At 45.7% G+C, this 1,153,433-nt stretch overlaps 1 protein-coding gene and 1 pseudogene across 5 annotated transcripts; both read left to right on the plus strand.

The window, feature by feature from the left end:
* Positions 1-195,085: 195,085 nt before the first annotated feature.
* Positions 195,086-195,204, plus strand: LOC147728757 (5S ribosomal RNA; annotated as a pseudogene).
* A 275,371-nt stretch (positions 195,205-470,575) lies between these two features.
* On the plus strand, positions 470,576-959,807 carry TLR3 (toll like receptor 3). Of its 5 annotated transcripts, XM_086962547.1 has the most exons (6): positions 573,704-573,760; positions 607,960-608,022; positions 671,885-672,337; positions 760,851-761,042; positions 895,983-897,823; positions 958,678-959,807. In XM_086962547.1, the coding sequence occupies exons 3-6, from the start codon at positions 671,894-671,896 to the stop codon at positions 958,904-958,906; spliced, it is 2,706 nt and encodes a 901-aa protein (XP_086818673.1). In that variant the 5' UTR covers positions 573,704-573,760; positions 607,960-608,022; positions 671,885-671,893; the 3' UTR covers positions 958,907-959,807. The 5 variants fall into 5 exon arrangements, with proteins under 5 accessions (XP_086818669.1, XP_086818670.1, XP_086818668.1 ...); XM_086962543.1 differs by lacking the exons at positions 573,704-573,760; positions 607,960-608,022 and adding an exon at positions 470,576-471,053; XM_086962544.1 differs by lacking the exons at positions 573,704-573,760; positions 607,960-608,022 and adding an exon at positions 539,921-540,116.
* The last annotated feature ends 193,626 nt before the right edge of the window (positions 959,808-1,153,433 follow it).

Consider the following 1,153,433-nt stretch of genomic DNA (forward strand, 5'->3'; position numbering starts at 1 on the left):
ATCAATGCCCAACAAAAACAATTGACGCATCACTGCTGCCTGTCCCGAGGCGTGGTTCCCATTTGATGCATCAACCACAGCTTTCACCACAGGCCCCAGGCCATAGCTTGCTGTCGCAGCGCATCAGAAGAATCGCCACACCGTGAGTTTCCAGCACTGTGTCATTGACGTCCGTGATGCCTACTCTGACTGACGCACAGCCTGCTTCTCGGCTGTGGCATCGACGCAGCGCCGGCTTCGCCACTGTTGAATCAGTGTAGCACATCTGGATTTTCAAAACATAGTGCCTGGGTGCCAATTCTTTATCAACACCTCGCTGCAGTAAGTAACCGAGGCAGCATTTCCGGAAACCGATGAATCACCCCCACTGCCAGTAAGGAACCGATGCATTACCTCCCCCGCCAATAAGAAACCGTAGCATCACCTCCCCTGCCTACCTATAAGGAACCAACACATCACCTCCCATGCCAGTTAGGAACCGACGCATACCCTCCCCTGGGAAGTAACGAGCCAACGCATTGCTTTGCTTTTCTGGTGCTGTTCTGACCGGGTTTTTGGCTCTACTTCAGAGTGATGGTGACTTTAAGCTTGCTACCATCCTGAATCTCTATTCTTGCCTTGTGCTGGTCCTTTTAAGGCCTTTTTCCAGACCTAGAAGCATAAACTAGAGGATAGCTGCTTTATATGATGATAGATCCCTTATTCTTGACTCTAATCCATCTATTGCCTATTGGCTTTGACATAATTATGTGTCCTTTCATCATCCTACCTATAGTAGAGGGTGGATCCTGTAGTCCTGACTTTATATTACATATTGGTATGGTTTGTGTAGGTACTCTGACAGAGCTAAGTGTTATTTCATCCTTCTCAGGCCTACAAGGCCCAGAACTAGAGAGACTCCATTTTGCTTTTTGTCCCTGCAGAACTGAGATGCTTGCAGGGTAAAGGTGATGTTTTAGTTATGAGCTGTTGTTCACTTGGAGAGAACCGGTCTGGGCCAGCCCTTATCGGTAGGCTGTATTATTCTTTGTGTCGAAGACACCACAAAAGGCCGGCCGGCTGGGTGTGTGTCCTTGACGCGGAGTGGTGCAGAGATCTGATGGGCGGCAGGCTGATGGCTGGAACTTTCCATGAAGGATAGAGCATTCCATATTAGTGAAGTGCAGAGGCGGAGTCAGTTAGAATCAGAAGGAGCAGAGAAGAAGAAGCAGTCGATGATTGGAACAGAAAGAGTTGAGTTCAGAAGGAGTGGAGAAGGAGAGGAGTTGGAACAGAGGAGAAGAGACAGTGGATGCTTGGAACAGAGAGAAGTCAGTTAGTCAGTTTGTCAGTGAGACAGTTGGAACCAGAGAAAGAAGAAGATGCTTGGAACAGAGAGAAGACAGACAGACAGTCAGTGAGCTGGAACCAGAGAGAGAAGTCAGAAGCAGTTGTGAGCAGATGGTGTTTTGAACAGAGATAAGTGAGATGATGTTTGGAACTGAAGGAAGCAGTCAGAAGCAGTTACTTATCAGGAGGAGTTGTGATCAGCTGGAGTCTGAAGTGATGCCTTTTGGAAGAGACTGAAGTTATATCGTGGATTAATCTGTGGGAGAAGCTGGAGTGAATTGGACATTAGAACTGAGATAATCAGACAGAGTGAAGAAGCTAGTGAAGCGAACGGTTATCAGAGCGGCAGAAACTATTAGGCTGAAGTTGGAAGGTTGAGAGAGTTTGTGGGGGAGAGGAATCCAGTGCAGAGTGATCAGCGCAGATGCGTGTCCAAGAGTGCAGGGGAGGATCTAAGACGAGCTAAGGCACAGACGAGAGAGGAGCCCAGATGACAGCTAGAGCAAGACTTCATACTCATTAGGTGATATCCTTCTTATTAATCAGTTTGCTTTATATTTAAACATTAACCTTGTCCCTATTGTGTTGCTAATCCTTTTCCTTTCAGCGGTGTACAGTATAATCCATTCCCTCTTTAGCTATTTACAGTCCCTGTTAGTTACATGTGGATGGGGTATAGTAATAAAGCTTTACAGAGACCCCGCAGATCTGTGTATGTGTCTATTCCCATTTTACTTTTCAGGCTATGTGTTATAGTGCAGTATGTTATTGTTATTGTAATAAAGATACCCCAGTTCTTAGTGAACCAGTGTATGCCTTATTCTTATACAGTGAAGGTAACCTTTTCTTCTAGTCAGGTGTCAGTGCACGAACGGAAGCGACCCCCGATCAGGTAAGTGACCTCTGAATAATTAGGGAGAGAGGAGCCCTTGAGCTAAGAGAATAAGTTATCACTAAGTAATTCAGCCTTTATTCATAATATTGTAGTAGTGATCCCCTAGTGAATAGTGAGAGAAACTTCCCAACATAGAGAGAGAGAGCTGAAGGTATTCATAGGAAAGTGATCGTCGTTGGGATGCGGCGTTATACCCACAGGATTGTGGCTTGTTAGATAAAAGAGAGTACCAGGGAGGATACTGGTATGTAAACCCACCGGATTGTGGCTTGAGAGAGCACTGGTTGTGGCCAGTGTGTAATGGTATATAATCAGAACTGCCCCAGGGTAGAATGGTCTGGGCCCATGTGGTCGCGAGACTATGAGGTATGAGTGTGGTGTAGGGCATGGACGTCCTTAGTAATCAGTGAGTATTCCTAGTAATCCCTATAGATTTAGTGGTGTTTCTGATAATATGAGCTTGTATATTGCTAATTCCCCATCCTCAGGTAGGTACCCAGGTGCCTGGATAGATGGGTCCTGAGGAGGGAGGTGGTTACGTTTTGGCCGGGTTGACGGTGCTCTGGTGAGCTGATCCTATCTGGTCTGAGAATCCGGTCATAACAGGTGCCTCACCTTGCCTTGTCTTTGATTGTTGCGTTAAAGAAAAGCATCCATTGATTTCTATGGACGAAACTTGCTTAATATTTTTTAAAGCGATATCTTGTCTTGTGTATGGTGGATTTTTGTCATTTTGGACTTGTTGTTTTCAGATAAATATTGGCTATTTTTTCTAAAATGGTTGGGACTCCTTTTGTAGTGTTTTCACTGTGTTACTGTGTGTGTTTGTGTGTGTGTGTGTGTGTGGGTGTGTGTGTGTGTGAGTGTGTATACAAATACTTTACACATTGCCTCTGGGATAAGCCTGACTGCTCTGTCAAAGCTATCAAGGGGTTGAGCAGGGGATATCTTTGATGTGTAACTACTTCACCCTGGCTAGAGTGAAGGTCCCTACTTGGACAAGGTGCAAACCACTGCCAACTAGAGACCCTATTTCTATAAAGGACCTTGGCAGAAACAGGATTCACTGTCTGTTTTTTAGCAATGCCTACAACTTGAGAGGGGTAGGATTGGAACTTTCACTGTCCTAACAGTAGAGCGGGTAGCATCAGGGATGATTAAAAATGACACAGGGTGGGCATTCATCTCTCCTTCTACTTAGAGACAATTCTGGTGTACCTTCAAGCACTCCACCATTGTGATTGATCAGACTCTGGACCTCCAAATATGTCAAAGACTGGGAACTGTTGGAAAGTTTCCGAACTCGGGAATGGCTACTTGGATTCACATTAAACCTTGGAGTGTCCAGATTAGGCTGCATCAATGGGGGCTTGGGATATGAGGTTTAGGAGGTTTTTGCATTTGTAAATTTTGATCTGGCATAGCATGCATATTAGGCCCTTGGAAATCAACCTGTACTCAATTTGGATTTAAAAAGTACTCATGCTGTCAATGGGCGAACTTATTACAATAATGACACAGAGTGATTTTCTATAACATAGCTATATCCATTCCAGACTTTGAAAAATCAGGTACTGCTTGTCCTCTACTGAGTCGGACACCATTTCCACTTAGCATCATCTGACCATCACCTTGATATCAAACTCTCTGCATTCCATTACTACTGCTAGAACCATAGGCAGAACTTGCCAGGCGCGGACCACTCTTAAATACCTTGTGGGCAAGCTTTGGCTGAGATAGCCTTTCATTCTCTTTTGTCTGGCTTCCAAATCATCACTGGAATACTTTGTATATTGCAGCATTTCATTTACAAACTCGGGCTGCCAACAACACATGTTCTATTGGATGTGTGAACTAATTTCCCAACAATGAAATATCCTTGCTTGGGGTTCCCAACGCCACTATGCTGACAAAAGACCTGCATTCATCTTTCATAATGCGCATACACTAACTCTTTGGGCTCTTGTGTAGTCCTCAAGAACTTCAACCAATCAATTTCTTTCAGGAGAACCTTAGTTTTCAAAAAGTTAACCACCTGATGATACTTTTACATAACAACAGCAGATGGAGCGTGGTTCTGAAATTGGCCACTGACAAGTTACTTTACACTCAGCTCACAAATCATTATAAACAACAATATCAAAGAAAGTATTCAGATCTTCCCAAAACCCTCTGAAATGTTCACAAATCTGTTAACCTGGGTGTCCAGAGATCAGGAATCTCTCTCAACTTTGGAAGTTGTTTTTTAAGTGTGAAAAGTTCACCTCAACTCCAAGGCACATGCACTTATACTCCTCAAAGCACCTCTCTCAGTGGCTAAGCATTTACCTCTACATTTGTATGTGTTGCTCCTCAATTTAATGTTACTGATTGGTTCACTTAGCTTCAGTTTTAACCCAGGGGTTTGCATGCTCTTAAGTGCATCTTCAATCATATAACTCCTAAAATGTTTCCTTGGAGTTGCACTTTTGGAAAGGTCAATCCTAAACTCTGTGGCTATCCCTTTGAGAGCCTTGTGTGTTATGCAAGCACACCTAACATGTTATTCACATTGAAACAAGAGTTCTTCTTCATTGTACCCACCTACAAACTCTAACTGGAGAGTTCCTCTACTTTTACCCTTACCACATCTAGTGTACTTACAGGATTGTCAGCCTCTGATGACCTTGACTCAGGGCTATCAATCTCTATAGTTGGCACACTCAACACAAAAGTTGCTCCTGTTTAGGGTCTTTTCCCATAGATGGCTGATTTTCTCCAGCTTCTTGAACTTCATTGTATAGAGGAGGTTGAGAAGACAATAAAACATCCAAAAGCCATCACTGAAGTCTCTATCACTTCCTTCATCATTCTTTACTTCGGCCTCACCCCTCTCTCATGCTTTCTTTCTACCTGTTCTGCTACTTATTAAGACAGGATACTTCCTAACTCCCTCAATTATATCTTTCCTCCATGCTTGCTATTCTGAATCCCACTTCACTTCCATCAAACTCCTAACTGCCTTTTTGGCCTGATTCTGAAACGTTTCCTTCTGTTTTACATGTAATGCACGATCCCATACATTCAAGACTTCATATTGGGCTGGTCTAGGTGGGGGCTTCATTTCATATAGCACCTGCTCAAATTCTCAATTCTTCTCAGGTTGAAAGTACCATGAGGAGGAAACTGCAAGGACCCTTCCTTACCAGTGATCTCATTCCATATTTTAAGCCAAATACACTTATGCAACCCAACATTGGTTGTCATGTAATGAGCAGGTGTACCCTTCGGAGGGGCTTCCATGACTTCACGAACGTGTATTTTCACATCATCACTAAATAGAAGCCTTAATTTCTCAAAATGTTCAGCTTTACTCAGTAAGTAACACAGTACAAGCTTAATGAACGTGAATTAAAATAACCGTCAGTTCTCTACAAATCACAAAGCAAAATGCAACACTAACTCCCAATCTCAGTGCAACAACATGAAACAGTCCACTCTAAGCATTCTATGAAGTAACTGCCAGTCCCAGCATGGCACATAGACCAACCCAAAAAAAATAAACCAGCTTGGCACCCTGTGACGCAACTCACAGTGCCTCACAACAGCTCTTACTCAACAGCGATCAGCTTCAGAATAGAAAATTTTTGAAAACCAAAATCAAAACAAAACTCTGGTTTGTTCCACTAAAAGAAAGTTAAACGTGCACAACCACTCTAGGGGAATCAAGAAATTACACCCGCATGGTGCTATCACAAGCACAAAGTGAAATCTTAAGCAGCAGGAAATTCCCCTGCCTAGCGTGGCCTATTCCTCTGCGCCAAAGGACTAACCAGACACCCATCTCAAACAATACAACGCACCATAGATGTTAAAGGTCCCTATCCCATTGTGCTGCTGATAGCACTTCAAGGTTCGACACTACAAACCTCCACAGACAAGTTACAACATAATATACTCAATGTTTATTGCAGGATCTTAGACTTCGACAATTCCAATTACCAATCTTCGACTCTTGCTACAAGTGTGTTTCTCTTCATAAGCGCCAGCGATTTACATATGACAGTGTCAGTGGCGGTGCGTCCATTAAGGGCGTTGGGGCGTTGCCCCGCCCACCAGCCGTCCGTGCCGGCAGCTCCCTCGGCTTTTGTGAACTTAAGTAAACTGAACTCTCAGTCTCAGTCAGTTTACTTAAGTTTAGTCTGAGATGCCTATGGAGAAGAACTGAACTGACATGCCTGTCAGTTAGCATGACGTCGGGCCGCCCACCCCCTTCAGAGTCTGAAGGGAGTGGGCGGCCCGACGTCATGCTAACTGACAGGCATTCACATTGGCAGACCAGGGGCAGCAGCACAAGTACGCATGGGTGGCGAAGGAGGCCGAATTTTCCTCCGTGCCCACTCATGCGCACTAGTGCCTACAGTGGCTAGCGCATGCCCATTAGAAGAGCGAGGGTTGAGCAAAGGCTCAAGCCTCCATCTTCTAATGGGCTGGGCGGGCAGAGAGTAACTGTGCCCTAAGGAGCCTGGATTGGCTGAGAGGGATCGGTGGCGACGGCGGATGTTCCTGTAGTAGGCGCCAACAGGAATGGGACCTGGACTCCGGAGCGCGGGCGGACCTGGTAAGTTTTTTTTTTTAAAAACGTGTGCCGCTGGTTGCCCTGTTTAAAATCCGAATCCATCATGCAGGAATCCCGCTGCCTTTCTCCCCGCAGCACAGAGGGTTTTCTTCTTTCATCTCTGTGTGACGGCTTATGCATTTTTATTAGTAGATCAATGCACACAACTCACCTGGCTGGCTTGCCAAGCAGGGATTATCGAGCCGAGGCCAACTGGTGCCTCAGAGTTCAAGCACCGCCGGGAAGCTTCTCTGGCAGAGGAGCAGCCTGTTTATTTACATTTAATTTGCCTTTTGGATTAACTGAACAAAACAGCCTGAGTCAGTTAAAAGAAAGAGAGATGTGTTTGGGTCGCACCAGTGGGGAAGGAATCGGGTGCCTCATAATTCTCTGCACACCCCCAACTAAAGTGTAAATTGTATGGTACAGGTGTCAGCTTCTCCCACATAAAATACTTGTTTTTTTCTTTTTAAGCCTTTTGTATGCTGTTTGTGCAACAATCTATCGGTCTTTGCAACTCGTGGTAGGATTACTAAAAGTCGCAGAGTTTACAGGGTGTCCCGGTGGGTTCATCAGCTGTGACGTCAATGACTCTGCTTTGTTTAAACACTGTAAATATCTGTGCTAAATTGTCATGTTTTAAAATAACTAGCAACAATAAAAATGTATTTACTAATTTGAAGGTCTGCTACCCGTAGCTTGCACGGCTGGGGGGTGGTGTTGGGGGAGGTTGTGTGTGTGTGTGCTAATGCATGTGTGTTGTGTGTGTGGTCAGTTGTCTACAGTGATTTTAGCGGTCGGTTCTCCGTCCTCCCAAACACTAACAAAGCCCACAGGACGCATCACACAGTTTCTAAAGTGCACTTACTCAATTTCTGCCGAAACTTCTCAGATCGTAAAATATTCGAATTTTCACAAGTTTGTCTGTAGAACCCCTTGTAAAAACCGAGGATTTTTAGCAAGAGCTATTCAAAACAAGCACTGGCAAATCGAATCTGCCGTGTCTTTGGGAACTATTGACTTTGCCAATTGTTTTTAGCGATGCAGTGCTGCAAGACTAAAGAGAAAACAAAACAAAAAAAAGTTGCATTAGAGGTGCAGTGGGTGTTATTTTGTAGGCGTGTGCACCGCGTATACATGCGTTCAAAAATTTGCAGTTTTTTCCTATTTATTTACTGATTTAAGTTGGGTTGATAAATAAAAAAAATGTTAGCGCCAAAGCATAAAAAACAATACGTATGGCATGTAAGCAACAAAGAGAGCGGGGGTGGAAACAACACAGAGGACACAGGTGGGCGGATGGATCACAGAAGACGGGGTCAAAAGCACTTGGGTGAGAGAAAGCGCACTGTGGAACAGGGAGCAGCTCATGGGGCAAAAAGCAATGTGGGGAGAAGCACAAAAGGGCAAGGACAACACGGAGCGGCCGTTTTCTGCAGCCTCGGCGTTCCAGGTTATGAATATGTATCGTTGTCTTGAAGCTGCTTTGAATGGGGCTGGGATTTAATTAGTAAACTGTCTGTAATTACCAGATTACAACGGGATTTGACTAGGAATTGCACTAAAGTAGGGCAGCATAATAAACTGGTTTAAAATGAATGATTCCCAGGGCAAAAGGGAGGCGGTAATCATTGGAAAAAGAACGTAGTACTTTTATGGGCTCCCCTTGCACAGGTTCCTGCTTGACCCAGCGAGTCTGCCCAATTTCGCAAGTTCCCACTCAAAAATGCAAAGCCCATTTGGGTCCACGTCTTGCACCTAGTTTGCCATTTAATTTCCTCTGTGGTGTTTACGAAATCTGAATAACAACTTTACCTCCTTTATCTCCAACTCTCTTCCCATTTAATTACTTATGCCTCTGCTCTCCAGTTTTTATAATGGGCACGCCTTTCTTGTGCTGTTGACAGTCTGTTGTTGTCATTTATTCCTTTCCAATATTTCAGGCGTATTCAGTCATTCCGAGCGTTTCATCATAGCATGTAGCTGTTCCATCTCAGTGCTCTCTCTAGATCTAGAAACTTGAACAGCCTCTAGTGCCACAGATGTACAGATGATAGTATTTAGTCTCTGCTGGACACGCTCGTTTTTCATGTGCTATATTCAGCATACTTGGTGAAATTTTGGCTGGGTAAGAGGGCCTAGCTGGTAGTGGATGGAGTCTTAATATTTTGATCTGTTAGAGCAGATTTTTAGTTTTTGATTTTGAGATTGAGTTATGACATTGTTTGGCAAAATATTATCTGAGCCACAAATCAGATTCGGTACATTTATTTGACACTGACACGCTGTAATACCTGTACCATGCCAGTGTGTTTCAGTCCGAAAATTGTTTTACGCCACACCACTTCCAAATGTCACCAGCCGCCACTGGACAGTGTCACAAGCAGCACGACAACCCAGAGCCTACCTGGATTCAAAATGGACCCCCCCCCAGCACAGTAACTCATCAAAATCCAGAAATACCTCAGTGCTCAACAACACATTTAAAGATGCATAGCCATGCTATATTCACACTTCTAGGACACTACAACCTCTCAGGAATGCTGGAACACTGCCAATTTGCCAAACTGAACCTTTGGAACATAGGGGGCACGGATGGATCTAGGGGAGATTCTAAAAGATATTGGGGCAAACCCTAACTAACTGCACTTGAGTGAGAACCATCCTCTAGTACCATCTGATAGTGTAAGAAATAAGGATGGTGTTAGCACAGCGCAAACTCAAATCTATGCTATATCAACTGGGATGGACCTTTATCCCAAACTGAGGCTAAAATCATAAATTCAGCAATATATCAATGACAGTGGCGGATAATTTGCCCCACAGAGATGTGTAAAATTGCAAACCATGAAGGTTTATTAACAAATTGTTAAAGTTACAATATCAAGTTGAATCCATTACGCATTAATAATTAGCCACCTGAATACAGCATTTATGAATGTAATCCAGGCAATTCAATTTGGCGAAAGCAAGTACACATTATTAAACACGGCATATGGAAAATGACATCAAATTATGTTCTGATAAAGGGAAACTCCCTAATGCTAAGCTAAAATTGTGGCTTCATTGGAAAATGTATAGCAGCTGGTGTCAGAGAATATTGCATGAAAACTAAATGAAGGTTCCATTCAAGAAAAGGAGAATCATGCTGGCTCTAGAAAGTAAGTCTCTGACCAGAAATATAAGGAGCATTGGGTCTCAAAAGAGAGAGAAGTGACATCTGCCTGTAACAGTGGACAGAGCAAATCTCCTGACTGATACATCTACACACAGTTAAAACATGAAATTCCATCCAAATGATACATTGCACAGGTTACCACTGAGTCCGAAGCAATACAAAATCAGTGATCATGCTGTATTTGGTGTGGGCCTCCTTTTCTTAAATAATTGAATGCCAGATTATTCCATCATCATCACAGCCTTTATGATATCTCACAAAGGAGTATTCACCTCATCTGCCTCCCTTCCCCCACAGGTGCTGAGAATCGTCGTCAAACCAATTGTTTGCAACTACATGACCTACACACCTTAAGCTAACAGAAAATAATTTCTAATGAGGACACTGTGACTATGGTGCCTGAAACAGAAAGAGAGCTATGCACAACAAGCAGAAATGCAATATTTACTTTAAAATGGAGTCATGTGCCTAAGGCCTAAATCAACTCATGTCAATTTTAAGATCCACATATTCTAACTATAGATAATAGAAAACATACAAGCCACTTGTTTCACTAAATCTAAGTGTCAAAAATAACATGTGCACACATATCAACGATGGTAAAGTGGGTTACATGTTAACATTTAATTAAGCATGTTGGTGACATTGTGTCAGCACTGCCCACTTGTGTAGAACAGTAAGGCATACTGTGCACATCTCCAGGTTGGTGTGCAAAGATGTTGCCAGAACTTGTAAGTTTTCAGTTGCAAACCCAAGTTATAGTCACCACTGCAGGTCAGAACAGCGCTCTCCCTAGGTGCCAAGCACAAGCCACAAGGTACTGATTGTAAGCCTTCAAGGCGGACCTGCAACTTGTTGAAGTCTCTGGTGTATCACTGTTGCTATCTTTTCCTCCTACTACAACAGCAGTTGGTCAGTAATCCTATATAGGGCTGAGCTCTTTTTGGACAAAATATGAAGCTGTCCAAGGTGGCTCCCAAAATCTTGAGTCTTATGTGAATATGCTGCCAAACTATGGAGGACAGTTGAATCACAGGTCTTGTGAACAAGCTTGTCTTGCAAAAGCTAATAATTATAAGTCTACTTCAAGGGCATGTCCGAACAGAATAGTGGGACCAATGGAATAGCCGACATCGTTTGCTGGGACAGCATTGTCCAGAGCTTCAATAGATGGGCATCATAAGGGCCAATACACCCTGAGGTGAACAAGTGCTGGAGCTAGGGTGGGTCCTGAAATATGTTTACTCCTCTGTCTGTACCTCTAGGTCTGGGCCAGCCCTCCACCAACTCATCTCTTCCCAGCTGTCTCCATCTCACTACTCCCGCTAACCCCAACACCCTTTCACATATTCAGATCTAGGAATATTGTGAACAGAGAGGAACACTGCATAGTAAAATCATTTTTCGCCTGAAAAAGGTGTCTGATAGCAGCTCAAATCCTTAGGGTTGAGCTGCACTGGAAGCTTTTTTGCGATACATGGTTTGATTCAACAAGGCACATCTCTTGCCAACCACTGGTACCATGGACTGTAACACAGTCTTCCTTTCAGCACTAACTGCACTGTGTCACACTCCTGGCTCTGGCAGACTTTACCAACATGTACAATAATTCATTGAAAGAGGCTTGCTGCACCCTGCTATCGTTGCCACCAGCACAGTATTTTACTAACACAGCTGGCAGTTTTATGTAAATGCTTGTGAAATCATTGGGTAAATCAGGAAGGGCCAGCATTTTCCCCTTTGACAAATATACTTACCAAATACAGATCGAAATCACTTCAAAATTAGCTTAGAGTTGTTCAAACTATTCAAAATTAGCTCAGAGCTGTTCAAACTATTCAAAAAAGATTATTAAAGCAAAGAGGTAGAACTGCCTTGTTAAAAAGACCACACATGAGACACACAACGTTTTCTCAAGAACCAGTTCCCAGCCCTTATAGCAACTCAACAACATGACCAAACAGCCAGTAATTTTTGGGGGAGAAAAGTAACACTATCACTGCCTTTGGGTCTCGCTTGGCTGGACTGTTGAAGTGTAGAAGCTCACCTCCTTCCCTGAGAGTACGAATCGAGTTCAGTCCTTTTGCTTTTTGACAATTGTTTTGAAAACCATGAGAATAGTTCAATTTGTTTTTTAATACACGATTCTGTCTCACTCCCGCCATTTCTACGCTTTATTTTAGTTCCTGTTATGGTATGAAAACTAGAATTTAAAAATCTATATTATATTTAACAATGTTATCGGCAGGTTCTTGGCAAACATATTAAAACATCACCTACTCTAATTGTGTAATAGGCGGCACATTGTCGACATGACAAAACATGTACCCTAGTGTCTCAGATATAAAAGAGTACATGTTTTGCACCACAGTGACTTAGAACATCTGAAGGCTTTATCAGTACTTTTCAAAGATTTCCCAGCACTTAGTTTATCTTTAACCTTCAAACAATGCGGGGCTTTTATACCCCATTCCTTTCACAAAGCATGAATAGGACAGACAGAACCCAGGGTTCAGACCAGTTCCCACCATTTTAGATGTTAGTTCAAGGCTGGTGTGCTGGACCATTTAGTGGCTTCCCTGCAAGCATCGGATTTCCCTGCGACAGAGCACCCTCTGTCCAGAGCTTGTGTACCGCCATTTTGCAGTTTGTGTTTGCAATGCATTACACATTTAGCTTGGCTGAAACTGGAGTACGCAGGCTCCACAATGGCGCTGAAAGAAATAAACCATTAGCAGCCACTGAGCTTTGTAAGGGATCCTGGCTGATGGATTGGCAGGAGCTATTGAATCACACAGTACCTTGGCGCAGCTTTCCTACAGCTAATGAAAGCAACAGTAAACCTGAGCCGCAGCAGAATATGTGTGACTATCAGAGCGCTGGAACTAGTTGGTGGAGTTTAATGATGTTGTAAGCTGAATCTAATCAACAGTTTTAAATATTGCCTCTTGTTTGATTTAGGATTTTAAAACAGTGAATATGAAAATACCATTATTCACTTGTATTCAGAATACAAATTGCAGTCTTTTACAGATTAAAAATAATATTCAGCTACTATATCCACGTGCAATCCATTCGCCAAACCCATTCCTCCTTCCACACATACACCCATAATTTTCTGCCTGTGGATCACTCTGTGGTTCCTCAGTAGCCCTTATTCCACTGTCTGTCTGTTTATCAACTTACTAATGTATTTTGTTGTCTTGCAGGAGAAATACATTTACTTACACACCTATTAAATGCGAGGCTGTTCTCTTCCATTCCAGCCCAGGAAAACTTTTACTCCTGCCTCTGTCAGAGGAACATTCGTGTGTATCCTACTCTGTGAAACCACATGCAAAGGATATGAAAATACCCAAAAACTTACTTCGGAAACAGATTCAGAAAAAAACTTTCTTTGAATATTAATTATCATACAAGTACATTGAAGAACAGTAAAAACCATACAACATAAAAAACTTCTCAATATTAATGTTACCATATATAAAACGAATATGATACTTATTAAAATTGATGGTATTCTCCATACGTTAGAGCAGAGGTCTTCAAACTTTTTGATGCCGAGACCCCTTGTAAAACCTTTTTAGGGGTAAGAACCCCCTTCCGACAAAAGTTTCTAGAAACTGGTACTCCTCATCATCATCTTTTGACAACCATAAATGCGCCTGTTAGACCTCATCACATCTATTCATCATTCATCCACCCACACTTTCACACATCCATCCTTTCATCCTTCCATCCATCCATCCATCCTTCATCCATCCACCCTTTCATCTTTCCATCCATACATCCATCCTTTACCCATCCACCCTTCCATCATCCACCCATAATTCATCCACCCACCTTTTCACACATCCATCCATCATTCATCCATGCAACCTTTTATCCATCCATACATCCATCCACCGTTTCATCCTCCCATCCATACATCCATCCTTCATTCATCCACCCTTTCATCCATACATCAATCCACCCACCCTTTCATACATCCATCCACCCATCATTCATCCCCCCACCTTTTCACACATCCACCATTCATACATGCAACCTTTTATCTATCCATCCAACCATCATCCGACCACCTTTTCATCCTTCCACCCTTTCATCCATCCATCCATCCATCCTTCATCCGTCCACCCTTTCATCCTTACATCCATACATCTATCCTTCATCCATCTATCCTTCACCCATTCACCCTTCACCCATCCACCCTTTCATCTTTGGATCCATATATCCATCCTTCATCCATCCACCCTTTCATCCTTCCATCCATACATCCATCCTTTACCCATCCACCCTTCCCTCCATCTACCCATCATTCATCCACCCACCTTTTCACACATCCATCCATCATTCATCCATGCAACCTTTTATCCATCCATACATCCATCCACCCTTTCATCCTCCCATCCATACATCTATCCATCACCCATCCACCCTTTCATCCATCCACCCACCCACCCTTTCATCAATCCACCCATCATTCATCCCCCCACCTTTTCACACATCCATCCAGGAATCATTCATCTATGCAACCTTTTATCCATCCATCCATCCATCCATCCATCCTTCATCCATCCACCCTTTCATCCATCCATCCACCCATCATTCATCCTCCCACCTTTTCACACTTCCATCCATGCAACATTTTATCCATCCATACATCCACCCTTCATTCCATCCACCCTTTCATTCTTCCTTCCTTTATCCGTCCACCCTTTCATCCATCCATCCATCATTCCCCCACCTTTTCACACATCCATCATTCATCCATGCAACCTTTTATCCATCCATACATCCATTCACCCTTTCATCCATCCATCCATCCATTCATCCTTCATCCGTCCACCCTTTCATCCTTATATCCATACATCTATCCTTCATCCATCTATCCTTCACCCATCCACCCTTTCATCCTTCCATCCTTCATCCATCCACCCTTTCATCCATCCATCCACCCATCATTCATCCTCCCACCTTTTCACACTTCCATCCATGCAACATTTTATCCATCCATACATCCATCCTTCATTCCATCCACCCTTTCATTCTTCCATCCATCCTTTATCCGTCCACCCTTTCATCCATCCATCCATCATTCCCCCACCTTTTCACACATCCATCATTCATCCATGCAACCTTTTATCCATCCATACATCCATTCACCCTTTCATCCTTCCATCCATCCATCCATTCATCCTTCATCCGTCCACCCTTTCATCCTTATATCCATACATCTATCCTTCATCCATCTATCCTTCACCCATCCACCTTTTCATCCTTCCATCCTTCATCCATTCACCCTTTCATCCATCCATTCACCCATCATTCATTCACCCATCATTCATCCACCCATCTTTTCACACATGAATCCATCCTTCATCCATGCAACCTTTTATCCATCCATACATCCTTCATCCATCTACCCTTTCATCCTTCCATTGAACTTGACTCTATGACCACACAGAACCATGCAAGGTCGAATTTTCCAGGCATGGATCGTACACCAATTTTGGCCCTGACCCCCGGATGTCCCATTAAAATTGAGTTTTAACATACCAGGGAGTTAGTTTTAACTTCACATCCACCATCCCTCACATCCACCATCCTTCACATACTCCCTCATCTGAAGGTTTTAGCATACCGCTAGTCACCTACCACTTAAAGCATCCCTGAGCTCCTCCCTCCCAGTGAGGGGTTTTAGCCCACACTTCGACCAGTCTCGCAGTCTCAGGAGTGCCAGGAGGTTCCCAATGATGAAGCATGCCACCTAAGGGTGGGCGAGGGAATTTGTCCTATTAAAGGGAATCCCCCACACTTCTCTCCCTTTTGTTTTTTTGACCCAGGGTGGTCTGTTTTTGTGTTGTTAGATTATAGTGTAGGGGAGTTGCCCCTGCTGGTCGGTAAATCTCCTCAGGCCTTCTGTGTGTATACATAGATAATTAATGTCAAATATTATTTAAGTGGAGTATTGTTAAAAACATATCAGTTTTGATTAAGAGCATACTTGTGTGAAATGTTAAAGACACGGTATGGGCTCTAACACTTCCCAGGTGTATGCAAGAGACTGCTTTTACTGTGTTCATTTGATGCCACCCCTTCAGGCGTCCTCGATGCTAGACCCAGCACTGCTTCGAAAGTGCACGCGCTGCAGGACCACCCAATGGAGGCATTCCTACTGCAGAGTATATAAGTATCATAAACAACAGTCATCCCTCGGGTGCTGTAGCACGCAGCAAACGTTTTAATACTATTTCATTTCCACATAATATACCGGCTATTGATTTACACAACATAATAGCTTGTGAGCACAGAGCAGGCAGTAACTCAAAGGGAAAGCTTGCCCGACACATTTATGAGCAGCCGCGATGCACAGAGAATCAAAAGGCATCCATGTATTTACTGGAGTGACGTTATTTTGATTATGGTGTATGCTGTTTTCTTTTTATATTGTTTCCTCACTGCAGCTAGATGGATGGGCCTTTGTCATGTAAGCGGAAGGTAAACACAAGAGGGAGCACCCATCTTAGCCTTACTTTCTGGTATATCTTAATCAACACGAAAACTCACTTATCTGTGCACCTGTTTCTGAAGTCAGTGGGACCATAAACGCACCACAGTGTAGCTAGTGTAGTGGTTACAATACTGTAATGTTGATGACTATGTTCATTGCGCGCTGACTGTGTCATTCACGCGGTTAGCGCGCGATGCTTATTTTATGATGTTGTGTTATTGTGTTCTTTGAATATGGGGGCATATTATCAAGGGGGTTTATCTCCAAGAAAGCGGAGATAAAATGATCTCCCTATTACCTAGCTGTCGCTAACACCAGTTAGCGACAGCTAGTAGGAGATAGCCAGTGCCTGTTCTCTGTGCCCAATAGAATGCTGGAGTCATTATGTGCCTCGGAATGTTGGGACACAGAGAGGTGAAGTGACAGTTGGACATGGGTTGAGCAGCAGACAGGCTGCTCCTGGTGGGGCTCTCCTTCAGAACATAACTACCTGTTATATTACTTGTTACCTGATTGAATAAAGCCTCCTTAATTACAACCTTCCTGCATGGACCTCCTCACTACATTTATTTGGCGTCATGCTGGCAAAGAACCTTCGTGTTACAAGCGGATCTCAGGAACCTGGCGAAAAAGAGAGGACTTGGAGATGGCACAACCTACAGAAACTACAGTGGTAACAACCACAAATTTCAGAAGAGGAACTATCCACAAAAAGGTAATACTGCGAACAAGAAACATGCGATTTCTACACAGTACAACAAAGGTATCACTGACAGAATTTCGACCTCATAAATATCGACCTACAAGAATATCGAGTCAACAATATCGAGGGCAAAAATATCGACATCATGGTACAACATGGTAAGTACAAAAATATCGAAAAAATAATATAGATGTAAAAAATATCGATGTTAAAAATATCGATTTTTTTTCTTTTAATATATAAATGTAAAATTAAGTATATAACACTAATAAATAAAATTTACATATTTAAAAGTATCTAATAATGTTTAAAATTCATAAATAATACATATATATTAATAAAACATTAATTAAATATATACAGTAAATATATAATATATATGTAATGAACAATAAGTATTAATAATTATTTTACTAATTTATAAATTAATGAAATATATTCTAATTTACTAATACATTTACAAACATAAAACAATAACATAAATAAAATGTAAGTAATATAAAAAAATAAAATAAACATTTGATATTTTAACAATTAATTATATAAAACGTTGTGTAAAAATTACTATTCCTACTCCAGAGAGTGCAACAGTAGGGAAAGCGTTTGATAGCGTAGGGATAAAATTACTATTCCCACTCCAGAGAGTGCAACAGTAGGGAAAACTGACCCTGAACCCAAAAAACACCCCTTTACCCAAGAACTGAAAACTGACCCTGAACCCTAAAAATACCCCTTTACCCAAAAACTGAAAACTGACCCTGAACCCTAAAAATACCCCTTTACCCAAAAACTGAAAACTGACCCTGAACCCTAAAAATACCCCTTTACCCAAAAACTTAAAACTGACCCTGAACCCAAAAAATACCCCTTTACCCAAGAACTGAAAACTGACCCTGGACCCTAAAAATACCCCTTTACCCAAAAGCTGAAAACTGACCCTGAACCCTAAAAATACCCCTTTACCCAAAAACTGAAAACTGACCCTAAACCCTAAAAATACCCCTTTACCCAAAAACTGAAAACTGACCCTGAACCCTAAAAATACCCCTTTACCCAAGAACTGAAAACTGACCCTGAACCCTAAAAATACCCCTTTACCCAAAAACTGAAAACTGACCCTGAACCCTAAAAATACCCCTTTACCCAAGAACTGAAAACTGACCCTGAACCCTAAAAAAAACCCTTTACCCAAAAACCCAAAACTGACCCTGAACACTAAAAATACCCCTTTACCCAAAAACCCAAAACTGACCCTGAACCCTAAAAATACTCCTTTACCCAAACTTAATTAATATTATTTAATTAGCAATTAATTATTAATTAACAATAACAATAAAGTAAATATATTAGCACATTAGCTGTAATTAATTTAATTTAATAATTAATATCATGTTTCCCCAATTAATTAATTAACAGTAACTAAAAATTATATATATAAATAAATTACTCTAATTAATGTAATTAACTAATTAATATTATTTAATTACCAATTAATTACTAATTTTAAATATGTACAAAATTATATTAATTAATTAACTAATTAATATTAATTATTTGCCAATTAATTAATTATAAATATTTAAAAACATATATTAATTAATTAATTATTATTGAATTACTCCCCACCCTATTCCCCTATAAACCCACATCCCGCTACAGAAAATATATATCAATTAATCAATTAATTATTTTTTTCCAATTAATCAATATTAATTAGCAATTAATTATAATTAATTAATTAATCCTACTAATTATTAATCAACTTACCATAATTAAATTACTTCCCACCCTATTCCCCTATAAACCCACAACCCGCTACAGAACATATATATCAATTAATAAATTAATAAAAATTATTTTCCTATTATTTTCAAATAATTACCAATTAATTATAATTTATTAATAAATCCTACTAATTAATAATCAATTTACCATAATTAAATTCCTTCCCACCCTATTCCTCTATGAACCCACAACCCGCTCCGGTACTAAAACATAAAATTTACTTATAAATTTATTTATAATTATATAAAATTTATACACATATAATAGTAATTATTTTAAATACCTAAATTAAACATATAACACATACATAATAAAAAACTATAAAATAATACAAATATCGATATTAGTGTCATCGAAATTAGTAACATCGAAATATATGCTATCGATATTACTAACTTCGATATTACTTACATCGATATTAAGTATTTCGATATTACTTACCTTGGGTCGATATTCTGTCCTACGATATTCTTGCCTTCGATATTATGCTCCTTCGATATTTCAGACTCGATATTATGGTAGGTCGATATTTCCTACTCGATATTTTGACTGTGTACCACAACAAAGATGACTTCAAGGAAGAAACAAGTTCTACACTGAAAAGAAATGAAGTCAACAGGATTCAAGAAAAACTTTGCCTCCCTGCCCCACCAGTGCCACCACCATCTGACAGCCCTCCGGAGGATGCTGTTTTCTTCTGGTTTACTTTCTTGAGACATTAAACTTAAAAAAAGGGACTTATTCTGTAATCAAGCCCACTGACATTATGCTTCTCAATATTATGGAAAGTGTAGCCTCTTTCCTCAATCATCAACAGTGGGAGACGCAGCGCAAAATATTCTTTCTACAATTCAGTCTTTCTATCTGGCTACAAACTGTCACCTAGGTCTTCGGTGTGTGGGAGTCTTGATGCTCCTTAGTGCCTAAAGGTGTTGTTGGAGGTTTGTAAAACTTGAATGCTGCGTCAACATATGCTGTTTTAACATTTTACAACACACTTAGCTTTTGTTTCATTTCTAGTTTGTCAACCGGCGAAATTCTGCAGTATTTAATCCTTTATGTGCTTCTGTTTTTGAACCAAGAGAGATCTGTAACTGCTCTGGAATTTTGAGCCACGCAGTGCCACTTAGCAGCTGACACTCTTGAAGGTCGCGCTCCATGAAGTAAAGATGGCAGTGCTCGACCAGTGAATCTGACCAGCTGAGGAGCACTCGTGACACTTGTGCTTGGCGAATGGTTTGAAAACAATAGCTGCGCGCTATGTGTAGCTGAATTATAGATGCCACCTGACTGATGTCGCATGTTTAAAATGTAACGCTGTGATAAGGTCTTTTGGTTTACTTTTCAGTCACCAACTACAGTTAGGACATTTCAGTTGTTTAAATTTTACATGTAGCGCTGTAGTCTGCCCTACACAGGAATGGAAATGGGTTTAGCCCCATTTCCACACACAAATTTGCCTACATGGTTACTTACGGTTTTCACCCTTACACAGGGCACCGTTGCATGAGTCACAGTCCCATTTACATTTACACAAGTACCCTTATACAGGGCACCGTCTCGTGGGTCCCAGTCCCATTCACATTTACACAGTCACCCTCACATAGGGCGTCTTTTGGGTCATAGACCCATCTCTACTTGGCACTTCTGTTTTCCTCTGCTTGGGGGTTAACTGTACACTGCCTTCTTTGGCATGTGCCTCTGTCCCATTCACAGTGCCCCTCACCCTCCTGTCTAGAAGTAGAGGACGGCCATGGGTTTTAGTCCCATTGGCTGCTATTTCCTTTGTATTTTCTACTTATGTTACATTGCTGCTTTAATTAATGTAATGTTACACTCAATCATTATATTGTATTATCCATTGGGAAAAGGGGAGGAGTTTAGTGATACTGTCTGTTTCTCTTCACTTCCTCTCTGTTTTGTTCGGTTCAGCTTTTCTATTGATGTTTTATTCCTTTTCATCTTTGGAATCTGGACCTTACGCATTCTTTGTTGTTGTTCCTGTGTCTTCTGCCTTTCTTTGTCTGTTCACTTCTTCTCGTTCTCCATTGTTCTGGTGGAGTTCTTACCTTTTATTCTCCTTCTGCTTGGTTTCTTCTCTGTTCTGTTCACGTCATGCCTTGTCCTTCTTTCCTTTACTGCCTGGCCAGTGGGTATGCTTAGGGGTTGCTGTTGGTGCGTCCATGTCTCTCTCTTCTTCTGGTTTCTTCTTCTGTGTTTCACTGCATCCGTCTTTCTATTTCATTGTTGTAGAGGATGGTTTTTTCTATTTCTTCACTTATACTTTGCCTCCTCCTTGTCTTCTCCCACCTATCTCTTTGCTCTGCTATGCTAGCTCTTCTCTTTAGCGTCTATGTTGTCACACCGTTGATCTTCCTATTCATGCTGTTCTTGGTTTACTCTCGTTACATTTTTTTCATTTATTGCATTTGTGTCGATGTTTGAAGAAAAGGGGATATGTAGTATCCTGCATTTGTAATGTAATGTATGTTACAGCTCCTGCTCAGCCAGTGCCTGTGCTCTGTGCCCAATAGAATGTTGGAGTCATGATGTGCCTCGGAATGTTGGGACACAGAGAGGTGAAGTGACAGTTGGGCATGGGCTGAGCAGCAGACAGGCTGCTCCTGGTGGGGTTCACCTTCAGAAGATAAGTACCTGTTACACTACTTGTTACCTAATTGAATAACGCTTCCTTAATTACAACCTTCCTGCGTGGACCCCCTCACTACACAGTGCTAGCCTACTGTAGATGAAGTAAGAATTATCATACTTGGCTAGAGCCCCATAATGTGCTGGTCGAACCATGTGGCTGATCACCAATATAGTTTGTAGTATTTAATTTTGATGTGATGTTAAATTAATTTAATTGTTACTGAGACCAGCACTGGGCTAGACAGTATCTTATAGTGTTTGGTGTTTAACTGTTTGAGTTCTGCGTCTGACCTCTCTGAGAAGTCTCAGAGTGCTCATCCTTGCTAAACTGAGAGTCAAGTGGGCTAGAGTTAAGTGAGCTAGTGGGTCAGAGCTATAGTACAATGGACACCCGAGGCAAACGAGCTGAACCAAAATAGTTGTCGCCTTGTACCTCTTACCTACCTTATACCGCCCAAATGGGGTCTGAAAAATGGTGGCAAGCAGTGTAAGATGTGTAGATTCCAGTTCCAACTATCTTGAACAGAACAATAGATTCCACTTTCACACAGCATATACTAGCACACTAAAATGGTGATACAAGGGTGTTGGGATTAGACCATGACACCTTATCCTTAGATCACTTAAAGTATATGTGCTTGTAGAGAGACTAGAGGGCTCCCAAAAGCAAGGATAGGAAGCTCCTTGGGGGGTTTGTTAAGGACCAGTTACAAAAATTGGACAGTAAGGAAAAGACTGTGATGGACTCTGGGGGAAGGTACAGGCATCGGAATCTTGGGAGGGAGTTGTGTGGCGTAAAGCACTCTTAGACCCTTAGGACAGGTTTTCCCAGAAGCACCCCGTTTGGTCTCTGAATTTGCTTTCTTGTATTTTCCCAAGCCATTCCTGTACCACTCTAGAGTGAGACTGAACATAATATGGAACTCACTGTGTACCATAGAAATGACACCAGCAAAGTGGATTTGATTGGGTGCTAATATTGGTAACATATTATGGCACTAAACCTGGAGTGCAACCCCTCGTGCATTTTCAGATAACATCGCACAGCTTTTTATAACTCACAATGTAGACCTTATTCTGGAACTTATGCACCTGTAATTGCACAATGTCACAAGAGTTCAGCTGAGGATGATGATACCACTTCAATTAAAGTTGTTGCTACTATTGAGGCAGTTAAGCTGGGGCCCATGATGCTGTAAAGACGCTAATGCTATAAGGAACACAAACAGGAATGCAAATGGAGATCACAAATTCATGCTTTGCATTACAGAGCTCCATGCTTATGATAATATAGAGAACATCAAAGTGATATCCCTTGCCCGCACTATACGGCATTGACTTTGGCAGCTGGGGTGGGACTTCATCCTCCCGCATGCCGAGTGCACAGGAGGGGCCAGACACACTACAGAATTTTTGGCAGCTTCCCGCATCATGGTACGTGTCCGGGCATGGGCCACCCCTCTTGGCCCCAAAATAAATCTACCCAGGACCCCCTGGCATTCTGTTTTGAAGCGACTGAGGGTTGTCAGTTATTTTAATACCCTACCTATCTTCATTTTTGCAGGAGTGGGGATATGACCTGCCTATTCCAAGAATGGTTAAGAGGAAATTGGCTGAGGGGGGCCCCGTTTCAACCTCTCCCACAAAGTATACATCAATTGATTGAATGCTGGAAAGGGAGATAGAGTTGTTAGCACTGAAATGGAACTCTCTGAGCGGAGATTGTCATTGAATCATGGATCCGCCCTAGTAGATATGCCTCTGACTTTGAAGGATTCTATGACTTCTACAGCTGTCCACCACCTGAGCTGGATCCAATCGTTAACACAATCTTAATACCTCCCCAGAGGTCTTTATCAGCTTATCCACTGCAGTGCAGTAGATGTTATATAACCCGTGACCTAGCCCGTGCCTTCAAAAAGCAAAGAGGCCACCCAAAGCAAATTAACTGGTAACGTACAGAGAGCACCCAAACATTGCAGAAATAACTTCGGCAACAAAGCAGAGGTTGCATACAGATATCTTCACTTCTGCCACAACCCCCTTTCAGAGTATGGAGCCTTTATTTCTTGACCAGCGAACCCTGGATTTCATTTTTTGTAAATAGTTTCAAACAATGCAACATTTAAATAAAGCAGGAACTCTCTCTTCTGCTCGTTCGCCTTGAATCTCAACTTGTGGTCATAAAAACCTTGCTGTCACCCACTTTAGGAGAATGCATCCCACCTGTCAGACAGTACCCTCGGGTTACTCTGGAACAAGCACAGCAGGTGCAGCAGCCTCAAGTAATGAAGGTGCCAATCAATCCATCAGATGGTATGTTATTGTAATATAATTGGTAATACGCACAAATTACCCCAGGCGGGGTATCTCGGAGCAGCACAGCTCATAAACCTGTAGGCAAACTGAATTAATCTAGAAAAAGTGACGTTTTGAGAAGTTTTCAAAATTTACAATGTTCCACGCCATGATGTATATGGAATGGGAGTTTATTGCAAAGCTGAGGGGCAAGATAGGAGAAAGATCTACCTCCTGAACGAGACATACTGATATTTGGTACTGCGAGCAAGGCTTTGTCACGGGATCTTAAGGATCTGCTAGGAAAATTGTGCACAAGCTTGATGGACAGATGACTGTGACCTATGAGTTAGGCAACATACATTGAAAATGATTATTTTATGCAGTGTCGGCTGGCAGGGGATATGGGTGGTGGGATAGGGGGGGGTGGGATAGGGGGAGCAGAGAGACAAACAAAATCCTCTTACCTTTTGCTGCCGGCCGGCATTCCAACTCTCTCCTTCGGGCCCCTCGCGGCCTTCTCCTCTGCTTCCGTAGCAGAAGAAAGTAGGAAGCACACATGCTCCCTCCCCTAAGCCAATCACAATGCTGTATTGTAGAGTTGTGATTGGTCCGAGCACTGTGGTTTGACGCTCGGACGGGGATTGTGAGGCTTTGCATGTTGCTCATCAGGCTGTGTAAAGCAAGCCTGGTGGGGAAGATCAACTTGGAGTGGGAAACCACTCCACCCCGTAACCTCAGCCCCGCCCTACTCTAACCCAGCCAATAGTGAAAAATACAATGAGAATAACCAAGTTACTATCATTTTATTTTTCCTCTGCACTGCTCTTAAAGCAGTGGAGCGACACTCCGCTGCCTCAGCGGAGGAACCCACACTGCATTTATGAATCGACAGCCAGTGAAGTGCATTCAGAGGAGGGGCGGATGCCGTCCTGGTTGGAGAATTGTTAATGAGGCGGGCTGCCATATTTTGAACGACTTACAGTTTGTTCAAAACAGTCTCATTTATTGAAGCCAATAAAGCATTACAGTAGCCCAAGTGACTGATGACCAGAGCGTGGACTAATCTTTTCCTCACTGCAAGCGGCAGGATGGGAAAAACTCTTCATAGTAGACACAATCTATGAAAGCAGGAGCTGATAGTGTCAGCAACCTGTTCTTTCAGAGTGAGCACTTGGTCAAGACGACCTTCCAAGTTTTTTATGAGCAATTTCTTAGTAGGAGCTTGGCACAGTTCAAAAGGCCACCAATCAGGTGACCAGAACCACTGCGACTTGCAGCATAGTTTCAGTTTTGTTGGCATTTAACTGATGACAATTTCCTGTCATCCTATATGCAATGGCAGTCATACCTGCTGAGAAAAGCACCTTAGCGTTAATCATGTCCTGGTCAAGAGAAAAGATTAGCTGTGTGTCATCTGCATAAGAGTGTGATTGGAAGCCTAACGTTTTAACAATGTTGGCAAGGGGGGACCACATAGATATTAAAATGTGTAGGGCCCAAACAAGAGCCTTGAAGCACCCCATTACCAAGTTTCAGGGTGCATGATTTTTAAGGGCCCAGATAGATGGTCTGGGTTTGATTGGTTAAGAAGTACTTGAACCAAGATTCAACTGTACTGGGAATTCCTAACCCCCGAAGACTTTGCAGCAATCTGAAATGAGACACAGTATCGAATGCTGCGGAGAGGTCCAGCAGCACAAGCAATGATGGAATGTTCTTGATAAAGGAACACCTGATTAGGTCAGTCACCACAACCAATGTGGCCTCAGTGCTGTACATGGGTCTAAAGCCCGATTACGAAGGGTCCAACAACTTGTTAGATTCAAGATGTTCCATGAGTTGGGTGTTAATTTGACCTAATAGAGAGAGAAAAGAAACAGGATGATAATTGGTAAGGTCCATGGTTGATAAATTAGTCTTTTTAAATGGGAGTAACCAGCGCTGCATTCCAGGCAGAAGGAAACTTCTCAGTGGAGATGGAAAATGTAAATAATGAGCAAACAGCTGGTACAATCTGAAGACCTAAAGATGCAGCAATCAGGGTGGGCAAATATCTGACGGGGACCCTGACTACACAATTGCCAGTAAAATATTAACAGTGTGCAACATAGTAGGATTACATTTGCTTAAGATGGGACCAATATGGGTGGACCAGGTGCAAAATGAACTTGATCACTGTCTTGCTCAGTTATTTTTGAGAAGCTCTTGTATATTTTGTTTAGAGAGCATGAGAAAATACCGTGTTCTGAGAACAGGCTCGCTGTTTTAGGAAGGTGTTCAGAACTTTAAAAAGCGCCTTTGAATAGTTGCCCGCCTGATTGATCTGAAGAGAAATGTGAGCTTTATGTGATTTTATATTGTGGTGACAATTCATCAAGGCTAGTCTATAAGCCTCTTCATCACCTAAATTATGGGAGAGCCACTATAGTCTCACAAGCTTTTATGCACAGGGCTTTTTCAGTGTGCAGCACCTGTGTATACCAAGGTGCATGTGTGCCGCAGTTGGAGTTAGAACAAGATTTTGTAGGGGCAATCTTGTCAAAAGCCGACATAGCAGCCAAATAGTGGTCTGTCAGAGCTTTATTTACATTAGAATCTGCTAAAATTGGCGAGAGTTTGAATTCACTAGAAAAAGCAACCGGAGAAATTTTGTGAAAATGTCTTGACCTATACTGCAAGGTTTTCTATTTTTGTTCTGGCACCTTGGAACTAGTAATCTGAAAAAATAAGGAAGTGTCTGTCCAGAGAAGGGGCTAGAAGAATTACAGGACAGAGCTGCAGAGTTTGTAAAAATTAGATCTAAAGAATGGCCAGCCAGATGAGTAGGATCTACACCTTTCTGTTGTAGACCTAACAAGGTTAGATCAGAAGTTAATTGAACTACTTCAGGATTTGTGGAATCCTCACCATGAAAATTGTAGCCGCCCGATAAAAAAAAAAATTGACGATATGAAGGCAATGTATTCCATAAGAAGCTGACTAAAATCTTTTTTGGGACCCGGTGGGCGATATACACAGATCTCTGCCCAGTCTTCCTGTAAAGTATCAAGGAGTGAGACTTTGATGGTATCTTTACAAATAATGGCAATTCCACCACCTGCCCTGCCTTCTTTGTCTCATTGCAATATTCTGTTGTTGTCTGGGAGTGCTGACATTATGGCTGATGAGGTAGAGGATTCCAGCCATTTTTCGGTGAGGAAATCAATATCAGGTGAAAGAGGAGAATGCAGGTCCCAGAGTTCTACCGTATGTTTAGGAAGAGACTTGATGTTACAGAGGAAGCCTGTAATGTGAGAAAGAGTAGACAGAGGTAGTGGTTCAAGAAAAGAACAACCAGAGTTTGTAAAGGGTATAGTATTCGGGGGAGTGTTGAGTTGCTGGCAGCGGCCACAAAAGTAACTTGCACAGCCTTTGAACCCTCGTAAGGACATTGAAATATGCATTTGATACAGGTAAAGGGCCCTTCATCAGCAAGGAGTACTAGTAAGTAGTAACTAACTAAAAACAGGTTTTATGGGGAAAAGGGAGACTGATAGAGAATTGCGAGAAAGAGGGAGGCCGACTATAGAAAGAAACTGCCTAGGACTCTTGCAACAGGAAATACAATGGAATATGATTAATGTAACAAATGCTCAGGACAGATTTTATTTTACCAGATTACGTTTAGGGACACTTCATTTCGTGGAAATTTGAGAATCTATTTACAGCACTCCTAAGAGTTTACAATTCTAATAGTCCGGGCAAAAAATTGTTGAAGGCCCTAAAAATAACACACTCTACTTGTCATAGAGGATACCAGAGGAACAGGTAGCAAGGTTGGGTTCAATGGGGATTTCCAAGGAAAATTCAAAGTACAGTCCAATTAGTTTGTATTCTTCAGTCTTTTCTTTATTTTCAGTTTCGTAAAACAGATACTCCCGGCACAAAGATCACCAACACGTGTTTCGTCCTACACAAGGACTTTTTCAAGGCTGGAAAAGTTAAATAATATACAATGTGATCACGAGTTTAAATATATACATTAATACATATTTATAAATTATCATTCTCCATAACCTGTGTAGCATAACGCTACACGTGATATTATATTTACATTTCGTGTGATAAAATTACCCACATTGTAATGCACGATACAATATACAATATTTACAACATAGAACAAAAATATCCCTAATTCCAAAGGGATATGTTTATAGTTAAAACATGTCCAAAATAAGTACAAATATATAAACATTAGTTTTAACATAAGGTGTCCCTATATACAATTAAAATATACACCCACCATGAACAAGGTGGAGTGAAGCATATGTTCATCATCAAAATGAGAGAAGCAGACTGTGGTTAGAATGAAGCAGAATACCTGAGGAGATAGAACATAATGATCCGAGATTGAGTATTGACAACTGTTGCACGTATCTAAGTTAGCTGACTATATTCAAATGAGATATCATATCATAAAGATATATTCAACAAAATGCTCAGGACAGATTTTATTTTACCAGATTACGTTTAGGGGCACTGCATTTCGTAGTCGCATTCCCAAAATCAGAGGTATAGTTGGAAAAGTTACCTAAGTGTCCATGTGACTGGAAAGCCAATCAATTCACCATACATTTCATGTTATTTTGCTAATTTTACAAAGACATTAGATCATGTGTAGTGCATCCATTATTCTTATCGAACAGACTCATTCATTAATAAAAGGCTTTAACATTTTTATGTAATTCGAATGATACTTATACTTGCTGTGCAATCTTGATATACATTAAGTCAACAATCAGGAGGCGAAAGTCAATCACTCATTTAGAAATACTACTCCACGAGGAAGACTAACATAAGATTTAGATTACTACCCTTTGCGTCTGATTGCACATAAGACACCTCTGCAGAATTGTTTTTACTTTATTTTTAAATCTGTGTCTCTTTTTGATTTTAGCTTTCACGACCACTTGCACATTACCCTTTGATCCCAAGTTTTAGAAATCATGCTTCTGACATAATTTCTGATGCAATTTACTGAGTGTTTTGATCTAATTATTTATTTATGAGGATGATCCTGTTTGACAGCTGCTATTAATGTATTTTTCATGTTTATGTTGTATTGCTTTTACTCTTTTATAGATTCTTTGTATAATTCAAATAAAGATTGATTTGATTTGATAATACTGCCCTGTGCTGGAGGCTTCTATACCCCGAAGCAAGTGTATAGAAATCTATGGTGCAGACGGTGCTGTAATACCAGGGCCTAAAGTTGGGAGGAAGGGACCATACTGGCTGCAGTTTGATTACAGGTCACCTGCTCTGGACACTTAAACACAGTGTCTGCCTGGGGCATCATACTGTATTTACTCTTGAGAGAAGTGGAGGGATTATAGAGGTCAGAATAGAGGATAAGGGAGAAAGTAGAATGAAGAATCCAGAAGAAAACAGGCAGGACGACCTCCTTAGTATAACGAAAGGAGGCATTTTTCTTCAGAACAAACCCTTGACCATGGCGCAAGACCAAGAGATTTAGGGAAACCCAGAGAGAAGGAGTGCAGGACACCAGGTGGTATGGTACCAGATAATTGGGGACTAAATATTATTCGACAAAAAAATATTGTGTCTTAAATATTATTCATGAAAATGTCATCCCTTACAGTTCATTATAGAAAGTCTACAACCATGGGGAAGATATTTAGGACACAATATTTATTTCATTTGATATTTTGTCAAGGGTATTCCTTTATACAGCTCACAGGAGACCACAAGAGACCAGACAGCCCTGAAATGGGAAGCTGGCATCATCAAGAAAAGGGCCTTAAAAGACAGAGGTTGTGGCAAAATAGGTTCCAGGGCAAAATAAAGATATCCAAAAGGGCTGACAGCAGCAGAGGCAAGTCTTATATCAAAATAAAATGACTCAACCTTTCACATTATGCTTCAGGGCGCCCGTTGTACCGAAAGCGTCCAGAACCAACTCAAAATCGAATCAGAACTGCAGAGCTCCTTCTGAACACCCCAATAAACGAACAAAGCCCTGTAATGATAATAAGCCTTAAGAATGGCAGGATGGCTGGAAGCCTGAATCTCCAGAGCTAAACTCCTAGACAAGTCCTGCCACTGCAACCTCAGTTTCTAACTTCAAGAACATTGAGGCCAAAAACTGAAATCCTTAGAAGACAACCTGGAGAAGAACTTGAATAGGTACAAGGAAGTAAGAGGAGAAAACACTGCCTGGCATTTTTAGAGCATTTGCAGAAGTGGAAACTATAACATCTTCTTTTTGAATATGAGACCACCAGGGCAACTTACACCACCTGCTGGCAGATGTGAGTTTTGTAACAGGGAATCCGGGCACAGACCTAAAGGAGATCTGTTCAGGGGAAGAATACATCTTCCACCATCCAAAAAGAACAGAGGCACCAAGGCTTTGGGCATTAAAGCACACATGCTTAGGGTAAGAACACTGATGCAACTGTATAAAGCTGTAAATGTCTCCCATGAGAGATTCCTATAAACTCCATAGAAATAGGGAAGCATCAACCATTGCCCACAACACAGATCTGAAGAGCTTTCAAGAACAAGAGAAGGATCTCTGCCTAAGAGCACATCTGGATGACCATCATTGCAGAGGACCAGGACTTGGCCCGCACCATCAAATCACGTACGTTTACAGGCATCATTGTCAGTAAGGCTTACCACCAACTAGCCAAGAATGGTAATGGTCTGGACAGCCAGGAGAATAGTAGTCAATTCTTTCTAAATCAAGGTGTTGGACATGCCCTCCACTGAACACTGACAACTGGTCCTGGGTTAAAAGGCATCTAGGGAGCCAATTTCCTCCAACTCCTTCCCTTGCAGCACAGACTTGAAGCCACCGTGATGAGAAAGGCACAAATTGGCTGTGCCAACAGGGAACCCCTGGATAAGTTCCCTGCATTTAGTCATGGTTACAACTTCCTGCAGATAACAGTTGAAAGTGGAATTAGGGCATCAACAGGGAGACTTGCCAGATCCCAGTGATGAAGAATATGTTGAGACCATTCTCAGAATCAACCTTTTCCAGGAAGTCACGAAGCTCGTGGCACTAATAAGAAAAGATACAGGGCACTTTGTGAGTCTACAGTAAACAGCCAAACAATCTGGTTAGACCACACTTAGCATTTTGCCCTGTAGTAGCAGCCGTACAGGAGTAAAAGATACCCTTTGATGATGAAGGGTCCAGAGGTTAGACTCTGGATCTGCAGCCTGGAAAATAGGTGCAGACATTGCCTGGACTGTTCGGATGCCCAGTTAAGTGTAGACAAAGATCCTGTCATCATGAATTACTGTCACTAAGGGACCGGCCTGAACACGCATAGTGTGAACTTAGGTCTGAAAAGCAAGAACTGTCCTGATAATAAAGATCCCTGACTACAAACCAGAGGAAGTGACTGGAAACCCACATGCAGGAAGGCATCTAACAGAATCAGCAAGGTTACTGCATTTCCTAGCAAGAGTAGCAGAATAATATGCTTGAAGTGAATCACAATTGCATACAAATTTACAGTCTAAAAGTTGATAAACATGTTGAAGCTTCTTGTGGACGTTTCTGGAAGAAACACATGAAAACACACACAGAGACTGCACTCAGGGCAGGCATGGGAAGGATGGCTTTCTATCCCAGCAGACTGTTCTGGAGTAAAGGGGCATATTTATCAATCTTGCATGCAGCACAATACATCAACCCACCTTTATACATTTAACTGTAACATCACACACCACATTCCTGTCCTTTCCTAGCGGAAGCACACTTTTGGCTGCCTAGCGCCAACGCAGGTACCCTTGCGTCATGTCCCAAGGGTGCATGTGTTGTAGGAAGGATGTTTTGTGCAAGAAGAGACACCTTTCTGCACAAAAACAACCCTGAGAGGCATTTTCCTCTTTGTATATGTGCTGAGAACGCAGCACACACAGAAAGAGGACAAAACTGAAGAAATAAAGATATTTCTGTTTCTTACACCTCACTTGGGGAGGAGATGCATTTTGATGCATTTCCAGGTCTACAACCAATGGTAAATTTGGGAGTGCACCAAAATCCATGGCTGGATGGATGGGAACACCCACCACCACACATTGAAAGCCCCCCAGGGCAGAGTAACACAAGGCAGCGATTTGCGCTCCCTTGCATTGTTCAAGATTTATCAAACCATGCAGGGCCATGCAAAGTGGTCTTGCGTGGCTTGATAAATCTCACTTAGGTTTTGCTTCACCCTTGGAACCCCCTGCATGGCGTAAGAGCGACACAAAACCTTGAGAAATATGGGCCAAAGTTACTCATTTCACCACATGATATTATTGGTTAATATAAGCATTTACAGTAAAATTCCAGTCCAGTCATTACTCCGTTTAGTATTTTTACAATTTTTACTGCAGTTGTATGTGATGTTGAATATTTTCGGTCAGTCCTCTTTTTGGGTGTTTTCCATTTTTTCCAAACCTACATCTGCTTCTGTTATTCACAAAGATGATTATGAATGTCTTTTTTTCTATATCCATAATTATACTGAAAATCTAAGGGGGATATTTACAAAATAAATTTGAAGTGCTGCGCTCTGACATTATTTAAACACAGGGATGCATCGTATTTACAAAAATTCGATGAACCCCTGCGTTTCCTCTAGCACTGGCTCTAAAAAAGCTGCCTAGCGCCAGCACAGGCACCCTTATGCTATGTTGCAAGGGTTCCTGCTGCTGTAGGGGTGATTGTTTACATGTAGGAAGGGATACCTTCCTCCACATAAACAATCTTTACAGGTGATTTGCTGTTTCTATGTGTGCTGTAGAATCCAGCACGCATGGAAGCAGCAAAATATGAGGAGAAATTAAAAAAACTCCTTGTACCATCTTTTTAAGACCAGGTATTTCTTCTTATTATTTTTGGCCTTGCCCCATACCTTGTAAATATGGGGCAGCATCAAAAAGCAATGGGTGTTGTGGTGGAACGCCCACAGCAACACCCCGTGCTCACCCGCTTTGCCACAGCAGACTGCTGCAGTAAGGGGCATATTCACAAGGGGGCTTTTTCTTTCATGCCATGGGCATAAAATGACTGGAATAGTTATGTCCACCACAACCCTCCTCGCAAGATTATTATCCTCTTTTTGGTGGTGTAACCACTTCACAAGTTTGGTATGTGATTGGTGTTTTAAGACGCATACTTTCATGAAAATGTGTCTCCATTCTAGAAGTCATATTTTTTGTTCTTAAATCAGTATTGTGTTCTCACAGTCTTAGTTTCATTGTGCATGTCTGGCTAGTATGGACTAAGCCAAAAGGGCATTTCAATGAATATTTCACATTTCTCATTTGGCATGTGGCAAATAGCTTCAGATACATGTTTTACAGGCTTCAGATGTAAATTAAAGTCACCTTTAATCACATTATGTCACTAAGAACAGTTTAGGCATGAAATGGTACCTTTCTTCTTCTAGCAAAAAATGGATCTGCTTTGATTGCATCTGTTGTGGGCTTTTCTTAAGGCTAAAAACCACTGTTGGTTGTGATTGTATTGTTCAAAAAGACTTTCTTCCAATTCTAACATTTTCCAGTGTTTTCAAATAATTTTGATACTGCTTTTGCTTTGCCTTGAGTTTGGTATAACAACAGTATCTATTCAGTCCGTCTTGTCTTTATTTTTGCTCCGTGGTGCATTACTTCATTGAATTACATGTATTTCAGTTTTTGCATGAGCTCTTTTGGGTAGTCTCTTTTCTGACACTTCTCACACATCTCTTGTTCTAGTTTCTCGTGCATCTTTCCACCTGCAACAATTCTTTTAAATCTTAATAACTGGATATTTTACCACTTTTTCAGTTTCAATTTTGTGCATGAAAATGTTTGCATAAGTAAACGCTAAATTGGATCCTATGGAAACAGTTCTTAGGTAAAACTTGTCATTGAACTTGAAATAGCAATGATACAATATTATGTATCTACAAACATTAGACATTCTGCCAAGAGAGTTTGTTGCAGTCTGTCTGTCGGCCCCAAAAGAGGTAGTTGGTTAGGCAGTCTATAGACATTAAGAGTACCTGCAATGGAGGTGGAACCCTACAAAAGTGAAGACCATGATATTATGGCCCTAATTACGGTGTGGGGCGGACAACTTTATCAGTCTGGAACTGCCCAAACATAGGTCGGTGGTCCTAACATTCCAATTTGGATGTGACCGCCCATAGAACAGTAGGAAAAATCCATTTCATTATGGCAGCTTGTGCGGCGGGCGGAAAAGGCCTGAAACAAAAGCTGCCATAGTGAAATAGGTGTTTTGAAACATCCCTGCACCCATAGGTGCTCCCCAGTCCTCAGAATGAGGGACAGGAGTGAAGGGGCCCGCACCCCAATGTCACTTTCTAACAGTCTTTCCATGTCAGAAAGGCTGACATTGAATGGCTGCCGGAAACCGACATCATTATCCCAATGGCGGAGCCGCCATCATTAAGGGATTTTGAAGTGTTTCCGTCGCACCAACTGTCCCTCTGTCTGCTGCCTCCGACTGCATGCATTGTAATGCATCGTTTGGATCGCAGCAGCAGATGGTGGTCGGGACCTCAACTGACGAGCCATCGGTTGCGGTCAGACCGCCATTGTAATCGGCCCCTTTGTCTTTAAGGTTTCCAGCAGCATGCCTACTGGGAGGTGCATGCACCTCATGTTAGTAAGGGGTGGGCAGGAAGTGGAGGAGAAGATTATCAACCGCCAACTTCTGCGTACCTAGATTCAAACCGGCTAGAATGGGTGGCAGATCCTTTGCCCATCTAGGACCATCCCTCTGGAACGCACTCCCTCTCTTTATTCGAGAGGAGGAAAACCATGCTAGGTTCAGAAAGCACGTCAAGACCTTGTTATTCGAATAATATCCTGATTAACCAGTAATCCCCTGCCATCTTTATGCTTTGTCTCGGCGCGGGGAAACCCTTCTTGGATAGCTGTCGCGCCTTATAAGTTTAAAAAATAAATAAATGTTATATGTTAGTTTTTAAATAGTGAATATTGACCAATTACCTTTTCTTTTACTGCCTCTTGTTCAGAACATGGGTCTACAGTTGTGAGTTTATCCATGGAGAGTCTTCTTTAGTAGACACTGGTGCCCTGACCCCAGTGTGTGAGTGATCTGGAGGTGAGGGTATACCCCCACATTACTGCTCAGTATTGGGGTGCATCCAGCAATCTGCAGTGCAGTTCAGGTTGCAGGTGTCGTGGACTAGCGATCCTCCACCTAGCTTGCGTCTGCTGTAATCGTTTTATCATTTGTGGGGTCTTGGCAAACCTTCAACAAATGGCATGACTTTTACTCTTTCTTACGTTCCTATTGATTGTTAGAGTAGTCTGGAGGGCAGATAATCCACAAGTGTAGGAGTAGTGAAAATGTGCATTCTTTCATCAAACCTTTTTTCTTTTTTATCCCCAATAATAAAATTAACTTCACCCCTTCACCTACACCACCATGATATATGGGGTATCTTGATGTTTTTCACACCAATGTGCACATTTATAGCAGCAATTCGGGCACTAGGAACCTCATTACTAGATCCCCGAACTTTGATTAGGGGACCAAAATATTGATTCTGAACAGTACCTCCCCTAATATCTAGATATCAATAATTGTAGGTCCCAGAATGGGAAATAACATAACATTCTGGTGGCATCATGTCTTCTTCCATGTGTAGATTCCATTTTGGGTGCTTTTCCACTGCTATATACCATGTGCTGTGAGCAGGTGGTAATTGGGAGCAGGTGTGTAATGGATGTCAAGCTCCTGCAATGCTTTGATATAGGTGCATGCTCCTGTTGTGGTGGGTCGGTGGGGGTTGTTCCTCCGTGAGCTGCTTTTGTCCTGTGCTGCCTTCATTTTTACCAGGTGCGGATCCATACTCAGTATGACTGGGCCCAATATTCAGGAAAATCGAGCTACTCGATTGTACTGTTGCGTATCAACACCAATAATATTGTGGTATACTTATATCAAGGGCAGAATCTCAAGGGACAAAATATAAAAATGTAGGTGCACATAGGGAAAGTTAAATTACTATTCCTAACGTCACATCTACGTACCTTGAAGATATATGTACTGCATAGGTCCAAATATGTGGAGTTAGGTATAGAACATTTAGGCTTACTTACCTGTCAATATTTTTTTTTCGATATTCTTTCCCATTGAAAATGTTGATTCAATATTCAAGGCCTACAAAGCAACTCGCAGTCTTGCCAAGCAGTGAAGCTTAGGATATAGCTCTCCCAAGCTAATAAGGAGTGTAGGCATGCAAAGGGGTCGAATAAACCATTTGAAAAGTTTGTGGATACCCAAAAAGTCACTTCCTCCCCAATAGCCGACGTGTTGCATGTCTCATAACTGAGAACACAGATGTTCCCACTACAAAAATGCATTATCATGACTGATTTCCCCCATTATCAAATTGTCACAGACCCTTCTATAAGTAAGTGGCAATTGTGGCCACGTGTGTTTTAGTGCGAGAGTGCAGGACTGCTGAGCATGCGCTGTGTGTGTGCTGTGTCAACCTGCAGGAGTAACACAGAGGGCACCCTCCCCAGGGCATGGAATGGGATACATTCCTTCCTCAGCCGGGATGGGTGAGTAAAGGGGTGCTGAAAATGGAGAGGCTTTTTCCTCTTACACAATACCCAGGCTGTGACCTGCCGTTCTTCAACTATAGCCATTGTGGGTTTCCTCCTGAAGGCGCTACAGGGTGGTCTCCTGAAGCAGAAAACACTCAAAGCAGAGCAGTCTTCATTGTAAAAGCCGGTAATGAATGCTTGACCCCCAAACCGGGTGCGTTGCAGTTTCTCGGTTTACCCTGTGGAATCAATTACTTAAAAGTGCACTTGTAGTTTAGAATGTCTTTGTTTAAAAGGGACCTAAAGGTTCAATGTTCCTGGTTCCTAATCTCCCGTACTCAGGTTTGCAGAGAGTGAATGAAAAGTCCCTGTGCGCTCCAGTGCTCTCCAGACTCTGGGAGAGACCGCAGCCTTCATCCACTGCATCCATTTCGCTGCACTAGGTGAACCGGGCTAATTTTGGATTTGATTCAAACCTTTCCTGCCTGCAAGGTCCAGTTCCGGTGGGATTTGTTTTACATGAGTCCACCGTGTTCGGGAAGTTCTATTTTTGGCAAAGATAAAACTTTTGGGAGTTTGGGAATTTCAAAAAAGGCTAGACGATTACAGCGAAGCTCAGTTTGATGAAAAGCTCCATGACTGCTTCAGATTTCCGCCTGCTGTTCTCGCCTTAGGCATCTCTTGACTGCTTCTAGTTGTTCATTCGCATCCATGAATCTATAATAAAGTGCCTTAGGTGCACACACAATTCCCTTTTAGGTCGAATCATGCTAGACAGCACAGCTGTCTGTTTTTTTGTTAACCAACATTTTAAGGATATTCGAAAGGTCCCCTTTGGAATGCATTCCGCCCATTGATTACAATTGGCTTTGTGGTTTGCTACTCACATTTGTTTGCTGTCTGTTTGCTGGCTTTATTTGTCTTAGGCTGTTCAGCTCGAGTTTGTCCCTTTTCTTGCTTGTACCCTATCTACTGTATTCGTCCACTAGTGCTCAGTTTCTGTAAACAGGCCTTAACATCTTGCTAGTATATTGTCACATTTACTGTGCATTCAAAGTCAGAGGTCAACTGCCACGCTCTGGCTTCCGAGGCAGCTTGGTGTTTACTTTTCTTTCTTTGACTTCAAAGTGAGAGGATTTAAGTGACAATCGAGCTGCCCCGGGGAGTGCTTGAGGAAAGCTGTATGATGTTGCTTTAGTACACAGCAACATTTAAATGTCTATAAATGAACTGGGCAAATGTTTAAGAATTAGAAAAGTGCAAATTAAGTACATTTTTGGTAATTCTGAATTGTGGTGATAACAAATATTTTAAAACTATCAAAACCAATCAATACACTAGGTGATGACATTTCCACACATTATCGTTTGTGCGCTGTACACTTTGAGCATTGAAACTGTATATCTATGCAAATGTAATGCTGATTTCGATCAAAGATGTGTTGCCTGTAATAAAAGTTAGCTCCCACACCATGCATACTCCACTCTTTGATATTACCATTTACTCTGCTCTTCTTCATGCACTGCACTCTACTCTGCACTACTCCACTTTACACCATTCCACTGCACTCTGTGCCATTGCACTCTACTCCACTCTGTACTACTCCATTCTACGCCACTACCCTCTATGCCACTTCACTATACGCCTCTCTACTCTACACCACTGCACTTTTTGCCACTGCACTTTACACCACTCGAGCCTAGGCACCTCCACTCTACTCTGCTCAACTCCATTCTACATCACTCCACTCTAAGCTGTTCTGTAACACTTCACTCTACGCCACTGGACTGTATGCTAATATACTCTACGCCAGTGGACTGCACTTCGTACCACTCCACTGCATTCTATCCTGCACCACTTCACTCTATGCCATGCATTCTACCTTGCACCACTGCACTCTACGTAACTACACTCTACTCTGAAACACCCTACTCTAAGCCACTGCATTCAATGCCACTTTTCACCACTACACTTAACACCAGTCTACTCTACACCACAGGACTCTTTGTCACTGAACTCTACGTCACTGCACTCTATATCATTGCACTCTACTCTGCACCTCTGTAGTCTACGCCACTGCCCTCTACGCCATTCTACTCTATGCCACTGCACACTACGACACTCTACTCTGCAACACCACATTCTCTGCCACAGAAATGTATGCCACTCTGCTCTGCACTACTGCACTCTATAAAACTCTACTCTGCACCACTGCACTCTACTCTGCACCACTATAATCTTCAACACTGAATTGTACATCACTGAATTATATGCCGCTGCACTCTGCATCACTATACTCTGCAACAATCTAGGCCAATGCACTCTACCCCAGTCCACTCTACGCCACACCACTGGTAATCCACTCTATTCCGTTCCACTCTACTCTTCTCTGCACTACTCTACACCACTCTACCCTATGCCACTCTACTCTATGCCACTGCACTCTGTACCACTGCACTCTAATCTGCATCATTCAACTCTATGCCAATTTACTCTATGCCACTCTACTCTGCAACACTCCACTCTATGCCATTGAACTCCGTGCCACTCTACTCTGCACTACTGCATTCTTTGCCAATGCACATGTCATGGACCTCCCTGAAACACTGAACTTGGAAGGGGAAATCCAATGAAAGCGAGTAGGGCACAGAGTAGAGACAGGTGGAGTCTTAGATTGCAGAGGCCCCTAGAGAAGTGGTTCCCAAACTCTTTAGACCCATGAGCCACTATTTAGAATTAGAAACATGTGTGACCCACCTACCTTTATTGAACATGAGGAGGGTGAATTGTTTAACATAACTAAAGCTTTGTGTGGTAGTGCATCGTTATTCACAGGCAGCACATTTTCCATTAAAACGGCCACTAAGTTTCAACATACATGCAGTTCTACTGACAGAGATATATAGCACACAAATGATAATGTGTAGAGATTTCTGTTACTATTTATCATTTGTACATCACCAAATAAAGTGCTTTAATTTATTTGTGATCACATTCAAATCTCTGTTTCCTACACACTTCAGAATTACAAAACAATTGTGGTTAATTTTTGCTTTCCTAATTGCTGAATGAATGCAATTAGGTTACAGGTATTTACATTTTGTTGTGAGTTGCAAAACACAGCCTTTCTGTTCAGCAAGATTCAATCAAGACATTTATAGAGTGCACTACTCACCCGCGAGGGTCTCAAGGCGCTGGGAGGGGGGTCCGATACTGCTCGAAAAGCCAGGTCTTGAGGTGCTTCCTGAAGAAGAGATGGTCCTGGGTCAGTCATAGGTGGGTGGGGAGGGTGTTCCATGTCTTAGCCGCCAGGTAGGTGAAGGATCTTCCTCCGGTGGTGGTTCTGCGGATTCGTGGAACGGTGGCGGGGGCGAGGCTGGCGGAGCGGAGCTGGCAGGTAGGTGTGTAGAACGTGAGGCAGTTGTTCAGGTATTCGGGACCCAGGTTGTGCAGAGCCTTGTGTGCTTGGTTGAGGAACCTGAACGTGATCATCTTGCTGACGGGGAGCCAGTGCAGGTCTCTCAGGTGGACAGAGATGTGGCTGTGTCAGGGGATGTCCAGGACGAGTCGTTCTGGATGCGTTGAAGTCGTTTCTGTAGTTTGGCAGTGGTCCCAGCGTACAGAGCGTTCCCGTAGTCCAGTCGGCTGGTGACGAGGGCCTGGGTGACCGTTTTTCTGGTTCCAGTGGGGATCCAACAGAAGATCTTTCGGAGCATGCGGAGGGTGTTGAAGCAGGAAGAAGTAACGGCGTTGACTTGCCTGGTCATCGTGAGGGAGGAGTCGAGGATGAATCCCAGGTTGCGTGCGTGGTCTGTGGGCTTGGGGGGTTGCCCAGAGCCGGGGGCCACCAGGAGTCGTCCCAGGTGGAGATGGATGGGCCGAAGATGAGGACTTCCGTCTTGTCAGAGTTCAGTTTCAGACAGCTGAGCTTCATCCATTCTGAGACGTCTTTCATGCCTTCGTGGAAGCTTGCTTTGGCGGTGGCGGGGTCGTTGGTGAGGGAGAGGATCAGTTGGGTGTCATCGGCGTAGGAGATGATGTTGAGGTTGTGCTTGCGTGCGATGGCTGCGAGGGGGCTCATGTAGACATTGAAGAGCGTGGGGCTGAGCGAGGAGCCTTGGGGTACGCCGCAGATGATCTTGGTGGCCGCTGTGCGGAAGAACGGGAGACAGACTCTTTGGGTTCTCTCTGAGAGGAGGGAGGTGATCAATTCCAGGGCTTTACCTTGGACTCCAGCGTGGTGGAGGCGGGTTGTCAGGGTGCGGTGGCAGACCGCGTCGAAAGCAGCCGATAGGTCGAGGAGGATGAGGGCGCCAGTTTCCCCGTTGTCCAGCATGGTCCTGATGTCATTGGTGGCTGCGATGAGGGCGGTCTCGGTGCTGTGGTTCGCTCGGAATCCGGACTGCGATGGGTCGAGGGAGCCGTTAGACTCGAGGAAAGCAGTCAGCTGCTTGTTGATGGTTTTCCTGATGACTTTTGCGGGGAAGGGGAGGAGCGAGATGGGGCGGAAGTTCTTGAGGTCTTTGGGGTCTGCGGTGGGTTCCTTCAGGAGGGCGCTGATCTCCGCGTGCTTCCAGCTCTCCGGGAAGGTGGCAGATGTGAAGGAGTTGTTGATGATGTCCCGGAGTTGAGGTGCAATGATGGAGTCCGCTTTGTCGAAGATGTGGTGTGGGCAGGGGTTGGCTGGGGAGCCTGAGTGGATGGTGTTCATCGTGTGGGTGGTATCGTCCGTGCTGACGGGGGTCCAGGTGCAGAGGGTGGTGGTGGGGGGTGCTGGTTCTGTGGTAGGGTCTGTGGTCTGATCGCCGAAGCTGTCGTGTATATCGGCGATCTTGCGGTGGAAGAACGTGGCGAGGGAGTTGCAGAGGTCTTGTGATGGCGTGATGGCGTTGTTGTTGGCGTTGGGGTTGGAGAGCTCTTTCACGATGCTGAAGAGTTCCTTGCTGTTGTGGGCATTGTTGCCCAGCCATTCTCTGAACGATGATCTTTTGGTGGTGTGGATCAGCTGGTGGTGTTTGCGGATGGCGTTCTTGAGGGATATCATGTTTTTTGCTGATTGGTCATGGCGCCAGGCTTTCTCGAGGGCACAGCAATATTTCTTGGAGTCTTTGAGATCGTTGGTGTACCATGAGGCTTTCTTGCTGTCAGGGTTACTAGGGGGTTCTTCAGTGGTGCCAGGGCATCGGCGCAGTCAGTGATCCACTGTGTGAGGTTGCGGGCTGCTTAGTTGGGGTCCGTAGTGATGGTGGGTGGGTTTTGGCTCAGGGAGGTGGTAGGCTGGTCGGTGGTGATCTTGTTCCAGCATCTTCGGGGGCTTGTTGCGGGCGGTAGTGGGTCGTTGATTTCCTGAAGTTAAAGTGGACGCAGCTGTGATCGGTCCAGTGAAGTCCGGTGGCGTGGTTGAAGGAGATGTGGTTGCTGGAGGAGAATACGGGGTCGAGCGTGTGGCCGGCGCGGTGAGACGGGGTGTTGACCAGTTGCTTGAGTCAGAGGTTGGCGAGGTTGTCTAGCAGGGAGGTGGTGTTGTTGTCCTTGTTGTTCTCCAGGTGGAAGTTGAGGTCCCCTAGGAGGATGTAGTCGAAGGAGGCGAGAGCGAGCGGGCTGATGAAGTCTGCGATCGTTTCGCTGAAATGTGTGCGTGGTCCGGGGGGTTTGTGTATGAGGGTGCCTCTGAGGGTGGTCTTGGGGTCAATGTGTATCTGGAAGTGAAGGTGTTCGGCGGCGGTGAGGGAGTCTTCGGTGTTGGTCGTGATGCGGACGGTGTTTCTGTGGACAATGGCGACGCCACCTCCAGCTTGGTTGACGCGGTCCCTCCGGATAATCTTGTAGCCGTCCGGGATGGCAATGGCGATGTCGTTGGCTGAGGAGGCGTTCATCCAGGTTTTCGTGAGGAAGGCAACGTCCGGCGCTGTGGTGTCAAGGAGGTCCCAGAGTTCGACGACGTGTTTGTGGGCGGAGCGGGTGTTGAGCAGGATGCACTGGAGGTGGTTTTTGTTGGCGCCGGTTCTGGCGGGCACGGTGCAGGACCGAGGGCAGGTGAACTTGCAGGCCCGGCAGGTGAATGCTCCGTGGGTGTGTTTCGGGGTGGCTTGGTAACAGGCTGGCTGTCGGGCGGTGTTGAGTGCATGGAGGGTGGTTGTGTTGTATCTCCGTCGGCTGAGCTGGCTCCGGCAAGGTCCAGGGGTTCTGGCGCTGGGCACAGTCCAGGCGTGGACGGGCGCACACAGGCTTGCCTTTGGCGTGCCTTCAGCGCGCAATCAGTGCGCCCGCTGCGCGGACGCGCGGTCCTTGCCATATATGGTGAAGTGGGAGGGCGGACCAGCTGGGAGGCGGGAGCAGGGCGGCGAATGGGGAGCGGGCTCAGGTGCAGCAAGAAAAGGGGGGCAGGGCCGCAGGGGAGCAACGGCGGGGAGCGGGGGGGGGACAGAGATCGGGAAAACGAAACACGGGGAGAGTGGCGCGGGGGCAAGGCTCGAGGAGAAAAAACAGTGGCACAGACGCAAATGCAGTATCACAGACCCCAGTACAGACACAAAAACAGTGGCACAAATACAGACACAAAAAGCGGTGGAACAGACACAAATGCAGCAATGGAAGCAGAACTGAGGAACACGCAGAAGAGGGCACAGAGCAAGGAGAAGCACAGGGTGCTTAGAGCAGCAGGAGCAGCGGCGGGATTCACGGCAGCAGCAGTTGGACCAGGACACACGGGGGCCGTGCAGTGAGTGGAGCGACCGGCCCTTGGAATAGGGTCAAGGGTCACAGCTCACCACCGCGCGGTCCCCGCCATATATGGCCTAGTGGGAGGGCGGAGCAGCTGGGAGGCGGGAGTGGGCGGCGAATGGGGAGCGGGCACAGGTGCAGCAAGGAAAGGGGGCGGGCCGCAGGGGAGCAGCAGCGGGGAGCGGGGGGGGACAGAGAGCGGGAAAATGAAACACAGGGAGAGCGGCGAGGGGGCAAGGCTCGAGGAGAAAGAACAGTGGCACAGACCCAAATGCAGTGTCACAGACCCCAGTACATACACAAAAACAGTGGCACAAATACAGACACAAAAGCGGTGGGACAGACACAAATGCGGCAACGGAAGCAGAACTGAGGAACAGGTAGAAGAGGGCACAGAGCAAGGAGAAGCACAGGGTGCTTAGAGCAGCAGGAGCAGCGGCGGGATTCGTGGCAGCAGCGGTTGGACCAGGACACACAGGGGCCGTGCGGTGAGTGGAGCGCCCGGCCCTGCAAACAGAGTCAAGGGTTACCTAAGAATGTCACATAATTCACTTTAAATACTCCTCTCACTTTGCAGTCAGAGAAAGAAAAGAAAACACCAATCCTGCATCAATTTATCATAATACATAGCCTAACATTTGACCTCTGTCTTTGAAACACCCAGCAAATGGGACAAGTTCAACACAGAATTTAAAGCCATCTTCATTTATTGCTCCCACTCAACCGGCTCACCAAAAATCAGTGAGCCGTGATCCACAGTTTGGAAAACCCAGAGCTAGAGCACACAGACTTACATCCATAAACCCAGGATTCATGACTTATTCAGTATGCAATGGAATTCTATGTTTCTAGTAATAATGTACTTGGCAAATATAAAAACAGCAGCACTGGGCTAGATCTTGATCCTATTGCACTGCAGGGGGGTTGTTGATTTGTTAAACTGAGTAACTCCCACACTAACCTCCTTGAGAAGGCTGTGACTGCTTGCCTTGCTACCTCTGAGTCGAGTGCTGAAAGGGTTGTACTTGGCCCAGTTTGCAGAGCCACTGTAGGGCACGCCTTAGGACAGTATTTGACAAAGGCCTCAACCTCCACGGTTGTGGCCCCATAACCCCTGTTTACCCTGTGGCCTTCTCAACAGGGTCAGGATGAACTCAAGCACACGGAAGTACATAATAATAAATAAGAATAATTAAACACAATTCCACATTGTTTGGGCAGTTAACTATGGTTAACGTCCTCTCTAGAGGGTGTTATGAACTTAATGTTCTACCTTGCGAATATAGAAACTGCCCAAAGGGAAGGGCGCATTATGAGGTGATCGGCAATTAAAGACATTGATGCCTGATAGCATTTGGACAATACGGCTAAGAGCACCCACACCTCTAATCTCACCTAACACAGGCAGACAGCCCAACTGTCTGTCTTCTTCCTGCCCCTATGTCACACTCTCACTGAATTGGGAAAGAAGGTAAGCAACAGTTTTTAGTACCAGTATTTTAACCATTGTGGTCTTCTGGGGATGTTTCAGTAAGGCTTCTATTTATTATTGTAATTGTTTGTTATTGTCAACTCAAATAGCCTGTGTTATTTAATCTAATTATAAGGGTTAGGAGCAACTGTATAAAAACATTCATAACATTATAACTAATAAAGATTATTTGTATCATAATTGTTGGTAGGAAGTCACCAAGGCCTAATTGCTGGCCCCTAATATTTGCTCTGATCTGCAAATAAAATTAAGGGAAGACCAACTCAGTCTTCCATTGTTCCAGGGTTAGTAAATTGAGTTCCATGAAGCTGGGTAATAATGATGCTTCTTCTTTTGGTGGGAACAAGCATATTTGGTATGAAGCGCTATGTAAATGACAAGTTAATATTCTCTCTATAAGGTCTTGGAGTCTTTCCTTATGTAATAGTCTAGTTGTCACATCTTTAAACATTTTCTGAAAGGAACTACTTAAAATATATTAGATAATTCATATGAGATGGGCATTCTGAGGTTCATAGACCACTCCAAACGAAATGACCCAGATGCATTAACTCTCAGGAAGATACATTTTCGAGAACAAAAGACAGCATTTCTAATCACTTTCTGACCACTAATACATTTACTGAAGATTTCAAATCCAGAATACATATGTGAAAATGTGGGAGTTTATAAATTAACGTACCTCTTCAAATACATTTTTGAGGTGTTATAAGCCACTAATGAATTAGTGTCTATTTGTAAGACAGGGCCATGTTATACAAAGACATTCAGAGAGTTATAATGTACAGATGGAGAGGACATTATTCTACTTGCAAAATATACGAAGGCAATGAAATTCACTGTGATGGGTGTTTTTTTGTGTGTTCTCCATATTTTATTATTTTATTAGAAACAGTATGAAACAGAAAGCATGTAATACAGACATACACGAAGCCTAGTAAACATGCTAACGGTAGTAAAGAGATACATTGCTTCCATCCACAACCTTGTGCAAAGGGGAAAATAGATAAACAGTCTGTTTTAAACTTGTCGGCGGCAAGGCAATGGGCTACAGCGGCAAGGGCAACATTGAGTTTGCTAAATAGAGCATATAAAAACAGTAATGCATAGCCCCCACATACTGGTGTTGCAGAGGATTATAGTAGGCATACCCAATATACATTATGAATATGAAGAGGGGGACAGATAGAAAGAGTAGGGGGAGGGGAACGAAATATGAGAGAGGGACAGTAAGAAAAGGTTAGGAATGACAGCTGATGTTTGAGGGCGGTACAGAGACCAATAGGGCCAAATGGATTGAGCCACAACCGGGTTCCCCATAGAGGCGGATAAACTCTTATGTGAGCTTCTAAGATACGTGATCCATGCCCACCATATGTGATATGATGCATTATATAATGTTTTCCAGTCCAAGAGAATGACTTAAATGGTCACTCATAGTAAAAGATCTAAAAAAGAGCTAAGTGTTTCTCAGGTAAGTCTAAGGGAAGAGTGGAAGCATGTGGTCCTAACAGTATAAGGGGTAGGGATAGCGAAAAGTCCGCACTGAAGATAGCCTCATGTTGTTTATCGATATCAGCCCAGTATCGGAAAGCCATTTGCACAAGTCCACAGGAGCTTTATCACAGGACAAAGCAAGAGTTAGAGTCAATCAATTTCAGTTCGAACAATCTGGAAGGGGTCCAATATAAGAAGTGTGTTGCAAAAAACCTTGTCTAGGACAATAACAGGATCAATTTATACTCAAGAAGATTGGTTGAAACCTTGGGTCAAGCAGAATTCGGTAAGGGGGTGGGTTCGAATTTTGAAAGTGTTTGGACCAAAATTTCTGAATGGGTGGAATTGGGGCAGACTGTGAGTTGTGTATGATTTTGACATTTTTAGACGCCAAGTGACCACCTTTACTGGCTTGTTGGATAAACTGGAACAGAGTTGCGGGTTGGAGATGGCCCAATTTGGAGAGTTTAGATTTGATTTTCAGAAAATCAAAGAAATCCATGTTGGTAAGGCAGCCTTTCTCCTGTATTGAAGCAAAAGTAAGGGGTTACCGTTAGCAAATAGATCGGACAGCAGGTAGGTGCTTTGTGCTGCCCATATAGGACCTATCGTAGCCACGTTTACCAAAGCTGTTTTTGTATTATTCATAGATTTGGTAAGATTAGAGGCTAGGTGCCTATCTAGCAGTTGCAGAGCGCAGATCAAGCCAAAGAAAATTCAACTAGAGTGGGGCAAAGATATTTTAGTTATAGTGAGTGTTGCAGATAATGAGTTGGGTGAATTGAGATGCAGTTCAAGCATTTGCCATGGAACTACTGCAGAGGGTTTAGTGTCTTGCCAACGGGTGCCATGTGCAGCAAGACATGCAATCTGATAATTATACCAGTTAGGAGGGCCACAGCCCCCTTTTACATATGGTAGCCTAAGTTTTTTATGGCCTAATCTGGGTTTCTTTTTCGAACATAGTCATTTTATCAACTGTGGTAATAAATGTATCATCTGTGGTAATGAAGGAAGAGAGAGACTTACTGGGAGCATATTAGATAGAAAGTTCACTGTGTGTGATGGGTCTTTTGTTCTTTCTGCATTGTTTGGTTACTTTGTTGATACTGCTGCAGCTGATAAAAGCCTTTACAGCAGTCTGGGATAGACACAATAATGAGGGAAACCTGACACAATTGTTTTCCAAACACTGTAGACCGAACTAAAGCAGAGGAGGCTAATTTCGTGCAAATATGGGAATGCAATAGCAAATCACTGCAAAAGTTCACTCTGTTCCTATCTATATTATTAACACTCTCTTATGTTTCTCTATCCCTTGTTCCTTCTCTCTCACGTTCTCTCTATCTGAAATATTCTGATTTATAGCAAGTCCCCTCCTCTAAATAGATCTATTTCTTCCTCTATCTCCTCCTCCTCTTTCTATATTTTGGTTTCCCTTTCAAACTATCTTTCCCAAGATTTTTAGTTTTTTGTTCTTTATTTCTTTTCTCTCTTTATTCATTTCTCTTCCTTTCTCAATCTCTTTTCAGCGTTAACTCTTCAATCTCCTCTTTTACTTGTTCTCTTTCTCTTTATCCATGTCCAGCCTCACTTACACTCTCTGTCTCGACTATATATCTCCCTCTACCTTTCCCTCTTTCTGTTTCCTTCTCATTTACTCTTTCTTCATGCAGTTTCCTCCTCTCACTCTTTCTATCTTCCTCTATCCCTCTCCAGCTTCCATCTCTCTTTCTCGCTCTCGCCTCAGTGTTGTTTCACAACAGTATTCTCTTTCTTTCTCCATCTTATCCTCTTTCTTTCTCTTTTTCTCCTTCTTTTTCGCACCAGCTCCTCTACTCTTTCTCTCCCTGGTCTCCTGTACTCTCTTGCTGTCTTTCTCCTCCTCTCTATCCCTCTTCAGCCTCCATCCTCTCTGACCTCTTCCTCCCCAGTAATACCTTTCACTTTTATGTTTTATTTATGTCTAGATTTTCCAGGTTTCACCTCAGTGCTGTTCAATGGGGAGGAAATTCCTTTTGATCATCACTACTTGTTTACAGCCTCGTGTGCATTTTTTCTTTGGATCCAGTGACCTATTTATTGAATTCTTGACAGTAAACTGGCACACACACACATTTCGGTACATTTGGGTATAGTTGAACAGCTTTGACAAATAGTTCCTATACCAATTAACATCTCACGCTAACCAGTGTTTGCTCAAATTTTGCACTGTTTAATCAACGCATGAAGTATGGTAAACTGATAAAAGCAATAGGGGGATAACCTCTTGTTGGCATAAGAGAGTTGTGAACGGGGTGTGGCTAGTGGTCCATGACTCTCCCGAGATGGTGGTTGTAACGGCGGACCTGGTGCAACACCTACCACCTGTAAAGGTCTCAGAATGACTGTCTAACTGCCATTACCGGAGCAGCACTAGACGAGATTACCTTTGCACTCCACAGCATCCCGTAAGAAGTGCTTTTTCATTACTGCACAACGGAGTGGCTCCGTTAGTTGAACAGCCGCCATTTTGAATCACGCTCGGAAGGGAAATCATGCGCATTGCCCTCAGGAAGTGCTTCTATGCCGGAAATCGAAGAAACCTTGGTTTTCTCCTTATGAGTTGGTGTACTTGTGCTATAATATAGCCTTACTTCTTTTTTTCGTCAATAACACCATGGTTGTTGCCTTTATCTACTAATCGTCCACCAATACTTTGATTCTTAATAGGAAAGTGTCACTTTGCAAAATCTATTGTTTCAATGTTATGGCATGCCTAACATAACTTGCACCAGCTTCTCTCCTGTATTTGACTAAGGACTAAAATCCTTTACTCTACTATATGTATATTTTTTTATGATGTTATACAAAAAATACAAGCAGTAACGTTTACAAGAGGCTATTTGGCATTACATGGAAATTGTTTTCCCATGCTACATTAGTAAGGGTATGTTAATACACGCCCTTATTCCATAGACATACTAATTTTCAAAATTTTGAGGTGTCATTCCAGCATAAGTGAAGATTACGCCAAGGACAGAACTTTCTCTTTACTGGAGTCGCTATACCTACTCTCTCCCTTCTCAGGTGCATGGGCAAACTAATTAAAGTTTTCTCCCAATCAATCCCCTTGGCACGCAAACTCTCAACTCGCTCAAAGTCCCACTCTTATTGTTTCCCAATGGAGGACTCAACAAACGCATTGCCTAAAGGCACCCCGTCATCTGCCATTACTATATCCTCTGGTACTAATAAAGCGTCAAGCAAACGTCTGAAGAAAGACCCTCCCTCTCCTCCCAAACAACCCTCTTCAGTCTCGTTAGACCGATAATTAGAAGAAATCAGAGCTCTATGCCCATTTGTCAAAGAAACTAACTCTAAATTGCACGTTCTAACTGACAAATGGTCATGTCTGGAAGACAGATTTACCACAATGGAACAAAATATTGAATCTCTAAGTTCATCTAACATTAAAGTAGAAACTCTTCATTCTCAAGTGTTGACGCTCCAAAAACAGGTCAAAAATCTTGAAAACAGTAATAGACAAAACAATCTTCGTATATTTGGGTTAATGGAAGGCTTGGAGGGCTCAAACCCTATCACTTTCTTCAATTTTTTTCCTCCAAACGTCCTTAATTTACCAGAGGATACCCTCCTCAACATCCAACGGGCGCACCAACTGGGCCCTATGTCAGCAATAACTTAATTTGCCATGAGGAAACTGAGAGGGACAATCTTGTATTTTTTGTAATATACTGACTTGATCAAGATTCTGTCAGAGCAATCAATCATATTATCTGGTCAGGTAACCCTCTGTTTTTCTCTCAGGATTATTCAAAGCCCACCGCGGATGGAAGCAAACAGTTCTTGGCAATGAGGCCACACTTTCGTTCTATTGGTGCGCGCTAAGGCCTCTTTCACCCATGCCTGTTCAAGGTGATCATCAACAACAATAATAATCTTATGGACACATCCTCATCGCATAATAAGAGGATGTCTCTGTTTTTATCATGCCTTAGTATTTGACACTTGTTCTAAAATGTTGACAACTTTCTCCATATAAAAATAGTAGATGGCACTGTTTTTTTCAATCTCTTTGAATGTTTATTAACCTCCAGATCATGTCTCCTTGTTGTAATTCCCTTGTGTTACACTGCTCGACAGTTCTGCTTTCCTTCCCTCCTACCCGCATGGAGTCTGGATTAGTCATTGTTCCATGTGACCTCATCTCCCCCCCACCTTTCATATGTCTTTAATTATTTGTAAGTATGTTACTTGTGTTTTCTTTATTTCTTCTCACACTAATCATCTCTCTTTCTATACTTGCATGACTCTCCTTCTCTTCCCTCTCTTCTTTGCTATTATCCACAATGTATTTTTCCTCCCTTCCTTCTTTTCCTAATTTTTTGTGTTATACCATCACTGCACATGTATTTGTACAACATATCTCTTTTAAAATAACTTCTATTAAGGCTGGTATTGTTTATCATATATTCTGCTATTTCTCTTGCTTTCTATGGCTTTACAAATTGTAACCTGGAATGTTAAAGGGTTGAATTCCCCCATCAAGAGGCAAATAGTTGTATCCTACTTATCTAAACTAGTTGCTGGTATTGTTTGTTACAAGAAACCCATCTTACAAAAGCTGAATCCTTGAAACTTAGGAAATGTTGGGTGGGTGAAGTATTTTGTTCACCGGGGATGGTAAAAGAAATGGCGTTATAACCTTATGTCTTAAAGCACTACATGCTAAGATTATTTCACAGAATGCGGATGATGATGGCAAATGGTTGTTCACTAGCGTAATGATTTTCTCAATGTGTACGCTCCTACCAATGGCGATGTTTGCTTCTGGTTCCAAATTTCTAATCTGATTGCACAGAATCCTGCAAAAAATGTAATTCTTGCTGGTGACTGCAACAAAATAGTCGATCCTTTCCTTGATCGAACATCTAAAGTCTCCTTAATACCAATGAAGCACATAAAGCTTCTATACAATCCATTAAGCAACAAAATCTAATAGACGCGTGGAGACTTTGTAACCTGGATTTACAGGAATACTCATTCTACTCTTCACCACATCAAACACGGTCAAGAATTGATTACTTTTTTATTTCACATAATGTGTCCCAATCTTTGCTTTGTGCAGGCATAGATCCTATGCTTATTTCAAACCATGGCCCTGTTTCCAGTCAATTAGATTTTCTCTCCCACTCAGATTTATCCCAAAAGATGAGTATTTAAAAACTCATTACTTTTAGATCCAAATTGTAATACTTCTTTAATGCCATTTTGTAATGAATATTTTCAATTTAATAACATAGACAGTATTCCGTTTAATACAATTTGGGATGCTTTCAAAGCATCTGCCAAGGATTTTATCATCAGATACCTATCTAATAAGAGGAAGGCAGCCCAACTATTGAATGCATAAACCCTCTCGAAGATAAAGGAATTCGAGCATTTATTTTACACTTCTAAATCAAAAGATTACCTTGCAGACTTACTTAAAGCAGAGATTAAATACAACAAAGATACTACTGAAAAGGCCTCTTTATATTTACTGAAGATTTCTGCGAAATTCTGTGGAGGACAAAAGAAGTCAGGCAAATTATTAGTCTATTATCTTAAGACTAAACAGCATAAACTACATATAGATTCTATAATTGATTATAACAACACACCAAAACACAAATATGCTGATATCCTACATGAACTTGTTAACTTCTATGAAAAACTATGCAAACCAGAAAATGCGCCCACAGATACAGAAGTTTCTCTCGATCTTTCCTCTATTTTAAAACATACAAATCCCCTTATAAATTTGGATCCCCTGGAATTTGATATCACACAGACAGAATTGCTTACTGCACTAAAAAACCCAATGAAAGATAAGGCCCCAGGTCCAGATGACTTCAGCGAATAATTCTACTTGCATTTTTACTTACATTTTGCCAATATACTCCTTCCAAAACTACATAACCTCATTTCTTCTTTCACTGATTCTGGCAACTTCTAAGGACCCTTCTAGAAGCCCTGATATGTCTCATCCCGAAAGATGGTAAGGACTTACGTTATTGTAAACATTACAGGCTGATCTCACTAGTTAATATAGATTACAAAAATATTTTCTAAAACTTTGGCCCTCCAAATTGAATCACACCTCCCACATTTATTAGACAAGGAGCAAACTGGCTTTTTTAAGGGACGTTCTATTACTGACAGCACACTTTTCAATTTAAGATATTATTTCCAAATCATCAAAACACATAGAGCCTCTTGCCGCTATTGCTCTAGACCATGGGTACTCACAAACTTTCTCTCGGGCCGAGTTTACAGTATGGTTTGGGCTGAGGGCCGCACTGGTGGAGGCGGGGTCAGTGGGGGAGGGGGTAGGGGCTAGAGGAAAAAAAACTGTGACCATGAGGTTGAACACAGGCCCCTGCAGTGGACGCCTTCATCCAAGGAGACAACAGACCCGGCATACACACATATCTCTCTCTCTCTCTCCCTCTCCCTCTCTCTCTCTCCCTCTATCTCCCTCTCTCTATCTCCCTCCCTCTATCTCCCCCCTCCCTCCCTCTGTCTCCCTCCCTCTGTCTGTCTCACTCCCTCTGTCAGTCTCCCTCCCTCTTTCTCACTCTCTCTGTTTGTCTCCCTCTGTCTGTCTACCTCTGTCTGTATCATTTTGGCTCCGTCTCTCTGTCTCCCTCTCATTCGGTCTCCCTCCCTCTATCTTCCTCCCTCCCTCTATCTCCCGCCCTCCCTCTATCTCCCTCCCTCTATCTTCCTCCCTCCCTCTATCTCCCGCCCTCCCTCTATCTCCCTCCCTCTGTCTCTCACCCCCTCCCTCTGTCACCCTCTGTCTCCCTCTCTCTGTCTACCTCTGTTTTCGTCCCTCTCTCTGCCTCCCTCTCTCTGTCTCCCTCCCTCTAGCTCCCTCCCTCCCTCTACCTCCCTCCCTCCCTCTATCTCCCTCCCTTCCTCTATCTCCCTCCCTCCGTCCCCCTCCCTCTGTCTCCCTCTCCCTCTGTCTCCCTTCCTCCAACTCCCGCTCTCTCCTTCTGTTTCCCTCCCTCTGTCTCCCTCCCTCTGTCTCCCTCCCTCTGTCTCCCTCTCTCTGTCTCCTCCCTCTATCTCGTTCCCTCCCTCTACCTCCCTCCCACTGTCTCCCTCCCTCTACCTCTCTCTCTCCCTCTATCTGTCTCCCTCCCTCTGTCTGTCTCATTCTTCTTTCTATCTCCCTCTCTCTGTCTCCTCTCCCTCACTCTGTCTCCCCCTGACTCCATCCTCCCCCTCTCTCTGTCTGCCTCTCTCTCTCCCTCCCCCTCCCTCCCCCTGTCACCCTCTGTCTCTCTTTCCAACTGAGAGAGCGCAATTTGAATGAAATATATGAATGCGCCATATTCACAAGGCGGTTGCGTAAAGTTAACTAAAAGTAACTAGGGAGATGAGAAAATGTATCCGTATTTACTCACGAATGTTTTATTAGAGATAGAGAGCACCTATAGAGTGTGGGCTAATATAGAAATGTGTGGAAATGCTTAAGGATGTTAAACGTGTTAATCAGGTTCCATGTTATGTAGCTGCTAAATGAAGAAGGATGTAAAATACAAAGTGAAGAAATGCGCAGACCACATGGCACTGTATAAGAACGAAATGTACCATTACATCTTTCACGTAGCATGGACTCAATATTATTCAATGATTTCGCTTATATGTTAAAGGCTGTATTTTATTGAAGTGTTTAGTATAACTTGAGTGTGGTGGGTTAACATATTATTTTAAAGCTTAGAAATGATGGTTCACGAGGTGCAGGCTACTGCAAGTAATTTAGTAGGCCCGGAGAGATAAAGGGTTCTTTTGATCTGCACGTGTTGGTTAAAAGTCAAGCCTCGTTAAAATAAATTGCCAATGCTGGTCGAAGTTTTATGGTCTAGTCTGATAAGGGGAGCCTGGAATTTGGGGCCCTGCTTCGAAGTGTCTGTTTGCAGGTGCGAGGGGGGTACCAATCAAAAGCTTGATGAATAGAGCTCTGTTCGAGAAGATAGGCCCGGGTCCGGAGGAGTCTACTGGAATGTCATGGGGGTACCGGCACGCTGGAGACGGAGCCTGGGAAGCAAGGTCAACTTAACAGACGGTCCAAAGAAACGAAACTATGGAAAAAAAACAGAAACGAGACCACGTGAATTGTGTACGTGGTGGGCGTCTCAGAGGGGCGTTCCACCCATACTGTGATTCTGTATTAGGGACAGCACCCTGGGGAGGAGGTAGAGCAGATGGCCTGAGGACCCTTAGAGAGCGGATGGGTAGGCAGAAAGGGTACTGCTACACTGCATAGGTTTTCCATCTGAGACTAAGAGAGAGATTGAACTTCTTTGGAAGTACAAAGGCTGACACCTTTTTAGGTAAAGAACTTGCTAAGTAGGGATGTCATCCAGTCTAGTATAGGGTCAGTTTAACCTGATTTGTTTCCTTTCTGTAAATGACGCTTAAGATTCATCTTGTGTCAATGATATTCAACTTACTGATTTTTGAATTAGTTTTGGTAGTTTTCTTCTGTCGATTAAGATCACTCAGAGAATTCATGTTCATCCTATTACCTGTGTATCTTTTGAACCTTATATTGAGATGTTTGTACTTGCAACTAATTATGGCTTTGTAATAAATCTTTAAAACTTTCCCGTAGCAAGTGGTTCTTTAGAGTTGCGTCAGTTTTGGGCTGATTTGACCTATGTAGGGTTTGCCTTTTACTCAATGACAGTCAATAATCGATCCAAAGGGACTCAAGTGAGATAAGAGTTAGGGTGATCAGATAATCGATCAAAAATCTCACGTCCGCAGTTGGTAGCAGAGAAAGATGGTTGGCTTCTTGAGGAAGGCGACCTAGATTAGGTTAAGATTACCCCAAGGCCCCTAGTGATCGATGACCAGAAGAAGAGCTACCTGCCGAAGAAGGTGCTGACGGTGCGAGAGAGAAAAGCAGCAGAGTCGGTCGAGAGTGAGTATAAGGGTCATGCATTGTCAGATTGCGGTGTTTTGTGTTGTACCTGTGTTGTAATGTCAAGCGGAGTTGAATGCCTGTAGTGTGATTGTGAGACGGTTGTGAGCGCGCGCAACCGGTGAAAATCTTAAGTTCAGGGAAGAGCTTAAGTGGTTCGGGTGTATCGGACATCCAGAGTAATTGTCTACCATTGTGAAGGGGGTCATGAGGTACCATTGATCGCCCGTAGGACCGTGATAGGGGGAACGTAAGAGTGAGTGTATGAGTAACGGACGCTGGACGGACGTTTACTGTGTGTAAGTAACCTATCAGTTAAGGCGATCGTGTGAACGTTTACGAAAGACGTTTCGTCAGTTGAGGTGCCAATTACAGTTAGACTGTGGACGTACAGTCAAGAAAAGTGATCGCTTGGTCGGAAGTAGTCATTTTTCGTGTATGAATGGGACGCATGCATGACCGGGAGACGAGCTGAGAAAGGAGGGGAACTGCTGCAAAGGGGACGAGTGACGTCAGAGCGAGCCGCGCTGGGATAGGCTGGTTGGTGTAGAGCCGCGCTGGGATAGGCTGGTCAGCGAGAACCGCGCTGGGATAGGCTGGTCAGCGAGAGCCGCGCAGGGATTGGTGGATCGCCATCGGGAAGTAAACAAGGAAGGGAATTAAGGAAAATCGTAGATTCTTGAAAATGAAGTGTTTTAAATGTCTAAGGGCGATCTTTAAGAGAGACAGAGGGAACTCGTATGAAGGGGAAGAGGCCCCGCCGGAGGGTACACCAGCTCATTATATGGCTGTGAATGTCGGGTTACATACTATACTATGGATCTCTGAGTGGAGCAAGATAACAGAGGGAAATGAGGAACTGACGTTCCCAAGATACGGAACGTTTAGGTTAGAAGCATTGAACCAGCTGAAGGCAGTAATGCTCGCAACGAGACCTCTACCCAGGCCAACACAGTTTGAAGCCCTTAATGCATGGTTCAGGGCGGCGTACGACCGGAGCTTGAACAGGCGCCAAGAAAGAGTGAAACGATCGGTAAGAGCAGTGCAGGATGCCAAATGGGATGAAGAAGCTACAAAAGTGGAGAGTGCAGAGAATTGAAGCAGATAAACTGTACCCAGTGATAGAAGTCACAGGAGAAAAGAAGCCTCCAGTGGAGGATGATGAGAGCGAGACAGACGACAGTCTGATAAATAGGTTATTGTTGGACAGACCACCTCCGTACAATAGAGAGGCCGAACGTCCAGAGCTCCAGAATGGGGACGGGACCGGAAAAGGGGAATATAGACTGCTCCCCATAACAGATTGGGAACCCAACAAAGGCGAGGAAATACCTCAACCTAGTCCAGTACAGAGAGTGGTCGGAAGGTTTGTGGTACAAAAGGTGCCGGAAACAGAGTGTGCAAGGTCGTACCAACTGCCGGACGCACTTCAAGTACCCGTTACCATAGGTCCTGTAGTATCGATTTACGACCCAGAAAGAGCACAAAAGGAGGAACAGGTACGATTGGATAGGGAAAGAGCAGAGATGGAAAGCAGGAACAATACGATTAATTCACAAAGGCAGTTGCTAGGACCAAGGGGTCGGAGTACCCCATTGGATTCAGTAGCAGATCCCTTAATAGAGCAAGGGGGTCAGAGAGGGCTGATGGATTTGAGGGGACCACGACCGAAATCCTTTAAGGAGTTAAGGGAGTACTTGAAAGAATGGGATGCTGCCGTAGAGACTCAGAATAACAGAATAGAAGCGGAAGCTGAATGGAGGGGCCGAGATAATAGAATCCTCTCTCACTGCGGAGCTGGAGAAAGCAGTCCAGAATGGGAAGGGAAGAGTCAGGAAAGCAAAGGAGATACTTGCCATACCACTGGTGGCAATAGACAAAGGCGTGAAGACAGGAGTACAGGATGTGGGGGGGTGCCTCGTACCATTCTCAGTGAGGGAGATCGAAGAACGCAGGAGTACAGGGACAGTTACAGGTGCACTCACCACACACCGGGATAAGATGTACAACATTGGAGCCGCGGAAGTATGGAGAGTCGCGAGGGGTCTCACCATGCATCCAGTGATCACGGGCGGGATCGCGGGAACATGGAGAGCTGTGAGGGACCTTATCATTTACTGAGTGACACCAGACAGCAAGGGAATTGCGAAGGCTTAGAAAATAGTGGGGGATCCTATCGTGTATCTAGAGAGGCAGAACCGAAGAAACAGAACGGGATGGTGGGAAATAGAGCATTGTTCCACCATACACCTAGGGAAGATGGAAGAGCATGGGATTTAGAAAGATGGGAACAAGGGAGGACTCCTCATAGCTCACCTGAGCCTAGGCGTAGGACTCGGAGTTGGGACGGAAGGAATGTAAACGGACCATCTAAGAATGAGGTACTAAGAGCTGAGGTAAAGGCGAAGAGACTCGATGTAACCAGTTTAAAATCGGACTTAGATGAAATAATAGACGGCACATTGCCAATGGAGAGAATCGACCTGTATGAACAAGATGAGATACTGTTTATGGCAAAGGATGTAACTCGGAAGGCGAGGTCAGTACATGAAAGACTATCTGAATTGGCAAACAGATACATGATAGACCTATCAAGGACTAAAGCATTACAGGGTAACCATAGGCTGCATTGCACGGATCAGGATTTAGACGAAAGGAGGACAATTGGGTTGAAAATACACATAAAAGAACTGATCTTCGGTATAAGAACGTGGAGGGATTTGGATAAATGGGAGGAAAGATGGTCCAAGAGAGGAACCGTCAGAAGGAGCGCAATTGGGATGTCCCCAGAGGGAGGGCCACCGAGAATGGAAGCTTACCCTTTGCGAGAAATTGCGAATGGAAGCTATGTGCATGTGCCCTGGAGTAGGGGGGACTTAGCGGCATTTACCAATTCTTTTCCTAAGCTGAGGGAGAACCCCGTGGAGTGGTATAAGCAGGTAGAGAGGTTCGTAAAGATATCCAAAGTACTGTGGGTTGACCTGAACACCCTGTTTGACATTGTAGTACCAGGGGATTTGTGGACAGCATGCAAGGTTAGCGTTGAATGGCCAACATCTGAACCGGATAGGGATGCCCAGACAAACGGGCCATCAGATAAAGTCATGGAAAAATACGAGAGGGTAATGGCATGGTCGAAGGATAAGGTGCCGTTGCAGGACATAGACTGGGTTAAGATAGATCGGACCACCCAAGAACCTAAAGAGACTGTCCATGAGTATTATGAGAGATTGCTGAAAGCGTTCAAACAGTACAGTGGGCTGGATGTAATGGATCCTAGAGACATAGGACAGTTTGTGTCAAAGTTCGTTCTGGGATTGAGACCTGACATTAGTTTGATGATCCAGCAGCACTTAATTTGTTGGCAAAACAAACCATTAGATGAAATTTTGAGATATGCAAGGTACTGCAGTGATGAGATAGACTCCAAAGCTAAGAAACTTAAGGAGAAACTGATGTTGGTACAGATGCAGTCGGCTGGAAAGGGTGGACAGCGGCAACAGGGAACAGGAACACTAGGAAAGAAGCAAAACAATCAGAATAGAGACGATGAGGAAAAACAGAGACCTAGGGTAGATATTGCGACACTGAAAAAGACGACTAGGTGTCACCAATGTAACGAGGTGGGGCATTGGAAACGCGAGTGCCCCTATAATATCGAGACTGGAGAATTAGAGCCAGAGGAGGATGAGGTCCAGAGCAGTCTGGCGAAGGGGACAACGATATACAAGGGAAAGATTATTAAAGGGGGGACCCCGACTCCTCGAGCCCAGTTCCCTCAACTACCCAGAATTGCGACAGGGGGAAAGACCTATAGACAATTGCCGCTATTCGTAGGAGGAGAGGAATGCTATTATGTTGATCCCCTTACGGGACAGCGAGTGAATAGAGAGGAAGATTGTACCCTCGGGGCAGTTTTAGAGGTAGACCAGAGGGGACCATACGTGGAGGCCGAATTAGCAGGGTGTCCTACGACCTTTTTGGTGGACACGGGGGCCACTCGATCCACTCTGAGATCAGCAGTAGTCCCAGGTCTGCCGATGTCAGGAGAAACAATTCAAGTAGTAGGAGTCGCAAATAGGAGAATGACAAATCCTTTGACAGAGCCAGTATCAGTGAAAATAGGGAAATACAGTGATGAACATCAGTTTGTGGTCTGTGACTCCAGTCCTGTGTGTCTGTTGGGAAGGGATTTATTGTGCAAACTGAATTGTACTATATACTGCACCCCCCAGGGAGTGGAAGTACAGACTAACGATGACGATACCGATTTTAAGGTTGCAAACTCACAGGTATGCGTGGAGCTGTATCCTACCTTGACGGTGGAGGAGCTTCCATGGGATTTGAGAGGTGCGGTGTCATCTGAAGTGTGGGATTTCACTGGGGAAGAAATAGGACTGATTAAAGGGGTAGAGCCAGTGAAGATCATGGTAAAACCAAATGCTGAGTATCCAAGAACACCCCAATACAAATTAACTCCGGAGACGATTGCCGGAATAAAGCCCGTGATTGAATCCATGATTAAGCAGGGAATACTGAAGGAAATCGTGGGTAGCCCATGTAACTCCCCGATTATGGGTTTGCAGAAGCCTAGTGGGAAATACAGAATAGTGCAGGACCTTCGAAAGATTAATAACATAGTTGTTTCGTGTTTATCAGTGGTACCGAATCCATCAGTGATACTGTTTCAGATACCATTACAAGCTGAGTGGTTCACAGTGATAGATCTTTGCCAGGCCTTCTTTTCAATCCCCTTAGATGAGGATAGCCAATATCTTTTCGCTTTTAAGCTGGAAAATCGCGTTTTAACGTGGTGTCGTATCCCACAGGGGTATACAGAGAGCCCGTCGATTTTTAACCAGCTGTTGAAGAAAAATCTTGAAAGTCTAGTACTGCCAATGAACTCGGTTCTGGTCCAGTACATAGACGACCTACTTGTTGCGTCAGAAACTGAGGAAGCTTGCAAAATAGACACCATCACCTTGCTGAATCACTTGGCTGAGAACGGACACAAGGTGTCTCCGAGCAAATTACAGTACTGTTAGACAGAAGTACAGTACTTGGGTAACAAAATTGAAAAAGGAAAACGGAAGGTGTCACCAGACAGAATAGAGGCGATCATGAAAATGAATTCTCCCACAACACAAAGAGAAGTCAGGATGTTCCTAGGAATGGTTGGTTATTGCCGGCAGTGGATAGCTAACTTTTCACTGAAGGCAAAACCTTTGCAAAAGCTGACGCACAAGGGGGTGAGTGATCCGGTACCATGGGACAAGGATTGTTTGATGGCGTTCTTGCAGTTGAGGGAGGACTTGTGTCGTGCCCCGGCTCTAGGAATGCCAGACTACGAGAAACCATTCTTACTTTACTGTTGTGAAAGGGAAGGTTGTGCTTTGTCAGTTTTGGCCCAGATACACGGAAATGCCCGTAGACCAGTTGCATACTTCTCGGCTACCTTAGATCCAGTAGCCGCAGCGTTGCCCGGATGTCTCAAATCCGTTGCTGCAACGGGTGTCAGCATTGAGAGGTGTGAAAATATAGTTATGGGACACCAGTTAGTGGTGTATGTACCGCATTCTGTTGAACTGTTGATGACCAGGACCAAGACACAGCATCTGACAAATAGCAGGCTCACGCGCTATGAGCAAGTCATTTTGGCTGCTGAGAACGTGACCCTCAAGAGATGCTCTCTTTTGAATCCTGCCACTTTGATGCCACTTCCAAATGACATTGATGATGATGTATGTACAGATCATGACTGCCTTGATGTGACTGAGCTATGCACCAAGCCAAGACCAGATATCGTAGATGAGCCATTGACTGACCCCGATGAAATATTCTTTGTTGATGGCTCATGCGTAAGAGACGATATTGGTCAGCTGAGAGCAGCCTATGCCGTTTGCACTATTACCGGAGTTGTGGAAGCTGCTTGCCTGGAAGGAGTACACTCCGCTCAGGTGGCTGAAATCATTGCATTGACACGCGCCTGTTTAGCAGGTAACCAAATTCGAGTCACCATTTACACCGATAGCCAGTATGGTTTCGGGGTAGTTCATGACTATGGGCAGTTATGGTCTCAGAGAGGTTACATGACCTCTTCAGGTTCACCTATTCGGAATGGGGAATTTGTCCAACTACTATTGGAAGCACTGCAAGGTCCGGCAGCAATTGCCGTTGTTAAATGTACAGCTCATACAAAGAATACAGATTTGGTGTCACAAGGCAATAGATATGCTGATGAAGTTGCACGTTACTGTGCAGAACAAGGATATTCCTTTACAGAGGTAGAAGTGAGTGGGATTCAGGAAAGGACTGAGTTAACTATGTTGTTGGAAACTGTAGACACTTGGGATGAGTTGAAATGTATACAAGAGAATGCGCCTGACTTCGAGAAAAAAACATGGGAGACAGCAGGTTGCACTAAGAGTGAAATGGACTTTTGGATCTCCGCAGATGGGAGAGCAGTGTTACCAAACGAGCTAGTTAGTCCAATGGCTAGGAGAATACATGGACCAGCACACATAGGTAGAGATGCTATGGTGAGGGTATTCAGACAAACTTGGTACAACCCAAAGTTTAGAGTAGCGGCAGAAGCAGTATGTCAACGTTGTGTGATCTGTCAACAGCTGAATGTAGGAAAGAGAACACCAGTCACGTTAAGCCACATAGGGAGATCTGGGGGGCCATTCAATAGAATGCAACTAGACTTTATTGAAATGCCAAAGTGTAATCGCCTCAGATACGTCCTGGTGATTGTCTGCATTTTTTCCAGATGGGTTGAGGCTTACCCCACACGCAGGTGTGACACACTCACAGTAGCAAAGTTATTGCTTAGAGAACTGATACCGCGCTTCGGGGTGCCGGCCTCTTTGGAATCAGATAGGGGAACACATTTCAACAGCGAAATTGTGAAGATGCTTTGCTCAGCCCTGAGTATAGACCAGAAACTGCACTGTAGTTATCGACCAGAAGCTTCGGGAATTGTGGAACAGATCAACAGCACAATTAAGTCCCGAATTGCCAAAGTTTGTTCATCGACATCCCTGAGCTGGCCTGATGCACTGCCACTGGTCCTTATGAGCATACGTAGCACACCAGACAGAAGGACAGGTCTCTCTCCACATGAGGTGTTAATGGGGAGGGCTATGAGACTGCCATCAGTTCCAACTACAGCATTGTTGAACATCACAGATGATTTGATCCTGGACTATTGTAAGGGACTCTCTGACGCCATTCATTCTGTGTCCCTTCAGGTGCAGGCCGCTGAAGTTCCATCGTGCCACGACCTGTGCCCTGGGGACTGGGTCGTGGTGAAGAAACACGTAAGGAAGAACTACTTAGACGTGCGCTGGCGTGGACCCTACCAGATCATATTGGTAACGAACACTGCAGTAAAGTGTGGAGGCTTGCCCAATTGGATTCACGCCTCACACACCCGAAGAGTTCAAGCACCTCCGGAAGAAACAGCTCCTCCCTCGGATGAAAATCCAGCTGAGAATGAAGAATCCACAGAGAGGACAAGCCAAGCTGTAGAGGTGTCAGAGGAGACTGAGAGTGTGTCTGACCAGGCCGAGGACGGTCAATACACCAGCGAAACAGAGGTCGCTTCAGAGGGAGAAAGTAGCTGGGAGTACGAATCAGACACTGATCAAGCTGCAGGTGGTCAAGAGTCAAGTGCAAGAACAAGGAGCAGGAGGACAAGGAGTGGAGAAGCTAGCTGGCCGGAAAGAAGAAGGCCAAGCCTGAGAGCAAATCCAGAGAGAACACTTGTCCCAATTTCTGAAGACTCAGACCTAGACGAAGGTGCAGCAGACTCAGACTCTGAGGGTCCAAGAAGATCAAGGAGGGTGCGCGTGCCCTGCAGAAGATACGCCACTCCTGAGTGGACCTACTTGGCGGCAGATGTCTTGGGGACAGAGATCCGGGAGGGTGAGGGAAGTGCAGGTGACCAACCTCGATCCAATTGTAACGGTGGAAGTACGGCTGTTGACACCTGGAATCGAGACTGAAGGGTTGCTAACGTTCACTCTCCCCGTCCCTCTGTATTTAAGCAGGATCAAAGACCTGGTGCTGAACAGATTAGAATTTCCAACCTTGGGTCATCCAGTACCAGAGCACGAGGAAACCATTCTTCGTTTAGAATTGTTGGAATATGCCATTAGAGCCGCTGGTACCAGGATCATCGTAGATACCTAAAGACTTTGTAAATAAACCAGAGAGAACGTAGATAACCTAGCGCCTAGTGGAAGAAGAAGAAAATTAGGGACATTTCATTTAGTGGTTGGAGAAGGGCTAGGGTTGTCTGTTGTTGAATTTTGAAGAGACTGATTTGCAAAGAAACTTTGTCATCTTCCAAGTGTGGTTCGCAGACTGAGAAAGCAAAATAAAAGCGGAGTGAAGAAATGAAAAGAGACTTGCCAAAAAGAAACTGCACTGTTTGATAACATGGAGGCCGGTGGTTCGAATCGCAAGGCAAAATGCATAGTAGGCACACTTATAGCAGTAGTGATTTCCCTGATAGTCATAGTGGTTACTGTATCATACATAGTGGGACATGCAAGTGTAACTGAGACCACGGATGTAAAGCCTGTAGCGACATTGAAACCTGCTATTGCTAGTAAAAAGGAGGAGGACAATGTAATTCAGGAGAAAGCGTTACTGGCAGCTGAGGCCCGTAGGTTACATGTAGATGAGTCACAGGGAAATTTCAGGACCAATGCTTATGCCAAACTATTATATGAGTATATTGATGTCATGGAGGCCAAGGATTGCTATGTCTGCATGCAATTGCCGGCTTCTGTAGACGAAGGCATTCGGTATCATCATCTTCCATTGACATATGGGATTACATGTAGTTTATTGCTTAGTATATTTTATGGACGAGATGGGTTTGAGTATTATTTCTCGAATTATGATTCAGTATTACCAGAGGTCCCGAATTATAAACAGATGAACAAGTGGGACTATTACAAGAAGGAAGACAGATTGGCGAAGTTTTTCCTCCCTTGGGATCATCTGGATACTTCATATGCTCGTAGAAATAATCTAACGTGCAAAGTGTCAGAGATTGAGAAGAAGTTTATAGGACAAGTTGATGACCGTTACAGAAGACAAAAGATTCTGAAAATGTCAGGACAGTGGAAAACAGATTGGACTGAGGAGGAGAAGGCCCACAAAAAGAAGGGTAGTAATGGTCCAATAGCTTTAGATCGAACACAAAGAGGGAAGTTATGCCTAACAAGAAGCAAAACTTACTATGAGAGTGTGTTTGTAGGTGAAGTTAGCTGTGAACATGCTTTCCGATTAGAATATTATACAAAGGATTTCTTAAAAGGGATGCAAGTGATTCCTAATGTGTATTTTGTATGTGGAAGAAATGCCTACGTGAAACTGCCTGACAATTGGTACGGTTCATGTTATTTGGCAATTGTCTTCCCCAAAATATATCATGCAAAAGATTTAGAGATCATAGAGGGAAAAGCTTCAGCCAGGGGGAAAAGAGATGTAGGTGATACTGAAGTAGTTGGAGACGTATTTGGCGCTATGTTTCCTCTTTTAGGATTGATACTTAACGATGTCAAGATCAGGAGACTGGCTACAGTTGTAGACAGATTGTCTGCAAGTACTGCAAGATCGCTAATGCTGGTAGAAGGGGAGATGCAATCGATAAGGGCAATGGTCCTTCAGAACCGTCTTGCTTTAGACGTTCTGCTAGCAAAAGAGGGCGGAGTCTGTAAGGCTTTGAAGGTCCAGGAATGCTGCACTTACATTCCAGACAATTCAAAACCTCTTGAGAAGGCTATACAGAATATTACTAAGATACACCAAGAGATTGAAGACCTAACGAGAGTGAATGTCTGGGAAAAAGTAGGTCATGGGATGGGTAAAGTTGGAGGTTGGTTTGCCAATCTCGGAAAGAGTTTTGTATGGTATATTTTGAAGCCTATTATCATAATTGTGATTTGCATAATCATATTGTGGGGTTTAATGAGACTGTACAGATGGTATAGGTCGAACAGGTTGCAAAGGTCTATGAGAGAACATGAGCAGAGGTTAGCTGCTATGCAAGATCATCAGTATAGGAGTCTGAGAGCTCTAGAAACGATAAAAAGAGGGAGCCTTGCAACAACTTCTGTTTGACCCATTCAAATTGATGTACTAGTGATGACCCCTAGAGGTCATCAAAGGGGGGAACTGAGAGAGCGCAATTTGAATGAAATATATGAATGCGCCATGTTCACAAGGCGGTTGCGTAAAGTTAACTAAAAGTAACTAGGGAGATGAGAAAATGTATCCGTATTTACTCACGAATGTTTTATTAGAGATAGAGAGCACCTATAGAGTGTGGGCTAATATAGAAATGTGTGGAAATGCTTAAGGATGTTAAACGTGTTAATCAGGTTCCATGTTATGTAGCTGCTAAATGAAGAAGGATGTAAAATACAAAGTGAAGAAATGCGCAGACCACATGGCACTGTATAAGAACGAAATGTACCATTACATCTTTCACGTAGCATGGACTCAATATTATTCAATGATTTCGCTTATATGTTAAAGGCTGTATTTTATAGAAGTGTTTAGTATAACTTGAGTGTGGTGGGTTAACATATTATTTTAAAGCTTAGAAATGATGGTTCACGAGGTGCAGGCTACTGCAAGTAATTTAGTAGGCCCGGAGAGATAAAGGGTTCTTTTGATCTGCACGTGTTGGTTAAAAGTCAAGCCTCGTTAAAATAAATTGCCAATGCTGGTCGAAGTTATATGGTCTGATAAGGGGAGCCTGGAATTTGGGGCCCTGCTTCGAAGTGTCTGTTTGCAGGTGCGAGGGGGGTACCAATCAAAAGCTTGATGAATAGAGCTCTGTTCGAGAAGATAGGCCCGGGTCCGGAGGAGTCTACTGGAATGTCATGGGGGTACCGGCACGCTGGAGACGGAGCCTGGGAAGCAAGGTCAACTTAACAGACGGTCCAAAGAAATGAAACTATGGAAAAAAAACAGAAACGAGACCACGTGAATTGTGTACGTGGTGGGCGTCTCAGAGGGGAGTTCCACCCATACTGTGATTCTGTATTAGGGACAGCACCCTGGGGGGGAGGTAGAGCAGATGGCCTGAGGACCCTTAGAGAGCGGATGGGTAGGCAGAAAGGGTACTGCTACACTGCATAGGTTTTCCATCTGAGACTAAGAGAGAGATTGAACTTCTTTGGAAGTCCAACGGCTGACACCTTTTTAGGTAAAGAACTTGCTAAGTAGGGATGTCATCCAGTCTAGTATAGGGTCAGTTTAACCTGATTTGTTTCCTTTCTGTAAATGACGCTTAAGATTCATCTTGTGTCAATGATATTCAACTTACTGATTTTTGAATTAGTTTTGGTAGTTTTCTTCTGTCGATTAAGATCACTCAGAGAATTCATGTTCATCCTATTACCTGTGTATCTTTTGAACCTTATATTGATATGTTTGTACTTGCAACTAAATATGGCTTTGTAATAAATCTTTAAAACTTTCCCGTAGCAAGTGGTTCTTTAGAGTTGCGTCAGTTTTGGGCTGATTTGACCTATGTAGGGTTTGCCTTTTACTCAATGACAGTCAATTATCGATCCAAAGGGACTCAAGTGAGATAAGAGTTAGGGTGATCAGATAATCGATCAAAAATCTCACGTCCGCACCTCCCTCTCTTTCCCTCTGTCTCCTTCTGTCTGTCTCCCTCTGTTTGTTTCCCTCTCTCTGTCTCCCTCCCTCTATCTCCTTCACACCATCTCTCTCCCTCCCTCTTTCTCCCTCTTTCTGTCTCCCTATCTGTCTCCCTCTGCCTGTCTCCCTCTGTATGTCTCCCTCCCTCAGTCTGTCTACCTCCCTCTATCTCCCTTCCTCCCTCTATCTCCCTCCTTCTGTCTGTCTCCCTCCCTCTGTCTGTCTCCCTCCCTCTGTCTGTCTGTCTCCCTCTGTGTGTCTGTCTCCCTCTCTCTGTTTCCCTCTCTCTCTCTCTCCCTCTCTGTCTCCCTCTCTGCCTCCCTCTCTCTGCCTCCCCCTCTCTGTCTCCATCTCTCTATCTCCCTCTCTCTATCCCCCTCCCTCCCCCTATCTTTCACCATCTCTCTATCTCCCTCCCTCTATCCCCGCCCTTTCTCTATCTCCCTCCCTTTCTCTATCTCCCTCTCTCTGTCTCCCTCCCTCTGTCTCTGTCTCTCTTTCTCCCTCTCTCTGTCTCCCTCTCTCTGTCTCTCTCTCTCTCTCTCTCTGTCTCCCTCCCTCTATCTCCCTTCTTCCCTCTATCTCCCTTCTTCCCTCTATCTCCCTCTCTCCCTCTATCTCCCCCCCTTTCTCTATCTCCCTCCCTCTGTCTCCCTCTATCTATCTCCCTCCCTCTGTCTGTCTCCCTCCCTCAGTCTATCCCTGACTTGCTTCCTCTTCCTCCCTCCCCCTCCCTCTGTCTCTCCCTGACTCGCTCTCTCTGCCTCCCTCCCTCCAACTCCCCTCTCACCCTCTGTTTCCCTCCCTCTGTCTCCCTCCTTCTGTCTCCCTCTCTCCTTCTCTCTTCCTCTATCTCCTTCCCTTCCTTTATCTCCCTCCCTCTGTCTCCCTCCCTCTATCTCTCTCCCTCCATCTCTTTGTCTCCCTCCCTCTCTGTCTTCCTCCCTTTCTCTATCTCTCTCTATCGCTCCCTCCTTCCCTCTTTCTCTGTCTCCCTCCCCCTGTCTGTCTCACTCCCTCTGTCTGTCTCTCTCCCTCTGTCTGTATACCTGTGTCTGTCTCCCTCTGTCACCCTCTCTCTGTCTCCCTCTCTCTGTCTCCCTCTCTCTCTGTCTCCCTCCCTCTATCTCCCTCCCTCCCCCTATCTCCCTCCCTCTGTCTGTCCCCCCTGTCTGTCTCCCTCCCTCTGTCACCCTCTGTCTCCCTCTGTCTCCGCCCCTCTGTCTCCCTCTCTCTGCCTTCCTCTCTTTTCCTCTCTCTCTCTGTCTCCCTCTCTCTGCCTCCCTCTCTCTGTCTCCCTCCCGCTATCTCCCTCCCTCCCTCCCTCTACCTCCCTCCCTTCCTCTTTCTCCCTCCCTCTGTCTCCCTCCCTCTGTCTCCCTCCCTCTATCTGTCTCCCTCTCCCTCTGTCTCCCTCTCCCTCTGTCTCCCTCCCTCTGCCTCCCTCCCTCCAACTACCTCTCTCTCCTTCTGTTTCCCGCCCTCTTTTTCCCTCCCTCTGTCTCCCTCCCTCTGTCTCCCTCCCTCTGTCTCCCTCCCTCTGTCTCCTCTCTCTGTCTCCCTCCCTCTATCTCATTCCCTCCCTCTATCTTCCTCCCTCTGTCTCCCTCCCTCTATCTCTCTCCCTCCCTCTCTCAGTCTACCTCCCTCTGTTGGCCTCATCCCACTTTCTATCTCCCTCTGTCTCCCTCTCCCTAAGTCTGTCTCCCCCTGACTCCATCCATCTCCCTCTCTCTGTCTGCCTCTCTCTTTCTCCCTCTTTCTCCTTCCCCTCCCTCTGTCACCCTCTGTCTCTCTTGCCCTCCTTCTCCCTCCCTCGCTTTCCCTCTGTCTCCCTCTGCCTGTCTCCCTCTGTCTGTGTTCCTCTGTCTTGCTCCCTCTCTCTGTCTCCCTCTCTCTATCCCCCTCCCTCTATCTCCCTCCCTCTATCTCCCTCCCTCAGTCTCCCTCCCTCTATCTCCCTCCCTCTGTCTGTCTCCCTCCCTCTGTCTGTCTCCCTCCCTCTGTCTGTCTCCTTCCCTCTGTCTGTCTCCCTCTGTCTGTCTCCCTCTATCTGTCTCCCTCTATCTGTCACACTCTCTCTCCCTCCCAATCTCTCCCTCTGTCTGTCTCCCTCTCTGCCTCCCTCTGTCTGTCTACCCCTCTATCTCCCTCCCTCCCTCCATCTCCCTCCCTCTGTCTGTCTCCCTCCCTCTGTCTGTCTACCTCCTTCTGCTTGTCTCCCTCCCTCTGTCTGTCTCCCTCCCTCTGTCTGTCGCCCTCCCTCTGTCTGTCTGCCTCCCTCCCTATGTCTGTCTCCCTCCCTCAGTCTCTCCCTCCCTCTGTCTGTCTCCCTCTGTCTCTACCTGACTTTCTCCCTCTGCCTCCCTCCCTCCAACTCCCTCTCGCTCCCTCTGTTTCCCTCCCTTTGTTTCCCTCCCTTTGTCTCCCTTCCTCTCTCTATCTCTCTCTACCGCTCCATCCTTCCTTCTCTCTCTGTCTCACTCTGTCTCCCTTTCTCTCTCTGTCTCCCTCCCTCTCTTTCCTTCCCTCTCTGACATCCTCTGCCATCTCCCTCTGTCTGTCTCCCTCCCTCTGTCTCCTTCCCTCTGTCTCCTTTTGTCTGACTCCCTCTGTCTGTCTTCCTCCCTCTGTCTGTCTCCCTCTGTCTGTCACCCTCTGTCTCCCCTCTCTCCCTCCCTCTGTTTCCCTCTCTCTCCCCCTTTCTCTCTCTATCTCCCTCTCTGTCTCCCTCTCTGTCTCCCTCTGTCTGTCTCCCTCTGTCTGTCTCCCTCTGTCTCCCTCCCTCCTTCTATCTGCCTCCCTCTGTCTCCCTCCCTCTGTCTCCCGCCCACTGTCTGTCTCCCTCTGTCTGTACCCTCTGTCTACCTCTCTCTGTCTGCCTCTCTCTCTGTCTCCCTCCCTCCCTCTATCTCCCTCCCTCTGTCTCCCTCCCTCTCATTCTCCCTCCCTCTCATTCTCCCTCCCTCTCTCCATCGCTCCCTCCTTCCCTCTCTCTGTCTCACTCTGTCTCCCTCTGTCTCACTCACTCTGTCTCCCTCTCTCTCTGTCTCCCCGTCTCTTTCCTTCCCTCTCTGTCTCCCTCTATCTCCCTCCCTCCTTCTATCTCCCTCCCTCTGTCTCCCTCCCTCTGTCTCCCTCCCTCTGTCTCCCTCCCTCTGTCTGTCTCCCTCTGCCTGTCACCCTCTATCTCCCTCTCTCTGTCTCCCTCTCTCTATCTCCCTCTCTCTCTCTATCTCCCTCCCTTTGTCTTCCTCCCTCTGTCTCTCCCTGACTCGCTAGATCTGCCTCCCTACCTCCGATTCCCTCTCTCTCTGTCTCTCTCGGTCTCCCTCCCTCTCTGTCTCCCTCCCTCTCTGTCTCCCTCTCTCTCTCTGTCTCTCTCTCTCTCCCTCTCTGTCTCCATCCCTCTCTGTCTCCCCCTCTCTCTCTGTCTCTCTCTGTCTCCCTCCCTCTGCCTCCCTCTCCCTCACTCCGTCTCCCCCTGACTAACCCCGTCTCCCTCTCTCTCTGTCTGCCTCTCTCTGTCTCCCTCTGTCTCCCTCTCTCTCACTCCCTCCCTCTGTCTCCCTTTCTCTCCCTCTCGCTCTCTCTCCCTACCTCTGTCTCTCTCCGTCTGTCTCTCTCCCTCTGTCTGTCACGCTCCCTCAGTCTGTCACCCTCCCTCAGTCTGTCACCCTCTATCTCCCTCTCTCTGTCTCCCTCTGTCTCCCGCTCTCTCTCTCCCTCTCTGTCTCCCTCTGTGTCTCCCTCTCTATGCCTCCCTCTATCTGCCTCTCCCTCCCTGTCTCCCTCTCTCTATCTCCCTCTCTCTATCTCCCTCTTTCTCTCTATCTTTCTCCCTCTCTCTACCTCCCTCCCTGTATCTCCCGCCCTCCCTCTATCTCCCTCCCTTCTTCTATCTCCCTCTCTCTGTCTCCCTCCCTCTGTCTCCCTCTCTCTGTCTCCCTCTCTCTGTCTCCCTTTCTCTGTCTCCCTCTCTCTCTGTCTCCCTCCCTCTATCTCCCTTCCTCCCTCTATCTCCCTCCCTCCCTCTTTCTCCCTCCCTTCCTCTAGCTCCCTCCCTCTGTCTCCCTCTATCTGTCTCCCTCCCTCGGTCTCTCTTCCTCTCTCCGTCTGTCACCCTCTGTCTCCCACCCTCTGTCTCTCCCTGACTCGCTCCCTCTGCCTCCCTCCCTCCCTCCCTCCCTCCAACTCCCTCTCTCTCCCTCTGTTTCCCTCTCTTGTTTCCCTCCCTTTATCTTCTTGCCTCCCTTTATCTCCCTCCCGCTGTCTCCCTCCCTCTATCTCTCTCCCTCCCTCTCTCTATCTCCCTCTCTCTCTCTATCTCCCTCCCTTTGTCTCCCTCCCTCTGTCTCTCCCTGACTCGCTAGATCTGCCTCCCTACCTCCGATTCCCTCTCTCTCTGTCTCTCTCGGTCTCCCTCCCTCTCTGTCTCCCTCCCTCTCTGTCTCCCTCTCTCGCTCTGTCTCTCTCTCTCTCCCTCTCTGTCTCCATCCCTCTCTGTCTCCCCCTCTCTCTCTGTCTCCCTCCCTCTGCCTCCCTCTCCCTCACTCCGTCTCCCCCTGACTAACCCCGTCTCCCTCTCTCTCTGTCTGCCTCTCTCTGTCTCCCTCTGTCTCCCTCTCTCTCACTCCCTCCCTCTGTCTCCCTTTCTCTCCCTCTCGCTCTCTCTCCCTACCTCTGTCTCTCTCCGTCTGTCTCTCTCCCTCTGTCTGTCATGCTCCCTCAGTCTGTCACCCTCCCTCAGTCTGTCACCCTCTATCTCCCTCTCTCTGTCTCCCTCTGTCTCTCGCTCTCTCTCTCCCTCTCTGTCTCCCTCTGTGTCTCCCTCTCTGTCTCCCTCTCTATGCCTCCCTCTATCTGCCTCCCCCTCCCTGTCTCCCTCTCTCTATCTTCCTCTCTCTATCTCCCTCTTTCTCTCTATCTTTCTCCCTCTCTCTATCTCCCTCCCTGTATCTCCCGCCCTCCCTCTATCTCCCTCCCTTCTTCTATCTCCCTCTCTCTGTCTCCCTCCCTCTGTCTCCCTCTCTCTGTCCCCCTCTCTCTGTCTCCCTCTCTCTGTCTCCCTCTCTCTGTCTCCCTCTCTCTCTGTCTCCCTCCCTCTATCTCCCTTCCTCCCTCTATCTCCCTCCCTCCCTCTATCTCCCTCCCTTCCTCTAGCTCCCTCCCTGTGTCTCCCTCTATCTGTCTCCCTCCCTCGGTCTCTCTTCCTCTCTCTGTCTGTCACCCTCTATCTCCCTCCCTCTGTCTCTCCCTGACTCGCTCCCTCTGCCTCCCTCCCTCTCTCCCTCCCTCCCTCCAACTCCCTCTCTCTCTCTCTGTTTCCCTCTCTTGTTTCCCTCCCTCTGTTTCCCTCCCTCTATCTTCTTCCCTCCCTTTATCTCCCTCCCGCTGTCTCCCTCCCTCTATCTCTCTCCCTCCCTCTCTCTATCTCTTTCTCTCTCTCTCTATCTCCCTCCCTTTGTCTCCCTCCCTCTGTCTCTCCCTGACTTGCTAGATCTGCCTCCCTACCTTCGATTCCCTCTCTCTTTGTCTCTCTCAGTCTCCCTCCCTCTCTTTCTCCCTCCCTCTCTGTCTCCCTCCCTCTCTGTCTCCCTCTCTCTCTCTGTCTCTCTCTCTCTCCCTCTCTGTCTCCATCCCCCTCTGTCTCCCCCTCTCTCTCTGTCTCTCTCTGTCTCCCTCCCTCTGCCTCCCTCTCCCTCACTCCGTCTCCCCCTGACTAACCCTGTCTCCCTCTCTCTCTGTCTGCCTCTCTCTGTCTCCCTCTGTCTCCCTCTCTCTCACTCCCTCCCTCTGTCTCCCTTTCTCTCCCTCTCGCTCTCTCTCCCTACCTCTGTCTCTCAGCCTCTGTCTGTCACGCTCCCTCAGTCTGTCACCCTCCCTCAGTCTGTCACCCTCTATCTCCCTCTCTCTGTCTCCCTCTGTCTCCCGCTCTCTCTCTCCCTCTCTGTCTCCCTCCGTGTCTCCCTCTCTGTCTCCCTCTCTATGCCTCCCTCTATCTGCCTCCCCCTCCCTGTCTCCCTCTCTCTATCTCCCTCTGTCTATCTCCCTCTTTCTCTCTATCTTTCTCCCTCTCTCTATCTCCCTCCCTGTATCTCCCGCCCTCCCTCTATCTCCCTCCCTTCTTTTATCTCCCTCTCTCTGTCTCCCTCTCTCTGTCTGCCTCTCTCTGTCCCTCTCTCTCTGTCTCCCTCTCTCTGTCTCCCTCTCTCTCTGTCTCCCTCCCTCTATCTCCCTTCCTCCCCCTATCTCCCTCCCTCCCTCTATCTCCCTCCCTTCCTCTAGCTCCCTCCCTCTGTCTCCCTTTATCTGTCTCCCTCCCTCGGTCTCTCTTCCTCTCTCTGTCTGTCACCCTCTGTCTCCCTCCCTCTGTCTCTCCCTGACTCACTCCCTCTGCCTCCCTCCCTCCCTCCAACTCCCTCTCTCTCCCTCTGTTTCCCTCTCTTGTTTCCCTCCCTCTGTTTCCCTCCCTCTATCTTCTTCCCTCCCTTTATCTCCCTCCCGCTGTCTCCCTACCTCTATCTCTCTCCCTCCCTCTCTCTGTCTCCCTCCCTCTCTGTCTCCCTTCCTCTCTCTATCGCTCCATCATTCCCCCTCTCTCTGTCTCACTCTGTCTCCCTCTGTCTAACTCTGTCTCCCTCTCTGTCTCCCTCCCTCTCTTTCCTTCCCTCTCTGTCACCCTCTGTCCGTCTCCGGCTGTCTGTCTTCCTCTGTCTGTCTCCCTCCCTCTGTCTCCTTCACTCTGTCTCCTTTTGTCTGACTCCCTCTGTCTGTCTCCCTCCCTCTGTCTGTCTCCCTCTGTCTGTCACTCTCTGTCTCCCTCTCTCTCCCTCCCTCTGTCTCCCTCTCTCTCTCCCCCTCTCTCTCTCTGTCTCCCTCTGTCTGTCTCCCTCTGTCTGTCTCCCTCTGTCTGTCTCCCTCCCTCTATCTCCCTCCCTCTGTCTCTCACCCTCTGTCTGTCTCCCTCTGTCTGTCACCCTCTGTCTCCCTCTCTCTGTCTCCCTCTCTCTCTGTCTCCCTCTATCTCGTTCCCTCTATCTCCCTCCCTCCCTCCCTCTATCTCCCTCCCTCTGTCTCCCTCCTTCTGTCTCCCTTCCTCCCTCTCTTCGTCTCCCTCCCTCTCTGTCTCCCTCCCTCTCTCTATTGCTCCCTCCTTCCCTCTCTCTCTGTCTCACTCTGTCTCCCTCTGTCTCACTCACTCTGTCTCCCTCTCTCTCTCTGTCTCCCTCCCTCTCCTTCCTTCCCTCTATGTCTCCCTCTGTCTCCCTCCCTCCTTCTATCTCCTTCCCTCTGTCTCCCTCCCTCTGTCTCCCTCCCTCTGTCTGTCTCCTTCTGCCTGTCACCCTCTATCTCCCTCTCTCTGTTTCCCTCTCTCTGTCTCCCTCTGTCTCCCTCTCTCTATCTCCCTCCCTTTGTCTCCTTCTCTCTCTGTCTCCCTCCCTCTCTTTCCTTCCCTCTCTGTCTCCCTCCCTCCTTCTATCTCCCTCCCTCTGTCTCCTTCCCTCTGTCTCCCTCCCTCTGTCTGTCTCCCTCTGCCTGTCACCCTCTATCTCCCTCTCTTTGTCTCCCTCTCTCTGTCTCCCTCTCTCTCTGTCTCCCTCTCTCTATCTCCCTCCCTTTGTCTCCCTCCCTCTGTCTCTCCCTAACTCGCTAGATCTGCCTCCCTACCTCCGATTCCCTCTCTCTATGTCTCTCTCGGTCTCCCTCCCTCTCTGTCTAACTCCCTCTCTGTCTCCCTCCCTCTCTGTCTCTCTCTCTCTCTCTCTCTCTCTCCCTCTCTGTCTCCCTCCCTCTCTGTCTCCCCCTCTCTCTCTGTCTCCCTCCCTCTGCCTCCCTCTCCTTTGTTGTGGAATATGATTGGTTGTAGAATAATTAACCAGTGTTTGGACACGTTTTTGGAGTTTCAACGTGGTGGCATGGCACCTGCAGTATGTTTTGCCTGTACACCTGAACCAGGGGCAATCAGTATTTTGGTCCTAACAACTGATCAAGACAAGAAGATACCAATTTCACAAACAATCAATAACAGCAGATTGAGCTTTTTAGACGAAAGAGAAAACTATGCAATAAAACTCAATAGAAGGAGGAAAAGAAGAAGAACCCATAAGACAGATATTTAGAAGAGAGTACACATTTTATTCAATACAAAAATAAAAACAATTTAAGACAGTACGCTCAGAAATAAACACTGGTACATGTAATATTTGTTGTGTAATACAAAACCAGACAAGTGGCAAACAGTAGGGATTATATAGCAAGGGAGGTTCAGAACAACACTGAAACAAAAACAGGCAAGACGATGCGTCCTTCGATAGTTATGGTCACATATACGTCGATGGTATTTCGACTTTTGTATAATTACATGGTCATCATCAGGACAAGAATTTTTTTAACTGAGCATCCAAGGAGATCTATTTCATGTATATACCGCAACCCCAGATGGTTTCACAAGTTTGAGTGGTGCACAAACAATGTACAAAATGACACAAGCCAGAATTCTAGATGCAAGATGCACAGTTGTGACATGCACAGCATGTGGTGTTAAATTGCACCTCACCAAAAAAAAAGTGGAACTGCATAAATTAATATAGCAGAACTAACCAATGGTTGGGAGAACACATCTCCTATGTGCTTCACTCAAACATAAGGGCAAAACCTCCCTCACATAGCGTTAAAGTCAAGGATTGTCCTTTTAGATATGTATCTAGCAACATCATGTATCACTTTGTTTAGTGGTTTGTTGCTTCCATCGTGTTTTGGGGGTTCTGCTGGTACTATGAGAATTAATTATGTGATTCTACCAAAGCAGTGATATTTTTGATTTTGCAAGTTTGGCACTGTTGCCATTACATCAATCAAGTCCAGGGTCAGAGTTGCCGATGGGCACCTTATAATTCAGGGTGGGGTGGTATATTTGACTTGCTGTGATGTGGTATGGATCACGTAAAACAAGTCCCACCGTGAGAGGGTTCTGCACTCAGACTTGAGAATGGTGCTAATAATAATATGCTCCCTCCATTTAGGCACTTTTGTTACTATTCATTATTGCTGTAGGGATGTTTCCTAGTTTTCACTTTAGGTTCTTTGACTTTGAGTTTCTAACTTTTGGTGGGTTTGAGTATTTTGTTTTGCTATTTACAAAAGTAAAGTTAAAGCTTGATTTTTGTTACCTATAACCCTTCTACTACTTTAGGAATATGAATAAAACATTTCTTGATCTCAACCTCCAGGAAAGCTGACATATGGGACTTGCCATGCAATAGCTTGTAAAGGAGAATAAACTCCTAGATAACAAGTGATTTGAGTTTCAATAGACCTTTGGCCTACCTTTTGTAATCAGAATAGTGATCCTGTCATCCTCATACGAGCTAGACACCCCTTGAGATCTGCAGCAGGAGATGGATACAGAGCATGTTCCCAGCAAAGACAATACACCATACTGTGGTAAAATGGAGTGGGAGGCCTAGAAAGTTTAGTAGAACTGGCTAATCCTCATAAACAGTAGTTGACTTGTTTGACCCTCTGGTGGGGACTTGCTTGGTGCAGTGAATAAGTCCTGTCTGACTCTCTATGCGGAGAGAAACTTTCCTCGTGCTCTATCTTAGTCCTTTGCTTTTGGATTGTATTCTATGCCGGTAGCACCAGCCTCTTGCTGACACACCCACTAAGGAGGTTGAAATCCTAGCAAAAAAGCTTGCGCGGTCCTATGGAATATCCATCTTGTAGCTTTAAGATGCAGACGGAACCGAGTCAGTAGAAGCTACTGCCTGCCTGGAAGAATATCAGTAGAGCAGTTACTACTGTGTAACCTTCCTTCTATGACATTAGGTTGTAGAAGATTCTAAAATAGAGGAAACTGATGCCTGTTAGGAAGAATACCAGTGGGACAGTTATGACTGGATATTTGTCCTCCTTGCTCTCGTGCAACCTCCTTTCTGTGGCTGGATTTTGAAGATGCTCTTACCTCTGTTGGAAAGCACTTGGAAACATATGTTTTTGGACATTTACAGTGAACTTAAAAAATAAAGTCGATGCATTCCTCCTGCAAATGAAAACTGCATACTGGAGTCTTACGATCCAGTCCCAAAAATATGAAAACATGTTGCTAATGTAGCACTGTTACAAGAACGTTTTCAACAAATGTGGCACCTAAAAAATGTTCATCTTTGGTTGACCAGGACAAAGTGACATCCCTACCTGAAAAGACATATCTTCAAAGGTTTCATCTTACTTGAGCTCTGACCTTTTTGTTATGTTGTTGAGGGTACACAAACTTTGAAATCATGAAGCTGGTCCCAGATACAACTTCCAGATTAAGACTTGACTCTATGAAGGTTTTTTTTATTTTTTTTATTTAGAAGATTTTCCAATACAGTACAGTACAGGGGGGCATTATAGCTGGGAGGTTCTTGGCATTTTTATGGTTACATGGTTACATCGAGCATACATAGTATAGGCTGGTTTGGTTGTGGGGTCTGTAAGCCCCCCGGAGGAGGTGAAAGAAAGAGAGAAAGGAAGAGGAGGGGGGGGTGCGTCGATACATTAGTGTCACCCTCTTAGCTCTTTGCTTGGCTGCTTGTAAGTTAAAAGAGAAAAAGAAGGACCAATTACTGTCTTTTAGCCTGTCTAGATCACTAGTGAATCAGCCTCTGTCAGTATGTGGATTAGAGTCAACTGCATGAAAGGCACCGTTTTCACTTTGTTTTGCATTTTCACAAAGGTCAATGCTTAATGCCTTTCCCCAATGGTTTCCTATAGGACACAGTTTCAACATTTTTTACTTTTCATTCCTTTATCAGGTTTTCTTTATTTTAGGCCATTTCTCTTATTAGGTGTTTGCATTTCCAACTAAAATAGTTTGACCCATTTATATTCTTTACTTATTGACTTTATTGGAGTTCTGCTAGCTGTTGCATATATACAATGCACATTTTCTCTGATGAAGGTCTTGCTGCTTGTGTCAAGTTATGAACGGTGAGTCAGCATTTCTCACAGAATCCATTTTACCTTTGAGGTTCAGATTGTGACTCATGGGAGCTGAATCACAGTTCATATCAAGATTGTGGTCTCCTTTCCCTTAGCTTAAAAGTGCAACTCTCAACACATTGTGCTATTTGCTTTGTGTACAACTATTGCTATATTATGCTGTGTTCTGCTTTTCAGGCCTATCTGGGTTGCCATTTTAAAATGTTAATCATTCGGTTGCTATTCCTGTATTTGATCACTAGTAGTCTTTGTTTGGCATTCTTCACAGTGGATGTACATTCTGCTACGGTTCAGTCTCTGTTTAGTACAGTGTAGCACTTAATTGGTTGCTTGTTTGAAATTTCCACTGGCCTTCATATTAAAGAGATCTTATTTTATGACAAGGCTTGCTGGGGATCAGGTCCCAGTTTGTAGAGGTTAGAGGCATAGTACCAGAAGAATTCATTTTCTCTTCTGCTGCAAGGTTTGTGTTGGGCAGCACCTTGATGCATTTGTTGGCACAAGCCCCAGATTTCGCTGTCATCGAAGAGTATTTATATTTCTTTCTTGCTAATTAGTGTTATCCAGTGTTACTAGAGGATTCATAACCAAGAGTTTGGTCTTTATAGCATAAAACATTCACTTTGCATACTCCAGGTGGCATTTCATAGCATGGGTGAAGGTTCCAGGTCTAGTGAAAGTTATTGCCTCATTATGGTATTTAGTTAGGAGATCCTCATTTATCATAAACTGAATTAGGTTATTTTCAGTTAACATGAATCTTAGTCGCTGCTGGCATGTAAAGGCTCTGTTGCAGGGACAGCGAGATAAATTCTGAAGCTCTGGCAGTTTACCATTGATTCGTCTAAAACTAACACTAGGATTGATGATTCTGCTAAGGCAGCCGCTAGCTTGCTGATGTCAATGTGAAATGCAGTTGGACTAAGTCAACTATAACTTGCGCCTCCACCATGCACTGCTTAAAACCTCACATATGACATCACTCATGATATGTTCTATGACATAATTTATGACATCACTCATGACATCATCCAAGCCTCATTTTCCGATATATTGCTGTATAAATTGCTATGGCTGTACACGTAGCACATTAACAATCAACCACAGATATATGGGAAACCTTCTTTGAGTACGGTGTCCAATCATTATGCAACTGTTCAGAGCATGCCAAAATAGTGAATGCCAATTCCAAAACAAATTTCCTACAATGACAGCTTTTATCTGTATCAAAACCCTAACACACACCGAGCATACATTATGAAATGAAGTTGATATCAGGAGAGAACTGAGTATTGTATACAGTGTTTACTCTATGGAGAGAGTTCATTCTATACCACACTGTTTACAAATAGTGAAATGCTCATGAGAAATACACCGCAGGGTATTCAAAATAATCGAGCCACTATTGTAACTGCACTCTTTATACTGTGGTGAAAATGTACAGATAGCCCTTCTTCTAAACCAAAACAAGCATGAATATATAGATTAGTACCTGGTGCACACACTATTCCTTTTTAAGTATAAATGATCATGGTGACATAACTCTCTCTAATAACTCAAGGCTGCCTACAAAAGTTAGTATCTACTACGTAGAATCGTTCTCCTGTTGGAAACTTTTTATGTAGAACCAAAAAGTTGTGTGGAGCATAATGAATACAAGTAAACTGTTGCTTGCACACAGAATTACTCTTAAATGCAACCATTGATATCATGTTGAATACCCCAACACAGCTATGGTGCATTAGGAGCACATGCATTTTGTAAACACTTTCACCCACTAGCTGTACCTGTAGTGCTACATTTATTTATACATAGTAACATTGTGGTGATCTTTGACAATTTGTTTTAAGTTAATCCATTTTGAATGTACTGCATCATTTTTGTGCTCTTTCATGATTTCCTTTTGTGCCTCCTTGCTGCTTCAGAGTGTGATGTTTACTTTCTTCTCAGCATAAAGCAAAACACCTGGGAAAGAACTTGTGAGATGTGCGTTTGAAAGTGAGAGGGAGGAATGTACTTCTCTGTCTTAGAGTCAAAAAACACAAATAGCTTGACAGCTTCCATCTTGACTTTGAAACAGACCAGTACAGTCAGCTTTGGTTTTGCAATAGATAAAGGGATGGGTAATTTCTAGAAATCTCTCTCTGCATTAGTACAAATTATTAAAGACAGAAAGTTTTGGTGCCCATACAGAAGCTCACTCATGAAGTTGGCACACCATCACAAGAACATGCTTGCTGTCCCATTAGGACTTCTGGGTGACAGAAAGGGCTTCCCAGTCAAGCTGACCTGAATGTTGTACTGAATTCAATGGTGTTGTATGAACTATGAGTTTCATTGCTCTGTGATGTTTTCATGTTGTGTGTATTTGAGTCTTTCATTTAATAGTGTTTATTTCTGTCATTTGATAGTGCTTGTTTCTTGCATTGGACTGCCATTAAAATTATTTGTTCATGTTTTGCTTTCTTGCATTTTACTTTTGATTGTTCCATTATTATTATCTGCTTGTATTTTATCTCATGCATTTGATAACTTATGAGTGTTTTATTATTACTTGCTTGTGTACACACATGTGTACATTTGCAATGTGTTTAACCTGTTTCATTTGACATCTGGGAAAGTCTTTCTGTTTGAGAGTGTTGCAATAATAAAACCCCATGCTTTACTTTGAAACTGCCTTTTGATTTGTCTCATTTTATGAATGCTGAACCTCCTTTTCAAGTGCTTTTTCTTGTTTTACCAAATGCCTCTTCTTGGGAGTGCTGAATTTCTTTTATTTTGTAGCATACAGCAGATTGTACCCAAGCGGTCCAAAATTATGTAGAAAAGTAATATGGTAATTACTCACCACTATGTAAATTGTAAAACAAACTTGTACACTCATTGGATAATATCATCAGTGATGTAATCAGTGTTTTCATTAATGATGTTATTTGAAATGTTATCAGTGATGTCATAAATGATGTCATAGAACATGTCATGAGTGATGTCATATGCGAGGTCATGCCGTGTGCATGGTGGGAATGCAAGTGATAGTTAGCAAAGCTAACTATAACAGGTGAATTTCTGTGTTTTTAGTGTAAAACAGTAATGTTGACACTGACAATTTCACCTAACTATAGGGTTACTTTAACCTTTGTTTTTTCAGTGAATTTCTATACTTTTTTTAAAACAAAGACAGATCTTTTAATTGTACCTAACAATAACTTTACTTTAACCTTTGTTTTTTTTGTGAATTTCTGGTGTTTGTTTAAAGTAAATTGTTATTTTATTTAACTGTATGTATGGTAGAATAACTGAATATGTTCTAAGTGCGGACATTATTCTGAAAGGGAATTGCTTTGGCATTGTAACTTAACAGGAAAGGGAGCACACTTTGTAATACAACAATATTATTATTAAGACATTTCCCCAGAATGTTAATTAATGATGTAAAAACATACTTTTCATAATTTTTAAAGAGAGTAATCAGTTTTTTAAATATTGTATATGTGAAGTATCATCATATAAATCATTTTTTTAAGTGTGTGATTACTCACTATATTTCTATATTTTGTTTTAATCAACAGTTAGAGTCCTCGTTCATCTGTTCCGTTATTATTTAATATTAATCTGTAATTAGAGAGTCATTGAAATTTGGTTGTAATATTTATTTTTATCTTTAAAAAGGTGGTGACTTTAGCGAGACACTCTCGGGTATGGAACACACAATCCCTTGTGTGGACTCCTGGGGGGATGTACTTCCTGGTTGGTTCTCACGATCTACCTGTGAGATCGTACATTTGGAGTTAGGTTAATAACAGTTGTTTCTTGTACTCCTGAACAAAGTAAGACATTAGAGATGTTGTTTAGCATTGAAAAATTGATTATGAAATGTTCCATTAAACATAGAAATCAATATTATTTTTGCGATCTTGCTAGATGCTCGCTGTATCCTGCAAAAGCTCCAGCAGAGGAACCACACCCTAAGGAAGGATTGTGATTGGTTCATAGGAATGTTTTTATTTAGAAGAACAAGATTCCACCCTTTTTGCTTTATTTCACTATAGGATTTTGATAGGAGTAGACAAATTTGGCTTGCTCTCCTATCCTGTTTACTTTTGAGTAGAAAGATGACTTAATTTGATTCAAATGAACAGTCAGGTACTTCTGTGTCACCTCAGCCACCCAAGGAATTCTTAATATGGCAATTCTTCAAAATGAGAGTAGGTGGGACGAAGGTATCTCCAAAGTATGTTACCTGTAAACTTTGAAGCAAAGAGTTCAGTCAGGGTGTTAAAACCTAGACTGCAGTGTCAACATTATCGGCGCCATCTTGCCCCCTTTTCGAGCCCTTTCGTGCGCATAAGCGGCAGCCATTTTAAATACCATGGCCTCTCTGCCCATCGCCGACAGCCAGCGCGTCTCTCTCTCTCTCTTGACCTTGCAAGCATCCCCCGCGCGCTGACAGCCCCCGCTCTCACATGCCTTGGGCCATAAACCCCTTTTCAGCACAACTCTGCCTCGGAACCCCATCCTGTTCCCAGCTCAACACCTCCCTCCATTCCTTTCATGATCCCGGGTCCTTTGATAAAAACCCCCTTTTCCTCTCTGCCCGTTTGTCTTACTCGTTCCCAGGCCACCACCTGGCCCTGCGGATACTGTTTGTTGCCCCCCCATACAGTAGGAAGCTTCTCCCATCAAAGGATCCACGAGTTGATCAAAGCCCCCACCCCATGAGATCCGATCAACCTCATACACTCCGTGAATCGGCGGAATGTCCAGCTGCGCGACAATTATCACCTGTTGTAACCGGGGTGAGGACTTCAGCTGTAAATGTGTTTGGGAACAGGCCTGAAGCGGGGATTCCGAGGATGTCCTTCCATACTTCAAAGCATTTGCAAGAATGTGCTACATGCAATAAACTGTGATAGAGAGCATAAACCTGTGTATAAGAGGCTACGCCTCAGAGATGCGGTTAGAGCACCTCGAGAAGATACCCTGTTGTCTGATTTGATGTGTTCTGCTCCGTCGGAATAAAACTTCTGTTTCCTGCCTTCCAGTCTCCAGCGCCTGTCTCTTTGTTTGGTAACTTGATTGGTAATAGAGGCGGTTAACGCCGGGCAACCCTGAAAAAGGTCATCGGCCCTACCTTCTTCCACAATTGGTGTCCCAAACGTGGGGCCCATCAGCGACTCGTGGATCCAGTGGGAGAGGTCCCGACGACAGAGTGAACGACTGCAACGATCGGGAGAGCCCCTGTCCGATAGACCCTCATCTGACAGCCGATCATCCGAACTTCACTGGTTCCGAACAGACCTCTCTCGAGTGATCTACGGTCCTGACTGGGAACCATCAGGAGTGCCGCGAAGATCACGAAGAATAGAGGACGATCGGGCGCTGGATTCGGAAGACAAGAAACTGTCCATGCGGTCCGGGTAAGGTCGTGTAATCTCGACATATTGCGAAATGATTGTTTGATTTGGATAATACTAGTATTACTCTTTTGTTGGTTCGTTTGGAGATTCACTATCTGCAAACAGAGAAACAACAGGCTCTCTCTTTGCAAGCAGTGAAGGATAGGTAACGCAGACTTTTGTCCCAGTTGTAATCCGTCGTGCCTATCTTCCTCCCCCACTGATTGATTGTTTGACCCGAGCATTACTGTTCGCGGATTGTTTTCTGGAGATTCTCTGTCTGCAAACAGGGAAGAACAGGTTCTCTCTTTGTAGGTAGTGAAAGGGTAGGTAACGCAGACTTTTGTCCCCGTTGTAACCCGTCGTGCCTACTTATTCTCCCCATTGATTGTTTGATTGACCGAACATTGACTGTTCGATATTGGTTCTTTTGAGGTATTCACCACCTGCAAACAACGAAGAATAGAAATATTCTGTCTAGTCTTTGCACGCAGTGATAAGATAGGTAGTGCAGACCTTTGTCCCCATTGTAATCCGTCATGCCTATCTTCTCCCCACTGATTGGTAGCCTGTTTAGCCCGGAACGCTTATTAGAGATGAACCATCCGGCTCCACTGGAAGGCACCCCTAATAAGGACATGTTCATGAAGCATGGATTGATCGCTATAGCTTATAGCAAGCTGTGGCATAAATATACGAAGAAGGACCAGAAAAGTCAGTGGCCACTGATAGGATCCTTCGACGAGGATAAAATAAGCGCGTTAGAAACAGCCCTTGGGAAGCACAAGACAACGCCCACTATGCTTGATAGTCTCGGCATGTGGCGCAAAGAAACCGAACAGCGTAAAAAGAGAAATGAAAGTAGGTTGGGAAAAGAGCTGCGAAAAGCAGCCCACCTAGCTGCCAAGAAATTAGAAGAAGAGATTAAGGAAAGAGAAGAAGCCAAACAGAAACTAGAGGTAGAAACATCAAGCCAGTGTCCGGTTAGAACGCCCTCTACGCTCTACCCTGAATTACCCTCAAAACAGCGAGCCAATGATGATCTCTTGTTAGGTCCTCCGATCATCTACATGCCCCCTCCATATGCCCCTTCCCAAACCTTAGCACAGCGCCCGCTATCCCCAAGCGCAGACGAGAGTGGTACCAGAGCTTCGGTCCCTATGGCCTCCGCGCCGGCCGAACCCCTTGTACTAGATGCAGCACAAGCGACAGTGTTAGATGACCCAGAGACCCGAAAAGCTGATTCCGCAAGAACGAACAGATTAAGCAAGGATGAGCGAGCAGGGATTGACAAGATAGTGAGGACACTGGTAGAAAGAAAGGAAAGTGAAGAGCACATCACGGATATGTACAACTCATATGCAGGGAGCCACAGACGACATTTTGCTGTACGACTGTGTTATCATACCCTGAATGCGTATGAGGACCGATATCGAGACAAAGGTCCAGAGAGCCTAACGACTCTGTATAGGAAGGTCGATATCGGGGATGAGGGCAAGCGTGATGTGACGGACCTCCTTACGCTTGAGGTTTTCCGCCACCTCACTGAATAGGATTCGGAAGCTAAACCCACGACACCCGTAGCAACCGAATCACGAACTGAGCGAGCTAGCACCATGATGCCAATAAGAGAGGCTGCCCCCTACTGGGTTCCTCCACGAGGTCTAGGAACACACGATGACGTCAACCACCAAGATGCAAGAGGGAGGGTAGTGTACAACTGGGTCTTCCAGCCATGGGATCGGCAAGATATTCTGACGTTCCGGAAATCTCTGCCTGATTTACGAAAGAACCCCACTGCCTTCTACACTGAACTGGGTACAGCCCTAGGTTCAACGATTATGACCCTGGCTGACATCGACTTGTTTTTCGGGTTATATCTGCCAGCTGATGTGTGGAAGCAAATCCGGAAAGTCGACCACCTTGAGCTGTTCGGACATACCTGGTCACAACTCGATGGCATAGATAGGCAACGAGAACCTGGACAGAAGCCTTTGAAATCCATTTTAGACCTCCCAGACAAGATTGTGCAGAAATTGAAAACCCCGATCCCAGAAAAGAAAGTGGACTGGTCGATAGTAACTGCTTGTCGCCAGAAACCCCAGGAAGATGTATCGGACTACTTCTCCCGGTTTGAAACGGTGTTCTCCGATTACAGCGGCCAGGACATGACCACTGCAACCGGACACCATCTGTTTGTCCAGAATTATGTTAAGGGTTTGTCGCCGGAGGTCTCTCAGAAACTGCAGGCCAGTGAAAGTAGTTAAGCGGCCTCCAAATCTGCGGCTATCCTTCAGATGGCCCAATATTACGAGCACCAGAAAAATGAAAACGATAGAGCATCAGAGAAAAAGAAGAAAGACTTAAAAGAGAGGGTGAGGATTGCGCAGTTGCAAGGGGTGACTATAGGACGAGAACAATACAAAGGAAACTACCAGACAAATGTCCCTAGGAACGCACCTCCTAAAGACCGCACCTCAACACTCCACATTGGACGTACAGACATTAGCGAGGACCAATGTGCCGTCTGCAAAGGATTCGGCCATTGGAAATCCCAGTGCCCAGTTCTGTTAGAGATGAACAGAAATAGGGACCCCAAGGACGTAGCGGGTGGACCGAGAAATAGAGGACAGCAACGGGGGCCCGCAAATGACACGACTAACGATAAATCAAACAGACCAAATACATTTGACCGACCCAGACAGAATCAGTACCAGCAGTCTGACTGCGACGATGCCCACGACTTCGCATAGGACTGCCAAGGGCAAGGGAGGGATCCAGTCGAGCTCTATCTTGACCAGCAAGGCCCTTATGTCACCGCTAAGGTCCTGGGCACAAAGTCTCCATTTCTGGTAGACACTGGCGCGACACGTAGTGCGTTATCTAAACGACTGATTCCAAGGGCACCCTTGTCTGGCTCACTTGTGACATCGATAGGTTTCGATGGAACGCCCTCCACTAACCCTTTGACCACTCCGATCCCCTTTGACTTAGAGAACAATACAACTGATACGACGTTTTTGCTTTCCGCCAATACTCCTGACGCCATTATGGGACTTGACTTACTGAAGCATTTCCGAACGACTATTAGATGTTCCCAAGACGGAGTTCGAGTCTTCCTGTATGACAACCCTATTCTGCTTAGACATTGCCCTTCCCGACGCATGTTTTCTATCACTGACACTGACTCGTCCCTACTTGACACTCTGCCTCCGTATCTGTGGGCCAAGACAGATTCGGACGTAGGACGCATGATGATTGACCCAGTGCACATCACTGTTCGACCGGACGCAATACTCCCAAAACTTCCACAATATCGGATATCGCCCGAGGGCGAGAAGGCATTGGTAAAGATTATTCAGTCACTGATAGACGCAGGAGTGGTAGAGGAAGTGGTTAGCAACGTTTGCAACAGCCCTATCTTGCCCATCATCAAGAAACAAGGAGAGGGAGATGAGAAAGCATACCGCTTCATCATCGACCTCCGAGAGATCAACAAAGTAGTTGTACCCCAGTACCCCGTGGTCTCAGACATCACCACTATCCTGACTTTGATTCCTTCTACTGCCACCACCTTCACTGTCATTGACCTCAAAAACGCATTTTTCTCTATCCCCATCCACCCAGACAGCCGATATCTCTTCGGCTTCACCCTAAAAGCCCGCTCATATAGATTCTGTCGAGCACCCCAAGGCTACACAGAAAGCCCCAGCATCTACAGTCAGGCCCTCAAGAGACAACTAGATGAGGTCCAGTTACCCGATGGGGTGGTATTGATACAATACGTCGATGACATCCTTTTGGCGGCCGACACCACTCCACTAGCAGTCACCGCCACCATTCAACTCCTGCACTTCCTTGCGGAAAATGGCCACAAGGTCTCCAAAAAGAAGTTGCAATTCTGCCAACCCCAGGTCACTTACTTAGGCCACCTTCTGTCCAAAGACGGAAGGAAACTTACCCCCGACCGGATCCAAACCATTCTTGAAACCCCTATCCCTAAGACTCAGAAACAGGTCCGCTCCCTACTAGGCCTCACCTCCTTCTGTCGGCAGTGGTTACCAAACTTCAGCCTCATTGTGAAACCGCTGCATTCTCTGCTGGCTAAGGATGTCCCCTTCCCACTCCCTTGGACCCCTGAATGCCAATCCTCCTTCATAGAGCCCTTTGTTCAGCCCCTGTCCTAGGTACCCCCGATTACACCAAGCCCTTCTCCCTCTACACTCACGAAAGGGAGGGATGTGCTTTATCTGTCTTGACCCAGTCCATTGGCCCAAAGCAACGACCATGCGCTTACTTCTCTGCCACACTTGACCCCGTAGCCAGAGCCTTGCCTGCCTGCCTTCGAGCTGTAGCTGCCGCTGCTATCTCTATCCGACAGAGTGAGGGGATCGTGCTCTCGAATTCCCTCACGGTATTAGTACCCCATGCAGTTGACACCCTCCTAAACCAAACTAAGACACAACACCTGACGAGTGCACGACTGACTGGATACGAACTGACTCTGCTTGCACCCCACATCACCCTGAAAAGATGCACCACGCTGAACCCGGCAACTTTGTTGCCCCTACCAGAAAACGATCCCGATGTGCCCCCTGTACATGACTGTGTGACCCTCACGGACGAACAGACTAGAAGTAGGGTTGACCTCAGAGACACGGCTTTTCCTGACCCTGACGGAGAGCTGTGGGTGGACGGCTCTTGCATCAAACTCCCCGATGGCACCACTTTAGCTGCCTATGCAGTCACCACGGCCCGAACTGTAGTAGAGACAGCCCACATCACACAACGATCTGCACAGGCAGCGGAACTGATTGCCCTGACACGAGCATGCATCCTAGCAGCAGGAACCACAGCGAACATTTACACCGACAGCCAGTATGCCTTTGGGGTGGTTCACCATTTTGGGCTCCTTTGGAAGGAAAGGGGATTCTTGACCTCCCACGGCACCCCCATCTTACATGGAGATCTGGTCTCCGCCCTGATCGAAGCTGTCCTTCTCCCCAAAAGACTTGCGGTCATCAAATGCCAGGCGAACAAGAAAGTGACAGACGTTATTGGACAGGGAAATGCACTAGCTGATATCACTGCTCGAACCACAGCTGAAAATAGGACGACGACACGCATGTACGTAACCAGGTCCCAAGCAGAGAAATGGACCGACGCTAGGGACACTATTAGGGACATTCAAATGGCTAGCACACAACACGAATTGACTGAATGGGCACGGGTGGGACTGAAAGACGATGAAGGCTGCTGGCAGACAAAAGACATGAACAAATGGTTGCTACCTGACTCATACCTGATTCCCATACTGACTATGGCACACTCCCCTGAAAACTACTTCTTGGTATACGCCTGAACTTCAAACGCTCAAATCTGCCTGTAAAAAGCTGGAACGCGAATGGCGCGTTAATTTCTGTCCAAAGATCAAGGAACAATATAAAAAAACTCAAAGGGAGTATTATAAAAAAATTCGTAACTCCAAAGCAGCCCATTACAAAAATCGGATTGATGAAGCAGAGAACTCTTCTAAGGAACTTTTCAAAATCTTTAAGGAGATCTCTGTACTCTCGAATGATAATAGCTCCTCCAGCGACTCAGTGGAAATCTGCAACAAGATTGCGAGATATTTTTCTGGAAAGATCTCGGATATCTATGCGAATTTCTCTGGAAACCTGGCCGTCAACCATGATCTCAGGGCAGACATAGAGGTCAGTCCTACGGAGTCAGGCTTATACTGCTTCATGGTTCCGCCTCCTGAGGTACTGGTAGATGTATGTAAAAGTGTCGAATCAGGCTCTCCCCGAGATCCGGCTCCTCCTAAAGTTCTGAATGCTAGTTTAGAAATATTGGAGCCATATTTTCGACACATTATCCAACTTTCGTTCTCCTCGGCCTCTCTTCCGGGTGACTGGAAGCAGGCGATAGTGCTGCCAATAAAAAAGAAACCCAATGTTAGCCAGGACCTTTTAGAGAACCTAAGGCCGATTTCCCTCCTACCTTTTCTTGCTAAAGTGACCGAAAAAATAGTCAATACTCAGCTTATTGATTACTTAGAAGCTAATAAGGCACTGCATAGCTCCCAATCTGGCTTTCGGAAGCACTATTCTACCGAGACTGCCCTCTTGCGAGCGACCGAAACTTTGCGGATTGGAGCGGATGAAGGTCACACAATGGCTCTCATTATGCTGGACCTCAGCGCTGCGTTCGACACTGTGGCTCATTCCATCTTGCTACAGTGTCTGAGCAGTGCTGGGGTCACCAAGGCGGCATTGGGCTGGCTTAAAGCCTTCCTATCTGAACGCAGCTTTCAGGTGCAGAGAGGCATGTGTCTTTCTGACAGCATAGCCTTAGAACAGGGGGTGCCTCAGGGCTCTGCCCTGAGCCCCACCCTGTTCAACCTGTACATGGCTCCCCTGGCAGACGTGGTTCAATCATACGGCATAGAACTAGTATCCTATGCCGATGATACTCAGCTGCTCATCTCCCTATCACAGACACCCACATTAGCAGCGGCCAATTTTAAAGCATGTATGCAGGAGCTTTCAGGCTGGATGAACCAACACTGCCTAAAGCTCAACGGTTCAAAAACTGAGGTAATAGTGATAGGGGGAAAGGATACCAGTTGGAATCAGGACTGGTGGCCTTCATGCCTTGGCCCTACTCCCATCCCTGGCAAGGAAGCAAAAAATCTGGGGGTTTGGGTGGATCCCAGACTCTCTTTTGAGAACCATGTCAACAAAGTAGCAGGGAAATGCTTTGGGATAATGAAGACCTTAAATCGTACGCTGGACCTTCTGCCCTTGGAGGCCAGGCGTACTATGACCCAAGTGCTAGTCACCTCCCGCATAGATTATGCGAACGTACTGCTACTAGGAACAACTGAGAAAAACTTAAGGCGACTCCAGGTGCTGCAGAACACGGCAGCACGATTAGTTCTCAGACTTCCTAAAAGGACGGCATCTAAACCCACTCTACTGGCCCTTCACTGGCTTCCTATTAGGAAAAGAATCCTATTTAAAGCTCTGCTTATCTGTTATAGGATAATCTCTCAGAAAGCCCCTGACTATCTGAAGGACCTAGCCATCCCTTATATGCCCAATAGAGCACTCCGCTCCTTGGGCGTGGGTCTTTTGAAAGTACCTCGTATAAAGAGGACCAGAATGGGTGGACGCTCCTTCCGAGTGTTAGCAGCCAATCAATGGAATGCCCTTCCCATAGCAATCAGACTGGCCAGGACCGAAACTATCTTCAGGAAGCTGTTAAAAACACATTTGTTCACCCTGTAGATATGTCTCTGCCGCTTTCTGTCTCCATCTCCTCAGCGCGGGGACACGCCGGGACGGCGTCACCAAGCGCTTTATAAGCCCCTTTATTATTATTTCATATAGGATCAGCCCCCATGATTGAACTTGTCTCCAGAGTTTGGCACAACGAGAAAATCAAAGACTCCGCCAAACGTCTGGTCCAACAATGCTTGATATGCTTGCAACATAACCCCGGGAAAGGAACTGTGGTACCCCGGGGAGGGTTTGGGGTTCCCAATCACCCGTCTGAAGTCCTGCAGATGGACAACATCCAACTAGACAGATGCCAAGGCCTGAAATACGTACTTGTTGTGGTGTGCGCATTCAGCAAATGGGTGGAAGCATACCCAACCCGTGATAACACTGCTATGGCCACTGCAAAAGTACTGTTAAAATAATTTTTTCCTCGCTACGGCCTTTGTCGAATTTTATGGAGCGACAATGGCCCCCACTTCATAGCCGAAGTTATCCAGCTCATCTTAAAGGGGCTCGGTCTCAAGCAGAAGTTCCACGCAGTCTTCCACCCCCAGTCTGCTGGACTTGTTGAGCGACACAATGCCACACTAAAACTAAAGCTAGCCAAGATAGTGGCTACCACAGGACTGAAATGGCCAGACGCTCTTCCACTGGCATTGCTATCGATGCGTTCCACCCCCACCAAACACCACTTGACACCTTACGAGGTCGTTTTCGGCCGACCCATGAGCGTCTGGTTTGCACCAAAACCGACTTCCATTCATGACGTCCCGGACATCCTAATGTCTGATTACTTGTATAAATTGACTGAAACTCTGTCTGTCATTCACCAACAGGTGCTGCATGCCATCCCTGACGCTTCCAGGGGTCCCGGACACAACCTGCAACCCGGGGATTACATCCTGATCAAAACTTCCAGCGTGCCAAGAGTCTGGAACCCCGGTGGACGGGCCCCTGGCAAGTCCTACTCACCACCCGAACAGCTCTTCGAGTGGAAGGAAAGCGGACCTGGGTGCATGCGCACCATTGTAAAAGGATTCCCCCGACTCTGATGACAACCGAAGACGTGACCACCCAGGAAGAGCTCCTGAACAAAGACCGACCATCGCTGAATTGCTACCCAGACACAGAGACACTTGAACTTGCAAAGATTCCTGACCCTACCGTGCCATCCAAAGAAGGGTATAACCTGCGATGAAAGGAGAGAGTTTCGGCTAAGCAGACCATTGACTAAGTCATAATTTTCAGATCGGTGGCCTAACACAACAAGGGCTGTCAGGAGAGAAAGCCAGACGAGGTCTTTGGTTCTGCCCGCTACCGAGCTCCCTTGAAGGTGATGGAAGCGCCCGATAAGAAGGTGATGGAACCGCCCGATAAGAAGGTGATGGACGCAACCGGACGTCCGAAAATTCGCTACAGAAACCCAAAGATAGACAGAATCCACAGTTCAAAGACAATTGCACTTTTTATCACAATCCTCTTCTGCCTTCTCTTCATGACCACTCTCTGGATTGTGGAAGAAAATGCACCTGCTCATGAAACATTCCTGACCACTGCACAGCCTACCACCATGAAGGAACATTATTTGATCTCTCTCTCCCCAACTCAGAGAAAGGCGAAAGGAGTTTTGGAACAACTCCTTTGTGCAGCTGATGCACCAGCACAACCTTGCCACCAATGCCACCAACTGCTGGATCTGTGGGTTGCTACCCCACGCCACTGGACATTCGATACCTTACATCCCTTCACACTTCTCAATTCACAGCTCCTGCCTTGCCTGGCTGATCCTCCTGCAAGAGAGCTTTAAGGACAATGCCACCTCCAGCAAAACCATGACGCATTTCTTTCATGAGGTCTGGCGAAACAAAACGAAGACACATTTCTGCCCACAGACCTCCAACGACTCTATCCACATGGACATCCCTGCCAAAGAACGAATTGAAATGCAGGTGTTCAACAATCCGACCAGACCCACCTTCTCCTACCTTCGGAAGCGAACAGCTGCCACCCTGACTGTGGCCCTATCTGTCATCAACGTCACAGGCCTTATGTGCATAGAAGGGCTTGGGACACAGCTGGTGGGCCGCAGTGCCTGCCGCTTCACCAGAACTTTGGACTCTACCGATCCACCTTCCTTTGTATCCTCTCCAAACATGTACTTCGTTTGCGGCACAAAAGCTTACACCTGGCTCCCCAAAGGCTGGGGGGGCACTTGTTTTATCTCCTTCGTCCTTCCTCCGACCTATGTGGCTCCAGCGAATCACCATAGACAAAAACGAGCCAAGGACATTGAACAAGCTGACTCTACAGGAGCACAGTTCCTCGATGCAATGAAGGGACTCGTCCACTCTGGGGCCCGATGGCAAACAGCCGTGCCATCCGACATCTGACTCAGGCAGTCGAGACAACAATGAATATCACAGCTGGTATCCTTGCAAACAACACAGCCGAGCTTCAAGCGGTCCGCCTGGGGGCTCTCCAGAACCGCCTTGGTCTAGATGTGGTTCTAGCGGATCGTGGCGGAGCATGCCGCATTATTGGGTCCAGCTGCTGTACATATATACCGGACAATTCACCCTCAGTGTACAAGGCCATTGAACATCTCCACAGACTCTCCTCAGAAGTTCACCAGGAGCAGGAAGAATGGTCGCTTGGTGGATGGTTCTGGAGTACTGTTAAGAACTGGGGCTGGAGACTGTTTACCATTATCCTGATTCCTGTGGTTGTAATATGTGGGTTCTGTTTAGGAATTCAATGCCTGCCGCCTCTGTGTTCATTATGCGCGAATTGTATCTGCCCTAAGACTGTGGACTTTGGAAAGGAACGCATGGGAGCACTGTATGATGTTGAGGTTGGGAATTTAATGCAGATAGACCTGGAGTAGACAAGCTGGCTAGATATGTTGAAAAGGGAGGACTGTTAAAACCTAGACTGCAGTGTCAACATTATCGGCGCCATCTTGCCCCCTTTTCGAGCCCATTTGTGCGCATAAGCGGCAGCCATTTTAAATACCATGGCCTCTCTGCCCATCGCCGACAGCCAGCGCGTCTCTCTCTCTCTCTTGACCTCGCAAGCATCCCCCACGCGCTGACAGCCCCCGCTCTCACATGCCTTGGGCCATAAACCCCTTTTCAGCACAACTCTGCCTCGGAACCCCATCCTGTTCCCAGGTCAACACCTCCCTCCATTCCTTTCATGATCCCGGGTCCTTTGATAAAAACCCCCTTTTCCTCTGTGCCCGTTTGTCTTACTCGTTCCCAGGCCACCACCTGGCCCTGCGGATACTGTTTGTTGCCCCCCCATACAGTAGGAAGCTTCTCCCATCAAAGGATCCACGAGTTGATCAAAGCCCCCACCCCATGAGATCCGATCAACCTCATACACTCCGTGAATCGGCGGAATGTCCAGCTGCGCAACAATCATCACCTGTTGTTGAGGACTTCAGCTGTAAATTTGTGTGGGAACGGTCCTGAAGCGGGGATTCCGAGGATGTCCTTCCATACTTCAAAGCATTTGCAAGAATGTGCCACATGCAATAAACTGTGATAGAGATCGTAAACGTGTGTATAAGAGGCTATTCCTCAGAGATGCGGTTAGAGCACCTCGAGAAGATACCCTGTTGTCTGATTTGATGTGTTCTGCTCCGTCGGAATAAAACTTCTGTTTCGTCTTTGTTTGGTAACTTGATTGGTAATAGAGGCGGTTAACGCCGGGCAACCCTGAAAAAGGTCATCGGCCCTACCTTCTTCCACAAGGGAGCAGTAATAAACAATATAGAATGAGTCCCAAAGGATGTGGAGACACCTGAGGTCTATGCATCTGAAAGGCTTGCACAGGCAGAGCTGGCTCGTGCTATTGAGCTAGACAACTCTACAGGGGCTTCAACATCTTTTGCACCAGGAGATACTGTGCCTCCACAGTATCTAACTGCACAGACGACCAACAACCCTCCTCTTTAAAATAAAGCACTATTTCGCACAGGATAAGCTTTCCCAACAGCACAAGTGCCCCCTGGGCAGTAGTTTTGTTCCCAATTTTTTTTTTCCTTTTTGATTTTATGGAGATGCTGTTCATGTTCAAAAGCTACATTTTTATGTTTTTTTTCCTGCCCAAAAACGGTCAAAACTGTTGACAAAATAGCTCTTTTTCCTTTTTGTCCCTTCTCCAAAGCTTTTGCAGGACTCTTGCGAGAGCCAAGAAGGCCATTTCACAGTATAACAACAGTGCACAGTAGGGTGTAAGGAGACACTTGTATCTCAATGACAGCTCTCTACAGCCTAACAACTGTGTGTAGTAGACTATGGGGAGAGACTGGTCTCTCCAGTAGACCTCGAATGAAGGTAACCAGTGTGTAGTGTAGGGTGTAAAGAGACACTGCCTCTCCACTCACACCTTTTTCCAGGCTTAGCAGGATGCATAGTAGGGTGGGGAAGTAACACCTTTCACATCTAAAACCTTACTATTCCATAGTAGGTATAAAAAGTAGTGTCCTCTTCTCTGAGACCTTCACAGGAAAATAATCATATATATTAAGGTGTGGAAATGGATTTGACTGTCCAATCACAGCACTCCCTAGAATAACAGATATATACAGTAGTGTGTAGTGAAACATTCTCTTCCCCACCAACACCCATCTCCAAAACAATATGGATGTACAGTACGATGTTGGCAAAGAGTGGCCTCACTGCTGACACCTCGCCCCAGACCAACAGGGATACACAGGGGAGTATGGGAAGGGAGTGACCAGTCTGCTAACACATCTTACCAGGGTGGGAGGTGTCTGTAGTGGGGTTTCTGAAAAATGTATCTCTTTACTATTACCTCTTCCTATTCTGTCAGGTATGCATAGTAGCCTGGAGGGAGGAAGTGCACTGTTGGCTGACACATCTCTCTTGCATGATTTGTCTTCCTAGCAGTAGTGGCCGGTGGTGGGAGTGCTGCGGGCCGTAGGGTGGGGCGTGGTAGGGGGAGGGTGTGGGGGAGGGTGTGGGGTAGTAAACTATGGTATACAGCCCAACGGAGGTAAGTAAACAAATAAATAAATAAAAAGAATGTCGATGCGCGCACTGCATCGCATTTGGCAATGCAGCACACGCAATGAAATTTGTTTTATTTATTTACTTACCTCTGTTCGGCCGTATTCCATAGTTTATTACCCTCCCACCCTGCCCCTCCCCCGCCTCACCCCCGCAGCACTCCCACCACCAGCCGCTACTGCTTCCTAGTATAATGTGGGGAGAGACTGATCCCTCTTGTGCGACCTGTGTCTTCGATGATTGGTGTGCAAATTAGGCTGTAAAAAATGAGCTTACCTCTCTGGTCGTCACAGCTCTCCCCAGGATGGCAGATGTACAAGTAAGATGTAGAAATGAAATTACCTGTATCCTGAGAAGTCTACCTTCCTAAACAACTATAGAGACTATGGTATGGAAACGCACTGCCTTGTAAGCTAAGACACCTTCCCAGAGTAATAAAATGGAGTATACTGTGTCTTGCACAACTGGTGTCCATATTTAATTTTAGGGACATACTCACCTCTCTCTCCGACATCTAATGGTGACAGTCATACCTAATACTGTGTGTCCAGCAGCTGATAGGAGAAAGTATTAGAGTAGGAAGATGCATTGCTCTCTGTGACAATACGTATTTCTTCAATCAGAGATCCCTATACTACAGCGTGGACAAGGACTGATCTCCCTACTGACACCTCATTATTGCATGAATATTCACCATAGCTACATAAAAAATTGATTGGATGCTCAAAATCACATATTTATATCTAGTGCACAAGTAGTTTGCTATTCCTTTCTTGTGAAAAGTACCACACCCTCAATCAGTCTATTTTTATATGTTTGCAATTAAATGATAACACAGCATGAACTCTGCTTCCATAACAGTTTATAAATTAACACATCCATTTTCACACACCTTTGATCACACTCACCACAGTGTTTCACTCTAGAAATAGCAACATCACCACTCAAACGCCTCATAGGTTTAAAGTATATGTACAGTGAGATTTATAAAAACACTAGGCCTTATATTAACACATTCCACAGTCTTTCTTTCATAGTTTGAGAAACACTACGTCCTTTACTTACAAGTACATACAGTTGTAACACTTCATTTTTCAACACAGCACGCAATGCTTGCTGATATCTCGCTACATATTATTTTTTACCTCCTGAAAGCTATATTAAGAGATCTACACCTCCCAAACAGCCTTTTACTCTGTAAACATGGTGTAGAATAAGATTACCAACTAAAGTACACTTACAGACACTTCACAACAAGGTTTATAAACTATATTATTAAATACCTCAACTTGAAGTTCTTTCTTAAATTGATATGAAGACACAAGTCTCTTTGAGTTCCACATATATTCACTTCTGCTGAGCACAACTGAAACAGACTTCCTTCTCCTCCAAAGCACGAAGGACAAACTGAGCTATCTCTGGTTAAGCACCCAATCACATCACAGCAATTCTTCAACCATGTAATAAGAATGGTAACTATTGGTTGAGCCTTGGCCCCTTTCTTTTTATTTTTCCCCATACAATCTCAGGAGACTCTTGTAGGATCTTAAAACACCTCGTGGCAGGCCCAGAAATCTTTCATGTGGGTCTCACGAGTGCCTCATGGGATCGCACAAGCCTCATGCAGCAAGCCTCACAGGCTGAAGCTTTCACTCTACTCTCGCGGGATTGTAACTTATTTGTAGGGAAATAGTAGTATGTTGGGGGGACTAGCCTCTTCACTGAGACCCCTTTCTTGGATAATGGATGTGCAGAGAAGTGTTTGAGAGGTACTGCTCTCTCCTTTCAAACCTCTCTCTCAATTGAAAAGTATGCATAGTATGGTGTGTGGAGGGACTGGCCTCTCCAATGAGACTTCTCTGTCAGATCACAGGCATGCATAGTAGGGTATGTGGTGGGACTGGCCTCTCCAATGAGACTTCGCTGTCAGATCACAGGCATGCATAGTAGGGTGTGTGGTGGGACTGGTCTCTCTGCTGAGACCTCTATCTGTAATAATGGTATTCATAGTTGGGTGTAGGGAGGGACTGGCCTCTTCTTTCAGACCTTTCTCTCTGAGATGATGAGTGTGCATAGTAGAGTGTGGGGAGGGACTGCCCTCTTTTCTTTAGACCTCTCTTTCAGATGATGGGTGTGCATTGTATAGTGTGTGGAGCAACTGGCCTCTCTGCTGAGTCCTCTCTTTGTAATGTTACGTGTGCGTAATAGGGTGTGGGGAGGGACTGCCTTCTCCTTTTAGACCTCTCTCTCAGATGACTCATGTGCATAGTAGGGTGTGTGGAGGGACTGGCCTCTCTTCTGAGACCTCTCTTTGTAATGGTAGGTGTGCGTAATAGTGTGTGGGGAGGGACTGCCTTCTCCTTTTAGACCTCTTTCTCAGATGACAAGTGTGTGTAGTAGGGTGTGTGAAGGGACTGACCTCTCTGCTGAGATCTCTCTCTCAAATGACTAGTGTGCATATTAGAGTGTGGAGAGGGACTGCCCTCTCCTTTCAGACCTCTCTCTCGGATGACTGATGTGCATAGTACGGTGTGGAGAGGGACTGGCCTCTCCTTTCAGACCTCTTTTTCAGATGATGAGTATGTGCAGCAGGGTGTGGGAAGGAACTGCCTTCTCTCTCAGATGATCTGTGTGCATAGTAGGGTGTGTGGAAAGACAAGCCTCACTGCTGAGACCTCCTTCTGTAATGATAGGTGTGCGTAATATGGTTTGGGGGTGAATGGACTCTCCTTACAGAACTGTCTGTGAGATGATGGGTGTGAGCAGTAGGGTATGTGGAGGGACTGGCCTCTCTGGTAAGACCTCTCTTGGTAATGATGGATGTGCATAGTAGACTGTGGGGAAAGACTGGGCTCTCCTTTCAGACCTGTATCTCAGATGATGGGTGTCCATAGCAGGGTGTTTGGATGAACCTTTACCCCTTGCATGCTTATGACGTGCCCAGCTTGTCATGCTGCACAGTGGAGCTGTGCTCATGACCAGCTGGGATCGTCATAAAGGCCTCGGCACTCCCCCGTGCAGCGAATTCCAAGCCTGTCCAGGCGTTCTACGGGAGTGGGTGGAGTCATGACGAGTCCAGCTCGTCATGAGCACAGCTCCACTGTGCCTCATGATGAGCTGGGCTCGTCATGAGCACCGCGGCGCAGCGCGTGGCCCCTCCCCCCGCACCACAGGGATTTACCCCAGTGGCGAAGGGGTTAACTCTACTCACAACTCTTCTCAAATCAATGGGCATAAATAGTCAAATTTGATAAACACCATCTCCAGTAAGACTCCTCCTACAGTAACAAGTATACATAGCAGAGTGTATTCAAACATCACCTTCTCATTCTTACTTTTCATGATCCAGTGAGAGTCTTGCAAGATTGTAACATTAAAAAAAAGATTTAACCTTCTCATTATCTCAGTACTTATCTCTTCAACAATCAAAACCAAGGACCACAATGTTCATTCCTACTAATAGAGTGTATTAAGAACTCATCTACTCCTTTTTACAATTCACGATCCCGCAAGAGTGAAGTGAGATTGTAAAAATTATTATTAAAATATACATTTGTTATCTTCATAGTAGTTAACCCTTAAGGTAACATCATGTCTGGATGCTGTACTGGAGGCTCTGCACATAAAAAGATAGGCCTGTCCTATCTTTTCATGTGTGGAGTCTCTGCAATCTTAAAATTCCCATTAGTAAAATTCAACTCGTAGGGTCCAATTCACAAAGGTAACTTTAGACGTTTGATGTAAACCTAGATCAAACATTTAAGTTTATGACTTTGGGAATTCACAAAGGACATTTACGAGTACTATCTTTATGCCCTTACTCAGGCTGGATCTCCACCCAAGTGCGCCATAAAGATAGCACTCGTAAATGCTCTTTGTAAAGTCACAAAGTCATAAAGTTAGACATTTGGTCTACGTTTAGACCAAACTTCTAGGGTTACCTTTGTGAATCGGGCCTGTATTTTGTGAATACCAAAAAAATAGTAAACTTACACTAATGTGTACGTTTTCTTTTGTGAATGAGGCCCAGAGAGAGGATGTTCAACTTATACCAAATGACTCAAAACATACAGGCACACCTGGACAAGATGGCTGAGTGAGACGTGCTGCTCGAACTCCGTCCCCCTTCAGCAATATCCAGGAATATCCTGCGGTGCCGGCACGGCACCGGCCTCACCCGACACATCGGATAGCCTGGGAGAGTCACCGGGGTTGAGAACTAGGCTCCGGAAAGTAGCTGCATGACGTAAAACAGGCTTGACAGAAGAGTGTCTCCAGACACAGGTCGCCATCGTGGAAGTGGCGGAAGAGCGTGAGACGAGTTGCGGAGGTCCGGAGCGGAAAACAGACTGACGACGTTCAGGTTCTGGGAACGGCGCACCGATTGCAGCAAAAGCGCAGAAGCCTGCTGGGCCGCTGACAGCACCGTGTGAGGCCTTGGGCTCCAAGTGAGGAGCCGTAATACAGACCGGGACATGCCCGGGCAGGTAGGCCCACAGCTCTGGAGGGGTGGGTCTGCAACAAACGGGCATGGGAGTGGAGGCAACGAGGGCCCCAAATGGGACATAGTGACACTCCGGTCCCCAGCTTCGGACTTCAAGACAGACACTGGGCATAGGAAACAGCGGTAGATCCCTTTTCTACAGGGAAGAAACCCACCGGCAATATTCTGGCAGTAACTGCCGATTGTGACGGGGAAGCGTGCCTGCCCTTGTCGGATGAAGAGTAGCTCTGCAGTGTACAGTGGGCTGCATTGTGGTGACTTTGTAGTACATTGGGTGGATTGTCGCTGCCCCTGGGGGCAGTTAGATATCTGGTTCCTGTGAGGCCTGCGGTCGGTGGGGGGTCGGGATATAGGGCCTTGACAAACAAAGGAGCTTGATCTTCCTGATCAGGGTGGGGCAGTATTGAGCCCTGGGAGTGCCTACATTCGAGATCGATGGCTATCCTGCTCACAATGGAGCTGTACCTGTGACTCTCTGGAGTGAGACTGGCTGCACCCCGAGGAGATGACACTAGAGATACTCTGCATTGCTGCCACATTTAATAGTGGGATCCGGGCCTCTGTGGTGGAATGCAGTTCTTTGTGGAGGGACAGTAATCCAGTGAATAGAGCTCGGAGACACCCGAGTCCTGAAATGGGCACTGAAGGAACCACAAGCCACAGAGTGGTTCAGTGACTGCACTGGTCGGCGCTGACACGGCACGCTGCTAATAACCACAGTGGGCAAGGATAAAGGCGCCAGAGCACAATCTAATAAGATATCAAACTACGTGCAGCCCATCCCACAGAGCTGTGTCCTGAGAAGCCCACAAGGAGAAGATGGCGCTGAGGTGGCACACGGAGAAGTACAGGAGGACACCTCGTTGCATGATATCCTGACAGCGGTCCAGAATGTGAGGGATGAATTACTAACCAGGATCAGTGCAGGGGTGATCGATGTCAACTTCCTCCGATCTGACCTGTGCAAGGTCTCAGACAGGGTCACTACGACCAAGCAGAATGTTGATGTACTTCAGTTGTAGATTAAGTTGCTGCGGGAGACAGTCATGGAACTGCAAAGGAAGACCAATAAACTGGATGACCACACAGAAGACCAGGAAGGGCGTTCCTGGAGGAATAACCTGCGGTTCATGGGGTTCCAGGAACAGGTCGAGGGTCTCTCTGCGAAGGTGTTCCTGGAAGACTTGATAATGGAGGTGTTGGTGTCTGGTAAGCCCTCTGAGTTCTTTAACATCGAGAGAGAGCAGAGGGCTTTGGTCCCCTTCCTGGGGGTCCCACCGAGGGCTCTCATTGCCCAATTCTTCAATTATAGGGACCGGGACATGCTCTTGCAATCCACACGAGCCAGAAATAACTTGCAGTATGAGGGTCGCTGCATTGCAATTTTCCCAGACTATACAAGGCAGCTGCAAGATCGGTGACGCACCTTTCTGGCGGTCAAGCAGCATATGAGGGACTCCGGGATGAACTACAGTCTCCTCTATACAGACAAACTCCGAACCGAGCATAAGGGCAGGGCTCTGATCTTTGGTTCCGCCACAGAGGCATCAGACTGGATGGATACTGTGGGAGAATTGGAGACCTCACCGGAAAACGCAGTCTAACTTGGGATCACCTAGGAACTCCATGGACTCGGCAGGGGAGGACATGAGCACTCCGCGAGGACACATCAAATGGACACAGGTGGCACTGGATGACTAGTATGTGAAGATGGTACGCTGCAGGATCACTCAGATAAGTGACTGTAAATTTGATTCCAATTTTCTGTAACCTTTGCCTTCCTTTTTTTTTTTTTTCTCTCCCTCTTTTTCTTTTCCTATATTAGCAATGAGTGAGGAGTATACAATATGCATATGTTGCGGGTGGGATGGGCAGCTCCCCTTGACAGCAGCTGGGTCCTGTTCATGGAGCTGGAGGCTTCGGCCTTGCCCCCCAACGAGTGTCCAGTCACTTGCACAGCACTTATTTCGGAAGCCCTGTTCAACATCTTATTAGGGTATCAACATGCGGTGTACTTCAATTTTGGACTTTGCTTTAGGGCATGAGTCTGTTGGTTAAAAATTCAGAAGAGGGGTGTAGGACGGAGGATGGGGTGGTTCACTCTCCGCAAAGGTGTGAGGGACAGCCCTGTTATACTGCCCAGTGGGTAAGGGGGAGCTGCAGGTGTTCAAACTGCTTTCTATTTTCCTTTTTGTTCCCAAGGGGGTTTACGGTATGCTTGTCTGGGTTGGGATATTTATTTATTTATTTATTTAATTGCTTGTTAAGCGCGGCTGCCACCCAAAGGGTATCCTGGCGCTGAGACTGCGTCTGTCCTGCGGGCATGCTACCAATTACATTGCTCTAGGGAACAAAAAGGTCTTAAGATCCTTTTTAAAAGGGATAAAATCTTGTCTACCCCTCAGTGTCAATGGAAGGGTGTTCCAGAGAGTGGTGGCCGTAAAGCTAAAAGCACACCCACCCATCCTCACTCTGTTGATCCTGGGGACCGTCACCAGAAACGCGGAGGAGGATCTTAGGAGTCTGGCAGCGCGATACCAGGAAAAAAGGTTTTGGAGCGGTATCGGCCCCTGTCCGTGCAAAGCCTTAAAGACGAGACAGAGCGCCTTGAAGGAGATTCTCTCTTGGATGGGTAACCAATGAAGGTCTGCTAATGCGCCAGAGGAAGAGGCAGATCGAGGACGGGATAGGGCCAATTTCGCCGCTATATTTTGGATCCTCTGAAGCTTTAGAATCAAGGTTTTTGGTGCTCCCAGAAGTAGTGCGTTGCAGTAATTTAATCGACTAAGAATAGAACTGCGCACTACCTCTGCCCTTGCCTCCTTGGGGAGAAGCGGTAGGATCTTGCGTAGGGCACGAAGTACGCCCATACAGCCCGCTACGGTTCTGTTCACAGAGGCCTCAAGCTGCAGATTGGATTCAAACAAAACTCCCAAATTGCGGGCCGACTCAGCAGCCTCTACTGTACCTGGAATAGATGTAGGCCAAAAATCGTCCGGAAGCGGACGAGGGGTACGGTCTAAAGAGCAATGGAGAACCTCCGTTTTGGATCCATTAAATTGAAGCGAGTTGGCTCGCAGCCACTCTGCTGTGGCCGCCATGCATCAGTGGAAGGTGTCTCTCGATATTGCCCTGGTACCCTCAAATGAAAAAATCAATTGAGTGTCATCGGCATAATTGATGACAGATATGCCGAATGACTTTATCAGGGCAACCAGAGGTCGCAAGTACAGATTAAACAGGATCGGGCTGATCGCCGACCCCTGGGGGATACCCTGACCCACTTGCTACATGGCAGAGCGAAAAGGTGGTAATGCCACTGCCTGCTGTCTGTCACTGAGATAAGATGTTATCCATCTCAAGGCCAGGCCAGTTACTCCTGTGCTCCGGAGATGGTCCAGTAGTACTGTATGGTCCACCGTGTCGAACGCGGCCGACATGTCAAGCAGCACTAAAAATGCTGACTTGCCCATGTCGACCCGCTCTCGTAGATCGTCCAACACGGTGACCAAAGCAGCCTCCGTGCTGTGAGCTGGCCTAAAGCCGAACTGTGAAGTATCCAGGCAGGAGTTCTTTTCCAGAAAGCTGGTTAGTGTTTTCGTGACCCACTTCTCCACAACCTTTATTATAAAAGGCAGAAGCGAAATAGGCCTGTAATTGGCCGGGCTTGAAGGGTCCATGGAGGCCTTCTTCAGCAATGGAGTAACAATTGCCCTCTTCCAGCTATCTGGAACTACTGCTGTGCTCAGTGACTGGCAGCAAATGGCGTCGAGCGGTGGAAACAGCTCAGTTTGAAATGCCTTCCAGATCTTGTGGGGCATAGGATCAAGTGGTGATCCTGAAGACACACTGTTCGCCAGAAGGCAGAATTCCTCCAGGGAAGGACTAGGGCAACAGGACAGCTGGGTCTCCGCGGGCGGAGGTTCTGCGAGGACGGGCAGAAAAGATGTAGGCTGACCAGAGATCTGAAGTCCACTCAGGATTTTCTTAATCTTCTCCTCAAACGCCGAGGCCACAGCGTCACACAATTTCTGGGAGACGGGGATAGCCGGAGCAGTACAAGATGGATTGGCTAGGTTGTTGACCACTTTAAACAATGCCTGCGATTTGTTAGGGGCCTTGGCCAACGTGTCTGCCAAAAATTGAGCCTTAGCCTTCTTCAGCTGAATCTTATATTCCTGCAAGGTCGCTTTATATGCTACCTTATCTGCCTCCTTATAGTCTCTCCTCCAAAGTCGTTCCGCCTGTTTACAGCGAAGTTTGTGCTGTCCAAGTTCCTCAGTGAACCAGGCATTAGTTCTTCTGGGTCTGTCCCTCACTTTCCTTGAAGGAGCCAATTGGTCCAGCGATGTCATAATCTGCTGGCAAAGGACCTGATAGCTTTCATCCACCCCGTCCTTCACCGTAAATGGGCTGGGCAGCAGGATGGGTCTAGTTGGAAGTTTCAGAAGACGAGACCATTGCCTACTAATCTTAGTGGCACCTGGGTCGCCTATCCTTAGTGAACCAGGCAGAGAGATAGACAGTGGAACTAGTGCATGATCAGTCCAGCATTGCTCCATGACCTCTCCCACTACGACTAGATCTTTGTCGGCAAATACAAGGTCTAGAGTATGCCCTTTAACGTGGGTAGGTGCTGAGACCAACTGTGCAAGTTGTAGGTTGCTACATGCTTGGCAAAGTTCTTTATATGCCAGATCTTGAGGGCCAGAAGGCCAAAGGTTAAAATCACCTAACACTAGTAGTCTAGTATGGGAGTTTGAGAGGTCGTAAATAAGATCAATCAATGGCTGAATGGCCGTGGTGGTTGATACGGGAGGCCTATAGCATAATAGTCCTGATACCAGTGTACCACTCAGGGCCGTGATAGAAAAGCCCATGGTCTCAAATCCCGGTACATCCTTCACCTCCAACTGAGTGAAGGAGATTGAATCTCTAAATATGTAACCTATACCGCCCCCCTGCCAGTTGTTCGAGGGGAGTGTTTTATAAGATAACCCGGAGGGCAGGCCCACCCAAGTTCCACAGCACAGTCAGACTTAGTCCAAGTTTCGGTAACGAAAAGGACATCTAGATGTAAAGAATCTATCAGAAGAGCAATTTCCGCATGGTGTTTTACCAGAGATCGCACATTCAGAAGACCACAAGAAAGGACTAAGGAAGGAGGGAGGATCATAGAACGGTCCTTACCCCCATTGGTGTCCGACTGGTGAGCTAGAGATTCTGCATGAGGGTCCAACGTCCGGTAGGTGGCCAAGGTAAGCGCACCGGGAGCGCCCGGGACGCGAGCGGGCGCGAACGGGCTTACCTCTGGCGCACCTCCGGCACGCACCCGCTGCGCGTCATCGCTGCGCTCCGACCGTCTACCCATAATTTGTAGCCCTACACGTGGGAGGAGTGTGAGGGGAGGAACTAGTCCCCAACAAAGATGGCGCCCGTAAATCGGCTGCCACGAAGCCCTCTCAAAGATGGCGGCCGCAAAAGCCCCCCGGTCTCGGTCCCTAACTGCCCTGATTCCTGCAAGTGCAGGGTGAAGAATCACATTTAATGTGCAGGTAAGATCTCGCTAGCGCTCTAAGCTAAAAGTACAGGGTACACGTCGCAAAAATAAAATGCGGCGCAAATAATATATTTATATAGCAACTAAAGATTTTTAAAATGTAGCATCAGCCAGCGCGCTGCAAACAGCAAGTCTACCTGCGCGCGTTCGTTCTGGCGTTTAAATGCGCTCCTGCGCGCTCTTCCAGACGTGGGAGGAGTGTGAGGGGAGGAACTAGTCCCCAACAAAGATGGCGCCCGTAAATCGGCTGCCACGAAGCCCTCTCAAAGATGGCGGCCGCAAAAGCCCCCCAGTCTCGGTCCCTAGCTGCCCTGATTCCTGCAAGTGCAGGGTGAAGAATCACATTTAATGTGCAGGTAAGATCTCGCTAGCGCTCTAAGCTAAAAGTACAGGGTACACGTCGCAAAAATAAAGTGCGTCGCAAATAATATATTTATATAGCAACTAAAGATTTTTAAAATGTAGCAGCAGCCAGCGCGCTGCAAACAGCAAGTCTACCTGCGCGCGTTCGTTCTGGCGTTTAAATGCGCTCCTGCACGCTCTTCCAGACGTGGGAGGAGTGTGAGGGGAGGAACTAGTCCCCAACAAAGATGGCGCCCGTAAATCGGCTGCCACGAAGCCCTCTCAAAGATGGCGGCCGCAAAAGCCCCCCGGTCTCGGTCCCTAGCTGCCCTGATTCCTGCAAGTGCCGGGTGAAGAATCACATTTAATGCGCAGGTAAGATCTCGCTAGCGCTCTAAGCTAAAAGTACAGGGTACACGTCGCAAAAATAAAGTGCGGCGCAAATAATATATTTATATAGCAACTAAAGATTTTTAAAATGTAGCAGCAGCCAGCGCGCTGCAAACAGCAAGATATCTTCCTCTGCGATCACGCTAACATTGCTATGGCGGGAGGGAAACAAAGAGATTACCTTAATTGAATGATATTATGGCTCTCTGTCTGACAAAAGAACATCTGTGGAATGGCAATGTTGGAAAAACATAGGAGAGCACTCATACCTACGTCGGTATAAAATTGGTATAGGGGGTTACAGGAAACGCATGTCTGGAGTGATGCATTCCCATATATCCATTGCAGATGGAGGGGACAGGTATATACCACCTCCTTCTCGGAATTCGCTTGGGGGTGCCTATTTGGGTAGCCCCGAGGACCCCCTTCCAGCATATGCCCCACATATTGGATCGAGAGGGACGGTTCATGAACCTGCATGGAAGACTTGATGGACATGAGATATGTCTCATAAACATCCCTAACACAGATGCAAGCACCTTTTTTAGTGACGTTTTGACCGCAGCGACCCCCTATGTAGGCGGGGATGTGATCCTCCTCGGGGATGTCAACTGTGTGCTGGATGGGATGATGGATTGGGAACCTCCCCAGGTGGGTACTAAACTGGGTATGACAGGAGCCCTGACGGACATCATGAGAGAACTAGGGTTAATGGATGCATGGCGGGTCCGACACCCAAACACTAGATCATTTCCCTGTTACATCCCTGCAACTAACACCTTCAGTAGGTTGGACCAATTCTTCCTTTCATCGGCCTTGATGCCTACGGTCAAAGAGATAGTCTATCTACCGAGATATATTTCGGATCATTCCCCTATGCTTTTAGTTTATGTACTAATAGACCAAGGGCCTTGGTCCCCACCTGGCGGTAGAGACTGAGGCACTCACTGATCCACTGTATGCAGGAAAGTTGGAGGAAGAGATAGCAACTTATTTTGCAGCAAACTGGGGCTCCGCATCCTCAAGGGGAGTGGGGAGTGGAAGGGGAGGCGATGAAGGTGGTTATCAGAGGTTTCTGTCTCAGCACGACCTAGGGGTTAGACAGCAGCTTGAGTGGGACATTAGGGTTTTAGAAGGGAACTTGGCTGTGGTGGAGGTGACGCTACCCATGAATCAGATGAAATGAGTGGAGGGAGCTACGGGAAGAGCTGCTGGCAGTGCTCTGTCACCTTGAGAAGTTTCATTATGCCACATATCGACAACAACTGCATGTGGAGGCTGACAGGTCCGGGGCCCTGCTTGCTAAACTAATTAGAAATGAGAAGCCAACGTCTCCCGTTGTGCAGATAAGATCCGCTGATGGAAGCTTGGTGTATAGTCAACAGAAGATTTTAGATACACTAACTGATCACCTAGCGAGGATATACGCAGGGCGCCATACGCCTGATGTGGAACACATAGCGGAAGTCCTTAGCACATTGAACCCACCCCATCTGGATAATGAGGTTAGTGAATTATTGGACACGCTGATCTCGAGGGAGGAAATACTGGGAAGTGTAAAGTCCTTGAAATCCGCGAAGAGTCCTCGAAGTGATGTCCTACCAGCTGAGTTCTATAAGAGGTTTGCACCCCTGTTAGTGGATTGCCTGTTGGAGGTATATAATGAGGTGCTACAGAATTGTGAGCGGATAAGGATATTCAACTGCTGGGGTCATACAGACCTATCTCCTTGTTAAATATTGATGTCAAAGTCCTTAGTGGGATCATGGTGGCCTGACTGGAACCACATATGCAATATTTGATCCATTCTGATCAAGCGGGCTTCATCCCCAAACGCAGCACAGCTAACAATTTGCAGCAGCTGGCCCATGTGTGGCATTCCCCTGCTGCGGCAGGAGTGTGCTTCAGCACTGCTAGATGTTGAACAGGCTTTCGACTCAGTTGGGTGTATACATCTTTGGGAGGTCCTGAGTGCGATGGGTGTGGGCCCATCCTTCCTGAACTAGATCCTGCTCTTGTACTCGGAGCCCTGGGCTCAGATCAGGATGGGGAAGCTGGTGTTGGGAGCCTTTAGACTACACCGTGGTACCAGACAGGGGTGCCCATTCTCGCCATTACTTTTTGCCACGTCAATGGAACCCTTAGCCGTGAGCCTACGAGGAGACATGGAGTCCTTTGGGATCCCGCTGGGTGCGACTAAACATGTAGTGTCTTTATTTATTTATTTAAGATGTTTTATATAGCCCTGGCTTCCGTCTTAGGTATCAGAGCGCTTTACATTGGGAAGACGATAGCACATGGGTTACAAAAACAAATGGCAACGAAAAGAAACATAGAGATATGATAGGCTTAAGCAGCAAAGTAAATAACATATCTTGATTATGATACAAAGTGAAAGGATGAAGCTATTTGCTAAGCAACACAGAAATAAAAAATTACAAATTATTAAACAGTAAAAGGAACTAGTCTCGTTATTGTCGATAAAATGTGAAGGGATAGAGCTATTTACTAGACAGTATAGGGATAACATAATTACTAATTATTAAACAGTAAAAAGGGAGTTAGACTCATATTTTGAATGAAACGGAAGATTTAGACGAAAGTGGAGGGAGGGGTGGCTACATTTAAGGAGAGGGGTGAACTGAGGGGGACACAAGAGGTGTGGATGGGTAAGGTGGGGGGCTATTAGGTGTTAGTGGAGTGCAGGAGAGGTGGGAGAAAGGGGGGAGGTTGGGGATTCAAAAAGGAAGAGACTGAACAGCAAGTATGGGCATAAAATGATTATGGACCCCAATATTTATTGAGCAGGTTCAATTTCAGGTCTTGCATGGAGATGTCACCTTGGTGTACCTCCAGAACCCCAGCGAGGTGATACCGGTACTTATGACCGTCCTTGACAAGTTTGGGCAAATATCTTGATTGTGGAAAAATGCAGTGAAGTCGAAATTAATCCCAATTGGGAGGTTCGCCTCCACCCCGGAGGGTGAACTACCTAAGGTGGAGCTCCCATGGGTGATATCCGCCCCTAAATATTTAGGAGTTAGTTTGGCGGAAACTGCCAAACAATTTTTGGTGCTTAATATCGGGAAGGTAATAAGGGACTATGTGGTTCGCTACATTTCTGGCGAGATTTACCTTTATCCCTTATGGGGAGAATAGCCCTGTCTAAAATGATTGTCCTGCTCAGATCCCTTTACACAATGAAACACTCTTTTTTTAAGATCCCCTGACATTATTTTAGCACTTTAGATAGACTTCTGACCGACTTGCTGTCGGTGCCCAAACGTAAGCAGGTAAGTCTGGCTACTCTCCAAAGAACCTTCCAGAAGGGTGGACTAGGGGTTCCATGTCTGGAGTTTTACCTCGCAGCTTGCCAGTTGCAACATGCGGAACATTGGTTGGATGATGAAGGGAACTGGGAGAAGGCCCTACTGGCAGGGACCTACAGAAATAATACACTCCCTGAACTGTTAATGATGGAGACACAGATACCATCAATGAGCCTGTATATCATACGACATGTGACGGAGATCTGTGAGCGAGTCATTCGGAACGCGCTGCAAAAGGCCCCGCATGCCCCGGATATGCCCCTATGGGCTGTTCACCCTTTTTTTTTTTTAAAGATCTCCGCATCTATGTCAGTGCACAGATGGAGGAGGGGGGATTCCTCACCACAGGCGACATATACATTAGTAAGCTCTATATCACACATGAACAGGCGGTTGAGGCCTTTACATTGGGCATAGGACAGTTCTTACAATATGCGAAGATAGCCCAGGTAGCTAGAGAGCTCTGGCCCATGTTCCCCGAAGAGCCCCCCATGTCCAGAGTGTTACAGGCCCTGCTCACGGTGGCTAAAGGACGCAGATTGGTATCATACCTATACCAAGCTATCAGGGATCACAAGACGGTTCAGGCACTGCCAATACAGGACAGATGGGAGACGCTGACAGAAGGAACTGTAAAGGAGTCAGACTGGACTAAAATACATGAGGGGGTTAAGCAAGTATGCTCAAATGCACAGTTCAAACTGATCCAATTTAATTATATTCATCAGACATACCTCACACCTAAGCTGCTACACAGGATTTACTCGGGGCGCTCAGGGCAGTGCCCCAGATGTGGGGAAGCAGAGGCTGTATTCCTTCATATGGTCTGGTCCTGCTTAGAACTCCAACTTTTCTGGGATGGTGTCTTGGGGGCGTTGAGACCTGTAACGGAGTGGGCATTGCCACAGGAGAAAAGGGTGGTTCTGCTGGGTTTACTACCCGGACCCAAAAACAAAAATCTTAGCAGGGAAGTTTGTCCTGTTGAGACTGGTGTTAGCCAAGCATTGGAAAGGTATCTCCTGGCTAAGTTGCAAACCACCTCAAAAAGAGCAATGGGTGCAGGATGTGAGGGAGTGGGTAACAGCCGAGGGGATCCGGATGAAACAGGATAGAAATTATGAAAAGCTGGAAGATGATCTGAGGGCGTGGAGGGAGTTGATAAAAGATCTTAGTGAGGATAGGGGGAGGAGGATCCACAGGAGGGGGCCACTGCAATTGTAGGATCGGGTAGGGAACCGGGAGACCAATGAGAGATAATGGAGGACATACATGTTCAATCTGTTGGATAATGCAGTGAAGTGTACAACGGGCAGACACCAGTGTTATAGAACTGAGAGTATACCAGACAGGGGGGAGAGGAGGGATATAGTTGTGGGTTGGATGGGGGGTTGGGAGTTGTGGTTATTTGTTACAGAAATATTTTTGGCTATAACGTAAAGTTTGATTAGGCACTTCTGTGTTATAGACAAGGGGATTGATGCCGGGTTGTCTATGTTGTTGGGGCTACAGTGTTCGTTATGGAACTGATACAAGGCTGTGAAATGTAATTAATCCAGATATGTTTGAATCTCCTGAATGTACAGCGCCATTTGATGTGTAATCCAGAGAACGTACGAATGTCTTGCCACAAATGTCTTAAAAGTTAATAAAGATGTATATTAAAAAAAACATACAGGAACACATACATATATGTACACACCATGCATATAGAGCACATAGCAGCACATCAATAGATACCCCTGCACAGACAGGCCAAGACACATTCATGCCTTGTTTATTTCATTCACGTCCATGCTCCTTCCCTCCTTCTCTTAGTTCACCTCACTGGCCCATTTCCAATACCAGGAATCCAGGAACCTAGCATGCAGATGCTGATTCACCGATGAAAAGCAAAATGGAAAACGAATCTACCAGAGTAGAATATAAATAGTCGCAACTGCTGTGAATGCCCCTCAATCGCCGTTAAAAAAGCAAACCTGGAAAAAGGCTTGACACTCTGTGAATAAGCGAATTTGGATTCTCTCTCTCTTAAATCAATGAATTTAGTTTATGTCTCCCCACCTCAGAACATCAACAGTTAGATACTAGTTGAGTGTGGGGAGGGAGCCTTAGGAGCAACATTTCACTAATAATGAGACCCCAGTAACATCTTTTATAGGCACAAAGGACCAACCACTCCATATATCTATTCTAATAGTTCTGAACTTGCCACATTTAACGCTGTCTGTACAATACAAGACAATCCAGAAAAACTAATACTGAACTGAAACAGGGACATGTACCCTTGGTTCATAATTGTTACTTAGGGACTGTGTTACAATTGACATCGCTTCTGGAAGTCATTACATCTTTCAATTTAGGCTAAGTTCCCTGAGGATGCTTGAAAGGTCATTACAAGATACTGAAGAAAACATTAGTTAAACCTTTTACGGAAAGTTCACTATTTTAAATTGTGTGGCTCTAACCAATAAGTCAATTAGACAAGTCCCAGGAGTGAACCTGCACAGTATCTGCATCTAAATGTCTTAGAAATAAATGTTTATTAGAGCACACCAGGGGCAAAACGCTCTGCTCTGATTTATCCCCTTAATGTGATTCAAAGGTGTTCTCACACGGAGAAAGTTTGAAAAATAATGGATGCCTAATGATGCAATTATTTAGAAGGTCATAGCGTTTACAGGCAGTTCCAAATACGCACTCATAAAATGTTCCAATACTTTATGGTGTGGCAAAGAGGCTAAAGCGACCCCGGAGAACTTTCTGGTACCCCCAAGAAAACATTGAAATTGAGAACAAACAATGTATTTTTGTATGATTTCCCTCTAAAGTGGCCCATGAATCCTGCGCCTTCTCAGCAGTTAAATGATTAGAGTATACAGTTTGACATGGCCTATCATTTTTTGTCTGGATCAGATTTATTTTTTGTATTTGCATTTATTAATTTGATAGTCAACCAATAGCTATCCAAAATACCTAAAATACATCAAAATGCATTAAAATGGACATCTATATTGCATAATATAATCTAGCAAGCTCATAGAACCCAGTGTCTGTCGCAAAATCAAAACAGCATATTTCTTCTCCACAATTTAAACGTTAGGTCCAAGAAATACATGTTCGGTTTAACATTAAACATTTTGAAAGTGTCCGAAGGAAGTTCACTCCATAATCTTGCATCAACCAGACTAACACGCTTGCCCCCATCACTCTTTAACTGACAACTTTATTTTTAAATCTAGGCATTTTGGAAGTATGCTTGGTGTGTGTATCCTCTGTAATATCTCTGTAATTCTAGCACACATGGAATATAGAACTCAGGGTTAGAATGTATTTCAAACATGACAGGCAGTTGCCTTAGTGACCTTGTTGGAGGAGGTGCTAATACAATAGCTCCTGCATATCTACTACACTTGTACTGTGTGTTACTATACAACATTGAAAAAAGGCAGTTATCCTTTGGACCCTATGACAGTCTCTAGTATATCATTCATCTACAACTCACATTCAGCCGGGTATAAATTTACCCTAAAGAGACATCCACGCTCACGAGAATTATGCCTGATATCTCCCACTGAGAATTATTAGTCGTAATTTTTACAAAAATAAAAATCGATTTATTAATTTAAAAACAGGTAATACAAAACTAATAATTAAAACAAGGGATAAACCCTATATCTAATAGACACAGATGTCATTTTACTAAATCAACAATATTCGCATGGGCTAAAAAAAACCAATCACAAATTAGTTCACAATTCATTTAAAAACACAATAAAATGACAAAAGAGAGTACATAGCACAGACAAACTCAATATGTCCTTTGCTTGTTACACATCTGTATTTGAACAATGGTTTAGGCGTGGATCTTGGTTACTATACAACATTACACTGCCAATGATCATGGGGTTGAAAAGGAGAGAGCACCTCAACTACAAGGCAAAGAAGAGCTGACGTGTGTGGAGCAGTTTATAAAAAAAAATTTTAAAAAGGCGAACACTTAATTCTTTGCAGTCGCCATTGAAAGGAAACTAGGTGGCTTTTAGCAAAGTCAGCGATGCTGGTGAGGTGAGCTTCAGGTTGTTCAAGAGTTGTAGCAGCAACATTGGAGAGCGAGACACAACACATATTGGCAATTATTGAGTTACTGTGGGCGTGTTCCGGTGAGGCCGGGCCCGGAGGAAGCAGGGCGGCCAGAGGTGTAGTCGAATTCTTGTAGAAAGGCACGTGTCATGTTTACATGGGCCATTTTAGAGGATTGGGCTGACTGGTCTCATGTGCTTTAAAAGCCACGTTACCAGGCTTCGCGTGCAGAGTAATTTTGAATAGAGTTATATAGTTCAGTGGCTGTGAGGAGATAGTGCTGGGAGGCATATTAACTACACACACATGTAGATAGGGGCTTTACACTTGAAATTGCTGTAATCTAGGCGTGAGAAAACACACCAAGGTGTTAATACTGCCCTCACACACAGAAATGTGTGTCATACTTCATCATAGGGCTGCTAACACATCTCCACACAGACCAACGCAGGAGGTGGAGCAATAGGGGAGGGGAAGACAATACAACACATTGAGAGAAACAGTTTGGGATCACAAGTGAAAATGGTGCAAATATCACAATTTAAAACTGATCACGGGAATTCCAAATGTAACTGCAGAGTGGAGGGGCTGGAGTTCTGGACTTTTTGGTTCCGTCCAGAGGTGTCAGGGACAACACCCGAAGACCCCGGAGTTCTACCTGTCTCGGTGCACAAATAAACAGAAACACGGGCTTCTCGATGGTGGCGTCAAAGACATAAGGTTTATTACTACAGGGACACAGAAGTCACAGAAACTACACACGGGCAGAATCTAGGAGCCTGTTCGATTTGTACAAAGTGGGTTGCTCCTTAAATACTAAATTTTCAGCTTGGGGCAACATTCTTCACATGCTAGTACATTTCTAAACCTTCATGTCCTAAACAATAAATATTTGGTGTTTCACAAGAATCGTCAACAATATCTGATGTCAAAATATTACGAACGAGGGGTTCCCACTGTTCCATCATAATCTCATGTCAACTTTTCATTCAAGAGCCGGACCGCCTCATCGTAAATTTCGTTACCTCCCCCTAATAAAGGCCCAGAAGGAAAGGACCAGAGCCAGGTGCAGGAGATAGAAAAGCAGGATAAGAGATGTTTGTGGGTCGTAAATGGGCAAGGCTACCAGGTTCGGCCGCCTAATCATGATCAGGCCAACGAACACGAGAACCAGTATAGCAGGACTGGCCTCAGGCTGGGGAGGCAGCTTTTGCCGAGTCATGCGGCCACAGCGTTTCTGTCCTAAGGTGTACGTGTCACTAGCAAGGTGAATCGCCGGCTAAGGCTTACGTGTCCTTAAATGAAATGGATTGATCAGAGGTCATTGTGTGTCCATTGACTATGTGAGGGCAAGAATACAAAATGGCTGCCATACTCTAAGATGGATGCCATGGGTGAATCAGAAATGTGTTTATAACAGGAGTGCTCTTGCTCGTAACATAGCAAAAACACCAGGGTATGCTAAATGGATCATTTGCGGTTCACTGATACCAAAATTATGCGTTTACGACAATGTTGAAAACACGGGTTCAAATCGTCACGGAACCTCAGACCCTCCTTTTGCCCTTACATAGGCAATTACTCAGTCTATGTCAGAGTCTATCTTGATGTTCATTAGGTCAGTGACATGCTGTTGCATCATCATCCTTTCTCGTACCTTGTCTCCAAACACAGGTGGTTTTCTAAAACAGGTTGCAGTACAGACACTACACAAAGCGGGACCACATTGGATAATAAGGCAGCACGAGAACAGGAATACTAAGATAATACCAATGACCATCAGAACCTTCCATCCCCACGCTGATAGTAGAGTCCAAAGCCACTCCATTAAGGACTAATTTCCCTTGTCTACATGAATAGAGTCGGAAATCTTGTGTAGCTTAGAGATCGCTTCGTATACAGTCGGAGCATTATTGGGTATGAAAACACAGCAGCTCGATTGGATCATTCTGCATACCCCACCTCGATCTGCAAGTATTACGTCAAGAACCATACGATTCTGCAACGTCATGAGACGATCCGCCTGGAGCTCAGCTGTTAGGTTACTAAGGGCACCAGCAGTTTCTGTAATAGTAGATTCAACTACCCGTGTTAGCTGATGTAGATTTCTACTATTGGCCATAGGCCCCCAGAACGGAAGGAAACCTTTGAAGAAGTCTCCGGCTTCCTGACCAGCGGTATCTTCTTTGCTGAAAACACCTCTTGCTACTCTGGTCTTGTGATAATCTGGAGAAGCAGTGTACGTTGGAGGCAATAATCGAGCAATATAGCATGAACCTGAAAAGTCAGCAGGCAACCATGTATATGCCCTGTCCTGACAGATGAAGTAGGTACCCCTAGCAGTAAGAAAGGCAGGGGAAGAGTTCGACGGATACACGTAAGTCTCAACGCACTCACTCTTCCCTAGCTGAGCTCTTGGATTTCTCCCATTACCTTGCAGACAGACTTGACCTCGGTGAGGCACGACCCAAACTGGAGTGGAGCTCTTGCGCTTGCTTTCACCCAAACTAATGCGATACTCTGTAGAATTCCAGCTCAGATATACTCGTAATTCCTCCCTAGGATAAGATGGGGTGTTATTGACGTCTTTAATCATGTTAATGATTCCCTTGACTAAAGCTTTATTAGCGGAGTTATATTTAGCGGAACGTGGTGGACGCGGAGGATAGGTCTCAAGGGCATAGACAAATATAGTCTGGAAGGCCTGAAATGATCCATTATAGCTAAAAGGCAAAACCAGAAAGGGAATGCCTTTATCCATAGTGTGTGGTATCAATCCACATACCCAACAGTCTGTCGTGTTAACTACCAGTTGGTGTTGATGCAAGAGTTGTACAAAAGTGTTATTTATGAATTCTGAGCGTCGAGCTTGCTCATGTTCAGGGAACGGATGAAAAGAATGGTAAGAAGCAACAGTAGAAGAAACAAGATCAAGGGGAGGTACGGTACTTGTTATTGGTGCAAAAATTAGATGTACTCCAAAGACGATTCCACCCACCAATGTTATTAAAACAATCAAAAACGTAATTGCACATTGCATCAGAAAACATTTGTTATGAAGAATCTTGTAGAGTCTATTTCTGCGGACAAAAATTACATTCTCTCGGTGCAGCTCAGGAAGCTCCATCTTCTACAACCGCTCGCGACCACTGATGATATGTACGTAGTTGAAAATGCCTCTACCAGCCCTGGGAGTTCCCAGAACTGACAGAAAGACCGACCTTGGGTCTTGCCCCCGCAGATTCAACTAGGCACAAGGCCACGACCCTACGGCTACCCAGACGGCAAGGCAATTAAAACAACAAAATATACATAGAGAAATGCAAAATATTAGCAAACTTCCTGGCTGGAGGCAATGTATCAAATTGAAATATGAAAAATAGGCAGTTTCCTGCTTTATTTGTCCATAAAATGAGAACGGAGGTTATATCTCAGTTTTCCTGGCGTTGTTTGATCTGGAAACAGACTGTTTTCAGCAGGAATTACAATGTTCGAGTCCGCAGATGGCAAGTGTTCGTTTGATGCAGGGGGCAAATGTTCAGAGTTCAGAGGAGCAGTTTCAGAATTGGATTCATGGTTCGGTGGATCAGTAATTAGTTCTGCATCACTGAAAGGAATGTATCTAGGAACTGGTTGGGTTTCAGAGGCACCAATTCCTTTTTTCACCCAGTTATCGTAAGGAAGTGGAAGAGGTACACGCTTAGCGTGCGTCGCATGGATCCAGTTCTTTCTGCCAGCCACACGTATAGCAGTCCTCGTCGCCAACAGGACTTGGAATGGTCCGACGAATTTGGGTTGGAGATTTCTGGTTCGTCCAAAATTCCTGATGACTACTTGATCACCGGGTTTCAGCTGATGACCTGGACTCTCCGGTGGCTTTGGCAAAGCATCGAAAACCTGTTGGTGAATGAGACTCAATTTAGCAGTCAAGTCAAAAAGGTAATCAATTAGCATTGGATATTCCAGCTGCTTAAATTCCTTCGGTCTAGGTACCCCCCAAATATTCGCAGGTCGACCGAATACAATTTCATAAGGGCTAAGCCCTACTCGAGAATGTACAGTCGCTCTTGTGGATAACAGAGCCAAAGGTAGTGCGTCTGGCCAAGACAAGCCCGTGGAGGCCTGTATCTTGGCAAGTTTCAGTTTGAGGGTGCCATTGTAGCCCTCAACTAGACCAGCAGACTGGGGGTGATTCGCACTGTGAAATTTTTGTTTTATCCCTAAGCCTGCACACACACTCTGCATAACTTTCCCTACGAATTCACTTCCATTATCTGACCATACAATCCGTGGCATGCCGTACCTGGGGAAATATTCCTTGAGAAGGATTTTGGCAGTGGACAAAGCAGTATATTCCTTTAGTGGATATGCTTCGATCCACCTTGAGAAAGCACAGACTACCACTAGAACGGACTTGAGGTTGTTGCAACGTTCCATGTGAATAAAGTCTAATTGGATCACTTCGAAGGGGCAGGAAGGAGGAGCGAAGTGACCAGCGGGTGTGGGGATTCCCTTGCCAGGATTATGCATCAGGCATATCATGCAATTTCTCACCACTCTTTCTGCACACTTACTAATTCCATCATTCTTCCAGACTGGAGCCAACATCTTACAAATCCCTTTAGAGCTGATGTGCGCTGCTCCATGCGCCATCGTTACTACCGCAAGCACATACGCATCAGGCAACATCCAACGCTGCTGTTCCGACAAATCAATCCAACACCCATTCGAGTCCAATTTACCCGTATTCTCTTTCCATGCAAGCTTTTCCTCTTCAGTCGCTTCTTCTTGAATTGCTTTCACACTTTCCACTGTATCCTCACACATTCCTGATTCAGTAATCCATCTTGCAGACGTTGCAACATACATTCTACTCATCATATTCCTAGCTGTCTGTTTAGCGGTCTCATCAGCAAAAGCATTTCTACGACCAACATCATCCGTGATTGCTCGATGAGCACTGCATTTCACAATTGCAACTTCAGTCGGCAAGGTTAGAGATTCCAACAAGTCATTGACTAGCTGACCATGTTGGATCTTAGTCCCATGGGACGTAATAAAACCCCTTTCCTTCCACAATCGTCCAAAACTATGGGCAACGCCGAATGCGTACTGACTATCTGTGAACACATTCACTCTCTTTCCCTTAGCTAAAACACACGCTCTTGTCAACGCGATTAATTCTGCAGCTTGGGCAGAATTCTGACTCACTCTTGCAGTCTCCACAATCGTGCTTGAAGTCGTTACTGCGTAGGCAGCTGTCACATCACCATTCTCCAATTTAAAACAAGACCCGTCAACATACAACGTGCCATCTGGATCTGGTAACGGAGTATCCTTAAGATCAATCCGTCCTTTTGTCTCTTCCTCGGTTCTGAAACAACAGTCATGTGGTTCGGAATCACTCGACTCCTGATTAGTCGGCAACAATGTTGCTGGATTCAATACATTGCATCTTTTGATCTGAATATGACTCGCTAACAGTGTCAGCTCATAGCCTGATAATCTAGCACTGGTAAGGTGTTGTGTCTTGGTTCGGTTCATGAGTGTGTCCACAGCATGAGGAACCATGACCACTAGCATGTTGTTCATGACCAAACCAGCAGATTGTCGAATGGACGCTGCAGCTGCTGCTGTAGCTCTCAAACAACTAGGCAACGCTCTGGCTACCGGATCTAATGTTGATGAGAAATACGCACAAGGGCGTTGTTTATCACCAAATCGTTGCGTCAGAACACTCAACGCGCAACCTTCTCTCTCGTGGACATAGAGTGTAAATGGTTTACTGTAATCGGGTGTACCCAATACAGGAGCTGAACACAATGCATTTCGTAATTCAGAAAAACTTTGCTGACATTCGGCAGACCATGGCACTGGACTCGGAACACCTTTCCCAGTCAAGGCCACCAATGGTTTTGCCAAAAGAGAAAAATTTGGGATCCATTGCCTACAGTATGAGGTAATACCTAAAAAGGCACGTACTTCTCTCTGTGTGCTCGGAACATTCATTTGCGTGATTGTTTTTATTCTCTCTGGGGTCAACCTTCTTCCCTCCTTTGACAAGAGATGACCTAGGTAGGTCACTTCTTGGCAGCAGTATTGCATCTTGGAAGGAGATACTTTGTGGTTCAAATCAGACAAATGATGCAATAAGGAAATTGTAGCTGCTTTGCAAGTTTCCTTGTCATCAGCAGCCACTAGAAGATCATCGACATACTGCACTAAAGCAGAACCAGTAGGAAGTATAAAAGAATCTAACTGACTTTTTAATGCCTGACTGTAAATGGATGGGCTCTCACAATAGCCTTGTGGAGCACGTTTAAACCTGAAGCTTCGGCCTCCTAGAGAGAAGCCGAAAATATCTCTGCTTTCCTCGGCTATCGGAATGCTGAAAAAGGCATTCTTCAAGTCGATGACTGAAAACCATGTGGCTGTAGCAGGAATCAACGTTAACAACGCAGTAATGTCTGAAACCACAGGAAACTGTGGAATCACAATTTTGTTAACCTCTCTAAGATCGATTACAAACCTATAGACTGGAGGCTTAGAAGGATCAGTGCGTTTCAGAATCGGCAGTACAGGACTGTTGCAGACATTTCCTCTAGTTTCTTCTACTACGCCTTTCTTGATCAAATCTTGCACGATCAATAAAAGCACTCGTTCACCTTCACTAGATATCTTGTATTGAGGGATTCGTGGAAATTTGACATTTGCTTTCAAAGTGACTACATATGGTGGAATTTCTAAAAGACCAACATCGTTAGGACCTGTCGCCCAAAGAGTATCAGGGAGAGAACGCAGCTCTGGTGGGAGCGCATCCATTGACAAGTACATCGGGGAGATGATTCTCTTACCTAATGTAAGCTGTACTCCTGCCGGAGAACAGTACAGAGTCGCATATAGGCGTTTTAACAAGTCTAAACCAAGCAGATTTTCATTACAACCAGTCGTCAAAATCAGGGGTGCTTTCAATTGACAGGGTCCAACAGAAATAGACAAAGGACCAGATACGGGGTTGTGAACAGGGGCGCCTGAAAAACCTACTGAAACATTTGTTAAGCCAGACAAAGGTGCGCCAGGGAGTTTCGCATGAATGATAGAACTTTTTGCTGCACCAGTATCCAACAGAAACGGTTCGACTACACCTGATAATGCTACTGCGACATAAGGCCCACTCTGATCTACTGGAACTGATACTACTCCCTCTCTTTGTCCATGGCTGTCCTAGTACTCATTTTGCTGAAATTCCTCACTAACTTCACAGTAGTCTTCAACGTGATACTGTTGAGATCTATTTGGTTGTGTAGATTGTCCATTTCGCTGATCAAAATAATTAGAAGGGCGATCATTCGTTTGTGGAGGCATAGCACCTCATCCTCGACCTCTAGAATTTTGCGTAGAACCACCACGACCTCTCTGAGCTGCTGCAGATTTATTTTGTGCTAAAACTGGACACTCATTCTTATAATGACCTTCCTTCTTGCAGTAAGCACACTGATTCCATTGATATTGTGGTCTCTGAGAACCATAATCTGTCCTCTGATATGGTCCTTGCTGTGTGTTAGTCTGATTATTCTGATTCGTGCGAGGCGGATATGCCTGTTGCAAAAGGACTTTAGTTTTTAAATCTTTCGTTTTCTTATCTGACTTTTCTTTTTCTTCCTTATCCCTATTTTCATAGTACTGAGCAGTTGCAAGTATTTGCGCAGTCGTAGAGACAGCCCACGCACTTTCAGAATCTTTTAATTTATTACTTAGCTCTGGTAACAGATTGTGCACAAATTTATCAACGAATAATCTCTGGCCTCCTTCTGTGCTCATATCCTGACCACTGTGATCTACGAAAGTTTCTTCAAACCTTGTGAAAAAATCGGAGACACTTTCGTCCTTTTTCTGTCTGCATGCGGATAACTTGTCCCAGTTAACGCACAATGCTGGCATCAAAGTTTTCATTAATTCGATTATCCTACCAGGTAAATCAGCAATTAGAGGTTCAGGTTTAGAACCACCTATTTGTTGACCATCTGCCGCTATTATAGCTGCCCAATCACCACCTAGGGCAACTGGATGATTTTCTTTACGAATTTTAGCCCAAATTGGTTGCGGTACTACATTGCCAAATAACATGTCAATGTCCGCTAAATTCATTACACAAGCTTCAACTGTTTGCGCTAACTCTTTGTAGTATCCTGCTGGATTTTTACGCGGATCTGGCAAGGCCTGTTTCACTGCTAGCACTTCAGCTCGTTTCCACGGAATGTGTATCCACACTCTCTGGAATTGGGCCGGAGGGGGCTGCAATACCACGGTTCACATCAGCTTGAACGGCTTCGCGCCAAATTGGAGGAACCTCTCTCATAGGATATTGTCGACCTTGTTTCATACTACGTTTCTCTAAGTCTCTTGGTGAACGAAGGGAAGGATCGAATCTAAAATCTAAAATTAATTCCATTGCTTCTTTTATCTCTTGACCAACTATCATACCTGCAGCAAATTTTTGCTGAATTTGGATTAATTCATCCGGTACTTGTTCAGATTCGCTCTCCTCCCATTCTTCACGTAAAAGGGAACACATAACATCAAACACATAGCGCTGTGTCGGTTCCTTCCATTGCATAAATGTATCTAATACATCTCGCACACTATATCTTCCCATCTTCGAAATCCATCTAAGGGCAGTGGAGTCTAATATTCCACGTTCTTCACTACTAGGAAGCTGACTATGTCTCTGAACAGAATCAGAGACAGGACTCCTAATCAAAGTTTTATAAAAGGGAGATATAATATTAGCGACAGAATCAGTGATTCTCCGACGAACAGAAAGTGGAGTCATATAGCTTGCAGAAGTTTGCAGAAGAGTAGTAGTCGGGACAGAAGAAACAGCAACAGTAGGGGTAGCAGGCAAGGTAGCTTGTGAAACAACAGGATTCAGCGGTACAGGTATAGGTAGAGGAGCTGGAGCTGGCAACCCTGGAAGAGGGGGTGCAGGAGGAACATTGATAACCACAGGGACGACAGGAACTTGATTCAGGGGAGCAGGAATACCAGGCTGTCCAGCAACCGGTAATTGAACATTAGGCAAAGGTGGAGCTGTAGCACCTTGTACATATGGTGGGGGTGACCTCAACAAGTAAGACAACAGAGGATCCTTTTCAGGGTCCTCTAATATCTTAGTTGTACTCTATGGCAAGGCAGGATAGCACTTGTCTATCGCTAGATTACGCTCTCTATTGGCCACCTCCATCGCTTTCTCAGATTCATTAAGTTGCAGCTGCTTGGCAGACTGTTCTAAAGTCAACTCTTGTTCTTTCTGTTCTTTCTTCAGCTTTTTAGTTTCTCTCTGTTTGGATTCTTTTCGCCAATAACGGAAAGAATCAAACATTGCCGGCCGGGCTTTCTTCTTAAACAATTTCACTTCTAAATTGTCAAGAATTTCAGGTTCAAAACTACCATGCAGTGGCCAACTAAGGACACCGTCTTTTTCCGTGTAGCGGATCCATACCTTGTTATAAGAGATAGGGCCCACACCGAACTTACAATAAAGATCATAAAGAGGAGTTCCAATCGGAGGAACCAGACATGAGTCCTCCAACCGGGAATCCCTGTTGCAACCAAAACAAGACAACATACAACTTTTCCGACTTACCATTTTATAATCCGGAACACAAACAGACACAAAAAGGTGCGCACTCGAACCAAGAACTTAGGCCTACCAAAGCGAACAAATGTATCGATACCCAAACTAAACCAAATGATTATCGTAACCAGAACAACCAGTGATAATCTTACGAAACCAAACCAAACCAAGAACTAAAAAGGATTATCCAAACCCTTACGAAGTAACCAAACAAACAACTAGCAACCACTTAATACTTAACTGAGGCACTGAAGACGTCACCAAGGAGAAACCCGTCTTGTCTCGCCGTACTAAGGTCTGCACCTCCGGTCCAAGACAGGGCGACAGTCAAGGCAGCGGACCACTGCAGCCGTCCGAACGGGAACCCTCGTGGAAGAGAACGTCGGGCCACTTTTGCGATATGCCGGGATCGATGAAGTGGGGCGCCTCCCTCTGGAATCTTCACACGAAGCTTCTCGAACTCTTCAGGCTTTTGGACCGGTACCGAATGACGTCGCCCCACGAGGGGCGCCAATTGGAGTTCTGGACTTTTTGGTTCCGTCCAGAGGTGTCAGGGACAACACCCGAAGACCCCGGAGTTCTACCTGTCTCGGTGCACAAATAAACAGAAACACGGGCTTCTCGATGGTGGCATCAAAGACCAAAGGTTTATTACTGCAGGGACACAGAAGTCACAGAAACTACACACGGGCAGAATCTAGGAGCCTGTTCGATTTGTACAAAGTGGGTTGCTCCTTAAATACTAAATTTTCAGCTTGGGGCAACATTCTTCACATGCTAGTACATTTCTAAACCTTCATGTCCTAAACAATAAATATTTGGTGTTTCACAAGAATATCTGATGTCAAAACATTACGAACGAGGGGTTCCCACTGTTCCATCATAATCTCATGTCAACTTTTCATTCAAGAGCCGGACCGCCTCATCGTACATTTCGTTACCTCCCCCTAATAAAGGCCCAGAAGGAAAGGAGCAGAGCCAGGTGCAGGAGATAGAAAAGCAGGATAAGAGATGTTTGTGGGTCGTAAATGGGCAAGGCTACCAGCTTCGGCCGCCTAATCATGATCAGGCCAACGAACACGAGAACCAGTATAGCAGGACTGGCCTCAGGCTGGGGAGGCAGCTTTTGCCGAGTCATGCGGCCACAGCGTTTCTGTCCTAAGGTGTACGTGTCACTAGCAAGGTGAATCGCCGGCTAAGGCTTACGTGTCCTTAAATGAAATGGATTGATCAGAGGTCATTGTGTGTCCATTGACTATGTGAGGGCAAGAATACAAAATGGCTGCCATACTCTAAGATGGATGCCATGGGTGAATCAGAAATGTGTTTATAACAGGAGTGCTCTTGCTCGTAACATAGCGAAAACACCAGGGTATGCTAAATGGATCATTTGCGGTTCACTGATACCAAAATTATGCGTTTACGACAATGTTGAAAACACGGGTTCAAATCGTCACGGAACCTCAGGGCAGGGGGTTCATTATAGCCTACCGTACCACCATCCATTGGTCTGTTAATTACCTTTTACTCTGGTCAGGGAATCCAATAGTAAAGTTACATTTGGAATTCCCATAGTCAGTTTTAAATTGTGGTATCTGCACCATTTTCACTCGTGGTTCCAAACTGTTTCTCTCTATGTGTTGTATTGTCTTCCCCTCCCCTATTGCTCCATCTCCAGCATTGGTCTGCGCAGAGGTGTGTTAGCAGCCCTATGATGAAGCATGACACATTTCTGTGTGTGAGAGCAGTTTTAACACCCTGGTGTGTTTTCTCACCACTAGATTACAGCGAGTTCAAGTGTAAAGCCCCCCTTCTTCATGTGTGTGTAAGTTGTTTCAGGAGGTCGAAGTGGGGCGGTATTTCCTCCTACCCCTTAACTTTTTTGTGTGGGTAGGCATATTACCTAGCAAAGACGCACACCAGATTTTGTGTGAAGCAGCAACAGCAGCCATCTTAGTGGTGGTAAAGTAATATGGTGCCAACAGTACAGCATTGTTAAAAGAGAAAGCGTGCCTATGTATATGTGGTGATACATATGTGATAGGTACACCTCGTCATTGTGTGGTGTGTGCAGCATGGTGATAGGCATACCGTAGATAGATACAAAACAGTGGTAGGCACACCATTGTAACATCTCTACATCACAGTGACACGCACACCACTGCATATTTCTACTTATAGTACTTTGGCACACCATTGTAAGGTGTCTACAGCATGGTGACAGGCACACCATTTCATATTTCTTCTTATAGGAAATTGTTTTACTTATCTTCATCTTTGAGCTCACTACTGCTACACGGTGATAGGCACACCATTGTATTTATTGGTGTGTTGATCTTAAGAATTTGTGCATGGTGATTAGCACACTTAGAGAAAAATTGTGCTTGTACCACTGTGATAGGCACATCATTGTATTTTAGTATTATTCAGATGTGTTAATTTAGTGTTTATGTACATTGATAAATTAGAAGACAAAGTTAAGGTACAGTATAGTTTTGAAGTTATTTAAAGAGGGTTCTGACAATGCAAAATGTAACGCCACCACTGTTTTTCTTTAGTAGTCCAAGTGAACCTATCGTAAAGTGGAGTAAGTGGAAGACAATTTTTGGACATTATGAGTGGGTGTGTAGAACAAAATGAAGTGCAGAAATGAGATATGCTTTGCTTATATCCCTTTTAGGAGGGGAGTACCAGGAGGTTCTAGGGAATTTGCCTGAATTGAGTGTGGAGGAACAGAGGGGTTTAAATAAATATGATGTATGTAGTTCAAATCTGGGCCAACATTATTTACCCCGAGTGAGCACAAATATGGAACGTTCATTTCAGGCTTTGAGAAAAAGGTTTTGATGAATTGGTTGAAGAGTACATTAATTGTCTTCACAAGTTAGCCACAATGTGCAAGTTTGGAGGTTCCAGTGAAGGACGAATCAGAGACCAGTTTGAATTAAGATGCAAGGATGATAGAAATTAAGGAGGAACGTTGGCTTAAAGATGAGCCACCTTTGGAAGAGGGGATTCTTGTCACAAAAAGGGTAGAGCACATACTAAAGTGTGTATCAGAGTTGAAAGGTGAGAAGAGTAAGTCTGGTTCTAGCATAGAGAAGAGTGAGGAAACAGTTTGCATGATTAAAAGTAAACAGAAAATGACAAAGGAGATAATGAAAGAAGATGGCAACAGGGATAATGGGGAAAGCCAAATTTTGACGAGTGGAATTTTTGTTGTTGTAGAAGTGGCCACAGAGCAAATGCCAAATCATGCCCTGCATTGTATGTAATTTGCTTTAACTGTGGCAAGAGTGGTCATTTTCAGAACTGTTGTCGAAATAAACATAGAAAAGATCAGGGAATGGAGGTTAAGGAGGTTTCTCAAGAGATTGTCTTTCAAATCAAAGGATCACAACAGAATCATCCGAGTGGTATAGTAAGGATTGAAGGAGTGGATTTGGAGCTGAAGTTTGACTCATGCTCGCACCTAACTATTATATCCAAGGACACCTATAAACGTTGGTTTCAGGTAAAAAAACAAGATACATGTCATGGACATAAAGCCTGGTGGTTATGGTGGGCAACCAATAAGCATGTTGGGATATATAAATGCATGTGTAGAATTGGGAACAAGATATATGGTTGGCAAAGTGTATTCGGCTAAAAAATGGATGATCTGATTGGGTGGCCACATCAAAGGTTACTGGGGGTTAGGTTAAATCCAAATGCTGAAACCAAAGTGCCAGTGCAAAAAATGGAATCCGATGTTTACAATTTTGTATCTGAATTCCCAAGTTTGTTTAGAGAAAAAATGGATTCTTTGACAGGGTATAAGCACTGTATTAAGTTGAAAAATGGGGCAAAAGCATCTATTGCAAAGGTTAGAAGAGTACCTGTGGCATTACAGGGTAAGGTGGAAAAAGAACTTTAAAAATTGCTGCAAAAAATGGATAACACCGGTGAAAGCCACTGATTGGTTGGCACCGATTGTGGTAGCCAAGAAGCCTAACGGGGACTTCAGATTATGTGTGGATCTAAGAGATTTAAATAAGGAAGTAGTCTGGGATAAAATTCCTCTCACCAGTATTGAGATAATGGCCTTATTGGCAGGAACAAAATATTTCATGACATTAGATCTAACACAGGCTTATTAGCAGATACAGTTAGTGCAGAACTCACAAGAACTCACTGTGTTTATAATGGTAATGGGTGGATTAAAGTTCACAAGAATGCCTTTTGAACTTGTTTCAGCATCTTTGGTATTTCAGAGAGTTATGGCCTCAATAATAAAAGGAGTATTGGTTGTTAAATGTTTTCAGGACAATCTTTTGATTCATGGGAGGTCACCTACTGTGCATAATTCGAGTGTTAGAGTTGTTCAGTAGAAACTAATGGATGCAAGTTGGACTCTGAAAAGAGAAACATTTTAATTTGCTGAGCAAGAGGTTGATTTTTTGGGACATTTCATTACAGAATAGGGTGTGACACCTAAACAAGAATTAGTTTACACTATTTTGAAATTGGCAATACCACATACTAAGGAGGAAGTGGTGTCATTCCTGGGCATTGCAGAGTATTGTGGAAAGTTTAATCAGAATATGGCAGACAAGTCAAACAACATAAGCCAGTTAAAAGTGAAGAATAGGGAATTTAACTGGACCTTGGAATTTCATAATGAATTTGAGCATTTAAAAAGAGAGTTTGAAAGGCACCCAATTTGCAGGCTTTCATACCTGGGGAAGAAACTGTGATAGACAAGTTGCATAGGTGTAGAGGTATTACTAAAACAAAAGAGTAATGGTATGGAACAGTTGAGTGCATGGGCTGCTATGAGATCACGAGGAGCAACATTGAATTATTCAGTTGTGCAGACAGAGGCTTTGGCCATTTATTGGGCACCTAATAAGTTTCCGAATTTTATTTGGGGAACTCATTTTAGAGTTGTCACAGACCATTAGCCATTAAAGGAGATTTTTTTTTTAAAAAAAGGTTTCGATTTTATATCTTCAAGGATAAGAAGACGGGCGGTGGCTCTGCAGGATTACAAAATTCTTGTGGAATATGTACCTGGAGTTAGTAAAATACAAAAGGCGGTAGTAATGTCTAACGGATCGCACCTCAGAAAAAGTGTATAATCAGACTGGGTAGTAAAAACAATTGGCCACATGCATCAAGGTATTTAGAAATCGCAAACGGTGCGATTCGGTAAAATCGTCCGTTTGCGATTCCTAAATACCTTTTTAGTATGCATCAATCATTTTTGGAAAAATCGCTATTTTTAGCGATTTCCAAAAATGCGATTGCTTCTAAGGAATCACAAATTTGCGATTCCTTAAAAGCAATGCACAATTGTTTTTTAAATTGCGAATTCGCAATTAGGGAGGGGCAAATTACCACGAGGGTGAACCTCGTGGTAATTTGCGAAAAAAGGTTTAAAATGCTCAAATTAGCATTTTAAACACTGTCATGTTACAGACACACATGTCCTTAGGACATGTGTGTGTGAAACATCCATTTTAAAATACATTTCAGGGGTGCAGGGGGGGTCCTTTGGACCCCCCCTGCACCCATGGAATGCATTAACATTTTGCGAATTCCAATTTGCGAATTCGCTATTCCCATTGATTCCTATGGGCCTTTTCGCCCATAGGAATCAATGGGAATTGCGAAATCGCAAATTGGAATTCGCATAATATTTGCGATTCGGTAAAAATTGCGATTTTTACCGAATCGCAAATTTTATGCACTTTCAATCATGCATCCCGTTTTGCGATTCCTTATTTGCGATTCCGTAAAAATCGCAAATTAGGAATCGCAAAACCGGACTTTGATGCATGTGGCTGTATATCTTTGACTTCCCTGATCACAAAACGCAATAAAAAACAAATGGTTGTGGTGCCACTCGGAGTGACAAATGCACCCTACTATCTTAGGGGCATGAATACACAGATCATGCAAACAGTCACTGTGTGATACGGCATAGCATACAAGTACCCCAGCACTCTAAAGTGATACCCCTTCTCATGTATAACCTTTATAAGTAGACTTCATCCGATTATGTCAATATATCACAGGCATCAAACAGAGATGGATTTATGCAAAAAGGCTTTCCTTTTAATTTAAACAAATATTATAAAAACATCACAATTTTAGTCAAGATCATGAAGACCCCTTTTCCAAAGAACATATAGATGGGGAAACTATTTGTAAAGAATGTTCAAAGTTATACAGTCTTGATCAAGATGCGAGTGAACAACCGACACGTGTTTTGTCACATCCAGTGACTTTCTCAAGGCTTTCTAAGCAAGATGGTTTTATGTGACAAACAACAGATCCTATTTCTTCAAATAGTTAGCCGGACACTACCACGATACGACAATTGTAAGTGTTTTTCTTATTATGAAAGCAACATCAGCTTATATCATAGATTAGAGTTCCGGAGATCAACCTAACAAGTAGTTCCGAAAGCTGGTAGATTTTGAAGTTTCTTGTAGGAACCGCAACCATGTTTGAATTCAGAACGAGCTATAATAGGCCCCACATTTCAAGTGCAACGAACCAGCGGCGTGGGCTTACACATTTGCTTCCTGCTACCTGCACCTCTGATTACCTGATTAAGGAATCACAAGAAATGTATAGGGACAAGCATACTTTGGAACTTGTCCTTTGGGCTTTTAAAGAAACAAAACACTTTAAAAAATATTATAGACGTAGAATCTGACAGACGAATATATTGAGGATCCACGATACAAGCTTTCAGAACTACTTGCTAGGTTGATCTCCGGAACTCTAATCTATGATATAGGTTGATGTAGCTTTCATAATAAGAAAAACACTGCCAATTGTCGTATTGTGGTCTTGTCTGGCTAACTATTTGAAGAAACAGGATCTGTTGTTTGTCACATAAAACAATCTTCCTCAGAAAGCCTTGAGGATGTGACAAAACACGTGTTGGCTGTTCATATGCATCTTGATCAGGACAGTATAACTTCGAACATTCTTTACAAATAGTTTCCCCATCTATATGTTCTTTGGAAAATGGGTCTTCATGGTCTTGACTAAAATTGTGATGTTTTTATAATATTTGTTTAACTTAAAATGAACGTCTTTTTGCATAAATTCATCTCTGTTTGATGCCTGTGATATATTGACACAATCGGATGAAGTATATTTATAAGGGTTATACATGAGAAGGGGTATCACTTTCGAGTGCTGGAGTACTTGTATGTTATATCTGGGGTTAGTATTTGGACAGCAGATTGTTTATCCAGACTGATGAGAGAAGTAGAAGAAACTGAGCTGTTGGAGGATGCTCAAGAAGAAGATACATTTGATGTATGTGAAATCTCAATGGGATGTTTCACTGAAGGGATGTGGAAAGAAGAATTAAGAAAGAATAAGGAGTTAATGGAAATTGTACAGAAACTACAGTTGGGTAAAGGGACTGGAAAAGCTTTGTTAAAAACCTGGGATAATGTGTTTGATGAATTGGCAGTGGATAGTATCATATTACTGAGAGGGATGAAATTGATAACCAAGTTCTTTGAGGGGGGAATTAATTGAGGAAGCACATCAAGGTCACAAGGAAAGATTAAGAGCAAATTTCTGTTGACCAGGAATGGAACTGAATATTGGACGTCTGGTTAGAGAGTTTATACAATGTAGAAATAGTGATAAGGTGTTGTCATCACGTACAATGCCAATGGTATGTCAGAAATTACCAGACTGTCCTTGGCAAGAATTCATAATGTGGGGCCATCCATCAGTGAACAGAATACTTCTTTCCTGATTGTTATGAAGAATTTGAACTCTAGATGAGTAGAAGTTTCTTGCGTAAAGGAAATAACCTCAGAGACTGTGGTTATATTTTTGCAGGGATTGTTTAAAAGAGAAAGTTACCCTAAATCATTGTTATCTAACAATGGGATGCAATTTTGGTCAAACGGGATGGAAAACGTTCTGGAGGTATGTGGTATAGAAAATAAAAGATATGCTGTTTATCATCGGAATCCAAAAGAGAACTTCAAGAGTGAATTCTCTAAGTCGGACGGAGGAGTTACAGAATTGTATTACTGTATACTGCAGGATACCGCACTCTTCTACACAAAGATCTCCATTTGAATTATTCAAAAGGAGATCACCAAATACTTTATTGTGTCCAAGTTGGATTGATTGGGGCAAAAAGATAAAATGTAATGGAATTGGGGTACGGAGAGATCATGTGTGGAAATTGCAAGTAAAGAACAAAAAACTTAATGGTAATGGATGATCCAGACTTTTTTAATCACATATGGTACCTCATCTCCACTTGCGGCCTAGCAGCCGTTATCTGGGGGCGGGGATTTTAACGTTACCCTTTCGGTGGCGCTCGAGCGGTCTGGTCTCCGCTCTTCCCACCCGCGTGCTACTGCAACTCTCAAGTCCATACTTACTGACAACTTGCTCTGTGATGCCTGGCGCCATATGCGGTCTGATGCCCGAGAGGGAACCTGTGTCACCGGAGCCCGGGGCTGCTGGTCGCGCATTGATTTTTGGTTAACCTCCCCAGACGTCCTCCTTTGGCTTAGTGACGTGACTCACATGGCGAGCACTTTTTCAGACCATGCACTCCCTACAGCGAGCATTCACATGACGACTCCCTCCGAACGTGCTCCATGACACTGTCTTCTGTGCAGATATCCAAACTGCCATCACCAATTATTTTGAACTAAATGTGGGATCTATAGACTCTGCTTTCGTACTCTGGGAAGGCTTCAAGACTGTCATACGGGGTGAGTGCCTCTCCAAACATGCCGGCATCCTTCGTTCCATCCTCTCTACTCTTGCAAAGTTGGAGGCTGAAATTAAGGCTCTGGATGCGGCCCAGGCCGCAGGTCCTAGGCCCGAGACCCTCGCGCTTATACTACAGAAACTCAAAGAATTTTCTGAAGAAGCTGACAGAGAGGTTGCCTTTCTAGGCAGAGAGGGTCGGGCCTGCCGCTTCGGTGAGGGGGACCGTCCTGGAAGGACTTTAGCAAACCTCTTACACCCGCCTCGTGCTGCATCATATATTACAGCTCTCAGTGAAGGTGACTTAGCCAGAACCACTTCCCTGGAGGAGATTAATACCCGCTTCATGGATTTTTACTCGCAGCTCTACACTGCTGGTTGTCCCCCTCGCGCGAGACCTTCGAACAATACTTCATGACCATCTCGTTAATCTGGCTACAGGATTATCAACGGAAATTTTTAGATGAGCCATTCACTAGGGAGGAGATACTCGCTGCCATTAGTAGCTTGCCCAGGGACAAGGCCCCTGGCCTGGACGGTCTTCCAGCCTCTTTTTACAAAACCTACGCTTCTCTCTTAGAACCACACTTGGCGGCTATGTACAATAAATCCTTTGATAATGGCCTCTTCCCTCAGCCCCTACGTGAGGCCATGATAACGCTGCTCCTTAAGCCCGATTAGCCAGCCGACCGCCGTGATTCCTATCACCCCCTCTCTCTTATTAACCCTGGAAATAAAATGTTTGCTAAATTAATCTCTTCTCACCTTTTATTACTCATGCACCTCATTGCCCTTCCGGACCAATCTGGCTTCATTCCTGGCAGAGCCACCTCGCACAACCTCTGAACAATCTTTTCAGTTCTACACCAGATTAACCCCAGCCTCCCCGCCATGGCTGCCCTGCTGGACGCTGCAAAGGCGTTCGACATGCTTGAATGGCCATTCTTATTCTTTTTTCTACCCAATACCAAAGATATCCTCCTGGGCGATTTTAACCTGCATTGGAATGACCCTAAGGAATCCTCATGTCAACGCCATCAAAGACCTCCTGTCCGATCGAACCCTGACCCAAGCCTGCTCTCTCCCAACACATTCAAAAGGGGCCACCCTTGACTGGATCATTTCTAAGGAATCCACAGTCAAGCTTATCTCCATAGACCCATGCGACTGGTCTGACCGCCACGCCATCGCATTCCGGTTACAGGGCACCCACAAGATAAGGGCCCCTTAACCAGTGATTCCCAAACGCTGGATTAGAGATATTAGAAACCTAGACCACAATGAACTAGAGGCTCACTGCAAATCTGACCACCCCCCCTCACGTTGCTCAACAGTCAATGACCTCAATAACCACTACTCCGCAACTATCTCGAACATTATGGGTGACCTAGCCCCACTAAAGTTAAAAAGAACGGAAACTAAAGATATGAACCCCTGGTTCACTGGACCACTCAACAATGAGAGGAGAAGCCTCCGGCAATCCGAAATAATCTGGAGACAGGACCCCTCCGCCGCTCATCTAAAACTACTCCGCCAGGCCAGAAATGCCTAAAAAAAGAACATCCTGAAATAAAAGAAAGAATTTTTCAGATCCGAACTTGAGAATGCCAAGAACAGACCTCGTAAGCTCTTTGATCTGGTCGAACATCAACCCAACAAATTGGTCAAAACCTCGAAAGAAGCCGCCAAGGCTTTAATGTCATTTGAGGAAATCTCCTCCTTCTTCGCAGACAAAGTCGCAACCTTAGAAGATTAACTTAGTGCCGCCAAATACTCCCTATCCCTTCCTGGCCTGCCTCCCCCCCTCCTACGATGCCCCCACAATATTTACCTAAAAATCAAGCACTCTGGACTGACTTCAATCTACATGACAAAGACTCCGTTTCTAAAATCTTATCGTCCCTAAACCTGAATAACCATTTCAACTACCCGCTCTCCTCCAACTGCCTAGTGGCTGTCGCCCAATCCATCATCCCTAGCTGGACCGCAATAATTAACGCCTCACTCCAGCAGGGTTCCATTCCTGACTCCCTGAAAGCCGGCCAAGTCCTCCCCCTTTTGAAAAAACCATTGCTTGATCCAGCCATCCCCAAAAACTTCAGACCTATTTCCAACATCCTCCTCCTAGACAAAGTGTTTGAGAAATGTGTATAACACCAGCTAAGTCAGCACAACAACAACTTCCACCTTCTCGATGATTTCTAATCTGGTTTCCGATCTGGGCACAGCACTGAAACGACCATCCTCCACATCGTTGACGATGCTCTCCAAGCCCTGGACCAAGGGGAAACATGCCTGTTAATCCTCCTAGATCTATCCTCGGCCTTCGACACGGTCAACCACGAAAAATAATCGAATGCCTCAAACTGAGGATGGGTTTGGACTGCTCTGTCCTAGAATGATTTAAATCCTTCCTCCAAAACCGATCGCAGCGATTCCTAATTAACGGCAAACTATCTGCTCCCTCGCCGGTCTAGGTCGGAGTCCCTCAAGGATCAACCCTATCCCCTACCCTCTTCAACCTTTATCTTGAACCACTCACCGAAGTTCTACAGACAGCAAATATCTCCTACCATATGTATGCTGATGACACTCAGCTCTAAATCAAAGCCTCCTCTCTTCTCTCCCTGAACGAGGCCCTGAAATCAACCGTCCACTGGCTCACCTACAATCAACTTAAACTTAACGCCAAGAAAACAGAATTCCTCCTAATCTCCCCTCCAAAAACGAATCCCGAGATGCAATTATGGGTCAAGGCTATCACAACCTTAGATTGCCCACCGACCATTGTGACTCAGCTAAATCTTTGGGAATAACTCTGGACTGTAATTTGAACATGCCAGACCTCATCAACTCGATGGCCAAATCAGCTAGATTCCACCTGAGCTACCTCTGGAAACTGAAACCCTTCCTTGGCGCTACCAAGCTAAACAGTGCAGTCCAAGCACTAATAATCTCTAGACTGGAATACGGTTGTTCCACTCTCTCAAGCTTACCCAAGATCTCCCTGGCACCCCTAAAAGCCTGCCTTAATGGTGCCACCAGACTTCTTACAAGCTCAAAAAAATGTTATCATATCTCTCCACACCTGAAAGTTTTGAACTGGCTCCCGCTCGAGGACAGAATCCAACTCAAACTGGCTTGCATCACACACAAAGCTTTATACTCTAACTCCCCTGCCTACCTTCCACATAAACTTGTGGTATCTGGCCAAAGCAGAAACTCCCATTCCCGCAGAGACCTTTTACTCCAATCTGCAAGGTTTAAGAAAAAGAAACGTATAACCGGGCTTTCTATGGATCCGCTCCAGGAATATGGAACTCTCTCTCGCCCACCATAAGAAGAATCCCTTCACTGGCACGCTTCAAAAAGGAGGCCAAAACCTTCCTTATGGGTAAATTCCTCTCCTTAATGCTGCCTCCTGCCAATTCTCAGTCCTTGACCAATACACAGACCTTGACCTAATACAGACTAGCGCCTCCCTTCGGAATACCGTCCTACCTCTTCAAGAAATCGGGGGCCTTATCTGGAGTTAATTATATGTGAACTGTTTTCATACGTGTCAGCTTAACTATTGTGATTCCTTTCTATTGTACACTGCTATGTTTCCCTTGTGAAGCGCTCTGATACCCTAGGGTCAAGATGGTGTTCTATAAAACAATAAAACAAACAAATAATTGTACGTCAGATAATGCTTCTCTACACTAGCCCCTCAGCTTGTTTCTGAATTAATGGACAGATCTCTGACCCCATCAGTATTGAACAAGGCACTCGGCAGGGGTGTCCTCTATCACCCATGCTTTTCGCTATTGCAATTGAGCCCCTTGCAGCCAGACTTCGGCAGCACCACACTCAGAGGGGAATAGGATTTTCAGCCCGATCCCTCCTTGTCTCCATGGTCGGGGATGATATAACCTTGTATGTTCGCCATCCACAAGACAATCTTAGCCCTCTCATCCGGGAAATCATACAATTTGGCGGATTGTCTGGCATACAGGTTAACTGGAGCAAGTGGAGCTACCAGGCCATTTACGCCAGACTTTCCCTTTTTGTAGGCCTCCGGTCCCACCCGCCATCTGGGCATCTGGCTGAGTAGGGATTTGGACGAACTCTGGAGATCCAACTTCGGGCTGGTGGTGGACTGGCTGGAGTCTTAGATTCCAAATTGGAGTCGACTTTAGTTATCTCTTGCCGGCCAGATTGCCATTGCCAAGATGGTGGTTCTGCCGAAATTCCTCTATTTGTTTTTGAACATCCCTATCCTCCTTCCTGCTCATTTCTTTCGCAAACTGCATTCCTTAATCATTTCACTTGTCTGGGCAGGTAAACAACCAGGAGTCTCGAATGATATTCTCACTCTCCCTATGTCGGTCAGTGGTATGGGCGCTCCTGACTTCAAGCTTTACGCCTTGTGCGCTCAGGCCAGCTTTCTGAACTTCTGGATCCATCCATCTCCTTATCAGCCATACGTGGCAGTTGAGACAGATATTGCATCCCCCTGAGCACGGCATTATTTGCTCCGGCGGTGGCCCACGTGCGGAGGTGAACACAGTCGAGACACTGCTCTTGGCCTGGTCTGGCCTGCGCCGGCTCTCCAGTTTCTAGATGGTCTCTGCTAACGCCATGCCGATAGTGCATCACCCTGACTTTCCCCCTCTCCAGACTTCCAGCATGTCCAAACACGCGTCACGCCTGGGCTTGCTGACAGTGGCAGACTTATATCCAGGGAACACGTTTTATTCTCTTCCCGATTCTTTTGGCCCGCTATACACACTTTTGTTTCACCAGTTACGTGCCATCTGCCGGGAGCTGCACTCTACATTCCCCCAGCCTCTGCCCACGATGCTGGCTCTGGATTTTATATACACATCCCCGTCCCCACACAACATAGGCACTAAATTATATGCCATCACGTTGTCGTCCACTTCCATCTCTGCAGATCGGGCACGCGTTGCGTGGGGCGCGGACATTGGCATGGAGATCGCGCAGGCTGACTGGCTCTATTGCTGCAATCAGACGAAAAAACTGTCAGCAAACTACCGGCTTCGTCTGATACATTCTATTTACAAGGCTTTACCGTACTCCTGCACAGCTCCACAAACTCGGACTCATACCCATTGACACTTGCATTTTCTGCACCACCCCGCCGCGGACTTTGCTCATTTAGCATGGTTATGCCCTAAGGTGTCTGAGTTTTGGTAGGCAGTATGCTCCACTATCTCAAAAAGTACCTGCATGGCAGTGTAGCCTGATCCCTCCCTGTGTTACTGAACTTTGTCAAATTCTGTCTAGATGCTTCTACCCGCTTGATTGCGATGCTGCTGGTCCTTTCCATTCAGAAAAGGGGGTGGTGATGGACAGAGTATCTGAATTAAACACAACACTCATACCCAGTCAACAGATCAGGGCTTGATCCATCACCGTTTTTTAGCTCACTGCACCATCACAGCTCAGAACCTGGCTACATGCAAATTAGTCTGTCCCGGGCCCAGTGCATCATGGGAACAGGGCAGACCAAACTACCAAGCCAATTCTTTTACTGGGAAGGAAACAAGCTTCCGGGGACCGGTTTCTGGCATTACAGCCGTCTTCGGCCCGACTTGCTTGAATCCTGATGGTGCAATGAGCAAGGAACTCACATCTGAGTATACCCTTCCACGCTTATGGTGGGCAAACGATTCAGAAAAGGGGGTGGTGATGGACAGAGTATCTGAATTAAACAGAACACTCATACCCAGTCAACAGATCAGGGCTTGATCCATCACCGTTTTTTAGCTCACTGCACCATCCCAGCTCAGAACCTGGCTACATGCAAATTAGTCTGTCCCTGGCCCAGTGCATCATGGGAACAGGGCAGACCAAACTACCAAGCCAGTTCTTTTACTGGGAAGGAAACAAGCTTCCGGGGACCGGTTTCTGGCATTACAGCCGTCTTCGGCCCGGCTTGCTTGAATCCTGATGGTGCAATGAGCAAGGGCTCACATCTGAGTATACCCTTCCACGCTTATGGTGGACAAAACGATTCAGAAAAGGAGGTGGTGATGGACAGAGTATCTGAATTAAACAGAACACTCATGCCAGGCATAGGGTGCTTTCGCAGACCTACACAATGGTTGATCACTGGCTGGAGGATGCCTCTAGGTGTCAGACCTTGCTGTCGGAATTTTGGGATTTACGGCCCGCGAGGTCCCGTCCTACTGACATATGGGGACCCTTAGTGACATACCTCCATTCCCGAGCCCCTCCCAGCGGCACTGCCTCTACCGCGCTCCCTACCGGCACTCCGCCCGCGGCAGCCGCCAGTGCTGGTCAGTAATTGCCTTCCTTTCCTTTTCTGCCCCCCCAGTCCGCAGCACTGTCCACTGGCGCTGTAGCTGCGCTCACAACCTCCTTGGGGGGAGGGACTTAATGGGTAATTTTGTTGTATTTACAGTATCACAACGATTTTGCACCTTGCTGGGAGGAGTGTCTTTACATTCATCACGCTTGACTTGGAACTTATTGTGTACATTGATCTGATCTGTCGCACAATGTAATGTGTTTGTTTTGAATTTCCCTAATAAAGGTTTTGAAAATCAAAAAAAGAAAATTACAAAAAACATTATGATGATAGGAAAAGAGTAAAGCGTAGTGAGATGTGTGTGGGAGACTGGGTGCGTTTCAATGTTGCAGATGGTTACATATCCTGGTCTAAGTATACCTAACTCTTTCAAATAACAACATTTTTCAGGAATGCAGTAAAGGTCAAGGATGGAAGAATATGGAACAAATGTTGGGTGGTGGTATTAAATCTGGTACAGTTGAAAATGAGAATTTGGGATCAGATCTTCAGATTCAAGGGTTTGGAGGAAAGGTGTACAGAGATTAATAAAAAAGCAGCCTGAAGATTATAGAAGAATTACACAAAGTTGTGCAGTTCCGTCATATTTAAAGGACTATGTGAAATAGAATTAAAAGATCAGTTTAGATTATTATTATAAAATATGCTATTGTTTCTGCCCACAATTTTCTAATTTCTGTCTTGTAATTCATTTTCCGTAGTGTTTGTAAGTCATAGCAAATAGTTTATTGAAGAAAGGGGAATTGTGTTATCTCTTTGTTTCTAGCAATATGATGTCACATGGAATATAGAACTTGGGGATCGAATGTATTTCAAACATGGCAGGCAGTTACCTGAGTGACCTTGTTGGAGAAGATGTTAATAAAGTTATACTTGTACTGTGTGTTACTATAGAACATTACACCAACTTTATTATTATATCAAGACATTTTAGAAGTATGCCTGGTCTGTATCCTCTGTAAAAAAGTTTACATTTTCCAACACACATCGGAGTCTGGATAGATCATAAAGGGCAAGGTCCGAGATGAAGCATGGATTCTGCTGAAGGCGAATCCAGATGTGAATGCATATTGATTGGCTGAAAGCAAGCGAAAAACCCTACTACCAGATTGGTGCATCAGGCTGAGTGTCCCTGTGGTCATATATGTGTTTGGATGTGTGATTTGTATTCGCCGGTATGTATATTTTGTGTAGGTGCAAGCATTGGAGCGAGAGACAGAGGGCCCGATTCACAGAACTAACTTAAGACAAAATCCTAAACTTACTACCATTTTGGTTTTCACGGAAGGCACTTGCTAATTTTGGTATTCACAGAAAGCACTTATCATTGATGAGTAACTGCAGGGGCGGCCTTAGGCATGTGCAAGCTGTGCACCTGCACAGGGTCACCAAACCCCAGGGGCCACCACGCCAATATATATCCTTACTATAATAATCTTCTGAGGATGGATACATATTTGCGTGGCGGCCCCTGGCAAGGATTTGGTGGCTTTCGGCTCTGTTCCACTTCCAAACACCCTGACCCCCCTCCTCATTGGCCTCTGCACTCCGCTCCGCCCCACCCGGACCCCCTCTTCCGGGGCCCCCTACCTAAGCTCCCTGCCCAGGGCCACCATGAGCCTAGAGCCGCCCCAGGTAACTGCCTTCTGTGAATACCAAAATGAGTATGTGTACTTACTCATTTTGGTATTCACAAAAAGCACTTACTCATTGATGAATAATTGCCTTCCGTGAATACCAAAATGAGTAAGTGCCTTCTGTGAATACCAAAATGGTAGTAAGTTTAGGATTTTGTCTTGTTAGTTCTGTGAATCGGGTCCTCTGTTAGCCAGAGAGTGTCAGTGTGGAGAATGTTTATATTAGATGCTGTTCGTTGGCAACATGTTCATTAGTTGCTCATCCCTGAAGGAGTTTAGGTGCTGCTATCTCTGTTGTACCTTTTCCTGCAAAGTGTGGTTAGCCCAAGAGATGGACATTTTCTTCTGGTGGGTTGTGCCACCCACAGCACAGGATAAGTCAGCTTCCTACACAGGGAGTTTATGCGTTGGTGAAGTTTATGTAACTAAATATGTACAAGTGCATACGAGAAAAAAGGGTAATTAGTTACCATTCGACCACAAGCACAGCCTCCTCTAGGAGTGAAAAGCTGTAACTACAGCACACCCTACCCAGTTTCAACTCCTGCATGAATGTCCTGTTCTGCTCTATCATTCCATCACATCCCAGTGACAAAACCATCTTTTCTCACTGTATCACAGTCCATCACTTCTGAGGTAGGCCTTGTGCCTTCACTATTCCTAGGATGAGGAATTGAGAAACCTACAGCATGAGTTTATAGCAGAGGATTAGTGTCAGAGTGTTAGGATATACAGAGGGAACTTGTAGAGAGGCTTCGGACTGGTGCCTCTCAGTCTCCACGACCTGCTTGATAGCCAGAGTTGGGAAATTCATACACCAGGTAAAAATGGCACTCGACTCCCAATTAATGGTAGTGTCTGCAAAGTAACTGGAATCCTTCGGCCCCAGTCATTTAACCTGGGCTGGTTTTAAGCTCCACGAGGAATTCATCTATCGTCAACCGCCCTTGGTGCACAAATTGATTCTACCGAACTCTCATGTTCCTCCCCTAATCAGTTGGGAAACATTGGTGCAACCTACATGCTACTCCTTTTAAAAGAACTCTGTTTTGGTCAACTAAACAGTACTAAAATGTTAGTATTTTAACGTAAAGTGATATTTACTTCTATGAGTGGATGGGACACGTGGGGGGGATGGTACGCTCATCAAGTTTTTTTTTATTTCTTTTTACCTTATACTGTAAAGATTTTAAGTAATCATGCAGTTTATTAATAAATTGTCAAAATTATATTTTGTATTTGATCTAGCAACTGGAACACGTATCGTAATTTGAAAAAATAAAGCATTTAACCTATTGTTACTTTAAAAAAAAATATATTATATATATACAGAGGGGTACGAGGCAGGACTGTCTGCTGTCACCCTTGCTGTTCGTCCTGGCAGTGGAGCATCTGCCATATATTTGAGAAGTTGGTTTCAAGATTTTGGTATAGCAATCGGTAATACTAGACATTTTGTTTCAATATATGTCGATGTTGCATATATTAGCAGAGCCCATGGATATCTATGCCAATTATTTAATGGGTACTGGAGTGCTTTGGTGCTGCCTCGGGCCTCTTTATAAACAAAAAAGGTTCTCTTCCCTGTAATTTCTCTAGCAGATCTCCCGGACCTTGGACTGTCCTTAGAGCCAGTGAAGATTTTGGCCTACAGATTACACATCCAACTGAGACACAATAAGCTCACAACATGGGGAGATTGTTACAGGGACTTAAGTCCTCAGTTAAATTCTGGAATAGTTTGCTGGTGTCCGTTATCAGTAGGCTAAAGATCATTAAAATTGTGTTACTCCCTAGATGCCTTTATATTCTACAGGGTAAAAGGAGTGGAGTTAGCCTCAACACACTGATGCTGGACAGGAAAGAGGGCGGGCCATGGGCTCCCAGACCTACAAGTATACTGCATTGCAGGGCTGCTACATTTTGCTGCTTATTGGTACATAGAGGGACGCTCCTGGTAAAAGAGATTGCTGGCTGGTTCAGTGGGGGAGAATCAGCTCCCATTGCTTTTTATGAGTGGTACCCATGTCCATTCGAGGTACGTCAGGGAGCCTCCGCCTGGGCGCTGACAATTATGGGTGTTATTAGGCGGCCACTTTATTTAGTAATATTTGATGGCTGCAGCCATTTCAGCAGATACAAGAGGTCATGTGTGTAAGACGATGTCTATAGGGAGGATGCAGGATGGCAGGGGATCTTCACCTGGGGGATGAATTACTCACATTTGATAATGCACAGCAGTCCTTTCAATTAGAACCGGGGCAATTCCTTCAGTCTGCAAAAAATATCAAGAACAGCACTGAAATTCTGGACTGATTTTCCAAGGGTGCCAGAGACTTCCCAGATGCTGGAGTTATTGTCCGATGTAGGGATTAGTAACGACATGATTTCATGACTCTATGTTGCTGTTAGAAATGGGGCTTCCGGATGGCTAGGATGTGCACCTAAGCCAGGCAGAACCCACCACTCTAGTCAGGGTAAGGGGGTTACACACCAAAGATAACCCCCTTGGTAGCTTGGCAGAGCAGTCAGGCAGCCTATCCTAGAGGCAATGTGTAAAGGGTTTGAGCAACACACACACACACACCAGTGACACACTGGGCAAACTACAAAAAGAGTCTCCACACAAGATTATATGAAAATATCCTTTGTATTATATAAAAACAGATAGACCACACTTACATGAACCAAAAAATCACCTTTATTTTTTTATTTATTTTATTTTGTTTCTTATATAGCGCCGGAATCGACCCCAAGAGGTATCTCCGAGCTTTTAAGATCTTCCAAGATGCCAGATCAAACCATAGTCATAAAAGCCCTAGATCTAACACAGCCGGAAACAGATAAGTTTTCAAGGATTTCTTAAAGGCATGTAGATTAGTAATTTGTCTTAAGGTTAGGGGCAGAGTGTTCCAGAGAGTGGGGCCCTTATAAGGCAATGCACGACCTCCTTGTTTTGCCTTCTTAATCCGAGGAATCTACAGCAATAATAAATTGCTAGATCACAAAGAGCGGGTCGGAATATAAGGCTGAAATAATTCAGCCAGGTATTTAGGGCCAGATCCACAAAGGCATCTGTGAATTACACAACAGACTTTAAACTCAATTCTCTGGCGGATGGGCAGCCAGTGGAGCTTATGCAAAAGAGGGCGGGACGGGGACCTATTAGGAGCGTCAAGGACTAATCTGGCCGCAGTATTCTGGACCACCTGCAAATGGCTCAATTGCTCCTCGTTGGCTGAGAGGAGCAGTCCATTGCAGTAGTCCAATCTACTGATGACCAATGTCTGAACCAGTGTTTTCCTATAGCAATCATCTAGGAATGGGAACACACGCCTCAGGAGCCCAATGGTCCTGAAGCAGGTTCCCGCCACCAGATTCACATGTTCCTTTAGTAGTAATGCTTGGTCATGCCGCACTCACAGATTTTTCACTATCTGCTTAGGGCAAGGAGCAGCTCCTAAATCCGTGGGCCACCACTCAGGCGACCATAGGAGGGGGGCTTCTCCAAAAAGCACGACCTCCGTCTTGCTCACATTACATTGTAAGCAATTGGAGGTCATCCAGTCAGATACTGCTCTCATACCGGTGGCAAATGCATGTTTAATTGCCGGTGTCACTGTATGGAAGGGGAACAGAAGCTGGGTATCGTCAGCATACGATACTGGGGTGAACCCATATTCTCTTACAATATCCGCCAAGGGGGCCACATACACATTGAAAAGTGTGGGGCTTAGGCATGAGCCCTGAGGGACCCCCTTAGTGAGCTCCCTAAAGATCGAATAATGGGAGCCCAACTTGACAGTTTGTGATCATCCCGAGAGAAATCTTTCCAGCCAGGCCAGAGCCGAGCCGCCTATTCCCACCTTCTGCAGACGACCGAGAAGAATATCATGTGAAACCGTATCGAAGGCGGCGATAAATCTAACAGCACCAAGATCATGGAGCCTCCTCTATCCTGTGCCATCCGGATGGTATTGGTCACGGAGAGGAGGGCCGACTCAGTGCCGTGGTTAGGTCTGAACCCAGATTGAGAGTGGTCCAGACCACCCGCTGCCTCGATAAACTTAGATAGATAGGTATTCACATGTTTCTCGGTCATCTTACTGATATGGGAAAGTAGGGAAATAGGACGGATATTGGAAAGGTCCGACCATGGCAAGGCTGCATTCTTTCGAATAGGGTTCACCACTGCTCTCTTCCATTCACCTGGCACATGCCCATCTCTAAGGGAAAGGTTGATCACTGTTTGAATTCCAGGTAGGAGCAGGTTCCCTAATGAGCCCACCACCTTTGCTGGCAAGAGGTCTGAAGGAGACCCTGTTTTAATTAGACCTACCAGAGAAGTGACTTCAGAGAGAGTAATCTCCGGAAATTGGATAAGTGAGATACTGGCGCACACAGGAGACATAGGAGGAATAGGAGGAATAGGTGATGTCAGGGAGGAGCTGATGATATTACTCCCAACAGTCTCTGTCTGCTTGATCTTCTCATATATAAGCTCTATTTTATTCTCGAAGAATAATGATATTTCATCGCACGGGTTTGAGAGAACTCGTCAGGGCTCTCGCAGGCCACAGGTTTTATAAAGGACTGTAGAATATTATAGAGCTCTCTATGAGTATTGCCTGCTTCCTCCAGCTGTGATGCAAGACAGCTCTGTCTGGCCATCTTTATGTTTTTATGATAAGAGGCCAGGGCATCAGTGTACTCTTTCTTATTCGTATCCCTGTGTGATTTCCTCCAAGCTTTTTCGAGCTTTCTGCACTTCTGCTTCTCTCCTCTAAGTTCTTCAGTATACCCTATCTCTTGTTTGGTTACTGAATGCTGTTTACAAAGCTTCAGTGGCGCCAATAGGTCTACCGCTTCTAAAAGAGCTGCATTGTACTTGACTAAGCTGGACTCAACATCATCTATCTCTGTAAGGTTCCTTCCATACCCTCTGAAGTTCGTCCAATGTTACCTTGCGCCAGGATCTTCGCCAAGCAGCAGGAAGAGACTTCAGATGTAGAGGGGCAAAACCACAGAAGAAGAATTCCACAATATAGTGGTCGGTCCAGCACACTTGAGATGTTGACCAATATTTAATTTTCAAGCAGTTAGTAAAAATGAGGTCCAGAATATGTCCACCAATATGTGTGGGATCATTATTTTGGATCTCTAGCCCTAATATTGCAAGATCAGAGAGAAATAATGCAGTATCGGGACGGTTAGGGAGATCCGCATGAATATTAAAATCTCCAAGGAGAATAAAATCTTCTTTGCCTTTTAGGTAAGGAGCCAAAAATTCCACTAAGGAAATAGAAAAACCCGCACTTGACCCTGGGGGGCGGTACACTAGTGCCCCGGTCCAGTGAATTTTGGGAGTAAAAATAATCTTAGAAACCATAGCTTCCATCATAGGACAGCTCCTTTGGTCTAACAGGGAGATCTTCAGGCCCTCCTCTTTATACACAATAGCAATACCTCCCCCAGTTTTGACAGGACAATCGAGTTTAAGTATCTTATATCCCTTAGGAACCCCCAACGTGATGGCAGGAACTGTGTGGGGCTTTAGCCAAGTTTCTGTAAGGAAACAGATATCTGGATTTACCGTATTGACCCACTAGGCAATAGTCATAACATGACATATATCGTAAATCAGTTTGGCACTAGACAAATGCGATATCACATAGCTCATAAATCACTCTGCCCTCAGGCAAGCAATTGTCACAAAGGCATATGTAGTGCAATAAGGTAAATACTCCTGGATTGTACACATTAGGGAAACATGAGGCATAACATAACAGTCAGTGCTAGACAGTAACTACTGGTAGGTTGCACATGTGATAACATCATATATATAACATCTCACACCCTTGTTTTATATTTTATGCAGTTCCTGAACATATAGCCAACATTTATAGGTGGTACAAGCCCTACCACCATACTCAGCACCATCCTGGTGTATCAAGAACTGTCCCTGATACCCTCAGGAGACACAGTGCTTTTATTAGGGGTGGTACAATGGGCCCGATTCACAGAATGAACTTAAGACTCAATCCTAAACTTACTACTGTTTTGGTATTCACAGATTGCACTTACTACTTTTGGTATTCAAAGAATGAACTTACTACATTTGGCATTCACAGAATGCACTTACTACTTTTGGTATTGACAGAATGAACTTACTCATTTCGGTATTCACAGAAGTTAGGACTCCTAACTGTAGGACTCCTAAATGCCTTCTGTGAATACCGAAAGTCTTAAAATTAGGATTTTTCTCAATTTAGTAGTAGTAAAGTTAGGACTCCTAACTTTAGGACTCCTAAATGCCTTCTGTGAATACCGAAAGTCCTAAAATTATGATTTTTCTCAATTTAGTAGTAGCCCACACCTCAGGGGCAGTGCTCCTCACACAGCTCCCAGCCCTCTTTCCAGGCAGGTTATTCTTTGATCTAGCAAGGCTCTTCCCTGAAGTCTTTTATCTTCCTGAGACTTCTAACAGGAGGCAAGCACACACAAGGCCTTTGAGATACTTTACAAGCAGGACAAAAAGAGTTAGTCCTTTTCCTCCACCACCGACACAAGCAGCAACTGCAGGCCAAACCACCCATCACACAATAAAGGCAGCACTCCTCAAACGGGCTTCTATTCTTCTTCTTGGAAGGGTTGTCTTGTTCCTGGAAGTAATCTAAAGTCCTGGGGTTTTATGTTTAATACTTATACCCAATTTAATCATTGTTCTCTTTGCTGTAAGGGTCTCTGAACCCAGTCCATTGTGAAAAATGAGACCCAGCCTATTCAGGTGCAAGCGATACTCCTCCTACTGTTGTAAATAAAACAGTGATAATGTTAAGCATTCGCTGAAGACATGTTATTGTGTCTTCAGTGTAGTTTTCCCGCTCATAATTTAAAGTACGGCAGGACTCCATCTTGTTTTTTTGGCGTCCATCTTTAAAGCTACACTCCGCCGTGTGCTCGCCACGAGGCAAATCCTACCTCGCTGACTGTCACCTCTGAAGTTTGCCCGGCAACAGGCTATAAATAGTTCCAGCTTGTTTAGCGCATGCCCAGTATGTGTAACATCTGTTCTTGTTTAGAGAGGATTGGAATGTGCATTCGAGGGGTCCCATGAATCGTTAACTCCGCCCATGTATCGATCATGTCTTCGAAATATCCATATATGGAAGTAAATCATGCTCTCTGAGTTGTAACCACCCACTTATGAGCCCCTTCTTTGTGTATAAAAGGGGACCGCGTGTCCGAGTTCTATGTGCTACCTTGTACAATACTGTAGAGTGTTGTGTGGGCTGTAGTACCACCTTTAAAGGTTTATTAAACTATGTCTTTGTATTTCCAGTTTCCGTGCCAATTTCTTGTGTAGTCTGAGGACTTTGCGTACAGAAGAGCGAACCCTTTTCGTACTCGCAGGCCTTGCTGAGGCCTGTACTCATCAATTGGCGCCCGTCACGTGGGGCTCATCGGCGACTCGGATGCTCGAAGGACTGGTCGTGACGAAGGATTGGAACCTTGCCGGGGACGTGACCACTGCCAGCGGCGCCTTTTAGTCCTGGCATCCCGAGGTATTCTTCCTTCCCTTCCGATCTGACCATCTGGGTGGCGCCGGTCATCGACTGAGACCTCTTCTGTCGGTTTGCCGCGTAGTGGCCGTTTGGGCGAATTTTGGAACTTGGCAGTTGGAATCTGGATGCTCTTGTTGGTAAGAATCGTTGTACGATGCTTGCTCCGAGCTTTTGATAGTCTTGTTTGGCAAGGCAGTTTTATACGCTTGCCCCGACTCCTTTGATTGATTGTTTGTTAGTGACTAGTCATATTATTGAGTCTGTAGAAGTATATATGAGTTGCAACCCATATAGGCAGGCAATATGGGGATATTTCTCCTGACTTGTGAATTTGAGCGGCGCAACGTTTTAAGTGCCATTTAATTATAATAGTGCACATTTTACATTATTTTTAGACATGCCTGTTTTTAGCGCACTTCGTGAGTGGTGCTGCTGTTTTGGAAATGACCGGTTGGTACTTGAAGAATCACAACCGGCTCCCCCAGAGGGGACGCCGAATAGAGATATGTATGTTAAGTTTGGTCTTTCCCCCATAATGTACAGCACGTTGTGGCGGAAATACACAAAGAAAGACCCTGAGTTGCGATGGCCTATGTATGGATCGTTTGATTTGAGGAAAATTGAGTATGTGGAGCAGTGTATGTGTAAGCGACGAGTGAGGCAAGATATGTTTGAATGTATACGAAGGTGGGTGAAAGAGGTGCGAGAGCGTGAGAAGCGTGAGCAAGCACTGATTGAGAAAGAGCAACGAAAGAGTGAGCGTGAGAAGGGGCATGAGGCAAAAAACGCGAAGCGAAAGCATTAGAAGAGAAGCAGGAGAAAGAACGTCGGTTGCAGATATCTGGCCAGTACCCTGTTCGACAGCCTCTTTTTCCTGTCCTTAATAAATCGGATGATGATTTTTCGTTATTAGATCGCTCACCGCCCCCGTACGTTGGTCCGTCTGCCCCGAGAGGAGGAGATCAGGATTCTAGACCGCCCGGACAGAAGGTGGATACGCGGTCTATGTTATCGACCGACCGCATGACAGAGCTTATTGCACCATCAGGATTCAAGCAAACCGGGCCGAAGACGGCTGTAATGCCAGAAACCGGTCCCCGGGAGCTTGTTTCCTTCCCAGTGTAAGAATTGGCTTTTGTAGTTTGGTTTGCCCTGTTCCCATCATGCACTGGGACAGGAACAGACTAATTTGCATACAGCCAGGTTCTGAAACTGGGATGGTGCAGTGAGCTAAAAAACGGTGTTGGATCTAGCCCTGATCTCTTGACTGGGTGAGAGCTTTCTGCTTAATTCAGAGACTCTGTCCCTCACCACCCCTTGTTGTAAATATTTTTGTCCACCCTAAGCGTGGAAGGGTATTCTCAGATGTGAGACCCTTGCTCATTGCACCATCAGGATTCAAGCAAACCGGGCCGAAGACGGCTGTAATGCCAGAAACCGGTCCCCGGGAGCTTGTTTCCTTCCCAGTGTAAGAATTGGCTTTTGTAGTTTGGTTTGCCCTGTTCCCATCATGCACTGGGACAGGAACAGACTAATTTGCATACAGCCAGGTTCTGAAACTGGGATGGTGCAGTGAGCTAAAAAACGGTGTTGGATCTAGCCCTGATCTCTTGACTGGGTGAGAGCTTTCTGCTTAATTCAGAGACTCTGTCCCTCACCACCCCTTGTTGTAAATATTTTTGTCCACCCTAAGCGTGGAAGGGTATTCTCAGATGTGAGACCCTTGCTCATTGCACCATCAGGATTCAAGCAAACCGGGCCGAAGATGGCTGTAATGCCAGAAACCGGTCCCCGGGAGCTTGTTTCCTTCCCAGTGTAAGAATTGGCTTTTGTAGTTTGGTTTGCCCTGTTCCCATCATGCACTGGGACAGGAACAGACTAATTTGCATACAGCCAGGTTCTGAAACTGGGATGGTGCAGTGAGCTAAAAAACGGTGTTGGATCTAGCCCTGATCTCTTGGCTGGGTGAGAGCTTTCTGCTTAATTCAGAGACTCTGTCCCTCACCACCCCTTGTTGTAAATATTTTTGTCCACCCTAAGCGTGGAAGGGTATTCTCAGATGTGAGACCCTTGCTCATTGCACCATCAGGATTCAAGCAAACCGGGCCGAAGACGGCTGTAATGCCAGAAACCGCTCCCCGGGAGCTTGTTTCCTTCCCAGTGTAAGAATTGGCTTTTGTAGTTTGGTTTGCCCTGTTCCCATCATGCACTGGGACAGGAACAGACTAATTTGCATACAGCCAGGTTCTGAAACTGGGATGGTGCAGTGAGCTAAAAAACGGTGTTGGATCTAGCCCTGATCTCTTGACTGGGTGAGAGCTTTCTGCTTAATTCAGAGACTCTGTCCCTCACCACCCCTTGTTGTAAATATTTTTGTCCACCCTAAGCGTGGAAGGGTATTCTCAGATGTGAGACCCTTGCTCATTGCACCATCAGGATTCAAGCAAACCGGGCCGAAGACGGCTGTAATGCCAGAAACCGGTCCCCGGGAGCTTGTTTCCTTCCCAGTGTAAGAATTGGCTTTTGTAGTTTGGTTTGCCCTGTTCCCATCATGCACTGGGACAGGAACAGACTAATTTGCATACAGCCAGGTTCTGAAACTGGGATGGTGCAGTGAGCTAAAAAACGGTGTTGGATCTAGCCCTGATCTCTTGACTGGGTGAGAGCTTTCTGCTTAATTCAGAGACTCTGTCCCTCACCACCCCTTGTTGTAAATATTTTTGTTCACCCTAAGCGTGGAAGGGTATTCTCAGATGTGAGACCCTTGCTCATTGCACCATCAGGATTCAAGCAAACCGGGCCGAAGACGGCTGTAATGCCAGAAACCGGTCCCCGGGAGCTTGTTTCCTTCCCAGTGTAAGAATTGGCTTTTGTAGTTTGGTTTGCCCTGTTCCCATCATGCACTGGGACAGGAACAGACTAATTTGCATACAGCCAGGTTCTGAAACTGGGATGGTGCAGTGAGCTAAAAAACGGTGTTGGATCTAGCCCTGATCTCTTGACTGGGTGAGAGCTTTCTGCTTAATTCAGAGACTCTGTCCCTCACCACCCCTTGTTGTAAATATTTTGTCCACCCTAAGCGTGGAAGGGTATTCTCAGATGTGAGACCCTTGCTCATTGCACCATCAGGATTCAAGCAAACCGGGCCGAAGACGGCTGTAATGCCAGAAACCGGTCCCCGGGAGCTTGTTTCCTTCCCAGTGTAAGAATTGGCTTTTGTAGTTTGGTTTGCCCTGTTCCCATCATGCACTGGGACAGGAACAGACTAATTTGCATACAGCCAGGTTCTGAAACTGGGATGGTGCAGTGAGCTAAAAAACGGTGTAGGATCTAGCCCTGATCTCTTGACTGGGTGAGAGCTTTCTGCTTAATTCAGAGACTCTGTCCCTCACCACCCCTTGTTGTAAATATCAGTATTACAAGCATCAGGAATTAGAAGCAAAGGGTAGTGAGGACAAGAAATCTAAAGATCTGAAAACGAAGGTCATGTTAGCGCAATTATATGGACCGCCTCGTAGAGGTAATGATCGGGGCGGCAGGACTTTTTCTAACTCTCCTTTGGGTCGTACTGATTTGGCCCGGGATCAATGTGCGTATTGTAGGCAGAGAGGCCATTGGGCAAATGCGTGCAGGAGCGTGGGCAGGGGTCTATGAGGGGTAGAGGAAACTTTTCAGGCCCTAGAAACAACACGAATGACCGAGCTAGATTTGATTCTAATGTTCGATCCCGAGATGGGTCCAATGTTTTCGATCGACGGAATCAGTATCAAATGTCTGATTATGCACCTCCCGAGCAGCACGACTCACAGTATGCATAGGATTGCGTAGGATGGGGTAAGGAACCAGTTGAAGTGCCAGTAGATCAGAGGGGTCCTTATGTTACAGCACATGTTTTGGGCTCTACTGATAGGTTCCTGGTTGACACAGGAGCTACCCGTAGCGTTTGTCCAAAAAATTGGTTCCGAGGGCTCCCCTGTCTGGCTCAACGATTAAGTCAATAGGGTTCGATGGAACGCCTTCTTTTAGCCCACTGTCACAACCTCTTGCACTCTATGTAGATCAGTTTGCTGCACCATGCCCATTCCTACTTTCCCCAAACACTCCTGATAATATTGTTGGCCTGGATATGCTCAAATATTTTCGGGCCACGATACGGTGCTCCCCTGAGGGAGTACGTGTTATTTTAAATAACAATTATCCATCGATGGAGAGGGTATACATGATCACTATAGAGGCTGCACTGGCCTCTTTACCTGACTCTTTGTGGGCCACGTCCGATACCGACGTGGGTCAGATAGTTATCCCTCCGGTGCACATTAGTGTAAAGGAGGGAGCTGTGCTGCCACGCCTGCCTCAGTATCGGATATCACAGGAGGGGGAGGAGGCACTCACACAGATAGTTCAGGATTTGATTAAAGTTGGAGAGGTTGAAGAAGTTCCATATAATGTATGCAACAGTCCTATCCTACCGATTTTGAAGAAAGACACTGACACCAGGATTTATCGATTTATTATCGATTTAAGGGAGGTTAATAAGATAGTGATACCGCAATACCCTGTGGTTTCCGATATTACGACACTCCTTACTTTGGTCCCACCAACTGCAACAACGTTCTCTGTTATAGACTTGAAGAACGCCTTCTTTTCGATCCCTATTCATCCTGATAGCCGATACCTTTTCGGTTTCACGTTGAATAATAGATCGTACAGATTCTGTAGGGTTCCTCAAGGCCATACTGAGAGCCCTAGCATTTACAGTCAGGCATTGAAACGACAATTAGATTCCTTTGTTTTACCCGACGGTGTGGCGCTCATACAATATGTCGATGACATCTTGTTGGCCGCCGACACCCCTGAACAATGTGAACAGTGCACCTTGTCCTTGCTTACCTTTTTGGCATCTCACAACCACAAAGTATCGAAAAAGAAACTGCAATATTGTAGACCAAAGGTAACCTGCTTAGGTCACCTTTTGTCTAAGGAGGGGCGTGCACTCACACCAGATCGTATTCAAGCTATTTTAGACACACCAGTACTATCTACGCAGAAAGAAGTCCCAGCCTTTCAGGGCCTTACATCCTTTTGTAGACAGTGGATATTGGGGTTTTCCTACATAGTTAAACCATTGTTAGGCTTGTTGACAAAGGATACCCCAGTTCCCCTTCCATGGACGGATGAATGTGAGAGTGCTTTTCATCAATTACGTCAGGCTCTTTGTTCAGCACCAGTATTAGGCACCCCTGACTATACAAAGCTCTTCACATTATATGTACATGGGAGAGATGGATGCGCGTTATCAGTGTTAGTGCAGATGCACGCGACAAACAGCGCCCTTGTGCGTACTTTTCAGCAGTACTTGATCCTGTTGCCCGAGCGTTGCCTGGGTGTTTTCGCTCAGTTGCGGCGACAGCTGTGTCAATACGCCAGAGTGAGGAAATAGTCTTATCTCATAAGCTGTTGGTGTTGGTTCCCCATGCTGTTGATGCCCTTTTGAATCAGACAAAGACGCAGCATTTAACTAGTGCTCGTCTGACAGGCTATGAACTGACATTGTTGGCCCCTCACATAACGTTGAAGAGATGTACAACATTGAATCCAGCCACGTGGTTACCCTTCCCAGCGACTCAGCCCGAGGCGCAAGAGACACATGACCTGTGTCTTTGTGACCGAGGAACAGACAAAGGGTCGTATTGATTTACAAGACACGCCCTTTACAGATGTGGATGGAGAGCTGTGGGTGGATGGGTCCTGTTTAAAGTTACCAGATGGAACCACTTCCGCAGCATATGCAATTACCACATTACACACGATAGTGGAGGCAGCACGCATACCACAAAAATCAGCTCAGGCAGCAGAACTGATAGCATTGACACAAGCTTGTGATCTTAGTTCAGGATTATGTGTGAATGTCTACACAGACAGCCGCTATGCTTTCGGAGTAGCGCACGATTTTGGCCTGCTCTGGAAGGAACGGGGCTTTTTGACATCACATGGAACCCAGATAATGTATGGAGAATTAGTACAAAACCTTTTGACTGCACTGACGCTCCCTAAGAAGATAGCTATTGTGAAATGTAGTGCACACAAGAAAGTGACAGACAAAGTGGGACAAGGAAATGCTTTTGTAGACCAAGTGGCACGTGAAACTGCGATGCAGCCTAGCTCTACTTCACTGTATGTCGTGAAGTCACAAGCCGAGCGGTGGCACGATGCTAGGGGAGAAGTACTAGAAATACAATAGACTGCAACTGAGAAAGAACGAGACCAATGGTCCAAAGATGGAGAGTTGGACGATGAGGGCTGTTGGAGGAATAAACAGATGGATAGGTGGAAGTTACCTACAGCCTTCGTACAACCTATGGTTCAGATGGCACATGGGCTAGCACATGTTGGAGCTTCGGCAATTATGAAGTTGCTTACGCAAGTATGGGAGCATCCAGAGATTGCTAGCACAGCTAAGAGAGTGGTGCAGACCTGCATGATTTGCCTTAAATACAATCCGGGAAAAGGGACACGAACTCCAGCAGGAGGATTTGCAACACCCACTGCACCTTTTGAAGTATTGCAAATGGATTATATTCAGCTGGAACGCTGTACTAATCTGAAGTACGTCCTGGTTGTGGTTTGTGCATTCAGTAAATGGACTGAAGCATACCCTACCAAGGACAATACCGCCATGACTACTGCTAAGGTGCTTTTGAAGGAATTTTTCCCTCGTTTTGGTGTTTGTAGATTGCTGTGGAGTGATAACGGGCCCCATTTTGTGGCGGATGTTATTAAGTATGTCCTAAAGGGATTAGGCATTGTGCAGAAGTTCCACGCAGTATTCCACCCTCAATCGGCTGGATTGGTGGAAAAGTACAATGGCACGCTTGAATGAAGGAATGAATGAAATGACATTTGTAACGCGCAACTAAGCCCGTAGGCATCAAGGCGCCTAACCAAAAAAATCAAAAAGGCAAATCCAGAGCTAAGGGTAGGCTTTGGCAAATAGCCACGTCTTAAGAGCCTTTCTAAAGGCTTGCTTTGAGGGAAGGGTTTTAATCTCAGACGGCAGAGAGTTCCACAGCCTTGGAGCCAAAGGTGAAAAGGCTCTGCCACCCCACCTAGCTCTACGGACACGGGGAATTGATAGCAAGAGTTTGTTAGCGGAGCGCAAGGATCTGGAAGGGGTATATAGAGTTAACAGATCCCTCAGGCCTCCAGATTTGTTAGTGGCCAGGGCCCCATAGATCAAACAAAGGGACTTAAAAGAAATCCTGGCCTCGATTGGAAGCCAATGCAATGCTTTCATGGCAGCCGTGGCAGAGGCCCGCCTAGAGAGATCTAGCACAAACTTCGCGGCGGCATTCTGCACCATTTGAAGTCGCATTATCAGACTCTTGTTAATGCCAAGGTATAAGGCATTACAATAATCGAGTCTTGAGCCTATTAATGCTATAACAATTTGCTTCCTGGCTTGAGGGGACAGATAATGTTTTATCTTCCTCAGGATGTTTATTATGCCCCAGCAGGTGGAAATGGTCCTACTTACTTGCTGACCCAACCCCAAAAGAGGGTCAATCATGACTCCTAGGTTCCTGGCCAGGGCGGTGGGTGTTGGGCACACGCCCAAAGATGAAGGCCACCATTCCGCCGACCAGACGTCCTCCTTACCTCCGAACACCAAAATCTCTGTCTTCTCGCCATTGAGCTTCAATGAATTGCAAATCATCCATTGAGCCACTGCCTCCATGCAGTGTCTAAAATTGGAGGCAGCCGAGATGGCAGGTTGGGCGAGAGACATCAATATCTGCGTGTCGTCGGCGTAGGAGACTACCTCCATCCCGTAAGATCTAATGAGCCTGGCAAGTGGGGTCACATAAATGTTAAAAAGGGTCGGACTTAATGCCGACCCCTGAGGGACCCCACACTGCACAGGAAGGAATGGAGATAGGAACTCCCCCAGCTTAACTCTCTGTTCCCTCTGGCCGAGGAACGAGGTCAGCAAACTAAGTGCGGACCCCTCAACCCCTATCTCCCTCAGACGAGATGTTAACACTGAGGGAGACAGGGTATCAAACGTAGCCGTAAGATCTAGCAGGATGAGGAGAGTAGTCTGAAGATACGCTTAAATTGAAGATAGCGAAGATTCAGGCTTCCACTTCTCTGACGTAGCCAGATGCTTTGCCTTTGGCGTTGTTGTCTATCAGATCGGTACCACACTCTCGGACGGGTCAGACGCCCTAGAGATAGTTTTCGGGCACCCCATGAATATATGGGGGGTGCCCAAACCAAATTCAGTGTATGATGAACCTTGTGTTTTAATGAATGACTATTTGGCACAATTAACTGATAGCTTGGTTTCCATTCATCAACAGGTTAGAGAAGCACTCCCTGATCGGTCCACAGGAGAAGGTCACAATCTCCGGCCTGGCAATTTCGTTTTGATAAAATCCTTCGAGAGGTCGAGTAGTCTGGAGCCGAGATGGTGTGGCCCTGAACAAGTCCTCCTAGCCACAAGAACAGCAGTACGAGTAACAAATCGCAGGAACTGGATACATTCTGTTCACTGCCGGAAAGTGTAGCCTGATCTGGTGGAACCTGCTGTGCTGACTGACCATCGAGATATCCTGACTACGGAGAGAGGCCGTGCTGTGGTACCTGATGATTCTGAGGAGTTCTTCCCGGACCAAACAACGCCTGCATCGAGAAGATACAATCTACGACCAAGGAAAGAATCTGCCATTGTATGAGAAGTTGCCAGACCGGTCCCTAGGTTTGTGAAACGGAGAGCCAATGAGGCAAGGGGGGGGGATCAGCCATGCATTAGAGTAGTGACACCCGTCTTGGCCCGATGGTGAAGAACACAACGGCTACCTCAGGGGTAAGAGTTCTGACAACACTTTAGTTTCAGGAAGATACTGTGTACATTTTGCTTGAGATGGATAAGAAGAAGATTCTTGGTTCTGTAGGGTTCATTTTCGTTATAGCAGTCATTGCTACAGTCATGTGGTTTGTTGAGGAGAAAGCTCCTGCCTGTGAACTGTATGTTGTTTCTACTCCAGTCCCTGATGAGCACTTTTTCTATACACTCCCATATCAAGAGTTGAAACATCGACAGTCATATTTGAATAACACCTTCATTCAGATGTTGCATCATACCCACGTTGCTACAAATGCCACAGACTGTTGGATATGTAGGATGATGCCAGCTCATCAAAAGAAAGGGGGAACACCGTTCATACCGCTTCCCTTTTCTCATAATGGCTCTTGGAGAGCGTGTTACACTTTGCTTTTTGCTACAAGGAAACCTACAGTAGGACGACTGATTTTCAAATTGAACAAAGAATGTCATCAAGATAAAGACGGCTATCCACAAGCCAACGGAACCATATGGAGTGGGAAGAATATCGACCGGACAATGAATCGACCCCTTATATCTTCACGAACACTAGAGACACTGTTGGGCAAGAAATGTTTGTGATTTCAGTGGCCCAAGCGCAAGCTGATTTATGTGTACAGAGTGTAGGCCACATTCCTGTAGGTGTTAGCGATTGTATTGTTGTATTGAACATTGATGGCCTGAATAACAGTACTTTCCTTGCTTCACATAACACCTATTTTGTATGTGGGAATAAGGCCTATTATCGATTACCAGCCGGTTGGTCTGGAGTATGTTATGTATCGTTCCTATTGCCGCCTGTATTCCTGGCACCTGCTTCATATCATAAAGACTTGAAATTATTGAATAATGTAACTGTGAACAGATTCAAACGGACTCTGTCTGTAGATGATGTTGATCAGACGGACACTAGTCTGCAACAGTATATAGACTTCATTTTAGGACTGTTTTTTTTTGTGGGACCTGCTCTGAATTGCAGGAAAATACGGCGATTGACGAGAGTAGTGGAAGCTGTTACTAATCAAACTGCTGCAGCTCTTGGGAATCTTACTGAAGAGCTACAAATTACTAGAATTGTTGCGTTGCAGAACCGAATGGTTCTCGACGTTATGTTAGCAGATAGGGGTGGAGCTTGTAGAATTATTGGAAGTAGCTGTTGTGTATTTATTCCAGACCATACTCCTTCTGTGTATAAAGCCATTAACAAATTGCACAAGATTGCAGCTGATATACATCAAGAAAATGGGTCTTGGACTTTCTCTGGGTGGTTCTGGACCTTGATTTCTACATGGGGCTGGAAAGTCCTCACTGGATTATGTATAATTGTTGGCATATTATTCACCTGCTGTGTATGCATTCAATGTAGCCCTATGATATGCTCGTTGTGTGTTTCACTTTGTGTGCCTAATAAACAAGCTGTTGTGAATGCTGCTCATAAGAAAACGATAACTAGAGAGATAGCGGATATGATGAGCATCGATATAAACGCAAGAAAACCGAATGTCTTCAGCAAATGCTGAAAGGGTCGTCTGTTGTAAATAAAACAGCGATAATGTTAAGCATTCGCTGAAGACATGTTATTGTGTCTTCAGTGTAGTTTTCCCGCTCATACTTTAAAGTACGGCCGGACTCCATCTTGTTTTTTTGGCGTCCATCTTTAAAGCTACACTCCGCCATGTGCTCGCCACGAGGCAAGTCCTACCTCGCTGACTGTCACCTCTGAAGTTTGCCCGGCAACAGGCTATAAATAGTTCCAGCTTGTTTGGCGCATGCCCAGTATGTGTAACATCTGTTCTTGTTTAGAGAAGATTGGAATGTGCATTCGAGGGGTCCCATGAATCGTTAACTCCGCCCATGTATCGATCATGTCTTCGAAATATCCATATATGGAAGTAAATCATGCTCTCTGAGTTGTAACCACCCACTTATGAGCCCCTTCTTTGTGTATAAAAGGGGACCGCGTGTCCGAATTCTTTGTGCTACCTTGTACAATACTGTAGAGTGTTGTGTGGGCTGTAGTACCACCTTTAAAGGTTTATTAAACTATGTCTTTGTATTTCCAGTTTCCGTGCCAATTTCTTGTGTAGTCTGAGGACTTTGCGTACAGAAGAGCGAACCCTTTTCGTACTCGCAGGCCTTGCTGAGGCCTGTACTCATCACTACCACTCTAAACAGACTAGGTCTATTCAGCCCGGCTATGAGTCACCCAGGCAAGGTAGGACACACCTCAAACCCCCAGTGACTGTCTAGAGTGAATGCACATCCCAGCTCCTGTCCCTCAAAAGTGGCATTTTCAAACACCAAATTTAAAAACCAACTTCACCAAAAGGTGTGTTAATAAATTCTGAGTTCAGAGAGCCTAAACTAAATTTTTCTATCTTATCCCTATGGAAAGTTACAAATATGTAAAATGTTACAGTGTAGCCCCAATGATAAGCCCATAGGACAGATAGACTTTCAATAGTGAAAAACCAAATACACAATATTTCACACACTCCACTTGTCCTACCTTTCACATACACTGCACCCTGCTCATGGGGGTACCTTGGGCCTATCATAGGGTAGCCTTACATGTAAGGAAATTGAAGGTTTGGGCCTGTCAAGTAAAGAGAAAGTTGTGAGCATATGTTCCTCCTTTCCAAACACATACATGTATCCAATTAGTAGGCTAATTCCTTTTTTGGCTGTAACACAGTACAAGTAGATTGGAGTGAAAGTAGTTCTTTTTATTTGTCACTTGATTGAGTCCATTTCACTCATTGTAGGTTTTTCATAAACAACTTAGTAAGAGAGAGAGAAAGTGGGAGCACTTGCCAGGACAACATGGCAACTCACAACTGCATGCACAGACACTTCAGTGGTAGGTTTGAGTCACATTTACAGGGCTACTCCTGTGGGTGGCACAACCAGTGCTGCAAGTCCACAAGTTTTTTTAGAAAAAATGGGGTTGGGCCCAAAAGCGGCTTTATATACAAACTAGCTCCTGACCAATAACTTTATAAGGCTGTTTATTGATTAAACAGACTCAGACCATTTTCTGATTCAATTGGTCTGAAGTATTTTATTTACTTCTCTTTAAATCTGTTTTTGCATATTCAAACATCATAGAAGCATGTCTTTCTAAAAGACAGACCACCTGAAACATTAAACATATATACAACCTGTATTTAACATTGAATTAGACATACACTATATACAAAGTGCAACATAAATGAGTTTACAATCAAGCTTCAACCAGTCAATATTAAACACAACAGCCATTTAGATGATTATTTATAAGCAATTAGTCGCAAATACTGTAAGGGCAGTTGCCCGCTGGGTACACAGTTTAGAAGTCTGGCAGGGTAAAATTATTTCAAACTGAATGCTCCACACCGACAAGTATTGTTCATTAAGTATGTTTACCCCAGTGGGAGTTAACACCGACACATTTCGAGCCCCTAAACTGTTTTCGGGGTTGTCTTCCGGGCTTTTGACTGGATAAGATCTGTTTTGAAAACTAGCGACACCGGACTCCTTTTTTAATAAGGATTTGGTGTACAATTAGTTTGACTGCAGATTCTGGTTGGTTATTGTTTAACTAGTTCTTTCTGTTTATGTTAATGTGTTAATTAAATCATGGAAAGGCGTGGTAGGCCGTGGCTGTGTGGTATTTCAAGCTGGCTCTTTCATCTCCTTTTTCCACCCAGTGGCATCAAAACATGATTAGTTTATACATTGTCTCGCATTATAGTTTCCGGAACTTCTCTCTGTTTTGGTATGCTCGATCCTTCCACACTGCTGTAAAAAAGGCTCAAGCTGCGACAGGGCAGACAAACAGAGGATGAGTTAGTTGATGTCTTCTATGCGTACCTCAGGATACTGATGAGCACATTCATCAACATTGACCACCCAAGGCGATTATGGCACAGCTGATACAGGACTGCAGGTCGGCAGTCCTTTAATGGCGCATCCTACTCCAGCTGGGAATCACACTGGATGGCATCAAGGTTCTGGCAAGTTCGAATGAGCTGGCCAACAGCTAAAGTTGATGACCTGGAGATGGCTCTGGCAAGGGGGGGTGACCCTGCCTGGCTTGCCTCACACTGTGATGGTGAAGGTGAAAGAAGAGCAGATAAACAAAAGCCAGACACTGCCCACTTATCCAAGCAACTTTAATGCTCTTCAACAACCGCAACAACCGGAGGGCAGATGTGGCAAGTCCGGCCTTGAGCACTGAACGCCAGATATCTGCCCAGCTCGAGAGAGAGTTTGTATCCTAGCTGTGGAGAGTTGAACCACGTTGCCAAAGTGTGCCATAGTGGATGGAGAGGATTGAGAACGGCGAACAAGGGCAAGCTGAGTGCAAGCTTGCAGCAACTATCAATTGATGAGGAGGAGCCTGAAGTCCAGACATCATGGAGCAGTCTGAGAGCCAGTCCTGTGCTCAACAAAGACGCTGACAACAAGGTGTTCACCATCTCCTTTGCAGGTTTAGAAGACAACCAGAAACGACCACCACCCATGTGCACCATGGAGAATGCAGGCATGTTTGTGAGGGCTCTAATTGACACAGGAGCCTCGGTCAACGTCATGAACACCACCCAGTTCAACAGGATAGCCCTATGCCCCAAGCTCACTCCTACCAGAGTGCCAATATACACCTACAGAGGCACAGAGCCACTACTCCTGGTTGGAGTAGGTGAAGTGGTGGTGGTAAGTTATGGGAGATCGACAAGGGCACGTTTCCATGTCACAGAAGGTTACACCCTCCTGGACTGCCACACGGCTGAAGACCTAGGGCTTGTGTGGTTTGCAAGGCAAATCCATGAGGCGCACACCGCCACTACACTCATGCAAAAGTTCCTCCAGCTGTTCAAAGGGCTGGGACGGCTCAAGAACCCCATGGTGCTGCTGCACATTGATGTCACCAAGAGTCCCACAGCGCTAAGATCAAGCGAGAGGCACTGGTGTTCAGGTGGGCATGCCCCAACTTCCATCTGGACTTGTGCGGACAGCAATTCAAACCATCACAGACCACAAGCCACTTGTCCTGCTCTTTGCGGAAAGATCTCTACATGTCTCTCCCTGCATTTAGTGGTGGGCAGTACACCTGCAGCCTACTCCTTTGAAGTAATGGGCCACCCTGGCTGACTACCTTGTGTCATCACTCCCAGGAGCAGCCTGGCACTGACCAGAATGAAGAGGACAAAGGGGTTAAAGGATTTGTACAGATGGTTGTGCATGAGGCATGTCCCTGAGCTCTGTCGGTTGAAAAAGTCGGGGAGGCAACTTTATCGGACACTAGCTTGTCCAAGATGCTTTCTTCCCGAAGCAGTGGCAGAACTTCCTAGACGGTGCTGGGTCACTAACTGCCAATGAACAGATGATAATGGCCCAGCTCTTGGGGCTCAGAGATGAACTGAGCACCATTAGTGAGGGGCTGCTGTTGCAGGCAATGTGCATTGCAATGTCTCAATGCCTGTGTACTAGGGTCATTAATTTGGCTCATCAAGGTCACCAAAGAGTGATGAAGACCAATGTGTGACTGTGAGACAAATCTGGTTCCCAGGAATGGACATCATGGTAGATGAAAAGTTGCGGGGCTGCCACTCCATCAGGATCAACAGTGGAGAACCAAGGCCTGCCTCGGTACTCACTGAGGAACCATGCCTCTGACCCTGGAACCAAATCAGCATGGACTTCGGAAATGTCCCTGATGGGCAGCTTAAGGCAATAATAGTGGACAGTCATACAAAGTATCAGGTGGTAGAGCTGGTGCAGTCCACTGCCTTCTCCAAGGGAATGCCAGTTCTGAAGAAAGATTTCACAATGCTGGTGCTCCCAGATAAGGTAAAGACCAACAATGTGCCCCCATTCCAAGGGCAGGATTTCACACAGTACCTATCATTGTTCAACATCATGTATTGCATACAGACAGAGAACCCATACGAATGGGAAAGTGGAGTACGTTATTCACACGTTGAATCTAGCATTCCGCATAAGATTGTAGCAAGGTGAAGATGTAAAGTGCTACCTCCACCGATTCCTGCGGGAATATCTGCAAACCCTGCATAGCACCATGAGCTGTGCCATCATGAATCTGCTGATAGGAAGACCTACCAAAGACAACATCCCAGCAGGGCCCACCTTGAAACTAGCAACTCTTGATGTGCAAGCATCTCAAGAGAAGTGGAGGTACAACAACAACAACAGTACTAGCCAGACCAGTGGACTGCCGCCCTGGTGCTATCCATAGATGACCAGGTTGTTATGCAGAATCTCCACCCAAGGAGGAGTTCCATATGCCTTTTCAAAGAAAAATCTAGAAGATCGTAGACTTCAAAGGAACTGTGGCTACTGTCCAGTGAGGATGCATCACAGTATCCAGGAATGTGTCCTGGTTCAAGCAGGTGTCACCCGTACTCGAGGAGCAGAGTGAAGATCAGGTGGAGCAGGACGAAATGTTTAAGGAGGTGGTGGCTGCTGGCCTCAGTGATGATGGTGCCAGAGGCCGTCCTTGCAACCAGCAGGACATATCTTTAACTGGCTGACCTGTTCCTACCTGCGATCATCAGCACCCAGGGGCCAACCCTGCGCCACCCACTTTGGTCACCCCACTGACTGGTGTAAGAGATGATGGAGATCAGGCCAGAGGTAAGGGCTTCGCCCTAATCCAGCACTGAGCTAGTGGCTCCGAGACTATGTCTGCATGATGTAAATAAGGTTTAGTTCTCATCTAATAAAGGTTGGAAGGGATGTAGAGTGCCACCGGCCTCTTTAATACATTTGTTGCAGTTATGCCCGTAGGACCAGGTGCAGCCCAACGGTATAAATAAACGCCGGAGCTGCCGCACAAGGCACTCCAGCAACAAGTGTACTAAGAGTCTGTGTCATCAGTTATGAGCAGACCATACCCCTGCAGCCTACCTGCACACCAGAGTCATGGCAGCTCCAAACCAGGAGGCTTTTAGATTTGCAAGCACGCATTTCATTCAGGTAGCAGGCAGGGGCAAAGCTTAGTCAGTGAGATTCAGGGGTGTGAGTCTCAAATTTCCCAACTAAAACAGTTAAGATAACCCAACACAGACATAGCATACCTGACTCTGCCTCCAGACTCAACTACCAAGCCAAGAATTACTTTATTTTTGTGGGTATCAGGCACCCCCCCCATACCTATGCCCCTGGTAGCAGGCACTATGGAGAGAAGGCTAGTGTCTATGTCATCTGTCACTCCCTTCTCTCACAGCAATAGAGTAAATGCTGCTTCTTCCCTTTCTACCCGGTTGTTTTTGTAATAAAAATTGTGGGACTCTTTTGAAATGTCGATCCCCCGTCCCCTGATCACTTCAGTAGCTTGGTTTATACCTTCTTACAGGACAACACTTCAACTCACAACTGCGTGCACAGACACTACAGTGGTAGGTTTGAGTCACATTTACAGGGCTACTCCTGTGGGTGGCACAACCAGTGCTGCAAGCCCACTAGTTTTTTTACCCAGAAGCGGCCAGGAAGGGCCTATACAACTTTTTATACAAACTAGCTCCTGACCATTAACTTTATAAGGCTGTTTATTGATTAAACAGACTCAGACCATTTTCCGATTCAATTGGTCTGAACTTTTTTATTTACTTCTCTTTAAATCTGTTTTTGCATATTCAAACATCATTGAAGCATGTCTTTCTAAAAGACAAACCACCTAAAACATTAAACATATATACAACCTGTATTTAGTGAGAAGTGTGGCTCACTGGTTAGAGCGGCAGACTCTGAAGCAGAGATCAGGCCCAGGATGAGGGTTCAAGTCCCAACGCGGCAGGGTCTTGGGCTCAATGTCCGCAGACTCGATAATTCTCGCCTCGGCGCCTACTCTAATCATGGGTCCCACGCTGCAACTCTGGGCAATAGCTTGCTTAATCTCCACAACGGCCCCTACAACACTGGGATGCCTGGCTTCATCTTGGGGGTGCCCAGGAGGGGCATCTCATAGGGAGAGCCAGGAAGGGTTCCACAGCGTTATACAGCGCCGGGACGCCCCGTTGAGGCAGCTGTGCGCTTTACAAAACACACTACATTTACAGTTGCACCCGCAGCACTTGAAGGGCAATGGATTCAATGTTGGCGTCTTACCTTAGCTGCAATAAAAAAGGTACCCCCATGAATGTGCATATTTGAGGTCTGGGACAAAGGGGAAACAAGGTACAATATTATGATTCAACTGGACCGGTATAATTTCCTAAGGAGCTACAAGTAGCACCTACCGCTGGCACTGTGTATTATACTATTGTGAAAATCCATATAGTCTTTGTGTCAAGCTTATTAGGTCTTGCCTACGCAGTGCTTGCGCTGCATAAAAGAGACCTTTTGGAATCGGCTTTTGCCCTAAAAACGTGCACACGTTGCATTGCTTTCAATGGCAACGCGTGCACGTTTGGCGATTCCCTTGCGGGAGCGTGCTTTGACACCATATGTCTGTAATTAACTTGCAAACATATGGTGACCCTGCTCGCTCCCACAAGGGAAACACAAGGGAAACAGGCGCAGGCCCCCTCCTCTCTACCCTCCCCCTGCTGCCTCTCGTCAAGCACTCTCGTTTTAGCTCACACTTCACCTTTTGCACCGTGTCTTTTCCTTCATCTCGTTTCTCCTACGTTGTTCTTTCCGGCTTTCTTGCTTTATACTAACCCCCTTGCCCCGCCCGCGCCCAGACAACAGAACCCCCTCCTGTGCGCCATCACACAGGAATACGCATTCCATGTCCTGCACCTGCTGCAAAGGGATCTTTGGCACCCAGTAGCCTGCGCACTCCTGTGGGGTGGGTGCATGCTCTGCACTGTGGTCTTTGAAGGGAGCTCAAGCAGTCGCTCCTGTGAAGATCACTGTGCTGCAACATGCGCAGTGTGGGCATGGGGAAAACGATCCTGATGGGGAGACGGAATTTTGCATAGGATGCGATCTGCTCTGCCCCTGTGTCACACAGCGCCACAGGGTGCAGGGGCGCACCTGGGCCGACCTGTTTTTCCTAAGGCTGCCTGTTGTCCCTTTGTCTGGCTCATCTTAACTTCACTGAGACGTGGAGCCGGGAGTCCTGCGGGCTGTGGGCCCCATTGAATGCTGCAGGTTGAGTTCCCTGCGTCGCAGCTACACGTTGCTCTCTGTAATCACTGACGGGTGAAGAGGTTGGTTTTGGTTTTTTGTTTGTTTGCTTTCTTTTTATTATTATTATTATGCACAAGATATAATTTCTCCTTGGCAGGGCAGTGACTCATGTAATGATCTCCAAGACAGTGGTTTGTGTGACTAGGATGTGGAGTGTTATTCTCATCTGGGTTTACCTCTTCCTTGAATGGGCAGGCTGTATAGTAAGTTGTGTGCAGTGTGTAAAGCTGCTGCATTGTATGTTGTTCTGACGCTGCCCACCGCTTGTTTATGCATGGGTGTAAAGAATATGCACACCAGCAATCAGCTAACAATGAGGGGAGCATGGAGAAGACCCCTTCTTTTGCAATTGATGTTGTGCTTCTATAAAACTGACTGCAGCCGTGCAAAATATGTCAATGCGTAAAGAATTCATAGATACGGAGAGGGAAGTGCACATATGTGCACATTCCGCTGTATAAATTGATAATTTGCTGGGAAATTATATTTGGGATAGATGGATGAGCAAGTTATCTAGGTCTATGTGGGTGGGCGGACGGGCGATGGGTGGCGGAACAGATGGATGGATGAATGGGTGGCTTAGTAGCTCACACACTAATATATGTGTTGTCTGGGACAACACAAAAAACTGCAGCTTTGAATTGTTCGTTTTCTTGTGAGCGACGGGGTAAGTGTACAGCACCACGCTACACACACACACACACACACACATAACGCCTTATAGTTGCCTTTACGAGAAACGGAATAGTATGATCGGTTTATTTTTCATAAAGCACAAACTCAAATCAACTTTATTCGATTCAAACAAAGAATCATAAAATCTTACAGTTCAGTACAGGTTTAAAAATGAGAAGAGTTAATAAATTCATAAAAAAACAGGTACAGTAAAAACGCTTGCCAATTTAAAATACAGCAGTTAAAAACTTCCTTTTATTGATAAAAGACCTCAAGAATCTTGCCCCTACCACACATGTAAACAAGACCAGAAGCAATTGTAGGTATAAGTAGGCTGGTCTGCATTGTCTAAAATTTAACGATTTCATTAGAGGCTTTATAAAAATAATCCATATGTCTGTATAAAAATTGCAGGAAAACAGTACATGAATAGTTGATTGTTTAGAGATCTGGTCGCAAGGACAGCATAATAATTGACGAGACCCATTGTTGGTAGTGGGAAAGGTTGTCAAACGATGAAAAATATCTAGCCTAAAACGTGTCAATACAAATCTATGATGATCATTTAAAACACCAATTAAATACAGTTGCATTGTATAACAGGTCAGTACCATTTGGTTATATTGTACGGTGGGCTTCACAAGTTCTGTTGTTATTCTCTTTTCATCTAAGTTGTTCAGGCATATTTTCTTTAAGGATGCTCTTGATAAATGCAACAAAGATTCTGGATTATCGTAATATTCAGAACGACAAATATTGTGCATAAAATTCTTTATGTACTTCAGCCATGGAATTTTCAATGCATGGTCGGCACCACAACAGTCCTGTACGATGGCTCTGTTAAAGCCTGTGTAGTCTGATGTCCAAAGCTTGTGCCATAGGAGCACTAGCTGCACCCTTATTAAATTTTCCAAATAAGTTATGCCCAACTCTGCATGACACACAAAGTTTGAGCAACTGGTTGGGAGCCCCAAAAGATTTTTAAGAAACCTATTTTCTACCAGCTGTAAGGAATTGACATCTACGTGTCCCCACAACTCAGAGCCATACATCGCTACTGATCGGCATTTGGCGTTATAAATGCTCATCATATCCCTGGGAGATTTACGTCCCATTTTCCTAGAAAACGTATTCAGACCCGCAATTGATCTGAGGAGCTGCATTCTTCTCGATTTCACTGTACTTTTCCAGTTACCATTACTATCGAACTGGATTCCCAAATAAGAAAAATTTTGATGTTTGGGGTAAAATCTAATTTCCTATTAAAATCTTGCATCCCTTGGCTAGCTTTCGACCAGCTTTCATAATGTACGTTTTACCTATATTGATTAAAAGACCAAGGTTCTCCATAAAATTTACAAACTTATCTAAAAGAATCTGAAGGGCATTGGGAGTGCGGTCCATAAGTACTGTACCTCGTCATCCGCATACAATAATATTGGTACTGGCCTATTGCCGACTTGGGGCAGATCGATACAGGAGTCCACAAGGGTGCTGCCCAAACCATTGAAATATAAGTTAAATAAGTACTGCACAAGCACACACCCCTGACGGACACCCTTCTTAATGTCAACAGGGCTTGTGCATTCACCATTCATACCATACCAGATCTTGGCAGAGCTCATTAAATACAAATATCTGAGAAAGTTGACGATAGCACGGTCAACCATCCAGGTCATAATAGACCTGAGTTTATCATGGGCGACACAGTCGAATGCGGAGGTCAAATCCACAAATGCCAGGAACATGTTGCCCCCTTTTATTTGTGTGTATTTGCTCACTAGCAAGTTCAAGTTGATGGCCTGCTCTGTGGTCCCAACACCCTGGGGAAAGCCATATTGGAAGTCGGACAGAATATTGTTACAGCCTGCCCACTCCTGCAATCTGTCCAGCACAATACAACCGACCACTTTGACCAGCGAGTCCAGCAAGGAGATGGGTTTAAAGTGTGCGGGACAGTTGCGGTCTCCTTTTTAGGGCTCGCTACGAATGCAGCGGAGCTGCTTCGCTAGCGAAGACTCTATTGCTGTGGCTTTGGTGCTTGAAGGTAGACAATAGGTGGCACGCGCGGACAGAAGAAGTGCACATCTCCTGTCCCCGGAGGCTGCCAGCGCGCGCATCCAGTTTCCCTCCCCCCACTGGGGAGAGCTGTTCGCATTGCATGGGAAGCCCTGTGAAAACACAGACGTGTCTGCTGGCGACAACCAAGAGGCATGTTTATAGGCCTGGTTGGTGTGAGGTGAGGCAGTGTGATGGACGGCACGTGGGGTCTGGAACACCGTGTCAGAGTCGAATCCGCCTGGCACGAAGAGAAGGCTGAAACTGCTAGGGTATTGTTAGACCTGAGCTCGCCATGGCACCAGAGAGCCTCCTTTTCAGAGCGCGGGTGATGTTCTCAGAAAGATAAAAGTCCTGACGAGTAACCCTTTCATCACCGTGCAGCTGCAGTTATGCTTCCACCAATGCTACAAGCATAAAGATCAACCTCAAGAGAAAAGGCCTTCCTGAGGGGAAAGGGCGGCAGATTTATTTATTTATTTTTTAAACAACTGGGTGTCCTAGGCTTCAATGATTTTCCCACCCACAATCTATCCCCTGTTAAGTTGGGATAGGTTTATGGCCAGGAGGAAAGTTGAGAACAAAGTAAAATGGAGCAAGCTTAACCATACCCCGTGTGATCTTCAAACTGGGTCGGTTTTAGCTTTGATGTGGGTAGGGGGCTGGCTGGAGTGTTACCTGACCTGAAGGCAGTCTGGCTCCTTAGCTCTACGAGGAGTTGGTCGCATATGAGTATTTTCTGTACAAATTCATATATTGCACTGAAGGATATGTGTACTATTTACATTTGTGCATAACTGTTTCTAATCCATTTAATTTCTTTAAGTGTTCCGGAGTTGGCAAGCGATTTCATGTTGTGTACAACCTTCATCTGAGATTTTTCAGTGACTGATGACGTGTGTTGCATCACTCAATTTGCTTCCCATACAATGTTAATTTTGTGTCAACTGCAGTGTCTTTACTCACGAATATCTTTAGATTTTAGCATTTAAAATAGAAATAATAAAAAGCTACGGCCTCTTGAAGATCAAAAGTTGCTGTCTTTAATTTCGGTTAGCCCGGTGCAGGAGTGCGCAAGGGTGGCTTCGACTCCTGTTAGCAGTTACGTGCAATTTAATTTCTCCTCTGTTAGATCAGGTACTGCAGAGTTCCCAGGGGGTCGAGTAGCTCATTCAGTTCAGGTTTTTGGTTTCCATTCTGGGCTTATTGCCATATTTATCCCATTATAACATCATGACTACAAATCCCAGAAAACACAACAAAAACCAGCACTGGCAGTGCCAGTAGGTCTCGCCTTCGGGACCTATTGGCTCTGCCAATGCCCCATCGTGTAACACAACCTTAGGTTACCCCACCATACCCCATCTTGCCTTGTCCACCCCACCACTCTCTACTATCACAAGACCTCAAAGAGCTGGGCTATTCCACAAGATACATAGACCCATAGACTCGCAGACTTTGGAGGGAGAGTACTGTACTCCAAGGAAATCAGACATTACAGACTCATTTAGCCTTTGTGACGGTTGCTTATTCATCCTGGACCGCTTTTGTCATCTCTTTTCTAAGATGGTGTGTCTTTCTTCCAGGGCTGTATATACTCCCGCCTTGTTAAAGCATACATTTCTAATGGATACTGCTATCTCAATAGCAACAGCAGAGCGTTAGTGTCATGTCTCTTTTCTGGTCCCCTGATATTTTCTGTCCTACTCCTCCCGACTGTCTGCCTACTAACTCTTGTCATCTTGTGTCTCTTCCTTGTCTATTTCACCTGTCTCATAACCTGTGTCTGTGCTGACTCTCATCTTCCTATATCTTCAACACCTATCTCTCTCTCTCTAAAGTAGGTCTCCCGATTACATCTCTTTATGTGTATCATCTGTCACTCTGTATAGTCCTGTTACACTCCTTCTCAGGTCAACTTCCCGCTCTTGCTTTCCTGTCACTCTTTTGCGCCCGGACAGGCGATGTGCACGCGCATCTCCTGTCCCCCCGCTCCCGGCGTTTGAGCCAAGCGCGCTTTCACTCTCACGGCGGGGGAGGCTCGAGAGAGGAACGAGGAGGCCCGAGAGGGAGGAACGGGAAGTGCTGCGAGAGGAACGTCATTGAAAGGGCTGATCGCAGTGTGTGTTTGTGAGTGTAGATAAGACTCTTTCTGTCATTCCCTGACGGTCCAGGTCCAGGTCCAAGGTGAAATACTTTTTATTTAACTGAACGAAATTACGTCAGGGGTGGGGATGCTTCAAACCCTCTAAGATCTTTTTACATGCATTGTTAACGTGTGTGGCCTCGAAATGCCAATTGCAAGCTATGTACTACAGAAGCATTAACAATTTAAATGACATTTGTACTGGAAAGACATTTGGAGCCTTGACGAGAGGCGGGAAAGCGCCAAAGAAACATCCTCATGTAGCTCGGCTCCTATAGTAAACCATAGCGCTTGCAACAACAAGCATTTGCAATGCAATAGGTCTCACAATTGCAAGACTTTGAGCTACTGGCATTGTAAATCACAAATCTTTATCTATGTGTTGGTTTTGAAAACATAGAAGTAAAAGACATTGTCATTTACAATGCCAATAGCTTACAATTTCATAAATGGGAGACCTATTGCAATGCAAATGCTTGTTAAATATAGGCACGATATGTGATTTTGTCCAGGATGCTGGAAAACCAACTTCCCGAAAAGACTTCAGTACCAGGGTCAAAAGATGCCCGAGAGATCAATGTTGTCTTTAAAAAGGTCAATCGGGATCTCGTTGGCGCCAGGAGCCTTCCCTCCCTTGCTAGCTCCAATTGCCCGGATCACCTCCTCCAATGTGAAGCTAAAATCAAAATACTTCCACACTGGAGTGGGCCCAGGGAAGATATCTCTCATGCCGACCACGGAGTTCTCTTGGTCCTTTTCAGCTGAACCCATATATAATTTCGCAAAATGGGCCACCCATTCTTGTTCTGTAATTGCTGCCTCAACTCTGGGTTTATCATCGTCACAGCAGAAGGGAGAGTTTACAATACGCCAGAATGACTTAGAAGCTTTATTCTGACTTGCTTTCTGCAGACGGTCCCAAGCCTCCTCTTTAAGAATCTTTTTGCGATGTTTTAGTGCTAGGTTATAGACCCGCCTACAGTTTTGTACTTCTGTGTTATTCCTAGGCCTTCCTAGGTATTCCTAGGTATTCCTAGGTATTCCTCCTTCTGGCCTTCTTTAATTTATTGTGTGCAGAAGTGCACGCGGGGTCAAACCATCCTAGCTTTTTCGTTGCCCCTCTAATCTGTTTGGTAATCAACCCACCACTAATCTCCTCACTAATGTGTCCAAAAACCTCCACGACCGTACTAGCATCAGCAGTCTCATCCAAACAGACCTCAAAAGCCCTACTCTATTTTATAATGACATTCTGTAAAAATGGAAATGGGTCAACCATGGACCAACGCAGGATAAAGCTGTTTGAACAGCAGAGTACTATATTATCCGCGGCAAGGGTGGCTTGCCCTTGACCAGGCTTGCTCTGAAGACTAATGTCCAGTTCAAAGCTCTGAGGAAAGTGATTGCTTATTCCGATATAGTGTAATGTAAAGTTAAGAACAAGTGCAGAATAACGTTTGGGAAAAAAAGGAAATCAATAACACTCTTACCCCTGCTGCCATCAAATGTACAGGGTACTGCAACCGGGAATCCTCCAAGTTCGATAGTAAAACCTAAGTCATATTTGAAGAGCAGCTCATTAAGTTTCTCCCTGTACCCTGAATGAAGAAAGTGGGAGACATCATCAGCCAATGGAGAAATCATGCCACAGACTTTATTAGCCAGCAATTGGCAGGGTTGGATATTAAAATCACCTCCCCAAAGCAAGATTTTATCATTTGTACCCTTATCCAAGATAGTTTCCAGTTCCTCATCAAGTTCACACAGAATATCCTTTATGTCCGAATTACAGGATTTGTTATAAAAATTAACTAGGATCAATGAAATAGAGGTCGTAGGATCAACCTGGACAATTTGAAAAAATGGTTTGGATGAATTTACTGTTACACTGTTGCTGGCCAATTTGTTACATACATAAACACAGAGGCCACCCTTTGATCTACCATGACTGGATGGATTAGCTCGGTGATGTAAGGTCTTGAAACCATTAAGATGTATAGGGTCGTTGTCCTAGGTTTCTTGCACAATCATGATCACAAAACCGGTCATAAATTCCAGCCATTCTGGAATACTATTTTACTGCGGAGCCCTGCGACATTCCAGCTTAAAACTGTAAGGTTATTCCCTGATGATTTCATACAGATCTTATTATTATTATCAATATCGTTTCCGAGAAGGTAACAATGAACAGTACAGTTATGAGACATATTCCCAGAGGTATTAGTCTCTAGGCTAGACCCATAAGCATTGTGACAATCACGTTACTGCAAAGTAGATCACAATTGTTACAGGGAGGGATGTCATTAAAGGCAATAGAAGGGAGACTATTCTTTTTTAGAAAGGATGCATGAGGAGTCGTTATATTTAACTGATTTGGGCTCTGCTCATTATTGCACTTAAAGTCCTTCAGCCGCTTCTAGGCGCTCCGAAAGAGGAAAGATCGTACATAGGGAGCTAAAGTGAGGTTCACGGCAGCACTCAAATTGCTCAGAAGGGGACATCAGCACCTGTAGCAGCCCCCCTCCCATCCCCACCCCCGGTTCTATACGAGGCAATTTAGACATGAGTATATTTTTTCCTTCCAGAGTTTTTGTTTTGTGTATTTTTTGTACCAGGTGAAAGTCTCGGGAAAAAGCTTCCCTTGCCAAGCAGGTGACGTTGATTTAGTTGGGAATATATGCACAAAGTCAACGGTTAGGGGAAAAGGAGCACTAATGCTTGTTGGGTGGATTGGTGTCCCTCGAGCACGAGGTGAAGGTCACCCTTGCTCAGGGACTTCCCTATTTAAAGTGCTGGTCCAAGATGCTGCAGGTGTTTGTCGAAGCAGGTTAAAAGCGATGCTGGTGATACATTTTGGACTGTAAGATGATCCTTCCTTAGTACATAAATATTGTAAAGACAGTGGTTCTTAACCTTTTATTTGCTTAACCCCCTCCCTGTATCATTATTGGAATCTGGGAACTCCCCCCACCACCCTCCACTTAGTCTTGAATGCTAGCCGAGGGTTCCAGTCTAAGCATTGTTCGAGGATTTGAACCGCAAATCAATACAACACAAGCATTGGCATAGCCAATAGCTCTCGCTTTTGTGACCTTATAAGTGTTTAGCCATGCAACAGTTGGTGTTGTTGCACTAAGGATATTGTCAGGGCACAAGTCCTAAAAAAAGAAGTGGGTGGACTAACCTAGTTAATCAGTATGCAAGTGGCATCGCAGCACGTGGCTTCGCAGCAAGTGGAATTGCAGCATGTGACATCATGGCATGTGACATCACAGTTTGTGATATCACAGGAACTGGCATCACAAGAAGTGATATCAGATCTTTAAGCCCTCACATATATGTTTAGCAGGTGTTATCCTGAGTACATTTGAGCACATTTCGAGTATACTTGCAAACCCTCCTGATTTAGGCAGAAGATTCACACTTATGTACGTTACACATAAAACAATGTTACCCTTTGTCAGCGATGAGCTTTCTATAGTCATAGTGCTTTAAAAAAAATAATGATATTTAAATTATTACAACGCCTCCTCAAGGGTAATAAGCGCATATAAATGCAATTTATTTTGTGCAAATACTGGGAAAGATCAACACATCTGATGTTCTAACAGTGAATGCAAATCTCCTGAACAAAGTGAAAAGCTGCCTCTCCTAAGTATGTGTGAAGTGCTAACAAAGTGCGAGCCATTGTTTCCCCTCTGCTGCATTTGCATCAGGTGTTAGGCTCCTGACTGCTGCCAGCCAGGAAAATCTAACAAACGGAGGCTTGATGACCCCTGAGACTCGGCCTTTGTTATGGCCGAGTATCCCAGCAGGAGTCAGAAATAAGAGTTTTTATCAATGTGAGGGAAGAGGAATGGCTGTCCTATCTGTTCCCCAGAACTAGGTAGAATTTTATCAAGAGTGGATAGGACACTTGTAACCACTTATACCAAGAGATATATTGAAAAACCCTCATAAACGTTGTGTATTGCGAGAAGCGGTATATCTTATTCTCCGCCCCACACAGACGTTATGGCAACAGTCATTGGGTTTTACAATTAGTATCTTGCCAGCCTCACCCGAGGCAATCTCTGGTTTTATCGTGGCAGTCTCCAGAGAAAGTTTGAGTCACCCCACTGAAAGTGAACAATATGGATAAAATAGTTTCCAGGCGATTAAGTACTATTTATTCGAATCGCTGGACCACTAATTTAAAAATATATAGGTATGCTATGAGGAAAATTAGGAATCCTTAGCATATGTCATTTAGGACAGAAAACGTCAACATGTTTCTGCTCTCTTGGCCCGTGGGTCTAAGAGCATTCGTCAGGACATATAAACATACAAAACACAGTGTAAAACTACTTTCACTATTTGTGACGTAGATGGGTCATTTTAACATAATAGTCTTACCCATTAAGGTTCTTGAGAGTCACCTAAGAGATTTAGAAAGAGAATGGGGTAACTAGTGGCATTTAACAAATTAATGTTAAGTAGTGGTTGATTAAAAAACATTCATTGTGTTTATCAAAGATTAATTTAAACGCTCTATTTATATAACAAAGGACTTGGCTATGTCCCAACTCCTAACCTCGACCTGTTCAGACTAAAATGTGAACTATCGGAATTCTGTCGCTCACTCAAATTGAAAGCACATTTTTCGGAGTCTGCACCATCCACTGATCTTGGAGACACCAATCTCCGTAAGAAGTCGAATTTCACTCCACCAACCAACATGGTACCAGTAGAGATATTAACCTTCGAACAAGTCATCCTCACTGGAATTGATAACATGGCAGACAATGTCAAAAGGCCCTTCCAAAACCTAACCAGATTAGAAAGAATAGCCTTGGAAGAACTTCAGACAAACGAAAACATTATCATCAAACCCGCGGATAAGGGTGGAGGAGTAGTTATCCTGGGAAAAGAAGGTTACAGAACTCAATGTCTTGAACTACTGGCGGATGAAAAATTCTATACCAGAATCACCACGGACCCAACACCAAGATTAAAAACGACTATTGCAATGATGGTCTATGAAGCAGAAACCAATGGATGGGTAAGCAAAAAAGAAGCTGACTTCTTACTGACAGATAACCCAAAGACACCATATTTTTATTCCTTACCCAAAACACACAAAAAAAGAGTCCCCCCACCAGGCCGCCCAATAATTTTGGGTATAGGATCAGTGCTGGAACCCCTCTCCAAATCTGCGGATCAATTTCTTCAACCGCTGGTTAAAAAAACACCAGCCTACCTACAAGATACCAGAGATCTGTTAAATCAACTCAAAGACCAACCTTTTGATCCCACCACAATGCTCCTAGTGGGACTCGACGTAGAATCCCTATACACGAGCTTACCCCAAAAAGAGACGCTAGAAATGTTGGAAGACGTACTCTTTACGGAAAATTGGGATTTTAGAACACCGAGACACTTTGTACTGGAATGTTGCCGGATGGCACTCACCGAAAACTATTTTGAATTTGAAAATCAGTTGTTTTTACAGAGCCATGGCACTTCAATGGGGAGTGCTTTAGCCCCCTCGGTGGCAGGCCTCTACGTGAGTAATTTTGAAACCCAACACGTACTTACAACTGCCAACCCTTACGTTTCCAGTATACTCTACTGGAAACGTTATATTGATGACGTTCCCTTGATCTGGCACAACAATCAAGACCTGAAAACATTTGTGGTATGGCTCAACACACGTGATCCTTGGCTTCATTTTACATACACAGCTGATAAAGAAAGCATTGACTTTTTAGACCTGACTATATATTCAGAGGAAAACAAAATTGAGACCAAAACATTCAGAAAACCCACTGCCAAATACAGCCTATTGTCTTATAAAAGCTATCATCCCCAACCGTTAAGAGACAACCTACCATATAGTCAGTTTTTACGTCTCAAAAGGAATTGCAGTCAAAAAACTGATTACCAGACACAATCGAACGATCTCAGCATCAGACTGCAACAAAGGCATTACAAAACATCAACCATAACGAGATGCCAAAAAAGAGCCATGAACCAACCGAGAGATAATCTCCTTACAATTTTTGTAAAAACAGAAAATGAGGACCTCATGACCTGTGTGACTACGTTTGGCCCTGCATCATACCAAGTGAATACGCTAATCCAGAAGAATTGGCATATTGTGAATACTGGAAAATTTAATTGGCCAAAACCACGCTTTGCCAACAGACGAACAAAAAATTTACGCGACTTGCTAGTCCACACTCGTCCTAGACAAACAATCTTGGAAAACCCAATTAGAAATGTCCACATGGCTCCAGTGACAGGACATTATCCATGTGGCTCTTGCTTGGCCTGTAAATCAACGACCAGCTCAAAAACCTTACAACTATCCCCAACATTCAAATGGACACAGAGACAACACAGTAACTGCAATTCATCTCATGTGATTTACATGGTTACATGTCCATGCGAAAAGAAATACATCGGAATGACCTGCAGAAAGGTGAAATTACGTATAGGGGAACACAAAAGCAATATTCGCCTTCAAAAGAATACAACAAAGCTTTGTTCACATTTCATCGAGCAAAAGCACAGCATTGAAGATCTAAAATGGACTGTTATAGAAAAAATATCAGAAGCGATGCCCAATGTTGAAAAGGTACTATATGAAAAGGAACAACGTTGGGTGGATCGACTTAAAACCAATAAGTACGGTTTGAACGATGAAATCTCATGGCATCACTTTACACGCTGATTCCAACGATCTTTCAGCCAAAATAGCCGAAATAACTTGATTTTTTCTCTGCACCATGAGCTCTTGTTATTTTGGTAAGAGCCTAACACTGTTTCCACCACTCTTATTTTATCGAGCTTCAAAATTTAATTTCACCAGCAGTGTCATGATTAATATATTGAAACATTCTAGACAACACATAATTAAATCTTAGTGCATTCAAATGGTTTTAAACCCGATATTTGTAGTTTAAACTTGTCCCTCGGTCTTCACAAATATAATCCTCTTTCTATTTCCACGGCGAGTATTGTAGAAAACGCCATCGGAAGCGTGCTCTCAGCGTCCAGGAGGCAGAGTCAGCACAAGACGCGGAACACGCTTCCTACGCGGGTGAGTTTCTCCTCACTGCCCGCTACCTACACTACCGACAGACATCGTTTTTACAATTTCCCTTTGATGTCGTTGTAGCCTGGGACTTATGTCCGTACCTCCTGAGGGAACCTTGTTGAAATTACCTTAAGGTAAGACCTCACATGAGGTAACTGGGCACTATATCTTTATAGCCTGTGAGGGTAGTATCATACATTACCTCCGTTTTTCCCTCCAGGTTCATTCCAAGTACACCCAACTTAGAGGTATGTTTTACTACAGTTTGGGTACCAATTACATTTGTATTGCACTGATACGCTAGTCTATCAATATATCGCCACCTTTAACTCGCATTAAATGTCACTATTGTTGTTTGTTTTCCTCACAAATTGCAAACTATGTCTCTAAATAGAGCGTTTAAATTAATCTTTGATAAACACAATGAATGTTTTTTAATCAACCACTACTTAACATTAATTTGTTAAATGCCACTAGTTACCCCATTCTCTTTCTAAATCTCTTAGGTGACTCTCAAGAACCTTAATGGGTAAGACTATTATGTTAAATTGACCCATCTACGTCACAAATAGTGAAAGTAGTTTTACACTGTGTTTTGTGTGTTTATATGTCCTGACGAATGCTCTTAGACCCACGGGCCAAGAGAGCAGAAACATGTTGACGTTTTCTGTCCTAAATGACATATGCTAAGGATTCCTAATTTTCCTCATAGCATACCTATATATTTTTAAATTAGTGGTCCAGCGATTCGAATAAAGAGTACTTAATCGCCTGGAAACTATTTTATCCATATTGTTCACTTTCAGTGGGGTGACTCAAACTTTCTCTGGAGACTGCCACGATAAAACCAGAGATTGCCTCGGGTGAGGCTGGCAAGATACTAATTGTAAAACCCAATGACTGTTGCCATAACGTCTGTGTGGGGCGGAGAATAAGATATACCGCTTCTCGCAATACACAACGTTTATGAGGGTTTTTCAATATATCTCTTGGTATAAGTGGTTCCAAGTGTCCTATCCACTCTTGATAAAATTCTGTCAGAAATAAGAGAGCAAGTCCCAACCTGCACGTTGTTGTGGTCGAAAGCAGACAACAACATGCAGGCGCTGCTGAATGTGTCCCGGTGTTTGGAAATTACACTGGGACGAATTCAGCATCTTTTTTAGTGGGGCCCAACTTCTTGGCAGGGTGGAAGGCATACACCCTGTGAAAGAAGTGGGGGGACGCCGTCCACCCGCTTGGACCCCCGACTCGTGCCCTAAATATTGTGCTGCATACCTAAATACTTATAAGGCCCCAAAAGCGAGAGCTATTGGCTATGACAAAGCTTGTATTTTATTATAGTTCTCTTTTCTTAAATTAGAATGCGAGATTCTAATGCCTATGCTTCCCTTGTGTTGTTAGTAAAAGCCTCAGAGATTACTCCAGGTAAAATGTTCCACATACAGATTGCACAAATCAGCTTCCTTTTGCAGTAGAGCCCATAGACTTGTATCCTATGACGTTCTACAGGGACACTCAAACCTACAGCAAATAATGCTTCTTGTTAAGTGCTGGTCATGCCATTATCTCACTCTATGCGTGTCCTGTTAAAGGAATTTCCTCTGAATTTGCAGCTTTTCCTCTCGACTCTTCAAGTAATTTCTGCTTCTGTCCTCAGTGCAGGGAAGAGTCCTTAACATATTGAAGTGGGGGATTATCTTTCCACTCTCTCTCATCTGTTGAAACTGCTTCCTCTTGTGCTCTCCCTGTAACCTAATTGGATATCATGATTTATCGTCCCTCCTCCCATTTCCGCGGCTGCACACTGCCATCTACCGGTTGTTTCGGGCTCATCGGATAAAATCCAGGGGTAACACAGTAATAGCTGTTATCTTACTAGTGTTGTACTGCGCCTCATACATTGCTTCCTGAAGAAGGACGTGTAAGAATAGCCTCACATTATATATATTCTGCTTGTTGCGTAAGCAGTGACTTCATGTACTTACACACCGCTTAAGTCATAGACTTTCAAACTAGTAAAACTCCCATTATAGTTTGTCATACAGCGTGCTCGTCATTTTGATTTAATAATGAGATAACTGTAGGCCTATAATTTGTAGCTTTGAACCATAATTTTAAAAGTAAATTGCAGACCTGGGCTTCGTCGTCACGAACAATTTTAATCAAATGCTCTTTTTAGGTTGCGTGGTGCCAGTTATCTAATAAGGAGTCACAGAGGACGCGCATTTCTCCTCTCCTCTTAAAATGTTTTCAACTGTGACCCAACATAGCTCTGGCTACAAGGGTTACACTGGCTACATGAAGAGAAAGCTTTGAAAATGGTGACCCGGAGGCGCATCTGAATCATTTGGAGTTAAAGACGGTCATTCCTTTTTGCACATCTAACAAATACAGATAAAAAATGGCAAGCACAACTTTTCTTCTCCTAATTTGTTTTTCATTATATAGTCTTTCCGTCCCCAAAGCACTGTCCTCTTTTAAAATAAAAATGTTGCGCGCTTTTACAATGCACACTATGATAGTGCCACTATCAGCATCAGGCGCGCAACACCCATTGGGCTGGACGGGCTTCAGCCCCACCCCGCCCGCCCCCCTCGTCATCTTCAGCCGAGGCTGCCAAGGTTCAGATGTAAATGTAAATGTATTTGAGCTTATATAGCGCACAGCTACCCGCAGTGGGTGTCCCGGCGCTTGCTTGGGGAACCCGTCCTGGTATTCCCCTGTGAGATAGCCCCGGCAGGGTATCCACAAGGTGAAAGCCAGGCATCCCGCCGCGAGGGGCCGTTGTGGAGATTAAGCAAGCTATTGCCCAGAGTCGCAGAGTGTGCACCCGTGAGTCGAGAAGGCACCAGAGCGAGAATTATCGAGTCCGTGGAATTTTTAGCCCAAGACCCGCCGAGGCAGGGAATTGAACCCTGGTCCAGGGCCGATCTCAGCTTCCAGGTCTGCCGCCTCTAACCCCTGAGCCACACTTCTCCACGGATGACACACCATACTTTCCTGATTTACAATGATGTAAAATAATGAAAATATGAAAACCGTTTTCCCACTTTTATTTGTATTAAGGCTCCACTTTTACTCTCGGATGGTTTAGAATCCGAGATTGTGATTTTAATGACCCCTTCAGAAAGGCCCAGAACCAGCTATCCTCTGACGGTTTCAGCAACCCTCCCTGCCCCCTACCTTTTGTTTTCTTTCAGAGGGGTGCCACCGAGGTGATTTCCTTGCCTGAAGCAGGAATTTCACCTAAGCACGTTTGATGTGCAGTGCAGCATGGAGTGTGAAGATGTGCTCAGCAGGGGGATATGACACCAGCAGGAATTCCTTTACAAAGGAAAAGCGTCACCTGCACTGGCCATCCCTTTACCCCTGCTTTGCACATCTTTGCACTCTCTGCTCCAAGAGTCCTGTTGTGTGAGCTTGAGTTTCATGACTCACCTCTCAAGTGAGGCCCCGCCTGCCCTGGGCATTTTGGACACAGCTTTTCGAGGAACACCTCAACTGATTTCGTTTTTCTCAGGAGCTGTATCCAGCCTGGAGCGTTGCTCAAACCGCAGATCTACATGAGAAGGGGAGACACATTGCAATGGTAAATGTTAGAGGGCTGTGTGAAGAGCACCACACTCGCGTCCTGTGAGTACTATACGGGCATTCTTCATGTGACCCGCCGCTGTGCGCACAGTACATCCCAGGTTTACACGCATTATCAGTTTCCTGACTGAACACAGTGAATAGGGGTGCACGACAGTGCTGCTCATTGCGTCCTTCATTGGTTGGAAGGGATTGTTGGGGTGGAGATAAGCTGTGAATGTGCTTAAACACGGATCTAGCACCTAGTGGGTTTTGGCACTGGTTTCAGTGCTCGTGCTGGCTATGAAAGCAGCACATTGAGGTAGGGAGAATGGAAGCACTTACAGTTGGTGCCTGGGGTGGGGCTGTCCCCAGATGCTTTCAACAGTGGCCCAACTTCTAATAGGAAGGCGCTAGCAGCCGAGGGGAAAGCAACTCTTTAATTTAATGCTTGACTGGTCCGTTTTATGATCAATCCGATTTTATTATTTTTAACAAATCTTGCCACTGAAGGGTGTTACTTGGTTGGAAATAAAATGTTAGGCACTGGTTCCCCACAATGTTTGTGCATCGATGGATGTAGGTGCTTGGATTTGGTTTCTGCCCTCTTGGGTGGGCTGTAGGGTAACATGGTGAAGTGAGAGCAGAGATCCTGCGTTGAGAATGATGGCTGTAAAGTTGTGCAACACCTGGTGTGTCCTCACCTTACACCACAAGTGTGATGGAGGTGGTGGTCAGGGGTGCGTGCTAGGCCTCAGTTCAGCTGTGTGGGCTTGGGGCAGTGATGTCACACATACCTACCCCCGTGTCTGCTGATTGGGCCGGACAGTGGTACTATGGATAGATGTTACTTGCAAGTGATGCTGTTGCGAAGCAGAGGTGCTATGGATGGGTGGTACTTGCAAGTGATGCTGTTGCGAAGCAGAGGTGCTGTGGATGGCTGGTACTTGCAAGTGATGCTGTTGCGAAGCAGAGGTGCTGTGGATGGGTGGTACTTGCAAGTGATGCTGTTGCGAAGCAGAGGTGTTGTGGATGGGTGGCACTTGCAAGTGATGCTGTTGCGAAGCTGAGGTGCTGTGGATGGGTGGTACTTGCAAGTGATGCTGTTGCGAAGCAGAGGTGCTGTGGATGGGTGGTACTTGCAAGTGATGCTGTTGCGAAGCAGAGGTACTGAGGATGGGTGGTACTTGCAAGTGATGCTGTTGCGAAGCAGAGGTACTGTGGATGGGTGGTACTTGCAAGTGATGACGTTGCGAAGCAGAGGTACTGTGGATGGGTGGTACTTGCAATTGATACTGTTGCGAAGCAGAGGTACTATGGATGGGTGGTACTTGCAAGTGATGCCTTTACGAAGCAGAGGTACTATGGATGGGTGGTACTTGCAAGTGATGCCGTTGCGAAGCAGAGGTACTATGGATGGGTGGTACTTGCAAGTGATGCTGTTGCAAAGCAGATCGTAGCCGCATTTTCAGCAAGTGGCCTTGAGGCGGTGGTGCCCCTGGCATGTCCTTGCAAGAGATGTGATGCTGATGTGAAGCAGAACACTCCCCCTTATCTGCAGAGTGGCTCCGGCCAGTGGTGCCACAGGTGAGGTGCCCCTGTCTGGGATGTTGTTTGAAGCATATGGGGCCAACTTCTAATACATCCAGTCAAGGGTTGGGTTGGCCTTTCTAAAGTAGTTTGCAGTACTGTAACAACAGATGATGGCCGAATATGTCTACCATGTCCTAGGTTTGGATTGGGAGTATGTGTATTGTAGACAGGTTTGTAAGTTTATTTGTGGATTTTTAGTTTATTTTAATGTTTTTCTTCGATTCACCCTCTATCTCAATAAAGACCGATAATACCTGCCAATCTTAAATATTCACTGTGCAGTAATTCAATTGTTACATCATTGTAATACACATTTTAAGAACATAAAAATAAATAAAACTAATTTTGTTGCGCGCACTGCATCGCATTTGGCGATGCAGTGCGTGCAACAAAATTTGTTTTATTTATTTTTATGTTTACTTACCTGTATTTGGCAGTATTCCATAGTTTTCTATCCCTCACCCTGCCCCTCCCCACCCCACGTCACCGCCCGGCAGCACTCCCACCACCGACCGCTACTGGTTCTTTGTAAGAATTTCCTCCATCTGAAGCCAGGCCCAATGTGTTAAGCTGATATATAACACCAGGCTTGTTCCCAGGCCATGAGTCTAGACTAGGATAATTACTTTTTCTTAGTTTCATTTCATATTTTGTTTACTACATAAATTGGCTTGTGTGTGGTCTTATTTTGTTATTTTCTTCATTGTTTAGCATTATTTGGCCATTTGTTAAACATGTACGCTAGGAGCCTCTTGGTGCTATAGATATGAAACGGATAACAGATTCAGCTTGGTGGAAGGAACTATAGTGTGAAAATACAGGTTTTTAGCTTTTTCCTTTATTTTAGGCGGGATAGTGGTCTGTAATGGTACAGAATGACCTAACACCTTACACAAACACACAAGTACAACAACATTTCAAAGTCTTAGTTTATTAAATACAACTTTATTCTACATAGATCCCCTTCCTTGTGCATTTAGATACCTTTCATGTACTTAAGTATCTTTATATTTATTACTTTGCACTACCCTAGATCTCACCATATATCTCTTGCAATATATTCCCTACCTCTACCCCGACTCATCTCAAACCTCACTCTACTACTCTCACCAATGCACTGCCCTATACCTCTAACAGTATATTCTCTACCTACACTCTTCCATTCATCCTAAACCCCATACCCTTCTCTCCTCTACCCCTCCTTCCATCATCTCATCCCTCTTTTAGTATTCAGATCGCCCAAACAAGCCTTTCTAAACCCTTCCCTCTGACTCTTCCACCTCCATCCCAAACCCCCTCCTACTGCTGTGACCCCCCCCCCAAAAAACACATTCTAGACCCTTCCTTCTTTCTTCTATCGCTCCACTATTCCTTTTCAATACAAATAACCACTCAGATTAATTTCATATTTCCCTAGATCAGTCCTCACTAATTCTGTTTGGGTTCCAGAGTAGCGTGCTACCCACCAAAAAGAGCTTGAACACCTCATTTGGGGTAGTAAGTGCGAAGAACAGCAAATGTAACATGATATTATCAAAATGTAAATGCTTTATTATTTCTCATGCACCCTCTGAATTCCAGCATGGTTATTATGGGGGTGCTGCTGGCACAGCACCCCACCCGCCTCTACTTACACTGCCTATACATTAAAGCACTATGCTTTAATGTCTGTACTGCCAATAAATTAATGTTTGTTGGTGCTATAGTTTGTAACAACACTGCAAATGGGCACATTGCAAAATCTCAAATTCCTTCTTTGTCTTTGGGGGGTGGACAGAGTCCCCTTTTTGTGTGAATTATATCTGTGAACAGTCTAGGTTTTTCAGAGAGTAGCATGTTGTTCTGGGCTCTTTTGACCCAGTTTCATGGGCATTCCATTAGAAAAAAGGGTGTGATTTTAACCGTCTACTTAATATCGTTGTGAGACAATATAATGTATTTGAGTGACACTTTATTGCAAGATGAACAAATCCCTTGTCTGTTATATAAATGGTTCACATTACCCTCTGTTCTCCAATTTACTTCTCATAAAATTGTTGTCCAGTTTTGAATGCAGAATTTGCCACTTCTTTTTCTTAGCTTGGCCTGAGCATTATCCGATCCTGATTGTCTGCCATTTTATCCCCGCCCCCATTAACATGTTAACCACGCCCCTTTGTATGCCATGTTAGCCCCCCCCCCCCCGAATTCAAGACCTATTTGCGCCCCTGATCAGCATGCAGTAGTGAGTACGGTAACAGTATGTCAAAGGAAGCCCCAAGTGATCATAGGGGAAGGTATTTGCCAAAAGAAAAAAAAGGCGGAATGCCCTTACCGAAGTGCAATATGTTATCTCCCTGCGGAGCACTTGCATTAGTTCGTGCAGGACATGAATAATGACAAACTAAAGAAGATAAAGGAATGCACATTTTGCAATTCTGTGCAGGTGATCAATACTTTCCTCCACCTTCTCCCCCTCCCACACTTCGCTTGGAAGGGCGCGTGCAGGGCACACTACTCCCACTAATTGAAGCTGTGGTATCTGAGCAACAAAAGCGATTGCAAGAAAGATGGAGGCGATTAAAAAGGTGCTCGTGCACGCTGAGCACTACTCATTGAATTATGCATGTGCCCTACTAGTCCGGCGCGTGTCCGTCTGCTGGTGTCATTAGATATTTATACAATTATTGGCACACCCGCCTCCCCCACGGCAACTTATTGAATGCTTTGCCAAATGACTTGGTGAACATCAGAACATTCATTACGCACTTCTTATTGACAGATGGCAGCGCTCAAAAATTCAGCCAGAAATGTATGCATCACAGACAACAGCTCGTGTCCAACCACTGATTTCCTGCCAGACCGCGATGCCAAGAAATGTGTCGGCTAGATGGTCACTGCAGGCACCTGAAAACAACACGACGACAGGAAATAGTCATTCCAGGAAGCCTGAGAGTACAGGCTTCCCATAGGTCGGTCTGTACACACGCATTGTCCTAATTGACGTCAAGTTGCGTAGGCGTTATCACCAGCTGCTTGTTATGTGATGCAGGTCTGCGGGCGGCCTGCAAGGTCTGCAGACCAGGCTTGCACTTGATAACTAAGCCAGTGGTTCTTCACCTTTTGACCTCCGTGGACCCCCACTGAATCATTACTAGAATCCAGATATCCCCACAGAGTCATTACTGGAAGCCAGGGAACCTGACCTGGGCAATTTATGCGATTTGACTTTCTAACCAACACAAATACAGAAACAGGTATACATCAAACAAATACAGAAATGATGAAATACTTTATTTAACTGACAAACATAAAAAAATAAAAAATAAAAATTCGGCCGTTCTAAATTTGTTTTTTAATTCTAAAAGACAAAGCAGTATGCTAGACTTTAGCACATCATATTTACATTTTCTCTCCTAAAGAATGCTCTCTTTTTGTCAGACCTTTTATTCAGGCCACCCATCATTCATACTTCATTCTGTTTGCTGCACTTGCACTGCTACCACAAATCAAGCTAAGGACAACAAGTAATTTTTAACTCTCTAATTATTTTACATTTATAGCACTTTTTAACATTTTCAACTTTACATTTTGTATATTCATTTTTATATACTTTATTAATCTTTATTAACCCCCGTGGGTCGGTGGACCACAGGTAAAGAACATTTCCTTTATTTTGTATATTTTTTTTTACCTCTGTTAAATAGGCAGATTCCATTTTATAGCATGTCTTTCATCTCCGGGTGTATGAACTATTCAAGCCACATCAATACCCACCACACACTGGTTACACCCACTGATGCAAATAACGTTTTATTCATGTAGTTGTACGATATGCGTTTATCTTTCCAAGACAATCAAAGTTCAGATCTGTATCTACATTCCTGCATTCTGTTTCACACGGCCACATAATCCACTTTTGCTGGTGATTTCCTTGTATGGTTACACCATTATAAATGCACTTCAAATACGTGCTTTGCAGAAAAAAAGCTAAATATAACCTCCTTTCTCACCATCTGAATACTCTAGCCTCTAATTCCTGAACATATACCAAATAAGTATCTGCACAGAAAGGTTGCCTGATGCAGTGCACATTAACAGGTCATATGGCACATACATATAGACAGACAGCACTCTGCCTTGCCAGCTGTATAATTTGCATAACAGCCATTTTTTTGCTCTTTACCCAAACAACAGATACATTTTGCATTGAGGCACGAGGAGGTAGTTTCCGAATCTCTTTCTGAGTGGGGAGGCATCACGAATGGAACTCCCTTGAAATCTTGTTGGTTGACATCTGAATTGACTGTACGCCCCGATTTAATCTTCAGCTGTATTCCATATATTTCCCAGGGGATCCTTACAGAATTGCTGGTTAGGGAAATAGCACTGCAGAAGACTCTATATTTAAAGAAACATCTCAGCTTCTTTTCAAATTTACATTTCCAGAAGAAGGAAACCTCCAGTGCATTGTCGAAATGTCTTAATAGCCATCTTCAGGCGAGATGACTCAACCACGCGGATACAAAACTATATGCGAAAAAGGCCGCTTTATTGAGACAGGCGTGAATACAGGGAATATCCCTTGCCACTTGCCGTAGAGACTACGATCAGTGCCTCAGTAATCATTAAGCAATCCTGACCCTATAGCTCCCTCTCCCGTAAAACAAACCCTCAAACATTACCAAGTACCGAGGGCAGACTCTCGCACAAAACTTGCATTCATCAGTGAGTAACACACCAAGGTATACTTAAACTTTTGTATTCTACTCTTAAGTCTCAACTCCCCCCTCTTCCATCCACCCGCACTGATCGCCTCCAGCATCAACATAGCCAACCTTCCTTCAAGGCCTGCGGCACTCTCCAACACCGCTCATCCTAACTCCTCACCTGCTCACCTCAATTGCGGCAACAAACTCAAAATGATTCTATGTACCTGTCTCACTCTAACCACCCCGAAGCACACAGTCAATTGTTCCACACCCCAACCTGAATTTTTAGGTCGAGCCTAGGCAGCGCATGCGCTGCTCTGCGAGGCATGCTGTATTGAGGTAGGGATTTGAAGCTCTGCCCATTTCCTGCCCATCTTTTCAATTGTCTCCTGTTACCGTCCTTGCAAAATGGTTGTTTTTCATTCCTGAATAGGCTTGTTAGTCCCCCCTTGCCACCCCCTTGACTGTATTTGTAACCTCCTATAACGACTGGATCATTTAGTTGCCTTGTTACACGATCTGCTTTATCTTGGCTGTGAGCACTAATATGTTCAATTATTTGCCCCGATTCCACCCAGTATGTTGCAGCATGTTGCCCGCTTTTATTTTAATTATAATTACTAATGGAAGTCCGCTTTAACTATAGTAGCCTTGTTTCTTTCTTTATTTTAGCAGCGCAGTCCGATTTAAGTATAGAGGCCGCGCTTATTTAGTTACATTTTTTGTTTTGTTTTCTAGCGCCCATGTGGCACTTTCATAATAATTGAGGCTGCGCCCCTTCCTTTAGACAAACCGCATCTAAAGAAATGTGCGCGGATGCTATTAAAGTGAAAGCGAGGCATGGGGCGCTTTTACAAAAAAAAGTATTTGTTTGTCAACTTGACACAGATGCTTTTTTTGTCAAATCCCACCTGCCACGGTTTCACTTTAATGTCAGCCAAACCCCTTTCTTTAGATGTGGCTTGTCTAAAGAAACGGGCGCAGCCTCCATTAACATGAAAGCACAGCATGGTGCGCTCTGACACAAAAAATATTTGCAATGCAATAGGTCTAGTATTTGCGAGATTTTGAGCTACAGGCATTGTAAATTTAATTAACAAAGTAGTAGTATCTTATTTGAGGGGAAATCTCCACTCGGAAATGGTGAATAGCAAAAAGTGGAGACTTACACCTTGGTGTAGGTGTAGATCCGTACATGAGAACATGCAAAATTACGATTGTGAACTGGCCCAAAGTTTTTCTTAGGAGACCACAGCCAGCACTGCCAAATGGTAGGGATGCAAAGTACAAAGATTGTATATTCTTGATTCCCATTCATGCCACTTTTTTCCACCCCTCTACACTCCTGTCTTATTATTTCACCCTTGCAGTTTCTTTTTCTTCCCTACTGTGTGCTAGCATTAAGATATATAGTGACTGATTAACAAAGGTAACGTAGACTTTGAATAAGTTTACAACTTTTGACTATTCACAATATCCAAGTGTATGTTTTATTTCAAAAGTGTAATTTACATGTCTCCACCAGATTGAAGGGGATGGAGGCTATACACTCTTGAGTAATGAACACTTCTGAGTAACCCCAGGCGGAGCAGGCGGTGTGCCTCTACGCAGAGTTCCACAGAGTTGGAAAAAAACTCAGTGGAACTCCGCTCTACTCCCTCACCCTCCCAAAGTAATGATAAAAGTACGAAAAAAGGCACTTACCTGTCGTGGCTGCCTCCTCCTCACCATGGCTGCTCCCCTTCCTCGTCCTCGCCATCCATCTTCTCTGATAACTGATACATTGAGTCATATTTCCCAACAGAATGTTGATTATGCAAAACTACGTAAACTCCGCTGGCAGAGCGTAGTTACCCGCCCGGGCTTACTTTGAGTATGTTTGTAACTTTTTTGCTGTTCACAAAATTACACTCTAAGTTAAATGTTTGTAGTAAATTGGGTATTGGGCATTCTTGCCCATATTATTTATATCGGCATGGAAATTCAAGAATAAACTAGAGGCTCAATTTAAAAGAAACACACATTCATATTGATCTGTTGAAACAAATAAGTAGATACGAGGTTTAATAGTGGAAGACAGATGCAAGAGTTTCTTGCACACTACACTGGCCAGAATATTATTACTTGTGAGGTATTAACAATGGAGATGGTTGCACTACTTCTGCAACTAGTTATCCGTTATAGGATCTCAGTAGATTAACAAATACCCTAGTAGGAGAATTCGTTCAGAGAGAAGGTGGAGTGCTGCGAGAGGCTACAATTAGAAGCAGTATGCCAGGAGCTTGGATGGATGCAAAGTTAGGAGGACGTGAGGCAGCTAAGATCCCTCCTAACCATCTAGCTGGTAATGACCCAAAACATTGTTCAAAACAACAAAGTCCCATCTGAAATTTTCTGAGGGGGTACAGGTAAAGATTGATGGCCAGGTGCAGATCATTGTTGAGGGAGGTTCCATGGAATTGTCACATCTTGTGATGTTGGCTCCGATGAAGGAAAAGAAGAAGGAGCGATCAGATGAAGGACCAATGGCCTGCTGCACTTCTGGCAGAAACAGCTGGACATGAACCAAAGTGAGGGAAGTGGAACAAGTCACTCGAACTGGAGTCTTCAACGGGTGGGGGGACACATCTGCAGCAGAGGAGTACTTAGAGCAGACTCACAGAGGAGGACCTTTGAAGGACAGAAGACATATAGAACAGGAAGAAAAAGGGGTTCATTCCATGTCAATGGCTTCCCTCATAAAAATATGGAAGGGGCTTGGACAGAGGATGCTGAGGGACTATTTGTCATAAATGTAATTGGGAAAACAGAAGCAAAAGCTGAAAAGAGCAACACCGTCCCGACTAAACCATCACTGCTTCATAAAATAGAAGATGGTGCTACAATTTGATCTGCCACATACAGAGACATCAGTGTTTAAGACTAAGCGATGGAGACACTTCGAATATATACCCTTCAGTTACCAAACTGGTGTGTCATAAGTGCTGGAGTGGGCGCTGGGACTTGGTGCAGAAGAATGACCTCGGGGTAGGTTATAGTCTACACCATGCTGGGTCTATCATTAGGTAGCTACTGTGGAAGAAATCTGTGCTCATGCATATTAAATCTGAAAATGTTTATTAACAAAAGGAAAATGATTTACCAATCACAGTCTGGCAATAGCGGGGTCCCCATACCACACGTGAGCATTAAGCTAAAGCCTGCATACACAGAAATCAAATGTATATTTTTATACATAGGGCTCCAATGGAGATCATGTGACAAAGCCGCTACAAAAGGGCTATACAGGTGCAGAAACTCACAGAAGACATAACTTTCAAATTGATAAAAACATGTAAACCTTATAAAAAAAGTAAACTTTCCTGAGCTGAGCAAGCTAGTCAAGAATTCTTCTCTACAATGCCAGGCATCACATTGAGGCTTGACACATCACAGACAGACACAGCTTGGTAGCATTGGTTTAGCATTGAGCAAGAATACAACTACCACTACTGCACACTAAGGACACACTTCCAGAACTGAACAATATATTTACTGGTCAATTTGTCCCATTAGCACCAATCTTTAAACATCTGCCAATTCCCGCAAATATCATGGTGAAAGATATACCTACTAATGTAGCTCAGGTCTACAGAATGAATAGGAATGAAAAACCACCCAGAGTGGTCTAGGGACACTGGAATTTGCAGGAATGTGGTCAAGCCTCTGCGCTAGGAAATGCTTGCCACAATAAGCCCATCCATAGTTAATGTGCAACAGATAATTCAGGAAACAAGAGCGTTTCTGGAGAGACAAATCAATTCAATGATAAGTAGCATCAATATGGTATGTGAGGACTTGGCCAGAGTCTTGGACAAGGTAAAAGAACTTAAGGAAATCACTGCAAAGCTGTAGCAGATATGAAAGAAATGGGAAGCAAGATGGCGAGCCAGCAAGGACAAACAAGATTGCTAGTGCAGCCTGCTGAGAAGGCGTAATAGCACTCTTGTCAAAACGACGTATGTTTGGTGGTTACTGCAGAGGGTGCAAATGGATGTATTGTTCAATGGGTCAATTGTTTGTAGAGAATAGGATTGGATTGGAAATGTGCTCTGCCTTAGGTCTGTGCAGTTGAAAGGATACACACTGCCCCTATCCCGCCCAAGAAGACTGGCCCACCCCCAAAGCCAGTCATTTTTGGACTACTCAACTACAGAAATAGAGACACTGTTCTGCAAGCAGTCAGACAAATGCGTCTTATAAAATAATTAAAACTGTTTCCAACATTCATGAAGCATGTGCAGAAATTCATAAGGAGTTTGGATGAGGTAAAATGGAAATGGAGAGTGCTTGAACTGAAATATATCCTAATTTCCCCTGCAAAATCAAAGATAGTTGATGGAAATAATTCTAGATTATGTTTCAGCCCTGAAAGGGCCTGGGAGTGGATGGAGGCTAGAAGCAGTCCTCCATGCCAAGGACTGAGATGTACATAATATTCTGGGCGTTTCCCACCTCAAAACAGAAGCAATGTCTTCTAGTCGCCATTAAGGGATCTAAGAACAGTGGAGTCACAGCAGAAACGCTTCCAGGTGCTAGGAAAGAGGGCACTAACTCAGTGTTCGGGACTGTCAATGTTCAGGGACAACTAGGGTAACACTCTACTGGAAAACCACATGACTGCCCCATGTTGCTGCAGATTCAACTGCCTCTGCTTGCTGCTTGGTTACAGATCAACCTAAAACTTTCACTGTCTTTTGTTATTGATAGCCTATCAACCTTTGCTATAGAATTTACAAGGACTTTTACACGGTTGAGGTGTTCAAACTGCCAGTCGCGGCCTGTGGAGGGAGTTACGGTGGGGCAAACTAATTTCGTAGCGTGCCCTGCATCGCAAAATGCGATGCAGCGCGCCTCGAAATTCGTTTTATTAATTAAATTGTTTACTTACCTCCAATTATCCATATTCGGTTTTTAGCACACCCCACCCTGCCCCTCCCCCGCCCGCCTTTCTGCCCCACCGCAACTCCCTCCACGGGCCGTGGCTGCAAACTGCTATTTGTAAATCATTTGGTGTTCGACTTGTAAAAGTCACTTAACATATTGATATTTCTCTTTGCTCTTATTCCATGTTTGACAGGCTTGTTGTGAACCTCCTCGTCTCTATCGGTGAGGAAGGCCTTTCTGACCGAGGCACAGTTGCACTTCCAGGTTGATGTTGGATTGAAATGAGGACCTAAGGAAATGGATAAAAGATTGGGATTTAAACATGTTGTGCTTTTCCTTACTACTGTTGTTTCAGTGCCTACAATTATTTGTTTGGTATCATTCACTGGAAGGAGTGAGTGATGACTGTAAAGGCCACTGGTGATTACTTCCCGGTCCCTCCAGTTCTCGTCTCATTCCTTACAAAGTGGAGATGTCCATCTCCACGACAGAAATAAGAACAGGAGAATGCTGGGACACCTAACCCCAGCCCCTCCCACTGGGAGTACATAAGCCATACCTATCCAGCATTCCGCCTGTTCTTTTTTTTTTGCCTTCTGACAGAATGGGACGTGGTTGCTGGGTGGATTTACCTGCTGCTGCTGCTTCTTGCGGCAGTCTCTCTGGATCCAGTCGGGCTGCTGGGCTTTTCTCGATGTGCTTCTGCACAGTCTTCTGGCTGCCAGGCTTGCCAGGAGCCTCGTTTGTTAATCGCTGGCCCTTTGTGGCTGGGGCGCTTGTCCTCCCGGTCTGTTCCGGGTCAGGGGTGCATCTTCCTGCGACTAGGCTGACGTGGAGGACGTGCTGCTGCTGTGGGGTAATTCGGGGTGGTCTTGGTGGTGTCCCTGGTGTTCCTGGTCTGTATTACACCTTTCCACCGTGGAGGTCCCTGCTCTAGCCTATTTGATGTTCAACAGGGTCGGGCCTGGTTTGTGCTTGGCTGTGTGATGACAGGGACTACCAGGTACTGCAGGCTTTTTACATTTTCCCAGTGCTGGTCTGCTGAAGGGTACCAGGGCTGGCTGGTGAGGGCAGTTGGTTGGTGATGGTGTCTACCTTCCCCAGGGGTGAGTAACGCAAAACGTTTTTTCTGGCCCTGGTTTTGCCTGCGGCCATCTCACCCTTGTTGCATGTGTTCAGGTCGGCTCTCGAGTTTGGACCTGGTTGTTACCTTCCCTGGGAGGCCACCTGGGAATGCCAGATGATGTTGGCTGCTCTATGGCATGACTGTTGCTTGGTCTGTGTTTTGGGTCTTTGTTGTTCCTCTCTCTTTCAGGGGGTGCTTCTGGATGGCCTTCTGCCCATCGCTGAGATGGTTGTCAGTTCTTGGCCTGGCTGGTGGGGGTAAGCGGTGTGTTGTGGTAAATGCCTGCCCAGGGGTAAGTGCCACATGGCGGGTTTTCTCATGTTCTGGCTCTGTCCTTTGTGGTCTCCAGCCTTCATGCTGCTTATGAGTATATCTTCTGCCTGTTGCACGGTGCTGCGTTGATGGTCTGTGCCTCAGCTGGCTGGTGGGAGTTGGTGGTGTTGTGTGGCTTCTGCCTCCCTGGACGGCTTTTTGTTTGGGTTTTCCTTGCTCCTCATTGGGTCTGTTGCATTTCTTGTGTCCTGTGTCAGGCACTTGAGATTACCGGCCTCCCTACGTCTTGGGTTCCGTTCTCGCCTGGGGGGATGTGCCCTCTCTCTGGCCTGGCATGGCCCTTGGCGTGGGGTTTCACGGGTGCACTGTGCCTCTTCTGCCTCTCGAGGGCCTCCCGTGGCTGTCCATGATTGGCTGTTGGCTTGTGGCTGCGCTGGTAGTGCCTCTGGTATAACTGGTTGCCGGCGTTCATGTTTATCTGATGCCCGGCACAGGGTTGGGAGTTGCGCTTGGCCTGCCTGGTGGGGGTTGGGTGCCATGCTGCGGTTTCCTTCCTCCCTCGTTTGTTCCTTTCTGAGTGCTTTGGCCACTTTTGGGGTCCTCTGTCTCTCTGCTGCTGGATTGTTTACCACCAGTGGGGGTTGGGTGTTGTGGGTCATCCTTCTCTTCTGCCGCTTCTTAGTTTCTCCCCTGTTGCTTTTGTATAGCTGGTGAAGGTTTTGGTGGGGCGGCCAATATGGTCTGGTGTCTGCCTGCCCTGGAGTGTGTGCTGCGCTGCGACTCTTCTACTTTTTGCTCCTGCCTGGTGGCCCCATTGTTCCCCATATACGCACTGTGTCTTTTCTCTGCCCTGGCCTTGTCCTTGGTACTGTGGTGGTGGCATTGCGTGGTTTTGTTCAGGATATCCCTGGTGTGCCTGTTTGCCGTCGGCAAGGTTTGAGGGGTGCCTGCAGTGTTGGCCTTGGTCCTGTCACTTACCCCTTGAAGCTGTCATTCAGGCTTGGTCTTTTTTTTTCCTGCTCTCCTTCTTGCTGTTTTTTTTATCCGGTCATGCACTCTGGCTTGGGGGCTGGATTTCTTTCTGTGATGTTTCAGGTCCCTGTTCTTTCTGGGTCTGTTTGGTAGCTTACCAAGCCTACAGCCTTACTACCCTGAAAGCACCTGATCTTGTCAGATCTCAGAAGTTGAGCAGGGTCGGGCCTGGTTCGTACCAGGATGGAAGACCACCTGGGAATACCAGGTGCAGTGGGCTGTTCATCTAAACCGGTTTCTGCCCTATCCCTTTTCTCCGGGCTCGTCCCTCCTTGGGTTGTGGTGTGGCCTTGAGTCTTTCAGTCTGGTGGTGGGGCCTTGGCTTTGCCTCTGTCTGTCTTGGCCTTGCTGTCTCTTTGTTTGGCCCCTCATTTGCCTCTGCTGGAAGATGGGGGGGAGCCTTTTCTGCATGGTTGTGTCCGGCCATTGGTGCCTTGGTCCATTGGGGGTCGCCTTTAGATGTCTGCATGTGTCCTTGTCTGGTTTCCTGTCTATGGTCATTTTGCACCTTGTTTGGGTGTGAGTCTTTCAGCCCCTTGCTGGTCAGTGGTCCTGTGCCTGGTGGACTAGGCCAGCCTTCTTCCCTTTTTCCACTGGCCTCTCCTCTGCACCTGTCTGGTGCGGGCTGAGCCTTGGCATTGGCGTGCAGGTGTGGGCTGCATGGCCACCTCCCTGTCTTTCTGCCTCTTTGAGTTCCCTGGTTGGCCCGGCTGGTCCTCGTTCCTGTACCTTTCTCTGTACCATGGGTGGTTGGGGGTTTTGGGGTTGTTGCAGTTGGCTTGGGCCGCTCCTTCTGGGCTCGAGGGGTACAGTGTTGTTGGTCTTGTGTCTTGCTGGCGTGTCAGTTATTCTGCTGGCGCCTGGTCGCTCCCCATTGGTTTTCGCCATTTGTTTTGCCCTACATTTGTGCTTGTATTTTTTGTGCCGTGTGATCGTTTCTCTTGCTGTTTTCGCCATTGTTTTGCCCTCCATTTGTGCCTGTATTTTTTGTGCCGTGACATTGTTTTCCTTCCTGTTTTTGCCATTTATTTTGCCCTCCATTTGTGCCTGTTTCATTTAATGTAATCTCTGTACCGTGTTTCAGTTTCCTTCCTGTTTGCCCGCCTACCTCGCCGCCCTCCGCTCTCCCTCCCCGCTTCCCGCCACCGCCATTTGCCCCGCCCCTTTTCTCTTCTGTTCCCTCCCCGCTCCCGCCTCCCAGCTGCTCCGCCCACCCGCGCACTTGGCCTTAAATGGCGACCGTGCGACGCAGGTGAGTGTGACCCACTTGTGGGACACCCCCGCGCCGCACGGCCACCAGCTGCTGCGTGTGCCCCATTGCCTGCCTTACTGCCTCGCCGCCGGCCTCGCTGCCGCCTGGTCGCTCCCCATTGGTTTTCGCCATTTGTTTTGCCCTACATTTGTGCTTGTATTTTTTGTGCCGTGTGATCGTTTCTCTTGCTGTTTTCGCCATTGTTTTGCCCTCCATTTGTGCCTGTATTTTTTGTGCCGTGACATCGTTTTCCTTCCTGTTTTTGCCATTTATTTTGCCCTCCATTTGTGCCTGTTTCATTTAATGTAATCTCTGTACCGTGTTTCAGTTTCCTTCCTGTTTGCCCGCCTACCTCGCCGCCCTCCGCTCTCCCTCCCCGCTTCCCGCTTCCCGCCACCGCCATTTGCCCCGCCCCTTTTCTCTTCTGTTCCCTCCCCGCTCCCGCCTCCCAGCTGCTCTGCCCACCCGCGCACTTCGCCTTAAATGGCGACCGTGCGAACGCGCAGCGGGCGTGCCGATTGTGCGCCGAAGGCGCGCCAAAGGTAAGCCCGTCTGCGCCCGTCCGCGACCGGACCGCGCCCAGCGCCAGGACCCCTGGCCCACGAAGACCCCGACCTACCCGCCTGACGTCCTCTGCCGCCACCCTCATCGCACTCAACCTCGGCCGACTCCCAGAATGCCACCAAGCCACACCACGACGCACCCACGGACCTTTCAGCTGCCACGCCTGCAAATTCACCTGCATCCTGACCTGCCTCGCACCAGCACCCGCCAAGTCAAACACCAGCAGCACCCACCTCAAGTGCATCCTGCTCAACACCCGCTCCGTCCACAGACACGCCATCGAACTCTGGAACCTCCTAGACGCCACAGCCCCTGACGTTGCCTTCCTCACGGAGACCTGGATGAACGCCTCTTCAGCTCCCGACATCGCCATCGCCATCCCAGAGGGCTACAAGATCGTCCGGAGGGACCGCAACGCCAACCAGATGGGAGGAGGCATCGCCATCATCCACAGGAACACCATCCGTCTCACGACCAGCACCGACAACACCCTGACCAGCGCCGAACACCTGCATTTCCAGATCCACACCAACCCGAACACCACCCTCAGAGGCACCCTGATCTACCGACTCCCGGGACCACGCACCCCATTCAGCGAGGACATCGCCGACTTCATCAGCCCGCATGCCCTCCCCTCCGCTGACTACATCCTCCTGGGAGACCTCAACTTCCATCTGGAGAACAACAACGACCGCAACACCAGCACCCTGCTCGACAACCTCGCCAATCTTGGACTCAAGCAGCTGGTGTCCACCCCCACCCACCTCGCCGGACACACACTCGACGCAGTCTTCTCCTCCAGCACAGACATCAACTTCAGCCACGCCACAGAGCTTCAATGGACGGACCACAGCTGCGTCCACTTCACCTTCAAGAGAACGACGACCCACCACCACCAGCAACAGGCCGCCCGCAGAAGCTGGAACAAGATCACAGCAGACCAGCTCGCCACCTCCCTGAGCCAGCACCCTCCTGCCAGCTCAGCGAACCCCAGCCAGGCCGCCGACAACCTCACGAAGTGGATCAGCAACTGCGCGGACGAGCTCGCCCCGCTGAGGACCCCGCCCAGCAGACCCGACAGCAAGAAAGCCCCATGGTTCATCGACGAACTCAAGAGCTCCAAGAAGAACTGCCGAGCCCTCGAGAAAGTCTGGAGAAGGGAACCTACACCGGACAACAGGACCACCCTCAAGCGGGCCACTCGGAAGCACCACCAGCTGATCCGCGCCGCCAAGAAAACTGCATTCAAGGACCGGCTGGACAACAACGCACACAACAGCAAGGAACTCTTCAACATCGTGAAAGAGCTATCCAACCCCAGCGCAGGAAACAACGACATCACCCCATCGCAAGACCTCTGCAACTCCCTCACTTCATACTTCCACAACAAGATCGCGGACATACACAACAGCTTCAACAACCAACCAACGCACACCATGACCGAACAACCACCCCCCACCACCACCCTCCACGCCTGGACCCCGATCAGCACCGAAGACACCATCCGCACGATGAACTCCATCCACTCCGGATCACCAACCGACCCCTGCCCTCACCACGTCTTCAACAAGGCCGACGCTGTCATCGCACCCCACCTGCGAGACATCATCAACACAACCTTCGACACCGCCACCTTCCCTGAGAGCTGGAAGCACGCCGAACTCAGCGCTCTACTCAAAAAACCAACAGCAGACCCCACCGAACTCAAGAACTACCGCCCCATCTCGCTCCTCCCGTTTCCAGCCAAAGTCATCGAGAAGACCGTCAACAAGCAGATGGCCGCCTTCCTCGAGACGAATGGATCTCTCGACCCCTCACAGTCCGGCTTCCGAGCCAATCACAGCACTGAGACCGCCCTCATCGCCGCCACCGATGACATCCGAGCCCTGATGGACAACGGAGAAACAGCGGCCCTCATCCCCCTAGACCTCTCCGCGGCATTCGACACTGTCTGCCACCGCACCCTAGTACAGCGCCTCAGCAACGTCGGAATCCAGGACAAGGCGCTGGAATGGATCATCTCCTTCCTCGACGGAAGAACTCAGAGAGTCCGCCTACCACCATACAAGTCAGAGGCCTCCGAAGTCATCTGCGGCGTCCCTCAAGGATCCTCTCTGAGCCCCACTCTCTTCAACGTCTACATGAGCCCCCTCGCGGCCATCGCACGCCAACACAACCTCAGCATAATATCCTACGCCGACGACACCCAGCTGATCCTCTCCCTGACCAACGACCCCGCCACCGCCAGAGCCAACCTACACGAAGGGATGAAAGAGGTAGCCGAGTGGATGACGACCAGCCGCCTGAAACTGAACTCTGACAAGACGGAGGTCCTCATCCTGGGCTCTTCACCCTTCGCCTGGGACGACTCCTGGTGGCCTCCTGCCCTGGGCACCGCACCCAAACCGACAGACCATGCACGCAACCTGGGCTTCATCCTGGACTCCTCCCTCTCCATGACCAGGCAAGTCAACAACGTCTCCTCAGCGTGCTTCAACATCCTACGCATGCTACGGAAGATCTTCTGGTGGATCCCCACCGAGACCAGGAAGACCGTCACCCAGGCCCTCGTCACCAGCCGACTGGACTACGGCAACGCCCTCTATGCCGGCACCACCGCCAAGCTCCAGAAGAGACTCCAGCGGATCCAGAACGCCTCAGCCAGACTCATCCTCGACATCCCACGAACCAGCCACATCTCCGGACATCTGAGAGACCTTCACTGGCTCCCCGTCAACAAAAGAATCACCTTCCGCCTCCTCACCCACGCACACAAAGCCCTACACGACCAAGGCCCGAGCTACCTCAACAGCCGGATCAACTTCTACGCTCCCAAACGCCACCTCCGATCAGCCAACCACGCCCTCGCCGCCGTCCCCCGCATCCGAAGAGCGACTACAGGAGGAAGGTCCTTCTCCTACCTGGCCGCCAAGACCTGGAACTCCCTCCCGGCCGACCTGCGCCTGACCCAAGACCACCTCTCCTTCAGGAAGAAGCTGAAGACCTGGCTGTTCGAGCAGTAGCGGCATCCCCCTCCCCCAGCGCCTTGAGACCCTACGGGTATGTAGCACGCTCTATAAGTGTCACTGATTGATTGATTGACTGGCTTATTGGGTGTTTGTGGGGGTGTCTGCGGGGTTGGGCTGTGGCCCACCCTGTTTTTAACCCCTGTTTTTACCCTTCTGCATAGGGTCTTGCATGGGGAGGTTCCTTGGTATCGTCCTTTGTGGTCCTGACCAGTATGTCGGCTGTTGGTTCGGTTAGGGGTTTCCCCCTTCACTGTCCTGGGTTATTCTTCAGTACCTGGTGGCTGGGTCTTCCTCCAACCCGTGTTTCTCTCCTGAAGTCACCCCTAGGTTTCTGGTTGGAGGTGTCACCCTTGGTGGGAGTTGTTTGTGGCTTCTTCTTCCCTGTTGGCCCTGTTTTGTCTTTGGGTTCCCCTGGTCTCAGTGGCCATGTTTTTTTTGCCTCTCCCTGCTCTCGGCGTTGTTGCCTGGTCTGGTTCGGGGTATGTTGAGTCCGTTTCTTGCTTTCCTTGGGCGCTGTCGGTTGTTGGCCTCGTTCTGGTGGGGGGATGTGCTTTTGGCCTCTCCCTTGCCTTTGTTGGGCAGGGTGCCGGGTTTGTGTCCTGGTGTTCTCTGCTTTCGGGTTGGTTGCCTCTGTCCTGACCTTTTGACCTGTCCCTGTGCCCCAGGTCCTGCTCTGAGTTTGAGGGTTTTGGGCTGTTGTCCAGTGTCTACGCTGGTGGTTGTTGAAAGACATTCCTGCCCCGTGGCCTGTTCAGCCTCTGGGGGTTTCTGTGGTGGTGTGCTCTGGGCTCTCTGTTGGCCGGTGCTGTATGGTTGGGGAGGCTTGCTCTTGGTCGCTGCTCCCTCTCTTCTTGGTTTGCTCTGTATGGGTCTGCCCTTGGTTGGTCCTCTGGGTCAGTGCCTTGGCTCTTTTGGCAGGTTTCATGCTCTTTTGTCTTGGCTGGTCTGCTGGGGTCTACCCCCAGTGTGTTGGGGTTGGTCGTGTGGTTGGTCATGTCGATCCTTTGTCTACTGCTTTGAGTGGGGTCTGTTGGGTCTCTCCTTGCTTCCCCTTGGCTTTCTGGTGGGGTCGTTGTGGGTTCTTTTCGGCGGTATGAGGCGTTCTTCCCTTGTCTGCGGGAGGGGGGACGCTCTCTGTCGTTTTTGCTGCTGATTCTGGGAACTGTGTGGTGTTCCTGACCATGGCGGCTGTTGGACTTGGCCCTTTTGGCAGGTTTGCCCCTAAACTTTTTGCCTTTTCCAGTGTAAAGTGCATGCGCACTCTGAGTGTGGGTGGTGAGATTGGCCTGCCCTCCCATAGGAATGCATGGGGGATATGTGTGTCCATGGTAATTCCTGGTGGGAGAGGAGTGCAGGGGCGAGCTTTGGTATGTGCGAACTCGGTGTGCACAGATTTATTGTGACTGGTGGTCCCTGTGGGCACTTCCGCTTCTTCTGGGCCCCCTTCTGCTGGTTGTTTTGAGGAGGGTGGCCTGGTTGCTTCGGACCCTCTGGAGTTCCCTTTTTGCTTGTGTCTCTTTGCTTTACTTCCTTTATGGCCTTGACTGGATGTCTTGTGTCCCTGTTGGTGTGGTCCTAGCTTCTTGCAGTGTTGGGTTGCCTTAGGTCTTCTTCAGTGGGTGGCCTCATCGCTGTCCTTCTTGTGGGGCGGTCTCTGGTCGTTTCTGGTTGGGTTCTCCTCCTGTTTAGTTGGTTCGGAGGTGATCCTGGTAGTATGGCCTTTGGGTGGGGGCTCAGTGGGTTAGCTCCTTGTTTTGCTCTTCTTGGTCATCTCCTGATTGTTTTGAGGGATTTGGCCCTGTTGTTTTGTTGGGGGCGTTGCATGTTGTGTGCTCCTGCCGGTGTTTTTTTTTCCTGTGGTGCTCACGTTTCCTTCTTTTGGAATGCTGCTTTCCCGGTTGTTCGTGGGAGTTCAGAAGGCTGAATCTATTGCTTTGGTGTTAGAACCGGCTGTCTCTAGTTGGCAGAGGTATGCACTTCTGACAAATAGGGACACACCTTTTCTAGTCAGGGCAAGGGGATCACCCTTTGATAACCCCTGCTCACCCCCTTGGTAGCTTGGCAGAGCAGAACAGGCTTATCTCAGAGGCTGTGTGTTAAGCATTTATGACCACATACAGTAATAAAGTGAAGGCACTACAAATGGACACGACACAGTAGTATTATAAAAATAAGTATTTTTATATAAGGCTTAGCACAAGACCAAATAACGACAAAAATGTACACAATCTTAATAAATACTCGGGGAAGGGAAAATAATAGTTCAACGGTAGTTTCTTCTTTAGCACAAAGTCTTTCGTATCAAAGCAAATCTTCTTCTTGGCAACACAGTTCTTAGCAACAAGGTAACCTACACGTGGGCTACACGACGTCGAGGCAAAGTTAATCCAAAGGTTCGGCGTCGACCGCGAGGAGCGCTACGTCGAGCCCGGAGTCGCACGGACCCCCAACAACACAGTACCTTAGGAAAAATGAAGCACACGATGATCAGCGGCGTCGAGCAATCCGGCTTCGCGTCTTCGGTGTCGATCAGGCCTCAGCAGGCGTCGTTGTCGATGATGCGGTTGCAAAATGTGAGCAGCGCTCACGGCGTCGAGAGGGCACGAGGGCGATGCGATCAGCAGCGGTGCAGACACGAGGTCCCTTGGAGCTGGAGCCGACCTCACTACTCACTGGCGTTGCTGCTGGCGTCGGTCGGGCCCGGCGGCCGGTCGTCGAGGAAGCGGGACACTGGGGCCGTTCCCACTACGTCGAGCTGGATTCGGCGACGTCGAGATTGCCGGTTCTTTCAGAGGTGCTGGATTCACAGGTTCCAGCAAATAACACTTTAAGCAGATGAAGTCCTTTGGCCCTGTGACTTCAGCAGGAGACTGGCACTCTTCCAGTCCTTGGAGATTTTCTTAGCAAGCGTGAGAGTACACACAAAGTTCCTCTCTCCTGGTTCCTTGGCAAAAATAAAGAAGCACTGCAGGATTCCCCCCAGCAATCAGCACGCTGGCCAAAGGGGTAGGCAAGTCCTCTGATCAGCAGGCCTCTTGCCCTTGGTTACAGGGTTCCTTGTCAGAAGTGATCTAAATTCTTGGTTCAGGGGTCCGTCTCTTATACCCCTTTTTGGCTTTGATCCCTCTGTCCATGCAGGGGAATTTCCCAACATCCTGGGTCTGTTGTGGTGGAGCCAGGCAGAAGCACCTGGCCTATTCATTGCGCAGGGCTGGGTCCTCAGACGCCCAGCAGGAGGTGGAGCCAGCATTGACACTGGCAGGAGCAGAGCTATCGGCCTCCTGGCTGGAGGTGGGGCTAGGATCGGCCATGGCAGGCACAGAGCCATCAGCCGCTTGGCAGGAGGTGGAGCCAGCATTGTATCAGGCCGGGCAGGCTATCAGCAACTACTCTCCCCCTACTCTCAACGCAAATGTCCCACTCATCCCACACTGACTCATCCAGACCTGTGGAGCCACCCAGCCCCTGTCACACACACGCAAGACCAGCAGAAACCAGATATGGTTAGACAAGAAAATAGACACTTTCTTAAAGTGCTATTTTCAAACCCAGAGTCCAAAAACCATCCACACCAACGGATGCGTAATTAAACCCCGAGTTCAGGGATACCAAACTCGACATTGCACCATGCTCCCCGAGCCAGCTAGGATCATAGCATTAATAATCCCGGCGGCCCATTCTAACTAATGGAGAGCAGGCTACCTTGCAATAGTGAAGAACGAAGATGGCTGTACTTCACTATTAGGACATGCCAACTTGGTCAGGCGTGTCCTACCTTAGACTTACAATGCACCCTGCCCGTGGGCCTACCATAGGGGTGACTAACATGAAGTTAAGGGAAGGTTTGAGGGGCTGGCAAGTAGGTATACTTGCGCAGCCTGCGTGGCAGCACTAGGCTGCACGTGGGTCTCGCAATGACCGACCCGTAGACATTCTTTTACGAGGCCGCTCTTGTGGGTGGCACAACATGTACTGCAAGCCCACGAGCGGCATTTGTATTTACAAGCCCCGGCACTCCTGGTGCACTAGACTAGGGACTGACAGTAAACCAAATAGGCCAAACATGGATACAATAGATAGATACATCAAATTAACATAGGGAGCACTTGCGCTGTGGCACTGATCAGCAGCGGCACAGCGCCCAAAGCATATACCAGCAAAACATCGTAAAACAGTGGAGGCAAACAGAAAAAATGGAGGAGAGACTCAAGCCAATGATGTCAGGTCTAACACGTGTCCCCTCCAGCTGAAATGTGGGGAGAACTACCCTTGACCTAGGGAGTCCTCTTCACTAAGGCGGAAAAATCTGGACAGACCATCAGCATTGGCGTGATCTGTACCAGGGCGGTGTTCCACCGTAAAGTCCATCCCCTGTAGGGAAATGGACCACCTCAACAGTTTCGGATTCTCGCCCCTCATCTGCATTAACCATCTGAGGGGCCTGTGGTCTGTCTGAACCCGGAAGTGAGTCCCAAACAGGTAGGGTCTTAGCTTCTTCAGCGCCCAGACCACAGCAGATGCTTCTCTCTCTATCGCACTCCACCTCGTTTCCCTGGGAAGTAACCTCCTACTGATGAAGGCTACAGGCAAGTCTCGGCCCTCTTCATTCACCTGAGCTAGAACAGCTCCCACGCCATGCTCTGAAGCGTCCGTCTGGACAATAAATTCTTTTGAAAAGTCGGGTGCCTGGAGTAGAGGTGCTGTGCACATTGCAGTTTTCAGGGTGTCGAAGGCCGTTTGACAGGCGTCAGTCCAGATCACGTTTCGTGGCTGCTTCCTGGAAGTCAGCGAAGTCAAGGGGTGCACAATGTTACCGTAATCCTTGACAAACCTCCTGTAATAACCTGTGAGTCCTAAGAAGGCTCTCACCTGCGTTTGGGTTTTGGGCGGCACCCAAGCCAGGATGGTATCAATCTTGGGTTGCAGGGGGGCAACCTTGCCGCTCCCTACTTGGTGCCCCAAGTACACCACAGAACCCTGCCCAATCTGGCACTTACTGGCTTTGATTGTGAGGCCTGCTCTGCGCAGGGCCAACAACACTTCCTGGAGGTGGCGCAAGTGTTCCTCCCAGCTGGCGCTGAACACTGCGATGTCGTCCAGGTAGGCGGCACTGAAATCCTCCAGTCCAGCCAAGACCTGGTTGACCAACCTCTGGAAGGTGGCAGGGGCATTCTTCATCCCAAAGGGCATCACCCGGAACTGGTATAGCCAATCTGGTGTGGAGAATGCGGACCTCTCCTTTGCCCCATCAGTCAAGGCGATCTGCCAGTACCCAGACGTTAGATCAAACGTACTAAGGTACCGGGCAGCCCCCAACCGATCGATGAGCTCATCAGCTCTGGGGATGGGGTGCGCGTCAGTCTTCGTGACCGAATTGAGTCCTCGGTAATCCACACAGAACCGGAGTTCCGGTGAAGCACCAGGCGCTGCAGCCTTCGGGACCAAGACCACTGGGCTGGCCCAAGGACTGCTAGAGGACTCAACCACCCCTAACGCAAACATTTTGGAGACCTCCTCCTTAATGTATGGTCGAACCTTGTCAGTCACCCTGTAAGCCTTGTGCTTCACAGGAGGGCTGTCTCCGGTGTCAACGTCATGGACGCACCAATGAGTGACACCCGGAACCAAGGAAACAGATCCGGGAATTGTCCCAACAGGTGACGACAATCCTGTTTCTGCTCAAGGGTCAGTGTGTCAGAGAGGACCACACCATCCACTGACCCGTCTTGCTCTTTAGCACACAGGAGGTCAGGAAGAGGCTCACTCTCCTCCTCCATTCCAGCATATGTAGCTAGGAGCATGCCCACTTCGGACCTTTCTAAGTGGGGCTTCAAACGGTTGAAATGCAGGACCCGCAAGGGGTTCCTGGGAGATTTCAAGTCCACCAAGTAGGTGACATCGCTCTTCTTCTCCACAACCTTAAACGGTCCAGTCCACCTGTCCTTGAGCGCACAAGGTTCCACAGGGGACATGACCCACACTTCCTGACCAGGCTGAAGCTCTACCAGAGTGGCATTCCGGTCGTACCAACGCTTCATCTCCTCCTGGCTGGCCTCCAGATTTGCCTGAGCAAGTTCTCTGAAGCACCGAGTCTGGTTCCGAAAGGCCAGCATGTAGCTGTATACATCCTGGGGAGGTTTCCTGGGAGATTGCTCCCAGCCTTCCTTGACCAGACTCAAAGGCCCTCTTACAGGGTGACCGTATAAGAGCTCAAAGGGGCTGAACCCGGGGGGCGTGGCTAAGATGGCGGCCTGAGAGGACGCGTTTTCGTGGAGCTCCTCGTCCCGATCCCCCCGTTGCATAGCCACGCCGCGGCATCTCGCCCAATCTTGGGGTGCAGGGTGCCCCAACTTGCTGAACCAGACAGGAGGCCATCTGTCCGTTGATTCGGCCCCGGAAGCCCCGGGCGGACCCACCCGCCAAGGTCGTGCGGCGGCCCCGGACCCCTTGGCGCCAGATTGGACGGCGCAGCCGAGTGCGGAGCCGCGGAGCCGGGCCCGCGGGGAGGCGCCTGAGATCGGGGAGGCCGGACCGAAGGAGCGGCGCCAGGAGCAGTGACCCGCTCGTGGAGTCAGCGGTGCAAGCAGCGGCCCCGCCGGCGACCCTGGGAGGACCCCGCGGACGGCCCAGAGGGGGAGCGCGGAGGCGGCGACCAGAGGATCTACGTGAGGCCCCGGCTTGGGCCCTCCCCCCTCTCCCTACAGGGGGGTGAGGTACTACGAGCCCCTGAGACGAGACGACCCCGCGCCCCCACCAGCCGGAGACCAGAGCCAGAGCCCGGGGACGCTAATCACCGGCCGCTGGGCGGCCATTTCCCACGCGGTCTGGGGTACGGCGCGGACCGGGCACCCCCGAGATGTCCAATAACGGCCGCCGGAGGGGCCAAACTATCCCCGACATGCTGGCGAAAGGGGCCTCCAAGGGAGACAAGAGCCCGGACAAGCCGACGACGGCCCCCTCACCCAAAGGCAAAGAGCGCGAGGAGGGCGACACTCCTGCCACCAAGGCCTTCATGGAGGACCTGTTCTCCTCCCTTAAAGCGGACTTTCAGGCCCTCCGGCAAGATATGGCGGGGGAATTCAGGGAACTCCGCCGCGATGTCGACGACATTGGTGAGCGGGTGGCGGCCGTTGAGGCATCCGACCAAACCAGGAGCGCGGAGGTGGAACATTTGCAGCAAGAAATACTCCGGCTCCACGACCAACAGACTCAGCTCCAGGCGCACGCCGAGGACCTGGAAAACCGGTCCAGGCGCAACAATATCCGGGTGAGGAACGTGCCGCTCAAGGCAGAGGGGAGCGATGTTGCCGCCTACCTGCGGGACTTATTCCGGGAGGTCCTGGGAGAGGGAGACGACCTCGACATTCGCATCGACAGGGCCCACCGGGTCGGCGTGGCACGCAAGGCGCCGGCCCCCCCGCCCGACATCCTGGCCTTCCTCCCGGACTACCCCCTCAAGGAGCGCATCCTGAAGGCCGCCCGCCAAAAGCAACCTCTCCACTTCAGGGACCACGCCATCGAGCTTTTCCAAGACCTTTCAGCGATCACTCTCCAAAAGAGGCGAACATTCAAGGTGGCGACTACTTTTCTCCGAGATAAAGGTATCCCGTACTCATGGGGCCATCCCTTTAGATTGATTTTTAAATGGAACGGCACGCTTCACCAGCTTCGGTCCCTACGGGACACTTGTGCAGTGCTGGGCCTCGCAGCAGAGGGGGAGAACCAGGACGACGACGAGGGCCCCGGACCCTCCCAAGCACGATCTTCCCGCTCCCAGGCGGACGGCTGGCAAACAGTGCGGAACCGCCGTTCCCCCAGGAAAGGGTTCAAGCCGGACCCCTCGGAGGTCGAGATGGAACATGCCGCGGCGATTCAGAAAGTCTCCACGGACACTGCGGCTGTGCCTTGAGGAGTAGGAGAAGGTAGACTAATGCATAACACGATGTATGGGGGGCGGGACGGGGGGCTCCAGGTCCGCCGTTGCCACGTCTTCCCATTTTCAGAGACTTCACCAGGGGCCTGGACAATTGCCGCATAGGCTCCGGACAATGTGTTCTTGTTGGGGATTGTTGGGTTGGGTTTTGGGTTTGGGGGGGACATGTTCGGGGTTGGGGGGGGGGTACTCGGTGTGTTCGGGATGTGCTAAGTACTGCAGGATACGGGGTGGGCGGGCGGGGGCTGGCCCCGCGGCACTCCCTTCCCACAATCTCCCATGGCAGTTGAGGGGGTCCGTGTCCTATCTCTCAATGTGAAGGGGCTTAACAACCCGATCAAACGCAGGGCAGTGCTTTCCTTTCTAGAACATTCAGGGGCTGAAATCTGCTTGCTGCAAGAGACGCACCTGCTGGCTAAGGACTGGCACCGCATGAAAGCTAAGGCCTTCCCGCAGCAGTTTTTCTCGGCGACTCCCGAGAAGAAGGCGGGGGTGGCTCTCCTAGTATCTAGGCATTTTAAGGGGCAGGTGGGCGGTAAGGTGGCCGAGATCAAGGGCAGACTCCTTGCTTACTCTATCCACATTGGCACACTCTCTTTCACTCTGGGATCGCTCTACGCGCCTAACGCCCGCCAGGAGGCCTTCCTGCGGGGGGCCCTGTCGGAGGCGCTGTCTGGCGACCTGAGGCATGTCTTGATCGGGGGGGACCTGAACCTGGTCATGGACAATGAGAAAGACAGATCGGGCAAGAGGTTTGGGGACTCAGGGGCACTTTCAGCAGCGGGAAAGCAGTGGCTCACAGATAGGGGGTTGATAGATGCTTGGCGGGAATTTCACCACACTGCCCCAGGGTACACTTTCTACTCCGCGGTCCACCACACCTACGCCAGAATAGACCACTTCCTGTGCTCTGCTGACCTCCTTCCCACGCTTACAGACATTGACACTACCCCAGCAGCACTGTCGGACCATGACGCAGTGGTCATTCAGCTGAGCGTTCCTCACACGCCCCCACACAGGGGACGCTGGAGGCTTCGGGAGAGCCTACTGTCCAGGCAGGGGACGGTCCGGAGGCTTTCACAGACCATCACTGATTATTTGGGGGTTAACGACAATGGGGAGGTAACCCAGGCGACCCTGTGGGGGGCACTCAAAGCGGTAGTCAGGGGAGACATCATAGCGATAGCGGCCGCAGACAACAAAGAGCGCAGGGACCGCCGGAAAGAGCTGGAAGAGCAGGTAACGACACTGGAAAGGGCCCACAGCCGCACGGGAGCCCCCCGCATCTGGCGCCAGCTTAAATCGGCTAGGGCCCAGCTTGCGGGCCTGGACCTCGACAGGGCGGAATATGCAGCGCTTCGCCTCCGCCACACGTACTACGTGGGGGGCGATAAAACAGGTCGCCTCCTGGCCAGCACCCTTAAAGCCAAAACGGTCCGCTCCAGAGTCCCGGTCATTCAGGGGGACGGTGGCGAGGAGTTCCGAGACGATGCTAGCATTGCCGAAGCTTTCCGCGCCTTTTATGCCCAGCTCTACGCCGCGGACCCGGCCATCGCGGGCGAGGCCGGGCGGGCCTATCTCGAGACCGTGGAAGTCACTTCCCTCACTGAGTCTAACACCAGCGCCCTGGATAGCCCAATCCGGCTGGAGGAGGTGGTGTCGGCCATTGCCAGACTTAAGCCCCTGAAGGCTCCAGGCCCAGACGGTTTTTCCGCGGGTTTTTATAAAACTTTTTGCCACCTCCTCGCGCCGGTTCTCACGAAGCTTTTTAATTCCTTCGGGGGGCAGGGGTCGATCCCGGCAGAGATGTTGGAGGCAGACGTCGTGGTCCTGCCAAAGCCGGGGAAGGATCCCAAGAGGTGCGCGGCCTATAGGCCGATATCTCTGCTCAATGTCGACCTGAAACTTTTCACGAGCATCTTGGCTTCACGCCTCGGCCCTTGCCTCCCGGGCATTATTGAGCCCGACCAGGCAGGATTTGTCCCCTCCCGCCAATGCGCAGACAACACCAAACGCATACTGCATGTCATCGACAAAGCCCACTACAACGCCTCGGACGCCGCACTGCTCTCAGTGGACGCCGAGAAAGCGTTCGACAGAGTGGACTGGCGATTTCTCGATCACACTCTGGCAAAATTTGGGGTCGGCCCCCGGTTCCGCTCTTGGATAGGAGGCTGCTATGCGGCGCCCAGAGCGACAATAAAGGTGAACGGGCTCAGCTCAAAACCGTTTGATATCCGACGCGGCACACGACAGGGCTGTCCGCTCTCGCCTCTCTTATTCGCCCTATACGTCGAGCCCTTCGCTCAACGGATCCGGGATAATGGGGCAATCACGGGTGTCCGGTTCGGGGGCACGGAGCAAACGATCAGCCTATACGCAGACGACATATTGGTCGCGGTGGGCAATCCCAAGGTCTCCCTACCCGCCTTCCTGTCTGAAATGGAGGCCTTTGCCGCGGTATCGGGTTTTAAGATGAATGTTCAGAAATCAGTGGTCCTCCCACTAGGGCGCAACACCAAGCCTGCTCACAGTCGCGCGCTTCACATAGGGGGTCTGGAAGTCAGCACCACGGTACCATATCTAGGGATAGATTTGACTCCCGCTACTGCTCAAACGATCGACCTTAACTACACTACACTGCTTTCCCGGGTGCAAGGGGATATCGCTCGCTGGAGGCAAAAACCACTGTCCTGGCTGGGACGCATAGCGGCCATTAAAATGACTCTTCTCCCTAAGATCCTCTACCTCTTCCAGACTCTCCCGGTCACCCCCCCGCTGGGGATGATCAAGAAGCTCCAAGATGCCCTGAACAACTATGTGTGGGCGGGCAAGCGACCCCGACTTCGTCGCGACCTGGCGTTGCGGGTTACAGCCGAGGGGGGCCTGGGCATCCCGGACTTGCGCCGCTATTTCCAGGCTGCGCAACTCCGTTATCTGCTGGAGTGGTCCAGACCCACCTCCGAAAAACACTGGTTATTCCAGGACAGGGCCATGGCGGGCATGCCGCTGTGGAAGGTCCCTTTCCTGGCGCGCCAGGACAGGCCGGCATACATGAGAAAATCCCCTATCATTAGGACCCTACTACAGGTCTGGAACGCCACCGCGGTCCCAAAGGGCCTCACGACTTTTCCGTCACCAATGACACCCCTGTTGGACAACCCAGCCTTCCCCCCGGGGCTCCCGCCGGGCTCGTTTCCCCAGTGGCGAGTGTCGGAATGCCGTTCGGCGGGCCACTTGTTTGACACGGATGGCTTCCTCCCGTGGGACGAAGTGGTGGCGGGCTACGCCCTCGTTAGGCCCCACCGCTACCAGTATTTCCAACTCCGCCACTGGCTGACTCACCCTGAGGTTGCCCCGCTAGTGGGCCGCCCAATGACTCCATACGAGAAATGGCTCGTGACTAAAAAGTCAGACTCTGGGTCCATTACCGAACTTTACCTCTTGCTCTCTCCACCCCCCCCTGAGGAACGCTCTGCAGGCCAGAAACGGTGGGAGCGGGAGTTGGGACGCTCGTTGTCTGATAGGGAATGGCGGGACATATTTCACAGAGCACATCACACTGCGCGAAACACAGCTAGCAGGGAGGCTGCGGTGAAAATTGCAAGCTACTGGCACCTGACCCCCGAACGCCTTCACCAGGGTAACCCAAGCAGGGATCCCACTTGCTGGAGGGGGTGCGGACACACCGGGACCATGCTTCACACACTATGGGACTGCGAGGCTGTTAAGGAGTACTGGGAGGTGGTGCTGAACGACATCAACACTTACTTTGACACTGACATCCCGCGCTTCCCGGCATACACGGTTCTTGGGCTCCCCAATGCACTCATGTTCCCTCTTAAGTCCTTGCGGGGGCGGCAGATGGGGCTGGCCATGGGGGCGGCGACCCACCACATTCTGTCACTATGGGGCACGCAGAGGAAACCCACACACACGGGGTGGCTGCAAAGGCTATGGTATATCCTGGGGATGGAGAGAATCCAGGCCTCGCTCACACAGACCTCAGACGCCTTCCGTGAGACATGGCAACCACTTCTGTCTTTACTGTCTCAAGAATTCACGGAGCTCACATGCCCGAAATACCTGAGAGTCCTGAGACTGGCGGAGGAATTCCGAGGGGAGACGACCAGGGCAGAACACAAGGTCTAACCCAGTCCTCGCTCGATCCCCGTTATGCTTACCAGTAACACACCGAGGGGGTGGGGGGGGGGGGGGGGGCTTCGTTGGGGGGGGAGTTGGCTGGGGGGCAGAGGGGGGGTTCAGTTTTGGGGGGGGGGGTAGAAAAGAGTTCTTGCACTTGGAGATGGGCTTGTTTTTGCCGCATGATTTTAAATGCCTGCTCAGTTTCTCAGCCGGCCGGACTTTAGCGACACTTGCCAACGCCTGCAGCGTTTATTTTCTTGCCTTGCCAATGATGATTGTATTTGTTGTCTTCTCCCGCTGTATTTTGTTGCACTGTGGAACTCAATAAAATATATCTGATCAAAAAAAAAAAGGGGCTGAACCCTAGAGACTTTTGCGGCACCTCACGGTAAGCAAACAACAGGCATGGCAAGAGGACGTCCCATTTCCGCCTCATTGGTTCTTCAAGACCCATGATCATGCCTTTCAGGGTCCGGTTGAATCTCTCAACCAGCCCATTTCCTTGAGGGTGGTAAGGAGTGGTGAACTTGTAGGTTACCCCACACTCCTTCCACAGAGACTTCATATAGTTCGAAATGAAGTTGGTGCCCCGGTCTGACACCACCTCTCTGGGGAACCCCATCCGGGAGAAAACACCCATCAGCGCCCGTCCCACCACGGGGGCCATCACTGTTCGGAGAGGGATGGCTTCCGGGTACCGTGTGGCATGGTCCACCAAGACCAGGATGAACCTGTTGCCCAGGGCTGTCTTGGGGTCCAGGGGCCCAACAATGTCAATACCCACCCGGTCAAAGGGGGTACTGACCACTGGAAAAGGTTGGAGGGGAGCCTTCTGCTTCCTTCCGCTTTTCCCACTTACCTGGCAAGTGTGACAAGTCTTACAATGGATGTCGACATCCCCGCGCATCTGAGGCCAATAAAAATGGGTGACAAGCCTGTCATAGGTCTTGTCCTGCCCCAGATGTCCAGCTAACGTAACGTCATGAGCCAAACCCAGTAGGAAGGCTCTGAAGTGCTGGGGTACCACCAGCACACGGGCTGACCCAGGCTCAGCAGCCTTAGGCTCGCTATACAGGAGGTCGTTCTCCCAGTACACAAAATGTGACCCTGACTGATCACATGAGGATTGGGCTGAGGCCTGCTGCCTCATGCCCACAAGAGAAGGGCACACCTTCTGTTCGGTACAGAATTCCTCCCTGGAGGGACCACCATCCTGCTGCCAATGGGTCAGCTCGGGCAGATCTCCCAGTTCCGCAATTTGTTCCCCTGTGGGCTCCAAGGCATCCCCCTCAGGGTCTACCTCCTCCTGGACCACGGGAACTACGGGGGCCGGTTTCCCGCGCCTCCTGCCTCTTCTCTTCACAGCTGGGTCCTGGGCCGTACTTTCAGGCTCCGGGACCCCAACAACACCCTTACTCGCTGTCATCGATCGAGTGGTTGCACACACCCACTCTGGCACACCCAACATTTTCAAGTGCGCCTCTCTCTCCACCTTAGCCCAAGGGGAGTCTTCTAAATCATTGCCCAGGAGACAACCGACAGGCATGGCGGGCCTCACAGCAACCCGAAGAGTACCTGAAACTCCCCCCCATTCAAAGAAAACCTGAGCTACCTCACACTCTTTCTGGGAGTTGTCGGCAGCTATCACAGGGTAGAATGCGTGGGGAACCACCTGCTCTCTGGACACCAAGTGACACTTGACAGCTGTCACACTCGCTCCGGTGTCTCTGAGAGCTTCCACTCTATGGCCATTAATGGTCCCCCACTGCCTATATTTACTAGTGTTACTAGGCAGAGGGGGTGGAGGGACCATTTGCATGTCTCCTAGCGAGACCAGGGACATCTCTGCGGGACCTCTCCCACCATGGACAACCATCTCCTCCCCTCCCAGGGCTACACTCGCCAACTGACGGGGGGGTGCACTCGGCGGTGCATTCGATTTCTTCATGGGACACTGGGGGTCGTAATACCGGTGTCCCGCCTGCCCACAAGTGTAGCAGGTTAGGGGGCCCCTATGAACAGGTTTACCCGTCGGGCCCCTGGCTTCTTTTCAGGGGGAGGCTGGGAACCTTTCCCTTGGTTCCCTTGGGGATTACTTTGGGGCCCTTTCTGAGACTCCTTCTGTTTACCCTTGTCCCCCCCACTCTTCTGCTGGGGACCCTGCCCACCCTTGGCTGAGTCTCCCACTGGACCCTTGTGGACCCTGGTACTGACCCAGCGGTCCGCCTCCTCAGCAAGTTTTCTAGGGTTAGATATCTTGCTATCAATAAGATGCTGGCGCAGCTCTGGAAAAGCGTTATTAGACAAATGCTCCCAAGCAAACAAATCATAAAGAGCTTCATAACTTTCCACTTTGCTGCCCTTTACCCAACCATCCATGGCTCTGCAAAAATAAGACACATATTCAACCCACGTCGTACCAGGCAACTTCTTACATTCTCTAAAAGCTTGTCTGTACTTCTCGGGGGTTAGGCCATACCGCAACATTAAAGCATCTTTCATATGAGCATACGACATCCTATCCACAACAGGCATGTCTAACAGGGTATCTCTCCCCTCATTCACAAAGCGACCCCACAACCCCGCTCCCCAATTCTTCTCAGGGACCTGGTGGGCCAACAATGCTAACTCATATGCTTTAAACCACTGACCAATATCTTCGTTCCTATGATAATCTTTTATCACATCTTTGGGAAAGTAAAACTTACTTTCTGCAGGCCCAGATGGGATGCTGCCACCAGAGGGATTCAATTCTAACTTCTTAGCTTGGATGTCCAACTCCCTCAACTTGGTATCACGCTCCAAAACTAACTTCTCTCTTTCAAAATCTAACCTTTTGGTCTCCAAATCACCTTCTCTTCTACCTCTTGCATTTTCTAACTCCAACTGCCCATTTATCTTTAGCCTTGCCATTTATATGTTGTATGCACGCTTCTTCGCCCTTTCTTCTCGTTCTTCAGGGGAAAGACCTTTGGAGGAAACACTGCTTCCGGGAGAGGTCTCAGGCCCATTCACTGGCGCCTCGTCATCCCCTTCCCCTGGCGGTATCACCACCGCATCAGAGGGATCTCGGGACTCCAACCAGGCCTCCAAAGCTTTGCGAAAATCCTCTTTCCTTTCGAGGCCTGTGGTAGGAACTTTAAACTGCTCGCAAAAGTGTTGCAGCTGCTTCTTCCTGTATTTCTTCATCGTTTTCCTATCAAACTCCTCCACGACAACAACAACAGGGGTAGTGACTCCGTTGTCACTCATGGTCAAAACTGGCAGTGTTAAAAAAAAAAATCAAGTTTCAGAAAAGCGGAGAACAAAAAATAGGATCCTTCCCAATTAGATTGTGACTGCGCTATGGTCTGCTTTCACTATGTAGCGCACACTAATCACTGCACATGGGTCATAAATGCAAGGTCCAAATCCTCACCGCTGCATCCAATGTTAGAACCGGCTGTCTCTAGTTGGCAGAGGTATGCACTTCTGACAAATAGGGACACACCTTTTCTAGTCAGGGCAAGGGGATCACCCTTTGATAACCCCTGCTCACCCCCTTGGTAGCTTGGCAGAGCAGAACAGGCTTATCTCAGAGGCTGTATGTTAAGCATTTATGACCACATACAGTAATAAAGTGAAGGCACTACAAATGGACACGACACAGTAGTATTATAAAAATAAGTATTTTTATATAAGGCTTAGCACAAGACCAAATAACGACAAAAATGTACACAATCTTAATAAATACTCGGGGAAGGGAAAATAATAGTTCAACGGTAGTTTCTTCTTTAGCACAAACTCTTTCGTATCAAAGCAAATCTTCTTCTTGGCAACACAGTTCTTAGCAACAAGGTAACCCACACGGGGGCTACACGAAGTCGAGGCAAAGTTAATCCAAAGGTTCGGCGTCGACCGCGAGGAGTGCTACGTCGAGCCCGGAGTCACACGGACCCCCAACAACACAGTACCTTAGGAAAAATGAAGCACACGATGATCAGCGGTGTCGAGCAATCCGGCGTCGCGTCTTCGGTGTCGATCAGGCCTCAGCAGGCGTCGTTGTCGATGATGCGGTTGCAAAATGTGAGCAGCGCTCACGGCGTCAAGAGGGCACGAGGGCGATGCGATCAGCAGCGGTGCAGACACGAGGTCCCTTGGAGTTGGAGCCGAACTCACTACTGACTGGCGTTGCTGCTGGCGTCGGTCGGGCCCGGCGGCCGGTCGTCGAGGAAGCGGGACACTGGGGCCGTTCCCACTACGTCGAGCTGGATTCGGCGACGTCCATCGGCGTCGAGATTGCCGGTTCTTTCAGAGGTGCTGGATTCACAGGTTCCAGCAAATAGCACTTTAAGCAGATGAAGTCCTTTGGCCCAGTGACTTCAGCAGGAGACTGGCACTCTTCCAGTCCTTGGAGATTTTCTTAGCAAGCGTGAGAGTACACACAAAGTTCCTCTCTCCTGGTTCCTTGGCAAAAATAAAGAAGCACTGCAGGATTCCCCCCAGCAATCAGCACGCTGGCCAAAGGGGTAGGCAAGTCCTCTGATCAGCAGGCCTCTTGCCCTTGGTTACAGGGTTCCTTGTCAGAAGTGATCTAAATTCTTGGTTCAGGGGTCCGTCTCTTATACCCCTTTTTGGCTTTGATCCCTTTGTCCATGCAGGGGAATTTCCCAACATCCTGGGTCTGTTGTGGGTGGAGCCAGGCAGAAGCACCTGGCCTATTCATTGCGCAGGGCTGGGTCCTCAGACGCCCAGCAGGAGGTGGAGCCAGCATTGACACTGGCAGGAGCAGAGCTATCGGCCTCCTGGCAGGAGGTGGGGCTAGGATCGGCCATGGCAGGCACAGAGCCATCAGCCGCTTGGCAGGAGGTGGAGCCAGCATTGTATCAGGCCGGGCAGGCTATCAGCAACTACTCTCCCCCTACTCTCAACGCAAATGTCCCACTCATCCCACACTGACTCATCCAGACCTGTGGAGCCACCCAGCCACTGTCACACACACGCAAGACCAGCAGAAACCAGATATGGTTAGACAAGAAAATAGACACTTTCTAAAAGTGCTATTTTCAAACCCAGAGTCCAAAAACCATCCACACCAACGGATGCGTAATTAAACCCTGAGTTCAGGGATACCAAACTCGACATTGCACCATGCTCCCCGAGCCAGCTAGGATCATAGCATTAATAATCCCGGCAGCCCATTCTAACTAATGGAGAGCAGGCTACCTTGCAATAGTGAAGAACGAAGATGGCTGTACTTCACTATTAGGACATGCCAACTTGGTCAGGCGTGTCCTACCTTAGACTTACAATGCACCCTGCCCGTGGGCCTACCATAGGGGTGACTAACATGAAGTTAAGGGAAGGTTTGAGGGGCTGGCAAGTAGGTATACTTGCGCAGCCTGCGTGGCAGCACTAGGCTGCACGTGGGTTTCGCAATGACCGACCCGTAGACATTCTTTTACGAGGCCGCTCTTGTGGGTGGCACAACACGTGCTGCAAGCCCACGAGCGGCATTTGTATTTACAAGCCCCGGCACTCCTGGTGCACTAGAATAGGGACTGACAGTAAACCAAATAGGCCAAACATGTATACAATAGATACATCAATTTAACATAGGGAGCACTTGCGCTGTGGCACTGATCAGCAGCGGCACAGCGCCCAAAGCATATACCAGCAAAACATCGTAAAACAGTGGGGGCAAACAGAAAAAATGGAGGAGAGACTCAAGCCAATGATGTCAGGTCTAACATTTGGTATGCTCCACTTTGTAAGGAATAGGATGAGGACTGGCGGGAGATGGGGGTATTGCCCTATTACTTACAAGTAATCTTCCTTACTCCTGGTTCCAGTGTCCTCGTCCCTTTCCTTGCACCCCTCCCTCCCTCTCAGACGGGCGGCCTTCCTGTTCATGGCTTGATAGTGCAGGCGGAATACTCAGTAGGTACGGCTTATGTACTCCCAGTGGGAGGGGGTGGGGTTACGTGTCCCAGCATTCTCCTGTTCTTTTTTTCTGTTGTGGAGATGGTCATCTCCACTTTGTAAGGAATGAGACGAGGACAACGGGACCAGGAGGAATGAAGATTACCAGTTAGTAATAGGACATGTCACTTCACAGACCCCCCAGGATATTGCGGCATAGATTTGCATATTTAGCGGCACAAAAATGGAAATTTAGCGGCACAAAAATGGAAATTTAGCGGCATTATTGCGGCACTTTATTTTACTCGTAAGCATTCCTTTTCAGCCTTAAATCAATGTAAACTGATTTAACTGGGAATTCCACTGTGAAACTGGCATGTTTAAAGTGTCTGTGGTTCTACAGAAGCACAGCTCCAATCTGCACCTCGTGAGAGGGGGCCTATTTCTCCCTGGGGTGTTCTAGCACCCATGTATGCACCCCTGCTGGGGTACTGCTGCCTCCTGGACACGTACATTTTAAAAAACAGTCATTTCTATCACCCTTTTTAACATTGAAAATATATTGATAATACAAATATGACCCATACAGGAAGTCTTGCTTTGCTGCTAGAGCGCTTTACTAGAAAGTAATGCATTGAATTAAGTGGACAATTTAAGTGACACTTTGTGACTGGACAAAAGCAAGGAAATCCATAAAAAAACTATCCTCCTATCTGAAACCCAATGGTCTAAAAGGGCCTTAAAATATCCCCAGCAGTTCTGAAGCGCTGCTGCAGGGTACATAACTGCCAAGGCTTCAGGTTGCTCTGTGTGACATTTTCATATATTAAGTGTAAATATGAGTGACATTCAACGATTATGAGTGACAGTTTCTCCTGAGCGAAATCAAGCAATGAAGTCTAGGGAAAGAAATAAATATCAGAAATATCCCCATTTGAGCAATTAGAAACTCTAAGAATATCTTGAAACTGCTGCAAAGTACCGGAAAAGGAAGGACATTAGCCTAGTGTCTTTGTAACCTGATTGAAAGACCTGTTTGGTACTCGGGTGCGGCTGCATTAGACGTCGCCAGCCCGCCAAACTGTGTCCTCCTGGGCTGACACAAACGACGGGTGGGGGGGCTGAAGCCCGTTGAGCCCAATGGGTGTTGCACGCCTGTCTTAAATCCACCTCCTGCCTGGTACTCCACTGCCAGACACTACCTGCTCTATTATCTCACTCTGGCAGGTCCCTGCTTTCTCCTTTTGTGACGGGGTTGCCATCTTAATTGTCTCTCTTCCCGATCTGTGTGTTTTCCCATTGATTCGGTGTCCCCCCTCACCCCCCCCCCCCCCACCACCCCCCTCTCAAATTAAGCGATGTCCTGCTCTGGGAATGATTGGCTTGCCATCCTAGCATTTTCTCGGTGGGTTGCGTCCTGAGTGAGGAAGAGTGTGGACTGCAACAATCCAACCAGGCCCCACGTCATCCATCTAGTCACAGCCATCTGCAGTGACGAGTCCATTTGAACCTTTTCACCAGTACTTATATTTGGTTTTCGTGTGATTCTTTATTCTTTGATTCTCTGTTCGCAGTCAGCTTTTCCGGTCAAATCTAACATTAGACGTTTTTCTCCTTCTTTGAATGTGGCATCGCTGGGTGTTCTTAAGCTAAATCTTCCCTCACTGTTTCTATCCATATTACTAGCTTTAGGTCAAGAAGCAGAGACGCCCGCTCGCTCACTTGTTGGACTGTGGACTCGAGCAGCAGTAATACGGTAATGTTCCTGCTTTATTTTTGACTGCCCCCGTACTCGAAAGATCACAGATTCAGTTTCTCTGAAGCCTTTCAAGCTGAAATGTAGGACAGGGCAGAGGCCATTGTTTCCACACATCAGAGGTGCAAGAATTGTCCTCGCATCTTTCTTCAGTGTAGCAATTCCTTACTGCGGCAGTGCCTCGGGCCGCTCCACTATTTATTAGTTCTAAATACTCAGTTACACAGGTAAAGTGAGCGGTATTCGAGCACTTGGGGGCAAAGAGTCGCATTCCTTGTGCCCACCCTCCCAGAGCACCGGCCTTGAGCTTTCTAAGGGAAAGGTGAACGCAGCAGGTCACGAGCCTCAAACACAGGGTTTGGTGACGGGGAGATAAACTTTAGCGCTTGGGAAATTATGTAAGCCGTGACCCTTTGCCCTTACAGTACTCGCCTGCCAGAAGGTAGGAAGGGGTGCGACCTCGCCAGCAGGCTCAGAATTTGTTATTGGCCTCAGGTGTCATGATGAGAGAAAGTCCTGTTCCCGGAGCGAGGTGCCAGTAGCTGCATTTACATATCAAAGCCACGCAGGCTAAAGGATTGGATCTTGTCAAGTGGGACACAGCAGGTATTCGGCGGCTGGACGGCGGCAGTAGTGACATATGCGCAAACAGCCTATAAAAGGGTAATGTTTGAATTGGTTACAATTATCGCGGTAATAATTGTAAATATCACGGCCATCGCGCTAATCAGCCGATTTCGCGATTTTTTTGCAAATCGCGAAAGGCTGGAGGGTCTGACTTCACTCCACCATAGTACTGTTTTGAACAAGACCTACTCCTTTGTTCGGAGAGAGGAGGCGGTGTAGAGTTCCACAGGACACCATGGATGTGAAGCTGAAAATGTGAATGGAGCATAATTAGACACAAATATGAATGGATGCTGGCCTAATACTAGGATATAGACAAAGGCTTGAAGATGCTATGATTTGGTCTACATAGACTTATATTCTCATGTGGATGGTTAGGGGCTTAAATGTTAGGAAACAATATGAGAGAGAGGGCTAGAGGCACTCTTGGTCCCCCTGGGTTAAATGTATCAAACAAAAAGAGAGTGTCATGCGCAAAGAGATCTGTGTATGAACACTGAGGCAAAGACTGTAAAGAAAAATCCCTTCAAAGAACACACTGGAAATCTCCTAGGGATTATTTTGAAGCCCTCACTCACCAACCTGGTTGGTGACATGCTTCATCATCGGGCCCACCAGGAGAAGCCGAATGCCTCCCTGGTGTGCTACAACGCCAGATTACTGCGGAGCTGGTTGTTGTGACAGTGTTGTGAAAAAGTGATTTAAAAATGTCTAAACTGTACCAAACAAAACATTTTTATTCATTGGTCAGTTCGACATGGTTAAAAGATATGTGTGGGAGAACTACCATAGATTATGATGGAAGTTTGCACTTTATAGGGGGATCGACATGTTTCTGCCCTTCAAAGTGTATGATTTACTGGGCATTCTTCAGGACCGTGTTGTGTGTACCTCGGCGGTATGGGCGCGCTAAGGCCCACCCTGACCTGAGGACGTGAAAGTTAAAATAGAGATAGTGTTGTAAAAATAAGTGCAAGAAAAACAAACCACAAGTTGTGGGAATTACCTCAGTTACGAGGAACCTGTGTAGTCTGTAAAGGTAAAATGACATACAAACGCGGGCGACGATGGTGGACGCAGCTTGTTAGAGCTCCCACCGGCCCATTCTTTATCCGACATATTATCCTGGCTTCTGGACCTGATTCGTTGCCCACACCAGCGGTGAGCGTAGCGGAGGGCAGGAGGTGTTGTCCGGTGCTCCCGGACCTTTTGCAGTGTCGATAGCGGCAGCGGCAGTCTGCGGCCTTGTCCCCGAGGGAGAGCCGGGACCTAGAGTTTGGCGCCTCCCGGTCGGAAGGGTCTCCGCGCCGGCCGGCTGGGCCTCCACTTCTTCTGGGCCGGCGGGCCCCCCCTTGACGGCGGAACAGAGAGCTGCTTGGCGGACTCACCGGCAGTGGTGGGTGCACTGCCCTGGTGTACGGGGACAGCTGGAGGGCACCGCGGCCTACATCGGGCCGAGAGACCGGGTCCTCGATTTTCGAGGCTCCCAGCCGTAAATACAGAAGCAGTACGGAGGCGGAGGGGCCGGCTGGAGCAGCTGGAGAGACGGTGCCCAGAAGTTTGGTGTGCTCCCTTTGCCTCGATCCTGAGTGGACCCGGTGGTGGCGCCTGGCGGGACGATATTCTGGTTGGTGACTCTGGTTGGCAGGGAGGTGCGCCGGCGGCCGGCCCAGGAGAGACCGGTGAGTGCCCGAGACCTTTGGCCGACAGGGCAGGGGGACTCCCCGGCTTGATACTGGTGGTGACTTGCTGAGTGGACTGGAGTGGCCCCACGAGACACCCCCGCTTGTGGCTGGAGCAAAAGTGGGGTAAAGCAGAGCGGAGCCTAGGTCCGGCTGAAACGCCGCGGTGCACCAATACCTTCGAGACCGCCTCGTGGAGCCCGACGCCCCCGCCCCCCTGCAGCGGACGGCAATTGAGGACTTGTGGGCCCGGAGATCCTCCTGTGGTGTGTTCTTGCCTCCATTCAGGGGTACGGGGTAGGCTCCGAGTCTAGCCACAACTGTTCGGACATTGGTTGGACCCAGGGGTGCTGTGGTCATGACCAGAGGTGGGGGCGGCAGCGGGCCCGCTAAGCAAGGGACCCTGGATAAGTTTACGGGGCCGAGTGGAGCGTCGAGTGCCTCGGGCGGAGGCCACGGGTCGGGCCCTGACAACGCGGCGTTGATGACGGCGATTACCCAGTCCAGGGACATGCTGGACGCCAAGATCGGGGCGGTAGGCGCGGATGTGACCCTCCTGCGTCAGGACCTGCGGAACGCTGTGGTGCGCATTACCGAGGCCGAATCCAGGATATCGGTGGTGGAGGACGACGTTGTGACCCTGAAGCGGAAAATGGCGGCGATGGAAAATGTCCAGAGAGGCCTTGCGCTCCGCGTGGAAGATGCGGAAGGGCGGGCGCGCAGAAACAACCTACGCTTTGTGGGCTTTCCGGAAGGTTGCGAGAAGGGAAACATGGAACTGTTCTTGTCCCAATGGTTGGAGTCCTGGCTTCCCCCGATGTGCTGTCACGATGCTTTGTGATTGAGCGTGCACATAGGGCCCTGAAGCAGAACCCGCCGGCGGGGGAGCGGCCCAGACCGGTGATTGCAAGGATTCTAAACTTCCACGACAGGGACACTATCCTACGGGAGGCAAGGACCAAGGACTCTCTTCTATTTGAAAATCAGAAGATAATGATCTTTCCGGATTACACCAGGATCGTGCAGCAACAACGCCACTCGTTCATCGCAGCCAAGGCAAAACTGCGAGGTCTGAAGATCCAATACTCCCTCCTGTATCCGGCCCGCCTGCGGGTAATATTCCAGTCGCGAACTCACTTCTTTGACACTCCGGAGGACGTCTTTAAATGGACTGATGAGACAGTAAGGGTCCGGCCGCACGCTCAGCCGGGTCTGAACCCAGGCCACTCGAGGGGCCCCTCGCCGGAGCGGGAGGATCCAGCCGCCAAGAGCAGAAGAAATAGAAGGTCAAGGTCGCGAAAACGCTCCCCTTTACGTGGTGGGAAGCGAGATGGCGCGCCCACAGACTCGGACCACTCTGGCAAGGACGGTGGTACCTCAGGGTATTGAAATTGCTCGTGATGATTACAGGCTCCCGCTGGGAGAAGGTTTTCCTAAGTTTGTTTGGACTGCGGCTTACTACTAGACTGTGTGATTGCTGCTTGCTATACTTTGTCAGTTCTGGGACGGTGTGGGGGACGGGGGGGGGGTTCAGATAGCTCTTCTATAAGGGCTTTGCCTCCTACTTAAGTGGGAGATGCTAGGGGGGGAGTCGGTTAGCTAGGCGGGTAGTTGGGACTGTTGGGGGAGAGGTTCTTTGGGATCCATTGGAGTGTGTGGCCGCTGACCTCCCATTGGGGGTTAGGGCGCTCCTGCACCGCGACAGGTACTTCAATGTTGTTGAGGTACAGGGGAGGGGGGGGTCGGTTTTCTGGGAGTTGGGTTGGGGTTGCGTTTGGGGGTTGGGGGAGGGGGGATACACGATGTTTGGGTCCACAGGGGCAACATAATAAAATAAATAAAACAACGTATCAGTGAGCATAGGAGCAATATTAGATGCCGCAAAGTAACCACCAAGCTGAGTGAGCATTTCCTGCAACAGAATCATACACCCAACGACCTCCAATGGACCATCATTGAGCAGATTGACTCAGAGAGAAACATCGCAAGTGTACTGTATGAAAAAGAGCAACGTTGGGTGTACAGACTCGACACACATCTACATGGGCTAAATGACCACATTCCCTGGTCAACCATATTAAAACGCTGATCACTCAGTCTCTCAGATCACTTCAGAAATGTCTGACACATGCTCCCTGGAAATACCATCTTCCCCCTAGTATTGGATCTACAGTCTGAGTTATACACAAACCTAACCAGGCCCCCATTCCTTTTGGGTCGTATTGCCAAGAGACCTACTAATTCTGCATTTGAGTTTTGCACTCTCCAGTGCAAACATGTTTATTTACCCATGCTTTTGGGCCCTAAATGACTCAAGAGTCCCTTTAATCCAAGTCCCCGTTCCGTCCTGATACCTGTTCCTTTTTATTTTATTTTCTGCCATCATTAATATATGATTGATATCCAATAATTATGGTAATTTAAACAAATATACCCTGTGATTTCAATGTAACTTCAAGGCGCGGCAAAATCAAACACTTTTGGATTTGCTTTTACGATTTACTCGTATCCTCGGTGGTCCACCCAGGATTACCGTTATAGCTGCAAGCGGAACTTGAGTCTCAAGCCTCCTTCTGAACCTGCCATAAAGTTTGGCCGGTACACAGGCTTGCTTTCCAAGCCTCATTTCCAATGCAGCCTCCTGATTGGCCGACAAACGATCTTGCCTTTCAAGCCTCACTTCCAATACAGCCCCCGATTGGCTGCTGTGTGCCACGCGTCACCCGGCCCCTACCGGCACTCCTCATTAGCTTTCCCCATGCCCCGGCTCGTATCCACGAGGTCCGGTTGCAGGAGAAGCTAGGTGCCGAGCGGGTGCCAGGCGTTGCGGGCGTAAGATTTCTTCACAACTTTTATGAAGAGCTAAGTAACTAATGCTTTCGCTACCTTCTGGCGTGTCATTTTTACAAGGCTTTACTTTATCTAATGTCCCCCTACAGAGTGTGCCATTGTCGCCTCCACCCCCTCCCGAGACCTATGGGGCGTGGATCTTTTAAAACACAAGTGGGATCATCATGTCTTGTACATATGTTTAGCGTGTGATTTACAGGCTATCACTTTTGGCCGTATATTCATGGCCCATTGATCGCTATTCACGTGTGTTGTATAACTAGCCACTCTGTCATGTGGCCCTATTACCTTTTTCCATAGTGCATGCCCACACGTCTGTAATGCCCCCCTGGGCAACTATACAGCGTTTTCTTGAACTAATTTATAACCTATGGCACCTGGACCACCTCCAGAACAATATACAGCACCATGTTGCAGAGACTGACCTTGCAAGAAACATTCTTATTCTGAAAGCATAATGTATATGTTGTGTCTTACATGTTTGTATGTCTTTTTACCTTTACAGACTACACAGGTTCCTCGTAACTGAGGTAATTCCCACAACTTGTGGTTTGTTTTTCTTGCACTTATTTTTACACCACTATCTCTATTTTAACTTTCACGTCCTCAGGTCAGGGTGGGCCTTAGCGCGCCCATACCGCCGAGGTACACACAACACGGTCCTGAAGAATGCCCAGTAAATCATAAACTTAGAAGGGCAGAAACATGTCGACCCCACTATAAAGTTGAAACTTCCATCATAATCTATGGTAGTTCTCCCACACATATCTTTTAACCATGTCGAACTGACCAGTGAATAAAAATGTTTTGTTTGGTACAGTTTAGACATTTTTAAATCACTTTTTCACATCACTGTCACAACAACCAGCTCCGCAGTAATCTGCCGTTGTAGCACACCAGGGAGGCATTCGGCTTCTCCTGGTGGGCCCGATTATGAAGCATGTCACCAACCAGGTTGGTGAGTGAGGGCTTCAAAATAATCCCTAGGCGATTTCCAGTGTGTTCTTTGAAGGGATTTTTCTTTACAGTCTTTGCCTCGTTGTTCATACACAGATCTCTTTGCGCATGACCCTCTCTTTTTGTTTGATACAAAGGGGCTTAAATGGTCATGAGAAGCAGAAGGAAACTTACTTTGCAGCAGTATGTTAAAACTGCCAGAGGGTGGAGGAAGCAGCTTTTTTAACTCCTCATACTCCTCATACATGGGGTTGGAATATGGATCACACCGGGAATACAGTTTTCAATCTCATTCACTATCCAATGACACTGAAGGTACACAAGATATATATGTTATATTTGGTAGGTAAACTGGATGCTCTAGAAAAGGCCATATTAAATCTGTATACACCACTGAGATCTCCTTTTTTCCCAGACTTTCTTATATAAGCACAAATTATGTTAACACCTTTCTTATATCATCTGTATACTAGAGAATACACTTGATAGATTTTTGCAATATCAGCCCTTTAACCTGCTAAGGCATCTATGCTCCAGCAGGCTATGAATGACCTAAATTCTATTTACCTATGGCAAATAAATGTGTTGTATTTGTAAAGCGCACGGCTGCCCACGCGACGGGGCGTCCCGGCGCTGCACTCATACCGCTGTGGAACCCTTCCTTGCTTTTCCATGAAAAGAAACATATGGTGCAATAAAGTAGACCTTATTGCACCATATGTTTCATTTCAATTCACATATTGCGTTAAACAATGGGTTGCTATGGTTTAACTCCAGTCTGTAAAATGGATTATTAGCACAGACCGCCTTTGTGCGCTTTTACGTAATTGGTTTGTCATATGTCTTGTCTTGTCCTTTGTGGGTCACAGGCTGTGCCCACTTTTGAATAAATGTTATACTGACACAATTAACCTTATATCTGAAAATAAAAAAAACTCTGTCCGGCTGGACAGTAGTCATATATACTATTTAGTATATGTCTATCCTTTAGTTGATTTCTGAATACTAGGGTCCTCTGTTCCGTAAAATATACTACTGCCCAAGGACCCAAGTGGCATTCCTTTTGGGTTTCCCTTGTCTTTTGAAAATATAAAGCTTTAACCATTGAGCCACGCTTCTCCACATACACAATGGGGAGGAATGCAATTTCATTTTTACTCACTGGTAGATGGGATGGATCCTAGATTGAATAGGTTATTAGTCGCAGCTGATTATACTAACAGATATAAAGCTATTGTGTGCCCGGCAGAACCATGACAGATCTCGCCCTAATTATGGCTATGTATATTAAGGAGAGGGGCGAGCTAAGCCACCAATATAGAGAATACTTCAGACTGTGCTAGAAGATCCAGCATTAGCTGCTGTTCAGCTAAAGCCCTGGAGTGGGAGGCAATGAAGGTTGTTGCGTGGGTGTTTGTAATCGGAAAGTTAGTGGCCACTAAAAGGGTCTTGGCAAGATATATTAAAATGAATGAACCGAAAAACAATAACTTAAAGGAAGGCTTGACTAACTCAAAGCTCTAAATAGATTTTAACTCACAAGAAAAAAAGACAATTAGCCAATATATTACACACTTTAGGTGTACTAGGATGTATGTTAGAATGGTGTTTGAAATGCGCAAATTCTCGAACTGCTTCAGACATATTGATAATCGATATGGCGATATCGTTTATATGTAGAAAAAAATCATTTTTATTTTCTGTAACTATTGCAAAGAGTTGTACTCTCAACAACTGTCTCCTCCATTGTCAACGACAGCTGCATGGTTTTAAACATCTAAGCTCCCCCAATTTAACTAGGAACAGAGAGATGATGTGAAGGAAGATATTAACAAAGAGGAAATATGTATGGCCGTTGATAGGTTAAACCAGAGCAAAACCCCGGCTAGAGGTGGTTTAACAGTTAAACTGTTCGAACATGTTGGCGGTCTCTTGGTGGACAAACAACTTGTGGTACTCGATGAGTCCAATGAATCAGACATACGTAATCAATGTGAGAAGCTTTCACAGTGATGATTCCAAAGACTATGTCAGATCTCACAGAATATAAATCATACTCCCCCTTCCATGCTAAATACATATCATTAAATCATTAGGGAGATCTGGTCAGAATTCTCCAACATATGACAAAAACATTGACATTCCCTGATCAAAATGCTTTTATGCCTGGTAAGGGCATTGCACATAATCTTAGAAGACAGCTTCATGCAATGGGTGAAATTCCTGCAGGAGATAGTGACCGCGCAGTGGTATCGTTCAACAGTGAAAACACCTTTGATATGCTTAACCATGGATCCTTGTTTCAAGATTTGAAATCTATGAGGCAGATTTACAAGTCTCTTGCTTCACTTTTATGCCATCGTTGCGTCACTTTTGTGACGCATCGGTGGCGTATAAGTTGTGGCCCATTTACAATGTGACGCATCTAGGGAGATGCGTCACATTGTAAAGCCTTGAATGATATTATACGTGCGTCAGGTATAATGTATGCAGGGTAGGCGATCCCACGCAGTAGAACCTAATAAAAGTGACACCGTAAAATCTACAAGATTTAACTGCGTGACTTTTAAGATGCCACTGCGTCAAAACCTTACCCCTGCTTCAAGCAGGCGTAAGGTGACGAAGTGTATTGGAAAGATGCCACAACAAACACTGCTGAAGTTGCGTCGTGCTTGCGACACAACTCCAGCAATGCGTGACTTTTCCACGAACACATGCGTCAGAATTTCTGATGCATCTGTCAATCTTTGCGCCATAGTGCGCCGTATTGTAAATTCGGTGCATCTATAGTGGCGCAAGTGTTTTTCACTCAGGCGCAGGAAAGGGACGCATCTATACAGATGCGTCATTTTCTTGTAAATCCACCCCTATGTACTTTGAAGCACATTTTGTTAATTGGATAAGCTTTTATATACCAGACTCATGGTAGAGTCAAGACTAGCTCTACATTGTCTGATAGTTTTGAGCTAGAAAGAGTGATAAGACAGGGGTGACAGCAATCGCGCTTCTTTTTGCACCAGCCATAACTTATTAGCATGATTCAGAAAAGGGGGTGGTGATGAACAGAGTGTCTGAATTAAGCAGACCACTCTTACCCAGTCCAAAGATCAGGGCTTGATCCATCACCGTTTTTTAGCTCACTTCACCATCCCAGCTCAGAACTTGGCTATATGCAAATTAGTCTGACCCTGGCCCAGTGCATCATGGGAACAGGGCAGACCAAACTACCAAGCCAATTCTTATACTGGGAAGGAAACAAGCTTCCGGGGACCGGTTTCTGGCATTTCAGCCGTCTTCGGCCCGGCTTGCTTGAATCTTGATGGTGCAATGAGCAAGGGACTCACATCTGAGTATACCCTTCCACGCTTATGGTGGACAAAAATGATTCAGAAAAGGGGGTGGTGATGAACAGAGTGTCTGAATTAAGCAGACCACTCTTACCCAGTCCAAAGATCAGGGCTTGATCCATCACCGTTTTTTAGCTCACTGCACCATCCCAGCTCAGAACTTGGCTATATGCAAATTAGTCTGACCCTGGCCCAGTGCATCATGGGAACAGGGCAGACCAAACTACCAAGCCAATTCTTATACTGGGAAGGAAACAAGCTTCCGGGGACCGGTTTCTGGCATTTCAGCCGTCTTCGGCCCGGCTTGCTTGAATCTTGATGGTGCAATGAGCATGGGACTCACATCTGAGTATACCCTTCCACGCTTATGGTGGACAAAAATGATTCAGAAAAGGGGGTGGTGATGAACAGAGTTTTCTGAGCTGGGATGGTGCAGTGAGCTAAAAAACGGTGATGGATCAAGCCCTGATCTGTTGACCGGGTAGGAGTGTTCTGTTTAATTCAGATACTCTGTCCATCACCACCCCCTTTTCTGAATAACTTATTAGCAAGCATGATGAAGAAAGTCATGATAGGTGGAGGGATTTGACTAGGCAATAGTTAGCATTTTATATACATGATAATGAACTGGAGCAAATTGATTCTTTTCTTACAGTGAAGCTGAAGCAACCAGGTGCCAGAGATTCAATGATACCTTCATGTATGATGTGAGAGGACAAGATCTTAAAATTGGGAAAGCATTACATACTCTAAATGCCTCCTTAGATGTCTGGGTCCGGTTGCCACGCTCTATGATGTGGTGAGTTTTGCTGGCCAAAACAATATTTTTACCCAGATACTGGTATTTATTTCAGGGTTGCATGGATTAATACCCAAAAGCCATATTCAAATAATTGAAAACGCTTTTGTTACAATTATCAGGGGGATCGGAGAGATGCAGAGGAAGCCTCAAAGTATTATAGCTTCATTAGAAATAGGTTGAGCAATAAATGAGGTGTGGGCGAAACTCGTATCGTAGAGTTACAAAAATACTCCACCAGATTCTGCGTAGTACCTCCAAGGGGTGGAAATAGGCATGTTGTGCAGTGATATTTTTAACAGAGTTATATATAGTGCGAACTTAACCCATTATCGGGTATCAAAGCACTTTACATAACACCAGGTGCATTACATGAGGACACATTCATTTTTGATACGCACGGGGAGATTAAGTGATTTGCCCTGAATCACAGGATGTTCAGCGTCATTGCCGAGGGCGATCGCCGTAGCCTTTAGGCCAACTCCTCTCCCAAGCACTAGGAGCACGTTCCTTGTTAAAAAAATCAGCATGGATGGCACCACACCGTACACGTAGAGGGCGCAGCTGCTCAAGTTGAATTTGCTGCTACTTGTGATTTTCTACTAGAGCGACATCCTTCTGAATGGTTGCGACAGCCCACAACTGCCCTCGTTGGAAATATCTTCCTGAATGTCCTCCTAGAGACTGAAATCCACTATAGGAGATGCCAAATCCCACTCACCAACTTCCAGTTTGTCACGCGCGCAAGAAAAACCTCTGTCACATAGTGATTGGCAGCATTGGGCGGTAACTCTGTGTTGCAAGAGTAACACAGGGGCATATTACCAAGCAATAGCGATAATTATCACTATTGCCTGGTTAGAGACAAATAATTACAGCTGAGCTGCGGCGATTTTTATCGCAAATAAACCTTGGTATTACCAAAGTTTATCGCAAATGCGATAAAAATCGGCCGCAATGCATGAATATCGCTGAAAAGTCAGCGATATTCATGCATTACTGAGCTAATGCTCTTAGCCATGTTATCCACCTCCATTGGATAACATGGCTAAGAACTGCTCAGGGCAGGTGTTAGCTTTTGGAGATATTCGCGCTTAGCGCGAATATCTCTAAAAGTTGGTAATAGGAGATAGCGATGTTAGCGACTGTTTCCAGTCGCTAACATCTTGGCACGCCCACTTTGCATTTCATTAGTGATAAATATCACTGACATGCAAAGTGGGGCCCAAGATAGTCGCTATCTCCTACTAGCTGTCGCTAACTGGTGTTAGCGACAGCTAAGTAATAGGGAGATAATTTTATCTCCGCTTTCTTGGCTTTTAAAGCCAAACAAGCGGAGATAAACCCCCTTGATAATATGCCCCACAGTCACCAAAAGTGTGCCAATTCCACCAACGGGACAGAATATTTCACCCACCCAAACTAGAAATGGTGAGCATGGATTATTATTACTTGGCCCGCCAAGAGGAAATATTCAATGTTCTGATCTGGAGAGGACGGTACTCTAAATAGGAAGCTATTAGACGGATTGTTACAGGGAAGAGAACTGGCTCATTCGCCATTCAACCCGTCTAAAGGTTGAGACAACATTCCCTACCTGGTACAGTTAAAGTCCCTGCATTGTCAATTGGTAGCTTTTAAAATTATACAACGTGATAGAAAAAGATAATTAAAATATAATCTTATCAGTGACTCAAAAATGGGAGGATTGTCAGCATTAGGTCTTGGAGAAAGAATGGGCAAGAACCTGTGGAAATATGCGTAAGGTATCTATGAATGCTGGTACTGTATACTCCATTGACTGCACCTAATATCACGTAAGGTTTAAAAGGCTAACACTGTGATTAGAAGGCAAAAAATACATTTTCTAAGCTATTACAGAATGAACATTTATTGTTCTCCTCGTTATGCACCTCCCAACAGCCTGTCAGGTTATTCCACAGCTTTTGATTTGGCCTGCACCTGAAGAAATCACACCTTAACACCGAGGAAATGTTAATTTCCATGCCCACCAGCACTCACTCACCACAATGTAGGAGACAGATACTCCAAGAAAAGTGAGTTTGTGTATGTTCCTAACAGAATGTTGCTACCTTAATAGGAGCGAAAGCACCTTTTGATCAATGCCTACCAGCTCTTGTCTGGGGTTTCTAAAAGTCAGAAAAGTCCAGCATCACTCCATTCGTCCTACTTCTTCTTTCCTACCCTCTCTGTACAAATACCCTCTCACTAGGGTGGGGAGGCATAGCTGGTATTTGTTATTCCTAGAAGATAATCAGCATTCTTCTAAGGTTATTTCTTGTGCTCCTCTACACTCTAACACAGTGGTACACAAACCGACACCGTTCATGAACATTACCATCTGACACCATGCGGGTCGTGTGTCATGGGTCATGTGGTCTCCGCACGGTGGCTGTTTGCTGGATTTTTGTGGCCTGGGCTGGTTGTCTAACCATGACATACCCTAGCGTTGCCACCATACTAGCTCTGGAGCCCTCTGTTTGGTCCTCCCATGCCCACAGACACATATGAGTTGGTAGTGTTATACCACTCAATTAAATTTGCAAGTCACAAATCTCTTCTAGCACATACCTGGATGGTAGTAGACCTGCCCACTTGATAGACCGTAACCAATCGCCATCAGTGGGTCATCATCACATAACGGTGTAAGTCTTATGTGCGTAATCTGACTACATTTGATGTTGGGGGAGCAGTGACAAGTGATGTAGGATGAAAGTCACAATGACTGCTGAATGGGAGTGGAGTGCTGCATTATTTTCATTTTTCCAGCGAAAGCCTTGCAAAATATGATGGGCAACTATTTTGGCTTGTGCACCGCCTTCTCATTTTACCTAAAGATGTTGAATATTAAGGTATGTCTCTTTGATGACACTGTCGCTATTATACACTAGTCCATTAGTCTCTAAAGCGGACTTTGAAAGTCATTGTGGGCTTCTCTGGAACAACATTAACCTACTTACCTTGTAAAGAATTAGAGCTTAACAGGTGTGGTAATAATACAGTCAAGTGATCCTTCCACATGGATGGAATGAGGAACTTATATTGAGGCTTCAGTGCCCAGGAAGAAAGGTAACTGACTCTGGGGCTTTGTTACTGAAAGCGAAGAAGCTGAGGGAGAGAGAATTTGGCGGTAGCTCATCAAGGCTGGACTGGCCGTATATGACTCAGGCAAAACACCTGTTAGGATAAGGGTTAGGGGCTGCTTTTTGGAGTATATGGACATAGTGAAACAGCTTGAAAAACAGGCCTGAGGGAATGCGCACAATTTACTTGAGGATGTGGGCAATTTTCTCTTCCCCACTTAGGTCCTCTTGGAGATGGTCAGCAGACTTCCTCGTTATACTCTGGAGAAGTGGAGTAGTGTGGCTCACTGGTTAGAAGCGGCAGACCCTGAAGCAGAGATCAGGCCCGGGACCAGGGTTCAATTCCCGATGCGACAGGGTCTTGGGCTCAATGTCTGCGGACTCGATAATTCTCACCTCGGCGCCTACTCTAAACATGGGTCCCATGCTGCAACTCTGGGCAATAGCTTGCTTAATCTCCACAACGGCCCCAACAACACTGGGATGCCTGGTTTCACCTTGGGGGTGCCCAGGAGGGGCATCTCACAGGGAGAGCCAGGAAGGGTTCCACAGCGTTATACAGCGCTGGGATGCCCTGTTGCTGGGGCAGCTGTGCGCTTAACAAGTATACTACATCTACTCTGTATAATAGGAGGTTGGGAACATAGGTTCTAGGGCAGCTTGAAATCTAAATCCACCATGTCCACTCATAATAGAGATGTGCTAACCTGAATCTGCTTTCGTCTAAATCAATGTCTCTGTCTGGATAGTATTATTCTTATCCAAGGAAAGCCCATTGAGCATCTGGTTGCGCTCTTGCATTTTACAGAAATTAGAAGCTTGGACTCCCTTAACCCTTTGCAATTGGCAGCAGCCTAAGCATTGTGAAGATTAGTTGGTACATTTGTGCACTGCACATTTACAGCCTCTTTGAGAGTTTGGCTCGTGGTATACTCCATCTCCCATATTACAAGGCCATAGATTGTAATACACTTGTAGTCCAGCAAATGGGACATGCATCACTTTTGTGTATCAGTATCCCTTCCACAAAACTCTAAGTAAGACCCTTTGCTCAACTTGTGCCATCGTTTGAGTTTGGCACTTACTAAGTCTAATTGCATATGTACTTGTATTTCACATGGGGTGGCCAGTGTGTTGAGATTTTTCTAAATGTTGGGTAATACATCAACAACTACCCATGGAGGGACAATTAAATTACTCCATGCAAATGATAATGGGGGAGGAAAAGAAAGAAAATTAATGTGAAGTTATAGAATTAACAATATAACAAAAGGTTGAGACCTATATGAGTATAAAAGGTGGGGGGGTCTTACTGTAGAAGAAGGCATTCTTACTGAATGAAAAACTGGAGCAAGAAATATATACCTGCAGGTAATCCATACTTTAGCTGTTTTCCCTGAACTGGCCTGAAATGTGCGGCTGTTATGTATACCTCTAGGTAGTTTGGGGCTCCTAAACGAGTCCCAAACTTCGTGTGTCCTTCTCTAAACAAGATTTTGCTCCTTTAAATAGCGAAATTTTGAATTTTTGCAAGTTAGCTAAAAAAATGTAAAAAAATAGCGCTGGCTGTGTAAATGTTTAATTTCACCTTCAAGGAACATTCCTTTTCTTTTTTTAGGTCTTGCCTTTGCAACGCGCATGCGTTACAAAGGAAAAAGATCTTTTCCGAACGCGTAGGCTTTTCAGCCAAGCACATGCACGCATTCCATTACCTTCAATGGCAACGTGTGCACGTCAGATATTCACTCACGGGAGCGCGCAGCCCATCTGGTTGCAATTATCGCTCCCGCGAGTGAATCGCTCCCGTCCCCACCGCGCGAGGCATGCATGTTTGTGCTCGTTTTGTCTTTTTCTGCCTCCTATATTTGTGGAAGGTTTTTATTCCCGGAGTTCAAAAACGCAGGATGCACAGAAACATGGCACACACAGTCTGTGTGCATTCGTTCATGCATGTATTTGCGTGCGTTAGCACATTATATTTAAGACCGTTTGCCAATGCTTATGTTAGCCTTTGTGAACTGGGAACAAAGTTGGTGATACAGGTAAAAAAAATTCTAACCCTGTTCTTCCTCGCCTCACGCAGCTGGTTTCGCATCACGCAGTTTGTTCCCCACCAACTTCACTTTTGAACATGAAGATGCAAACTGCTCTGAGATTAGGCTGCGGAGGGAGACAACGAGACAAAGGCGAATCTTCCCCCTTCTTTCTGCACTGTCAGCTGATTCCCGATCTTGTTTTGCCTTTTTGTTTTCTAATGTAATGTTTTGTTCTGAACTCTTGTTTTTTTTAACAACGGCAGGCCCTCATCACAATAGCTTATTAAAATCCTTTGGCGCTGGAAATATTTTGCTTCCCCTTATTTCTTCTTTGTTGTCGATTTGCCACATAGGCGCCGTATCCAACGTCCCCGGGCCAAAAGTCCCTGTGTTATTCTGAATTGTCTTATTAGAGAGAGACTCGACGTTCCTGGGCGCTCCTCGAATCACACGCACATATGCATACACACAAGCGATCAATTATGCATCAAATGACTTTTTGATTCTTTACTTTTTTTGAGAGGCGTTTTCATGCTGTTGCACCTTAAAAGGCCGTGCCTGCAGGCGGAGGATCACTCCGCACCGAATAACCTGCCTTAATTGGCAACTAGAAAACAAGTGCGGCGGCCCCTGTGAACAGCGATAAAAAGCGCGGTGGGATGGGACGGGGCTTAGCACTGCGAGGAGGGTGGGGCGCTACAGAGCGGGCGTACCTGTCAACTGGCCTCATGTCATGAAGTGGACATTCGTCTGGGCACATTTGTCAAGACCATCAGTGCCACAGGAAACTGACTTCGGGGCAATTCATACCTATGTCCAGCGCTCAATTTGTAAAATAATAAGTGCGGGCGCAAAGTTTCCTCAGAAGCGCACAGCCAGCGGTGACGGTGACGAATGTCCAGGCTCAGCTGCCGAATACCAAGGCTGCATAGTAAGGATTTATTTGTAAAAAAAACAAGCATTTGCAATTCAATAGGTCTCGCATTTAAGTGAGTTTGAGCTATTGGCATTGTAAATGACAATGGCTTTTGTTTATGTTTCAAAAACCAAAACATAAATCATGCCAATAGCTCAAACTCGCGTAAATGCAAGACCTATTACATTGTAAATGCTAGTTTACATTTGTAGCAAACTCTTGGAGATGAGTTTAAGAACAGCCATGTCGCACTCACTCCAGGTTAGAAGTGGATGTCAGAAGTAAAAACCATAAGTCAATTGTGATTTTCGATCTTTACCTAACATTGGACAATGAAATAGTTTCAAAACACTGAGGAAACCCTGCAAAAGGGCTGGTTTGGCTTAATGTTGCTCTTAACAATAGGTACGATTGTTAGTGAACTTCTTGTCCTCATGCAGTTCCTGGTAATGCTGCTCACTGCTTCCAGATTCAGGGACATACTGGATGCCACAACCACGTCGTGGTTAACTTACTGTTTGTCGTCATTAATACATTATTCATGTATAGTATGTTTGCTTCAGTTGAATTCATTTAGTAAAAATCTGGTTAAAAAGTAAAAAACAACTTAAAATGCCAAATTTGACATCGTGTGAAACAACTGCAACTAGATCGACCTATCTAGTGTTTACATCTGAAATGTAAGCTGTGCACGCACATTTCAAAAGGTAACATAAACGTAAGTTTCACTGCCATGTTAGCATTGAGAAGATGCAAGCTTTTAAAAGTGCACCGAAGAGACAGAGGGAATTCTAGGCCAGGTTCAGTTCTTCCATTTTGGAAGACTACAGAAAAAAGCATAGTATCATTGCAATAGTTCTTTGGCAGTACATCAACATTGGAAATAGAATCTGGGTAGCAATAGAAAAAAAGAACCATGCACTGGGACTATTGCTGGATTTGTTTAGGGAGTTTATTTAGTCAATCACAGCAGAGGTCATCCTTTAGGAACTGTTATACAGCAATTTCATGGAATAGAACTGATCTAGACTGAGATGTTAAAATGCTTGGAAGAATTACCATTTGCCTGGTGAAGGGTTGAAGAGTGGAGACTCCTGCTTTGCCTTACTTTTTAGGCCCGGAAATGGTTCTTTAAGGGCCAGTTATGCATTTGCTAATCCCAAAGTAGATCAGAGCCCAGGACCTGACTGTGAGAAACTTTCTGTGTGGACCATCTTTCTGTGAGGCTGGGTAAGTGTGGAAGATCCAAACAAACAGCCAGTAGCTACAACTCACTCTCGAAGAAAATCGATGATGGACTTTTGGCTGTAGCTCCGACTGGAAGTGCCCCAAAAATATTTTCCTACATGAACCCATATGTCAGTATCCAAGAAACATTTAATAAAAGTTTGGGTACTTTGAAATACCTGGGTAAAAACTACAAAACTTTTAAGAAAGTTCGGCCGAGAAATTGTAAATGTAAATGTAAATGTATTTGAGCTTATATAGCGCACAGCTACCCACCAAGGGTTTCCCGGCGCTTGCTTAGGGAACCCGTCCTGGTATTCCCCTGTGAGATAACCCCGGCAGGGTATCCACAAGGTGAAAGCCAGGCATCCCGCCGCGAGGGGCCGTTGTGGAGATTAAGCAAGCTATTGCCCAGAGTCGCAGAGTGTGAACCCGTGAGTTGAGAAGGCACCGGAGCGAGAATTATCGAGTCCGTGGAATTTTTGAGCCCAAGACCCGCCGAGGCGGGGAATTGAACCCTGGTCCAGGGCCGATCTCAGCTTCCGGGTCTGCCGCCTCTAACCCCTGAGCCACACTTCTCCACTGGAAGACTGGGACAAGGTGATATGCTTATAACAAAATGATATGACCCTAGTAGTTACATTTTACTGGCTTATCCAACTTAGAGATTTTAACCATGAAGGGCATGGTTACAGTCGGATTGTAAGGAACCTGTATCCAGACATATGGATCCCTGCTCGGCCTGCAGCCTCCAGGATTTCCCTCTGAAGAACTCAAGACTTGCTGAAACTTTCTACTCATAAAAGTAAAACTCTTGATCCGGATGAACTGTGATATCTATCATGCGAATACTAAGAAAGCCATAAACTTGCTGCAGTTTAATCCCATCTATGTTTAGCGAAAATGATGAGCTTTCCTTAGATCCTCAAAGCATTCCAGGCATAGTTGTAAAAATCAACTAGGAGTTCTCAAATGTATAAAGCATTTCCACCTATGGAAATGTAGCATTTCCATATTTCCTCATATTGGCATGTCATGCTAAAGCGCAACTGAACTTATTACATTATTTTTTGTTTCTTCACAGAAAAGCAATTTCCCGTTGAAAATACCCCTTCTTTAAACTCCAGTTTGGCAATGCTCCTCCGTATTCTTCCCTGACAACAAATTTGCAGGTGTCCTTGATATAGGGAGCTAGCCAACCATTTTCAGGAAAGGATCTACCTAAAATTGGTTTGTAAATACACACAAGGAAGCAGAAATTGCTCCCCAGAATAAATTTTACACCTGAGTAAGGTATGGATGTTTGGGTCTGTGTTTCATTGTGAACCAGCAAGCTTGGAGTCTCTTGGATGTTGCATAATTAGGTGGATCATGTGTGGCTGGCCGATATTAATGTTTAAGGTATTTGTAAACGTATTGCTGCGCGAACAAGATCAGCACCACTGATACCAAAGGCCATGATTGATGTCAGTGTAGTTGAGGCGCCTCATGGTAGCTGTCAACCATGGAGCCTGAGATTATGCAGGTTGGGAGATGCACATTGTTGTGATTGCGAAATCCAAAGTTATGGGTGGTGGTTAAGAAGACAATGGTGTCATGGTGGAGGGGTGACGTGAATGGTGAAATCAGTGAAGTAGATGATTTCAGGATACAATTTCCTAGCCAGTGTTGAATATTTGTGAGACAGTTTAGGCCCGATTCACAGAACTAACTTAAGACAAAATCCTAAACTTACTACCATTTTGGTATTCACCGAAGGGACTTACTAATTTTGGTATTCACAGAAGGCATTTACTCATTTTGGTATTCACAGAAGGCACTTACTCATTGATGAGTAAGTGTCTTCTGTGGATACCAGAATGAGTAATTGCACTTACTCATTTTGGTATTCACAGAAGGCACTTACTCATCAATGAGTAAGTGCCTTCTGTGAATACCAAAATGAGTAAGTGCTTTCTGTGAATACCAAAATGAGTAAATGGTAGTAAGTTTAGGATTTTGTCTTAAGTAGCTCTGTGAATCGGGCCCATCGTTCCTTGGTCTTCAAGATTAGAGATGAAGGAAGGAAAGAAGAAAACATTTAGGGGCAGATTTACAAATACTGGTGCATCCCTGCATATCAGCATGGATACGCCAGTAATTGTGCGCCGCAGCTCCGCCACCCTGGATGCGCCGCATTTACAATGATGCGCACCATGGGGCAAAAACGGCACAGATGCGTCTCGCATCTGTGCCGTAAAAGTGGCGCATTTCTGGAGTTGCGTCGCAAGGCTTGGGGGGCTCTATCTCCACAATGCTGCGTCATTCCTTACGCCTGCTTCAAGCAGGCGCAGGGTTTTGACGCAGCATGGGCCCAAAAGTGACTGAGTGAAATCTTATAGATTTCACTCAGCCACTTTTGGGAGGGGTTCCTGCGCCGGAATGCCCCCCCTGCGATGGAACGCCTCATTCTGGTGCAGAGCTTTACAACGTGACGCATCTGGGAGATGCGTCACGTTGTAAATACCCCGCACCATGGCGCATCTTTTGCGCCGCCGCTGCGTCACAAAAGTGATGCAACGGTGGCAAAGAAAAAAGAGGCGCAAGGGGCTTGTAAATCTACCCCTCAGTGTATTCACCGAAGATGTAGCATAAGAAGCTGAATGAGAGATGGTGCTGCTGAGAAAGGTGTTGAGTAGTGACCCCTGGTGGGCAGGTAATAGAGGGGAAAGCATTTACTAAGTCACACTCGAGGTCACTGTCTATGACAAGCTTGCTAGAGAAGGCCAACCTCCACATCTAAAACCTGGAGATCGTACAAGGGCCTTGATGCAGTTTATGACTAATGCAATCCCTGCCACACGTTTCTTATGTATTTGTTTTTGTTAGCCATATAGAGGAAGATAACACTTGTTAACTAGCGCCAAGATGCTCCCTCCGGAGCGAACGCTGCGCTTTATAAATACCCCCACAAATTCCACAAATATTTCCGGGGAAAAATTTGTGAGTAAGGAAGGACTCTAGTAAAAAAAGCCACTAAAAGTAAGGAAGGACTCTATTAAAAGAGCCATTGAAAGTAAGGAAGCACTTCAACTTTTCTGGACAGTTTCAGATCCTACCCCATGGCATCCATCTTGACAGGGTCTGCATCTGGTGCCTTACTACCATATCTTTAGTTTTTGAGTTGTTTTTGTTTTGGCTTTCTGCTACCCAGACTCCCTCAAGGGAAGCATAGATAGAGAGATAGGGCCCAATCTTCTTCACCAATCAGATACAGCTAGTAAGGAATAAATCAATGTAGCATGGAAACTGTGATGGGACTTGATCGCGATTTATGAATCAGGAAAAGTGAGAAAGGATTACTGTCCAGCTATCAGCATTATGAGGTTGTAAAGTGAGACAGGAATCTCTAGACACCTATAACTTTTCAAAATAAATAGTGAGAATAACTGCTAAATGGTAACCTAATAAAACTCCCAAGCTCTGAAATAGAAATAATTTCCGCACCACCACTCAGAGAACCTACCACCCCTCCCCCATCCCCCCCCACCCTCCCAGTAATCTTTAACAACAGGAAGGACCTGAGGACACCAGTAGCTAAACAACATTAAATATCAACATATATATATAGAGCAAAGGACTTACCCAACACATCCCTTCCCTGCAGTGGCTGGACCACAATAGAACTGTCACAATGACATTTCCCTACCTTAAACCCCAGGAAACAGCACTTGATAGATATGCCCCAACTCCTGGAGCATAAAATATCCTAAAAAAACCTCTCGAACAATGCAATAGAAAAGTTCAAACACAACCTTCCCAAATAACTTCCAGAGAAGCTAATAGCTGATACCTACTACAATGCGAGCAACATTAAAAAGAAAACTGACTTCATTCTCTACTTGAAACGCCCTGCAAAATGGAGAAACATCTTCCTTCTCCATCTAAATGTTACAAAAACAACAAAAAGTTAGTACTAACCTTACCACCACCCCCTCCCAAAGCTTTCTACATATCTATCTTCAGAACGGGGAACCTACTAATTCAAGTGACAGACCATCACCTCACCATCTTTGACTTACACTTCTCATCACTTTTCGCCTTATTGTCACAAGATGGTCCTGTTCCCCATGCATGCCCCTTCCTTCTATCCCGGACTGTGAACTTATTACCTATCTGCTCTCTGGACTCCTCTACCACACAATGACCTAGCACTTCCTCCCTCCTAACATATGCCTTAGTAAGAAAAAAGCACCAGTTCAACCACCCTAGTTAACAGACACACTGAAACATACCCCCTTAAAGTGCAAATGGATCACAATAGGCACAGTCCTACCCCAAGTTCATCCACCACTGAGCCCCCCAGAACACATCCATGACTCCCAATGTGGAACACACCCAGCCCAAATGAGCCCTCTCTTCTTATAACCTTAACAACAGTCCTAACCTAAGTTCGTCCACCACTGAGTCCCCCTCAAACCCACCCCAGACTCCCAATGTGGAATAAGTCCAGCCCAAACAAATCCTCTCCACTGCCAACCTCAAGGACACCAGCCTCCACTCTATTGAAGATCACATGCCTTCCGTTGACATGGGACCCACTGCATGTTCACCCACACACATAGCAGGAATCTTCCCTGACATACTTACCCTGTTTCTTAGTCAAATTGAACAAAAACCTGACTCTCTAGCCAAAGACATTTCTCACCTAAAAAAGGGGCATGCCATCTAGGCCACGTTAACTCACAACACCTCTCCCAGAATGGTGAAATGGACTCCCCATGAAGGATCCCCAATCAACCACAGGCACACTAGCCAGATATTCATCCCTATGCGCCTCCTGTCCCACAGACACTACTGAGCACTCAACCCACTATCTACACATGAAGTAGAAGCAATTTATGAATCATACTGCATGAATACTCCTCAAGTGCTCCCCAAGCCTCCATCCAGAATCTCAGTAATCATGGCATAAACAGAATCCCCCAAGCTAATATATCTCTGAGACCTCTGGCGAAATACACCACTATCTAAACACTACACCCTACAACAAATATGCCTAGTACCCTAACTTGCATGCTTCTTAACTGCAGATCAGCAGTTAAATATGCCACAGAAATATGAAGCTAAACTAGCTTGTGGAATCGACATTGCATTCCTTACGGAACCTGGCTTAACGATCACTCAACCCCTATTCTGGACCTGCTCTCACTGCCTGGCTATTCCCTCATTAGACAGGACAGGCTTGGACGAATAGGGGGTGGGTCAGCGATCATAAACAAAAAAGAAGCTCAGCTTTGCATATTAGAGTCCACAAACAACTCAACCTTAGAATACCTCAGAGTTAAACTTGTAACAAAAAGCAACCTTCCTTTTAAATTCCATACCATCCATCACCTACCTAGGGATCGCTTACTCTTCACCAAAGAATTCACCGACCTAATAACATGGTTTTCTCTAACTGACTCTATTTACGTGTTCTTAGGCGACTTCAACCTGTACTGGAATGACACCGAAGACACCTCAGTCCATAACCTCACAAACCTTCTTGAAATAAATGACCTCCAGCAACTAAGTAACGAACAGATCCACAACAAAGGCTCCACTCTTGATGCAATAATTGCTAGAAGCGAACTGGTTTCCTTCTGATCCATCATGCCCCTCGACTGGTCAGACCACTACCTAATTCTGTGCAATCTCTAGGCTTTGCCCAGATCCGACTCAGCCCCAGCCAACAAACTCACACACTGGGCAAGAAACATCAAACAAATTCCACAAACAGAGCTGGAAACCATAATCTGCACCCAACTACATTCCTAACCTATCCCCCACACGGTAGATGACCTTACCACCCACTATAACTCAGTGATGACTGAGGTCTTCGACCAAGTGGCCCAGATCAAACAAAAGGGACCTTAAATAACACGATCTAGATCCTAGGTCAACAAAGTCCTTAACAATGAGAGGAGACAACTAAGACTGACTGAAAGATTATGGAGAACGAAGAATAAAGAAAATTCTTTGTAAATACGTTGTTCACCACACTTGAAATGCCAACTGCCAAGACATGCACAGAACATGTCAACACCGATTTTGCCGCCCTCACATAAAACTTAAAAAAGTGAAATTCCGTCCATCAGGAGGGTACAGTTTGAAAAATCAAAATTCCACATACCTTGAGTTTGGCAATCCTTATAGAACATTTTCAATCATAGTTGTCATTTTTTGGCACACACAGGTTTGCTGTCCATTGGTGCCATAAATTTCACTCACCTTCTTATTAAAAGAATTGAATGGAACTTGGCTCTATCACTGTGCCTTCTGTGCATACCAAATGTCATAGAGTAAGCAATGCTACAAATTAAACCGGATATACTGGGCAGAGATACATTGAACAATTAACTATGATCTGGAAATATAAGACGGTGTCACTGCAAATTTACCCTAAAAAGCCTGTACTTTAAAACAGTGAATAAGAAAGAAAAAAACAAAATCCTGAACGTCATAGAACTAAGGAGATACTATATGTATGCACTGTATGGATATCAGAAATGAATGATACATTGGGCATGACAAATGTGCTTTACTGTACAAGGCCTCCAAAAAATATGAGACAATAACAGCCCCTGATACAATCTATATGAAGAGCAATGGAGTTGGAAATTAGTAAGAAAGTATAATAAAGGAAAAATAGAAGTTTCTTATTTTCTATGTGTAAATGTAATCATTTCCTTTAAAGTAAGCCTGGATGCCCAACTTAAGGGTACATAAACAATTGAAGGCAGCCTTTTATTATTTCCTCTTATGTTTCCATCCCATGATCTCCTTGTGCTGTGTCAATGAATAGGCATTGATATAAAAATATATTTTAATGTATTAGTTATTGCAAAGCATGTCATACTTGTAGTAGGGTTTTAAAATGCACTTTGGGTGGCTGCGGTAGTGACATGAGGGATGCCCCGAATTGCGGAATGGAAACGAACGTGGGTGATAATCGGTACCTCCAGAAGATATGTTGTTTTATCAGGGCACCAGTCGGGAGTACACTTGGGTGGACTGCGTCCACCCTGCCAAGAAGTTGGGCCGCACTGAAAAATATGCTGAATTCATCCAGGTGTAATTTGCACACACTGGGACACATTCAGTAGCGCCTGCACATTGTTATCTGCTTTTGATCCACACACAACATGCAGGCAGGGAAGAGGCTTTCTTAGTTCAGACTCCTGCTGTGCCCATAATAAACAACAAAAATGGGCAGGTAGATAAATTCAGATTGTTGACGCCACACCTAGCCAATAATCCTAAGTGGGTAACATTTTAGTTCTGATAATTTTTACTTATTTACATGTATTTTCAATTTCAAATGTGCGAAAAGAAATACTGTTGTCAAGCACATTAAACACCATCAATACAAACACATATTACAAATACTGAAAAATGAAAAACATTCATATAGACACCATATATACACACAAGGGGGGATGCCTCTAAATATTACATTTTTGGGGCACCAGTCCAAATATCATATATACACACAAACAAGCGTCCATTCAACGTCCATGCCTGTCTACTACACTGGAAACTGTATTGTATCAGGGTCTAATTTGCAGGAAAGGATTATTTAAACTGTATTTCTGCAACACCCATTGTGATTCATATTCCAGCATAGAGTCAACGCATTTCGAACCCTCACAATACTAAGGGGTTCTCCTCAGAACAAGGACTGGAGGTGGCCTGTGTGTCTTTTTCTCTGGGCTGCTGTCTACCCTTCGTGTGATGCGCGTCAGCATCAGAACCTAGGACGAACAAACACGGAAGTTGAAACAATAACTGCAGTACCGAAAACAATTTAAGAAACATGTCTCGCTTATGGAAACCTAAGTAGTCCCGCCGCATCCCGAACTCTGAACTCTCAACTACGTCAAATTCAGAGCGCAGTATAGCGCGACACGCTGAAGAAATAAGGGACCACGCACCAAAAACAAAGGTTCCAAGTTACAGAGATCCTCCGCCCTACCGTGAAGGGTAGACAGCAGCCCAGTAGATGTTTTGCTCCTATGCTGCAAGAAATTTTTTTAATATTCTTTTCATTTTTTTCAAGAATATTTTATAAACATTCACAAAAGGGAAGGGCTCCTTTGGGGACCCCTTCCCTTTTGTAAATGGGTTACCACCACAAGCCACAGCAATTCGGTATTAGGATGAAATGTCGTAAACCCGCCCCTTCCTAATACCGGATCGTAAAACCAATTTGCGTTTCCATAATAGGTTACGGAACTGTAAATAAAGCTTTGTACATTTTGAGTTTGCAAACGGCCCGATTCTGTGAATCGAACCATTTGAGAAGGTAAAAAAGATTTGTACATCTGGCCCATGGATCTTTGTTATATCTACTACATTGGTGATTTTCATAAGTTGTCAGATTTTCTTTGTGTGGGTAGTTTATTACTTACTTGTTCCATTAATACCTCCTTCTCCAGGAAGGAAGGTGGCTTCCTGCCACTACTCAAAGCTTATCCTAAAATGTAGAAATAATTTATGGAATAAAATTTTTCCTGTCACACATGCGGACTGCCCCCTGCTAGTTTTAGTTTCAGCCCGCCCTGTAAGTCCAGGGCGAAAAAATAAAGAAAATCAGGGAAATTCAGTATTTTTCCATTCTAATCTATAGACCTAAAAAAGCTAATGTATAATATTTTTTTATTTTTATTGAGATTGTCAAAATGGCTTCAGAATGGCTGGTATGTTTTTTGCAAGATTGGTGGACAGCCTGTATGCATGGCAATGGGGACCTAGTGTCATGTAGTTCGTATAAATTAATATAGGATCTGCATGTTTAGACAACATAAACTGTGGGATTCCAGACACCCCCACCGGGTATGTTCGCCTGTATAACAACTAGCTAGCAGTGCCACTGTCAACTCCCCTTATCAAGGAGAGAATAGTTCCTGGCCCCTATCGAACATGACAACCCTGACCCCTCAGGGATCATTGAAACAGTACAGTACTTTTCGCTCAGTCACTCGTGCACACTTTTTCTCCGAGAGATACACAGAATAAACGGTGGGGACATTTTCAATAAGCGTCATTCTAGTTTAAAATAGGTGTGCTGAAACAAAAATAAGACAGAAACAGATATTAATGATTTTAAGCACCAATAGAGTAAATGGATGGTAGCCTTCTACCATAGTGCTAAAACAATAAATATATGCAAGCATATAAATACATGACATTAATAATGTGTACTCCTACGATGCAACCCTATCTAGATGTACCTAAGTGCACCTAGCATGTATGTAGGTGTAGAGCCAAGAATCCCCCTAGGATAAAACCAACCCCGTTACCTGGTGTGAGAGAATGAAGGACCCCGTCTTGGTTTTGAGATGGACTCCCCGCGAGGGATGTCACACCACTGTGTACCGGAGTGTCTGCGCGCGGGAACCTCAGTGTGTCAGCATGGAAGTCTTTCTCCTCTGCCTGCGGATTCAAATATATGGTGCTTATATTCCCAAAAGGAACCTTCAGGGGTTCTACCTCGCTGTGTTATGTTGGACGAGGATGACGAAAGGGATGACCCTTATACATAGTTATTGTGCAGAAGATGATAATCCTGCTCTGATGCTGAGATTCCTCATGCATAATTAATGAGGCTAGTTTTCTTGGAAAACCACACAACATTTTATGCAGCACCTAACTAGGTAGAAGGTTAGTACCAAAAACCATTATGTAGTACAATTCCAGGGAAAATGTGGGTGAAAGGTTTGGTGACTACCCAGGCCTATATTTGGGGTACATTACAAAGCATAACACTATAGGACTTGCCTTCTTTGTTGGAATTCGATCTCACCGATGAAGAAAAGAATCTTCATCATGCAGGTGCACACCCACCATTACGTTAGAAGTGAATCTGTATATATCTCATTCAACTTTTGGTGCTCTAAAAGGAATAGTGGCGATCAACAACCGTTAAGAACCAATTATATCTCCATTATTGAAAAGTCCTCTGAACATACAATATTTAATAGTCTGCAAAATCCCTTGAGACCAAATGAAGAGTACGCCCAGCACCAAAGTATATCTCGATTTGGCATCTCAAGAAATAGGCTTCTCACTACAAATATATTTTTGGGGATTATAACCGTGACGTGATTGTTTCAGGATACATGTGGTAAGTTATATGTTGAGCCCTGATGAAGCCAAAGGCCCAATGCCTGTATGACAAAACGTGTTGGCTAGAGGCTTAAAGATTATAATTAAAAAGAAGCAAACTTGGACACATTTTGTTGTAGACTATTAATTATTGTGTGCTCAGTGGTGTTTCATTAATGGTTGGGAACAATTGGCCCAAGAGAGTTGGAACTTTTCTTTGATCTTTTGGGTTTGGAGTGGACTAGGCTGTGAGAAGACTTTGGGATGAGAGGGAGGCTCCAAAGTGCTGTGACCTAAGGGCCTAGCATAAAATAAAGAGCTTACCTTCTACCTCAGTGTGTCTAGACTCTTGTATGAAGACCCTACCCTCTAACTTCAACATAACCCTTTCAGTCTATTTTCTCATTATTTATTAAATATTGGTTTGCTACAAATCAGTAGTTAAGTAAAATGGGTCAAACATCCACAAATAATGTTATCATTAATACGCTCAAGACATTAAACAGTTGGAAAATACAGAAAAATTGTAAATACTTCAAAAAGATCATAGAACTAACTGTGGTTGCAAGTCAAGTTCAGTGTGAAATATCTGTATTATCTCTTTTATTTTACTTTTCCTTCCACAAGAAAAAAGCTGTCATTTGCTGTTCATGCATAATATGTAACTGTCAAGGAAAATACTAATTACAGGAAAGAACTATGAGAGCAGGTATACTAAAGACAGAACATTGGATCTCTGGTAATTGAAAGGAATAACACTCCAGTTGTTTCCTATATTAAGATAGAACTCATCCTTTTTGTGCCGCTGTCTTTTTTTCCATTTCATAAAGCTAAGACTGGGACACTGGCACTGTTGAGAACAAGAATTAATTAATAATAACATTGGAGGAATTGTTTGGTCTCCTTTATTGCTAACCAGTAAACATGAAAATGAGCCACACATTTTTTGTAAGTAATGTCACACATTCTTAGGCTGCTCCTACATGTTAGTATGTTCTTTTCTGCTTTGTAGTCCGTGCACAATACAATATAAAGCTATATTTACTTCGTAATAGCAACTAAGTGGAAAATCAATGTTTAATATATTACTTGTTGTAAGCTGTGTATTGCTTCCCCAAGGCTCCAGTCTTTCCTTTTTATTTCAAAACACTTGCCCTGTAAATGCGATGTTCCATTACAGTGACCGTTTCAGTGAATGCGCCAATAGTGATTATGTTTTCTTCATGTCACTGTTGCAGCATCTAACGTGTGAGGCTCGTTATGAAATTACACTCTGCCTCTCCATTGCCTCTTCTAGCCATCTTGCATAATGTATCTTTGTGCGGCGCGTATAGTTATAGAGGAGTTATTTCTGCCTTAGAGTTGGTGATAACAGGGTAGGTCTTTCCTCCGCACCTGCAAAAAATGGTGGAAGGGTTTTCAGAGCCCCAGGAAACTTCTATATTTCACAGTTTGAATGCTCTTTTTCCCACACTGACAAGGACATTTAATAGATCATTTATTACGATCTCACACTTTCTAGTGATCAATCGAGGTAATGTCATAAAGCAGCCAATGATCATGGCCTTGGTGTATCACAGGCCCTGATGTTTACAGGATCTGGGTGTCCTTGGTCAATAGCAATCAGGATAAAAAAAGCACTGCTTCAAGTTCTTTTAGAGAGTGTCCCAAAGAGCCATTTACCAGGAGTATTCTAATGCAAAATATTAGGTTTTGCTGCTTTAAGAGACTGGCCTGAGAGTCACCACATGCTTAGTGATGTCTGCACGCCAACCTGCAGAAAGGGATTAGTTACTTAACAACCAAAACATTTTTCAGAATCAATAACCCTAGAAGTAGTGTTTTTAAACACTTTTACATGGAAATAACAAAGTATGCTTTTGAACCATATATATATCAATACACATTTCCTTGTAGACAAGCTGAAGGGAAGAAAAACATTGTTCAATGTGTAAAGTAGTAAAAGTCACACATAAAGGTTATTCAAAAAGGTAAACTTACAATTGAGAAATTCTACATGTGTAAGTTTACACACTTTTAAGTCCCTTTACTATTTTTGGCTATTCTTCACTTCACTTCAAGAGGTCTTTATTCGATTTGCATCATAAAAGACAAATACATATTAAAAAGCAGTTCATACTCTAACATATAAGATAATAAATACATACATTTTAAAAACAAGTTAAGAAAAGTATTACATTTTTAGATGATGATGTACAAAAACAAAAAGACCCCTTACTACATAAACAATACTACATTCGAGCTAAAAGATATAAAAACATGTACTGTGGGAACTTCATTTGCCAAGGTTGCGAGAACGAATTGACCATGCCCAGCTCACAAATTTTGCTACACCAATGGCAATAGGGGTTGAAGTATCTGTTTTAAGAATCCTAGTCGCTGCCACTTCAGATCTGGTACCTAGTAGGCGACAGACTGGCAAAACCAAACTTTCCTAGGTAACAAGTACGTAGGGCAGCAAAAAAAAAGATGTTCAATATTTTCTACTGCTGTTACACAGAAGGGACATTTGTCGCTACCACCAGTTGACCAGGAGTACGTAAGCTCCCTCACAGGTAACGAGCCTACTCGTAATTGGTGATACAGTTTGCGATCGTTTGGCTTTGTAATTAAGTCCTAGTAGGTTTCATATTTAGGGACATCCTTTACAACCAAAAATTCGAGTGTCATGGTGGGACCAACAACCATTGCCGATCTCCTCGCAGCGATCCAATGCCAATAAATATCTTTAAGTGCCTTTTTTGATGGAAAGGTCGCGCGTGCAGGATCAACCCACAATGCCTCCAGGCTCAAGTTTTTTAAAAGCATCCTGAGATGCGAGAACCAGGGAACCCGATGGGACCCTTCAAGCCCCCTCACCTCAGTGATAGCCTCAGCAAACAGGGTTAGTTCAGGTGTAGTCCACAGACGACGCCAGAACGCCAATGGTCTATACCTTACTGCGTCCTCAATGGATTTAACACCTAAATCAAGCTGCAAGGGTAAGGAAGGTGTAGATTGTGGGAGACCAATTGCCATTCTGAGGAACCTATTCTGAGCCACCCTCAGAGTGGTTAGATCACTATACCCCCACAGTTCTGCACCATAGATAGTTGCAGGGATTATCTTGGAGCCATATATTTTTACCAACGGTGCCAAGGGTTTAGTGAGAGATTTTGCGAGCTCCTTCAGTAGGGCACCCCCAAGTTGAGCATGTTTCAGAGTCATAAGGTCTAACTGGGGTTTCCAGCTCAAGTTCTCACTTAGTGTAACACCTAGGTATGTAAAAACCTCTGTTTGTTCCAAAATTGCTCCACTCATTGACACCTTGGCCTTCACAGTCTTAGGACCTCGCAGGACCATAAATTTGGTCTTATTGACGTTCACTTCTAACTCATGGTCACTGCAAAAACACTCAAAACGGGCCAGTGTGGACTGAAGACCCTGCCTCGTTTTTGATATAATTAGAGTGTCGTCCGCAAACATAAGAAGGGGAATTTTCCTTCCAGCAAGGGAGGGCGCGTCCGTTGGATAATTAGAAAAATATTTAGTCACCCCATTGATAAACAAAGAAAAAAGGGTGGGGGCCAACACACACCCTTGTCTAACCCCCTTGGCAACTTTAAAACTGCTAGTAACCTCTCCTGGACCGCCCCATCTTACTTTGGCATAAGTATTTAAGTGCAGATTAATCAATAGCGCCACCAGCTCTTTGGGCATGCCCAAATCCAGCAGGACTTCCCAAAGCTTGGTCCTGGGCACTAGGTCAAACGCAGACCTAAGATCCACAAATGCCGCAATCAACAAACCTCCACCAAGATAGACCACTTTCCAATAAAGTAGCATGAATCTAAAAACTTGCTCTAAAGTCCCCATATGTTGCCGAATACCCGCCTGAAGAGGACTTAAAACATCGTGATCAGAGATCCAAGTCTGAATCCTACCCAAAAGAAGGCGAGCCACAATCTTTTGTATAGCATCAATCAGGCTAATAGGACGATAATTAGCCGTTACTGAGCGATCACCCTTCTTGTGGATAGGGAGGATCTCCGCCCCTAGTCATGAATCAGGAACTTTCGCACCCCTTGCCAAAGCATTGGCTAAAAGTACAATGAATGGGACCCAGAGGTCCTGTTCCTGCTTAAACATATCAGCTGGAATGCAGTCAGGTCCTGGTGCTTTACCCCCCGGGATAACCCTTAACACTGCCCTCACTTCTGCTGGTGAAAAAACCAAGGCTTCGTTAAAAGTAATGGGCAGCAAAATTGCTGAGCTAGTGACATTCGCTTTGAATTGGTTCCCGTAGTATTCAACCCATTCCCCTGGCTCAACACAGTTTGAGGGGTATCTATCCTGAGGGCGATTGCCCCATTTAAGCTGCCGCCAGAATTTAATCATGTTATTAGTCTGGCAGGCCAATTTAATCATGTTATTAGTCTGGCAGGCCAATTTAATCATGTTATTAGTCTGGCAGGCTATTCACTACTTAAGGTTACTCCAAAGTGCAGACTTTGGGGTCGATTCCGATCCTGGTAAAAAAATGTCCGTACGATTCGTATCCGGAGCCATCTCCGTACGAATCGTACCCATCCGTCCGAGTCACGTAGTACGATCCGTATTTCGTGAACCCGTCCAAATCATCGGGATCCGTGCGTATTGCAAGGCTGAAACCGTGAACCGTACGACTCATACACATGCCGTATGACGCAACGAGTATGATCCGGAACGGGGTATGAGGATGCCATTCGTACGGCCCACGTCAGGTAAGGGCGATTCGTACTGAAAAGCACACAATCACATACACACCGTACGGTCCATACACCCCATGATCGCAGGGTACGGTGCGTACGCCTGCGATCATGCGGTATACGCATCGTACCCCTGCGATCGCAGGATGTACGCATGGGGTACGGTCCGTACAACCCATGATCGCTGGGTACGGTGCATACACCCCGTGATCGGAGGGGAACCCCTGCGATCATGGGGGGTACGGACCATACCCGGGGTGGGCCGTTCCGTACCTGATTCGAGGCGAACTCTGCTTTTACGGCTGTTTTCAGCTCTCGTAGGAAAAGGGTCATACGGTGCGTACCCGACACGAATCGTACTTGCTGGGTCGTAAAAACCAGCCGCGAACCATATGGATGTCGCATACAGCGGGTTCCGAGGGAGAATCATACGGGGATTTCATTCGTACGGTCTCTGTACGATTCGTACGGAGTCCAGCTCCTGGTACAAATCGTACTTCGTCGTATGTACGGGGGACATTGCAGGGTACGAACCGTACAGGAAAAACGTTCCGCTTTCACTTCCGGATCTCCTTATGAGGTAAAACCGGCGTTTCTTTAACTAACGCTCTGCACTGTTTTTCTTTTACATTTTTATACATCTGCTGGCATTTTTTCTTCACCTAACTTGGATTTATTACTATGCCTATTCTTCAAAATGTACTTTTTGTCAGGAATGGATTCCTTTTTTCTGCTTTTTTTCTGCATGCTGTTTCCTCACATAATCTTTTTCATTGATTTGGCTTTATATACCATATGTTTGTTTACTAATAAGAGGATCGTCTCTTCTTTTTGGTATGCAACACACATATCGATTTGAATTTTTTTCTTCATACCTGCCTTCCTCTTCGCAGTGTGTAAAGTATATGGGCAGGCTGAGATCACCTCTTCTGCTGGTTCATCGTCCTTTTGGACGTGCTATTATGGGTAGTGACATTTCAGCCTCCGTTAGAGCCTCGTCTTCTGGTACAAAACCCGAGAGGGTTAAAAATTAACCCCCTTACGCATTTTGTCATCTCACAATCCTGTCCTTGACACTATCCTTGATGGATGAGGTGAGGAGTCTTAACTCATTTATGTCCTCTACTGTGACGCTTCAACAAATTGAGGACAGATGGGTTGATATGGAAGCGAAGGTGTTTGATATGGAGCAGTGATTTACATCAGGTCATGACTAAAATTCCCATCCCGGAGCAGGAAATTCAACGCCTCAAGATACATACTGAGGACCTTGAAAACCACAATAGGGGTAACAACCTCCGTCTGTATGGCCTTCCAGAGAATTTGGAGGGCCCAGACCTTCTTCTCTAACTAAAGAGGTACCTGCCTGAGCTCCTGGATCTTCCATTAGAGCCTCCACTAAACATCCAGCGTGCACATTGTCTTGGACGCATCCGATCACAGTTCAATAGACCTAGAGGAATTATAATGCTATTTTGAGAATTTACAGCTCTCATACATGTGCTCAAAGCAGCAAAAGTCAAGCGTCGCCTCATATGGTCCAGTCATAAAATTTTCCTCTCTCAAAATCTTTCTAATACTACTAATGCCAGAAGGAAGGAATTTCTGGCTCTGCGTCCACAGATGAGAAAGTTACATATTCACTATGGCATCTTACACCAGCGTTTGTGTAAAATTACTCATTACGGCACTACTCGTTCTTTTGATGATCCTGTGAAATTGAAGTCTTTTCTCCACAGTCTCACACCAAGCTCCATTGATGGTTCTATCCAACGCCTCCAATTTGTTTTCTAAAATATTCCTCATGGCTGTTCATTTTATTATATCTGAGTATTGATTTCTCTGTCGATCCTTTTGTTCTCTGTGCTGTTGCGCCCCTACTCTTAGTCTTAGATCTGGATCTCTTTCCTTGATCTATCCCTTTTTCTTACTATTTCCTTTTCTCCTTATGTTTTTGTTGCTTGTTCTTTTTTTTATCTGTACGATGCATGTGCTTAGCTCTATTGTTTGTTACTGTTTATATTGTCTTCTATATTCATTCAATAAATGGTGTTTCTCTGTTTTCAGCTGTGTTCCTGAAGTGTATCATCTCCATTAGTGTAGTACCTACCCCATCTCCCAATATGTGTAATGTTGTCTCGTGGATCGTTCGTGGTCTTGGACACCCTGCTAAAAGACAAAAGGTACTCTCTCATTTGTTTAGATTGAATTCTCATGTTGCTTTCTTGCAGGAAACTCATTGTAATGATGCTGAATCTCTTAAATGAAAGAGGCTGTGGGTGGGCCAGATTGTTTATTCCCCAGCTTCCAATCGTAAGGGTGGTGTTGCTATTCTTTTTCATAAGTCGTTGCATGTACACATTTTATCTACTCAATGTAATAGTGATGGACGTTTGGTAATGGCTAAGGTTGTCATCCACAATAAAGAATGTGTTCTACTCAACATTTATCACCCTGTTAAGCCAGACCCTGATTTTTGGATTAACATCAAGATTTTACTTTCCTCCATTGATAATCTTTAACATTATTGTTGCTGGTGACTTTAATCAGTGGCTAGACCCATTTTCTGACAGACAGTCTAAATGTAAGTTCAATCCCGATAGATCTCACAAAGCTTTTCAATGTGCCATTGCCTCATGTCCATTATTTGATGTATGGAAAACTTGTAATCCTGATTCTTTTGAATTCAAATTTTTTTATAATGTCCACCATACTCGCTATAGAATTGATTATATTTTGGTTAGTAAACCCTTACTTCCCTCCATCCAATCTTCCGAGATTGGATGTATTTTTATTTGGGATCATACTCCTGTCCTTTCCTCACTTGATCTCTCCCTGAACACTCCAAAATTTGGTCGATGGAAACTTAATAATTTTCTTTTGTCTCTGAAGCCACTACTTTTATCAATACATTTTTTTAATATTATTAACCCGCTGGACACTTCTGTCTCTAATATTTGGGATGCTTTTAAAGCTTCTTTCCATGCCTTTGCATACTCCGCAAGAAAGAAGAAAACCAACCAGGCCACGTATACCACTCTACTACATCAACTTAAAATACTGGAGCATACTTATTTTACATCTAAATCCCCTTTGACACTGCATGAATGAAATAAGGTCCAATCAGCTCTTAACAAACTTGCTACGGTTGATACCTTTAATGTTCTTCTTAAAATTAAATCTAAGTACCATAGAGGACAAATTAAAGCAGCTAAAATGTTGCGCAATATTTTGAAAATCAAATCTGAACGCAAAAATGTTGGTCCTATCCTAAATGAACGTACCAACAAATTGGCGTCCTGTGATGCAGATATTTCTAACAATTTTCAAGATAGTCACTATAATCTGATAACTCAAACCCCTCTCCTCTCAATATGCATTGCTTTTTTGATGATCTCCCTAAACCCCCATCTTTGTCAGATAAATTTGACTCTTTAGAAGCTGAGATAACTCTGCTAGAAATAACGGATGCCATTAGAAATCTAAAAAAATCTAAAGCTCCTGGTCCTGATGGCCTCTCAGCTGAATTATTTTCCACTTTTTCATCTATTTTTGCACCCAGACTCCTTGCTCTTTTTAACTCCTTCCTCCAAGACTCTAACACATCTGGTTCCTTTATGGAAGCCCTGATTGTCCTTATTCCCAAGCCTGATAAAGATCACTCCCTTTGTAAAAACTATCGACCTATCTCATTAATTAATTATGATTGTGAGATATTTGCTAAAGTCCTCGACTCTCATCTTGAGTCTATTGTCCCATTACTGGTTAGGAACGATCAATCTGGTTTTCTTAAGGGCAGATTGGCTGCAAATAATGCACAAATGTTTTCTAATGTCATTACCTTTGAAAGAAAATAACATTCTTCTCTTGCAGTCCTTTCTCTAGATGCAGAGAGGAATTTTGATTGTATTAATTGGACATTTATGCTTACTACTCAGCAGTGGTGTGGTTTTGGGCCAAACTTTATCTCCTATGTTAAATTGTTATACTCTGCCCCACATGCCAGTATTTTTGTTAATAACAAGTTCTTTAAATATTTCCCCTTTATATAGAGGCACCCGTCAAGGTTGCTCTCTCTCACCCTTATTATTTGTTTTATGTTTAGAACTATTACTTGAACGCATTAGTGCTAATTCACTTATCTCTGGGTTTATACACAAGTCTACTGAAATTAAACTATCTGCTTATGCTGATGATATTTTGGTTTATATGTCTAACCCTATTTCTTCCGTACCGCCCTTTTTAGATGAAGTTTAGTTATACTATAGCATATCTGCCTATAAATTGAATTATTTTAAAACAGAGGTATTACCCTTAAATTCTCTATGCTACCAATTTATGTTCACCAATATTAACTTCACTTGGTGCCCACCAAAATAAAATCTTGGTATTTGGTTCTCCTCTACTCTCTCTAACACACTCAGTTATTCGTTTAATGATTTAATTACCACATTACAGAGCTTACTTCTCTCCTAGTCACCTCTCCACTTATCATGGTGGGGTAGACTAGACACTATTAAAATGATGATTGTTCCCCATGTACTTTATACATTATCCATGTTACCTTTTAGGATTCCTGTTTCATATTTCTCCCAAATCAATTCTATTTGTGTCAAATTTTTATGGAATAATAAACACCCCCATATTGCCCTTGTAAAACTTAAACGTCCCAAAAATGAGGGAGGTATTAGTTTTCCTGATTTTAAACTATATAATTCCGCATCTTTAGTTAGGCAATTTTTTGCCTTAATTTATGGATTTAAGGATAACCCCATGCTACGTTGGATTGCATTTGAATGTTCCCTATTGTGGGGTTTCTCCTTTAAAAATATAATATATATGTCTAATTGTACTTTTATTTCAAATAATCCTATATTGAAATACTCATACCAACTATTATATAATGTTTTGTCAGTTGGCCTTGACCCACACCAGTGTTTTCTGTCTTCTACTATTTGGTATAACAAATTTACAAAATTTAGACAGGAATTATTTTACTACAAACACTGGAAGGAAAAGGGAATTATGTTTAGTCATCAGCTTGTCCATCATAACTCTGTTATTCCCTTCCCCCATTTTCATTCACAGTATAACTTACCTAATTAGTTTCTCAATGAGTACCTTTTAATATCTTCTGCTTTACAGTCTTATCTAACAGTAAATAATTTTCCTTCAATCTCTCCCTCCCTTATCCCTACCTCACCTTTATACAACATCTCTCATGACTCTAAACCCAAGGCTGCTTCTATCTATAAGATGTTTTTGTCTCCTGTTATTGAACGGTCTAAAACCTCTAATGAATTACTCTGGGAGGTGGATTTGTCTATATCACTGCCTATTTCTTCTTGGGATACATTTTGAGTTAAGATATTTAAAACTTCTGGAGCAGCCCATATTACTCTATCACTATATTTCATCATAGTAGAGCTCTTATTACTCCAAAATGTATATCTAAGTTTTCCCCTTCCACCTCTCCTTTGTGTTGGACCTGCTCTGCTTTTACTGAAACTTTGATTCAACAATTATATGAATGTTCTAATGTATTGAGGTTTTGTCAATCTATTTGGGCTAAATGCATGGACATATTTCAATGTAATATCACATTATCAATGCAAAATGTTTTTCTTGGTACTGTTTCACCTGCATTTGATCATATATCTCCTAAATCTTTGTTATTTAATCTTTTTATTGCTATTGCATTTAAAGGGATCTTGTCCTGTTGGAAAGGCACCTCTAAATTATCAATGTTAATATGGAGGAATTACATTTGTGATGAACACAGAATTGCTACTGTTTCTTCTCTTTCCCATTCTCAGAAGATTAAATCTGACTTATTGTGGTTACCCTTCACTTCATATATTTCTACATATGCACCAGCATCACAGCTATTATCTTAATCCTTATTTTTCTACATTATATAATCTTTTTATTCTTTATTTCTTTCTTTTCTTTCTTTCGTCTCTGCTTTTTCTTCCTCTCTTTTCTTGTTTTTCCCTTTTCTTTCTTCCTAAATTATTTGCCCATGTTCTATTTCTTTATATTGGTTGTTATATCATATTTGTATTGCGTTCATATGTTTGCTAATGCTTTCTTATTCTAAAACTCAATAAAACATTATTAAACAAAAAACGCATTCATAAAAAGGTTATTAACATATTTTATAACTTACAATATGTTCATTTAATTTAGCATTAGTTCCTAAGGGCTTTTATTTTGAATCTTTGCTGCTGTTATTTTCTGTGGGAGGGTATTGCAGTAACAGTGGTTGGCTATGTGTGGTACTGGACCCTCTTCTCATCTGAGTTGGGGTACATTACAACTATTTTGGGTCCTATTTGTCTGTAGTAACTATAGAAGTGCAGTTTATGAATAGCAAAAGGCTTTCCTTTTTGTGGGTGGATACATGCCCATCCCTAAATGCCTCTCTAACCCTACCTTAGCCCTTCCTTAGTCCTCTCTAAACCCCTGCCTTTTATTCTTTACTATTCCTTAATTTCCAGCCACAACTCCTGCCCCTTGCACATTTACTACTAAAACATATACCAACATCTGCAGAAATCTCCTCATTCAGGACAGAGATCTCCAAACATAAATGATAGGATAGGTGGGGAAGTAGACCTCTTTATATAGGTTACTGAATATCAACTCGTAATTGATTTCCATAATTTGCAATAGTGGAAATGGTGTTTTTTTCTCAGGTTCCTCGCTCACAGACTTGTAGTGTGAACATGGGCAATTTTTTTGGTTGAGCAGGAATTTCTTTAGTGATGGGTGGAGTGAGTGCTTTATATCATCAACAGAAACCATTATGAATTTGTGAGACTGGCAGGGAATTGTTTCGGCGAGAGAAAAGAACTGCCAAGAAAGGCGTAAGTACATTTATACAGACACTCGTGCTAAGAGAATTAGCTATAGTGCTTCGGCTGCAAATGAAGATAAACATTTGAGGGGAATATTCTCAAGGAGTTATCGCCGAGTTATCAGCACTTTATCGCAGCCAAAGTCATAATAAATTTATCGCACCATTCACAGGCTGGTGGTAACATCACATAGCACCAGTTTACCTGCGATAGCATCCGCAAAAAACATAGCAACAGATGACCCCGACAACTACCACTAATGAGATGCAGAGTAGGCGCTCCCATGCCAAAAGCCGCAACATCAACACTCCGCAACATTCTCAACAACCAGCCAGATCGGCGATAGGAACCCAAAACATGCGATAAGCTACATTAGCAGCAGGAAACGAACACCTGTTCTGACCTGGTGTAAAGTTGGATGACAGACTCCACCACACAAGGGAGTCCAGCCCAGAGCCACACCTGAAGGGCAACAGATGCCATGGAGCCAACGAACAGGCAGCTGGGAGCCCCAACAGGGCCACAACACCCACTGCCACCACCCACAGGAGCCCCCCTCCCCGGGCATCCCCCCGGGCAAAGATATGCCACATCAACTACACGAAACACGTACCAAATTATCAGCTGATGTCGCACAATTACATTTGGTGACATGCATGCATGTGTCGTCACAGAAAAGAGCATCACACATTCACCTTCGAATAAACAATCATAATTTTATTAAAATAAACACAGATCAGAAATGAATGCACATGGCGGCTCTCCTCAGGACAATCTGTAGGTCACAGCCTGCAAGACAAAATCCAGATGAGAAGGTGTGACTTTTGCACATTAAAGGACACAGAAAGAGCGAATGAGAGAGAGAGAAACAGAGAGAGAGAAAGAGAGGGATAGAGAGAAAGACAGACAGAGGGGGGAGAGAGAGAAAGGCAGACAGAGGGTGGAGAGAGAGAAAGACGGACAGAGAGGGGGAGAGAGAGAAAGATGGACAGAGGGGGGAGAGAGAGAAAGAGGGACAGAAAGGGAAGCAAGAGAAAGACGGAGAGAGAGGGGGAGAGAGAGAAAGGCAGACAGAGGGGAGAGAGAAAGAAAGACAGATAGAGGGGGCGCGAGACACTGATAACAGAAGAGATGGACAGGGAGGGATAGTGCCCATACTGCACACCCAGGCCTCACTGCTCACCTGCTGACACCGGTGTGTCTCCGACCATGTGCCGCTATATAGTGCAGTTCACCAGGTCCCTCATCTGAAACAGATCCGTCATCTGAAACAGGGTCCAGATACATGATTGACAAAGCACACACAATTGCACACGCCATCATTGCCTGTCCACCCCTGCGCACCCAGGCAGATGCACCCCAGCCCCTCCCACCACCCAGTGGTGGAAGCCCGTCCCTGCGCACCCACGCAGATGCACCCCAGCCCCTCCCGCCACCCAGCGGTGCATGCCCGCCCCTGCGCACCCAAGCAGATGCACCCTAGCCACTCCCACCACCCAGCGGTGCATGCCCGCCCTTACGCACCCAGGCAGATGCACCCCAGCCCCTCCAGCCGCCCAGCGGTGCATGTCCGCCCCTGCACACCCAGGCATCACTGCTCACCTTCCGCCACCGGCGTGTCACAATGAGAACCCACCACGTGCCTGTGGGTATACAGTCAAAATATCGAGTTTTTATTATCGATTTACATTAATATTGAATTAAAAATATAGAATGGACACAATATCGAACGGACAGAATGTAGACTACAAAAATATCAAATAGAATAGCATTAATATCGAATTAAAAATATAGAATGGACAAATTATCGAAAGGACAGAATATAGACTACAAAAATATAGAATTGACAGAATATAGAAAACAAAAATATAGAATGGACAGCATATAGACAACAAAATTATAGAATGGACAGAATATAGACAACAAAAATATAGAATGGACAGAATATAGACAACAAAAATATCGAATTTGAGGTAAGTAAGTTAATATTAATTTTTTAATAATATCAAATTTTTTAAAGTCTTTTTTATGTTAGTATATGTGTGAAAAGTGTATATTTATTTTCTAATTTATTTTAATTAAGTAATTTTATGGTATTTTATTTTTGCATAATATAATTCTGTAGCGGGTTGTGGGTTTATAGGGCAATAGGGTGGGAAGAAATTTAATTATAATTAATTAAATATGTTTATTGGTATTTATTTTGAATTAATTGTTAATTATTAATTGGTAATTAATTAAAATATAATTGGTAATTCATTTTAATTAATTGATTAATTGATAATTATGTTAATTTTATTAATTTATTTTCTGTAGTGGGTTGTGGGTTTATACAGGAATAGCGTGGAAAGTAACTTAATTATAAATCATTTATTTATTTATTTATTTATTGTATTTATTTTTAATTAATTGATATTAAAATATTTAATTGGTAATTAAATTAAATATAATTGGTCATTTATTTTAATTAATTGATTAATTGATAATTATGTTAATTTAATTAATTTAATTTCTGTTGCGGGTTGTGGGTTTGTAGGGGAATAGGGTGGGAAGTAATTTAATTATAATTAATAAAAAAAAAAATTAATTTTTTTGTTCAAATGTTTAATTATTTTTTAATTGTTAATAAATTAATTGTTGGTAAATAATTTATATCAATGGGTAATACTTTTTAAGAATTAACTTTTATTTGTATTTTTAATCGATTCATTATTATTATAGATAACATTGTTATTACTTTTAATTAATTTGTAATTGGTATTAATATTTAATTTATTTTTATTTATATATGAAGTATTTACTTTCCCTACTGTTGCACTCTCTGGAGATGGAATAGTAATTTTTACCCCTACGCTATCCAACGCTTTCCTTACTGTTGCACTCCCTGGAGTAGGAATAGTAATTTTTACACCTACGCTATCCAACGCTTTCCCTACTGTTGCACTCTCTGGAATGAGAATAGTAATTTTTACCCCTACACTAGCCAACGCTTTCCCTACTGTTGCACTCTCTGGAGTAGGATTAGTAATTTTTACCCCTACGCTATCCAACGTTTTCCCTACTGTTGCACTCTCTGTAGTTGGAATAGTAATTTTTACCCCTACGCTATCCAACACTTTCCCTACTGTTGCACTCTCTGGAGTGAGAATAGTAGTTTTTACACCTACGCTATCCAACGCTTTCCCTACTGTTGCACTCTCCGGAGTGAGAATAGTAATTTTTACCCCTACACTATCCAATGCTTTCCCTACTGTTGCACTCTCTGGAGTGGGAATAGTAATTTTTACCCCTACGCTATCCAACGCTTTCCCTACTGTAGCACTCTCTTGAGTTGGAATAGTAATTTTTACCCCTACGCTATCCAATTCTTTCCCTACTGTTGCACTCTCTGGAGTGGGAATAGTAATTTTTACACCTACGCTAACCAACGCTTTCCCTACTGTTTCACTCTCTGGAGTGGGAATAGTAATTTTTACCCCTACACTATCCAACGCTTTCCCTACTGTTGCACTCTCTGGAGTGGGAATAGTAATTTTTACCCCTATGCTATCCAACGCTTTCCCTACTGTAGCACTCTCTTGAGTGGGAATAGTCATTTTTACCTCTATGCTATCCAACGCTTTCCCTACGGTTGCACTCTTTGGAATGGGAATAGTCAATTTTACCCTGCTACTATCCAACGTTTTCTCTACTGTTGGACTCTCTGGAGTTGGAATAGTAATTTTTACCCCTACGCTATGGAACGTTTTTCCTACTGTTGCAATCTGTGGAGTGGAAATAGTAATTTTTACCCCTAAGCTATCCAACGCTTTCCCTACTGGTGCACTCTCGGGAGTTGGAATAGTAATTTTTACACTTCCGCTAGCCAATGCTTTCCCTACTGTTGCACTCTCTAGAGTGGGAATAGTAATTTTTACACCTATGCTATCCAACGCTTTCCCTACTGTTGCACTCTCTGGAGTTGGAATAGTAATTTTTACCCCTACGCTATACAACGCTTTCCCTACTGTTGCACTCTCTGGAGTGGTAATAGTAATTTTTACTCCTACGCTATCCAACGCTTTCTCTACTGTTGCACTCTCTGGAGTGGGAATAGTCATTTTTACCCCTACGCTATCCAACGCTTTCCCTACTGTTGCACTCTCTGGAGTGGGAATAGTAATTTTTACCTGTACGCTATCCAACACTTTCCCTACTGTTGCACTTTCTGGAGTGGGAATAGTAATTTTTACCCCTGCGCTGTCCAACCCTTTTCTACTGTTGCACCACCTGGAGTGGGAATAGTCATTTTTACCCCTACGCTATCCAACGCTTTCCCTACTGTTGCACTCTCTGGAGTGGGACTAGTAAATTTTACCCCTATGCTATCCAATGCTTTCCCTACTGTTGCACTCACCGGAGTGGTAATAGTAAAGGTTACCCTTTCTGCTATCCTACGGTAAAAATATTGTACTTTTTTTATTAACATTACGTTTATATATATATATATATATATATATATATATATATATATATATATATATATATATATATATATATATATATATATATATATATATATATACATATGTATTAACAAATAAATGTGCATGTTTTTTAGCTGTCAATAATATTTATAATTTTTAAGGTTATTTAAGTATTTTAAGTATGTTCAAGTTAATTATATGTATTATTTTATTAATTTTTAATTAATTTAAAGCATTTTAAAAAATTTGATATTATTTAATATTTTTAACATCAATATTTTTTATTCGATATTTTTGTAATTCGATATTGTTGACATCGATATTGTTTCAGTGATTCGTATACCTGTGCAAGCCCCAAGCCCGCGGCCCACGGACATGGCACCCTCCACTTCATGCAGCCCCACTCCACAGGCACCAGGTCTCACATTTGATTCTAGGACTTGAGTTCACCATGACAGAGGACATACCAGTGCACCCGGCATCATCGCAGGCTGCACACCCACTCAGCCCTTGCGGTGCCACCAACTCTGTGAATCAAGAGGCTACGCCACTTGGTAGTAGGCCCGCGCTGCCCTCTGGCTCTGGCCCACACTGCGTTCCAGCAGGGCACAAAAATCCTGAGCAGTCTGGACCACCGGGATGGGGCATCATCGCAGGCTGCACACCCGCTCAGCACTTAAGGTGCCCCTACCTCAGTGCACCGAAAGTCACCTTCCCATGGCTGTGTGCCTGTGCTGGCCACAGTGTATCCAGTGCCACTAAGTCTGTGCCCCGTATGTCATGGACCCTGTACGATTGGGTATTGTGGTGCGGATGCCATCATTTCACCTCTGGGTCGGATGAATGTGATGGCGCAGAGCCCTAGGACCTCAGGCCTACATGAACACCACACAGATACACACCCAGATAGAGAGTGGTAATGGCGTCGAGCACGTGCACCTGGGCCTTTTTAATGGCAGGGTCACATGTCCTGTGACGCGTGTGCTGGATGGGTGTGGTGTGGGTGTATACCAGTAGGGAGGGAGTGGCTGTGGCATGCTGACAACTAGACCTGTGATCAGCAGATCACTACAGTGAAGACCTGGGACATGTAGCGTTGCTGTCCACCCCTGTGGTCGTAAGCGGAGTGGCTGGCCTGGCTTATGTCAGTCCAGCATAATGGTTTGAACAATGACCCCAGGGCTCTGAGTGTAGTTCTATACAGGGCTGGACAAGGAAGTTACTAATGCCTGTGTCCCTGTTGTTGTATTGGCCCCACCCGGACCCCATTCGGCAATGTGTCACCCTGTGACCCAAGTCCAACGACATGAGCCACATGGACATAAGAGAAATTCACAGAGCCCACATTCATCCATGCTTCCACACTTGAAAGACCATATGCATCTGCATGATTATGAATGTTTAATGCACATTCAGTGGAGTGTTGCATCTGGAGCAGTACTGGGCCGTGAAACCCCACATGACGATGGTGGCCCCTGGAGGGCCAGCCAGAGTCCTTCAGGGAATGACAAGTCCAAAGGAAGGGGAATAGTTCAGTTTGCAGTCTGATTGCTGTATCATTGGTAATCAAACAGTATATGGCAGTCCATGTCTAGATCCAAGGAGAGTGTTGCAGAGTGCATCGGGGGACAGTGGAAGGTGATGATTCAGTGGGCAGAACAAGCAGAAACTGGCCATATGGCGGAGATGTATGCTACACTTTTCTTCGTATCAGTAAGGCGGTTTCATCCACATCTTCATCCTCTGCTGTTTCATGTGCCCCACATGTGGGTGGTTGAGTTCTGTCTCCTGCGCTGTGTGGCTGTGAAACCTCAGGGGCCGGAGGTGGAATGTCTCCTGCACTGTGTGGCACTGACACTTCAGGGGGTGTAGATATGGATGTAGTGGTAGGAGCAGCATGCATCAGCGCCAGGTCTTGTGGCAGCAATGCCATGAGGGTGGTTTTGAGGTCATTGAGGAACCCAGCTGCCACTCGCTGGTTTGCAGCCGTGGCAGCCGCTCTTTCCGCATTCGCCTACTCCATGGTCTCCATTAACCTCCACATGTTTCCCAACTCCCATGTGACATCGCTGGAGCCACTCTGACTGGACAGTTGTTCGATTCTCTGAGTCAGGGCTCCAGCGATGTCAGCCATGTTCCGCTGGAGAGCATGGAGCGGACTGTGGGTGTCCGTTAGGGATCGTGAGTGGTCCCTGATGGGACTAAGACACCCACGTATGGCATCTAGTTTGTCTGCCATGCGGTCGAAGCCAACCCACGCCTGTTCTGCCAGCTACTCCTGGCACTCCAACACACAGCATTGGTAGGCCATGTGTTCTTCATGGGGGTCCTGGGAGGCAGCCGGGGTGGTGTGTACTGCCTGCTGTGTGGTCCGTGAGAAAAGTAACAATATCTCAACTGGTATCATTAAAAAGACAGTTAAACATGTATGTTGAAAAACATTACACGAAAGGAAAACGGGAGACTCAGAGTACGTGTTTGAAATGTGTACTTGGCATCATATTATTAAGAACAAAATTGGAAGGTACAATTGTAACAGCACTGTAGGCAAAAGAATTGCAAGAGCAACCCGAATTGGACTTGATGCTAATTAGTGTTCTTGACACATAACTTGGCGATGCAAGGGACAATGTGCAAACAGGGTGGAACGGCGCAAAGTGAAAAGGTGAACAGTTATGTACAGTGAATATTGTGGTTCAAGACAATAATTTACAAGGTTTAGGATGAATAATGAAAGCAATTTCAGTTGAACCACAAAAGGTAATGTGCCATCAGTAGCGCTGAGAAGTCGATGACGTTTCGATCCAGTTACTAAGGATCATCTTCAGGACCGGTTTACAGATTAAGCGGTGCTGCAAAGGGTACACGAGCTGTGTCCAAGGATTGAGGAAATCAAATACTTCAAGGTCAGTGAATGTCTCCTGCGAGAAACGGAGATCCTGTGTATCAAATACATGGCGAGGAAGTGTCGGAGCAGGTTGCCGTGCAAGGAGGATTGCATTGGCGGCTTATAGTAGAATCACATTGGCGGCTTATGGTAGAATCATTCGTGAGGCTCCTCTGTGTACTGCGGAGTCGGTACCGATGGAGGAGGTCTTGGGCAATGGAGTGAATCCAGCGATGGGGGGACGCTATAATCAGTGTACGACCGCCATGTTCGGGGGCTTGCTGTGTGGTCTGTGCAGGGAGTGGGGTCTCCTCGTAGCTGCTGGGCTGTCCAGCTCCTAGCAGTGGGCTATAGGGCTGTCCACAAGCTGTTGAAGGGTATCAGAGTCGAAGCTGTGGTTATCCTCTTCGTCATCAGAGAAGAGAGGGTCGGGCTGTCTGCAAGAAGTGTTGATTCTCCCTCTGCAATGTGAAGGGGAGATGCAGTTGAACAATGTGTCCACATGTATGTTGTTGCATTGTACATGTTTTCATACAGATTGCATGACTGTGTACATTGTGGCAATTTGGAAGGGGCTGCCTATTTGATGGGGGACAGAGGACATTTCGACAACAGACTTGTGTGTGTTTGTACTTGGACATGATCAAGTCACATTTCCCTGCAATGCCAAATTTGCGTTTTGTGCCACATTGTTGTCAGTGTTGATGTGCTCTGCATGTTATGTGAGTGTGCTGCATATTGGGGGAGTCACCCCTTCAGCTCTGATTTTGCTGCCCCTTCTCCCTTTCATGTGGTGTGCCTTTGGCTTCTGTGCTGGAACAGTACTGAGATGTTGCATGCTTGGGTACATTGGTCTCTTGTTGGGAGTTGGGTGTCTGGGGCATGGTTTGTCCGCAGATGTGCTCTACTTAATTGTGCATGTGTGACAGTGTGCCCATCTCTCCCCCGTCCCCCAGTCCCTGGTCGTTACTCACCCTGGTGCTGTTATCTCCTGTCATGTTGAGCAGTGTCCGGTCCCTCGACTCCTGCTACCGTCTCCCCACTGATGACTGTGGACACCATTTCCTCCATCTCGTCCAGCTCCTCCTGTGGCACCAGACTCCCACCTCCAGTCTGCATTTCTCCCTTCCAGTCGTTGGCGAGTTGCAGCTTGGTTTTGCGCTTGACATCATTCCAGCACCTCTTGACCTCTTCCATTGTCCTCTTCAGCACTCCCACTGCTTTCACCTTGTCGACGATGGACTGATGGACTGCCATAGTTCATTTTTGGTTGCCAATGACACAGTGGAGGTGGCGTACAGTTGTTGATGGTGTTCTACCACCTCAGTTATCAGGATACTGTTTTCCTGCGAACTGAAGCGCTTCTTCTCCTTAGCCTTCCCTGACCCCGAGGTCCCAGGCTGGTCCTCCGGAGGGCTTGTGGGGTTCTGGTTCTCCTCCCTACTTGTTCCGGCAACATCCATTGTGCTTCGCTGTTGTTTGGCATTTGTTTGTCTGTTTTTTTTCTACTTTTATGGTGATTTTTCCCACCTGACACATGTGAATTGCAAGCCTGTTGCTGGTTTTCGCAGATTTTTGTATGTTGATTGGCCTCATCGCAGCTTTTTTTGTGTTCGTGTTTCACATTTTTGCGACGTGGCGTTGATTTTACCGTGGCCATTTGATGTGTTATCTGGAGACTATTGCATGGTACCGCAGTGTTGTGAATACTTGGTTAGTGCAGCATAATTTTCCAGTGATAGACTGCGATGTTGAAGGTTGCATTAAGATACTTTTGCAATGGTTATCACACGTAATTGAGAATATGCCCCTGAGAGTGGTAGGAAGGAAAGGTTGTATAGATCAACTGAAGCATCTATTAAATAACTGTTGTTTTGAACCTTTCTTAATGAGAGAAAGGAGATTGGTTCACTGAGCACATTTTAGGGAGAACATCCAGAGAAGTATTCGCCAGGGAATTCAAGCGAAGAGTCTCCAAATCTCAAACAGAGCAGAGACTGGTGATTTTCAAAGATCTTATGCACCATGCATGTCCTTTTACAGATGCAATGGAATCTATTGCGGTCTTGTGACTAAAGGAGAGATGCGATGAAAACCTTCGCTGAATGAGACTCATCATGCTTCGGCATGTGTAGCTGCTTATAGAGGGACAATATGAATGGTGGGTATTCCAGTGATTTGTATAAACCCAAGGGTTAAGTCTCTGCTGTGAGGTATGGCTGCAGGATGTAAGAGCATATCCCTCACTGAAGTCGTAGTCGAAAGCGAGCATTTTTGACTGTGCTGTTTTTCTGAGTAGTATCGAGATTAAGAGTGGCTTCACATAGCACGAGTCCTACCATAAATGTGTTCCCCTATCCCATTTAGAGGTGGAGGAACAACTAATTGGGCACTGGTGGAGCGTTACAACCTTCCTACAGCACTCGAGCACACAGTTATTGGTGGTGGCCCATCTACCGCAGAACACCACCTTTACTGGGACGGAAGGCCCAAAGCAGAGCACCTCTCAAGGCAGTTTGCCCCCGCCTGTGTCCACCATGCGTAGTGGACCTGGGCAGAGAAAATCATTAGTGGCCCCTAAACATTGGGAGAAAACTCCTTGTGCATCAGAGCTATGATGTATTTTTGGTTTGCAAAAATTTCCCAGTCCTCCCCATTTTTGGAGGCTTTATTCTGTAAAACAGAAAAAGATGTTGGTTGACTGCCTAGACATTATTTCTAACTGACAATTCAGTTTTGTCAGAAGTGCTTCACCCCAAGCCTTCGGAACCACTTCCATGAATTGACATTTAAATACTGTGAGCTCTGCTCTGCTGGGAAGGCAGATGTGAGGTCCCCTGCAAACCCAGTGGAGTGCCTGGCCACCACTGTTAAAATAACTCCCTAAGTCGTTTGTCCAAAACTAAGCCTACTGATTTTTTACACGCTGTGATAGCAAGTTGGAGAATATTAGCAGAGTCGAGCCATGATCGAACCAGTATCTGAGAGGGGGTGGGGGAAATGAGCAAACCTCATTTGGCAGACAATTTGATTTGACATGATAGTGATTCATCTAGGCCTGGGAGTTACTAGGGGTCCTTGATAAAAACAGTTTTTTTTTAACATACACATCATGATGCAGTAGCCTAATTATTACATATAGGATCTGGAATAATTACAAATCTGGCAATAGACGGCCTAATCCATCGGCCATCAGTATGCTGGAATCAGCTAGTGAGTACCTCCTTTGATATATGTGTCCAAAGTTGTGAACAAAGTCTTGAATAAGAAGTAACAACGTCCTATGGAGGCTGAGGTGAAGAAGGCATGGCCGCTCTTGGGTGTCTCTGACAAGCAGAATTAAGGTATCAGGAAATGCTGAGTGATTAATGAGCTGTTCATCATAACTGGATTAGCTATATACTAAACTGAATATGAAGGTTTTTGTGGCTCTGCTTGGGTGCAGTAAACTTCCAGTCTGGTGCCCAAGGATGAGCCTTGTGCATGGAGTGATCTAAATGATAGATCTCCTGATGAAGAGCGAATGCACCACTGCTACACCATTTGGAAGAAGGGGCCAGGGGTTTAGAGCAAATTGTGTAATTTTTTGTTACAAGCTGGTGGTTAAGTAGGAACTGAACCCTTTTAGGATAAAACCCTCTATGCCATACGGCCTTTTAGATGTGTAGGATGCGAACAAATCTTGTAATATCAAGAGGCAGGAGTCACTATAGGCAAGAATGTACAGAGCATCAACAACTACACGCATAGCTCTGTCAGTGCTGCTGCCTGAGGTGGATCCTGATTGTTGATCATCATGGAGACTGAATATCCACACAGCTCTGCAGCAGTATTTTAGCTACAAAGGCTGGGTTGAGATCTAAGTTAATGGTTTGAGTCTCAGAGGTCTGCAGATGTTTTGCTGATGTTCGATCAGTGGTTCAGGAAAAAGGAAATGTTGGAAGAGTATGATGAAGATGTGGCTAAAATTACATTTGGAATTCTTCCCAGTGACTTCCGCATGAATTGGTTCTCCAGCGCCAGGGCACATTTTTATAGATAGGATTGCGACCCCACTTCCAGAGTAATGTCTATGCAATATAAGTAAATGATTCCCGGGAGTGAGGATGAAGTGTAAAGCACATCTTAAGTGAGATATGCACGCAGACTCTCGTTCCTTACGTATATTTATTTACAGTAGCTACATAGTTAGTGACTTGACCTTCTGAGAAAAAATTGACATTGAAATTGTAAGCTGCTGGAAATGTGTGGATTGAATTTTAAATGGAACATCATGAAGCTACTTGCACTATATAGGCTCCTGCCAGATTCTCAGTATATTTCTGAAAGAGGTAAGACGAAATAGAATGTGAACTGGCAGCTAACTGTGCCAGGTCCACCACACGACCTCCCACGGTGAACCCACATCACACCACTCATCAGAGAGGTCCATCCAAATACGCTGCCAGTTTAATCTTCTCATACACGCATTCAAGTCTCTACACAACACGGGACCAGCATACCTCAATCACCATCTTCACTTCCCCCAACGCACCAAACAACTTTGCTCAGCATCACTCTCACCCACACACACACCCTGTGTAACGGTCCAGTTTTTGCAGTCTATCCCTGTGATGTGTACAGGTTATGGTCTAAGCTAATCAAGCAATCCTTAGTTGACGGATCAACAAACCTAGCCATGGGAAAAGGGGGTTTCACTTAATGAGTGAAACACATCCCTGTCTTGAGAAAAATAAAATCTTGTCTTGTGTCCCCTCACTCACCAAAGGGTTGCCCCTAGGTGACATGCTTCATCATTGGGGCCATCCCAAACACCTACTGTCTGGGGGGTGCTGCGACTTGCGGATTTACGTAGGAGCACTTTTTTGTTGAAATATGTGTAGTGCAGTGTAGGGGGAATGGGGCAGGTGACGTTAAAAGTTACCAAGCTAGTGAGCTCATACTTTATTCTTGCTCCTAGTTGGTAAGGATTAAAAACGGGGTTAATAATAGGGAAAAAGTAACTGTTATGTGTTTCAGTCCCTAATATCTTGTCGACATGTTTCGAGGTGTCCCCTAAACCTCTTCTTCAGGACCACATGGGAACCAGCCCCATGTGTACCACTCTGTGACAAACCTATAATAAAGAATACTGGAATACAATCAATGCAGATGCACACCTAATATGTGGGCAACAAATAAAATATATGTGGTTTAATTAGACTCCTAGTATCTGTTCAGGGAATAATTCATTTCGTTAAAGTGCACTGTCATCCTTGTGCTGGCCCTATGGCAGCGTATGTCACTGCGATGTTCGTAGATTCTTGTGCTCACTTTCCTGGTAGTCATACCTACATAATGTAGGTTGCAGCAGCATGTAATCAAATACACAACCCCTGAGGTGTTGCAAGCGGTAAATTCCCTTAATTCCCATGATGTTCCTGTATTGAATGATACCTTCTTGGTGGTTGTAGTGAGGTGGCACACACTACAATTACCACACGGGCATAGCACTGTTTTGATGTCCTTCAGGTAGGGGCTTGTGTTCTGTATTATTGGGGGTAAGAATGCATCCTCAAACTTGGAAAGTGGTACCAGGATGGATCCAATTCTGAAAACGATGGGGCGTCCTGGGGAATTCTCTAGTGACTTATGTATTTTTGGGATTTGGTAGAAGTAGGGAACTACCGCATGGGTGTTGATCATAAATTCTCCTTCCTTCTTTGTGTCCCAATCATGAGTTAATGCCTCTTCTACCATGCTGGTGATCCCAATCCTTATCCGTTCAGTGATGTCATCTCTGATGCGTCTGTAGTTTCTTTCGTCCGATAGACGTCTGAGGCATTCCGTACGATATGCCTCTGTACTTTGAAAGACAATGCCGCCACCATGGGCGTCCGCAGGGGAGGGCAAGGGGGGGCACTTGCCCCCCCTTGGAACACCGGACCGTCACTATTGACAGCCCCCACAGTGGTGTTTGTCTGCAGGGCCGTCAATTTTAAAAGCGTGAGAATGCGCTTGCAATGACGGTCCTGCTTGATGAGCAGGAAAACTGCTGCTGAGGGGCAAGAGAGAAGGTCGGGGTCTGGCTGCTCCCACAGCTTGAAGAGAGGCGCACCTAGAGTCAAATTTCGGGGAGGGGGGCACATTTTTCAAGCTAAGGAAGAGTGGAGCTGCAGTCAGGGGCCCTAGGAAGGGGTGAAAACCATCAAAGCCTCATTAATTCCGGCACCGAAATACACAATTCAATTCGCCCAGAGATGCAATGGGTGTGTCTGCCTGTTTTTTGCGAGATCAATTGTAAAGTACTTCTGTGCACTCATGATTTATTCGTACTCAAGCTATATTCCTTTCTTTTGTTGTTGCTACTACATCCTGGTACCTACTCTTTAGGTGCCCTTTCGTATACCATATTGTGTGTGGTGCAGACACTTCTGTTCCGATGGATGTGTGCACTTTTCAGCGAACATTAAAGTTTCATCAATTTCTTTTCCATGGTAATAATCAGTTTGAACTCTTTTTCAGTTGTCAACAAAATATTTTAATTCATATTTTGTTTTCCATTGTTAACTGTTGTTATACGTTTTTTAATATATCCATTATTTTTAAAATAAAATAATGGATATATTAAAAAACAGTTAACAATGGAAACCAAAATATGAATTAAAATATTTGGTTGACAACTGAAAAGGAGTTAAAACTGAACAGAAGTGTCTGCACCACACACGATATGCCTGTTTTTTGCACCATAAGCACTAGTATTACAGAAGGGTCTGCATATGAGATGGATTGTACTCACTGATGCCTGACATGATTCACGAAGGGAAAGCTGTCCCACAGGGACAACTTTTCTTTTCTGAATCATGTACCAACTGCAGCTCAGTGTTGGTATCAGATCAACGGTTTGCGACTGCCATTGCGTTTGAAAACCATTGTTATATGTCATTGTAAATTGCAATTTGAAGATAGCACCCTTTCCACTGCTCCTCCAAATTCCAATATGAAGTAAGATGCAGAACCCCTTTTGTCAATCATGAAGGTTATACACAACTCTAAAAAGGGGTTATGCAGTAGCAACCACTGTGATGCTGCAAATTGTAAGCTTTATGACCATAACATTCTTTTGTATTTGAGGGCCCTAGTTATTTAGATAAAGCAGGATGTGCAGTGAAAGGAATGACGTTACAAATGAGTAGTGCCTGTAATGCCCTGGAAATGCTAGGATCTCCAATCTACCTCTCTACCTCTCTCTCTCTTTACCTTTCTCTCTACCTCTCTCTCTACCTCTCTCTCTCTCTACCTCTCTCACCTCTCTCTCTACGTCTCTCTTTACCTCTACCTCTCTCTCTACACCTCTCTCTACACCTCTCTACCTCTCGCTATCTCTCTCTCTACATCTGTCTCTCTCTTCCTCTCTCTCTCTACCTCTCTCTCTACCTCTCTCTCTACCTCTACCTCTCTATCTCTCTCTCTCTCTCTACCTCCCTCTCTACCTCTCTCTCTAACTCTCTCTCTACCTCTTTCTCTCCACCTCTCTCTCTCTACCTCTCTACCACTACCTCTCTACCTCTACCTCTCTCTCTACCTCTCTCTCTACCTCTCTCTCTCTCTCTTTACCTCTACCTCTACCTACCTCTCTACACCTCTCTACCTCTCGCTATCTCTCTCTCTCTCTACCTCTGTCTCTCTCTACCTCTCTCTCTCTACCTCTCTCTCTACCTCTCACTCTCTACCTCTCTCTCTACCTCTACCTCTCTCTCTACCTCTACCTCTCTATCTCTACCTCTCTCTCTCTCCCTCTACCTCTCTCTCTACCTCTCTCTACCTCTCTACCTCTACCTCTACCTCTCTCCCTACCTTTCGCTCTACCTCTCTCTCTCTACCTCTCTCTCGCTACTTCTCTCTCTCTCCCTACCTCCACCCCTCTCTCCCTACCTCTACCTCTCTCTCTCTACTTCTCTCTACCTATCTCTCTCTACCTCTCTCTCTCTCTACCAGTCTCTCTCTCTCTCTCGACCTCTACCTCCCTACCTCTCTCTCTACCTCTCTCTCTCTCTCTCTACTGCTCTCTCTCTACCTCTACCTCTCTCTCTCTCTACCTCTCTCTCTCTCTCTACCCCTCTCTCTCTCTACCTCTACCTCTCTCTACCTCTCTCTCGCTACCTCTCTCTCTCTACCTCTCTCTCTCTCCCTACCTCTACCTCTACCTCTCTCACTCTACCTCTCTCTCTCTACCTCTCTCTCTACTGCTCTCTCTAACCCTCTCTCTACCTCTCTACCCCTCTCTACTTCTCTCTACCTCTCTCTCTTCTGCTACCTCTTCCTCTCCCTCTCTCTCTCTACCTCTCTCTCTCCCTCTCTACCTCTCCCTCTACCACTCTCTCTCTACCTCTACCTCTACCTCTACCTCTCTCCCTCTCCCCCTCTACCTCTCTCCCTCTCCCCCTCTACCTCTCTCTCTCTCTCCCTACCTCTACCTCTCTCTCTCTACCTCTATCTCTCTACCTCTCTCTCTACCTCTATTACTCTACCTCTATCTCACTACCTCTCTCTCTACCTCTCTCTCTCCCTCTCTACCACTCTCTACCTCTCTCTACCTCTCTCTCTACCTCTCTCTCTACCTCTCTCTACCTCTCTCTTCCTCTCTCTCTCTACCTCTCTCTCTACCTCTCTCTACCTCTTTACCTCTCTCACCCTCTCTACCTCTACCACTCTCTCTCTACCTCTACCTCTCTCTCTCTACCTCTCTCTCTCCCTCTCTCTCTACCTCTCCCTCTATCTCTATACCTCTCTCTCTACCTTTACACCTCTACCTCTCTCTTTACCTCTCTCTCTCTCTCTACCTCTACCTCTACCTCTTTCTACCTCTTTCTACCTCTATACCTATCTTTCTCTACCTCTCTCTCTACCTCTCTCTCTACCTCTCTCTCTACCTCTCTCTCTACCTCTGTCTCTCTACCTCTCTACACCTCTCTCTCTCTACCCCTCTACACCTGTCTACCTCTCAACCAGTTGAGTTCCGGGAAGCCCAAACCATCAGTATTTCAAATCTGCGCATGAAACGTGGGTAGGATGAGCCGTGCAGCTCAGAAAGGGATGATATTTTTACATCATTTGTATTTAATAGAATTGGGAAGCAGGAGAGCAGTCTCACAGTTGAGATAGGGATTAACATACACTGGTGACAGCTTTTGAATTGGCTTTAAAACCATTCATAGATGGCTGCAGCATCTACGTGGGATGTGGTGGACTAAGTGGCAGCCGGAGCCATATAGCACTGCTTGTCATTTAAAAAAAAAACAGCATTGACATAGCCAAGAGGTCTCCCCTTTGGGACCTTATAAGTGTTTAGTTGTCTAGTACAATATCCTTGGTGCAACAACTTCAAGTGTTGCATGGCTAAACACTTATAAGGTCCCAAAGGCGAGACCTATTGGCTATGCCAATGCTTGTTTGTTTTTTCCTCTGTTTCATTGTGGTTGCCAGGTAATCTGCTGTGAAGCCTCACATGATTTTTCTCCCACCCCATGGGTTTCTTTGTTTATTTAAGCTCTTTGTTTTATTAGATTTTTTTATTTGTTTATTTAATACTTGTGCTCAATCATGTCGGAGGATGGTGATGAAGTAAAAATGTTGCCCCCCCCTGGAAAAATTTCTGCGGACGCCCATGGCCGCCACCTTTGGCTGCCGGTTTTATGGTTATATCTGTGTTGTTGGCCAGTCCTTTGATGGCTTCTTGTTCCATTCTGGCGGTATTGTGGAATGTTTTCAGGATTGTTGGATCCATTTCTCCTACTTCTTTTAGAACAGCCTTCTCAAAGGCCAGGAGTTCTACTGTTAAGGTACCTGATGGAGGTGTAAATGATGATTTCAAGTGTAAGCGCGGTGTCACCTCTTTAGTTTTCTATCGTAGTCTTGTTCTCAAAGAACACCTGTAATTTGATTTTCCTTATAAATTCGTTCAGCTCACAGCTGAGTAGGAACTTGTCCAGAGTTGGAGTGGGCACAAAACCCAATCCTTTCTCCAAAACCGCTAGTTGTATTGTGGAGAGTGTAGTTCCTGACAGATTTACAACTAGACTAGGTTGTTGCTGGTTGTTGGCAAGTTCGGTAGGCCCCTGCTCCTCGTATTCATCCATGTTGACTCCAGGGGCTGTGCCCATTGTACCTGGTGTACTCTTTTTGTTTTGCCTCTTTGCATCCCTTTTCCAAATCCTAAAAAAGGAACCGTTGGTCCAGAATAATCCACTTGGGGTCCAGACTCCCAGTAGGGGTATGGTTGTGGTTGGTATTGTGGGGGGCCATAGTAGAATGGTGGGGCTGGGAAAGGTGGTGGTTGGAACGGGAGCCATCCGAAACCTTGACCTCCTCTGTTCCTCATCCTGCCACTGTGGTTCCGGCGGCCTCTTGTATTGTTCCTAGTCCAAAGCTGTTGTCTGAGCAGTCGGAGCGTGTGTCAGATCAGTCCATGTCTGTGTAGTATCCCAGATTCCTCCCAGTCTGGTGGTAGTCGTCCTTGGTGTAAGGGTTTTTTTTCCGGCTTTTTTTTGCACTTGTAGCGCGCAGCAGCAACCCACAAAGGGTTTTCCGGCGCGGGTTATTGGACTTATGTCAGTAGGAAAGGTAACAATAGTGTCTAGATGTTAAACAGCCAAGTTTTTAAAGCTTTACAGTATACCTTCTCATGACTGAAGTACTTTGCATCTTTTTTGAATTTTTGGTATTTGGTTTCTTTGAGTGTTAATTCAAGGTCTGTCATGGTTTTATTTAGTTCTTCCAATCTCTTTTTAAGTTCTTCTGGCATTTAGAAAGTTTTTTATTTGACCTCCAAGGTGTGAATCTCTTCTTTCATTTACTGTGAAAGGCGTGCTTCAGTTTTTATAATGAGCATCAACCAATCTCTTATATAATGCCAAGAGCTTTGCAACCAATCTTCCTTGAAAGCTTTATCTTGCTGAAAGATGAATGGCTCATTGCGCACAATCAAAGCTCTTGGAGCTGCATTGACCCTTAAGTATTCGGTCATCATGACTCCATGAATGAAAGTTTTATTTTGATTTCTTTTTAGCTCTGAGAGTCTGTCCCAACATTGGGCTGCCTCATTACTATCTCTGTTAGGTGTCTCTGTAAGAGGGACCATGGAGGATAGGATTCTCTCCACTTCATCCTCCATGTATGTTAGGCCTGTTATATCTGCCATGGTAGTTGTGGTTTTTTTTGTGGTGTCCAGTAGCACGAGCGTGGAGGGGGAGAAAGGGGAAAACCTCCCACAGCTAGCGCTGCAGAATTTCAAAAAACAAAAATGGGGGAGAAGGAGGTTAAGTGCTAGGTTCACCCTCCTAAGAATATTTGGTGTGAATAACAATCCGTAGTTAATGGATCAACGATCCTAGCCACTGGAAAAGGGAGGTTCACTTGAGTGAAATGAGTGAAACACATCCCTGTCTTGAGAAAACAAAATTCTTTTCTTGAGTCCCCTCACTTACCATAGGGTTGCCCCTAGGTGACATGCTTCATCATTGGGGCCATCCCAAACATCTACTGTTTGGGGCATGCTGCGACTTGCGGATTTACGTAGGAGCACTTTTTTGTTGAAATATGTGTAGTGCAGTTTAGGGGGAGTGGTGCAGGTGATGTTAAAGGTTACCTAGCTAGTCAGCTCATACTTTATTCTTGCTCCTAGTTGGTAAGGATTAAAAAGGGGGTTAATAATCTGGAAAAAGTAACTGTTATGTGTTTCAGTCCCTAATATTTCGTCGACATGTTTTGAGGTGTCCCCTAAACCTCTTCTTCAGGACCACATGGGGACCTGCCTGATGTGTACCACTCCATGACAAACCTATAATAAAGAATACTGTAATACAATCAATACAGATGCACACCTAATATGTGGGCATCAAATAAAATGCATACGGTTTAATTAGACTTGTAGTATCTGCTCAGGGAATCAAGAAAATACAAGTTAGTGTATACTGCCTGCCCACCTCTCACGTGGGCAGATGCTGCCAAATGCGGCATTTCAGATCAATGTACTCCTCTTTATGTTAGTGCAGGTGTCCTTTAAAACTAATAGTAAATTAGTGCTTAAATCCTATGTGATAAAATAAGGCACAAAGGATAACTCTGTTGTGAGAAAGCATGATTAAGTCATATAAAACACACTCGTGAACTGTGGACAACCCAAGACAAACAAAGAACAAATAATGCTTGCCGCTATTAGAACCTACTTATTTATAGGCAATAATAAGCCTCATGGTCAGTCAGGGTGGAGGGGCCTGTAGTAACCCTACAAAGATAGTAAATATATATAGCAAAGTTGTTAGGAGAGGTGGAATAGCAGTAAGGGTCTGTACGTTTAGCATCTGGAAGAACAAAAGATTCTGTCAGACAATAATCCCCACCAACAGAAAACCGTGAAATGGAAAAGGTACATTAATGATGTCCTGACGTGACAACCTAAACCAGGTACAAGCCCGCTGCCAAGGAAGGCAGCAATGGCGACAGGAGGTGGCAGTCCAGCAGCACAGGAGGAGCTGGAGGAAACCCATGCCACCGTCATCAGTGTGGAGACGGTGCAAGGAGTAGGGAGTACGGACACAGCTTGAGAGGACCTGACACAACATCAACAGGGAGTGCAACGAACAGGTACTGGGGGGACAGGGGAGATGGGCACAATGGCATAATTGCACAACGAGGTGTAGCACACAGCACACCCACAATTACTCAGGATCTTGTCCTAGGTCCCCTTGGCACACTACAGCACATACACATAGCACGAACAGCACATCCACATTGACGACAACATGGTACAGGGTGATGGTGATATCCAGGACAGGTGTCGGAGACTTGGATGTGGCTGGCTGTGAGACTCCTCCGACTCTTGTGGGTGTTGGTTGGGGTGTGCCTTAGGCCAACAGGTTCAGCACAGCCAGCAGCTTGGTGTGGGGTGGGATGTTGGTTGTCCGCTGTGCTGGTGCCGTAGGCCTGTTAGACGATGATGGTCAGGATGCGTAGGATGGTTGTCCCTTTCAGCCTGTAGTGGACAGTGACATTGTCAGATTTTGGGTCTGTGAGGCAGGTGCGTTTCCTGGAGGGCTGCTGTTTTTGTCTGCACTGCCTCTGTGGTGGTCGGGGGAGGTGTTTTGGGTGGGGGTTGGGGTCTTGGGGTGGTGGCTGTGGGTGTTGTGGCCCTCTGGGTGTCCGGGCTGCATGATGAGTGGCTCCATGGCATCTGTTGCCCTTTCGATGACTCCCTGGGCTGTGCTCCCTTTTGTGGTGCAAGCTGCCGTCCAACTTTACGCCAGGTTAGAGCAGGTGTTAATTTCCTGCTGCTAACGCTCCTTATCGCATGTTTTGTGTTCTTATCACCAATCTGGCTGGTCGTTGAGAATGTTGAGGTGTCGTGTTGTCGCGGCCTTTTGCATGGGAACGCCTACTCTGCATCTCATTAGTGATCGTTGCAGGGGTCCTCTGTGGCAATGGTTTTTTGCGGCTGCCATCACGGGTAAACTGGTGCTGTGGGCTGTTAACACCAGCTTGTGAATGGGGAGATAAATTTATCATGACTTGGCTGCGATAAAGTGCTGTTAATTCAGCGATAGCTCATTGTGAATATGGCCCTTATTGTGTTGAGCTAAAGACGACAGTGTGGAATCTTTCTGTGCAAGACAATCCAGCACTGTAGTTTTTGCCTTTCACACACAAAACCAGCATCACCAGAGTGACATAAACGATTTGCTGCTTCGATGATTGTGAATTGTTTAAAATTAAATCAATATTACAAGATACTGCAACTTGCATGGTACTGCTGACAATCCTAATTGTTAAATGCATTTGAAGAGTCGAGCAAGTATAGCATAGAAAATAAAAAAGAAGGAAGCATAAGTATTCAGTCGGTCACTGGGGATCCATACAGTCTGCATTGATGTCAAGTGAGAGTTTCATGCTTGGGGTGGGGCAGTGCCAGACCTGTCACTCCTGCTCCTCCATTCCAGAGGCTGGAAGTGGAAAGCTGCCATGCCTGATAACAGAATCAAAACATAAGCCTCAGCGAGATGGAATCTCCACTACATACAGGTGCACTGCTGTATAAAAAGCGGACCAGGGCTCTGAGTAGGCTGGCACATGCTAGGCTACATTAAAATGGTCTTTGTGTCACTGATGGGCGGTTCTTGAAAATGTAGCAAGAATGACGTGATAGAGGAGAGCCCACGAACATGGGCTCCAGTGATGGGTATCCAGGAGTAGCAATAGCTACCCCATGCTATCTCTCTGCTACCCTTCGCACTGCCCTGGCTCCTCCTCGTCTCAGGGGTTACCTAGACAAGGTTTTCCATGTTTCCCTGTCTATGCACATCTGGTATTGCGGCTGAGGTATTTAAAAATGATTGACTCAGTTTGCATTCTGGGGACTGATAGTCTTAGGTTGACATAGAACAGTGGTGATTTCTGCAACAGAAAAGCGAGAGGTCACACTCTCGCCATATTTCTCGTTTGTCTGCTAGACTGTACTAATAACTTACTTCCTAATTGCTGCCGCGCTGGTCAGAAATGGGGGTTCTCCTGTCGGATTCATTTGCCTGCCTAAAGTGAATGGTTGCAGCTGCATTGCAGACATTTCAGATTTCATTGAAGTAGACTATAGCTTGTGCCTGGGAGGAATGCAGTGGGGGCGCTGCCCAGATCCTCTGACATGGACAATAGGCATGTGCACTGGCTACTAAAAGATGGTGTTTCAGGAAGGTCGCAATAACAGCTGTAGAAAATCTCACTGGCGAACACAGTATAGGTGAGTTGGGGACGCCAAAAGTCAAGGGCACTCCAGAAGAGCAGCCTCACAATGGTGGCTACGATCATTAGAGAAACAGTGCTCCGCTCCGATCTAGAATCAGTGGCACGGCTCGGTTTCTTGTCACGAAAAAAGTCAACACTGACATGGAAGTAAGGCTCAGCAGCTTTAACAAAAACTCAGAAACCATCACTTAAGAACAACCCACTCTCTCAGTCAGGGGCGCAACTAGGTCTTAATTTCGGGGGGGGCTAACATGGCAGAGGAAGGGGCGTGGCTAATGTAAATCAATGGGGCGGAGCTAAAATGGCAGATAATCAGGATCGGTTAATGCTCAGGTCAAGCTGAGAAAAAAATGTGGTGAATTCTACATTTGAAACTGGACAACATTTAAAGCACACATTTTTGTTAGTTTGATGCATTGCCCCCCAAAACCCATACTCACCCTGAATCTTAAAATTACCCCTGGCACACCAAAACACATACCCACGCTGAACCCTAAAATTAACCCCTTCACACCCTAAAACCCATACCCGCCCTGAAATCTGTAATTACCCCTGGCACCCCAAAACCCATACCCATCCTATCCCTAAAATTATCCCTCCCCGGCACCCCAAAACCCATACCCACCCCACACCCTAAAATTACCCCCTGGCACCCCAAAACCCAATACCACCCTGAACTCTAAAATCACCCCCCTGGAGCCCCAAAACCCATACCCGCCCTGAACCTTAAATTACCCCTGGCACCCCAGAAACCATACCCATGCTGAACCATAAATTCCCCCTTGCCCCCCAAAATCCAAACCCACCCTGAACCTTAAAATTACCCCAGGCACCCCAAAACCCATACCCATGCTGAACCATAAATTCCCATCTGGCACCCCATAACCCATACCCACCATGAACCCTAAAATAGCCCCCTGACATCCCAAACCCACACCTGCCCTAAACCCTAAAATTACCCCTGGCACTATAAAACACATACCCACGCTGAACCCTAAAATTAATCCCATGGCACCTCAAAACCCACACCCACCCTGAACCTTACAATTACCCCTGGCACCCCAAACCCCATACCCATGAACCCTAAAATTACCCCTGGCACACCAAAACACATACCCACGCTGAACCCTAAAATGTCCCCTGGCACCCCATACCCACCCTGAACCATAAATTCCCCGCTGGCACCCCATAACCTATACCCACCCTGAACCCTAAAATTGCCCCCTGACACCCCAAAACCCACACCTGCCCTGGACTTTAAAATTACCCCTTTCACACCAAAACACATACCCACGCTGAACCCTAAAATGTCCCCTGGCACCCCATACCCACCCTGAACCCTAAAATAGCCCCCTGACATCCCAAAACCCACACCTGCCCTAAACCTTAAAATTACCCCTGGCACCCCAAAACCCATACCCATGCTGAACCATAAATTCCCCCCGGCACCCCATAACCTATACCCACCCTGAACCATAAATTTCCCCCTGACACCCCAAAACCCACACCTGCCCTGAACCCTAAAATTACCCCTGGCACACCAAAACACATACCCACGCTGAACCCTAAAATGTCCCCTGGCACCCCATACCCACCCTAAACCCTAAAATAGCCCCCTGACATCCCAAAACCCACACCTGCCCTGAACCCTAAAATTACCCCTTGCACACCAAAACACATACCCACGCTGAACCCTAAAATGTCCCCTGGCACCCCATACCCACCCTGAACCCTAAAATAGCCCCCTGACATCCCAAAACCCACACCTGCCCTAAACCCTAAAATTACCCCTGGCACCCCAAAACCCATACCCATGCTGAACCATAAATTCCCCCCGGCACCCCATAACCCATACCCACCCTGAACCATAAATTCCCCCCTGGCACCCCATAACCCATACCCACCCTGAACCCTAAAATTGCCCCCTGACACCCCAAAACTCACACCTGCCCTGAACCCTAAAATTACCCCTGGCACACCAAAACACATACCCGCTCAGAACCCTAAAATTACCCCCTGGCACGCCAATCCGTAACCCACCCGTAACCCACCCTGAACCATAAAATTACTCCCTGGCACCCTAAAACCCACACCCACCCTGAACTCTAAAATTACCCACTAGCACCCCAAAAAAAAATTAACACTACAAACTTACACTACATTTGCATATTTGGAGGGGACTGTCCTCTTTGACGTTTCTATGTATGTAAGTCAAGAACAACATTCACAGTAACCAAGGGGCATATGTATGAAAGTTTGGTTTTGCTATTCTCAAATAGCAAATTTTAGAGAATCGCTATTTGAGAATGGCAAAACGAGATGTATGTAGGATTTGCAAAAAAAATTGTGAATCCTACATATTCCATAATTGTGAATCGCAAAGTGCGATTCACAATTACGGAAACCCTCTCCATTCATTCCTATGGGCCTAGAGGCCTATAGGAATGAATGGGAAGACATTCTCAATTTGGGCCATATGTATCATCAAACCAATTTGCATTTCCAAAATAGCGAATTATAAGGAATCGCTATTTTGGAAATGCAAAATGGTATGTATGAACAAAATCGCTTTTATATAGCGATTCCTTACCATTCCTAATTTGCGATTAGCAAATTGCTAATTGCAAATTACCCATTAATTTCTATGGGCCAGGAGGCCCATAGGAATGAAGGGGCAATTTGCGATTAGCAATTAGCTAATCGCAAATTAGGAATTTTTTCAAGGGTGCAGGGGTGTCTCAAGAACACCCTGCTGCACCCCTGAAAAAGACATTTGGGGGCATATGGCGCACATACATGCCCTAAGGGCATGTATGGGCGTCATATGGCACCTTTGGTTTGTTTGAAAAAAGCATTATTAAAAGAATTCGCAACTTACCACCAACTGGAAGTTGGTGGCAATTTGCGATTCCTTAATGGCATTTTTTTCTTTTTTTTTCTCTGATACATTGCATTTAAGGAATCGCAAAATTTGCGATTCCTTAAGTGCAATCGCAAAATAAGGAATAGCAATTTTTGCGATTCCTTATTTTGATGCAAAAATGTTTGATACATACCATTTAGGTATTTAGCATTCGCAAAGGCCGAAATTCGCAGAATTTCGGCCTTTGCGAATGCTAAATGGCTTGATACATATGGCCCCTAGATATGTAGGCAGTATGTAATGCTGTGCTGAAAAATGCATTAAAGTTACTGGAACTTACACAAAAAACTGCTGCCTGACAACAGGGGGAAAGGGATGGCCAGTGCAGGTGAAGCTTTTCCTTTGTAAATTAATTCCTGCTGGCGTCATAGCCCAGGGGTTGCTGTCTGCGCACTTGTATGAAATACACATCTATACAAGTGCACAGACAGCACCCCATGGGCTATGACGCCAGCAGAAATTCCTTTACAAAGGAAAAGCATCACCTTAACTGGCCAGCCCTTTCCCCCTGCTGTGCACTTCACACCCCATGCTCACAAGCGATCAAGTGCTTAAGTGAAATCCCTGCCTTCAGGCAAGGATTTCACCTCGCGGCGCCACCGTAAAGGAAAACAAGAGGTGGGGGCAGGAGGTCACTCACTGAAGCAGAGGCTGGCTGGCTCGGGCTGCTGGGCCTCTCAGAAAGCTTTAAAAAAATCATTCTCCGATCGGATGCTATCTTGCACCATTTCAGTGCGTGTAATCTTAGCCCGGGCAGAGGAGGCGACGGGGGGGGCTGAAGCCCGGTGAGCCCAATGGGTGTTGCGCGCCTGCTCTCAGTGTTCACATAGATAGTACTCAATCTGCTCGCGGAACTCTGCGGAATTTCGCCGAGTTTTTCTCTAACTCCGTGGAATTCTGCAGAGCGAAGCTCCGTGAACTCCGCCTAGGCCTAGTGATAAGTAGGAGTAAAAAAGTCCTTATTGCCCTGTGTCACTGAAGTAAGACCTACAGGCTCGTTCACCTTTTTAGAGTTTTCCTCTCGTGTGTGCTTAACTCACCCTTGGCCTACACTGCAAGAGTGGTGACTGCGGTGGATGCATGTGTGCCTGGGAGGCCTACAATACAGGGATAGATCAGTGATGTTCAGAGCATGTGTGGTGAGTGCATTTACTGGGTACATATATACCCGAGAGGAATACATTACATGAGAGATGTAGTGCTGTGCAGTGCGTGCGCAGTAAAAACATGTGCTCGATGTATGTGTGCTTACGAGGACAATACTTGAAGAGTGAAGTGCTGTGCAGCGCGCGCATGATGAGTGTGTGTGTGTTGGCAGTGTGTGTGTTTGCAAATAGCACACTGTAGCACAATATAGAAAAGATATAGTACTGAGCAGTGTGCACAGAGTGATTGTGTGTACTGGATGTATGTAAGGCTGTGGTGGTACAATACCTGGAGGTGACAGTACTGAACAGTATGTCTGCTGTCTATGTACTCTGAGTACAAATGTGCCTGCAACAGTACATTACATAGAGTATCCTGGGATCCATTTTGGGAAGCCCAGGCCTGCCTGGTGAAGACATGAGGAGTAGAGGACACACTGGAGGAAGAGAGAGGGAGAGTCCCCCTGTACACTTCAAAATGGTGCTCTTTGATTCAGTGATGGGACACAAGGAAAGGGCCTGGACACATCTCATGGAGAAGATGGGACTGATAAGGGGATCATAAAGAGTAGGGATGGGAGCCCAGGATTAGTCTTGTGATGCACATATCACTGTGGCTGACACCCAGTTGTGAACTCTAATCACTCCCATGGCTTGTGTTGTGAAAGTATCAGCTTCAAAATCTATCCAGCTTTGACAGACAGTCTTTCAAAGGGAAGAAGAGACCGAAAAGTGTACATTTCAAAAGAAGCAGAACCTTCACAAAAAACTTCAAAGACCCAGACCCTAAATCACATTTGGTGTCTTGAAATGGACTATCAGAAAGGGAGGGAACTGATGTTTCCAATAACTATACTGCTTAATTTGATTTACTTTTTGGGAGAATGCTGAGGGATGCCACACGTAATTTGAAGACAAATGTTAAAACCTATCAAGTCACCCTTCCTCTGAAGTGTACCTTTTCACAACAGCCACGGTTCATCCTTGTATCTCAGTTGATTTATTTTTTAGGTTTCGCCTGGCGAACAGCTGCGCAGCAGCGTTTCGCGCAGGCGAAAACTTTTGTTTACAAGTATGGGGCTTTGTCCCGCCTCTGTGTTCCATTGGCTAGCCACTGGAACAGAGATGCGTCACTCATTCCCCGAGCAGATTCGTGGGCGTCCGGCAATTTTTACTCATCCCGCCCCTTTTAGAACGTCATGCGGCGGTGGGTGGATGTATGTTTGTTTTTGGGGGGGACGCCATGTTTTGTTCATTTCATAGTGGCTTTTGCAGGAGTGGGCTGCGAGATTTAAGTTGCCAGGATGCGATCAGGTAAGCAGCATTTTGATAAAATTTTCTTTTCACTTTGTACGTCTACCCCGTCTCATGTCATCTCCCTGTTTGTTTTACGTCTTGTGTGCCTGTTCTCGCCCCCTCTCCCGCTGTCCGTGTGCCCGTTCCTGCCCCCCCTCCCGCTGTCCGTGTGCCCGTTCCCGCCGCAGAGCAGACTAGACTGACAAATGTGTGTCGTCTCCCTGTTTGTTTTACGTCTTGTGTGCCCGTTCCCGCCCCCCCTCCCGCTGTCCGTGTGCCCGTTCCCGCCGCAGAGCAGACTAGACTGACCAATGTGGTTGTCTTGTATGAAACTAAAGTCGGGGATGCCTCGGAAGGAAGATCTTGTGTCTCAGCAGCTGGACACCAGTGGATATCGCTTCTGAGTTCATCGACCGAGCCTTAATACCAATGCAGTTGAGACATTTAGCAATGCAAATCCCAGGGCCTCGGTGAGAATGAAGCTGCACCTGGTGTAAGCATAGGACGGTAGCGTGTAGTCAGCACGAGGCCAGAGGTGATTCAGTTCACGAGTTTCTCTATCCAAGTCCCAGCGCCCCCTCAGCCCCCTACACGATTCTACTTGGATCATTTCTACAGCGCTGGCTGATCCGGAGTCAGTCACTCTGTCTCCAGCGCTGCGATCGTTTCCAGTCTCCTCTCTTCCAACTCCCATCTCAGCCCTCCTTACCCCCGCCCCCTTCCACCCTCCTTTTCTCCCATGGAATCTCGAGTCTTCATCTTGGCAGGCTGCCCCACCTTCACCTCTGATTCAAGGCGCTCCTCCCCCTCGTTTGTTTTGTCTGCACTTTCAGCTTTTAAGTGTTGTGTGAGACACGGCTGCTTGCACAGAGCTGGGTGAGGGATGGGCCTACAGCACAGGACGAGGAGCTGTGTATGGAAACGTTGTACTACGGCCTCTTCTACTGCAAGTTCCACAACGTATTCCCCATTTCGGCTGTCTTTGCCAGCATCTATTCCATGACCGCCATAGCCTTGGACAGGGGAGTGAGCAGCTGTTTTTTTGCACTTCACATTGCAGATTGAACTTCAGGTCTTGGTTCTTTCTATTGTGGTCAGATACAGGAATTTTGGTCCTGAGGTATTGCGTGGCTTGCCTCAGATCACACGTTTGGTAAAGCGTGGATGCCGAGATTTTAAGCTCATGTCTACTGGTTCTATAGTCTACACATAAACCCCTATATTTTGAGCAGGACCAATGGAATTGTTTACTGGGGAAAGAACAGTGTGCGGTGGGCTGCCCGAATTAAGTGGCATGAAATGAACAGTATTACTTTGCCATTTTGTCATGTTAGCACTCGTCCATACTGTCTGGACAAAAGTTTTACTTCATTCAGCGACTGAATTGTGAACAGTGCCCGTCCCCCCTCCCGCTGTCCGTGTGCCCGTCCCCCCTCCCACTGTCTGTGAGCCCATACCCCCTCCCAGTGGCCGTGAGCCCGTCCCCCCTCCCGCTGTCCGTGAGCCCGTCCCCCTTCCAGTTTCGAAATATATATGTTTGTGTCTTTCCTCTAACGACATCTCACAACTTCCACCCCATGTGCCAGTGCCCCTTCTTTAAGTTATGGGATGTAAATGGCTCAGATACAGAGGCTGGCCTGGTTCTTGTGATATAAAACCAAATATAAATCAATAAAGAGCCCCTTTGGTCACACCCGTGAGCTGCACTTGCTTTCCTTTGCTGCTCCGAGTGCACTCGGTCGGTCCCTCCACCAGCAGGGAGTGCACTGGAGTCACTGAACGTGCAGCTCTCCCTCGTGTTTGAGGATGCTGAGTCAATGTAAAGTCATCAATTACGTTGCCAGGGAATAAATGCAAGATATTGAAACAACATTAAGCAGCCGGTAGGTGTGAGTCACGAGGCCTCAGTTGGCTGCATAAGTTTTCACCAAAATGTGTCAATGGTCGTCTCATTAGAAGCACTGGCATTAATGTGTCTCTATAACGGCTCCGGGTGCAGGGGGTGCTGTGCCCATGTGTGGGTGAACTGGAAATACAAAGGTAGCATCATGGCATCACGAGTGAAGGTGAAGTACCTGACCTGATAAGTGATGCTCTGTCCTGTGCTGGAGGTCACTCACCTCTAGCACTATACTGTCTGACGTTTACCAGCTGTTGCGATGTGCGTAGGAATCTGTAGCCGCATACTGCAGTCACAAGTCAACGACTCACTATTCCCAGAGTCAAAAGTGCGATTGTATAAAAGGTCCGAACTGGCTCAAGGTGTTACACCACTAGTGAGACCACTTGGTCACTGTTACTTTATCAAGTCAGTTAGGCTAGTGCAGGTTCCTGGGTACCAATGCTCATAGAAGGTATTCTGGGAGTTGTTTTCGTCTGAGTGGCAGGCCGGATACCAATGGTTTGTTCAGAATAGCAAGCACTGGAAACATGGCTGTGCTTGCTTCCCTGCCCCCTGGCTGTGCTTGCTCCCCTGCCCCCTGGCTGTGCTTGCTTCCCTGCCCCCTGGCTGTGCTTGCTTCCCTGCCCCCTGGATGTGCCTGCTTCCCTGCCCCCTGGCTGTTCTTGCTTCCCTGCCCCCTGGCTGTCCTTGCTTCCCTGCCTGTGCTTGCTTCCCTGCCCCCTGGCTGTGCTTGCTCCCCCGCCCCCTGTTTCCCCTTCCCTTGGCGGTGCTTGCTCCCCTGCCACCTGGCTGTGCTTGCTTCCCTGCCCCCTGGCTGTGCTTGCTTCCCTGTCACCTGGCTGTGCTTGCTTCCCTGCCCCCTCACTGTGCTTGCTTCCCTGCCCCCTCGCTGCGCTTGCGTCCCTGCCCCTTGCTGTGCTTGCTTCCCTGCCCCCTGGCTGTGCTTGCTTCCCTGTCACCTGGCTGTGCTTGCTTCACTGCCCCCTCGCTGTGCTTGCGTCCCTGCCCCTTGCTGTGCTTGCTTCCCTGCCCCCTCGCTGTGCTTGCTCTCCTGAGTGTGTGTGTGGCTTTGGGTGGGTGTGTGTGGCTCTGGGTGGGTGTGTGTGGCTCTGGGTGTGTGTGGCTCTGGGTGGGTGGGTGTGGCTCTGGGTGTGTGTGTGTGACTGTGGGTGGGTGTGTGTGACTGTGGGTGGGTGTGTGTGGCTCTGGGTGGGTGTGTGTGGCTCTGGGTGTGTGTGTGTGGCTCTGGGTGGGTGTGTGGCTCTGTGTGCGGCTCTGTGTGTGGCTCTCTGTGTGTGTGGCTCTCTCTGTGTGTGTGGGTCTGTGTGTGTGTGGGTCTGTGTGTGTGTGGGTCTTGTGTGTGTGTGGCTCTGTGTGTGTGTGTGTGGCTCTCTGTGTGTGGGGGGGGCTCTGTGTGTGTGGGTGTGTGTGTGGGGGGGTCTGTGTGTTTTTGTGTGGCATTTGCCAGAGATTAAACTATTGGCATTGTAAATGACAATGCCATTTATTTATCTGTTTTCAAAACCAACACATAAATACAAATTTTGTCATTTACAATGCCAATAGCTCAAACTTTTCAAAAGGCGAAACCATTGCATTGTAAATGCTTGTTTAGCTCTGGTTTGACATCGCAGCTGTCTTTAGACCTATTATTGCCAATCCTTTAATACATATGTGGAGTGAGCTTTGGATCCTTCCAGAGGGGTGTTTCTCTCTCACCCTATGGCAGTGGCTGTGTGGTGTATGATCCTGTCTCCTATGGAGAGATTGCATTGCAATGCATGAGGAACATTTTTTACATCTTAAAAGTACATTACATCATCGCGCATTTTTTACCTATTCTATACAAAAGCAATTGTTTTTTCACTACAGGAGCCCTATTTTTTCAATGATGTATTCAGAACTCAAAATTCAAGTCAGTCTTATTGGCTTTGTCAATGCTCACGTGGGGCCACATCTTGGGGAACCTCAGCATCAGAGAGGACGCTGTTATAATGAGGGGCACAGACAGGCTGGCACTAAGAGAAGGTGCTCGGGCTAGTAATTGAAATACCATGCTGGAAAGCAAAATATGTAGCCGTCTGTGCCAGGACCTGAGCAGAAAGTTCCCAGAGCATCGGGACAATGCGCGGAAAGAAAATATGCAAATCATTCTTAAAGCCCAGATACTGCGGCCCAGTTTACAAATTACAGCCTTTTCTGTGTAAATCGTATTTGAATCGCGTTATTATTCGACTGTCGCCTGACACTCGTGCTACAAAGGGGAGGAATTCGAAGCACGCTGTTGGTGAGCCGCTTACGAGCGCTCCGCAGTGAACCTTCACTCAGTTTGTCTAATGAGAGCACAATATGAACAACCCGCTAAAATATGCACGCTTTGACTCGAATCTGTTGACGTCACGGTCAGACCATTACAAAACCCCAGGGTCCGGTATGCTCCTATCTTCAAAGAACGAAGAATGCAGCTCGTGAACTCTGCTGTTCTGGGAGCTTTCCTGGGATGTATTTATGTTGCTTTCTGTCTCCTGACCTTTTCAGCAAAAATATTTGTTAATGTGGAGCTTGTTGTCTTGAATGAGAAAAGCGAGACTATGGCCAAACTGTGTAATGTGTAACCCCGCATTTCAAACAAACACCCTCATTTAGATTCCCCCGGAATTACTGCCCAAAACTTGTAAAGTGGTAATATTTCTACCGCAATAGGAGAATGCAGGATTTCAGGTTGATATTGGCTGTACTAGAGGTCTGATATTACAAGTGATATTTGTTATATTACCGCACATACTCACACCAACAATGTAGATGTAAGCAGATTCGCATGACATCAACTGCCTACCCTACCCTTTACATCTGAACCCAGGAGTTATGAGGTGCAGAAATCAATTTTGCCCCTCTTTTCCGATTTCCTGGAGTGGAAATAGGATCACTTGAGCTCCAGTGCAGCATGTCGGGCAAACATAAACTCGCTGAGGCATTACAAATAAGTTGACCACTTCCCTCGATGCCATTACCGACACTACTTTCAGTCCCCGGATTTCGTGTGATAACCAATGCATTTTGGGTATTGTAGTCTTGGTTTGTGGTCATTGACCTAATCAGATTAACTATCCTGAAAACAGTTATTTGTAGGTGAAAACCCTAGAACTGGAAACTGTGTTAGTAATTATATAGGGTAAAATGTTCACCCTAAATACAATCCGAACAAAAGCAGGCGCAGATGCTCCCACTTGTGTCCACAATCGTGAGGTATTACTGATTGCAAGTGATGGAAATGAAGTTGTTTGAGCTGTTGAGGACTGAGGACAATGCAGAAGATGGCCCACTCCTAAAGGACAGAGCCATCTTCAGGGGCACGCCAGCCCAGTCTTGCAGACGGGCAGCAGCCAGAATCATTTTGAAACAAGACAATTCTGAGGCAATGAGGGAACAAGATTTCAAACAGCGGGGGAGGAGCTTCGCGTGCAACCAAGATGGTCGCGTGAGCACAGGGCTCCCGAGACCCACTTAACCTCCCGAATATATCCTGTTACTGATCCTGTTCGCTGTTGACGTCTTCATGTGGATGAACCACAGGAGAAGCAAAAACTGAAATTTATTTCCCGATCGGACCACGGGACCGGAGTTGTGGCGCTGGAAAGTTTGCGGCCTTCGCCTCTTGGATCCCCGGCGCCCGAGTTGGCACGGTGCCCAGGGCGCAGTTGAACAACAACGGCCTAAGGCAGCTGAGGCAGTCGGTCTGGTTCCACTTTCACCTTCGTTTTTGTCATCTGGTTGGATCCCAGGCCTTAGGACGCCTCAATCGCTTCGAAAGCTTGTATCCTGAGCGGTACTTGGGCATGCCGAACATTATTTGGAGTTTTGGCCTTGGACTGCACCATAAATCGTCTTTTTGTTCTCTTTTTTGTTCCTTTGCCTGAGGGCCATTTTGGACTTTCGCTTTCTCGACTCCATGCTGCTCTAGCATCTTGGTCGACATCCCTTACAGTTGGGCGCTGTCTACCGCTTTCTGGTTGGCCTGCTTGTGTCCCCCCCCCTGCTCTTGATTTGGATAGTACCTGGGACTATTACGAAATGGCAAATAAATCGGAGGGGGACAAACAGAGGTTGAAAACCGCCAGACGGGGTGGCTATACCCAAACCAACGTGATGGATTGCTACGCTCAGGTTAAGGGGTCGCCCAGCAGACCTGGCCGATCGCTGGAGGAAGCGGGGGGTTCATCGACTCCATCAACGGAACCGACTTTGCAGGATGTGATGGCCGCTATCGATGGTATCAAGTCTTCCCTCGGAAAGCAAATGGAGACCCTTGCCCATAAGTTGGATACAGTAGCGATCGACGTTAATTTGATCCGTACGGACCTTACAAAAACCAACAAAAAGGTCAAATCTTTGGACATAAAAACGTCAAGCTTATGTCGCTGATGTCGTTAACCTGCAGACTGAGGTCGGAAACCTGAAATCCTCCAATGACTTTTCTATCCGTCGTCTAGAGGAATTTGAAGGGAGGGCTCGGCGGAACAATGTCCGCATAATTGGTGTTCCGGAATAGGCGGAGGAACAAGCGGCTGACCTTTTTGTTGAGGACCTTATCACCAAACATCTAGCCCCCAAGGGACTGAGCAAGTTTTTTACTGTGGAACGGGCCCATAGGATCCCGGTTGGCAGACCGAAGGTGGGAGCCCCGCCGAGGCCTATGATAGCACGGATCTTCAATTTTCGTAGTTTAGTTTAGATATGGGGGCGACAGGCACACTGCGAGTTGGGGTGGCTTTTTAGTCGTATGCAGGGATGCAGGGTGGGGGGTGTTGTAATGGGTTGTTTTAGTGGGGGTAGGGGGGTGTTTGTTTTCTGGTTACTGTTTTTGCAAGGCGCTCTATTATTGGACTTTCTTATTGATGTGCTAGACTCTGCTTGGGGCTGGATCCTCTTTCTCTTTCATGATGGGGGGTAGGGGGTTGAAGTTGATGAGTTGGAATGTTAACGGGCTGGGGGATAGGATTAAGCGTGGGGTAGTACTGCAGATCCTGAAACGTCACTCCCCTGATATTGTTCTACTGCCGGAGACCCACTTGGTAGGGAACACATGTCATGCCATGAACAGGAAGGGGTATCGTCTAGTTGCCCATGCCAGGTTCTCCTCTGGATCCAGGGGTGTTGGAATTCTTATTAAAAACGCTTTCCCCCTTGAAATAGACTCCACGGTTCTTGATGATAGGGGACGCTATGCTGCTATTTCGGGACGGTGAGAGGGCCGCACGCTTTCCCTGGTCTCTGTTTATGTCGCTCCTGGCCTACAATCCACTACCTTTGCTGATTTGGGATGGGTTTTGCTCGATCTCCCCAGGGGGGTCTCTGATACTTGGTGGGGATTTTAACGCTATGGTTTCCGGTTTGCTCAATAGACACCCCCCTAGGGATCGACGGGGGGGCGCTTGGATGGCTACCTGACTTCATGGACACTCTGGGCCTGGTGGACTGCTGGATATTGCTTCACTCTGATCAGCGGCAGTATACGTTTCACTCGGGCGCCCATGGTAGCCTCTCTAGGATTGATTATGTGTTGGTGCCGGCTGCACAGGCGTTTTGTACTAAAGAGATCAGGCATATGGCCCGGGGTATATCCGATCACTACCCGCTGTGGCTTCGGTTGGAATTAACATCGGGTGCAGAGGAACGGGTAGCCCCGATTAACCCTTGGTATCTTCGCAATCCCAAGACCCCCAGTGAACTTGTAAAGGCTTTGGATCACTATTTTTGGGAGAATGAAGGTTCGGTTTCTTCCGTGGTCTCCTTATGGGAAGCGTTTAAGGCTGTTATTAGGGGTCAAGCTCTATCATTGATTGCTGGAGTCAAGAAGCAGAAAGAGGAAGAAGTGGTAAAGATAGAGACTGAGATCGCTGACTTGGAGCTAGCACTAGAACGGGAGGTGACCCGTTCTGGATTGCATGTTCTGCAATTGAAGCAGCTGGAATATAAGATGTTGGTGACGGAGGCTGCGAAAGCTCTTAGTCGGGAACAACAAGGGCGTCTTTATGATGTTGGAGACAAGGCAGGCAAGTTGATAGCATGGTTAGATAGAAAGGATAGAGCAAGTTGTGTGGCACCGGAGATTGTGACAGTGAGTGGAGCTATTGTGACAGACCCACAAGAGATAGTGGCGTGTTTTGCGGATCATTTTCATACTGTGTACTCTTCCGTGTCTAATAGGCCGGAGGAGGACTCGTGCTTATTGTTACGAGATATTGCCCTACCGTGTCTCTCTGTGGAAGACAGGGAACTTATGGATAGTACAATTACTGCCGATGAGGTGGCGTTAGCTATGCGTTCCCTATGTTCCGGTAAAGCGATGGGTCCCAATGGTCTGCCGATAGAATTGTACAAGCTCCGGCCTGACAAGATTGCTCCATATTTAAGATACATGTTCCTAGAGTCCCGGGACCGAGGTTTTCTCCCTCGCGACCAGAGGTTAGCGACGATAGTTGTAATACACAAGGAAGGGAAACCGAGGAATAGGTGTGCCTCATACAGACCGATTTCTCTGTTGAACGCCGAGCCTAAAATTCTTGCCAAGCTACTGGCTAATAGATTGATCAAAACCATTAGTGCTCTAATCCATCCGGATCAGTCTGGTTTTATCCCGCATAGAAACACAGCTTTGAACCTTCGGCGTCTGCACGGAGTTCTCGCGAGGGCCGCGACGTTGCGTGAGCCGGCAATTTTGGCATCTTTGGAAGCCACTATGGCGTTCGATACTGTGGAATGGCCGTATTTGTGGGCGGTGCTGGCTAAATTCGGGTTTGGATCGGATTTTATTGGTTGGGTTAGGCTTCTTTATGCGGACCCCTCGGACAGATTGCGGTTAATGGTCGTGTTTCGGCTCCGTTTTGTCTCGGTCGGGGTACCCGTCAGGGTTGCCCACTCACCCCCCTTTTGTTCGCACCGGCTCTGGAGCCCCTCGCTGCCTGTATCCATTGGGAGCCCTCCATGAGGGGTATTTACTGGTCTCCGGAGTACGAAGATGGCATCTCCCTATATGCAGATCACATCCTGCTTTACTTGACTTCCCCTAGGAAGTCTTTGATAGTTTTGTGTGACGTTTTGACTTCCTTCGGTAAAAACTCGGGCCTGATTATCAACTGGGCTAAATCCTATCTGTTGGTCCTCTGTGGTGATACTCCAGTATTGACGCGTAACTGTCCCATTCAGATAGCGCAAGAGGGGTTTAAATATCTTGGTATTAATGTTTCGTTGGACCCCTGGGTTCGATATGAGCAAAACCTTCTCCCTCCCTTGAATCGGTTGAAGCGAGATGTTGCGAGCTGGCAGAAGCATCCGCTTTCCTTGCTTGGGCGAGCGGCCCTTTTTAAGATGATGTCTCTTCCTCATTTTTAGTATGCCCTTCAGAACACGCTTGACATAGTTCCTGCTAGTTACTGTCGGATAGTTGAGGGTTTACAGAGGAAACTGTTGTGGGTTGGCAGGCCCCGTATCGCGATTTCCAAATTGACACTCCCGTGGTACGACGGGGGTATTGCTTTTCCCGACATTAAAAGGTATTATTGGGCATCGCAGTTAGGGGCCATCAACCATGGTATGTATGGCCCGAGTTAAACCCTGGTTTCACCATGGATCGGTGGTTACTTCCCGGGGGCAACTATTACAGGGCGCTATATTCTAAATCGGTGGTAAGGTCTTTGTCGGGTCTGACGAGGGCAGTCGTTCGGGTCTGGCAGGATGCCACTAGTGCGTTAGGCTGGAAAGATCGCTTGACCTTGGCGTCCTCGCTTTTCGGATCTGATAGGTTTGGCAAATTGTGGAACACTAAGGGGTTCGACAAGTGGAATCTTATTGGCATTAACAAGGTGGGAGACCTCTGGGTCAAGGGACAGGTAAAGTCATTTGCGGCTCTGTAGGTTGAGTTTGAATTGGGTGGGTCTGAGTATTTCCGTTATGCTCAGGTTCGTCATGCATTGACTTCGGTCTTCCCGGTTGGGGAGGAGAAACCGGAATCTACCCCACTGGAGGACCGAGTGTTGGATGGTCATATACCGGACAGTACCATCTCCCTGGTATATAAAAAATTGATCAATCACAGGGCAGACCTACTGTTAAAATTACGAGATCAGTGGACCCGTGATGGCCTTGAGCTTGATCATGAGGACTGGCAGTCAGCGATCTCCTCCCCCATGGAGGTCGCGATTCCGGAACGACTCAGATTAGTTCAACTCAAAAGATTACACAGAGTATATGTCACGGGTCCCCGTCTGGTTCGCATGGGCTTTTCTGAAGAGAGTCTGTGCCAACGGGGTTGCGGGCAGCTGGGTACGTTTCTCCACATTATCTGGGAATGCAGGGAAGTTGCTGTTTATTGGAGGAGGGATCACAAGGTTATTCAGGAAGTCACGGGGGTGGCTCTTTTGCCAGAAGCCAGGCGCTGCTTGCTAAATGTCAGGGAGCCCACCGACCATAACGTTGCTCAAACTCAATGGGTGTCTCTAGGGGCTATGATCGCCAAACGTAATAACGCACAGTTATGGGGATCCCAGAGGCCCCCTACCCTCGAGGTGTGGATGGAAAACATGGATTGGTGCATGTTTAGGAAAACAACTGTATACCTGGCTCGGGGTCGACCCGGAAGTGGCATAAAATATGGGGTCCTTGGAACCGATAAAGAGGTGACATATGTGTACCACCAGCGACGCCTGCCCTTGATGTACCGCTTTCCCCCTGACCCCGCATTACTTCTTGATTGCTTTAAGTTTATTGATGCTCCCTCCTCTCCTCCCCCGTCAATGTGTCGATTATTCCATTGTTGATAGAATGATGTACTGCCTTTGCACAGTCTCTGCACTTCATGTAATTTGTTGCTACCTTGCTTGTTTTTTCTAATAAAAAGAAACATAAAAAAAAGATGTCAAACAGCTTTCATGTAGACAACCAACAAGTGCACAGCCACCATTCACCCACAAGTTACTTGGGGACAGATGTATCAAAAGGATTTACCCATTCTGTGTCAATGGGAAAATGTGTTCATACATATGGCCCCTGGACATATCCCATACTAGTAAATGCGACTTGGACAGCATGCCTTCTGGCCAATGCTACTTTGCCTGCATCCCTTCGTCGAGATGCAATCAACTAGCAGGAGTAGAACCAGATGCTACTCAAACACCCAGAGAGCAGGAGAGACCTGGCACAAAGCCCATGACACTTCCATTACTTGTGATGTGGCCTAAATAGTCTGTAGCATCTTCCGTCTGGATATATCTTGTAGGTAATGAATGAGGATAAATTAATTGGGGCAGACAAGTAAAAATAAGCGGAGGCACACAAAGTTCTCCAAGAACCTTCTGAGCAGCATCCTGTACCCACCAGCTCCCACTGTGCCAACATCAATGTCTGTTGACTGCCATATTTGGAATAGTCAGCTGAAATCAGCAGACAATACTGTAAAATTGGTAGGCAGAAACCAGGACTTTAAGATGTGTGGAAATGGTCCTGGAAGCCACAAGTAGCACTCCTGCAACAGGGACTGCTCCACATTGGAAGTCTGTGGACTGGTTGGGTGTAATGTCACATCATGGGCAAAATTACTTTTCTTGCTGCTTTAAACTTCACATTCATTCGCGAAATGAAGCTGAGCAATTTGGCCACCCATGATTCTTGACAATCTCGCAATACTCTCGGAATGGAAGCAATAGAAAACCTTAAGATGGCACTCTATCGACAAAGGGAGAAAGCATCACATCCCTAGGGCAGTTCTTATTATCACCAGTGCTGTGTCACTTCCACATTTATGAAATGGCCCATGGTCTTCTATCATGACCATTGCTTCATCGCAACATCCAGATCAACCCCCTCTGAAAGGAAGAAGAAATAATCCCCATACAGATATATTACCTGTTATTAGCGGCGTCTCCTCCTCTATGGCGGAGGAGCGTCGCCCCACCAGCCAGCAGCCGAAAAATGAAAAAGAAAATGATAATAAACCCTTGCTTATTATTCTTTTATGCCTCTCTTGAAGCCGAGGCTCGGGGGCAAGGACAGGGGGGTGACAGGCTGGAAGGGGGTGTTGGGCACTGCCTTCACTGTGCATGTGGGTTTGGCCGCCCGTCTCATGCCGGCCTAACTCCCATGTGCAGTGAAGCTCTCCAACCCCAGCTGTGTTGCTGAGTTGGAGAGAGTAGGCACAGGCACAAGTTTGTGTGGGAGTGAAAATCGGCGCTCATGATAATCCTGATGCTGCTTTAAGCAGCATGAAAGCGGTGTCAGGATTGGCCGCAGTGCACTCTGGGAGCCTGGGCCTGGAGAAGCAAGGAGCACAATGCAACGAGCAGGTAAGTGTTTTTTAATTTTTTTTTATATGTGTCTCTCCCCTATCCCCAGCTTCTCCCCTTCCCCCACCGCACCACTCTGTCAAAACACTGACCGCTACTGCCTGTGGTCCTTCCAATTAGAGTAAGGAGCAGGTGGAAAGGAGATGGTAACTGTTTATTAGTAGTTTGATGAGGTTAGGGAGACAGATGTGATTTGGATGGCCACTTTCAAATATAAATGTGGGTCTGGTTGTCAGTGGAATTGCGGTGGGGACTAGAGGGTATTGGTTGTCAGTGACATATTGGGGACCTGAGGGCATCCTGGAGCCCAAAGGGTTAGCACCCTGGTTCTGCATTGGCCTCTAGGGATTCTGTTGTCCTGCCTGATCTCTTCTCAGAGACAGGGTTTTTAAACTAGGGCAAAATGGCTGCTGCATTTTATGTTCCTTCCTTTACAATCAGACACTATCATCTCCAAGATGGCACATGTTTTTGGGTTGCTACCAGGGTCAGACTGGAATCTAAAGTCTGCCCTGGTGAAACTGTTCAACCCAGCCTCACACTGTATGAGGCGTTAACTAGATTGAGTATGCAAAAAAGGGGGACCCCCTCTAAAGGAAATGATTTGGGGGCAGGGAGAAGAGGGTAAAACCAAAACACACAATAGAGAGCTCCCTCATGACCTATATTTCTTTCATAAATGTAGAACTAAATTCAGAATGGGCTTAACAACAATATAATGACATCAACAAGACCGATAAGATAAGATTGATTTTGCCATAATTGTTTATTTAACTTCTTTTTTACCATTGAAGATATATGTATCAAAAATGTCAACTTTTTTTCCTTCTTTTTTTATAATGCTCTTTTTATATAGATATAAATGCAAATAAACACAATTCCTGCATACAATTCAAGAGTAAATGCAATACACTGTTTAAACAAATAAACCCTGAGTGGGAAGCCATACAAAAGAAAAATGTTCATACATGCTCAAATAGAACCATCCACACTCATACGGACTCATACAACATTCCCAAACACAAATATCTGGAAAAAAGGGAGACAACAGATTGCAAAATCTCCGCGACCATATGGGATAGATGTGTTCAGCAGGATCTGCACAATATAGGTCGAAGTGCGTTTCGGTGGCATATAAAGGGTAATGCAGCCACCTTCCTCAGGACCTTGCCAGGATACCAAAGGCTCACCATAGCACCCAGGGGAACCTAAAAGGTATAAATAGAATATATTGAGAGCCCATACAAAGGAACATTTGGATCAATTGGACCTTGATGCTAGACACATATATAAAACCACAATAGTAACTATCAAGAAGAGCCAAAGCCTATGAAATTCAAACAACAATGAAATAAATATATATCTCTGTATACTTACTATGGGAGATATCGTGAAACAATAAGAAACACAATACAAGCAAACACAAGAACAAAATAGACAAGTGCACCATTCACCCTATTACATGATATAGAACCAAGAAAAACCACACCCAAGAAGATGTAAGAAAAGGCATGAAAAGAAAAGAAAAAAAGGAATTGCTTTCCAATTACCCTGTAACAATCAATAAATGCCCCTTGTCAATATGTAGTATTTACTAAAGGCTACTTACAAGCTGTATTGATGCAAGTATTAGATCAATAAAGATGGCCACTACACTGCTGTTATGGCATGCATCAGTGCCTTTTAATGCTGATGCATATTCTGTCAAAAGAAGAAACAAAATTATAGAGAATACCGTAAATAGAGAAACCCTGAGTCAGTGACAAAGATAATATCAATGAGGAGAACTAATTATGCCTTACCTAGAACCCTCACATATGGTGTCCGGTAGGCTAAATATCCCGTTTCAGATAGGTCACAACGGTACTCGGTTTTCTAAAACCAAATGAAACTACATTAGTCCCTGGAAAGAGGGGGAATGATGTCATAGCTACATTGATACAAGGACCCAAAGATATACACACCTAATTAATTGGGGCGGGACGCCTATTCAGATATGTTAATTTCACTGAGCTGTGCTGAACCGGACGACTCTTCAAAAGTTGGATAAAAGAGTGTTGCTCCTAAGGGCAAATGTCGGAATGACTCTGATCCAGCGCCCCTATAGAAATTCTGTCTCAAATACACTATTCACTACCTAATACTCACCATACTATAATATCACATAAGGCCCATATGACATATGACATATGACTGAGACAGAATTTGAGCAGCTGAATCATGTGGCCTAATTAATCAAACTAACTAATTTTATATGTACATAATATACAACTGCAGTATAACATTCTAACCATTGGTAAATAATGAAAGCAATTAATTAAGCCACTTTTGGCCAATGAATCAACTGATGGTAACGACTAAATAATCAAGACCAGCTTGACGTTTTAAGTCTTTTATTTTTAAAAGTTAAAGCTTTTTATTTCAAATCTCTTTATTAGCTCTTTTTATTATTTGCAAACATTTTTATTAAATCAATATTTTTTATTCAGCTTAAAGGCACAAAAGTCTGGCATTTCAAAATTGCTCAAAAACATGAATTAAAGCAAACATAAACCTAATTCCGTATATTAAGCTTTCTAACCTGAAAAGGAAAAGACATTTAAATGCATTAAGCAATCTTACGTGTCCCAAGAAATCGGACAGCACTTCGCCCTCAGGAACAGTCAGCCCCGCTCCTCTCAAAGGGCTAAGTCTTTATACCTTTCTAACTCACTAATCTAACTAAAATGTTATTTTTTAATGTCTTTCAGCAACCTGATCGGTTGCTAGCCGTCAGACCATCGTGAGGCCACTTTTTCAAAACACCAAAACGTCATTGCCATTGTCCTTTCACGTGAAGCGACACCAGCTTCCGAGGTTAGTAACATTTTACTGAAAACAGTTCACAGTTTCCTCCATAGCTCGGCCGATCCGCCACTTGTCACTTCCTTAGCCTTGGAAAAATAACTTTTCAGAGCACATCTCGCACAATAGTTCTTTTTTAGACTTCAGTTTATTCAAAGAAATGTCTTTATGGAAATGCTTTCCATCATGGCTGTGCTTGGCTCGTCTCAGTCAGGCTAACCAACATTCTCCATAAATCACAGGCCTCAAGCCTTTCACTCGGGCTAGTATTCAAACAAACACAAAAGAATAATTAATTTCAGGTTATGAAAGGCATTCTGTTACCCACCCACCATTGCTAATGTTAACCCATTAGTATATGTTACCTAGCAAAAGCACAAAGAAAAGCAGCACTTTATAAAAATCTACCATTCTTCATAATGTCCAGCAGGATTCTTCATATATCTGAAAAAGATAAACAGACACAATAAAGACAAAAGCACATATAAAATAAGCACATGCCATTAATTAATCAACTGTATTATAAAACATACTTGCAAATGCAACATAAAGCACATAACGTTAATCCCATGTAATGGTGTACGGAATTTTACTCGAGATTGATTTAGTATTACAAAACATGCAAAAACCCAATAATATATTAAATCAAGTTATGGGAGTCTAACATTACGAGCCAGAATAAAACCATTTCTGAAACTCGCTCCATCAACTCCCTCATCTGGTGATTTCAAAATCCCCAAACAACACCCAAAATTTTGAACATTTTAAACCTAATTTAGAGACGTCACATTTTGACTTTTTTCAGTATTAGTCTCCCTAAACCCCTGTCTCAGCAGTTTGTTCAATACTTTCATATTGAACCCTTCGCATCTCCTCCAATTCAATCTCCTTCTCCTGTTCCTTTCTAAGTTTATAAATCCTCCTCTTTTCCCTCTGGTGCTTCTTCCTCTTGTGGATCATGCAACTAATTTTTAACAGAAGTATCACCATAATGATGACAATTACTGGACAGAGCACTTTGCCAATGCTTGAACTACCAATCTCTTAAAACCAATCTTTAATTGCCTCAATCCTTTTAGCTAATCGTTCAGTGAAATTTTCCTCTTCCAGGGGTTCTATTTCTGCGTGAAATTCAGTGATATTCTTAATAAGTGTCTCAATATTCCGACTCTTGTTAGGAATATATGTACAACAATGCTGGACATGTAAAACCCCACAGACTCCTCCCTCTTTCGCAAGCAGAATGTCTAATGCAAGACGATTCTGCATAACCATGCTTCTAGTAGCAACAAGTTCTGTGTTGACTAATTGAAAACCACTTGCAGTATCTGTTGACAATCTGTCTACAATCGTGGAAACCTTTCTAATTTTAATTGAATTCATGGTTATTCCTACCATGGGAATGATTGCACCAAAAATGTCTCCCATGACTTCTGTAAAACTTTCCCTCTTAAACCTGTTCAGGTGTTCACCAAATTCAAAGGTACCCTTCTCATTTCTGTCAACATGAAAAATCTTTGGAAAAGCTAATCCAAAGTAGAACGTCCCATACTAATGGTCAGGGAGGCTAAAATACGCCTTGTTACCACAGATAAAATAAATTCCAGGAAAAATAGGATCTTTTCCACCTTTAAATCCCCATCCCCCTATGATATGATAAGTATCCTCACATTGACTAGCACCAACGAAAAAGTTATCATAAAGTGTGTTATCTCTTCTAATGCAAAATTTACCACTAACTGGTTCATCAATGTGAATAGCTGCATTTGTATTAACACCATTAAGCTTAGCATCCTCTGTCTGCCAGAATTTTGACTTAGCATGTTTAAGCACCTCATTGCTTTTGTAAATTGCCCTTCTCTCCTCAACCATATTCAGGAAAGTCTTTTCTTCTGCTCTCATTTTGCATGTTAAATTGTTTCTATAAGCATATTCGTAATTAAGCTCATTAGTTACCTAAAAGAATTCCCTCATCTGTTTCGCAGGCTTGACTTTGTTTAAGCTATTTACAACTTTGAGGTTTGCAAAAACCTCATCAAAGTCTGAGTAATAGTACTCCAATCGACCTGTTTGATAAAACAAGCTAGCGATCACACTGCAAGTGATGCCATATGTGAGGGGTAACATGTTATAGGTAACCCCCTCTGAGACAGAAGCAGGAAGCTTCACACAGACATAGCAGTCCTTTACATTCATCACTTTAACATACTCAGATAAAAGCCTAGAAAATGATTTGCTAGAAAAATCTCCAACAGATCTATCTTGATGGATCTCTGGATTATGCTCAATAACTCTGTTAGACTTGCCAGCATGTTTTTCCTGTTTAGTCTCTGCCTTACTTGTCATATTAGCCTTAAATTTCTTTTGATTTGGCTTAATTACTCTTTTTGCTTTACCACTAATTACTTCAATTTTTCAAGCTTTCTCGTTGTTCTTTTCAGAGTCACCTCCCTGACTAGAAATCTCGTTGATTTGTTCTTTTGATTTCTTTACCAATTTGAATTTCAGATTTTCTTTCGGCCAAACATCTCCTTTCCTCAAGATTTTCTTCTTTGGCACAGTTTCATTGCATTCAGCTTTCCAAGTTTTTTTTCTAAATTTTCTTATTTCAGACTCTTCGTCACTCCCGTCTGTATCTGTTTCTGAGACTTCAAATCTGTACCTAGGAACTTCTTTACTCTGCAGCTTCACTCCATTAGGAACATCATCCTTATAGCTGGTACTTGGTAATTCTTCCTCTTCTTCAGGGATCACCTTTAACTTCCCAGTTTGAGAACTCTTGTTCCCGCATTCTTTTTTTTTTTTTTTTTTTGTATGTTCTTATATAGCGCTCGACTACCCGGAGGCATCTCGCCGCTTGCCTTGGGAACCCGTCCTGGCTTTTCCCTGTGAGATAGCCCCTAACGGGCATCCCCAAGGTGAAAGCCAGGCATCCCGCCGCGGGGGCCGTTGTGGAGATTAAGCAAGCTTAATGCCCAGAGTTGCAGAGTGTGAACCCATGATTAGGTCAGGCACCGAAGTGAGAATTATCGAGTCTGTGGACATTTGAGCTCAAGACCCTGCCGCGTCGGGAATTGAACCCTGGTCCCGGGTCTGACCTCTGCTTCAGGGTCTGCCTGCTCTAACCATTGAGCCACACTTCTCCACGATTCAGAGCTACTGTTATGCTTTTCAGTACTCTCCTGGACTTGACTATCGTCTTGCTCAGAATTTTCTGCTTCAGAATCTTCTTTCTCTGCTTGAGATTCTTTTTCTACCAGATTTTTACTATCTTCTTGATCTAGAGTCACAATTTCCAGATCTTTTTCATTCAATGCCTGATTTTCTTGCTGATCATCAGATTCTGGACCTTCAGGATCTCCTTCTGAATCTGAATCAGTTGTTGTATCACTTTCTTCATCAGAATTATCAGGAGGTGGTACACGAATGGTGTGACTTGCATGCACCCACCTTTTCAGACCCCTACACTTTATAGCATTTGTTGTAACAAGAATTACTTGTCTTGCCTTCTGCCATCTAGGTACTAAACAGTTTCTCCTTCGATGCACCTTTGTTCTGACCCAATCTCCAGGTAACAGATCCTGAGCTTGTTCTTTCTCTTTTGTAATCACATCTGTTCCCACCTGGTGAAATACAGAATTAACTACATCAGAGAGATTCTGACAGTACTCAATAATTGCACTATCATTAATACTCAAAAGCTTGCCAAATGGAACAAATGCTTGCCTCATAACTCTACCCAATTAAGATTTCATGGGGACTAAGGGCCTGATGTAGGTGGCAAATACTGGTCAGAAACGGCCGAATTCGGCCGTTTCCGACCGGTATTTGGCATCTTGAGATGTAGGGGGCCAGATTTTACAGATTCTGTATATTTACCGGATCAGTAAATTTACAGAATCTGTAAACTACCGAATCGGTATTTTTACTGATTCGGTAATTCCCAGATGTAGGTGGAACTCTTCTGAATCCCAAAGGCCTTACAAATTCGGTATTTTACCACCCAATGCAATTGGGTGTTAAAATACCGAATTCAGGTGTGCATGCACATGTGTGCATGCACACCTAGCCATGTGACAGACAGACATGCCCTTAGGGCATGTCTGTGTGCCACATGGCGCACATGCCTATTTTTGGGGTGCCAGAGGGTGTCAAAGTGACACCCCCTGCACCCTTGTGAAATTCGGTATTTACCGATTCGGTAAATACTGAATCGGTAATGCCCGTTCATTCCTATGGGCTTCAAAGCCCATAGGAATGAATGGGCATTACCGATTCGGTATTTACCGAATCGGTAAATACCGAATTCCTCCGATTCGGTATTCCAGCACATCTGGAATACCTACATACCCACCCCTTAGATTTACCGATTTTTAATTACCGAATCGGTAAAATTCGGTAATAAAAAATCGGTAAATCTATTCTACCTACATCTAGCCCTAAGGCCTGTCTTTTTCTCTGGAGTGCTTCTCAAAGACATCAAAACAAGTGGCAAAGCGTCTGTCCACTTCACTCCTGTAGCTAAACACATTTTTGAAATTCTGTTTTTGATTGTTCCATTTATCTGCTCTACAACACCCGATGCTTCTGGTCTGTAAGCACAGTGTAGCTTCTGCTCAATGCCTAAAGCTTCACAAATCAATTGTAACAATCTGTTTTCAAAATGCGTTCCACGATCTCTTTCAATAGTTACCGGAAAACCATATCTAGGTATGATCTCCCTCAAGAGTAATTTTGCCACAGTAACTGAGTCATTGTGACGAGTTGGGAAAGCTTCCACCCATCTTGAAAACAGACAAACAAACACAAGCACATATTTGAGCTTATTGTGCTGCGGCATGTCAATGAAATCCATCTGCAACCTGGTAAAAGGACCACCCTCCCGTCCTATGGTTCCCAAACTTACAACAGTTTTCCTGTTTGGATTCATTTGTTGGCAGGTCAAGCATCTTTGGCAAAGTGATTCTGCAATAATTCTGAATTTTAGACTAAACCATGTCTCTCTGAATAATCTGATCATGGAATCTCTTCCTAAATGCCCTGGACCATGGTACATCCGTGCTGTTAGACCTGACATCTTTTGGCGTGATTACCCCTATCTTTTTGCCTCTGCCTCCTGTATTTTTCGATGCTGTGCTGGATTCGTTTTTGCTGGTTTAGATGCTTTGGACACTCTGCCACTGCTGATCAGTGCCAGAGTGTAAGTGCTCCCTATATAAATTGTTATTCTGATTGGATATACATGTTTGGCATATTTGTATCACCATGAAGTCCCTCGTAAAGTGCACTGGGTGTGCCAGGGCCGGTGATGACAAATGCTACTCGTGGGCCTGCAGCACTGATTGTGCCACCCACAGGAGTAGCCCTAAAATGGTGTCTCGGGCCTGCCACTGCAGCGCCTACGGGCAGTTTAGAACTGCCATGTCCTCCTGGTCCGCGTCCCCGCTGACCAGGCCTAACCCTTCCCTTTTCGTGCACATCAGTCACCCCTATGGAAGGCCCAAGGTACCCCCCTGGGCAGGGTGCCATGTATGTGAAAGGTAGAGCATGTACTGGTGCAGGTGACATGCTCTGGTAGTGAATTACAGCCATTTTCGTTTTTCACTATTGTAAGGCTATCTTGCTCCATAGGTTAACATGGGGGAGGCTGGCTACAGTGGTTAACGGCATTTCTTCCCATAGGAACAAGATAGGACATAAGTATCTAGTATCCCTGAACTCAGAATTTAATAACGCATCTTTTAGGAAAGGTGGTTTTTAGATCCTGTGTTTGAGAACATTACTTTTAGAAAGTTGCTGTTCTCTTGTCGGACCCTTCTGTGTGCCTGAGACTGTTTGTGTATTGACTGTCTGGTTTGTGAGTGACAGGGGCTGGGGAATGCCCCAGAGGCTGGATGAGTCAGCACTAGGCTGAGTGGAGCAATTGCTACCTGAGTGGTGGGAGGAGTTAGCACCTGGGCTGAATAGGGCTGTGCCTGCCTGCCACAAGGCTGGCTCCACCTCCTGCTGGGCGGCTGAGGACTCTGCCCCTCACTCTGAAAGGAAAGATGCAGCCAGCACATCAAGGTGCTCAGGATCCACCCAGAACTGGTTCAGACCGGGCTCAGGGCCCACATGCACAGAGAGAACAAAGACTTTAGGGGTATAAGTACAGGACCCCTGACAACAGAAAATTAGATCATCCTGGAAATCAAGAAGGAACCTCTGCCGAGGAGAAAGCTGACGTGGAAGAAGGAAGACTGTCCGGCTGTTGCTCTGCTGGACTGACCTGCTGTTGCTTTGCTGCCAAGGAGAGGGGAAGGACTTTGCTGTGAGCTGTGTCCCCTGTCTTGTAAGGAATCTCCAAGGGCCTGAGAAGAGCTGGCTCCCTGTTTCCGAAGTCCCAGGAACAAAAGGACTTCACCCCCAGTCTCCCTGAACTCTGCTGAGAGAGTTCTGTCCTTCGTAGAGTGCTTGATCCAGTTGTGGGGCCTCTAGAAGTCGAACCTGAGCTGGGAAGCTTGAGACTAAGCTGAGAAACTTGTGAAGCTGAAAAGTGTCGCATCGCTCGCTTGCGGAGCGCAACCCCGACAGTGAGAGAAGTTCCCCGCCGCTACGAAGGTCGAGATCGGCGCAGCACCTGACATCGCTGCCGAGGCCGTCGCACCCTTCGTTTGCGGGACGCACCAGGCCGGTGCAGGGGAATCGAACATCGCTGCGAGTGTCGTCGCAGAGCCTGTCGCCTGGGTGAGATCACCGCACCGCTTGCTTGCGGACCGCATCACGTCGCTGCAAACATCGTCGCAGAAACATCCCATTGAGGAGCTGCGAGAGAGAGGGTCACCGCTGGACTGCGCATCGTCGCCCCGGAGATCGTCGCAGCCCCCACGAGATCGCATCGTGCCTTTGCGAGAACAGACCTCCCACGGAACCTACGCACCGGAATCTACGCAAGCTGCCTTCCTCCCCTTACAGACCGGATTCGTCGCCGCACGCCCGCTGCTGCAGCGGGGCTGTCGCATCACCTCCCCAGGGTCTCAGGAGTAACGCATCGCTTGTTTCCACCGCACCAGCTTCCTGCTTGTGGAACTTTGTTGCATCTAAAAGGTACTGTGAGTCGACGTGACGCAACTGTGAACTTCTCACACATCTGTGGATTATTTGATCGTAACTTAAAGAACTTTGATTACAACCTGAAGAACTCATTTGAAACCATAACCTTGCATTGTGTATGTTGGATTTCTGCCGTTTTGGTCTTGTGTAGTTTAGAATAAATATCTTTATTTTCCTAAACTGTTGTGGAATCAGTTTGTGGTGTTTTCACTGTGTTACTGTGAGTGTTGGTACAAATACTTAACGCATTGCCTCTGGTTAGCCTAGACTGCTCAGGCCAAGCTACCTTGAGGGCGAGCAGGGGTTATCTAAGAGGGTTATCTCCTCGTCCTGACTAGAAGCAAGGGTCCCTATTTGGACATTGGTACCTACCTCTGCCAACTAGAGACCCCCAGTTCTAACACGTGCCATGTCAGCAATCATACAATTTGGCATTACTGGTCTGTCATCTTTGTAAACCCAAACTCCATCTTCCTCTCGCTGTCTGCACTCTGCTTTTAACCATGTGTTTTTCTCTTCCTCATCTGCCTCATCTTGTAATTCTTTTACTCCCTGCCATGTTTCAACTACAGATATTAGCATGAGAGAGTTAAAAATTTGACTTTTGTCTTTTTCCCGATTGATTGAATAATTATTCTTTGCACAGTACCTTGCAATCTCATCTGCATAAGCATTACCTTTTGTAATATCGTCCTCACCCTTTTTATGAGCTGCACATTTCACGACAGCAATTTTTTCTGGTAACTGAATGCCATCGATCAATCTTTTGATCAATTTTGCATTTCTGATTGGCGTTCCGGCAGAAGTCAAATAACCCCTTTGAGACCAGAGCTGACCATAGTCATGAACTACGCCATACCCATATTGACTATCAGTCACTATGGTAACTTTTTTCCCTTCTGCTCTTTCACAAGCTCGAATTAGACCAACCAATTCTGCAATTTGGGCTGAACGAATTCCATCAAGAGGTGAACCCTCTTCAACATCCGAGACTGTACATACTGAGTATGCTGCTCTCAGAATGCCCTCATCTGTTCTTAGACAAGAACCATCAACAAAGTAAACCAAATCAGATTCAGGCAAAGGAACATCTTTTATATCCTGCCGGGGTTTGGTGCAGTAATCTACAACATCCAAGCACTCATGATCAATGTCAATTTCATTATTAACCTCAGCAACAACACCACCCGGCAATAATGTGGAAGGATTTAAATTCACACATCTTGCAATAGAAACATTATCTGATCCCAGAATTGTTTTCTCGTATTTAGTCAGTCTGTTACTAGTTAAATGCTGAGTCTTGCTTCTGGTAAGAAGAATTTCAACCGAATGAGGTACATATACTTTTACAGGAAATCCCATAATGATTCCCTCACTTTGCACAAGGCTTACACTTGTTGCAGCCACTGCTTTTAAGCAACCTGGCAAAGCTTTTGCAACAGGGTCCAAAACAGCTGAGAAATAAGCAATTGGCTTTCTCAGTTTTCCATGTCTCTGGATCAAAACTGACAGTGCACAACCTTCCCTTTCACTGCAGTACAACTCAAATTCTTTTTCATAGTCTGGAATTCCCAAGGCTGGAGCTTCACACAAACTTCTTTTTAACTGTTCAAAAGCCTCTAATTCAGTTTTTGTCAATCTAATCGGATCCTTTATGTCTGCTTTTGTCAGTCTTTGCAGTGGTTTTGCAATCACCGAAAATCCACTGATCCACTGACGACAATAACCAACCATTCCCAGAAACATTCTGACCTGTCTTTGTGTTGTCAGGGGCTCTATTGCTCGAATCATTTTAATTCTTTCTATAGTCACTTGTCTGGCTCCCTTTGCAATTCTGTGACCAAGATATTTTACCTCTTGTTTGCAAAACTGTAATTTTGCAGGTGACACTTTATGTCCTTCATCTGCCAATCGATTTAAAAGGGTAATGGTGTCAGTTACACAATTTTCTCTTGTCTTTGCAGCTACAAGTAAGTCATCAATATACTGGACCAATGTTGAATTTCCAGGCAAAATCAGATCTTCCAGAGATTTCTTTAATAACTGATTAAAGATAGATGGACTCTCAGTATACCCCTGTGGGATACGACACCATGCTAAAATGCGGTTCTGGAACCTAAACGCAAAAATTTGTTGGCTTTCTGGATGCAGTGGAACTGTAAAGAAGGCATTACATAGGTCTATGACTGTATACCATTCTGCATCATGCGGAATCTGATAAAGAATTACCGCAGGGTTTGGAACAATTGGGCAACATGGAACAACAATCTGGTTAATTTTCCTTAAATCCTGAACAATTCTGTAAGTTCCGTTTGGCTTTTTGATACATATAATCGGAGAATTACATGGGCTGCTATCAATCTCTTTTAAAACACCTTGACTTATGAATTTCTCAATCACTGGAATGACTCCTTCAATTGTTTCAGCTTTCTTTTTATACTGAGGAACATTCAGGAAATCTATTCCTTGTTTTACAGTAATTTTTACTGGATCCACATGTTTCATGAGAACCATATCATTTCCAGTTAAGTCCCAAATTTCTGAATTAACTGGCTTTTTAGGCTCTTCAGGCATATTGTTTTTGTCAAAAGCAGGAAATAATTTACTTTCCTCTTCAACCATCAACATTGTCAATTTGTAAAGACCATCTACTTCTGAAGTTTGTAACTCAATACCATCCGGTGAGCAATAAATTCTACAGTTCATTTTGCACAGTATATCACGACCTAATACATTTACAGGACTACTGTCACAAACTAGAAACCTGTGTTTATCTTTGTAATTCCCAATCTCAACTTTTACAGGCTCAGTTAGACTTGTTTTAATCTGCTGATTTGCTACACCTACAACTTGGATGCACTCACCAGAGAGAGGAAGATTTTCAATTTCTGCTGATCTAACAGTAGAACGGGTAGCACCTGTGTCCACAAGAAAAGTGACATCTACATCATTCACTTTACCATTAACAAATAGACCAGCCTGGTCTACCTCAAGAGTGGGTCCAAGCACACACTCTTCCTCCTCTCTCACGCACCGTCATGAGTAATCTTCTGATGAATCACTCACTTCATTCTCTTTCAACCAAAATTGTTGAGAAACATTTGACACATTCGTTTTTGACAAACTGTTTACCTGATTACCCCCACAGAAACCTGTTTCTGGTGTATACCTTTGAGCATTTACACTGTTTGGAAATGGTGCTTGTGGAATCTGGCTCTGCTGATTCGCTACCTGTCACTGTAGCTGTTGCTGCTGATTTATCTCACTCTCCATCTGTGAATTCAATGAGATATTTTTAAAATTTCTGGGCGGATTTTTACACTCGCGCTTCCAGTATCCAATTTCGCCGCAATTAAAACATGGGAGCTTTTGTTTAAGCTCTTCAATATTCACATTAAATTTAGGTTTATTATTAAAATTATTTCTAAATTTGCCTTGATCCTGTTGCACATTTTTGTTTTCAAAGGCCATCTGCTGTTGTTCGGCTACCTTCACTTGTGCCCACATTGCCTTCTCCTTAAGGTTTTTCTGTTTGGCATCTATCTCATCACTGCAATATTTTGCTTTTCTCAGGATATCATCAACGAAAAGTGATTGCCATCCCACAATTCCATGTTTAATCATTTCACTTATTTCAGGTCTCAAACCAAAGACAAATCTGTAAATAAAGTGGCTCATGTCTTTTTCACTTAATTTTTCATAGCCACTGTATTGTTTAAAGACTAACAGTAACCTTTCATGAAATGAATGTACTGATTATTTTGGCTCTTGATTTGTTCTGTCAATTTTAACCCAATCTACTTCTTTCGGGGGAATCTTTTCTTTCAGCCAATAAATTACTTTATTACATGTGTGGTCATACTATTGACCTTGCCAGTGGTTAACAAAGGCCAGTGATGTGAGCCCAAGTTGTGTCAGATGTGCATGGCTATGTGTTGACGTCTTGGTTTTGAGGTCACACGTTTCTATTGGTGCACATCTACACAGTACATCAAGGCTGTGTACCCACATTCTGAAGCTGTTGTGAGTGTGTGGTTTGTGTGTGCAAGTAGCATTGATGGGGGTATACATGCATACTGTGTATGCGTATGTGTGTCGCCTGTTGTATGCCCATGCCTGTCATGTGAGGATGCAGAGCATTGTAGGTGGGGTCATGGATGCATGATGACAAGGACGGTGTGGTCCATGTTCGTGTTGTGTGTTCATGTCCATGTGTGTCTTTGGGGACGCTTGTCCACACTTGGGCACTCAGTCATGTGATGTTGGCTGTTCTTTCAACATGTGTGGATGTAACATTGGACATGTTTGCACACAGGATGTTGTTTGTGGGTGAACATTGTGTGTGTAGTCAGCTGTAGTGCCTTATATTTCGGTCACGTCACACATACAATCAGTGTCTGCAACATGTATTTTTTGTATTGTGTTGGTCGAGATGTGATAGTGTGGCACAGCTGTGCGTTGTTGGTCAATTGACATTGCTCCCATCTACTCCCACACAGGAAGGCTCCAAATGTGCATCAACCATACACTGTACTGGAGGACATGGTTGAAGATGAGGTAATCCGTAAATTCCGGCTTGACAGACGGAGATTGCAGGACCTTGTAGCCCAATTGTCACCTCATTTTCAGCCACGCAGGCCATATCCAGGAGCTATTACACCCACAGCAAAGGTGATGGCGGAAGTTCACTCCTTCGCAACAGGCACGTTCCAGCACACAGTTGGTCATGCCGGGGGGATGTCCCAATCCATGTTCAGCATGGTACTGCGGGATGTGCTGGATGCCATGATGCGTTACAAGGATGATTACATCCATTTTCCACGTCCGGCAGAGCTGGCTGCAGTGAAAGGTGACTTCTATGCCCTGGGCCAGATCCCACACGTAGTGGGTTCCATTGATGGCACACATATTGGGCTGATTCCACCCCAGGCACGTGAACCCGTCTATCGCAATTGGAAGCACTACCATTCTATCAATGTGCAAGTGGTGTGCCTGGCTGACAACATCATCTCCCATGTGTGTGCAAGATTTCCTGGGTCCGCACATGACTCCCACATCCTGCGGAGCAGCATTGTCCCCCAACTGATGGCTAATCTGCATCAAGAACTTGTGTGGCTTGTAGGTGAGTGTGCTGTGATGACTACTGTGTTGTATGTATGCCATGCTGTTCCCACCAATCCTGGTAATGATGTATGTGACTGTCATCCCCCCACCTAGGCGGCTCTGCGTACCCAAACCGACCGTGGCTGCTGAGCCCCCTATGGAATCCTACTACCCCAGGTGAAATGCGCTATAATGAGGCCCATGGGAGGACACGTCGGGTGGTGGAACGTACATTTGGACTGCTGAAGTCTAGGTTTCGCTGCCTAGATAAAACCGGAGGGGCCCTGCCATACTCACCGGGAAAAGTATGCAAAATCGTGATTGCCTGCTGCATGCTGCACAAGCTGACATAACGCAATAATATTGCACTGATCATGGACCCTGCAGACCAACAGGTTGCTCCGCCTCCCATACCACCCATGTCCAGTGATGAGGAGAGTGGGGAGGAAGAAGGTGTGGACCACAGGCGTCAGCTCATTGCTCGCTACTTTTCTTGAATGTGAGTAACTACCTCTTGTGCTGGTGTTCAAAGCGTGATGTATGTTTGCTGGTGATGTGTGGATGTGGTGTGTGAATGCTGCCTGTTCTGGTATGTTCTGTTCACAAATGGTGTGGGAGATAGTGTACAAGCAATGCTCCCTGATGTGTGTCCTGTGATCCGCTTAATTAGTGATGAGTGTGGTTTGTGGGATGTTGCAGTACGGTGTGGTGTGATGGGTGTGATTCAGTTTCCTGACCTGTGCTTGTTGTTCTCTCATTATCCCTAGGTCACTCCCACAGAGGCATGAATCTCAAGAACATTGATCCCTGCACCTGGTAATGACAACTACTAAGACAAACCTGTGTTTAAAACATGGAGGTCACAAAGCATTGAGTGTTTACGTGGTGTTTATTTACAGGGTGTGGATTACTGTTTGTGCATATTTACAAATAGGTGTTGGGGGGGGAAGTGAGAGTTGAAGGTCATGTCAGATGAAAACACTGTGGGGACACCACATTGTGTGATGTACACCTAGTCCAACAGACGTGTGCCAAAGCTTGGCATTGTGGGGCAAGATAGTTCGCAGAGTGAATGCCAGGCTCAAGGAAGGGTGAAGTCAGTGGTGGCCCCTCCTCGTGCGGGTGGATGGTGCATTGCACTGCTCTCAGCTGGATCCAGCCTCGGACAGCCCCTCCATCTTGGAGCCGGAGTGGGACCAGCTGTGGGGGAAGGTTGTTCAGTGACGACATCCCTGTCAATGGCCTCAGGTGATGGTGACGGTGGTGTTGGTGCCCTGTCCCGCTGGCTACTTGGGGGAGGGGGAGGTGGTGTTGGTGCCCTGTTCTGCTGGCCACTTGGGGGAGGGGGAGGCGGTGTGGCGTGTGATAACCACTCCCTCCAAAGAGCTGTTTGCTGCCCCATGAGGTCAACAACTTGTCCCATTCGGGTGTCCATGGACCGCAACAGCTGGCAGGTCTGTAGCGAGTCTTGGTGTGCCCGATCCGCCTGTTCCTGCGACCGCTCATAGGAGGCTTCCACTCTGGCAATGGCATCCAGGGTCTCGGTCCCAGGATGGGCTGGGTGTTGTTCCCGGCCTCGCCTTGCACCTGCACTCCTGTTTGTGACCTGTGGCCTCACCTGTGTCCTCTCCCGTCCACTCTCCCTGCTAGCCTGAGATGTCGATGGCCCATCATCGTATGATGGGTCAGGCAGAAGTGGTGGTGGTGGTGGTAGCTGCACAGCTCACAATGGCAGGTGTTGGTGTTGTGACACTGGCCAAGGTGGTGGAGGTAGGGATGTCCTGGGAGTCTGATGGCCATGGGAGTGTGCTTGGGCCAGCATCGTCCTCTGCACCCGAGGTGTCCATGGAATCTTCACCGGAGAGTCCTGGCTGTGAGGGGGGCGGCTGGTGCTGGCGGTTGCTGGTTTCGCCTGTCAAGTTGCAATCACCTGAGGGACAAGAATTTAACAATCAATGCTGTGGACATGACAGGTTTGTTGTTGTTACATTACAAATTACTATGTAATCAGGACATGGTTGTTGGTGTCATCATGTTGGTTTGGTAGGCAGTACTGGGCATTATGGTGGTGTGGAAGTGGGGAGACAATACTTGGATACGTGTGTTCCAGTCCTGCTATTGGATGGTACCCCTGTGAAGATGGCTACCTACCTGTAGGTTTGAAGGAGGAGATGCACTGGTCAGCAAATGGTGGGCGGACTCCATTTTGCTCTAGGATGGGACATGGGGTCCTGTTGGGAGTTGTAGTGCTGTGCCCCCCCCACCCACCCACATCCTCCCTGTAGACATAGGGAGCTGTTGGGAGTTGTAGTGCTAGTCTCTCACCCACCCACCCACCCCCACCATCCATGTAGACATGGGGGCCTGTTGGGAGCTGTAGTGCTAGACCCAACCCCACCCTCCCTGTAGATATGGGGGCCTGTTGGGAGATGTAGTGCTGGTCTCTCACCCACCCCCCCCACCCACCCACCCCCACCCTCCCTGTAGACATGGGGGCCTGTTGGGTGTTGTATTGCTGGTCTCTCACCTGCCCCCCACCCTCCCTGTAGACATGGGGGCCTGTTGGGAGTTGTAGTGCTGGTCTCTCACCCCACCCACCCACCCCCACCCTCCCTGTAGACATGGGGGCCTGTTGGGAGATGTAGTGCTGGACCCACCTCCCACCCACCCCCACCTCCCTGTAGACATGGGGGCCTGTTGGGAGTTGTAGTGCTGGTCTCTCACCCCGCCCACCCACCCCCACCCTCCCTGTAGACATGGGGGCCTGTTGGGAGTCGTAGTGCTGGACCCACAGCCCCACCCACCCCCACCCTCCCTGTAGACATGGGGGCCTGTTGGGAGTTGTAGTGCTAGACCCACCCACCCCCCCCAACCCCCACCCTCTCTGTAGACATGGGGGCCTGTTGGGAGTTGTAGTGCTGGTCTCTCATCCACCCCCACCCACCCCCACCCTCCCTGTAGACATGGGGGCCTGTTGGGAGTTGTAGTGCTGGACCCACCCGCCCCTCCACCCAACCCCACCCTCCCTGTAGACATGGGGGCCTGTTGGGAGTTGTAGTGCGGGTCTCTCACCCCCCCCCCCACCCACCCCCACCTCCCTGTAGACATGGGGGCCTGTTGGGAGTTGTAGTGCTGGTCTCTCACCCACCCACCCCCACCCTCCCTGTAGATATGGGGGCCTGTTGGGAGTTGTAGTGCTGGACCCGTCCCCCCCACCCTCCCTGTAGACATGGGGGCCTGTTGGGAGTTGGGGTGTTGGCTGCTTTGTCAACATGCACGCCTGGGAACGTTGGAGGGAACATTTGTGGTTGGTCATGGTGGGTGCATTTGAGCCCAGGCCTTCACATTTGGGTGACTGTGTGGTCCACATGCATGAATTGGAGCCTGGGAGATGTGTCTTGGCAGTTGTGCAAGGCAGACCCTGACAGTGTGATAGTGGTCATTGGTTTGTACTTACCAGCCTCAAGTCCCTCTTCTATTACTTCCAGGCTCTTAGGGTGCAGTATGCCCAGCACCTTCTCCTCCCATTCGGCAAATGGTATAGGCTCCGGGCGAGTGCCGCCGCCAGTGTGGTGTGCCCACAGGTGGTTCTTGGCCCTGATGCCTTTCACCCTTGCCTTGAGGTCGTGCCACTGCCTCTGGATCTCGTGTTTGGTGCGTGGCATGGTCCCTGGAGCATTCACTTTGGTCACTACCCAGTCCCACATGTTGGTTTTGGTTGCCAAGGTGGTCTGCTGGACTAGGGTACTGAACAGATGTGGTTCGACACGGATGATTTCATCCACCATGACCTTCAACTCACTCTCTGTGTACTTGGGGTTTTTCTTGGGTTCCATGGTGTGTGATGTGCAAGGTGTTGGTGGGGTGGGATGTGCAGTTGTGTGGTTGTAGGGATGGTGTTGTGGGGGTTTGTGTGGTGGGTGTGTTGGTGTGCAGGATGTATGTGTGTGTGTGTGTGTCTGCTGTTTGTGCTATTCTGCCTCTTTCTTCCAGCTGTGCTGTGATGTGGTAATGGGAGGGATTCATTTTATACTCTGTGTGGTTGTTGTGTCCCAATGGTTGTTGCCAGTCAGGTGTTCTGTGGGTGTGGTGACTTGGGTGCTCTTGTTTGTGCTGAGGGGGTGTCATTGGGGCATGTAGTTGTTCGGGGTGGGTGTTTCAGGTGGGTGTGTGTCCTGTTTTGTGTGTTTTCTATTTACTTCTGTCTGCCATTTTTGAATCGGTTTGACGGCAGGGATGATATTCGTTTGGTCCTTCCGCAGTCATGCTCCGTTTGTTGATGCTTTTTTCCACGGCAGTCGAGGGAGGTGGTGAGTTCCATTGGGATGGCGGGGTTATCCTAATCGTGAGGCCGGACCCTCCGCAGGTCTTGTGGCGTTTGGGCCTGTTTCCGGGTCGGTGTTTAATGTGATCCGTCCGCTGCAGTCGGTGTGTGATGTCAGAAATATCCTAATCGCTACCGCGGATTATCCGCGAAGCGGTCGGGAGTATTTTTGCCGCGACCATGGCGGACGGAACACGTTTCCGTCCGCCATCCTAATAGGCCTCTTAGTTGGTATATAAAACAATTGCTGAATAATTGACAATTTATAATAAGAACACTTTCAAGTTGAGACAATGTGCCATGAATTTAGTTGACAGGTGGTATATATGTTGCAGGTGATAACACTGAGGACATTATCTTACCAGTGGATACTGGTGGTGTTTGTAGCTACTTACCTGTTCAGATGGTTCTGACAGTGGCCCGATTGGCCCCGTCTTGTACATAATCCCCTGTGAATATTGCCTAGTGCCAGTTGGCGCAGTGTAAATGTGTGATTGTTTTTAATGTGTTTATGATAATACAAAGGCTATTTTTCTATAACCTTTGTGGAGTGTCTTTTGTGGTGTGCCTAGTGGGTTGCTGCTGTGTATGTTGCGCAAACACTTTACACATTACCTCTGGGATAAGCCTGACTGCTCATGCCAAGCTACCAAGGGGGTGAGCAGGGGTTATCTTCAGCGTGTAACTCCCTTGCCCTGACTAGAGTGGTGGTTTCTCCCTGGCTTTGGCGCAAGCCTTAGCCAGTTTACAACAAAGGGGGACAGGAGGGGGACAATATTTATAGGGGTCCAGTGTGCATGTACCAATAGCTATGTCCAACACAATTGCACAAAGTTCCCCTGGGGGGTAGTTTAAATCTATTGAGGAGCGGTCTGTATGTTTCTCTCTAAGGGAGGTTGTATGTGGAAATCAGGGAAAAGTATCCCTTCTTGGAATTTAGGGAAACCTCACACAACAGGATGGTTTTACGGCTACTGTCATATCACCAACCGATTGTATCGTGTCATCATCGGCTTCCTGCTCCTGCGTCAAGCCGGCGCTGCAATGCCTGACGGGTAGCACACAGTGCTACACTTTATAGGAGATCTTTTATTCCATTGCCGTTGTTTGCGTGGGTGTGAGGGGCCTAGTGCTAAAGTTGTGAGCGTGAAGTGTGGTGATTTTAAAAAAAGTTAGTGTAGTCTACTCTGGGCAATTTTATTCCTGTAGCTACATACTTTATTAAAACTAAGAGGGGTATGGGGATTCAACCAAACAATGTGTGGGAGGCCCGTTCACCCTCAAAAGTGATCAGGTCGACATGTTTCATGCCATCACGGCAATTCATCAGGACCATAAAGGGGTGCTCATAAACTCAAACGGAGCCCAAATGGGCTTCGAAACAAGGTGAATACAACTTGAGGGGACAGGATCTGGGACAGGAGGAGTTCCTGTGTCATAGTCCGCCCTGTGGGGAGATGAGAGAAAAAAACAGTTGGTGGTGGCTTTTTTGTCAAGAGTTAACAACTAATCCCAAATATATGGGATCACTAGTTATGTTTTCACCTGGATTTGTGAATAACTATAACAGAGGAGAGAGGTGGAGTCTATTTTAAAGACTGTGTTTAAAAGAAGGTCGGGGGTAGCGCACCATGTGGAATTGCCGCCACACCCTATCCCAAACAGTGCTGTTAAAATAATTGAATACAGTAGATAATTATAGGACTTCTGTGCCAATGAAGAGGGATCTCCTGTATACTAATGGGAGATCACGAAGACTAAAAAGGAAAGAAAGTCAAACCCATAGACTTCCCCTCAGTCGCTGTTGAAGGTCCCCACAGTCTGCTTAAGTGGGACCTGCGCTATTGACTGGAGATCTGTAGGGTTGGGGTATAGTAAGAGGATCTTAGGAAGAGTTATGGTCTTAACTCTGGGCGTTTTAGGTTAATTACCGTGATGGAACAATGCGAACGCACAACCAGTCTTGCTGGGACGTTTACAAGTCAGGCGGGGATGTCAGCAGCAGCGCGCCACTCGTGGTGAACTGCAGCCCAGCCGAAAGTGCAGCCGGACCTATTCGGGATATCACGACCCCCACGGTGCCCCCCCGGGTGGCAGTCCGCGGTATCTTTGAAATGACACGCCCAAGCAGACCAACCTACCGCGTCCACAGTAACCCGAGATGGGGTAGACGCGAGTAGGGGGCCGCCAGTCCCTCGCGGCCACCGGGGGTGGCTGCCGTGACGGCCAGACACCCGGGTCCTGTAGCGGCCTCAAGTCTGTGCTAACAGCCCGGTAGAGGGCCACTCCCCCATAACCCCCCGTATGGCAGCATATCCATGGACAGCAGACGTGATCCGCAAGTTCACAACGTCACCACCCAGGAATTAAGGTTACCTCAAGCCCTATCAGCCCCTTACCTCGGTAGCGCTTGGACGTTACCTCTATACCTAGGTCCACTTTGACCGGCGCCGCTCGGTCGTGAAGCAGCTGGTGGTGCTGCCGGATTCTCAACGTCCTTAAATCTCGTGGTTTTTCGATGGGGGCGTGTTGGGTTTATCTGTTGCTAGGCGACCAAGGTGCAGACCTGCGCAGAAGCCCAGTGTATGTAATTGACAATGTTTACCTTTCGGCGTGTCAATATAGGCTCCATCTTGGGATGGGAAGAGGGATGTGTGGTGCTTACTGATATGTGGACTAAGTACGGGCGCCAGGACCAATGTGAGTCTAGTTATTAGAGCGGCCAATCTCCGTTGTGTGGTATCTTTATGCCACCTTCTCAATGTGCCCTTCACAAAAATCAATCTGTGTATTAACATAGAGGCGGCTTGGTGTTCCGGTTGTCGAACCGCCGTTTTAGCAGGAGGTACATCAGCCCGATGTGTGGAGATAACAACATGGTGTTAATCTCCATATCGATACGGGTCTCAACTGGGTGTGAGATAAGGGAGTGTCACATTTGTACATGCGTGTGAGATGCAAAGCGTCTGGTACTGACAATGTGGCCAAATCACTTGATTACCAAAACGGGGGCGTAGGACAACCCACTGTGGACTTATCGGGTTAGTTTGCTCCAGGGGACAGAGTCATTTAAACCCTCTGTGTCTAAGCGCAGGCGGTGAACCCATCTCTGTTCAATTCTGAACAGGGCCTATTGGTTTGATGAGGGATGCCACTCCAATACTACCCACTGCATGTCCTCTGCGGAATGACTCTGCTGGTTGCAATGTTCATACAGACGGGTATGGGTCTTGTGACAGCGGATATTGCTGTTATGTTCCATAATGCGTGTCTTCACTGTGCGTGTCGTCATTCCGATATATTTGAGATCACAGGGGCATGTCAACATGTAAATGCATTTGCTGCTGTTGCAGTTTGTATGTCTGTTAAGGTGCCAATTGAAGGTATCTGAAAGTTGGACAGTTTTGGTTTGGGTAGTTTGAGGGCAAACGACACAATTGCCACAGCGGTAGTGTCCCGTCACAGGAGGCAAATCCCAAAGTGTGTTTTGAGGAAGGGTACTAGTCTTTTTAGGGCGGGTATGGACCAGTTGATCCTTCAGGTTGGACGTCCTTTTAAAAGCGAACCGTGGCCGTGGGATGTCTAGACTGACAGAATTCAATATGGCTGAGATACCCGCCACCCCCTCTCAACACAATCCCCAAGGATGGGAAGACGGAAACGGTTCTGAACTTTTGGAAGGCGGGAGGGAGTTACCCTCCCAGCCGTATTTATTAAAATATGAAACAAAATTAAAACATTAAAATAACAGTTTCATATCATGTACAATTTCATATCCACATTACGATGTTTTGGCTAACCTTAAAACATTTCTAATACAAAGGTTCTCCTAGCCGATACTAACATCCTTACAAATGCATTTCAAATTGAAATTGTACATCCTAACGTTAAGGGCCAACGGCAAGGTCGTAACCGGTGTCAGAGCCCTAAACCAGAACTCCCCCCTCACTTGTGAGGGGCGGCCGCACAGAGGACTGCACCTCATGTGCCATACCAATTTCCCTTGTCTTGACGGGGGCCCCTGTTAACTCGACGCCATCTTCGTGGTCGTCCGAGGACTCGTGTGAGGTGTCTAGAAGGTAGCGTAGACCCCCCTCCCCACCCCACACAACTTACCACATCTGCCGTCGCAGATGTCCTGGCCCCGGGAAATTCCCAGGAGGGGCCCGTAGCCCCTCCTATCCAGGGAGGGGCCTTGACCGCCTTCCCTTTCCTTTAGGCGTCCTGTCCTTTAGAAGGGACCGCCTCCCCGTTGAGGGGCCAATGGCCACCTCCCCCCGGGCGCTCCCATCCGTAATGGGTGACGCCCCCCCCCCTAGGGATCTTCCAATGACTGCTCACCGATCATGACCTTACCGCCCGACCAAACAATAAATACGACAAGATTAATTACTAAAGAGAGAAAAGACATTTATACCTTAAGCAGTTTTAAGTATAAATTCTCTAAAACATTACTGATCACTCTGATGCAAGTATTTAATAAAGCATGCTGCGAAGAATTATCCACTTTATTGCAAACCGAATCACAAACTTTATTCAGAACAACCTGTAAGAAAACAACTACTACGTCGAATGACTTTATTCCAAAACAACTTGCTGTCTTCAGGGGCTGGTGGGTGGGTCAAAATTGGCTCTTCGTTCCGTCTCGAGCTCACGTGCAGCGAGGAGGTGCAGCTTCAGAGCACAGGAACAAGAGGATGCTACCTTGGCTTATCGCTCCTTTTATTCTTCTTTGGCGGGCGTAAACCCGCCTCCTCCCGCCTCCGGGGGGCGTGGCTGACGGCTTCAGTGTCTAGGACAACCCACTCTTGGGCGGGAAAAAGCGCGCCCCGGCTACGCCGCTTTGGGCATACCAGCCGAGACGCGCCTCAGGCCCAAAATGGCTTCCCGGGGGGATCGGGGTACTCCACCATACGTTCGGGGGGACCGAGTGGTCGCCCCTTTCCATATGGCTGAGATACCCGCCACCCCCTCTCAACACAATCCCCAAGGATGGGAAGACGGAAACGGTTCTGAACTTTTGGAAGGCGGGAGGGAGTTACCCTCCCGGCCGTATTTATTAAAATATGAAACAAAATTAAAACATTAAAATAACAGTTTCATATCATGTACAATTTCATATCCACATTACGATGTTTTGGCTAACCTTAACACATTTCTAATACAAAGGTTCTCCTAGCCGATACTAACATCCTTACAAATGCATTTCAAATTGAAATTGTACATCCTAACGTTAAGGGCCAACGGCAAGGTCGTAACCGGTGTCAGATCCCTAAACCAGAACTCCCCCCTCACTTGTGAGGGGCGGCCGCACAGAGGACTGCACCTCATGTGCCATACCAATTTCCCTTGTCTTGACGGGGGCCCCTGTTAACTCGACGCCATCTTCGTGGTCGTCCGAGGACTCGTGTGAGGTGTCTAGAAGGTAGCGTAGACCCCCCTCCCCACCCCACACAACTTACCACATCTGCCGTCGCAGATGTCCTGGCCCCGGGAAATTCCCAGGAGGGGCCCGTAGCCCTTCCTATCCAGGGAGGGGCCTTGACCGCCTTCCCTTTCCTTTAGGCGTCCCGTCCTTTAGAAGGGACCGCCTCCCCGTTGAGGGGCCAATGGCCACCTCCCCCCGGGCGCTCCCATCCGTAATGGGTGACGCCCCCCCCTAGGGATCTTCCAATGACTGCTCACCGATCATGACCTTACCGCCACAGGCCGGATAGTTGACCGGCTATCCGGACCCCCCACAAGAACTCCTACCTAAAGGTCATGCTGTAAACTCCTTAACCAGGCTACGAGGTCTCCTATGAGTAAAGAATTCCCCACCCGGGACAAATGGACCCCATCCTCTAGATACATATTGTGCCCCCTGATACAACCATGAGGAATCGAATGCAATGTACTTGTACGGAACAGTCTACCAAGCTTGTTATTCACCTTTTTCACAGAATGATTTATAGCAGACACTGAATTAGCCCCCCGCCACACTTTTCATGGAATCATATGGGACCATGCAATCGTGCACCCTGGAACCCTTCTCGCCAACCAACTTACTGTGGATAGTATCGCCTCGAGAAGTAGTCGTCTACCAGTGGTCACCAAATCATTGCCCCCAAGATGCACTATGATTATAGATGGCGGTGACCTTGTCCGCCCTAACAAACCCTCAAGAAAAGGTTGAAACTGGTCAATACAGAGCCCGCCCCTTCCGTAGAAGGTCACCCTGTACCGGTATTCCCCAGCCGTGTGAATCATGTCACCTGCCTTGAATACGTCCGCGGCACGCCTCACGTATGAGTGGCCCACGACCCACACCACTCTTTCATCAGCCGGTGATCTCTGACCGCTGGTTCCCAGGTGTCGGGTCGACTGCACAGTCCGCCCCGCCTCGTAGGTTTGCGAAACTGTAACCAAACAAAAACAAGAAGCGTGAGTACATGATATCAGCTTCACAACATGTGCAACCGCACATATCTTTTGTAACAATTCGAGGACCAACGCCCCAACTGTTTCACTTTTTCCACACTCAGACCCCTGGCTGTAGCCTCTGTAGCAGCCCCTATCCGGAAGGAATGGGTCCCGAACTCGCCCGGGTTCAAGCCCGCGGCCGAAATTGCCATTGCAAGCACCCGCTGGAACTGAAACCTCGTCAGTGGGGTGGCATCAGCGTGCCTCAGCAAGGTCCCCCCCCCATGATGCCGCCCTCTGCGCCAAATACTCCTCAACGCATGCAACCGGGCACATGGGAGATCCGGGAATCCGCTGGACTACTACACTGTCCCCGATCGCCCCCTGATTGGTCTTGGACCTGCCAAACGAGACAATCATCGTCTCCCCCTTAACTCGAATGTGCTCTCGGCACAGTCCCCCCCCCCCCGTATCCTGCTTGTTCTTTGCCACCAGTTCGCTTACCCGCATAGACCCATGAAATGCTAATGCAAAAGCGGCCCGGAATAACACTGTTTCCGACTGGGATGAACATGTCGCAGGGAGTACGGACAGTAACAGGGCCAACCTTTCCAGACCTATCGGGTGCCTTTCATCTACTCTGAGTCTGCGACCCTCAAGGCGTTGCCACCCACGCAGCGCTTTCTGCACTACGAAAGACGCTGTAGGGTCCTGGATACCATGAGCCCGCGCCATGAAGGAAATGGCGGCCCGATGCCTCTGGGCCGTGGCCACCGATTTGCCTGCCTTATGTAATGACAGCAAAAACTTTATGACAAATTCTTCCTGGCCCCAAAGCTCCCTCCTAGCAGAACCCAAAAAGGACCAATAGGAACGGAACGCCCCTTCATATGCCTTCCTTGTCCTGGGTGCTAAACTCTCTCCCACGAGGTTTTGTAGTTCGGGGCACCGAGAGACCAGAGAGCTTCGGGAAATGGTGCCGCCACCGGGTCCGCTGTGGGCAGAAAACCCCAGAAGGCCTGCATACGGAAACGAGAAAGCGCATCAGCAGCCTGATTCAGCACCCCTGGCACATGCCTCGCCCTAAAGAGCACGTTCAATTGCATACATAGTAAAACAATTTCTTTTGAGCAATCTCAGAATCCATTTGCATCGTGCTGCCTGACTATTGATACACTCAACCACGGTCATGTTATCAGACCAGAACACCACAGAGTGATCCCGAAACCCCTCAGGCCATGTTTTCAAAGCCACCAGAATAGGGAACAGTTCGAGAAAAGCAATGTTACTTGTAAGCCCACACTCGTGCCACCATGACGGCCACGTTTGAGCCAACCAGTGATTACCAAATATGGCGCCAAAGCCTATACTCCCCGCCGAATCTGTCCACAGCCCCAACTCCTCGGAGGACACCGCGGGCTTGGTCCAGACAACTCGACCATTGAAATCCGCCAGGAATGCCAACCAAATGCGCATGTCCTGGCGAATCTCTGCCGAGAGCCTCGTGCGGTGGTGCCCCTCTTTAAGACCGACCATGGCTTGTGCAATCGAGCGGGCAAATCGGGCAGGCCATTGGCATTATTCTAAGGGCAAAATTCAACTGACCCACAGTCTGCTGTAATTGATGCAAGTTCACCTTAGTCTCCCTAATGCATGCTTCAAGCGAGGCCCTGAATTTCCGCACCTTTTCTTTGGGCAACCGGAAGCAACCTTCTTCGGAATCGAGCTCTATTCCAAGAAACTCGAGCGAAGTTGATGGCCCCACAGTCTTACCTGGCGCCAATGGCACACCAAACTGACTCATCAGACCACAAAATTCTTTTAAAGCCTGTGCACATTCTGGATCCCCGGCTGCCCCCAGGAACAGAAAATCGTCAAGATAATGCATAACATGCTGAAACCCCGTCATTCTTGTGAATGCCCATTGCAGGAAACAACTGAATTTCTCAAAATAAGCACAAGATATGGAACAGCCCATTGGCATACATTTATCCATGTAATAGCGCCCCTGAAACATGAAACCCAGGAGACGCTGATCGTCTGGGTGTACCGGGAGCAACCGGAACGCTGACTCGATGTCTGACTTGGCCATCAGCGCTCCGGGCCCCAGGCGATTCAACATGGCGACGGCATCATCGAAGGATGCGTACTGCACCGAACACACCTCCGGGTCTATCGCATCATTCACCGAAAGACCTCTCGGAGCTGACAAGTTATGTATCAATCTAAACTCACCCGGGTCCTTCTTGGGGACCACTCCCAAGGGCGAACAAACAAAATTAGGAACTGGTGGCATGTCGAATGGTCCGGCAACCCGACCCCGGGTCACCTCTTTCCCAATCTTCGCTTGAACCACCGCCGTATTCTGCAGGACCGACAGTTGGTTCCTACAATGCGCTTTACCCTGAAAATTCCCCACCGGGATGCGGAAACCATACGAAAAACCGTCTCGCAACACCCCAGCGGAGACATGATCCGGGTATTCACTGAGCCAAGGAATCATTGCCATGGTATCAACCGGTGTAGGTAAAGGCGCCCCTCGGACTATGTCAGACCTGTTTGGCGCTTCCCCTACTTCCGTTATCACCCGTTTTGGCTCTGCACATGGTCTCGGGATGCGAGGACTGTCCACACCCCCCACAGTCGTGCCTAAACTTGCATGACCCCTGGGGCCTCGTACACTTTCCCCTGTTAAAATTCCAGCAGACCCCTTTCTTACCTGTATTGCCATTCGACCTCGGGTGATGCTCATTACTTGCCCCCGCCCGAAAGGGCGCCCCAGATGAATGGCGGGAAAACTCGCCCCCGTTCCCCCCCAACAATGGCGCCTTTAACATGCCTGAGTTCTCCATTTTTTGCCAAGAAATGGAGTCGTAACAATCCCACGTCAGACACGTGTCGAACTCCTTGGCCTTGCGAAAAATATTATCATAACAAAACCACTGATTGCCCTCATAAGTCTGAGAAAACTCCATAATACGTGTCTGGTACACGGGTAACTCGGCCAACAGTTCAGGCCTCCGTTCCCCCATAATTGAAGTGAATATGCCGAATGCTCTGCCCCAATTACCTATCGTCTCATCGACTCTAAAAGCGGCCATTTTGGCGCGCCAAACACTCGGGTGCATAAACTCTTTCTGGACTTTCACGTGCTCAATCTCGTAATGATCAGTTAGCAAGGAAAACATGTTTACATATTTCTCAGCCCATATCCGCCCCTTGATTTCCATCGGGATATGCTGAGCCAATTTCTCCCTTCTCGAGGGTACAGACCCCTTCCCCGCAATCGGCAGTAGCTGCTTACCTGAGCTAGAAGCTGTAACCGTAGTTGCTGCCGAACTCGTGCCCGCTGCGGGTTGACCCACTGGAGCCTGCGGGGGAACAAAAGGACAAGGTGGTTTTGCGGCCTCCCGTGACTGCCGCAACTGCCTCATTAATTGCTTGGCCTCCTCGGCCGTGTCCCCTGGAGCCACGGAACCCCCGCTGGTATTACCCAACCATGCCGCCAGCTGGGCGGCCAACTCCGGGGGCATGTCCCCCTCGTTCACCGGGGTAACCACCACAGGGATCCGCTGCCCCTCGACGGGAGTCTCCGCTGGTCTGGGAGGGCTCGCCGGGGGAGCCTCCGGAACCGGGACCTCGTCCTCATTTGCCCCAATCCTGGCCCTCTTCCTTCTCCCGGCCGGGACCTCCACCGGGATGGTTCTTTTTGGCCTTCCCGCACCGTCCCTGGCCGCCATTTTCCTCTTCATCTCCGCCATGTCTTTCACCAACATCCGGAGCATTTGGTCGGTGCTGACCTTCTTTGCGACTCTTTTGCCCGGCATTTTCCTCACGTAGATGGAAGGTCCTGGACTAGACTTGTAGTGCTAGAAGAGAAAAAAGAGAAATTACAAATTTCAAAATTGGCTCTTCGTTCCGTCTCGAGCTCACGTGCAGCGAGGAGGTGCAGCTTCAGAGCACAGGAACAAGAGGATGCTACCTTGGCTTATCGCTCCTTTTATTCTTCTTTGGCGGGCGTAAACCCGCCTCCTCCCTCCTCCGGGGGGCGTGGCTGACGGCTTCAGTGTCTAGGACAACCCACTCTTGGGCGGGAAAAAGCGCGCCCCGGCTATGCCGCTTTGGGCATACCAGCCGAGACGCGCCTCCCGCCCAAAATGGCTTCCCTGGGGGATCGGGGTACTCCACCATACGTTCGGGGGGACCGAGTGGTCGCCCCTTTCCATATGCCCCAATGGGAGTTCACCGTTTTCTTGATGAAAGAAGAGTTCTTCGTGTAGGACGTTACGCAAGTAATAAGATCCTCCTTTTCCTTAGTGTGGGTTTCTAGTAAGGATTCCCTGTTGTTGTTCAGGGCTCTCTTAGCTGAACATTGTAGTAGTCTTGTAGGGTATCCCCTCTCCTGGAGTTTATGTTGAAGGAGGTTAGCTTCCCGTTGGTAGTCGGAAGTTGTCGTACAGTTCCTGCGGAGTCTTAAAAATTGCCCAAAGGGGAGATTATCCCTCAGTGCTCTCGTATGGTGGCTGTCATAGAGCAACAGACTATTTTTGTCAGTCTCCTTTTTGTACAGAGTGGTTGAAATCTCCGAAGGGCCCAGTACGATAGTTAGATCTAGAAAGGGTATGGAGGTCTCAGATATAGTTCCTGTGAACTTCAAATATGGATCTTGCTGATTAATCCACGTGCAAAATGCATCGCAGCTGGTCCGATTGCCTTTCCAAAAAAATAAAATGTCGTATATGTAGCGACGCCATAGGGTGAGGTTTTCCCGGAATGGGTTGTTTTCTGGAGGGTAGATATGGGTTTTCTCGAAGGCAGCCATGTAAATACATGCTACACTCGGCGCGAAAGTAGAACCCATAGAGGTTCCACGAATTTGATGGAACAGTTCTGATTCATATTTGAAGAAGTTTTCTTTGAGGGCTATACTCGCTAGCTCCATAATAAAGGAGACTGGGGTAGGGGATGTCCATTCTTCTAGTCTCAGGGTGGATTCCACTGCCTCCAAAGTTGCTTGCTGGGGAATATTCGTGTAAAGGGATTCCACGTCTAACGTCAGCAGGAGGTCTACGTCTGTTCTTCCGTCCACATCATTTATTAGGCGAAGGACATCTCTGGTATCCTGGAGGTAGGAGGGTATCTTTTTCACTACTGGTTGTAGGAAGACATCGCAGAACTGAGACAGGGGTTCCAGAAGCGATCCAATACCAGAGACTATTGGTCTGCCGGGCACTGGTGTGGTGCCTTTGTGGATCTTCGGTAGGGTGTAGAAGTATGGTGTTATCGGTTCTGGAGTGATGAGGAAATCTGCCTCCTTCTTAGTTATCCACTCGATGGTTTCTGCTTCAATGACCAGACTCATAATGGTGGTGGTCAGGCGCTTACTTGGGTCCACGGGAAGGGGCCTGTAGTGGGCAGTGTTGGAAAGTTGCCGTCTACATTCGCGATCATAGTCACAGCGATCCTGAATGACGGTCGCCCCTCCCTTATCTGCTTGTTTAATCACAATCGTGGCATCATTACCTAATGTGTCCACGGCTTGTCCCTCAGCAGTTGACAAGTTGTTAAACTGTTTGATGTTGGGTTTCTTTTTCAAGCTCGATAGGACAGCTCGCTCGAAAGTAAGTATCTCAGGGGGAACCATGCCATCCGTTGAAGTAAAGGTGGAGGGTTTCTTGAGACCAGTGTCTTGATTAGTAGCTTCAGGTTTGCCCTCAAAGAAGGCTCGTAAGCGTATTTTCCTGAAGAGATTCTTCATCTCAATCATCTCTTGGAAACTGTCAGGGGTGGGAGTGGGGACGAATCCTAGTCCTTTTTCCAGGACATTAGTTTCTACCGAGGTCAAAGTTTTCGAAGAGAGGTTGACAATCAGGCTCTTCTCCCTCTGGTGGTGAAGCTCCGAGTTTCCATCATGGTTGGTGGAGCCGGTTGGTCTGACCATTGCACACCCTTCTGTCCTCCTCTTTTTCGCCCTCTTCCTCTGCCCCAACCTCTGCCTTGAAAAGGTGGCGGATTAAGAGGGTAGAATTGCGGCGGATTTTTGGGGAAAATAGGGATATTGCCATGGGGGTGGCATCTGAGGAGGCCCCTGGAACAATGGACCTTGATGGTATCCTTGTTGCCAGTGGGGACGATATTGCATCCGATTATTCCTGGGAGTTTGTCCTCCACTCGAGTCACTACTTACAGACCCTCATCTGTTGTTGTCATCCGAACTATCGTCCGAGGAGTAGTTGTTCCTTTTGCTCTTGAAGCCATCTTTAAGATAGGGGTAGACCTTCTCTTTCTCGAATTTGGAGATGTCCTTCTGCAATTTGTCTGTTTTCTGCTTCAGTAGGTAATCATGGTGATCAGCCATCTCCTGGTTGATATCAGCCAGTTTCGTAGTGAAAGAGGTCTTATTATTTTTATTGACGGCAGCTTTCATTGTGGCCTCTATACTCGATATTTTCTCTAATAGGGCATCTGCAAGACGTTTCGCTGTTTGGGTGATGAGGAATAGCAAATCTTTGGTGCATTTCCAAGACACTTGGCACCAGTCCGTCTTAAATTGCTTGTCTTCCAAAAAGAGTCTTGGTATGAGGTTAACAATCAGTCCACGTGGGGCTATGTTGTTCCTAAGGTATTCTGTCATCATCAACCCGTGTATGGTAATCCTTATCAGTTCTTTTTTCAATTCTGTAAGGGTTGACCAGTCCTCATTGGGCGTGCCCGAGGTCGAAGTGGTAGGGTTGTTCAATAGTGGAGGAGCTGTTCTTAGGGCTTCAGCAATGGCATCCTCATCAAAGCTTAAGCCTGGCACATCCTCCATGGTGTTCGGAGGGAAGTCGGGAGTATTAGGGAAGGGGGGAGGGCGGAAGTGAACTCGCAGATGGTTATATTAGTCTGTGGTTGTGAAATGGGCCAATACAGTGAACTAGTTTCACTGCTGGTAACCTTGGAAGTCCCGTGGGCATAACCCACGCACATCAGTTTACAACAAAGGGTGACAGGAGGGGGACAATATTTATAGGGGTCCAGTGTGCATGTCCCAATAGCTATGTCCAACACAATTGCACAAAGTTCCCCTGGGGGGTAGTTTAAATCTATTGAGGAACGGTCTGTATGTTTCTCTCTAAGGGAGGTTGTATGTGGAAATCAGGGAAAAGTATCCCTTTTTGGAATTTAGGGAAACCTCACACAACAGGATGGTTTTACGGCTACTGTCATATCACCAACCAATTGTATCGTGTCATCATCGGCTTCCTGCTCCTGCGTCAAGCCGGCGCTGCAATGCCTGACGGGTAGCACACAGTGCTACACTTTATAGGAGATCTTTTATTCCGTTGCCGTTGTTTGCGTGGGTGTGAGGGGCCTAGTGCTAAAGTTGTGAGCGTGAAGTGTGGTGATTTTAACAAAAGTTAGTGTAGTCTACTCTGGGCAATTTTATTCCTGTAGCTACATACTTTATTAAAACTAAGAGGGGTATGGGGATTCAACCAAACAATGTGTGGGAGGCCCGTTCACCCTCAAAGGTGATCAGGTCGACATGTTTCATGCCATCACGGCAATTCATCAGGACCATAAAGGGGTGCTCATAAACTCAAACGGAGCCCAAATGGGCTTCGAAACAAGGTGAATACAACCTGAGGAGACAGGATCTGGGACAGGAGGAGTTCCTGTGTCATAGTCCGCCCTGTGGGGAGATGAGAGAAAAAAACAGTTGGTGGTGGCTTTTTTGTCAAGAGTTAACAACTAATCCCAAATATATGGGATCACTAGTTATGTTTTCACCTGGATTTGTGAATAACAGTAAATAGCACCCCACCTGCGGGACATCATCAACACCTCATTCGACACCGCCACCTTCCCTGAGAGCTGGAAGCACGCCGAACTCAGCGCTCTACTCAAGAAACCAACAGCGGACCCCACCGAACTCAAGAATTACCGCCCCATCTCGCTCCTCCCGTTCCCAGCCAAAGTCATCGAGAAGACCGTCAACAAGCAACTGGCCGCCTTCCTCGAGACGAACGGATCCCTCGACCCCTCACAGTCTGGCTTCCGAGCCAACCACAGCACCGAGACCGCCCTCATCGCTGCCACCGATGACATCCGAACCCTGATGGATAACGGAGAAACAGCGGCCCTCATCCTCCTAGACCTCTCCGCGGCCTTCGACACCGTCTGCCACCGCACCCTAGTGCAGCGCCTCTACAACGTCGGAATCCAGGAGAAGGCACTGGAATGGATCATCTCCTTCCTCGACGGAAGAACCCAGAGAGTCCGACTACCACCGTACAAATCAAAGGCCACCGAAGTCATCTGCGGCGTACCCCAAGGATCCTCGCTGAGCCCTACCCTCTTCAACGTCTACATGAGCCCCCTCGCGGCCATCGCACGCCAACACAACCTGAACATCATCTCCTACGCCGACGATACCCAGCTGATCCTCTCCCTTACCAACGACCCCGCCACCGCCAGAGCCAACCTTCAAGAAGGAATGAAAGAAGTAGCCGAGTGGATGTCGACCAGCCGCCTGAAGCTGAACTCGGACAAGACGGAAGTCCTCATCCTGGGATCCTCGCCCTCCGCCTGGGACGACTCCTGGTGGCCCCCCGCCCTGGGAACTGCACCCAAACCGACAGACCACGCACGCAACCTGGGCTTCATCCTGGACTCCTCCCTCTCCATGACCAAGCAAGTCAACGCAGTCTCCTCGTCGTGCTTCAACATCCTGCGCATGCTACGGAAGATCTTCCGGTGGATCCCCACCGAGACCAGGAAGACTGTCACCCAGGCCCTCGTCACCAGCCGACTGGACTACGGCAACGCCCTCTACGCCGGAACCACCACCAAGCTCCAGAAGAGACTCCAACGGATCCAGAACGCCTCAGCCAGACTCATCCTCGACATCCCACGACACAGCCACATCTCCAGACACCTAAGAGACCTGCACTGGCTCCCGGTCAACAAGAGAATCACCTTCCGTCTCCTCACCCACGCACACAAAGCCCTACACGATCAAGGCCCGAGCTACCTCAACAACCGCATCAACTTCTACGCTCCCAAACGACACCTCCGATCAGCCAGTCACGCCCTCGCCGCCGTCCCCCGCATCCGAAGAACGATAACAGGAGGAAGGTCCTTCTCCTACCTGGCCGCCAAGACCTGGAACTCCCTCCCGACCGACCTGCGCCTGACCCAAGACCACCTCGCCTTCAGGAAGAAGCTCAAGACCTGGCTGTTCGGGCAGTAGCAGCACCCCCCCCCCCCCCAGCGCCTTGAGACCCTCCGGGTAAGTAGAGCGCTCTATAAATGTCTATGATTGATTGATTGATTGAACAGAGGAGAGAGGTGGAGTCTATTTTAAAGACTGTGTTTAAAAGAAGGTCGGGGTAGCGCACCATGTGGAATTGCCGCCACACCCTATCCCAAACAGTGCTGTTAAAATAATTGAATACAGTAGATAATTATAGGACTTCTGTGCCAATGAAGAGGGATCTCCTGTATACTAATGGGAGATCACGAAGACTAAAATGGAAAGAAAGTCAAACCCATAGACTTCCCCTCAGTCGCTGTTGAAGGTCCCCACAGTCTGCTTAAGTGGGACCTGCGCTATCGACTGGAGATTTGTAGGGATGGGGTATAGTAAGAGGATCTTAGGAAGAGTTATGGTCTTAACTCTGGGCGTTTTAGGTTAATTACCGTGATGGAACAATGCGAACGCACAACCAGTCTTGCTGGGACGTTTACGAGTCAGGCGGGGATGTCAGCGGCAGCTCGCCACTCGTGGTGAACTGCAGCCCAGCCGAAAGTGCAGCCGGACCTATTCGGGATATCACGACCCCCACGGTGCCCCCCCGGGTGGCAGTCCGCGGTATCTTTGAAATTACACGCCCAAGCAGACCAACCTACCGTGTCCACAGTAGCCCGAGGTGGGGTAGACGCGAGTAGGGGGCCGCCAGTCCCTCGCGGCCACCGGGGGTGGCTGCAGTGACGGCCAGACACCCGGGTCCTGTAGCGGCCTCAAGTCTGTGCTAACAGCCCGGTAGAGGGCCACTCCCCCATAACCCCCCGTATGGCAGCATATCCATGGACAGCAGACGTGATCCGCAAGTTCACAACGTCACCACCCAGGAATTAAGGTTACCTCAAGCCCTATCAGCCCCTTACCTCGGTAGCGCTTGGACGTTACCTCTATACCTAGGTCCACTTTGACCGGCGCCGCTCGGTCGTGAAGCAGCTGGTGGTGCTGCCGGATTCTCAACGTCCTTAAATCTCGTGGTTTTTCGATGGGGGCGTGTTGGGTTTATCTGTTGCTAGGCGACCAAGGTGCAGACCTGCGCAGAAGCCCAGTGTATGTAATTGACAATGTTTACCTTTCGGCGTGTCAATATAGGCTCCATCTTGGGATGGGAAGAGGGATGTGTGGTGCTTACTGATATGTGGACTAAGTACGGGCGCCGGGACCAATGTGAGTCTAGTTATTAGAGCGCCCAATCTCCGTTGTGTGGTATCTTTATGCCACCTTCTCAATGTGCCCTTCACAAAAATCAATCTGTGTATTAACATAGAGGCGGCTTGGTGTTCCGGTTGTCGGACCGCCGTTTTAGCAGGAGGTACATCAGCCCGATGTGTGGAGATAACAACATGGTGTTAATCTCCATATCGATACGGGTCTCAACTGGGTGTGAGATAAGGGAGTGTCACATTTGTACATGCGTGTGAGATGCAAAGCGTCTGGTACTGATAATGTGGCCAAATCACTTGATTACCAAAACGGGGGCGTAGGACAACCCACTGTGGACTTATCGGGTTAGTGTGCTCCAGGGGACAGAGTCATTTAAACCCTCTGTGTCTAAGCGCAGGCGGTGAACCCATCTCTGTTCAATTCTGAACAGGGCCTGTTGGTTTGATGAGGGATGCCACTCCAATACTACCCACTGCATGTCCTCTGCGGAATGACTCTGCTGGTTGCAATGTTCATACAGACGGGTATGGGTCTTGTGACAGCGGATATTGCTGTTATGTTCCATAATGCGTGTCTTCACTGTGCGTGTCGTCATTCTGATATATTTCAGATCACAGGGGCACGTCAACATGTAAATGCATTTGCTGCTGTTGCAGTTTGTATGTCTGTTAAGGTGCCAATTGAAGGTATCTGAAAGTTGGACAGTTTTGGTTTGGGTAGTTTGAGGGCAAACGACACAATTGCCACAGCAGTAGTGTCCCGTCACAGGAGGCAAATCCCAAAGTGTGTTTTGAGGAAGGGTACTAGTCTTTTTAGGGCGGGTATGGACCAGTTGATCCTTCAGGTTGGACGTCCTTTTAAAAGCGAACCGTGGCCGTGGGATGTCTAGACTGACAGAATTCAATATGCCCCAATGGGAGTTCACCGTTTTCTTGATGAAAGAAGAGTTCTTCGTGTAGGACGTTACGCAAGTAATAAGATCCTCCTTTTCCTTAGTGTGGGTTTCTAGTAAGGATTCCCTGTTGTTGTTCCGGGCTCTCTTAGCTGAACGTTGTAGTAGTCTTGTAGGGTATCCCCTCTCCTGGAGTTTATGTTGAAGGAGGTTAGCTTCCCGTTGGTAGTCGGAAGTTGTCGTGCAGTTCCTGCGGAGTCTTAAAAATTGCCCAAAGGCGATTTCTAACACCACCACATATAGTGACAGTTGTGTCTACCTCGCCTCCTCATATTGTGAAGGTGCGTTTCCCCTCTATGTTATAGTTCATTGTAATAAGTGTGATTACTACATTATTAGGACTATTATTACATTTAATTTTCGTTCATTGCACATTGCTTTAGGTTCTTTCTCATTACTCCTTTGGAACGCTAGTTGATTAGTTCATTTAAGGCGGCACCCGTGTTTTACATCTTTTGCCCTACTTCAGTTTTAGTTACTCTAATGTGACAACCAATTGGCCACGCGCAATTACATGGCGTCTTTCCTTTATAAGCTTTCGGATGGCGTTCTTCACCATCTACCCGGCAGGGCCTACCGATGGTCTAGGTGTAAACCCCACATCAGATTGATTCGGTAAGCGATTTCGCATGCGTGAGCTTGTGCAGGTATAACTATGCACCTCTCTGATATCAGTTGCATTTATCTGTTAGCTTTGGTTGCCTTTTACCCCTCATTCAATATTGGATTGTAGTCGTAGGTATTTTGTGTATAGTACGGTTTTAACTTGGGAGTTGATGGCTGCCATTACTAGTCAGCTAACCAGTATATCTAGTTACCCTTTGCCTCCGGCGTGCGCAGATGTTCGTTTATCGGATACAAATGAAACTCGGTCATGAACAGTCGACCCATTCATTGCAGCATAGTCTGTTTGTGGGTTAAGTTGGTATTGTATTGTAATTGTATTGTATTGTAAGGGACATTTATAAAGCGCGCTGACACCATGGGTTTCCTGGCGCTGGCAGACTGCTGGGGGGGGACTGGGAGGAATTAGCCAGATTGAGGGAAGAGCCAAGTTTTTAGGGATTTACGGAAGAGGGTAAGGGAATTGGAGGTTTTGAGAGAGATGGGGAAAGAATTCCAAAGTTTGGGGGCCAGAAATGCAAATCTCCGGCCTCCAGATCTGCAGAGTTTGACAGGGGGAATGAGTAAGAGGTGCAGATGAGAAGATCTCAGGTTCCGAGAGGGGCTATAAGTCCTGATGAGAGATTTCAAAAAGACAGGACAGGAACCAGATAAGGATTTAAAGGTGAGGCAGCCGATCTTAAAGGCTGCCCTCGAGGTGACGGGGAGCCAATGCAGTTTTTGAAGGAGGGGTTTGGCGGATTGCCATTTCGGACTCCCAAAGGCCAATCTCGCCGCTTGATTCTGAACGAATTGCAGTCTGCAAAGAGATGTTTTGGGCAGACCATGATAGATAGCATTCGAAAAATCTAAGCGGGAGAGGACGAGGGCCATGATTACTTGCAGGAGAGCTTCAGGGGTGAGGAGATAAGCCACCTTCCTGATCCTGCGCAGCTGGAACATGCAGGAGGAGACAACTGTCCCCACCTGAGGCCCGAGGGAGAGACCGGAGTCAATAGTGATCCCAAGGCTTTTTACCGAGGCCACAGGGGTGGGGGGGAGGCCAAGTTCTGCCGGCCAAAAATGCGGACCCCAGTGGGTAGAGCTCTTACCCGGGAGGAGAAGCTCCGTCTTTCCGGGATTCAGCTTAAGCTGATTTTGGCACATCCACGATAGAATGTGGGACATAACTGCCTGAAAGTTGGGAATAGCAGAGGGGGAATCAAGAGGGAAAATGAGTTGCAGGTCGTCCGCGTAATTGAAAACGGTGACGTCCCACTGCCTCAAGGAAAAAAGAAGGGGTCGAAGATAAAGATTGAAAAGAAGGGGGGATAGAGAGGAGCCCTGAGGGACCCCACAGGGCAAGTGCTCCAGAGGAGCTCTGAAAGTGCCCAGGCTGAGGGTCTGAGACCTCCCGGTCAGGAAGGATTTGACCCATGCCAACGCCAGGCCCTGGATGCCAGCTTGCTCGACACGGTGGAGAAGGATGTTGTGGTCCACCGTGTCGAAGGCAGCCGACAGATCTAATAAAACCAGGGCCTGGGGGGTACCCTTGTCGGCACCGTCTCTCAAGGCATCCAGCACAGCCAAGATGACAGTCTCCGTAGAGTGGCCGGGTCTGAAGGGGAAGGATACAATCAGGTAAAGAGTGGCAGATATTTCGTAATATGATGGGGGGACAACAGTCGTCTGGGGATCCAGATTTAACGCGGGTGGCCAGTGTGGCCAAGGCGGCAGGGTCTATGAGCGGCAAGAGAGTAAAAGAAAGAGCATTATGGGGGGGAGAGGCAGAGCCAGCACCAGGGGGGATAGTCGGAATGGTATCCTTGATTGACGCAATTTTTTGAACAAAGAAAGTGCTCAGCGCGTTACATGATTCTTGTGTGGAGGCCTGAGTCGGAAGTGTCCTAGGATCGGAGGTAAATTCATTGAGGATTTTAAAAATCTCCTTGGACTTGCAGGGAGCAGATAAAATTTTGTCTGAGGCATAAGCTTTTTTGGCGGCGGAAATGGCTATTTTGTACTTATTCCGTGCAGCCACATATGCACTTCTGCTAGATAAGCAGTAGTCTCTCCTCCACCTGCGTTCGAGTCGGCGGAGTTCTAACTGCAAAGTCTTAAGGTGAGGGGTAAACCATTTATGGGAATGACAGTGTCGGGATCGGGGAAACTTGGTTAAAGGTGCGAAAGTATCGCTGGCTATAGTGAGCCAATCAGAGACTTGTCCCTGAAGCTCGTCGGTACTTGAGTCTGTGGGAAACAAGGGACGGGTAAGAGAGAGATGAGATAAGAGTTTGGAGGAGTCGGCGGCTCTCCACTTGCGTGCGGTGCCACCCTCCTGCAGTGGGGTCCTGATCTGGCCAACGGCCGAAAAGGTGGTGTCAATTAGGGAATGATCGGACCACACACAAGGTGTTATAAGTGGGTTGGAGGACTTGACCCCGTGAACCCAAATGTGGTCAAGAATATGGCCCCCGCTATGAGTGGCAGACCTGACTAGTTGTGTAAAATCCAAGCTCGAACACGCAGGCTTCTTCTATATCTTACTGTGTAGACCATTCTCCCTAGCAAAGTCACATAGCACTCACTCATGTCATGTAGTCTTTTCGTCAGAGTCATCCTGACATTTGCCCTTAGGAGCAACACTCTTTTATCCAACATTTGAAGAGTTGTCCAGTTCAGCACAACTCCATGAAATTAATATACCTGAGTAGGCGTCCCACCCCAATTAATTAGGTATGTATACCTTTGGGTCCTTGTATCAATGTAGCTACAAGATCATCCCCCCTCTTTCCAGGGACTAAAGTAGTTTCATTTGCTTTTAGAAAACTGAGTACCGTTGTGACCTATCTGAAACGTGATATTTAGCCTACCGGACACCATATGTGAGGGTTCTAGGTATTATCTTTGTCACTGACTCAGGCTTTCTCTATTCATGGTATTCTCAATATTATTTCTCTCTTTTTGACAGAATATGCAACAGCATTAAAAGACACTGCTGCATACCATAACAGCAGTGTAGTGGCCATCTTTATTGATCTAATACTTGCATCAATACAGCTTCTAAGTACCCTTTAGTAAATATTACATATTGACAAGGGGCATTTATTGATTGACATAGGGTAATTGCACAGCGATTCCCTTTTTTCATTTCTTTTCATTCCTTTTCTCACGTCTTCTTGAGTGTGGTTTTTCTTCGTTCAATATCATGTAAAAAGGTGAATGGTGAACTTGCTTTTTTGTTCTTGTCTTTGCTTATATTATGTTTTTTATTGTTTCACGATATCTTCCATAGTAAGAATGGGGAGATATATATTTATTTCATTGTCGGGTAAATTTCACAGGGTTTGGTGACTTTCAGCCCGATTCATGAAGCTAATTTCCGCTCGCAAAGGGCCAGATTCTGAGAATCTGGCCCTTTGCGAGTGCGATTTTTGCATTTGCATCCCAAATGCAAAAATCGCTATTAGCGAAATCGCATATTTGCGAGGAATTGGATTTAAGGAATCTCTATTACAGATTCCTTAAATGCAATTCATTAACCCTTTGGAAATTGCGAATTCGCAATATTTGGTCGCTATTTACCACGAAGTCTGACTTCGTGGTAAATAGCGAAAAAATAGTAAAAAGCACTTTAGTGCATTTTTTACTGTTGCATGTTACACACACACATGTCCTTTGGACATGTGTGTGTGCAACACCTGTTTAAATTTGCATTTCAGGGGTCCTACATGGTGTCCTTTGGACACCCCTGGCACCCTTGAAATCGCTATCTCATTTGCGATTAGCTAATTGCTAATCGCAAATAAGGAATACTCCCCATTCATTCCTATGGGCCTTTAGGCCCATGGGAATGAATGGGGAGTTATTCCTTATTTGCGATTAGCAATTTGCTAATCGCAAATAAGGAATGTGTAGGAATCGCAATTTATTTTGCGATTTCTACATGAATCCCGTTTTGCGAGTCTGTAATAGCGATTCCTTATGAATCGCTATTAAAGACTCGCAAAACGGGTCTTTGATGAATCTACCTGAGGCTCTTCTTGGTAGTCACTATTGTGATTTTATATATGTGTCTAGCATCAAGGTCCAATGGATCCAAATGTTCCTTTGTATGGGCTCTGAATATATTCTATTTATACCTTTTAGGTTGCCCTGGGCGCTATTGTGAGTCTTTGGTATTCTGGCAAGGTCCTGAGTAAGGCGGCTGCATTACCCTTTATATGCCAACGAAACGCGCGTTGACCTATATTGTTCAGATCCTGCTGATCACATCTATCCCATATGGTTGCAGAGATTTTGCAATCTATTGTCTCCCTTTTTGACCAGATATATGTGTTTGTCAATGTTGTATGAGTCCGTATGTGTGTGGGTGGTTCTGTTTGCGCATGTATAAACATTTTACTTTTGTATGGCTTCTCACTCATGAGTTATTTGTTTAAACAGTGTATTGCATTTACTCTTGAATTTTATGCAGTAATTTTGTTTTATTTGTATGTATATTTATATAAATTTATAAAAAAGAAGGAAAAAAGTGAAGACATGTTTAATACATATATCTTCAATGATAAAAAAGAAGTTAAATAAACAATCATCACAAAATCAATGTTATCTTATCAGTCTTGTTGATGTCATTATATTGTTGTTAGCCCATGATGAATTTAGTTCAACATTCATGAAATAAATATAGGTCATGAGGGAGCTCTCTATTGTGTGCTAACTAGAATGAGGCCATGGTGGCAAGAGTGGGTCATAGAAGACAATCCTGCTCTGAAAGCAGCCCTCCTGTAGGCAGCCCACCTGTATATAGCAAAGTGACTGAATGACCACTTCGGCTCTATTCACTACATGGATTTCCAAGGATGTACAACAGGAGGAGAGGCCTCTGGAGGCGGAGCACTTAAACATATCAAAACACAACATAACACATAGAAGAAATATTAGACCGGGAATATAATTCATAAACCTTACTTTATTTAGAAATACATGTCATAAGTACAAATTCATATCAGAATAATGACATAATTTACTACCGTTACCACATTCCAAAGACTCACTGTACAAATATACTTAAATAAGATGTAATCTTTTCAATGTCCTTGAACCCATTCATATATTTCTAATCCAATATCTCTTGTCGGTTGACTTGCCAATGGGACTGAATATTTTATTTATTTTGTATCCATATTTATGTCAACAGTATAGAATAACCTTTAATGTGTCTGCGGAGCTTTTCGTCTACTCAAAGTGATTTAATGTATCCTTCATCACGGTAAGAGATCATTTTCAGAAAACTATAACATCATGAGAGGTATATGTTCAGCGTATAAAATATATCATATTACTCCTCCATATTACATATATACATGTACATCAATATGTTACAAAATTACAATCACCACCTTAATATACTTTCTCCATCCTAATTTTTTTTAATGTAGTTTCTTCACTAATAGCTCATTAATTCATCAATTATTAGGTTTTAAACATATGCCTGCCTAATTCTATGCTCATTGTCTAAATGTTTTACGATTCTGTTCCTTCCAGTTATATGTTAATTAACCATATAGTTCAGACTGAATCAGCCATATGCTATAGCATCTTGTTAACTTTATTTTAGACACTTATCTTCAGGCAAACACCACACATTTTCTGGAGACATTTCAAACATCCCTTCAGAATCACATAAAAGGTAACACCCTTTGTGCTACCTTATTACTCTTTTGGGATCATTTGCATATCCTGTATTTTATCATAAAGCTGATAAAGTGCCAGACTATATTCTTTCAATGCTTGACAGCGATATATATAGTTACTCACATTGACATATTAAAGGGCAGAAAATATGCAACTTCAATCACAGTTTGAAGCCTCACCAAATCACTCCAGTCTTTCTTTTCACAAAGGGAGTATATTTGCCAGATTTGTCTTAAACTACTCAGTACCCATAAGATTATAAATCACTTATATTTAAAGTCTGCACGTTGCGGCTAATATTTGCTCTAGAGATATGGGAGAGTGTGTTCATTATTATCTTGAAATACATGGAACAATACCAGAATCCTAATGGGAACAAATAAAGTATTGTTTTATATTTTGTAATGTCACAAGCTCAACTTGGATTGATTAACTTTTATTTAGTACTTACTTACCTAAAACAGAATATGGACCATGGGTAATTACACTAATATCTTGATCCATTTAAAAAAATCTTTTGTTAGGTACCCATCATGTCCAAGTAAATAAACCCATTTTAACTTTCTATGTCCATGTTCTTTATTACATACCCTTGCTCCTATCCATAGAGAAAAATCTATTGGCCCCAAATTACAGACATACTTATAATGCACTCAACTCTATGATATAGCAAGTAGCATGATGAATATGTAAAGCTCACCTTTGTGTCCATTTGCACATACGTCTCAATGGGCAACCAGTGCTTTCCCAGGAGAAACATCATACCTGAAGACATCATACCTGAAGCCCAACAACTTCTACATCACTCATTTGTTTTTCCTGTTGGTGGCCATGATGGAATGGCTCAGTAAATCAGGATATATAGATTTCATTTGGTAAAGTAATTCAATTTACATTCATATAACCTATTTAGGTTCCATATAGTTCCAATGAATCATTCATTTTATTTACTTGTGTGTAGAAAAGGTTAGAAACAGGTGCATTTTAAACCACATTTTCTTCTCTGCTTTTTCATAGACAAATCCCACAATACCTATGATCTAACCAGGTTATTAATCACCCTTTTCACTCTTTTGTAGCAGTCATAAATGGCTGACTGAAACTGACCTAATTCCATACAGAAGGATCCATAAATGATTTAATCTTTATTCCTTTTTATTAATCTTTATTTCGGCGATTGCCATAAAAGATACACATAAAATTGTTACAAGCAAAGACAAACATCAATATTACATCAAATCGACAAAGCACATAAGTACAGAGAAGGATGCGTCACCTGTTCTATATAACAATCCAACAAGCCACCAATGATTCCCTAAAACAGTCTAAAATGTTATTAATTTTCAGTTAAGAACAATAAATCAGGTAAAACTAGAATCTTACATATGGTGACATAACACAGAATTTTTAAGACAAGATAGCACGATCAGGGGCTCAGGAATGCAGTACCCTTGGAATTAGGAGCAATCTCTTGTGCCATACTGCTTCTAGAAATTTGGCCATTGCAAACACGGTCGCTTTTGATAGGTCAGTTTTAAGAATTCTGAAGGCCTCAGAGCATTTGCGAAACCCGAGATTTTTACATAAGGGAATAACCCAATACCTTCTGGCCGCAGTGTAGGCAGGACAGAAGAAGCCTAGATGTAATTCGTCTTCAAGCCTACCATTGCAACCAGGGCAGTTTTCCAGGGACTGGTGTTTCCATTTACTTGTAAATGCTCTTAGCGGAAGAGTACTATGCCGCCATTGGAGGTATAACTTCCTGGCCAAATTTGGAAAGATATCATCGAACACTGACTCAAAGTTATAAGAATCTTTCACCCGAGATAAATATTAACCAGAGAATCTGGAGGTGTACCCTGTGTGCGAGATGCCAGGTTACATGCATAAAAAGTTGCCACCAGATGTTTACGGGACAGACCCTGGCATGCCACTTCAGGGTCGCTCCATAAGGACGAAAAGCCCAGCCGGGCAAGTTCAGTTTTTATGTATTTGAACCACGGAATATTCTCTGTAGCAGGAGAGCGAGAACTTCCTGTAATTCCTGTCTATAGTTAACTAACTCAGGAGTAGACCATAATCGTCTCCAAAAAGTTAAAGGTTTTACACCCACCACTTCATCCAAAGGCTTCAGATCCATGTCCAGCCTAAGAGGCAGAAGTGGTGTGCTTACCGGCAACTTTAGGAGTTGTCTCAGAAACTTATTTTCTACAGTGACCAAATCTTTTCTACAAGCGTGTTCCCAAAGTTCACTACCATAGAGGATAGCTCCTCTGGCCTGGAGTCTATAAATCTCCAACGGGGGGGCTAGCGGCCTAATGGATGATCTGTTGGAATTTACTGGCCTGATTATTCCCCCTGTTAATTGCGCGAGTCTGAGCTGTGAATTAGCCTGATGATCACCCCATTCCAGTTTATCATTGATGGTCACGCCCAGATATTCGAACGTAAAGACTCTTTCTAGTCTATTCAGGCCTATAGAAGGATTGGGTCGTGTTTTTTGGGGGGGATTAAAGATCATAAACTTAGTTTTCATGGCATTTATTTCGAGACCATGTTCTCGGCAAAAAGCCTTGAACCCCTCCGGAATGCGCTGAATCCCCATGGGGGATTTAGACAGCAGCAGGTTGTCATCCGAAAACATGATTGCCGGCACCCTGTTGCTGCCAAGCCTGGGTGCATCTGTGTTGGTGACATTATTTAAAAAATCGATTACTCCGTTGACAAAGAGGCAGAACAGGGTCGGTGCAAGAACACAGCCCTGCCTTACCCCTCTGCCAACGGGAAATCTTTTGGAAAGGCAGCCCTTCCTCCCGCACCTTACCTGTGCATAATTGTGCGTGTGTAAGCGAATGATGATATCTAGGAGAGCGGGGGGATGCCAAGTTTAGCGAGTACCGGCCAGAGTTTGCTTCACGGGACCAAATCGAATGCCGCACGAAGGTCGACAAAGACGGTATATAGTGTTCCCCCCTCCACCCGCACCGTCTTCCAAAAGAGAAGGGCCAGCCGGAAAAGTTGGTCCGTGGTTGAGACCTTGCTCCTGAATCCCGTCTGGAATGTACTTAAGATTGAGTGATCCGTCATCCATTCCTGGAGGCGGTCAAGAATCAGCCTCGCAAAAAGTTTTTGCGAAACATCAATGAGGCTGATAGGCCTATAGTTGGCTGGGAGCAGAGGAGAGCCCTTCTTAAAGATAGGTACAATGTCTGCTCCCAGCCAATTGCTGGGGACCGCCATTCCCGCAAGGATTGCATTAAACACTAATAGCAAGTAGGGAGCCCAAACCCTAGGTTGATGCTTAAATAGATCAACCGGGATCTTATCTAATCCCGGGGCTTTTCCTGATGGTAATTTAGATATTGCATTGGAAACCTCCTCTAAAGAGAATTGCAAAGACTCAGCGCCCTCGGACGATAAAAATTGCGCGATTGGCCCACCCGGGGAAAAAAGGTGTTCAAACGAAGAACCGGCTCAGGGCTTCAACAGACCCGGGTCGACCTCTTCGTAAAGACAGCGGAAATGATCTTCCCACACCGAAGCCGCTATGTTGGCCTCAACAGCTTGAGTCGGCTCGGCAGATCCTGTTCTCACTATCTGCCAAAATTTACGAGCGTCTCTGACCTGCAATCTTTATTAAAATAGCCTATTCTTGTCTTTTTTAAATTTTTACTGCTAATTTATTTTCCTTTAACTGTTACCAAAAGTTGGAATCTTGACCAAACAAAAATAAGACGTATCCGTCTCTGTTACTTACTTCCATAAACTCCCAATGTCTATACACTAGTTGGATAGTCAATAGTGATCGCACACCACTCCTGTCTTTCATTTATTCCACAATTGGCAGTGTTTAGGGTGTAAATCCAGAATTGATTTCTCCACTGTCTTGTATCATCTGTATCCCCTCTCCTACAATTTATGTGTACATTTTCCTGGACCCACCACTTGAAATCCACTGGGTTATGTTTTTTCTCTGTATAGTGGAGGACCAGAGGGACATTTAACCTTTTATTTTTTAAAGCACAGCAATATTCAATGAAAGGCAGCTCGTTTTCCCTCTAGTTTCTCAAACATACACTTATCCCCAAGGGCATCCTATCACATATATTACATTGAAGATTGTACAACCTGTAAAATTTATTTGCCAATACTTCTTACTGTTTTGGTCGAATACATCTCCCGCAATAAAGGATTCATAAGATTTACGGATTCACAAGATTTGCATGTGCCATATTTATGATGGCCAGAAACGTTGTTATTGTAATTTTTTAATATTCTTATTACAAAAAGTGTTGTTTCAATTTTCTCTCCCCTCATTGAATTTAAAATTTGCTCTCTAGAACTGAGTACATTTTTAACTAGTTAGCCTTAGAATTAAATGTCATTTCACAAACCAGTTTTCATCCCCTTGTCTGGGGACTTTGGTATCAAAAATTGGCTATTATAATATCACATGGTTTCATAACTCTCCTTATCACTTTCCAGGGATGCCCTCTCTCAAGGATCTGTGATCTAAAGATATTGGCATGGAAGAGAAAGTCACTTACATTCGTACAATAATGTTGCAGAATAAAGTATTGACCTACGGTCAAATGGTCCTTCTGTCTCTTTGGATGACTACGTCTACAGTGTAATAAAGTATTTTTAGCAGGTGAACTTTCAGATAGATCTGTAATGAATTTGTCTTTATCTACTGGATGGCCTCCAGGTCAGCACAAGCCCTTGCTTGACCCCCCATCTCATGGCCCTTGACACACCACAGTAGCTCACCTCCATCAGACCCTGGGCTGTAATGAGTTGGCCACTCCTCTGTGTGCATCTACTGGCATTCTGATCACCCTCTCAAGCAATTATGAATTCAACCTTGTGACTCCACAAAATTGGTGGCACCACAAAAGACAAAAAAAGAAAACCTATCGCACATTATCCATGTCTTTCAGATACATGGCTGATCTCTTGAAAAACAACCTCACTATTTTCCCGAGTTCCACGGGGAAGACAGAGAGGCCTTGGTTCCAGCAGAGTCCATGTGGAAGGACTAAATTCTGCTTTTTGTCCCTCGGAGGAGTCAGTGCTTGCAGTTGTTTAGCGGGTGCGCCCAATGACTGCAGCCAAAGCAGGGAGGAGGTCTGCAGGCAGGAGGCTGAAGGGGCTGGGCAGGTGGAGGAGAAGTACCTGGAGACAAAAGCAGGAAGGAGGATGGCAGATCTCTGCAAGTGCTGGGCAGGAGGAGGAGGGAGAAAGAAAATGGTGAAGGTGTAAGAAGGGGCGCAAGTCGTGGGTGGAGAAGCAAACCACAGAAAGTAGAAAAGTGACAGGGAACATCTTCGATGGGAAAATGACAGTTCCAGAATCAAGAAAATAAGGGAAAGGGAGGAAAAGGGGAGCATAAAGCGGTCTCCACATGAAAGGGACATGTCTGAGACACAGCAGATGTCCCTAGTGCAACGCCTTTAATTAAACCCGATTTAGGACACAAATTGTTATGAGAACCTTTATAGGGCGTACAGTAAGTGGGGCCTTAAATGTAAGAGCTTTCAAAGAGCCGGAATCAAAATTAAATGCTCTCTATTAACTTGGGCTGGTAAATAGAGAGTAGATACCCCAGGTATTACATATTAAACACCAACATGTATGTATCTGTAGGTCTGATAGCTCATTGGGCTAATGGATCATTTGCGTTTAATCCCAAGGCCACAGGTTTGAATCGTGGTGGGTACATTCACATTTCCGAGGTAGGTAAAATGAGTTCCAAGGAGTTGAAAAACAATTTACATTTGTTGTTCATGCCAATATACTCACTGTCGAACATGCACTTTTCAAATACACCTTATGTGGAACATATGACTTTTACCCTTTATATGTATCCGTGTTCTATAGATCACTACATAGTCCTTGTTATCTATGATCATTAGAACCAGTTACATTACATAAGGACTTCAGAGTACATGAATTACATTACAGATACAAATAGATAAACTCTAAACCCAAAAAGAATGGTAGTAAGTACATATGTCTACTACAGATACTCATGGTTAGAATTACATATATACAAGTTGCAAATTCCTTCAAGAGTACATATTCAGAAAAGTTGAAGTGATTAGGGTTGGACAAATGTATATTATATATTTACAGAACATGATGTTCTCGCCACTGCTGGCACTGTATTATCTGTGTGAGCATATACAGGGGAGGTTAGATTTACTATTCTAACTGTACATAATTAAACTTGACGATATAGTGCAAGTCGATATTTTGCAGATGATAAATATTCAAGTCCATAAAGAGATTCCAATATTGCGCCCTCACCATAAAACTAGTAATAAGTTATAATGTATACCTCCACTCAAAAAACAAGAGTGACTGAAAAGCTGAAAAGAACCTATGATCCATATACTTACAAACGCTATGGAAGACAAATGCTAACAAGCATACATCTCTTCCTTATCAACAAGTCCTTCTAAGAGGTTTCTTGACACCAATCAAAAAGGAAAACCTGAGGGAGTCTGCGAAATGATGAAGAGCATAGAAATCATAAGCAGGGAAAATATTTACACATGCACATAAAATGTTCAATAGTTTTAGAAGGTAGAAAGGTCTTAACGTTACGCTAAATTTGCTTTTAAACATGGGAATGAAATTATAAGCCAATTAATGTTTTTTCTTATAGCAAAAATATATTTTTACAAAATTGAAACTCAAATCATAATCTGCTAGTTTATACATGATACTAGACACTAAAAATCTGGCAGAGATTAAAAATAGATCAATTCAGAGGTCAACTGGAAAAATATTTTATTTGGGTAGAATTTCTAAATCTACACTATTGCTAAGTTATTTGTGCCAACCGTATTTTAAATGGGCTTTAAATAGGAATTTAGTGAATACCTTAAGAACTTTAATTTGAAAGGCAATGTACCAGCACATCTTCGTACAGGTGCAGTACTTTTGATGGGAGAGTGCTGGCACTTTCTAGTACCAAACAGGTACTCTGGGATATTGAATCCCAGGCACTTCTATGTATACACGTCTAGCACAGTGTTCAATGAAAAACGAAACTTTATAGTCAAATTAATTTTCATGTGCAATATTGTCATTTATTATTCCCAGACAACTTTTAGGTTTATTAGTCTTTCTTTATTCCAACTTTGTTTATGTTATTCTTATATATACTGGTTTAATCTGTGCTCAAAGAGGAATATTCACAGAGGTAAACTTACACTGAAAACATCTACACATATAAGTTTCCTCTTACATTTTTGAGTAGCTTTACTACTTTTGCCTATTCACCATTTTCATGTGCAAAGATACTGTAAGGTGCAGACATACATGCTCCCACCCCCTCAAACAGGGGGTAGAGTCAGTAAAAACTTCAAATACGACTGTGAAGGTATTACTAATAGTGACCTTACAACCATTTTTGATGTTCCACAAACTTGGCACAGATCTCTGCAACAGGGGCGGAGATCTCCATACGGTAAAGTGTAGGGATACGTTTATTAAACTTTAAAAATTAAACATTTTCAAGTTAAAGGTTAATGTTAATGTTATATATTTATTTTAGCCGCTCGTAGGCTTAGACTCTCTCTGGGGAACATCCTTTCTGCCTCCCTTCACGTGCTTTGAGCACCAACGCGCCCCTTGCAAGCTGTCATCTGGTCAACAGGGGTAGAGGCGGGACTGCGAGGACCAGCATTCCTAGCGGCGTGGATCGGCCGCAGCTGGTCCTCTTCCCGCCCCCTCCTCCTCCTCTTTAAAATCTGTGTGGAGTGAGTGAGCCTTGGGACCCTTCCTGCAAAGAAGCGCTGTTCCTGTGTTGTTGCTGTCTGGCCACTTCGCCACGCCTCGCGGCCCCCGCTTCGCGGGAGCCGCTCGTAGGCTTAGACTCTCTCTGGGGAACATCCTTTCTGCCTCCCTTCACGTGCTTTGAGCACCAACGCGCCCCTTGCAAGCTGTCATCTGGTCAACAGGGGTAGAGGCGGGACTGCGAGGACCAGCATTCCTAGCGGCGTGGATCGGCCGCAGCTGGTCCTCTTCCCGCCCCCTCCTCCTCCTCTTTAAAATCTGTGTGGAGTGAGTGAGCCTTGGGACCCTTCCTGCAAAGAAGCGCTGTTCCTGTGTTGTTGCTGTCTGGCCACTTCGCCACGCCTCGCGGCCCCCGCTTCGCGGGAGCCGCTCGTAGGCTTAGACTCTCTCTGGGGAACATCCTTTCTGCCTCCCTTCACGTGCTTTGAGCACCAACGCGCCCCTTGCAAGCTGTCATCTGGTCAACAGGGGTAGAGGCGGGACTGCGAGGACCAGCATTCCTAGCGGCGTGGATCGGCCGCAGCTGGTCCTCTTCCCGCCCCCTCCTCCTCCTCTTTAAAATCTGTGTGGAGTGAGTGAGCCTTGGGACCCTTCCTGCAAAGAAGCGCTGTTCCTGTGTTGTTGCTGTCTGGCCACTTCGCCACGCCTCGCGGCCCCCGCTTCGCGGGAGCCGCTCGTAGGCTTAGACTCTCTCTGGGGAACATCCTTTCTGCCTCCCTTCACGTGCTTTGAGCACCAACGCGCCCCTTGCAAGCTGTCATCTGGTCAACAGGGGTAGAGGCGGGACTGCGAGGACCAGCATTCCTAGCGGCGTGGATCGGCCGCAGCTGGTCCTCTTCCCGCCCCCTCCTCCTCCTCTTTAAAATCTGTGTGGAGTGAGTGAGCCTTGGGACCCTTCCTGCAAAGAAGCGCTGTTCCTGTGTTGTTGCTGTCTGGCCACTTCGCCACGCCTCGCGGCCCCCGCTTCGCGGGAGCCGCTCGTAGGCTTAGACTCTCTCTGGGGAACATCCTTTCTGCCTCCCTTCACGTGCTTTGAGCACCAACGCGCCCCTTGCAAGCTGTCATCTGGTCAACAGGGGTAGAGGCGGGACTGCGAGGACCAGCATTCCTAGCGGCGTGGATCGGCCGCAGCTGGTCCTCTTCCCGCCCCTTCCTCTTGTTTTTCCTTCATAACTTGTGTGGACAACGCGCACGCGGGACGCGCGCGGGGCAACGGCCGGGGCGAAGACCGGGCTAAGAGCGGGCCGTTTGAGGCCGTTCGAGGACGGCAGAGGACGGCCCTGGCCCACCCCCCTTATTGCTCCCAACCTGCTTGTTATTGTATCATCGTGCTGAGACAGGTTAGCTTAAACTGAAGCTCCCTAGTTAGTAAGTCGAGTGACGACCCTGATCTCATCGTAAGCACTATGAGTACTAGGATGACACGTAGCAAAGCCTCCAAAGGTGGTTCACAAATCTGTGGCCCTATGGACGACTTCATCACCCGCACAAATATAGCTATCGATGAAGAAATATCTAAACTTCAAACCCGGGTATCCCTAGAATTGGTAGCTGTACGTAGGCTGTCCGAGGTAATTGCCCTTTCGAAAAAATCATCCCTAGGACATATAGCCTCTGCTGTCACTCCAGCACGCCCTGCCCGCCCAAATAGTATTACCACCCAGGTTGATTTACACCAGCCCCCGATTACTTCCACCCTCACTCCGCCCTTAGAACAATCACGCATTACAGAAGAGCTAAGTTTTGCTGCACCTTCTCACGCCCAGACCCTTACCCTTAATCCCCTTTCCCAAGTATTCCCAACTACTTCCCGTGTTAGTGGTGCACAACCCAAAAGAAAACGCCAATCACGCTCAGCCTATTCTCGTAAAAAGGCAAAGGTGGCAGTCTCCCACCAGCTCACAATGACCAACACTCAGGCATGTAATGCTTTACCTGAGGGTTCCTCGAGCACACAGTCAGTATGCCAAAGTATGGGAGAGGGTCCAGCCAACACCACCCCAGAAGACGAGGGGGCGCAGGTACAAGACCAGGGAAGGAATGATAAGGAATTTATAGATCAAGTCTGGGAAACATTAAAAAAACTTCTCTCACCACTCGACTTAAGATTGTCTAGGATAGAAAACAATCTACTCGAGATGGAGAAGAGCATTATTGCTCTGGCCACTCTTGGCCTGAGAAGTCTCGAAAACCAGGGCGTGTCCTTATCTGACCCACTTTTGCCAGCCCCTGTTTTGCAAGCTGAGCAGCACCCCCCACCAGTACCTGTTGCTGTAAGGCCTGTTCCTAAGCCGAGGACTGTGGCTGTGGATCAAGTTTCCATAACCGCTAAACCTCAGGCTACCAAACCGCAGATTCCCACACGGAACTCTAAGCCTGGAAAAGTAAATCCAAACCTGGTAGCATCCGCCAGACCCCAGCCTGCCGAAACCCAGGGCCCTCGTCCAAAAGAAAATTTTAGAGGAGGCTATATAGACCTTCCACCAGAGGCCAATGACTATGTGGTCGTGTTGACAGGCGTCCCTGTGATCGGCACTGACCAACACGAAAACCACTGGTCATTGAAAAATAAAACTATGCACTGGCTTAACGTCAACAGACCGATTCCCAATGGCAAAAGAAGCCGAGTAATGATGGTCCGTAGAATACCCTGGGTGGGCCCAACCAAGAAATCTAAACAAGGGGACTGTGTAGTTGTAACTTTTGAAGACCCACATACGGCGCACCATATCTGTTCCTGGCCAACTAGTGAAGATTCTTTAGTCATACCAAGGCCGCTGTCCTATTTTTATCCCCCACGCCAAGTGCATACCCAAGCGGATAACTGGTCCTTGGTGCAGCACCACCCATGGAACACCCATCCCATGAGGCAAAAGAATACTCTTTTACACTGGAATGGCCTTTCAACCTACAATAGATTTGGAGGCCTGGAGGAGGTCGATTGACTTTCTATGTTCCCAGCATGCCCACAACTAGAAAAAGCATCGTCTCCACATGTTACAGACATAATTGGAAATCCAACCAACGGCCCTCCAACTAGCCAAGCCGGGCTTCTGACTCTCTTGCCCCGGGCCATGGAACCGATCAAAATGGCCATTTTAGATTGCAAAAGAGTGGAAACGAGGCCAGACAGCCCCTGTCCGATCCCCCCTCCTCCAGTACAATCTAATCCAATGGAGATCGACCTGCCTGATAGAGTTGCCTCCCCAGGCGATTCTTCACTGAGGGTCTTAAGCTGGAATGTGGCTGGCCTTGCACGTAACTTTGATAACCCGGAATGGAACACCTTCCTGGCACCCTATGACATTTGCTTGCTACAGGAAACATGGTGCCAGGAACCTAGACATAGAGTGGGGTTTTCAACCTTCTATGTTCCGGCTGTATGTCACCAAGGTTCTAAAGGACGCCCATCCGGTGGTCTTCTTATCTGGATCAACATAGCACTAGACCTCAGTGTTTCTCAAAGGACCACCGAAACACCTGACCTTCAATGGCTAACAGTGCACTACAAAGGGGGAAGGAAACTAGAACTATTTAATCTCTACTTAAGGGGCAATAGGAACGGAGGATCTCTAAACTCTTTAGGCTTAAGTAACTACCTGTCTGCCTGTGACGCCGACTCTCTCGTCCTGCTGGCAGGCGATTTTAATTGCTGTTTTGAGCCTTTAGCCAAAGAAGATATTCTGGATACCAACGATGAGGATAACAGGAGGGGCATCCCTATTTTGAACCTCGAACCGATCCATAAATGGACACAAAAGGCGATCGATATAAATGCTCTTTGCATGGAGTATAATTTGAGAGCAACGAATGGGCGTTCTAAATCAGATCCCCTGGGTGCCCATACATACAATAGGACGGGCCACTCATCCAGAATTGACTTTGTTATGCTCAACTATAACCTCTGGCCATATCACCAAGACATGGAGGTTATAGAGACCTGTGACAGCGACCACAACCCTCTCGCTTTAACCATTTCTGTCCCCTGGCAAACTGGGTCTCAAGAAACCACTAATCAGTTATGGAAAGCTTCACATGAGATTCTTCCCTCAAACTGTGGCAGACGTCTTAAATGGGCAAGAGTCTCAGCGGATGAGGCTAGGATGTCACAAGCTGAAACCATCTTACTAGAGGCTGAATCTAGGCTTGATAGCACCAATAGCGATAGCAAGATGTTTTTATCGTTATTTACGGAGACTGTAACGGCACTAAGTGGGCTGTTCATCATTCCCAAACCCAGCTCCAGAACTGCTTCAAAGGGGGCCCTGAGAGCAAGTGAAAAGTGGTTCACAGCCAAGTGTCGACTTGCTAAGGGTGATCTTGTTGCTGCAGTAAAAGGAAAAGACCAAGCTACCATCAGGTCTGCAAGGAAACTTTATAGGAAAACTGTGACTGAGGCCAAGCGGGCATATGATTTCAACTTTTGGCGTGACCTAACGGAGGCGAGCACAAGGAAAGATGCTAAGGGGTTCTGGGACTTGCTAAGATCAAGAGACAAGCCCATTGATCAACAACTGACTTGTAATATCCCTGGTGTTGCCTGGTTTGCCCACTTTTCGAAATTGTATTCGGCTCAGACAGGGCCTCCGCAACCAGACCCGCTCCCAAGGCTCAGTTCCACAGATCTCCCACCAAATGAAGTCCTATTTACCACCTTGGAAGTAGAGAAGGCAATCAGGTGTACTGTTTCTAACAAAGCGGCAGGACCTGATGGGATCCCGGGCGACCTGATAAAAAATAATCCCCCATTTTGGAGCAGATTAATTGCTGCTCTTCTTAATGAGGTTATGTTGGGGGGGTCTTTCCCTGACTCTTGGAGGGGCGCTGAAGTAGTCCCCATTTTCAAGAAGGGTAGCAGGGAAGACCCAGCCAATTACCGCCCCATCAGTTTGCTGGATTCGACGCAAAAGGTAGCGGGGAAAGTGGTATTGGGCAGGATTCTGGAGTGGGTGGATGAAAATCAGATATTGTCCGATTTCCAAGCGGGTTTTAGATCAGGGACAGGCACCGTCGAGCAGACATTCCGCCTTTTAATGCTCTATTGGAAGGTAGTGGTGCTAGGAGGGGGCAGCTTATACTTAGTCTTCATAGACTTAAAAACAGCCTTCGACCTGGTTCCAAGAGCATTATTGTGGAAGGTCCTTGACGAGTTAGGTCTACCTCCCTATTTGTTGGCCTTGCTGATAAAATTCCACGAAAACAACTTTGCCCAAATCAGATGGGGTGCCCAGGGAGAAAAAACCCCGTGTATTCCAGTAGACAGGGGCGTCCGCCAGGGGTGTGTGCTTGCCCCCACTCTGTTTTCGCTTTACGTCAATGGAGTGGTGGAGCATCTTCTTCAACATCCTGCAGATGCACCATCCCTGGCTGGAAGGAAAATCCCGACGCTCCTGTTTGCGGACGACACCCTCCTGATTTCGAAATCACCTGCAGGCATACAGTCACTACTTTCCAGCTTCAAGGCCTTCTGTGACACCAAGGGACTGGCCATAAATATTGGCAAGACCAAATTTCTTGTCCTCAACCCCCCTAAGAAATCTGTTAAACCCCCCACTCTAGACTCTGTCACATTAGAACGGGTCAAAGAATTTGACTATCTAGGCATACGTCTTTGTGATAGTATGAGCTGGAAGGCCCATCACCAAAAAGTGTTTCTAACCCATAAGAGGGTTGTTGGTGCTTTACTTAAAGAGCAGCGTGCTTCCTCCATAAAACCTATTGGGGCACTTCTTGATATTTATAGGGGTAGGGTTGTGAGTGCAGCACTGTATGGCGCAGAACTTTGGGGTACCCAGAGAGTGGATACTTTGGCCCACCTAGAAAATAAATTTCACAAAGATCTGATGAGGCTACCCCAGAGTACCCCCACAATCCCCCTCTTGCTGGACGCAGGTACTCGTCCAATCTGCGAGCAAGCTAAATTACGCCCCTTACTACTATGGTCTAGAATTTGGAACGTCCCCGAACTCCACAGCTATGCAGACGCCCTAAAAGATGTACTGTCCTTACCTGGCTGGCATAAGATCGCCTGGCTCAGAGAGGTTAAGAGGGCATTGTACAAGCTCGGTCTAGGAGCTGCGTGGGAAAATAAAACAGCACCTCCTAAACAAGAACTGAAGAAGGCTTACTGGTCTTGGGTGGATAACGAGAGACTTGGTAAATCAAATCACCCAAGATCTGTTGCCAACTTCTTGATGGTTAAAGATATCCCCTCCAGAGAACCATATCTGGACTTGATTCACAGTTCACATGATAGGGCATTATATTTTAAATTCAGGGTTGGGGTCTTACCTTTATGTCAGTTTACCTCTACCTGGAAACCACCACTGCAAACTGTACCCTATTGCCCATTCTGCGAGCTAAAAATTGAATCTGTCGCACACTTTCTATTTGAGTGTCGAGTCTACACGGCCCCTAGACGGAGGTGGTTGAAGCCTCTTTGTAGGAGCCTGGGAACTCGCTCACATCTGGAAGCTATAAGAATACTGCTCTCAGATACAAGACCCTTTTTTGCCATTTGTTTGGCTAAATTCCTAGGCTGGGCTTGGCGCATAAGATCTGCTAAACAACTGACGATACAGTAAAGTGTCCCTTTTTCATTTTTCATAAATTTTAAGATTATCTCGTGTAAATATGAAATGTTTTTAATGGTAATATGAATTGTAAATTGCTTTGTTTCGACCATTGTTTTTATGCTGTCATGTTTTGCTTTTATGATATGTTTCTATATCGAAATAAAGCTTTACTACTACTAATATTTATTTTAAATGTAGAATAATATATTAAAATGTTGCAGCGTTAATAAGTTAATTAATAAAATTAATTATTTTTCAGATATTTTACACGTATCTAAAATTACAAAAAATCATGTATATAATTAACAGTGCATTAATTATTTTAATCAGTATTAATGTTACATAACATGTTAAATTTGAAGGTCAATAAAATATTTTAAATGACATTAATTATAATAATGTATTCTTAGACAATGTTATATTATACCATTAAATATTTAATATACTGTAGGACTTGGACTTTTTGGCTAAGGTTCCCTAAACATTTTGCTTTCCCCCTAGACCGTTTTCCTGACATTGCCAATTTAGATGCTTTAGATGCTTGGAGGGACACTCTCTCGGCCTCTCAGTCCTTCTGAAGACGTGAGCCTTTGCATCGGCTCAGATTGGGGCCCGTACTGACGAAAGGAGTGGCAGTACAGGGACCAGAGTAGTAAGCTGTACATCGTGTGGGGGCAACTGTTATCGAAGAGGCTGATTGTCACAATACAAATTGTCAATATTGCTGCTAATTGTGGAGTGGTGTGGCTCACTGGTTAGAGGCGAAAATTGCAAAAAAAACACAGTTGATGGACAGAATGTAGAACAATGTCATACATTCACCCCAGTACAAGGATCTGGGCCTAAATCCATCGTTTTTTTGCACTCCACACCACTCTGGGTTAGACACTGGCTATATGCAAATCAGCTCTGACCCTGTGCCTCATGGGAACAGTCCAGTCCGAACTACCAAGCCATGTCTTTCCCAGACCGGAATCAAGCATCCAAGGACCGGTTTCTGGCTATCAGCCTTCATCAGCTTGGATAGCTTGACTCCAGTGGTGTGGAGAGCCTGGGACTCACGTCTGAGTATACCCAGCACACTCGGGTGAAAATTGCAAAAAACACAGTTGATGGGCAGAATGTAGAACAATGTCATACATTCACCCCAGTACAAGGATCTGGGCCTAAATCCATTGTTTTTTTGCACTCCACACCACCCTGGGTTAGACACTGGCTATATGCAAATCAGCTCTGACCCTGTGCCTCTTGGGAACAGTCCAATCCGAACTACCAAGCCATGTCTTTTCCAGACTGGAATCAAGCATCCAAGGACCGGTTTCTGGCTATCAGCCTTCATCAGCCTGGATAGCTTGACTCCAGTGGTGTGGAGAGCCTGGGACTCACGTCTGAGTATACCCAGCACACTCGGGGTGAAAGTTGCAAAAAACACAGTTTATGGACAAAATGTAGAACAATGTCATACATTCACCCCAGTACAAGGATCTGGGCCTAAATCCATTGTTTTTTTGCACTCCACACCACCCTGGGTTAGACACTGGCTACATGCAAAAAAAAGATGGATTTAGGCCCAGATCCTTGTACTGGGGTGAATGTAAGACATTGTTCTGCATTCTGTCCATCAACTGTATTTTTTGCAATTTTCACCCCGAGTGGGCTGGGTATGCTCAGACGTGAGTCCCAGGCTCTCCACATCACTGAAGTCAAGCTATCCAGGCTGAAGGAGGCTGATAGCCAGAAACCGGTCCTTGGATGTTTGATTCCGGTCTTGGAAAGACATGGCTTGGTAGTTCGGGCTGGACTGTTCCCATGAGGCACAGGGTCAAGGCTGATTTGCATATGGCCTTGTCTGACCCAGGGTGGTGTGGAGTGCAAAAAAACGATGGATTTAGGCCCAGATCCTTGTACTGGGGTTAATGTAAGACATTGTTCTGCATTCTTTCCATCAACTGTATTTTTTGCAATTTTCACCCCGAGTGTTTTGGGTATGCTCAGACGTGAGTCCCAGGCTCTTCACATCACTGGAGTCAAGCTATCCAGGCTGTAGAAGGCTGATAGCCAGAAACCGGTCCTTGAATGTTTGATTCCGGTCTAGGAAAGACATGGCTTGGTAGTTCGGGCTGGACTGTTCCCATGAGGCACAGGGTCAAGGCTGATTTGCATATAGCCATTGTCTGACCTAGGGTGGTGTGGAGTGCAAAAAAACAATGGATTTAGGCCCAGATCCTTGTACTGGGGTGAATGTAAGACATTGTTCTGCATTCTGTCCATCAACTATTTTTTGCAATTTTCACTGGTTAGAGGCGGCAGACCCAGGAGCAGAGGACGGCCCGGGCCCGGGGTTCAATTCCCGACGCGGCAGGGTCGTGGACCAGGGTCAGCGGACTTGATAATTCTCACCTCGGTGCCTACTCTAACCAGGGATCACACTCGGCAACTCTGGGCATTAGCTTGCCTCATCTCCACAACGGCCCCCCACATATGCCGGGGATGCCTGGTTTCACCTTGGAGATACCCAGTAGGGACCATCTCACAAGGAAAGCCAGGACGGGTTCCCCAGCGGTCTACTGCGCAGAGATACTACTTCGGGAGTCGATTCTAGCGTGTTAGAAACCCACAATTAATTTCAATTAACGAACTGCCGGACTGCCTCATGATGCCTGATATTATTATTGCATAAAAAAATACATGATTGTAGTTGCCTGCATTGCATTATTTCTTTATTGCAAAGTACATAATTGGGATGTGATGCATTGCCTCATTCCTTCATTGCGTAGTACATAAGTGTAGCAGTATGCATTGTATTATTTCTCCCGTTGCAGGTACCGGGGTGTATCGATACACATTGTATTATATCTCCTTTGCCCAGCACATGATTATATTGTTACGCAGTACTATTATTTTTGCCTTGCAACGTGTGGGATTCTAGCATTGCGACCAGCATAGCATTTTAAAAAATTGGTGGTTGGGATTTGAACCTACCAGCCAGCCAAAACGAATATTACCCTCTATTCTATGTTGGCTTATGTATCGTGTGGTCCGATCGTATAACTTTTCGTATAAAGTTTATACTCGTTTCTATCAAACTTGTGCGGAGTCCATTTGTGGTGTCACCAGGGGGTTGCTGTGGGTGTGGTTGCACATACTGAACACTCATACCTTGGAGATAGGCCTGGCTGCTCATGCCAAGCTACTATGGGGGTGAGCAGGGCTATCGCAAACGGTGTCTCTACTTGACCTAACATTGAGGGGGGAGACCGGGGTCTCACACTCTGTGACAGTTGTGCGGGACTCGGACTCCGGCTTCCAACATTTGGCGACAGAGCGGTAGGATATGATCCTAACGTAAGTAAAATGCGTATGTGCAAAACCACTCACAGTAATTGGTGTTCATCATAAATTGATTGCAGATCACAACGCAACAACATATTGTTTTGATTTGGTGGTTCTATTGTTGAGTAACCTTTAAACCACACATCATGTCTCAAGGGGGGAGCCAGTTAGCCGGTGAGGCTGAGGCTGCAGAATTAGAGTTTAACATTAAGGCATTGTTTATCTACAAGGTTGATCAGTTGAGGAAATTCTGCAGAGCTTTGGGATGTCCCATGAAAGGTAGCACCAAGAAGGAAGAGCTGCAAGTTGTCTTGAGGGCCTGGTGGGAAGCCAAAGAGACTCAGGAGACGGGTGATGTTGAGGTGGATGTGGATGACCCAGGGAATGGATTTGGTCCACAGGATTTGCCAGTGAAGGGACCAGCCGCAGGGGCTGGTAGTAGCCATTCAGGGAAGAGTTTTTCACCAGAGGAGTTAGAGCAAAACCAAAGGATCAGACTGCATGAGTTGGAGGTGTTAAAACTTAAAACTCAAGCAGAGAGCAAGAACGCTCTCACGTTGGAAGAGAAACTGATTCTCTTCGCTCATGAGTTAAGCATGAGGGAACTGGACATTAAGGGTAGACAAACAGAGTCCAGTGTTATTGGTGGCAGTGAACAGCCAGTGGCAAGTGTGGATGAGTACGATGGTGCACTGGAAGATTGGGTAGTGGGTAGCATGGTATATGATTATGATTTGGAGGGGTAATCTGATTTGGCCCAAAGTGAGCCTAGGCTCAGAAATTATTTTCCAGGATTGTGCCACCTTGGGTTAAGGTGTGGGCTCCTTGATTCCCGGGAGCCTGCACGAGAACCGGACCCCTGGTCATGGGTCCAGGGGCCTGAAAAGGCCCCAGAGAGGGAAGAAGAGCCAAGTGGTGCAAGGAGATCCCACAGTAGTGAGGAGGGGGTGCTGGCTAGCCCCTTGTCTCAGAGGGGGAGGAAGAGTAAGAAGCACCCCCAGGGAAAAGCAGCACCACCCAGGAAACTGGGGGGAGGGGGCGTAGGAGAGTCCCAGGGTGGAGGCCTTGTGCCTACTTGTCAGAGGTGTGAGGAAGGACTCCTAGTGTCAGGAGGACGTGGGGAGTCTGTAGCCAGAGCTCCTGCTGTCCAGAAGTTTCTGTGTGCCATTCCTAAGTGGCAGGCCCAGAAGACTAAATGGAAAATTAAGAGACGGTTGTGTTCCCCGGTGGGGACATTGTCCAGCCAGTAGGGCTGGGTCATCTAGGAGTGACCAACGTAGACCCACTTCTAACCTAGAGGACAGGATGACTGGAGGTAGTATCCTGATTGATGGGCCTTCCCAGGGTACCACTCCAGGGTGGGGTTGGTGAGAGACCAGCACCCCTGGAGGGGTCCCCCTGGCAGGGAGGGATCCATGGAACAGCATTATTGGCTCAGGGAGTAGTGATCAAGAAGACCCCCTGGGGTCAGGAAGGAGTGGAACAGGAGGGTGTCCCTGTGGTAGAAGGCCTCCGTCCTGGTACTATTGCCCAAAGCAGGGTAGTCCATCAAGTTAATGATTGGTCTACCCTGGCTTTTGGCTTGGATGGGGTTGTGTAGGACTTGGCCTTTTTGGCTAAGGTTCCCTGAACTTTTTGCTTTCCCCCTAGACCGTTTTCCTGACACAGAGTTGCCAATTTAGATGCTTTGAGTACTTTGCCATTGCTGATCAGTGTCAAAGTACAAGTGTTTCCTATGTAAAGTTTAATGGTAATTGGTTAGCCATGATTGGCATGTTTGCCTTACTAGTAAAGTCTCTAGTGATGTGCACTGTGTGTGCCAGGGCTAGTAATGCAAAGGCGCGCAGAGAAGGGAACTCAGGCCTGCAGTGTAGGGCCTGCACGCAGTTTGCTAAGTTAGCATGTTGTCCTGACAAGTGTAACCACTTGTCAGGCCTTACTTTCCCTTTTGCATACACATTGGGCACCCCTGTGGTAGGTCCCGGGTGACCCCAGGGCAGGGTGCAGTATAGGTGAAAGGCAGGACATATACTTAGGCGTGTACTGTGTCCTGACAGTGAAAAACACTCCATTTCATTTTCACCGGTGAAAGGCCATTCTGCCTATAGAACAGAATGAGGGAGACTGGGTAGTGTGTTTTGTTAGCCTAGTTTCCTATAAGGGCACAATGGAAAGGTGAAGTTTAGTATGTATGAACTCACAGTGTCATAACACATCTTTCTGTGAAAGTGGTTTTGTCAGTGTGTGTTCAGAAACCACTCTTTAAGAAAGTGGCTGAGTTTTGTGCTGTAAGCGTTTCTGTGTGTCTCTGTTGAAAGTGGATTGACTGGCTGGATCTGAGAGGTGAGAGGAGCTAGAGGAGGTCTTAAACCAAGGGAGAGGTTGAGATGGCACCAGGCTGACCTGCATCTGGAGAGTGGGCGAGGAGAAGCCCCGGGAGGTGAAGAGGCCTGGGCTGCTGCTATAAAATAATTGTCCCGTCGCCTGCTAAGTGATTAAGGATCCAGACCCCCCCAGTATCGAAGGGAGGGAGACACCCAGAACTGATTTTGGGAGGGGTCAAGGACCCCTGAGCACAACAAACTTCAAAGACATTAAGGGGTATACCTATGAGAGCTGAAACCCCTGAACATTGGCATGAAACAGAAATGGATTGAGACTGAAAAGGCTTGGACCCATTTTGTGGTCAAGAGGAACCTCTGCTAAGGAAGAAGCAACTGAAGAGACTGCTGGGAAAAGACCAATACTTGCTTCGTGATCTGGGGCTGGTCTGCAATGTGCTGTTCTAACCAAGGAAGAGGCTGTTGGGACTGTGCTTGGAGGCGCTGAGTCCCCCTGCTTGACGAAGACTGTGCTTTGTGTTGTGTCTTATTACCCCAAAGGCCCGAGGTGAGCTGGCTACCTGTTTAGAAACACAAGGAAATAAAAGTTTCTGGAGAAGTTTAAAGCAACACGGTGGGCACATATTGTGGCAGCTTGAGATCCTTGGAAGGTGTGCCCTGTGATCTTGGACACACGGAGGAGGAGTGAGCCTCAGACATGCTTGGTGCGTGTCGTTTTGAACCGCAGGCATTAGTGAAGAGCACCTGGTCAGTGTGTGCACCGAAGCTGGAGTGAGACTCGGATGTTTAGGGTGGTGTCGTGGTGCACCACAGGTGCTGGTGAGGAGCGCCTGGTCGGCATGTGCATCGGAGGTGGAGTGAGTTTTGGACACGCAGGTTGCGTGTCATGGTGTACAGGAGGAGTTGGTGAGGAGTGCCTGACCAACGTGTGCATTGGAAGTGGAGTGAGCCTCGGACGTGCAGGGTGCGTGTTGGGGTGCATCAAAGGCGTGGGTGAAGAGTGCCTGGTCATCGAGTGCACTGGAGGAGAAGCGAGGCTCGGACATGTTGAGCGTGTCGAGGTGCCGCCGAAGGCGTTAGTGAAGAGCGCCTGGTCAATGTGTGCACCGAAGCTGAAGTGACTCTCGGACGTGCTTGGTGCGTGTCGTGGTGCACCGCAGGCATTAGTGAAGAGCACCTGGTCAGTGTGTGCACCGAAGCTGGAGTGAGACTTGGATGTTTAGGGTGCGTGTCGTGGTGCACAGCAGGTGCTGGTGAGGAGCGCTTGGTCGGCATGTGCATCGGAGGTGGAGTGAGTTTTGGACATGCAGGGTGCGTGCCGTGGTGCACAGGAGGAGTTGGTGAGGAGTGCCTGACCAACGTGTGCATTGGAAGTGGAGTTAGCCTCGGACGTGCAGGGTGCGTGTTGGGGTGCATCAAAGGCGTGGGTGAAGAGTGCCTGGTCATCGAGTGCACTGGAGAAGAAGTGAGGCTCGGACATGTTGAGCGTGTCGAGGTGCTGCCGAAGGCGTTGGTGAAGAGCGCCTGGATATCGGGGCACCGGAGTTGGAGTAAGCCTCAGTGAAGCAGCGTGCATGCTTTGGTGCAAACTGGGACTGTGGATGTGATTAGCTGATCATCGTGTACACCGGAGGAAAGTGATTCTCTGCAGTGCGGTGTGCGTGTCTTGGTGCCAACTGAGAACGCAAGAACGAGTGCCTGGTGAGCATGCACTCTGAGTCAACGTGAAGTCCCATCAGCGTTGTGTGCCAGAGGAGACCCGAAGGGTGCGGTGGTGACCGTGCACCCGGAGTAAAAGTAATCTGAGGGGTGCTGGATACATGTGCCCTGCGGCTGCCTGAGATCTTCCTAACAGTCACTGCCCGGGTCAGCAGCCCTAGGGGAGCTGAGCTGCCAGACTGAGTCGCTGAGGACTGTTAAGAGAGTTCTGCACTGAAGGCCCAGTTCGAGAAAGGAGGAGAGGCGAGTGGGGTCACGCCCCCAGGTAACGTGGGTTACTATCTGGGCGGGGTGCTGGCTCGAGGGACAGTCTCTCAGCCTCTCAGTCCTTCTAACGAAGTGAGCCTTTGCTTCCGCTCAGAGTGGGGCCCGTACTGACTAAAGGAGTGGCAGTACAGGGGCCAGAGTAATAAGCTGTACTCTGTGTCATCGTTGAACCGTGTGGAATCCATTTGTGGTGTCACCAGGGGGTTGCTGTGGGAGTGGGTGCACATACTGAACACTCGTGCCTTGGAGATATCCTGGCTGCTTGTGGCAAGCTACTAAGGGGGTGAGCAGGGGTATCTCAAATGGTGTCCTTACTTGACCTAACTTTGAGTAGGGAGCCCCTGTTCTCGCACTTGGTGACAGTAGTGCAGGACTGGGACTCCAGCTTCCAACATATACCATTAAATAATATGTACTTCTATTTATAAACAGTTGAAATAATTTTATTTATTTTAAGATTGGTTCTCATGGGGTTTTATCTTAAGTCCCTACCTTCGTTGTTTTGAAAGGCATGGTGTTCCGCTACCTGTGAGTGGCCATATATGGTGATGGACTAACTCCAGCTCTAATCTAGAGTATGTTTACAACTGTTTTGGGACCTCTTTGGATGATGTTAATTATATAAAGGCCATTTGCGAATAGTAACAGGCTTACTCATTTGTGGGTGAGTGCATGTCCCCCTCTAAACCACTCCTAACTCTCCCTTAACCCCTTCTTACTCCATTCTTAACCCCTACCCTTTAGTAATAAGTATTCCCTAATTTTCAGCCATTCTCCTCTGCCCATCCCACATTTACTGATTAAATGGGTACTTACGTGTGCGGAGATCTACGCAGTCATGGGGGAGATCTCCGTATATATCTCTTAGCCTTTAGGAAAGACTTCAAACCGTGGTTTTTTGTACAGTAAATTTGTCAATCTCTCCTGCTCGGCACCGCCTTGGGTTTTTAGCAACAGGACACTCTTCGGAGTAGCTGAGCGCTATACAAAACTTATATTAACATAACATAACATAACTTAACATAACATATAGAAGATAGGTGCAATTATGTTATTATTTTTTTTACTGCTTCATGTTTAAATGTAGTATTTTATCTACTTGTTGAAAATACAATTTTATTTACTTTTAAAAAGTTTGGGAGCGCATCACTCTGTATCTTTGTTTACAGTATTCCTGATATCCGTGTTCTTGATTGGATTTACAAAGCCCATTTGGGTTCTAGTACATGGACGTATGGCATTACAACGCATGCAATTACCACGCATGCCTTTCCCATGCATTGTTTACAATGCATTCCTTTACCAGGCATATGCCTTTACCAAGTATGACTTTACCATGCAGGTAAGTATAAATATGGTAAGTTAAAAAATATATATATATTTTGTGTGGCTTGCTGTGGGATATATATCTATATTTTAGGAGAAGCCACTCAAAACTTCCTTTTGTTAATCCTCTACACATAAGGCATTGAGTGGTGATGCCTGCTTTGTTACTAGAACACTGAGTATAGTGAGAATGCATAAAAAGTCAAACATATGCTAATCAGTATTATCAATACAGTATGGGTCAGATCATGAGTCGAGCAGAGTGGTAACCTATTCTGAGTCCCTTGGTTTTAACCACACCCAGAATACCCACATGTAGTAAAACTGGGGCAGTGTATAGGGTGCCTAATCAATGATATGTTACAAGCGAAAGTATTTCAAGTTAAAAATGGTACAGTGCACGTTCCTACCACAAACTTGTTTGCTTACGAGTAACTCTCCCTTGAAAATGGATGATTTTTCTTTTATATAAACATAACCTTAACTGGAAATCCAAGTGTTGTGCATACAGTTGTTGGAAAGGTTTGTTTTTCATTTTGTAAGGCAGCTATTGCCATCTAGTGGTTGCCTTTTAAAATTGTTGTCGAAATATTTGGGTTTTAATATGATTGACTGCATTTCTCGGTGAAGTAGCAATTTCGAGAAAAGGCTTAATTAAATCATTAGTTCAACGTCTATATGATAGCCATTGATAAATTACATGTAGGATGATTAAACGAACTATAACTAATGAAGATACTGCAAGCTAACAAGGAGATCCATGGCCCTGGATCAGCACCAAAGCCCCAGGCGGGATGCCATTTGAGGGAATGGATCTCCGGGGGCTGCTTACAATAAATACTCTGCCGAACTTTGAAAACAATTATAGCCCAAATTATGAATTGAGTGCGCAAAGAATTCTGCCTCGCCCGATCATTATTATTATTAGTATTTCTGCATTTGCAAAATTCAGACAGTAAAATCGATTTGGGAACAGGTTACTATATTGCAGCCGAGACCTGTTCAGCATGCCGCGCCGTTCCCTTCCCACCCGCCTTCCCCTACATTCATCAGCCAAAACAGAAGAACCCCCCCCCCCCCCCTCCCCCCCCCCCTCAATCTTACAACAGCATTGGGGGCTGCTTTTGGGAGTACTGTGTCTGACCAATACACTCACAGAGAAACTATTGATGACCTATAGAAGAGAAGTCACGGTCAGGAATTTGGTTACATGCAGTCACACACCTCCCATAAAAGAAAAACAAAAAACAACAGCTAGCTACCTGGACACCCAAAGGTAGCTTTACCTGTTCATAATGTAATGTATGCCAGCTGGGGATTAATACATTCAAAACCTTTTGTTATAACTCTGTTAGAAGGTATAACATAATTAAGTTTATAAACTGTAATAGTGCATATGTGATTTATGTGATTACATGTAATTGTCAATTAATCTACATGAGCAGCACAATCTGAATGCTCAAGCTAAGGACACAGGAACATCAGAGAGCCACCAGGAACAGAGATATTAGAAGTCCTATCAATCAGCACATGAAAGAAACGTATTCCAGTGACTTTAGGTTTACTTTTCATGATATCCAAAGAATGGATCCCAACCCCAGAGGGGGTGATCAAGAATTGATTCTAAGACAGAAGGAAGCTAAATGGATAGCTAGGTTGAGATCAGTGGAAAAAGGTCTCAATATAAAAAAAATGAACGTCACTATTTTCATTGTAACTCAATATGGGGTAGAACTGTGCTAGCTATACGGGAGATGATGAACCATCTCACAAAATAATCTATGCATAGAACTTAGATACACCCATATCAGGTGAAAGAAAGAACAACAGCGTTGGAGTATCCATTGATAATGCCAAAAAAGGATAGGATGATGCAATAATGCTTTTATTTGTACAGTCCTGTATACATAGAGTTAAATGAAAAGTAGATGCAACAGCTGAAATCAACTGACTATCCCATGTGGTTTAGGATGGTGTGACAAGTTGCCAGTTTTAGTTTGAAGCCACAATGGATGGTGACTTGATGAATTTAGCATAACAAAGACATAATTAAAAAAATTATACATTGGTAAATTAAATAACATATTCAAATAATGAAAAAAACAGCTTGTTGAGCGAATTATATGTTAATCTTGATTATGTGATCAGAAAGAACGACAACGTGGGAATATCCACTGATAATGCAACAAAAGGACATGATGATGCTTCATGTGTATATTTGTATAGCCTGATTGCTGGTGTGATAATATTATCACAAAAGGGCCCTCTCCTTTGACATGAAACAGAAATGTTTCTTAAGTTTACTTAACCACATGCGTGCGGGGGTTATTTTCGCGCTGTGCGGCTTTTTTCCAAAAAACGCGTTACATGACAAGCCCAGCTCGTCATCCGCACACGACCACGTGGCTGATGACGAGCTGAGCTCGTCATCAGCAGCGAAGGGGTTAAACATGTATTCATTGATTCCAATCAAACCATTGTTGTTGATGACATTCTATCTTTATTCGCGTAGAGGTTCTCAAAATCAGTATTGGCTGATTTTGAGAACCTCTACGCGTTTCCACAAACCCTTGATGAAAGGTTAGCTTGATAACCCGAAATGCATTGGGTATAATGAAACGCAATTGATAATTCATGACTAAAATGGATTTTGGAAATATGTTTGCAAATTATGAATTTGATGAATACTAAATATTCGAATAAAGATAGAATGTCATCAACAACATTGGTTTGATTGGAATCAATGAATACATGTTTAAGTAAACTTAAGAAACATTTCTGTTTCATGTCAAAGGAGCGCGCCCTTTTGTGATAATATTATCACACCAGCAATCAGTTTATAAAGGCACTGAGAGACACAGTGTGACACGGACAGCGCCACAATCAATAGTTCCAAATTACAGTTAACAAGTGTGCACGGAGATCCTACCTATATATTTGTATAGCCCCAAATACATAGAGGCAAATAAAGATTAAATGCAACAGTTAAAATCAACAGGATATCCCATATGGGTATGATGGTATGATAAGTTGCCAGTTTTAGTATGAAACAGTCATGGATTGAGACTTGATGGATTTAGCAAATCAGAGGCAGAATGAAAAAGTTCCTTGATAACTTAACAGAAAGTTTCAATTCTATTAGGGAGTCGGAGGCTAGGATTATGCTTTTCTTTCACCACTTTAATCTTCACAGCCGCCGTTTTCTCAAAGCATCAAAACCACATTTCCTAAAACTCCAGGGAAATTGGAGAAAACAAACAACAGAAAAGCACATCCGTGACGGGCCATTATCCATTCAGAGACCAGGATCCATCATATAGCTTTATTCAGTGTCCTGGTCCTCCTCTTTCAGCGCACAAGTCAGGCCCTTCATCTTTTTCTATGCATCCTGCTTTCCAGAATCTCCTCCTAGAACCAAAGAAGAGGGATCAGTCTAGAAGTGAACCAGCGAATGCATTTCAGACAACCGTCATTCAACAACGAGAGGGGCATGCCCTCGAATCATAACTAACTGTTCTTTAAACCAATATACATTTCCATATGACTCCACTCCGGAATGATGCAACATGCAAGGATTCCAAGAAGACACTTTACTTTCTATCTACCGGCTGTGTACTCCATATCACCTCCGCAGGTGAGCTAATCCTTGTCTCCAAGTCCTTAATAGAATTGAAACTTTCTGTTACGTTAGCTAGGACATTTTTCATTCTGCGTCAGGGCTGGAGGCTTTGGATTTTCCTAGTTTAAAGCTTACTTACCACCAAATAGACCATATCAATAATAGGCTTGAAATAAAACCTTTTGAAGTTTGAGTATGAGGATCGATAGGCCGCATTAATTATGTTTTCCTAGCTCACCCCTAGAGTGAAGGCTTTGAAGGCCATCACCCCCCTAGCAGAATAGGCTCCAAAATGTCGAAGATCAATGCCCGCCTCCTGCATAACCTACTGCATCCAACAATGAATAGTGGGGGATAGAAACCCTTTAAGAGTTTTTCAGAAGGCAATCAAAATTTGCCTCTCTTGCAGTGGTGTAAGCTCTCATGGCATCTCCTCGTATGCCTTTAAACAGTGCACCACACACAACTAAGGAGAGTCCGGAAATGCAGGGTAGTCGATCACTCTTAGACTTTCCTCCTCCTACCCCCACTTCAGGTCTCTCCTAAAGACTCACCTCTTCCGCGGCGCTTACACATAAGCTCCCTTGCCCTCCCTTCTTTGTCTCCTCCTGATTTAGTGAACAGCGCCAAGAAACCGACCGGTGTATGTTGTGCTTTATAAATTGTTTTTACATTTACATTACATTACATTACATTACACTCTAGTTAATTGTACAACAAATGTGTGAAAGAAACCCCAGTTGGGGAAAAAACCCTTCCTGTGATATCCAGGGCTCTAACATCTGAAACCCATCAACATGAGATCAGACAGAGGACCATCGCCAGTTTAGACGACAAATCTTTTCTCAACAAGAACTCATTTGGTTGTTAGGACAAGAACAGGTTGAAGACCTTGTTCAAATCCCATAGCTCCGAGTACCACGGTTCAGGCAGCAGTGATAATCAGATCCTCGTCAGTAACAACACACAAACGGATGTTCTCCAACTTATGACCCGCCACTGGAACAATGTCCTTCTGAAACAGATGGGATTGACGTAACGATTGGCCAATCCCTGCTGGATCAGGCTCTCTAGAAAATTCAAGATCTGCACTATGTCCGTGCCCACGGGATCACAACCCCATCGCACACACCAATGACACACTGCTTCCAGACTAACCGGTGTCTCTTGACCTCCAAATTGGATTGATGAAAACCACTTCCCCCCGTTGCCACTTGATCTGGGCCAACGCTCTTGTGATCATCAAAAATGTCTAGAATATGTAGGCATGCTCCTGAGCCTAATCCTGCAGGAAAGCGTCCTTGGCCACTGCCAGAGGGTCCAGTTTCCAATTAAAGAACCAGGGAATCTGCTGGTCCATTCTGGAGGTGAAAAGATCCATGGCGAAAGGACCCTAAAGGTTCTGCAGCAAGGCAAAAACCCCTGGATGTAACTTCCAAAGACTGGAATCTCTAAAATATCATGAGTGCCAGTCCGCCACTTGACTCTCCTACCCGAAATTGGTGGTCGAGACAGAACTGCCAAAAATTTGTCACCAGGTCTGAGAGTGCCTTCGACTGAGTGCGGTCCAGGTGATTTGTGTACCTGACCGCCAAGAGATTGTCCACCTTGAGAAGGACACATGATTAAATACTGTTTCTGATCCAGCAACAGACCCCGCAAAAAACTCCACACAATTGATGTGCAGTGTCTGCTACTGCGGGGACTAAGAATCTCCTGAGGAAAAATCCCTACAACTGCTGCCCCAGATTGATCTGCCTCCGTGGGACGACTCGATAACCAGGTATAGGGTGGAGCCAACTATTGCCTGGCCAATCCATGCTTTCACATGGGAGAGCCACCAACAAATCTCTTCCAGCGCTTCCGACATGGTCACTGAGTGAGAGAAAGGAAGACTTTTCCGCAGATACCCTGTTTTTAGTCTCTGCAGGGCCCGATAATGCAATGGGCGTGGAAAAATGGCCTGTATGGACGCCGACAAGAGCCCCACTAACCAGGCAATCTGACTGAGGGGCACTCTCTGCTTGAAGAGCATACTGCGGAGCCTGTGCCAGATCTTGGACATCTTCTGTGAAGGAAGGCTGCGAGTGGCCTCAATAGAGTCTATCTCTAAACCCAAGAAAGTGGTTTTTGCACCAGAACCCACAGCGACTTTTAGATCCTGATGTCAAAGCCAAGTCCTTCCAACATGTCGACCACCTGTTGCAACTGCTGCCGCAATGGTCGGGGATCCCGCGTCAAAAGAAGCATGTCATTGAGGTAAATAATGAGGCAACTTCCCTGTGCCTAAAGGTGTTCCATGTCTAGTTTGAGCAACTTTGCAAAACACCCAGAAGTGGAGGAAAGCCTGAAAGGCAGAGTAGTGAACAGGTATGCCTGTTGGCAGGAAAGAAACTACAAGAACTTTCTGTGTGGCAGAAAAATTGGGATAGCCAGGTATGCCTTCTTTGAGTCCAAACAGAGCATACAATCTTCTGGGCGTAAGTCGTCCCTCAAGAGATTGATTTCCTTCATTTTGAAATGGCGATAAACAAACTACTTGTTGAACTCACACAGGTTCTACACCGGATGCTGCCCCCCCATCTGCTTTGTCTACCAGGAACATGTTGCTTATGAAACCTTGCAAGTGCGACAATGTAGGGCACATGGCTACTTTGTTGAGGAGGATGACAACCTTCAACTAGATCAGCTCCGCCTCTTGCCATGAAAACTGGATAGGTCTGGGCCTTCTGTCTTGGGCGGAGTGCTGCAGAACTCTATACGAAAACATTGCACCATTTGTAACACCCAAGCATCGCTTGTGACTGTTTCCCACACAAACACAAAACTGTCCAAGAGGGAAGAGGTAAAAACATTTATCGGAGTTTGAGTCATTGTTGCTGAAGCCACAACATCTTTCCCGTCTTCTGCGGGTGGGGTAGAAGTTGTTATAGCGTGCTTGATCCTGAAACTGCCCATGCTCAGAGCCTTGCCCTCTGGAGTTTTGGAAAGACTGGCTGGTCGAGTGGCCCCTACCTCAAGCGGCCCAACTGAAAACCCTGGAGAAGACCCATTTTATAGATGACTGGGCCTTATCTAGGGATGTGAATGTATTTACAAATTTTACAAGCATTTTAATAAAAAGCTCGCCAAAAAATCCTTCCTGGGCCACCACCCTGGCTTTGGAATCAGTTAAGTCACCCAACTTTGGGTCCACCTTGATAAGGAAAGAGTGTCTCTTCTCAGTAGAGAACGAACAGTTGGTGTTACAGCTATGCCCAGCTGGAGAAGGCCTCCGGAGATATAAGGGTACCTGAGGCTTTGGTGCCCTCGACCATGTTCAGAATCATAGTGATAGGACCCAAGGTGTCCAAGCGCTGACCCTGGCATGCCTGCCAGGACCTAATGATCCCCTTTTTGGGGTCCGCAATAAATTTGGCCAGGAAAGTGGCCATCCTAGGGTTCAACTCGGGGGTCTGGGCAACCTTGCGATCAAGGGAGGGCAAAGGACACTGCATTAGGAGGCGACTACGAGCCTCTTTTTCCATGGGGGTGCAAATCCTACTAGCTACATAGCTCGCCACCTTCGAAGAGGATGTCCACTCAGATGGCCAAGGGTGCAAGATCCACTCTGGGTCTAGCATGTCTGACATCTCCTCCGCCCCCTGAGGGTCACTAGGCAATAATAATAATAATAATATTAATAATAAACAGGCACCTATTAAGCGCGCAGCTACACCAACGGGGTGCGCAATGGGGTTGGCGCCCGGTACCATGGCCTGGATGGATCAGCCTCCTCATCTGTATCCCCCTGGGTGTCGTCCCTGCACTCCTTGTGCTGGACTCGTGGGTGGAGGCAGAGCTGGTGGAGGTACAGGGTCCATGGGCACTGTTAATGACTGGTTCTGGGCCAGGAAAGCCTCAGGCAAACGAGCAAAGATGTCCTGGTCCACTCCGTCCACCTTGGGGTGCTTTGTTGGGGCTGTTTGCCCCTCCCCCTGTGCCTTCAGTGGTAGTTAGTTGCATTCGCTGGAGGCGGAGCCCATTTATCACAACTCATAGAAGTTTCTATCCAAACAGCAACTCATAGAAGAAAATCTAAACTGTGACCCAGGTACTCTATTACTTTTACAAGACCAATTGGCATCACCAGTACCACCTAGGAGGGTACATATCAACACTGTTATCTTGGACTCTTCATTAGAATCTACCCTGGAGGAGTCCTTAACAATACCGATACCTAACCCTAGGAATCAGAAGAACTATATACTACACAAATTACCAGGGCATGGGGCTACATTAAAGAGAAAGCGGGGGGGATTACCATCGGGGCAGACGTACTAAAACACCTAGAACTCGCACAAGCCCCCTAAAGACCCAATGTACTTTAGTAAAAAAGATTCCGCATGAAGTTCAATCTTTAGTGCCCGTCTCCACCCAAGGCCTAGTAGAAAGCATAGAACATCTAGTAAAATCCCTACTACTACCCCTCACGGAGAGAGTAACGAGGATGAGTGAACAAATGGGCACCATAGTGGAAGCGACCACTTCCAATAGTAAATTACTAAAGGAATTGGAAGCCCATAATCAGGTTCCCATCACCTGTGGGAGAAATCTACCGACTCCATCACCATAGGGGATACTTTATTGTCACACAAAGAGACTATTCTGGTGCCCGCAAAGAAAGACAGTGGCCCCACGACAACTAGGGAAGTAAGATCAGTAGGACAGGTGAATATGCCAGAACACAATAATGCAAACACTGCCAGGGCACATTCTCCGGATAGGAACACAAAAGGAATTGGACAGCACATAGACTTACCACCAGAGGCGGCTCCATAGGTCATAGTACTCACTGGGGTCCCAGAACTGGCAGCAGGGAAGATGGAAGGTTACAGAGAACTTAAAAACAAAGCAGTCTATTGGTTAAGAAAGAACAGACCTTTGCCCCCCAATATAAATGGTGAAATTGTGTTTGTGAGAAGATTAGCTTGGGTGGGGCACAGACCCAAAGACATAGAGGGGGATGTCCTAATTATCAACTTTAGGGACCGAAGGGTAGTCACCCACATAGTAGATTGGTATCTAGAGAGAGGAGGTGGAGGAATATCAACTCGTGATCTGAGTTATTTCTACCCCCAATCTCTATTGACCTCTCGCGACATTAGACCTACTTGTTAGACCTTTAAGAGTTCCAGATGTATCCCTCTAGCTCAAACCCCTAGGCTTGCCAGTCGACGGTGGGCCTTCTATCCACTACAATCATATGCAGATAGGCCCTTCTCTTACCAATATGGCAGAATACAGCATGCTTTGAAACATCATTCATAGGTGGGATGCACTCCTCCAAGTATTTCATATTATCATGTTTGTCCTTAAATTTTGAAAAGCGTGCTGTCTGGTTACGTGCCCAGCCCCTGTGGCACGTGGAACAAGTACTAGCAACATTGGGACACTGTGTAGCGCCCCCAAACCATCGCACAATTGCTGCTGCATGTGCAACATGTAAACCAATGTTCATCATTTTAAACCTTTCCATTCCGTTTTTTTAAACATTTTCTTTCCTTTCATTCATTCACCATTTTCGATCCACATGTAGGGTAATGCCAATTTTCTGAGTTTCAAATATTCCTGATGGGCCATCCGAACCTCTTCATTCAAGAATATGCACTGAAGCAGATTTCATTAAAATAGCAGTTTATTTGCAAACCCAATGCATTCCGGGCCTCCGTGGGCCCTTCGTCTGGGGTAACTAGAAAATCAATTAAATGGGTGTTACAATCCATTTCTCTATAACATATATGCATTTTTACATTTCTCACATTTCTCCATTATTAAGTAATTCACCAACGTCATCAAGCAGTACACTAATACATCATGCTAACCTGTGACCTCTTGCTGATCCTTTTGTTTATAACTCGCATTAATGGCTCAACTCGTGTTCAACAAATATCTATTAAACATAGCGTTCGCAACATCCCTGTGTGTACCTAAGATGTTCTCACTATTAATGACCCTCCTCGGTACACGACTTAAATCTGTGTGCTAAATGTCATAACTCATTAAATGAAAACACTTTTGCCATGGCCTGCTATACTTTTATATGCTAACAAACCGTCTACCCGCCCCGAGCAATTGCAGATCAAGTCATGCGCTAGACATTCTACTTCGGTGTTTGTTTAACCTGACCTCCACCTTAAAAATTACAAAAGATTGCTCCATGTTTTAACTGCATTCTTATTTGCTTATGGAACATATTATTAAATCCCATTCTTTCCAATTCTAAACCCGTGCCTGTTCCACGTACCTGCTAGCTCATAGCCGGACTGCTCTTAAAATGCCTAACGAATCTCCCTCAGTTTTTCTCAGATCTTTAAAACCACCTCACGTCCCTCCTCCCAATTACACCCACCTGCGGCGCACAAACGATTCTAATCATACTGTTGCACTACATTTCCCAGGATGCATGGTTATAATTAAAAACCTTTTATGTGGCTTATGTTAAAGCACGACCGCCCTGTATCAGCGTGGTATGAACCCATTAATGCAAAGTCATTATCCCAATACGTCAGTGAAAAAAGTCTGAAGACATAATCCCATATAGTGATCATAAAGTTCAAGTTACTTCTGGCGCTTCATAAAAATAAACTGTCTGTATGAAATCAGGTGTTCCTCCTGGCATGTGGTACGAAACTGCATCTCCGTTTTTGATTCTTATTTTCCATCCTTAATTGGGTGCAAACCCGATAGGGCCAGTAACTTTGAAACATCATTCATAGGTGGGATGCACTCCTCCAAGTATTTCATATTATCATGTTTGTCCTTAAATTTTGAAAAGCGTGCTGTCTGGTTACGTGCCCAGCCCCTGTGGCACGTGGAACAAGTACTAGCAACATTGGGACACTGTGTAGCGCCCCCAAACCATCGCACAATTGCTGCTGCATGTGCAACATGTAAACCAATGTTCATCATTTTAAACCTTTCCATTCCGTTTTTTTAAACATTTTCTTTCCTTTCATTCATTCACCATTTTCGATCCACATGTAGGGTAATGCCAATTTTCTGAGTTTCAAATATTCCTGATGGGCCATCCGAACCTCTTCATTCAAGAATATGCACTGAAGCAGATTTCATTAAAATAGCAGTTTATTTGCAAACCCAATGCATTTCGGGCCTCCGTGGGCCCTTCGTCTGGGGTAACTAGAAAATCAATTAAATGGGTGTTACAATCCATTTCTCTATAACATATATGCATTTTTACATTTCTCACATTTCTCCATTATTAAGTAATTCACCAACGTCATCAAGCAGTACACTAATACATCATGCTAACCTGTGACCTCTTGCTGATCCTTTTGTTTATAACTCGCATTAATGGCTCAACTCGTGTTCAACAAATATCTATTAAACATAGCGTTCGCAACATCCCTGTGTGTACCTAAGATGTTCTCACTATTAATGACCCTCCTCGGTACACGACTTAAATCTGTGTGCTAAATGTCATAACTCATTAAATGAAAACACTTTTGCCATGGCCTGCTATACTTTTATATGCTAACAAACCGTCTACCCGCCCCGAGCAATTGCAGATCAAGTCATGCGCTAGACATTCTACTTCGGTGTTTGTTTAACCTGACCTCCACCTTAAAAATTACAAAAGATTGCTCCATGTTTTAACTGCATTCTTATTTGCTTATGGAACATATTATTAAATCCCATTCTTTCCAATTCTAAACCCGTGCCTGTTCCACGTACCTGCTAGCTCATAGCCGGACTGCTCTTAAAATGCCTAACGAATCTCCCTCAGTTTTTCTCAGATCTTTAAAACCACCTCACGTCCCTCCTCCCAATTACACCCACCTGCGGCGCACAAACGATTCTAATCATACTGTTGCACTACATTTCCCAGGATGCATGGTTATAATTAAAAACCTTTTATGTGGCTTATGTTAAAGCACGACCGCCCTGTATCAGCGTGGTATGAACCCATTAATGCAAAGTCATTATCCCAATACGTCAGTGAAAAAAGTCTGAAGACATAATCCCATATAGTGATCATAAAGTTCAAGTTACTTCTGGCGCTTCATAAAAATAAACTGTCTGTATGAAATCAGGTGTTCCTCCTGGCATGTGGTACGAAACTGCATCTCCGTTTTTGATTCTTATTTTCCATCCTTAATTGGGTGCAAACCCGATAGGGCCAGTAACTTTGAAACATCATTCATAGGTGGGATGCACTCCTCCAAGTATTTCATATTATCATGTTTGTCCTTAAATTTTGAAAAGCGTGCTGTCTGGTTACGTGCCCAGCCCCTGTGGCACGTGGAACAAGTACTAGCAACATTGGGACACTGTGTAGCGCCCCCAAACCATCGCACAATTGCTGCTGCATGTGCAACATGTAAACCAATGTTCATCATTTTAAACCTTTCCATTCCGTTTTTTTAAACATTTTCTTTCCTTTCATTCATTCACCATTTTCGATCCACATGTAGGGTAATGCCAATTTTCTGAGTTTCAAATATTCCTGATGGGCCATCCGAACCTCTTCATTCAAGAATATGCACTGAAGCAGATTTCATTAAAATAGCAGTTTATTTGCAAACCCAATGCATTTCGGGCCTCCGTGGGCCCTTCGTCTGGGGTAACTAGAAAATCAATTAAATGGGTGTTACAATCCATTTCTCTATAACATATATGCATTTTTACATTTCTCACATTTCTCCATTATTAAGTAATTCACCAACGTCATCAAGCAGTACACTAATACATCATGCTAACCTGTGACCTCTTGCTGATCCTTTTGTTTATAACTCGCATTAATGGCTCAACTCGTGTTCAACAAATATCTATTAAACATAGCGTTCGCAACATCCCTGTGTGTACCTAAGATGTTCTCACTATTAATGACCCTCCTCGGTACACGACTTAAATCTGTGTGCTAAATGTCATAACTCATTAAATGAAAACACTTTTGCCATGGCCTGCTATACTTTTATATGCTAACAAACCGTCTACCCGCCCCGAGCAATTGCAGATCAAGTCATGCGCTAGACATTCTACTTCGGTGTTTGTTTAACCTGACCTCCACCTTAAAAATTACAAAAGATTGCTCCATGTTTTAACTGCATTCTTATTTGCTTATGGAACATATTATTAAATCCCATTCTTTCCAATTCTAAACCCGTGCCTGTTCCACGTACCTGCTAGCTCATAGCCGGACTGCTCTTAAAATGCCTAACGAATCTCCCTCAGTTTTTCTCAGATCTTTAAAACCACCTCACGTCCCTCCTCCCAATTACACCCACCTGCGGCGCACAAACGATTCTAATCATACTGTTGCACTACATTTCCCAGGATGCATGGTTATAATTAAAAACCTTTTATGTGGCTTATGTTAAAGCACGACCGCCCTGTATCAGCGTGGTATGAACCCATTAATGCAAAGTCATTATCCCAATACGTCAGTGAAAAAAGTCTGAAGACATAATCCCATATAGTGATCATAAAGTTCAAGTTACTTCTGGCGCTTCATAAAAATAAACTGTCTGTATGAAATCAGGTGTTCCTCCTGGCATGTGGTACGAAACTGCATCTCCGTTTTTGATTCTTATTTTCCATCCTTAATTGGGTGCAAACCCGATAGGGCCAGTAACTTTGAAACATCATTCATAGGTGGGATGCACTCCTCCAAGTATTTCATATTATCATGTTTGTCCTTAAATTTTGAAAAGCGTGCTGTCTGGTTACGTGCCCAGCCCCTGTGGCACGTGGAACAAGTACTAGCAACATTGGGACACTGTGTAGCGCCCCCAAACCATCGCACAATTGCTGCTGCATGTGCAACATGTAAACCAATGTTCATCATTTTAAACCTTTCCATTCCGTTTTTTTAAACATTTTCTTTCCTTTCATTCATTCACCATTTTCGATCCACATGCAAACCCAATGCATATAAACAAAAGGATCAGCAAGAGGTCACAGGTTAGCATGATGTATTAGTGTACTGCTTGATGACGTTGGTGAATTACTTAATAATGGAGAAATGTGAGAAATGTAAAAATGCATATATGTTATAGAGAAATGGATTGTAACACCCATTTAATTGATTTTCTAGTTACCCCAGACGAAGGGCCCACGGAGGCCCGAAATGCATTGGGTTTGCAAATAAACTGCTATTTTAATGAAATCTGCTTCAGTGCATATTCTTGAATGAAGAGGTTCGGATGGCCCATCAGGAATATTTGAAACTCAGAAAATTGGCATTACCCTACATGTGGATCGAAAATGGTGAATGAATGAAAGGAAAGAAAATGTTTAAAAAAACGGAATGGAAAGGTTTAAAATGATGAACATTGGTTTACATGTTGCACATGCAGCAGCAATTGTGCGATGGTTTGGGGGCGCTACACAGTGTCCCAATGTTGCTAGTACTTGTTCCACGTGCCACAGGGGCTGGGCACGTAACCAGACAGCACGCTTTTCAAAATTTAAGGACAAACATGATAATATGAAATACTTGGAGGAGTGCATCCCACCTATGAATGATGTTTCAAAGTTACTGGCCCTATCGGGTTTGCACCCAATTAAGGATGGAAAATAAGAATCAAAAACGGAGATGCAGTTTCGTACCACATGCCAGGAGGAACACCTGATTTCATACAGACAGTTTATTTTTATGAAGCGCCAGAAGTAACTTGAACTTTATGATCACTATATGGGATTATGTCTTCAGACTTTTTTCACTGACGTATTGGGATAATGACTTTGCATTAATGGGTTCATACCACGCTGATACAGGGCGGTCGTGCTTTAACATAAGCCACATAAAAGGTTTTTAATTATAACCATGCATCCTGGGAAATGTAGTGCAACAGTATGATTAGAATCGTTTGTGCGCCGCAGGTGGGTGTAATTGGGAGGAGGGACGTGAGGTGGTTTTAAAGATCTGAGAAAAACTGAGGGAGATTCGTTAGGCATTTTAAGAGCAGTCCGGCTATGAGCTAGCAGGTACGTGGAACAGGCACGGGTTTAGAATTGGAAAGAATGGGATTTAATAATATGTTCCATAAGCAAATAAGAATGCAGTTAAAACATGGAGCAATCTTTTGTAATTTTTAAGGTGGAGGTCAGGTTAAACAAACACCGAAGTAGAATGTCTAGCGCATGACTTGATCTGCAATTGCTCGGGGCGGGTAGACGGTTTGTTAGCATATAAAAGTATAGCAGGCCATGGCAAAAGTGTTTTCATTTAATGAGTTATGACATTTAGCACACAGATTTAAGTCGTGTACCGAGGAGGGTCATTAATAGTGAGAACATCTTAGGTACACACAGGGATGTTGCGAACGCTATGTTTAATAGATATTTGTTGAACACGAGTTGAGCCATTAATGCGAGTTATAAACAAAAGGATCAGCAAGAGGTCACAGGTTAGCATGATGTATTAGTGTACTGCTTGATGACGTTGGTGAATTACTTAATAATGGAGAAATGTGAGAAATGTAAAAATGCATATATGTTATAGAGAAATGGATTGTAACACCCATTTAATTGATTTTCTAGTTACCCCAGACGAAGGGCCCACGGAGGCCCGAAATGCATTGGGTTTGCAAATAAACTGCTATTTTAATGAAATCTGCTTCAGTGCATATTCTTGAATGAAGAGGTTCGGATGGCCCATCAGGAATATTTGAAACTCAGAAAATTGGCATTACCCTACATGTGGATCGAAAATGGTGAATGAATGAAAGGAAAGAAAATGTTTAAAAAAACGGAATGGAAAGGTTTAAAATGATGAACATTGGTTTACATGTTGCACATGCAGCAGCAATTGTGCGATGGTTTGGGGGCGCTACACAGTGTCCCAATGTTGCTAGTACTTGTTCCACGTGCCACAGGGGCTGGGCACGTAACCAGACAGCACGCTTTTCAAAATTTAAGGACAAACATGATAATATGAAATACTTGGAGGAGTGCATCCCACCTATGAATGATGTTTCAAAGTTACTGGCCCTATCGGGTTTGCACCCAATTAAGGATGGAAAATAAGAATCAAAAACGGAGATGCAGTTTCGTACCACATGCCAGGAGGAACACCTGATTTCATACAGACAGTTTATTTTTATGAAGCGCCAGAAGTAACTTGAACTTTATGATCACTATATGGGATTATGTCTTCAGACTTTTTTCACTGACGTATTGGGATAATGACTTTGCATTAATGGGTTCATACCACGCTGATACAGGGCGGTCGTGCTTTAACATAAGCCACATAAAAGGTTTTTAATTATAACCATGCATCCTGGGAAATGTAGTGCAACAGTATGATTAGAATCGTTTGTGCGCCGCAGGTGGGTGTAATTGGGAGGAGGGACGTGAGGTGGTTTTAAAGATCTGAGAAAAACTGAGGGAGATTCGTTAGGCATTTTAAGAGCAGTCCGGCTATGAGCTAGCAGGTACGTGGAACAGGCACGGGTTTAGAATTGGAAAGAATGGGATTTAATAATATGTTCCATAAGCAAATAAGAATGCAGTTAAAACATGGAGCAATCTTTTGTAATTTTTAAGGTGGAGGTCAGGTTAAACAAACACCGAAGTAGAATGTCTAGCGCATGACTTGATCTGCAATTGCTCGGGGCGGGTAGACGGTTTGTTAGCATATAAAAGTATAGCAGGCCATGGCAAAAGTGTTTTCATTTAATGAGTTATGACATTTAGCACACAGATTTAAGTCGTGTACCGAGGAGGGTCATTAATAGTGAGAACATCTTAGGTACACACAGGGATGTTGCGAACGCTATGTTTAATAGATATTTGTTGAACACGAGTTGAGCCATTAATGCGAGTTATAAACAAAAGGATCAGCAAGAGGTCACAGGTTAGCATGATGTATTAGTGTACTGCTTGATGACGTTGGTGAATTACTTAATAATGGAGAAATGTGAGAAATGTAAAAATGCATATATGTTATAGAGAAATGGATTGTAACACCCATTTAATTGATTTTCTAGTTACCCCAGACGAAGGGCCCACGGAGGCCCGAAATGCATTGGGTTTGCAAATAAACTGCTATTTTAATGAAATCTGCTTCAGTGCATATTCTTGAATGAAGAGGTTCGGATGGCCCATCAGGAATATTTGAAACTCAGAAAATTGGCATTACCCTACATGTGGATCGAAAATGGTGAATGAATGAAAGGAAAGAAAATGTTTAAAAAAACGGAATGGAAAGGTTTAAAATGATGAACATTGGTTTACATGTTGCACATGCAGCAGCAATTGTGCGATGGTTTGGGGGCGCTACACAGTGTCCCAATGTTGCTAGAATACAGCATGCCCCATATACCCCACAATGGTCTATTCCTTTGGACAATCGTTATGAGGCATTAACAGGTCTGGATGATTTAGACTGACAGACGATGAATAACTTGGAGGGGAAATTTCAAGTAACTGTCCCTTCATCCACATCGGATTTAAATAGCCCACAGAGGAGTGTACAAATAGGTAGGGCTGGGACCAAAAATAGGGACGAGGAAAAGATGGCGGAAGGGATAACATATCATCCGGGTCAGAATAAATTAAACAAAATACCTATGGATCCCCGGGCTCAAGCTGAACATCAGACAAAAACAGCCCCTCCTTCACTCAGGGCTGCGACAGCCAGAGATACCGTTGACAGTACTCCCCCTAAGGGGATAAAACCCAGTCATAATAATCCTATCCTGGAATGTTGCAGGACTGATAAACAAAGTGTCCCATCAACCTTGGTTAGACATAGTCACCAGGTATAACATACTCTGCCTTCAGGAAACATGGATTTTAGATGAATTGCATATACTCGGGTTTCAGACCCTTCACACACCCGCAATAGGAAGCCCACAGGGGAGAAATAAAGGGGGCCTGTGTATATATGTCTCTACTACAGGGGGAATCAAAGTACTTAAGTTTACGACCACTGAGTATTTCCAGATTTTAACATGTAAAGAACATGTCCCTAGTAAATTTCTATAATAATGTGCCAATAAACATCGTGGAAAATGTAATTAATAAACTTATGAATAGTGTTACTACTCTTAAGGACCAGTTAGTAGGGGAGATGGTTTTGATTTGGGTGGGTGACTTTAATTGCACTGTTTGTCCCAAAGGCTCGACTGGCATTTGCGGCATAGGCGATCACAGGGACGACAACCCCACTCACTTCATTCACTCTAAACTCGATAACATGCTGAATAACATGATTTTCCATTTTAACTTGTCTTTTGTCAATGAATTAACCATTCCGTTTCAGCCGACTTTCAATGGGAGAGAGTGTAATTCAACGATTGATTTTACACTTTTATCTACAATGCACGTAGGGTTAGTATCATCATGGGAAACACTTGATGTCGCTTTTAGTGATCACTATCCAATTTCTTTTAATGTAAAAATCAAAGGGCGCCAACAAACCCCAGAGGATAAATCTTTATACCTACCCGTGATTAACCTAGCAACCAGAAATAGATATTTAATAAAATGGGACAAGGTGGAACTCGTGGGATTTCTTCGAAATTTAGTACTAACAACCCATGAAGACATGCTCATTTGTCTGTCACAAAACGAGGAGCCATCAAAAGTAATGGGCTCGTTTTTAAAAATTCAAGCAGAGATGAAAAAGCTACTAACTAGGGAACACCGACCAGATTCAAATAGACCTCATGGCTGGTTTGATAATAGTTGTACAAAAGCACTTACAGCCCTGAAAAGGGCACTGCACGCATCACCAAGATCCCCGTGGAGATTCGTCAAGCCAGAAAGTTTTATCAAACGTCTATTAAAACCAGGAAAAAATCATTGAAGAATGAGGCTTGGTCGGCTCTGTATGAAGCCTCTAAACGTAAGGACAACACCGCATTTTGGAAAGCGGTAAACGCTTCTTATTTACAGAATAAAGAAACAGATGTCATAAATATAGCCATTAATGGGGAAACTTGGGTGAATCGTTTTAAACACCTTTATGAAAAAGTTAATCCCCTTGACCCTGTGAATTCTATAACTGAGAAGATGGGCAGTCATTACGATAACTATCCACCCCGTGTATTTCCGCTAGGCATTACTTTTAATTGTGAGGAGGTCACTAAGGCAATTAACACCTTGGCTGCTAGGTGTTTTCCCCCCCTGTGCTGGAAATTACTCTTCTGCTGTATTCATGACGAGCTCAGCTCGTCATCAGCACAGCTCAACTGTGCATCATGACGAGCTGAGCTCGTCATCAGCATCGAAAGGGTTAAAGAAAGCCCTCCAGGCAAAGCCCCGGGCCTGGACGGAGTCCCAATAGATGTCTACAAAACTGAGATCGATCTTTGGGCTCCTATGCTAACAAATGTTTTAAATAATGCAAATCAACATGGGTTCATACCGTCCTGGACCGAAGCAATAGTTGTTCCAATTTTTAAAAAAGGGGACAGAAATGACCCCACTTGCTACCGGCCAATTTCGCTACTTGATGCATTAATGAAGGTAGCGGGCCGGATAATTTTAAACAGAATTCAAACATGGGCAGATGAGAATGATGCTATCTCAAACTTACAATATGGATTCAGAGCGGGCAAAGATACAATAGAACAGGGATTAAACCTGGCCTTAGTTATATCTAAACACACACAGGTCAAGAAGGGAAACCTCTTTGTTACCTTCGTGGACCTGATATCCGCTTTTGACTGTGTTGACCATGAGAAATTATGGTCAACACTAAGTGACATGGGTATAGATGGTCAAATCCTCCTATTTATTAAATAATTATACAGGGGTGCTGGCGCTAGGGTACGTTATGGTAGAATGAGTGAGTGCTCAGGCAAGTTTCCCATCAGGAGGAGTGTGAGACAGGGGTGCATATTGGCACCCCTTCTCTTCACCCTATATATTAATTCCATCGGTCAACACCTTAGGGAGTCACAGCACGACCATCCAACTATTATGGGAACATCAGTGCCAATATTTCTATACGCTGATGATGCCGCTATCATGTCTCGAACTAGAGTCAGCCTACAGAGGGCTGTTCTGAAATTTACCAATTTTATGGGAGATAGAGGGCTAAAAGTTAATATCACAAAAACATACACCATGGCATGCGGTCCCGGGACAAAGAGGGCACCCTGTCCAATTTTTCTTGATGGTAAGAGGATCGAGACCACTGAGCAATTTTCTTACCTATTAATAAATTTTGACAGGAAGGGTAGCTGGCATGCAGCACTGATTGCTAGACAATTAGCCTTTTCCCGCGCAATAGGTGCTTTGAATAAATTTGCGACCAAATTAGGGGGTAGACCTGTGAGAGAACTGATTCTTATATATAAAGCAAAATGTATCTCCACAGCTATATATGGCTCAGGCCTCTGGGGGATTGAAAATGCACAAGTGATTCAACAATGTGGAAATCAGTACCTTCGTTACATACTAGGGGCCCCAAATCAACAGCCACTTACATTGCACACATAAAACTGGGTCTACCATATATTTTAGACATTATAAAAACCGCCCCTTACTATTGTGGCATAAGGTATGGGTTACCCCTGAGACATCACTAAACAGAGATTTAATTACTGACTGCCTAAAACTCGATGGAACAGGTAACATTAAATAGCTCACTTACGTAAAGAACATGCTGACTGAGATTGGGCATCCGCAATATTTCACGAGGCCACTAAGCATGGAAGTGGTGTCCAGAAAGTCATTAAAAAAGATGGTCTTTGACCATCTATCTAACAAGAGGTGGGGCGTTGGAAAAAGCTAAAACCACAGTTATCGGATACCAGCAAATTACTACCCATGAAGGGCCCCAACGGTATCTTTTATCTAAATCAAGCTGCTACGCTCGCATGCTATTGACCCGTTTTAGGTTTGGTAAATTTTTCCGCTTGATCACCTTCCCTGATTGCAACAACTGGTCAAGGGAAAACTTAATATGCCCATGTGATGACGTTTCTTTTCAATCAAATATCCATTGTGTATTATTTTGCAAATTTTACCAGGTACCAAGGGGGGCTTTCTGAAACCTATTTTAAGGGTGTGGGGGATCCGCACCTGTAGAATGGCATTTATTAAGCTGCAACAGCTAGAAAATGATCCCATCATCCATGCAGTATCTAGCTTTTTAAAATTAGAAATCAAGTTCTGGAATTCAATGTAAATACTCATGAGAATTAGCCCTATTTTAAATTTTCCTGTTTCTATTGGAATACTAGGTTTTTAAAACTTACTTGAAAATATAAATGATAAGTATTGTATAATAAGATTTTAACATTGGCGAATGTTATAATTGTACAATTTATATTTAAAGTTTATGGCACTTTATAATGTATGCTTTCATGATTTATCTTCTTAAAATCGAATAAAGCCTTTTTGATTTGATTTGACTACCAAAAGTCGTAAAGTTAGACTTTTATCTCAGCTTACCTTTGTGAATCGGGCCTGTGCTTGTCTGTTCATACAGTAGCAAATCATAAAAAGAATAATAAAATAAAAAATAGCAAGTCTAGTGAATAGCATACAATAATGATGCCCAGCGAGAGTGAAGTGGAACATCGATTTGGACAATACTCATGTATTTTGAATGGGACCCAAAATAGTCTATTGTTTGTTAAATTGGGGCTATGTTAAAAAGTTGTAAATATTCAAAGTATTTAGACATAATAGGATACGAAATACTCCACTTTAATTGTGAAAGATAGGTCTGGTCTACTATCATAAACAAACTTAGAGTGAGGTATTTAAAGATGGCGCTCGCCAGTGGCTGGATATACATATTGCACTAAGGCAATTTAAAGATGTGGCATATGCGTTTGGTTTTGGAAAACAACAGGTTGTGATGCTGTCCCGTCAGCCTGTACACCTAATGTAAAAAGAACTCATAAGTACAATATTGTATTAGGCAACGCATGAAGAAATCTAAAATAAGACATTTAGAGCTGTCATTCAGTGAAATAACATAATACGGATAGTGACTCTCCCTTTATACCTTGTTGCCATAATAATATCATGACTGTAGTGAAATATACAGAAACAAAATGTTCATAATGTGGAGTACCAAGATGGCGACCATCGGTGACTAAGATTACATTGTGTCTTAATGGAGCCCAGGTGTGAGACATAAAACTGATTCAGCATGGGCTTTAAAAGTTGTAGCACACTCTGCACCCTTGATACCGACAGGAAGTGAGGTTGTCTCTTTGCCTAGCAAACAAAGAGCTCTGAAGTAAGTAGGCTTTGTAATGATGTGGTTCATAGATAAGGACAGAGGCTCCTGCAGGTGTGTGCAGAGAGTATTTATTTATTAATTAACACACACAGAGCGCCGAGCGTGTTGCTTCACACAGCTCCGGCGCCCGACTGCTCGCGCTCCAAAACGCGCGCTATCTAAAATGACCGCAGTCTTACATCACACGTCACGTGACGTGAAACAACTAGAGTGGCGACTCTACATATCTCCCCTTTTTTTCCAAAACAAGTAACTTAGTCTATGGTAGCTTCAGTGTCCATCACCCATATCATAGTCCCGGAACCTGGAGGGCTTCACTATCAATCGTCCACCTCTGGTGCACCTTACCGGAGTGGATGTTCCTTCCAATCCCCCCTGGGTCAGGGACTCTTCCTCCTTGCCTTTGTGGACCAACGATCTTTCTCTGTCCACCTGCCGGCGCCTGGGGAACTTCCGTCTTCTTGCTCCACCCCTGGTTCCATGTTACCCATTTCTCCTTCCTGTCTGTATCGATTCCCAAAGTACATTGGTCCATCTCATCGGGTTCCCGTGCCTCTGGAGCCCATTGTACAATTTTATTACATCGAGCCATGCGCTCCTGGGACCATATGTTGCCGTCACTCAGCCTGGCTGCTCGGCCAAGAACCTCTTTGACCTGTAAAGGTCTACTGTATTTACTATCCCCTTTCCGTTGAAGTGTGGCCAGTTTGACTCTTACCCATTCTCCTTCTTCCAACTGCGAGTCTTTTACATTCGTTCTCTTATTGTAGTGTTCCGAATATATCCTCTGGGCCCTTTCCAGATTAGCTTGTACAACCACTGGGGACCACTTGCTGGTCACCGTCTTCTCTTTCCACGCCAGATTGTCCTTGGTGAATGGGTCTCTGCCTCTTAGAATCTGGAAAGGGCTGTACCCCATCCCCCTGGGGGTGATGCGATACGCCCAGATCATGTGCAACAGTTCCTTCTCCCAGTCCTTCCCCATCATGATGGCTGCTTGGATGGAGCCCATTAAGACCCAATGAAGCGTTCAACTTGTCCATTCCCTGCGGGATGGTATATGGAAGTGTGTTTGGAACAGATTCCATTTCTCTCCATGTATTTTAACCATTTGTCAGAAGTAAATTGTGGTCCATTGTCACTTAATATGGATTTGGGAATACCTTCCCTGAGGAAGGTGGCTGTGAGAAATTTTAATATAGTGTCCGTGTCCATTTCTTCATTGATATGTATTTCCGGCCACTTGGAATATTTCTCCACCAGGGCCACCAGGGCCTTGCTCGTCCAAGATGGGACCCAATATGTCGATGGAAAGTTCTTCCCATGGGTTCCTCGGGGTGTCGAACTTTCCTATGGACGGCCTCTATGGTGTCATGGTCTTATCCGCCTGCAGACATTGGTTACACTCCCTTACATGTCTCTCTGTTTGCGTATCCATGCCTGGTCACCAATAACCTTGTTTGGCTCTTAATTTGGACTTTCCCAATTCCTAAATGGCCTTCGTGTAGTATAGTTAATAGTCTAGGGATGAGTCCTTCTGGTGGTACTACTTTGTCCCCTCGGTACATAAAGTCTCCCTTGTCCCCGAGTGAGAGCTCTTCTCTTACCTCGAAATATTTCCTCATGTCTCCACTCAGGTGTTTCTTTTCTGGCCATCCTCCTGTGATGTACCCCTTCACCTCCTGGATGTTCTTGTCTGTCCGGTATGCGTCCTTCCATTCTAGGTTACTTATCACCTTCTCCGGATCTTCCATCAGTGCCATCATTTCATCCCCTTCTTCCTTCTCTTCTCCTGCTGACTCCATAGCTACTGCCCTGCTGAGATAGTCAGCGACTTTATTCGGAATCTTGTAGGAACTGGCGAAATCTCCCCATGGCCCAAACCACTGCCAACATCTCCTTTTCGATAACACTGAACTTTTTCTCAGTGTCTGTCAGGGTCCTGGACGCAAAACTAATGCTCTCCATTGTTCCTCCACCCCTGTCTTGCATGAGGACTGCGCCGAGTCCTTTGTCACTGGCATCAGTTGTCACTACCGTATTCCCTTGTGGGTCAAATCCTTGGAGGGGTATGGCTTGTGTCACCTCTCTCTTGACCTCATTAAATTCCCTCTGCGTTTCTTCTGTCCATTCAAACGTCGTCTTCTCTCTGGTCAACAACCGCATGTGGTGGGTTTTGGAAGCAAAGTGCTGTATGAATTTGCTATAGTACTCTGCCATTCCTAGGAAGGACCTGACTTCCTCCTTGCTAGCGGGTGGTGGTGCCTCGCATATCGCTCTTACATTCTCCTTCTTGGGCGTGATTCCTAGTTCACTGATTTCGTGCCCCAGGTAGGTGACGGATGCCATGCCTAGGTGGCATTTCTCCCACTCAGCAGTTAGCCCCTTGTCCTCCAGCACCCTCAGTACTTTGGCCAACTTCGCGTCGTGGTCCGTTGATAACTCCCCATGACCAAAATGTCATCTTGGAAGTACTGGACCCCTTCCATGTCCTTAAAGAGACGGTGCATCAGCTTTTGGAAGACCTCCGCTGCCTATGCCAACCCGAAGGGCATCCTACAGAATTGGTAGCATCCGAAGGGGGTGATGAATGATGTCAGCCTCCTGCTCTCCGGGTGCACCGCTACCTGGTGGTACGCCGACGTCAGGTCTATGGTGGAATACCATTTCTTCCCTTTGGTCTTTGCCAGCATTTCCTCTATTCGGGGAAGCTGGAACTTCTCCACCACTATGTTCTTGTTAAGTTCGCGAAGGTCCACGCACAGCTGGACCTTGCCGTTCGGTTTCATCACCACCACCAGGGGGCCAGCCACTCCGCGCATGTGATTGGTTCAATCATTCCGTTTCCTTCCAAGTCGCGCAGCTCCTTCTGTACCGCCTCTCTCACGGCTATTGGTACATTCCTTGCTTTATGTGCCAAAAGGTTTGGCATCCGTTTTGAGGATGATCTTATGCGCAAACCTCTCTAGTCTCCCGACTCTTCCACCGAATACTTTGGGAAAGTCTCTTCTCCATTTCGCCATGTCTGGCCACGGTTCAGGTTCCGTCAATAGCACCTGCACTGCTCCGCCAGGGTCCAGCTTGATGCCCAAGTCTCCTTGGTCCATCCAACCCAATAACGATGGGCCTTTCTCCATCACATATAGTTTGCACTCTGCACTGCGTCCTCTGAACTCAAATGTTAGTAGTCGAAAGCCTGCGATGGGGATGCGATCTCCCAGGTACGTGACCGGTCTGATGTCCGGTGATTCCAGGTGTGGACTTAGCTGGGGTATGAACTTCTCTGTCCATACTGTTCTCTGAACCAACGTGTATGGTGAGCCTGAGTCCGCCATGATGCTTATCGTTACTCCCCCTAGTAACATGTCCAGCACTGGTTTATTCGATCTCCTGGGGCCTACACTCAGTACCTGTTCCTCGATGCACAACACTTTATCCTCTTCCACATGGCATCTTCCTTCCCCTTCCTCCTTGTCTATGTCGACAAATTTCACTGTGTTGCGGGCCATCTTCCTTCGACACACTTTTTCGTAATGTCCCACTCACTCCGCAAAACATGCATTTGTCCCGGAATGCTGGACACCTTTTATCATTCGCCTCGTGGGTCCAACTGCCACATCGATAGCACGACGTCTTACTGCCTTTCACCTGCCTCCCTGGCGGTCCTGGTTTTCCTTGCCACTTGTTGGGTCCCTTGTAAATCAGGCCTGTGTTCCTGTTCCCGCCCTTAGGCTCTTCATCCTCTATTCTGTTGACCATGGGCTTCGCCGCCATTTCTCTTTTCGCTGCTTCCGCGCATTGGCGTGCCAACTCCGCCTTTTTTAACAATGCGATCGCTTCATTCAACGTGGTGGTTCCACCTGATCATAGCTTGTCCTGAACCGACTTCATCGTCGTATGCATTACTATTTGGTCTCTGATGAAGTCATCGTGGAGCCCACCAAACTGGCACGTGGACGCCAGCTTTTTCAATGCTGCCACATACTCGTCGATAGACTCACCCTGCTCCTGCTTCCGCTGTTGCAAATTATAACAATCTATCGACACACACACTGCCGGTCGGTAATGTTCATCAAGTGTCTCTCCTTGGGTACCAGGTTTGTGAATACTCTGATACCCTCCGGGCCCAAATTGTGTAGCAAAATTCTCCTTTTCCTGATGCTGGTGAACGTCTTTTCATTCTCGTCCTCCAGGACTTCTATGTAGTTCGTTATGTATTCCTTCCAGTCTTCCCACTTCATCAGGGGCTCACCTGGCTTTGGTAGGAATGGGACCAGTGCCGTCGCCGAGGACGATTGGGCGGACATGGCTGCTCGCCTGTTTGGTTCGACGTTCTGGGTCTTGGGGCTGCCTGGTGCACTGTCCTCCTCACCCTCACGTGTCAGGGTTCGATCGTCTCCCACTTCACCACTCTCAAAGGCACTTGGATCCGCCAGCACTACTATTCGGCTGGGTGCTCCTGTGAGACTTGGCTCCTGTGCTGCCTTGTTGCTCCTTTATCCCTTAGCAGGGGGTGGTAGTGGCCTCTGTACCTCAGATCGTGGTTTGATGGCTGTTCGCATAGGGTTCCACTGCTTCTGCTGCGCTCTGTGTGCTCCCCTGCATGCCTCCTGCTCTCCAGTGGTGCTGCTCACCGGTCACCCACCGAGCTGTATGAGAGTGCCAGGGGGGCTGGTCGATGTCCGTTTTTTCTACCTCCTTTTTTCCCTTTCCTGCTCCACCGCGTGGGTCCTTGTGGATTCAAGCACTCCTCGTCGCCATTGTAATGATGTGGTTCATAGATAAGAACAGAGGCTCTTGCAGGTGTGTGCAGAGAGTATTTATTTATTAATTAACACACACAAAGCGCCGAGCTTGTTGCTTCACACAGCTCCGGCGCCCGACTGCTCGTGCTCCGAAACGCGCGCTATCTAAAATGGCCACCGTCTCACGTCACATGTCACGTGACGTGAAACAACTAGAGCGGCGACTCTACAGGCTTGAATTGTTACACAGTGTAATATCATAATAGGGGTAGTGGCTAGCCCCCCTGCTCTAACTGGCAGCAATAGCATCCAATAGGATGTGAGGTTGTTTCTTTGCTTAGTGCACAAAGAACTCTGAATTAGCCTGATAAAATGTTGGGCAAGTATAACATCCTAATATAAGTAGTGGCTGGCCACCTTTCTGTAACTTTCTGTTACGGGTAGCTATAGCAATACCACACAAATTGGCTCCCGGCCTACTACTGTTGCTAATATGTGTTGGTTTGTATGGTTTACAAGAAGTAACAGTTTGCTGGCAATCAGCTAGACTGCTATTGGCTAAGTATAATGCAGTTGGAACACTGGGTTACGATGCACTGCTTCTTGGAACATATTTCAGTCATAAAACATACATTTATATTATAAATGAATACCTTGTGAGTAATTGACTCATTTACGTTGAGGTATATGTCTGATGGAGTGTAAACCACAATGGGATTATGATAACATGACTGTTAACGTTTTCAAGGAGAGTATGCTCTTAAAATACAAGCCCAATGATGATAAACACTATACCATGATGATGGGACGAACAAATGAATGCATGAGAGTTGCAATACACTGCAGGATAGAGAAAAGTAAAATGACAGTGTTAGTAACAATATAGTTTTTATTGTAATTGATAATGACAGCGAGAACTGTATATGTTATTGTTATTGTTATTATTAATTTGGATTTGTAACGCGCCCAATCACATGCAGGTCTCTAAGCGCTTGGAAATCGATGTTATTACAATAACTTGGCTTAACACCTCAGAGAGACACAGCTACAAGTTTACATTGCTCTCAGGGCTTTACCAAACAGCAATGTTTTCAATGATTTTCTGAACCGCAAAAGATTCACCTCCCTGCGTAGCCCCTCAGGCAGCTTATTCCTTAGCTGGGGGGCCAAAACGGAGAAGGCTCTCCCTCCCTTGGTTACTAATTTGTAGCGGGGGCAGACCAGTAACTGGGAATCCGATGATCTAAGTGTTCTCTTTGGGTTATATACCTCCAGGCGGTCTTTAATGTAGGCAGGAGCATGGCCGTAAATTGCCTTGTGAGCTATACATAGACTCTTAAATTCAACCCTCTCTTTAACAGGGAGCCAATGAAGATTTTGTAGTAGAGGGGAGGCCTTCGTTCTTCTGGGTAATCCAAAGATCAATCGTGCGGCGTCGTTCATCACGACCTGTACTCTGTTAGTCAGCATTTTTGGGAGGCCAAGATAAAGGGCATTCCCATAGTCAATCCGTGAGATGACGGTTGCTGCTACAATTGAGCGCATCATAGATTGAGAGAGAAAGGGGGCTAACTTTCTCAGTTGCCTGATGATATTCGTGCAGCTTCCGACAATGGAAGATATTTGGCTGCACATTGACAGATCACAGTCTAGTTTAATCCCCAAGCTCTTCACGTTCACACTTGGCTTTGGGGCTAGTCCAAGCTCTGCAGGCCAGTACAGATCACTGCACGGTGAGGTGGTAGATGGAATTACCAATACCTCGGTCTTATCCGGGTTGATCTTTAACAGGTTTTCCGTCATCCATCTTACGGTATACCTCAAGATGTTTTGGGCTTGAATTTGTGCTGCCCCTGTATTATCGACACCCAGCACAAGCTGAGTGTCATCAGCATAATTAAAGACTCTGCAGCCCATATCGGCCAAGGATGCAATCAGAGGTTGTAGGTAGAGATTGAACAGAAGTGGGGACAGTGCGGAGCCCTGTGGTACCCCGCACTCTAAGGGCCCCACCTCTGAAATCGAGTCCCCCAGTTGTACCCTCTGTGTCCTTCCCAAAAGGAAGGATTGCAGCCATTTAAAGGCCAGGCCTCTGATCCCAAAGGCCTCCAGTCTTCCCAGGAGCAAGTCATGGCTGACAGTATCGAACGCCGCTGACAGATCTAATAAAATCAGGGCACTCTGTTTCTTGCTGTCAGCCATGCCTCTTAATTCATCTAGCACCGAGAGCATCACTAACTCGGTGCTATGGTGCGCTCGAAACCCCGTCTGTCGCTCATGTAATAGACCATGGGATTCCAGGTACAGGGACAAGGACTTCAGCACGTGTTGTTCTAAGATCTTTGCGAGGAAAGGCAACTGGGAAATCGGCCTGTAGTTCTTCAGAACAGCCGGGTCTGCGCCCGGTTTCTTTAACAGGGGCCTAACTCGAGCCTCCTTGAGATCGTCCGGTAGATACCCTGTTTCTAGGGACCTATTGAGGAGAGAGATGATCCGATCTTCCATTAGAGGACGTGCCACACGGAAGACACTCGGGGGACACGGGTCCGCTGGGGAACCAGATTTGGTTTTACCCATCAGCTGCTCTAGGCTCAACTCATCCAGCTCAGGGAACTGTACTATAGAGCAGTGAACAGGATTCACCACACTACTCTTTATTTCCAGGATGATGGTCTTTACTTTTTCTAAGAAATACCCCTGGAAGGTGTTACAATTTATGGGAGACTCAAAAATCTCCTGTTTTTTACTCAGCTCCGACAGGATTTTGAAAGTCTCCTTCTGGGTATTCCCGGCCTTCTTTAGGCGAGACTCATAGTACTCCGCCTTAGCTTGTGAAATACGTTTTTTATACAGATGGAGAGAGCCTTTATAGTGGTTCCTCGCTGTGTCCTGCTTAGTTTTCCTCCAAGATCTCTCCCGAGCTCGGAGTTTTCTTTTTTGTTCCCTCAATAGTGGTGTAAACCAGGGAGCCTCTTTACTAGGTCCTTTTATTAGCTGAGTTCTTTCCGGCGCTATCTGATCAATAGCTTCGCCCAGAATCCGGGTTAGGTCCGCATATTCGAGAACCAGGCTTTTATCTGTATTCGACAGACAAGCCGCTTTCGGGAACACCAAGGTCAGGGTTTTTAAGTCAACCTCAGTCCATTTACGGGTCCTTCTAGTACCCCGGGGTAGGTGCTTTAAATGGTCATTAATGTTTGCCTCACAGGTCACCAAATAATGGTCAGTCCAAACACAAGGGACCACATCCCTAAGAATGACATTTGGGTCTGTGGTCCATACTAAGTCAAGAGTATGACCCTTGATGTGTGTGGGTACTTCCACGAGTTGACTAAAACTCAAGGCGGACATAGTAGTGTCCAATTGGCGTGTAGGCAGGTCCCTGTGGGGGCTATCCCAATGCAAGTTAAAATCTCCCATTATCAAGATTTTCTTATATCTTGTGCAAAGGTCTGACATAATGGGAGCAAATAAGTCATTAAAAAGTGGAGTTGAGTTGGGCGGACGGTAGATCGACAGAACCACCCAGCAGGAGTTATTCAGGGTAATCTTTACTCCTACCAGATCAGCTAGATCCACTGTTTCTGATAGTAGTCTTTCTACGGACAAAGTCTTTTTAAATAGAATCGCTACTCCACCCCCCGCGCAGCCCCTGCGCGGTTCTTCCATATTGCATCATAGCCATTTGGAAGAGCAGCAATAATGTCCGGCATGGAGTTTTCGCCCATCCAGGTTTCTGTAAGGGTCAGGACATCAAGGTCCCTATCCTGAAGCAGTGTATAAATCTCCACATGATGGCTGTGAAGTGACCTGGTATTTAAACTAGCTATCTTTAATACAGGGTATTGGGCTCTAAGAGTTCTATTGTAAGCTTGCTGTATGGCATACTTTTTTAGCCTAGCAATGACTCCATGATCTGTTAGCAGCTCACCATTATCTAAGTGACGAAGCTCCTCCGATGTATAGATATACCGATGGTCAGGAGTCCGAGCATCCGAGCCCGTCCGTGCGCGGACGGGCGCAGACGGGCTGGACTCTGGCGTGACTCCGGCGATGATCTGGCGAGCCCGCAGCGCATGACCGCTGCGCGTAAGCATGGTCGGCTTAAGTACCGGTCTAGCGTCCTTGTGACGACTAGACCGTGCAGAGCCTCACCCCCACCCAAGATGTCCGCCGCTATGGCAGTGAATCGAGTGTAGTGAAGCTGCTAGCTTCTCGAGTGACAAGAGGAGCCGCCCCAACGCGGTGTTTTTTAATTTTTTTATGTGCAAGTAAGTGGCATTAAAATCAGGGTAAAAGTACAACTCTAACACACAACTCAAATACAAAACGGGAATCATAAAATACAGGCTGTGATGGCTCCTAGTGAGCGCACTGCGCTCTGTGCTGTCTCTGAGCTTATAGGTTGCCAAATTCGTTTTTCCAAGTGGATTTATTTGGTGACCATTATGACTAGAAATAGGTGCAAGTTTGCACTAGGGTGCGAAAAATGTTTAGTCCATGTGAGATTTTGTGATAATCTAAATATTTCCATAATACAGATTTTTGAAAGTTTGAAAATGGTGCCAAACCTGAAAATAATATCATGTTCAGAATGGTGATGGTTAGGATATATGAACAAAGGAATGCTTCTTTTCTTTCTTTTATTAATAAATATAAATAGACTCAAATTGAAGATATGCAAATTTGATGGAATTTTATAGGAAATTTCACTTTTTTAATTCATTTATTTTGCTCTCCTTTATAAATACACTGCATTGATTTACTTACCATGGAGTGATAATGATATGAAGAATGGATCAATTGTGTATTGATTGAGTTGTAATCACTGATGTTAAACTGTTGGGGGCAAGACTGGTCACTATATTATTGTCACAGAGTGAATTTGTGATAGAATTGGGGTGTTGAGTGATTCTGGATTTAGAATATGTATACACTAAAGGTACATATTCAATTTTACAATAACAGCAAAAAAAAAAAAATTATTAAAAAATAAGCAAAATTTTTTAATGTATGTTTATATGTTGATTTTTGTAGGTATGTATTTTTAGACCTTATGAAGTCCCTTTATTGAGATGAAATGTGTTGGCTCGGTCAGTCAAAAATTGGATAACTGGGATGAAAATAAAGAATATTTAAAAATTCCAGCACTTAGACTTTGGTTTATGACCATTTGATTACAAGTAATTACATTTTTAACACCATAGATGTTTGCAGAAATTAAATGATGACAGTTGCCCTCCCCTACAATGCATTTTCTACAAGCTGATCAGGTTTTATTGGCATTCAAAACTGTGGGGGTGTGCACAAAAATGTAAAAGAAATTGGACTGCTGACCTCTGTAGTCTTTGAGAATCGTTTGTGTATTATTTAAACATAGTCAGATCATTTTAATTGGGAATCTCCAAATGAAACACCACACATTTTTATACTGGTTCCGATTGTGGTTAAAAAAGAGTTCTAAAATAAGAATAAACTGGGGCGTGGCTACGGCGCCGAAGAAGATGGTTGCGGACCGTGGGAGCTCCGTCGAGGAGTGACGGGACGGGAGCTGCTCCAGGTCTCCACCTTGCTGTCCGGCCCTTGGAACCGCGGGTAATATCGGCGGAACATTAGCGGCATCAGGAAATGACACTTTAAAGCCGCAGGGTGTCCCAATTCTCCCAGAACTTTTGTTTCTCTTCTGGCAGAGCGCATCTGATTTTGAAATTGCCGTTGCGCATTTTGCCGCATTGCTCCTGATAGAGCGCGCTGGTAACCCGACTATAAATTTACCGTACTCATCTGGGCCCATAATTCAATATTACACATTTACTTAATCCGGTAACCTTCGCTCTACTATCAGTCTATTTTTTTCCCTACTAAGTCCTATTTTTTTTGTAAAACAGTTTTTATTGCAGATTCCAATATGATCATTACAACGCGTTTGCAATTATGTTTGCGCAGGACCCCAGTGTCTCTCATTACTTCTGAGTAGTTTGTACACAGCCTTATAACCCGCATCCCTGAGGCCGGGTGGCGTTCATCGTAGTCAGTGCATTCTTTTCATTACTCAGTGTAGGCATGTCCAGTGGTCAACCGCCATCTGCTTTTAACTTTCCCCCCCCCCCCCCCCAACAGGCCCCCCCCCTCCAGCAACCGGTCAATGTGTATTCCTAATCTCGGTATCATTGGGGTGCTATACCTCCCTCCCCCTTCGCTCTACCCTCCCCCCTCCCCTCCGGTGTTCTGTGGTGTCCAGTGCCTGCGTCCGGTAGTAGTGTACTAAAGTATGTGGGTAAGCTGCGGAAGATGGAGTAAATCATTGAGTGTGTGTGTCCATGGTAGGCGCAAGGATCGGCGCCGCCTCCCCCTGGACCCCAGAGTCTACTGTGTCCTCTTCCTCCTCGCTCTCCACTGCACTGTCCCTGAGCGCTTGGGCTAGGATTTCCCACGCCAGTGCCATTTCCTGAGCTCTCTCGTCTGACCCCCGTCGTGCTAGTTGGTATCTGATTGTGCTCTCTGCCGCTGCCCACTTCTGAAATTCAGTCAGCCATTTCCGGTGCGTCGGCGCCGTCTTTGACTTCCATCCCCTGGTGAGTTCCCTCTTCGCGATAAGTAGGCCCATGTCTATGAATTTGCTCGTCAGTTTATTTTTGCGTGTGTGTGGGAACCAATGTAAGAGTGTAGTCGCACTGTCATATTGCAGGTCTCTGTCCGTGACTTCATTCAAGGTGTCGCCCACCTCCCTCCAGAAGTCTTGCAGGTGTGGACAGCCGCTTAGCATGTGCAGTAAGTCCGCGCCTAAAAGCGCACATCTGGGGCACGCTGCGTCCACTGCGCCAAAGTATTGTGATATTTTATGCGGGGTGAGGTAGGCCCTATGGAGTATGTATAGGTGTATTAATTGGAAGCGGGCGTTTCTGGTGCTTTTCCTGGCTCTCTGAACCAATTGAGCCCACGTCGTGTCCGGGATCTCTCTCTGCAGGTCTGTCTCCCATTGGGTTTTTAGGCGCGTCAGGGGCTGCAAGTTAGCCTCAAGTAGTCTAGAGTGCAGACATGTGACCGCCTTGATCGTCCCTGCAGCCATCATCGTGTATTGGCATGCTGGCGATGTTGGGGGTTCGAGCAGCCCTTCCCCCCAGTGCGCCTGGATCACGCGTACCACGGCCGCATGCAAAAGGTAGCCTCCTCTCGGGAGGCCATATTGCTCCTGCAAGGTTTGGTACGGCACGAGCACCCCATCAATGTATAGGTCCCCCACCATCTGCAGGCCAGCCTCCTCCCAACCTTGGAGGTCCGACCAGTCGCCGCCATGTGGAAATGCTGTCAGCATACCCAGTGGGATTTCAGGTGCGTATGGGTGACCGAGACCCGCCCGCTTCTGCATGCGATTCCAGCAGAGCCTCAGCGTCCGTTCTTCCTGGGACAAACCACCGAGCACGAGTTTCTGCTGCAAGGTAATATATGCCAATACGTGGCGGGGGGTGCCAGTGTCCCTTTCATGTTCCGGGCCCCGGTATACCCTTGCCACCTCTTGTGTGAAAAACTGCAGCTGGGCAGCTAAATAATAGAGTTCAAAGTCCGGGACCGCGAGTCCGCCCTCGTTCTTTGGGCGGGTCAGGGTCGCTAGAGCTATCCTCCGCCTGCCAGTACCCCATAGAAAGGACACCACTTGGGACTTCAGGCGTCGAAAGACGCTTCCCGGTATCCACACTGGGAGAGTCCTAAAGAAGTATAACAATCGTGGCAGGGCTATCATTTTAAGCAGAGATACCCGGCCTGTCATGGATAATGGAAGAGTGGCCCAAAAGGTCATGTTACCTTGCAATGTACGGATACAGCGGCCGATGTTGCCCTCCAGCAGGTCTGCGGGCTCATGGTAGACATGTACCCCCAAATAAGGGAGGCAGTCCGGTTCCCAGCGGAGCCTGGGGCGGGCCCTGGGACATCGCTCCGCTCTCCGGAGTGGGAAGAGGCACGTCTTTGCCCAGTTCACCCTCAGCCCCGAGACCTCCCCGAATCGCGCCAAAAGGGACTCCGCTCCCTCCACCGCTTCCTCTGCATTGTCCAAGAACAGCAGGAGGTCATCCGCGTACAATGATATGTAGTGGTGGATCCCGCCAACTTCCAGTCCCTGGTAACAGTCTCCTCTTCTGGCCAGTGCCGCTAACGGTTCCATCGCGAGGGCAAATAACAAGGGGGAGAGCGCACACCCCTGCCTAGTACCCTTATGCACTGTATAGGGATCCGATATCAGCGCACCTATTCGTACCCTGGCTCCAACCGACGCATAGAGTACTTTCGTCCATCGCATATAGCCCTCACCTATGCCAAAACTGTGCATCACCCTGTACAGGTAGCACCAATCCAGGCTGTCAAAGGCCTTCTCTATGTCAATTGCCATGACCATAGGGGCACTGGCGAGTGGTGGGGGATCCGCCACGAGCCTCAGTAACCTGCGGATATTGTGTGATGTGTTTCTGGTGGGTATGAAGCCCGACTGGTCCTTGTGAATCAGGTCCTGCATGTGGGCTATTAATCTGGCGGCCAGTATGGTACTCAGTATTTTATAATCGGTCGTCAGCATCGACAGAGGCCGGTACGACGCCGGGTCAGTGCCGTCCCTACGCGGTTTTAGTAGGGGAATCATGATCGCCTCGCGCATCGAGCGGGGCAACTCCCCTTTCTCTTTCGCCTCTTGGTATACGAGTTGGAGTCGTGGTGCTAGGATATCAATATATTTACTATAGAATTCCACTGGTAGTCCATCCACACCCGGCGTTTTATTGCGCGCCATTCTCTTTATGGCCCCTCTAATTTCCCCTAATTCAATCGGGCCCCCGAGGGCTTCTGCCTGTTCTTGCTCGAGGTGTGGCAATTGGACCTCCGATAGCAAGGTGTCTGCCATTTCGGCTCGATCCACCGGGTCTCTCCCATACAGCCGTTCGTAATACCCTCTGAAACAACGCAATATGTCCGTCTGGGAGTTGGATGAAGTGCCATCCGCATTCGCCATTGACAGTATCGGGGCAGCGCCTCTACTGGGGTTAGCCAGCCAGGCCAAGAGTGTCCCAGTCTTGTCTCCTTCAGCAAGCGCCTTAGTTAAGTATATTTTATAATCGAAACTACGGAGGCGCTCCACTTCTACAGCCACTGCCTCTCGCGCGGCACATACCCTCTCCTGTAAGTCGGGGCGGTTGGGTCTTTGTTTCTCTACCACTCGCAGGGTTCGCTCAGCCCTGTCCAGGTCATCCAGTAGCGTCCGCCGCGCACCCGCAAATTTCCCTATACAGTGCCCCCTCACCACTACTTTTAGCGCGTCCCATTCCACGGCCCTGGAGGAGGCAGTCCCCTCATTCTCCGCAAAGTACTGGGAGATCCTTTCTTCCAACGCTCCGCTGAACGGTGGGTCATCTAGCGTGTCTGGGCGAAGCCGCCACGTCGGGATCGGTGAGACTTCGTTCATCCAGGCTAGCGTGAGGAGCAAGGGGTTGTGGTCCGATATCGTTCGTGCCAGGTACTCCGTCCGAGCAACCGACGGAATTACCGAGTGAGAGCACAGGAAAGCGTCTATGCGGACATGAAGGTCGTGTATGCCCGAGTAGAATGAATAATCCCTCTCAGCCGGGTGCTGTGCTCGCCATGCATCCGTCAGGTCCCACCGCCCCTGCCAAGTAGATCTGTGCCTCGCTAGTCTGTGTACTGGAGATGCCTGCAGAGGTGGGTGCGATCTGTCCAAGGTGGTATCCTCTATAGAGTTGAAGTCCCCCCCCATCAGCATCGGCCCAGTTAAATAAGAGGCCAACAGCCTGGACAGCCTGGTGAAGTATGAAGCCTGCTCCACGTTCGGCGCATAGGCGCTACAAAGAACAATCTGGCGACCCCTGAGTAACCCCTCCACCGCCACAAATCTCCCGTCAGGGTCTACAGTGTGCCTAGTGACCTGGAAGGGAACCCCCGCCCTGATCCAAATTAGTGTCCCCCTAGCAAACGCCGAGTATGTGGTGTGAAACAGGTGACCCCTCCACCTCCTCTGCAAAGCAACCCCCTCCTTTTTAGTTAAATGGGTCTCTTGCAAAAAGGCTATGTGTACTCCTCTACGAACAAGGTGGGAATGTATCTTGTGCCTTCTCGCCATTGAATTCAGTCCCCGCACATTCCAGGACACACATTTCAGCAAACCCATACTAGCCATTGTCCCAACTTACTCGCTGCAGTCCAATATCAGTTTGCATCCGGACACCAGACACCATCCCGCCCCTTCCCGTCCCCAACGCCCCCCTCTTCCCCCCACCCCAAACCCCGCCTCGAGTCTCCCCAACTTCTCCAGGCCCCCCCACCCCCAGAATAGGACCCAACTGCAAAGTAGTCGCTCCCATCCAAACCTGTGAGCAACCGCGCCCACTAAACTTTGTAGTCCGTAGTAAACACCACGGAGGCCTTATGGGCCCAGTGGTACGTGAACTGGCTACTGACCCTTCCCAATCCCGTCCCCACGCCCCTCCGCCCTATAGTTCCCAATGTGACTCATAAAAGAAAAGTCTCACAGTGGTCTGTCCCAGTGTTCGTGGAGGCGTCGTCTTTAGAGTCATACCTCTCCGCAATCGTAGACAGCCGTCAGGGTCCGATGATCTCTCCCGAAGTTTGCGGCGTGACTTTTGGGCCTCTGGCGCCATCCAATCCCGACAAGTCAGTGTCCGAGCCCGTAGCCAGGGCCTCCGAGGCCGAGTCCCTTGCCGACAGGGCCGGTGCTGGTCCCGACACCTCTTTCACCGCAAGTAGTGCCGCCTTCCGTTCTTCCTCCGTTTGCGAGGTCGTCGGTCTTCTGGGGCCCCTGCCACGGTTACGAAGCCTGCGTGATCGTCTGATTGCGTGGTCCTGGCGCTCCTCCTCTGCCCGGTACCGGGCCCCGTCCGTTCCCGCTTTGTAGGTATCCCACCAAGTCCATGCCTCTGCAGATGTTTCAAAAAACAACGCCCTCTCGTCTATGATCACACGGAGTTTGGCCGGGAACAGCAGGGAGTACTGCAGCCCCTCCGTACGCAATTCCTTTTTGATGGAAAGGAAGGACGCACGCTGTCTCTGGGTTTCGAACGTGTAGTCCGGGAACAATGTGACCCTGCTGTTATCTATTTGAAATGGGCCTGCGTCCCTGGCCCGCTGTAAGAGCCAATCCCGGTCCTTGTAGTGGAGCAGTTTGATGACCACTGGGCGGGGCGGCAGGCCCTCACGCGGGGGTCGGGAAGGCACGCGGTGCGCCCGCTCCAAGGTGAAGAAGGGAGATAGGCCCTCCGGGGCAACCACAGTTTTTAGCCAGTCGGTCAGGAAACCCACCATGTCCGTGCCCTCTTTTTTTTCCGGAAGGCCCACCAGACGCACATTATTCCGCCGACTTCGGTTTTCTGCATCCTCTGCTCTCCTCTCTAGGGTTTGTATCCGCTCCAACGCGTCTGTGAGCCGTCCCTCCATCGACTTTTGAGCCGGTACAACAACTTTTAGGGCGTCTTCTGTTTCCTTGACTCTGCCCGCCAGCTTTGCATGGTCCGCCCGCAGAAGCCCTAACCCCGTCGCCACCTGACCAATATCCTGGTGTAGTGCCTCCTTCGTGGCCGCGATGGCATCCAGTATCCGGTCTTGCATCTGTTGGAGCTCCGTGGGGGGACGTGAGGAGTCGTCCGGCGTTTCCGTGGATGGACCTCCCTCTCCCTTAGGTCCTTTAGGCTTCCCCATCTTTCACTCTCAGAGCGGACTCGGGCCTCTAAAGCCGTCGGGCAGGGACGATGACCCCGGTAACAGGCGGGCCGGCGGCCCCTCGGTGTCTCCGCTACTGGCACGACGTCCAGCGGTGTAATGCTTCCTCAGGGGAGATCCGTGGGGATCAGGTCGGCACCGGTCGTGGAAATGTCACCTCGGGATCACACTGTGCGCCTCTACCCCCTCTAGAGCTAGGGGTCCGCTTCAGAGTCCCCGCGGCAAGCTCCGGTCTCCCCACCACACTCAGCTCCTCTTCGGGGTGTCCGCACCATGCAGCAGTGGCGGGTCCGATCCGCTTTCCCCCGGATAAAAGGAGTAGTCAAGCCTCGACCAGCGCCCCAAACTTAGTGTCTCGCAGGGGGGGGCGCCCCTCCAGTGTCCCGGGGTGGGGTAGGTGGTCTCAGGTGGTTTGTCCCAGCCCTCAGGGTCGGCGTGCCGGTATCCCCAGGGGCGTCACGTCCAGAGCACAAGGCCGGGTCGCAGCAGTCTCAGGGGGTCTCCGCCGGTCTCACTCAGCACTCAAAGCAGGGGCGTTGACAACTCACAGAGCTCGAGGTCAGGGCTCAGGTGGCCTCAAGCAGTCCCAGCCGGGCCCCCCCAAGGGAGAGGATGCCGTCCCCTGCGCACAGAAGGTCTCTGCCCCAGTGGCTCCTGGGTTCGACGCGATGATGCAGTTGGGGATCTAAGCCCCTCCCGGGCCCTCCGCCAAAGCCAGCGCCACAGCACAAATGAGGGCAGGGGTCCTAATCCTCGGCCCCGGGACCCGGCTGCATAGCAGGCCTCCCGGGCAGAGTTTGGCTGCACTGGGGCTGGCTCCCCGCTCAGAGACTCCGGAGCGTCCCCGGAGGAGCAGTCCCGTCACGGAGCGGTCTTCTCTTGGCAATCCGCCAGGGCCAGGGATCCGGCAGCACTCACCGGTGTCATAGGCCGCAAAGCCGGGGACTGGATTTCCTGCCTCGCCAAGGAGTCCTGCCTCGCCAAGGGGGCGGAGCCTCGCCGAAGCTGCTTTCACGGACAGGCCGCGCCCCGCCCTTAGGATCGCCGGTTCACCGGGCAGCCGCCGTCTCCCCTCGGTGGCCTGATGTTGCCCCCCGCTCTCCTTTCTCGGGCGGGATGACCCCACGGGCGGATTTGCGGCCGTCTCCCCTTACGGCCAGGTCAGGCAGCCGCCATCTTGCGCTCCGAGGGTCGGGAGATCTCCGGTCCGCAGTGCCCTTTGCGGGTGTTCCCGCGGTTCGCCACTCCCGCCGGGACAGACCTTGGTGTCGTCTGCGGGATCGACCCGGTTTCCGCGGGGATCCCGGGTCCCAAACAGGATAATTCAGCGGATTATGGGCAGAGGGTCGGGAGCCTCGTTAGGCTGCGACCTTCTTCATTGGCTGCCAGCCACGCCCCTTCCCTACTAAGTCCTATACCATTGACTTACCAATCCTTGTCACTGGTACCTATAACCAAATGGATCAGGGAGTTCGTTTTAAAGGCAGTTCAATAACCAAGCAGCAATTGCACTCATATAATACCCACAGACTCGGAAAGTTTTAAAACTCTTTATCTAATCAACATCAAAGGTCATAGTCCAAAGATTGAAAGCATTTAGACTATCAATAACCAAAATCAGATATAGTGTATAACTATGCAAAAGATATATTATGCCAATCATTTAGTCAAAAGATAAAGGGAAGGTAAGAATATGAAACATGCTATTTAATTAAACAGACTTTGCACGATTTCCTAAAGGTAGGGAAAAAAGGAACATACCAAATAACACAGTTTTTACGCACTTATCAAGGGGTGGGTAAAGAAAGGGAACATCATATGCAATTGACGAAACCAAATTTACCATATAGCTATAGGGAAGGTAAAAATTGGAACACGCTATTAAATCAGATAACCAAGCTTAACTACTTTATGGGAGGGTGAAGAAAATGAACATTTATGCAATCATGAAAAACATTTAGCATTCAACGTGGAGTGGTGTGGCTCACTGGTTAGAGGCGGCAGACCCGAGAGCAGAGAACGGCCCGGGACCAGGGTTCGATTCCCGACGCGGCAGGGTCTCGGACCAGGATCAGCGGACTCGATAATTCTCGCATCGGTGCCTACTCCAACCAGAGATCACACTCGGCAACTCTGGGCATTAGCTTGCCTCATCTCCACAACGGCCCCTCACAAACGCCGGGGATCCCTGGTTTCACCTTGGAGACTCCCAGGAGGGACTATCTCACAGGGAAAGCCAGGACGGGTTCCCCAGCAGTCTATAGCGCTATGAGGCCTGCGGTGCGGGTAGAAGTGCGCTTTATAAAACACACACAATTTCAATTCAACTATAAGGTGGGTAAGAAAGTGGAACACGCAAATAAACAGAAAAAACACGAATTTATCATTTATGAAAAGGGAGGGTAAGAAAAAGGAACATATGCAAATAAAGCTTTAGCAATTTAGGGAGGGTAGAGAAAAGGATGCAAATTATACTGACAATTACCCACACAGATTTATATTTACCTAGACTGGTGTGAAGACCAACTCTGGCCACGGGTCAGTTGAAAGGACAGAAGAACCCCAAAAGTTGCAGTGCCTATAGGCCAGCAGGTGCAGATCAGAATCAGGACAGGAAAACCCAGATTTGGATCAGGATCGGACCACCAAAGGTTAAGACAAGCACCATCAGTTCAGTTGCAACGCCTGCGCTACTCCCTCTCTGCAGCTAACAGCCAGAAACCCGATTGGGTTATCGATTTCATCGACAAAGTGCTTCACCAGCACTTCAGCTCCCCAGAATCCCGATTGGGTCAGCGAACCTCCCGACAGAGTGCTCCGTAGCCCTCTGCTTTTAGTCACCTATTGAGTGCGTTGGGTCAGTGACAGGTCAGCTGTTCGTAAAAGTCGGACAAATTAACTAACTAAGCCTACTCTAGTTATACCATTTTCCAGGGCAGTGTACCACCCCCCAAGTGTAAGGCTCCCCAATTTCGATCGGATAAAAAAGGAGGACAGGTCATCACCCCACGAAAATTTTTAGACTTCAGTGTTGAATATTAATTTTTTCGTTCCCGCCCCATCAATTTCTTTTCACATGACAACTGCATTTTCACCTAACAATGGTTGTTCTATTGACAAATACATTGTATGCAATTTGGCTTCTTCTAGTGGGGTCAGATGTGAACTTCCCAGGCACATCTTGGCTGTGACTGTCTTCTGGCTTGGGTTCAATGCCAAAGAGTTCATCTTCTCGCTGCAGTCGGTCATGCGCGGAAGGACTTCCAAGATGGAGTAAATAGCACCTCCCAGGCCCAAAGATTACGATACATGAAAAGTAAACGGAAACAGTTTTAGAACACAGAATAAAATGAATACACTGTATACCATGACTTTCTACACTATACCTATTACTTTATAATAAACTATAGCATTAGGATTAAGCAGAACGAACAGCTTAGTAAAAGCAGCAGTGCAAGCCTCTCGCATGTGAGAACACAGAGCAGCCATATTAGCTCTAGTGCGCAGACGCAACAGTTTCCCTCAAAAGCTGCGAGTACGTCATGTCACGTGAGCATGACAGACGCATGCGCAGTAGAAAATCCCGCATAGCGGCAGCCATTTTATATGCAAGCGTATTAAGGTTTAATAAACACATAAACAAGCTTCACTCAATGTCAATATAAAAGGGGCAAAATTAGTAAGACAAACATGTTGATTACACAGTTAACGTTATTCGAGGTTCATGAATTCGAGCAAGTCGCTTCACGTGCGAATCCTTGCTCCATCAATCCCCTCTTTGATGATATTTTATATCATCACAAATTAATGAAACAGATGCCAACTTTTCACATTTCACCCTTTTCAATCTCTTCAAACTTTCTATTCTGCTTCTTCTTATTATTATTATGCGAATTTTTCATTTTCTTATATATTTTGCTATTTATTTCTTCTAATTCGAGTTCATCAATATTTCTTTTTACTCCTCGCCTATTCATGGAATATTTCTTTTTATGTTTTCGACATTTGCAACAAATTATTATTTCTAAAACTAGTAAACCTATTCCTGCCATTGGCATCAGTATTCTACTCACAAGACTTTTACCTAGATTAGAAAACCAACTACCTACTGAGGAGAGACCATCAGTAAGTCTCTTCCATGCACTATCAACCTCTAGTGGTTTAAGCTCTTTTTCCAAATTAGTAATATTTCTCACATACCTCTTAATTTCAATACTTTTGTCTGGTATGTAAGTGCACTTTCAACATTCTACAGACTCCGCCCTCTTTTGCCAACAGCGTGCAAGAACAAGTCGATTTTGTAAAACCATAGATCTGATTGCAACCATTTCGGTATTGACCATCAGGAAACCTCCAGCAGTGTCAGTTGATAACCGATCTACTACTGTTGACAATTTGCAGATTCTGTGTGTATTCAGAGCCACTCCCACTGTTGGTATCAATGCACTAAATATATCACCTACTACTTCACCAAAACTAACTCTTTTACTACGTACTAATACATTAGTTTCTTCATTGCTTCCAGTGATTTTACCCACATGATATATCTTTGGGAAAACTATTCCAAAATAACAGCTCCCATACCAGTGATCTGGTAACTTGTAATAAGCCTTGTTCCCACATATGTAATAGACTCCAGGAAACGCAGCTTCAGTTCCATCTTTGAAACCCCAACCCTCAATTACTTTAAAATTGTGCTCACATTCAATGGAACCAATGAATACATTGTTATAATAACTAGTTCTTTCTCTGTGGAGACAGAGTTTCCCCCTCTTTCAAAATCCAGCAACATAGCAGCATTAGCTCCACCATTTGAGGTGTTCCCTATACTTTCAGCCCATTTAGGAATTTTGTGATTCTTGTCATTCGCCTTTCTTTGGAAATCCTCTCTCCTTTTCTCAACCATATTCAAAAATAATCTTTTTTTTCTTGTAACAAACATGTTAGATTATTATTGTGTGCGTCAGCTATATCTATGGTACCTATAGTTAGAAAATATTCACTCATGTAACGTGCTACATTCCTAGTAGTATGTACAGGATTCAGGTCTCTAAGTATAGGAAGTTCAGAAAATATCACGTCTAAATTTGAATAATAATACTGTAAAGGTCCTTTCTTATAGAATAAACTAGCTAAAATACTACATGAAATTCCATATGTTAGCGGTAAATGGTGATACGTCACACCTTCAGCTACCAAAGTAGGCAGCTTCATACAAACATAGCAGTCTTCCATTTCCATTGCTTCTACATAGTGTACTAACAGGTTTGCAAATACGTTTACATGAGTTCTATTTTTGATTCTATTATAATGCAGTCCTTCCTCATCTGGTGCTTCTAAGTCTACTTTTCGTTGTCTAATGCTAAGTGCTTTCTCTAGTGTATTTACTCTTTTTAGTGTGTCTAATGTCTGTAGTTCTTCTGTATCTATTGGCAACTGTCCATTAATGTCATTCTTTGTCTCTTTACTCATCATGTAAGGAATAGCTATTGTAAGTCTTATCCAAACTATATTTACTATTGCTATACCACATAAACATACTCTACAGCATGTTTTTAAACAACTTCTTTTCGGTCTTCCATTAACAGCATGATCAGCCATTTCTGACTAAAGGAGATTCAACCCCTCTTAGTAACTTTTTACACAGCTTTTACCCTGTGCTAATTTTCAGGTTGGTTTCACTTCTTCGTCTGTTTGATCAGTTATCAATTCTTCATCACTTTCGTCACTTAATTCCAGGTTTTCAAAATCTTCCAAAACAATGTAGGTCCATTCAGGGCCTTTGTATTTATTATTCAGTCTTTGTAGCTGTGGACTTCTCATTATTGGTTGTATTACAGGTTGATCAGTTTGACTTGTAACTTTGTTTACTTGTTCAGGTTCTTCATTAATTGTCTTTAAACGTAGTCTCAGTCTTTTGACAAATCTAGGCCACTTGTCTCCTTTTCTGAGCCTTTTAGCTGGCACTGTGCTTTGGCCCTCTTCGAATGCTCTTTTATTTTCATTCAGTTGTGGCACATCTATTTCAATGCTGTCTTCCGTTTCCCTCTCTATCTGACTAGTTCCAGGTCTTATTTCTGTTTCTTCGGCCTGGTCACTAAGCTAGCCTTGTTCAGGGATCTGCTGAATTTGACTTTCGTTTGTTTTTCTTTCTTCTTCCTGAACACTATTGTCTACTCCTGTCTGGTCCTGCTCAAGCTCCTCGAACTCTTGATTTGCTTCTGCTTGAGCCTCCGTCCTAATTTCTGTCTGTCCCCTTTCAGTCTCTGGAGTTCTTGGTGGAGTGTCGATTACTTGATCTTTCCCTATCTGGTCCTCCTCGGAATCACTTTTGACTTGTATTTCTATGATCTGAGTACCTTCTTCTACACCTGTCTCGTCCTCACTATCACTCTGTCTATCTTGATAAGTTTGACTTCTGGTTCTCACATATTCTGCAGGTATGTCAACTACTGGAATCCAATCATCTTGACTGGTGCTTGGTTGTTCTTCTTCAGCTATTTCGGGATCGATATCTTGAGACCCCTCAGCTGCATAACCTTCAGCTTCAGTTTAATCAGGTTCAGTCACCCTTTTCGTATGACTGGCATGGATCCAGTGTGGAACTCCTGCACATTTTACAACTGTGGTGGTAACCAAAATCACTTGTCGTGGTTTTCCCAATCTTGGTGTAAGGCAAGTTTTCAGAGTATATTTCTTAAGCACTACCCAATCACCTGGGTTCCGGTCATGTGCTGGTGTTGCTGGTCTGGTGACAGCATCTTCCCCAACCTGGTGAGAGATAGAATGCACTTGGTCAGACAGTTCTTTGCAGTACTCCAGTACTAAATCATCAGATATATTTAGCAGCTTGTGTCCTGGCACCCATGCTTGCCTCATTGCTCTTCCCATCTGTATTTCATGAGGACTTAAGCCTGTGTTCTGGTCTGGAATACTTCTAAGTCCCATCAGAACAAGTGGCAAAGCATCTGGCCACTCCAATCGAGTAGACTCATACATTTTTCCCAGTCTTGATTTGATTGTGCCATTCAATTGTTCTACTACTCCAGAAGCCTCTGGGCGATATGCACAGTGTCATTTTTGCTTAATCTTGAATGCTTCACAAATTAGACCCATTATTTCACTATTAAAATGTTTTCCTCTATCTGATTCAATTGTTACTGGAAAACCGAAACGTGGTATCAGCTCTCTAAGTAGAAGTTTGGCTATAAAGATGCTATCATTCCTGCGTGTGGGGTAAGCCTCCACCCATTTTGAAAACAAGCAGACAATGACAAGTACGTATTTTAGTCCTCGACAAGGGGGTAACTGAATGAAATCAATCTGCAAACGTATAAAGGGACCTTCTGCCTTCCCAATCTTTCTTGGTAACACTACTGTTTTCTTCCCTGGATTCATTTGTTGACAAACCAAACACCCCTGGCAGAGTGCTTCTGCTATGTTCCTGAATTTCGTATTAAACCATGACTGTCTGAACAGACGTATCATAGCATCTCTTCCCAAATGAGATTCTCCGTGCATCAGCCTAGCCATAGGAGCAAGAAGACAGTCAGGTAACACTGGCATTTCATCAGGATAAAATCCTCATCCCTTCTCCGACAGCCTAGCTTCCTCCATGCCTCCCTTTCTTTTGGTTCTGCTGCATTCTGCAACTCTCTCACTTCTTCCCATGTATTCACACCATCTAGCAACATAAGTTGGCAGCTGTTTCCGCCCACCTCAACTTTCTTGTTAACAGCCATTTTATATTTTGCACAATGTTGGGCTAACTGGTCAGCATATCGATTACCAGCTGTCACTTTGTCGTTGCCAGATCTGTGAGCAGCACACTTGAACACAGCCACTTCTTTTGGCAACTGGATTGCTTCCAGTAAATCCCTCACATATTGACCATTTCTGATTGGAGTACCTGAAGAAGTCAGAAACTCCCTTTGCATCCATAATTGGCCATAGTCATGAACAACCCCGTAACCATATTGGCTGTCAGTGTATGTGGTTACTTTCCAGTTTTTCCTAAATTTGCATGCCTTTGCCAGAGCAATCAATGCGGCTACCTGTGCAGACTTGACTCCAAGCAAATGGGATGCTTCCACTGGACCTCCCACAGTACACACCACATAAGCAGTGCTTAGGCCTCCATCCTCATGTCTCATACACGAGCAATCCACAAATAGCTCATAGTCTGAATCAATTAATGGCTCTTCTCTTATGTCTGGTCGTGGTTTTGTACTATACTCAGTTAGATCAATACAGTCATGCTCAATTTCTCCCCTCACTTCTGCAGCAGTGTGTGAATTAGGTAGCAGTGTTGCTGGATTCAAAATGTTACATCTGGCAATGGTTACATTTTCTGCATCTACAAGGATTCTCTCGTACTTAGTCAGCCGACTAGGTGTGAGATACTGGGTTTTAGTCCTGGTTAGCAAAATTACAACTGCATGTGGAACATACACAGTTACAGGATGTCCCATAATAATGGATTCACTCTGCTCAAGGCTCATGCAAGTTGCAGCTACCGCTGTCAGACATCCAGGCAATGCAGATGTCACTGGGTCTAATGTGGAAGAAAAATAGGCCACTGGACATCTCACCAAACCATGAATTTGAGTCAAAACTGAAAGTGCACAATTATCTTGTGTGTCACAGAAAAGTGCAAAATCCTTTGAATAGTAAGGCATTCCTAATGCTGGAGCTGTACACAGACATTCTCGAAATTTTGCAAAAGCAGTTATGCTTTCGTCATCCCACTCTACTGGGTCCTTGGCTCTTTTCTTTGTCATTTGTATTAATGGCTTTGCTAGGACTGCAAATCCACAATCCATTGCCTGCAGTATCCTACAACTCCAAGAAACATTCTAATCTCTTTTTGGGTCTGAGGCAAATTCATATTTCTAATTATTCTGATTCTTTCTGAGGTAACTCTTTTGACACCTTTTTCTATCTGGTGCCCCAGATATTTCACTGACGTGGCACAGAATTGCAACTTTTCTGGTGACACTTTATGTCCTACTTCACCTAAATGATTCAACAAGGCAATGGTGTTGACGACACAGTCATTGCGAGTTTTAGACGCCACCAATAGGTCATCGATATACTGAACCAGGACTTACTGTCCAGGCAGCACCAACGACTCAAGGCACTTTTTCAAGATCTGATTAAAAATCGAGGGACTTTCTGTGTACCCCTGAGGGACACGATTCCAGACGTAAACATGACTGTCGAATTCAAATGAGAAAAGAAATTTACTATCTGGGTGCAATGGAATTGAGAAAAATGCGTGACACAGGTCTATGACAGTAAACCATCCAGCCTCCCAAGGTATCTGATACAGAATCACTGCAGGATTTGGCACACCTGGGCAGCAAGGTGCAACTATCTTGTTAATTTTTCGAGGTCTTGTACGACCCTGTATTTGCCACTTGGTTTCTTTATACCAATTATGGGTGAGTTGCATGGACTGCTCATTATTTCCTGTAAAATGCCTGTTTCAACCAAACGCTTTATTTCTACTGCAACACCTGCTTTTATTTCTGAACTCATTTTATACTGTCGAGTATTTAGGTAAACTGCATCTTCTTTTGTGGTCACTTTTATTGGGTCAATATTTGCCATTAGTCCCACATCTTTTCCCGTAACATCCCATACCTCTGGTTTTACCGTCTGTTGCAATTCTTCTGGTAAGTCCTTTATTGTCAATCTTTTAATTTGTGTCTCTGGTCGTGCTAAAATTAGTTTGTAAATTCCGTCTTCGTCTGGGGTTTGAATTTCAACACCATTTGGAGTGCAAAAGATGGTGCAATTCATTTTGCACAACAAATCTCGTCCTAGCAGGTTTACAGGACTTGAATCACAGACAACAAATCTATGCATTTCTTTAAAATTACCTATTCTGACTTCCATGAGTTCTGTAACTGGGGTACTAATTTGTTTATTAGAAACGCCCACTACTTGGTTTGCTTCTCCCGATAGGGGTAGGTTTGGAACGTCTGCTGTTCTCACAGTAGAACGGGTAGCACCAGTGTCCAACAGAAAGGTCACATAATTTCCTTCAATCTTTCCTTCAATGTATGGCCCTGACTGATCTACCGGCAAGGAGGCGCCAAGCAAGCACTCCTCGTCCTCCCCCCTCAGGCACCGTCAGTAAGGTTCTTCGCAAAATAATGTATAATTCAGAAAAAATTGTGAAGTTGCTGTATCTCTTTTTTCCCTTCCTTCCCAATTCGGGGTATCTACACACTGTTGTGCTTTGCTCCTGTAATTTGGCATAGGTGCCGGGGGTAATTGATGTTGTATTACCTGCTCCTGGGTCTTCTGTGGCACCTCATTCTGCGTTTGTGGATTCAAATCATTATTTTTCACATTACCACTCTGTACAGCCTTACACTCGTCCTTCCAGTGCCCCAACTTGCCACACCCATGGCATGGAAATTTCCTTTTTGCATCCTCTCTATTGAATTTCCCCCTTGGCTTCCCTCCAGTTCCATCACCCTTATTCTGGTTGCTAGTCATCTGGTTTAACTGTTGTTCTTGTTGCTGTGCTAATTTTACCTGTGCCCACATGACTTTTTCTTTTAACTCTTTTAGTTTATTTTCTAGCTCATCTTCACAATATTTAGCATATTTAAGGACTTCGTCTATGGGCTTAGCCTGCCAACAAATGTTATTGTCTTTAATCCATTGTGAAATTTCTGGTCTTAATCCTAACCCAAATCGATAAATAAAATTCGTCATATCCTTTATGTCAATGTTATCCAATCCACTGTATTGTTTGAATGTCTGTAATAAACGTTCATAGTATGCATGCACTGACTCATCTTCATTCTGATTGGTTCTATCTATTTTCATCCAGTCTGTTTCTTTTGCAGGCACCTTTCCTTTAAGGTAAAGTATTACCTGATTGTATTTTTTCATTACATCCTCAGAAGGTGCCCCTATCTTTGGATCTCTAGGGTACTCATCACTAGGCCAATCAACAGCAATTTTACATTCCGTCCACAAATGTACTGGAACTACAATGTCAAATAATCCATCTAAGTCTTTCAAAAGACACTTTGAAACTTTTACAAATCTCTCGACCTGTCTGTACCATTCTACAGGTTTTTGACTAAGTTTTGGGAAATCATTCGTAAATGACAAAATATACTGTCGGGACCATGGAACATGCACATATGCTCCACCTGGTACCTCTCACATGGGACATAATTTTTCCACCTTTTCTGCTTCTTTTAAAACATACTCTGAAGTCATTTGTTTTGATCGAACCTCTTCCTTTTTCTTTGCCCATATGGTTTTCCATTTCTCTAGTTCTCCCCATTTTTGTAATAATGTAACAGCTCTCTTATCTGCACCTTTCTTCCTGACACATTCATGTTTTCTAAATCTTTGTCAGAAAATTCTACTCGATATGGTTTCTGCAATACTTTAGATTTACCAATGTCAATTCCCATACTAGCTGCAGTGTCCATTAATTTCTCATGAAACACCCTTGTATTTCTAGTCATGCTTTTACAGATGAATAATAATTCATCTTCACTAAGTGTATTTAACCTGTCCAATCCCACATTTCCAGCCATCAATTCCCAATTTATATATATCTAATGGCTTTGGCTGTATCTTTGGTTTTTCTATTTCTCGTGTCCATCTGTCTATCTCCTCAGGAGTTACTACAGTGGCACTTCTCGTTTCCGAAGATGTCTCCATCTGCACTTCTTTCGAATTTAAAGGAGTGGTTTTCCTAATTGAACTATCCTCTGGTTCTCTTATTGGTAAATCCATTAAGGAGATTACTGATTCACATTCACTTGCCTGATCATCTATTATCAACGGTTCTTTTCTTGGCTGTACTACTGATGTAGTTATAACCAGAGCTTTTGGACTGGCTTGCTTGTCTCCATACAAAGGAACAACTGGGCCAATACTTACTGGAATTGTCAGAGCTTCGGGACTTGTATTTAATTGGGAAATTTTCTGAATTAATTTACTTCTCTGTTTATTTAAAGCTTCTCTTTCTCTTTCTTGTAATACCCTTTCGATGGAGGTTTCGTGTACCACTTGCGGAATTAAAGGCGGTTTTAAAAACAGGGCATTCAGATTTACTGTACTTGGTTCCTCATTATAAGGTGGTGGATTTTTCATTAATAATTCCTCCATATAATCATTGTCTGAATCACCACTATTCATTAAATGTTTGGTTTTCTCAGTCCTTTTACTTCCTGTGGACTCTTCTAAAGTTAATACAGGATATAGCCCTTCCACCAACATGATCTGTCTCCATTGTTTCATTTGTTTATCTCTGGAATCTCGAGTAACTTTAAGGTAGAATTTACTCAATCCCTTGTCAGTTCTAGGTCTGTCGCGCTCAATCTCCCAATCTCCCATTCTTCTAGTGCCTCATATTGCCTTAATCTAGGTCTAGGATTTAAATCATTCATTCGAGTCCTTAAATTGAACAAAGTTCTGCCATTAAATGTACCTTCTAAGGGAAATGACAAAATTCCATCATCTTAGGTGTATTCCACCCAGTACTCTAACCATACACAAGAGTGGTAACCCCTTTCAAACATCATAAATGATGCGGGAGTATTTGGTGGTGGAATAATAACCCCTTCTCTAGTTTTAATTGGTTTATCCTTTTTAAAGAAATTCTTAACTCTGTCTATAAGTGACATTTTTCTATTGCTTCCGTACATTTTGCAAAGTCTGCCTCTTATCATCTGTTCTCTAGCAAACCCTAAGTATCTTCTATCAGGTCGAGTTTCTGGACTATTTAAATGCCACATAAATCTTTAGAAAATTTGAAATCGTACGAAAATACTCAAATCTGTTTACTAAATGCTCCCAATACTAGCGCGTCTTTTATTTTTCTTTAACCAATCAACAATGCGGTTTCAAATATTTTCAACCAATAATTGCGTGGCTTTTCCCGTGAGATGAGTTCCCAAGCTCCTGCGCTCACCCCTCCTTTACAATGCAATCTCAGCTACACGCCCGCTGTCTCGACCAATACCAGTGCGGCTCTGAGTGATGTCAGCGCAGCTCTGCAACTGACTCCTTCCTTGACAAGGTAATACAAACTTCAACTCTTTTATTTTAAAGTGCAATTCTTTTTTAATTAACAACGTAAAAACATTCGCCACTGTACCCGAGTGTCTAAAAAGGAAAGATATGTTTCACTGCAATTAAATCCCTTCCGTTTACTTTTCATATACTACGAGTAGATCCCTTCCGCCTACCCTTTACTCAAGCATCAGAGAACCTGCTACTCCTTCAGACTTTATCCACTCCGGGAAATATACTAAGGCCAAAGTTTCACCAGCGAACCCCTTTGCTATCAATCAAGCTCAGACGAACCTGCTACTCCTTCCGTGTGACCCTTACTAGGTGATATCAAAACAAAAGTTTTGCTAACAAACTTCTTGCTATCATTTATTCACACATTCATACAGAAAACCCTAGTGCTTCAGGCCCTACTTAACCATGCACTAACTTCCTGCGAGTAAGTGACCTCACTGCGAATTGGCTTCCATTTACCACCCGCTATTCTGCCCCCGGGGACTCCAAAACAAACATATAACAGGTACGAACGATTTTTGTTAATACATAAAATTAAAACAACATCAACAGAATCAATAAAATTTCAAAACATTTCAAAAATATCACATTTGGTCTATCGATAGTAAAATTCATAACCAACTAACTTAACTACCTTTATTTTACTAAACCCTAACCTTTCCTCTGCTACCAAAGAAATATACTGATAGAGCGCGCAGGTAACCCGACTATAAATTTACCATTCTGACCTGGGCCCATAATTCAATATTACACATTTACTTAATCTGGTAACCTTCGCTCTACTATCAGTCTAATTCTTTCCCTACTAGGTCCTATACCATTGACTTACCAATCCTTGTCACTGGTACCTATAACCTAATGGATCAGGGAGTTAGTTTTAAAGGCAGTTCAATAACCAAGCAGCAATTGCACTCATATAATAACCACAGACTCAGGAACTTTTAAAACTCTTATCTAATCATCATCAAAGGTCATAATCCAAAGATTGAAAGCAATAAGACTATCAATAACCAAAATCAGAAATAGTGTATAACTATGCAAAAGATATATTATGCCAATCATTTAGTCAAAAGATAAAGGGAAGGTAAGAATATGAAACATGCTATTTAATTAAACAGACTTTGCACGATTTCCTAAAGGTAGGGAAAAAAGGAACATACTAAATAACTGTTTTTACACACTTATCAAGGGGTGGGTAAAGAAAGGGAACATAATATTCAATTTGACTAAACCGAATTTACCACATAGCTATAGGGAAGGTAAAAATTGGAACACGCTATTAAATCAGATAACCAAGATTAACTACTTTATGGGAGGGTGAAATAAAGGAACATTTATGCAATCATGAAAAACATTTAGCATTCAACTAAAAGGTGGGTAAGAAAGTGGAACACACAAATAAACAGAAAAGTCACCTATTGAATGCGTTGGGTCAGTGATAGGTCACCTATTCGGACAAGTCGTACAAATTAACTAACTAATTAACTAACCCTACTATAGTTATACCATTTTCCAGGGCAGTGTACCACCCCCCAATGTTGCAAGTGTAAGGATCCCCAATTTCGATTGGACAGAAAAGTAGGGCAGGTCATCACACTACCAAAATTCTAAGACTTCAGTGTTGAATATTAATTTTTTCATTCCCGCCCCATCAATTTCTTTTCACATGACAACTGCATTTTCACCTAACTGTAGTTGTTCTATTGACAAATACATTGTTAGCAATTTGCTTCTTCTACTGGGGTCAGATGTGAACTTCCCAGGCACATCTTGGCTGTGATTGTCTTCTGGCTTGGGTTCACTGTCAAATAGTTCATCTTCTCGCTGCAGTCTGTCATGCGCTGAAGGACTTCCAAGATGGAGTAAATAGCACCTCCCAGGCCCAAAGATTACGATACATGAAAAGTAAAAGGAAACAGTTTTAGAACACAGAATAAAATGAATACTCTATATACCATGACTTTCTACACTATACCCATTACTTTATAATAAACTATAGCATTAGGATCAAGCAGAACGAACAGCTTAGCAAAAGCAGCAGTGCAAGCCTCTCGCATGTGAGAACACAGAGCAGCCATATTAGCTCAAGTGCGCAGAAGCGACAGTTTCCCTCCAAAGCTGCGAGTACCTCATGTCACGTGAGTATGACAGACGCATGCGCAGTAGAAAATCCTGCGTAGCAGCAGCCATTTTATATGCAAGCGTATTAAGGTTTAGTAAACCCATAAGCAAGCTTCACTCGAACACCCCATGTCAATATAAAAGGGGCAAAATTAGTAAGACAAACATGTTGATTACACAGTTAACGTTATTCGAGGTTCATGAATTCGAGCAAGTCGCTTCTCATGCGAATCCTTGCTCCATCACTCCGTTTCCTCTCAAGCACTTTAGAAACTGTAGGAATTTATTAGGGGAGGGTGCTTCTACTCATTGAAGCTTGATTACTTTCCCACAGTCCTCCCAGAGTGCTGCAGATATGCCAGTAAATGGTCATGTTTGGCAAATTGTTAATAAAGCCACCATTTTGAGGTCTCTATGATTTTTTATCACCTGCCTTTGCCTTCCCTCATGCAACATTTAATTCTCTTACTTGCCATGCTTGTCATTTGAAAGAGTATTTTTCATGGTTGAACCTCTGCTCCTCACAACTTTATCCTGGATGATGTCTGCATGCGTTACTCGCCTGATGCTCTTATTATTCATCATATGTTTTTACGGGTACTTGCTGTTTGAGAGGAGAACACAATTTTTGATTTTTGTTGCTTGCCGACATCCCAATTTTCACACTGCTTTCTTTTGTCGCTGTTCTTGAAGTAACGCACTGTTTCATTACCAGTCTATAACGTCAGCAGTTTTCTTCTGTTTACTGAGGTGATAGGCTCTTTAGCGTTTCTTCAAACTTGTCATGGCGTCATCACGCACTAATTGGAACGCCACCCAGCAACGAATTGCGACTAATCCACCTTTGGAAGATGCTAATCCTTTCAGTGTTTTGCAGGATTCCATGGATGACACGCTAATTGACGCACAGAATGTAAAATGTGCCTCTTCTCCTTCTTCTCGTACTGCATCAAAATCTTCAGTCAAGGCTCCTTCTTCATCTACTCTCACGTCAGTGAAAAGAGCCAAAACGAATCCTCCTTCTCCTACCAACTCAGCTCCCTCTATCTCTATGGAACTTTTATTGGAGGAGATTTGTGCACTTAAACCTTATATGACTGAAACAAATTATCATCTTCAAAGCCTTGAAGTCAATTGGTCTCACACTGAACAAAGGGTGGATACTCTGGAAAGACAATTTGCTTCAGCTCAACCGGTTATCGACCAAGTTCCTTATGTTCATAAGGAAATTGGCAACCTTAAGCATCAAGTTGAGAATTTAGAAAACAGGAACAGACGCAATAACTTACGCATTTTTGGACTTGTGGAAGGCCTTGAGGGATCCAATCCCATTTTCTTTTTCCAATCTTTTCTACCCACACTTCTTGGTCTTCCTCATTCCCTCCCCCTGTAAATATTCAACGGGCTCATCGACTAAGACCATCATCTCACCCGTCTGTCTCATCATCTTCCTCAGTAAAACCTAGAGGCGTTATTTTATATTTTTTGGAATACACGGATCTCCTTAAAGTCCTTCATGCTGCCAAACAGAAAGGGAAGATTATTTGGAATGGTTCTAATCTTTTCTTTGCTCAAGATTATGCCAAAGCCACTGCGGATAGTCCCAAAGACATTTTTAGAGATGAGACCTGCTCTCCACTCCTTAAATGCTTGTTATGGCCTTTTTCATTCATGCCTTTTTAAAGTGACTTATAACAACAGAACGATGAACTAGGAAGATCCGGCGTTGCTTCAACAGTTCCTGGACTCATGCAGAGCTGACTCAATGGACATGCCTCTTCCATGATCCCTGGGTGACCTGGTTTTACGCTATCCAACGTTTTCCCCACAGTTGCCCCCTTTGGAGTGGGAATAGTAATTTTTACCCCTACGCTATCCAACGCTTTCCCTACTGTTGCACCCTTTGGAGTGGGAATAGTCATTTTTACCCCTACGCTATCCAACGCTTTCCCTACTTGTTGGACCCGGCCCATTAGGCAGGTTCACCCCTAGACTTTTTGCGTTTTCCTAGCCTATTGATGGAACCTGGTGTTGGTGATTTTAGGCCTCTGCGCACTTTTTCACTGTGGTACAGTGTAAAGTGCTTGAGCTCTCTGTGAATGAATGGTGAGTGACCTGCCCTCCCATAGGAATGAATGGGGAATATGTATGCCCATGGTAGTTCCTGATGCGTGGGGAGTGCAGGGGCGAGTTTGGTATGAGAGAACTCGTGAGAATGAATGCTGCAAAATGATGTATGCAACATGGCTGTGTCTAGTCTAGAAGTCCTACTTTTGGAAGTTGGCATATTTGTGTAAGTTGGTGCTAGCGTGTGATTGGCTGGTGAGCCTGGCCCAGAGTGCATGGGCCTGCTTGTGGATTGACTGTCTGGTTTGAGGATGACAGGGGCTGGAGAGCCCAGGAGGTTGTCTGAGTCAGCCCATGGATGAAAGGCAGCATCTGCTGCCAGGGAAGTGAGAGGAGATGGCACCTGATAGTGAAGGGCTGTTCCTGTGTAACTACAAAGCTGGCTCCACCTCCCGCTGGGCGACTGACACCTCTGTCCCTGATACTGAAGGGGACTTCCCTCTAAACCAGTCCAGCTGGTTCTCACACTGCCTGCTTCAAAGGACTTCAAAGAACTTCAAAGGTTTTGCACTGTATAAGAAGGGGTTGTATCCCCTTCCAAAATGTTCTTGTTTTCAACTTGAATCTGCCAGGAGCATGCTGCTGCTGGGGCTCAGGGGGATCCCTGGGCCCTGCCCAGCTCCTGGACATCTGATGGACTGCTGGGGGACTCTTCCTGGCTGTCCCCCTGCCTGGCTGCATCTTTGAGGACTTTTGCTGGACTTTGTTCTGCCCTGGAGACCTTAACCTGTGATGCTGGGACCCTTCTGGTTATAGGGGTCCTTTCCAGGGGCCTGTGGGTCCTGCCAGTGTCCCCAGCGCGATGGAAGCGCTTTATTTTTGTCCCATAGCGCTTGAGAGCGCTTTATTTTGGACCCGTAGCGAGCGTGTCGCTATCACGCATTTTGCGTGAGGTTTTGCAGGTGCCACCCTGCTTCATGCCCGATATCGCTATTTGCTTCGTTGCGGGTGCCACCCCGTTTATTGGATTGTTTTGCGAGTGCCCACCTCGCTTCTGAAGGTCAGATACTCCTCGAGGGTGCTTACCCCTCGTTATGCCCCCTTTGTTCACCGCCGCGGCCCGAGCTGTGGTGCATGGCCGCCGAGGGAAGCTGAGCGAAGGTGCCGCGCTGGGATTGGTGCGCCTGGGAGGCTCGCCCTGTTAGGCCGCGCACTGATTGGGCCGCTGTTGGAGGCGGGTCCCGGAGAGCCGCGCTGGGATTGGCGGGCCCCGGGAAGAAGTTGCCGCGTCACGAGGGGCTCGCTGGGAGAGCCGCGCCCTGATTGGAGATCGTCCTCCCGGTCTCCTGTGTGCCGAGGGAGACCGGGGATCCTGCCGGCCCGGGTGAAGTGCGGGACACAGGGGCTGAGGCCGCTGGTAGCAGCGCGGAGCTCCCGTAAGGAAGGAGGGAGCCCCGCAGGTGCCGCACTGTCCGCCGGCACAGGAGTCAGCCGAACCGGTGAGCGAGTGGCAGAGGAGAAGGGGGGGCGCCGGGACGCATTGTCGGTGTCCGCCCCCCCCCATAGCGCGAGCTCGCGCTTCCTGTTTTTATGAAGCCACGAGGGCTTCAAGGGCGGCCCCAGCTGGCAGTGGGTCGCCCCAACGCGTGTATGAGTCCAGAGAGGCTCTAGGGGGCCATTTCTTTTGATTTACGAGCCCGCGTGGCTCGAGGGCCCTTTTGGTCGAAAAGACACAGAGTCAGGGCGGCCCCAGTTGGCAGCGGGTCGCCCCAACGTTGTCCAGAGCCAGGAGAAGGCTCGAAGGGGCATTGTTTGCAGAGCCTGAGGGCTCCAACGTTTGACCAGTGTTTGTTTTAGAGCCTGGGTGGCTCCAGCCTGGCGCAGTTTGCGCCCAAGGGTCAGTGAGGACCCTGTCGCAGTTTATTTTATTGCGATGCCCAGGTGCCCAGCACTTTGTGGGCACCTGCCACGTTTAGGCTTTTTGTACTTTGGACTGGCGCTGCATGGCAGCGCGCCCTGACATTGGACACAGGGCATCCTTGCCCCACAAGGCCAGTTGGCCTAGGGACTGCCACAGGTAGTGGCTTATGTAGTGTAGGCGCAATGTGATTTCTATGCTTTTAAATAGTAATTGCCTACTGTGTGTTTTTGCGCTATTGACTTATGTTATGGCACCTCTGAATGTTTATGCATTATGTGTCTTCCTTTCCATGCGCTGTACCTCTGAATGTTTAGTCATCATGTGTCTTCTTGCGCTGCACCCCTGAATGTACTTACTTGCATCATGTGCTTTATTCTAAACACCGCTGAATGTATTTTATGGCATCATGTGTTTCTCCTAATTACTCCTCTGAATGTAGGTTATTGCATCATGGGTAATGTGTCCTTTTCCTAGACCCCTAAACGCTGAGTGATACTTAGGTGGTTGTCTTTCCTACTCCTCTGAATGTAGGTTTATTGCATCATGAGTAATGTATTCTTTCTTAGACCCCTAAATGCTGTGTGATACTTAGGTGGTTCTTCTTTCTTAGTACAGGTGGTCCTAGTAAGGTCCTGGTTCCTGTTACCAGTGGTTACTGGTTGTTATCTTTGATTATTATTTTTTTATTCTACATTTTATCTAGAATTGCTATATCTGAATATGACAGTGGCCCTTGTGGCCCTGTCTTGTGTACATAATCCCTGTGAATATTGCCTGTGCCAGTTGACACAATGTATATGCGTGATTTTATCTGATATGTTTTTACAATACAAAAGTTATTTTTATAATAACCTTGTGTGGAGTCTCTTTTGTGGTGTGCCTAGTATGTTGTTGCTGTTGTGCGCTGGCGCAAATGCTTTACACATTGCCTCCGAGTTTAGCCTTACTGCTTGTGCCAAGCTACCAAGGGGGTGAGCAGAGGTTATCTTGGCGTGTGACTTCCTTGCCCTGACTAGAATGGTGGTTTCTGCCTGGCTTTGGCGTCAGCCTTAGCCTACCAGAAATAGCCAGTTCTAACATTGTTGGTCAGCGGTGCGGATTTGGAACTTGTGTTTGCGCAGTGCCATAGCGACAACTGGCTACATTACAAAACTCTGCAATTGTTTTTTTTCAGATAGTCACATGTTTGGGATTCTTGTTTTTGATTTTTTTCCTCAAGAGTGTCATTTTCAAATGTGTTTCTGCGCTTTATGTTTAGTGGCAGATGAGAGAAAGTGACAGGGCGGGACGCCATTAGAGGGGGGAGGTTCCCATAGATTAGGAATCCCTTGCTGGGTCCCGTGTCCAATCCCAAATCCTGTCCCTGTGTGGGTAGATGGAAGAGAGGGAGTGTGAGGAGAAATGACTAGCTCAGGAGGGTGGTTGTTCCCTGAGTGTAGTATGTGTGTCTGGATTCCCCAGTGTGGTAGGATCCAGTGGTGGCAGCTTTAATGTGTCCAGTGCGTGTGAAGTCCCATTCCCCGCTCCCAGAGTTTGGTACCTGTGTCACGTGTGGTCAGGTTGAGTGATCAGGGGTGGTGGAAACTACCTTACCAGTCCGAGGGGGGGGGGGAGTGTGCGAATGAGTGATGTGCTGAACTGGAGGAGTTGGTGTGAGTTTTCTTTTTGTTAAAGAGCTTGCATGAGAGGTGTACCTCTGGTGGTGTGCAGGAGGTCCTGCAGAGGCACTGGATAAGAAGGTGGATGTCTGGCGGTGTGCTAGATGTCTTGCAGAGGCATTAGGAAGTGGTTCCAAAAGGAGTGGCTTGTGTATCTGATGATCCTGTGAAGGGGAAGAGGTTGCTGTGTAACCCAGTTAGGTCCCAGTAGTATGGTAGGGGTGTAGGGGCTCACGCCCTGTCTCAGTGGAGGCAGAGTGAGTGTGGGACGGTGTGTCCCACGTTGGCCTGAAACCCTATCTCAGGGCCTGGAGGGTTCCCTAAGGGAGCGCCAGGTCAGGGGCCTAAGCTGTACATAGGTCATTTGAGGAGGATCTTCCTGTGTCTAGAGGACGGGGAGTGTCTGTAACCAGAACTCCGGCGGTCCTAGTGTTGGGCAGTACCGCTCCTAAGTGGAGGGTGCAGAAGTCCTGGCTCGCTGAGCATTGGACCGTCTAGAGTGCTTGACCATTTGTGGGGCCTCTGGAGGTCGTCCCCCGAGGAGGGGGGAAAGCCAGGTTGGGGTGTGGCCTGACCTGGAAGGAGTACTGGAGGAGAGTGTGTCGCTGATACGCCGCTGGCGTGTGCTCTGTCTAGCCTGAGACATACTAGAACTGGAAGGGGGTGCAGAGGGACGGTGTCCTTACTTCTGACCCCGGTGTAACCTGAGGGGTTAGATCTTAGGTTGGGAGATTAGGAAACTTCTAGGTCAAGAGGAATCTCTACCAAAGTGGATCAGCTGAAGAGACTGAGGGGGCTGCCCTTGCTGTGTGTTCTGGGGCTCACCTGCAGTTTGTTGTTTCCACCAGGTAGAGGAAAGGGGGCTTTGCTGTGTGCTGTGTCCCCCCACCTGCTTGAAGAGGGACTGTGCTGTGTGCTTTGTACCTCAGAAGTGAAATAGTTTCCAGGTGGTAGACCAGTGATGGAGTGAGGTCCTGATCTGGTAGGAGAATTGTGTTCTGGTGAAGTGCTTTTCTGTGAGGGTGCGGAAACCCAGAAGTAGAGGTAGGGTGGGACATTCTTGCCCGTGACCTCTGGTCAGCCTGAGGGTATGGTCCCTAGGTTGTTGGATCAGTGGTAGTTGTAGCTACACTGAGAGAGAGAGTGGAGAATGGCTATTGTGTGCCAGGGGTTACTACCCCCCACTCTGTGGATTAGTTAGGACCTGTGATTTGGATGGCCTATGGCCTGGTCTTGGCTGTGGATGACTAGTGTGTACCAGTGGGGTACCCTAGTTGAGTCAGAGAGTTATTATTTGGAGGAAACCATGTAGGGTCAGAGTGGCGCAAAACTGGACGGTGTCCCTGCTGTGCGAGGCCGTGTCCGTGGTTTTGTCGCCCAAAGCAGTGAAGCCCATCAGTGGTGTGATTGGTCTACCCTGCGTTTTGGCTGGAAGGGGGTTGTGTTGGACCCGGCCCATTAGGCAGGTTCACCCCTAGACTTTTTGCGTTTTCCTAGCCTATTGATGGAACCTGGTGTTGGTGATTTTAGGCCTCTGCGCACTTTTTCACTGTGGTACAGTGTAAAGTGCTTGAGCTCTCTGTGAATGAATGGTGAGTGACCTGCCCTCCCATAGGAATGAATGGGGAATATGTATGCCCATGGTAGTTCCTGATGCGTGGGGAGTGCAGGGGCGAGTTTGGTATGAGAGAACTCGTGAGAATGAATGCTGCAAAATGATGTATGCAACATGGCTGTGTCTAGTCTAGAAGTCCTACTTTTGGAAGTTGGCATATTTGTGTAAGTTGGTGCTAGCGTGTGATTGGCTGGTGAGCCTGGCCCAGAGTGCATGGGCCTGCTTGTGGATTGACTGTCTGGTTTGAGGATGACAGGGGCTGGAGAGCCCAGGAGGTTGTCTGAGTCAGCCCATGGATGAAAGGCAGCATCTGCTGCCAGGGAAGTGGGAGGAGATGGCACCTGATAGTGAAGGGCTGTTCCTGTGTAACTACAAAGCTGGCTCCACCTCCCGCTGGGCGACTGACACCTCTGTCCCTGATACTGAAGGGGACTTCCCTCTAAACCAGTCCAGCTGGTTCTCACACTGCCTGCTTCAAAGGACTTCAAAGAACTTCAAAGGTTTTGCACTGTATAAGAAGGGGTTGTATCCCCTTCCAAAATGTTCTTGTTTTCAACTTGAATCTGCCAGGAGCATGCTGCTGCTGGGGCTCAGGGGGAGCCCTGGGCCCTGCCCAGCTCCTGGACATCTGATGGACTGCTGGGGGACTCTTCCTGGCTGTCCCCCTGCCTGGCTGCATCTTTGAGGACTTTTGCTGGACTTTGTTCTGCCCTGGAGACCTTAACCTGTGATGCTGGGACCCTTCTGGTTATAGGGGTCCTTTCCAGGGGCCTGTGGGTCCTGCCAGTGTCCCCAGCGCGATGGAAGCGCTTTATTTTTGTCCCATAGCGCTTGAGAGCGCTTTATTTTGGACCCGTAGCGAGCGTGTCGCTATCACGCATTTTGCGTGAGGTTTTGCAGGTGCCACCCTGCTTCATGCCCGATATCGCTATTTGCTTCGTTGCGGGTGCCACCCCGTTTATTGGATTGTTTTGCGAGTGCCCACCTCGCTTCTGAAGGTCAGATACTCCTCGAGGGTGCTTACCCCTCGTTATGCCCCCTTTGTTCACCGCCGCGGCCCGAGCTGTGGTGCATGGCCGCCGAGGGAAGCTGAGCGAAGGTGCCGCGCTGGGATTGGTGCGCCTGGGAGGCTCGCCCTGTTAGGCCGCGCACTGATTGGGCCGCTGTTGGAGGCGGGTCCCGGAGAGCCGTGCTGGGATTGGCGGGCCCCGGGAAGAAGTTGCCGCGTCACGAGGGGCTCGCTGGGAGAGCCGCGCCCTGATTGGAGATCGTCCTCCCGGTCTCCCGTGTGCCGAGGGAGACCGGGGATCCTGCCGGCCCGGGTGAAGTGCGGGACACAGGGGCTGAGGCCGCTGGTAGCAGCGCGGAGCTCCCGTAAGGAAGGAGGGAGCCCCGCAGGTGCCGCACTGTCCGCCGGCACAGGAGTCAGCCGAACCGGTGAGCGAGTGGCAGAGGAGAAGGGGGGGGCGCCGGGACGCATTGTCGGTGTCCGCCCCCCCCCATAGCGCGAGCTCGCGCTTCCTGTTTTTATGAAGCCACGAGGGCTTCAAGGGCGGCCCCAGCTGGCAGTGGGTCGCCCCAACGCGTGTATGAGTCCAGAGAGGCTCTAGGGGGCCATTTCTTTTGATTTACGAGCCCGCGTGGCTCGAGGGCCCTTTTGGTCGAAAAGACACAGAGTCAGGGCGGCCCCAGTTGGCAGCGGGTCGCCCCAACGTTGTCCAGAGCCAGGAGAAGGCTCGAAGGGGCATTGTTTGCAGAGCCTGAGGGCTCCAACGTTTGACCAGTGTTTGTTTTAGAGCCTGGGTGGCTCCAGCCTGGCGCAGTTTGCGCCCAAGGGTCAGTGAGGACCCTGTCGCAGTTTATTTTATTGCGATGCCCAGGTGCCCAGCACTTTGTGGGCACCTGCCACGTTTAGGCTTTTTGTACTTTGGACTGGCGCTGCATGGCAGCGCGCCCTGACATTGGACACAGGGCATCCTTGCCCCACAAGGCCAGTTGGCCTAGGGACTGCCACAGGTAGTGGCTTATGTAGTGTAGGCGCAATGTGATTTCTATGCTTTTAAATAGTAATTGCCTACTGTGTGTTTTTGCGCTATTGACTTATGTTATGGCACCTCTGAATGTTTATGCATTATGTGTCTTCCTTTCCATGCGCTGTACCTCTGAATGTTTAGTCATCATGTGTCTTCTTGCGCTGCACCCCTGAATGTACTTACTTGCATCATGTGCTTTATTCTAAACACCGCTGAATGTATTTTATGGCATCATGTGTTTCTCCTAATTACTCCTCTGAATGTAGGTTATTGCATCATGGGTAATGTGTCCTTTTCCTAGACCCCTAAACGCTGAGTGATACTTAGGTGGTTGTCTTTCCTACTCCTCTGAATGTAGGTTTATTGCATCATGAGTAATGTATTCTTTCTTAGACCCCTAAATGCTGTGTGATACTTAGGTGGTTCTTCTTTCTTAGTACAGGTGGTCCTAGTAAGGTCCTGGTTCCTGTTACCAGTGGTTACTGGTTGTTATCTTTGATTATTATTTTTTTATTCTACATTTTATCTAGAAGTGCTATATCTGAATATGACAGTGGCCCTTGTGGCCCTGTCTTGTGTACATAATCCCTGTGAATATTGCCTGTGCCAGTTGACACAATGTATATGCGTGATTTTATCTGATATGTTTTTACAATACAAAAGTTATTTTTATAATAACCTTGTGTGGAGTCTCTTTTGTGGTGTGCCTAGTATGTTGTTGCTGTTGTGCGCTGGCGCAAATGCTTTACACATTGCCTCCGAGTTTAGCCTTACTGCTTGTGCCAAGCTACCAAGGGGGTGAGCAGAGGTTATCTTGGCGTGTGACTTCCTTGCCCTGACTAGAATGGTGGTTTCTGCCTGGCTTTGGCGTCAGCCTTAGCCTACCAGAAATAGCCAGTTCTAACATTGTTGGTCAGCGGTGCGGATTTGGAACTTGTGTTTGCGCAGTGCCATAGCGACAACTGGCTACATTACAAAACTCTGCAATTGTTTTTTTTCAGATAGTCACATGTTTGGGATTCTTGTTTTTGATTTTTTTCCTCAAGAGTGTCATTTTCAAATGTGTTTCTGCGCTTTATGTTTAGTGGCAGATGAGAGAAAGTGACAGGGCGGGACGCCATTAGAGGGGGGAGGTTCCCATAGATTAGGAATCCCTTGCTGGGTCCCGTGTCCAATCCCAAATCCTGTCCCTGTGTGGGTAGATGGAAGAGAGGGAGTGTGAGGAGAAATGACTAGCTCAGGAGGGTGGTTGTTCCCTGAGTGTAGTATGTGTGTCTGGATTCCCCAGTGTGGTAGGATCCAGTGGTGGCAGCTTTAATGTGTCCAGTGCGTGTGAAGTCCCATTCCCCGCTCCCAGAGTTTGGTACCTGTGTCACGTGTGGTCAGGTTGAGTGATCAGGGGTGGTGGAAACTACCTTACCAGTCCGAGGGGGGGGAGTGTGCGAATGAGTGATGTGCTGAACTGGAGGAGTTGGTGTGAGTTTTCTTTTTGTTAAAGAGCTTGCATGAGAGGTGTACCTCTGGTGGTGTGCAGGAGGTCCTGCAGAGGCACTGGATAAGAAGGTGGATGTCTGGCGGTGTGCTAGATGTCTTGCAGAGGCATTAGGAAGTGGTTCCAAAAGGAGTGGCTTGTGTATCTGATGATCCTGTGAAGGGGAAGAGGTTGCTGTGTAACCCAGTTAGGTCCCAGTAGTATGGTAGGGGTGTAGGGGCTCACACCCTGTCTCAGTGGAGGCAGAGTGAGTGTGGGACGGTGTGTCCCACGTTGGCCTGAAACCCTATCTCAGGGCCTGGAGGGTTCCCTAAGGGAGCGCCAGGTCAGGGGCCTAAGCTGTACATAGGTCATTTGAGGAGGATCTTCCTGTGTCTAGAGGACGGGGAGTGTCTGTAACCAGAACTCCGGCGGTCCTAGTGTTGGGCAGTACCGCTCCTAAGTGGAGGGTGCAGAAGTCCTGGCTCGCTGAGCATTGGACCGTCTAGAGTGCTTGACCATTTGTGGGGCCTCTGGAGGTCGTTCCCCGAGGAGGGGGGAAAGCCAGGTTGGGGTGTGGCCTGACCTGGAAGGAGTACTGGAGGAGAGTGTGTCGCTGATACGCCGCTGGCGTGTGCTCTGTCTAGCCTGAGACATACTAGAACTGGAAGGGGGTGCAGAGGGACGGTGTCCTTACTTCTGACCCCGGTGTAACCTGAGGGGTTAGATCTTAGGTTGGGAGATTAGGAAACTTCTAGGTCAAGAGGAATCTCTACCAAAGTGGATCAGCTGAAGAGACTGAGGGGGCTGCCCTTGCTGTGTGTTCTGGGGCTCACCTGCAGTTTGTTGTTTCCACTAGGTAGAGGAAAGGGGGCTTTGCTGTGTGCTGTGTCCCCCCACCTGCTTGAAGAGGGACTGTGCTGTGTGCTTTGTACCTCAGAAGTGAAATAGTTTCCAGGTGGTAGACCAGTGATGGAGTGAGGTCCTGATCTGGTAGGAGAATTGTGTTCTGGTGAAGTGCTTTTCTGTGAGGGTGCGGAAACCCAGAAGTAGAGGTAGGGTGGGACATTCTTGCCCGTGACCTCTGGTCAGCCTGAGGGTATGGTCCCTAGGTTGTTGGATCAGTGGTAGTTGTAGCTACACTGAGAGAGAGAGTGGAGAATGGCTATTGTGTGCCAGGGGTTACTACCCCCCACTCTGTGGATTAGTTAGGACCTGTGATTTGGATGGCCTATGGCCTGGTCTTGGCTGTGGATGACTAGTGTGTACCAGTGGGGTACCCTAGTTGAGTCAGAGAGTTATTATTTGGAGGAAACCATGTAGGGTCAGAGTGGCGCAAAACTGGACGGTGTCCCTGCTGTGCGAGGCCGTGTCCGTGGTTTTGTCGCCCAAAGCAGTGAAGCCCATCAGTGGTGTGATTGGTCTACCCTGCGTTTTGGCTGGAAGGGGGTTGTGTTGGACCCGGCCCATTAGGCAGGTTCACCCCTAGACTTTTTGCGTTTTCCTAGCCTATTGATGGAACCTGGTGTTGGTGATTTTAGGCCTCTGCGCACTTTTTCACTGTGGTACAGTGTAAAGTGCTTGAGCTCTCTGTGAATGAATGGTGAGTGACCTGCCCTCCCATAGGAATGAATGGGGAATATGTATGCCCATGGTAGTTCCTGATGCGTGGGGAGTGCAGGGGCGAGTTTGGTATGAGAGAACTCGTGAGAATGAATGCTGCAAAATGATGTATGCAACATGGCTGTGTCTAGTCTAGAAGTCCTACTTTTGGAAGTTGGCATATTTGTGTAAGTTGGTGCTAGCGTGTGATTGGCTGGTGAGCCTGGCCCAGAGTGCATGGGCCTGCTTGTGGATTGACTGTCTGGTTTGAGGATGACAGGGGCTGGAGAGCCCAGGAGGTTGTCTGAGTCAGCCCATGGATGAAAGGCAGCATCTGCTGCCAGGGAAGTGGGAGGAGATGGCACCTGATAGTGAAGGGCTGTTCCTGTGTAACTACAAAGCTGGCTCCACCTCCCGCTGGGCGACTGACACCTCTGTCCCTGATACTGAAGGGGACTTCCCTCTAAACCAGTCCAGCTGGTTCTCACACTGCCTGCTTCAAAGGACTTCAAAGAACTTCAAAGGTTTTGCACTGTATAAGAAGGGGTTGTATCCCCTTCCAAAATGTTCTTGTTTTCAACTTGAATCTGCCAGGAGCATGCTGCTGCTGGGGCTCAGGGGGATCCCTGGGCCCTGCCCAGCTCCTGGACATCTGATGGACTGCTGGGGGACTCTTCCTGGCTGTCCCCCTGCCTGGCTGCATCTTTGAGGACTTTTGCTGGACTTTGTTCTGCCCTGGAGACCTTAACCTGTGATGCTGGGACCCTTCTGGTTATAGGGGTCCTTTCCAGGGGCCTGTGGGTCCTGCCAGTGTCCCCAGCGCGATGGAAGCGCTTTATTTTTGTCCCATAGCGCTTGAGAGCGCTTTATTTTGGACCCGTAGCGAGCGTGTCGCTATCACGCATTTTGCGTGAGGTTTTGCAGGTGCCACCCTGCTTCATGCCCGATATCGCTATTTGCTTCGTTGCGGGTGCCACCCCGTTTATTGGATTGTTTTGCGAGTGCCCACCTCGCTTCTGAAGGTCAGATACTCCTCGAGGGTGCTTACCCCTCGTTATGCCCCCTTTGTTCACCGCCGCGGCCCGAGCTGTGGTGCATGGCCGCCGAGGGAAGCTGAGCGAAGGTGCCGCGCTGGGATTGGTGCGCCTGGGAGGCTCGCCCTGTTAGGCCGCGCACTGATTGGGCCGCTGTTGGAGGCGGGTCCCGGAGAGCCGCGCTGGGATTGGCGGGCCCCGGGAAGAAGTTGCCGCGTCACGAGGGGCTCGCTGGGAGAGCCGCGCCCTGATTGGAGATCGTCCTCCCGGTCTCCCGTGTGCCGAGGGAGACCGGGGATCCTGCCGGCCCGGGTGAAGTGCGGGACACAGGGGCTGAGGCCGCTGGTAGCAGCGCGGAGCTCCCGTAAGGAAGGAGGGAGCCCCGCAGGTGCCGCACTGTCCGCCGGCGCAGGAGTCAGCCGAACCGGTGAGCGAGTGGCAGAGGAGAAGGGGGGGGCGCCGGGACGCATTGTCGGTGTCCGCCCCCCCCCCCATAGCGCGAGCTCGCGCTTCCTGTTTTTATGAAGCCACGAGGGCTTCAAGGGCGGCCCCAGCTGGCAGTGGGTCGCCCCAACACGTGTATGAGTCCAGAGAGGCTCTAGGGGGCCATTTCTTTTGATTTACGAGCCCGCGTGGCTCGAGGGCCCTTTTGGTCGAAAAGACACAGAGTCAGGGCGGCCCCAGTTGGCAGCGGGTCGCCCCAACGTTGTCCAGAGCCAGGAGAAGGCTCGAAGGGGCATTGTTTGCAGAGCCTGAGGGCTCCAACGTTTGACCAGTGTTTGTTTTAGAGCCTGGGTGGCTCCAGCCTGGCGCAGTTTGCGCCCAAGGGTCAGTGAGGACCCTGTCGCAGTTTATTTTATTGCGATGCCCAGGTGCCCAGCACTTTGTGGGCACCTGCCACGTTTAGGCTTTTTGTACTTTGGACTGGCGCTGCATGGCAGCGCGCCCTGACATTGGACACAGGGCATCCTTGCCCCACAAGGCCAGTTGGCCTAGGGACTGCCACAGGTAGTGGCTTATGTAGTGTAGGCGCAATGTGATTTCTATGCTTTTAAATAGTAATTGCCTACTGTGTGTTTTTGCGCTATTGACTTATGTTATGGCACCTCTGAATGTTTATGCATTATGTGTCTTCCTTTCCATGCGCTGTACCTCTGAATGTTTAGTCATCATGTGTCTTCTTGCGCTGCACCCCTGAATGTACTTACTTGCATCATGTGCTTTATTCTAAACACCGCTGAATGTATTTTATGGCATCATGTGTTTCTCCTAATTACTCCTCTGAATGTAGGTTATTGCATCATGGGTAATGTGTCCTTTTCCTAGACCCCTAAACGCTGAGTGATACTTAGGTGGTTGTCTTTCCTACTCCTCTGAATGTAGGTTTATTGCATCATGAGTAATGTATTCTTTCTTAGACCCCTAAATGCTGTGTGATACTTAGGTGGTTCTTCTTTCTTAGTACAGGTGGTCCTAGTAAGGTCCTGGTTCCTGTTACCAGTGGTTACTGGTTGTTATCTTTGATTATTATTTTTTTATTCTACATTTTATCTAGAAGTGCTATATCTGAATATGACAGTGGCCCTTGTGGCCCTGTCTTGTGTACATAATCCCTGTGAATATTGCCTGTGCCAGTTGACACAATGTATATGCGTGATTTTATCTGATATGTTTTTACAATACAAAAGTTATTTTTATAATAACCTTGTGTGGAGTCTCTTTTGTGGTGTGCCTAGTATGTTGTTGCTGTTGTGCGCTGGCGCAAATGCTTTACACATTGCCTCCGAGTTTAGCCTTACTGCTTGTGCCAAGCTACCAAGGGGGTGAGCAGAGGTTATCTTGGCGTGTGACTTCCTTGCCCTGACTAGAATGGTGGTTTCTGCCTGGCTTTGGCGTCAGCCTTAGCCTACCAGAAATAGCCAGTTCTAACACTACTGTTGCACCCTCTGGAGTGGGAATAGTAATTTTTACCCCTTCGCTATCAAATGTTTTAACTAATAATATTTTTTATATTTTATTTAAATGTATGTATTATTGTTGTTATATAATTTTATGTGTTAAATATATGTATATGTAGACATTTATTAAGTTTATAATGAAAAAGTTTAGTTAATTTGTTATAAATAGTTAAAATATAAAAGTAATATTATGTATTTTGTTAATAGTACTTATATTTTTTAATTATTTAATGTAATTTTAATTAATTTAAAAAAATCGATATTTTTAACATCTATATTTATTACATCGATATTTTTGAGTAGATATTTATGTACTTACCTGTTTAGGTATAGGGTCTCGATATTTTTGTAAACGATATTTATACAACTATATTTTTGTCAACTTTATTTTTGTAATCGATATTTAAACACCCTACCGTATTTTTTCAATATCTTTTTTCATTATCAATTGATAGTTTTGTTTTGTCTTCTCGTTTTTTGTTTTTTCTCTCCTCAGTTTTTCCCTTTCCCGACTTTTTTCTTCCTTCCTCTTATTTTTATCTACTTCTATATATTTTACAGTACTCTTCTTTTCATTACTTCTTTCATCTCTTTATCTCTAGATCTTTCCTGTAATTTGCTCTCCCTTGTTTTTCTTCTACTAAATATTGGAAATTTAAAAGTCTATTATTATTTGCATAATGGCTGTTCGTACTATATTAGACACATAATATTTTATTGCCTTTATGCAGTTTGTACATGTTTGTTTTAGTCATTTTTACTTAGAGTAGTAACTTGGAATGTTAAGGGAGTTAACAACCCTATCAAAAGACAACGTGTATTAACACACCTAGCTAAATTGAATACAGATATTGCTTTTATTCAGGAAACTCACTTATCAGATCTTGAAGCAGCCAAATTACAGAGAAGTTGGTTTGGACATGTTTTTTCTTGTCCAGCTTTGGGAAAGAAAAATGGCACAACAGTATTATGTCATAAAAAACACCAACTTTCAGTGGTACATCAGGAACATGACTTTGATGGTCATTGGATTATTGTTAAATTGCTTATTGATCGAATACCTTTAATATTGTTTATCGTTTATGCACCTGTAACAGTTGATAATGTTCTTTGGAACCAGATCGCTGATAACCTCTTTCTGTTTGAGGAGGATTATGTTATTTTTGGAGGCAACTGTTATCAAATTCTCGATCCTATTTTAGATTGACGCTTCTCTGTTAAATTCACTAACTCTAAGATGCATTCGCAATTCTCCTCTGCCATACGCCGTAAGGCTTTAATTGATACATGGAGACTTTGCAATCCTGATCTACAGGAATATACTTTTTATTCCCCTCCTCACAATTCACAATCCTTTATCTCAATTTCTTTCCCATGCTGAGATTGGCTCCATCCTCATTTCAGACCATGCCCCTGTTTGTGTAGATTTTGATTTGTTACCTTTTACCCCCCCCCTTGCAGGTAAATGGCATTTTAATAATTCATTACTGTCGGATCCTAATTTCACAGGCCAATTCATTTCTTTTGCCACTGAGTTCTTTTCTATTAATTCTACTCCAGACTCATCTCCGGTAATGGTCTGAGATTCATTTAAGGCAGCAGCTAGAGGTTTTATCATGTTTTGTATCGCGGAAAAAGATTTTTTTTTTTAAACTAAAAATGCTCAGTTGTTAGCCAAGATTAAACTACTTGAATATTGTTATTACCGATCTAATTCTGAAGCAACATTAAAAGATCTCCTTGATGCAAAGATTTCTTTTAATAAGTCATCCACATAAGCTGCATCCTCTTATCTCTTAAAAAGCAGTGCTCGTTATTATGGTGGCCAGAACAAGATGGGTAAATTACTTGCTAATTATCTAAAGATCCGGCGTGAAAGAACTAAAATTGAATCCATCCGTAACAATATCGGTGATTCATTATTTAAAGATGATGCCATTCTAAATGAATTTGTTACTTTTTATAAAACTCTATACACCCCTGAACAACCTCCTTCCCCAGATGTACTTTCTTCTTTCGTTCATTCGATACACTCTCCTCCTGCCCATGACACTGACTTTGCATCTTTAGAATCTGACATTACTCTTTCAGAAATCAAAAACGCTGTATCAAAATTGAAAAGAGGGAAGGCCCCTGGACCAGACGGTTTTACTATTGAATTGTATGCTCACTTTGCATCTTTCTTACTCCCACGACTCTTATTACTTTTTCAATCCTTTTTTAAGGATGGTTCCTCTTCAGGCTCTTTTCCGGAAGCTGTAATTCTTAATTCCTAAAGACAATAAAGATCCCCCTTTATGTAAAAACTATCGCCCAATATCTTTAGTTAATTTAGATTATAAAATTTTGGCAAAGATTCTTGACCTTCGTCTTGATCCTGTTTTGCCCAACATTATTGGCCCGGAACAGTCAGGTTTTGTTAAAGGTCATTTATCTTCCGATAATTCCAGAGTTTTCTTTAACATTTTAAGTAAAGTGTCCTCTCTGGATTACCCCATTGCTGCAATAGCACTTGATGCTGTAAAAGCATTTGATCGGATTGGTTGGGATTTTATGTTTCAGGCACTTAAATGGATTGGCCTCCCTGCCAAATTAATTTCATTTATTTCTTTGTTATATTCTAACCCTAAAGCGTCTATTTTTGTTAATGGAAAGACTTCAGATTACTTTCCTCTTTCTAGGGGAGTTCGTCAAGGTTGTCCTTTATCGCCTCTCCTTTTTGTAATTGCTTAAGAACCTTTTTTAACAAAACTTAGGTTAGATGATAGAATTACTGGTTTTAAACTTCACACTTCTCTTGTTAAATTGTCTGTCTATGCTGATGACATTCTCTTATACTGTTCCAATCCTTCCACATCTCTTCCAGCTTTTCTTTCTCAGGTTGAGACCTTTTCTCAATTATCCGGATATCGGCTTAACTCTGATAAATGTGAAGTTCTTCCCCTAAACATTCATTGTTTGAAACAGGACTTTCTTTCTACTGGTTTTTCTTGGAAAACCTCTAAAATTAAATATCTAGGTTTATGGTTTTCCCCCACTATTTCTGAAACATTGAAAGAAAACTTTGACCACCTTTCCAAAACTTTATCTATGTCTATTGATCGTTGGCATCCACTTTTTCTCTCTTGGTGGGGCTGCTTATACTCTATCAAGATGATGCTTTCTCCACTTATTCTCTATCTTTTTTCTATGATTCCGGTACACATTCCTGGTTTCTATTTTAAGAAAATTGACTCTTTATTAACCAAATTCCTTTGGAAAAATAAATCTCCTCGAATAGCTCTTAATGCCCTAAAAGCAGACAAACTCTCTGGTGGTCTCAAATTTCCTGATTTTAAATCAAATCGCCATGCGTTTTCTTTGAGACAATCTTCTCTTTGGCTTTCTCCTGATCAATCTTCTCATCCTTCTATTTGGTTGAACATTGAGAAACACTTCATAGCTCCTTTTAATTTTAATGAGTCTCTTGCTTTTACTCATACTATTTCTTCCTTTCGCTCTCATGTGATCTCCCATTCCCGTAAGATTTTGACTCCTCTTCTTTCATCTTCTTATCTCTCTTCTTCTTCATTAGACCGACAACCTATCTGGCATAATCACTTGTTACATATTAAAGGTCGTACCTTCTATTGGAAAACCTGGAGACTTCATGGTTTAATCTGGGTTTCACAGCTAGTTTCGAATAACTCTCCTTTATCCTTTTCTGACCTTTAACAACGATTTTCTTTGCCTTCGTCCTGTAAACCACATTACGACTCCCTCCTTCCTCCTCTCCTAAAATATCTTCTTTCCTTACTGACGAATCCTGTTATTTCCCCCAAATCTTCCGCTCTTTTTTCTCTATTATCTATTACTATCTCGGCTTCTTCTTTATATAGAATTCTGTTTCTTTCCTCTGATAGGGCCAAGGGGAAATCTGAATTGGCCTGGGAAAAGGATCTCGAAGAAAGTTGGCCTATTCCTTTTTGGGACAAATTATGGTTGAAAATACATAAGACATCAAGAGCAGCTAATATCTCACAAACTCTTTAAAACATATGCTTTTTGAGTGTCCTTCCCTCTTCCGTTTTTGGCATTCGGTTTGGTCCCAAATTAATACAATTTTTCACACCCAAATTCCTTTTTCTGTTACCAATATCTTTTTAGGTTCCTTATCACCTTCTTGGTCTCATTCATCCCCCCAACCCCTTCTTAATAGACCTATTATTGGCGATTGCTCTACATTTGATTATGTCAAACTGGAAATAGCTGATAAAGTCAGTTTTAGAGCTTGGTGGAATGCTGTGTGTTTTCATCACAGATTAGATTCTACCAATGTCACCCCTATATCTCTGTCCATTAAGAGAGATCTTTTATGGTTACCACTTACTTCCTATCTCACGGATATTGCTACGCCTCTTCCTAATACAATTAATATTCCTGATGAAGTTAGGATACCTCCATAAATCCTTGGGTTGTCTTTTCGCTTTACTATTTCTATACTTATATTATTGGATGTGACTCCCTTTTCAACTATTACATTTTAGAGTATATTCTATTTACATTATATTTGTTGATACCTCTTGATGTTGCATTACTTTTTAAGATTCAGGTAGTTTTATTTCTTGCCTGTACTGTTCTTTAATGATGTTTCTCCCCCCTTCTTTCCCCTCCCCTACCTTCCCTCCCACTTGCTTTCTTAAAGTCTAGCATGTAATTTGTTCTACAATGTATAACATTACTTCTTATAGTGTATTTTGCTTATACGCTGTTCATTTCTTTATATGTTATACTTTTCTTCAATAAACTTTAATTTGAAACTAAAAAATAAGAATAAACGAAAGGGGGTATAGAGGAATTACCTGTCGTACTCCTCTATATAGTGAAAAATATTCCAAAATCATATCGCTGGCAAAAACAGCAGTTTGAGGAGAGCAGCATAGAGGAGAAGTTTGATTAAGAATTTTAGTTCCAAAACCAAACTATTTCAATGCTTCAAACATAAATTGCCATCCAACACAGTCAAAAGCTTAACCAAGGACATCAAACTAGACATTGTGTTTTATCAGAAGCAAAACAGCCTTTTATAAATCTAACTTGTTTCGAACCAATAATTTAAGATAACAAGGGCTCCATAAGGAGTACTAGATCTTTGGTAAACAATTTATAATCCACATTTACCAAAAATATAGGGTGACAATGTTTACATAGCTGTAAAATTCCTGTTTTCTTTGCGAATGAAACAAATAAGCGATTCTTAAAAAGCACCTGAGGGATCCTGGGAATTAATAAAATATTGGTAGAGTTTAAAAATACATGGAAATAAGATTGTAGAAAAATTTGAATAAAATTCAGATGTAAATCCACCTGGTCCTGGCATCTTATTAGATTTTAATTTTTAACAGTAGTTGTGATCTCAGTAAGGGATATATAATTATTTAGCTGGGAAAGTTTACATGTTCCATGTTAGGCTTTGGGATGAAACTCAAATAAGCATTAATTTGTTGGGTCAAGGTGTAATATTCAGGGGTGTATAAAGATTTGTAAAAGGCGACAAATGTATTTAAGATGTCTTCCTCCTTAATTACTGATATACCCTGAGAGTTTATAATAGATTCTATCTCTTTTAATTCTTGCTTGACTTTTAAATAATTGGCTAAAAGTTTTCAAGTTTTGTTCTGGCCTCCATAACATCTAGCATTTTGTCTGAAAGGGAGGCTTGTTGTGTGGTTAATTTATTGAAGTACATTTTTGCTTGCATTAGGTCATGAAGGGAAAGTTTGGATATTGAGGTTTAATAAAGATGTTCTAGATTTGTGATTTTCTTTAGTAATGTTCTGGATTGCTTGTCAACCTCCATCCTTTTACATTTAGCAAAGTCAAGGATAAAACCTCTTGCTGATAATTAAAGGCATCCCTTTGTCTTGCGTGGAATTAAAAGTGAACAATTCAGTCACAAAAGTCTCAAAATGCACATTGAATGAAGAATCTAGAAGCAAAGAGTTATTACGTTTCCATAGTCTTGGGTGAGGTGGAATGGGCAATGAATCAAAATTGGCAATAATGGTGGGATGGTCATAAGTGAAGATAGATCCAATTTCTGCGATTAAATGATTTTTAACCAAGATTTAGATGCAAACAAGTAATCACTTCTGGAGTGGGTATTGTGAGGAGGGGAAAACAAGGGATATTTTCTTGTGGTTCGATTAGCAACTCGTCATGTGTCTATTAATAATTTTTGGGAGTTGGCCGAACAGAAAGACATACATTTTCATGGGAAGAAATATGTAGTGAGAAGCCCTATCCACAAGTGGGTCAAGTACTACAACCTCCACCCATATTAAAGTATTCTCCGGTAATGTTTAATATTTTCTTAGTGATATCAGGCCCAAAAAAAATATTTACTGTGGTGCGTTCATACACATTAAAAATTGAAAGAGGAATTTTATCTATTATATCTATAAAAGGTTGCCTTCTGTTTCAATGGACTGTGATAATGTTGTGACATTTAAGGTGTTTATGAATTAGTATGGCTGTACCATTTTTCTTGTGTAGTGCAGAAGAGAAATAAACAAAACCCACCCAATACTTTTCAGTTTTAGGGCTTCAAACTTAGTTAAATGTGTTTCCTTTAAAAGTGTGATATCTGAATGCAATTTTGGAAGATGAAAGAGAACTCTTTGTCATTTGATAAGATTATTCAGAACTTTAACATTTCACGATAGAACTCTGAATTAAAATACAGTAAAATATATATACTAAAATAATGCTTACAATTATAAAATACTGTTAAATAAAAAGAATAAGGAAATGAAAAAGATTATATTCATGTACAGAAAGAGTAGGAAAAAAGGTAAAGGGAAAAGTAAATGAAGAAAAGGGGAAAAAGATAGAAGGAGAAGGGGAACAGAAAAGACAAAGAAAATGGTAAACATAAAGGAAGAGACAGTACAAGTCACAAAAAAGATGACTGTAAGACATACCTAAGATGAGGGACACTTCTGAAGCACAGGGATTAGGGGAAACCCCCAAAGATCCCGACAGACACAGGGATACTCCGGACAATCATAACATCTAGAACAGACATTTTAGCATGGCGAGTCAGCTGTAAAGAAAAAATAATATTAGTCAAAATCTTTAACATTGAAATGAAGCATAACCATTATAACAGAACAAGTAGAACAGGTAAGCCATTACAACTTCTATTCCTCTGGGGTTTTTCAGCACTGATAAAGAAAGATCTTAACTCCTTCAGGATTATCAATGGTCATTGTTTTATCCTTGTAGGTCACTTTAAAATGGTACGGATGAAGGAGACCAAATCATGTGTTGATGGCCCATAACTGTGGTCTTAATTCTAAAAATAGTTTCAGCCTGTCAGCAGTAATATATGCCACATCTTGAGAGAAACAAAGTTTGTAAGTAGACCAAATAATTAGCTTTTTCACTTTTGCTGCATTAAGGACACTGGGAAGATCAACATGTTACAGAAAGAGGGCCGTAGCTTGGATGCAGACAATAGCGGCTGTGTGAGCGAGACGCTCCATAACAGCCTAAACTTAATCCTGATATAGCAGACTGCGGGAAGTGCACTCTCCCTTTGCAGGGGGGTTAGTAGGGAGACAGCGGAGCAGTAGTAAGGTGGCAACGGAGATGGGCCTGTCGAGAGACACAAAACAAACTGAGAACAGCGGGCTGGCAGTGACAACTCACCTGGGCCCACATCGATAGAGGCGCAGGGCAGGGAGGTGAGATCGGACCCCTCTGTGAAGGTGAGAGAGTGGCATCTGAGCATCGTTACCCCAAACTGTGAACAAGGTGTAGAATGCCTCAGCGATGTGATCAGCAGCCAGAAACGCAGTGCGGCAGAACTCTGGACTGGCAGGGCCTGAAGACCATGGACCTGCGAGACAAGTAGGCCAAACAGACCGCAGCACAGCAGGAGAAGAGGATAAAGACCGGAACAGAGAGCGGACACAAGGAGGTGAGCGGCACACATGTAGAGACCCTCAGGATACTTCCCCCACTCCTACACAAGCGAGGTACTGTCAAGCAGTACGAACCCAAGCAGCTGTCCACACAAACTATGAAGCCTGCAAGAAACCACAAAGCCAGAATCAGGCTCCTACTGGGAGCTCAATATGGACCCCAGAACGTGGAACTAGACCTACCATGAAAGAGACTTTGAGAGTCTGAAACCCAAGACTGTGTGAGTGCCCCGGTCGGTGGACGGTTGTCAGTACTGGGATCGGATATTAGAGAAGGGTTGAAGTGGAGCTCTGGAACAGTAGGACCTGAAGACGGAGGACCAGTGGGGCACATAGACCAGCCTGTCTGCACCACAGCAGAGGAACGAGACTGAGACCGGTACAAAGGGTGAAAGTAAGGAGGTGAGATGCACGCAAGCGGGGACACAACAGATCCTTACCCCCATCTACATAATTACAATACTGCCAGACATTAAATATCCAGGCAGCCACCCATATATAATATGCGGCCTAGAAGGGAACGTGAGATGCAAACCAGGCTCTGAATGGGAGCCTAACACAGACCCTAAACCTTGGAAGTAGGCCGAACTCTAAAAAAGACATAAGAAGCTGGACCCTCATACGAAAGTGTGGTTGCCGAAGACCACGCCCAAAGTGGAAATGCCTTGAAATTACAGAGTGGACCTCTGGTGCAGTAGCACATAGAGGTAGCTGCAGAGGCGGGGAGGGAAAGAGACCAGATCGACACTAAAGACAGCCCTGCTGGGGTTAGACTGGACATTTAACCATCGAGCGGAACGAAAGGAGGAACAGCACAGCCGATAACCAGGGTAACTGCCCAGTGGGGGCCCCTCAGAACCTGAAGTACCAGAACTGTGATTGTCCGGAAGGGGATACAGAAGGAACCAAGCAAGAAGTACAAGAAAAGAGATAAATGAGCAGTTGTGAAGGCGCAGCCCTCCCACAGAAAAATATGCAAGGAATTGTAACTTTGAAAACAAAGAACACATTTTTGATTTAGACAGATACCCACTTGTTACTGTGGAGTCCAAACACCATGAACCATGGGTAAACCTCGAACTAAACAGCAAAACACACTTCTGGAAGAATGTGAGACACAAATGGCATCTAACGATCAGGGAACGGAAGAACTGGAAGACACAGACCAAGCTCTACATGGGCACGTAGACAAGATACTCGCCGCAATAGCAGACACAAAAGCAATGCAACTGCAAGACATTGGAGTGGTATAGGTGTGTCTGGGAATGCTGCAAGTGGAACACCACAAACTAATTAACCGGATGAAAGAAGTCGAATATAAAATACTACTACAACCAGAACAAACAGTGGCATCATCTAAGCTAGAGGACCTGACCGCCAGAGTGACCAACCTGGAAAAGCAAGCTGAAGATGCAGAAGGGCGCAACATAAGAGTTGTGGGAATTCCTGAGGGTACAGAAGAAATGGACATGGTAACATACCTGGAGGGATGGCTACGGAACACATTGCCCCCTGGGATGCTTACAAATGCTTTCGCATTGGAAAGAGTACACAGGATGCCATCACGCCGGACCCCCCCCCCGCCCTGTGGTGGCAAGCCTCTTACATTACAGGGACCAGGATCTCCTCATACAGAATGCCCAGAGCAATGGGCCGTATATGATTGCAAACAGTAAAGTATCCATTTTCCCAGACTATACAGTGCATGCCCTTTCTAGAAGCTAAGAAAGCATTACAATCTGAAGAAATCACGTACTCACGTAATTCTCGATAGTGTGACACACTTCTTCGACTCTCTGGAGGAACCGTGGTCCTGGCTATAGACATAGCGGGCGAGGGTGCCAACGCACAGGCTGGATAAAGACACACCAACTAAAGCTAAACCGCAAAGGAAGAGGCTTAGACAATCGTCTAGAAGGTTCGAGCTGCAGAAACCCTCAGCTTCACAGAAAGTGAAGGACAGGAGTTCGGCGCTCCGAGCAGTGGCAGAAGTGATAACACAGCAGACGGAGAAGGGAAGCTCGGGGAAAATGTCAGAACACAGTGAGGAGGAATCGGACTCAGGGGACTCCGCAAGAAGCAAGCCGGAGCTCCCGGAGGTAACCCCGCAGACAGCAGATACCATAATCTGACAATAGCCGGAGAGGCGGAAGTCAGGTACCTCAGAAGGTATAGACGAAAGGATAGACGCTAGGTCGGACTCAAAAATTGACAGTTAGAGTTATACAGGGAACCTGATGGTAGACAAGAGGAAATGGCCCTTGGTTGAGGAGGGCCTTGTATGGGGAGGGGGGGCGGGGCACCCACCACAGGAGATTCTACAGTCCCTGAGATAGGGCTTTCAGGCAAACCACAAAGGAGCACTCTGGTTACTTCCAACACTCCCCTGCCATCTTTCGGTAGACAGAGAGGACAATCTAACAATAATGTATTTATGTTTTAGCAGGTTTGGGAGACCAGCCGTAGCAAAGCTGCCCTGGGGTGAGGGAGTTACTTGTTCGTGATGTTAGGTGGCCTCCGGGTGGTGGTTTCGATCCTAGGCTGAATTGGTGGGATTGGTGAGGGGGGAGAGGGAGAGCTTTGAAAGTTATGGCAGTATGTACTATGACTCACCATTACGCAAGTTAAGAAACTTGGCCACTGTGCACAATTGCTATAAGCAGCTGCTACTATCAAATCACTTATATTTACATCTTATTTTTCAATACTACTTCAACAAAAAAATAAATGTTACTTCCAAAATGCACAAGCAATACAAAAATACTCCTTAATTACATTATAGGTTTTAATCTGTTAATAACACAGAAAAAACTTTGAAAATCAACTGTACGATAATAATAATAAAAAGTACGCAGTTTTCATTCTTTCGTGCCCAATGCATTTCGGGTCCCTTGGCCCTTCTTTAGGGGTGAAACCATAACAAACAAAATCACAACATTTGTTAAACGGATACTAATGTGCAGGGATTTCTCAAAATAATCAATTAATACATTATCTGGTTTCATGCATACGTCCTGATAGCGACTGATGTGAAATACCGGAAAAAAAAGTAGGTGAGTAGTGAAAGAACCCAAAAGTGGATGAAAATAAAAAATAGTCAAAGAGTCACAAATGGTACGTGAACATCATCATCAGAAATACTTTTGCTGTTGTGTGTACCACCTCTAGAAAACAAACCACCATACAACACAACACTTACTGTGTAATCAATTAGTCACTAAAAACATGCTCAAGCACCTTAAAAAAAACTGCCACTCCTCTCTTCAAAATCTTGGTTTCCCTGAAACTCAAAAAAACAGCTCTGCAAAGAAAAAAGAAAAGCTGCTATTCCAACCTGATTTCTGCCTAGTTCCCTTCTACTTGCTGGTGACCCCTCACTCATGCTGATAATAATGCTCACCTGCTCACTTATGTCGAAAAACCATGCTGTTCCAGCCGTCCCTTAACGATACTTAACGATACTCCGCTTCACTGTAATCACAAAAACAATACAATATATCAGGCTTTTCCTCTACCATACAAATGTTCAAATGTCCCGCTATATTCCCCCTTCCTACATGGAAAAAACCGAACCACGCCAAAGCTTACCTCTTTTCCTCCTCAATCGTCTACCCAATAGTGCTCTCACTGCTGCCTGACTTGATGCTGACATGAAAGCTACGGGTCCCTTTTCACTTCCGCAAAAACCTCCTTCATTCAAATAGATGACGGACTCTCTTGTACGACGTCCCTCTCCATACACCTTAGACAGGCCGCCATCTAAAAACATGTTCAGCCCAACTCCAATGGATAGCCCAGTGGCTATACGGTAGAAAATTGGAATTGCTAGATGAGGATGTATGGCGAAACAGCCCAAACTGGCTGTTGGTCAAGGTGTTGAACCCAGCGGTACCTATTTCCAAATTTAATGTTTTCTTACAAGCTGTGCTATACTGCTGGAATAGATGCTGCTCACGTACAAATGTCCACACCCCTATGTGCCCGAGATACCATTAGATGTGATACCATATGAGGACCCTATTACTCTATACACAAGACCTCAACCTATAGAATGGACAGCGGCAGGGATCACTACGGCGGGCCTTTGCTTCCACATGGGGGTGTTAATCCCCATAAAGGATCTTATGTCACAATCTGATCCCCCACAATTTCCAACTTATTATTTCCTGACCGAGATGTTTGGGGATCTATGGTGCTGCAACTCACAGGAACCACGAACACATGGGGTGCTTCAGACATACATTAATAACCGGGGGGGGCAGACATTTGATTAACTGGCTGTATAGTGCACTACTTGACTTAGTTAAGAAACCACTAGACCGCACCCGAAAAAAGAGGGATGAGATTATAGGAAGAGAGTTAACGGAGAAAGAATGGAACCGGGTATTGGGAGGACCTAGACGGGGTGACCAGAAATTCCAACTTGGAAGCGATACAGTTCAATTACGTGAACATGGTATACCTGACTCCCCATAGGCTAAATATTGTAAGAGGCATTGTGACACAGTGTTGCCCTGGATGTGGACTGGAAGATGTGGGGTTTGTTCATATGACATGGAAATGTGTAAATCTGAAAGAATTTTGGGAGAAGGTATTACGTTTGATTCAGAAAACTTTAGCTCAAGCTCTCCCAAACACAATTGAGGTCTGCACACTGGGTGTGTTCCCTAGACCAAATGCCAGGAAAATAGGTAACAGATTTATTGACCTAGTGCTGATCCTAGCGTGGGGACAGATAGCCCAACACTGGAAAACACACACTAATCCCTGAGTAGAGACATTGGAGAATAGCGTTGACACGGGCTCAAGCTGAAACGAGAGCAGGACAGAAGGAGGATGCAAAGGGGATTTGCACTGCAACAAGGCAGTTGAATGACGTTTGCAGTCTCGATGTCTCAGAGGACATTGTCAATGAAAGACAAAAGTGCCCAATCTTTTTTTTTTTTACTCACATCTCATTTCTCACTGACACTGCCAAGACTAAGTCGATTGGGTGTGGCCCAAAGTACATCCCTTCATACATCGTTGGGCACTAACTCACAACAGGGCATTGAACATCTAGATGCTGTGCACAGGCCAGGACACACAAAACGTCCAGAGAGTCCAACTGACACAATCTGTAGTCATTCCTTGTACATGTTGTGACAATCACCATAGTACGCTGCTTAAACAAATCATCAACCACTGGGAATACAACGCAATTCACAAAACAGATGAGGGCAGGCTCCATAGTAAATTGTTTGAAACCAGTAGTAGTACAAAGATAGATGAAAAATCCTTTCATCCATCGAGTCAGCAAAGCAAGCAGGAGCATCCAACTCTGTAAATCAAGTAGGCCTGCTACAAGTTGAGAGCAAACAAGGTCCTGCTTAGCAAATCCCACTAGGAATCAGGGTTGGGGACAGCTCACAGCAGGAACAGGCAGGTAGCAAAGCAGGCAGGCAGCAGGAACTGGCACTTACGTGGTAGAGTGACTGGTGGAGTGGTCACTGGTGCGGCTCATTGGTGCCAGCTTCCTTAAATACACTGCTTGTAAGTTCTCTTGAAGTTCCTTTTACTTGAAAATCCTTTAAGCTTCATAGTCCATAATCCATTGAAGTAACATACACGTAGGTTCTTCCAAATCATCACCAGTGTTAAAATGAAAGATGTCTCGTAGACAGGTTGTGTAGAAAACAAGTTGTAGGTTTAATTGTCAGGTTACAGGATAAAATATAAGGGACAGGATGGTAGTAAGATCCATGTAATGCCGCACGAGGAGCAGCCTCCTTGCTGCTCAGCCCATCTGCTCCAACTGGCATCTCCTCAAGCACAAACACACTAAACATTCTAAATGACATCACCATTGGCTGAGCAGCAAGGCAGAGAGACAAGAATGGGGAGGATGTAGCAACCAATAAGTAGGTTATAACACTCAATTGATGGACGGAATGCAGAACAAATCAATACATTCACCCCAAGTTAAGAGATCTGTGTTAAATCCGACATTCTTTTGCACACCATGCCACCCCAGTTCAGACCTGGCCATATGTAAATCAGTCTTGACCCTGTGCCTCACTGGAACAGTCCAGCCCGAACTGCCAAGTCAGGTCCTCCCTGGAACGGAAATAAGCATCCTATGGACCCGTTTCTGGGTTTCACCCCTCATCAGTCAGGATAGCTTAAATCCGGGCTGGACTGTTCTCATGAGGCACATGGTCAAGACTGATTTGCATATGACTGGGTTCAAACTGGAATGGCATGGTGAGAAAAAAAACTATGGATTTGGACCCAGATCTCTGTACTGGGGTGAATGTATGACATTGTTCTGCATATATAGCGTTGAATTTATTGCAAATATATTTTGAGATAAATAATAGTTAAAGCTAGCTTTGAGATCTAGGGTTTTGAGTAAATTGCAGAGAACCTTGTTCTTTTGTAGCATGTCAACATTCATAAATAAAATAGACAGAGCATCATAAAAGTTTACTTATCAGTGAGTGAGTGAGAAAAAAAAATGGAACTGAAGCATTAACCTTTATTTCATTGTGTAAATTGACAGTTGATTTCCCCTCTGGAAAATGCAAACATTTTAACATCATAACTCAGGTGTAATAACATATTACTGCAAAAAAGTGATGTCACCCTCTCATGACCACAGATGAGTAATGACGTGACAACTAGATTGTAAATGCCCTGGGGTGCAATGGCAGACAGGCTGGCTATATGTAAAATGTGAACATTATTGAAGGTGCTATCATTGATGGTAATTGCAAAAAACACAGTTGATGGACAGAATGCAGAACAATCCCATGAGGCACAGGGTCAGAGCTGATTTGCGTATAGCCAGTGTCTAACCCAGGGTGGCGTGGAGTGCAGAAAAACGATGGATTTAGGCCCAGATCCTTGTACTGGGGTGAATGTATGACATTGTTCTACATTCTGTCCATCAACTGTGTGTTTTGCAATTTTCACCCCGAGTGTGCTGGGTATACTCAGACGTGAGTCACAGGCTCTCCACACCACTGGAGTCAAGCTATCCAGGCTGATGAAGGCTGATAGCCAGAAACCGGTCCTTGGATGCTTGATTCCGGTCTGGGAAAGACATGGCTTGGTAGTTCGGACTGGACTGTTCCCATGAGGCACAGGGACAGAGCTGATTTGCATATAGCCAGTGTCTAACCCAGGGTGGTGTGGAGTGCAAAAAAACGATGGATTTAGGCCCAGATCCTTGTACTGGGGTGAATGTATGACATTGTTCTACATTCTGTCCATCAACTGTGTTTTTTGCAATCATTGATGGTAAGGCAGTTTATACTTTAAAATACAACCTTTTAAAAACCAGGGGCCAGATTTATCAAGATCTTGCGTCACTATTGCTTTACGTGAGACGAAAAGCGAAAGCTTACATTAGATTTTTAAGCGAAGCAAGAGCCTTCCAACAAGTTTGTCGGGACTTGGGTGGGTCAAAAGCTTCTTTTTGTTGGCCTGTATAACGTAGGAACAAATGTATGCAAGATATTTATTCCCACAAAAAATCAAACGCAACTGTAACAGAGTGGGATTCATCAATATACCACTGCATAACACATCGTCACGCACCGTAAGGCAGTGTAACGCAAGATTGGAAATGCGTCAGAATGCTGTGCATCATCAATGCAGGCATAGGCAATGACGCAAAGGCCTCCATCACAGAAGCTCATCTACGCCATGGAGGTAGCTATTTTGTAATTGGGAGTTGGTGCGCAATGACAATAGTGTCAGCAAAGGCGGAGATAGTGCACATTCTGACAAAGGATTACCCTCTTGGATCTCAGGGAGGAAAAGGTGATTCAGTTATATAGACTGAAGAAGAGAATCCTGGTGTTGCTGGAGAAGATTTATCTAAATCTTGAACCAGCAACTAGATGGACTAATGCCATCCTGCCACATGTTAAGTTGATGGCATTCCTACACATGTTGGCCTTTGGCTCATTCCAGAGAAGAACCACAATGTTGGCTGGCGTTTCACAGGGTGCCTTTTCTACATTCCCAGCATCTGTGTTGGATTCCATCACCAAACCTACATCACAGTACCTGGTAGTTTCCCAAACTATCCAACAGTAACTAGCCACCAAGCAAGGATGTTATGGAATTGCAGGATTTCAAACATAATTACTCAATCAATGTTCAGGTAATTGTGGATCATAATGGCCTTTTTACAAATGTTCTGGCAAAGTATCCAGGAAGTGGCCAGGATGCCTATATATTCAGGCAAGGTGCCATTAATGAGCATTTTCAGAATGGGACATATGGAAATGTTTTACTCATTGGTGAGTTAAACAAAAGAAACAATGTTGTACTCTCTATCTGCTTAAATACATTTGATGATAATCTAACCTTGTTATTACAAAGATCATAGATCTATTTTCTTGATGCGACACAACTGAGGAGTACAACTAGCTGTGCTGCACTGTGTAATAGGGAGAGTGTCAGATTGCGCAAAAAATATTTAGATATGGTGCATTCTTGTCCTCTCAGCGCTAGCACACTTAGTGCAGCCTTGCACCAATTGAGATGTTCTTGCACCTTGTAGTAAGGGTGATTGTGTATGTGCAGGAAGGGACACCTTCCTGCAACAAATATGCCTTACAGCCTTTATCCTCTTACTAAGTGTGCTGCACAATTCATGTAAATGATCATGATCCACCTATGTCACGAATGAAAGCTACAGATGACATCTAATTACACATAAGGATGCTGTCTTGTTTAAATGTGAAAAAAGAAAAAAATACATCCAGCGTAAAGTTAGGCTTTGATGGGGTGATAAGTTTATATTTAACTTTTCAGAACATACCCGTCAGCTTATGTGACACAAGGACAAAAGAAATGTACACTACTCACATATTAAGGCCTCACAGTTGATGCAGGGTTACAATAAGTCATTTATCTGGGTAACAATCAATTATAACCAGTGTGTCATGTCAAGATATGTATTACAAAGAAATCGACTCATACATACTGACACATTAACACAGTGGTGTGGAAATGTGTTAAAATGACTGCATGTTGATCAAGTAATAAAATGTATACTTTACATAATGTTTTTTTAGTAAATCTTAAATTGTAAATGTGTCATAAAATATATAACATACATGAGTATGCTGTTGAATCAATAAATTGATTTGAAGGATTATGCAAAATAAAACCTAGTATCGTACGTATTGTCTATTATTGTATGCATTTGTCTGTTTAAAATACATATTGATTGTACCAATGACTCACATAACAGCAGTCGGTGGAATAGACAAATAAATGTGAATTAATCAGATTTTAAAACAATTGAAACTGTGCGTTAAAATCCTGGCCTTGACAAATAAATGCCCTATGTGATGGAAGTACGGCCAACAAATGATAATGTATATTGAAACTTTGATTGTTCAGTCATGTGATCGCTAAAAATACTAAAATCAATTGTGTGTTATGAAATGTCAATACTGATTAAAAATAGATATAAAAATTAACCTTATCAAAAGGCTTTCAGAAAAACAAATATGTGTTAAAATGGAAATCCGCTGTAGAAAAACCCTACAATGCCAAACAACTAAATTTCACATGTAAAATATGTGTGCTACATATAAAGTCTGCTTAGAGACATAACTACACTACTACGTCTAAAATGTATATCTATATCTTCTTTTAGATGATCAAGGCTATGGCCTCCAGCCATGGATGATGATCCCTTGTACAAATCCACATCATATTGGGCAGATGTGATATCATTCTACATTGAGAAAAACATATGAAAAGACTTTGGAGTTTTTAAATCATGTTTCAGATGCCAGGATCAGTTAGGTGATAGTTGGCTGTACTCATTACCAATGGTGTGCAAAGTCATACTTTTGTTTGCCATTTACAGAACATCTGTTGAAGCGTAATCAACAATAGGAGCTTGATTCTCATATCGCATCTGATGAGGAGGAGGATGAAGGCTCACTATCTGAAATAGTACACTCAAGGGAAGATTGTGCCAGTGGAGAGGAAATAGTATCACATTTATTACATGATACTACCAAAATGAAGGAAATAACTGCAGATAACTCTAAACATTTATTTTAATTAAAATGTCAGTGATATCTATTGTGTTGTGTTTATATGACTGTCAAGCTACATATAGTTTACTCATATCTTTTTAATTAGATTTAGGCTTTAACATGTATGATTCTGGTTTTCCGAGTTTTTTAAAAATATGGGAGCATATTTGCAAATATTCATGCAACGCAACACAGCAAGATACATTGCTGTTCTGTGCTGCATGAAAGGGAGTATCCCTGTTGAATTATTGGCATTCGAAAGTATGGTGTTGAATGATGTGAATATATTGAGGTAGACATTTTACTATATCCCTCACAACATCTCTTTTAAGGAACTAAAAGCCTTGTTTGAACTAAAGCGAAATAATGATGTGATCATCAAACCTACAGATAAAGGGGCAGGCATAGTAATCCAACAAACCTCTTCCTTTAAAGCGGAGGTACTGAGACTATTGGCCAATACGAATCATTATATGCTACTGAGATCCAACCCATTATCAGAAATTGATATTGGATGCAACTACTGAAGCAAAAGATCTTGGCTTTTTAACCACCCATGAGTTCAATTTTTTGCATAATGAGACGCCCAGAACCCCTGTCCTTTACACGTTACCAAAAGTGCATAAATGTCGAACAAGCTCTCCCAGGAGACCCATTATTTTCAAATGTGGCTCAGTACTTAAGCCTTTGTGTAAATACATTGATGTATTTATTAAAGACTTTTTCCATGAACAAGTGTAGTTATATAAGGGACAGTGGGGATATGATTACTCAGATAGAGGACCTCTCTTTTGACCCATTGAGTGAATTTTTGGTGTGTTAAGACCTTGAGTCTTAATATACCAACATTCCTCAAGTGAAGGGAATAGAGGTAATAAAGGGCATTCTCAACACCAGACTAGGTCCTGTGACTGTACCTACTGAATTTTTGACCAAGCTCCTGACAATTTAGTTGTTAAAAAATTATTTTGACTTTGATGGCAAATTTTATTTACGAATAAATGGAACTTCAATGGAGGGTTCTTATGTCCCCAATTTTGCCATACTTTTTGTAGATAATTTTGAAAGAAAATATGTCTACAATGATGAGGTCAACCCTTTTTTTGGGAGCGTACGACATTGGCAACGCTATATAGACAATATTTTCATTATTTGACAAGGGAGTACATCATCTCTGTCTGACTACATTCAATGGTTGAACTCTTGTTCAACTGATCTAAAGTTCCCATTGAACTATGAAAATCAGTGGGTTGATTTTTGGGATTTAACTATCATGGCAGTCAATGGAAAACTGTCAACTAAACTATACATTAAACCCACTGCAACGAACACCTTATTGCAGTATCAAAGCAACCACCCAAAAAGCTTGAGATATGATTTACCATTTGGGCAATTTTTTCGTATTCAAAGAAATTGCATGTTTAAAAATGACTATTTTCGGGAGACAAACATCCCAGCAAAAAAACTGGAAGCTCGTGGCTATCCGGCACGCTTAATCGAGTGGTCACAAACAAGAGCTTAGTATAATCATTGGGAATTTCTACTTGAGCCATGTCTCAAGAAACAATTGGAATTGACGGTTTGTCTTATCACGTTCTGTACCCAGAGTAATGCCATTACTAAAATCAATAAAAAACATTGACCTCGAGTGGCATTTTTGATGATTTACCCTTGTTTTCATTTAAGAGAGGTAAAAACATCAAAGATCACCTGGGGCGGGCAGCCACACCAAGATGGAATTCTCATGATTTGGCAAGAGCATGGTGTTACACAAGATTGTTGGGCACTTCAAATGCGACAATTGCATTGTGTGTGAGTCTACTATAAATACAAAAGTATTTGCACATGCTAGTATTGAAGATAAGTTGACAGATCACACAAATTGGAATTCACAACATGTGGTTTATGCCATTTGGTGTCCTTGTGACCTTATTTATGTATGACAGACATCTCAAAAAAGTTAAAACCAGAGTACCATAACATAAGAGTTGTATTGGGTGTCGGACTCAGAATGCCCCACTAGTGTCCCATTGTCTCGAATTAAACCGCCATGAGGATGAAATAAAATGGCAGGTCAATGAACTTGTAAAGAGACCTGTGAGAGGGGGCGGAGCTAGCCAGCGTTGATGGTGGACGTGTGAGCTTTCGGCTCCTCGCCTAAGCCCCTAAAATATCCCGATAAACTATCCTGCCGAGTGCCAGTATAGCTGTATGCTGGACCCTGTGACCCCCTGCACCCCCGGAACCGATCGAGTGAGCCGGAGAAGTCGCTAGCTGCAGAGGAAACACGGTGAAGATCCGCGAGGGAGAGCGGTGGCGGACCAGGCCTGAAGCCGCGGCCTGCCCTGCGGAGCAGGCCGAACGACGTCACCCGACGTGCGGCCCCGGACACTGGAGGAGACGGGACGATCAGCGCTAAGTTCGGTGAGCTGCCACCTAGACACACGGGAGCCCCCCCCCAGCCACTACACACCACCCCAGGGCTAACGCAACGGCACCCCCTCACAGCGACATCGCGACGGAGCACGGCGGACACAGCGGCGAGCCAGCACGGAGGGCGGAGGCTTGGGAATCACTCCGGCCGCGTGTACGCCTTGAGCTACCTGGGAGCCCACACGTTGCGGCACTACTGCTGAAAAGGTACTGTCGGCTGCGAACCCGGAGGGGCTAGCACAAATCTGCGGAGCGAGGTGGCCAGAACAAGACGTCCAGCAGCGGCGGCACCCACAACGTGACCGCCATTTTGGCCCGCCTGCTCCACTAACACCAGCTCGGCTGCCGGGGGTGGTGAAGGGACGATCGGAGCACTACTCCCACGGCCCTGTCTAGACTGTGACGAGGTGGTTTCTGAGGGACAGAGCCCCGCTACACTGGGAGGACAACATGGGGAAAAACGATGCAGCGCAGGCCAAGCTATCGTTTGAACGCCGGAGGCCTAAGGGGTCTGAGCTACCGGCGCCGGAGGCCTCCCCTAAAGGGGCAGCGGCAACAGCGGCTCCTGCAGAACTTCGGGACCTGCTGGCAGCGATGGAGAAGGGCATCCTGAACAGCATTGAGGCGGTGGGCTCCAAGATAGACGCTTTGTCATACCGCATGGACCGCATGGCGGAAAGAGTAGACAAGCATGCGGAGCGCCTAGATATGGCGGAGAGACGCCTCACGGAGGCCGAGGAGGCGCAGTCCGAATGGGACAAGGACCGACAGCAATTCGGCAGGCTGCTACAAGTGATCCGTGACAAAGCTGAAGGTTTAGAAGCGCGCTCACGCAGATCGAACATTCGTATAACAGGAGTGGCAGAATCGACTCGGACTGGCAAAATGGAGCTCTACGTCGAGAACTTGCTGAAGGTACTGCTTGGGGAGGAGGCCTTCTCCCCAATGTTCATCGTGGAACGAGCGCACCGCACGTTAGGCCCTCAACCACAGCCTGGCGCGCCTCCCCGTCCCATCATAGCAAAACTCCTGAATTACAGGGACAGAGACACGGCCTTGCGGTTGGCTAGGGAAAAAGGAAAGCTACAGATGGAAGGCATGGACATATCGCTGTACCCCGACTTCACGGCCAAAGTGCAAGAGGAGCGCCGTCAATTTATACCACATAAGAAGCAGCTGCGCGAGTTGGGACTCGACTATGCGATGCTTTACCCGGCCAAACTGAGAATTAACACTGGTGGGAAATCGTACTTCTTCACGGACCCCAAGGAGCTGCAGAAGTCTCTGAAGACGTGGGCTAGAGAGCGCAAGGAACAACGACAGCACCACAGAGAAGATTCGGGGGCGGCTTCGAACTTGGAGGAACAGGACTGAGGAGTCGCACCCAGTATATATTGCTCCCCTTTGCGAGTGGTGAGGCTAGACTCGCTACCACACAGACAATACGCATCCCCATAAGGTGAGCTGTAAGTCAGATACATTTGGGGACACTTGCTGTTGGATGGGAGAAGAAATTGAACTGCAGTGCGCACTAACCCGGAGATGCAGGGGATGTCTACGAGTGATGAAGAGGCGTATCGAGATTTGACTGCGGGGACGGGTTTGGGGGGAACGGGGGAATGGGTGAACTTCGAGTAAGGCACTGGAACACTTTGGGGCTGAGCTGAGGTGCAGAACTGGTGATAAACTTTGAAACCGTTGGTGGTTCTGTGCAGCCTCGGCACGCTTTGCCCCTGTGCTTTTGGTTGTGACACTCCCCAGGGAGTTGGGACTCGTATTGCCTAACGGACTGAGGTTTTTGAGTTGATGGGGACTCGTGGGGGGCTCTGTCTGGCCGGGTTGGGGGTGGTCAGCTGTGGGTGGGGAGGGAACAGGGGGGAAGGGTCTGGGGTTTGGTTTGGGAGGATTGTTGTTGTTGAGATGTTGAAGGGCCCGTGGTTAGCTATGAGAAACTGGATTGGAGTAAATGCATATGAATGGAGTGGCTGGTTGGCCACCATAGGTACTGGTGCCCTGGGTGGTTGTATTCTCCCTGCCCCTGGAGTCACTATGGGAGGTTGTGTATTGCGATGTCTGCTGCTGTAATGTCCGAGCGCCCACATGCCCGACACGCGCTAAACCTGATGACCTGGAATGTGAGAGGGCTAAATGACCACCGCAAGCTGAGGAAGGTTTTGAGCTTTCTCCACAGACATCATGTAGATGTGGCCCTATTGCAAGAGTCACACCTTCCCGTCCGCAGTAAGCTGTTGCAGACTAGAGGGTTGGCGGGCAATATAGTGGCAGCGGGCTTCACCACTCACGCCCGTGGCGTGATTATCTGGGCTAACCCCTCCTCGAGATTGAAACTGACCCCGATACATGTGGACGCAGAGGGTAGATATGTAATTGCTAGGTGTGCGGGGAGAGGACTGGATCTGTTATTAGTGAATGTTTATGGTCCCAATCATGATAATCCGGAATTTTATGCCGCCCTGTCGGCCACATGTAGGACACACACACACTCCAAAATGTTGTGGGGGGGGGACTTCAACTTTGTATTCGACCCTGCCAAAGATCGTTCCACGGGCCCTGCTCGAAGGCCGGTAGCATCTGCTGTCTATATGAGAGCAGAGATGAGAAAACTGGACCTAGTGGATGTGTGGCGGGACAAACACCCTATGCAGGGCGGATTCACTGACTACTCGGCCTATCACAACATACATACTAGAATAGACTACTGGCTGGCCTCCTCTTCGGTCCTGGGCGGTATCAGCTCGTGTGAGATACTCCCACGCACACTTTCGGATCACTCCCCAGTCCTGATCCGTCTTTCCACTGCCAGGAAGGGGATCCCGCCCTACACTTGGCGTTTCCCACCCTATGCCCTGCTAGACGACGCCTTCCGTGGGGAAATGGCGGAAGACATAGAACGATACTTCGCAACGAATATTAATTCGGTTGATGATTTCTTCACGATATGGGAAGCCTTCAAAGTGTATATCAGGGGAATGGCCATGTCCAAACACTCTAGCGTCCTACGCTCCATTAGGCGGGAACTCTCCGACTTAGAAACTAAGCTTGCGGACTTAGAGAAACGACAGCTGGCAGCTTCCGGTAGTGATGTAGGGCAGGCGCTGCAGCCCTTGCTGACGGAATACAACGCACTTGCGGACAGAGAGGTCCTTTTCATGGGCAAGTACGCCACTGCTCGAGCATACGGGGAGGGGGAGAGACCGGGGGCGTTGTTGGCCCGCATGGTCAAGGGCTCCCGGAGACCTTTGGTGATAGAAGAACTGCAGACTCCGGAGGGTGATAGGGTGGCTGAGGAAGACCAGATACTGGAGACGTTTAGGCGCTATTACACGGAACTCTATCGTTCCAAGGCGGGGGGTGCGGAAACAGAAATCGACGAATACCTGGAATACATCTCGATGCCGTTCCTCAAGAACTCAGACCGGGAATTTCTGATGGCCCCATTTCACGAAGACGAGATATTAGATGCCCTAGGCAGCATGCGATCGGGGAGCGCCCCGGGCTCAGACGGTCTCACGGTAGGCTTTTACAAAGCATTCAAAGACCTCCTGCTCCCGTACCTGATAACCCTCTTTGACTCCATTTGCGAAGATGGCGAGATGCCACCCTCCATGCGGGAAGCTTTGCTGGTTACGATCCCGAAACCGGGGAAGCCTCCTGATCTCTGTGGATCGTACAGACCGCTCAGCCTACTGAACGTAGACGCGAAATTGTACGCAAAGGTGCTAGCCAACCGGCTAGCTCTACTGGTCCCGGACCTCGTGGCGCCGGAGCAATCTGATTTCGTGCCTAGCCGGAATCTAACTTATAACATTCGCACGGTACTGGGTACGATACAGCATGTTAAACAGGAGAATCGCGCGCTGGCGATTTTCCTAGATATGGAGAAGGCGTTCGACTCCGTCGAATGGCCGTTCATGCTCAGAGTGTTGCGAAAATTGGGACTGGGAGAACCGTTCTTGCAGAGGATAGGGGCACTTTACCACCACCCCTCGGCCCGTCTACGAATCGGTGACAGTTTCAGACCCAATACACATCAGTAGGGGAACCCAACAGGGATGCCCCTTGTCGCCACTGCTGTATGCGCTGGTAGCGGAACCACTAGCATGTGCCATGCGGGAATACCATAGCCTGGAGGGTGTCAGTTTCCCTACCTACAAAATTGGTATCTCGACATACGCCGACGACACTCTACTGTACGTCCGTGACCCAGAAGCCAACTTGACCTCGATACTCAGGGAAGTGGTCCGATTTGGAGCGCTTTCCGGACTAAGAGTGAACTGGGACAAGTCCATCGCCTTCCCCCTGACCCCAGTCACGAGGCCATTCGATATGGAATACCCCCTGCAATGGACAGACGACTCTGTCAGATACCTGGGCATCCGCCTTCACACGGACCCCGAGATCCTGATACGGGACAACTACGGGGTCGCGTTTAACAAACTAGTGGACGATGTGGATGTCTGGATCAGACTCCCGCTTTCACTATTAGGCAGGATTGCCATCATAAAAATGATAGTGCTTCCCCGGTTCCTCTTCCTCTTCGTTAACATCCCGGTAGTACTGTCGAAGGTCTTCTTTAAACGACTAACACAGGTCCTAGTCAGGCTTGCCTGGGGAGGGAAACAACCGCGAGTCAAATGGGCGACACTGACACTCCCATGCGAAATGGGGGGACTGGGGGCGCCAGACCTGGAGCGCTACTATCGAGTGGCGCAGGCGACTCACTTACACTCATGGATCCACGGAGATGCATGCACGCCGCATCTCATTCTAGAGCGGCTGTTTGCTGACCCGCTCCCCCTGCCTGCCACGATCTGTCTCCCAGCGGACCGAGCGGTCGGACAGATGGACTCGCTCAAGGCGACCAACCACGCGTGGCATGCACTGATGAGGGAGCGAGGTTGTGAATTGATGTACTCCCCACAAATGCCCGTGGCCTGGGCCCTATGGCTAGACCCGCTTAACGAGAAGGGAGTAGTGGAGGCCCTAAGAGCCCTTGGCATACTGAATATGGAGGACTTGTTCTTGGAGGGTACTCTAAAGACCTGGGAACAACTCCCCCCTATCACCCCGGCTCCCTCACTGCTACAAAGGTTCCAGTACCACAGGCTCCGATCAGCCTGCCGGGAAATACTAGGCCCCTCGCTGGAGGAACCTGAGGAGATCCCTGAATTGACATATGTTATTAAGACTAAAACTCCTACAAAACTGGTCTCCGTAGTCAACAAGCTAGGAATCTCGCACCAAACATTGCCAAACTCTGCTCCTAGAGCAGCGTGGGAGACAGATCTCCAAGCCCCCATAGATGATGCTATGTGGCGCTATTGCTGTGCCAACACTCGTAAAGTTTCTCTTAATGGCAGGCATCGGCTAGTGCATTTTAAATTTCTGCAGAGGGTGTACTACACCCCCGAGCGGCTACATCGCTATGGCCTACGTGCATCCTCGGAGTGTGAGCGCTGTCGAGCACAGGTCGCTGATTTTTTTCATTTGGCCTGGCTATGCCCAGGGGTAAGCTCCTTCTGGGGGGAGGTTTTTGCGGAGCTAGACAGGATACTGGGGGAGCCGCTGCAGAGATCCCCGTCGCTCGCACTGCTAGGCTTCTTCAAACCACTGGCCCCCTCGTTGCGCAGGATAGTGGATGTGGCGATGCTATTGGCCAGAAGAGTCGTGGCAACGTGCTGGATGCGCGGACCACTCCCTACCAAAACGAGATGGCTCAGGGACCTCCAATACTGCTGCACCCAAACGGAACTGTACAGCGAACTGCTGCCGCCCAAAAGCAGGCCGAAATCCTTCTGGGACCTCTACAAGGAATACCTACACAAGGGGGAGGGGGACAGCTCTGACACGTCAGACGTCAACGAGCTCCTGGCTCAGGAGTTGGGCAATGATTCAGAATTGGGACATCTACCACATGAGGGGAACTGAAGATTTGAGTTTAGGAGGTGGGAGAAGGGAGGGTGCGTATGGTACACTGGGGAGGAGGGATGGGTGTGACGCGGACTAGAAGGTAGCATGGGTGGTGGGTGGTTATGACACACACTGAGGGCGCAACCAACATTATTAGCATAGGAAGGATGACAGAGACTCCATTAATGCAATCGATAGCAAAAGGGGAGGGCCTTGGGGTTGTTTAGGGGTAGTTTCCTTTCTGGTTTTTTTCTTTTGTGTTGTTGCAAGGCCGCAATGTTATATTTGCACTGTATGAATGCCGACTGTCTAATTGCTAAGATGAGGCCTTTCAGGGTGAGATATGGCTGGCGTATACTGATTTGTTCCATCACTTTGCGCCGCCGGGCCTCCGGGATGCCGGCACGCTGGCTGTGTATAGTGTCCTCAAGTATTGCCCATTGGGCCCTCACGATGTTTTGTGTACTGTTAAGTAGAAATGCAATGTCTATTTACGTTGACGGTCGGCGATGTCACAAAATAAAGGTCTTTATAAAAAAAAAAAGAGACCTGTGAGAGGAGGCAATATGCAGATGTTGCTGAAAGTAGCTAAGTGTCATTCGATTTTAAAATGCAACAGGATTAGGAGAGGTCTAAACACTTTAGAGGAATGCAATTCATTTTTAGCAACCTGATTGTATTTAGCTCTTCTGTGGTTGAGATGCTTCTTTCTTTAGTTTGATTATTCTCTTTTAATAGCATTGACCATTTGAAATGGGGTTTTTTTTGTAATTTTTCCTCCTAATAAAATTGAATGTGATTGCTTATCAAACATGTCATTATGACCTTTTTGTATGATATGAGCTTTACTTGTATTAGCTTAAGCCACGATATGGTCTAATGTATATCTTTCATTCTTGATGACTATATATGTTTCCTTGTTATTTAACCCTGATTTAGTTTATATTTTTTGGTTATAAGCCTTTTAGTAATGTCTTTCTTTTTTAACCTCTTAGGGCTTCTTTTCTTTCTTATCTTGTTTGGTAGCCATCATGGCTATGATGCCTCTGAATATTTCCATCTTTGTGGGCTAAACAAACTTGTCTCTGATGCGCACATGCACACTAAACACCTCGATACTTGCGCATGTGCGCACTGAAAACCTAGATAGGTTTCACAAGTGGTAGTAGTTTCATTATGTATGATTGCTCTTTGCTTGATGAAAGTGCAAATTTGATTAATTGTTTGAATTTGTTTAAATGTTTCTTCCTGACAGTTCTTGTTGTTACAAAGTGTGTGCTGAAAATATTTCCTTTTTTCACACACCGATAATTTCTGTACTATCGGACAGTCCATATTTGTTGGGGTTGAATAACGAGCTATCGCCGATAGCATTTATCGTTTCAAGATGTCCACCGTATACTTTTACACATATCGGCAGTCTTGAATAAACGGATAGTCCTTCCTTGCTTTTCACAAGTGAGCAGTGCTGACTTAAACATGTGGCTTGCTTGCCGCATTTATGCAACTTTCGTAAGCAGGAATACACAGAGTGATTTTGTTCGCAATGGAATTTTGTATTCATTAATCCTTCATTTTGCCCCTGATTTAGCCCTGTCCGGGTGAGGGATTTACTTTTTTCTACTTTGTTTGCTTGAGAAATTTTAAGTCTAATAATTAGACCGAAGACCGATAGTGATTCATTGACAGGCAGTCCTGCCAAGTATCACGCATCAGGTGTGACATTCACGCATTTCAGTGCGGTGTTTCGCATTACCGCACTGAAATGCAATGTCACACATTGTTAATGCTACTCAGAAACTAGTGCTGACTTGTGTGCAGGGTCTGCTCCCCGGCAATGCAGACTCACTTAGTTTAAACAGTTAATCTGTCTCTCTGGCTCAGCCTCTGAGAGTCAGTGAGGTCCTACAATGTTACGACTGCCCTGGCTTTGATTCCCAGTCCCGCTGCGTGCCCGCTGCGCGGCTGTCAATCACTGACTCACTCCGACCCTGGATCAGGGCCTGCCCCTCACTCAGCTCAACAGAGGCTGCTACTGGCTGCTGTTTAGTCGTGGGGGGATTATTAATCGGATGTGACCTCATCCGGCTGCCTACACAGGAAGTGAGGGCCCTGGTCGTTAGAAGCGGCGGGGGACTCGAGAGATAGACAAGTGAGTTGACGGCCTGCTGCCTCTCAGCCTGCGCATAATTTAAAATTAAATATTATTACTGGCGCCCGGCTGCGACCCTCACTGACTGTGACTGTCACTACAGTTTCAGCAAGGGGGTTTTGGGGGGCAGCCTAGCCTCGAGGTCAGCCCCCCGGGCAGATTAGGAGGGGGAGGGGGGAAAGCTGGCGACAGACATCTTGCCATTTTTGGGCTGCTTGGGGATAGCCCAAAAGCAGCCCAAATCTAAAAAGGTAGCCCAAGGGATATAGGGGTTAACAGGGCCTGCCCAGCCACCATTTTAGGGTTTGGTAACCTGGTGGCTGGGAGTGCTGCAGGATAGGCTTTTGTCTGGGCGTTTTGGTCTGGCTTGTGGCGGTTTCCTTACTTTATTGATTGTAGCTTTATGGCGGACGAGGATTTCCGTGTTCTGGAGGCCATTCGCCTGCTCGGTGAGGCAGGGCGAATGGACGTCCTTGTGGGCCCCCAGGGGGGGTGGGGCGCGTCCGGTAAGGAGTGCGTCGGCTGGTGTGGCGGCAGCCGTTCTGGCCTGCTCGCCGCCCCGGAAGCTGGCGAAGACGCAGGTAAGGCCCCCTGGCCGAGTGGAGGGGCCGGACGTGACCCTGGAGTGCGGGGCTGGGGGCGTTGGGGGAGTGGGAGGCTATGGGAGGCCTTTGCGGCGGGCCGATCTGGGACCTGCTGCCGGATCCCGCTGCTTCCGGGGCGGTCTCGTCTGTGAGGGCGGGGAGGTCCGGAGCGGAGGTCGCGCCTCCACTTGGAACCTCAAGTGCGGGAGCTGGTGGGCCTAGACGAGCGGCGGGCAGCAAATGGCGGAGAGGCGCGAGGAGCACTTCCCCTGCTGTGGAGCGGGCGGGTGCGCCGGGGATGAGTGAGCGACCGCTGCAGCGGAGCAGCGCGAAGAGTGCTCCACCCGCAGCGAGTGAGGAGACGCTGCCAAGTGCGGGCGGGGCGGAAGGCGAAGGCCCAGCGGGGGATGAGCAGACGGAGAACTTCCCCGGCGGGCGTACACCAGGGGGGAGCAGATGACAGTCCCCCCGCATTATCAAGAGCATAGCGGGGGCCCAGGGGGGCAGGGAAGGCTGGGTTTGGAGTCAAGAGGGGAAAGGGGGGACGGAAGGGGGGCTTTGGGGGTGCTGGCCAAAAGGGGGGTATATCAGAGGAGGCAGTAGGGACTGGGGGCAGTGTCAGGGGTGGCAGGTGGCAGTGGGGGTCAGGGCAGGGGGGGATTCGGGGGCCATGAGTGGATGGGTGGGGTGTGTTGGGATGTTGGTTGGGAGGAGGCGGGGGTGTACGCGGAAGGGTGCGGGTGAGGGATTTGGGGCCCAGGGGAGCAAGCTGAGGTGGGGGGTGGTCCCCGTTGTTGATATCAGAGGGGAGTTGAGGGAACTGGGAGGGTTTGGACATTTTTGAGTCGTGGGAGGAGGGGGTCAGAGAAACGCGGGCAGGGCAGGGAGGGCCTGAGGGGTCGGGGGCTTTTGGGGTTGGGGGAAGCCAGGCGGGTGTTTTTGCGGGGCAGGGGTCCGGTGCGGGAGGCTGGAGGGCTGGGGAGGCGTGGTCGGACGACAGGGGGGTAGGATTTGGGGGTCTGGCGTGGAGCGACGAGGAGGAGGGGGAAAGGCGGAGGGGGGAGGAAGGGGGGCTTGGGGGTCTGGGGCACGGGGACGGGTTGGAAGCAGGGTGGGTCAGGGCTTCGGTGGAGTGAGGGACCCAGCACACCAGTCCGGCCATTTTTCTTGCAGGAAGCAGACCGTCGAGGGGCTCCTGACTTGGCAGGGCTGAGGATGGCACGGAGGCGCCAAGGCGAAGGGAGGGCAGAGACTCCCGCGGCGAGCCTGGTACCGGCGGGGGATCCCGTCACGGCCAGCACAAGAAGGCCCGAGGCGGGCTGGCCGACCCCAGCACCCACGGGGCACCAGCGGCCTGGGGAGTCTCACCGCTGGAGGAGCGACACCCGCGTTTTGTTTAATGTGGCTGGCAGGGGGCAGTCGGCGCCGCCGACAGGAGGGGTGCGTGGAGCAGGTTCTGTGCAGGTGGTGAAGGACGAGGATAGTTTGGAAGAAGGAGAGTTGAGGGATGGCGAGGGCGGAAGGGGCGCAATAATGTTGTTGCTAGTGTTTTCCAGAGGTCACAGGGCCAGTGAGAGCGGACGGCCCAGGCATCGCATTAGGAGCCGAGAGCGGCATCGATGGAGCGGCATAGTGGAGGACGGCTCGCTGATGCATTGGTGTCAGGTACGGGAGCAGGGGCTGCCGCAACGAGTTTGGTGTCTGTTGGGGTGGGGTGGATGGAGGGGTTGGAGGTGTGTGGCTGTACAGAGGAAAGTATGTGGAGGATAAGGGGGTGGGGCCAGATGAGGTGCTCCAGGAGCCAGCAGGCAAGGACGCGAGCGCGGCAGGCAAGGAAGTGTTGGGGGACGGGGCAAAAGGGGTCGGGCGACTGGGCCCGCTTGCGGGACGGGGTCGGAAGGTGCGAGCGTGCCGGGGGAGGACATCGCGAAGCCAGAGAGTAAGGAGCTAAAAATTAAGAAGCTTCCGTACATGGGGGTCACAAAACCACTGGGCCGCCCTTGATGCTGGCTACGAAGGAACGGATTTGGAAGGGGGAGTATGTTGAAATCCTTAGGTTAATTCATCGGGAAGTGCGGGCGAAGGAAGGCTCGAAGGAGGAGGAGTATGAGCTCCAGAAGAGGCCGAAAGTGCCCCTCACGATAGAGAACTGGACGGCGGCTTTCTTAATTTTTGCGAGGGTTTATTGCGAAAAGTTTCCGGAGCGGTTGGTGTCCTTGTTTAAATACATGGACGTCATTAGGAAGGCCCAGATCACGGGGGCTGCTTTGCCTGGGCTCAGTATGATGAGGAGTTTAGGGCTTGGATGGCCTGGGATTCGGAGGCAAAATGGGGAGAGCTAGATACTGACCTTTGGCAACACACGATAGGGTTGGCAGGGTCGGGGAAGACCATTTTTACAGCAAGTGGGCTTCCTATCATCTACCAGCCCTTTCAAGGCCGCCCCACCCGAGGAGGGGTGGGGGCAGGGGCCAAGAACCAGTCCGGCTCGGCAGGTCCCTGTTGGGATTACAACAAGGGTTTGTGTAGGTGAGGGCATTGTCATTTCCGGCATGAATGTTCCGGCTGCGGTAAATATGGACACCCCCTGGTTAGGTGCTGGGACGCGGCGGGCACATCCAAAGGAGGTCAGCGAGGGGCAACAGGTGGTCCACGGGCAAACTCCAATCAGGCAGGCGGGGCGGGCAGAGGTGATAAGGGTCCTGGGCCCAAGGGCTCATACGCTGGTTAAAGTGGAGCGGCTAGTGGCGGCACAGCGCGATTACCCAGAAGCGGGGGCCGCTGAACATCTGCGGGGGATTCCAGGACGGGTTCAGACTAGGGTACGAAGGGCCCAGGCGGCGGAGTTGGGCCCACAATTTAAAGTCCACCAAGGAGCACCCGGAGGTGGTGAGGAGCAAGCTGGAGAAGGAGGTGTGCGAGGGCCGCATGGCGGGTCCTTTTGAGGAATGGCCGTTGGAGGAGTTGATTGTCTCCCCGGTTGGAGTCGTGCAAAAGAAAGAGAAGAGGCCGTTTTGGTTGATACAACACCTGTCTTGGTCCTAAGGGGGTTCGGTGAACAATTTTACCGACGAGCGGGAGACTACGGTCTCATATTCCTCCTTTGATATGGCCTTGGTAGTGTCGGCGGGCGCAACGGCAAGGATGGCGAAGTGTGACATCAAGTCGGCTTTCCGGCTGCTCCCAGTCCATCCAGACGACTGGAGCCTACTGGGAATTCAGTTTGACGGCCGCTGGTATGTGGACAAAGCATTGCAGATGGGCTGCTCAATGTCATGCACACTTTTTGAGTGCTTCAGCACGTTCCTGCAGTGGCTGTTTACAGATCAGATGGGTCACCAAGGTGTCACGCACTACCTGGATGGCTTCTTTTTTGCCTGCTTCACCGGTTCTACGGACTGCCAGGAGGCACTGGACAGGTTCCAAGAGCTCATGGGGGAGTTGGGGGTGCCACTGGCGCCAGAAAAGACTGTGGGGCCAGGCACGGCGCTGTCCTTTTTGGGTATTGAACTGGACTCAAAGGCTATGGAGGCCCGTTTACCAGTGGAGAAAAAGCAGCACATTCTGGAGCTGTTGGAAAGAATGTTGGCACGACCCAAGGTTACAGTTTTGGAGATTCAGGTGTTGCTGGGCCACCTTAATTTCGCACGCAGAGTGGTGTGCGTGGGTAGGACTTTTTGGAGAAGGCTGGCCAGGGCTCTGGCGGGGAGGCACCCGCCGCATCACCACGTCCGGATCCCCGTGGAAGTCAAGGAGGATTTACGGATGTGGTGTTTTTTCTTACAGCATTTCAATTGAATCCCCATGCAGCGGGGGGAGGCTCTGGTCTGGGACGTGCAGATTTTCTCGGACGCGGCGGGAAGCGACGGGTTCGGCTTGTACTGGCAAGGCAAGTGGTGCACGGAAAAGTGGCCTCTGGAGTGGGCGGGGGCAGGAGTATCGCCTTCCTCGAGTTTTTCCCTTTGGTGGTGGCGGTAGCATTGTGGGAGGAGCTGCTGGCACTCTGGAGGGCCACTTTTCATGTAGACAACATGGCGGTGGTGGGGGTGGTCAATCGGCAGTCGGCCAGGGATGTGCAGGTGTTGAAGCTGTTGCGTGTGTTTGTGCTTGGCTGCTTGCGTTTTTACATTGCTTTTCGTGCGTTCCTTGTGCCCGGGGTCGACAGTGAAATAGCGGATGCTTTGTCTCGTTCGCAGTGGGGGAGATTCTGTGGCTTAGCCAAGGATGCAGACCGGGACCCGACCAGCATCCCCCCTCAGATGTGGTAATGAGGCAACACAGGATGTTGCAGCTGGTTCTAGGGTCCTTGGCGGTGTCTACAAAGGTGACGTACTTGACGGCGTGGGAGGATTTCCTGGAGTCCGGGGCGAGATGGCGGTCCTCGGGGAGGGGAAGGCAGGAGGATGTGGTTCAGTTCATTCTCGACTTAGTTGACAAGGGTCTCACGCGGGTCATGATTGCGTGCAAACTGGCGGGAGTCGCTTTCATGGGTAAGCTGTTGTGGGGGTATGCGCCTTCGGCGGGGGAGCTAGGTTCTCGCATGCTATAGGGGTGGGCCCGAGAATGCAGGAGGGGGTGCAGGGTCCGCCAGCCTTTGTCGCCGGGTTTGTTGGAACAGGTAATTGATGCTTTGCCGGGTGTGTGTTTTGACGCGGAGGAGGCCTGTGTGTTCTCCACACTGCTGGTATGGATGTTTGCGGGGGCCTTTAGGGTGTCAGAGTTGCTGGGCGTACGGACGGATGTGGGGCTGCAGTGGTTGGAGGTGTCATTCGGGGACGGGAAAGTAAGTTTGTGGTTGCGGAGAGCAAAAACGGATCAGAGGGGAGTAGGTTGTTGGGTGTTGTTGCCGGCGGTTGCGGCGGGGGGGTAGGTGCCCGGTGAGATGGGGATTGCGACTGAAAGCAGCGGGGCATCTAGAGGGGGCTGTGTTTCGACATGCAGACGGCCGGCGGGTGTCGGGGGCGCACCTGCTGGCGGTCCTGCGCAAGGCATTAAGGGGGATGGGGCTGGACGGGCAGCAATTTGGGACCCACTCTTTCAGGATCGACACGGCGTCGGAGGCGCACCTACAAGGGCAAGGGCGAGGGGACATTATGCAGCTGGGCAGGTGGTCATCGGACTGTTATCGGCGATACATACGGGGCGCGCCCAGCGTTTGAAGCGCGCGGTGGATATGGTGGCTGGGGTACTTACTGTTGTTTCTTTTCTAGGTTCGGTGGCGGGTCCCCTCGCCAGAGACATGGCAGTCTGGATCGTGGGGCATTCTTTTGTTAGGAGGGCCCAGGTGCAGGCGCGTTCCAGTTACTTTGGAGAAAACTTGGGTTTCAACCCTACTGTGTTTTGCATACATTGGAAGGGAAAAGGGGGCATGTTGTGGGCGGAATTGGTACCCACGCTAAACTCCATGGTGGTAGGGGGCAGGTGTCCTCACGTCTTAGTGCTCCACTTGGGTGAAAATGATATGGTGAGGGAGATTGGTCTGGTGCTTATGAGGGCAATGAAGAGGGATCTGGGGTAGATAAAGAGAAGGTGGTCAGGGTGTGTGGTGGTCTGGACGGAGTTTGTGCCGCGTCGGGTGTGGAGGGGCACGGTGCATCCTCAGGCAATTGACAAGGCAAGAAGGAAGGTGAATGTGGAGATGGTGAGGTTCTGTAGGCACCTGGGTTTCTCTAGGATTTGGCACAAGGATGTCAGATATGATGCCCCGGAATTGTTTAGCGGTGATGGGGTCCATTTGTCCCACATGGGCATGGATCTTTACCTGTTGGAGCTTCGTGAGGTATTGTCCTGGTTGCTGGGGGTGCGTTAGAGGTCGGAAGGGCTTCTGCTGGTTGGCGGGTGCGGGGAGGGGGATGAGGGGGGGCAGGGAAAGTAGGGAGGTGGTGTAGCCACCTACCCTCCCGACTTTTCGTGGGTGGCGGTGTTGGTTTTGGAAGTTGGCCAAGTTTGGCTGGAGTATTTGGTAGTTCAGTTAAGTTGGGGAGTTGGTGTCAGGAAAGGGGAAAGGTTAAACAGGTTGGAGGTGTTACATTGGTGCTCATTAGTTACAGTTGCAAGAAGACGGATAGGCGGTTAGGTTTTGGGGGTTATGAAGGTCAAAGGTTATGGGATAACATTGTGTATTATGGTGTATTTATGTAATGTATTTGCATTTCATGTATTGTGTTTTTGCAGGGTGGGGGATGTTTTTATCATGTGGGGATCATAGGGGCGGGGGATAAAGACCAAGGGGTTGGGTAACTCGATGTTTAGAGAGGTTTTAGTTTTGTAAGGCGGGGAGCAAGTTTAATAAAGTTTGTGATGTGCACCTGTTTCAATAAAGCAGCCTTTTTCACACACAATACGGTTGTTGGTCTGGCTTGCCCCCCTTTCTCCCTCCCAATGGGCCCGCACATCAGGCATTGTGATCCTCCAGATAATTGCGGGAGAGTCTGGATACTCTGTGGCTCACCGCCGAGGCCGCCGGACCGCCAGCAGTGTGACTGTGTGTTGATGCGGCCTGTGCAAATAATTGCCGCTCGCCTCGAAGCAAAGTGAGTGCAGCCTGGAGTGTGAACGAACTCTCACTCTGCTTGACCTACAAATGTGCTTTCACTGGATAGTGCTAGCACTACTGTGCCTACAGTGAGGGGCATAAATAATTCGCCGGCGCGCTGGCAGTGTAAAGCTTTGAATTCTAAAGTGCCTGCACAACACACGACCCCCCACTCGCACCCCCACACACACTTGATGTACACATTTAGCCTAACATGCACAGACTGCAGTGCTGTACTATCTACTAAAATTCTTACACAGACTGTCAACACCGTCGACCTCTCCGGGCAGAGCAGGATGTGCAGATCTGTACTATGTACTCTCTGCCTGCCGCGCATGATGAAAGGAGCGGAGGTAGTAGCAGTGAGACTAGATTAGAAAGTCAAACAAAACCTCACCTTCGTTCAAAGTGCCACCTGTGTCTGTTGCCAGTTCCAGCCACATGTCTGTAGATAGTGTGGCTTTTAAGTAAACAAAATAATGCGCAGACTTTATGACAAAAATGTCAGTGAGATAGTGGCAGCCACGTGTTAACCTACAAATGTGCTTTTTATTGCTTACAGCGCTATCAGCTGCCTGCTGCTCAAATGTTATGACTCAGACTTTCCAGCATTGGACACAATAACGAGGATGTTTATTGTAAAATGCCCTTTAAACTGAGTGAAACCCGGCCTCCCATGCTGAGGTACTGGCAGTCGCCGCTGTCCGGTAGGAGGCCTGAACGTACTGGATGGAAGCAAATTGCATATGCCCAGCTCTCGACGAGTTGGAGGGAGGGCACTTCTCAGCCCCCCCCAGTCCCCCCCCCCACCTGACCTAGAAAACAATCTGCCCACTTGTAAGGGTGCGAGGGGCCGAGGCACACTTGCCTGGTCCTGCCAGGTGCACCGAGTCAGTGACTGGACTCCACACTGCCAGCACTCGGGCTCCTCTGCCTCGGCCCGCAGAGACCCTCAGCCTGAAGCAGCTCACCAGCAGCAATGCCTGAGGACAGCAAGCTGTGAACTGCTCTGAGGCATGATTTGTGGCGGGTTAGACCTGTTCTGTGCTCCAAGACAGTGAGAGACAGCCTCCGATAGTGCCCCTGCCTTCCGTACTGTGGAAGCCTAAGTAGCATAGTAACCACCGGTAAGTAGGGTTGACACCTTTTACAAATAAATACCTGCTATTTGTTCACCTTGTTTTAAAATTTAAGAGTCAAACGTGATATACAATGTTATAAAAATTGTGTTTATAAAGTTTATTCGTTTTTATAGATCACCTTTCTGTCTGTTTACTTTCATTACTAGCATTGATCATTAAGTTGGCAGCTCCAGAATATTGCAAAGTGATTTCATCTTCTTGTTTTAGTGTTTAAGGTATGTACTAATGAGGAAAAAAAAGACCCGCTTTAGGTGCTTTTCACAATTTTTGCAAAGGCAAAAAAAACTTCTCATGCCAACAAGAAGACAACCAGGTGTAACTCTACTGGTAAGTGGCCAGTTCAGGAGGACATACCTGTGAACTGTTGCAGTTAATAAAGGCAATAATCCAGAGAGGCTAGTCCAGCCCTGGTCAGACACAGGTGATTATGCATGTGCAGACTGAGAAGAATTTGCTACAGCATTTGAGCCAGACCAAGCCGGGTTGTCACTTCTTATTATTAAGGACTTAGGCTATTTATGAGGTGATGGTAATTTGTTTAGTTTGTGATGGTTTGCAGTGGGTTTCACTCTTACGCAGTGTACTTGTTCCTTTAATTTCTATAAGCACATTTGTGATATTTTCATTAACTTGTTAATCGTTAATTCCTTTTCTTATTTTAGTCTAGTGCTGGTGAAGGAGCTTTTTTCTAAATTACCATGTTTGGGCTTTCTTCTCTTTTTCTAGTCGTTGATACTGACAGTTGCTCCACAATTGTAATGATGATGACCTGCTAAATGACTATGGTTGAAACGCCATTGACGCCTTCCCTGGCAAAAAAAAATCAGAGGAAGCATTGAATGTTTTCTGTCTTTTGTGATTTGGTAACACTGTCTATAACTTTTTCCTGTTTTGCCATTATTATTTATGTTTACACCTATGTTTGTCCTTGTTATTGACATATGTTTGTGTAACCTTTGGAGCACTCTTTGTATTGTTGTGTATTTATACAAAATTCACTTTTACTAAAGAAAAATAATTATGTTTTTGATATAATTTGAGAAGGGTGCTGTCTCATCATTTATGTATTTTGATTATTGTGCAAAATCATTATTGTTCTCTTTGATTGCGTAGCCGAACCATTGTAGCATATAGATTGCATGAAAAGGAGAAGGCAGATCTTGATAGATACGGGGCATTCCTGCTCTCCCTCCAACATGCCGCTCAGTACAGCAGAGCAAGGTGTCTTGATGCGGTGCTCAGTGTGAAAGTTTGATAAATCTCACCCTCCGTGTAAGAAGCCTCATATTCCTTCTATTAAGTCAGTACCTGATATCTGAGCCAGTATAAAAATGGGTGTGTGATGCAGAATTTGACATGCATAACGAGTGGCAGTACTTTGCTGAAACAAATGTTGCAGCTAATATAATTAAAGACCTTGGGAGACATCTGTCATTGACAAACTCCTAGGTTCAGGTGTTGAAGTCGGATCACTGACATAATATCGAGCCCATTAATATCGAGTTACAAAAATATTGATGACAAAATATCGAGGGACAAAATATCGAGTTTCTATCTTCATACAGGTAAGTACAAAAATATCGACTCTAAAATATCGAGTGTAAATATTATAGACTGTCAAAATATCGTTTTTTTATATGTCTTAAAATTAAGTTAAAACTAATATAATAATAAATATATTTAATATAAACTTAGTTAAAATGATTAAATAAATGTAATATTAATAAATTATTAATGTAAATTACAAAAATATATAACAAAAATATTATATATATATATATATATAAATACATATTATTAACTAAACATATATAATATTTGTACCGTAGCATAGAAAAATGGTTAAAATTTATTGTAACAACTATAGTGAATTCAAAGTAGAAAAACGCTGGATAGCGTAGGGGTAAAAATTACTATTCCCACTCCAGTGGGTGCAACAGTAGGGAAAACGTTGGATGGCGTAGGGGTAAAAATTACTATTCCCACTCCAGTGGGTGCAACAGTAGGGAAAGCGCTGGATAGCGTAGAGGTAAAAATTACTATTCCCACTCCTGTGGGTGCAAAAGTAGGGAAAGCGATGGATAGCGTAGGGGTTAAAATTACTATTCCCACTCCAGTGGGTGCAACAGTAGGGAAAGCGTTGGATAGCGTAGGAGTAAAAATTACTATTCCCACTCCAGTGGGTGCAACAGTAGGGAAAGCGTTGGATAGCGTAGGGGTAAAAATTACTATTCCCACTCCAGTGGGTGCAACAGCAGGGAAAGCGTTGGATAGCTTAGGGGTAAAAATTACTATTCCCACTCCAGTGAGTGTAACAGTAGGGAAAGCGCTGGATAGCGTAGAGGTAAAAATTACTATTCCCACTCCAAAGAGTGCAACAGTAGAGAAAACATTGGATAGCGGAGGGATTAAAATTACTATTCCCACTCCAGTGGGTGCAACAGTAGGGAAAGCGTTGGATAGCGTAGGGGTAAAAATTACTATTCCCACTCCAGTGGGTGCAACAGTAGGGAAAGCGTTGGATAGCGTAGGGGTTAAAATTACTATTCACACTGCAGTGGGTGCAACAGTAGGGAAAGCGCTGGATAGCGTAGGGGTAAAAATGACTATTAATTAATTAACAATTAACAATTTTAATTAATTTACATAATTAATTAATTATTATTAAATTACTTCCCACCCTATCCCCCTATAAACTCACAACCCACTACAGAAAATAATGTACTAAATATTAATTATTTATCAATTAAATATTTATAATTAATTAACAACATATTTTAATTAATTACCAATTAATAATTAATTAACAATTATTATTAATTTACATAATTAATTACTTATTATTAAATTACTTCCCACCCTATCCCCCTATAAACCCACAACCCGCTACAGAGAATAATTTACTAACTATTAATTATTTATCAATTAAATATTTATAATTAATTACCAATTATATTTTAATTAATTACCAATTAATAATTAATTAACAATTATTATTAATTTACATAATTAACTAATTATAATAAAATTACTTCCCACCCTATTCCCCTATAAACCCACATCCCGCTACAGAAAATAATTTACTAAAAATTAATTATTAATCAATTATTATTTTTTACTAATTATATTTTAATTATTTATCATTTAATAATTAATTAACAATTATTATAAATTTACATAATTAATTAATTATAATTAAATTACTTCCCACCCTATTCCCCTATAAACCCACAACCCGCTACAGATTTATATTACACAATTATTAAAAAATATTAAAAACGACCTTATTTTCGATTTTTTTTTGTCTATATTCTATCTAGTCGATATTATGTCTAGTCTATATTTTTGATTCGATATTTTGGCTATTAATATCAATATTACTCGATATTTTTGTAGTCTATATTATGTCTGGTCGATATTTTGGCTAGTCTATATTTTTTACTCGATATTTTGTCCAAACGATATTTTGGAATCGATATTATGTCTGTTTACCGTTGAAGTCAATATGTGATTTGGAAATATTGCAAGGATGCATGGATGGGGACAAACTAAAACCACACATGTTAAACCTTTCCAGGGCAGAGTGATGTAAAGTAAACTTGTTTCAATACACATTTTGCAGGCCATACAAAGCAATGTGAGGGACTCAGAGGGCTGTATCAAAGCATATGAAAGTCCACATTTAAGCATTGCATTACGTTGTGCATAAGAGTAAGACGAGGAAGATGGTTGGGAAGCATCACTTAACTTTACAAATACATAGATTTGTATTGTGTGAAGCATGAATGTCAATATGCAAGCACGAATGTTTGGAGATACAGGGGCGGCTCCAGCGCTATGGCGGAGGAGCGTCGCCCCACTGCTTTTAACTAGCGCACAGCAAAGTAAAGGAAACATAAAATGATGATAACTTTGAGTTAATATCATTTTATGTTTCCTGCTGCTTTGCGGGCTGGCAGGTGGGCGAGAATGTTCTGCTCTTGGAGCAGGGCAGGAGTGGTTTGCCCACTACTAAGTGCACAATGAATGTTTGGTCGGCCCCTCAGGCCGCCCAAACAAGTCATGCACACTTTCCCTGTTCTCCAAGCAGGCTGCATTACAGTCTGCATGGGGAACAAACCCAGGCCCACATTCCCTGGTTGAGCGTCAACCCAGGACCCTAAAAACCAATCACAACGCTACTGGTTAGGGGATCCTTTTATGTGCTTCCTGTGCCTCGGTCTGACAGCGAGAGCAGGCGGAGAGACCCGGGGCCAGCGCGGCTTGGTATGTGTTGCTTTTATTATAAAATATTTTTACCGTCCCCCTCCCCTTCGCGCCCCCCACGCGTGCTCGCACTCGCCTCACCGCCCACAAATAATGCCAGATGCCACTGTATAGATATATTACAAAAAACAATTTGATGGACAGAATGTAGATCAATGTCTTACATTCACCCCAGTACGAGGATCTGGGCCTAAATCCATCGTTTTTTGCACTCCACACCACCCTGGGTTAGATAATGGCTTTATGCAAATCAGCTCTGACCCTGTGCCCCATGGGAACAGTCCAGTCCGAACTACACAGCCATATCTTTCCCAGACTGGAATCAAGCATCCGAGGACCGGACCGGTTTCGAGGTAACACCTCTCATCAGCCCGGCTAGCTTGACTCCAGTGGTGTGGAGGCTCTGGGACCCACGTCTGGGCTACCCCAGTACACTCAGGGAGAAAATTACAAAAAACAATTTGATGGACAGAATGTAGATCAATGTCTTACATTCACCCCAGTGCAAGGATCTGGGCCTAAATCCATCGTTTTTTGCACTCCACACCACCCTGGGTTAGATAATGGCTTTATGCAAATCAGCTCTGACCCTGTGCCCCATGGGAACAGTCCAGTTCGAACTACACAGCCATATCTTTCCCAGACTGGAATCAAGCATCCGAGGACCGGACCGGTTTCGAGGTAACACCTCTCATCAGCCCAGCTAGCTTGACTCCAGTGGTGTGGAGGCTCTGGGACCCACGTCTGGGCTACCCCAGTACACTCAGGGAGAAAATTACAAAAAACAATTTGATGGACAGAATGTAGATCAATGTCTTACATTCACCCCAGTACAAGGATCTGGGCCTAAATCCATCGTTTTTTGCACTCCACAACACCCTGGGTTAGATAATGGCTTTATGCAAATCAGCTCTGACCCTGTGCCCCATGGGAACAGTCCAGTCCGAACTACACAGCCATATCTTTCCCAGACTGGAATCAAGCATCCGAGGACCGGACCGGTTTCGAGGTAACACCTCTCATCAGCCCGGCTAGCTTGACTCCAGTGGTGTGGAGGCTCTGGGACCCACGTCTGGGCTACCCCAGTACACTCAGGGAGAAAATTACAAAAAACAATTTGATGGACAGAATGTAGATCAATGTCTTACATTCACCCCAGTACAAGGATCTGGGCCTAAATCCATCGTTTTTTGCACTCCACACCACCCTGGGTTAGATAATGGCTTTATGCAATGGACTGGGGTGAATGTGTGACATTGATCCACATTCTGTCCATCACCTGTTTTGTTTGCAATTGCTGCCATAAGTGCGCTGGGGATGCTCAGACGTGGGTCCCAGGCACTCCACACCACTGGAGTCAAGCTAGCCGGGCTGATGAGAGGTGTTACCTCGAAACCGGTCCGGTCCTCGGATGCTTGATTCCGGTCTGGGAAGGACATGGCTTTTGTAGTTCGGACTGGACTGTTCCCATGGGGCACAGGGTCAGAGCTGATTTGCATATTGCCATTGTCTAACCCAGGGTGGTGTGGAGTGCAAAAAAACGATGGAATTGGGCCCAGATCCTTGGACTGGGGTGAATGTGTGACATTGATCCACATTCTATCCATCACCTGTTTTGTTTGCAATTGCCGCCATAAGTGCGCTGAGGATGCTCAGACGTGGGTCCCAGGCACTCCACACCACTGGAGTCAAGCTAGCCGGGCTGATGAGAGGTGTTACCTCGAAACCGGTCCGGTCCTCGGATGCTTGATTCCGTTCTGGGAAGGACATGGCTTTTGTAGTTCGGACTGGACTGTTCCCATGGGGCACAGGGTCAGAGCTGATTTGCATATTGCCATTGTCTAACCCAGGGTGGTGTGGAGTGCAAAAAAACGATGGAATTGGGCCCAGATCCTTGGACTGGGGTGAATGTGTGACATTGATCCACATTCTGTCCATCACCTGTTTTGTTTGCAATTGCCGCCATAAGTGCGCTGGGGATGCTCAGACGTGGGTCCCAGGCACTCCACACCACTGGAGTCAAGCTAGCCGGGCTGATGAGAGGTGTTACCTCGAAACCGGTCCGGTCCTCGGATGCTTGATTCCGTTCTGGGAAGGACATGGCTTTTGTAGTTCGGACTGGACTGTTCCCATGGGGCACTGGGTCAGAGCTGATTTGCATATTGCCATTGTCTAACCCAGGGTGGTGTGGAGTGCAAAAAAACGATGGAATTGGGCCCAGATCCTTGGACTGGGGTGAATGTGTGACATTGATCCACATTCTGTCCATCACCTGTTTTGTTTGCAATTGCCGCCATAAGTGCGCTGGGGATGCTCAGACGTGGGTCCCAGGCACTCCACACCACTGGAGTCAAGCTAGCCGGGCTGATGAGAGGTGTTACCTCGAAACCGGTCCGGTCCTCGGATGCTTGATTCCGTTCTGGGAAGGACATGGCTTTTGTAGTTCGGACTGGACTGTTCCCATGGGGCACAGGGTCAGAGCTGATTTGCATATTGCCATTGTCTAACCCAGGGTGGTGTGGAGTGCAAAAAACCGATGGAATTGGGCCCAGATCTTTGGACTGGGGTGAATGTGTGACATTGATCCACATTCTGTCCATCACCTGTTTTGTTTGCAACTGTATAGATATATAGCAACCTCTACAAATAATGTTCATTTGTGGGAATGTGGCGAATGCTACACCTGCACAAATTATGTGGAAAGTGGATTCCACAGTGATGGTATGTGTTTAATGAATACTTTGCACACGTGCTGCATGAGGCAATACATATTTAGAGAGGTTATTTAGTAATTACATTATTGTTGTCATGGTAGTTGTTCCTTCCATCCAATGCTAAAAAATAACTCACACACGGCACTGTAGCCCAATGGCACAACGTGTCCTCTGTTGGTGCAATAAAAAAGATGTTGTAACCCCACTTCGAGAAAGTCAAAATGTTATATTAGCGATAAACATGTTGCGGTTTTGCTCTGTCCTTGTAAAATAAGACTGCAAAAAAAAGCAGTGAAGAGCTCCGTAATGTAACTTATGAATATGCGTTGTTTCAACTATATGTGCTGGCCTGTGGTCTGTCCACACTTCAACCACATAACAGTGTGCATCTCAAACATTTATTGGCTGTCGCTTTGAGTGAATTATAGCAATGTTAAAGTATTGATGTTAATGTTAATGTTAGGCTGCATTTATAAAGCGCACTGACACCGGAGGTTTCAGTGATAAGATGTCACTTCTGTGTGGCCAAATGGCATGCAGGGTGTCATAAAAATGTTTTTCAATTTTCTTGCGTGGACAAATGGCACAATGTGTAGCACAAACATGTCTTGGATGACCTTCTCATCAGGAAATATGATGCAACATTATGCAAATTGAGTGGATACACCCAGGAAATGATGCAACAGGACTGGCAGCATATACTAGGAAGAGTCTGAAATATAATTTCACTTTCTCTTAGTGATTGGTCCTTGCTGGTTGTGCCTGGAGGTATTAGTGAATTTGGGAGAGCTTTGTGAAGTTTGTGCCTTGTCAATTGTGTTCAGTTTGTTTCAAAATTGTCTAGTTGTGTTGCATGTGTCTTCTTTGTGTGTCAATAAGTGTGGTATATTGTGCAGTTCGTAATTGTCTGTCTGTTGCTGGGAGTTTGCTAGTTCATTATGGTAGGTGTGTGCAGAGGTGTTAGTGGTCAGTTTTTTTCGTGTTCGTAGTGTTTGGGTGTGGTAGGGTTATGTCTGGGAAGGGAAGATTGAGCAATGTCAAGGAGAGGGAGGTAATATGGCTCATCATCCACTACCTCCTTCAAATGCTTGGGTCTGAAGACTGTGTGAGCCAAGGCTACAGTCTGGAAGGGAGACGAGTGAGTTGGGTGCAGATTCACAAACGCTTGACCCATGTCACATCTGTAGAGCACAGGATCAACCAGCTGCATAACCCATGGGCTGATGTTGCTGCCAGGGAAGCAGACCCTTTGGACCTCCTTGGATTTGAAATTGCTGGACCTATAGGTATGTAGAGCTAATCATTCGTGATATAACATGATTATGTGAGTTATACATATTTGTTTAAGGTGCTCATACATGGCTGATGGTTCTACAGTGAGATAGTGCTTGACTCCAGGGGACGTTCACTACATTGTGCCCTGAGGTACAAAGATTGTGTGTGGCAGCTTTTCAAAACCCTTGCCACAAGGGTATTACAAAAGGTGGTGCAAACGCTTGTGCAACCTCCAATTTAATCATTATAGTTGTATTCATATTTGTGCACCATCCTTATGAGAGGGTCTTTTCTAGCTGTTATGCAATTTCACCCCTCCCTCACGTTTACTGTTCAATAGGTACCCATACTCGAAGGAGACACATTGGAGGAGCATTCTCCTCAAAACACTTTGCAAGGACCACTCAGCATACATTCTTCCCTTGCTTGCCGTGGTCCGCCTGTGATTCTGACCCCTGATCCGATTCTACCATATACTCTGCAGCAAGCATTTGCGAAGACTGGCACGACCATGCTGACCAATACCAATTGTGATGTGTATGTTATGATGTCTCTGTCCTGTAGTATTGTAACTGAAAAACATAAATAGGAGTTTGAAAAAAATATTAGAGGGTCTTTTCTCAATTCTATGCTTGCTAGGCCCTAGCAGAATGAGGGAAATACGTTGGTTCTGCACCTGAGATGTGTAATGGAACCATGCGCAAAACCTTTGGATTTACAGACGATGACTTAACTGCACTAATAGGACAGGTGATGACAAGTGATAATTCATCTTCCTTACATCAAGGTAACAATGAGGAGTGGAATAATCTGTTATATTTGAGAAAGAAATTTAAACGCATGGAGTCTCATGCACATTACATGCTCGAATATCTGCGAGCAGGGGTTATACCATCTGGCCTAAGAGTACAGAATGTCCCTGCCCTATTTGTAGAAATTCGTAAGTTCCTGGAGCGGTGGTCACACATAGCGAACCGCTGCTCCAGGGACTGGATGATTCTTATAATAGAAACAGCTAGAGAGGTCATGGCAGTGTTGAGTCAGGAAATAACAACATTGGAAGAAAAATTGAAGACTTCTACGCCTCTGGAAGAAGCCAAAGCTAGACTTGAAAGAATCAACACAGACATGAAGGATTTTGAGATATACCTAACAAATAAAAAAACTGAAAAACTAACGAAGGACATCAGGTGATATACTGAAGATAAGGCATATCCATACCTTAATCTGTCCTACTACCAGGATTGGAATCAAAGACAGGGTCGCCAAGGGTACACAAAAAGCTACAGAAGAAGGATTATCAACTTCTGTGACACATATTCGTCTGATTCAGACAATGAAAATGCTCAAGATTTGGCAGGAGCCCGTTATGATCCCCGTCCATATAGGGGTTGGCAAATAGTACAACAACCATTCCGTGGCCAGTCTCCTTTTTTACAGAGGGGACAATACAGAGGGAGAAACAAAAGATGGGCACCAGACAGGGGGGAACCACAACAGATGGCCCCTCAACATCAACATCCATACTTGAAAACCTGCAACCAGCAGTATTGGCAGTAGATGAGTCTACTAGTGAGGTTGACCACATGAACGAAGATGTGTTACCGATCTTTAATCTTTCCTCAGTGAATTTGAATCTAGAGGAACGGCTTGTTCTCAGCCGTGGTCTCTCATTTGTCCCTTGTACCCGTCCCAACCTGTTTAAATTGCATAAATATCTCTTCTCCTTTTTTAGTTAAGTGAGACTGAAAAAATTCTTCCTTGATTGACCCATGGAACATGATGACGAAAATCAGTCGAAGTGCAAACCTCCGTCTCAGTTTACTCCTACCTTGGATATGGTGGGACCAGAGGTTAACATCTTTGAACAGAATGTGATCAAAGAGATAGCTCGGGTTATTAAACATCTCCCCTATATGCGCAACAATCTTTCACATCTAGAGAATATGGCCCTTAATAACATCAAATCAACAAAGATCTCATCATAAAGCATTGAGAAAAGGGCGGTGGGATAGTTGTTATGGATAAAATGGACTATAAAAATAACATTTCTAAGATGCTTGCCATTCCTCAACATTATTAAAAATCACACCCCAGGGAATTATCAAAACTGAAAACAACTATTCAAGAACTGACAGGCAGAGCATTAGATCGAGGTGACATCTGTCAGGAGGAATACAATTTCCTCAATTAGTGTTGTCCTAAAAACCCAGCTCTGTATGGGTTGCCAAAGACGCATAAAAATGTAATGGATCCCCCTCTGCGCCCCATTATCTTGACTATTGGCTCAAGTACCGAGTATCTTTCTAAATATGTCGATTCTTATCTATGCCCATTGACACAGAATTGTGCCTCCTGTATCCGGGATACGGGTGACATCATTAGCAAAATTGAAGGTATGCCGTACAATCCTAATGCAGAGATATTGGTGACGCTTGATATTGAAGCATTGTACAAGAACATCCCTCAATGTCAAGCATTACAAGCAGTGGCATCACTCTTACAGAGCTCCCCTGGAGAGAGGCCAGATAGCTTTATACTCGAGTGCCTTGGGTTATTTCTTATGAACAATTTTTTTGACTTCAATGGATCTATATAGCAACAAGTAAAGGGCACCAGTATGGGAGCTTTGTGTGCTCCGAGCATAGCGAACACCAACATGGGTGAGTGGCAGATCAAAAATGTCTTTAATAAGGTGGCTCCATTTTTTGACGGTATCGGAACATGGAGACGCTTCATTGATGACATTTTTTTTATCTGGAAAGGAGACAGTGACTCGTTACGTGAATATATACTGTGGCTAAATGCAAGTGATAACAATTTGAATTTCACTGTTAAAAGTAGTTCCCACAATGTCGAATTTTTAGACATTCTAATCTCTGGATCAAGTAACATCCTTGACATCAGCTTGTTCAGGAAACCAACGGCCAAAAATACCATACTGCAGTATCAAAGCGTTCATCCGGCATGTCAGAAAGATTCGATTCCCTTTGGAGAGTTTCTGAGTGTTAGGTGGAATTGCACTAGTATCTTGGATTTTCATAAACATGGAGATGCCCTAAGAACATGATTACTAGCTAGGGGCTATCCTCGTAGACTAGTTAGACATGCCTACGAAAGGGCCAAGTACTATAACCGTGATGCTCTTTTAGGGGGGACACATTGCACTTCACAAAATCAAGTGGTATGTGTCGTCAATCACTCTCCGTTCAATTTTAAAATAAAAAATATCATACAAAAAAATTGGAACATTTTGAACACCAATGAGAATGAAACTCAGCCAGAATTACCACTGGTGGCCAATCGGAGAAATCGGAATCTGCATAATATTATGCTACAGACTACCACGACGGGCTTACCAGTCATTGTAGGAAACCACAAATGTGGGTCTTGCCATGCGTGTAGCACTGCCATTGTCACAGACTCCATTCAATATCAGGGAGTCAATGTAAAGTTAAAAGATCTTACAAATTGCAGGAGCCATAATATCATATATATGTTGACATGTCCTTGTAAGCTGGCATAAATTGGGGATACGTCGCATGAGTTTCGCATAAGATACGGCAAACATAAATCTGCTATTCGTACGAGTAAAATCACAGCCCGCTTGTCCAACATTGTTTGGACAAACAGCACTCTGAAGGAGATATCAGGTGGTGCATTTTGGAAAAGATTCAAGGCCAAGCAAGCACACCAATTGACGTTATTGGTAAAAGAATGGAAACCTTTTGGATTTTTACCCTTGACAGTGTCAAGTATGGACTGAATGAAGACTTCCAGTGGAATGTTACTAAATCTTGGTAAAGATCATCTGGTGTAGCTATGTGGAATGGTTGTAGTTATTTGCCTGTACAAATGTGTGGCTGTTCACCCTCTCAGAGGTCATTTCTCGTCTACTGTATTCAAGGTGGGTTATTTTATAGCCTCTTTTCTGAGACATAGGTTATTTTATCGTCTTTTCTCTGAGACATTAGTTATCCCTGCTATAGTGGATCGCTATTAAGATGGTCATTCCCTGTATTAGACGGCTGTCTAATTCTAAAATGCATTTGGGTGGCTGCTACCCATATCAGTCACTTTGTAGATAAGTTACCTTGAAGACATGTTATACCAGGCACTATTGTATTGGACGGCTGTCTAATTGCAGAATATAGTAAGCATGAACAGTGAGATGGGGCACCTAATTTTATTTTTTAACATATAGTCAATATGATCGTAATAACATTGCGCAACCCAAGATAGCGGACCGATTTTGAAGGGTTAGTCTGAACTTAGTTTCTACTAAGTACTCCACTTGAGCGCCGTCTAGTTATGCGCGTTTTGTACATCTGAGCCCTGCCTACAGTGATTACCTACACTGAAAATCTTATCCGACCTTCTGTGTGACTGTTTCCCTACCATTGAGGTAGGGAGACAGTCCGATTGAGGATCTGGGCTTATGAGAAAAGGTGAGTCCGAGGGTCCATGTGATCCCTTTGCTTTGAGCAGGGTAGTGGGCCGCTGAAGTCGTATTGAGAGTCGTTATAAAGTGGTTAAGAGAAGCCATTGTCGTTAGTCGGGTGAAGGGTGCTTTATCTGTAAAACCGTGTAAAACCAAGATACGGTAATATCGCAGTACTCCTCTAGCATCGGCGATCAGCGCCGTTGGTTGGGTATTTTATCGGCATAACTATGTTCCATATAAATAATACCACATTACTGCATTGCTTTGGGATCGAGGAAAAGGGCTGGGAATTGATGGCTCCTAGCTGCTGTTGCACATCACTGGTGTGAGATGAATACAGATTTTGTTCTTCGTCCCCCATCATCATCACACCAGCAATGTCTGCTAAGGAGACATCTATTCCATATGGCCAAGAATGCCCCCTTCCAACCTCGTAATGGGTCTTAGATACCTCTGGACTCCTTCAAGTGTGTCCACTAATTTCTCCATCCCCAACTTGACAGTTTCTACCATGCAGTGCTGGACCCCTACCACTCTACTTTGAAACATGACTTAGGGATCACCAGAGTCCATGCTATCAGTATGGTGAACAGGTGGATAATATATAGCCTGGCTGGTTCATTTAGAGAACCTGCAACGTATATCAAACAGAACCTGTTTGAGCCCAAGAGTGCACTGTTCACAAATCCTGTGAGGTATATCTACAATTTAGCTTCACCTTATTTGGAGAACCAACATCGATTCCCCTTGCAAGAACATAGGAGGAGTGTGTATATTTTCCAGGACTTGATTGAAGGGGGTAGGGTGCAGTCAAGGTCAGGTTGATGGTCATCAACAGGCTGTTGTACAGGAAATTAGAACATTGGAATGTTGGGAGCTCCATTGAAAATAATGGAGTGCTCTGGGCTTATAGTGGCTCGTATAAGCCTGGAGCTCCAACATTCCAATAAATCTTTGTTCACAGCACTGGCTGTGAACAAAGGTTTCAGGGAGCCTGAGGGGATTCGAATTCCCTCACGCTCCCATAAGGCTTTGTTCTTTTTTGTTAGAACATTCTGCCCTCTTGTGGCAGAATGTTCTAATAGCCTTATAGCCCTTTGTAGCTGGGCTATACCAGCTATTATATTCGCTCTCCCTTGTTAAAGGCCCCCGCCGAACGCTGGAGAGGGCCTTCAATAGCCGGTATAGCCCTCTACGGCAGGCTATAAGGCTACATTAGGTCTGTAAGATGATGAGATAAATGTTACTATTCTTCACTTACTGATTGACATTTTTTTTAAAACAGCCGTTATCTATGACAGGCTAACATAACAGTTTGCCCTAGACCTTCATTTTTCATCAATATATTAAAGTATATAAAAATGTAGGGTTAGCAATATATTTTCCAGGTGGGCGTTCGTCACACCATCAATTTCAGTGTTTACATTGTAGATTATAGTATCTGACATCCTTGGTGTGTTTTAAAACAAATTCACTTATAGCCTCCTGTTTTTGCATATTTATTTGTTTATGCTCTTAGGACTCAGCAAACCTTACCAATGCTGAGCAATGCTAGTGTGCTTGTGCTCTTTCCTTTCAACAATGTTGTTTAGCTTTACACCCAGAACTCTTTTTTTCATAACATGTAAGTCCCTAGTAAAGTAGTACTACCCAGGGCCTGTTAATTACATGCTACTAGTGTCCACGTTACACTCATTGTAGCACACACCTATGTAGGACTTTACCCATGATTGTGGCCTGCTAGGGCAGACAGTGTGTGTATATTTGGACAGCCATTTGGACCTGGCATGATAAACCTCTTTGCAGACTGCGGACTACATATATACATATGTCACCCCTGTGGTAGGCCCAAAACAGGCCAGAAGGCAGGATGCAATGTATTTAAAAAATATTATGTACTTTGAAATTGATATGTCCTGGTAAGGATAAAATGATGAATGCAGTTTGTCAACACTGTAAGGTTTACATCTCCCTAAGGAAGACATTGGCTTACCTTATGACATATCATAAGTGGTAACAGTCAATGGGAATCAAGTAGGAAAAAAACTTTTGGTGTGTGAGGAATTGCATGATAGAACACTATGCAATGGAAATGTTGGATTTGAAGTGAAAAATCTGTAAATACCATGTTTCCTAATGGAACATTATGTTTTCCTGACGATTTGGTGACTGTAGCCTGTATCTTAGGTCACATGATCAGGTGTAACTTCCTGTTTGTCTTTGTGTATTGATTTGACAGTGAGATAAAAAGGCCATAGATGTTGGCAAGATGGACCATCTCAAACTTGATAAGGCGGGAAGGGTGTCACCTGACACACTTGCACATCACATAAGCTCTGCTGAACAGATTCTGTTTCAGTTTTTATTTCATTAAGATACGGAACTCCTATGGAGGTCCACATAACATAACCACACAAAAAAACAAAAATACATAATACATATTAAAAACAATATGAATCTCTAGGCCAAAACACACATAACCGTTTACTACAAACTGTGGTGTCTGGTGACATTTGAAAGTGGTGAGGCGTAAAATTAGTGGTGGAGCACACCGTGGCAAGCGAGTGTAGCGAGCAAGCCTGAACGACCTAAGGAGGGTTCGGGGGGTTTTCCCCCCAAGAAAATTTTGAAAAATGAGTGGGCAAATGGTGCATTTTCAAGACTTTCGGAAGTCACTGTGCTAAACAGAAGCAGGGCACTGCCTTCCCTCAAACTATCATCAGTTCCAAGGCCCCATGAATAAACCAGTCTAAATTGCAATAAACCACAATTCATTTTAATAATGTTGCATAAATAGGTTGTATCTGTCTACTGAGCCCGTGCCTACGTGAGATAAAGTAGAATTCATGATGGCCCAACAGACTAAAATACCTACTTTTTCCACATAGATTTGAATATCATATTGGTTAGTGTTCATTTTTTGAATCTCAATAATATGCATAAAGGCAACTTGCATAAACTAAAAACACTTCTGTGTGACGGGATGAAATGCTGTACAACTTAAAGCTGTGTCGGTCAAATGTGCTGTACATTGTAGAGGTAAACATAAACTGTATTGATCATGTAAGGAATGCTAATATAAAAGTTAATGTTTAGATTTTTAGTTTCTTTAATTATACAATGATTGCAGTATTTGATTTCCCCACATGACATCAAAGCTCATCCTGCATAGTCATGTTCAAAAACTTCAATGCTGCTGAGTGTGACACTTTTTCCCGTGTTCCAACACTAGAGCAGGTTTCTCATTATACAACCTTGGTTTCCTGCTAGGCCGTCAGTATCACCATGATGCCAGTGTTTACACTGCCTCATTATGGCAACCCAGCATTGCCAATGCCATCAGTTTCAAACTGCCCCCTTATACAAAATACCACTGCAATATCCAAAGCACTACTTGTGGAAATACGAAAAACATCAATGTCATAGCAGAAACCGAATTCTCTTGGTACTTCTAAGATGCCAGTGGCTATTCAGTCCCAGTAGGAACACCACGCTCCGCCATGGCAGTTTCTACACTCCTCCACTATATAAATATGAGTGTGCCACCAGGAACTACACATCATTGTCATGCAAGCAAGAAAAATGTCCTCGGATATACAGCAACTATACCATACCATAATCCATACTGCCTATTAATATACTGCACTGTTGTGATGTCCAACACTTCACTTTAGAGGTCCTTTCAGTGCAAACACGCACACTGTCCTGGATTATAAAGCACCACTCTAATTTGAAACTGCGTCCACATTGCTGACATACACACAGCTTTATTGGCATGGCGAAACCCATATTGTGCAGCTACAGTAAGCACCCTGCCACTGTGACGGCATTCGAAAACCCCTGATGTTAGTGCATTTATTTAATTTCTTTCCTTTCCTCATCATACTCACAGAATTTAGTCTGTCTTTGTTCTTTTATATTGTAGACATACGCATTTCACGCTGGCGACTGTCACCATGATAATGTTATGCTTAACAGTTGTCATAAGAATATTCTGATTCCCAATGGAAAACAATTAGGGACACACACCTGTCTGCAGTGGAGGCCACATTGGACTAGGAATGTCCACTCTGTCTCACACCATCACAATTCCAATAGCCTGTCAGGCAGTGGTCTGCATCTCTGGGTGCTCTGGTGGGCTCTATATTCTTTTATTGGCCATATTCTCTCCTCTGTGTATTTCTGGCCAGCGGGGGTGGAACTGCCCCGGGCATTCCGCCTGAGATCACACAGCCCTACTCTGCATCAGGCCTGGGCATCTCTGGCTGGCAAGCACACCTTCGCCGAGATGCACGCGGGGACTCTTCCACCCCCCACCCCCACCCCCCGCCCGGAATCAGTTGCCTGTGGGCCCAGCTCCACAGCTCCATACTCCATTGAGACTATGTATTTCTTCTCTCTGGGCCGGACCACGATCAATTTGGGCAGTGCTTTATAGGTCATTATTAAAACAGCACTCAAAGTTTCAAAATGCCAAGAAAGTAGTCGGTCTGATTGATCTACTCAAGCATCGACTTGGCCATTGATTTTTCTGCCAGTATAAGGCAGAGTCCAAGCTGGAGGGTGCAAGGAAAAGCCCAGTATTCAACATGTAGAGTGGCTGCCCCTAATAGGAAGCACATCTTAGTTTGTAGGGTAAAAGAGGCAGGTTGACCCCGCTACACATGTCAACAAATATACTGTCACATAAATGGCACAGCATTTAACCAGACCATGTTATCTAAGAAAACTACCTTACATGTTGTTTGACCTAGACGGGACCTACATCAGATTGCAAGTAAAGAAAGTCTTTAATACACAAGACATCATCTTGGTGTAGGATGTAGCGGCTAAAGTTGAACTGATATCTAATCTTACGGTGTGACACTATGTTTTGCCTGTTCGCCTCTGCCACCTACCTTCACTCTTCTCCGTCACCACCCACTCACCAGGGGTTTCATGCCAGGCAAGGACGCTCAGGGTATGCCACTCATTGTTTATTTCTCTGATCCGTCACGGAGATGATCCGCCTGTTGTCCTCCACTGGTATGGGGCTCACCTGCACGACCCATGCAATCCGTGTCTTGTCTGAGTGACGCAGTGGCTTCCAGAAAGTTCTAGTGTGCAGACAAGTGCAGGAAGCAGTCTGAGGTCGAGTCTGCGCAGACTCGAATCCTCGGCTTCCAGCCTACCACACCCCTCTCCCAACTCGTTACAGGGGTCGGTCCCACCACATCCAGTAATGAGTTTGGAAAGAGCTGGGTGACAGTCTCCACTCTGATTGACGTGGAGGGTTAGCGATATCGGGCTTGGACTTAAAACGCCCAGGGCTAACTTTCCCTCCACCCCATCAGGGGATGGAGACTGGGCCCTGAAGCTAGGTCTTTGCCAAGCTGATGACATCACAGCCCGGCAAACACTTAGGCTCCTTAGGGTCGTACGGGGAGTCCATCACATCACGTGACATGCTTCGCTTCCAGTCACGGCGCGCAGCGGTAATCCTGGTGAGTGGTCGGCAGGCTGACAGCGGCTGTGTTGATGATGTGTTCACTATTGTGGAGACAAAATTAGAAGTAAAAAAACAGATTTCTTTTTAAAATAAATAAAATATGATTGCGCACTTTTGGGAAAGGGGCCCTCAGGGAGAAACAGCCACTGCTACAAAGTGACAACATGCATAGTACCATGCACAGTATGTTAAATAACTGCAGATCTAAAAGTACAGTTCTATAGGTGCAACCTTTAAACAAGGCAGCATTTGCAGCATGATCAAAAATGCGTAAACATCATGTAACAATTTCCATGACCCTAAAAAACGTTATACTTTATACTATGCCATCTGACCATAGACGCATGCTTGTTCCGAACACTAAAAGGGGAAATCATGTGCCATAGTAAAACAGAAAAGTATAGCATATAGGTGAGATTAATACATTCAATATCCTATCCACAAAGGTGCAACATGCAACGTACAACATGCAAAGTGCAAAAAGTGCAAAATAATTTTATTTAAACAACCCTAAGAAGTAGGTATTGCATTAATTTAGGAAAACCACCAGGAATACTCCAGGGTCCAAATTTATATTTTAAAAAAACACCCCACCTTACAGACACCGAATCCCTAATAGATATCCATAAAAGATCTACAAATTTGATCAATCTTATTGCGTATCCCTTCATTAATTGGAAACAATACAAATGTGTGTGCCTCCAATCCGGAATGGATGTTATGTTTAATAAACAAAGGCATTACAACCTGACGACAAACATTTTGTAACGCAGGACACACAAATAAAACGTGGTTCAGATCTTGAATATATAACTGGCACAGCTCACATCTTCTTTCCTTTTTAATTTTGTCCCACATGCCAGAAACCACGCGTACGGGGAGCAAATCCAGTCTCAGCAATAAAACCAACCTTTTGATCCCATGGGGCAGATTCCAACTTAAATCAGGCTGAGGCTTGTTCCACAGATTGCTCTTCTGTACTACCAAATTAAGCAGCTTTGACTGGTTTAGGGCAATATCTCTGGTCAAACTTATTTTACACACTGAGCCCTTTATTAGACCGTTCGACAAAAAGATTCTAAATTTAGATCGAACCCCTGCTCAAAGGCCCTGAAAAATGAGGTTGGTTCTATCAGGAGAGAAAAAATCTCACATTTTAAGGCTGCCCACAATGTTCCCTCATCACTACCTAGGAGTGCATTTCCCCACCTCAAACTGCTGCCTGAGAAAAAGAATAGGAAGATAGTGATGGAGCGAGATTTAAACTCGTAAAGTTAAACTTCCATAATATAATAACAGTACTAATGGCATGGGTTGAATAACTAATCAACTTAGTTTTAAAATTGCACACATTACATGCGGGATTAATATGCTTTTATGTTGCACTTGCAAGTTCGTGAAAAAAGAATAAGCTAACCTTGTCTTTTGTTTTGTCAGTAATAAATGCGGCTGTTTAAATAATGGCATGTGCTTTATTATTTATGTGCAATGTGTTTTGTCGTGTCTTTTCTGTGGCAAGGGCTCGTGAAGATTCCTGATGGCCTTAAAAAAGAAGGTTTTTATAATGCTGCTTTTTGTGCTTCGGCTAGATAACATAATTAACTTGGTTAATATTTAGAAGAGGGGGTGGGTAACAGAATGGGTCTCAATTCTCTAATTAATTACTGTCTTGTGTTTGTTTAAATACTAGTTCCCTGATAGGCCTTTGGGCCTACGCAAAAGATGGCGTTTTATGAAACCTGTCCAGAAAGGAGCCTTGCACGCATATGATGTGGAAAAGTTTACCACGTTGAAAGAGATTACTGTGGGATGAAGACGTGCATTTTGTGCTCATGGTTAGAAAGGTATAAAACTTGACCCTTCAGGCAGGAGGGGGTTCTTGTTTCCCAATTTCTGGGAGACGTGCTGACGGACATCTTGTGCACGTAAGGACAGGAGACTTTATTAATTATTTCTTTAGGTGAAGTGAGATTAGATAGGGAGAATAGAACTTAGAAACTTTATTTTGGCTTTAATTCATGCTGAATGATTTACCTTTTAAAATGTCAGACTAATGTGCCTTCCTTGAATGATGCTTTCATATTGCTAATAAAATAATGATTTCTGAATAAAAATGCTTTTTTTCCTTGAATAAAATAAAGATAATAAAATTAGATTTTTGAAGTGACAAGCTGGTCTTGTTTATTCATGGTCTAGTTATCATTATTAGATCCATTCACCTTAGTGACTTAATTAAATGACGTCAGATAAAAACCATGGTGATGTTTAATGAACTGCAGTTGTATATAGCATTGTAAATAGTTTATGATTAGAGTGTTTAATTTGGTCATGTGATTCAGTTGCTCAAAATTGTCTCTTCAGTTTATGGGCCTTAGTTGAGATTCATGATTAATGGTGAGTATTGTGAAGATGAGTAGTGTTAATGAGACAGTTTTTCATGAGGGGCGCTGGATCAATTACTTGCTAGCAGAGTTACGGTTACTATGGTAACTGATATGCTACATGATACATAGGATACATGTCTAAAACATGTTAAGTTTGTTCAGTTGTTACATGTAGTCGAAAGGTTTTTTCCAATAGTGTGAAAATTCCTGGTTTGCCGGCAAAGAGTTAAGTGTGACAAGTAAGTTTACACTGTGCATTTGTTTGTTTCAAAATAGTGGTATTGTTACATATATCACAAGTGTTGTGGACGTACAGCACAAGTTTAGGGATCTTAGGTGTGGTAGGTTGAATGTATAGTGAGGCTTGTCTATGAAATTCTAGCTTTCGAGTATAGGGACAACTGTCCTGCTTTAAAACTCACTGCGAAAAGAGTAGTAGAATATTTCCAAGCTTGAGTAACGTGTAAGGAAGAGTAGTCTATTCTTACTGGCAAGTGAGGATTTTTCTTGGCAGGTTAAAGTCCTACCAAAAATTTCATGTATGAATGGTTAGGGTTTCTTTCCGTTTGATTGCGTGTGACAGAAGGGTAGAACAAGGCTACTTGTGTCTATCAACAAATTTAATATTCTGTGTAAAATAGCGTCATCTATTTCACGCAAAAGGGTACTTGTTTTTCTGAAAAACCTATCTCTTTATTTTAGCGAAACAGGCAAATGGTTTGTTTTATGGGAAGTTACTAACTGAATTCAATAGAAAGTTTTGTAAAAAATGGCGCTGTGAAAATATTTTGTAAAGGAGGGGTCAGTTCAAGGAGTAGAACGGAGACAGTGAAGCTGCAGCAGCAGCATACGTCACAGGGTTCACGCTGTGATTGGCTAGCATATGTCACAGTATTCGCGCACTGATTGGCTCATGTGACTTGGTAGGCTCGTACCTGATTGGCTCATTCTGAAATTCAGTAATTCTATTGGCTGAACAGAGTAGTGACGTAGCTTAACCTGATTGGTTTGTTGGTGAGTTTTGCGCACGGATTGGCTGGAATAGCGGAACAACAAGAAAACATTTACGATCTTTTTGAATTAAGTGGATTTGCTTAAAAAAAAAAGAGTTATTATTATTACATGTATGATGAAAAGAAGCCTTCATGGTTTCAGAAATTAAAAAATATTTTCAAAAGTGACAAGAAAATCGAAAAGCGAGGTGGAAAATTACTTCATAAGTATAAAACACCTGCGGCCTATATGGAAGGCGAATTTGGTTATCATACTTGTCTTTGGATAGACAATTGGATGGAATACACTAAAGATGATGGTGTTCTTGCATGGCCGGAAGACGGGTCATTTAATAGGAAAGTAATGAAAAACTTGAGAGAAAAAATGATGTCTCTCGTACCAAAACCCAGACCTACACAATTTGAAGCTTTAGCTGAATGGGAGGATTAAATGTTTGATTTAGAACGGGAGAACAAAGGTGTATCAAAGGTACTAGAATGAACATTAATCGAGAAACTCATGAAGATAGAATGCGACTTTGGAGAAAAGCAGACATGTGTAATGGTTTGTACCCAGCAAGATTTAGTGAGGAAATACGTCAAAAGAATGCTGCTAAGAAAAATAATATTCCTGAAGATAGTGAAACAGAAGATCCAGTTTTAGAATAGATTTATATTACAAATACAAAACACCCGCCACCTTATCAACCAGTTTGTTCATGGTCTACCCCGAGAATTCCTCAAGGAACTTCTCCAAGTGCTCCACCTAGAGAAACTAATGATGAGTCTCCATATAGATTAAATCCGAATAATGCAAAAATTCCTGAAAGAGTAGGAACAAGAACTAATTCTAGTACATCTGGAGAAAGTTGAAATTATGCTGAAACTCCAGTTCAGGGAAATGAAATCCCAAGAAACATAAAAAGACTTGAGGATATACCAGATATTTCAGAATACCTCTGATCAAAAGAAGAGTTAATACAACAGTTAACTAAAGGCATGGAAGCAGTAACAGTACCATAACAATTGGACCTGTTGTTCCAGTTTTTGATCAAAAAGAAATTAGACATTCAGGTATAACTGTCCCTTTAAATGCAGAAATTCAAAAAGTAGCTGAAATTTTTTATTCAGATTTATCAGAAATTCATCGAGAGAATAGAATGCCAGATTTAACTTTTAATAAAAAATTTCAAATGATCAAACCCCATCTGTTGCAGGTTCTGATTCTGGATCTCCAGAAAAGAGCATAAGTAAAATAGATTTATCCCGAACTCCACAGCCCCCAGAATTTAAATTACTTGATGTTGCAAAACTGAAAGCGGATTTAGAGGAATTAATTATTGCCACAATTGGACCTGACAGTTTAAAATTATATCAGGATGATGAATTGTTATTTATTTGCAAAAGCATACAATGGAAAACGAAAAACAAATGCGATCTTTTAGAAGAAATGGCCTCTGAATTAGAAATAGATTTAAGCAGACAGAATAATTTGCAGAAACATTACAGGGTGGATTTCTCTGAAAAAGATATTGAGAACATGAAGACTACAGGAAGGATAACTCATGTAAAAGAATTAATAGTGTTTCTAAAAAGATTAGGTGAATTAAGCAAATGGAGAGTGAAATGGACAAAGAAAAGAGAGGAAGACAAAAGAGAAAGAGGGGAAGTTGCAACTGAGTTTCCTATGAGAGAAATAGCTGGTGGAGGGTATGTTCATGTTCCAAGGACAAGGCAGGATATTTTGCTGTTTACAAATGATGTTCCCAGATTGAGAGAAAAACCTGTGGAATGGTATCGACAGGTAGAGAGATTTGTTAAGGTCTCAAAAGTTCTGTGGATTGATCTTGATGGGTTCTTTGACATTGTTGTTCCTTCAGATCTTTGGAAAGAATTTAAAATTTCTATAGATTGGCCCAAAGAAGAACCTGCCCAAGATAAAGTAACAGGTGCACCTTCACCTGATGTTACAAACCTGTATGTGAAAGTGATTGTGTGGTTGAAAAACAAGATTCCCCCAAAAGAAGTAGATTGGGTAAAAATTGACAGAACAAATCAGGAGCCAAAAGAATCAGTACATTCCTTCTATGAAAGATTACTGCTGGTATTTAAACAATACAGTGGTTATGAGAAGCTGAGTGAGAAAGATATGAGCCATTTTATATACAGATTTGTATATGGCTGGAAACCTGAGATTGGTGAAATGATCAGATCAGGAATAGTTGGTTGGCAATCACTCTCAGTTGAAGACATCCTGAGAAAAGCAAAATACTGCAGTGATGAGATAGATGCTAAGCAGAAAATGCTGAAAGAAAAGGCAATGTGGGCACAGGTGAAAGTGGCTGAACAACAAATTGCGACTTTTGAAAATAAAAATGTTAACCAGAATCAAGGGAAATTTAAGGGTAATTTTAACAAGCCTAAGTTAACAGGTAATATTAAAGAACTTAAGCAGAAACTCCCATGTTTTAATTGCGGCGAAATTGGACACTGGAACCGTGAGTGTAAAAATCCGCCCAGAAATTTCTAAAATACATCATTAAATGCACAGATGCAGAATGAGATAAATCAGCAGCAACAGCTACAGCGACAGTTAAACGAGAAAAATCAGCAGCAACAGCTACAGCGACAGTCAGTGAATCAGCAGAGTCAGATTCCACAACCGCCTCTCCCAAATTGTGTTAATGCGCAGAGATACAATTCTGAAACAGGATTCTGCGGAGGTGAACAGGTAAACAGATCACCAAGAGTGAATGTGTCGAATGTTTCCCAACAATATAGGTTGAAAGAAAATGATGGGAATGAGTCTGATGATTACTTATGACGGTGCCTGAGAGAGGAGGAAGAGTGTGTGCTTGGAGCCACTCTTGAGGTAGATCAGTCCGGTCCATTTGTTAATGGTAAAGTTAATGATGTAGAAATCACTTTTCTTGTGGACACTGGTGCTACCCGTTCTACTGTCAGATCAGTGAGAAAACCTGCCTCTCTCTGGTGACACCATCCAAGTAGTTGGCATAGCTAATCAACAGATTAAAACAGATTTAACAGAACCAGTTAAAGTTGAAATTGGCAAATTTAAAGACAAACACAGATTTGTAGTCTGTGATAGCAGTCCTGTAAACTTGTTAGGGAGGGACATCCTTTGTAAAATGCACTGCAAAATATATTGTTCACCTGATGGCATTGAGCTTCAAACTCCAGAAAAGGAAGATGGACTTTATAAATTAACAATGGTAATGGTTGAAGCAGAAGAAAGTAAATTATTTCCTGCTTTTGACAAAAAAGATTTACCTGAAGAATTAAAAGAAACAGTCAATACTAAAATGTGGGATTTATCTGGTGACGAAATGGGTTTGATGAAACATGTAGACCCAGTACAAATTACAGTAAAACAAGGAGCAGATTATCCAAACATTCCTCAGCATAAAATGAAGGCAGAGACAATTGAGGGTGTCATACCTGTAATTGAAAAATTTATAAAGCAAGGTGTTTTGAAAGAAATCGAGAGCAGCCCATTTAATTCACCGATTATGGGAATCAAAAGGCCAAATGGAACTTACAGAAGTGTTCAGGACCTGAGAAAAGTTCATCAAATAGTTGTTCCATGTTGTCCGGTTGTACCAAACCCAGCGGTAATTTTTTACCAGATTCCGCATGATGCTGAATGGTATACAGTTATAGATCTCTGCAATGCATTCTTTACTGTTCCATTGCATCCGGAGAGCCAACAAATGTTTGCGTTCAGGTTCCAAGAGCGTTTCTTAGCATGGTGTTGTATCCCTCAAGGGTATACAGAGAGCCCATCTATTTTTAATCAGTTGCTAAAGAAATCCCTGGAAAATGTAGATTTACCTGGTAAATCGACATTGGTGCAATACATTGATGACCTCCTTGTTGCTGCAAAAACACGAGACAATTGTGTGACAGTTACGATTACTCTTTTGAATCATTTGGCAGATGAGGGACATAAAGTGTCACCTGCAAAATTACAATTTTGTAAACAGGAAGTAAAATATCTTGGTCAGAGGATTGCAAAAGGAATTAGACAAGTAACGATTTAAAGAATAAAAATGATTCAAGCAATGCAACCTCCAAAAACTCAGAGACAAGTCAGAATGTTTCTAGGAATGGTAGGTTATTGTTGTCAATAGATCAGTAGTTTTTCGGTAATTGCGAAACCATTACAGAGACTGACAAAAGCAGACATAAAAGACCCGATTACCTGAACAGAAACAGAATTAGAGGCTTTTGAGCTTTTAAAAAGAAGTTTGTGTGAAGCTCCAGCATTGGGAATGCCGGACTATGAAAAGGAATTTAAGCTGTATTGCAGTGAAAGGGAAGGATGTGCATTATCAGTTTTGATTCAGAGGCCTGGAAAAATGAGAAAGCCAATTGCTTACTTCTCAGCAGTTCTTGACCCTGTCTCGAAAGCATTGCCAGGTTGCTTAAAAGCAGTGGCTGCAACCAGTGTGAGTTTGGAACAAAGTGAAGGGATAATAATGGGATTTCCTGTAAAAGTGTATGTTCCCCATTCAGTTGAGATTCTTTTTACCAGAAGCAAAACTCAGCATTTTACGAGCAACAGATTGACAAAATACGAAAAGATTATTCTGGGATCAGATAATGTGTCCATCGCAAGATGTGTGAATTTAAATCCTTCCACATTGTTGCCTGATGGTATTGTGACAGAAATCAGAAATGAGAATGACGTTGATCATGAATGTCTGGATGATTTACAATATTGCACCAAACCTAGACAGGACATAAAAGATGTTCCTTTGCCTGAGTCTGAATTTGTTTATTTTGTTGATGGCTCTTGCTTGAGGTTGGAACGAGGGTGTTCTGAGTGCAGCATATTCTGTCTGTACAGTTGCAGATGTGGTGGAAGCCTCTTGTCTTAAAGGAATTCGTTCAGCTCAAATAGCGGAATTGATTGCTTTAATTCGTGCATGTGAAACAGCAACCAGATTAAAAATTACCATAGTGACTGATAGTCAGTATGGGTATATCGTAGTCCATGACTATGGCGAGCTCTGGTCTCAAAGGGGTTATTTAACCTCTGTGGGAACACCTATCAGGAATGCAAAATTGATCAAAAGGTTGATTGATGGCATTCAGCTGCCAGACAAAAATTGCTGTAGTAAAATGTACAGCTCACCAAAAAGAAAATGACTATATGACCAAGGGTAATGCATATGCTGATGAAATCGCGAAATTTTGCGCAAAAAACAATATGGCCATTAATCGGGAGAAAAATGATGAACATGTTTTGAACTCACTTATGCTAATATCTGTAGTTGATACATGGCAATGAGTAAAGGATTTACAAGATAAGGCAGATGATGAGGAGAAAGACACATGGTTAAAAGCAGGTTGCAGACAGCGAGAGGAAGATGGCATTTGGGTTTACAAAGATGACAGACCAGTAATGCCAAACTGCATGATTGCTGACATGGCCCGAATGTATCATGGTCCAGGTCATTTAGGCAGAGACTCAAATGATTAGGCTGTTTAGGCAGACATGGTTTAATCCAAAATTCAGAATTATTGCAGAGTCCTTTTGCCAGAGGTGTTTGATCTGTCAACAGATCAATCCAAACAGGAAGACAGTTGTAAGCTTGGGAACCATAGGACGGGAGGGTGGTCCTTTCACCAGGTTACAAATGGATTTCATTGATATGCCTCCACACAATAGACTAAGATATGTCCTTGTGATTATCTGCCTGTTTTCAAGATGGGTGGAAGCATTTCCGACTCGCCATAATGATTCAGTTACTGTGGCAAAATTGCTTTTGAGTGAGATCATACCTAGGTATGGATTTCCAGTGACGGTCGAGACAGATCGCGGCACACATTTTGAAAACAGATTGTTGCAAATGATTTGTGAAGCACTTGGTATAAAACAAAAGCTGCACTGTGCTTACAGACCAGAAGTGTCAGGTGTTGTTGAGCAAGTCAATGGTACAATCAAGAATAGACTTGCTAAAATGTGCTTGGCTACAGGAATGAAGTGGACTGATGCACTTCCACTTGTCTTAATGCCTCTGAGAAGTACCCCAGATAGAAAAACTGGTCTAAGCCCTCATGAAATATTGATGGGCAGAGTAATGAGACAAGCATTTGTTCCAGTAGGTAAAGTGCTTAGCATTAATGACAGTGCAATTATGGATTACCGCTAAGCTCCAGAAGAGACTTCAGCAGATCCAGAACTGCACTGGCTCCCGGTCAACAAGAGAATCACCTTCCGCCTCCTCACCCACGCTCACAAAGCCCTAATCAGCCAAGGCCCAAGATACCTCAACAGCCGCCTCAACTTCTACACTCCCACCCGCCAGCTTCGATCGACCAGCCACACCCTCGCCGCCATCCCCCACATCCAAAGAGCCACAACAGGGGGAAGGTCCTTCTCCTACCTGGCCGCTAAGACTTGGAACTCCCTCCCGACCCACCTCCGCCTGACCCAAGACCATCTCGCCTTCAGGAAGCAGCTCAAGACCTGGCTGTTCGAGCAGTAGTGGACCCCCCCCTCCCCAGCGCCTTGAGACCCTCCAGGTGAGTAGTACGCTATATAAATGTTCTGATTGATTGATTGATTGATTATTGTAAGAACCTGTCTGACGTAGTGACTTCTGTGTTCCATCAAGTAGGAACTGAAGTACTTACAAGAGAAAAGGAACAGGCTCATGATCTTTGGCCAGGAGACTGGGTGAGGACAAAGGTTCACCGAAGGAGAAATTGTCTAGAACCCGGATGGCAGAAAGCAAGACAGGTGATTCCTGTCACAACAAATGCAGTAAAGTGTAATGGTCTGATAAGGTGGATACATGTGAGTCACACCATTCGAGTGCCACCACCTGAAAATCCTGACGAAGAAAGTGATACAACAACTGATTCAGATTCTGAAGAAGAAATCCAGATTCTGAAGATCGACAAGAAAGTCGATATCTGGAAGATTCAAATGCGAATGAAGCATTGAATGGAAATTATCTAGAAATTGTAGTGGTAGATTCTGATAAAGAAGAAGATCTACTAGAGAAAGAAGCAGAAAAAGAGTCTGAAGTGAATCAAGATCAGGAGAGTATTGAAAAGAAGATTGAAAGCTCTGGAAGAAGGGACGAAAATTCTGAAACTGGTGGTTGGAAGTAATTCAATAATAAGAAGAGGAAGACAAATTACCGTTTACCAGCTATAAGGATGACGTTCCTAACAGAGTGAAGCTGCCGAGTAAAGAAGTACCTAGATCTAGAATTCAGATCTCTGAAAGTGAAACTGATAAAAGTGATGAAGAATCTCAAATAAAAGAATTCAGAAAAAGAGCTTGGAAAGCTGAGTGCAATCAATGTGAGCCTAAGAAGAAACTCTTTAGAAAAGGGGATAATTGGCCAAATGAGAATGAAGGCCTGAAATTCAAGTTTGTGAATAAATCTAAAGAACAGGTTGACGAAATTTCGAGTCAGAAAAGTGATTCAGAAAAGAAAAGTCAAACAGGAAAAAAAATAGAAGTGATTAGCAGTAGAGCAAAGAGAGTGTTAAAACCTAATCAAAAGTACAAGTCCCCTGAGTGGATTTACATTATTATCCCACCAGTAGTGGAGATGAGCAGTAGTAGCCAAGAAGAAGTAGATGACACAAGTGACAAAGATTAAATTTGTTTTCATATTTGGTTTAGGCTGTTAATGACATAAGGTTGAAGAAAATGTGTTAGGTGACACAAGGTCGAAGAAATTTTGTTATCCGGAAAAACACGTTGATGTAAGGCGTAAGGTCGAAGAAAAGCTGTTAGAGGATTCTTTAAAAAAATAAAAATAAATAAGGGGGGTATATTTAGGTATTTGTGAATTTAAAAATGTTGTTTTTGTTTTTTCTGAAAGGCTCTTGCCTCAAGTGAAAGATGCCTAGGTCTAACAATAATTCAAGATGTTCCATTTTGAGGAGATGTTGCAAAATGTCTTCTATTTGTGTGATTCTAATAATTTTGGTTTGGCTAATTTTAGCTGTCATTTTCCCATTTGGGATTGACAAGGAGATGAATAAAATTAACATGACTAGTAAAGTTGAATCTAAACAAGTTATTCATGATGTAGTGAGTAAGACTAATAGAGTCATTGAGCACAAACCAGAGATCCACCAAGACAGATCTGTTGGTGATTTTTCTAGTAATACTTTTTCTAGGCTTTTAACAGAATATGTTAAGGTGATGAATGTAAAGGATTGTTATATCTGTGTAAAACTTCCTGCTTCAGTTTCAAAAGGGGTCACATACAATATGCTGCCCCTCACTTATGGTGTTACTTGTAGTGTAATAGCTAGTTTGTTTTATAAAACTGGACGTCTGGAGTATTATTATTCAGACTATGATGACATTTTTGCAAATTTAAAGATTGACAATAGCTTAAATAAACTAAAACATGCTAAGCAGATGAGGGAATTTTTCATAGTAACTAATGAACTGACATATGAATATGCATTTAGAAACAATTTAACATGTAAATTGAGAGCAGAGGAAAAGTCTCTCTTAAACATGGTTGAGGAGAGAAGAGCGATTTACAAAAGGAATGAAATGCTGTAACAAAGCAAGTCTAAGTTTTGGCAGAGTGAGGATGATAAGTTGAATGGCAGAAATGAAAATGTGGCTATCCATATAGATAAGCCTGTTAGTGGAAAATTGTGCATAAGGAGAGACAACACTCAATTTGATAATTACTTTGTAGGAGCTAGTCAATGTGAAGATACTTATCGCATCCTTGGAGGGTGGGGATTTAAAGGTGGGAAAGATCCAATTTTTCCTGGAATTTATTTTGTTTGTGGGAATAAAGCTTACTTCAGTCTTCCCGACCACTGGTACAGGACTTGCTATATTGGTTTAGTTTTTCCAAAGATTTTTCACATAGACAGAAATTCAGAAGGCTCATTTGAAATTGGCAAACACCTGAATAGGTGCAAGAGGGAAAGTTTTACAGAAATTTTGGGAGACATATTTGGTGCAATTATACCTATGGTGGGAATAACCCTGAATGCAAATAAAATTCGAAAGGTGTCTACAATTGTGGACAGACTGTCAACAGATACTGCAAGTGGTTTTCAATTAGTTGATACTGAGATTATTGCCATGCGCTCGATGGTTATGCAAAACCGTCTTGCTCTTGGCATTCTTCTAGCAAAAGTGGGAGGAGTTTGTGGGATTTTGCATGTTCAGCATTGCTGCACATATATCCCAGATAAGAGGCAAAACATAGAGATGATGATCAGAAATATTACAGAATTACACTCAGAAATAGAACCCCAAGAAGAAGATGATTTTCAGAACGTTTGAGTAAGAGAATTGCAGCAATCAGAAACTGGTTTCATGAGATTGGTAGCTCAATCATTGGTAAAATTATCCTATAATAGTTATAGTTGTAGTGACACTTTTACTAAAAATTAGTTGCATGATACATAAGAGAAAGAAATATGTGAAGGAAAAGAAGAGAATTTATAAGCTCAGAGAAGAGCAAGAGAAGGAGATAGAACTAGAAGAGATGTGTAGAGCACAATATGAGAGTTTCAGACAGACTGCTGAATCAAAGGTTTAGAAATACTAATACAGCGATGTTCAAAGCATGGTCAATATAGATGAATTTTTTTCCTGAAAACTTTTGGGTGTGGTTTGGTGATTGTGAAATCACCAGATGAGGGAGTCGATGGAGCGAGATTTTAACTCGCAAAGTTAAACTTCCATAATATAATAACAGTACTAATGGCATGGGTTGAATAACTAATCAACTTAGTTTTAAAATTGCACACATTACATGTGGGATTAATATGCTTTTATGTTGCACTTGCAAGTTCGTAAAAAATAATAAACTAACCTTGTCTTTTGTTTTGTCAGTAATAAATGCGGCTGTTTAAATAATGGCATGTGCTTTATTTTTTATGTGCAATGTGTTTTGTCGTGTCTTTTCTGTGGCAAGGGCTCATGAAGATTCCTGATGGCCTTAAAGAAGAAGGTTTTTATAATGCTGCTTTTTGTGCTATGGCTAGATAACATAATTAACTTCGTTAATATTTAGAAGAGGGGGTGGGTAACAGAATGGGTCTCAATTCTCTAATTAATTACTGTCTTGTGTTTGTTTAAATACTAGTTCCCTGAGAGGCCTTTGGGCCTACGCATGGCATTTTATGAAACCTGTCCAGAAAGGAGCCTTGCACGCATATGATGTGGACAATTTTACCACGTTGAAAGAGATTACTATGGGATGAAAACGTGCATATTGTGCTCATGGTGTTATATTCAAGGACAGGAAATGGCAGGATTGCCAATGTGAGGAAGCTAAGAGACTGTAACTCGGATGAACCAGATTTTGTAACAATCCAGAGAAAACGAAGTTTTGTGAACAATAGGGCTAAAGAACAGCCCGTTCTTGGTTTGAAAGCAATGATGGCATGGATGGTCTGACATAAGTCAGCCAATGGGAACGCAGTTGGGAACGAGAAGTGACACTTTCTTAGTAGATTAGTTAGTTAGAAAGGTAAAAAACCTGACCCTTCAGGCAGGAGGGGGTTCTTGCTTCCCGATTTCTGAGAGACGTGCTGACGGACATCTTGTGCACGTAAGGACAGGAGACTTTATTAATTATTTCTTTAGGTGAAGTGAGATTAGATAGGGAAAATAGAATTTAGGCAATAGAAACATTATTTTGGCTTTAATTCATGCTGAATGATTTACCTTTTAAAATGTCAGACTAATGTGCCTTCCTTGAATGATGCTTTCATATTGCTAATAATGATTTTTGAATAAAAATGCTTTTTTTCCTTGAATAAAATAAAGATAATAAAATTAGATTTTTGAAGTGACAAGCTGATCTTGTTTATTCATGGTCTAGTTATCATTATTAGATCCATTCGCCTTAGTGAGTTAATTAAATGACATCAGATAAAAACCATGGTGATGTTTAATAAACTGCAGTTGTAAATAACATTTTAAATAGTTTATGATTAGAGTATTTAATTAGGTCACATCGCTCAAAATTGTCTTTTCAGTTTATGGGCCTTAGTTGAGATTCATGATTAATGGTGAGTACTGTGAAGATGAGTAGTGTTATTGAGACAGTTTTTCATTAGGGGCGCTGGATCAATAGCATGCCAAACTCCAGACACAGAACATGGGAGGCTGCAAGTGTATTCCAGTTATATAACTGGTGGGGGCGTGGCTTGGCCAGCTGCAAGATGGCCGCACTCTAAGTGGGCTCTGCCGGCCAAGCAGATAATCTGGAAAAATCCTTCGGACTCGCTCGGTGCAGGCCAAGATTGAGGCCTGCGCCCTCGCCTCCGGCTGCTCCGGTCCTGCACCCTGTGCCTCATCTGCGGCTTACACAGCCTGGGGCGGCCTCCTACCCTCGCTCCTGCCTCGCACTGGATTTTGCTGTCTGCCCCGCCGATCCCACTCATCATCAAACTCCTCCGAAACTGGGCGATTTACCGCCGGGCTTGGCTCCGCGGCAGATCACCAGTATGGACGCTCCAATCCCTCATTCTGCCATCCCCGGACTCCTCTGCCTGTGTGATCCCACCCCGGGTCCACTGTGATTGCTCACCTGCCTGATCTGGGGGTCCCTCATGCCTGCTGCCTACCACACTGAGGTGCTTCCAGCTTTGCGGGGACCTGGTGCGGGGCCCTCTGCCTTGCGTCCATTGGCCTACTCACTGGACTGTTCATCCACCTGCCTGGCCTGATCTGGCCCCCTAAGGTCCTGCACAAATACGCTGCTGCTGCACTCCCTCCTCCTTGGACTCTCCCGCTCACCTGATGCTGGGATCCTCTTGGGTGGCCCGGCTGACCACGTAGGCTGGCGTGACGGACTGCGGCCACCTCGACCACCTCTACTGGCACCCTCTCTCCACTTCTGCCTCTCCTGCCAATCCCAGTCTCATCACAAGCTGCTTCCTTTACTCCCTGGCCCCTGCTCTGAAGGGCGCATCCGCGTTGGACCATGAGGCGGACTGATTCTAAACAACCGAAGCTGGTGTTTGACCAACACAAATGGTCGAGGCAGGAAGGGGCAGTCATGGATACTAGCAAACTCGCCACACAGCCCGAGCAAGGCTCCACCGGTGAGGACAATCTCAAAGCCATAATATTAGATGTGACGTCCACTGTCACCGGCATCGCTGCCCAGCTTGATCAACTGTCCACCCGCTTGGACACTGTTGAGGCTCGGTGGACTCTCATGACATGCGACAAACCCAGATTGAGACAAGGGTGTCAGACGTGGCAGACGCTGCCACCCCTGATTGCCACACATTCCAACAGATGGACAAGGTCTTGGAGCTTATGAGAAACAAGAATGAGGATTTGGAGGCTCACTCCCGTAGGAGCAACCTCCGCATCACAAGCCTGCCCAAATCCTCCAGCATAGCCAACATGGAAGATTTTGTTGGACACCTGATCCGTGACCTATTTGGTGAGGTTCTTTCTCCGGTATTTATCGTTGAGCGGGCCCATTGCTTTTTGGAACCCCGGCCCGCTCCTGGCCTTCCTGCCCGAGCCATTCGTTACCAGAGAAACTCGATTTCCTTCTACCCTGATTATACATGGCGGTCCACGGCGCCAGTCGCAAATTTCTCCCAGCCAAACGTCTGCTGCAAAAACACAATGTATCTTACTCTTTGGCATATCCAGCCAAGCTGGGCACCCGCCGCAGCTCGCAAGTGCACACGCTCCTGGAACCAAAGACGGCTATGGCCTACGCAAAGAAACTGGACAAAATACAGCGCTCCACTCCTGCCAACACTCTAGTGGCCGCGAACGGCGACCCAGTGACAAGGACTGATAACAACCCTTGCTCATGTACCCTGAATTTCTACATTGCGGGACACAAACTTGCCTGGGCTGGATTGGGTTCCTGATGCCGTCCCATCACCCTTCTGTTGGCCGGCACTCGCTGCCTTCACATTCCCTGGCTCCTGGACATGGTTGATCCTCTCTGCTGGTGGTACTCCACATCACCTACACTAGCAGCTCTATCCTTTTTCCCCCCTCTCCAATTATTTTATTTTTGCTGCATTGACAATCTTTTGCAGGTATATTCTATTTGTGGGGATGGCGGTCCTTGGGCCCTGAGGTGTTATATTGGGTCTCACTATCCGCCTTCTACTGTTTACTTATACCCAGGGCTTGGGCACCCTGTCCAAGCGGCAGGGGCGTACCCTGCACTGAGCCGCGTCCCTGTGGGCTTATTCCCCTTTTTCCTTATTCTGTTTCTTCTCTCCCAGTTGTGGGGTCCCTGGGTGGGTGGGGTTGGTCTCACAGCCTAATTGGGAGGTTGGTGTTGGTGGTGGGGGGGGGTCCTTTGGGTTTTGTTGCCTCTCCTTCGAGGCTTGTTGTTATGCTTGTTTATTGACCCGCTCTGCATTGTGCCATTTGATACACTGCTCTCTGTACTGCACATCACGTACGGCGCTTCTCAGATTTCCCCTATTGTGCCTGGCCTTATCTGGCATTCACTCTCTCGGCATAGATCTATAACGGCCACTACACTCTGGACTTGGAAAGTCCGCGACCTGAACGATCATCAGAAGGCCCGCCTGGTACATGCCCACCTCGTTCGCCACAAAGTTGACATTTGCTTCCTTCAGGAAAATCACTTACTCCCCGCCACCAAGCTCCAATCTCTGTACTGGGACTAAATCCACTCCTTCTTCCACTCTAGTTACTCCCACGGGGTGTCTATCCTTATTCGTAGAGAGCTCCCCTGGCGCGCCACTAAGGCCAATACCGATCTCGAGGGGCGCTTTGTTATTCTGCTTGGTGACATACTAGCCCAGCCCCTGATTCTTACAGCTATTTATGGCCCCAACTCCGATGACCCCGACTTATTTGCACAGGTATGGAGACACATTTCCTCCCTGGGCCCCGCCGCATTGCTATTGGGGGGAGATTTCAACATCACACCCTCAGCATCCCTGGATCGCTCTGGACCCCGCGCTTCGCATCCACACTCCACCTCCCTCTTGCACTCCATCTTGGATGATAATTCCCTGTTGGATGCATAGCGCCATTCCCATCGGGCCCTGCGCAAAGGCACCTGCGTCACGGGTACTTCTGGCTGCTGGTCCCGCTTCGACCTTTGGATAACCACTCGCGATGCCTATGCGTGGGTCACCACGGTTGACCACATGGCACGTACTCTTTTGGATCATGCCCCAGTGAGCCTATGCCTGCTTCCCCCAAGTGCCCCTGTTAGCTTGGCACCTTATACCGCTCGTTCCGTGACTCGGTGTTTTGTGCCAATATTCAAACTGTGATAGGGAACTATTTTGAACTTAATGCCGGCTCAGTGGATTCGCCTCCCACACTTTGGGAGGGTTTCAAGGTAATGGTTCGAGGCGAATGTATCTCCAAATAGTCTGGAGTTTTGCAATGTATCTGTGGCACACTTGAGCGCCTTGAGGGTGAGATTAGCGCCCTCGATTCATTGCACTCTTCTAACCTCCTCCCCGACATTCTAGCACAGCTCCGGGATAAACTCTCCGAATTGGAACAGGAAGCCGAAACTCCCTTTTCTGGGCAGGGAGGCAAGGGCGCGCCGCTACGGCGAGGGTGACCTCCCTGGCAAGACCTTAGCCAACCTTCTGCGGCGGCCTCACACTGCCTCCTACATTACATTACATTACGGGGCTGTGGGAAGGGGGTCTGAAACGCACTACCTCTCCCACCGAGATCATTTCGTGGATGACCGCTTTTTACACTGAAATTTACACCACTCGGACTGCGCTGCCACATGAACTCTTGGATCAATACTTCGACACCCTTGAGCTCCTCTGGCTGGGTAATAGTCACTGGGAATAACTTGACGAGCCCTTCTCCGAGGAAGAACTCCTTGCCGCCATTATTAGTCTGCCCTTGTATAAGGCCCCCAGCTTGGAGGGTTTGCCTGCTTCTTTCTATAAAACATTTGCGCCCTTTCTTGTCCCTCATCTTGCTGCTATGTATAACGACTCCTTCGAGTCTGGCCACTTCCCTCCTTCACTCTGCGAGGCCCTGATGACACTTCTCTTGAAACCAGACAAATCCCATGAACTTCTGGACTCCTATCGCCCCTTATCCCTCATCAATACTGACAATGAGATGCTCGCCATGCTATTGGCCTCCCGCCTCCTGCTGCTCATGCCCCTGATCGCTCGCCCGATCACTCCGGCTTTATACCTGGGTGCGCAACGTTGCATAATCTTCGCACAATCTTCGCTGTACTTCATCAGATCAACCCCGCCCTACCGGCCTTGGCGGCTCTTTTAGATGCCACCAAGGCCTTCAACACTCTTGAATAGCCCTTCCTTTTTTACCTTCTGCCCCATCTTGGCTTTAGCCAGGTTTTTCTGTGCAAAGTCCATCTCCTTTAAACCCTCCCGGTGGCTCGCCTTCGAATCAACGGTCAAATTTCAGAACCCATTTGCATCTTGAGGGGAACCAGGCAGGGGTGCCCACTCTTGCCTATACTTTTCGCTGTGGTCATGGAGCCCCTTGCAGCCTGGCTTCGGCAGCATCACACTCAGAGGGGCCTGGGATTCGCGCCGTGCTCTCGTAGTCTCCATGTATGCGGCTGATGTTACCCTCTATGTCTACCATCCTCAGGAGAACCTCGGCCCCATGATTCGAGAGGTGGTGCGTTTTGGGGGTCTATCTGGCATTCAGAGTAATTGGAGTAAGTCCATTCTCTTCCCCTTGACAGACGCCACTGTCCCCTTCACCCCATACTACCCTTTCATGTGGGCATCAGTACCCACCAGATATTTGGCTCATTCGGGATATGGATGACCTTTGGAAAGCCAATTTTGGTTGGGCGGTCGACTGGCTTGAGACCAAAATACCCTTATGGCTGCGCCTACATCTTTCCTTGGTGGGGTGCATTGCCATCGCTAAGATTGTAGTGCTCTCGAAATTCTTATATTTGTTTCTGAATGTGCCGGCTCCCCTCACAGCTCACTTCTTTTGTACTCACCGTTCCCTCATCATCTTCCTCGTCTGGGCGGGACATCAGCCTAGGATAGCATGTGATATCCTCACGCTCCCCCTTGTGTGTGGTGGGATGGGAGCCCCGGATTTTAAACTATACGCCCTTAGTGCCCAAGCCAGCTTCCTCCACTTCTGGGTGCATCAGACGCCTTTTCAGCCTCACATGGCGGTCGAAGCCGACTTGGTGGCTCCCCTGCCACTACAGACTGCCGTCTTTGCCCCTGCCTGGGACGGTCTTTGGAAATACTCAGGCTCGAACTTGCTCTACGCTGGTGCCATGCCTATCGCATATCACCCGGCGTTCCCCTCACTGCATACTGCTGGTATGGTGAAACGCGCAACTGACATGGGATTGACCACCTTATCTGACCTCTATCCAACTGTAGATTTTTTCGCTACCGGCCAAATACGGCACAATGAATACACTGCTTTTTTACCAGCACCAGGCATCTTGTCGGGATTTACACCCCATGTTCCCGCAGCCCCCCTTTTTATGTCTGCCCAAAGCACAAACACCACAGACCAGGTGAGAGGCATTAGTAGGTTATTTAGAAGCACACATAGAACCCTAGATTGCCCCAGACTACGTCTACCTCAAGGCCCACACCCTTCATGACTGGGCATCAGAGGATGGGCTTGGGGTCTACCTACTGAAGGACTGGGTTATTCTAAGACCCAGCGGTGCCAGGGGACAACACCTGAAACCTTCGTGGGTAACCTGTTCCGGCGTACAAATGACAGAGACACGGGACACTTCCTTCGGCGTCAAAGATTCGAGGTTTATTACTGCAGGGAACACAGAAGTCACAAGAAGTACAGCGTGTGTAGGTTCGAGGAGACTGCTTCAAATTGCTACTGCAGGTCGCTCCTTTTATACACATTTTTCTCATAGGTTAACATTGTACACAAAGGTTTACAACTCGGTTCCCATCGTAATCTCCAAGAGGGGTTGCTTTGATACATTCAGGGCCCGGAACATACGTGCGGAAACATTTGTTGGTTCCCAACTGCAAAACACATCTTCCCACCATTAGTACATTCCAATTGGCAGTAAACAGATCGAAGAAGGAACAGAAAACAGGTGCAGAGGAAGACAGAAACAGTGGGGAGATCGGAAAGGGTGTAAAAGGGTGGTATCGGGAAACACGAGCTACAGGCATCAAAGGGACGTGCCTAATGAGATGCACGGCTGAGACAATAGAGCAACACGGCAAGATGTGCCTCGAGCGGGGCCATCTGCCTTACAGTGTCATCCCCCTCATCATAAAGACACTTTCAAAGGAAACGTGTCTTCCGCAAGAGTCTTGGGAATCCCAGGGTCGCGAGGCGGACAGCGTCCGTTCGCTGGCTACTTGAGGGCAAGAAACAAAATGGATGCCGTATCTAAGATGGAACCCGTGGGCTCGGATGTAGAAACCCACGAAACAAACGAACGGTTTAGGCTAGCACAGCGAAAACGCGTACACCCACTAAACTCGTCATTTGCGGTTCATAGATACCAGACTCGACCATATTCGTGCGAGTCGAAAACACCACTTACGATCGTCACAGAACCTCCTTTTGCCCTCATGTAGGCAAGCACTAGTCGGAATCATACTCGATATTCATCAGGCCATCTAGATGCTGCTGCAACATCATTCTATCCAACTGAGCTCCCTTGGTAACAGGCGGCTGTCTCATACACGTTGTAGCACAGAGGCCACATAAGGCAGGACCACACTGCACACAAAGGCAACACGTGAACAGAAATGCTGCAACAACCCCGATGATCATCAGAATCTTCCAACCCCAAGTCGACATTAGGCCCCAAAACCACCCAAGTAGCGTCCAATCCCCTACGTCCACGTGTATGGACTCAGAGATCTTATGCAACTTTGAGATGGCTTGATAGACAGTCGGAGCGTTATCTGGAATGAAAATACAGCAGCTCGAATGGATCACCTTACATACTCCACCTCGATCTGCTAAGAAAACGTCTAAAACCATACGGTTTTGTAACGTCATGAGCCTGTCCGCCTGAAGTTCTGCGGTGATATTACCAAGGGCACTGGCAGTGATATTAGCTGTCGATTCCACTACTCGAGTCAACTGTCTCAGGTTCCTACTATTAACCATAGGTCCCCAAAACGGAAAGAAACCCTTGAAAAAGTCTCCTGCCTCTTGACCGGCAGTGTCCTCTTCGCTAATCACGCCTCTCACAACTCTAATCTTGTGGTAGTCTGCATCAACGGTAAACGTCGGAGGCAACAAATTTGCAATATAACATGTGCCCGCAAAGTCGGAGGGCAACCACGTATACGCACGATCATGACAGACAAAGTACGTACCCTTGGCAGCCAGAAACACAGGGGTAGAGATCATCTGCAAGAAATACGTCTCGGAGCAAGCACTCTCTCCGAGATATGCTCTCGATCTTCGGCCACGACCTTTTAGACAGAAATTACCAAGGTGAGGTACGATCCAGATCGGAGACGAGCTTCTAAGCTGTCTTTCACCCACGAGCGCACCATACTCAGCCTCACTCAGATCCCTATAGGCTCGCACCTCTTCCTCTGGAATGAGCGACGGCTCATAGATATCCCTATCTAGATCAGCAATCGCTATAGCCAAAGGCTTGTGGTACGGACCAGGACCAAAGTGCGGAGGACGTGGCTCTCGATTGGGGTAGGAATCTAGTGCACTTTGAAACATTGTTTGTAATGCCCGAGCTGAACCCTGGGAACTATAAGGAAGGACCAAATACGGAATTCCCTTATCTGTGGTATGTGGCATTAACTCACACACCCAACAATTAGTAGTATTAACCACCAACTGATGCTGATGAAGGAGTTGAATGAAGGAATTATTTCTGAATTCTGCACGTCTAGCCTGTTCGTGTTGGGGTAAGATATGGAAGGAATGAGGGGACATAGTGGAGGTAGTTTGGGGTTCAGAAGTAGGAGTAGGTATGGCAGAAGGTAGGAAGTACTGTATCATATAATACACCCCACCCGCCAATAACGAGGAAACAATTAGAAACAGAAGGAACACCTGAAACATAAAGCATTTGGTACGAGTAATCTGTTGGAATTTGAATCTTTGCGCCTGAGCTTTTTCCAAGTCCATCAGCTTTGAAAACGCCATCCCCTAAAACCGTCCACAACGTTTCTTGACGCACTTCGTTCTGTGTAGCAGTAGTCGATCCCCAGGAGTTCCCAGGAACCGACGGTCTCGGACCTAGGGTCTGGACCTACTAACCAGAAGGAAGTACACGCGCGGCCCTACGGTTCACCTGGATGCAAGGTATTCTAATTCACAAATATATACAAAGTCTCTCAGCTGTGGAAGCAAAAACACATGTGGAAAAACTCAATATTTACAAAAATCACAGTTGTACGTGTGTTTAGACTGATCGTGGCAAAAGGGGTAACGTAGATGTCAAGGGATAGAAACGAAAATTTATTTGTCCTTGGTATTAGATCGTAAAGAGTAGCGGCTTCTCCCAGGACGTGTCTGTTCGTCAAACAATGGATCTGATGAGGGAACAGAGTTCTGTTGATCAGTCAAATGCTCAGATCTTGAATCTCGTGATGGGAAATGTTCAACAATGTCTTTCTGCTGCACTGAGGATTCTCCGACAAGTTGAGCGTCGCTGAAAGGTACAAAGGTTTGCGATGCTTCAGTTTCAGACGAGGCAATGCCCTTCCTCACCCACGAGTCCGCTGGTAAAGGTATAGGAACCTTTTTAGTATGGGTGGCATGCACCCAGTGTTTTCGGCCTTCCAGACGGACAGCAGTTCTCGTGGCAAGGAGGACTTGGTAGGGTCCAGTAAAACGAGGCTCGAGGTTACGCTTTCTTCCGAAATCCCTCGTCACCACCCAGTCTCCGGGCTGGAGCTGGTGGCCTGGACCCTCCATCTGCGTCGGCAGTGCTTCAAAGACCTGTTGGTGAATTAACCTCAGTTTAGCAGTCAGATCATGAAGATAATCGATCAACATTGGATATTCAAGGTCTGAAAACACACTTGGTCTAGGGACCCCCCAAACATTCGCAGGACGGCCGAACACTATTTCGTAGGGACTGAGCCCTACTCGGGAGTGTACAGTCGCCCTTGTTGACAACAGAGCTAGAGGCAAAGCGTCAGGCCATGAGAGACCAGTAGTGGCCTGAATCTTCGCCAACTTTAGTTTGAGCGTGCCATTATAGCCCTCGACCAAACCCGCTGACTGAGGATGGTTGGCGCTATGGAACTTTTGAGTAATTCCAAGGCCCTTACACACATTCTTCATCACACTCCCCACAAACTCACTTCCGTTATCAGACCATACAATCCGTGGCATTCCATACCGAGGAAAGTATTCCTTCAGTAGGATTTTCGCAGTGGACATAGCAGTGTTGTCTTTGAGAGGGTAGGCTTCAATCCATCGGGAGAATGCGCAAACCACCACTAAAACGTATTTCAGGTTATTGCATCGCTCCATATGGATGAAGTCTAGCTGAATTACTTCAAAGGGATATGAAGGGGGAGCAAAATGGCCAGGAGGTGTAGGGGTTCCTTTACCAGGATTATACATCATACATATCATACAATTCTTGACCAATCTCTCAGCACACTTAGTAATACCGTCATTCTTCCATACAGGGGACAACAACTTGCAGATACCTTTCGCACTAATATGTGCTAACCCATGTGCCATCGTCACAACAGCTAGCACATACGCGTCTGGCAACATCCATCTCTTATGTTCCGACAAATCAATCCAACAGCCATTCGCATCCAACTTTCCCGTGCTCTCTTTCCACTTCGTCTTTTCAGTTTTGGTGGCCTCATTCTGTATCGCTTTCACACTCTCAATAGTGTCCTCACACATACCAGCTTCTGCAGGCCACCTTACCGAACTCGTCACATACATTCTCGTACTAAGGTTCCGGGCAGTCTCCTTAGCAGTCTCATCCGCAAACGCATTCCCACGGCCAACATCATCCGTCACCTTACGATGCGCACTACATTTAACAATCGCCACCTGCTCAGGCAATGTAAGTGCATCCAGAAGATCATTCACAAGCTGTCCATGCTGAATCTTAGTGCCATGCGACGTCATGAAACCTCTCTCTTGCCACAATCGTCCAAAGCTATGCGCGACGCCAAAAGCATATTGGCTGTCGGTAAACACATTCACCCGTTTCCCTTTTGACAACACACACGCTCTAGTCAAAGCAATCAGCTCTGCAGCCTGAGCAGAATTCTGATTCAATCTTGCAGCTTCCACGACCGTATTCAAGGTTACCACAGCATACGCGGTTGTTACATCGCCATTCGGCAATTTAAAACACGACCCATCCACATACAGAGTCCCATCGGGATTTTCCAAAGGAGTATTTTTCAGGTCTACACGACCTTTGGTTTCCTCTTCGGTTCGCAAGTAGCAGTCGTGAGCTGCTACTTCATCTGATTCCATACTGATTGGTAACAAAGTCGCCGGGTTCAGGACGTTACAGCGTTTTATTTGAATGTGACTTGCCAAAAGCGTCAACTCATACCCAGACAACCTTGCACTCGTCAAGTGCTGAGTTTTGGTACGATTCAAGAGAGTATCAACTGCATGCGGAACCATCACCGTAAGCATATTATCCATGACCAATCCTGCAGATTGTCGGATGGACACCGCAGCTGCCGCTGTTGCCCTCAGACAACTCGGCAATGCTCTAGCTACTGGGTCCAAGGTCGAGGAAAAATATGCACATGGACGCTGCTTACCACCGAATTGTTGCGTCAAAACACTCAACGCACAACCTTCCCTCTCGTGAACGTATAGTATAAACGGCTTACTGTAGTCAGGGGTACCTAACACAGGAGCCGAACACAACGCGTCACGCAGTTCAGAAAAACTTTTCTGACATTCTTCCGTCCATGGTAAAGGAGTTGGAACATCCTTGCACGTAAGAGCCACCAATGGTTTCGCTAGCAATGAAAAATTCGGAATCCATTGCCTGCAGTTTGACGTGATACCTAAAAAGGCACGCACATCTCTCTGAGTTGTTGGCACAGTCATTCGAGCAATCGCTGCAATTCTCTCTGGGGTCAACCTTCTTCCCTCCTTTGACAATAAGTGACCTAGATAGGTTACTTCTTGACAACAATATTGTAGTTTAGAAGGTGACACCTTGTGATGTAAGTCACAGAGATGTTGCAACAACGACACCGTTGCAAGTTTGCAAATGTCCTGAGTATCTGCAGCCACCAATAAGTCATCGACATATTGGATTAAGGCCGCCCCGGCCGGCAACACAAACGCATCAAGTTGGCCCTTCAAGGCTTGACTGTATATTGATGGACTTTCACAGTAACCCTGAGGAGCACGTTTAAACCGGAAGCTGCGGCCACCAAGAGAGAACCCGAAAAGGTCTCTACTCTCCTCAGCAATCGGTATACTGAAAAGCGCATTTTTCAGATCGATCACGGAGAACCAAGATGCAGAGGCTGGAATCAGAGTTAGTAGCGCCGTGATGTCGGGCACCACAGGGAACTGAGGAACCACAATTTTATTCACCTCCCGTAAATCGATGACAAAACGATAAACAGGGGGTTTCGATGGATCAGCGCGCTTCAAAATGGGAAGTACAGGGCTATTGCACACATTTCCCCGTGTCTCCTCAATAACGTCTTTCTCAATCAAATCGTAGATGATGGCTAACAGTGCTCGTTCACCATCAAGGGAGATACGATACTGGGGAATACGTGGCAAGCGCACATTAGGTTTCAAGTGAACAACATAAGGGGAGATATCAAGCAGGCCCACGTCATTGGGACCTGTTGCCCACAAAGATGCAGGAAGAGAACTCAATTCCGGTGGAAGCTTATCGAGAGACAAGTACATCGGAGAGATAACTCTCTCACCCAACGTAAGCTTAACTCCCGCAGGAGAACAATACAAAGTCGCATACAGACGTTTTAACAAATCCAGGCCCAAAAGATTTTCGCCACAACCAGTGGTCAAAATCAACGGAGCTTTCAGCTCACGAGGCCCAATTGTAAGGGGCAAAGGCCACGAAACCGGATTGCTAACAGGGGCGCCAGAGAATCCAACGGAAACATTTGTTAAGCCAGACAAAGGTGCGCCAGGGAGTTTCGAATGCATGATGGAACTTTTCGCTGCACCAGTGTCCAACAGAAAAGGCTCAACGACGCCCGAGGTGGCAACTGCGACGTAAGGCCCTCTCTATCAACCGGAACTGATACTACTCCCTCTCTTTGTTCATGGCTGTCCTAGTAATTACTATCGTCGATATTGTGATCAACATAATAATCGTCTACATTGTACTGAGCAGATCTGCTTTGTGAGGATCCACGCTGATCGAAGCAATTGTTAGAATCGGAAGAATTATTGGAACGGTCAGTTTGAACACCACGACCTCTACCACGTGATGCTTGTTGGGGGCCGCTACGACCTCCTCTGGAAGAATTGCCGCTGTTTCGATCACGCAAAACTGGACAATCGAATTTCAGATGACCCTCGTTCCGACAATAGGCACACTGATTGTACCCCAACGAAGATCTATCAGAAAAGGAGTCATTCCGAGATTGCGATCTGTTCGACTGAGACTGTGGTCTATTCCGCTGTTGCGAATCGTTTTGATTCGAACGTGGAGGATACGCTTGCTGTAACAACACTTTTGTTTTGAGTTCTTTCGTCTTCTTATCAGCGCGATCATTCTCTTCTTTCTCTCTGTTCTCATAATATTGTGCTGTGGCCAATATTTGAGCAGAAGTACGCCATCCAGAGCACGGACGCACTTTCTAGCGGATTGCACTGCCCTCAGCGCCTCACCAAAGGACTCTTGCCACTTCTTGCCGCACCCGCTCCGCGGGTGCCGCTGCGTGCATTCTTCAACCGGGACACAAGGGAAGGTCTGCAGAGCCACCGGGTGAGTGCGGTCAGCGGGGCTGCGAGCGTGCAGGGGACTCCATTGCCCAGGAGTCCCTGCAAGACCACTCACCAACTTCCGGTCCGCTCTCCCCGCTGCCGCCCCCGCCCTTTGCAGCTGTTGTGCATAAAATCTCTCACCTCTTCTCCTCCTGCGGGACGCCATCCAGAGCACGGACGCACTTTCTAGCGGATTGCACTGCCCTCAGCGCCTCACCAAAGGACTCTTGCCACTTCTTGCCGCACCCGCTCCGCGGGTGCCGCTGCGTGCATTCTTCAACCGGGACACAAGGGAAGGTCTGCAGAGCCACCGGGTGAGTGCGGTCAGCGGGGCTGCGAGCGTGCAGGGGACTCCATTGCCCAGGAGTCCCTGCAAGACCACTCACCAACTTCCGGTCCGCTCTCCCCGCTGCCGCCCCCCGCCCTTTGCAGCTGTTGTGCATAAAATCTCTCACCTCTTCTCCTCCTGCGGGACGCCATCCAGAGCACGGACGCACTTTCTAGCGGATTGCACTGCCCTCAGCGCCTCACCAAAGGACTCTTGCCACTTCTTGCCGCACCCGCTCCGCGGGTGCCGCTGCGTGCATTCTTCAACCGGGACACAAGGGAAGGTCTGCAGAGCCACCGGGTGAGTGCGGTCAGCGGGGCTGCGAGCGTGCAGGGGACTCCATTGCCCAGGAGTCCCTGCAAGACCACTCACCAACTTCCGGTCCGCTCTCCCCGCTGCCGCCCCCCGCCCTTTGCAGCTGTTGTGCATAAAATCTCTCACCTCTTCTCCTCCTGCGGGACGCCATCCAGAGCACGGACGCACTTTCTAGCGGATTGCACTGCCCTCAGCGCCTCACCAAAGGACTCTTGCCACTTCTTGCCGCACCCGCTCCGCGGGTGCCGCTGCGTGCATTCTTCAACCGGGACACAAGGGAAGGTCTGCAGAGCCACCGGGTGAGTGCGGTCAGCGGGGCTGCGAGCGTGCAGGGGACTCCATTGCCCAGGAGTCCCTGCAAGACCACTCACCAACTTCCGGTCCGCTCTCCCCGCTGCCGCCCCCCGCCCTTTGCAGCTGTTGTACATAAAATCTCTCACCTCTTCTCCTCCTGCGGGACGCCATCCAGAGCACGGACGCACTTTCTAGCGGATTGCACTGCCCTCAGCGCCTCACCAAAGGACTCTTGCCACTTCTTGCCGCACCCGCTCCGCGGGTGCCGCTGCGTGCATTCTTCAACCGGGACACAAGGGAAGGTCTGCAGAGCCACCGGGTGAGTGCGGTCAGCGGGGCTGCGAGCGTGCAGGGGACTCCATTGCCCAGGAGTCCCTGCAAGACCACTCACCAACTTCCGGTCCGCTCTCCCCGCTGCCACGCCCCCTTGTCTACCCGTTCACCTATTTATTGACCTAGTTCTCCCGCAGCGCGGGACGCAGCCCGGGGCGAAGACCGGGCTAAGAGCGGGCCGTTCGAGGTCTTAGAGGTCTGGGCTGGGCCGCGTCCCTTGGCTGTGTCTTGTTATCCCCTTTGCTGTCGAGCGGGTTTCCTGCTACTTGTGGTTTATCCTCCCTCTGAGTATCATGTGCACCCGTGTAACACGTAGCAAAGCTACAAGGGGGGCTAGTAAATCAAATGGGACTCTGGACGATTTTTTAACTAAGACCAATTTGGCCATAGATGCAGAAATCACAAAAATGCAACATAGGGTATCCCTGGAGTTGGATGCTGCACGAAAATTGTCCTTAACCATTGCCACTTCAAAGAAATCTTCACTAGGCAACTTTGCTTTAGCCCTCACCCCAGAGCGCACAGCAGGCCCCCGCCCCCTGCTCACATCGGCAGATATACATCACTGCCCATCCCTGTCTCCAGGTGACTATGTGAAGGATCTCCCTCCAAATCCCAAGGAGGAGATTGCGCTACCCAAATTTGTAGCCGGTGTTAGCGCACAAGCAACATGCAAGTCGCCTAAGCCGGTCACGAAGGACAACAAAAACGCCAAAAAAATGGCATTGCAGCAAAAGAAAAACTTGGCTAGGTCTGCTTTCGCCCGTAAAAAGGCAAAGGTTGCGAGAGCCCAGTTTTTCAATTGCCGCCGCCAACTAGGTGCCCCTGCTTCAGAGGCAGTATTTGATAAACCCCACGCAGCTAGCTCCCACGTTGATTTGCATGTAAGTGGTACTAACCAAGTTTTGGCGGGAAATGGAAGGGCTAAACAGGATGAATGCTCAGCAGGCTTAAGCAACGTTGGTTCAATGGAGGGTGGACTGAGTGAGGACGGGAGGGACAAGAGGGGTGACGAGGAATTTGTTCAAATGGTTTGGGATACACTTAAGAAGTTACTCATCCCCCTGGAACTTAAATTATCCAGAATGGAAAATCATCTGCTTGAGATGGACAGGACTATTGTTACACTGGCCAGCCTTAGTCTCAAGCAGATGGATGCAAGACTTCCACAGGGAGAGGTACCCCCACAACCGATAGTAGCTGAAGCATCTCATGCTACCACCCCGGGGCCCAAACCTACACCTATACCTAAACCCCGCACTAAAACCATCCCTATCCCAAAAGCTAGGTCTGGCCCTGCTAAAGATATCCCAGCGCCAGTCAAACCTAAGCACACAGCTTCTAGTGCAGGGGTCGACTCACACTTCCAGAAGTCTACTGTACGTTCGAAACCAATGCCTGCAGCCGACTCGCAAGCCAACCAACCTTCCCTTAATACCCAGCCATCTCTCGCTCCCGACCTAAACAGACCCAACTTTCGAGGCGGTTACATTGACTTACCACCGGAAGCCACCCCTTATGTTATAGTTTTGGCCGGTGTACCTACCCTTGACCCAACAGTGAAAGAGGACCATTGGTCCCTCAAGAACAAGGTAATACACTGGCTTAACATAAATAGACATCTCCCAAGCAACCAACGAAGCCATGTACTCATGGTACGCAGAGTACCATGGGTTGGACCGAGTCATAAATCGATCATGGGTGACTGTATTGTGGTGACTTTTGCCGATCCTCACACTGCACAACACCTTTGCTCATGGGCCACTACCAAAGATGATCACACTGTTGTAGTCAGACCCCTTACTTTTTTTTATCCCCCTAGGAACCAGCAGAGGATGGGTGGGGCATGGTCAACAATACAAAAGTCTGGGAATAGGGGATTTGGAATTGGGGGACCAAGTCAGAATGCCTGGTGGCACGGTGTTCCGACATCCAACATGTTTGGTTGCCTTGAGGAGGTTGACTGACTCGGGGTGGCGAACCCAAAAAAGAAGAAGCTGGTAGGCCCTAACACACACTCCACTAAAGGAAATAGTGTAGTTTGTTTGAAGTCACCAGTTGCACAACAGATACCACTTGTTAACGCCTCCAACCCCCCCCTGACTGATAATGGTATCTCATCTATACTATTAACACGCAACACCAATAACTCTGAAATTAGTAAAACCAATAATCCTGCTAATGTTATAAAAATTGCTTCATGGAACATAGCGGGCCTCCGGGGCCGCCTTGAGGACGGTGATTGGGCAGATTATATCTCATCCCACGACATAATCCTCTTTCAGGAAACCTGGTCAGTTGTCCCTTTGTTTAGACATGGCTATCTAAACTTTTACAAACCAGCTATACAGGGAACGAAGGGCAGGGCCTCGGGTGGCCTTACCATATGGTTAAGGCAAAGCTTGGGATTCACTGTTAGAGAATTAGATGGGACGAACCCGGATCTCCTCTGCATATCACTATGCAAAGAGAACTGCATGGATTTAATTATTATTAACATCTATGCCAGAGGCTGCCAGGGTGGTCGGAAACAACCTATCATTAACGATCTGGAAGATCTTTTAAATGAGCACAAAAGCGACCAGCTCACAATAGTGGCTGGCGACTTGAACTGCACATTTGAACCGATCTTGAACCTTGCAGAGGATGTCTGCCTAGAAGAAGATCTCACTTGGAACATCCCCCCGCTATCAATCACTAAGGGAGTCAAGGGAACAGAGGCTGCCCTTAACTGGCTTGGGTTCTGTCTTGAATGGGGCCTTCGCGCAGTCAATGGTCGTAGCGTCTCTGACAAGGAGGGAAAGCCAACATTCGATAATGGAACCTGCTCTAGCCGTATTGATTATATATTAATCAATATTGAAACTTGGGCTTCTGTAGCAGATATGACCATTGATACCAGGCCGGAGAGCGATCATAATCCTCTCTCATTATCATTTACGATTCCAGGGTTAGGGCCCCCTCAGGTGGAATCAGACTGTCTCACATCTGACCTCACCTTATGTGACAACAGAAGGCGGGTCAAATGGTCCAGAGTGGCAGCTGACCCTGACCTTGTTAACCAAATTGAAGAACTGGTCCTACGCACCAAAGAAAAAATGATAGCACCCTCCCCCGTTGACACACCTACTTCTCACAATGTTGACCTTCATGAGGCGTGTTTTGCGTCCATTAAGGAACTGCTCACTAGGCCGTGCCGTAAAAAGAAGGCTACCCAACCGAAGGGTTGGTACAACAAAAAGTGTAGAGATGCCCATGGCACCCTTATCACTGCCGTTAAATCTAGAAACACACTCGATATTAGGGCAGCAAGGCAGGTTTATAAGCGCACAATATGGGAAGCTAAAAAGGAGTGGGACGACTCATATTGGTTAGACCTCCTCCATGCATGCGAGAATTCTAACCAAACCAAGTTCTGGGAGATAGTTAGGCGGGGCAGGGGTATTGATACACTATCCCCTGAAAATCATGTCTCTGCGGCAGATTGGGTTAAATTCTTTTCTGCCCAATTTATTGACCAAAACGCCCTACAGCTGACAGAAAGTCCCTTACTAGAGTCTATTTCAGCCACACATGGGGATAAACTTACCTTTAGCACATTAGACACAGAGCACGCTTTAGGTTCAATTCAGTCTGGGAAAGCACCGGGCATTGATGCCGTTCCAGCTGACCTTTTTAAACTGAACTTAGCTCTGTGGGTCCCCTACATAACTATTTTAGCAAACTCTATCACAGCTGGGGAAAGGATACCGCAGTCCTGGAAAGGGGCTGAGATCATTCCGGTCTTCAAGAAAGGGGATCGATCTTCACCCAAAAACTATCGTCCCATCAGCTTGATCGATACCATACAGAAAGTGGTCTCACGAATGGCCCTTGTTAAAATCCAGGGGTGGATGGAGTCAAACAACATACTCTCCCCCATGCAGGCAGGGTTCAGATCAGGTACTAGCACCCTTGATCAGGTGTTTCGCCTAACTATGATCTACTGGAAGGTGGTCCTCTTGGGCGGTGGTGTCATCTACGCTGCCTTTGTCGACCTTCGGTCGGCATTTGACCTTGTTCCCAGAGCTAAACTCTGGGATGCTCTGAGAGATATGGGTCTCTCTCCTGAGTTATTAGATCTGGTCAGGCGTCTTCATGAGGACAACTTCGCACATGTAAGATGGGGCAACCAGGGTCAGGTGACCACCAGCTTTCCTGTCGAACGAGGAGTCCGGCAGGGTTGTGTGCTGGCCCCTACCCTGTTTCTCCTGTTTATCAACCGGGTGGTTGCATTCTTTAAAGACATCAATACTGATGCACCCATCCTGGGGGGGTCAAGGTATCCCATGCTGATATTCGCAGATGACACCCTGCTTATTTCAAGGACTCGAAGTGGCCTACAGGCCGCTTTGAATAGATTTTCTGAATTCTGTGCCATTAACGACCTCCAGATCAATGCTGATAAGACTAAATTTATGATTTTTATTAAAAATAAACCCATCTCCAGCTCATTTACATTAGAGGGTGTTCAAATAGAACAGGTTAAAGCCATGCCTTATTTGGGCGTGACCCTGGACCACCAGCTAACCTGGAAACCACAGCTAGAGGTGCTAACCCTTAAATTTGTCCGCCTCACAGGATGTTTGCTAAAGGAGCAGAAAAAAACCTTGACAAAACGTATCGCACCGGTGTTAAAAATTTATGAGGCCAAGGTGAATGCTGCTACCCTTTATGGCGCGGACATTTGGGGATACAAAGGGTTGCCGGCTCTTATCAGCGCGCAGTATAAGTTTCTGAGGAACATAGTGGGGCTCCCCCAATCTTCTCCTACAACACCATTGCTTTTAGATTTGGGTTGCAGGCCTCTGGATGAGATGGCTAGATACCGCCTTATAGCCCTATGGCGTCGCCTTTGGACGAGCCAAGAGCTTAGTTTGTTTGCCCAAGAACTAGGTGAGGTTAGGGCTCTATGGGGTGCACAGAAGATCCCTTGGCTACAGGAGGTCAAACGAATATTATATTCTATGGGCCTCCCAGAGCTATGGTTGCACCCTGAAAGCTCTATCTTCCCATCGAAAGTGGAATTTAGAGACCTGTACTGGGCCGATAAAAAATCTGTTTTAATTACACTTTCCTCTAAGAACAACTTAACAGGTCAATTTCTTATGCATAAGATATCCCCATCTCTTGAACCTTACTGGGACCTGATAGGCAAAACACTTGATCGTAAATTGTACCACCAATTTCGAGTGGGAACTCTGCCTATCAAATCTTTTACTGTAAAGTGGGCAAATAACCAAAGCAACAAGTGCCCCTTTTGTCCCGATCAGGCAGAAAGTCTGGGCCATATATTCTTTGCTTGTCCTGCGTACATATCACCCAGACTCAAATGGTTGAAGCCAGTCTGCGAAACACTTAATTGTAGAAGTAGCCAGACAGCCCTTCTTAAATTAAGAGACTTACGCGCTACAAAGTTTGTGATCTGTATTGCAAAATTTTTGGGCTGGCTGTGGCTCATCCGTGCTAAGAAACTGTAAACTGTAATTTGTAAAATGTCTTTTTATTTCTCTTAAATGTTACCAAACTGTTATACTAAAGCCATTTTCTCTTTTAACTGCTTAAATGATGGGGATCTTAACGCACAATTTTATCAAACTTGGGAAATGTTTTATTATACATGTATTTGGATGTCTTTTATGAATTTTATTCGAAATAAAGACTAATTGAACTGAGCAGAAGTAGAAACAGCCCAAGCACTTTCTGAATTACACAATTTGTTGCTTAAGTCGGGCAGCAAATTTGAGACAAACTTATCCACAAACAATCGCTGTCCACCCTCAGTACCCATATCCTGACCACTATGATCAATGAATGCCTCCTCAAATCTTGTAAAGAAATCAGAGACACTCTCGTCCTTCTTTTGTTTGCAAGCAGACAGTTTGTCCCAATTCACCTTCATGGCTGGCATAAGTGTTTTCATAAGGGTAATGATTCTCTGAGGGAGATCGGTAATAAGCTGTTCAGGTTTAGCCCCACCAACTTGTCGTGTATCTGCCGCAATAAGAGCAGCCCAATCACCACCTAATTCCGCCGCATGGTTTTCCTGACGAATCTTTGCCCATACCGGTTGCGGTACGACATTACCGAACAGCATATCGATATCGGCAAGATTCATTATCGTAGCATCTACGAGCTGCGATAATTCTTTGTAGTATCCTGCAGGATTTTTGCGAGGATCAGGCAAGGATTGCTTCACCTGCAAAACTTCCGACCGTTTCCACAGGAGATGTATCCACACTCTTTGAAAGTGTGGCAGGATTGGCGGAGCAGCGTTAGCGTTACCTGGCATCCACACCGGTGGAACTTCGCGCATGGGATACTGACCAGGCGCTGCAAGCGATCCCTCAATGTCCTCCACGAACAATGCCCGAGGCATCGTAGAAGGACGAAAAGACAATAATTGCTCGACAGCGCGTCGAACATTGGTGCCCACCAACATTCCGCTCGCAAACTGGAGCTGAAGGTTAGTCAGAGCAGTCAATACCTCATCAGATGCGTCAGCCGATATTAGGTCACGTAAAGCCTTGCACATCTCTTCGAACATGAACCTTTGTGTCGGTATGTTGAATTGGCAAAACGTATCTAACACTACACGAGGAGGATTTCGAAAGGGGTATTTCATCCAACCCATAGCCATATTATACAATGAGTCACGCTCCCTACCACCAGGAAGCTGACTTCGTCTTTGAGGACCGTCCGAACCAGCGGACTCAAGAATAGGTCCAAGAGAATTAAAGAAGTTAGCAGCTACAGAGGGGGTACGACGTCGAACAGACGGAGACAAAGAATAACCCAAAGGGGTAACAAGAGAAGTACCAGAAACAGCGGGAACAGCAGGAGAAACCAGAACAGTAGAGGCAGCGGGAGCAGGAGTATGAGGAAGTACAAGCGGAGGAGCAGTAGGGACAGGAGCAGGTAGAGGAGCGGGGACAGCTGGAAGTACAGGGACAGGAGCTGGCTGGGGAGCAGGAACAGGGGGAACCACAGGAGCGGTGGTACCCTGTACATACGGAGGTGGTGACTTCATGAGATAAGACATTAAAGGGTCCTCTGTACCTTCCTCCTTTTTATCTGTATCCGCCGGTAAAGCGGGATAACACTTATCTACAGACATACGTTGCAATCTGTCGAAAACTTCCTTTTCCTTTTCCACCTTATCTCGCTGAAACTGCTCTGCTTTTCTTACCGTAGTAACAACTCTATCTCTCTGATTACGTTTAATCTGTCTGATTTCTCTCTGTTTGGCTTCCTTACGCCACAACCGAAAGGCATCAAACATGGCCGGCCTTGATTTTCTTTTAAACAATTTAGCCTCAAGATTATCTAGAATTGGGGTCTCGAAGCTACCATGAGGTGGCCAACTAAGGACACCATCCTTTTTAGTATAGCGAATCCAATATTCATTAAAGGTGATCGGACCTAACCCGTGCTTACTATAGAGCTCATAAGTTGGAGTTCCAACCGGAGGTATCGGACACGAGTCCTCCAGTCGGGAATCCGTACCACAACGTCTAAAACAACTGAACAAAGTACTGCGACCAGGCATCTTGCACACTGGCCGAGTTTCACAAACTTCAAGGGTTACGGGATTTACCAAGTCCCTGCAAAGAGCAAAAAACCCTCGGTTTTTGGCGACTGCAGACGTCAAATATCACAACAAAGAACCAAGTACTAAGAACCACAAATGCAATGGAACCATGCAACAACTAAGCAACCACAACTAAGGACTCTGGGAGCGACCCACAAATACTTAACTCAAAGATCGATGGCGTCACCAGGAAGGCCCGTCAATCGTCTCGCTGTACCAAGGTCTACGCCAGGCGCCAAAACAGGTCTACAGTCAGGGCAGCAGTCCGTCGCAGCCGTCAGGAGGTGGGAATCTTCGCGGGAAAAGTCGTCGGGCCACTTGTTTTGACAACAGGATCGATGAAGCGGGGTGCACCTTCCCTCGGAGATTTCACACGAAGTTCCTCACGATCGTCGGGCTTGGACCGGTACCACTGATGCAGTCCCACGTTGGGCGCCAACTGAAGGACTGGGTTATTCTAAGACCCAGCGGTGCCAGGGGACAACACCTGAAACCTTCGTGGGTAACCTGTTCCGGCGTACAAATGACAGAGACACGGGACACTTCCTTCGGCGTCAAAGATTCGAGGTTTATTACTGCAGGGAACACAGAAGTCACAAGAAGTACAGCGTGTGTAGGTTCGAGGAGACTGCTTCAAATTGCTACTGCAGGTCGCTCCTTTTATACACATTTCTCTCATAGGTTAACATTGTACACAAAGGTTTACAACTCGGTTCCCATCGTAATCTCCAAGAGGGGTTGCTTTGATACATTCAGGGCCCGGAACATACGTGCGGAAACATTTGTTGGTTCCCAACTGCAAAACACATCTTCCCACCATTAGTACATTCCAATTGGCAGTAAACAGATCGAAGAAGGAACAGAAAACAGGTGCAGAGGAAGACAGAAACAGTGGGGAGATCGGAAAGGGTGTAAAAGGGTGGTATCGGGAAACACGAGCTACAGGCATTAAAGGGACGTGCCTAATGAGATGCACGGCTGAGACAATAGAGCAACACGGCAAGATGTGCCTCGAGCGGGGCCATCTGCCTTACAGTGTCATCCCCCTCATCATAAAGACACTTTCAAAGGAAACGTGTCTTCCGCAAGAGTCTTGGGAATCCCAGGGTCGCGAGGCGGACAGCGTCCGTTCGCTGGCTACTTGAGGGCAAGAAACAAAATGGATGCCGTATCTAAGATGGAACCCGTGGGCTCGGATGTAGAAACCCACGAAACAAACGAACAGTTTAGGCTAGCACAGCGAAAACGCGTACACCCACTAAACTCGTCATTTGCGGTTCATAGATACCAGACTCGACCATATTCGTGCGAGTCGAAAACACCACTTACGATCGTCACGGAACCTCACTACAACGGGTACCTGTTACGGACATTCAAGGCGACGAGGGGTCGGAGGTCAATTCCATCTGTCTAATAGCTTTCCTGCTAATGTTGGCTATGTAACCCCTCGCCATGAATCATTGGACCAGTTTGTTGTACCAAAGATATATGCACTCACAAAGTTACTTGATGTAATGTAATATGAAATGTCAATAAAAAAATTTTGACAAAAAACCAAAAATGGCCTGTTTAATGCATTAATGTTGTCACACAAATAGGTGCCGATTCCCATGAGTATGGGTTCCTTCCTCCTGAGAAAATGGTACAGCTTGACCAGCGTTTTTACGACAAGTGACCCATAATACAACTTTGACAAGCGGGGAGCCAGCGCAGGATATAGTGTTTTTAAAATGAGGACAGGCAATAGGGATGGGAGTTCAGGTTGACACAAAAGTTTTTATTTCAAAGCTATTCTAAGGAAAAATAAAAGTTTGATGTGGGGAATGGGGTGATTGGGGGAGAATAATTAAGATGTCATACCTTCAGAGTTTGCACACAGCAGCTGCCCATCAGGTTCATGGAAGATCAGGTAGTAGGTGAGATATACAAAACAAGATAAGGAGGTAAAGTTGAACTACATGCATTATATGATAAAAGACAAGGAAGAAGGCTGATAAAATGAATAGAAAAAAAACACTGACCATGCTTGGAATAAAGTTGCCCCATTTCTCTAAATTGGTTCGCAGTTCCAAAGCTGGCACTATACGTGTCTGAAAACTCTTTATGAGCCACACCTTGTCAACTAGGGAGGCAGTAGCACTGAGAAAACCTCTTTTGTGAGATTTGGCGATCGTCCAAACAATGAAAAATCTTGTGCCTTACCTGATGTGGGTCCTGAGCCCTTTGGAAAGATCCCTTGCAGCCATATTTCGGCTGAGAACCATAAAATCCTTACTTTGCTTTTCCCTGGGCCAATATAATAACGGATCTGTTTTAGTTTGGCCATGTGATGAGCCTCCTGTGCAATCCTTACAACACCTTGTTTTTTTCTGAAAATGTTATTAATACCAAACTAGAAACTTTTTGAAACCTCTTATTAAATTTAATTGCTTTTACCAACCAAAGGCTGCATTGTATTCTTTACGTATGTTGCCATACATTATGGTTTGTTTTAATGTCAGAAACTTTTTTAATAGAGTCAGCGCTTTATAAATGTAAACTATTAACTGTTTGATTCATTATTTTAAATGGATATTTCTTCTTCTTGATACCTGTATTTTTATGACTGCAATGCTTTCATGATTGTTTTCCAATAATCAAATAAAGCTTTGAATTGAATTGTAGCTTATATTGAAACCGATATTGATGGCTGGCATTTATTCAATATGCTTTATATAAAGACTTTAGATGTTACCTAACTATATAGGAAAACAAAGAAAGAAAAAGGCAAAGGAGATAAGAAATAGAAATGGAAGAAATAAATCATAGGACATACAAGAAGCTCAAGGAAGTCAAAACTTTAAGAAAAGATAATAGACGCACAGCAGGGAGAGAGAAGTGCACCTTAAACGCTCATTTGTGGGAAATTGTGATGGTTATTTGAACTATTAGAGGGAGGGAGTTGCTTCCATGAAATTTCATTTTACAAATAAAAACGCACCTCAAGTAGAAAAAGTGCAAAATGTCTATGTTAAATAACACATGTGATAAGAATATATATTTTAGGTAGGTAATCATACCGAAGACAAAATAAGCATACATAAGAAATAATAATGTGTTGATTTAAGTTAGCCTAACTGCCAATGCTAAATTTACTTCAAATAATATACTAGCATTGAATGGCTGCTTTCCACATTGAGTTGCTGTTTTGCACAAAATGTTTTTTCTCTTTTTCTGCAGATACTGTAACTTTCCAGAAGTCTTCCTGTTAGTTACTGAATAGGCACTTGTTTATTATTAGTCAACTGATAGCGAGATTCTCATGGGGAGGAGAGGAGACAACAGGAAGGATAATTCATGGGAAGAACTTTCTGAATCACAAAATATGGACAACGTTTATTTGGAAGGACTTGTGTCTGCGGTCCACTGTGAAGACGATTAGAAACTGGGGAGTTTACCTGCTCCCAAGGGTTTACTAAAATCCTATTGGATGTTGTAAACAAAGAAGTGAAATATTTTGTGTTTATATCAGTGTGTGTTCCTAGACTAGAGGCATCTTCTCTCTTTTGCATTTTCTGGAGATCCATCTCTGGATTTCTTGAGACCATACCTCTCTTTATGAGGGATTATTTTGAGATTATCCCTTGCTTTACTAGATGCCTGCTGATTTATAACTGAGAATATTTTCCAGCTTGCATTTTCTTTATTTGATTTGAAAAGGCTTTCTGATTATGCATTTACTCTCATCAGAACTCTTTATTGGGTTTCTGAACTTAAATTTTATACTATTCCATTCTAATTTAATGTAGATTAGGGAAATTCTTTATGGAACACACCTGCTTGTATTATTACATTATTGACTGTTATACCTATACATATTGTATTCTTCCTTAAATTGAAATATTGATTATTGAATTATATTAATTTCTTATGCTGATCCTTTAATGACTTATTGAATAAATAATGGAAACTTAAGAAATTGATTAATAAAAACCTTTAACCCACACAAATTCTCTTTATTTACTGTACCAAAGTCTTATTTTTTATGTAATACGAGGGATTACTATTTTGCAATTTATATCGACAATCTTCTTAATTTATTTTTTTAAATAAATTCCTAAATACTTCAGAGTAGATGAATTTGAAATAATATTGGTATTACTAAGCATATCTGGAGTATAATAAACATTGAGTGGCCAAAATTCAGCTTCATTAATACTCAGTGTGTATCCTGAGAGTGAAGCATAATCTTCTATAATATGCAGAATAATGGGATAGTGGTTATGGGTCATTTATATAGAATAAAACATTTTTAGCATAAGCAGTAGTATTTAAAATAACGTTATTAACGTTAATTCCTCTATTAACTGACAAATTACATAGGAGACACAATAAAGGTTCAATGGCTAGTAAAAAATAATAGGGGCGAAAGAGGGCATCCTTATCTCCCGCCTCTAAATAATGCAAATGACGCAGAAGTGGTGCCCTTAACATATATAGTAGCTTGAGGTGAAGAATTATAAAACTTTAACCATTGAAAGAAATGTTGTTCCAAAACCAAATGTCTCCATAGATTTTAATAAAAGATGGCCAATTATATTTAGTGTTAGACTCGGCGGTCTCTAGTTGGCAGAGGTATACACTTTTGACAAAGAGGGACTCACCTCCTCTAGTCAGGGCAAGGGGATCACACACTTAGATAACCCCTGCTCACCCCCTCGGTAGCTTGGCAAAGCAGATAGGCTTATCTCAGAGGCAGTGCCTTAAGCATTTACGACCACATACAGTAATAAAGTGAAGACACTACAAACGGACACGACACAGTAGTATTATAAAAATACGAATGTTTATATAAACTTAGCACAAGACCAAATAACGACAATAATATACCACAATCTTAATAAATACTCTTGGAAGGAAAAATAATAGTTCAAGCGTAGTTTCTTCTTAGCACAAAAAGTCTTTAGCAGAAAAAGCAGCTCTTCTTCTTTAGATCACAGTTCTTGGCAACAATGTAACCCACATGGGAGTCACACGACGTTTAGGCAAAGTTAATCCACGGGTTCGGCATCGACCGCGAGGAGTGCTACGTCGAGCCCGGAGTCGCACGGACCCCCATCAACACAGTACCTTGGGAAAATGAAGCACACGATGATCAGCGGCATCGAGCAATCCGGTGTCGCGTCTTCGGTGTCGATCAGGCCTCAGTAGTCGTCGATGTTGATGATGATGTTGCCAGAGTGAGCAGCGCTCACGGCGTCGCGAGGGCTCGAAGTCGATGCGATCAGCGGCGGTGCAGACACAAGGTCACTTGGAGCTGGAGCCGCACTCACTACTCATTGGCGTTGCTACTGGCGTCGATCGGGCCCGGCGGCCGTCCTCGAGTAAGCGGTACACTGGATGTCATGCTGGATTCGGCGACGTCCGTCGGCGTCAAGATTGCTGGATTCTTTCAGAGGTGCTGGACTTTCAGGTTCCAGCAACAAGCACTTTCAGCAAACGGTGAAGTCCTTTAGCCCTGTGACTTCAACAGGAGGCTGGCACTCTTCCAGCCCTTGGAGATTTCCTTGGCAAAGTTCGAGAGTACACACTCAGTTCCTCTCTCCGGGTTCCTTGGCAAAAATAAAGAAGCAACTGCAGGATCCCCCCAGCAAACAGCACACCGGCAGAAGGGGTAGGCAAGTCCTTGTATCAGCAGGCTTCTTGTCCTTGGTTCAGGGTTCCTTGTCAGAATTGATCTAAAGTCTTGGTTCAGGGGTCCTTCTCTTATACCCCTTTTCGGCTTTGATCCCTTTGTCCAGGCAGGGGAACTCCCCCTCATTCCGGGGCTGTGGTGGGTGTACCTAGGTGGGGACACCTGGTCGATTCACGGTGCAGGGCTAGGTCCTCAGACGCCCAGCAGGAGGTGGAGCCAGTATTGTCACTGGCAGGAGCAGAGCTATCCGTCGCTCGGCAGGAGGTGGAGCCAGCATTTTATCGGGCAGGGCCGGCCATCAAGAGCTACTCTTCCCCTACTCTCAAGGCAAATGCACCACTCATCCCCCACTGACTCATTCAGAACTCTGGAGCCACCCAGCCCCTGTCATACACACACCAAACCAGCAGAAACTAGAAATAGTTGGATAAGAAAATAGTCACTTTCTAAAAGTGCTATTTTCAAACCCAGAGTCCAAAAACCATCCACCCAAACGTTATCAAACTCCGAGTTCAGGGATACCAAACTTGACATTGCACCATGCTCCCCGAGCCAGCTAGGATCATACCTATAATAATCCCGGCGGCCCATTCTAACTAACGGAGAGCAGGCGACCATACGATAGTGAAGTACGAACATGGCGGTAGTTCACTATTAGGACATGCCAACCTCGTCAGGCTTGTCCTACCTTACACTTGCAATGCACCCTGCCCTCGGGCCTACCATAGGGGTGACTAATATTAAGTTAAGGGACGGTTTGGAGGGCTATCAAGTAGGCGTACTTGCGCAGCCCGCGTGACAGTACGAGACTGCACGTAGGTCTCGCAATGACAGACCTGTGGACATACTTTTACTAGGCCACTCGTGTGGGTGGCACAACACGTGCTGCAAGCCCACTAGCGGCATTTGTATTTACACGCCCGGCACTCCGCGTGCACTAGACTAGGGACTGACAGTAAACCAAATAAGCCAAACATGGAATTCAATCAATACAGTAATTTAACATAGGGAGCACTTGCGCCGCGGCACTGATCAGCAGTGGCACCGTGCCCAGAGCGATATACCAGCAAAACATCGTAAACAGAGGAGGCAAACAGAAAAAAATGGAGGAGAGACTCAAGCCAATGATGTCAGGTCTAACATTTAGCAAATGTTTTTTCAGCATCTAGAGCTAAAAGACAAATAGGGTGCTTTATTTTGATACTAAAGCAATAGTATGACAGACAGGTCTTGTATTATATGCTGATACATTTTCTTTCATAAAACCAGTTTGGTACGGGTACACCGGATAGTCTAATTGTCATGATTTTTGCATATGCTTTGCTGGTTTCATTAATAAGCAAGATAGGGTGAAAGTTTGAAATTGGAGTATGGTCATTATCCGGTTTGAGGATCAAAATAATTCTGGCATCTTTAAATGTACCCTCAACAGAAGCATTTAAAGCAAAATCTTGAATTAAAAATAGGAAGGCCTGGCCTAATTGAGTAAAGTTCTTCAATAGTCAAGGGGGATTCGAAAATATTTCTATCTGTAAGAGGTAGTGTTGGTAAGTTACAATGGAAAAGGAATTTGGTAATTGTATTGTCAAGGGCATCCTGGGGTTTACTTTATAGGTTTGAATAAAATTCTTGGAATTTGTGAGCTATTTCTGTGGTGGGTAAAAGTAGGCGACCATTTCAGGAGGAATGGCAGGAATGTGTATCTTATCTCTTTTAATACGTAGATATCTTGCACAATTATTACTTGCTTTTTTAACATTAAACTGGAAATTAAATTTCTGCTTACACATATAAAGATTCACTCTTTAATAAGCAGTGTATTGTATTAATATTGAAGGGTTTGCAGCTTTAGCCTAAATTATATATCATTAGAAGATATAAACTGTTGTTCCTCTGAACTAATTTGTTTCTCCAGTAATGAAAATTTAGAATTAAATAATTTGCTCTCATATGCCATTATGGAGATGGAAACTCCTCATATGTAAGTTTTAAAAGCATCCATATGATTAATTTTCGATGTATCTTCAATTTTGTTGTTTTGGAGGAACTAATCTGAAATAGCAGCTCCCAATTTGAGTTGATTTTGATCAGAAAAAAAACTGTTAGTATTCATTCTCCACCTATATGTGTTTTGAGGAACGTCAGCTAAGGTTAAAAAAGAAGAGATTAAAGCATGATCTGATATACTGATAGGTACTATATTAGAATTGGATATCATATGAATTAAATATCTGGAAGATAATCGATAGTCAATACATAAATATGTAGTATGAGCATTGGAGAAGAATGTAAAGTATTTGTCAGTCGGGTGTGCGAGTCGCCAATAATCTAATAATTGAGTAGTTGACAGAAAGGTTTTAAACAATGCATTTGTTTTTGTAGGATGAAAGTTCGTTTTGGAAACTCTATCTAAGATTGGGTTAGAAATCATATTAAAGTCACCTCCCATAATATTAGGTACAGGTCCTATAGCTAGGATTTCACATGTAATTGCTTGCCAAACATGGGGATCATCTTGAGTGGTAGCATAAATATTGGCTAAATGGAGAGAAGATTTATCAATTTTAATATGAGCATAAATATAACAGCCATCTTATTTAGTTTTATGATTTAAAATGGTAACAGCAGCAGGCTGAATATGACTGCCCTCTTTCAGGAAACCTCCCTTAGTCAGACTCTGGGAAAGCAGGCTTCTGACTGGAACTTTGAAAAAGCAGAAGCGAAGGCACCAAGGCAAGAAAAATGAATTAAAAGCATTAGGTAGGTGCCAAAGTGCATGAAATATCAGAATGTATGCACTGGCAAGTGTAGAACTGTAATTTATCAGTGAAAATCAGCAAAAAATTGCAGGATGTGACAGAGCTTAACGTGCGTCTGCCATCTTGGATCGCACACGTTCCTGCAGTCCCCAACTGTACCAAAGTCTCAAATGTTTTATTGGCATTGATGTCGATGATTGCTCCTTTTCACTTCTTATCGACAAAACAAAGGTCCATACAACCAATAGTGTAAGTTATTTAATGATTATACCCAAAGATTACGATATAGAAAACCCCACTCCGTCAGTCTCTTCCAGGATGCAAGCACAACTGCTGCACTGCAAATGAAGGGAAGGTCCAGGAAGCTGCAAAGCAACATATGATTTTGAGCTCTGAAGCATGTACATATGTTTTGATGTGGAGGCACCCATGCAATGATTATTCAAGCTCTTGCTTAAGAAACCTAAATAAATTCATTTTTTTACCAAAGCTGAGACTATGAGAAGTTAAAGTTCTACCATAACCAAACCCACACATCTCTGGTAGATCTTAATGGTTTGAAGGGAAACCTATTAAGTGAAAATGGGGAAGCCTTGAAATGTGCCAACAGCTATTTTGAGAATCTCTACTCAACAGAAAGTGCTGCAGAAAGCTTGGTGGGTAAGTGTCTCATGGAGTTCTCATAGATAGAGGGTTCAAAAGAGAGAGAGGGGAGACTGAACCCCCCCCCCCTTCTTTCTGAAGAACCTATTCCCACCAAAAAAACGGATGGTCTGGCCTTTTTTTTCACACCGCAATGTAGTAGTGTCTATCTTTTCACCAGTAGTATGTGGAGCAGTGTTGTTGCAGACAAAATTATTTAGGATAGGAGGGGGCTCTATATACATGGTTCCCAACGTCTGTTGAGCAAATTCTATTAATTTAAATGTTGCTGCTTCTGGCCTGTTTTTAGGTCTCGCCTGATCCAGCATGCATGCGCTGCTCTGCGAGGCTTCTAGTTAGGACTTCAAACTCTGACCACATGCTCGTGCGTGTGCTTTTTCACGCTATTGGCCTTTGCGTGCGTCTTTCTAAGAAAGACATCATGGAATTGTCCAAAGGCGGGTGCATGTCCCGCCTTCTCTCTCCCCTGGCCTAGGGAGCTCAGAAGCAAGCAGCCGCACGGCCGGGTGCCAGGCAGCTGCATACCTCACATTCCTTTCGCGGCTGCGTGGCTGCGCCTGTTTCGTGTCCCTGTCTCTAGGTTGCGATGTGTCTTATCCCCAGGCTGTCTCTTTTTGTAAAACATTTAATGCATGTTTGTTTGCACTTGTCTCTGTCATCTAATGGGGGTTAATTTACAAGACCCTTGCGCCGCCGGTGCGTCACATTTAATGTAGGACAAAGTGACATACCGGTGGTGCAAGGGGCTTGTAAATAAGCCCCCCTCTCTTTATCCCACTATTTGCCTATCTTTATACATTTGCTTGTCTTTTGATTGGTCTGAAATCTCCGTCAGCTCGTATACGGCTCTGCACCTTCGTGTGTCTCTCTCTGTAGCTCTGTGTTTGGCTGGGTCTCTCTGCTTCTGTCTGTTTCTGTTCTTATCCATCTCTCCCACTCTCTGCGCCTGACCCTGTCTCTGTACCTGGTTGTTGCTGAGCGCTCCTGCGGCGCAGCTGTTATTGCCCTGGGCGTTCATGCTGGCGGGCAGACAGCGACCGGCTCCTTTCAGGCTCTCTCCCTTCCTCTGCTGGGACTCCTGTCCTTCCTGAGAGCTCCCTTCAATGGTCTCTCTTCCGCGCTGGTCCACGGACACTCTGCCTTGCCGTCCTGCGTGCTCTCTTCCGTGCTCTGCTAGAATCTCTCTTCCGTACCCTCCCCCCACCCCCCGGGTCTCTTCCGTACTCTGTTAGAGTCTCTCTTCCGTGATCTCCTAAGGGCTCTCTTCCGCACTCCGCTACGGTCTCTCTTCCGTGCTGTATTGTGGTCTCATTTCCATGCTCTCCCATGGACTCTGTACGTGCTCTCTTGAGTGCTGCGGGTACCTGGCTGACGCTTCCAGTCTGTGCTTCCCGCTCAGGGTGCGCGCAGTCCTCTCTCCTCTACAGGGACTTTCCCCAACAGGGCTCTGTCAGGGCAGGGGAGGACGGGCAGCAAACAAACCTGTGATTGGAAAACCCCAGGGCACTCACTCACTGCTCCCGCCCTCCCTGACTTCATTACATAACTTATACTGTACAGCACAGCACTGCAATTGCAGGATAGTTCATGCATTTCAGCACGATCTCAAATAGAGACAGGACAGGTTGATGCCAAAGGACAGGAGTAAAAAGACCAAGCCACACTTACTATTAACTCATGGAAAATCAGCATCTCGCAGTGCTGTGTCTGGACCACACACAACCCCATAGTGTGGGGTTGGGATCACACAAAATTCCAGAATGCTGTCTCACGGTCATACACAGTCCACTATTGCTATAGGGGTAACGATATTGTGTGGACCCTTAGTTTTGTATGTTCCTAAACCCCACAACAGTCTATATTTTAGGATCCCATGTTGTATGTCAGGATTTCACAGTAGTGATGTATGTGTCACAGCCCCATAGTACTGAGATTGATTTATTTATGAAGTTCTTGAGCGGAAACTGACACTCAGAACAGTATCCCATCACCCAGTCCATCGACAAGCACAGCTGTATCAATCGCTTCTTCATCAACGGGATTAACAAAATCAGATTTCACATTGATAAACACATCAACATCCACCTCCTTCGTTCCACCCACCAGGTGGGCTGCCATCAGTCTCGTGTCACACAACAAACTCACCAATTCCTGAATTCACTGAAGGCCATCTCATATGAAGAGGATATCCCATCACCACCCCCTCAACACTGTCAATTTCTCAGTCAGTTTGGAAACATTCCCAGAAGCCATACACACAACACAGATCCATCCGCTGTTGGACCCAGACAACCTTGGCAACTTTAATTTTCGTCACCCTCCTACCACTAATGGATAAGGCCATTGAAAAAGCAGTCTCCAACCAGTTAGAGTATCAGATCAACAAGAACAGTCTCCAACAGGATTGCCAGTCTGGGTTCAGTTGACTGTGTTATGTGGAATCCGCTACTCATCAAGCAGTTGCTGATGCCACAATCATCACAGACAAAAAACAAGCATTGGCATATCCAATAGGTGTTGCCTTTGGGACCTTATAAGAGTTTAGCCATGCAACAGTTGATGTTGTTGCACCATAGATATAGTGCTGGATAGCGAAACACTTATAAGGTCCCAAAGGCGAGACCTATTGGCTATGCAGGAATTTTTATTTGGGTGGGCTAAGGGTGCATTTGGGTGGGCCACTGCGGGCTCGATTTGTCGCTTATATGTCTGGGCAGGCCTGCTTCAGGGCCCTTCTTTACCTCTTCTTAGCCCAGTAAAATGCACTCTTTTCCAAATCTCTTTCTAAATATTATCACTCTCAAAAAGTGTTTTTTCCTTGTAATGTTCCTTTGATGGGAAGAGGAAGTTTCTGAGGTGGGCGTATCAGGCAAGTGACACTTCTCGGGCTCCCTCTGTGCGAGCCTTCAGGGAGAATCCCTCTTCATTACTACCTCCACCTGACCCCGGACTCTGCAACGCACTCCCTTATAGGCCTGATTATTCACTACTCCTCTCCAGTACATCTTATCTCACAGCTGACCTTGGGACCCAGCCCCATATCAGGCAACATCGGGCTCCACTTTAATTTTTTCCGGTAAAAAACATTAGTAAAATCACCTTCAAACTTCAAACAATGAAAATATCAGTAAATATAATTAGCACACACTTTTAAAGTATGTTCCACAGTAGCCCTTATGACTCGACTGCTAATTAAATAAACAAAAACAGAAAGGCCATGACAGGGCTTTAGCACTTTTTTGGCGCCACACCAATGCCCCATATCTCTCCCTAGCTCCCCCCTCCACCCCATGACCTCTTCCTCGGATTCCCTCACTGCCACCCTCCACCAGTGCCCCTCATCTCTCTGTAGCCCCTCTGCCCATGACCTCCTCTTCAGAGTCCCTCACTACCACCCTCTACCAGTCAGTGCCCCTTATCTCTCCCTAGCACCCCCCCTCCACCCCATGACCTCTTCCTAGGATTCCCTCACTGCCACCCTTCATCAGTGCCCCTCATAGCTCCATAGCCCTCTCACTACCTCCTTCTCAGAATCCCTCGCTAGCACCCTCCAACGTGCCCCTCATCTTTACGTAACCTCTCTCTCATATGCATTTCATTTGTTGTATAGCACTACTCATATCAGTGTAGTGTGTGTCAGTACTTTACACCACGCACATATTATACAGAGACAATGAATCATACAAGTATGTAAATCAGTCTACAGGGAAAGTCACTTAAGCCAATGAGGATTACAGGGTGTATGAATTACATGTCATCCATACTGGTGGGCAGTATATTTTTAGAAGGTTTGGTCTGGGAAAACACAACCTTAGGATTTACAGAATATTCCATGGGGGTCAACTTTCCTGATAAAAATGTATATCTGCCCCAAAATACTAATTTTAGCAACATTAGAATAATGAAAGACGGAGGAAGTTCTAACTGTATCACAAAACAAAAAGAGCGAAGTTCTAACTATACCATTCATGTTTGTATACAGCTCTTTGGTGACAGTTCATTGGTCACTGTCCTGGTAGGATTGTAACTTCTGAACTGCAAGTAACACAGGAATCTCTGTAACAAAGGCAGTAACCCACTGAGCTTCCACATAAAATAAAGTTCATCTGCATTTAAAAACTACTAACAGACAAATGATTGCTCTCCAGCAGGATCATTAATCACCAGGGTTATCTGGGCATTTTGTATTGTCTATTGCTGTCCTGCATCAGCCATGATAATGATAAAAACTCTTCAAATGAAGCACAAAAGAAGTAAGTGTCCTGCTGGGCCTGGGCAGATTTAAAAAAGGAAAAACAAATAGTAACACATTCTCTTACCTACTCCATAAAACAAACTTTATGTCACAGCCTGATGTGATAAGCAGCTGCAGGGGTCAGGAAAGGTGAATAGGAATAAACAAACTTATTTTCTCCTGCACTGCATCGAAAGTGACCGTTGTCGCCTTTCGCCAGTGGAGATGAAGGGGTAAAAAAATAAACAAAGCCTCGTTGTAAATGGTCTTTTAAAGACCTGTGAAGTACTCGGGTGCGGCTGCGATAATTTCTAAAACTGTCTGTGTGCGCCTGGGAAGTAGTCTCAGCCCGGGCGCACACAGACAGCCCTTTGAACCCAATGCCGTTGTGCTCGCCAGCCTTCAAGCCCTCACTTCGAGGGCCAAGGCTCCTCTTTGGGTGGGCCAGGCCCATGTTTGGGTGAGCCTGGCCTTCCCGGCCCACCCGCTAGAACTGGGCCTGATGCCAATGCTTGTTTCACTTACTGGCGCTATAGGGAATTGATAGCTGCAGATATGAATTGTCAATTAAGATTTATAGAGCGCATGCTTTTGCTCAAACGGGCTTCATAGCTCTAAGAATTCAGCTACTTCAGGACAGCATGCACACACAATTAAAGTTAGAAAAGCCAGGTATAACGGCATTTCTGAAATACTTCGCTTGGGCACTTTTGAACGTAGAGGGGTGGTATGTTCCATATTTTGGGCACCAAAAACCTACAACAGTGACCTCTTGCCTGCCATGGTGTATATGCGGGTCTTGAGCCACCCACAGGTTAACAGTCCTGGGCGGGTATTATGGATGAATCAAATCCTGATGTAGCACGGCCCCTTGTTTGCGAAGGGTTGTTACAGTCCTGCCATGCGTCACTCATCAGGCGCTGTACTAACACAAATGTAGGAATGTTCCTGCATCCCCGCACTTGAGAGATGTGTCACACATATTAAAGTCTTCCTTACGAGAACCAGCTGTTTGGAAAAGACACTAGAGTGCACGCAGATCGACGCTGGCTCCTCAAGAGTTAACCTAATTCTGTGCTGTACTTGACTTGCATTTAGCTGCTGCCCAGAAGGCGCAGTGGGTTGTCATAGTTACAAACTGGGGCTGTGACTTGCGCAGAAGAGCTCTCAAAAGTGAAAGCAAGAGGAAAGGGGAGAGGCTGTCTTCCTAAGAATTGCGCATGTGGGAAAGAACCTTTAAAATTGTGTGCGTGTTTCTGCCATGGACGTCTGGAGATGGTGAATGAATTAGATCCTTGCTGCCAGCTATGTCTGTGCAACTAGCCCAACCTCGCACCCTAACAATCACCGTCAGTTTTGGTAAGCTGCAGCACTACTGCTCAAGTAACCAGTAATGTAATTTCTTGTCTGGTCTGTGGCAGCCATGGGTTAAATGGGGATGAAACCCCCTTTTTTCCTGCAGCTCCTTCTTGTGCCAAGAAATATCACCTGAGGCCTGATGGGTTGTGACAGGAGCAGGTGGTCCTGATTGAGGCACGCTGTTGTGAACAGAAAACAGAGATTCACAATGTCCAGTGTTATATACCATTTTCTTTATAACTCCCTAAATGAAAGAGTGTAATTATTCCTACACCTTCTGATGTAATTGTGTATTTTTGTCTTGTTGAGCAGACATTAGAACACTGTTGGCAATTTACTTAGTTTACTGAACGTAGATCGCATGGCATTTTCCCACGCCTCCCTGGAGGCTGCTTTTGCTTTTCAAATCTCCCAGGTCTCGCCAGTAGGCACTGTGCCACATGGTGATCTAAGCAGAGACCATAGCCTGGCATGCTTTTAAGACAAGGCGGTGCAAGGGTGCTCCCGCCATAAAGGGTGTACACATAAGGGACTGTGCTTACCAGAAACTGTCTGCAGGCCCTGACCATGTATTGTGGCCCTGCACACATGGTGTCAGCAACCTGTACAAATGGGCTCTCTGGAGAGTGCACAAGGAGCAGAGCATCATGTTCAATAACAGAATATATTCCATGTCACCTTGTCTTTAAAGGAACTTTTATTTATCATTGCTCAATCTGGCGTATCAAACATAATCCGTAAAGTCTTGCTTTTTTACTCATCAGTACACAGAAAAATTAAACTACATTTCCCAGAATGCAACTTTGTATTGGATACATGTCATAAATGGCTGGAAATGTAACGCATTATAGGGCTACTTTTGGAAAGCTGTTCACCTGTCTTGGCATGACTTAATTTGCTCTACAGCCATCAGTGAAAGTCAAACTCCCTGACCTTCACATGTGTGCACTGGCTCCCTAGATGAAACATTCTAGGTAATCAAATTCAGCACTGCAGCTATGTTTGCACTTTATGCTCCAGTTCATATTTAAATTTTGTAGAAAAACATTTTTCCTACCGCTTCTGCTCACATCACCAATCCCGTAGACCAGTGTTTCCCAAACTGGGGTCCGTGATACATTCTCAGGGGGTCCTCAGGCAGCAGTTTTAAAAGCACTCCAAACTTCCTTGTGGAATTAGCAGTTTGAGCAACAATAACAGTGTCAAGATAACACCAGTGATTAGTGTACCTGCTGGAGAGAGATAAGAGTTTATTTCCAGTGGCAGGTTTGATTTATCTAATGTAGCATAGAGGGTTAATATGCCTGCTGCAAAAATCCTGTACCATGCATTTTAAAAACCAGCATTTTATGTGCATAGGTCAGTGCATTACTTCTTTTGTCACAGAGATTCTTTTGTTACTCTGCAGCTCTTAAGAGACAACGATAATCTAGCACAGTGACCTATAAACTGTCATCAAATAGCTGCTTACACACTGCATGGTACAAGTTAGTAACTTATGTTTTTTCCCAGTCTTTCATTATCCTGATGCTGCTAAAGGGGTTTATTTGGGTGGAAATACATTTGTATTGTTAAAGTCAATGCTAACCACTGTGTTAGGTTCTGAATCCTGAGTTTGTGCTTTTCCAGACCAAGCACTCTTTTTAAAAATGCCTACTAGTATGAATGACGTGTGAATCCTACACCTTGTAGTCCCATTTGCCTTATGTAACATTTTTTCTACACTGATTTACAAGTATAATTCATTGTCTCTATATGTGTGTGATGTAAAGTGCTCTGACATCCTACAAGGGTATGAGAGGTGCTATAAAACAAATGAAATACATGTGACAGATGTTCTATGGAGAAATGAGAGGCACTGTTGAAGGGTGATAAGTGAATCATTAAAGACCCCCAACAAAGATTGTTGTATCCCTGTGCATAGTAAGGTCATCATTTACCATTCTTTAAAAGCTAATACAATTCAATATATAATGATAAATGTGTTGTAAAATGCACCATTGTATCCTAAATGTTCTTGGTAGGGAGAGCTTCCCAAAGCCCCCTTTGTAGTGGTCGGCCTCAGTCACTGCACTTGGTGTGCACTGTATGGGGACTGGTCTGAAAACATTTGCCAGGGATGCTTTTGGTTTCCACTCTGGTCCTGGCAGGAGCAGGAGTCTTGTACTGTGAAATAAAAGTAACCATTTAAAAGATAATCCCAGAGATGCAGCACCAACCTTCCCATTAAAATGTTGTTTTTTGCAAACTTTTTCAATATAAAATACTAAAATCCTTAATAATTTGATGATTTGTTTTGTGTGCACGTGTGTTTATTTTTTTCGAATTTCTCTTTTAATGTTTGAAATTTAAACCGTACAAATTGCTGGGGGGTACCTGGCTTCCAGTGGTGAGTCAATGGTGGTTCTCAGGAGGCAGAAGTTTGGGAACCACTGCCATAGACTGTTTATACCATGGTTACATATTTGTTTACTACAATCAGGTTACAAGGGCATTAGGTTAGTGTGTTCCATCAGTTTTAAGATCTCCTTTGAGTTTCTCTTTGCTCAAATGTGTGTCATTTCGGATATTTATAAATGTTTCACTTGTCTTCATTGCTTAATTTTGCTTACGAGAAAGTGTCACTCGGTCGTTGAATGCCACTCATAATAACAATCAAATTATGAAATTGACACACCAAAGCAATCTGAAACCTTGGCAGCTATGCTGATGTGCACAGCCAAAGCTTTTAAATGTGATCCCTTTGTCCAAAGGCAGTCAATGCAGAGACCATAGCTGAGATGGTTCGGACTGTGGCCCAGAAGTCGTGCTGCTGCATTTTGAATTATTGGAAGTCTCTATAATGATGCCTGTTTGATGCCCAGATATAAAGCAGTCCCATAGTCTATGCACAATGTTACTTTGGTCTGGACCTTAGCTTTTTGGGTGGAAGACTAGAGCCTTTCCTTTGAGGCCCTTTCTGACACCAGCCACAGCTCTCCGCTCAGGTAAACTGTACAGCTTCAGGTGCACTGGCTCTTCTCGGGCTCCTGTGCCGCTGAACACTTATTTAATGTGGCACTGGCCTTTTTCGCAAGGTTTACTCTTGTGCTTCTCTTCTGTGCAGTGTGCACTGCCATCGTCTTTGAGGGCAGCACAGCAGTAGTAAGTCTCACTTCTAGAGGAATTGAGACCAACTGCCTTCAGCAACGGAGGATCCTCGTTGCAGGTTATTGTGATGACGCGAGGCCCCTTCTTCAGTGCTGCAGCCCTGGAGGACGCAGTACAAAGGCACACACCTGAACTGTGGTTTAGACAGCGACTGCATGAGCAGGCGGCACTGGCGTAACGAAAAGTGAGGGGGCCTCCCTGCACGGTACTTAGAGGGGCCCCCCGGGCTCAATCAGGAGCTCTTCCGGCCAGAGTTCAGTGTCGAGGGGGCCCCTTGGAGCTAGGGGCCCCCTCGCACCGCATGGGCTGCGGGGGCCTGTGTTAATCCTCTGGCAGGCGGGGTGGTTTTACTTCGTTTTATTATGCTACACTTGACTTGTATGACCTGTGCGATCAGGGTCAGAGTGGCCTAGAGAGCAATCAGTCATTGCCAGAAGTGCTGGTCTTACAGGTCCGTATCCTGGAGGATGTTTTTATTGTTTTTTTGTATATATTTTTTTATTTTATTGTTGAAACATTGCAACAAAAGCAAAGAAGAACACCATGCATTAACACTGGAGTTCAACTCAACCGATCGCCAAATAATAACAGTAACCATGAACTTCCAACTACCCTCCATGCCCCCCCCCACCCCACCCCGATGCCAGTCAGCTACATGATTAAACACCATGATATATACTTCAGTACAATGGTCCACATCACACGTACTCCCATCATTTCACCCCTTACCTATGTATCCCAGTATTCTCTGATATTTCCAAAGAATAGTAATGTATCCATTTGTCACACCACCTTACGGAATTTCCATGGACGGATATTTTCTTTATTGTTTATTTTAGTAGTGGAAAGTAGGGGTATACCCCCCCCCCCCCGGATCCTGATTCTGGCAGCCAGTGGTGTAACAAAACTTGAGGGGCCCCCTGCCAAATACATGGAGGGGCCCATCCAGGCCCATCCTGGAGCTCTCGGACACTTCTCGTGCACAGTACAGGAGGGCCCTCCCTGGAGATAGGGGCCCCCGTACCATGGGGACCATTGTTACGCCACTGCTGTCAGCTCTTTTCTGGGCCAGATCTGGGATCGGGCTGACTCAGAGAAACATGCTGAATTTGTTCTGATGTCATTTTCTGGCACCAGGACTTATTTCAGCAGTGCCTACATGTCTGCTTTTCCTCCCGAGCACCAATGTGCAAGTAGCAGGGTGGGCTTTCTTACATTCACATCTAGCTAGGCCTACAACCAAGACCTGATTTAAAGCGCCATCAGCCCTCATTTTGTAAGGTTCACCCTGGCTGGAAGCCATCTGTAGCCTAACACCTAGACACCAATGAAATGGAAGGAAACAAAAGCACACACTTTTCATATTCACAATTACTTTACAGTTCAAAAAGAATTTAGAGAAACTATGACTTGGAGGCTGGTTTTTAACTTTCTTTAGTTCCCTATGTAAGAGTTTTGATTGCACTGTACGAATGCAAGAATTATCTGTCTGTATGAGTAATTACACAAATTTTTATTCAAACGGCACCTCCTATTTTTTTATTCAATTATTTTATTGCGCTTACTATTCCAGTGTAAGGTGTAATTCGATTTACAGGACATATTACATAAAGCAAAGAGGGTTGTTAGGTGTTGGAATCACATTTCAGTCATACTTGTAGAGATTATGGGCCATTAGTAAAAGCGGTTACCAAATTTGGAACTCGCTATTACTAATTGCTAGAAACGGGGTAGCGTGGTGCGGAGCAGGTAGGCTGAACTCCGGAGGATTGTGTAAAGCATCTGCACAGGCACTCACAAGCGCCACATCAGGCACACTACAAAAAGAGACTTCACACCAGGTTGCATGAAAATAACTTGTGTATTCTGCAAAACACGTCAGTAGGCAATCACAGTTGTAAAAGCACTATGCCAACTGGCACCAGGTAGTCATTTACGGGGGGTGGGGGGTATTTACAAGGCAGGGCCAAGCAGGCTGCTGCCAGAACCATCACAACAGTACCCAAAGATAAATGGAAGTCAATAGAAATATAGGTGTAACAGCCAGTGCCTACTGGTAACATCTGGCACTTGGCACTGTCAGGGAATTAGGCCTAAACACAACCCATCATAGCATGACATTAGGCAAACTTGCATGAGGCATCTCAATATGCATAAAAATACATTATGCGCAACAATTAGGCATGGAAACAGAGTAGATACTCTCATCAGGTGTAGACCACCTTAGGCATATAGACGCATTAAGCATCCATTACATTGAGCATCAATCACAATCCTTTCATTATGCCAGAATCATGAGCAACCCCACATTAGCATGAAAACATGAACACCCCATTAGGTATAAGAGCCTTACGGGAAAACATTATCATGAACCACAGGCCCATTATGCATAAAAGCATTTGTATAAATCACATTAGCCTAAATCAGAACAGTCATAAGCACATTAGCATGTGGCACCTCCTTCGCAGGAACACAATAGGCATAAACGCATTAGCAGCATGAGACATAGCACATTATGCGGAACACCAACCTGATAAGCGTTAGGGGAAAATAAACCATTAGGTATAAATCACAGTACGTGCTATCATTAGGCTCCCGAGACCTTAAATCAGACACTTTAGGAAAAAGCTGCACACATAAGTGCCCCCAACGTGCAGGTCCGCCTTTGGTGCCACTGCGCCTGGGGTGCCCCTACCCTGGGACTCTGGAATCAGAAGTTATACCCAAAACGTGGCAACTGCCCACTGTCCGAAGGCCAGTTATGTAGGAAACCAGTACTAGCGCGGGGAGCTTCCTCTGGGACTCTAAATTTGCAAGTGATGTGGCCCACGCAGTACGGGTACAGTGGGAGCCCCCTCGGGGACTCAGTAATCAAGAAACATGCCCAAAACGGTGCAGCTGCCCGCTGGCAGACGGGGCAGCTGTAAGTCAGCACAGGCACCCCCGGTGCCCTACAGGTGTCCACAGGGGGGCGGGGGGTGGACACCGGCAATGTGGCTCGACACCCGCCCCCAACAACAGGATCACCACTGAGCCCCACTCACCGGGATACTCTTGTGGCCTTCACTTCCTCTTGGCAGGTGGTGGGGGAGGCTAGAAAAGAGCATGCACTGCTCCCACTCCTTAGGTGGCGCAGGGTTCTCCCACCACACAGAGCTCTGCAAACGTCACACTGCCTCTTCCCACAGGCCTTAGGGCGTCCTTCCGCTGCCGTCACTGGGTCCGGCGAGACTCTTCCTGAGGTTGCTCTTCACCCGGGTCACTCTCCTGGGGCCCGGAACTTCGACCTGGAGCTGGTGGGCTCCGGACTCGGTTCCTCAACACTGCGGGGCCCTCAACCTGCACGGGAGCCCCGCTCGGTCACAAGACCGCTTCCTGCCTCGGCCCGCCCACCCCAGGCCCCCTGCACACCTTCCGGGTTGCCGCAGGTAGCGCGGCGGCTCTTCCCTTGCCCTGGCCCGGGTAGCAGCGGTGATTTTTCAGCACTCTTGACATGCAGGGTGGGCTCCCGCTAGTTTCAATAAGCACCGCGGGGTGGGCACCCACTCTATTTTCAAAACAGCAAGAGCGCGGGGTGAGCTCCCGCTGTCCTAAAGGCATAAACGCTGGGTAGGTTCCCGCCACAAGCTGACACATGCGGGTGGGCACCCGCTCTTCGGCAGACACATTAAACGTAGCGCTCACAAGGCGTTAAGGGAACATGCGGGGGGATTCCCTCACCGGACGTCAGCTGCATGATTCACGCTCCTCTTCTCTTTGGGGGATTGAGATATAGCGCTTTCACAGCACCGCACTGCACGCCTCAGCTCCCCCTCACTAGCAGTCCGACTGTAGCGCTCACGCGACGCTAAGTCCCAGGCATGCAGTCAGGGTCCCACACAAGCAAGTAGCGCCCACGCTCCTCACCTCCTTGGTGTGCAGGCAAACGAATTGTGGCGCTCACGAGACACTAGGGCAGGAGAGCAGCAAGGCAGTGCTGAGCAAGACCTGCTGTCAGTGGGCACTCATCGGTACAGGACAGCAGTTCCTAGGAACAGTCAACCCCCATATTGTGGCACTCCTCCTGGGATAGCAGTTTTGACTCCACCAAAGGGCTCTCACTGGCCCTTTGGACAGCAGAGGGGGTACAGATGGGCACAGGGGCCATCACACAGGCCCTTGCGGCGGTACCTCCTGGCAGAGTGTCCCCTCTCAATCAAAGTGTACGCACAACTCAGCACATGGAGTCTCAGTTCCTCTATATATATACTCCTCACCCTGTGGTAAATATTTGATTTACCGTCCTAATTTCTATGCAGGTAAGTACTTAAACAAAAATAACTCAATCGGAAAGAAAGACGCAGAGTCCGTGGTGTTAGAGTTCTTAGGGGTTTTATTCCTTAAAAAGGAATGGTTCTGGTACCGGATATCGGGTTCCTGACACCAATGGGGTGCAGGAAGGGATAGAGCATACTTTATTGACAAGACATAACTTTTATACTTAAACCATATAATGAATACCAATACAGTAGGCGTAACAGCTGAGAGAAACAAGATAACAACACACACGTGTTAGCAGTACGTAATCAAAAAGGCGTGAACTAGGCGTGAACATAGAGGTGTGTGCTAGAAACGTCACATGTAAGTGTCACAAGTAGGTGGGTACGTAGCAGAAATTTGCGAGTCAGCAGAAATCTGAGGCCTGGATGCGCGCGCAGCTGCATGACGTGTGATTGACGTGGAGCTGGAGGGTGCAGGGGACTTGACATTTACACTAGCGGAAAGAGACAGAAGTCTGGCATGTCAGATCAACTCGTACCTATATCATATCTAATATCTGATGTTTGGGAACCATATTATCTAGAGGGAAAGGTCTCTTGGGCAGAGGCTATTCTATACTGACTGTGAGTGCGTGTATAAGCGTCTACGTGTCTGCATGAGATGCGAGGGGGCATGGGCCTACCATGGTAACAGAAGCTATGAATTACTTGCACGGAGACAGTGAGGCCGGGCCCTTTGCTCTGCAGCTGGAAGGATGTTTACTTGAACTAGTAGGCAGGAATGTATGTTTGAGGAGCGGAGCAGATAATTCGAAGGTTGAATACAGTCTTGGCAGGCAGCAGGCTGAGCTAAGCGCCGTTAGCCGCGCAGGGAGTAAGGCAGAGGTCACGGGTACAGAGGCAGCCCAGGCTGAGGCGTTCAGAGTCAGAAGGCAGGAAAAGGCTCGGTGGCAGAATTCAGGGCCTACTTCGCCAGAGCTGAAAAACGTGTAAAGTACACCACAAAAAGACGTTGGCATGGCATACTTAGGAACGGAATATTCAACCCATTCAGGGTGGATCTGAAAGAGGACATGTTAACGTTGGACGCAAATGTATTTGCGTCTTCATAGCTGGCACAGGAGGGAAGTTACATGCACTTTAAGCTTGTACATGGAGACGGTGGGGTACACGTTAGGGAACATTTCTTGACCATAACATTCATATTTCCTCATTCCCTCCTTGTTCCCTACGGACCCTTCATGATATATCGATCCTCATGAACCGATCAGTCTGTTCTTGTAACATCATTTGCTCTTCTTTCTTCTTTTCGCGTTTTGAGTGAAAACTGGAATGTGGAATACATGAAGTGGCGCACAGACCAGAAATCGCTGGCCCACACTGTAGGCACAGGCAGCAACTGAATACTATAACAAGGGCAATGCCTAGGAAGGATAGGATCTTCCATCCCCAAGCGGTCAACGTTGTCCAGAACCAACCGGACCAAGTCCAGGTGCCTGGATTCTGATGTATTAAACTTGCAATTTTATGAAGATGTGTGATAGCTTTATATACTGTTGGCGCGTTTTCTGGAATGAAAACACAGCAACTTGACCCGATGACCTTACAAGCTCCGCCCCTATCTGCTAGGATGACGTCAATAACAAGACGATTTTGGAGAACAACAACCCGCATGGCAGATTGCTCCTCTGTTAAGTTGCCTAGAGCGGAGGTAGTTTCATTCACTACTGCTTCGAGTGTTCTAGTTAATCTTCGTATCAGTTTACTATTAAAGACGGTACCTAAGTAGGGGAAGAAACCTTTATTGAAGTCTGTGTATTGCTCCCATGCCGTTTCAGTATAGTCGACAATCGGGAGATCTCTTCGGAGTCTATTCTTTACTAGATTTGTATTTCTGTGATAATCAGGAGGGGCTAGAAAAACAGGTGGCAGAAGGAATGCAATGTAACAGGTACCATCCCAATCTGGAGGTAAGCGTATGTATGCGGTATGGCCACAAACAAAGTAGGAATGACGAGTAGCTCTAAAAGAAGACTTGCCTTGATCACTGAATTCAACCACAGTAGTACATTTACTATGACCTAAGTGTACTGAACCCTTCTTTCTGACACATAAGTCACCTGTGACTGATAATACTGACATAGCAGGGAGAACTGGTGCAGCTTCGGATTCAACAGTAAGAATCATAAGGTTAATTGTATAATTACCTGATCCATATACTTCATTTTCTAGATCAGTTCCTATTCTAGTAGGAAGTCCCTTTTTGTCGGGATAACAGGCGTTAAGCAGAACTAAGTTCAAGTTTCCCCAAACCCAATTTCCTTCGAAAACAGCAATATCAGGATCTAAGGAATTAATTATTCTAAACCATGCTCCACATGAGCCATTGTGAGTGAACGGGTACGGAAAGAGGGGCAGGACTCCCTTGTATTTCTGATAGGGAGGGAGTCGGCCACATATCCAACAGTTTGTAGCATTATTAGTCTGATGGGAGTGATGTAACATACTAATGAATGTGTTGTTGCGCAGCGCAAGTCTGTAAGATAATTCATGAGGGGGTAATTCGCTAAAAGAATGCTCGGCAGTGACATTGTAAGCAGATTGTTCACGCTTGAAGATAGGGTAGTATATAGGCAGCAATATACTGGCAAAAATAATCAAAAGACTTAGAAAAAACATAACCAATAATGTCACTATACAGTGACTACGGAGTGATTTACAATATGCACGTTTCTTGAATTTTCTCTCTCTCTCTCTATCTCGGTCTAGGGGATACATGTCAGAAACTAATTTAACCGATTCACCTAGGGGAGGACTTAAACAATTAAACTGTCTGACTTGCTAGACCGTAGTTTCTTTTTATACTCCTCTTGGGGAGTTTTCTCTCTCTTGGGAACTTTAAAGTCACTAGTATCGAGGCAGTCCTTTGAGGGGGTGGACAAGTCAGTCTCTGGCAACAGTTCATTACATTTTTTAATATGACTCGTGTGGATCCACCCCTTTCGGCCCTCAACTTTAATTGCCGTCCTCGTGGTCAGAAGGACGATCTTCGGCTCCTTCCAGCGGGGCTCCAGCGGGCTTTTCCTGTCGAAGTTGCGAATCAACACAGTGTCACCGGGACGGACGTTGTGTGGCTTTACATCAGTGTTGTCGGGAAAGGCTGCGGCGACCTGTGAACGACATGATTGGAGTGCAGACATCAAGGAGGCAAGGTAATCTGTCAGCATATTACAATCAACATCGGTTATTTTCTTAGGCATGGGCGTCCCCCACATATTTGGTGGTCGGCCAAAGACCACCTCATACGGGGATAGTCCTGATCTCGAATGGGGGACCATTCTCATATAGAACAGTGCAACTGGCAGGGCGACTATCCAGTCGACCCCTTTCTCTTTACATATTTTGGCAAGGCGTGTTTTCAGTGTCTGGTTATGTCTTTCTACAAGGCCAGCTGCCTCGGGATGTCGGACACAATGGAATTTCCACTGATATCCTAGCAGAAGTGAAACCTGCTTCATGAGCTCGGATGAGAATGGCTGTCCGTTATCTGAGTACACGATACGAGGCAAGCCGTACCGTGGGAAGAATTCTCGAACCAGCTGCCTGGCAGTGGTCGGGGCAGTGTAATCTGGGACTGGATATGCTTCGGTCCAACGGGAAAGTGCACAAACAACTACGAGGACATACTTGAATCCTCGACAACGGTCCATCTGGATATAATCCATCTGGAGGACTTCAAAAGGGTGATCGGGAGGATGAAATCCACCTTGCTCTACAGGGACGCTTTTACCTGGATTGAACTGACAACAGATCATGCAGGTACGCACTTTCTGTTATGCTGCTGCTCGTAAATGTTTGTTGTACCAGAGATTCTGTAAACTGTCTAACATAACTTTTTCTCCTAGGTGTGCTGGACTATGTGCTGTATTTATTATGACTTGAACCATAGAGTCGGGGAGAAACCATGTAGATTTTCCCTTCGTCATCCATCCCTGATCTGTCTGGATCCCTCCTAGTTCAGTCCATTTCTTGATTTCATCTGGAGTAGCATATGTCTGAATATCGATTACATCTAGTGTGGGATCCCTAACTGTCATACACTGTGTCGGCACTATTGTCTTTGTCACATCAGTTGCCTGGGTGTGAGTCAATGCTGTATGTTTTGCTGTTTGGTCTGCCAGGTCGTTACCCTGGGAAATGGAATCTGTAACTTTAGTATGTGCTTTACACTTCATGATGGATATGCCTGAAGGCAGATGTATTGCTTCTAATAGTGCTTGAATGAGGGGACCGTGTTGGATCTTGGCACCGTGAGAGGTCAAGAAACCTTGTTCTTGCCATAACACTCCGAAGTCGTGTACGACTCCGAAAGCATAACGTGAATCTGTGTATATGTTAACATTTCTGTTCTTGGCTAGTATACAGGCTCGGGTCAGAGCGATGAGCTCTGCTGCTTGAGCAGACAGTGTATCAATACGGTGTGTTTCTTTAACTTCAGTTTCAGTGGTCACTGCATATGCAGCCACTAATTCTCCTGTGTTTGTTCTCATACATGAACCATCCACGTAAAGTGTCAGGTCTGGATTTGTCAGTGGAACATCTGTTAAGTCTCGTCGGGGCTTTGTTACTGCATTAATGATCTCTATACAATCATGCGGGCTGAATTTGTCATAATTGAAGGTAACAATGTTGCAGGATTCAGAATGTTACAGCGTCTGATTTCTATGTGTGGCTGGAATAGCGTCAATTCATAACCTGTCAGTCGTGCTATAGTCAAGTGTTGAGTCTGAGTTCGGTTTAGAAGAACCTCTACAGAATGTGGAACTTGTACTGTTAATGGATGTCCTAATACAATTGAGTCGCTCTGTCTGATTGCTAGGGCTGTCGCTGCAACTGACTTTAAGCACGCAGGGAGCGCCTGGGCTACTGAATCCAATGTACTTGAAAAATAAGCACAAGGCTTATGTGAACCTGCTTGATCTTGAGTGAGGACAGACAACGCTGTACCATCACGTTCTGTAACAAAAAGTGTAAAAGGTTTGCTGTAACATGGTGTCGCTAAAACTGGTGCTTGACATAAAGCTTTCTTTAATTCCTCAAAGGCCTGTGTATGTTCCTGAGTCCAAGGGAGGACAGTCGAAGTCGCTGCCTCCTGTGTTGTCAACTGAATGAGTGGTTTAGCTAGAAATGCATATTGAGGGATCCATTGTCTGCAGTACGAGGTGAGGCCTATAAAGGCCCGCACTTCCTTTTGTGTCTGGGGTTGTGGCATATTTACAATTAACTGGATGCGGTCAGGAGTGAGCTGTCTCCCCACTTTGGACAGCAAGTGACCCAAGTACACAACTTGCTGAACACAGAATTGTAGCTTCGAAGGAGACACCTTGTGTCCCTTGTCGGCCAGAAAATGTAAAACTGTCAGTGATGCTTGTTCACATTCGGGTTCACTTCGTGCGGTGATCAGCAGATCATCGACGTACTGTAGTAAGGCGGTATTAACTGGCATTTGGATACAATCAAGTTGTCTTTTCAGTGCTTGGCTATAGATGCTGGGGCTTTCTGTGAATCCTTGAGGTGCGCGTGAAAATTTGAAACTTCGTCCATTTAAACTGAATCCGAAGAGGTATTGGCTCTCTGGATCAATGGGTACACTGAAGAAGGCGTTCTTGAGGTCAATTACAGTAAAGAACGTTGCTTCTGAATCAATAGCAGTCAATAGGGATGAGATGTCGGGAACCACAGGGTACTGTGGAACAATGCATTTATTCAGTTCTCGTAAATCAATCACCAGCCGATATACTGGCGGTGCATTGGGATCAGTACGTTTAAGAATCGGAATGATAGGGGAATTACAGATATTGGAGTCGGTTTCTACGACCACTCCTTGGTCAATGAGCTCTTCAATGATTTCCAGTAAAGCCACTACAGCATCGGGTGGTAACTTGTATTGTCTGATTCGCGGCAAAACAACTCCTGGTTTGAGTGTAACACGGTATGGTGTGATGTGCATGCAACCTACATCAGTTGGGCCTTGTGCCCACAGGTGCTTCGGTACATTTTTTAATCTGACATCAAATTCTCGTAATACATAGTGACCCTTAAAGTCACGCAGGAAAAGTCTAACTCCTTCCGGAGAACAACATATCACAGCTCCTAGAGCCTTCAATGTTTTGATACCTAACAAGTTTTTTGGACATGACTTTGTGAGTAACAAGTCTGTAACGCGTGATAATGGACCCACAGCCAGGGGGACTGGCTTCGATACCTCATTTACAATAGGCTGTCCTGAAAAACCAAGGGAAACATTCCGTGAGCCTGAGAGGGGTGCCCCTGGGACTTCATTATGGCTGATTGTTGTGCTGCTTGCCCCTGTGTCAATTAAAAACTTTCTGTCTTTTCCCAATACTTGACTGTGTACATAAGGACCCTCTTGATCTACAGGAATCTCAATAAGAGGCAAGCCAACCTCCCTCTCTAGGCTGTTTCATGTGTATCGCTGATAATCGGGATAATCAGATTGGGCATACTGGTTCATCTGCCGTGAAACTTGCTGTGTCGCGGCAATGGGCTGTGGCTGTGGCTGTGATACAGCTGCGGTCTGTGCTGGATGTGGTGAAGTATGCATAGGTTGTGAATTCTGTGAAGTCTGTTGCTGGACCTGATCTTGTCTAGGCGGATGCGGTCTTTCTTTAGTTTTACCTGTTGCTATATTGTGTTTCAGGACTGGACATTCATGTACATAGTGACCTGGCTGTTTGCAATAGTTGCATGTCCCTTTAACGGGAGCTGCTGAATTACCTGTCTGGGTCGTACCCTTTCTCTGGCCGTCGGCTGGAACCGACTGGGCCACTGACATTTTCATTTTCGTGTCTTTCATACGTCTCTGTTCGTGATCCTGTTCTTCTCTAATTCTGTTCTGGTGGTATTGTAACATTTGTAACATCTGGGATGGCGTATTTGCTTGCCATGTACTTTCAACTTTATATACACGGTTCTTAACTGATGTCAGGGAATTCTCGACTAACTTTGTTACAAAAAGATGCGGGTACGACTCGCTACCTGGTTTTAGGCCACTATTAATAATGAAACATTTCTCGAATCTTGAATAGAAGTCACTGGTATCTTCATCATGTTTCTGTTTACAGGCTGAGATTGCGTCCCAGTCTTCCTTTTTAGTTGTCAATAATCTTGGCAAGACCTGTACTATTAGACCTGGTAATGCTTTTGCTTTGTCCCCAAGGCCTACCCCTGGGGTACGACCTTTTTCCTCGTCTTCTATTTCAGTCCATATAATCTTTTTATCTCCCACCTCCCATTCTTTTTCCTTGAGTTTCTCGTAGATGCCAGTGGGCAGCAGTACTTTTAACAATTTCATAATATCCGTATACGTGTAATCTCCCATGAGTAACATGTCTTTAAGTTCTCGGTGAAAACCTGCAGGGTCTTTATCATGACAGGGTACTAGTTTCTTCATTTCTAACAATTCTAACTTTGTTAAAGGTGTGTACACAAACACACGTTCCAAGGTGTTATTAGTACCCATAACTGGGTGTACTTCTCGTAAAGGATTCTGTCTGTCAAAATGCTCAAAGTGACACATTTTTCTTTCTGGTGGCTGAGCTGAAACATATTGTGGGCCTAAGAAAGCGTTATATTTACGTAGTTGTTCTAGAATTATTTGAATTAATCTGGTACTTAGGCCTCTCCATCTATTCATAAGTAGGGCTTCTAATGTATCAGGTAAGGGACCTGGATCAGAATGTTGTTGTCTGTATAACGTGATGAGATGCTGAATCATGTATATACCAGCTAATTTGTGCTCGTCTGGGGAAAGGTTCAGAAATGTCTGTGCTACTGTATCATCATTGTACGTTTTAGAATTGTCAGCCCATAGCACTGCTGACCGGGCTAGTTCCTGTTCATCCATAGAATTGAGTACATGGTACCCCATTTGTTCTTGAAGCATTTTATCGGTAACTTGAAACAGATGTTCAGGAGAACTTGGTTTTGATATGGCAGAGAGAAAAACTCTCTTGCTTTCCGGACGAATGCCTTTCCTAAGGTAACTTCCCTTACCTACATACGCTATCATTTCTTTAGTCGGTTCTGGTTCTTCAGGTTCGTCCTCCTCGGAGGAGTTTTCATTTTCTTTTTCTTGTTCTTTTCTGTGTATTTCTATTACTTCCTTTCTGATTTTCTTGTACATGCTTGCTATACAATTCAGTTTATCATGCTTTCCGTCGGCTATATTTTGACCCCACTTGTTTAGTGCTTCCATCTCTTCCTGGTCTACCCCAGGCCTGTCTCGGTCTCTTATTAAGCAATTTATGAAAAAACGTAATACATATGCTTGAGTGTCAACTTTCTGGTGTGCCAGGGCCTCCTTAATACTTTCGGGATTTTCCCCAGTCTGGACAAAATGATATATTCTATCTAGATGATCAGCCATCCCTGGGAATAACACTAGGTAATCTGTAGCTTGTCGCAAGCGTAGTGATGCTATCAACATTCTATCGTCTTTACCGGGTACTGGATCGTATCTGCAAATTGGAAGGGGTTCTTTGAGTATGTCGAGACGGGGTGATTGGGGTGTATGTTGCTTCAGCAGGTCCCTTAAGTTGAATCTGTGTGTTGCTGGCGGGGTCTGGAGACCCCCTGTCGCACCTCCTGAGCCAGAGGCTTGAGCATTATTTCTCTGTGGAGTCTGTATGTGTACCTGAACTTGTCTCTTACTGGGATCAGGCGCAATCGGATTCGGTATATTAATCTTAGGTGCGGGAAGTGGTGGAGGTGGAGGAACAAGTGGAGCAGGCTGTCGAACGGGGGAGCCTTGTTGCGGCAATGGCGGAATATGGTCTTGAGGCGGGTTGCCACCTCCGTCACCGTCAGTAGGTGGGACGCGGGCACGTGGATTGGTGTAAGCGGGTGCTACATCGTCTAGATAGGAAGCAAGGAATATGTCTTTGGTGGTCCTGTGATTTACTTTAGTCGGAACCAATGGTGGCGGCAGATTTTTCGGTATTTCCGAAGTGGCTTCAGGCAAACCCTCGGCCACTAAGTACATGCCATTTACAAGATTGTTTCGCATGCGGTCTACTTGTTCTGCTTTTACTCGGATCCCTTCATTAACTAATTCGTTTTCTCGGACTCTATCCGACTCTTCTCTATGTCTGTCTTCTTTATGGAGTGCTCTTTCAGCACGTTTATGTGATTCTTTACGCCAAAATTCTATGGCGTCTTTCTGAGATTGTCTGGCTTTCTTTTTCCATAACGCTTCTTCGACCTTCATGATGCACTCGGCATCCCATGTTCCTGTAACGGGCCATCTGTGTCTCTCGTCTAGATGCTTAGTATAATCGGCCCATAAATCTAGATACAATATGGCATCTAAGCCATGCTTATGGTACATAAAATTTCCAGGAGTGTCCCTAGGGGGGATAGGAATTTCTTCCTCTAGCATCCCTTTCCTAGTTCCTATCTGTCTTAGTTTATTGAAGAACGGCATCTTGTTACTTAGTACTGGATACTCGATACTTGTTACTTACTCTGAACACAGCTAGTTACATAAAAACACAGTAATGTACATCAAACAGTCACTCATACCACGACATTAATCACATGAAAAAAACATTTTGAACATATAGGTCTACCTTGATACTAGATGTGCCGCTAAACAGCACAGATACACTGTCGAGAACAGTGCAAGAACTTGAATGCTCGATATACTGCTAAACAGTACAGATACACTGTCTAAAACAGTGCAGACCGCGTTTGTGTACCCAAACACGTCTTTACCGGATACATAATAATGCACCCGTCTAGATACGTCCCAGCAATGGTACTCACCGGGAAGCACGGAACAGAAGGCCTCGGAAAACTCGACTGGACCGGACTGGACTGGACTCGACACGTGGATACTTCGGAACCTGGTGGGCCTCTTGACACCTCGGACCTTGCTTCTTTCGGCTAGGCTCTGGTCGGGATCCTCCGCACTCCTCACCGCCTCGTCTGGGTGCTGATCGCAGTCTCCGTCACCTCCGTGGGCCAGAGGGAGATACAGGAAATCCTGCGGGTACGCGTAATTGTCCGTCTTGACTTATGGCAGGGGGCAAAGGTTGCAACGCACCAACCGGCGCGTAAGGTGGGGGAGGGGTCCCTATTCGGGCGCCAAAATAATGTGGTAAATATTTGATTTACCGTCCTAATTTCTATGCAGGTAAGTACTTAAACAAAAATAACTCAATCGGAAAGAAAGACGCAGAGTCCGTGGTGTTAGAGTTCTTAGGGGTTTTATTCCTTAAAAAGGAATGGTTCTGGTACCGGATATCGGGTTCCTGACACCACTGGGGTGCAGGAAGGGATAGAGCATACTTTATTGACAAGACATAACTTTTATACTTAAACCATATAATGAATACCAATACAGTAGGCGTAACAGCTGAGAGAAACAAGATAACAACACACACGTGTTAGCAATACGTAATCAAAAAGGCGTGAACTAGGCGTGAACATAGAGGTGTGTGCTAGAAACGTCACATGTAAGTGTCACAAGTAGGTGGGTACGTAGCAGAAATTTGCGAGTCATCAGAAATCTGAGGCCTGGATGCGCGCGCAGCTGCATGACGTGTGATTGACGTGGAGCTGGAGGGTGCAGGGGACTTGACATTTACACTAGCGGAAAGAGACAGAAGTCTGGCATGTCAGATCAACTCGTACCTATATCATATCTAATATCTGATGTTTGGGAACCATATTATCTAGAGGGAAAGGTCTCTTGGGCAGAGGCTATTCTATACTGACTGTGAGTGCGTGTATAAGCGTCTACGTGTCTGCATGAGATGCGAGGGGGCATGGGCCTACCATGGTAACAGAAGCTATGAATTACTTGCACGGAGACAGTGAGGCCGGGCCCTTTGCTCTGCAGCTGGAAGGATGTTTACTTGAACTAGTAGGCAGGAATGTATGTTTGAGGAGCGGAGCAGATAATTCGAAGGTTGAATACAGTCTTGGCAGGCAGCAGGCTGAGCTAAGCGCCGTTAGCCGCGCAGGGAGTAAGGCAGAGGTCACGGGTACCGAGGCAGCCCAGGCTGAGGCGTTCAGAGTCAGAAGGCAGGAAAAGGCTCGGTGGCAGAATTCAGGGCCTACTTCGCCAGAGCTGAAAAACGTGTAAAGTACACCACAAAAAGACGTTGGCATGGCATACTTAGGAACGGAATATTCAACCCATTCAGGGTGGATCTGAAAGAGGACATGTTAACGTTGGACGCAAATGTATTTGCGTCTTCATAGCTGGCACAGGAGGGAAGTTACATGCACTTTAAGCTTGTACATGGAGACGGTGGGGTACACGTTAGGGAACATTTCTTGACCATAAAATTTATATTTCCTCAACCCCACCTACCGGAAAGGGCCAAAACCCTGTAGAAGGCTTCCTGGGGACACCAGTAATAACTGTGTTTGGGGGGGGGTGTAGAGCACCCTGTCTGCCAGGCTTCCCTCCAAAAGCTGGTTGTGTGTGAGACGGACACACCCCATGGGCGGAGCCGGCCTTGGTCACCTCGAGCACTAGACCTGCAATCCACTTCAGGCAGGCACAAAGCAGACCGAAATGGTGACTTCTAAAAGTGACATTTCTAAAGCATTGAAAATAAACCTGCGTACACCATTGCTCAGCATTCATCATTTTCATCTCACACCACACATGGCCTACATCTTCAACCATGGGCGAGATATCCCCTAAAGAGGGGGGTTCCTAATATAAGCCTATGTCGGGCAGACAACACACACACTTTGCACTGCTAACTGGCGCTAAAGTGTCCAGAACCCTGAAACCCACCAATACCATACAGCAACAAGCATTTGCAATGCAATAGGTCTCGCATTAGAAAAGTGTGATCTATTGGTATTGTAAATGACAATTTTTTTAATATGTGTTGGCTTTGAAAATCTATAAATTAACAGGATTGTTATTCACAAATCCAATAGCTTACACTTTCCTAATGCGAGTCCTATTGGCTATGGCAATGCTTGTTGGTAGCAAGCAAGGACAGTGCTGTTGTGGTGCTGAGTGATGATGTGGTTGGGCTGAGTGATGTGGTGGTGTATTAGAGTGATGTGGTGGTGTATTAGAGTGATGTGGTGGTGTCCTAGAGTGATGTGGTGGTGTCCCAGAGTGATGTGGTGGTGTCCCCGAGTGATGTGGTGGTGTCCCCGAGTGATGTGGTGGTGTCCCAGAGTGATGTGGTGGTGTCCCAGAGTGATGTGGTGGTGCCCGTGGTGGTGTCCCTGAGTGATGTGGTGGTGTTCCTGAGTGATGTGGTGGTGTCCCTGAGTGATGTGGTGGTGTCCCCGAGTGATGTGTGGTGTCCCTGAGTGATGTTGTGGTGTCCCTGAGTGATGTGGTGGTGTCCCTGAGTGATGTGGTGGTGTCCCTGAGTGATGTGGTGGTGTCCCTGAGTGATGTGGTGGTGTCTCTGAGTGATGTGGTGGTGCCCCTGAGTGATGTGGTGGTGTCCCTGAGTGATGTGGTGGTGTCCCTGAGTGATGTGGTGGTGTCCCTGAGTTGTGTTGGCTTTGAAAATATATAAATTAATAGCTTTGTTATTCACGAAGCCAATAGCTTACACTTTCCTAATGCGAGTCCTATTGGCTATGGCAATGCTTGTTGGTAGCAAGCAAGGACAGTGCTGTTGTGGTGCTGAGTGATGATGTGGTTGGGCAGAGTGATGTGGTGGTGTATTAGAGTGATGTGGTGGTGTATTAGAGTGATGTGGTGGTGTCCTAGAGTGATGTGGTGGTGTCCCAGAGTGATGTGGTGGTGTCCCCGAGTGATGTGGTGGTGTCCCAGAGTGATGTGGTGGTGTCCCAGAGTGATGTGGTGGTGTCCAAGAGTGATGTGGAGGAGTCCCAGAGTGATGTGGTGGTGTCCCCGAGTGATATGGTGGTGTCCCTGAGTTATGTGGTGGTGTTTCTGAGTGATTTGGTGGTGTCCTTGAGTGATGTAGTGGTGTCCCTGAGTGATGTGGTGGTGTCCCTGAGTGATGTGGTGGTGTCCCCGAGTGGTGTGTGGTGCCCCTGAGTGGTGCCCCTGAGGGATGTGGTGGTGTATTAGAGTGATGCGGTGGTGTCCCCGAGTGATGTGGTGGTGTCCCCGAGTGATGTGGTGGTGTCCCCGAGTGATGTGGTGGTGTCCCCGAGGGATGTGGTGGTGTCCCTGAGTGATGTGGTGGTGTCCCTGAGTGATGTGGTGGTGTTCCTGAGTGATTTGGTGGTGTCCCTGAGTGATGTGGTGGTGTCCCCGAGTGATGTGATGGTGACCCTGAGTTGTGTTGGCTTTGAAAATATATACATTAATAGCATTGTTATTCACAAAGCCAATAGCTTACACTTTACAAATGTGAGTCCTATTGGCTATGGCAATGCTTGTTGGTAGCAAGGAAGGACAGTGCTGTTGTGGTGCTGAGTGATGATGTGGTTGGGGTGAGTGATGTGGTGGTGTCCCAGAGTGATTGTTGGTGTCCCCGAGGGATGTGGTGGTGTCCCTGAGTGAAGTGGTGGTGTCCCTGAGTGATGTGGTGGTGTTCCTGAGTGATTTGGTGGTGTCCCTGAGTGATGTGGTGGTGTCCCTGAGTGATGTGATGGTGACCCTGAATTGTGTTGGCTTTGAAAATATATACATTAATAGCATTGTTATTCACAAAGCCAATAGCTTACACTTTCCTAATGCGAGTCCTATTGGCTATGGCAATGCTTGTTGGTAGCAAGCAAGGACAGTGCTGTTGAGGTGCTGAGTGATGATGTGGTTGGGCAGAGTGATGTGGTGGTGTATTAGAGTGATGTGGTGGTGTATTAGAGTGATGTGGTGGTGTCCTAGAGTGATGTGGTGGTGTCCCAGAGTGATGTGGTGGTGTCCCCGAGTGATGTGGTGGTGTCCCAGAGTGATGTAGAGGTGTCCCAGAGTGATGTGGTGGTGTCCCCGAGTGATATGGTGGTGTCCCTGAGTTATGTGGTGGTGTTTCTGAGTGATTTGGTGGTGTCCTTGAGTGATGTAGTGGTGTCCTTGAGTGATGTAGTGGTGTCCCTGAGTGATGTGGTGGTGTCCCTGAGTGATGTGGTGGTGTCCCTGAGTGATGTGGTGGTGTCCCTGAGTGGTGTGTGGTGCCCCTGAGTGGTTCCCCTGAGGGATGTGGTGGTGTATTAGAGTGATGCGGTGGTGTCCCAGAGTGATGTGGTGGTGTCCCCGAGTGATGTGGTGGTGTCCCCGAGGGATGTGGTGGTGTCCCTGAGTGATGTGGTGGTGTCCCTGAGTGATGTGGTGGTGTTCCTGAGTGATTTGGTGGTGTCCCTGAGTGATGTGGTGGTGTCCCTGAGTGGTGTGTGGTGCCCCTGAGTGATGTGGTGGTGTCCCTGAGTGATGTGGTGGTGTCCCAGAGTGATGTGGTGGTGTCCCCGAGTGATGTGGTGGTGTCCCAGAGTGATGTAGAGGTGTCCCAGAGTGATGTGGTGGTGTCCCCGAGTGATATGGTGGTGTCCCTGAGTTATGTGGTGGTGTTTCTGAGTGATTTGGTGGTGTCCTTGAGTGATGTAGTGGTGTCCTTGAGTGATGTAGTGGTGTCCCTGAGTGATGTGGTGGTGTCCCTGAGTGATGTGGTGGTGTCCCTGAGTGATGTGGTGGTGTCCCTGAGTGGTGTGTGGTGCCCCTGAGTGGTTCCCCTGAGGGATGTGGTGGTGTATTAGAGTGATGCGGTGGTGTCCCAGAGTGATGTGGTGGTGTCCCCGAGTGATGTGGTGGTGTCCCCGAGGGATGTGGTGGTGTCCCTGAGTGATGTGGTGGTGTCCCTGAGTGATGTGGTGGTGTTCCTGAGTGATTTGGTGGTGTCCCTGAGTGATGTGGTGGTGTCCCTGAGTGGTGTGTGGTGCCCCTGAGTGATGTGGTGGTGTCCCTGAGTGATGTGGTGGTGTCCACGAGTGATATGGTGGTGTCCCCGAGTGATGTGGTGGTGCCCCAGAGTGATGTGGTGGTGCCCCAGAGTGATGTGGTGGTGTCCCTGAGTGATGTGGTGGTGTCCCTGAGTGATGTGGTGGTGTCCCTGAGTGATGTGGTGGTGTCCCTGAGTGATGTGATGGTGACCCTGAGTTGTGTTGGCTTTGAAAATATATACATTAATAGCATTGTTATTCACAAAGCCAATAGCTTACACTTTACAAATGTGAGTCCTATTGGCTATGTCAATGCTTGTTGGTAGCAAGGAAGGACAGTGCTGTTGTGGTGCTGAGTGATGATGTGGTTGGGGTGAGTGATGTGGTGGTGTCCCAGAGTGATTGTTGGTGTCCCAGGGTGATGTGGTGGTGCTCCTGAGTGATGCCCCTGAGTGATGTGGTGGTGTTCCTGAGTGATGTGGTGGTGTCCCTGAGTGATGTGGTGGTGTCCCTGAGTGGTGCCCCTGAGTGATGTGGTGGTGTCCCTGAGTGATGTGGTGTGTGAGGGGGTGTGAGGGGTGAGGGTGAGTAAGGGTGAGAGGATTGTGAGGGTGAGGGATGTGTGAGGGTGAGTGAGGGTGAGGGGGTGTTAGGGTGAAGGAGGGTGAGGGTGACGGGGTGAGGAGGTGTGAGGTTGAGGGTCAGCAGTAAATGGTGGCAGGGCATACATCATAAGACAGAGAGAAGAGATTGCGTGGTGACTGCGTTGGTCAGTTTCAGAATCAAGAGGGGCAGAGTCAGCACAGTCTGCGTGGGATCAACGTGTCTAAAGGCAAAGCATAGCGGATGTAGCATTGCAGCTAGCAAGTCGAGTGTTTCCAAGCTGTGTGTCCCTAGAGAGATGGCAACACGGCAACAGCATTTGAGGAGCAAGGCTACCGTCAACTAGCACGGTAGGCTTTCACTTTCGTCCAGAAACAAGCTCTCGGCATTGCTGTGGCGGGGGGTGGGCGGGGGAGCGGCAGCCTTTGAAGTCTGATGCCGAGGCACAGACAAATGGTGGTGCGCGATGTGCACGCGGGGGGCGGCAGCCTTTGAAGTCTGATGCCGAGGCACAGACAAATGGTGGTGTGTTATGTGGCTGGCATTATGTGTACACGTGCATAGATCACATGAATTGTATGCGATCCGCAGCAGTTTTGGTAGACTGTTCTTTTCCGATTACTATAATCTTGCCGGAGCAATGCGCAAGCGCATTGGCTCAGGCGAGACCTAAAAAGGCTAGGGGGAAGGCAAAAAGTTTTGGACCCACTAGGATTCACTGGCAACAAAGAGATGGTGGCCTGCCGTGGTCAGCAGGCCCCTATGTCTCTGATTGCTTTTAAATAGAGCAGTCTTATTTTTATTAAATCCAGTCCATTTTCCTTAAAGGAAAATAGGATGTGTTAAAAAAAATGTTTTTTTATAGAAGGCAGTGGCGTGCTCCTACAAAATATGTTTTTAAAATATTTTCAAAAAGTAAAGGCGTCTCAAGGGGACTCCCAAACATTTGTGAATAGGTTACCACCATGTTTGAGTTGGTGGTAAAGCACGAAAGCTTTGCTACCGAAAAACATTGGCACATACCATTCAGATTTCCTATTTGGAAGGGATGCCCTGCACATGCCTCTTTCAAATAGCGATTCTGTTTTTGGTCACCCCGGCTTTTTTGCGTCGCATTATAACTTGTTAGCTGTGGTGAAGTGTGCAAAGTCCTAAAGCCACCAAAAACGAAGTCCGCAAAACAGGAGGTGTGAAGGCAAAAAGTCAGAGGAAAAAAAACACATCAAGGATGCCAGGTGTAACATGCACCACCTAAGTTATGTGCATTTACTCCACCCTAATTTTTCATGCTCCTTAAATTGGAAGATTATTCCCATGTGGCAGTTTGTCTTCAACGTTTACTAGAAGAAAGACTGTGTTTGCCAAGATTCATCTGGGTGAATATTTAAAAGCGACGAAGGTTTAACTCTTTAGCCACTCTGCACCTTACACTGTTTGGGAGGGAGGAAAGGGGGGCAAGCACACCGACAACCATTTGTGTGTGTAAGTGGCCACTTTATTGAAACAGGTGCACATCACACTTTATTAAACTGGCAATTCGCCTTACAAGACTAAAACCTCTCTAAACATCTAATTACCTAAACCCCCTTTTACATTTCTTCCACCCACCCCTACGATCCCCACATGATAAAACCCCCCACCCTGCAAATACAATACATAAATTGCAATAGATTAAATAATCCACAATCTTCTCACCCCACATTAAAACTCCTATTTGCCTTCCTGCAACTGTATCTAACGACCCTCTAATGTAAACTTCCAAACCGCTTAACGTTTCCCCGCTCACCAACTCACCAACGATAAACTGCCAAACTTAGCCAACTTCACCAACTCCGCCACCCAGGAAAAAGGCGAATGGGTAGGTGTTTACACCGTCTCCACCTTTTCCTGCCCCCCCCCACACCCCAGAAACTGTGCCCTGATGCCTACACCCCTCGCGCTTTACTCCTGACGCACTCCCAACATTCTGGACAAAACTTCCCGCAATTCTAGGAGATACAGGTCCATACCCAAACATGAGAGGTGGATCCCGTCCCCCCGAATAATTCCGGCGCGTCGTACCGCAGGTCCCTGTGCCAGACTCTCGAAAACCCCACCTGCCTGCAAAAGTGAACCATCTCCACATTGATCTTGCGTCTGGCTTTATCCACCGTCTGGGGCTTCAAAGCCCCCCTCGAAACCCTCCGCGGAACAAACTTGGTCCATACAACCGAAACCTCGCCCACTTCCTCCTGATCTCTTCCCAATCCCTCTTGATGGCCCTCATTAAAACCGACCCCGATATCATTCTCCCCCAAATGGAGGACCAACACTTCAGGGCACCTACCCCCCACCAACAGCCTATTCAGTGTCTCAACCAGTTCCTTCCAGCGCATCCCACCTCTCCCAAACCATTGAACCTTACACAGCAGGATTAAATCGCCAAAATAACTATCCTGCGCCTGCAACTGAGCTTGCTTGACAAAGCAGTGGCCACTATCCCGACAGTCATGTCCCAGGCGAGGGGACCAGCCACAGAACCTGAAATGAGAAACAGAAGTCAAGCATAGGCCACAAAACAATCGCGCTAGCATTGGGGGACGTCGCTGCGCACATAACGCTTGTAACAGTCAGATGACCACCGTCCCAAATGCATGATGTCCCCTCGCCCCCATCCCCTCCTGTGGGCCTCAGACGCAGCGCCAATGCGAAATGAGTGCGTACCAGATTTACTCTCACCCAACCCCAGCTGCTCCCAGGCCCCCCGCAACACAACCAGCAATTGCGATCCTGTCGACCCTTTCCCGTCCGCATGGCGAAAAACCAACCCCTCTGCCGAGCCAACCGCCCTCCATCGCAATCCCCATCACACAGGGCACCCCCCCCCCTCCCCCGTCTCCACTACGCAACACTACCTGTCTACCCACACTCCTCTGGTCTGTCTTGGACTTCCACAGCCACAGGCGTACTGCCCCCCCCCCCCCCCCCAAAGGTCACCTCCGACCACCGTAACCCAGTACCCGCCCTCTGTCGGGGCCCCATCAGCGTCCTTGGCTTGGCTTGGGACAAGCTTAATATGGTGGCATTCAATCAACATCTTACTGAATCTACTCCGATTCTGGAAAGCTCTGGATCAGAATCTAATGCTGTAGTTTCCCAGTAGTTAACGGATGCTGTAACTGCATTCCTTCCTCCTATACTTAACAACCACAGATCCCTTCATCCTCCTGCACCTTGGTTCTCTGAAGATTTAAAATTACAACGAGCCAAGTGCAAGGCTCTGGAAAGAAAATGGAGGCTTTCCTATTCAACCCCTAGTAAGGTGGCTTATAAAGAAGCATTAAAGAACTATCATGCTAACTGTAAATTGGCCAAGGCCACCCTTACGGCATCCACGATTACTCAAGCGCAGAACTGTCCGCGGACTCTTTTTGCAGTGGTGAAGAAGCTAACAGGAGCAGACATGGTACCTTCTCCTCCGGCTTTGGATAAACCACAGTGTGATGCCATTGCAGATTTTTTCATCTCTAAGGTGGAGCGTATTCATGAATCCTTGATTACTCCTCTGCCATCTGCTGATTCCCTACTGGTGGATACTTTTAGCAGTCCTCTTCCCTCTCCCTCAATGCACATCTACGACTGGCTATTGTTTGATGACATCACTTTCTCATCGTGCCTGAACAGTATCAGGTCAGGCTCCCCTCGGGACCCTGTTCCTATGAAAATCCTAAAACTGTTGGACCTCGAACCACGGAGAGTCCTAATGAGACTTCTGAATACATCTCTTACAGAGTCTATGGTGGCACAAGAGTGGAAGCATGCCATGGTCGTTCCCTTGCTGAAGAAGACCGGCGCGGACATCACTAACTTAGCCAATTTCAGGCCCATATCCCTGCTGCCTGCATGTTCTAAAATCTTGGAACGACATGTGAACACTCAGCTTAATTCGTTTGTCGAGAACGTGGGATATCTACATCCGTCCCAATCTGGGTTTCGCACACATTACTCCACTGAATCCGCACTCCTCGGGGTGGCGGAGAGGCTTCGGCACGGTATCGATCGCGGGGAGACCTTTGCACTCATCCTTTTGGATTTGAGTGCAGCGTTCGATACCGTGTCTCATTCCATTCTTCTTGACTCTCTCCGCTCCCTTGGTGTTGCTGGATCTGCGCTGGCCTGGATTGCCTCCTTTCTAAGTGAGCGCACCTTTCAGGTGTTTTCGACAGAAGCTGATTCTGCTGTCTATTCCTCGGCATATGGCGTCCCGCAGGGGTCGATTTCCAGCCCTCTGCTGTTTAACATCTATGTCAGACCCCTTGCTACCATCGTGGAGGACGCCGGTTTGACAATCTATTCGTATGCCGACGACACGCAGATTGTGTTCTCTCTCTCCAGCAGTGAGGGCCATGAGGTCTCTGCCCTGAAATCTGGCCTGTCACGCGTTGCTGCTTGGATGCATGACCATCTGCTCAAGCTCAACGGTGACAAGACCGAGGTTGTTATTTTGGGCAAGAATAAAGATCTGTGGGGCCCTCGGCATTGGCCCTGTGACATGGGTCCTTTGCCGAATCCAGTCCCCGTAGCCCGCAACCTCGGCTTCCTCATTGACGACAGGCTCTCTATGAGACAGCAGGTAACAAGGGTCGCTGCAATCTGTTTTCCACCTTAAGATGGTTGCAGAAGATCCTATGGATGCTGCCTCGCTCTACTCAGAGAACTGTCGTCCAGGCTCTTGTGACCTCCCGCATCGACTATGGGAATGTGCTTTATCTTGGGGCCGATAAGGCCACTATAAATAAGCTTCAGGTGGTGCAAAACTCGTCAGCTCGTTTATTATGTAATGTACCCCGGAGATCTTCCGCAGCTCAGGCTCTGTGACCTTCATTGGCTTAAGGTCCCGAATCGTGTAAAATTTAAAACCTTATGCCTTCTCTTTAAAATCAGGCAGGGTTCTGCCCCTAAATACCTACAGAACCTGGTTCAAGTCTATAAGCCTGGTCGCACTTTAAGATCTTCCACTAGTGGCGATTTTTCTGTTCCCAGAATTAAACTGGCCAAAATGGGTGGCCGCTCGTTTTCTTATCTTGGCCCAAAGATGTGGAATGCTCTTCCGCCGGCCTTGAAAGCCGAGACTGATCTCCTCCCTTTTCGTTAAAAATTGAAGACCCTTCTGTTCAATTAATCCCTCTGCACTGTTTGTTCTGTTTTGGGCCTTTTGCTTGTTTTTCTTTCTTCTATCTATCCCTGGCGCCGGGAAACCCATTGAGGGTAGCTGTGCGCAATATAAGTTTAAATAAATAAATAAATAAATAAACCCACGGAATCCCTCCCACTGCGAACGAGGTAAAGCATCCGCTATGTCATTATTGATCCCCGGGATGTGCACCGCAGGAAAGCAATTTGGTTTCGCAGGCAGCCCAACACAAAGACCCTACATAGCTTCCGCACTTGCTCGTCTCTAGCGGACTGGCGATTCACCACCTGCACCCCTGCCATGTTGTCTACATGGAACGTCACCTGCCTACAGGCCAACACTTCCCCCCACAGCGCGACCGCCACCACCAACGGGAAGAGTTCCAAAAACGCGATGCTCCCACCACCCCCCAACCACTCCGGGGGCCACTTCTCCGCACACCACCGTCCCTGCCAGTACAATCTGAAACCGTCGCTCCCGGTCGCGTCGGAGAATATCTGAACATCCCAGACCAAGTCCTCCTCTCTCTGCATAGGGACTCCGTTGAAATGGTGCAAAAAAAACTGCCACATCCGCAAATCCTAGGGAATTCCCGCAGACAGCCGCACATGGTGATGCGGAGGCCTCCTCCCCACCAGCGCTCTGCCCAACCTCCTGCAGAACGCCCACCCTACTCACACCACTCTGCAAGCAAAAGTGAGGTGCCCCCACAGCACCTAGACCTCCAACCGTGACTTTTGTCCGTATCAACATGACCTCCAACAGACCCCACATCTGCTGCTTCTTTTCCACTGGTAGTCGGCCCTCCATGGTCCCCGAATCCAGTTCAATGCCCACAGTTGACAGCGCTGTGCCTGGCCCTTCTGTCTTTTCCGGTGCCAACGGCACCCCTAGGGAGGCCTCCTCCCGCCAGCGCTCTGCCCACCTCCTGCAGAACGCCCGCCCTACTCGCACCACTCTGCAAGCAAAATTGAGGTGTCCCAACAGCACCTTGACCTCCAAAACCGTGACTTTTGTCCGTACTAACATGACCTCCAGCAGACCCAACATCTGCTGCTTCTTTCCACTGGTAGTCGGACCTCCATGGCCCACGAATGCAGTTCCATGCCCAAAAATGACAGCGCTGTGCCTGGCCTCACTGTCTTTTCCGGTGCCAAAGGCACCCCTAGGTACCCCATCAGCTCCTGAAACCTGTCCAGCGCCACCTGGCAGTCCGCGGAGTCTTGGGCCCCCACCAAAAAGAAGTCATCCAGGTAGTGCGCAACTCCTTGGTGACCCGTCCGTTCCGTAAAAACACTGCAGGCACGTACTAAAAAACAAAGTGCGCATGACAACAGCCCATCGGCAATGCCTTGTCCACATACCAGCAGCCGTGGAACTGGATCCCCAGTAGGCCCCAATCATTTCGGTGAACCGGAAGCAGCGGGAAAGCCGATTTGATGTCACACTGTGCCATTTTGCCATTGTGCCTGCCGCCACCCCCAGGGCCATAGCAGTGTCAAACTGACAAGTATGACACCGTAAACTCCCGCTCATCAATGTAGTCGTTGACCGACCCACCTTCCGGCCACAACAAGTGTTGAATAAGCCGAAAGTGCCCCGCCTCCTTCTTGGGCACCACCCCAATAGAGGACACAATCAACTCCGCCAACGGCCAGTCCTCAAGGGCCCCGCCATGCGGCCCTCACTGACTTCCTTGTCCAACTTCGCTTGCACCACCTCCGTGCGCTCTCTAGCCGACTTCAAGTTGTCAGCCCATCTCCTCCGCCGCGGCCCCTATAGCCCAACCGAAAACAATCCACAAACCCGGTCCGCAACCGCTCTGCGACCCCCTTGTCCGGGTAATCCTGCAGGGCCGCCTCCAAACGGTCCACCTCAACTGGAGTACGAGCCCTTCGGCCCAGACCCCTTACCTCCTCTACTGCCTCCAGATTGCTGAGCGCTCCCAGATCGCGCTCCCCCAGCCTGCCCGTGCTGTGGCCCATGGGCCGGACCCGCTGTTCCCCAGCACTGTAACACTTGGTGACCGAACTTCCCGCAACTGTAACACTCGTGCTTGAACCGGCAGTGTTCCCGGGCGCAGGCCCCTTTATTATAGTCCCTGCAGGCCCCCACCGATCCCGTCTGAGCTCTTGATCCTGCCCCCACCCCTCCCCGGGTGGGGCGGCCCTGAAAGGGCTGGTAAATAATGGGCAGCCCGCCCGCCGCAAATATAGTTTTTCCTGATCCCGCCAGCCCCATCATATGCTGCCATAGATCCGCATCCAACTCGCCCCACTTCGCCTCAGGGTCCCACGCCATCCTAGCCCTGAACTCCTGGTCATACTGGGCCCACGCATAGCCACCTCTGGTGATTTAGGCCTTCTGGATTAAGTCCATGTATTTGAAGTAGGACACCGACCACTCCAGAAATTTCTCACAGTATACACTGGCAAAGATTAATAAGGCCGCCGTCCAGTTTTCAATCGTGAGAGTTACTTTGGGACTCTTCTGCAGTTCGTATTCTTCTGCTTGGACCCCTCCTTCGTCCTAACTTCACGATGTAGCAGCTTCAGCAACTCAATGTACTCCTCTTTCCATATACGCTCTTTCGTTGACAGCATCAAGTGCGCGCCCAGCGGTTTCGTGACCCCCATGTCCGGCATCCGCTTAATCTTCAATTCTTTACTCTCAGGCTTCGTTGCCCCCTCCGCAGCCGCCTTGCTTCCACGCCACCTTCATCCAACTTCTCATCATCCGGGCCCACTCCCTTATCCACCACATATTTCCCCCCTCAGGCGCCCCCCTACTCCCCCACCCCTACTGACACCATGCGTGCCGCTCGATTACCTGCCGTCAATGACGCCACACTCCTGTCCTCGACCCTCCGGTCCAGGGATGCCGACTTCTCCCAAAAAGATGTCCGGGCCGTCCTCCCTCTGGGCCCCATGACACCTTGAAAACACCAACAACATTAGCAGATCCCCCGCCGCCCTCGCCATCCCTCAACTCTCCTTCCTCTAGACTCCCATCATCTGCAATTACTTGCACCCCCCCATGTCCGTATCCTCTCCCGGCCGGAGGCGCCGACTGCACCCTACTAGGCACACTCCACCTATCCCTTGCCCCCTCCACATCAATCAAAACATGCGAAGCGGTGCTCCTCTTCCGTCCGTGTCCCCCAAGCCGCAGCGGCCCTGTGGGTGGTGGGGCCAGCGAGCCTGTGTCGGGCCTTCTTGTGCTGGCCACGACAGGATCCCCCGCCGGTACCGGGCATGCAGCGGGAGGCTCAGCCCTCCCTTCGCCTTGGCGTCAAGGGGCCGTTCCCAGCCTCGCCAAGTCAGGAACCCCGCGACGAGTGTCCCCCTGTAAGAGAAAAGGTAGGTCCGGTGTGCTGGGTTCCTCAAACTGCGCCACCGCTACCGCCACTCCCCCCCACCTCCTGCCTACCCTCCATCCCCCTACCGCCAACTGCCCCCATCTCACCCCCTCTCCTCCTCATCACTCCACCCCAACCCCCCTGCACCCGCCCCCCTATCATCCGACGAAGACTCCCCCACTTCCTCCCTGCTAAACCGGGGGCATCCCCTCCTCCAGGACGGGCCTGCCACCTCCTCACCGCGGAGCCCTTCCCCCCGCCCACCTCCATCGGGGACCGCACCCTCCCCTCCCCCTGGGTCGGACCCACCATCCCTTCTCTCTCGCTCTCACTATCCTCCAACAATAAAGGGGACATTTCGCCGCCCACCCCAACTGGCTCCCTCCCCGACCCCCAGCCTTCTCCCCCTCCCAGTGCCTCCCCTGATCGCACCCTCATCCCGCAGTAAGTCCTCCACCGCCCCCATCCCCTCACTTCTGTCCCTTTCCATTTCCTGCGTCCCCCAGCCCTCACCCCCCTTCGCTCCCCGCCTCCCCCGGGCCCGTGTCTGCACCCTAGCCTACTTGGGGGGGATAGACTCTATCTCCGACTCCCCCGCCCCCTTTCCTTATCCCCCTCCCCGCTTACACCCTCTTTCCTGGCCGTTTAGCCGTCCCCCCTGGGGCACCCCTGCCATCTGCCCTGCCGCCCCCGTGCAACCGGGGCGGCCCGACTCCCCCAGGACCTGCTGCGGGGAATTACTCCTCCCTCCGCCGCACTCTTATCGCCTGCGCTCGGGCCCTCAGACACTCTCTCTGAGGCCCGAGTCGCTCGATTGTCTCCTCTGCGGCCCGCCCCGCCCCTCCTCTCTACCGCCTGCGTGGTATCTGGGCGGGCTGCAGGCATACCTGCAGGAGGTGGGGAGCCGCTGGCAGCGCTCCACCGCCGCTCCCGCTCCACACTCCCCACCATAAACGGGCACCTGAGGGAGGCGGGGAGCCGCTAGCAGCGCTCCCTCGCCTCTCTTTCGCCGGAACCTTCTCCCGGCAACGGGCCCCTCTCGACGCAATCTTCAGGTAAGAAGACGGCGGGGAACCACCGACAGTGCTTCCCGCCGCCCCCCATCGCAGCCCGTATCTCCACCAGCCCAACAACCAGGCGCAACACGCAGGGCTGCTCCCCCGGCCTCAATGCTGCCCCGCTGTCTTACCTGCCTACGGGCCAACTCCCGCGGCGGCGAGCACGCCATGACGGCTGCCGCCACCCCAGCGGACGCCGCCTCACGTGCGCGCTCCTCCCTGAGGGCCAAGTAGGAAGTCCATCCGCCCTGCCTCACTCAGCAGGCGGATGGCTTCCAGAACCCTAAAGTCTTCGCCAGACATCGCCAAAGCCAGAAAAAACAGCCACAAACTGCCGCTAACTACCACAGGCCTCAGGGAAAAACCTGCACCTCACTACGAAAAACCTGCACCTCACTACTGCGCTCCCAGCCACCAGGTCACCTAAACCTAAAATGGTGGCTGGGCAAGTGCAAGCCCCCTTAACCCCTTGCCTGCGGCCGGTATTCCGCTCCTGTGCGGCACATTCCGATCACGGACGTGGTCATGACGGCTGGTAGCCGTCATCAGCACACAAGCACTGTGTGCCATGACGGCTCCCGGCTGTCATCAGCATGGAAGGGGTTAACTAGACCTTGGGTTGGTGCTTAATTTTTGGGCTGCCTTTGGGCTATATCCCAGGCAGGCCAAAGCAGCAAAATGTCTGCCTTTTGCCCGCCCCCCTCGCCCTCCAAAATCTGCCCGAGGGTGGGGGGGAGAGAGGGGGGGGCAGACCTCGTGAGGCTCGGCTGCCCCCAAATCCCCCTTGGCGAGAACCGTAACTTCTCCGTTCCCATTTAAAGCACCGCGAGAACCCTCTTTAATCTATGAATCATGAAGTCTGGCTACGTGGAGAGAACTGTCACAGGCTGCAAGGCGGGCGTTGCAGCGTGCAGGAACAGAGGAGTTGCAGGGCCTCGATGACGCCCACGTCCCTCGAAATGGGCTGTTTAATTTGGCTCCTCCCTCTAGCTGTCGCCCTTATTTCTGCTGCCTTTCTAGTGAAGGTTTGCAAAGGCGCGGGGCGGTGGCATCTTACATGAATCATCAGGACTGACACGCCTCTCCCATTGCCCGGCAGCGCTTCCAGACGGGCTGCTCCTACAGTAAGTTTGTTTATTTATGGAATGAGCATTGACTCGACGGAACAGGGATCCGACCGACCCTTTTTACCGGCCACGCGGTTGGGAAGGACGTAGTTGACAGAACAGATGAAAACTTATTTTTTCGCTGTGGTGTTGGCGAGCAACATTGCTGCAGCACTTCTGTCTAGTTCTCTCGAACTGTTTGCATTGTTAGTCATGGACACCTAACCGCCAGTCTTCCAGGCGCGGACCGTCACACTCCACTTTGTACGCCGTAATATTGCTGATTGCCGGAGTAGCCTTTTATACACGTAGCACGGTCATGGTAAAATAGAAATCTTTATTATACACTTAATTACTCCGACGAAAACCCAACCTCATGCTTTGAGCTTGGAGCAGACCGAGGTATGTTTCAATTGCATACTTTTAATCCAAATATAGACTGGAACATAGCCCCGAATATATGCTCTAGAAGCATGCCACCCAGTAACAATAACAACATAAAAGGTGGTTTTTCGGAACTTTCCCCCTTAAAGCATGCGCCCCATTGAGCTTTTACAGCACACGCTGCATTTCACTGTATTGTCAGATTGTGGATTGTTTTATGCTGATAGTGGACAGAATCGTGTAAGAAATAATAAGGTTGGTCATCATTGTCAGTTTGCAAATTAGGCCTTGTGCAAGGCATGGAAAGACAATTCTGTGGGGTATGCAAATCTTGCAGAGAGGTACGTGTACCATGCAGGTTCCAAAACCAGCAAGATGATACAAATAGTTAATATAAATGGGAATCCTAACAAAATAATTTAGGGGGTTAATGCACTTGCTACAGATAGCCATTTCTAACTTGGAGGTTCCTTATTACAATCACAGATAATACAGCTAAAACCAATGTGATTTTTGTTGACATCATGTACAACATCGAGGTCAACGGTTACAGGTGTGCATATCTTTGTATGTGTGTCACCTTTAAATCACAGGTTACAATTCCATTAAGATATACTAATAGGCTAATGTGCCTTGTGTCCAGATCTGTATGTAAAGTATAGGTCGCAGGTTAGACATCATTGTAAGTCAGCTCAGCATATTAAATTAATTGCAGTAAGGACAGACTGCCTTCACTTTTAACTTTTCAGTGTAAAATTACACAGCGCCAATTCCCTCACACCATCCTTTGGCAGTGCAATTGGGCGCTTCTCATTTTCATCTTCCCCAACCATAACCGAAATCAGCATGCTCCTTTGCACACTATTGAAATCACCTGTCACAAAGTCAGCAATAGCACTAAAATTCTAGCAAAGCAAGTAGGTAGTTTGCCGAAAGTAAAAATTGGTTTTTTACTAATGGTAAGGCTTTGTTGATTTGTAGTCCCAGTGGTGGACTAAGAAAGTATCAAAACACGAAAAAGTGGCCTGGTCAGGAAACTGTTAGTGTGCCGCAACTGAACTATATCCCCAAGGCCATTAGTAACACTAGAAGTGATGACCCAGGTCTGGTAAAGAAATTCCCATCAGCCCACCCATTTGGTGGAATGTCGTCATGTGGGAGATGTCACCAATCCAAATCTCAGACAGTGCACCTAGTCATGGTGCAGAGATGGATTATCATGATGTAAGTTCAGACCACTGGGCTTCACTGGTGATGCTAATGGGGTGCAGTGCAAGTGGAAAAAATTAAAGTGAAAAACGTGAGAATAAAATTGACTCCAAGAACCAAAATTTAATTTTAATCTGTATGGCGCTAGGGTCCAGATTAAAAATTGCCAAAATAGTTTGAAATAATAACTATATATAGGCAAGGTGAGTGTAGGTCGACATGTTTCAGCTGTACTGACTATTGGTCATAGCTTTCTTCAGGACCATTGGGAAACTGCGACTGCAAATCAAAGTGACTATTCACGCTATGTATGTTGGATAAATCCTACCAGTTCCTCTGAGCCCAGATGAATACTGGAGGAAGTCCAGAACTTTCTGTATCTCCTAAAAAAAGAGAGGCATAAGCGTGAATCAAAAACATGTAGTGTACAACAGAATTAGGGAAACAAGAACAAGTTGCTAAGCACACGAACAGTGCGGTGGAGACAGTCTCTCCCCGCTAGTAAAACTAATGATCAGATCCTGACTGTATTTAATCCGTGTATATAATCACGCAGATGAAAATAAGCGTAATGACTTACCCAGCATTGTGTGGGAATACGCCTCACCTCAACCGGTACCCACTCGGGAAAAAGGAGGCCCCGCTCTAGTTAGGATGGAAATGAGAAAAAGAGCCTCTGAAAAATAGCAGAGGGACTAAAACCAAAATTGTTGACATTCCCAAAATTCTCCTAACAAAACCTAGCTATATACAGAAAAAAGACTCAACCTAATGTAAAGCAAATGGCCAGAACTTTGCAGGAAATAGTTAACCAGGGTCTAAAAGTAGAATCACTACTTAGAGAACTCCTTGTGGCATTAAGATGACTTAAAAAGGAGACTAACAATGAAATAGGGACATCGAGAGGTATTGCCCTACCTGTCCGTCGGTACCTCGACTCCAGCGTCCGAGAGGGAATGGAGGTACCGACTCTTGGCGCGCGTGTCTATTTATATCCGAGCTGATTAGGCAATTAGCTGCAGCTGTGTCGGATATTGTGGAAAAACGACTCGGTAAAAAGATGCCCAAGCTGTTGTGCGCATGCGCTAAGCATGACGGCAAGAATGCGCATGTGTAGACTGAAAGTTTGTTATTGTTAAACTGCGCATGCGCTATAGAATCTGCTAGAGTGTACTACGCAGGCGCTGGTATTAGGTCACTAGCTTTTGATGCCGATCACGGTGCGCATGTGTTCTGAACTGCTCTTTGTTGTAGCGTGTGATATCGGACCAAGATTAGTGCCGCAAATATGATAAAAGGAGCGCTACTGATGAATAATTGCATTGAAATGCAAAAAGTGGCCAAAAAGCAAATATCGTATTAACGCGATGCAGCATCAAGGGCTTGAAAAAAGACCAAATGTGGTCAATCTCAAGTTTGTTATTATCAGGTTGCGCATGCGCTGGAGGATCTAGTTAAAAGAACAGCGCATGTGCTGATGTCAGATCACTAGAGCCAATATAGAAATCAGTGCGCCCAGTGTTAAGACTTCAGACTGATTTTTATGTGCAATAATTGACCCAAAATTGGAGCAACAGTATGTATACTTCTGATAACTACAGATAATGACCATAATTAGACTAGATGTGCTAAACAAAGCAGATATAGGTGTGGAGCGCTGCACCAAGGACAGAATGACATGATTGGTTATAGATGAAGTATCTGGGATGACAACAGGGATGATTACAAGTTCCCAGTTGAATTCATGTAATGAAGAAATGACAAGAAACCAGGACTTGTTGATTACAGCGATGTCCATGGTATGTCATCATTTAAGCCTTGAATGTGACTCTTCAAAAGGAAAATCCATTTCTGCTCCTTTTTGAACAGAAATTTGGACACGTCACTGATGTGAGATGGAATAAATGGCTGTTCAAGAATGACCCATTTCATTTCATCAGCAGTATGTCTTTGATCTAAAAAGTGATTTGTTAATTTAGTAGCCTGTTTTCGACATCTGACAGTGCTCTTGTGCTCCCCTATTCTTGTTTTGATCTTACGGGTGGTATAGCCGACATACCTAAGGGAACAGGGACAGGTTATCATATAGATGACATTGTCAGTGTTGCAATTAGTATGTTTTTTGAGTAACCATGTCCTACCTGTCCCTATGTCGACTGTAGTGGTTTTCTCAGTCTGGGGGCAGACACTACATGACCCACAGGGGTGATGGCCAGAGACCGGAGGAAGATTCCATAGGGTTGTTGAGCTGTCAGTCCTGGTTGTCCTTGGTCTTGTATGGACAAGAGTGTCTCGAAGACTAGGTGCCCTTTTGAATGAAAACAATGGTAACGGAAGTTTTGCATCAGTACTATTCAAAATCGTCCAGTGTTTGCGAACCAGTTTTTGGACAGAGTTGGACATTGTGTTGAATGTACTGACAAATGTCAGGCGTTCAATCGGTGGTTTGGATGGGCGTCTTTCAATTAGTGCCTCGCGGTTGTTATTCGAGGCACGCTTCCATGCTTTGTTCACAAGATGCTTAGGGTAATGGCGTTCCTCTAAGTGAGTAGCTAGTATGGTTGCATGTTTATTGAATAATTCTCTGGATGAACAATTCCTCCTAACTCGGAGGAACTGGCCCACTGGGAGGTTCTCCCTCAGGGAAGGTGGGTGATGACTACTAAATGACAGGAGTGAATTTCTCGCCATGGGTTTGATAAATAACTCACTCTGAAGACTCCCATCTTTGGGAAAGATAGATAGATCAAGGAAGGGAAGTCTGGCATGACTATACTCAAGTGTGAATTTGAGATAGGGATTGCATCCATTGAGCCATGTATGAAAGGCCTGTACTTCAGGGATAGAGCCTCGCCACACCACCAGGACGTCATCTATATACCTCTTCCATAGCACCAGGTGGTCAAAAAATGGGTTGCTATGGTTGAGGATATGAGTCTGTTCTATTTGGTGTACATAAAGATTTGCCAGACTCGGGGCAAAGACACTCCCCATGGAGGTCCCGGAGATCTGTAGATCATTTTCTTAGACCTCTAGTTAAGAAAATGCCCACGTACCTGGAGGACACAGCTGATGTCCTCAGACTATTACCAACTATACAATACAATGTGGATACTGACCTAATGGTCAGTTTTGATGTAGAATCACTCTACACCTGTATTCCACAACAGGATACGCTGGATGCCATTAGAGGCCTTCTGTCAATGGAAGATCTTGACAGTATAACCCCAGTTAATTTTATTCTATCTCTTGCAGAACTGGCAATGAAGAAAAACTACTTCAAATTTGAAGAACAACTGTTTCTACAGATCTCCTCCCAGTGGGCCAGTTCCTCCGAGTTAGGAGGAATTGTTCATCCAGAGAATTATTCAATAAACATGCAACCATACTAGCTACTCACTTAGAGGAACGCCATTACCCTAAGCATCTTGTGAACAAAGCATGGAAGCGTGCCTCGAATAACAACCGCGAGGCACTAATTGAAAGACGCCCATCCAAACCACCGATTGAACGCCTGACATTTGTCAGTACATTCAACACAATGTCCAACTCTGTCCAAAAACTGGTTCGCAAACACTGGACGATTTTGAATAGTACTGATGCAAAACTTCCGTTACCATTGTTTTCATTCAAAAGGGCACCTAGTCTTCGAGACACTCTTGTCCATACAAGACCAAGGACAACCAGGACTGACAGCTCAACAACCCTATGGAATCTTCCTCCGGTCTCTGGCCATCACCCCTGTGGGTCATGTAGTGTCTGCCCCCAGACTGAGAAAACCACTACAGTCGACATAGGGACAGGTAGGACATGGTTACTCAAAAAACATACTAATTGCAACACTGACAATGTCATCTATATGATAACCTGTCCCTGTTCCCTTAGGTATGTCGGCTATACCACCCGTAAGATCAAAACAAGAATAGGGGAGCACAAGAGCACTGTCAGATGTCGAAAACAGGCTACTAAATTAACAAATCACTTTTTAGATCAAAGACATACTGCTGATGAAATGAAATGGGTCATTCTTGAACAGCCATTTATTCCATCTCACATCAGTGACGTGTCCAAATTTCTGTTCAAAAAGGAGCAGAAATTGATTTTCCTTTTGAAGAGTCACATTCAAGGCTTAAATGATGACATACCATGGACATCGCTGTAATCAACAAGTCCTGGTTTCTTGTCATTTCTTCATTACATGAATTCAACTGGGAACTTGTAATCATCCCTGTTGTCATCCCAGATACTTCATCTATAACCAATCATGTCATTCTGTCCTTGGTGCAGCGCTCCACACCTATATCTGCTTTGTTTAGCACATCTAGTCTAATTATGGTCATTATCTGTAGTTATCAGAAGTATACATACTGTTGCTCCAATTTTGGGTCAATTATTGCACATAAAAATCAGTCTGAAGTCTTAACACTGGGCGCACTGATTTCTATATTGGCTCTAGTGATCTGACATCAGCACATGCGCTGTTCTTTTAACTAGATCCTCCAGCGCATGCGCAACCTGATAATAACAAACTTGAGATTGACCACATTTGGTCTTTTTTCAAGCCCTTGATGCTGCATCGCGTTAATACGATATTTGCTTTTTGGCCACTTTTTGCATTTCAATGCAATTATTCATCAGTAGCGCTCCTTTTATCATATTTGCGGCACTAATCTTGGTCCGATATCACACGCTACAACAAAGAGCAGTTCAGAACACATGCGCACCGTGATCGGCATCAAAAGCTAGTGACCTAATACCAGCGCCTGCGTAGTACACTCTAGCAGATTCTATAGCGCATGCGCAGTTTAACAATAACAAACTTTCAGTCTACACATGCGCATTCTTGCCGTGATGCTTAGCGCATGCGCACAACAGCTTTGGGCATCTTTTTACCGAGTCGTTTTTCCACAATATCCGACACAGCTGCAGCTAATTGCCTAATCAGCTCGGATATAAATAGACACGCGCGCCAAGAGTCGGTACCTCCATTCCCTCTCGGACGCTGGAGTCGAGGTACCGACGGACAGGTAGGGCAATACCTCTCGATGTCCCTATTTCATTGTTAGTCTCCTTTTTAAGTCATCTTAATGCCACAAGGAGTTCTCTAAGTAGTGGTTCTACTTTTAGACCCTGGTTAACTATTTCCTGCAAAGTTCTGGCCATTTGCTTTACATTAGGTTGAGTCTTTTTTCTGTATATAGCTAGGTTTTGTTAGGAGAATTTTGGGAATGTCAACAATTTTGGTTTTAGTCCCTCTGCTATTTTTCAGAGGCTCTTTTTCTCATTTCCATCCTAACTAGAGCGGGGCCTCCTTTTTCCCGAGTGGGTACCGGTTGAGGTGAGGCGTATTCCCACACAATGCTGGGTAAGTCATTACGCTTATTTTCATCTGCGTGATTATATACACGGATTAAATACAGTCAGGATCTGATCATTAGTTTTACTAGCGGGGAGAGACTGTCTCCACCGCACTGTTCGTGTGCTTAGCAACTTGTTCTTGTTTCCCTAATTCTGTTGTACACTACATGTTTTTGATTCACGCTTATGCCTCTCTTTTTTTAGGAGATACAGAAAGTTCTGGACTTCCTCCAGTATTCATCTGGGCTCAGAGGAACTGGTAGGATTTATCCAACATACATAGCGTGAATAGTCACTTTGATTTGCAGTCGCAGTTTCCCAATGGTCCTGAAGAAAGCTATGACCAATAGTCAGTACAGCTGAAACATGTCGACCTACACTCACCTTGCCTATATATAGTTATTATTTCAAACTATTTTGGCAATTTTTAATCTTGACCCTAGCGCCATACAGATTAAAATTAAATTTTGGTTCTTGGAGTCAATTTTATTCTCACGTTTTTCACTTTAATTTTTTCCACTTGCACTGCACCCCATTAGCATCACCAGTGAAGCCCAGTGGTCTGAACTTACATCATGATAATCCATCTCTGCACCATGACTAGGTGCACTGTCTGAGATTTGGATTGGTGACATCTCCCACATGACGACATTCCACCAAATGGGTGGGCTGATGGGAATTTCTGTACCAGACCTGGGTCATCACTTCTAGTGTTACTAATGGCCTTGGGGATATAGTTCAGTTGCGGCACACTAACAGTTTCCTGACCAGGCCACTTTTTCGTGTTTTGATAGTTATTATTAGGGCGTGAGTGGTCTTGGTCGTTAAATATAGCCCTTTTTGACCCTCCTCACATTTATTTTATGGACTAAGAAAGTATCCAACTGCATAGAGCATACACAGTTAAAAATCGCAGATAAGTACATTTTGACTATCAACCATAGGATTTGGGGGCTGAGTGGCCAAGTGAAAGTGCATGTAATTTTAAATCGTTTTGGGAAGAAAAGTTGATCGCATGGTGACGTACGTGTACCTTTACCCTGAGTTCGCAGGCTGCAACAATATCTGAATCCCTGGTACTGATTTTTATTGTCATGGGCGAACACGGATCCTGTATGTATGCCATAACATAGGCCTGTCTCACGAATCTCTAGCGCCATTCCCTATCCCTCACTGGGGACCTTTACTGACAAATTATTTTTACAAGGGCTCCTGTTCTACATGCAGCACTTAACTTCAGACGTTCTACCTTTATTTTTCTTCTCTCTCATTCTCTCTCTCTCTCTCCCCTTCTCATTGTTCCATATTTTTATTCCTCTCAATTTCACCCAATTCTCATTTCTTTCCGGAGCCTAGCTCTATTGATTTCACTCTACGTCCAGGGTAACGGCTCCATTAAAGAATCAACTAATTCTGTTTCATAATAGTCCAGATAAAATACCGTCTTTGACCTCCTCTTATATGTGTTTATCATTATCAAAGACATACTAGTCCTTTAACATTTTATGAGGAAGGCAACAAAATAATCATTCCCTTCACCTACAAATTTTCAAAAACAGAAATTCAGTTATTTCCCGTGTATTCACAGATTTTTCTGATTGTTATAGCCCACTTAAACTTTTTTTTTCTCTGCCTCTGTGACCCTCATCTCCACAAACACCCACTTTGGTTCTGCTGCTGCCATTTTCCAACTTCTATTCAGTTCTTCATCGGGCTCATTTTCTGACTTGTTCCCCTTTTTTGCCTCTCTTCATTGACTTCCCTTTCACTCTTGTCTAATGTCTAATTTCTTCTTCTTAGTTTGAAGTTTGTTTATGGTTTCACCTGTCCCTGCCATTTCTCCCTTATGTTTGTTGTTTATTACTCTGTTTTCTTGCACAATTTTTTTTTCTCAAATGTTCTCTTTTCTTACCTTTACACTTTGAAATGCTTTTCCTCTTGGATTGTTTCAATCCTGCTCACAAGGAGCTTCTCCTCTCGGTCCTTCTACCTTATAACTTCCTATGATGAGGTCTAGTTCCTGTTTTGCAGTAATTACACTGTTTATCGCTAATTCCATATATCGCTTTGGGAAAAGTGCTCCCTAAATCGATCTGGAATTTAACAGGTTACAAAGCTTTGTAATTCTTCAGACAATCAGCTAAGGTAGTACAGCAGTAGCATCAGATCTGAGCAATTGCATCCGCGTTACTTTTATCACAATCTTGTTATACATTAGTCTAACTTTCTACTTGACCTTATTTGACTACATTGTCATGAGATATCAACAGGTAGTTGCAAAATCATATCCAGATGTCTGTGGGTCGTGCTGATCTGGCAGAATGTAAATATATGGTTTGGTTTGGTCATTACAGTAAGTACGTTTGTGTATCTACTGGTTGGTGGTAGCGGATTTGCCACTTCCCCAGTGCCACGTCACCAGATGCTTCGCTAAAAAAATAAGGTTAAGGCAACAAACTTATGGTCTGCATATGGGATTTGTTTAAATCATCCAGTAGCGCTATAAGAGGATTTGGTTGAAGGGTAACATTAGTCACTTACTTCAAAATTCAAAACATTTGGACCAATAGTTCTGGATGTTTCCACACTGCCATACTAGGTGAATTAAGTCTGCTCCCTCTTTCCCACATCTTTCACAGTTTGAATCGATCCTTAATCCACATTTGCATAGCTTTGCAGAGGTGCAGTATAACCTTTGAACGTATCTACAATGTATTAATCACAGCCTACTGCTAGAGAGTAGTTCTCCCATTTGTGCAAAGCAGTCGGACCATGTATCATCTGGCAGTGGATGATCCAGGTCCGCCTCCCAGGCCCCCTTAGCAGTATAACTTCTTTCAGGGAGCAACCTCGGTATGGCTTTGTACAGTATGAAGATACGTTTTCTGGAATGAGTAGCTGCATCTATTGCATCTAGAGATCCAGAGCTGTCAATCTCCTGGGGTAAGTTAGCTGTGAATTTTTTGCCTGTAATTTTAATTATATGGAAAAGATAGTGATGTAGTGGAGTTATAGTGGTTTGTTGAGCAATGTCGTCTAATGTTATGAATGTTTGTCTTTGTAAAGATTTCTCCATTTGGTTATTTTAAGGCTTCTAAGTTAGGAGTGTGCTTTATTCTTCACTATCATACTGAAAAGTGGGTGAGATATCAAAGGAAAAGCAGGCGAGTGTAGTAGGGTGTTTGTTTTTTGCTTTATCCTGTCCTACACCTGCACTATACATCACACAGTGTTTATTTGGGCATTGTTGGAGAGTTATTTGGATCACAGTGCCACAGATAAGGATTTTCCTTTCTGGCACCAGGATACCCGTAGGGTGACAGATGTGCGGTATAATTATTAAATACAATACAATACAATACATACAATACGTTGGTTCTGCAGTATCCTTTCCCTCACTAAGTGGGCAGAGTATTTGGGGCAGTGCAGCCAATATTGTGCAAAATGCACCTGGGGTTGTATTACACAACATGCGCTGGGTGTGCAATGGGCGTTTGCACCCTCTTTGCGCACCCGCTTTGCCCACCCAGGTGCACTTTGACATTACAGAAGGGACCGCAGACATTAGTGTGGCCCCTTCTGTAATACCGATAGCACTGGCGCAAATACAGCACCAGCAAGGGGGTGTTTCCTCATTTGCATGGGGGCGTGCCCCATGCAAATGGGGGAATCCCTTTGCGCCTGTGCCGTATTACCGACACGGGCGCAGAGGCTAAGAAACCCATAGCAGGTGCACTGACAGTGTGTCATTTAAATGGTGGTGCACTGTCACTGTGCCTCCTGAGAACCGCCTTCTGAAAGGGGTAAAGGGGGTCCTAGGAACCCCCAGACATCCCCTTGCGGGTGCATTCACTGACTACACTCTCCTGCAAGGGAATCTCTAAATCTTTCTTCAAAAGTGAAGGCGGGTTGTCACTTGCACTGTGAAAACAAGCCACTCCGGTTTTCGCATGAATGTGCTGCCTTCAGTGCAGCGCGTGTTCGCGGCTGCCCTGGGGGCAGTGCATTCATTATAATACGGCGCATTTCCCTTCATTGCACTAGGCGCACCTTTAAAAAGGTGCGCCCAGCGCAATGAAGGGAACTTCGCTGCATCTACAATGCGGCCCCAGGATGCTCAGGTAGTAGAGTTCCATATCCGGCACTGCAAATCCCTCAGTTGATATGGTAGTGTTAATATGTTCCAAGCTAGTCTTGGTCGTTTTCCTGCCGATGTTAGTTGTGTAAGCAAAGAGTAAAAGGTTTTGATTAAGTATTGTGGCAATTTGATGGGTATACCTATAAAATAATAACGAAATTCAGGGAGTACTATCCTTTTCATTAATCCTATATGCCCTGTCATGGAGTGTGGTAATTTTAACCAACAGGTTATTTTCTCATCGAGGTTGGATATAGTTCAACTATAATCTAATAAGGTGTCCTAACTGATCGAAATTCCCAGATAATTTGCAGGGGATTCTGACCTTTCTAGTCGGAAGTCTTAGTAGAATTTATTGGTGCAGGGGTAGATTGGAAATATTATTGAATTGTTTCAGTTGATGGTGAGAACTGACAGTTTACCAAATGTAATTCATTCCAGTAGTAGGGGGTTGAGACTTTCTCACAGGTTTCTTACATACAGAGTAATCTCATCAGAAATCTAAAGAGGCCAGTATTGGTTTGTTACTGAATCCGCTTGGAAGAAAGCCCGCTTGGTCAGGGAGTACCAGGATGAGCAGTAATGGCATCAGGCTATTACTATGATCTTTGCAAGTATTTCGATACTGCAGTTTAATAGTGATAATGGGCTATAAAAATCACATTTGGTAGCTAGTTTGTTGGGCTTAAGCAATGTAATTATTATGGTCTCTTGCATCGAGTCAGAAAACCTACCTTTCTCAAGTGCTTCCTCGTGGACTGCCAGTAATTGTTGTGCCATTAATTCTATATATGTTTTGTAGATTTCGGCTGGGAAGCTGGGACCTTTTTATTGGGAAGTTCTTTAATGGCTGCTGTGCTATTTGCTGTTGTGGCGGGGCAGACCAGGAACTCCCTCTCTGCTTCAACTAGCCATGCTGGTGCGACCTTGACAAAATAGGTTAAAGCAGTTTCATAATTGTACGGTTTCATGAGATAGGTATAGGTCTGTGAAAAATTGTCCGAATGTCAGTTAAATGTATTACATTGCATGTTGAGATGTACCTGCTTTGTTGATTTATGTCACTGTGTTGGCGGCTAAGGTTTATCTTACAGCGCTAGCGACTGCTTACCCAGGCCATCCCCCATCACATAAAATGTGTGCTCATGTGTATTTTCTGAAGTAGTTCGCACTCCTGTTTCTGTGTATTCAGAGAATTTCTTTCCGATATTTGCTCCGAGCTCTAGGCAGACAGGCGTGTCTCCAGCTGATTTATGTCAAATTCTAACTCAGCCCTCCGTGTTTAAGGACACCATGCTGTTTAGAAATACTTTTGCTTTTCAGTACAGCCTTAACGGCGTGCCATAGGGATGCCAGGGTGTCCACTGACCCCTTGTTGTCATTAATGTAGTGTCCAATAACATTTTGGATTTCTTGATGGAAGACCGTGTCCAGGAGTGCTCTAGGGGAGAATCGCCAGAGCGGGGCAGTACAAGGCTTCCCAGAGGCTTGTATCCAGAGGACAACTGGTGAGTGGTATGACAGGATGTATACTAAGTGTGTGACTTCTGATGCCCATGTAATAACATCTTTAGTGAACCAAAAGTCATGTCTAGACCACAAACCGTGTGTGTTGAAATAGTATGTTGCCTTACAAAGGGATGGATTTCTATGTCTCCATATATATATATCCGTTCCTGGCCTCGCAAAATCATACAAATGTTACTAGATCTGCAGGTCTAGTGACTTAAACAATATATTCAACTTTATTTTAATGCTCTTGATACCCTAATCTGGATCCAAATAATGTTATCCTGGGCAAATATTTGAATTCATTGAGCAGCCATTTTCTTAATTATCACATATGATAGCACCTTCATATACGCGAGCTCGGCATTTCTGCTGTACAAAAAACGTTTGTTTGATTTAATAGACTAAACTTTTGCTCCATTTATTATGCAAATTTAGCCACATGACCCTGACTTGCCTCTTATTTTATTAACACAATTGTCATCAGGGTGGGGGCAGGCATGTTTCAGAAATCATGTTTAAAACCTATCACTTTCAATAAATACATAACTAAAGCATGTAGTGGTAAGACATGGTAATTTACAGTCAGCAGATTTTACATTGAAATGGCCACAAAATTTCCCACTGACATGCATTTTAACGGATAAAACTATATAGACTACAAGCAATAATGTTTGGAAATCTAGTTTCTGTAAATATTTGTCATTTGCACATCACCAATCAAAGTATTCTGATTTGTTTTGTGCCTATTTAAATCTTTGTTTGCATCTTAATTCTCAAGTACAAAAAACAGATGTCTTATAGCCTTTTGTTTCACAATGATTGCCAGACAGCTCACTTGACAAAAACGTTTAACTGTAATAAGAAAATAAACTCCATTTTCTAAGCAGAATTTAGTAAAAATACAAATGGACATTTGACCTCTTTCATTGAATAGACCGCAAATGTGTCAAGATAAAAACAAGATTTGAAGACGTCTTTATTGAACATTCACTTTCTGAATGAACAGAAAACCTGTTCCTTTCCAGATTATGTTCACTGGCAGAACAAACCAATGGGTACTAAAAATAGGTCGACCTGATAAAATCTGACTTGGTATTGGGAGAGTAGATTTTTCAAGGCCTGAGTTTCCCCCCTTCCAGTATGTTAATGGTTGCAGCACCAGTTTTAACAGGTTCTCTGGTCGGGGTGTGTGATCTATCTAGACGTGCACCTAATGTGGAGTTTAATTCCTTGCCCCATTTTTGCGACCCTCCAGTTTTTGAACATATAAGTCCCCATACTGTGTGGTAAATATCTGGACTGTTAATTTTGGGGCCATGTGTATTTATAAGTCTTACAGGCTGTGGGCTCAGTTTACCATTTAGTATAATAAATCAAAGCGCAGAAGGGGATCCCACAAGTAACCAGAATGGCAACCCCTTGGCATAGGAGGAGTAGGGGAAGGTGATACTAATGATTGCCTATTTGCCCTGGAGCTTGTCATTTATGGCAGGAGATATGGTGTTTGAAGAAGCACAATGTCTAAAGTATGTCGTTGGAGGGATGCTCTCTCCCACTTGCCTATGTTTTCTAGGGTTAATTAACCCACGTATATTCCATATTAGCAAGGTGTGCGTTTGGGCCCAATCACAATAAGTCATGTGGTGTGTTAGTGTTGTCTCTTATTCTGTTGTGTAGAACCATTTGAAAATTGAATGCAGGAAGGTACTGTTTTGTCTTGCAGAGCACCCAGTCCAGTACATTAAGTACAAAAATGTTTTTTTATAACCAACACTCTCCTTCCTCTCCCACACAAGCCCCCAAACTTCACTGGTGAAGTGGTTCCCCCCCTTCCAACTCCATTATCTAGTGATCTGTAAAATTCAAGCAGTAAACCTGGTGCTCCAGATACAAACAAAGTAAGATAGGGTCTGTGGATCTTACCAGCGGGTAGAGACCAAGGCAGGAAGTCCGGCGGCGGGTCCACAGCACAAAAAGTGTACAGTCTTTTGGCCATTGTCGCATTAGCGTGTTGCTGTTGTCTTAGATTTGGTCATTACTTGGCTGTCCATAAGCATCAAGTGTCCCCATTAGTTGCAGATGTCGGGCATCCAGCAGTTTGTGAGTTTCAAGAGTTTGGAGAGTCCATATCTATGTCCAAGTCGGGCGAGGCAGAATCCATAGCTATCCCATGCTTTTGTGGGGGCTTGCTTCGAATGTTTTTCAGGTATGCTGTCACGAAGTGTGGCTCATTAAATGTCTTAGTGTGGCTCGGTATTGTATCCGCTGTCTGGCATGATATCACAGTGAGTTTTGTATGTTGTGTTTGCTTAGGTTCATTTTCACAGGCAGGAAGGCTCGAGGGACCCCTCGGACAGTGAGGGTGAAATCTAGATAAAGAGATATATGGTTTGTTATATTGTAGGTCTTTTCTTTCGCATACCTGTTTAAGTGTTGCATCCCTATCCTGATAATTTAAGAGCCTGGGTAATATAGGGTGTGCTGAAGTTCCTATGGGCAGTCGAGGAGTCAGAGATCTGTGCTCTCCTTCCATGATTAACACTGTGGTATTTAAAAGCTTCATAAAGCGCTTAGCTGCCCCAATAATGGGTCTTCCCAGCACTGGACCCAAAGGACACTGCAGCTGCCAGCCCCCCAAGGGAAGAGGGAGAGGGTCTAGAGGGAGAAAAGCTATGTCTTAAGGGATTTCCTGAAAAGCAGGTGGTTTTGGATGTTCTTAATGGAGAGAGAAGTGGGTTCCAGAGAGATGGGGTCTGTGACCGGAAAAAGGGTCCCCCCACTCTGACTCTGGAAACAATGGCTACGTTAAGGTCGGCAGACCACAGAGATTGTGTGGGCCGGTATGATGAACTGATGTCTCCCAGGACGGCAGAACCCTGGGACTGGAGAATGTTCTGTGCGATTCAGAGAGTCTAAAAAATGAATGCGCGTGTCCACACGGAGCCAGTGCAGCCTGCAAAGAAGAACAAAGGCCTGAGCAGAAATTATGGAGGGGAAAGAGCAGCCTGGTTGCCATGTTTTAGGCCAGCTGAAGTCTTCTAGTAACACATTTGTTGACTCCTAGGTGCAAGATGTTACAATAGTCCAGCTAGGACCGGATTACAGCCTGAATGATGATTTGACTGGTGGGAGTGTCAAAAAAGCCCCAGAAAGATTTAAGGCAGCTTCAGAGCCTGAAACAGGTGCCAACTACCGATTTGACTTGGGCCTCAAAATCCAAGGTTTTATCCATCCAGACTCCCATGTTTTTGATGGAAGACTTGGGTTTGGGGGGGAAGCCAGAGGGAGGAAGGCCACCAGTGGTCGCCCTAGGAGCGGGCTTGTTTGCCTAATAGAAGTATTTCAGTCTTGCTTGCATTCAGGCGTAGACAATTGTTGTTCATCGTTTCTGCAATAGCAAGCATTCCTTGTTGAAAGTTGGCCATGTCTTGCTTTGGATTTTCAGAGAGTGAAAGCACAAGCTGACTATTGTCTGCATACGATACCAGCGCAAGCCGCGAGGATTTTAGAACCTGTGCTGAAGGCTGAATGTATATGTAATGTAAATGTAAATGTAAAACAATGTAGGACTCCATGAGTAGTCCCGAGTGACGCTGTGCTGTAATGTTTGAGGTTGGGAGGAAAGCAGAGAAGAGGTGACCAAGAAGAAACTCTCAAATAGGAAGGAAGCAAACCAGGACAGAGTGGTTGAACATTGGAGAATGAATCCGCTGTGAAAAGGGTTGGAGAAGAGTCTTATTAAATGATTACATTTTTACAGTATTTGCCGATTCTGCCACACCAACAATACGCAAATAGTTTCTTCTTTGTTTTTAGCAGCAATGAGTTTCAGTACTTGATCCATTTTGTGACGTTTTTGTTTATCTTCCTGTTGCGTGCCTTCCACAGCAGTTATACAGTTATCAACTTCCATGTTATGACTATTATGTTTATCCAGTTTTGTATCTATGTTGTCGCTTTGCAAATGAAGAGTCTATCTTCCTGTTGATCAACACCAGATGGTCTGTACATTACGCAGAAGTTGTTTGACATCTTGCTTGTCAGAGTGGCTGTGTTGGGTGCCGCTTTCTGCGTCAGGAAAAGAGTCATTCGCATCAGTGGGTTTATGTGACTTGTGTCCCTCAAATGACAGCTTAGATTGTTTGGAATCAGTTGCCGTCCCCATCGTATTATATCAGAGGGTGTTGGCTGGGTTCCCCTCTTCACAGAATGTTCTGATTTCCACAAGGGTATAACAACTCGCTCCCCTTTTGCTTTGTTCTCATGCAGATGTCTTTTCTCAAGTCTCAGTCCATGAGGCAGCAATATCCCGTCCCCACTTTGCACGGTTGTGGTCTCTCAGGCTTGTGGGAAGGCTGAGTTCTGAGTTTCCCGCTGGCCTGGTTGAAGGTTATGGGTGGAGCTTTTTTTCCTGTTGTTTGGATTCAGCGGGGCCGGGATGCTTAATGGTGCTCTAGTCCACCTTTGCATGGTTTTATGGTTATTTACTTGCGTGGGGTTCCCGGTGTTGCTGGTTGGGCTGCATGAGTTTTTTGTCTGGTGCTCTGCTTTGGGCGCTTAAGGCCTGAGCCTGGTTCTGTTGTTGGTTTTACTTTGGTTTTGGCAACTCTGATTGGCTGTCTTCAGAGGTTGGCCTCCTGGCCTGTTGGAATTAGCTACTTTCTATAAGAGGTTCCTTGAATTGGCTATTACAGGTTCGATTGTTGATTGGTTGGCCTATATGGGTGGTGTGTGCTTCTATGACCATAGCTCATCATGGATGGGAGACGGTCCGAGATGAGTAAGCTCCAGGAGGAGGTGCTAGTTGCGGGGCCTTCCACTGCTCCTTCCTTGTCTGATGTGCAGAAAATAATTGAAGACACAGTGGCTGCGGCCTTTCTGGCTAGGGAATCCAAGGGGCCTAAGAGGCAGAAGTTGGATGCCCCGGCGTCCCTGATCCTGATGAGGAGTCGGATAAGGAGGTAAAGGGTCATTTTGTTGAAGGGGCTGACCTTCACAGTATACTGCATGGATGAGTGTATAGACCTATGAATCACTGAGTGGATATGTAAGTACTCGTATGGATGTACCAATGGTTTCGAGAATGGCAGTGTTGGAGTGGGTGCATGAAAGGTTACATGGGGATGTGAGTGGGTGTGTCCGATTCTGTGGGTAATGTCATTTGAGATGTCATCAGTGATGTCACTGACCATGTCATGAGTGATGTAATGTGTGTGTGGTCATAGGCAGTGCATTGCAGAGGAGCGAGTTATAATTAGTTCTGCTTACTATAACTTGTGAATTTCTCTGGTTTTGTATGAGTGAAATGTCAGCCTAACTATAACGTCCCTGTTACCTTTTTGTTTTTCAGTGAATTGTTAAGGTTTTTTAAATTCTATTTCCTACTATAACGCCCCTGTAACCTTTGTTTTTTTCAGTGAAGTTCTAAGGTTTTTAAATTGTTTAATCCTAGCTGTAACGTCCCTGTGACCTTTTTCTTTTTTTTTTCACAGAATTTCTATTGTTTTTAAAGTAATAATCACGTTTGCAGGGTGGAGGAGAAAGGGGACGGGCCTCCAACCAGCTCTCTGGAATTCCGCTGTGTAGGACTTAAAGTCCACTTCAGTCCTAAGGGACCTTGGGGGCCAAGAAGCCCTACTGGAACCTCCTTTATCCTCCAACCAGTAGTGTGCCAAACCAATGCAACAGACCTTGTTAGAGCCACCTTAGTACCCAAAATATTGTTACGTTTTTTTCTAAAGATTTTTTTTTTGTTTGATGTTTTATAATTAAAAACCCGAACATTGGTGGCCGGCGTCGATGGGCACCATACCTACACCCAAGCCCCTAGTGAAGAACTTGGGAGTATGGATGGATTCCTCGCTCAGCTTTCAGTCCCACACAAAGAGAGTGGCAGCTACTTGTGTGGGCTTGCTGAGAGGTCTAAAACCAATCCTGAAGTACTTTGAGCCAACAGTTCGCCAGCTTATAGTTCAAGCCACGATCATCTCTCGCTTGGACTATGCCAGCATGCTGCTCCTGGGTACGAATAAAGCAGAGATCCTGTATCTACAACGGGTCCAAAATCTGGCAGCGAGAACTCTGGTTGGCCTCCCTCACAGATGCTCTGCCAGAGCAACGATTGGAAGACTACATTGGCTCCCGATTGCTTCTCGGATCAAACTCAAAGCCCTTGTCACGGCATTCAAAATCCTTAAAACCGGGAGACCGGCTCTACTGCGTCCACTTCTGACTTGGTACCTGCCCCACCCAGAGCTTGCGCTCATTAGGGCAACACCTGGTGAAGATACCACGTACCAAATTATGCCATATGGGTGGTCGCTCCTTCCGGCTTTTAGCGTCCAAATTATGGAATTCTCTACCGGCCCACATTCGTAGAATGGAGAATCTGTTGGCTTTTCGGAAAGCCATTAAGACCATCCTTTTTTCACTTCCATAAGCTTCTGGATTTACCTGACTGTCCTTGAGTATCTGTTTTCTCTGATCTAGCAGCGCCGGGACGCCTCTTTGCTGGGGCAGCTGTTGCGCTTTATCAAATCCCTAACATAACATAACATAACATAATCTTCCAGACACATCTTGATCCCAGCAGACACGTCGCAAAAACAGAAAACAACAGCAGACATTCAATGACTACAAACACATCCAAAAATATGTGTAAAAAAATCCATTCTGAACATTGCACTACACATATTACTATATACATACTTTCAAAGCTTGTTTAAGTTTCTTTCAAAACCGTCTTTCAGACCTATTATCCATTTTCGCGGTTGTTCGGGACGTCGCAATGACGTCGCTAACCATGACGATATCGCCTTTTCTATAAAGTGGAAACACATATATGCACACACATTACAGTATTTTACACACTAGAGATTTATTACTGTACACTTCAAACTTATGTTTTTCGATCGTATTTCGAGAACAACCATCTCTTAAATCTATTTTCGCTGGAGATGGCGATGACGTTGGTCATCGCAATCCCCACGGTTACGTCGCAAAAGCAGAATGCAATAGCAGGAATTCAATAGCCACTACCACATAAAAAGAATTATAACAATATAATTAATTCTAACCATCATAGTACATAAATCACTATATAAATCTATAAAAACATTTATCAATATCTCTAAAACAATGCGTATTAATGATTCACTGATATATATTTTTTCTATTCCCACCAATATTCACAACAACGTCGATAGTCGCAATGGTGCACGGAGGGCCTCATTTCTTAACTATGGGGTCAGAGTAGCTCCACCCTGACCCCTTATGTGGGCTTTCACAAAAATGTTTAGCCCAGTGAAGCGTTCCTGATAGATAAAATGGCGGCCGCAACTTTTTATTCAGGTTCTGTCCAGCCAATCGGAGCATTCACGTTGGTGCGTGCATTCGTGATTAATCGCAAAACCACTGCGAAATATCCACGAGAAGAGATATTACTATAATTTTAAACTTGCATTTCTCAACAACTACTGAATGGATTTACACCAAAAGGTACTTCCATGAACTGACATCTACCTCCCTACCAAATTTGGTGTAAGTTCGTTAAGCAGTTCGGGCTGTAGGTGTGCCTAAAGGCTCCTCTGGAATTAACAATACAAACGCAGCCTTATTACGCGCCCCAAATTCTCGGTCCCCACTACACAGATCACGCCCAAACTTTCAATAACAATAGAACCCACCTTGACACTTTTCGGGGAAAATTACATGCATATTGGTCTAACGCTGCCAAAGTTATAGCCAAGTAAAAAAAATGCATTTCCTTTGGAAACTAGGCCCTAACTATAACTATCTACTAATAGCGACCGCCAGAAGGTCTCATCAGGAAAGAGGTGGATCAGGATTGTGAAAATATGTATATATATATATATATATATGTACGAGAATTCGTCACCAGCCAAGGCAGCTGCCTCAGCCCAACACTCAACGCTGACGAAAGAACGGACCCAGATTTCAGTGCTTTAACCTTCGTGTTTTATTTCAGCAAGCCTGCCGCCGCCATAACGCGTTTCGCCTTTACAGCTTGATCACATGGCCAGTTGCTTCCAGCCAATGCCATACATTTAAAGTGCAAGTGCGCGCGCAAATCATTACAAAAAATTCAGCAACATAGAAAAAATATACTACATTTCCAAGTGCTAACAAATGTATGCCAATGTTATGTGCATACTCTGATTAAAGTACAAGTGGCATGATATATAAAATATAAATATATATTTACACTTTAAAAACCACTAAAGTTGTTTTGAATAACTGTATGAATACAAGTTAATTATGACGTGAACATGAACCCACAAAATTTTACCATAGATTCATAACAATTAGTTGTTCACAAAAAATGCTCACCCCCCAAATGTACAAGGCACTTGGCAAAAGAGATAAAGCCCCAGTGGGCACAGAATATTGTAAGATTGCACCACAATGTTACACATTGTATTCTGACATTGGCTGAAAAAAGTGTTAAGTGAATGAAATTTCATAAAGTGCTCGTGCTGGTGCTCAACCAATATTTGAAAAAGAAATCATAACTTATTCAAAAGAAACACATGTTGTGTTGAACCCATGGTTATACTCCATGGACTAATCCTCCTCCTATTTGAAAGAAGCTCTTAACACAGAAAGTGTGGAGGCGTCAGATGTTAAAATACAGCAACAACAGTGTTATTGATTTAAAAGACCAAGTACCCATGTGGCAAATTCTCAAAAACACAGTAAATGAGTGGACTGCCCTGAAACAATTGAAGCGCGGAGAATTTGTAATATATACTTACTCTCATCACATCATAGACAAGTGTAAAGATCTTCCGTCGCATTCAGACCCTGTGGCTGCTTACTATCTAGTTCCAGGATGTACCGGGTTTCAAGTAGGCGCAGTTTCGCCTCTCGATCACCCCCTCTCTTCATGGGCCAAACTGCATCTATAACAAAGTAGGACAGATGCATAGGGTTGGAGCTATGGTGCTGTTCAAAATGCCTAGCGACAGGGTAGGCCTGATCTTTGTTAGAGATAGCTCTGATGTGCTGAAGTACACGTTTGTGGACCGGCAAGCGGGTACTACCCACGTACCTGAGACCACACGTGCACTCCAGCACATAGACCGCGTAATCTGTCTTACAAGTAAGGCGTTTAGTAATTCTCCTCGGGGTACTGGAGAATGGGACAACATAGGTGGATTTGTTGATCCCATATTTGCATGCCTTACATATATATATATATTTTCACAATCCTGATCCACCTCTTTCCTGATGAGACCTTCCAGGTACGGCCCACCAAACACGGAAACAAAGAATTTCGTCGAAGTGCTTTAATGGTTCGAATGGCACACCGTCAAATTCAAGCTAATACCTTGATCGTATCGGTTAACGACGTCATCATGACGTCCCGAATAACCCCGTAAACAGAAAATATGTCTGAAAGATTGTTTTTAAAGAAACTTAGTTGAAAAATATAAGCTTAAACATGCTTTGAAAGAAGTATGTATCTAGTAATATCTGTAGGGCAATGTTCAGAATAGATTTTTTTGCATATTATTTTTGAATGTGTTGATGACCAATGAATGTTTGCTTTTGTTTTTGTATTTCGCGATGTGTCCGCGGGAATTGCGATTACCGACGTCATTGCAACTTCCTCTGTCTTTGCAGAAACAGAAAATAGTGTTTGAAGATGATCATTCTGGAAACTCACTACAAAAAATGAGTTTGAAAAGTACACAAATATACTTCACAAAATGTCTATATATGTATGTACAAACCACACGCTCTTCGTGACTACCCACGTCACCGTGATGATGTTGGTAGTTGTGAATATAAATTATTTGGTTAAAGGTGGTTTTCTCCTAAATTGATCACAGAAATTAAAGTTAAAACAATATGCAGTTGTTGACAGTAAAACCCAATGCAAACTAGCACCTAATCTGCTATCCCAAATGTGTATGAATTTTGGGAAATACTCCAGAAATGTGTGCACACACTATAAGCACCCACTGTCGCAGTGCAGGTCATACAACTGGACTTTATAAAGTTGAGCAAACCAAAACGATTGTGCACCACCTTATGAGCAATGTTATGCTTTTATGAAATCTATGTCCAAGGTTGGTCTTTTTATCCTCCTTTTTTATTTAATGACAATTTAATTAAACCTATGAAAAGAACTTTTTCAAGTAGATCCGCCAACGCGTTTCGTCCAAAGAAATTGGACTTTTTCAGGGCATGTGAGGCACTCCTTAGTATATTGCGTCAAAATGTCTGTAGTGATCTAAACGGCATAAGTGTTGCTGTAGAGTAGATAGCCGGATCACCCTATGTATATTTTGAATTGAATAACAAGATGCTGTGTTGTAGTGGTATGTATCAGACTTCCAAGATACGTCCACATAAGATTATTCTTCTGGTCACACTCAACTAATGTGGGCCAAAGTGGATGAAATTAACAGTTCCTCACAATATTTAGTGTGTGGGAGCAGGAACTCAATGTCGTCTCCTTCCAAGATCAGGAAAGGGGAACAAAAATAAGCACTGGCATAGCCAATAGGTCTTGACTTTAGGACCTTATAAGTGTTTAGCCATGCAACCGTTGATGTTGTTGCACCAAGGATATTGTGCTGCATAACTAAATACTTATAAGGTCCCAAAGGCGAGACCTATTGGCTATGCCAATGCTTGCTAAACTTGGTAAAGCTGCCTTGGCATTGGTTGCACCTCATTAGTACAATTTTAATATCCAGATATAGCACTAAGCAACAAAAATATTAACTCCAGCACAACACAAAAACACTGCCCACATAGGAACAAAACAAAAGAAGCACACACCTTACAAGATGCAGCGTGCTACCAATGTAGGCGAGAGCTTCAAAGCCCCTCATAGGTAGTAATCGCTACACAAATATGGAAATCAGATCCAATCAGTGTGAGGAGGAAACTGAAGAAATAGGTAGAAACAGCAAGAGGAGCGTGATGGAGATAAAACAGGACAAGGAGAATAAAGAAGGAATCAAGTGATATGTATAAATAGGTAGGGGAAATCTTACGAATACAAGTGTTACAGAAATGGAATTGATTAAACTAGCTTGGTGTGGCAGTGCAAAGAGAAAGGAACAGAGTAATGGATGGATGAAAGGGCACCGAAGGGCATCGAGGGTACAAAAGAGGGATATTTTATTTCTGAATGCCATTCATAAAATTATTGTGCTATAGGAATAATCTAGGTAGGATATCGACTGCCAAAATATACCTCAGTTAAGTATGAATAGCTGCAAATTGATTGAATATGCCTAATTCAAAATCTATACACTTTGAGACACCCACCAATGAAGCCCCATAGTGACGGTTGCTCTCGCTCACTACGCTTGCTCGTACAGTCAAATTCAGGATTAAGCCTTACGACTCACCACTTTCAAAATCCACCAGCTGCCACTGCAAGCTACCTAAAATAAGCTACTTCTCTTTGACTAAAACATACAAAGAGGTATCAAACTGACTTCCGACCATCCTCGCAAATTACATTATGCATTACCTACAACGCAGTGAGAGTTGAGTAGTACTTGCAGATCAGTGAGAGTTGACGAGTCTAAAAGAGTAGGCTATGGAAGCAAATTTGGGAAACCACCAAATACAAATCTTTAAATTTATAGCTGTGAGCGCTGTGCGTCGTGTCCAGTTGTGGTTTGAAGCCAAATGTATTTACAACAGGAGCAGCAACGAGCACGCAGAAGGAACACATTCAGAAACCCTTCAGGTTTACCACTCCGATGTCAGCCAGTGAAAATGACCGAATCGGTTGCCAATACAAATAAAGGACTATTCTGATAACGCTTGTGGAATTTAGCAATAGGTTGAAAGTTCGGAGAGCAGCCATTTTGGAATGGATATATTTACAAAATCATAGAACATTCTACTGCAATGCTTGTGATGTTATGGAGCTATCACTAAGCAAAATTTTGAAATCAAGTCGTGTCTACGTATTCAGATGTTCAGATAATTTTACTCTCATTGGTTTATGTTCCATGATGGCCACTTGATATTCCAGCTATCATGTGCTTCTTTTGTTACGAAGCGCTTCAAAACGTATTAATAGCAATGGTGCACCTAAGCAAGGTGTTTCCAATGTAAGGCGGAGGAATCAAACAACAGACAATGCTAGGCGTCAACGGTGTCAGTAAGTGCTTAAGTCGAACATCATGGCCTGATACACATGGGGCTGAGGAATGCAAGAGGGGGAATGCTGTACTGTTCCTATGTAGGATCAAGGGAGGTTTAGCTGGCATGACCAAAGGTGTACACGTAGCACCTTGGGGCATCCATTGTGTTGGATGTATTTGCCTCACACACCCCGAGGGGTGTCATGCTTCATCATCGGCGTTTGCTCCTCGTCGGGGAGGCGGTGCAATCCCCGACGGGCACACCTCAAGAGGGGCTCTTTGGCGGAGATCTTTTATCCAACAGCCTTATGGTGAAGTGGGGGTGTGTGGGCAAGAAGATGTAAAGTGATAAGCTGAAATATAACTAAGGGTACCGGAATTCACTTTATTCTGGGGGTCCCCTAGTTACAATTAAAAGGTGGAACTAGCTTACTAGGTGTCAACACAATTAAGTTGAGTGACGCTGGTAAAGGCTAGAGGTCATAAGTGGTCGACATGTTTCTCGCAGTGGGGTAGATTACCCGCGATTCTTCAGGACCATATAACAAGTGAAATGTGTGTCAAAAAAGAGGGAACATGCTTGTGTCATGTATGTAAAGTGTGTTACCTCTGTGGAGTATCCTATGCCATTAGGTTGGGGACTACTAGCCGAGCTCGGCGGGGACGGGTAGGTCAATTGACTTGGATACAGGCAGGATGAGCCTCATCTAAAGGCCCTCCCTGATATCTTTTCCCGCCGACCCTCATGTGGCTAGTAGTCCCCAACCTAATGGCATAGGATACTCCACAGAGGTAACACACTTTACATACATGACACAAGCATGTTCCCTCTTTTTTGACACACATTTCACTTGTTATATGGTCCTGAAGAATCGCGGGTAATCTACCCCACTGCGAGAAACATGTCGACCACTTATGACCTCTAGCCTTTACCAGCGTCACTCAACTTAATTGTGTTGACACCTAGTAAGCTAGTTCCACCTTTTAATTGTAACTAGGGGACCCCCAGAATAAAGTGAATTCCGGTACCCTTAGTTATATTTTAGCTCTCAGCTTATCACTTTACATCTTCTTGCCCACACACCCCCACTTCACCATAAGGCTGTTGGATAAAAGATCTCCGCCAAAGAGCCCCTCTTGAGGTGTGCCCGTCGGGGATTGCACCGCCTCCCCGACGAGGAGCAAACGCCGATGATGAAGCATGACACCCCTCGGGGTGTGTGAGGCAAATACATCCAACACAATGGATGCCCCAAGGTGCTACGTGTACACCTTTGGTCATGCCAGCTAAACCTCCCTTGATCCTACATAGGAACAGTACAGCATTCCCCCTCTTGCATTCCTTGTACCAGATACGGACACAAGCTGATACTGGACCTTCCACCACCCTGAGTGGTAATTGGTGTCCGTTGATCAAACGATCAGCCCTTCTCCCTGGTTTTTGATAAACACATGGGGCTGAGGCAGCGATGAGGCGGAAGGAAGGAGGGGTTTCCGCACGGATCACATTAGCTGTGACTCGTTGCCGGCTTGCTGCTGGAGTGCTGCTCTATGCTGATGCAATGTGCTTTGAGTTCTGGGTCAGAGCTGTGCTGACGGTGAGGTAAGGGCTGCGATCCGCATTGTTGCACTGCATCTGGCATCGCCAGGCAAAGAGCTGGACATAAAACGTATCTTTACACACAACAGGCATTTTAATCTTCAAACAAACAACACCGAAGATTGGTAATTTACCCACAGATACTTCCCACCTTTAATAGTACTACGAGGGTGGTGCCGGATCGTTTGGTAAGATTATTTCTTTTGGAGTTAATAGAGAAGAACCTGTTTTGAGTGACGTAGGTTTGTTGGAAGGGTTCTTTTGACCATTTGGTTGTCATCAGGCTGCTGATGATCCCAGTGAGCGTTGAAACCTCTTAAATAGGGTGAGTTTAAAGGTGTGTTATTTGTTACTGGTGTTTGTGTATTGACCATCTCCAAATGATGACACTTAGCGTTTAACTTTGTCAGGGTGAGTACTGCCTCATTCTGTTATAGATTTTCTAGAACGTGGATAACCACACAACCTAGGGTGTGCATGAATTTTGCTTCAAAGGTCGAGTAGGCTTAGCAAGGAGTATAGGTGTGTTTTGGTGTTGTGGGCATAAGGCACCAGGAAGGGTTTTAACTGCCCTTGGAACAAGCGAGCGCCTTGCGCTGAAGGGAAAAAAAAGATGAGGCGAGGAGGAGGCAGCAGGGGAGGGGAGAGAGGAGGGGGCCTGCGCCTGTTTCCCTTGTGGAAGCGAGCTGGAACCATATGTTTGTAATTAACACATGGTTTAAAAGCTCGCTCCCGCAAGGCAATCGCCAAACGTGCACGCGTTGCATTCAATGCAATGCATGCACGTTTTTGGCAGCAAAGCTGAAGCGATTGCTAAAGGTCTTTTCCTAAGCAGCACATGCGAGCTGCGTAGGCGAGACCTAAAAAGCAGTGGATTGCGGGGGCGCGAGTTATAACTGCTGAATTTCTCTTGTTTTGTACGAGTGAAATGTCAGCCTAACTATAACGTCCCTTTAACCTTCGGCTTTGTCATTGAATGAATTCATCCACACTAATCCTTATGATTAAGAAAACCGCACTCGCAGAGTTTGAACTTCTCCAATTAGTATATTTTAACAAAGTATCCAGTTTGAGGAACAACCGACGCGTTTCGTAAACACAGTTTACTTGATCACGGTTACAATGTCAAATTAAAAACAACCAATTAATCTACTTTCACAATAACATATTACCTGTGACTCGTCTTTCTCAACCAAGACTCGTGTTGTATTTTGGGATATGTCGTTTTAACCTACACTAATTGGGATTTTCTTTTTAATGTATCTATGAAACCAACTATGTGTCTTATGTTTTATACTCGCATATATATTTTTTAATTAATATTTTTTACTGTGCAGCCTCTTTTTTAACCCTAATTACCATTATTCCTTTTTACTGTGATTATTTTCTCACTTTAACTTGCTTCTAACTTTTTAGGTTTCGCCTGGCGTTCACTGCGCAGCAGTGTCGCGTAGGCGAAATCTTTTGATCTCCAGTATGGGGCTGTAACCCGCCTCTCTCTTCCATTGGCTAGCTCCATAAATGGAGGCTAGCCATTGGAAGAGATGGTTGTCAATCACTCTTTCCCCCGTCATGACTCGATTCGTGGGCGTTTCTCGGTCTTTTTTTTAGTCCCGCCCCTTTTCTCGTCATGACATTCTGTGGGCGTTTTTTTTAGTTGCCGGGATTGATTTCAGCGCTTTACTTTGCTTCTAGCACCTGGAAGCGCTTTGTCTGCTGTCCTAGTGCTTGGGAGCGCTTCACGTGCCTTGGCCGGAGCCCACCCGGCATTTGTCACCCCGTGTTGTGGCCGAGCGGCGCGGGTGCCACCCCGCTCATTACCGCCTTCATTGGCCACTTATTTGCCCCGTTTTATGATTCAATTCCCGAAAATCACCGCTGCGACCCCGAGCTCTCCCTGACCCCAGAGAAAGGCAGCCACCGGCATCCCCACCCGGCCGCGCTGGGATTGGCCCAGCCGGCCGAGCCTCCCGCCGTGTCATCGGGGGAGGAGCCGGAAGCAGGAAGTGGTGCAAGCTTTCGCGGGGGCTCCCATGTCGAGGGGAGAGCCCCGCGGTGATGGCCCGGGTGCATCTGAAATGGCGGCCGAGGCCACCAATGGCAGTGCGGGGCTCCCGGAGTCCAGGGAAGCCCTGCACTGAGGGAAGCCCCGCGAGTAATGTGCTGCCGGGGGCTGGCACTAACTCCTATCTGGATAAGATAGATAAGGCATCCCTCAACTCGTTTCACCCAGCGGTGCCCGGGGCAGGGAGGCCGGCTGCATGGCTCACGCTGACTTGGGCTGGACTTCGCCTGGTGGCGGCCACGCCCCGCAGCTCTCCTAACCCGATACTGGGCGCTACGCGGCCCAGAGAGGGGAGAGCTGCGCGCCATGGAGCTCCGCGGGATCCTGCTGCTGCACTATTTGGCCCCTGCGGCTGCTGCCACAGGTAAAAATCTAGGCCCTTGCTGTCCCCTGGCATCTCTTCAGGTCAAAATAATCTCTATACTACTTTTTCTCTGGATTGCGTACATTATACGTTTCCTTTTTTTATGGCATTACCCCGTGCCGCATTCTTCCAAATCTTTCTCTCCACTATACGCTCTAAATAGCTCCGCTTAACCGAGGACCCTTGCCCCTCAAATACGTCTTTTCTTTGCTTCAGGCCTCTTTGTCCCTGCTTATACCCTAATACGTTTACCCCTACTTCTTCCCGCTTACCCCCACAACCTGTCCTGCTGCTTAAACCCACCTCCTCCAGATCTACTGTTCCTGCCTAACCCTAAAGCATTTGCCCATGCCAGTACCCCGTACCTGTGCTACAGCTTATGCCCTACCTCTACTCTTGCCTGTACCCTTTTACCTCAAATGCTGCCTCATACCGTAGTACCTTTGCCCACTCCCTACTCTACTACCAGTACCCTTCCAATGCACTACCACCTGCGCCCCTCTGCCCACTAGTGCATGTTCCCTTGCTTCTTCCTTTCTACCTCTCTGTGCCTTTGACCTAGTACCTCTACACCTACATTTAACCCTAGAACCTCTACTTATATCCTCATACCTCTACTGTCTAGACCATCTATGCCTATACCCCACCATTACCCAGGACCATCTCTACCCACTCAAATATCATGGTGCCCCCCCCACCTAGTCCCTCTCCATTCCCAAGCTCCTCTACAACTGCCTGTACATCTACTGCCATGGAAACCAAGCATCTCTAGCGCTGCCTACTTTCTACTGTCTTCCCCACCCCTCACGCACCACCCTTCATTTCCTTATCGCTTTTCTTCTATTTCCTTATATGACCTGTTCACCTTTTTCTGGTAATCAGTGCTTATAAACAGTTCTTGCTCAAGGACAAGGTTTTCCTCATTTTTAAGTTTTCCGAACTGATAGAGAACTGTCAGTTACCGCAGTTCTGTAATCAGTAGTGGCATGTGACCCGTATGTTGGATGCCCCCAAGGCCCCCTGTGACAGAAGGCTGCTTTTGAAGTTTGGGCCGGAAGTTCTATTCGTGGTTCGGCGACTTGCAAACTGAATGCTTCCATGTTGGATTCTTAGCTGCATATATGACTGCTAGACAGCCGAGGCGGCCATTTCTTCTTCTTCAGCACCATGCAAGGCAAGAGATCTATTTTTATCAGTGAATGAATGAGTAGGAACAGGGTCTGCCGATCCGAAACCACTTAATATTTGCACACAACTTGGGTCAGTAAAAGCAAAAGCTTGTAAGGGCTATTTTTGTGGGTTTTCCCAAATTTCAGATTTTTTCATATCCCCATTTTCTAGGAAATTAACTTTTCCATAAATATATCTTTATCTATTTTTTGTTTTGTTTATTCTGTTTCATATCGAATAAACCATGTTGACTTTGGCCAGCCATGAAGTATGATGCATATATATTAGGTTTTAGCTATGTAGACCTATCGGAAAGCAGGAGCGCAGGAATTTTTTTGATTTCAGGTAGAAGAAGACATGTATATAATAACAAATACTTTGAGTGTGCTGTGTGTGTGGATCTGTGTGTGTGTGTGTGTGTGTGGTTGTGTGTGTGTATGTGTGGCTCTGTGTGTGTGGCTGTGTGGCTCTGTGTGTGTGTGGCTGGCTCTGTGTGTGTGTGTGTGTGTCTGGGTGCAAATGCAATAGGTCTCGCATTTGCGAGAGATTAAGCTATTGGCATTGTAAATGACAATGCCATTTATTTATCTGTTCTCAAAACCAACACATAAATAAAAAATGTGTCATTTACAATGCCAATAGCTCTAACTTTTGCCAAGGCGAGACCGTTGCATTGTAAATGCTTGTTTATTTTTATTTTTTTGGGTTTCATTTCCGGGAGCATGCAACCCTCTTACCCCTACATTCTTTTCATTAAGAATTTACATGAGTTTATTTAAAGAATTCCCTGATTGCCCTATTTTGGAAATTTTATCGGAAGGATTTTTTTGAGGAATTTAATCAATAACTTCAAATTAAGCCCCCCCAGTAGGCCTTCAAAATGTCCTCATTCCTTACCTAAATTTTCTATTTATTTTCGTATAGAGTGGAGTTTGAAAATTCTAATAGTGTGTAGTGCTACCATTCGTTTGTATGATTATCTGAACTGAAGTTTCAACATTTACACATCCACTTTTACCCTTAAAGCATGATCCAACATCAAGTTTACAGATGGACATATAAGTCCTCACTTTGATTTAGTCCTTACGGCATAAGAGTTCTGAAATGTAATATCTCTCTCGATTCGTAATTTCTTACACGATCCCCGCCTCCTACATGAAGTGGGATCTATTGCAAGGTATAGAAAGTTAATTGATTCCAATCTCCTTTGTGTTCTGCTTCCATGTCTTTGGCAATGGCGTTACTCCGATCTACATTTACTGTTGCATGAACGTGCTCTTGTATCCTCTTCTTTAATTTGCATATAATACTTCCAATGTACATCAAAGGGCAGGGACATTCTATGGCTTACACAACATACTGACTTTTACATGTTAATAAGTCTCCTATTTGCCACATGGTGTTGTCTGGCAGTTTTACTTCTGTCTTGTTCTTCGCTATCTGACAGACTTTACAATTGTAACATTTTATAAAGCCTTTCGTTTTTAGCCAATGTGTCCCTTTTAATTTTACAGTTCCTTGATGATGGCCATGAATTAGTTTGTTCTTTAGATTCCCTGCCCGATGAATGTTATGTTGGGGTGAGTGCCCATTATTTTTCCTACTGTTGGATCCAGCTGCAGTAATTTCCAATTTTTTCACAAGATTTTTATAATTTGTTTAGATTCATTAGACAAATCTAAAATCCATCTAATTGGGTCTTACTTTGATTGTATGTATGCTGGGGGTTCTATGGCCAGTTGTTGCTCCCACCACCCCATTGTGAAGCAATGCGTATCCGGGACTGAAGGAAAAGCCCATTGCACATCCTTTCGTTTGCTGATATATCTCATCCCCAAATAAGAACACATTTTAGTGCAAGCACATTTCAACCATATCCATTAACATTTGATTATGTTGGTTGTACTGTATGTTGTGTTCTTTTAAGAAGAAACTGCATGCCAGCATTCCAATGTCATTTTCAATGTTCGTATATAAGGATATTACATTGTTATTAGCATATACTAGTCCTGCCATCGTTTGGTAAGAATATTTCTTTTGGAGTTAGTAGAGAAGAACTTGTTTTGAGTGACGGAGGTTTGTTGGAAAGGGTTCTTTTGACCATTTGGTTGTCATCAGGCTGCTGATGATCCCAGTAAGCGTTGAAACCTCTTAAATTCAGTGAGTTTAAAGGTGTGTTATTTGTTACTGGTGTTTGTGTATCGACCATCTCCAAATGATGACTCTTCGGGTTTAACTTGGTGAGGGTGTGTACTGCCTCCTTCTGTTTTAGATTTTCTAGAACGTGGATAACCACACAACCTAGGGTGTGCGTGAATTCTGCTTCAAAGCTCGAGTAGGCTTAGCGAGGGGTATAGTTGTGTTTTGGTGTTGTGGGCAGAGGGCAGCAGGAATGGCTTCAACTGCCCTTGGAACCAGCGAGCACCTTGCCCTGAAGGGGAAAAATAAGATGAGGTGAGGAGGAGGCAGCAGGGGGAGGGAAGAGAGGAGGGGGCCTGCTCCTGTTCCTGCTCCTGTTTCCCTTGCGGGAGCGAGCAGGAACCATATGTTTGTAATTAACACATGGTTTTGAAAGCTCGCTCCCGCAAGGGAATCTCCAAACGTGCATGCGTTGCATTCAAAGCAATGCAATGCGTGCACGTTTTTGGCAGCAAAGCTGAAGTGATTGCTAAAGGTCTTTTCCTACGCAGCGCATGCAAGACCTAAAAAGCAGTGCATTGCGGGGGCGCGTTTTCTACGAGTCAAATATCAGCCTAACTATAACGTTCCTTTAATCTTCGGCTTTTTCATTGAATGAATGAATATATATATATATATATATATATGTAATGTAAAGATGAAACTACATATACACCCTTCTATCCAAACATAATAGTTTTTAAGTATGTATAATTGTACTTTGAAAACCTGTATTGGTGGAAGAAGGCAATGGACTTTTGCATGTTTTATTGAAGTTGGTTGTATATCTATTTATATTGTAAATAGGATAAAATATAATTTTTGGATATTGCAATATATTTATTGGCATTATTTTGCACATACTAAATAAGCGCAAGCAAGTCGCACTTTATTGCGGTTTTGGTGAATCGAAGAAAACAAGCATTTATGCTGATATTAAACAAATGGATGATATCCTTATGAAATAACAACATATTATTCCAACTACTTACAAATTTAACCATGGTTAATTTACGGTGTATTTAAATGTGACCTACGAGTATTTCTTTTATGTTTATTATTTGTACATCACATGGTGTATATGAATTGGTTTAAAAAGAGGGCATGATGGGAAATATTTTTTATGTGAGCAAGGGCAACCGCCCGAAATGCGTCATCTGCTAGCGCTGCTGTGACCTCCATGTGAATAAAGTACCTTTTGCCAGCACTTTTGGGATTCGTTGGTCTTTTCCTTGAGCAGAAAAACAACTGGTGATTCAAGGTGAACCTACATCGTTTAATATATATATATATAGAATTATTATTATATATATATTATTCTCTATATCCATCCATCCATCCTACTGGCTGTCCCCCCGTATTTAGTTCTAGTTAGTACCATGTTTCTACAGATTTTTTTTTTTTTTACTTGCCCACATAACCATAACAATTATTGGCCCACTTATATGCAAGGGCCCAATCGATGGTTCATTTCGTCTTATTGTCTCAACTTTATTGATAAACCCGTTCCATAACAAGTTAAAAGGCTTCGTCCTGGGAGCCTGCTCCACCTTAGCACGATACTTCTAAATGTGTGGTCTATGGGTAATGAATATCAGGCTCCCAGGACGAAGACTTTTAACTTGTTATGGAACCGGTTTGTCAATAAAGTTTTTTGAGACAATAAGACGAAATGAACCATCGATTGGGCCCCTGCATATAAGTGGGCCAATAATTGATATGGTCATATGTGGGCTATTGGCAGACTATGAGACCAAATTGATGTGTTTTCCGATAGTCTCCTACAATTCAGAGACTGGAAGTCGCATGTTGTAGAAGTTTGGCCCTTTAAGAATAAGAAACCAGTTGCGGTCACGTGATCGCGGGGAGAGGCTTCTATACACTTCCCCGTTTCACCCTCCCTGGAATCATTCGGGCCGCGGATGTGTCCAAGATAGGTAGCCAGTGGGGAGTCGCTGGGTTGCAAGTAAGTGTAAATTCCGGGACCCCCTTGTTGTTGGTTTTAAGCGACAACTTGCCTCTATACTTTGTTTGGGTAACGCTGAGTTACACTGCGCTTTTTCATTTCCTCCTTTTGGCATTTTTCCTTCTGCTTATAGTAAATCTGGCGTGAAGATTTCCCCTGCTGTGAGCCCATGATGTAATCTTTACCAATACGGACAGTGAGTCTTTTTAACAATTAATCTTCCATTTTGACGATATAGGTTGTTTGTTTTCTAATTGAGACTTCCCCCGCGCGACTGGTGTGGAGGGTTGCTCGTACAATGGGGTGAGCACTAAATGTGATCCATAATTAAAGGTTCTCGAGTAACGGTAACTCGTGATGAGAATAAACATAATTATACCATGTAACACGTATTAAGGCATTTGTTGCATGATGTGAAGAAATGTAGTAATGAGAACATGTTCCTTAAACGATACGAGCTTAGAGGTCACATACGATTGACTGAAGCCGGGGTTATCGTGTTGCTGAGCACAGCTGGGTGATTGTGGTGGATTTCAAACAGGTTTGATTCACTAAAAACGTTTTTTTTCACAAAAAATGGTTAACGGAGGGCACTACAACGATACAATGTTCACTTGCATGAACATAACGTTGCTTTTGCAGTGTCATATTGTTGTTTAGTAAAAACCTCTGTGGACTAACCTTTTGTTTTGCAGATTTCAGGCCCTTGGCAATACAAGGAGAGTCAACACGGGAAATCCGTGAGTTTGTATTTAAGTATCACATATCCCTACGGATTGGGTATGCCTTAGTGTGCGTAGACCAACGGGGGATACTTAATGGTCCTGACGAATGCTGAGCATAGTTGGCTCATAATAGCAGAAACATGTTGACCACTATGACTAGATAGGACACATTGGTTCAAATTTACTCAACCACTAGTTGTCCGCTTTCACTTTGTTTTTTTGAGGGTTGGCTATCCCTTTATTAAAAATTGGTACAGGGAATAGCTGGCTTTCTTTTAATTCACTGACACTTTTTGGGCACGAATTCACTAGCCCTCAAAAATGAGCTAGATGATGAAGCAAGTCACCAACTTTGTTGGTGAGTGAGGGTCCTTTTATAGAATTACGGTTTCTCCGCCAATCACACCTTACTTGGGCTATAAGGTTAATTAGCTCCTACCTAGGTTGCACTGTCTAACAGATGATTTCTTTGCACCTTTTATGTCACTCTTTTGTTGTTGTAATGAAATAAACAGGTTGCCATAAATGTATATTTTCTGTTTATGACTGTCAATCTACAACCATGGTACTCCGAGTACGGCCTGAGGGCCGCCAGCGGCCTAGCAGACTTCCTTGGCAACCCACAGACGTTTGTCATGACCCCTTCAAGCCCAGCACAGCTGCTTTGTTCGTAGCGGGCTCTCGAGGCTGTCAGTAAACACAAAAGAGGGCCATTGGAGCATGTGCGATATCCGCTTCAGTGCGCATGCTCCAGCTGCCCTCTATTGTGTTTATTCATAGCCTTTCGCAGGTCCTGCGGTCTCCAGCTTTGTTCCGCAGTCCCCTGCTTGCCTTCAGATGTCAGTGGGAAAACGAGCAATAAAACAACAACCACAGACTTGGCACACAACCTTGGCAGAACATAAACTGCGCACCATATTTGTGATTACAGTGTGCAACAGTGCACCCATTTAGGGGTTCATTTTAAGTTTTATAAACAATTTGGGGAATAACTTGTGATCCATTTGTCCTTCAAGTATCAAAGTCTTTTTTTAGAACTGTCCAGTTAGTTGTGTTTAAGAGCTTTCATTGGATTACAAACTTGAATTTCCAGAGCAAATAATCAACAGAAGAATGTGCTCTGTGTATCACACTTTTGACTAGTAATTGCAGCAGAAACACTTTTTGTTAAATACTAATGTTTCAAATGTGGCAACATACCAGACTGTACGTTCGGCCCCCAAGAAAAAGTTTGTGAGTACCCATGGTCTAGAATAATGGAACATAATAAGAAAAAGCTAGATTTTGTTTCCTTTTTAAAAAAAAAAAACTGCAATTTTAATTATGTTCTGTGGCCTGCCTTTCCCTTGGGCTGCTGACTCTGGAAGTAGGCACTGTGACATCAGAACTCGTGTCAAAAGTCATTACAGTTGAAAGGCTATAACATTGCTTTATTAGAGGCAACTAGGAACATCACACGTAATCTGTAATAAGGAAATCAGAGACGGGTATATTATGCGGGGATTGCCGGCTCTCATATATTATATATAGCATCATAGATAGGTAACATTGAATTATGGAGATGTTTTTGACCAAGGTGTTCTGAACGAAATTAAATATACAATGAGAGTGTGTGTGTGTGTGTATATATATATATATATATATATATGTATAATATAATATATGTGTTACCTACTGGCGGTCGCCAGTAGGTAGTTATAGTTAGGACTTTGTTTCCATAGGAAAAGCTTTTTTTGATTTGCCAATATCTTTGGTGCAGTTTAACGAATCTTCGTGAAATTTTCTAAACTAATGGGGCGCTCCGGTCAGCTCCTGTCTTGAAAGTTTTGGGGTGATTCATCAGGCGGGGAAACGTCCCCCAAAAAGTTTATACACCTCACCTCCTTCCTGGAAAGTTGTAGGGTGATCCGTCAAGCAGAACTGAGGAAAAAGGGGGATGAGGTCCCACAACATAAAAATCTTATGCATTTTCCATTGACTTTTTAGACAGCTACAGCAAAAACTGTTCCATGGAATTGCGCCAAATTTGTCAGGAAGCTAGATCATGGTCCACAGATTGTGCTTTTTGTGATTAGGGTAAAAAATAATTGAATATTTAGACAGATGGGCTTGTGAGAGTCCAGTGGGGGCGCAAATTTAAAACTGGTGGCATGTGATTGGTCAAGAGGTGCCTTTTTCCAGTGAGCCTTCACACGCTCACAGACCCGAAAGGCTCGTGTGTCTCACGAGCACTCTGATTGGCTGGCTGTTGAAATGTTAGAAATGAAATGGTTGCCATTAATGTTTAGTGTGAAAATTTGGAGTAGCTGTGGAAATGAAATAGAACATGGATATAATGGGCTGCAGAAAGGCATGCTGTCCCCCCCCTTTGTTTAGAGCAGAGGTGTCTAAGGGATATCGATTGAGAAAAAAATAAATGTATATTGTTTTTAACTAATTTTTATGATCTCTTAGGTCTCTTTCGGGATTGTGGATAGTAAAAAAGGATAGATTCCTTCTCGATCCACTCCTTTAGTAGAAAAACATATTGAGGTCCTTGTTTTTGAGAGAAAGTGTGTAAGAGATACGTCCTGTGATGAGTAGATGCTTTAATTCTTATTTTCAAAAAAAGTTACAATCTCACAAGACTCTCGTAGGATTGTGAAAAGTAGAAAGGAGTACGTGATCTTTGAATACACTGTAGTATGCATACTTGCTACTTTGGGAAGGAGTGTTTCTGTAGATGGTGTTTATCGGAGTACACTATTTAAGCCCTTCGGCTTTGAAAGAGTTGTGAGTAGAGTATAGTCTGTTCCCATACCAAACTATGCACACCTATTATCAGAGGGAGAGTAGTTAAAAGGGTAGACAGTCCCTGGATAGAGCATAGTATGCACAAATGTAATCCAAGAGAGAGGCCTCAGCGGAGAGGCCTGTCTCTCTCCACACAGCCATCTGAGACCGAGGTCTGATAGGAAAGGCTAGTCCATGTACACATCCCACTATGGACAGCAACCAGCTGAGACAGACGTCTGACACAAGAGGTTAGTCTATGTACACACCATAATATATGCACTCCTCATCTGAGAGAGAGGACTAAATGGAGAGGCCAGTCTCTCTCCATATACCCTGTTGTGAAGTTCCCACTAATCCGTAGGTGCTGCGTGCTTTTGGGCAACATAAACTTTGGGTGAGGTGATTAAACTGATTCCGTGCACCCCTGTAGTATATATTAGCCTGGAGACCTGCTAGCTCTCCGTGACAATATAGGTCCCTTTAACCCAAACGGGGAGCAAATGGCTTCTGGCAACGAGTGAACATGACAACCCTGACCCCTCTGGGATCGTGATAACAGATCTTGATTCCTTTTGCTCAGTCACTTGTGCACTTGTGTACTCAGAGAAGTATTCAGAGAATACACAATGGGACTTTTAAAAAGAATTCTTTTTATTGAAACAAAAATCAACAAAGAAAACATCAGGTGACACATTACAGGATCATACAGGACAATAAATGACATTCCATACTTCAAGATATTGTGCGAGTATTACAATTGATGGATCGAGGGGACGTGTGCACTTCAGTCTCCTCGGGACATGTCGGGGGGTACAGATATCCCCTCTATAGCGATTCCATACCTCCCAGATATTGCCCCACTTCCTCAGACAGCCCTTGGCCGAATAAACTGCTCTTTCCCTGAACATGCACCAATCCAAATCCTCCCTCCATTTCTCCACCCCAGGCGACTGAGCAGCTCCTCACAGTTGTGCAATATTGTGCTTCGCAATCATGAATGCCAGCGTTGCCCATTGCTTTTTGTATTCATTAAGGTCGGTTGGTTCCCAGACATTCAGAATACACCTACGAGCTTCCAGCTGCATATCTGTGTCGAGGACTGTTCGCAACGTGCTGTGGATCCTCCCCTAAAACTCCTGCACTCTTGTGCAGTGCCACAAGATATGCATGAATGTCCCCAGTTCCCCACACCGCCTCCTACATTGCCGGTTCTCTGAGCGACCCATGTGGATCAATCGAGGCCCTGTGACATATGACCTATGTAAGATCTTTAGCTGCACCAGTCGGAGCCTCATTGGAATTACCACAACCCTCGGGATGACACCGACTCCCGCCAGTCCTCATCATCCAGCTCCAACCTATCCTCCTGCCAAAGCCTTCTAAGAACTACCAGCGGGTCTTCCATATTGTTGATACGCTTCTTACATAGGAGAGAAATACTTTTCTCAGGTAGGTGGCCGTCTAACACTATCTTCAAGAGGAGAGGCATCAGGGAACGCCGTGCCCCCGGGGATATGCGTAGCAGTGCATGCTGCACCTGTAGATAACGGAAATATTCACCGTCACTCAGGTGATATTGTAGCTTAAGGGAAGCAAATGAGTGTATTGTGCCATTCCCCCAAACATCCTTTATGTGCGTGATATCAATGAGGTCCCATTTGTCAAAGCCTTTCCACTTCCATAGACTACCCAACTTCTCCGTGCTCCACAATGGTGTGGCGAGGGTGAGTTTCCCCTCCCACTTAAGGTGTCTGTTAGCCGCGTGCCATACCTGGACAGCAAGCGCCGTGGGTCCTGTAAGGGGAAACCTGCGGGGACAAGCATAAAGTGCTCTAGTGTAGTCGCCCCCTTGCATTAGCCAACGGTCCTTGGCGTAGCCAGGGTCGTTTGAGGCACCATATATCACATGGTTTATTGCCTCTAACTGGAGGCCCAATAATATTTCTTGAGGTCAGGCAGGCCTATGCCCCCGTCATACCAAGGAAAGGTGAGTTTAGAAAACGCTATGCGGGGTGTACCCTCCCATAGTAACTGTCTCTGGAGTGACTCTAATCCTTTGAAATAGGCCGCCGGAATTGGGTTCATTGCGTTCTGCAATGCGTACAGGAACCGGGGCAGGGCCAACATCTTGATGAGTACCACCCTCCCTAAAAGGGAGAGTGGGGGCACCTTCCAGCGCGCCACATCTCTCCTAAATCGCACCAGTGGGGGAGACAGGTTATTGGCATAGCGAAGCTTAGGATCTAAGGTGATATAGATTCCGAGATATCTAAAGCCCAATGGGGCAACCTGTATCCGGCTTAGACCAATTAATGGTAAAGCCCGAGTACCTTCCAAAAATGGCCAATACATCCAAGAAACAGCTCAAGGACCATTTTGGGTTGGTGAGGTAAAGCAGGATATCATCAGCGTAGAGTGAGATTTTATCCTCCCACTCCAAAGTCCATCTCATCCCTCGTATTGAATGGTCCTGCCGGAACCATGCTGCCAATGGCTCCAAGGCCAGAGCAAACAGGAGACAGGGGGCACCCCTGTCTGGCCCCCCTGCCCAGGGAAAAATCGGGGGACTTGCGATTATTCACCACTACCCGGGCAAGTGGAGCAGAGTACAAAAGGTGCACCCAGTCAATAAAATCTGGTCCAAAGCCTAGCTTCTCCAGGCCATTCGACTCTGTCGAATGCCATAGTGGCATCTAATGACACCACACCGCCGGTACCTGAATTGTTGCAGCCCGGCCCATGACCCCGTGGAGTCGACGCAAATTGAGGGCAGTATTTCGGTGCAGCATAAAGCCCGACTGGTCCGGGTGCACCAATGTGGTAATGACCTTGGTCAAGGTCGTACAAAAACAACAATTGATGGACAGAATGCAGAACAATGTCATACATTCACCCCAGTACGGAGATCTGGGCCTGAATCCATTGTTTTTTTGCACTCCACACCACCCCAGTTCAGACATGGCCATATGCAAATCAGCCTTGACCCTGTGCCTCATGGAAACAGTCCATCCCGAACTGCCAAGCCATGTCTTTCCTGGACCGGAATCAAGCATCCTAGGACCGGTTTCAGGCTATCAGCCGTCTTCAGCCAGGATAGCTTGACTCCAGTGGTGTGAAGAGCATGGGACTCACATCTGAGCATACCCATCCCACTCGGGGTGACAAATGCAAAAACAACAATTGATGGAATGAATGCAGAACAATGTCATACATTCACCCCAGTACGGAGATCTGGGCCTGAATCCATTGTTTTTTTGCACTCCACACCACCCCAGTTCAGACATGGCCATATGCAAATCAGCCTTGACCCTGTGCCTCATGGGAACAGTCCATCCCGAACTGCCAAGCCAAGTCTTTCCTGTACCGGAATCAAGCATCCTAGGACCGGTTTCAGGCTATCAGCCGTCTTCAGCCAGGATAGCTTGACTCCAGTGGTGTGAAGAGCATGGGACTCACGTCTGAGCATACCCATCCCACTCGGGGTGACAAATGCAAAAACAACAATTGCTGGACAGAATGCAGAACAATGTCATACATTCTCCCCAGTATAGAGATCTGGGCCTGAATCTATCGGTTTTTTGCACTCCACACCCACCACCCCAGTTCAGACATGGCCATATGCAAATCAGCCTTGACCCTGTGCCTCATGGGAACAGTCCAGCCCGAACTGCCATGCCATGTCTTTCCTGGACCGGAATCAAGCATGATGTAACTTCACAATGGGACTTTTCAATACATTTATTGAACCAACTCTATTCTTGTATAGAAGACATTTGCTGCATAATCAGCAGACAAAAGCATATGAAGGTGATTACTAACAGATCTAGTTCTACCATAAAATAGTGTATATATGCAGGTTTGTAAAACAAAGTAGGGATTGCATAGTAGGAGTATGCCTTATTACCACTCTATGTGCATCTAGTGGGGGTGTAGGTGTGTATATCTAGAGCCAAGAATCCCCCCATGGGATGATCCAACCCCATTACCCGGCGAGACTGAATGTAGGACCCAGTCTTGGTCAAGAATTGAACAACCCTCACGGAGATGTCAGGCAGCTGTTTGGCAAAGCCTCAGCATGCAGGGACCCTTCAACGTCAGCTGAAGTGTCTTCTCATGGAACCCCTTACTATTATCCGAAACCAAGCATGGGTCAAATATCATTTACAATTTACACACTGATGACACCCAACTCTGTTACAAAATTAAGTCACCCAGTTACACACTATATCTGAATGCCACACTGATCAATATACAAGCTTGTATAGAAGTGTGGCTCAATGGTTAGAGCGGCAGACCCTGATGCAGTAGTCTGGCCGGGACCAGGGTTCAATTCCCGCCTCGGCGGGTCTCGGGCTCAATTTCCTCGGACCTGATAATTCTCGCCTCGGTGCCTATTCTGATCATGAGCCCCACTCTGCACCTCTGGGCAATAGCTTGCTTAATCTCTACAACGGCCCCAACAACGCTGAGGATGCCTGACTTCACCTTGGGGGTGCCCAGGAGTGGGCTCCTCACAGGGAAAGGCCAGGAAGGGTTCCTCAGCGGTATTCGTACAAGCGCCGAGATGCCTCCGGGTAGTCTTTCGCTATATAAGTGCGTAATTATCCTTTTATCCTTAGCTTGGCTTAATATCAACCACATAAAGCTGAACCCCCTCAAAACTACTGGCTCAAGAATTTGGACGCCCTAAGTTGTTCTCTAACACTGTCCAACTCGGTTAAGTCCTTGGGCATCACCCTGGACCGGAACATGTCATTGAAGGACCACGTCAATATTTCCACCGAAGGAGAACTCTATTTGCTAAAACACCTGAAGAAAGTCCAAACTTCCATTCCCACTGAAGATTTTCAGACGGTAGTGCAATCACTAGTCCTCTCAAAACTGGATTATGGGAATGCCGAAAAGTCACCTTACCCCCTTAAGCCCAGCTACTAACCGGTTGCAAATGGTTTGAGCCCTTCACACTGGCCCTCAAAAGGCTCAATTTGCTCCTAATCAAAAGAAGATGCTTCTACAAAGACCACTGGCATCACCCACAATGCAAACACATGGAGATGATGGACGGAGCGCTGAAACTGTTCAGACTCTCACCCCCAGTCACAAATCTGGGTTGAATCCATCATCATTCTTTAGCTCACTTCGCCACCTCAGTTCAGAGCCAGCTATATGCAATCAGTCTTGACCCTGTGCTTCACCAACAAAGCCCTTCACACACATAAACCTAACTATCTGGCGAACAAACCTTTGAAAGCTGGAAGAACCAGATCTCTAAGGAGCTCCAACTCACTTCTTCCCATACCCCCAAACTGCTGCAACCCGTCCATTTATGGCTTCAGACAGGACCTTAAACACAACTGTACAACAAATACTTGACCTCGCACTCTAACTGAGTTGTTGCCCTAACCTCTCGCACATTCATATATGACCAGGTGCAGCAGTAAATGTATTGTTTCAGCTGTCTACTATGTCTTGTACTCTTTTAGCTCATGTCGTTCCTATGTCTACTTACTGTAACTACCTTAGCAGCCCAACGGCTTTCTTTGTATTTATGCATGTACTTCATTCATATGACTTCGTATTACATGTAAGGCGCACTGACACCTTCTGGTCTAGCTAGCGCTATATATATAAATAAACAATCCCAGGTTCACAAATTGTACTGCAGAGCGTTCTGGGAAATAATGTCCATTCAGAAGCAGGAAAAAGACAATCCCCAAACCAATCCAGAGGACCTGAAAAGTAACTCAATTGTAATCCAAAGGTGTAACAAGGGAGTAACAAAGTATGTCCTTTTCAGCCACTGATGCAGAGCACGCACTTGTAGCTTGAAAGGGCGAGACGGCAATGGTGCCCAAGTTTCAATTGAAACCGATGAGAAATTGGCGTAGTCCGCGAAGTAGCCAGTTGCTGTCCAATCTATTTTTGGTAGCTCAGCACTTTTTGTAGAACTGGGAGATAACTCAATCTTTGATATGTTGACGTAGATCGTATTGTCTTCGCATTGACAAATTGAAATTTGTGTCTCTATACTAGTTGATTATACAGTGGATGTTGTTTCAACAGGGAGAAGAAATACTTAATTGTTTATTACTGTTTCATCTTGGAGAGAGGAGTGTTCTTTAGTCATTAAAGATTCCAACTTCCCGTACGGTAGCGAGCAGAGAGCGGTGGCTACCCAGGAGTCCATGTGGCCTACCGTTGAGGTTCGAACACATAATGTGGTTTGATCAGATTAATCAAAAAAACAAACTTTTTATCTCTTTGACCAGCAAGGGACGCAAGAAGTACAGTTGTGGTCCCGTGTGACAGCCAGGACAGGATGGCCCAAATTCTTTCTTGTCCACAATTTTTTTCCTGACCAGATCCACAATCTTCGGGACCCAACCTGGTCTTGATGAGGAGGCAATGGGAGCCCGAAAGGGACAAACCTAGGCACCTGCAAAATATCCTCCCCACTCTGACAATCCTACAGGCATAGTTCATATGACCTTGGAGCATTTGCATCTCCTTCACTGTCACTTTCTTTTTGGAGAGCATTGTATTCAGCAACCCCACCATGTTGGTCAGTTTGTACTCCGGCAACCGGTGCTCCCCGGATACGGAGTCAATTCCGATACCCAAAAAGGCCAACTTGGTTGTGGGCTCCACTGTCTTCTCCGGGGCCAAGGGCACCCGCAAGTCTGCCATCAAAGCCTGAAATGCCTCCAGTGAACCCTGGCAGTCACAAGTCCCTGCTGTCCCTACAAAGAGAAAAATCACCTGAATAGTGCGTTATGTGCTCCCTCCCTGTGTGCCAGGTGAATAACCATTGCAGAAACGTACTAAAACACTCAAAGAGGGCACACGAGATGGAGCAACCCATGGGGAGTGCCTTATTCACAAACCATTGGCCTTCGAACTGAATGTCAAGGAGTTGGAAGCCGTCTGGGTGTACCGGCAACAACGGAAAGCTGACTTGATGTCGCTCTTTGCCATCAGCGCTCCGTGTCCGACCTTTTCTACCAAAGGCAATGTTATGTCTACTGACAAGTATGTCACTGTCACTTGCTCTGCGGGGATGAAGTCGTTCACTGACTGGCCCTGACAAGTTTTGAATCAGGTGATTTTGGCCTGGCTCCTTCTTGGGCACTGAGACCCCTTGCAGCCATCGCACGCCAACACAACCTCAACATCATCTCCTACGCTGACGACACCAAACTGATCCTCTCTCCCACCAGAGACCCCGCCACCGCCAGAACTAGCCTACACGAAGGGATGAAAGATGTCGCCGAGTGGATGAAGAACAGCAGCCTGAAACTGAACTCAGACAAGACGGAAGTCCTCATCCTGGGACCATCGCCCTCCACCTGGGACGACTCCTGGTGGCCCCCTGGCCCTAGGCAGCGCACCCAAGCCAACAGACCACGCATGCAACCTGGGCTTCATACTGGATTCCTCCCTCTCGATGACCAGACAAGTCCACGCCATCTCCTCATCATGCTTCAACACCCTACGCACGCTCCGCAAGATCTTCTGATGAATCCCGACCGAAACCAGGAAGACGGTCACCCAGGCACTCGTCACAAGCCGACTGGACTACGGAAATACCCTCTACGCCGGAACCAAAGCCAAGCTACAGAAAAGACTCCAACGCATCCAGAACGCCTCCGCCGACTCATCCTGGACATCCCCCGACGAAGCCACATCTCCGGCCACCTGAGGGACCTGCACTGGCTCCCCGTCAGCAAGAGAATCACGTTCAGACTCCTCACCCACGCACACAAGTCCCTCCACGACCTGGGCCCCAAGTACCTCAACGACCGCTTGACCTTCTACACGCCCACCCGCCAGCTACGTTCGATAAGCTTCGCCCTCGCCTCCGTACCACGCATTCGAAGAGCCACCGCCGGAGGAAGATCCTTCTCCTACCTGGCAGCCAAGACATGGAACTCCCTCCCCACCCACCTCCGGCTGACCCAGGACCATCTCGCCTTCAGGAGACAACTCAAGACCTGGCTTTTCGAGCAATAGCAGATCCCCCTTCCCCCAAGCGCATTGAGACCCTCCGGGTGAGTAGTGGGCTATACAAATGCTATGATTGATTGATTGACTACCCCAGTGGGTGAAACCACCAGCTGATCCATGGGCCAATCATCAAATGTCCTGCCATTCTACCTTCCTGTATCTCTTTGAACAATTTCTCCCTGACCACCTGTGGATGCTCTGACATACATTTCAAGTTGTTCGCCCAGCTACGTACACTTGGGCCTTCGTAGCCCAGCCTGAAACCCTCCCTGAACCCCTGTATCAGAACAGCTGCGTCATTTGTCTTTCCATAAAAAGAGAGCCAGATAGCCAATTTCTCGATGTTAATGGGTGCAAGAGCCTTTCCCTCCAGGTCCCTGACCCCTCCTTCCTGAACGGAACCCTCCCCCGATCGTACTGGTTACCTTGAGTTGTACCCGACTGGCTACCTGTAGCCCCTTGCTGTTGCCCGTAGCGTTGGCTGTGCCAGGTGAGAAATAAGCGACCAACGGGTGTCTACCCGTGCATTTGAAGCATTCATGACGGAATGTGAAGAGTTCGTGTGTACAGAGGTCCTTATTGTAGTCCCAGCAGGCTGCCATTTGCGTGCCCTGTGACCTGTTGTTCTCCCCCATCCCGGTGGTCCGACCCTGAAAGGGCTTGTATACTATTAGCAGTCCACTGGCTGTGAATACAGTCTTACCAAATTTCACTGGCCCCATGGTGTGTTGCTATAAATCCGTATCTATTTCACCACATTGCGCATCGGGGTCCACCACTAGCCGGGCCCGTAATTCTCCATCATATTGGGCCCCAGCATTGCCACCTAAATTCAAGTGTGCCTTACTAATGACATCCATATATTTGAATATGGCCACAGCCCTCTCCGGAAACATTTCACAGTAGACGCTAGTATAGATAAGGAAAGCTGCGGTCCAGTTTTTAAAAGCCACAGGGACCCGCGGGTGTTTGGATAGCTCTAGCACTTCTTCCTTGGAGCCCTCCTTAGATCGAAGTTCCCTGTGCAGTAATTTAAGGATTTCTACATATTTCCCTTTCCAGATTGCCTTCTTTATTGACGGCATTAAGTGTGCTCCCAACGGTTTTGCTGTGCCCATGTATGGAAGCTTCTTAAATCTCACATCTATACTCTTTTTTATCCCCATGGTGTACTTGCTCGCCCTTGTCCCCGTGTTCCACCCTTGTACCTCTTGTGCACCCGACCGTCTTGGCTGTGTCTGATACTGTCTGCGCTGTGCGCACTGGGAGGCCCTCTGTCCCTACACCGGTGTCCTGCATGTATCGCCCTTCCCATAAGCGGGCCTCCCCGCTGTCGTGTGGCTCCCCAGGTTCCACCCCTACAGATACTATGGCAAAGTGGACCTCCGCACTTACTAAAGGCTCTCTGGCCTCGGTTCCCACTGAGCCCACATTAACACGGGCCACCCAGCCATTCGTAGTACCCCCCTCCCTGGGATCCAGCCTACCCTCTGCACCCGCTTGTGCCCCTTGCTTTGACCTCTTACCTGGAGCCAAAGTCATAGCCGCTCCGGGCCCACCATTTCGACGCCAACTGTGGACCAGAGTTTCCGGCATCCGCTCGGCATCGCTGTGTACTGTGCTCCTGGAAAATACTAGAAGTGCAAACGTTATCAGAACCCCCCCTCACCCCCAAAGCTCCCTCCACCCACCACTGTGTCTCTTATCTCCTCCCTCCACTCCCCTTCTTCCAAACTATCCTCATCATAGTCTACCGACACAATGTCGCCAGCAACCTGTGCTGGAGCCTGAGACGAGGGGACCATACCCCCTCCCCCCCCCCCATATGTTTCCGGCTGCAGTGTTTGACCGCCCTTGACCCGACAAGGTGGTGTATGCCCGGGATCCTTCCACTTGGTGCACCGCTTGGGTTGCGCTTTACCCACTCGTGGCAGTGATCATGGAGTCCACCGTGGCATGCCAGCTAGCCGCTTGGAGCTTTACTGACTCTTCTCCTCGGGCCGCCAAGCCACACAGGACCCACCTAATTCGAGCCCTCACACCTGTGCCACACTTTAAAATTGTAACATGTTCCGGTGTGCTGGTCAGTTCAATATCTAAGGACCCCCACAAACCCTGACGCACCGCTCTGCCTAGGGGACAACTGGCACCCCGACTGGTATACCACCTCATATCCCGAGTGGCCCCCCTAACCCCTGTCCCCCCTTAACCCCCTGTTCCCCCCCTTCCTCAACCAGCTGAGTGCCCTGACCCCAGGCTGAGAAATAAAACATACTAGGGGGCTTCACCACCCACTGCCTGCCAGGCGAACCTGCTCGCCTCCACCCCTTTTCCTCCATCTCCTTCCCCCTCGCACCATATAAGGTCAGCTAAACCTCCGGATTACCCACCAGGGTCCCCCAACACCAGGGCCCCCGTGCTAGAACCCACCGGGCCTTCCCCGGAGCCCACCCCATTGAAACCCCTGTGCAGCCCTGCCCGGGCCCGTGAAGGTGCCCTCTCCAGCCAAGATTCCCACTCCCATCCCACTCCCTGAACTACCTCATGCCCTGAATTCCCAGCTAGCTCATCCAATCACCCTCCACCCCCCTTCCCACCAAGAGCTGTCCATAGGTGTCCCTGAAGTTCACCTCAGGACTGGGGGCTGTCTAGGCCCTCAATGCCCTGAGGTGGCTGATCTTGGCCTCCAAGTCCACCCCATCCTGTGCATGGGGCTTGGCCTGTGCCACTTTCCCCTGACACGTGGTGCTGCCTTGGCCCATTTACCCCTTGTCTGCCGTCCCGCCGATAGTTTAGCCTATAGAGGCCTCGCTGGGCACTTGCGAGGCCGCCTGACACCTGGCCCGCCTCCTGTAGCAACGTGCGAGGTCTCCGCTGGGTTCCTGGATGCCTCGAGGTGCCGTACAGTTTGCATCAACAGTTGAGCCTTCTCGTCTCCGCAGGGGGCCCACCCGCCTCACACCCGCTTCTAACGTGGCCCCGGATGGAGGAGACAACCTGACACTCACCTACCGCGAGGCTGGGGGCCTGCACTCTGGCGCGCAAGCCAGAACCTCTTCTGCACCCCCCCCCCCCACCCCCCCCCCCCCCTCCCCAGCAGGCCCGGCTCCAGGAATTTTGATTTGGGTAGGCCAAGGGTGCTTTCGGGTGGGCCACTGCTGGCCCAATTTGTCGCTTCTGGAGGTAGTCTACAAGCCATAGATTACATCATATCTACTTGCAAAAAGTCACCAAGATACAAGGATTGCTTCTGTGTGTATACAGAGCATGTGGAGAGTTATTTATTGGCGCCCCACCACTAACCTCTATCTCTATAGATGCCTTCCTCCAACAGTGCACTCCATCTCTCTGTAGCCCCTCCCCCTCATGACCTCCTCCTCAGACTCCCTTACTACCACCCTCCACCAGTGCCCCTCATCTCTCGGTATTTCCCACCCTCCCCCAATGACCTCCTCCTCGGATTCCCTCACTGCTACCCTCCAACAGTGCCCTTCATCTCTCCAAAACCCCTCCCCTCATGACTTCGTCCTCGAATCCCCTCAGTACCACCTTCCAACTGCACCCTCCTCTCTCCAAAGGCCCTCCTCCTTATGACCCCCTCCTTGGATTCCCTCATTGCCACCCTCCACCAGTGCCTCTCATCGCCCCATAGCCTCTCCCCCTATTGACCTCCTCCGCTGATTCCCATATTGCCACCCTCCAACAGTGCTCCTCATCCCTCCGTAGCCCTTCCTCAATAACCTCCTTCTCGGACTCCCTCACTTCCACCCTCCAACAGTGACCTTCATTGGCCCAAAGCCCCTCCCCCTCATGACCTCCTCCTCGCATGCCCTCACTGCTACCCTCCAACAGTGCCCCTCACAATCTCTCCATAGCCCCTCCCCCTCATGACCTCCTCCTCAGTCTCCCTCACTACTACCCTCCACCAGTGCCCCTGATCTCTCCGTATCTCCCACCCTCCCCCATGACCTCCTCCTTGGATTGCCACCCTCCACCAGTGCCCCTCATCGCTCCATAGCCTCTCACTCTCATCACCTCCTCCTCAGACTCCCTCACTACCACCCTCCAACAGTTCACTTGATCTCTCTGTAGCCCCCCATGGCATATTCCTTGGATTCCCTTACTGCCGCCCTCCACCAGTGCCCCTCATCGCTCCATGGCCCCCGCCTTCATCACCTCCTCAGACTTCCTCACTACCACCCTCCAACAGTGTACTTCATCTTTCCGGAGCCCCCCCATGACCTCCTCCTTGGATTCCCTAATTGCCACCCTCCACCAGTGCCCCTCATCGCTTTATAGCCTCTCCCTCTCATCACCTCCTCCTCAGACTCCATCACTACCACCCTCCAACAGTGTCCTTCATCTCTCTGTAGCCCCTCTCTCATATTCAATTTCATTTGTTGTATACCGCTACTCATAGTGTAGGGTGTCACAGTACTTACATCATGCAGAGACAATGAATCATACAAGTATGTAAATCAATCTATAGGTAATGCCACATAAGCCAATGAGGATTACAAGGTGTAGGTATCACATGTCATCCATACTGGTGGGCAGCATGTTTTAAGAGGGTTTGGTCTGGGGAAGCACAAACACAGGACTTAAAGCACACCCCAGTGGTTGGGGAGTTGGCTTTACTGATTAAAATGTAAATCTGCCAAAACAAACTCTGTATAGCAACATTAGAGTAATGAAAGACAGGGTAAATTCTAACTATATTGCAACACCAAAAAAAATAAGTTCTAATTATACCATTCAGGTTTGAATGCAGCTCTCTGATGTCGGTTCACAGGTCACTGTCCTATTTTAGGATTGTAACTTCTGTACTGCAAGTAACCCACTGAGCTATCCACATAAATACAGTTGATCTGCATTTAAAAATTAGGAACAGACAAAATATTGCTCTCCAGCAGGATCATTAATCACCAGAGTTACCTGGACATTTTAGTAGTTGTGTCTTGCATCCGTCGTGATAACGATACAACAATATAAAATATACACAGCATACACGAAGTATGTGTCACAGGGCCGGTCCTAGGATTTGTGGGGCCCCGGGCAGAATAGGAACATGCGAGGCTCCTATATTTTGCATAAGATTTAACCTGACAGGAAGTGACCTCATAGGAGGTAATATCATTTGTACATTAATTATATGGCATTGTTTGAAGCTGCTTTAAAAGAAGCAACTTACCTAGTTTTGATATAAGTAAAATGGTTAGAAATAGCTTTAAAAATCCTAATAAAATCCGTACATAAGTGGAAATACATTACATTAATTTAACCTAGTTATTGTTCTCTTGAATGGGGTGAATGAAAATGATATGCAAATCAGGAATTCAGGTACTAAGAGAGCTCCAAAGCAGAGGTGCAGACTTTACTAATGTGGAGAAAAAATAGTTTTAAGTGTTTTCCCAACAATTGGAATCACGTCATAGCTCAAGAGGGAGAGAGTCTCAGCCCAGCACAACCAGAAAGGAGAAGGCTCTGTCTCCAATCAGGACCATCTAAATTTTAGGATGACACAGGAGTTTGGATGGTACTGAGTGTAGGATTCTCGAATGAACAGTATGGAGTGCTTTCGAAAGAAAGGACCCTTTTAATGCAGTGCAAAATGACAAATGGATAGTGCCTTGAAGACAGAGGGTTTCAAATCAAAAACAGCAGACAGCAGAAAGGTGAGAAGAAATAGCATTGCGATGCAGCAGTCTCAGATGAGGAGCCTAGCGCTGTCCTGAATTATTTGAAGGGTACTGAATGCGAAAAGGCGGGAAGCCCAAGAGAGAGGGCATAATAATCTAATGAGAAGATAACTGACTGCACGACAGCTTCACTGTAGTGAGAGGGGAGAAAGGGATGATTTTGTGTTGCTTATGGATGTAGTAAAGCAAGTGGACGAAACCTGGTTAATCTGTTCCGAATAAAAAAGAGAAGATGCAGGAAAATGAATCGAAGATTTTATTACCGACTCCACCAATGTGGGTGTTTGACCCAGCTCCACCAGCCACCAAAGAGAGCACCATATGTTATGAGATCCTTTCAAAATAAGAACCCTTGATTTGCCACTTTAAGGTTTTAGTGAATTTGTCTTCATTCAGAAATCAACTGTTAGCATGCACGTACGAACATATTCTTGGGCAAAGACCATATTGTCAGTGAGGGAAGTGATGTTTGGGTATCAATATGCACAAGATATCAGCAATAAACCAAAGTACTGTGTGAGTAAGACTAACTGGGGATTATATAGATTGAACAGTGGAGACCCAATAAATTCCACAAGTCAGAGGTTAGAAGCATAATAGAAATAGGTGGTGAGTGGATTGTTTCAGATTTCTCAATTCGGATGCAGGTGTAAACCACACCAACTGCATACTTAAATCCCAGGTTGCACTAGTTGATTTATAAGAACTGGTTGGGAAACAGTGTCAAATGTGGTACTAACTTTTAGTAGTATTAAGGCTGCTGTAACTCTACGATCAAGATTCAACCACAAATGATCTGTCTGATACAGCACAAATGCTACTTCAAACTCCTAGAGTTGTCAGAAGCCGGCACATTGTCAATGAGTAAATTACGTTTTATGAAAGAGATTTGGAAGTGGACTTCTTTTTTCTAGGATTCAAATTTCTCTTGCTGTTTCTGACCCTTCGAACTTTCACCTCTCCCCTCCGGTCTCATCCCGCCCAACCTCTGACATCTTTCAATGGTACTGCTTTCTTTCATCCATCTCTCATCAATACTTCTCTCTCCATTGTGCTTATGTTCCCTTGCTGGTTCTGTCTCTCTACCACACATCTTATCCATACACTCCCCTTCAACTCTCCTCCAGCCGCATTACTTCTTTCCTTGTTCTGCTTCATTTACATCCACCTCTCCCCTTCCATCCTCCTGGAGTATCTTACCATTTCTTGTTGATGAGGACCCTTTTAAATTCACCTTCCCCTCAATGCTCTACTCTTTTTCTCATCTTTCCCTCAGCTTTCTGTGATTGAATCCAAAAATATAAGACAACTGACTTACATCTAAAAGAAGCCAAGGGTACTGCTTTTTTGTCAATGGCTGTTTAAGATAACTGAGTAACAACAATAAGTTGTTTTACATTCACCCTCCAACTGTTTTGACCAATGAGTACCTCCTCCACACACATTTGTACAGATTACCAACTGCAGCTGGAATACGGGACTGTTGCTTAGTGTGCTCTTCAGAGAGGCCAAATATTGAATGACCATGTATTCTGACACCTTTTTGACAGGCACAGTGTGAAAGTTGTACTGCCTTCTGCCTCAACTCCAAAGCACTCAACTGTAGCCTGTTATAAACACCTGGAGGCGACTCACTACGATGTGTGCCCCATGTAAGAGTAAAATGCTGTGAAATGAAATACAGAAACACACATTCTGGACATAGCTAACTCTTGGGGAATGCAAGATTAAGTTAGGCATGTGAAATATAAACAGGAACAAAATCGCTGTCATGGATTACCCTATCATGCAGTAAGGCTGGGTCAGGAAATCGTCCCGGCACAAAAATAAAAGTGGCCCCATTAGTGAATTAGTTAACTAGAAAAGTGTCAAAATTAGGGCAGTTTTTAACTTGTAGGGACATGCTGTTTACGTTTTTTGTAAGGTATGGGAGATTGCATAGATTTGATTTTGCTGCAGGCAATGTTTGTTTTAATATTATAAAAATCAACAATAAAAATATGTTCATCTGACCATAAAGCAGGCAAACAAACAGCCCAAAAACAGGTCAAATAATAACCTGGCAGATTGGACCATTACACACTGCCTGATTGACCTAATGTCCAACCCGGGCCAATGTGTTATACAATTATTATGCTGATACAGGATCATTGTTTTTGTAGGTAAAGTAAAGGACATGAATATAGGGTCCGGTAGGGGCCTGTTTCAATGTCGATTTTAATTTACCACCAGGTAAAGACTCAATCAATCAGTGACACTTATAAAGCGCGCTACATACCCGTAGGGTCTCAAGGCGCTGGGGGGGGGGGGGGGGGGGGGGGGGGGGGGGGGGGGAGGGAGCCGCTACTGCTCGAACAGCCAGGTCTTCAGCTTCTTCCTGTAGGAGAGGTGGTCTTGGGTCAGGCGCAGGTCGGGAGGGAGGGAGTTCCAGGTCTTGGCGGCCAGGTAGGAGAAGGACCTTCCTCCTGTAGTCGCTCTTCGGATGCGGGGGACGGCGGCGAGGGCGTGGTTGGCTAATCGGAGGTGGCGTTTGGGAGCGTAGAAGTTGACTCGGCTGTTGAGGTAGCTCGGGCCTTGGTCGTGTAGGGCTTTGTGTGCGTGGGTGAGGAGGCGGAAGGTGATTCTTTTGTTGACGGGGAGCCAGTGAAGGTCTCTCAGATGTCCGGAGATGTGGCTGGTTCGTGGGATGTCGAGGATGAGTCTGGCTGAGGCGTTCTGGATCCGCTGGAGTCTCTTCTGGAGCTTGGCGGTGGTACCGGCGTAGAGGGAGTTGCCGTAGTCCAGTCGGCTGGTGACGAGGGTCTGGGTGACGGTCTTCCTGGTCTCGGTGGGGATCCACCAGAAGATCTTCCGTAGCATGCGTAGGATGTTGAAGCATGCCGAGGAGACGTTGTTGACTTGCCTGGTCATGGAGAGGGAGGAGTCCAGGGTGAAGCCCAGGTTTCGTGCATGGTCTGTCGGTTTGGGTGCGGTGCCCAGGGCGGAGGCCACCAGGAGTCGTCCCAGGCGGAGGGAGAGGAGCCCAGGATGAGGACCTCCGTCTTGTCCGAGTTCAGTTTCAGGCAGCTGGTCGTCATCCACTCGGCTACCTCTTTCATCCCTTCGTGTAGGTTGGCTCTGGCGGCGGCGGGGTCGTTGGTCAGGGAGAGGATCAGCTGGGTGTCGTCGGCGTAGGAGATTATGCTGAGGTTGTGTTTGCGTACGATGGCCGCGAGGGGGCTCATGTAGACGTTGAAGAGGGTGGGGCTCAGAGATGATCCTTGGGGGACGCCGCAGATGACTTCGGTGGCCTCTGATTTGTACGGTGGTAGGCGGACTCTCTGTGTTCTTCCGTCGAGGAAGGAGATGATCCATTCCAGCGCCTTGTCCTGGATTCCGACGTTGCTGAGGCGCCGTACTAGGGTGCGGTGGCAGACCGTGTCGAATGCCGCGGAGAAGTCTAGGAGGATGAGGGCCGCTGTTTCTCCGTTGTCCATCAGGGCTCGGATGTCATCGGTGGCGGCGATGAGGGCGGTATCGGTGCTGTGGTTGGCTCGGAAGCCGGACTGTGAGGGGTCGAGGGATCCGTTCGTCTCGAGGAAGGCGGCCATCTGCTTGTTGACGGTTTTCTCGATGACTTTGGCTGGAAACGGGAGGAGCGAGATGGGGCGGTAATTCTTGAGGTCGGTGGGGTCCGCTGTTGGTTTCTTGAGTAGAGCGCTGAGTTCGGCGTGTTTCCAGCTCTCAGGGAAGGTGGCGGTGTCGAAGGATGTGTTGATGATGTCTCGCAGGTGGGGTGCGATGATAGCGTCGGCCTTGTTGAAGACGTGGTGAGGGCAGGGGTCGGTTGGTGAACCGGAGTGGATGGAGTTCATCGTGCGGATGGTGTCTTCGGTGCTGATCGGGGTCCAGGCGTGGAGGGTGGTGGTGGGGGGTGGTTGTTCGGTCATGGTGTGCGTTGGTTGGTTGTTGAAGCTGTTGTGTATGTCCGCGATCTTGTTGTGGAAGTATGAAGCGAGGGAGTTGCAGAGGTCTTGCGATGGGGTGATGTCGTTGTTTCCTGCGCTGGGGTTGGAAAGCTCTTTCACGATGTTGAAGAGTTCCTTGCAGTTGTGTGCGTTGTTGTCCAACCGGTCCTTGAATGCTGTTTTCTTGGCGGCGCGGATCAGCTGGTGGTGTTTCCGGGTGGCAAGTTTGAAGGAGGTCCTGTTGTCCGGTCCGGTGTCCGGTGTCCGAGGGATCCAGCACACTGAAAGCCCTGCTCCTGCCAATTTTACATTCTGATTGTGCTCCTCCTCCTGCACCTCTTGTCTGGCTGCTATCACACCTATCTGCTCCCCCCGCCCCCTCTCACTTGATTCCGTATTTCGCACCCCTTTCATTTACTCTTGTGCTCCCTTTCCCCAGTCCTGGGTGAGCTGAGCTGTTTTCAGTGTGGGGCGCCGTCATTCTATCTTTCTTTTAGCGCCCTGCGGGTTGTCCTGCTTCTTATTCAACCAGGGGCAGGGCGCACTTCACAGGTGAGGGCTCTTGAATGACCTGTCTAATCGCTGCTATCCTCATGCAGATGCAGCGATTAGGCCAAGGCAGGCAGATATTGATTAAATCCCTTGGGCCTCCTGGGCCCCCTGGGCCTCCAAACTCTGAAGCATTTGAAAGCGCGAGGCCCCCTGGCTGCGAGGCCCTGGGCAGCTGCCCACGCTGCCCATGCCTAGCGCCGGCCCTGATGTGTCATGCTGGGCCCTCATAGATTAAAAAAAAAAAAACCAATATACACACATCCTCGAAGCATACATCTAGCTGGGCCTTTACAGATTTTAAAAAACGGAACAATAGCCACACATTCTCTTAACTACTCCGATCAAACTCTGTGGCACAGCCCGATCTTAAACTGCTGACGAGGTCAGGAAAGGTGAATCTGGATCAACAAACTCCTTTTCTCCAGCGCTGAAATATCCACTCAGTAGGACAGTGCGCACACATTACACGGCGCTAAGAGGATTTCTCCCCTTCGCCATGCCCCTGTACCTGCACAAGTGGGCTGGGCCTGGGACACAACTCACCTTCCTGAAAGGAGATGCGTGATTGGGGGTGCCTGTGAGAAAAAGCCCAGGCCCAATCACGCAACTCCTAGAAAAATTACATTCAAATGAACGTTTTAATTGCCGTGGCCACTTGCTGTTGCCCGCTGACGTCAGGGCCACGGTTCATGTTTGGGTGGGCCAGGCTCGTGTTTGGGTGGGCCTGGCCAACCCGGCCCACCCGCTAGAACCGGGCCTGCTCCCCAGCGACCCCCCCTCCCCAGCGAATTGCCAGGGGGCGCACATGGACATTTTTCCCATCCTTAAGGAGATCCAGCCTCCGAGCAGCTGCCTGGAGCCGTACCGCCTGCTGGACCCGATCGTCCGCCACCAGTGATTCTGACATCGGTGTGTGCAATTGATTCCTTTCCCCAACTTACACGCCTGGCCTACCACGCACTCCAAAACCTGACAACACCTGGCCCAGTGACAGAAACTTGGCTGAAGGTGCCAGCCACCGTGCCACCACGTTAAAATGGTGCTGGCATCTAAAATGGAAGGATTATATAGCTGGGCTAAAAAGTAGTCCAAAAGAAGCCCAAAACATACGGTGAAGTCCTCTGGACTGCACCACTTCCCCAAAGACCCTGGGGGGACAGACCTTCCTTCGGTCGGCTGCCCCCCAAAACCCTAATATACACCTGGACTGAACCCAGTGGTGTGGCGAGCGGTCTGTGGAAAGAAAATATTCTCGTCGCACCATAGGATTATTGAGAGACCCCCCCCCCATCTATAGCATAAATACTAGAAGAATTATTGAGAGGCACTAATTGTAATTGCATTTGCATAGCGCTTACTACCCCTGACGAGGCGTCTAAAAGTGCTTTTCGGTGAGTAGCAGGCTACTCCAAAGCCCCTGGAGCCTGCAATGCACTCTTGATATTCGGAGTACTGTAAATACTTTTACTGTTCTTTCTACTTTTTTCATCTTTGATGACCCTTGCTCCGGTATAGGAGTGTGATGTGGGCAGAACCCCTTTAGTATTTTCAAATACTTTCGGCAGCAACAAAACCTTGCAAGCATGTTCGGCACTCAGGACTGTAGGTGGCCCCATGCCATGCGTCGACCCTAAGCTACTTCTGACTACTTAACCTAAGTTAGGAATGAAAAAATGCAAATCCTTGAGTCTCAGAATGAAAAGTAGTTTCAACTAAAGACATGGGGCAACAGTCTGTTAGTACTATTTTCGCTTATTGGTACGTTTTTAGGTGTTCAAAATATACATTTTAGCAATATAAAGATTTCGAATAAAAGAGCATTGTAGATATACATTTACTTTTATTTTGCTAACCATTTCTAACAAGCATTGGGAAAGCTGTAATGTCTCATGAAGGAATGATGACAACGCGTAGGGGAGGACATTCCTAACAAACATACAGTGTCAAGCTCTCTGGTCTTTAAATGTGTTTCTTGTGACTGTGACATTGCAGGTAGAATTTTGAACGTTGTTCCATTCACAACTGAGCTGCGTTTACCTACTTCTGCTTTAATAGTGCTACATAAGGGAGTGTGTACTCAGCTGCCTTAAGGTGCTCCTACAAACAGCCAAAGAGGGGATACAGGACAAAGGAGTACCTAAATGGCAAAGTAAAATCACGCAGGAACGTCGGCCAATATCCTGAGACGATTGCAACGCATCCAGAACGCCTCGGCATGTCTGATCCTCGACATCCCCTGCCGCAGCCACATCACACCCCACCTGAGAGACCTGCACTCCCTCCCCGTCAAGAAGAGAATATCCTTCAAACTCCTCATCCACGCACACAAAGCTCCGCCAGCCTCGCCCTCGCCACTCTTCACCGCATCCGAAGAATGACCGCCGGCGGCAGACCCTTCTCCCACCTCGACGCCAAAACCTGGAACACCCTCCCCACCAACCTGCGGCAGACCCAAGACCTACCGGCCTTCAGAAGACTCCTCAAGACCTGGCTCTTTGATTACTAGCAGCACCCCCCGCCCCCCAGCGCCTTGAGACCCTCACGGGTATGTAGTGTGCTTTATAAATGGCATGATTGATTGATTGATTGAATTGTGGCTCAAACAAAAATCCTTATTCTGGACCTGTTCTTGGTAACATCATCTACAGCAGAAGTGTGGTGGGTTGGGCCCTTACCTCGATTCTTGCTGGCACGGCATTGTGTTTACAGTACTGCTCTTCCACTTGACAGGCTAATGCATTCTGGGAGTGGTGGCCTTGGATGGCTGCCACTGACACTCCTAAAGATAATGTTGCAGGAAATAGTGCCAGGACAGCAAGCAATAGTGACATGGCATGAGGTGGTAATCATAGTGGGCAGGAAGAGACAAGGTGGCGGGGAGTCTTTAAGTTTTGCCACTACACTCAAAGAAAAGAAAATGTAGTGGGCAGTAAGAGCAGTAAGAGGTCTCCTTCACCATAGTCCTCCTAGCATTTCAGCTGTGCGCACGCACAACTCATTACACTCTGTGTAAGACGGCTCATGTGTCTGGTGGCAGTGACTCGGTGCTAAGCGAACTGTGGATGGTAATGCTTGGCATTGGTGTGGTCTTTTCGGTAAACTCTAATGGAATTGTGCAGTAAATCTAGTACAATACTGGATTACAAAGCTTAAATTAATATCAGCAGTGTTACAGAAGAGGCACCTTTGTCAATTTTGAGATATTTGGGTATTTCTCTAGCCCACTTTACATAATTTTGTGTAAAACACGTGCACTTGGGTTTGCACCCATTCTAACACATACTCCCATCAGAAGCTGACTGAAAATTGCATTTGCTTCTGTTTTTGCACAGTCGGCTACAACCAATTTGGAACAGGTGTTAACTGCCCTTGTAAGACACTTTTCAAGGGGTAATAACACCAGCAAATAGGTTGCCAGAACTGTTTCATGTTACCTATTACTGCGACAGTTCGACATTGCGTAAAAAACACCCCTTGTACCTGGTGCTAATGTTGTTTGGACCATGGTGATTTTACAACTCTTCTTACCTCGGAGTACAAATGACAGTACCAATATTAATGATACCTTTTTAGTTGGAGCCTAATAGACAGCACATGCACAATCTAACAGGATTCGTGCCCCTTGTTTTATTTCTAACATGAGGTCATTAAAGGGCATCATATGCCCTCCTCTTCCTCCCTCATTTTACTGTTCCCTGCCTTGAGTGCTGTACTCATGTATGACCTATAGTGCACTTCTCAGCACGTCAGTGAATGGCAGCCCTTGTATCCAACAGATTTATAGTGCACACGCCCCTCGTTAGTAAGTGTCCTGTCACAAAGTGCACACATTGTGACATGTTAAAAAGCACATAACACATTACCCTCTAGAAATGTCCCTCTGCAGCCTCTGTTCTTCCTAACCAGCGAGTGAGTGACTTCACTGTCCCTGTTTTGCTTATAATTTGTTTTTATTGTTTTATGAACCTTCTGCATAATACCTGTTAATTAAAACAAAAACAAAAAAATTACATAAAGCACAGGACGGTTAATCAATCTCAAAACTTACACTTAGTTCACCAGTTCCAAAGTCTGCTGCTTTACTTTTCACGTTACTCCACTGCAAACAAAAAAGGTAAAAAACATTTGCATTTATTATGCCAATAGCTCTAACTTTCACAAAGGCATGACTGTTTGCATTGCAAATGCTTGTTCTTTTTTTAATTGAAGTTTCTGTGTATTTTGTTTTTCTTTTTTATTAATAATGTAATCAGACGGGGGGAGGAGCTACGACGTCAACCAAGATGGCTGCTTAGGTTCCCGGCTTCGCCGATCCCCGTATTCCGCCACGAGATCCTGTACGATATCCTGATCTTACACCCAGCCTCTACCTGGATGAAGTGTTCCTCACTCAGGTGGTGAAATCCCCAAACTTTTATCATTTGATTTCACGAACCTACATTGAGTTAAAGATCGTGGCCTGTTCCAGCGGTGAAGCTGGGGCCTCGAGTAACTGTAAGGCCGGGTTGCAGTTCAACAACATCGGCTGAGAGACCCTGGCAGGGTCCGGTCTACTGACATGGAGACTTTGTCTAAGCCCGAATTCGATGGTTATTGTTTTCCGTGCCCAGCGTTGTGAGAGAAGTGACCTGCTGCTACTTATTGTGTGGGGGGATCCCTGTACCGCAGACCCGGCATAGATTCCTGCCGGGGTTCGTCGGGTCGGGACCCTGGACTGCGGTGCTGCGCCGGGCTCTCCCGGCTGTGGATAATTACGGGTCGCTGTCCATGCTTGCCCCCTCAGTATCCTGCTCGTCCCCCCCGAAAATGCCTGATTCACTCGGGGATTCGATTGTGACTGCCACCGACTATGGCATAGTGGATCGAACGGCGTCTGGGCCAACGCTGGAAACAATAATGGCAGAACTTTGGGCGTTTCACTTGCAAGCGACTGTGCTCATGGCAAAAATGGATGTCAGTCTGACTGGGATCCTGTTCGACGTGCCAGACCCTGCCCTACGGTCGTACCAGCAAACAACAACCCCTCAAGCTGGGGCCATTTTGAGTTTGTGCGAGGACCCCGTGTGGGATCGAGAGTGAATGTCACTATCGGATTCAACGGATGGCGCCCAGGAAGACGATGTCCTCGGGACCACGAGTGTATCGCAGTGCTTTTCATCATCATAGACTTCTGTGGTCTCGAAAGGCGTTCCCTCCCCGGGAAACTGTGTTGTGAACTCTCCCCCCACCTTGTGGTTGTATCCCCCTTTTCCGGACGTTCTACAATTCCGGGGCAAGAACTATCGGGACATTCCAATTTGGAGAGGGGAATTTTCTTCGCGTGCAGACCTCTTGGAGTCACTAGCCACATGGGGTAATGGACTGCCTCTCGATACTTTCCCTCTCGTCTATGACTTATTTGTGGCCTCGGGGTTTCGCTGGGAAGGGTTTGTGTGATAATTCGAAAGGGTCAAGGTTGAATCAACTGAACTGGGATGGCTTGGAACACTGTTATGGAAGTTTGAATTGGTACTGTCGAATACTGGAAGCTGGGCGGTGTGTCACGGTGCCCCCTCTTGATTTTTGTACAAGTTGCTTCACATCCATCTTTGGCTGTAGGGGGTGTCTGTGTTTTGGCGGGGGAGCCAAGGGGCCGGGAATACGTATGATCAGGCCCTCCTCCATTCTTCTTCTTTTCCCTTCTTTTAGGGGTTTAGGTTAGTGGGGCGACAGGCACGCTGCTAGTGGGGTTAGGCTATAGCCATCGGCAGGGGTGCAGGGTGGGGGGTTGGAGAAGGGGGGGGGGTTATTTTTTCTTTTTTGTTTTCTATGGCCTTTTTCTCCCTTCCCATATTTCCTTTAGGATCGGTATGGTCTGTGTATTATTCTGATTTCATTGTGCTCGAAATTGGTGTCCATGCTTCTTATGTTATTCGAATTGTTGGGTGCGCGGGCCTTGAGAGCTGGTGGTCACAATGAGGTATACTGTTCTATTGTTCACAATGATATATGGTATCAACGCCAGAGACTCGTAAATGACTGTTTTCCCGCGCATATCCTGTTTCCCTGGCCTGTCCCATACCCTGTTGTTTAGATTGTATGGCACCTGATCCGATCATTTAAATATTATAAAAATGAAGACCTTTATTATATCCTGTGACTTATCAATGCATCCAGATACAACATCCATCCTGAATCGCTGCCGGACCTCAGGGGTGTCGGCTGAAGAGCTGTGTTGTCTTCTGAAACGTCAAGGTTTGCTACTATTTAGCGGCCGGCCCCCGCAGTTGTAGGCCCATCCTTGTATTTCTTTAATGCTGCAATAAAGGTTTTTCAACAAAAAAAAAATGTAATCAGACGAGCGTTTTGATTCCTTCTTCGGTTTTACATGCTCTTCCGATCTGCCCTCTGACCATCCACCTCTCTCTGAATCTGTATTGGAAGACTCCTGAAAGGAATGAGAAGAACATGTATCATTATCTTGATACCTGTCAGGCTTCCTAATGTTATCACGGTTTCTGGGATTATATCTTCTTACAGTGGCTTCCTGCTGAGGAGACCCACCCCTTGATCTTTGCTTGTCTTTATTTTATTGTTTATTATCTTAATTCTTCTTCGTTGAAAAATCGGGTACTTGATTAGAGTTCTTCTTTTCAGAATTTCTCTTAAATTGCTGTTTGCCAGGTCTAGCTCCCAAATTATCTCTACCTAAGCTAGAATAGATTTCTTCAATAATTCACACTTCTGGTCTGCAGGAGTAAGATCCCTGAGGCGTTGGCATATAGCCAATGCAACTGCCTCCCCTTTTATGTTACTTAACATAATGGCAGACACTGCGGCCACATTTCCCATCAGTTTCATCGCTAAGTCTAGGGCAGGTGCAGCCCTGTACACATTCTGTATTTGCTTCAACACATCAGGTAAAACAGCCAAAAAAGGGGTACCATGTGTTCTGGTATAAACAGCAGCGAAGCCTTTACCCCAATTGGTACAGCCTTTCACTGGGGGAGCCATACCCATCAGCAAGCAGATAGTCAGTATTCTGTGTTTTTTTTGCGGGTCGTTTGGGGAAATACTGCTTCAAGCTGGCTTGTTTTTTGAACAATCAAGAACGGAATTTGCTCACGATTGATGGGAATCTTTCCCATAACGGCATTCAGTGTTTGTAGGTTGATACCCATAGTAGCCAATAGGGGTTGTGCAACCTGAGCAGTCCGCTCAGAGTTTACTGTTGGCATATCATGAACTGTTTGAGATTTCTGTATATTTTCACAAAATCTCCGTATAGTGTACGCCTTTCAACTGCAATTAAATTAGCACTGTTAGTATGTTGTGTGTATGCAGCTTAGACAGGCCATGTTGCTCCTTCTTTGCTGAGTGGACCGAGCCTCACGTGCTCTACCTCGTGTGGGAGGGTGCCTTTAAACCAATTAATATGTTCTTGGTAAAACATAGTCCCCAACACACGTTGCAATAGTAGTTGACTTGTATATCAAAGTTCAAGTATACAATAAATCAATCCTCTTTAGTTTAGTTTTTCTTGTATTTCTTTTTTTTGTTTCCTTCGTTTTTTATTTTTTGGTAGATACTTAGCCAATACTTGTTTCTTCGCCAGGTGGGCACACTGTCCCGTGACTTTTGCAATGCCAAGGTAGGAAAAACAAACTGTTGTGGCACCAAACTAATATATATCAGGCAGATCACTTCACTGTTATTTAATGGAGTCCAATCATCATGGTGAAAACCCATTCACTATGATCACATAGTAACTACCATAGGTCATCAGTAATCACCATCAACATCAGTATGAAGCCAAAGTTTTGACTTGGTGACATGTAAACTTAATTAATATTTTAAAATCCTGCAATATTCGTGACATATTAGTGGAGCAGCATGAGTGAAATTAAATCACAAGTACGCATGGAGAGTGCTATACAGGGCTAACCAATAGAAAACATGACATGCACACAGAAGATTATCAAGAAAGTACCTCAATCTTTCATTTGTATTGCCTGTAAATAAGTACAAAAAGTGCAGTAAATATCTACACTCTTTCACTACCTCCATCTAACTACGATTGGTACATTCTGCCAAGTAAACAGAATCACTTACTTCTCCTTTGGTGATAATTCCGTCCCAAAATAATATTCTTCCACAAATAGCTTCCGTATCAGGCAAATCAATCCTCTATACTTTCTACACTGGTCTTCCTTATGTATACACTTCTACCCAGTATAAGGGTAATGAAGATATCTCCAGATTTATCTGTATCAGTATCCACATTTCACTTGATGCAAACCGGCAGCGGTGAGACATATTAAATTGATCTTTACCAAAACGACTTGAAAATCATGAACGTCGTGTAACTTCTATGGACCCTTCGCCAGTAAGCCTGGGCCCAGCACCGCCCCCAGTAAGGGGAAGTGAATCAGTCCTTTTTCTGAAAGGGTGAACAAAATTGTACGAGATCATATAGTTTAAGGCCATCCTTATGAAAGTAACGATACCTCCCAACCATACAGGAGTCTTTCACTTTCAAATTCTATGTTATCTTACCGGGAAACGGGGACACGATCAGTCCCTCTCTGTCCTACTTCTGTGTGTGTACACATGCGCAGTCTAGAATGATTTAAATATAACCCACATGAAATTCTGGCAATAAACATAGAGAAGGGGCAGTCTTGTCAACAACCGACGCCATATTGTAATGTGCATCGGAATAATCGCATCCACTAAATCCGGCATCCACTTCAAGTATATTCCTATTTGCTCTATTAATACAAATAAAAAAATATATAAAGCCCTAGTATCCATGCAGGAAGCTACAAGCACCAAACCTTAAAATCGTTCTAGGGTAAGATAGAGAAATCTCTCTATCCTCATAAGGAGTGTATTCCTCTGGTGTTTCACCTTCAATGTAATCCTTAAATAATTGTGTTTTAGCATTTGCAGCTGGGAATTCAGTCCAGGAATATAACATCTCTGTTTTAAATGCTTTGTGTGCCTCAACCACGAAGGTAACGTCTCCGCCCAAAGCCAGGAGACCAAAATGTAATAATTTGAGAGTAATGGCATGTCTCCAGTTCTCTGTGATGTTTAGTGCCTGGTCATCTTCGTCCCCAGACATAATTAAAAAAAAAAATGAATTCCTGAGAGGGTTAACACAATATGGAACGTTAATCCTTCATCCTTCCGCTTGAATAACTTACAGCCAATACATAGGGTCTACCTACTCAGCTGAGGTGGATTTACCACCATGGACGTCCCCGGTTTTGAAGGGGAGTAGGAGTCTCTGAGAAGGCATGATGTAACCGTAAAATAAGAACCCAACCAATGTTAAAGATGCCATCTTGTGTAGTTCCCACTAATATGTAGGATATGCATGTTTGTGGACAACATAAACTTTGATTGAGGGGCTTAGACTGATTCTTTGCAACCTGTAGTATATGTTGCCCTGGAGACCAGTTAGCTCACTTTGCCAATATAAATCCCCCCTAACTTAAACAGAGTGGTTGGCTCTGAACATGACAACCCTGACCCCTCAGGGAATGTGATAACGGATCTAGAACCCTTTTGCTCAGTCACTCGTGTCCTCAAAGAAGCATACTGAGAATACACAGTGGGGTGTTTTCAATACATTTATTGAACCAAAGTTATTCTTGTATAGAAGATGTTCTGCATTAATCAGTAGACACAAGCAAATAAAAGTTATTACAAGCACTAAAAAGAGTTAATAGTAGATCTAGTTCTAACATGGTGATACAACAGTGTATATATATGCAGCCACACAAAACAAGGTGGTTATCAGGCGTACTCCTACTATGCAAGCTCTACTCCACTTGTGTCTAGTGTAGGTGTGTATACCTAGAGCCTGGAATCCCCCCACGGGATATTCCAACCTCATTACCTGGTGGGACAGAATGTAGGACCCAGTCTTTGTCACAAATTGAACATCCCTCACGGAGATGTCAGGCAGCTGCTTGGCGAAGCCTTAACATGCTCCCCTCAACGTCAGCTGAAGTGTCTCCTCTGCTAACCCATGGAAATGCTTCTTTGTTTATAATAAAAAGCATCCATGCAATGTTATGCAGATAGCCCTGTCGCCATGTGGATGACGATAGAACGACATTTGTACTGTGTATGTAAAGGCCTTGTACTCAGTGTTCGAGGCATGATAATGTTGCGCAAAGTCAGTTGTGTTAGCATAGCAGTTTCAAAGAAACAAATCCAACATTGTCACGCATGTAGACATGTTCAAAAGGTCACAGTAAAATTGTATTTGTGCAGAAAGAGGACAATGTAAGAAAATCTACATTGTTGTTACATGGGCCTAACCCGGGCATAACAACCCTACTATGAAACCCATGTTTACAGAGAGGTCTGCAAGGAGTGGGCAGTCCATGTTACCATCTTACCACACACAGCCATCATGATAGAGAGAGGTCTGACAGGAGAAGCTGGTCCATGTAACACATCCCAATACAAACAGCTGCCATCTGAAAAACACATCTGACAAGAGAGGCCAGTCCATGTACACATTCTAATACACACACCCGTAATCTCAGATATAATCATAAATGGACTTAAAGCAAATCAATGTATGCTATTTACCAGTGTTGATCTCATGTTCATAAACCACATAGTTTTTTTCAAAATCTAAGTGATTTATTTTTCCCCACAATTATATAATGGATTGCATTTCATTAAACTAAAAACAGTGTTGCTATTCTGATGTATGTTAATTATTGAAACTACATCAGGATATATTTAATGTAAATAGAAATTCCATCCTAAAAAGTACACCGCTAGAGGCTCACAAGAGCAAACAAGGAAGCACTAACCCCCTCAGACAGTAAGCGAGGGATTGCCTCCCTGGCTTTTGCAAGAGCCGCTGGTTATGATGAGCTTCTCTGGCTGCAGAGTTGTGCAAGTGAATTTAAGAACACACAAAAAAGGGAAACCGTACTCAACAACATACATGATAAAACTAGAAGTTAGCTCTTATGAAAGAGACTCTACCTCCTGGTGGAGGTGAGACTTCATGATGATGATGATGCTACTGATTACAAGTACTCTGGTGGAGAATATATACCAGGGACAGCTTTCATCTGTATCAAACCTCAGACACACTCTAAACCTACATTACAAAATAAGGTTGCTATCAGTAGAGCACTGAGTTGTGGAAACAGTGTTTACTCTATGAACAGAGTTGATTCTGTACTACAGTGTTTGCAAACAGTGAAACTCTCATGGAAAATATATAACAGTGAATTCAAAAGCATCTTCTAAGAACAGTGTACATTCTATGCAACAGTTGTCAAAGAAGACACTACTTGTAAAAAAAGAAGAAAAAAAAAGATCTGAAGGTGCTAAAGATCATACTACCTGTTCGCTTTATACTGTACACTTTATAGTAAGGACATTTTCTGAAGCAAAACAAGCAAACGAAAATTGTTTAGTATCTGATGCACACACTCTCATATGTTATGTACAAATTATTATGGTGACTCAGTTCTCTCTAATAACTCAGAAATGTTTAATAAAGTTAGTATCTACTACATGGAGTGTTTCTCCTGTTTGAAAGGTGTTCTGCAGAACCAAAAAATTGTATAGACCATAATGAATACAACTCAGCTGCTCCTTGCACACGGAGTTAATGCAAAGATTTAGAATATGTTCATGCATTTTGTACATACTTACAACCATTAGCTGGGCCAAGGCTTTACACATTTAGGTAGAAAAATACTATTGTAGTCATCTTACACTTTGTAGTCTGTAAAACAAACTGGGACACTCATTTGAGATGTTATCAGTGATGTCTAATGAGATGTCATAAGCAGTGCATGGTGGGGTGCGCAAGTTATAGTTGGTGCTGTAACTATAACTGAGTTTCTGTTTTGTTTTGTTCAAAACGTTAACATTGTCACTGAGGAATTCACCTAACTAGAACATTACGTCAACCTTTGTTTTTTTTCAGTGAATTTATAAATATACCAATTATCCATTAACTATCCCAATTCTTCCCCTTTTCTTCGTAAGACTCCATTCCTTCCTATGAAGTGTATTATAAAGTGCATTTTCAGAAATTTCTGTATTCAGAGGGGACACCGGTGTTTTAACCCCTTCGCAGCGGGGGTAATTCCCCCGCTGTTCTGGGGGCGAGGGGGGCGCGCACAGCGCCCCGGTGCTGATGACGAGCTCAGCTCGTCATCCGCCACAGTGCTCGTGTGCTGATGACGAGCTCAGCTCGTCACGGCCACGCCTGTTCCTTAGAACGCTTAGCACAGCGGGGGAATTAGCGTTCTAACACTCGTCATCAGCACACGAGCACCGTGGCTGATGACGAGCCGTCATTAGCATGGGAGGGGTTAAAACAAACATTTGACTCTTTATCAGCCCGTTCTGTTAAATTACAACACTCGTAATTGAACTTTGCTCACTGTACTCCGTGCCTGCAGCCTCATGACAGGGCTATTGTAATGAAATGCAATAATATCCTCATGGAGGTGAGTGGATATGTTTATCGAAAAAACATAGCCTTGTCTTACTCTTGGCTGCTTTGGAGAAAGGAATTTAAAGAAGCTTCCGATCCTTCTATTCCCATGGGCAAAATAAACATGCATCAGATATTCCTTCCAGTTAAATTGAGCGAAGGTTTGCAATAATTTTTTCAACACTCATTATGCCAACTAGAGGGAAATCACTCTAGAACCCAGTACTTCTGTTTTACTCATGTGCATGTCACGACTATCTCTATGATAATCTACATGATAGATATGGAGCACTTACGCAGTGCGGGGAAACAGTGTGATCCTCAAGAATAGATGAGGAAATGTGCTCCAAAAGATATGATTCAGAACGGCATTTTAAATAAGTCTGTGAATAAAAATGGACTTGAAAAGGGCTTGAAATTAGAAAATTAGGAAGTGAGTGTTTATTAAAATATTAAAGTGCAATACAGAAAACAACTTCTAGTTAATCTACATAAATCAGTCATAATGATCAGAAATAAATTGCCATGAAGGCTCTTAGGGTTTTAAAATAGTGTATTTTCCAGATTTGGTCATTGCTGCATCTAAGTCCAAAGTATACAGCTATAAAAAAAAAATGGTCAGTCTCTCTAGAAGCTTAGAAAAGTGACACCCAGGAACTGTCTCTCACCCCAATATCGGGGTTTTTTATTATGCATTTTACAGAAATAGCATAGTCAGAAAAGGGTGATCAAATGTATCAATGAAAAATCGAATCATAAGAGATTTATAAAACATCATGTAACTCCACCGTCCTAGCACTATTCCCCAAATTGAATAATAAGTTACCCCTGACCTAATTTCATTGGATGTGTTAGAACAAATCTAACTACATAAACATTGAGAAGTCTCGTCAATGAATAGCACACATTAAAGAGGTTAGAAAGAGGTATTGGAATGTCTCATTTTAAATAAAGAACTTCCTCCTAGGCTCTCCAAGAATAGTATATCATTGCAAAACAACTGGCCACATTTTGCTGTCTGCAATGTTAATGAGAAATAAACACACAATGAACAATATAGCTGTTCCACGAAACAAGATAGAGTTGAGACCTAATTTGGCCTACACACGCATTATCGTTTCAATTCCAAAAGTTCATCTTAATAAGCAAATCAGAAAATACCTATAACATACCTACATTTTTGTTCTCTTGGATGTTATAAAGTGTTACCCTTTTCTTTTTGTCCATGACATTTCTAATGTTTTAGCTTTAGTGGTGGGGGTAGGCAATTTATGTCCCAACCAAGAAATTGGTATTGCCGCACCTGGGGACAACCCAGAGTAAATCAAAATGTATTTTGAATAATGCTCAAAAAACTGTTTATGAACTTGTTTTTGTAGCTTCACATTACAGGCCACTCTGTTTTTATGAATCAATATATTTTAGGCCTTTGTGTTTTAGCTTTTTTAAACCATCCCTTCTTTGCCTGCCTTCAGTCTCTAACAAGCCATATTCATCATTCACATCTTGCCCTCACTTCGCTTTGGATGATACTGAAATCTTCTGCTATTTCAATCTGCTTACTGTATCTCGCCAGAAATGGCAGCCTGAAAAAGGTCTTATAAACTGAGATTGAGCTGTTCTTCAGTCGCTCTCTCTCTCTCTCTCTCTCTCTCACTCTCTCAACTCACTACTTATAAGATATGACCTCATCCTTTCAAAGACTTTCCTATCCTATCATTGGTTCTGCCTAAATGTTTATCCCACAAGTAAGTGGAGGTCATAAACGTCTGAAAAATTCCATGTTATAGAACGGTTATAGCCATAAAGGGTACGTACAGTTCAAAGTAGCAGCTGGGCTTGGTGGCTTAGTGGACTAATGCATCCATTGTAGGAGCCTGTGTTTGACCTCATGGTCACAGGTTAAAATCCTGGTGAATCTACTCAGCCTTTCATCCTTCTGAGGTCGAAAAAATCAGTACAATTGAGTTGGGTAAGAATAAACATCTGTTATCCAGTGGCAAGATGCACTTTGTGGAGAACGTGCATATTACAAATACATGTTATGTTAACAGATTCATACTTATTGGCAGTCGTATAGCCCCCTGCACTCCCTTCCCCCCACTCCTGCATCTGACCACTAAGCCTGGTTTCTTATGCTTTGGAATGGACTAACCCTGGTGTATTTACAAACAGAGCCTTAAATAGGGGTCACGTTTATCTTGCCTGTAACCAACTATGTCATCAGCATCAATCTCTTTAGCTACCACAAAATTGTTATTAAATATATGGACTAAATGTAATTCTATGGCAGACCTGGAGGCGAGGATTATGCTCTGCTTTCTTTATTTTCCAACAGCAGCAGATTTAACTTTACAGAAAAAAACTCTTTCCCAGGAACCCCAGGGAAAGGGCAGTCCAAGAGGTCAGCCAATCAGCTTCCACGCATGTCCTCAGGGTCCGGGGAATGCTGGGATAGCTCCTCTTTCTTTTTCTGCTCACCAGCAGATACATAGCTTCCATTAGCCTCTATGTTCATGGCACTATTTATTTGTGAACGCTGTGTTTCCCATTTTCACAAGTTGATTGGGATGTGCGCTATTTGTGTGTTTTAGGCGCTGAGCGCGCGAGCGCTGTGTTTTTTTTTAATTCAAATAAATTGTGGTTGGTTGTTTCCTAATCCGATCGTAGCGTGTCTCCTTTCGAAGTCTTTCTCTGTGGGCTTGCGGTGTGTAGGTGGCCCCTAGTGGGCACTACTACACCGCCCAGGAAATTCCTGTCACTGCGTCCCCGCCGAGCGTGAAGCCCACACAGCCTGGAGCAATGACACCCGGTCTCGGGTCTGTTATCTGCAGCCTAACGCCCCTTTCAGGGTCGGTATCAGCACAGTGAGCCATTATTTAATAAAGGCTGTCATTACCTCAAGGGGCCAGCCCAGGCTTTTAGGTAACTACTGGTCAGGGAAAGAGTTTTTCCTCAGCAGTGAATACCCCCTTATCTCGTGGGTGTAGGCCCCTGGGTTGGTTACGCAGAATTCCTTGCTTGCAAGGCCCAAATTTATCAGGGTTTTTTCTCTGCCAAAAATCCAGTACCCTTAGGGTCGCCAAATACCCCTGACTTTTAGTCTGTCAAGTGTTGTCTTCACTACTATGGAAGGAGAATTATTTGAGGAGGAAACCGTGCAGGTTCTCCCTCTGGATGATGCCTTTTGCCACGCTGTGGATGCCTCCATCCATCAAGCCGTCGAGGCAGCAAAGGGTCCTTTTGAGAGGCGCATTATGAAAGTTGCTTGCGCCTATGCCTCAGGGGAGCTCCACCCCCCCCCCCCCCCCCCAAAATCCCAAACGTAAAGCGGAGGCGGCTGTGGATTGGGGGGCTTTTGAGCGCCTTAAAGCGGCCTTCTTGGCGCATACCCCTGTGCCCCAGGTAAGATCCCTTAGAGGAGGGCAGCCCTTTATCTCCGGAGAGTCCCTTGAGGAACTGGGCCCATCCAGGCCCTGGCGCCCACAACAGAGTGCACCCGAGGGTCCTGCAGACATGCTTGTCCCAGACGATTTAGTCCATCCCAGTTCCTCGATGTGGACACCGAGTGAGAAGGTAACGCAATTAGTCGCCAGCAGGATGAGGAAATCCCTAGAGAAGTAAGTTAGGGCCTGCTTGCGGGCGGAATGCCCCCGGCCTGCCCTTCCGGCCAAGGTAGCTGTCACCCCCGAGATAGATGCCAGAATGGCCACTTTCCTCCAAAAGTATATTCGTGATCCCAAGAAAGGGATCGATGGGTCCTGGAAAGCTTGCCAGGATGAATTCCTGGACGCCTGTGGTTCTCTCACGAAAATGTTAGACCTGGCGGAGGAGGGGAAAGCCTCTGGTTCCACTCTTTCCCCAGAGTCAGTCTCCGGCTGGGCCCAGCGAGCTATGGTTTCCTGTGGAATGCGAACTGTGCCCTAGGTGCAGAGAGATGCCGCTCCTTGTTGCTTAAAGTGGACCCAAAGCTGGGGGACTTGGCCTTCTCGGAGGCAGGAGCAGTGGCGTATGGGGGACTTTTCGGTGAGCCCTTTGTTAAGGAGCTCATGAAATTCATGTCCACCTTCACCACTCTTATTTATTTATTTTATTTATTTATTTCACGTATAGAGCGCACAAATCACCCCATAAGGGTATCTCAGCGCTGGGGCCACATAAGCAAACTGAGGAGACTTGTTTAGAAGAGTGATGTTTTCAACAGTTTCCTAAAGGCCAGGTAGTCTGTACTCTTGATAAAGCACAGGCCTCCATCAAAAGAGTGTTCAACCGAAAGGTTTTCGTTGGGGTCGGTGGTGGCCGGGGGCGCTCGACCGGCCGCTTCTACACTCAAGCTCCCAACAAAGGCTTCAAGAAGGTGGGTGACCAGCCCAAGCAAGAATTCTTCCAGTCTCGCATAAACGGAAGAGGCAGATGCGCCAGAGGAGGCAGAGGCCAGTTCCAAAATCAGTCAGGTGAGTCTCTCCCCTTACCCCCATTTGCGGGTGGGGGGGCAGGTTGGCTTTGTTCGCTCACAATTGGGAGACTATTACTGCGGATTCTTGGGTTCTTCAGACCATAAGAGGGTTTCACATAGAGTTCTACTGGACTCCGAGGCAGGATTGCCAACCACGACCTCTGGTGTTCACGTCCGCGCAGACTGCTCTGGTCGACAAGGAGGTTCACGATCTCTTCCACAAAGGGCGATAGTGGGCTCCTCCCTCCACGCAAACGGGTTCTTCAGCAACATCTTTTTAGTAGACAAAACAGACTGGGGTCAGCGCCTGGTTATGAATCTAAAGGAGTTCAACAGCTGGTTGGTTTACTGCCATTTCAAAATGGAGGAAACCCACCTGCTGCGTGACCTCCTGCGCCCAAATGACTGGATGTGCGCCTCGACCTGAAGGACGCTTACCTTTCCGTCCCGATTTTTGCCACGGATCACAGGTTTCTCCAGTTCCTGTGGAAAGGCCAGGTTTACGAGTTCATAACGCTACCTTTCGGTCTGTCCTCGGCTCCTTGGTGCCTCACCAAGGTCCTCAAACCTGTGGTGGAGTACCTCAGAGCACGAGGCTTCCATCTCCTCATTTATCTCAACGACATCCTTCTCTTGGCTCAGTCTTCGACCTTGCTCACAGAGCTACTCCGGACGACGGTGCATCTCTTTCAGAGCTTGGGTTTTGTCATCAAAGGGAAAAAAATCCCTTCTGATTCCGGCCCAACAGACGACGTTTCTGGGGTTTATTATAGACTCGGTCAAAACGACATTAAGTCCCCCCTCCACAAACCTCTCTCCGGCCAGTGGCCAGGGTGGTGGGCCTTCTTTCCTCCTCCATACAGGCCATCTTTCTGGGGCCCCTGCACTGCAGGGCCCTTCAAAGGTTGAAAGCCACTCACCTCAGGAAGGGTTTGCAGTACTCTGAACTCATTCCCCTCACAGACAAGATGAGGTTGGAAATGCAGTGGAGGCCTGGAATGGGAGGGCCATTTTTGGCTCCGCTCCGGACATCGTCATTGAATCGGACGTCAGCATGTTGGGCTGGGGAGCACGTTGCAGGGACTCCTTTACCAGAGGAAAATGGTCCGCAGACGAAAAGCGCCTTCATATCAATTGCTTGGAACTTCTTGCTGGTTCCTTCGCCATCAAGTGCTGGACAAAAGACAGGATTAGCTGCCATGTCCTTCTCAAGATGGACAATGTGTCCGCTGTCCGCTATATAAATCACCTGGGGGGCAAGAAATCCAAGGTCCTAGCGGACATGGCCAAGGAATTTGGGACCTTTTGCCTGGACGACATTATCTCTGTAACGGCGGAGTATCTTCCCGGAGCAGCCAATGTGGTGGCGGACTAGTGCTCCAGAGAAGGGTTGGATGTCAGACTCTGGCAGCTGGATACCAGAGTCTTCCAGAAGCTCCAAGTCCTTTGGGGCCCCTTCTCGGTGGACCTCTTTGCTTCTCGCCTGGACCATTAACTTCCCCGTTTCTTCAGTTGGAAACCGGATTCTCTAGCGGCGGCGACGCACGCCTTCCTTCAGGACTGGACCCTGGAGACGGGGGTACGCCTTTCCACCTCACAGCACAGGTTCGCAGTCAGCAGGTGTGCTGATCACGCCTTATTGGAAGTCGCAAGTTCGGTTTCCAGTTCTTCTGGAACTTTCTTGGGATTCTCCAATCCTTCTACCCCTTGATCACATGATTCTTCGGTATCCCCAAGGAGGGCCACATCCATTAGTCCTGCAGAATCGAATGCCTCTCATGGCTTGGAGGATTCCGGCAACGTTGGAAACTCCGAGGCTTATCGGGAGAAGCTAGACTATCTTGGCAGCGGCATGGGCAGACGGCACCAACAAACGATACCGTTCGACTTGGTCCAGATGAGTGTGTTGGTGCCTTAGCTGGGGTCAGGATCCCGTGGGGTGCAAGGTGGTCCACGCCCTGAACATCCTGGCTTCCCTGGCCACATAGGGTTTGGCTCACCGCACCATAAAATTCGTTCATATCGGCTATTTCGGCGGGCCATGACCCGGTGCAGGGTGCTGCAGTGGGGGAACATCCTTTTGTATGTAAATTTTTAAGGGGTATTCGCCTATCCCTACCTCCCCTTCATAGGTACTCACACCTGTGGGATGTTATCAAAGTTTTGCATCTCTTCATATCCTGGCCTTTGAATAGGTACCTGTCTCACAAGGAACTCTCTGCAAAGTTGGCCAAGCTCCTTTGTTTGGTCTCCTGCAGGAGAGTTTTTGATGTGAGAGTTCTTGATCTCTCTGGTCGGGTTTTTCCTCTCCCCAAGGGGTTACTTTTCATGTTTCTCGCTGTACCAAGTCGGACTCCAGGGTAATTTCGTACCCAGCTTTTGATAGACACCCTAATGTATGTGCAGTGCGTTTTCTCAACGTTTAAGAGAGCATGACAGATGAATATCGTCCTCACGGTGTAAACCAGTTGCTGATCTCTCTCAGGCTGTGTCTTCTCCCACCATTTCAAGATGGGTCAGATGGGTCATGCAGGAAGCGGGCATTGACATCTCGCACTTCGGTGCTCACTCAGTGAGAGAAGCGATGGCCTCCAAAGCCTTTACCCTCGGAGCCTACCTCGGGGATATTATCAATGCCGCTGACTGGTCATCAGACTCAATGTTTAAGTGATTCTATTTTAAACCGGTCATTGACTTGGCTTCCCTGGTGGTGGACAAGCTTTGAACGAGCATAATCCTAGCCTCTGGTCCCTGCCATAGAATGAAAAATGTCCTAGTAGACACGAAGGAAAGTTTCAATTCTATTAAGGACTCGGAGGCGAGGTTTGTTCCCTCCCAGAGTTCCTGAGCAGTCAGTCACTCTCTCCCACCCTGGCCTATGTATCACCTACGCTGTAAGGTATAAGTATTGGTCTCAATATTTTTGTTTAAGGTTACTATTCAAAGTATACCTGTATTCATATTGATGATTGTGTATCCTTGTATCTTTTCTGATCATATTGCTCCTTATCGGTATACTACCTTTGTGAGCCTTGTGTTGGTTAAGTTCTGGTTCAATCGTTATTCTCTTAATTCTTTCAGGACCAGACACATATAAAACGGACTAATGGAATTAGTTGACGGCTGGATGGTTCGCAGTCAAGAATGAGGAGATATCCCAACCTTCCCCGGACCCTGAGGGCATTGGTGGATGCTGATTGGCTGACCTCTTGGACTGCCCTTTCCCTGGGGTTCCTGGGAAAGAGGGTTTTTTTCTGTAAAGTTAAATCTGTTGGTGTTCGAAAATAAAGAAAGCAGAGCATAATCCTCGCCTTAATAGAATTAAAACTTTCCTTTGTGTCTACTAGGAAATGTTTCATTTTTTATGTCAGACCCATCCAGCACACAAATGTTGAAGGTCAGCTTCAGCTGTAAAACTACATGACTGGTATCTGGGGCAGCTAAAACAAGAATGTGTCTTCCACACTCTTCCATTTGTCCTTGTGCATCCGAGCAGAGGAACCTGCTTGTTTACAAGAGCTGATAACAAAAAAAACAGAGAAACAAAAATCTACCACTTTAAACACGGCCCTAACTAGGGGCTAGAGTAGACATGTTACATGTTCTGTCTCACCCTTGCTCACGCTCTTTCTCCCTCTGATTTCCATATTGAAATATTTAACACTGACAACTGGGGATGTACTCCCTCTCATTTGAATGATAAATCTGAATAGCTTGTGGTCAGGCTATACTATGCAGTCCGTATCTGTAGAGTAACTAGATGGATAACACACTCCAGCAAATTAAAAGGTTTGAATTTTAGTGAGTGAAATAAATGAAATGTGAGTACCTCAGTACAGGGCTTACTCGGGCCCCATAGGGCGAAAAAGAGGCAGGCGGACCCTGTGGTCAAACGCTGCTGAGATGTAGTCAAAATAGAGTCCTCAGCATGGGTTTTTTCGTTCACCCTCGTGGGCGCGTGCCACCTACTTTGTCAAGGGTGCCAGCCTGACCGATTTACCTATGGCACCCACTATGTTGCATCTTGTGGGGGATGGGCACTGCCGGGTCTCTGTGTGGCTGACACAAATAAGTTTCTCCATGTATGTTGTCTTTGTCTATGTCTGTCCGTTTGCCCTCATAAATCTGTAGTAAGTGTTACATATGTATATGCTTCATGTAATGTTCTTTATTGAGGACACACTGCAGCCCCACTCGCCCTTGAATGTATTTACTTACAAACCCTCCCGGGGTTCCTTGGCGATGGTTTGGTTCCAACCGGATTCCACCGGCTGCTCTGGAGCATCGTGGGTTATTCCCCAAGAATAAACTCTCTTAATCTACACACCTCCTACGTGTGCATCGATCCATTACATATTGGCAACGACTGGATTTTGCCCTGCTTCTTCACAGCCCACTGACACACTTCTACACTCATGCCTTTTGCACTTATTCAGACACCGACACTGGTCAGCCGCATCGGAGCCCTTGCGAACTGTTTCATCTTTTCTGGCTGTCATCCTCCTTTGCCCTGCCTCCACTGGAGTATCGTCAAGAGTTTCATTCAGTCCTTCAACTCTCTTAGTATTCAATTTCATTTAATACATTTTTTGACCAATTCCATCCAGCTTTGTGGACATCTGCCTTGAACCCCGTGCTGCGTTAGCACCTCCTACCATGCTCTTCTCTGGGGCATGATGTTATATGACTTGCAATGTGGCAGCCATCTTGGTGCAGTTTTTCCTTCATAACTGCACCAATAGTATTTATATTGTCGGAAACCCTGCTCATTTGAGTCTATTTTGCCTGCAAGTGTCTTCAGCCATTTCTACTCGTCTGTGCGCTTTCATTCTTCAGTGCACTGTTTTCTCACAAGTTGAATTTTTAGGATTTAAAAGAAAATAAAAAGAAAAAAAAAGTTTTCTTTTTCCATACTCCCAGCATGGTTACTTTTTATTCTTTTTTTTTCTATTTTTCTTTTCTCACAAATATGGCAACTCCTTGCAAATCACTCCCTACCTCCTTTTTTAACCAAACCAGGTTAACCAGCCATTAAGTGGTCAGAGTGGCTTAGACTTTTCGAAAATCATCTTATAGTGATCTGTGCTGGCAAAATACAATCCTCAAAGAAAATTTGCTCTATTATTTGGCAGATCTTTGTTTATTTACCACGTATCCAAGGCCCTGATGGCCGTTCTGGAGATTCGCAATGGGATATTTATATCAAAGCTCTAGAACGTTTAAAAAACCAATTTGCAACAGAACCCAACATAATGTTAGAGCGTCACAATTTCTTCAAAACCAAACAGGCGAAAGTGTGGAAGAATACGCAGCAGAAATCAGGATACTAGCGTCCACTTGCAATTTTGGTCACACTATTGATCCCAGCATACGTGACCAGTTTGATTTAACTATGCGTCATAGAAGATGCAGGAAAGAATTCTAAGTTGCCACAACCCCACCTTCGATCAGGTCATCGATATAGCCAAGAGCATCGAGCGGTCACTCATTTCCACCAAAGCTTTCCATAGCGATGCTTCAGTCTGCACTTTGACAACAGAGGTCCAACTTCCAAGTGATCACATTTGTGCTCTGAACAGCAAGTACAAAAATACCAGACCTACTCACGTAAAACTGGTTCTTTTTGTTTCAGATGTGGATCCAAGAGTCACAATGATAACTATCCAGCTTCAGGAAAACACTGTCTTTCTTGCAAGAAATTGGGACATTTTCAGTCAGTCTGCAGAAGTAATAGGAACACTATAAGAGTCAGTTCTGTTAACACACAAGTGGGTGAGTGCACTGATTTAATCAACAATGTACTTTTAACAATAGAATATCATTCTTGAAGCGTTTCAATCAAAGGTCCCACTTGTGAAGCTAGAATTGATGGTATAACTTTGCATATGATGGTAGATTCCTGCTCCCCTATTACTATCTTAAGAGACACAACATTCCACGAACTCTGGGATAGAGAACTGTTCCCTAGTGATGTCAACCCAAAGGCATTTCTGCCAAATTAGTTTGCTTGGATAGAGAAACTGTGACTACGATTTACGTGGATGTCAAGGGTAAGAATATCATCAGGTGCTGGAATTTGGCAGATGTGGGCATTATTCTGAAGCCTGGTTCCGATAATCCTATTATCTTGGGAGAATAACCTGTGAATTATGTATGTAACCTCACCGATCCTGTATAAGGCATACTCACACAATTTGAGAATGTATTTTGAGAGGAGGTGGGCAGTGTAAAAGGTTTTGAGCATTTTATAAGGCTCAAGCCTCAGGCTCAGCCCTTGGTTAATAAATTAAGACCCACCCCTCTACTTGTGAGAGAAGAACGCCAAGCCATTTTGCAAAGCTTATGATCTCAGGGGATTATCGAATCATGTGATTCTTCACCATCGTGGATTCACGCAAAAAGTCTGGAGAAATCAGACTGCGTTGATTCAAGGAGTCTCAATGCCAACATTTTCATAGACTGCCATCCCCTTCCTAAGATACATGAGTTGTTGGCCAATTTGGGTAGTTCAAATGGTTCTCTTTAATTAACTTGAGGTCTTCCTTACCACCAAGTTGCCCTAGACAAAGACTCACAGTAACTCACCACGTTTATTACACCATTCGGAGCCTACAGGTACTGGAGATTGTCATTCAGGTTGGCGTCCGCTGCGAGCGTCTTTCAAAAACTGATGGATCATCTGTTTGGCCATCTCAGGGCCGTACAGGCTTATCAGGACGATGTTCTAATTCATGCTGATACCCTAGAAGAGCATAATTGGTTGCTTAGTCAAGTTTTGGACACTTTAAAAAAAACATGACAGAAAATGCAAGTTTGCTACAAACAAATTAGATTACCTTGGTCATGCCATTTCCTTCTCCGGCATAAAACCCAAATTGTCACTTATCAAGGCCATTAAACAAGCTAGAGCCCCCATTGACAGGGACTCTTTACGCTCCTTTCTGGGTCTAGCCGAGTACTACGCCAGGTTTGTTCCCAAATATGCGCAAGCTGTAGAACCCCTCCGGTCCTTGTTAAGGAAAGGCACTAAATACACGTGGTCACAAGACAAGGAAATTGCATTCATTTAAGTTAAAGCACTCATTGAGAAAGCTCCTGCCTTAAGCGCCTTTCAAGAGAGTCTTGCTTCTGTTGTTACCGTTGACGCAAGTCAAATGGATCTTGGGGCTATCTTAAGCCAGAAACAGACAAGTAAAGAAAACACAGTTGCATTCGCCTTGTGTGCCCTCAAACAGTGCGAGACACAATCTAGCACAATTGAATAGGAGGCGCTGGCTTGTGTCTGGGCCGTTCACAAATTTAAAATGTACGTTTTGGGTTGTAAGTTTATCCTTCAGACAGATCACAAACCCCTGGTGTGCATTTTTTTCCAATGGTATTAATACAATTTATCAACAAGATTGGTGTCCAAATCATAAGAATTTGTGTTTGAAATTAGGCATGTCCCAGGTGGAAAAACGTTTGTGCACATTGACTTTCACGCATGCCTGTAGGAAATGTGGAAGAGGATGACTTTGTTGATGAAGTAGTCAGTGTGGCATCTGTGGATGCCATTAACCTCGAATTTTATGCAGGTTTGAGTGAACTGGACTGGGTGACTGCTTGTCACGGGATGAAACCTGGGGCAAAGTCTGTGAGTATTTGGTACAAGGTTGGCCATAAAAAAGAACACTATGTGGTTCTTTAAAATCATTTGCACAACAAGCTGATGAACTGTCCTTAGCCAATGGATTGCCTATGAGAGGGGTTTTTGTATGTGCCTCCTACAAAAGTAAGGAATTTGATCATTATGCACATGAAGGGCATTTAGTTTCTATCAAAACCATCATGAAAATGAAACCGTACTATTGGTGGCCAGGTATTGATTCCCGGGTAAGATTCTGGAATAAATAGTTGTCCTGAATGTTTCACCTCCAAACACCGGAAGACACATAATACTCCATTGCATCCTGTTGAGTATCCTAATGTCGCTTCGTAGAAATTAGGGTTAGATTTTTCAGGACCGTTCATCTTGTTACCAGACCATATGAGGTATTTGCTGATTTTGATTGATTATCGCTCTAAACGGATGTACTTTTCTTTTGTAAAATCTGCAGACTCTGAGTCAGCTATTGAATTTTTAAGACCAGTTTTTTTCATTGATGGTTCACCCCCCCAAAAATCGTCACTGATAATCGTTCACACTTTACCTCTGATCGTATGTCCAAATTGTTTTCACAACATGACATCATACACTTAAGTACTGCTTTGTATGCTCCTTCCTCCATTGGCTTGGTAGAAAGGGGCAACATATTCATCAAGGAGGGTGTACTAACCTCATTGGCAAGCAACATGGATGTTGGCGTGTTTACTAAACAGAAAGTGTGGTGTTATAACACATCCCCACATTGTAACACAGGTGGTACACAATTTTCCCTGCTTAGAGGCAGAGAAGCTCACACAAACCGGTTTCCCTCTTGGTCAGATAAGCAGTTAAATAAAGTTACTATTTCGAAAGGGAAACCTGTTTCCAAAGTGACACGCTCCAAGCATAACAAAGAAGAATACTTTGACTACTAACACAATGCATCCTTTAAACCATTTATGGAAGGTGACGGGATCCCATAAAAAGTCCTTGTCACCAGAGGCCAATCCATCTATTTAGTCTCTGTCCAGGTGGAAAGGGCAGGCAAAGCTTCTGTGTTATTAGTGGGCAGAGGGTGGTGGATTAGCAGGACTAAACCCATTTTAGAATCTGATTGTGCAACATGGGTGCAACCATCTACTTAGGCGCACCCATCTTCATCTGAGGGTGGTGTTTCAGCCTCTACTGATGAGGGCGTTTCTAGTAGTTCATTTGACCCATTGCCCCTTTCAGGCAGTATGCAAGTATCTAATCCAACTGACATATCAATTTCAAGGTCCCGCACCATCAAGATGCCTTTGAAATGTAAAGATTTTGTAATGTACTAAATTTTTAGTTTTAGTTTTCCCCATATTTAGGCTTTCAATGCTGTATGATATTATACTACTCACTTTTTCGTAGTAAGGTGTGATGTAGACACTTGTCGTAATGTGAACCGCTATTTTTTCTTTTGTATTTTGTCATCGTAAGGGGGAAGGTAATGTAATGACCTGGCGGGAGGAATCTCTGTATTCAGAGTTCCTCCGGTTGTGACTCCCAGGGGTACCTCTCCGGGTAGGAGGGTGTGCGGAACTCTGGGAGGGGGTGCAGAGGGAGGAAAGACTCTCCTCTGGCACCGGTCCAGCCATGGGGTTAAGATCCTGGGTTGGGTGGCCAGGTTCAGGGGTTGCCTGACCTGGCGGGAGGAATCTCTGTATTCAGAGTTCCTCCGGTTGTGACTCCCAGGGGTGTCCCGAGATGCCCCAGCTGTGGTCACTGGGCCTGGCGTGTGCTTTAAGAGGACACCAGGTTGGGAGACTAGGCTGTCCCGATGTGTCGTCTAGGAGGGAGGGTGCGGAACCCTGGGAGGGGGTGCAGGGAGAGGTAAGTCTCGCCCCTGTCACCAATTCAACTTAAGGGTTTAGACCCTAGGTTGAGGAGGAGAGTGGAAAAAGGTACCACGGGCCTGGGGCGACTGCCCCCCACTCTGAGAGAGAGTAAGGGCCAGAGACATCTGGATTGGAGGTCTGTCCTGGCCGCATCCCACTAGGAACACCAGTGGGGTGGTTGGATTAGCGAGGATGTCATGGTGGTATTGGGCCTGCGTCCACCTTTTTCCGCCCCAAGCAGGGAAGCCCGTCAAGGGAATGATCGGTCTACCCTGGCTTTTGGCTGGAGGGGAGATGTGTGAGACTTGGCCCTTTCCCCAGAAATTTTTCGCTTTTTAATCCCCTGTTAATTTAGAATGCCCCATTGAAACAACAGTGTGTAGGTCTTGTGTAGTGGAGAAGGGCCTGTGTAGTGTAAAACTAGTGTTAAAGTACAGGTACTTCCTACCCCTAACATGGCCGCCACAGACCACTGCTGGAGCAGCGTGGTTTAGAGGGCGCATTCTAGTAGCCAGGGGCAGGCTGGAACCCTCAGGCAATGTATCCATCTTAGCCTGCCAGCCTGTCCACAGGTAGAATGGTGGAACCTCCGGAAGCCTCTGGAACCTTCTGGAAGAGGTGAGGTGACACCAACTGACACCAACTGACATTATCAACTGTCAACTGGCACTATAAAAGGAAAGGGAGGGAACTTTCCTGAGGAGAAGAAGGAGAGAAGACCTGGGGAAGTACCTACGCAGGAGGATAGGCAGTGGGGGTCAGGGCAGGGTCTTATGATGCTGGAATGACAGGGCCTAGTGTGCTGCTTTGCAAGTGTTGAGGTATCCTGTTCCCCCCCCCACTGACCTAACCCCGCGGAAGGGAACCCCCAGGGACCACTTGAAGGGATTGGCTGAGAAGAACTTGGAACACCAGCCACCAATTTACCCCCCCCTTCAAGGAATAAGAAACAAAGCAACTAAAACAAGGAACAAGAAACCAAGCAACTAAACTAAGGGCGCAAGAAACATCACGCCAAGAAGAAAACTAAATCCCCACAGGACTTTTGAGGAACCCACCAGGTATTGGCGCTGTGTCGCTCCCTGTGCCCCCTGACGCCATCTGGGATTCCCCTACCTGATTGACCACTGTTGGGTGGCATGTCCTGTCTGATCTGATGTCCTGCTCCTAATTTAAAGGAACTGTCTGCTGGTTAAGCGTTCCCATTTTCTAAGCGCTAGCATCCTGAGCTACCTGTCCTGCAAGCGCTGCCTGAACTGCCTTATTTCTGGGACTGGCCCCTGGGAAGAGCGCTGAGGTAATGGAGGAGGTTGCTGCCTAGTTGAAGCGCTGGGAAGTTGAGAGACTGTTGCCTGAAAAAGCGCTATAACCTACCCCTCATCAGCGCTGAGAACTGTGTGTGAAAAGCGCTGGTAATTGCTCCCCTGCTGGGCCCCCATTGGAGCGCTGTGAAGGGCTGACGAGCACGCCCTGTCAACTGGCCTGTGAAGCGCCATGACACCTCTCTTCAGAGCGCTGTAACCCTCCCTTCTGTTGGGGATCTGTAGGCTGGTGTGACCCTGTGGCGCTGTGTGTCCAGCGCTGCTGTAGGAATTGCCGCTATATCCTGGAAGCGCCCTGAAGTCCCGGTGTGGAGCGCTTTTGCCTCATTGTGCCTGTGAGAAGTGCTGAGGTACTGGTGACCTTCATACCCCTGAAGCACTAGGTTTTTGAAGCGCCATAACTGCCAAGCGCTGCGCAACTCCACGACCCAGCACAGAGGCGTCCCAGCGCTGTGCCCCCCAAAAGCGCAGTATGCGCACTCACCGCTGACGCCCTGTCAGGCGCTGTCTTCCCCAGTCACCGCTGCAGCCCGGACTGTCTGAGGCATCCCACAGACGCGCTAGCATTGCCCCGGCGGCCCCCGGTGCCGAGGGAGGGCCGCCATTGCCTGGAGAGGAGACCGCGGAGCCATCGCGGTGTTCACCGCCGCCCCACCGGCCCGACTGACGAGATCTCCGCGGCGGCCTCTGGAAGCTGAGTTAGGCCGCTGCGTTGCAAGTAGGCTGAAGCCCTTGCCTGCATCATGTGACAGGGGCGCCGCGTCTCTAGCCGCGCCCCCGTCTTTCTAATTTCCGGATTTGTCCGCCGGAGCCGAGCAGCGATCGGCTGCTTGGATGCGCCTCTGCCTAAAACTGAGGGAAGCCCTGCCGGGCCCAACACTCATCGCGGAGGGGGTGTGGAGTTCAGGAGCCCCCCTCCGGTTTGCCCTACAACGAGGACCAGCCTCGGTCCCAGCGCCGGTGCCTGCATCAGGCCCCTCTGCATCGCGCTGGGCCACCACGAGGCCGGCTTGAGGGCCAAAGCCCTCCCCGGCTGCAGAATCTCCGCAAGGGCCTTGGAAGGGCCGAAGATAAAAGGTAACCCCCCAGGGGAGGAGGGCGGAAGGCCGGGTAAGGCCCCGTGTACGCCCCTCCCCGGGGGAAGATGTCACTGGGCCCCGTTGGCCCTCATTAATTGTTGGAAACTGGTGACTGGGCCCTATTGGCCCCAGATAAGGCCTAGAACTAGACAGAGCCCCCAAAAGACACCTTGGGATCTCCAATGATAGAAAAGTTAACCCCTGACTAGGGGAAGGGGAATTATTAAAGTAACCAGTTGGAATGTAATGTTGATCCTGGCATAAGGGATATGTTGGTTACCTGCTTTAGTGAAACGTTCTGTTGAGGGCCTTAAGGAAATGCTCCTTATCATCTTAGGCATGGGTTATTCCAGAGTAAAGAGATCCTCAACTTAGTTGGAGGGTGGATGACCATGACTTAATGAAATGCTGTATTGAATGCCTAATGAAAGGTTCATTTAAAGATGCTTTGAGTAATGCTCTGGGTAATGAAATGTAGCTGAAATGTTTGTGCCTGCTTAGAGTAGGTAACAGAATGTTGATTCCTGGGTAAGGAAATGTGTGTTTCTGTTTAAGAGGAGTGATGAAATGCACTGTTGCATATTAGGATGGAATGCCCTATAGGAACATTTGGTACTGGGTAGTTAAATGTCTAACTCTGCCTAGTGCAATGCCTTTCAGCTACCTAAGAAAACGTTATTCCTGCAGGAGTGTGTCTTGTAAGTAAAAGTTGATTACTTACCTCCAAGGGGGTAAACCAGAAGATTATTCCTGATTCTTTATTGAGCAGCTGGTTTCACTCATGTAAGGTGGAAGGGCCTAACTTCTAACACAGAATGTTACATAGAGAAATGCTCTGCCTTTAAGGGAATGTTTTATGTACACTATGTTGAAATGCCTAAATGAAATGCTGGTTTTCCCCAGTGAGGTGTTTTATTCCTAAATAGGGAGATGGTTTAACCTACACAAGAGGTCATTTATTTTTAATGAAATGTTTTGCCTCTTGAGTGTTATATTTGTTGAAGACTAAAGTTATTTATGATACACCCTTTATACATTCATAAGTTTTACCCCTAATAGGGGAGGAGGAGTCTAATGCTGAGGCTATTAGGATGTTACACCTTTAGTGAAATGTTTCCTCATTACTTAACGCAGTGTTGTATTCATGACCTTATAATGTATTTCTTACAGGTGATGATGAGAACCCAGGCCAAGGTCAGGCCTGTGGTTATTTAATATTTAATATTTATTATTTATTCATCCAGTATTTATTGCCAAGTGTTCTCACATATGTACTTTAATAGAAAGCTAATAAGCTAATTTTATGATGAATTTCTTCTACCCTGATCCTGCTCCATCTACCTGATTATCTATCTTAATAAAGTTAACTTGAGTTTTTACATAAGCTCACTGGAGTGGTGTCACTAATTGCGTGCCCAGGTTTCTGACTCAGTGGTTGCGTGTGCTGCATGGTTGCTTAACACATATGCTTTCTGATGCCAACCCGCTCGTGCCATGTGCTCGTGTTGGAACTGGGGTAGCCTGGCCTAGGGCAAGACTAGCATTTCAGAGGCACAGTGTTAAGGTTGCAGACCACCCAAGAGTAAAACCACGCAATATCACAAAAAAATAACGCTACACCAAAAATGTGGAAAAATAAGTACTGCTTTATAAAAATAATATACTTTGCAATCAATTAAGTGAAACAATCCGCTAAAGTTTTGGGGAGAGAAAACTATTACACAATGTAAGCACAGGCAGATATTATAGAATTAATAGCAACCTAATTAGCAGGTCTATTTGGCATTAAAAAATTCACATTGACAATAACCTTTATCACATTTGGATGTCATGTACATCAATAGCGCCAACTCTAGAATTGGTAACCTGCTTCAGGAACTGTTATTAAAAGAACATTGCATCAGATAGCAACATCAGTAATCTGCATTCAATTTTGTAAAGATTCTTGAGACATATAATTAGATTTCAATGAGGTGCCCCTAATCCTCCTCCCACAGTTCCTAACAGCTCAGCAGTTACTGTGGGGATTCAGAGTTATAGGATATTTATAGGGATATTAACAGTCTAAAGAGAAGCTGCATTGTTATCTATTCAGCTGGCCCAGCTTTCTCTATACAGCGGAGGGCAATGACCAGAAGTTATCACTATCCCCCTGGGTTCAGAGCTCCTTACTGTAGCGTGGAGACGATGATGTCCCAGTCTCCACGCGTCGCTGGTGATTTGAGGCTCCTCTAGGGACCCCCAGGCCTCTCTCCACCTCTTCCCGCCGAGCCAGCTACTTACTGGTTGCTGGGGCGGGGAAAACGACGAAGAAAATACCTTCCAGGCCCCACCAGCTGTTTCCTGGATGCTGGGGCGGAGAAACTATTGCGAGCACACTTTGGGTTCCCCCCCCTTCCCGCTCACGCCGGCTCCTTTCTGAGGCGCTCGAGCGGGGAAAGGGAAAGACGATGCCTGACACCTCAGTCGCTCCTCAGCTCCCGGCGCCTCTCAAACTGATCCCGCCTCCGCCTTCCTGGAGAGGCGTGGCGCGAGCGGGCATGCGCGAGTGAGCAGTGGCTGACTCCGGAGTCTGCTCCACTCGGCTTCCTCCAGCCCCGCCCTCAAATGACCGGCAAACCTGCTCTAATCACCGGAACAGCGCTGGCAGGACATAGCGCTTTCAGCGCAGGAAATCGATCCGCTTCTCGCTCAGCGCGGCAGGCGCCCCTGGGGTCCCGTTCACACAGGGAAGCCTCGCAAGGCTTCTCAGGCTCAGTGGAACCTGCGGGGGCGCTGCCACATAGCGCGACAAGTGCCCCAGGGGTCCCGCTATCGATGGCACGCAGGATGCAGGTTCCTCAGCTCTCTCTGCCGACCCACAGGTGAGGGAACTTGCTACACACCAAAGGTTCAGTTTAGGAAAACGCAAATCTTGAGTTAGTCCAATGAAAGACCCTCTTTTCTTCACTATGACGAGGAGGGGGGTTACAAATGGAGAGGCTCCTTCAGAACAAGTCCACAGAGCACTTCCTCAGCACTAGACCCCTAACCCTCCTTACTGGACAGATTCAGGACACAGGGGAACTCTTAGGTCAGTTCCCAAGGCAGGGTACTTCACAGCTCCCAAGGTTACTAAAGTTAACCCCTTAACCTTTCTATCCAGGGTCAGCAGGATGGGCTAACCTGGCTAGGACAACAGGACTAGGAGGTGGGAAAGTCTTGACAGGGGGCTACTCTTGTAGAGGGAACCACCCTTCAGAATCCTACCCCTACTAGACCTCAACCTTCACTCTAGCTGCTCCTCACTGACAGACAAAATGGCTGCCCCACATTCCGCCTTATATAGGCTGCCCTTCAGTGGTCCAGAATGGACCAGAAGGTTCTGGAATGCCCTATGTTAGGCTATAGCCAGGTTCTGTTGGTGACAGTTGGGGCAGTTGGTGGCCACCATTTTAGGTGGTGCCAACTTTCCTGTCAGAACAGGCCTCTGGGCCTAAGGTAAAAGATTATGAGGGGGGAAGAAAACACCTATCCCCCTGACCAACACCTACAAAAAGTCAGTAGACACAAAAATTAACAAGGGTATGAGGGGCAAAAAGGGGACAAAATAAATAAAAATTAGGAGGGACTTCGCCAAAAAGTCAGACAGGTCTAACACGCGTCCCCCCCAGCTGAAAGTGGGGAGAACTACCCAACCCCTTGGGAGTCCTCATCACTAAGGCGGAAATACCTGGAGAGACCGTCTGCATTGGCGTGGTCCACTCCAGGCCGATGTTCCACCCGGAAGTCCATTCCCTGTAGGGAGATGGACCACCTCAACAACTTGGGATTTTCCCCCTTCATTTGCATTAGCCAACGAAGGGGTCGGTGGTCAGTCTGAACCAGGAAGTGCGAGCCAAAGAGGTATGGCCGCAGCTTCTTCAGAGCCCACACCACCGCAAAAGCTTCCCTCTCAATGGCACTCCACTTCTGTTCCCGGGGAAGCAGCCTCCTGGATAAGAAGACTACAGGTTGATCCAGGCCCTCTTCATTGAGTTGCGATAACACTGCCCCAATGCCATGTTCTGATGCATCCGTTTGGACAATGAACTCCTTGGAGAAGTCTGGGGCCCTCAGGACCGGTGCCGCACACATTGCCTGTTTCAACTTTTCAAAGGCTTGCTGACAAGCCTTTGTCCAAACTACCCGTCGAGGTTGTTTCTTGGAGGTGAGCTCTGTGAGGGGCGCTACAATAGTGCCATACCCCTTCACAAAGCGACGGTAGTATCCTGTGAGGCCCAGGAAAGCTCGGACCTCAGTCTGTGTCTTGGGGGGTTCCCAGGCCATGATTGCCTCAATCTTCGCCTGCAGGGGCTGCACAGTCCCTCTACCCACCAAGTGTCCAAGGTACACAACCGACCCCTGCCCAATCTGGCATTTGCTGGCTTTGATGGTCAATCCAGCTTGTCTCAGGGCCTGGAGAACGGCCTGCAAATGCTGCAGATGGTCCTCCCAACTGCTACTGAAGACAGCAATGTCATCCAAGTAAGCAGCAGAGAAACTCTCCATTCCAGAGAGGACCTGGTTCACCAGCCGCTGAAATGTGGCAGGGGCGTTCTTGAGCCCAAAGGGCATTACACAGAACTGGTAGTGTCCCTCAGGCGTGGAGAAGGCTGACCTTTCCCTTGCTCCATCTGTCAAGGAGATCTGCCAGTACCCTGAAGTGAGGTCAAAGGTACTCAGATATTGGGCAGCTCCTAGCCGGTCAATCAATTCATCCGCCCTAGGGATCGGATGAGCATCAGTCCTTGTCACTGAATTCAGTCCTCGGTAATCCACACAGAACCTCAGTTCAGGTGTGGTGCCTGGGGGTGCGGCTTTTGGCACTAGCACCACCGGACTGGACCAAGGGCTGTTGGAAGGTTCAATTACTCCCAGCTCTAGCATCTTGGCAACTTCTCCATGTATGCTAGCCTTCACCTTGTCAGACAGCCGGTAGGTCTTGGACTTCACTGGTGGGCTGCCTCCTGTGTCCACATCATGGGTACACAGGTGGGTCCTTCCCGGGACAAGGGAGAACAATGAAGAGTACTGCTCCAGGATCTGGCGGCAGTCCTCCCGTTGCTCAGGAGTGAGAGTGGGAGAGAGAATCACTCCCTCCACTGACCCATCCTTCTCTTGGGACGAAAAGAGATCTGGGAGAGGTTCGCTTTCCGCTTCCTCTTCCCCGTCAGTCACCATCATCAGCATGACCTCGGGCCTCTCATGGTGGGGCTTGAGTCGGTTGGCATGCAGCACCCGTAGGGGCTGTCGAGGGGTCTTAAGGTCCACCAGGTATGTGGCCTTACCCTTCTTTTCCAACACCTCAAAGGGGCCTGTCCAGCGATCCTGGAGGGCGCTAAGCTCTCCAGGCTCCATCACCCACACTTTCTGTCCAGGCTCCAGTTCCACCTGGTGAGCGTTGTGGTCGTACCACTCCTTCATGACTGCCTGGCTGGCCTCCAAGTTGTCAGAAGCTTGCTTCCACAACTTCGCCATTTGGCTCCTGAAGGCCAGCATGTAGCTCACCACATCCTGGGGGGGTTTCCTGGGAGATTTCTCCCAACCATCCTTCACCAGGCTGAGAGGACCGCGTACAGGGTGCCCATACAGAAGCTCAAAGGGGCTGAAGCCCACTCCCTTCTGGGGCACTTCCCTGTAGGAAAAGAGTAAACAGGGTAGGAGGACATCCCATTTCCTCCGCAGGCTCTCGGGCAGACTTCTGATCATGCCCTTCAAGGTCTTATTGAACCTCTCAACCAGTCCATTCGACTGGGGGTGATAAGGAGTGGTGAACCGGTAGGTCACTCCACACTCCTTCCACATGGCCCGCATGTAAGCTGACAGGAAGTTGGTCCCCCTGTCGGACACAACTTCCTTGGGAAATCCCACTCGGGTAAAGATTCCCATTAGGGCTCTTGCCACTACAGGTGCAGTGACTGTCCTCAGAGGTATTGCCTCTGGGTACCGTGTGGCATGATCCACCAGTACCAGGATAAACCTGTGACCAGCTGCTGTCGGTGGATCCAAAGGCCCTACAATGTCGATGCCCACTCTCTCAAAGGGGGTGCTAACGACTGGAAGTGGTTCCAGGGGAGCTTTTAGCTTCACCCCTGTTTTCCCACTGGCCTGGCAGGTTACACATGTCCTACAGTATGTGTTGGACGCCGCTTTCATCTGAGGCCAGTAAAAGTGGAGAACAAGCCGTGCAAAGGTCTTGTCCTGGCCTAAGTGTCCTGCCAGGGGTATGGCATGAGCCAGTTCCAAAAGAAAGGCTCGGTACTGTTGCGGGACTACCAAGGCCCTCGATGAACCAGGCGAGGGTACCTTGGGTTCACTGTAGAGGAGTCCATCCTCCCAGTAAATATGGTAATGTCCCGTAACATCACCTGCTGCTTGGGCTTCAGCCTGACGCCTCAGTCCCTCAAGGGTGGGGCACTCCCTCTGCCCCTTACAGAATTCCTCTCTGGTAGGACCTCCCTCCACATGCCACTCCGCAGGGATGGGCAAATCCTCTAGAGAGTCTACTTCCCCCTCCACGGACTCCTGGTCCAACACCGCAGGTGGCCGATCTGTCTCATGGGGTGTGGAAGCCGGAGCAGGCTTTCTCTGTCTCCGGGTCTGTCCCTTCTTAGCAGCGGGTTGGGCCATTGTTCCAGGCTCCAACCCAGGCGAACTCCCTCTCCGGGCAGTCGCAGACCGTGTGCTGACACAGGCCCAGTCAGGTGTACCCAGCATCGCAGAATGCGTCCGGTATTCCACCTCTCTCCAAGTGTTGTGTTCCATGTCATTCCCCAACAGACAATCGACTGGCACGGCAGGGCTTACGGCAACTCGAAGTGAACCTGCAACCCCCTCCCACTCAAAGGGAACCTCAGCCACTGGATAGTGGCCCATTCTGCCGTCAGCCATCGCGGCGGGGTGGAGTACATTAGGAACAACCTGCTCTGGGGACACCAGCTGACTTCTCACCATAGTCATGCTGGCTCCTGTATCCCTCAGAGCCTCCCCTCTCTGGCCATTGATGGTAACCCATTGCCCATACTTTGTAGTATTTGGGGGCACCTGGATCTTTGGCACCATCTCCCGCTCTCCCAGGGACACTAAGGTGACACCCGCCCACTCACCCCTCTTATCTAAGGGCATCTCCTCCCCGAGCGCTACACTAGCTACTCCCGGTGACTTTCCTCCGGTGGGAGGGGGTGGTCTCTTTGGGCATCTGACATCTCCCTTATAATGTCCAACGCCACTGCATTCAAAACAGTGGAGAACCCTGGGCTGCTGGCTCTGGCCAGGATGAGGGTTCCGGGGCGGGTTTGCCCTAGGGGTGAAACCTGCTCCCTTCCCTTGGAAGTTATTTTGGGGACCTTTAGAGAACTCTTTCTTTTTCTCCCCCCCTCCTTCTTCTGGGGGGCGCCCTGTCCGGCTTTTTGAGATTCCCCTCCAGTCCCCTTGGTGGACAACCGGGTACTTGTCCAGATGTCCGCCTCCTCTGCAAGCTTCCGGGGATTGGTCAGCTTGCTGTCTACCAGGTGTTGGCGCAGCTCGGGAAAACATTTCTCGAGGAGGTGTTCTCTCAAAAACAGATCGTACAGCCCCTCATAATCCTTTACCTCACTGCCCTTGACCCAACCCTCTAAGGCCTTTCTGGCGTAATCAAGGAAGTCCACCCAGTTCTGAGTACCCATCTTGTGGCTCCCCCTGAACTTCTGTCGGTACCTTTCTGGGGTTAGCCCGAACTTCCTCAATAACGCCAGCTTCATGGTGGGGTAGTTTGTCTGTTCCTCTGGATCCAGGGCCAGCAAGGTGTCCCGACCAGCAGGAGGCATGTACTTGTACAAACTACCCCCCCAGTGCTTCTCCTGCACTCCATGAACCTTCAGAGAAACCTCATAAGCGGCCAGCCACTTAGCTACATCGTCCCCCTGACTGAAGCTCGCTATCAGGTCCTTTGGGATATAGGGTTTGGTCTCCCTGGCTGACTCTTTCAGTTCGCTGCCACCATTCCTAACAGGAGAGGACCCCCGTTGCAGACTTTGGAGCTCCAGTTCCTTCAGTCTAAACTCGTGGACCATCCTCCTCTCCTCTTTCTCCTGTTCCAACTTAGCCAGCTCCCACTTTAGCTGTCTTTTCTCCCTCCTATCGGTGAGCTCGGCTTCTGTTAGGCTTTTCCCAGAAATGCTACTGCCCTTTCTGGAATAGGACACTGGTCCGGTGAGCAAGTTTTCCCCCTCATGGCGGAATAACTCCTCCACCCCCCCTTCTGTGCCCTGGTCAACCTCTTCATCCTCCTCCTTTGTCTCTTGGTGTGCCTCCACCCAGGCCCTAAGGCTAGTCTGGAGCTCCCCCTTCCTAGCACCATGTTTGAAAAAGACCCCCATTTGTTGGCAGAACATTCTCAATTGGGGCACGGAATAGACTTCCAGGTTTTCCACCGCAAACTCCATTGTGAGTCTGGCAAACCTGGATACACACCAGAAATTTCAGAGGGGTGAGGGTAACCTAAAACCAACTCCACCCACCACCAGGAATAAATTTAGAAAAAACAAAAAGACTAATTGGGAGGGCCGCAAGGAGAAAACTCCTGGTGTAGGTTGGGTGTATTACGTCAAATTACTAGTAAGTAGCTGCAACCAAGTCCGCAATCCCACCGCTAGGCACCAAAAGTTGGAACTGGGGTAGCCTGGCCTAGGGCAAGACTAGCATTTCAGAGGCACAGTGTTAAGGTTGCAGACCACCCAAGAGTAAAACCACGCAATATCACAAAAAAATAACGCTACACCAAAAATGTGGAAAAATAAGTACTGCTTTATAAAAATAATATACTCTGTTCTTTTATACTTTAGAATTTACAGTTCAGTACTTTGCAATCAATTAAGTGAAACAATCCGCTAAAGTTTTGGGGAGAGAAAACTATTACACAATGTAAGCACAGGCAGATATTATAGAATTAATAGCAACCTAATTAGCAGGTCTATTTGGCATTAAAAAATTCACATTGACAATAACCTTTATCACATTTGGATGTCATGTACATCAATAGCGCCAACTCTAGAATTGGTAACCTGCTTCAGGAACTGTTATTAAAAGAACATTGCATCAGATAGCAACATCAGTAATCTGCATTCAATTTTGTAAAGATTCTTGAGACATATAATTAGATTTCAATGAGGTGCCCCTAATCCTCCTCCCACAGTTCCTAACAGCTCAGCAGTTACTGTGGGGATTCAGAGTTATAGGATATTTATAGGGATATTAACAGTCTAAAGAGAAGCTGCATTATTATCTATTCAGCTGGCCCAGCTTTCTCTATACAGCTGAGGGCAATGACCAGAAGTTATCACTATCCCCCTGGGTTCAGAGCTCCTTACTGTAGCGTGGAGACGATGATGTCCCAGTCTCCACGCGTCGCTGGTGATTTGAGGCTCCTCTAGGGACCCCCAGGCCTCTCTCCACCTCTTCCCGCCGAGCCAGCTACTTACTGGTTGCTGGGGCGGGGAAAACGACGAAGAAAATACCTTCCAGGCCCCACCAGCTGTTTCCTGGATGCTGGGGCGGAGAAACTATTGCGAGCACACTTTGGGTTCCCCCCCCTTCCCGCTCACGCCGGCTCCTTTCTGAGGCGCTCGAGCGGGGAAAGGGAAAGACGATGCCTGACACCTCAGTCGCTCCTCAGCTCCCGGCGCCTCTCAAACTGATCCCGCCTCCGCCTTCCTGGAGAGGCGTGGCGCGAGCGGGCATGCGCGAGTGAGCAGTGGCTGACTCCGGAGTCTGCTCCACTCGGCTTCCTCCAGCCCCGCCCTCAAATGACCGGCAAACCTGCTCTAATCACCGGAACAGCGCTGGCAGGACACAGCGCTTTCAGCGCAGGAAATCGATCCGCTTCTCGCTCAGCGCGGCAGGCGCCCCTGGGGTCCCGTTCACACAGGGAAGCCTCGCAAGGCTTCTCAGGCTCAGTGGAACCTGCGGGGGCGCTGCCACATAGCGCGACAAGTGCCCCAGGGGTCCCGCTATCGATGGCACGCAGGATGCAGGTTCCTCAGCTCTCTCTGCCGACCCACAGGTGAGGGAACTTGCTACACACCAAAGGTTCAGTTTAGGAAAACGCAAATCTTGAGTTAGTCCAATGAAAGACCCTCTTTTCTTCACTATGACGAGGAGGGGGGTTACAAATGGAGAGGCTCCTTCAGAACAAGTCCACAGAGCACTTCCTCAGCACTAGACCCCTAACCCTCCTTACTGGACAGATTCAGGACACAGGGGAACTCTTAGGTCAGTTCCCAAGGCAGGGTACTTCACAGCTCCCAAGGTTACTAAAGTTAACCCCTTAACCTTTCTATCCAGGGTCAGCAGGATGGGCTAACCTGGCTAGGACAACAGGACTAGGAGGTGGGAAAGTCTTGACAGGGGGCTACTCTTGTAGAGGGAACCACCCTTCAGAATCCTACCCCTACTAGACCTCAACCTTCACTCTAGCTGCTCCTCACTGACAGACAAAATGGCTGCCCCACATTCCGCCTTATATAGGCTGCCCTTCAGTGGTCCAGAATGGACCAGAAGGTTCTGGAATGCCCTATGTTAGGCTATAGCCAGGTTCTGTTGGTGACAGTTGGGGCAGTTGGTGGCCACCATTTTAGGTGGTGCCAACTTTCCTGTCAGAACAGGCCTCTGGGCCTAAGGTAAAAGATTATGAGGGGGGAAGAAAACACCTATCCCCCTGACCAACACCTACAAAAAGTCAGTAGACACAAAAATTAACAAGGGTATGAGGGGCAAAAAGGGGACAAAATAAATAAAAATTAGGAGGGACTTCGCCAAAAAGTCAGACAGGTCTAACAAGTAAGTGTTACATTTGTATATGCTTCATGTAATGGTCTTTATTGAGGACCCGCGGCAGCCCAGTGCTCCCTCGAATGTGTTTACTTACAAAGCCTCCTGGGGTTCCTAGGCAATGGTTTGGTTCCACAGCAGGTCCTGCTGCTGGTGGATTCCGCTCTGCTGCTCTGGAGCGTTGTGGGCTCTTCTCTAAGAATAAACTCTCTTAATCTACACACCGCCTCCGCGTGCATCGATCCATTACAGTAACTTTGAATTCTTGTAGTTTCTTGCAGTGCTTACTACTGGTGAGATGAAAAATGGTATCCAGGACAATATATCCAGACAACCATGATCGTTAATTTTCTTCAGTGTTCTGTTGTATGTGCCGTTCTTCATCCTTACAGGTGTTGGGCCAATGCACCAGTGGAATATGTAACTCCTGAACTTGCATCATTTTATGTGAGTCAATTTTCACTATTACATCACTAATAGCGATCACTGAAACACTGTTTATAGGATATTGTCTCCACACGTAGGAGAATAAAATCTGCCATAGAGCGGTCCTGAGCAAAGCCATGAGACCAAGCTTGGGCCTAGGTGGCTGAAACATGTAGAACGTGATTTTTTGGAGACATAGGGGATCATTGATATGTTCCCAGTTAGCATCCCTTTTTGTTTTTAACCTTACCCAAATTCCCAGGAACGGAATCAATCATGTTGGGATATTTGAGGTAATTTTACATACACCACACATATCCCACTGACAATTTCACTAAGAAGTGCTCCCTTCTCAGGGAGGCTTAGCCCACTCAGTCACACTAGGTGTCTTGAGTGTCGACTCGACGATGAAACATGACACTGGTGATTTCTAGTGGGTATGGGACTCTTGAAAAACCCTGAGAGACTCCTGGTTTTTGAAAGGTGTTATTGCGATTCCACACCCCTTTGACTTCTACCTCCCCTCCTTTTGATTCTTACAAGCTAACGAAAAAAACAGTGCTACAGCTTCTTGCGGAAGTCAAGAAGAGAGGAGGCTCTGATGTGTTGTGGGAGTTCGTTCCAGCCTTTAGGTGCCAGGTATGAGAAGGGACGACCCCCCTGCTCTGTTTTTCTGTATACCTTGGATGTGTGCTAGTGAGAGACCGGCAGAGCAGAGGTGTCTGGAACACTCTTGGAAATGAATAAAGCTGTTTAGGCAGGCAGCACCAGTGTCATGGGTTTGGTGCAAGTGAGGAGTTTAAAGTGTGCTCGCATATGCATCAGGAGCCAGTAGAGTTCCCTAAAGTGTTGTGTGATGTGTGCATGGCATTGGAGTTTTGAGACTAGTCTCGCTGCTGCATTTTGGATGGTCTGCAGACTTCTTGAGAGCAGGTTTGTAATCTCTCTGTAGAGGGTGTTTCCATAGTCTAGTCTGCTGGTGATAGGGCATTGAGTATTTGGTTTCTTGGTGTTGTCTGGTAGCCACTTGAAATTTTTCTTCAGCATCCTTAGCATGCTGAAGCAGGCCGAGACGACTGCTTTGACTTGGGTGGCCATACCCAGTTTATTGTCTGATGATTCCAAGGTTTCTCGCTTGCCAGTAGGGTATGGGGGTGGATCCAAGGTCTGTGGGACACCATGTGGAGTCCCATGGCGAGGCGTTCATCCCAAAATCTACCAACTCTGTCCTATCCAAGATTAATTTGAGGCAATTTGATTTCATCCAGGTCAGGCCTTGAGTTGGGTCTCCTATGTCTGTGGCGGTTTTTCTTACCATCCTGATTTCACTAAGAAGTTATAAAAGCAATTTTTATTCCAGCACTCTATTCTGGGAATTAGGCCTTGTTTGGCAAATTAGGTCACTGGTTTGATTTAATGCAGATTAATTTCCGTAGACCCTTGTTTTTATTACAACATGCTTCAGTTCCAGAGATGTTTGAAAAAGAAGTCATTTGAGGCAGACTGTAAGAGCTTCTCCATCAAAGTGTACATTGTCTTGGTGCTACGTTTGTACCAACCAATATTGTTTTGAATGACTTGATTTTTTTCTAATATGTGAGAATGATAAATGTTTATGCATGTGAGTACTCCTAGGAAGCTGCTGCAGTTACAGCTTCTGCTGAGTGTTCATGGAATTCTTTGGTCTGGATTCACAAAGGTATGTTCTCATATCAGTTTATCTTATGTGCTGGATTACTCTACCATGTTGATGTATTCAACATTACAGATGTATATAGTAATTTTACATATCCATAAAACTGCGCTTGTGGGTATTCCTCTGCAGGGATACCTGCCAACATATAGTTATATCTTTGGCAGGCACAATCCAGCCCTGAGGCGGTCAAAGATTTGCTTTTGTTGAGGGAAAATCACTACTCTATCCCATGTGGACATTGGCCGTGGTATGTGGTAAAGATGTCTTGCACTAGAAAAACATTGTCCCATTGGAGGATTACATCTACTAATAAATCTACACTTACACATGGGTAAATAGTCATTCAGGTCTGTGACCTGGAATTCATAAAGAATTACAGCAATCCTGTTCGGAAACTGCGATAATGAAGAAAGGATAAGTCTACAGGAGCAAATTTCTGACTTATGATGAATTGAATGTAATTCATGAACGTAAACTAAAAAGCAGACTGTTAAAATGTAACCACTAGTTTTTGCATTGACTTAAACAATGAAAAGTGCATTTTCTGAAAGAAATGTTATGATTTTTCCATGTACCTTTGCAGAAAAGAACCATGAAGAAAGACTTTCCTTTTTGGGTTAGCAAACTTCTACGGCTGCTTCCATTATGCATCCTGTGCACTTCAGCCGCAAATCCATGCAAGATCAGCCAGGAAATTGCCGACTGCAGCCACCTCAAGCTGAAGGTTATTCCGCCTGATTTACCAACCAACATATCTGTATTGAATCTTTCTCATAACCAGTTGACCACATTACCATCAGCAAATCTTTCACGATACAACCAACTCACTCAATTATTTGCCGGATTCAATGCTATTTCCAAGTTGGAGCCTGAATTATGTGAGATCCTGTCACTGTTACAGGTATTGAGCCTGGAACACAATGAACTTCATCGACTGGGTGAAAAATATTTCAGATTTTGTGGGAACCTGACTGAACTCAGATTGGACTCCAACAGAATACCAGAAATTAAAGGGGATATTTTCAAGGACCTCAAGGTAAGGTTACAATTTTCAATATAGTGACATTATATGCCTCATAGTTCAATAATAAGCTCGATTACTTGTAAAATAATGTATTGTATTGAATCGACATAGCTAAAAACACCAGGTGAAACATCCATGTTGTAAACCTCAATGCAAAACCCACCCTTGCCTGAAACAATGATTGGGCCACAGACTTATTTGAATGAAGGATACTTCCTGGAAACCTTAGGAATGTGCTCCAAAGCTAATATTTCTTTTATGTAAATTGATATGATGACCACTTGTCTGGGAATACACTGAAGGAAATACAATATAATTAGCATTCATCATCTTCAAACATTGTTTAAGTGGAGGTGGTTAAGGAATACATATATCTAGGCCTGTTATTTAGACACAATCTGGACTTCGGGCTCATGTCTCGTTGCAAGAGTCTTGTGCAAAGTTGATTTCTGGTGCACTCCAGAGATTGGATTTTGATTTGTGCCATAAGTCTGTTGAAGTGCTGAGGGTGGCCTATAATTCAAACATTGTTACTCTCTTGCTCCATTGTTGAGAGGTTCTGCTAGAACAACATGTTAAGCATTTGCAAATTATAGAAGCAACCATTTGGAAAAAAATGGTTAGGATTGCCTCCAGGCTCAGTGAATAGTGCCTTGAGGCTAGAGCTGGGCCTTACTAAAATTCTTTTTAAATGCAGACAGAGGGTGCTCAACTATTGGACCTGTCTCTTAAAAGCAGAAGAAGGCTCCTTGAAGCATCACATACAACTCCACTTACCAGGGAAGCACGTAGGTCAATGGGTAAATAACATACAGGGTATCAAGGCTTCCCTTAATTTTCCTGCAGGGTATACTCCCTTAAATTTGTCGGTGTTCCAACAGAAACAGGCACTACAATGCTTATAAAAGAGTTCGCTAAACGGCGACTTTGCTGATGTTTGCAAGAGAATCAACTTGCAACATCTATGGGTGGCATATCACAGGGGTCAAATCCAGCCTTACCTGAGGGATATTAAGAGCAGATTTGTTAGGCGCTGGGTCCTGGAGGTCCGGTTTGGTCAGGTCCGATGACACTCCGCTGTTTCTCTTCTTCACCAACGAACCCAACATCACCAGGCACAACTTCCAAGAAGGGATGAAAGCCGTTGCCACCGGGATGAAGAACAGCTGCCTGAAGCTTAACTCAGACAAGATAGAATTCCTCATCCTGGGATACACACCCTCCAAATGGAACGACACCTGTTGGCCCTCTGCTCTATTAACTCCCCCCAGTACCACTCACGAAACCTCTGCATCATACTAGGCACATCACTCACTATGGACCACCAGATCAACTCAGTATTCTCGGCCAATTCCAATACACTCTGCATGCTGCGAAAGACCCTTAGATGGATCCCCACCGAATCCAGAAAGACCGTCACTCACGCGCTCATCATCATCATCAGCAGACTCGACTACGGATACGCACTCCATGCCGGTGTAACCCAGAAAGACCTCTGCAAGCTCCTGAATGTCCAGATCGCTGCAGCCAGACTTGTCCTCAACCCCCCTGGCACAGGCACATCACTTAACACCTCTTCAAACTCCACTGGCTCCCGGCGCACAGAAGAAGAATATTTAAACTTCTCACCCATGCTTACAAGGCCCTGCAAAACACCAGACTAGCATATCTGAATAGCTGCGTCTCCTTCAACTCACCGAAACGGCCCCTCCCCTCAGCTCGCCCTGGCCACCATCCCACAGATCCGCAAGACCAGAATCGGAGGAAAGTCCTTCTTCTTTCTTGCTGCCAAGACCTTGAACACCCTGCCCCTCAACCTCAGACTTTCTCCCACCCTACCCCAGCTCAGGAAAGACCTCAAGACCTGGCTCTTCAAATGACCCCAGCACTTAGATGGATCAGCTCCTCATCTCCCCCCAGCACCTTGAGACCCTCACGCGTGAGTACTTGCATTTTACCAAACCTGGAGGGTGGTTAGGCACAGGGGATTGGATAAAGATCCCTGCCCTCTCTGTAAGCTGGATGTATTGTCACTTTCGCACATTATTGTCTTCTGTGGCTCTTTTGCCACAATTAGACATAGTCTGCTATTAATGATTTTTAGCAAGCTGCAGGTATGTCATTTTAGAGATCTGATGAGGATAATTCTGCAATGTAATAATATGTTTGTGTGCTGGGGTTTAGCAACATATTTGTCCATTGCATCAATAAGGTTCGCTACTATGCCCTTGTCTTCAAAATAATGGTATTTGCTCTTTGCACAATACTGCCAATTGTGGGCATGTAAGCACTTTATTTGGTTGCAAACTTTTAAACTCATGATTATGAATTGTGCGTAAATGTGCACATTTTGCGTTTTTTGCACAATTTGTTTCTCTAAGTCAAATTGTTATAATGGTCAAATTTGTTGAGATATAGATGAGCGGACAATTCTTGGGGGAGGAGTGGCAGTGACATCACCACTACATTAGGCAGAGTACAGGAGCTGGCGTTTATTCAGACTCTGGTGGGTGCAGGGCGCTGAGGAAGGCAGAATGAGCCGAAATGCATTTGCCACCACCTACCTGCACAGCTTGGCAATAAAGTTTCTTCAAAGACTCCCCCTCTGGCCTCCGCGCTTTCCTTTGTGGTGAAGTGGTTCTTTGGATATTTTCTGCGCGATGCCAGAAGCGCAGTACGGAAGGCCCTGTGACATTAAAAGACCCGGACAGAACTGGCAACACGCTGCTTGCAGTGGTTCTTGCGCTTGAGGAATCAAGAGTTCCGGAGTCTGCCGCGAGCAGAGTGGGACACATGCGGCAGGGGGTATTCTACCTCCGTTAGGGAGCTGTGAGCCTCATGGTATCCCCCGCATTACTTGTCATGCTACCTTACGGCCGTCCCATCCCGAGGGGACCTGAGGAGGGACTTTAGACCTGGGCAGTGAGGACAAGAGTTTAACCAGCAGTGCTCAAGTCGCTGGAACCATCAGCATTCATCTCTGCTCCCTACACCACCAACCCGATTGCATATCCATGATGCATTCTGGGGGATGGAGTCTGCTACATGACGGGCGGCCTCCAATAGGTGAGCGGACAATTCTTGGGGGAGGAGTGCCAGTGACATCACCACTACATTAGGTGGAGCACAGGAGCTGGCGTTTATTCAGACTCTGGTGGGTGCAGGGTGCTGAGGAAGGCAGAATGAGCCGAAATGCATTGGCCCCACCTACCTGCACAGCTTGGCAATAAAGTTTCTTCAAAGACTCCCCCTCTGGCCTCCGCGCTTTCCTTTGTGGTGAAGTGGTTCTTTGGATATTTTCTGCGCGATGCCAGAAGCGCAGTACGGAAGGCCCTGTGCCATTAAAAGACTCAGACAGAACTGGCAACACGTTGCTTGAAGTGGTTCTTGCGCTTGAGGAATCAAGAGTTCCGGAGTCTGCCGCAAGCAGAGTGAGACACATGCGGCAGGGGGTATTCTACCTCCGTTAGGGAGCTATGAGCCTCATGGTATCCCCCGCTTAACTTGTCACGCTACCTTACGGCCGTCACAGCCCGAGGGGACCTGAGGAGGGACTTTAGACCTGGGCAGTGAGGACAAGAGTTTAACCAGCAGGGCTCAAGTCGCTGGAACCAGCAGCATTCATCTCTGATCCCCACACCACCAACCCGGTTGCATATCCATGATGCATTCTGGGGGATGGAGTCTGCTACATGACGGGCGGCCTCCAATAGGTGAGCAGACAATTCTTGGGGGAGGAGTGCCAGTGACATCACCACTACATTAGGCGGAGCACAGGAGCTGGCGTTCATTCAGACTCTGGTGGGTGCAGGGCGCTGAGGAAGGCAGAATGAGCCGAAATGCATTCGGCGCCACCTACAGCTTGGCAATAAAGTTTCTTCAAAGACTCCCCCTCTGGCCTCCTGCGCTTTCTTTTGTGGTGAAGTGGTTCTTTGGATATATATATATATATATACACAATATCTCTTGGGTTTTGGGTGGGATGGCTTATATAGCCAAATGACCGATACAGGGGATTGGGTATGATGGAGCTCAGATATTATCTATAGATTTTATCATTACAGAATGACAAAAAACTGCTTTGAGATTCAGACACAAACTGGATTTTAAAAATGGCACGCATAGTTTTGGTGCATGTGCTTTCAGTCTAATGAATCATGTAAAACCATGCTCAATCAATGAATTCATTTTTGTTTAATTGTGTTTATTTTAGATTTAACCTCACTATAGAATGTACATTTAATTTAGAAAATGTGTTTTGAAACTTTCAGAGGTAGAATATATTTGTGCTGAATTAACACTCATTTTACAGTGTAGAAAAGCTAAAATATAGTGCTTGTGATTCATTTTGCTTTGGAAGTCTCACAGTACCAGGCCTTGAGATAAGAAATGGAATGTGCTCTTCCTTCCTGTTCCTCCTGTCTTCATGAAAGACCTTTCTTATACTTTACGCTTGTGGTTTACTTTTGACCAGTAGGCAATTGTTTAGACAATGCTTTTTTCACTTCATAACGTAGAATGAAAAACTGCAAAGCACACATTTTTCTTATAATATGTATTCTCTGTTTCCGCATAATTATACTTTTTTTGTTGAAGAAAATGTAATTGTTTTCAAGATTTTAGGAGATTGTCATTTAGCACAAGACTCAAATGTGTTACATTTACAATAACTCCACTGATTGACGTGTCCAGTCAGCCGATGATGTGTCGATGTGTTCTGAAACTCCTATTCTACAAAACAATGAAGAATAAGTCATATGTGTTTTTGTTAGACATATTGGTTGCTACCTGAGGTGTGGGGGCCTTTTTTCCTTATTTTTTTTTATTTACAGGACGCTTGCAGAACACACAGTTTTTTTTCTTGAGTTCTGCAGAGACAAGGAAGGAGGGGCCCATGGGCAGCTTCTGTGTTAGACACAGAGAGGCAGATGAACAGCGGGAGGATAGAGAATTAGCTAGGGTACAAGAGCATATTTAGATGCTAAGATTTATGCTTTGACCAACTGGCTTTGAAAATATTGATTTGTCCTATGCATTTATTTCTCTTTATGAGAGATTTTTGCCAATTATTAATAATTGATCTAGCTTTGCAAAACTCACTCTTACATTATATTTCTTAAAGCTCTTTAACAGTTCTGACTGACATATTATGCCTTATTAGAAATCCATTAGAAATAGAGTTTTTTCTTCCTTTATGGAGCACTTTGTATACAATCTATAATATGTTCTGTATTAATTCTATTTTTCAATTCTGTAACCTGATTTGACTAATGAATAAAGAGTCGGAGAACCTTGACTTTTGGTTAAAAAATGAAACCCTTTAAAACTACTCACAACTCTCGTTATTGCCTTAAATATTATTTGCATTTGATTTTTTCATGTTTATGCAAAGTCTGCTTATTGGTGATAAAACGGTGGCAAAGTACCATCCCCTTTTAGCAGAAAACAAGAGGTAATAATGTTTTGCATTGAGAAATTACCGTGAAATTTCCACTCCATCAGGTACGCACAACAACTATCTTTTGAAGTTTTATGTGTGCGTTATTTTTTAATTAGAGCACTGGTTTGCAGGTTCATTATTGGATGTATAGATCTGCACATGAATATTATCTGTTTTATTGATAATTAATTTGTAGAGAATTGTATTTTTTATTGATATGTTAGGAGATGTGTGGTTTGTATGGCCTAATTGGCATGCTATCAAACTAATAAACCATACTATACTAATATCTCGTGTATTACTCTGAGAAAATGTTTTGATAAATTACATAATGATTCAGAAAAAAGGCATTTAAAAACCAGCAGCGGTCATGCCCACCAGTACTAATCCAGACAGACCTTATATTGCATTTTAACTATGGTATTGCCTTGATGTACTCATTATTGTTAACAAGTTTTACTTGTGATTACATTTAAGGGGATATCACTCTTGTGAAGTATAGTGGTGACTGTGTTATTCAAACACATTATTGGGTGTGGCCTCGAGGCAGCTTCAACAGTTTCACCATTATTTGAGCCAAGAAGAATTCTAAATGTCAGTGACGTACTTGAAAACCGAAAAGCTTTTCGATACCAATGCTAAATAAACCTGCCTGCTAGCAAGAACCCACACTGTTCTATTAAATGTTATACATTTTTCTTATTGAAATTTGTTATCGCAAGCATTTGTTTCATTTTATGACCTATTTTAAAGAGTGCTGAACTCTCGAATGCCTATATTTTATCAAAATGTGATAAAGTAAAAGTTCTGCTCATCAATCTGTTCTTGCACTGCTTTTGTTACCTGTGGGGCCACTGATTGTAAAGACAGAGTTGGGGGTCTCAAGGGGCAAGCCATGCTTCTCAACTTCGACCCCTAAATGACATCCATGGTGCTTAAAATCTTTGCATAGACCGTCCTTAAGTCCCAGTTATTTAATAGAAGTTATAGTATTTGGCATAGGCAAACACCAACACAAGTGATTGTAATAAACTGTAAAAGAGGTGTATCTGTATCTGCAAGTTTACAGTTCAGGGTTGGCCCTGGGGCAGGACAAGCACTTAAAGGAGAGGTATCTGATTGCCTACAAAAGCATAAAATATGGTCTCTTCTGCAGAGAAAGAAGACGACAAAATGTAACTTGGTATAAAATGCCCAAAACTGCTGTGTTAGTAAGGCATGTGCCCCCCCTTTGGGATTACTGAAAAGCACTGTTCTTTGCTGACGCTTTGTCTGATTCCTCATCAGGGTACTAGGGTATGCTTGGAAGCAGGCCTCGTTCTTGAGGGCGGTCCACGCCTTCCCAACGGAGCCCATTAGCCCTCCCAAGGCCAATCCAGAAGCAGAAGAGTGTCAGTTTGTATTGTGTGCCTGCAGCATGTTCTCTGTGACTGGTGTCTCACTTGCATGAGAGCTGAGGGGAGATCACTTTGTTGCTGTAAGGAAGGGATTGCTTTGTTTAGTAAGTAGCACACAAGGATGGGGGCATTCTCATTGTCAGTGAGGGGCAGTTTTTCCATCTAGACTTTAACCTGTTAACTACCAATTGAAAGGGTTGTCTCTTTTTGTGTGAAATAACTGACAGCAAGTTCTTCCCTTTAGGAGATTCTGCAAGGACCCTAAGCTGGTGTCGGCATATGATCAATCTGGAACTTCTTCCTTATTTGTTTTAACGATAGCCTAAGAATAATATGAACAATTGTAAATAACCTTCGAAGTGATTTGTTCAACCCTGTGCTGTTTTAACTTTGTCATGAAACAAAAACACAGTCTGTTTTCATTTTCTAATTTACTTTCCCAACCTAGACATGAAAATGAATTCTAGGCCAGTAAAATACGAGCTAGGTAGTAACCTACCCATTGATGGTCAATGAGGAAACTGTGTCTCTGAAAGGTTGATAGGGCTGGGTGAGAGTCAATCACATGTCAAGGAATACCCAGTCATATTGTTGCCTGGCATGCGACTTAGCCTGTTTCAGCCTGTGCCGTCTTACATAGGCCGCAAACTGTTATAAAACCTCCCTAGTTCTATAGGCGTGGCTTAGGCGCCGATGTTGGTGGAAGCGGACTCCGGAGCTCCTCCGCGCCCGCCTCTCGACGAAGCATATCCTGACCCCCGGCTCGAACTCCGGACCCCCATACTCACGCAGGAAGGTCTGGGGAGCACAGGGGGTAAACTTGGAGGCCCTAAAGTCCCGGCAGCTGTCCAAAGCGAGCACTTTTCGAGCAGTGGAGTGTCCGGAGTGGCGGGCGCCCAAGATGGCGGCTGGTGTCCCTGCCTGCTCCGCCTGACAGCGAGGACCTAACAGCGGCGGGGAGCCCAGGAGAGCAAGGAGAATCGCCCACACGGCAGCGGAGGCCCTCCTGAGCTGAGGGAGGTAGGAGACATCGCCTGGCATTGCAACGCTGGTGAAACCGGAGGGTGGAGGACTAGTAAGCTGCCTGACCCTAAGATGGCGCCGCCCGTGTGACGGAGGCTGCCCTGACTATCGGCAGCGGAGATCCTGAGGCCTCGTTGCGTGGTGGGCCCGCCCTGCTGCTGCGGTGGAAACCCTGGTGCCCCTCGCCCTGGGAAGAGTGACGCCTGCATTGCCTACAAGCCGGCGGTGAGCGGGCTTAAGCGGTGGGGCACGCGGAGGCGGAGGGACCTGCCGCCCACTTCGGAGAGGCGCCCGGGTTGATAGCGGGGAGGGTCTGCTTCTTGGCCAGGGGCGACGGATCGCTGGGAGCCCGCGCGCCAGGGGCTAGACTGGACCTAGCGCCCGGAGGCGCGAAAAAGTCTGTGTTGCCCCGGAGAGGGGGGACTCGCCCTACGCCTGGAGCGGGGACCCTGGCGCCCCGTCACCCTGGTGGAGCGAGGCCTGCTCCCTGAGTTGGTCGGCGGACTGGTGCCCCCCCTGGTGAGGAGCCCGGATGGACGGAGGGGCCGAATGACTGCAGCGGTACCGAAGTGACGACCAGGGGAGCTTTGAATCACTGGAGGACACGGCAGGGGCACGCAAGTCTTGCCACTCGGCAGCATGGTGCGAGGAGGCAGAAAGAAGGGCTTTGAAACATTGAAACTGGATGACCCAGGCCATCTCGTGGAGGAGGATGTGCCGGCGCCTGGGCCAGGAAGCTCGACCCGCCCGCGTGATCCGTCCTTTGGAGACATTATGCAGACAATAGTGGCGTCGCGAGAAGCTCTCGAAAAGCGAATAGACACCATCGGATCGGACCTGACCCTCTTGAAGGACGAACACAGGAAGCTGAAGGAGCGAGTGACGACATCGGAGGTAACCCTGAAAGACCTGCCTGGAGATGTGGCTACTCTGAGAGCATCATTGGCGGAGGTGGCGCAGAAAGTCCGGGTGCTAGAGCTCAGGGCCGAGGACAGCGAAGGGCGCTCCAGACGTAACAACCTCCGCCTCGTGGGGGTCCCGGAAAAAGTGGAGGGCCAAGATGCGGTCTCCTACTTGGAGGGATGGTTGTGGACTGAGGTGGCTCCAGAGGGACTTTCCCCGTTTTTTTTCCTAGAGCGGGCCCACATAGTCCCCTCGCGCCCGCCCAAACCGGCAGGCCCGCCGCGGCCGATAGTGATGCGCCTCCTGCACTTCCTAGATCGAGACCACATCCTTCGGAGGGTCAGGGACCTGCCGGACCTGAGAATTGATCACAGCAAGGTCATGGTCTTCCCGGACTTCACTAGAGATGTACAAAGACAACGGGCCTCTTTCATGGCGGTCAAGCGGAAATTGAGGTCGCTGCAGCTGCCCTATGCCATGTTGTTCCCGGCTCGGCTGAGGGTCGTCGTTGGAGGGCACACTCACCTTTTTCCCACGCCGCAGGTGGCTTGGAGCTGGTTGGATACTAGGGGGGAGTCGGGCGCGGATGTCCTTCCGCAGACCTCGCCTCAGAGGCGCTCTGCCAAAACGATGCCGACGCGGAGGTCTGGTTCCCCCGTCTGGATGGCAGCAGGAAAAAGCTAAGGCGGCGCTGGCAGTGGTGGCCATCAGCCAGGGAGACGCTAGCCCTTCCAGTAGTGCATCGGAGCAGTCGAAGATTAGTGCTCCCAGTCCTGGCTCCAGTAGTGTGCACGATCTTTTGGAGACGGACCTGCCGGTGGTGACTCCCCAAACAGCGGACGGAATCCTTGGCTGAAGTGGTCTGAAAGACGCTGGACACATTTGTAAGGTACTGGGCTGGGAATTGAGGCTATCTTCGGACGCTGAGCAGAGAGATGTGGATGCATCCTGGGACTTATCGCTGAGTTATGGGGGGGAATGAGCCGTGGGGGTCCTCCTGAATGTTCCAGGGGGGAGAGATGGGGGCGGGGGGGCTTCGTGCCTGTTTGGGTCGGCGTCCTGGCCACCCAAGCCCTCTTGTTGAGATACACTTTCACTACTAGAGTTTGGATGGGGATTCCACGTTGGTTGTCTGTCCTGGGGAATGGGAGTTGGGGGAGTTTAATTGGTCTGGTTGGAGGGGGATGGGGGTGGGACCTGGGCGTGTCGGGGGGGTCGCTGAGAGAGTGGATGAAGCACGATGGGCTCTGCAATGGGACCCGACGTAGGCTACAAATGTCTCACATGGAATGTAAGAGGGATGCATACCATGCATCGACGTCACAAGATTCACTCCTATCTAGTTAGACGAGGCATTCACTTCACCTTCCTCCAGGAAACACACCTACTAGCTAAGGAGGGGAAGGCGCTACAACGGAGATGGAGGAGACAGGTCTACAACACTGGTTACTCCGCATATGCTAGGGGGTTGGCCATTTGGGTACGGGCGGGAGTACCGTTCCGATGCACACAGCAATTAATTGACCCAGAGGGTAGGTATGTCATGGTGCGAGGCAAGCTAGATGGGAGGGACCTGACATTGGGTTGTCTGTATGCCCCGAATGTAGAACAAGCTGCCTTTCTCTCCTTGCTGTCCTGCAAGCTGGCCCCGTTTTTAGTGGAACCCTTGCTCCTTGTCGGGGACTTTAATAGCGTGACTGACACTGCCCTGGACAGATCGCATCCCCCCTACCGAATGCACCGGCTGGCAGACTGGCGCTTGCGCGGTCTGCCTTGCAATGCCAATGGGGTCTGGTCGACTCGTGGAGGGCTAACCATCCGTCAGACAGGGACTATTCGTTTTTCTCCGCCCTTCATGACTTACACGTCCGCATCGATGCCTTCCTGTGCTCCCAGGACGTGCATGCAGAGGTGTGCCACAGTGAGTATCTTACGCACACACTCTCCGATCATAACCCGCTACTTGTGCAGCTGCGCTGGTCGCAGCGCCGCCCACGAATCCCTGCCTGGAACCTGCGCCCAGAGGCGCTAGATGATCAGTTCTTCCGATCCACAATAGCCTCGAACATCGAGGCGTACTTTCAGGTCAATGAGGGGACCACGGGCTCCGCCGCGATTGAATGGGACGTCTTCAAACAGTGGTGCGGGGGCAATGCATTGTGACGGCGTCGGGCGGTAGGAGGACCTTACTAGAGGACATTACAAAGGAGGATGAGAAACTACGGCGGCTGGAGAGAGCAAGGCCTGAGCGACCGGACACACATGAGGCCCTACTCGCGGCGCGGGAAATGGTGGCGGCGACGATGGAGCGCCTCCGGTGCTTCGACTACAAGGCCTATCTCACACTCGCGCACTCTGAGCGCGATAAGACGGGAGCTCTTTTGGCCTGGCTGGCCAATCCGGCTCGCCGGAGCTCAGTCATCCTTGAGCTCAGAGATCACTCGGGAGTGGCGCGGTTTGACCAGCAGGGAATTAATGAGACATTCTATGATTACTACACGGAGCTTTACCGTAGCAGGATCCTGCCCTCGGCGGACGAATTCCAGGGTTTCCTGGAGGGCCTAGATTTGCCGGAGCTGGGGGAGGAGGACGCAAAGTTACTCGGGAGCAAAATTGAGGAGAGGGATGTAAGAGTCGCCATCAAGAGCAAGGCGAGGAACAAGACGTCGGGCTCCGACGGGCTCCCAACGGAATTCTATCTCACCTACACTGACCTCCTTGCGCCCCGACTGACGTGGCTTTATAATGAGGCGAAACGGCTGGGCAGCCTTCTGGTGACCACTGGTGAAGCGCTTATCGTCCCGCTATTAAAGCCGGGCAAACAGCCATGGGACAAGGCGGCGTATCGTCCACTGTCCATGCTCCATCTGGACTATAAGATTTTGAGTAAAATCTTGGCGACGCGCTTGCTCCCCCATATGTCTACGTTGATCCACGCGGACCAATCCGGCTTTATCCCGGCCCGCAACACAGCGCTTAACATACAACGGCTCCTACATGTCTTGGAGGCTGACACCTATGATGGCGATGAGGCGGTAGTGTTCGCAGTAGACATGGAGAAGGCCTTTAACAGCCTGGAATGACCTTACCTCTTCCATGTCATGCGTACGCTGGGCTAAGGCGAGGGCTTCGTGGATTGGACGACACTGCTCTACCGGAACGCGACGGTGAGAGTCCGAACTGGAAGAGTCATCTCTGAGATGTGTGCGGTGGGTAGGGGCACCCGCCAGGGGTGCCCTCCCTCCCCCCTATTGTTTGTCATAGCCGTCGAACCCCTCGCGGCGTGAGCCCGGCTGGGGCGGGCATATCAGGGGTGGATGTCTATGGACCGGTACACCACATCGCATTGTATGCAGATGACCTGCTGATGTTCTTGGCAGACTCGAATGACTGTCTGCGTGGAGCTAAGTCCCTCCTACAATCATTGAGCAGGGTGTCAGACCTGCGGGTGAACTGGGCGAAATCCTACCTGTTCCCGACCCGCCAGCGCAGAATATGTCCACAGTCCACGGAAGGGGTGACGTGGGAGGAGAGGAGTCTTCACTACCTAGGTACCTCGATCTTCCATGATAAAGCAGACATCCTTGAGGGAAATATTGGGTCGGCAATCAGGCTCACTAAGGTGAACTTCGACTTCTGGAGCACGCTCCCATTATCACTAATAGGGAGAGTGGCGCTCCTTAAGATGGTGACCCTGCCGCGGCTGCTTTATTTCTTCAGGACCCTCCCAATCTGGATCCCGGCGAGCTACTTCCGGCGGCTGAGGTCGATGGTGATCAGCTTTCTATGGGGGGCGGGCAGGCGCAGGGTGGCGCACAACACACTTCTCCGTCCTAGAGCAGAAGGAGGACTAGCGGTGCCAGACTACGAACTATACTACCTGGCGGCTCAGCTGCAATGGCTGATGCAATGGGTCGCGCGAGCCAGGAGAGAGGAGGACGGATCAGGGGGAGCCGGCGGGACCGGTTCAGGTGTTATCCCGGATTGTTCTGAGGCTCCCGTTGGGAGATTTCCACCTCACCCAGGAATTTGCGACGGCCCGGAAATGTTGGAATAGATACCTCCGGAGGGGCCGTATCGCAGTCCCATACGCACCCGAGATCCCGCTCAAGCTGTGCGGGGTGCTGCCGCATGGAGGCTCATGGCACCGACTGGAAAGTTTGGAGCTACAGGGGCTGACGTCCATGGGGGACCTCTATGAGAACGGAGTGCTGCTACCTTTTGACCTCTTGAGAGACCGCTTCGAACTGGCGGGGGGGACTTCCTCCTTCACGCGGCACTAACATCGGCGATCCGCAAGCATTGGAAGACGGGCTTGACGGAGCCGCAACTGTCTCTGGGCTGCCAGTACGTGGTGATGATGGCGGGGACGGTCAAGGCTGTCACGTGTCTATATAGGCGCATGGTCTCGGAGACTGCCACCCCACTACTGTCCCTGAAGGCGAGATGGGAGGCTGACCTGATGATGGAGATCCCTGAGGAGGCGTGGTCTAGCATAGTGGAACGGGCCCGGAACGGGACGCGCAACGCTAGGTTCCAGCTGGTGCACTTTTATGTCCTACACAGGGCCTACCTGACCCCTGACAAATTATATAAATATTTCCCGACCCATCCGGCGGCCTGCCCGCGATGCCCGGCGGACTTGGCTGATTTCCAGCACATGTTCTGGTCTTGCCCAGAGTTGTGTTCCTTTTGGCGGGAGGTAGTGGAGACACTGAGGGAGGTTACGGAGAGGGACTTGCAATTCACCATGGCACACTGCATCTTACACTGGTTCCCACACACGTCAAAGAACAAGATTACTAGCAAGTTTCTGGACCTGGGTCTACTTCTAGCGAAGCGGGCCATAACATCCTAATGGAAGGCGAATAGGGGCCCCACTGTAGAGAGATGGAAGGCTGAGCTTCACAAATGGGCCCGATGTGAAGGGGAGCTCCGTATGCAGGCTGCGCTTCGGGCAGGCAATGACGCGGCTCTGGAGAGGGCCAGGGCATGGGAGAGGTTGGTCTTAGACCTCACGCTTTTGGACCTGGAGGAGGAGGACACCCCTGTACATAGCCCTGCTCCGGCAGAACCACCGCCTGGGGGGGTGGTGGCCTAGTCTCCCTCCCTTGTTTCCCTACTTCCTACGTGATGACTGGCAGTTTTCTGTTGATTGCTCCTGATGGTCTGCTTTGGGTATGGATTAGTCGGGATGGATGCAAACTCGCACTGGTGGTCCTCTGACACGCGTGGGGGGGTGGGGGGCAGGGATAGGGGTGGGGGGAGTAGGGCTAGGAGAGGGGAGGGGGGTAGGAGGGGTTGGGAGGAGTGGGCTGGAGGGGGGATGTTGTTCAGGAATAGAGTAGAGGGACTGCCGGGTTTGTTCAGGCATTACAAACATGGGGGGGAATGTGAGGACCGAAAAGCAGCCTTGCCATTTTCCAGACGACTGGTTGTCGATGGGCCATGCTGTATTCTCCAGCACAGGACTTTCTCCGCTATTGCGCCGCTCGACCTCCGGGGTGTGAGCTAAATGGCTGTGTGACACATGTAATGGAGAATCATATGTATAATGGACAACGGCTGGAATGGCTCAAATTATCTGATTGTACTTTCTAATCTGCTGCAATAAAAAGATATTTACAAAAAAAAATAAAACCTCCCTAGTTCTATGTGCATTTTTAAATCATTCTCTTGTGTGCCTTTTTCTAAAATCCTAATGCCACAAGTGCTTTAAATGCACTTTACCTTTTTGTGAGTATTTCTTTGGGAGAAACTACAAGTCTAATGTAAAATTGTATTTAATTGCTATTGTGTTAAGCTGTGTTGCTGGCCCAGTATACATTGCTATGCACCATTCACTGGAGTTCCTATCAATTTTACTTGCCCACATTGTTTAATAAAGCTCAATTATTAGCCTTCCCTGATACCACAAAACGTGAGAAATTGACCTCGTCAATTTCTCCCCACATGATTTGTCTCCCCACATGATTCAAATCCTGACCTTGGCACTAGACTCAACAGCGGATGATTCTTGGCAAGATAATTTTAATTGGATTATTATTTGGGGTGGGCAACTGCCCACTTCATGTAATAATCACAACTCTTGTCAGAATGAACCCTCAAATTCACTAAACATTCTGAGTTTGACCTCCAAATAGCTATGCTCAGAGCAGACAGGCTTAATTAACTTAGGGCAAAGTGTAAAGTATTTATTCAGTACTTAAAACAAAGTCAAAACAGCAAACAATAAAAATCCTAAACTAAATTCGAAAAATAAAGTGCATTTTAATAAATAAAATGACACCAATACAACTAAAATCAAGTATGGGGAACTGCTGGAGTTACACATTTTTAAAAATGTAAGGCAAAATTGCACTAAAAAGTGCAAACTGCCAATTATAGTCAATGGTCGTGGTAGGCCAAGACCTAGGTGTAATTTCAGGGTGACCACCATGGAATGTAGGTTGGAAACACCAACCGACTTGGTCAGAAGTTTCACTTGGGGGCTTTGTCCTAAAAATGGAAGACAACATCCTTCAGCTGGGCAAGCCGGCATGCTGTATCCAGAGAAGTATTCACAAAAACAGATAGACCTTGGTCGATGTCCAGCCAAAGCACTTTGTTTTGATGTGAAAAGCACAGAATGAGAAAATTCTAAATTTGGACCCAAGGAGGTCCTATTTCTTGCTGGATGGTTTTGATGCATTCAAAACTGGTCAAGATTTCTATCTACTGACTTAGGGCCTGTTCAATATTGTGGCTTTGGCAGTAGGTATACTCTAAATTACTTATCATACTGACTAGAACTAACTAGTTTGCTGAAAGAAAACCTGTCTAGCTAGGGCTAGCATACTCCTGCATTAAGCCGTAGAGGTATGTTAAGAGATGCTTCCCCTCTTGTTTTTGATTTTTTTAAATTAAGGCTTGTGCTTTTCTCTTTTGTTTTTAGACTTTAGGTAATCATGGTGAAGACTACACCATCTCAGCCATGATTAAAACCCGCCCATGGCCCTCCCATCTTTGCGGTACTTTCTAAATTTGGCAGACAACACTTCCGTCAGGGCGACAGAGTGAATTATTCCATCTCCTTGACTGAGAAATAGGCTCCCCGGCATAATATGAATCAGGCCCTTTGTCTCTTTTTTGCAGCTTCAACTTTCAGGCCCTAGGTGCACTTTCTAAACCAGTGGTTCTCATGGTGAAGACTACTCCATCTCAGCCACGATTAAAGCCCGCCCATGGCCCTCCCATCTTTGCGGTACTTTCTAAATTTGGCAGACGGCACTTCCGTCAGGGCGATAGAGTGAATTATTCCATCTCCTTGACGGAGGAATAGGCTCCCCGCCATAATATGAATCAGGCCCTTTGTCTCTTTTTTGCAGCTTCAACTTCCAGGCCCTAGGTGCACTTTCTAAACCAGTGGTTCTTAACCTTTTGCCTTCTGTGCACCCCACTTAATCATTTTGTACACCCAAGGATCTCCATTGATTCATTACTGGAAGCAGGGGACCCTGGCCTAGGCATTTTCAGTGATTTGAAGTGCAAAACAAAACACAAAAAATGCAAAAACAGGGACTTCTCAACAAATGCACAAATTATTAAATATTCACAAGCAAAACAAATAAACATTTTAATATTAATGGGAAGGTTGGAGCTTTTCTAAATTCAATTGAGGCCACACATTGTCCGCTTTGTATTTTATTTGATGAGCTTGCACTGCTCCCACACATCAATCTGAGGATACTAACTTCATTTGTAGCCTCCAATTTCAAATTCCTTAACATGTACAGAACATTTCGAATTTTTCATTTTTTACATGTGGCTTCTTTATTTATATACACTTTATTCTGTTAATATTATTTAATTTTCTAAGCAGTCACGGCCCCCCTGAGAATCTTTGCGGACACTGAGGGGTCCCCGGACCACCGGTTAAAAACCACTGTTCTACACCACATAAACTAGGTAATTTAAATATGTGTACAGGAGGAGCACAGGCACTCTACTACTAGTTAGCAGGGATAGAGTGCACAGAGTTCTAAAGCCAGCCCAGCAGCAATATAGATGGGCATAAATCTGGTATACATCAAACGAAAGATGGTATTATTCCACAATTATATAGATGTGCTCTGTTCTTACCTAGATAGGTTTGTGCTATATAAATATCAATACATACATACATACATGGGGTCCTTGCTAGAGCAGTGCAAAAACAACAATTAATGGACTGAATGTTGCACAATGGCAAAACATTCACCCCCAGTCACAGATCTGGGTTTAATCAATCGTTATTCTGCTCACCACACCACCCCAGTTGAGATATGGCCATATGCAAATCAGTCTTGACCCTGTGCCACATGGGAACAGTCTAGCCCGAACTGCCAAGCCATGTCTTCCCTGGACCGGAATCAAGCATCCTAGGACCGGTTTCCGGCTATCAGCCGTTATCAGCCAGGATAGCTTGATTCTAGTGGCATGGAGAGCACGGGACTCATGTCTGAGCATACCCGTCCTACTCGGGGTGACAAATGCAAAAAGAACAATTGATGGACGGAATGTTGCACAATGGCAAAACATTCACCCCAGTCACAGATCTGGGTTTAATCCATTGTTATTTTGCTCACCACACCACCCCAGTTCAGACATGGCCATATGCAAATCAGTCTTGACCCTGTGCCACATGTGAACAGTCCAGCCCGAACTGCGGGTGGTGGAGTGAGCTAAAGAATGGTGATGGATTAAACCCAGATCAGTTGACTGGGGGTGAGTGTTTGATTTGCTCAAACGCTCCGTCCATCATCCCCTTTGGTATCGCTTTGTTCGCCCTAAGTTGGCAGGGTATGCCCAGACGTGGGCCCCTTGTTCACTCTACCACTGGATTCAAGATAGCCTGGCTGATGAAGGTTATGAATCCGAAACCGGTCCCAGGATGCTTGTTTCCGGTCCAGGGAAGGCATGGCTTGGCAGTTCGGGCTGGACTGTTCCCATGAGGCACAGGGTCAGACTGATTTGCATATCGCCATGTCTGAACTGGGGTGGTGGAGTGAGCTAAAGAATGGTGATGGATCAAACCCAGATAAGTTGACTGAGGGTGAGTGTTTGATTCGCTCAAACGCTCCGTCCATCATCCCCTTTGGTATCGCTTTGTCCTTGCTAGACCACCATGGAGAAAAGGTACAACAAATTGTAGAAACTGGCTCTGGTGGTGTTTTACCGCCGTTAGAAACTTGTCTTTACTAGTTTCAGCAGAGCGACATGAGAAGGCAGAACCTCCAAGTCTGAGAAGAAGAAATGCGCTCATCTATGCACAGAGGCAGCACTGTTATGCTCCATTATAAAAGACAGAGAAGGTGCATAGTAAGATTATAAATTAATTGAGTGGATTAAATGGTTACAATGTATTCAGGTAAAGATACTTGTGATTGTGAACAAAAAATATATATGTTCCTAGCAATAAATATTCACAGTTACAGTTTTAAAGTTTGGCAGTACCCGGCCTCACTAAATAAGCTAAAATGAAACGTTAGTCATGGGTAATCTGCAGTGCATATAAAAAAATCAATATTCTTCAACTTAATAGGCTACCATTTACATTCTGGATTTCAATATGGCATCAAAAAATTTCCCAAAACCAGTTATTTGCGGGCATTGCCCACCTAACCAAGGAATTAATGCAAAAGTACAGTTTAGATTTGATGCTCAGTCTTGTGAGGGGAGATTATCAATACCTTCTTCATTCTTCATTCGTTTTGTAACTTGGGAAAACATACATGCATAGAAAACTCTTTGATATTATTGTAGAATCTACAGCACCCTGCGAGATTTGGGTTTATGCACACTTTGCATTGTTCCTCCAATGAGAAAAGCCCAAGCCTTAATCCTAAAAGCAAAAGCGAAGAGCACAAGCCTTAATCTAAAAAAAAAGAGGGGAAGCATCTCTAACAGATACCTCTACACCTTACTGCAGGAGTATGTTATCCCTAGCCCAAAATATTTTATTTCAGCAAACTAGTTAGTTCTAGTCAGCATGATTAGTCATTTAGATGTTTTGTCAGTACCCTTTTAAATACACTATGTGCCAATCCAATTTACATATCTGCTGCCTATCCAATGATGTCATTATGCAAGTATTAATGTAAACCATAGGAACATTAGGGAAGATCTTACATGAAGTAACTCAAACAAAAACGGAGATTTTATTGTGTGCTATTGTGAGGAGTAACCTGACTAATCTGAGCAGGCAACATGGTTCAATGCCCAACCTCTTTAAAGTTTCCCTCGATATGCCTCTGCACCACAAGCCAAGGTATTCAGAAGTAAGGACCATGATGCATCTAGGATTAGCTTTGCCTTTGAGCCAGCAAGGTGAGTAAATCGTTTATGCAACACTATATTTAAGAAGCAGCTTTCAGGTTTAGAAATACTTGTTTATCATGATGAGTTCCTTTTCATTGAACTGACCCAAGGTATCTGTAGACTGGTTTCTTGACCTTTCTTTCAAATGCTAAAACATTTGTGCTCATTGTTTTCACTGCTGACTTGTTGTTTTCGAGGCATATGAAGAGCACATCATTGATGCTGCCGGACGATACTAATTCTATTCAGTATGATTGTTTCTGATCCGTACTTTAATATTGGTGTCAAATTCCACTCCTACTTTTGAGATCAAGATCTATAATTAGCCAAACCAGCCCCCAAGTCTCCCAGGTGGAGGCTGAACAAGAGAAGAGTAGGATCACAGACTTATTAGAACAGATCAGTGCTTCACAAACGTTTTAGAATCATGACAATCTTTTGGCGACCCAACTGGCTTTAATGGGCATGAGGCAGGAGATTTTTTAATGTAACTAACCCATTGTGTGGTATTGCTTTGTCATTTACAGACATTACAACTTTAATCGAAATGGCGAGTAAATTTGCAGACATACGGTCTATATAGCACACAAATGACAATGTGTGGGAATCTAGTTTCTGTGAATATCATTTGTGCATTAGTAAGTAATTGTCTTGATTTGTTTTGATCTTAAAAAAATCTGTTTCCAGCACACATCAAAAGCACTTTTTTGCTTTCCTAACTGCTGAATGCATATAGTTCATTTACAGGTATTTACATGTTGTTATATATTGCAAAAACAACATCTTACTTTGTAATAGAATTCACTTTAAAAGTTCCTCTCACTTTGCAATTTGAGAAAGAAAAGTAAGTAACCCTGGGCGAAGTACTACGCTACGCTCGCGTAGTTTGTGCTAATTTGCACTGCGCGAATTGCACGTAGCACAGTGCAAGCACGCATAGCTGTCATTTTTTGCTTGCTCACGGTCCTCAACGTCAAGTTGGCGAAAGCGAGCGAGGAAAATGACATCCCGGCGAGACTTTTTCCTCTTTCGCGATCAACGTCAAGTTGCCGATCGCAAGCGTGGAAAATAAACCTCCCGGCGGGATTCTCAATGCGGGGAGGTCAGGTTTCTCATTGCTTATGCTCGTGACCGCTCGCGATGAGAAACTACCAGTCTGCGTTAAAGCTGCCGCTCGAGTAGAAATCTACTCGAGCTGCAGAAAACTACCTCTTGCACTGTGCAAGATGCGGTTTGCACTGATTGCACAGTGCGGACAAGAATCCGGCACTGTGCAATCAGTGCGAACAGCATTTAGCACAGTGCACTACGCAGTTTGCGTAGCTCGCGTAGTGCACTTAGCGCAGCTACACGTATCGCTACTACGCCCAGGGTTAAAAGTAAGCACCAATCCCCATGTTAATAGAATAAAGCAGCCTGACAATTGACCTCTGTCTTAGAATCCCCTGGCAAATGTGACATGTTAAACATAGAATATAAATGCATATTTATTTATTGCTCTGACATTCTTGCCCTACCAAAAATCAGCTTGTGACCCTCCAGAGGGCCGTGGCCACAGTTTGGGAAACACTGAAATCCTAGGGGATAAAGCAGCAGCGCTGCTAAGCTTTATTTGAAGCAAGATTCCACCGTATAGCTGCTGGATAGCTTCAACCTGTATGGAAATCCCAAGGTATACATTTTGCTGGATAATAAGTTCCTATCAACTCCAGCAAATGTTTTAAAGTCCATGAAACAAGCATGTAGTAGTTCCTCAGCAGTAAAATATTAGCGACCAATGAAGATGCTAAAACGTTGTCCTTTCAAGAAAGCCTGTTTAAACACTGGCAAAAACATTTTGGTGTGCAAGCCAAGTTTATAGTTCATGTAATAACTACAACATCAAGTAGCCCGTCAGGCATCCAGTAGTTTGGGTCTGTTCTAGAGGCTCTTTTATATTGCGGGGGCCGCAATGCCCCCACACCCCATGTAGCTGTATCTATCCCTTCACCTAAGCTGGTCCGAGCGTGGTCAGACTAAAATACTCAGTAAGACATGATTCTGTGCATCCATGACACTGGGATCACTATATGAAGCTAGCTTGCTTCTCCATGCTAGTGCTGAGATAGTTTAGTTTATCCATTCCTTAAGTAACTCGCTTACTTTCATCTCTCAGAAACCGGAACCAGTTCCTAGTCATTGCAACCGCAAATGTTTCACTTCCACTCTGGCTCGTGAACATCAGCAATGTTTTCTGTAGATGGCCGAGCTAACAGTGTTCTTTGTTTAACACTGAAGGAGGAGATACAAAAGTTTTTACTAGTTTTAACTAGTGTTGAGCAATCGTTCATAACGAGGCAGACTTTTAATAACGCTTAGCTGTCAACCCAGACATAGCATACTTCGATTCCCTAGAAAGGGGTTTAAAATTGAAAGAAAATATGTAGCCAGAGATTGGAAAAACAACAACACATGAAGACTATTCAAATCCTAAATATAAATATTGTATTGCTTCCCTCTTTTTCATGACTCACTTCACTCATAACAGTATCCTCATGTGGTTAGGCGCAGTATTTTGAATTTGTCAGCAAAGTATATCGCCAAAAACCGGCATGGAACTTGGAAGAAACGTGGGAGAAATCATGTAATCAGGGTTCGTAGATGCAGTACAACATATGAATTTCTGACCGCATTGTGGCTTGTGCAGTGCAGATGCTCCACAGTCGTTGCGATTGACTGCAAATACCTAGTGAGAATTTAGTGAAAGGAAAGAGAAGTATGAGGAATGTAATATTTTAGAAATATCTACTGGACACTGATTAGTGACAAACCTGAAGGAAGAGTTTGAAATAAAGTGGTGAACCAAGGTTTCTGATACCTTACAGTTTGTTAAACAGCTGCACTAAGGTAGGCCTTAGACTGACATAATAAGCCAGTCGGTACACCGGTTCAACTTTAAAACCATGTTACTCATCACCTATTCTTACATCACATAAATTTGAACACACGTAGCACCCCTTGAACAAGCATGAACAAGCACAGTGGAGCCATGCGGCGTCTCTCACCACCCGGGGGCTTCCTGATAGGCCACCTGAGGACTGCGCTGGGCCCGGTGGGGACGCTGGACAAAGTAGTGGACCAGGGCAAGAATGGTCAAGCACAGCACGGGCTGTAGGCAGGCAGAGACTTGCGGCCAGAGCCGCTCTCCGAGGGGGGTGGGGGCTCCTACCTCACGGAAAGGCCCTTTTCACTCCCGCTGCCCAGATGGTTTTAGGGGTCAGTAAATAACTGCCCCGTGGCTCATGAATGGCAGAGGAAAATGATCAGTGGGTTGCCTCCTGAAGGGACACCGAGCTCTGAGTGTGGTGTAATCGCGCTGGAGAGGAACCATGTGTTGCACTCGCTCTCCCTGGGGATTCCTGGTGCGGCTCCCTGAGGACTGCACTAGGCTGACCAGGGATATCATATTATGTTATGGGCCCCATTGAATTCAGTCCGGCAACGACGAGACAAAGCGGGCCAAGAGCACACAGTGTCTTGTGGCCTCCTCCACTCCCCTCCACTGGTTATGCATACATCGCAGCAAGGACCTACTCCCTCCATACAGCCTAGACTGTGCTGAGGGACAGCAGGGGCCCAGGGCCGTTTCTACCATTAGGCAAGACTAAGCAGCCGCCTAGGGTGGCAAAAGGGGGAGGGCGGCAAAAAACTTGAGTTTGGGAATCCCCTTGGACGGCCTTCGACCTGGAAAGCGCATTGCGTAGCGCCTTCTACAATTCGACGTGATGTCGCGTTCAGTGCTACGGGCGGGGGCCATGCACGCTGATTTCCGACTTCTGATTCGCTCTCGACCCGATCGGAGTTGGACCTCTGTGCTCGCACGGTCGCACTCTGTGCTGACCCCAAGGTGCCTGCCCGCTTCCAGGAGCATCCGTTCTTCTGAGAGGTAAAATTACCACCTTATATGAAATCAGATCTACTCTTATGTTTCTCCGGGAACAAAGTAAAAGACGTTTAAATTCGCAAGACACTTGCTGGGCGTAGAGGACCGTTCACCATCCAGTGCTTCAAATGGGCCGATACTTACAGGCACCGAGTACCCGCACTACATTCATTCGAAGGGGAGAGCACCTGTACTTCTTAGCAGTGATGCAATGCTTTTAGCACGAGAGTACCTGCACTTCTCAGAAGCAAACCAGTACTCTGAGATACTGAGTACCTACACTTTAAGATTGCCTGGATATGTAAAAAACTGAGCATGACACAATGTTGCTCAGCCGGTCCCAGTAGGAGTCGCACTGGTCCCACTGCGCGTCACCGGATTAATTTATCCGCTGCCCTTTAAGGGGCTGGTGGGGAGGGCAGGGGTATAACAGCGCTGGCTATTTACGACTCTGTGTCGATGCCTGCTTCATCGAAGGATCAACAAGTAGAAGAACTACACTGCTTGCGCTGATCCGACAGTAAATCCTCGATACGTGTATTTGACACCACAGCAACACAGTGAAACACTACTATAACAAACTCCTCCGTGGGTGCCAGTTCCAAAGCCAGTGCTGTGGCACCTACATATGGTAATCTTCCTGCCTCACCGCCCCAGACTCTAAGCATCTACACCTCATTTAAAACTTCCACAGTCTTGTCCACCCTGCTCCCCTGGACCGGCAGTGCCCTCTTCACTAGCTCTCCCCACGCCCCAACAGTAAGGGGCCCTGCTATCCTCTCTTCCATATTATCCACCATGTATACCTACAGGAACGGGAAGATAAAGTTTGTGTATGCGCCCATCTCATGGGAGCCTCATAGAGAGACCATGGTATGGGGAATAAGGGTGTAACTAATGTAACTTATCATTACGGGTGCATTTGAAGTGACTACACACATTGGTGGAAATTCTGCCAAAGACTTTCAGCCATTGCTAGAAATTCCGCAGGCACGTAGGTTGCTCATTTTAGCAGGAATCTATCCAGGTCATTTACGCCTTCCTAGGGGGCATGTCAAAATATTCCCTCTGCCGGCATGCAGAGTTGCAAAATTTGCAGCGGAACAATGATACTTCTGCTGCTCAAACTCTGAACCTGTCCCTTGTTGTATTCACGTCTGTAGAATAGGTCTGCAATATTAACAATCTTCTAATCCCATACTACGGTTCAATACCGCATTCATACTAACGCCTCTGTAGAATCATGAATTTCCATCTACCTCACATTCTGCTAGGGGCAAACCTGTACTTATCTGCTGCAATGGTGAAAAAGATAGTGGCAATGGTGAAAAAGATAGTGGTTAAATGTGTTTCTAATATTGATGCTGAATTTATTTTTACTGATTTTCAACCATTTCCTATTATGATCACACATATTACCTCACCCGTTTGAGGTTCTTCTATGTTGAACACAAGTTCTTTTATATCTAATGCATTAATTCTTCTAGCCTGGATGATCGGGGGAGAGAGTGATGGTAGTAAAAGGGAGGGGGTGGCATTTTTCATTTCTCGCCTAAGGCGGCAAAAAACCTAGAAATGGCCCCCTGAGCAGGGCATGCCGAGAGGAGACACCCGAGTTGAAGGTGGGTGCCACGCCTGTCCGAGGTGATAACCGAGACGGGCTCCAAACCTGGGCCTTGTGAACAAGTCCCTACCAGCAGCCTGAACAGCAGTTGAATAGCCCCGTCAACGTACCCTCCAGGGACAGCCGTGGCAAGTGGGGAGCAGAGTTCCATGCACAGGAGACTGGCTGGGGGGCCCACCAGTTTCTTAGGATTCCCCCCCGTGCACCCTCTGGACGGGGGGGGGGCTTTGAATGGACATTGGAGAGCTCAGGGGCCCAGAGATCCCACCATCATGATGACCCACAAATCCAAAAGGGACTTCTTCCTGAGGACATGCCTACTATGGCGATAGTCAAGAGAGCGGAGGTGCACTGCGAACGGAGCACTGAGAGGGGAGCGCTCCCTGCATAGATCCTCACCATCGCAGGTGAACCGCCACTGAACCCGGCCTGTCATGGAGGACTTGCAAAGGAAGGAGGTCTTGAAGGACATGTGCTATGAAATGGGTGAAATGAGACAGGGAAGCTTTTCCCTGGAGAACAATAGTGATGCACAAGAGGAGAAACTGGGTGAGTTTGGGTGTGAATTGGTGGACCTGCGAGACCAAAACCTCACACTGCAGGCCCACATGGATTGATTTAGAGAACAGATCCCAGTGCTCCAATATTCATATCCGGCGAGGTCCCCGGGGTGTGTGCAGAAAACAGGTACAGTGAGAAGTATGTGAAATGCTTATTCAACCATGTTCTCCTTGATCTGGCCATAGCTGACTTACAACTAGACATGAGCCATAGGGTCAGCAGGACTAGGGGGTCCCAGCCTCTCTGGATATTTTGATTAGCCTGCATATTTTCGCCAGAAGGAGGCCATCATGGAGGTAGCCCACCAAATGGGCTTTGTTCAGTTCGAAAGGGCCTCGATATATCTCTATCAAGGCCTAGCGCTGGGAACCCTACAACACTGCAGACAACTAAAGCCCATCACCACATTTTTGCAGAGCAAATCGGTAAAATACCATTGGGCAAACCCCTTCTTTCTGCTCCTAACATGGAACGAAGAGGCACAAGCGGTCTGATCTCTTACAGAGGTACCGTTGATCCTGAAAATCCCAGAATAGGAGGGGCGAGTAAATGGATGGACAAAGATTTTGCAGAAGAAGTTGACAACAGGACTATTCGAGCAATAAATACAGTGCGAAAGACAGGCTCTCTTGGACAAGCTACATACTGACAGTCTCGAGTCCTGAGACTGGGGTTATGCCATGTGTCCCTTATGCAAATCAGACCTGCGGATTGGACAAAAGCCAAACTGCTAGACAGTTACACAGCTGAGGGGGTGTCGGGACAGAGGGAATGCAGGTGGCACACATCCGTCGTAAGATGGATCACAGACCTCTTGGGCAATCCCACGGCCCAGGTTTTGTATTGTACACTCCAGTTGGGGAGAGTGGTTGTATGTTAAGTTCACTTGACAGGTTTTGGGGGAAATTTTTGGACCACACACCTCACAACACTGCTGCTTCCATGCTATACTTCCTTACACCACTCTCTTTGCTATGGAAGAATAGACACCAGTGCAGGAACATGCTGGGTGTCTCACCGTAACTAAATTCATAGAATACTGAAGGTCCATTGCCTCCCTCAATAACCGGGACCTCAATGCCCCAGCGAAGCATGGCTACATGCTTCGTGTGCTCAAAGACTCTGTGACATTTCTCTCCTTCAAGAAAACTATCTCTTGAAGAAAGGCTGGAGCCCTCTCTGCACTCGCTGGTTTACTCCACAACTCCCGTCTTGCCTCCGCAAGAAGGTGGGGGTAGCTATATTACTGGATAATAAGTTTAAAAGTAAGATGCTATCCACTAATGCTGAAATCCTCGGCAGGATGCTATTGGTGCGAATAGAGCAGCAAGCACACACATTCATACTTTACACTTGTCCCAAATGACAATAAAGACAGTTTCTTCTAGGGGATATTGGTCTCTCAGAACATGCACTAGTGAAACTTTCACTGGAAGACTGTGACATGGCCTTGACAGAAACACTGGTGACCAAATGAGAATCTCTTGCAGTAGGCAGACATTATTAAGTCCATTCACTGACATATTGTTACTTACTTGACAGAGAATAAAGGGTCGTATCACAGATTTTCACGCTTAGGGATACCCTTAAATCAGTCCTAAAGGGGGAATTATTGCTATGGTGGCTAAATTCAACACAGAATGGAGGGCCAAGCAACAAAAACTAAAAGACAGGGTGGGTGATCTTGAGATAGCAAACATAAGCTCAAGTTCCTGGAAAATCTGGTGCTAACTCACAGGAGCTTGGCACCAACTTAAAACTCTGGACTGAGATGCTGCAAAATATACATTGCTACACACCAAACATAGGTACTATGTGGGGGGGGGGGGTGACAAGGCTGGAAAGTTGTTGGCCTGCAATCTCCAAGCAAAACAGCTGAGACATAGAATGATACACATAGACACCCACAAGGGAGAGACAGCATACGCCCCTTAGGGGATAGTGGAGGCATTCTGAAACTTCTACTTTGAACTATACACCTCAGACTCTCCCTCCAGTGGGAACACACAGGCTTATCTTGATGCAGTAACACAACCGGCTCCCACCACACAACAGTCGAACACACTATACAAAGAAATTACAATAGCAGAAGTCCTAACTCACAACTAGCATTTCCCTCCTCAGCAAAGGAAAATCACCTGGCCCAGATGAGAATACAGCAACCTTTTGTAAACTATTCTGCCCAGAACCTGCATTGTGCTGACTAAGCTCTATAACTCCTTTGCAGACACTGGATCACTCACACTTATGATGCAGTCAGCTGTCCTCACAGTCCTACACAAGTCTGGGAAAGACCCTGCTAAATGTGCTTCCTACCATCCATTCTATTTTCTCAATATAGATGTGAAGATCTTTACAAGCATTCTGGCTTGGAGGTTAGCCCCTTACATGGAGGACCTGGTAGGCCCTGATCAAACAGGACTTATCCCTGAAAGAGGATGCCCTGATAACCCTGAAGGAGGATGCCCTGATAACAGGAAGCACATACTACACATCATTGACAAGGCCAGACGTCCCAAGACTTCAATCTTCCTGCTGTCCATTGACTCTGAGAAGGTGTTTGAAAGGGTCCACTGTCCTTCGTCCAGGAGATCCTTTGTAAGACCGAATTGGCACCAAGGTTCCAGGTTGGGTATTGAGTGAGTATACATGCTCAGAGTCCAGAGTATGAGTGAACGGCACAGCATCGGTCCCCATGGGGATACAGAGGGTGGCGTGGCAGGGTTGCCCTCTGTTCCCGCTCCTATTTGCTCTCTATATGAAGCCACTTGCTGAAGCCATATGCCAGAATGCTCAGATTGATGGGGCGACCTTTGGCAAAACAGAACATAAAATAGCCCTTTATCCTGACAATGCCCTTCTGATGCTAACTCACCCATCAATCAACTTACCTTTGGCCTAGTGTTGGGGTTTAAAGTAAATGCACAAAACCCCCTGGTTCTAGGGCTCCATGTTTCAAGGCAGCCATAGGGCACCTTGCAGACCACTGCCCCTCCTCATGGTCACAACGTTGTAGCGCGTATTTATGGATTAAAATCTGTTCTACAATAGAAAGGACGGCTGAAATGATGTAGTCAAATCTCTTGCACACGACCCATTGGGACGTATAAAAATGGCAGATGTGTGGCTTTCATACTTAAATCGCGGAGCAGCCATTAAGATGACCCTTCTACCAAAATACTATACACTATGCAGTTCCTCCTCCTACAGCCACCAGAGGGCACAATACCCACCATACAGAAACTGATAGAGAGCTTGTCTGGAAGGGAAAGAAAGCTTGGATACCTAAGCAGCATCATTATTCCCCAGTAGGGAAGGGAGGATTGGGGATCCCCTCTTTCAAGCACTACTGTGTAGCCACCCAACAAAGATACTTTATGGAGTGGCATCGCATGTCCTACTAGAACACCGATTCTTTTTTGCACCGGTCCATTGCCGGCATGCATGTGTGGAAGATTCCATGGCTACCTGAGAAACATAGGCCATGGGGAGTATGTTGCTCCCTGATACTGCGGGCCATTGTAACAGCCTGGAATAGCATCGATTTCGCTCTGGGCTTAACCTCTGTTGGAAATTTTAAAAAATACATCCCACTATATTTACTGAATAAAGTTCTTGTAAATGTTCCTCTACAGCCTAAACTTTTTTTTTAATCTGTTCCTGTCTCCTGACAGATCTTTCTTGAAGGTTACAGTGGCATCCTACATCTGTTAGGCTAAACTCTTGTGAAAGCAACAGGATATGCATCTGGCATTCAGCCTTGTTCTTAACGCCCAATGGGACTGACTGGGGTATTTCATAAAATAAAACTTTTTCTGATAATGCTACTTTCGTGGTAAAAGTTTCAGGAAAAATAAGGGTGTATTATTCTTTCAAATTGCTCCTCTATTTTGACATTCCAGACTGGAATCCTAAGGTTGCCTTATTGAGTTTGTGTTTGGCTATCTAGCACTTACTGGAAATCGCTAAATTTTTCTGCTATGGGTTTTCTTGCCACTTAGGATTGTTAACTGAATCAGTGTGATTATCCTGGACATCTTGTATTATCTGATCACCACCTTAAAACATGGCTTTGGTGTTCTTGGTGTGTGGCACTACACAAATGTTGTTAGTAGATGCAGGTATCCCAGTTCAATAAATCAGTGGTTTTATTAATGACCTGCTTGATTTGATTCTTTTGCAATCGGTTCTAATTAAGAAGTTCACGCATGCAAGCAGCTTTTGCTTGGTTTTTCATGTAGCAGAGGCCAATCAAGAAAAACACTGTCTTTGGTTGTTGTTAAACGAATGGAATAATCAGTAGAAGATAGTCGTTTTTAGGTCTCGTATGTGGGGTGGCAGCAAATCTGCCCCTCCCCTACGAGAGATATTGTATTTTGTAAGATTTCTTGAAGGGATTCTAAGCCCCGCCCCTGTTAATTACACTGTCTAATTATATAAACATTGCATTAGATAAAAGACACTATCTGTAGGTCAACACATTAGAAAGTAAAAAGGTAATAAATCATGACAAATATAGTAAAATCTAAATTATACAATAGAAAATTTAAATAAGATAAGAGAGCGATATGTATATATTATAAGAGAGGAGAATATCATCAATCTAAGCATAAAAAACTAAAACCATTATAATCTGAATATCATATTAACAATGTGATAGAAGAGGAAAACTGTAAACATATCCCATAAAATAATTTCCTTGCAAGATATAAAAGATCGTATAAAAAATAGGAAAGATCTTTGAAATTGATAATAGATTAAAGTGTATAGGTATGTTGCATAGAAGTTGAAGCACTATCTCTCACTGAAGCATCATCTAGTGTGAAGAAGGGGGCCCAAATTCGATTAAACAGATCCAACTGATTATTTACATTATATATAACTCTTTCATGGGAAGCAGTTTGTATCATTGTTGTAAGCCAGGATTCTGGAGATGGGGGAGTTGGAGATTTCCATAATCTGAGTATGCAGATTTTGGCAGTTGCTAAAGCAGTATGCAGAAGTATACTCTGAGGTTTAGAAATATATTGAAAGGATCTGAAACAATGTAATATAATTGTGGAAGATGAAAGCGGTAGTTGTAATGAAACAGTGCGACTTAATGTCCGGCCTATGTAATGCCAATAAGATTGAATCCTGGGACATCCACATATAATATGCATGATATCGCAACCATAATTATTACATCTCCAGCAATTCGTATGTGGAAGTAATCCTGCCTTGTTCAACTTTACTGGGGACCAGTGCCTGTCAAGGAGTAATTTGAATAAAGAAAATTTTAATCTGGATTCCCGGGCACCTTTACCTAAATTGAGTAATAAATCTATCCAATCTGAAAGAGACACGTTAGTGATAGATTCCTTACCTTAGAATAGATTCCTTACCTTAGAATATCCCCAGGCGTCAGACTGGATCCGGAAACTCCGCGTCCGTCGTCGGCGTCGTTAGCGCCGGAATGACGTCGCCGGAGTACTAAGACGCCGCCCTCGCGCGCTGACGTCAGTTCTTATACACAGCTCTTTTTTCCGCGCCAGCTAGCGCAGATCCGGAGAAGCTTTACCCCTTAGTCACTTTTTGACTAAACTTTTTTGATCTTTTGATCTGATTTTTTTTCTCGAGTCGTTCGACTCCTACGGTGCCGGTAGGGATGCCCGGGTTCAAACCCTGCTCCAAGTGTAACCGAATGATGTCGGTTACCGACCCCCATCGCTGGTGTCTTCAGTGTTTAGGCCTCGACCACGAAGACCGAACCTGCTCCGACCGCCGGCCCTGGCGTCTAAGGCTAGGCGGGAGCGGTCCCGCAAGCGACTTGAGATCCGGCAGTCGGCCCGCGCCGTTCAAGGTACCGGTCCCCCAGGAGGTCGAGGGACCAGTCGCGGAGTCGGAGCCCTCGTAGCTCCGAGAGTCGGCATCGGTCTTCGGGATCAAGATCCTCAGGTAAGAGGCATGAGAGGTCGGAACGGGGTCATCGCTCTTCCGACAAACCCCAACACTCGCGCGATGCGGCCGAGGGTTCGGGTGACACCACCCACGCGGCTCCGACGGAGTCGCAGGCGTCGCAACCTGCCTCACACCTTTCGGTCCCTGGGCACGATGCGACGCCAGAGGAGATCGAGCGGTACCTCATGGCCATGAGGTCTCTCCCTTCTCCGCCGGGCTCAGTGGTATCTTCGGGCCCAGCGGTGCCGGCTGGGGGGCCTAGCGGGTCGGGTGCTTCGGCTCCGACGCCGTCGGGTGTTCCGGCCCTGGCGCCGCCGGCGACTTTGGTCCCGGCGCCGCAGGCCCCCACTGGATCCGGTTCCAGATCCGGGTCGTCGCCGGTCGACCTCATGACCTCACCGAGGCTGGCCCCTAGAGTGTCACCCCCGGCGACGCCGTCCCCAATCCTGCCTTCGGTTCCGGCGCGGCGCCGCTGGGCGCCGCTCTAGAACGTCGCTCGGAGATTTTTATTTCCACGAACCAGACCCTTCCTTTGAACCTGAATTTCAACTTTTGGGCAGATGTCCAGGCCACACTTCTGGACATGCCGTTTGATGGCCGTCGCCTCTTTGGCGACAAGGCAGACCATGCGCTTGAGCGTTTTAAGGACTCCAGGGCTACGGCCAAGTCCTTGGGCCTCTCGGCCCCACGCCATCAAACGGGTGCCTTTCGCTCCTTTTATGGCCAAGGAAGAGGCGCTCCAATACGTGCTGCCAGCCACGCGCCGCAGACTAATAGCGCGGTGGCGGCCGTGGAAACCGCTGTGGCGGCAGTCGGAGACAACGGCGAGGCCAGTCCACACCTTCCCCTGCAGCATCCGCCTCAAAACCCTCCTAGTCCAGGCTTTCATGTGACGCCAGTGGGGGGCAGGGTTCGCCATCACCACTTCCACTGGCGCACTGTCACGTTGGACGTGTGGGTGCTGCAAATCGTCCGGAGGGGCTACTCCCCTTCGAGATGACCCCTCCAGTCATGCCACCGCAATACCACTGCGTGTCGGGGGATCATTTGCAAGTTCTGCAAGAGGAAGTTACGGCCCTCTTGGTCAAGGGGGCCATCGAGCGCGTTCCTGGGCCAGAAGTAGGGTGTGGTTGTTACTCCCACTTCTTTCTGGTACCCAAGAAGGGCAAAGGGGGCCTGCGCCCTATCTTGGACCTACGGAACGTCAACGGCTTCCTCCGGAAGGAGAAGTTTAACATGCTGACATTAGCTCAGGTCTTAGCTGCCCTGGACCCAGGAGACTGGATGGTAGCGTTGGACTTGCAGGACGCTTATTTCCACATCCCCTTCCTGCCGGCCCACCGGCGCTACCTGCGGTTCACGGTAGGTCACGAGCACTTTCAGTTTACAGTGCTCCCCTTTGGCCTTACCAGCGCCCCACGGGTGTTCACGAAGGTGATGGCGGTGGTCGCAACTCATCTGCGCAGGTTAGGGGTTTCAGTCTTCCCCTACCTCGACGACTGGTTGTTGAAGGCGGGCTCGCCCGAGACAGTCGTAAGCCACCTCCAGACAACGGCAGACCTCCTGCACCAGCTGGGCTTTTCCATCAATGTGTCGAAGTCACACCTGTACCCCTCTCAGAGCTCCGCTTCATTGGAGCGGTCCTCGACTCGGCGCGGTTTCGGGTTTATCCTCCCGAACAGCGGGTCCGGATATTCAGGCTCTGATTCCAATCTTTCAGCCTTTAACCAGGGTCTCGTCAGGTTGACGCTGCGGCTTCTGAGGCTGATGGCCTCCTGCATCCTTCTGGTGCATCACGCCAGATGGCGGATGCGGGCTCTGCAGTGGGACCTGAAGTTTCAGTGGGCCTAGCATCAGGGCAACCTGTCCGACCATGTCATGATCTCGGAGGGTACTGCGAGACAGCTGCAGTAGTGGCTCACGGACCGCGATTGGGTCAGCGGCAGATCCCTCTCCCTTCCCCAACCGGAGCACGTAAGCGTGACGGAGGCTTCCCTCCAGGGCTGGGGAGGCCACATGGGAGAGGCGGAGATCAGAGGCCTCTGGTCTCTAGCGGAGTCCCAGCTCCATATCAACCTTCTGGAGCTGCGGGCGATTCGTCTAGCACTGAAGGCATTCCTCCCCTCTGTCCGGGGGAGTGTAGTGCAGGTGTTCACGGACAACACCACCGCCATGTGTTACTGCAACAAACAGGGCGGGGTAGGGTCGTGGACCCTATGCCAGGAGGCTTTGCGCCTCTGTCAGTGGCTGGAACGTCAGGGCGTGACCCTGGTGGTTCAACACCTGGCAGGTTCTCTGAACGCCAGGGCGGACAAACTCAGCCGAAGGTGCATGATGGATCACGAATGGCGTCTGAACTCGGACGTGGCGCAAGGCCTCTTTCTGTAGTGGGGAGAGCCTTGGTTACATCTATTCGCCATCGTAGAGAACACGCAATGTCATCAGTTCTGCACGTTGGAATTTCCAAGGCGGCACTCGCTTGGGGACGTTTTTCGTCGCAAGTGGAGTTGCAGTCTTTTGTACGCCTTTCCGCCTATACCACTTCTGCCCAGAGTGCTGAAGAAAATCAAGCGCGACCGGGCCCAAGTCATCCTTGTGGCTCCGGACTGGGCGCGAAGTTACTGGTATCCCGAGCTACTCAGTATTTCAGTCGATCCCCCGGTTTGTCTGCCTCTTCAGGAGGACCTTCTGTCGCAGCAGCAGGGGACGGTCCTCCACCCGAACCTGTCCAGTCTCCACCTGCATGCTTGGAGATTGAGCGGCGACAGTTGAGGCCATTTGACTTGCCTCCTGAAGTCTGTAATTTCATTCTGGCAGCCAGGCGTCCCTCTACAAAGTCCGTATACGCCTGCAGGTGGAAAAGATTTTTGGCATGGTGCACAGCGAAGGCTGTGGATCCTCTCAATGCCCCTCTTTCTGAGGTTCTCCTCTTCCTTCTTTCTCTTGCCCAGCAGGGCTCTGCTCTGGGCACTATCAAGGGCTACCTTTCTGCCCTTTCTGCCTTCTTAAGGGTACCTGATCAGCCTTCTTTGTTCAAGTCCCCGATTGTTAACAGATTCTTGAAGGGCATCACTCATATGTTCCCTCCTGTTCCTTTCGTGATGCCCCAGTGGGACTTGAACCTGGTTCTAACTTACTTGATGTGTGCTCCCTTTGAGCCGCTTCATAACTGTCCTCTCCGTCTTCTTACACTTAAGACTGGTTTCCTGGTTGCCATCACCTCTGCCAGGAGAGTGAGTGAGCTCCAGGCTCTTTCCTCAAAACCTCCTTTCCTTTCTGTCCATCCGGACAAGGTTGTGTTGCGGACAAAACCCTCTTTCCTGCCCAAGGCAGTCAAAGCCTTTCACATCGGGCAGTCCATCACCTTGCCCACCTTCTTTCTGCCTCTGCATCCCTCGAAAGAGGAAGAGAGGCTCCACCATCTGGACTCAAAACGTGCGCTCTCTTGCTATCTGGATCGCACACGCCAGTTCCGGGTGGATGACCAACTCTTTGTTGGTTACGTGGGCGCTAATAAAGGACGGGCGGTGCACAAGCGGACCATCTCTCGTGCATCGTGTTGTGCATCCAAGCATGTTACTCCTTGCCTAAGAAGGAACCTCCTGTTGGGTTGAGGGCCCACTCCACTCGGGCCACGGCGACTCCTACTGCTCTGGTCCGAGGAGTCCCCTTGCAGGACATTTGTCAGGCAGCTGCGTGGGCCTCGCTGCACACGCTCGCAAGACACTACTGCCTGGACAGCCAAGTCCGGAGGGATGGCTTCTTTGGCCGTTCCGTCCTCCAGGACTTTCTGGTGTGATTATTGGTTCGCAGACCCACAACCGGGGTTGGTATTGCTGGGGTATCTATTCTAAGGTAAGGAATCTATCACTAACGTATCTCTTTCAGATGCACAAGTTACTACTTGTGTAACGATATATCTGTAAGAGACATTAGTTAGTGATAGATTCCTTACCGACCCACCCATCCTCCCCGTTCTGCGAACCGATATCTAGGGTTAAGGTCATCCCCTTTCAGGGCCCTAGTTTCATGACACCAGCGTTGGTTATATCATGGCTCTCCGTATCTGGCGCGGAAAAGCTGTGTATAAGAACTGACGTCAGCGCACGAGGGCGGCGTCTAAGTACTCCGGTGACGTCATTCCGACGCTAACGATGCCGACGACGGACGTGGAGCCGCGGACGACGCTTACCGACGCGCAGGGGTATTGCTACGCAAAAGTTTCCTGATCCAATCTGACGCCTGGGGATATTCTAAGGTAAGGAATCTATTCTAAGGTAAGGAATCTATCACTAACTAATACATTAGGTATGGAATTTGGGACAGTTGTAAAGCCATAAAGTAATGCTCTATGGAGGGAACACTCAATCCTCCTTTGGAATGATGTGCCTTGAGTTTATGTATCGCTAAACGAGGCTTCATGGATCCCCAAATTAAGGATTTAATTTTTGAGTCAATGAGGTGTAGTGTGGAAAGAGGTATTGTGAGCGGAAGCATCCCAAGTGTGTAAAGAAAACGAGAAAGCGTGACCATTTTCACAGCTTGCACTCTGCCCCATAATGATAAACCCAAAGATTTCCATTTGTCGAAGTCACGTTGCATCTGGGAAATTAAGGGACCTATATTATCTTTGACCATGCCTTCTGTGCCTTTATTCACTAATATCCCTAAATATTTTAGACAAGATTGTTGCCAGTGAAAAGGGAATCCCTGGATTGCTGCCTTTGTAGTACAATTTGAAATTGGAAGGGCTTAGCTCTTGTCTCAGTTTATTTTATATCCAGAGAAGGATGAGAATTCATCTAATTTTAAGCAAGGAGGGAATGGAATGTGACAAATTAGTTATGGTAAGTAGTATATCTTCGGCATATAAATAGATTTTTGAATGTCCAATGGGTAGAGATATTCCTTTTATAATCTGAGACTGACGAATAGCAGCAGCAAGGGGTTCTAATGCAAGGAGAAATAACAGAGGGGAGAGGGGACTGCCCTGACGAGTCCCTCTACAAATGGGAAAAGAGTTAGAAAGGAATCCTAAATACCAGAGGGGAGAAGGGACAGCCCTGACGAATCCCTCTACAAATGGGAAAAGAGTTAGAAAGGAATCCTCCACCATTAACATGAGCCACAGGATCTTGATATAACAGTTTAACTTTATGTATAAATTGAGATCCTAATCCAAATTTCTCCAAGGTTGTGAAGAGATACTGCCACTCCCCCCGGTCAAAGGCTTTTTCTACATCAAGTGATAATGCTAATGCTTCTTCTTGCAAGAATTTGGCCGAATGGAGTGTATGCAATAATGTACGTAAATGATTCCGTGATGATCTTCCGGGATAAAAACCTACTTGTGTAGAATGAATCAAAGAAGGTAAAACCTTTCGAAGCCGGGAAGCTAGAATGCTGGCCATAATTTTGATACACTATTGAGGAGGGATATGGGACAATAACTAGAACATAATAGTGAAATTTTTCCTGGATTAGGAAGAATTGCGATAATTGCTTTATTAGAGATAGGGCCTAAAGAAGCTGTAGCGTCTGCCTCCTGAAAAGCAGTATGTAATATGTCTACAATTTTGTCACCGGACCATTTGTAGAATTCTGCAGGGAAACCGTCGTCACCAGGGGCTTTATTATATGGGAGAGATGCAATAGCTTTTGTAATCTCATCTTTTGTTATTGGACCATCTAGGAATGCTCTGCCCTCCTCAGATAGGCTAGGCAGATTAACTTTGAAAGAAAATAATTCATGTTAGCTAAATCTAAGGAGGGTTCTGGGGTATATAAAGATTTGGAATAAGATACAAACGTGTTAACAATATCTTGGGGACTAGTCAAGAAAGTCCCATCTGATGATTTTATAGCTGCGATTGCCAAAGCAGCCTCTCGCTGACGTAGCTGAGCTTCTAGGAGCCTCCCTGCCTTCTCTCACTGCTCATAGTGTCTATGTTTCTTTTTTTGCAAAGCATACTTCGCTTTAGAAGTGAAAAGGCTATTAAGATGCATTTTAGACTGTTCTAATAGTTTACGAATTTGCAAAGTAGGTGCTTTACTGTAAGATTGGGTCAATAATTAAATATCATGTTCTATTTGTTATTGTCTAACAATATTTTTCCTATTAGCTAATGCAGCATCTCTCATAAGTTGACCACGTATTGTGGCCTTGGCAGCAGCCCAAAGGATTCTACTGGATGTTACAGAGTTTTGATTAATTGAGATATAGTCTTGAAGAGGATTACTTAGTTGTGCTTTACCCTGAGGTGTCTTGTAACGCCATCTGTTTAGATGCTAAGTTTTACGACCAGGCTTAGCTAGACCCGTCTGTAAAGAAACAAGAACTGGAGAGTGATCCGAAATAGAGGCTTCCAGAACAGTAGATTCATGGACAAGTTGAACAATTCTTTGAGAAAGAAGAAAATAATCAAGTCTAGAAAGAGTGCCATGAGTTGGTGATGTAAACGTGTATTCCAAGTCAGTCGGTTGAGAAAGGCGCCAGTGATCCACAAGACCATGTCTTCCATTATATCAGACATGAGGGCTCTATCGGAGGCATTGTTCTTGTCAAGAGGACCAGTCTTATCTAAAACCGGGTCTCCTGTCAAATTCCAGTCCCCTCCCAACAAGTAATGAGAGGAATTGATCTCGGAAAGCAGGCGGTTCAACTGAAGAAAAAAGGATTTCTTTGCACCAACTGGAGCATAAATTGATCCTACGCAAAGATGGGCATCTCCAATACGTAGTTTGACAAAGACATATCTACCATCAGGATCTTCCCAGGCCTTCAATTTAGAGCATGGTAAGGACTTGCGAATTAGGATCACCACTCCACATTTACGGGTGGGGTTAGTATCTGAAGAAGGACATTTAGTATTGCTTCTGTGAAAGACCTTTCCCACCCAGTCTCTGTATAACTTGTTGGATTCCAGCTCATCAAGGTGGGTTTCCTGTAACACAGCTATATCTACTTTTTCAGACTACAAATATGAAAGTACCTTTTTACGTTTAATGTAATGTGTCAAACCATTAACATTCCATGTTACAATACGTATAGGGCGGGTGTTAGTCATATCTGCGAATACCAATCAATCAATGAGAAAAGTGTTGAGAAGTGCTGAAAGTATTGGAAAGGGCAATTACAGGAGAGTGAGAGACGTATTTAGGATAGCAGATGAAGTTTAAGAGGAAGCAAGGAAAATTATAAGAAAGAAATAAAAGAAGAAAGAGAAAAAAAAAGATAGAAATAAAAAATAGAATAAGAAATGCAAAATATAATCAATACGTGAACTTTTGACCGCTAATCTGGGCTCACCAGAGCACCACCACGGGCAAAACCCCCTCAGGAAGTAATAATTATTCTGTAGCTAGAACTAGTATAAAAGGTGAAAACAGTCTAGATATAGAATTCAAATAAGTAGTGTAAGAATAATATCAAGACATCTAATAATACAAATTCATGAAGGATAATACAAAATGCCATATTAAAGTGAAATGCCAACACATTTAATCTTATCTTAAATATATTATTGTATCTGTAGGCGTATCAATACACATACCTATACCTATATACTTACCTGAAGGCAATGTAAAAGAATAAGCATATAGATTAACATTCAATAATAATTGACAGCAATAAAAAGAGTGGATAAGTATACCATATATATACAAGATTCAACAATCAGTATTAAAAGGATAATAGTTAATTGCTAACTAAAAAGGAATATAAATATATAAACATCTCATGAATGAAAAGAGAGAGGTATAAATATCGAAATATCTCGAGTTTAAGGAGAAGGGTAGGAGATCTGTTAAAACCTGTTATAGTACGTATGCAATCTATAATTCGAGTATAAGATGTATACATTATAAATGTAAAATATAGATAATAATATTAGCTAAATATTATGACGTATTGCAGAACTATTATGTAATATAAATGTAAAACTACATAGGTACAGTTTAAGACAGAATCAGGTGAGTGCTCTTAAGTTTAATTTCATTCTTCCTCTGAAGCGGATTTTAACCCCTTCCATGCTCATGACGAGCTCAGCTCGTCATGAGGCACAGAGCTTGTCATGAACAATGGGTATTCAAGGAGTTCAGCATCCAAGGAGAATTGCTGCAGCAGTCAAGGTGTTAAAGGAGAGCGAGATTTGTCCCTTTGTTTGTCTTGAGTGAAAACATTTGCTGTTGCAGGGATAGATACTTTATCAACATGAGTGCGAGGAGAGCGTTCAATGTCTCTACCACGTTGGCGGAGTTCTCCAAGTTTTCTGTGTCTTCCTTCAGTAAGGTGTAGAGGATATTTAGTAGTTTGAACGGTCTGAACAGAGACGGATTGCTGCATTTCCACATCTTGTATTGACAAATTATCTAAGAAGTGCTGTAAATCATCAGGATTGTAGAAATCTTTAGATTAACCACTGATGGTAATGTGGAAGCGTGCTGGGTCAAAGAGACCATACTTAATGCCCATTTTCTTTAATGAGGTTCTCAAACACAGGAATGCCTTTATCCGCTCATTTGTTTCTCTAGAAAAATCAGATGCCATACGGATTTCTTGACCATTATAGATGTATTTACCTTGTGAACGTGCCAGCATTAAAATCTGGCGAGCCTGATCATGTCTCAAGAAACGTGCTATTAAAGGTCTTGGTCTAGAGTCGAAGCCCTTATGAGGAGGACCAATCCGGTGAGCTCGCTGTATCTCTAGCAATGGATCAAAAGTAACTCCCTGCAATTTAGGAAGAGTGTTACACAAAAAAGAGCTAGCATTCTGCCCTTCAACTCCTTCCGAAAAACCAAAAAAACGGATATTTTCTCTTCTATTGCGGTCTTCCAAATCCATAATTTTACTGTGTAACAATGACAAATCCTGACCTCTGTTATTGAATGAATCCATTTGTGTTTCTACTGCTTTAAGCCTTCTGTCTAAGATGTCTGTTTTATTATGAAAGTGCGCAATATCCACTCTTATTGATTTGGTCTCTGCCGTGAGAGAAGAAATGTTAGCATCCATATCCGCTAGACGACAACTTATTGATGACACTTCCTTTAAAATACGATCCATAGTTGTGTCTGTTAATGAAGATGAAGTGTCTAAGGATGAAGAGAAGGGTGATGAAGGAGTTCTTCCCTATTGAAGCACGAGTTTGCTTAATCACTTCTGCAAAAGAAGATGGCTTAGAGCCTTTATTGCCATTCTTAGTATGAGACATTTGTGAAAAAGTTTCTGGTAATACCAACTGGAAAAGTAACTTGAGAGGAAAAAGGACACCAAGAATAATATGAAGACGTGGAGAGAACCACACTTAAGTGGTACCTGTTAAACCAGACAATTAAGACTAGTAGGTCTTAGCGTTTGAGTGTTAGTAGAAGTATCCCAGAGAACAATGCCACATTATTCACAACAAGCAAGACCCTATGCGCACTCAGGAAAGAATAGAAGATCACTTCACAATGCTTGGCCCTTCAATGCGCAGTGAGAGAATTGATAAATATATGTGACAGAAAATCACCTTACAAAATGTAGCAATAATGTTGCGAATAGGGAACAATGTCACATTAATCGCAATAAGCAAAGCCATTATGAGCACTCAGGAAAGACTAGAAGCTCGCCTCACAATGCTTTGCCCTTCTGTGCGCAGTGAGAGAGTTGCCAGATATATGTGACAGGAAATCACCTCACAAAGTGTAGCAACAATGTTGAGGATGGTGAACAATGCCAAATTAATCATAACAAGCAAAGCTCTATGCACACTCAGGAAAGAACAGAAGCTCACTTCTTAACACTTTGCTCTTCAATGCGCAGTGGGAGAGTTGCCAAATACAAATGACAGGAAATCACCTCACAAAAATACAGCAATATTGTTGAAAACAGTAAATGAGAATGAAGTCTATAATATAAAGAGTTACTAATTTTCCTCAAAATGAAGCGTTGCTAAAAAATTGAAGATTATAACGTTATGCACTCTGAAGAAATACACCAAATAAGTATTTCTGAGCAACAAAATAAAATATGCTAATGTGGAAAATATTAAATGTTAGTAATATTCAACATAGTCAAAATAGAGCATTGCTGAAACATTCAAGGGGGGTGGGGCACGCCGCGGACATGCACAACGAAATTACCTTTTGCATCATGGTAAATGTAGTTTTCAAAGTTGCTGGTTTGTCAAATTTCATGGCCAGTGCCCGTATCCCTATACACGTGTTTCGAAATTCCTTTCTCTTCAGTAGGGAAAATGTTCATAGGTTCCTGTGCATGCTGCCGTCATCTTATCAGGAATATTACCACTCTCAGCATGCGTCGCGCGCCCCTGAGCTCGTCAGCTCGCGGCTCTGGGAGCCTTTTAAACAGTCAAGGGGGGGTGGGGCACGCCGCGGACATGCACAACGAAATTACCTTTTGCATCATGGTAAATGTAGTTTTCAAAGTTGCTGGTTTGTCAAATTTCATGGCCAGTGCCCGTATCCCTATACACGTGTTTCGAAATTCCTTTCTCTTCAGTAGGGACAAAGTTCATAGGTTCCTGTGCATGCTGCCGTCATCTTATCAGGAATATTACCACTCTCAGCATGCGTCGCGCGCCCCTGAGCTCGTCAGCTCGCGGCTCATGGGAGCCTTTTAAACAGTCAAGGGGGGCTGGGCACGCCGCGGACATGCACAACGAAATTACCTTTTGCATCATGGTAAATGTAGTTTTCAAAGTTGCTGGTTTGTCAAATTTCATGTATAACATCACAAAGGAGCTAAGATGGAAAACAAGGTACCATTGGGATCGCACTCCACTCAGTCAAATTCAATACAACAAGATCCCTGTACCCTGGACGTTGATTAGCACACGTCTAATAGACATGAGTATACAGTTGTCTGGAAGATATACTGTCCAAATCCAGACACACCACCACTCTGTTTACGGTGAGGTGTGTATTCTCTAATGCCTGACTGTCCACAACAAACCACTGTTTGTTACTTAAAACAGGAGATTCCGGGCAAGGTTCAACTCGACAAATCCAACGATGTCTGCCCCACTAAGACAGTCCATCCACCCACACTCAAAAAATAATAAACAAGTGAAAAGAATGTGTGGCGGAGAGGAAGGCACCTCACGGGCAAACAACCCTCGGTGAACTTGGCAGATGTTACTAATTCTATGCCCCTTTCTCATCATCGGTTGCCATTCCTTTTCCAAGAAGAAGACCGTGTCAAAAACTAAAGGTGCGTATAGAAAAGTGCTAAACAAGAAGCTAGACAGATAGCTCCCTGGTGTGACAAACAAAAAAGAGTGAGATAAAATCAGCAGACACACCAACTGTACAACTTTATTACTAACTCTGGTGTGTACTGGTGAAATAAAAAGGCTGGTAGTTTACTGTCGCATACCACTAAATGGAACCAACATGTTTCACTGCCCGGTAAATTTTATGGCAGATTCATCAGGGTTCACCACTCGGTCACCGCACCAGTGTTGGACATCTTTATAGGAAACTGTTGAGTTGAAAAACAAGCCTCACTTAAAAACTAATCTGGACCATTCTCATCTCCATTATTATATAGAGTGTAAAAAAGGTCTGGAATAATTACCCTAAACCAGCCATGTCCTCTTATACCAGCTGGTCAGAAGCATATCCGCCCTACTGTAGATCGTAGCATCAATCTGCAATTAATCGACATTTGGTTGTAGCTCAAAAGTCTGACAAAACCCACTTGTAACCACGCAATGCCTTGATATCACATGACAAATGTTACGTGCACGGATGTAAATGGTAAACACTGAAGCATTATTCACCGTGGAGCCTGTCATTAAAGATTATTGCCCTTCTCTCTATTTATGAGTCGAAAATGCACAGTAGGCCAGTGATGGAAATGAAACTATTGACTGACTCAATCCTCAGTAATACTGCTAGATTATGACTGTGGCAGTGCTGTCGCCCTCTTTTTTTCTCCGTCCTTCTCCTCAGTTGGACTTTGTGTCAGGAGAGCTTCTGCTGAGGGCTTGTCCCAATTGTTGTACACCACAGTGGGATCACCTTGATGGCTGTCACGCTCCCAACATTACATTAAATGCATTGATTAAGTGTTGTTGCTTTCTGCTGCAGGCTCATCATTTACGACTATTGAGTGTCATTATTATTATTATTATTATTATTATTTTTATAAAGCGCGCAGTCACCCGGAGGTATCCCGGCGCTGGCAAGATCCTATCTCCTGAACTAGGAGGAACAGAGGAGAAAAAAAGGGGACGAGAGAGAGGAAGGGGAGGGGAAGCAGAGAAGATCAGTATTAAGAAAGAAGTAGGATTCACTGGGGGAAAAGATGAGTTTTGAGCCGTTTTCTGAAGCGGAGATATTGTGGTTCGAGTCGCAGGTCGCGGGGAAGCGACCTGCGACTCGGGATTTTCTCCAAAAATGGCAATTTTCTACTGTAAAAGAAACTGATGCTTGAAAAAAAGCAGTGCTGCAGAATGAAGCTTATAAATGTTTGTTAGAAGTGGGGTCGAAGTATCATTCTCCAAACCACACACTTTTTCAAGGTCAGTCACTGGAGCTACAGCGTTTAGTTTTAGATATTAGAGCAAACCTGCCCTATTTATTAATAATGCAGTAGCTAACGCATATAGTACCTTAAGACGGTGGTAGCTGCTGAATCTACTGTGTTACGTGTTTGCCTGCAGGACATATATTTTTAAACTAGGCATCGCAGCACTTTTTGAGTTTATTTACCTGGGCCAGGCAAACCGTTGTGACTTAGATTAGTGTATACCAACTTCTTCCAGACATTACCCATTTTAGGCTGCTATATTTAGTAAAACAGAACCATAATTTTTTTTTTGAAAAATGTAATTTACTAATATACAGCCAATGAGACAATCCAAGTATAAATGTTAAAAGAACGCCTCGGAATTATACGCTGGTTAAGACATACTCACATACAGAAAAACACTAAGGAAGGCAACAAACTCTGAATTTTCATCACATTTCTAAAGGTTTTTTCCAAAGTATATTTACACTATAGCATGTGCTAGATTTAGACATTCATTACCCATTTGTACGTAGTTAGGTTACAAAGACTTAAATAAAAAAACACTAAATGATTTCTAATTCACCGTTAGGTTACAGAGACTTTAATAAAAAATACTTGATGTTTTTCAAAGTGAGTCAGTCAGTAAAGAAAAGGGACGCCCTGTGATATAAAAAAAAGCACAGCCAGACTCCTCTGGTAGATGGTTGATCGTTACACTAGCATTTGAAAATCGTGATATGGTCTGTGCCTCTTTTTATGGTCCAAATTCGGACGATCCAGATTATATCCATAAATTACAATCGGTATTGATGCTGGAGCCGCCACCATACGTGATAGGGGGAGATTTTAATGTCCTGATCGACCCCCTTAAGGATAGGTCTAATTTAAGTCATTATTAAGGTGCAATGAAGGTACGTCGGGCATTAGTTAACATGATCCACGATATGGACCTAGTTGATCTATGGAGGGAAATAAAAGGAAACGAGAAGGGTTTTACCTTTTATAGCAAAAATTACTGTCATTCCTCCAGGATTGACTATATTCTTTTAGATAGAGGTTCATTAGCTAACATAGGGGAGATTTCAGTGCTCCCGAGTCATTTGTCTGACCATGCACCTTTACATATCGTATATCAGATCAAGGAGGTGCAGCGGCGTTCGCTAAGGTGGACCCTTAACAGGACCAAGCTGCAGGACCCCGATGTGATTGCCGCGGTACAAGCCTCGACCTTGGAGTTCTTCATGTTGAACTCTGACTCAACAACACCCGATGTAGTCTGGGACGCCTATAAAGCCTGGCTTAGGGGGAAACTCCATGGAGTCATCTGTTATAAGAACAAGATTGAAGCGGGGGTACTAAAGGGTATCGAAGAGAGGATAAGTGGCTTGGAGAGAGAAAGAGACGGAGCTAGCAATGGGGATCGGGAGCAACTCACTCAAATCTTGGGGAAGTTGGAAGAGGCTAGATCAGAATATAGAGGGAGACTAGAAGCCAAATGTAGGGCACAGTGGGATACTAGTAAGATGCAGAATTATGAATATGGAGAAAAGGCTGGTGCTTTATTAGCATGGAAAGCCAGAACCGACCGAGCTAGGAATGACATAAAAGAACTTAAAATAAACGCCAGCGGGGAAATTTCAAATAAGACCGAAGATATACAGACTTGTCTTCTCTCTATGTTCTCAGAACTGTACAGGGAAGACTTGGCTCCCCCTCCAAGTTTGATTCTGTCATTTCTTAGCAATAAACAACTCCCAGTACTCTCGGAAGAAAGTAAAAACAACTTAGATGCCCCCATTACGTCAGAGGAGATCGTAGCTCAGATAAATAAATCCATGAACAAAAAAGCTGCAGGATCAGATGCACTCCCAAGTGAAATATACAAACATCTTAAAGAGGAGCTCCTAGAACCAATGGAAGATACCTTTAATTCAATCTATGGTTTGGCCGGAAAGGTCCCTAACACTTGGAAAGAGGCAACAATAGTTCTGATACTGAAACCAGGCAAGGATCCAAAAAAGGCAGACTCTTACCGCCCAATCTCCCTGCTGAAGGCCGATTATAAGATCTTTATGGGCATTTTAGCAGGGAGATTGGCCAAGCTGATACCTAAGTTAATACATCCAGATCAGAAAGGGTTTGGAGCAGGTAGACATATCCAGGAACAAATACAGCTTCTTATAGGTAACATCGACCTGGCTATCCAGAGGACAGTACCCTTGGCCGTTGTCGCTGTGGACGCGGCCAAGGCGTTTGACAGAGTTTGCTGGGTATATCTATGGGAGGTCCTGAAGGTTATGGGTTTTGGTCCTATTTGTATACAGACCTTGCAGAATTGTTATAAGGGTGCCTCTGCCCGAATATTTTTGAATGGGTCCCTCACTGTGAGTTTTAATATTCAGAGAGGAACGAGGCAGGGGTGTCCGATTTCACCTCTTTTGTTCAATTTATATGTGGAACCGTTGGCCCAGATGCTTAAATTGGATGAGTCAATTTACCCATTTAGATCAGAACAATACGGCTCAAAAATGGCTCTGTATGCTGACGACTTGATACTGTATACAAGCGACCCAGATACAGCTATCACAAAGGTGGAAGAGCGTATGTGCGAGTTTGGATTGCTTTCTGGGTTTCTTGTTAATAGAACCAAGACGGAGGTGATGTGTTGGAATTTGGAGTGGTCAGGGACAGAAAGTGAAGAGATGAGATACCTGGGGATCTATGTAGTGAAGGAAATTGAAAAGATTGCTGAGTTAAATCTAAAGAGGGTGGTAAAAAGGAAATCGACAGCCTATTCATTAGATGGAGAAATCTCCCATTGACCATATATGGGAAAACCAACTTAGTAAAAATGGTCATCCTTCCTAAACTGTCATACCTCTTCTCTTCAGTTCCACTACCCTTTCTGGGTAAAAGTTTGATTAAAGTTCAGAGTAAGATCAACAGTTTTATTTGGGGCAACAAAGGGGTTTTGACTGGCGTGGAAAAAACTTAGACGCAGACTAAAACAAGCATTTGCAATGCAATAGGTCTCGCATTTGCGCAAGTTTGAGCTATTGATATTGCAAATGACAATGCCTTTTATTTTTGTTTTTGAAAAATAAATATAAGGCATTCTCATTTTAAATGGCAATAGCTTAAACTCATGTAAATGCGAGATCTATTGCATGGCAAATGCTTGTTGTTCAAGGTGTCACTGTAAAGGAGGGGAAGAGGAGACCACCTTCGAGAGGCAAGTTGGAAAACAAAGCACTGCCAGCCCTGTAGTGTTGTACTAAATGGTTCCCCAGCCTATCCAGGTTAGTAGTTTTTCGATTGTACCGAAAGATTTCGGAAATGGAGGTGCTGCAGAATTGTTGAGGGTTGTACTAATTATGCATAATGATTTTTTTTTTTTACAATGCTATATAGTGAATTCATTAATCAAATACATTGGAGGTGTTTGCTGCCGTGCTAAATCCCTTATTAAAATGCAGCAAAGTGCACAGAAATATTTTTTACAGGGGTTAGCCTGAGTCGTTTTAGACAGTTTAACCACAGTAATACTCCTTGGCCACTTTCTAATGCTGTAAGTGGGGTACATTTTACAACTGTGGGTTTTTTCCGAGTGCTCTATTGGTTGGCAGAAAAGTGGCTGGACTCCGGCATGTCAGGAACAGAGTAGCTGAAGCAGAGATATCGGCAGCAGCTTAGAAGGAGCTTATGTTGTAAGTGCACTTTTGCTACCTTCAAATCCAGCATTATGGGTTAAATGCGGAGTGGGGGAGGTTAGTGTAATACAAACACACACTGCACGCTATCTATGTTGGGCTCGAAACAGCTGCACCAGAGATGGATAATGTGCATTTGTGCAGAGCACCTCGGGAACTGACTAGCAGGTGGGCGCTAGAGGGAGTGGTCTTGCTCGTTACACTGCTGGGGGGCATGGTGTGCAGCTGCCAGGTAGGAAGGGGGAGCTGCGCACTCGAGTGGTCCTGCTGGCACCGGGGTCCGGGGAGGGTCTCTGGGAGTGAGCGATGCCTTGGAGTAGGAGAGCAGGAGCACCTGGAATACGCTCCTGCGGCGCCCCCTGCTGCCCGTGCCGGGATCACACCGACAGTAAGTGCACATCAGACTGCACTCTGTCACCAGGTAAACTGAGTACTCGCCGTCTGCACCATCCTGTGGGCGCACTCCCCCATTGCACACGCTTCTCTCCATCCTCCAAGTCTATATGAAAGGCTTCCATAAAACATGTAACATCTCAATAATGTGCAGCCAACACGATGGGCTTTCTTCATGCAACATAGCACTAACAGCAACCTTGAAGCACCTTGCAGAACCTGAGGATTCGGTGAAGTCTTAGGGCATCAGGTACCCTAACTTTGCCAGGGTGAGGTTTAAGGGACCCGAGGTGCGACGGCTCTGTTCCTTGCAAGTGTTGGGGGGGGGGGTGTATGCGTCAATGCACTGCAGGAACAATATTCCAACAGTGACACCCTCTCTGACCTCCAGAGTACCTCTACCCACCCATCTCCAGCATGACGTCACCTCAGACTTACAGTGATGACGCACAGCCTTTCACAGAGTGCCCTGCTCAGCTATGCGTCAATGCACTACACCTACATTATTCCACTGCACACGCCATGTCCAGGCAGGGCACAGAGGGCAAACAAATACTCGGCTACCCGGCCCTCATCCTCTGGGTAGAAACTGCCAACAGACGCCTCCCCATATTTCTAAAAGTCTGTTACCTTCATGTGGCCCCAGTAAAGATGCACGATCGGCCAGGCAGTAACAAGAGGAGGGTATGCGGAATGGACACAGTCTGGATATGCACAGGTTGGGGGTATACAATGGAGGGTTATAACTGCGTAGGGGGGACAGTGAACAACAGTCATCAGTACCATGTTCATCCTGAGCTCCAGGGAGAAGGTGCCTGTGCTGGTGGTCTGTGTATAGTGATCCTCCCGCACCCTGAGCTCCCTGCTCGGCACAGGCGATCCGAGCCGCTCCAGGAAAGGACTGCGGCGGGCGGAAGAGGCTGTCCAGGGAGAGAGGGGGCTGCCGTCCATTCACCGATTTGTAGGGCGGATCCTACTGAAACCAACCGCCCGGCCGGCCAGCCAATTGCATCGCGGCCCGGCCGGAAGTCCCGCCTCCTCGAGCACCCGAGAAAGGAGAGGAAAAGTCTTCCCGCAGCCCGGGTCTCCCGTGAGCTGCGGAGTGCCCCGGAGCCGCCTGTGCAGAGGAGTAGCTTTTGTCCCGCGGCCCCGGAGAAGAGCTGCAGAGCCGAGGAGTCACACCGGGAGCAAAGAGAAGTGCTGCGGGAAGAGCCCCGAGGAGCGGGACCTCTCGTGTAGCCCCCGCCAGCAGAGCCCGGTGAGTGTTGTCAGGTGGGGGGGAGAGCTGCGGCGGGGGCGGGGGAGGGGGGGGAGGTGTCTCTGTATGTATGCGGCGACCGGGGGCGCTTCTGTGTATGCGGCGCGGGGGGTGGGGGGGGGGGGGAATGCCTCTGTATGTGTGCGTGCGTGTGTGTAGGTGCGCTCCTGCGTGTGTGCGGCGGGGGGGGTGCGCGCGTGTTTCTGTGTGTGTGGCTCTTCTTGCCTGCGTGTGCATGTGTGTGTCTGTGGCAGGGGACGTGCACGGCGCCGGGCTGGCCGTGCGCGCTCACGAGGTAGAATCTCCAGGATGAAAAGCTCGTCACAGTCTGCAGTCCACATTCCCCTGAAAGTGACTACATTAGTTGTCCCTCTAGACGCAAAAGCTTCGCTTTTGCGTATGTCTAGCGAGACCTAAAAAGGGGGGTTAGCGCTCCCAGACGTAAGGCTATATGCAGCAGCGTTCCAGTTTAAAAGCATACGGATGCTGTTAGTAAAGCCAGGGGAATCAGCCTGGGGGAGGCTGCTAGGCGAAATGGTGCGGGTAGAAGGGGGAGGAGATGGTGAAGCATTTCTGTATAAATTTGGATCACCTAGGTTCTTCAAGAGGGTTCGTCTGAAGGTGTTATGGGCATCTCTGGAGATTTGGTACAGGCTCAGGCGTAGCTGGGGCATTGGATACTACTCTGATAATGCCCCTGTATGGGATGCCCCAGGAACCCCGGATTGCTTGCAGGATGGTTTGGCACTGCCGATAAAGAGGGGTGGCGTCAAAATTTAGTCTGAACTGTTGGACACTGGGGGGGATATATACCTGGGATTACCTGAGGGCCAAGATTGGCCCTGGGCTCTCGAGATTCAAGTACATACAGTTAACATCATGGTATGAGGCAGAAAAGTGGGAGATCAGTGGAAACAGGGAGATTGAAGACTTGCTGCAAGGGACATGCCCATTGAATAAGGAAATCTCTATGTGGTACAACAGTTTGCTGGCGGCCGAAGACCATGAGACACCTGCCCTTGTTGCAGTGTGGACGGAAACCCCACTCGGGCCACCAGCAGACCTTTTATATGAATTCTCAATCAAGACCTTGTACAGATCTGTTAAACCCGCCTGCCTAAAAAAAAATCATTCCTTTGTTATTAATAGACTTTATTACACCCCGGCAAAAATTGCAAAGTTCGCTCCTTATCCTGTCCCCAAATGCCCCAGATGTGCAGTACCTCTTGCCATTGACCTACATATTTTTTATGAGTGCCCAATACTCACAATATTTTGGGCTGAGGTGGGTGACAACCTACTGGACATATTTAACACCAACATCGAGATAAATATGCAACTGGTATTCTTTGGCGATGATGGTCGCCTCAGTCAGAACCTCTCGCAGAAAGATAGGGGTTTACTATTGAACTTGATATTGTTGGCAAGAAGGGAAGTGTGTAAGAGGTGGAAAGACCCCCTACCCCCGCAAAGGGAGGATTGGCTTAAAGCTGCATTTTCTATGGCACGACTGGAGTATGATGGAGTGGAGGATAAGATCTCGAACATTTGGCACCCCCTTGTGAGCTGGGGCAAGAACCTAAGATTACTGTAACATCATTGGTCTTATGATTACACCATGGTCTCTTACAAAACAATGGGACTGGTCGTACGACCCAAGCGAGTGCGGTAAACCGTAGGGGCGACAGACAACGAAGGCGGTTTCATAAGACCCGCAGAGGCTTGAAAGGTGAGATGAGGACCAAAAAAATAAATTAAAAAAAAATTAACAAAAAGTCAGTAAAGAATTGTGAAATGCTCCTTCAGCTATTTCAAGTTATTAAATAAGGTTCTTTAAGAGAAACTACAAGTGGTGAACAAGCACCTATCTTCTAGAATCTCTTGTTTCTTTATAATAGATAGCAATGGTATTCTTTAGCAGAAATGATTAAATATTATGAATGTATTCACATCATATTTGCCTAGTACAACTGAAGAACCAAACAACTTGTTGGTATTGTGACTTTCATGAAATCACATTTGTACATTTGTTTATTATTTGATAAAGCCAGATTTCATATCAAAATCGTCAGAGGGAAAAAATAGACCATTTACGACAACAATCTATACCTTATATCTAACGTTTCATTGATGACCCTGTCATCCCACGTACAGCATTTGATATTCCTCTATTGCTTTTAATTAAAGCCATCTTGGAAAGCACGGAAGTACTTATAAATTACAGAGAGGGGCTAATTGAGATTTTAAGATTAGACGAACAAACAACACTGCAGTGGGTTAGACACGTGCGCCTATGGTTCCGTAAACTAGGTCTAAATTATTTCGGGGATGCTCCCAGCTCACTAACACCTCTTTCAAAAAAGATCTTGGAAAATACATATTAGGGATATGTGCAAAACAGCATTCACCACTGCATGTAACTAGGCAGGCTAACATCTCAGTTCTTATTAATAAAACTGCTCCCTCTCTTTGAATAATATTTAGATGAAGTTCAACCGCAATTGGTCAAGTATTTATATATGAAATTTAGCTTCGACGTCTTACAGGTCAATTGCAACACAGCCAAATGGTTACGTAATAACCGTGATAACAGAGAGGTCTACAGTCCTTTATGCCAACCTAAGGCAGTTGAAAATGGCACATCAGTTATTTTTTGCCTAGCGTACACTATCTCTAGGAAAAAATTGATTAAGCCTATTTCTTTGAATCTGGAAATAAGGTCACAATCTGGAGCTATTATGATTCTTAAAACAGATACATCCCAGGAAATTATTTTTAGTGTAAGCAGATATCGATATGCTGTTAATCTAATATGCAAGGGAAAAGGCATGACATTTTGAATCAGCTGCTGCTGTCAATATTTTAGATGATTTTAACATTGTATACTGTTGAATATGTAAAAAACACTTTCTTGCACTTTATTTAGTAATTTCTTCCTTGATCTGGCATTATCCAAATGATAGGAAATGGTATCATAATTTATTTTTAATATTTACAATTGTATCCATTAATTCACTTCTCTTAAAACAAATATGAGACTACTGATTGTTACTGGAAGATCATGGTTGCTGTATGTTGTTTTTAAATTTCTATGCATATATGGATTGTATAAACTTGTATCTTTTATGGTTTTTAAAACGGAATTAAGACTATTTAATTGAATTGAAATTGAATTGAACGCACAGTGGTATTCATATTATGACTATAATGTTTCTAATTCTTTTTAGGTTTTGCTTAGAGATAGCGTCTAGCTGTCTGCGCTGACGATCTATCCTGTACAATACCAGGGGTGTGGCTAGGAGCTGAGGAAGATGGTTTCTTGCTAGAAGGGCGCCGTGTTGCCCAGGAATTATCCCTTGAAATCTGCTAAGTAATCCTACTGTGTCTTGTTCGGTTCAGAGAGAATTGGGGTGCTGTGACCTTTGACCCGTGGGCTGCGGAGTGGCTGGGTGGCGTTGCTGAGGCACAAAACAGCCTCATAGCTGGCTGAGCAAACCCAGGAAATGGCTGCTGGGTCCCGTTAGACTTGCCCACTGGCCCCACACATGGTACACCCACTGAGCCCGTGGCCGATGACAAAAGCTGGCAGCGTGGGCTTCTTACCTATCGGAGAGGCGGACCCTGAAGTTTGCGATTGCAGGAGGCTAGACTACACATGGGAGTTGGAAGTGAGGGTTCCGGGATGGGCCTGAAGACGTTGAAAGAGGCAAGGAGGGGTGTCTGGGAATGAGGGTGTCGCTGTGGACCCTGCCCCTGTCTGTTGTCGAGACAGGGGGCTGTGGACATCTGCGAGAAGCCTCTCAGCCTCTGAGATGGACGCGGGTGGCCAAAGGCCTGAGGATGGCAGTCGACCAAGAGCAGCCTGGGTGGACCCTGCCGAGAAAGGGCTAAGCAACATGAGCAGCTGGGGGAGAGAGCAAAGGTGGACTCAGCCCAAGGTAACAGAGCGGTGGAACGGGCGGCTTCCCCTCCCCTCTCTCCTCAAAGTGGCATTGTGATGGACGGATGGACCCTGGTGTGCCCCAGGGGCGGGCATAGAGTCTACAAGGCCCCAGCTTTGCACACGGCGTGAACTCTGTCAGCTGCATGGAAGTTCTCCTGCCCAGGAGCCTGGAGTGGTAATAATCCTGTAAGCAGATAGGTCGGAGGTGATTCCCATTGGAGGCATTGGTTGGAGCATAGCTGAGGTGGCATGATTGAAGTCACTCCTGGACACTGGCGTGTCTAGTAACCCCAGAGATGTAGACTGTGAGCGGGATCCTGCACTCATTGCTAAGACTGAAGTCAGTACTACAGTGGGCAATGAGAGGATCAGAAGGGCAGGCGAACAGGGCGAGGTTGGAGAGAGTTCAACCCGCTTGTGTCCATGAGGGTCAAGTCTGGCTGTGGGGTGAGCAGGTAGGGAAGGGGCCCCTGAAATGGTGAAGGTCCTCAGAAACCCCTGCAGCAGAATAACCTGGATAGTGTGGCTCTGGGAGGTCATCGCATCAAGAAAGGGAATCCTCCCTGCGCTCAATTATGGTTGTCATATGAAGCTGCAAGGCTCCATTGCACCTATTGAGTCCAAACTTGATGCCGTAACGGTGGATGTCAATCTACTCCGGGCTGACTTTCACAACATTTCAGAAAAGGTAGCACTGACAGAAAGCACTTAAACAGGCTGCTTTCCACAACAAAACACATGGAGGAACAAGTACAGATCTTAACCAAACAAAGGACGGCTATGGCCTCAAGACTGGAGGATCAGGAAGCAAGAGCAAGAGGGAACAACATAAGAGTGGTTGGTGTTCCTCAGGGTTCTGAGGGTCCCAGTGCGGATCTATTCCTGGAGGACCTTATCCTCAATAAGCTGGGTATTGAGGTGTTGGGGATTTAGGGGGTTCACTGTTTGGAATACTGTTTATAATGGCTTTACAATTACGTAACCCTTGCTTTCACAGTATTTTGTAGATTACTCACAGGTGACATGGGAGGATGGTGGAAACCAATGGCAGATGAGAGTAGACGTCCTTGAAGCTTATAATAAAAGGAACCCAAGACACTTTCCGGGTCTGACAATATGGTCCTGGAATGTTAATGGTCTCAGAAGCAGCATTAAATATGCATGTTAGTTCTACAGCATCTGTGACATCCTGACCCTGACATAATACTACTACAAGAAATACACCACCGGGGCCACCACTACAAGACTTTAGATAGAATGGGATATGTGTTGATGGCCCATGCTGGATACACAACTGACTCACAAGGAGTGGGCATCCTTGTCAGGAAATCCTTACCCTATATCTCCCAGGGATGCTGCATGATATTCAAGGTCGCTATATGGCCCTTAACGGGATGTGGGAAGGGGTTGCTCTGAATCTTTGCTCGGTCTATGTTTCACCATGTCTCCTGGGGACAACTCTGCCTGACCTGGGGGACTTACTGTTGAAGCTGCCCCCTAGAATATTGCTGATGGGAGGCAACATGAACGCAACATGAACGCAGTCCTAGATGTGGACGCGTATAGAATGAGTGGTGCAGCTGGAGGGGGAAGGGTGGGTTCCCTTCCCCACTTCATGCAGCAATGGGTTGGTAGATCTATGGATGGGGCATAACCCTCAGCTTTGTCAATACTTTTAATTCTCGGCCCCATATTACAGTTTCTCCATGATAAACTACTTGTTAACACTACAGACCCAGGTGCAGTGGTTTCGAGCCACAGCATACCTGGCAAGTGGTATATCAGACCCCTCTCCGATGGAGGTCCAGCTCTTGGGTCCAACTCCGGATGTCACAGAGATTGGTTACTTGGTATCTGAAAGATAGAAGGATATGGGAAAAAGTACATGCTTTTACGGAACAGTTTTTCAAAGAAAATCAGGGATCAGTGAATTCGGCAGTGGTCCTTTGGGAGGCAGTCAAGACTGTGATGGGGGGATGGGCAGGCAATAATTGGGGGCAGGAAAAAGGAAACAGGTCTGAAATGTGCAGGTGCTGAAAAAGAGCTAATGGAGCTGGAGAGACTGGTGTGGGAGTAGGGGGTAGAGGAGTACAGCCACCAACTGTAACTTTGCCAGCAAGACTTACGAGCCCCAGGGGAAGATCTGGCACGAAAGCATGCACTAGCGATGCAGCGTCGTCTATACAATGTAAAGGAGAAGGCAGCCAAACTCTTGGCGTGGCTAGAAAGCCGAGAGAAAGAGAGAAGATGGGTACTTGAAATACGGGACGAGCAGGGGGAAACCCATACCACAAACGCAGGTATAGAAGAGGCCTTTGCCTCCTATTATGAGATTCTGTATGCATCCTAAATCACCATGACAGACGTAGGCTATACAGACTTCCTCAGGGATGTAGCTCTCCGGGTGCTCTCGGAGGAGGAGCATGGGATCCTGGAGGCAGACCTGATTGAAGACGAGCTGAAACAGGCATTGCTTGAGCTTCAGTCTGGTAAAGCACAGGGACCTAACAGTCTGCCGGTCCATTTGTACAAACTGTTGGCAGATGTTCTAATCAAAACAATGTTATCAATGTTCCATGAAGCAAATACTAAAGGCTGCCTCCCCGTAGAGCAAAGAATGGTGACAATAGTGGGAATACATACAAGAAGGCAAGCCCCTGACCGACTGTAGATCATACAGACCAAAAATACTGGCTAAGGCCCTGGTGACCAGATTGGGGGAAATCATACCCTTGATTGTTCACCCTGATCAGTCTGGGTTTGTTCCCAAATAAGTGCCTGGCTTAACCGCCATCGCCTGTACGGGGTACTTCACCGAACTGAACGGTACCAGGAGACGCAGACGGTTGCGATGGCTTTAGACACCAGGATGTTGTTTGATTCAGTGGTGTTTAACTACATGTGCATAGTGCTAGGGAGGCTGGCCTTTAGTCCAAAGTTCAATGTGTGGGTCAGGCTGCTGTACCCGGCCCCATGGCCAGAGTTAAAGTCAATCAATAATCAATCAATCGATCAAGGCATTTATGTAGCGCACTACTCACCCAGAGGGTCTCAAGGCACTAGGGGAGGGGGGTCCGCTACTGCTCGAACAGCCAGGTCTTGAGCTGCTTCCTGAAGGCGAGGTGGTCCTGGGTCAGGCGGAGGTAGGTCGGGAGGGAGTTCCAAGTCTTGGCGCCGAGGTAGGAGAAGGACCTTCCCCCTGTGGTGGCTCTTCGGATGCGGAGGACGGCGGTGAGGGCATGGCCGGTCGATCGAAGCTGGCGTTTAGGAGCGTAGAAGTTGAGGCGGCTGTTGAGGTATCCTGGGCCGTGGTTGTGTAGGGCTTTGTGTGCGTGGGTGAGGAGACGGAAGGTGATTCTCTTGTTGACCGGGAGCCAGTGCAGGTCTCTCAGGTGTCCGGAGATGTGGTTGCGACGGGGGATGTCCAGGATGAGTCGTGCTGAGGCGTTCTGGATCCGCTGGAGCCTCTTCTGGAGTTTGGCGGTGGTTCCGGCGTAGAGGGAGTTGCCGTAGTCCAGGCGGCTGGTGACGAGGGCCTGGGTGACCGTCTTCCTGGTCTCGGTGGGGATCCACCGGAAGATCTTTCGTAGCATGCGCAGGATGTTGAAGCACGTCGAGGAGACGGCGTTGACTTGTCTGGTCATGGAGAGGGAGGAGTCCAGGATGACGCCCAGGTTGCGTGCGTGGTCTGTCGGTTTGGGTGCGCTGCCTAGGGCGGGGGGCCACCAGGAGTCGTCCCAGGCGGAGGGTGAAGATCCCAGAATGAGGACTTCCGTCTTGTCCGAGTTCAGTTTCAGGCGGCTGTTCTTCATCCATTCGGCTACCTCTTTCATCCCTTCGTGTAGGTTGGCTCTGGCGGTGGCGGGGTCGTTGGTGAGGGAGAGGATCAGCTGGGTGTCTTGAGGAGCCTTGAGGAGCGCCGCAGATGACTTCGGTGGCTTCTGATCTGAACGGAGGGAGGCGGACTCTCTGTGTCCTTCCGGCGAGGAAGGAGATGATCCACTCCAGTGCCTTCTCCTGGATTCCGACATTGCTGAGGCGCTGTACTAGGGTACGGTGGCAGACAGTGTCGAAGGCCGCGGAGAGGTCTAGGTGGATGAGGGCCGCTGTTTCTCTGTTGTCGAGCAGGGTTCGGATGTCATCAGTGGCTGCGATCAGGGCGGTCTCGGTGCTGTGGTTGGCCCGGAAGCCAGACTGCGAGAGGTCGAGGGATCCGTTCGTCTCGAGGAAGGCGGCCAGCTGCTTGTTGACGGTCTTCTCAGTGACTTTTGCAGGAAACTGGAGCAGCGAGATGGGGCGGTAGTTCTTGAAGTCGGTGGGGTCGGCTGATGGTTTCTTAAGTAGAGCGCTGGGTTCGGCGTGCTTCCAGCTCCCCGGGAAGGTAGCGGTGTTGAAGGAGGTGTTCATGATGTCCCGCAGGTAGGGTGCGATGACAGTGTCGGCCTTGTTGAAGACGTGGTGAGGGCTGGGGTCGGTCGGAGATTCGGAGTGGATGGAGTTCATCGTGCAGACGGTGTCTTCGGTGCTGATCGGGGGTCCAGGCGCGGAGGGTGGTGGTGGGGGGCGCTGGTTCGGTCGTGGCGTGCGTCGGTTGAGTGCTGAAGCTGTTGTGTATGTCCGCGATCTTGTTGTGGAAGCAGGAGGTGAGGGAGTTGCAGAGGTCTTGCGAAGGGGTGATGTCGTTGTTTCCGGCGTTGAGGTTGGAGAGCTCTTTAACAATGTTGAAGAGTTCCTTGCTGTTGTGTGCGTTGTTGTCCAAGCGTTCCTTGAATGCAGTTTTCTTGGTGGCGTGGATCAGTTGGTGGTGTTTTCGGGTGGCGAGCTTGAGGGCAGTCTTGTTGTCCGGTGTTGGGTCTTTGCGCCAGGCTTTCTCGAGGGCTCTGCAGTTCTTCTTGGAGCTCTTGAGTTCATCGGTGAACCATGGGGCTTTCTTGCTGCCGGGTCTGCTAGGCGGGGTCCTCAGGGGGGCGAGGTCGTCTGCGCAGTCGCTGATCCACTTCGTGAGGTTGGTGGCCGCTTCGCTGGGGTTCGTTGCGCTGGTGGGTGGGTTCTTGCTCGGGAAAGTTGCGAGCTGGTCGGCTGTGATCTTGGTCCAGCTTCTGCGTGCACCCTGTTGCTGGTGGTGGTGGTTCGTGGTCCTTCTGAAGCTGAAGTGGACGCAGCTGTGGTCCGTCCAGTGGAGTCCGGTGGCGTGGCTGAAGGTGATGTCCTTGCTGGATGAGAAGACGGGGTTGAGTGTGTGTCCGGCGTAGTGGGTGGGGGTGGCCACCAGCTGCTTGAGTCCGAGGTTTGCGAGGTTGTCCAGCAGGGTGGTGGTGTAGCGGTCGTTGTTGTTCTCCAGGTGGAAGTTGAGGTCCCCGAGGAGGATGTAGTCAGCGGAGAGGAGGGCGTGCGGGCTGACAAAGTCGGCGATGTCTTCGCTGAATTTTGTGCGTGGTCCCGGGGGTCTGTAGATGAGGGTGCCTCTGAGGGTCGTCTTTGGGTCGGTGTGGAAGTGGAGGTGCTCGGCGGGTGCGAGGGTGTTGTCGGTGTTGGTCGTGATGCGGATGGTGTTCTTGTGGATAATGGCGATGCCTCCTCCAGTCTGGTTGACGCGGTCCCTCCGGATGATCTTGTAGCCGTCTGCGATGGCGATGTCGGGCGCTGAGGAGGCGTTCATCCAGGTTTCCGTGAGGAAGGCGACGTCTGGGGCTGTGATGTCGAGCAGGTTCCAGAGCTCGACGGCGTGTCTGTGGACGGAGCGGGTGTTGAGCAGGATGCACTTGAGGTGGCTGCTGCTGTTGCGCGTCGTGGTCTTGGTCAGTGCTGGAGTAGTGCAGGTACGGATGCAGGCGAATTTGCAGGAGTGGCAGCAGAAGGGTCCGTGGGTGCGTCTCGGGGTGGCTCGGTAGCAACCCGGGGTTCGGCCGGCGTTGAGTGCGTAGAGTTCGGTGGCGTCGTAGGTCTGGCGGGTGGGCTGGAGTCTGCGGGGGCCAGGGGTCCTGGCACTGGGCACGGTCCTGGCACTGGGCACGGTCCAGGCGCGGACGGGCGCAGACGGGCTTACCTTTGGCGCACCTTCGGCGCTCATTCGGTGCGTCCGCTGCGCGGTCGCTGAAGGGGCGTCATAAGAAGGGAGCTGGGAGGGCGGGTCAGCTGGGAGGCGGGAGCGTGGGATCCAATCGGCTGGCAGGGGGGCGGGGCCGCAGGCAGGCAGCGGCGGGAAAAGCGAGTGCGGGCTTGGCGGGCTGCCCTGCGGCGGCTGGGGCGCTCGCTGACGGAGTAGGCGAGCAGGCAGGCAGGCACTGCAGCAGGAGGAAGGTGGCAGGAGCAGGAGGTACTAGGAGCGTTGGGGTGACCAGGCCGAGGCGCAGAGCAACATTGCAATTTTGATCTCAGAAGGAGTACTTGGCAGATATTCCTGCTGTCCTCTTTGATGTTTGCCCTTGCGCCACTGGCACCTTGGATCCAACAGGACTCCTTTAATTTGGGGTGTAGGGGCACCGGGGTGATGAGAGGAGAGAATCTCTTTTTATGCAGATGATGTCCTTCTGTACGTCACACGCCCCCAATACTCAATCGTTAGGATTACGCAGGTGTTCCGTATTTTTGGAGAAAAATCCGGTTAAACAATCAACTGGTCCAAGTCAGTGATATACCCCCTGTCTTGAGAGACCCCGCCTGCCCGGTACTGCCAGGCCTTGGTGAGGCCTGAAGGGCTCCAGTATTTAGGGATCTCTGTCACGCAGGACCCACAAGAGTTCTTTCACAGAAATATCGAGCCACAATTGTAGAGACTCAGAGTGGATGTGACGCATTTAGGAACCCTTCCGTTGACGTTAATGGGTAGAGCAGCCCTGTACAAATGATGAGCCAACAAGGCTGCTATACATAATGCAGAATATTCCCTACAAGATTCAGCTGGCAGTGTTCAAAGGCATAGACCAAGAAGTTTGCAGATTGTTGTGGAGGGGGGTGAGCCCCAGAATAGCTTTGACCCAATTGCAACAGGGTGTTTATGATTTGGGGAGGGGGGCAGAGTTGAGTCCCTGATATATTGAAGTATTACTGGGCCTCTCAACTCCTGGTCATTAACGAATGGGTATTTGCCTACCATCAAGACCCAGCATTTAGAGTAGATAGAGCATCCATGGGCCGGGGTAGGTACAAGGAACATATATATGGCAAAAAAGGGAATAGGTGCACGCCACCCCATACATATACCGTAATCGACGTAAGGAAGGAAGCCACCCGGTTTCTAGGTTGGAAGGGGAACCTTACTGGTTTGACGCTGCTTTGGTGCAGTGACCAGCTGTCGGAAGTGGGAGGACTGAAGGGATTCCTGAAATGGGAGCTCATAGGCATGGAATATCTGGGAGGCATCTGGAGGAACCAAGTCTACATAAGATTTGAGGACTAACGTGGAGAGTATAACCTGGCAGAGTCTGAGCGTTTTCAGCATTTGCAGCAAGAGCACTCCCTGCACCGCCATCTGCTGGAGGGCCAGCAGATACCAGAGTCCTCACCTCTGGAGGACTGGATATTGACCGAGGCATTGGCGCATAGGAGTATCACTGATTTGTAGGTAACTAATAAACAATTCCCCTGACATATTGGGCCCCCTAAGGTTGGCATGGGAGGAGGACCTGAGTGAGTTTGAATATATTGATTGGGTGGAGGCCCTCTAGGGCCCACGGGAAATAGCCATCCAGGTATGGTTCAGACTGATCCAATGTAAAGTACTCCTCAAGGCCTATTATGCACACACACTATTGTATATCATAGGTAGGGCGGAATCTCTGCTGAGCAGCAGAGGGTGTGGGAGCGAGGGGACCTTCTTTCATACCCTCTGAGAATGTCCGCTGGTGCGGGGTTACTGGGATAGAATGACAGCTAAATTGTCATGGTGAGGGAGGTCTCTCTTGATACAAAAGGCTTACACCTGGGGATAAAGGGGAGCAGGACACTCACAGATACACAGTGGCTTGGTTGAGATTGGCATCAAGAGTCGCTAAACAAAACATAGCAAGACCTTGGGAGGGCCATTGCCACACCGAGAGAAACTGAGTGGGAGGCGGACCTTGACTGGTGCCAGAGGGAGGTACAAGTGGTATATAAGGCGAGAGGTGGGAGAACGTTTGGGGCCATGGAGAGAGTGTAGATGACTGGGACGACTAGATGTTGAAGTAGGAAACAGGATGGGAGGGATCGTGAAGGTGGTAATTGTAGGCTGTACTTGATTGGCCATAAGAGCCTTCTGAACTATCAAGGCTCAGTGTGTATGTATTTATTGCAAGTTAACCCTCTTATCATGCAATGTGCGAAGCCTATGTTTTTGTTTTCAATCAAAAAGAATTAAAAAAAAATATTTATATATATTCTGTACAATACCAAAACTTGAAGAGGTATTTGGTCGGCCCATTTCTTATCATTGGTTAGCTCTCTTGTCAGTCTCATTTCTAATCGTCTTGTTCTGTGGCTTACCTTAATCCTCTTGTTTTTGTTCCTCCCCTGGAGAAAAACTTCTTTACCATCATTTTGTTTTGATCACTTGTATCCTTCCATGGCTCACATCAGGAAACTAGCTTTTTTCTTTTTTAGCAATTAATGAGCGTGGATATGTTTTTGTGTCTCATCCCCATGTGCTTCTTCCTTTTACATCCCTGGCGTCACGCTCTCTGTTTCTCCACTCGCCTCCCAGCTTCTCCTTTAAGGCACAGCAACAGGAACAGCAACGTGAATATTTTTTCGGGGGTTTTACGAAAGAGTAGACTTTATTGGATTGATTTTGTTTTATCACCTGCTTTCCAAATGTCGCATTAAAGCTGCAGTAATTTCTGGTTCTGAGGCAGGACAGGCTGGTGACCCATTCAACATGGTTTGAGGCAGAGGTTTACTTAATGTGACTAGAATTGAGACGGTTTTTCTCCTGCAGGGCAATAAACGTGCTCAGTAGGCTGCTGCAGAGAACCAAATGGCTGGTTCATTTGTTTTACTTTCTAGTCATGTGGATAATCAGATGGACACTGCCACTCATTTTTTAGGTCTCGCCTTTTCCATTCCACAGGAATGGAAAATGGAGAGAATTCTAGTGCTCAAAATACTCGTCAAACTAAGTTTTTTTTCTGTGCGGTTTTCTTCGAGTTCACGTGAATCACGTGACCAAACAAGCACGCGCATAAGCCTCCCTCCCTCCCTCCTAATTGCATTTTTTCACGGCCGCCACCACATCAAAGGGCTTCTCCCAGCGTGTGCTCTGCGGCTTCTCCTCCCCTCATTATTCATGGCTGGCCGGCCGTACTTTCAGTTTCCCGGCCGCTCTTGTTTCCCTAATTCTCTCTCACGCTATCACGTGCCCTCTCTTGTACTGTTTTCTCTCTCAGCTCCCCTTTCTCTATATCTTTATGTGTCAACTGTGTCTCTCTCCAGATTATTTGCCTACCCGTTTGTTTCATTTCAGTTTGTCGGTCTTATTCGTCCCTTTGTTTTCTTTCATCATATGTGCCAGGCTGTCACCCGTCATCGCTCTCTTTTCTGTTTTCTGCATTTGCTTGTTATTCATGGCTGGCCGGCCGTACTTTCAGTTTCCCGGCCGCTCTTGTTTCCCTAATTCTCTCTCACGCTATCATGTGCCCTCTCTTGTACTGTTTTCTCTCTCAGCTCCCTCTTTCTCTATATCTTTATGTGTCAACTGTGTCTCTCTCCAGATTATTTGCCTACCCGTTTGATTCATTTCAGTTTGTCTGTCTTATTCGTTTTCTTTCATCATATGTGCCAGGCTGTCACCCCTCATCGCTCTCTTTTCTGTTTTCTGCATTTGCTTGACTCTTTCACTTCCGAGCTTATTAAAGCATAACCCAAGACAGAATACAAACCACTTTATCCATTAGCATTATCCTTTTTATGAAATGTATTAATCTACTTGAAGTTGTGCAGGGCTTCTCCGAGAGGTAATGAGGTGTCAGCATCTGCTGGGGACCGAAGAGGCTTCCTCCTCTCAAGACACAGACGATCCTCAATTAACTGAGCGCCAGCAAACGTGGGCTGGGACCGACTCCATTAAACCCTTCAGATGCTTGAGAAGAATCGATGTAATCATTTCATACAGCTAATACCCAGTGAGGGATGCGCGAGCATGCGGCTATGCAGACGACGTGCAAGAGAGGCGCGGAAACAGGAACGCGTGAAGATCCTTACAATGAGACACAGCGTTAATAAGTGCGCGTGATGTGCAAGGATATTATGATATGCAGTGAACCTTCCATAGTTACTATTAAACATGCATCTTTCCCTATGCAGACATGCACAAACAGTGGAAACAAGTACGGTGTTGTTGGCCAATACACTGACTGAATACGACCATAAGCATCAAACAAACAGAAAGCCACAACCTCAGCAACCACCAAAGAAAATGATGGTTGCAAGCATATCCAGTTCCTTTGAAGTTCGTGTCAGTGCTCTTCACACAGCAGGAGCAGAGGCTGGGATCAGTTCTTGGGACTGCCTGCTGCTGGGCAACGAGAAGGCACTCAAATATCAATAAAGACTATTAGATGGCAATCAGCAGTTGAACTAAGCCAGAACACAATTTGCAGTTTTTTAGAGGTTTCTCACTTCAGAAGGTTTGCTGGTTTTTGGCCAACTAATTATGTCATTTGTATAGCTTATTTTTGGGCCATTTATTAAAGTCGTTTTTCCATCACTAAAACTTTCACATAGTCATTTTGGCTAGCCTCCACACACCCAACCACACACACAACCACACACCCAACCACACACACAACCACACCACACACAATCTCACACACAACCACACACAACCACACACACAACCACACACACAACCACACACACAACCACACACAACTACACACACAACTACACTCACGCAACCCCACACACACAACCCCACACACCCACACACACCCCCAAACACCCACACACACAACCCCACACACAACCCCACCACCATACACGCATACAACCACTCACACATACAACCACTCACACATACAACCACTCACACATACAACCACTCACACATACAACCACTCACACATACAACCACTCACACATACAACCACCCACACATACAACCACTCACACATACAACCACTCACACATACAACCACTCACACATACAACCACTCAAACAACTACACACACAACCACACACAACCGCACACACACAGACACACACATCTGTCGCCCTCACTCTATCTATTCCCCTCACTCTATCTATCTATTGCCCTCACTCTATCTCTCTATCAATCTATCTATCTATCGCCCTCACTCTATCTATCGCCCTCACTGTCTATCTATCTATCGCCCTCACTCTGTCTATCTATCTATCGCCCTCTATCTATCTATCGCTCCACCACAGCATCACTCAGGGGCACCACAGCATCACTCAGCACCACCACAGCATCACTTTAGCACTACAACAGCATCACTGGTTCAAATATGTTCTCTCAATGTTTGAAGCTTTATTGCAAATGTCACAATTTTTTTTTTATATTTCACTTCTGTTCTTGGATTTTAGTCACTGAACATAATCTTCACAACAGTTATTTACAAAAGTTTAGGCTATTGCCATTAAAAATTACAATCACTTTTATTAAGTATTAATTATTTAAAAAAATTAAAAGCCAATGTTAATTGTAATATCAATACATCATAGTAAAGGCAATACAAAACATGTGACATTACAAATACTAAAAGTGTCACATATGCTAAAGTTAAAAGTATTGGCATTGTAAATCACAAAACATAAATATAAAATGTCATTTCCAAAACCAATAGCTCCAACTTTCCTACTGCGAGACCTATTGGCAACGCCAGTGCTTGTCTTTAAATTCTGACACTGTTATTCAAGGCTTCAAACAGCTGTTACATTATTTTAAGTACCTGAATTCTAGTTCACTTGAAACATTTTTGTTTCACATTTTGTGCTGCGTTTCCTGCATGAAAAGTATTTAAGAAAGATATCCTGTTGTTTATAAATATTGAGCCTATAGAATTCAATCATCAGTTTTGAAATACTTTAGGGTATGTGTTTGCTTTTCTCCAGTATTTAATTTTTTGTTGTTTACTTTTTGGACAATTCTTCACAAAAAACACTGTCAAAGCCAGTAATTTGGCATTATGAGGGAAAAACCTGTTATCTTTGCCAGTGCTTGTTTATAAACACATTTTGAACAGAATGACCAACGAAACCTCCAGTGCTGGAACAAAAATGTTGAGTCTATTTTGTTGTGATCTTTAGTGCAGAACATCCTGGGTGGATGACAGATAAACCATATAATTTGATTAGCATGTGGCCTGTAGTTAATTGAACACAGTTGGCAAAGATGACATCTGCCAACTGTAAAAACATCATGAACTTTGGAAAGAGGATGGATTTAGCGGATTTAAAAAAATGTATTTAAATGTTATGTAAACAGCACTGATTGGCCAACCTTTTAAAAAAAGAAAAGTTCACATGGCTATACTTGATTATAAAAATAATAAATGTAAACATGTATGTGAGGATATACTTGAATATCTGAGATTGAAGACCTTTGAAACAAAGATGCTAATAGACCAAACTACAGACATTAAGGAAGGAAAGAAGAACTAAAACTAGCCAGAAAAGAAATCAAGAAACGTCACCTGCTTTACCACAAGGAGAGGAAACACAAGACCGCTGTGAAAAAAACCGTTTATTTTAACAAGAGAAACATGACTGAAATACAAATCTCCCCTGAAACGAAACCATAGCAAACAAAAATGATAAATGATACAGTACAACCACAAGAAATGAATAAACCTTCGAAAAACCAGCACAGGCTTGAGATTGAGGCAATATTAAAGAAACCGTAAGCGCAAAAATAATGAATTACCTCGGAAATGAATAGCCTGATCCAGATGAGTGACCAAGAATTAGCACAAATAACCCAATTCAGAAACTGAATTAGTTTAAATGTATGCGTGAAGATCTTAACACACTCTAACGGCATTAGATCACCTAATGCTATTCAGCTTCCGGAGGCTAATTAAAGGTGGGATTATGTTGACTCTAAAGTAATGATAATTAAATGTAAACAAGAAAACGAGTTCCCAAATTTGGAAATGTATTACTGAAATTATAAGTAACACATTAAGGACAGAAGTGCAATATTATTAAAACAAACTGTTTAACAGCATCCAAAGACCCTATACAAAAGAGTAGTACAACACATTAATTATATCTCCTAATGCAAACAGATACTTAGCACTTCGGTGTTGATGTTGAGAAAGTGAAAAAGGCCATACACTTACACAACACCGTCAAGCACATCACCACTCAAAATACAAACAATACCTATAAAAATGCAATTTCAGTACCATGCTATACCAAAAGCATGTTTTACTCATGCGATTTACAAAAAACAGAAAGAAAGGCAGGCCAGATGTGTGTTCCATAATCCCTGGTGTCCCCCTTTTTCCATGAGCTCCACGGGCAGTTGGGGTGCAGAATCAGTCTGTTTTCACTAGTATTACAGTCGTTCCATGAGATCCTTATTACAAACACTCAGCACCAGCCACCACCTGTCTCTCCTACCCACCACATAATCTTGCCCTGATATGGAGAGATGCAGCGGACAAAGGCATGCTGTCCTCCCACCAATCCAGCAACAACCCTCCTGGATCTCTTCCCTCTTCCTCCCCATTACCTGCTGTGAGTGACTGGCTCTGCGTGTAATGTGATTCAATTTATATAGAACCTTTATTTGAGCACACTGCTCCTCTGATGGTTTCTTCAATTTATCTTTAGCCCCATATGTGAATGAATTATTGCCCTGCCATAATTGGCTGGACTGTATCATCTGATGTTCACCCCACATTCAGAAAGGGCCTATCGGGCGGTGTAGCGACCGGATTTTCATACCAAGTTATCAGTTTACCAATTATAGCACACCCAGCCGCCACGCACCACCACCTTTTTTCTGGCCCTATGGAACACAACACCTAAAATACCTACCTGAGAATGGGGAATTCCACATTATATCCTATAGTTACCTCACAGCGCTGGCCACATTTCTGGTTCTGCAATTGCTATAACGCCCGATCACGGACGATCTCAGTAACACCAATCACTATTGGTGATCTCATTAACACAAATCACTATTGGTGATCTCATTAACACCAATCACTATTGGTGATCTCATTAACACCAATCACTATTAGTGATCTCATTAACACCAATCACTATTGACGATCTCACTAACACCAATCACTATTGGTGATCTCATTAACACCAATCACTATTGGTGAGCTCATTAACGCCAATCACTATTGGCGATCTCTTTGATACCTACCATTTGAGTATCTGATGAGAGACAATTTCCCTTACACATGGAATAGGGGCCTGAACTTCCCAAGCAGAAACTATTAGATCCAATTAATCCCACTGGAAGTTATTTCCTATCAAGACCAACATATCCTCCTGTCATCAGTTACCTGTAAGAAGGGAATCGCCCATCCTCCTATACATCAGCACCTAGCTAAAAAGAAAGGTTATTCCTGTAATAGAAAACAACATTCAAGTGCAACTGCTAATCATTGGGGTCTCTTTATTACATAATGATGATATGACAAGACAAAGAAAACATTGCAATAATATAGTAGGAAATTATTGGTGCAAGTGGTAACCTAAACATAACTTAGAAAGCAAAAAGGGGGTGAATGATTATACATTGCAAACTAGCTAAGAACACCGCACCGTAGTCTTACGCATTCCAGCCTCAGCAGCTGAGCTGGTTCCTCTCTCCCTCTCGCACTCTTCGGTTCATTCAGGACTCTGCTCTGCCACTCAAACTTCCCTCTCCGATCTTCATCAACTTCCAGAAGACCAAATGACTGTTCCAATTCTTCCAGCTGACTTCCAACTGAACTGGACTGCACTGAACTACAACTGACTGTCTTCATCAACTCCAGATGTAACTCCAATAACAACCAACAGTTCCAGCTCTTCCATCTAACTTCCAACTGCTCCAAAAACCAACTGGCTTCCAAATGACCTCGAAGACCAACTGACTTCACCTACTCCGAAGACCAACTGACACCTCTGCTCCACTGCTCTAAGATAATATGGGAGGCTCTCTCCTCATGGAAATTTCCAGCCAGCAGCCCGCCTCCCAGCAAGCTCTGTGCTCCCTACACACCCCCAGTGGCCCTCTGGTGTTGTGTCTAGAACACAGAAAACAAGTACATTCCTCCGATAAGAGCCGGTTCCTTCCAGCTTGCAAAGAGGGAACAACAAGTTATAACTAAAACAACACCCCTGACCTACAAGCGCCTCAGAGAATCAGGGCAGAGACAAAATTGAGTCTCTCTTGTTTAGGCCTCTAGGCCTGAAAGAGGCAAAAGAGACATAGAATCATGTCAAAGCCAATAAGCAAACCTTGCAAATAGGTAAAATAAAGTCAGAAATAAAGGACCAATAATCATATACTGAGATGGCGGTGGACAATGATCACCACCAGTCCAAATGGTACAAATTATCCTGTCGCTACAGGCGGCCAGCTTAATTTATTCTGTAGTCGTGCACCTCACCACTCTGCCCTATGTTATTACTCTCCCTTCCATTTATAATATGTATGCATCAGTTAAACCATATCATTTGTACCCTCCCCCTGCACATTTGAGCGACTATACAGGCTTCAAACGTTGATTTTATCCATAATCGAATGTGAATTTTGTCAATAAATGGTCATGCGCAGTTTAGAGGCAATTTGGTTATGTTAAGTACATTGAAATTAATATTAGTAGTATTAGTTTTTATCGATAATAATAAACATAATTTCTAAAACAATAATTCTCATTTAGTAGCAGAACACAAAATATCTGTTTTGCCCTTCCGGTAGTTATGTTTCAGATGCAAATCTTGGTAGCGCCCCTGAAGCATTTATGACCCTCCGAAATGCCTTAAAAAACACAGAATGGCTCAGTCACAAAAAATGAACAAAAAAAGTAGAGGCCAGATTTAAAATTGGACTGCGGTGCCCTTGCATCACGCATGGGTCACAAGGGCAACTCTAGCCTTAAGTCTGATTTACCAAACAACAAAAGGCCACCTTGTGTGACCCTGCGCTGCTTGGTAAATCTGGAATAACGCAAGGCAGTGAAAGCAGCTACCTTGTGTTACTCTGCCCTGGGAAGGTGTCCCATGGGTGGAACGTGGGAGTTTCCACGCATACACCTATAGATATTGGTACATTCCTGGATTTACCAAGATTGGTAAACCTTAGAATGCTTCAAAATGTACGCCTTTCTGATAGAGACGCAGCGAGGAGAAAACATTTTATTTCTCCTTTGTTTCTCTTTTCTTTTGCAGCACACTTAGAAAGAGCAAAGCACCTCCAAGATTTGTTTGGTGCAGAATGGTGCCAGTGCAGGTATTGTTGTACCTCAAACGTCGGGTGTAATCATCAAATAACCCCGCAATTGTTCGTAAAGACCTTTGCTACTTGAGAAGGAGAGATGATAAAGTGCAATCATTTACATCAAACACCATGAACAGTGAAGTCCAATTGGGGCTTCACAAGAATCGATAAACGGATTCGGTGTGAGTTTGAAGGGTTTTATTAGCAAATTAATTCAAATCGATTGATCCATTTAGTAAATACTAAATGTAGTCATAATTGTTACAAACTCAAATAGTTTGATATTTCAGAATAAGATAAAGAATTTCAAATAAATAAAAATGAGAAAATGCTGCGTGTGTTACATAAAGGAAATCCCTAATCTAACATAGTGGAAAAGAATGTTGTGTGAGACAACAACCTAATACAAAAACAGGTCTCTTATCCCATAATGTGTAAAGTCGACATTTAGAATGGAATCAATAGTCAGGCTAACTTAAGTCAACACAATATGTTAATGTGTTCGTTTGCTTTTAATATCGAAGCGTGATTACTACTAATTTACATCTATTGTGCGTGTTATACTGCGTAGGGATTTGCACATTTCAGTTTAATGCGTTTAATTTGAAAAATTAGGACATTGGCTCTATCAAAGGTGCCCCTTCTTGCGCAGTAACAATCCTGCATGCAACGCAGGCACCCTTGCATCATGACACAAGTGTGCCTGCGTTGGCACTAGGCAGCACTATTTGCACCGCGCAAGGATAGATTTGGAATGCACCATATATTGGTGGATATGGCACATTCGTGCAGTGCAGCAAGTTGTCTTGCTGCGTTGCGCTGCATCAAAGTTTGATGAGTCTGGTCCTACATCTGTATACTTAAGTGTACTTTCGATCTACATGTACTATTCTTTTGGGAATCCATAAAGCTCCAGTGAGTTCCACTTGAAAATCAATGCCATTGAAACCCTTCCATGAATTGGTTCTAACACTGCAAGTTTGTTTATGTAGCATAAACACATTTCGTGATCAAGAAATTTGTGTCCAAGAAATAGTCAAGTAGTTAACAGTGTGAGTAACTTCCTCATGCTCACTTTGCCCATTCACAAACTCCTTATCACTCTCTGAAGTATCAGTCATTGCTACTGTAAAGGACACTACTTCAGCCATTATTGCACCGCATGGTCTCTAATAGGTTTAGTTACCTGTAACAGGCTGCCCCCCGCTCAGTTTCCAGTGTTGCTTCCAATAAACTTTTCTAGCCACTGTAACCCCATTTTTAAATTAGATGTGGCTTGGTCTCAGACGGGCACCAGGCTTCTTTCCCATCTGATCTTTTTCTGATTAACAGCTACTTAAAGACAATGGTTGCCGTGCAGACCCTAAAGTGATGGTTCGTAACCAGTGGTCTATGGGCCCCTGGGAGTTTGTGACACCTACTAGGGGGATCTGCGACTGGCTAAAAAGTTAAATGAGAATAAAAGAAAAAAGTATTTATAAATAAAGAAGCAAAATGTAAAATTCCAAATTTTTAAACGTTCCGTAAGTGTGAGGAAATTTGAAATTGGAGGTGTCCTCAGGTTGATTTGTGGGAGCAGAGCAAATGCATCAAACAGATTATATGGAAAATGAGTGGATTCAGTTGAATTTAGAAAAGCTCCAACCTTCCCATTAAAATGTATATTTTGAATTTTCAAATTTGTTTTTGAACTAAAAATAGTTCATCAGTCATGTATTTGTGTGAATGCTTGTTTCTGTTTATGTGTATTGATTTCAGGTTCAAATCATCGAAGCTGCTTAAACTAGAGTCCCGGCTCCCAAAATGATTCGATGGGTGTCCCAGGATTCCAATAATGATCCAGTGCGAGTCCCTGGATTCTATTAATGATTAAGAGCAGGTCCCAGGAGTCAAAAACGTACTTAACAACTGCCTTAAAGAAACCCATTATTCTCCCTTGTAGGAAAAAAATCAACTTCGGACATTGATTACCAAAGGAGGTTTGCCATGTTTTAGGACTACACATTGTGTTGGAATTTCTGTAGAGTTTATCACTCCTTCATCCTTATGGTATTTTGGTGCTGGATTCCCATCAGTCAGATTTAGATGTTGGCAAAGGCCTATGGTCCGGGCCCATGGAATTATGTGATGCTTTTGACCTTTGCATTTACAGCATAATTATGAATTTGCCATATAATACATCATGTGTTTCATAATTGTCCGATTTTATCAAAAAACAAAAGTGCCTAGCTCAAACAGATCGAAAGTTTTACTAAAAACTAGGGGGCAAACCTTATTGCTGTGCAGTACAAGATACTTTAAAAATGGATAAGCTGAAAAGGTCTGCAAGGTATTTATCATTGACATCCATACACATGCAAGGAATCTCCACCCCGGGTGGTTTGATAGCATGCGCACAGCCACTAACAAAAGGCTACGAAAAGGCGCTCAGCAGTAAGCCCAGTGATAGACTGAGGATAAAAAAGGCCAATCTAGTTGGCAATTAAAAACAGGAAACTGGAGGCTAAGAAAGAGTGGTGGAAGAAAGACACTGAAGTTCTGGAACTCAAGATTCACAACCGGGATGACAGAGGGGCTGGGGTCTAACATACCTCCTGAACGCTTGTATGAACACTTCAGTTGAGTCTATTCTTATGGGGGGACTCAGGGAGGGTGGGTTGTTGGCTGACCCCCCACCATCCCTTGAATATTAGGTTTTGCCTAGAGAAATTGATAGCAGCTACCCAAGAAAGTCTGTCAGAAAAGGCACCTGGCCCTGATGGGATCCCAATGAACTGTTATAAAGAAAATGTCCATCTGTGGGCACTGGGCACCCGTTATCACTAACTTCCTAAACGTGGCTGCAATTCTACCCCCCTCCTGGCGAATTGCAATTATAGTTCCTATCTATACAAAAGGTAACAGAATTGATCCTAAATGTTACAGGCCTATCTTGTTGCTGTGCTTCATGATGAAGGCCCTGGGGCACTTTATCCTGTGCAGAATAGAGAGTTGGACCCAAGATAATGACATTATGAACCCAGATCAATACGGGTTTCTAGAAGGCCTGTGGACACATGAGCAGGGTTTAAACTTGCACTTGTTAATTGGGAAATGCACGATTGTCAAGAGCAAAACATTATACCTTTCATTCATGGACCTTAGTAGTGCATTCAATAGGGTTAAGCACACAAAACTCTGGGGAATTCTACATGGGCTGGGTGTGCCTTACACCATAGTTGATTTTTTTCCATGTGCTCCATGATGGAGTTAGTGCTCAAGTCCGGGTTGGCATGGAGGGGGAGTGCCCTGCATTATCTTATCTTTTTCAGGGTGTTCATCACAGGTGTGTTCTAGCTCTAGTTTATTTTATATATTAATGAATTGGACTCCTCTATGGTCCCCGCGTGTAACAAAATTCCAGTTGTGAATGCCAATGGCGTGCCGGCTCTGGAGTATGCGATGACTGTTTAACTGAAGCTATTGACTCCTTTTTCAGATACACGGACAACCTGAGCTTAGGCGTTATTATATCTAAAACCCACTGTAGGGTGTGTGGTAAACCCCAGAGTAAACAAGGTCTACTGGTTATCAAAGGACTGATAATTAGCTATGTTCCTGAGTTCTTTTATCTGGGAGTAACCTTTGATGCCAGAGGAAATTGGTTTACCGTGCATTTCTAAGGTGTGTGCTCATTTTAAGCCTCAGTGAGTGGTGTTTTTGAACTTTCACCCAGAGATGGCATTGTAAGCTAATTTCGCCCCTGTTGGAGGTGTACAAACTAAAATAGCTACTGGTTCTAACCTTTAGGGCTGCCATTTGGGGATATTGTTATAGCCACACTATGCAGCAGGAAGAGAATCTGTTTTGTAGACGTCTGCTTGGAGTTGGACCTAGCAGCCCATGTTTTGCACTACATGAAAAATTGGGCTTAGAATATGATAGATTAGATACTATACAGCCCGCCCCTCTGCGTCTCTGGATTTCGATATAGGGGAACAAGCATGCAGTCCTTCATAGGGAAATTATCTCTGTTTGTCTGTCAGGTGATCTGGGCCTGAAAATACCCTGGCTGAATCATATTAGAAATGGCCAATAACCTGAGCTGATCCAATTATTTTCTTCCCCACAGTTACTGAATAACAGGGAGGCGAGCTGGGCCAAGAAGGAGTTCCAGAAATTGGTTGTGGCTCCTAGGAATTGAAGGAATTAGGGAAACCGTCTGTGAGAGACTTTGTTATGTTTAAGACATGCCAGGGTTTAGAGCCCTACCTTTCATAGATTAACAATGCATGGGAGAGGTCGCTTGTAACTAGGTTTCAGATGGGCACCATCAGGTGAAATAAGTTGCTTTTATTGTAAATTGTAGCTTGTTTTTGTGTTAATGGTGAAATGTGGAAAGCTAGCGTGTGTTTTTAGGTCTCGCCTATATATCTTGCATGTGCTGCATAGGCAAAAGAGACCTTTAGCTATCGGTTTGGCTTTTCAGCCAAACACGTGCACGTGTTCCATTGCCTTCAATGGCAACGCGTGCATGTGTGGAGATTCACTCGCAGGAGCGAGCACCGCCATATGGTAGCAATTATCGCTCCCGCAAGTGAAACGCGCAGGCCCCCCCACCACCCCCTGCTGCAACACGAACATGTTTCAGGTCGAGAGGGAGACACATACTGGAGTGTAGCTGCAATAAACATCACCCACAAGTTATGCACACAGAACCCCGCCGGTGTCGAGGAAAGAAAGCAGTATTTTTGTTTTGGTTTTTACATTTTCCCTCACTTTATCATTACCTTTGTAATTGTAATATCTTGTTGTTCAAGGGTAAAGGCAGGAAGTGAGTTACGCAAACCTTTACAATAACAGAGTGGGAAGAAAGGATGGAAGAGATGTCCGTAGAGAGTAGAAGAAGGTAGGAGCTTAAGGTGGGTTTGAGGGAAGGAGGTAGGGTAGAAGAGAAGAAAAGGGAGGAAAGGGGAGAGGAGGTTTAAGGAAAAAGGAAAATGAAAGGACTTTGTAAGAGAAAAGCAGGAATTTGTGAACAAGAATTAGAGGGCGTATGAGAGAGTGGGGTAGAGGTGATGTAAGTAATGAAGAGATGGGAAGGAGGTAAGGAAATCGAAAGGAGTGAAGGAAGGGAAGGAGAGAGGAATGTAGCAATTGTAAGGAAGGAGTGCCTGATAGAAGGAAGGTCAAAAGGTGGTAGAGCGTGGATACAGTGGAGAAGAATGAAAGTGAAAGAGGACTAGAGGATTGAATGAGAGAAAGGCACAAAGGGAGTGGCGGCTGTTTTGGCGTCACTGAAAAACATTAGCGAGTATGGATTGCTACAGCAGAATATGCCATACCAAGTGGCTTCTGTGCCTTAGTATATTTGCAACTACTAACAACCTAGGCAGGGTCTGCTCTGCCTTTCATCTTTCCAAGCTTTGTTCAGTAATAACACAAGTCTTTTGCAGTGCTGTGAAGCTACCATGTGCCGATAACAAGGGTCAAATGATTTCAAGTGTAATCTCAGAAAACTCAGTGCTATATATAAAAATGATAAGCTGCCAGAACTACTGGTGCTTGCCTGCCCAGTTATGCGCCACAATGTCACATACTTAGTTCCTAACTTAGCTTATCCTCCACCCCCCTTATTTTTTTGTTAGGACTTGTTCCCTATTTGCACATTTCTAAAACCCATTTACCACATGCTGCGTCCGCAGAACAGAATTACGCAATCACACAATTGCCACAGCATTCCAACAACCATCACTAATTTTGACTGCGAAAGCAAGGGCTTTGCTCCCCTTGATCAAACTGTATGATCCTAAGCAAACACTGCCCCAGTTCCCTGTGCCTCAGATTCCCTATGAGCCAGCACTGGGTTGGGCAATGCAGCTTACAAAATGTCAGGTTTTAAGTGCTACATACAAGGTAGGCATTGAGAGCATGTGAAAAGTATATTGAAGCATATACGGGACTCTGTCGGTCTTCCCTCCAAGGATCTGCCAACATTTAAATAATGCTGGCAGACCGCCAAGCCGGCGGGCAGGAAAAACGAGGGAAAAACACCAGCAGGACCAGATCTGTCAAGATCTAAATCGGTTCAGAAAAGGGGGTGGTGATGAACAGAGTGTTGTCCCATGTCATCTGAATGGCTGTAGTACCGAATTTGCATGTGAAAAATGTTTATAATGCAAAATAGGGAGCTAAATAGGACCAAATGAACCATCTACACACCTGACACAGACACTGTGAGTTACATATGCTATACCATCAGGAGAACAATTTCTTACCCAATCTGCATTCTAGGGGTTGTGATTTGAGTTTATTTCAAGATGACAATCAGGCTGACTCCTGAAAAGCCACGTAAAAGGAAAGAGTGTATGACAGGAACATGGTGTCCCTAATGACATAATGTCATCAAGGTAAGTTGGTGATGAGGTGGCTAGCGGTCTCTCATTAAAGCTTGCAGAGAACTACTAGTATTTAAAAAGTATAGAAGAATACCTTAAAATATTACAGCTGTTACAGACCCTTCAAATGCGTGCTGCCATGAGATGAATCCTTAACATATGTAATTAAAGACGTCAAATAAAGAAAATAAGCGCTTTCAATTCGTGCAGCCAGGAGAACACCTCATTGGGGCTCAGATGCAACCCCCCACTTGTGATCTTGGCACTGCTCCGACATTGCCTGGGACTCAGATGCAGGGAACTAAGAAGCACGCTTTAAATGCGTGCAGCTGGGAAATTAGGTATGGGGCTGACGACCAACAAAGCGTGCGGTACTCTGCAAAACATTAAGAAAAGAGTTCCCCTGCCCACCCCGCCACAAAAGCAGATAAAAACAGTACTTGGGCCTCGGGAGACTGATAATAGCAGATACACGAGGAAGCACGCTACTGCCAATAGAAATGGAGGAAAAAAAAGTGGGAATCACAGGAACCAATGAAAATCAAGGGGGCGGGATGTAAGCTTCTTTTAAGATTTATATTGAATACAATAGATTTCACAAGGGCTGTGCAGGCCAAACCTAAAAGGCAGGGGTCTCTGCACTGCAGTCCAGCCTTTTATTTTCTGTGCATAGCAGCAGATGTTACCATTTGTCATGCAGTGGGAGCTTTTCCCAAAAACGCAATATGTTGATGTAACTCATTGATTATTTTATGTTTTACTTATTTATGCTTCTTTTTTAACTTATTGTAATTTGATTGCATATTTTATGAGATGGGTGTCTGTTCTTTTATGGCTATTTTTAATAATCAAACCAAGAGAAGATTGATTGATTGAAAAAAGAAAATGTGACTAGCTCAAACAGATAAAAAATTACTAAAAACCAGGGCAGCACTTAATGCAGTGCAGTACAAAGTCCTTTGCAAAGGTTGACTGGTCACCTTTCAAATATTTATTGCTGTATTTAGGTGTTAAACTTGTACAGATTATGGGAAACCTTTGCCCAAAGAATGTGTCAAAAAAGACAATCATTCGGTAATACTATGACAAAATGTGCAGCATTATGCTGCACAATTTTGCTTTTCTTACTGCATAATTTAGTCAACCCTGCCATATAATGTGGTTGTGATATACTGCATAATTCCTATGACCCAACTAAGATGTTCTTTTGGAGACAAGGGACAATGTCTGAGGGGCAGTGGATGACAGCCATTTTTCTGGACATCACTGCTTCCTTCCTGTAGTGCCTCAACCCACCTTTTAAATCCCCTTCAGCCATTAGTAGCTGTAAGCATTTATATTATTGGGTGTTTAAGCTTTTCCTCCAAAGTTGAGCCCATTGCATTAAGCTAGGGACATTGTCACTATATACTACTTGATTTACACTGTTTTATAGCACAATGTTGCATTTTAAATATTGCCCTGCTATAACATTCTATCCAGAATATCGACTACCACAGTATTGTAAAGGTCATTATATATAGGTAAGGATAGGTTTACTATTCTTAACTTCACATATATGTACCATGATGATATATATATATATATATATCGTCAAAGTATGCAGGTGTGGAGTTGGGAATAGTAAAACTACATGTATATACATACTTTCACTATATTGTGGTAGACTATGGGCCTTATTTAGATCTTGGCGGGACCACCGCCATTCCGCTGCTGCAGCAGTTCCAAGTATTCTGTCAAGCTGACGGCTGTCCGCCCGCCTGCCATAATTGGATGTGGCATCAACAGACTATGTTCTGTCACGGCGGCGGTCTTCTCTGCTAGCTAACAGTACTCCATCAGACTGGCGGGTTTATGACGATTTAGATTTTCCCATTGTGCTGGTGATTCCTGACTGAGTGGGGCCATGGTGGTGTGGAGACACCGAAGTACTACTCACTACACATATATGTTGTGACTGCGTCAAAATGTAAATGTAGGTAATGTGTAATGTCCTTGTTTTTACATATAGCAATTCACACCACCAACATACACAAACTATTGCGTGTACACCCACAGCACAACCCCCACTATAAAATAAATATTTTTTATGCGTCACTATAGGCGTTACATTTTAACCCGATAAGTCGTAAGATGAACACTTAACGCATGACACAAAAAAAAATTGCATGGAACAGCAATGTAAAAATTCATGAGACGAAAGCTAATGTTAACACACAATCAATAGTGAGACAAGTGACACAGAAGCTTACCTTAGATTCCGGCGACAACAGGGTTGGTAAGCGTTATGGTCAAGTAGCAGCAGCACAGGAAGAACCTCGACAATGGAGTTCAAGACAGAAACGAAAGTGGGAAACCGAACAATTGTAGGTGTTGCCTCTTTCTTCATTTCCTCCAACCTAAGTTTGGATGGAAGTTTCCCCACCACAGTTGTCTCAACAGAAAGGCACATAGTAATTGGTTTGACGTTATTCTTGGCGGGACTCCCTCCAATAGCCGCTTTTGCCTATTACGCTGTCAACGTGGGAGGAAAGTTCTGGCAGAGACGGCGGGACTCTGTCGGTCTTCCCTCCAAGGATCTGCCAACATTTAAATAATGCTGGCAGACCGCCAAGCTGGCGGGCAGGAAAAACGAGGGAAAAACACCAGCAGGACCAGATCTGTCAAGATCTAAATCGGTTCAGAAAAGGGGGTGGTGATGAACAGAGTGTCTGAATTAAGCAGACCACTCTTACCCAGTCCAAAGATCAGGGCTTGATCCATCACCGTTATTTATCTCACTGCACCATCCCAGCTCAGAACCCGGCTATATGCAAATCAGTCTGTCCCTGGCCCAGTGCATCATGGGAACAGGGCAGACTAAACTACCAAGCCAATTCTTCACCAGAAAGGAGACAAGCTACCGGGGACCGGTTTCTGGCATTTCAGCGGTCTTCGGCCCGGCTTGCTTGAATCCTGATGGTGCAGTGAGAAAGGGACTCATGTCTGAGTGTACCCTGCCACACCTATAGTGGCCAAAACCGATTCAGAAAAGGGGGTGGTGATGAACAGAGTGTCTGAATTAAGCAGACCACTCTTACCCAGTCCAAAGATCAGGGCTTGATCCATCACCGTTATTTATCCTACTGCACCATCCCAGCTCAGAACCCGGCTATATGCAAATCAATCTGTCCCTGGCCCAGTGCATCATGGGAACAGGGCAGCCAGGTCTTCAGCTTCTTCCTGAAGGAGAGGTGGTCTTGGGTCAGGCGCAGGTCGGTCGGTCGGGAGTTCCAGGTCTTGGCGGCCAGGTAGGAGAAGGACCTTCCTCCTGTAGTCGCTCTTCGGATGCGGGGGACGGCGGCGAGGGCGTGGTTGGCTGATCGGAGGTGGCGTTTGGGAGCGTAGAAGTTGATCCGGCTGTTGAGGTAGCTCGGGCCTTGGTCGTGTAGGGCTTTGTGTGCGTGGGTGAGGAGGCGGAAGGTGATTCTTTTGTTGACGGGGAGCCAGTGAAGGTCTCTCAGATGTCCGGTGATGTGGCTGGTTCGTGGGATGTCGAGGATGAGTCTGGCTGAGGCGTTCTGGATCCGCTGGAGTCTCTTCTGGAGCTTGGCGGTGGTACCGGCGTAGAGGGCGTTGCCGTAGTCCAGTCGGCTGGTGACGAGGGCCTGGGTGACGGTCTTCCTGGTCTCGGTGGGGATCCACCGGAAGATCTTCCGTAGCATGCGTAGGATGTTGAAGCACGCCGAGGAGACGTTGTTGACTTGCCTGGTCATGGAGAGGGAGGAGTCCAGGATGAAGCCCAGGTTGCGTGCATGGTCTGTCGGTTTGGGTGCGGTGCCCAGGGCGGGAGGCCACCAGGAGTCGTCCCAGGCGGAGGGGGAAGAGCCCAGGATGAGGGCCTCCGTCTTGTCCGAGTTCAGTTTCAGGCGGCTGGTCGTCATCCACTCGGCTACCTCTTTCATCCCTTCGTGCAGGTTGGCTCTGGCGGAGGCGGGGTCGTTGGTCAGGGAGAGGATCAGCTGGGTGTCGTCAGCGTAGGAGATTATGCTGAGGTTGTGTTTGCGTACGATGGCCGCGAGGGGGCTCATGTAGACGTTGAAGAGGGTGGGGCTCAGAGATGATCCTTGAGGGACGCCGCAGATGACTTCGGAGGCCTCTGACTTGTACGGTGATAGGTGGACTCTCTGTGTTCTTCCGTCGAGGAAGGAGATGATCCATTCCAGCGCTTTGTCCTGGATTCCGATGTTGCTGAGGCGCTGTACAAGGGTGCGGTGGCAGACCGTGTCGAATGCCGCGGAGAGGTCTAGGAGGATGAGGGCCGCTGTTTCTCCATTGTCCATCAGGGCTCGGATGTCATCGGTGGCGGCGATGAGGGCGGTCTCGGTGCTGTGATTGGCTCGGAAGCCGGACTGTGAGGGGTCGAGGGATCCGTTAGTCTCGAGGAAGGCGGCCATCTGCTTGTTGACGGTCTTCTCGATGACTTTGGCTGGAAACGGGAGGAGCGAGATGGGGCGGTAGTTCTTGAGTTCGGTGGGGTCCGCTGTTGGTTTCTTGAGCAGGGCGCTGAGTTCGGCGTGTTTCCAGCTCTCAGGGAAGGTGGCGGTGTCGAATGATGTGTTGATGATGTCTCGCAGGTGGGGTGCGATGACAGCGTCGGCCTTGTTGAAGACGTGGTGAGGGCAGGGGTCGGTCGGAGATCCGGAGTGGATGGAGTTCATCGTGCGGATGGTGTCTTCGGTGCTGATCGGGGTCCAGGCGTGGAGGGTGGTGGTGGGGGGTGATTGTTCGGTCATGGTATGCGTTGGTTGGTTGTTGAAGCTGTTGTGTATGTCCGCGATCTTGTTGTGGAAGTATGAAGCGAGGGAGTTGCAGAGGTCTTGCGATGGGGTGATGTCGTTGTTTCCTGCGCTGGGGTTGGAAAGCTCTTTCACGATGTTGAAGAGTTCCTTGCAGTTGTGTGCGTTGTTGTCCAACCGTTCCTTGAATGCTGTTTTCTTGGCGGCGCGGATCAGCTGGTGGTGCTTCCGGGTGGCAAGCTTGAAGGAGGTCCTGTTGTCCGGTGTGGGTTCCCTTCTCCAGACTTTCTCGAGGGCTCGGCAGTTCTTCTTGGAGCTCTTGAGTTCGTCGGTGAACCACGGGGCTTTCTTGCTTCCGGGTCTGCTGGGCGGGGTCCTCAGCGGGGCGAGCTCGTCCGCGCAGATGCTGATCCTCTTCGTGAGGTTGTCGGCGGCCTGGCTGGGGTTCGCTGAGCTGGCAGGAGGGTGCTGGCTCAGGGAGGTGGCGAGCTGGTCTGCTGTGATCTTGTTCCAGCTTCTGCGGGCGGCCTGTTGCTGGTGGTGGTGGGTCGTCGTTCTCTTGAAGGTGAAGTGGACGCAGCTGTGGTCCGTCCATTGAAGCTCTGTGGCGTGGCTGAAGTCGATGTCTGTGCTGGAAGAGAAGACTGCGTCGAGTGTGTGTCCGGCGAGGTGGGTGGGGGTGGACACCAGTTGCTTGAGTCCCAGGTTGGCGAGGTTGTCCAGCAGGGTGGTGGTGTTGCGGTCGTTGTTGTTCTCCAGGTGGAAGTTGAGGTCCCCCAGGAGGATGTAGTCAGCGGAGGGGAGGGCATGCGGGCTGACGAAGTCGGCGATGTCCTCGCTGAATTGTGTTCGTGGTCCAGGGGGTCGGTAGATCAGGGTGCCTCTGAGGGTGGTGTTCGGGTTGGTGTGGATCTGGAAATGCAGGTGTTCGGCGGTGGTCAGGGTGTTGTCGGTGCTGGTCGTGAGACGGATGGTGTTCTTGTGGATGATGGCGATGCCTCCTCCCATCTGGTTGGCGTTGCGGTCCCTCCGGACGATCTTGTAGCCCTCTGGGATAGCGATGGCGATGTCGGGAGCAGATGTGAGTCCCTAGCTCATTGCACCATCAGGATTCAAGCAAGCCGGGCCGAAGACGGCTGAAATGCCAGAAACCGGTCCCCGGTAGCTTGTTTCCTTCCCAGTATAAGAATTGGCTTGGTAGTTTGGTCTGCCCTGTTCCCATGATGCACTGGGCCAGGGTCAGACTAATTTGCATATAGCCAAGTTCTGAGCTGGGATGGTGCAGTGAGCAAAAAAACGGTGATGGATCAAGCCCTGATCTCTGGACTGGGTAAGAGTGGTCTGCTTAATTCAGACACTCTGTTCATCACCACCCCCTTTTCTGAATCAAGATCTAAATCGGGCCCTATATTATGGGGAGGATATTATGGGTGGATGATAATTTGTCAGTTGATATTGTGACAAACATCCTGTAATTTGGATGTTTGTCACAATATCAACTGACGAATTATCACCCACCCATAATATCCTCCCCATAACCTGACCCCAGTAAAAAGCTTCAAAATGTCCATTTCCTTTGTTTTTTTACTCAAGTGGTCAGCGAAAGAAACAATATCTCTTTACTCCTTTGCCAAAATATTTTCGGGGGGAAACCACACTAATTCCTAGGTTCTAGTATCTGGGAGTTATTTTACATGAGAACCTTATGATAACCCCAAGTCAACAGGTTAACCCAAAACATTTGTGACCCACTCAAATTGGAAAACATAAATTATTCAATCCATCTTAATTTGAAAGCCACAGGTTCCAGAGCTGTAGTTTATTCAAATATTGATTAAAAATAAAATCAACCACTTCCAAAGTATTCAGAATTTAGAGTCCTTCTAAATATGTATCTTGAAAATGTGACTTCGTATCAGCCACAGTGTTCTCTACTTTAGCTTTTAGTGTAATCTAGATTTTTTTAGATACTTGCCAAACAATACCTAAAGTAAATTACAGAGGGTGTGTCATGATTCGGCTAATTCATTGTTTCAACCACCAGTTGTTTATACCACACTGTAAATTCAGTATTTTAACCTCTAACAGTAGAACTGTCTACCTCCAACCCTGTGTGGTAACGTTCAGAGTTGTTCTTAAAGGGACAATATTTTTCATCAGACCGGCCTGCTCATTACCAACTCGCAAACAAGGGGTCGTATTTGCGAATGGTTACCCAAATATAATGTGCGAGTGGAGGATTGATCCTGGCTTCCAGCAACTCTTGCTAAAGTGCACTGAGGAGAGGGAAATTTAATGTTTTTAGCTACAGATGATAAAGCTGTGCAATTACGACTGTGCTCATGGAATGTTCATGGGCTGATCCATCTACTGTCTGTCCCAGATACAATATTATTCCTAAATTATTTTACAATGTATTATTTCAAGAAACATGGAGTGAACAAACGACACCCCTGCTTGGGTTCAATGAGTATAGTCTCTGGGCAGGGCGCTCTAATAAATCAAGCTGAGCAAAGTGTGGGCTCTCGTGCTACCTAAACTTAGTAGTAGAAGTGGTGGATTTCGATCTGGATTGGCTACAATGCCTTGTGTTACATAATACAGAACTTAGTTTAATTATACTTGATGTATATCTAAGTGCCAGGAAAAATAAAACTACGCAGCTGTGTGTCTTGCGGGATATCTTAATCACATTAATAGTCCAGCACCCTGAAGCGGGCTGTATAGTCTGGTGATTTTAATTTGCATTTGATTCTGTTTCAATCAGTAAATGGCAAAACGAACGGCATTGCAAAAGAGGGTTGTGATATATTCCAGGCTGGGTTTAATTTGTTGAAAGAAAAATCTAGGCTCATTCCATTGTTTAAAAATGCATCGCAAGGTTCTATTATTGACTATAGGTTTAATTCAGAAAACGTAAGAAATTGTCTGAATATATGGTAATCCCCCGACTCGAAAGTGATCCTAATCCCCGGATAGTAAAATTAAATTCTTTAGTGAAGTGTAGCCCTAGACCAAATAATCTTCCCATCATGGCCTACTCCTCATATAATCTGAAGAGGTTAGTTTGGCATATGGATAAACAAGAGGAACTAACACGAGTGGCTAAAACATGAATACAGTAAGGTGATCAGTGCGAGTTAGGGGATGCCACTATGATCAACAAATGAAATTACATAACAAAATCCCTGATTGGGAAATTAGCAGTTCAACAGCATACGAAACCAAATTATTTATTAAGATCTTCGAAGATATGGTTCACTTCTAAGCTATTTAAGTTTAAAAAAATTACTTAACGAAACCGTACGAGGGGCTTACTTTCACAGATTCCACCAATCCTATTCTGTCTATAAGGATAAATGAAGGCACTTTCAAAAATTTATAAACAAGAAGTCTGGAAGGCTAAATTTAATTATCAAACAAGACTTCAGAACAGCATATTATCTGCCTCCAAACAAAAAAAGGCAAAAAGGTTTCGGGCAGTAATTAACAAGCTCGAAATGGGAGGCAGTAGGACATTCTAGGTAAATATCGGGTACTGGTTTGGTAACTTGTATCACTAATCTGTATGGCATGGTGGATCAAGCTGTAAATCAACCAGATACGTGTTATGGTTATGGGAAAAATAGTACAGCAATGACTGATATGGAGAGAGATATGTGCCAGGGGATGAAGCTTAGTGATTCCAGTTTTGAATTGAGTATTAATCTACAATGTATAAGTTGTAATAAAATAATAACTCTTTTTTTGTGGGTTTTGTACAAATGGTGCTCCTGGTCCTACTGGGTGCCAAATGCCTTGTTCTGTGCCAATACTGAGATATGGACTGGAATTTTACATAAATTGTTTAATGAAGTTTTGAAATTGGAAATTGTGCTAGCATCATGGCAAGGTAGTATACTGCAGCCTATTTATAAAAGTGGTCTAGTTGACAATCCTGGTAACTACCAGTTAATTTAATTAACTGATGTTGATGTTAAGTTGTTATGTAGCTCCTATATATATTTCCTATACAGAATCTGCGCGTTCGGATTACATGAACTGTGAGTTTGGTGGCAGACTGACTCTGAGCACCTCCACCGGAAATGTTAGCCTGTTTGCATTAGCTAGCTCACAGTGCCACTAGTGTCTCCTCTTATCGGGGAGAGAATAGTTTCTGTCAACCTTAGAACAAAACAACCCTGATCCCTCAGGATCATGGAAACAATGTACTATTTGTCGCTCAGTCACTCGTGTTCACTTATTCGGTCTCGGTCTCAGAGAGTTACACAGAAAAAACAGTTGGGCTTGTTACAATAAGTAGTTCTTATAGTGTAAAATAGATGTGCTGCAACAACCGTTAGACCGTAGCAGATATATATAATCAGCAGTACAGTGAATAAAAATAGTTAGTAGAGTTCTACCATTTTGCAATATTCATAAATGCATACATGGATGGAAAATGCATGATAACAGAAAGTTCGTACTCCTACGATGCCTATCTAGATGTACCTAAGTGTACCTAGCATGTGAGCAGGTGTAAAGCCAAGAAAACCTCTAGGATTCAGTCGAACCCCATTAACTGAAGTTTGAAACTGTAGGAGCCCGTCCTGGTCTCGAGTTGGACACTCCGCATGGGATGTTCAGACCACCGTTAGCTGGAGCGTCTGCATGCAGGAGCCTCAGAGTCTCTGGTCAGGGGGTCGGCCTGGAAGTTTTGGTTCCCTCTGACTAACACTATCAAGATGTGCTGTATTTATGCAGAAAGCTTAAGTATCTAGGGTTCCCTTGTTTCTTGTGTTAGCCATTGTTGGATTTGAGGATGACGTATGGGATGAACCTTGTACGTAGATATGGTGGGGTAGGTGGTGTAGCCCTACCTGGTTTCCAAGAACTATTATGAATATTCATTCATACTGTGTGAGTCTATTGATGAAGTTATAGGACTCTATTGTTTAGGAGAAACCCTCCTTCTGCACCCAGGACTAGAACTAGATAAAGGTTCAATCCTAAAGGCTCGTTACTGTGTAGTATAATGGAGATAATATAGGTGACGGTGTATGATATTACCCGGGCCTAAATTAGGGTACCTATAAGAAACATAACAACGGCTTTGCCTCAAGTTTGTTGAGAGAATGGGAAAAATGGGCTACACGGCAAAGTATCATTCCCCTTAATCAAACTGGTTTTCAGAATGGCCAATCTACCACTACCACCCTGTTGGCACTTACCTTAGTTGCGGAACGGGCTGTCTTAAAAACACAAAATGTATATATTGTTTTTATAGATTTAAAGGCATCTTTTGATTCAGTAGTTTAGGAAGTATGGGACCCCTATATATCAATGCACTAGCTATACATAGATTCAGTGCCTCGAAATATTTTATGGGAAGCTGTTAAGGCTATTACCCTTTTGTATACGGACACCTGGGTTCAAGTCAGGTTGAGTGATGGTAGCTCTTTTGTCAAGGAAACTCAGAACATATACTGGCCTAAAGCAAGGTTGTATTCTTGCTCCATTCCTTTTTAATCTATTTTTACCAGATCTTCTGCAGCATTTGGATTCTGTTAATGCCTATGCTCCAAGGTTGAGAGCGGTGCAAATTAGCTACCTCTAATATTCTGATGATGGTATACCTCTGACCCACACCCCTATTGGCCTACAAATACTCATAAATGCTTTTGATTATTTCATATAAAACAAATGGCTTTGAAGTGAATGTTAAAAAAAAACTAAAATTATGAAAATCGGACTAGCAAAACAAAGTTTGATTCATGGAGGGCCAAAGCAGGGACAATTGAAGGTATTAAAACATATAGATATCTAGTGGTGATGTTTGATAATAGTCTCTTTTAAATAATATTTTAAAGACTTTAATTCACACTTTTAAATGTTTGCAAAAATCGTTGAATTGTCAATCTTATGAACATATTCTTAAAGTCATGAAAGCCACGTTACAGCCAACACTTTCATATGGCTCACCGATCACTAGAGGGAAAGATGCGAAGCTTCTGGATTTATTGGTATTCAAGCTGAAATAACCTTGGAGTTTGGTCTCCAAAGACTGGGTTTGGTGTTTCAAGGAGCTTTTTTGAAATGTATATATTCTATGTTTTCCTCTACTCCTGCATCTCTAGGGAATAATTGCTGGCTATACATAAGTCAGCTTATGCTGCTAATAGGAGGTCCCATATTTCAACTTGCCTAATGGATATTGGTCTGCAAATAGCGCTTCAAGAATCGAAAATGCCCAATTATAAATTAATCCTACATTTTTTTATCAAAAATGGTATCCCTAAAGATGGATAAAAACGCTTTAGCAGTGAAAAATCATGCTTGGTATGTTATTAATTCATACCAGTTTTTACGCATTCATCTATACCAGACTACTCATTTCTCGGCAAAAATAAATAATATAATTTTAAATTTACGAATGGGAATAACAAAAGAGGGCACGCCACCTTGAACTCAGCAGTGGCCGGATACTAATTGTAGACTTTGCGGTTGGCCACAAGAATCTTTACTGCATATAGTATGCGTGTGTCCTAAATTGCTTAAAATTCAGCGTATCTTCTTGAAATCCCTATTTCTGAAGATCGGAGTCAGATCAGCTTGCCGGGCCCCTATAAGGTCCTTATCGAATGAGCAGATACCGTTGCTATGCCAATTGATAACATTTTTAGATGTAGTTAAAAGATTTTTGATAGAGTCTCTTTGAGAGGTATTATATTTATATCCCTTGGCCTCAAGATAATTTTGCACTGTTTGATATTCTGTAGAACATAGTGTTCATGCTGCTAGGGTAATACTTAGTACTGTAATATCTGAAGTTATCCTGTTATGGTGATTATTGATGCACTTTACAATTGGTTTGCGCAATTTAATTACTATTTATTGCACGTCTGCACTTTAATATGTAATGATCTAGCCCATGTCAGATAAGGTGTATCTTTTCAAAACCCCTATTTTTTTGAAGATTTGGGTCAGATCAGCTCACCAGGCCCCTATTGGGTCCTTATTGGTCGAGTCGATTCAGTTGCTATGCCGATTGATTACATTTTTAGATGCAGCCAAAAATTTTTTGGTACTGACTGTTTGGGATGGTATATTTATATCCCATGACCTAAAGTGATTTTTTTAACATGCCTATTTGCACTGTTTGGTGTTCTGTAGAACTTAGTGTTCATGCTGCTAGGGTAATAATCAGTATTATAATAACTGAAGTTATCCTGTTCTAGTAATTATTGAAGCATGTTATACTTGGTTTAAACACTGGAATTACTAATTATTGCACATTGGCAGTCTAATATGCAATGATCTAGCCCATGTCTGAAAGAATTTACAATTGCATCATTTTTTCTTTGCCTGGATGATGTTTGATGAACTTGATAGGTTTTATGACATAATTATGAATGTTTTCATAAATTGATTATATTTTCTGTGGTATCGTTTTTTTAAAATATTGTACTATTGTGAAGATGTTTAATTGCAATGATTTTTGTTAATCAAGCAATAAAGATTTTTACTTACTTATCAAAAGCTAAAGATTTTTACTATTTTTCATCTCCATTAAAGAGTGGGTAGTAACATTTCAGGTGTCCAGACACATTTTAAGTCCATAAAAGATGATATAATGCCTTTATACTCAGTCACTGTCGTTATGTTTGATATGTGTCTCAGTACAGTAGAGGTTGTGTAATGGTGTGTTACGTTAATTAATTGTATTGAGTCTACTCCCATGGGCTTCTCGGCGCTAGTAAGTTGAATTAGTTTCTTTTTTGATGATATTTGTCCACCAGTGTTGGCCCTAGAATGCTTGCTTACTGGGACATTTGTTTGAGAAGACTACTGACAATAGACTCAGTTGCTTTCGAGGCGACAGAAAGCCCTTCATTGCACTTGTGCCCACTGGCCAGGAAAATCTACATTCTTTGTGTACAATTGAATGCACTGTATATTTTGATACTGAGTGTATTTGCAGCACCAAGAGAATATTGAATTTTTTTTTTCTTCTTTGGTGTTTCGTTCTAGAATTTGAGAAAGCTCGATGTATCTAAGAACAACCTGCCTTCTGCAAAACTGGGATCGCAGCAGCAATTGCAGAATCTTCAAGAGCTTAGGTTAGCTTCCAATAAGATCAGTCAGACAACTAAAGAGGATTTTGGGTTTCTCAGCAACACATCCTTAGCCTTACTTGACTTGTCATCGAATCCTCTGCAAAAGGTAAGGCATGCATTTTATACGCAAAGTTAATTTCTGAAAACACTACATAGGTGAATATATTATTAAGGGCGGGGATTCGTATAACCATGCATTGGAGATGACGCGAATTAAACAAAGTATTTGTTTTGTTTTAGTGTAGGATTAGGGAACAAGTCATTTTAATTATTCCGTCATGGGCTACTTTGATGCCTAAATAATTGAGTTTTGTTGTGCAAATTTGGTTTGAGCTAAAACACCCTTAATCGCTCCCTGGAAAATAAACAATGCAAGTACATTGTTTTATTTGATATATACATAAGTTAATATATTTTACACCACAGTCAGTACTTTTGTTTGATTCTAGCGAGTAGTATGTTGTTCATGAATAAATGTATTTATTGCAAAATTTCCAATCTTAGGAGGATTCTTTTGTTATAGCCTTTTTTCCACCTTGCGCTTCTAAACCTCACTGATTTTATTGCCTGTAGATTTATTTGTTTGTGCCTATTTTCTTCTCTCCGTTCTATATATACTTTTCAGTTGTTGTTATTAAGAGCAACGTCTGCCAGTGTCTATTCTAACCTTGAAATTCAATGCAATTTTACGTCTTTTGAGGTCGCACCAACAGATTGCTGGGAAACAGTCCTTTTCTATCTAGTAAACATTTAGCACGGGTTTTAGGTCAAATCCTATCGTATAATTCCTCCTTTTTAGTCCTTAACCCACATCACTGCAGGAGCAGGTGACCGCATGGCCCTCTCTTCCCCATCATCAATGCCTTATGCCTTCCTCATTTATTGGTTGACCAACTGGTGTGTAAAACAAATAATCGCTATCAGTCTTGGCTTCACTAGCATAAAAGATACTGTAGGGTGGTATTACTTTGTATACTGAGAGTGCAACCAATCCACATCCTAAGGAAGGTCTAAGTTCAATTGACGGAAAGTGGGGAAAACTATTACTGTAAGTGGGGAAAACTAAATTTGTGCATAACATCCTGCCATCTTTTTCGGAAAATGAATTGTCATTTTGTTTCAGGACTTGATAGGAGTAGAGCTCTGAAGTCAATTTAATAGTAGCATGTATACTGCTTTTATGTGTTAATAATTTGCCATTTGAGCTCTTAACGTTGCTTCTGTAAACTTCTGACAACATTATAATTTCAGCAACATTGTACAGAATCGACACCTATGGGGCTAATGATGCACATATTATCTTTAATGACTCTGCAAAGATGTCTGCTTCTTTTAAGTTCTAATGTTACTTTTTGCTTCATAATGGTGCTGCGCATTGAGACAAACCGGCCCCCCTATTGTCTTATGCTGTATAAAACAAATGTCAATTTTGGGACATATTGTATAGTGTTGTATTAGTAGACACTCTAACTGAGCATGCTCTGTTTTTATTAAGTTATTTAAAGAGTTACTTTAATGATGCATAGTGTCAATGTATCCTAAAAAGTTGATGCATATGATCGAGCTATGTGACCTCAAAAGACAGCAGCCCTGGGACAGGATCACATTCAAAGTCAAAATTGTAAAGGTTTATTTGAGTCATTACACAAGTCAAAAATAGTTAGATTCATACTCAGCATCAATAATGAATCAAATAAAGCCAATTAATTGCAAGAGGTAAAAACAGAAGGTTACCCTGCAAAACAAATAGATGGTCAGAACCAAACTATAGATCAGCAAAGGACCTGCACAAATCTGCTCAGTTTAAAAGTCAAGGTAAGTCTAAGTATGAATAACAATAGACCACTAGCGCAGAGTCAGAATTTGTGAAAGTAAGCAGAATTTCTTTCACACATCCTAAACATTTTATAGGTTTTCAGTGAAAGGTATATTATATAGTGTCAATAGAGATCATAGAGTTAAGAACAAATCATCATTTGTATAAGTATGATACACAAAACTAGAAAGATTTAGGAGTACTTACTTTGGATGCATAATTGAACATGGTAAATTACGAATAATATTGTGACATTTATGCAAGAAGTTAAAAAAATACACTATGACTACTTAGAGCAAATATAGACAGGAGGACCTTGAATATGTTGCAAATACAGCAGCATTCAGCACACGGCTTCCTTCTTGAGAAATACAAAATATTACATTTCCCCTACCACAAAATAAATTCAATTTCGCTTATTTTCTGGAAAAGGAAAAACACAGAAGAGAAAACCTGCACATATAAAAGCTGTTTTACAAATAAATTGTGCATTCATCTTCAGAAGTTTTAAAATGGATGTCTTTGGGAGCAGGCTAAGGACTAGTAATGCTAACTTGAGGTCTATTTATTTGAGCGTATGTCCTCAGTGGCGGTTCTTACATGGGGGCGTTTGGGCGCCGCCCCCCCTGCTTTCTCGCCCTGCGAGAAGGCAGAACAAATGCTAGTTATCATATTATATAAGTTATATAATATGATAACTAGCATTTGTTTGTGCCTTCTCGCACGGCGAGAAAGCAGAACAGTTTCCGTGTTTACAGTGGGAGTGTTACTCGAGGGCAGGGGGAGTGGCTTGGGGGAGTGGCTTGCCCACTATTGTTAATACTGACTGTTTGGACAGCCTGAGGCCGGTGCCCAAACAGACAGTATTAACTACAGTGGGAAAGCCACTCCCCCAAGCCACCCCCCCCTGGCCTCAACTCTCCCTGTTCTCTGTATGCTGCAGCAGCAGCATACGACAGAAAACTACGTCACCTGGGGCAGCCGGCCGCACCAATCAATCTGCGGCAGTGGAGAGGGAGGCTGCCTGTCGCGCCGCCTTCCTGATGACGTGCTGCAGCAGGACAGGACTTCAAAACGAGGACGGCGGGAATCGGGACGGAGTCTCTGGTAAGTTTATTATACGATTTTATTTAAAATATATTGGTTGTCCCTCATTTCCAATCCCCCCAACCCCCACCCCGTAATGCCGGCGAATTAGAGCCCGCCATTAAAGGCTGTTCACCCAGGTTAAGACTAGAAACGGAGTTTTGAGTGATTCGGGAATCGGCCGCATTTTCTTTTCAATCCTGCATGCTCGCAGCAGTATATTTATAGATAGATTTCTGGCACGGAACCGCTTTTCTCCCTCATCTGATGGCAATATCCGAGGCCCTGGTGCCTCGGGCTCTGTAGTGTGGCCGGCAGGTTGGAGCAGCCAAGTGGAAGCATCGTCTGCAGAGTTGCAGATGGTAAAAGATTTTATGACAGGCCCAAGCATGAGGTCAAGCCAGCTTCCTTTCCAGCTAGAGAAATTCTTCATAAAACAGAATGTTGCCAGGGTGACGGAGCGACGTGCCATGCTGGGACATGAACATAAAGGACTGCAGGTGTTGGTAGTTCAGCGGGATAACACACCCGCTGCAGAGAGATCTGCGTGTTACTAAAAATCACTAGTAGGAAAGAGGTTCACTCGGATTGTCATCGTCTGAGGTTAGTTAAACGTTTATAGCTGCAATCGGCACGTTATTTATATTAAGCTACAGGTCCGAGTAACACATACATCCTGTGCTTGAAATGGAAAAATAGAAGTGCAGGTACTCTGTACCAGAGTACCTGCTAGTTTTTGAATAGTGCCAGCACTCTTCAATTAAAAGCATTACGTGTCTCTGGGGATTGCCTGTACTCTCCCATTGAAAGTATTACATCTGCCTTGATACACACGTATTAACCTCTTTCTACACATCTGCAAAGGGCTTCTAGTAACACAGCACACCCAGAGAGGAGAGAGAAAGTTGGAGGGGGGAGAGGGCGAGTCAGGGGAACAGGTTCTTCTTTGATGGAATACCAGATGAAAATAAAGCGCATTTAGATTTTAGCCCATTACTACCTTTTGGAGACAAGTTCATGGGGAGCCAGGAAACTTATTTGTCGATGTTTGTTTTGGTTTACCTGGCTCTAACAGATCGTGGTTGAATGATGTCAGTCTTCGGGGCGCAAACACGGCTGGGGGCAATTGCTGAACGTCTTCGCATGCAGTGACTAACAGCCTACAACTACAATAACGCCAGTGTCTGTGGGGAGGTTGCTTGCATTCTCGGGTCTGTGCTAAGCACCCCCACCTGCTCAGAGGCCCCAGCAGACGTGGTATTATCTACTGTAGTCTGTCACCAGGCAATGCCAGGCCTAGACAGGCTGTAATAAAGGAAACCTATTGAGTGCAGTGCAGTGAAGGGTGAGTGATGTCTGTGTGAGTGCAGGGTGAGTGATGTGTGTGTGAGTGCTGGGTGAGCAGTGTGCCTGTGTGAGTCCAGGGTGAGTGATGCCTGTGTGAGTGCAGGGTGAGTGATGTCTGTGTGAGTGCAGGGTGAGCAGTGTGCCTGTGTGAGTCCAGGGTGAGTGATGCCTGTGTGAGTCCAGGGTGAGTGATGCCTGTGTGAGTCCAGGGTGAGTGATGTCTTTGTGAGTGCAGGGTGAGTGATGTCTGTGTGAGTGCAGGGTGAGCAGTGTGCCTGTGTGAGTGCAAGGTGAGTGATGTCTGTGTGAGTGCAGGGTGAGCAGTGTGCCTGTGTGAATCCAGGGTGAGTGATGTCTGTGTGAGTGCAGGGTGAGCAGTGTACCTGTGTGAGCCCAGAGTGAGTGATGTGGATGGGTGATTGCTGGCTTAGTAATGTGTCAGGGAAGGGTGAGTAATGGGTCTATGAGTGCAGGGTGACTGTGCCTATGTGAATGCAGGGAGAGAGATGTATCTGTGCAAAGAGACTTGTCTGGCTACTCCCAGAGATGTATTCGCCAAGCCACCTCTTTCTCAAATGTGCTTGAGAATACACCATTTGCCCACCCTTTTTTCAAAATGTTCTCGTGGGAGAACCCCCGAACCCCCCATAGGTGGTTCGGCCTTGCTTGCTGCACTCGCTCGCCACAGTGCAGTATTTACGCCCCACCACTTTCAAATGTCACCAGCCGCCACTGTATGTCCTACTGATTTTAACCTAAACACATTGGGAGAAACATTATTTTTAATTATCAACATCGCTCTAACAATAGTTGTGCCTTATATGGGGGAGGCTGCAAGGAAGGTCACAGTTCTGCTGACGTTAAATATCTAAAATACAAAAGCCCAGGAAAATCCCACCATTTCTCTTGCTATCTGTGATTACCTGTAATGGCAAGTACCCCTTCAACCCTTTGCCGCAGTGTATTTTTAACATATCTTTCATTCGTTTTTTGGTAGATTGCATAGTTCTTTGACTGAATCAGGCCAGCAATAAGCTCTATGACAAACAAAAGGAAAGCTAAAAGAATAAATTATTTTGTCGTTTGCATCGGTAAAAGTGGATTTGTTTAGAATGAAAGATATCTTTACGAGAGCAAAGTGAGTTATTGCTGCTACAAAGGATTTATTGTTGCTGCCTTGTCTACTTACATACTTCCGACTTCCTTTAATTAATCAGAATCAGTAGGTCTCTTAACTAATTGCAGAAATTGCAAAACATAGCTAAAGGGAAGATTTATTTCTAAAGAGACTTCGAGTAAGGGTTAACAAAGTATGAACATTTGCTTGTTTGAGTGTATTAAAAGAAAAACGAGTTTAAGCCAAACCATTCTGAAGTGGAAATAGATTTTACAGCTCATCCCGGACTATGCATGCTGTTGCATCACATGCGTTACAACAAATGCGTTTTTACCACTCATTCCTTTACCATGCATATCATTACACCAACATGTCTTAAGGAAAGCGGCATTGGACTTCGAAGGCCAAAGCTTTCCCTACTATTGCACAGAGTAGACTTGGAATAGTGAATTATACCTCTCTAAAGTCCAATGTTTTCCCTAAGTCATGTATGTTGTTGTAACAATATGCATGGTAAAGGAATGCAGGGTAAAGACGCATTCGTTGTAATGCCCGTGGAGTAATAGCATCCATGGTAAAGGCAAACGTTGTTCTGACGTACAACCGTCTGAAGAAAAACAACTATCCGATTTTCTAAATTTGAGTACCCTTAAGGCCTACAAGACCGGTAGTTCTTCATTTACTTACCTGGTAATTGCATTACTCCAAGTTCTACTCCCTTGCTCCAGTTCATATTGGTATGATGCAGTTTTGCCTCTGTAGACACCACATGACCAAATAACTTTAAACATAAATGCTAAACCCACCACTCCTCCTAATCATTAGCCAAGCTAAGCCCAAAGCTAGACTTTGTAGACTAGCCTGAAGTTGGAGGGACATATGAATTGGAGAGGGGGTAGGGTTCATAGTAATGTAACAAAGAGGTAAATAATTGAAGCATTACCCTAGCATCCCTCTCTCACTGATAATGATATGAGATTGATCAGACAATAAAAACCAGGCAGACAGCTGAGGCTCCTCGCTCAGTCCAACCCTCTTCAACGTCTACATGAGCCCCCTCGCAGACATCGCACGCCAGCACAACCTCAACATCATCTCCTACGCCGACGACACCCAGCTGATCCTCTCCCTCACCAACGACCCCGCCACCGCCAGAGCCATCCTTCACGAAGGGATGAAAGAGGTAGCCGAATGGATGAAGAACAGCCGCCTGAAACTGAACTCTGACAAGACGGAAGTCCTCATCCTGGGATCCTCACCCGCCGCTTGGGACGACTCCTGGTGGCCCCCGCCCTAGGCAGCGCACCCAAACCAACAGACCACGCACGCAACCTGGGCTTCATCCTGGACTCCTCCCTCTCCATGACCAGACAAGTCAATGCCGTCTCCTCGTCGTGCTTCAACATCCTGCGCATGCTACGTAAGATCTTCCGGTGGATCCCCACCGAGACCAGGAAGACGGTCACCCAGGCCCTCGTCACCAGCCGTCTGGACTACGGCAACTCCCTCCAAGCCGGAACCACCGCCAAACTCCAGAAGAGACTCCAGCGGATCCAGAACGCCTCAGCACGACTCATCCTGGACATCCCCCGTCGCAGCCACATGTCCGGACACCTGAGAGACCTGCACTGGCTCCCGGCCAACAAGAGAATCACCTTCCGTCTCCTCACCCACGCACACAAAGCCCTACACAAGCAAGGCCCAGGATACCTCAACAGCCGCCTTAACTTCTACGCTCCCAAACGCCAGCTTCGATCGACTAGCCACGCCCTCGCCGCCGTCCCCCGCATCCGAAGAGCCACCACAGGGGGACGGTCCTTCTCCTACCTCGCCGCCAAGACATGGAACTTCCTCCCCACCCACCTCCTGACCCAGGACCACCTCGCCTTCAGGAAGCAACTCAAGACCTGTCTGTTCGAGCAGTAGCGGACCCCACTCCCCCAGCGCCTTGAGACCCTCTGGGTGAGTAGCGCGCTATATAAATGCGATGATTGATTGATTGATTGAGGTGCCATCACAAACTCAACACCATATCTTCATTTACAACAGAAACCAAACAATGCAAACCTCAGAATTGACCACTATTGTAGTGTACTTCCTATATTCCCAATAGGCTCTGCGCATTGGAATAGTATATCCTATAGATAGGACGTAGCACTGAGGTCGACTAGGTCTCTATCGAATATACTAGACTTAATTGTGTGTGCCAGCTAGCTCAGAGGTCACTAGAAACTTTCTCGAATTCACAAGAAGGGATTAGTCTGACAACCGCATAAACATCACAACTTTGTTTCCCAAGAATAAGAAATGTATCTCTAGAGTCGCAGAAACAATAGATAGTTATTTTACTGTCAATCGTGCATGCTTTGTTTCACCAGAGATGCAGAGAAATAGAGAGACGGGCGTTTTCAATAAAAGTATTTATTGAACAGTCTTCCTTCACATGCAGAAGAAATGAACTGCTACAATCGTAATACTTGTTGCAAAGTACAATGCATACAGTACGAAGAGTATTATAAAATAATACTGTAAAAGCATGATATGGTTTCTAAGCCATAAAAATACATATAATACATATATTAATAAATAAAGACTAAAAAAGTACTGAACTGGTGCTTCTAAAATACGCCTACCCCGGTGTACCTAACCTAGGTCTAGTATAAGGGAAGAAGTAAGTGAGGTGTAGCTCAGTTTCAGTATTCTTTGCCAAGAATCTATCCAAGAATTCTCTGAGGGTCTAATCTGCTCCGTACCTTGGTTTTAGAATGAAGGAGGTCTGGTATCTCTCTCTCAGGACTCGATTTCCCAACAACCCGCAAGGGTAGCTTGGAAACACTGGAGCTGGATCTTGGCAGGAGAAAAGACAGTGTTTCTTTCAATGCGTCTGCTGGAGGGTCGGCTTCCTTCGGCACTTGCTGCAACGAGATGCATCGGGCAAGTAGATAGTCAAACTGCTCCAAACCACTGTGTGTTTGTTTGGGCAAGTGTGGGCATATTTATACCTTGAAGGTGCTGAGTTTGACGTAAGGTTGGACATAATAACGTCATCAAAGGGTCTCAGTTCTTTGAAAACTCCATGAGTTCTTGGATAAATCAATATTCAAGCAGGGGGAAGTCCCTGACTGCTGAAGGCGAGTTTTTACAAGAAATCGTTGCAGATTTGGAAGTAGCCATGCGGTATTAGGACTGCATGAGCTATGTCTTAATATGGTTATGATTTCTATGCCTATTTAAGGATACAGTACTTTATACCTATATAAGGGCATGAATCGGGAAAATTACACTAGGGTCCTAAAATGCTATACAACACCCACTCCGCGTATTCTGTTCGATATTACTAAACCTATAAGCATCTGAAACATAACTAAATAAATGTGTTCACAATCTCACCCAAAATACATCAAATTTATTAAAAAATGGTTTTACACATAAATGAGAATTTTTACTGTACGCATTTTAAAAGCGATAGTTGTCATTGAAAGCATATTCAACGACAGTGGCAATGCTAGATAAAATATTTAAAAATGACATTTACGAAAGGCTCTATGTTTACAGAAGAAAAAGCCAAGATCATTCCCTAGCAGAATATATAAACTGTTATTATTTTGGAGGACAAGGCCCAATATTGTCTCTAGAAAGTGTCCAAAAAAAGAATTTCTTGTTCTCTAAGAATGTTTCTTTTTTAAGCAGATTACTTAGTGCCAGAAAAAAAGTTCAATTTTTGGAGTAAAATAAATCATAAAAACAATTGTAGAAAAAATAGAGTTCCAGAATTAGAAGGTGTGTTTTGACAAGCGAAGGCCCAATTCAGAGTTCATGGAACGCTGTGTGCTTATTTCAAAAGTTATTCTCGGTGTCAGGAGAAAACATCAAATCGTCTAAGCTGGCAAAGAAATCGTCTACCACAGTAGGTAAAAGTGGAACTACTTCATTAAGTAGATCAGTTGTGCACAGATGAGAAGCATCACCGTCAGTGTCATTCGCATTAGCAACGTTCGTAGTAGATGGCACCTGTGTGCCTGTTGTTTCACGTACCCCACCATTAGCTGGAAGTGCCGTGAGAGCTCAATGAATGCCGTCATCAGGATTGGCAGCCGTTGGGGGCAACACGATGCATGAGCTGTTACCGGACCTAGCAAAGCGTCCACATCCGTTGGCAGTGCTGATGGAAGTGTAAGACAAATGTCCAACACGCATTCTTCTCCGCAAAGCAGGCATCGTAGAACAGGTAAGATGCAATCTTGCCAGATTGGTCTGAATGAAAGGAACCATGTGGTATTCAGATCTCTTAAATGAGCCAATCCAAGAATCTGTGTAATTCTGTTATGGTACCGCATGGCTAGGAGAGCATTCTCCATGGTAGTCTGGGTATCGCTGGTGACTGGACTTGCCATATCAGAGCAGTATCCCTGCTACGAGTCCCAAAATGAAAGGCAGACCGCCGAACACAGAGTGCACGAAGTTTGGAAAAATGCCTAGGACTGCTTCAAAAGGTGCTAACAGTCCCGAAAAAAACTGTCTTAAATACATGTGCAATACCACTCATATCAGACAAGTTTAAGATACGACCTAGGGGAGGTGTTTGCTGAAGCGGGAGGTGTTCTCAGCGGACAGAGAGCTGCCCATTACCTTGTGCCCTGTGCTCCTGGGTCCGAGCGTTCCTCCAGCCCCGCCATTCCCGCCATTCCCGCCGCTGCCAGGACATCGCAGCGCGGCCATCGGGAGAGGGAACTACATCCCCCAAGATCCCTAGCGGCTGGACGCCGCAAGCAGCCAATCAGTGAGCGCCCGGAGGCGCTGATAAGGAAGGACTGCCCTCACAGAGGCGGGAGGTGTTTGCTGAAGCGGGAGGTGTTCTCAGCGGACAGAGAGCTGCCCATTACCTTGTGCCCTGTGCTCCTGGGTCCGAGCGTTCCTCCAGCCCCGCCATTCCCGCCATTACCGCCGCTGCCAGGACATCGCAGCGCGGCCATCGGGAGAGGGAACTACATCCCCCAAGATCCCTAGCGGCTGGACGCCGCAAGCAGCCAATCAGTGAGCGCCCGGAGGCGCTGATAAGGAAGGACTGCCCTCACAGAGGCGGGAGGTGTTTGCTGAAGCGGGAGGTGTTCTCAGCGGACAGAGAGCTGCCCATTACCTTGTGCCCTGTGCTCCTGGGTCCGAGCGTTCCTCCAGCCCCGCCATTCCCGCCATTACCGCCGCTGCCAGGACATCGCAGCGCGGCCATCGGGAGAGGGAACTACATCCCCCAAGATCCCTAGCGGCTGGACGCCGCAAGCAGCCAATCAGTGAGCGCCCGGAGGCGCTGATAAGGAAGGACTGCCCTCACAGAGGCGGGAGGTGTTTGCTGAAGCGGGAGGTGTTCTCAGCGGACAGAGAGCTGCCCATTACCTTGTGCCCTGTGCTCCTGGGTCCGAGCGTTCCTCCAGCCCCGCCATTCCCGCCGCTGCCAGGACATCGCAGCGCGGCCATCGGGAGAGGGAACTACATCCCCCAAGATCCCTAGCGGCTGGACGCCGCAAGCAGCCAATCAGTGAGCGCCCGGAGGCGCTGATAAGGAAGGACTGCCCCCCGCTACGCGGGAGCGCGCGGGCAGCGCCGGGCTAAGCCCGGGCAAAGGGCGGGCCCTCTGTGGCCCTCAGAGGCCAGAGGAGGCCGGGACGGGCTATCCCACTTGGACTTCCAAGAAGAGGTAACACCATTTATTGCCATCTTCACTGACTATCACATTGGATTGTGACTGTTTCCCCTTCTTACAAGGGTGCGGATACTCAAAGTATTCCCCTAGCCACAGCTGTTTGTCTTGTTTTCTTACGTTTAATCATACCCATCATGAATCCTCCTACGAAAACGCCCAGTACAGCATCTAATCCCCCATGGCTAGATGATTTAAATAGTTTGTGTAACAACAAGTACTCCCTTGTTACATCGCCCTACCTGGTTTCTAATGCCAGTCCGCTAGTTCTTGACGATAGTACACAGGGGCCTCAACCGACTTTCGCAAAATTAAAAGCTAACAAAACAACTCCCCTTAACGCCATATCTGGAAAAAGGAAACATGATGGGGTTGGAGAAAGTGGGTCCCAATCCAGTTCATCAACACTGCAGCATGTGTCAACAGAATCAAACCCGCCTGCTAACATGGCTCTGCTATTCCAGGAGACGGGTAAAAAAATAGATGACCCAGTATCCTCTCCCCAATTGGTCTTACTGACCATGATGGAACAGTTGATTAAAACTATCATTCATCCCCTGATCGACAAAATTAACAGCTTGGGTGAAAGACTAACGGGGATTGAGGAAACTGTTAAACACAATCAGCCATACACAGCAACATCTAAGTGTTTACCCCAGGCCGGTCAACCTAATTTGCCTAAACAAACTGTGCAAAACACAGTTTCCACAACACAAGTTTCAGTCTCCACCACTGTGTGCCCACCCGTCCCTAAATCACTACCCATACCTACCTCAGAACGCATTATTGAGCCTAAATCGAAAAGTATTAAGACCCCTCATATCAATCTTCCCCCAGAGGCCGCTCCATTCGTGTCCATCCTGTCGGGGGCTCTTCCTCTGAAACATGGTAAAATCGAGAGAACCAGTGACCTGGTAAATAAAGTTAAGTTCTGGTTATCGAAAAACAGACCCCTACCCCATAACCTCGATGGCAGAATAGTCAGCGTGAGGAGAGTGGGTTGGCTGGGTCCCCATCGGAAAGATATCTGTGGGGATCTGATTCTATTCAGATTTAGGAGCAGATATGTTGTCCCCTATCTACAGTTGTGGCTGCCCCAAGAAAGTGATGGCCCTATAACAACTTGGGACCTACATGACTTTTATCCAAGTGAATCATACAACTCCTATCGGGATCAGTCTGCCAATCACAACCCAAAGCTGGCCCACAGATCCTGGCCACCAAACGAGTACAGTTTCCCCTCTTTTAACCTTTTTCCTCATAGACTATTTAAGTTTAGCAATCTACCTCAATCTAACTTTTTCACCCCATATAACAAGTGTCAATATTAGGCGGGTGCATAAAATGTAAATTCTTTGATATTAATACTAACTGGATCAGTTAATTTTATTTACTTAATCCAATGAGATCTTTGATGACCCTTTTTAAATGTATGTTGTTTGTTATTATATGACTGTATATTTTTTACATTGTATGCTTTTATGGTTGAAACTAAACCGAATAAAGCTTAATGACTGACTGATACGACCTAACATTTTGTACGAAATGTATGGGACAGTTTGTTGACAATAGGGCATGTATCTCTACAGAAGTCCCTGCGACTTGCAGATCATACTTTTCTCTGGACGAGGTCAGTGGCACTGTTTTTTTTGCAAAAGAATGGCTTTCATTCTGCTTAAGGTATCATTTCGTATAGAAGAGATGTTCAGTGAAGGTCAAAGCGGCGACTCCCCGTCTGTCTTGCTTTTTGGAAACAATACTTGCATACAACAAGTGACCCTGGCTGACACACTAACTAGATAGGCTATACCTGGCATCATTCCACAACCGCTGTGATCACTCAACATTATGTAGCTACCATTGGATAGCTGCCTAAAAACTGGGTCTATCACTGCTGCTGGAGAACAGTGCAGGTGGCAAGAAAGGTTATTAGAAGAACCCTCGCAGCCTCCTTATAAATTAATACCTTGACACAATAGTGGACCGCTTAGTGAGACCACTAAGAAATGCCTCCTTACCCCCACTCCAACATTTGTGTGTGTATGGTAAATTCCAGGTCGACTTAATGTATTCCTTACCCAACCTCTCATACATGCCTGCTGGTATGTGTCTTAAGCAATACTGAAACTGGAAATTCGTCACTGGTATTGTTATGGTGCCATGTATTATCCATTCAAAAACAGGTTTCTCAGAAACAGTTAATGGTAATCTTTCCAGTTTTTCTATGCTCAGCACTGTATAGTTTGCTCCTCTTTGTGACAAAGAGATTTGTTTATCTGTAAGGTTAAATACAGTAAACAATGACGTGGTGTTGATTAGACGCCATGGCACGTAGCCTGAACGAAGATTTTGTAACGTCCAGCTTAGCAGCATTATAGAACGTAATTGAGACTGGCCATGTTGTAACATTAGCAAGTCCTGTTCTATTATGTCAATGGCAGATGATACAATGCTGTCCAAAGAATACATTCTGGAGGACAGAGTCGTTAACCCATTGTCCACTACAGAGAGAGATTTCTCTAAATTAATTTTGATCAATTTCTCGTATTCTTTCTGCAGTTTCTACTGCGTGACTTTCCATGCTTCATTGTAAGCAGCGTATATACTGGCGTATATGAAATTTTTTTGACGTGGTTTACGAGGCCCAAGTAGGAAGTCTATCAAATCAACGTCATTTTCAAGTAAAGTTAAGTGTTGTTTAATTTCTGGAAGTGTGGATTTCTGTAGCCATTCAAGGCATAGTTTTCCTACACTGTAAGTTGTTATTATCCCTGGATGTTGTCTCTGGGGATATCTTGGGTCTGGCCTATTCTCTGTGAACCCTTGTGTCTTGTTCAGGAATTTATCTTGACAGTTACTTTTGTCTGTGGGCCAGATTAACCATCAGGATTAGTGCTGTTCTGTTGTAAAATATGTGTTACGTCTACCTCCTCATCTGCAGTGCCATTAGGTGTGGGCTTAGGTATGGACGGTTTATTTAAATCTTTAATCTTAGCCAAGCCAAGACAAGATGTTTGTTGAACAGTGTCATTTAAACACATTATTTGCTCTGGGATAATGCAGGCTCTGAATAAGGCTTCTAAACCTTGCACCTGCCAGTCTTTTGTGCCCCAGACAGTTTTTGTCACAATGTTGTCTTTCCAAAAGTTAAAACCTAATGCAGAAAGTTGAGCATAAAAGGCCGCAGAATAAATTAAACAACATGTTTTTCATTTCTGTCTTATTCGCATTTTTAAAATAAAACCTGAGAAGTACGGAAACTTTAAAAAAAATGTTTTTGAGCTGCCCTTTGGCGGCGTTAGACAATGTTCCCATTGATTATAAGTAAAAACATTTCTCGGGTTTGCGGATTTGTGCAAATAATGGTGTCCATAATGATTAAAACAATACATGTGTTCATAATCTGCTGAACCTTCTAAGTATTCATGTATGGTGAATTTAGCTGACATTTCTAAATCTGTCATCATGTTATTAACAGTCTCAAAGTGCCAATCATCGGAAAATGTGCTGGGTGAAACAAATTAACTCAAAGAAACCTTAAACTGGTGTAGAATCTTCAACAGTTTCTTCAGTGGTCGATGGCTTTTGTGTTGTGTTGCTTAGACTTCTTCTTGTTTCATTTAAGTCCTGCAAAAAAGCCAAACGGCCCTTGATATCAAAGGGTTTTTGTTCCTCCACTGAAGTATGACGATCAAGATCCTGGATGAGCATTCTAGTACCAAAAAGCATTTCATATGGAGTGATTCCACCCAGAGAATTTCTTGGCAGATTATTAAGACTACGTTGGACACTTATTAGATGTTTGACCCACCCGTCACCCGATCCTAATACCCTAGCTGTTATAGATTGCTTTATGTCACGTTTTTTTCTTTCCACTACCGCATTTCCCTCAGGATGGAAGGGACTTGAGTACCACAATGCAACGCCCAAGCTGGCCATGGATTCTTTTTAAGCTCGAGAGCTAAACGCAGGACCCTAGTCAGAATGTGGCGTGCCGATTGCATATGTGCCGATAAAGACTCGCAAATCTTTTATAACAGTTCGGGCGTCAGCCGAGCACTGAGGCCACATCCAAATGAATCTTGAGCAGGAATCCACTGCGACCATGATCTATTTTTAGTTGCCATCCCTCTGTAAGGGACCACAGTGATCCAGGTAAACACACGCTAACGGTTTATCTGAGATTAGAAGAGGCGTATGTGCAGGTCGTTTCACGGTTGAAACTTTCATTTTTGGGCAGATTTCACATTCTAGAACATAGGCCCACATGCATCATCCCGGGATTTTGCGAGTTCTAAAGTGCGAAAAATAGCGATTCGCATTTTAGAATTCGCAAAACGGGATGCATGATTATTTTCGGTTAATTTATGCGATTTGGTAAAAATCGCAATTTTTACGGAATCGCATAAATTACCGAAATACAATTTGCGGATTCGCTATTCCCATTGGTTCCTATGGGCCAAAAGGCCCATAGGAAGCAATGGGAAGGCATTAGCAAATTGCGATTTTCACTTTGAAAATCGCAATTTGGTAATGCATTTCATGGGTGCAGGGGGGGGGGTCCAAAGGACCCCCCCCCATGTCCCCCTGAAATGTATTTTTTGCATCATGTTTCACACACAGATGTCCTAAGGACATGTGTGTCCGTAACATGAATGTTGAAAAAAATGCATTTTCAGCGTTTTAAACACTTTTTGCAAATTTACCGAGTGGTTCAACCACTCGAGAAATTTGACCCCCTAATTGCGATTTCGCAATTTTAAAAGTAATCATGCATTGCTTTTAAGAAATGGCAAATTTGCGATTTCTTAAAAGCAATCGCAATTTTAGAAATCGCAAAAATGTTGCGATTTCTAAAATTGCTTGATGCATCCAAAAAAGCATTTTTGGAATCGCAAACGGCCGATTTTAAGGAATCGCACCGTTTGCGACTCCAAAAATGCTTGATGCATGTGGGCCATAGTTTCTAGTGTGTTTCCACCAATATCTCTGTTCTAATAATGATACTGTGGCGGAAACTCCTGCGTGTGCGGAGGCCAGCCCTTCATGTGCTGCTAAGATTTGTCCTAATCTATGTTCCATGTTTGGAATTGCCCTATCCCCCACTCCAGGGATTCGAAAAAACAGAACATTATTTGCATCCATTATATATGAGTACTTTACTGGAAAGCCTTTTTGGAGTGTTTTACCTCTGTCTTTCACTGAAGCGGTTACAGCTTGCATTATTTTACTGTCTAGCTTTGTTTTTGAACAAGTGATTGCAGCTACGGAAGCCGTTTGCACAGCTGCCTTCGCGGCTTCATCAGCCAATGAATTCCCTGCAACGTGAACGCCATCACGCTGATGACTCAGTGTTTGGATCATGTGAGTCTTTTGTAGTTCTTTCTGTAATAGAACTACTTGTTCCCAAAGCATGTTGTGCTTAATTGTGCCACCTTTTGCGTCTTTGAAACCGTTTTGAACCCAGTTCTGCAAATATTAATTGTAAGACTGGACGCAGTAATATGAATCGCACACTAGGAGTGTGGGGAACTCGCAATTGGTATTTTCAAGCGCCATCTTGAAAGCCTGTAGTTCAGCTCGCTGAGCTGTACAGTCTCCTTGTGATTGAGTTTTAGTGACCATAGGTCAAAATTTACCTTCAAGCCAGCGACCTTTAACAATCGCGCACGCAGCACTATATGCTTGTTTACTCCCAATTGCGGGTTGTGCTGATCCCTCTGTATAGATTATACATCCGTAATGTTCTAGAGGCAGAATCTCAATGGGCAGAAGACATTCTTGTTCTTATTGTAGAAATTCTTGTGTTTTCAAGTATGGGTCAAAATGTATTCTACGTCTGTTGCAGCAAGAGAGTTAACCCATTGTATCCATCTCGGATGTAAAGCTTTAGCATTTGGAATGCTTGCTTTTGTTACTGCCTCTAAGGCAGGTAGAGTTGCAACGATCATTATGCGTTTACCCTGTGCAAGAGTTCTCTCCTTTGCTACTGCAGTTTGAACCGCTATCAGAATTTTTTCTGTTGAAGTGAATTTCATTTCAGCTTGTGTGTACAAGTCTGATTTGTAAGCTGTTGGTACCTTTTCACCTTCATTAAATGTTAGGTATGTGAATCCGCATCTCCCTGGGATGATTTGCATTACAAGATTGCGCACGTTGTCGCGTGTCTGTAACTGTGTTTTTGCTAACATATGTGTTTGTACTGAAAGCAACATTTCTGTGTGTTTTTGAGTTCAATTAGTTGATTTGAAATCAGGTTTGATTAGTTCGTAGAGAGGTTAACCCTTTCTGCGTAATTTAGAACGTAAGGTCTTCCGAAATTCAGGAAACCTAGAATTGATTGTAAGTTATTTTGCGTCTTTGGAGTATGGAGCAGCACACATTTCTCTAGAAAGTTTGCTGCCAGGCTTTTGCCTTCACTTGAAAGTTCGTATCCTAAGAATAGGACATTGAGGTGGGCAATTTGTGATTTCTTAAGATTGAATTTGTACCCTTCAGAAGCAAACCCAAGTATCATGGTGTTCACTCTTTTCAAGTGCCTGTCCAAGTCATCGTCTGTAAGATAGAGATCATCGACATAAGATACTGCCTCATCATCATACATTTGTAGTAATTTTGTTACTCTGGCTGAAAATAACCCAGGGCTATTCTTGAATCCTTGGGGGATACGACAAAATTGTCGCTATGTCCCCATGATTGAGAAAGCGGTCAAATACCTGCTTTCTGGTGCAATGTTTTGACAGAAGAAACCGTTAGAAATATCTAATGTGGTTTTATATTTTTTTACGCACGATGTTATTTATCAGTGCGGCACTGTGTGCATTCTGTACTGCAAATGGTTTGCAACATGAGTTTAGATGTCTGTAGTCCAAAACTAGACGATATTTATTGTCCGGTTTGGAGATAGGAAACATAGGATTGTTCATAGACGAGGTGCATGTTTATTTATTTAATTTAATTTACTTATTTATTTAAAGAGTTTTATATAGCGCTAGCTAGACCCGAGGGTATCAGAGCACTTTACATGAAATTCAACTATGTTATAGAGTTACATTCAGTTACACTTACATTAGTTACAGACCCAAACATTTAAGGAGCATAGAAGACTCGGAAATGCAGTGGAAGAAAGGGAAAGGGGTATGGTAAAAGGGGTAGGAGGGAGATATGACGGAGACGAAGGGAAATTCTACCCAAGGTCCGGCTGGGTAGGTGAGGGCCGAGGGGGAAGTTCGCAGCCCATCTCCTCTCTAGCTATCCAGTAGCTCCACCGGGCATCGGCCAAATGGCTAGGTCTCAACAGATCTAAGATCTCCCTGACCTGTCTATTAGCTTCCTGTTTAACAGGATATTGCTGTTGCATTTTTGGTTGAGGTTTTAACTGGATTTTAGGGTGAGCAGAGTCCTCATCCCATCCTACATGATTTTTAGATAATGCTGGAGCCTGGGCCACAGCGCATTTTCTGGCATATGTGTATTTTTTATGAATTGGAATATGATTAGAGAAGGCTGGCATAATGATTTCTTTGCCATGTGGGCACTCCCTGACAAATTCAGGTGGCCTATCTTGTTCAGCTAGAAGAATGTCATAACCCTTAGATAGCTTGTCCCAAAAGAGTGCCTTTATTTTCCTAGTTATGTCCTCCTCCATCCGGATTGTTACTTCATATAACTTATGTGGTACACTAACCCTGGTGTCGGCAGTTTCAACTTGAATGCATTCATTCAAGTCCACTGTCTCCAGATCTTCAGGATCTTGCGAGCTATGGTGACTTCTGCTGCGCTGTCTAGCATTGTCTGGGCCCACTCCCCGTTCTTGAGTTGTGTCCTCAAGATCCTCGGCATGTCTGATCTTCACATTCGCTACCTTCTTCTTGGTGAATTGAGTTTTCATATTTTTTGGAACGTGCTGATCGTCTTTGGACTTCACGCGTTCTTCTTTTTGTTCTGACCGTCCTCTTCTTTCTGATTTCTGCGAGGAAATCTGAACGGTACGAGAGGAACGTGTATCACTATCTTGATATCTATCAGGTTTTCTCAAATTATCCCTATTTCTGAGGTTGTACCTCTTTTCAGAGGGCTCCTTTTGAGGAGACCTTCCTCTGGACAGGGAGCGCTTCTCTTTAGGAAGTGTCTGTTTAGTATTTTCCCACTTCTTTTTAGGAGTAGTGAGATTATTTTTAATAAAAACCTTTTTAGGGTTTTCTGTCAGTTCGGGCTTTACTGGTTTCCCTCCCAAACTATCTCTACCTAGTTCTTGATAGTATTTTTCAATTATTCTTGCAAGTTCATATGGTTCCTCAGTAATATCTGTTTCTTTTAGTTTTTGGCGGATTGCTACGGAGGCTGCTTCACCTTTGATGTAAGATAATAGTATAGCCGAGACCTGTTTGAAATCTTTTAGTAACTTCATACCAAGATTTAAAGCAGGTTCTAGTCCGTATTCATTTTGAATCTGTCTTAGGACGTCTAATATTACCGCCATAGATGAAACACCATGTGTTTTTGTGTAGATTGAAGCAAAGACAGGGCGTGGTTTCGGCGCTGATGGGGACGGCGGCGTGAGCCTAGAGCTCCGCACCCACACCCGTCGATTATCCTTTTTATTTATCCTGATTGCGGCTTGCAACACATGTAATTGCGTCGGAATATCAGGGGAACATCCTGAAGTGAATATCGCATCGACCGGAGGCTCCGCTGAGCTACCGGACCCGGCGGCAATGTTTGAGCAGTGAAAAGTGATCCCACAAGATGGCGGAGTACAAAAGGAGACGGGACGGACCCGGCAGCAGGAAGCCGCTAATAGAGGTCCGGCGCCCGGGAGCTGTGAGACGATTGCCGCTGTGATCAGCGGGTGGCCGGTGCTCTTACTGCCTGCGCTGGGGACCAGACCCTGGCAAGCGTGTGTGTCAGGGGGTTGCCCGAAGGGGAAGGCGCCCCGCAAAGTTCCTACTATGGCGGCCACTACTGGAGCTACATGAGAGGCACGGCATTGTAATCCTGCCCTGGAGGTATTTGTGGTCGGCGGGCAGTGTGTACTGCTTTCAGTGAGCAAGGTGAGGCAGCTGTGCGGCGCACGACCCAAGGAGAGCAGGGGGAGCCTGAGACCCTGCATTAAGAGCGGAGCATGCACTGAACTATACTGGTGGCTGCCCAACTAATTCGACGCCGGCGCTCCATTGGAGAGGGGCACCGGAACAGAAAGGGACGAGCAGACCCCAGCGGCGGCGAAAAACCGACGTACCCCTGTGGCCCTGGTGAGTGACGGGCGGAGGCTCTATACACGGACCAGCGAGGGTGGGGACAGAGTCGGACCGGCGGAACTGTAGGAGTAAAGGAGACGGGTCTGCCAAGGCGATCGTGGATATAAGGGAGCATATTGAGGTGGCATATCTTCCCTTGCTCTGCACATCGGGGTGACGCAATACAGAGGATGCTGGGATGATGCGGCCATGGGAGCAGCTGTGGAACCTATCTGATACCCTGCTCCGCCCCCACTGTTAGCCCAGACTGGAACTTGGGTTCCTGCGCGCATTAGAGGTTTGCGCTGAAGGGGTCTAACCAGTGGCACAAAGACTGAGCCCCGGCCCTGATTGGTGGCGGAGTGCGGAACAGAGGTGCATTCGGGAGACCGGGGACCCGTACACCTGGAAGCGGACTGCAGAGGGCAACCTGTGGAGCCAAGGTGGGGTGCATGACGTGGCTGTGGAGTAGCGGCCCGCTAGCTTGGAGCAATTACAGAAATCCGGTGGGGGCTGGAGTCAGCCCTTGTGTGTGACGTCCTGAGCGGCCGTTGTGAACGAACTCTCTGGCGCAAGTAGTCCTTCCAGTAGGAGACAGGGTGCACCCCAACCTTCATGATGAAGCCCACGAGTGAGACAGAGGGGGCTGCAGAGCAGGGCGCCGTCTGCAATGACGAAGAGGAAATTGAAAGCACAGAATTGGAGAAACGGCTGAACAGGCGCCTAGACAAAATCCTGGAAGCCATCACGGCGACAAAAGAGTCCTTACATTACGACATCTCGCAGGTCGCACCGGGGCTGGGCCTCCTGAAGGCAGACCACTCGAAACTGGCGGATAGAGTGAAGGATACTGAGCTGGTGGTGCAGGAACTGAAACCGGCGGTGTTGACGGTGGAACGCAAGCTGGAGGATGCCATACAGCGCCTCGCAACCCTTGAAAAGAAGGCTGAAGATGCGGAGAGTCGAAATCGGCGCAATAACGTACGGGTCATGGGCCTGCCGGAGAAAGTGGAGGGATTGACATGGTAGCTTACATGGAGAACTGGTTTAGGACTCAAGTTGCCCCGGAGGGCCTCACCGCCTTTTTCACGCTCGAGCGGGCACATAGGGTCCCGGCCAAGCCACCGCTACCGGGTCGCCCGCCCAGACCTGTGGTTGCCAGGGTCCTCCACTATAAAGACAGGGACCTGCTGATCCAAAATGCACGTGACAAGGGCCCTTTTAAAGTGGAGAACGGCTCAGTTACGATTTTCCCGGACTACACGTAGGACATTCAGCGGCGCAGGGCATCCTATTTATCCATTAAAAAGGAACTAAGAGAGAAGGAGATCCAGTACTCATTATTATTCCCCGCCAAATTGAGAATCATTGTGGATGACATGACCCACTTCTTTCTGACACCTGAAGACGCATGGGCATGGCTGGAGGCTTACAGGGCGGGCACAGACTGCAGGAACAGCCGAAATCACAAAGGACTCGCCAATCGCAGCGTATCCAAAAGAAGAACAGGAATCGACAGGCCCTCATGCTCTCACAAGTAGCTGCTGACAAACGGAACGCTCTGGCGGCGACAGCGGAAATAACAGGGTCACAGAAGGGGGACTCGAACAGAGGGTCAGACTCGAAGGAGGAACAGAAACAATCAGGCACTGAACTCTCGGATGTGGACAACACCATGGGGCCAGACGTGACGCCCAGATCTGCGTACGACCTGTAGAATGATTCTCTTTCATCGAGGAGCTCCCGTTATTGGACTACACTAGAAGGGGATGGCGCCCCTGGTAATATTTATGTTTTTTTGTGGATGGGAATGCTGCCTTATGGGGTCGGGGGCCGGAAGCGGGGGTAGCGCTGCTGCCTGTCGGGGCTGATCTGCACTCCTATTGCCCTTAAGGCAACCTGTGGTGACTACCGCAGGATAGTATTGTGTGTTTTGTTGTGGCTGTTTGGACGGGGGCTGGTACGTTGTTATTGGGTCCTGTTCTGGGGAGAGGGTGGGTTCTGTATTCTGGGGTTAGGGGGGGCTTTTTTGGGGGTTGGCAAAGGTGTGGGTGCTGTTATTTTGAGGAGGACGGGGAAGCAGGGCTACAATGATGGAAACGTTACGTGATTTAAAATGTATCACTTGGAATGTGAGAGGCTTACATACTATGGTTAGACGGCATAAGGTGCATGCTTATTTATTGCGGAGAGGTGTACACATAGCTTTATTATAGGAAACACATCTTCCCAAGATGGAGGGCCAGGCACTGCAGCGGAGATAAAGGGGTCAGGTTTTCAGTACAGCTTATTCTGCGTTTGCCAGGGGGGGTACTCATTTGGATTCGGGACGGGATCCCGTTTCAGGTCTCTCGGCAGGTAATCGATCAAGAAGGGCGATATGTGGCTTTAGAGGGCAGACTATTTGGCAGGGACGTTGTGCTGTGTAGTATTTATGGCCCGAACGCTGAGCAAGCTCGATTCCTGGCTGGTTTGTTGGGCGCGTTGGCGCCCCTTTTGGCTGGCCCGGCCATTGTAGGAGGGGATTTCAATGCTATCTCGGATGTGGACATGGATAGATCGCACCCTCCTCTAGCGGCTGCGCCGGTTAGGAAGCTAGCTAAAACGAGATCCGACTGGCAAGACCCCTGGGGCTTCATTGATGTGTGGCGTGCCCAACATCCGCAGGTTAGGGATTACTCGTTCTTTTCCTCTGTGCATGACCTACACGTCCGCATTGACGCTATCCTGTGCTCCCCCCTGCTGGCCCATATGGCGACACATACTGAATACCTCACTAGAACTATTTCCGACCATAACCCACTACTGATGTCGCTTCACTGGCAGAGGGTGAGGACGGCAATCCCGATATGGCGCCCACTCCCTGAGACTCTGGAAGATCAGGTATTTAGGACGAAGGTGGGAGAGGGCATTGATGATTACTTCCGGGAGAACTGGGGTACAGCTAGCTCTAGGGCATTGGAGTGGGATGCTTTAAAGGTGGTTATCAGAGGGTTATGCATCACCAAGTATTCAGGAGCCAGGAAATAAGTGGTGGATGATGTAGCGAGAGCAGATAAGGCCTTGAGGGATCTGGAGCAGAGGAGACCGGAAGTGCCGTCCCTGCAGGAGCAATTGCTCGAGGCAAAAGAGAAGGTGGCAGCCGAAACTGAACGGCTGCGATGCTTTGATAACAGAGGTTACCTGGCGAGGACCCATGCGGAGGGGGATAAGGTGGGAACGCTGCTGGCTAGACTGGCCGACCCGGTGCAGAGAAGTGGGCCAATTATGCAGATAGCAATGGGTGATGGTACTCTGACCCACTCGCAGGACATGGTATTGTCTCGCTTTGCTACCTATTACGAAGACCTGTATAGCAGTAGAAGGGGGGAGGCAGAGGAGGACATAGAAGAATATCTGGAGGGGACCCCCTTGCCACGGATGGAGGAAGAGGACGCTGACATGTTGGGACAGGATATCACATTAGCGGAAATACGTGTGGTGATTAAACACATCGCCCGAAATAAGACGCCGGGCCTTGATGGGCTTCCCATTGAATTTAATGCTTCATACGTGGACAAACTGGTACCCGCTTTACTGGAGGTGTATCGGTCGGCAGAGACGGAGGAACACCTCCCAAGTTCGATGCGTGAGGCCTTGATAGTCCCTCTTCTGAAACCGGGTCAATCAGAGCTGGATGTGGCCTTCTACCAACCTTTATCTATGTTATCGGTGGATTATAAAATCCTGAGCCGCATACTGGCGACACGATTGCTGCCGTACATGGCGTCGCTGGTTCACATAGATCAAGCTGGCTTTATTCCCAAGAGATGCATGGCTACTAATATCCGCCGCTTTCTTCGGATCATGGCGGACAATCAGAGCGATGCGAGTTCCGCAGCGGTGCTCTCTGTCGACATTGAGGAAGCCTTTGATAGTTTGGAGTGGGCGTTTCTCTGCAGGGTCCTGGTTCGCTTTGGATTGGGTGACATGTTTGTGAAATGGACAAGGGTGTTCTACTTCTCGGCCACGGCTAGAGTGAAGCTGGGCGAGGTGATCTCTGACTAATACCCAATCATGAGAGGTACGAGACAGGGGTGCTCATTATCGCCACTGTTTGCACTGGCAATCGAGCCTTTGGCGGCACAGGCAAGGATGGGGAGGATGTATAGGGGACTGCTGCATCGGGGTGATCACCACTACATCTCCCTGTATGCAGATGATCTGCTCCTCTTTCTCCGGGAGGCTGAGGTAGATATGCAGGGGGCGACTGCTATGTTGTCCAGTTTTGGGGGAGTTTCTGGCCTCCAGGTGAACTGGACTAAGACGTGCATCTTTCCGATGCGGCGGGATCTCCCTGGGCCTGTGACGCTGGGACCCATTAAATGGGAACCGACGTGCATCACCTATCTGGGGGTCCGGATTTACCACACGGGCCAGGACTTGCTGGAGGGTAACATATGCAGGTGTGTCAGAGCCTTGAAAGGTTGTATGGAGTTCTGGGCAACGCTTCCTCTGTCGGTGATGGGCAGGGTGGCGTTGCTTAAGATGGTGGCACTTCCCAGGCTGTTATATTATTTCCGTACACTGCCGATCTGGCTTCCGCCAAGGATATTTAAGGAACTGAGATCGTTGATGGTGGGTTTCATCTGGGGTAGTGGTAGACTTCGAATAGCCCTGGCGACATTGATGAGGCCCAGAGTGGACGGTGACCTGGCGGTGCCGGATTTTGAACTTTATTACCTGGCGGCCCAATTGCAGATTCTGACGCAAAACATAGCACGGGAATATCGGGCCCGGAGAGTGACTGGGGGAAGGGCATTCCACGTCATGTACAGGCCTATATAGTCCTGCAGCAAAGGCTAGACCAGCAGGACTTGACGGGGGAGGAACGAACCCTCAGACTTTGCTGGAACAGAATGCAGCGGAAAGCAGGGACCCCGCACCCGTACGCGCCGGAAATTCCACTGGGAATGTTGACGGCGCTGCCGCATGGCGGGGATTGGTCGCCGCTGGCGAATTGGGAACAGATGGGCGTCCAGGTGGTGGGAGACCTGTATGTGAACCAGGAACTGGTGCCCTTCCCAGCGCTGCGAGACCTGTATGAGCTCCCAGAGGGGGACTTCCTGCTTCATGCTGCGGTCACGACTGCGATTCAAAAGCACTGGAGAACGGGAAAATGGAGCCGAAGGTCACCCTTGCTTGCCAATATATTGTGATGGCGGCGGGCACGATCAAAGTGGTAACGTGCCTCCAGTCTAGGCTACTTCGGGAGGGCATGCGACCCTTAGATACTCTTAAAGTGAAATGGGAGGAAAGCATAGGTAGGGAGATACCGGAAGCCGCTTGGGGACAGATCCTCAAACTGGCGTGGAAGGGCTCCAGAAATGCTCGTCTCCAACTGATTCAATTCTTTGTGCTGCATAGGGCCTATTTAACACCGGGGAAGATCCGAAAGTACTTTCAGTCCCAGAATGCGGCGTGCCCACGATGTAGGGAGGAAGGTGCAGAGCTAGACCACATGTTATGGTTCTGTCCGCGTATGGGCGGTTACTGGGAGGAAGTAGGGGAACTCCTAAATACGATCACAGACAGACAACTGGATTATGACATGGCCACCTGCCTGCCACACTGGTTTCCGCATACGGCCAAGACCAAGGTCACCAGCAAATTTATTGACTTAGGGCTCCTGCTGGCTAAACGTGAAATTACCTGGCATTGGAAGGCAACGGTGGGGCCATCGTTTGGGCGCTGGAGGAGGGAACTCTGTAAATGGGCCAGCTGTGAGAGTGTAGTGAGGCTCCAACAGGCTACCCGATCGGGTAATGATAAAGCGTTGAGAGCAGCTCGATCCTGGGAAGCACTGGTCCAGTCTTTGAAGGACCAACAGTTGACGGAAGAAGAGGAGTGAGCTCCACGTCCATGTGAATACTACATATAACGCGCAATTACGTTAGCCCATTGCTATTACCGTTATGAATATTGAGTGCTTATATAAACACCCACACCACCACTCAAGTAAGGGGGGAGGGATTAGGAGGGTGGGGGGAGCTGACCACTGGGTAAGGAGATCCCTTCTATCAGGGACTGGCTGGGAGGGTGAATGCACCTGAGATCGAGCTGAGTACTGTAACTGTGGAGCTACGTTGTCTTGGACTGACACAAGGGACACAGGACACGGGAGCGGGAGACTCAGGACGGGTGGTGCTTGCTCAAGTATTGGCTCCCAGAGGTTGTTGGGGTTTGTATGTTGGGTAAGTGGGAGTAAAAGAAAAGCAGATACGACTATTCTTTGTGGGCCGGACATGTTCATGATTATGTGATATACACATGCATACTATATATCTGATTCACGCCGCCCAACCGCCGGGTTGTGGGCTAAATGGCTGTGTATTATGAATATTATTGTTTTATCGATCACAAACGATGTTTATATAATTGTTAACCGGCTTAAATATGTGAAAGATTTCTTCAATAAAAATATATTTTCAAAAAAAAAATTGAAGCAAAGACTTTATCCCAAGTGTCACAGTCCTCCACGTATGGTGCAATCCCCATAGGTAAACAGATTGTTAACATTCTGTGTTTTTCATGAGGCGTACTATCAGGAAATACTGCCTCTATTTGAGTAATTTTCTGTGCTAACCAGAACGGATTTTGTTCCCTTTTTGCGGGCAATTTACCAACGACTGATTGTATAGTCTGCGGTGTAATTTTGTTTGTGTTGCCCTGATGAGGGGTGTGCTGTGGAATTCTTACAACAGGTTGGACCGTTAAAGTCTGCATGACATATTGAACCAACTGTCTATGTATTTTAATTATCTGTTTTAGCTGAGCTAATAGTTCTGGACCTGTCATTCTCTCAATGTCAGGATGTGGTGTATAACTGGCTAGTACCGGCCATGTTGCTCCTGGTCTACCTAGTGGATCAAGCCTGGTAATGTGATTTTGAGGTTGTAGGGCGTCTTTAAACCAGAACTGATGCTCCTGATAAATTAGTGGAATTTCGACATCCTCAAAAGGAACTTATTCCGCTGGAGGTTCCTCTATCTTGTAGTAGTGGAACTCGTGAGTTACTGGATTTGCTGTAGGAAACAGAATCCATGAATAGAATACCTCTGTCTGCCGATATTCATATGCCTCTATAACAAAGATTACTTTACCACCTCTCAATGATACTCCATTATTTATAAGCTTTATAGTGATTGTTTTTTTTATATTTCCCAGGATGAGTATAGCATCTGGGTCATTCTGTTGGAGACCTGTGTCGTCTAAAACTTCCTGAGCTGCTGCTGCAGCTCTCTCTCTTTCGTCGTCACTCTCCGTCATTTTGTTGATTGAAAGTTCGCAGAGCAAGTTTCAAGGAAACAAAGATAAGGTGCACAATATTTTTGGAACACTGTATCCTTCAACGTTGAACAAACCAAAAACTTATACATAGGATTTTTCGTCCTACTCCGTTATGGCGGATATTATATCCTTATACCCACTTCCCAAAAATAAGAAATGTATCTCTAGAGTCACGGAAACAAAAGATAGTTATTTTACTCAGTCAATTGTGCATGCTTCATTTCACCAGAGGTGCAGAGAAATAGAGAGACGGGCGTTTTCAATAAAAGTATTTATTGAACAGTCTTCTTTCTCATGCAGAAGAAATGAACTGCTACAATCGTAATACTAGTTGCAAAGTACAATGCATACAGTACGAGGAGTATTATAAAATAATAATTCGTAAGTTGATCAAAGCGTAGTCGAATTGGAGCAGAGTCTAGAAATCGTGCTGGTCTGCAGGATGAAAAAGGCATCCTCCAAGTCAACCACCTGTGAAACTTTATAATGATGTACAAAAGTTAATGGCGACGCCCATGTTGCAGTGCTACATACTAAAATATGGAAGCCCCCTGCAGCTGTGCCATAGAAGATGACAAGCTACGAGTGGACTTGCCTACGACCTCTAAGACACCGCTCTGCAGGCTAGTATGATCAAGGTTCTTACACAGCGACTTAAGGAAGCTGTGGAAGACTTCTCCCCTTTCTTAGTTGAACTATAATTATCAAACAGACCTTCCAACGCTCTAAAGGAAGCAAATTAAGCAAATATATTAGGGTTGCCACCCTAACGTGTAAAGAGTGAAGTTTCTTTTCTTCTAAGGAATGAAGAGGAATAAATTCCGGCAAATATTACCTCTTAATCCCCATGAAAGGGAGAATTCATTTTTGATCTGAATAATAATAATAGCCTCAAAACTACTGTGGCTTGTAAAACTCTACAGTTAGGCTATTTACAACATAAAGCTCCCAGGTTCCCTAGCCTTCTTGCTGATGTTATTTCTACTGATAATACGTTTTTCAGAGTTCAATACCTGATATTAACCTCTTCTAGAGATTCAAAAGGAGGACTAGATAAGGCTCCCAAAACTAACTGGAATTGCTTTGAAGGAGGGTTGATCTTGGTCAAGGCCTCATCATCAGATCCTTAAGGTTCCCCAAGGAACTTCTAAGTGCTCTGATGGCGACGTAAGAGAACTCTCTATGTAGCTATCTTCAGATCTAAGGGCTCGCCATCTTTCAAGAATTGCTAAATCTGAACTAGACTAGCTAGTGTAGGATCTAACTCCATTTGTATAGACCAAGCGCTAAAGGACCTCCAGTGCTTGACATCAGATTTTAGGGTTGACGGTCTCCTAGATGCCTGAATTGATTAGGCCAGTTCTTCAGAGAGTCGTCAAATTGAATTACTTAAATGATTGTTGATTCCAGGCTGGAAAAAGAAAAGGGGAAGGGCTCACTGGAATCCTCCTGTCTTCAGATTCCCTCTGATTCATTAGCAGAGGAAACAAAAGGCAGCGGTGCCAGGCCATAGCTGTTAATGACATGAGCTCTCTCCCTTCTAAGCCTTACCAGAAATGACTGAATCAAGGGAAAAAAGCATAGAGGAGACCCAAGTGCATCTGCATGAGAAGGAGTCCACTGCCCACACTTTCTTCCCTTCTCATCTGTCACAAAAACCTCTGAACCTTTGCATTGGTCTCTGATTCAACAAGCATTTAGAATGCAATAGGTCTCGCAGCATTAAAGTTTGAGTTACTGGCATTGTAAATGACAATGCTTTGGCATAACATATATGAGCCATGTCTATGCTGTTAATCTAATCCCTACTAACATTTGGTGCATATTTGTGTATTCTGTATTTAAATCCATAAACCCTGCTATTAGGGAGGATATTAGCTTGCCAAGGAGAGCTTGTGCGGCACAGAAGGACTCAAGGCTATACATGTGAGCAGTGTTTAGGTTCACTGCTTTTAAAATAGGCACCAGGGGCCTCTGAGTCTCCCATATGCTACATATAATCTTTGATCTTGGACTCAAGGGGGTGGGGGCCCTAGGGGATTTGGGGCTTACTGTGATTGGCAGAGACCTGCTTTACACTCCTGCAGCTGCATTAACTAAATAGCTGTCAATTGGCCCCAAGTCAGCAGAAACTCTGCACACCAGTCCTGGTTTTCTAACCAGCAGCACTTTGACTTCTGGGAGTTATAGTTGTGCTTTGGCCGCTGCTGAGCCTACCCTGATTCAGCATCAAGGTGCTCTAGGATAAAAAGTCAGAACTTGGTCTTGTACTTTGAAGATATGCCCCTGCATGTGAAATTCAGATTAAAACCCATCTCTCGGATGCGTAGGAAAGAGATGTAGCTGACTGCATGAAATATTTTTATTATAGCCCATGGTAGGCCAGTACTGTCCGGTACTAAATACCGGCACTTTTCTAATTTGAGAGGGAGAGTCCCTCACTTATGAAGAAAAAGTCATATTTTTCATTGGAGAGTACCGTCACTTCTCAGAAACAAGCAGGCACTCTGAAACAGGGTACCTGCACTTCGATTTTTCCATTTCAAGCACTGCCCATGGCCCAGTGCTTACTGTTATGGAGTGCGCTCTAAATACATCACCACTTAATAAAATCATATTACGAAACAGCAAAGGCGCAGAGGGAGAGCACATCTGTCACTGAGCGGTGAAGGTTGTGTCACATAAATTGAAGGATACACTAAATATAAAATCAGCTAGAATGCGCTCAGCCTCAAGGGGTGGACGCCAGAAACAGAATCCTATATAACTAGCAGGATAGGCCAATAATTCCACCCGGGAAGGGGGGCGGGAGCAGTCACAAACAGTCAAGCGGTTCTACAACTCTGACTTGTCCCTCTGCCCAGCCGGGGAGAAGCTAAACCTATGTTTTTGATGCACCTGCTAATTTACCGGGTTTACACCATAATACATTTCTTCCTGGACCATAAACAACATGGAGTTATTACTGAGTTTTGGAGTACTTTTTACATTGACCATGGCAGGATGAAGGGCTTGGTTGACTGTGCTCGGAGTCGAACGTACACAAATATGTCGGCAAAATTCTCACACATACTAGCTATATAGTATATATCCCTGTGCATTCGTTAGTAAGTATCGCCTTCCATGGCCTCTATCAGATGATTTTCCTTAGCTTTCCTTTTGCAAATCACTGCATGAGGTTTGTTTATTAAAAGGATTTAGAAACAAAATCAAGACTACAATTACCAGAATGCACTAGCGTTATACCTGATACCTCAGTACTGTACACATGCCATCCCAGTGACTAGAGACATCCTCTCACTCCCCCTCTCTTCACCCCCCTCTCTCTCCTAACTTTTAATATTCACTTTCCACTTAATTTTATCTCTCTGTTTCTTTGCCCCCTTAGCTCTGTTGAATGCATTATCATACTGTAACTCTATTTCGCTTAATTGTTAATTTTATCTCATTATGTTCACCATCCTTGTAAAGTGCTCTGATACTCTTGGGTCCAGTAGTGCTATATAAAACCTTTGAAACTAAATAAAAATAAATAAAATAAAAGTTTCCCTTCATTCAGCATACATGACTACACGTGAACAAAGAAAAAAAAAATGCCCCAGTCCTCCGGGCTTTCTTTTACACGTCCTTGTTTTCAGATGTGCTAGTAACAAACTGTATGTCTGCATGAAATTATTGATACTCAAAGCATCATATCAGAATGTAATTCTATTCGGTATCAAATGCTTAGTATAAAATGCACACAGCTTTGGGGCGCATCGCTTGCCTTTTATAGCTCATCCAGTTGTGTCATTTTCTGCCTCTTTTGCCTACTCAATCTAAAAATATCGCAGTCAATCGGTGCTTGGCCTTCCTCATCTGGAGCCTTTCAGCGTCTTCACAAACATGACTGTCCCATTACACCATTTAGGGCCGCACAGCTGTGCCCTTCAGCAGGCAGCAAAAAATACAAGTCGGGGCGGGGGGGGGGGAATAGTGCACAGAACGGAAGAGACGCCCTTGGAATGCTTCTGATTACACCTAATTGTTTCAAAGAAAATATAAACTCAAAACCGGCATTCAACTTCAATATTTTACATGATGTGTGATGACAAACCGTGGAGAACCACGGACAGAGTGCCTGTGGGGAATAAAGCATGAAATGGAATACTACACCTCTGTCTACAACTAACAAACGAAAGGCACGGCTGTCAGTAATCCAACTGAGGCTTGCCACGATACTTAAATAAATAACAAGGGATAGTACTGTTTGCGCTATATAAATCAAATTACAATACAGCCCCCCCCAAAAAAAGACAAGCAGCGGCACGCGCCCCTCTCCCTATACCCTGCTTACCCCTCGTCCTGCTGGTTTTTGCTGGCGTTTATCTTTGATCCCTCCGCGAATTCATCGACGGAGGCCCCGCCAGAGGGGGCCGCGGTGTATTTACGTAACTGACTATTTCTTTCATGGTGGCCGAGGCGGGAAGGAGCCACAGGCCCCGGTCAATCGCGAATGGGGTAAAAGCGAAGGAGCCGCCGGGTTTATTTTATTTTATGCGATTTTATATAGCGCTAACATTACCCGAATGTGTCAGAGCGCTTTACAAAAGAACCAGTTGCAATACATAAGGATTTAGGATTACATGAGTTACATATAAGATACAAACAGAAAAAATTGCAAATGTACAAGTTGTAAAGTCACACAAGGAAGAGATACAGTTAGAAAAACATTGCAAATGTACGTTTGTAAAGTCACTCAAGGAAGAGATAACAAATGGTTACACTTTAAGAATCACATAGGAATGGCAATGAGTACAAAGGTCTGCTACATATACTAGTGGTTAGAGTTATCTCTATATACACTATATTGAATGATGGGGAATGCCAGTGTTCGTTATAGAGGGCCACGGACGTCCGTGCGGCAGGACTAAAGCACTAAAGTTAAGCCTCCTGCAGGGTTCTGAGGGCTGGGGTGTGTGTGGGTAATATACTATGCGAGGACCGTTACAGACCGTGATAATATGTTTTTTAAATGCTCTTCTATGACTACTTTATACGAAACTACATGAGCACCGAGTTACATGAGATGAGATTTCTTATATCGGTGTTGAGCAGTGGGCACACGGTCGGAGTAGGATGGCATAATGTATAGTCCCCGCTGTATTCGAACAGGACTTCCATGCGGGAGCAGAACTATTAGCGCCAGGATACCTTTACAAGTAACAGTTGCGCTTAATAAGTAAATAAATGAATGAACTGGCTTCTAATTACAGATTGGAGCTGTTGAAGCGATGCTTTTAGGAAGTATGGTTACTGGGACTGTTTGCAGTTCTCTGGGTTCTCTCAGAGTTCCACCACAGGACAGAGATCTATGGGGCTTCTTCTACAGCGCTCATACCGTACAAAGGATGCTGCGCTCTTAGTGTATTGGACATTAGGACCCCGCTGGGGCAGGGTGCTGTGTTCACAGATGCACGGTAACAAGCGTGTCTGATGAGGGCAAGTGATACAGAGCATGGCAGCAGCACAGAAGGCATCCTAGAAGTGTTGTGTACGGGTCTTTACTGGCCGCTGTGCAGGGGCCTTTTAGGTACAGAATCAGATTACTGACGAGCAGCCATGGAGGGTGTCTGGTTGGTGGCTATGAAAGGCCTGAGTCTAGGGGGGCCCCAGCTGCGGCCGCTGTACAGGGTAAGGACTTAAAATGGTCATTTAAGAGCAGAGATGACCATACTGACAGCTTTGTATACTGTCGGTCAGGATAGTCGAGGCGAGAGCCTTAGAGGTAGTACACCCCAGTGGACGGTGCCCGCCGAACGAGACGTATGGAAAACCATGCCCCAGTCTGCATCTCCAGTGTATTTATTTACCTGTCTGCACGCACTGCCAGCTTCCAGGTGATCTGTGACGTTGCACTTGACGATTGGTGCACCTTTATTGAAATTTAATGAAACATTTTCTCCACACAAATCATTTTCATTGAATTATGTCACTCCCATTTATGCCCAACCAATTTCAAATACTTTGAGAAAAAGCTAGGCCTTTGTCCGTTTCCGGGATGGTTGACAGTTTTTCACGGTTCCTTTCTTTTTTTTTGTGGGGGGGGGGGGGGGAGGGGGGGAGTTTGCTCAATCCGCGCCGGAACCTGGAATAAATTAGGCACTTTCTCACTTCAGAAACATCAAACAGTCACAGAGGATGTTCGAAACAGGAACACGGAATGGGAAAAATTACGACGATAAAATCTCGGCCCGATTCAAGATCACAGGCTGTCTGCTTTCTCTGCTCTTTTGGACAGAAAAGAGGTGGGTAGGGTTTCACGTGGGTAAAAGCCTCCATTAGACACATTTTACGGGCGCTGGAGGTAGGAGAGGGACGGGGGCGACCGTGTTAGTCTCTAAGGAGCATTTGCGATTCTTTGTGTGCAGGTCTGCCTAAAAAACGGCCCTTTTTAAGCAGACTTTTAGCCCCGCTGAAAATGTGATTGTGAATGATAGTCACACAAAGATGATTCCACTCAGCCTTATGCGATGGACTTCAGAGGGTTTCTTATTATCAGTAACTACTACATATGTCTATTTACGAAAGGGTTTTGTTTCGGAAAAGGTAGATCATAATATATGTTTCAATGAGGGCAACCTAAAATACCTGATTGCGTTCACAATACAAAACAAGGTTAGTGCGCGAAACCGAAACCACGGTTGTAGCGCAGGAGACGCCGTGCGTGTGCACGTTGGCTGTCCCTGCGCAAGCAGAGATGAGAAGACACGCCGAGCCGAGGTAGGGGATGTGTGTCTGTAAGCGCCGGGGGGGGGGGTGGGGGGGGGTCTGTATGTATGTGTGTGTGTATCACAGTGTACGCACGGCGGCGGCGGGGGGGGGGGAGGAGAGTGGCTATGTTCTGTATGTGTGTGTGCGTGCGGTGCGTGTGTGTATGCGCGGCTACGGGGGGGGGGGGGTTCTCTCTGTGTGTACGCGCGGCGGGGGGGGGGGGTCTCTCTAAGTGTGTGTGTGTGTGTATGGGGGGTGTATGTGCGTTTCTGCTTCCAAGGAGCCATGGGAGACAGGAAGCGCGCGTGACCTGATCCTTTTACGTGCGCATGCACATCACTTGTCTCCTGTCTCCCTTGACTCCTTGAAAGCCGGAATGATAGCAATAGTCTCGCTCTGCGACAGCAGGCCTTTGGCCTGCAATCGCAGGGCGAGCCCTAAAAAGGTTCAACACCAGTATCCCCTACTTCCAAATCAGTGACTGAAGATCCAAGGACAAAGAGAAAAGTAAACTGAAGAGGGCATTTCCAGATTTAAGCTGTCTGATCTAATGTTGACTCCCTGAATATGAATTGCTGACACAGAGAGCATTGTCTTCTTCCCACTTTAACACCTTTTAGATACTTTGTCCAGTGAGAGGAATTTCGTCTCCCCTGGCCTGTTTAGGAAAACCTTGGCTGTAATGTGTCTGTTTTGATTAATACATGTTTGCCCTGAATCAAGTGGGTGAAATCTTTCAAGGCACTCCTTATTGCCTCTAATTCCCTCCAGTTGAAGAATCTTTGACTTTGTGTTTGAGGCCAAACATGTTTTATTTACTGTAGTTTCAACCAGGCACCCCAGTCTGTCAGGCTTTCATCTTTGGTGATCATCTAAGGTGGAGTAGCAGATAACCAGACCCTCTTCCATATATTTCCACTGTCCAACCACCATGAGTGCTCTGTCTTCAGCTCCAGAATCATGGATACCCTCTTGCTCAGATCCAGAGAAGATGCAGACTAATTCTTCAGCTGGAACCTCATTAGTTGATTAAGTTGGATTCTTCCCCCACGCACAAAAAATACATTGACCGCCAAATCTCTTAGGCCTTGCAATCAAAACACTATTCTTGGAGCCTTTTGAATTATCATATTTCCTATAGAATGAATCATTTGAATTTGCTTTTCTGTCAGTGACACAATGCCCAGGCCTGTTTGGTATTTTTGCTCCTGTCAAAGAGAGATCCTGTGAAGGGATCCAGATATGGATGCCCATATATTCCCTCTTGATGGAAATGGAGACCAAAGGAGCCGACACTTTCATGAATACCCTTGGTCTGGACTTTAAACTAAAGAGGAGCTCCTGAACTGAAAGTGTTGATCATCTATGACAAATCGTAGAAATCTTTGATGAGATTGTCTGATTGGAACATGAAGGTGTGCGTCTTGCAACTCTATTGATTTAAGAAAATTGGCCTTGTTCTCCAAAGACATGATTGCAGAGTTGCGATACAAAACTGAGTAGTTCTCACCCAGGTATTCACCCATTTTAAGTCTAGCACTGGTTTGAAAGTCCCTGAAACTTTCCTGCACAGGAACAACAATAAATAAGCTCCTTTGCCAATTTATTTTTTTGAAACTGGCACTATTGCACCTTTGTCTAATAAAGACTGTATCTTCCCTAGAAGGGCTTTCATATTGTTCTTAGGCATGTGGATTACAGTTAACCCTGTGTCTGGAGGCCACTACACAAAATCTATAGCATAGCCATCTCTTACTATACCCATGACCAATCGATCCGAAACAGTTCCCAGACATGTAGAAAGTTATGGATCCTTATGCTTACAAGGGCCCTACAGGTTCCATCATTGTCAGGGCGACTTCTCATTACTTGCCTCTGCCTAGCTAGTGCAATCACTCTTGCATTAAGATTTTCTTGGTCAATACTTCTTTTTATCAGACCAGTTTTTAAAACCAGTCGTGGGAAAAGATCTAGATGTGTAGCCCTAGGCCTTTTGGTAGGACGAAGATGTTTTGCCTTTGTATGAGAGCGCATGCTTGCGATCTTTTTTTAAGTTTTATTGATACTTTAAATCTGTGACATACAAAGAAAAGCATTGCATTTCTTGGCATTTTGTCATCATGTAATATGCCAAAGCATAACTAACATAAACATAACAAATAAATGTGAGAGGAATAATATCCTATTACAAACCATTCAATCATCTACATGTCTGTGTATCTACAGGCATATTGACAACTCCGCTCTAGTATGGTGTATACATTGCATCCACCTTAGTTCACATAGTGTATGGCGTGTGGTCCTCATCATTCTCATTTCAACCTTCAACATCTCATAGCCTCATTCGTGTAGAGGTCATGTTTGGAAACATGTGTTGTATAGGCTGAATAGCGACTCTACCCAGGAGGTTGGTGTCCGATGGGGGCGTTGAGGCTTCCCTACGCCTAAGCCAATCTAATAGTCAAGCCCATTTCTCTTTTGGCCTGGAAGCAAGGGGTATCAGTTCCCAGAAATTGGATAGTTGCCCCTGACAATACACAATGTCCTTTAACCAAGAGTCAGTGGATGGACCCTGCCTCCTTCCCCATTTCTTTGCTAGCTCTCACTTAGCCAGAACTAGCAACGTCGTGGTTAGGCACCGGTTAAGTTGTGGGATTTCTTTGACAAATCCCATTATCCCACTAATGGTGAGCAGTCTATATCCACCCCTGTAATGTCCCTCACTGTTCTGGTCCTTGTTCCCCAGTACTCCACCATCAATGGGCATTACCACGCCAAATGCAGAAAAGTGGCACCTGGTGCTCTACATTTCCAGAAGTTGCTGTTTGCCCCTAGCCCCTTTTTTTGGAGCTGCATTGGAGTTCTATATAGTTGGTGTAGGAACTTAAAGTGGATTAATTTTAATCTGTAATAGGGGGACAGTTGTTCACTGGCCACAGCAGTACATCCATTGTTCCACTGTAACCAGAGTTTAAAGATCAGTGTTCCAAATCGCCAGCTCACATGGAGGAGTTCCTGGGTGCATTTTTTTATAGTAGTGTAAAGGCGGGTAACTAGTTTCTGCGGTGACGGTTCTGTCAGCAGGTGCTCCAGAGGTGGCTTTAAGCTGATGGAATAGCAAGGTGTCTGACAAGCTCGGGGGGTCATCTTCTGACTGTTACGGGGGGCTATAAACCCATCTTCTTTTTAGAGGTCTTCGAAATGAATGATATTGTTATTGTTATTGTTAGGTGTATTTGTAAAGCGTAACATTCATCCTACAAGGATATCACGGCGCTGCAAAAAATAACAGTAAAACCAAGGCAGTAACCTGGGAGCATATTGATTATTCTGAAGTAGGGAATAGTGCAGTTTTTAGTTTTTACGTCTCGTCTAGAAGCGAGCGAAGCTCGCTCTCGCCAGAGACCTTATTGTTAGCGGCTCAGCTTCCCAGGAGGACAGCACTGGCCGCGCGCGCCGATTTGTTAAGGCCACGCGCACGAGAACGCGCTCGCGGCCAGGTGTTGTCCTCCTCGAAAGCTGCCTCCCTTCCCCGTGCAGGGCGGGCCGCCGCGCTGCCTGCGGCGACCCGGAAGCATTGCCGGCCAAACCGGAAGTAGGTGCTGTCCTGCACGGGTCCTCCGCCTCCTTACATTTGAAGGGCGACTTTGGGTGTGGGGGACCGCGGAGGATTTCGAAGCGGCTAGCGGCTGCCTCCTGAGACCACCGCCGGCCATACCCCAGGTACGGTGCGCGTCGCTGTCCTTCTGTCCGGCTCCCCTCTCCCCAAAAGTCCTGTAGCAGTTGATAGGGGTGGGGGTTCTTTTTCCGGGTACAGTGCCCCCGCCTGCCCAGTGCCCCAGGCACAGGTGCGTAGGCAGGTAGGCATTGTGCTGAGTATATTAGTGGCTAATGGACCATTCAAGCGCAATAGCCTGGGCCGGCAAGTAGCCGCGGTTAACAATGCATAGATGTTAAAGACAATTTATGGAGGTGGTTTGGGGTTTATTCTCCCAGAGAGAGGATGTTTACGAAAGGTGCTGGCATTTCATATCACTTTGAACCAGTGCAACTGTGTAAAACTAGGCTTTGCATTGCATTTGTTCGTGGTTGGTGGTGAAATATTTATTAGGTAAGGTCTCTCAAGTTTTTTTTCCTGACACATAGTTGCGAACTGGGGTTTTACGGTGCATTGCCAGCAACAGGATTCTCAAATAATTTTATCTGCAGCTCCGTGAGTCTCCAAAGAGGAACTTATCATTTTCTTTAAATACACTATTTGAAGGTCACCAAATGCTTTAGAATGTGCAGAAGCGCTGTGTGTGGTGGTTGTACTTGTTGCTGCTGACAGGAGGTGGCTGACTGATTTTAGAATTATGTAAATTGGACATCTGAGATGTAACAGAGAACCTGCTCATTTACAGAACAATGCTCATCGCCTGGACTGGAGGATGAATAACGTCATTAAGTAAGGATTTAGTGCAGTGAGATCGGTAAAGTTATGGACCAGGCTCCTGACATATGAGGGGCTAGCGGAGTCAGTCAGTGTATTGAATATCAAAGTACACTGCTCACATCTGGTTCTACCCTAGGTACAGTCCTATATGGGAGAGATTGGTTGAGGTGCATGAGTTTCGAAATCATGCTCCAAATAGGGTTCGGCTTATCTCATGGCGCATACATGTGGAAGGTTGCGGTGTGTGTGAGAGGAGATGCAGCCATGCATTTACGCTTGCCGTTTGTTTGAGTATCGGGTCAGTAGCTTGTGTTATCAGAGGTGGGGAGAAGCAAGTCCGAAGTGCTTTTCGGAATTGGGGGTGATTGTCAATCTTCTTATTCGAGCAGTGAATTGAATTCCACACTTTAGCTTCTTAGACAGAAAGGAGTTCCCCCGAGTTGGAGCCTTACTGAGTGGAGGTACCATCAATAATGGGTTAAGCCTGGAGTGCAGGGATCTTGTTAAGCAATATGTGTGGAGTTTTTAGGTCTCGGCTAGATGCAGAGTAGTGCGTGCAGAGTAGTGAGTGCAGAGTAGTGAGTGCAGAGTAGTGAGTGCAGAGTAGTGAGTGCAGAGTAGTGAGTGTGCAGAATGCAGAGTAGTGAGTAGTGAGTGCAGAGTAGTGAGTAGTGAGTGCAGAGTAGTGAGTAGTGAGTGCAGAGTAGTGAGTAGTGAGTGCAGAGTGGTGAGCGCAGAGTGGTGAGCGCAGAGTGGTGAGCGCAGAGTGGGGAGCGCAGAGTGGGGAGCGCAGAGTGGGGAGCGCAGAGTGGGGAGCGCAGAGTGGGGAGCGCAGAGTGGGGAGCGCAGAGTGGCAGGGTGAGTAGTGAGCGCAGAGTAGTGAGCGCAGAGTAGTGAGCGCAGAGTAGTGAGTGCAGAGTGAGTGTGCAGAATGCAGAGTAGTGAGTGCAGAGTGAGTGTGCAGAATGCAGAGTAGTGAGTGCAGAGTGAGTGTGCAGAATGCAGAGTAGTGAGTGCAGAGTGAGTGTGCAGAATGCAGAGTAGTGAGTGCAGAGTAGTGAGTGCAGAGTAGTGAGTGCAGAGTAGTGAGTGCAGAGTAGTGAGTGCAGAGTAGTGAGTAGTGAGTGCAGAGTAGTGCGTGCAGAGTGAGTGTGCAGAATGCAGAGTAGTGCGTGCAGAGTGAGTGTGCAGAATGCAGAGTAGTGAGTGCAGAGAGTGTGCAGAATGCAGAGTAGTGAGTGCAGAGTGAGTGTGCAGAATGCAGAGTAGTGAGTGCAGAGTGAGTGTGCAGAGTAGTGAGTGCAGAGTGAGTGTGCAGAATGCAGAGTAGTGAGTGCAGAGTAGAGAGTGCAGAATGCAGAGTAGTGAGTGCAGAGTAGAGAGTGCAGAGTAGAGAGTGCAGAGTAGTGAGTAGTGAGTGCAGAGTAGTGAGTAGTGAGTGCAGAGTAGTGAGTAGTGAGTGCAGAGTAGTGAGTAGTGAGTGCAGAGTAGTGAGTAGTGCGTGCAGAGTAGTGCGTGCAGAGTAGTGCGTGCAGAGTAGTGCGTGCAGAGTAGTGCGTGCAGAGTGAGTGTGCAGAATGCAGAGTAGTGCGTGCAGAGTGAGTGTGCAGAATGCAGAGTAGTGAGTGCAGAGTAGTGCGTGCAGAATGCAGAGTAGTGCGTGCAGAGTGAGTGTGCAGAATGCAGAGTAGTGAGTGCAGAGTAGTGAGTGCAGAGTAGTGAGTGCAGAGTAGTGAGTGCAGAGTAGTGAGTGCAGAGAGTGAGTGCAGAGTAGTGAGTGCTGAGTGAGTGTGCAGAGCAGTGAGTGCAGGTGCAGAGTGGTGTGTGCTGTTGAGTGCAGAGTGCTGTGTATTGGCAATGTAAATGACAATGCCATTTATTTATGATTTAAAGAAAAAAAAAGAAATGTCATGAGCAATGCCAATAGCTCTACCTTTAATGATGCCGAGACCATTGCATTGTAAATGCTTGTTTCTTGAAGGTGGGGTAGGAGTCCGTGAAGCTTGCTTGCACGCTTATTCGTATCCCTACCCTTTAGCATGGAAAGTTTGGGTGCAGTGTCAATGAGCTAGAGAGGGCATATAAGACCGACAGCCCGCTCTTCTCTTTAACCCATTCCACGCCTATCTTAAGGTCTCCATTGTGTCTATTTCTTTTTTGATACATTTGTATTTTTGGTACAAGGCTGCGGTCAGCGGAATGGGACAGCGTCATCTTGTTCTATGGTTACATGTGGCTGGTAGTGGTTGGATATAGTCAGTGATGTAGAAATTGGGCTTGCACAAAATACGCGTATAATTGAAAATCTTGTGCTCCCATCCCTCCCTGTCGCAGTGGCAATGTTAGGATTTCCCAGGTGATTCTGGGTTGTTTTCCAGCCCAGACAAAAGTTATCATGATAGAACAAAGTCTTTTACAAAATGCTGATGTTAATGGTATGGGCAGATTTATGAATAGATACAGCAGTTTCAGCAACACCACCATCTTTGCAATGACTATTCGTTCTGCCATTAAAATAGGCAGTTTAGTCCACATTGGTATTTTCTGCTCTAGCTACATCATTGTGCAGCCATAGTTTGCTTCTCATTGCTCTTTCCTATCCCTACTGATCCAAACAGCCAGGTACCTGACGGGTCCCTCTGCCCACTGTTGTTGGAAGTCCAGTGCAAATGGCAGTGTTGAGTCTGCAAGTGGCAATAGTATGGGCTTGGACCAGTTTATCCGGGTAGCGGAGAACTGGCCAAACTTTAACAGTTCCCGTATTATGGGGTATACGTTTTCAAATGGGTTGGCTATGTAAAGTGTGACATCATCTGTATATAAGGATGCCACCAGACCTCTAGTCATGAACCCCAATCCCTTAGGTGCTAAGCTCGTGGCCAGTGGCGCCATTGCTATGGCAAACAGCAGGGGCGACAATGGGCACCTCTACTGTGTGCCGCTTGAGATCTTAAATGGCTCAGTCAGTGTATTATTAAATCTGATTCGTGCCGCAGGCATTGTGTGTAGCAGTTGGATCTGTGGTATAAATTGCCTGCTGAGACCGATGCAAGCCAGTAGAGCAAACAAGTATGGCCAGTCTAGCATGTCAAATGCCTTAGTGGCATCCAGCAGTGCAGCGATTGCAGAAATTTGTGGGTGTAGGTACTGTAAGACTGCAAACAGCATCCTCAAATTGTGAGATGTGGATCTGCCCAGTATGAAACCGGATTGATCTGGACATACCAGTAGGGGCAGAAGCGGCTCCAGGTGAGAGGCTAGTAGTTTAGCATTGATTTTATTGTCCACATTGATTAGGGACAGCGGGCGATATAAATCACAGTTATTCTCTAGTTTGCCAGGTTTTAATATAGTGGTTATTAATGCCTTGTGCATGGACGGTGGAAGGATACTGCTTTCATACGCCTCTTGATATACTTTAAGTAGGTGTGATGCCAGGATCTAGGCAAATGTTTTACAAAAGGAACCTGTTAGGCCGTCCGATCCTGGGGCTTTATCACCTGGTAGACTCTGGATCACCTTCACAATATCCTCTTCAGTGTATAGGACATCCAAGTATTCTCTATGCTCTCTTTCTAGCCAGATTAATTCTATTGGGTACCAATATTCTTTTAGTGCGGTTAAGTTGTGTGAAGTTCAAGACGTGCATTGTTTCTCGAAGAACTGTGTAATAACTGCTGGGAGGGTGTTCGGATCTGTTACTAGGCTGGAGTCCTCATCTACTAGTTAGGTTATGTATGTGTGGGGGTGGGGATTTTTCAGTACAGTGGCTAGGGTTTTGCCAGGCCGTTCTCCTTCCCCGTATCTCCAAGCTTGCGTGTGTTTGCCTAGGAATCAAATTTCCCTGTCTGCCTCCTCTTTGTTAGTCGTGATCTTTTCTCCGATTGTGGCCACCAGCCTTGGATCTTGATTCCAGTAGTATTCTTTCTCAGAGCCCTGTATGTTGTCCTCAGTTTTACTCAGTGCGTGTCTAATATCTCTTAGGAGCCCGCCCTGTTTGGCTGTACAAGCCTCCCTTATTACCACCGGAAATGCCTCCCATAGTGTTGCCTGTGATCGTACTGAGTTCTCATTTATTGTAAAAAAATTCCAGTATCTCTTCACTTATTTAGTCTGCGAATACCTGGTCTATCAGCGACTCTCATGGGAGCGGCCACGTGAAGGCTCTCGAGAGTGTTTGGGGTAGAATTAGTTTAAGTAATACAGGCGCATGGTCCAACAGTGTGCGTGACATGTGCTTTACATCTTCAGTCCAGGTAGTTGTGTCCCTCATCAGCAACCAAAAATCTAGTCTGGACCACCCTTTATGGTATGTGGAGAGGCAAGTACCCGCCATAGTGTCTGGGTGCATTTGTCTCCAGTTGTCAACTAAATAGCTTTTCCTCATTATGGACTGTAATTGGGCTGTGGCTTTTCGATGTAAAGATTGTGTGCTGCCAAATCTGTCTTTTTTGGCTTTGAGAACTGTAGGAGAGTAGGATCTGCTTACTATGGTTACAACCACGTCTTGCTGGTGTTTCACTGTTTTTCGACTTTAGTCTGGCTGGGGCCCTGCTATCCAAGACCCCAGCCTAGCTGCTTCCTCTCTAAATTGATTGCATGTACTTTAGGTACAATCCAGTTTGGTTACAGGGGTACCCTTGTGATTCCCTAGTATATGGTATAGTAGGAAATAAGGGCATAAGTACCCCAGAAGCCTACCAGGGGCTGAAGCATGTATTATGCCACCCCTGGGAAGCCTTCCAAAATGGCACCACAGGACTGCTACTGCAGTCTAGGTATGGTGGTGCATGCACCCCTTACTAAGATATAGGTTACCTATATCTACCTTTCATCACTGACAAATATAAACCTATCAGTCACCCCTGTGGCAGGCTTTATCAATCCTGAAGGCAGAGTGCTTGGATTTGTGTGAGAGGGTGCCCATGCAATGAGCTGGGCCCCTCTGCAGCCTTCGGAGCCTATTCTCTGAGGCTGTTCTGTGATGCAGCCAGACCATATACTCTTAATTGCATTATAACCTCGCGGTAAATGCAAGCTTTAGATTGACTGCATGGAAATATGTTGTGTTTGGTGTCAAACACTTTGGAATCCTAACCCCCCGCCAGTCCTGGCAGCAGGGGTAGAATTCCACCTTTCTAGAGGGAGAGACATGTACACACTGGTCCAACAGGTAATAGTTTAAAAGAGCCCTGACATCACAAAATGGATGCTGCAGCCACAGACACTGGCCTCCTGCTGCTGACCGAAACTCCGTCAGGGGAGGCCTGGACAATAGGTTTCATGTCACAGGTAAGTGTAACAACCTCCTAAACAGGCTTTAGTGTATAGGGGCTGGGTGGGTGCACTCCATGAGTGCTTTGAAAGTCTGCACTGGGGGCACACTTGGTGTCGCTGTGCATAGCCCAGTTCAAACCGGTTGCAGGGGCTACCAGCCCCTGCTCTGGTGCGAAACTAGACAAAGGAAATGGGTGTAACCACCCCTCTTTCCAGACCCTCCCATAGGTGAGTCCCCAGCTGTATGTCCAACCTCTTTCTTCAGTATAAGTAAGGGACCCCTGGCAACAGGACTTTAGATTACACCTGAACGAAACTCTGAAATTGAACCTTGTAACTTGAAACCTCTACTGAAGACTAGAGGCTGGAAGAATCTCCCTTGGGGTCAAGGAGTAGCTCCCCTGCTCAAGCAGGCACCAACAAAGCATTTGCCAGTCTGCATCTTCGAATCTCCCAAAGATTGCGGGCCTACACTTCACAAGTGTTCCGTGAGCCCGCTTCTTGCATTTCATCTCGAGGCTCCTTCCCGATCCCTGGTCTGTCGACTGGTGGGTCCCCACGAAGGCAACTCTGATTTTCCTTAGGCGTCCCTGGTTGCTCTAGACATGCCCGGACTCTCCACCGCGTGGTGAGTCCCTCGGGCCTTGCTGGTCTACACTGAGGAAATATACATTTTTGGTCAAGTTATGTTCCCTATCTTGGACCCCACCGTCTCCATGTACGAGTTAAAGTGCATGTAACTTCCCTCCTGTGCAAGCTATGAAGACGCAAATACATTTGCGTCCAACGTTAACATGTCCTCTTTCAGACCCCCTGTGAATGGGTTGAATAGGCCGTTCCTAAATATGCCTTGCCAACGTCTTTTTGTAGTGTACTTTACATGTTTTTTTCAGCTCTGGCAAAGTAGGCCATGAATTCTTGCCATCGAGCCTTTTTCCTTCTCTCTGACTCTGAAAGCCAGGCTGCCCAGGCTGCCCCCGTACCTGTGAACTCTGCCTTACTTTCAGCGCGGCCCCTCGCGCTCAGCTCAGCCTGCTGCCTGCCAAGACTGACTACAACCTTCGGGTTATCTGCTCCGCTCCTCGAAAATACATTCCTGCCTACCAGTTTCAGTAAACATCTCCCCAGCTGCAGAGCCAAAGGGCCGGCCTGTCTCCGCGCAAGTAATTCATTGCCTCTGTTACCATGCTACCATGGAAGGCCCATGCCCCCACGCTTCTCATGCAGACACTCAGGCGCTTATACACGCACTCACAGTTAGTATAGAATAGCTTCTGCCCCAGAGACCTTTCCGCCCTAGATAGCTCAGTTCCTAAACATCAGATATCAGAATATGATAGAAGCACAAGTTGATCTGACATGCCAGACTTCTGTCTCTTTCCGTCAGTGTAAATATCAAGTCCCCATGCACCCTCCAGTTTCACGCCAATCACACGTCATGCAGCTGCGCGCGCATCCAAGCTTCTGATTTCTGCTGACATTGCAACATTTCTGTTTAATGCCACCCACATGTGACACCTACTTGTGACGTTTCTAGAACGCACCTCCAGTTACGCCTAGTCCACGCCTTTTGATTACGTACTAGTAACACGTGAATATTGTTATCTTGTCTTCTCTCAGCTGTTCCGCCTACTCTCTGTTTCCAATGATGTAACTTAAGTATATAAGCTATGTATGTATAATAAAAGTTGGCTCTATCCCTTCCTGGACCCCGTGCGGTTTCAGGAACCTGATATCCTGTTCCGGAACAATTCCTTTATGGAATAAAACCCTTAAGAACTCTAACACCACGGACTCTGTCTCCTTCTTTCCGATTGAGTTATTATTGATTAAGTACTTACCTGCATAGAAATTCAGATGGTAAATTAAATATTTACAACATTCTGGCGCCCGAATAGGGACCCCTCCCCCACCTTACGCGCCGGTTGGTGCGTTGCACGCTCTGTCCCCTGCCATCAGTTAGACGGAAACTACGCGTACCGGCAGGATTTCCTGTATCTCCCTCTGGCCCACGGAGGTGACGAAGATTGCGATCAGTACCCAGACGAGGCGGTAAGGAGTGCGGAGGATCCCGACCAGAGCCTAGCCGAAGGAAGCAAAGTCCGAGGTGTCAAGAGGCCCACCAGTTGTCCGAAGTATCCACGTGTCGAGCCGAGTCCAGTCCGGTCCAGTCCAGTCGAGTTTTCCGAGGCCTTCTGTTTTCCGTGCTTCCCGGTGAGTACCATTGCTGGGACGTATCTAGACGGGTTTGGGTGCACAAGTCCGGTCTGCACTGTTTTAGACAGTGTATCTGTACTGTTTAGCAGTACATCAGTTATTCAAGTCTTTGCATTGTCTCTGACAGTGTATCTGTGCTGTTTAGCAGTACATCCGATATAGGGGGTAGTTATATATGTAGCAAATGTCTTTTTATGTGATTAATGTCGTGGTATGAGTGTGACTGTTTTTAATGTGCATTATTGTGTTCTTGTATAACTAGCTGTATCCAGTATTAAGTAGCAAGGATCGAGTGTTCAGTATTAAGTAAACAAGATGCCGTTTTTCAACAAGTTAAAACAGATAGGAACTAGGAAAGGGATACTAGAGGAAGCAATTCCTATCCCCCCTAGGGACACTCCAGGAAACTTCATGTATCATAAACATGGCATAGATGCCATATTATATCTAGAATTATGGGCCGACTACACTAAACATCTAGACGAGAGACACAGATGGCCAGTTAATGGAACATGGGATGCCGAGTGCATCATGAAGGTAGAAGAAGCATTATGGAAAAAGAAAGCCAGACAATCTCAGAAAGATGCCATAGAATTTTGGCGTAAGGAATCCCATAAACGTACTGAAAAAGAACTCCGTAGAGAAGACAGACTTAAAGAGTCAGATAAAGCTCAAGAAAACGAATTAGTTACTGAAGGAATCCGAGTAAAAACAGAACAAATAGATCGCATCCGAAATAACCAAGTAAACGGCATGTATCTTATGGCCGAGGCTTCACCTGATGCCATTTCAGAAATACCGAAAAATCTGCCGCCACCATTGGTCCCAACTAAAGTAACTCATAAGACCACTAAAGATATATTCCTGAATTCCTATCTAGAAGATGTAGCTCCCGCTTACACCAATCTGCCTGTCCGCGCCCTGCCTACTGACAGGGACGGGGGCGGTGGCCCGCCCCAAGATCATATTCCGCCCGTTCCACAACCTCCCCCCCTTCCCGCACCTAAGGTTGATCTACCGAAGCCACGTCTACCTGACCCAACTAAAAGAGAAGTTCAAGTACCAATACAGACGCCACAAAGAGATAATGCTCAAGCCTCTGCCTCAGGAGGTGCTACAGGGGGTCTCCGGACCCCGCCATTAACGCACAGGTTATCCCTAGGGGACTTGCGGAGTCCCACCATGTACAAATCACCCCGTCTTGATATACTCAGAGGACAACTTACAGTCTGTAGATATGACCCAGTACCCGGAAAAGAGGATAGAATGATGAGAGCATCATTGCGGTTACGATCTGCTACTGATTTTCTGTTAATGTTTCCAGGAATGAAAGAGCATCTAGATAGAATATATCGGTTTATTCAGACTGGGAAAGACCCTGACAGTATTAAGGACGCCATGGCGCATCAGAAAGTTGACGTTCAAGGACAGGTATTACGATTTTTCATAAATTGCCTAATAAGAGAACGAGACAGGCCTGAGACAGATCAGGGTGAATTAGATGCACTCAACAAGTGGGGTCAAAATATATTTGAAGGAAAACACGATAAGGGAGCTTGTATAGCCAGTATGTACAGAAAAATAAGAAATACAGTGATAGGAATACACAAAGAAGAGCTAGAAAAGGCTTCTTCCGAGGGGGAAGAAGAACCAGAAGAACCTGAAGAACCTGAAAAGACTGCAGAAACTATAGCGTATGTAGGTAAGGGAACTTACCTTAGGAAGGGCATTCGTCCAGAAAACAAGAGAGTTTTTCTCTCTGCTTTAACAAACCCGAATTCTTCTGAACATCAGTTCCAGGAGACTGATAAAAGGTTGCGAGACCGAATAGGGTACCATGTACTCAATTCTATGGATGAACAAGAACTAGCCCGGTCCGCCATATTGTGGACTGAAAACGCAGATATATATGACGATGACACTGTAGCACACACATTCTTGAACCTTTCCCCAGACGAGCAGAAATTGGCAGGTGTATACATGATTCAGCACCTCCTCACGAAATACAGAAATAAACATTCTGATCCAGGTCCCTTACCGGATATATTAGAAAAACTACTCACGGATAGTTGGAGAGGTTTTAGCACCAAATTAATTCAAATAATTTTAGAACAACGTCATAGATATGACACTTTCATAAGCTCCGAGTATGTTCCCGCCCCACACCCTGAAAGAAAAATGTATCATATAGAACGTCAGCATGGCATTGAAAGTCAGAACCCCTTACGGGAAGTACATCCAGTTATGGGTGAGGATAACCACTTGAAACGTGTGTATGTACACACGCCTCTGACTAAGTTAGAGCTGTTAGAAATGAAGAAGCTAGTCCCGTGCCATGATAAAGACCCTGCAGGTTTTCACAGAGAACTTAAAGACATGTTATTAATGGGAGATTATACGTACGAAGATATCACGAAAATGTTAAAAGTACTGCTGCCCACGGGCATCTACGAGAAACTAAAGGAAAAGGAATGGGAGGTGGGAGAGAAAAAGATTGTATGGGCAGAGATAGAAGAAGAAGAGAACAAACGTGTCCCAGGGGTAGGCCTTGGGGAGAAAACTAAAGCATTACCAGGCTTGATAGTACAGGTTCTGCCCAGATTATTGACAACTAGAAAAGAAGACTGGGATGCAATCTCAGCATGTAAACAGAAACCAGACGAAGATACTAGTGACTTCTATTCAAGATTCGAGAAATGTTTCATTATTAATAGTGGTCTTAAACCAAGTAGCGAGTCGTACCCGCACCTTTTTGTATCTAAGTTAGTCGAGAATTCCCTGTTAGCAGTTAAAAACCGTGTATACAAGGTCGAGAGTACATGGCAAGCAAATACGCCATCACAGATGTTACAAATGTTACAATACCACCAGAACAGAATTAGAGAAGAGCAGGATCAGGAACAGAAACGTATGAAAGACACGAAAATGAAAATGCTAGTAGCCCAGTCGGTACCAACAGACGGCCACAGAAAGGGTACGACCCAGACAGGTCACGCCGCAGCCCCCGTTAAAGGGGCATGCAATTATTGCAAGCAGCCAGGTCACTATGTACACGAATGCCCAGTTCTGAAACATAACATAGCAACAGGAAAAACTAAAGAAAGACCGCACCCACCCAGACAAGACCATAACCAGCATCAGTCTTCCCAGAATATACAGCCCATGCAGAATACACAGCCTACGCATGCTTCATCACCCACGGCACAGACAGTAGCGGTATCACAGCCACAGCCCATTGCCGCAACTCCGCAAACTTCACAGCAAATGTACCAGTATGCCCAGTCCGCTTACCCCGATTATCCACGATATACATGAAACAGCCTGGAGAGGGAGGGTGGCTTGCCTCTTATTGAGATTCCTGTAGATCAAGAGGGTCCTTATGTACACAGTCAAGTATTGGGAAAAGACAGAAAGTTTTTAATTGACACAGGGGCAAGTCGCACCACAATTAGCCATGATGAAGTTCCAGGGGCACCCCTCTCAGGCTCACAGAATGTTTCCCTTGGTTTTTCAGGACAGCCTATTGTAAATGAGGTATCGCAACCAGTTCCCCTGGCTGTGGGTCCGTTATCACGTGTTACAGACTTGTTACTTACGAAATCATGTCCAGAAAATCTGTTAGGAATTAAAACGTTGAAGGCTCTAGGAGCTATAATATGCTGTTCCCCGGAGGGAGTCAGACTCTTTCTGCGGGATTTCAAGGGTCATTATATGTTACGTGAGTTTGATGTCAGATTGAAAAATGTACCAGATCACTTGTGGGCAAAAGGCCCAACTGATGTAGGTTGTATGCACATTACACCATATCGTGTCACTCTCAAACCAGGTGTAGTTCTACCCAGAATCAGACAATACAAGTTACCTCCCGATGCTGTAGTGGCTTTACTGGAAATCATTGAAGAGCTCATTGCCCAAGGAGTGGTCGTAGAGACCAACTCCAATATCTGTAATTCACCCATCATTCCAATTCTTAAACGTACTGACCCCAAGGCACCGCCAGTATATCGGCTGGTGATTGATTTAAGAGAACTGAATAAATGCATTATTCCACAGTACCCTGTGGTTCCCGACATCTCAGCCTTATTGACTGCTATTGATTCAGAAGCAACGTTCTTTACTGTAATTGACCTCAAGAACGCCTTCTTCAGTGTACCTATTGATCCAGAGAGCCAATATCTCTTCGGATTCAGTTTAAATGGACGAAGTTTCAAATTTTCACGCGCACCTCAAGGATTCACAGAAAGCCCCAGCATCTATAGCCAAGCACTGAAAAGACAACTTGATTGTATCACAATGCCAGTTAACACCGCTTTACTGCAATACGTCGATGATCTGCTGATCACCGCACGAAGTGAGCCCGAATGTGAACAAGCATCACTGACAGTTTTACATTTTCTGGCCGACAAGGGACACAAGGTGTCTCCTTCAAAGCTACAATTCTGTGTTCAGCAAGTTGTGTACTTGGGTCACTTGCTGTCCAAAGTGGGGAGACAGCTCACTCCCGATCGCATTCAATTAATTGTAAATATGCCACAACCCCAGACACAAAAGGAAGTGCGGGCCTTTATAGGCCTCACCTCGTACTGCAGACAATGGATTCCCCAGTATGCATTTCTAGCCAAACCACTCATTCAGTTAACAACACAGGAGGCAGCAACTTCGACTGCCCTTCCTTGGACTCAGGAACACACACAGGCCTTTGAGGAACTAAAGAAAGTTTTATGTCAAGCACCAGTTTTAGCGACACCATGTTACAGCAAACCTTTTACACTTTTTGTTACAGAACGTGAGGGTACAGCATTGTCTGTCCTCACTCAAGATCAAGCAGGTTCACATAGCCTTGTGCTTATTTTTCAAGTACATTGGATTCAGTAGCTCAGGCACTCCCTGCGTGCTTGAAGTCAGTAGCAGCAACAGCACTAGCAATCAGACAGAGTGATTCAATTGTTTTAGGACATCCATTAACAGTTCAAGTTCCACATTCTGTAGAGGTTCTTTTAAATAGAACCCAGACTCAACACTTGACTATAGCACGACTGACAGGTTATGAATTGACACTATTCCAGCCACACATAGAAATCAGACGCTGTAGCGTTCTGAACCCCGCAACACTGTTACCCACAGTTATGACAGATCCAGCCCAGCATGATTGTATAGAGATCATTAATGCAGTAACAAAACCTCGACGAGACTTAACAGATGTTCCACTGACAAATCAAGACCTGACACTTTATGTGGACGGTTCGTGCATGAGAACAAGTACAGGAGAATTAGTGGCCGCATATGCTGTGACCACTGAAACTGAAGTTAAAGAAACACACCGTATTGACACACTGTCTGCTCAAGCGGCGGAGCTCATCGCTCTGACCCGAGCCTGTATTCTAGCCAAGGACAGGAATGTTAACATATACACTGATTCCCGTTATGCGTTCGGAGTCGTACACGACTTCGGCATGTTATGGCAAGAAAGAGGTTTCTTGACCTCTCATGGTGCCAAGATACAACACGGTCCTCTCATTCAAGCACTGTTAGAAGCAATTCATTTGCCCTCGGGCATATCAGTCATGAAGTGTAAAGCACATACTAAGGTTACGGATTCTGTTTCCCAGGGTAACGACCTGGCAGACCAGACTGCAAAACATACAGCATTGACTCACACCCAGACTACTGATATGACAAAGACAATAGTACCAACACAGTGTATGTCCGTCAGGGATCCCACCCTAGACGTAATTGATATTCAGACACATGCTACTCCCGATGAAATAAAGAAATGGACCGAACTAGGAGGGATCCAGACAGAACAAGGATGGGTCACAAAGGGAAAATCTACATGGTTTCTCCCCGACTCAATGGTTCAAATCATGATAAATACAGCACATAGTCCTGCACACCTAGGAGAAAAGGCCATGTTAGACAGTTTACAGAATCTCTGGCACAACAAACACTTACGAGCAGCAGCAAAACAGAAAGTGCGTACTTGCATGATCTGTTGTCAGTTCAATCCAGGTAAAAGCGTTCCTGTAGAGCAAGGTGGATTTCATCCTCCCGATCACCCTTTTGAAGTCCTCCAGATGGATTATATCCAGATGGACCGTTGTCGAGGATTCAAATATGTCCTCGTGGTTGTTTGTGCACTTTCCCGTTGGACCGAAGCTTACCCAGTCTCAGATTACACTGCCCCGACCACTGCCAAGCAGCTGGTTCGAGAATTCTTCCCACGATACGGTTTGCCTCGTGTCGTGTACTCAGATAACGGACAGCCATTCTCATCCGAGTTAATGAAACAGGTTTCCCTTTTGCTAGGATATCAGTGGAGGTTCCACTGTGTCCGACACCCCGAAGCCGCAGGCCTTGTAGAAAGGCATAACCAGACACTTAAGACTCGCCTTGCTAAAATATGTCAGGAGAAAGGGGTCGACTGGATAGTCGCCCTGCCAGTTGCACTGTTCTACATGAGAATGGTTGCACACTCGAGATCAGGGCTATCTCCGTACGAAGTGGTCTTTGGCAGACCACCGAATATGTGGGGGACGCCCATTCCAAAGAAAATTACCGATGTTGATTGTAACATGTTGACAGATTACCTTGCCTCCTTGTTGTCTGCACTCCAATCATGTCGTTCACAGGTTGCTGCAGCCTTTCCTGACAACACTGATGTAAAGCCGCATGACGTCCGTCCGGGGGACCTCGTGCTAGTGCGCAACTTTGACAGGAAGAGCCCGTTGGAGCCCCGCTGGAAAGAACCGAAGACCGTCCTGCTTACCACGAGGACTGCAGTAAAGTTGGAGGGCAGAAAGGGGTGGGTCCACACGAGTCATATCAAGCTATGCAATGAACTGAAAAAGGACTCTGACTCGTCCACCCCCACCAAAGACTGTATTACACCTAGTGACTTTAAAATATCCGAACGAGAGAAAACTCCCCAAGAGGAGTATAGATTGAAGCTCCGATCTAGCAAGTCAGACAGTTTAATTGTTTAAGTCCTCCCCTAGGTGAATCGGTTAAATAGTTTCTGACATGTATCCCCTAGATCGAGATAGAGAGAGAGAGAGAGAATACAAAAAACGTACATACTGCAAATCACTGCGTAGTCACTGTATAGTGACATTGTTAATAATGTTTTTTCTAAGTGTTCTAATTATTGTCGCAAGTATACTGCTTCCTATCTATTGCCCTATCTTCAAGCGTGAACAATCTGCTTACAATGTTTCTGCTGAACATTCCTTTAGTGAGTTACCTCCGCATGAACTCTCTTACAGACTTGCGCTGCGCAACAACACATTCATTAGTATGCTGCATCACTCCCATCAGACTAATAACGCTACAAATTGCTGGATATGTGGCCGACTCCCTCCCTACCAGAATTACAAGGGAGCTCTGCCCCTCTTTCCGTACCCGTTCACTCACAACGGCTCCTGTGGTGCATGGTTTAAAATAATTAATTCTTTAGATCCTGACATTGCTGTTTTCGATGGGAGCTGGGTTTGGGGAAACCTGAATCTAGTTCTGCTCGATGTCTGTTACCCTGATGAGGAGGGACTCCCCGTTAGAATAGGAACTGATCTAGAAAATGAAGTATATGGATTAAGTAATTACACAATTAACTTTATGATTCTTACTGTTGAATCCGAGGCTGCACCAGTTCTGCCCGCTATGTCAGTACTACCAGTCACTGGTGAATTATGTGTTAGGAAAAAAGGTTCAGTACCGTTAGGTCATAGTAAATGCACTACTGTGATCGAATTCAGTGATCATGGTAAATCGTCCTTTAAAGCTACCCAACATTCTTATTTTGTTTGTGGTCATACCGCATACATACGCTTGCCTCCAGATTGGGATGGTACCTGTTATATTGCATTCCTTCTGCCACCTGTTTTTCTAGCTCCTCCTGATTATCATAGAAATACGAATCTAGTAAAGAGTAGACCCAGAAGAGATCTCCCGATTGTCGATTATACTGAAACGGCAGGGGAACAATACACAGATTTCAATAGGGAATTCTTTTTCTTTATAGGCCCTGTCCAAAACAGTAAATTAATACGAAGACTAACCAGAACACTCGAAGCCGTAGTACATGAAACTGCCTCCGCCTTAGGTAACTTAACCGAAGAGCAGTCCGCTATGAGGGTTGTTGTCCTTCAGAACCGTCTTGTTATTGACGTCATCTTGGCAGATAGAGGTGGAGCCTGTAAGGTCATCGGGTCAAGTTGCTGTGTTTTCATTCCACAAAACGCACCATCTGTATACAAAGCTATTACACGTCTTCACAAAATTGAAAACTTAATACATCAGACTCCAGGCACCTGGACTTGGTCCGGTTGGTTCTGGACAACGTTGTCCGCTTGGGGATGGAAGATCCTATCCTTCCTAGGCATTGGCCTTGTCCTAGTATTCAGTTGCTGCCTGTGCCTACAGTGTGGGCCGGCGATATGTGGACTGTGTGCCACATCATGCATTGATCATTCCAGTTTTCTCTCAAATAGACAACAGAAGAGAGATGAGCAAATGATGTTGCAAGAACAGACTGATCGATTTATGAGGATCGATATATCATGAAGGGTCCGTAGGGAACAAGGAGGGAATGAGGAAATATAAATTTTTGGTCAAGTTATGTTCCCTATCTTGGACCCCACCGTCTCCATGTACGAGTTAAAGTGCATGTAACTTCCCTCCTGTGCAAGCTATGAAGACGCAAATACATTTGCGTCCAACGTTAACATGTCCTCTTTCAGACCCCCTGTGAATGGGTTGAATAGGCCGTTCCTAAATATGCCTTGCCAACGTCTTTTTGTAGTGTACTTTACATGTTTTTTTCAGCTCTGGCAAAGTAGGCCATGAATTCTTGCCATCGAGCCTTTTTCCTTCTCTCTGACTCTGAAAGCCAGGCTGCCCAGGCTGCCCCCGTACCTGTGAACTCTGCCTTACTTTCAGCGCGGCCCCTCGCGCTCAGCTCAGCCTGCTGCCTGCCAAGACTGACTACAACCTTCGGGTTATCTGCTCCGCTCCTCGAAAATACATTCCTGCCTACCAGTTTCAGTAAACATCCCCCCAGCTGCAGAGCCAAAGGGCCGGCCTGTCTCCGTGCAAGTAATTCATTGCCTCTGTTACCATGCTACCATGGAAGGCCCATGCCCCCACGCTTCTCATGCAGACACTCAGGCGCTTATACACGCACTCACAGTTAGTATAGAATAGCTTCTGCCCCAGAGACCTTTCCGCCCTAGATAGCTCAGTTCCTAAACATCAGATATCAGAATATGATAGAAGCACAAGTTGATCTGACATGCCAGACTTCTGTCTCTTTCCGTCAGTGTAAATATCAAGTCCCCATGCACCCTCCAGTTTCACGCCAATCACACGTCATGCAGCTGCGCGCGCATCCAAGCTTCTGATTTCTGCTGACATTGCAACATTTCTGTTTAATGCCACCCACATGTGACACCTACTTGTGACGTTTCTAGAACGCACCTCCAGTTACGCCTAGTCCACGCCTTTTGATTACGTACTAGTAACACGTGAATATTGTTATCTTGTCTTCTCTCAGCTGTTCCGCCTACTCTCTGTTTCCAATGATGTAACTTAAGTATATAAGCTATGTATGTATAATAAAAGTTGGCTCTATCCCTTCCTGGACCCCGTGTGGTTTCAGGAACCTGATATCCTGTTCCGGAACAATTCCTTTATGGAATAAAACCCTTAAGAACTCTAACACCACGGACTCTGTCTCCTTCTTTCCGATTGAGTTATTATTGATTAAGTACTTACCTGCATAGAAATTCAGATGGTAAATTAAATATTTTCATTTCTTTGATTTCTGCATGGGTTGCTGTTGCCAGGGCTTGTTGAGTCCAATATGGGCACCGACACTGCAGCACTCGACATCCTTCATGAGACAGCTTGATTCCAGATCCTGGTCCTCGTCGACGCCTCCTGGTCCTCGTGGCTGAAGAGTCAAGCTTCACCTTCTTCACCTGAAATCACCCGACATCGGTGGGCATTCGACTATCGTGCCCATGGTCACTGGCAAGTGACCCAGACTCTGTCCCCTCTGCTTTCAGGTTCTTCCCATCCTCGATCCCGGCTTGGATCACACCGTACACTTTCCACTTGGACGGCAGTAGCACTTTGCAGCAGATCGCCATTGAAAACGGTGACGAAACCTGACACCAAAAGACACCTATGCACCTGGCTTCCCTGGGTGAGGTAACTCAAGTACTCTGGTGCTTCCGTGATTGTTGGCTCTAGAACCCCATAAGTGTAAGGGAATTTGCTCCAAGTCCTCTCCTAAGTGTCCTTTATCTTTACATTTCCAACTGCAACTTTCCCCATAGAAGTTAATGGTGATTCGCGGCTGTGTTCATGCACTGCGCGCGTCCCCCGTGGGTCCCCTATGTCAAAGTCCTTGGGTGGTTTCTGGTGGCCCCAGCGGTTCTACAGGCTATAGGCCTTTTGTCTGTGCAAGTCGCGATTCTTATACCAATTTCTTAATATATGGTTTGGTACGCCCCTAGGGCTCAACGTATATTGTGCTTATTTACTGTATGATATTAGGTTTACTGAATGTACTTTTGCCTCTAGCCTCATAAAGAGACTAGAGGGATGTGTTTAGAATAAATACATATATTTTATATATACCTGGTGTGGTTCTCCTTTCATTTGCTCATTCACAAGATTATAGACTGCTAAAACAAGCATTTACATTCCTCCAAGACTTAGCCTGAAGGCTGCTCTCCACGGCTACCACTAAGATAGCTTTCTTTAAAGGTTGTCTTTAACCTACCATCAATAAGGGTCGTTTGGACTGGTGCAAGGTGCCCATTAGAATAGTGGACAGCATATGCCAGGAAACTTCTCACAAGGACTACGTTAAAAAATCCCGCCCACCCCAATATAGTTGTGCCTTCAACCATCTGCGTTACTTCGGGGCATATCCTACCATAACATTTGCGGTTGTCTGTGTTTGGGCCCTAAACTGCCACCAGCGTGATGCGTCTTCCGCCAATGTGACCATGTACAATTGTGTATCTGCCTTCCTGATCCATCAAGGAGTTTATTGTGGTCCAGCCCAGGCCTTTTCAGATGAGTATTGACCCCCACCCCCCCTCCCGGAGTAGTTGGAATACTTTGCTGTATATACATAGCCCCAGCGCCTTGAGCATAGCCTGGTCTGTGATGTCGTCGTTAGATGTGTTAGATGTGTTTTCTGTAAGAAGCAGATGTCAATGTCGTGTCGTGTCGTAGCAGGTAAGTTTGCACCAGCCGCTCCTTTCTGTGGTCATTAAGGCCACGGATGTTCCAGATTAGGAACGTGATTGGTGTCATCTTTGAGTGAATATTGTTTGACTTATTTCGCCCAGCCTGTGTCTTGCCCATGATTAAGCATGGGCGGAAAATCCGTTTCGCTCGCGGATTTTGCGGATTTTCGGTAAATTCGCAATCCGCGAGATTCGCGAATCTCCCGCAAAATCCGCAAATCCACGAGCAGCGGATTTTATGGCTTGCTCGCACTGTTCGGGTGAGTTCGCGGCTTCCCAGTACAACTTCGCGCCCCGCGAATAAGCGCAAAATTGCAGAAATACGATCTTAGCAAAACTGAAACTACTTACCAGGTTCAAAAGTTCAGGCTCATCATTAGTAGCCATTTCCTGTAGTGCTTCCTGAGGGGCCCCTCCAGAGTTCAGTTGCCAGTTGCAACTATTATGTGACCCTGCTCTGAACCTCAGAATAGTTACACATATGCCACAAAGGTCCTGAATTACAGCTAAGAGAGACAAGCAGGAGCCAGGCTGGAAGTTCAAATCCATTAATCAGCCCCTAATTCATTAATGTCAGTTGGGGCAGGGCAGGTATTGTAACTAATTTTGCAACAATGAAAGCACTTAGCAAGTGCAAAAGATCACTAATCAGGAAGCACTAAGGAAGCAGGTGCCAGCAAAAAAAATATTCTGTGACACATTAATCAGCCCCAAATTAATTCAGGTCACTTGAGGCAGGGAAGGTGTGCTTGCGTTGCCACAATAATGTACACTGACTGGACAACCAGAGGGTGCTGTGATGAAACAGAGGGTGGCATGGGTGGGCCAGAGGGTGGCATGAGTAGTCAGAGAGCGGCAGTGGTGACAGAGAGTGGCAGTGATGAAGAAGAGTGTCCCAAACAGGCTGGACACGTAGAAACAACAAGTTCGCGAAACTTGCGACCCGACAGGTAAGTTCGCGTTTGCGAAATTGTACAAAACCCTCGCGAACTGGCAGAAACCCGCGCGAACACACAAAAAAAAAAAAAATCGCGGATTTTGCGACTTGCGAGTTCGCAAATCCGCAAAATTCGCGAACGCGAGATTCGCAAAATTCGCCCATGCTTACCCATGATTGTGGCCTTTGTCACCCTTTTACATGATTGGGTATGATTTACTTGTTAGTTCCTAGTAAAGTTTTCTGAGTGTGTCAGGGCCTGTGAATCAAATGCTTCTAGTAGGCCTGTAGCACTGATTGTGCCACCCACGTGAGTAGCCATAAAAAGGTAACTCAGACCTGCCATTGCAGAGTCTGCGCACAGTTTGTAACTGCCATGTCGACTTGGCCAGTGCACACACTTGCCAGTCCCTAAACCTTCCCTTTTCTACATGTTAATCACCTCTAAGGTAGGCCTAAGGTACCCCTGTGGGCATGGTGCAGTGTATGTGAAAGGTAGGGCATGCCCTGGTGTGTGGCATGTCCTGATAGTGAATTACAGCCATTTTTGTTTTTCACTATTGCAAGGCTACCTGTTCCCCTTAGGACAGAATGAGAGGTTTGTTTATAACATCTTATAAACCCAACTGGCCGTGTGAACTAGGTAGGAAAATAAAATTTTGTATGCCATAACACAGAATCTAAAGATGCATCTTTTAGTGAAGGTGATTTTTATGTTCTGTGTTTGAAAGTACCACTTTTAGAAAGTAGGTATTTTATTGCTCAGTCATCCTGTGTGCCTCGGCTGGAATGTGGATTGCCTGTCTGGGGTTTGGATGACAGATGGCTGGGGGAACAGGAGGGGCTCCACATAGTCTAGGTGGGTCAGGAAAGGGCTGAATAGAGCTGGGCTGCGAAGGGGGAAGAGGGATGAGATTTCCTTGCACCTCAAAGGGCCTGGTCTGCCTCTGACAATAACGTCCCCACCTCCTGGCAGGAATTCACACAAGAGAAGCTCGCCGGGCACAGACACCCTCTGCCTGCCAGATCAAAGTATTTTTGTTTACAAATACAGGAGCCCAGACCCCTGAACTTTAGAACTCACCTGTATCACGAAGAAGAGCCGGAGAAGCTGAATGGAGGAACGACCGCTTTGCTGCGCTGACCTGCAGTGGCTGCTTCATTGGTAGTGAAAGGCCTTGACTGGACTTTTTGCAACCTAATTTGTGAGTCTCTCCAACAGTTTGAGGTAGAACTTGCCCCCTGCTCACGAAGTCTCAGGAACCGCAAAAACTTCAAGCTCTTCTACCCTCAGCACTGGGGACTGTGTGTTTTGTGCTGCAATAGAAGAAAAGCAACCCTACGACGCCGCTGCCAACTCCGTGTCCTGAAGGCACTCCAGAGGGCACCGCCGCAACTCATTCCTGGTCTTACCGACGACACCTGCTGACGACGCCACCATGCCGCTGCACACACCGCGACTTGTGGGCACCGCAATCCGCATCGCTTCGCGACGACCCCTTGGAGCCTCAGAAGTCAAAGCTGCACCGCGACCTAGGTCTAACTGACGACTCCTGTGGACGCCGCCACCGAGCCACTGCTCGCACTGTGACCTGTGGGCACGCACTCCGCCCTGCTTTGCTGCACGACAAAACCTTGGTATCCCCAACGATGCTGCTCCACGCCGAAATCGACACCGCTGCTTGCACCGTGGTTTGAGGGCACCGCTCGTAAAGTTACACAACGCGTTGCCCTCATCCCGCACCACAGCCTTGGCCTACCGACACCGGCACCATTGACTCCAGTTCGTCAGACGACGACACCGCTGCTTGCACAGTGTCCTGCCAGCACCGTGACTAGCACCGCCTTCATCTCGCACCGCGACCCTGGTCTCACTGACGACTCCATCTGATGCTGCCCCGAGACGCTGCTCGCACCGCAACCTGAGGGCACCGCACCTCTGCACTTCGCACCGCAGCACCCATTTGCTGCCGACACAAGCGCTCCTGACTCCATCAGAGAGGAAATTGACCTACAACACGTGTGACTTCGAGGGCCCGACTACTCCTGCACCAACCTCTGGAACCAAGGCCTGTGGACACCATCTTTTCAGAAGCTCAACAAGAGGTCGCCGACGCCCTGCATTTCTAAAAGGTACTGTTTGTGGGTCTTCCCGACACCGTAGCTGGCCTGTGACGCCGCGGTCAGCCAGAACTGTTTGGATTTGTTTGCTCACGACGCTGAGATAGTCCCGGACGGAGCTATCGACAACAAGGAACTATTTTTAAAGCATATTTTGATAAGTGAAGATTTTGAAGTACTGTATTGTCGATTTTTATCATTTTTGGTCTTGTATTAAGCATATACAAATATTGGATATTTTTCTAAACTGCTGTGGTGTCCTTTTGTAGTGCTTACACTCTATTAATGTTAGATATGTGCAAATGCTTTATACACTGCTTCTAAGATGAACCTAACTGCTCGTGCCAAGCTACCAAGGGGGTGAGCAGGGGTTATTTTGGGAGTGTAACTCCCTTATCCTGACTAGAGTGGTGGTTTCTGCCGGGCTTTGGCTCATGCCCTAGCCTGCAAAAAATCCCATTTCTAACACTTGTAGATTGCAATGAGTGGATTTTCATGTTCAATGTGATTTAATTGTAGGAATGTATCATCGACTCTTGCCTAATACTAAAACTAACTTCAGGAACTGACCTTACCATCCACCCGTCCACACCAACCCCTCAACAAGGTTGTGAACTTGAACCCAACCTCACCCCTGCATCAAAACATCGTTCATACAGACGTGTATTTGGGAGATCACCCGTGGGGTACATGGTGTCGCTCGTGAACTGCCAAATAGATCAATTGTCCAGCATCCTCCAGTTGCATATTTAGCTCTGTTATACCATTTTTATTGAGGAAGGTGGGCCTACATGTGCGGCCGCTTGACTTTTCAACTACTTCTTCTTCCCCACATTTTCCTTTTACAGTCTTAACTATTTCTTTGGGCAGTACATCTCCAGATGCATTTTAGTTGCCACTTAGTCACTATATCTCAAGTTTGTCCCAGACGCACATGTCTTTGGGGAGGCAGTTTTCGAGCCCCCCATGTGCTTGACTCATTTCATTGCTGACTTAGCATCCGTGAAGTAATGTGACTTCTCCTGGTGCGGAATGCGCAGTTCAGCCGAGTACAGGAGGGCATAAGAGGTTCCTGCTTTTTGGAGAATTCATTTTTCTGGAAGAAACTCTCTACGTGCAGGTTGTACTCCGGGGGTGTAGTCAGGGTAGAAGGCTAAGGTGTTGATGTTGGATAGTGCCTCTTTCCCGCGCCAGGTTGAGGACTGGGGTCCCCGGCTCTGTATTTTAATATACGCACACTGATCGGTCGAGGAGTGGATAACTGGTGGTTTAGGTGGTAGCGTGCAATGGGCTCTCTCCACTATGAACATCATGGACAAGTCTGCTCCAAACAATTCTCTAACAAGGGACTCAACATATTGTTCTATTTTGGACATTGCTGTTGTTTCAGGCACTCCCGTAATGCGCAGATTCTTTCACCGCGAACAGGCTTTTAAGTCTTCGTTTTTGGCTCTTATGAACGAAAGGATCTCCAGCTGCATCCACTTGGAATTTGTGTGTGTTCGCTGCTTTGTTTTCTAATGTACCTAGCCTGACTTCATGGTTGTCCACCTTTCCTTTAACTCGATCTAGCCTCGCAGTCAGTGCATATATTTTCCTAATTCTTGAGGCTAGATTTCCCTTCCAATAGGATAGTGCGTAGATCCATTTCTGACTTCCTGGATTCTTCCGTAGATGATGCCTCTGTCTCCTGCAGTGCCTCCGCGTCCATTTGTCTGGTCTGCTGTTTGTTGTCTAGGCTGAGCTTTGACTGTTTAGTGTCTGTTTTCCCCATCGTGTGGAACATGCGGCTGGGTGTGCAGCCACAATGGCTTCGCTATGTCTGACATCTGATATGAAGGGCGCATTCTGTAGGGCAGCTGGCTTCCGGCTGTCGTGACACACTCTTTATGTGCAGGGCATTACCACATGGAGCACCTGTCTTGGTTATGGTTTAAGCCATCCGATTGTTCAATTCAGTAGGGTCTCCCCTTCTCCAAGATGTTATAGGGTCACATGCATAGGCCTCTGATTACGAGCCCGCTGGGGCAAGGTAGCGTCACAGTAGCAGCTGTTGCTCTTTTCTCTGACGTGCCCAGGGTGTGCGTCCCATGAAAGGAAAGGACATATGTAAGGTAGAGGCAGAATTTGCTCTGCTTATGGGTGGGAATATTGATTGTCTCACTGTTTTGTCACAATGGTGGTCTGTTGGCACTTGTCACGTACACTTGGGAATTGACCATGTTGGCCGATGTATGAATATTTTGTTAATTTAGGAATGTTCTATTGTTACAGAGACTAGACCAGATGGAAGGTGGTCCAGATAGAATTCACATAAGTATGTTTTTTGTTTATCACAATTTACAGCAGAGTGACATGACAATGGTCCTGACGAATGCCGCAAACTTTTTATCTGGCAGAAACATGTTGACCTCGTCTGATAGGGAACATCTATATCCTTATCGTTACACTGGCCTTTTATTTCATCCATTGGGGATACTGATTAAAGAGAATTTTCCCTGGATGAGATGATTTTAATACACTTTTTGTTATAATTTTTGCACTCTGCCCCTCACTCACATATCTCATTGGAGGGAAAAACACCTCCCGCTCCTCTCCTGAGGGAGAGTTGTAGCCCACACAGTGCACCTTGCGGGCACTGTGTGCAAGAGGGAACCCAATGATGAAGCATGTTACCCGAGTGGTGAGTGAGGGTTCTCTTCTTTAAGAAGCAAATGCTCAATGCCTTAAAATTTAATTCAGTTACTCTGTACACACTGATTCATATTTCAGCACTTTACCATTAGGTTACCTTTTGTGAGAATCTTATCCAGTCACCTTACATTCAGACAAGACCTTATCCCTAATCTTGCTGTGGAAAGGCATTACAGGAGAGATCGGCCTCACATATTGCGAGAACAAATACAATTCCTCCCTGCCCACTTGGGATGGTAGGGATTCCCAAATTTTCTCTCACCTTAGCCATGATGTTAGCCATCTCCTCCCTTCGTATGTACTTCCCAGATTATGTTATTGGGATATTGACATAAGAATGTGATGAGGTATGTGAGGAAGGAGATCTCGGTCTCTTAGCTCTTGACTTTTTTGTCTTCTGTCCTTTGCCATCACTTATCATTTGTTATGTCTCTGCAAGTGAACTGGTACATCAGAAGGAGGGAAACTTGATTTTGTACTCCTTGCTCGAACCAATCGCTCCTATCTGAAGTAGATAACACATGCTATCTCTTTGCTAGTCAGATACCCTCAGTGGTGTACACACAAAAGCCCAAGGATGAAACGATGCAGACTTAACTACCCTTACGAGGCAGGTGAGGTTAACCAATAATATCTCTTCCTTTTCCCACTAAACAAACTAGTATACAAGAATTCATCCAAGCCTATGAAACCCTCACATCATATAAATTTGTAGCTTACTACCCCTCCGGCTCAAACCTTCTGCCAACACTGCATTCATACTGAGAAGAGCAACTGTGCTACCTTCTGTAATACCTGCAGCAGGTATGGAGCTGGTGCTCCCCTCTGGCCTTGATGCGTAGCCCCAGCTGCTCAAGGAGAACGTCCTCCTTCTCCTCAGGCCTTCTCCCTTGTCACACAGCTCCACAAACACACCTCAGGGTATGCTGTCCTCAGTAATATATATCCTTAGCTGCTCCAACAATTTCAATGTAAAAACACGCTCAAAGGTTCTAGGGGGTACTGGGTCTACACAGGTAAGACTGCCTCAAATCGTTATGAATTTAAGCGAGCAAGGGATTCTGGCATTTTGGATGTTTGGAACCAAAGTTCTGCACCCAGGAATGATTGCACAGCAGACTGGGTGAGTTGAATAGTTTATTCGCTTAGGCTTCCTCCATACAACAAGAACGCAGCTGTCTCTCGGCCAGTACTAAAGTAATTGACTTCACTGGAACTCTTGCGACTCATCGGAAACATGGAATGCAATTGACTAAAGTATTGTCAACAAAACGCTACACAAAACATGTTATGCGACTGCAAAAATACATACAAATGAATACAGTAGTAATATAAGTCACAGATGAGAAAATTATTGAACATTTTCTCTGAAATATGCAAGTGGTTTGTGATTCCTAACACTTCTTATAGTATAACTCTCAACACTTGTTTTAGTAGTTTCAACCACAGTATCACCTGCACCCAACCGTGGAGCATTAGAAGGTCGTACAGAAGGATCTTTTCATGTCCACATCAACTATTAACATAAAAGCACTGTTGCTTCGCTCCTCATCCGCTAGACTTTGACCACATTTCTGGTATATAGCCACCCATCTCTTCCAGCTCTCACCATTGTCCAAGACCACGTAAAACCGACACACATAACTGACTTTAAGTGGCCCTTTAAATTTTGACACCCTCCTCCTTTCTAAATTTAACGTATTTTCATCCAATCACCCACTTGAATACGTGGAATATGAGTAGTATTCTGAGTACACTTTTCCTTTGTCAGAAAACAACGTATCTTTCATCATGGCAGGAAAACACTTGGTGCTAGCCACTCTTTCCCTCATAAGTTCCAAAGGGGTTGTTTGAGTGACCTAATGAACACTGGTTCGATAGGCAGCCACCATGTTCATCATCATGCCATTAACATCACTTCCTCCAGCTACCGCCATTTGAATTTTGCCCTTGACCATTCTGTTCGCCCTCTCCACAACACCATTACTTTGTGGGTTGTAAAAAGAGATGCGATTATGCACAATACCATATGACGCCAAAAATATTTGCACCCCTCCCTGAAACTACTTGCATTCCATTGTCCGTTATAATAAAATTAGGAAAATCCTCTTTCAACAAAGTGATGGTAGCTCTGGTAGTGATCTCCCTGATGAATTTGACAATCAACCACTTGGAATGACCATCCACCACTACCATAGCAAACTTCCATTCATTCCTCAACTCCTGCATGGGGACAATGACATCCATACTTAAATTATGCCAAGGTTTGACTGGGTCAGATATGTGACCATGTCAGATTCAAGCTTTTCTCTTCTTCCTTACAAACTTTGAGGTCCTGTATATATTTTTCAACTTGAACATCCATTCCTGGCCAGCAACTATCTCACAACCTCCTCCTGGTTTTAGTTTGCCCAAGGTGTCCCTCTTGTGCCATTCCTATCAACTTAGTTTGAGGGCACCTGGTGGTACAAATTTCTCACCTCTCATCAACACCACGTCAACACAAAACGATAATTCCCCACCAACACAGTCCTTTCCCACCTACTGCCTAGCACCAACTACTGCTTCACTTATTTGACTGTGAGATCCAACACCATTTCCTTGACCCATTCAGTGTTAGTAATGGCATGCATACCTCCAAGTTCCAACACATCCTGAACGGAGGCTACCACTCCTCCTTTATCTTTGGCCAAAACTGCAGATCCACTCACAACCTGCCAATCGAAAGACAGCTTAGACAATCGATCTTCGTGACAATTCATCCACCCTTGAATGTGTTTAATGGTATAACAATACTCCTGAAGTCTCGCTGCTAACTTTGCCAATCTGAATGAACCATTGCTTGTCCCCTCCCGCCCACAACTTAGTTCTCCAAAAGGTACGCCTTGGAATACTCAGCATCCTAAGCCACTGTAATGCTTCTTGTTGGATTACAGAGTAATTCCTCTCTGAGGTGGTCAAAGGTCAAATGCAACAGTTCTTTCAACTTTGTTGTGAACTTGGGACAACACTGCTTCAATGCCAGTGGCATCCACTATTAGTACTGATTTCAGTATAGTGTCAATAGAATACCATCGTTGCAGATATCATTTTTAATTGCCTCATATCAAGCTTGTTGTTCTTGCCCTAATTAAAGGCAATTCAATTCCCTTCTTCATCAGTAACCTCAAACACTCCGTTTTGTGTAAAAAACAAACTTGGCGTAATACTCAAAGACCTCAACATGTCTTTATCTGCGGGCTAAGGAGCTAACCTGATGGCACTCAACAAATTCTCTTCGGGTTTGAGGCCACAAGCAGTATTACTATACCCATGATAATCAACGTGTTCAAGTAAGAATTTGCATCTCTCTCGGTGTAATTAAACCTCTATCCTTTACTCTAAGCAGTGCGACGACACAAGGAGATGATGGACGGAATGCTGAAACTTTTTAGACACTCACCCTAAGTCAAAAATCTGGGTTGAATCCATCATCATTCTTTAGCTCGCTTCGCTACCCCAGTTCAGACCCAGCCATATGCAAAACAGTCTTGAACCTGTTCCTCATGGGAACAGTCCAGTCCGAACTGCCAAGCCAGGTCCTCCCTGGACCGTAAATAAGCATCCTGGGACTGGTTTACGTTAACGGCCCTTATCAGCCAGGCTAGCTTGAATCCAGTGGCAAAGTAAGCAAGGGACTCACGTCTGGACATACCCAGGCAACTTCGGACGAACAAAACAAACACAAGGCGATGATGACAGATAACCATGTTGTGTTTATTGACTGTCACTAAAAATTAAGATATAATCCTAGAAATCAAGGCTGTTGTTCATGCCCTCAAACACTTCCCTCGTCATTAGCTGAAATACACTTGCCACTGAGGAAAATCCAAACAGCATGTAACTGAAAGGTGCCCTGCATAGTGATGAAGGCTGTGAGTGGTTTGGATTCCTCATGTAGTTTGATCTGGTGGTAGGCATTTTTCAAATCCAGCTTTGAAAAGTACCTACCTACCACTGCCTAAATCCAAAATTGATGTGTTGATCTTGGGTAGGGGATACGTACCAACCACTACACTCTGAAGTCCACACAGAACCTGTATCATCCATCTGATTTCTCCATAATATCTTAACGGAGACATCCAACTAGATGCCGCTACAGGTTCAATAACCCCACTCAACCCATCTTATCCAACAAATCTTTCACTGCAGCCTCGTCCACCTACAGAATTCTACTCACTTTATCCTGAATGGGAATAGCATCAGATTTCAACACAATTTTGTGTACTTACCCCTCGAGCAGTGCTTCATCTAGTTTTTCTGCCAAAAACATTCCATCCACCACCATCACTTGATTATCCCTCTTGAGTTGAAGATGATAATAAGCTCATACTGGTGTACCCATCCCAAAATTGGGGACCCGTTCTCAGCTACATACACCTTCCCCTTAGTTTCTTTACCACCAAATTGTGAACGTGGTATCATATATCCTACCATTTGAATGGTGTTCTTGATAGCCACCCGTGTAGTGTAGTTCCATTATTCCCAAAAGGCTCTGCACATTGGAATAATATATCCTATAGATATGACGTAGAACTTAGGTCAGTAGGTCTCTATCGAATATACTAAACTTAATTGTGAGTGCCAGCTAGCTCAGCGGCCACTAGAAACTTTCTCGAATTCACAAGGAGGATTAGTTTCTGACAACTGCATAAACAAGACAACTTTGCTTCCCTAGTACTGGAATAACTATCTTCAAAGTTGTAGAAACAATAGATAAGTATTTCACTCAGTCAATCGTGCATGCTTCGTTTCTACAGAGTTGCAGAGAAATAGTGAGATGGACGTTTTCAATAAAATGTTTATTGAACAGTCTTCTTTCTCATGCAAGAGAGGTGAACTGCTACAATCCTTAGACAGAATGCAAAGTATAATGCGTACAGCGAGAATAGTTTTATGAAGTAATACTGTAATAGCATTGTATGGTTTCTAAGCCATATAAAAATACATACATAAATAACATAGACTAAAATACTCAACTGGTGCGTCTAAAATACGCCTACCCCAATGTACCTAACCTAGGTCTAGTACGAGGGAAGACGTAAGTAAGGTCTTTCGCATAGGTTTAGTTTTTGCCAAGAATCTGCCAAAGGTTTCTCTAGGTTCTAATCAGCTCCATACCTTAGAATGAAGGAGGTCTGGTATCTCTGTCTTGGGACTCGATTTTCCAACACCCCGCAAGGGGAGCCGAAAACACTGGAGCTGGATTGTCTGCAGAGAAGGGCAGCTTCCTGATCAGTGCGTCAGCTGGAGAGTCGGCTACCTTCGGCACTTGCTGTAGTGAGCTGCGTCGGGCAAGTAGGTCTTTGAACTGCTCCGAACCACCGTATCTTGCTATAGCAATTGAAAGTATATTTATACCTTGAAGGTGTTTAGGAATGCCATAGTTGGCGTTAAGTCGGGCATATGAACATCATGAATGAAACCCTGGGGAATAGTTGTACATTGTAAAGTAACTGAGTTCTTGGAGAAATCAATATTCAAGCAAAGGGAAGTCCCTATCGGCTTAAGCTGGTTTTCCAAGAAATCGTTGTGACGTTTGGTGAACGGATGGAAGTAGCCATGCCTGTATTTGGGTAGCATGGGCTATGGCTAAATAAGAGCTGGATTTCTTATGCCTAGCTAAGGGCAACGAGAATTGTACCTATATAAGGGCATGAATCAGGAAAATCCATTTGGAATCTAAAACGCCATACAACACCCACTCCACTTTCTTATGTACGACATTACTAAGTTCTAAACACGTTAAACATATCTAAACATGATGTGTTAAAAACCCACCCAAAATACATAAAAATGCATTGGTACTGGTTGTACACGAAAAAGCATTTGTGCTGTACGCATTTAAAAGCAATGTTTCATTCTAAGCATATAGGAGACATTTTCAAAATGCTAACTGAATGAATCACAAAAGTACATTTATGAAATGGCTCGTAAATACAGAAAAGAAAAAGTGCCAAAACCATTTCATGACAGATTATATATCAACTGTTTGTGTACGTGGACATGGTCAAATATTGTCTCTGGAAGTTTTCAAAGAATTCTAGTTCTCTATGAATAGTTCTACTTTAAGCAGATTACTTTGTGCCAAAAAATTAAAAATACAAATTTGGAAAAAACAAAAGTTGAATCATAGAAAAAAGAGTCCCAAAGTTAGAACTTTGTTTTGAAATATGAAGGTTGAGTCTCTCAGAAAACTGTGTGCCAAATCAAAAGTCAGTGGTATTGTTTAGAGAAAACCTCAAATCTTTTAAGTCTGTGAGAGTTGGATTACCTTGTTAAGATCAACCGCACATAGATGTAAAGCTTTGTCGTCAGCGTTGGTCGCATTAGCAATGTTCGAATTGGAAGGTACCTGTGTGCCTTTTCCTCTCGTACTTCAGTAATAGCATTTTGCGTCTGTGAGAGCTCAATGAATGCCGTCATCAGTTTACTGGGTCCAGCAAAGTATCAACATCCGTTGGCATGACTGATGGGAGTGTGAGACTCATGTCTAACACGCATTCTTCTCCGCATAGCAGGCATCGTAGAACAGGTAAGATGCAATCTTGCCAAATTGGTCTGCATGATAGAAACCATGTGGTATGCAATTCTCTTAGACGAGGTAGTCCCAAAATTTGGACGATGCGCTCACGACACTTCCTTACCAGTAGATTGGTCTCCACAGTGAACTGGATATCGCTGGTGACTTAGCTTGCCATATCGAAGCAGTAGGAGCAAAAATAGTATCCCTGCTGCGAGTCCCAAAATTAGAGGCAATCCGCCAAACACAGAGTGCACGAAGTTTCTAGATATTCCTATGACTGCTTCTAAGGGTGCTAACATTCCCGAAAAAACTGTCTTAAATACATGTACAATACCACTGGTATCTGACATGTTTAACATGCGACCTAACATTTCTGAGAAATGTACAGGGCAATTTGTAGTTAATAGGGTGTGTATCTCCGCAGAAGTCCTTGGGACTTGTAGATCATACGTTTCTTTGGCCGAGGTCAGTGGCACAGTTTTTTGCAAAAGGATGGCTTTCATTCTGCTTAAAGTATCAATTCGTATAGGAGAGATGTTGAGTGAAGGCCATAACGGCGACTCCTGGTCTGTCTTAGTTTTAGGAAACAATACTTGCATACAGCAAGTGACCCTGGATGACACAGTTACGAGATAGGGTAAACCTGGCAACATGCCACAGCAGCTGTGATCATTCAACATAATGTATTTCCATTAGAAAGTTGCCTAAAAATTGGATCAATCACTGCAGCTGGTGAACCTTGCAGGCGACAGGATAAGTTGTTAGAGGAACCTCGCGGGCCCCGTGTAAATTAATACCCTGACAAAGGAGAGAACCGCTTAGTGCGTTTTTGCAATTTTTACCACTAAGAAAAACTTCTCTTCCCCCACTCCTACATTTGTGTGTGTATGGTAATTCCCAGGATGTCTTGATGTATTTGTTACCCAACTTTCAAATGTGCCTGCTGGAATATGTTTTAAGCAATACTGAAAATGGAAAATTGTAACAGGCAGAGTGATTGCTCCGTGTATTATCCATTCAATGGCTGGTTTTTCAGCGATGGTAAATGGCAATCTTTCCAGTTTTTCAATGTTCAGCACCGTATAGTCTGCTCCCCTTTGTGCCAATTTGATCTGTATATCAGTGAGATTAAATTCTGAAAACAGTGACATAGTATTGATTAGACGTCAAGGCACATAGCCTGAACGAAGGTTTTGCAACGTCCAACCTTAATAGCATGATAGAACGTAATTGCGACTGACCATGTTGCAGCATGACCAAGTCTTGTTCCATTATGTCCATGGCAGAGGATACTTTGCTGTCCAAGAATATATTCTGGACGTCAGCTGTTAACCTATTGTCAGCCACAGAGAGCGATTTCTCTAAATTAATACGATCAATTTCTAGTATTCTTTCTGCAGTCTCTGCTTGTGTAATCTTCCATGCTTCATTATACATTGCATAGATACCGGCATATATAAAACGTTTATTTTTTAAAATTTATTATTTAACTTTATGTTCTTTATTTGAGAAACAGGATAAGTCGTGGCGAGCATCATTTACATGAGCATGCAAAACAAACAGCAAAAACAACATACATAAAAATAGAGCGGAGGAAATACTAAAGCATTAAATCAAGTTAACAATCAATTATGGATCCTAATGGGCAGGATACAAAAACAAAACAAAAAGACTCTATGAAAGATCAATACATAGATGACATTCAGTACTGCTCTGTAATCAAAATCAATGCTTAGGCCAATCCTCAAGAGGGGCCCATATCTTAGAGGCAAACTCCTGCCTCCTTCTCCCCCTTAGTAGGAACCCTGAGGACTCCAAGTTATACAATGCTAACATCCTAGCTCTCCAATTCAAAAAGGTTGGGGCTTAAATGCTTAACAATTGAGACGTAATACAAAGCCGAATCATAGCCATTGCTACAAACAAAAAAGTGGCAACACATCTAGATCTTTTGGTCATCCCAGAGTCCTAACACCCCATTATCACCATCTGTGGGGAGATTACAACCGGGTTATCAAGCACCATAATTATAAAGATCTCAACTTCATGGAGGAAGTCCCCCAGATTTGGGCACAAGTAAAACATGTGTGTAGCATTGGCCGCTTGAAGCCTACACCTAGCACAGCGATCGCCCTTCCGACCACCCCACTAAGCAATCTTTGCCGGTGTATAATGCAAATCGAACATTGCCATATAGCTTTGAGTCTGTAAACTACCGGAGACTAAGACATGGCTTGCTAATTCCAATGCAGGCCTTATATTCACCCCAACCTTACCCAATTTCACCTCCCAATTGATATTCTGTGCGTCAAGATCGTCCGGAAGACCAGATAGAAGATGTTGATAAACACTACCTATTCTAGCCTTCCTTTGAGCTAATTCGATTACAATGAGCTTATCGAGCATTGTGGGGGTATCCTGATGGTATTTATCAATAAAGCTTCTGATTTGGAGATATTTGAAAAAATCCCGGCTATTCACATGAAATGTTTCCGTTCAAAAATGAAAAAGAAGCCATTTGCCCATAGGAACATAAGTCGTCTATAACATTCAAACCCAACAGCTGCCATCTTAAGATAACCTGTTCCTGTAAAATAGGGGGTATATATAAAACGTTTATGACGTGATTTAGTAGGTCCTTGCAGGAAGTCCCTTAGATCAGGGCCATCTTTAAGTAAAGATAAGTGTTGTTTTACATCCTTTAGTGTAGATTTGTGTAGCCACTCAAGGCACAGTTTCCCTACACTGTATGTTGTTACTATTCCTGGATGCGGTCTCTGGTCATATCTTGGATCTGGCCTAGTGAATGTGAACCCTTGTGTCTTATTCAGGAATCTATCTTGACAGTTGTTTGTGTCTGTGGGCCAGATTAACAATTTTTCCAATCTGGATTAGTTCTGTTCTGATGCAAAATAGTATGTACGTCGACCTCCCCATCTGAAGTGTTGTTACTAACAGGTGTTGGTTTAGGTATAGACGGTTAGTTCATGTCTTTTATCTTGGCTAACCCAAGACAAGATGTCTGTTGGACAGTGTCATTCAAAAACATAATTTGCTCTGGGAGGATGGAGGCTCTAAATAAGGCTTCTATTCCCTGCACTTGCCTGTCTTTTGTGCCCCAGACAGTTTTTGTCTCAATGTTGTCTTTCCAAAAGTCGAAACCGAGAGAAGACAGCTGAGCATAAAAGGCCGCAGAATAAATTTGCTTGGTATTCGTCAACATACTTTTCATTCCTGTCTTATTAACATTTTTAAAGTAAAATGATTCTGGATTTGAAATATTAAAACCTGAAACGTATGGACATTTTCCATTATATGTTTTTGAGCTACCTTTTGGTGGCTTAGGACAATGTTCCCTTTGGTTATACATCAGTACATTTCTAAGATTTGCAGATTTGTGCAAGAAATGGTGACCATAGTGATTATAACAATACATTTGTTCATAATCTGATGAACTTACTAAGTATTCATGATTTGTAAATAAAGCAGACATTGCTAAGTCTAACATCATATTATTAACAGTCTCGAAGTCCCAATCATCAGAAAAGGTACTAGATGAAACAAAGTCATTCAAGGAAATCTTGAACTGGAGTGTAATCTTCAACAGCTCTGCCGGGCCAAAAATGTCATATTCAATTCTGTCCCAAGCTATACCTCCAGGTATAGGAAATGGCTGTGATGTTCACTGATGACAAGTCTCTTTGTTCACGATGAAATGATTTGTGAGGCTTGAGGAGTAAGTTGATGTTCTTACTTGCTATGTCCTTTTTAACATATCTTCCATTTATCAGCATTCCCAGAGTTATTACCAGAGTCAACCAAAGTAGAAGAAAAAGAACACCCAACACAATCCAAAGTTCAATCCATGGTGAAACCAGATAAGTCTTTTCCAGGTGATGAAAAAATTCTGTTGCTTGTTCTTTGAAAGTTCTTTTTACTGGCATTGTTTCAGGCTCGCTGGGATCCTCGGAAAACGTATCAAAGTTAATGAAATAGCCAGAAGCAGTTCTGTCAATTGTAGGGATTGCATCAGGATTCGTTGAAATCAATGGAACCACTTGATCACTTGTGACATTTGTGTATTCAGATGATACTTCATTGTAGACAGGCGTTTCTTGATGAACTGTTATTTGGGTTTCAAGAGGGACAAGTTCCATAGCTTTGTTGCTTAGTTCTTCTTTTCGCGCTGCAGATTCTTCAAAAGTGATGAGTCTCTCAGTTTGAACCTCTTGTATAGTAGCCAGATTAGGGCGTCTGCTATATTGGCGGAGTCCACTTGGCCTACTGCTTATGATCAGCCACATGATGTGGTTTGTCCAGGTCGATGGACAAAAACCTGTTCTCCTTTTTACCAGCAAGGGGCGGCAGTAATACTGTTCTTGATCCGTGGATTGCTAAGACAGGTACTGTCTGTAAGAAGTCTTCTCTCTGACTAGATCCCCAAGCTTAGGAATCCAGACAGGCCTTGCTGGGACGGTCGGTTTTTCTTCAGTGGTTGTTGGCTTCAAGAACATGTTACTTTGTTTCGTTCTTATTTCATTTAAGTCCTGTAAAACAGCCAAACGGTCTTTGATGTCAAAGGGTTTTTGGTCCACCACTGAAGTCTGACAATCAAGATCCGAAATTAACATTCTGGTCCCAAAAAGGACTTTATATGGAGTGATACCTCCTAGAGAACTTCTTGGCAGATTGTTAAGACTACGTTTGACACTTAGATGTTTGACACACCCGTCACCCGAGTCTACTACCCTAGTTGTTATAGATTGCTTTATGTCACGTTTTTTTCTCTCCACTACCGAATTTCCCTCAGGATGGAATGGACTAGAGTACCGCAATGCAATGCCCAATTTGGCCATGGTCTCCTTGTGAGCTCGAGAGCTAAACGTAGGACCCTGGTCAGAATGTAGTGTGCCGACTGCGTATGTGCAGATAAAGACTCGCAAATCTTTTATAACAGTTCGAGCGTCAGCCGAGCGCTGAGGCCACATCCAAATGAATTTTGAGCACGAATCCACTGCTTGAATGTTTGTTGCGAACATGTCTGTTTGCAATGAACACAAAATTTCTCTGTGTCTATGTGTCCAATTAACTGTTTTGAAATCAGGTTTGATTAATTCGTAGAGAGGTTTAACCCTTTCTGCGTAGTTTAGAATGAAAGTTCTTCTGAAGTTCTGGAAACCTAAAATCAACTAAGTTTTTCAGCGTTTTTGGAGGTTGGAGCAGCGCACATTTCTCTAGAAAGTTTGCTGCCAGGCTTCACTCGATACCTCACATACTAGAAAAAGGACGTTGAGGTGGGCAATTCTCGATTTCTTAAAATGTAAATTATACCCTTCAGAAGCGAATTTATGGTGTTCACCCTGTTCAAGTGCCTATCCAAGTCATCGTCTGTTAGATAGATGTCATCGACATATGATAATGCCTCATCATCATAGGGTTGTAGTAACTCTGTTACTCTAGCTGAAAATAGCCCAGGACTATTCTTAAATCCCTGAGGGAGACGACAGAAGTGATGCTGTGTCCCCATAATTGAGAAAGCGGTCAAATAGCTACTTTCTGTTGCAATGTTTTGACAGAAGAAACAGTTAGAAATATCTAATGTGGTTTTATACTTTTTATGCACAATATTATTCATTTGTGCTGCACTGTGTGCATTTTGAACTGCAAAGGTTTTGCTACAAGAGTTTAAATGTCTGTAATCCAAAACTAGACGATATGTATTGTCTGATTTGGAGACAGGAAACAAAGGATTGTTCATTGACAAGGTGAATGTTTCAATCACCCCTTGGTATTCAAGTTGATCTAATATCTCCCTGACCTGTTTTTTAGCTTCTTGCTGAACTGGATACTGCCTTTGTGCAGTTGGTTGCTTTTTAACTGGATTTTATGGTGAGGAGAATCTTCATCCCATCCTACATGATTTTTGAATAATGCAGGAGCTTGGGCAACTGTCCATTTCCTGGCATAAGTTTTTTTTAAATGAATTGGAATCTGGTCGGAGAAAGCTGGCATAATGATGTCTTCACCATGCGGTCACTCCCTGACAAATTCAGGTGGCCAGTCTTGTTCAGCTAGAAGAATGTCATAACCCATAGGAAGTTGCTCCCAAAAGGGTGCTCTCACTTTTCTTGGTATGTCCCCCTCTATTCGAAGTGTTACTTCATATAACTTATGTGGACAACTAACCCTGGTATCTGCAGTTTCAACTTGAATGAATTCATTCAAGTCCACTGTCTACAGATGATCCTTCAAGTTCTTGTGAGCTATGGTGACTTCTGCTGCGCTGTCCAACATCGTTTGAGCCCATTCCCTGTTCTTGAGTTGTGTCCTCAAGACCCTTGGCATGTCTGATTTTAGACCTGCTACCTTCTTTTTGGTGAATTGAGTTTTCCTATTTTTCTGAACGTGTTGGTCGTCTTTGGACTTCACACGTTCTTCCTTGTGTTCTGACCGTCCTTTTCTTTCGGATTTCTGTGACGAAGTCTGAAAGTACGAGAGGAACGTGTATCAGTATCTTGATATCTATCTGTTTTTCTCAATTATCACTATTCCTGAGGGTATATCTCCTTTTCAGAAGGCTCCTTTTGAGGAGACCTACCTCTGGATTGAGAACGCTTCTCTTTAGAAATTTGTTTGCTATTTTCCCACTTCTTTTTAGGAGGAGTAGGAGTGTTTTTAATAAAGATCTTTTCAGGACTTTCTGACAGTTGGGGTTTAACTGGTTTCCCACCCAAGCTGTCTCTGCCTAATTCTTCATAGGATTTTTCAATTATACTGGCTAGTTCTTGAGGTTGCTCAGTTACATCAAATTCCCTTAACTTTTGGTGGATCGCCACGGATGCTGCTTCACCTTTAATATTAGCTAATATTATTTTGAGACCTGTTTGAACTCTTTCAGTAATTTCATACCTAGATTTAAAGCCGGCTCTGCCCCGTATTCATTTTGAATCTGTTTCAGGACGTCTGGTATTACCGCTATAGACGGAATACCATGTGTTTTAGTGTAGATTGCAGCAAAGACTGTATCCCAAGTGTTGCAGTTTTCCAGGTGTGGTGTGATCCCCATTGGTAAACAGATTGTTAGAATTCTGTGTTTCTCCTGAGGGGTAGTATTGGGAAATACTGCCTCGATTTGAGTAATTTTTTGAGCTATCCAGAATGAAATTTGTTCCTGTTTTGCGGGCAATTTACCAACAACTGAGTGTAAAGTCTGTGGTGTAATTGTATTTGTGTTCCCCTGGTTGGGGGGGTGCTGTGGAATCAATATTGCTGGTTGGACTGTAAGAGTCCGCATGACATATTGAACCAATAGTCTGTAGATTTTGATTAGCTCTTTGAGTTGAGCTCTTAGTTTCACATCTGTCATTTCATTAATTTCAGGATGTGGTGTGTAACTGGCTAATACCAGCCATGTTGCTCCTAGTGTACCTAGTGGACCGAGCCTGGTAACGTGATTTATATGTTTTAGGGCGCCTTTAAACCAGAGCGCATGCTCCTGGTAAGTTAGTGGAATTTTAATACCCTCGAAAGGAATGTATTCCTCTGGTGGCTCATCTTCTTTGTAGAAGTGAACCATTTTTGTTACTGGATTTGATTCAGGGAAGACTATCCATGAATAGAATACCTATGTCTGGTGATATTCATGTGTCTCTATCACCAAAACTACCCTACCACCTCTTGCTGATAGGCCATTTTGTATAAGTTTTATAGTGATGGCTTTCCTTACATTTTCTGAAATGCTTATAGCATTCTCATCTCTTTCATTAAAACCTGTTATGTTAAAAACTGCATCGGCTGGATCAGCCGTAGCTCCACCGTTCTCGGTGTTGTTCTACCCGTTTAGGGACATTTTTGTTTAATGAAAGTTTGCAGAGCAAGTTTCAAGGAAACAAATATGCACAATATTTTGGAACTCTGGATCCTTCAACGTTGAACAAACCAAAAACTAATTGATAGGATTTTTTGTCCTACTCCGCTATGGCGGATATTATCCTTTTACCCACTCCAGACGTATATTGGAGTATTACGGAAAAAAGGGGTCTCTGAGAAAAGCACAACTGATTTACTTTAGTATCTAGCATTAAATTAGTGCCTTACCAAACGTTGGGCACCATGTACTGTAGCCCCAATGGGTTTAGTAAACTGAAAATTCACTCGTAAGTAGAGGGAAAGGAAGGTCCTCCGCATTACTCCAAATGTCATACTGTGGCTCAGGCCCCCTCAGTTCTTGCACCAAGCTCGCGGTTGCGAGCATTGCAGTTCCGCCCTTTCCGGCAGCGGGGCATCTCCGCGGATGGACGTGCCGCAAATATCAAAACACACAAGGTGGCCCCCTGGAGATGCCACACACTGAGGGAATCACACACGATGCCACAGGTGGTTGTAATGTCAGCGCTCCCTCGAATTTTCAGTTTACTAAACCCATTGGGGCAAAGATCGTATACGGAGACAACAGCACCCACTTGGTGTAAGATGGGACTACAAGTTTGGCAAATCTATATTACATGGGACTACCACAACCATAATGCAATCTTGCCTACGCCCATTGGGGCGGGACTTGTTATTTAATAAAAACAGGTGTCCTCAACTGCTTGTTCTCTCCGTTTGTTTGATGCAAAAGCCAGTGATCAAGTATAACTCAAACGCGTTTGGCTGCAAAATCTGAGGGCGAGAGGGAGTGCTGACATTACAACCACCTGTGGCATCGTGTGTGATCCCCTCAAGGTGTGGCATCTCCAGGGGGCAACCTTGTGTGGTTTGATATATATATATATATTCACTGAAAAAAACATAGGTTTCAGGCCTTATATAGTTAGGAATTAGCATTTAAAAAACCATTGAAACTGCTCCTATATAGTTAGTTGTACTAACTATATTTCTCTAATGACATCAATGATCAAATCACTAATGACATCATCCAGTGAATGTGGTTTACTTCGTTATTTAAATATGCATTATATATATAGCAATTTGCATTGAAGTATGAGTGGATATATAAAAATAAATATTTGGATGGAGGACTTTAACAATTTATAGTGTCTCACTTAATATAGTGGATAGTGACTAAACTGTGTGAATATCTGTATCACTTTGTCAGTTGTTGTGTAAACTGGTTCTCCAGTTGGTTACTAGCTATGTGAAAGTCTATATTAGTTATTGATTATTTAACTGAGTATTTGTATGGGAGAGTGAATGTGTGTGTGGTTCGGTGGAGGGTGTGTGACTGCCCAAAGATGTGTGAATAGTTGATTCAGTAGATAAACTAGAAAAATAAAAGGCAGTGTATGTGTCAATTGTTGTGTATAAATAAGTATACATAAGACTCAATGATTGTGTGTGTGACTGTATGGATAACTGTATACTTGTAATAATGATTTTATTCTACACTAAATTTGACTTACTGTCTAAATAAATAGATGAAGTGGTGTTTGTATAAGTGTGTAGCTAAGTAAGTATGTAAGTATGATCCATTGTTTGCATAAGTGAGTAGGATAACTTCATATGTGAATAGGTTGTGTTTTGGTGTGTAATGTCGATATAGGTGTATAAGTATTTTTGATAGTGTTCTATTGATCATTGACAGCATGTATGAGTGAATCTACAGGTAAGTGATTAGATGTGTGTTTACATCTAGGACAATTCCTGTCCCAGTCCTGAGGCGGAAGCCGGGAGCTGGCGGTACTTTACTTTACTTTTAAAAAACTTGTGATTTTCTGTGTGGTGTCACTTACTTGTGTTGTTTTTAAACAGACTGCTTACACAGTCGTGCAATTCTCGCTCACAGCGCACAGCTGATCTCAAAAGCTGTCGCGCCTTCATCTCTCGCATTAAGCGGCCACCATCAGTCCAGGCGTGCGCGCTGACTCCGTCCCCTTTTAGGCCACCCCCCCTTGCTGTGACTACTTAAACGCTGAATATCTAGCGGTAGACAGACAATTCCTGTCCCAGTCCTGAAGCGGAAGCCGGGAGCTGGCGGTACTTTACTTTACTTTTAAAAAACTTGTGATTTTCTGTGTGGTGTCACTTACTTGTGTTGTTTTTAAACAGACTGCTTACACAGTCGTGCAATTCTCGCTCCCAGCGCACAGCTGATCTCAAAAGCTGTCGCGCCTTCATCTCTCGCATTAAGCGGCCGCCATCAGTCCAGGCGTGCGCGCTGACTCCGCCCCCTTTTAGGCCACACCCCCTTGCCGTGACTACTTAAACGCTGAATATCTAGCGGCAGACAGACAATTCCTGTCCCAGTCCTGAGGCGGAAGCCGGGAGCTGGCGGTACTTTACTTTACTTTTAAAAAACTTGTGATTTTCTGTGTGGTGTCACTTACTTGTGTTGTTTTTAAACAGACTGCTTACACAGTCGTGCAATTCTCGCTCACAGTGCACAGCTGATCTCAAAAGCTGTCGCGCCTTCATCTCTCGCATTAAGCGGCCGCCATCAGTCCAGGCGTGCGCGCTGACTCCGCCCCTTTTAGGCCACGCCCCCTTGCTGTGACTACTTAAACGCTGAATATCTAGCGGCAGACAGACAATTCCTGTCCCAGTCCTGAGGCGGAAGCCGGGAGCTGGCGGTACTTTACTTTACTTTTAAAAAACTTGTGATTTTCTGTGTGGTGTCACTTACTTGTGTTGTTTTTAAACAGACTGCTTACACAGTCGTGCAATTCTCGCTCACAGCGCACAGCTGATCTCAAAAGCTGTCGCGCCTTCATCTCTCGCATTAAGCGGCCGCCATCAGTCCAGGCGTGCGTGCTGACTCCGCCCCCTTTTAGGCCACGCCCCCTTGCTGTGACTACTTAAACGCTGAATATCTAGCGGCAGACAGACAATTCCTGTCCCAGTCCTGAGGCGGAAGCCGGGAGCTGGCGGTACTTTACTTTACTTTTAAAAAACTTGTGATTTTCTGTGTGGTGTCACTTACTTGCGTTGTTTTTAAACAGACTGCTTACACAGTCGTGCAATTCTCGCTCACAGAGCACAGCTGATCTCAAAAGCTGTCGCGCCTTCATCTCTCGCATTAAGCGGCCGCCATCAGTCCAGGTGTGCGTGCTGACTCTGCCCCCTTTTAGGCCACGCCCCCTTCTTACCATTAGAAATGTGCATGCACAGGAAGCGCAGCGGACGAGCGCAGCGGGAGCGCCTAAGGCAAGCCCGTCTGCGCCCGTCCGCGCCAAGACCGCGACAGGCGCAGGAAACTCTGCCCTAACCTCAGCACACATCAGGTACCTCCCTAGCGACCTCCACCTACTGCGTGGTAAGCACTACTGTTCTTGCAATCTTGACTTGTCAAATATATCCGGCTCCATATGCTGTGTACACTGCCGATGGTCTCTCACTATCAATCCAGCCCTCCCCTCCCCCCCCCCTCCCCAAGGCTCCCTTGCAACCCTTCAAAGGTGGTTTGCTAAACGCCCGGTCTATGTGTAAACATAGCCAAGATATACACGACCTTATCCTAGACGCTGATCTAGATTGCCTTATGATTACAGAAACCTGGCTTACAGAAGACAGCAACCCAGATATATCCATCGCCCTCCCCCCAGGGTTATTCCCTCTTCAGACAAGATAGACTGAAAGGAAGAGGCGGAGGCGTTGCAATTATTCTGAAAAACACCTTCAACTGTCATACGTTCAGTTTAGACCCCTTAACTGACATAGAAGGCATGGGCTTCTCCATCAAACTCAGCCAATCCCTCTACTTCTCAGGTGGCTTAATCTACCGCCCACCCGGAAATGCTTCCAAATTCCTAGACTCCCTAAGCGACTCTCTGGGACACTTCCTACTTCGTTACCCACAATTTACTCTTCTAGGGGATTTTAATCTGCACCTCGAGTCCCTTTCTGACTCGCAAGCTAATAGTTTTCTACAGACACTTGAAATTTTCAATCTTCAACAAAATGTTACCTTGCCTACCCATTTATTAGGACACACCCTCGACGGTGTTTGCACTAATCTCCCTTCTCTCACCACCCTGCCCCCTCTCCCCCAGATATGGACAGATCATAGCCTGATCCCATTTCATATCACTAATCCTCACCCTCAAACCTTTAATAAAACAAAGCCTCATCGTGACTTCTCTGTCAACTGGAAAACTGTCCAGGAAAACCTTACTCTCAACCCCATCCTTCAATCCCAGTCCCCCGTTCTATCGGGTAACATTGAACTGGACGCAGACCTCTTCCATAACTGGATTTCACAAGAAATTAAAACCCGGAACCCACCAATCGTCCCGGCCGAACTCACAAAAAAACAAAAAACACCGCCCCTTGGTACACCCCTGACTTAGCTACCGCTCACCTACTATGCAGGAAAGCCGAGCGTAAATGGCGCAGAACTTACGACAACGACGACCGTCTCGCCTATATCCAACAGAGGAAAAACTACCTTTCTAACATTAAATCTGCCAAGAAAATCTTTTACGTCAAAGCTATCAATGAAGCTAGTCAGAAACAAAAAACCTTGTTCTCTATAGTAAAAACTTTTACCCAGCCCAAAGCTCTCCAACCCGAAATCCCCCCATCCCAAGATCTTTGCGACAAGATTTCAGACTACTTCGACGAAAAAATCGCCTCCATCCAAAGGAATTTCCCCCCTCCCCAAACCCCTCAAGGACCTCATACTCCTGACCAACCAGAATCTCTAGCTAGTAGTCTTAAAAATTTCACCCTTGTCACTCTGGCCCAAACCAGAGAAGCTATCTTATCTTGCAAATCCGGTTCTCCCTCCGACCCTTGCCCTCCAAAGATTCTCCATCAACTCATTGACGTGGTGAACCCTATCATCAATGACATAGTCAACGCGTCACTCAGTTCTGGATCTGTCCCTCGCTTGTGGAAAAAGGGTGTAGTCAAACCACTCATGAAGAAGGCTAACAAATCCCCAGTGGACTTGACCAATCTACGCCCAATCACCCTGCTCCCTGCTCTGGGAAAAATTACCGAGCAGTTAGTCTATAAAGAACTCAAAATCTACCTGGAAACCCACAATATACTTCACCCTCAACAATCTGGCTTTCGTCCCAGACACTCAACCGAAACAGCTCTGATCGAACTGACAGATACAATAAAAACGTTGCAAGACCAGAGGAAGAAAGCCATTCTTATACTTCTAGACCTCACAGCAGCGTTCGACACCATATCCCATTCTATCCTGATCAACAGACTGATGGACATAGGTATCTCAGATTCAGCCCTCTCATGGATAAAATCATTCCTCAGCGACAGGTCCCAAACTGTCGCTCTCGGCCCTTTTCAATCTAAGGAGAAAAAAGTCTCCTCCGGAGTACCTCAAGGGTCCATCCTGAGTCCTCTTCTTTTTAATATTTACCTCATCCCACTCCTTTCCCTGATCGAATCATTCGGCATACCTGTAACCTCGTATGCCGATGATACGCAGTTGATTGTACCCCTAGAGGATAACTCCACCAAAGCTGAGCTCAATCTCAAAGACTGCTTAACCGCGGTCTTCCAATGGATGGACACTAACCACCTCTGATGTAATTCCAGCAAAACTGAGATCCTACCCATCGGAAAAAACACCTCCTTCTGCCCAGCCCTTTGGTGGCCGGATAACTCTGTTGCCCCTCCCCAGACCGTCTCAACAGCGAGAAACCTCGGTGTACTATTTGACTCTGACCTTTCATTCGACCAGCACGCCAGGAATGTCGCCGGCAGATGCTTCGGTATAATTAAATCTCTCAGAAAGTTTTTTGACTTTCTCCCACTTGATGCCAGAAAAACGGTTACAGTAGACCGTTCGAGGCATGTGGGCTGCTGAATTCATATCTGTGCATAGATCGCCGCCTAGTGTTGGGTCCGGATGATTGCACATTGTTGTCCTGGAAGAGTCTTCGAAGTATCACGAGATAGGTGGCTCCTTCCCTGGACTACAGTGCGCATGGGCATCGACTCCATCCCCAGATTGTTTTTTTCCGCCATTGGGTTCGGATGTGTTTCGGTTCCCTCTGTCGGAATCGATAATTGTTTAACTTTCTTTACTCGAGACCAAAAGGTCTTTAGGACTCGCGTCGGTATTGTCTATCGTTCGGGTTTGTTTGTTCATCGGCTCCGAACCATTGCTACCCTTCCGCGTGCTTTCGGCGCGGACGGGCCTACACGGCGCCCCAGACTACTTCATCATGGAACGAAGTCCATTTAAGAGGTGCCCGGTGTGTGCCTCAAAGTACCCGCATATCGACGTGCACCCAGTGTGCAATAAATGCTTGTCACCGGACCACGACGAGGCCAAGTGTATGGCCTGCTCCAAGTTCCGGTCGAAGAAGACTCTCAAGCTCCGCCGGGCCGCAAGACTGCAGGCCCAGAGTTCGGCACCCCCTCCAGCGAACATCTTCGAGGAGGATGTAGACGACGACACCATCCAGAATATCTCAGACTCTAACCCGGCGTCGGAGGTCGAAGACGACTACGACGCGGAAGACGAGGAGTTAGAGGAAGTCGTCGAGGAGGTAGGGGACGACGACGGGGCCATTGCCACCGTAGAGGATAGCTCGGAGGAGGAGCTTCCTCACACTGACTCGGGGGCCAGCTCACATTCGAAGGCCCAGGCCGAGTGATCGCCTTCGGGCCTTACCCAAAGCCTTGATTCCCGTCCCACGGCTCCGCCTTCCGGCCCGGCCACGGACATTGGTACGGCACCACTCCCGGTACAGAAACCAAAAGTGAAACCATCGGTGTCGACGCCACCTGTATCGAAACCGAAAGCGCAAGTCGCACTGGTCGGGTCGAAGGCTTCGGAGGCCTCGGCGCCGAAGAAATCCAAGATGGCCGTCGAGCTCAAGAGCCACGCCAAACTGGCCGATCCGAAGGCTACGGTGTCGAAGGCAAAGACGCCCGACGCGGCTGCGTCGGCGCCGAAGTTGGTCGACGCTCTGAAGAGTCGCATCGACACCAAGAAGGTCGACGACCATAAGAAGGCCCCGAAGAAGCGGCAGGACGACCCCAAGTCTCTAACTGCACCGCTTCCACTTGACAAGGCAAAGGGGGGAGTTGCGTCAGCTCCGAAGACTGCGTCCTTGGTTGCCGACCCGAATCCGGCTTCGGATGACTCTCTCGAGCCGGTCCGTCCCTCCGCCTCGTTCACCAAGAAGGATTCATAAAAGGGGGTGGTGATGAACAGAGTGTCTGAATTAAGCAGACCACTCGTACCCAGTCCAAAGATCAGGGCTTGATCCATCACCGTTATTTATCTCACTGCCCCATCGTTCACCAAGAAGGTCACAGAGTCCCTTCAGCGTATTCGGGAGGGGGCCGCGGCGGTCGCGCCAAAGGACACTGTGCCGCCCAAGCCTCTACAGAAACCGGCGAAGGCGCAAACGCCGATTCTCTTCACGTTGCCGCCAAAGACGGCGCCGAAGGCTTTCACTGCGAAACCTGGGGCCGGAGTGCCCTTGAAGTTACCTTCGACGCCAAAGGCATCGTTGGTGGTTCCAAGCCCGCGACACCAACCACTGGCAGAGGAGGAGCGTCGAGAGGTGATCATCGACGCCAACACAGGCAAGCTCTCTCTCCTTAAACGGAAGATCACCCCGGAGCCAGCTTTGGAACATTTCCACATCCCACTTAAAAAGAAGTTGGACTCTGCGGGTGCATCTGCCCCTATGGAGCCTGCATCTCCACAAAGTCAGGAGCTCTCACCCACGCATTCTAATGTTGAGGAGGGCGATGGAAACGATGAGGATGAGTATGCTTATCCAGTTTACTCAGACCCAGAGGATGTGACTGAGCCATGGTCTGCCGGGGGCGACCCTGGGGACCCTCATTCGGGACAGGAGCCGCAACTTTTCGCTGCAAAGACTTCCCCAACAGAAGACTCTGCGGCCTTCAACGCTCTAATTGAAAGAGCTGCAGCCAATCATGACGTCTAACTCCATGCAGACCCAGTTGACGTCGATTTTCTTTTTGACACCTTTTCAGTGGCTGAAAAAACTGTTAAGACATTGCCAATGCTCAAAGGGGTGTTAAAACATGCGCCAGAGGTTTTCAAGGAGCCCACCCGAGCAAGAGTCATTAATCCTCGTATTGACAAGAAGTACAAAGCAGCGCCCACTGATCCAACATATATCAAAGGACAGTTGCCACTGGACTCTTTGGTTGTCTCCAATGCACGCAAAAGAGCCAACTCACAGACTACGGGTGATGCTCCTCCCCCAGACAAGGAATCAAAAGTATTTGAGGCTTCGGGGAAACGTATTGCTGCGCAGGCAGCCAATATGTGGCGCATATCCAACATGCAGGCCCTACTTGCACGCTACAACAGGGCACACTACGACACTCTAGAGACCCTTCTACAGCACTTGCCAGACCAGTATAAGGAGGCAGCTGAAATGTTGATTCAGGAGGGGAAGCTTATCACCAATGCTTCAATTAAGTGCGCTCTGGATGTGGCCGATACCGCCTCAAGAGCAATAAACACTAGCGTTCTACTGCGTAGACATGCATGGCTCAGAATATCAGATTTTAAACCAGACATTCAAACTACCATCCTAAACCAAACTGTCAATCCAGACCACCTGTTTGGCCCAGAAGTGGATGCCACCCTCGAAAAGATGAAAAAGGACACTGACACTGCTAAATCTTTGGGTGCCCTGCAGTCCCAGCAGTTTCGGGGGGGGTTCCTTTCGCTGCTCCAATAACAGAGGCACCTCAAGGGGTCAAGCGTCCCAATCCACGCAATTCTATAAGAGTAACACCCAATCCTCATATACCAACAAGGGTCGAGGTGGATACCGTGGCAACAACGTCAAAGGCAGAGGACGTGGAAATAGCAGCTCCAGGTCCTCCACCGCCAACAAACAGTGATGCCTCGCCACTGCCCCCCGACCGGTCGGGGGAGACTCCAGCAGTTCCTGCCCGTGTGGAAGTCCATCACCACGGAATGGTGGGTCAGATCTCTTATCCAATACGGGTATTGTCTGGAGCTCACATCCACTCCACCCAACATACCCCCAAAAAGCCGTCCTATGTCCGGTGAGCACTTGCACTTGTTGCAGCAGGAGGTAAACGTCATGCTGCAAAAAGGAGCAATAGAGCTCGTTCCCCTCCAGGAAAGGGGTACAGGAGTTTACTCCCTGTACTTTCTAATTCCAAAGGACGGATCCCTCAGGCCCATCCTAGATCTCAGACCTCTCAACTTTTACATTCTGTCGGAACATTTCCATATGCTCACGCTGCAGCAGGTTCTCCCACTGCTTCGGCAAGGGGACTTCCTGGCAACTCTGGACCTCAAGGATGCGTACTTTCACATTTCCCTGCATCCTTCACACAGAAAATACCTAAGGTTCACCAGTCAAAACCAGCACTACCAGTTCAAGGTTCTGCCTTTTGGGGTCACCACAGCGCCCAGGGTCTTCACAAAGTGCCTGGCAACGGTGGCGGCGCATCTGAGACGTCAGAACATCCACGTCTACCCCTATCTGGACGACTGGCTCATTCAAGCAAAGTCGGCCCAGCAGTGCGCCGACCACGTTTCCCACACCATTCACCTTCTGCACGATCTGGGGTTCTCACTGAATTACCCAAAATCCCATCTCCAGCTCGCCCACATACGGCAGTATCTGGGTGCGACCATAGACACTCTGGCGGCCACTGCGCAGCCGAATTCAGTGAGAGTCGACAGCATTCAGTCGCTGATCCAGAGATTCAGACCTCAGCGCTCGCTTCCAGCAAGAGTGTTCATGCAGTTAATAGGCATGATGGCCTCCTGCATCTCCATAGTCCCACACGCGAGACTACATATGCGTCCGCTTCAGGAGTGCTTAGCACGTCAGTGGACTCAGGCTCACAGGCAGTTGAAAGACCTAGTGTTGGTGAGCGGTCGGGCATACAACTCTCTGCATTGGTGGAATCCTCAAAACCTTTGCAAGGGCCGACCTTTTCAAGAGCCTGTGCCGCAGATCATCCTGACGACGGACGCTTCTCTCCAGGGATGGGGAGCGCATGTACTTCAATACACAGTGCAGGGACTATGGACACTACAGCAGAGGAAGATGCACATCAATGTCCTAGAACTGATGGCGATCTTCGTGGCCTTAAAGGCATTCAAAGTACATCTGTGCAACAAGGTCGTGTTGATCCGGACGGACAACATGACGGCCTTGTACTACATTCAGAAACAAGGGGGAACCCACTCTCCGCAGCTGTCTCATCTGGCTCAGAGCATATGGAAGTGGGCCATTCAGAGGAACATCTTCCTCATGGCAGAACACCTCCCAGGCAAAGACAATCAGATGGCGGACCTGCTCAGCAGGCACAGCCACCAAATGCACGAGTGGGAGATACATCCATCAGTACTCCAGCCGTACTTCCAAAGATGGGGTCATCCAGAGATAGACCTGTTCGCCACAAGGGAGAACGCAAAATGCCAAAGCTTCGCCGCCAGGTTCCCACACCCACAATCGCAGGGCAATGCAATATGGATGAACTGGTCAGGCAGATTTGCGTACGCTTTTCCCCCAGCACCCCTGATACCGCTGGTGGCGCGCAAGCTCAGGCAGCACTCGATGACTCTCATCCTAGTTGCTCCAACGTGGGCTCGCCAACCATGGTACACCACGTTTCTGGAACTTTCCGTGGTACCGCATCAAAGGCTTCATCTCACACCCAGCCTTCTGACGCAGAGCCATGGCGACATTCAGCACCCAGATCCGCAACAGCTCAACCTGGCGATCTGGCTCCTGAGGTCCTAGAGTTTGGCTACCTTAACCTTCCTCCCAATTGCATGGACATCATTCGGGAGGCAAGAAAGCCCACTACTAGAGCATGTTATGCGGCCAAATGGAAGCGGTTTGTCATTTATTGCGCAAACCACAACATTAATCCACTAGATGCTTCCATTCAGAACATCATCTGTTACCTGTTCCATCTGTACCAGTGTAATTTGGCATATACTTCCATCTGCATTCACCTGTCTGCGATGGCCGCATACCTTCAGAATAGACAGCACCTTTCACTTTTCAAAGTGCCTGCTATCAAAGCTTTTCTGGAAGGACTCAAAAGAGTCATTCCACCATGGACTCCACCAGCTCCAGAATGGAACCTCAATGTGGTTCTTACAAGACTGATGGGTCCTCCCTTTGAGCCACTACATTCTTGCGAACTTCAGTTCTTGACTTGGAAAGTGGCTTTCTTAGTAGCAATTACATCACTACGGAGGGTTAGTGAACTGCAGGCCCTCACAATCCAAGAGCCTTTCTTCCAGGTTCATGCTAACAGGGTAGTGCTCTGCACTAACCCTAAATTTCTACCCAAGGTTGTGTCTCAGTTCCACATAAACCAGACAATTGAGTTGCCGGTGTTTTTTCAAAATCCTGAGTCACTGGCGGAGCGGATGCTCCACACCCTTGACGTTAAAAGGGCCCTAATGTATTACATTGATAGGACCAAGGATTTTAGAAAGACTAAGCAGCTTTTCGTTGCCTTTGCGCCACACCACAAAGGTAACGCTATTTCCAAGGCTGGTATTGCTAGGTGGATCGTGAAATGTATTCAGATTTGCTATGCAAAGGCAAAACACACTCTTACAATTCCACCAAGAGCCCACTCCACCAGAAAGTTGGGGGCCTCTATGGCCTTCCTTGGAAACATTCCCTTAGAGGACATATGTAGAGCAGCCACATGGTCTACCACACATACATTTACTAAACATTACTGTGTAGACGTGCACTCTAAACAGCAGGCAGCTGTAGGACAGGCTGTTCTCAAGACACTTTTCCAAACTGCTGCAGCTGGCACGGGCGGCCGCCGCTAATGGAGGGACTGCTATGTATTCTATGCACAGATATGAATTCAGCAGCCCACATGCCTCGAACTGCAAATGCTACTTACCAGTATGCATCTGTTCTTGGCATGTAGGGCTGCTGACATTCATATCGCCTGCCCTCCTCCCCGGCGCCTGTAGCAGCTGCAGTGTTTACATATCATTTCATGGCATGGTCATCATTCACTGAGTTCACTCCATCTCGGCCACAATGGCTAAAAAACAATCTGGGGATGGAGTCGATGCCCATGCGCACTGTAGTCCAGGGGAGGAGCCACCTATCTCATGATACTTCGAAGACTCTTCCAGGACAACAATGTGCAATCATCCGGACCCAACACTAGGCGGCGATCTATGCACAGATATGAATGTCAGCAGACCTACATGCCAAGAACAGATGCATACTGGTAAGTAGCATTTGCATTATAATCTCACGCGTTGATTACTGTAACGGCCTCCTGGCAGGGTCTAAAAAGTCCACACTGACCAAACTTCAAAGCGTCCTTCACACGGCCGCCCGTCTGGTCCTAAAATTGCCCCGCAGATCTTCTGTCTCTGCAGCCCTGAAATCCCTGCATTGGCTCCCCCTCCACAAAAGAATACTTTTCAAAATACTCACCATTGCCTTTCGGGCTTTTAACAATACTGGTCCTAAATACTTAACCAGACGCTTCCCACACTACAACCCGAGTCGCTCCCTTCGCTCTGCCCAAGACAATCTCATGTCCTCCGCCAGGTACAACTTGAAGTTAAAAGGTGGTAAAACTTTAAGCTCCCTGGCCATCAAAGCATGGAACAGCATGCCCAAACACCTGAGACAACAGACTCTAGAGAAGCCTTTCAGGAAACTTCTCAAAACTTGGATTTTTAACCTCCCCGACGACTGGACCAGAGCTGCCATCTAGCCCCCATGCCGCCACCTTGACCGGGTTTCAGGAATTTCAGCGCCATGATGCTCCCTCCGGAGCGAACGCTGCGCTTTAGAAATACCCCCTCAAATATCAAATATCAAATATCAAAATCAATGAGTGGGTTTTTAGATACTTGTATTGCTGTGTCAATGGATTCAAATATGATACTCTGTATTTTACAAAGAGTGATGAAAGATTTTACTAGTGTATGAAAAGGTGTATGTGATTGTCACGTGGAGAAGTGTGGCTCAGGGGTTAGAGGCGGCAGACCTGGAGCTTGAGTTCGGCCCGGGACCAGGGTTCAATTCCCCGCCTCGGCGGGTCTTGGGCTCAAAAATTCCACGGACTCATTAATTCTCGCTCCGGTGCCTCCTCGACTCACAGGTTCACACTCTGCGACTCTGGGCAATAGCTTGCTTAATCTCCACAACGGCCCCTCGCGGCGGGATGCCTGGCTTTCACCTTGTGGATACCCTGCCAGGGTTATCTCACAGGGGAATACCAGGACGGGTTCCCTAAGCAAGCGCTGAGATGCCCCAGGGTAAGTTGTGCGCTATATAAGTTTCATTCATTTCATTTCATTTCATGATGTCATCAGTGATGTCATCATTGATGTCATTTGAGATGTCATCAGTGATGTCACTGACCATGTCATGAATGGTGTAATATGTGACATCATCAGCAGTGGATTGAGGGTGCGCGAAATATAGTTAGTACAACTAACTATATAGGAGCAATGTCAATGGTTTTTTAAATGCTAATTCCTAACTATATAAGGCCTGAAACCTATGGTTTTTTCAGTGAATTTCAAAGGTTTTTTAAATGCTAACTCCTAACTATTTATGACCTGAAACCTATGGTTTTTTAAGTGAATTTGCAAGGTTTTTTAAATGCTAATTCTTAACTATATATGACCTGAAACCTATGGTTTTTTAAGTGAATTTGCAAGGTTTTTTAAATGCTAATTCTATTAGCGGATAATGTTTAAATATGTTAATATCCTTCTGGGACCACTTTTTAAATGCTAATTCCTAACTATGTCAGGCGTGAAACCTATAGTTTTTTTTCAATAAACTTCAAAGGTTTTCTAAATGCTAATTCTATTAGCGGATAACGTTTAAATATGTAAATATCCTTCTGGGACCACCTGAGCAGCCCTAGGGGGTCAGGGTGTTTCTACCCTGCCCCCTTTTTGCGTTCTATACGTTTGTTTTTCTGCTTCTTTTGTGCCTCGGTCTACCTAGCACAAGATGAATGCCAACACGTCCTGGTTAGAAGTGTTGACAGCCAATGAGCATGCTGCTTTCCTGTGAAAGGCATGCTGATTGGCTGCCACTGTCTGTTAACACTGCAAACCAGGAAATGTTGGCATCCATCTTGTGCCTCGGTAGAACCAAGGCACAAGAAAGCAGTGAAACAAAGGTGCAAAACACGCAAAGGGGGCAGGGTAGAAGCACCCTGACCCCCTAGGCCAGCTCAGGGGGTCCAACAAGGACCCCCCAGGCCCCCCCCAATTTTTTATTTTTGAATTTTTTTTTATTTTTCAAATAAATAAAACATTTTGGGCCTTGGGGGTCCTTGTGGGACCCCCTGAGCAGGCCTAGGGGGGTCAGGGTACTTCTACCCTGCCCCCTTTTTGAGTTCTACACGTTTGTTTTTCTGCTTTCCTGCGCCTCAGTCTACAGAGGCACAAGATGGCTGCCAACAATTTCTGTTTTGGAGTGTTGACAGACATTGGCAGCCAATCAGCATGCAGCTCGCGCACGCTAAGGTCCGCGCACGTGCAAGGACGGTGTGCGCAAGGCGCGCACCGTGTCCCGCCCATAGATATATAATTTGAAAAAAGTCGATTTTCTCAACAATTACTGAAGGGATTTTCACCAACTATACAAAAGGCACTTCTGTATACCAGGCTCTACCATTTTGCCAAGTTTGCAGTAATTCCATTCAGCTGTTCGGGCTGTAGATGTGTCTAAAGGTCCTATGGAAAATTGCATTGGACTCAATTTCACATTCAATTTTCTCATAAACTACTGGAGGGGTTTACACCAAACATAGAAAAGGCACTGCTCCATACCAGTCCCTACCATTATGCCAAATCTGGTGTAATTCCGATCAGCCGTTCGAGCTGTAGCCTTGTCAGAATGTCCCTATGGAAATTAACATGGGGAAAACATGTTTTGGGACCCCCCTTTTTTCTAGGCCTCCGCTTGACGAATCCCCCAAAACTTTCAGGGAAGGAGCGGAGCGCAGCGAGGCAAATGTAAGGAAAATTACAGGCAGATCCCTCAATCGGCGCCAAAGTTATTCCCAATAGAATTTTCGGCATTTCCTATGGTAACTAGGTCTTAACTATATATACCTACTGGCTATACCCAGTAGGTAATATATATATATTACCTACTGGCAGTCGCCAGTAGGTAGTTATAGTTAGGATTTTTTTCAATGTTAAATCTCAAAATTCTATTTGGAATAACTTTGGCGCCGGTTGACGAATCTGCCTGAAAATTTCCTCAAAATGGCCTCGCGGCGTTCCGGTCCTTCCCTGAAAGTTTGGGGGGGATTCGTCAAGCGGGGGCCGAGATAAAAGGGGGGTCCCAAAACGCGTTTTCCCCATGTTAATTTCCATAGGGCGGTCGATTTCACTTTTAGCCCGAACGGCTGAATGGATTTCCACCAAACTTGGCAAAATTGTAGGGACTGGTAGCCCGATGTGCCTTTGCTATGTCTCAAGATATGTGCTCCAGTGGATTTTGAGTAATTAAGGTTCAAAAAAATATATATATCTATAGCAGCGCTCCGGTACGCGCACCGGTACGCGCACCGGGCGCGCCACGCGACTTGCGCGCAGAAAGCTGATTGGCTCTGGGGTGTCTGTAAACATTCTAAACAGTCCGGAGCGGCCGCCATCTTGTGTCTCGGTAGGATCGAGACACGAGAGGTGGCCAAAACAAAGAGGGAAATGACCATAAGGGGGCAGAGTAGACCCCCCCTTGACCCCCTAGGTTTGATGTGGGGGCCATAAAAGGGCCCCGCGGGGCAAAAAAAAAAATTTTTTTTTTTGATTTTCGCGGGGGGAGCGCCCGGTACGCGCACCGGGGAGCGTACCGGGGAGCGTACCATGGGGAAAAAGAATGACAGTTTTAAAAGTAGCTGTTTAGAAAAAAAAATGTTTAGTTGTTTTTTTTATACATACACATACATATATATAAATGCATATGCACATATATATATGCATATATGTCTATATGTGTGCGTGTAGAGAGAGGTAGAGAGGTAGAGGTGTAGAGGTAGAGAGGTAGAGAGGTAGCGGTAGAGAGGTAGAGATTAGTAGAGAGAGAAGAAGAGAGAGGTAGAGAGGTAGAGAGTAGAGAGTGAGTAATAGAGAGTAGAGAGTGAGTAGTAGAGAGTAGTAGAGAGCTGTAGAGAGAGTAGCAGAGTGAGTAGTAGAGAGTAGTAGAGTGAATAGTAGAGTGAGTAGTAGAGAGTAGTAGAGAGTGAGTAGTAGAGAGTGAGTAGTAGAGAGTAGTAGAGAGTAAGTAGTAGAGTGAGTAGTAAAGAGCAGTAGAGAGTGAGTAGTAGAGAGTAGGAGAGAGTAAGTAGTAGAGAGTAGTGGAGAATATTCCAAAGTTTGGCACAGCACCACTTTCACAATGAGTCCAATCAAATCATATCACTTAGAGTACTTATTGAAGCGCTGAATCTTGGTGTATATTCAAATGCTTTTATTTTCCTTAAGTATATGTACCACAGCCAGCCGAAACGTTTCGTTCTGTACAACAGAACTTCTTCAGGGCGTTCTTATTTCCTTCAAGTTATGTCGGTATCCCGTTGTCATATAACTAGATATTTCTTCCAAATGTTAGACGAGACATAAGTATATTGTTATTAAAAGTGACTAGGTATCAATTTTACCCACACAATTCGGGCAGACTTGAGTAATTTATAGCATCCTCAAAGTCAGTCTTTCAAAAATTCCAAAGTATAGGACATGATAATCCAAATCCAAATGTTTCTCAAGAAAAGTCATTTACAATCGTTCGGAATATCGGTGTTTGGGCAGATATGATCCAGGGACCCCCAGTATGCAAGGGGAATTAGTCCCCCCTCTGCAAACGCGCCAGTGGCCTGCATTGCAGAGAGGTGTAACAAGGGTGTGGCCTCATTACACTTCTCTGCAATGCAGCTCCCTCGCGCATACTGGAGGCTCCTGGTGGACTAGTTGACCCCAGGGACCCCCAGTATGCAAGGGGAATTAGTTCCCCCTCTGCAAACGCGGCAGTGGGCTGCGTTGCAGAGAGGTGTAACAAGGGGCATAGTCTCATTACACCTCTGCAATGCAGCCCCAGGCGCATACTGGAGGTTCCAGGTGGGCTAATTGGCCCCCAGGGGCCCCCAGTATGCAAGGGGAATTAGTTTCCCCTCTTCAAACATGCACGGGGGCTGCGTTGCAGAGAGGTGTAAAAAGGGTTGTGGCTTCATTACACCTCTCTGCAATGCAGTCCCCTGGCGCATACTGGAGATTCCTGGTGGGCTTTCAGGTCTTATATAGTTAGGAATTAGCATTAAAAAAACCTTTGAAATTCACTGAAAAAACCATAGGTTTCACACCAGTTATAGTTAGGAATTAGCATTTAAAAAACCTTTGAAATTCACTGAAAAAACCATAGGTTTCACACCAGTTATAGTTAGGAATTAGCATTTAAAAAACCTATTAAATTCACTGACAAAACCAGTTATAGTTAGCTGGAAATTTTACTGACATAAAACCATTGAAATTCCCACGTTATAGTTAGTTGGACTCACTATAACTTGCGCGCCTGCAATGCACTGCTGATGACGTCACATATTACATCACTCATGACATGGTCAGTGACATCACTCATGACATCACTGATGACACCATCCTTGTGACAGAGTGACAGACCTAATTTCAGTGTAATGTAACGCTTGAAACACATATTCAAAAATAGAAACAAACATTTTCAAAAAAATGGAGATACCCAAACCAGTAACAACAACCAATTCAGTAATTCCACCATCTATATACTCATTCACTCATTCACCAACAGTTCTATATAGTCACTCATATATATACTCACTCATCATATGTAGTGATACACCTATACATCCTGTTACACATCAGCAGTCATCCAAAAGTTACTCACACACATACTCACACATGCACATAAACTATTGAACATCCATTTATTTGCATATACATTTATACACACACTACCACCTTACTTCTAAGGAAACTTACACATACTTACTCTCTTAAACAATCACTTATAGAAACACATACTTATTTAAACAGGAACTCCTACAATCTCTCACTATATATACTATACTCACTTATATACATCAATACTCACATATACTAGATTAAAACATATGTCGTTACTAATGAAGACACTAGTAAGACAGTCATTCACTCACTAACACACACATATACACACTCGTCCACCCATACAGTCCTGCACATATGCTGTCTTCAAAACACATACAAACAGTGAGTCAGTCACCAACCCCTGCAGCCACTTATACACAAAGAGAAACACTGATACAAACATTTAAATATTTAAACAATACTCGCTAATATATGTATTCACTAAGATACACTTAATAAGCCAGTTAACCAACCAATTTTTTTTTTTAAAAACATCCATTTACACACTTTTTTAAACATTTATTCTTCCATCGACCTTTACAAATACATATATAAAACAAATTTATTTTTCAGAAAGACACACATTCACTGGATGGTGTCATCAGTGATGTCATGAGTGATGTCACTGACCATGTCATGAGTGATGTAATATGTGACGTCATCAGCAGTGCATTGCAGGCGCGCAAGTTATAGTGAGTCCAACTAACTATAACGTGGGAATTTCAATGGTTTTATGTCAGTAAAATTTCCAGCTAACTATAACTGGTTTTGTCAGTGAATTTAATAGGTTTTTTAAATGCTAATTCCTAACTATAACTGGTGTGAAACCTATGGTTTTTTCAGTGAATATATATATATATATATATATATATATATATATATATATATATATATATTCACTGAAAAAACCATAGGTTATAGACCATATATAGTTAGGAATTAGCATTTACAAAACCTTGAAAATTCACTGAAAAAACCATAGGTTATAGACCATATATAGTTAGGAATTCGCGTTTACAAAACCTTATTTTACTCACACAAAACCATTGAAATTCCATATATAGTTAGTTGCACTAACTATATATCGCGCACCCGCAATCCACTGCTGATGATGTCACATATTACATCATTCATGACATGGTCAGTGACATCACTGATGACATCACTGATGACATCTCAAATGACATCACTGATGACAACATCCAGTGACTGTATGTTTCTGTAAAGTTAAAATATGTCTTACATATTGAAGAATGAGTGGATGTATAAGTGTCTGGATGAAGGATTTAGTAGGTGCATGACTGACTGTATGAGTGAGTGATTAAATGTGTCTCACTGAGTGCATGGGTTAGTGACTAAACTGTCTTAATTTGTGCATCATTATGTCTGTTGTTCTGTAAACTGTTGCATGTGTTGATAAGTAGCTATATGAGTAACTATATGGGTTATTGATTGGTTGCCCAAGTATTTGTATGGGAGACTGAGTGTGTGTGTGGGTGGCTGGGAGGTGTATGACTCTGTGCATAGATGTGTGAGCAGTTGATTCACTAGATGTATGGTTTCAAAAGTGCATGTGGAAACAGCTGTATGGGCGGTTGACTGTGCATGAGTGTATTGGTGAGTGAATGGATATCTCAGTGCTACATGTCAAAGTAAGTACATATGTAAAACACAGTACATGTGAGAGTTGACATATATAAATAACTGTGCATAAGAGCCAGTGAATGTGTGAGTGGCTGTATGGATCATTGTGAACTTGTATCAGGGATTGTATAAGAGAGTAAATAAGTGTTAGTATATGTTTGAATAAGTAAAGTTTGTATAACTGTATAGTTGAGGAAATGGAGGTGTGATTGATTCTTTGCATGACTGACTAGGTGTGTGAGTAACTCCATGGATGAGTGACAGTCTGTGAGTGTCTGTTTACACTGATTGTATCTAAGGTTATATTAGAGTCTGAAGAGGTTCATCGTATTATCACATGAATGATATCATCAGTGATGTGATCAGTAATGTCAAATGAGATGTCATCAGTGATGTCATTTGAGATGTCATCAGTGATGTCATTTGAGATGTCATCAGTGATGTCATCAGTGATGTCACTGACCATGTCATGAATGATGTAATATGTGACATCATCAGCAGTGGATTGCGGGTGCGCGATATATAGTTAGTGCAACTAACTATATATGGAATTTCAATGGTTTTGTGTGAGTAAAATAAGGTTTTGTAAATGCGAATTCCTAACTATATATGGTCTATAACCTATGGTTTTTTCAGTGAATTTTCAAGGTTTTGTAAATGCTAATTCCTAACTATATATGGTCTATAACCTACGGTTTTTTCAGTGAATTTTCAAGGTTTTGTAAATGCTAATTCCTAACTATATATGGTCTATAGCCTATGGTTTTTTCAGTGAATATATATATATATACATACATATATAAACATATATCATCTGTATATCTATATAAATACAAACATAAATGCATGCATACATATACTTATATGCATACAGATGCATGTTATTTACATGAAAGTTGAAAAAACACTAATAAAAGCAAAGCTAAAAAGCCACCTCATTACAAACAGAATGGCTTTAACTTAAACGAGGGTGAGATCTATTGCATTTTCAATGCTTGTTTACTTTGGTTCCATCAAGAAGGCATTCAGATGTGTCACACATTTGCCATCAATTCTGAATGTTAGCACTCTAGTTGCACATTAGATCACTTTAGTAAAGCTACTGCTCACCAGGGACGTCTGCTGCTGGTATTCAAAGTGCATGTTTCAGTCTGCATGTCAGAATTTTAATGAAATAGAAGAGGATTTGAGAAGTCACTCAAAATGATCCCTAATTTTTCTTTCTGAAGCACTAATCATACTTTCTATAGCAAAATTAACCCCCTAATGTTGTTCCTTTTTAAATTGAGTGTTTCCAGACTTACCACTTCATTCCAATCAAGATGGCTTCTGGTGTGCCATACTTTTGTCATAAGTAAGACTGTTAGCGCTCTAGTTGTTCTTTAGAACACTCTGGGACATTCTGTCATTGGGCTATACTTGGGGTACATCTGGGTGATATTTGGGCTACATTTAGGCTCTTTTGTCTCTGGTGGCCATCTTGGGAGACTGTATGTCAGAATTTTCTAATGAAATTGAAGAGGGTTTGAGAAGTCACTCAAAATGTGCCCTAATTTTTCTTTCTGCAGCACTAATCATAATTCATATGGCAAAATATACCCCCTCATTTTGTTCCTTTTTAAATTAAATGTTTTAATAGTTACCACTTTATTCCAATCAAGATGGCTTCAGGTGTGCCATACCTTTGTAATAAGTAGGACTGTTAGCGCTCTAGTTGTTCTTTAGAACACTCTGGGACATTCTGTCATTGGGCTATACTTGGGCTACATCTGGGTGATATTTGGGCTACATTTGGGCTCTTTTGTCTCTGGTGGCCATTTTGGGAGACTGCATGTCAGAATTTTTTAATGAAATAGAAGAGGATTTGAGAAGTCACTCAAAATGATCCCTAATTTTTCTTTCTGAAGCACTAATCATACTTTCTATGGCAAAATTAACCCCCTCATGTTGTTTCTTTTTAAATTAAATGTTTTAAGAGTTACCACTTTATTCCAATCAAGATGGCTTCAGGTGTGCCATACCTTTGTAATAAGTAGGACTGTTAGCGCTCTAGTTGTTCTTTAGAACACTCTAGGAGGCTGCAGTAGAACACAAAGGAATCAACTGACAGTCTCTGTCCTTGTTGGATGTACATGTTTTACTGAGAATGTCAGACTTCATTTTCACATGACTGAGAAAGATAATGTGAATTTACAGAAAATATGCTTTCAGTTTAGCTTATAGATCCCCTTCCAAACCACTGTGGGAAAATCATGAGATATTAGTTTTCTTTCAAACAATATTCATGATATCACAGCAGAAGGTTTTTTCACATGGTAAAATCACCTTAGAACCCACCACAATTCCTAAAACGAGTATGGTACCATCAACAAATGATTTATAATGTAACTAAAGTCCTAAAACCCTCTATTAACTACAATGCTTTTTAATGAGGTGCTATCATGTATATTGGTCCCAAGATGGCTGCCAACACTTCTTGGATGAAGTGCTGACAGCCAATCAGATCAGATGTGTGGTTAGGCTCCGCCCAGATATATATCTTTTTTTGAACCTAAATTACTCAAAATCCACTGGAGCACATATATTGAGACCTAGCAAAGGCACATCGGGCTAACAGTCCCTACAATTTTGCCACGTTTCGTGCAAATCCATTCAGCCGTTCGAGCTAAAAGTGAGGCCAACCGCCCTATGGAAATTAACATGGGAAAAACGCGTTTTGGACCCCCCTTTTTTCTCGGCCCCCCCTTGATGAAACCCCCCCCAAATTGTCAGGGGCTGCTCAGAAACAAAATGTTCAATTTTCCTGAAAATTTCAGGCAATTCCGTCCACAAACGCCAAAGTTATTAGACATAGAATTTTCAAAAATCCCATAGAGAAAAAATCCTAACTATATATACATATATATATATATATATATATTCACTGAAAAAACCATAGGTTTCACACCAGTTATAGTTAGGAATTAGCATTTAAAAAACCTATTAAATTCACTGAAAAAAACCATAGGTTTCACACCAGTTATAGTTAGCTGGAAATTTTACTGACATAAAACCAATGAAATTCCCACGTTATAGTTAGTTGGACTCACTATAACTTGCGCGTGCAATGCACTGCTGATGACGTTGTCACTGACCATGTCATGAGTGATGTAATATGTGACGTCATCAGCAGTGCATTGCAATTGATATGTTTTGAATCTTGATTTTTTCATGCTTCGCTATTCAGAGATTGATTCCTAGTACTCTATGATGTGCTAAAATAAAATATGCACTGCACTTATGGACTCTTAATTACACAACTTTGACATGTGATATTTGTTGACATTTGTTGTCTATGAAAGCAGTAGACTCCGACCACTTCCATATGTACCTGATTGACTGACCCAGGTCAGAGAGTTCTTAGGGTTTAACCCGTTATAACTCATTAAGAAAGTAAATGCAGCAAAGGTCACTTGCCTCATCTGTGACCAAGAACTGTCAAGAGGGAACCCAAATAAAAAATATTCGTTTGGGAACCACACGATGATAAGGCACATGCAGAGGAAGCACCCAAACGTTATGTTATGTTATGTGATGTTAATATTATTTTTATAGCGCACAGCTGCCCCAGCAATGGGGCGTCCTGGCGCTTAGACAGGTACTATAACATAACACACAAAAAAAAGAGGGGGAAGCGGCTACTTAAATTTTTAAACTCTGCCATTCTCTTTTCTCCCCGGTGCACTCCCCGGTGCGCGTCCGGGCACTCCCCCGGCGCAAATCGAAAAAAAAATGTTTTTTTGCCCAGCGGGACCCTTTTATAGCCCCCACATCAAACCTAGGGGGTCAGGGGGGTCTACCCTGCCCCCTTATGGTCAATTCCCCCTTTGTTTTGGCCACCTCTTGTGTCTCGATCCTACCGAGACACAAGATGGCGGCCGCTCCGGACTGTTTCGAATGTTTACAGACACCCAAGAACCAATCCGCTTTCTGCGCGCAAGTCGCGTGTCGCACCCGGAGCGCTCCCCGGAGCGCGTACCGGGGTGCGCTTATAGATATATATATTTTTTTACCTAAATTACTCAAAATCCACTGGAGCACATATCTTGAGACATAGCAAAGGCACATCTGGCTACCAGTCACTACAATTTTGCCAAGTTTGGAGTAAATCCATTCAGCCGTTCGGGCTAAAAGTGAGGTCGACCGCCCTATGGAAATTAACATGGGGAAAACGCGTTTTGGGACCCCCCTTTTATCTCGGCCCCCGCTTGACGCATCCCCCCCAAACAATTATTCAAGAGCAGAAGTCAGGCAACTGACCTTGAACCCTCCCCAACCTTCTACTTCCAGCACCTCCAACCAACCCACTCCATCCTGTGAAGAGGCTAGGGAGATGGTCCCTAATGTTCAAACTAAGTTTTCCAAATTTAAATTTGTTTGCATATATTGCAACAAAACTATATCTTATGGTGAGCAGAGCATCACTTTACTTAATCGAGCTGCAGACAACCATCACTGCAGCAAGCAACCTTAATTTTTTTCTATTTTTTTGCTCCAGTTGAGCTGTTTGCAATTCCCTGTCTTTTGTTTCACCCCAGAAAAACTACAAAAAAATATAAAATTGTTCTGAAAATCCCACCAAAAAAAGTTCCAAAAAACTAACAAAAATATAAAATAACAAAAAGAAAAAAAACTGTTCTTTTCAGAACTACCACCCATTTATATAAAATGACTTACATTTTTAAACTCTGCCATTCTCTTTTCTCCCCGGTGCGCTCCGCGGTGCGCGTACCGGGCGCTCCCCCGGCGCAAATCGGTCCAGCGGGACCCTTTTATAGCCCCACATCAAACCTAGGGGGTCAGGGGGGGTCTACCCTGCCCCCTTATGGTCAATTCCCCCTTTGTTTTGGCCACCTCTTGTGTCTCGATCCTACCGAGACACAAGATGGCGGCGGCTCCGGACTGTTTCGAATGTTTACAGACACCCAAGAACCAATCAGCTTTCTGCGCGCAAGTCGCATGTCGCACCCGGAGCGCTCCCCGGAGCGCGTACCGGGGCGCGCTTATAGATATATATATTTTCTTGAGACATAGCATCCTCCCCAAACTTTCAGGGAAGGACCGGAGCCCGACGAGGCCATTTTGAGGAAATTTTCAGGCAGATTCGTCAACCGGCGCCAAAGTTATTCCAAATAGAATTTTGAGATTTAACATTGAAAAAAATCCTAACTATAACTACCTACTGGCCAGTAGGTTATATATATATATATATATATATATATATATATATATATATATATATATATATATATATATATATATATATATATATATATATATATACATTTGAGATGTCATCAATCAGTGATCTCATGAATGATGTCACTGACCATATCATGAATGATGTAATATGTGACATCATCAGCAGTGCATTGCAGGGGCGTGAGTTATAACGGAGACATTTCTATGGTTTTGTACGATTGAAATGTCCAGCTAACTATAACACCCTTGAAACCTATGTGTTTTTCAGTGAATTTCAAAGTTTTTTAAATGCTAACTCCTAACTATAACGTGTCTGAAACCTATGGTTTTTTTCAGTGACTTTCAAAGGTTTTTTAAATGCTAATTTCTAACTGTAACACGCCTGAAACCTATCTTTCAGTGAATTTCAAAGGTTTTTTAAATGCTAATTTCTAACTATGTCTCTGAAACCTAAGTTTTTTTCAGTGAATTTCAAAGGTTTTTTAAATGCTAATTTTGAAGTGTAATAATGGTTATATCTATTTTTTTGTACTGATTTTCTACAGTTTTTTAACTTTGTTTAAATATTTTATTAAATAAAATTACATATTTTTTATGACAATTGCAAAATAAAGTTTAAAAAAAGTTCAAACTGAAATAGTAAACTTTTTTGAAAATTTGATATATATACATTATTTTTTCACGTTGTTTTTGTAGTCGCGCATCCAAAGCTTACCCATCACGCAAATTCAAGCCGCCATTTTGGAAAAGTAGTTTTCCATTACGTCATATACATTTAACATTACGTGATGTGCCCAACTGTTATGTGACCGGTCCTCGATTCCTGTTCCCGCGCATTTGTGTCACATGCGCATTACAGCATAACGCTTTTGCGGTGGCGGGCCCCCTCGTGACGTCATATACGTGCTGATGCGCACTGGTTGCGCGACTCCCGCAAAAAAATGTTATGTCTTAAATTATATATCTGCATCTTTAATATTCGTATGAGGGCACGAGATTATGTAAGATACTTATAAAGATAATATATTTGGACTTATAATAAACTTTTGTTACTTTTAAATATATTTTTGCGAAGTCACGTTGGGTGTGTGCTTCGTGAGCGCAGGGTGTGCGGATCCCATGTGACCTCAAAAAAAAGATTTGATTGGTTGATAACATTTTCCATTGTAACTATTGAAGGACCCCACGCATTTCAATCATTCTTGTTGGAGCATCTTTAGAGATACAATTTCCTTCAAGAACCCTTTTTGCTTATTTTTTTGGTGTTTATCAAAAAAAATTCAAAAACATGGCTTCTGGACAGCAGCAACAGGAGGAAGGATCTTCAGAAGAATTTTTGCAGGAGGCACCACGTCCTCAAAGTCCTGAGTCCATCGCATGGAAATTCTTCACTTTTCCATCTGGGGAGAAAAAGGTAAACTCAAGGAAGGTGACATGAAGAATTTGTCAACGAGTGCTGTCAAGAGGCAGTGACCAGAAATATTCTTGTGGCACTGCCTCCATGTAGAAACATCTAAGAACAATACATCCTCTGAATCTGGCTTGGGAGGAATGTAGGCGAGCTGCGAGGAACCCCTCACCTGCTGTTCCAAGTACATCTGGAGCGAAGTAGTCATTCATACCGGTCTGAAATGCGGTGTTGCTCAGAGTGACACAGTGCTGAGATGAGATGCTGGTACACTCTGGTATGAAACCGAGAGCCTAAACCATGAGCTCATTGCTGTAAAGTGATATGCTCTGGGGTTTGAAACGAGTAAGGGGAAAAAAGAGCGAAAAGAGTAGGATAGTGGAGGATAGGAGCAGTGTAACCTCTGTGGGGGAGTGCGAAGCGAAGTAGTCACTCCTACTGGTCTGAAAGTGCGGTGTTGCTCAGAGTGACATGGTTCTGAGATGAGATGCTGTTACACTCGGGTATGATACCGAGAGCCTAAATAGTGAGATAATTGCTGTGAAGTTTTGTGCTCTGGTGTTTGTAGCATACTTGTGTAAGTAGTGTTAGTAGGCGTGTATACCATACAGGGAGTGGTAAGCGAACTACTGACCGCTACCGTGCGTTTACACTATACTGGAAGTGGGAAGCAAAGTACTCACGCCTACCATTGTGAAGACTCTGGGCTCAAACCGAGCTGCTTGCTGTAAAGTGACGGGCTCTTGCCGCTGTAGCATACTGGGCGTTGTAGTATAACTGTGTAAGTAGTGTTAGTATGCGTTTATACTATACAGGGAGGGGAAAGCAAACTACTCACCCCTACTGGTCTGAATACTCTGGGATTAAACTGTGAGCTCATTGCTGTAAAGTGATGTGCTCTGGGCGCTGTAGCATACCTGTGGAAGTAGTGATAGTTTGCCTTTATGCAATACAGTGACTGGGAAGCGAACTACTCACCCCTTCTGGTCTCAAGCCTCGTGGATGAAATTATGAGATATATGCTGTAAAGTCATGTGCTCTGTGTAGTATTCTAATGTAAAGAAAAAACAGGAGTCCCCCTCTATGGGTTTGTCTGGGACCAGGGGGAATATAAGAAAAACATGTGGTGTCCCGTTGTAATAAGTCTAAGAATTGGACTAAGGATCAATGTAGAAAAGGTTGTGAAGGTTCTCAAGGAAGAGATACCAAAACCTGTCTAAGTTTTTTGGAAGACAATGGCAAGAGGTAAGGGGTTGCAATATTATGAGCTTCAATATCAACATTTACCTACGCAATATTTCTTTTTTTTTTTTTTTAATTTTTGGAAGACCTTTATTGACAAGAAGGTAAACATACAAGCATAAGCACAGCCCGAAGGCTCCAAAATACAATACAGGCCAATAAGGCAAGTCCATCAGGATCAAAGACAGGAGCATTGTGGTCTAATTTTAAATTTAAAGTCTGAAGGATAGTTGGCATCAGGATAGCAAAAACAAACCATCGGTTCCGAGTACGTGCAAACAGGATTGAACAGTATGCTATGCAGAATGTCGCCAGAACCACTTATCGCCACAGTTAGAAATCGTCATGGAAAGGGCGCAGATTAGGAAGCAAAGCGAACCACAGTTGATACTCAAAACACAATGGTCCACCTCCAATTGGCTACAAATATATCCAGTCCGCAATGTTACACAGTGGACACCCTTCCAGATCACGCAAAAACCCAATCCCACTAAAGAGATGATATAAGAGAAAAGACAAGAAGGAAGAAAAGTAGGGCCATAGAGACAAAGAAACACAAGAAACACGTTACACCCCAACCCCCCACCCTGCATGCAGCGGAAGGCCACGCCCCCCCCCCCATAGGCATGCTTGGTACCCCAGAAAACCCACAAGAGGGAATGTAGAAAAAGACTCGGTCAAGAAATGGGCCATAGAACAGAAGGAGAAAATAACCCACCCCACCCGCACGTTGAAGAGGCTACGGCCCACCCCCCTACTAACGTGCCTATCACCCCAAAAGTCCCAATGAAAGGGAAGAAACGGGGGGAAAGTCATGGATACCAAATCCGCCCCCCCCCCCCCCCCCCCCACACCTACACCTTCTGGCTCAGGCTCGAGTACATAAGACCCATAAATCACCAAACAGCAAAGGCGGCATAGCACAGATCAGAAAACGTCCACAGCACAGTTGCAACCCTGATATCCATCCTGCAAACCAAGAGAAAGAAGTTCACCCCTGGCCCGTCTTAACCCTGCCATCAATACGTGGACTCAAATATGCCGCAGCACAGTACAACCCCAAAAAGACAGAGTAGGCATGCGAACCAGTCAAATCCATCGTCCTGGGAAACTCCATCATCTGGGGACCAAGATGACTGCAAGTCCAAAAGCAGAGGCGCTGCGGGAAGGTACCGGGCCAATCTTTCAAGCCACAACACAGTACAAGCTGCTTAAGGTGGGTGGGCAAAGGAGCAACGTAGAAATGGCGATCCAGATGCTTGCCGTCGTCAGCCCCCAGTGACTCCTGCATACAGTCAATCCGCTGTGTCAGGTCCTCAACAATAGGCAGGTCCTCCCACGGACCCTTCTGTAGGCATGCAACAGGTACAGCCGGTGGGGAAACACTTGCGGCAGCCATCTCCCTCGGACCATCCAAGTCCCCAGCAATAGATGAGGCTAACATGGCGTCCAGTTTACGCCCGAGTTTCCTGGACTCCCTTTCCCAGGCAAGGCGTAGGGAACCCAAAGCAACAATAAGATCTCGAACTGTGGGTTCCATAGCGCTCGTCTAGTACAAACTCACTTGCGCTCAGTGAATTGTCTGCCCCATCCAGCGCCAGCAGCACACACAGTCACATCCGATCAAAAGGTGAGCTGTGGAAGTGGCAAACGGGTAGCCACCGCACAGAGCAAGCAGTTGCGACCGGCCATTCCGCAGTGGCAGTAGAAAGCACTTCATTCGAGGGCGACTGGTAGGGAGAGCATGCAGTGGCCACGCTGCGCTGCATAAGGCACATCAACATCGGTAGTTCCGCCGGCAGCATACCATGTTGCTGATCGCTATAGTGCTCGGACTCACAAAGGAAAGCAGGTCTGCGCCATGTCCACGAGTCCGTATAGAGTTGCACCCGGTCCAAAATGGCGCCCCTCCGCCCGTCCAGCTGATACAAACAAGCAGCCCCAAGACAAAGGAAAAGTCTTACTGGCCGATGGTGGTAAACCTTCAAGTGCGGCCGCTTCCTCGGCAGCGCTAATCCGGCACAGCCGCCCAAGCAGATGAAATGCCGCCCCTCACGATTCCAAGCGTCGGGGGTCCCGACCCGTAGAGCACCGCCCTCTAGTGAACTCCGTCGCCGGCCGCAGTCTCCGGCTCCTCGGACTGCAAACGAGCTCAGTCCCGGTCCGGGCGGAGAGGATCAGAAAGGAGGGTTGCCGAGCACCTCTAGACTCTGGAGTTGCATTAAATCGGTCCTCGCCTCTTCAGAAGTCGCAGCAGGTCGACCCCGAGCTTGTGCAGGCGGGGGAAAGCAGGATGTTTAAAGGATGATTGCCGTGGCGAGCGGAGCTCACAAACTAGGCGGCCATCTCGCTCCGCGCTCGGCCACGCCCCCCCTACGCAATATTTCTTATGGTCAAAAGAGTATTGATACACAGGACCACAATGTACCTTAAGCCTTTTTGCTTTGATTATAGTTGAGGCTCTCAATTCGGCAATAAATGAAGATTTAAGCTTATCTGTGGATATAAGTAGGAAAAATGGATACAGCTTGTTAATCTTGTCCCCTAATATTTCTGCTCTTGTCTTATTAGCGGAAGTGTTGAGGAATTAAAGTTACCTTATGCAGTATTCAGTGCTGCTATCCACACTGTTCGGGGGAGCCACCTTTCTAATCAAGGGGAAGTTTTCTAAGACCGCAATTCTGTAATAAAATCGTAGTTGTTGTGATTGGAACTACTAGTGACTCGTACTAGTCACTCGCTATTGGACTCACCTTTTAATGTTTAGCGAATCATTGCATCCACAGACTTTCTGGTTGTCAATTCATGTGGCACAGTCAAACATCGGGGTTGACCTCACGTTTTGGTACGGTATGGAATATATTTTCTGTGGAGAGATTTTTATTCAACCCACTCTCTTTCTGTTATTGCCACCTCTAGCGAGTCTGTTTTAATATAGTTTAAAAGAGGAGCATTAACAACTTTCCAAAAATAATGCAGGATCTTTACTCATTGAAGCCACACACAAGGCCTCCCAAGCCTCTTTTTTGAGGGCATTTTTCCTGCCTTTAAGAATTTGCTTATACAAGTTCCTGCATTCTTTAATTAGACCACTATCCTTTACTGAAGCATGTAATGCTTGCTTTAAATTTGAATATGCCTTTGTGCATGCAGAGTCAAACCACCCCTTCTCCACCCTACATCTTCCTTTAGTATCAACCCATAGAGCTTCTTACTTTGTTCAACAATCACCAGGAAGTTCTTAATTACATCAGAATCTGTGGTTTTTCATCTGTACATACATAAATCAGTTTTTGCAGAAAGTCTTCTGGGGCAATTTTAGCCCATTTTAAGGAATAGCCATTTTTTCTACCCATGGAAATGTTATCAACTATTGTTTTGGGCTTGGCCTTTCCACAGATTTCATTAATTTTCACTCTCAGGGTTAAACTTAAGAGAAAGCGGTCGCTAAGTGAAATATCAAGGATAGCAAAGTCCTGTATCATGTCCCCATGTCTAGTAGTCATGATAATATAGTCAATTACTGTATTTGCCCCTCTTCCATTAAAGGTAGGAAGAAAAGGGGCCTCGGGGCTGATCAGTCCATTCACAAAACCCAAGTCATTCCCAAATATTATTTCGTTTAGGTAGTCCCCGCACTTAGTGTAATCAAAGTGGCTGAAACGAATATCTTTGTCAAGATTTACTCCACATGTCCCTTTCTCTCCTTTAGTACATTAAGAACAATTAAAATCTCCAGCCTTATAACACAGGCTTCCTTGGAACTCCCTTCCATCACGGTTTTAACATCATTTCCTAGTATTCTAATTCTAAAAACATTGTCGACATCTTCTCCTTCAATGATGTTATAGAAATTTATCAAGACTAAAACCTTCACTTTATCAACTGCAATCCTAATAATGTGATAATACCTATTGTTGGAGACTACTTCTGTTTTTGTGCATCCTAACATGTTAGAAACATAGGTGCACAAACCTCCTTTAGCCCTACCGTGGCGTGAACCAATTGCTGGGGAAAAATAAGCTCTGTAACCATTAATATGAGCTGGTTCTACTGTCCATGTCTCCTGTAGACTTACAACATCGTAGGTATTCAACAATTTGACCCAATTTTCATTTTCCAATTTGGAACTTAACCCTGCAATGTTCCAACTCATAAATGACCAAATTACCTCATCTATTTGGCTTGCCACTGTGTCTATTTCGCTTTTATGCTCAAGGATAATCCCTGGGGGAATTTCATTGTATTGGCCATTACGACACACAGATTCCCGCTCCTTGCTCGTGGGTTCCACTATGTTTATCTTATTGTTTGCAATAGTGATTCCCATCCCACGGTCCTCATGCTCTAACCAGTTGCAGGAGATAGAGTTAGTAATTCTGAAGTCTGTGAACAGTCAGTCAATGTCCTCTAACCCTTGCAGAGTATGATACTGATTTGATAATGGAATATCAAAATTAAAATTTTCTCTGTGTCTGGTCCTAAACTCCCCTTTCTGCCATGAGATAAAATTGAACATCCTAGGCTTCATTGCTGGATAAAAATGGGTCAAATCCACAGTTGGAATCCCACAAACATCATAGTCGGAATTCCAATTACATATGTATCTTACCACGTGTCTATCTCTAAAATTAACAATTATGCAGTCTCCAGAAAGATCTTTATACCTGTGGCCAATCCAACTTACTCTACGGACATGCATAATCTCAGCTTGGATGTATTCTGGTAGGGGTCTATTGCTATCGAACCAATGTATCACCTTATTTTTTAGTTCTACATAGGTTTCCCATCTTTCATTTCTTAGCTCTGATACTCCCATCATGACAACAGTATAAGGAGTTGACTGTGGGGGTAAATCCACAAATGGGTGTTTGGTTTTTTCTGTTCTGCTAATGGTCTTCTCGACTTTTTTATCATTCTTGTCCTTATCTTCCCTACTTGTTTGTCCCTTACCAGCCTCCCTCTCTGGCCCTTCTTGTCCAATATTCTTACAGGCTTGTACTTGAGTACCTAAAGCTGGAGTCTGTGGACAGGGCGATTAACGCCCTTTGCTACCAGTGGCGTTGACTTGCCAGCTCCCTTAACAGCCCCACTAACAGTGTTTGTAGATGTTGTGGGGTTAGATATAACAACTGGCTTGGCATAGATGTTCATTTGTTTCAGTATTTCTGAGTTAGCCAAGCCCATCTTTTCCAGATTCACCACTTTATCTCCTAAAACCCTTAGTCTTTCCACTATTGGCAGAATAAGTGACTTCATTAGCTGTTCAAATTGTTTCATAAGATCTATCGGATTTATGGATAATATGTCTTGTTGGGCCCTGCACCTCTCCTCCTTGTTCTGCTGTTCAGCACTATTGGGCTGTATTTTATTCTTACTGACCTTCTGATCTGTTGGGATAGGTATCGATTTCTTCTGTCTCCCTCTCATTTTATTCCCAGACAGCAGTTTTCTACTAGATACCAAATTGATTTTATAGGCTTTCCCTCTCAAATTTAGTGAGGGTATCACACTTGGTTCTTATCTGCTAAATCAGTGTTATCAATACTACAAGTATCTATCCCTTCTGCGTCATCCGACACATTAATTGTAGTTAATGGTTCCGCATCTGGCCTCATATTAGGTGTTAATGACAACCTATTTTGCCGACATGCAAAATCACCCTTTTTCAGGGAGGTCTGCATATGAGTCCATTAACATGGAGTCCTGAAAAGACGCCGTTGCAATCGCAGTCTTTACATGTGTATTATTTTCCTGCGTAGATTGAGTAACAAAACACATACTTGGGGGCAATGAGAGTCGCCTCTCGGTGCTCTCTATTGCATTAGCTACAACCACTATTGCTTTATGCAACATCTTATCTATTGCAGTTAAAATTGGTAATGGGGTTGTTCCTAGTGCTTTTTTTCTCGATGAAGAACGAGTTGACATAGGTGTATTTTTGCCCATGGTTTTCCTTGTTAAATACGACTATACAAGACAATACTTATTCACGATATACTTGCCACCAGATGGTGGACCACAATGTACCTTAAGCAGATGTTTAATATAAATCCAAAGGGGATGGCCCAGCCCAGCCTCGTACGTCCACGGACGGCCACAGACGGCCTGCCCTTTGCCCGGGCTTAGCCCCCGGCGTCCCGCTTGCTTCTCGCGACGCGGAGGGCTCTATGGCTTTGTACCCCCTCCTGGCGCTGTAAACGCGTCAGTGATGAGTGCCGCCGCTGAGGCAGCCGGGATTCGTAGTTCCGGGGCAGCGGCGCAGATGGTAGTGGTGACTTGCAGGGCCAAACAGGGTCGTCAGCGCTCTGGCGCTCCAAAGGTAGGCAAATGAGTCTTGGCGGTGTTGGCAGAAAGGCTGCTACTCCCGGTCACAAAGAGAAGTCTCCCCCGCTCCACCGAGGGCTCGATGGCGTTGTACCCCCTCCTGGTGCTGTAATTGCGTCAGTTATGCTCGCCCCCGCTGAGGCAGCCGGGATTCGTAGTCCCGGGGCGGCGGCGTGGATTGTAGTGGTGACTTGCAGGGCCAAACAGGGTCGTCAGCGCTCCGGCGCTCCAAAGGTAGGCAAATGAGTCTTGGCGGTGTCGGCAGAAATGCTGCTACTCCTGGTCACAAAGAGAAGTCTCCCCCAGTCAATGTCTATGCACTCGAGGAATGACTCCGACATTGAGACAAGCAGTGGTACAGTCAAATGTGCACAATATATGCGCTCCCTTAACCCCTTGCTGACTACTGAGTCAGTCCTGCAAAAGTCCAGGTAATAGTCATGCGTGTCTGGAATCACACTGTGAGTCTGTCTCCAAGCCTACAATCATCCTGATAGAATTATGTCCTTATCTAATCCCTCTGCTGAAACATAAGTGCTTATAAACATATCCTGCTGTCAACTACTAGCACTCTAGGAACCCAGTCACTGTCTATGCACTTGCAGAATGACTCAGGCACTGAGACAATACCTAAGCACTTATAAATTTACAGAGCACTCTGTTTGCAGCACTGTCGTCATTCTAGTTACTAGTGATGTTCTGATAGAATGACCTAGGCACCAACACAAGTACACGTACAATATTCTGTGCATAATCCCTACAAACCTCTAAGCAGATACATACTATTGGTACACTCCACTAAATACTGAAGTAGTGCTCATGCAGCCTAGGATACCTCCTATCAGTCTCATGCAGTTCGTCAATCAGCCATCCAGCAATATGTTCTTATTGTATCACTATGCCAATACCTAAGCACTTATGGGGCAGATTTACAAGCCGCCTGTGCCACCAGTACGTCACTTTTGTAACACAGTGATGGCGCTGGGGACTCCTCCATATTTACAAGGAGAGGAAAAGCCACCCTGCGTGGCTTTTCCTCTCCTTGAAAATACGACCCATTCAAACGCAGCACTTTGCTTTAAAGGGGCGTTCCATGGGTGTTGCTGTATCTGTTCCCACACAACACCCATGGAATAACACATCTCAAGACTTACGAGAAAGTGTAAATCTGTAGATATGCGTGAATGGTGCGTCACGCTAGAGGTGGTGTAGCAAGGCGCACGGAGAAATGTCACTGACCATGTCATGAATGATGTAATATGTGACATCATCAGCAGTGCATTGCGGGCGCGCAAGTTATAGTTAGCACAACTAACTATAACGGAGGAATTTCTATGGTTTTGTATGAGTGAAATGTCCAGCTAACTACAACACTCATGAAACCTATGTTTTTTTCCGGTGAATATATATATATATAGTTATAATATATATAAATAGTTTTCTAGACCTAGCAAAACCTGCAAAATGATAAGCAACTGAAACCAGTAATGCTGAGTGCGTGAAGGAGGCCCAGCCTTCCCACCAGCTGTTAGCCACTCTAGAGGAATGCGGAAGTGATCCTCTCACCCATTAAACGTCCAATGAGTTCTGGTAATAATGTAAGCCCTTCTTATAAACACGCTAGACATTTATATTCTCAGCAGTCAAGTGGATAGGGCCTCCGGAGTGGTGTATCTAATTTTTACAGACGAGGAGGCATACCTTGGGATTTCTCATAAAATGCAGCATTTTCCTTGTTTTTGGCAAATGACAAATTGTTGTGCCTTGCAGTCTAATCTTACAGCCCCACCAGGGTCAAAGGTATGTATGGTTCCGGGGCCGAGGTGGCCAGTGTACCCAAATAATGGCTGTTTTTTTACAACCCAACCAGGAGACTGGGGTCCAATTTCCTTGATTGCATTCTGGCCGTACACCCTTGCCACTGCGCCACACATATTCTTAAAAAGACTCCCCACTGAGATTGTTTTTGTGATTCCTTCGTGAAACTAGTGACCATTCGCCCCTCTTGCTAATCTATAAATTGAAGAATATTGCAAAGGAGGTCAAAGGCTTCTTTCCAAATGGTCCCATGTAGATAAGGTACGCACCAGTAAGATGGCACCAGAGCACATTTAGTACTGGCAGGATCTGTCCTACAGAAAGGGCTGTACAACTCCAGCATCTTTCTCCTACCACAGCTGTGTGCATGGAACAAAGCCACGCTGCCCCTAGTGCCCTCATAGGGAACAGCAGGCTTGGAGAGAACAACACTTTTGGCCCAGATCAAAAGCATCACCCTTCAGCAACTTCATTAAGTAGCATTAACTACAGCTTCACTAGAGGGATGAATTTGTTTCCACTGTTGTGCTACCATCCCTTCAACCAATGACTTGAGACCCTGGCCTGCTCTTTCACTACTGCCAATGATCCATGCTGAGCCACTAACGTGCTGAAATCTCACCTGGGAGCACGTATGGTATAACATGTGCAATAAAGTAGAGATGTAACTATTTAATCCAAGGCACAGGCTGCTCGCATCTGTAACTGTGAATTAAAATGCAGGTGCAGCACAAAGAGGATTGATGTGTTTATTTTCCATACCAATGATCTACTTGTGCTGCTTTCGCATTACAATATCATAACAAGCATTGTTATATCCAATAGGTCTCGCCTTTGGGACCTTATAAGTGTTTAGCCATGGAGCAGTTGATGTTGTTGCACCAAGGATATTGTGCTGGATAACTAAATACTTATAAGATCCCAAAGGCGAGTCCTGTTGGCTATGCCAATGCTTGTTTTAGATATTATTTGTATCTATATGTTGTTTGTTGCCTCATGGACATAATTGTTATGGTCTAGTGCCTATTTTGCTGATCATGTCATGATAATTTTTATTCCCTGTAAATTGTAATGATTTTATGTAATCGCTCAATAAACTTTGAACTTGAACATATAGGCAGTTACCATTTAATGCAATGAGGCATTTACTAGTTGCATTTATGCTTAAATAAATTACAGAATATAAATGAAGAGCTTGTGCAATATCGGTATGGAAATAAGTTCCTATTGTGCTGACAGATGTAAAAGGTCCATTTCCTAATGCGGCGTATCCTCGAGGCAACGGTTGCTTTGTGGCTTTGATAAACAAACATCCACTACTTGTCTCGTGGCCCTTAGCATGAACATGAAAAATACCAACCCATGTATTCTTTTAGCAAATAATTGCAAATCTTCTTGGCGCTATAGAGACTGACACAGTAAACAAGTTCATAGTGGACTAAAAACAAAAATACCATGAGTCAATTTTGAAGATTCGCTCTTTAAGATCTGGAGCTTGCGTTTCTTTCAAGTTTCTTTGGTGGAAAGTGTTCTTTTCTGTAACATATTGTCATAATAACTATTCATATGCTGTTATAATATTTCTCGAACTGCATGCTTTTTCTTCAGCAACGGTTACCACTCGATTTGAGTGCCTTCTGTTCTTTGGAAGTGATGCAGTAGTGCAGTTTATGCATAGACTGAAACTGAGCAAAGACGTGTCTGACTGGAGAGTCCTCTAGTGGCCGCATAAAGTACTGCCGCTTTGAGTAACCATTCAGTATGTAGTGTGCACGCATTTTCTGATTTTAAATATGTAAACAATACTCTTTAGATAAAAGTAGTCTATGTTTTACTGCCCCTTTCTAGTATTCGTTTATAGTAGTATAACTTGCATATAATTGATGCAACATATTTTATTTACTGCAAACACTCCTCAATTTCAACTAAACACTCCTTTCATTTACCTCAAGCCAGACCGATTGGCATTGCCAATGCTTGTTCATTTATTGTTCCATAGATGCTAAACGTCTTTTAACAATTATACCTATTAAAGATCGAAGAGCTCCTTCATTGTGTATTGGTTTCAATTTGTTGATTCCTGATAACATTATTTTCAATAGAAATGTTTCACTAGGATTGGAATTGGGCCAGGCACCAAAGGTGAAATAACAAATAAATGTGCCAAGTTTAAACCTTTATGAAAGGGACAGGTCACTCCTTCCAGCTGTTTTCTTTTCCCCAACTTAATTTTCTGATCTCACAACGTTATAAAGCGAGCTAGTTTTTCTAACGTGACAATGTACTCTAGGCACCGATGCTTGTAATAGTTACTTGTTCACCATCTTTTTTACATAAAGTCCAATTTTTTTGCCACCGTCCTAGCTATGATGGGCTAACCAATACCCTGAAGACGGGTTCCTTGTCATACAAAATTAAATTGAAAATCAGAAAATAAACAATTTTTTTCAAACTACTACCGCAAGGGGAGAAACAAATAAGTGACATCTTCTTCCCAAAATCCTCCTACCAAGCAATGAGGCGAGAATAAAGTGCTCCAACTCACCGCTTATTACAGGAGTGTGACAAGGTTGTTTGGAGCTCATAAGATATAGATTACCAGTAAGTAATCTTGGCATTACCACTTAGTCCTACTTCCTCGCCACAGTGTCTTCTATGTGAAAATGAAGAAAGTAGTACCAGAACCTTAATCAGAACACAAATGCCCAAAAACCACTGTAACATCTATGATGAGAACATAAGTTAAAGCCATGCTACAGAGATCCTACCCTGAACTTAGTGGACCGAGAAAGACACAAATGTAAGACAACATCGCTGGTAGGTGGATCCACAAATAATAGTGGTTGCCCGTGGATTAGAATGCCAAATATTCTTTGAAGGCAAGCGCAAAACCCTGCATATGAGGTCAGAATTCCCCTTAAGGAACATATCTGAACTGTAATAAGGAGATCCTTATTAGCCAAGCCTAATGCTACAAGAACATCCATGTGGATCAGACTTCTAGAGTAGACTGTAGAAAGTGACATCTCACTTAAGGCAAGTGCACTGGAGTATGACAGGGAATGAGAAACTGGAAAATACTCTTTCACTCTGATAGTTTCATCAGAATCAAGGCAGCTAGAAGAATCCTCACCAGGCTCTGTTGGAACACCTGCCAGTGAGGTAATGACAACGTCTTGATTTGGACGACATTAAGAAACCATCCTAGGTTTGAGAATCAGAAATAGGAGAACCACACCCCCTGGAATAAATAATGTGTAATATTCATCACAACCCTGCTAAATTATCATTTCCAAGCAAAATAAAAGCAGGGGCGGCCCGTGCAGGTAAGAGCTGTGGGGCGGGGGCAGGGGTAGGAGTCAACATACGACATTGAGGAAAACTTAAATTTAAGTAAAAGAAAACCATGTTTTTTAAAATTGTATTTAAGTTTCCCTAGCTGTATGTCGACTCCCCCGCCCCACCGCTCTTACTTGCATGGGCCACACCTGAATGAAAGGTGCCTGGATAGATAACCGGTCACGGAGAATAGGTTAACACAAAGCTCCTATGTCAAGATAACTTTTAAAACTCAGAAGTATCAGGAACCATCTACGGTAAATGCTCAAAAACACTGTTATCACCACAAAAGCAGCAAGCTAATACTTAAGAGCTGAAACCAAGAGGGCCAGGGGCAACCCTTCCTGAGGAACCTCAGGGCTTTCGTTGCAACACAGTTGCAAGAGACCAGGAAAAGCTAATGTACCCACCAGAATCTGAAGGAACCTAAATGCCAGTAAAATGCCTGAGTATCAGTGTTCAATGCCTACCTGTGGACTCACCCACACATACAAAGCACTACACAACATGGTCCATCCTACCTGATCAGCCACATACCCTTCCACCAACCATCCATGCACCTCTATCTACTCAGCTGGTCTCCTCCTAGCACCCCTCATATATTCACAGAACCTGAAACGGATGTTAATCCTTCTGTTACATTGCGCCGAAAGCACGGAATGACCACCCTTAACTATTTAGAGCCTCTTGCTCTTGTCTTGAATTCTGCAAGAAATTGAGGACATGGCTCTTTGAGAAAGTACTCTCCACATTGACATTCCCAGGACTAGCCTCGCATACTTGCACAAAGCCAGGATACCCTCACCAATGATAATTTGCTATATAAATGCACATAGCATCTGCGAAAGTAGGAATCCAGGGTCACATTTTTCATGGTGGTAAAAGGTAAAGACGGCATCTGTCCCCACTTCTCTTGAATGTTAGAGTACATGGGTTAGAATGCAGAAGGGAAAATCAGTAGCCCAAGAGGCCAATTAAGGACTCCAATCTCCAGGCCTGAGGTTTCCATCACTAGTCCACTATGTCACCATAAGAACATCATTTATAAAAGCAAAGAAGTTTAGGAACGTATCCCCAAACATCTGGGGGACTGTATGAAAGTCTCGCTAAATGCTACCCTCTCCAGCCTCCATGGTCTGATACACTTGTTCTCTCAGCGCCGGGACACCTCCTCGTGAGGTAGCTGTTCGCGCTATACAAAATTCTGTATTATTATTATTATTATTATTAAATATCGGGGTCACGGCAGAGGGAAGACCTGACATGGTGTCCACCAAGGCACTCAAAACTATCTGTAATAAGGTTGCCTGAAACGAGAGGCAAATCCACTTACGACAGAATAATTCCCTCACCATTTCTGCCAGAGTTGATGATCGTTTACCTTGAATATGTAATCCATTTGCAAGCACATCATCTTTCTTTTTCAGAACCAACTTCCTCAATAGGAAAAAAGAACAGCACAGCTTTCTATACTGGTTGGGGTTGTACACTGGAATGAAGATTCTGATACCCTTTCAGGAGTGTCATTGACAAAGGATATAGTGAGGTAAATAATCCATAATCTGTAAATTCCACCTGGGCAGTTCCTCTTCAACAACTAACATGGTGTATTATGTTGTAAGGGGAATCCTGTCCAAAATGGTGGAACAGAGATGTATCCCTTCATGTTGTTTGTTAGACGACTTCTCTTTTTTGCACAGCGTTTGACTTGAGAGCCTCACGTCTACTCCACAGGAGCTGATAAGCTACTGTATCCTGGAGGAGAACTTTGATGTGATTGTGAAGGGAAAGAATGGGAAAGTGAGGGATCGCTCCCCTACACCTGTACAACAAAGCACCTAGCTAGACTCCTGCCAGGTACAGTGCCTTGCAGGCCCGGTTCTAGAGGGTGGGCCGGGTGGGCCAGGCCCACCCAAACATGAGCCTGGCCCACCCAAACATAAACCTTGGCCCTGGCAGTGACATCAGCAAGGCCAACAGAAAACGGCCACTGCAATTTAAAACGTTCTCTGAACGTTATTTTCCTTCTTTCTTTAGGAGTTGCATGATTGGGTCTGAGCTCGCTCCCTCATTCACGTATCTGCACCTCCTATTAGAAAGGTGGGCTGTGTCCTTGCCCACTCGTTCATTGGCACTGGATTTATGTACCGTCCTGCTGCGTGTATATATTTCATTCTTTTTATTGCTGGTGAAGAGTTTGTTTATGCGGGTACATTTTCCTGACCCCTTGAGCTGCTTATCAGATTGGGCTCTGACAGAGTTTGTAAGGAGCAGGTAAGAGAATGTGTGGCTATTGTTGCGTTTTTTCATCTGTGAGAAAGACATACTTTGTGTGCTGTGTATATTTTATTTAAATTGTTTGTTTAAATCGTTAGTATGATTATCATGACTTGTTCTGCCAAGCAGGCACGACAACTATTAAAATATCCAGATAACTCTGGGGATTGATGATCCTGCTGGAGAGCAATCTTTTGTCTGTTTGTAGTTTTTAAATGCAGAAAAACTGTAGTTAACGTGGATAGCTCAGTGGGTTACTGCCTTTGACACAGAGATCCTTTGATTACTTGCATTTCAGAAGTTACAATCCTAACATAAGACAGTGACCTATGAACTGTCATCAAAGACCTGCATTCAAACCAGAATGGTATAATTAGATTTTTAGTTCACATTTTCCTAGTCTATCATAATTCTAATGTTGCAATAAAGAGTTTGTTTGGGCATTATACATTCTAATCAGTTAAGCCTACCCCCAACCACTGGGGTATGCTTTAAATCTGTGTTTGTGCTTCTCCAGACCTAACCCTCTTAAAACATATTGCCCATCAGCATGGATGACATGTGATTCCTACACCTGGTAATCTTCATTAGCATATGTGACATTCCTGTAGACTGATTTACATACTTGTATGATTCATTGTCTCTGCATAATGTGTGCGTGATGTAAAGTACTCTGAGACCCTACACTACGCGTAGCGCTAGACAACAAATGAAATGCATACAAGAGAGGGGCTACGGAGTGGTGATGGGTACTGTTGGAGGCTGGCTATGAGGGAATTCGAGGGGGACATCATGAGGGGAGGGGCTATGGAGCGCTGAGGGGCACTGGTGGAGGGTGGTAATGAGGGAATCTGAGAAGTGGTATTCGAGGGGGACATCATGAGGCGAGGGGCTTTGGAGTGATGAGGGGAACTGGTGGAGGGTGGTAGGGAGGGAGTCAAAGGAGGAGGCATGAGGAAGGGGCTATGGAGCGATGAGTGGCACTGGTGGAGGGTGGTAGTGGGGAAATGCGAGGAGGAGGTCATGTGGGGGAGGGGCTTTGGAGCGATGATTTGCCCTGGTGGAGTGTGGTAGGGGAGGGAGTATGAGGGGGAGGTCATGGGGGAGGAGCTACAGAGAGATGAGGGGCACTGGTTGAGGGTGGTAGGGAGGGAGTCTGAGGAGGAGGTCATGGGGAGGGGCTATGGAGAGATGAGAGGAGCTTGTGGAGGGTGGTGGGGAGGGTGTCTGAGGAGGAGGTCATGAGGGGAAGAGGCTACAGAGAGATGAAGGACAGTATTGGAGGATAGCAATGAGGAAATCCGAGGAGGAGGTCATGAGGGGGAGGTGCTTTGGAGTGATGAGGGGCACTGGTGTCAAGGCTTTCATTTAGTAATATGGACTTCCATAATCTTGTACACTTTATAATATGCTTAGCATTCAAGTACTTGTGTTGAAGCCTGGCCTGCTGGAATTCCAGGGTTTGCAGTTAGGTCCACACATTGCTCTTATTGCCTGGCCAGCCTGAATTCAAGGCTTTGCAGTTAGGTACAAACCTTGGTCTTACTTTCAAATAACTCTCCACATGCTCTGTGTACACACAGAAGCAATCCATTATATCATGCTGCCTGTTTGCTAGTACATATGATGTAATCAGGCCTTGTAGGCTACCTCTAGAAGCAACAAATTGGGCCCACGGTGGCCCACCCGAATGCGCCCTTGGCCCACCCAAATAAAAATTCCTGGAGCCGGGCCTGGTGCCTTGACTGGCCAGTCTTTAAAAGTTTTCAAAACTATTCGCTAATTGAAAGCAAAAACAGGTCCTTAGTACCCCCAAACAATTAATACAAGATAGGAAAGTACCTGTTTTAGGCAGGAAGGTCAAGACGCCTGCCATTTAGTGAGACATGAATTACAGGTGAATTACAAGAGGGTACATTGTCTTGTACTTCATTCCCCTTGAAGAGGGGCTTTAAATGCTGCGAGGACTGGTGTGAATCTAAATGTGTTCAGTGATAAGAAAGCAAGCATCTGTTCAGTTTGCCACTCTTCTGTTAACAAAAAGTACTGACAGGCAATTTGCAGTGTTCTATTCTATGTGGGTGCTGCAGAGAGTGCAGCAGCCCTGCAACAGCATCAATAAAAACTTCTCCCTCCCTTTTGAGTTTTCGAAAGTCTCTAAAAACATGGCTTTTTATGTATTCAATACCACGGTCTTCTCTCTCTACCTTGTTATGTCAGCACCAAGACGCCTCCTGGTAATTGTTTGCGCTATATAAAACTTAAAATCAAATCAAACTGTAATTCTCCTGGGTCATTGAATCCATTACCACAGGAGAGCTTTCCATATTTTTTAAAGCAATCCGAGTTGGAGTTGTATTTTCTTCAGCTGGAGTGTAGGGCCTCCTTTAGGTTGGCTCTATGGCTTTGCTTTATGACATAAAAAATGTTTAATGTTGATTGAAATAACACTTTAGAAAAAAATATTCTATGGCAATCACTTTTTGACAAAGGCAATACGTCTGCTCTATATATTTTGATGTGCTGACCGCTTGAACAATTCAATAGGCCAACTTTTCATATTTTAGTGTACAGAGGTCTGCCTTTCTAAATGCAGTTTATATAGTTATATCACATAGTCAGCCCTGCGTGCCTGCCTGGGTTTGTTTGCAGAGCCTGGCCGCAAGTCCTTCGCTCAACCCCTTACCATGCACGACAAAAGGCTGTGCGTTGTGGCTGGTAGGGCGCCCAACCCCAAACCATGCATAGCCAAAGACCATGCACAGATAGGTTTGGGTGCCAGGGTGCTGGCTGCCTGGAGAGGGTTGGACCCAGAGTCAGGCCACTGGCCAGGCCCTGTGCCTAATTCCATGCAGTGTATGGCTAGACATGGCGGGGTGTTAAAGACCTAACCTCATGCCATGTACGGTGATGGGCATCTTATTTAACGTTAAAAAAAGCATCGAATTTCACTGACAAAAACCAAAGGTTAAAGTGACATTATAGTTAGGAATTGTAATTATATCCTACTTTATATTAAAGGAAAGAAAAGTCGAAATACACTTATACAATTGTTTAAGGGACGTTATAGTTAGGTGTATGTATCAGTTAAAATATACTATTATTAATTACCAAAAACATTGACATTGACAAGTGATAGTTATCTCATGTAACTATAACTCATGGCCTCAAGTAACTATAACGATGTCTTCGTCATGCACTGCTAATTACCTCACATATTACATCACTCATGACATAATTGATAGCACTGCAACATCTGAAATGACATAATTGATGAGAACTTTGAGCATGGCAGGGGCACGAGTTATAATTACCATAGGACATGAGTTATAGTCATGTGATCAAAGCCACTTAAGGCCGAAACATGTCATGAAATGCTGTTGGAACAAAGCACATGTTCACTGCAACGGATCATCAGTGAGCCTAACTTGGATGACTCTGATTTAAAGATTTTCTGCTGGTCTGTTCTTCCAGCATTACGCTCCACCCCCAACAGACGATTGACATAAAAGGCTGATTCTTCCATGTAATGCTATTTGGAAAGCAGAGCCACAGCCAGTTCCTAGGGTTTTCCATCCCTGCTTGAGAGTGTCCTCATCAGTTTCGACCATTGCGAGGCTACTTCAGAGAGTTGACATGTAGACAACTTCGGGCCCTGCTGCCACTGCAACAGTCACTCCTGCCCTCTTGTGGCTAGGTTTGTGCTCAAGCAGGCATTGTGAAGGTCAACAGGGACATCCTTCTGCTCAGTCCCCCGCCCCTGGGGCATCACCCTCAAGCTGTTTCAGTTTACCCATAGCTGCACAAACCATCCTCTGGGAGGCAGACTCAGACATATTATACCAAGATGGCAATCCATCACATCTGACAAAGTGGTGTGCTATACCCTCTTGTTTCCTTTAGATCCACCACAGCTGCCCCCCACATCAGAGAGGCTTTCAGAAGAGCACTGAACCTTCTTGCTGCAGAGGTGCACGCTCTACTGGCCCAATAAATTTGGAAGTAAGATCAGGAATTTACTTTTGCTATTTCCTTCTGAAATCATTGGGGTTCTTGACCAAGGTGTCAAAGTCACACCTGACTCCTTCACAGATGCTCCCTATTATAAGAGGTGTTCTAAACACAGGGCAGTTCATGTCTTTTTCTCTGTCACAAAAAGTCTAGTGGCCGTATTATATAGAGTGCTTCTGGGGTGCAACAGGCAATTTTCTCCCCCAGGGCACTTTGTTATTACAGAAGGGGCCACAGACTCTTGTGCGGCTCATTTTGTAATACAGATATTGCTGGTGCACATATAGCATCAGTGATATCAGAGGGCGTTCCCTCCTTTACATGGGGGCGTGGCCCGATGCAAATTATGGAATCTCTGCACCCTTCCGTATTATAGACGTGGGTACAAAGGTAAAGAATCTGGTTATTGTATCTCCGTGCACTCGGTGAATTGTTTAAATTGAAGGCAATTTGGGCGCGTTTCCTTGTCGCACTATGCCTGATAGTGCCTTACATAATGAGTCGAAAATGTGATTAGGAAATCACTGAAAGTCGCGCTAATTTAACATGAAACTGGCCAGTTTCTTCAAAGATTACTGTACTTTTTCAAAAGAAAACAATCAAATCTTCCTTGAGTTCTTGATTTAGAATTTATTACATTCCAAAAGGATGTTCCTTCATCAAATCATAGTTGAAATTTATATCCATCATGAATATTTCATAACATTACTTCAGGCTTGCCCAATGCATTTCGGGTTAGTAGGAATAACCCTTCGTCAGGGGCCTAAAATGTAAACATACAGGACCTTAGCTTTCAGAAAACGAACCAATAAATAATTCAAAACAACAGTATGTCTGTACATTAACAATAAGTCATCACATGAAAACACTTACAAGCAAGAAATTCAAAATCATGAATTACATCAGCTTACTGTGTTACACCGTCTGTAAATGAAATAAGGATTGCTTATTATTACATGGAGTGTATTCCATACAATGTGCATGTAGTCTACGTGAGTGACGCTCAAGTGTGGAGCAAGTACAAAGACAGCAGAAGCTGTTGGGGTACAAAGATATAAGGTAAAACACACGAGTGGGAAAAACGAAGTGGTTCCGACGAGACTTACCGGAGAAGTAACGCGTAGTGCTCTCAAGGTTCCGAACGCGGAACCGGTCGGGTTAGAAAGGGACCAATTAGAGCGCTAGTTATAGGTATGCGAGTAAGTCACGTGATGGACCGGATAGGTATGAAAATAACAAAGTTCAGTCTCAATAAAAGGATAACGGTGTCCCAAAATTACTAAATACGAAGTTAAATATCAGATTTCGTGATTCTACTTACAACACAGTTGAAAATTAAAAATCTTTAACTCACGGAGAAAAAACGCCGTAGTGCGGATGCTACACGTTAAATGATTGGCTCACGAGAGGTCATGTGATCGGGCGTCTGGAAATAAACCAACTGAATCCCAGAATTAAATTTACGCATACTATTCAAAGAGAAACCATTTCTTTTCTAGATGTTCAGATAACCATCATTAACCAAAAACTACATACTCAAGTCTACAAGAAACCAACAGATCGAAACTCCAGCTTGCTGTTTCAAAGCTTTCATCCTGAAACCTTAAAAAAACAATTGCCAACATCCCAATTCATTCGCCTCAAAAGAATCACTTCTGATCCACACAGATTAGAAGAAACTATTGCAGATCAACAATATCTATTATGTTCATGAAGTATATTAACCTTATAATCATGTTTTTGTCTAGATTTTATTATGTATTATGGTATTCATAAAGAAAACGGGGGAGAAGGAGGATAAAGCAAAACTAGGTCAGCCTCCAGTTCATGTCAAAAAAGTCAGGAACCCGCAGTGATGGGTCCAGAGACCTAGTTTGTGTGTATGGTGTACTGCGTAATTCTGTCAGTATTTACCATGAGAAAGAAAAATTTCTTTCTAGAGTCCCCACACTCACCGGGGTTTCCCCACGGTGACATGCTTCATCATTGGGGCCATCCCAGTTCTCTACGAAAAGGGGCGTGCTGCGACTAGCGAACTACGCAGGAGCACTGTTTTGTGAGAAGGCTATGTGTGGTGCAAAAGTGTGGTGGTGGTGGATTGGTTGTGTGTTAAAAATACCGTGCTAGTGGGTCTCAAGAATTTATTCTGCTCCTAGCTAGGTATGTGCTAAAATGGGGTAACACTGTTATCTAACCTTAAATTGGGCTAGATCAGTGTCTTGTGGTCAACATGTTTCAAGCTCCCCAAGCTTTTCATCAGGACCATACAGGGTCCAGCCCTGTATATTCCACTCCTATATTTAAATAAATAGGATTGATTAAACTATTGTGCTGTTAATTATAAACATGCGTTTGTATACATACGAATTTTGTATACCATTGGCGTATCTGTAAAAGAGAATGACACTGATTAGTGGCAAACAACCCCCTCACAGAGCAGGGGGATCACACATGCAATCTCACATTTGTCTAGGGCGTGAGTGAGCCTTATACACCATATCGGTGCGTGCAGGCTCTCAAATCCAGTGCAAAGATATAAATAAAGTGAAAAAACGTGGTTGTTGTGAATTTACACATATAAATAACACAGGACTTGATATGACTTTAGACAAGACACACAACATATATACACATATAGGGGGTCATTATGATTGCGGTTTTTCCGCATCCTCGGAGCCGGCGGAAGCCACCGCCGGCCCCGAGGATGTGGAAAAACCGCAGCGGACTGACCAAAGACCCACCGCCAGATTAGGATGGCTGGTGGGTCCTGGTTTCCGTCCGCAGCTTTTCCGCCGCGGTCGGATTACAACCGCGGCGGAAAAGCTCTAATATGGTGACGGTGTCTTCCACCGGCCCGAGGATGCGGAAAAACCGCAATCATAATGACCCCCTATATGTGTATATATGTTGTGTGTCTTGTCTAAAGTCATATCAAGTCCTGTGTTATTTATATGTGTAAATTCACAACAACCACGTTTTTTCACTTTATTTATATCTTTGCACTGGATTTGGGAGCCTGCACGCCTTATACACCATATCGGTGTATAAGGCTCACTCACGCCCTAGACAAATGTGAGATTGCATGTGTGATCCCCCTGCTCTGTGAGGGGGTTGTTTGCCACTAATCAGTGTCATTCTCTTTTACAGATACGCCAATGATATCCAAAATTCGTATGTATACAAACGCATGTTTATAATTAACAGCGCAATAGTTTAATCAATCCTATTTCTTTAAATTTAGGAGTAGAATATACAGGGCTGGACCTTGTATGGTCCTGATGAAAAGCTTGGGGAGATTGAAACATGTTGACCACAAGACACTGATCTAGCCCAATTTAAGGTTAGATAACAGTGTTACCCCATTTTAGCACATACCTAGCTAGGAGCAGAATAAATTGTTGAGGCCCACTAGCACGGTATTTTTAACACACAACCACTCCACCACCACCACAGTTTTGCACCACACATAGCCTTCTCACAAAACTGTGCTCCTGCGTAGTTCGCTAGTCGCAGCACGCCCCTTTTCGTAGAGAACTGGGATGGCCCCAATGATGAAGCATGTCACCGTGGGGAAACCCTGGTGAGTGAGGGGACTCTAGAAAGAAATGTTTCTTTCTCATGGTAAATACTGACAGAATTACGCAGTACACCATACACACAAACTAGGTCTCTCGACCCATCACTGCGGGTTCCTGACTTTATGGTATTCATACACACCCGTTGTGCATCGACACTCCACCGTTATGCTGAATATTCAGTAACTCTTAACACCAGTTATATGCTTACATTATGTATAAACACACATCTGTCACTGTTTATTCCACACTCGATGCATTATTTAGTCACGAGTGCATATATTTATGGTTCATCTTCCACGAGCGTTTGTTTATCTTCAGACGCCCGATCACATGACCTCTCGTGAGCCTATCACTTAACGTGAATCTTCCACGAGCGTTTGTTTACCTTCAGACGCCCGATCACATGACCTCTCGTGAGCCTATCATTTAACGTGTAGCATTCGCACGACGGCGTTTTTTCTCCGTGAGTTAAAGATTTTTATTTTTCAACTGTGTTGTAAGTAGAATCACGAAATCTGATATTTAACTTCGTATTTAGTCATTTTGGGACACCGTTATCCTTTTATTGAGACTGAACTTTGTTATTTTCATACCTATCTGGTCCATCACGTGGCATACTCGCATACCTATAACTAGCGCTCTAATTGGTCCCTTTCTAACCCGACCGGTTCCGCGTTCGGAACCTTGAGAGCACTAAGCGTTACTTCTCCGGTAAGTCTCGTCGGAATCACTTTGTTTTTCCCATTCGTGTGTTTTACCTTATATCTTTGTACCCCAACAGCTTCTGCTGTCTTTGTACTTGCTCCACACTTGAGCGTCACTCACGTAGACTACATGCACATTGTATGGAATACACTCCACGTAATAATAAGCAATCCTTATTTCATTGACAGATGGTGTAACACAGTAAGCTGATGTAATTCATGATTTTTAATTTCTTGCTTGTAAGTGTTTTCATGTTATGACTTATCGTTAATGTACAGACATACTGTTGTTTTGAATGATTTATTGGTTCGTTTTCTGAAAGCTAAGGTCCTGTATGTTTACATTTTAGGCCCCTGACGAAGGGTTATTCCTACTAACCCGAAATGCATTGGGCAAGCCTGAAGTAATGTTATGAAATATTCATGATGGATATAAATTTCAACTATGATTTGATGAAGGAACACCCTTTTGCAATGTAATAAATTCTAAATCAAGAACTCAAGGAAGATTTGATTGTTATCTTTTGAAAAAGTACAGTAATCTTTGAAGAAACTGGCCAGTTTCATGTTAAATTAGCGCGCCTTTCAGTGATTTCCTAATTACATTTTCGACTCACAAAGGTAAAGAAGCCCTGACAGTGCCCCACCTAAAAGGTGGCATACTATCAGTACGCACCCTGATGGCAGCCCTCTGGAGTGGGTGAAGTGGTCCATGCCATCTTCTTGCAGGTAGGTGCAGGCACTCACTGCGCCTGCATGCAAGGGGTTCTCTCACCCCTCTTAAATGTGCAAGCTGGTTGCTACCTGTACAGTGAAACACAGAGCGGCTGCTTCAAAGTCACCCAATTTCACTTTAATGCTCAGCCCCAGGGCAATACAAGTTTGCAGCTGACCCGAGAACAGCACATTCAATCTAGTAGGCACACTCTCCTTGTTAGTGCCGAACACACCTTTTGAAAGGTGTGCCTGGCGCTTACATGGAAAGTGCACTACATTGTATAATATGACCCCAAGACATTTGAGCATCATCCCAATCTTTCATGGCAGTCCTGTATCTCGGTGAGAGAAGCACCAAGGCTACCTGGCCTGCTGACCTCATGCATCCTGCTTGTCCTCTGCACCAGGTGGCATATGCAGACTCTGTAGAGGGATCTAAAGTCTCAGTGGGACCAGCGCCAAAGAAACCTTTCAATTGTCATACAGGTGTCGGAGAAGACTACACAAGATCTGCAGTGGTGTGTGCTAGACTGTGGCCCAACCAGCAGCAGAATCCCTTTCCATTCCCTTCTCAGAGCTGGCAGTGATGACAGAAATGGTAGCCTAGGACAGGCTCTCACAGATAACACTACTACCATGTGATACTGCAACAAGTCGAGTTGGATCCTGGGTCCTGTGCCATGAGGTGTTATGCCTCTAGAATGTGCTGCAGCGTAAAGTTATCTCCCGGATTGTGAGCCACCTGGCAGGATCTTTAATCTCTAGGATCGAAAAGCGTATCCGGTGACACCTGGCTGATCACAAATGGTGGTTAGATCCTGAGGTGGCTCAGAGCATCTTTCGGCAATCGGCAGAGCCCTCACTGGATCATTTTTCCAATGTCGAGAACGGACATTGTCAAAACTTCTGTGCATTGGAGATCCCAAGAATGCTCTCTCTTGAAGATTCATTCAGGCTAGAGTGGAGTAAAGGTCTCCTGTGTGCCTTTACACGCCTACCTCTCCTGCCCCGACTTCTGAACAAGATGAGGAACGATTGGCCCAACTCAACAGAGTGGCTTCAGATTGGGCCAGGAGGGTGTGCCACCCAGAATTATTGAGCATGAGCATCTGTCCTCTGATCAGGCTACCACTTCAGGAGAACCTTCTTTCGTAGTAGCAGGAGGGATTCTGTTCTCAAACCTGCACAATCTACACATCCAGGTTTGGAGATTAAGCATAATATTTGAATACGTTCAATCTACCACCTGAGGTTGTGGATGTCATCCTCGCAGCAAGGTGTTCCGCTTCAAAATCCATTTATGCTAGGCGCTGGATCAAATATGTGGCCTGGTGTGAAGTCTACAACATAGACCTCTGACAAGCTAAACTGTTGAATATCTTACTGTTTGTTTTGCTGTTCGCCCAGCAAGGTCTTGCAATAGACACCATAGGTTATTTATCTGCCGTCTCTGCATTTTTGCATTTGCTGGACCAACTGTCCATGTTTAAATCGCCTGTTGTGATGTGTTTTGACTGATATGTTCCCTCCCAAATTGTTTGTGATGCCACAGTGAGCTCCTAATTGGGTCCCGACGTTCCTCATGTGCACTTCCTTTGAGCCAATGCACAGCTGCTCGTTGGGCCTTTTCATTCTGAAAACTGTCTTTCTCATCGTGATCTCTTCTACTCCACACGTGAATAAGCTACAGGCTCTCTTATTGCAATTGCAGTGCACCACGTTTTTCCCAAAGTTGGTCTTGAGGACCAAATGTGTGACTCCTTTTCACATTGGGCAATTCATCACCCTCCGAACACTCTTTGCTCCACCTCATCCCTCGAATGAGGAAGAGGGGCTCCATTGGTTGGACCACAAAGAGCCTTAAGCTTTTACATCATTCGCACTAAAGGCCATTGGTTGGACAGTCAGCTTTTCGTGGTGTTCTCAACGGCTAAGTAGAGTTAAGCGGTGCAGAAAACGACATTGTCAATGCCGATAGTCTTCTGCATTAAGACCTACTACACACTGGCCAGGAAGCTGCCTCCGGAAGGCCTGACGGCTCATTTCACCAGGGCCTCTACCACTGGCACACAGATTGCCTGTTCTTGACATGTGCACTGATACCTACATTGTGGCCCGACACATGTCCACGAAAACTATTGCCTTGAGTGCTAGGTCTGACAGGAAGTCTATTCTGCCTGCTCTGTCCTGCAGGACATTTTGCTCTGAGTCCACTACACAGACTGTGCATCTTCGGATGCACTGCTTAGGTATGTACTCTAACAGTCAATATTCTGCAGTCAGATGTATCCATCACCGCCCTGCAGGAACTCCTACTGTCGACCGCAGCTGACTTGTAGAGCGCGCTACTACCCGTGAGGGTCTCAAGGCGCTGAGGGGAGGGTGCTGCTACTGCTCGAAGAGCCAGGTCTTGAGGAGTCTTATGAAGGCGAGTAGGTCTTGGGTCTGCTGTATGTAGGTAGGGAGGGTGTTCCAGGTTTTAGCGGCGAGGTAGGAGAAGGTTCTGCAGCCGGAGTTCGTTCGTTGGATGCGGGGGACAGCAGCGAGGGCGAGGCTGGCCGAACGAAGCCTGCGGGTGGGGGTGTAGAAGCTGGATCTGCTGTTAAAGTAGGCTGGTCCGGTGTTGTGGAGAAGCTTGAAGGTGATCCTCTTGTCGACGGGGAGCCAGTGTAGGTTTCTCAGGTGGGGGGTGATGTGGCTGTGGCAGGGGACGTTGACGATCAGTCGGGCGGAGGCGTTTTGGATGCGTTGTAGTCGTCATAGGTGTTTGCCTGGGATTACTGCATAGAGTGCGTTGCCGTAGTCCATTCTGCTGCTGACGAGGGCTTGTGTCACCGTTCTTCTTGTTTCGGTCGGAATCCACTTGTAGATCTTGCGGAGCATGCGGAGGTTGTTGTAGCAGGAGGAGGAGACAGCGTTGACCTGTTTAGCCATGAAGAGGAAGGAGTCGAGGATGAATCCTAGGTTGCGTGCATGGTCGGTGGGTGTCGGTGCTGTTCCCAGTGTGGTCGGCCACCAGGAGTCGTCCCAAGCTGAGGGGGTGGGTCCGAGAATGAGTACCTCCATCTTGTCCGAGTTCAGCTTCAGGCGGTTTCTCCTCATCCAGTCGGCGATCGCCTTAATTCCCTCGTGGAGGATGGTTTTGGCGGTGTGTGGGTCCTTAGGAGGGAGAGGATGAGCAGGGTGTCGTCGGCGTAGGAGATGATGTTGAGGTCGTGCTGGCGGGCTACTTGTGCGAGGGGGGCCATGTAGATGTTGAACAGCGTCGGGCTGAGGGATGAGCCCTGGGGGACACCGCAGATGATGATGGTGGTTTCGGATCGGAAGGATGGGAGGCGGACGCTCTGGGTTCTGCCGGAGAGGAAGGATGAGGTCCAGTCAAGGGCCTTCTCTTGGATTCCGGCTTCTAGGAGGGGTGTCTTTAGAGTGCAATGGCAGACCGTGTCAAAGGCGGCCAAGAGGTCCAGGAGGATGAGGGCTGATGTTTCGCCGTTGTCTAGTTGGCGCCTGATTTTATCTGTGGCGGCGATGAGGGCTGTCTCGGTGCTGTGGTTTTCGTCTGAATCTGGACTGGGATGGGTCCAAGATGTTGTTGTCTTCCAGGTGGCGGGTCAGTTGCCTGTTGACGATTTTCTCGATGACCTTTGCCGGGAACGGGAGCCGGGAGATGGGCCGGAAAATCTTGAGGTCCTTAGGGTCCACCTTGGGCTTCTTGAGGAGGGCGTTGATTTCGGCGTGCTTCTAGCTTTCCGGGAATGTTGCTGTTTCGAAGGAGATGTTGATGACCTTCCGTAGTTGAGGTGCGATGGCTGCATCTGCTTTGTTGAATACGCGGTGTGGGCACCGGTCTGACGGAGATCCTGAGTGGATGGAGTTCATGACCTTGCGTGTCTAGTCGTCGCTGACGTTGGACCAGGAGGTCAGACGGATGGCACTGGTGGTGTTCAGAGGGGAGGTGGAGTCTGGCGTAGTCGGGTGGTTGTGGTGTTAAAGTTGTTGTGGATGTCGGCGATCTTGCGGTGGAAGAAGATGGCTAGTGAGTCGCACAGTTGGGTGAGGTAGTGTGGCTCACTGGTTAGAGGCGGCAGACCCGAGAGCAGAGGACGGCCCGGGACCAGTGTTCGATTCCCGGCGCGGCAGGTTTCTGGACTAGGGTCAGCGGACTCGATAATTCTCTCGCCTCGGTGCCCACTCTGATCAGCGATCACACTCGGTAACTCTGGGCATTAGCTTGCCTCATCCTCACTAACGGCCCACCAGACCGCCGGGGATGCCTGGTCTCACCCTGGAGATACCCATTAAGGGACCATCTCTCAGGGAAGCCAGGAAGGGTTTCGCAGCGGTCGAAGCGCCTTGGGACCCTCTGGGTAAGTAGTGCGCTATATAAATGCCTATACATTTACATTTACAGTTCTTGTGAGGGCGGGATGTCGTTGGCTTTGGTGCTGGGGTTTGAGAGTTCCTTATTGATGCTGAAGAGTTCTTTGCTGTTGTGTGCGTTGTTGTCCAAGCAGTCTTTGAAGGAGGATCTCTTGGCTAATCTGATGAAGTGGTGATGTCTGCGGGTGGCGTCCTTGTGGGCTGCTTGGTTGTCCGGTGTGCGTTTGTGGAGCCATATTTTCTCCAGTATCCGGCATGCACGTTTGGAGGTCTGGAGCTCGTCTGTGAACCAGGTGGTCCTCTTGCTGGCGTGGTTGTTGGAGGGTTTCTTGAGCGGAGCGTGGGTCTTTGTGCAGTCGTCGATCGACTGTCTGAGGTTGCTGGCTGCGGCGTCTAGTTTGGTGGGGTCGTTGGGGGGGGTTCTGGGCGAGGGTGGTGATCAGCCGGTCTTTGGTCACTTAGCTCCAGCAGTGGCGAGGCAGCTGTTTGGTGCGGTGGTGCGTGGTTGGTTTCTTGAAGGTGAAATGAATGCAACGGTGGTCGGTCCAGTGGAGGTCAGTGGTGTGGTCGAAGGCGACGTGGGTGCCTGTGGAGAAGACGGGGTCCTGCGTGTGGCCGGCTTCGTGGGTGGGTGCGGTGATGAGTTGTTTAAGGCCAAGGTTGGCGAGGTTGTTGATCAGGGTGGCGGAGTTGGCGTCGTTGTTGTTCTCGAGGTGGAAGTTCAGGTCCCAGAGGAGGATCTAGTCCATGGAGGCGAGTGCGTGGGTGCTGGTGAGGTCGGTTGTGGAGTCGCTGAACTGAGCCCAGGGTCCGGTGTGTCTGTAGATGAGTGTTCCTCTGAGGGTGGTGTTGAGGTCGGTGTGGATCCCGAAGTGCAGGTGTTCGGCGGTGTTGAGGGTGTCATCTGCTTGGGTGGCGACATTGAGGGTGGACTTGTGGACGATGGCTATTCCTCCTCCGATTCCGTTGGTGCGATCCCTGCGGGTGATCTTGTAGCCGTCCGGGGTGGCTATGGCTATGTTGGGCGCCGAGGAGTCGTTCCACCAGGTCCCGGTCAGGAAGGCCACGTCTGGGGCAGAGGTGTCGAGCAGATCCCAGAGCTTGACGGCGTGTTTGCGTGCGGAGGAGGTGTTGAGGAGTATGCAGCGGAGGTGGTTGGGTCCAGTCCTTGAAGGTTTGGTAGTTCTGTCGAAGGTGAAGCTGCTGGTGCGGCAGGAGAAGGGTCCGTGGGTCCGTTTCGGGGTGGCCTGGAAGCAGGTGTGGTTTCGGCCAGCGTTGAGTGCGTGGAGGCTGCTGGCGTCATAGTAGAGTCTGATGTCGTGGCGTTCGTGGGGTCCAGGCGTGCTGGCGCGGTCGAGGCGCAGACTGGCACAGACGGCTTGCCTTTGGCGCACCAGCGGTGCACCCGCTGCGCGGCCACGCAGCTGTCGCCGTTTTAAGGGGAGCTGGTAGGGAGGAGCAGCCAGGAGGCGGGAGGCAGAGGATAGCTAATGGGGGTGGGCCGCAGGGGCAGCAGCGGTGGGAAAGTGGGTAGGGGGGCAGGGAAAAAACAGCGCCCAGGAATGGGCAGCAAGAACCAGCAATCAATGGGAGAAACCAGTGAGGCAGGGCACAAGTGCTGGTGAAGCTGCAGGGGTGGGGGGGCGGGGCGACCTACATCGAAGGTCAAGGGTCGTTCTCCTCACCGCGCAGCTGCCACCACTTTAAAGGGGTGCTGGGAGGAAGGAGCAGCTGGGAGGCGGGAGGCAGGAGGCAGAGGATAGCGAATGGGCGCGGGGGTTTGGCCGCAGGGGTGGCAGCGGCAGGAAAGTGAGCCGGGGGTGGGGAAAAAACAGCGCCCAGGAATAGGCAGCAAGGACCAGCAATCAATCAGAGAAACCAGTGAAGCAGGCACAAGTGCTGGCAGAGCTGCAGCGGGGGGGAGGGGGGGTGAGAGCGACCTACCTGGTACTAGACTACCCCTGTTGATTGTCTATTATACAGAGATTTCTCACGGGCTTCACATCTCCCCTTTTTGTTAAATGGCCTATTTTTATTATATAAAAAGGTCCCAGGTTTTAACACTGGTACCTCCAATTGTTTTTTCTCCGCGTCAGAGGGTGTCGTAGCAGTCAAGCAAGAAACTGAAGTAAAAGAGTCGGGTGGTGGCGCTTCTATGTGGCTGAGCTCCGTCACTTTTGGGGCCTAATGAGGAGTATTGTAGTGAAAGTTTCTGGATCCAGTCTTGCGCCTGTGCAATATTCTAAAAGTGAGGATTCTGCAGCTAGAGTGTCAACCAGAAAAAGAGCGACTGAAGATAAGTAATTTTTTTTATTATGCTCAACTGATGTATGTTTTTTGTTATTTTATGCATAGAATACATAACAATTTGTCATTAACAGGTTAAGCAAGGTTGCTGATCTTCCCCCACAAGTACATGTAAAACCATTTTATTTTCACTTTTACATAAGTTTTACCATTCTCTTAACTTTAGCATCTTTAGATTGATGTAATTCTTGTATCGTAGCTCGTTGATGCAACACATTATGGGGCCATTGATTAAAAAAAACACATGTTCATTTAAATATTGTATATGCTTGATAAAATAAGAGACGTTTGAGCTGAATTTGTCTTTTGTTCTAGTTTGTTCCAGGCTGTTTTCATGCAATTGGAGATCTTCACACACTGACTTTGGAAAACCTTCAGCTGAGCCCAGATCTTACCGAGACACTCTGCTCAGAGTTATCAGGAACAGGAATTCAGACACTCATGCTACGTAACAGCCAACTTTCAAAAATTAGCAACACAACTTTCAGAGCACTTCAGAAAACCAACCTCACAGTGTTAGATCTTTCTAAAAATGGCTTGTCTGTAATTGAAAATGACGCTTTTACTACTCTAACACATTTAGAGTATTTGAGTTTGGAGGAAAATGTCATTGCTCACTTAACACCACGGACATTTTCTGGGCTATCAAATGTGAAATTTTTAAATTTAAGAAAGTCTTTTGGAGGCGGAAGACATTCCAAAATTGAAGACTTCTCATTTCAGCCCCTGATGCATTTGGAAAATCTAATTATGGATGACAATAGTTTTTCAGGAATTACAGAACATATGTTCATTGGGTTGAGAAGCCTGAAATATCTGAGTTTGTGCAGATGCTCCATAGGCTTAAAAACTGTAACAAATACAACATTTTCATCCCTTGCTGACTCTCCTTTGATTTCACTCAATCTCACGGAAAGTGGAATTTCAGAGTTACAAAGTGGAGCTTTTTCACAGTTCAAGCATTTGAAGGTTCTTGAAGTGGGACGCAACAACATTGACCAAGAGCTAACTGGCAACGAGTTTAAAGGCCTTGACAATATTGAAGTGATTTATATCTCATACAACAAACGCCTCATATTGACAAGTGATTCCTTCCGATTTGTTCCAAGTCTTAAACGGTTGTTGATGAGGAAATTGGCAATGACCAATTTGAATCTAAGTCCGTCCCCATTTCATGCTCTACAAAATCTGACCGTGTTGGATGTAAGCAACAACAATATAGCCAATATGCAAGAGGATATATTTGATGGACTTTTGAATCTCGAAATCTTAAATTTAGAGCATAATAACTTGGCCCGTCTTTGGAAGAGCGCAAATCCTGGCGGCCCAGTTCTGTTCTTAAAAGGTCTCTTTGGCCTTAACATAGTTCGCCTAAGCTACAATGGGTTTGATGAGATACCTATAACGGCTTTCAAGGGCTTGTCTCAATTAAAGCAGTTGGAATTGCAATCAAATATGCTGAATTTACTCAGACCATCTTTATTTGAGGACCAAGTCTCTCTTACGATGTTAAACCTCCAGAAGAATCTTGTCACAACTGTAGAAAAAGATGTTTTTGGGCCAGTTTTCAAGACCATGGAAAACTTGTACATGGGGTTCAACCCATTTGATTGTACATGTGAAAGCATCTCCTATTTTGTTAATTGGCTGAATAGCACTAAAGCAAATGTTTCTCGACTAAGTTCGGATTATGTTTGTAACACTCCATCAAAGTACTATGGAATTTCAATAATGAAGTTTGATAATGCTCCATGCAAAGACAGTGCCCCATTTAGACTACTTTTCATACTAACTGCCAGCGCCGTCTTTGTAATCCTATTTGTGGTAATGGCCATCCACTTTCAAGGATGGAGAATGCAATTTTACTGGAATGTTTCTGTTAATAGAATTCTTGGCTTTAAGGAAATTGATAAAAGAACAGAACATTTCATATATGATGGCTACATTATTAATGCCAAGAAGGACACTGAATGGGTAGACAATAATTTGATTCCACTGGAAGAAAATGGCACTCAAACCCTAAAATTTTGCTTTGAGGAACGAGACTTTGGTGCTGGTGTCTCTGAGCTTGAAGCCATCGTAAATAGTATGCAAAGCAGCAGAAAGGTAATTTTTGTTGTAACTCATCGCCTCCTGAAGGATGCGTGGTGTAGAAGGTAAGGGCATATTTTTTTTAGCAATTTGATTTGTCAAAGTGTTCGTTTATTTACCATGTTTTAAAGTGAGAGCAATCATCAGATGGACATAAAAATCTCAGAGAATCTGGATATTCATAAATAATGAAAATAATAATTAGACATTGAATGCAGGGATTACTATTAATAGCACTTTTCAGGACACGCTTAGAGTATAAAACGTAAACTATGAAAACATTGCTATGACATCAAAGCTGGGAAAACCGAATAATGAAACAAATCGACACTTAGGTGTGTCACCTTTGCAATTGTGAATCTTTTTCATGTAAGAAATTAATTATTTTTATGTTATCAATTTAAATTTGCCCTTTATACACAATCTTAATTCAGTTAAAACATGTAGCAGTTTTTGGCGTTACTGTTGGTGGAAGGAACACCATAAAGCACCACAGCCACTTAATGCTTGTTTTCAGAAATCAATACATTAGACATCACAGAAGGATTAAAAGATATGCATACAAGTATTTTCATATTTATGTCATTAAAGAAAAACTACTCCTGGTGTGTTTATAACAAGCCTTGTAAGATTTGCTTTTATACAATGTACAAAATTATGAACAGGTCAAACTACCTTGTTGCTAAAGTGTCAACCTATAGTCTGTTTTCCATTCTTCCTTTTTATGTAAGTCTCGAATAAGGTTATTGTGGCAATCTTCCTTCAAGGAGATGCTACGCTCTCTGTAGTTTATGTTGGTACAAGTTTATTGCGGTTGGAGTTGCCCCGACGTACTTCCTCTCAGCACCAGAGAACCAACCTCAATTGTCAAAACACTAACATTCCATGACTAGAGTACTACAGCAACCTTTAAAGAACTTCAGCATCAAGTGGAACTGCCATCTTGGGGAACGGAATGATGAAATCCATGAGGGTAGAGGTACTCTTTAACCCTTCTGTTGTTAAGAAAGTAGAGTCATTTCTTATGATTATCTATATACCACATTGCTCTCTCTGTAGCACCTTGTCAGGGGTTTCAACCCAGAAAACAGGTGCAGTTTGAAAGGGTGGTAGGCAAATAGAACCAAAATATTTGAGATGTATGGCCAACAAAGGGTAAACAACAACAGACAAAACAGCTGTACCAGCCCTGTTTGTGGGGGAAGCTTCCATTGCTGCTGTTGTCCCTTCCTGTATTTATCTAAAGCCCTTTTTCCTGAAGTGCAGATGTCTTTAGGTCAGTCTCTTCGGCCTTCAGGTTTGGTCCAGGGAACAGTAGCCATAGAATTCCAGACGGCTCCTGGCAAATACTCTCCTCAAGCTGTCCTGTAGCATTTCTGTCAGAACGTCATTGTTTCAAAGTACTACATCTGAAGAGCTATTTTTTACACTAAACAAGGGCTTCTAGGTAGAGACCACTCTTTTTCAACATTTGAAGTTGAAATGGACAGCCAAAGAGTGAACAAGCTAATTTTCCAGACTTCCTATACTGTGAGAATTGGTGGAGCAAAGGAAGACAACCAAGGTTTCTCTTCTTGGATGCGTCTTAGGGCACAGTACATTCTGGTCCACTCCAAACAAGTGCCCAACGGCGGTGTTAACAAGGTGCAGAATCCAAGAACAGCTAAAGAGCAGAGCCAGAGGAGAAACACCATCTGGCGATGTAGTCATTTTGCCCTTTCAAAGGTGCCATTCCTCAACCGAATGCTTGCACCTGCACGTGTACACGGATCACAACCACCAGATTTTTATCAGATTTCACTCCTTTCTCTGGGGTTTCTGATAAAAGAACAAAATAGGATAGGACAAGCACTACCAAGTTCTGCAATGTTGTAGAGATGTAGCGTGCTACTGGGGATTCACTCTCTACTCCATAGAGTGTTAAACATGTATATGACCAAGTAGCATCTCCTAATTAAGAGATGTCCCCCTGTGCACAATTAGGAAGACCCAAATGAAATTGGGTAAAGATTTAAACATAAATAGGAAGTCCTCAGTAAACAGTTCTGTTCTGGTGTCGTAGTTTATTTACATTATTATTACAGATGATATTCAATCCTATCAAATTTCGTGCTTGTCGAAGCGAAATTTCAAAAACATATTACATCAATCCCGATGCTTTTCGGGCATCCCTGTGCCCTTCGTCAGGGGAAAACGTGTTACCAAGCTGAGTAACCATAAACGAGTCTCGTCCAACCAATATACAGCTGCGAAGATAAGAGTCCAGCGAGCATGCGTGCACAATGGTCTGTAGCCGGCAATGTACACATCGCCGGCTACAGGCCATTGTTCACGCACGCTCGCGGGACTCATATCTTCGCAGCTGTATATTGGTTGGATCGCCGGCTACAGACCATTGTGCACACACGCTTGCGGGACTCTTATCTTCGCGGCTGTATATTGGTTGGACGAGACTCGTTTACGGTTACTCAGCTTGGTAACACGTTTTCCCCTGACAAAGGGCGCAGGGATGCCCGAAAAGCATCGTGATTGATGCAATATTATGTTTCAGATAAAAGGCCAGTGGCTGACTAGAAGCTCACTTCCACCAACTGTGTGTACCTTAAGACTCAGTACGTCACCACCAGCAACAAATCAATTTTGACACAGATTCGGAAAACCATCTCAGAGTATACTGAAACAGCACCTCCTCGCACAAACGTAACTGGAGCAGTTCTTATATAATCGAGTTAGAGACTCAGTCCACTGCTCCACAGCTGATATCATGAAGACTATGACAAATGATTACTCCTCCCTGTATTAGACTACTGTAGCTGCATCCTTTGACAACTTTGCTGCATAGCTAGGCCCAATTCAATTGCCTTCGCTGGATGAGACACAAAGGCAGTACCTAGATGACCCATTTTCATGATGAGGACATCATTCAGGTAATCTCCAGCTTGCCCGGAGATAGGGCACTGGGGCTAGATGGCCTCACAGCCCTACTTTAAAAGCCATATGCCGAGATACTGATCCCATTATTTCACGCAATGTAGAGGAAGCCTTAATGAATGCTCATCTCCCGGAATTGCTCAGGCCCTCCTAGTCACCCTGCTCAAACCTGACAAACCCCTTACTAAATGCGACTCATATTGCAACCTTTCAATGTTAAACATCGCTAATGTTTCTCGCTAAGCTATTGGGAATCTTATTATTCCCTTCACTTCCACTGATCGTTCGCCCAGATCCGTCGGGTTCATACCTGGCAGATCCACGGCTAATGATCTGCTGACCCAATTTGCTGTCCTTCACTCTCTAAATCCGCTGCTGAAAGCGACAATATTTATGTTGGACCTGACATAAGCTTTTCATTCTCTGGAATGACCCTGCCTACTCCACTTGCTGAGAAGGATTGGACCGTCCTTCATCCGGTGGATTCAACTCCTCTACAAAGAACTAACCACACACAGCTGCATGTCAATGGCACAATTTCCTCCCCATTCTCCATTAGTAGAGGTGCCCTGCAGGGCTGCCTCTGGTCTCCCATCGTATATGCCATAGCTATGGAGCCATTTGCGGCCCAGCCGTGGCAGCACCATGCACAAAAATGAATAAATGACATTGCCTGCAGAATCATTGTTTCCATTTACGCAGACAATGTGACCATATATGTTCTAAACTTAGCCCAAAAACCTTGGCCAGATATTGAGAGAGATCCTCAAATTCTGTAGGCTCACTGGCATCCAATTTAACTGGGACAAATCGTTCCTCTTCCCGTTGACCCTTGTCATGACTAGAGTTGAGACAATGTACCCATTATGGTGGTCTGGCCCGATGATTTAATACCTTGGTATCTGGGTTAACAGAGACATGGACGAGCTCTAGCGTGAACACTATGGTATGGCCATGATTTGGCAAGATTGCCCCTTTCTATGGCTGACAGGATTGTCATTACGAAAATGGTGATCCTGTGGGGGTGAGCCTTTTCAGGGGCCCTCCGGTGCAGGGGTTCGCTCTTGTTGGCGCACTGGTCCTTTAGAATGACAAAATAGTGGAACTACATCGATTCATAACCCTTAGTCAATGTATGAGGCAGCAAATGGAGTACAGAAACCATGGACATTTTATACTGTGATAGTTGCAGTGTAAGCATGGAGGTTCAAAAAGAGGCAGTACAAGTGTAAAAACAAATAGTTAGTTACATATAAGGATACATGAGTCACTTAGTCAACAGAGTGGGAGGAGTTACAGAACTGCTGACATCAGTTAAAATAGCTTGACAGTTAAATCTGTAACAGGTGCATTCTAGCAGCTACAGGCCTTTCTGAGCATGTGCAGTGCTCAGGCTCAGTGCTGAAGGAGTTAACTATAGATGATGACTCCGACGAAATAGAGAAGCAGGCAACAGCGAAGATGAGGAAGCACATGGCAAACGCATGGCTAACTAAAATGGATGCCACAAACAAAATGGCTTCAGCTCATGCTAACAGTGATCTCTTCCAAGTTTCCACAATCCTCCCCAAGATTTTCTACCACTTCGTCAACATCCCAATTCCATTAACCAGGACTTTCTTCCTTCGCCTCCAATACTTACTGATCAGCTTGGCCTGGGCTGCTAAACAACCAAGACTGAAATCGAAGTGCCCATGATGCTGTTCATGCAAGATGGACTGTGCGCACCAGCCGTTGAGCTCTGTTATTACTGTGCACAGGCACAGTTCTCCTACCACTGGCTGTACCCCAGGGCATTTCAACTGCATGTTGCAATTGAGGTGGACACCGCTGGCGACGACAATATGCTCCCTCCCAAAGCACCCCTCAGATTGTGTAAATGCGGTCCTGTGCAAAATATGGGCATGGAATATGCTCCAGGGTGGGGTTGACCTACCCTGCTTGTATTCACGAGGACTCACTTTAGCACATAACCCATCCTGGCCCCTCACCATGAACTACTAAGCCCTTGGATGACTCTGGCGACCTCTAACTGAAGAGACGTTTCTCACTCTAGACCATCATGGCGAGAGCCGACTGCACACCCCTAGACACTTTTGTTTACTTGCCCATGATGGGAAACACACACAGACTACCCTAAGGAATACCTTACCCTCGTAGATCTGGACTGTGTGTAGGCCTCACCATCCCCCAGAAAGCAGATTACCCAGCCGTATTTAGCCTCGCAGGATAAGTCCCCCTGTCACAGTGTCAAGGGCGCTGCTGACTTGGCAGGTTACCTTGAGCACCAAAATATTGGATGATCAATGGAAATATTGTTGGGCCTACGTGGGCAGGTTGTCTCCCAAATACTGATTGCGCCTTATTCATAATAAATATCGAAACCAACTCTACCGTTCAACTATATAAGATGTGTTTATTGATTATCTCCTGGTCTGCCAATTGTGGGGCAGATGATGCAGACCTTTTCACACCTGGTGTGGCTCTGTCCCAGGACCGCCAAATACTGAATGGAAGTATATTCTGCGGCTCATCAGTTGCCAAAATTCCAGTTAGTGATTCTACCGAGCTTTACCACCGGGCGCCTGGAAACTGGAGGCAGTGGTACTTCAGTTGGCTAAGCGGAGGGTAGGGATAAACTGGCATAGGAGAACGTCACCCATGCTCAAGAGCTGACATCATGATGTCTCCTACTGCCAAGAATAGTTCGAAGTGTACTGGTCCCTGATGCCTGTCCCCCCAAGACTCAATGAAATATGGGCTCCTTTCATCCTGTATATTACCTCCAGGGAGGTCCCATCTTTGATGGGTGACTCGGGCTTAACTAGCTTGGAATCCAGATACTTCGTTTTTGGATCTATACCTTACTGCCACACAAACCCGCCTGTGGTCAGCACTGCCCTGGGTGCCCCAACCTGCACTCAGCACCCGGGAATAAGCATCTGTGACCCTGGGAGCATACAAACACACTTCTTATACTTTATGTTCACCACTAGCAAACCACATCGTTCACAGAGCATAATATATGCTTTAATTTTTCCAAAAGAGAGAGAAATATTGCATCTGCAGTAAATGTGTTTGGTTTCTAATTTACCTTCAATATAAACTCAATCAGAATTTTCTTTTATAAAAACATCAAAGGAAGTGTTTGAAATTTGGCACCAAAGTGGGTTTCTACAGACAAATAAAGAGTGCAATTGGGTCTTGGAATTCTGAGAATATTTCAGAGCAAATTCATGTGGATGTAGATAGCATTACCTTCAACTTGCCATAACTGTCATTCAGCAGAGGATCTAGAAAACATTACTGATCACCGAAAAAGCACCAAAGGAAAGTGGAAATGCGAGAGTGAAAGAAACAAAAATGTCCTCAGAATCCTGCCTTACTTAGGAGGAGTGTCCTTTGTGACAAAAAAAACGACATCTTTTTTTTGCTTTTTATTTGGAGAAGTTAGTTATGCCTATGTGATAACATGTTATTTGCCTGTGACTTTTTGTATCGGTGTCTATAATCAAACAGCCTGTTTGGTGCCTGTGCAAAGGCACAGAATGGCATATTGCCCCTTTGAAGTAGTGCTAGGGACAGCATATATGCTCTGTAGTAAGCTGTGAAAGGGAGTGCCATTGGGCATCAGTGGTTCATTTTTGCTGGAGTCTGCCAGTGGGCACCACCAGCACTTATGTTTGGAGACTAATACATAGTTTGTATCACCTGGACTTCAGACAGTGCACATAGCATGGCCAAGGAATGACAGCACTCACCATTTTCCCTGTGGGCCAGATTTGAAATAGTTTCATGCTGTGCAACGCAGCAAGACAACTTGCTGTGCTGTGCTGATTGAAAAGGGAGAGGGCAGGAATGAGCCATATCCATCAAGATAGGGCACATTACTATCCTCTGCTTGCCCTGGCACACAATCTGCAGGCTAGTGCCTACGCAGGTACACTTAAGTCATGGAGCAGAATTCTTGTGTAGAAAGGGACACCTTCCTGCACAAAAACAATCCCTAGAGGCTTATTCCTCTTTCAAAGTGTTCTGCAGAATGCAGCACACTTAGACGAAACAACGAGCAGAAATGAAGATATTTCTCCTTGTTGCTCATCTGGAGGTAAGGTATACAATTTTGATCCATTCCCAGGTATACCAGTATTGGTAAATCTGGGAATGCTTCAGAATACATGCGTGGATGCTTGGGTACACTCACACATCACCCATGTAAAGACCCTACCACGCAGAGTAAAGCAGGGCTGTGCTGCCTTGCGTTACCCCAGATTTACCAAGCCATGCAGTGTTGCAAGGTGGTCTTGCATTGCTTGGTAAATTTCATTCTAGGTTTTGCGTCGCCCTGCGTCCCTCTGTATGGCGCAAGAGCGATGCAAAGCCTTAATAAATCTGGGCCCTAGTGTCTAAGATTTGCTCAGGCTTTCACTGTTATCACATACAAATGTTTTGTTTTGTGACCTGAACTGAGAATAAAGAGGGAAGGTGGTAAATGCATTCATTCTTCACTCACTGTGCACTGTCTGATCGAATCACAGGCTGTTCATCCTGCTGCAGGGTCTCCAACTGCACTTGCGTCAGAGGTTCACAGGAGGTGGATACATTACTGAAAGGTATCACCAAATTCCAATACATCCAAGCCGTCCCAATGGTAGACGTCCAAATAGTTTTTTTCCCTTCAAATTAGGACAGGCATCATTTGAAACAAAGAGCTTTGGTTTGCCATGTGCTCTCTGCTCAAGAGTCACATGGCAGAATACAGAGCAGAAGATTAATCACATTGTTGTAAGGCTCTATCAATAATTCATGTGCTTATGCTCCGCCAGAGTGTTTTCACTCTTTTATTGACCCACATCACTTTTGACATAGCCTGTTTGCATGTGCAGAATGCGGTGTGTGACTACTGGATATGAGTCACAATTTTACCATCTTAAACTTACATTTTATAAAATCATACACTCTGCTATAGAAGGCATGTATCAATTTTTCATTATTCTGGCATAATCTGATGTAATTTTGTGTTACACTTGTTCTGCAAAATTCCAGAAAATATTCTTTTATACCATATTGGCTAATTACACACTGTTCGTGGCAAAAATGGAACGCAGTCATGCAGAAACAGTGAGAGCAATCAGAACTCAAGTGATTGCTATATGCACCACTTGCTTTTTCGATATATTTTTTAATCAATCAATCAAACAGCATTTGTATAGTGCAGCACTGTTCCCCATAGGGGTATTGTGGCACTGCTGGTGCAATGGCTCCGTTGAAGAGCCAGGTCTTGAGTTTCTTTCTGAAGTCCAAGTGGAAAAGTGCTGTTCGAAGAAGAAGGAGCAGGTCGTTCCAGGTCTTGGCAGAGATGTATGAGGAGTGGCCTACGCTGTTGTGACAACGAATGCGGGGGTTGTGCGCAAGAGCTAGTGAGGAGGAGATAATGTGTCTTGTGGGTAGATGGAAGTTGAGTCTGTTGTTGATGTAGGCTGGAGCTTGATAGAGGTTTGTAGGTTTGCATGATGATCTTGAACTCGCATCTTTTCTGGATGGCTAGTCAGTGGAGGTTCCTGATGTGGGTCCGTTTGGGGAGGTCAGGATGAGTCTAGCTGCAGCATTCTGACCTCTTTGTATTTCCATCTGTCCGGGATGGCTGCTGTGGTGATGGAGATGTTAATGGCGCTCGTGAGTTCTGTGCTGATAAGATTGGTTCTGAGGTTGAAAATGCGGTGGGGGCAGGGGTCGGTGGGTGCCCCAAACTGGATGAATGCCATGATGGCCTTGGTTGTCTGGGTGGTGAGCGGAGACCAAGTGGTGATTGTTCGACTGGTGTTCGTTGGTTGGTTGAGGTTGGGACCAGTAGGTTTGGGGTCGAAGTAGATGGTCGTAGTCTTGGTGTGTAAGTAGTCCTAGAGCGTGTCGCAAAGTTCTTGGGAGGAGTGGATTGTGATCTCTGTGTCTGCTGGGTTGGAGAAGACGTATTTCAAAGAGTTCTTTCGTGTGGTTGAGCCACTATGTCAATGCGGGCCGTGATTGCTGCTCTCTTGGCTTCCTTGATGCGCAAGTGGTAGTTGCTGAGGGCTGCTCTGTTAGCGGCTCTGTTGAAGGGATTCCTTGTGGCGCACCATCAGTAGTAGTGGCGCTTGGTGGTTCTGAGCTCTGGGGTGTACCAGCTAGCTTGTTTTGTTGGTTTTTGCCAGTGTAGTCGGGGAGACTCTATTGGGCCATTTGGTAATCCAAGCAAAGAAGTTTTGGACGGCCTGGTCGAGATCTGATGAAGATTTGGGTTGGGTGGGTCTGAGTACCTGTGTTTACTGTGTCTCTGTTACCTTGCCCCAGCTCAGTGGAGGAGCTGTGATGCTTGGTGATGGTGTGCTGAGTGCTGGAGATGGTGAACTGAATGATGGAGTGGTCAGTTCAGGTGAGTTCTGTGACGTGGCTGAATTTGATTCTGTCACTGGAGGTGAAAATGGGGTTGAGCGTGTGTCCGGCATTGTGAGTGGGTTCGGTGACCAGTTGCCAGGGGCCGATGTTGTTCAGGTTCTCCAGGAGGGTGGTGAGTTGGCGTTATTGGGGTTGTCAACATGCAAATTGAGGTTGCTGAGTAGGATATTGTGGTAGGAGCCGATGTCTACGGGGGTGATGATGTTGGAGATGGAATTGCGGAAAACTGGTCAGGTCCCAGGGGTCTGTATATGAGGGTGCCTTTTATCGTGGTCTTGGCATCAGTCGGTAGTTGAAAGTTGAAGTGTTCCATGAGGGTGTGGGGTCATTGTTGGTGCCGATGCATCAGATGGTTTCCCTGAAGATGATGGCAATGTCCTCGCCGTGTTTGTTGGTGTGGTCTTTGTATCATCTTGTAGCCGTCTGCAGTTGTGATGGGGATATCTAGGTTTGTTCATGTTCAATTCTATTAAATTCCGAGGCAGTTTATAAAAATGTATGTTACTCGTGTTTTGTTTTGTACCAGTTGACATTAACGATTTCAGAAGTAGCTTTGAGGCACAATCCTCCAAACCTTTTGTTAAGTTCTTTTTATATCCAGATCAGTTTTCACCAAATGCTTTAGATGCAGTATACTTTAACATATACAGTTTCATTCTCAAATAATTCCGCTGCCAAGAGTTGTAGAACTGTCCATGCAGTGTTTATCCCAGATTCCATAAATATTTATTTTTTCTAATGCATTACTTTATTTTATGTGAGGTAGGGGCCAACACTGGCATAGCAAATAGATCCGAGCTTTTTATGTTCTGCCTTATTTTGTTCTTTTTAATTGAACACACAAGCAAGGAAGGAGCGACTGAATATCCCAGGTTTTTTGGGGGGGGCTGGTCTTCTTAGTATGGCAGCTCGTCTTCTGTCCTAGTCTAACGTCCACCAGCTTCACCCTTGGTACAAGGAATATAAGTGGCAGGTAAGTACTTAGCAGACTTATCAAGACCCTAAACCTTACATCACGTGATTTATTTATTTATGTTATTTTATTTATTTATTTGAGTTTTATATAGCATTGGCTAGACCCGGAGGTATCAGACCGCTTTATATAAAGAAACAGCGTGTTACAAGTTACAAAAATAATCACATCAATTACAGAAAGGTTACAAATTCAATACAGGAGTTATTAGCGACCATAGAAAACGAGATCCATAAAAAAGAGAAACGCCAGGGAGAGCAGGGAGTCCACAAGAGTCAGCAGCGGAGAAAAAGACACCACATAAGTCCGAGGTCTGGCTGGGTAGGTGACGGCCATAGCGATGTGCCAGAGCCCGTCTCCCCTATAGCTGCCGGATCAGCTCCACCGGGAATCGCTCATACATTTCGGACTCTGCCGGATAAAAAATGAGGATCAGGAAGGGACCAAAAGTCTAGAGTCCAGAGACGGGCTGGTGTAGCTGGCAAGGGTGGCAGGATAGGAAAGGGAGTGTAGCTTGGCAGCCATCTTAAAGTCATGCAAATTGAGTCTGTTCATCTCCAAGACTGTATGTGGTATTGTCTCTAGATCTTAGGATTGTTTCCTCAGCTAAGCCCATTGTCCTAGTGGAACCTCTGGACCCCCTTTTCAGATGGGACATCTTCCCATACCGGTGAAAATACATTGGCGGGTAACATTTTAGAGTCAGGCTCCATTGGTTCCGCTTAGAAGATAAGTGCCGAGTTTAATGGGGGTTAAATTAGGCGCCAGCAGGATCTCAAAACCCGGGTTCAGGTCACGAAAGGTTGTTTTACGCGCCCCCACTTGGCGCCTCAGGAGAGCGTCCGCTGAGAACCTCAGAGGACACTGCCGCTAGAGTTTAAGTGCTCCTCCTACTCCAGCTGTAGGCAAGCAATGTTTGCAGAGCGTGGACACGAGATGGGTCAAAGCAGCGGATATCACCCCTGTGGTAGCAGCAGGCACTTAGGGGTGTGGGTTGAGTGGTGGGGGCTTAGATTGCTGGTTGAGGCGGTTATTGCTGGTATTACGGAGCACTTCATTCAGCACAAGGCCCCTAGTTTGCAGCTCCCCGGGCACCAGCTGCCAGGACTGTGCTACGGGGGGGGGGGGGAGTGTAAGACTAGTGGCATCACATTACCTGGCTCCCACCAGCCTCCGAGTGTAGTCTTGTAGATCTCCAGGTGCCATGTTAGATGACTCCCGTTTGGGGACTCCGCAGGTCATATTGCGGATGATCAGGGGCACAGAAATGAGGTTTTTGATCAGAGTGATCAGCCAGCATTCCGATTGTGGGATTTGAGAGTCTGGTGGGATTTGAAATAGGCGAAACGCCACTCCGGATACTGGAGAGCGGGTCCACCACAGGGTATCAGTTCAGAGCGGCCATCATAGTCACTGGCTCCTCCCACTCCCTCTTATTTAGCGTGTGGATGTAGTGAAATGAAAGTGAACAAATAAACAGCCCAGTCCGTGTACAGAGACAGTCTTGTGTGATACACACTTGGTTTAGTGACAGGATGACCAAGCATTTCTAAGGTGCCTGTGGTGCTCTAATAACAAAGGAAATGCGTTCCCAAATCTCTCTTTCAGGTATTAATATATGTCTGCATTAGAAGGCAAACTTTCCCTCCATTCAGCTGTCGGCCACTCTAGGGTAGCTTACCTCCTGCTTTTGCTTCCCTTCCCCAGGCTCGCAAATGGCTACCCAACTGAGAGACACGCTCCTCCTGAAGCGTGCCTGGCTCTTTCTTCAGACTGCAGCATCTCTCCTCCTGTGCTTCTGGGCTCTCCTGTCCAATACAGCACTTAACTGTCGTGGCTCTTGTGAGGAAGGCGGGCCAGTCTCACTAACGGGTCTCCAAACACGATGTCTCTTCCCCTCACTGGCAGTCGTTACGTTCTCTCTCCGAGGCATCCATCGAACGTCTTCATGGGAATCGCCAACCCCAAGCTCTTCCTGCCTCAGGGCTTTCAAATCTTCTTTTCTCTCAGCTCCGCCTGACAGCCATGCCCATTGCCCAAAGGAGAACTAATTTTAAAGGGGCCGAATGTACTTGTTATGGCACCCTGCCTCGTGATATTGACAGGCTGAGTTCTTGAGTTCAAAGACCGGGATGACCATGGGAGGACCCCCGGTAAATCCTCGTCCCCGTGGCCTCAGAGTCCTTTGAGGTGCAGCTAGCAAGGTAGTTCTTTGTAGAACATGGCAGGGTGGAACCAGTTAAATCCTCAAACCAGGGTATGTTTGCAGAACATACCCACTGTCAGATAACGTCAAATGAGGTCACTGTTTATAATTACGCAACAATACCTATATTTCATTAGGCTGGGAAAAAAGATCAATCCTGGTAACTTCATTTCTTTTTAAAGAACATACATGCATTGACTTTTACTAAATTAATTACATTTTAAATGCATAAATATGTAAATTGTGAATACATCTACCTCCCAAAAACATTTGAGCCCTGATCAGGGCCAGAAGCACTGATTGTGCCACCCACACTTGTTGCCTTTGAAACATGTCCCCGGCCTGCTATTGCAGGGCCTGTGTGGGAAGTTTACTGCCACTTTGACTTGGCATTTAAAACTGCTTGTCAAGCCTTAAACTCCCCTTGTATTACATATAAGTCACCCTGAGATAGGTTCTATGTAGCCCTAAGTGCAGGTAGGTGTGAAACTAAAAAGAAAGACATTTACTTTTAAGTTTTACATGTCCTGGTAGTGACAAACGGCTACATTCATTTTTCACTCCTGTGAGGCCTACTCCTCTCGAAGGCTCGCATGGAGAATTCCTTAAAACACCTTTAAGCGATTAGTCCTGATTAGAAAGGAGTAGTTGCATCATGTTCCATATCTTTGGAATGGTAATGATAAATCCTCTTTATGGACAAAGTTGGGTTTACCATTACTGTTTTAGAAATGCCACTTTTAGCAAGTGGACCTTTCTCTGCTGTTACTGCTGAGTGCCTTGCAGACTGTCTTCAATACACATCTGGGCTGGGTGACAGCTACACTTTGTGCATTCTCTCTAGACACCACAAACACAGCAAGGGTGGGTTTGACAGGGGACTGCATCCATCTGTATGTTGATCGCTCTTCCTCAGCAGGAAGGGGGAGGGGTGCCAGATAGCCTGGTAGACAGGGCTGGGATGAATGGGGACATGTGCGCTTCAAGAGTCTGCTCTGAAGTCACCCCAACTTCAAAGGCTTATTTGGGTATAAGTACTGGGGCTAAGACAGTACACTACTTGACCTGTGAAGAATTCTGCCAGGAGTAAAGATTGATGTGCCACAATTATTGCCACTCAGCCTGACTGCTGCTCTGAAAGAACTGTGTTCTGCTTTGTTGGGCTGCCCTACTACCTGCTGATCCCTGCCCTACTGAGGAAAAGGACTGAGCCCATTTCACTTGAACCCTTAGTGACTCCAAGAGCTTGCTGGCTTGCCTCCTGTTCTGAAGTCTTGAGGCCATCAAACACTTTCTTCAACCCTTCAACAGCACTGGGACTGCCACCTGTGAGTCCTGCCTTGCAAAGTGGTACCAACCCAGTCCTGGGCCCTTGAAAGGTGATTTCTGTTGTGTTTATCCGGGAAACATCACTTACAACGCAACTTTTACAACGACATATCATTACAACGGAACTTTTACAACGCAAAAACTTTTACAACGCATGTATTTACAACGCATGTTTTTACAACGCAGGTACCTTTACAACGCATACCATTACAACGTAAGTATTGGTAAGTATATAATTATGTTTTAAATGTTATATGTTTGGGGTAAAGGGGTATTTTTGGGGTTCAGGGTCAGTTTTTAGTTTTTGGGTAAAGGGGTATTTTTGGGGTTCAGGGTCAGTTTTTAGTTTTTGGGTAAAGGGGTATTTTTGGGGTTCAGGGTCAGTTTTTAGTTTTTGGGTAAAGGGGTATTTTTGGGGTTCAGGGTTAGTTTTTGGGTAAAGGGGTATTTTTGGGGTTCAGGGTCAGTTTTTATTTTTTGGGTAAAGGGGTATTTTTGGAGTTCAGGGTCAGTTTTGGGTTTTTGGGTAAAGGGGTATTTTTGGGGTTGAGGGTCAGTTTTGGGTTTTTGGGGTACAGGGGTACAGGGTAAAAATAAAATAAAATTAAATTTAAATTAAATTAATTAAATTAAATTAAATTACATTAAATTATATTTTTTTCAATTAATTTACGATTATAAAATTAATATATATTTACCAATACTTACGTTGTAATGGTATGCGTTGTAAAGGTAACTGCGTTGTAAAAACATGCGTTGTAAATACATGCGTTGTAAAAGTTTTTGCGTTGTAAAAAATGCGATGTAAAAGCATGCGTTGTAATAACATGCGTTGTATCATCATATATCCGTTTATCCATCACAACCGACACATTGATGACTTTGCGTCAATCAGAACCAACTCATTGCCTTTTGACGCCGACACAGCTGCTGTTAGACATTGCTTTGACAGCCTGCACGGCTCGATGGCGACGAACTTTGCTGCTCAATGACAGTTCATCACCTACATTGTGACGGGCCCCTGCCAAAGCCTTCACTGACTGCGTAGATCTGAATTGACGCATTGCCTACATCTACTGGATCGATGACAATGCATGATTCATCCAAGGTTCTTTTTCATCGGGACCTGTGTGAGTCCTGTAGCCAGCCTACCCTTCATCGCGATTCGCCTGAACTTTGGATTCACCCTGGTTCAGTGCGTCCTCAAGTAACCCCTAAGCTTTGTTTGATCTAAACACTGCTTTTTGATTTATTCTTTTAAAAAAATTAACTCTGATTCTACTTATTGGATTTTTGTTGTTTTGATCTTGATTTTCTCATTAAGTTAAAATATTCTCTAATTTTCTAAACCGGTGTGGAGTATGTTTGTGTTGTTTTCATTGTGCTACTGTGTATGTGTGTGTTGCACGAATACTTTACACATTGCCTCTTTAGATAAGCCTGACTGCTCTGTGCCAAACTACCAGAGGGTGAGTACAGGTTATCTTTTAGTTTGTATCTAGCTTACCCTGGCTTGCACTGTTGTCCCTGCTTGGACGGGGTACATTCCTGTGCTAACTAGAGACCCAGTTATATCCTTTGACTGCATGTTTAAATGAAAGACAAATGTCTAAATAAAAGACAGTTGCACGAGCAGGATCAGCAATATTTTTGTAAAGCACCAACATGTCAACTTGCAGCTACTGCCGATCCCTGAATAGAGTAGAAAGAGTTCAAAATACACATACAAGATAAACAGAGGCCAGCCAGATGCAAGGTGAAGCACTGTGCTGATACTATCATCACTGCTTTAGTCATCACAAGTGTTCAGAGAAATGCCAGCCTTAACAGTTTGTCTTTGAATAGGACATGAGTAGGCTTTGCTCTTCTACTGAAGTTCAAAGTCTTCTACTGTTGAGGGCCTGGACGTCTGCGTATGTTAGCATGCAAATGTTGAGTAGTAGGTGGGAGAGCAAGAATGCCCTAGCGGCATTGCAAGTCACTCTTATTGATTTGATTTAGTAAAAACGTCAGTTATGGCGGCAGGAGTAAAGTTATTGTAAGGCAATGCCAAACACCCCAGTTCATTCACTGAGTCTTTTAAAAAGGATCTCTTTGTTCCATGGTATCGTAAAAAAATGTAATGTAATCAAGGTGTATTGGGCTTCTTGTGGGGAGACGCACTTAATGTTAGCAGGTGTGTAATTCCAATTCCTTAGAAAAGAAGCCTCTTTCTCTGAGATTTTGCTGATGCCGTGCAGGTTAAAAATTGGCTAATAGCTCCTGGGTCTTTGAAGGTTTTTGGGATATGCTTAGGATGTTTTTAAGCAGGGGATAGTGATTGTTTCTTTCAATGAACAGGAGCAGTTGCCTTGTTCATGGTTCATCTATGATGTTAGCCAGGAGCATAGCAAAAATGTGGTCTCTAGAGCCAAGTTCATCTTTCAGCTGCTCCTTAGGGCAAGCGTAGGCACAATGTGTGGATAACACCCCCAAATCTCATACTTAGATTCCAAGCTTTGCATAATAGTTTATTTTATATAAGCCATAAATTGTTTGCATATTCGTTTTAACAGATTATTTCTGTGAAGTTTTAGGGTAAGAGCACACACAGTATTAACTTCTATCTCACTCTTTTCTATGATCTGTAAAATCCTTTGTCAATGCTAGCAAGAAATAATGGGTTCACCAAGTGAAGTGTTTTCATATGTCACAATGCATAGACATATTAACCCCTTCGGGGCTATTGACGAGCTGGGCTCGTCATCGCGCTTACCTGTCCTGCGCGGATGACAAGGCCAGCTCGTCACGTAACGCGGTAATTTTGAAATTGCCGCGCACAGCGGGAAAAGCCGCCGCGGCGAAGCGGTTAAAAGTAATCTGTAACAATTACAATCTCACCTGGTACATAAAATGCCTTTCCTCAAAAGTTTAAAAGATTACTTCCGCCCCAACTTATTTTACTTCTAGATCTACATCTCCTGTCAGGCACATTGATGTTAATGGCCTGCATGGTACCTGCATACCGATATTCCTTACTTCTGCTTCATATTATGTGTCAAGCTGATCAGTGCCTTGGAGCAGGTTACCACAGTCGATCCTTCTTCCTCACAGTATGTTAAGAATAGCTGGTACCTTACGGCAGATGTAGTTGACTATCCTCATGAACCTTACTTCTCCAGCCAATTTGTCAAATGTGGCACATCCAGGAGAAGACGCACACATGTTATGTGGCAACATACGCACGTTGTCGCCCCTGACATATACCAGACCCTATCTAGCTCTCCTTATAGCTTTTGTTTGGTTACCAGACAACTTTTAGCAGCCTTTATTTGAAGAAGGGTTGATGCTAAATTAGCGCCATTTAAGTAAGGGTTCTTATGGCTCCACCACAAAATGAATGCAGTAGGAGGGTGCCAATTTGTAACAAATGGCTTTAAACATGTCTTGTTGCTAGGACAAGGTAGGATTAGGGGCTACACATTTTTTACATTGGAGCTGCCGATGTGTCTGTGCATATTTCACCATCCCATAATTTGTGTGCAGCTCAGCACTACAGTTTTTTTCCCAGACAACCACACTGCATCCTCTCTGCAAATTGGGCCGTTTCTACTATTAGGCAAGACTAGGCGGTTGCCTAGGATGACAAAAGGGGAAAACATGTTGAATACAAGTTCTTTTATATCTAATGCAGTCATACTTCTAACCTGGATGACAGGGGGAGAGAGTGATGGTAGTAAAAGGGAGGGGAAGGCATTTTTCAATTCTCGCCTAGGGCGGCAAAACACCTAGAAACAGCCCCTCTGCAGAACAAATGTTAAACATACACCAAGCACCAGCCTATTTATGTGGTGTCTCTCCAGCCTGACAGAAGACCAAAAGCAAATCATGCAGGTTCTGCTCCACATAAGCTTCATGGGGCAGCCAAATTAAGCAATGTGGGTATAGTCATTCTCAAAACCGCCTGCACCACTTAGTGAATGTGCACAATTAGCACATTTACATTCTTCCCTTGGATTTTCTGTCCCAGCACTATTGGGGTCTAGAGGAAACAACATATTTCATTATGCACGGAGTTTGTGCAGTACACTCTGCCACAAGGTTTTTAAGAATGAGTTTCCCCAACTTGCACAACTGTTCATAATGCGTTTCAGTTTTTTGTCACCAATGTTTAAGTTCATGTTTGCGTGTTTGGGTGGAACCAAGATTATAAGTGTGAGAGTTTCCGTTATTAGTTGAGATGGGTGGAAGCCCCACTCAAATAATAAACGCAATCCTTATCAGGGTGAACCACAACTGTCATTATATAAAGCTGTGCCTAACCCTCTAGTAGCTTGTCACAAAAGCAGTGGGGCTTAATGTAGGGGCAACCTGTAAAGTATTTATGCAGCATTCAAACAGTAATAATGTGAAAAACACAACACATAAAAATCCCAAACCAATTTAGAAAAATAGAGTTCAACTTTAATCAATAAAATGACACAAAAATAACAAAAATCCAAGAAGAACCAGAGTTGTGAGTAAAGCACCAAAAAGCGCAACCGCCACACGCGGACATCTGGTTGCACTGGGCTTGGTCAAAGCTCAGACAGTAAATGAGCATGGGTCGTATACAGGGACCAGATTTGCCTTGGTGAGTAGTTTACCCAGACACCAGATACACACGGGGAGGCTTGGCTGGAGGTTTGCATTGGAGGGGCCTCTAAGGAGGTTGTTGTCGGCGCATGGAGCCGATCGCCGCTGAAGCTTCACACTGGGAGTCGATGCAGGCGGTTGCTGTTAAGCGTAACGGGCAGGTAGTCACTGGAGCTTAGCATTTGCAGGAGATGCTGTGGTCGTGGGTGTTCATCGCTGAAGCAAAGAACGAGTTGTCTCAGGAGCTTTGCATTGGCGGCATCAAGTACAGTAGTTTCTCAGTGCGAAGAGTCCTGTGTGGTTAGGAGGAGCTGCAAAAACCTCTGGATTTTCGCCTGGAGTTTCAGGAGGAGTACACTCCAATGGCAGCTAAAGGTCCAGGATCCAGGGGCATCTTTTGAGGATCAGGACTCACTCAAGCGAAGACTAGCAGCAGAGCTCAGACAGGTTCAGTTGGTGCTGGTCAGCTGGGCAGTTGCAGGGAGACTGCTGGAAGCTTTTTGTGTCCCTGTAGCTCAAACAGGAGGTCAGTCAATTGACTCTTGAAGTCACTTCTGGGGAGCCTGGGTTCAAAGCAAGCAGGTCATTCTTTAGACTGCAGGGCAGTCCTTCTGAATCTTGCTCAGGCCGAGGAGTGTTGTGATGAGAGATTCTGAAGGTGCTATTCTTATATCCAATGCCAGCCTGTGGGTGTGGGGTGTCCTCTTTGTCGAACCCTCCCACTTTCCTGGGTTTGACTTCAAACTGTCTAGGGTAACAAAGGGCAAGTAGGCCGAGGTGTGAGCTGCATTTGTCAGTGGCAGGACAGGCAGCCCTTAGAAATCAGGAAGGGGGTGGGCCTAGCCCCGAAGCTAGACTATTGAAGCTCAGATGGCTGACTACAACCCCAAGGACTTCCTGATTAGAAGAGGAGCACCCAGCCCAAGACCCTTCAAAGGAATACACAACACCCCACTAGAGGGAGCCATTGACAGTCAGGTGTCCCTGAACACTGGCAGAAAGGCACATTTGGTTTAAGCAGAAAAAAGCCAACTTTCCAACAGTTGTATTTGTAGAATAGTAACTTAAAACCCAACGCCACCATTAAAAAGGGTTTTAAAATTAAATTTAGAGGAGAAGAAGAAGCATTTCTCTATCTGTTCGCAAACAGAAGCTATCACTTTTTAAGTGTAATAAGGTAACCCAGCGTTAGTTTATGGGAGAGATGGCCTTACAACAGGGAAAAACAAGAGATTTTCACTGCCAGGGCATGTAAAACCGAAGTACATGTCCTACTTTTTAAATACCATGCTCTCTGCCCTAGGAGCTGGTAGAGCCAACTGTAGGTGTGACTTATTAGTATTAAAAAGGAAGATTTACGTCTGTCAAAAGGATTATTTTAACAAAGACCAACCTTCAGAGGAAGGTGTCAACTGCCAAAAAGATAGATTTGGATGGATCTACGTCTCTAACTGTTAAAAAAGAAGTAAAAATGTGCCCAGGGAAAAACTAAAACAATAATAGCGATCCTGACAACAGTGAATGAACACAGATACAGATGACTGTTGGTTTCAAAATAGGAACGTGATTCCAAAATGTACAAAATAATTTTTTATTATTATTATTATATTTAGTAATCTTTTTTGTTCTTTTTTTACTTCTCATAGTTAAGTACGGAGCCAAAGGAACAAATTATAAACTCAGTACAATAGCCATATACATCAATAGAACACAGAATGATCAAATGTATAAATACAAGAATACTCCCCACAATCATAGAGCTTGATTAAAATTAGACACAGAAATAAATACATGTACTTCCAACAATCAAGCCATCTCATACATACCACATTCCCACAAATCCAATTAAACAAATTACACACAAAAAAGTAATGAAACTGTGACAGAAACCACAATCAGGATAATAAAGTAAGAGTGGTAAGTTGGTAATAAGGCCTCGAGTTGGTATTGTCAGGTGTACACCACCCTGTGGTTTCTGTCTTGCACAGTGCCAACACGCGTTTCGGTGTTAAGGCTATGAGGTAGCCGTCGCCTTCCTCAGGGCACAGGTAAGTCAATGATCACACAAGGGAGCACTAGGGCGAGGAGGAGAATAGCCCACAAAAACAACATCGGCTAAGAGGCAAATTGGCACTTCTTAGGTCAGGAGCTCTGAGTTCAAGTTTGGATCCAGTTATAAAGGATACCTATGTAAAGCATGAGGAAGAAGTTCGCAGTGCTGGATAAAATATAGAAGTCCTTCTATATTAGCAGAAAGTCGAGGTGACACCAAGGAGTTGGTTAAAAAATGGGCGTCTTAAATATAATGGAAATCAAGGGGCGAAGTCCTCCAAGGGTGTCCACAGGGCCAGGCATGGCTCCGGAGATAACAGCTGATGGGCGGTGGGAGATGACAAGCCGACTGCGAACCGTGTTGGTACTAAGTCGAAGCTGACGAGCAGTGGGTTCTCGCTCGAACCGTGGCGGTCTTAATCCGGCCTCAGCCGGCACTGGTAGCGAGTCGATACCAATATCTGAAAGAGACACGTTAGTGATAGACTCCTTACCTTAGAATATCCCCAGGCGTCAAACTGGATCCAGAAACTTTTGCGTGGCAATACCCCTGCGTGTCGGTAGGTGTCGTCCGCGGCTCTGCGTCCGTCATCTGCGCCTTTAGCACGGGAATGACGTCGCCGGAGTACTTAGACGCCACCCTCGCGCGCTGGCGTCAGTTCTTCTTTTTTTGTGCCAGCTAGCGCAGATCCGGAGAAGCTCTACCCCTTAGTGACTATCACTTTTTGACTAAACTTTTTTGATCTTTTGATCTGTTTTTCACGATTCCTTCGACTCCTACGGTGCCGGTAGGGATGCCCGGGTTCAAACCCTGCTCCAAGTGCAGCCAACTGATGTATGTTACCGACTCCCATCGCCGGTGTCTTCAGTGTCTAGGACACGACCACGACGACCGAACTTGCTCCGACTGCTGAGCCCTGACGTCTAAGGCTAGGTGGGAGCGGTCCCGCAAGCAGCTTGAGCTCCGGCAGTCGGCCCCGCGCCGTTCAAGGTCCCGGTCCCACAGGAGGTCGAGGGACCAGTCGCGGGGTCGGAGCCCTTGTAGTTCCGAGAGTCGGCACCGGTCTTCGGGGTCAAGGTCCTCAGGTAAGAGGCATGAGAGGTCGGAAAGGCGTCATCGTTCTTCCGACCCACCCTGACGCTCGCGCGACCGGGGGTTCGGGTGACACCACCCACGCTGCTCCGACGGTGATGCGGGCGTCACAACCTGCCACATACCTTCTGGTCCCTGGGCACGATGCGACGCCTGAGGAGATCGTGCGGTACCTCATGGCCATGAGGTCTCTCCCTCCTCCGCCGGGCTCCGTGGCGCCTTTGGGCCCAGCGGTCCCGGCTGGGGGCCCTAGTGGGTCAGGTGCTTCGGCTCCGACGCTGTCGGATGCTTCGGCCCCGGCGGCGCCGGCGACTTTGGACCCGGCGCCGCAGGCCCTCACTGGATCCTGTTCCGGATCAGGGTCATCAACGGTCGACCTCACCTCACCGACGCCAGCTCCTAGGGTATTGCGCCCGGCGCCGCCTACGGGCAACGCCGTCCCCGATCCCGCCCTTGATTTGGTTCTGGCGCCGGAGCGACAGCGCTGGGTGCCGCTCTCGACGTCGTATGTAGACTTTTACTTCCACGAACTGGCCCCATCCTTTGAACCTGAATTTCAGGTGATGGGTGACGAGGGAGATTGGGAGGGGTCTGTGGACCCTCTGGCACAGGAGTGCCAGTCTCAACAGGACTGGACATGTGAGCTTTGGGTTGCCAGTGGACTGGACACTTTGCCAGACACCGGTTTTGTCTCCCCTCCAACCGTGGCTACGGAGGAGGGGGCTGCCTACAGTGTAGTGTTGACGCGGGCGGCCAAGGCATTGGGCCTAGAGCTCCTCGTCGTGGCCGTGAGGACTAACCTCCTCACTGAGGTTCTTAAACCGCAAGCTCGGCTGAGCCTCTGCTGCCGTTTAATGAAGCCTTCTGTGACGTTCTTTTGGGTACTTGGTCCAAGGCCGCTACAGGTCAGCCTGTAGATAGGAACGTGGCCAGACGCTACCGCCCGGCTCCGGGCAACCCTTGCTTCTTGTCCACCCACCCCACCCCCGAGAGCCTGGTTATCCAGGCCTCCACTTCCCAGACCAAATTCCTAACGGCTCTGCCCGATCGGGACTCCAAGAGGTACGAGCAATTCGGTAAGAAGGTTTTCTCGTCCCTGAGTTTGGGACTGTGGTCAGTCAATACCACATGCCTCTTGGGCCGCTACACCCACACTCTGTGGGACACGGTCGTGGACATGCTGCCACAATGTCCGGAGGAGACCCGGACTAAACTCGCCCAAGCCCTTGCGGAGGGTTGAGATGCGGCACGCTATTCCATCCGGTGTGGGCTGGACACCACGGGCTCACTAGGCAGAGCGATGGCAACGACGGTGGCGGTTCGACGCCACGCGTGGTTGAGGACTGCCAACTTTTCGGCTGATGTCCAGGCCACCCTTCTGGACATGCCGTTTGATGGCCATCGCCTCTTTGGCGACAAGGCGGACCATGTGCTTGAGCGTTTTAAAGACTCCAGGGCTACTGCCAAGTCCTTGGGCCTCTCGGCCCCACACCAGCAAACGAGTGCCTTTCGCTCCTTTTGTGGCCAAGGAAGGGGTGCTCCCACATGTGCTGCCAGTCACGCACCGCAGACTGATACACAGCGCAGTGGCGGCCATGGAAACCGCCGTGGCGGCAGTCGAGGACATCAGCGAGGCCAGTCCACACCTTCCCCTGCAGCATCCGCCTCAAAACCCTCCTAGTTTGTGCTTTCAGGCTCATGTGACGCCAGTGACGCAGGGTTCGCCATCACCACTCCCACTGGCGCACTGTCACGTCGGTCATGTGGGTGCTGCAAATCGTCCGAAGAGGCTACTCCCTCCCCTTCGAGGCGACCCCTCCAGCCATGCCACCGCAATACCACCGCGTGTCGGGGGATCACTTGCAACTTCAGCAACAGGAAGTTACGGCCCTCTTGGCCAAGGGGGCCATCGAGCGCGTTCCTGGGCCGGAGGTAGGGTGTGGTTGTTACTCTCACTACTTTCTGGTACCCAAGAAGGGCAAGGGGGGCCTGCGCCCTATCTTGGACCTGCGGAACGTCAACGGCTTCCTCCGGAAGGAGAAGTTCAAAATGCTGACATTGGCTCAGGTCTTAGCTGCCCTGGACCCAGGAGACTGGATGGTAGCGTTGGACTTGCAGGACGCTTATTTCCACATCCCCGTCCTGCCAGCACACCGGTGCTACCTGCGGCTCACGGTAGGCCACAAGCACTTTCAGTTTACCGTGCTCCCTTCGGCCTTACCAGCGCCCGTCGGGTGTTCACGAAAGTGATGGCGGTGGTCGCAGCTCATCTGCACAGGTTAGGGGTTTGTTTTCCCCTACCACCACGACTGGTTGTTGAAGGCGGGCTCGCCCCAGACAGTCGTCAGCCAGCTCCAGACATCGGCGGACCTCCTGCACCAGCTGGGGTTTTCCATCAACGTGCCGAAGTCACACCTGTGCCCCTCTCAGAAGCTCCTCTTCATCGGAGCGGTCCTCGACTCGGCACAGTTTCGGGTTTATCCTCCTGAACAGCGGGTCCGGGATATTCAGGCTCTGATTCCAATCTTTCAGCCTTTATCCCGGATCTCGGTCAGGTTGACGCTGCGGCTTCTGGGGCTGATGGCCTCCTGCATCCTTATGGTGCATCACGCCAGGTGGCGGATGCGGGCTCTGCAGTGGGACCTGAAGTTCCAGTGGGCCCAGCATCAGGGAAACCTGTCCGACCATGTCATGATCTTGGAGGGCACTGCGAGACAGCTGCAGTGGTGGCTCACGGACCGCAATTGGGTCAGCGGCAGATCCCTCTCCCTTCCCCAACCGGAGCCCGTAGTTGTGACGGACGCGTCCCTCCAGGGCTGGGGAGTCAACATGGGAGAGGCGAAGATCAGCGGCCTCTGGTCTCCGGCGGAGTCCCGGCTCTATATCAACCTTCTGGAGCTGCGGGCGATTCGTCTAGCACTGAGGGCATTCCTCCCCTCTGTCCGGGGGAGCGTAGTGCAGGTGTTCATGGACAACACCACCGCCATGTGGTACTGCAACAAACAGGGCGGGGTGGGGTCGTGGACCCTCTGCCAGGAGGCTCTGCGCCTCAGGTAGTGGCTGGAACTTCAGGGGGTGACCCTGGTGGTTCAACACCGGGCAGGTTCTCTGAACGCCAGGGCGGACGAGCTCAGCCGAAGGTGCATGATGGATCACGGATGGCGTCTGAACTCGGACGTGGCGCAAGGCCTCTTTCTGCAGTGGGGAGAGCCTTGGTTAGATCTATTCGCCACCAAAGAGAATGCGCAATGTCATCAGTTCTGCGCGTGGGAATTTCCAAGGCGGCACTCGCTCGGGGCCGATTTTCGTCACGAGTGGAGTTACGGGCTGTTGTACGCCTTTCCGCCTATGCCACTTCTGCCCCAGAGTGCTGAAGAAAATCAAGCGCGACCAGGCCCAAATCATCCTTGTGGCTCCGGACTGGGCGCAAAGGTTCTGGTATCCCGAGCTACTCAGTATGTCAGTCGATCCCCCGATTCGTCTGCCTCTTCAGGAGGACCTTCTGTCGCAGCAGCAGCAGGGGACAGTCCTCCATCTGAACTTGTCCAGTCTCCATCTCCATGCTTGGAGATTTAGCAGCAACAGTTGAGGCCATTTGACCTGCCTCCTGAAGTCTGTACTGTGATTCTGGCAGCCAGGCGTCCCTCCACAAAGTCGGTATACGCCTGCAGGTGGAACAGATTTGTGGCATGGTGCACAGCAAAGGCTGTGGATCCTCTCAATGCCCCTCTTTCTGAGGTTCTCCTCTTCCTTCTTTCTCTTGCCCAGCAGGGCTCTGCTCTGGGCACTATCAAGGGCTACCTTTCTGCCCTTTCCGCCTTCTTAAGGCTTCCTGATCAGCCTTCTTTGTTCAAGTCCCATCACTCATATGCTCCCTCCTGTTCCTTTCGTGATGACCCAGTGGGACTTAAACCTGGTTCTAACTTACCTGATGTGCGCTCCCTTTGAGCCGCTTCATAACTGTCCTCTCAGTCTTCTTACGATTAAGACTGCTTTCCTGGTTGCCATCACCTCTGCCAGGAGAGTGTGTGAGCTCCAGGCTCTTTCCTCTAAACCTCCTTTCCTTTCTGTCCATCCGGACAAGGTTGTGTTGCGGACAAAAACCTCTGTCCTGCCCAAGGTAGTCACAGCCTTCCACATCGGGCAGTCCATCACCTTGCCCACCTTCTTTCCGCCTCCGCATCCCTCGAAAGAGTAAGGGAGGCTCTACCGTCTGGACCCAAAACGTGCGCTCTCTTACTATCTGGATCGCACACGCCAGTTCCGGGTGGATGATCAACTCTTTGTTGGTTACGTGGGCGTTAAGAAAGGACGGGCGGTGCACAAGCGGACCATCTCCCGGTGGATCGTGTTGTGAATCCAGGCGTGTTACTCTTTGGCTAAAAAGGAACCTCCTGTTGGGCTGAGGGCCCACTCCACTCGGGCCACGGCGACTACTACTGCCCTGGGCCGAGAGTCCCCTTGCAGGACATTTGTCAGGCAGCTATGTGGGCCTCGCTGCACACATCGCAAGACACTACTGCCTGGACAGCCAAGTCCGGAGGGATGGATTCTTTGGCCGTTCCGTCCTCCAGGACTTTCTGGTGTGATTATTGGTTCGCAGACCCACCACCGGGGTTGATATTGCTGGGGTATCTATTCTAAGGTAAGGACTCTATCACTAACGTGTCTCTTTCAGATGCACAAGTTACTACTTGTGTAACGATATATCTGTAAGAGACATTAGTTAGTGATAGATTCCTTACCGTCCCACCCATCCTCCCCGTTCTGCGAAAGGATATGTAGGGTTAAGGTCATCCCCTTTCAGGGCCCTAGTTTCATGGCACCAGTGTTGGTTCTATCATGGCTCTGCGTATCTGGCGCGGAAAAGCTGTGTATAAGAACTGACGTCAGCGCGCGAGGGCGGCGTCTAAGTACTCCGGCGACGTCATTACGGCGCTAACGACGCCGACGACGGACGCGGAGCCGCGGACGACGCCTACCGACTCGCAGGGGTATTGCTACGCAAAACTTTCCGGATCCAGCCTGACGCCTGGGGATATTCTAAGGTAAGAAATCTATCACTAACTAATGTCTCTTACAGATATATCGTTACACAAGTAGTAACTTGTGCTTCGCAGGGAAAAAAGAACAAAATGAAGTTCCTCCAATGATATCGATGGCAGGCAAACCGCGTCCTGGGTCTCGGATTCGAAGAGTAGACCAGCCTTCAGGGAAGATGGTCAGGATTATTTTGCCATGTCATAATGCAATTTTAACATTGCACTACAGGTTGCAGTGGCAGTCCTGAGACATATCTTATAGGGCTGCTTTAGCAGGTAGCACAATCACTGATGCAGTCCACTAGTAGCATATAATTTACAAGCCCTAGGTATATGTTGTACCATTTACTAGGGACATATAAGTAAAAAAATGTACCACTCAGGTGTAGGCCAATTTTATCATGTTTGAGGAAGTGAGCTTAAGCACTTTACCACTCGTTGGCAAGAGTAAAGTGCAAAGAGTCACAATGCCAACAAAAACAAGTTCAGCAAAAACAGAGGAGTGAAGGCAAAAAGCTGTGATGTCTAACGACAAGCCATGGAGCATTGTACAATGAAGGGAAAGGATACTTTTCAGTTTGAGCAGTGAGTGGAGGTAAAGATGAAACGGGTGTAGTACTGTGGCATGGAGGAAAGATGAGCAAAGCTGCCAGAAGAATGTGGGGAGGGCAGTTAAGAGGAGTGTGTGGATACATGATGAATTTGGGCGTTGTAGGGGGTTGTGGAGTAAGCAGGGACATAGGGAAAAGAGAGCACAGATTACAGATCATATTACTTAGTCTGGTAGCTGTGTGTTTACCTGCCTACCTAGCGGTCAACGAGACTAAAACCTAAAAGTAGAAAACTATGCTAAAGAAAATTCATTTTCTAAATGTTAAGAAAGCTAGATGTAGAAAACACAGTGCAGACTCCTCTATTTTATATCTGAGATCAAAAGCAAAAATATTTCATAAAGTGCAAAACAATTTGACAACTAAATCATTTTCGATAGCAGAGGGATCTCAGTTCTTTATAAGCCTGAGTTTAAGTCAGTAAGTAAGTACAATGTATTTCAGTTAATTTAAACCATATACATTTCTAAGCAGTCAAAACCAATTCATTGTGTAAAACTCTACAGAAAACCGTATCATTAGACGTAAGCAAAAACAGATATTATGACCGATTAGCCGTATAAGTAAACTGACACTGAGGAAAGTGGACCCGCATTAGGTTACTGTCATTTAGATTACTTCACTGTGCGCTGTTGTGAGCAACATCTTTAAAAAAAAAAAGATTTTTCTACGACCTGTTCCTACCAAACGTTTTGTAGCGACTGTACCAAGCAGGAGTGGAGTAAAACAGTATTCCAGCGCAAAAGAAGGCCGTCTGACTGACGGAACTGCTGTCTTCCTGCGCTAATCATGAATTTCATAAAGCGTCACAGGGGCAAATTCTCCTCTCATGCTAAAGATTAGCACTTGTAGGAAAGTTTTAATTCCATAGCAATTAAAAACATTTGAAAGCAGAAACCTGAGGTCATTTAGCGAGCAGGTGCAGGGGCATAACAGATTAATCCTGCTGCAGATTTCTGACGGCCGGCTCTCAGCTCATTTTAGTATACGGTCATACAAAAGGAATACACCGAATCTCAATTGTAAAGCTTTATTTTGTATTAGCCTTTGAATGCATGAGCAAAGAAGGCCTGTGACGGCAATCATTCCTAGGAATTAATTGAGAGACAAGCAAAGCTTATATTGCTGAAATCTTGTTCATCACTGGCAAGCGAGAGAGATGTTGTGCCTGTTTATTTAGGCGTTTTGAAAAATAATTGGGCGTGTTCGCATAAGAATTTGGCTTTTAGATGCTTCAGGCAAGCTGCTAGTGCTTTTGCCCAAGTATTAGAATTTGCCAATTCCTCAAGTTGTATCTCTTGCTAGATATAGGAGTTTAAATAATCAGAACCTGTTTGCCTTAACCGAAACAAATATTTAGAAAGAGAAGCTTTCTGGGTCTCTTCCTGAATTAATAAATGAATGAGAGGGTCGGCTGCTCTGACGAATGTCCCGCCGCTAACAGGCGGAGCTCAGGAACACAACCTCAAATAGAGGTCTCACTGCCCCTAGAAAAGAGCGGGGTTTTGAGTTTATTACGGAAATTGAGCTCAGAAGAGATCAGGCGCAATTTGCGTGGGAGCTCATTCCACGCCTTTGCTTCAAGGATGTTAAAGGTTTTGCTCCCCCTTGTAACATGTCGGAAGCCGGTGATTATCAGAAGAAACAGAACGCATCGCTCTATCGGGTATAGACTGACCGAGTCTCAAAGTCCTGTGAACCAAAACCAAGGCTTTAAACAAAATCTGTTTCGTAACAGGCAGCTAGTACAGTGCTTTAAATGCAGCTGTGGTTGGAGAACAACATGGCAGGCGAAGAAGTAGCCTGCTTGCCGCATTGTGGGCCACCTTTAAATGATTCACCTGAGCTTCCACTGCTCTGAAATACAGGACATTCACATAATCTATATGCAAAGTGATCTGGATCAAAACTCTTCTTGCCTCCAAATGTTAGGAGGGGGAGGAATTTCTTGCTGACCAAACTGCAAATTGTGCAGAAGGGAGCTGCACGGCTAATTTGTAACCTTCCAGCAGGGTCCTCTTCAGCCCCTCCTAAAAAAAACTGCTTTGGTTGCCTATTAGGAGACCACCATTATCAGCCCTCCAGACAGTTAAAGTCTGCAACCAAAGCTGATCTGTGCATGGATCACAACTCTTCTTGCCTCCAAAGGTTAGGAGGGGGAGGAATTTCTTGCTGACCAAACTGCAAATTGTGCAGAAGGCTAATTTGTAACCTTCCTGCAGGGTCCTCTTCAGCCCCTCCTTAAAAAAACTGCATTGGTTGCCTGTTAGGAGACTGGCAATTTTCAAGTTGTACTGCCTGATGCACAAGACTCTAATAAAGGCCCTTCCTGTCTATCTTAAGTCGAGACTCCACTATTACCAACCCTCCAGACAGATACGGTCTGCAACTAAAGCTTTCTTGCAGATCTCACGCATGCGCACCTCCATATATGGCAGCAAATCTTTCTCGTATTTGGCCCGTATTCTTTGAAACAGACTCCTTCATATCAGCACCTTGATTTCATGAATTTTAAGATGTGAAAGACATGGATGTTCTAAAATGAATTCGTTTCTGAGCAGCCAAACACTGAGATACTCCTTCAGTAGTGAGCTGTGCGCTATATAAAAAATAAATAACATAGAATATCACAAAGCATTGGCCTACCATGGCAGAGATCTGCCACTTCATGGAGAGGGTGTTATCCAACTTCTCCCATAGATTTTTTACCACCAAAGAGGGCGGAGACATGGCAGGCAATGCAGAGGGCCAGAGTTCTTCCCACCAGATGGACACCTATTGCCAAAATGGAACAATTTCCGCCTTCTCTGTGTTGCATTTAAGTTGGCTACTCTCTATCCAGTCAAAAACGGCACACATTCAGTTGGTGAAGGAAGCTACAATAGAGGCGTGAGAGCCCTCGAAGATAAAGAGCAGTTGAATATTGTCAGCGTAAGAAGTGATTTTACATACAAATGGCTCGCCAACTGATGCCAAAAGGACCATGAAGACATTGGAAAGGGTACGGCTAAGAGAAGAGGCCTGCGGGACCCCTTGGTTGCCTGTCTTGACCTCAGAGGAAAAAGGAGCGAGCCAGACTGACTGGCCTGTGGCGGCCAGGAATGACTTACATCAGTCACCACACAGTAACCCCGACAACCAAGATAGAAACCCAGTGCAGGAGGATATAGCGTGGGACAGTGTCAAAGGCAGCAAACGGATCGAGAAGGATCAAGACTACATTTATGCCTACATCCAACAACCATTTAATTTGGTCAAATATTTACAGAACCAACTCTGTACCACGATGGGGATGAACGCCAGATTGGCTTGGATGTTGCTACCAGCTTTTCCAGTATTTTTGTAAAGGCTGGATGAAGAGAGATAGGCCTATAATTACAAAAAAAATGCTTGGGTCCGAAACCGGCTTCTTACGTAGGGGGATCACCTTGGCAAGATTCCAGGCGGATGACAGGACCCCCGAACCAAGGGAGAGATTGAAGATTGAGTTGATTACCAAATTAATAATGTCCACTGCCTTAGCAAACAGCGTGGAGATCCAGAAGAGACCCTGATTTTCATTTCAGGATGACTCTGTGGACTGTTCGAAAGAAATATTCTCAAATTCAGTAAGCCTATTGCTGAACCAGGATGGATCTAGGTGACCAACAGAAGGGGGAATTTTCTACAGAACCAGCAAAATTCTCTGAATATTGGAAATTTTGGTTTCAAAGTTCGTTGGCAGCCCTTTGCAGAGCTCTTGGAAGGGAACAATAGATCCTTGGCAGGACTGTGGTGAAATAAATTGCTTCACGATCTGGAACATAGAACGGGAACTATGTGCGGCAGAGTTGATTTTTCTCCATGAAAAACAGTCTCTAGGCCTCTTTAAGAGAGGCGTGATAGGCACTAAGGGCTGATTTATGTATAACTTTACTATCCGATGAATAGTCCTCGCCACAGATAAGTTGAAACTTTTTGCAAGCTTTGCATTCCTCGGCCAAGTCCAAACATAATCAGGGAGCAGAAGATCTGCCCTTTCTCCTCTTCTGCTCTTGTAAGGGAGCTAGGGAATCCACTGCTCCCAGAAGCCAGATGGTAACGAGCTCAACATATTGATTGATTTCATTAGTGAAGCGGGGGTGGGTAGAGACTACCCAGTCAAGGGTTTTCCCTTTCTTCCATGCTCTGAAGGCACAGTGGTCCACCATCCTACCCTGCGAACAGGGTTTGACTGAGGTGCAATAAAAAAAGAATTAAATAATGATCAGACTGCAGGGTGGCTTAGCATGGCAGATTGGAAGAAATCAAATCGATAGCGTGCCTTGCCAAGTGCCAGAGCCAGTTGAGGAAGATTCAGAGCGAGTAAACGCTCATTGAATGAAGAGGCTAGCTGGTCCTTAGGGCCTTCCACCTGCAAATTTAAATCCCTAAGGACAGTGAAGTTGGCCCAGTTCAAAAGATTAGAGGCCAGGGCTCCTTCTAGGATATCAATAAACTCACCAGCTGGGCCCAGGGGACAATAAATTAGTGCCCCTGCGAATGAGGTTTGGGCAGATAGCATAAGATAGAATCTAGACTCTTGGCTCCCCTGAGATCGATAAGCTCAAAAGTGGAGCATGATAGAGGCTGTTTAAAAGCTATTTCCGCCCCTCCACCCGTTTATGGCATCTGTCACAATTGCCAAAGAATACCCCTTAGGGACAGCAGGTACAATGCCCGGAGCGGAAGACTCAGTCAACCAGGTTTCCATCATAAAAAGCACATCTAATCCCCCACTACTAAGAAGATCGAAGATGTGGCGAGCAGGTTTGTGCATGGACGGGGCATTACTAAGGAGGGTAGACAACTCCTTCCCTTGGTTGCCCCATAGACCTGGGTTGTTTACTGAGCCAACTATTCTAATTCCAGTCAAATCGAAGCCTGCTACACCATATGAGGGAAATGGAATAGGATGCGGTACACTTTGCATTATGATGTGTTGAGGAACCATCCAAATCTGTCTGGGAAAGCAATTGTGGAGATCAGCGTTGTCACTTTTAGCAACGGAGTGAATTTTGGGGATGACCTTCTTCGTGAAAGAAAATGAAAGGCAACTAGGAAGGACGCCACTTTCGGCTTTAATATATTTAGATATAGACGATAGGCGCCCCGATCTTGAAGCCACACTCCCAGGTACCTATAGCTATTGTTTCTCAATCTCAAGATTGGTGTTACCCCCCCCACCCCCCACCTCCCCCTAAATGCAAGTTGCTTTTTTTTTTAACCTTTTTGAAAATAACTGCATTTGTTTTTTTAACCTTTTTGAAAATAACTGCATTTGTTTTAGTGAAGTTGACATCCATCTCATTTTAGGTGCATAGTTTAAAATCAAGACAGGTGTATACCTTTTTACAAATTAAGTTATTACTTATTAAACCAGTTTTTGTACATTAAACCATTATTTTGAAATAAATCCGCCTACCCGGTGGTTTCTAAGTGCAGTTTCTTAAAGTTAAAGAACCTTCCTTAAATAAAATTGTTTAATTGAAAATGGTTTACTTTTAGCTCCGACTTTAAAAGGAGTGCCCAAAACGTATACATGAGGTGCAGTGTAAAGTATTTGTTTAATATAGCATAGAGAAACTTGGCTGAACATTGTTTTACCATGCATTGAACAGCTTTTTCAATATTTGCTGCAGAGTTCGATTTTTTTTTCTGCAGATTTTGACAAAATGTTTTGCAGGATTTGGCAGATTATATAGGTAGATCGTGAAGGGTAGATCTGAATCCAGTTCACATTATCACCAGTTTTAGATTGACAAAAGTTCTTAACAGCTAGCATGATGAAAACTTCCCTATTTGCCATTTACACTCCCCCCCCCCCCACCCGCAACTTACATCATTAACATTCCATTACCTGCTCTGATATCGCAACAGTGTCTTCGGAAGTAGGATGTATAAAGACGGTTTTTGCTTTTGCTACTTAAGTTGATTAAATCTGTACGCTGTTTCTCCGAGGGCAGGATGTCTTGGGCTCTCTCAATATTTTCATCTATCTCCCATTTGGGTTGAAGGTGTGCAACACCTACCTGAACTTTACAACATGCGACTGTTTTGTACTTATTATTTGTCGCTGTGTCACCATTTTATCGCACATTTGTAACAAGTTGTTCTGTGGTCAACCAACTCAAGCTGCTTATCGCGTTTATAGTTGATTCAATAAAGATTCGGGTCACTAAATTGCTTAATTTTGTCTTTTTTGGAGAACTTGGTGACTGCAAGATAACTTTTGTTTCAAATTCATGTTGCTCCTTTGTAACATTTGAATGTGTTTGCCAACAATTTGTTTCTGACCTTCGAGTGGCCATATCACTGACAATCATAGCAATCCTAATAATATCTTATGTTTTGATAAACAGGGCCCGTTCTCTTTAATTCCACTTTTAAGTATTTTAACCTTTTAACTGAATACAATTGCTTACTAAATAAAATAAAGTAGTATTTCAACGAGATACCACATTTTGCAATGCCGAACAAACATGGTAGCTGATATACAGCGATTTGCTCACACACAATGTATAAGTATGCATGCTCACTATTAGAGATTCATTGTGACAAGGTTAAATGATTTTTTTTTCTAAATGTAAGATTCTTTTGAAAGTTGACACTAAAACCGGTAATAAATAAGAGAGTCCATAGATATTCCCCCTTTTGAAAATAATTGTTAATTTAAGAATAACAAAAGCTAGTAAGGTGGAATTTTTAGGGGGTTAATTTTGTTATAGCAAACCAGAAATACTTTACAATTAAAAAATGTTTACTTGGAATGTTAATCCTTTTATGGGCATTGGCTGGCTTGTGTATCAGTAGGCAGAATTTTTTCACTATTGACTAGAATCAATTAACATAAATGCACTCCATATTCTTTCATTTTCTCCATCAATCTCTGCCATTTAATTCTTATACGCAGCATATAATATGAAGTGTACTTTGCTAAAATTGTATTTTTGTAAAATGATGACGCTACAAGAATGTCCACACACTGCCTCCTGCAAACGCCACACAAGCTCCCAGGGCTGTCTCTTGAGATCTCAACCTCCCTCCTGGTGCTGACCTCTCTTATGTTTGACAGAAAATGTTCGCAGTAATATGAGGTTGTTTGTCTCACTATTCCTTACTTCCGCCTCATCCATTACATAATATGACAAATATAAGCAGTTTGTTCAGGAGTCATGCCTTTGCCTCTTTGTCTGTAACACCTCAGCAGATTTCAGTTTAGTTATAGTTTTAAGCTGCTTTTCCTGTTTCTCTGGCAGGTGCAGTACTGAATTATATTGTAAATTAGCAGGCACACTTTAAATTGAGTTGGGTATTAACAACCCTTAGTACCTTTGATCACCTCTTCCAAAATAAAAAAGCCAATTAAAATCTCTCTATTTCACAAAAAAAACTATTTCGTTCTGTGGACAAAAATTGAAACAAACAAAGGGTACCTAAGACCCAAGTGAACTTCAAGTGTGTCTGCCAAGTTACAAATATGATACCAAGGGCCAGATGTACGATGGGTAATTGCATGCGCAAATGGGTATTTTTTAAGAGCAGGCCGGGCCCCAGGGTCCACTATCTTCCCTTAACAAAAACGTTAATTTTTCTTTTTTTAAATGCATCCTCTTTTCCCTTAAGGAAAACGGGCTGCATAAAAAAAAAAACTTTTATTGAAAAGCAGTCCCAGACATGAAGGTCTGCTGAGCCTAGCAGGCCACCATAACTGGAAGGGTCAGCCATTCCCAGTGGGGTCACACATTGCGAGTGCCTCATGAATATGCAGGAGGCCTGCAATTTGCGACCCCATTGGGAATCGCAATCACTGTTGCAGACACTGTTGTACATACAAATTTGCGACTTGCTATTGCGATGCAATTTGCGAGTCACAAATTCCTTGGTCGTAAATCTGGTCCCACATCTGTCCCTTGCCACACCGTGTTAGACAACCTGCGGGCGCGAGTCGACAGTGGTCGGGCAGCATTCTTGGTGCTGCTCGACATGTCGGCCGCGTTCGACACGGTCAGCCATCCCACCCTGATTTCTAGGCTGGAGGAATGCGGGGTCAGGGACAAGGCCAGGGATTGGCTAATCTCCTACTTGGACTGCCGTCAGCAACGGGTTTCATTACCCCCCTTCAGTTCGGAGGAACGGAGAGTGGGACAAGGAGTACCTCAGGGCTCGGCCATCAGCCCCATACTCTTTAATGTCTACCTCCGCCCCCTGGTCCAGCTCATTAAAACCTTCGGTATCTCTGCATTTAATTATGCAGATGATACCCAGCTGGTCTTCTCTCTGGAGGGACAGGACGCAGTCACACTGGAGACCTTTCATCGGTGCATGCAGGCGACAGCGGAATGGCTCCGGCTGAACTCGCTACAGTTCAACGGAACTAAGACGGAGGTTTTACACTGCTCCACTGATCGAATTCCTCGCGACCTCCCTGTGGACTTCTGGCCTCCGTCCTTCTCAGAGACGGTGTCTGCGGCACAATCAGCGCGCAATTTAGGCGTCACTTTTGGGCCTAACCTGCAGTTGGATCTACATGTGAATAAGATCTCGTCAACATGTATGATGCTGATTCGTATGCTGCGCAAGGTCCTTCCTCTCCTCCCTGTGCAAGCTAGACCAGAAGTAGTGCGTTGCACCATCCTAAGTCGACTTGACTATTGTAACGCACTACTTCTGGAGGCCCCGGTAACACTCTTGGGCAAGTTGCAAAGGGTGCAAAACATCGCTGCTAAACTCGCCCTTTCTCGCCCTTACCATAGTTCTTCTACGGCAGCACTGCGAGAACTTCATTGGCTGCCAGTTCATCTTCGGGTGCGCTATAAAGCAGCATGTATTGTGTTCAGGGCTATTCACGATCTGGGCCCTATTCCTTTGCGGCGAATGTTTGCCTGGTACTGTCCATCGAGAGCCTTACGCTCTTCGTCATCCAGGCTATTGGTAGTCCCACGATTCCAGAGAGTGAGGATGGGGGGCCGCTCTTTCAGAGTAGCGGCAGCCAAACTCTGGAACTCTCTGCCTATATCCTTGAGAAGCCTTGGAGATCTCCTATCCTTTAGAAAGGCTTTAAAGACTCATCTTTTTCCCAGGATAGGCTGAGCTACTGTTTTCATTGAGTACGGGTCAAAGCGCCAGGATGCCCTTGGTGGTGACAGGTTGCGCTATATAAGTATGCCACAATACAATACAATACAATACATCTGTTCAACCCCACTTTTCTGTAAAGCGGCCTAAAATCCACATCAAATGCTCTAGCCCTAACAAAGTTTCTCCACTGCTAAAACATAATTCTTAATCTCCCCCTTTGCTCATTTCAACCCCTGCCGAAAACTAGGCTACCTTTTCCTTTTTCAACCTACCAGTCACCATGGTAATTTCGTAATTTCCGTTTACTAGCAACAGGTAGGTCGTCTCTCTGCCCATCACCTGTGCGTCTGTATTTTTCAGCATTACCTTGCTGAAGTACTCGCTTGATAAAATCCAATTGAGCCAAGAGATCCAAATCCCTCTCCCAACTTCCACATTCTATTTTCCCTGCTCCGCCACCAGATTCTGTATATTCATCCAGCTTACACTCCAAGCATGACGCCCTATGACCTCTGTGAATTTGCTGCCCTCTTTCTTCAAAAAGAACATCACAGGTCTACTCCTTCAACATGAAGGTACACCAAGAATCACTTTGACCCAAACTGGGACAAATCTCTGACCTCTTATTTATGGTTTGAAACCAGCGGCATCACTAGGGGTTGCGGGGGGAGTGGACCGCACCGGGTGACACCATCACATGGGGTGACACCAATCTGATTACGCTGTGTGTAACACAGCTCTGCAGCCTAGCCTCTGCTCTGCTTGTCAATAAATACTTCAGTGCACGCCACACGTCGACGCACGCACCACCTTCTAGCATAGTGGTGATAGTGCAATGTGCGGCGACGGCGTACCCAGTTTGTGGGTCCCAGGGCCGTCAATCTTATAGCGCTACCAATGACGGCCCTGGGCCAGCCCCCGCACTGTGCTCCTCTGATGCGGGCCACCACCACACGCTTATACTGAGAGTCTCGGCAGGGGAGTGCTGTTGGCCTGGGCGATTTGCAGAACAGAACCCCTACGGTAGGAGCCCAGTCTTTTGGGACGCTCTTTTCTAGCGCCGCCGGTGCTAGATCAGCGGCAGTCATTAGGCCCAACAGCCGCTGCAGCATTTACCAACAACACTCTTGCACCGTACCACCTGGCCACCGTCTTTTATATCTTGGTTGTCGACTCTCCAATCGACTCTGTCTCTCTCACTGCATGGCTCAGCCCCGGGGTCAAGAACAGTAGGATGCGCCTCTCCAATCACGGTCATATATATTATTTTTTTTTTAAATTTCAGGCAAAGCCATAAAGGTTTACATAGAACAACAGATACAAATGTAATAATCGCCTACAATAATCGGTACAGTTACAAAGATTTAAAACTTAAAAAAAAATCCTAATCCCTTAAATAGTGCTCATCATTTTTTTTTTGGTGTAAGAGGTTTATTGCACTTGTCACATAAGAAAATACATTACACGTGATTCGCCTACAACCATAACAGGCCGGCTGCAGTCTTGTATGCCCGAGTGGGTTCGCTGTTCACGTACACAGCCCATCTGCCGACATCCAACTGACCGGCGGCGTCTTGCAATATAATCACAGTGCTATCAGTAAGTGCTATATTCGCTCATAAACATGCCAAAGTTCTTACTTTTTTGTTGCAATTTTTCACCCAAAGGTAACCTAAACATATCCAACCATTAAAGTAATTTAGAAGTGTCCTCCAGCAACGACTGTTCTGTGTCACAGCATCCTTCCCCCTCAAGACCATACCACTTTATTTGTGTTCAGCATTTATGTACCTTCCATGCACTTCTCCTAACCATTATCATTCACCTCCTCTGCAGCTCCATGTTCCAGTAAGTATGTTCGTAGGTACTCCCAGTAGTCCTTGGGTCGAGATCTGATCGGCAGCTCCTCCTCATATGTGGTCAGTGTATCTTGGCAGTACGTCATGTCTTCTAGCCAGCTTTTAACCACCGGACCCCTTCTACTGTTCCAGTGTAGGGACACCCTCCGCTTGGCCAGCAAAAGCGCTACTGCGCAGAACTTACGCCTCCGCGCTCTCAGCTGTGGCACAATACCCAAAACGCAAATTTTGGCTTCACATCTCAAGGAAGAGCCCAACATTTCATTCAACGTCTGTATCACTTGTTCCCAATAGCCCGCCACCTTGCGACAGTGCCAAGCTAGATGCATGAAATCCGCACTATCCTGTTTACATCTGCTGCACTTTGAGTCCTCTCTCAACCCATAGTTGTATAGTCTCTGAGGCGTATAATACACCTGATGCAGGTATTTATAATGAATGATTCTCAAATTACCATTCGGTGTTAACATGTCGGTAAGCATGCATGTAGATGCCCACTCTTCATCAGTGAGGGGTGTCTCCAAACCCGCACTCCACCTGTCCCTAGCCTTGTCAGTGTTACCCCCTATGGCGCCTTGCAGGCTTGTGTATAATTTAGACACCAGGTGAGAGGCCGTGGGTGTGGTGAGCAGGAGTTGCAGTGGTGCGAGTGGTGTCGGTTCCTCTGGGTGTGCTCGGTAAAGCCCCTTAAGTGCTCTCTGTAGCCTATAGTAGTTGAAGCTGAAAAGGAGGGACGGGTTGCTAATGTATTTTAGTTTGTCTAACGTTTGGAAGACTCCGTTGAGATAAAGGTCGCCCATTTTGTCTATACCTGCCCATTTTAGCAGATCCATGCCAACCTTTTCTTGCGTAACTGTGATAGCTGGGTGGTGAGCCAGCGGAAGCGCTGGTGCGTACAGTGGCAGAGCATTAGCCACTTTACCCATCAGTCTCCAGGCCTCCGTGCTAGTGTCTACAGTGTTGATGTCATGGTCATGTAGTCTGGGGCGCTTGTGCAGTAGTATGTTTGCTAGTGGTATTGGATCTGTGTCCCCTGCCTCCACCGCCACGTGCGTCAAGAAGGGTATTTCGTGGTGCCAGTAATGCGCGAATTGCGCCTGAGCGCATGTTATGGCCGGATTTTCCGCTTAGATGAGATCAGCCCCCAGGGGCCTCTTATAACCCAGCCAAAACGTACTCACCTTCCCTCCTTAGAATATACTCACAATGGGTAGATATACAGAAATATATACAAATCACACCTAAGGATGGGGAATAACAATACACATGCATAGATTTTCTACAATATCTTATTCACATCGGTTGGTCTCGCGGCCACCCCGACCCAGACCGGTCTACCCTAGGGCAGATATTGCGCACAATCTGGTGCGACTACACATGGGCCTGCAGAACCCAATGCTCCCGTTTCCAAACGACCAACAATCCTGTCGATCTCCACGCTAGTTCGACCCCCTAGCGCTCTCACTTATTCAAGCCACAATCCTGTGGGTATCGGCACTGGTAGTCCTCCCCAGTGTTCTCACTAACGCCGTATATCAACGACGACCACATTCCTATGAACAGTTATCGGGACAAAGTCTCAGTTACCTACCCGGGGTAAAACTATAATAATAACTTTGAGTACTGTTTCCAAATTATACAGTGTACCTCCTATTCTTGGCATCAAAGGTCCACTCACTTCCTCTTTGTTCGATCACCATTTACCTGATCGGGATTTCACATCCGCTCACATAAACAATTCCTGACTAGAAGATGCATTTACCGAGATTGAACAGGAACACGAGGCACACGATAATTCTATAAGAATTAGGATATTTATTGACAATAAACACAAATCACATTACTATGCAACATAACTTCTGCAAAGAAAAGGTAAAGATTAAAGTGGGAAAAGGACGGAGGTCACCTGGTTAATATGAAGTCTGGACTCGGCAGTCATCTAGGTTCCCTTCTCGTCTCTGTGTCCTGGCTCGCCTTGCAGTCACACCCCAGCCGTCACAAGTACACGTCTGCACCGCTAGGCTCAACCTAGTCTGCTTCCCTCCATGGCACCGGAACCTTGCTGGTTATTAGCTACCGTCTCTCTCTCTCTGTAGCAGTGCGCTCCGCGCTAATTCTCCTTCAGTCTTTCTCAGAGAGTTTCGGTCTTAAATCTTTCTCGGACTTCAAAGATGGCGACTGTCCGCCATAAGATGATTAATGGCAGAGATGCTAACGGCTAGATGCCGCCTACGAACTAACTCACAACTGACTAACACCTTCGCTAATATCAAAGCCCGTTCCTTCATGGAAAGCTACGGCCAGTAACCTGCCGCCCACCAAATTCTTGTACCTCCCCGTACCAAGGACACGTTCCCAGCCGGCCGGCCTGAAGTTGTGTCTTCGGAGTGGAGAAAAATACATTCCTTCGATAAGGGCCAGCCTGAGCCGGTTCTCTCCAAGCGAACAACAGCTTAAAACTAAACATTACACTTCACCTAGAAAGCCTTCTCGAGCTACCGGGCAGAAAGCAAAATGGAGTCTGTCTCGTTTAAGGCCTACGGAGCCCACAATATGCGTAACTCCATGGAAAATATCCTAGCATGTTAACAAAAATGGGCAAATCATGACTAATACTTATATATCTATCCCCTAACTTAAATTCATAAGCCCTACATTAAGGAAAGTGACACGAAAATGCCCTAATATATGTAAGACAGGGGTCCTGTCTATAGTCCTACTCCCTATACTATGGGGATGATAGGCTGGAGTCACTCTCCATCATTCTCCCTCTCAAAAGAGCCAGAAAAGGGCAGCCATTACATTACACCCCTTGACTCCAGTCTATTAACCACAAACTAAATGGAACTAACATCAGTAGAAGAATAATAGGAAACAAAATTAACTGATCTATGTCTCTTACCAAATCTAAAAAATTGGAGCAGGGAAGGGATGCACTGAATAAAGCAGCAAACAGCTATCAAGACAGAAACAGCAACAATAACTCCCCCTAAGATCTGTCGTAAGGAATGCAAGTCAGGCAGCCAATTAAAGAGCCAGTCAAAGAAGCCCTGATCTATATGTTGTCTAATTTCTGCAGTCAAGTCGTGGAGTTTGTCAATATGGGATTGGATAGATTTAGAATGGTCAGACAAATTAAAACAGCATAGACCTTCAAAATCAGAACATTCGTGTCCATGTTTTAACAAAAGATAGTCAATAGCAGCTCTATTCTGCAAAATAGCTCTACGTTCACCTTGGGCATCTAATAAAAGGTCAGACAAAACAGTAGATGTCTGATTGATGGACTTAACCATCCAACAGGCCATTTTGCCGATTGTCTTGGCATTATAAACGGCCAAAGCAGGCACTCCAATAATAGAAAAAGCTAAACCAAGGTATTCTGATTTAGAATAGAGGTGAACAGAGGAATCGCAATCTTCATGCAATGACATTGAATCACGTACAATACGGGAACGTGTAGTAGGACGTGAGGAAAACATTAATAGGCTCAATCTAGTGATGGCACATGGGCCACCAGAAATATTCGCAGGAATATAGGGCCAAGACGAATTCCCGCAGGAAAACAGCCACCCCGCTGGCAGCAACATTGAACGATAATGACTAGGGGCAACTAATAAACGTTTACATGTCATGTTGTTCTTCACAGAAAGACATGAATTTGGAAGTCTCTTTAAACACAATAATCGTTGATGAGCTGAAAAAGAAACAGCGGCCTCAATCTTCAATTTTAAACATTCAGTAATAGCCTTAGGGTCACATGTCATTATAAAGCATAGATCTCCAGGGGTAATATTAAAAGTAGTGATTCGGGAATGAATAGGGATATCAAGGTCCGGAAGAGCAGTACATGAGGGACAAAATTCGTGGGCCGCAAAATCGCCCAGAATAACATTAGGTCGGGCATTCGAGATATTAAAAATATGTCGCAAAGTCTCAGTAGATGCAGGAACGGCAACCAAACAGGTCGCTAAAATGTCAGTGACAGATTTCATTGGGGTAAGACAGAAATGCGGAGAGTTTGTCACCCGCTTTGCGAGTGTAATCCAGAAGTTGGAGGATGCAGCCCACGCAGACCGCGGGGCTCGGAATATCACATCAACCGGCGTTGGTGGATCCTCTCCTCTCCCAGCGTAGCAGGCCAAAAGGAGTCCAGCGCCGACACATCCTGCAGCAGCAGTCCAGAGAATGATCTGAAAGAATACAAACACAGGCCTTAATCATTCTCGTAAGTAACATTTATCAGCTGGGACAGCTTCCCAGCCATCTTTCCCTGGCTTCATCACCAAAACGGTGTTGTCATGACCGGTCGCAATAATATCAGCCTGTTCAGGAGGATTTTTAGGCGATTGCACCCATATCTTAGCTCCAGGAAGATCAGATGATCCGAAGCCTTTTTGTCCTCGCACAGTTAGCAACGTTGGGGCAGAGCCTTTTTTGATCTCACCACTGAAGACAGGCATAATCAGTAACTGAGCAACACGGTCAGACTTTTTAATAAACAAGTCAGTCTCACTGCTGTTAAGCAGGAGAACCTTAATCTCTCCCTGATAGTCACTGTCAATTACTCCTCCGAGCACTTGTACACCTTTCAGGGCCAGGCCAGATCTAGGGGCAATTAATCCAAAACTACCGGCAGGTATACAGACACCAATGCCAGTTTCAACAATGATACGATCCTTTCCTGGAAATTTCACATCATTCAAAGCATGCAGGTCGAGGCCTGCGGAACCTGGGGTTGCTCTACATGGAGCTTAAGCACCGGGGGTAATTTCCCAATACATGACAGTGTGTGATAAAGAATTAGGCTTCACATCAACATTCGGAGGAAACAAACGCATTAAAGGGGATTCAGCATGTAACAAAGGGCGATTATTCAGGATCAATAAAGCTTGAAACAGGACATCCCTCCACTGGCTGTAACGATCATCAGTCAGCTTGCGCAACTGTTCTTTCAACAAACCATTCATTCTCTCAATCAGTCCTGAAGCTTGTGGGTAATATGGAATGTGAAACACCCAATCAATATTATTTTCCGCGCAGAATTCCTGCACCAATCTTCCACGAAAGTGGGATGCATTATCAGATTGAATCTGGAATGGGACACCATAATACAGAAGAAGTAGCTCCAGGGTCTTAATGGTATTCACTTGGGTAGCGTACTTACAAGGGAAAGCGACCAAAAGGCCACTATAAGTGTCAACCACTGTACAGATATATTGACAATTTCTGCTCATAGGGAGCGGACCGATATAGTCAATCTGCCAGATTTGAGCGGGCAATTTACCTCGATGCAAGTGGCCTCGAACAATCTGAGGCACCTCTTTTTTCCTAGAATGTTGACAAATGGGACAATGTAAAATGACATCTTTTATCAAAGAAAAAGGAATATGAATTCCTCTATCGGCAGCCCACCTGCAAGTGGCCTTTTCTCCAAAATGTCCTGCTTTCTGATGGGCCCACTTCGCCAATCCCGCCAAATCAGAATCCTGCACGTCCACCACTGCCTCAGCAATTTTAGACTTTTCGTCTGCAATGTTATGGAAAAATTTATCAAGGGAATCAATTGGAGTGTGAGCATCCACGTGAAAGATTGTCACAGTACTCTGCGGGAGCAATTCCCAAATTTCTTGCCACAATTCCTTTCCCCACAATTCCTTTGAATGCAATTCCCAATTATGAGAATGCCATGTTGGTAACCATACCGCCAGTCCATTCGCAGTGGACCAGGAATCAGTGAAAATATGACATGTGCCAGGTAGTTCCTGTTTCAAAACTTGGTAGACTGAATAGAGTTCAGCATATTGACTACTCTTACCATCTCCAGTTGTACTCAACAATTTCTGCGTGATCGGGTTATAAGAAACAGCCTTCCAATGTCTTTTGTCACCAATGAACTTCGCTGAACCATCCGTAAACCACACATGTTTTCTATCCTCCACGGACAGATCATCAAATGATTTACCCCACTTAACGGGAGACTCCTGCACCACGGGAACCGAACACTCACTGTCAGTCTCATTGGAGGGCGCCTGCGCCACTCGCTCATGCAAAACCGCCACACCTTTCGGACCCACACGTGCCCTGTCCTGAATGTACCATTTCCATTTAACCACACTAGCCTCCTGAGCATGTCCAATTCGATGGGACTTCGGTGAACTCAAAACCCACTGCATAATGGGAATTTCGGGCCTCAAAATGACAGCATGTCCTATGGTCAATTGCTCGGTATCCACCAGAGCCCAATAACAAGCAAGTAATTGTTTTTCAAAGGGAGAGTAACGCTCGCCAGCCTCCGGTAACTTTTTGGTCCAAAAACCTAATGGCACTTTTTGTCTGCCCTGCTTTTGCCACAGGCTCCAATTGGCATACAGGCCTTCCACGGACACATTCAGATCCACATCACCTTCACTCACGGGCCACAAATCCAAGGCATACTGAATAGCTTCTTTAGCCAAATTAAAAGCAGTTTGTTGAGACTCACCCCATTCAAACGCATTCTTTTTACGAGTGACCCGATACAATGGAGCCAAAATCTGACTTAGATGGGGAATATGCTGGCGCCAAAATCCAAACAAACCAATAAAGCATTGAGCCTCTTTCCTGTTTCTGGGAACTGCAAAATCAAGAATTTTACGTTTTACCTGTGGGATCACCTCTCTGTGACCTTCATGCCAATTGATACCTAAAAATTTCACATTCTGGGATGGACTTTGTAATTTGTCAGGATTAATTTCCCAGCCTTTCGCTCGCAAACAGTCAATGATCTGATCTAAATGGGACTGTACCAGATCTTGCGTTTCACCTTGAATCAAAATGTCGTCAATATAATGACAGACTTGAATTCGTGGATTCATGGGCACTTCAGACAAATGCTCCGCCACCAGCCGGTGACAGATTGTAGGACTGTGTACATAGCCTTGAGGAAGACTCCGGAACGTCATTTGACGTCCATTCCATGTAAAACTGAACTGTTCCTGACATTCAGGGGCAATCGGGATTGAAAAGAAGGCATTAGCAATGTCGATAGAAGCATACCACGTACCTGGATGCTTTTGAATTCTCTGAATTAGCGTGACAATATCAGGCACTGCAACAGTCAATTTAGGTGTGTGTTTATTCAATTCTCGATAATCAACAGTCATGCGCCAAGAATTGTCACTTTTGCGCACGGGCCAAACAGGATTATTCCAAGCAGATGTGACCGGAGTTATGACTCCCGCGTCAACCAAATCCTGAATAGTAGCAGAAATTTCCTCATGACCACCTGGGATACGATATTGCTTTTGCGAAATCACTTTCGTGGCTAAAGGTATTTTAATAGGTGGTATGCGTAAGCGGCCAACCCGTACAGGTCTGGTCGAAATGTACTGTCTAGTTCCAAATTGATAACAACCATCATCCAAATGTAAAGTCATTCCTTTCAAAATGTCAATTCCAATTATGAATTCCAAAAGTGGGACAACCAACACAGAGTATTCTCTACGAGGAATCCTACCAATTTTAATATCGAGAGCAGTTTGAACTGCGGGTGTCTCTTTACCACCCAAACCAGTAATCGTAAAAGACTGTCCATGAAATTTTCTCGACTTACCATGAATTAAAGTGGCCTCCGCCCCAGTATCAACCAATGCTCGGGCCCTTTGGATATTACGATGTTTCCAAAAAATCTCAATATCTACATAGGGTCTGTTATCTCTGTGAGCCCACCTGTGTACCGGAGCTTGACCTATTTCCTAGTCAGTTTTCCCGCGTTCTGCGAGCCAAGACAAATCAGGGTAAATGCTCTCAGATTTCTTTGGTACCAAAACATCTTGTTCATATCCATCTCCAGTACGAAATGGATTAGTGTCACGTTCAAAAAATTGAGAATTACGGTCAGAAAGTCTGTTACGATCCTCTCTCCTTCTCATGTCAGGGGAATAACTCCTTTCACCTTTACGTCTGTTGGAAACATAATCATCTCTTCCCCTATCACGGTCATCCTCTCTCCCCCTCCCATCACTACGACGAGGGGATCCATCACGTTCATAACGCCGATCATCACGGCGATCAGAATTCACACGTCGCCTCTCATCACCACTGTCATCCGACCCACGGTCATACTCATTCTTTCGCACACGACGGGCACCTTCCTTTCGATCCAAACCACGCTTGCGAAACATGTCCCATAAGCGATTGTTAGGCTCACCGTCAATGTCCTCCCTTTTGACACCATCAGCAACGAGAGCAAGAAACATGTCACGTCTAGAGAACTTATAGTCACCACCAGTACGACCCTCAGGTCGAGATTGTCTTTCAGGTTTAAACCATTCACCTAGCTCACTAAGCTGACGAACAGACTCAAGCACAGCAGACAAAGGATTGCCAGTTTGATTAATCAATAAAGTCATCATGACCTGCTTGTAAGCAACAGGAGAAGAACGGATAATGCGATTGCGCACAGAAGATGTTAAAAGACCATCCAACAACCTATCGGCAGTACTAAGAAAGATAGCCGTTTTCATGACTTCCTCCTTTAAACGTTGCGACGCATCGCGCAAAGTGTACCACGGTTTCTCATCAGTGGGCCAATCAGATTCAGTTGGATATTTATGATTACAGCCGTCAGACGCCAGCTGGAGCAAAGTAATTTGACCAGCACCATTATAATTTCGAAAATGATCCTGAATTGTAGAATCCGAACTTAAAGAGCAAAATCGTAAGCAATCAACAGCATCAAGCATAATACCGGCAGCGCCAAGTTCATAAAGACGCACCATCCAGGTAAGCAAGGCCTCACCAGGCCGTTGTCGAAATCGTTGTAAAATGTCACTAACCTCCTGCTGAGTAAAATCTTCAATACAATCTAAAGCTATACCACCCGGGTTACCAGGGGCTTGTTGTAATTTTCGTCGAAAAACAGGGTGAGCAGAAACTTCAGGAAGAGCTTCAGAGGAAGCCCGCGTCTTAGATTTAGTAGCACAATCAGTGCAAGCCACGTCATCCGAACGGGAAGAACGAGCACGGTCGGTGTCGGGACCCATATCAGTACACGAAGCAGATTTACAATCACGTCCGGAGCGAGAAGACTCGCGCTTGTCACCCTCCTCTGCCGAGGAGTCAGAAGTATGAGAATACCAGATATTACCGTCCCACTCATCGGGGTTCCAATCCATTCCAGCTTTCGCTACAACCATACGCACTTTGCGTGTAGATACACGACCACGACGATGTTTATACTTATATCGTGCAATACGGACCGCAGCTCTTTCGGCAATGGTCTGATATGTCTCAAGTTTGTCGGCAAGCAATTTATTTTGACAACGCAACAGAGTATGTGCATTTTGTAATTCAACACACTGTCCTTCCATATCTTTAAACCGCTTCTGTAGCTGAACAAACTTCTCATGCAATATTCTGTATGCATTAAGAACAATCCACCCTCTGCGTCCTAAAATAGGAAGCTCATCACCCTTCACTACTGGCGCTTTCTGCAAGCACGATACCACATCGGCAGGCTCCGCCTGCTCCAAGCATGAAGACCAATTTTCACTCAAACCAGTAGAATCAGCCCACTCACGGGCCAAGGCCTCGTAAGGGGTACATTCCCAGCCGGGAATCTGAATCGGTAACTTGAAAACCGACGACGATTTTTTCACAAACATATCGACACACAAAAAATTATATATACAACTATAAACAAAATTCAATACGTATAAGCCGAGCGCAAACCAACAAGATTAAACCAACACAATGCACACAGGCTTCGTAAACAGTTCGTGACGCCAGATGTTATGGCCGGATTTTCCGCTTAGATGAGATCAGCCCCCAGGGGCCTCTTATAACCCAGCCAAAACGTACTCACCTTCCCTCCTTAGAATATACTCACAATGGGTAGATATACAGAAATATATACAAATCACACCTAAGGATGGGGAATAACAATACACATGCATAGATTTTCTACAATATCTTATTCACATCGGTTGGTCTCGCGGCCACCCCGACCCAGACCGGTCTACCCTAGGGCAGATATTGCGCACAATCTGGTGCGACTACACATGGGCCTGCAGAACCCAATGCTCCCGTTTCCAAACGACCAACAATCCTGTCGATCTCCACGCTAGTTCGACCCCCTAGCGCTCTCACTTATTCAAGCCACAATCCTGTGGGTATCGGCACTGGTAGTCCTCCCCAGTGTTCTCACTAACGCCGTATATCAACGACGACCACATTCCTATGAACAGTTATCGGGACAAAGTCTCAGTTACCTACCCGGGGTAAAACTATAATAATAACTTTGAGTACTGTTTCCAAATTATACAGTGTACCTCCTATTCTTGGCATCAAAGGTCCACTCACTTCCTCTTTGTTCGATCACCATTTACCTGATCGGGATTTCACATCCGCTCACATAAACAATTCCTGACTAGAAGATGCATTTACCGAGATTGAACAGGAACACAAGGCACACGATAATTCTATAAGAATTAGGATATTTATTGACAATAAACACAAATCACATTACTATGCAACATAACTTCTGCAAAGAAAAGGTAAAGATTAAAGTGGGAAAAGGACGGAGGTCACCTGGTTAATATGAAGTCTGGACTCGGCAGTCATCTAGGTTCCCTTCTCGTCTCTGTGTCCTGGCTCGCCTTGCAGTCACACCCCAGCCGTCACAAGTACACGTCTGCACCGCTAGGCTCAACCTCGTCTGCTTCCCTCCAGGGCACCGGAACCTTGCTGGTTATTAGCTACCGTCTCTCTCTCTCTGTAGCAGTGCGCTCCGCGCTAATTCTCCTTCAGTCTTTCTCAGAGAGTTTCGGTCTTAAATCTTTCTCGGACTTCAAAGATGGCGACTGTCCGCCATAAGATGATTAATGGCAGAGATGCTAACGGCTAGATGCCGCCTACGAACTAACTCACAACTGACTAACACCTTCGCTAATATCAAAGCCCGTTCCTTCATGGAAAGCTACGGCCAGTAACCTGCCGCCCACCAAATTCTTGTACCTCCCCGTACCAAGGACACGTTCCCAGCCGGCCGGCCTGAAGTTGTGTCTTCGGAGTGGAGAAAAATACATTCCTTCGATAAGGGCCAGCCTGAGCCGGTTCTCTCCAAGCGAACAACAGCTTAAAACTAAACATTACACTTCACCTAGAAAGCCTTCTCGAGCTACCGGGCAGAAAGCAAAATGGAGTCTGTCTTGTTTAAGGCCTACGGAGCCCACAATATGCGTAACTCCATGGAAAATATCCTAGCATGTTAACAAAAATGGGCAAATCATGACTAATACTTATATATCTATCCCCTAACTTAAATTCATAAGCCCTACATTAAGGAAAGTGACACGAAAATGCCCTAATATATGTAAGACAGGGGTCCTGTCTATAGTCCTACTCCCTATACTATGGGGATGATAGGCTGGAGTCACTCTCCATCATTCTCCCTCTCAAAAGAGCCAGAAAAGGGCAGCCATTACAGCGCACAAGTAGTACAAATAGAAATCTGGCACCTTGAAGCCCCCGGTGCTTTGTTGTTTGGCAACCGCTTAATGGTATCAGTGACCTCCTCCACCGTAACAGGCCTCGCCAGGTATGCTCTGTGGCCATTTGACAGCCACGCTATCTCCACATCCGCCATATAGGCGAGCAAGTCTTCCCGTGAGGGTGAGGGGCGTGCTTCGTATAGGGCACTATAATGTGTCATGAATTCCTTTGTAATCTCTTTAACGTCGCTCACCTTCTCCCCTGTGGGCTTACTAATGGCTGTCACATTTTGTGGCGCTTTCCCCAAGCAAATCTTGTCAGCCAGCACCTTGCCTGGCCTGCCACCCTCCCCATAGCGCCTGGCGGTCGCCCGCTTAGTGACATAGTTAAGTTCGTCAGAGGCGAAATTTCTGTGTTCTGCTAGAAGGGCCTGAAGTTCACCTAGCACCTTAATGTCCCCTGTGTGCGTGTACACCTGTTCCAGCCCCTGTATGGCCTCCTCACGTGTGCGTAGTTGTTGCCGAATATCTCTCAGTATACCTGAGGTTGTACTAATACATACCCCCCTGATTGTGGCCTTAAATGCTTCCCATAGAAGACATGGGTCGTCAGTTGTCGGGCCATTCAGCATAAAATAATCTACTATTGCTGTATGTATGGAGGTGACATATAAGGGGTCCTTTAGTGCAGCCGCGTTGAAACGCCAAGTGAAGGGTGGCAGCTCATAATGTGGGACCGCAATTTTTAGCAATACTGGGTTGTGGTCTGACATTGTTCTGGGCAGATGTGAAATATGTTTAACCCATGTTAGTATCTCCCGCGTTCCCAACCAGTAGTCTAGCCGTGCCCAACTATTGTTCGCTGCATTGATGTGAGTCGCAGCTGTGACCCCCGGGTTACCATCCCTCCATATGTCAGCCAGTTGGAGGTCTTCTGTTGCGTCCCTTAGCATGTGCCTCGCGTTGCCATGTTGTTCCGAGGTGTGCGCGGCCCGGTTTAACTGATCTTGCAGTGTCACGTTAAAATCACCACCCCACAGCACGTGATCAATATGTTTGTCTGCAACGGTCTGCCACAGTTTTCTGAAGAAACCCGGGTCATCGACATTGGGGCCATAAGTGTTCAACAGCAGGACCCTCTGCCCCCTGACCTTACCCTCTACAAGAACACTTCTACCCTCTGTGTCTTTGCTTACGCTCGTGATTTCAAAGTGCGTTCCCTTGCGTATTAGGATACTGACCTCTCTGGAGTAGGTTGAGTAGTTCGAGCTGGTGACTGATTCTGCCCATCTATTGCCCAATGTAGGTGTGCTCGTGTTAGCCAAGTGTGTTTCTTGTAAAAACACTATGTCCACATGCATCCTGTCAAAATAAGCAAACATCTGCCTGATCTTTTTAGGGTTGCCTAGCCCCCTAATATTCCACGTGAGAAGAGTCAATGTGCTAATTCTCGACATTTATACTGGTATTCATGACTATAGACCACATGAGGTGTAGTCTCATCGGGTATAATGCATTCACTGAGCATTGGAGTGTACATTGCAAAATCCATAACAGAGCGGAGTAATGGAAATGAAAACTCGCATGGTTATGTATGGCTAAGGAGGTCGCCATGCTTCTCAGACACAGACTTTGTAATTCGAAAAACCCTGGTTCCCCCTCTCTCCCCCCTCCCACTTTAGCACCCAAACATTGCCAAAGCCATCCCTTAACAAACAGTAACCCCATTTGAGAACTTAGTTTGGGGCGCACCCGCCTGGGGGTGTCGCCAGGTTCACACATCTCCATCCACGTAGTGGACGTGGACGGACGCTTATGACGACTTCAATGTAGTTTGCATGGTATTTCACCCATCCCCCTCCACCCGCCAGCAAGAAGTAAGAACATCACACAGTTCAAACCTGAGCTGCAAGCTCTGTCACACTTCAGTCCCATATGGCAGCAGAAGTTCGAGTTATGTTATTTATAAGGTCCGGCCCGAGGGCCTGCCAGTGTGTGCACTCCCACAACACAATAGTCTGCCAGGGGAGCAAGTCAGCCTCCCGATCCCGGTGACCCTCCTCATACCCTCCGGAAAATGTCGGCCCTTCGAATGCTCACTGCGTGGACGTCCATCCCGGGCCTGACCGCTGGTATGGACAGTTCGCTCGGCATTTCGTTGTATGCACCCATAGTCTCTAGGCCGGGCCTGGCGCCATCGTAGCGCCACGTGGCGGGCCATCTTATCTAGACACAGCATTTGGAGGCCCAGTGTAGTCTCGTAGCATTCCTAGTGATATCAAGTAGTCCTCTCAGCACAACTTGTCATTCCACATCGCTCGTCTGTTCCGCTCGTTCCTGAGCTTTTCGACGCTTCCCCTGCTGTTTGATAAAGTCATGTGCGGCCTGTACCGTCTGCAGAATGACCGGTTTACCCATGTTCGTGATTTTGAGTTTCGCGGGGTACAGCATGGCGTACTCGAGACCCAGGTCCCGTAACTTCTTCTTTACCAGAGCAAATTCTTTCCGCGCCAGTTGTACCGCCATGGTATGGTCGGGATAGAATTCCAGGGTGCTCCCCTGATAAGTGATTTTGCCCATGTCTCTAGCGAGCCGTAGTACCGTGTCCCTGTCCCTGTAATTGAGCACGCGGGCTATGATCATTCGTGGGGCAGCTCCCGGTTTTGGTACAGGTGCCAATGAGCGGTGAGCTCGTTCAATCAGAAACACCGAGGATAGTTTGTCAGCGCCAAATATGTCTTTCAGGAGCGTTTCGACATAAGTTTCCATCTTCCCTGTGTTGGTGGATTCCGGTAGGCCCAAAATTCGAAGGTTGTTCCGCCTGGACCTGGCTTCCTGATCCTCCACCTTAGCGCGTAGGGTCTCCACTGTTTTCTCTAAGCCCCCGCACACCTTCGACGTGGTTTTATGTTCGTCTTCCACTCTTGAAATCCTCTGTTCCGCTTCCACAATCCGCTCGTCGTGTTTCTCTATCTTGGCCGCCATGTTGTCCACCCTCTGCATCACATTATCCTGTTTTCCATTCATCTCCTGCAAGCTCTGCTGGATTGCGCGGAGCACTGACTCCATGGCCGACCCCTCCGCCATTTCTCCGTCGCCATCAACCTCTGGGGTGGTCGTCGCAGTTTTCGGCTGTTTTCTCGTTTCGAATGGGAGCTTGGTCTGTTGTTTCTCCGGCTTCCCCATGGTCCTCTGTGGTAGAGGCGAGGTATGTCCGGTCGTCTTCGGGCTACCGGCCGTTGGCGTGCTGGCCGGAGTAGTGTGGCGCGCTGGTGTCTGAGCTCCCCACCTCGGGGTTCGTCTGCTCATCGACCTTAGCGGTTGCTGGGAGCGTCTTTTATGGTACAGCCTTCCTGGTGGCAAGCAGGTGCCAGGGTCGTCAGCGGAACCGTGCAGCCCCCGGTGCCTGGCATGTGTTGATCTATACTGTTAGATGCGGGCCATCTTAGGTGTGCAGTGCAAGTCCTTGCGGCACCTAGGGAAGTTCCATGCGCATTCGTGTGGCAGGTTCAGAACCCACCTTCCCCGAGCGCTCAGAGCCGCTGGTGCGCTATGCTGGGGGCCGCGGGTCGGCTTCCACGGTGTCTACCGCTAGTTACTCTCACCTTGCGTGTACTTTCTTTGGCGTCAGCCGCTACCCCTCTGTGAGCAGAGACTCCGTTTCGCCTGCAGCGCGGGCGGCCGTTGCTGCCGTTCTTGTGCGTTCCAGCGCCTCCGCCATCTTATTTTCGCTGGAACGCACCGCAAAAGTCAATTTGTCTCGCTTCAATCTCAGACCTCCGTTGCCCCACGGTTCCGCATCGCACCCGGCACCACCTGTCTGCTTGGTCACCGTTGCGTGGCCGTTCTCAGCATTTGTCAGGCGATTCTCTGTCCCGATGCCGGTGGGCGCCAGGCGCGGCCATTTTGAACCCGCTCCGGCGACGTTTCACTTTTTCGCTGCTCTCACGCTTTGTGGCTCGCGGTCAGTCACAGAAGTTATACAGTTGTGTCGGCCTTACATTCCGACATCTGATGCTGTCCGTTTTTCGGCGGTAGCTGCGGAGGAAAGGGGTGAAAGGGCCGTTATAGTCGCGTCCGTCCGGCGGAGCCGACACATCAGCCAGCCATCCCGCAGTGCGCCCTCTAGCGCCCCCCAAATAGTGCTCATCATTCAGACAAACAAAATAACATATCAGTGTACCACGCCTATTAAGTCCTCTAGATAGTTCACCCCTATTTCGTGATGGCAGATTATGTTAAATGTACACTGGGATACTGCGAGCAGTTTATGTATGCTTATGTCCAATCTTCTTTCAATGCGTCACAAGGCAATTTGCAGTTCTGCACTGCTCATCATCTCCCTTAAAGCACTGCATTTCCATTGCTGCAGTGTGCGACCTCGTGGCGCTGTAATGCACCCAAGAAAGCCCCTTCTCTTCAACTGCACGCCTCTCCGTCTTCTTCATTGTACTGCATTACAATAGCTGCACTACTCGTCCTCGCGGTGCTTTGCTGCTCCCAATCATCTCCCCTGTTTAAGCCCTGGCTAGCTGCACTGCTCTCCATCATCTTTATAGCACTGCATCCCAACTACTGCACTGCACGTCCTCGCTGTGCTGTACTGCACCCAATTTTATTTATTTATTTTATTTTTATTTATTGAGATTTGTATAGCGCCTTATCACCCAGAGGTCTCAAAGTGCTTGTCCAGAAGTACATACTGAATATTCACAGGGCCAGAGCACATTAGGACGAGCCCCAAGCCTCCCGGAAGAGCACAGTTTTGAGCATCTTCCTGAAAGACAAGAGGCTTGGTCCCTTGCGCAGGTGTATTGGCAGTTTGTTCCAGGCCACTGGGATCGCATTGGAGAAAGCACGCCCTCCCATAGTTAATAGTCTGAAACGGGGGCGGGCCAGAAGAATGGAGTCTGTTGAGCGAAGTGCCCTACTGGGGACATATGGAACCAAACGCGCTTTGATATATCTTGGCGCACTTCCATATAGGGCTTTATGTGTAATACAAAGGCCCTTAAACATTGTTCTTTGCCTGATTGGCAGCCAGTGGAGCTTGCGCAACAAAGGTGTAACATGTGTCCGCCTCAGTTTTTTAAAGACCAGTCTGGCTGCATCTTTCATGAATGTTTGTAGCCTAGTCAGCTGTTGTTGGGGAAGGCCAGCATACAGCGAGTTACCATAATCTAAGCGCAACAAGATCATGGCTGATACTGCGCGTCTAAGGGTTGCCGGGGTCAAAAGTTGAGAAATTCTCCGGAGTTGTCTCAAAAGGCCTACACAAGTTCCGACGACTTGTTTTATCATAGTCAGTTTGCCATCTATATGGATACCCAGACTTTTCACGGCTACTGCTGGTTCTGGAAAAGGTCCTAATTCCTTCGGCCAAAATAGATCATTGTTAATGTTAATGTTAATGTAAGCCGAACTTTTTGAGCGCACGGCTACCCCGAGGGGTGTCCCGGCGCTTTAGCAAAGAGGCCCCGAGAAACAGGAAAACCAAAGGCATACACACTACAGTTACCGCGGGTTACTTGGTGAAGAGCAGAGTCTTCAACTCCTTCCTGAAAGCCAGGAGGTTGTTCGCTTTCCGAAGGGGAAGTGGGAGCTCGTTCCACAAGCAGGCTGTCACGTGTTGGAAGGAGCGACCTCCCATCCGAACACGTTTGACCACAGGCACCTCCATTTTGGCCAGTTCCGCCGACCGCAAAGACCTCCGTGGCACATAGAAAGCAGTACGCTTCCTCAGATAGTTAGGACCAATCGCATGGAGAGCTTTAAACGCCAAAGTGAGGAGTTTAAATCTAATTCTCCCAGCGATTGGCAGCCAGTGCAGCTTAGCCAGGAGCGCTGAGGCGCTGGCTCTCCTGGGCAGGCCATAGATGGCTCTGGCCGCCGAATTCTGAACAATCTGCAGTCTAGATAACAGATACTTAGGTAGGCCCGCAAAGAGCGCATTTGCATAGTCCAGGCGGGATCCCACAAGCGCCTGAACTACATTCCTACGGTACTGCAGTGAAAGCAGAGGAAGAAATTTCCTAAGCATCTTGAGGATGCTGAAACATTTCCCTGCTAATCCCAGGATGTGTGGACGAAAAGAAAGATCATCGTCAAACACCACTCTGAGATTTTTTACCTGAGTAGATGGTTTCTCTGGGGGGAACATGTCCTGGGGCCACCATGTCTTCCAGCCCGGGTCTGGGCACAGCCGAAAAAGAGCAGCTCAGACTTGTCTGAGTTGCATTTCAGGCTGTGCCGCTGAAACCACGCAAAGACTGCGCTCAGACAGTCCTTAATTCTGCCGCCGTTGAAGACCTCTCCCTTCCTGCAGGTGAACAAGAGCTGGGTGTCATCAGCGTATGAGATGACCCGGGCCCCAAACGCCTCCGCTACCTCCGCTAGAGGGGCCATATATATATGTTGAAAATGGTGGGGCTCAAGATAGAACCTTGAGGCACCCCCACCTCCAGCGAAGGCATTTCGGCCGAGAACGGCGGAGCCCAGATCACCTGTCGGCGGTCGGCAAGAAAGGATTGAAACCAGTCCAGCACCGTCCCTCGCAGACCAATCTCCCTGAGTCTTGAGAGGAGACCTGCGTGTGGGACGGTGTCGAACGCCGCCGATAGGTCCAACATGACTAACATCGCCTTTCCCCCATGATCGAGTGTCTCCCTGATGGCGTCGGTAACCTCTACCAAGAGCGGTCTCCGTGCTGTAGTTCGCACGAAAGCCGGACTGGGCGTCATGCAGCAGTTTATTGTTCTCAATAAAGGTGGACAGAGTATGCTGAACATGTTTCTCCAACACCTTCGCCAGAGCAGGGAGGAGGGAGATCGGTCGGTAGTTAGCCCCTTGCAGGGGATCAAGCAGAGGCTTCTTAATCAACGGCAGAATGAGTGCGTGTTTCCACTGTCGTGGGACCACCCCCGAGCTCAATGATAAATTAAGCAGGGGGTTCAGCAAGCTGTTCAACGCTGAGGCCACCCTGCCCAGGCATTTCGCCGGACAGGCATCCAGAGGCGAGCCAGATTTCAGCCGAGATAGCAGCTCAAGCGAAGTTTCGCAGGACAGCTGGGGAAAGACAGATAGTGTGGGCCCAGAGTCAGCCTGAGAGGGATCTAAATAGGTCGACTCCATGGGCTGCCGGAGATGGTACTCTGCAGCACCTCTGTTTTTTCTGGATTTATCTTTAAGGAATTGGTGGACATCCAGTTAACTGTGTATTTCAGGATGTTTTGCAATCTCGCATGTGCCAAAGGTGAATCCTCAATTTGAATGACAATCTGGGTGTCATCTGCATAGTTATAAATTTGGCATTCCATCTGATTTAATGCCGAAATCAATGGTTGCAGATGCACGTTAAAAAGGAGGGGTGAGAGTGCCGAGCCTTGAGGAACTCCACACGAAATACCAGCTGACGATGACACCAGGTCTGACAGTTGTACTCTCTGGGATCGATTTTGAAGAAAAGAGGTTAACCAGGTGTGCGCAGTTCCCTGAATGCCGAAGTCCCCCCACCGCGACAGCAGTTGACCATGATTAACCGTGTCAAATGCCGCTGAGAGGTCTAACAGCACCAGGGCCTAATATTTTTCAGGTTCTTAGCATCTGCACCCGGCTTCTTCAATAGTGGAATCAAGCATACCTCCTTAAAGTTGGTGCACTTGGTCTGTTGTAGCTAAGCATGGGCGAATTTTGCGAATTCGCGAATTTGCGAATTCGCGATCCGCAAAATCCGTGAATTTGCAGATTCGCGGATTGTGTGGGTAAAGGCCGGGCGGGAAAACGGTGCACATCGCTAGTGTGAGGGGCAGGGCCAAACGGGCGAGCGTTATATGCGAGTTCACATGCCTCTTGTGTGCTTAAAAGGACAGGCATGGATCAGAGAAGCTCGTGGTCACAGGAACTGCACAGAGATTGTGCTTGTGAAAGTCAATAATGCAAAGGCCTCCATCAAGCATCATAGCTAATTTTCGACTATAGATATGGGGAGAACGCACACCTGCCCAACCTCGACAAAACTCACATTTTTGTCCCTCCTGTAACTATTTTAGGATGGCGCCGGCAAGCTGCCAGCGCCATCCTAAAATAGTTACTAAATTAGCTTCATCAGGAAGCAATAATAGATAAAATAAAGCGGGTGCTCGAGCACCTGCTTTATTTTATCTATTAGTGCTTCCTGTTGAAGCTAACTTAGTAACTATTTTAGGATGGCGCTGGCAGCTTGCCCGCGCCATCCTAAAATAGTTACAAGTTCAACAGGCTTGAACTTTTGCCCCCCAAATACGCCGCTCGTGGATTTCGCGGATTTTCAGTAAATTCGCGGGAGTTCGCGGATTTACCGAAAATCCGTGAAATTCGCGAGCAAAATGGATTTTGCGCACATGCTTAGTCTTAGCCTTTCTCCCTTGGCTCCCATTCTGGCTATGCATTGTGCTGTTATGACAGCCTTCCCCAGACCATCCCACTGCACTGCACCGCATCCTCTTCTCTGCACTGTAACCCCTTCCTTTTGCCTGTCTGCACGCTCTTGCTGCACTGCATTACTTCTCATTTCAGCACTCTCCTTCGTTGCAGCGGTGTTTCCAGTGGGGTATTTGCTCAGCAGCCCCTTGCTGACGACACTGCACCCATCTCTGTATTGTCCACTAACACACTGGACTGGAGTGCTCCGGCTGCCCCATACCCCTCTGCATCACTACATCTTTCTGCACTGCTCCAGTGTGGACTTTCTTTTGCACCATGTACCATCCTCTTTGATGAACTCCACCCTTCGCCCTTACTACACTATACACATCTGTCACTCACTGCACTTCGCTTCCCTTGCCGCACTGCATTCTACTATTGCAGTCCTGCCCCCCCCCCCCCCGTCACTCTGCAGGCCACCGTTGCTACACTGCACCCCGTCAATGCACCGGACACCCTCCATTTAATGCAGTGCATGCCTTTCCCATGCAGCACTACACCCCAGCCCGTGCTGCCCCATACACATCCTCCTCTGCTGCGCTGATTTTCTTTGATTTACCGCATTGTGCTTTTTGCTGCAATGCAGCAGTTACCTCTAGTGCACTGCACCCAGCCCGCTTCCTCTGCACCCCAATCGATTGAAACTTCCGTTTGTTGCACTGAACTACTTACAACCCTCACCCTTGCTATAAAGCACCCTCACTCCACTGCTGCAGTGCATCTCGTGCTGCTGCTCCCCAGCAACTTCTAAGCACCGAACAACCTCCCCCATGCTGTACTGTATTCGACCCTTCTGCTTCACTGTACAGCTCCACTGTGCCTCCTGGATGTACAGCAGATACACCCGTACTGCACTGCATGGCCCTTGAGGCCACCCACTGGCTGCACTGCACCCCTTAGTTACTTTGTAGCCCTGCAACCTCCGAAAGAAGCAACTGCCCCTCACATCTGCTGCACTGCAGAGCACTGCAGCCCCCTTACTAAGATGCCCACATCCTCTACTGCATCAGAACCTCTCCCCTTTCCCACACTTCACTGCTCCTACCATTCCTACTTCCTCCTGGTGCCCTTGCTCCTACCCTTTCCCACACTCCATCTCTTGGTGCAGTGCACTGCTCCTCACTGGCGCACCATCTAACTCTTCTCAATCTCATATTCTGCTTGTTCCACCGTAGCTCCCACTGCCCGCGTTCTAAGTGCCCTGGGCCTGCAGCGCCTTGTTTTACGGTGTCCCGTCACTTTGCGCTACCGAACGTCCTTGCTGCACTGCTGCTCACCAGCGGCGCTCTCAAATACAACCCTGCCGGTCAGTGGGCGGCTCCGGTCTGTAGCTGGTCAGCATTTTCTTATTCAGAGCGTTCAGCGCTCCCCTCACCTGCATAATACCTCTCGGTGCATAACTCAGTCCAAAAACTGGTAACAGTAAGGCACACCAGGACAGGCGCGACTTCTCCTCTCAAGTAGGTTTCAGCTGTGTTCTAATGACAGATTTTGGCCTCCAAAAGCAAGAGCCTGAATACAGTGTGGCCATTTTGCTCGTCAGCTCTCTGGCGCACCTTGGGTTCTCCCGTACCTGCCTGTGAGTTGTTGGTCCATTCTCTGGGCTCAGTGTCAAGTGATTGATTTTGCCCATACACTGAATTGATTTTGCCCATACACTTAATTGAATGGACAGTTCTGCCCCATTAAGACTACTTTTGTATTTGTGTAATAGGCAATTCTGGGGTGCTCCTGACATGTTGCTGTCATGCTACTCCTGAGGATGGTCTGTCCTTCTGCAAAGAGGATCTTTTGTAGGGGTTGTTTCATCGATGATGCATCTTTTATTATTCCTGCAATATGTCTTCATTTTATGCAGATTGTTGTAATCACTGCTCTGTGGTACTGGTGGCATCAAGGGTAGACATACATCTCCAATAGTACCAGGTGACCTCTGTGCTTTTGTGATGGGACATGAGTGCTCTCATCCTGTGTAGTCACTGTTTTTAATGTTTTTTTCTTAACATAGTCTAATTATTTGTGGTTGTCTTACTGTGTCGTTTGGAGAGGGTATTTCATTGGCACTTGTGAAAGTCAGGGTGGGTGGTGTCTGAGGTGTGTTCTGAAGTTTCATGTAGAGCTTTCAGGTCTTACTAATTTGCAGTGGATCTAATCAATCACACTACTCATTGGGGCCAATTGTGAAAGCATTTAGAGTGCATAAAAATGCACAAAATGGAAGATGAGACAGGGCTGGGAATGTTCTTGCCTGTTTGGACAGGCATACAACAGACAGAACATATTTGCAGGAGAACCACCTTCAACTGGATCAGAGTCTGGAATTGCACAGCAATGGGGATATCCTCAACACTTCACATCCTACACATCGCACAAAAGAAGAGTGGCAATCTTGATTTGCAAACATATAATGTTTAAATGTATCTGGAGAGGGGGGTGGGGTTTCATCATTCTGGTTAGAAGATATGGCTTGAATACGGATTGCTCTTATTTATTACTCCCATGTCTGCTACATTGTACCACCTCCAGTGCAAACACACTGACAGTCTATCTGTTTCTACCTACTGCAGAGCTCCACCACACTCCCCTAACCCGTGCACAGTGACTTTATGTACGGCATTTGTATTAGAAATGCACCTTTCACTCTATGAATGGTACTTGATATCTAGACTCATATCTGTTTTAAGCCTTATGAACAATTTCTGATTTTGTATCCTAATTGTTAATTTTGTTTTTTTACGAAGGTTCAAGGTGCATCATGCTTTATACCAAGCTATTGAACAAAGTCGGGATTCCATCATACTCATCTTTCTTGACGACATCCCTGATTACAAGTTGCATCAGACATTAAACTTGAGACGAGGGATGTTTAAATCCAACTGCATTTTGGATTGGCCTGTTCAGAAAGAACGGCTGAATGCATTTTATCAGAAGTTAAAAGTAGCGCTGGGCTCCAGTAACACAGCAAGTTGAATATTGCAAAATGGCTTGTATACAGTATTCCACCCGTAGCTTTGTCAAGCTCTGTGATGGTTAACATTTGAAACAGGTCTAGAAAGAAGACCTACTCAGGGGGTCATTTAAGCATCTAGTGTGCATATTATGCCATAAATGGATCCATGCATATGTCTATTTGTGGCTATTCTTGTCTGCCACCTTCTGTTTAATAATGTAATGATTTTTTCTACATATGAATAATACACGTAAAAGTGGCGAACATATCTCAAAATGATTACAGCGTATTATGGTAGTGTGAAGTATATTTTGACTGAGTAGGAAATGTTTTTACTGATATTATAGAAGTCTTCGTTTCATACAATTCAGTGGAGTAGCAGATTTGCCTATGCATTTATGCAACAAAACAATCCTCATCCGTTCTCACATTTATTCTGTAAGGCGATCGCTTTAGTGCTCTAGGCAAGAAAGAAGCAGCAGTGTTTGTGTCGATTTTTTTCATGGGACTACATAATTACACCACAAAAACTCAGTTGTGGACCAGTGCAAATCATCATTGTGTGGTTAGGATATGATTCAATATTGTAAATATGTTTGGATGTTAGGAATGCGCATTACACTTTTTTTTAAGTTTCACAAAACCAATTTCAAGTTTGAGATTTTAGGAGATTAAACAATTTGCCCAGAATAACAAAGTATTTTGGGCCAAATGTAAAGGTCTTTAGATTCTAAGGTCTGTGATTTGGCCACTAGACAACATACGTTTCTCCTCTGTGTAGAATACAGTGAGTAAAACGAGAATGCTAACAGCTTTAAAGCTATTTAAAATGTACAGAATGCAATTTTTTTTTCGGATCAAGGCATTATGTCAGATGTGTATCACGGACAACCTTTAATAAAAGATGGCTTATTTTTTTTAGTCTTGCGTGTTCATGACTATACCAAAACTAACAATGGACTTTGGGTGAGCCACTTGCTTTCTTTTCAGTCTCATTTGCGTGCTTCTTAGTTAATGGCTTTTCTCCTGTGTTTATCCTTCCCCTGCTGCATAGCTCCTTTGCCATCCTTTTGAATGAATTGACCTGATCTATCTCCTGTTTCCGTTCAGGCAACAACTTTCCACCTTTCGTGTTAGCTTTACCCATCTCACTAGACTTTTTTTTTTAAAAAACAATGAATACATAATATATATACAAAGAGGGGCTTTTGGTCGGTAGGCTCTATTCATTTGGTAGGCTCCATCCATTGGTCTGTTGATTCTCATTCACATTTTGCTTCCACCCACTGCAACATACCTCATGGGGCAATGGGTCAGCTCACTTTACCCCATTGTCTCTCTTCACTTTGAATGTCTTCACAAAACGTGTGCACAGGGGCACATCTGTAAGACATTGGGTTGTTGCTTGACTGAGGTGTGAGCCCTCGTCAAGCAGCAACCACAATTCTTGTGAGGGTGAAGCACAAGCCAACCCTAAATTAACCTGTGCTCAACCCGCTGGTAGCTTGGCACCAAGCAGTCAGGCTTAATTCAGAGACAATGTGGAACACTTCAAACAGTAATAAGTGATGAACACCACACAAAAAAGGATCCTACACCAGGTTAGAAAATTTTAGTTTTTTAGAATAAAGAAATCAAGATCATAATACAAAAATATAAGTAATAGAAGCAAAGAAATGCAGTTTGTAAGATTTTAGAGAAAAAAGAGCCAACTGAATATGTGGTCATACTAGACCGGGAGAAAGTCACAAGTTCAGGCTGACCACGATGGCCGCCTACAGGGACCCAGTTACGCTTTATGAACAAAGTACCTTAATTTATGATTTGTGGAGTGTTGCAAGGGTCCCCATTAAGGATGTGTTGTTCAGCCGAAGCAATGCGTCAGGTCCAAGATGCCGCAAGGTCTGTGGTGTGAAGGTCTGCATCATCATCGAGGATCCTGTCAAGAAGGGCTTGCGATGCGAAGTTTGACGGCGAAGATGCGTGTGTGCAGCTGGGGCGATGTGTCTGTTCCGAGGAACTGCAAGGCTGTAAAAAGCATTGTTGTCGAGGGATGTGAGGGCTTGTGCCAAGGATGCACTGCACCATGGCGGTTCCAATGAGGTGGCGAGCTGTGGTGCTATTCTGGTCTCTGCGATGAAGAAGATCCATTCAGCGAATGAGTTACCTGTTCCCGTTTGGAAGTTACAGATTATTAAATGTAATAAAGTAACTCCCATATTATCCTATGAGAGAGGTAGGCCTTGCAGTAGTGAAAAACAAATGTAAGAGTTGTTCACTAACACGACATGTAAAACTAAAAAGTACTTGTTGTACTTCTTATCCACATTGCACCCTACCCTCTGGGCTGTCCAGTGCCTACCCTAGAGGTGACTAATAGGTATAAAAAGGAAGGTTTGGGTATAGCAAAAGGTTTATTTTGCCAGGCTTAAATGCCAGTATAAAACTGCATTCACAAGCTGCAATGGCAGACCTATGACATGTTTAAAGTACTACTTAATTGGATGGTACATCAGTGCATTTATTTACAGGTTCTGGGCAGAGGTAGTGCCACTTTACTAGGGATTTACAAGTAAATTTATTATGCCATTTGGGTATAAGCAAATTCCAGCACATTTTAAGGAGAGAGCACAAGCACTTTATCACTGGTTAACACTGCTAAAGTATGCAGAATCCTAAAGCCTGCAAAACCGAAGTCAGCAAACAGGAGGGTTGAAAGCAAAAAGTTACGGGTAATTCTTATATATTTTCCTAGCACTTCTCGTACCCAGTTTGTTTCCTGTATTCTTATTAAAATTGCTGTTCTAAAGTAATTGTGACATTTTTACATTGAGGTGGCTGCACTTTGAGTGCTTATCTGACTGATGATTTTTTCTTATCTTCATAAAAAGTAATGATAAAATGCACTTTACAACTGAAAGGAATGCAGCTTTTTTTAAACACCATTAGTAAAACAGCCACATCAGCGAATTGTTTTTTTAAAATTTTATTTTAACAATGTCCACATTTATGTGGCAGTCTGTTTACTTTTTATTTTTCTGGCATATGCATGGTATTAAAAAGGAGAATAAAGAGTAACCATTGAGCCTGCATGATAAGGACAGATCTATTGACTTGGCTTGTTTTTTTGCTTTCGTCACTCCTTGGGGGTAAACGTGTTTTTTTTGTTTTTTTTCTGTCTTCCTCATACTTCCTACATCATGTTTGCTGCTTTCTGCATCACAGCTGCTGCAATGCTCCATGTGTTGCTCTCCTATCACCTGCACATCTATTGCTTACCTCACTCAACTCTGTCCCTCACTTTGTTTTTACTCACACCCCGGGTTCCTCCATTTTTCCCCATCACAACAGATTATGGACAGTTCTATGTTCTTCTCCTTCATTGTTCAAAGAGAAAGGTGATTTTACAGACTGTTTTCTATTCTAATTTGTAGGTCGCCTGGGTACCTTTGGAGGACACGTGAATTTGGGCTAAGATACCAATCACTGGAAAAAAACAGTATGCAACTCACCCAATCTATATATCCTTTTTCTTCCTTTACTCATACTTCCACTCTGTATTGGGACCTGTACCCACTTCCGGTCTTCAGACGTTGGACTGTCCCCACCTCTGTCCCTTTGCTACGGAGATTCTTCATGTTTTTTAGCAATGAACCAATGCATGTCGCATAACCACATAAATTTCTTCAAGTTTTTACAAATAGACAGCCTTTCCGGCAGAAACTTGTCAATCCACCACCCCGTTGAGTCTCAGTCGCTGGATCTTGGCTCCTTCATGATCACTACCAACAAAGTGAGGAACTTTGAGGTGATTATGGACACCAAACTATACTTTCATAGGTAAACCAGATTATCAAAATCTCCTCCTTCTCCATGAAGATAATGCGTCACAACTTCCTCGCATGGGTCAGGCTACCATAACAATAATTTTCTCGCATCCAGATTATACTTGTGGACCATACCTAGGTACCACTGTTTGACACATGGATACTAGAGTGCATTCCACATGCTTCTACCAGATGCAATGGTGTCCTACGATGTATAGCCATGTCACTGCCATAGTTAAATGTATTTTCACACTTGTGTAACAATTTCTGTTATATGTAAAGCTACATAACACACATGGGTGCAGGTACACTTAGTAAATGTGATAAAGAAATTTTATGCTACTTGTGCAGCTTTTTCCACAATGATGCCTGCAATCCTACAATGATAAGTAAACACTGGCTCTCATTTAAGATTTGTTTGCATTTAGCCTTTGCTAAATGCCTTATTGAGGGGCATCATTTTATATTTTGAACATTAATTGCATTCTTCTCTCTTTTTTTTTTTGGTCCTCATCTCACTTTTGAGCAAATTGCAAGTTGTTACAGCCGTTTCATGGTCCCGGGCTCCCTCCGGCCGACTGCACATGCTTAGGTCTCCCGACCAACTCCTTACACTGGAGTTTTAAGGTGTAATCATAGGACTCGGAGCCTTCACACTTCGTATCTACACAGTCTCAGATCTCTGCCCATAGTAATAAGAGGTTGCCAGAGGCTATTTGAGTTGTTACCCACACTGGCAACATCAAGACAAGCCATTGCAAATGCAGAGTTCAACCATTCTTCGGTCCTTGGGGGTTGGGGTCTTTCCATTTCATGCAGATTTCCCTGCGCGCTAATAAAATAAGACACAGTAAAAGTCCTCTGTCCTTCGCTACCAAGTTCTTTGTTAAGGAGCAATCATAGTCAAAAAAGACTAGAGTCCCATTAACCGTGATATTTATACCAGAAATCTTGCGCAAGTAGCCCCCAAGGTTTGTACATTCAAAAAAAACATGGATGTCATTTGCTTTGGGGGCCATGCATCTATAGCATTTCGGTTCGGGGGTTGGGGCAAATTTTGCTATTTTAGCTGGGGTATAGTATATGCGATTGGTAACAAAGAAAAGGTTTTTCTTTAGGCTAGCTGATTTTATATATTTATAGAGAAGATTTAAGGAGGGCTCTAATAATTCTTCTATAACAGATTTAAAGGGGGATTGTCTCCACACCCAAGCCTGAGATGGAATATCTTTGTCATCTGCTTCAACCAATTCCTTGTACCAAATTGATACCTCTCTCTTTATCAGATTGTCTAACATAAAAAGGAGCTTTGTCTCCCAGTCTCCCATTATACCCCAGATCTCTGCCTCGAACCAGGACCTCAGTTGTAAAAACTTAAATTTGGAGAATCCAGGGCCTATCTGGGCTTTCAATATTTCCCACGGATGCACCCCATCATTATCCCCCAGATCTGACCAAATGGAAACTCCCGCCTCCCTGATAGGAGCAGCCAACCCATCTTTAAGGCAAAGAGGAGTCCCCGGAGAATCCCAAATGGGGGCATGGTCCGAGTAGTACCATATCTCGCACCTAGTCCGTACTTTACACCAGATTTCTAGTGCATTTTTCAGGACCTTCAGGCGCACCTTCTTAAAAAAAATTGGTGCTCCAAATTTGTAAACAAACCCTTCTGTTCTGCCCCCGTCAATTCACTAAGCAGAAACCCCTAAGCTGAAAGTGTTGGTTTTGTTAAAAGCATCCAGATGGCTCTGAATTGAAATGCTACCAGGTACCAACTAATATCCGGAAGAGCTAACCCAACTTTGAGCAACCTCCGCCTCAATTTTTTCCAGGACAGCCTCACTCCTTTGTTTCCCCCCCCCATATAAAACTCTCGATCTTGCCCTGTATTTTCGAGATATCATGTTGAGGGAACCTCAGGGGAACAGCATTAAAGATATATGTCAGCTTGGGGAGGACAGTCATTTAAACTAAATTTACCTTGCCGAAAATAGTCAAAAGGAGAGTCTTCCACCTTGCGAACAAACAATCTAATTCATTCATGACTCTTTTCAGATTCAAGGGAGCAATTCTGTCTAACTCGCTAACTATTGTTATGCCTAGGTATTTAAACTCAGTACTGGTCTGCCCCATCCAGTGTGATATATTCCAGCACATTAGCTCCGTCTTGGAGGAGTTGGCTAGATATCCAGAAATTGAGCCAAACTCCCCCAAGAGGGTCTCAACCCTTGGCATTGTTGTTTCTGGGTCGCTGGTGTAGAGAATGATGTTGTCCGCATATAGTGCTATTCTTAATGGATACTGCTGGGATTTCAAAGGCAGAATCTGATCATCAACTTTTTTTGCCTGGGCCAACGGCTCTATATATATATATATGTCGAACAGCAGGGGGGAGATGGGACAACCCTGCCTGGTTCCCCTCTGAATCTCGAAACTAGAAGTGAGCGTCCCATTTACCAGTATTTTTGCAGATGCTCCCTGATAGCATTGCCTGAGAGTATGGATAAACACAGGGCATATGGCCATGGCTTCCAGAACCTCCCAAAGGTAGGACCAACATACCCTATCGAACGCCTTGGCGACATCTAAAGCGATTACTGCCAAGGGTTCAGATCTTGCTGTGGCCAGATCAATTTTGCCAATAAGGAGTTGTGTCTGTTCCTGAATGAAACCCCCGCTAATAAACCCCTTTTGATCAGAACTGACCAACCCTGGTGCCAATTTAGCCAATCTCCCTGCCAAAATACCCATAAAGATTTTATAGTCGGAATTAAGCAGGGAGATTGGTCGATAGGAGTCTGCCCTCAAAGGATCCTTCCCAGGCTTAGGTATTAACACTATGGTCGCCTCTCTCCATGAACTTGGTATTTTCCCTGATGGACTATAGATCGATTGAAATAAGGTTCCCAATGTTGGCACTATCTCATCCTCCAGGACTTTGTATACCTCATTCGGGAGGGCGTCCAGACCTGCTGCTTTCCTATTTTTAGATAACTTTATTTGAGTTTTTATTTCCTCCAACGAGATCGGGGAGTCCAAAAAATCTCTACCCTCCTGCGTTAGGGATGAAAGAGATTTAGTGCTCAGCCAGGTCTGGATTTGGTTTTTTGAGGGTTTCAAGTCCTCCTTATAGAGATCTCTAAAGAGGAGAGAAGGCAGTTCTTTATGTCGTCTATATCTGTGGATTTATCCCCACTACTATTAATAACTAACTCACTTATATTGTTTTTAGTGCGGTCAGTTCTGACCTTCCATGCCAGCAAAGCGCCTGCCTTCTCGCCATATTCAAAGTTCTCCATGTTTTTAATTAACCATTGGGCCTTACATTTCTCCTCTAACTTGCCTCTGTAGTCCAACCTAGCTGTCTCAAGATCCTCCTGTATTTTACCAACCCTTTCGGGTGGACTCCCCCCTAACAAGAGAATATCGGCTTCTAGCATCTTAATTCTGTCTTCTCTCTGTTTTAGTTCACGACCTTCAATTTTGTTTTTAGAGGATATAAGACCATGTAGCCTACCTCTATGATTGGCCTTAAAGGCGTATCATACAACTCCTATGGAAGTTGAGCCAATGTTAATCTCGAAGAACTCCAGAGAGGAGGCTTTAGTGGCGGATATCATTTCAGGGTCGATTAACATTCTCCTATTAAGAGTCCATCTCGTCTGGGTTACCTTCATTAATCTATTGCATGAAAATAAAACCGGGTCATGGTCCTAGAGGTGACTAGGGAGAATGGAGATAGCTGGGGTTTTACACAAGAGATCCCTGCTCATAAGTATATACTCGATCCTTGAAAAGTGGTGATGTCTTTTACTGTAAAACGTAAACCCAGCCTCCTCCCCATCACGTCCCTCCAGACGTCTACCAACCCTATATCGTGCATCAAGTTTTTCATTACACGCCGAATATGAGGTGCCCCTATATACTTGCACTGATTTGACCTGTCCATATGAGGATCCAAGAGGACATTAAACCCCCCCCTACAATTATAGGGGGATTCTCCAGGATTAACTTTGAATAAAGTTTGGAAATGTATGTAGGATCATCCACATTAGGACCGTAAAAAGACACACAAACTCCATACCCTCTAGATTCAAATGTGCGATGACCCACCTCCCAGTTTGGTCTGTCTGAAAAGATTTTATAGGACACACTAACCCCCGTTTTATCAGTATTGCAACTCCGCGAGTATTTGTTGTTTGACCAGAGGAGCAGAAACTCTGCACCCAAGAAGTATTAGAAAACAATTTATAGACTCCTCAGCGGTCAGATGCGTCTCTTGCAGAATGCATATCTGCGCCTCGGAGAGTTCTAAATACTTCATTTCTAGTCTCTGTCTCCTAGGGCATCTCATTCCATTAACATTCCAAGAGACATCGCTTTTCTTACTACACTGAGTCGCTACTCCCGCCATATCTTCTGAGTTCTTTGACCTAAAGCCAGCGGCCCATAGACTGAAATCCTAAAGTGAGATGAGAATTTTTCCATTTTCATTTTTTCCCCATACCCCCCACCCAGTGCCCCCCATCCCACCCGCCCTTCCACCTGTGCCCCTTCCTTCCCTTGAGGAACCCTCCCTTCCAGATAGGCTAAGCCTATTTAGTCTCACCCACCTCAACAAGCAAAAAGAAAATGTTCGAGGCATGTGGGCTGCTGAATTCATATCTGTGCATAGATCGCCGCCTAGTGTTGGGTCCGGAGGATTGCACATTGTTGTCCTGGAAGAGTCTTCGAAGTATCACGAGATAGGTGGCTCCTCCCTTGGACTACAGTGCGCATGGGCATCCTCTCCATGCTCAGATTGTTTTTTCCACCATTGGGTTCGGATGTACTTTCCAGCACTCCAAGTTCGGAATCAAGATAACTTTTCAAAAGGCCTTCGGTTTCGTCAGTATTGTTTGCGATCGGTACCGATAACCTTCTTTAACATTAGTTTGTACTCCGGTCGTCGAATCGGGCCCTTAGGCCTCCTCGACGCCACGTGGACCGACGGTTGATGGAACGAAGCCTGTTCAAGTACTGCCCGCAGTGGATCTCAAAGTTCCCGCACACCGATAAACATCCAGTGTGCAACAAATGCTTGTCTCCAGATCACAATGAAGACAATTGCCTAGCTTGTGCCCAGTTCCGGTCCAAAAAGACTATCCGGAATCGACGGGCGGCAAGGCATGAAATGCAGAGGTCGGCTCCAGAGCCCGAGAATATCTTCGACAACGAGGAAGAACTGGTTGACGTCGAAGACTCGGGTCAACAGGAAGACCAATTTTCCGAGCACAACTCTGAATATTATATCGACGACGAAGAAGTTGTCGATGTGGAAGAATGCGACCAAGATATCGTAGCTGTCGAAGACGACTCCGATAACGACGAGGGGCGAACCGTGAGTACACCGCCCCATACAGACAATACACCAATATCAGAGACTCAGGTCGAGGCATCGCCAACAGGCCTTAGCCAAGATCAACATACTGGTTCTACAGCCCCGCCATACCGCCCGGCTAAGAACATACAAAAAGGGCCTTCTGAGACACGTATTCCAAGGCCAGGTCCATCGAAACCGAAACTCATCGACACGACCGTCTTCGGACCGAACGTCGTCCAACAGAAGGTGATAAAGCCAAAGGGTGCCGACCGAAGGCTACCGTTCCATCAACACCTTCGAAGCCAAAGGCCGTCGAATCGATCTTGAAGCCAAGGGCCGTCGAATTGACCTCAAAGCCAAAGCCCAACGACTCAAGCAAATCAGGTTCGACGGTCCAAAAAGGAAAGAAGGGTGTCGACGAAGACAAAAGGGCTACTCCCAAGGCGGTCGTCGAACCGAAACAGAAACCTAAAGTAGAACACACAAGATCGGTCGACCCGAAGCCCATCGATCCAAATAGGGGCATTGAGCCAAAACAGCAGGCTCCGAAGACACCTCTAACACCTAAACAGGTTACCGAACCGACGAAACCGCTTGGTCCAAAAACCGTGGTGAAACCTGTAAAGGACGTCCGACCGACAAAACCTGTCGGCAAGCCTCAAAAACCGATCCAGGCACCAAAAGCGGTCAAACCGAGTAAAGGCATCGAACCGAAAAAGGGCAAACAAAAAACAACGGCGCCATGGCAAAAAACTGTGGAATAGGAGATCATCCATCCAGACCCATCCACAGAAGATCAGTCAAAACTATATATTGACCCAAATACTGGGAAAGTGACTGTTTATACAAGGAAGAAAAGACCAGTGCCAAGTGAAGGCTTTTCAAAAATTCCACTCAAAAAGAAGAGAGACTGTGCTACTTCTCCTATTCTTTTCCAACCTATCTCTCCAGCTATGCCTGCTACTCCATACACACCACAATCACCTGCACGCTCTGACTACAACCTAGATGAAGATCAGGATGCAGATGGGGGTTTTGGATATATACAAAACCCATATGTAGGCCCCAATACACAACCATAGGGGGATGGAGGTGAGCCAGACAATGAGGGGGCTCTACTCATTACAGACCCTACTGTATACCCAGCTAAGCCATCACCCACAGAAGACACAGTGGCGTTTAACTCCTTAATAGACAGAGCTGCAAGCTACCATAATGTAGACATGCATTCTGATGCTATAGAAGAGGACTTTCTATTTGACACACTGGCAACATCAGAGAGAAGTGTCAAAACACTCCTCATGTTAAAGGGCGTCCTAAAGCACGCAAATGACATCTTCAAAGACACTGCTAGGGAACGTGTCATCAACCCTAGAAGAAGAAGTATAGGGCTGCACCAGTAGACCCTGCATACATCAGAGGACAACTGCCTTTAGACTCATTGGTGGTATCCAACGCACAAAATCGTGCAAATTCACAAGCAACTGGAGAGGCTCTTCCTCCTGACAAGGAGTCTAAGATTTTAGAAGCATCAGGCAAAAGAGTAGCAGCTCAAGCAGCAAACTCATGGAGAATAGCCAATACACAGGCCTGGCTGGCCAGATATGACAGGGCACACTATGATCCTTTAGAGGGACTTCTCCAACATTTACCCGAGCCTTACAAAGAGCAGGCAGATGAACTTATACAGGAGGGAAAGCTCATCACCAATGCCTCCATTAAGTGTGCTCTAGAAGCGGCAGATACAGCTGCCAGATCTATTAACACAAGCGTACTGCTTAGAAGGCACGCATGGCTTCGCATATCTGGATTAAAAAATGAAGTACAGGCCACAATTCTTAACCTGCCTATAAATCCAGATTTTTTGTTTGGTCCAGCAGTTGACTCAATTCTGGACATGGACAAAATGAAAAAGGACAACGAAACGGCAAAGTCCATGGGAGCCCTTCAGTCCCAACAACACAGAGGCTCCTTTCGTCGCTCAAGTTATAGAGGAATGGTGCGAGGTAACACATCGCAGCAATCCTCCACTTACAAAACTAATACGCAATCCACATACAATAAAAACATGAACAGGGGTGGATACAGAGGAAATAACACAAAAGGCAGGGGTCGTGGAAGAAATGCCAATAGATCCTCCACTAACACCAAACAGTGACTTCTTGGCACTACCCCCAGACCATATAACACCGGTCGGGGGAAGACTACAACAATTCCTGCCAGTCTGGTTAAACATCACTACAGACAGGTGGGTAAGGCAAATTATCCAACATGGCTATTGCCTAGAACTCACGTCAACACCACCCAACATACCACCCGTGCACCGTCCAATGTCGCAGGAACATATCACATTACTGCAGCAAGAGGTCATCAGTATGCTACAAAAGGGGGCCCTAGAACCAGTCCCACTCCAACATCAAGGAACAGGAGTATACTCACTATACTTCCTCATTCCGAAAAAGGACGGTTCGCTCAGACCGATATTAGACCTCAGGCCCCTTAACATGTACATTCTGTCAGAGCACTTTCATATGCTCACTCTCCAACAAGTCTTACCGCTGCTTCGCCAGGGAGACTTCCTAGCAACTGTAGACCTCAAAGACGCATACTTTCATATACCAATACACCCTGCTCACAGAAAGTATCTAAGGTTTACTATTCAAGGACAGCACTACCAGTTCAAAGTCCTACCATTCGTTGTAACAGCTCCACGGGTGTTCACCAAATGCCTAGCAACAGTGGCGGCACATCTCAGGAGACAGCACATTCATGTGTACCCATATCTGGACGATTGGCTAATACACGCGCCATCAGCCCAGCAATGTGCCAGCCACATGTCAAAAACCATTTATCTCCTGCACAGCCTAGGCTTCTCGCTAAACTACCCGAAGTCGCACCTGCAACCCTCCCACGTCCAACAGTACCTGGAGCAACAATAGATACACTAGCAGCAAAGGCATATCCGAACGCAGCACGAATAAATGGAATGCAAACGTTAATCCAAAGGTTCACACCCCAAAACTAATTGCCAGCTCGCTGGTGATGCAACTCACAGGCATGATGGCCTCGTGCATATTCATAGTCCCTCATGCCAGGTTACTCATGCGTCCGCTTCAGGAATGCCTAGCAAAACAGTGGAACCAGGCACAAGGGCAATTACAGGACCTAGTGTTGGTGACCAGTCAAGCATACAACTCTCTGCATTGGTGGAATCCACAAAACCTTTGCAAAGGACGACTGTTCCTAGAGCCTGTCACACAAATAGTGATGACAGCGGACGCATCCCTGCAAGGCTGGGGAGCCCATGTCCTGCATTACACAGTTCAGGGACTATGGACTATACAACAGAAAAAAATGCACATCAACCTTCTGGAGTTGATGGCGATCTTCCTAGCACTAAAAGTATTCAAAAAACACTTCTGCAACAAGACTGTGTTGATCCGGACGGACAACATGACAGCGATGTATTATATTCAAAAACAAGGAGGGACACACTCCCCACAGCTGTCGCATCTGGTTCAAAGCATGTGGAAATGGGCCATTCAAAGGAACATGTTTCTCATGGCAGAACACCTCCCAGGCAAAGACAATCAGATGGCCGACCTGCTCAGCAGGCACAGTCAACAGATGCACGAATGTGAGATTCACCCCAATGTGCTCCAACCATTTTTCCGGAAATGGGGACAACCGGAGATAGATCTGTTTGCCACAAGCGAAAACGCTAAATGCCAGTACTTTACCGCCAGGTTCCCACATCCGCAGTAGCAGGGCAATGCGATATGGATGAACTGGTCAGGCAAATTTGCGTACGCTTTTCCCCCAGCTCCACTAATACAGCTAGTGGCACGCAAAATGCGCCAACATTCACTAACGCTTATCCTAGTTGCTCCCACATGGGCGAGACAATCAACGTTACCCAACGTTCCTAGAACTGTCAGTGGTGCCTCATCAAAGACTGCGACTAACACCCAGTCTTCTAACTCAGAACCGTGGCGAAATCCAACAGCCAGACCCGCAACAGCTGAACCTGGCGATCTAGCTCCTGAGACCCTAGAGTTTGGAAACCTAAACTTGCCTCCAGACTGCATGAATATTATCAAAGAGGCAAGAAGACCCACTACCAGGGCATGTTATGCGGCTAAGTGGAAACGATTTGTCATTTACTGCAGTAACAACGACATAAACCCATTAGACGCTTCGACACAAAACATCATTTGCTATCTCTTGCACCCACAACATTGCAATTTAGCCTACTCATCCATCAGGATGCATCTAGCTGCGTTAGCAGCATATCTCCAAAACAGGCAAAACCTTTCACTATTTAGACTGCCAGCAATTAAAGCATTTATGGAGGGATTTAAACGAGTCATTCCCCCCAAGGCATCCACCTTCACCAGTCTGGAATCTGAACATCGTTTTAACCAAACTGATGGGACCACCTTTTGATCCACTACACTCATGCGAACTACAATTTCTTACTTGGAAAGTGGCTTTCCTTATTGCCATTACTTCACTTCGATTGTTAGTGAGCTGCAAGCCCTAACTATTCAGGAGCCATTCATTCAAGTACATGGAAATAGAGTAGTTCTCAAAACAAACCCTAAATTCATGCCAAAAGTGGTATCCCAGTTCCATATAAATCAAACAATAGACCTGCCGGTGTTCTTTCAAAACCCACAGACAGTTGCTGAAAGGGCCTTGCATACTCTAGATGTCAAAAGAGCTCTGCTATATTATATAGATATAACTAAGGCATTTCGAAAAACAAAACAGTTGTTTGTTGCTTTCTCACCACAACACAAAGGCAACCCTATTTCTAAATCAGGTATAGCCAGATAGATCGTTAATTGCATTCAGATATGTTACTTAAAGGCAAAACGCACCTTAACAGTTCCCCCTAGGGCGCATTCTATGCGCAAACTAGGGGCATCCATAGCTTTCCTGGGAAATATTCCTTTACACGAAATACCATACATACATTTACCAAACACTACTGTGTAGATGTACATTCCAAACAGCAAGCTGCTGTAGGACAGGCTGTTCTCAAAACTCTTTTTCAGACTGCTGCAGCTGGCACAGGCAGCCATTGCTAGGGGAGATACTGCTATACATTCTATGCACAGATATGAATTCAGCAGCCCACATGCCTCGAACGGAATATGCTACTTACCAGTATGCATCTGTTCTTGGCATGTAGGGCTGCTGACATTCATATCGCCCACCCACCTCCCCGGTGCCAGTCGCAGCTGTAGCTTTCACTCTTTGCATGGACATCTCTTACTGTACTATACTCCATCTCTGCCACAATGGTGAAAAACAATCTGAGCATGGAGAGGATGCCCATGCGCACTGTAGTCCAAGGGAGGGGCGACCGATCTCGTGATACTTCGAAGACTCTTCCAGGACAACAATGTGCAATCATCCGGACCCAACACTAGGCGGCGATCGATGCACAGATATGAATGTCAGCAGCCCTACATGCCAAGAACAGATGCATACTGGTAAGTAGCATATTCCTTACTAAGAAAAAGAATGAATAGACGATCTTAACTGCCATAATAAAGAGCAGATCACGCTATCTTCATGCCCTCATAATAGCACACTCCCTCAGTTAATTCCCATGCTTCCCACCTCTAATCTCTGCTATAAAGTCATCAACCTCTTCAGTGGTACGAAACTCGTGCATTTTATTATTAAACATAGCTCATAACTGAGCTGGGAACTTCAGTTGGGCCTTGACTCCTAACCCTTTTAACTCTTCTAATCTGCTCCCAAGTTCCCATTGCCTGGTAGCAGTAGTGTGCGATATATCCAATCTTATTTGAAAAGTAATTGGCTCATGCCCTGTAACAGAAAAGGAGACAGAGCCCTCCCTAAGACCTGCAGACAATATTTGTTCTCTGAGAGCATGAGAGAAAGTTAACAAGCATCTTCCGGGGCTTGATTTGGCCTTGCTTTTTCCTGAAAGGGTCACGATGGGCTCTTTGAATCTCTTGGGCTAAATTTATATCGGGAGAGATTTGAAGTACTGTCCCCTGTAACAGCGAAGTGATAAATCCCTTCAGATCAGGCTCTTCAATGGTCTCCGGGACATTCAAAAGTCTCAAATTGTTCTTCCGAGAAGGGTTCTCCAATCTTTCTAGATCTTCCCTCAACCTCTTATTCTGGGCTACCAGCTTTGCCATTCCTGATGTAGCAGAGCTCATTGCCAGCTTAATGACTGGGATCTCTGCCTCAATTTTATCTGTTCTCGCTGTTACCTCCTCCAATTTCTGGGTCAACACCTCACTAGAGGATTTGATTGCCACCTGATTAGCTTCAGAGACAGAGAATCTGCTTGCTAATTCGGCTTGATTCGACTCTGAAATCTTAAAGCCCGTTATCATTTCCCCTTTCATTGCCCTTAAAATGTCGGACATAGAATGCGCCGCAGATCTATTATCTCCAATGGCTCCAGATTTTTCTGATTTAGGACCCCCAAGCTCGAGTTCAGGCTCACATTCAATAAGGAAAGTCCTATCCTAAGAGGAGATCCCTCCCAAATTTGATGCTACATTCCCTTCTCCTTGTGCCCCATGGGGGTCCGAGAGGGCAATTTGCTGATCATGAACTTCCAAAGCCTTAAATCTATTTGACAGCAAAACTTCCAGGTGAGGCTGGGATTCAAGCAGAGTTGGAGGTGGACTTACAAGGTCTGTTACATTAGATTGTTTAACTCCCCTCTGTTTACACTGCTGAAACTGAGTCAGCAGGGATGTAGAGTCTTTATCTGCATCTGGTATTTTGGTTTTAAACTTGATTTTAGATTTAGAGGTCCCACTTTCCTGCTCTCCTTGACTACCTGTTTCAGCCACTTCACTCAAACTAGTAGTGGAAGACATTATTTTCTGATAGGTTTTCAACGAGGGTGTTATTCTGGTCTTTAAAACAACCCCCTTCTTTCCCCTGCTCTTCCCTCTGTTCTTGGGAACCTCCCTTGATCTTATTTCCCCTTCTTTTGTGGCGTTCTGTCTTCTCTGCTGCCCCCTAATGCTGGTCTCAGTAATAGGAGGAGATTTCCTTGGAGTCACTATGGACTGAGTTATATCTAGATTTAGTACTAGATGTGCTGCTCGTGTTCTTGGGGTATAACGCCCTAATTTTGGAGGGAAAATAAGCCCTTTACCCTCCTCAATCAGCGGTGGTTCCTCGTGGCCCCCTCTCCTTTCCTCCATATACTGAGAAATGCTGCCAAAAAAACAGCCTCACAATGCCCATACAACGGGACAATTGTTTCACCAAGCCTCCCCCTGCTGAGGAAACAGAGGGTTACTGCTGACCGGCTCACCCACTCCAAATTCAGTGCACTGTTTGCTATTAGGTTCAAAGAGGCGTCCCCAGCTTCAACTTCAACGGCAATGGCGACCTCACAAAAGGTGCCACAGCGCACCCAGCTCCGCTGTTTCCTGCTCCATACCAAAAGCAGAGGCAGGCAGCATCCCGACGCTTCTGCAGCCGCGCCGCCTCCTCCCACCTCCAGTCACTCACCACGTCTGCTGAGCCCGCTGAACCTGCCACGCTCACTGAGCCGAACAGCATCGGAGAAATCCCCACGTACTGACAGAGGACACCCAATCAAAAAAACTTCAGCAGAACACTCCGGAGGCAGTTTACAAACAGCGCTTGATTGTCATTCAATCGTCATTCAAAACACCGCTACGCTGCCAGTTAAGGTGAGTGTGACCGCGGCCATTTAGCTGGCGGCTGCCATGTTTCTCCCTAATTGCATTCTTCTCAAAGACTGAATGTAAATACAGCAGTCAAAGGCTTGTTTGTTTTGGTAACAACTAATTTAATAGGTAACAAACCTCATTTATGTCATCACTAGAGATTAAATCAAACTAAAAATTCCCAAAAATGAAGTAAGAAAGTGCCAAAAAAAAAACACAAAAATATTAGCTTTTACATGTTGCATTCTTCGCCCTTTGTTATGTGTTAGGGGAAATGTCAGGACAATTGAAGCACACATTTTGATGTTACTCTACATTGTGGAACAAAAGCATAGTTACCTCCTAGTGTAATTTGGGCAGACAAAGTTCTTAGTATCCATTCATAATCCAATCATATGCAAGATTGAATGCAGTTCTGTTTTAGCTTCTAAGTGGATTCTAAATGGACTTCATTAGAACTTGTCTCTCAGGCTTTTGAAAGCGGGATCCCCTTTTATCCTAGAAATGACCATGCAAGGAAACTCATTTACTGGGTGCAATAAATATTTGAATAACAAAATGTAATCTTTGTAATAGTGCACAAAAATATATCGCCCAAGAACATCTCAAGAACATAATGCACATGGACTCACAGAAATGTAACCTCATCCATGAAATTGTTTGAGCAGGAAGTAATGAAACCTAGAAGCAAACACAATTAACTACTATTAATTTGTCACAAAGTATATAAATGCGGGTTTCACTACACTGGGAATGTCTATTAGCTTTGAATACTTTAGGTTTTAGGGATCGGCAGGGCACAGCGTGCCCCTACTTTTTCAATTGAATAGAATCTGTTCCCCAACTTTTTTATTTGAAAAATGCGTCCCCTAGATGGCAGAAATAGCCAAGGCATATAGATAAGGCTTGTCCGTTCAAGGTCAGCAGAGATGGAAAAGGACTCTTCCTTCTTGCCAGAGAACACAAGGACAGTGTTTACTTCTGCTCTGCTGCTGTCAGCTGCCCTGGTCTCTTTCTTCCTCTTCCTTTTATTTTCTCTTTCTGTCTCTGTCTCGCTCCTCCTCACTTGCTGAATGAAAACCTTGACTTCAAGAAATGGCTCTTACGCCCTCTTTCCTCTCCTTTCCTTCATTCGTTCCCCTGTGAAATGGATCTTAAAAAAGGAAACACTTTTGCTACGAATGTCATCTTTTTCTGACATTTTTCTATTCCAAAGTGCAGCCTCGGACAGAGAGGAAAAATGTTAAAAATTCAAAAAATAGCTCAATAAAGGTAGAGAGAGTGGTTGCAAAGTGGCCAGAGAGGTTTTATTCACACCCAAACAAAGCAAAACTTTACAGAGTTGCCAGTGAAGTTCTACTTTCATTTTCTCGTCTTTCTTTGAACACCATTGTTTTACCCAGGTGGGAAAGTGCACCATTTCTGTCGGTTCTGCAATACTGGATTAATGCTGGAGTGGAAAACCTTTAATGTGATCCTTATCAGTGGTTTTCCTTGTTTTACTTTATAAAATGTGTACCTCTGCTCTGTGTTCAGGGAGGTGGTCTTTTTAAACCATACTGCTTATGTTTTGCAAGGACATAAGCAATGGACATTGAAACGGTCCCTTCTGGGCCCGTAGTCCTGTCCTTAAATTTTCAGGCAAAAACACAAATTGATTTTTGAATGAGGAGTGTAGAAGCGTTAAGGTAACACTGTTGTTCCTGCTTACATTGCACATGCTTTACTTAGTCTTGCATTACTTATGAGTGTTTGCTTGTTTCAGGATGTTATTACTTTTTCATTCGGGCAGCATATTACTCATGACTAGGGCATGATTTCAACTGAGTCACATCCAGGTGTTTAGAGCAGGGCACTATTGCTTTGTGGCGGATGGCAGTGTGAGTTTCCCTCAGTGAGGCAGTATAAAGTTGAGTGGGGGAGAGAATGTGGCAATATGGCCAGAGCTGCTGAATTCGGAACTGGAGACCCAGGTTTAGCCTTCATGACCAGTCCACCAGACCACTCTCCTGAGGAACAACATTCCCATGCTAGACCTTAGAAGGCCAGCTAGACTTTAGAAGCTCTGGTATCTTAGTACCAGCAGGTGGACTCTAGCGGTGGCATGTGTGGGTTATCCTTGAACGCCTGTCCACCACAATCCATACTGAAGTTCACCTCCAGTCTTGCGGGCAGGCCTAAGAAGCACTACACCCTAGAGAAACAGTGACTCCATCACTGAGGTCACATGACACTTGAGGCCAGTCCGCCTCACCCATTGGTACCTCCATTGACCTTGTTTCAGCAGTAATCGTGCAACTCACCTTGGATCAGCAATGTGGGATTTGCATGCACACCAAACTAAGTTTGCAAGCTTTACAGTCTCTCTCTTTCATGCATAAGCGGTTTTAACATCTGCTGTCTGCCACTGGAATTATGTGGTAACAGAGGACAAAATGATGTTGCAGTGTTTACTAAATTATGCAGCAAAAAAAAGGGCTGCAGCGTAATGAGGTACATATTCTGATACTTTATTATTTTGACATTATACACATACTAACAGTCTTTGCAAAGATTTTGCCTCAGTATCAGTGTAGGGGGTGGTGATGAACAGGGTGTCTGAATTAGGCAGACCACTATTACCCAGTCCAAAGATCAGGGCTTGATCCATCACAGTTATTTATCTCACTGCACCATCCCAGCTCAGAACCTGGCTATATGCAAATTAGTCTGTCCCTGGCCCAGTGCATCATGGGAACAGGGCAGACTAAACTACTAAGCCAATTCTTCACCAGAAAGGAGACAAGCTACCGGGGACCGGTTTCTGGCATTTCAGCCGTCTTCGGCCCGGCTTGCTTGAATCCTGATGGTGCAGTGAGAAAGGGACTCATGTCTGAGTATACCCTGCCACACCTATAGTGGCCAAAAACGATTCAGAAAAGGGGGTGGTGATGAACAGAGTGTCTGAATTAAGCAGACCACTCTTACCCAGTCCAAAGATCAGGGCTTGATCCATCACCGTTATTTATCTCACTGCACCATCCCAGCTCAGAACCTGGCTATATGCAAATCAGTCTGTCCCTGGCCCAGTGCATCATGGGAACAGGGCAGACTAAACTACCAAGCCGGGCCGAAGACGGCTGAAATGCCAGAAACCGGTCCCCGGTAGCTTGTTTCCTTCCCAGTATAAGAATTGGCTTGGTAGTTTGGTCTCCCCTGTTCCCATGATGCACTGGGCCAGGGTCAGACTAATTTGCATATAGCCAAGTTCTGAGCTGGGATGGTGCAGTGAGCTAAAAAACGGTGATGGATCAAGCCCTGATCTTTGGACTGGGTAAGAGTGGTCTGCTTAATTCAGACACTCTGTTCATCACCACCCCCTTTTCTGAATCATTTTTGTCCACCATAAGCGTGGAAGGGTATTCTCAGATGTGAGTCCCTAGCTCATTGCACCATCAGGATTCAAGCAAGCCGGGCCGAAGACGGCTGAAATGCCAGAAACCGGTCCCCGGTAGCTTGTTTCCTTCCCAGTATAAGAATTGGCTTGGTAGTTTGGTCTCCCCTGTTCCCATGATGCACTGGGCCAGGGTCAGACTAATTTGCATATAGCCAAGTTCTGAGCTGGGATGGTGCAGTGAGCTAAAAAACGGTGATGGATCAAGCCCTGATCTTTGGACTGGGTAAGAGTGGTCTGCTTAATTCAGACACTCTGTTCATCACCACCCCCTTTTCTGAATCATTTTTGTCCACCATAAGCGTGGAAGGGTATTCTCAGATGTGAGTCCCTAGCTCATTGCACCATCAGGATTCAAGCAAGCCGGGCCGAAGACGGCTGAAATGCCAGAAACCGGTCCCCGGTAGCTTGTTTCCTTCCCAGTATAAGAATTGGCTTGGTAGTTTGGTCTCCCCTGTTCCCATGATGCACTGGGCCAGGGTCAGACTAATTTGCATATAGCCAAGTTCTGAGCTGGGATGGTGCAGTGAGCTAAAAAACGGTGATGGATCAAGCCCTGATCTTTGGACTGGGTAAGAGTGGTCTGCTTAATTCAGACACTGTTCATCACCACCCCCTTTTCTGAATCAGTATCAGTGTAACATACAAATGCATCAGTGAGAAAGGTGAACAGACAACCTTTGCAAAGGGCCCTCTCCACTTCGCGCAACCCAAGTCAAATATTTTATTATCTTTTGATTTGAGCTAGAATTAGGATATTTTTAAATTCATGTTTGAACTGCGCTTGTGCAGCAAAAAGAGAGAAGTGCTGATGACAGAAACTGCATGGCTCAAAGACAAACGGCTTGTGATTCCACTGTTTGTAAGCGTACTTGGGACATTCTGTGATTGGAAATCTATCCTACTTTCTGAATGTATTTTAAGTCAATAACTCATATTAAACCTTAAATAAACATGAGTATTCATTGGTTAAATTAAATAACGTAGTAGGCTATTGCTGGTCAGTGAAATGTCAAACAAATGCTAAACATTGGGATGTTTTGTTCTTTTTGGCCACACCTCTGGCTCCGCCCACTGACCCAATCCTCTGTTGCCCCCCTCCGATTTTCCGCCCACAGTATCCCTACTTTGTTTTCCCCACTTCCACCACTGACTAAAAGACATTAGCACTACGCACTAAGAACTCAATGCATCACTAGCATATCATACACTACAATAAATCAGTGATTGTATTAATAAGCATTTGCCTTATTAGAACAAGCACCTGCAAAGCCAACAGGTTTTGCCTCTGAAAGGCATAAGCTGACCTTTTAGCTTTGCCAATGCTTGTTGCTGATACAAAGCAGCAGTGGCAAAAATGAAAACTATGCTGGCTGCCACTTGCATTAACAAAAACCAAACAACCAAAACAAGCCCCCCAAAACCGTGTGCATAAGTCACAATACCTGTTCCCATTAACATCCTCATACAGCAGACATTTTAGCTTTTGGCCCTGTATGATGATTTATGCACGTACATATTTCACCATGCATCGGGCGTTTTAGTTTTTAAATTTACTGTTCCAAGACTGCAGATGCAAAAAGGGCACACAAGCACATTTAGAGGAAGAAAAGGCCAGTAGCACACTAGTTTCTGGGCCCTCCTAAAAATATCAGCGGCCCGTGCAGGAAAGAGAGGTTGGGCAGGGTGGGGAGGATTTCGACAGACGATGTCGAGGGAAAATGAATTATTTCATTTTCCCTCATCACCATGCGTCGAAGTCCCCCCCACGTCCCCCCTTGCTGTTACCTGCACGGGCCGCTGCTGTCCACGACTGCTTCGAAATTAAAATAATATTAACAGATTATTAAACAGTATTTAAATAAAGAAGCACAACTGAAAATTCTTAAACGTTTTATTATTGTGAAGGAATTTGGAATTGGAAGCTAAAAATTAGGTTACTATCTTCAGATTGATTCTTGGGAGCAGTGCAAGTGCATCAAACAAGATATGGTATTGGTGATGAGCGGTCTCAATTGAATATAGAAAACCTCCAATCGTCCCATAAAAATGTTTTTTTTTAAATTTGTTTGATAAATGCATCCGTGCACAATTTCTACAGGCACACACACCACCGCCTATCAGTGCACACATCAATTGTTAACGCATCCACAATTAACTATTGTAGCAATCGCAGTATGACACACTTTACTTTTAAACATATTCATCTAAAGCGCAGCATGACACCATTGCTACAAGAATAAATACACAATTTTTTGGCCTACAATTTATAGACTTTTGTTGCAATTGGTGTTGCAATATTCAGCAATGCCAATAGCTCAAACTTAATTAATGCGAGACCTATTGCATTGCAAATGCTTGTTATTTCCTGCTGAAGCGACCAACACAATGTGATTTTGTTATCCAAGGCAGCAGCAGGAAGGTCTGGCCTAAGATTAATCTGCTCAAGAGTTGTTTAGGGATGCCACTAACTTATTGATCCTTCTTCCTTTTGTCTCTTCCAGTTGGGTGTGCTTGAATTAAAGGTGCAGCGTTTAGAAGCATGTGTTTGGCCTGATCTAATTATTTTATACTGTGTAGAGAATCTGGAAATATTAAAATCATATTTGGTCTTTTGGCAGTGCTTAATTATTTTAATGATTGGTGAAATAGCTGACTTACAAGAATCTTGGCCAATATGTACTATCATATTTACCCGCAGACACAGAATGGGTAAAACCCTTTGATACATCAGTGCCCTTCTCTAGCAGGTCAGCTACTGAACCCCAAGGGTTTAATTTCAGTTTCTTTATTTATTCAGAACACTCTATATTTATCAGTTCCGTTTGTTTGGTCCCTATCCTTGAGTCTGGTTAACTCAACAATGATTGTAAAATGCAGGTGAAATACATTGTGATGCCCCTACAAGTAAAAGTGTAGAAAAGCAAAGTTTAACATACACTATTATTACCACTCTATAGCCCCACGGGAGGGGTGGAGCGATTTTAGTCACACACTGCAGGGGATAAAGAGTATTATAAATAGCCGATGTTGCATCTCTAAATAAGTTTTCTAGAACAAAAGATTTTCTAGAAAAAATTGCTTGTTGTCTCAGGTGGTCGGCTATGCCTTACTCACATCGTCAAAACTGCTGGCTCGCTCAGGACAATACCTCTCCGTGGCTCCGATGAACAGGTTCCAAATGTTTGGAGCTGGTTCAAGTATTGCCTCCCTTCTGCCTTGCGCGCGCGATTGAAGAAAAAGGCGGAAATGTTAAATAAACCCTAAAAAAGGCTGCCCATAATGGCACACTACATGCACCTACTAAGCGCACGCTCCTCTGCGCTGTAGCTGCCTTTATTTAAAAAAATTTAATCGTTAGTGTGAATCGCGCTATAACTTCGTTTGTAAACGCTGGTAGCTGTACTTAGGGGGTATCTAGGGGGTATACAGTCAGGCACTTACTTGCACTGTAATTGTTGTCCCACCCGCATTTGCGGGGCTTAGTCAGATCTCAGGGCTTCTTTGGGAAGTGCTTGCGGTGTTTTGGCCGCCATCTTAGGTGGGTGTGCTTCGACTCAGGCCGACTTTAGGCGCCATCTTTGAGTGGGTCCAGTGGCTTCACTCGCAGGACTCCCGCGCATTGCATAGGGTATTTAAACCCCTCCCTTTCTGCTTAGGTAGACCTACATGCACCTACTACGCTCGCGCTCTTCATAATTACCCGCAGACACAGAATGGGTAAAACCCTTTGATACATCAGTGCCCTTCTCTAGCAGGTCAGCTACTGAACCCCAAGGGTTTAATTTCAGTTTCTTTATTTATTCAGCACACTCTATATTTATCAGTTCAGTTTGTTTGGTCCCTATCCTTGAGTCTGGTTAACTCAACAATGATTGTAAAATGCGGGTGAAATACATTGTGATGCCCCTACAAGTAAAAGTGTAGAAAAGCAAAGTTTAACATACACTATTATTACCACTCTATAGCCCCACGGGAGGGGAGGAGCGCTTTTAGTCACACACTGCAGGGGATAAAGACTATTATAAATAGCCGATGTCGCATCTCTAAATAAGTTTTCTGGAACAAAAGGTTTTCTAGAAAAAATTGCTTGTTGTCTCAGGTGGTCGGCTATGCCTTACTCACATCGTCAAAACTGCTGGCTCGCTCAGGACAATACCTCTCCGTGGCTCCGATGAACAGGTTCCAAATGTTTGGAGCTGGTTCAAGTATTGCCTCCCTTCTGCCTTGCGCGCGCGATTGAAGAAAAAGGCGGAAATGTTAAATAAACCCTAAAAAAGGCTGCCCATAATGGCACACTACATGCACCTACTACGCACACGCTCCTCTGCGCTGTAGCTGCCTTTATTTTAAATGTTTTAATCGATAGTGTGAATCGCGCTATAACTTCGTTTGTAAGCGCTGGTAGCTGTACTTAGGGGGTATACAGTCAGGCACTTACTTGCACTGTAATTGTTGTCCCACCCACATTTGCGGGGCTTAGTCAGATCTCAGGGCTTCTTTGGGAAGTGCTTGCGGTGTTTTGGCCGCCATCTTAGGTGGGTGTGCTTCGACTCGGGCCGACTTTAGGCGCCATCTTTGAGTGGGTCCAGTGGCTTCACTCGCAGGACTCCCGCACATTGCATAGGGTATTTAAACCCCTCCCTTTCTGCTTTAGGTAGACCTACATGCACCTACTACGCGCGCGCTCCTCTGTGCTGTAGCTGCCTTTATTTTAAAAATTGTATTCGTTAGTGTGAATCGCGCTATAACTTCGTTTGTAAGCGCTGGTAGCTGAACTTAGGGGATATCTAGGGGGTATACAGTCAGGCACTTACTTGCACTGTAATTGTTGTCCCACCCGCATTTGCGGGGCTTAGTCAGATCTCAGGGCTTCTTTGGGAAGTGCTTGCGGTGTTTTGGCCGCCATCTTAGGTGGATGTGCTTCGACTCGGGCCGACTTTAGGCGCCATCTTTGAGTGGGTCCAGTGGCTTCACTCGCAGGACTCCCGCACATTGCATGGGGTATTTAAACCCCTCCCTTTCTGCTTTAGGTAGACCTACATGCACCTACTACGCGCGCGCTCCTCTGCGCTGTAGCTGCCTTTATTTTAAATTTTTTAATCGTTGGTGTGAATCGCGCTATAACTTTGTTTGTAAGCGCTGGTAGCTGTACTTAGGGGGTATCTAGGGGGTATACAGTCAGGCACTTACTTGCACTGTAATTGTTGTCCCACCCGCATTTGCGGGGCTTAGTTCGATCTCGAGGCTTCTTTGGGAAGTGCTTGCGGTGTTTTGGCCGCCATCTTAGATGGGTGTGCTTCGACTCGGGCCGACTTTAGGCGCCATCTTTGAGTGGGTCCAGTGGCTTCCCCTCGCAGGACTCCCGCACATTGCATGGGGTATTTAAAACCCTCCCTTTCTGCTTTAGGTAGACCTACATGCACCTACTACGCTCGCGCTCCTCTGCGCTGTAGCTGCCTTTATTTTAAATTTTTTAATCGTTAGTGTGAATCGCGCTATAACTTCGTTTGTAAGCGCTGGTAGCTGTACTTAGGAGGTATCTAGGGGGTATAGAGTCAGGCACTTACTTGCACTGTAATTGTTGTCCCACCCGCATTCGCGGGGCTTAGTCAGATCTCAGGGCTTCTTTGGGAAGGGCTTGCGGTGTTTTGGCCGCCATCTTAGGTGGGTGTGCTTCGACTCGGGCCGACTTTAGGCGCCATCTTTGAGTGGGTCCAGTGGCTTCACTCGCAGGACTCCCGCGCAGCACACTATATAAGGAGATGAACAGACAACCGTTCGCGCTCCAGACGCGCTCAGCGCTGCACATGCTGCTCCAACTCGCCTGGTATACTCCAGGTAGAAACTTTGCCTAGTGAACCAACACCCTAGTACGGGTAAACAACCGGCCTCCCTGGCGGTCCCTTTGGTGAGTGTAAATTGCGGACTACTTAATGTCGTTCGCTCTGCAAACATCATGCAGAGACGGCCCTTCTTATTGAATCATTACAGTTGGATATCTTGTTTCTGACTGAAACTTGGACTAGAGCGGAGAGTAGTGTGGAGCTCGGCTGGGCTTGCCCGTCGGGTTATTCTATCAGGCACATCCCGCGAGCCACTGGGAGAGGCGGTGAAGTGGGCTTTATTTTTAAGGACTCACTAACGCTCTCATATCTTGATGTTAAACCGGTCATGGGCTTTGAGCTCATGGGCTTTTCTCTGAAAGATCGGAGTGGAACATTGGCTGCGGGGTTACTTTGTTATCGTCCTCCTGCCAGTGTGACATCATCTCTTCAAGATCTGATAGATCTGGTCTATGACCTATCTAACTCTCATACCGGGTTTTTAATCTTGGGCGACTTTAACTTATGGTCCGGTGGTCCTTATGATCTTGCATATCGGGAACTCTGTCAAGCATGCAATAATCTACATTTCACGCAGCTTGTGTCCGCCTCTACTCATGCTAAAGGTCACACTCTGGATATGATCTTTGCGGTTGAATCGCTAGTCTCGATTAAGGAGGTAGCGGCTCAATGCTGGACAGATCATGCATTGATCCATTTCTCCATCTTTCTACCAGTAGGTTCGCTGAGTAATAGCGTTCCGGGCAGGCCTAAACTTAGCAGGCAATGGTCTCGACTATTGAAGGGCTCTAACTTACCCACGTTACTGCCTGGGGTCTTCTCCTTGGGTCAGAATGTGGAGGAAAGCTACTCCACTCTCTGCTAGCATATCCTTGAGTCGCTTGACAAGGTGATCCCACTGCGCAGGGTGCAAGACAAGCCGTTAAAAGCCACTCCTTGGTTTTCTAGTGATCTGCTCCAGCAAAGACTTCGCTGTAAACAGGCGGAACGGGTCTGGAGAAGGCACTATCTGGAAGCAGATAAGCTGCTCTATAAAAAATCCCTCCAGGACTACAAAGTACAGATTAGGGCGGCTAAAGCCAAGTTCTTAGAGGACACCTTGGCTAAAGCAGGTAATAAGTCCCAAACCCTATTCAAATTAGTCAAGAACCTCTCAAATCCTGCCTGCGCTTCATCTACCATCCCGGCTTCTCAGGAGCTATGTGACTCCTTAGCCTTGGCGTTTGAGGATAAAATTAAAATGATCCTGAATGGACTCTCGGCCTCCAATCTGACCAGCCCCCTGTTCTGTGGAACCAGTCAGTATAGGTTTCGGGAGGCTCTTGAGGAGGAAGCAGTACAGCCTCGGCTGACCTGCTTTCCCACTCCTATGGAGGATTTCTGCCTACTGGCTAACAGCGTTTCATCTGGCTCCCCTTTTAACCCACTGCAACATAAGTTCTCGATGCTGTTTCAGGGGGAGCTCTTTCTGCCGCTCCATTCCACCTGCTGCCAGTCCCTTGCCACGGCCACGGTCCCTGATAGCTGGAAACTAGCAGTGGTTACTTCTCTGCTACAGAAGGCCACCTTGGACCCGTTGTGCCCGGCCAATTATAGGCCCATTTCGCTCTTGCCTTTCTCAATAAAAATCTTAGAGAAATTGGTCACTCTGGTCCTCCTGTCCAGCTTCCTTGAAACCAACGATCTTTTGGACGTGGCCCAGTTTGGATTCAGGCCGGCCCACGGAACGGAGTCTGATTTGGTGGCCGTTCTGGACGACCTGCGCTCGCGTGTCGACATGGGAGGAGCAGCATTTCTGGTGCTGCTCGACATGTCGGCCGAGTTCGATACGGTTGACCATGCGGTGTTACTGGGCAGGCACCGGGTGTCCGGGGTGACCGGCTTGGCCCTGGACCGGCTGGCCTCATACCTCTGTAACAGGCAGCAATCTGTGGCCCTGCCGCCTTTTCGATCAGCTGTAAAAGATGTAAATCAGGGTGTACCGCAGGGCTCCTCAATCAGCCCGATTCTTTTTAATTTATATCTTCGCCCTCTAATAAGTTTGATTAGGTCATTTGGCATTTCTGTCATCAATTATGCTGATGACACTCAACTTATTTTTTCTTTTGAGGGCAGAGAAGTGGTTTCCATGGAATCCTTTCACCGTTGCATGACTGTAACGGCGGACTGGTTGCGTCAGAATTCGCTCCAGTTCAACGGAGCAAAGACCGAAGTTCTCCATTGGTCACTGGACCGAATGCCCCGTCCTTTACCCGAGGGGTTCTGGCCTTTTTCTACTCTAGGCACCGTAGCGGCAGCAGAATCCACCCGCAATCTAGGCGTCCTGTTCGGGCCTAGCCTCCAGCTGGATGCCTTCGTCAATAAAACCACGGCGACTTGCATGATACTACTCCGCATTTTACGGCACATTCTTCCGTTACCCCCCCTTGCGGCAAGGACAGAAGCAGTGCGCAGTATCATCCTCAGTAGATAAGACTACTGAAACGCACTGCTTCTGGGGGCTCCTAACACCCTGTTGGCGAAGCTGCAACGGGTGCAGAATATGGCAGCTAAATTGGCCCTTTCACGACCGCGGTCTGCCTCTTCCTCTCTCGCGCTCTCGGATCTTCACTGGCTCCCCGTCCAAAAACGGATCTGCTTTAAATCTTCTTGTCTGGTTTTCAGAGCTCTGCACGGGTTGGGTTCAGTGATGTTGCAAGACCTATTCTCCTGGTACTCTACCGCCAGACCTTTGAGATCTTCTTCGGCATTCCTGGTTACAGTCCCCAGGATAAAAAGGGTGAGGATGGGCGGCCGCTCTTTCAGCTTTGCGGCCACCAAACTATGGAATTCCTTAACGATGTCCCTAAGGGGCAAACAGGACCTTTTGTCTTTTAAAAAGGATCTCAAAAGTCATCTCTTTCCGAGAGCAGCGTAGTGTCAACATCTTGTAGGTAATGTTTATGGTCAAAGCGCTAGGATACCCTCTGGGTGACAGATGCGCTCTATAAGTGTGCTTACAATTACAATTACAATTACACTCTTCCTGTAGGCGAGGCTACTTCCACCTCACTATGGAGGTAAGGTCCCACATCTCAACTGGAGTGCTATCTGTCACAAAATGGCTGTCTGAAAATGGAACTCTGTTCCTGAAAAGCGGTTACTTCTGCATCTATGTGTATTTGCTTATCTTCAATGGAGTATAAGTTTATGTGATACCTGTCATATTACTTATGGTAACACCCCGACTTGGAATAATACACAGGATCTCACCATTATTATGGCATATCTAAAATGCTGTTGTGGGACTATTGTAAATAGTAACTCTACTCTCCAGCTGTAGCGCAAACTTTTGAAAAAGAGGGTTGCAAACCTAGTGGGTCACCTTGTTCTTGGAATGCAGTCTCTAGCGTTCTATCTCCTGTATGCGATCTTTAGTGGCTGTCAATGGTATGAACCTTTGCTCTAATAATTGTGGCTTGATGCATTGGTTGCTATCCTAAGGGAAAAAATGTGCGACACATTTTGGTTACAAAAAATGCCCTCAGTAACACGTTTGTAAGGGTATGCATACCCAACGTAGCTAGCTAAATACCAACGAAGGGCCCTTACATGGTGACAGCTCTTCATGTTTGGCAACTGTGTGTCAAAATAGCTTCCTGTGACTGTCATTAAGAACCAGGCAATGTTTATCAGTGGTTTTCTCTCCCTGAGACCATTAATAGTTGTGGCCTGATATAGGGAGATGGAAAGGGGGAAGTGGGAATCGCTATCTGAGTTGTCACCAGGGGATGTCATTGTTCCGTCCTGAGATATGAGTTCCCAAACGGAACACCCACCGTTGTTCTTTTTCAAAAAGTGTTTCCTCATTGTTCACCTGTTCAATGACTGTCAAGTGTGTGTTCTCAGTGGTGTGATTTACCTCCAAGAAATGTGATTCCATTTTGGTTGTTGTCTTTTTGCATTCAATATTGCTCTTGTGTCCTCACCAATGCGTATTTTTACTGGACGTGTTGTCATTCCGAGGTACTGCATTTTGCATGGGCAGGTAATCATGTATATTACATTCCTACTATTACAGTTGGTAAAACGGTGTTGTCCCACTCTGTACTGTTGGTGAATTTAATTTCTAGACTTTTTTTGGTCAAAAGGCATATGTTACAGTGGCCGAAAGGATGGTGACCCCTTACTGGCGGGAACGTGGTACTTGTAACCTCAGCTCATGCAGTTGTGTGTGGTCTTGTGTGGACTACCATGTACCGTAAACTTTTTCCTCTCCTGCGGGAAAACATAGGTTTAGGTAGATCCAGATGACCAGAGTTCAGTAGGCGCCAGTGCTTGTTGACGATCTTGGCTACTTGGTTGGAGCCCGTATTGAATGTAGTGATAGATATTGGTCTTTCTTCTTGTTGTTTCTTAGGAACAGGTTTCAACAGGGCGTCCCTGTTATTCCTTGCTCGTTTGAAAGCTTTGTCCACTATTTTTGTTGGATAGTTCAGTTTCTCTAGTTTCTTTCGTAGGTCTGCTGCGTGTTCCTTGAAGTCTTTGATTTCAGAGCAGTTCCTCCTTAGGCATAAGAATTGTCTATATTGGAGAGTGTCCCGCAGGTGTCACGGATGAAAGCTGTTGTATAGGAGGAGACAATTTTTTGCAGTGGTTTTAAAATGTGTCTTGGTTTCCAGTTTACCTTCCTTTGGGAAAATATTTAAGTCCAAAAACACCAATTCCGTTTATGAGATGGTGCTGGTAAACTTCAGGTATTCATTTTGGCAGGGGTTGTGGCTTAGCATGCAACCAAGATGGCCGCACGCTCTTGAACTCCGCGTCGTCACCGTTGCAGACGCTCGAGCTTCGATGTGATTAAGGTGATTTTTTTTTTCCTTTTTGGCAGGAATTAGCGGCTGAACATCCTGTGAGCGCTGGGTGTTTTGCCATATGCTAGTTTAACAGGTTAGACGTTCTACCTTCGCTGGACATAGAAAATGGCGCCCGCTGGAGCAGCTTTGTCAGTACACGGTGTTTAAACTGAAATACCCAGCATGATATATCAGCAGGAGGTACAGTGCGCATTTATTTATTATAGTAGACCTCTGTCCCTGGATTGCAAAGTCTTCAGCTCTAGAAATTCCTGCTTGTCTGGGTATCTACAAAGTGGCGGCTGCTAACAGGAACTTTTCACTTGGATGAATTTGTTAATTTACAATTCTTCTCCTTGCGCTATGAAGTATTATGGAAGCATGCTATCCTTGAAATATCTTAGATCTGGTATTGTGCTTTATTTGTGCTTTTTTCTGCAGTTATGTCACAACATGAATGTTAGAGCTATTGTCAGATTTCTTCATGTGCGCCTATTATCTTGTTATCACCTAAATGCAATATCTCTAAATTATATAGATCATTGTGCTTGTTATATTGATCTATGAATTAACGCCTGACGTCAGCAGCTTCCTTGGAGTTTATCCATACCTTCGGTGTAAGGTTCTACTTTAAATATAAACCTCATTTGTGTGCTGGATTCTTTGTGCTTATTTTCAGAGGAGTTGGCTTTTCATCTTTGGCGTTATTATTCTATTGATGATTCCTGTGTTGTTTTGGGCTTGTGTCTCATAGCATATTGCTGGAATCCTCTATGCACTATACAATATTTGCTCATGGGCAGTAAGACTTTCTTAAATGGCGGAAGGCATGTGAGTGGCCTCTAAAGACAGAGATTCCAAAGGGAATTCGAAAAGATCCAAGCAAACCTCTCCTACCCCGGAATCTCCAGCTAAAGGCAATCCAGACTCTGCCTCAACGTTAGAAGTTATACTACTTAAGCTTAACATGGTCCATTACACAGCTCAAAGCACGAAAAATAATACAGATCTGCTTCAGGTGGAGGAGGCAGCAATTCGTCATGATTTGAAAAATCTTTTGTTACTTGTCTCCTATGCTGAACCGAGAATAAGTATTGTTGAGGACTTTACAAACAAACAGACTAAGCAAATACATAGTTACGTGCACTTCTTGGCCTCATTAAGGAGAGACCTAACTGAACAGGAAGATCGGAAGACCTAACTGAACAGGAAGATCGGAATCGAAGAAGTAATTTGCTCATTTTTGGTTTGGCAGGAGACTCTGAGAAAACTACTCCTTCAGTGAACAACTTTTTGCTTACTTGAATCCCGAATGTTCTGAACATCTCGTTTCACAAAGATTTCGAGATAGAACGTGCTCATAGAGTTCCAACTTTTAAACCTAAACCAATGTCTTCTCCAAGACCTTTGATCTTTAACCCGTTACGACACCAACATACTGAACAAATTCTGGCAAAATGAGGAAGATTAAAATGTTACAATGGGAAGGCCATAAAATATCAATTTCACAGGACTTTGCCAGAGACACTGTAATTCGTCTTAAGGGCTTCCTGAATCTACGAAAGAGACTCATTGAGATGCACATTCCATTTTCTTTTGCTAGTCCTTCCAGATTTAGAATAACATTCAAAGGTCCTCCACAGATATTTTATGAACTTTCAGTTCTCTGTTTTTTTGAATAATCACTGAATCGCAGATGGACTCGGGTTCTATTCCAGGTGCTTCTCGCCCATAGTGATTTACATCTACTGAGCTTTACATGTCTAATGCTTCTCATTTATACAGGATGACACCCTGCTTCTTGTGCCTTGCCATAATGCGTAGTTAATATTGCTCTTTTGTGTTCTTCCTTAAAATGATAACTACGCATTGTAAGATCGTTCAAATTATATTGGCTATTCTTATTAATTAATTTTTCCTTTTACAGGATAATACGGTATATTATACTACTATGAATGTCAATGAGACTACATTCTTTGCAGGTTAGATTTAGGTTGGTTGTTCGTATATATATTGGTGCTATTAGGTGCTATATTGTTAAATTCTAGGCTGCCATTGTATCTCTATTTTTCTCATTTTACCTATCCTTTTTATTTGCTTGTGTCACTTCTCTGGCTTACTTTAATCTCCTTCTTGCTTCTTACTTGATTCTTCTTTCTCTCTCTGCCTTTTTTAGACAGGATTTTCCTTTACTAGACTTCTAATTCATAACTTTTTAGACACCAACGCTATAATTAGTTTACATTTATCTTATAACAGTTTGATGATCTATTTTTGGTCTGATAACATTTTATATGGCTGGTCTTTTCATTGCTTATCTTTCTCACTATTCTTATGAGAATGTAAGTATCTCTCTTTCTACCTATCATATTCATTTTTCATTTCTTTCCTTGTGCATTCCTTCTAAATGTTCTTTCTATTGGGTTTGATTACTTTATTTTCTGTCCAATATTTATTTCCTATACTTCTATGTTGACGATGAGTTATTTATGTGTATTTACTATTTATCTAAAATGGTGCTTATTATTTATAGGTTAATTTATGGTGTACATCTTTGTTTTTATTATTGCATAATTTTTATTTCTTTCCTTATCTGTCAATTTGTCTCTTTCTCTCTTTGTATTTCTATACTAAATTATTATTTACATCAAATGTTGATTTTCTATCTACTTTGTATTTTCTAAAATACTCTAATCCTATAAATCTATTTAAAATTATTAGTAATCATTTACTTTATATATATTTTTGGATTGTTCTTTCATAAGATATTTATATTAACTTGATAGATTAGTTTATAAAACCTTACACTGTGATGTGTATGTTCTATAATATTATTTATATTGCCTTACATTACTATTTATAACACTGGATACTATTATCTATTATACCTTACTTTGATATTTGTATTGCCTACTATTGTTATTTATAATACCTTACTTAATTAGATTGCTGTTATTATAACCTCGCTTTTCTATTTATGATATTATATGTGTTTTTCACTGATCAAAAATGTTATATTTTCTGGAACTTCCGTTATTTATTCTTTTTACTCGTTTGCCAGCAGTAGTGTGTGGAGAGGAGCTTTCTACCTTCGCCGAGGAGAGTGAAAGGCGGCTACAACAGGGGCCGGGACTGCGAGACCCAGGGTTCCGCGCAGGATCAACGCAGCGCACCTGGAGTCTCTTCCCGCCCCTGCTCCTCCCCGTTTGCCTGGCCTGTGCCTTAAAACAGCTCGCGGCCCCCGCTTCGCGGGGGCCGCTCGCAGCTGTGTGTTGAGCCCGTGATTCCGTGTCAGAACCTTCTCGTTTGCCAGCAGTAGTGTGTGGAGAGGAGCTTTCTACCTTCGCCGAGGAGAGTGAAAGGCGGCTACAACAGGGGCCGGGACTGCGAGACCCAGGGTTCCGCGCAGGATCAACGCAGCGCACCTGGAGTCTCTTCCCGCCCCTGCTCCTCCCCGTTTGCCTGGCCTGTGCCTTAAAACAGCTCGCGGCCCCCGCTTCGCGGGCGCCGCTCGCAGCTGTGTGTTGAGCCCGTGATTCCGTGTCAGACCCTTCTCGTTTGCCAGCAGTAGTGTGTGGAGAGGAGCTTTCTACCTTTGCCGAGGAGAGTGAAAGGCGGCTACAACAGGGGCCGGGACTGCAAGACCCAGGGTTCCGCGCAGGATCAACGCAGCGCACCTGGAGTCTCTTCCCGCCCCTGCTCCTCCCCGTTTGCCTGGCCTGTGCCTTAAAACAGCTCGCGGCCCCCGCTTCGCGGGAGCCGCTCGCAGCTGTGTGTTGAGCCCGTGATTCCGTGTCAGACCCTTCTCGTTTGCCAGCAGTAGTGTGTGGAGAGGAGCTTTCTACCTTCGCCGAGGAGAGTGAAAGGCGGCTACAACAGGGGCCGGGACTGCGAGACCCAGGGTTCCGCGCAGGATCAACGCAGCGCACCTGGAGTCTCTTCCCGCCCCCTGCTCCTCCTATAAAAACGTGCCACTGACGCACAGCGGGACTCGTGTGCGGGACGCCGGACGAAGCCCGGACAAAGGGCGGACAGTCTTAGACAGTCTGAGACTGGACTGGACTCGCCTCTTTGCCCTTGCTGTCTCCGATCTGCATGGTTGCAGTAAGACTTCTCACTCTTGTTTATAACTTACATCTTGGACATACTAGCTCTGCTTCTTTGTGTGCCCTCTTATATTATAAAATTGTTAATATTTGGGATTTATCTTCAGTTTAAATAAGAATGCCTAAAAAGAACTTAGCGGCGGGAGGTAACACCATAGAAAACTATATGATACAAGTAGTATCAAAGATTAACAATGAGAGGCGCGAATCCTTAGGTCTTAGTCTGTCCCCTAATCTATCTCCCTTAAGTCCATCACCAGACTCACCGTGGATTGATATTCCCTCTCCGGTTGAGGGAAGTGTAATCTTAGATTCTGATACACATGAAAATGGTACCTCAAACCAGAGCACTCACATAATACAGGGACAAGACACAGTTCAGGTCAATGACTCGGATTCCCAGTCAGTTGACATCGAACAAGATCAAATTGTGCAGGAGAGCGAGCAGTTAAATAATGAAATTGATCCCCCAGCTCAAGATCCAGCACCACGCGCTATCAGAAAATGTAGGAAAACTCAATTACACCGTGGTGGAGCTCACTTAGGGAGGAAGAGGGCTGTGTCACCCGTGAGAAGTAGGGAAAAAAGTAGGGGGAAAGTAGAAGAAGCCGAGAAGTTTAACGTGGATGAGGAGCTATTATCCAGGATAGCTGATTTAATTGACACTAAATTCAAAGCTTTAATTAAACCAGTAGTGACCAAACTGGATAAGCTAACCGCAGACATAAAGAAATTAGGAGCAGATCAAAAAAAGATTGTTGAAGCTGTGTCTAACATTTCAGACACAGTTACCAACATGGTTCTACCCGTAAAAGAGGCCTTTGGACTTACACCTGAGGGAGGCACTACTTCAAATATTATACACGTACATTTACAGGAACAGACCCCAATCACTGTGTCAAATCATTTACTGCCAGGAGACACACTGGCCCCAAACCCTCCTGTAATACCCGTACCTAGTATAGAAGAAGACACTGTACAGTTTTTGGAAGATGCGGCTCCTTTAGTGCTGGTACTGGCAAATGTCCCTCCACTAGCCCCAGATCAATCAGAATCCCCCCCGGCGCTAACAAGTAAGGCCTTGCACTGGCTATCAGGCAACATGCAGTTGGCCCCGTGGGGGAAACAACAGCTAGCTGGAGACATTAAGTCAGCCAGAAGGGTTCCATGGATAGGTCAAAACCCCAAAAAATTCAAAGGTGACTGCATTATTATAAATTTTGCAAATTCTGCCGTTCTACCAAACATCCTGCCAAATATCTTGCTGCCGCAGCGCAGAAGAGGTACCATCATTCCTCTCACCCTAGAATTTTTTGGCAAAAAACAGCGGAGTATGACTTATCCCAAGCCTACCCATACTTATACCAGGCCTATATGGCCAGAAACATTTAATGGTTGGGGTTTTGATGCACCAACTAATAACTGGGGCCATAGCCAGGATAGATGGGAACGCCCAATACGGCCACCCCCCCCAGATCAACATTACCCCACCCATTTTAATAATCGCTTTAATATTCCCATCTCCAATAGGTATGGCATCTTCTCAGATGAGGGTGGGCTGGACGGGATGGAATGACTACCTGACACACTCTCTAACTTCCCCTTCGAGGATCGGCTGTCAGAAGATATAGACTTAGGAGTTATCGTCCAAGTGTTAGAACCGCAAGGTGGTAAGTTTGTGGTATCGGGTGCTGTGAATCCAACTGACATACCCGGTCCACTTAATGATATAAATCCAGCTTTTCCCCCAGTTTGTACTACGGCCAACCCTGGGATAGATCGGGTACGCTGTAGTACAGGTTTAATATCCATCAGTCAAGATGCATGTGAAAATGTGGCTATAACACAATACGAACCAAAAAAATATAAGGAGGGGCTATTATCCTGGAACATAGCTGGACTGCAGGATAAATTGAAAAATAAAGATTGGTTGTCTTTTGTCAAAGATTACCCTGTAATATGCCTCCAAGAAACCTGGGTAGTGGGGAAAAATGTACATATTGAAGGATATCAGAGTTTTATAATCTCGGCAGTCCCTTCACCTAGCGGCAGAGCCAAAGGGGGTTTGGTAATTTTTGTTAATTTGACACTCATATGCCATAAAACTGAACATCACTCTGGCAATAACAATATTCAGGTTGTTGAATTTAAGAGGGGTAGTACAAGTTTTGTATTGATTAATTTCTATAACGCAGTGAATCAGTCCGGAGATTGTAATATTGTGTCATTGCGTGAATTCCTAAGGGCTAATGATGGCTCTCTCCCTCGTCTCAAGATAATAGCGGGTGACTTCAATACACATTTATGTGGGAACCCTAGCCTGAGACCTGCCGGTCAAATGGGATGTAATAGCTTGGAAGGAATTCACTTCGATCACTCGCGGAGGGGTTTATGTTTAAATGACTTAATGAATGAATATAATTTCTTTACTGCTATGTCAATAGTCTCGGAGCACACTGTATTCTCAACCCCTACTTTTAAAGGACACGCAACAGGGTCATACATAGACCATATTTTACTCTCGGCAGATTTTGTTAACATTGTTGAGGATTTTTCGATCATTTTGAGCATTTACAGCGACCATAATCCTCTATGCATTACTATGGGTGTGAATATACTCGAAAAGCGTAACTCTCGAGAGGACTGTGGTTTAACAAAATGTATTAATGGTAAGCAACGCATAAAATGGTCAATGGTGGACTGTAAACAATTTTATTCTTCTATCAACAATGTATGCCATCATGATCTGACAATATGCACATCTACTGCTTCAGCACCATCACAAATTGTGTTAGCTTTTAAGGAGATAGCCAAAAAGGTGGAGTCATTTTTAACGTTACCTGCTAAGAGGATAGTTAACTCATTTAATAACCCAAAATGGTTTGACAGCAATTGTTCGAAGGCCAGTCGTGAGCTTAAGAAAGCCTTAAAAATAAAACCAAGAGACCCATTAACCATCAGGGTCTTGCGGGCTGAGTACAAGAAGTCACTTGCCATTCGCAAACGTGCTGTTAAGAAAAGCGTATGGGAGTCACTGTTAGATCCAGAGATACTAAAAAACAGCTCAAAGTTCTGGGAGATTATTAATAAGCCCATATTTGATCATCCTAGTATTTCTAATGTGGGCACTAATATCCCAGAAGAAGATTGGATTAACCATTTCAGCTCCATCTTTAAAGGCAATGGTTTGCAGATACAATGTAGTCCAAATGAAAGTAAAGAAAAATCTTTTTTCTTCTCAATTGATGAGGTAATAAAGGGAATAGAAGGTTTATCAAATAACAAGGCCCCAGGACCTGACGGTCTTCCCCCTGACCTTTTCAAATCTTGTATAACACTCTGGGCACCGGTCCTTACAGCTGTACTTAATGCTGCTGTGTCATGTGGATGCCCAAAATCATGGGGGGTATCCACCATTGTGCCTATTTTTAAGAAAGGAGACCGTAGTAGCCCAGCTTGCTATCGACCAATTTCTTTAATAAACTCCGTGGTCAAAGTTGTGGGAGGAGTAATTTTGAATAGATTGGTCAGATGGTCAGAGGAAAATAATATAATATCTCCAATCCAGTATGGATTCAGGCCCGGACATTCCACGATTTCCCAATGTTTAAATGTATACCTCATTATTGGGAAGTATACCAAGGCTCGAAGAGGAACGATCCACATGGCATTCATGGATCTTTCCTCGGCTTTCGATTGCGTGAGTCGGGGGAAGCTCTGGGACGCCATGGTAAAAATGGGTGTGGATCCAAACCTAGTTGATTTGCTAGATGACATGCACTCGGACACCAAAGCGAATGTTAGATTCACCCAAGACCTAAATGTGACCAAAGATTTTGGGGTGCATCGTGGTGTCCGACAAGGCTGCATTCTGGCCCCGTTCCTTTTTAATCTATATATAAATGATTTGGAAGAGCACCTTTTAAGCACCAATACGGATTATCCGTATATTGGCCATAAGGGGCTGCCAGTCCTGCTATATGCGGACGACGCAGTCCTCTTATCAAGGACGGCAAATGGACTTCAAATTTTATTAGATTCCTTCCACTCTTTCATGAAGTCAAGAGAGTTAAGTATTAATAACTCTAAATCTTACATAATGAAGGTCGGACAGGGAAATAAAAAACTAAACTGCCTAAATGTAAATGGAGTACGTATCCCTACAACACATACATTCTCCTACCTCGGGGTCCTCTTTGACAGTCAATTAAATTGGGGACCCGTGATTGAAAAAAAGAAGGGAGAGGTTACTAGGGTAAACGCGGCAATAACGGACTTTTCTAGGAAAGTGGGTAATAGCCCAGTTGCCGCTTTACTTCAACTTTACCAGGCCAAAAGTGTTTCCACAGCTTGTTACGGCAGCGAAATTTGGGGTTATGTTCCTCTGGAACCCCTACAGACTGTTGAAAATAATTTCTTAAAACAAGTACTAAGGGTTCCTAGGGGTACAGCTAACTTCTCTGTGCATGAGGAATTGGGGGTTTCCTTCGTAAGTGACAAGATTGCTGTTAATCCCTTGTTATGCTGGATGAATTGCTGGTTAAATGACAACATTCCACTCACCCAGCTTATCTTAAGAGAAACACTTACATGGGATAACAGGATGAAGGTTCCCTGGTTAAAGTACTTATATAAGTGCTTCGCTGATTTAGGCCGCCCTGAACTCTTTTTATCTCCTGAAACGATCAATAAAAAGGATGTTATAACGGTCAAGAAAGCTTTTATTGATTCCAGAATCCAAGATAGGGAATCACGTGAACTAAAAAAAGAAAGTGTCCGTAATCATGTATTAATTAAAAGCACTTTGCTCATGGAACCCTATCTATCTTGGCAAATGTCTAGTTATGACCGTTTTTTACTGATAAGGTTCAGGTTTAACTTGTTTCATTTTTTGTTGGCTGTACCTAGGGGTTCTCATCGTGGACATGTGTTGCCGGCTTGCGGCTGCGACGATAAGTCTCCGCAAGACCTGGCACACTTTCTGTTTTTTTGTCCCTTTTATGTTGTACCGAGGAAATTATATTTAAAACCCTGTTTGAAAAAACTAAATTTTATACAATTTCGCCCTGCACTGCATTTTCTTCAGCTACTAAGTTGTGAATACACTTTGTATATATGTAGTTTTTTAAAATTGGCAGTAAAATTCAGAAACAGTATGGAAGGATAAAAACACTAATATATGAATTGCTATCACCTCTTTTTAAAAGGACTCCGCAAATGTTTTGAATGCTTGTTACAGATCTGTCTTTTTCACGACTATATCATAACTGCACTTTACTTTTATTGTATAACTGTGTTTTTAATTGTAATGTAAATGCTTTTATGGTTGTCAATACGAACAACCGAATAAAGTTTATTGACTTGACTTGACTATTCTTTTTGAAGAATTATAGAAAGTATATTATGTATTGATATTTATGCATTTGTTTTTGTCGCTTAATGAAAAATTTATTGTTGACCTGTCTGCATCATGGTTGATGGCCTTTGTATTGCTCCTCCGCTTTACATGCAATTTGCCTATTACAGACATCCCCTGGTGGGGTTACTCTTTTTTTATGCTCCATATTCCTTTGGAGTACTTTTGCACTTTTGTCTCTTCTTTCTACTCTTTCCTTCCACCCTTTCTCTTTTTTCTATTCTTGGGACATCTGCTTCAGTGTATTTTGGGATTTACATTGCATTTCTGTTAATTTTTAACTATTTACGGGATTTTCTTTTACCCCTTTACCAGATGTACTTAATTTTGTTGTTTTATTCATATCCATGCTTAAATATCGTTTCACTTAATGTGTGAGAATTGAACCACCCAGTTAAGAGGAGCAACATTTTAGACGACTGCAAAAGTCTATCTCGTGACGTGGTCTTACTTCAAGAGAAGAAGATAGCATTTAAAGAAGCTCTACTTATGAGGAAGGATTGGGCTATGGATATTACTTGCTCTGCGGCCTCTGGGAAAAGAATGGTGTGGTTACTCTTATTTCCAAGGGTTCTGTTTTATCTATTGTTGCAGCTGAACATGACACCAGTGGTAGAAGGCTTCTTATCCGTTTGACTAATGGATCGGAAGATCTATATGTTATGAATTTATATGCTCCTAATATTGATGACCCTCTTTGTTGGCGTAACATACACAAGAAGCTCTCTGATATTCCACTGAACTCTAGAACTGTTGGTGGTGATTTTAATCTTCCCCTTGATCCAATCCTGGACAGACACTCTGCGTTTAGATTTCGTCCCCCTAGATCACATAAACATTTACTCAATATGTGCTCTTCTCACCATTTGGTTGACGCATGGAGAATGCATTACCCTACGGGTAGTGATTTCACATTTTTCTCTTCGCCACACTCAAGCTTTTCTCGTATTTACTTTTTTTTGGTAGATGCCTCGCTTTTGAAACATACTATAAAAGTTACTATTCATCCATTAGTTGTTTCTGATCACGCGGTGGTGTCTTTAACAGTTTTTAATCTCACTGATACAAGGTGTCCTTGTAATTGGCGTCTCAATACTGAACTTTTGGAAGATGAAAATGATTTTAAAGTTCTTGGTGTGTACATTGATACTTTATTTAAAGATAACAAATCTTCTATAGACTCCCCAGTGGTGTTGTGGGATGCATTTAAATGTACTATAAAGGGTCATATTATAAAAAAAAATGGCCAAAGGAAATAGTGATATTAGACAATCTCTTCAATTTATAGGGGATGAAATTAAACATAAAGAGGAATTATTCAGACATTCCAATGATAAATCACTGCTGCAGGATATCAAACACTTGAAATATTCTTTTAACTCCATAGTTACTAAACACGCTTATATCGGTGTATATGCCCAAAAATCTCGCCATTTACTGTTACGAAATAGAGCCGGTAAAGTCTTGGCTGCTACGTTCAAATATCAAAATACAAATGGTAATACGACCCATCTTTATCATAATAATGATAAAGATAGTTCAAGGAAATTCCATACCCAAGAAATTATTGGGGTCTTTCACGATTTTTATGAAACATTATACACTCCTAAAAACCAGTCTACCAAGGCTACTTGTCAAAAGTTTCTTCAATCAATTCCTACTAATACTATTTCCCATGGGGATATGATTGAATTAGGGAAACCAATTGATACTGAGGAAATCATTCAGGCTATTAAGGCTCCGTGCTCTGGTAAAGCTCCAGGTCAGGATTGCTTTCCTATTGCTTTTTATAAAACTTTTACTCCCTCAATTATTAAATATCCTAAGAGGGCTTTTGGTGAGTATGTTGTATCTGGTAAGGTTTCTGGATCGGCTGCTGAAGCTGCTATTGTAGTTCTACCAAAAGATGGTAAAGATCATGCTGATCCCAAAAATTATTGTCTCAATTTCATTATTAAATATGGAAGCAAAACATTTTGCGAAGATTTTAGCCAAGTGCCTGGAGAGACACATTCCCAATCTCATACATGCTTCTCATTTGTTAAAGGGAGACATGCTAGACAATTCGGACCTTCTTTCACTATATTGGAAAAGGCCAGCCTTTCAATATTGCCTTCGGCGGCGATCACCCTTGACGCCGAAAAGGCCTTTGATAAAGTTTCTTGGCCTTTTCTACAAGCAGAATTAGAATCTTCTAACCTTAGTGACTCCTTTATTAAAATGGTCATCTTTCTTTATGCGCTACCAAAAGCTAATTTTAAAATCAATGGTGCTACATCTTCCTTTTTTAATCTTCGGATGGGCACTAGACAAGGGTGCCCTCTTTCTCCCCTTCTTTTTCTTCTCTCTATAGATCCGCTTCTTTGTCTACTCAATTTGAATCAAGGTCTTAAGGGGTTTCAATTTGGTTCATACACGCTTAAAACGGCAGCCTATGCGGATTACATCCTTATTTTTTCAGAGGATTTTGCAATGGCAATTCCCGTTATTTCTAACATCATAAGTGATTTTTTTGTCTGTCTCTGGTTACAATCGTAATAAAGATAAGACAGAAATGTTCCCTTTAAATGCATTGTGTTTTCCTGCTCACAAGGGTGATTCTGGTTTTAAATAGCAATCAACTCGTATTAAATACCTAGGAATTTGGTTTTGTAAGAACTTATCAGACACCGTCTCCTTTAATGAATCTCAAATCTTATCCAAGGTTAAAGATCTTTTCATCTTCTTGGTCTCCTAAATATATTTCTTGGTAGGAAAGACTGCAAACTCTCAAAATTATGATTACACTGATTATACATTTTTTATCCTCCATGTTACCTATACGGCTCTCTTTGGTTTTTTCATGAGCTTGACTCAATCTAGTTCCCCTGTGGATTTATATTGAAAGGGAACTCTGCGCTCCTTTTTTCACCTCTTCTCTCCTCACGGCATCTTGATTTAATTTTGGCCATTCTCAATGTATTATATTAGACACGAATAATGCATTAAATTATGTTGATAAGAAATTATCTAAACCAATACATAAATCAAGATGGTCTTCTTTGTGGCATAATCCTACACTTTCTACTGATATCGATCCTAGCATAGCCTCTTTTATCGATCCTAGCATACCCTCTTTATGGGCTCCCAAAGGTGTTAGAATGGTAAAGAGCTGTACGACTCCATTCATGACCCTCTTCCCTCTTCTTTTTTAGCCTAGAGATTTCATCTTGGTAATTTGGACTTTCACTCTTTCTTAAAGATAATGGTTAAAATTGCTAAAGTATCTCTGTCAACGGACTGAAGTATTGTCTCACTTCTTTCTATGTGGTTATGTTCCGGTCATATTGCACCTAAAATCTATAAATTTAGATCCGCACCAATCCCTTCACAATCTACGATTACTTATGCTAAATGGGCTCATCATTTCGCAGATTACATTTTTAAACACACTTCACAAGATACTTGGTATCTGATTGGAAAACTATCCCTAGGCAATAAAATTGCTCCCTCACTTATCCAATATACATTTTTCTCACTAAATTCTCTACACTGGACCCTGGCTCATTTATATAAATTGAAACTTTGTGATAGCGATTTATGTTGGAATTGTAATCTTGATCCAGGTAACCATGCGCATATGTTCCTTCAATATACGCTATTAAATTAATTTTGGAACTCCATACAGAAACATGTAACAGTAATTTTTAATACTCATATAGAACTTTCTTTACCTCTAATTTTATAAGGTCCGTGGGCTGCAGTTATTTCTTTCCCCCCCTTGATAGTTCGAATCTGGAATTGTTAGATTTACTGTTATTTTTAGCTGTTAAAATTATTTTAACTGAATGGAAATCTTTCCATTCTCTATCTTACCATACTTGGTGGGCTTGGTTCTCATATTAACGTGGAGCTCATACTTTTGTTGAGAAAAAGCTTTGCTCACCTTTCATCTCTAGTAAGGTTTGGCGGTCTTTGTATAATTATATGGAGTTTTCGTCACAAGGCTTTAGAGCTCAATATCCCTTTGATACCCTCTCTTAGTTTATTTTCTATCATTGAATGCAGATGTCCCCTCTCTTCTCTTTAATTCATCTTTGTTTTCTTTCCCTTTCTATCTTTCTCTCTTAAATATTTTCTTTCTTCTTCTTTTTCACTTCCCTAGTGAATTGTCTTATTTATGAAGCAATACATCTAGTATAGGTCTTCACTTCTTTCTTGATCTTGATATATGCATTTGTTTGGCTTGTCCTATCCTTATGGGATCCATATTAGATTTAATAAATTTTATAAAACTGAACATATAACAGGATAGCTATTTAACTACCTTTTTAAAATAATAGTTTTTTAATCCTTTTTATCCCAGACCAACATATTTTCTTATGAAATGTTTCTAGCTTCATAACTTGTCTGATTGCTTATAGATAGCTTTCATTTTACACTAGTGTATTGTTAATGGATTACTATTGTATCTCTCTTTTAAAATTGCAATAAAGATATTTGAACAGGAAAAGGTATTCATTTTGGCAGTTGAGCCAGGTCATGAATCTGTTGGCAGTTTCCATACCTTGGTGTGTTCTTGGCATCGAGCAACCCTTTCCAAGAACACATCAAAGTATAGAAACGGTATATAGATTACCTGCTAGTCATATGGAATGGAGACACAGAAACTGCCAACAGTTTCATGACCTGGCTCAACTGCCAAAATGAATACCTGAAGTTTACCAGCACCCTCTCAAACACTGAACTTTTGTTTTTGGACTTGAATATTTTCCCAAAGGAAGGTACACTGAAAACCATGGCACATTTTAAAACCACTGCAAAAAATTGTCTCCAACTATATGACCGCTTTTATCTATGACACCTGCGGGACAATCTCCCATATGGACAATTCTTACACCTAAGGAGGAACTGCTCTGAAGTCAAAGACTTCAAGGAACAGGCAGCAGACCTACGAAAAAACGAGAGAAATTGAACTATCCACTGAAAATAGTGGACAAAGCTTTCAAACGAGCAAGGAATAACAACAGGGCCACCCTGTTGGAACCTGTTCCTAAGAAACAACAAGAAGAAAGACCAATTTGTACCACAACATTTCATACTGGCTCCAACCATGTCGCCAAGATCGTCAACAAGCACTGACGCCTAATGAACTACAGTTATCTGGATCTACTTAAACCTTTGTTTTCCCACAGGAGAGGAAAAAGAATATGGGACATGGTAGTCCACACAAGACCACGCACAACTGCATGAGCTGAGGTTAGAAGTACCATGTTCCTACCAGTAAGGGGTCACCACCCTTGCGGCCTCTGTAGCGCATGCCAGTTGACCAAAAAAAGCAGAGACATTATATTCACCAACCGTACGGAGTGGGAACAATTCCCTTTTACCAACTGTAATAGTAGGAATGTAATCTACATGATTACCTGCCCATACAAAATGCAGTACATCGGAATGACAACACGTCCAGTAAAAATACGCATTGGTGAGCACAAGAGCAATAATAAATGCAAGAAGACAGCAACCAAAATGGCATCACAATTCTTGGAGGTAAATCACACCACTGAAGACATACCCTTGACAGTCATTGAACAGATATGAAACACTTTTTGAAAAAGAACAATGGTGGGTGTTCCGTTTGGGAACACATATCTCAGGACTTAACGATGACATCCCCTGTGGACAACTCAGATAGTGATTCCATCTCCCTATACCAGGCCACTACCTATTAGTGGTCTCAGGGAGAGAAAACCAATGATAAGCTTTGCCTGGGTCTTAATGACAGTTGCAGCAAGCTAATTTTGACACAGAGTTGCCATACATGAAGAGGTGTCACCATGTAAAGGCCCTTCATTGGTATTTAGGTAGCCACGTTGGGTATGCATACCCTTATGAACATGTTACTGAGGGCATTTTTTGTAACCAAAATGTGTCCCACATTTTTTCTCTTAGGATAGCAACCAATGCATCAAGCCACGATTATTAGAGCAAAGGTGCATAACATTGACAGGCGATAGAACGCTAGAGCCTGAATTCTTAGAACAAGGTGACCCACTAGGTTTGCCCCCCTCTTTTACAAAAGTTTGCGCTACAGCTGGAAAGTAGAGCTACTATTTACAATAGTCCCACACCAGCATTATAGATATGCCATAATAACGGTGAGATCCTGTGTATTATTCCAAGTTAATTGTTACCATAAGTAATATGACATGTATCAGATGTAAACTTACGCTCCATTGAAGATAAGAAAATACACGTAGATGCAGAAAACCCCCATTAAGGAAGGAAGAGTTCAGTTTTCAGGCGGCCATATTGTGACAGCACTCCAGCTGAGATGTGGGACCTTAACTTCATAGTGAGGCGGAAGCAGCCTAGCATACAGGAAGAGTGTGCCGTTACGGGTGGCCATTTTGGGTTCATTTAACATTTCAGCCCTTTTCTTCAATAACGCGTACAAGGCGGAAGGGAGGCATTACTTAAACCAGCTCCAAACATTTACAACCTGTTCATCCGAGCCACAGAGAGGTATAGTCCTGAGCAAGCAGCTTTGACGATGTGAGTACGGGGTATTCTACCCCCCGAAACAATGAGCATTTTTTCTAGAAAACCTTTTCTTCCAGAATTTTTTTTTTAGAGATGCGACATCGGCTTTAATAACAAACCTGCTTTCTAATATTCTTTATCCCCTGCAGTGTGTGACTACAAGCGCTCCTCCCCTCCCGTGATAATCGCTAATGGTGCTATAGAGTGGTAATACTAGTTTATGTTAAACTTTGCTTTTCTACACTTTTATACAATGTATTTCACCCGCATTTTACAATCACTGTAGAGTTCACCAGACTCTAAGAAATGGAACAAACAAACGGAACTGATAAATATAGAGTGTGTGTTTTATGTTTGTCATTGTTAGACCTAGCATATCTTGGAGTGATTACCCCTGACTTTTTGCATCTGCCTCCTTTGCAATGTGGATGATTTGGGTATTTTGCCACTGCTGATCAGTGTCAAAGTACAAGTGTTTCCTATGTAAAATGTAATGGTAAGTAGTTGGCCTTGATTGGCATGGTTGCCTTACTAGTAAATGAACTCAGGCCTGCAGTATAGGGCCTGCGCGCAGTTTGCTAAGTTAGCATGGTATTGTGACAAGTGCAACCACTTGTCAAACCTGACTTTCCCTTTTACCTACACATTGGGAACCCCTGTGGTAGGTCCCAGGTAATCCCTGGGCAGGGAGCAGTGTAGGTAAAAGGCAGGATTCGCTGCCCTGCTCCCACCTCCCAGCTGCTCCTCCCTCCCACCTCCCCTTATATGGCAGCCGCTGCGCTGTAAGGAGAGTTACCCTTGACCCTGTTCACAGGTTAGGGCGCACCGCGCAGCACCACCTGTGCGTCTGTATCCACTTTGCTGCTGCTGCTTGTAGTTGGAGGCCAGTGGTAGGCTGTTATTGTTCTGTGCTTGTTCTGCCCCTTTTTGCATTTTCAGCTTCATTGTATTTTTGTGCCTGATCCTGTATTGTTTTTATCACTTCTGTATCGTGTTTGCCCCCATCTCGGTTGTTGCGCCGTTATTCTGTTTTCTCCCCTTTTTTTGCCTTCTGTATCCCGCTCCGTTCCCGCTGCTGCGTCTCCTGCGGCCTGCCACCATGCGTGCCCATTTGCTGCCCCGCTCCCGCCTCCCAGCTGCTCCTTTCTCCCACCTCCCCTTATATGGCGACTGCTGCTTGGTAAGGAGAGCCACCCTTGACCCTGCCTGTTCACAGGTTAGGCTGCCCCCAGCGCAGCACCACCTACCTATGCGTGTGTGTCCACTTGACCGCTGCTGCTCTTAGTTCGAGGACAGTGGTAGGCTGTTAGTGTTCTGCGCTTGTTCTGCCCCTTTTTGCCTTGTCAGCCTCATTGGTTTTTGTCCCTGATCATGTATTGTTTTCATCACTTCTGTATCGTTTTTGCCCCCATCTCTGTTGTTGCACCGTTATCTGTTTTCTTTTTTTCCTTCTGTATCCCGCTCCGTTCCCGCCGCTGCGGCCCCGCCCCCTGCGCGCCCATTCGCTGCCCGCTCCCGCCACTCAGCTGCTCCTCCCTCCCACCGCCCCTTATATGGCAAGCCCGTCTGCGCCCGTCCACGCCTGGACCGTGCCCAGCCCTGGCCTGCAGGAACGCCACGACGCCCATCCCCACTATGACGCCAGCTCCCTCCATGCACTCAACACCGGACGATCACACTCCTGCTTCCTGGCCGCTCCGAAGCGCACCCATGGACCCGTCTCCTGCCGGAACTGCAGCTTCACCAGCATCCGATCCACCAACCCACCCACTGTGAAAGAACTCAACTACCTCAGTTGCATCCTTCTCAACACCCACTCCGCCCGCAAACATGACTTGCCTGAGGCCAAATTGGCTTACAAAAATAAACTCTCTGATTATCAGAGGCTCTGTGCCAAAGCTAAAGCTGAACATGCTTGCACGAAAATCACCGAAGCCCTATGCCAGTCCAAAACACTTTTTAAAACTGTAAGAGAATTAGCTGGTTCCCTCACCTTACAATCTCCTCCAGATCTAAACAAATCACAATGTGACACTCTTGCAGCCTTTTTTGTAGAAAAAGTTGATAAGATCTACCAGGGTATAGAACAAACCACAAAGGTAAATGCCAAGTCTAGGGTGATTCTGCCTTTTATTAATACTGGCCTTGAAACTAACACTTCAGCCCCCAGCACCCCTACGGGAACAGAGTTGTCCTCCTGTATATTCTCACATGATGTTACACCTCCAGCTATTCTAGACAAATGGCCGCCGCTCGACTTGGACCTGGTTCGTAAACTTCTGGATTCCATCAAATCAGGTTCACCAAACGATCCAATACCTTGTTCCATCTTGAAAAAACTAAGTAATAGAGCCTTAGAGACAATTACCAATCTTCTCAATAAATCATTACAGGAAGAAATTGTACCGAAGGAGTGGAAACATGCAATGATTCACCCTTTATTGAAAAAAGCTGGTACAGACCCCAACTTGCCTTCCAATTTTAGGCCTATCTCATTATTACCAACCTTCGCAAAGATATTGGAAAAACATGTTCACAGAGTCCTCACGGAGTTCATTACCACCCAGGATCTTCTACCTCCTCATCAGTCAGGATTCCGTACAGGATTCTCGACGGAAACGACCCTGTTGGGCGTAACTGAGAACATCCGTCTACTGTTGGATCGTGGAGAAACGGTTGCATTGCTGTTGCTGGATCTCAGTGCAGCATTTGATACTGTGTCACATGCTGTACTTGAGCAAACTCTCCACGCCACCGGTATTAGGGGCGCCGCCTGCAACTGGATTAAATCTCTACTAGAACAACGTACCTTCCAAGTTTTTTCCCAATCAGCATGTTCTGATACCATGATCCTCAAACATGGAGTGCCGCAGGGCTCTATATTGAGCCCGCTGCTTTTCAATATTTACATGAGCCCACTGGCCAAAATGATAGAAGAGTCAGGTCTACTCATGTTCTCGTATGCTGATGACTCACAGCTTATTTTCTCTCTATCATCCTCGGACTCCAACAACATCTCGTCATTAAAAATCGGCCTCACTAACATCGCAGAGTGGATGAGAAAATTTTTTCTCAAACTCAATGGCGAGAAAACAGAGCTACTTGTTCTGGGCAAAAACAAAGAACTCTGGGGACCCCAACACTGGCCTGATGTGATGGGTATACCCCCGGTTCCAGTCAAATCAGCCCGCAACCTTGGAGTCATCATTGATGAATCACTTAGTCTTAACCAACAAGCTACTAAGACATCAGCTACTTGCTTTGCGATCCTAAAGTGGTTGAAGAAAATCTGTTGGATGTTGCCCAAAAACACTCAAAAATCAGTCATCAATGGTCTGATAACCTCCAGGCTAGATTATGCCAACGTGCTATACCTGGGGGCCAACAAGGCCACAACCCGACGATTACAGACCGTGCAAAATGCTGCCGCAAGATTACTATGGAAAATTCCCATCTCCACACCCACCACCAAGTATATCCGCGAATTGCACTGGCTGAAAATAGAGAATCGGGTAAAATTCAAATCCCTATGTCTTATGCACAGGATTTCAACTAACAGGGCACCCAAGTACCTACAAAAACTTATACATCCCTACCGTCCATCCCGCACCCTTCGCTCAGCCACAGCCAACCAATTTGTGATCCCCAAAATTAGGCTGGCGAGAATGGGCGGCAAATCTTTTTCATACCTTGGACCCTCCCTTTGGAATATTCTTCCATTGACCCTTAGGCAGGAAACCAATCACTTGAAATTCAGGAAGGCCTTAAAAACCTGGCTGTTCAACATCTAAATACCTGAATATCTCAATGCACTGAATCATCAGCGCCGGGAAACCCTTTGTTGGGTAGCTGTAGCGCTATAAAAGTGAAATAAATAAATAAGTAAATGCCTTCGAATTCTGGGACCTACTCGACTCCACCTCCCCAGACGTCCCCTTCCTGATGGAGACCTGGATGAACCCCTCCTAGGCGCCCGACATCGCCATAGCCATCCCGAACGGCTACAAGATCACCCTCAGGGACCGTACCAACGGAGCAGGAGGAGGTATCTCCATCGTCCACAGGAACATGCTCCGAGTCTCGACCAACACCGACGACACCCTCAGCACCACTGAACACCTGCACTTCCAGATCCACACCGATCCAAACTCCACCCCCAGAGGAACCCTCATCTACAGACGCACCGGACCCCGGGCACAGTTCAGCTACTCCATCGCTGACTTCATCAGCACACACGCCCTCGCCTCCACAGACTACATCCCTATCGGGGACCTGAACTTCCACCTCGAGAACAACAACAACACCAACTCCAACACCCTGATTGACAACCTCGGACTCAGACAGCTCATCACAACACCCACCCACTCGGCCGGCCACACGCTTGACCCCATCTTCTCCGCCAGCTCCCACGTCTCCTTCAGCCACACCACCGAACTCCTCTGGACCGACCATCGCTGCATCCACTTCACCTTCCGGAAACGCACCACCGCACCCACCAGATCCCTTGCCGCTGCTGGAGCAAAGTCACAGAAGACCAGCTTACCACCACCCTCGCCCAGAGCCCTCCCACAGACCCCACTGACCCCAACACCACCGCCCGCAACCTCAGACAGTGGATCGACGACTGCGCCAACATTCTCGCCCCGATCAGGAAACCCTGCAACAAACACACCAGCAAGAGAGCCAGCTGGTTCAACGAGGACCTGCAGGCCTCCAAGCATAAACTAGAGAAGAAATGGCACCGTGAACAGATAGCTATGCAGCCCACAAGAATGCTACCCGCAGACACCACCACCTCATTAGATCCGCCAAAAGGGCCTCCTTCAAAGACCGCCTAGAAAACAACGCACACAACAGCAAAGAGCTCTTCAACATTGTGAAGGAGCTCTCCAACCCCAGCTCCAACACCAACGACACCCCACCTTCGCAAGACCTGTGCGACACTCTCTCCACCTTCTTCCACTGAAAGATCGCAGTCATCCACGACAGAGTCAACATCATGACCGCACCAACAGCCATAGAGATTTCCGTCCCCGCGACCTCCATCCGCACCAACCCCCTGCTCTCCGGGACCAATATAAATGACGACAACACCATCAAAATCATGAACCCCATCCACTCCGGCTCTCCGTCAGACCCCTTTCCACATCACATCTTCAAGAAGGCCAGCACCACCATCGCACCCCACCTCCGGAAAGCCATCAATATCTCCTTCGAGACAGCAACCTTCCCGGAGAGCTGGAAGCATGCAGAGATCAACGCCCTACTCAAAAAACCCAAGGCGGATCCTAAGGACCTCAAGAACTTCCGACCCATCTCCCTTCTCCTGTTCCCTGCGAAGGTTTTCGAGAAGACCGTCAACAAACAGCTGACCGGTTACCTCGAGGAGAACAGTATCCTGGATCCATTCCAGTCTGGGTTCCGCAGCAACCACAACACCGAAACTGCCCTCATAGCTGCCACCAATGACATCAGGGTCCTGCTGGACAAAGGCAAAACAGCGGCCTTCATCCTCCTGGGCCTGTCAGCCGCCTTCAACACAGTCTGCCACTGCACCCTAAGCACACTCCTCCACGACGCTGGAATCCGAGACAAGACTCTGGAATAAACAACCTCCTTCCTCTTGTGCAGAATGCAGAGCGTCTGTCTCCCCCCTTTCCCTCCGAAGCCACCGAGATCATCTGCGGCGTACTCCAGGGCTCGTCCCTTAGCCCGACACTGATTAACATCTACATGGCACAGCTCGCCCACGTCGCCCGACTGCACGACCACAACATCATCTCCTACGCCGACGACACCCAGCTGATCCTCTCTCTCACCAAGGACCCCCTCACCGCCAAAACCAGCCTCCACGAAGGAATGAAAGCCGTCGCCAGGTGAATGAAGAACTACTGTCTGAAGCTTATTTCAGACAAGACAGAAGTCCTCATCCTCGGCTCCACCCCCTTGGCCTGGGACGACTCCTGGTGGCCTACCGCACTGGGAACAGCACCCACACCCACCGAACACGCACGCAACCTGAGTTTCATCCTCGACTCCACCCTTTCCATGTCAAAACAGGTCAACGCCGTCTCGTCCTCTTGCTTCAACACCCTCTGCATGCTCTGCAAAATCTACAGGTGGATCCCCACCGAAACAAGAAGAACGGTCACTCAGGCCCTCATCAGCAGCAGGCTGGACTACGGAAACACCCTCTACGCAAGAGCCTCGGTCAAACTTCTGAAATGACTACAACACATTCAGAATACCTCCGAACACCTGATCCTTGACACCCTCACCGCAGCGACATCACACCCTACCTGAGAGACCTGCACTGGCTTCCCCTCAACAAGAGGATCACATTTAAGCGTCTCACCCATGCACACAAGGCAATCCACAACACTGGACTGGCATACCTCAACAGATGACTCACCTTCTACACCCCGAACTGCCAGCTCCGCTCCTCCGACCTCGCCCTCGCCACCGTCCCTGGTTGTCACTAGGGGTTCAGGAACCACTCTTTTAGAAAGTGGCTGAGTTTTGTGCTTAAAGCAGTCCTGTGTGTCTGCTGAAATGTGGATTGGCTGGCTGGATCTGAAAGGTGAGAAGAGCTGCGAGTGGTCTTGACCCAGGGAGGGGTTGAGATGGCACCTGGCTGCCCTGCATCTGAGGAGTAGGGGGAGGAGAAGCCCGGGAGGTGAAAAGGCCTGGGCTGGTGCTATAAACCAATTGATTCAGGCCCCCAATATCAAAGGGAGAGAGGTGACACTGGGAGGGAAACACCCAGAACTGATTTAGGGAAGGGTCAGGGACTCTTGAGCACAAACTAACTTAAAAGACATTAACGTGTATAACTATGAGAGATTAAACCCCTGAATGGGATAATGAAAGAGAAATGGATTGAGACTGAAAAGGCTTGGACCCATTCTGTGCTCAAGAGGAACCACAGCTAAATCAGGAGCAACTGAAGAGACTGCTGTGGAAAGACCAATCCTTGCTTTGTGATCTGGGGCTGGTCTGCAGTTTGCTGTTCTAACCAAGGGAGAGGCTGTTAAGGATGTGCTAGGAGGCGCTGTGTCCCCTGCTTTAATAAGACTGTGCTTTGTGCTGTGTCTTGTATTCACAAGGGCCTGAGGTGAGCTGGCTCCCTGTTTGGAAATACAGGATCATAAAAGTTTCCGGAGAAGCCCCAAGCAACGCGATGTGTGCGTGCTTTTGCAGCTTGAGACCCTCAGAAGTTGTGACTTGTGATCGTGGGCACGCAGGAGTATGCGAAGCCTTGAACACGCAGGGTGTGTGTCGTGGTGCAGGCCAAGGCGTTGGTTAGGCGCGCCTGGTCGTGGTGTACACAGGGAGACGAAGTGAGACTTGTACGCACAGAGTGTGTGTTGTGGTGCAGGCCAGGGCATTGGAGTGGCAGACTATGGGCTATATCACCCCACCTTAGAACAGATAGTTGGACCTATTACTAGGTTACACGTGTTACAATTTCCCCCCCCCCCCCCCCCCCTCCTCGAATTATAGAAATTCCCTTTTCTAATCTATCCCCCTTGGATTCATAAAATTGCCTTTTTTTCCCATCTAGATTTATAAATCTATAAAATCAGTAAAGATGCCTTAATATATTTCTATATAATAATTTTGTATAGATATTCCGTTTTTCAGTCGATTTCTTCGCTTTCTATTATGTGAATGGGTTTGTGAGTCCTTTTTTAGTGTCCGAGACTTACTTAGTGGTAGGATCACGTGACTGGCTCTGAATCGGGTTCCGGGATGTTAGACCGGCCGCCGGGAGGAAAGAGAGAGACAGTAGCTGCCCCGCGTTTTGAGAATCGAGTCTAAATAGAAGACTCCCACGGAAAGTGAGTACAGATGGGTCCAGACCGGATTACAATAGGAAAGGCAGTTCATCACAACGGAAAGCGTGAGTCAATTTCCCCCTTTTTTTTACACGCTGCCGCTTTGTTATCCATGTAGGTCCCTCGATTGGCTGGGACGCGAAGTTGCTTTGTAAGGGCTACCAACCACGTGAATTTTTGTAGGGAAGCCCTGAGTCATCAGTAGAATGTAAGTACTACGAGAAGGATATGCACCCCCATCTCGCTTTGGGCTATTTTTCCAGCACATTTGGGATTAAAAGTATATTTTACCGGTGTGCACCTTACATATAGGGTGTTCTTTCTAATCCCATCTGTTTCCTGAGCACTCTGTTTTTTGAGCACTGGGTGAATTTAGAGGCTGATGTGAAGGAACTAGACAAATAGGTTTCCCCTTTTACTTAGTTACATATGGTGAGTTCTGGTATTGAACAAGAGGGGTGATATACTTTGTTAGCCTGACCACTCCAAGGTTTTGGTAAATAGTTGTAAGATGTATATAGTTGTATATAGTGTATAGGGAACCCTGGCTTAGAATTCATATAGTAATGAATACATACAGTAATTGGTACTTTTTTGTATGATTCTGTAGACGGACCTTTGCATTAGCCCAAGTCCTGATGAGGCCCATAGTAAGAGGGCTGAAACGCGTCGACACTTTTGTTTGAGAGAAGACCCCAGCCTAAAAATATTGGAAACTATACATGAAATAGATGGTTTCACAAGGAGTGAAAAGGACATTGAACAGATCAAAAAATTAAAAAACGATCTGGTATACTCTTTTGTAAATAGGTCTGGAGGAGCTTACTGCTTAAGGAATGCTGAAGCCGTACTAAGAGCGAGCATCCTGTGAAAATAATTGGGCTATTTTGAAATATACTGCAATATGAGTTTATCAGTGTTTGTATGTATTGTATATATATATATATATATATATATATATATATATATGTAAAAAGTGATGTGTATATATATATATATATGTTTGTTTGTCTAAATGTGGCAAAAATAGACTCAAATGAATAAGAAGTCGGATTCTAGGTTATGTTATAGTTAAATTAAAATCAAATACATAAACATATCGTTTTTGGGGTTCTCTATATAGAGTTGGGTGACCAGAGAAAATGAAATATAAGAATTTGATTCATCTAAATACGACAGATTGGGTATAGGATGAGATAATTTAGTGGTCCCATTCTTGAATTAATACTGTGCTAGTTGAATCCAAGGCATCATTTTGCTTTACAATAGGGCATTGGAGTGGAGCGCCTGGTTGTTGTGCGCACCAAAAGAAGAAGTGAGTCTTAGACGTGCAGAGTGCGTGTCGTGGTGCAGCCAGGGCGTTCGTGAGGAACACCTGGTCATCATGTGCACCGGTAGAAGAGGTGAGACTCAGACGCGCAGAGTGCGTGTCGTGGTCCAACCAGGACGTTGGTGAAGAGCGCCTGGACATTGTGTGCACCGAAAAAAGTGTGTCTCGGACGTGTAGAGTGCATGTCGTGGTGCAGCCAGGGCGTTGGTGAAGAGCGCCTGGACATCGTGTACACCGAAAGAAGAAGTGAGTCTCGGACGCACAGCGTGCGTGTCGTTGTGCAGCCAAGGCGTTGATGAGGAGCGCCTGATCAATGTGTGCACCAGGAGAAGAGGTGAGACTCGGACGCGCAAAGTGTGTGTCATGGTGCAACCAGGGCGTCAGTGAAGAGCGCCAGGACATCCTGTGCACCAGAAGAAGATGAGAGACTCGGATGCCCAGGGTGTGTGTTGAGGTGCAAGCAGAGGCGCTGGTGAAGAGCCCTGGGTCATCGTGAGCAACGGAATAGGTGAGTCTTGGACGCCCAGTGTGCGTGTCGAGGTGCAACCTGAGGCGCTGGTGAAGAGTGCCTGGGTAGGGTGATCACCAAATTTGAAGTAATGTCTCCACAGTGCTGAGGGCGGGTTTCAGTGTCTCTGAGACTGCCGGAAGGAGGGCCAAGTCATTGGGCCTCAGAGTAAAACAGCAGCGGCCTGGACTGGCAGCCCCGGAGGAGCTGAGTCGCCTGCCCGAGCTCGCTGCACCCCGTGACGGAGGTCTGGATCAAGGCCCAAGTCGCTGACGTCAAAGAGGAGAGTAAGGTCGCGCCCCCCAGGTAACGTGGATCACCACCTGGGGTAGGGTGCGGCCCGGAGGGACACTCTCTTGGCCTCTTGCTTCTGTCAACTGCGCAAGCCTATTGCTTCGGCTCTGATCTCGGCCCGTGCTGACCCAAGGAGGGGCAGTACTAGGGCCGGAGTGAAAAGCAATACTTTTGTGTCCTCATAGATCCAGATTGGGGGTACAGTTAACGGAGCACCTAAACTGTTGTTTTACAATTTGCATTACTGCTGCTAACAAACTGTTGTATGACGCCTGACCTCATTTGTGCGAACTACATGCTTGGTGCGCTACGCACTGCATTGTTTTTCCCTTGCAGATTACCTGTTTGTAACGTGGCGTATTGCATTATTTCTTCCTTGTACAGTATCTGGTTATAACGTGGCGCAGTGCATTATTTCTTCATTGCACAGTACAGGATTTTAGCGTGAGGCATTGCTTTGTTTCTTCCTGGTACAGGGCATGCTGGTAGTGATACACATCCAGTACATTCCTCCGTATTCCACTGGTCCTGTCCTCACCCTCTCTCACTCTCATTCCCCAGATGTCCCCTACATCCTAGGTCTTGACGAGATCCCACACCCCAGCGGGTCGAAATGCCGCCGACGATAATAGGAAGCGAACCATTTAAACAGCACCTATGATTTTATACGTTGCTGTAACACTCTGTAAAAGTTTATTTCATAATGGTCGCTTGTCCTGGAAAATAATCCTTTGAAACCTTGTAAATACCTTCACCAATTGTCACTTAAACTGTTGTTTTTGGTTCTTACAAATACACTTGGGACACTTCGCACAATTAGAAATTTGTTGTATATATGATTTATTTTGTACAGTATATATGCTTAGACCAATTTTTGAACAATAGAAACCTGAGTATGTTACAAATCAATCAATCAGTACATTTGTAGAGCGCTCTACTCACCCGCGAGGGTCTCAAGGCGCTGAGGGAGAGGGGGGCTGCTACTGCTCGAATAGCCATGTCTTGAGGTGTTTTCTGAAGGTGGGTTGGTCCTGGGTCAGTCGTAGGTGAGCAGGGAGGGAGTTCCATGTCTTGGCGGCTAGGTAGGAGAATGATCTTCCTCCGGCGGTGGCTCTGCAGATCCGTGGGGCGGTTGCGAGGGCGAGGCTGGCCGAGCAGAGTTGGCGGGTGGGAGAGTAGAACTAGAGGCGGTTGTTGAGGTATTCAGGGCCCATGTCGTGGAGTGCTTTGTGTGCGTGGGTGAGGAGCCTGAATGTGATCCTCTTGCTAACGGGGAGCCAGTGCAGGTTTTTCAGGTTGACCGATATGTGGCTGTGGTGAGGGACGTCGAGGATGAGTCGAGCAGAGGCGTTCTGTATTCGCTGAAGTTGTTTCTGAAGTTTTGGCTGTGGTTCCTGCGTAGAGGGCATGCCCGTAGTCCAGTCGACTGGTGACGAGGGCCTGTGTGACCGTCTTTCTGGTTTCTGTGGGGATCCACCGGAAGATCTTTCGGAGCATGCGCAGGGTGTTGAAGCAGGAGGATGAGATAGCGTTGACTTGTTTGGTCATCGTGAGCGAGGAGTCCAGGATGAATCCCAGGTTGCGTGCGTGGTCCGTGGGTGACAGTGCGGTACCCAGCGCAGTGGGCCACCAGGAGTCGTCCCAGGCGGATGGGGATTGTCCGAGGATGAGGACCTCCGTTTTGTCTGAGTTCAGTTTCAGCCAGCTGAGCTTCATCCATTCCGCGACTTCCTTCCTTCCTTCCTGGAGGTTGGTTTTGGCGGTGGTTGGATCTTTGGTGAGGGAGAGTATCAGCTGGGTGTCGTCGGCATAGGAGATGATGTTGAGGTTGTGTTTGCATGCGATAGTGGCGAGGGGGCTCATGTAGATATTAAAGAGGGTTGGGCTGAGCGAGGAGCCTTGGGGTGCGCCGCAGATGATCTTGGTAGCCGTGGAGCGGAACGGCGGGAGGCGGACTCTCTGGATTCTGTTGGTGAGGAACCAGGTGATCCAGTCCAGTGCTTTTCCTTGGATCCCAGTGTTGTATAGGCGGGTTGTTAGGGTGCGGTGGCAGACGGTATCAAAAGCGGCTGAGAGGTCTAGGAGGATGAGGGCCGTTGTCTCCCTCAAACATTTGTGTCATGAGTGCCCTCTCTCTCCTGCATCCCTCCTTAACCCTTTCTGTTATTTCTATTATGCTGAATAATTATCAATGAATCCAATGTACTATTCCACTGGAACCATTGTTTTCTACATAAAGTTTGCACCCTGGTTCCTGAGTGTGTAGGGTTCCCTTGTCCCTTCCTTTCGGCTGGTAGTGATACACATTGCATTATTCCTTCTATTGCAAAGTACATGACTGTGGCTTTACGTATGGCATTGTTTCTCTGTTGCACAGTATAAGAGAATATCGTTACTCATTGCAGTATTTGTTTTCTTTTTTAACGTGTGGGATTCTAGCAATACAACTAGGCTAACCTTTTGGAAATGGTTAGAAGTGAGCTTAACTGTTGGTTAGGAGCGGTGGTTGGGATTACTACCTACCAACCTACCCGGAAAGAATACTACCCATTCTTAAATGTTTGTTTTATATTGTGTGGTCATATCGTATAACTTCTTATATACCTATTATATCATTTTATAAAGACTCGTCTGGAGTCTATTTGTGGTGACATCATTGGGTTGCTGTGAGTGTGGTTGCACATACTGTACACTTGTGCCTTGGAGTCAAGCTTGGCTGCTCGTGCCAAGGTACTAAGGGGGTGAGCAAGGCTATCTCAGAGGGTGTCCTTCCTTAGCCTAATGGTGGCTGCGGTAAGCGATAAGTACCCCCACTTCCAACAGTCATAATGTCTAGTACTTTATTGTATGTCACTTTCAGGGGCAGCACGGCACCCACTTAACTTACAAGCTGTGGTGCACTTAGTGAAAAACAAATCACTTCTCAAAAACCTCCAACAGAAATGGTGATGTGGTTCAGTAATTATTATACTACTGTATTTAACAATGTTGTTTCTTTATCCTTCCAGATTAGTGTAAGCAACTATACCAAGCAGGGTACAGCATTAAGTGCATGTTACTTATGTGCATTATATTCTGCTAGATTGATTTAGCAGACCACATTGTTATTTCTATCTTGAAGTGGTGTATGGATCGTTTTCTTGGTCCTGATGAGAAGCCAAGCCAAGGGGATGGCTTCGAAACATGTAGACTCGAGAGGTGGTAGCCCATTACTGCACATATCCTCCACTCCCCATTTTTAATGATACCAGCTAGAAGGAGCGTTAAATAGTAGTTTTCCACATTGCCAGGTATTTTTTAACTTCACTTTTTTCACTTTGACCCTTCCACTCTCACATTACTCATAGTATATTTACTCCTAAGTGCTCCCACTTCTCCGTTGGTTGTACCACGCCCCGCCCCGTCCCGTAGCTGGGGAGGGAAGAACCCAATGATGAAGCATGCCACCAAGGGACCTTTCAGTGGGTGAGGGTTATTTTAACAATACATTGCATTTCCCTATACTTTGGTAGGGTACACATGGTTCATGAACATACTTAGGAAGGATATCACTATTCAGTTGATCAAAGTGAGGTGGATTCTTTTTGGTTTTTCAGAGTGAGGATGTCTACAGGATCTTCCATCAAAAAGTTCACTACATCATTTAAAAAAAGCTAAAAAGTAAGGGCTCCAGCCAAGAGCCTTGCAGAATACCTTTTCCAACAGAGAAGGGTTCTGTGCACTGGCCGCCTGGTTTGTACCATACTTTAGCAGTGGTACTGTAGTGTAAGGTCTTTATGACCATTACTATCGAGGTATCTACTCCTAGATCTTCCAGGGATCTCCACAGCTTCTCTCTGTCAACTAAATCGAAAACTGTTTTCAGGATTCCAAACATTAAATACTGCTGTGATTTCCACACCACCGCCAGAGTGATTTTCCACTAGAAAGAGAATAGAATAAAGACCTTGCCCCTCCAGTACCAAAGGCATCAGATTATGGCTCCCTTTTTCAGGAGGCTCTGAACCCCAGCTTCGAGAGACTGGCATTTCATGCCTCCCAGGGCACAAGTAGTGACTTCAAAAACATCTGGCGGGTTCTCCATGAAACCAATCCTGAACCCTGTGTTACCACCTGAATCACCCAGTGGTCTGTCACAGTCTTCTCTCAGACTTTGGAAAATAGGGAAATTCAAAGGCCCCCCCCCGCCCCTTCCCTCTCCCCCACCTGATCTAGTACCACTGCTGTATAGTCAGGGCTTAGGCGTGGCTGGTGAGGAGGAAGTAGGTTGGAACCAGGATTTGTCATGGGAAGGGGCACCACGGCCATGCCTCCTACCACGAAATGGCTGATTTGATTTCCCCTTGTGACCCGAAACAAAACGCCTATTTGTTCACAAAGAATTTAGGAGAAGTCCTATGAGGAGCCAGCAGCTTACGATTCTTTTTGATCAAGTTTTCTAAAGGAGGACCAAATAATTTCACCCCAGAAAATGGAATTTTTATCAGCAATACTATTTGGGCAGCATCAGCCTTCCAGGACCTCAACCATGACACCAAGCTGCTATGGAAGAACCCGCCGTAGATGTCACTGCACCTATAAAGTCAAACGAAATGCCGGATACAAATCTGATCTGTTGCTCCATCACAGACAGATTAGATGAAATGTCTTCCTCCTGAGCCATAAGCTCCGCTAGAGATTGGAAGTCATCGAGAAGTGACTGAATCGTATAAGATGAATAAGCTGCAGTCCTAAGCACAGAATTAGAAGTGGTAAAAGTGCATTGCTGACGACCCCAACCCAGCCATAAGGGAATCTACCTTTATGGATGCCGGAAAATTGTCTGCTAAGTCCTGCAATGAGTAACGTCTTGCCAGAAAACGTGGCAAACAACATCCTTCCAATAATTCTCCACCACAATTTTCACAGAAGAAGGGACCTATAAGGATTCAGGTTCCTATTGATGATACTGACAGAAAAAATCATCACTTTCTTCTGGCATCACAGAACCTGGAAATGCCAAATTCCAGCGAATATGCGGAAGGACCTCCTTTAATTCAGGACCCTGCACATTTCGCCCCATAAGTTCAGCATTGTAGTCAGTATCAGAGGCAGCAGGGAAACCAGCCTCCAAACGAAGCATCTTAGCAGGAGGGACAACCTCCATAATATACTGGGGAAGTGCTACAAAAAAACCTGTGCTTCCCGCTTATATATTTGCTTGGTGATTCAGCATGGCGGTGTCAAAAAGCGTCAGAATCACCTACCATCCGCCCCATAATGCGTGCACACCATGCTCAACACAGTGGTCCAGCACACTTAATTTGAATTTGTAAATTTACAAAAAGTTTTACAAAAGTGATCATTAGTATGAATTAAACATTCGTTTATGAGTCATGTATCAAAACAAGAATGGCAATTCAGCAGAGTTGTTCTTTTAAATCCTTTATTGATGACTTCTGTTTTTCTGACAAGGTAAAAACCGTAGCCAGCGCGTTTCGTCTTCGCTGACTTCCTCAGGGCAAAAACAAAACACTGTTTTTAATCCTTGGCTGTATTTGTTGCATTGTGCAGTTTCTCCTGAGTTCCGGCAATGTGTGATTGTATCTGGTATTTTGCTTGATTGAACTGATGTACAATTCGAAATATTAGTCTTGCTTCTCTTGCCAGGTTACCATTGTTGGCAGCAGGCAAGATCCCATAGCAAGAATGTCATTCGCGTTTTTTCATTAGTAACTGAGCTGTATATCGGCTGGCGTGGTGGCGTGGCTTCCAGTGTTGCTTCAAGACCGCTGCTATCATCCCCTTCTTTTAGTCAGTCAGTCAGTCAAAAGCAATGTTTATTTAGACCTTAGTCTTTAAAATGCAATACCCAACAATATGAACATTAAAACAGAGATAAATACATATTCAAAAACACACAATAAGAAACAACAAATTCATCAATACATTCTTATTCCTAGATTTGCTTTTGATGGCCAAATTCAATCTGGGGCTCACCGAGCGGATACAAAAACATACTTACACTTTAAAATTCTACCCTGATGGGAACGAGAAAGTAAAATTGAATTCATATTAAGTTAAAATTTATAAATACTCGTCATAAAATCACTAAAATCCAGTATAATTTATCCTTTACCTCTGCCTGCAATCTATCTGAGTATTTTCACTCTAGGCCCATCTCCCTTTCTTCATCAAAGCTGTCCTCAATCTTGCACCCAAATATTTCACAACCGCATATCATACTTAACGCCTCCTTTATCCTTGGTCTTTCTTCTTCCTTCTCTGCACTTCTCTCAGAAATCTCATCTCTTGACTTGGGTGTTCTTGTCACTTCCTCCCTCCTGAGCTCTTAACGAAAATTGAATGCCTCACTTCCATCAACCACTAGAGAGGCTTCCGCTCTCTCTATTCGACCTCATCCACAGTACCCGCACCACTATCCATTCCATCATTTTTTTCTCTGTGTACTTAACCTCGTCACCGTCTGTCAGGCACCTCAAATGTACTTTGACACCAATATGTAATTGGCTTTCTTCATCACCTCTCCTGTGACCACAGCCCTTTTCGAAATCATCATAATGGTGAAATAGTCATTTTCCAGTCAGTTATTAACTTCCTTGATCCTAAACAAGCTTGGATAGTCCAATAGCCTGCTTATCTCCCTGTCCCCTCTTATTCGAAGTTTTTCACCTACATCTCTCACTACTGCCACCAGACTCACGATGTAAAATACAGCTGTTGATGCTTCTCACAGTCGCCTTGAAACCACCAAGGACATACTTTGCAAACCATATTGGCCTCTATACCCCACCTGCACCCTACAATCAGCAACTGAGCACCTCCTACACGAACGAAACTGCCAGGTGCAGCATTTCAGAGAAGTTTTCCTCACACACTTTCTTAAGGCTTGTATACAGTCGAATTCCCCCTAACCCGCCCACCGCTCTTCCCTGCAGGGGCCGCGGCTGCTACAATCGCGAGGAGGGATTTAAGTGGGGGGTGGGAGTAGGGAGTCTTTCAGGGGGGATGAGCAGTGTAATTCAATCAATCACAGACATTTATAGAGCGCACTACTTACCCGGAGGGTCTCAAGGCGCTGGGGGGGGGGGGGGGGCGGAGTGCTGCTACTGCTCGAATAGCCAGGTCTTGAGCTTCTTCCTGAAGGAGAGGTGGTCTTGGGTCAGGCGCAGGTCGGTCGGGAGGGAGTTCCAGGTCTTGGCGGCCAGGTAGGAGCAGGACCTAAGGGTGTGACTCGAAAACAAGTGAATTATAAATCTGTGCCTAGCATATCGTGCCGCCCGACTAGTATTTTGCTTCTTCTGTCGTTGCCTTTAGATATGTAATACAAGTAACATTAAACTTACAACAAGCCAGGAGGACTATTGGCTTTGTCAGTGGTTATTAGCTACAAAAGATAAATAAGCAACAACTATGGCTTCGTTGTATATAATTTTGAAGTTACTACCATTCTGAACTGATGAGACTGAACGAACTATAACGAGTCTTTTCGCATTTACATCACAGGCAATGAAGGGTGGTATTGATGCAAAGTTGAGACAATTTTCATCCTGAGGGTGAGCGCAAAAAGGGAGAACCGATAGCGACCCTTCTCAGCTCCTGCTTTATAGAACTGCCGGTTCTGAGCATCGGCAAGACCCGGCACACTTAAAGCCCTGAACAGGAGCCATGAACAGCAAGCTAAACGTTTCACTAAGTACCCATCCACTCTCTGCACCGTTACTCAGCAGACGTAACACTGCCGGCCCTTTAAATCGAGGAACAATTGTACCGGCTAAACGATGATAGTAAATGAAGATTGTTCTCTTTGTAATGTGTTTGCACTGGTCAGCGAGGAGAGTCTAACACCTCGGCGTTGCCTTCTCACCGCGCCTCTGCTGTTGATTACAGCTGTAGTGCAACAATGAAGCCCTTGCCTTGCCGGTGTTGTGTGATGGTTGCCTAATTACACTGACTGGATTATCGTCAATTCGATACCTGCGTCTCATCTTTCTTCTCTCTCTCCAGGTGACCTAAACTCGCTCTCGTGCTTAGCGACGGTACTCGAGGAGCTGGGGCGAGGAAGTCGAGACGCCAGATGGGTTTGTGTCTAGTGCAGTGTATTCATCTTTAGCCACAGTAACTTTTAGATACACCCTACATGCATTTTTACTAGTAAAGAGGCCATAAGATTATCCCGTTTTATGAATTGCACTGGGCGGTGCAGAAGGGATCTGCGGGTCTTTTTTTGCATTCTGGGTGCATACATGAACTCGAAGAAGTAAGTGCATCGGCCGCAGGCAGATCTCGGAAACTGGGGGCAGTGATAGCCTATTCACGTTTCTGAATTATGGTACTGCTCCAGTTGGCTGCAGCCCAGGCACCAATTTGGAGATTTTTGTATGTGCTGAAGACGTGGGCAAAAGAAACACTGACCCATTCTGTGTTAGCACAGCTCAAAAAATGGAATCATGATGCAGTGCCTGCTGCTGCCGCTCATGCGCTAACTTGGAGATTGTGTGAGGTAATGTATCCGCTGAAGACAAGCAAAAGAAACACGCTGACCCCTTCTGCATCAGCACTGTTTAAAGAATAGGATTATAATACAGTTTATGCTGTCTGCAGCTCATGCACTAACCAGGAGGTTTTTCAATTTAATGTATGCGCTGAAGCCAAAGGAAAGGAGAACCCATTCTGAGTGGGCACAGCTCGAAGAATGATACAGTGCCTGCTGACTGCAGCTCGTGTGCCAACTTTGAGATTTTTTTTTTTAGTAATGTAGGCGCTGAAGACAAGCAAAAGAAATACTCTGACCTCCTCTGCATCAGCACAGCTCAAAGAATAGGATTATGATTATGATGTATCATAATCCTATTCTTTGAGCTGTGCTGATGCAGAGGAGGTCAGAGTCCATGCACTAACTTGGAGGTTTTTGAGTTAATTTATACTTGGACGAGCACAAGAAACGCAGAGATCCCTTCTGCATTGGCACAGTGCAAAGGATAGGATCATGGTATGGCCCCTGCTTGCAGCATCCACATTTATTCTTATGCAAATACCAAGCTAAAGCCTTGTGGAAGCTGTAGACTTGCTTTCATGTCAGCAACAGCTCAGTTCAAACCTATATTTGAGCGTGGAAAGGTAACTTAGAATTGCCCGCAATCAGTAGTGATATTTATCATCGTCAAGTCACTGTGAGGCATGAATATGAAAACAGTCTATCATAAGCATTGAGTAAATCAAGAGGTTTGCATTTTTTTTTCATAAAGCAACACATTTAACTTCATGGGCCCCAATGGGATTCAAATTCCAGATCACTCTTTTTGGTTGGATAATAAGGGAGCAATCTAGGCAGAGCAATATTACCGATGGACCTCATATACTCCCAATTAACAAGTAGGTTCAAATGCTCAGTCTTCCACAAAATCTGTAAATTATCAGGTGCTTTCAGGACGCTGTGCCTTACAGTGAGTTGCAACCACGTCACTTCTGGGAGGACCAATTAAATGGTATTTAAGTGGTGGTTTTGAGACTCCACCTATTCCTTAGATTTCTTTCAACAACAATTTGGTTTGGGAAGTTAGCTGTTACAAAGCATATTCCACTCTCCAGGCAAATGAAGCAGGCATAAGAAGTAATTGAAACAAGTTTTTATAAGCTCAGTTTACAGGAGAGTCATCCCAGCCTTCCTCTCAAACCGTGGCTCCATTTACAAGCCAAATGAAAATATTCCTTTAAGAACACTCCCCCATCATGTGGTTCTTGTGGAATGTGATGCAGTCCACTACATTCTCTACCAACATCAAGTTACCACACACCTCCCTCCCAACGAAACTCCCTATACATACAATAAAGCCCATAAACTAACCATAAAATAACATACCCTGTAACGAAACATTATTAACATTATTAAAAGTGAAATGAAATTTCAAGTGTCTATATTGATTAACAATAAAATAACATACATTGTAAGAATACATTATTAAAGACTAAAGTTTCATATGTTTAAATTCATTTTACACACACCCCACCTCTCTCATAATTCTCCAAGGGCCAGATGTACGACGCGCAAAATAGCGCCCGAAAATTAAGAGTCTTTTGCAAGGAGCTATTTTGCATTTACAACAGGGTTTTTTTTTTTTTTTTTTTTTTTTTAAATTTTTATTTTGCATAGCACAAAAGGAACAATAGACAAAAGGTACCACATCGGGCGCACAGATGATCCCACACAGTGGGAAAAACAGTAGATCAGGACGAGGCAGTGATACAATGCGGGAAAAAGGAGCAAACTCTAGACTCAAACAATCGCAGGGTAGAGGCAGTCTTATACGTATCTCCATAGCCGGGAGTCTCTGCTAATCAAGCTGGGAATAGGCCAAGAGTCCCAAAAAACGCAAAAAGGTGCCTCGTCCATGAAGCATAGATGCCCCGACTGCAGACCGAAGAAAACACAAACATAACTTCCCACGTCCCACCCTCTCCCCCCCGTGACGGTGCCACACTCACTCTCCATTCATCCGTCACGCATACTTAAAGCTGAAAGAGATGTAAGGTCCTCAACGATGCTGGGCATACTGCCGAGGGCAAACCAGTAGAAAGAAAGGACACCAAGGGACCCCATATGTGTTTAAAGTTTTTGTAATTGCCGAGGAAGATGTCCGCCATTCTCTCAAGACTCAGGAGCCTCCACAGTCTCGCGTGCCAGAGTGAAATCGCTGGTGCCTCCTTCCGCTTCCAGGCTGCAGCCAGCGTGAGCTTGGCAGCGCCTAAGCAAAGCCATAGAATCTTCTTGTCCGCGCGTGTCTGGTGCTCAAGGCCAGGGTCCCTCAGGCCCAGGAGTACGAATGCCAAAGAGTTGTCAATAGGGTACCGCAAAATGTCTTTAATATGTGAGAGAATCTCATCCCAGAAGGGTTTGATGATTGGGCAGTCCCACCAAATGTGGCGGAAGTCCCCCAGAAGGCCACAGCCCCTCCAACACTTATCCGAGACGGCCGGGTAGATACGATGAAGCCGGGTCGGGACCATATACCACTGTGTAAGAGTTTTTAAGTGCGCCTCCCTTAGGAGGATCGAGTGATTAAATTGAGTCAGATCCCTCCATAGTGCCGACCATTCACCTTCGGTGATGTCCCTCCCCACCATCTCCTCCCACTGCTCCATGTAACGCGGTCTAGGGGAAAGGGCGGATTGAAGCAGCAATTGGTATAGGAAGGAGATGGCTCCCTTCATGGTGGATGTTTTCAGCAGGAAGGCCTCAAATTTGGAGGGAGGCCTCGTGGCTGCCTCCCGCACTCCCGGCGACGTGGCCCAATGAAGCAGTTGTAAATGCCTGTATTTATCAGTTTGCGGCACCTGATAGTCCCGCATGCAATTCTCGAAGGTCAGGGGGTCAGGGCCGTGAAACAGATGGAGCAGCGCACGGCATCCTCCCTCTCTCCAAGCATCAAAGGGGCCCTCAGTGAGAGCCGGCGGGAACTCCGGGTTGAAATGCAATGGGGTGAACGGAGACGGGAAGGTCGTCCACCGCTCATCCCCTACCAAGGTGTCCCATACTTTCAGTGTAGTCCCCGTGGGCGTACTGATGTACGCATTTACCGGACGATCACGCTTCGGCTTCCAGACCAGATCCCAGATGGACCGACCAGCCACGCTTCGGTCCATATGCAGCCAGTGTTTCTCGGAGAGTTGTTGCGACCATTCCACCATGACTCTGAGTTGGGCAGCCTTGTAATAGAGGTGTAGATCCGGGAGGCCGACCCCCCCGTCAGACCGTAGCCGTCGCAGGAGTGCAAACGAAAGACGCGCCCGACCACCCTGCCAGACAAAGTTCAGGATCAACGTTTTGAGCTGTCTAAAGAAGGAAGTACCCAGTGGAATCGGTAGGGCCTGAAAAAGATACAAGTATTTGGGGAGAAGGACCATCTTAATGGTATGCACCCTACCGAGCCAGGACAGGAATTTAGGCTTCCACTTCTCCAATTCGGCCCGCGTCTTAGCCAGCAGGGGCGGAAAATTGGCCGCGAATAACCCACCCACCGTGGGGGTCAGGTGGACTCCTAGGTAAAGAATCGAGCCCGAAGCCCAAGCTAGTGGTGTGGATGCCCTCGCCTGAGCAACTTCGGCCGGTGATAAGGTTAAGTTTAGAACATAAGACTTGCCATAATTAACCTTGAAGCCAGCCACCCCCTCAAATTCTAGCAGAATATCCCGAACGCAGGGAAGAGAGCTAGCGGGATCAGCCACCGAGAGCAGGACGTCGTCCGCAAAGAGAGAGATTTTGTGTTGCTCCCCTGTGAACGGTATACCCTTCACCCCTTCATGTTCCCTCACTGCCATTGCCAAGGGCTCAATGCTGAGCGCGAATAGCAAGGGGGAGAGGGGGCACCCTTGTCTAGTGCCTCGCGAGTGTTGAAAGAAGGCCGACAGGTGGCCGTTCACCGCCACTCTCGAGCGCGGGCTACAGAAGTTTGCCTTCACCATGGTGATGAACCTATCGGAGAAACCGAATGCTTGCAATGTGTGAAATAGAAAGCCCCAGTCCACACGATCGAAGGCCTTCTCCGCATCTAGGCCCACCAGCACAGCTGGGATGTGGAATCTGTCTGCTTTCTCAATAAGATGAACCACCCTACGGGTATTGTCGTGCGTCTGGCGGCCTTTGATAAAACCGGACTGATCCGGATGTACAATCGCCGGAAGCAAGTCCTGGAGACGGCTCGCCAGAATCGCCGAATACAGCTTCGCATCAATATTAAGTAAGGCAATGGGACGGAATGAAGCACATTGCTCCGGGTCCTTCCCCGGTTTCGGCAGGACCGTAATCACCGCCTCCGCCAGGGTCCCTGCGTTCACACCGGACTTAGCCATGTCATTAAAGAGAGCTCCCAAAAAGTCGCACACCTCAGTCGCATAGGTCTTGTAGAAGACTGCAGTGTACCCGTCCGGGCCGGGGGCTTTATCTAATTTAAAATTTTTGATGGCGGAGAGGACTTCCTCCCTTGAGATCGGTGCTTCCAACAGGTCGTTCCACGCACTAGAGACCTGCGGGAGCGGCAGGCGCTGCAGGAACGCCCGCTGTGACGCAGCATCCAGCGCGTCGCCCGTGTACAGATCGGCGTAAAAGCAGCCAAAGATGTCCGCCTTCGCCCCGTCTCGATGGTGGAGCACTCCCGCGGGATCCCTGATCCCCCCTATGTATTCTCGTTCCCTTTTGTCCCGCAACTGTCGGGCCAAGTGCCTGCCAATCTTATTGCCACCAGAGTATGAATGCCGCCCTAGTCGCAGGAGAGTAAGCTCGGCTCTGTTGGCATAGTGTGCCTTCAGCTTACCCCTAACCGCCGTCAACGGGCGGAGGGTCACTCTCGAGGGGTTACGTTTGTGAGCCCTCTCGAGCTCGAGCACCTCAGCTTCCAGTGCTTCACGTTCCTTCCTACGCAGGGTGTTGAGCTGCGAATTGAGGCCCAGGCACGTCCCTCTTATCGTCGCCTTAAAGGCGTCCCATGTATTCGCCAAAGAAGTATCCGACGGAGGGTTGAGGTCGAAAAATTCACGGATGGCCAGACGCAAGGCTTGGTTGGAAACCTCGTCCCTAACCACCAATGCCGGAAAGTACCATTTTCGATTCGCGGTGTTAGGCGGCGACCAACGGAGAGTAAGCACCAAGAGACTGTGGTCCGACACCGAGATCGGAAGAATGGCGGCATCCAGAATGTTCCCTCTGAGGGACTGGCTAAGGAAGATATGATCCAAGCGAGAGTAGGAGTGATGCACGTGTGAGAAGAATGTGTAGTCTTTCGTGGTAGGGTGAAAAAATCGCCAGCCATCTACTAGACCCAACTCCCCCACCCCTTGCTGTGTGGAATCAGAAAAGACCCCTGTATCCGCCCTGCGTCCCCCCGAGCTGTCCAAATCCCTGTCCCACACCAAATTGAAATCCCCCATCAGGAACAAAAGCCCTTCCGCAAAGTCCCCCACCTTCACCAACAGGTCCTGCAGATACTTGTTCTGGCCCGCATTGGGCAAATACACCACTACAAACGTGCACAATCGACCCTGTATGTGCCCTTTAACCATCAGCCAACGCCCTTCCCTGTCGTGGCGAACCTCCACTGGTTGAAAGTGCAACGCAGCCCTGAAGAGGAGTGCCACCCCCCTGTGTTTTGTGACAGCTGAGGACCTGTAAATAATGGGGTACGCCTTATGGCGGAGCCTCAACTCATCCCCCGTGCCAAGTGTGTTTCTTGCAATCCAACTACATCAAGGTGGTGATCCGTCACATACTTCAGAACCTTCTGCCGCTTCTGTGGCGAATTCATGCCCTTAACATTCCACGTTCCTATGCTAAGCGGCATAGCTAGTATAAATCCCAGAAACTGCTCTCAGCATGCCAAGCGCCCCCATCCCCGTATCCAGCCCAGCCCGCAAGCAATAGATGACCAGGAGCCTCCAGAACAGCTGCGGCATGACATCTCCAACAGTGAAGTACACATTCAGCAGCAGACACACAACAAACATCCCCTTTGGCCCACCGTCACGGGTCCCCCCCCAACACCCCGAACACCACAACTCCCAACCCCGCCCCAAATGATATGCAATCAAAAAACGGGGCAAAAACACAAACAAAAGTGCGGAAACAATACTCATCATGTCCAGAAGGCCGAAGTCCGTAGGAAGCCTCCCGTACAAGAAGCAGGCCGGGGGGACTAACACACTATCCCCCATGGCCATAGTCGAGGGTGTCTCCTCCAAGAGTACTTCCATATCCCCCAACCAGAAGGCCCGGGCCCCTCCGGCGCCGATCCACCAACTCCTTGAGATCACGCCGCTCCAGAGCTGTGCTGCGTGTCGGCCAACGTGACCGACGCCACCGATGCAACTGCTTCACCCCGTTCCTGTAGGCTGGCAGAGAGGTCCGGCCGCTGTCGGATAGGCGAATCCCCCACCCTTTGCCAGGAAGATGAACGGCGGCGCCTCCGAGACGGAGAAGCAGCCGCGGCCTGCGAAGGCGGCACATCCTCCAGGCCTAGAAGCTCTCTTGCTGCTTGAAGCGTGCGGATTTGAGCAAGACGATTCTGCCACCTGAAAATGATCCTAAAAGGGTGCCCCCAAGAGTAGGCGATGCCTCTCTCCCTCAGGAATGCAGTCACCGGGCGAAACTCCCGCCTCTTTTGCAAAGTAGAGGCCGCCAGGTCCTGGTATAGCTGAGGTTGATGATCCCGGAACTGCAGCGACGTGAGAGTTCTGGCCTTGCGTAGAATCCGTTCTTTAAGCTGGAAATCATGGACGCACACTAGGATGTCGGGGGGGGGGCCCCCCCGCGCCGGGGCAGTCCAACCCTGTGCACTCTGTCCATCTGGATCTCCTTCGTATCTTCTTCATCCAGTATGTGAAGGAACAGGTCTTGGACGTATCCCCGCAGGTCCCCAGCCTCACCGTCCCATGGCACCGCCCGTATTCGGATGTTGTTTCTACGGGAGCGGTTCTCCAGATCCTCCGTGTGCAACTGCAGATCTAGGTTTTGCTCAGTGAGGCGAATGATGTCCTGCTGTAATAGGTGGACGTCGGTGGCCACACTCAGATCTCGATCTTCCAAGGTTGCCACCCTCTCGCCTAGGCCATCCACGTCCCTCCGCACCTCCCGCAAGTCGGAGGCCAGCTGAGCTCTGAGTTCGGAGATGTCCTCCTTAATGGAGGCAAAGAGTTCGGACATGAAGGCTTTCGTCGCCGGAGCCTCATCATCCGACTGCTTCGCCGATCCACTGGCTCCAGGGGAAGCCGGTTGCTGGGAAGATTTCGGGGCATTATCCTTCCCCTGGCCCCGTTTGCGCTGCACAGTAGACATGGCGGCTCACAGTGCTCCGGCCCAGCGCCACGTGGCCAAGTATAATGGCGGGCCGCGTCGTTCAGTTCAAACGCACTCCAGGTCACGCTCCGTAGTCTCCAGCTGCGCCCAGCCCCACGCGCACAGTAGTACGATCCGTGGATCCCTCCGGTGTTCAGGCAGGACAAAGTTCAGGTGCTGATGTCTGCCCCCAAGCACCCTCCGGGCCTCCGTGCGATACAAGCTGCGCCGGGATCCGTTGGCTAACACCGCACCCCTACGCCACAGTAGACATGGCGGCTCACAGTGCTCAGGCCCAGCGCCACGTGGCCAAGTATAATGGTGGGCCGCGTCGTTCAGAGCAAACGCACACCAGTTCTCGCTCTGTAGTCTCCAGCTGCGCCCAGCCCCACGTGTACAGCAGTACGATCCGTGGTCCCCACCGGAGTTCAGGCAGGACAAAGTCCAGGTGCTGACGTCTGCCCCCAGGCACCATCCGGGCTTCCGTGCGATACAAGCTGCGCCGGGATCCGTTAGGCCAATACCTTTCCCCTACTCCATGCCAGGGTAGGGAGAGCACCTCCGCTCAAGGCCAACACCTTCGAAGTGCAGATGTCTCGGCAACACCCCGAGGCCAGTGGAGTCGATACTATATCTGCCGCCAGGTCCACTGTTCGTCGGATCTCAGTGACCCTCCACCTTCCGCCAGCTCCGACCTCTTCAAACGAGCTTCAGGGCCCCGCCCACCACCAGTGCCGGGCTCCGATGTCAGGAGAGCCCGGGGTCTCGCAGGCCGCAGAGTGCGCTCGATCCCAGGGGCAATCTCGGGGCTACACCGCTCCAGCGACCACACCAGGGCCGACCGCTCTGTCAGACGGACCTCCCCACCGTTTTTGAGGCGGGTGCGCTCCCTCAGATACGTGCTATTAGAAGCTTTGTCGGATCAGCGCCGGAGCGGCATGAAAAGGCGTCCTACTCCGCCGCCATCTTGGCCACGCCCCCAACAGGGTTTTTTTTGTGTTCAAATCTTTTCTATTAAGGAATGCAGGGGATGACAATACAATGAGAAAAAATACAATAATGACAATCACAGGCCAGCATAATCAACAAATAACCTGAATGACCAGTATGGTGCTAACATAGCAAACAAGTCACACATCGAATTATCCGTAAATAAGGCAATACAGATGATTCATAATTACAAAATGATAAAAGTGAAATGATGAGCACGAAATGAGGAGACATTAGAAAGGAAAAAGAAAAGCAAGCAAGAGAGGGGGGAAAGAAAAGAGAAAACATAGTATACGTTAGTAGCTAGCATATAATCATATGAGGCAATCTGACCATGACATTGGTATAAAGTAGAGGTGTCTACTTGTACAGTACTGTTAGAACAAAATCAGGGTATGGAGCATAAGACTTTATTCAGTACCTATGGCGGGTCATAGCCAAATTCAAGTCGATCGAGTGAGTTCCAGAGTTTGTTATGCGACTTGCTCCACGGGGAAGAATGAAGTGTAGTATTATCTGCTCCCCTTAAAGAGGCCAACCACTCCTGCCAAATTTTAAATGACACTTCAGAAGCGCTTTTCCGTTTGCTTAAAACAACCTTGCACGCAAGTGTAAGCATGAGATCCATCAGGTGTTTATCATTACCATTTATTAACTTCGGATCCACGGCCCCCAACATAACATAGACTAATTCTCTGACGGGGCGATAGTGGAAAGTTCTTTAAATATAGTTATAAATCTTGTCCCAAAAGGTTTGGAGCAGCGGGCAGTAAAAGAGCATGTGTGCTAAGTCACCCACCTGAGATTTACAATTCCAACATAAGGGACTATCAAGGAGCTGAAGTGAAAAGAGTTTCTCTGGTGTCCAAAACGTCCTATTGATAAACATTAGCTTGGTTTGGGAGAGAATCAGAGAAATTTTATTAGAGAAAGGGGTCAAGTGTATCTCTGCCCAGTTAAATTTCATATTGGTGGGATGACACTCCTTTTCCCAAAGAAGTTCGCACTTCCTGTGCGTTTTTTTGGGGGTTAGGGGAAAGGAGTTTGTAGATCCTGGAAACCATGTGTCCCAATGATATGAATTGAGACAACTTGCCGCATAATGTGGGGTCTTGCGGGGGTATAGCTCGTGCAGTTATTAATGACTTGAGGTGTAAGAACCTGTAGAAGTCAATAGGTTGAAGGCCAGCTTGGGATTGTAAGGTGGCGAAGGGAAGAGGCGAAGTACCCATGTAAAGATCTCTTATTAAGTTCACACTGTTCTTAGACCAATGTTCCCAATAGAGGTGCTTACCTTCCTCTTTTATGCTCGGGTTAAACCATAGCGAGGTAAGATTGGATCGGCTGATTTTGATTTTGACCTTGTAATGTCTTTCTAGAGTTAGGAGGGCCCTTTTAGTGTTTAGCAATATGTACCTGGAGTGAGGATAGACATTGGTGTCTATTGTCAATATTGTGGCTAATGGCAAGTGGTGTATTATCGCCTTCTCAATGTGAACCCACACAGGTGTTTAGTCAGATTGAGGTTGGAACCAGTGTGCCCCCTGCTTGCATAAGTATACCATCTGGTAGCATCTAAAATTAGGTTGACCTATACCACCCTTATCCTTCGGGAGTTGGAGTTTCCGTAGTTAAATCCTAGGCTTCTTGCCCTGCCACAAAAAGGTGTTAAAGATTTTGTATATCTTTTTTAGAAAGTCATCTGAGAGTAGCATGGGCAGCATACTAATGAGGTAGTTGACAAGAGGCGTAATCATCATCTTCAGAGTTTCTGCCCGCCCCCACCACGAGAGGAATTTCGGGGTCCAACCATCCAGAAGGGATGCTATCTTATAGAGGGCATGTTCATTAATCTTGAGGGTGCTAATGAGATCTTTTACAAATTCCAAACCGAGGTATTTAAAGCTTTTGGGCTGCCAGAACAATCCATGGTTACCCATAATGCTTCTGTCACCTATTTTATTGAGGAGCTTCACCTCCGTTTTATCTCTATTTAGCTTGTACCCTGAGACTTCGGAGAATTCTGCTATAGAAGTCATCAGAGCCGAAATTGCTAATTCTGCATCTTCAGACACTACATGGACATCGTCCGCATAAGCCGTAATTTTAACAGTGTATCCATCAAAGCCAATAGCTTTGATCTGCTCATTAGCCCGCAAATTAAACAGGAAAGGTTCGGTGGCGAGAAGGAAAAGGGAGAGGGAGGGGGAGAGGGAAACCCCTGTCTCGCGCCCTGTTCTAGTTTGAATGATGACAAGAGGCTTCCCCCTGCTCTTACTCTTGCTGAAGGGTTAGAATACAAAGCCAACACCATCCGAATAAAGTCTTCTCCCAGTTTGAATTTGTGTAGGGCAGCCTCTAGGTAAAACCAGTCAACCTTATCGAAAGCCTGCTCGGCATCTAAGGTAACTGCAACAGTTGGTGAGGCGGACATCTTAGCTTTCTCTATTATGTGAGCGAGGGCACGTGTGTTATCGCTTGATAGTCTGTTTTTACGGAACCCTACCTGTGACGGGTGGATAAGTTTGGGGAGGACTTTTTGGATCCTTTTGGCCAAGATCATAGCGTAGATCTTACAATCAAGATTGATCAGAGAGATTGGTCTGTAGTTCTTTGGGGAGGTCGGGTCCTTCCCATCTTTGGGGATTACCGCAATAATAGCCTCTGCGGGAGTACCGTTGACTTGGCCACTAGAAGCAAAGTCCATGTATAGGTCTTTGAGGGGTTCGAGCAGTGATGAGGAAAAGCTCTTATAGAACGTAGCGCTAAACCCATCCGGGCCCGGTGCTTTCCCAGTTTTGAGAGTTTTGATTGCGCATTCAATATCATCACTGGAGATGGGGAGGTTAAGCTCAGCCTGGTCTTGTGAAGAGAGAGAACAGGCTTCCAAATACTTCCCTACTTTGGAGCTATCTAACCCTTTATTTTTTCTATATAAGTCACTGTAGAAGTCTTTGAAGAGATGTTAGCAATTTTAGTGGGGTCTGAGTGCGGTGTTCCAGTTTTATCTATTAGACTCTTAATAGCTGTCTGTTGTAACTTAAATTTCAAGTAAGATGCCAGGCTTTTTCCAGCCCTATTAGCGTTACATAGCCTGAAGTTCTTTTGGGTCTTAAGCCAGATTCCCGCTCTCTCACTCACTATTTTGTTATATTTGTATTTTGTATTCATTATATCATTCAAGGTAAGAGGGTCTTTGAAAATTACATGCCTCTTCTCCAGAATTGAAATCTCCTGCTCTAACCGTGTTAGTTTGTTATTGGCATCTTTGTTCATGGCTGCTCGGATCTTAATTATTACCCCTCTAACGGTACTTTTAAGGGCCTCCCACCTGGTGAGATCATTGGTGTCCCCTCTTTTCTTATTTGTAAGGTACTCTCTTATGGCCAAGTCAATGGTCAGCCTGTTCGCGTCTTTCTTCAAAACCGCGTTGTTGAATCTCCTTAGATTCGCTCTTTTAGTCTCATTATGTACTGCCAGTGTCATCATGATGCAAGAGTGGTCAGAGATTACGCGCAGCTCAATGGAGGTTTCCTCAATATCGGCCGAAGAGTGGCCAGAAGTGAGAATGTAGTCTATACGCGAATATGACTGATGGGGAGGAGAATAGAAGGTATAATCTCTTTCTGTGGAATTCAACAGTCTCCAGGAATCAATTAAGTTGTGTCGAGTGCAGAGATTAATGAGTGCCTTATGTGAGCTGTTTGTGCGAAACAGGCAGCGAGAGTCTCTATCTAGCAGAGGGTCTAAAGGGAGAGTAAGGTCGCCACCGAAGATGTGTGTAGCATCGTCCGGAATCGTGTTGATGTGGTTGCTTAACTCTTTCCAAAAACTAGGGTCGTCCTTATTGGGGGCATATACATTAGTTACATAAAACTCCTTATTATCTCTCATCAGTTTTATCGAGACCCATCTACCTTTGGTGTTAGCAGTGCAGTGCTCTGTAGGACATCTATTTTGGCCTTCTTTGAAATTAAAATCAAATCTCCATTTTTTTTTACCTAGGGCATCAGAGCCAATGGCTTCACTATACGTTCCGTTTTTCATAGAATTAAATTGCAGTGAATCAATCTTAGTTTCTTGGAGTAATATAATATTGCCTTTCTGCTTGTAAATATAGTCAAGTATTTTCCTTTTCTTAATAGGGTGATTGATACCTTTTACGTTCAGCGACACAATTTTAATGGACTTATTGCTTGGGGCCATATTATAGGGGAGAGTTCATCTGATGGCACATCACGTTAAGATAACTAAGCGTTGTTCTATTTGTCAAGTACTTGCGAAGTATAAGGCAAAGGAGTTCAGGCTTAGTTGCATATTGGTGCAAAGAGGAGGCAATAACGCGACATATTACTGGTACACCATCACCTGTGGAAAAGAATACAAGTCGGGCACTGTCATATGTGTATAAAGAGCAGCCACTTAAACATACACACAAAGTCAAAAGAAAAAATATGAATAAAACAAAAAGGTACTAATATCCATAAAAACAAAACCCCAACCCACACCCCCTCACCCCAATCAAAGAATATGGTGACTAGGGAGAAAGAGAGCAACAACCACTCTCCCTCCGTGGCAACTAAAGGATGTATCCTGCTCATTCTTGATAGAGTAAGGAACTACTAAAGTTAAATAGAACAATTAACATATCCTGAAAACATCTTATACAAGTAGCGAACAGTGACTGGAGTTAATACACATAATGGACATCAAACTGCGTCAGGGTTTTGACCACTGTTTTCGATTCCCAATGGGTGCAAATTGCGAGGCTCATTAATATTAATATTAATATTAATGAGCCTCTCGCAATTTGCGAGCCCATTGGGAATGACAGGCCTTTCCAGGTATGGTGGCCAGCTGGGCTCAGCAGACCACCATGTCTTGGACTGCTTTTAAATATAGCATTTAAAACATTTTTTTTTACTGCAGCCCGTTTTCCGGGATGCAAAAAAAAAAGTTTTTGTTTAATTTTTTAAGGGCAGGTAGTGGTCCCTGGGACCTGCCCTTAAAATATTTTTAGAGACAGTCACAAAGTGGAGGGGTCCCCTGGGGACCCCTTCCGAATTATGACTGCATTACCACCCTCTTGAAGAGGGTGGTAATTTGCGAGTGTTTTGTGACCGCAATTGCGGTCACAAAACATTTGTACATTGATTTGAGGACGCAATTAGGAAGGGAACGCCCCTTTCCTAATTGCGACTCCCAATTCTTAAATGGTGAGTCGCAAAATATTTACGACTCGCTACTTAGGAATTGTACATAGCCCAACTGAAATTGCATGCGCAAATGGGTCGCAACCCCGTTTGCGCATGCAATTCTAGGTCGTACATCTGGCCCCAAGTTTCTTGGAGTCCTCCCCCTTCTTTGACTCTTTCTTATTCCCGCATTTACTTTCCGACCTTTGTCTTCTTCTCTCTCTCCTGGCTTCGAACTTCCTTTCCTTCACCATAATTCACCACAACCGCTCTGTTGATATTCCACACTCAGGTGTCTGCAGCCTTAACAGCATATTTAAACATTTTCACCACCCGTATAGGATCAGAAAACCTGAGTTTGCCTCGGCAATCTAATCCTTACCCAATCTTCAACTTGCACTTTGGTGGCTTTTGCCCTTGTTTTGTCATCAAACCACTTCTTCCTCTCTTCCATCCTTTTCTCCACCCTCACTTGTACAGTCACACTCCCTTTCTTTATCTACACACTTCACAGTCACCCAAGAAGGTCTCATAACACTGTTCGGCATCCTTTTTCTGAACAACTCATATGGAGACTTCTCAGTCACAGAGTGCGGGGTTAACACTTACACTTTCACTTTCTTCACTTCTTCCTTCCACTCCCCCACATTCACTTTGGCCATCCTGATGGTTTCTTTAAGCACCCTGTTGAAACACTCAACTATACCATTTGCCTCTGGGTGATATAAAGTGCATTTCTTGTGTTTAATTCCCTTTTCCTTTAAAAAGTCCTATATTTCTTTTGAGTCTAACTGTACCCTGTAATCTGTGAGCAGTACACTTGGGATACCCTTGCTACTTTTCAGTTCTAATAGAAATGCCACTAAATGCCTAGTTTCTACCCCCTGAGTGAATGTCACTTTGGGCAACCTTGAGAATAAGTCCATCAGAACTATAACATATGTGGACCCTCCCTTTAAGGGAATTGGACCCAGAATATCAATTGCAACTTCTTCCCATGGACCATCTGGTAACTTCCTCACCACCATGGATTGAACTCAGGGTTTCAGAACTTTATCACTTGTCATGCACTGTACACTGTCTCGCACCAATCTCCCCACCTCCAGGTCCAACCCTGGTCACCAATAACTTGTTCTCTGTCTTTGCTCCATCTTCGATATCCCTGGATGTACCTTTTGAGTAAAGACAAAGCCTTCTGTTGGACACAAGAAATCTGTTTGCTGACGTGTAAAGCTGCCTGCAGGCAAAACGTATAAATTAAGGGGCATCTTTATAAGAGCTTTGCATTTTGCTTGCACACCTCTCAAAGTGGTACATGTGTGATGCAAACCTCTAAGTCAGATTTATGAAGCCACTCTTTGCGTGATTTTGAATGGCTTCAAAATGTTTGGGCAAGGCAACGCAGTGAAAATTACTGCGTTGCCTTGCTCTGCGCTAGTGAGGCATTCCCAGGGCCTTGATAGATTTTGAACCCCCCCAGAGGTCATCGAAGCTGTGACAATAAACTTCAGAGAAAGTAAAGCCATGGAATCAAAGTACATTGAAAGAGGGGTATTCAGACAGAATATCGAGTTGGAAATGCAGACTTAAATATCAAGTTGGAAATATCGTGACACAGAAATATCGACAGCAAGAATATCATGGTCAAGAATATCGAATTTAAGGTAAGAAATATTTTTTTAAACAATATAGAAGTAATTAATATTGTTTGCAAAAATATAGTTTAAAATATCGATTTTTTAATTAGTGTTATGTATTTTAGTTTATATTTTAAATGTATGTGCTGTATGTTTTTTTGTATAAGTATTGTTTATGTTTTTTAATATATGTTAAATTTTTAGTAGTTTTCAATTTTAGTTTAATTTTGTGTTTTTTAATTACGTAGCGGGTTGTGGGTTTATATGGCAATACAGTGGGAAGTAATTTATTATAAAATATTAACTATTTTTAATTTTTAAAAAAAATTATTATTTAATTGAGATTTTATAGTATTGATTGTGAGGAGTAATTCATTTGTAATTCATTATTATTTTGTTGTTGATAATAATTAATTAGTAATTAATTATGGTAATTGTGTAAAAAAATGTAGGTGCAGGTTGTAGGGTTTATAGGGGTAAAGGGTGGGAAGTCATTTATTTGTACATAGTGATTAATTAATTGTTAATTAATTGGTAATTAATGATGGTAATTGTGTAAAAAAATGTAGGTGCGGGTTGTAGGGTTTATAGGGGTAAAGGGTGGGAAGTCATTTATTTGTAATTAGATATTAGTAGTTAATTATTATTAAATAATTATGGTAATTGTGTATTTTTAGGTGCGGGTTGTGGGGTTTATAAGGGTGGGAAGTATTTTGTTCTTAATTAATGAGTTATTAATTTATATTAATGGAAAATTAATTAAGGAACTTGTGTAATTAATTTAAGGTGTGGGGGTGGGGTTTATAGGGGTAAAGGGTGGGAAGTAATATATGTTTAATAAACTAATAATTTGTTGTAACTTTATATTAATTGATTGTAAAGAAGTTATGTACATTGTGTATTTAATTTTAGGTGCGGGTTGTGGGGTTTATAGGGATAATGGGTGAAAAGTAATGTAATTAATAATTAGTTGGTAATAATTAATTAATTTAAAATTAAATATGGCAATTGTGTAATTTTAGGTGTGGGTTGTGAGGTTTGTAGGGGTAAAGGGTGGGAAGTAATTTATCTTTAATTATTAATAATCAGCTGAGCATTAGTATTAATTAATTGGTGTTTGTTAGGGTAATTGTTTATATATTTGTGTGTGTGGGTTTTCCTTTTATAGGGATAAAGGGTGGGGAGTAAATTCATTTTACTTAGTTTATAATTAATTGTTAAATACTATTAGTTTTTAATTGTAAATACGTTTTAATTGTGTAATTAATGTTTACAGTTTAATTTTAGCTGTGGGGATTATAGGTGTAAAGTGTGGGAAGTTAATGACTATTTATGAGTTTTAATTTGTAATTTTATTATTATTATTTCTTTAATGTGTGGTTTATTATGGATTTATGGAAGTACATTTTAAAATTTAGATGTGGGTTGTGAATTGTTTGATGTTCTAGGATAGGATATACAAAAGTCAATTTATGTAATAATGTTTTTGTTTCTGAATAATTTGTAATTAAAAATATTTGTTTGAAAATATTGTTTTCTTTTATTTAATATCATATTTGTAGGTATTTATCATATGTGTTTAACATTATAATTTTTTAAAACTTAATATTAAAATACATTTGTATTTTCATTTTTAACATATTTATGTTTCTTTGATTTATTATTTTTTTAAAATATTTGTTGTTAATATTTTGTTTGTTCTTTATTTTGAACTGACTGGAGTGAGAATAAAAATGTGTTACCCCTCGGCTGTTCAACACTTTCTCTACTGTTGCACTGATTAGAGTGGGAATAGTAATTTCTTTTCTCGACGCTATTCAACACTTTCCCTACTGTTGCACTCACTGGAGTGGGAGTAGTACTTTTTACCCCTTCGCTATCCAACACTTTCCCTACTGATGCACTAACTGATGTGGGAAATGCAAGTTTAAAGATTTTGAAATAGTGTAATATTTTAATTTATATTATAATTTTTTTTAAATTAGATTGTATGTTATTGGTCTGTTTTGGCTTTAGTGTTGGCGATGAAGTTGTAGAGGTGGGGGAGCCAACAAATTAACAGGGAGAGCTGAGCCAAGGGTTGGCTCAGAACTTAGGGGCTTATTAGGATGGCGGGCAGCGCCACCCTAGCGATGCTGGTACTGGCCGCCAGCGGTGCGGTGGTCCCGTACCGCCAATTAGGATGCAACCGCCACCCTGGGGGTCGCATTCCGCATCATTAACATTGCGGCAGGTGCCTGCCACCTTGTGCATGGCAATGAAGGGGGGTACCATCGGTACACCCCAAGTGCAGCCCCCACCCCCTCGGGGCCCACAACGGGCCCTCAAAGCAATTCCCGACAGCCTTTCCATGGCGATATCACCGCCATGGAAAGGCCTTGTCCGCCCGTCAACATAAAATGGTTGGCAGTGCCTGGAAGGCACCACCACAATGTTATGCCCTAGGCCCGCCCATCCGGCAATCGTAACGTTTGCCGACCGGGGGAAAATCGGTAGACGGACTTTCCGTCCGTCGCGGTACCCCCGCCATGAGGGGGTAAATCATGTTCTGATGACGGGCGGATCAACACTGCCAGCCAGGCAGTGGTGATCCGCCCGCCATCATAATGACCCCCTTAGAGCCAGTGCATGAGCCGAGCCCTGAAAATATTTGTTATGTAAATCACGCAACAAACATTGCTTAACATATGGTAATGTCTCTTCAAAATTCAATTATTTCTTTCACATGTGGAAGCTTTAACATTAATAAGAAACATTATAGCACTGCACTAAGATGTTCTTATTAAAAGTGACTGTGCGAATTCGAAAGTGTTTTCATACCGATTGGTGAAATAAAGTATTTGCTCAAGATCATACAATTTAAGCGCAGAATCTGCAAATTATCCCAGTTTTCTGGTTTTACGGTGTACAAAAGGAAATGGGTCTCTATTTTTCCCTGTATTAAGGCTTTGTTTTCACCTCTTGGTTCATTTTTTGCAGTTTTTACATACAGCACAAACTCAGCCCAAATGCTGAGAGCTTTACATGAGCACCATTGGCCATATTACAGAAAGTGCCCACGGGTGCAAAAGGCATATGTGCTCTCTTTGAGCACCCCGGGCACTCTGCTATTACATAAGAGACCACAGGTGATTGTGGGGCCTCTTCTGTAATACTGATAGAATTAGCGCACATGTAGTGCCAGCGCTTCCTCAAGAGGGTGTTTTCATTTGAATGGGTGTGTGACCCCATGCAAATGAGGGTAACATTTTGTGTCTGCAACCGCGCCGTATTATGGACATAGGCGCAAAGGCAAAAAAGCTGTCAGGAGGTGCACTGAAAGAACAACACAAAAAGGTTGCACTCTTTCAGTGCACCCACGAGCGATGAAAGGAGGCCCCATAGACACCCCAGAAATCCCCTTGCAGATGGATGCAGTCACTCACTGCACCCGCCCGCAAGGGGATCTCAAATCCCTTTTGAAAGTGCAGGCGGGTTGCTGCATGCAGAGTGAAACACAGAGCAGCCACACTGTATTTCACTTGAATTTGCTGCCCCCAAGTCAGCATGATTTGCAGATGCCTTGAGGGCAACTCATTAAACATAATAGGGTGCACTTTTCCTTTTTGCGCATCTGTAAACCGGTGCACCATGTACAAACAGGAAAAGTGTGCCCTTGTCATAATAGGGGACCATGTGTATTACACAAGGTCACATGCATTGCTTATAAGGACAGGGAAATTAAGTGATGTGCCCAGAATCACAGGATGTTGAGCTGACTCTGAAACTGGAACCTGGATATTAGTACAAACACGGAGGGAGTAGGGTCCGAGGGAATATTTAAAGACCGAATACACAGTTATAACCCCTTAGAACATACTCTATCAACAAACAATAACTGTGGGTCTACGTGAAACTAAGGACTCTGTGTTCAAAATCGTGTCAACTGTATTGTGAAATACAAAAGGGGCTAATCACATTGCCTTCAGGACCAGAAATCTACTTTGCGACTGCTTCATAAAGTGAGTGAGTGCAAAAAAGAAACAAAATGGATATCACCTGAATAAGTCCTCTCACTGTTCTGGAGATTGAGGGACCAGCGCCACTCCTCACCTGGCTACAGCTCAGGAAATGCGGGCACCGCTCTATCCGTCGGTGCTCCGATCAGGCATCTGCGCTGTTTGAAGAAGCAGGAGATCCCGGTAGGGTCTATTTACTGCAGAAACATGTCGACCTTTAACAACAGGCAGTAGATATTTGTTATAAACTACTGTTACTTTGCATCTATTTGGTTTTTAATCTTGGAAGTGGTTGCCTCCTCATTAAAATTATTTTGTGCATCCATTATCCATTTTTATTCTCACACTTTCACTCGCATATATTTTTTTGAGCACTGCTTCCGGTTACCACTGTGTTGACTAGTGGTATGTGCTATGTGGACATACCACTTTGCGAAATCGCCCAAATGATGACAACAGGGCGGTTCAGAGTGCGTAACTGATGGGTACATATATCGCAATGTGATTAGTCCCTTTTGTATTTCACAATACAGTTGACACGATTTTGAACACAGAGTCCTTAGTTTCACGTAGACCCACAGTTATTATTTGTTGATAGAACCTGGATATTAGTACCATAAATTGGCAAATTATAATATTTGTTAGTTTCAGCACTTAGAAATACCACAAGTGTGATGTGTAGTACTATATAAAATATGAATAACAAAAGGGAGAAGTCCTGATGGAATAAGAAATTAATGGGGGGAAGGGCTAAAGCGGGATTAAGGTAGATCTTCTTTTCTCTTATCTCATTTCAGCCATAGAATGAATCAGTCCTAGCTTAGCCAGTCCTGCTTCACTGTCCTCACCTTCCACAGAATTTGCTAGTCCTATCAAGAGCAGTTCTGCTACACTATTCTCCTTTTCCACAGACTTTATCAGCTCTACCCAGGCCAGTTATGTTTTACTCTTCTCTCCTCCCACAGTTTACAAGTTCTACAAAATACAGTTTTTTATTTTACAGAGTTCTATATAGCATGAACTTGACCCGAATCAGGTGTCAGAGCGCTTTACATAACACCAGTTGCCTTTACATGAGGACACATTCATTTTTTTTATTAGGCATGGGGAGATTAAGTGATTTACCCAGAAACACAGGATGTTCGGCGTCGTTGCAAAGACTTGAACCCAGTTCCCCAGATTCGAGGACGATCACCTTAGCCGTTAGGCCAACTACTCTCCCGTTTGCTGTTCTCCCTTTCTATAAAGTTTACCAGTACTTAAATGTTTATATTTTCTATGGTCTTTTGAGTTATAGTCATGCATAAGAGATTTAGAAACAATTTGCACTCATACCAAGAAAATCTTTAAATTCAGTGAATGATGTGATATTATTGTACCAAGTCACCAAGTTATGGTGCTTTCCTAAATCCCTCTTCCAGAAGGTAGTACATAAATATTAACATAATAGTTAGCAAATACCATAGCATGTGCATTTGCTGCTAATCTTCTTTAATCAAATTTGTCTGTAGAACTTCCATGGAGGACATGATACTTAAGTGCCTAGAGGTGATTCAGTTCATAGTGTGCACTTAAGAATATATACTTTCCTACTTTGCTTTTAGGTTCTGAATTTACTGTGCTTTTCTGGTGCACTACATACCATAGTGGTATGTGCTAGTCTTTGTTAACAGAGCTTGAGCTATGCAAAATACAATAATGTTATTGTAGGGATTGGGACCTCAAAAATGTTTGTGAATGAGAAAGGCATGTCTTTTGGAATTGTGGTTTTTTATAGCGTGTCAAGCTATTAGTTTACAAAATATTGAGTTTTGAAAAATGCTTCAAAATTGCATAGTATTATTTTGCACAAAGTAGAAGCATAATGATTGAGGATACCTCTTACATTTCGTCAACCCAATACATAGCCCATTAAGAGAGAGGGATAGGTCACTGACACAGTCAAACTGACAGTCGAATCTAGAAGGTCACTTCTATCCCCATCTCCCATGCCTAAGTCAACACTACTGGAAACTACTTCACAGTAAGTGACTGCAATTGAACAAGAAAGTTAACTGCCTTGATGTAAAAATAGACTTATTGAATCATGTTGTGCTGCTGAGGAGTTGCTAAAGCCCCTTGAAACTGTGGTTCAAACTATCAAGCATAAACATTATGAAAGCTGTAGGGTCCTAGATCGTATGTGTGAGGACCAAGAGAAGTGATGTCATTTGAGATGTCATCAGTGATGTCATGAGTGATGTCACTGACCATGTCATGAGTGATGTTATATGTGAGGTCATAAGCAGTGCATTGCGGAGGTGAGAGATCTCATTAGCTCAGCTAACTAGAATTAGGCTGTCTGGTTTTAGGTTTAAACCTATAATAACTGTAAAACCCCACCGGAAGCAACATAGCCCTTACCAAGTGTAAACATTTAAACACCAAAAAAAACCTGCACAACCACAAACTAAATGCCATTAAAAGAAAGGAAAAGTAGAGTGAAAGAGTCATTTTTTTTCCTGATGGGGCCAATACAATGTAACTTTTTTTTTATAGTTGGTAGTAGTAAGAAAGACTGGGCTAACATTATACTGCTTGAGTTTTGTTGTTTAGGGACGGCACTAAAATATTGTTATTTCTTCCGTTTTTCAGTTTTGTGGTCTTTGGTCTAAAAATACAGGGTTTAGAAGAATATTTTAGGTGTTGTTTATTTATTTTATAAACTATAGAGAATCACGAAATCTCAAAATCACATTCGATTTTTGGGCTACGTTTCATAGGAAAAATGTAGGTTTTATAAGAATCTTTCCTAATATGTAACATCACATTTACCCACAGAGGATGGGTAAAACCCCTTGATACATCAGCCCCCTTATCTAGTGACTCAGTATTGATAGTAGGTGAATTGCCAAACACCCCAGGCTTTAAACATTCAATGCAAGGTATAGTGACCGGTATATGTGAAAAGAGTGCAGTCACAACGCATCTGGGATACCAGTGAAAATATGACACCACTCTTTTGGAAAACATGGAACGCAGTGTCACTTGGAATCCTGCTGCAAAAAGTTCTTAACAAGTTCAACAAATATTAGAGTGATTTTGTTTGTATTTGCAGTGATTCAGCTACGTATATGAAAAAGTTGTGTGATGACCTGTCATAATCGATATCTGAGCTGAAGTGCTTCCCTGTAAGAGATCCTTGTCACTTGTTAGATGGTATGCTAAAAGCATCTTTACTATCTTCAGAGTTAAAGAAGAATGCTATTGACCTTTTAGTCCATTCTGGTGCACTGTTTTGTTATGCAAGGAAACTAAAACACAAATATTTCTCAATTTGTGCTTTGTATGGCATCAAACAAAGAGTCATCCCAATTGTGTCACTTAGCTGGTGGTTCTCAGTCCTAGAAGCCATGAATGCTATATTATCCATGTGGGAACCATTTACAGAACCTTTGCTGAGTGATGATGCCAAAGGTAAAAAATGAGAGAATCTTTGGTCACATATTGATAGTGAATTAAAAAAAGTACACTCTACTGCATTCTTAGATTTTTACAGGAAAGCGTGACTGCTGTAGTAGACATGATAAGAAAGACTTGAGTCTGAAAACACCCTTATCTACCAAGTGTTCAGCATAATTGGTGTAGATGTGAAACATCTCCTTAAGAGTAGGCTGGGCGAAACCTTTAGTGACTTTGGCACTGCAACATATTCTATGTTAGAGTGCTTGCCACTTGGTAAGCAGAGAAATGTTGAGGAGCAATTCAGGAACTTTTATTTTACAATGTATGAGAAATAACCCTTCACCAACCATGGCGTTTGAAGTCAATGAAGTCTCACTGTGATACTCTGCAAAAGTTATAGATCCCTTCTGTAAAGGGACATTTTCTCAGGAGTTTCAAAAGTGCTGCCTCATTTATGACTGCTTCAATAACTCTGAGGGCATATGCGACCAGTTGAATGCATGTGTTGCAGAACCTGTTGCAGAGAATCACAATCTTTAGGTGCACCAGTATTGGCATGGATAGTTATGTCAATGGCCAGAGTTAGCAAATTGTATACTGGCTGTTTTGGTGTTGCCTGTCTCAAGTGCCAATGTTGAGAGGGCCTTTTCATAGATAAAAGTTTACATGGGAAGGAAAGAGCGAGCGTGCATGACCTAATACTCACTGAAAAAGTATTGTATGGTGTACTACGATAAGTTTGATTTGTAAAAATGTATTTGGACCACATTTACACTGTAAGTACACTGTCTGTATGCCATGCACTGCCAGTGCAGAAAGCAAGCAATAATAAAAACAAAAAGTTCCATAAACACCAAAAAAACACTGTTTCTGTTGTTTTTAATGGCGTGAAAATGTATAACCACAGTTTTTTTAAAGTATTAAAATCACTTGAAGACACTGGGAAAAAAACAGCAGATTTTACCGAAAACAGAAACTGAAAACAGGAAAGCCTAACTATAACTGTTACATTTCTCTGGTTTTGTATGAGTAAAATGTCAGCTTAACTATAATTTCCATGTAACCTTTGATTTTGTTAGTGAATTTCCAAGGTTTTTTAAATGCTAATTCTTAACTAGAACGTTCCTGTAATCTTGTTTTTTTCAGTGAATTTCTAAGGTTTTTGAAATGATAATTCCTAACTTTACGTCCCTGTAACCTTTGTTTTTTTCAGTGAATTTCTACGTTTTTTTAAATGATGATTCCTAACTGTAACGTACCTGTAACCTTTGTTTTTTCAGTGCGATTCTATGTTTTTTAAAGTAGCAATGGTGAGAAATGGGGGTGGGGCCTCAGACCAGCTTTTGGGAATCCCGCTGTGTAAGACTTAAAGAAAGTACCAGGAGGGCTTCTTGGCCCCCAAGGTGCCTTAGGATCCAAGAAAACTTCATTCCCCAACAAGTAGTGTAACTGGAGAAGCATTTGCAGAGTGGTGGAGAAAGGGTGTGTGGCCTCCGGAGACCTCTTAGGAAACTCACTGTGTGGGACTTGCTGGAGGTAACAGGAGGGGTAGTTGGCCCCCGGTGACCCTTAATAGCCAAGGGGACTTCATCCCCCAACTAGTAATGTGCCAGTGGGCGCATTTGTATAGTGGTGAAGAAAGACGTCCTTAACGATTGCATAGTTAGTGCCTGTGTGATTCTTTGAGTGCAATTACCAGAGACACACTTCGAAACCCTGGTATTTTTGACAAAGTGTAAAACACATATATAGACATATTTTACATAAAGTTTCAGTGTAGCTATTTAGTAAGATACAAATGTAACTTTCCCATTTGTATTTATTTGTTGAAGTTACTACATCAAAAATGCATTTTCCTTCTTCACAGCAACACCGAAGGTCACAATGACATCAGTAGTCACAAATGACAAAATATAAAACATACATATATATATATATAAGCATATTTTACACAATGTTTGAGTCTAGCTGTTTAATAACATAATTGTTTAATTTCATTTTAACAACACATTTAACACAAACATCAATTAAAAAAAATTACTTCAACATCTGAACTCCCGAATATAACTTACCTACAGAACACCCATCAAACTACTCATTCTTACCCAAACTCAACAGGAATGAAAAACTGCTACAAAAGTAGTGAAATGTACACTCTGTGAAAAGACCCACTCTAGAAGGATGAACAAAAAAATATTCATGTGGGATGACATCCATGTTCTATCATCTTAAAAACTAACATAGAAAATGCCTCCAACCATAAAACCAACAAAAATTGTTTGCAACTTTAGAAAACCACTAAACAAAAATAATTAGAAAACAAAACAGAAAATCATATCACAAGGAAAATAAAGTAATATCATTGGATAATACACTTTTCAACTAAAACAGTAAGAAGAAGACACCCATTATCTATCTATCTTGAACCTTCTTTGAGAGCAGTTTATAGTGAGCAGATTTGCGCAATGCACAATATGTCACAAGACATTGTCAAGGGGGACCAATCAAAAATACTATTCCGGGACTACATCCATACTAAAAACATTCATAAGGAATAGTGTAAAAGCAGCAAGAAGGCAACGCAAGGCTGAAGGAGTCTGACCTTTAATACCAGCCACTACAACACTGGAGCGAGGAGTCCCTTCAGTGGTCCAATGCCAACTTCCAGATTTGGCCACACAGTTCTCCAGATGACATCATACTGCATTGTATTGTAGAGTTGTAGTGAGTGATGGAGAGCAGTCCATAATAGCCCTTCACAATGCTGCAAAAATTATTTAGTGCCATTCATAGTTATTTTTACATTAGCAGGCATTTTATTATCGACAAATTGGGTATCTAATATCTATGTGTTGTTCATTTTATTATCTTCTAATTTATTGTAACACTACTTACATATAACTTGCAGTATAGACAAGTCAAAGCATTCCTCTACAAATAAATACACAGCTAACATTTGTCACTTATCAATATTTACTTTTTAAACTCAAGTCAAAAGACTGTGTTTACATCTTCTAGTGCGTGTGTCAATAACATATACAAACGCACTCTGGTTTTTGAGACCACACTACATCAAATTCTGTAATCTCTTCTTCAAAACTATCAACTGTAATATCTGTGTCCTGTTCTACAACTCCTCTTCTTAACAACTCTTCATTTTACCTACAATCCTGTTGAGGACCAAAGAAACTAAACTGCACATCATCACAAACCTTTTCTACATCTGCCACAGTACCATACAGAGGTGTTCTATTCATTTCTCCTAAACATAAAGCAGGAGTTTTCACTTAGTACAGCCTCGTAACAAATATGCCACGTTATATTGCATTCTTTATCTACTCATGCCATTACAACACGGTCATTGCAACAACTGTGTTGTTACATAGCATGCCATTACAATGCAAGTCAGAACAACGACTTGCTCTGGGGGGGCGCTGGATGTTGGAATAGAATAATTTACTATTCCAACTCCACTTTGTGCAACAGTAGAAGGTGTTGGATTTTAAATCCAACACCTTCTGACCCCTACAGTAACTCTTTGTTATGACTTGCGTTGTAGTGGCATGCGATGCAACAATGCAGTCATTGTAATGACTGTGTTGTAATGGTATGCGTTGTGTTGCATGCGTGGTAAACAGTGTTTGCCAATCCTAGCTAAAGTTCACATTGTTGAGTGGTATAGACCTAGCCTACTGAAATGAAGAAAGGTGCTTTGGCACACTTTGTTTGATAAACAAGCAGGTGAGTGTCCCTGCAAATTTGTATGCTTCATGATCTTGCAAAGATCAAATCCTTGTAAAGTACTTATTTTGTCTTTTAAACTTCCCCTTGGAAATATACGTAGAAATGTCCTTAATATATCAATGGATTGCTGTTGAATACTACAAACACAACTACCATTCCTTGTCTGTGCAGGCGCCTCACTTTGCCTTCCTTGTACCTGTTCTCCAATTACTTGTTCTACATTTATAGATACCATCACCTCTTTTTCTATAGAAGTGCTCCTCTTCATTCATTAACATTGTCCTCCGTAATCAATAGCATGAACTAATCTATTAAACTGGAGAGCTTTCTTCATTAAAGAAAGACTCTGTACTGGAACTATGTATGCAAAAGTTACTTATGTTCACTAATCTTTTTTTCTGGTTTTGTCTCCTCATGCACAACATCATATTATCAAGAGTCTTCATTCCATTTATAATCAAAATAAAAAGCTTCCTCTTCAAAGAAAAGGCCTTACCAACTACTCTTCCAACTCGTTCTTTCTGTTTCAGTGCTTCTATACTTCTTCATATTTCTCAGTAGATTTATAACTACTCTACTACGGATTATCCTGGCTTTGATTTCTGTAAACTGCTTCTGTCTCCTGGTTAAGGTGTGTCCATCCTTGTTACATTCTTTCCTGTTCTTGTTATAAAGATTGTGTTCTTTGTGACAGTGTGAATTTTATTTTCATTATTTTGAAATCTTTGGAAATGTCCACATATATTTTATATATATTTCGTACTCATTTTCAAAAAATAAACACCAACCAAAGTGGAAAAGTATACAGTGTCTCAATACTATCAATCCAAAAACGCAACATGAGAGCGTTTTCTGTGCCTCTCTACCACTGTGTCACTGGTAGATTTAGTGATTTAATACTTTTCTACTTAGATGTGTTAGATTTAAAGTTTGAGAAACACTGGATTTAAAAATCTGCTTATTAATCTGTATCCGCATATAGCTCACTAATTCATCTGAGTACATGCAAACAGTATGTTATAGGTTAAATATATAATTAACCACAGGGTTCTAAAAGAGTACATATTCCTTTCTAAAACTTGCACATACATGTGTTTTTTGTTGAGTACAACAATACTCCCTAGATGATTAGATGAGTGCATAGATAGTGCCTAGGTGATTCCCTCAGAATATAGGTAGTACCTGCATGATTCCCTGAGTATGTAGGAACTACATCAGTGGTTCCATATCTGCACTGTTAGTTCCTGTGTATTCACATACCTATATTGCTACTATCTGGGTGATTGGGTGAACCCATGGGTGTTACCTGCGTGGTTCAATAAGTACATAATTAGTGCCTGTGTGATCGGAAAAGTGAGCGTCCAGTACCTGGGTGATTGCAATTATATATCATGTGTGATATATAGGTTTATTCAAACATTCCTCTCTAAGAGCATACATTGCTCTGTTACTCAGCGTGCACATGCATCAGTAAGTTTCTAAAACTGAAAACAACAATTCTCACCTTTTGAAAGAACAAAACCTTTTCTTTATGGCATACCTACATCATTTCACAAATATTTCTTGTGTCTTTAAAACATATATTCAGCATCTCTCAAAGAAAGTTTATATGCCAAGTGAAGCTAACACACACACTCTCAAAAGACATGTGCACTATTAACCCTCCCCAGTTTTAAACATAGCATGTTGAAAGAAATGCATCACCCTCACTATATACATGAACTTTTCAACAGCCTTGAGGAACATAAATCATCATATAAACATATATGTGATTGCATTATAAATATACACCTTCAGGCCATCTTTCCAGAACTATATAGTTCTTTGCATCTTTAAGTGACCTCAACAGTCTCATTGTACAATTAACTACCTGCAACTAGAAAACCATACCGCACCATCTAAACATATGCAAACTGGCCATATAAGTTAAAAACCATATTGACAAACACTTCCTAATACATAATGTTAGAAAAGGGGGTCTCTATTTGGCAGAGTAGGTACCTTTGACCAAATAGAGACCCTTGCTTCTTGTCAGGGTAAGTGGGAAACACACTGTTGATAACCCCTGCTCACCCCCTTGGTAGCTTGGCACGAGCAGACAGGCGTATCTCCAAGGCAATGTGTAAAGTATTTGCACCAACACCCAAAGTAACAGTGAAACACCACAAATGGACACCACACAGGTATTTATAAAAATAGAATTTTTTATATAACTTTAGGCAAGACCAAAAACGACATAAAGCCAACATACATAATTATTCCTTCCTTTAGAAATGTTCTTTGGAATGCTCTTGTAAAAATAAATGAGTCGTTTCTGCACTCCTCGTGAAAACTTAATACAAATATCGCCACTTGGTTCTCCAATGTTAATTACAGGGTCTAACCCCTGAAACGTGCCCAGCAAGAAGTGTCACACACAACGGCCCCCGGTACCGCCGCTAACAGCTGTGCGAGTAAGGGCGGCTGACGCAGTTCCCAACAACCGATTTCATCCGTAAGACACAAGGAACTGTCCTCACAGCTCTGCCGGACCAGGCAGTCACCTTAGCAGGTTCTCAGCAACAAGACTGCTCTCGCAGACCCATACCCAGCCCACAGCACTCCCACCAATACAGTCTCAGGCGCAGGCTTTGATTGCTGACTGAAGCCTTTACCTGTGGCAATGACGTCTCGGCTGTGGTCCGTGCTTGGGCTTCTTCCTGGGGGCAGAGAGTCTTCTTCCTGTCGACACTGCACGGGGGGACCGGGGTAATCTTCTTACTCCGGCGTGACTTCCCTGTGACACGGGGTGACGTCCTGCTGGGTGGCTTCCTGGTCCTTTGGTGATGCGTCTCAGAAGAAGGCCCGGTTGCTAGGCAACGCCTTGCGGCCGGGGATCACGGCACGGCTCACCTCTCCTCTCACAGCGGCTTCGCTGAAAGCACACCCGCCGCACTTCGATGACTCCGCTTAAGGGCACATTGCTAATCGGGTTAAGGGCACCACAGGCCCCAGGTGTGGTGGAGCGCTGGCTCCACTGAGTTCATCAATGCAGGCAGAGCCGGGTGCAGACGTGGGCAAGCAACGTCGAGGATGGGGTACCTTGTAATCTCCAAATAATGTGACACGCTTTTCAGAGAACACCAGCTGTAGGCGGAGACACGCTTACTGCGTTGTAGGGATGATCTTGGGAAAAGGAGATCTTGGGAAATTTGATGTGCCTGAGTTCCCACAACAGGAGACCAGCTCTCGTCAGGCCCTTGGAGACTCTTGTCTTTAGAAGAACAAAGCACACAGCACAGTTTCTCTTCAGGTAGGGGGACACAGCACACAGCAGCAAGTCCCTTAGTCCTCTTCCTCAGCAAAAACCGCAACTGCATGTCATCCCCCAGACACACAGCAATGTCAGCACTTTTCCTCAGTCTTCTTCAGCTGTTCTCTTTGGCAGGGATTCCTTCTTTATTACGAAGTTTCCTAGTCTAAAGATCAGGGGTTTCACCTCTGATATTTATACCCCAAATGTCTTTGTTCTTTATGTGTGAGGGGTCCTGGACCCAGTCCAAACCAGTTCTGGGTGCACTCTGCCAGTGCACATCTTCTTGTTTTGTGAGTGTGGGCCAGGGCCATCAGACACACCACAGGAGGTGGAGCCAGCATTGTTGAAGGCCGGCACAGCCCTATTCAGGCCCAGGTTCTACTACTCCAAATGCAGCGAGGTCTATTCAGCCTAGTGCTAACTCAACCAGCCCCCTGGAGCCACCCCAGCCCCTGTCACTCACAAACCAGACAGTCAATTCACAAACAGGCAGAGGCACACAGAAAGGTTGAACAAGAAAATAGCCACTTTCTAAAAGTGCTATTGTCAAACACTGAATTTAAAAACCATCCTCCCTAAAATATGTGTTATTAAATTCTGAGTTCAGGGATACCACATACCAATGTTCTATCTTGGTGCTATGGGAAGATATGCAGGTACACATGTTACACAGCATTCCGAAATCTGTCCTATGGGCAAGATTGCCTTTCAATAGTGAAAAACGAAATTGGCAGTATTTCACTATCAGGACATGTTACCCACACTAATACATGTCCTACCTTTCACATAACCTGCACCCTGCCCAGGGGGGTACCATGGGCCTACCATAGGGGTGTCCTATGTGAAATAAAAAGGGAAGGGTCAGGCCTGGCAAGTGTGGAAACTGGCCAGGTCAACACAGCAGTTGATAAACTGCGCACAGGCACTGCAGTGGCAGGCCTGAGACACCATGTTATGGCTACTCCTGTGGGTGGCACAATCAGTTAAGCATGGGCGGAAAATCCGTTTCGCTCGCGGATTTTGCGGATTTTCGGTAAATTCGCAATCCGCGAGATTCGCGAATCTCCCGCAAAATCCGCGAGCAGCGGATTTTGCTCGCACTGTTCGCGTGAGTTCGCGGCTTCCCAGTACAACTTCGCGCCCCGCGAATAAGCGCAAAATTGCAGAAATACGATCTTAGCAAAACTGAAACTACTTACCAGGTTCAAAAGTTCAGGCTCATCATTAGTAGCCATTTCCTGTAGTGCTTCCTGAGGGGCCCCTCCAGAGTTCAGTTGCCAGTTGCAACTATTATGTGACCCTGCTCTGAACCTCAGAATAGTTACACATATGCCACAAAGGTCCTGAATTACAGCTAAGGGAGACAAGCAGGAGCCAGGCTGGAAGTTCAAATCCATTAATCAGCCCCTAATTCATTATTGTCAGTTGGGGCAGGGCAGGTGTTGTAACTAATTTTGCAACAATGAAAGCACTTAGCAAGTGCAAAAGATCACTAATCAGGAAGCACTAAGGAAGCAGGTGCCAGCTAAAAAAATATTCTGTGACACATTAATCAGCCCCAAATTAATTCAGGTCACTTGAGGCAGGGAAGGTGTGCTTGCTTTGCCACAATAATGTACACTGACTGGACAACCAGAGGGTGCTGTGATGAAACAGAGGGTGGCATGGGTGGGCCAGAGGGTGGCATGAGTAGTCAGAGAGTGGCAGTGGTGACAGAGAGTGGCAGTGATGAAGAAGAGTGTCCCAAACAGGCTGGACACGTAGAAACAACAAGTTCGCGAAACTTGCGACCCGACAGGTAAGTTCGCGTTTGCGATATTGTACAAAACCCTCGCGAACTGGCAGAAACCCGCGCGAACACACAAAAAAAAAATCCGCAAATTCGCGAGAATTCGCGGATTTTGCGAATTGCGAGTTCGCAAATCCGCAAAATTCGCGAACGCGAGATTCGCAAAATTCGCCCATGCTTACAATCAGTGCTGCAAGTCCACTAGTAGCATTTGAATCACCAGCCCTGGCACACTCAGTGTACTTTACTAGGGACCTACTGGTAAAACAAATATGCCAATCATGGATAACCAATCACAATAACAATTTAACCAGGGAGCACTTGCACTTTGGCACCACTGATCAGCAGTGGCAAAGTGCCCAAAGCATCTAAACCAGCAAAAAGAATTTCCTCAGTGTCAAAAATACATGAGGTAGAGGCAAAAAGTCAGGGGAAACCACGCCAAGGATGCCAGGTCTAACACATACCTAACAATTATTACAACTTCATAATTTATATACAGGCAAAGCACATTTTCTTATGTTTCTCTCACGACGACACTACTTCTATTTAATAATGCGACTAAAACTACTACAGTTCCCGGAATGCAAATAACATAGATCTGTCTGTTTAGCACATGACGCTTAGACATTTAAAACATTGTAATTTTTAAAGGCATTACTCATGGTAACTTACAACAGTACTAACATCTTAAACACATACCCTCTCCCAGATACAGTTCATCTGATGTATTTTGTTCACATCAATGTGATACTCTTTTTAATCAAACACCCATTTACATCTTTATATCTAATGTACATGTTTTAAATAATTAAAAAGTTATATGTATACCAGTGAATTGAGTTAGTAAATTATATTGTTTTAGCTCCTCCGGGATAGTTTTGACAATGTTAAGATTTGTCAAAATTAAGCACAAGAATGGTACACCACTCTCATAGAAAGCAACTATAAAATGGCAATCTCTTCAACTTTCCAATCTTTGATCATAAGAAAGGCAGCAAATGAAATCATGTCTTTCATTTTAATTACTACAAATCCACTTGTGAAATGTTAACATCTGTTAACCATTCACTACTCTTTCCCAACGAGGTTTCTGTCTTCACATGTTTGCAAAGTTTTCACTATCGTCGTGAGAAAATCGCGAAAAAACAATATTTAGTTTATCAACCTCTGAGATTGGAGCGTTTAATAATGCACTGCGTAGGCATGATCACACACACTTGGAGAACATTTGTCTGCTGAAAGCTTGTGCAGAATCTGATGTGATCCACTTCTGCTAAATACCAGAGGTATGGGGCTGCCTATGTAAGCCTTAAGAGACCTTCTATAGATATAAAATAACCTACTAGCAAGGGAGAATGAAATATAGGTATATTTAAACCTGTTTCCATTTAGCATTCTAACATGCTTTCTCCCTTTGTATTTTATGGTATAGTAACTATGCTGACAATCATATTTCTAATAATATGTCTGCTTGTATTAGCTAAGGTGCTGCGCCTGAGATCACGGCGTTTGAAATTAATATTTCAACTTGCACATGTCTCCTTTTACTCCATGTATTGAACTGGTATGCGAGTGTAATGAAAGAGTGTTCTTGTTTTCCACATTGCCTGAGGTACCCTAAGTCACCTGTTCTGGGTTGTCTAATCATTGGTATTTGGTATTAAATACAGAACAACAGTTTATTACATAGTCCTGAGTTGGAAATTAAAGTTTGTCATTACTTAAATTGTGTCATTTCTCCTCAACCTTTAAAAATATGTTCTGTCCCTTTAACACCCTACCTCCCAATACACTCTTAGCTCAGTGTACCTAGCAACCCAGTGGAACCAGTAGGTTACAAGTTCACAGCACATTCTAGAAGGAACATGCTACTTCCAAAGGAGATACAGCAGGTGTAGTTTACTCCACAGATTCAAAAGCATATCCTTGTCTATATTACAATTTTGTTAAACAACAGCCTATAATAGGACTTATTGCTATGGTATACAACACACAGCCTAATTTTATTCACTTTCAGGCTAGCAGCATCAAATAAAATATATCCTTAAAACAAAAACACCAATTTTTACTGCTTTTTTTTGGGTTGTAAAACAACCTCATTCAGCTCCAGCTTTCGCCTGACTGCTAGTGCTCCTTCACTTCAAAATGCTTAGAGTGTAGATTGTGGGCACAGGTATGTCTATTGTGCTAAATAGGCTGCAAAAAACAGAGGTATTGACAGGGACTTGGGTGTGCCAAATGTGGAGATTACCTGGTTTGTCCGAAGAGGGTTAAAGTTTCATCAGTTGCTGGCTTTGGTTAAACCCATTGTAGATTGCCGAGCTTCTCGCCTCATGATTGTGCACTGTGGTGGCAATGACCTAGGCACATTGACTGGGGTAGGGCTGGAAATCCAAATGAAAGATACCTTTGCACAATTGATGTCGCTTTTCCCTTCACACTGTCATGGTGTACTCTAATATATGCCAAAGACAGAAATGGAAGTGGTCAAATCAGTTCTGTCCACAGATTAAAAAAGCCAGGAAACATTAAAAGAACAGCTTCTGCATTCCTCAGAGACCATCGCATGGGCTGTATCTATTACAACAATCTGCATTTTGACAAGAATGCAATTTATAGAAATGATGGAGTGCCCTTTACAGACGAAGGCAACAGGGTTTTTCTAACTACTCTGAAACTCTGCATCCGGTCTTATATGTAGCTGTCATATATTCACAATCAACACAAAGGCTCTTGTCAGAGCCACCCAAGTACCCAAAATATTAATAATTTTCTTTAAAATGATACATTTTTTTAGTTTTTAGGAATCTTCGCGATTACGTCAAGATGGTCACAGAGACGTCGCAAGAAGGGAAAACAAAAGCAGACATGCAACAACCATCAGCATATCCAAAAATATTAACTAAAAAAATCCATTGAAAACATTGTGCTACACATATTACTATATACATGCTTCTTTAAACACATATTTAAACTCATGTTTTGGAACTAAGTCTCTTTAAAATCCATCTTTAAGCCCTATTTTCCCTTTTCGCAGTTATTCGGGAAGTCATCACATATCCGTTAACCGCGACGATCGTGCCTTTTCCATAAAGTGAAAAAGACATATATACACACATATTACAATATTTTACACACTAGGGGACCCATTAGGATGACGGACGGACTTTGTCCGCCCACCATCCCGTTGTGTAAATGGACCGCCAGCCATAAGGGCGGGTTCCCGTGGGTGGTATTAGGATGCGCCCGCCACAGTGCAGGCACATCCTGCATCCCTAACATTGTGGCGGGCGGTGCACTCAGCACCGCCCGCCACAATGTTGTAGTGTAGTTCCTATATCCCCAATAGGCTCTGTGCATTGGAATAATATATCCTATAGATTAGACGTAGGACTGAGGTCTACTAGGTCTCTATCGAATATATTAGACTTAATTGTGAGTGCCAGCTAGCTCAGAAGTCACTAGAAACTTTCTCGAATTCACAAGAAGGGATTAGTTTCTGACAACCACATAAACATGACAACTTTGTTTCCCCAAGATAAAACATATCTTCAGAGTCGTGGAAACAATAGATAGATATTTCACTCAGTCAATCGTGCATGCTTTGTTTCACCAGAGGTGCAGAGAAATAGATAGACGGGCGTTTTCAATAAAAAGGTTTTATTGAACAGTCTTCTTTCTCAAGCATAAGAAATGAACTGCTACAATCGTAATACTGGTTGTAAAATATAATGCGTACAGTAAGAAGAGTAAGATAAAATAATACTGTAAAAGCATTGTATGGTTCCCAAACCATAGATAAATACATACATAAATAACAGAGGCTAAAAGTACTGCTTCTAAAATACGCTTACCCCGATGTACCTAACCTAAGCTTAGTACGAGGGAAGAAGTAAAGGAGGTGTAACATAAAGGTAGTATTCTTTTGCCAAGAATCTGTCCAAGATTTCTCTTAGGGTCTAATCAGCTCTGTACCTTAGTTTGGAATGAAGGTCAGGCTCAGGACTCGATTTCCCAGCAACCCGCAAGGGTAGCCTGGAAACACTGGAGCTGGATTTTTAGGCAGGAGAAAAGACAGCGTCTCTCTCAGTGCATCTGTTGGAGGGTCGGCTTCCTTCGGCACTTGCTGCAGCAGGATGCGTTAGGCAAGTAGATAGTTGAACCGCTCCAAACCATCATGGGTTTGCTAAGGCAAGTGTGGGCATATTTATACCTTGAAGTTGCCGAGTTTGACGTAAAGGTAGACATAGTAACGTCATTAAAGACTCTCAGTTCTTTGAAAACTCCATGAGTTCTTGGACAAGTCAGTTCTTGAGCAAGGGAAAGTCCCTAGCTGCTGTAGCCGAGTTTTCCAAGAAATTGATGTAGATTTTCGGAACTAGTGGAAGTAGCACTGCCGTATTTGGACTGCATGAGCTATGAGTAAATATGGTTATGATTCTTATGCCTATATAAGGACTTAGTGATTTATACCTATATAAGGGCATGACAGGGAAATTTATAATAGTGTCCTAAAATGGTTCACAACTTCCACTCCACGTTATCATGTTCATCTAAGATTAAGTACTAAACATAAAAGCTAGAGCATGTGTTTTTACAATTCCACCCTAAAAATACATGAAATGTATTAACAAAATGGTCGTACACCAAATGAGCATTTGCACAATATGCATCTAAGGGCAATGATTTCATTGTAGGCATATGAGATGATATTAGCAATGCTAACCAAATGAATCACGAAATTTACATTTATGAAATGGCTCTAGATACAGAAAAAAGGTCGAGACCATCCCATAGCAGATTGTACAAGCTAGTTCAATTTGTGCATTAGGTCAATATTGTTTCTAGGAAGTAGTCAAATAATTCTTGTTCTCTAAGAATAGTTCTACTTTAAGCAGATTGCTTTGTGCCAAAGTTCAGTCTGTTTTGGGAAAAAGTCAAATTAAATTGTAGTGAAATAGAGTTCCAAACTTGGAAGCTTTTGTTTTGAAAAAAGTGAAGGTCGGATCTCAGAGTTCGAAAGAACACTGTGTGCTAATTTCAAAAGTTATTCTCGGTGTCAGGAGAAAACATTAAGTCATCCAGGCTGGCAAAGAAATTGTCTACCACAGTAGATGAAAGTTCAACTACTTCATTAAGAAGGTCAATTGTACACAGATGTGAAGCATCGCCCTCAGCGTCAGCCGCATTAGCAATGTTCGTAGCAGATGGTACCTGTGTGCCTGTCGGTCCACATATCTCACCTCCAGTTGGATTTGCCGGTGAGATGTCAATGAATGCTGTCATCAGAATTGGTAGCCGTTGGGGGCAACACAACAAATGAGCCGTTACCGGACCCAGTAATGCGTCAACATCCGTTGGCATAGCCGATGGTAATGTTAGACAGATATCTAAGACACATTCCTCTCCACAAAGCAGGCATCGCAGAACAGTTAAGATGCAATCTTGCCAGATTGGTCTCAATGACAGGAACAATTTGGTATTCAGATCTCTCAAACGAGCCAAGCCAAGGATCTGTGTTATTCTGTCACGATACCTCATGGCCTGGAGCGCATTCTCCATGCTGACTTGGGTATCGGTGGTGACCGGATGTGCCATAACGGAGCAGGAGGAATAAAAATAGGATCCCTGCTACGAGTCCCAAGATGAGAGGCAGGCCGCCGAACACCCGAGTGTACGAAGTTAGGAAAAATGCCCACGACTGCTTCAAAGAGTCCCGAAAAAATCTTCTTAAATACATGTGCAATACCACTTTTATCAGACATGTTAAAGATACGACCTAACATTTCTGCGAAATGTATTGCGCAGTTTGTTGATAATAATGCATGTATCTCTGCAGAAGTCCTTGCAACTTGCAGATCATACGTCTCTCTGGACGAGGTCAGTGGCACAGTTTTTTAAAAAAAAAGAATGGCTTTCATTCTGCTTAAAGTATCAATTTGTATAGAAGAGATGTTCAGTGAAGGCCATAGTGGGGACTCTCCTTCAGTCTTAGTTTTAGGAAACAATACTTGCATACAACAAGTGACCCTGGCTGACACACTAACGAGATAGCCTACTCTTGGCATCATTCCACAACAGCTGTGATCATTTAACATAATGTAGCTACCATTGGAAAGCTGCCTGAAAACTGGATCTATCACCGCTGTGGGCGAACCTTGCAGGTGGGAAGAAAGGTTATTGGAAGAGCCCTCGCAGGCTCCCTGTAAATTAATACCTTGACATAACAGTGTACCGCTTAGTGAGTTTTTACAATTTCGACCTAATGTATTCTTTACTCAACCTTTCATACAGGCCTGCTGGTATGTGTTTTAAGCAATACTGAAACTGGAAGGTCGTCACTGGTATTGTGATGTCACCATGTATTATCCATTCAACCGATGGTTTCTCAGAAACGGTCAATGGTAATCTTTCCAATTTTTCTATGCTCAGCACCGTATAGTCTCCTCCCCTCTGTGCCAACGATATTTGTTTATCTGTAAGGTTAAACACAGTAAACAATAACGTAGTGTTGATTAAACGCCAAGGCACGTAGCCTGAACGGAGATTTTGTTACATCCAGCCTAGCAGCATTATAGAACGCAATTGAGTCTGGCCATGTTGCAACATTAGCAAGTCCTTTTCCATTATGTCTATGGCAGAGGATACAATGCTGTCCAAAGAATAAATTCTGGACGACATAGTTGTTAACCCATTGTCAACTACAGAGAGTTAAATTAATACAATCAATTTCTCGTATTCTTTCAGCTGTTTCAATTTGCGTGACTTTCAATGCTTCATTGTAACCAGCGTATATGAAACGTTTATGACGTGGATTACGAGGTCCCAGTGAGAATTCTCGCAAATCAACGCCATCTATAAGCAAAGATAAGTGTTGTTTTATTTCTGAAAGTGTTGATCTCTGCAGCCACTCAAGTTTTCCTACACTATAAGTTGTTATTATCCCTGGATGTTGTCCTTGGATGTATCTTGGATCTGGCCGAGGTACTGTGAACCCTTGTGTCTTGTTCAGGAATCTATCGTGACAGTTATTTGTGTCTGTGGGCCAGATTAACACTTTTTTCCATTCAGGATGTGTTCTGTTTTGTAGAAAAATATAATTCACATCTACCTCCTCATCTGAAGTTAAATTACTATAAGGTGTGGGCTTAGGTACGTACGGTTTGTTTAAATCTTTTATCTTAGCCAGACCAAGACAAGATGTCTGTTGAACGGTTTCATTTAAGAACAGTATTTGTTCTGGGGGGATGCAGGCTCTGAACAATGATTCAAAACCTTGTACCTGCCAGTCTTTTGTGCCTCAAACAGTTTTTGTCTTAATGTTGTCTTTCCAAAAGTCAAAGCCCGAGGTGGACAATTGAGCATAAGAGGCCGCAGAATAAATTTGTTTAGTATTTGTCAACATACTTTTCATACCTGGCTTATTAAAATTTTTAAAGTAAAAACTTTCTGGGTTTGTAACATTAAAACCTGTCAAATATGGAAATATTCTAATAAATGTTGTAGAACTACCTTTTGGAGTTGTTGGACAATGTTGCCATTGATTATAAGTTAAAACATTTCTAGGATTTGCAGATTTATGCAAGTAATGATCGCCAAAATGATTAAAACAATACATTTCTTCATAATTTGACGAACCTTCTAAGTATTCATGTTTTGTAAATTTTGCTGACATTTCTAAGTCTGCCATCATGTTATTAACAGTTTTAAAGTCCCAATCATCAGAGAATGTGCTGGGTGAAACGAAATCACTCAAGGAAACTTTAAATTGGTGTGGAATTGTCAGCAGCTCGACAGGGCCATAAATGTCATAATCAGTTGTATCCCAAGCTATTCCACCAGGTAGAGGAACCGCTGTGATGTTCACTGATGACAGGTCTCGTTGTTCACAATGAGATGATTTGTGTGGCTTCAGAAGCAAGTTGATGTTCTTACTTGCTGTGTTCATTTTAATGTGTTTTCCATCTATCAGTTTTCCCGAACTTAAAACAAGAATGAGCCATAGCAGGCGATAAAATACACCTAATCCAATCCAAAATTCAACCCATGGTGAAACCAAATATGTTTTTGCAAGCTCTTGACCAAGTTCTCTTAATTTTTCCATGAAAGTTTTATCTGCTGTCATAGTTTCAGGTTCAAAGAAATGAGAGAGGGACTTGCACAGCAAGATAGTTCAAAAGTTAAATCAAAGTGATGTTCTATGGCGTGCTCACGGGGAATTACGCTGTCTGTACCTCACAGCGTGAATGTAGAAACTAATGCAAAGCTCCCCCCATTTGGAAGGAGACACCCAGTCGCACAGCTCAAAAGTTAGACAATGATGTCTATAAACAGTTCATCAAGGTTGATTCCACACAATGTTGAGGTTCCTTAAGTATTTAATGCTTGATCAGAAGTTCAATGTAGTTTCATAAAGCATTGTAACGGGTTGCTCCTTTCTGCCAATGAAGGAGTTCTAGACAGGCTTCAGGTGGTCCAGAATACGGCAGCCCGCCTTGTTCTAAATGCTCCCCCTAGAACAGCATCAAAACCTCTGCTGCAAAAACTACACTGGTTGAACATTCGACAAAGAGCCAAGTTCAAGATATGTTGTATCATTCATAAATGCCTGAATGGAAATGGCCCTACATATCTGGAGCAGAAATTTACCTTCTATACTCCCTCCAGATCGTTGAGATCTAGTGAGAATTTTCTGCTGGCTGTACCTCGTGCGAAAAAAACTAGACATGGAGGGAAAGCTCTATCTGTTGCGGGGCCTACACTGTGGAACAAACTGCCTTTGGCCCTTAGGCTCTGCACAGATCATTTAAAGTTCAGGAAGCAACTCAAAACTCTGCTATTCACCGATAAAATCTAGACCCATTCCCTCATCTGCATAGTGTTGGACTCTATCTGGTATCACAGCGCAGAGATACTCCGGTTGGAGTCGATTCCAGCGCTATAGAAACCCATAAATAAATAAATAAATAAACTTCATTCCAACGAAAAAATCATCCAGTTATAAATCCTCCCCAATGCATTTCGGGCAGATGACAAGCCCTTCCTCAGGGGACAACTCTACAAACAGAAGGAAAATGCCAGGGTATCACTGGATATGACCCATATAATACAAAAATTGCACCTCTCAAATCACGTAATGGTGTCGTTAACCACATGCGCAAAACTCAGAACAGAAGGGTGAGCACAGATATCTCGGATAAAGTTCCTTAAAACAAAAAGTGCCAAAAGTATAGAGGAAATTCGTAAACGCTATAGTTACATTCATGGTATAAAAATAAAGTGCCTGACCAAAATGTGAAAGTAGTGCCACTCAGTGAAATGGTAAAGAAAACAGCGTGACGAAAGTAACAAACCACCAAGGCGTGAGTGAAAATGAGCATAACCCATAGTGTGACGCACTCGCAAGCACAGTACTCACGGAAAAATTACATCCGTGACTCTTAGGTCGCGATATCTGTAGAACGTGAAACAATGATTAAGATGCGGCTTAAAGTAAATCCGGCATGTATGCCGAGAAGGTAACAAAGTCCCCGGTATGGAGTACCGGCACCCGCTTCACTTCACTTCCCTTATTCAACATGGCGTCACCTTTTTTCTTACCAGTCCGCTTTCTATTTGCATTCACACGTGGGTAGCCGGTACTAATTTCCTCTGAGTTTGAACATCCGTGGGGTTCCCGAGACCGAGACGACGTTGTTTTAGAACAACCTTTTCACACTGTAAGTACTCCATACCAGGGGACTTTGTTACCTTCTCGGCATACATGCCGGATTTACTTTAAGCCGCATCTTAATCATTGTTTCACGTTTTACAGATATCGCGACCTAAGAGTCACGGATGTAATTTTTCCGTGAGTACTGTGCTTGCGAGTGCGTCACACTATGGGTTATGCTCATTTTCACTCACGCCTTGGTGGTTTGTTACTTTCGTCACGCTGTTTTCTTTACCATTTCACTGAGTGGCACTACTTTCACATTTTGGTCAGGCACTTTATTTTTATACCATGAATGTAACTATAGCGTTTACGAATTTCCTCTATACTTTTGGCACTTTTTGTTTTAAGGAACTTTATCCGAGATATCTGTGCTCACCCTTCTGTTCTGAGTTTTGCACATGTGGTTAACGACACCATTACGTGATTTGAGAGGTGCAATTTTTGTATTATATGGGTCATATCCAGTGACACCTTGGCATTTTCCTTCTGTTTGTAGAGTGGTCCCCTGAGGAAGGGCTTGTCATCTGCCCGAAATGCATTGGGGAGGATTTATAACTGGATGATTTTTTCGTTGGAATGAAGTTTATGCTTTATGAAACTACATTGAACTTCTGATCAAGCATTAAATACTTAAGGAACCTCAACATTGTGTGGAATCAACCTTGATGAACTGTTTATAGACATCATTGTCTAACTTTTGAGCTGTGCGACTGGGTGTCTCCTTCCAAATGGGGGGAGCTTTGCAATAGTTTCAGGTTCACCAGGATCCTCAGAAAAGTTATCAAAGTTGATAAAATAGCCAGAGGCAGTTCTGTCAATAGTTGGTATTGCATCCGGATTCTTTGAAATCGCTGAAGTTGCTTGGTGCCTTGACATATTAGTATATTCAGATTCTACATCATTGTAGTCGGGAGTTTCTTGACGAACTGTCATTTGGGTTTCAAAAGGCACAAGTTCCATGGCTTTGTTACATAGTCCTTCTTTCCTCACTGTAGATTCTTCAAAGGTGATGAGTCTTTCAGTTTGAACCTCTTGTATAGTAGCAAAATTTGGTATTCTGCTACATCTTGGGTGCCCACTGGGCCTACTACTTATTATCGGCCACATGGTGTGGTTTTACAAGGTCAATTGATACAGACCGGTTCTCCTTTTTTCCAGCAAGTGGAGGCAGTAGCACTGTTCTTGATCCGTGGATTGCTAGTACAGGTACTGGTTTTCTGTTAGAAGGCCCAAATTCCTTCTTGTCCGCTATTTTTTACCCTGACCAGATCCCCAATCTTTGTAATCCAGACAGGTCTTGCTGGGACAGGTGGTTTTTCTTCAGTGGTCATTATTTTTTCACTGGTGTTGCTTATAATTCTTCTTGTTTCATTTAAGTCCTGTAAAACAGCCAAACGATCTATGATATCAAATGGTTTTTATTCCACCACTGAAGTGTGACGATCGAGATCTTCAACCAACATTGTAGTACCAAAAAGGATTTTATATGGAGTGATTCTACCCAGAGAATTTCTTGGCAGGTTATTAAGACTACGTTGGACATTTATTAGATGTTTGACCCACCCATCACCCGAACCTAATACCCTAGCTGTTATAGATTGCTTTACGTCACATATTTTTCTCTCCACAACAGAATTTCCCTCAGGATGGAATGGACTCGAAAATCGCAATGCAACGCCCAAGCTGGCCATGGCCTCCTTGTAGGCCCTAGAGCTAAAAGCAGGACCCTGGTCAGAATGTAGCGTGCCGATTGCGTGTGTGCCAATAAAGACTCGTAAATCTTTTATAACAGTTCAGGCGTCAGCCGAGCGTTGAGTCCATATCCAAATGAATCTTGTCCTAATTTTTGTGGGACCGCTTTTGTCCATTGGGACGTTTGCGCGTGGATAGTCTAATGCTATCTAACAATGGTGTCTGTACTGGGCTGGCTACACTGTAGTCAGGAATCTGGTGGTGTTCAAAGCTGGTATGTGTAACAGTCATCCCAACTAATTCCGAATTCGTATAAGTTCATCCCTGGCCACCAGTACATCTCTTCTAATTCCATTAGCGATTTAGAGATCCCTTGATGTATCAGACCCTCTCCCATATGTCCTTCATGAATCAGAGCACCTCTCCGGTTCCTGTTTGGAATTACCCTATCCCCCACTCCAGGAATTTGAGCAAAAGGAACAGAGTTTGCATCAATTATGTATGTATATTTGAGTGGATAATTTAGCGGTAACGCGGCTCCGCTGCCTCTGCACGTGGCATTGACAGCGAGCATTGTTTCACCGTCTATTGTTGTTTTTGAACGAGTGATTGCAGCTACAGAAGCCGTTTGCACAGCTGCCTTCGCGGATTGATCAGCCAATGAATTCCCTTCAACGTGAACGCCATCACGCTGATGACTCAGTGTATGGATCACGTGAGTCTTTTGTAGTTCTTTCTGCCAAAGAACTACTTGTTCCCAAAGCATCTTATGCTTGATTGTGCCACCTTTTGCATCTTTAAAACCATTTTGAACCCAGTTCTGCAAGTATTCATTGTAAGATTGAACGTAGTAATACGAATCACAACACTATGAGTGTGGGGAATTCGCAATCTGTATTTCCCAGCGCCATCTTGAAAGCCTGTAGTTCAGCTCATAGGTCGGAATTTACCATCGTGCCAGCTACCTTTACCAATCGCGCACGCAGCACTATAAGCTTATTTACCCCCAATTGCAGGCTGTGCTTATCCGTTTGTGTATAAATTATACAGCCGTAATGTTCTAGAGGTAGAATTTCAGTAGGCAGAGGGCATTCTTGTTCGTATTGGAGAAATTCCTGTGTTTTCAAGTAAGGGTGAAAAACGTATTCAACGTCTGTCTCAGCAAGGGAATTAACCCATTGTATCCATCTTGGATGTAGAGCTTTTGCATTTGGAATGCTTGCCTTTGTTACTTCCTCTAAGCCACGTACAGGTGTAACAACTTTGATGCGTTTACCCTGTGCGAGGGCTCTCTCTTTTGCTAACGCAGTTTGAACCTCTGTCAGAATTTTTTCTGTTGAAGTGAATTTCATTTCTTCTTGTGTGTACAAGGGTGACTTGTAAGCTATTGGTACCTTTTCATCTTCATTAAAGGATAGGTATGTGAATCCGCATCTCCCTGGGATGATTCGGATTACAAGGTTGCGCATATTGTCGCGTGTTTGTAAGTGTGTTGTTGTCAACATGTCGGTTTGTACTGAACACAAAATTTCTGTGGTTTTTTAGTCCAATTATTAGGTTTAAAATCTGGTTTGATTAGTTAGTAGAGAGGTTTAACCCTTTCTGCATAATTCTGAATGTAAGTTCTTCCGAAGTTTAGGAATCCTAGAATTGACTGTGTTTTTCAGCGTTTTTGGAGGTTGGAGCTGCGCACATTTTTCTAAAAAGTTGGCTGCTAGGCTTTTGCCTTCGCTTGAAAGTTCGTATCCCAAGAATAGGACGTTGAGGTGGGCAATTCTTGATTTTTTAAAGTTCAATTTATACCCTTCATAGGCGAATCCAAGTACTATGGTATTCACCCTGTTCAAGTGCCTGTCCAAATCATCATCTGTAAGATAGATATCATCGACATAAGATAATGCCTCATCATCATACGTTTGTAGTAACTCTGATACTCTGGCTGAAAATAACCCTGGACTATTCTTGAATCCTTGGGGAAACGGCAAAATTGACGCTGTGTCCCCATTATTGAGAAAGCGGTCAAGTACCTGTTTTCAGGTGCGATATTTTGACAGAAGAAACCGTTTGAAATGTCAAATGTCGTTTTGTATTTTTTGCGAACAATGTTATTCATCAGTGCTGCACTGTGTGCATTTTGTACTGCAAAAGTTTTGCAACGAGATTAAATGTATGTAATCCAAAACTAGATGATATGATTTGTCTGGTTTGAAGACAGCAAACAAAGGATTGTTCATTGATGAGTGTATGTTTCAATCACCCCCTGGTATTCAAGTTGATCTAAGATCTCCCTGACTTGTTTTTTAGCTTCCTGCTTTACTGGGTACTTCCTCTGAGCAGTTGGTTGATTTTTTAACTGTATTTTTTGATGAGGAAAATCCCCATGCCATCCCACATGATTTTTATTTAATGCTGGAGCCTGGGCCACAGCCCATTTTCTGGCATAGGTGTATTTTTTATGTATAGGAATATGGATCGAGAAGGCTGGCATAATGATTTATTCGCCATGTGGGCACTCCCTGACAAATTCAGGTGGCCAGTCTTTTTCGGCCAGAAGGATGTATAACCATTAGATAGTTTTTCCTAAAAGAGTGCTTTTATTTTTCTAGTAATGTCCCCCTCTATCCGGAGTGTTACTACATATAACTTATGGGGTACACTAACCCTGGTGTCTGCAGTTTCTACCTGAATCATTCATTCAGATCCACTGTCTCAAGGCTGGTTCTGAACCGTATTCATTTTGAATCTGTCTCAGAACGTCCGGTATCACCGCCATAGACGGGACACCATGTGTTTTTGTGTAAATTGAAGGAAAGACTGTACCCCAAGTGTCACAGTCCTCCACGTGTGGTGCTATCCCCATTGGTATACAGATTGTTAGAATCCTGTGTTTCTCATGAGGTGTATTATCAGGAAATACTGCCTCTATTTGAGTACTTTTCTGGGCTAACCAGAATGGAATTTGTTCCTTTTTGTGGGAAACTTACCGATGACTGACTGTATAGTCTGAGGTGTGATTTTGTTTGTGTTCCCCTGATGAGGGGTGTTCTGTGGAATTCTTATAGCAGGTTGGACTGTTAGAGTCCGCTTGACATATTGTACCAATTGTCTATGTATTTTGATTAACTGTTTTAGCTGAGCTGTTGTTGGATTTGCTTGTGGAAAGACAATCCATGAATAGAGTGCCTCTGTCTGCCGATATTCATGTGCCTCTATGACAAATATGACTCTACCACCTCTTGCTGATAGGCCATTTTCTATAAGCTTTATAGCTATGGTTTTCCTTACATTTATTGGGATGATTATAGCATCGTCGTCAGCTTCACTAAAGTCTGTTGTGTCAAGACCTGGTTGGTCTGCTGCTGCAGCTCAACCGCTCGCGTTGTTGTCGTTATTTGACATTGTTTAATGAAAGTCTGCAGAGCAAATTTCAAGGAAACAAAGATAGGGTGAACAATATTTTGGAACACTGTATCCTTCAACGTTGAACAAAACCAAAAACTAATACATCGGATTTTTCGTGTTACTTAGTTATGGTGGATATTTTATCCTTGAAACCACTCCAGGCGTCTATTGGAGTTTTTACGGGATAAAGGGGTCTCTGTGAAAAGCACAACTGAGTTACTCTAGTATCTAGCGTTAAATTAGTGCCTTGCCCCACGTTAGGCTCCATGTAGTGTAGTTCCTATATTCCCAATAGGCTCAGCGCATTGGGATGATATATCCTATTGATTAGACATAGGACTGAGGTCTACTAGGTCTCTATCGAATATATTAGACTTAATTGTGAGTGCCAGCTAGCTCACAGGTCACTAGAAACTTTCTCGAATTCACAAGAAGGGATTAGTTTCTGACAACCGCATAAACATGACAACTTTGTTTCCCATGATAAAACGTATCCTCAGAGTCATGGAAATAGTAGATAGATATTTCACTTAGTCAATCGTGCATGCTTCGTTTCACCCGAGGTGCAGAGAAATAGACAGACGGGCGTTTTCAATTAAAAGATTTTATTGAACAGTCTTCTTTTTCAAGCATAAGAAATGAACTGCTACAATCATAATGCTGGTTGTAAAATATAATGCCTACAGTAAGAAGAGTAGAATAAAATAATACTGTAAAAGCATTGTATGGTTCCTTAACCATAGATAAATACATACATAAATAACAGAGGCTAAAAGTACTCAACTGGTGCTTCTAAAATACGCCTACCCCGATGTACCTAACCTAAGCTTAGTACGAGGGAAGAAGTAAGTGAGGTGTAGCATAAAGGTAGTTTTGCCAAGAATCTGTCCAAGATTTCTCTTAAGGTCTAATCAGCTCCGTACCTTAGTTTGGAATGAAGAAGGTCAGGCTCAGGACTCAATTTCCCAGCAACTCGCAAGGGTAGCCTGGAAACACTGGAGCTGGATTTCTCGGCAGGAGAAAAGACAGCGTCTCTCTCAGTGCATCTGTTGGAGGGTCGGCTTCCTTCGGCACTTGCTGCAGCAGGATGCGTCGGGCAAGTAGATAGTCGAACTGCTCCAAACTACTGTGTGTATGCTAAGGCAAGTGTGGGCATATTTATACCTTGAAGTTGCCGAGTTTGACGTAAAGGTGGACATAATAACGTCATTAAAGACTGTTAGTTCTTTGAACACACCATGAGTTCTTGGACAAGTCAGTTCTCGAGCAAGGGAAAGTCCCTAGCTGCTATAGCCGAGTTTTCCAAGAAATCATTGTAGATTATACCTATATAAGGGCATGAATCGGGAAATTTACAATAGTGTCCTAAAATGGTTCACAACAATGTTAGGGAGGCATGTTGTGCACTTCCATGCACAACATGGCAGGCACCACTGCATAGGTACCCCCCTTGTGCGCCCCGACCCCCCCAGAGTCCCTGGAGGCCCGCAACTGGCCCCCCTAGCAGACTCTGCATGCCTTTCCGTGGCAGCAATGCCGCCACGGAAAGGCATTCCGAAATGCACATTGTAATATGACAGGCGGTGTCAAACAGACACCTCCACCATATTGCAGCCTTTACTACCCGGTAGCAAGTCGACCGGGGCGGAAATGCGGCGGACGGTCTTTCTGTCCGCCGTGGACCCCTCAGCCATGATAATATGGCGGGGGGTCTTTCCTACAGGGATGGCGGGCGGATTTCCCCCGCCGGGCTGGCTGTGACCACCGCCGGCCCGGCGGGGGCAATCCGCCCGCCATCCTAATGGGGCCTTAGGGGTTTATTAGTGAACACTTAAAACTCAAGTTTTTCTAGTGTATTTTTAGGACAACCATCTCTAAAACCTCCTTTCTGTTTTCACGGCGAGGCCGGAGATCGCGTAACGTTGGACATCATGATTTCTGCGGTTAGGTTGTAAAAGCGAAAAGTAAAAGCAAGAATTCAATAGCTACCTCCCCATTCAAAAATCATAAATATATAATTAATTTCAACCATCACACTAGATAATTCACTATCTGAATACCTCTATAAAAACATTTATCACAATCTCAATATCTCAATAACAATGCATATTTATTAATGATTCAGTGATATGTTTTTTTATATTTCCACCAGTATTCATGAGGATGTCGCAATATTCTAGACGACCTCATGATGGTACAGGGGGCCCACACTGGCAGTCACGGCGTCATCGCGAATATCATGCGTGATCAAAAAAATCTATTTTGAACACATAACTTGTGTCATGATCACACCCATTTCTCAAACATGGGGTCAGAGTATCGCCACCCTGACCACTTATATTAGCTTTCCCACACATGTTCAGCCCCGGGAACCATTCCGGGACAATAAAATGGAGGTCAGAACTTTCTGTTTAGTTTGTGTCCAGCCAATCAGAGCGTTCCAGTTGGCACGCGCATCTGCGATTCATAGCAAAACCTCAGTGGCCAGAGATATGTCTATAATTTTTGGCTTAGCTTTCTCAAAAACTACTGCACAGATTTGCACTAAATAATAGAAAAACACAATCTGTGTTACATCTACCTTTCTGCCAAATTTGATGTTATTCCATCTAGCGGTTCGGGCTGTAGGTACGACAATGCGTTGTTAAGGGAGTTAACATTACAAACGCACCCTTTTTCGCGCCCCACTGCACAGGTCACCTCCAAACTTCTAATAACAACTAAAACCTACTCTGACAGTTTTGGGGGAAAATTTCATGAAGATTGGTCAAACAATGCCAAATAGGCAACCATAGGAAATAACAAATTCTAATCTTTAAACACATTACTATCGATCCCTCCTACTGACAATTTCATAAATATAAAAAATATACCCATAAAGTGTTTGTGATAGATGCTGCAACTATAAAACCATTTATGAAAATCATAAATCAATGTTTTGAAAAAAGCAAATCAATATTTTTAAATGTATGGAATCGAATTTGGTATTTTTTTTATAATTTCCAGATGGCCGGGCCCTTGTGTCAAATGTTATTCTCAGTCTTTGTAATTTTGAAAATCAAAGTACCTTTTCAATTTTGATTTCACAAATAATGTTTAAAATGTGTGGTGATATGTGACACTCTACAAGCTTTGTGATGACAAGGAATTTTTTTGTGACACACACATATATATATATATATATATATATATATATATATATATATATATATTACCTACTGGCGGTCGCCAGTAGGTATATATAGTTAGGATTTTTTCTCTATGGGATTTTTGAAAATTCTATGTCTAATAACTTTGGCGTTTGTGGACGGAATTGGCTGAAATTTTCAGGAAAATGGAACATTTTGTTTCTGAGCAGCCCCTGACAATTTGGGGGGGTTTCATCAAGGGGGGGCCGAGAAAAAAGGGGGGTCCCAAAACGCGTTTTTCCCATGTTAATTTCCATAGGGCGGTTGGCCTCACTTTTAGCTCGAACGGCTGAATGGATTTGCACGAAACTTGGCAAAATTGTAGGGACTGTTAGCCCGATGTGCCTTTGCTAGGTCTCAATATATGTGCTCCAGTGGATTTTGAGTAATTTAGGTTCAAAAAAAGATATATATCTGGGCGGAGCCTAACCACACATCTGATCTGATTGGCTGTCAGCACTTCATCCAAGAAGTGTTGGCAGCCATCTTGGGACCAATATACATGATAGCACCTCATTAAAAAGCATTGTAGTTAATAGAGGGTTTTAGGACTTTAGTTACATTATAAATCATTTGTTGATGGTACCATACTCGTTTTAGGAATTGTGGTGGGTTCTAAGGTGATTTTACCATGTGAAAAAACCTTCTGCTGTGATATCATGAATATTGTTTGAAAGAAAACTAATATCTCATGATTTTCCCACAGTGGTTTGGAAGGGGATCTATAAGCTAAACTGAAAGCATATTTTCTGTAAATTCACATTATCTTTCTCAGTCATGTGAAAATGAAGTCTGACATTCTCAGTAAAACATGTACATCCAACAAGGACAGAGAATGTCAGTTGATTCCTTTGTGTTCTACTGCAGCCTCCTAGAGTGTTCTAAAGAACAACTAGAGCGCTAACAGTCCTACTTATTACAAAGGTATGGCACACCTGAAGCCATCTTGATTGGAATAAAGTGGTAACTCTTAAAACATTTAATTTAAAAAGAAACAACATGAGGGGGTATATTTTGCCATAGAAAGTATGATTAGTGCTGCAGAATGAAAAATTAGGGCACATTTTGAGTGACTTCTCAAATCCTTTTCTATTTCATTAAAACATTCTGACATGCAGTCTCCCAAAATGGCCACCAGAGACAAAAGAGCCCAAATGTAGCCCAAATATCACCCAGATGTAGCCCAAGTATAGCCCAATGACAGAATGTCCCAGAGTGTTCTAAAGAACAACTAGAGCGCTAACAGTCCTACTTATTACAAAGGTATGGCACACCTGAAGCCATCTTGATTGGAATAAAGTGGTAACTCTTAAAACATTTAATTTAAAAAGAAACAACATGAGGGGGTATATTTTGCCATAGAAAGTATGATTAGTGCTGCAGAATGAAAAATTAGGGCACATTTTGAGTGACTTCTCAAATCCTTTTCTATTTCATTAAAACATTCTGACATGCAGTCTCCCAAAATGGCCACCAGAGACAAAAGAGCCCAAATGTAGCCCAAATATCACCCAGATGTAGCCCAAGTATAGCCCAATGACAGAATGTCCCAGAGTGTTCTAAAGAACAACTAGAGCGCTAACAGTCCTACTTATTACAAAGGTATAGCACACCTGGAGCCATTGTGATGGGAATAAAGTGGTAACTCTTAAAACATTTAATTTAAAAAGGAACAAAATGAGGGGGTATATTATGCAATAGAAGGTATTATTAGTGCTGCAGAAAGAAAAATTAGGGCACATTTTGAGTGACTTTTCAAATCCTCTTCTATTTCATTAAAAAATTCTGACATGCAGTCTCCCAAAATGGCCACCAGAGACAAAAGAGCCCAAATGTAGCCCAAATATCACCCAGATGTAGCCCAAGTATAGCCCAATGACAGAATGTCCCAGAGTGTTCTAAAGAACAACTAGAGCGCTAACAGTCCTACTTATTACAAAGGTATGGCACACCTGAAGCCATCTTGATTGGAATAAAGTGGTAACTCTTAAAACATTTAATTTAAAAAGGAACAAAATGAGGGGGTATATTTTGCCATATGAATTATGATTAGTGCTGCAGAAAGAAAAATTAGGGCACATTTTGAGTGACTTCTCAAACCCTCTTCAATTTCATTAAAAAATTCTGACATACAGTCTCCCAAGATGGCCACCAGAGACAAAAGAGCCTAAATGTAGCCCAAATATCACCCAGATGTACCCCAAGTATAGCCCAATGACAGAATGCCCCAGAGTGTTCTAAAGAACAACTAGAGCGCTAACAGTCTTACTTATGACAAAAGTATGGCACACCAGAAGCCATCTTGATTGGAATGAAGTGGTAAGTCTGAAAACACTCAATTTAAAAAGGAACAACATGAGGGGGTTAATTTTGCCATAGAAAGTATGATTAGTGCTTCAGAAAGAAAAATTAGGGATCATTTTGGGTGACTTCTCAAATCCTCTTCTATTTCATTAAAAAAATTCTGGCATGCAGACTGAAACATGCACTTTGAATACCAGCAGCAGACGTCCCTGGTGAGCAGTAGCTTTACTACAGTGATCTAATGTGCAACTAGAGTGCTAACATTCAGAATTTATGGCAAATGTGTGACACATCTGAATGCCTTCTTGATGGAACCAAAGTAAACAAGCATTGAAAATGCAATAGCTCTCGCCCTCGTTTAAGTTAAAGCCATTCTGTTTGTAATGAGGTGGCTTTTTAGCTTTGCTTTTATTAGTGTTTTTTCAACTTTCATGTAAATAACATGCATCTGTATGCATATAAGTATATGTATGCATGCATTTATGTTTGTATTTATATAGATATACAGATGATATATGTTTATATATGTATGTATATATATATATATTCACTGAAAAAAACATAGGTTATAGACCATATATAGTTAGGAATTAGCATTTACAAAACCTTGAAAATTCACTGAAAAAACCATAGGTTATAGACCATATATAGTTAGGAATTAGCATTTACAAAACCTTGAAAATTCACTGAAAAAACCATAGGTTATAGACCATATATAGTTAGGAATTCGCATTTACAAAACCTTATTTTACTCACACAAAACCATTGAAATTCCATATATAGTTAGTTGCACTAACTATATATCGCGCACCCGCAATCCACTGCTGATGATGTCACATATTACATCATTCATGACATGGTCAGTGACATCACTGATGACATCACTGATGACATCTCAAATGACATCACTGATGACATCACTGATGACAACATCCAGTGACTGTATGTTTCTGTAAAGTTAAAATATGTCTTACATATTGAAGAATGAGTGGATGTATAAGTGTCTGGATGAAGGATTTAGTAGGTGCATGACTGACTGTATGAGTGAGTGATTAAATGTGTCTCACTGAGTGCATGGGTTAGTGACTAAACTGTCTTAATTTGTGCATCATTATGTCTGTTGTTCTGTAAACTGTTGCATGTGTTGATAAGTAGCTATATGAGTAACTATATGGGTTATTGATTGGTTGCCCAAGTATTTGTATGGGAGACTGAGTGTGTGTGTGGGTGGCTGGGAGGTGTATGACTCTGTGCATAGATGTGTGAGCAGTTGATTCACTAGATGTATGGTTTCAAAAGTGCATGTGGAAACAGCTGTATGGGCGGTTGACTGTGTGCATGAGTGTATTGGTGAGTGAATGGATATCTCAGTGCTACATGTCAAAGTAAGTACATATGTAAAACACAGTACATGTGAGAGTTGACATATATAAATAACTGTGCATAAGAGCCAGTGAATGTGTGAGTGGCTGTATGGATCATTGTGAACTTGTATCAGGGATTGTATAAGAGAGTAAATATGTGTTAGTATATGTTTGAATAAGTAAAGTTTGTATAACTGTATAGTTGAGGAAATGGAGGTGTGATTGATTCTTTGCATGACTGACTAGGTGTGTGAGTAACTCCATGGATGAGTGACAGTCTGTGAGTGTCTGTTTACACTGATTGTATCTAAGGTTATATTAGAGTCTGAAGAGGTTCATCGTATTATCACATGAATTATATCATCAGTGATGTGATCAGTAATGTCAAATGAGATGTCATCAGTGATGTCATCAGTGATGTCATTTGAGATGTCATCAGTGATGTCATTTGAGATGTCATCAGTGATGTCATCAGTGATGTCACTGACCATGTCATGAATGATGTAATATGTGACATCATCAGCAGTGGATTGCGGGTGCGCGATATATAGTTAGTGCAACTAACTATATATGGAATTTCAATGGTTTTGTGTGAGTAAAATAAGGTTTTGTAAATGCGAATTCCTAACTATATATGGTCTATAACCTATGGTTTTTTCAGTGAATATATATATATATATATATATATCAAAGCTTGAAGGTGTCCACCTTTGAGTAGCACGCGAACAGCAGCTTGGTTTATGTATAGGTGAGGACGGGGATCCACTCGTAGACGCCGCTCCGTACGGGATCTGCCCGACGTGTTTCGAAGCTCCATCTGCTTCTCTTCAGGGGCTTTAACGGAAGCGGTGGGCGCAACCGCCGACCCACTTCCCCATTTTATGTATAACACACCCACCGATGGGAGGCTCAAATGAGACCGTGCATTCTGGGAAGTGTGGTCCGGGAAGCACACAATCAAGTCCTGTATGGACTCCACAAGTGGGCCGGTCCTCGATTCCAAGTACGACTGCTGCTTCACTGTAGTGACCCCCAGGGTACCGGGGTGGTGCATACTCCGCGGCTGGACTGCCGCGTATAAATCAAAGCTCGAAGGTGTCCACCTTTGAGTAGCACGCGAACAGCAGCTTGGTTTATGTATAGGTGAGGACGGGGATCCACTCGTAGACGCCGCTCCGTACGGGATCTGCCCGACGCGTTTCGAAGCTCCATCTGCTTCTCTTCAGGGGCTTTAACGGAAGCGGTGTGCGCAACCGCCGACCCACTTCCCCATTTTATGTATAACACACCCACCGATGGGAGGCTCAAATGAGACTGTGCATTCTGGGAAGTGTGGTCCGGGAAGCACACAATCAAGTCCTGTATGGACTCCACAAGTGGGCCCACCTCGATTCCAAGTACGACTGCTGCTTCACTGTAGTGACCCCCAGGGTACCGGGGTGGTGCATACTCCGCGGCTGGACTGCCGCGTATAAATCAAAGCTCGAAGGTGTCCACCTTTGAGTAGTACGCGAACAGAAGCTTGGTTTATGTATAGGTGAGGACGGGGATCCACTCGTAGACGCCGCTCCGTACGGGATCTCCCTGACGCGTTTCGAAGCTCCATCTGCTTCTCTTCAGGGGCTTTAACGGAAGCGGTGTGCGCAACGGCCGACCCACTTCCCCATTTTATGTATAACACACCCACCGATGGGAGGCTCAAATGAGACTGTGCATTCTGGGAAGTGTGGTCTGGGAAGCACACAATCAAGTCCTGTTTGGACTCCACAAGTGAGCCCGTCCTCGATTCCAAGTACGACTGCTGCTTCACTGTAGTGACCCCCAGGGTACCGTGGTGGTGCATACTCCGCGGCTTGACTGCCACGTATAAATCAAAGCTCGAAGGTGTCCACCTTTGAGTAGTACGCGAACAGCAGCTTGGTTTATGTATAGGTGAGGACGGGGATCCACTCGTAGACGCCGCTCCGTACGGGATCTGCCCGACGCGTTTCGAAGCTCCATCTGCTTCTCTTCAGGGGCTTTAACGGAGGCGGTGTGCGCAACCGCCGACCCACTTCCCCATTTTATGTATAACACACCCACCGATGGGAGGCTCAAATGAGACTGTGCATTCTGGGAAGTGTGGTCCAGGAAGCATCTTTGAAGTTATATATATATATATATATATATATTCCAACAAAAGTGCCTGCTGCGTAAGGTAGCCTCACCGTGGAGGATGCACCGCCATTAAATGATGGGTCTGCAAGGTTTGGAACTGTGCTTAACCTGTCTGCAGCACGAGGAATAAAATAAATAAAAGGAACCGGCATGCCTTTCTGAGGCCCACTGGAGGGCTTAAAATAACCGGATAATGAACACTGTTTTAAAAATTTCATCTGCAAGCAAATTACACAGACCCCACTGGAGGGGAAGAATTGGGCACAGCACAAAAACTTCAAACCCCAGAATGCACACGAATTTCCACACCTGCTTAAGTGAGGCCTCTGGAGAGGTTAATTGAAGAAGAAAAAAACGAACTGAAGGCTGGAGAGTGTGCTGTGCTGATCTGTGGCTGACAGACTGTGTTTTCCCTTTAGAAAAAGATGCATGTTGCTTTGCAACGCGTCAGGGAAGGTAATGAACAATTGGAAAGCTGAGCTGGTTTCACAAAATAAAGGGTTCTGTGAACTTATTTTTCGTGGAGTGGCGTCCTTAAGCAGCAGGCACTTTTGTTGGAATTTTCATACACGGTAGCCTCACCGTGGAGGATGCACCGCCATTAAATGATGGGTCTGCAAGGTTTGGAACTGTGCTTAACCTGTCTGCAGCACGAGGAATAAAATAAATAAAAGGAACCGGCATGCCTTTCTGAGGCCCACTGGAGGGCTTAAAATAACCGGATAATGAACACTGTTTTAAAAATTTCATCTGCAAGCAAATTACACAGACCCCACTGGAGGGGAAGAATTGGGCACAGCACAAAAACTTCAAACCCCAGAATGCACACGAATTTCCACACCTGCTTAAGTGAGGCCTCTGGAGAGGTTAATTGAAGAAGAAAAAAACGAACTGAAGGCTGGAGAGTGTGCTGTGCTGATCTGTGGCTGACAGACTGTGTTTTCCCTTTGAAAAAGAAGCATGTTGCTTTGAAACGCGTCAGGGAAGGTAATGAACAATTGGAAAGCTGAGCTGGTTTCACAAAATAAAGGGTTCTGTGAACTTATTTTTCGTGGAGTGGCGTCCTTAAGCAGCAGGCACTTTTGTTGGAATTTTCATACACGGTAGCCTCACCATGGAGGATGCACCGCCATTAAATGATGGGTCTGCAAGGTTTGGAACTGTGCTTAACCTGTCTGCAGCAGGAGGAATAAAATAAATAAAAGGAACCGGCATGCCTTTCTGAGGCCCACTGGAGGGCTTAAAATAACCGGATAATGAACACTGTTTTAAAAATTTCATCTGCAAGCAAATTACACAGACCCCACTGGAGGGGAAGAATTGGGCACAGCACAAAAACTTCAAACCCCAGAATGCACACGAATTTCCACACCTGCTTAAGTGAGGCCTCTGGAGAGGTTAATTGAAGAAGAAAAAAACTAACTGAAGGCTGGAGAGTGTGCTGTGCTGATCTGTGGCTGACAGACTGTGTTTTCCCTTTGGAAAAGAAGCATGTTGCTTTGAAACGCGTCAGGGAAGGTAATGAACAATTGGAAAGCTGAGCTGGCTTCACAAAATAAAGGGTTCTGTAAACTTATTTTTCGTGGAGTGGCGTCCTTAAGCAGCAGGCACTTTTGTTGGAATTTTCATACACGGTAGCCTCACTGTGGAGGATGCACCGCCATTAAATGATGGGTCTGCAAGGTTTGGAACTGTGCTTAACCTGTCTGCAGCACGAGGAATAAAATAAATAAAAGGAACCGGCATGCCTTTCTGAGGCCCACTGGAGGGCTTAAAATAACCGGATAATGAACACTGTTTTAAAAATTTCATCTGCAAGCAAATTACACAGACCCCACTGGAGGGGAAGAATTGGGCACAGCACAAAAACTTCAAACCCCAGAATGCACACGAATTTCCACACCTGCTTAAGTGAGGCCTCTGGAGAGGTTAATTGAAGAAGAAAAAAACGAACTGAAGGCTGGAGAGTGTGCTGTGCTGATCTGTGGCTGACAGACTGTGTTTTCCCTTTGAAAAAGAAGCATGTTGCTTTGAAACGCGTCAGGGAAGGTAATGAACAATTGGAAAGCTGAGCTGGTTTCACAAAATAAAGGGTTCTGTGAACTTATTTTTCGTGGAGTGGCGTCCTTAAGCAGCAGGCACTTTTGTTGGAATTTTCATACACGGTAGCCTCCCCGTGGAGGATGCACCGCCATTAAATGATGGGTCTGCAAGGTTTGGAACTGTGCTTAACCTGTCTGCAGCACGAGGAATAAAATAAATAAAAGGAACCGGCATGCCTTTCTGAGGCCCACTGGAGGGCTTAAAATAACCGGATAATGAACACTGTTTTAAAAATTTCATCTGCAAGCAAATTACACAGACCCCACTGGAGGGGAAGAATTGGGCACAGCACAAAAACTTCAAACCCCAGAATGCACACGAATTTCCACACCTGCTTAAGTGAGGCCTCTGGAGAGGTTAATTGAAGAAGAAAAAAACGAACTGAAGGCTGGAGAGTGTGCTGTGCTGATCTGTGGCTGACAGACTGTGTTTTCCCTTTGAAAAAGAAGCATGTTGCTTTGAAACGCGTCAGGGAAGGTAATGAACAATTGGAAAGCTGAGCTGGTTTCACAAAATAAAGGGTTCTGTGAACTTATTTTTCGTGGAGTGGCGTCCTTAAGCAGCAGGCACTTTTGTTGGAATTTTCATACACGGTAGCCTCACCATGGAGGATGCACCGCCATTAAATGATGGGTCTGCAAGGTTTGGAACTGTGCTTAACCTGTCTGCAGCAGGAGGAATAAAATAAATAAAAGGAACCGGCATGCCTTTCTGAGGCCCACTGGAGGGCTTAAAATAACCGGATAATGAACACTGTTTTAAAAATTTCATCTGCAAGCAAATTACACAGACCCCACTGGAGGGGAAGAATTGGGCACAGCACAAAAACTTCAAACCCCAGAATGCACACGAATTTCCACACCTGCTTAAGTGAGGCCTCTGGAGAGGTTAATTGAAGAAGAAAAAAACGAACTGAAGGCTGGAGAGTGTGCTGTGCTGATCTGTGGCTGACAGACTGTGTTTTCCCTTTGGAAAAGAAGCATGTTGCTTTGAAACGCGTCAGGGAAGGTAATGAACAATTGGAAAGCTGAGCTGGCTTCACAAAATAAAGGGTTCTGTAAACTTATTTTTCGTGGAGTGGCGTCCTTAAGCAGCAGGCACTTTTGTTGGAATTTTCATACACGGTAGCCTCACTGTGGAGGATGCACCGCCATTAAATGATGGGTCTGCAAGGTTTGGAACTGTGCTTAACCTGTCTGCAGCACGAGGAATAAAATAAATAAAAGGAACCGGCATGCCTTTCTGAGGCCCACTGGAGGGCTTAAAATAACCGGATAATGAACACTGTTTTAAAAATTTCATCTGCAAGCAAATTACACAGACCCCACTGGAGGGGAAGAATTGGGCACAGCACAAAAACTTCAAACCCCAGAATGCACACGAATTCCCACACCTGCTTAAGTGAGGCCTCTGGAGAGGTTAATTGAAGAAGAATAAAACGCACTGAAGGCTGGAGAGTGTGCTGTGCTGATCTGTGGCTGACAGACTGTGTTTTCCCTTTGAAAAAGAAGCATGTTGCTTTGAAACGCGTCAGGGAAGGTAATGAACAATTGGAAAGCTGAGCTGGTTTCACAAAATAAAGGGTTCTGTGAACTTATTTTTCGTGGAGTGGCGTCCTTAAGCAGCAGGCACTTTTGTTGGAATTTTCATACACGGTAGCCTCACCATGGAGGATGCACCGCCATTAAATGATGGGTCTGCAAGGTTTGGAACTGTGCTTAACCTGTCTGCAGCACGAGGAATAAAATAAATAAAAGGAACCGGCATGCCTTTCTGAGGCCCACTGGAGGGCTTAAAATAACCGGATAATGAACACTGTTTTAAAAATTTCATCTGCAAGCAAATTACACAGACCCCACTGGAGGGGAAGAATTGGGCACAGCACAAAAACTTCAAACCCCAGAATGCACACGAATTTCCACACCTGCTTAAGTGAGGCCTCTGGAGAGGTTAATTGAAGATTTTGTTGGAATATATATATAATATATATATATATATATATATATATATATATATATATATATATATATATATATATATATATATATATATATATATAACCTACTGGCGACAGCCAGTAGGTATATATAGTTAGGACCTAGCTACCAAAGGAAATCCGCAACATTCTATTGGGAATAACTTTGGCGCCGGTTGATGAATTTGTGTGTAATTTTCCAAAATTTAGGCCAGCTCCGCTCCGCTTCTTCCCTAGAAGTTTTGGGGGGATTCGTCATGCGGGGGCCGAGAAAAAAAGGGGGTCCCAAAACCTGTTTTCCCCATGTTAATTTCCATAGGACGAATAGACAAGGCTACAGCCCGAACCGCTGAATGGAATTACACCAAACTTTGCAAAATTGTAGGGACTGGTACGCAGTAGTGCCTTTTCTATATTTGGTGAAAATTGCTCCAGTGGTTTTTATGAAAATTAACTTCAAAAACACATATATATATGGGTGGAGCCTAACCACACATCTCATCGTGAGATCTGATTGGCTGTCAGCACTTCATCCAAGAAGTGTTGGCAGCCATCTTGGGACCAATCTACATGATAGCACCTCATTAAAAAGCATTGTAGTTAATAGTTTCATTATAAATCATTTGTTGATGGTACCATACTCATTTTAGGAATTGTGATGTGTTCTAAGGTGATTTTACCATGTGAAAAAGCTTTCTGCTGGGATATCATGAATCATGTTTGAAAGAAAACTATTATCTCATGCTTTTCCCACAGTGGTTTGGAAGGGGATCTATAAGCTAAACTGAAAGCATATTTTCTGTAAATTCACATTATCTTTCTCAGTCATGTGAGAATGAAGTTGGACATTCTCTTTAGAACATGTACATACAAAAAGGACAGAGACTGTCAGTTGATTCCTTTGTGTTCTACTGCAGCTTCCCAGAGTGTTCTAAAAAACAAGTAGAGCGTTAACAGTCCTACTTATTACAAAGGTATGGCACACCTGAAGCCATCTTGATTGGAATAAAGTGGTAACTCTTAAAACATTTAATTTAAAAAGGAACAAAATGAGGGGGTATATTTTGCCATAGAAAGTATGATTAGTGCTGCAGAAAAAAACATTTGGGCACATTTTGAGTGACTTCTCAAATCCTCTTCTATTTCATTAAAAAATTCTGATATGCAGTCTCCCAAGATGGCCACCAGAGACCAAAGAGCCCAAATGTAGCCCAAATATCACCCAGATGTAGCCCAAGTATAGCCCAATGACAGAATGTCCCATAGTGTTCTAAAGAACAACTAGAGCGCTAACAGTCTTACTTATGACAAAAGTATGGCACACCAGGAGCCATCTTGATTGGAATGAAGTGGTAAGTCTGAAAACATTTAATTTAAAAAGGAACAAAATGAGGGGGTTCATTTTGCCATAGAAAGTATGATTAGTGCTTCCGAAAGACAAATGAGGGCACATTTTGAGTGACTTCTCAAATCCTCTTCTATTTCATTAAAAAATTCTGACATGCAGGCTCCCAAGATGGCCACCAAAGACAAAAGAGCCCAAATGTAGTCCAAATATCACCCAGATGTAGCCCAAGTATAGCCCAATGACAGAATGTCCCAGAGTGTTCTAAAGAACAACTAGAGCGCTAACAGTCTTACTTATGACAAAAGTATGGCACACCAGAAGCCATCTTGATTGGAATGAAGTGGTAAGTCTGAAAACATTTAATTTAAAAAGGAACAAAATGAGGGGGTTCATTTTGCCATAGAAAGTATGATTAGTGCTGCAGAAAGAAAAATTAGGGCAAATTTTGAGTGACTTCTCAAATCCTCTTCTATTTCATTAAAAAATTCTGACATGCAGTCTCCCAAGATGGCCACCAGAGACAAAAGAGCCCAAATCTAGCCCAAATATTACCCAGATGTAGCCCAAGTATAGCCCAATGACAGAATGTCCCAGAGTGTTCTAAAGAACAACTAGAGCGCTAACAGTCCTACTTATTACAAAGGTATGGCACACCTGAAGCCATCTTGATTGGAATAAAGTGGTAACTCTTAAAACATTTAATTTAAAAAGGAACAAAATGAGGGGGCTCATTTTGCCATAGAAAGTATGATTAGTGCTTCAGAAAGAAAAATTAGGGCACATTTTGAGTGACTTCTCAAATCCTCTTCTATTTCATTAAAAAGAATTCGGACATGCAGACTGAAACATGCACTTTGAACACCAGCAGCAGACTTCCCTGGTGAGCAGTAGCTTTACTACAGTAATCTAATGAGCAACTAGAGTGCTAACATTCAGAATTTATGGCAAATGTGTGACACATCTGAATGCCTTCTTGATGGAACCAAAGTAAACAAGCATTGAAAATGCAATTTATCTAGCCCTCGTTTAAGTTAAAGCCATTCTGTTTGTAATGAGGTGGCTTTTTAGCTTTGCTTTTATTAGTGTTTTTAAAACTTTCATGTAAATAACATGCATATGTATGCATATATGTATATGTATGCATGCATTTAGATTTGTATTTATATAGATATGCAGATTCTATATGTTTATATATGTATGTATATATATATACACATACATATATATAAATGCATACGCATATATATGCATATATATATGTGTATATGTGTGTGTGTAGAGGTAGAGAGGTAGAGACTAGTAGAGAGAGGAGTAGAGAGTGAGTAGTAGAGAGTAGCAGAGAGCTGTAGAGAGAGTAGCAGACAGTGAGTAGTAGAGAGTAGTAGAGTGAATAGTAGAGTGAGTAGTAGAGAGTAGTAGAGAGTGAGTAGAAGAGAGTGAGTAGTAGAGATTAGTAGAGAGTAAGTAGTAGAGTGAGTAGTAGAGAGCAGTAGAGAGTGAGTAGTAAAGAGTGAGTAGTAGAGAGTGAGTAGTAGAGAGTGAGTAGCAGAGAGAGAGAGAATAGTAGAGAGTAGTAGAGAGTGAGTAGTAGAGAGTAGTAGAGAGAGAGAGTAGTAGAGAGTGAGTAGTAGAGAGTGAGTAGTAGAGAGTGAGTAGTAGAGGGAGTAGTAGAGAGAGAGTAGTAGAGTGTGAGTAGTAGAGAGTAGAGAGTAGTAGATAGTGAGTGGTAGGGAGTGAGTAGTAGAGAGAAAGTAGTAGAGAGTAGTAGAGTAGTAGAGAATGAGTAGTAGAGAGTGAGGATTAGAGAATAGTGGAGTAGTAGAGAGTACGTAGTAGAGAGTAGTGGAGAATATTCCAACGTTTGGCACAGCACCACTTGCACAATAAGTCCAATCAAATCATATCACTTAGAGTCCTTATTGAAGCGCTGAATCTTGGTGTATATTCAAATGCTTTTATTTTCCTTAAGTTTATGTACCACAGCCAGCCGACGCGTTTCGTTCTGTACAACAGAACTTCTTCAGGGCGTTCTTATTTCCTTCAAGTTATGTCGGTATCCTGTTGTCATATAACTAGATATTTCTTCCAAATGTTAGACGAGACGTAAGTACATTCTTATTCAAAGTGACTAGGTATCAATTTTACCCACACAATTCGGGCAGACTTGAGTAATTTATAGCATCCTCAAAGTCAGTCTTTCAAAAATTCCAAAGTATAGGACATGATAATCCAAATCCAAATGTTTCTCAAGAAAAGTCATTTTCAATCGTTCGGAATATCGGCGTTTGGGCAGATATGACCCAGGGACCCCCAGTATGCAAGGGAATTAGTCCCCCCTCTGCAAACGCGCCATTGGCCTGCGTTGCAGAGAGGTGTAAAAAGGGGCATAGCCTCATTACACCTCTGTGCAATGCAGCCCCCTGGCGCATACTGGAGGTTCCAGGTGGGCTAGTTGGCCCCCAGGGACCCCCAGTATGCAAGGGGAATTAGTTCCCCCTCTTCAAACATGCACTGGGGCTGCGTTGCAGAGTGGTGTAACAAGGGGAATAGCCTCATTACACCTCTGCAATGCAGCCCCCTGGCGCATACTGGAGGTTCCAGGTGGGCTAGTTGGCCCCCAGGGGCCCCCAGTATGCAAGGGGAATTAGTTCCCCCTCTTCAAACATGCATGGGGGCTGCGTTGCAGAGAGATGTAAAAAGGGGCACGGCTTCATTACACCTCTCTGCAATGCAGTCCCCTGGCGCATACTGGAGATTTCTGGTGGGCTTTCAGGTCTTATATAGTTAGGAATTAGCATTTCAAAACCTTGCAAATTCACTGAAAAAAAACCATAGGTTTCAGGCCTTATATAGTTGGGAATTAGCATTTAAAAAACCTTTGAAATTCACTGAAAAAACCATAGGTTTCAGGCCCTATATAGTTAGGAATTAGCATTTAAAAAAAACTTTAAAATTCACTCAAACAACTATAAGTTTTAGGGGTGTTATAGTTAGCTGGACATTTCACTCATACAAAACCATTGAAATTGCTCCTATATAGTTAGTTGTACTAACTATATTTCGCGCACCCGCAATCCACTGCTGATGATGTCACATATTACATCATTCATGACATGGTCAGTGACATCACTGATGACATCTCAAATGACATCACTGATGACGTCATCCATTTGACAATCACATACACCTTTTCATACACTAGTAAAATCTTTCATCACTCTTTGTAAAATACAGAGTATCATAATTGAATCCATAGTTACAGCAATACAAGTATCTAGAAACCTACTCAGTGATTCATAGATGTATACACACATGTAATGTAATGTAAATGCCAATTTGTATCGCGCAACAATCGCTCCAAGGAGCATCTAGGCGCCACATCTAATCACTTACCTGTAGATTCACTCATACATGCGGTCAATGCACAATAGAACACTATCAAAAATATTTATACACCTAAATCGACATTACACACCAGCACACATCCTATTCACATATGAAGTCATCCTACTCACTTATGCAAACAATGTATCATACTTACATATTTACTTAGCTACACCTATAAAAACACAACTTCATCTATTCATTTAGATAGTAAGTCGTACTTAGTGAATTATAAAATCATTATTACAAGTATAAAGTTATCCATACAGTCACTCACACAATCATTGAGTCTTATGTATACTTATTTATATACAACAACTGACACATACACTGCCTTTTATTTTTCTAGTTTGTTGGACATGTACCATTGAGAAATATATTTGCTCATCACCACACCCATAATGATATTCACCCACCCAAACAACTGTTAGAACATGTAGTTTTAACTTCATATATCTAGTGAATCAACTATTCACACATCTTTGGGCAGTCACACACCCCCACCGAACCACACACACACATTCACTCTCCCATACAATTACTCAGTTAACTAATCAATAACTAATATAGACTTTCACATAGCTAGTAACCAACTGGAGAACCAGTTTACACAACAAATGACAAAGTCATACAGATATTCAAACAGTTTAGTCACTATCCATTATATTTAGTGAGACACTATAAATTGGTCAAGTAAACAGTCAATTACACTGCTACTAAATCCTCCATCCAAATATTTATTTTTATATATCCACTCATTCTTCAATGCAAATTGCTATATATATATAATGCATATTTAAATAACGAAGCAAACCACATTCACTGGATGATGTCATCAGTGATGTCATCAGTGATGTCATTTGAGATGTCATCAGTGATGTCACTGACCATGTAATGAATGATGTAATATGTGACATCATCAGTAGTGGATTGCGGGTGCGCGAAATATAGTTAGTACAACCTTCGCCTGGAGCCATCTGAACTTGGCTTCAGGAAGAAGTTAAAAACACACCTCTACACACGGTAAATCGAGCAGCCCGTGCGACCCAGCTTGCTTTTCCATCGGTCTTAGCGCGGGGACACGCCATCTGTGCGTAACCAGGCGCTTTACAAAATTCCCTAATAATAATAATAACTATATAGGAGCAATTTCAATGGTTTTGTATGAGTGAAATGTCCAGCTAACTATAACACTTCTAAAACGTATAGTTTTTTGAGTGAATTTTAAAGGTTTTTTAAATGCTAATTCTTAACTATATAGGGCCTGAAACCTATGTTTTTTTTCAGTGAATTTCAAAGGTTTTTTAAATGCTAATTCCTAACTATATAAGGCCTGAACCCTATGGTTTTTTCAGTGAATATATATATATATATACTACAGATTGTGGGTAGGGTCAAAAGGCAAAACACAGGGAGTGGATATTTATCAGCCTCCATGAGCCACACAATTTCAATAAAAGCATCAGTAAGTAGCACAAACACAATTCCAAATGGTAAACCATCCCTTGCAACTCTAAAAGGAGGAGATAGGGGATGTTAAGTAGCAAGGAGACAATGTGTATTAAAACATTCAGAACCTGTGATTGTGCACATATTGACAAATAATCTTATCCATAGAAGATTTGGTCAATTGGTCAAATAGTCATAGTGGTAACTCATAGGATGACATACAAATACAACAATGTGGCTGTGATAATTATATACTTGAGAGAACAATTGCAGAAAAACTAGAGAGGTGTTTAAGAAACTGCTGTAAAACAGAAATTAGACAAAAGGACTTTTGGAATTGCAAGATAAATATTAGTCAAAGGTGACTAATTAAGGAAACCAGATTGATTAGGTTAACAGTTAAAACCAGATGATGGATTAGTTGACATTGAAGAGAGACTGCCATAGAAAAATAACAAAACGGATTCTACTGAGGAACTAATACAAAAGTGATTTAAGATGCGAAAGATCTATACTAAAGAGCTTTCAATATGTCATCACTGAGTACACTAAAGAGAATGTGAGTGTATGAGGAAGATAACAAAAGAAATAAATATTTCAAGGATATACATAATGCCAGTTACAAATCTCCATTATAATTAAAAAGGAAGGAGGGCTAAGAGACAAGCCAAGGCATTAATGGTGTGTATGCCTTGAGAACACCAATAATTTGCAAGTGAATAGAATTAATCCTGCAAGGCTCATGGAGGTGCAAGCTTCAGTAAGCATTACTATAAGCCATTAAAGTGTACAAACAGTTCCAAGATAAGGGAACTAAAAAAAACTTGAGATTGTAACCAGTAGCTAATAGTCTGGCCGAAGTAAGGAAAAACTAGACAGTGCACAATCACAAATAAATGTCCGGTCTACCGAAATGAAATATAAAATCCAAAAGTTTTTTTTTAAATGCAATTAATTTCAATACTTAATATAAAAACGCCTTATAAGCCACTGTGCTTTCCATGAAAATTGAAGACCCCATTGTGAATGGTGCTGTAAATGTAAGATAGGGCTATACCAGTGTTTACAGCAGATTTTTAATAACAGGTTCAGTGGAAACTATGCCTGGTAGCAGATTTTTGCTCTTGCCATTACCCCCAGCCTATATATGGAGAAATGTGCATGGGCAAAATATTGAGATAAGTGGAATACTGTGCTGTAATAAGGGTCACAAAGTGGGGGTGTGGCTTGACGGGCCAAGCTAGTGGTTGCTCTCTGTTAGAGCTCTCACCGGCTGCTACAAAGCCAACTGAATCCTGGTGCTGACAGAACTAGTAGGATAGTCAGAGCCTATCAGAAGTGATCCCCCAGGAGCGAATACCTATTGCCCAGAGGTGCCAATGATGGAAGTTGCTGCGGCGTAGGAGCTGCGGCAGTCCAACATGGCACCCGCTGGACCCTCAACTTGTTTAGTGGGGGCCCTGAGGGGCTGGAGCGTCTTCCCTTCTTTCTCACCTCTCCCTTGAGGTGCCTTCACCTTCTGTAAATAAAATACATATATAACATTCATTTACATTAGTAGTTAACATACAAATATGTTAACAAATTCTTTTTTTTGTTAGATTTATTTTTTTCAACTTTCCCTATACTTTACCACAGGGAGACTCAACTCTGCCGCAGCAGAGATGACCGGGTTGCACGAGCCTTGGGACCGGGGTGGTTGGCACTTTTAGTTGGGGGAGATGCAGGCTAAGGTCATGAAATTTATGAGAGCGAGGCATGGAGGAGCAGGCTTAAGATGCAGACAATCAGGCAAGGAACCGCAACATGTGCTTCGTTGGTTTTGCAGATGGCGTGGTGGGGCGTCACCGCAGCATTTTCTTGAGGGAAGGATTTTGTCTTGCCCTCTGAACTATTGTCCTACTGTTTTGTAATTGAATAGGTCCCTGGCCACCTGACCGCTCCAGGAGCACTGCCCTGACCGATTATTTGCAAAATATTAAACTATAGAGAAGGGATCCTATCCACCAAGAAGCCCTCCTGGCTGGAAACCTAGTTCACACGGCACAATGTATCATGATTTTCCTGTAATATACTCAGCAGATGCGGTAAATCAATTGCATAACTCCCCTGATTTGTTTGTGCCCCTCAAGGCCTGGTGGGGACAGTGGGTGGATAACTTAGACTGGAGAGACGCTTGTATGGCACCCAGAGTACAGGTTATATCCTCCAGGCTTCGGCTCATATTGGTTAACTATTTGCATATGACCAGGCCACTAGAAATATGTGATTGTGCTGCTGCGGCGATTGTCGCATAATTATACATTGCTACATAATCCATCATCTGCTGCATAATCTGCAATTTTAACTAAAGAAAATTGATTCTAGCTCAAACAGTTCCAAACCTACTAAAAATGCAGCGTCACCTGATGCAGCATAGTGGAAGGTCCTTTGCAAAGCTGGACTGCTCACTTTTCTGTTTCTTATTGCTATATTTGGGTGTACAACTGGGACTAATGAGGTACAACCAATGCCCATTTAGGGTTAACAAGTTTAAAAATTACAAAATAATGAAGAAATGCTATACCAAAATGTTCCACATTATGCAGCATAATTTGCCTTTTCTTACTGCAAAATGTATAACCCTGCCGGATAATTTGGCCCTCTCTTGCTGCATAATTCCAGTGACACTGTACATGACCTACAAAATAGCTGAGCGGCTTTGACGCGCAGGCATACTGCAGTCGCCGGCGTGTAGGCGCTGCTCTGAGACCCTGGCCTACTTTTATCATATGATGTGGGACTGTCTGGTGATTCTGAGAAGGTCTACCGCAACTTGCAGGCCTATCTGCTCCCAAGTGCTCGGTAGAGGGCTGCTGACTGAAGACAGCTGCACTCCTTCCCCAGCTTTGATGCACTGCTGCACCACCCACATTTGATCAAACAGAGTGGAGAAGCCACACCACGCACCTGTGGCTGGCATTTCTTTCTGACCATTGGAGGATCTGACCTGAGGAGCGGGAGACCAGATTGAGGCCTATCATGGGCCCAGGTGAGGCAAACATTGAGAGACTGAGTACTTGTTAATAGCCAATCAGATCAAAGGGTGCTGCATCTGTGCTGCAACTTACACCAGAGTACCTTAGAATGAGTGACATGGAAGGGGGCAGAAAGGGTATCCTCAACAGAAGGCAGTAGTCCTGCATCTGAGACTCTTAGTACCTAATACTTTTATGTAGTGTGTGGTATTGAATTTTTTGATGTATTAACCCTTTCGATGCTGATGACGAGCTCAGCTCGTCATCACCCACGGGTGTCGTGTGCTGATGACGAGCTGAGCTCGTCATGGTGCCACTAAAATGGCATTTTCCAGCACAGGGGGGGGGAAACGCCCAGCAGCCATGTGGTTAAAGTACTTCTCTTTCCAGAAAGATAAGATGGGCGGGAAAAACATGTTATTACACTGTTGGGTGCTGTTGTGTAGTGTTGGAATAGAAATGTTTTAGCTGAATTCTTTATGCATTGCATGTCTTAAGTTAGCATTCGCTGCACCATGTTGTCTACCTCAGCAGAAAGCAGCTTCGATATATTATTTTTTCTGCAAGGTAGAGCTTCGCTGTACTAATTATTAGACTGTTTTGTCAACACATACCTTTCACACTAGATAGGCCTGATCCCACTCTTAGAGTTGCGGCCCGAGAGAACGAGGTTCTCGTGGATGGGGTCGTGGAGCTGGTGGACAGGATAGAGCTCAGCATGGCGCAGCCTCACAAGACCATCCCGATAGTAACTACTTCGATGATAATAGGGGCGGACAGTATTATGATGTCTATGATATAGACGAGGTGACAGGAATGTCTCACAGCTAGGACAGCCAGGGACAGAGTGAGGGACCAGTTCAGATAGACCTGTAGATCAACACGGTCATTACGGTACTGCAGATTTGCATGGCTCAGCTAAGGAATTTTTAGTGGATACAGGTTCAATGAATAGCTCGATTTCCCGTTCACTGGTCCCCGGGGCAGCTCTGTATGGCCATACTAATGTTTTTGTAGAAGTTTCTGGTGTATCAGTTGTGAGTCCCATTTCCAAGTCTCTTACATTGTCTATAGGTCCTTTTCCTGTGGATTAGCCATTTTTATTGACGTCTAAGTGCAGAGAAAATTTGATGGGCTTAGATTTATTGAAGAAGTTGCACGCGGCCATTTATTGCCTCTCTATTGCAGGGTTTTTAGTAAAAGGGATGATAGGCACACTGCTGTGTAACGCAACTGTATATGTGTCACAAAGGTCAAAAAGGTGCTGCTAGGAGAGGGGATGGGCTTTATAACCCCTCAATGTCATATGGGGACATACCCTCACCCTTACTGAATTATATCCAAAACCTAGGCACACTTAAAAATAAATCCACAGTATGTATATTAACTAAAAAGTTAATACGTTGTTGGAACAAAAAGATCCATAAACATGTAGGTAAGATGTTGCTTCATCTTTAATTCGGGTATCATTAACCCAAAACAGAAACCAGCCGTGTGGCATGTGGAAATAGCTCCGCGACTTCTTCAGGGCTGAATGGTGAACAAGAGGTCTTTGTAATCGCGCTGCCGGTGATAATTGCAACCCGGCTGGGCTAATCTCAAGGTTTGGATAGTAAAACAATTTCAATTGAAATGTCACGCTGCCGGCGACACGTGTCCTTATCCGGAACACAGAGATCGGCCGTGAGGAGTTTGTATCACACACCCCTAAGATCTGTCATTTGATTCTTGCCACGTTCCCGCACAGACTGGCCTCACGGCGCCCCCTTCTTTGACGCAAACCTATACCCTGGTTTGACTAAAACCTCGAGTCCTAAACTGCAGGACTGTTCTGCAAGAGCCGGAACATATTGTTTACCGACAGCGTGGCACAGATCAATTTCAGCTCTATCATCATATTCTGCGGCCACCCCGCACAGATTGGCCTCACGGAGCCCCCTTCTTGACTCAAATGTTTACCCAACTTTCAAAAATTGCTACCAGTCCTAGACAGCAGGACTTTTCCGGATAAGCTGGAGCGTTTTTGCTCACCGGCAGCGCGAATGTATCAATAGAGTCTACTACTCCTGGACTATGTTGTGGTTAGCCGGATTGTCACCCGCACCGGCAGCGTGACACTTCAATTGAAATTGTTTTACTATTCATACCTTGAGGTTTGCCCAGCAGGGTTGGAAGAAGCAGCTTCGATATATATATTTTTTATTTCTCCAAGGTTGAGCTTCTCTGTACTAATGAATAGACTTTTTTCATCACATACCTTTCACACCAGATAGGCCTGCTCCCACTCTTAGAGCTGCGGGCAGAGGCAGAGTAATCTTGACGCTGAGATAGCATGTACCTGGTCCTGGGATTGCAACTCATCTTTCTGTATCTCCTTTGTTCACCAGTTTACAACTGGAAATTTTCAGTCTGGGCGTGTCTTTTCTATAGTGATTCTGAAGATGTACATTATGTGTTACCACGTTGGGAGAGGTCAGTCCCTCTGCAGCAACCTAAGAAGACTGGTCAGACCGGACTCCACTCGAGTGTACCTCTAATAAATACCTTTGGTTTGTATTTTCTACTGTCTGACCGACTCTTCATTTGTTAGGAAAGCTGGAGGTGGTCGGGTCTAAGCGGGTCACTTCCTTCATTAGTGAGCATGTTGAGCCCCTGCTCCAACATCCCTGAGAAGCTTGCTACTGCTTATCATCGGTACTATTGAGAGTCAAGTGCTGAAGGAGGGAGTACTTCAGTAGTGGCCCATTCTTAAGTCTAGAGGCACCCCTCACCTTTTTGCAAACATGAAGTGTGTCTCCAGGCTGAGCAAAGGTTAGCCTGGCAGGCACTCTTCATTTTCCTGTCAGGCAAGCAGAGGTTGTATGTGCTCTAAATGTATAGGTGCCTGGTTGCCTGAACTGACTTTTTCCAGGCTGAAGATTTTACAGCCCTGTGGGCATAACCTCCACAGCCCGGCAAAGCGCTTGAAGGTTTTCACCTTCATGATGAGGGGGTTGCCACAGATAAATGAGGACCTGGGTACTTCAGTTTTCATCCCTGAAGTGCCCAGGGCTGACTCTCCATCAGTGACACTCGGCATGGAGTGGGGTGGGGTCAGCAGTCTCACTGAATCCATCCCATTCTGTGACGAGTAAGGTACTGCTGGCTCTTCTCATTGGCTGACCCATAACAAGGTCAGCCAACAAGATGGGTCAGCCAATGAGAGGACATGGCAGGTCCACGTTTCCATGAACGACTGAGGCTTCCCTCCCACCACCAGAGATCACTACTGTGGGAGGTACGTGTTTTTTAAATGTGTGGTGCATGCATACATGTAGTATTGCCGCTAATGGTTACCTCGATCATGCAAGTTACATGCACATACATGACACGGTCCACGGCTACAAAGTTTAATACACCGGTGACCGGCAGTTCAAAGTACACACAGACTGCATGATTTATCTGGGGACTCAGAAAAATCGCATGTGACATCATTTAGAAAGCTGCATGAACGAATACCTGGCAGTTCCCTCAGCACAATGCAAACATGCACATATATGACACTGTTCTGGGATCCATCATCTACAGCTGACATTAAATGAGCATACATCATGGTCCCCCCAATTAACTCTCCCTCCCCTCTGAAAACCGTTTAGCTCTTACCTCACTCAGCCTCCTGTACCCCACAGTGGTGGCAGCGAGGGTCTCTATGGTAGGGAATGGTTCACTACAGCTGCAGCAGCAATTCGCCCAGCACTTGTCCGATCCATTCTCCCACGTCAAAGGGACACTGGCTCCAGGGTAACAGTCCAGAGAACCGAATGCCGCAGAGTCCAAATCAGCCTCACCGGCAGGGACGGAAGGTGACAGGCTCAGATGGACCCGGAGAGCCGTGCTGCAGATCCCACCCCCGCCAAAACCTCCGGCGAGGCAGGCGGGCCAGCGGTAGCGAAAAGCAGCGGCTGCACCAGGAGAAGTAGAATTCGATGACTCGAAATGTTAAAGAGAGCGTGGCGCACGCTGCTTTCATCCAGAAGGTATAGCAGGTTGGAGCATTTTTATTTATTTATTTTTTATTTAAAGAGTTTTATATAGCGCTGGGTAGACCCGAAGGTATCGGAGCGCTTTACATTAGGTTCCACAAAAAATAAGCAATACATTGAGAGAGGAGAGAAAAAATAGTGGAGGGGAAAGGGTAGGTGAGAAGAGGGAGGATGAGGGAAGAGACGACAGAAGACACGAAAGGAAGTCTGTCTAAAGACCAACTCGGTAGGTGACATCCAAGGAGGGAATCCATGGTCCGTCTCTCTTTAGCTAAACAAGGTAACTCCATTGGGCATCAGTCAAAATAGCTAGGTCTCAAGTGGCAAGGGAAAGTTCACAAATAAACAGGGTGGGGACTAAGGACAAGGACAGGTGAGGGCAAAGGTCAGCATCAGGAGAAGAGCGGAGCGGGGTGTTGTGGGGGATAGGGGGAAGGGGGAGATAAGGTCAGGAGACACGCAGGAGGGTTTGCCCAAAGTCCAGATGGGTAGGTGATGGTCAAGGAGGGTATCGAAAGTCCATCCCCCCTTTAGATCATGCGCTAGCTCCACTGGGCATCAGTCAAAATGGCTAGGTCTAAGCTATCGAGGAATGTTCTCAAAGTAAAGGTCCTGGTGGGTGAGCGGGAAACAGGGTCGGGTGAAGGCTGGTTGAGGTTCAGATGATGATCAATGAATATAGACCAGGGGAGGAAAGAGCATCATGGAGGGTCTCACTGAGGCATCCATCTAGAAGTCAGGCAAGGGGGACGAGTCCTTGAAAGGTCGAATTCCGTCAGCCCCCATGAATCCCTATAGCCCAGAAGGGAGTGAGAAAGCGGCCATCTTGAGATAAGGACTAAAAGACTGAGGCAGAGACAGTTCAGCCACTTGTTAATGTAAAGATCATCGTAGAGACAAAATCGGCCAGTCAATGAAACACTCCTCTTAATCTGCGGGTACAGAATCAGCAACGATCGTCCAAAATGCCTAGGTGTCATTCGCGCAGCATCCCAGGAGAAGACAAGACGCTCTTCACAGTTACCACCTATCCGCCATTCTAGGGTCAGGCACCACACACGAGATAGCCATGGAGATGAAAACGGCCTCCTAACCAACTGGTAGCATCCCTGCAACTGACTAAATCCCCCACACTCCAACGTGCAGCACCACAGGAGACGGCAAGCTGCTCTCCGCAATTCTCACTCAACACGGCACCGAGGGAGCTCCCACCTCTATTGGTTCCGGTGTTCACTCGAGGTGCCCCGCTCGTCCCGCTGCTAGTCACTGCAGCCAGTCACCGCAGCCAGCAAACCCCAGCTCAGGCGGTGGACCCAGGAAGGGTTCCTTGCTATAATATCTTTTGATGATATACGTTTTATCACTCTACTGTTCCATCTTATGTTTATCTGTTAACTTTGGTACTTTATTGTTATACCAATAAAAAAAAAAATTAAAACAGTGTAGACCTGGTAGTGAGTCCTGAAATGGTGAGTAGAAATAGCAGTATGCCAAGGCACTCTGCCCCATGCTAGTATGTAAACCAGTCCGAGCATGATGAATTTGCGGAAGAGCTGCGCAACATAAAGGGAGCAGAGCTGGTAAGAACTGGTAAAACATGTGCTGGGGAACACCTCTGCAATATTAACTCAGATGGGGAAGAGCTGGGCAGTATACATTGAGGAGTAGAGATGGTATTACCTGAGCTGGGGTGGGGGGGGGAGCTCTAAAAACTTATCTCAGATTTGGGTAGAGCTGGGCAATATTCATTTGAAAGTGGAGCTGGAATAGAGGTGGGCCACATAAACTGTGCGGTATGAACTATTATTAGGTGAGCTGGAGAGGAAGCTGGGATGTCAAAGATCCGGGTAGATCTGGGCAGTAGAAGCTGAGCTGGCAAAGTTGCATAAATGTGGTGCACAGCTGACGATCACTGTAGGAGTAGAGCTGTGAGAGGTACAGTTTTACACCTTTTGAGCCGGGCTGGTGGGCAGAGCGGGCGTGTGATCTGAGATGGAATGAGGGGCAAATGGAGATGGGAAGTATGAGCAGACATGGGGTAGGAAGGACGGCGATAGGTGGAGCTGGGCAGTATGTGCGAGATGGGTCAGAAGTGATAACTTACTTTTCTATACAGCTCTAAATAAAGCATATGACGTTTGTAGGCGCTGTAAATAACTCAGGTTCCCAGATCACTCTTTACGGTAGTAGGGTATTGCTATATGATTTGAAGAATAATTTAAAAGAGGGGAGTGTACTTTAACGATCGTTCCCCTCCCCGAAGAAGAAGGTATGGGAACATGGGATGAGGGTCCTGCGGCAGTCACACTGCCATAGCCCCCCATTCCTCCGCCCGTAAACCAGACTCACAGCAAGCGAGCAGCAGCAGGCCGCTGCTCCCCAGTGTTCAGTGTTAGTTCCGTAGATGGTTCAGCAGCACAGTTTGGTGTAAATACAAATACGCTCATAACCCCTTAGCGGTCAAATACACATTATCAGAATGCTGCTCTGTTACTAACTATCAGAAATTATCAAACAGCAACCTTTCTAGTGGTTTTCCCATGGCATCGTTAACATCCCACTGTGACAAAAACTGAGGGCAGTCAATTGCCTAGATTGCTTTCTAATGAAGCCGGGCCGAAGACGGCTGACATGCCAGAAACCGGTCCCCGGTAGCTTGTCTCCTTTCTGGTGAAGAATTGGCTTGGTAGTTTAGTCTGCCCTGTTCCCATGATGCACTGGGCCAGGGACAGACTGATTTGCATATAGCCAGGTTCTGAGCTGGGTTGGTGCAGTGAGATAAATAACGGTGATGGATCAAGCCCTGATCTTTGGACTGGGTAAGAGTGGTCTGCTTAATTCAGACACTCTGTTCATCACCACCCCCTTTTCTGAATCATTGCTTTCTAATGAAAGCACACATCATGGCTCCTGGCAGGGCTAAGGAAGGGTGTCTGTCCGAAAAAGAACGGATGGTTAGCACGAACTGCACTGCCCATTTGAGGATATTCCCACCATGTTTGCAAACAGTGCTGTAGGTCCAAGCCAGGTAACAGCCCGCATCCAGCAATCGGCAAAGGATACTGCTAACAATCAGGTGAGAAGCACGTCGTTCTTTTAGCCGCGTGCGCAATTTCTCTACTCTCAAACCCACCCACCTTCTTTGAACAACGCCTCTGATATTGCGGCGCATTTGTCTGGTATTCAGAAAGATGGAAGCAAATTAAAAAGTCGCAGGGCGCTGGTTGCGGCGGCCTTTATAATTTATTTGGGGACATTGACACTACTGTAATGACTGACAGTCGTGTCAGTGAGTGTCCCCAAATAAATTATAAAGGCCGTCGCAACGGGCCACCAGTGCAGCACGGCCGCCGCCCCATACATAGTGCTGCCTGGGGCGGACCGCCCCCACGGCTTCCCCTAGCTACGCCGCTAGAGCTGAGAATGCGGCCCCCGGGGGGAATGCAGGTCGGCAGACTAGTCTTCCCCTGGGGTGTTCGCGCGAGGACACGGCAGGCGGAAGTTAGGTTAGGGGGATAGGTCAAGGGTGGGAGGGGTTAGATAGGTGGCTATTTTAGGGGGACAGGAGAGGAACAACTTCCTTTTCCTGTCCCCGGTGCCTCAGGGAAGAGTTAGGATTTGTAGCTTAGGCGGAGTGCTTTTCTAGGTAGGCGGAGTGGAACTTAGTTGATTGGTGCGTCGTTCTGGTGCCCCAGGACGGCGATTAGGCTAGTTTCCTACTTCGCAATTAGGTTGGGTGTGATTTAGAGTTTATTTGAATTATTCGGCGCAGGTGCTTCGGGCGGCGAGCGAAGGGCTGCCAAACGTCACGCATCTCGCGGACGGACCGAGCAGGTGCCGAACCTCACGCATCTCGCGGAGGGCGTTTTTCGACGATTTCCACATGGCTGTACCTGACGCTGAGGCGGTGAGGGCTGCATTGCTTGTGCTTGGCCGGGCTGGGAGGGCAGATCTCCTCCAGCCCGGTGTCCTGGACCAGGCTTGGGTCGGCATGACCCGCCCGACCAGGTCAGCATCAGCGGGGGTGGCTGCGGTGGTGGCAGCCTGCATGGATGAGCCCTCTGGGTCTCGGGAGGGGGGGCAGGGGAGGTGGTCCCGGAGGAGGAGGAGGAGGGGGCTGTGGGAGAAGGGCCTGAGGGCCCGAGCTGGCAGTTGGGGAGCACATGCAGGGCCAGGCTCCACTGGCGTCCCAGGCCAGGCTGTCCAAGAGCTTGAGCCAGTTGGCGGGGTATGGGGAGAGCAGCGACGGCAGTGGGGGGGAGGACTCTGATGAATGGGAGGTGGCTGCTGGGGAGGATTTTGCCCTCATGCTGTCCGGGGAGGAGTCGGGGGGGGAGGTTGGTTACACCGTCGTTGAGCAACCGGTCGACCTTTCGGGGGGCCGGAAGGGGGTGGTGAAGTCCCAGGGTTCCAAGGGCAAGGGCCCCCTGAATGCGCAGCAGCGCGGCGGGGCAGGGCAGGGGGCGGGAGGTGCTGCGGCACCCGTGCCCGGGAAAGGAGGCCTGGGGGAGCCAGGGCAGTCGTCTATGTTCGACCGGTGGGCCCAGATGACCGAGGAGGAGAGGGCGCGGACCAGCAACGTGTCATTGGGAATATGAGAGGGAGTGGCAGCGCCTATGTGCCGCCAGGGAGGAAAAGGCGGGAGGGGTGCCCAAGGGCGATGGGGCCCAGGCATCAGGGCGTGGCAGGGGGTCGGCCGGTGGTCGAGGTAGGGGGGCCCCTGGGGCGCAAGGGCAGTGGGTCTGGGTGGAGAGTTCAGGGACTGCCTTGACGGATCAGAGACCTGGTGGCACCGGGGCCTCCCCGAGCGCAAACGGCTCGGGGGGGGGGTCAGGCCAGCAGGGTCAGCTGGCAGAGGCCGGGGTGGGCCGGCGGGGCACAAGACAGCCTCCAAACGCCGGGACGAAGAAGCAGGGGGGTCTGCGGCGGCCTGCCCTCCACCGAGGGAGCGGGCACCGTCCATGTTGGAGTGTGAATTTACGCCTGGTGTGAAAGGGAAGGGTGCTAAGAGAGTCGTGACTGAAGTGGTGCCGCTGGATGTTCAGGATGAATGGTTGGACTATGAGGATGAGGAGGATGAGTTGGAAGAGGGTGAGTTGCGTGAGCCTGGACGTGGGTGTAAGGCTAGAGGGGCAGCGACCAAGGTTGGTGCTTTCCAAGAGGCACAGGATGGCGCCCGTCGGGCCAGCAGAGGGATGTAGAGGCCGGCGGACGCACGGCGACAGGAGCGGGAGGCTCCTGCAACTTTGTCAGGTGAGGGCCCTTGGTGGGACGCCTGGTTGGATGGGGGGAGTGGGGGGAGAAAGAAGCCCTGCCGGTCGGTGGGGGTGGGGGATGGGTCTGTGCGGGCAGGAGCCCAAGGTGGAGTGGGGACTGTGAAGGCCGATGGGGGTAAGCAGGTCGCGAAGCCAGCGCGCAGACTGACAAGGTGGAAGACCTGGAAGGGAAGGAGGAGGGAGTGATTGGGGTGGAGAAGCTGCGAAAAAAGTTGCCGTACATGGGGCTGGCGATGCCCCTGGGGTCACATTTGTCGGACAAGACTAAGGCAAGGATTTGGGGGCATGAATATGTGGATGTGTTTAAGCTCCTGCACAGGGAGATTCAGGCGAAGGAAGGGTCTAAAGAGGAGGAATGGGAATTGACCAGGGGGCCGACGGTGCCGGTTACAATGGAGAATTGGACGTCTGCCTTCCTGATTTATGCGAGTATTTATTGTGAGAAGTATGGGGATCGGGCTATTGCTTTGTTCAAATATATGGATGTTATAAGGAAGGCGCAGCTTCATTTTGGGGGTTTTGCTTGGTTGAGCTACGACGAGGAGTTTAGGGCTAGGGTCAGCGTTAACCCTGACAAGCCGTGGGGGGATGTGGATCAGGAGCTTTGGGTTCAGTGGATGTCCTCGACGCAGGCGGCAGCGTCTACGCATACGGCCAGTGGTCTTCCGGTCACGTATCGGTCTTTTCAGCCGCGCCCCGCCCAATCTGAGGCGGGTAACCAGGGAGCTACAAGTGGACAAGGGAGCCAGCCTGTGTGGTCTGGCTCATCTGGACAACAGTACAAGCTGGTCGCTTCAGGGGCCTGCTGGGGGTTCAATAAAGGTTTCTGCAACCGCCCCTCTTGTAAATTTAAACATGAGTGTTCAAAGTGTGGGGGGCGTCAACCGGTCACACAGTGCCTCACCTTGGCTACGCTGTCAGAGCAGTGGAAATTTGCCAAGGGTAGGGGGCAGCCTGGGCCGAAGGGCCCATACTCCGGTTAAGGTGGAGGCCATGGGTCCTTGGCTCTCCCGGTACCCTGATAAGGAGGCGGCGTTGCGTTTGTATTGGGGGTTTGTGAAAGGTTTTCGGATTGGTTATCAGGGGCCCAGGGAGAGGCGTTGGGCTGAGAATTTGCGGTCTGCTAAGGAGTTGCCGGGGGTTGTGGCGCGTAAGTTGGAGAAGGAGGTTTCGGAGGGCAGGATTGCATGTCCTTTTTCGGATTGGCCACTATCAGATCTCATTGTATCACCTTTGGGGGTGGTGCCCAAGAAGGAGCAAGGGGAATACAGGTTGATCCATCACTTGTCTTGGCCGGAAGGTGGTCGGTGAATGATTTCATTGCAGAGGAGGACTCTAGAGTGTTGTACGCTTCGGTGAACGATGCCATTGGATTGGTTCGGTCCTGCGGGAGGGGGGCAGAGTTGGCCAAGTGTGACATCAAGTCGGCCTTTCGCCTTCTCCCTATTCATCCGGCGGATTTTCCTTTGTTGGGTATGCAGTTTGATGGGGCCATCTTTGTGGACATGGTGTTGCCGATGGGTTGTGCAATTTCCTGCGCGCTCTTCAAGACTTTTAGCTCCTTTTTGCAGTGGGCCTTCGTGGACCGCAGTGGGCACCGGCTGGTGTCTCACTATTTGGATGACTTTCTGTTTGTGGGAACGGGACGCTCTGGCGAATGTGGTCGGGCTCTGCAGCAGTTTCAGTTGTTGGCACAAGACTTTGGGGTGCCGTTGGCACCGGAGAAGACGAAGGGCCCAGTTGTTGTCTGACATTCCTTGGTATTGAATTGGATTCGGTGAGTTGGCAGGCGCGTTTACCGGTGACGAAGGTGGCTGAGATGCAAGATGCTTTGAGGGGCGCCCTGAAGCTTCAGAAACTGGATTTGAGGTTGGTGCAGCGTTTGCTGGGGTTGTTGAACTTTGCTTGCAGAGTGGTGAGGGCTGGGAGGACTTTTTGTAGGTGGCTCGGCATGGCCATGTCGGGCGTGGCCCTCCCACATCACAGGGTCAGGATCACGCTGGGGGTCCGGTCGGACTTGCGGGTGTGGCTGGTTTTCCTCGAGGACTTCAATGGCGTGTCTTTGGACTTTGTGCGGGACAGGATGGTGTGGCAGGTTCAACTCTACTCGGACGTGGCGGGGCGGCTGGTTTCGGGATTTTCTGGGACGGTCGCTGGTGCGCAGAACGGTGGCCGGGTCACTGGCTGCGTCAGGGCAGGAGCATTGCGTTCTTGGAGTTTTTTCCCTTGTTGGTGGCACTGCTGGTGTGGGGCCCGGAGTTCAAGAACAGGTCTGTGTTGTTTCATGTGGACAACATGACGGTGGTGGACTTGGTCAACAACCAGAAAGCGAGGGATCTGAGAGTGCTGCGCTTGCTGCGAAGCTTCATGCTGCTGTGTCTGCGTTACAATGTGCTGTTTCGCGCGCAACATGTGCCTGGCGAAAGTAACAAAATTGCGAATGCGTTATCTCATTCGCAGTGGCAGCGCTTCAGGGAGCTGGCGCCGGGAGCGGAGGCTTGCAAGACCAAGGTGCCGGAGGGTATCTGGGCATGGGGGGAGTGAGAGTGGTTGGTCTGGTGGAGAGGTCTTTAGCAGAGTCTATAGGCGGGCGTACAGATTGGCTTGGAGTGAGTTTGGAAACTTTGTGGGCCTGGGGACGGATGTGGTGAGTTTGCCAAGGGAGGAGTGCGAACGGAGGGTGGTGCACTTTGTGTTAGATTGCATGGATAGGGGGTTGTCGCAGACAACGATCGCTGGCAAGTTGGCGGGAGTGTCTTTCTACTGCATGGTGTATCTGGGTTTTGATCCGGCTAGTTCTGATCTGCTGAGCCGAATGTTGAAGGGTTGGGGGAGGGTGCGGGCAGAGTTGGGTGGGGGGTAGTTGCCTAGGGAGGCGGTCACGTTTGACTTATTGAAAATGGTTTTGCAGGAATTGGACTTTTGTTGCTATGACGGGGAGGAGGTGGCGCTGTTTCGCCTGTGCATGATCTGGATGTTCTTTGGAGCGTTTCGTGTGTCCGAGCTGCTGGGGTCTTGGGGGGGACGCCGGGTAGGTCGTTTGCTGATGTGCATGTGGATGGGTTGCGCTTGGGCATTTGGTTGGGGCGGTCCAAGACTGACCAGATGGGGCGAGGCAAATGGGTTTGGTTGTCTGAGAGTGGGTGTGCAGGCGTGTGTCCGGTGCGGGAGTGCTGAGTTTTGGGGAAAAAGTGCGGAGGACGGAAGGGGAAATCTTTGTGCATGCGTCACGGAAGCGTTTGACGTCGGGTCAGTTATTGGCGGTATTACGGATGGCTTTGAGGAGGCTGGGCAGGGATCCGGCTCGGTTTGGCACGCATTCCTTTCGAATTGGGGCGGCTACGGCGGCGGCGGGTTTGGGTTGGTCGTGGGAGGAGATCAGGAGGATTGGTCACTGGTGGTCGCGGTGCTGTGAGCGCTATGTGCGCAAGTGAGGGAGTGGGGCGCAATGCTTGGACGGCTGCGCTGCTTGGCGTTTTTCTCCAGCTCGTCTTCAATCTCTCTTCCCCAGCCGACTCTCTCCCTAAGTTCTGCTCTACCCTTGTTTTCATCTCTCAGTGGATGAGCTTCAATCATTTGAAGCTCAATCCCGATAAAACAGAGCTCGTCCTTACTGGTGGCTCGTCTAATCCTTGGTCCTCTGCTCACTGGCCCCTTTCTTTTGGTCCTCCCCCCTCTCCTGTCTCCTCAGTCCGGACTTTGGGCATCAAGATCAGCAATGATCTTTCTATCCACGCCCAAATCAGTTCCGTTGTGTCTTCTTGTTTTTCCTCCCTCCGCCTTATTCGCAAGATCTCCCGGTTGTTTTCTGTTGATGCCCTTAAAACCATTATCACGGCCCTTATTACATCCCGCCTGGATTATGGCAACGGCCTGTACGTAGGCATTCCCGCCTACGAAACTCGCCGTCTCCAGGCCATCCAAAACCAGGCGGCCCGCCTTATCCTTCGTCTTCCCAAATCCTCTCACATCACCCCTGCCCTCAAATCCCTCCATTGGCTCCCGGTTCTCTTCAGGTCCCGGTTTAAATTAGCCTGTCTGGCTTTCCGGGCGCACGCCCGTTCTGCCCCGCTTCTCATTAACTCTCTAATCTCCTCCCACGCTCCTAGTCAATCTCTCCGCTCTTCTTCTCTTTCTCTCCTTCATGTTCCCCGCTTCCGCAAATCCCGAACCAGGGGCACCCGATTTTCTGTACTGGCCCCCCAGATTTGGAACAATCTCCCTCTCTCCATCCGCTCTATCCCCATTTTTTCTCACTTTCGTAAAGCCCTTAAAACTTTTCTTTTTCTTCAGGCATTTCCTGGCTAACCTCTCATGGGACCCTCTGTAGATACTGTTGTGCTCCTCAGCGCCAGGAAGCCGCTTGGCCGCAGTGCGCTTTAGAAATTTCTTTTTCATTTCATTTCATTTCATTTCATTTCTTGTCATGCCTTGGTACTAATATCCTTTTCTTCGTAGGTTGTGTTCGTGGACCGGGGGCCAAGACGGTCACTTGGGTCGTTGGGCACTCTTTTGTGCATTGGGCTTCGAAGTATGCTGACAGGCAGGTGTACGGCCGTAGCCTGGGCCTGAGGAGCAGCCATCATGAAGTTCAATGGTGGGGTAAGAGCGGAATGAGATGGGGTGAACTGTTGCCATGGCTGACAAAGAAAGTGTCGCAGCTGGGCTGCCTGGACATGTTTATCGTCCACCTGGGGGAAAATGACTTGGTGAAACAATCGGGGGTGTCACTGTTGCATTTGATGAAGAGGGACTTGGAGGTGATGAAGCGCAATCTGGCTGGCGCCTGCATTGTGTGGACGGAATTTGTGCCACGGAGGATTTGGAGGGGTGCACTCAAGCCTGCGGCCGTGGAAAGGGCCCGCAGGAAACTAAACAGGGCTATGAGACTCTTGTGCGGATCGGGGGATTAAAGTGCTGGCTCATGTCGGGCTCCAGCTGTAACAACCTCTTCTTTTCAGGGACGACGGCGTGCACCTTTCTCACATGGGAAATGCATTTTACCTGATGGAGCTGCGGGACTTCATTAGTTGGCTATGGAGTGAGTCAATCTGGTGTAGGAGGGACTGAGTTTGAAAGGTGCACGCTTGGTGGGGCAGGTAACTGCCCTCCGGGGGTTCCCTGGGCAGAGGGAACTGGGAGGGGTGGGGAGTCCATGACGGGCAGAATCACCCTTACAGGGGGGGGGTTACAGGCGCAGGATGGGAGAGAGTGGTAGACGGGAGTGCGATGGATGGAAATGACCGAGAAGTCGGAAAGTGGAAAGGGGAAGTGAATGGGATGCAAAGAGGTTGTGGTGTGATTTGGGAATGGCTGGTGGAGCACGTGAGTGGATGACAGTTGAAAGGCAGGATGTTGGGGGGATTGTTAAGTTAATAATGTTATGTTATTGTAAGCTGTCATGCCTGTCCTAATAAATGGCCTTTTACGCAAACTGATGCGTGGAGTGGTTATTGCGTGATGCGGCCCCCGGGGGAATGCAGGTCGGCAGACTAGTCTTCCCCCGGGGTGTTCGCGCGAGGACACGGCAGGCGGAAGTTAGGTTAGGGGGATAGGTCAGGGGTGGGAGGGGTTAGATAGGAAGCTATTTTAGGGGGACAGGAGAGCAACAACTTCCTTTTCCTGTCCCCGGTGCCTCAGGGAAGAGTTAGGATTTGCCACCCGCCCACCCTACATTGCAAAAGGGAGTTGGGTGCGGTGTTGTTGTAGTTGCCACATTGGGCAACATGCCAGTTTAGGACAGGATGGCACGTGAGGGGTACGTTACCGGGAACTGGGAGGGGTGGGGAGTCCATGACGGGCAGAATCGCCCTTACAGGGAGGGGGTTACAGGCGCAGGATGGGAGAGAGTGGTAGACAGGAGTGCGATGGATGGAAATGACCGAGGAGTCGGAAAGTGGAAAGGGGAAGTGAATGAGATGCAAAGAGGTTGTGGTGTGATTTGGGAATGGCTGGTGGAGCACATGAGTGGATAACGGTTGAAAGGCAGGATGTTGGGGGGATTGTTAAGTTAATAATGTTATGTTATTGTAAGCTGTCATGCCTGTCCTAATAAATGGCCTTTTACGCAAACTGATGCGTGGAGTGGTTATTGCGCGAGAGCTCCCAGTATCAGTACATAAAAAAGTGACCTCTTGGCCTGGCAAAGTGCTGAGCTCTGCTTGAAGGAAATTCAGGCCTCAGGTGTGGTCCAACACAAGGCAAAAGAACTGCTGTCTGGACCTGAGTAAAATTCATTACATAGGACTCATTAGTTTCTCACTTTTTCTCTGGAAAAGGTCCGGTACTGCTGTAGGAAAACGAACTAGGAACTGAGCCCAAGAGCACCTGATGGCTTAGCATGAAACTAAAACTGTAAGAGGTTACCTATTTCAGCTGGAAAATGTTACCTTTTGCCTACTTGCCTCTGCTACTTCACTGATCAAACCTTCTGGAAGCCTTGCTGAATGGAGCCATCTGTCCAGATGGTTGGGCTGACTTCTGGAGAAGTCAAACTATAGCATAAAGCACTATATTAAAGTGACTGGGTGCCATAATGGCATAACGTATTGTGTTTTGATCACTGGAATAAGAATGTAAGACTTAGAGGGGCATGTTTTGTCTAGGTTTTGCGTCGCCCTGCACCACGCAAGGTGACACAGAGTAGCATAAAACCTACAGTGAGATTTATCCAGCTAACAAGGTCACCCTGCTCGGCACTGCATGGGTTGGTAAGTCTAGTTAACACAAGGTAGCACAAGTCTCTACCTTGCGTTACACACTGCGTGGTGAGGGTGCTAAATGGGTGGAGCATGGGTGTACCCACATAGCCCCCATGTATTCATATGATTCCCAGCTTTACTAAGAGTGGTAGACCTAGTAATGCATCCGAATTGTATGCCTTCCCCCTAGAGGCACAACGAGGAGAAATATCTTTATTTCTCCTCATTGTTTCCTCTTTCTAAGTGTGCTGCATTCTACAGTATGACTAGAAAGAGCACAATGCCTCTGAGGATTTCTTCCTGCAGGAAATAATCCTGCCTTTGACTCAGGCACCCTTGCACTATGTTGCAAGGGTCCCTGAATTGGCGCAAGGCAGCACACTGTGTGGCAGCAAAAGCAGAGTGCAGGAAAGCACTGCATAATGTTAAATATGGTGCTTTCCTGCCGTCTTCCTTTCACGCAGTACAGCAAAGTGGCTTGCTGCGCGGCATGAAAGTTTGTTAAATATGCCCCGAGTGTTCTCCAGGAACTTTATATTTGTTTTCAATAAAGCCTTTTGAATACCCTAATCGAGGTGTCACCTCAGCTAATTCATTGAACAGTAAGTGTTTGTAGAGTGCCCCCCAGCCTCCACAGTGCTATTTTGCTCTGTGAGCATCCTGGGGAACGGGTGTGGCCCGAGGATATAAAAAAAGGAGGAGTGACCACTCAGGGTCACTCCTCGGAACTAGTGATCCAAAGTGTATGAGTCCCATTATAGTGAAGTACAAGCAAGTGAGGACTGTGGTCGCTGTAACTCCCTCACCCCCAAGCTTACACTCGGGACCAGTACGGTCACATACCCTGAAGCCAACAAGGTCATAGCGCTGACAGACGAGCCGCTCTGGTGAGAGACCTGACCTGGTGAATTAAATCACGAGGCCGGCTGCGGGAAGATGCTGGTAGGCCACGATCTAGCCTAAAGGGAAAAAAACTAAACTAAAGGATGAAAGAAAATAAACCAGCAGGTAAAGCCTCTACATTTGTCATGGGGAAGAAGTGCTTCAATCAGCCACCAGAGTGCATGTGCATGGTCGAAACGAGGAAATACACACTAAGTGCTCAGACACAACAAGCCCTAGGACAGGAGAATTACTCAGCAAGAGTGGCACCGTAAGCTGTTGGCTTGCATTAACCCACTGCACAATGCCAGTGATGCTATCCTACCATGTAGGTGCAACAGCAACACCAGGCACCAACCCTGCCAGTCACACACTCCTCTAACACAGCGCTGCCACCCTTTAGCAAGCTAGTGGACCACTCAACTTCTGCGATACGCTGGTGACAGTGGGTTGGGTGCTTACAGCACTACTTTTGTGCCACCTAAGAAACAGAGTAGTCAAGAGGTCGCTGTAATGTACCTTGGTGGGTAGAACTTAAACAACCTCTTTAAGACCCTGCCCAACTGGAGACTTTGCAAATTCTGCCGCTGTAGGGGCAGCTCTAAGCCAACATTTTGACCCCAAGCTCAACCCTGATTATGAGTGATACAAGCTGTTGCAGACCAGCAGCTGGAGGATGAATCCATTGATGTATTCTACGCACCTATCCAGAAGCTGGCGAGCATGTGCACTGAAATCAACCAGGAGGAGGAAGATAGGGCCCAACTCATTCAAAGCTACAAGTTGTCAACCCTCTTGCAGCTCATTCTGTGCCAACCTGGAATCCCATTGGATGCCATACTTGTGTTGGCAAGGTCACAAGTATTGGCAGACAGCTGAGCCGATGAGATGGGGTTAGCCCTGGTGCGAGGGACAGCCCAGGCAGACATGACCCACACTGTCAAGATCCTGGAGGAGCAAGTAGATGCCATACAGAAATGGCCTGCCTGACCTTGAACACCCAGTAGGGCAAATCCACCAGAGAGACGGTGTGGCCTTGAACATCGAGTACTGAGCACCTGTCCTGCCTAAAGCCAGTCCTGCTCCAGATCTGGCCACATGAATCACTTTGCCAAAGTGAGGGACAAGGGCCGCGGCCAGGTAACAGAGGTAGGATGAGATCCACTTAGTGGCAGCTGTCGGTCGAGGAGGACGAGATGGAGGGGCCACTGGTGTGTGGCAGCCAGAGACCGTATGCAGATTTTGATTAAGAGGACATCAAGGTATTTACCATCCTGGAGAGAGGGCAAACAGAAGGGGACACCGCTGGTGTGCATAGTGGAAATTAGCTGCATGTTCATAAGGGTGTTGATTGACACCAGAGCATCTGTCAATGTAATGGTGCAATGTGACAGGTTGATACCTCGTGCTAATCTAGCCCCAATGAAAGCGAGGATTTAAACATATAGTGGTATATGGTTTCCCTTGAAGGGTGTGTTGGAATAAAAATTATGCTTTCGCATTGTTTTACCTAAATTAGCATTCACTGTGCCATTTTGTGTATGGGCACTATGTTGTATCATGATCGAAACAAAACCTTTGTCATTTCCAAGAAAAGGCCTTCTCTAGGATATGTTTCTTCAGAGATGAGTTTTGCTACACTAATGAATGCACTGTTCTTATTAGCACATACCTTTCCTTAGATGTAAGCCTTCTACAACTTACCCAGTGGTGGGCACAGGCAGAGTGTCCTTGAATAGTAGATAATGTGTGCCCGTCCCCAGAATCGAAACTTACTCCTTTGTAATTTACTGTCCAGCTGCATTTCTCTGGAAAATTCCATGGTGGCCGTGCTTTTATTGATTTTGAAGTGTACATAATGTATCGTTATGCCTGCTGATGTCAGTCCCTCTGCAGCACTTCTAAGCAACTGGGCGCTCGGAGTGTACTTTAATAAACAGATATTGGTTTGTATTCTCTACTGTCTGACCGACTTTCCATTTTAGTGGAAGATCGAGAGGTGGTCATTAATAACCCAAGTGACCTGAATCGGGCCACTTCCTTCAGGTGGTAATGGAAGTCACAGTGGCATGCGATGGAAGAACAAAGCAAGCACAATCCCATGTCACAGAAGGAGGCACCGGCAAGCTGTTAGGTTCCCATACAGCGGAAGACCTGGGACTCGTCTTTTTTACCCGACATGTTCACAAGTCACATACTGCCAACATCATGCTGGAGTTCCCTCAGCTGTTCAAAGGACTGGGACGACTGAAGGGCACGATTGTTAGACTACAAATTGATGAGACTGTGAGACCCACAGTGCTTTGGCACCGGAGGGTCTTCTTCCACCTGCAGCTGCTTGTGAAAAGGAGCCACACTTCAACAGCTGGCAGACTGTGGGTTGAAGCACCATTTCCAAAAGTGTTCATTCTATGAAAACTGATTTAAGTTCTTCTGATAAATCTTCTCAAGGGAAGGGCCATGTGTTGACCCCAAAAAAAGTGGAGTCGATTAGATAAGCATTCGTTCCTCGTGATGCCATCCAGGTGCGAAGCTTCCTGTCATGACCACTTATTGCAGCAGATTCATCCCCAACCTGGAAACTCTCTTTGAGCTACTGATGAAATTGACAAGAGCTGAGGCCTAGTGGGAAGAACACAGGACAATGAGCCAGCTATGGTGTCTAAGAGTGAAAAGTGTCGAAAATTGAAGAAAAAGGCCAAGAGGCCGATTATAAGTGGAACATTAAGCAAAGATATAGAAAGACAAAGGTGCATGAAGAAAATAGAAAGACAAAAAGGTGTTTCAAAGGAAAAAGAGCACAACAAATAAAGTGAAGCAAAGTGACAATACAGAGAATAAAGTACTGCTATCACCACATGACAGAGAGGAGTAACAGAAAGAAGGTCTGCACAAGAGTGGCACGTCAATAAAGAAATGGTCGACACAGAAAGCGAAAAGAAGAATCCACAAGCAATATTTAGAAGACCGATGCCATTCAGCTTATCGGAGCCATAAGCTGATATCAGGTGGGAAAGTTGGATTAGGAAGTTCGAGCGCTACATGCGTGCTATGGATGTGGTAGATAGCAAACACCTGGACCTCTTTCTGAATCTCGAAGGGGACAAAGTGGAGGATTTGCTCATAACATTTCCCAGCAAGCAAACAGCGACATACAAATCGGTTATCCAGTGTCTCACAGCGAGATTTGACCCACAACAGAACATTGACTTTGAGAGATACACCTTCAACACAGCATGTCAAAGAACAGAGGAGTCCCTTGACGACTTGGCAACACAACTGCACAAACTGGTCACATACTGCAATTTAGACAAGTTCGACAATGAGCAGGCAATACGACTGCGCATCATTATAGGCTTTCAGTCTGTAGAGTTCTGCGCAATTGTTCTGAAAGAATCGACAACGCTGAAGATGATACTGACCATGGCTTGCGCGGAAGCGAGAGCGACAGCACATGCCAAAGAGATGCAGCTGGGGAAGGAGAGAAGAGTGGAACAGGTGAATTGCGTCACGGGAAATGTCAAGAAGAAAGAATGCCAAGTGGCCTCGCCCGCAAAAAAAAATGAACGAACATCATGCTACAGATGCAGATTCGACTTTCCGCATGTTGGTGCGTGCCCGGCTATGGGCCAGAGATGCAGAAAATGCAACAGGGACAATCTCTTCACAAGCGCCTGCATGAGCAGGCAGTTCAGGAACAAGCGGGGCAGAACAGCGAAACCACGGACGAGCAACAGCCGGTATGCCCGACACATGGAAACGGCGAATCGCAGTTTTTCTGACGAGTCGGAAGAAACAGCAGCACCTGTGAGTGTGGCACGACTGTATCTCATGTCCGATGCCCCCAAGGCAAACGAAGAACGAGAACACATTCACTTCAGAGTTCTGCGCAATTGTTCTGAAAGAATCGACAACGCTGAAGATGATACTGACCATGGCTTGCGCGGAAGCGAGAGCGACAGCACATGCCAAAGAGATGCAGCTGGGGAAGGAGAGAAGAGTGGAACAGGTGAATTGCGTCACGGGAAATGTCAAGAAGAAAGAATGCCAAGTGGCCTCGCCCGCAAAAAAAATGAACGAACATCATGCTACAGATGCAGATTCGACTTTCCGCATGTTGGTGCGTGCCCGGCTATGGGCCAGAGATGCAGAAAATGCAACAGGGACAATCTCTTCACAAGCGCCTGCATGAGCAGGCAGTTCAGGAACAAGCGGGGCAGAACAGCGAAACCACGGACGAGCAACAGCCGGTATGCCCGACACATGGAAACGGCGAATCGCAGTTTTTCTGACGAGTCGGAAGAAACAGCAGCACCTGTGAGTGTGGCACGACTGTATCTCATGTCCGATGCCCCCAAGGCAAACGAAGAACGAGAACACATTCACTTCATAGAGAAAGACAAAATAAAGAGTACCGCAACAGTGGACATTGAAGTAGGACGGCATAGTACGAAGTTTGTGCTTGACAGCGGGACCACGTGCAACATCATGTGCATGTCGGAGTATGTGAAAATTAAAGTGAGGCCGCTGCTATCACCGTCCATGGTTTACGTATTCACGTGGGGCTTCAAGAAGCCGGTAGAGAACATGGGGAAGTTCACAGAGACGCTAACATATAAGGAAAGGTCCTGCCAAGACGAGGTACATGTGCTGAGAGGTGACGTCCCAGCACTGTGCCTACTAAGCAATGTCACGGCACAAGTGATGGGTCAACTGGGGATGACATACCACATGTCGGAAAAAATGAACATTCTGCATGAACATCCAGCCCTCCTGTAGGGCCTAGGAAAATCGAAAGGGAAACAGATAACGTTGCACATCAATGAGGCAATCAAACCAGTAGCACAACATCATCGGCGAGTACCGATACATCTGCAATCGCAAGTAGAAGAGGAGATTAAAAGTTTACTGGCCCAGGACATCATTGAGCCTGCGGAAGGGCCAACACCATGGGTGTCTCCGATAGTGGCAGTCCCGAAAAAGAACATGAGGGTACCAAACACAGCAATCGAGCGAGAACGTCACCCGGGGCCACATCTAAACGAGATGATCAGCTGTTTCATGGGAGCATGTACATTTTCAAAGTTAGACTTGTGCAAAGGGTATCACGAACTAGAGCTGGACCAACAGTCAAGATACATTACCACTTTCTCGACGCACATGGGGCTGTTTCGCTACAAGAAAGTGAGTTTTGGCATTTCGTCGGCTGCAGAAATATTTCAAGAAACAATAAGGCAGGTGATAAGGCCGGTGAAGAACAGCCTAAACTATAGTGATGACATTCTAGTATTTGGGCGGTCAGATGAGGAACACCATAGATCACTGCATCAAGTATTCCTACAACTGGAACAAGCGGGACTAACATTGAACGCTGACAAGTGCGAACTGGGAAGAGATGAATTGGTATTCTTTGGTCACATTTTCTCCAAGAAAGGGATGAGGCCGGATCCCAGCAAGGTAGAGACATTGAGAAACATGGAGTCTCCTAAGGATGTCGCAGAAGTGAGGTCATTTCTAGGGCTTGCCAGCTACTGTGCTCGCTACATCAAGGACTTTGTCACGGTGAGCACACCGCTCCGAGAGTTAACAAAGCAAGGTCAGAAGTTTTTGTGGTCACAAGAGTGCAGCTGGGCATTCAAAGCCATCAGAGAGGCCATAATGACTGTAGATCACCTTGCCTATTTTGACCCATTGCTATGCACGGAGATAACGGTAGATGCCAGCCCAGTAGGACTAGGAGCAATACTAGCACAACACATGCCAGGAAGAGGCTCACCGAGAAGGATTGTTGCATATGCAAGCAAAAGCTTGTCTGACATTGAAAAAGCATATCCTCAACCAGAAAAAGAAAGCTTAGCAGTAGTATTGGATGGTGAACACTATCACATGTTGATCTATGGAAAGTTGTTCACCATCATCACAGATCATCAGGCCCTGGTGACAATCTACAGCAATCCAGCAGCGAAGATGCCGCCACGCATTGAGCGCTGGGGCATATGGCTAATGGATTATGACTTCAAAATTGTGCACAAGCCAGGGAAAGAACACAACCCGGCTGACTACATATCGAGACACCCTCAACCTCAGTCACCAGAGGTAACCTCAATGGCTGAGGAATATCTGAATTTCATACTAATGCAAAACACTCCGGCACCAATAAAACTGGCAGAACTGGAGCAAGAAACAGCAAAAGATGCCACCTTGTGGCTAGCAAAAGAAACAACAAGGATGCAGAGATAGAGACACATCAACAACAACTGCACCAGGGGAGCAAACGTAATCAAGGAAGAAATGCTGGCACTAAAGAAAATACATGAAGAACTATCAGAGACAGAAACAGGAATCATGATGCGAGGAAGAAGGATAGTGATACCAAATTCACTAAGGAGACAGACAGTGAATGTGGCACACAAGTCACATCGTGGAATGGTGGCAACAAACAAGATGCTACAGGAAAAAGTATGGTTCCCTGGCCAAGACAAAATGGTGGAAGGTGATGTGACGCCAACGCCACGTGTCACATCTGTCAGATAACATTACAGCCAGCTAACCCAGAACCGCTACAAATGTCAGTACTTCCAAGGGCAGTGTGGACAATGCTGGCGGCTGACTTCTTCGGGCCACTAGACATGGGCAACTACCTGCTCGTGATCATCGATGAGTACTCACGTTTCCCCATAGTGCGTCACGTGTCATCAACGTCAGCAACAGCGACGCTACCAATATTGGATGACATATTTGCAGCATCGGGCTCCCCAGAAATTCTGAAAACAGACAACGGTCCTCCATTCTCAGGAGAAGAATTCCGAAAGTTTCTGTCGTACCTGAGCATTCATCAACGGAAGGTGACACCGCTGTGACCACAAGCGAACGGCATGGTGAAGCGGTTCATGCGGAACATCACGAAAGCTGTCCAACGAGAAAAGCTGGCACAGATCTCCATCGGACAAGTGCTATGTCAGGTATGCAAGACTATAGAAATACACCACACAGCTCAACGGGAAAATGTCCGGCTGAGCTGGTACCGGGTAGGGTCTGTCGGGATCTAGCCCGGCGCGCCTGCTTAGGACTACAATTCCCGGCGGTCCTGGGCGCGGAACTACCTTTCCCAGAGTTCCCGGCGGCTTCCGGATATCTGCCGGTCGCCCAGGAACGCCGGTGTCAGTGATTCTTCGGTGTTGTCGAGGACGCGGCTGCTCCTTGACTTCTGCTCTTGTTCGTGGCTTGGGGTTTTCGTTGGACATCCTGTTTGGAGTTTCAGGTTAGGCGGATGCCGAATTCAGCGCGCTGGCTAGCGTGCGGCGAAATGCAAGTACTTTAAAGTTTCCTAGTTGCACGGAAACAGAGTTGGTTTATGGTGGAAACTATTCTCGCGGCTGCGAGGGATAACGTTGCTGGGGTTAAGCACTACGCTCTCCTGGAACCAGCTTCTTGGAGGGAGAGTGGAGAATTATAGGGTTCATCCTTACTAGTGGCGGAGTGCAGGGGGGGATTGAAGGACCTCCGCACTGCCGTCACGAACCCAAGACATAGGGTTCAAGTGCCTAGTGGATTCTGTAAAAGGAAAATACCAAAGCGGAGTGTGGTAGTGAAGGAACTACACACTGCCGTATTTGGGTAGTTACAACTAACCAGTCTTGCAAGTAGCGGAGTGTAGGGGGGTATTGCTGGACCTCCACACTGCCGTTACGAACTCAAAGCCTATGGTTCAGTGGCATGTAATAATTGTTTGACATGGCAAATACCAAAGCGGAGTGTAGTAGTGAGTGAACTACACACTGCCGTGTTTGGGTACTCTGTGGGGATTTGGCATTTGTTTAAAGAACGACTAGTTGCTGTGTACCCGAATAACAGTATTTAGTTACAGCATTTATTCAAGCACAGGAAGTGACTTTTCATTTCACGTTTTTGGGTCCTTGTTTCAAGCTCATACGTTTCCACCTTGGGTATGTGTATGTCTGCTATATTTAGGTTTTATGCTTCCCAAATATAGGCTTGTCTGTAACTCTGTTCTTTTGTGTTGATCAGGGAGGAAGACGGGAGTTACAGCAAAAGGGAGGTTTTGTGTCACTCACATTCAGGTGAATTCATGTTGGTGTGGTGTTATTAAGAATTTATGAGATTAGGGTTTAGCCGTGTACTAACCTGTGTATTTTTGTCTTTCAGTTTCTTTATCCCTGCTGCCCCTTCCTTCTCCTCTTTATTCTTTTGGGTTTTTCCCCTTTTGGGGTTTTTTCCCTCGCCGTATCGTCTGAACACCCTGTGTTTGTACTTCAGGGTGTTCGGAGGGTCCGGAGGTGGAGCATTGTTGCTGCACGTGAATCCTGCGGAGTGCCAAGCCTTACAGGGTCAGCAGAACAAGACTACCACAGATAAAAGCTAAAGGGTCACCAGAGCACAGCAACATTGCATCCAAAGACAAGGAAGCAAAGGATAAGATGAAAGCGTATACAGACGCAAGGCATCATGCCACCCAGTCACACTTCAAAGAAGGAGAGACACTGTGGTTGTGCATCAGCAACAGCAAAGAAAATCTGACAGCCTGTTCTCAAAGGAACCTCTCACGATCATAAAGGTGAAGGGCCCGATGATTACGGCTGCGTCAGAACATCACCAAATAGCACGGAACAGTTCTCACTTCAAAGGACTGAAGACCGTGAATAAAGATGGCCAAGAGACTGCAAGTGGAGGAGATGAAACAATGGATCACAACGGGAAAGGAAAGGACAAGGACGAAGGGTGAACAGAAGAACAACAGGAAAAGGCTTGTCCAAAGAAAGCGAGCAGAAGGCCAAAGAGACTTATTGAAGAAATGTAGTGAGGAATGCACCAGTGTGCATTTCCTCACTGTGAGTGACTGTTCTTTTTCTTTTTCTCACTATCTCTACAGCTTTTTCTCTCTCTCTTTCTTTCTTTCTTTCTTTTTCTCTATTGATTTTCTTTGTGACAAAAGGGGGAGATGTAGTGGACTGGGGAGAAGGGCACCAGGACCCTGCACTGGGCAGAAGGGCAGGGGAGGCAACTGGACACAACTTCGAGTTAGGGAGTGGACGGGCAGCCTGGGAATAGCAAGGCACAAGGACGGACGTGCATGTGGGCAGGGAGTGATAACAATAAAGAAGCATCCAGCAAACCTACCTGGTGTCTTGCATGGTATCTGAAGAAACGACAACACTAAGCATGGGCATAAAATCCGTACTGTTCGCGGAATTTGCGGATTTTCGGTAAATTCGCCAGCCGCGAACTCTCGCGAATTTGCAGAAAATCCGCAAATTCGCACGCAGCGGATTTTTTTGCTTGGTGATACAATATTGCGGCGCGCGGCGTTCACTTACCGTCATTCAGCGTTTGCCGAGTTGTTTTTCTCGATATTTTGCGAGTGCTGCGCCATTTTGAATCTTGCTGAGGGATCCCGCGGGAGTTTGGCGACTGCGATTACGTAATCGCGGCTTGCCACCTTGCACAGCATGCATCGCAATTGCGAATACGTAGATGCGGCGGGCAGCAACAATCTCGCACTCGCGAAATTACAAAATTAGCAATTCTGCACAAGAAATCCACCAGCAAGCAGCATAAACCTTCTGAAAATGATGATTTTTATCAGAATAACTCCTCAGGTTGACATTTGCCTACACTTTTTTTTGCAAGGAGTCCATTTTAGGGGGGGGGGGTGGGAGGAAGGAAGTGCCCCACAGTCTCCAAATTCCTGTTCCTGTCCAGCAGGCTCCTCCCAGTGCTTTCTTCATGTGCTGGTCACTTTCATTCGGATCTTGACCTGGAAGGATTACTTTTTGTGGATGCTGCTGGGTATTTGGATTTGAGGCCTTTTTGACTTTCTTTGGATCACTTTTGGATTAGAAATTTCACAAGTAAGTTTGTTTGGGGCATTACAGATGCCGCAACTACAATTTTGAAATTTTCGATTTTTGGGCTGTTGTTGGGGCCTTTTGCCCAGGGGTAGTGAGTGGTGCATGGACTGAGTCTTTCTGTGGGGTCTCTTTAATGTGAACATCATGGATGGCATGGGATTGTGCTGATTTTTGTCTGTTTTTCGATTTTTTTGGCTGCTGTTGGGGCCTTTTGCCCAGGGGTAGTGAGTGGTGCATGGGCCTAGTCTTTCTGTGGGGTGTCTTGAATTTAAACATCATTGAGGGCATGGATGGCATGGGATAGTGCTTATTTTTGTGTGTTTTTCGATTTTTTGGGCTGCTGTTGGGGCCTTTTGCCCAGGGGTAGTGAGTGGTGCATGGACTGAGTCTTTCTGTGGGGTCTCTTTAATGTAAACATCATGGATGGCATGGGACTGTGGTGATTTTTGTCTGTTTTTCGATTTTTGGTTGATGGGGACTGGCCATGAGGGTGGGGGCCATTTTGAGTGCTGGTACAGGCAGGCCCTGGCCATGTGCTGGGTGGCAAGGGGCCATTTTGAATGCAGGCAGTGTTCTCAGGCCTGCACCCATTTTGCCTAGCTTTCGTCCATTATGCCCAGGGGTAGTGAGTGGTGCATGGGCCTAGTCTTTCTGTGGGGTGTCTTGAATTTAAACATCATTGAGGGCATGGATGGCATGGGATTGTGCGGATGTTTGTGTGTTTTTTGATTTTTTTGGCTGCTGTTGGGGCCTTTTGCCCAGGGCTAGTGAGTGGTGCATGGGCCTAGTCTTTCTGTGGGGTCTCTTTAATGTAAACATCATGGACTGCATGGATGGCATGGGATTGTGGTGATTTTTGTGTGTTTTTCGATTTTTTGCGGTGTTGATTGGGACTGGCCATGTGGCTGGGGGCCCTTCTGAGTGCTAGTACATCAGGCCCTGGCCATGTGCTGGGTGGCAAGGGGCCATTTTGAATGCAGGCAGTGTTCTCAGGCCTGCACTCATTTTGCCTAGCTTTCATCCATTATGCCCAGGGGTAGTGAGTGGTGCATGGGCCTAGTCTTTCTGTGGGGTGTCTTGAATTTAAACATCATGGAGGGCATGGATGGCATGGGATTGTGCTGATTTTTATGTGTTTTTTGACTTTTTGGGGTATATAACTGATGTTTCTCTGTCTTCCATTGCTTTTAGGTGCACAAGAGAACCTCCAGTGCCCGGAAGAAGTCCTGCAGCGGTGTGTGTGCAGCATAACGTCATGCGATGTCACGTCTGGCCACAGACAAGACAACTCTGCAACTCGTGCAACTGCGGCCTGCTGTTCTGACCTCTGAAGAAGATGGCCCCAAAAAAAGTTCCCCGTAGCTCCTCTAGCAAGAAAGTTGCCAGTAAGGAGCAGAAGAAGCAAGTTACCAAGGAGACTGGTGTGCCGCCCGCCACATTTTTTGGGAATAAAAAAAAAGTACGCCTGCAGCAGCAGCGGGATCTGCTGGGGACCAAGCTGGGAGCAGCACCCCCGCTACATTGGGCTCAGTGCCACCACCACCACGCCAACTTAAGTCCAAGCCCTTGAGTGCTGCAGAGGCAGCCAGTCTAGTTGTTCAATCACCATCGACCAGTGATGTTGGCTCATCGCAAGAAAGTAGCAGCAATGTCCCTCAATCAACACAGGTTGGTGTAACTCATCTGACGAGTGTTCAACAACCACAGCCGCAACAACAACCACATGTGCAAGTACTAAGCATGGGCGAATTTTGCGAATCTCGCGTTCGCAAATTTTGCGGATTTGCGAACTCGCAATACGCAAAATCCACGAATTCTAGCGAATTTTTTTTTTGTGTTCGCAAGGATTTCTGCCAGTTCGCGAGGGTTTCGTACCAGTTCGCAATTGCGAACTTACATTTCGGCACGCAACGGTCGCGATTATGTTGTTTCTACGTCTGGTTCATCATCACAGGTTCCCAGCACCCTCTGTTTCACCACTGCAACCCTCTGTTACATCAATGCCACCCTCTGGTTCATCATTACTGTAGATTATGGGGGGGAAAAGCAAGCACACCAGCCCTGCTTCAACTGACATGAATTAATTTGGGGTTAGTTTATTAATGTGTCACTGTTTTAAAATTCCAGTCTGGCACCTGCTTCCTTATTTTGCTTTCTGTTGCAGTGCATTTTTTTTCCCCAGGACCTTTGTGGCCTACTTGTAGCTATTCTATGAGCCTGCTGTGAGGGTCAGAGCAGGGTCATACAATTGTTGCAACTAGCAACTGAATTCTGGAGGGGCCCCAGTCAGGAAGCACTACAGGGAATTGTTACTAATGATGAGTTTGAACTCTTGCCCCTGCAGAGTGCTTTCAGTTTTGAAAAACTTGTTTTTCTGCAATTTCGTGGGATTCGCGGGGCGCGAACACGCGTGATATCGGATTCGGAAGCCGCAAATTTGTGCGAATATGCAATTTGTTTTTTTGCGGCGTGTTAGTTGGCAAGGTTTTGTGCGTTTTTGCGAGCCGCTCGTAGCGCAAGGCGCGAAGTTACCCTCGCGGTCGTTCAAGGGCGCGGCCATCTTGTTTGCCTGACGTATTTCCATTTCCGGGAGCGAAGTGTAATCTCGCAAAGTCTGCGGCTTGCCAGTACAGTTTCGCGAGTGTTCGCAAGGAAAATCTCGCGCGAAATTACCCGAGCGGTCGTGAACGGGCGCGGCCATCTTGTTTCTCATTCATTGCTATGGTTCTGGGCATGGTCTTTGTATCCTCTCTAAATCTATGCCATCCTTTGCTTGTTTGTAGTTTTTTTTTATCTATTTTACTTATTATCTATCCCTCTATTTTTCTAGCCCTATATTTTTGTGTTTACTGCTACTTTTGGTTAATTTTAAACTACTTTTTTAAACTCTTTTCTTTTCTTCTCTTCCCTATTCTATTTTCTTTATTCCTTTCCGCCCAGACCATGGTGAAGGGAGCCACAAAACATCCCGAGAAGGGGAAGGGTCCTGCACCCCGTGTCCCGCTCCCGTGCGGGCGTTTGAGGGGGGAGGAGGTCGTACCCAGAGAGATCTTTACCCCGGAGGAGGTGGGCCAACTCATTTTTTATGTTCAGCGCCGCCTCCCTAGGACCATCATGGGAGGCGGCAAGATCAGTGCCTGGTACGGGGTCCGGGAGCGCCGGAAGCGGTGGGAGAAGGTGTGCCAGGCCATTTACCACCACTCTCGGGTCTGGCGCACCTACAACCAGGCCACCCACCGCTGGACGGATGTCCTGACCCGTGAGTGAGATCTGCTCGACCTCCTTGGCCTTGAGATCCCCGGGCTTGGTGAGTAGTAGTAGCTATTTCTTTACTACTATGTTTTCTCCTGCTGTGTTATTATATTGCAAATTTTTGTTTTTTACCAAGAGCAATAATGCTGCTCATTACATTGTAGGTAAATTATATTTCAAAATCTTCTGTGCATTTCAGGTACACTGCTCTCCTTCTTCTCAGTAGTGTTGCTACTATGCTTATTTGTTTTCGATTTTGTGTTCATTTCATTGGCCTGTGAAATTATGTATGAGTGTAGTTTAAAGAACTGCGTAATGCTACACACTAAGGTTCAGATTTTTAATTACCGGCGCATCCCTGCAAAGTAGCAGGGATGCGCCAGTAATTGTGCGTCACGCCACCATCACCCATGGTGCGCCGTATTTACAATGCGGCGCACCATGGGCCCAAAACGTCACCAAAGCGTTACGCATCTGTGCCGTAAAGGCGGCGCATTGCTGGAGTTGCGTCGCAACGATGGTGCAGCTCCATCAATGCTCTGGGGTGCCCTATCTCCCCAATGCTGCGTCAAGCCGTACGTCTGCTTCAAGCAGGCGCAGGGTTTGAGTCACGCATCATTGTCCTCAAAGTGACTGATTGAAATCTTGTAGATTTCCCTCAGCCACTTTTAGGATGCGTTCCTGCGCAGGAACGCCCTCCCTTGCGCCGGAACGCCCCCTATTGGCGCAGGGCTTTACAACGTGATGCATCTCCCATATGCGTCACGTTGTTAATATACGCCGCACCATTGCGCCCCTTTTGTGCTGTCGCTGCGTCACAAAAGTCACGCAACAATGGAGCAAAAGAGCCGCAAGGGGCTTCTAAATCAGCCCCTACAGACTCAAGTCCAGTCCTTCCTTTGTACACATGGCGATAAGAAGAAATAGTGGTGGTGGATTAATAGTTTGAGTATTTTAATGACTGGTTAATGTAGTAGGAAACTTTAGTGTTGTCGTTGATCTTCAATCACGATGGACTTTGGCTGTCACTTAGCGTGCTGCGGACTGCTGCCTGCCAATCCTAGGCAAACCCTTTTAGTACTTTGTTTAGTGAGTTACATAAGGTAATTTCCAATTCGACGGTCCGCAAATCAAGCAATACTAAAGTAATAACGTAGTCGACCACATGAGATTGGTCAATAATATATCCCGTGGAGTAGTTGTCTATTTGCTATTTCGCAAAAATATTTTGTTAGTTCTTTTGAAATGTTTGATTTGGTTGACAAATATCATCCATGTTTTCTGTTTTTCTTTCTTTCATGTTGTACATCAGCTTCCCCCAGGGGCAAGAGGAGGACACAGGAGGAGGAGGAGGGTGCTGTTGACGATGCAGGCCAGGACCGGGCAGGCGAGGGCTCCTTTGCTGGCCCCAGTAAGTTTTAATTTTAATATAGAGTACTTATTTTTTCCTAGCGTTCCTCATTCGATTTTTTCTAAATCGTCTTTGATCTTCTTGTAGACAGGATCTAAATTCTTATCCTGCCTCGACTATGACTCCGTGTAGTATTACTAGATTATTCTTATTAGTCTGTCTGTGTAGCTAACTAAGATTGCACATTTGGCATTTCCATTGGACTCCCATTCTAGTCAGCAATAGCTCTATGCACTGAGTGCAGTCCTCTGGGATTGTCCATAATGTCTTTTCAAGTATTCTAAATGTTTATGCTTTGACAATTGCCAACAATAAAAAGGTGAATGACCACCAAGAAAGAATAAGATACTACTTTACTTTTAGTTTGGATAGGAGGACAATTCATTCTACTACTGTTGCCTGGACAAATCCGCACAAACAGAACTATGGACACTAAAAAATGCATTGCTTAGCTTATCAATTATAATAGGTGCTGTTAGACTTTCCACATACCTCAGTGATAACAGACTTTGTAGTTGAACCCCCAATCTCCTTACTGACTAGATAGTGTGGCAGAGTCATTTAGCTCCCAAAGTCACCGATGGCAGAGGCACGGACTCATGCTTGCAAAACTTCCAAAACCTTTAGCTCATCCACTCTAGTCTGGAGGACCAAAAACCGCAGAGTCTATTTGAGTTTAAAAGCTTTATTAAAAGTAAACACATTTATTGAAATCAAGTTTGTCATAAAAGTAAACGTTTAACTGGAAATGGAAAATTGCTTAGTGCTGACAATTAATTGGACACATTTCTTGTGGTCGAGCCGAGCTCTCACCTGGTTTGAACTTGATCCTGCTCGTGTTCTTAGAATTCAAGCTTCTGTCTGTTAGGAGAAAAAGTGGTGCGTGTTAAAAATAAAAAACAAGCATTCATCAGTTGTGCCAAAAAGTGCAGCAAGACAACAGCCTTCCATGGAAAAAGGGACATTTTTACTTTACAGTAGACAGTCACAAATTATTAAATTGTATACAGTTTTTTTCACATTTCTTTCTTCCTCCTAGACCAAATATTATATAGTAGTGAGTGGTGTATTCTAACATTATTAAATGTACTTTGTAGGTGGAACATCTGGAGGCGGGGCCAGCGTCGAGGTGGTGGTGCCATTGGACGAGGAGGACAACTCTGGGGAGGAGGCGGTGCAAGTGCCGGACAAATCTGTGGGGGATGACACGGTGGTGGCGGGCAGAGGTAAGCTATACATTCCTTACTCATTTGAGATTGAAGACTGCAGAGTGTGCTTTCTGCATGGGTGTATTATATAAATAAACCAGGTAGTAGGCTCCTCTAAATGTACTTCGACTTAGCTGTGAAGTTTTTGGCGAGAAGAATCCCAATCAGATCTGAGGTGAACTTGATGGAAGGGCTGAACGAAAAGCGAAAGAAGGGTGTAAGTAAGTGTGGAAGGACGAGAAATGTAATGATGACTGGCAAAGAAGAATGATATGTGTTTGCTTGGTCCCCGAGGTGGCTGGGAAGGAAAGAATATGGTATGGTGCATGGCTGGGTGAATGATGAAGCAAGGATGGGTGTAAGGAGAACAGCCTGGGTGGGTGAAACAGAAGCTGTATGTGTGCATATACTTTGAATGGATGGATGCCTGGATCATTCATGGTACTATCTGACTCTTAGATAGCATATGTGTATCTAGAGAGAGTAGACGGTCACTGGATGAACTAAGTGTTACTTTGAAGAGCATGTAACACCGCACCCGCACGTCCGTTCCAGTGTAGGAAAGGCAAGGAAAAGAAGTTGTAATTTTGTCCAAATACTACCACGAATAGTCGCAGTAGTTTGTATTGCAACTGCAAGCACAGCATATATCCGGTTATTACGGTGGACACTCCCTACCTCTCTTAATAACTTTAGTTTAGTAGTAGTACGTCATTCATGTGTGGGGGTATCACTGTTCACTCCATAATAAGCAAAGCACCTAAAGTTATCCCCTATGTCATCAAATACATCCCATGTGAAGTGATAGATAATCAGATTATTTAGCTTCTTTCCTTTTCTAATACTCATTTGCACTGTAGGGTGAAAGCTAAATTAATTAAGCAGTAGCCCTTTTAACAGAGTATTCTCAGTGCCACCCGTAATAGAAAAGTAAGAGCTTCACCACCTGCATGTACTGGACCGGTACAGTAACGCAAGTCTGTCTCACTCACCATGGTGTGCGTCTGTTTTTCTCGGGTGCAAGTTCACTGCGCTGGCATTATGCCGGCTTGCATAAGATAACGTACCAATTTTCCTAAACAAGAGAGAAGAAGAGGAATAAGACTGGTGTACTGTCATAGTCGACTGTAATGGAAGTCCATAGTGCTTGTAGAATTTGTCCCTTAAACTCCCACTAATGTTAGAGCAAGGATGAAGAAGTCGGAGGTTACATAGAGACTGTCCTCAATAGTTATGTACTGTGCTTTCAATTTGCTACTTGTACTGTGACAACTTTCTGCTCAATCATTTTGTGTTAATCTTAAGGAGCATTGGTTACAGACTATGTCTTTCTTTCTTCATGTAGTTGCTCCTTCCAAATCCAAGACACCATCAAGGAGGAAGGAGCTGGCTCGAATGGCCCGGCAACGGAGGCTGGATGCCACTGTCGCTGAATATCGGCGGCTGGTGGCCCTGGAGGAGGAGGAGACGCAGTCTGGTACAACAACAACGTCCACGGGGACAGCTGCATCCTCCTCCGTGCGGGCTGCCATGCAGCGCAGTGCTCCAGCGGTACGGAGCCGGGCTACCAAAGCCCAACGCCAACGCCGAGCAGCAAAGACAGCAGCTGCCCCCCACAGGATTTGCAAGGCACACCGGCGCCGCTTATCCCTCAGACTGTCCTACCTGGAGCAGGAGGTCCTGAACTATAAGAACTTGGTGGAGGGCCTCCGCTTCGAACTTGCCACCCTCCGCAAGGAGCATGATGCCCTGGCTGCTAACGGCAACAGCACCCTGCCATAGTGCCCCTTGCCCCTTTTTTAGAGACTTTTGGGGGGTGGGAATTGGGAGTTGGGTTTTTTGGGGACTTTTTAAGGACAATCGTTGGGGTTAGGGAGGGTCTTGCGGGAGATTATTTTGTTAGGGCTATAAAAATATAATTTTTTCAACTTTATCTGACCATACCTGTTTTTTACAGCTTTTGAGTCTGGTGGGTGGGGGTTTAACAGTAAGTTTGTTTTCCTGAATAGTCCTGTGACTTTAGTAGTACTACCGTCAATCTCTCGTCTCTCCTAATACTCCATTATACTACCTCCAACCAAACGCCTATCTTACCTGTAATTTCTGTTTGCAAGTAGGGCTAGGCCCAGGGCTGGCTCGACAGGAAACAGCGAATAAGGTTGGCAATCTTGGGCGGATAAAATTTCCTCATAGCGGTGGTACTATTGGTGTGACACAGTGGCAGTTGCATGCCTATGAAAAAAAAGAAAATGAAATCTGGTTTGTCCTCCTGAGCAATACAACGGTACAATAGAGAATATAGCAGGTGACAGTACACGAGAACAGTGCCACATTGTAGCCTAACAAATGGTAAAGTATAACTACTAATTTGGTTGAAGTTCTTTGACATTAGCCATGGGTCTTTGTCAAGCAGAGTTAGAATATATCCTCGGATTTCTTCACCAGCCTGTTGGTATCACCTTATCCTCCCCAGCAAGTGTGTGGATTTATTGCTGTAATTTAGTCACACATCAATCAAAACCACACAGCCCGGGGGAAGAGGGTTAGGGTTTGAAAAATGGATGGGTACGGGGGTTTTTGGGAAAGGTTTTGTGAGACAAGAAAAAAAAGCACAGCATGGACAAACAATTGTGAACATAAACAAATCTTTTTTTACAAACCTATCCATCAATCTTTGAAAGTGCATGCACTCCTGCATGAATGTCAGTGAAAAGTCAGTAGTACTTTCGACAACTGTGGAAGAAAGAATGCGACAGTACAGGGCGTGTGTGGAAATATTGATAACTATATTCAACATAAGGTCTCTGTTGCCAGATACCTGAGAGCCTTGCTGGTCACTATAAATCCATTCACAACACTCAATGGGGTTGTTCTGGAAGGTGTAGTAGATAGAAAAGGAGATATTGCTCTTTTTCAAGGTGTCCCCCTCACTCACCAGGGTTGCCCCTTGGTGACATGCTTCATCATTGGGGCCATCCCAGTCCTCTACGGGCTGGGGCGTGCTGCGACTTGCGAACTACGTAGGAGCACTTACAAATGACTATGTGTGATGCAGATGTGATAGTGGAGTGGACTAATTGATGTGTTAAAGGATCAATTTAGAAGCAAAGAGAGATCCAAGAAATGCAGTCACAGTCCTAGAAAAACACAATGGATACTGTATCTGTATGTTGTTGTAGTTGTCCTGTTGAATTTGGTAAGTAAGTTGCATGCAGAAAAAAAATCCTCTTATTAGCGGCACTCCTCCATTGCAGCTGACGCTTCGTCCATCGATGTTGGTCACCACCAGAAGACACCCTGTAAAAAAAGCACAGCATGGACAAACAATTGAACATAAACAAATCTTTGGGTTCAAACTTATCCACCAATCTTTGAAAGTGCATGCACTACTGCATGCATGTCAGTGAAAAGTCAGTAGTACTTTCGACAACTGTGAAAGAAAGAATGTGACAGTACAGGGCGTGTGTGGAATTATTGATAACTATATTCAACATAAGGTCTCTGTTGCCAGATATCTGAGAGCCTTGCTGGTCACTATAAATCCATTCACAACACTCAATGGGGTTGTTCTGGAAGGTGTAGTAGATAGAAAAGGAGAAATTGCTCTTTTTCTAGGTGTCCCCTCACTCACCAGGGTTGCCCCTTGGTGACATGCTTCATCATTGGGGCCATCCCAGTCCTCTACGGGCTGGGGCGTGCTGCGACTTGCGAATTACGTAGGAGCACTTACAAATGACTATGTGTGGTGCAGATGTGATAGTGGAGTGGACTAAGTGATGTGTTAAGGGATCAATTTAGAAGCAGAGAGAGATCCAAGAAATGCAGTCACAGTCATAGAAAAACACAATGGATACTGTATCTGTATGTTGTTGTAGTTGTCCTGTTGAATTTGGTAAGTAAGTTGCATGCAGAAAAAAAATCCTCTTATTAGCGGCACTCCTCCATTCCATCTCACGCTTCGTCCATCAATGTTGTTGACCAGAAGACGCCCTGTCCACTGCCTGCCTGGCGGATGCTGAATTGCGGCTCGCTAATGTGAAGCCTGACTCCATCCTTTTTTCCCCATTGCACAGACTGAAACCCGGCCTGTAATTATTCAACGAAAAACAGGAAGTGATATAATATTACAACACCACTGATAAATAAATATAAGGTATGTAGGCTGTGGAGTGAAAAAAGTCACACTTTGCTTTTCCTAGTAGACAGTACAATATTTTTGACAGTGCGTACTCTTGGGCAAATTAATGTAGCGGATCTTTCCCCTCAAGCTAGGTGTACTGTAAACTGTGTTTTAGAACAAAATTAGATCTTCCCAGCAGTGCTCCCACCAAGACCCTTACTAAAGCCAGTCGCAAAAATGTAGAAGACCCCCAATCAAATCGGAAAAAACGAGGCCTAGCAGAAAACTGGTGACAAAACGTACTTTGAAAGTAAAAGTGGGCCCAAATACCCCCTTACCCACCGTGGATTGCATTCAAACCACTTGCAAGCAACCAAGTAAAAGTATCTATAGCCAGCATCGCTCCAAGACTCGAAAACACCCCCACCCAAACACATGCAATAGAAATACTGCTAACCCTAACGAACCCTAAGTTAAGAGTAGTGGCAAAGGCTTTCTTTAACTATGCCAAATCCCCCCTTTCCCACCCAGGATTTTCTTCAAATGACTTGCAACCAAAATTACACATTCTCACGAGTGCTCTAAGACCCCAGAACTCAGTTGCAAAAATGTACAACACCCCGAAACACATGCAATCCTGCTGCTAGGGCTAACAAACCCTAAGTTACAAAAAGTGCCAAAAGGCTTTTCGGCGTGGATTTTGTCCCAACCACTTCCACCTGGTATTAGACCTTCCCAGGAATGGCCCAAGACCCGCCAACCCACCCGCCAAAAAGCATAACACCCCCAAACCGGCCAAAAGCAACATCTCCTACTTACAATATTTCTCGGCCTTCGGTCCAAACACGCTGCGTAGCTAGGCCATAAGTTGGGGTTGCCACCACGGATTTCCTGAAAAGCAAATGCAATCAAGATTAGAGTGTCCCAGCAGTGCTGACAGACCCCGAAACTCACCCACAAACAGACGGAACCCCCCCTAAGAGCACCTCAAAGGCAAGCAAGTCAGCAAAAACACTAAAAAATTTGCGCCTCGGATTTGGTCCAAACCACTTTTATCCGGTATTAGAGCTTCCCAACAATGGCCCCAGAGCCATCAACCCAAGAGAAAACGAGTAGAAGACCCCCAAACAGCCAAAGAGCAAAAGTACAAAAATGGGGACTTAGTCATTTTTTCCCAAATTTCCCAAATCACTCCGCGCGCGCTCTGCAGCTAGGCCCTAACTCCCCTCTGCCACCATGGATTTGCTTCAAACCTCTTGCAATGTAAAGTATCCATAGCCAGCAGTGCTCCCAGACCCCGAAACCCACCCACAAACACCAGGAAGCCCCCCAAACCGGCCCCCGAAAACGCTACATTGAGCAAAATGTCAGAAATAGCAAAAAAAAAATCGGCCTGGATTTTGTCCCAACCACTTCCACCCGGTATTAGACCTTCCCAGGAATGGCCCAAGACCCGCCAACCCACCCGCCAAAAAGCATAACACACCAAAACAGGCCAAAAGCAACATCTCCTACTTACAATATTTCTCGGCCTTCAGTCCAAACGCGCTGCGTAGCTAGGCCATAAGTCAGGGTTGCCACCACGGATTTCCTGAAAAGCAAATGCAATCAAGATTAGAGTGTCCCAGCAGTGCTGACAGACCCCGAAACTCACCCACAAACAGACGGAACCCCCCCTAAGAGCACCTCAAAGGTAAGCAAGTTAGCAAAAACACTAAAAAATTTGCGCCTCGGATTTGGTCCAAACCACATTTAGAGCTTCCCAGCAATGGCCCCAGAGCCGTCAACTCACCTGCAAAGAGGTAGAACAACACCCCCACAAGTGCTGAGTCTTTCTTCATTGGGCGTAAACCAGCCCTCTGCTTTGATGGAAATAGGAGTCTGGAGGAGGAGGATAGAGGAGCATGTTCTTCTGAACTTGTGAACCTGAGGAATGCAGACTGCGGCACCTTCAAATCAATTAGCAAACAAGTGAAGACAGTTCTGCTGATGGGCTTGTTTTTGTGATTATCTGATTAAAGTTTGAATTATATTAACTGTGCACAACAAAGAAAGACAGACACACAGGAATAAAAGTGAATAAGGATGAAAAAGAAAGTTATTGATTCGTTGTCTCATTTTCAGGGCTCGGTATCACGGTCCAGGAATAAGAATAAGGCTTCGTCATCATACTCTGCGAATTCAGGCAGGGTGAGCTCAGTGTCACCTGACAGAGTAGAAATTCCCTCATCTATGTTGCTGGCCACCTCGTCTTCATCCGGCGCACTTTCTCGTACTCTGAAATCTGGTGGTATGAGGTGCTGATTCATCTTGATCATTGTTAACCTCTCCACATTTTTGGGCGAGAGGCGGCTCCGTTTGGAAGTTACAATGCCACCAGCAGCACTGAAAACACGTTCAGAAGACACGCTTGCGAGTGGGCAAGACAAGTAGTTTAAAGCCAGGTTGGTGAGCTGTGGCCACAATTCTTTTTTCTCATGCCAATACGCCAATGGGTCAGCATTAACATAGACCTCTGTTGAGTCATTCAGATAGTCCTTCACCATCGACTCAAGGTCCTCATCCAAGGTTCCTCCACTTTGCTTAGCTGTTGCTGTGCCTGTGACCTTTTGAGAACCAAACCCAAGCCGAGCTAGCCAATCCTCTTCAGCCTCCAATGTTTCTGTTGTGTCTGGTGCAGATGATCCGGTTGCCGGTGTCTTTAACGGCTGAGAGGTCACTTGTGCCACAGCCACAGGTGCAGAAGTGGATTGTTTTGACTGGGGATGGCCTGCTGATGCTGATGTACTGCCTTTTCCTTCAATTTTCTGCCGTTCTCTTTCAAACCTCTTGGCTGACAAGGCTAGCCAACGTTTGTACTTTGGAACATGTTCATCATCAAAAGGAAAGAATGCTTGGCCTGCCAGCGCCTTTTTGTAGCGTGGATCCAGAATAGTAGCACAAATGTAATGCTGTTCTGAGTGGATCATTTTAAGACGTTCATCACCTTGTAGGAGCTCTAATAATTTCTCAGCCAGAACAAAAGAGTCTTGGTTTTTTACATCTTTTTCAAACTCAGAACACACCTCCCTCAGTTGGTGCTCCTGCATGTACAACAATGGGATAGCTTTTCCCAAATTACAGTCCTCCTTGCTGACTGCACGCGTGAAGAACTCAAAAGGATGAAGCATGCGTGTCAGGCTTTGAACTATGTTCCATTGCGCCGCACCCATCCTCAGGTCCTCCTTCTGAGCTGTACCCTCTGTTAAGAAATAGTGATCGAGTACCGTATACTGCTCATACAGACGCTCAAGCATGTAGAAGGTTGAGTTCCAACGTGTTACCACCTCCTGGATGAGTGCTTTCACTGGCATTTGACGTTGATATAGCAGGCTCCTCAGCTGCTTCCGGGCCTTAAAAGAATGGCTGAAATGGTTGCACATTTTTCGGCAGGTGTCCAATACTCTGTACGCTGCACTGTCTTTATTACCCAAGAATTTTTGGACAACCAGGTTTATGCAGTGCGCCAAACACGGCACTCTGAAATACTCACCCAGCCTCATGGCCTTAACTATATTGGCGCCATTGTCCGTGGAAACATAACCAACCTGGCGTTTTTTGGGGGACAGCCACTTAAGGACCTTTGTGTTAAAGACATCCAAAATGTTTTCTGCTGTGTGACGTTTCTCCAAACCAAACATGGCTAGTGTTGCATGTTTCCGAGCAGCTTTAAAAACAATGTCCGGGTCAACACCTGTGTTTAGCTTTGCTTTAGCCCCTGAAAAAGAGACCCAGTGTGCAGTGATGCACATGTAATCAGCGCCTGCGCCACTGGTCCACATGTCTGGTGTCAGATGTATAGTGTGAACAGCACTCTTCTGCAAAGCTGCCCCAATCACCTCCAGAACATCTTCATGTAGTGCTGGAACCGCAACTCAGGCAAAATAGAACCGGCTGGGAACCTTCCATTTAGGGCAGAGCGCTGCCACTAATTCTAGAAAACCAACCCCTTCTACAAAAGAAAAAGGGAGAAGGTCCAGAGCTAGCATTTTAGCCAGCTTAGTGTTATACAGACGCGTCAGTGGGTGGTTGCGTTCATATTGCGCTTCTGTAAACAACATCTTTTTAATGTTGCCCTGGACCAAGGATTTACGGGATGATGATGATGATATCTTCGACCCAGTTACGCTCGCTGATGAACTTTTTCGCATTGGTGTCTCACTCTCTCCCACACTCTTAGTGTGGCTCACATGTGGTGTGCTGCTGACAGGGGTACTGGGTGTAAGTGAAGTGTTTGACACGTCTTCTTCCTCCTTGTCATCATCAGATGAAACATCAACGTTTTCATTTCGTGCAATTCGGGCTTCCTTGATCGCCTGTAGGTGCGCAAACCATTGGACAGCGTGCTGTCTCTCAAGATGACCTCTCTGGCCTCCGGTACCATAGTTGGTACCAAACTTACCACGACTAACTCGAAGCTTACAAATGCTACAAATGGCTACGTTTTCCTTTTTTGTGGAAACACTAAAGAAGTCCCAAACTGCGGACTTGAAATGTCTTTGGGGCCGGAGGAGGCGGCGATACTGGTGGTGGTGGTCCTGCTGCTAATGCCAGATGAAGTGGAGGATGTGGATTGCCGAACTTCAGTACGTTTTGCACTATCACCACCACTTATTGAGATCGAGGTGGATGGAGGTCCCTTCTTGCGAGGAAGAAATATGGAAGCGGTAGGTGTTGGTGTACTAGTTAACTCCAAATCCAATGATTGTTGTGTTTCCATTGACTCCTCGTCGACATCATCATCACGCTCAGCAGCTTCTCGGGATAGGGTCAAAATGTCTCTTTGCTGCATGCCCGCTGGGGCTGCAGTGACCATTATGATGACTGGATCGTCGTCGTGAAGGGCTTCATCAGCAGCAGTATGCGTCACTTCTTGTTGAGCCTCATCACACTCCATAGCTATGAGTTTTTCGACGACCTTCCTTTTACGCTTAGGTACCTTTGTCAGATCATGGTGTGCCTCACTCTCAGACGGCAGTGGTGCTGGTTCCCAATTGGGATCCGTATCATCAGAAGGAGGTGGGCTTGAAGAAGATGTAGACACCAACCTTGATCTTTTCCTTGCTAGGGATGTGGAAGACAATGAATGATCATCAGGAGGAGTGGCTTCCAATGATACCTCGGCTTGATTGTCGATTTCCTGATGTGCCCCTACTTCGGGAGGAACAACTATTGTGGGCACTTGTGACCCTCCATGCACCTCTGCTTGCGCATCTCCTTACGCTGCCTCTCCTTCCACATGTACTTGGGCTTGTACTTGCACATGGTGTTGTTGTTGCGGCTGTGGTTGTTCAACACTTGTCAGATGAGTTACAACAACCTGTGTTGATTCAGGGACATTGCTGCTACTTTCTTGCGATGAGCCAACATCACTGGTCGATGGTGATTGGAAAAGTACACTGACTGCCTCTGAAGCACTCAAGGGCTTTGACTTAAGTTGGCGTGGTGGTGGAGGCACTGAACCCAATGGAGCGGGGGTGCTGCTCCCAGCTTGGTCCCCAGCAGATCCTGCTGCTGCTGCAGGCGTATTTTTTTTTTTGCTCCCAAAAAACGCGGCGGGCGCACACCAGCCTCCTTGGTAACTTGCTTCTTCTGCTCCTTACTAGCAACTTTCTTGCTAGAGGAGCTACGGAGACCTTTTTTTGGGGCCATCTTCTTCAGAGCAGGTCAGACAGCAGGCCGCAGTTGCACGAATTGTAGAGTTGTCTGAGGCCAGACGTGACGTCGCGTGATGTTATGCTGCACACACACACCGCTGCAGGACTTCTTCCTGGCACTGGTGGTTCTCTTGAGTCTTGTGCACCTAAAAGCAATGGAAGACAGAGGAACATCAGTTCAGTTATACACCCAAAAACAATCGGAAAAAAAACAGAAAAATCAGCACAATCCCATTCCATCCATGCCCTCCATGATGTTTAAGTTTAAGACACCCCACAGAAAGACTAGGCCCATGCAAGACTCAATACCCCTGGTGAAAAGGCCACAAGTACAGCCCCCAAAAACGAAAATGACTGAAAAATCAGCACAATCCCATTCCATCCATGCCCTCCATGATGTTTAAGTTCGAGACACCCCACAGAAAGACTAGGCCCATGCAAGACTCACTACCGCTGGGCATAAAGGTTGAAAAGTAGGTAAAATGGTTGCAGGCCTAACAACAATGCCTGCATTCAAAATGGCCACTTGCCTCCCAGCACATGGCCAGGGCCTGTAGCAGCACTCAAAATGGCCCCCAGCCACATGGCCTGTCCCTCCCCATGAACACCCCCAAAAATCGAAAAACACTGAAAAATCAGCACAATCCCATTCCATCCATGCCCTCCATGATGTTTAAGTTCAAGACACCCCACAGAAAGACTAGGCCCATGCAAGACTCAATACCCCTGGTGAAAAGGCCACAAGTACAGCCCCAAAAAACGAAAATCACTGAAAAATCAGCACAATCCCATTCCATCCATGCCCTCCATGATGTTTAAGTTCAAGACACCCCACAGAAAGACTAGGCCCATGCTAGACTCAATACCCCTGGCGAAAAGGCCACAAGTACAGCCCCAAAAAACGAAAATCATTGAAAAATCAGCACAATCCCATTCCATCCATGCCCTCCATGATGTTTAAATTCAAGACACCCCACAGAAAGACTAGGCCCATGCAAGACTCACTACCCCTGGGCATAAAGGTTGAAAAGTAGGCAAAATGGTTGCAGGCCTAACAACAATGCCTGCATTCAAAATGGCCACTTGACTCCCAGCACATGGCCAGGGCCTTTAGCAGCACTCAAAATGGCCCCCAGCCACATGGCCTGTCCCTCCCCATGAACACCCCCGAAAAATCGAAAAACACTGAACAATCAGCACAATCCCATTCCATCCATGCCCTCCATGATGTTTAAGTTCAAGACACCCCACAGAAAGACTAGGCCCATGCAAGACTCAATACCCCTGGTGAAAAGGCCACAGGTACAGCCCCAAAAAACGAAAATCACTGAAAAATCAGCACAATCCCATTCCATCCATGCCCTCCATGATGTTTAAATTCAAGACACCCCACAGAAAGACTAGGCCCATGCAAGACTCACTACCCCTGGGCATAAAGGTTGAAAAGTAGGCAAAATGGTTGCAGGCCTAACACAATGCCTGCATTCAAAATGGCCACTTGCCTCCCAGCACATGGCCAGGGCCTGTAGCAGCACTCAAAATGGCCCCCAGCCACATGGCCTGTCCCTCCCCATGAACACCCCCAAAAAACGAAAATCACTGAAAAATCAGCACAATCCCATTCCATCCATGCCCTCCATGATGTTTAAGTTCAAGACACCCCACAGAAAGACTAGGCCCATGCAAGACTCAATACCCCTGGTGAAAAGGCCACAAGTACAGCCCCAAAAAACGAAAATCACTGAAAAATCAGCACAATCCCATTCCATCCATGCCCTCCATGATGTTTAAGTTCAAGACACCCCACAGAAAGACTAGGCCCATGCTAGACTCAATACCCCTGGTGAAAAGGCCACAAGTACAGCCCCAAAAAACGAAAATCACTGAAAAATCAGCACAATCCCATTCCATCCATGCCCTCCATGATGTTTAAATTCAAGACACCCCACAGAAAGACTAGGCCCATGCAAGACTCACTACCCCTGGGCATAAAGGTTGAAAAGTAGGCAAAATGGTTGCAGGCCTAACAACAATGCCTGCATTCAAAATGGCCACTTGCCTCCCAGCACATGGCCAGGGCCTGTAGCAGCACTCAAAATGGCCCCCAGCCACATGGCCTGTCCCTCCCCATGAACACCCCCAAAAATCGAAAAACACTGAAAAATCAGCACAATCCCATTCCATCCATGCCCTCCATGATGTTTAAGTTCAAGACACCCCACAGAAAGACTAGGCCCATGCAAGACTCAATACCCCTGGTGAAAAGGCCACAAGTACAGCCCCAAAAAACGAAAATCACTGAAAAATCAGCACAATCCCATTCCATCCATGCCCTCCATGATGTTTAAATTCAAGACACCCCACAGAAAGACTCAGCCCACCCACCACTGAGTACCCCTGGGCAAAAGGCCCCAAAACAGCCCAAAAATCGAAAATTCCAAAATTGTAGTTGCAGCAACTGTAATGCCCCAAACAAACTTACTTGTGAAATTTCTAATCCAAAAGTGATCCAAAGAAAGTCAAAAAGGCCTCAAATCCAAATATCCAGCAGCATCCACAAAAAGTAATCCTTCCAGCTCCAGATCCAAATGAAAAGTGACCAGGAGATGGACAAAGCACTGGGAGGAGCCTGCTGGACAGGAACAGGAAGTTAAAGACTGTGGGGCACTTCCTTCCTCCCACCCCCCCCTCCCCAAAATGGACTCCTCGCAAAAAAAGTGCAGGCAAATGTCAACCTGAGGAGTTATTCAGATAAAAATCATCATTTCCAGAAGGTTTATGCTGCTTGCTGGTGGATTTCTTGTGCAGAATTGCAAATTTTATATTTTCGCGAATGCGAGATTGTTGCTGCTCGCCGCATCTCCAAGCTCGCAATTGTGAAGTCCCGCGATACGTGATCACGGCGTACTCGCGTTGACAAACTCTTGCTGTGCAAGTTGACAAGCCGCGATTAAGTAATCGCGCTCGCCAAATTCTCGCGGGATCCCGCAGCAAGATCCAAAATGGCGCAGCACTCGCAAAATATCGAGAAAAACAACTCGGCAAACGCTGATGAACGCCGCGCGCCGCAAAAATTGTATCACCCAGAAAAAAAATCCGCTGCGTGCGAATTTAGCGGATTTTGCGGGAAATCCGCGAATCTCGCGGATTGCGAATTTCCCGAAAATCTGCAAAATTCGCGAGCGGAGCGGATTTTACGCCCATACTTAGCAAGTACAAGCCCAGGTACGTGTGGAAGGAGAGGCAGCGCAAGGAGATGGGCAAGCAGAGGTGCATAGAGGGGCACAAGTGCCCACAGCAGTTGTTCCTCCCGAAGTAGGGGCACATCAGGAAATCGACATTCAAGCAGAGGTATCATTTTAGGAAGCCACTCCTCCTGATCATTCATTGTCTTCCGCATCCCTAGCAAGGAAAAGATCAAGGATGGTGTCTACATCTTCTTCAAGCCCACCTCCTTCTGATGATATGGATCAAAATTGGGAACCACCACTGCAGTCTGCAATATTATAATCGCTCTCCCACATCCCTCCACCTGTCTGTCCACATGGGGCCAGGTCACGATAGACGAGGTGAGAAACACGTTCAACTCTATGAAGAGCGGCTCCCCTAGGGACCCTGCTCCTCTTCGGATCCTCAAGGACGTAGCCCCCATCATCACTCCCCCCCTTACCCATCTGATTAACACTTCACTGCAACAAGGAGTTGTACCCGCGAGCTGGAAGAAGGCTGTGGTAAAAGCCCTTCTGAAGAAACCTGCGCTCGATCCCGAGAACCTGGCAAACTACAGGCCCATTTCCTTACTCCCAGGAGTTAGTAAGATCGCAGAAAAGTTAGTCAATAGGAAACTCTCGCAGTTTCTAGAGGCCAATGACAAATTAAAAAGTTCCCAGACGGGCTTCCGACCAGGACAGGGCACGGACATCGCCCTCCTGGCTGCGGTCGAGGATGCCAGAGCACTATTGGATGGGGGAGGATCAGTGGCAGTGATCCTCCTCGACCTTAGTGCGGCGTTCGATACCGTAGACCACCAACTCCTTATTGAAAGACTGGCTAGAGTTGGAGTGGAAGGTACAGCCTTATCATGGCTTTCATCCTTCTTGGCCCAACGGTCTTACCAGATCTGGGAGAAGAACGCTCGCTCCTCCGAAATACCCCTCCAATGTGGCGTGCCTCAGGGCTCCTCTTTGAGCCCTACATTATTTAATATCTACATGTCCACATTGGAGGAGGTCATCACCCCATTCGGAGTGATGACCTCAATTAGTGGTATCCCTGTCCCATCCTAAACAACAGAAAGCCGATCTCTTCAACTGCCTTACGCAGGTCCATTGTTGGATGAACAGATCGGCTCTAAAACTGAATGGGACAAAAACCGAGGTCCTTATACTTGGTCCGAAAGGAACCTCACTCCCCACGGACAGCTGGCCAACCTGTCTGGGCCCTCCCCCTGACCCTAAGCCAGAAGTGAAAAGTCTGGGTGTGTGGATTGATTCTGATCTCACTTTCGCTTCGCAGGCAAAGAAGGTGGCAGGGACTTGCTTTGGTCTCTTAAAATCTCTGAGGAAAGTCCTGCCCCTTCTCCCCCCCAAATCCCCAAAACTATTAATCCAAGGTCTCATAATATCGAGACTGGATTATAGTAATGTGATTTATCTGGGTGCTCCCGAAGCGACCCTTACTAAACTGCAGAGAATCCAGAACACTGCCGCCCGGATCATCACAAACACCCCAGCCAGATCATCCGCTAAACCAGCCCTCAAACTCCTTCATTGGCTCCCCATCAGAGAGAGAGTCAAATTTAAGGCCCTGTGTCTTGTTCACAAAACACTGCATAACCAAGGCCCCCCAGTCCTCAGCAAATTCATTACCCCCTACATATCCTCTAGATCCCTTCGGTCCAATGCAGAAAACCTTGTCAATACCCCCAGATTCAGGAAAACCCGATCAGGAGGAAGACGCTTCTCGGTACAAGCCGCTCGCCTTTGGAATTCTCTCCCTCATGACCTGCGACTTGAGCCACAATACCTGCGCTTCAGGAAGCTGCTAAAAACACATCTCTTCCCATAACCTGTTTTATTTTTGATCTTTTATCCTTTCATCCTTCCCCGCTCCTGCTTCTCCCGCTCCTCAGATCTGGTTAATTAGGGTTCTTCAGCGCTGGGATACCTCCGGGTGACTATCGCGCTCTATAAAAATAAATAATAATAATAATAATAATAATAACAGTCTGAGAGTGAGGCACACCATGATCTGACAAAGGTAGCTAAGCGTAAAAGGAAGGTCCCCGAAAGTCTCGTACTTATGGAGTGTGATGATGACGCTTAACAAGAAGTGGCGTATACTCCTTCTGATGAAGACTCTCACGACGACAACGCAGTCATCATAGACGTCACTGCTGCCCCAGCGGGCATGCAGCAAACAGACATTTTTACCCTAGCCCGAAAAGCTGCTGAGCGTGATGTTGTCGACGAGGAGGCAATGGGAACACCATCATTGGAGTTAACTAGTACACCACCACCTACTGCTTCCATATTTCTTTCTTGCCAGAAGGGACCTCCATCCACCTCGACCTCAATTAGTGGTGGTGCAAGTGCACAACGTAGTAAAGTTCGGCAACACACATCCTCCACTTCATCTGGCATTAGCAGCATGACCACCAGTATCGCCTCCTCCGCCCCCCACAGACATTTCAAGTCCGCAGTTTGGGACTTCTTTAGTGTTTGCCCAAAAAGGGAAAACATGGCCATTTGTAGCATTTGTAAGGTTGCAGTTAGTCGTGGTAAGCTTGGTACCAACTATGGTACCGGAGGCCAGAGAGGTCATCTTGAGAGACAGCACACTGTCCAATGGCATGCGCACCTAAAGGAGATCAAGGAAGCCCGATTTGGAAGTCAACAAACTGTATACCCTGATGTTTCATCTGATGATGACGAGGAGGAAGAAGCGTCAAACACTTCACTTACACCCAGTACCCCTGTCAGCAGCACACCCCCTGTGAGCCACACTAAGAGTGTGGGAGAGAGTGAGACACCAATGCGAAAAAGTTTATCATCGAGCGTAACTGGGTCGAAGAAGTCATCATTATCCCGTAAAATGGTCCAGCCCACCATTAGAACCATGTTGTTTTCAGAAGCGCCATTTGATAGTAACCACCCACTGACGCGTCTGTATAACACTAAGCTGGCTACCATGCTAGCTCTGGACCTCCTCCCTTTTTTTTTGTGGAAGGGGTTGGTTTTCTAGAATTAGTGGCAACGCTCAGCCCTAAATGGTAAGGTTCCTAGCCGGTTCTATTTTGCCAGAGTTGCGGTTCCAGCACTACATGAAGATGTGCTGGAGGTGATTGGGGCAGCTTTGCAGAAGAGTGCTGTTCACACTATACATCTGACAACAGACATGTGGACCAGTGGCGCAGGCACTGATTACATGTGCATCACTGCACACTGGGTCTCATTTTCAGGGGTTAAAGCAAAGCTAAACGCAGGTGTTGACCCGGACAACGTTTTTAAAGCTGCTCGGAAACATGCAACACTAGCCATGTTTGGCATGAAGAAAAGTCATACAGGAGAAAACATTTTGAAGGAGTTTAACACAAAGGTCTTTCAATGGATGTCCCCAAAAAAACGCATGATTGGTTATGTTTCCACGGATAATGGCGCCAATGTAGTTAAGGCCATGGATCTGGGTAAATATTTCAGAGTGCCGTGTTTGGCGCACTGTATAAACCTGGTTGTTAAAAAATTATTGAGTGAAGAAAGTCCAGTGTGCGAGTTAGTGACCACCTGCCGAAGAATGTGCAACCATTTCAGCCATTCTTTTAAGGCCCGGAAGCATCTGAGGGGCCTGCTACATGAACGTCGAATGCCAGTGAAAGCACTCATCCAGGAGGTGCCAACACGTTGGAACTCAACCTTCTACATGCTTGAGCGTCTGTATGAGCAGTTTACGGTACTCGATCAGTATTTCTTAACACTGGGTACAGCTCTGAAGGACCTGAGGCTAGATGCAGCACAATGCGAGCTAGTTAAAAGCCTGACAGACATGCTTCGTCCTTTTGAGGTCTTCACACGTGCAGTCAGCAGGGAGGACTGTAATTTGGGAAAAGCTATCCCATTGTTGCGCATGCTAATGCACCAACTGAAGGCGGTGTCTTCTATGTTTCAAAAAGATGAAGAAAAGCAAGAAGCTTTTGTTTTGGCGGAGAAATTATTACAGCGCCTACTTGGCGATGAACGTCTTTAAATGATCCACTCAGAACAGCATTACATTTTTTTTTTTTATCCTCATATTGCGATTTTATGTTTTTTGGAAATACCAGGGTTCAGCCTCTGCATTGAGTGTACCAGCACTGCCCCTAAATACGAGTGTGTGAGGGGAGTTTCCCAACCGACCGATTTTGCAGAGGAGTCCCCTTTGGAGCCATCACATAAATAACTTTTCTGTTTTTTCGTTAGTGGGGGAGAGATAGCCACCTTGACTACTCGATGAGTATTATACCCATCAACAGAAGTTACCATTGCTTAATCATAGGATCATCATTCCGTCTTTACCACTAGTTAGGGTTAAAATGATTTTCCCATATTTCCCAGAAGTTGTTTCTGTTAGTATGCTTTTCCCTCCTATCTAGTTTGTTCATTTTCAAGACTGAATTCATCCATTCCCCAACTGTAGGGGGTACTGGGCCAACCCACTTAATACATATCTCCCTTCTTGCGAGGAGAATCAAAACAAAAACCAAGTTTTCTTGCTCTTTTGTTAGCTTACCCGCTCCTATATTGCTGTCAATCCCAAAAAGTACAAGAGTGGTACTTACAGTTGGTTGCTGTTGTAGGATTGGACTTAAGGTCTTACCGACTTCAGACCAGAACTCGTCGAGAGATAGGCACTCTTTATAGATGTGGATGTCATCTGCTTTCTTTTCACCACACTTCGGACATTTCCTGATTTGGGCGCCTTTAAATTTGGACAGTTTTTTAGGGGTCCAATAGGCCCTATGGATCGTGAAGATATGATTTATTTTTAAAGCTGCTGATTTTAGTGTAGCCCAGCAATTCTCGATTGACTTTAGCCACACCCTCTCAAGGTCTGGAATTTTTAGGTTCTTCCCCCAGATTAGTTCTGCGGTCTGAGCATCTTCATCTCCTGATGTTATTAGGGCCCAATACCATCTGGCTATCTCTTTCTTTATGGGTAGAACTTTCTGCATTTCTTTCTCCAGCTCTTCAGTACACTTTTCCTGATATGTGAGGGTTTTTGCCCAACTAGAAAGCTGATAGTATTTGAATTTGGAGATGGTAAAGTTAGTGATGGTGTGAAGATCCTCCCAAGAGATCATTGATGATCCATTTAGTATTTGACCCCAGTGCTCTATTACATTTGTGCTACTATTCTAGATCCACGCTACAAAAAGGCACTGGCAGGCAGAGCATGCTTTGCTTTTGGTGACGCAGAAGTTTTTTTTTTTTTTTTACTTTTTTTATTTGTATTCCTCATATACCAATTTTTTGGGTGCTCTAGACGGAGATTCTCTCCCCCCACCCCCTGGCATCTCGATGTTACGACCACAGAATTCGAAGCCAGTGAAGGCAGGAAAAGATACCCCCCTCTAGTGTTTACTGTTTGCTTTATCCACCTCAGCCTCTGTGACTTGGCGACCCCCGGATTGGTTGAGGACTAGGCACCGACAGTACCCAGGTGAAATCATCGGAATACTCTCATCTGTTCCGCCATGCCACAAGGAGCTCCCAGATCTTGGGTTCTGAGGAATTATCACATGCTATATCAGACTCACTAATATATATAATATACCTTAAACATTCAGAAAAAGTGGGAGCATCTTCAGATTTCCATACTTTACATATTTCTCGTCTTGCCAATAACATCACATAGAAAATAAATTTAGTCTGCTGATTATCGAGGTGGTAATCCGTCTCCAGACCGAACAGAATCATTACCGGTGACACCACTATCCGTGTTCCTAGCACATCCATCAAAAAACCCTCAATTTTTTTCCAAAACAGGTTAAGGCTAGGACATTCTACAAACATATGTAAGTCATCTGCCTCTAAAGATTTGCACCTTGGGCAGCTATATTGTAGGTTTGTGATCCTTGTCAATCTTTTTGGGGAGAAATACACCCTGTACAGTGTGAACAGATGGTTTCGTTTAAGAGGAGCTGATTTTACTATTCCGTTCACCAGGCTAAAAGAGTCGCCCCACAAGTCTACCAGTTTGTTACTATCCAGCCCCTCAACATTTCCCCAGAGATTCTGAAGTTCCAAATCAGTAACTCCCTCTTTTTCCATCAATGCCTCATACCAAAAAGCGAGCTCTTTATCCCAACGCCCCTTTCTATTTACAAAATCAAATTTCGGGTTAGATGTACAATCCAATATTTCCGTAGACCACCAGCTTGACAGCTGGTAATATTTAAATCTTGTAAGGGTTCCTCCCGTCAACATGAAGAGGGAATCCCACCCCAATAACTGTTGATCATTTTGTAAATCTCTCCACTGCATTAGCCCTGCTAATTTGAGAGGGGTTGACAGTTGGTCTCTAAGACATTCTGGGGTCCCTGGAGAGTCCCATATTGGGGCCTGAGAAGCATAGTATGGAATTTGTAATTTTTTCCTGAAGAAAACCCAATTCTTCAGAGCCGTGACTAAAACCTTTAGTCTGACCTTTTTATAAAATCTGGGGTCTCCAAACTTAAATAAGAAGTATTCGTGGCCTTGGGGGATACCATGCAATATTGCCTGAAACAAACGTCCCAAAAAAGATGCATCTGCCTTACCTGCCATAACTCTGAAATTTTTAAAGTGGAAGGAATGGGCATAATGCAAGATGTCAGGTTGGGCCAGTCCTCCCATTTTTAATTGTCTTCTTAACTTTTTAGCAGAAATTCTGGGCATTTTGGAGTTCCAGATGAATGAACCTATTTTTCCTTGTAGTTTACCCACCGCCTTTGTATCAAAAGATAAAGGTATTGAGTTAAACAGGAAAGTTACCTTTGGTAGTATAATCATCTTTATAAGATTGACCCTCCCGAAGATGTTTAATGGGAGCCCGGACCAACGCTGTAATTGTCCACAAATGTCCTTATACACCTTGTCCAAATTAACTTTCGATATCTGAGTAATGTCCTGGACTAACTGGATCCCAAGGTACCTCATCCTTAATTTTGCTTCAGGCAACACTACCTCCTGATTCCATTGCATGATTTCCGTTTTATCCTTATTTATTCTATATCCAGAGGTCTCTCCAAAAGCTTCTGCATGTTCAAAAAGTCTAGGTATTGCTACCTCAGTATTGGAAGTGAACATTAAAAGGTCATCTGCATATAGGGCGAATTTTAGATCCAGATCGGTTATGGAAAAGGGTTTTATTAAATGATCTGCCCTTAATTTATTCACTAATGGCTCAATATATAAATTAAACAATAAGGGGGAAAGGGGGCACCCCTGCCTAGTACCCCTTGATATTTGAACCCAGTCTGTGAGCGTCCCATTTACAATAATCCTTGCCTTTGGGTTCAGGTACAGTGCTTTTATAGAGGTGATGAAGTTAGTTGGTAAGCCGAATCCGGACAGTACATCCCAGAGATAATCCCAATTTACCTGATCGAATGCCTTTGCGGCGTCTATTGCTACAATGGTCAACGGAAGTTTCTTATCCGTAGCATAGTCTATTGCTGTGATGGCCTGAAAAGTCAACTCGTTAATCTGCCTACCTGGCATGAAACCCCTCTGATCCTCATGACAATAGTTTTAATCACTTTGGCCAGCCTCGCCGCCAAGACTCCTGCAAAAATTTTGTAGTCAGTGTTCAGCAGGGAGATTGGCCTATATGATTCAATAGTCAGGGGGTCCTTATTCGGCTTCAGGATCAAAGCAACTGAGGCCTCCAACCAGGTCTTTGGAATAGGTTCACCAGCCAGATATATTTTGTTAAACAAAGAAGTGAGAACTGGGACAATTATCTCTGCACCAATTTGATATACCTCCACAGGGAGTCCATCCGGGCCCGCAGCTTTTCCTTTTGCCATCTTCTTCATCTGATTATGTACTTCCCCCTCTTTTATCTCAGATCTTACAAAGTCAAAGTCGTCCTCCTGACACTGCGGAAGTCTGACCCCCTCCAACCATCCATCTACATCCAGATTAGATTTATCCTTGGTTTCGGAATATAGGGCCTGCATGTATCTTCTTGCCTCTTCCGATATTACCTCATTAGCATAGGAGACATCACCAGAGCTTTGCACTCTAAGGCCATTGATTTGATTTCTTGCTCTATCAGACCTAGCCTTCCATGCAAGAAGGCGGCCACATTTTTCCCCATATGAGAAGTTGCTAAGTTTACTTGAATCCCATTTTTCTTTGATGATCTTATCAAGATTCGCCTGATATTTCGCTTTCAAATTTTCTAACTCTTGTTGTAAGATGTGTATGTTAGCATGTTGTTCAAGTGAAGCCTTCTGCAGCTGTTGCTCCTTTTGCTTAATCTCCTGTAATGAATTCCTCTCTATTTCCTTTCTAGTCTTACTTCTCTTAATCATTATAGTGGTAAATAGACCCCTTAAGTAGGTCTTGAAAGCTTCCCACACTATTTGTTCTGGAGCGGTGGCCTTGTTAAACATAAAATATTCCTCCATTTGTCTCCTCAGATCTCCCCTGATTTCCTCCTGTTGTAGTATCGATCTGTCTAATGTCCACCTTCTGGCCTGCCCTCCCTGTGGAATCTTTATAGACAGGGTTACTACTGAGTGGTCCGATAATATTGCTGGAACATAGGAAGTAGTCATGACTTTAGATAAGAGCTCTTGATCGATTAAGAAAAAATCTATACGCGAATGATGTTTATGCCTGTGGCTGTAAAATGAGTAATCTCTATTTTTCTGGTTTTTGACTCTCCATACGTCTAAAAGACTAAATTCTTTCATGATAGTTTTAAGCTCTCTCTTCGATTTAGGTAGAGAGAGAGAGACAGCCCTAGAAGTACGATCAAGTTTCGAATCAAAAACTAAATTAAAATCACCTCCTAAGATAATAGGTGTATCTTGCTCCAATAGACTAGATTTTAAGCTAATTAATGCATCTGGACAATCCTAGTTTGGCCCATAGTACACTCCACATGTCAACCTCATGTTATTAATAGTTAGGAAGGCAGTCAGCCATCTTCCCGTGTCATCAGTATCGTACTTTTCCACCCTTATCCCACTATTTACTCTAACAATGATTGCTGCTTTGATTGGAGCAGAGGAGATCTTGTATCCATCTTTGATTTTTGAAGGCTGTTTTACATTCTTTCTGTTCTAGATGTGTTTCTTCTAGCATAATAATATGAGCTTCTGATTTTCTCAAAAACTCACAGATTCTTTTAAGCTTTTTATCCTCTCTAAGCCCGTTCACATTCCAGCTTATAAACTTTAAATTATCCCCGCCATTAATCATAGAGAAGAAACAAGAAAAAGATGACCATCACTGCGTTTATTCCAACCCTTCTGTCGTCATTATTTGCTATTACTATAATTACTATAATTTCCATAGCCATTTCAGATAACATTGATATATGAGGAAAATTTTCTTTTATATTTTTTAACCCCTCCCCCCCTCCCCTCCCTTGAGGAACCCCCCCTCTTGAACCTTGGCGATCTTATCGCCGTTGAGAGCCTTATCCCTGGCCTGGTCTCTGCCGCACCTTCGTGTATTTAAATATAATGTGTCAATGCCTCTATCTCCACCTCATATCTGTGTATTTAAGTGCAAAAAAAAAGAAAATAGTGATAAATAAAGTTTTTTTTTTTTTTTTCTCTTCTCCCTTCTCTTCTTTCTTTTCCCCTTTCTTCCTTTCTACCTTTTTCCCTCTTGCTCTTTTCCCTTGCTTTCTGTTTTTTTTTTTTTTTATTTTAATTCCCTCTTTTTTTTTTTTTTCCCCTTTCCTTACTTTTTTTTCTTTTCCTACCCTTCCCATCTTCCTATTTTTTTTTTTCTTCTTTGTTGTATTAATTACGATGTTTTTTTTTTTTTACAATGTTTTTTTTTTTACATTTATTTAGTTTCGGGCCTCTCTTTGCGCTTGCTGAACTTCTTGGTGATCCTTCATAGCTTCAAGAAAACGGTCTACTTCCTGTGGGGAAATGAAGTTATAAGTCTTGTTGTTCCAAACAACTCGTAATGATGCTGGGAATTTCATCATGACTTGAGCACCAAAACTTCTCAGTTCCTGCATACGTGATCCTAACTCCCACTGTCGCTGAGCTGTTACCTTGCCTACATCCGAACGAATTGAATATTTAACTGAGTTGATCTGCAATGATGTATCTGTAAGCGCCCTGCTCAGAATCAGCTCCTTCACCGAGAATGTTAGGAAATTTACTAAGATTTTCCTTGGTGCATTCCGCCCAGGATGTTGCCGAAATGGATCCCTGTGCGCTCTTTGGATCTCCTTTTCCAATTCAATGTCTGGTCTATCTTTCAATACACCTTCTCGCAGTAATTTGCATACTAGAGTCTTCACATCCCCATTTTCTATTCCTTCCGGAACTTTTAGAAACTTCAAATTATTTCTCCTGGAATGGATTTCCAATCGCTCCAAATCTAGTTGCAGAGACCTGTTCTGCTCTTTCAATTCAGTTATGGCCTTTGAGTGTGCCTCATAGACTTTTGTGAGGGTAGCAACCTCTCCCTCAGACGCAGAAGTTTTAATGTACAAACATTGGCTAGCTGTGTCAGCCATGAGGTTTGAAAGAGAATGGCAGAAAATTGAAGGAAAGGGCAGTACATCAGCATCAGCAGGCCATCCCCAGTCAAAAGAATCCACTTCTGCACCTGTGGCTGTGGTAAAAGTGACCTCTCAGTGGTTAAAGACACCGGCAACCGGATCATCTGCACCAGACACAACAGTAACATTGGGTGAAGGAGAGGATTGGCTAACTAAGCTTGGGTTTGCTTCTCAAAAGGTCCCAGCAAAAAGTAAGCAAAGTGGAGGATCCGTGGAGAACCTTCAGTCGATGGTGCAGGTCTATCTGAATGACTCAACAGAGGTCTATGTTAATGCTGACCCATTGGCGTATTGGCATGGGAAAAAAGAATTGTGGCCAGAGATCTCCAACCTGGCTATAAACTACTTGTCTTGCCCACTCGCAAGTGTGTCTTCTGAACGTGTTTTCAGTGCTGCTGGTGGCATTGTAACTTGCAAAAGGACCAGCCTCTCGCCCAAAAATGTGGAGAGGTTAACAATGATCAAGATAAATCAGCACCTCATACCACCAGATTATAAAGTACGAGAATACATGCCGGAAGAAGACGAGGAGGTCAGCAACTTAGATGAGGGAATTTCTTCTCTGTTAGGTGACCTACTCCCGCCTGAATTCGCAGAGTATGAGGACAAACTCTTATTCCCTGACACCGAGCCCTGAAAATGAGCCAATGAATCAATAACTTTCTTTTTCGTCCTTTTTCACTTTTATTCCTGTGTGTCTGTCTTTCTTTGTTTTGCACAGTTAATATAATTAAAACTTTAATCACCTGATCACAAAAACAAGCCCATCAGCAGAACTGTCTTCACTTATTTGCTTATTGATTTGAAGGTGCCGCAGTCTGCATTCCTCAGGTTCACAAGTTCACAAGAACATGCTCCTCTATCCTCCTCCTCCATACTCCTATTTCCCTCAAAGCAGAGGGCTGGATTACGCCCAATGAAGAAAGACTCAATCTTGTGGGGGTGTTCTACTTCTTTGAGGGTGAGTTGGCGGGTCTTGGGGCATTGCTGGGAAGGTCTAATACCGGATAAAACTGGTTTGGACAAAATCAGACTTGAAAACGTTTTTGCCTTTTTGCTCACTATCATGTTTTCGGGGGCTTGTTTGGGGGGCTTCCTGGTGTTTGTGGGTGGGTTTCGGGGTCTGGGAGCACTGCTGGGTATGGATACTTTTGATTGTAAGAGGTTTGAAGCAAATCCATGGTGGCAGAGGGGAGTTAGGGCCTGGCTGCAGAGCGCGCGCAGAGTGATTTTGGAAATTGCCCTGAAAATGACCAAGTCCCCATTTATTGTACTTTTGCTTTTTGGCTGTTTGGGGGTCTTCTACTTGTTTTCGCCTGGGTTGACGGCTCTGTGGCCATTGCTGGGAAGGTCTAATACCGGATAAAACTGGTTTGGACCAAATCGGAGGTGAATTTTTTTTTGCGTTTTTGCTGACTTGCTTGTCTTTGAGGTGCTCATTGGGGGGGTTCCGGTTGTTTGTGGGTGGGTTTTGGGATCTGGGAGCACTGCTGGCACAGTCTAATTTGCATTTGCTTTTCAGGAAACCCATGGTGGAAAACGGGAGTTATGACCTAGCTGCACAGCGCGTTTGGACAGAAGGCCGAAAAATATTGTAAGTATGAGATTTTCCATTTTGGCTTTTTGGCTGTTTGGGGGTGTTGTGCTTTTTTGCGGGTGGGTTGGCGGGTCTTGGGGCATTGCTGGGAAGGTCTAATACCGGATAAAACTGGTTTGGAGAAAATCCATGCGGAAAAGCCTTTTGGCACTTTTTGTAACTTACGGTTCGTTAAGGTTAGCACTAGCAACAGGATTGCATGTGTTTCGGGGTGTTCTAGATTTTTGCAACTGAGTTCTGGGGTCTTAGAGCCCTTGTGGGAATGTGTAATTTTGGTTGCAAGTGATTTGAAGAAAATCCATGGTGTGAAAGGGGGGATTTGGCATAGTTAAAGAAAGCGTTTGCCACTATTCTTAACTTAGGGCTCGTTAGGGTTAGCAGTATTTGTATTGCATGTGTTTGGGCGGGGGGCTGTTTGTGGGGGGGTTTGCGAGTCTTGGAGCGATGCTCGGTATGGATACTTTTACTTGCTTGCAAGTGGTTTGAATACAATCCACGGTGGGTAAGGGGGGATTGGGCCTACTTTACTTTCAAAGTACGTTTTGTCACCAGTTTTCTACTAAGCCTCATTTTTTGAGATCTGATTGGGGGTCTTCTACATTTTTGCGACTGGCTTTAGTAAGGGTCTGGGTGGGAGCACTGCTGGGAAGGTCTAATTTTGTTCTAAAACACAGTTTACAGTACACCTAGCTTGAGGGGAAAGATCCGCTAAATTAATTTGCCCATACTTATTTATCCTTCAAAAGGAGACTCAGACAGAGTACGCACTTTCAAAAATATTGTACTCTCTATTAGGAAACTCAAAGTGTGACTTTTTGCACTACACAGCGTACATACCTTATATTTATTTGTCAGTGGTGTTCTAATATCACTTCCTGTTTTTCCATCAATAATTACAGGCCGGGTTTCAGTCTGTGCAATGGGAAAAAAAGGATGAAGTCAGGCTTCACATTAGCGAGTCGCAATTCAGCATCCGCCAGGCAGGCAGTGGACAGGGTGTCTTCTGGTCACCAACATTGATGGACGGAGCGTCAGCTGGAATGGAGGAGTCCCGCTAATAAGAGGAATGGTTTAATGCGTGCAACTTACCAAATTCAACAGGACAACTACAACAACATACAGATACAGTATCCGTTCTTTTCTAATTATCTTTTAAGTAATGTTATTGCTGTGAACTTCTATGAGTGTGACTCTGCATTTCTTGGATCTCTATCTGCTTCTAAATTCATCCCTACAGCCATTCTATAGGTTTTACTTCTGCTATTTTCTAAACCTAATTTAATGTAAGAAGTGTTTCTCTAAGTGCAGAGATAGGCAAGTGAAAACGCTGCAGCCCTGTACTGTCGCATTCTGTCATTCACGGTTGTCGAAAGTACTACTTACTTTTCAATAACCATGCATGCAGTAGTGCATGCACTTCCTTTATGTCACTTAAAAGATTTATGGTTAGCTTTGTACCCAAAGATTTCTTTATCTTCAATTATTGTTTGTCCATGCTGTGCTTTTTTTTTCTTCTCTCAACAAAACTTTCCCAAAATCCCCCATTCCCATCCATTTTCCAAACCCTAACCCTCTTCCCCCGGGCTGTGTGGTTTTGATTGATGTGTGACTAAATGACAGCAATAATTCAACACACTTGCTGGGGAGGATAAGGTCATAGCAACAGGCTGGTGAAGGAATCCGAGGATATATTCTATTCTTACTCAGCTTGACACTCAGTCCCTATTGGCAAATGAAAGCAGATTTCCATGTGCGCCATCAACTTGATAAGTCATCAAGAACATCCTCCTCCTAGACGTGGAAAATTATTACTCTGCTGTGTCCTTCACCTTCGGTACTATTTCTTGTAGTAGTAGCCAATGTCAAAGAAATTCAACGCAAGTACTAGTTATACTTTCAATACTTTACCATTTGTTAGGCTACATTGTGGCACTGTTCTAGTGTACAATCACCTGCTATATTCTCTATCGTACCATTCTAATGCTACTGTAAGGACAAACAAGGTTTCATTTTCATTTTTTTCAGATGCTGCAACTGCCACTGTGTAACACCACTAGTACCAACGCAATGATGACATTTCATCCGCCCAGGATTGCCAACCTTAATCACCATTTGCCGTGCAGCCAGCCCTGTGCCTAGCCCTATTTCCAAACACAAATTACAGGTAAGATAAGCGTTTGGGGGGAGGAAGTATAATGGAGTATTAGGAGAGACGAGAGACTGACGTTAGTCCTAGTAAAGTCCTAGGACTATTGAATTCACTTACTCTGTGAGAGGCACTTAGTTTTGAAAACATTTGGGCAATTACTTACATAACTTGAATCAAGATGCCACTAAAGTTTTACGAAAACAAAGTTACTCTTAAACCCCCACCCACCAGCCTCAAAAGCAGTAAAAAAACATGTACGCTAAGATAAAGTTTAAAGTATATTTATATCCCTGACAAAAATAATCTTCCACAAGACCCAACCCAACCCACCCCCACTCCCTAACCCCAACGAATGTCCGTGAAAAGTCCAAAAAAGTGAAAAAACCCAACTCCCAATTCCCACCCCCCAGAAGTCTTTAAAAAAGGGGCAAGGGACAGTCTCCTCCTACTGCTGGCTGCTGCTGTTGACTTTCCGGGCCAGGTCGGAATGCTCCTTGTGGAGGGTCTTGAGCAGGGTTTTCGTGTTGAGCAGCTCCTGCTCGA

Source organism: Lissotriton vulgaris, chromosome 3_1, assembly GCF_964263255.1.
Source record: "Lissotriton vulgaris chromosome 3_1, aLisVul1.2, whole genome shotgun sequence".
NCBI lineage: Eukaryota > Metazoa > Chordata > Amphibia > Caudata > Salamandridae > Lissotriton > Lissotriton vulgaris.

Coding starts and splice junctions, on each gene's coding strand:
- TLR3 (XM_086962543.1), top strand. CDS start 671,894: ATGAAGAAAGACTTTCCTTTTTGGGTTAGCAAACTTCTACGGCTGCTT. Junction 761,043..895,982: donor CATCGAATCCTCTGCAAAAG/GTAAGGCATGCA, acceptor CTTTTGTTCTAG/TTTGTTCCAGGCTGTTTTCA. Junction 897,824..958,677: donor AAGGATGCGTGGTGTAGAAG/GTAAGGGCATAT, acceptor TTTTTTACGAAG/GTTCAAGGTGCATCATGCTT.